Source organism: Polypterus senegalus, chromosome 15, assembly GCF_016835505.1.
Source record: "Polypterus senegalus isolate Bchr_013 chromosome 15, ASM1683550v1, whole genome shotgun sequence".
Lineage (NCBI taxonomy): Eukaryota > Metazoa > Chordata > Cladistia > Polypteriformes > Polypteridae > Polypterus > Polypterus senegalus.
Genome location: NC_053168.1, coordinates 102,572,331 through 103,725,763, shown reverse-complemented (window position 1 = coordinate 103,725,763; position 1,153,433 = coordinate 102,572,331). Strand labels below are relative to the sequence as shown.

At 39.4% G+C, this 1,153,433-nt stretch overlaps 1 protein-coding gene across 1 annotated transcript; it reads right to left on the bottom strand.

Annotated features, from left to right (window-relative positions):
- Positions 1–191,634: 191,634 nt before the first annotated feature.
- tsnare1 (T-SNARE Domain Containing 1) lies at positions 191,635–1,127,430 on the bottom strand. The gene is made up of 12 exons (XM_039737258.1): positions 1,127,367–1,127,430; positions 954,772–954,889; positions 900,538–900,615; positions 893,001–893,070; positions 757,389–757,476; positions 743,530–743,604; positions 742,297–742,353; positions 588,358–588,516; positions 534,253–534,325; positions 345,338–345,420; positions 232,826–232,935; positions 191,635–194,246 (listed from the first exon to the last, which is right to left on the bottom strand). Exons 2-11 carry the CDS (start codon positions 954,854–954,856, stop codon positions 232,840–232,842), a joined length of 864 nt encoding a protein of 287 aa, XP_039593192.1. The 5' UTR covers positions 954,857–954,889; positions 1,127,367–1,127,430; the 3' UTR covers positions 191,635–194,246; positions 232,826–232,839.
- Between the last annotated feature and the right edge of the window lie 26,003 nt (positions 1,127,431–1,153,433).

The following is a 1,153,433-nucleotide window of genomic DNA, read 5'->3' as shown; positions in this document are numbered from 1 at the left end:
TTGTCAGCACAGGCACTCCAGGCTCCCTCTTCTGTACCATATGGCTGTGTGGCCCGACACAACTGATGACACCACCATCACTGGAATGAACACCAACAATGATGAGATCACTAACAGAGAAGAGGTCTACCTGTAGACGCAATGATATTAATGTAGCCCAGGTAGAAATGTGCTTACTAACTGATTTATGTAAATAGGTTACTGATGTAAAAATGGAAATGTTTGTGTTTTAAACTGTTAATTTTAGTGTAGCAGTTCGTTTACGTGGTTATGCAGACATTTATTTTGATAACCGGATGTGGTAGTGAAAATGGAAGGGGGTGGAAGAACCGACTGTAGAGGAGAACGGGGAAGCAAAAAAAGAGAGTGTGACGCCGAGGTGATCTAGCGGACAGTTTTGGGAAACAAACGACAAATTATCAGCAAGATAATTTACCGGAATACGAATTGCTGAGATAGACGGAGAATTTCAATTAGACATTTGCAGTGTCTATCCAGAGAAGAACGACTTGTTAATTCAGCGAGGGGAAGTAGCAGCGTGAAACGCTAGAGGCAGCAGCTAACTCAGCTCAACGCACTTCTGGTGGACGTTTGCTTATTTGGAGACAGAGACGGTTTTGGATTAGCTCAGCAGCGGTTCCCTGCTCATGGACAGAGGCAGAGAGGTCAGGACGATTTGTTGGATTAATACCACCATTGTAAAGTGAGGTACCACTTTCATTTTATTTGTTGCTCCTGGAGGAGTGAATTGACCGCTAAGTTTTGGTCTCAACGCTCACAAGCACCGAATCAGGCCTGCAACAATTTGTTTCAATACGAGTTTGACAAGACTGAATGTGTTTTTATTGTATTATTAACGGTGTAATATATTTTATGATTATTCGTTTGGGTAAAAGAAAATTCCTGATTATTTTCAGTGTTATTAATTGTGTTTTGGTGGTTTATAATTAAACGGGGAGTCATTTTCATTGTTTTATTACCCAGTTTCTTGGTGTTTTATTATATTTTTATATGCAGCATAACCTGTGACCTTTATTTATTTGTTATGACCTGACCAGTGTATTGCTAGCATTAAGTAATAAAGTTTTGTTCATCGTGACCCGAGACTCAAAATATTAAAGTAATTAGAATCATAATAAGGCATTGGAGTAAACAACTCAGGGCCCCTTTCAACACACAGTTACAGTAGACGGGCTACATTAGGTCAATAATATTATCCTTAATGTCCGCAAAACCAAGGAGCTGAGAATTGACTTCAGGAAGAAGATGACAGACCACACTCCTATCTGTATTTGAAGGGTTAGTATTTAGAGGATGAGCAGGTTTCAATTTCTTTTGGTGAACATCAGTGATAGGTTGAAGTTTGCATAGAAAATTCTGGGTCTTGTCAACAAGGCCAAACAATGTCTTTACTGATTTAGACATCTGGGGAAAGTTCACACAAACTTCTGCAAAGTCCATCTTTGTTGGCAGCATAACATTCTGGTGGTGCACCTGCTGAACTCAATAGTGTAAAGCCCTGCAGAAGGGCGTTAAGTTAGCACTGACCAAACTACCTTCTGGATCCTGTGTGCAGTCGGAGAAGCCCTATAGTGGATTTTGAGGTTCCCTAGAGCTCACAAGGTTATTGGGTAGGACCACCATATGGCCCTTTCTAGTATACCTTTGCATGAGGGAAGCTTGCAGAAACAGCCAGACCCACTAGGAGGAGCTCTTTCTATATGGATAATGTCATCCACGACCCCAGAAGTGTTTCTAGTGAGGTACCTGGAACCAGAGTCATCTATTCCACCATGTTGCTTTTTCTTATTTTGTGCAAAAACAAACAAAAAGTATTTTGATTGTGTATATCTTTTATTGGCATTTAATTATTTTTGATATTGTTACAGTTCTGAGGAGACATTTTATTATGCTGTGCACTATCTGCATAAGACAAACGTAATCATTTTCGCCATTTTCCTTCAGCATTGTACCTGCTCTTTACAGATTTTAGTGAAACTCTTATTTAAATAAAGGTCTCGATAAAGAATTGGCCACTTTAAGTTTTGCATCAGTTACACAAGAAAGTAATACCCTCCATACCACCATTTTCTAAGCTCTCCTGGAATTAATTGATCAAATTTTTTCCCTGAGAAAGTGCAAACAAAAGGGTCAGTATTCAGAAGAAATTCCCAATTATTGATGTCTTAATGGAGGTGAGTTTTGAAAGGACACTGTTGACAGTGACTCTTTAACATAACAGCAATGGAGATGTCTGCCATTGTCCTCTAGGTCTGAGACAGTTCATTAACTGGTCTGTTGAGCCATTATAAAGCCAGTTGGACAGAGACAGGCTGGAGTTATACCTTTCCTTATAGGTCAGTGACTTGAGGACTATGAAGGAAACAGGCTGATGTATCACACTTCCAGCTGAAACTAAACATCTTCATGTGTCCCCATTGATTTGGTCTCCATAAACCCTGCAGAATGATAGAGTTTTTTACAACCCAGTGCTTACATGTGCAAATAAATCTAAAATGTTATCCCTCAGGCTTCTTCATGGAATATTTGCAGAAATTGAAATCATTTCAATTATACACTTGATAAAAATGTAGCTAATTTATTTAATTCCTTATTCCTGTAGATTATCTTGAGATTGAGCATGTTGTGTTCATATAAACATCTAGAACCTTTGGGCTGTTTCTCATAGTGCACCATCTCTGAATTTGCATAACATCCTTATATGTTAATTATCTGTACATTCAGGATATTGGGAATGTCCCAGCAGTGCATAAGATTTTACTGTGCCTATAAAAAGTATCCACCTCCTTGGACAATTTAATGTTTTATTTTTATACAAAATTGAATCACAATGGATTTCATTTGGCTTTTTTGACACTAGAATGTCAAAATGAAAACAGATCTCTAGAAAGTGGTCAAACGTAATTAGAACTATAAAACACGGAGTAAGTGATTGCACAAATATTCAACCCCTTAAATACAACACACCTAAAACCTCACTGGTGCAACCACTTGCTTATAGAAGTCATAAAATTAGTTGAATGGAGATCATCTATCAGTAGTTATGGGGTTTCAATTTATTGTAGTATAAATGTTCCTGTACAGTATCTGGAAGGTCCAGCTTCTGGTGAGTGAGTATGGTGGCCTAACCTGCACAATGAAGACAAAAGAACACACTTAGCAACTCTGTGAAAAGATGATTGAAAAGCAGAAGTCAGGGGATGGAAACAAGAACATACCCCAATGAATATCCACTGGAGTTTAGTTAAATCAGTCTTTGAGAAATGGAAAGACTTTGGCACTGCTGTATTTTCACTTAGAGTAGACCATCCCCAAAACTGGGTCATTGTGCAAGAAGAAGACTAGTGAGGAAGGCTACTGAAATAACCTATGAGAACTCTGGAGGAATCTACAGTGACAGGAGATTTGAGAGACCAGTTGTAGCATACATGGGAGTGACAAAAAAATACATATGAAGTCTAAACTAAAGTTTGACAAGTGGCACATGGGATACTCTGAAATCAGATGGAAGGAGGTTCTATGGTCTGACAAGATCAGAATTGAGCTTTTTAACATTAGACTAAATGCCATATTTGGGGTAAATTCAACATATCATAAATCAAAAAAAAACACACAATTGATGATAGCAGCAGCATCATACTGTGAGTGGAGGGTAAAATGAAAGCAGCAAAATACAAGGAAGGCCTGGAGGAAAATCTCATGCAGTCTGCAAGAAACCTATGCCTTGAGAAATGATTTGTTTTCAATGAAAACAGCATCCTCAAGAATAAAGCCAAAGCTACACAGGAATGTTTTAAAACCAGAAATGTTAATATCCTGGAGTGGCTGAGTCAATCCAGTTGAACATTCGTGACTGGGCATGAAAAGGGCTGCTCATTCACTGTCCGCATGCAACCTGACAGAGTCTGAGCAGGTTTGCAAACAAACAAATCAGGAAAAATGTGCAAAAGTAATAGAGGCCTGCATACACAGATTCAAGGCTGTCATTGTGGCCAGAGATGCATGTACTAAATGCTGACTTGAAGGGGTTAAATACATATGTGGTCAAATGTTTTCTGTTTTAATAGTTGTATTTATTTTCACTTTGACATTAAACAGTTTTTTTTTCTACTGATCAGTGCCAAAAAGCCAAATTAAATCCATTGTGATTCAATGTTGTAAATGTGAAAACTTCTAAGGGGCCAAATACATGTTATAGTATAGGTACTGTATATACTTGCTGTTGTCATGAGGTATATGGAAAAATCTAACTTATTTTAATTAAAACCATCATGTTTTCTTACTCTTCTTAACTAATTGGCATAAAGCTTTGGCGTGGACGTTTTGTGTGGAAGGGTCATGTTACTAATGGTGCTTCATTGGCCAAGACACCAGAAGTTATGGCTTGGGATGTTAATCAAGAAGTTGCTCTTTTCTTGACTACCCTTACCAGCTATGAGTTCATATTTGTGACATTTCATGTCATTCTTTTCATGTGTTCCAGTTCTAAGTCTAGTTATTGCAGCTTTGGGCTCCAGGTGCTACAGTTCATCACAACACTGGGTGCAAAGCCAGAATCAGCCTTAGAACAAAGAAACCAGCGTGTCACAGGGCACACTCACTCACGCATTCATTCACTCGCTCACTCACACACTCACTCGCTCACACATTCACTCACTCAACCACTAACAACAGGCCAATTTAGAGTTTTCAGTCAACCCAACATGCATGTCATTTGGATATGGAATCCTGTATTGTTGAAGAAAATAGGCAGAAAGTCAATTTTCGCGTGGAGAGTGATCAAGCCAGAATTAAAATAACTGCATTGACTACTACACTACCATATAAAATTACAGTGAGACATAACATAACATTGTCAGACTCACTTCCAACTGGATATTGTGAGTGGCAGGAGCCTATCCTGGCGGCACTGGTCATAACTCCAGTCTATAACATGGCCCACATACTGTACTGTATGTACACGGAGCCTAAATAGGATTACCAGTTAAATTAACACATGTGTCTTTGAAATGTAAGAGGAAAACCAGTGAATTCAGAGAAAACCCAGTACAGAAAATCTCTGCAGAGTCTACACACGGTTTGAACCCAAGGTGGAAGGTGGATCCATGTGGCAGGAGTGCGAACTCCAAATACAGCTCGTCTCTATGGTGCCACATAGTGTTCTGAAATGTCATCCACTGTCATGCGCTATAACACACTGCCTGCTAATGCCGCCTTGAAATTCTAATCCAGTATTAATTGAAATGCATTTTTAGAACTCTTGCCATTGACAGATTTTTATTTTCACTTCATAGAAAATATTTCAAAGTACTGTTTGTTCCTTGTAAACCTTCATACGAGTTTCTCAAATGAAAGTGCACTTCCATTCGCTGTGTGACATACATTTAGTGTGATACTTTCATTATAAGTAAATTCAAATGGAGTTATTTACCTGTGAGTCAACATTTGATCTGGCAAGGTCAGTGGCATTTCATTTCAGATATTTTTTATACAAATAGATAAAACAAGAAAATAAACATACACAATACTTAAATGAGACAAGGTGGGTTCACAAGGAACAAACCAAAATAAGTGGTGCCCTTGTGCATAAGTAGAGTGAGTCACTGGAGGCGCCCTTCAAAATTCACTTGTTTCTTTCAAGCTATAACACAATCAGCCACTCAACCACGCTGTCCAACTACAAATCCACCAAAAAAAGCAAACAAGATCACAGTACAGTAAACTCAGAGAATAGCAAAGGAGCTTACCAGAGAATTCCAATTCTGGGTAAATCACAGGGAAATACCGAGCCACTTGTGTGACCCCTCTTGTCAGCCTCTGCAGCTTTATTTGAACAAAATCACCTAATAGTGGCTTTAATGCTATGTATTGTATTCTTTAAGAGTTGTCGTGTCTGCAAGGGTTTGTGCTACACATCAAAAAGACCATTTAAAAGGTGACATCTGGGCAAACAGAAATGGGAGTTTATTAAAATGAATAATTAACAGAGGGGGGCACAGCTATAAAGATCAAGAGAATGAGTAACAGCACATAAGCAGGAGATCCTGAATGCTTAAATTGTGGAGAGAAGAGGTAAAGGCAGCTGGAGTGGGATGTAAATTAACTCAGCTTAATGACTGAAAGTAGCACAGCCACAATGAAAGGCCTTTAAGTGTGGATGTTAAGAACGAGGGCTGCTCATCTTCTGAAATCTCAGTAAAAGCTTTCAAATGGCGACTGGTTTATTGAGCATTTATTAAGGATTTCTTTTATGTTATGAATATTGCATCTGTCAGTTGTTAAAATTTCAACCATTGTATGCAGTGGATTCAGAATTTAGTTTGACCACTGGGATTTTTTTTATATTTTGTTACGTCGCAGCCTTATGCTAAAATTGTTTAAATTCTTTTTTTTTCCCACATCAAGGAAAATTGAATAGCCCCAAATGCTGAAGTGAAAACAAAAACAGGTTTTTAGAAATTTGTGCAAATTTATTAAAAATAAAAAACTAAAATATCACATTGATGCAAGTATTCAGACCCGTTACTGTGACCCCTGAAATCTGGCTTGGGTGTGTCCCATTCTATTGATCAGTGTTGAGATGTTTCTACACATTTTTTGGAGTTCTCATGATTAGGGAAGGCCTACAACTGTCTATATAAGGGCTCACAGATCACAATATGTATCAGATCTAAGAATAAGCCACAAGGTCAAATGAATTGTCTGCAGAGCTTAAAGACAGGATTGTGTCAAGGCACAGATCTGGGGAAATGTGCAAAACAGAAGTTCCCAAGAGCACAGTTGCCTTAATAATTCTTACATGGAAGAAGTTTAGACCAATCACAACCCAGGGCTGACCACCCTGTCAAACTGAGCAATTCTGGGAGAAGGGCCGTGGAAAGAGAGGTGGACAAATGCCTGATTATCATTCTGACAGAGCTTCAGTGAACTTGTGTGAAGATGGAAGAAACTTTAAGAAACACAACCATCACTGCAACACACCAGCAGCCTGGGCCTTATGATAGAGTTGCCAGACAGAAGCCTCTCCTCAGTAACAGACACATGGAAATCCATGTGACCAGGGGAATAAACCACAAGCCTGCTGTGAGAGGTATTCGGGGCAACATCCAGGCAGCACCCTTTGTTAAGCAACCAAAAACATGAAGGTGCTCTGTGGCACAACATAAAAAATGGATGCAAAGCCATCCTAAACAAAAGACACTCTGATTAGATGCTCACAGGTTCACAGATGCTCTGTCTGATTCGTGATCTGGGTCAAGAATGAGACACCAACCTTCCAGGGCTGTCCTTTTTTATATAGCTCCAACAGGAAGAGGCGGGGCCTACTCTGGACACTGTGGGCAGAGTTAGGTGCCCTCTTCTTAGAGCTGTGGTTGAGTGGTATCGCTTACCTCTGCTGAACCAGGAAGATGATTATGAGGCACACATGCATGACACTCACTTGGAGTTTGCAAAAAAGCACTTAAGGGACAACTCAGACTATGAGAAACAAGGTTCTTTGGTCAGATTAAACTAAGATTTGCTTCATGTCTGGAGGAAACCTGACACCACTCATCACCTATGCAATACCATTCCAACAGTGAAGCATGGTAATGACAACATTGAGTTGTTTTTCCGGGACTGGAAGACTAGACAGGGTTGTGGAAAAGCTGAACAGAGTAAACTACTGCGACATCCTTAATGAAAACCGGATCTAAATTGCGCTGGACCTTGGACAGGACTGAAGTTTCATCTTCCATCAGGGCAATGATACTAAGCACAACACAATAACAACAGAGGAGTGTGATTTAAAAGATATTCTATGAAATTAGGGTTTAAGTCCTTATTTTTCTTTGGGAAGGCTTGGCAAAAATTTTTTGAGGTAGAATTTTGTTATCTTTACATTCTATGAACGTTGCTAATAACAGTGTAGCTAAATTAGTTGAAACTGTTTTATAAAATTCCACCAGATAGCCATCAGGGCCTGCTACTTTCCCACTTTGGAGTTTATAGCATCCAGTAGTTTTGCGAGTGTCGGACGTTTAACCAATTCCTCTGCAGCGAATATCTAGCTGTGCTATTCATATTTTTGAAATTATGGCTTATGTATGGCATTTATTTTATTTTTTGGCATTAATGTCTATGTATGCTCTTGCATATTTGGCATGTTTTAAATTATTTGTACCTTATTAATTTCTTCGTAAAAAAACCCAGCATGATTGGTACAAAAAATGAAAACTGATTAGGAAAAGCCTTTTTGATAAATTAACTCTATACATTTCTTACCATGCAGTACATGTTCACTAAATATCTGGTATCATTTTATACCATTGAATGAATAGCTTAGTAAAGCGTGTTTGTATTTTTGACACTGTAATAAACATTCATAGACTGAATAGTCTTGCTGACTGTATTGTTCATTATTTGGATTATCTTGCCCAGTTATATGAATTCACTATCATTAAAATGAGAATGAAAATTCTGTTTTCAAGAGCTTAGATGACTGAGAAGTTCAATTCTTAAGCCACAGATTGTGGAACAGAATTACTGCTTTGCTCGCTATAAAAAGCTGCTAACTTAAACCATTTTTAAAAATCTTTAAAATCAAATTTAGGCTCATGTGCTACTGGAGCCTATTTTGGCAGCGCCAGGTACAAAGCAATAGTAGTAGTAGTTAGCAGTAACTTTAGTAGCTGTAGGAGTTATAGTAGTGGTACTATCATGTAAGCGCAGTACAGTGAATTTCTTACTTTCTTGTCCAAAAAAAAGACATATGATTTTATTCAATAAAATACACAAATCAGCTGACCTGATATACCCCATAAACCAGTTTCTATTTTTCCAGTTATACTCTCAGTTCCTGAAACCTTGTTGTAAAACCTCTGAGGAAAAAGTCCAGTATAAGTAGTGCTATTGTAGAGGTGATTTAAGCACAGCAAACAACCTTGGACAGGGTGCCAGTCCTGCTATGAAAAATAGCATTGTCTTATATGCTTAATCCAATTTAAGGGTACAATGGAAAGGAAATTATTCAAATTAATTTATTTTTGTATAGCACTCTGCTTTTTTCATGGAAGAGTTTTGGGATGACATTACCCTAAAACATAAATTCTTTTATCCCCATGTCCAGATTCTTTGTTATCAAGACCCACACTTAAGTCCATCACCCCATCCTTTGTTTTCTTATCCTTGCACCTGTCTGTGAATGATTCACAACCCACTACTCTAATGCACTTCCACCTAAGACTATGGTTCGACTTCATCCAGAGCAGACTGCTACTGTGTTTCACTTTCTCTTATTGGAGGACCTCTCTTCTTACTCTCAACACCCAAAGTTAAAGTGAATAGGTAATCAAAGGAGCAGGACTTCTTACACCCATGGGGGCATTTTTCAGCAACCTCCACCCCAAAATGAAGAGGGTGAGTCAAAAATTATCCACAGTCTTTCAGAAAAGACAAATACATAGTTTTTCAACATACACTTTGTCCATCTGTCAATAAGCTTTCATATTCCTTCATAAAAAATGTTTTAGGCTGAAGTGCGAGCCACAAATGCACCACTGTCTTCACCTCTTCATCAGATGTAAATCTTCATCCTTCTTTCAAAATCCAAGTCTGTCATGGATTATTGCATAGGCAGAGCCATAATTGATTTGCAAATGATTTGCCACATCATCTACTGTCACTCATATATTCAACAGAATTATTTCACGTGCACGCTCAATGTTGTCATCATTCATGGATGTGGACGGGCGTTTAGTTCCTTCTTCATGGCTGACACTTGTGCGGTCTTCCTTGAACTTATCTAATCATTCCTATATACTTCTTCATGACAAAACACTTCCTCCATACTGTGCACAAAATCTTTGATAAATATCGGCACCAGGCACACCCTCAGACCACGAAAAACAAATCACTGCACGTTGCTCTTCTTTCGTGCAAAACGCAAGCGGGGCAGCCATTGCTTCTCGCACCGCAAATACAAAATGATCTGATGTAACACGTTCACACCTGCACAGCAGTGATTAGGGAGACAGGGACCTCGCATGGAAAGCGCTGATAAGACAGTGCTGCCTAAAGAAGTTTTAATATAACTGCACTAGCTGAAATACCCAGTGTTTTTTTTAATTATTTGAGAAAAATATAATTATGGAGCACACCAGAAACTTTCTGCATATCAGCTGGATGCTAAAAAATACAGATGGGTCCATAAATATTTGGACAGAGACAACTTTTTTTTCATTTTGGTTCTGTACATTACCACAATGAATTTTAAATGAAATAACTCGGATGCAGTTGAAATGCAGACTTTCAGCTTTAATTCAGTGGGTTGAACAAAACGATTGCATAAAAATGTGAGGCAACTAAAGCATTTTTCTGAACACAACCCCTTCATTTCAGGGGCTCAAAAGTAATTGGACAATTGACTCAAAGGCTATTTCATGGGCAGGTGTGGGCAAGTCCGTCGTCATGTCTTATCAATTAAGCAGATAAAAGGCCTGGAGTTGATTTGAGATGTGGTGCTTGCATGTGGAAGATTTTTCTGTGAACAGACAACATGCGGTCAAAGAAGCTCTCCATGCAGGTGAAAGAAGCCATCCTTAAGCTGCGAAAACAGAAAAAACCCATCCGAGAAATTGCTACAATATTACGAGTGGCAAAACCTACACAAGCACTGGTGAACTCAGCAACGCAAAAAGACCTGGATATCCACAGAAGAAAAAAAGTGGTGGATGATCACAGAATCATCTCCATGGTGAAGAGAAACCTCTTCACAACAGCCAACCAAGTGAACAACACTCTCCAGGGGGTAAGCATATTGATATCCAAGTCTACCATAAAGAGAAGACTGCATGAAAGTAAATACAGAGGGTGCACTGCAAGGTGCAAGCCACTCATAAGCCTTAAGAATAGAAAGGCTAGATTGGACTTTGTTAAAGAACATCTAAAAAAGCCAGCACAGTTCTGGAAAAACATTCTTTGGACAGATGAATCCAAGATCAACCTCTACCAGAATGATGGCAAGAAAAAAGTATGGAGAAGGCGTGGAACAGCTCATTATCCAAAGCATGCCACATCATCTGTAAAACACGGTGGAGGCAGTGTGATGGCTTGGGCGTGCATGGCTGCCAGTGGCACTGGGACACTAGTGTTTATTGATGATGTGACACAGGCAGAAGGAGCCGAATTAATTCTGAGGTTTTCAGAGACATACTGTCTGCTCAAATCCAGCTAAATGCAGTCAAATTGATTGGGCGGCGTTTCATGATACAGATGGACAATGACCCAAAACATACAGCCAAAGCAACCCAGGAGTTTATTAAAGCAAAGAAGTGGAAAATTCTTGAATGGCCAAGTCAGACACCTGATCTTAACCCAATAGAGCATGCATTTCACTTGTTGAAGACTAAACTTCAGACAGAAAGGCCGACAAACAAACAGCAACTGAAAGCCACTGCAGTAAAGGCCTGGCAGAGCATTGAAAAGGAGGAAACCCAGCATCTGGTGATGTCCATGAGCTCAAGACTTCAGGCTGTCATTGCCAGCAAATGGTTTTCAACCAAGTAATGAACATTTTATTTCCAGTTATTTAATTTGTCCAATTACTTTTGAGCCCCTGAAATAAAGGGATTGTGTTAAGAAAAAGTACTTTAGTTCCCTCACATTTTTATTCAATCTTTTTGTTCAACCCACTGAATTAAAGCTGAAAGTCTGCACTTCAACTGCATCTGAGTTGTTTCATTTAAAATTCATTGTGGTAATGTACAGAACCAAAATGAGAAAAAAGTTGTCTCTGTCCAAATATTTATGGACCTAACTGTATAATTCAAAGAAATACAACTTGGGAGATTATTTTTTGTTTTGTGGTGTAGTTATAAGTTTTTACATTCAGAATCTTTGACGATGAAAAAAAATCAATTAAATTAATTTAATTATAAAGTTGATTTAATTCTATTACCACTACAACATTGTTACAATAAGAATAATGCAAGATTTTTGGTCTCGTCCGATGCGAGAGATGGACGTCTGAAGTGGAGCTCCGCTAGCAGTGGTGCTATTTTTCATATTATTTGCTTATTATTCTGAGATATCCTGTATTTATTCAACCCGAGAGGGACCGCTACAGTATATGTAAACACATATAAACATGGCCAACAAGAAGGGGGGTCCGAAAGAATCGAAGACTAAAGCTACATCCAAGCTGCGATCAGCAAGCCCTAGTTCGAGATACGGCCTCTCAGAGACAGACCTGGATCAGATGGGCGAAAGTACAGACTCCTCGGGACCACGGTCCGCTACATCGTCGCCTGCTGAGAGCGAAAAGGGGAGTGAAGGTGCGATCGTGAGTGCAGATGTGGATAGCTCGCCGATTGGAGAGGATTACCTGAAACTGGAAAAGGCGGGAGGTCCGCGGCTTCAGTTACGCAATCACGCGGGACTGGAGCAGCGGGACACCGCTTCAGCAGAGTCTGCTGCTTCATCTACGGTACAAGAAGGCACATTTGAGCTATCTGAACTGAAAGTGTTGCTCGCTGACCTCAGGCAAGATATAAAGAAAAGCGAGAAGGCTAATGAGAAAGCAACGGCAAAGGCACATGAGAGACTGAAACAGGAGATGAAACAGGCCAATGAATGTCTGCGACAGGAAATCCAACAGGCAAATGAAAGGCTTCGTCAAGAGGTACAGCTTGAACTTCGACAGGTGCTGGGTAAAATTGAAGAGCGCATTGAGAAAAACTCGGCTAAACTGAGCACGCTTGCTGATCGATTGGAGCATCTTAGTGAGACATTCACGAATCGGATCGAAATAGCCGAACATCTAGCTGCCAGTGCCGAGGAAAGAGCAGTAAATGTCAGTTCGGAATGTAAAAAACTCGGAGAAAAACTTGGAGACAGACTGGCTGCTTTAGAAGATGGGAATAGAAGGTATAATGTCAGAATTGAAGGCTTGCCGGAGAATCGAGAAAGTTTAAACCCGGTGAAATTCGAACTGAACTTTTTCTAAAATAATCGGGGCGACTTTAAAGCAGAATCTGAGATAGCAGCGGCTTACAGCGACGCTGATCAAACACCGTCAGACCCCGACCAAGATCTTTTATAGTCCGTTTTGAACGATTATCATTTAAGTTAGAGGTGATGGAACTCCTCAGGAAAAAAAAGGAAGATATTATATATGAAGATTGCCAATTCGCGTCTTCCCTGACTTCTCTCCAGCAACAGCTATCAAACGCCGCCTTCTATAATATTAAACAGCGGCTACGGCAAGCCAATGTCAAATACGGCCTCCTGTATCCGCAAAACTGAAAGTGGAATGGCAGGGCATTTCTATGTTTTCGCTAGCAAGGAGGAGGCAGAAAATGAGTTAAGAAAGCTGATCCGGACTATTCTGATACATAATTGTGAGTCATGGCGGTAAATGATAAAGCTAGGATTAATAATCTACTGTCTGATCTATTTGTTTTAAAATACGGGTTTTTATCAGCATATATTCTCATATTCTTATATTATTATTACTTACTTATTACTTATCATTACTTAGTATTACTAGGGCTAAATGTTTGTGTTTTATTGTGCTTAATTACGTTTTCCTCCTCTTTTTTTTTCTTTTCTAATTATTTCATGTGTACCCTAAATGAGACTGTTCAATATCATACCCTTGGTTTGCTGTTATTGCTATTACTGCATTAAGACTTGTTATGCTTGTTTTGGACACATCTTTAACACCATCACCTGGGTTTATTATCTGGGGATATCATCTTAATGCACTAAAATTGATGAAGATTATATGTATGTATGTATGTATATATATATATATATATATGTATATGTGTATATGTATATATATATATATATATATTAAGTGCAAAATTCTTTTCTTTCTTTTTCCTCTTTTAAAGACTATATTGGTAACAGATATCTCTATCTTTTAACCTTAAAGCGCCACTGCATGGGGGCTTGATGTGCTTTGGACGTGCTCTGTCTCTGGGTATGTCAGAGGACTGGGACTGCATGAAGTGGGTTTTAACCTCACCTGGGGAGGCAAAAAGGGAGGGTGGGGGTTAAGGGGAAGAGAAAGAGAGCAGGCTTGATCTATATCTAATCTATCATCTCAATCTTTATAATTATAACTATCAACGTAATAATAAGCTGCATGGCAACAACTCTTGGGGAATAGGAAATTAAGACCTAAACTATTTCACTTCCAGTTAAGACTATAATATGACACCAAAACTCAGAATCAGTGTCTCCATGATGGGACAGTTAACTTCGTAAGCTGGAATGTTAAAGGCCTGAATCACGAATTAAAGAGAAAGAAAGTACTTTCTCACCTAACAGGTCTAAATGCTAAAATAGTATTTTTACAGGAAACCCACTTACTAAGTAAGGATCAGTTCCGCTGCAAAAGACTGGACTGGCCAAATGTTCCATTCTAGTTTTACAAAGAAAACTAGAGGGGTGGGAATTCTCATACATAGAACAGTACCATTTGTAGCATCAGATGTAGTATTGGATCCTGAAGGGAGATATGTGATGGTCATGGGAGACTTATCTAACTGTAAAATGATTTTGATAAATGTTTATGCACCTAATGTTGATGATAAGGAATTTATACAAAATTTATTTGCATCCATTCCCAATCTGAACACTCATAAACTTATAATGGCTGGGGGCTTTAATTGTGTTCTAAATCCACTTTTAGATAAGACTTCCTCCACAGGGGAACGCAACTAACACCGCAAAGATAATTACAAAGTTTATAACTGATCACAACTTATCAGATCCCTGGAGGTTTTTAAACCCAAATTCAAGAACATATTCTTTCTACTCACCAGTACATCATTGCTACTCAAGGATTGATTACTTCTTTATAGATAATAACTTCTTGCCTAAGATTAAATCTTGTAAATACGATGCTATTGTTATTTCAGACCATGCTCCGATGATCTTGGAGCTGAAATTACTAAGCCCCATACACTCACCCCGCAGATGGCGTCTCAATCCGCTTCTATTAGCTGACGAGAATTGTACTGAATTTATATCCAAACAAATTGAATTCTTTCTAGAGACAAATACATCCCCTGAGATCTCTGCAGGAACACTCTGGGAAACTCTTAAGGCCTTCTTAAGAGGACAGATTATCTCATATCTTTCCCACAGAAATAAATCCGAAGCGAAGAAAGTAGCAGAGATAAAAAGCGAAATTACTAAAATAGATGAAGAACATGCCAGACTACCAAGCGAGACTCTACATAAGAGGAGGCAGGCTCTACATTCAGAATTAAACCTCTTGACAACTAAAGAAACCGAACAACTAATTTACAAATCCAGACATCATTATTATGAACATGGAGAGAAAGCTAATAAGCTTTTAGCGCAACAAATTCACAAGCAAGAAGTGCGCAACGCAATCTCGGTAATTACTAACACGAATGGAGATAAAATCATCGAACACAAAAATATAATGTGCACTTTTAGAGACTACTATAAATCCCTATATACTACTGAGTTTAAAGAAGACAATATACAATCTAATGCATTTCTGGATAAATTACAGATACCACAAATTGACGCTATTAGTGTGGAGGAGCTCGATAAACCTCTGTCATTATCAGAATTACTGGATGCTATAAAGTCACTCCAAGGTGGAAAAGCAGCAGGCCCTGATGGCTACCCTGCAGAGTTTTACAAGAAATTCTCCGCTCAGCTAGCTCCCCTCCTATTAGCAACATTTACAGAAGCCAGAGATAACCAATCTCTTCCACAAACCTTTCGCCAAGCACTAATCACTGTCTTTCCAAAACAAAATAAGGACTTATTACAATGTGCATCATACAGACCAATTTCACTTCTGAATAACGACGTTAAAATACTCTCTAAAATCATAGCTAGAAGGATGGAGAAAGTGCTCCCTCAATAATATCACAAGACCAAACTGGATTTATTAGGGGCCGACACTTATCTTCAAATCTTCGACGCCTGTTTAATGTAATATACTCACCAACTAAATCAAACACCCCAGAAATATTATTATCATTGGATGCAGAAAAGCATTCGACATGATTGAATGGAAATACCTTTTACTATTTTGGAGAAGTTTGGGTTTGGCCCAACATTTGTGCATGGATTAAATTACTGTATACTAACCCAGAAGCTTCAGTTTGCATCAATAACATTTGCTCAGACTACTTTAAACTAGAACGTGGCACAAGACAAGGATGCCCTTTGTCACCACTGCTGTTTGCAATTGCCATTGAACCACTGGCAATACATTGTCGAAATACTGATCAGATAAAGGGGATTAGCAGAGAAGGACTGGAACAGAAAATCTCATTATATGCAGATGACATGGTACTGTATATATCGGACCCAGAAAATTCTGTGCCTGCAGTCTTAGCAGCACTCACAGAATTTCAAAAGCTCTCTGGTCTCAGAATTAATCTGAATAAAAGTGTACTCTTTCCGTGAATTCGCAAGCATATAATATTAGATTAGACACCCTTCCTTTTATCATTGCAGAACAGTTTAAATACCTCGGGTAAACATCACAAGTAAACATAAAGCTCTTTATCAAAAAATTTCGTGCCTGTATGGGAAAAAATTAAACAAGACTGGCATAGATGGTCAACCCTTCATCTCACACTAGCTGGAAGAATTAACACTGTTAAGATGAATATTCTTCCTAAGCTCCTTTTTATTTCAAAACATACCAATATACATTAATAAATCGTTCTTTAAGCAATTAGATTCAACAATAACCTCATTTATTTGGAATTCTAAACATCCACGCATCAAAAGAGCGACCCTACAAAGACAAAAGGCAGAAGGCGGCATGGCTCTACCTAACTTCCAGTTTTATTACTGGGGCAAATATACAGTCGATAAGAACCTGGACACAAATAGAAGAACATACACAGGCATGGACCGCAATAGAAGTAAAATCCTGCAGTACTTCTTTGTATTCCTTGCTTTGTGCTCCAATAAACACACGTTATCGGCAATACACTAATAACCCAATTGTGCTCCACTCACTTAGAATCTGGAACCAATGTAGAAAGCATTTTAAGACGGAGAAGCTTCTTTCTGTGGCACCCTGCAAAAGAACCACCTCTTTCAACCCTCACAAACATATGCAGTTTTAATATCTGGAAAAATTTGGAATTAACTTGCTTAGAGACCTTTATATAGACAACGTCTTTGCATCCTATGAACAATTACGTTCCAAATTTAACATTCCAGCTACAAATTTCTTTCACTATCTTCAAATCAGGAACTTTGTTAAACAGAACCTTCCAGATTTTCCTCATCTTGCACCCTCATCCACGCTGGAAAAATTATTGCTCAATTTCAAGGAGTTAGACTCCATCTCTACAATATATAAAATCCTTTTACAATCCCTTCCTTTCAAAGATCCAAGAGGACACTGGGAAAATGACCTCTCAATTAATATATCAGAAAAGGAGTGGAAAGTAGCAATGCAGAGAATTCACTCAAGCTCCATATGCAAAGCATACAATTATACAACTCAAAATTATATATCGAGCACATCTGTCTCGACTAAAACTCTCCAAAATGTTTCCAGGGCATGATCCAACCTGCTAACGTTGCAACCAAGCCCCAGCCTCACTAGGTCACATGTTCTGGGCCTGCTCCAAATTAACATTATTCTGGACAAAAATTTTTAATTACCTCTCAGACAGTCTTGGACTCACAATCCCTCCTAACCCATTAACAGCTGTGTTTGGGGTTCTTCCAGAGGGTCTTAAAGTGGAGAAAGACAAACAAACTGTGATTGCATTCACTACACTGTTGGCACGCAGACTTATTCTGATAAACTGGAAGAACCCAAACTCTCCTCTTGTAAGTCAGTGGGAAACTGATGTGTTATATTATTTAAAATTGGAAAAAATCAAATACTCAGTTAGAGGATCTGTGCAGACTTTTTTCAAAACATGGCAGGATCTAATCAGTAATATTTTGAAATGATTTTATAAAGCACAGAGAATTTGTTGATTTAGGTATTTTTAAAAGCCTTAAATTTTACACCGTTTGGCTTGCTCTCTCTCTCAAGGGTGGGGATCGATCTGTTCTTAGCATAATTCTTTTTTTTTTTTTTGTAAAAACTTGATTGCTATGTATTGATTGTAATAAAATTAATAAATAAATAAATAAATAAATATAAGAATAATGCAAGATGAAAATATAGTTAACAGAAACAAATATTAAATGACAAACAAATAATACTATGGATTTTTCATGATAAAACTGTTGGTTGCTTTTATGGGGGACACACCAGAAACGTTCCGAGCTTCAATTGGATGATAACATACATACAAGACTGCAAGACTGTTACAGTCTGCTTTATATATAAGATTGTGGCTAATTGTTGGAGAGGTGTTCATTGGAAGGTACTTTGTGGAATAAAAACTCTTTATTGTATTTATATTCTTATTTTGTGTTCTGTATTGCTCTGTCTGGGGTTCTCTGGCTCCCCCTTTGTGTTTACTAAGCGTCAACTGGATGATAACATACATAATTGTTACAGTCTGCTTTACATATAAGATTTAAAAATTAAGGGAAGGATGGTCAATTTTTCACTTTAAACCTGAGAGTTAACTTCTCAGATGGGACAGAATCTGTGTTAATGTCAAATTTAAACATTCCTTTACTTAAATACTGCTGCTAAATTAGAAACAAAAAATTCTTCACAGTATTATTTTCAAATTTCTGTTTTCTGATACAGTATATCTCAGGTACAAGTAATGCCAGGACAATCTTTTCACCACTGAGGTGTTCCCAGACCTGTCAACTGTACCTGTCTAAGGTTTCATGTTCACTACACAAAAAAGTAAATAGTTAAAGTATTTGGCACCATGGGTCCCTCTTCCCTTTCCAAAACCTCTCCAAACAGGTTCAGAACAATTTCAATAAAACAGTGAATCATATAAAAACTATGCACCCCATCCACTAATACACTGTTACACCCAAGTACTTCCCACTCCACCTACACATTTACATGAACTATTTACATTGTTTGCTCCTGCTTCAAATAGTATGTTTTTACATTACACACACAAGGCTGCTGTGTCTCATTATTTCCAGATATGCACATTGTAACAAAAGGCACTATATTGCGCCCGACCCAAAACAGACTGGACACGGAGGCATGTATAAAAACAAGACAGTTTTATTTTTCTTTAGCTGGAGGGCACGTCTTCCCCGTAATCCCCCCAGCCACAACACAGTCCCAAGCACTAAACACTAAAGTGCAAACAGTCCTCACTTCTACCACCACTCCTCCAGCCAACATTGTCCTCCTCCACCCGACTCTGGCCGCTGAGTGGTAGTTGCTGACTCCTTTTATAGGGCACCCGGAAGTGCTACAGGCATTTGATTGCCGACCTCCGGCTGCACTTCTGGGTGTGACGAATATGCTGCCCAGACGGGCACAGGAGTCCCAGTTGCAGCACCCCCTGGCGGCACCTGCGCAACCCAACAGGGCTGCACAAACCTCCAACCCGCATGAAGCCCCGGGGGAGTTCGAGGCAATGCTGCAACCCAGGGAGGTTGCCATCTAGTGTCCAGGGGGAGATACTATGCTCCCTCAGTAGATATGCAGGGGTGTCCCAGCCAGGCATGGGCCTCGTCGCCTGCCACAGCATCTACATATCTTTGGAGACGTCACAGTCACGGCCAACCAATGGTATAAAAGTTTGAGAGTGTGTGACCTTTGAGTCATGATATGGAAATGTAGGGTGGTATTTTGCCAGAGGACATCACGTGACTCCTCTAATTTGGAGGATATCTCATGATTGATGTATCGTACAATAATGTGATTTGACTTGTTTTGATCAGTAGAATCTATTGTAAGTACTGATGTGTCAATTGTAGATGTTTGCTGTTGTTTTGTAAAGCACACGAAAAATCAGAAGAGCATTGTTATACTGTTTCCAGTTTTCAGCATATAGCTCGCATTTACTCTGTTGGTGGGAGGGTTCATCGCATTGGTTGAAATCTATTGGTTGAGGCACTTTGATAGATGCATAACACTTGTGTATTCTTTACACAGAATAATTACTATGATTTTTTTCAAATATTTTTGTGGCAATTTATGAAACATCAAATGTTTAATTTTGTAACAAAATAAAAGTCAACTGTAAATATTGTAACATTTTGATTGCTAGGAGTGTGAAGTCAAAACTGGTTGCCTGCAAATGAGTTATTGTTTGTGTCAGAGTATGGCATAATTCTCCTGTATGATATGGTAATGGATTTTTAAACGATCGCTCGGCCCGATACTGGGCCACTCAGGGTGTAAGAGAGTGCTTACACTTTAACTCACTATAGATGTAATATTCTTAATGTGTCAAAAGCCGACATTAAACAAATGAGTGTGGCAAATCACACCATACAACCTGGAACAAAATATTCAAGTGGAAAAGATTTGCTGAGTAATACTGTGTAATTTATTGACCACAATCTGATGTAATAACAATCAATGGAAACCAAAATCACCAACCCATTGAGGGTTAGATTCATCATCACATCAAAAATCACAGGCTGATCCAACTTGTTTGAATTTTGTCACGGCAACTCAAAATGTGACTCAGAAGTGTGTATGGCCCCCATGTGCCTGTTTGCACTCCCAGCAATGTCTGGGCATGCTCCTGATTACATGGTGTCCTGGGGATCTCCTCAGGGCATCAGTGAGGTCCTGAACAGTCTGTAGCGCTACTTGGCATTTCTGGATTTGATTCAGGTCTGGGGAATATGTGGGCCAGTCAATGGTATCAGTGCCTTTGTCATCCAGGGACCACCTACATTCTCTGGCCACATGAGGCTGGGTATTGTCCTGCACCAGGAGGAACCCAGGGCCCACTGCACCAGGCCTCACAATGGCTCAGAAAATTTCATCCCATTACCTAACAGCTGTCAAGGTACCATTACCTAGCAAGTGGAGATCTGTACAACAATCCGATGATGTGCCTACCCAGACCATGAATGACCCTCATGCTGCCCTCATGGAGTCTGTTTCTGACAGTTTGGTCAGAAACATGCATACCATTAACCAGCTGGAAGTCATTTTGTAGGGCACTGAAAGTGCTCCTCCTGATCCTTCTGGCACAAAGGAGCAGAAACTGGTCCTGCTGCTGGGTTGATGCCCTTCTTCAGCACTATCCAGCTCTCCTCTTGTAACTTCCTATCTCCTGGTATCTGCTCCATGCCCTTAAACCTATGCTGGGAGACACTGTTGACTTTCCATTGCAACTGTTGTCACTTTAATTTGCACCGAAACTGGTGAAATTAATTCACTGACATAATTAAATGAGGACACTCTAGGACTGAAGTTGTTTGGTCTGAAAGAATGCTATAACTGAATGTCATCTACATATGATGCAAAGTGAATGTTATGATTTTAATGTCATTTCCCAGTGGAATCATGTAAAGTGGAAACAATAAAAGTCTGAGCACTGAGCCCTGTGGGACACCATATTTAACTTCTGCATATAATGATGGAGTGTTGTCAACATATTGCTATACATATTGAAATCAGCTTGATAAATATGAACTAAAAAATGCAAGGAAGGCACCTGAAAGCTCATAATTTTTCAGCCTCTGTCACAAAACAGAGTAGTCAATGGTTTTGAAAACTGCTCTCAAATCTAACAACGTAATTACTGCAACATTTAATTCATCAGAAGATATTAAAATGCAATTTACCACATGAGTTTCTGTTGTTTCTACATGGTGACTGGTGCAAAAGCCAAACTGGAACTTCTTAAGTAAATTATAATGTAAGGTGAGACTGAAGCCACATACGTAACAACTCCTTTTTAAAGTACTTTAGATAAAGAGATAAATTTGATATAGGTAACAATGACCTGATAACTGATGCTTATAGTGCATTATGGACTGTGCCAGTCAATAATGAACTATTGTTATATTAGCAAATGGGTGCTGCCAGAACTGTGATTGAGCTTTTCAATTGTTCTGATGGGACAAGGTCTAAGGAACTGGTAGTGGGTTTAATTTCAGATATTAAAGTAACGATTTCCTGTTCTCCTGTCAAATTAAAATTATGCTAGCAGATTAGATACAAGCCAAAAATCGGCTATGGACAGGGTGCCAGTTCTTCACTTAATATAAAAAAATAACCATGTAAAAAAGATTAATTAATTAAATAAAGACACATTTACTAAGGCCTCTGATTTCACTCTCTTTTATACATTGATAATTATTTTTTTATAATTTTTCTGTACTCTACTTCCTTAATCTTATTGCATGTTTTACTGGTCTCTACAATCATACTTTTATTTTCTTTTATATGCATTTTAAATGCAAATTATTAGGAACACACGTACACCTGCTTCAGTCAATGATCATATCAAACATCAGAATGGGGAAAAAATGTGATTTCATTGATTTCAACCGTGCTCTGATTGTTGGTGCCAAACAGGCTGGTTTGAATATTTCTCTGAGTGCTGATCTCCTGGGATTTTCATACACAACAGTCTCTAGAGTTTACTCAGAATGGTGGGATAAACTTGCAACATCCAATGCGAGTCCTTATTGATAAGAGAGGTTAGAGGAGACACACTGATTCAAGTGGACAGAAAGGCAATGGTAACTCAGATAGCCACTCTGTACACCTGTGTTGAGCAGAAAAACATCTCAGAATGCACAGCATGTCAAACCTTGAGTTGAATGGTGTGAGACACGCCCGGACACCATCAGACAGACACCGCATCTTTATCTAAAAAGCACGTTTCTTCACAGTCCCACACAGTATACAGTGCTTCCCAGCACCAACTAACTTTAACACGGGCCTCTCTTTAAATGTCCGTGGGCTGCCTTTCCTCTCTCCATGGGAGCCTTGTCCTGCTCCCACTCCCGACTCTAGCTCCCAGACTGTAGGAAGGCGGGCCCTTTTATTCTCTCCCAGATGTGCTCCAGGTGCTGCCTCTGGCGACACTTCCTGGTGTGGCAGAAGTGTCGGGAGAGCACTCGGAAGCACTCCAGGCATCCCTGGAGGGATTCTCCTCCATCTTTCCGGGTGTGGCGGAAGTATATAGTCCCCGTGCCTTCTGAGATTCGGGACGCCCCCTGGCGGTGGCCACGGGCCCCAGTGGGCTCGAGCCTCCTTGCTCTTCTCCCTTGGTCATCCTCTGATCCAGGGTGGTTGCCCCTTCATGGCCCGGAGGACGTACATGCCACCTCCAGGTCCTTCTAGGCGTCCCAGCTGGGTAGCAGCCCCAGCCACTCGCCACAGTGCCCTACCGCCAGCGAAGACACATCGGTTGGAGCGTCTCGTCCCACGAAGGCAGCTCCTCCTTGAAGTGGGTCCTACTGCTCGTCCAGGGTCCGGTCCTGCAACACACACACAGACAGGGGTGGGGATGCTGCCTGGACACCACCACCTGGTGTCCTCTCATGCCTCGCACAGGCAGCACTCCCCCCTCCTACCGGCACTTGCCTTTTTGGCACCCCCTCCAAGGTTTTTGTGCCCCTTTGGTCTGAGCCACTCGCACCTCCGTAGCCTCCGCCAGCTGTGGCAGCACCCCATCGCCAATGAAGAGTCCTCCGGTGAAGCGGCTCATCCCGCGAGAGCAGGTCCCCAATAAAGCAGGCCCTACTGCGTGTCCAGGGTCCGGTCCTCTAAAAAAAAAAATAGAGAGGCGCACACTGGCAGCGTTCCTCCCTCCAACCGGCACCCCACGACTTGCCTGTTTGGCACCCCCTCCGTGGGTTCCGTGCCTGTCTGATCGAAACCGACAGGTCCGCTCGCACTTTCGTCTCCTCCACTGACTCTGGGGCTTCTCTCTGCATGCGTAGAGGCAGGCCCATCTCCGTACGTGAGCTCACGGGCCTACGTCTCACTTTGTGGGCAGACCCGGCTTTATTCCTTCATTCCCCCTTTCTTCTGGGGTGCCCTGATGGCTTGAGTCTCCCTACAGGAAAAGAAGAGACCCCTTGCCTCTGCACCCCCCATGGAGCGACATGAAGCTGACTCTAGCGCCGGCAGTAGTGCACTAGGACCCTTGGCAAGCATCAGCCGGCATCCGGACACCACCCCTACCAGGCGATCAACCCTCTGCGTCACCTCTACTGTTGGAGTCGCGGCTACTCAGTCACTAGAACTACACGATACCGGGGCACATTCGCTCGCTTCTCCCTTTCCATTTACGATGTAAGTCCTACTCACTGGCACCGCCATGAGCCTCCGGCCAAAGATTCCAGCACCGCGCTGCTCCACCCCCTGACGTGGCATGCTCGCCATCCTCTTCAGCTCGACTAAGCAGTCTCGAAGGTCATGTATCACCTGTAACAAAGATTCGCCGGGCCGAAGGGAATCCTCTGGTTCATGCCGAGCCACAGGTACAAACAGGGCGTTAGCCAATGCATGACTTACTGGTTGATCGGTAACTCTCGCTGGCTTCATCCTATGGAGCTCTCTTCTGAGTTGTATTACACCCTCCCCCTGCTCGGGATGGACATTCCTTGATCCCGCTTCTCTCCAATTATCGGCTGGCACGCAAGACATACCGGGAGGGACTCCCAGTCCGCCGCCATCTTCTCCCTTCTCCCGAGGGTGTGAGGAGACCTGCTGCAGCACCTCTGCCGCGGCATCTTGAGATGCAGCGGATCCTCCTTTCTTTCAAGTGTCTCTGCCCCGGCCTCGCCGTACAGATTGACACATCCTGGCCAGCGATGCGGACCCAGGCAGCCACCACCTGCAACTCGGCATGGCCGAGCCCTTCGGGTCGACTGCCGCCAGGCCTGGTACTTACCTCCTGGATCCCATCCCTGGGTGCATCACGTAACCTGCCGGCCATATCCATGGCTGTGCTGACCCTGATCCTTACGGGAGCAGCGACCACTGGAAAGTCCGCAGCTCTCCTGCCTTGCCTGCCGTGTCTCTCCCCCATCGGGTGGGAGACGATGCTTCGGCAAACCACTGGCGGCCCCTGGGCGATTCGCAGACCACTTCTGCGGTGTGTGGTAGTCTGAGGTACCAGGCAGCTTACAAAATATTTATAATTGGGGTCCCCTGCCTTGCGTGCCATTGTGAGACACGTCCGGTCACCATCAGATAGACGCCGCATCTTTATCCAAAAAGCACGTTTCTTCACAGTCCCACACAGTACACAGTGTTTCCCAGCACCAACCACCTTTAACACGGGGCTCTCTTTAAATGTCCATGGGCCGCCTTTCCTCTCTCCACGGGAGCCTCGTCCTGCTCCCTCTCCTGACTCTACCTCCCAGACTGTAGGAAGGCAGGCCCTTTTATTCTCACCCGGATTTGCTCCAGGTGCTCTCTCTGACGACACTTCCTGGTGTGGCGGAAGTGTTGGGAGAGCACTCGGAAGCACTCCAGGCATCCCTGGAGGGATCCTCCTCCATCTTTCTGGGTGTGGCGGAAGTAGTTAGTTCCCGGGCCTTCTGAGATTCCAGGCGCCCCCTGGCGGAGGCCACGGGCCCCAGTGGGCTTGAGCCTCCTTGCTCTTCTCCTGTGGTTCTCCTCTGATCCAGAGCGGTTGCCCCCTCGTGGCCCGGAGGACGTACATGCCACCTCCTTCTAGGCGTCCCAGCTGGGTAGCAGCCCCAGCCACTCGCCACAATGGATTACAACAGCAGAAGACCATATTGGGTTCTGCTTCTGTCAGCCAAGAACAGAGAACTGAGGACACAGTGGGCACATGCTAACCAAAACTGGACAGCAGAATACAGGAAGCCCGGTCCGATGAATCTTGATTTCTGCTGAGGTACACAGATGGTAGGGTCAGAATTGGGCCTCAACAGCACGAATACATGCACCCAACTGCCTTTGGTGAACAGTCCAGTCTGGCGATTGTGGTGTAATGGATCGTGGGCTAATGATTTACATGTTTTCTTGGCACACTTTGGGTTCATGAATGCCAATTGCCTATCTGAGTGTTGTTGCTCACCAAGTGCATCCCTTCACGGTCACACAATTTACCCATTTTCTAATGGCTACTTCCGGCATGACAATGAACCATGTCAAAAGCAAAAGCCATCTCAAACTGGTTTAATGACCATGGCAATGAGTTCAGTGTTCTTCTGTGGCTTTCCCATCCACTGAATCTGAATCCAATAAAACATCTGGGATATGGCAGAATGGAAGAGAATGTGCAGCTGACAAATCTGCAGAAACTGTGTGATGCAATCATGTCAACATGGACCAGAATCTCAAAGGAAAGTTTCCATAATCTTGTGCAATCCATGCCACAAAAAATCAAAGCTATTCTAAGGGAAAAAAGTAGACCTCCTTCAGTATTAATATAGTGCTCCTAGTAATGTTGTCAGCGCAAGTTGTTCTTCAATTTAATGTTTTTAGTCAACATGCTGTTAATTATTGGGAAAAAAATATAGGGTAGAGTGCGATCAACGTTGATGGATTATCTCAAATGCCATGGACAGTAAAAACAATTCTTCTCTGGATTGGCTCCATAATGGATGCTTTGTAAGTGTGATTTGAATGTTCTCCGGTGTTCACATAGGTTCACTAATTCCCTCCTACACTCCAAAGACATGTTTTCAACTTGACTGATCTCTTTAAAGGAGTGTGTGTGTGGGTGTGAGTGAAGGAGTTCCTTAGGATAGAATGCTCTTCCACCTGAGCGGCATTCTCATCTTGCAACGTCTCTTGCCACCATAGGCTCCGGTTGTGAATGGCTCCATATTGCTACCTCAGCTTATTAGTTACCTTTTGTGTGGTCCCAATATGCAATATAATAGCTAGACAGGACAGTTTATATCAATACCTCAACAGACATCTTCCCTGCAGTCCTGCTTGGACAGTAGCTGTCATTTCATTGCCTCTCAATACTGACCCCTTGGATCGATTTCAGGTAGCCAGCATGTTCCTGTAAAACCAATCATTGCGCTTCATTTTAGCGAGACTCCAATTTGGAATCCCTGTGGTTCTCACATAAATACATTTCCTGTCATAAGACCAGCAGCATGGTGAATTTAGCCCTGGAACATCATCTCAGATGATTGCTTCATTAAGTCAGGCTGTATTGTTAATCAAGAGAAAGGCTGGATGTCATTAGCTGGTGTTTTATTGTTATTAGTATTTTTAATCCCAGATTTTCACAGGCTGCATGCCATAGGTAAAGGGGCCTGAAATGTTGTTCAGTCAAGCTTGTCTGACTTGTTGCTTTCTGTACTTTACCTAAAAATATTATTTTATTGGCTGGAATTAAATATGCTTTGGTTACTGTGCGGAATGCTAAAAATACACTTCTGAACTAACACCTTCTCAGAGATCCGTGACAGCTGAAACTTTCTCAATTCCTCCTCCATTTCAAACACACAGATCCATAAATCCGTGAGAATAGAAGGCATCTGCTCTCTCCTATCCTGGCTCTTTGTCAGAGATTAGAAATGAGATGTGCTGTGATCTCTGTTGCAGGGGTCATTGTTTCTGTCTCAGGCTCAGACGGAGGGTGGCTTCTCCAGTTGCGGCTCTTTAATCCGCAGTGCCTCCTGCATAACAAAATGAGGAGCTCAATGTCTTTAGAGCCCTGCTGCTCAGGTCAGACATTGCTTTGTATTCTTGTATGCTTTGTAAATGCTTGTGAGGGTGACCCAGGTGGAAAGAGCTGTATGAAATAAAGATTGATTATTAAATTGATTGAGGCCTTGCATTGTGTTACACTTCACCTTCACTGTTTCACAGGGAGCACCTCTCACACCTTGAGTCCAAACTGTATGGAGGTAGATGGTGTGAAGAAATCTGGTGTTTCTTTCTAAAGTGGCTTAATACTTTTATATTAAATACACTGTAAAAGGTTATGAGATAAACTCCTTTAATAGACTGTCTTCTCTTATACATTTAGCCTTCTTTGGCTCCTAAACTGTATACACCAGTGGTTCCTAAACTCGGTCCTGGGGACCCACTGTGGCTGCAGGTTTTTGTTCCAACCAACTTCCATTTTTCATTGGACTCTTAGCCTAATTAAGTGAATCATTATTTCCCAATTTCTGTGTTTTGGAGTCAATGTAGAAATTACAAACTAAGTTTGGAAGATTTTTTAAAAATGTAATAAGCAGTTATATGGGGGATTTGTATTTTTTAGTCGTTACTAGTATTTTCAACCTAATTTTCATTCTGCTTTTCCCGGAGTTCTGGTTATTTAATTGATTATTTACTAATTAGCGGGTCTGACATTGAAGTCGTTGCTACTTTCATCATCCTGGGTGTCTGCTATGCTGGTGTCACAATTAGGGTTTAATGAAGGGAGCAAACTACACAGGAAAAGAGGAAAATAATAGGAAAACAACAAAAAAGAGTTAAGCATTTATAGCTATAGAAACAAAATTAAAAATATTTCTAAATATCTTATAATGTAAAAACCATACTGTTCTGTTTTTCTGAATACAGAATAAGAGAAGAGTAAAAAAGACCATATAACTAAATGAGATCAATTGTTATCAATTATTATCACAAATTGTGAATCTGGCAGGAACAAAAACCTGCAGCCGCAATGAGTCCCCAGGACCGAGTTTAGGAACCACTGGTGTATACCATTAACCTTCTGGGTGTTCTTTCTCCTTCATTTGCTTATTCCAATACAAATTGGTAGCGCTAGGTGTCAATCTAGATAGGATGACATTCCAACTGAGGGCATACTCATAGGGCATAGAGTCGATGTAGAGTTGTCAATCAAGCTACAAAGCCTGTAAAAAGCATTCACCCCTTGGAAGTTTTCATATTTTTTTGTTACGCAACATTGAGTCACAGAGGATCTAAATTGGCTTTTTTTGACACTGATCAACAAAAAAATACTTTAATGGCCCCAAACGCCCCTCCTTGTTATTCTTTTCAGGGTCGATCCACCTGTTCCTGACCGCTTCCTCTCAAATTAAATGTTGCCTTGTTAACAACTTGTAAATTTCTCTACCTTCCTGACAGTAGACCTAAACGCTATTGATTCTTCACACTCCCGAATCTCAAATCCAATTTCTCCTTCATTTTTTTATTTTTAAAAATGTCCTTATATAAAACTTCTTGTGTATAGGCAGCCAATTCAATGGCCATATCAGCCCAACTTTCGGAGTGTATCTCGAGTGAAGAAGAGTCAACGAAATGGGAATATTTTGGGTGTGCCAACACTGCCCTCCCCATTTCCTAATAAAGTCCAAAACAAAAAGAACACTCAATGGCATGAGAAAAGATAACAAAGGTAAGTGGCATCTAAATGTTTTGCCTCTGCCAATGGCTCCTCTAATTTGGAGTTCCACTTGTTAGGTTGTCTCTGTGATCAATGACGCTTCCTTCCAAGCGGTTGTGCCTTTGAAGCTCTGGAACCGGAAGGGAAGAGGTTAGTTGCCCTCACTGGGTGGTTTCTCAAGACTGTGGAGGAAGAAAATGACAATAGTGTTAGTGGCAGCACCCTCTCTTGGCCCGGGGTGGTATAACATACCTGGAAAGAGCTTAGATGGTGATCCTCAGACGCGTACATGTGACAACAGTTAATTATCCCACCTTAACTATTCTTACAGTAAGTCAAGAAAGTCATACAGAAAAAATCAGAACATTTAAAATTATTTACATACAGTGTCTATGAAAAGTGTTCACCCCCTTTGGATGTTTTCATATTTTATTTTTATAAAACATTGAATCACAGTTGATTTAATTTTGCCTTTTTTTGCACTGATCAAGAGAAAAAGACTATTTACTGTCAACGTGAAAACAGATCCCTACAAATTGGTCTAAATTAAATCAGAACATTTACAATTATTTACATTGTCACACACGTGCGAGTAGGAGGGCATTGTATGGACCAAGTGAAGATAATTCCACGCCAGGCTCTGCAGACTAGCCGCGGGAAAACTTATCTGACTCAACCTTGAAGACGTCACTTCTGGTTGTGGCGCCTCGAATGACATCAGAAGACGGTCACTTTCGGTTCCCCTACGTCACTTCTGGTCTGAATATCAGGAGTGAATATCAGTTATTTTGTGTTTGGTATTTGTAAATAACTAAAATCACTTTGTAGAAATCAGTCTCCATTTTAACGTTAAATTATCTTTTTCTGTTGATCAAAGTCTTAAAACAGATTAAATCTATGGTGATTCAATGCTGTATAACAATAAAATAGAAAAACTTCCAAGGGGTGTGTACGTTTTATAGGTACTGCATCCTTTGGAATCTCAGAAGTATTCTGAGTACCTGGAGCAAATCCACCGCAGCAGGATGATAGAATTTAGAGATTGCAACCCTGCAAGTGTTTAAATTTTGGTAGGAATATGGAAAACTAACAATTCATAAGTGGAACCTGCAAACTCCATACAGATAAAGTTCAGCTGGGGACATAACCAGGACTGGATGATAGTCCATTAGGGGGAAGCTTCAGACCCCAAAGTGATGATCATTCTGTCAAATCTTTAGGTTATGTGAGGAATTCAGGGTATTTGGAGCAAACCATTCTGGCATTAACTGAGACAGAATTTGCATCTGGGTCACTTGAGCTAAGAGGCGTACCACTGCACTACTGCGTCACCCGTGTAGTCTTACTATGCATCATAGGCTGAACATACCCATTCTTAAAATAACATGACATTTTTCAAGATTTCTAATATTTAAAGCTGCTCCAGCTTTCACCATCTTTTCTATAGCAGTGACATGCCCACCTGAACTCACAGTAAATAGCAGCTGGACAAATTCAAATCGTTCTTATTGCCATGCAGCCTCCTTGCCGAGATTATTCTGTCGCCGGTACTGAAATGCACGATATGAAATGCAGAGTGACTGCCTGTTTAACTGAATAAAGAAAGAATTGGTGTTTCACCTCAAATGGACAGCAGTGTCAATGTGTTAAAATAAATGACACTGGGGCAGATAGTAAGACTAAATCACCCCACTTTATTCTTACACTCGCTTAATCCAGTGTTGTGAGGAGCTGGAGCCTATTCTGGTAGCTTTGGTCACAAGGCAAGAAACAGCCTTGGACAAAATGTCAGTGGTTCACAGTGCCCACTTACAGTAATCACATCTACACTCACACGGGGCCAGTTTGACATTGCCAATTAAATTTTCAAAATTACTCTTAAATTAATCATAACATTGAACCACACAGTTGTATGCGTGCAGTTTGCCTGTCCTACCCATGTCTGAGCCAAGAGACATAGTTCCTCCAGCGTGTCCTGGGTCTTCCCCGGGGCCTACTGATCAGATGCCCGAGCCGCCTCATCTGGCTCCTCTCGATGCAGAGGAGCAGTGGCTCTACTCTGAGCCCCTCCCGGATGACTGAACTTCCCCTTGCCATTGGGGTTATCCAAATAAATTCCAGATTAGGTTAATTTATGATTCCAAGTTGGTCCATTGGGAGAGTGGGTGTGTGTGCATTCTGTGATAGCTGGTTGCTGCCTTGTACCTGATGCTGCCCAGATAGCCTGTGACCTTGAATTGGATCAAGCAGTTTTAGTCATGTGGAATTTATAATGAACACGCAAGACAGGTGAAACGTCACATTTCCTCTAAAAATCAAAGATGTAAAGGTAAAAACACAACAGCTATGGAAAACAGTTTCCTGTGTCTAGAAATGAGGTTAGAAATATACTAGTGGTAAATGCCTCAAAGGGAGGCGAGAAGGTGAAAAGGAAAGTGGGTGAGGAGACCTCGGAGGATTCCTCTTTAGACATGATTGCTTCATAACTGGGAGTGAGTCGGGGCTTCCTAATTATCGTGAAATGCGTGGTGATCATCTTGAAAGAACAATTACAGTCATTTCAGTATTACATTTTTCTTTCTTTTCTTCTTAAATACATGTCACCAGAACACCTCTGTTATTGTCAAGGAAGTCCACAAGCCCACACAGCTTGACAGCGAGCCACAGGTGGGTGGCTAATAGGAATTACTTCATATTTGCGTACTCTTACGCAGGCATTCATTACTAAAGCATGCAGTGAAAAATCTCCTGTCTCATACCTGTGTGGAGATTGGAAAATAGCCAGAAGAATTCTTTACAGCCTGTCAGGTGCTCAGCAACTGATAAATATAAGTTTCATTTGTAACATTACCATAACAAATGTACAAAGAGCAGACACCCACGTCTATTAAGTTATTATTATTTTGCCATAACATATCTTTCTCAGAAATGCTTGATCAGGGTCAAGTGAGACTATAGCCTATGCTGGCAGTGTTAGGCACAAAGCAGGAATGAGCCCTGAATAAAGTACCTGTTGTGAATTATTGCACACAAAATGCGAAAAAAGGGGGGACGGGGGTGCAAGTCTGAAAATATTTACATTCGGGCCAGTACTCCCCTCCTCTGGAGGCCATAAACAGGCCTCGCCCCAAGGAGCCTATGCAGGCCCCAACAATGGGTAATAGGCTTTTAAATGTTCAAAATACTTTGAATGTCTAAAAATGCCTTTCAAGTGAAAATAAAAACTTTAGCTTAAGAATCCATCCATCCATCCTCTTCCGCTTATCTGAGATCAGGTCGCAGGGGTAGCAGCTTGAGCAGAGATACCCAGACTTCCCTCTCCCCAGCCACCTCTTCTAGCTCTTCCAGGGGAATCCCGATGTGTTCCTAGGCCAGCCAAGAGACATAGTCCCTCCAGCGTGTCCTGGGTCTTCCCCAGGGCCTCCTGATCAGATGCCCGAGACACCTCATCTGGCTCCTCTCGATGCGGAGGAGCAGCGGCTCTACTCTGAACTCCTCCCGGATGACTGAGCTTCTCACCCTATCTTTAAGGGAAAGCCCAGACACCCTGCGGAGGAAACTCATTTCAGCTGCATGTATTCACAATCTTGTTCTTTCGGTCACTACCCATAGCTCATGACTATAGGTGAGGGTAGGAACATAGATCGACTGGTAAATTGAGAGTGATGCCTTATGGCTCAGCTCCTTTTTCACCACGACAGAGGGATGCAGAGCCTGCATCACTGTGGACACCGCACCTATCCACTTGTCGATCTCACGCACCATTCTTCCCTCACTCGTGAACACGACCCCGAGATACTTGAACTCCTCAACTTGGGGCAGGATCTCGCTCCCAACCCTGAGAGGCACTCCACCCTTTTCCGGCTGAGAACCAAGGTCTCGGATTTGGAGGTGCTGATTCTTATCCCAACCGTTTCACACTCAGCTGCGAACCGATCCAGAGAGAGCTGAAGATCACGACCTGATGAAGCAAATAGGACAACATCATCTGCAAAAAGCAGTGACCCAATTCTGAGTCCACCAAACCGGACCCACTCAGTGCCAAGGCTGTGCCTAGAAATTCTGTCTATAAAAGTTATGAACAGAATCGATGACAAAGGGCAGCCCTGGCAGAGTCCAACTGTCACTGGAAACAGGTTCGAGCTCTGACATGGGTTGTACAGGGACCAAACAGCCCTTATCAGGAGGTCCAGTACCCCATACTCACGGAGTACCCCCCACAGGATTCCCCGAGGGACACGGTCGAATGCCTTTTCCAAGTCCATAAAACACATGTAGACTGGTTGGGCAAACTCCCATGCACCCTCCAGGACCCTGCTAAGGGTGTTGAGCTGGTCTACTGATCTGTGATCAGGAAGAAAACCACACTGTTCCTCCAGAATCCAAGGTTCAACTATCTGACGGACCCTCCACTCCAGGACACCCGAATAAACTTTTCCAAAGAGGCTGAGGAGTGTGATCCCTCTGTAGTTGGCACACACCCTCCGATACCCCTTCTTAAAGAGGTGGACCACCACCCCGGTTTGCCAATCCAGAGGCACTGTCCCTTATGTTCATGTAATGTTGCAGAGGCGTGTCAACCAAGACAGTCCTACAATATCCAGAGCCTTGATTAACTCCGGGTGTATCTCATCCAACCCCGGGGCCCTGCCACCATGGAGTTTTTTTGACCACCTTGGTGACCTCAGTCCCAGAGATGGGGGAGCCCACCTCTGAGTCCCCAGGCTCTGCTTCCTCATTGGAAGGTATGTTAGTGGTCTTCGAAGTACTCCCCCCACTGACCCACAATGTCCTGAATCGAGGTCAGAAGCGCACAATCCCCATCATATACACTGTTGACACTGCACTACTTTCCCCTCCTGAGACGCCAGATGGTGGACCAGAATCTCCTCGAAGCTGTCCGAAAGTCGTTCTCCATGGTCTCCCCAAACTCTTGCCTCAGCAACCACCGAGGCCTGCCCGTACCTATTAGCTGCCTCCAGAGTCCCACAGTACAAAAGAGTCAACTTTCTTTAGCTTGACAGCATCCCTCACCGGCGGTGTCCACCAACGGGTTCGGGGATTACCGCCACGACAGGCACTGACCACCTTACGGCCACAGCTCCAGTCAGCCGCTTCAACAATAGAGGCACAGAACATGGCCCATTCGGACTCAATGTCCCCCACCTCCCTCGGGACGTGGTCGAAGTTCTGCCGGAGGTGGGAGTTGAAGCTACTTCCTACAGGGGACTCTGCCAGATGTTCCCAGCAGACCCTCATAACACGTTTGGGTCTACCAGGCCTGACTGGCATCCTCCCCCACCATCGAAGCATACTCACCACCAGGTGGTGATCAGTTGACAGCTCCGCCCCTCTCTTCACCTGAGTGTCCAAGACATGTGGCCACAAGTCCGACGGCACGACCACAAAGTCAATCATCGAACTGAGGCCTAGGGTGTCCTGGTGCCAAGTGCACATATGAACACCCTTATGCTTGAACATGGTGTTCGTTATGGACAATTTATTATTTATTATGGACGAGCACAGAAGTCCAATAACAAAACACCTCGCGGGTTTAGATCGGGGGGGCCATTCTCCCAATCACGTCCTTCCAAGTCATTTCCCATGAGAGCATTGAAGTTTCCCAGCAGAACGAGAGAGTCCCCAGAAGGTATGCCCTCTAGCACCCCCACCTGAAGATGGAGGGAAGCTACACTCTCATCCACCGGGGTAAACCCCAATGAACAGGCTCCAAGTTGGGGAGAAATAAGTGCCCACACCAGCTTGGCACCTCTCACTGGGGGCAACTCCAGAGTAGTAGGGAGTCCAGCCCCCCTCAAGGAGATTGGTTCCAGAGTTCAAGCTGTGTGTCAAGGTGAGCCCGACTATATCTAGCCAGAACCTCTCGACCTTGTGCACTAGCTCAGTCTCCTTCCCCTTTAGAGAGGTGACATTTCACGTCCCAAGAGCCAGCTTCTGTAGCCGAGGATCGGACCACCAAGGTCCCCGCCTTCGGCCACCACTCAACTCACACTGCACCTGACCTCCTTGGTGCCTCCCATAGGTGGTGAGCCCATGGGAAGTTATCTTAAGAAACAAGTCAATAAAGAAAACATAAAAGGATTTATTTGAATTTATTTAAAAAAAAGAAAAAAATACCACAAAGACAAAAATAATCAATCAGAAATAATATGCCTAAGAAGACAATTATTTTATCACGTGAAAGTGTTGACCAAAACTCTTTAAGATTATGTTTATATTGGTGGACAAGTCAATGTTGCAAATTTCTAAAGTATTAGCCTTGGCTTACAAGTACACCTTTCAGTACTTACCTATTTCTAAAGCACAACAGTGGCCAAGGTCCTGTCATTGCTCCTGCTGGGTTACACATCAAATACTAATCAAGAACATCTCAGCAAAGGCCAAGAGCTTATCTCTGCCTCTGGGCCATTTCATCTAAAAGGCCCACACTTTAGAATACCTTAGCAAAGACCAAAAGCCACTGCAGGAGCAGCACTCCCATTTGGATGTCACAGATCATTATTTTTGAAAGGGTTGCACAATTCAAACAAAGAAATATGGTCAAGGCAACCTCAGCTTTTAAAACCTTAGTGGGGGACAGAGGCTGACTACTTAATTGTTGACCCAGAAGGGCTGCACAATTCTAACACAAAGTGCACAGCTCGCACCTGAACAAACATGAAAGGCATGCTCCAACAAGGCCAGATTGCTGCCTTTGAGAGAGTTAAACCAAAAATAAATCACTCGAACAAGCACACTGGGACAGATGATATCAATAAGGAAAGCAAGTTTCATTGAGATAATATTCAGACTTTAACTTAATAATCATTATTTATGTTAATTTGCAGAGAAACCAGGCATTAAATACTAGAAGTCAAAAGTAGAAGAAAACGTACTACAACTTAAATGATTCAAATCGATGTCCGCAAAAGCAAGCTTGGCTTCAGTATAACAAGAAAATGTTTATGTTAATTAAAGAGTTAATTCTTCTTATTTTAGCTACGGTTTTATTTAAAGGTAGAACTCTTCATGGCACAGTCTTTGTCTGCTTCTTCACTGAGATGCATTTTAGGTGACACTGCACTTTTCTTCCTTGGACAGCTTGATGGTCCAGTGTGGCTTTAGAACTGCTTACACCAATACAACAACAACAGCATTTATTTATATAGCACATTTTCATACAAATGATGTAGCTCAAAGTGCTTTACAAGATGAAGAAAGAAAAAAGAAAAAAATATAAAAATTAGGCAATACGAATTAACAAAGAATAAAGTACGGTCTGATGGCCAGAGAGGACAGAAAAAACAAACAAAAACTCCAGAGGGCTGGAGAAAAAAAACAAAATCTGCAAGGATTCCAAGGCCATGAGACCACCCAGCCCCACTAGGCATTCTACCTAACATCAATGATCTCATTCAGTCCTCATGGTTTTCTGGCTTCACATGGAAGAATTAGACGATGATGGTCATGTGGACCTCTGGCCTTCAATCCATCAATGTAGGGGTTGCATATACAATAGCTTGATGGCTGTTATTAGTAAGTTATATCAGTCAAAACATGGACAAATGAGAATTTAGTCAGTTAGTCAGTCATTATCCAACCCACTTTATCCTAACACAGGGTCATGGGGGTCTGTTGGAGCCAATCCCAGCCAACACAGTGTGCAAGGCAGGAACGGGGAGGGCGCCAGCCCACCATAATGAGAATTTAACCTGAAGTTATTTTAAACTAATTATGAGATATACATTAAATTAAATAACAAAGTTCCCCAAAGTCCCTTTTTCACTCCCTTTTTACATGCATGTACACACGGGATAGTTTATCTGAGCTTAAACATGGACAATAGCAATTCTTTCTAACATTTGCTTTACTTTTGCATATCCTTCCCACATTTGCATATCCCAGAATTCATAACTGTTTTGAAACACATTGTTTAGCTAATGGTTCAACAGAAGAACAGATCTAGCTGACCTCTTTTCTTAAAATGGCCTCAAACTTGGCCCCTAATTTCTTCTAAAACATTCACGTCTCTCACCAGACCTTCAGATGCTTGTCTTTATTCAGCTTCTCCTTTCTGTCCCCGACAACATGATGTCATTACCTGGCTGTCAGCTTTTCTCCATATCGTTTTCATAAACTCTCATTTAAATGCATACAATCACTAGCGATAATTTTGCTTTATGAACTCTAAAATATAGTTATATTCTTAACCACACACTTTAATCACTGAAGAGCTACATCTAAATAATCCTAAAGTAAAACATGCCAAATAAAATTTTATGAGCCTTATTTAATAAACTGAAAAAACAAACAGTCATAAGCCAAAGACAAGCAAAAATTCATAAACCAGAGATGTCATAATGCTCATGAAAAGTGCTTTTAAAAAGACAGCCACCATGAGCCACTAAACCATTGTGATATATGGCCAGCCAATCATCCCGGCCAATACCCCTAGGCCGACAGATAGAGCCCTTCCTGCAGCATGGAGATGCCCCGAATTCCAGCAGGGCATCATGGAAAATGGAGTTTTCCTTCACAGCCCTGCTGGATACCATGGGGGCCACTGGAGGATGCTGCAGGGAGGCTCAAGGATTTCTACTCCCCGTTTAGCCCAGAAGTACTTCCATGTCAAGAGAACGGAAGAAATAAAGTACTTCCGGGCTGAGGAAGAAAAGGGGTTTTCCAGGTCAAGGACTATAAAAGACTCTGGGAAACCCCAGATGGACGAGTTGAGTTGGGACAAGGAACTTTAAAAATCAGTAAAATCAGTATTTATAGATAAGTCATTCATGAACAAGAATTAAACAATGAACTGCAAAGGGACTCATTTCTCCGCCTCAATTTGTAGGCTAAGGGTTGTCTCATTGCAGTGAAATAAGGGGATACACACCCACAAAATACAAGAAACTTTAGAAAACAAATCATGTTAGATACTAAAAAAATAAATAAACAGGCCAATATTGCTGGAATATACTGTACATAATTAAGAAAAACAGATGAGAAGTAATACATTAGAAAAAAAGATGACAAATTAAATAAAATTAATATAAACCAAGGAGCACAACCTGGCATCAGCCTAATCGAACACACCCTCACTTATGCTTGTGCTAATCTGGAATTGCCACTAGTGGTGAGCAAAACAATTTGCATGAAACTGAATTTAATGGAGTTTTGCTTCACACCACAAACAAAACTCACACCATTATCAAATATTCTTTAATCGCATCTGCAACCCTTTTCTGAACATACAAGAGGATGGAAAATGTATTCTTGGGCAGAGCATGAAAAAGGATAAACATGCATACTACAACTCTTAATTTGGGCACAGATCACTTCCCATACTTGGATTGGCTGTCAGTGTTGTGAAAAGTGAGTGCATATGGTGTTATCCCTGGCCCCAGATAAGAGGCGCCAAGTGGAACCAGACAGGCAGCACACAAGACAGATGAAAACACACATGGAAGGAGCCCAGAAAATCATGGTGGTGTGGGAGGGTGGCCAAGGTAGCAGGCCGCTGTTTTGACTGCGGAATGACCCTTAGTGAGCAATATTCCATGCTTTTCATCCCAAAAAACATAAAAAAAAAACCAAAGCCTCATTTTAGAAAGTTGTTAACATTTCAATAAATGAGAACCTTCAAGTTTTGGTGATCATGATCTCTTGGAACTTTAATTGAAGGTTATATTTCGGTACTAGATGCATCTTCAACCATCTTTTTTGCCAGTTATTGTAAAAAGTGTGTCCAGGAAGCAGATGGATGCTGAAAATTTAGTGAAATCAGTCTCTTTTCAGAAACCACTGCTCAGAGGACAGTTACAAATGTCTCCAGCTGCCACATGGGATGAGTGGTTTAGTGCCTCTGTGTTCATTGTAGAGCACTGAGTCGGTGACATGTATTACTTCTGTTGAATTTTCCAAGAGCCATAAAGCATTACAAATACACATGCAATGATTGAAGTAGAAAAAAGAAGCAGTGGTATTTTGGCTTCTTCAGCTAAGGGGATGGGTGTTATATAAGCTTGGAGACAAAGAGATTTTATGTGCAAACCCAGGCCTCACCACTGTTCCTAGGAGATAACCAATGCCAGTTAAGATGTGTGACATTACAGTAACATCAGATTTTGAGTAGTGCCAGTACTAAGTCTTGAAAGAAAATGTGACTGTTGTGGCCACTAGGGGGTGTACCAGCACCCCAAAGCCAAGGCACAATCACCACAGACACAATCCTGGCTTTAAATCCAGTGCTTTTGTTTCACAACCAAAATGTACCTTGTATACACCCAACAGTAGAGCACAGCACTTTCTTTAGTCTTCTTTAGTCCTTTATTCTCTCATCTCTCCTCCACTCGTATTGAGGTGAGTGTTGTCCATCTCCTCTCCTGACTCTAACTCCCTGGTCCAAGTGGAGGGCTCTCTTTTAACTCCTAATCATGGTGTAATTCCAATGCTCAATCTGTTGCCTCTGAGAAGGACTTCACATGGGACCACACTGGTCATGGTGCAGTTGATATCTGACAGCTCCCCCTGTTAGCCCCCACAGAACAAAACAGAGCAGAACAGCACCATGAGACCTCAACTCCCATGTTGCCCTGTAAGAATCCATACTTGGTTCACCAGACAGGATGCTGCCACCTAGTGTACTGGGGAGGTTCTGTCCATCCAGGTAGTCACCCACATTCCTGTCCTTCCCACCTCCCATGCCCAACCACTGTGCTCCTCCATGGCTGCTGGGACTCTAGCCCAAGTGTACTAGCTATAGCAATGCCCTTCCAGGTCCACATCCTTGCATGGATGGGGGATTATCTCATCTCCCTTGCTGACCTTCCTCTTGGATGGTCTCATGTCCAGGCAAGGGAGCAAAGTTCATCCTGGCTGGGACACTGGTTCATCCCTCACACCATACACCAACAACAACAACATTTATTTATATAGCATATTTTCATACAACTGATTTAGCTCAAAGTGCTTTACATGATGAAGAAAGAAAAAAGAAAAATGTAAAAATAAGATTAGGCAATACTAAGTAACAAAGAATAAAGTAAGATCCGATGGCCAGGAGGAAAGAAAAAACAAAAAAAAAATCAAATTCCAGAGGGCTGGAGAAGGAAAAAAAACTGCAGGGGTTCCACAGCCAGAAACCGCCAGGTCCTCACTGGGCATTCTACCTAACATAAATAATCTAAATGAGTCCTCATGGTTTTCACACTTCACATGGAAGAATTAGATGATGATGGTCATGTGGACTCTGGCCTTCAATCCATCGATGTAGGGACTGCATGGTGCTTTGATCTAACCGGAAAAAGAAAAGCAGAGAAAGTAGGGTTTAGTACGGATTGCAGAGCCATGATAAAAATGATGATTAAATGCATATACAAAATATCAGGGTTACACTAAAATGAAGCTTTGAGAAAGCCATGTTAAAATAATGAGTTTTTAGCAGTTTTTTAAAGTGCTCCACCGGCAAATTTCTATTGGCAGGCTATTCCAGATTTTAGCTGCATAACAGCAGAAGGCTGCCTCACCACTTCTTTTAAGTTTAGCTCTTGGAATTATAAACAGACACTCATTTGAAGATTTATGGTTTTGATTTGGAATGTAAGGTGAGAGGTATTCCGAAATATAGGATGGAGCGAGATTATTTAAGGCTTTGTAAACCATAAGCAGTAATTTAAAGTCAATTCTAATTGGCACAGGCAACCAGTGTAGTGACATCAAAATTGGAGAGATGTGCTCGGATTTTCTTTTCCTAGTTAAGATTCTGGCAGCTGCTTTCTGCACTAGTTGCATTCAATTGATGTCTTTTTTGGGTAGTCCTGAGAGGAGTGCGTTGCAGTAATCTAGTCAACTAAAAACAAAAGAAAACACCTAAGAATAAAAAGTACAAGTGTCATTCTGAAACACTGCAGGAAAAACTCCTGATACTCCAAACAGCAAAATGTAGAAGTGCCAGTATGGAGTACTGGTGAGTATCAGCCCACTTCAAGAACTGCAGACATACAAAACATTTCTCGATCCAATGCAGAAATAATCCAAATAAACAGGCCATTTACTCGGGTGAGATTGCTTGTAAAGGCAGCTATACAACATCAGCTTTACGACACAAAAAATGCTCCATTAGCCTATGGCCAGGTCTTGGCTTTCTGGTGTTTAGGATCCTCCACTTTCTTTTACCAGCTCATTAGGTGTTTATATATGTTCACCTCTCTAACATGGTACGTGCATAGGACATGGTGACAGATTTACTGATCACATGTAGGCTGACAAAGAGCTAGTGGGAGACCATCATGACTCTCTGATTTTGTTAAAGTAATATACTTTAATAGTATAATTTTCCACTAGAAAGCAGAATTCTAAACATTTACTTTAATTAAACTACCCAACTAAGGCAGAACAATGTTTTAAAAATGAGAACAACAAATGAATTCGAGTCAGGGTTAGCCCTAGTGGACTCTAAGAATACTGACTGATTGATCTGGCTGATAGTGATACCCTTTTGATTTAAATAAGCCAACAGCCAATGAGCCTCACTTGTTAAGCTAGATGATGATGGACTCCATAGGCTGGTAGGTGGCACATTGCTATGTGATACCAGTAGGTGGCAGCATGTTGAAAGATTCCTGTTGCTGCTTTTCTTTTAGCAAAGGACACTGCAGATAAATGCATATGTAACAAGTGGCTCTTCATTGTTACCTGTAGGTCTCATTAAAAAAACAGGTACATGTTTGTAAGCAACAGGAAAGGAACCTGAAGGTACACTGATGACATTTATGATGTTTAGTACAAAGGATGGGAAAAGAATCAGCAGGAAGTTGCAGCAGGAAAAATCATAACAACCTTCAGACAACTCCTCTATTTCTCTTTCCCCCTTCACTGTCTCTGTCTCTTTTTCTGTCCTGCATTACATATACAGTAAAGAGTGGCTGCCAAATGGTAGTCAGCAGGATCCGGTCACTAGGCCTCTTATTTGAAATCCATGCACCCAGCCTGCCCTTCTCATGCAGTGAGGAGCTGCGAGGCGAAGCGACGCCATCTGAGCAGCTCAACATACGCAGCAGCATATGGGCTGAGGAAAATCTCAGTTTACAGCAATGAGCTCGCAGGCATCATAGCAAGCTAATTTTAGACTAGAGGAGCAGAAGGTGTGGAGACGTGGGACACTGTGACCTTTAGGGAAGTGGAAACCTTCATGAACAAAGCAGCAAATAGCTGTATTCCTTGAGATCACACCAAGATATAGAAGCTGCCACAGACTTTGTGCCTGTTGCCTGCGTTTCAAGCTCCTTCTGTGTCTACTGCTAAAGTGTGTCATGGGATTCATCCTACAGACACAGGAGTGCATGGAAGGAGGCTGAAGAGCTCAGATGAAACAGTCTGAGGGGGTTACGTCCATGTGTATATAAACATGTTACCTGCTTTCTTCTTTTCAGTTGCACAGAATGGAAATAACCTTTAACTTTTTTCCTTTATATAATAACTGAACATTCAGTAAAAAAGAGTTGGGACACTAGCAGGGTAAGCCAATTTAATGGAAGGAAAAATGGATGGAAAATAAATAGCTCACAAACCACACAGATAACAAAAAGAAGCAGGTACGACAATGAAGGTCCACTTCCGGTGGCCTCTGGAACCCTACAGTAGAATGCCAGAAAGGGAGAGGCCTTGGTAGAGGATGTGGAAGTAATGACATTCATCTACTGGCTGACGTCCCTCTGAACTACAGGTGAATAAGAAGAATGTGTCACCAACCGCACTACAACTCAAGGGTGGTATTGTTTACCCTTTTGGAACCTTGAAGATGTCCCCTAAGTTCTTGTGCTTGACAATATACTAAGATACTTGCAAGATGCTTGTTTGAACACACATCATGGGCCAATTCAATTTAGAACTGACAATCCACCTAACCTGCATGTCTTTGCAATGTGGGTGGAACCTGGAGCACTAGGTGGGAACCCATGCAACTTCCTTATCTGTTGAGTTATAACGTAAAATCAAAAAAGAAAATTTGTGATGTGGTATTCGTGAGTAACAGGATATTTTATTAATATAGCCATGTCACAATTATTCAACTCCTATATAAAACTGCTGATGCATACTGTATATAAACCCCACCCATTAAGGTGTTGAAGGTGAGTTGCAATCATGGGTAAAATTTTCGCAAAAGCTGAAAGAAAAAAATATTTCATTGCTCCTGAAGGTCATCGGGTATAAGAAGATCTCCCAAAAACGGAACATTGCAAGAGGCACCATTGGGAGCATTGTAAGGAAGTTTAAAACTTATGATGCATCTGCAAATCTGGGATTTGGGAATTTGGGATGAAAAGGCCAAAATTTCATCAAGAGCCCTTTACAACTTAGTCAGGATGACTAAGAAAAACCCCCATGTGACTGCAATACACCTATAGGATGACCTGATGAATTCTGGGACAAACAACTATAAGACGAGCACAGGACATCATAGCCACACTCCAAGAAGCACTCCACTCTTGACCACAAAGAACACCAAAGGTAGACTAAACTAAATTGCAACTGTTTGGACACACGAACCAGAGTGAGAAAGGCCAGGTTTATGACCAAAAGAGTACCATCCCACAGTCGGACATGGAGGTGGGTTATTGATGATGTGGGGCAATCTTGACTTTGTAACTGGCATCATGGAATCCCAGAAATACCTGGTTAATTTTAAAGATAAACGTGATGCCTTCTGTTCAGAAATTAAATCTTGGTGATCATCAAACTTTCCAGCAAGACAATGATCCCAAGCAAACCTCCTAGTTAACCAAAGTTTGGCTGACAAATAGATCCTGGAATGTCCTGGATTCTCAGTCTCCAGATTTAAATCCCATTGAGAAACTTTAGTGGAATTTAAAGAAAGCAGTTGCAGCATAGAAGCCATCAAACATGAACAAGCTGGATGCTTTTGTACGTGGGCAAAGATTCCAACAGTGAGGTGTAAGAAGCTTGTCAGCTCTTACTGAAAACGGTTATTAGAAGATATAAAAGCTAAAGGATGCTCCACAAAGTACTGCACCTGGGGGTTGAATAATAGTGTGTATGTATATATATATACATTTTTATTTAAAGTCAAACTTAAGTCAATTTATGTTCTCAAAATAATTCTAAAAATGTGTCAATTTTTTTTTTTTGTTTAAGGAGGCTTATTGTCATTTTTATTAACCTTGGTTCATATCGCTATAATGTCTCATGAGAAGAGGGGGTTGAATATTTCTGATTGCAACTGTAATAAACAGTCTGAATATATGCTGTGTTGTGTGCTCTAATACACTATTTCCAGAGCTGGTACAATATCTGTATTTGCATTAATGAGCAGAAGGGCCTAATAAAGTAGCCACTGAGCCTATCTATAGTCAGAATGTTACAGATGATGAATGCCATGGATGAGCTGAGGTGTTCCTATTCAACATGAAGCAAAGGAGTTCTTGAAAACAGACTAAGGGGCAGAATATTTTGAGCTGATACAAACAGCGGCGACACGTTTATGAAAGCCTGATAGAAGTGTTTAAATTTATGTAAGTAGATGCCAGCTGTTAACTTTAAGAAAAGGTTTTCAATGAACACATATTTACAGAGGAGAGCTGGAGAAGAGGGAATCTCACATTAAAGTGAGAAAATGTTCCTTCACACAGAGAACTATTATATAACCACTCATTGAGGTTTTTTGTTTGAAAGTAGGTCTAGGAACGTCATTCAGTTCATGGCTGCTTTGTTATGGAAGTATGGAGTTGGGTGGAGCTGAATGATCTACCCATATCTACTGGATAAATGATCAGGAAAGTTGTATATTAGTGTTGGAGAGAGTGGCACACAGAATCTACATAAGGCACTGGAGATATACATAATATGTGTTTTGCGAAGATTTTGACCAGTATGGCTCTTCAAATAGTCAATTACTTTGGTCTCTATACTTAAGAGGAGGAGGACAAAGCTTGAGATAGGAGGAGTGGAGGTGAAGAGAAATAGAGGGAGAAATAGAGAAAGAAAGGGAGAAGGCAGAAAAACAAGGCATTTTCTATATTGTGGTTGGTGGTGCTTTGTGCTGTCCTGTGCAGGTGAGCAACATGGGAAGCGTTTCTCACACCTGAATAAAAGGCTTGTGGGTTGCAGAGACTTGTGCCTGTGTCTACCTGTTTCGGGTTTGGGGAGATGGTGCGCCTCCTGGTGGCCATAGTATCCATTGGTTAAAGATTCTTACTTTTAGCATACTTTTTTAAAATTTTGACCTTAAAGTATAATCATGCAAGAATGCCCTATTGCAACAGAAAGTTTCTTTTTTGCCAGCTTGTCTTCCACAGAAAATCTCCTTTCTTTTAATATTTCCTTTTTTGATTGTTTAAGACTAGTGATGAGTGAAAGTATTCATGTGAAACTGAAGAAAACTGAGTGTTTAGGGAGCAGTATACCTTGTTTTCAACTCAAACAAAAACTTTAAAATCCAAAAAAACTTTTTAGTGAGTTTTGTGTTTTTGCAATTGCAAAGTTGCCTGCAAAACAATTGTTAGTATTAGTTTTGCAAAACTGTATACTAGCAAAATTTGTCTTTTTCACTCATAACTGTTGTTATGAAGGTCAAAAGTTACATTATTACAGTCTTTAAATACTTTTTAACATCTTAAAACTAAAGAGAAATATACGTATCAGACTCCCCAACAGTGTGTTAGACTTCTATTCGCCTCCAAGGAACCTCTTGGGTGTGTCCTTCTTTGAAGAACTCCAGCCCACACCTGAAAAGAGAGAGGAACATGTATTGAGAGGTCTAGAGTTCCTCATCAATTCCTGCAAGATATTCTCTGTGCTTCTGCCTCAGATCTCATGGGAAGGTGCGGCAATCAATGACAAGATGCAGAAGAAGGGTGTGCAGAGACTAGAGGTGTGTTGATAAGGCACGTGGTCCGCCAGTGGTCTGTGTGATAGTTTATAGAAAAACTGTGTTAATGAAGTCAGCAAGAGTAGGACTGGATTCAGGACAGTATTGTGCATAATGTCTACACAAGAGGTCATTTAGCAGAATAAAACGACTGCTGAGTTTAAGCAATTCATTTCTGTGCAGCCACAGATTCAGCAGCTGAGGCCCCACTGAGTCGTAATTACATGCTACTGTCTGCTCATCAAGTTCCCCTTACTCTGCTTTTTAAGTGTCATCTCGGATTAATTCCCAGCTACGTAAATATCACCATGGCACATGCAGATTCAAATTATGCGCCGTGAAGTGTTTACACCAAATTGCTTAGCCCTCCAGAATGAGGACCACACCACTTGCCTGCAATGGCATCATTACGACTGCTGAGATCCTCTGATTCTTCTGTGCCCTCATCTCGCAAGTCTCACTTTTCTTCTTTTCTTTCTTTGTGGAATAATTTCACAATATTTATGCATCTTTATATGCTGAAAGGCAAGAAATGTCTCAATATAAGATTGCTGAAAAATGCAAATTGGAGTAGTTCATGCAAAATTATAGACAAGTACTGTATTAGAAGGTATTTGCATCACTTGAGGATAAATGGCAACTTTGGCTAGAAAAAAAAAAACTGTATTACCACCTTTCCGATTCATCCATTGTTCTGTCTAAGAGCTGGGGCCTATCTGGGCACAATCAAATCTAAGGCAGGAACCAGCCATGGATGAGGAGCCAGCACCTCACAGATTACATTCACACACACACTACAAAATGTAGTACCTAGGAAAAAGTTATTTATCCATCCATCCATTATCCAACCCGCTATATTCTAACACAGGGTCACAAGGGTCTGCTGGAGCCAATCCCGGCCAACACAGGGCCCAAGGCAGGAAACAAACCCCGGGCAGGGCCCCCGCTCACCGCAGGGCACACACACACACACCAAACACACACTAGGGACAATTTAGAATTTCCAATGCACCTAACCTGCATGTCTTTGGACTGTGGGAGGAAACCAGAGCACCCGGAGGAAACCCACGCAGACACGGGGAGAACATGCAAACTTGCTACCACTGCGCCACCGTGCCACCCAAAAGTTATTTATTTCAATTCAAATTATTCTTCTATAGCATGCTTCACTAAGTGCAGGGTAGAACACTGTGACAGGTAGATGAAAATACAAACTTTACAAATTATTAATTATATGACAAGGACACGTAAAGACACAAATTTGTTTAAACAGACAGGAAAACAAATTGGTTCTAAACTGTTTAACATCAACAGAGCTCAGCTATATCTGTCCATTATTTAATCATTAAACTATGGCATGTTGACTACAGAGGACAGGAAAACAGAAACATCTTGCCAGCAGCATCCTTAAAGAAAATAAACCATTTGGGGGTCCACAGTTGGTCTGCCAAAATCAAAGTCAGACACAGTCACAGTCCCAGAGACCTTGGCCAACTGGCCATCCACCCCCTTCTGATCATTCTACAATATAATCCGTGCTGGACCATCTAATCTGATGACAGAATCTTTACATTAGTTGGTTCCAAGTCTCCCAGTATCACAGGTTTCTTTCTATGAAGTATAGCAGTGGCACCAAATACTATTCCAATATACTGAGAAGAGAAACAAAAGAGAGGAGGGTTAGTAATGGATCATAATTATTGTATTATTTATATTTTTGGACAAATGACTATGAAACAGTGATGTAGTATGCATTGTTAATCAGCAGCTCTAATCAGGGTATGCTAAGCTGAAGTAATGAGTCTTTAGCTGGAATTTAAAAGCTGAGAATGAGCTGACATCTCTTATATAAAGTAAATAGGCAAATCATCCCATAGCTTTAGGGCCCTGTAACTAAAAGCTCAAAATGACTGTTATTTTATTCATCCCTTTAGTAGGCTGGCATCTTGAGAACTTAATGCAAATTTGTAGCCACTCCACTACTGAAATCACCTCTGTTTTCTGCCCACCTAGACCTGCCCATTCCTGGCAAGTTGCTATATAAACCTAGTACCAGCCATCTTACTAGAGTTCAATTCTGAGGCTTTTGTCTAAAAAGACTTACTCAGCAACTCTTTGTGCGTTTTGTTACTTTCAACTTTTTCAATTATATGTGGTCATTCAGAAAGTATTCAGACCCCTTCAATTTCTGTACGTTGTTAAATTTAAACAGAAAAATATGCCATTTTGCCAATCGATTTGCATTCAGTAACTGATATTGACAAAGAGATAATATGATTTCAAAAAAGCATGCAAATTTATTAAAAATAAAAAACGGAAATCTATCATTAATTTAAGTATTCAGATTCTTAAATCAGTATTTTGTAGACATCCCTTTGCCAGCAATTGCAGCTTCAGTTCTGCTTGAGTAAGCAGCCTTTGTACCCTGGGATTGGGGCAGTTTAGCCCAATCTTCCTGGTAGAGTCTCTCATACTTTGTTAGAATGGATGGAAAGAAACTGCATACTGTGAACTTCATGTCTCGTCACAGATGGTCTGTATGGTTTAAATCTGGGCCTTGGCTGGGCCACTCAAAGACAGAGACTTATCCTGAAGCCACTGCAGGATTGTCTTGATTGTACGCTTTAGGTTATTGTTGTGCTGGAAGGTGAAGCATTGCTCCTGTCTGTGGTCATTGCACTCATCTCTGATCCACTTTAGGGACCTCTCTTATTTGACTGAATTCATTCCTCTCTCAATTATTTTTTTTTTTTAAACATTTTGTTAATTTAATTAAAATCAAATAACATAAATAAATGAATCAAAATAAATAGAATAAAAAAAAGGGGAGAGAATCCGCTTCCTCAATTTAAACACTTATACTAAAATATTATTGATTAAATCCTGCCAAGTCTTGAAAACTTTTTGCACAGATCCTCTAAGTGAGAATGTGATTTTTTCCAATTTCAGATAATATATAATATTAATTACCCACTGACTTAAAAGATGTGTGTTAGCATTCTTTCAGTTGAGAAAGATAAGTATACATGCCAACAGTGAAGTAAAGTCAATCACAGTTTGTTTGTCCTTCTCCACTTTAAGCCCATCTGGTAGTCCACCAAACACAGCTGTCAGTGGATTAGGAGGGATTGTGACACCAAGGATGTCTGATAGGCATTTAAAGATTTTGGTCCAGAATGATGTTAATTCGTTGCAGACTCAAAACATATGGTCCAGTGTGGCTGGAAATTGATTTCCATGTTCGCAGGTTGGATCTTACCCTAAACATTTTGGACAGTTTTAAATAAGACAGATGTGCTCGATATATCATTTGAGTTAAATAACTGTATGCTTTGCACATATGAAGCTTGAGTGAATTTTGTGCATTGCTACCTTCCACTCTTTTTCTGAGATGTTGAGTGACAGATCCTTTTCCCACTGTATTCTGGGATCATTGAAAGGGAGGGGCTTTAAAATGTTTTTATATACTGTATTATCCTTCTCTCGATTCTGACCAGTCTCCTTGTCTCTACCTCTGTACCATGATGCAGCCACCATCATTCTTCATCTTAGTTGTGTATTAGGCAGATGATGAACAGTGACTCCTCTTTGGCAGATATAGTGTTTGTAGTTATGCCCAAAGAGTTCAATTTTTGTCTCATCAGACCAGAGAGTGTTTTCCCTTGTGATCACAGAGTTCATGAAATGCCATGTGGCAAACTGTTACTCAAGTGTAACTTCTGTCTATCCACTCATATTATCATATTATGATGATGTGGAGCTGAGATATCAAGTTCTCCCATCCAATCAGAGGATGTCTAATGTTCAGTTAAAGTGACCATTTGGTGCTTGGCCATCTCCCTGACCAAGACCCTCCTTGTTACTCAGTTTGGCTGATTGGCCAAATCTAGAAAGAGTTCTGGTGGTTTCAAAGTTCTTTCATTTCACAATTATTGAGGCTTCTGTGCTCCTGGGAATACTCACAGCATTAGAAATGGTTTGACATACTTGCCCTGATTTATACCCCACCACAATTCAGTCGTGGAGGTATACAGAGAGCACCTTGGACTTTATGACTTTCTTTATGTCCTGACATGCAGTGTGCAGTTTGCCACATTTGGGCCAATCAAGTTCTGGAACATCTCAAGAATAATTAAAGCAAAGAGGATGCACCTGACCGTAATTTGGAAGTGTCACAGCAAAGGGTCTGAATACTTGCAGAAATCAGAGACTTCAGTTTTTGATGTTTATTAAATTTGCAAACCTTTCTCAAAACATGTTTTCACTTTGAAATTATGGGTTATTGAGTGTAGATTGATTGGCAAATATGGCAAATGTATCCATTTCCAATTAAATCTAAAGCAAAATAAAGTGAGAATAAAGAGACGGTGCCTGAATAGGTCTGAGCAGTGCTTGTAAAATGAAAATGGATGAAATGATTGGCAAAATGCATGTAATGGAAAAATACCGAAAGGTGCAGAGAGACCTTGATTGAATTGTTTGTGATTTTTTCTCCCAGTGACTTTTTATCCCACATCCCAAGAAGAGTTTGGTTTGGCAAATCATCGACTCTTAGTATGCTCTGTGATGAGCTGGCACCCTGCACTGAACTGATTCCTTTTTTGCTCCCACTATCTTTGGGATTGTCTCTATCCCCCAAAAACCCTGAAAAGGAATAAACAGCTTTGACAGTGACTAGCTGGATAGGAGGTCTGTGTGAATGGCAGAAATGTTTGTAATGTGCTTTGTGATTTAGAGAAATGTGAACATTTATGCACAATAACAAATTAATTGATTTACTACAAGGACTTTGATAAGTATAATATAAGATAAAGATGTATTGATTGGGCCTGTACTTTTCATGAGTACAATTTGTATTATTTGATTCCATTACTCTAATTTGAAAATAAAAAGAAATACAATATTATGAATGACATCAATGGTCAAAGTGCGTAAAAGGTGCACAGTAGTTTAAGATCCAATGTTAATTCCTAAAATGCACAGTTTAGGTTAAAGGGTAATTCAGCATGTATGTAAGTGGGCCTTGCAATGAACTGGCACCCTGCTCAGGACTGGCTTCTGCACCCCTGGTCCCTGAATTAGAATAAGCAGGCCAGAGAATATTATTCTGTGCACACACAATAAATATTCTGACATATAGCAGAATGGCACTTTTATGTCAAGCAGTTTTTGCCACAGAGCCCAAAACTCCTGCTGTTGTAGTCACAAGAGACATCCTCAAACAGGGATGCATTTGTCCCCACTTTTGTCTCTAACTCTCCCATCACTCGTTTTTTGACCTAGGCATATAATTTTCAACCCTGTTCCTGAATTCCTGGTCGCCTTGTAACCTCAGTTGCTTCTTAACATCAGTGCAGTTCAGGACATCTCACACCTCGCCAGATATTTGGCCCTGCTTGAGACCAAATAGAGAACAAAGCTGTCTCTTTTTTTTGTATTCAGTGGCGAGAAAAATGCACCCTCACCCTGTCTAGCTGAACCTAGCAGACTGACATGTCAAGCTATAATATAAAACTGCACAAGCGAAAGAGTCGAGGGGAGTGGGATCTTCATCTGCCATTTGCTTGTACCAAGGAGACAAGCTGCCGGGCGGACTCCCTGTCCTTGAGTAATTTTCTCCTTTGCTCCCTTTGCTGTGTAATTTTTGTTAGCGACAGCACATTACTATGTGATCCTTTTCCTTGAAAAATCTTGTTAAGGGACAATTCAACACAGTCTTTCTGCTAACGATACGCTAAGGCAGAAATGTCAGGACGAAAGGTAGTGGAGGAATGGAAAGGGAATGTAAATGCCATGTGGCCTGTGCTGAGTTACACAGCATCGGGAGGCAGGAGCAGAATCGCATAGTGACTTTATTAAAACTCAAGGTCATCAATCTACAACATGCTGGACAGGTAGCACAAGTCGGGGAAAACATGAATGGATTTCACAATGAGGAGGATGAAATGGGAAGAGGCACTGTGTGACAGTGTCCCGTGAGAGCGCGGGCTGTGTGAGAGCCGCTCATCCGCTGAAAGTCTCCTTTAGTCTCTCTTAAGCAGCCATGACATTTGGTTAGTTTTCTCACAGACATTCCCTGGACACCAGAAGGCTAGCCAATCCATGGACCCCTCAGGAAACTGCCACAAAACTGATAATTATTCAAAAATATATTAAAGTACAATATTCTTCTTATACTAGAGTGATATCCACTTGTCCTGCTCTGTGACTCCCTGCTGGAACTTGTGATCTTCAAGTGCATCAATTTATATTCCTGTTATGCTCAATCAAATTAAAAATGTACATTTGCTGAAATACTTCACTGCAGGGGATGTCCAAACATTTTTCACTGGGGGCCACATACAGAGGAATATACGAAGGGCTGAGCCACCCATTAGAGGTGAGATATATTGATTCACCTCCTGTGTATAAAGCTAGAAAAATCTATCAAATTTAGGTAAATTATGCTTCAAAATTGAATATGCTTAAAGAAAAAACAGTGTCACAGTTCTCCATTAATGAGTTTTCATTTATTGTATTACAAAGTGCTTTCATCACATGCAATCGAGTAAAAATTGAAAGCACAAACTTTATCTGACACTTGATGTTTTAAGTTAGCTGACAAATCTTCAATTTGCCAAACTATTGTGTTTCTGGACAAGCGAATGTTGTTGAATTCCTGCATTTCCTCCGAGCACATTATTCCTGTGACTTTATTGAGGCACTGTTTTATGAAGTCACCATCTGAGAAAGGTTTCCCGTGATGTGCAGTGAGTTCTGCTACTTCGTAACTGGCTAATGTGGCATTTTCTTGTGTTTTGATAGCACAGAAAAATACTGTTGTTGAGCTTAACTTTCAGTTCTTGCTTGGCACCAGTGTAGGATATGTTGGTCGGATATTTGGTTGTGTAGTGTCGACACACATTATACTCTTTCATCACTGCAGTAATTTCATTACAAATCAAATAGAAACATTTGCCCTTGACTTCTAGGAAGAAATATTAATTTTCCCACCTGAAAAATGTTTGCACTCACTTGTTTTGTGCATTTCTTTGGTTCTGCCATTTTTGGTCACCCATAGCAAAGTTATTCATTGGTTGTGCTTGTTTGTGAAGACGCTGCCTTGATCAAGATAGTTGCTCCGACTTGTGTTAAACTTAAGAAGTACAATGCATTTAAAAACAAGTTTCAAGTGTGGGCCATATTTCATTATATTTTTAGAGGTTGCTGCGGGCCAATTAAAAAAGGACCACGGGCCTCATTTGGCCTGCAGGCCTTAGGTTGGACACCCCTGCTTTACTGGATATATCCATACACACAGACACAGCCTCATTCACACACACCAGGGGCCTCATGTATAAACGGTGCGTACGCACAGAAATGTTGCGTAAGAACTTTTCCACGTTCAAATCGCGATGTATAAAACCTACACTTGGCGTTAAGCCACACACTTTTCCACGGTACCTCATGCCTTGTCGTACGCAAGTTCTTCGCTCGGTTTTGCAAACTGGCGGCACCCAGCGTCAAAGCAGTGCTACTGTTCTTGTGTGATTACTCATTATTTTCATGACGTGGCTTTATAAATACACAGAAACTAACCGCATATTGTTTATTAGTGTAATGCATCTGATTGTAATTAACTTGTAACAATATAATGGTAGAGGGAAAAGCCATAGTATTCCAAATACCATAACTGCTTTAGCGTTGTTACTCTCACTTCTTCTTCTTCTTCTTCTTCTTCTTCTTTCAGCTCCTCTTGTTAGGAGTTGCCACAGCGGATCATCTTTTTCAATATTTCTCTCACTGCACCACTCAGAGTATTTATATCACTGTATCTGAGTGTGAATCACAGCAGCAGCTGATCGGAAAGGGAATTATCGGTATACAGCTTTAAGGACACGCTGTCTCAGCCACTGCAAAATGTTTTAAAGCCTTTCCTGTACGGACCTCGCGGTTCAGAAACAGAAATGATATCATTTATAAGGTGAAATTCAGCAAAATATGTTTATTAAATTATACAGATAAAACTTTAACTTCATTTAAATAATCTATATTCTTCACTGGGAGTGTCGTTAAGGATAGAATAATTAAACATGTACTACGAAGACATTTCAATGTTCTTTAAACGTTTTGAAGAATCGGTAGCTAAGCTTACAGATGGCTTAACTTCTATTACAGAGCTGATTGTATGGCGATCGGTTACTTGGGTAAAGAAAAGCACTGACTGCAGTGACGGCTACGCCAATATATACTGAATATAAAACAGAAAGAGAAAATAACAACACAGCTAAAAACACAGCGACAAATTTCGGCAAAAGTTAAATGCTTGTGTCATGAGCACGAGGCGGCTATGCAGCCATCCACTGTGCATAAGCTACCTTACTGACGGGCGGGCGAAGGAGCCACCGATTCTTCCTCTGCCCAGTGCCACGACAAGCCTAGAGCCGCCCCTGATTGTACTGCTGCAATATATTATTTCATCGAAGTGAAACACATGTTTAATAACGTGCTTTAACTCCTATAATCATGAAAATGATATCACGTATACATCTCAGTATTTTAGTTATTCAGAGAGCTGTAATATCACGAATGCAATTGATTCTGTGTCCAGTTGGAGGAAGAGAGCCGGTTTAAAAAGCAAGTAGTGATTCACACACATAGATCACATACGAGTAGAAGATCAAATACAAAACAAAGCATTTAACGTGCTACTTTAATTACGATGTGATTTGAGAAACTGGTTAATTAAACGATTTTAAGATGAAGTTTATGATGTTCTACTTTAATGACAAAATAAACTACGTGATTAAAGTGGAAACGTCGAGATTGAAGTTGACATTTCGTGGTTTTTCCTCACTGTGTGCCCTTTTTTCTCTGTACCCTAATAAGCTTTCATATGACACTCAGACAGTGGGCTTACAACTCGGCTTTTCACGGCGACTTTGATATGTGACTTCTTTTTTATTTCCGGCACTGTGCGATTTGTGAATGTGAGCTTTAAAGTTTCTCCAACACACTATGTCACTCGATCAACTTCCTTTTGTTGATTATACCACGGTTTATTTGAACAAATAGTATGTTTTTCCTTTGCCTCCACTTGGTATTCACTGAAATTCTTATATTTTCTCCCGTGCTTTTCTCATTGTCTTTTCACAGAAGGCTGCGCTTAAGGGCGATTTATATTGATTTGCATATTCAAATAGGCGTAATTCTGGGAGGATTTGGGGCGTTACATAATGCGCGTGCACGAGCGTTAGTTTTCACGCTGGTCGGGATTTATGTAGCGGAAGAACGTGGAAGTTGGAGTACGCACAGATTCCTGCATCTGGATTTTTCTGTGCGTAAGCACATTTCGGCTTTTGTGCTTACGCCATGTTATAGTGCGAGTTCTACGCCAGTTTGGAGTTGGTTAATGTAACTGGGATGGGCTCCACAACTACTTCAACCCCAAAACTTAGATAAGTTGGTATTATTTGAATGAGCAGTGGATACTGTGGAGCAGAAAGAAAATATGACCAGGAAATGTAAAAAGAGTAAAAACAGGCAGGGTCTAAACTGGCAAGTAAAGAAATAAGCCAGAAATGAAATCCAACATCAAAGTTGCAGTTTAAACACTAAGGTCTTTGTATGAGACGCTACTTAGCTACTAGACAGCAACCACTAGATAGTAACAAAGAGACATGAGAGGCCATGTTAAATAGGGACCTCATGGTGAAAGACCCTAACCAGCGTCAGAATCACATGCCTGGCAAAGGTATGTCATAGCTGAAAAAAATATGGCTGTGACTAAAGCAAAGAAAGATAACAAAAGTGATGCCACATAAACAGTATTGAAAAGATATGCCTATCTTTTGGCAACACAGGAAAACAGGTTTAAAAAACTGATGGATGGACACTCAGAGATGTGAGGGCAGAAGGGCATAAAAAAGTGGCTTATTACCTGTTTAAAGGCAGCAATATGTTTCTTAGTTATGGTACACCAGGTCCCCTTTAACATTAACTCTATTTTTAATTATCCTCCATGTGTTCTTATGGCTTCATTTGTCTTGGTGTTGAAGCTAGAAGACCGAATGCTTTCCCTTTCTCACTTGCTTGATATGTGACACCAGTGATTCTCTCCTCTGCTTCATCTCCGTTCTTCATTTCTTGTTGATTCCTGCGCTGCTTGTAACACCTCATACACACTCTTCTGTAAACTGCACGTCATTGCAGTCTGTGATGCTGTTAACACAAAAATAAAGACAGACTGATCGATTGCTAAGTAAAGCACTCTTTATAAACATGCTGATTTTCAGGGGCCGGGGTGATGAAGAAGTTCAGTGATTAGTTTTTCATTCTTTCAGCTCCAGTGGCCTGAATTCAAATCTTAGTTTTGTGAGTTTGTGTATTTTTTCCAATTTGTTCTTCATTCCAGAGACATGCGTGATGTATTAATTGGTATCTGGAAGTTGGCATGATGTGGGCGAGTGTGCCCTGTGACGGACTGCTTTCCTGTTCTGGTTTAGTTTGCACCTTGCACCCACAGCTCCTCCCAAATCTAAACGTTCAACACTGATTTATTTGTTATTTGTCATCATACAAATGTAATATTTGAACATTGAGGTTGGAATGTTTGTTTGATATGTGCCACAATGGTTAGCATAACTACCTCACAGTTTCAGAAACTGGATTGACATCCAAGCCTGTCCACTGTCTATGTCTTTTTAGATTCATGTTCTTCCAGTTTCTGTGTAAGTCCACCTGTGTTTCTGTGTAAGTCTCCCTCCCACAATTCAATGATATATATGTGATATGTTAACTGAAAATTTATAGTTGGCTCATTAAGAGATGCATGAGTACATGAACTGCTTTCTTGCCCCATGTTGGTTCCTGTCATGTCCCTTAACCCTGAACTGCACTAAGCAAGTACAGAGGATGGATGGATGGTGGCACAGTAGTTAAAGCTGTTGTCTCATATCACAAGGAACCTGTGGTTAAAACTAGGCCTGATCATCTTATTTGTGGATTCTCCAATATTTCTCCATTTTATCAGATGCTCCAGTTTCTATCTCACTTTCTAAGTTCTCACCAGTTACATCTGCTTTTGTTAATAACCTGCTTTGTAAGATGAGGCCGACTACTTGTGTACTGGACCCTATCCCTACCACACTACTTAAATCCTGCTTTCATGCCATAATCCCGACTATTACAACAATAATAAACTCCTCCCTTGACACTGGCTCTGTGCCGCTCACTTTTAAAATCACTTCTATATCCCCAGTGTTAAAAAAGTCTGGTCTTGATGCTGACAATCTTAACAGTTTTCGGCCTATTTCCCACTTACCTTATCTGTCAAAAGTTCTTGAGTGTGTTGTAGCCTCCCAACTCACCAACTACTTAACCTCTAATAATTTGATGGAACCATTTCAATCTGGTTCCAGGGCACAGCACAGCTGTGAAACTGCTCTGCTACGGATAACCAATGATTTGCTTACGGCAGCAGACTCTGGACAAACCAGAATATTAATTCTGTTAGACCTCAATGCAGCATTTGACACTGTCAGACATGACATTCTACTCTCTAGAATGGAGAATATGCTGGGTGTCTCTGGCACTGCCCTCCAATGGTTCAAGTCCTATCTGACTGATAGGCAAGAGTTTGTTAATCTTGGCAACTGCAGATCCAGCTCAGTGCCAGTCACACAAGGAGTTCCACAGGGCTCCGTCCTCGGCCCTCTTCTCTTCTGTATTTATATGCTTCCCCTTGGCCATATTATTCATAGCTTTGGACTGGATTATCATTTTTATGCATATGATATTCAACTCTATTTCAATGTTAAAAGTGAAACTTCATCAGAGCTTTCTCAGCTCAAAACTTGCCTCAGTGAAATTAAAACCTGGATGGAGCAGAACTATTTAAAATTAAATTGCAACAAAACTGAACTCCTGCAAATTGGGACTAAAGTGCAATTTAATAGAATGAGCTCCTTCCCAGTCCGTCTTGGCGGTGATCTCATCAGACCTGCCTCTACGGCAAAGAATCTTGGTGTCATTTTTGATTCCTCCCTTTTTTATTCCGCCCACATAAATCACATTAAGAAACTTTCTTACTTTCACCTCCATAACATATCGAGTGTTCACTCCTTCCTATCCTTTTCTAATGCTGAGAAACTTATCTATGCTTACAGTATATCACACCCTGCATCGATTATTGTAATTCCCTACTGGCAGGTGCTCCTTCTAATCTTATATCACAGCTCCAGCTTATTCAAAACTCGGCTGCAAGAGTCCTTACTCGAACCAGCAGCAGCGAGCACATACCATCCATCCTACTCCACCTTCACTGGCTCCCTGTGTCTTACAGAATCGAGTATAAAATCCTACTAATAACCTATAAAGCGTTAAATAACCTTGTGCCAAACTACATCAGTGAACTTCTCCATTACTATGTGCCTGTCCGCCCACTAAGGTCCTCTGATTCTGGCAATCTTGTTGTGCCCCACACTATTCTACACACCATGGGTGACAAGGCCTTCAGCTGTATAGCGCCCAGACTCTGGAACGACCTACCGAAATTAATTAGATCAGCTGACTCCATGAATTCTTTTAAAAAACAACTCAAAACTCATCTGTTCGGGGAGGCTTTTAGCTCTACCTGACTTTATTACCCTTCTCTCAGTTTACCTCTATGTCAAGATGCTCATGTAACCTGTATGTGTGTGCTAGACCATCAATTATGTTGTCTGTTAGGCTTTTTTCTTTGAATTTACTATCTTCCAACCATCCATTATCCCAACCGCTATATCCTAACCACAGGGTCATGGGGGTCTGCTGGAGCCAATCCCAGTCAACACAGGGCACAAGGCAGGAAACAAATCCTGGGCAGGATGCCAGCCCACCACAGAATTTACTATCTTACTCTTCTTTATTTATTTATCTGGTTTATTACAATGCTATATACTGTATACGCTGCCGTTCTTTCTTAAACTTTGTGAAGTGCCTTGAGCATGGAAAAGGCGCTATATAAATAAAATGAATTATTATTATTGTATTATTAAACAAATGTTAATAAGGTAAATTGTCAGATTTAACTAGCCTGGTGTGAGTGTGCTGAGTAATGGACAAATTTGGCTCCTTAAACTTTGCAGTAGAAGTGAGTTCTAAAATGAAAGCAGAGATCATGAAAATTGCCATACAAAAATAAAAAATATAATAATTGTATGCAATGTCATTTATTTCATGTTTGTTATCCAAAATACAGTAGATCTAGAAATGATTTAGATTCCTTCACTTTCTGCACACTTTATTGTGTTACAGATTTCAATTTATATAAATAAATTTGCCATTCTGCCACATCTATCTACACTCAATAACCCATAATTTCAAAGTGTTTTCAAAAAGGTTTGCAAATTCATTAAAATGTAAGTAGTCGGAAACTTTATTCAGTACTTTGTGGAAACCCCGTTGGAAGCAATTACAGCTTTGAGTCTTCTTGGTTAAGTCTGTACAAGCTTCGTACACCTGGATTTGGTCTGTTTTATCCCATTTTCCTGAAAGATCCACTTAATCTCAATTAAAATTTATGGGAAGTGTCTATAAACTGCTATCTTCGTGTCTCTAAGGAGTTTAAGTCTGGGCTTTGGCTGGGCAATTCATGGACACTCAGAGACTTGTCCCGAAGCCACTTCAGCATTGTCTTGGCTGTATGCTTCAGGTAATTGTCGTGCTGAATGGTGAACCTCTACTCTAGTATTAAGGTCACATGCACTTTGAAACAGGTCTTCTTCAAAGACCTCCAAGTATTTCAATGCATTCATTCTTCTATCAGTTCTGACCAGTTTCACTGTCCTGCTGCTGAGAAGAACCTCCATACCATGATGCTACTGCCAGGGCTGGCTCAAGGCTGGAATGGTGTCCCTAGGTAGTGGTGGGTGCATTCTCTCTCTTTGAGATCAAAATATTTTCATATTTGTAAATGTAATTGAACAGTAAAATGAGACCCTGTCGGAAAGCACCTTGTGTTCATTTACATATGTTAAACACAATGCAATTTGGTGACATCCCATATAATGGTAGAATGGCGTATGGGTGAGTTTTGGCACCCCTAAGCTGGTGCCTACTTGGCCTTACTCTAGAGCTGGCCCTGGCTACAACTACTATACTTCACCATTTTGACAGTACTAGGCATGTGATGAGGGGTGCCTGGACACAGTGCTTGGAGTTCTTCTCAAAGAGTTCAGTTTTTCTCATCAGACTAGAAAATCTTTTTCCTTATGCCCTCAGAGTCCAAGACAGCTTTCATATATCTTTCACTCAAGAGTGATTTCCATCGTGCCACTCTACCATTAACACCAGATTGACGGAGTACTGCTGAGATGGTTGTCCTTCTGACTGGTTCTGTCATCAGAGCAGAGAACTTCTGAAGTTCTGTTTGAGTGACCATTGGGTTCTTGGTCACATTCCTTACCAAAGCCCTTCATGCCCAATTACTGAATTTGGCAGGACAGCCAACTCTAGAAAGAGTCCTTCTGGTTCCAAACTTTATCCATTTCTAACTTTTTGGAGCCACTGTGCTCCTGGAAACACTCAAAGCATTAGAAATCATTTTGGACACCTGCCCTGATCTATGCCTTACTACAGTTTGAGGTCTACAGAGAGTTTCTTAGACTTAATGACTTGAATTTTGTCTTGACATGCAGAGTCAATTGTGGGACTTTATCTGTATACACAGGTACGTGCCTTTCTACACGATGTCCAATCAATTAAATTTACTACGGGTGCACTCCAATCAAGTTGTAGACACATCTCAAAGATAAGTAAAGCAAACAGGATGCACCTGAGCACAATCTGGAGTGTCACAACAAATGGTCTGAATACTTATATAAATAAGAGATTTCAGTTTTTGATTTTTAAAAAAGTCGCCAAAGTTTCTGACAACCTTTTAATTGTCATTATGTGTTACTGAGTGTAGATTGATGGACAAAAATAGAAATTTATACATTTAAAATTAAATGTAAAAACACAACAAAGTGTGCAGAAAGTGAAGGAGCTGGAATACTTTCTGAATCCACAAAACTGTAGCTTTTCACTCAGTGCTTCTTAAAGCACTAGTTGCATCTAACTATGAAATGTGTCATATACATTAATGTTGAAACTTTTCATATCATCTTAAGACAGTGAAAGAGTCAGGCTGGAATTTATCTGTTTATCATTTAAAAATCGGAGAGAGTCAAAGAAATCCTGACAAATGGCTAGCACATTGCTTATCCGTCACTTGAGTTCTAGTTCACTACATTAAAATTATTAAGGTGATGGGTTCTGCCTCCTGCACCATTAGCTCATGATGTGGCTGGGTGGTCTGTGTGCATAAATAAAAATCACAAAGTGGGCACAACTTTTTTCACTTATATATTAGCAAATATTTAGTAATTCAGGCAAACTGAATAATGATGTCACCTCACAGCTCCAGAAGACTGGGATTGAATCTTGTCCTGGTCACTGAGTGGTTTCGATGTTGTCCCAATGTCTGCATATATTCTTCTCTTACATCTCACAGATTACGTTGATAAGTAACTTTAAATTGGCTCTACATGAGTGAGTGTGGGAGTGTGTAGGTCCTGTGAACAACTGGCACCTTCTCCATCTGTGACACTTGCCTTACACCCACTGCTGCAGAGAGAGACCACAAAACCCAAACCCCACCTCCCTAAAGATTTGTTCACACTTTTATCTGTGTTTTTCTGCAGCTGTATATTGAAGGTAACCTGTCACACATTAGTCAAATCAAATCAATTCTATTTATGTCTCTCATTCACATCACCATGGAGGTGCAGTACCATTTCCAAAAATAAGACACACAGTCTATATTCCACAAAAATACACATCCGGCACACTGCTGTGTTTTCTTGGCAAGAAAACTCACTAGGCATAAAATCCTTGAACTAGTACTATTATCAGGCAACCCTGATTATTTGAGCCATGGAGATTTGATTTTCATTCTTTCTCTGATGCAGTTGCAGTCACCAAGATTTCTTTCATAACTGGCAAAGTGGGCATCCTCTCACCAGTATAAACACAAGACATCTGAAGGTACAACAAAATAAAATATGTGACAGGACATGAGTCTGGTAATTAATTCTTGTTGTCACTAGAGATCATTGTTTAAATACTAAATGACAGACAGATACACACAGAATTAATGAATGAAAATGGTACCAGAAAGGAAATAAAAACCTTTTTCTTTGTGTCAATGCCTAGAATTTAACTGGAAGTAAAAGTTCATCCATCCATTTTCCAACCCGCTGAATCCGAACACAGGGTCACGGGGTTCTGCTGAAGCCAATCCCAGCCAACAAGGCAGGAACCAATCCTGGGCAGGGTGCCAACCCACCGCAGGACACACACAAACACTACGGCCAATTTAAGAATCACCAATCCACCATGTCTTTGGGAGGAAACCCATGCAGACATGGGGAGAACATGCAAACTCCACGCAGGGAGGACCCGGGAAGCGAACCCGGGTCTCCTAACAGCGAGGCAGCAGCACTACCACTGTGCCACCGTGCCGCTGAAAGTTAATTTGTTTCACAATTTTTTTTTTGCTAAATGAAACACGCTCAGTTTCACACAAATTGTTTAATCATCACCAGTTGTAAACTCCTCATGTTCAAATATGTGTTGAAATTAGCCAAATTCTTTAAATTGCTACAGTAGGCTTATGTGGAAGCAGGTAAGCCAATCAGAGCTCTATCAGATACCATATGTATTATAAAAATCCTTACATGTTAGAAATGTAGCCCCTTCAGTACAATTGTTTACATAGATAGATAGATAGATAGATAGATAGATAGAACTTTATTTGTCCCCACAGGAAATCTGCATTTTTAAAGAAGCTCTTTAAATAAATATACACATAAATATATAGATAAATAAATATATATTCACACACACTATGGTCTGAGCAAACACCAGATCGACTAAAAAAGAAGAAGATTTTAAAAAGAAAGAAAAGAAAACCCCTGATTTGGCAATCACTGTCATTTTATTTATAGTCTTATACAGTTATTGTGACATCAAAGGGGTTATCAGCATATTAAATTAATAACTTTGGGCTTATTTTCCGGCCAGTCACATCACACGACATGCATGTGTGAGCCAAACACCTAAAATGAAAGTGATAATCACAAACTCCTGAGGAACTGATTTGTGTCAAATGTAGTGCTGAATAAGAATTACACAGCAGAAAGTATTCAGCCACACAACAATGACACATGACCAGCATACGTCTAACTGGATGACATATTCATCTGTACGTATAATAATCTATCAGTGTTTTTAATGCACTTACTCCAAGGATTTTGTGAAATCTGTGTGTAATTGTTTTTTTGCGTTTATAATGCATATATACATAATCAGCCATTGTGTAAATCAATATTAAAGCTTTATATGAACCACCATGGTGGTCAGTATGATCTGGTGGCTTTGGTTCTGTAATTTTATTATTCAAAATTATTGTCAACAATGCTTTAAAAACATTAATCTACAAATCCAGACATCATTATTATGAACATGGAGAGAAAGCTAATAAGCTTTTAGCTCAACAAATTCACAAGCAAGAAGTGCGCAACGCAATCTCGGTAATCACTAACATGAACGGAGATAAAGTCATCATACACAAAAATATAACGCACACTTTCAGAGACTACTATAAATCCCTATATACTACTGAGTTTAAAGAAGACAATATACAATCTAATGCATTTCTGGATACATTACAGATACCACAAATAGACGCTTTTAGTGTGGAGGAACTTGATAAACCTCTGGCGTTATCAGAATTACTAGATGCTATAAAGTCACTCCAAGGTGGGAAAGCAGCAGGCCCTGACGGCTACCCTGCAGAGTTTTACAAGAAATTCTCCACTCAGCTAGCTCCCCTCCTATTAGCAACATTTACAGAAGCCAGAGATAACCAATCTCTTCCTCAAACCTTTCGCCAAGCACTAATCACTGTCTTTCCAAAACAAAATAAGGACTTATTACAATGTGCATCATACAGACCAATTTCACTTCTGAATAACAACGTTAAAATACTCTCTAAAATCATAGCTAGAAGGATGGAGAAAGTGCTCCCTCGTAATATCACAAGACCAAACTGGATTTATTAGGGGCCGACACTTATCTTCAAATCTTCTACGCCTGTTTAATGTAATATACTCACCAACTAAATCAAACACCCCAGAAATATTATTATCATTGGATGCAGAAAAGCATTCGACATGATTGAATGGCAATATCTTTTTACTATATTGGAGAAGTTTGGGTTTGGCCCGAACATTTGTGCATGGATTAAATTACTGTATACTAACCCAGAAGCTTCAGTTTGCATCAATAACATTTGCTCAGACTACTTTAAACTAGAACGTGGCACTAGACAAGGATGCCCTTGTCACCGCTGCTGTTTGCATTGCCATTGAACCACTGGCAATACATTGTCGAAATACTGATCAGATAAAGGGGATTAGCAGAGAAGGACTGGAACAGAAAATCTCATTATATGCAGATGACATGGTACTGTATATATGGACCCAGAAAATTCTGTGCCTGCAGTCTTAGCAGCACTCACAGAATTTCAAAAGATCTCTGGTCTCAGAATTAATCTGAATAAAAGTGTACTCTTTTCAGTGAATTCTCAAGCATATAATATTAGATTAGACACCCTACCTTTTATCATTGCAGAACAGTTTAAATACCTAGGGGTAAACATCACAAGTAAACATAAAGCTCTTATCAACAAAATTTCGCGTCTGCATGGAAAAAATTAAACAAGACTTGCATAGATGGTCAACCCTTCATCTCACACTAGCTGGAAGAATTAACACTGTTAAGATGAATATTCTTCCTAAGCTCCTTTTTATTTCAAAACATCCCAATATACATTAATAAATCATTCTTTAAGCAATTAGATTCAACAATAACCTCATTTATTTGGAATTCAAAACATCCACGCATCAAAAGAGCGACCCTACAAAGACAAAAGGCAGAAGGCGGCATGGCTCTACCTAACTTCCAGTTTTATTACTGGGGCAAATATACAGGCGATAAGAACCTGGACACAAATAGAAGAACATACACAGGCTTGGACCGCAATAGAAGTAAAATCCTGCAGTACTTCTTTGTATTCCTTGCTCTGTGCTCCAATAAACACACGTTATCGGCAATACACTAATAACCCAATTGTGCTCCACTCACTTAGAATCTGGAACCAATGTAGAAAGCATTTTAAGACGGAGAAGCTTCTATCTGTGGCACCTCTGCAAGAGAACCACCTCTTTCAACCTTCACAAACATATGCAGTTTTTAATATCTGGAAAAATTTGGAATTAACTTGCTTAGAGATCTTTATATAGACAACGTCTTTGCATCCTATGAACAATTACATTCCAAATTTAACATTCCAGCTACACATTTCTTTCACTATCTTCAAATCAGGAACTTTGTTAAACAGAACCTTCCAGATTTTCCTCATCTTGCACCCTCATCCACGCTGGAAAAATATTGCTCAATCTCAAGGATTAGACTCCATCTCTACAATATATAAAATCATTTTACAATCCCTTCCTTTCAAAGATCCAAGAGGACACTGGGAAAAAGATCTCTCAATTAATATATCAGAAAAGGAGTGGAAAGTAGCAATGCAGAGAATTCACTCGAGCTCCATATGCGCAAAGCATACAATTATACAACTCAAAATTATATATCGAGCACATCCTTCTCTACTAAAACTCTCCAAAATGTATCCAGGGCATGATCCAACCTGCGAACGTTGCAACCAAGCCCCAGCCTCACTGGGTCACATGTTCTGGGCCTGCACCAAATTAACATTATTCTGGACAAAAATTTTAATTACCTTTCAGAAAGCCTTGGACTCACAATCCCTCCTAACCCATTAACTGCTGTGTTTGGGGTTCTTCCAGAGAGGTTTAAAGTGGAGAAAGACAAACAAATTGTGATTGCATTCACTACACTCTTGGCACGCAGACTCATTCTGATGAACTGGAAGAACCCAAACTCTCCTCTTTTAAGTCAGTGGGAAACCGATGTGTTATATTATTTGAAATTGGAAAAAAATCAAATACTCAGTTAGAGGATCCGTACAGACTTTTTTCAAAACATGGCAGGATCTAATCAGTAATATTTTAAAATAAGTTTATAAAGCACAGAGAATTTATTAATTTAGGTATGTTTACAAGCCTTAAATTTTATGCCATTTGGCTTGCTCTCTCTCTCAGGGTGGGGATCGATCTGTTCTTAACTAATTCTCTTTTTGTAAAAACTTGATTGCTTTGTATGGATTGTAATAAAATTAATAAAAAATAAAAATATTAAACATTATAATGTGAATGCATAATGTTGCTTTAACACTATTAAAAGCAACTTCAGTCAAATAGACAGAGAGTTGTGATATGGTGGTCTGCTGACATAATCTGTTAGAGTTTTCATTGTTAAAATGTACAGCAGCATCATATTTTCATCAGCATATTTTTTACCCAAATGGCATTCTTTAATGTTATATTAACTTACTTGCATTGCGTTAGAACTGGGCTACTGCCACCATCTCCAACCACCCAACCTCACTGTACCAGGAAGAATCTCAGTAATGTGACTCTCAGTGGCCAGAGTGGCATGGTTGCCATCAGTGAATAGAGGGAGATAGCTGATGAGGCCACAGAACATTAGAACATTAGAACACTCTAGACGAGATCAGGCCATTCAGTCCAACAAATCTCGCCAGTCCACAGGCTACAGCTTCACCTCTGAGGTGGGTGCTCCTGGCCGCTTTCTAATCAGCATCTTCAAGTGCATCCTCCATTGTCTGGCATGGTAAACAGAGCTGCTGCCTCAAAGTTGGTGGTATTATGCCCTTTACATACACTTCCTCAGTTTCAGACTCTTTAAATTATATTTTGATCCTTTCACTGCATGCAGTAGAGGGCATTGCTTCTACATATTCGCCTTGCATTATGGCACCCCAGTTAAGGTCATTATCAATAATTCATTTTATGGATGTGTCATAGCAGAAAATTTAGACTGTGGTTCTTTAAATTTCTGTCTTCATAAAAGTATTAATGTTCATAACACACAATTAAAAAAATAAATTAACAAGAAGAAAAGCAGACATTTGAATTTACAGTAGAAGATGTAGGCAGGATTGGTGGCACGCTGGGTAGATGTCACCCTGACAAACCTTCATGCTGAAAGGGATGGCACTGAGTGTGACCGCAAGACCTGCTCTCTTCGTCTAAAACCAATTAGCATCAAATACCAAGGCAGCCTTTGCTTCCTCATTGAAATAACAGCAATTTCTCTCATAGAGGCTCACATTCAATGTCTACATTAGGAAGAAGAAAGAGATAAAAAAAAGCAAAGAGCCATTTAATGCAACTCCTCTTTGGTGTATCGAGTTTAATAAAATCCTTTCTTAGATTTGTGCTGCGCTGACCTAAATTGGCATTTTTAAAGGTCTGAGCTTATATCCTGGCACTGACTGCTCCTCTGCTTCAATGTCACATTTGTGCTCTTGAATTAAAGAAGCATGTCCCATTTCATTTTCAGTAATCCAATTGTCCTGTGTTTGTAGGATTTAATCTTTATTTGGTTCATCAGTAAATCAAGTATTTAAGCAGTTAATCAGTATTTATTACAACAGAGTAAACAACAGTGAGCCACAATATAAAATCATCAAAGGGTACATTTGGGTACATTTGAAGTTTAAGTTATTTTTTCACCATCATGTCGTACATCCATTTGCCCCAGAAAGATGCATTGTTTAGTTGTATTTTTAAAAGGAACAAAAAATCATCTCCAACATGTTATAATTATGGCCAGTGAAGCCCCAGTAGAAATACAACATGACGCATAAACCTTAAAATTTACCAAATATGTCAACTTTAATGTAGCAAATGCTCTTCTTTCAGAAAAGATGCCTTCCATATTTTAGAGACATGTTTATAACAGCAAAACAAACTTGGAAATAATTCATTTTTAACACAGACTATTGGCACTGTCTTTCCTGAGGGAAGGATCTCTTCTCTTCTCTTCTCAGTTCACAAAAACATTGAGTTTTCAAATAAGCAAAAGTCAATGAAAGAAGGTACAGAGACATTTGTAAGTGCTGTGTTATAGAAGAACCCAGTAGTAAAACAAGTGTATGCAGCTGCTTAGCACATTGTTTCTATTCCACTAAAATATTTCAGGTAAGTGCATACCCAAGATGTGCAAAGAAAATGACAAAAGTAACTGTCTATAGTTCCAAGTGCTATGAAAGTATGAATGCAGCTTCTTGAAGCTACCTACAGATAATTTCACTTGGAGGGTGAAAGGTTGTTGTGTATATAGAGCAGTGAAGTAAAACGGCAATCCAGACTTCTTTAAAAAGGGTGCAGTCTTGAAAGACTAAATGAGGGGTGATCAGATCTAGCTGTGAAGTTGTCAGCTCTGGAGGGGGCATCAGCTTTGGCCTGGAAGCTCCCTGGTCGGTTTATGAACCTGTAAGGTTGGTGGCTCAGGAACACTCTGGGAGCAGAGCCACTGGACGGGTGCGTGGACTGTAACCAAGTTGAACTCTCTTCCCACTAGGTAATATTAGAGTTTGTTGATAGCCCATCTGATGGTGACTTCTTCCTTTCAATCACCACATACTGCACCTCCCAGTTCAGCACTTTCCAGCTAAAATACCTGACTGAGTGCTCAGCTCCATCAACGACCTGGTTCATGGTGCCTTCTTTTTTGTGAGCTGCATTAGAGACACAGCTGTTCTGAGAAGTGGGAAACAAACTGACAATAGTAACCCACAAGTCCAAGAAAAGCCTATATCTGCCTCTTTATTTCCATCCTGGCCCAATAGTACTTGGTGGCTACTTTGTTTGACTGTGGTTTAATCTGTCCTCTGCCCACCATGTAGCCTAAATATTTAGCCTAGATGAGCCCAAAAAAATTTCTGTGGATTGATTCGGAGGCCTGCATTGCAGATGTTACAAAGAATATCTGAAACATGCTGCTGATGGCCTGACCAGGTGCTGGAATTGATGACCACGTTGTCTTGGTAGACAGCACTACAGGCATTATGAGGTATTAGCAATCTGTTCACCAGACACTTAAAGGTCACAGGGGCCCTGTACAGCCCAAAGGGTAAGACACAGTACTGCCAGTAGCCACTAGGGGTACTGAATGTATTTTTTTCCTTTGCAGTGTCTGTCAAGGGGATCTGCCAATAGCCCTTCCTCATGTTGAGGGTGAACAGATACTAGGGGTCTCATGTGTAAATGGTGTGTATGCACAAAAATATTGTGTAAGCCCATTTCCATGCACACTTTGAGATGTATAACAACTAAACATGGTGTAAAGCCAAGCACATTTTCACTGCTGGGTCCCTCCTTGCGTACATACTTTTCTGCTTGGTTTAGCAAACTCCCAGCACTCAGTGTCAAAGCAGTGCTACTGTTTCTGAAGTCTACTTTTCTTTTTAGATTCACATCTATGATGAAGGTTTTATCAAATACATCAAAATTAATTGCATACCATTTACAAATTTAATTCACTTAATTGTAATGATTTTGTAAAATATAATGCATGGTGCATGGAATGGCCAAACTATTCCAACTGCCATGGCTGCTTTAGTGTTGTTAGAAGAAATTGCAAATGGAAGAATTAGAAGGAAGCGCATATTTACAGATGATGATTTCAATTTTCAAGAGCTGTCCTCTTGGAGCTGTGTGCTGAACTTGCACTGGCTTTACAAAGGCAGACTTTGAGGAACTGTGCTGTACCTGCTCCTTTGCAGGTTCTGTCCATTCTCAGGTTTTTAGCCACAGGAGCTTTTCAATGTGAACTTGCTAACCGATTGGGTATTTTACAATCATCACTGAGTCATGCCATGCCAGCTATATAGGATGGTATTATCTGCTTGTCATTCAGATAAATAACATTTCCTTACACTGTGTTTAAACTGGCAAACATAAAAGTGCAATTCACAGCAACATCCAGTTTTCCAAATGTCAAAATGGTCAACTGTATGCACATTGCTATTGCAACAACACAGGACAAGTTGCATCAGCAAGGGATGAATCACCAAAAGAATGAGCTGACTTTATATCATCTATAGATGGAAAACCTATCAAAATGTCAGTTCAGCACAGTCGCAGGTGCTTTTTCCAGCTAGTTCGACAAAAGACAAGCAGTCCTTTTAAGGATAGTGAGTCACCTCAAAGTAAAGAGCAGACAATCAGTCCATTGTGGCTCTTAGTGCCATTACTATGCTACAAAAGCACCTTCAGGTAATAAAATTGTTTATTTACATTGAAAGCATTTCCACTCTATTAATGTGTTTCTCTATAGTGCACAGAAAGTGTGTTACAGTGTGCAACCATGTACCTGAAGAGACACGCTATAATGAACTTACGCCTGTCCCACCAAATAATCAGCCAATTCATACAGCAATACAACTTCATTTGAATGTAATTAGCAGAATGTAAAAACAGAATTTATTTTTTAACTAATTCATTTAATTTCTGGTCAATATCATATTGTACAACCCTTGTATTCCTTAATTCATTGGCCACATCTCTTACAGAATCCACTATTGCATTTTGTGACTCCAGAACAGTCTATCAGCACAAAGCCAGATTGCCTCCCAGTGGTTTCCAAAGCAGAGGTGTGTGTTTTGCCAGGGCCCGAAGATGTACTTGGCACAGCAGCATCATCACCGCCTGACCATTGCATGAGGGTCAGTTTTTGTAAAATTGTCTGAAACAGAATAAACAGACGCTAGGCTGCGACTCGCCTTTTCACGTTGACTGTGATATCTGACCACTTCTTTTTTCTTTCAGTCACTGTGCAACCTTCTGAACTTGAACTTTAGAGTGTCTCTACCATGCTTTTGTTTCTTATACCACTGTGTAAGCAAACAAATAGTATACTTCCTTTTAACCAAACACTGAACAGAAGGTGATATTTATATTGATTTGCATATTAAAATATGAGAAATTCTGGGAATAGTCGGGGTGGAGCTGTAGGCATGTGCACATATGTTAAATTTCACATTTGTTGGGATTTGTAAAGGGGAAGTGCGTGGAACTTGGTGTACACACAGATTTATGCATCTGGATTTTTTGTGCAGGCGTACATTTTCACTTTTGTCCATACACCATGTTTTAGTGTGAATTCTACCCTAAATGATATCCACTCTGGGCATGGGACAGGTATTTAATTGAAAGACCTGATTGAGTCAGTGGAAGTCATTATAAAATTACCAGCTCCTATCAGGCTTTGGGACTAGTATGATTGGGCTGGACCAAGAACTATGGCTGGCCTTTAATACTCCCATGGCCCAGTATCTGACATATGCCCAGCTTTACATCTGCCTTCTTTACTTCTGGGAGGCAGAATGGACACTGGCCAACCACTAACCTCAGTTCTGTCACAATAACGTGTAATCAGGTTTGGCTCGATGTGGAGTCTACAACCACGGTGATAGAGGAGCTGGCGGCCATCAGTTCTTTCTTCTGTTCGGGGGATAAGGGCGTCCCTGTAATTTAATTATTTGGCAACAACAGCAAAGGAGTGGCCGTTGTGTCCCTGGTGTCACAGTCCACCCAGGGTTTCAGGATGTTAACATGGTATACTGTATTCCCTTGGGCATCAATTGGGCTGGTAGACTAAATACTATATGAGTCCTTTGCACTCTCGTATTTCATATGGACCCTGGCCCCCTGAGATGTGCGGATCAGTACCATCACCCTAGAAGAATTCACAAAGCTGGAAGCCACAGTCATAGAGATGAGCCTGACCACTCTGAGTATACACAAGATGCTCTTTCACCAAGAATGCAGAGTCATGCAAAGCAATCACACAGACCAGCAATATACTCCAACATGTTTTGAGAGGACGGGGTTACCTTATAAGGTCAAGTAGTCCTCGGGTTTTCGACAATGCAGGAGCTTGATGAAGGAGAACCCCATAGAAGCCTGTGGGACCTCGAGGAAGGCAAACAAGACGATTGGCAGGAGCTGGTCCTTGTCCCTCCTGTCCATCCATGCCACTTTCCTTAACATCTGCTTGAGCACAACCAATCCTTCTATCTGGGACTAGTAAATGGACGTTTTCAGGTGCTTGATACAGAGTAATTTTAGTGACGTCCCTGAAGGTGTGTGATGTGAAAGGTGTGCCCTGGTGAGGATACTAACACGTGAAATGACCCCTACTAGTTCCCAGGCTTATAGATTTATAGTTAGCCATCCATAGGGGTACGGCCTCTGGGTATCAGGTGGTATAATCGACAAGGACCAGAATGTACTTATGACCCGATTCCAATGGCTCAAGTGCACTGACAATGTCCATGTTGATCCATTTGAACAGGATGTCAGTTAGGGGTGTGGTCTTGAAGAGGTATTTGAGTGAGTTAGCAATGTGGACAGGACCTGCAAAAATGGTGCATCTCCTCATGAACATTGGGCCAAAAACATCCTGTTATTCATTCTAGGGTTTTTCCAGCACCGAGGTATGCCTCCAGAAGATGGGCACGTGCTAGTTCACATACAGCATCTCATGTGTATAGCGGATCAGGATAAGGAATTGGCTTCTTTCCTCGTGTTGATGCTTCTTATACAGTAGATCATTGTTTAACATGAGGCCAGGAAAGCAAAGACCCATTGGTGGCCTGACCATATACTTTGGCTATTGCATTCCTTGCATGCGTAAGAGATTTGTCGTTCCACTGATCTCATGTGAAGGACATGTGCAGCGAGTGTGGTAATAGGGTTGGGGTGGCCTTGGCAGAAGTCATGGGGTCAGTGTTTGGGTGATGTATTACTCGGTTGACAGTGTTATCATCTCTCATCACCAGGGACCTCATGTATAAACAGTGCGTATGCACAAAAATGTTGCATAAGAACGTTTCCGTGTTCAAATCACGATGGCGCATGCAAGGTCTCTGCTTGGTTTTGCTGACTGGCGGCACCCAGCATCAAAGCAGTGCTACTGTTCCTGTGTGGTTTATCTTTCTTTTTCAGATCCACATCTCTGACACGGCTTTATAAATACACTGAAGTTAACAGCATATTGTTTATTAGTTCAGAAAAAGTTTCATCCCAAGAACTCTAAAAGCACTCAATCAGTCATCAAGTGCTCCTTGTAGAACTGTTTGTACTTAAAAGTACAATCACCTCACTGTAAACGTGCACTACAGTTATAATATTGCACAACCTGAGCCACTTTATAAAGCGCTGTAATAAATATGACACAGAGTCATGTTGTAGCAAATACAGCACTGATGTGCACAAAACAGAATCCGAAACAGAACTGAGGGACTAGGGAAAAGGTGCAGGTTTTTAAAGGGGAAAGACAGGAAGTGAGATCATATGGATCAGGCTCATGATCTTCAGCCATTGGTTCAAGTCCAGACGTGACATCACATGTGCCGGGGCCGGCAAGGTCTTCTTTCATAGGCTCGGTCCCGGAAGTGACATCAAAAGAGCCAGGTGGGATCTCCCGTGAATGGTCTACAGGAAAGGGAGAAAAAGAGTCAGTGCACTCTGCCACATCCCGGCATGCTTCGGAACTGCCCTTAATCAAGCCCTTTAGCTGTCTCCTATGCACACGTGTGTGACAGCGCGTATTTACATATGATAACGATATCATTTTAAGATGAAATGCAGCAAAATATGTTTATTATATTATACAAATAAAACTTTAAATTCATTTATATAATCTAAATTGTTAATAACATGCAAGGACATGGTGCTGCAGGAGTAGCTAGGAGCTTGCGCTCCATTCACGGATTGCTCCTGCCTCGTGCTGTATTCTTGCTTGTGCTGACGCAACACTGGAAAGATATAAGGATAGAATAATTAAACACATACTATGAAAATATTTCAATGTTCCTTAAAAGTTTAAAGTTCTAAGCTTACATATTGCTTAACGTCTATTACAGAGCTGATTGTGTGGCGATTGGGTATTTGGAGAAAGAAAAGTAAGGACAGGAATTGAGGGTTAGTACGTTTGAAAGAGACAGTACTGCTGCAATAAAGTATTTCAATCGAAGGTCACACACTGCGCAGCAAGCATCTTGCGTGAGACATGAACAATCATTGCGCCACCGTGTTTCCATGTTTAATAACAGCCAAAAGCACGATGTGGAAAACAGCAGGTAAAGATGGTTCGTGGTCATGAAAATGAAAATCCTCATCTTTCTCCTCTCCTCTCTCCTCTCTGTTCCCTCCTGATTGGTTATATAGGGATGAGCTGGTTGTACTTGATTAATTGTGAACAGGTGTTTTCCATCTTGGGGCTGCATTCTCCCTCCATCATACGTCCCCTCTGTATTTACAGGGACAGCATTCATTGATGCACACATGATAAACAGCAAATGGGACGATAGAAACAAAAACGCACTCAGCACAAACATTGACAACACTAATTCTATGTACCCCCGCTATAAATGTTCTTCTACTCTTGTTTAAAACAACATTCCCGAGATTTAGTCGGCCTCAGGTTGGCATTTGTTTTGACCACTACAACATTGGCCTTCATGGGCTGTTGATATGTTAGTCAAAACCAGAGACCCTCCTATCTGCAGTGTACAGAAGGCCTCTTTCTTTACCTTGGCATATACCACTGGTGTTGGAAGCTGCTGATGGATCCTAAAGGTCTATTGGCGCATTTTGATATAATTCTATCCTCTTGATATGTATGAGATGATTTTGTCAGAGGTAAGAATTAAACTTATCTCAAGCAGTACCATTTGGTAACTGGTCCAGATGGGCAGGGAGAGTGTCCTTTGGTTTTCCAGATGTATCCCTAAAGACACTCACTCCAGTCATGTAAGCCAGCTTGCCAACCACTGGCAATTGACTAATAGCTCAGTACAGTGGAACCTCGGTTCACGAACGTCCCGGTTCACGTACAACTCAGTTCACGACCAAAAAGATCGCCAAACTTTTGCCTCGGTTCACAACCACACACTCGGTATACGAACAAGCCAGGTTCCCTTGCCTGCCTGCAAGCTGAGCTGAAAGAGAGAGAGAAAGAGAGAGAGAGAAAGGGCGAGCGAGCATGTGCCTGCTGGGAAGAGGGAGGAGGAGATTGCTGCACGTGTTTGCCTGCCTATCTGTAGTGCAAGGAAAACATCCCCCTAACCCCACAGGCAGCCTGAGAGAGAAAGAGAGCGGCCATGCTTTTTCATTTAAGCAAAGCCGCTCCTTGTTCATTGTTTTCAATAAGACGTGCACTCTCTTTGTGCTCTACAGTATTTCGTGTGCTTTTGCAGTTAACTATGGCTTCTAAGCAAGTGGAGAGTGGTCAGAAGAAAGTTTTGAAGAAAATTGAAATCGAAGGAAAGAAAGAAATTACAAAAGGTGGAAAAAATGTTTACCAGTTTACTCATTTACCAATCGGAGAACCCTCGTGCTTTCAAGCAGCATAATGTAAACAAAGCCAGACTGCCAGTAATGTGGAGGGTCACAAGAACGTTCTTTTTGGAATGGCTGCATGAGGCTTTCACTCCCACCAGCTAAACAGCTAAAAGCACCAGAAACCCAAGAAATCACAAGAGAGAAAACACCTGAAGGAAAACACTTCATGCCAGAACTCGTTTCATGCAAGGTTAGTTTTCTTGGTGGTTTTTGTATTACGGATTTTTCAAAAGTAATTTTTTTAGTTCATAATGCGATTTGTTGCAATGTTATTTTCTCTTTTTCAAATGTTCGCTTTTTCCTTGTGGTTAAAACTCATGAAATGTTTACAGATGGAGTTTTTCATAGCGCGATTAGGTGCGATGTTACATTTCTCTTTTTTCAAATGTTCGCTTTTTCCTTGTGCTTAAAACTCATTAAAAATTGTTTACATGGAGGACTTCATCGTGTGATTTGTTGCAATGTTACTTTTTTGGTTGCTTGCGAGTTGGTTTTAAATGAAGTTCGGATTTGTGCGATGTTTTTTTCTGCTGTGCTTAAAACTCATTTTAAAAACATTGTTTACAGCGATCAGGCTTTAGGTTTAATAGCATGATCTCCTGCAATCTCACTTTTTTGTTTGCTGGTGAGTTGGTTTTTGCAAGCGCTTCAGAATTTTTTTTCTGCTGTGCTTAAAAGTCATTTTTAAAAAAATGCTGTGCGAGCACGTGCTACAGAGAGATTAGAGAGCTGGGCAGCTGATAGGGAAGGGATTGGGGGGACGGATAGGTGTGTGTGTGTGTGTGTTTGTGCGCTCGCGCTACACAGAGAGAGAGCGCGTGAGCGAGCCAGCTCCTGTAGCTGATCAGGGAGCCTGGGTGTTTTGTGTCAGTGTTATTCAATGTTTTTACATTAGTTTATATTACACTGTGGATTCTATGGTGTAATTAACTATATTTGTGCTTAATCTTTACATATTTTTACATATTTACATACAGTTTGTACGGTCTGGAACGGATTCATTGTATTTACATACAATCCTATGGGGGAAACTGCTTCGGTTCACGACCAACTCGGTTTACGACCAAAGTTCTGGAACGAATTATGGTCGTGAACCGAGGTTCCACTGTACCTCTATTTACCCAAGTGTTAAAAACATAAGGCCATAAATCTGATAACTATGATCATTAGACTTTAGCCAAAGCTTCTTTGTTATTAGATACTAGCATACGACGCATCATTATCAACGTGAACAGTCAACATGGCTCACAGCTGCATGTGGACTGTAGCACAAACCAAAGCGAGTGAGGATGTGTTTGGTGACACGTTGGGGGCGGGCACATGAGCAAGCAGTGCGCATGCCTCGAGAGCGAGAGAGGACGCGGGAGGAGGGTTAGAGTTGGTGGGCGGGGCTTTGTCCTGCATTCCCAATGACACGGCAGGAGGGTTAGAGTGGGCAGTCGGGGCTCTATCGTGCATACCCCATGGTCGGGCGACTTAGTCGATTATATATACAGTGGAACCTCGGTTCACGACCATAATGCGTTCCAAAACTCTGGTCGTAAACCGATTTGGTCGTGAACTGAAGTAATTTCCCCCATAGGATTGTATGTAAATACAATTAATCCATTCCAGACCATACAAACTGTATGTAAATATATATTTTTTTAAGTTTTTAAGCACAAATATAGTTAATTATACCATAGAATGCACAGCGTAATAGTAAACTAAATGTAAAACATTGAATAACACTGAGAAAACCTTGAACAACAGAGAAAACTAACACTGCAAGAATTTGCGCTATAGCGCAACAAACCACTTGCTAAAAACACTTTTTTTAATGAATTTTAAGCACAGGGAAAAAAATGAACATTTGAAAAATCCGTAATTTAATAAACAACCAAGAAAAGTTACATTGCAACAATGCACGTGCGCGCCTATGTGTGTGTGTGTCTCTTTCATGCGCCTGTGTGTGTGTCTCTCCCGCGTGTCTGTGTGTGTCTCTCTAGCGTGCCTGTGTGTGTGTCTCTCTCATGCGCCTGTGTGTATGTCTCTCTCACGTGCCTGTGTGTGAGTGTCTCTCTCGTGCGCCTGTGTGTGAGTGTCTCTCTCGTGCGCCTGTGTGTGTGTGTCTCTCCTGCACGCCTGTGTGTGTGTGTCTCTCTAGCGTGCCTTTGTGTGTGTGTGTCTCTCTCGCACGCCTGTGTGTGTGTCTCTCTTGCGCGCCTGTGTGTGTCTCTCTCGCGTGCCTGTGTGTGTGTGTCTCTCTCATGCGCTTGTGAGTGTCTCTCTCGTGCGCCTGTTTGTGAGTGTCTCTCTCATGCGCCTGTGTGTGTGTGTCTCTCTCGTGCGCCTGTGTGTGAGTGTCTCTCTCGTGCGCCTGTGTGTGTGTGTCTCTCCTGCACGCCTGTGTGTGTGTGTCTCCTGCGCGCCTGTGTGTGTGTCTCTCTCTAGTGTGCCTGTGTGTGTGTGTCTCTCCCGCGTGTCTGTATGTGTGTGTCTCTCTCATGCGCCTGTGTGTGTGTCTCTCTCATGCGCCTGTGTGTGTGTGTCTCTCCTGCGTGCCTGTGTGTGTGTGTCTCTCTAGTGTGCCTTTGTGTGTGTGTGTCTCTCTCGCACGCCTGTGTGTGTGTCTCTCTTGCGCGCTTGTGAGTGTCTCTCTCGTGCGCCTGTTTGTGAGTGTCTCTCTCCCGTGCCTATGCGTGTGTCTCTCTCATGTGGACTGTAGCACAGATGAAAGTGACTGAGTTATTGTTGGTGGGCAAATGAGCAGGCAGTGCACATGCCTCGATAGTGACGGTGGACGCAGGGGGAGGGTTACTGTTGGTGGGCGGGGCTCTGTCGTGCATATCCCATGACACGGGAGGAGGGTTAAAGTTGGCGGGAGGGGCTCTGTTGAGCGTATCCCATGGTCTTAGAGTTGGCGGACGTGGCTCTCTGTCTTGCTTGCGCTCGCTGTCTTGAGAGCCCTTAGTGAATTATATATATAGATACTTTGTTGCCTTTTGGATTGATGCTAGGCAAAAATGCTGAATAGAGAGAGAGAGAGATAGATAGACAGACAGACAGATAGATAGATAGATAGATAGTTAGATAGATAGATTATGTAGCCTATAGCAGGACTAACAAATTATTTATATATATTTTGTTAATCCTGCTATAGGCTGGAATCTCTTTGAGAACTTCATTTTGCCTTTAGCCTGGTGCCACTGGGATTGGCTCCAGCTCACCACAACACTAAATTTAAAAAGCTTTGGAAAAGTAAAGAAAAAGAAATTCTTATATATATTACAAGTGCCAGGCATGATTATCCCTCATTCCACCCAGAAGAAAAGCAGGACCTTTGCACAGAAGGGTTACCAGAATGGAAGGACAGTGATGGACTTGCATCCAGTCTGGGTAAGGGTTCCATAATAAAGCAAAGGAGCAATAGAGAAAGGCTTGTTTTTTGGAATATGTTTCTCTTCAACCAGCTAGATGGCAACATCCCAAGTCCTCTATAACCATGTGGATATCTGCAGGGCATGATGGGAGTTGTAGTGCCATAAGTCAGCCCTGCAGGGTCCCATGAGTTCCACCATGGAGTGTTGCAGGGATTCATGATTCCTGTTTTTCAGGACTTCTGCTTGACCAAAAATTGCTTCCATCAGACTAGATAGATAGATAGATAGATAGATAGATAGATAGATAGATAGATAGATAGATAGATAGATAGATAGATAGATAGATGACACTGTTAAGTGGATGCAGTGGATTCTTCATGATTGACAGGAGTTTGCTTAGTGCCCGTCGCTCTGCCACAGATGTTAAACTGTCCAACTTTAATCCTACAATGGAGCCTGCCTTCTTAACAAGTTTGTCCAGGCATGAGGCGTCTTTCATCTTTATGCTGCCACCCCAGCACACCACCGCATAGAAGAGGGCACTCGCCACATGTAGAACATCCGCAGCATAAGCAGAAGCTGTCCAGCAACCTTCAGGGATTCAGAGTCAGGAGGAAAACAGGCAACACTCACTGGAGGGAGGTAGATGGAGAAGTAAAGGGACAAAGAAGCATTGTAATTTATTGTTGCTACTGTAGGAGAAATCTCTTTGAGGTATTTTTATAATAAAAACATGTGTTTGGAACCATATTGTATTGCCTGTATTGATGCTGGTTATGTTCATGGTTTGGGGCTCAGTGGCATACCCTATCTGTCACAATAGATAAAATCAAAAATTAAGCCCTGGTCAAAATCCCATTCTCAAACATGCTTAATTGAATTCAGGGTTGCTATTGACTAGAGGCTACTCTGCAATTTGAGTATAAAGCAGGAAAGAGTTGGACAATCACTAGGCCAATTCACACACATGCCCTTGCATTTTTGAAAACCAGAGTACCAATGGAGATCCTGTGTAGTTCATAACTAGGCAGAGAATTTGAAATCAGGATGCTTAAATCCTGAAGCATTAACGCTGACCACTGTGTCACTGTGCTTCCCACTAATCAACATCTTGTTAGTAATTTATAAATGTACTCATTTTCAAGGACATGCTGGTTTACTTTTATCTATTAAGTAATACGTAACAAATGCCAAAACAGTGTCCACATCTGCCTGTAAGCTGTTGGTACTTAATTCTTCATTTATCCATACTCACTTAAAATAAAGCAAGATAAAATGAATAAAGTCTCCAACTCCTTCCCTGCCCCCAAATCCTTGCAGCTTTGCTTTTCCTTTAAAACTTTAAGGTCTCCTTCGTCAAGATTCTGCACAGATGTGTGTGCCGTGCTTTCTGGAGGACGCTTCAAGTGCCCTTTGGGGATAAATCTGCCATTCATTTCTAATGAATGTCTGCATAAGCCAATAAAAGTTTGAATAAAAATAAGTTTATTGCATGGAACAGTTTGCTTTCCTCAGCTGGGTCACATCATCATTTCCACTCTTACAGAATTTTTAGAGACTCGGAAAATATTCTGTCACTTATTGAGGCAATAATGGCTCTCAAATGCACAGGAAACTGATTATGAAGCCTCAGGGCTGCTCCGAAGGTCTCTGCTGTTTGGCTACACACAAAAGACTTGCCACATACAGCAGCAGAGTGAGCGTGGATGACGGGCAGTGCAAGGAGGCTCTGGCACCTTGTTTAATAATCATAGGAAGTATATAAAATGCAATTGGGTAAAGCAGATCCCAGTAGGGTCTGACCTTCATTTGGATTTGTGTAGCACTTTTCAGTGAGGACAACTTCCCGGTGTGCACCATATGTAATGTGCTTCTTTCAGGAATGTTAGCTGCCCTTGTTCCTTCACACAGAGTGGGTTTGGACAATACAGCCCTGAGGACACAAAACAGCTCCCAGCTGCTTCAACTCCTCAATTTTTAATGATGAACACTTGGCAATAAACAGGAGATCATCATATTTACCAGGTCTACGGCATGAGGCAACATTATTTCTGATAGAATGCCTTATCCTGGACAGATCATGTTACATTAGTTATCATCCAGGTGGCTGACCCTGCTCTCTGATCCACAAAGGTCAAGCAAAAATTCCATTTCCCCTTGGGGATTAACAAAGTATGTAAAAAAAAAAAAAAAATCTAATGAAATCACCCCCTAGTGATGACAGCCCCACCTACCTTTCCCCTGCTAGTTACCATTTGTTTTGTGAGTCAAAATTTTGTGCCATATCATTGTACAGGCCATCTTCACTAATGTCAATGATCTCAAGTTCTTGGGACCAGCAATTGCTAGACACCCACTCTCTTCATCCAATGGATTAAAATCTGACTGGTGTGAGGTTTGAGATCTTTAAAAGTCACTTATAACATATATTAAAATAATTTGCTTTTCTTAGGTAGCAAAGGCTAAAAAGGGCCCAGGACTCTGGAGACTGCTGGAAAAGGTTTTAATGGGTCCGTAGGGCGAGCTCTCTTATCTCAATGAAATATTAAGAGCAAGATCCATATTTCACTAACAACATATGCTACTTTGAATTAGATGAGCTCTTCAAGAAGAGAGTTTAGGTGAAGCCTTAGAAGATATGCCTTCACTTCTATTGTTTCATTGTGTCACACACGTGCGCTTAGGAGGCAGTCAACAAGCCCGGTGAGTGAAATATTACGAGATAAGGGGTTGATATACGGTACTAATGCCTTTCTCTCTTGTCAGACAAAAACAAGAAATATGACATACCTTCCATACTTCCGGGTTCCCAAGATGGCTGCCAAGTGTCACTTCCGCATCTGATTCCCGATGATGATGTCACTTCCGGTGTCCTCGCCATGACGTTACTTCTGGCACTTTCGACATGACGTCACTTCCGGCTCCACATCGATGACGTCACTTCCAGCATCACATCACTTCCGGCACCCAATGATGATGTCACTTCCATCTGACTGCTATGACATGATATAAATTCACTTCTGTCAGCCATTTTTCCACAGTATAAAATGCCATCTTGTCTAATTAGAACATTTGAACACTCTAGACAAGAACAGGCCATTTATTCCAACAAAGCTCGCCAGTCCAATCCACTTATTTCTTCTAAAAAAACATCAAGTTGAGTTTTGAAAGTCTCTAACGTCTTACTGCCTACCACACTACTTGGTAGCTTATTCCAAGTGTCTATTGTTCTTCGTGTAAAGAAAAACTTCTTAATGTTTGTGTAAAATTTACCCTTTACAAGTTTCCAACTGTGTCCCTGTGTTCTGGATAAATATTGTATGATTCTTGATGAATATAATGCATCATTGTCAATTGCTGTAAAAGTATTTTGATCTGAATTATTGCATTTTTGCATTTATTGTCCATTTGACATTATATGGGGATGGTCCCCAACTCTTTTCCGTTGTTGTGGAGTTCAATTTATATTATAATTGGTATCACAGTAGGGCAGCATGTACTAGACTGGACACAGCTTCATTAACATTTGTGCATATCAATTCTTTGGATATATCAGCTTTTACACCATCCATTCATCCATTCTCTGAGCACACTTACCTGATATTATAGGCTTGGGAGGAGTCAACATGGGGCATAAGTTCTGGACAGGACACAGATGCATTGTAGATCCCACTCATGCATATGCCAGTTCTCACAGCAAGTCAATTTACACTTACCAGTGAACCAGAGAAAAGATACATGGCAACATGCTAACTCTGTGCATGATGACCTGGAGTTGTGTAACAACATTAACATCTGTGCCTTTTCTTTAAATACTGCATCAATGAAAACGTATTAAAAAAAAACATATCTTAATCATCTTTTTTCTGTTAATCAATTGATAATTGGATTTAGTATCCTAGAGTAAAGAAGCCAAAAATCAATTTGTATTTACAGACCACCTCCCTGCTCCACCAGCCCAACTTGGTGCCAGTCCCCATCCTGGATAAATAGAGAGGGTTAGGGTCAGGAAGGGCATCCGGCTGTAAAACCCAGACAACACCGTAATGATGGAATTAATCCAATCGTCTTTGGGAAATTACCTCTGTGGAAAGTGAACAAGAACTACTAGGCCATGGAGCGGTTCGGCTGAAGAAGTTATTCTAGAAGAAGCATTTAAAGAAGACTGGGAAGGGGAAAGAAAAGGAGGAGGTGCAGGACAGAGCTGTTTTGCAGAAGGTTGATCAAGCACATCATCCTCACATAGAAGTGGGGAAAAAAGAAGAAGAAGAGGAAGAAGAAGTCCTGGGCTCAAATGAGAAACTAAAACCTGCTTACTGGTCTAAAACTGGACAATTGCATCACTTGTAATCTCTCTAAATGACTTGCAACATGAAAGACATTATATAATATAAATTGATTGGTACTGCAGTCTGAAGCCGCTGTCACTTCTTTCCATTTTCTTTTCCTGCTCATGAGTGAAACAGAGAAAGGCGGCATGCAAGTGTGTAAGCAAGTGAGCAAACTCAGCCTCTTAGCTGCGATCCTGCTGTGACTCAAATGTATCTCACTGACACTCTTCGAAACGAGACTGCTGGCTTTGGGAATTGTTGATGTAATTAAACATGCAAGAGAGCAAAATCAATCAGGCTCTACTTAGAGGGCTGATTAAAAAATGGACAGCACTTCTTGAGTGCATGTGGGAATGGGGAATAATGGAGGCATTTACTTCTGGTTCATGACATTTCCTTCAAAGGATAAAATATACAAGCAAATAAGTAAAAAAAATAAATAAATACACACCTACCTGATCTTCCTTCCAGCAAGATAAAGATACTACTCAATCAATCCATCTATCTACAATATAATCAAATCCACTGATTCAAGCTAGCTGGGTCAAATCCTATCCCAGCAACATCAGATACAGAAAAATACCCATCTGCAGTACATGGGGTGCCAGTCGAACACATGAGATTTTGCAAAATCTTCACAGGTACAGTCCCTAAAAATGGTATCCACCCCCTTGGATGTTTTTGCATATTTTTATTTTACATGCAGGTTAAGGGAATTGTAATTGTTAAACTGGCTCTAGGGTGTGTGTGTGTACACTGCTCCTGGGATTGATCCTGCCTGACACCCAATGCTTGCTGTGATAGACTACAGCCTCTCTGTAACCCTGCCCCATATAACCAGTATAACCAGGATAAGAAAATGGGTGGATGGACATTAGATAATTGGCTTTTTTCACATTGATCAACAAAGAAAAGACTCTTTAATGTAAAAATGAAAAAATATCTCTGCAAAGTGAACACAATTAATTATATTCTGTCATGCGTACCCATCAGAGGGTCACACTCTGGGTTCCTTCCGGGTATGTAATTTCACTGTGGACCAAGTGGAGGCACTGCTGCTGTGTCATCTTCCTTTACCTCTACAGTGACAAGAAACCACCCAATGAGGTCAACTGACTCCACCCCTTCCAGTCCCAGTACCATAAAAATCAGCCAGCCGGAAGGAGGAATCACTTGCTCACTGGAAACCTGAATATCCCTCAAATCCTGAGAAAAGTGACCGAGGAAGCCTTAATAGGCAGTGGTTTTATTAGAGAGAATGCCAGAGGGCAATGTTTTTGTTTGTATTCGTGTCACTGCATGTTATTTTATTTTAAATTTGGAAGTAAGTGAGGATGGCTGGGTTTGTTCCCCAACATTTATCTACTCTTTCAACCCATCATTCCCTCTGACGAGCACAACATTAAGAAACAACATAATCAATTACATAAGTATTTACCTTCTTTAAAATGAATCTCGTAAATCATCAGTGGCACTACCAATTACCTTTAGAAGTCACGTCATTAGTTCAATGAAGATCTCCTGTCAGGAGTTGAGGGGTTTCAATTGATTATGGTATAAATCCTCCTGAAGCTGGATGGTCCAACTTGTGGTGAGTCAGTAAGGAGGCCTAACCTACTCAATGACCCAAGTCACTGAATATCCCCTGGAGTCCAATTATATCAACCATTAAGAAATGGAAAGACTATGGCACAGCTGTAATCTGCCAAGAACGGGCTGAATGAGGGAGGCCACCAAGAGATCTATGATAACTCTGAAAGAGTTACAATCCACAGTTTGGAGTAACTGTGCATACAATATATGTTGCCCAGGTGCTTCAGCAGCTGCAACTTTATGGGAAAGTGGCAAAGAGAAAGCCACTGTTAAAACATCTTGGCTACAGTTTGACAAAAGGAATATGGAAGATCAAATGTCAGGTGGAAGAATAAGACTAAAACCAAGCTTTTTGGCCATGAGCCTAAATACTGTGTTGGCATATCAAAGACAAGCCATCCTCACTATGAAGCATGGTCATGGTGAAGTTACAAAAGACAGGGATATCTTGGAGAAAAACCCATGCAGCCTGCAACAAAACTACACATGAGAGAAGATTGTTTTTCTCCAGTAAGACAACAACCTTAATCACAAATCCAAAGCTACATGGGAATGGCATAAAAACAACAATATTGATTGTCTTGGAGGGATTTCAGAATTAAGAATTGGCTGGAATTGAAAAAAGCCTCTTTGCTCACCATTGCCATGTAACCTGACAGAGCCTTAGCAATTTTGTAAAGAAGAATGGAAAACAATTGCAGTGTTCAGATGTGCAAAGCTGATATGGACCTATGCACACAAACTCAGTGCTTCCATGGCTGCCAAAAGTGCATCTACTAAATACTGACTTGCATACTATGAGATCAATTTATTGGTGTTTTATACCTGTAATTAACTTATACGAGTTTTCAGTGATCTGTTTTCATTTTGACATTAAAGTGCAAGTGTCAAAAACATCCAAATTAAATCAACTAAGATTCAATGTTGTATAACAATAAAATGTGAAAACGTCCAAAGGGGTGAATTCCTTTTTTAGGTACTTTAATTGTCCGAGTTACAATTTTCTACCAGGAGCTATGAAAAAGCATGCCACCCAACAATACTTTTAAAAAATTTATTAATTTTTTTTTTTAAATAAATGTAATATTTTCTGGTTGTACAGCAATTAGCCATACCACCACAAGGCATCAGAGATCAAATTAAAACAATACAATTCAAGTTATTTGTTGTATTGCAGTCTTCATTGATTGTAGGCAGAGCATTGTGAACAATTCTCAGTTAAAATAAAAGTAATTGCTAAATACAGAACTGGTACACTTATAATGTAGATTTGTTAAAACACACAAAAGAACAAGGCAGAACTGATTAAACTGAAATGGAAACCAGCAATATCTGTTATGAAGGTCTGACCGGGGTCCCAGGTGGGATGGGCCCTGCTCCCTTATCTGGAATGGAAGCCAAAATGAGGGATGGGTTTATGTGCCAGGGGGTAAACACGAAGGGATGCTGCAGCAGATGCACCATAGCTGGTATTCTAGCAGGCGCGGATGGACATTGTGGTTGGGGAAGCAATCTGGCCAGACTGGTTGGCAGTTCCTGTCCCTGTCAGGAGGCCAGAAATACGAGACAGTGGGGAACTGCCTGCTATGGGCAGATTGTTCTCCTATACAATGTGTGGTAGCATCTCTTCAGATGGGGCCCTTGACTGACCCTCACAGGGCAGCATGGGAGTAATGGTCCCATGTGCCTGCCCTGTTGGGTTCTGTGGTGGCCCCCAGGAGGGAATTAAGTGGTGACTGACTAGGGTGGTCCTGCCTAACCAGGAAGTGCTTCCAGGAGGCAACAGATTGAGCACCGGAAGTACTTCCGGGTTGGCCCAGTGTGTCAGAGTTAGGAGGGTAGTATGGCAACACTCATCTGGGTGGAATAAAGAGTAGAAAGAGATCAAAGGAAAATAAAAGAAAGGATTTGTTTGTGCCGAGAAATTGGAAAAGGAGTGTTTGGAAAGGTACTTTGTTAAATAACATTGATTATGAACCTAGGATTTTGTGACCACACAGGGGTGCTCCATCTGCCCAAACCCGGCACAAGCAGACACTGGGCACAAGTTCAAGCACAACACACTTCATTTTCAGTGAGAATGCTTCCCAAACTGTTCCCACAAGCAGCACAGTACAATACATACAGCACACAGCACTTTCTTTTCTTCTTTCTTCCATTTCCTCTTTCTGCCTAGACTCCTTCTCTGGCAAGCTTAGTCCTCTTCCTCCAGATTCTGGCTCCTAAATGAAGTGAGGTGGCTCCTTTTAAGCTACACCCAGGAGTATTGCAGGTGGCTTATTAGGGAGGCCTGGAATCACTCCCAGATGTGGTAGAAGCCCAAAGAAGGCTTCCGCATGTTCCCCTGGTGGCCCGTACAGAATGCAACAGGGCTGGGCCAAACCACATCTCCCATAGAGTCCTTCAGTAATCTGAAGTGCCACTGCAACCCGGGGGGGCTGCCATCTAGCACACCAGGGGAGGCACATGTCCTGTGCATATCTGCTCCAAAATATCAGCCTCCTGGCTGGGCAAGATCCCCAGACATCTGTCACAACCTGTATGTACAATTGTGTCTGAGGTTTGTGGCTCAGTGGCACCCCCTAGATGTCATACAGTCCATTAATTAATTGATGAGCTACAGTCAGTTGACAACAGTTAAAACGGCACAAGTCAAAAATAAAGACACAGTGCTGGAGACTGTGGCAGCCTACCCACTCCTGGGTTTTCTATAATGGTGTCTGTGCTGGCGGCCCAGGCTGATGAGAGAATCTTTCCATCCAATGATTCCAATGCTCCTTTATCTGAGAAGACCTTTCCATACTCAGGAGAATATCTTGGCTGGACAGCAGTGGCACCAACTGCCACAACCTGATATTGAGAAGAGAAACAGAATAAACTATACTAAAAAAAGGCAAAGCCTTCACTGACTAACTGACTGACTGACTGACTGACTCACTCACTCACTCACTCACTCACTCACTCACTCACTCACTCACTCACTCACTCACTCACTCACTCACTCATCACTAACTCTCCAACTTCCTGTGTAGGTAGAAGGCTGAAATTTGGCAGGCTCATTCCTTACAGCTTATTTACAAAAGCTGGGCAGATTTCATTTTGTAAGTCTACACGTAATGGTCATAACTGGAACCTATTTTTCTCCATATACTGTGATGGACTTTAGCTCGATGGCCGTGGGGGGAGGAGTTGTGTGTCAAATCAACACACCTCTCACGTAATCACATGAACTGACTGTGAACGCAGTACGTAGAAAACAAGGAAGAGCTCCAAAGAGCGCTGAAGAAAAATGCATACAAGCTTATTCATAAGTGCAGCTACTGCGGAAACAAAGCACAGTGTAAACCGTAAGTTTAAATTAAGTTTATGGACACGCTCCCGCTGCCATTTGTCATGCCTTCGTCAAATACTTTATTCGCGAGGTACAAGTTTAATGAGAAGACACGAAGTATAAACGAGACTTTGGATCACTTTATAACGGAGTTGAAATTGCTGTAGCGAGAAACGTTTTAAGTGCCGGGTCTTAGCTAACATTAAATGAAGCCGTGGACATCGCAACCTCACAAAAGAGAGCAGCTCACGTGAACTGACTGAACGCAGTACGAGTGATCACTTCCATGCATCAAACCTGTTCAAAAACACATCACACAATTGATAAGGTAGGAAAAGAATATGCTCCGATCTGAGCACCACAGCTAACGCGGTCTTGCATAAGCAACTTTGTCACGCTGCCACCAAATACTCACAGAAAAATCCACAAGTTAATACACACGCTGTCTCTAGAGTTTCTCCACACTCAATGTATTCCTCGCATCCCCGTTATACCCTCTGATCTCCCATTTCAATTCAAATGCCTCCAATTTCCAGTAAGGCTCTTCTTCGCGATTACAAGTAATAAGTCTCAGGGACAGACCCTACAAAAGGTTGCCATTGATTTCAGGCAAGATTGCTTTTCTTCTGGACAACTATACGTTGCATTCTCTAGAGTGAGCTCGCGCAGCTTCGTCATATTACAACCGGAGTGCTGAACTGACAACGTGCTATATAAAGAGAACTATAACAATCATAATAAATGAACAATAAAACAGCGGAAAACCCGTGGATTAAATAAAAAGGCAGCTTCCTTGGCAAAGCAAGGATAAAGGATGGCCTTATATGTTGTTCGTTTATAAAACAGCGGAGAAGCTGTGTAAAGGCTGCTTCACAAAAAAACAGCGGAGCGCCTTATATGAGCAGGCAGTCAGCTGAAGAAGGGAATCAATAAATATCTATAATCGTAATAAACGAACAAAAAATAGCGTACAAGGCACGGATTAAATAAAGGAAATGGGTACCTGAACAGTAAAGTAAGTCTCAAATAGCTACACAATAACAATAGCAATCGTAATAAATAAACAAAAAAACAGTACAGAACCGCGAAGCAAGGAGAAACATATACCCTCTGATCTCCCATTTCAATTCAAATGCCTCTTGACAGCAACACTCATAATGGTGACAAAACAATTACATTGCCAATCATGTTACGTTATTTTTTAAATTTTTCCTTTTTTTTCCATTATTTCTTTAACACACTACTTCTCTGCTGCGAAGCGCGGGTATTTTGCTAATGCTTTATAAATGTTGTGATAATTATATTTCTGTACAAACTAACAAGCAGAAATGCAGTATGCCCGCTCTATGAACCACACGGTCATTCAGGAAGTGCTCCCCTGAGGCAGAGCAGGCTCTGAGAGACTGCTTTGGAACTACAGACTGGGATATCCTGCAGGGGTCACATAGTGAGAACATTGAGGAAGTTGTTGACTGCACTACTGACTACATCAACTTCTGTATGGACATTGTAGTTCCAGTAAGAAAAGTACGCTGCTAAACTAACAACAAGCCATGGATTACAAGTGACATCAAGGGCCTTTTGAACCAGAAGAAAAGGGCTTTTAAAGGCGGTGATCAGCATGAGCTCAAACACGTGCAGAAGGAACTCCAAGGAGAATGCTGGAGCAGAAGTTGCAGAATAACAGCATGAAGGAAGTGTGGGATGGGATGAAGATCATCACTGGCTGCAGCTCGAAACGGGGTGTCACCATTGAGAGAGACGTGGAGAGAGCAAACCAGATGAACAACTTCATAAACAGGTTTGACCACCCTAACCCACTCTCACCTCGGAGTACTGCACCCTCCATCCTTCCTTCTGCTGATACCAGCATAGGAGAGTGTTTCCACTCACCATCAATTACAGCAGCCCAGGTAAGCAGAGAGCTGAGGAGACTTTGTGCCAGCAAAGCAGTGGGTCCAGATGGAGTATCCCCACAACTGCTGAAGGTCTATGCGTTGGAGCTGGGGAGTCCTCTACAGCGCATGTTCAACCTGAGCCTGGAACAGGTGAGAGTCCCGAGGCTTTGGAAAACATCTTGCATCACTCCAGTCCCAAAGGTATCATGTCCTAATGAGCTAAATGACTTCTGGCCTGTCGCTCTGACATCACATGTGATGAAGACCATGGAGTGGCTGCTGCTTCACCACCTGAGGCCACAGGTCCACCACGCCCTCAACCCTCTGTAGTTCACATACCAGGAGAAGGTGGGAGCGGAGGATGCTATCATCCATATGCTATACCGATCCCTCTCCCACTTGGACAGAGGCAGTGGTGCTGTAAGAATTATGTTTCTGGACTTCTCTAGTGTCTTCAACACCATCCAGCCTCTGCTCCTTAGGTACAAGCTGACAGAGATTGGAGTAGATTCATACCTGGTGGCATGGATCGTGGACTATCTTAAAGACAGACTTCAGTATGTGCGCCTCGGGAACTGCAGGTCTGACATTGTGGTCAGCAACACAGGAGTGCCACAGGGGACTGTACTTTCTCCGGTCCTGTTCAGCCTATATACATCAGACTTCCGATACAATTCGGAGTCCTGCCACGTGCAAATGTTTGCAGACGACACTGCTATCGTGGGCTGCATCAGGAGTGGGCAGGAGGAGGATATATAGGAAACTAATTCAGGACTTTGTTAAATGGTGTGACTCAAACCACCTACAACTGAGCACCAGCAAAACCAAGGAGCTGGTGGTGGATTTTAGGATGTCCTGGCCCCTCATGGACCCCCTGATCATCAGAGGTGACTGTGTGCAGAGGGTGCAGACCTATAAATACCTGGGAGTGCAGCTGGATGATAAATTGGACTGGACTGCTAATACTGATGCTCTGTGTAAGAAAGGACAGAGCTGGCTATGCTTCCTTAGAAAGCTGGCGTCCTTCAACATCTGCAATAAGATGCTGCACATGTTCTATCAAATGGTTGTGGCGAGCACCCTCTTCTACACGGTGGTTTGCTGGGGAGGCAGCATAAAGAAGAGGGATACCTCACGCCTGTACAAACTGGTGAGAATGGCAGGCTCTGTTGTAAACACGGAGCTGGACAGTTTGACATCCATGGCAGAGCGACGGGCACTGAGCAGGCTGCTGTCAATAATGAAAAATCCACTGCATCCACTGAACAGGATCATCTCTAGACAGAGAAGCAGCTTGAGCGACAGACTGCTGTCACTGTCCTGCTCCACTGACAGACTGATGAGATCGTTCCTCCTCCCCACTATGCGACTCTTCAATTCCACCCGGGGGGTAAACGTTAATATTATACAAAATTATTGTCTGTCTGTTATACCTTCATTGTTATCACTCTTTAATTTAATATTGTTCTTTATCAGTATGCTGCTGCTGGAGTATGTGAATTTCCCCTTGGGATTAATAAAGTATCTATCTATCTATCTATCTATCTATCTGTCTAATCAGCAGCTCTAGTCAGGGTATACTAGACTAAATTAAGTCTTCAGCCTAGATTTAAAAGCTGAGACTGAAGTAGCAACTCTTATATTAGCAGGGAGAACATTCCACAGGTCTGGGCCCTGTACTTAAAAGTTCGATGTTTCACTGATATTTTATTAATCCTTGGAATCTTAAGAAGGTCAGCATCTTGAGGTCTCAAATGCTGTATCAGTTAATGTCTGTCCGGTGCTAGCATATTCTCCTAATGTAACTTTCTATTCATGTCAATTTCCTGTTTCTTCTCATATCTCACACTTGCCTTTATGAAGTTGATTGGTAACTTGGTATATGGAGGTGTGGTCTATGGTGGGCCAGCCTAAGGCTAACAGGCCTGAATTGAAGTAACCAGGTCAACAAAATGCATGAGCAAATGAATAAGATTTGAGTGATATGAAAAACATTAATCTTCTTTTTTTCATTCAGTTTCCCAAGTTTGGCAACTCCATGATTTTTGTTACCTTCGGTGACTTGAAAGTCTGGTTTTGAGTTTATATTCACCTCGACCAAATAAAGTTTTTGAAACTTATTGCTAGGCACTTAGAATTTTACCCCAGTCAACATTAACTATTTAAAAAGTGAAAATTTTGAAGTAAATAAAAAAGTCAAAGAAACTTTGCAGCTGTTTGAAGTGGTACTGCGCGAGGTAGAGAGTTGGTTATGTTCACTGATCTCTTTTTCTTTGCCAACAGAAATAAAGAAGAAAAATAAGAATGCTCTTACATTACTTCCGGGTCCCCAAAATGGCTGCAACAACAACACATGCAACTTCCGTGACATCACTTTCCATTCCCTGCACAGTGACATAACTTGATGACACCACTTCCAGCACCTCCATATGACGTCACTTCCAGTCAACTCTGATTACATCACTTCTGGTGCGGCCATTATTGTGTTACTTTCGGCCACTACAGGTGGCGTCATTCCCTCGTTGTCATTTCCGTCCACCATTTTCTATATAAATACTTTGAACCAAATGTTTGTTGTCTTGTATGATCAATTTTGATTAATTTTTGACTGTTTTTTTCCGTTTTTGTCCATTGGACAATATACAGGGTCATTCCCCAACTCTTTTTGAGATTTCAAGATTTGTTATTTTATCACAACATTAAGGAGGAGAGTGGTGAGGACGAATTTAATCACTAACCAGGACATAACAATGAAGCTGGCCATGACACTTTAATAAAGATGTGCAAGTTTTGCAAATTGGCCAAATGTGATGGTGGATGCGTGTGAGAGAACCCATCAATGGACTGGCACCTTGGCTAGGACTCTTTACCCTGTGACCCTGAATTAGATTAAGCAGGTTTCAGAATATCATGTTTGTATGTTCTTCCCGTGTCTGCGTGGGTTTCCTCCGGGTACTCCGCTTTCCTCCCACAGTCCAAAGACATGCAGATTAGGTGCATTGGTAATTCTAAATTGTCCCTAGTGTGTGCTTGGTGTGTGTGTCTGTGTGCCCTGCGGTGGGCTGGCACCCTACCTGGGGTTTGTTTCCTGCCTTGTGCTCTGTGTTGGCTGGGATTGGCTCCAGCAGATTCCCGTGACCTTGTAGTTAGGATATAGCGGGTTGGATAATAGATGGATGGATGGAAAGTTTTTATTTAAGTGAATATTTTATAACAACCTTGTGAACTGTGTTTATCCTTCCTGAGTTTGTCACCACACAAACTTGTAACTGCATCAAGTGCTTATTTTATCTTTCTGATTTCAATTATTAAAGTATAACACTACAAAAAAGAATTCTTTTATTTTAAAGAAGTGTCCCAAACATGTCAATCATAAGCATGTTCTGCTCCCAGCTCTGGTCCTCATAGGCCATCAATCAATCCGTCATTATTTTATAACACAAAATTAATAGCATTTCAACTCCTTTCACAAAGGAAAGAAGCTTATAGACACACTTGAAACAAATCAACTGAGACTCCAGTCCATCTTTCAGTCCTACTGTAAAAATAATTTAATTGGCCTTTAGACATGCAAAATTCAGGCTCCTTCCAGACAGGTGGGTATTGCCCATTCTGATAGGCACACCGGGCCTGTTAAGAAAGCAGATTTAGAGGCATCCATCTGCGCCATCCTCCACTTGCATTCGAAAGTCATTGAACTCCAGCTTGTACCAGGACTTCATCTGATAACAAAAGTATAAATCAGAATGGCCAGTGTGTTTTGAATCTCAAACAAACTTGCATGTTTGCCTTTGTTTGTTCAGATTTACTCCAGGGACTGAACAGTTATCTGAAATTCAGCCATATTCTGCGAGGTTGATTCTTGGACCTACACCTGGCATGACAAAATATATGTCTCGATTTCCTGTATGTCTTTCTGTACTCAATAATTTTACATTTTTGAGTTATAAAACTACAATTACTCTTCAATAATAAAGAATATAACATATGTCCCGAAAAACAGACGCAAGAGCCATAAGAAGGTTTGGGTCAGCCACCCATATAATATTTCCTGGCTGCAAAAGGATAAATTGTTCACACTGATGTGCTCAGTATGGAGTCCAAAAGAGAACTGATGAGTTAGGGTAAATATGGTGGTTTTAATAGCCAGCAAGGGAAGTGATGGTCATCCAGGGCGGACGTGGAAGGGTCGTCTTCCTTAGGTTCGGACCAGAGCATGCTGTCATCAAAAGGGCCGTAACTGGAAGTGACATCATCAGAAGACCTGGAACCGGAAGTGATGTTATCAGAAGGGCCAGGAAACCGGAAGTGACATCATCAGGGCCAGGTGGAATTTCCCATGAATGGTGTGCAGGAAAGCGAGAAAAAAGGTCAGCACACTCTGCCACCCCCTGGTCTGGAATGGAATATGACAATATGCCCTGCAAGGGACTTATCTATGAAGACTTCTGCTATTTCTCTGACTTTTAAACTAATAATGAATCAGTTATGTGTCTTTGGTGTAAAACAGCCATACTTATCAGGTCATTTCATTCCTCCCTTCATCCATCCATTTCCTAAACATATTAATCTAATTCACCCGCCCGACACTTTGGCAGCTTGTCAGTTACAGTGCACACTGGTACGCTCACACCCACAATGGGTCATACTGAGCCAGTTTAGAATCAGCTATCAACCTAATATGCATGTCTTGGTGCAAAGAAAATTGAAATACCCGGAGCTGGTCAAGCTACCACGTCATTTTCCTAGACATGAAGGCAGTTAGGAAAGAATGATTTTTTTCCCCACAACATATCAGATCCACAGACTGAGAGCACATACTGTATATCCCAGGAGTCCATGTAATGAAACGGATTGTGGCACTGGGGTCCCCTAATGGTAAAGGTACAAGGTTGCAGGTTTAATCCTGTCTCCAAAGTCACTTAACCTGCTAGGTCTCATATTGTAGATTGTGTTTTGAAGGCCCCTTTTGAATAAATAGGGGAAAACATGAACTCCAAATAGCCATCAATAATAAGGCTTTCTGTCTTTAAAGTGAGGCTCTGCAGCTCATAATTAACAAGCTTTTACTGAATTGACTTCTCAAGTCAGCATTACTGAGGATGTTCTGTGAACACTGCTGATAAAAAACATTTTGCCATTTTGATATGAATTCCTGTGAATGATAAAGTGTAAAGGCCGGCATGTGGATTCTTTTGAGCGAGGCTTTGTAAAGGCTGGTATCTCTGCGGAGTCTCACAGAGAAGAACTGCATTTCTCATTACTGTGGATGCCAGGCGCTGCCAGGCTGAGTAAGCTTTAACTTCATTGATTAAAAAAGAAAAAGCATTGTTCTAATGAAAAAGGACCATTAGAAATAAAAGTAATAAAAATGACAAGGATTCTGCTGAAATTAATTTAGACAGCACAGATAGGCTAAATGCGGGAAATGTAATAATGAAATATTGATAACGCATTTTTGTAACTACAGGAAGGAACGTCCTTTGCCTCTGATGTTTGCATCTAATTAGGAATATATTACTCATCCTAATTATTTTAGCCTGCCGAGACATTTGTCAAACAAACTGACGCACTAGTGGATACAAGCGAAGCCATTTTTCAATTTGTGCATAAAAGGCAGGAATTCACACTTGGGAGCAGACGCAGCCTGGCACAGTAAAGCTGATTAATACGCAGAGAGATTACAATTTTTACTTGCAAAACGTGATAACTCAGTGCATTACCAGACACGGAGGACCTGGCTTCAAATTGTACACATTGAAATCAAGTATTTATGAGTCAGTGTTAGTAAACAATTCTTTATCTCAAATAGTGCCTTTACTGAAGAAAACAATATTCAATATTTAAGCTAAATCAGGAAATTTGCAAAATGTAAGAGATCTGAGGTTAAAAAGGCTAAAGACGGAAACTCACCTGCCACACTTCAGTCACTGGAGCTCATCCCCACTACCATGCCTTTAAAATGTGGATATTGGGACCAAAACACTAAATACGGAATAGGAGGCACTACAGAATCAACCCCTTAATATTGTGCAGATGGGATATACAGTGCAGACCTATAACTCTGTTTAAACCCAGCATCTCAGAGCATTAAAGCAAACTGCTTTAACGTACATGTAAGGAGCTCATGCAGTGAGGCTGAATCGGAGAAACAGGAGACTTTCTAAGCACCCTGAACCCTTTGGTCATTTCATAGGATGAGAAAACAAAAGGGCAGGCAGAGGCCACTAAAGAGCAATGGCGTGCTGGCTTCTCTATCCCTCCCATTGTAACCACTCTCTTCCTCTGGCGAAGAAAGGTAACAATGGTATACAATAGGCTGGAATATTTTTAGATGATTCAAATTAAGAAATGAATAAATATAAAAATTAAGAAATCCATTGTACAGAAGACAATTAGAAGCAGTGTGCACAAAGAGAAAGCAAGGCAAATAACACTACATTTCATGGTCTAAATTAATGAGTCTTTGCAAGGTGATATGCTTGGAGTGTAAAGTTCAGACGGTTTATGAAAAGAAAAGAAAAACGTAGTGCTTTTCCAAAATTCTGTTATCTACATTGGATTTATTAGGGTGGTCGTATGGAGGCCCAGACACCGTTTGCTGTTATTTGTTTCAGGGTCGATCCTCCTGGTCCTCAGTGCTTTTTCCCAATGAAATATAATTTATTAACAATTTCTAAAACTATGGAACTGTAAACTCATGTACCTTCATGACAGTAGAGCAAAACGCTTCTTCACACTTCCGAATCTGGACTCCAATTTCTCCTTCATCTTTTTCCAAATGTCCTTATACAGTGTAGAACTTCTTGTAAATGGTCATCTACTACAGTGACCATATCAGTCCAATATGCAGGATGCATCCATTTACTTTTCCCATCTTTTACTATTACCTTACTGAACATGGAAAAAGAGATCTCATTCAGAAAAATTATTAACATACAGTCACTGTAAAATGTATTCAGCCCCTGGTTGTTTTCACATTTTTGTTGCAATGCAACATTAAAGCACAATGGATTTAATTTGCCTTTTTTGACACTGATCAGCAAAAAAAGATTCTTTTATGTCAAAGGACAACAAATTTCTGCAAAATGGTCTAGTTAAAATATAAATCACAAAATAATTGATCACCTAAGCATTAATATCCATCCATCCATTATCCAACCCACTATATCCTAACTACAGGGTCACGAGGGTCTGCTGGAGCCAATCCAAGCCAACAGAGGGCACAAAGCAGGAATCAAACCCTGGGCAGGGTGCACCCACACACACACACGCATACACACCAAGCACACACTAGGGACAATTTAGAATTGCCAATGCACCTAACCTGCATGTCTTATTAATATGGCACACCTAAATCCTCACTGGTTCGGCTAATTAGATTTAGAAGTCACAAACTTAGTTCAAAGAAGATCTCCTGTCTGGGGTTGAGATTGGGCAGTAAAAATGGTTCCGCTGGTTGTGAGCCAGTATTGAGGACTAACCTACAAAATGAAGTCAAAAGGACACGCCAATCAAGAAAAAGAAGACAAGAAAATATCAAGTCATTAAACACCCAGAATTTAGTTAAGTCAATCATTATGATATGGAAATTGTATGTTACAGCTGTAAATGTGCCATGGGCACAAAAACAGGGTGATCAAACAAGAAGAAGAATTCTGAAGGAAGCCATCAAGAGACCTATGAGAACTCTGAACAAGTAAAAAAGCTACAGTGGTTGAGATTGGAGAGATGGTGCAGACAATGACTGTTGCCCAGGTACTTCAACAATTTTATGGGAGAACAGCAAAGAGAAAGCTACTGTTAAAAATAAATCTCTCTATTATAATAAAAAAATCCAGGGTCGAGACGTCACTTTTTCAGAGAGATACTTTTATGTCCTGTGAGACGAGACTTTGTGCCAAGAAATTTTACCATGCCTGGGGCCGGAAATAAAGAGTAGATGACAAAGTAGAACGTCGTAACGAATTCAAAAACGTTGGCACGATACACATGAAGAGCAGGTTAGAGATAATGAAAGTACTAAAATTTGAAAGTCTCAAAAAAGTTGACAAGCAAAGCAAGCAAGGGGGAATCCCTCTAGTAAATAAATAAATAAATAAACACAAATGACATCTCAGTTAGAGTTTTCCAGATGTGATATGGGAGACTGCGAAGTGAGCTGGAAGAAGGTTCTATGCCCATCACTACACACTATCACTATACACTACACCATAATTCCCAGCATGAAGCAAGGTGGTAGTAGAATGCTTCTTTGCAGCAGACATTAGAAGACTTAGGAGGGTAGAGGATAACACAAATGCAGCAAAACAATTGGAAATGCTAGAGAAATGTTTGATGCAGTCTGTAAGCAACCGGCACCTTGGGAGAAGAGTTGTTAAAAAAAAATGTGTTACTGTCCTGGGGTGTCTGAGTCAGAGTTCAGATCTCAATCCAACTTAGAATTTGTGGCTGGACATGTAAAGGGCCGTTGACTCAGGATCATCGTGCAATCTGACAGAATCTGAGCAGTTTTGCAAAAAGGAAATGGAAAAATGGCAGTGTCCAGATGTGTACAGCTGATAGAAAGACTTGTCCACACTGACTGAAGGCTGGGATGGCTACAAAAGGTGCATCTACTAAAAACTGACTTGAAGGGGGTGAATACTTATGAGATTTAAGTATTGATGATTTTTTTGTAATCAATTTAGAACAATCTGAAGAGATCTGATTTGTTTTCAATCCTATTTTTGTAAAAAAAATTGATCTATCTGTATGGAATGATTACAATAAAATCAATAACATTAAAAAAAAAATGTATAAAAAATGAAGACATCTGTTTTCATGATGACATTAAAGAGTCATTTCCTGTTGAACAGCATTAGAATAGCCAAATTATAGGGATTCAATGCTGCATGATCCATCTATCCATCCATTATCCAATCCACTATATCCTAACTACAGGGTCACGAGGGTCTGCTGGAGCCAATCCCAGCCAACACAAGGTGCAAGGCAGAAAACAAACCCCGGGCAGGGCGCCAGCCCACTGCAGGGCACACACACAAACACACCAAGCACAGACTAGGGACAATTTAGGATCACCAATCTACCTAACCTGCATGTCTTTGGACTGTGGGAAGAAACCGGAGCACCCGGAGTAAACCCACACAGGCACGGGGAGAACATACAAACTTCACGCAGGGAGGACCCGGGAAGCAAACCCATGTCAAACTTCAAAGGTGGGAATACTTTTTTAAGACACTGTATACATATGCTGTAGATCTCTCTGCAGTGTATCTGGAAAGTATTCACAGCACATCACTTTTTCCACATTTTGTTATGTTACAGCCTTATTCCAAAATGGATTTAATTAATTTTTTTCCTCAGAATTCTACACACAACACCCCATAATGACAACGTGAAAAAAGTTTACTTGAGGTTTTGCAAATTTATTAAAAATAAAAACTGAGCAATCACATGTACATAAGTATTCACAGCCTTTGCTCAATACTTTGTCGATGCACCTTTGGCAGCAATTACAGCCTCAAGTCTTTTTGTATATGATGCCACAAGCTTGGCAAACCTTTCCTTGGCCAGTTCCACCCATTCCTCTTTGCAGCACCTCTCAGGCTCCATCTGGTTGGATGGGAAGTGTCGGTGCACAGCCATTTTAAGATCTCTCCAGAGATGTTCAATCGGATTCAAGTCTGGGCTCTGGCTGGGCCACTCAAGGACATTCACAGAGTTGTCCGGAAGCCACTCCTTTGATATCTTGGCTGTGTGCTTAGGGTCGTTGTCCTGCTGAAAGATGAACCGTCGCCCCAGTCTGAGGTCAAGAGCGCTCTGGAGCAGGTTTTCATCCAGCATTTCTCTGTACATTGCTGCAGTCATTTTCCCTTACTAGTCTCCCAGTTCCTGCCGCTGAAAAGCATCCCCATAGCATGATGCTGCCAACACCATGCTTCACTGTAGGGATGGTATTGGCCTGGTGATGAGCGGTGCCTGGTTTCCTCCAAACGTGACACCTGGCATTCACACCAAATGCCAATCTTTGACAATCTTTGTCTCATCAGACCAGAGAGAGAATTTTGTTTCTCATGGTCTGAGAGTCCTTCAGGTGCCTTTTGGCAAACTCCAGGTGGGCTGCCATGTGCCTTTTACTAAGGAGTGGCTTCCGTCTGGCCACTCTACCATGCAGGCCTGATTGGTGGATTGCTGCACAGATGGTTGTCCTTCTGGAAGGTTCTCCTCTCTCCACAGAGGACCTCTGGAGCCCTCATAGAGTGACCATGGGGGTCTTGGTCACCTCCCTGACTAAGGCCCTTCTCCCCCGATCACTCAGTTTAGATGGCCGGCCAGCTCTAGGAAGAGTCCTGGTGGTTTCAAACTTCTTCCACTTACGGATGATGGAGACCACTGTGCTCATTGGGACCTTCAAAGCAGCAGAAATTTTTCTGTAACCTTCCCCAGATTTGTGCCTCGAGACAATTCTGTCTCGGAGGTCTACAGACAATTCCTTTGACTTCATGCTTGGTTTGTGCTCTGACATGAACTGTCAACTGTGGGACCTTATATAGACAGGTGTGTGCCTTTCCAAATCATATCCAATCAACTGAATTTACCACAGGTGGACTCCAATTAAGCTGCAGAAACATCTCAAGGATGATCAGGGGAAACAGGATGCACCTGAGCTCAATTTTGAGCTTCATGGCAAAGGCTGTGAATACTTATGTACATGTGCTTTCTCAATTTTTTTATTTTTAATAAATTTGCAGAAATCTCAAGTACTTTTTTCACGTTGTCATTATGGGGTATTGTGTGTAGAATTCTGAGGAAAAAAATGAATTTAATCCAGTTTGGAATAAGGCTGTAACATAACAAAATGTGGAAAAAGTGATGCGCTGTGAATACTTTCTGGATGCACTGTATGTATAAACAGATAAGACGTCTGTCTGTCTGGGGTCTGTGCCCCTGCTCAGGAGTAATAGCACCTGGCGTCCACAAGATGGTGGTATTGTCCTATGAACAAAAGACGGGCTGGCATAAGGTTGTAAACCACAGGTGGGCAGATTCAGTCCTGGAGGGCTGCAGTGGCTGCAGATTTTTGTTCCAACCCAGTTGCTTAATTAAAAAACAATCCTTGTCAATTACTTAATTTCATGGCTTGCTAGTGCTTTAACTCTGCCATGTCAAGTCATTCTCATATCCTAGATTTTTTTTTCCTTTCTAAGGATAGCATCCAAATGATTTGAAGTCTAAAACAGACGAGTTATTCTCAGTGCTTCGCTTTTTTCTCTTCACTTTCCTTTCAAGTATTTCATTAAACCCAATAACGCATGATAAATACACACGTGTATATGGAAACAAGCTAAATGGAGAAATGCTGGTTTCTTTTGTCATTTCCATCTTATTGCTAATAAGGAGCAATTAAAAACCAAGACTACACCTGTTTAAGACTAAAATAAGCAATAAAGGTTTAAAATCTTAACAAGCGAGACAATTAAAGTGAAGCAGAAGTGTTACTTGAGCAATAAGTGTTTTTTATTAAGCAATTGGGTTGGAACAAAAACCTGCAGCCACTGCGCCCCTCCAGGACTGAATCTGCCCACCCCTGTAATGTAAACCATGTGGTGTACATCCAGGCGTCTCGTTGTCCAAACCAGGCCTGGAATGTCTGATGAAGAAAGGCCATAAGAAAAACAAAAGAAAGAAGAATGTAAGGGCTAAAGTGTCCAATGAAAAAGGAAAAGGGATGTAAGGCCAATCTAGTAAACCCAGGCTCATAAATGAGTGATGAGATTGAAACTTACAGATTTACCATTAAGCCTGTTTTATTAACGGGCTAAAGAGGAAGAGGGTCCATTTGGCATGATATCAGCGCACAGTTCAGGAACCAACATCAGTGATGGTATGGAGGTGCATTAGTTACACATCTGAGAAGGCATCAGTAATGATGAGCGATATGCACAGATTTTAAAGCAAGATAGGCTGCCATCCAATCAATGTATTTTTCAGAGAAGGGCTTGCTTACTTTGCAAAAATAATGCCAAACCGCATTCTGCACATAATACAAAAGCATGTTTTTTTAGTAAAAGATTCTGGGTGCTAAAGTGGTCTGTATACATTCAAGACCTGTCACCCATTGAGAACATTTGCCACATTATGAACTGAAAAATATGACAAAAGTGACCCTAAACTGCTGAATAGCTGAAATCCTATCTCAGGCAAGAATGGGGCAACATTTTATATTCACAACAACAGCAGCTGGTCTCCTCATTTCCCAAACTTTTACAGAGTGTTGTTAAAGGAAGAGGTAATGCAACACAATGTTAAGATTTTTAGGTTACTAAACTCTTTTCTTGGTTAATTAGTCTTTCTATTTATTGTTTCATTTAAATGTTTTGGCCACCTGGTCTGAGTCAAGTGGTCCAACCATTCGGACATCCCAGTCAGGTGGAACTGCTCATAAAATACTACTCAAATCTTTGTCTGGCGAGCTTCTCTTATGCTGAATGCAAGCCCAACAGTGCCTAGTGGTCAATCCATTACCGCTGCCCATGACCTGGGGTCATTCCAGTTTTGCTGCCTGCGACACAAGGAGTGGATGCTTTACTTTTTCTGTCTGCATACACATTCCACTGTTGCCATTCGTGAATTCAGAGGGACCTATTGCAGTTTGCTGCCTATGACCCCAACACAGGCCACATCTGAATTTCTGTCTGATCCCTCTCCATTGGGCACTCCAGATTTGGTGTCTGTGTCCCACCCAATAAAGTTAGGCCATGTTGTAATTTTCCTAGATAGCAGGGGGCATTCATGTTCTGCCAGAAGAGAGTCGTTTGATTCTGAAGGCCAATGTCATAGGAAAGGGGTCTTGTTGCCCAAGATCCAAACAGGAGAAGGATCTCCACAGTTGCTTCCTAGCTCTTCTCCAAGAGGGCATACTTTTATTAGATTAAATAAACTTCATTTGTGCAGGTTTGAGGAAATCTGGTTAACATTAGAAGTTGTGCTGTATCTCACCTCTTTTTTATTTTTTGTTGTGTTTATTTTTTCACATACTCACTTGTTACTGATCTGTCACCATTTTTTTCTTGTGTTTGTTATCAGACCTGTCCATAACACCTAATATCTCCCACATGGTTTATGTATGGTGCCCCAGTGTACTGTATATCTTAGGCACTGACTTAACATACGAAGACAGACCTAGCTGAAGTTCATTTAATCTAAAGATCAGCAATGTGCCATCCATGACCCATTTTGTTTCTGTCTTAGTTTTGTGAGGGTCTTTTGGTAGTTGAAGTCAATGGAAGAGATCTTCATGCATCCATGGCTCTATGTGTGCAGCTAGTCTGGCATAAAGAAATTAACCTTGCACTTTTATTTTCTGATGGCTGAAACTGACTTTATGATGTGTAAATTACAAGCATCACCATGTGATTCCATGATGAGCCTATCACGTGACCACTGCTTCACTCTTTTCATCAATTGCTAAAGCCAGACTGTGTATGCCCCAAGAGCAAGTAGTCATCCCGAAAGGAAAAGACGAGATCATAGGAAGTATGAGACAGCAATTCAGTCGGTGTTAATAGATTTTCTTAAATGTATCACTCAGTATATGAAACAATATTAAAAAAAAAAGAAGAAAAGAAAACTGAAGCATGGGTTGTAGCGAATTGTGAAGTGCCTGGCCTCAGAAGGTACCCAATTTTCCCTTAATTGCACTGTTAAAAAAAGTCACACAGCAGAAAATCTCATTATGTTGCTGAAGACAAGCCTGCTTTGAAAGAAACCCAAGGGACGTGGCGAGTCAACAGTTACGATGGCGCGCCGCATCACTCATTCACACAAGCGTGCACTTCACTGAGTTAATGATTTCATTTGCTTTTGTGGAGGGAGGCGGCAATCAATCGCATCAGAAATCCTGTCCTTCCAAGCTCCCGCTGCCAAGATATGCTTAAAGCGATTCTAGGAGAACGTAAGGGTTATTACAGGCAGATTTTAATCGCTGCTGACACTATGGCTTTGCACATGGAACTTTAATTGGGTAAGAGAAAAAGAAGGAAGGAAAAGCAGTTGTAGATTTACATAAAATTAGATGATCTGATGTATGAACTAATCTGACTTCACTATTAAAAAATATATAACTGTTTTAATATAGCACCTTTCAGCATATTTGATTATTAATAGATTATTGAGAAATAATTACCAGATCTGCTTTTCCCAGGATTTTTAAGAGTCTGCAAAATAGAATAAAATTTTGTCCTAAGCCAGGGGTGTCCAAACTATGGCCCATGGTCCATTTTCAATTGGCCAACAGCAAATTCTAAAAATATAATGAAATATGGCCCACACACGAAACTGAATTGTACTTCTTAGGTTTAACAAAGGTCGGAGCTACTGTCTTGATCAAGGCAGGGTCTTCACAAACAAGCACAACCAAAGAACAATTTTGCTACAGGTGAGCAAAAATGACAGAACCAAAGAAACGTGCAATAGCGAGTGAGTGCAGAAAATTTCAGACACGATGAGAAAATGAATATTTCTTCCTAGAAGTCAAGTGTGTCTATTTGATTTGCAATGAAACTATTGCAGTGATGAAAGAGTATAATGTGTGCTGACACTACGAAACCAAATATCTGACTCACATGTCCCACACTGGTGCCGAGTGAGAACAGAAAGTTAAGCAAATGGCAGCTAGTCTCCTAGCTCAACAACCGTACTTTTTCCATGCTAACAACACACAAGAAAAATGCCACATTAACCGGTTACAAAGTAGAGAAACTCACTTGCCGTCAAGGGAAACCTTTCTTCATAAAACAGTGCCTCACTAAAGTCGCAGGAATAAAGTGCTTGGAGGAAATGCAGAAATTCAACAACATTCGCTTGTCCAGAAACGCAGTTGTGCGGTGAATTGAAGTTTTGTCAGCTAACTTAAAACATCAAGTGTCAGATAAAGCCTGTGCTTTCGAATTTTACTCGATTGCATGTGATGAGAGCACTTTGTAATTTAATAAATGAAAACCCATTAATGGGGAGCTGTGATGCTGCTTTTTCTTTAAGCATATTCAATTTTGAAGCATAATTTACCTGTATTTGATTGATTTTGCTAGCGTAATACACAGGAGGTGAGGCAATATACCTCTAGTGTAGGCCTATTCAAATAGCGGCCCATGGGGCAACCTCTGAGTGGCCCAGCCCGTGGTTCTGCCAGGGCTCCGGACTTCAACTAAAATGATCACAAATGCGTCCAAAAATAGGTATGTCTAATACCATTTCTACTTAGTTTGCCAGTGGCGAATTGTCATTGAAACTTTAAAGTAGTATAATGTAACAGATGCAAAAGGCTTTTATATATATATATATATATATATATATATATATATATATATATTGTTGAGCGCATGTGCCGTTAACATATGTGTCAGTATGGGCTCCCCTAGCATATCCCTGAGCTGCATGAAGGTTGCTTTATATTCCGCGCTGGGTATGAGGGAGTCGCGGTGAAAATGACATCAGAGTTGGAGATGCGTGCAGGAAAATATTTTTAAGTACACGGCGCTGCTTAGGGGACAGCTGAATTTCAATGAGAGGCTGGATATGATGCAACCGGTCATCAAAACAAAAGGTAAGCATGTAAAACATTTGAAATTCCTCTGCCCATCATTTAGGTCCTCTGTTACGAAGATATCTTTGCCCGTGAAATTCAGTTGTCCCTTCTGACTTTGTGCAGGTACACTAAGGTGTGATTGTCACTGATCTCCTTGTGTTTGTGCATCTTTGCATGCTGTTTGTCTTTTGATTTAACGCATACTCCATGCAAAATACCGGCCTGTCCGTCAGTAAATATGTGCGAGCAGTTGCCTGCCCACTGTTTCGTCATACACAGCGATGTGATGAAGTCTGCATTTTAAGGTTGAAAGTGTATTATTGTTATTTTACCAGGGTGCTTAGTGATCGACAACAGACAGTAAACGTTGTTAAAATGGTATCGAAAAATTGCACTTTGTTAGTTATTACTTCAGTTGTTTTGGCGTGTGCACAATATGTTCTGTTACTAATAAATTCTTCAACGGGATCTTGTCAACAAAGAAACCTGGAAAATGATTTAGTAAAAATAATAATAGTAATAATTATAATTAATGATTAATTACTTGACATCCAACAACTCTGTACAAAGACATTTTAAAATAAATGTACTAATCCACTTTCACTCCATACGTGCAGCCTCTGGGGGAAAAAATAAAATTCAACAGGAAAGGCGTTGTGGAACTCAGATTTAACCACTGTCATATCAGTGATTAGAAACATGTGAATAAAATACAGTGTTGGCCAAATTATTATAATATTTTGGTTTTCTGCAGTTTTTGTCGATTCAAAGCTAAAAATTACCAATATGGTGCATTATAAACGACATGCAATTCTTCATATTTGTAGTTACTTATGTAAAACACAAACCAAATAGGTTTTCAACATATATTTAGAAAGTTTTATGGGAAATTAAAGTTTTTTTTCCTTGACACCCTATATGTCATCCAAAATGTCAGTATTTTGTCCAGCCTCCACGTGCTTTAATCACTGCCTGTATTCTGTTAGGCATGCCTGCAATCATGTCCTCTGCACACTTTTTAATGTCCTTGTCGTGAAACCATACATGTAGAAGGTGTTCAATAAGATGCTGCTTGGTTGTGCTCCTGCATTCATGCATCTTATCTTTCAGCATCTTCCACACATTCTCTATGGGATTCATGTCCGCACTGTTTCCAGGCCAGTCGAGCAATTGGAGTTGTTTTTCTGCCAGGTACTTCTTAACCTTTTTAGATGTGTGGCAAGGGGCATTATCTTGCTGGAAAATGACATCCTGATGAGATCCTTGAGTCCAGTCCCTTAACTGAGGAAGGAGCCGTGTTTCCAGGACTTGGATGTATTGATCCTGGCACATCGTTCCTTCCACGATGTGCAGACGACTCACGGCGTGAACACTGATGGCACCCCAAACCATCACAGAAAGTGGGTGCTTAACTGTCTGTTTAACACAATCTGGGCGGAATTCCTCACCATGACGTTGGCGCACAAATTGAGCACGGTCCTCAAGGACATGCATTGAACTCTCATCCGAAAAAACAACCTGTTTAAAAAAAATGCAATGTGTGTTCCTGTTATTTATTTAGTTAATTAGATTTTAGATAATTGTCACCAAATTATTGAAAATATTCCAGATGTGTTCTGAAGCAATTCTTACCTTTGACCAGTCTTGTGAAGTCCAGTCAGAATACTTTTTTTTACCCAGTCCAACCTCTTCCTCTTCATTGTCGTCGTAAGAAGAGGTTTTTTCAAGGGTGGACATGCCTTCAAACCAGCTGTAAAAAGCCGGCAACGCACTGTCCTTGAACTGGCTGCAACTCCATGCTCCTGCCACATCTGTTTCAGTTGCTTTGAGGAGGCTTTCCTGTGATAGAGACAGATGTTGACCAGCCTCCGGTCATCTCTGGATGTTGATAGGCGTTTCCTGCTGCACGAACCTTCACGTTTTGGAGAGAATCCTTGGCTGCCTTTCAACTTCCTTCGACAAATACTGACAAATGCTTGAGAAACACCAAGTTTCTTAGCAATTTCCACCTGGGTCATAGTCCTTTCTTCCCTCAAAACTCTAACCTGGCCTTTTTTTTCATGGGCTGATGTCACTTTTCTTACCCATTCTCGCTTTCATACAAGTTCCAGAGAAGATTTGCGTCAAACTTCCGCAAAAACTAAATTTGTGTGTTAGAATTTGTTTGCGTGTGCAGGCTTATTTACATATAAGCTCAAACCGTTTTAATCGGTGTGCAGAAATAGCGAAAATATCATGTTGTAAAATTGCCTTCAAAACACAGAAATAGGCCAAATGAAAAAGTTTGGACACCCCTGTCCTAAGCTGTTGCATTCAGTGATGAACCACACATTATTTCCTTGTCTTTCTCTTTTTAAGGAACATTCTCTTAAAATATTCTTACAGTACTAGTGAATGGAAACCCCTGCTGCTCCATAACATGAACTTTAAGAGGTTAACGTCAAGGTAAAAGCAAACAGGAATCCAATTGGAAAGCATTCCACATGGACAAGTAGCTGCTAAAATGACATTGAGCCACTAGAGGGTGCTAATCCTGTCACAGGCATGCCAGAAAAAGACCAATTTAGGAACTCGGGCGTCTGTGGTGAACGCTTATAAAAGAACAATTCAGGCAAAATCAGATGCATAAATAAAGAGTCAAATAAGTAAAAGTATTGTGCAATGTGACAAAAAAAATGTATGAAATGGTAGTGTTAATAATACATTCTTCACTGAATATGTGTGTTGCCACTTATTTATTTATTTAGATTTATCTTTAATATTCTGCCAAATGCAACAAGAAATACAGCTTGAATTTAAAACTGTCACTTTCAGTTGTCAAAGGTGAGAAGATGGTCTCTAGTAAGTGCTGTGTTTTAAATGGTTAATCGTCATTTCATTGGATGTAAACCTACATCTATCAAATGACACATTTACAGCAGGCAATTCAGTTGAAGGCTCCTAAGGGTGAATTTGGAATTTATATAAACTGAAGTAGCTGCATCTCACAATAGATCTGGGAAACTCGTTCTTGTAAATGTAGTCAGTGTGCACAGTCACAGCTTTGCTGCATGAGCCAGAGATATTCCCAGTCAATCAAAGCCTATACGACCACTCTGTGAATGGTTCACAAATCAAAAACAGCACTCGCTGGAACCCGCTATAAAAGAACAGACAAAAAGGGATCATAAAGGTGTGGGGCTCTGAAATGATCCCCGTATATTATGATGATGATAAAAAAATGAAAAAGGACACAATTAGTCTTCTGATGGACTGTCCCAAGATGATGGCTTTTTAAGGAGGTTCAGAGGAAGATGCCAGTGTGGAAATTGAAAGTGATGTCATCAGAGGCCAATCTACGGAAAGAGGTAGGAGAGCGGCATTAGATGAAAGCATTGACCCCTGGCTCAGAGGGTATCAAATGGGCACTGAGATTGTCCCCCAATCACATGTGTGTGACACCACCTTCTCAGCTTTGATGAGTAAAAGTGACAGTTTTAAATTCAAGCCATATTTCATATTGCATTTGGAGAAATATTTTGCACAATATTTAGTAAATAATCAACAAAAACATATTCTGTGACACATTTATTTATTTATGCTCTTTATTTATTTTCCAAAATTTTCCTCCATATATACAATGTACTGTAGTCCTTATTTCCAGCTGTAACCAATTCTTTGGGGTCTTTGTGGAGTTAATCTTTAAACCTTTAAAGCATAATTGTTCTTCCAGACTTCCAGAGATATTTTGGTTATTTATAACACTGCATGGATTTGATTGTGAGAGTATGCTTACACCAGCAAACACATAAAATGTTTATCCCCACAAAAATATGATTTATAAAACACACTAGCTGAAATACCCAGCGTTGCCCAGGAGGAAAATAAAGTGTTTTTTTTTTTTAATTGTTTGAGAAAAACATAATTTAAAAAAAAAATTTAAAACAAAAATAATTTAACAAACAATGAAGACTCAGAAATGTGCTTGTCTTGCGGTTAATGTATATGTATATTATTATCCAGTTGACGCTCGGAACCGGCCAACTCCATTTAATTTCAAAAGCAACAGGGGTGCAACAGGTGTTGCTCAAAAATAAAGAATGCTGGCAGTCACTTCTAGTTCTCCCTCTGGTGGTCATTCTGAGTGTGAACTGGATGATAACATGTATACATGATCGCAAGATCATGCCCCCCTCGACCCTACCCAGACGGGGGTGGATTAGGGTAGATTTCACCCAACAGTATTTTAAGTCAACCAATGAGAAACATGTGTACCACGTGTCATGAAAATCACTCTAGCCGTTTGGAAGTGATGCTGAAACATACAGTATATACATATACACACACACACACACATACATTGACTTAATGAAACAGGACAAACTTTAAAAATCAATAGACGTTGGCACTATATCTGATTGTATTTAGCTGGAACGGGAAAGCGCTCCCCACGTGGGGAGAAAAGCACATGCCCGTGATATCTCTGTCAATCAGCAGCTACCGTCTAAAACACACATAGCTCTAATATCTCTCTTAAAAATATCAAATGTTACTACTTAACAATCTGTAGATGATAATGTGTGTTGAACAAACAGGTATCGCTAGCCAAGCGGAGGCAAAGTGCTCCCCAACACATGGTGAGAAGTAGACTAACTCGAACAAAGGCTGGCGAGGGAATGAGGAAGGCCTCGCCCCCCTGCTCTCGGCCCACAGCCACTCTGTTGGATTTGCATAAATACATTGGTACTGCAAGCAAACTATGGTAGTAAGCGTGATGAGAGAAGTCACAAAATCAACTGGAAAGTTCAAGCAAATTATAGAAAACAACCAAATCTAAATCCATTAAGTAATTGTCTCGTGAAAAGCAGACAGACATAAAGACAGAACGCACTTGGACCACAAAATTGTTAAAACTGTTTCTTAGTGAGCACCTATGGGCCAAGGGTAACCTGCATTCCAACTTTCAAGTGCAAGTCCTCATGGTTCGGGAGATTTCATGATGAGTGAATCAGTGGTATTTGGCTTATATATATACATACATACTAACTGTGTAAGCCCATGCTGTTAAAAGCACAGGATCCTCGAAAGTATTGAAATTGTCAGAACTTTGTTGACGTGCTTGCATTGTTTGTTCATTAGCAGCTAAGTGACTGTCTTTTTCAGGAGGTTTCCTTTTGCTGGTATGCTGGCCTCGCTTGCGTATGCTCGGAGCTAGAGCCCTTACCCTGACTCTACCTCTCATTTCTGGGCTAGACAGACACACCAACTTCCACGCTTAGATGTCTATATATATATATATGGCTATTCAAATCACAAAGACAGAATGAGTCCAAATAATAGTTTGGATGCCAAATTGGCCAAGTCTATTTAATTTCAAAAGCAACAGGGGCGTGGTGGTGCTCAAACATAACGAATACTGTAAGTCACCTCCAGTTCGCCCTCTGGTGGTCGTTCCGAGTGTCAAATGGATGATAACATACATACAAGACCACAAGATCAGCCCCCACCCTACCCAGAAGGGGGAGGATTAGGGCTAATTTCAACATACAGTAATTTTAGTTGACCAATGAGAAACATGTGTACCAAGTTTCATGAAAATTGTTCCCGCCATTCGGACATGAGGCTGGAACATACATACACAAATTGACTTTTATATATATAGATTTGTGGGCGGTTTACCCTTTATAAATCACAATCATCTTTTAAACATGCATGTGTGAATTCTCCTCAAACCCTGCCCAGTTGTCACCCTCAAACAACCACATATAGACTATTCTAATCAACTTCATATATATGCAGTGTGGACGCTTGAGGCGCTGTTGCCCTGTTAAACCCACCAGACAGACGTCCAAGATCCACTTATAAAAGCACCAAGAAGAATTCTTTAATTATTTTCTTCAACACAGTGCACAAAGCAAAGCACACACCATAATTCTCCAATACTAATAATAATTACAATAATCACAATACAATCCTCCATTCCCAGCAGCTTCATCACCCAACCTCCCAACTCCAGCTCAGCTTGCTGGGTCTCAACCAGTCCTTTAAATAGTCCTTGACCCAGAAGTGTTCCTTCTCCGGGTCAAACACCACCTCCTCCGTCCTCATACCTCGGAAGTACATCCGGGTCGTAATGATAGTAGGAGTACCCAGGTTCCTTGTGAGATCCCCTGGCAGCACCCACGGCACCCAACAGGGCTGAAGAACCGGATTCCATGTCCCATGACGCCCTGAGGGAATCCGGGGAACCATTTCCGTTCAGGGGAGGTGGTATCTAGCATCCCGGGGGATGCAGTGCCCTGAAAAGGCTGCTCTTCCTCCTTCTTTCTGTTGAGGGACGTCCCGGCCAGACTGAAATGTCGGCCGTCTGCAGTCACAATGCTGCAGACCCTTATTGACTAGTACAGCAGCTCCCTCCTGATGCAACCATACATCACCACCTGCATTTTAGGAGCCCTTTAGTGAGCTCTACAAGTGAGAGTGCCAAGAGCATGTGTGTCAATACAGCACCTCTGCTCTGTTCACTATGGTTCGGGAAGCCATCATCTGAGTGCTTAGCCACTATTACCTGATGACATGATTGCCATTACAAAGAATAATATAGGCCTTACCACCATGCCAGCCATCAAGTTCAGCAGTGGTAGAACTGCTGCCTTGCAGTAAGGAGATTATGGGTTCGTGTCCCAGGTCCTCCCTGCGTGGAAGCGCTTTGAGTGGTGAGAATAGTAATATATTAATGTGAAGAATTATTATCATTAGCAAGCCTTTTGCCAATGCTACCTTGCTTCAAAATAAATAAATCATGACTTGACCCAGGCCATCGAGTCACAATATTTGATATCTCATCTCTGCATCACAGATGACTTGTACTTTAATGGAATGTCATCATTAACTGTTAACAAAAGCAGCTCCATTCTTGCTAGGTGCCTTTATTGCAATATGAGTTCAGTCAATTGCCCCAATTACGTCTGTAAAACTGGACATTGCTGCAAATTGTCTTTTATGTTGACCTGTTCATCCACAATGTATGGAAACTTGTAATGGAAGGATTTTTCTCTGTAAAAAGCAAAGGTGAAATAAAGAGAGCAGATGGGCGTTGGTCGCTTCGCTTTTGGGAAAAACAGCCGGGAATGTTCTAAAGATACAGCCAAGGCTAAGTAAGGGGTTGTTTTTCACTTCGAGAGGCTTTTTTCACATGTAAGCATATTACTGTGTCTTCTGGTATCAGGCACTAGTCTCAAGGCCGAGTAGAAGAAAAACATAGCGCCGTGTCCCGTGGAAGGGGGGTGTGTATGCTGAAACTGATCACTTCTGCATACACTGCTTCCATGTAGGCCACTTTTGGGCAAGGACACCTAATTAGTATATAAGGGAAGGTTCCGCCCTCAGTTTCTTTGGACGCTCAACCGTGGGGAAAGGCGCACACCGCCCGGTCTTATCTGATAAAAGGCACATGGGTTGATCCTCTGACGAGACTGACATGCGGGCTCCCTCAGTCTACTGGTCTAGGATGATGGCTCTGGGTCTTTTGATGTATGTTACTGTATGTATGTATGTTATTGTAAGTATAAGTTTGTCTCTTTAAGCATATATATTTATTTCTATAACCCATTCATATGTATTTATATGTTATAATTGAATAAGTAAATTTTATTGAAGTATCAGACCTCTTCTCTCTGATTTTTGCCTACTTATGTTTTAATCCCCTGAACCATTTTCCCAAATCAAAACAAAACTGAATAGAGCTGAAGCTTGGCTGAGATATTCCTGACTTGTTTTGGACAATTTACTCTAGTAGGTGCCTTTTTCTAGAAAGTCAATTATTCTGAAGATCTGGATCTGAACAGGTAAAGCCTAATCTTGGGCAATCTGCCTTTCTAATGTCAGGTCCAACCTAGCCCACAGTTCTAAGAGAATGGCTCTTGGAAATCTAAGTCAGCTCATCAGCCAGTCATCATCATGGACAAAAGTTTAATCCCTTCAAATCTGACCATTTGCATTCTCTTCAAGCAGTGCCAGATAAGCCATGCTGTGTCAAACTGTTAGGCTATTAATTGGCTGTAGAACATGAGATTTCTGTATGCAGGAAGTGAATCACACCTTTGTTTTTATTTAACTCAGTCATTGAGAACAAGTTGTGCTACCTCTCTCAGATGGTCTGAGATCTAAGTAATCAGCATTAACGTTTGTAGTGCAGTGAGTCCGTATGATTTCTGTGTGTCTGTTACATACCATTCAGTACAGGTTTTGTAAAAACAGTGCTAATGTTTCATGATGTTAAATCTATTGGATAGCAGGGACATAACAACCAGACAGACACACAGACCACGATAAAGAGTCAGGGCACAACATGGTGACCCCATTTAATTAAAAAGCAGAAAAATAATTAGCAATTACAAAAGAACTGGAGTTCCGGTCAAACGGCCTTCCTGCAGGAAGAGATGTTACAGCTGTCAGTCATGCAGTCTGCAGAAGGAGGAAGAGAAAAGGCATTAGAACACAGCGCCAACCCCTGGAGGAGCAGGTAATTACAATCATCAGAACTCTCAAGCTGTCCAATATGTGCACACCACTTTCTCCAAAATGTAAATGTACATATGTTTTCCTGTGAAATTCTTCTTTAGCATAGAAAGTTGCATAAGCACATTTCAGCCTCTTTTTGTGTGTATGCAAGTTTTAGTAATCTGACCCCAGAAGATAATACGTAAAAAACAAAAAACATGCAAGAATTTGTAACCAGGTAGCCAAATTCAAAGTCAGAATTTCAAAAGCACAGATGTGTTTGTCAAGAATACAATACAATACAGTTTATTTTTGTATAGCCCAAAATCACACAGGAAGTGCCGCAATGGGCTTTAACAGGTCCTGCCTTTTGACAGCCCCCCAGCCTTGACTCTCTGAGAAGACAAGGAAAAACTCCCAATAAAACCTTGTAGGAAAATGGAAGAAACCTCGGGAAAGGCAGTTCAAAGAGAGACCCCTTTCCAGGTAGGTTGGGCGTGCAGTGGGTGTCAAAAGTAGGGGGTCAATACAATACAATATACACAACAGAACAATTCCTTAAGACAGCATAATAATAAAAATTTTAGAATTACGGTTTAACAGTAGATGATATGACATAATTAGGTTTGGATATTTTTAGAGTCCTGGAGACCTCATCCATCTAGCTGCCTCCCCATTTGGCCATGCCACGGCTGAAACGTTGCTCTGATGAAAGGACCCCTCTTTCCCATGATTCCTGTGATCCTCCATCAGGGATGACTTTACCATAGGCAGGCAAACAACTTGGCAGGTGGGCCGTGGCACCAATGGCCACATTTGGGTACCGAGAAAAGAAACAGAATAGGTGAGGGTTAGTATTCAAATATAATTATCATGTTACTTATGTTTTAGTGCTAATGACTAACAACAGAGATGCAGTATGTACAGTTAATCAGCAGCTCTAGTCAGGATATGCTAAACTGAAGTAGTGAGTCTTCAGCCGGGATTTAAAGGCTGAGACCGAGGGGGCATCTCTTATGGAAGCAGGAAGACCATTCCACAGTTTAGGGGCCCTTTAACTAAAAGCTCGACCTTTCACTGTTATTTTATTAATCCTTGGAATCCTAAGCAGACCGGCATCTTGAGATCTTAATGTGCGCTCAGGTTTGTAAGTCATGATAAGTTCAGACAAGTAAGCCGGACCTTGGCCATTTAATGCTTTATATGTTAAAAGGAGGATTTTGAAATCTGCCCTGAACTTAACTGGGAGCCAGTGTAAAGATTTAAGAACTGGGGTTATGTGTTCATATTTTCTTGTTCTTGTAATAATTCTTGCAGCGGCATTTTGGATTAACTGGAGGCTGTATAGAGAACAGTTTGAACAGCCAGTGAACACCGCATTGCAGTAGTCAATCCTACTAGAGATAAATGCATGAATTAATTTCTCACAATCCTGTTTATTTAGAAAGCACCTTAATTTCCTAATATTTTTAAGATGGAAAAAACATGTTTTGGACGACTTTGTAATATGCGCTTTAAATGTCATGCTAGAGTTAAAGATAACACCTAGATTGCGGGCTGATTCAGTAAAATTAATTGGGATTCCAACTGAGTTAAATGACGACAAAATATTGCTGTGATCAGCGCCATTCCCTCCAACAATTAACATCTCTGTTTTATCTGTATTTAAAGACAAGTAGTTCTCATTCATCCATTCCTTTAATTCACTAACACAACTAATTAAAGACAACATCGGAGAAACTTCATTTGATTTAAATGAAAGGTATAACTGGATGTCATCTGCATACGAGTGAAAATTAACATTATGTTTCCTAATGAGAGATCCCAGTGGAAGCATGTAAAGTGAAAACAGTAAAGAATGCTATCTCAAGACAAATGTAATCTATTTAATTTTTGTCTATAAACTCGTATGAGTTAGGAAGAGCACAGAGTGGCCTTTATATTCAAGAGTTGGTGGTATCATTTCCAGGTAGTCTGACAATGAGAGCTCTGCATAATAAACAAAATAGTGTCAGGTTTTTTTTTTTCCAATAAATTCCAAATAAAATCTTTAGCAGAATTGGATCTTCATGTTTCAAAATGTAGTAAGTATATAGAAAAGTCCACCAAAGTCCCACAGGAAGGCCAAAATAAAATTGAAATGAAACAAGATTAAAACACAATTACTGTTTCTTTGTCCCTTATGCACTGCCTTGTTTTTTCTAGTCAGAGCCTAGCAATTTGTCCTGCAGATACTTGACAGCATATACTAGGTTTTCGATGCTGAATTTCAGAAAACGTTTCACACTCCGGACCTCAACAAATGGCATGAAATACTACAGTGAATCTATGAACAGAGAACAGTGGCATGCAGATTACAATAATAATGTGACAGTTAGCATGCTTGCTTTCAATAAGGGATCCCAGGATGATCCCACCTGATTTTTTAAACTTGTCTTTAATCAATCATTTTTTCACTGTTTTTTTAAGCCTGCTCCAAGCTACCCCAGGTTGGGTCATGTTGCCTACAGCCTTAGTTATAGCAATTTGGGGTCATATGTGTAATCCCTCCTCATCACACCACCATCGCAAACCGCCCAGAATGCTTTCTTTTATGCTGTATTTGAAGTTGTACTCTGATAATCAATAACCCCACAGTCAAATACCGTAATGGACTGTTGTCATGGATTGTATTTAGTTAAAAACAGTCATTATTCCCACATTAACTGCCAGCTTTTGAAGTGGGTTTATAGTAGTTTGATGGTGACACAGAATGACTGGGTTTGGAGCCAGAATGGCTAATGATTCCTATCCTATTCGGGACAGCTGAGATATGGTGAAGGAACTGAGACATTTTTTCCTCCAACTCAGGAGGTGGCAGTGCTTCTCCGTTCAGCTCCCAGTTTGGACAGGGTATCATGGGACCTGTCTCGAATGGCAACCCTATCAGTGAGCCTGAATGCCATCACAGGGTGCTGTCAAAAGAAGCTCCCCCTATTTTGGGGAGCTTCCACCTGACCAAGAACTGCTAGGTCTTGTATAAAAGGAGTCACCTCACTTCCATTTGGGGAGTCAGAGTTAGGAGATGGAGAACAAAAATCACTTGGAGGAGTGGAAGGAGAGGAAGGAAGAGAAAGAAGAAACCAAAACTTGTGTTGTTGCTGTTGTGTTTGGGGCTTGGGGGTTCATTGGCACCCGCTACAGGTCACAAGTGTTAATATTGTTATGTGCACAGAGTACGGTGACTGAAGAATGTAACTATCTTTACTTGAAATGTCTGTCACCCTGCTTGAAAAATCTTAGAACATATTTGTCATTAACAGAAAAACAGAATATAGAATAAGTCAGGGCACACTGCGACATCTATAAGTGAAGCAAAGTGTCTGTTTGTATCTTTGTTTTTTATGTTTATTCTGGCATCACTCTAAAACAGGCACTACATATTTTCATGAAAACTAGAATACAACTGAGAAATAATTCAGTTAAGGATATTGGCTTTCTGACACCAAAACGCAGTGGCGGGGAGGGCTTGTTGAATATGAGAATGCCATGTTTTTGTTGTTAAGCATTGTTTCCCTTCTTTATGATGTCAGTGACTAACATTAAAGCTGAAAGATAACATCTGAATGACAGTCCGACTGTCTTAATTTATGTACGATCTTAAATACAATTTTAATTTATGATGAAGTCCCTGTCCAAACTGCCTTTCATATTTAGACCCCAAATTGCTCTCATCCTGTTAAATTACCTCTTTTAATTTAAATGGCTGCAATTCCCCATGTGTCTAAGTGTCATAGCCAGATATCACCAAGGAAATTGTTCCTCTCACTGGTAATTGTACAGTGGCAAGAAAACGTATGCAAACCTTTTGGAAATAACCACATTTATCTACTCTCTATATATAACATCTTAAGCCTAAAAGTGCAACGATCTTGTGCAACAATTTTATGTGACTTTTTTATGTGACGTTGTTTCTCACGCTTTAAATTGGGTTTATTTTAAAACCAACATATACAGTATATGTTTGGTATCATTCTTTTCAGAATTTATGAAAACTTTAATGTGATGTTGTTAGATTTTCAGATTCTTATTCCATTTTTAAATTATAAACTAAAAAATATCAAGAACTCACATCTTGTGAGACAAGACTTTATGCCAAGAGATTTAACCATGCCCAGGGTCGGAAATAAAAGACAAAGAGTAGGACAGCTGTTGTACAGGCTTTTAAATGTTCAAAGCGCCGTGCGAGATGCAGATCACGCGGCACGGCAGCAGCAAGCCAGCAGCTGATCGAGCAAAGAGATGGTAAAACAAAATATATTTGTTTCCCATTGTATCACCGTTTAAGAGAGGGTTTTGGAGGAGCAACTGCGTCACCTTGGGGTGCGTTCAGCCCCCCTCTTCACAATGCGAGTGGCAGAGATGTGAAGTGGCTGGCATGTAGCGCAGGGATTGGGGATGGCGAGCGAAGCTAGCAGTGGGGAACCCTCTAGTGTGTAAATATGTTTCAAAATATCATCTGATCTTCTTCTATGTTATGATAATGAACAAGCATAATCTGTTTTACCTAATAACATACAAATCATAGCATTGTATATATATTGAATACATCATTCAAATATTGACAAGAGCAGTTTGGAAAAAGTATTTAAACCCCTAGGCTGTTGACTTCAATTTAAACTAACTGGAGTCAGGAGTTAGCAAACCTGGAGTCCAACCAGTACAACAAGATTGGAGGCCTGGTTTACAGATGTTTGACTGATGAAAAAAGACTCAAACATTTTGAGTTTGCTGTGCACAAGAAACATCTGCGGATGTGAAGCATGCCTTTCAAAAACATGGTATAAGAAGATCAAGAATTGTTTAATTTCATAAAGCAGGAAAGGGTTAGAAAGTAATTTCAAAGAGTTCAGACGTTTGCCAGTCCACAGTTAGACAAACTAATGGAGGTATCAAACTGAAATGGAGACAATTTAGTGCTGTGGGCGCCAGCCAAGATGATTCGAAAGGCATATCACAGAATGCTCGATGAGGTAAAAAAAGAACACAATAGATAAAGGCTTTGGAACACTAAAAAACATGTTTGCATGCCTAAAATTTGCCAAAAACCATCTTGACACTCCACAATACAATATGCAAAATGTTTTGTGCACTAATGAAACAAGAGGGAGAATATGCAAACAAAGTTTTCTAAAAGCACACAAAGAATGGTTTTACACAGAAATAAACATAAAACATCTACCAATCTTGGTTGTACCTCTTGTCATTGTAAGTGGCGGTCCTCCCAGGTGAATGTTGTCATAGGCGCACCAGCTACACAAACCTGTTCAGCACCATGATCAGCTGGGGACTAATGAGCTGATGCTAGTACCGCACATGTTTTCAACCACTTGTGTCAAAATTGTAGTCCAATTCATCAATAATATGCAAAACATCGTCCACAGAGTATTTTGCCTTATGCACTCGCTCCGACCTCTCGCCTGATGTTGATGCCATTTTTGCCATTGTTTGCTCCTTGCTACTCACACGAGAGCAAGGGAATCTTGGTTAAACCAATGAAGCTAACTTTCCTTTCAGCAAAAAGAGTTCAACTAAAACATAACGGTGAGTTTTGTCACTGTTTAGAGTTGATTACTACCGTCGACCCTTACTTTTGACAAAAGTCAACATCTGCCCTAAAGGAGTTAAAAGGGTATTGCATCCAACATGAAACCATCATCCCAATGGTTAAATGCGTTCTAAAGAGTATCATGATTTGCATCTTTTTGTTGACTGGACAGCTTGCCATCATCAAGTGAAAAATGAAATGCCAAGTTTATCAAGGTAATCCAACACGATAATGTCATAGTGGCTGTCTACCAACTGAAGTTCGGTAAAAGTTGGGTGATGCAGCAGGATAATGACCTGAAACATCAAAGTAAATCTACTACATAATGACTTCAAAAAAAGAAAAATATGCAAGTAACGAATTGTGCACAGTTAACATTATGTTCATATATATCTGTTGATACATTATCTGTTCTTGATTTCTTTTTTGGGAGTCATACATTTTTCATTAGAACATATTGTTCATATAAACTATAGATCTGCCTATCAGAATTGCAAAATTCAGCTACCAGCTTTGTAATCATGTATCATCTGATGCCACATATTCTAGACCAGGGGCCTCATGTATAACGCCGTGCATAGAACTGGCACTATAACATGGCGTAAGCACAAAAGCCGAAATGTGTTTACACACAGAAAAATCCAGATGCAGGAATCTGTGCGCATCAACTTCCACGTTCTTCCGTTACATAAATCCCGATCAGCGTGAAAACTAACGCTCGTGCACGCGCATTATATAACGCCCCAAATCCTCCCAGAATTACGCCTATTTGAATATACAAATCAATATAAATCGCCCTTAAGCGCAGCCTTCTGTGAAAAGACAATGGGAAAAGCACGGGGAAAATATAAGAATTTCAGCGAATACCAAGTGGAGGCAAAGGAAAAACATACTATTTGTTCAAATAAACCGTGGTATAATCAACAAAATGAAGTTGATCGAGTGATATAGCGTGTTGGAGAAACTTGAAAGCTCACATTCACAAAATCGCACAGTGCTGGAAATAAAAAAGAAGTCACATATCAAAGTTGCCGTGAAAAGAAGAGTTGTAGCCCACTGTCTGAGTGTCATATGAACGCTTATTAGGTACAGAGAAAAAGGCACACGGTGGGGAAAAAGCACGAAATGTCAACTTCAATCTCGACATTTCCACTTTAATCACGTAGTTTATTTTGTCATTTAGTAGAACATTATAAACTTCATCTTAAAATCGTTTAATTAACCAGTTTCTGAAATCACATTGTAATTAAAGTAGCACGTTAAATGCTTTGTTTTGTATTTGATCTTCTACTCGTATGTGCTCTGTGTGTGTGAATCACTACTTGCTTCTTAAACTGGCTCTCTTCCTCCAACTGGACACAGAGTCCATTACATTTGTGATATTACAGCTCTCTGAATAACTAAAATACTGAGATGTATACGTGATGTCATTTTCATGATGATAGGAGCTAAAGCACATTATTAAACATGTGTTTCATGAGCCTCGTGCTCATGACAAGCATTTATCTTTTGTCAAAATTGTCGCTGCTTTTAGCTGTGTTGTTATTTTCTCTTTCTGTTTTATATTCAATATATATTGGCGTGGCCGCCCAAGAGTCCTTGCTTTTCTTTCCCCAAGTAACCGATCGCCACACAATCAGCTCTGTAATAGACGTTAAGCCATCTGTAAGCTTAGCGCCGATTCTTCAAAACGTTTAAAGAACATTGAAATATCTTCGTAGTACATGTTTAATTATTCTATCCTTCACAACACTCCCAGTGAAGAATATAGATTATTTAAATGAAGTTAAAGTTTTATGTGTATAATTTAACAAACATATTTTGCTGCATTTCACCTTAAAAATGATATCGTCATCATATGTAAATAAGCGCTTTATAAAGTGGCCCAGGTTGTGAGATATTATAACTGTAGTGCAAGTTTACAGTGGGGTGATTGTACTTATAAGTACAAACCGTTCTACAAGGAGCACTTGATTGAGTGCATTTAAAGTTCTTGGGATTAAACTGTTTCTGAACCGCGAGGACCATACAGGAAAGGCTTTGAAACGTTTTGCAGTGGCTGAGACAGCGAGTCCTTAAAGCTGTATACCAATAATTCTCTTTCCGATCAGCTGCTGCTATGATTCACACTCAGATACAGTGATATAAATACTCAGAGTCGTGCAGTGAGAGTAACATGGAAAAAGATGATCCGCTGTGGCAACTCCTAACGGGAGGAGCTGAAAGAAGAAGAAGAAGAAGAATGAGAAGTGAGAGCAGTTATGGTATTTGGAATACTATGGCTGTTCCCTGGACCATTATATTGTTACGAGTTAATTACAATCAGATGCATTACACTAATAAACAATATGCAGTTAGTTTCTGTGAATGTATAAAGCCGCGTCATGAAAATAATGAGTAATCACACAAGAACAGTACCATTGCTTTGACGCTGGGTGCCGCCAGTTTGCAAAACCGAGCGGAGAACTTGCGTACGACAAGGCATGAGGTACCATGGAAAAGTGCGTGGCTTTACGCCAAGTGTAGGTTTTATACATCGCGATTTGAACGTGGAAAAGTTCTTACGCAACATTTCTGTGCGTACACACCGTTTATACATGAGGCCCCAGGTGGTCCTCAATCACGATCCTGGAGGGCCGCAGTGGCTGCAAGTTTTTGCTCCAACCCAATTGCTTATTAAGAAGCTCTTATTGCTCAAGTAACACTTCTGCTTCATTTTAGCTGTGTCGCTCATTAAGATTTTGAACCCTTATTGGTAATTTTAGTCTTAAACAGCTGTATTCTTGGTTTTTAATTGCTCCTAATTAGCAATAACATGCAAATGACAAAAGAGACCAGCATTTCTCCATTTAGCTTGTTACCATTTACACCTGTGTGTATTTATCATGCACTATTGGGGTTAATGAAATACTTGGAAGGAAAGTGAAGAGAAAAAAAGTGAAGGACTGAGAATTACTCACCCATTTTAGCCTTCAAATCATTTGGATGATATCTTTAGAAAAGGGAAGAAAATCTAGGATATGAGAATGACCTGACGTAGCAGAGTTAAAGCACTAAAAAGCCATGAAATTAAATTATTGGCAAGAATTGCTTTCTAATTAAGCAACCTGGTTGGAACAAAATCCTGCAGCCACTGCAGCCCTCCAGGACTGTGATTGAGGACTCCTGTTCTAGACATTGATATAAAAGGAGCTGCAGAGCAGTTGATAGTTCCTTGCTCACATTGGTGGATTGGTGATGCTAAATTGGCCCCTAAAGTGTGAGCATGTATGCTTGTGTGTTCACCCAGAGTCCAGGGATTGGCCCTACCTTGTCCCCAGTGCTTGCTGGGATGGGCTGCAGCTTTCCCACGATCCTGCCTGGGATAAGCGGGTTTGAAAATGGATGGAGGATTGTTAATGGAACAGATCCAGGAGCAGTAACATCTCTACATTCAGCAGATGGCGCTGTTGTGCAATGATTTAATAGGAGCTAAACACACCTCAGCAATTTAATGTATTTCTAAAATCCATCTATCTATTCATTTTTGTAACAACACTTGGAAAATGTATATAACAAGCACACCTTTGTCAACAAATTCAATTTTTTTCCAGTTTTCCATGATATTCTCAATGCAATTCCCTATCTAGAAAACTAGTTCTTTGAGAATATGTGAAATTGTTTTTGTACTTGGAGCCTGTTTCCAGGATGCTTGGGCAGGCTCCTGAACCCTGCAGTTTGTTTTTTTTACTCAGGTCTGTACATAAGCAATCTGAACATTTCACTTCTGCCTTATAGTTTGATCCCTATAACTCTTTAAGAGGCCCATTGCTTATTTTATGTGCTATTAATAGGGTGCATTGCAATACACTTGCTTTATTACAATAGTTAGAATTAGAATTGTCAATATTATCATGAATCATGCCAATTACTTATGTACAACATGATTTAGCGCCTTGCCCACAGAACAAAAATTGGTATGTAATGAATATTCATTTGTGTTCCTTATTTTGGGCGAAGCTGTCTTCCTCATCAATGAATGGATTGATTGATGCCTGAATGGATTTGAGCCATAATTATTAGCAGTAAGGAGTTGTGACTGAAAAGCGGACACTGTTGTAATGGTGTCGACATTACAGCTCACTGGTAGACAGTGATGTTGAGGAAAGTGGTCAAGGAAATTTTGTTCATACAGACGAGGGATCCCAACGTTTGAATGAGAGGTGTTGCAGGTGTTTATTGCAGCTATTAATTAACAATGTTAGAAGCCAATCCCCAGATTAGCTGTTACTAAGTGAGGCATATGCAACTAAGAAATTAATTATTTTATGTGCGCATGGCTAGAAACCTGAATTTATTAAATTTAACTGAGCTACCTACAGGCCCACAAGGCAGTTGCTTCAGCAATCATTTAAGCAATATACCAGAGTTTGATGAAACCACAGAGATGGACTATTGCATGGAGTTTGGCATCACTGCTGAGTTTGGATGATGCTGTTCTCCTGGCCTCATCTGACTAGAATGAAGTGGTTTGCAGTAGAGTGTTCAAGTAAATCATGTAGAAACTTCAAGTAAATCATGTGCAAAAGGAATCAAGAACAAACAATAAACAGTTGGGACACCCACAGGCAAAGCTCATATATTGTTGTGCAGAATATAATAAACACAAATGAATGTGTGTTCTTAAAACGTCTTCACCTAGACTAGTGAAAGATGGTGGTGGTGCTGGTTATGAAGGTCATGAGGAGGAAGGGGCAGATGTATGAGCCACAGAACTGGAAGTGATGTCATATTCCCTTGATTTGTTGGTTTACAGATCCGCAGAGGGAAGGAGAGGAGAATTGTTACAAGGCAGCACCAACCCATGTCCTGGGGTAGAATCCAAAGCCAAAAATCCATGAAATGTATTTATTTTATCTTTAAAATGTGAAGTCCCATCACAAAACTGTAGGGCTCACTGTTAGTGATAGAGTGAGAATGTAATGAATCAGGGAGCATCTTGGAGTACAGTCTGGGCATCAACATTTCAAAAAACACTACAGATTTTCACTATCTTGCAATGACGCTGAAGAAGTATGTCTTGGGTGTACCTGAAGTGCCACTAGATGAGGAGGATGAGTCTGTCCTGCTTGACACTTAGCCACCCTGATGATACCTCGGTCTTTTCCTGCATTTCCAAGTCAGTGTATCGCTATATGACAAACTACTGTGAAAGGAGCTTTATGAAAATGACATGAACTGAAAAGACATGAGCTTGGAAAGAGCAGACTTGATAATGTCCCTGTGAGCTCTTCAAAGCAGACTCCTGAGATTATCATGATTTATGGCTTTCGATTATTCTTTCTAAGTGAGAAGTCATTTATTTTCACTCAGTCAGTCATTAATTGAATTATTTATGTTTGTTATTTGTACTGAAATTGCAAATGTGTGAGATGAGGTCACCTGTCAATAATTATTGACATAGACATTCAGGATAGGATGCGAACATGCTGGCCACTTCCTTCCTAATCAACTGAAGTTAGGGCCCTGAATCATAGAAATGCTCTTTAAGTGGTGGATCTGCTGTTGAACTGAGCCATACTCAGCAAAGTGTTTCTAATCCAAACGTTAAGACCATTTTGAAGACTGACAGAATAAAATATATTATAATTATTAATGCTAGCTATTATTATTATTATAACAACACTCAATGGCCCACAGTAAAATGCAGATATGAGCTTAGCAACCCTGAGATATCAGAACTACCCCCACCTCCTTCTGGAGTGAAAAATTAAAGCTGATAAACTTAAATTCCATTGTATTGGTTCCCAAGGGATACAATCTAGGCTTAGGCAGAAGGTTTTATTCAAAAAAATATACCATAGTATCCCTCTGAGAAACCTGTTACCATTGAGCAGGGCAACATTATGGCTATCGCTGAAGGCTGTCAAGATCAGGTAATACACTTAACTCAAAAACACCTGAATTATAGCCATTCCTCTTCCCAAGGAAGAGACGTCAAGTATCACGAACGTAGTTTAGTGTCGAGAAACTGCTTTGTCCTCAGAAAGCTGTGCCTAGAATAGTGAGGCAAACCCACCTCAACCACTGGACAGCAGTCAAATCAACACAGCTACCGATATGAGAAAGTAGTGGTCAGAAAGTGAGATGAAAGAACTTATACTCTGTTTTATTGCCTCCAAGTCTGAAGGAACTGGCTACTTATCAAGACTTGAGTCAAAAATGAAAACATTCCTTTCAGACTATAACATTGATTCAAAAGAATGACCAGAAATTTGAGCACTACTATCAGATATGGACTGAAATTGAAACAATTCTGGAAAGAGCAATTACTATCATCATAGGTGCTACTGGGGTTATCACTAAATCCATCAAGTGATAATCTGAAAAGCTGTCGCCTGATATCAACATTTCTATTCTATAAACACAAGCGCCAATGTATGGCATCTATTGTTATCAGACTCCTTGGCATGGATATCAGTAATTAATACCAGACATTTTCCTTTAGGCTGGAATTGACCAGTTGCCCCTAAAGCTAAATTGACCAAAATCCTGAAATTTACTCCTGCCAAAGACCTGCAGCAATGATTTTCGAAGGTTTTTTGAGCAGCCATAGTTTTAATACCTGCTGAAAAGCAATGAAATCCAAGGAAATATAAGTGATAATAGTAATAATAATAATAATAATAATAATAATAATAATAATAATAATAATAATAATTTCATATAGCACATTTTTCAAAACAAAATGCATATTATTAAAATGGCACAAAGAAAATAATGTAGTCATAACAATACAAGTGCTAACAAATTTAAGTCCAAATGAAAACATTTAATAAACAGAAACACAAGGAGCAGTCACACAAATGTTAAGATGAAAAGTTCCAAATGTGGGGTGCTGTAAAGCTCAATCATCTGTTACCTCAAGAAGAATATTTGGTCTGTAGGACGTTTCTGAGTCCAGCACCACTTGATTGCTTATTATATTGATGAAGAAGGTAACCAATACGCATACGTTTACATCTGATACAAAAAGGAAAGAACAGAGGCGATCTGTCCTGTTAACTTGGTGAATATGAGAGCTCTCACAGCCATGCTCTGGATATACTGAAATCTAGTGAGTCTTTGAACAGGAAGGGCAGCAAACAGACAGTTCTAATAGTCACAGGGAGAAGTAAGAAAACATGCACAAGTGAGTCAGTATCTCTCCTAAAATGTAATGGGTTAAAACGAACAATACTGTGAAGGTGACATTAAGAGCTTGTGATAAGTTTATGTGGGTCTCAGCAGTAAGCAATTACTCATAAAGGACACCTAAATTATGCTCAGCATGTGTATGTTGTAATACTTCCTGTTTTATTAATGTATTTGGCGAAAACTGCTATTCTAGGCATTACGGGAAAGCCCATACTGCTCTTATAGTCAAATCATTATGGGGTGATACCTGTACTAATGATCCTGGAATGGCAGCCAAATTATACACTTAAAGCAAGACTGATGTTTAAAGTGTTGTGGATAGCTCGAGAGAAGCCGTGGAGATGCATTGGTTCGGTGACAGCATTGCAACGGTCAGTTCTTGCAAGAGCAAGAAAGTGCACAGGAGCGTGGAAAACCAAGGCCAAAGAGTTTGCACACCTTGTTTACTGTCTGCAAGGTGATTCCTTCAAAGATTCGAGAAGATGACACTTGAGTTGTTGATTAGCTTATAGATACTCACAGTATGCCACAGAGCCTAAGTTAGTTACGGCCGACAGGAAGGTACATTTCCTTAACATTAAGGAGGAGCCGATTTAACAAGATCAGCCCTTCATCTATTCTGATTAGCATAAACACGGGTGTCAGTTTTTACTCCACAAGTAATTTGTGACTCGTTCCTCTGTGCTTTATATTTTTATCTTGTCTGACAGTATATTTTATGATTCTTTATATTTATATCCATGAGCTGATTCAATTATCTCCATTAAAGCACGGCTTATGACATGTAGACATGTGGGAATGTTTATGTTGTGGTAATATGAGTAATAATTGTGTCTGGAGTTTGTTACAGGATTTTATGTTAAATAAGCATCATGTGTTTATTTTGTGTTTATATTAATATTGGTGCCTGTCATTTATTCTTTGTAAATATTGTCATAAATTTTGAGAGAACATAATAATCAGTTATTGGATGGGTTAGTACACCAAAATAAATCATGAGCTGGTTGTGTCAGATTTCTATCAAATTGTAGCTCTCTTACTGTTCTACAGGGTGGGCAGAATCATTATAGTCTCCTATATGGTCCCCCTCAATATTTTACTAAATATAAATACTGTACAGTAACAGGTAGATATGACTCCTCATGACTGGTGATACAAAGAAGAGGCTAAAGTTATAGAAAGTGACATGGCATTTTCTAACTTGCTTAATCCAGACCAGGGTTGCGTGGGGGCTAGAGCCTATTTCAGTCAGCACAGGGCACAAGACAGGCCAGGCTATTTCAGGTTATAGAAAATGGGACATTTATTTAAGAAATTACATATAAGAAGAGAAAAAAAAAAACCATAAACAGGACAGAGCTCAAAGTACTAAACATCAAAAAGTGCCTGCTCCATATGGATCCCATTTACGTGCTTACTAGACAATTGAGAGTCATGGTCCTCTGTCTTTTGTGGACTTATTTTACTCCTTCACTTATAACTAAACCTAACAAACCATTGATGAGAAATCATAGTGAAGTTCATTTCCACTCAGTAACCAGCAGGTGACATTGTTATGCACTGTCCCCACCTTTCCCCACAATTTTCATTTTAGCAATGAAAATTAATTCATTCACCATTCTGCATTTACTTATTTAACACAATTAATCCAAAGTATACTGGTAAAATGTATTACATCTTTAGGCTCTCACTTAAAAAATGTAACATTCTGCATATTTCCAAACAAAGATGCACCAGAATGCATTACCATACGAATCAGAACAACATGGGCTTGTCAAGGACAGATTTTGCACAAAGGTTACAAAATTTTTGTTTATGCAAAGGACCATAGATATATGGAATAAATTGCCAGGTAGTGTGGTATAAAGTAGGACTTTAGAGACCTTCAAACCGCAACTTGACATTATTTTGGAGAATCTAGGAGAATAAGATAGATGTACTTTTTCAACTGAGTAGCCAGTTCTCGTCTGCTTGTGTTTTCTCTTCAGGAAAATGCACCATACTAGAATTTGCCCCTGCCTGGTGCCTAGAAAATACTCTTCCATGTTTACAGATTCCTGCAGATGAAGCTGAGAATAAGCACACTCCAGGCTCCATGAAGGAATGTATTGAGGATCGATTCTGTCTCTGATGCGTCTTTAGAATTGAGATCACCAAGGCTGTCATCAAAATTGGCAAAGGAGGCATTGCACTACCAGAACAACCACAAAATATATCTAACGGCTCAAGAAAATGTCTACACGTGAAAGGAAATAATGATTTCTTTTTCTTTTTCCTTGAGAACTTTATTTAACAACTAAATGACATACAAACTCATGCATATTTAGTACAAGTAAATGCTATTAGGTAGTGTTATATTTTTTAACTTTATTTCTTCTGCTGTCTGTACCGTGTGCCTTGAGTGTTTGCTCCAGTTGCCAGGGTAACCTTACCCATCGTTGGGGGTATGCTACCCATATTAATCACTTGCTGGCTATTGCACCAGTGTGTTGAAATTGCCACCCACTTCGCCACATCTTTATTTGAGCTGATTATAACAAAATCTTTTGATAAGCCTATCTTTATATTTAATACGCTAATGTGGCTGTCTGTTTCTCTGTCCAGGATTTTAAATCACCTGTAGCTCAGAAACCGTTTGACCTGTTGACCTGAAATGTGGTACACATATACTACATGACATATACTATCCACTTTCAGGGTGATGATTGACCTACAAGGTTAGTCCTCTTTTTATTTTTATTGTATTTTATTGTAGAATCAGCTCTCAGCAGCAGCCAGAAGGGCGGCCATGTGGCGCATGCGTACGGGCACTGTTCTCATCCCTACAACCTTGATCGTCACTTCCCCTACCTCTTCATATCTTAAATTATTCTTGAGGCAGATTGAAGACTTAAGAGCCAACTTAAGTGAAAAATTTAAGAAAACAAATTAAGCAATTGCAACACAAACACTGACTTAATCAATTTTAACTCAAAAAGATGCTGACGGAAGAAGAGAAGAAGCGGGCCACCAGAGTGGAGAAAATAAGAGCTGCACAGGAAGCAGCAAGCGCATCAACCTCTGAGCAAATGAATACTAAAGGTACAGAGAAAGAGGATGAAAACTAGGAATGCTCAAATCAAGTGTATTCACTGCACGTTATTGTGCAGTGCGCCGTTACTGGTTGTGAATATTTCTTGTTTTCTGATTTGATTTCTTGGGTTTCTGACTTTCATTTTGTCCTTCTGTCCTCGATTTTCATCTTGTCTTTTGGCTTCATTGTATTGGCACTTATCGATCTCTCAATTTTGGCCCTTTTCTTTTTGGCGTCTCTCTCCTGCTTTTCCATTTAAATATCCTGTCGGTTTACTAACACAATGGGTAGAAGCTAAAAACTGTTCTTCTTTTGTCAATGACACAAATTGCACTTGTCACAGAACAATATTTGTTTAGTGGAATTTTAAATTATTTTGCTTCAATTTCTGTTTCACACAAATCATTTTGCTCATCACTATTGTTCAATATTGAAAGGTGCTATGTAAAATAAGGAATGTTTGTTAGTACAATGATAATCCATTATCAAACCCACCCATTCTAGTTCAGGGTCCTGAGGGCTTGACATTAATAGCAGTGTCAGGCATTAGGCAAGAACCAGTCCATTCCAGAATAACCCACCCTGCATGTTTGGAGTAACTAGAGAGAAATGTTATGTAGACACAGAGAGAACACAAAAACTCCACAAAGACATTATCTAGGCCAACATTTAAACACACCGGTGTCCAATTTAAATACTCTTTGATGTGCCATCAGTCAATTAGCTTCTTTATTTTGCCCTTCTTCATTGTAAGGAAAGGCTGTCAATGAAATTAAGCCCCAGAACTAACATAAATTATTGGAAGGGAAGCCTAAAGGGACTTTAGAAGGAGCCACAGTTAAAAAGAAAAAGTTCAAATATTTACACGGTAGTAAATATATTGATCCATCCACAGTCTATTCCTTGTACTTGTAAAGGTCAGGGTGACAACATTCTAGGCAGCATGGATCCAAATGTGTTTTCATTAGTGTTAGCTTCTTCTGGGGCATTCCCAAGTGTTACTAGTCCATTTCTGTGCTGAGGGGCTTCTACTTCAAGCAAGGGGCAGGGTGGTCTCGCCAGATGCTTAATATACCTCTCAATCTGGAGGATCAGCAGATGTGCTTTTATTTTCTTTCATATTACTGAACTAGTCGCTGAGTCACAGTGAACAAGTGAAAGAAGCCTTGGTTCTTAAACTTAACATTTATGACCTTAAACATTCAATCACTGCATGCATTTGGTGAATGAAGATGATGATGAAGAAATACAGTAGTATATGCTTCTCCATTATGGCCTGGTCCAACTCTTCCTTGATCCAATTGCAGTCTGCAAACTTTCTAAATAACAAACGCCGCATAATTATTTATTGATGGTTGAACACTTCTGGAAAGATACAGTTGTATAAAAAGGGAGGGTTTGAGGATACAACAGAAAGTGAATGAAAAGATGGAACTCTGGAGAAAGCAACATATAATTGTCCGTGAGTGAAAAAGATGCATGTTTGTCGCGGATGCGAATTGCTGTATGTAGCGTGTAAAACAGTTTGCTATGGTGCACGCGGTCGTGCATCGTATCCGAAAACTCGGTTTTTAAAGACTGCTTACTCCATTGTGTTTTAACCTCAGTTGTAAAGAATTGTTTTAAGGATCCCATGGGATACCCCTCGCAAACCGTTTTACACGCTGCAAATGGCGATTCACCTCTGCAAGAAACATGCCTCTATGAACAGTCAACGTCGCTCGGAGGTGCATGTGGCCTCTACGACAGACGAATATAAATGACGCCGTTTTTCCTGTGTCGTTGCATCCGAGTTGGTGGGCGTGGCTCTGTGAGTTGTCGTCGTATCCAATGGTCTTGGAGTTGGTGGGTGTGGCTCCTTTCTGCGTGCGACATAGGTGTCTTACTTGTTGGCGGCTTAGTGAATCCATGCCCCTTCCAGCGTGCTTTCCGTGGGTGTCTTGCCTTAGTGAATTATATATATAGATGTGAACAAAAGACTCAACCTTAATGTCGAACAAGAATAATTTACTCTTTTGAATAAATAAACGCTGGCATCTTACATTTCAGTTTAGTGGTTGCTCCTTGGATAGCACAGTCATGGATTTGAATCTGAGCTTGATGATCTTTTCTCTGTAGACTTAATTTTTTTCCTACACAACTGAAGATTCACTGGTTAGATTACTTGATGACTCTGAATTCTCCCCTTAAGAGTGAATGTGGGTGTGTATGTGAGTGGGCTTTGCACTGGATCAAACTAAATCAAATTTGGATTTGTCACATACAGTACAATATGTAGTGAAATGCTTATTGTTATCCTGGAAACAGTCAGTTCCTGTCATGCATCCCATGTCACCACTTGGACACTGAATGGGACTGAGACGATTTAAAATATAAATAAATGAACAAATGTATTTTTGTATTTTATCCCTATAAAATGTCATTCCAGGACATTAATGGACATAAAGAAAAGGCCTCCTGACTTAAGGAGTCTAGAAACAAATGTATGTGAAAAATGACAACTAAGAAATATATCTGGTAATTCTATATAGCGTCCTTATCAATAGGTCAGCTAACTCTTGGATCAATTCACTATTGATGATATAGCCAAATGTCTTTGGAAGACAATATTTCTCCATTTTAACAGCATTTTCATAACACACTCCAAAGATGAGCATTTTAAATTAAAATTTGGCCCCATTTGGGTTTTTGGCAGTTGTTTGGTCCCCCCTCCAGTGTTGGCTCCAGCCCTTACTGACCTTAACTCATTCAGGGAGAATGTCGACTTTTGTTGAAATTCAGTGGTATGGGGCAGTAATTATGTGTAAACTGTGACAAAGCGTGCTGTTATGTTTTAATTTAGTGTTTAGTGGCGAATAGCAAACAACCTCTAAAAATGCATCGACATTTGGTGAAAAACCAAAGCGAACGTGCAAAGTAAAATACTCTGTGGATGACGTTTTGCTTATAGTACCGCTTGATCAGACTTTCAGTTGTCGGATTTTGATGCAAGTGATCTGGGGATCGAAAATGGAATGGAGGTACAAGCATCAGCTGATCGAGGTGCTGAACGTGTTTGTGTAGCTGATGCACCTATGCCAGCGTTCACCTTTGAGGACCGCCACTTACGATGACAAGAGGTACAAACCAGATTGCGTCACACTGCAAATGTTACTGTGGTGCAAGGGCAGCCAGCCCATCATGGATTCCTGCTGGTCATCAAGCTGCTCCTGCGCCTACCAGAGACCCTGAACAGAGCCCGACAGCAGCCACGGCAAGCAGCAAAAGATGTTTTATGTTGATTTGTGTGTGAAACCATTGCTTTGTGTGCTTTCAGAAAACTGAGTTTTTTGGAAAAAAATATTCAGCCCTCAAAGAGTTAAATGAGATTAAGTGTGTTTGAGACTGGGAGGAGATGAGATGGTCTGAGAATGTTATGTGTCACTTGCACTCACCAAACACTAGGTGGCACTGTTTCTCACTCACTCCAGTACTTCAGAGATGTAAGCTATTCTCTACTACTAACAATATCAGTTTTACTGTACACATTTTTCCCCCAACTCCGATTTTCACTGTTAAATGTAAAAGTGCTGAAACCTCCAAATACACAGTTAATTTATATAGAAAATGTCAGTCACCATCTGAAAGTGTGCATGTTAAACTAAGTCAATGAAAAATATAATTTTTTTATTCCATGTGATTCCTCAGGCTGTTTGTAAAAAGCATAAGCCAGTGGAATTTACAAAAAAAAAACTACAAATAAAATGTGTGTGGGGACGATGAAAGCCAAAAGTAATTTTATTATGCAAGATTTTTTTTCTTTAGAATAAATTGTGAAATTGCTTCAAACTAAAATAAATAGTTGGATACAAGCTGTGCGGCTTATGAATACTTATTAAATTCCACATTTGGCTGACCGCATTTATTCCTCAAAATATTTTTTCATTTAGTAAGTAACTCACTTTGCTGAACTCACCTGCGATGTGACCAGCGTCAACCTTGATTTCCTAATGTTACGGTGCCCCCCCAGCCCCCGCACCCTTTCTCCTGTCCCTGCGCACTGGATTTTATTTTCAGAAAAAGGCTGCAAGCTTTATATCCTCCTGAGAGAATTCTTTTTGAGTTTCATGAGAGAAAGGAGTGATATTATATTCATTTTCATTTGCTTTTCCTAATTGTTCATCTGCATGCAAAAGGAGCAATGGTTGCCGAGGTGGAGCCGGGTGATTATGTTATCGGAGAGACAGACCACTCAGTAATAAGTGAAATTGTGTGCATCTCCACATCTCCATTTATCTCCCTTGATTTTATAAAGTCCATTTCATGGTAAATGGCGACCCAAAGGACTTTATTTTAAAAATCACAAAGTTCCGTATATGGAGCTTTTTGCTAAGAGAACAAACGTCATTGATCTTATGGTTGCCATTAACATTACAGTGCATTTGGAGCTCTTGTGGGTCAAGTGGTTACTTTGTTGTCATACAGTGTGGCAGAAAATGGCAGCAGTTAATGTGATTTTCTTCAGGTTGACTCAAAAAGACCACGTGGTACAGCTAACTCACTTCTGTACTGAATGTTGATAAAGTAAATAAAGTGACCCTTCTGTGACCCAGGCAGGCACACTTTGAATCATACAGGCTGTACAAGCTGGCAGGAGCACTGAGCACAACACAAAGGTTCACTGCAGTGTCAAGGTTTGAAGGAAAAAAATGGAAAATTGTTTGCTTATGGAACTTTGGATTGTTTTATTGTGAGCTTCAGATCTTGTGCTAAAGCTTACTGTGGCAATCAGTATTGAAGAGGAGACCTTAGGACAACCTTGTAGCAACTATCACACAACAAAACGGTCAGGTGGGGATTGCCAGGGACCAAGAAAACTGTTAATATTGCCAACCTCAAGCCTTGGTTCGGGCGTACGCAGCAGCCTTGGTGGAATGTAGCAGTGCTACCATGGGGAGAACTTCACTTCCCAACAGCCCAACGGGGCTACCTGGAATGACCGGAATGGAAGTAGGGGCTACTGGGGACAAAAGAGACCAGCGGGAAAGTTTAAAAGGGAGGCCTGACGGAGCAAAAGGAGATTGGTGTTTTGTGTATCCTGTCCACGTGTCGTCTAAAAAGTCAATTGTGTCCTGGATCGTTTCACATTAGATAATAATAATAATAATAATACATTTTACTTATATAGCACCTTTCCCATGATAAATAAACTGTCTCGAGTCTGCCTGTCGTGTTATAGTGGTGGATTAATCGTTGTGCATCTTCAAAAGCAGCGCTCCTGATTACCGATTATGTTTAATTTATATAGCTGATTTTCTTTCTATCAGTGTGCAAGAAAGAAAAAAGGAAATTCATAAGAATCTAAAATGTAGTTAAATTACTGAATGTCTGTAGCTGTCCACTCAGGGTCATATCTCTGAGAATTTTTTGTGAATATTTAGGATTTCCAGTTAGGGGACAGTGAGCTTAACAATTTATTTGGTTTTGTTTTATTATCTATCTATCTATCTATCTATCTATCTATCTATCTATCTATCTATCTATCTATCTATCTATCTATCTATCTATCTACAGTATCTAGCTGAATGAACACACTATTAGTCTTTTTCCATATATTCAAATAAATAGGAAGTGAACATTATGGCCGCTGTTTCTACACTAGCTGTGCTACCTGGGTTCAGACATTGAATTCAAAGACCTCAGCATTAACGTTTGCAGTGCACCATGTAATTCAAATGTCTCTGTTATATACCATTTACTATGGGATTCATGAATGTAGTGTTAATGTAATGTTAATGCACCATTTATTGGAATGACAAATGCAATGCATTTTATTACTAAAAATGCTCATAACAAAACATCTTTTGGAATGACAGGGACAGAGCAACCGGGCAGACACACAGACACCTATCCTTTTATTATGGTGGATGGTGATGATATTGATGACTTAGCAATGTGGTAAACAATTGCTCCACAAAATGGTGTTGTCCTCAATAAACAAAATAGTGATGAAAATGCTGCTGAAATATTTCAACTTTTTTAAATAAGCTCCAAATAAGAAATCCAAAAATGACACATTCCAAAGGCTAATATGAGACAGAAAATGTTAATCACAACACAACAGGAAACCAGGGGGAGTATGAAATAGTAAGCACATCATAATATATGACAGGTAAAGGCTTTGATTTCTTCTAGGTCATGGTCTGTGTTATTTCACATTTGATGACCAGGCCTCTCCATTCCTTCCAAGTGTTGCTCCTTGTTACAACCAGCATGCACACAAAACTAAAGTGTTAAGCCACACAAAATGTAATGGTGTAATACCAAACAATGTAGTAGCAACAGGGCGATAAACAAAGAGAAAAGCACATTACCTTTGTGGTTAGAGGCTTGTGGTGGTACCCAGCCGGGGCGCCCAGAAGGACCAGAGGAGTGCTTACGCCTCCTCCAGACCATGAAGGGGTGACCACCCTGGTGGCTTTGGGGACCACGGGAACAGATATTAGAAGCTCAACCCTATAGGGGCCTGTGGTCACCACAGAGGGTGCCCAGATGCCTGAGGAGCCCTGGCCCTTAACACTTCCGCAACACCTGGGAGTGCCAGCAGTCGCTCATTGGCAGGCACCTGGAGCAAATCCGGGTGTGTATAAGAGGGGCTGACTCCCTCCATTCGATGGCTGGAGTCGGGAGGAAGAGAGACAGAGCTTGGGAGGAGAGGAGTGGAGGCGGACCTGAGGAGAAAAGGCATTGAGGAAGAAGGCCTGGACTTTGGGAGTGAAAGTGGGTTGTGTGTGCTTTGGAACTGTAAATAGTGTAAGTAAACGTGTGGTGGTGATTTAAATAATGTCTTCCTGTCTGTGTCCGGGCTGTCTCCCATACCATAAATAGTCCTAAATGTAGTATTTAGATATTTTTATACATACTGTATACCTTTGTCTGGTTTGTCATTTTTGTACTTAATAATTTACTTGCTGACTTTACTTTTCACTTTTTTGTTTTGTTGGTTCATTTTTTGTTACTGTCTTCTCTGTTTACTTCACACCAATTTGTCTATACACCATTGCATTACTGTTCTCATTTTCATGAGAACCACTTGTCACACACCTGTGAGTAGGAGGCAGCTAAAGGGCTCAAGACATTGTAATACCACATCAGACCAGGGGGCGGCAGGGTCCACTGACTGTCTTTCTCAGTTCCTTGCAGACCCTTCCTGGGTAATCCCGCTGAGTTCTGGTGCCTTCGATGATGTCACTTCCAGTTTCGATGCATGGGATGATATCACTTCCAGCCCCCAGGACGATGCCACTTCCTATACGGGCCTTTAAAGCCGCCATCTTGCCTTTGTTTAATCAGTTCTGTTTTGGACTCGGCCTTGTAAACAACTTCCTTTGAGGATTCAAACTTTTTTGCAGCCAGAACATATTATACTGGTGGCTGCCCCATACCTTTATTATGTCTGGTGTCTTATTGTGTTACACAGTAGTAGTGACATCACAGGAATTCCTGTCTTACATATGGTATGTTGCAGCAGGTTCAGTAGCTATAAATTCTAAATCTTTCTTTACCAAGTATGTCCTAGTGTTAGGATTCTCATGTTCATTCTGACTTTAATTCTGTTTTTGACCTTCGTGTTTGTCTTTGACATTTGGTCATGTTTGCTTTGTTCCCAGTGATTTCCTGGTCTTAACTCATGGATCATTTCTGAAAACATCTTTCAGGTTCCTGATCTTCTCCTGGTTTTTCCAGCCTGTTCACTATAATTTCCTGGTACATCATTAGTGTCCATCACCTTTGACAGGCCCTAAACGAGAGCTCTAGTTATGGAGGTGTTACGTTGAGCTTTACTCACCTGACCCTGTGAAATTAGAGTTAAAATCTATATGTTGTACAATTGTCTGCCTAAAGGCCTATTTATACTGAGACGCAGGTAGCTGAAGAACCAACTGCGCACAGAGAATGCACACCCTGGTCTGTTTGTAGTTTCGTAAATGGCACTGCACTGTTGCAGAATCCCCCAGCATTTCCCCTAAAGTTTTTTCTTCACCTTTAAATATCAATCTTGCAGATACTTCCATTTCTGCCTGCACAAACTTGCATCTTTGCTCAGGGTCTGGGCGATTTCTTGCCAGAAATCTATGGACATTTGGTTAGCGCTGTGTGCTTTAAATGTTGGATTGTGCCAGTGCATGTAGCGACATTTCTTTCAACTGTCGCTCCAATGAGTGCATGGTTTCTTGTGTAGTGCATGTGCAATCGACACACACAGTCGCTGATGTGAGGGTCCCTGTGCCAGTTCACTGACCCTCGCAGCATTAGGCATAAACGGGCCTTTTAGTCTTGATGTTCCGGTTCCAGTCTGTGCCCAATAGTAAGTCAGACCAAAAATACAAAAAGAGAAGGAAAAAACCCATTGTGAGACATTGGATAGATATTGGATTGTTTGTGGGGGTAAAAATGAAAGGAATTAATAAATAAAAGTGTGCCTTGAAGCAAACAGTGTAAATAAACTGGTCTGATTGACCTTTTATTCTATGTACAGTGGTGTGAAAAACTATTTGCCCCCTTCCTGATTTCTTGTTCTTTTGCATGTTTGTCAAACAAAATGTTTCTGATCATCAAACACATTTAACCATTAGTCAAATATAACACAAGTAAACACAAAATGCAGTTTTTAAATGATGGTTTTTATTATTTAGGGAGAAAAAAAATCCAAACCTAAATGGCCCTGTGTGAAAAAGTAATTTCCCCCTGAACCTAATAACTGGTTGGGCCACCCTTAGCAGCAATAACTGCAATCAAGCGTTTGCGATAACTTGCAATGAGTCCTTTACAGCGCTCTGGAGGAATTTTGGCCCGCTCATCTTTGCAGAATTGTTGTAATTCAGCTTTATTTGAGGGTTTTCTAGCATGAACCGCCTTTTTAAGGTTATGCCATAGCATCTCAATTGGATTCAGGTCAGGACTTTGACTAGGCCACTCCAAAGTCTTCATTTTGTTTTTCTTCAGCCATTCAGAGGTGGATTTGCTGGTGTGTTTTGGGTCATTGTCCTATTGCAGCACCCAAGATCGCTTCAGCTTGAGTTGATGAACAGATGGCCGGACATTCTCCTTCAGTATTTTTTGGTAGACAGTAGAATTCATGGTTCCATCTATCACAACAAGCCTTCCAGGTCCTGAAGCAGCAAAACAACCCCAGACCATCACACTACCACCACCATATTTTACTGTTGGTATGATGTTCTTTTTCTGAAATGCTGTGTTCCTTTTACGCCAGATGTAATGGGACATTTGCTTTCCAAAAAGTTCAACTTTTGTCTCATTAGTCCACAAGGTATTTTCCCAAAAGTCTTGGCAATCATTGAGATGTTTCTTAGCAAAATTGAGACGAGCCCTAATGTTCTTTTTGCTTAACAGTGGTTTGCGTCTTGGAAATCTGCCATGCAGGCCGTTTTGCCCAGTCTCTTTCTTATGGTGGAGTCGTGAACACTGACCTTAATTGAGGCAAGTGAGGCCTGCAGTTCTTTAGACGTTGTCCTGGGATCTTTTGTGACCTCTCGGATGAATCGTCTCTGCGCTCTTGGGGTAATTTTGGTCGGCCGGCCACTCCTGGGAAGGTTCACCACTGTTCCATGTTTTTGCCATTTGTGGATAATGGCTCTCACTGTGGTTCGCTGGAGTCCCAAAGCTTTAGAAATGGCTTTATAACCTTTACCAGACTGATAGATCTCAATTACTTCTGTTCTCATTTGTTCCTGAATTTCTTTGGATCTTGGCATGATGTCTATCTTTTGAGGTGCTTTTGGTCTACTTCTCTGTGTCAGGCAGCTCCTATTTAAGTGATTTCTTGATTGAAACAGGTGTGGCCTGCGGGTGGCTACGTAAATTGAACTCAGGTGTGATACACCACAGTTAGGTTATTTTTTAACAAGGGGGCAATTACTTTTTCACACAGGGCCATGTAGGTTTGGATTTTTCCTCCCTAAATAATTAAAACCATCATTTAAAACTGCATTTTGTGTTTACTTGTGTTATATTTGACTAATGGTTAAATGTGTTTGATAATCAGAAACATTTTGTGTGACAAACATGCAAAAGAATAAGAAATCAGGAAGGGGGCAAATAGTTTTTCACACCACTGTAAATAATTTAATACTTAGAAAATCAATAATGTCTTATTAAACATCTTCATATCAGACAGCATTATTGACAGTACCACTCAAAGTGCTAGACCATTTTGCATTGTGATGTTCTTCAAAATAAAAAGCTAACTTTGAGCTGATGACTGATGAGTGTTTCCCTATTTGTTCAATATTTTCTGTTATACAAATCATTTGATAAACTAAATGGAACCTTTTTAAATGCCTAGGCAAATGGTTATTAAAATGTTTTGTATTACTAAGTAATCATTGAGTTCTTTCTGCTTTATAGAAAAAATAATACATTTGATTGAAATGAGTACCGTTTTAATAAATATGCAGACAATTTTAATAAAAAATGTAGTTGTGCAATTAATTGCGATTTAATTTTTTACTCAAACAGCAGACCTAGTTTTTATCCAATCTCAGATATTTAGCAACAGCTTGGGCGCCCTTCATAGGACCGATTTCTGCAGAGAAAGACGATGCAATGCACGTAGCCCAACATGGCGCTGCCTATTTACAAAATAAAAATGGCCTAGAGACTGACATTAAAGAATTCTAATCTTTTAAATAATGCTTGATTCTGATGTCAGAAATGGAATCTCTGTGTATGAAACAAAAACACAAAGAATCCAGCAAAATTGTCAAATTGAAACTGTGCCAAAATGACACATTTGCCATTTTGAAAATCTGGAGTAATGTGTGAATGTGGTGCAACATGGCAATTCACAAAATATGACAAACAATTAAATGAATGATAAACAGTCTGATAACAGGAATCACACGGCTCACATCCATGCATATTCTGTTTCCCGCTACAGTCACACAGTTCACTCATTCCAAATACACGAAGTAGGGGTAGCAACCTTTAGTTGTGGATGTTTGCCCAGGCGACCACAAATCTAGCACACTTTTTGCTTGTGAATATGAAACAGAAGCCATGCTGGCTGTCTAAGTAACTTTCTATGCGCAGAATTAAATGTTCAGATAGTGTGAGGTGATGCATTGATGCTTTCCTAAAATGGATAATAAATCATCGGATTCAAGCGACAGTGTCTAAAATAAAATGAAGTACAAGCTGATGGTTAAGAGTAATTAGCAGTGATGAAAAGAAAAGACCGAGCTTTCAGAAATGAAACTAATTAAAAAATAGATTGGATTGTGTTGCTGGTTTTTCCTGTGTATCTCACCTATTCTGCTCTCAACTTGTAAACCTGCAACACCTCTCATGTTTTCGATTTGATAACTTGTGTGTAAATCCCCATGCGACACACTCTCATATAATTAAGTTCTAAATTGTAAACACTTTTTTCTTTTTTTTTTGCTTTTTTGCATGAAGTAACGTGCCACACTTCAGTGCTGGGAAGATCTGCTGGCTGCATTTCTTCAAACTCTCCGTGTGGCTCAGTGAATTCCTTTGCCTAAGTCCAGATGTTGCATAACACCTTTAAAATTCAGTAAAATTCTATACTCCATTTCTCATTTCAACATGACTTTAATACATATAATGTGGTGTTATTGACTGAGGTTCCATTCACAAAACTCTATTTAAGATAATACAATAAATGGAGACATCTGCTGATCATAAAATGTGCTCATCTGTCACACGCAGGTACTTGCCATATCTAATGATCTAGGGTCAGTGTTTCTCAAGCCTTTTTTTTTTCCTCACAACCCAGCCTTGCCCTTGTTAGTGTTTGACGACTGTCAGATCATAGGGGCCCTTTGAGAATCACCTGTGATGGTCAGAGCGGGGCAATGTCAAATTCTTAAACTGTCCACTGCAACCCATCACACGACACTTCTCAAACTGTGCGCAACCCTTTACCATTGAATGTAACAATGAATCACAACCCAAGTTAAGAGAAACTATGGTCTCAAAGACCATCTGTAGCACAAACATTGTCCTCCATACATGTGAGGCCCATTAGAAATATTAGAGCACAACTAGTCCACATCACATAGGGCTCCCACATTTGGTTTTCTAGTCACGAAGCCTCTCAAATGTTCAATCCTCAAATATGACATAATAGAATTGTCTAAAACTAAAATATCAATAATATACTGTAACAGTTTACTCAGTCACCTCATGTAAGATATGTCAGAAACACAGAGGAGCCTACTTCAAGAAGGATGTGGAACTCTTGAGGTCTCTGAGACTGCTTACTTATTCTATGTTAATTAATGTTGACTTATGATTATTTTTTATTGTGTCTTCTATTTTTCTATTCAATCTGTAAAGCACTTTGAGCTACATTTTTTTGTATGAAAATGTGCTATATAACTAAATGTTGATTGATTTATTGATACTGTGCTCTTTTAGGAAGAACCAGAAATTCATGGTACCAGACACACCCATGAAGCAAAACCAGATGATCCCACGAGCCAAACTAGCACAGAAACATCAGCAAAACAGACCTCTTCACTTAAACTGTATACAAATGAAGAAGAGATCTCCGGGCACTGCATCTTGGATATAAAAGGACAGTTTAAAAGTAATAGTACTATGGCACATTGTGGTAGATCATCTCCTAGCAGGATGTTTTGTGGGTTTAAATTAAGAATTGTAGGTGTTTACTTACCCTGACATTATTAGCTATGAGACATTGACTAAACACAGTCACCTACTGACTAGGAGACTATCAATGCCAATCAAACGGGTCACCATAAGTATAAATGTGTTCTGGTTGCGCACCGTGCACGCACTTTGCAGTGCTGTCTGCACAAAGGCTCAATACTGTAAGTATAAACCAGGCTTTAGGGGTCCACTAGGGGGAAGCAGATGAGTTAGTTGCATTCAGAATGCTTGGAAAGTGCTTATTAGGAATAAATACAGAGATGAACGAGTCTTCCTAACATATTGCTTACCAGTTGTGGATGGCTTCCTGTCCCACTTAGAATACCTGCAAAATAAAGGACAGTAGAAAATACTGAAAGACCACTTAATTATGAGATGGCAGGCTACTAATAAACTGTTTTTAGTGCCCAGACAGATTTGTTCTTAACTATGACTTCTAAAATCAGCCACACCTATTGATATTTTTTTAACTCTGCACTAAGAAATGAATCATTCCTGTATAAACAAGGGAGGTGGCCATTTTTATCTTGCGATAAAGTGTGACTGCAGTATCCAAATTTTACTGGTACCCACTCAGGACAGTTCTGAGCATCTAATGTTGTGCAGGCTGTGGCCATCACAACATCTTATTAAAGTCAGTCCCCAATCAAACGAAGACCACACTACACAAGCCGACTGGAGATAGGAATAGCAGAAAATGAGATCAATCAGTCGAGCAACAAACCCCCGCAAAAACGTGCTGCACAAAGTTTGGGGGTGTTTGTTGCTGGAGATGAAAAATGCTAAAGCTTAGGCAGATTTAATAAAACTTTGCTGCTTATATTCTTCTTTCTTTCTTTCTTTCTTTCTTTCTTTCTTTCTTTCTTTCTTTCTTTCTTTCTTTCTTTCCTGGAGCAATTTGAGTGGGATGTCATGCTTAACTCCTCTTTTTAAAGTAATTGTTGTGTGCAATGTTTTTGTCTTAGCAGATTAGGGTGAGTATTCTGCTATGTTACAGCACCATGGAGAGCATCAGGGTTTCATTTTTGTCTTTCCTTTTTCACGCTATGTCTCAAGCTGTGAAGCAGTTGACTCCTTACATGCCAAAAAAATGAAAAGTTGCCCCTTATTTATTGATCGATTAATTCATTTTATTGGCTGGATTCTATGAAGATGAACAAGGAGCCAAAAGCTGGGATGTGTGCAAGGAGCACCTAAAGAAGGCTTAATCTAATCGAGAACTCATCCTGTTTTAAGCTGGTAACTCTCCTGCTCTTTGTCCTCCAGAGAAGGAGGCACCTCAATCCTCTTGGCACAGTGATGATCTGAAAGGGGAGGATTAGTATCCTAATTACACATGCTAATGTGTTTGCTTCATTGTACCAAGAGGCATTAACGCTGTGATGATGACATGTGTTCATTTAGAAACATTCTAATTAGCCTGCCATTATCCCATTCTGCCAATTAGGAAATTATATCCCAGGTTTGTTTGGCATCCGTGGCCCTAGCATCATATTGCTGACTCCTTGTGCCAGCCTGCCAGGGGGACAATTCAGCTGAGAGATAAGGAACATCTTGAGACCCTGCAGCAAGCAGGGCTCAGAACATATTATAGCACATTGACTCCTGACTACCTACTGTAGACGCAAATGGATTTCCTGCTTTATGGTGGACACAGTAATTTAATTTATTGTACAAAGATCTACAAGTGAAAATAAAAGTATGTTACAAGAGGCAAAGGAATGGTCGCAGAAACAGGTGTATTCAGCAAAAAGGAGTCAAAATAACCTAGCCTGTCAAGAGGTGAACACAGACAAAAAGGAAGAGCAGGACATCATAGAAACACTCATGAAGGCATAACTCTGTCGCCATTGAGGACAGCATTACAAAAAATAATATAAAAATATATACGCCTCATTTCCATCAAAAAACAACCGGTCATAGTCCAAAATAAAAATAATGTTGGAAATTGAAAAACTGCAAAAATGATTATGTTTTACATAAAATCCAGGTTGTGGGAGGATATTAAATAAATTTGTATAATAATATAATAACTTTTCTTCTTTGACCCTGACTTCATAGAGTATTTTACTAAGAATGAAATCATTCCTGTACAAACCGGTAATGTGGCCATTTAAAAGATTTTTATGTCTTTTTAAGTTAGGTATATAGACTTATGAGAAGTGAAGCAAAATTACACTTTTCATTGGCTAATTGAACACATTATAATATGAAAGCTTTTCGAGGCAGCTTAAACCCCTTCTTTAGGCAAGTTGTAGTTTATAGCCATAGTAATTAAAATCCAGATCATTTTGATCATTAGCATAATTATTTAGCTGTGGATGATTTGAAAACTGGGTCGTGGTGAATCAAGCACTTTGATGATTGTCCATGATTATCCAAGGGGGACCCCCTCTGCTCTGACTATTATCAGACTATTTACATAGTAATGGGTCTCTTAGACAATAAGAAGAGCAAGATTGGGTTATGATAAAAAAGTTTAAGAAACCATGCTCTGAAAATATTGAAAGGTTCTGTGGTAATCCAGGCTATTTTTAATGGAAAGGTCTGATGATGACCCTATCCTGTCCCTAAAACCTTCCATGCAGATGTGCGTATCTTAAACCTTTGACTCTTACTCTTTTAAGTCACATTTATCAGCCTGTTGCAGAGATGCAGCTGCAGTGTGCAGTTCCACTTGTGGTCGCCTTCAAGATGAACTAGGTTTGACTGCACCTTTGGTTAAAATACTTCCTTCTTTCTTCTTCCTCCAGACTCCAGGAGGCTTAGAAAATTATTATTTATCTGGACTTTCAGAAAGCATTTGATAAGGTGCCACATGAGAGGTTGGGCATCAAGTTAAAAGACGTGGGAGTTCAGGGTGATGTTTTTAGATGGGTGCAGAATTGGCTCAGACACAGGAAGCAGAGGGTGATGGTGCGAGGAACCTCATCAGAACTGGCCGATGTTAAGAGTGGTGTTCCACAGGGGTCAATGCTAGGGCAGCTGCTATGTTTAATATATATAAATGATTTAGATAGGAATATAAGTAACAAGCTGGTTAAGTTTGCAGATGATACCAAGATAGGTGGATTAGCAGATAATTTGGAATCCATTATATCATTGCAGAAGGTCTTGGATAGCATACAGGCTTGGACAGATTTGTGGCAGATGAAATTTAATATCAGTAAATGTAAAGTATTACACATAGGAAGTAAAAATATTAGATTTGAATAAACAATGGGCAGTCAGAAAATCAAGAGAACACCTTATGAGAAGGATTTAGGAGTCATAGTGGACTCTACAGCAAGCTATCAACTTCCCAACAGTGTTCAGAAGCCATTAAGAAGGCTAACAGAATGTTAGGTTATATAGCACGATGTGTGGAGTACAAGTCCAAGAAGGTTATGCTCAACCTTTATAATGCACTGGTGAGGCCTCATCTTGAGTACTGTGTGCAGTTTTGGTCTCCAGGCTACAAAAAGGACATAGCAGCACTAGAAAAGGCCCAAAGAAGAGCGACTAGGCTGATTCCAGGTCTACAGGGGTTGAATTATGAGGAAAGATTAAAAGAGCTGAGCCTTTACAGTTTAAGCAAAAGAAGATTAAGAGGTGACATGATTGAAGTGTTTAAAATTATGAAGGGAATTAGTCCAGTGGATCGAGACTTGTATTTTAAAATGAGTTTATCAAGAACACGGGGACAGAGTTGGAAACTTGTTAAGGGTAACAAACATTAGGAAGTTTTTCTTTACACAAAGAATGATAGACACTTGGAATAAACTACCAAGTAGTGTGGTAGACAGTAAGACGTTAGGGACTTTCAAAACTCGACGATGGTTTCTTGGAGGAAACAAGTGGATAGGACTGGCGAGCTTTGTTGGGCTGAATGGCCTGCTCTCGTCTAGAGTGTTCTAATGTTCTAAAACATTGAAGCAGTGAAGCAGGTTGAAAAGTTTATTGACTCAATATAGAATAGCATTCTGTAATCCTAATGTCCCAAAAACAGAAGCAAAAGAAATAAATTCAATAATTCATAATAGTACAACTTGAATTGATAAGACCTGTTTTTGTTAGAAGTCTATGCCAATGTATTTAGAAATCAGGCAGGTCTTTCATTCTAACATTGTGCTCGAGCATTATGCCATAAAGTCAAGGACCCTGGCTGTGAGAATCTTCATCTTGGTTCCTTCCCTCTGGCTAGAAGATCAGATGAGTGCTACAGTCATCTGCTGGCATTAAATATCTGGTAGAAAGCATTCTGTGAGGGACAAAAGATCGGGTTTGTGGACAACTAGGATCTTTTTTGGGAGAGGCTGTGTTACTTCAGGTGGAATGGTTTGCATCCTAATAGATTTGGCGCCCGGTCCTCTCCAAAAACATTGGTAAAGTAATTTGTTTCTCTTGACTAAGTACTTTTAATCCTAATTCTTTCCATAATGCCCTGCTAGGACATGATAACTCTGTAGCAAACTCTAACTCAAATGTGCACTGCATTAATACTATAATAATATAGTAATATACATATAAGTGAGATATGGTGTCCCACAGGGCTCAGTACTGGGACCTTTACTGTTTTGTTTGTTTTGTTTTTTCTGTCCTCCTGGCTATCGGACCTTACTTTATTCTTTGTTACTTAGTTAAGCCTAATGTTATTTTTATATTTCTCTTTTTTTCTTTCCTCATCTTGTAAAGTACTTTGAGCTACATCAGTTGTATGAAAATGAGCTATATAAATAAATGTTGTTGTTGAGCAGGTCTACCCTTTCTACATCTGCAGCCTGTACTGGTGTAGCTGCTCATGTGGTCTTCAGAGTCGACTTTTCCGTAATCTTGTCTGGTTCCAGGGTCAGTACAGCAAGCAAACAAAATAGCACTATTTATGCCACTCTAATACATTCATTATATGCCAAATTCTTAAATATGGAACATAGAATATAAATGTTAAACAACACACCACACAATTGCTCAAAATCCATTCCCATATCAGTGTGCAGTTGTCAACAAAATCTGGGAGTGACAGTCAATTTGAACCTTAAATTTGAAAAATAAGTCAATTTGGTTGTCAAGAGGAGCTTAAGTCATTTTTATTAGATAAAGCAATCGATACATTCATATCATCCTGTTTAGATAACTGAGATTCTTTGCACACAGGTGTCAGTCAAACTTCTTTGCTATGCCTGCAATCAGTATAGAGTGCTGCATTAAATGGCTGCAGCTTAGGGTTCATTTTAAAGTATTGTGGCATTGCACCACTGTAGTGATCACCAGAGCTGAGTGCCAATTGGTCTTTTAGGTAACTTGCTGTTCTTTGGACTACTTGCAGTTGCCATACTAGTCAGAATTCTTTTGCAACTTTGGCAGGTTTGCCATTTTTATAGGCTCACCCCTTCAGCCTGGTTCTGAAGCTGCTCATGATAGAATGCAATTCTCTACTGATATAACATTTCAGGACTGTCATATAGCCCTCCCTTATATGTTGCTGCCCCCACTGACCATTTCCAGCTGCTTGTAAAGTGGCACAAACTCTTTGAAATAGGTGGTGTTTGTTTCCACTGTGGTCATGTGGCCATTGACAAAGACACATCATTAGGGGATTTGAGCACTTTGTTTCCCGGTAGCACGACACTGTTGAGTGGTACAGTATAGGTGTTAAATGCTGCATTTCTGTAAGGTATATATGGGCAGGCAAACCTGGAGCTAAAGATGAGCTCTTGCTGTATTCCTTGTTGGAACTGATGCTGCAAATGGCATTCAAGTTCTTGGATCTCAGCTTTGTGAATCTCTCTCTACATCTGCTCTGTAACAACTCTGTGATCTTCATCGTTCTTTTCCTGTACAGTCTCATCATCGTCCCTGCCTCACGTTGCTCACCTGAGGTCAGCGCTTGCTTTAACTGACACAGTCTTCCCCAGCTCCTTGAGCCTGTAGCTCTGCCAGTCCTTAGCTGCTTACCACCAGGTCCTTAGCAGATAGAGAAGCGGTGGTGGAGGTGCAGAGGTTGCAGTCTCTCAGCTGTCTTCCTTCCTATCCTGATTTTGCAAACAACATTCCAGATACTGCATGTCAATGTTGTGGCTCTTCAGAGGAGCCCAGAACATCTGTTTTGTATCTCTGTGGCATTCAGCGCTTTGCTAATTTGAACTGTTACTACTACTTTAATATAGCTCGCTGTCCTTAAAAAGATGGCTTGGTGTTGTACCACTAGCTTGCAACGTTGGCAGGCGTGCTGCTTTTATAGACTCCTCGCCAGCTGGCGCTGAACCAGCTCATCTGCATGATGGAATAACAACTGTTATTTTTGATGACACAACCCTAGACTAATGCAACTTATTAGTGCCTTTACACTATTACTTGTTTTAAAAGTTTTAAATGAACTGGGCATGGGATTCAAACCCAGAACATTAGATCTTTGAGGTAGCAGCAGATACCAACACTATGTGTTTATGTCACTTTGAGGAAATTTATTATTTTACAACCATAAATCCATTTTCTATACCCATGGAGGGCCTTAATGAGTTTGATGAGTTAACGAGCGGGTCCTCAGTTGAAGGAATGAATACACTTGGTTAAGTGCACAGAATAACTTCAAAAGAGTAAGAAGTTTACATTGAGAGGATTGTATGGAGACTTCAAGAACAGTGCATTAAATTAATAAAGGAAGTCTATCACAATACTTCCACCATTCTTAATAGTCTCTGATAGTTGCTCAAGCACATTATGATTATTTGAGTAATCTCTGTGTCTAATAGCAACTACCAAATGGTTTATGTATTGTGTACATCTGTGGAGCAATCCATTACTTTGTCTAAAAATAAATAAGACCTATCAGGCCTCATTTTCACATGCAGTTTCTCAGGGTGGCAGCAGAAAAGTGGTACAGTGATTAGCACTGATTACCCACGTTTCCAAAAGACTGGTTTCAAATTCTAGACAGGCCACGTGTCATGAAAAAAGCCTGGTTGGATTGCTACCTCTCACCATCCTAATAAGTAAAGCAAAGAAGTTACAGAGCAGAAAAATATCACTCCATTAAGAATCCTACAATATGACCCCTTATAAAAAATTGCACCCTTTAAACTAAAACAATTGAACAGTAATTCAATGAAAACTTGGAAACACACAGGTGAATATATTACATAATTTAAAGAAAATCAAAGATGACCATGGAATTTAGTACAGTGTGATCACAGCACAAAACAAACACCACAGTGCAAATTTTCGAATAAAGAGTGAATGCAACTCAGCCCCTCAGTTCACACAATAGTTCAGATTGTAACAGCTCTTTTTTGCAGAGTTGTTTATGTTTGCTGGTCTCTGAATGAAATAATTTGGACGTAAAATATTTTAACAGTCAGTACTATGCTATAAAAAAAAACCTTTGACAAACTCCCCAGTAATGAACTAGATGAATCAACTGCATGGCTCGGAGCTGAAGTCAATCCTTGATTGCCATTGAAGCCAATGCTGTACAGAGGGTCCGTGTGAAGCTCTGGTTTCTTTAATGGCAGTGACAGACACTGATCTGATCTGATCTGATTTAATTTAATTATTTTATTTCTGTCTCAGTTTGTTGATTTTCCTTCTGGTATTTTGAAAATGGTGCCATTTATACTAATCCACCACTTATGCCCTGGCTGCTGGCGACCATAAAAATTGGATCTGGCAAGTTCAGAGATTGGATTATGTGGTAACACTTTAGTTTAGTTACTGCAAAAATGCATCTATTACTCATTTACTATTATCTAACAAAACCTGAACATACACTTTGGGTCTTCATAACACTTACAAAGCACCAATAAAGTGTTGATTCGTCTTTGCAATGTGGCCTGCTAACACAGCTTCACTTTGGAGTGGTCTGAGGTGGTCCAACTGAAACACGTTTTGTCTTTATATTATATATTTAGTATAGGACGTATGAATCCTTTATATTAACAAGTAATTTTACCCTCATATCAATATGCCACACTGCACATGAATAACCGATCTACTGATGTTGTACAAGTGTTATGAAAACCAATAGAAGGCTTTATTAAGAACTTGTTCCATAAGAGTAAATGAGTAATGGAGGCATTTTTTACAGTACCTAAACTAAAGTGTTACCGATTATGTTTAATTTATATAGCTGATTTTCTTTCTATCTATCAGTGTGCAAGAAAGAAAAAAGGAAATTCATAAAAATCTAAAATGTAGTTAAGCTACTGAATGTCTGTAGCTATCCACTCAGGGTCATATCTCTGAGAATTTTTTGTGAAGATTTAGGATTTCCAGTTAGTGGACAGTGAGCTTAACAATTTATTTCATTTTGTTTTATTGTCTTCTTTCAGCTGTGTGCAATATGCATTAAGCATATTTATATAAATATATATTGCTTCGCAATCACAGAGTATCTATCTATCTATCTATCTATCTATCTATCTATCTATCTATCTATCACATATTGACGTTCACACAGGTCGGCCTACAATATATATCTGTTTATGTATCGGTTTATTTAGTTTTGAATTATTTTTTTAACAAATTCTCTTGCTTTGGTTTATATTCATTGCTCTGTACACTTTATCCTTGTAATATCTAGAGATAAGATGTGTTGTACTCAGATACCTGGGGGCTATTTGCTCTCTTTTTTCCTTTTCTTCATTGTTTTAATTGTCTTTCTTGTTAAGAGTTTGCTTCCTTAATTATTTCAAAATGATTTCATGTAATGTTTACAATTAACACAGAACAGGCACAGGTGCAAATCACAATGTCTCCCAAGGAGGAGCTTTGTCAACCGCATGAGCATCGTGAAGCAGCTGTTTTAACAAATCTATTATTTTTTAAGTAAACAAGTGTGCTTCATGTTTAAAAGTAAGTCCAGTACAAATAACATAGATATAACAAATACATTTTTTTAAAAAAGAGACCTGGTATTATTGTATTGACAGATTTATGGTAGACCACATTCTTCTTCTTCTTCTTTCGGCTGCTCCCATTAGGGGTTGCCACAGTGGATCATTTTCTTCCATATCTTCCTGTCATCTACATTTTGTTCTGTCACACCCATCACCTGCATGTCCTCTCTCACCACATCCATAAACCTTCTCTTAGGCCTTCCTCTTTTTCTCTTACCTGGCAGCTCTATCCTTAGCATCCTTCTCCCAATATACTCAGCATCTCTCCTCTGCACATGTCCAAACCAATACAATCTCACCTCTCTGACTTTGTCTCCCAACCGTCCACCTTGAGCTGACCCTCTAATGTTCTCATTTCTAATCCTGTCCATCTTCATCACACCCAATGAAAATCATAGCATCTTTAACTCTGCTACCTCCAGCTCTGTCTCCTGCTTTCTGGTCAGTGCCACCATCTCCAACCCATATAACACAGCTGGTCTCACTACCGTTCTGTGGACCTTCCCTTTCACTCTTGCTGATACCCGTCTGTCACAAATCACTCCCGACAGTCTTCTCCACCCATTCCACCCAGCCTGTACTCTCTTTTTCACTTCTCTTCCACAAACCCCATTACTCTGTACTGTTAATCCCAAGTATTTAAACTCATCCACCTTTGCCAACTCTACTCCCTGCATCCTCACCATTCCACTGACCTTCCTCTCATTTACACACATGTATTCTGTGTTGTTCCTACTGACCTTCATTCCTCTCCTCTCTAGAGCATATCTCCACCTCCTCAACGCGCTCCCTACTATTGCTACAGATCACAATGTCATCAGCAAACATCATAGTCCATGGGTACTCCTGTCTAAATTCGTATGTCAACCTGTCCATTACCATTGCAAATAGGAAAGGGTTCTGAGCTTATCCTTGACGTAATCCCGCCTCCACCTTGAATGCATCCGCCACTTCTACCGCAGACCTCACCACAGTCACACTTCCCTTGTACATATCCTGTACAACTCTTACATACTTCTCTGCCACTCCCGACTTCCTCATACAATACCACAGCTCCTCTCTAGGCACCCTGTCATATACTTTCTCCAGGTCCACAAAAACGCAATGCAACTCCTTCTGGCCTTCCCTATACTTCTTCATCAACACCCGCAGAACAAACATTGCATCTATGGTGCTCTTTCTTGGCAGGAAACCATAATGCTGCTCACTAATCATCACCTCACTTCTTAACCACACAAGCAGCTGGTAGTCAACATGACCATGACATCTGACACCACTCATTACACAATCCTTATGTCAAAGATATGCAGTAAAATTCAACCAATGTCTCTGATTTGTAATGCCTTCCATGCTCCATGTCCTTTTAGAGTCAGAGCACCGGGAAGTACAGTCATTTGTTCACCGTCACTTTTAGTCAACCTTGACTTTATTGGCTATGCTAACAATCACCCTATCATTCCATAGCACACACAGAGTATTGGAGCAAAGGCAGGTTAAGGGATTTTGCTTATGGTCACACAGTGGCAGGAACTGAAACTTCTGACTTTCCGTCTAAATCCTGTACTGAAAAGCAAGATGTACAGGTAATATGATGAGCCAAAGCGTAGCAAGAAATAGAGAAAATTCTCAATCAGAACTACACAATCCAGCCGTTTCACTCATTCAGCCAGTGAGGAGCTAAGCCTCTTTCCGATTTCACGAGCGAAAGTTAATGTAGCAGCACAGAATTTATTTATTAATGATTATTAAAATGTTAAAAGAGAAAACCGTCAAGTAGGACTAATGCTAATCCAAGCAGAGTGACAGGAGCTTATACAACAAATTAAAAAAATAGAGAAAGTAAGAGAAAAAGAAGTAATATCTGAGATGGGAAATGTTCAGTAGCTTGACAGCTGCAGGATCACAGCGTCTAGTTGTGCGGGGATAAAGCCTTTTCAGCACTGTCAGATCTGCCATGGGCTGCATGTCATTACAGGGCCCAGCGAAGGAGACAGAAGACAGCTGCTTTGAAGTGCTGCAACACCACTGCGATTAGGAGGCACCCTCCCCTCAAATACCGCACACATACACACACACACACACACACGCGTACCACAGACAAAAGAGCAGGCTCAAACAGCTAAGCACACATCAAAGTGAGCTTTAGTGGCAAGATTGAACAATCTGCTGTTGAACGTTCAGTTTAGGACACGAACATACAGCGCGCTTAAGGCAAGCTGACAGGTTTGCAGGGGATCATAGCCTACATAGACTAGAGACTGTAAAGAGGATTTTCAGGATGGGAGTGTGTGCTGCATATGCTCGGTTGGTGTAGCGGAGCACGCTCAAGAAATTAGATGATAGTAATATTTCTAGGGAAGTATTGTACTGATCTTATTAATTATCGAATAAAATTAATTCACAATAAAGAATAAATTACAAGTCTATAGGGTCATTACTGTCACATGTACAGAGTACACTGAAATTACTACTTGCGTTTGTTAATCAACATGCCAGGAGGAGATACATAAAATGATAATAAAACTGAATGATCATTAGACTTCATTCATGAATTCATTCGCTCTGTCTCTATCTAGTTGTCCTTCCAAGGGCCATGGTTGTTACAAGAAGAGCACATCACTTCTCACCATCTGGGAAATCTTCAGTTTTTGAAGTGCAGGCTGTTTATTTTAAATTTGAATTATTTGACTCAAACAGACCAGAATGAACTGAATTTACAGGACTGTAATGTGCAGACATTGCAATCATGCTTTTGTATTGTACTATTAATTTATGTATCTGTTCCAGTCACTTTCATTTACTATGATTTTATGGCCTGAGAATGGGAAGTACGTACAGATGCTACAGAATCTGATTAGATTAATTTATATCCCAGGACTGGATGGACGCTGTAGAGCTGGGAATTACAGGTTTAGTTTACAGCTTGAGAAAGAAAGGAGTGAGACACTTAAAAGATCAGACACTTTGGTCAGAGTCACTCATCATTAGGACAAAATGTGAAATTCTCAGTGCCCATTTTAACATAACTATCTGAGAGATCAAAACAGAAGACGAAGACAGCGGGAGAAGGGCAACATAAGAAGGGACATTAGAGATCAAGAGACATGGGTCCATCTGATTTGGACTTTAGAAACGTAACCTATGAATAACACCAATTGCTAAGCAAAAAGTCTCCTAGTTCTGATTTTCAGTAAGCATTCCTTGGACTGTTTATATCTATTTTATTTACTATTATATTTTGGTACTATTATACATCAATAAATACTATGTTAGTTTAATATTTTCTATACTTTGCATTTTAAATAGTGATTAAAATAATGAAAGGGTACCAAGTGTGAGTTAGATGGCTACTGTCTTATTCCCAGGGTTTATCAAGGCTACTGATGTTGTTCCTCAATAATTAGAACAACTGAAGTATACGCAAGTGGCATATAACTAAAGGAGTTGCACTTTTATGTGTCATGACGACACCCACGTTTGTTAGAGCTGATAATAGTGAATCTCTGCAGAGAGAATCTTATGTAGGATATTCTGGAATGACCACTCATCACTCAAGACTTTTTCCGGGCAGGATCACTATGTGAAAGTTTTTACCTCTACATGCGTTTGTTAATTGTGCCATTAGATCAACCCAATAAATGTTCCTGGTAAGTCTCACTTGCTTAATGATAATATACACCAGGTACATTTAAAACCTACCTAGAGGTTCAAATGCTGGGCCTCTTTTGTATAATCAGATATCAACAAAAATATCCAATAAGAATTCAGCAATGATTTACAAAAGATTGGCCATTTATTTTCCAGTGTCCATATTAATACCAGGTCCTTCCTTACTAAGGTTGCAGACTGATATGCCTACCTTGATGGAGATAAGGTGGGATCAGATCAGTTTCTCCCACATTTTTTGTATCTGGTATCTCTTGTTGACCACCAGGGGTGTACCGCTCCTCAAACCCCGACACAGACAGGCTGAGACACAAGTTCAACACAGAACATGTTTTATCCTTCAGTGATGAAGCGTTTTCTGTTGCTCCCCACTTCATAGCACAGTAAAGTACAATACACAAGCACCAAATAATATGACACACAGTCCTTTCTCCATCTTCTACGCCTTCACTTCTCCTCGTAAGCTTTATCCTTCACTTCCCGACTCTGGCTCGTCGCTGTGAGGCAGGCAAGTCCATTTATAGCAGCCAACCCGAAAGTGATTCTGTTCTATCGCCCACGTGGTCTGTAAGCATGTCCTGGTTGGGTGGAAATGCCATGCCATGTGGGTCTTCTATTTTTACAGCACTTCCTGGCGGCATCCACAGTACCCAACAGGGCTGAGATATCAAACTCCAAGTTCCATGGTGCCCTGTGGAAATCTGAGGGGAGCTACCATCTAGTGTTTTGGGGGAGGCAGTGCCCTAAAGCAACCGCCTTCCCCCATCTTTCCATCTTTTTGGTGTCCCAGTTAGATGGGGCTGCCAGCCAACCCTTACACTCTATTCTGCTTCCACCTTTGTCACTCACATTTAGTGGACTGGAAGACAGCTGGTGAGCTTAAACCAGGCTGAAGTGTCCCTCTGATGAAAATGTCACACTTTCTAATTGTCCCCTAGTGTGACGGTGAAGAGCAATATGACTAAGCTAGGGTGCAGTTTATTTTATTAACGCTCTACTTTACCCACCAGGTTGATCACACAGTTCTCTTTGATACACTTTGTTACATTTAGTTGTATTTTCTTTGCTTTGTGTTTTAAGTGTGTAATATAAAAATAAAAGTTACATGTAAGTTGTAACTAAAGAATGTGAGATGGGACCTGAAATGTCTGATTTATTTGTGTTTGTTGGTTCTCCCTGCTAGCTCACACTTCTGGGTACTTCTTTTACCTCTCCAGCAATGACCTGCATGGAGTTTGGAATGTGTCTACGTGGGTTCTCCAAAAGTTTTCAGGTTTTTCATCTTTACTGAGATCATTTATGGGTTTCAATTATTTTATTCAGAATAATATTTGTGAACAAATCCTGTGATAGACTGGCATTCCATCCATCTGCTGTTAGGATAGACACCAGCTCCCTACAAACTTACAGAGAAAGCTAAGTAACAAAATACGTTGCCTTGGATTCTTATAAATTAAGCTAAATATGTAAGTAAATAACGAACTCAGAAGTAAAATAAAACTTTTTCCAGAGGCTACAGAAATTTTCTTTTTTCTTTGTTGCATTCCTGTCTATTTTCCCTTGCCTCTTCTGAGGATCAAGCAAAGGATTAGTGCAAGCTGACAGCTCTCCCGTCATGTTTAGCGTTCGTAGCATAAACAGCGATTACACCATGTCAGTCAGTGACAAGTCTCTGTCAGGACAAACAGGATGGCTTCTAGTGTGAACCGCAAGCAGAGGATTTGTGGAGAGGCTGTTAAAATCTGGGTAAAGCACAAAGGCAATTCTTCTTAGGTGATGTAAAGAAGATGGCTATTAATACATCTTATAATAATCAAAATTATAAAATGGATTGGGTTTAAGTGGACACAGGCCAGCTTTGCCCAAGTGACAAGGGACTTTACAGAAACACTCATGTTTAAACATTTCTGCATTACACATAGAACTTGTATCTTTCTGCTTCATCTTTATACTCCTTATACTGCTACTACTACTACTACTACTAATAATAATACATTTTATTTAATTGCACTTTATTAGATGCTTAATACCATATTACAAGATAAAAGCATAAAATTATTAAATAAATAAAATACAACATACATTGTCACAAGCCACCAGGGGGCGTATAGCCACCCGAAGCTGGACACACACAGGCAGGACACAGGTTCAACTCAACACCCGTATTTATTTACAGCACAACGTGCAAACTTTACCAACACCGCAACACATCTATATACAGTCCCTTCTTGTCGCCAGTCCATCTGACTCCACTCCTCCTCAGGCTTCGTCTTCTTCCTCCTGACTATGACCATTCAAAGGAGTGAGGCGGTTCCTCTTATTCAGGTCCTTGGAGTGTTCCAGGTAGCTCATCAGTATTACCTGGAATCACACTCAGGTGTGCTGGAGGTCCTCTATAGGGCTCTGCAGCTCCTCCTGGCGGCCCCCATGGAACCCAACAGGGCTTCACCAAACTCCAGCTCCCGACAAGCCCTCTGGGAATCCGTGGTGTCACAGCCGCCCAAGAGGGCTGCCCTCTAGTGTAGCAGGGGAGATATTGCCTCACCAATGCCCTCTCATTTGGTCCTTCCCAGGTAGTGGCTGTGGCTGCCCATCACAACATCTACTAAAGAATGCAACAAAACATCAATCAGAACAATTTAGAAGGATAAATATCTATGGCACTGAGAAGTACATTCTTGAAAGGTAAGATTTAAGATGTTTAAATAAAGAAATGGAATTAAGAGTTTTGACAAAATGAGGAGTCTTCATAACTGAAGGCATGACCTCACATGGAAGACAGATGGACTAATGGGACAAAAACAAGACCAGAAGTAGAAGAGCATAATGAGTGGGCCAATGTATAATCCTAAATGAAATGTTTTTAAATAACAAGAAGCCAGATCATGGACTGCTTTGTACAGTAATGTAATAATTTTAAAGTCAATACGGTACTGTGATGCCTGGGTTGCCCACAGCCTCGCATCTCGTTGAACATGGGACATTGATAGCCATGGCCGGGATAGACTAGTACAATAAGGACACACAAAGAAGAAAGACTGGTGAAAAGCATTAGTCATTCGTTCAAACAACAGACCTTAAACAATAAATATGGTGTGGTGCCAGTTCTTCAATAAATTAATAAATAATCAAGTAAAACAGTGTTATTGTGAAGGCTATCCATCCATTTTCCAACCCGCTGAATCCGAACACAGGGTCACGGCGGTCTGCTGGAGCCAATCCCAGCCAACACAGGGCACAAGGCAGGAACAAATCCCGGGCAGGGTGCTTCCCACCGCAGGACACACACAAACACACACCAAGCACACACTAAGGCCAATTTAGAATCGCCAATCCACCTAGCCTGCATGTCTTTGGACTGTGGGAGGAAACCGGAGCGCCTGGAGGTAACCCACACAGACACGGGGAGAACATGCAAACTCCACGCAGGGAGGACCCGGGAAGTGAACGCGGGTTTCCTAACTGCAAGGCAGCAGCGCTACCACTGCCCCAATGTGCCACCCATTGTGAAGGCTAAAATACAATAAATAAAGAATTCATTGAATACATTAAAATCAAGCATTTTAAATATCAGTTATTTCCAAATGCAAGGCCCAGTGCATCCCTTCTTAAACCTCTGCTAACCTATCAGGTCTACTCAGCTGAAGAAGACATATGCCATTTTCAGCTCGTATCCCAATCACCTTCCCTTGGTGTCTGTGGGGGCCCCACAAGCTCTGTTCCATTATCTCACCACCATCCATCGGTGCCCGTGAAACCCACCAGAACTACTGGCTGCTTCTGATCTTACCCAATGTTCATCAGGAGCAACCCTACCCACAGAGCACTGCTGCTATGCATGGGGCTTCCCTGAGTGCCTTGCCTCCTCTCCAATGCAATGGCTCTGCCTTGGTCCTAACATTCTCTTTAACTCTTTCATTATCACTTCTTTGATTTTACCTCAATTTTTTCTCAATCTCCTTCTTTGTTGACCCCCCATTCCACTCACTCATTCAGACCCCCTTTTGTAATCAATGACTACAGGTGTGCCAAAATACCTGTGGGGCCTCAATGAGGGACAGCTATGCCAACTACACTAGTGCATGTTATGCACATTCAGCAAATTTCTTCATTATGATCTCTGCCTACACTTGCAGTGTCTGCACTGCCTCACTGTTTTTGAAAATCTCGCAGTACTATGGACCCCCATTCCACCAACCTCTCCTTAAGCCACCAGTAACACATAAGGGATGCATAGCCAGACCAACCAGCATAACTGGAGGCCAAGGTCCAGGACATGGCTCTTGCACAACCACAATAAAAGCACATTCAAAATTTCCAAAGTAAAAGAAACCCAAGCGACCCCTCTTAAATCAGGACACTAAAAGAATAAGAACTTTTAAAAACCCAAACCCTACAATAAATAATCAGGTCCTTAAAAGTCCATTATTGAAACAGTCCTTCCTTTCTTGGGTACGTGGGTTCAGACATCAAATCATCTTGCTTTCGTATTCTACTGTCTTTGTTTCTCAATAACACTAATTCATCCCACCGCTGCCACCAACTGTGATGCCCAGGTTGCCCACACAATAGCATCTCCTTGAACATCACAGGTACTTAAGTGGAAGGAAATGAAGTTTGAATGGAATAGATGTAATCTGACAATGAACTGTCAGCCAAATAATGTCATTAAAACAGTTGCGCAATATGAATATCTATCAATAGATTGCCATAAATAATGCCCTTTGCAGTTACTCACAGCTCCTTTGGATCCATTATTCAGCTTAACATTGAGTTACCAATGGACTTTTGTTTGTGTTTGGCACATTGTTTCAATGGAACCTCTTAACGCGCACACGTACTGGTCCCGGGACATAACAGCGTTTTTAAAAACGTTACAGTAATGTGTGCATGCCCATCTGCCATGCATCTCGACACCCTACCCATCAAATGAAACTTCAAAGTCTCGTCTTACCGATGATATAAACCATTTTGACACACAATAACCACAGCACTGACACTAAAGCCTTTTTTACAGAGAAGTACATACTTTTAAGAGTTGACTTTCCCTACCTTTGAAGACCCCCTGCAAGTCAAACATCAATATTTCCGAGCAGTATTGATCCCATTCTGTCCGTAAGGCTCCAGCGAATATAATCCAGTAAAACGATTTAGGTCCAAAACACACGATATATTCTCAAAGGGACAAAAACTCCAGAAAACGTTTCATAACTTGAGACCACCTACGTAATTTTTTTTCATATATATTGCTTATATCAGACGTAATTTGTTTCTGTCGGCGATAACCATGCTACAGCATGAAACACGGAAGTGTTAGCTTCTGATCGACACCTAAGTTGGCCAATTACGACGGGTCTGGGGTTGACTGGCACCTCGTATAGCCAACGAGTGTCACAGACAGCTTGAAGGATGACGTATAGCTCCAAACCCTGGTAGAATCTACCAGTTTGATTGGACACTGTGACTGACACTCAAAACTTACAGCCAATGAGCAGCCGAGCATTTTGATATGTAACTTGCCATACTAACTTGTAAACAAAATGATCGGAGCTGCGTGAAGGTGGCATTTGTGCCAGTCTGCAGAGTTGGTGCGTGATTGTTTATTGTGATTTCGCCAAGTTTTTTCGCATTTTAAATATGAATAAAAGTAGAAGTTTAAACGTAAATAAACGCTCGATTAAATAATAGATGCATATACGCATTGCGAAAGTATTCAACCGGCCCAGGAGACGTCTAATGGCAGAGAGCGACATGTGACACGCCCTTGTGCTTTCTGCTTGCTAGTGATTGCTGCCATCAAGTGGCACATGGAAAAACGCTGAGCTGTGTTGTAACAGTTTGTAAAAGAAATATAAATAGTTTGTGTGCATTTTATAAAAAAAAAAGTAAAAAATAAAAAATATAAATATATATTTTGGCCCATAAGACTTGTATTGCGTATTTTTACATAGAAATGTGTATTTTTTATTGTTTTTATTATTTTTATAACTAATAGAGTGACACTGTGTGTAGATATAGATTCCTTTAGGTGTAAGCTTTCAGTAGAGCCCTCATTGATATATGTGGGTTGAAGCATTCAAAAGTTATTACACTTTTTCCATATGTTCCAAAATGTGGATAATGGTCCCTCTAAAAAGCCCCTGGGCATGCCCACATAAAAACTGGTGTAAAAAATGTCATTTTTACAGGTATTCGTTTAAAATTTGAAATTTGAGTAGTCAACAAGTTATTCTGTTGGTACATAGTGTGTTTCTGTCCCCACCTACCTACTGCAGCTTTATTTTCCTTAATTTTCATAAAAAAACTTAGGCGAGAACAAAAAAATTCGTTTTTTTTGTGTGTTCTAATGTGCATAACTTTTGATCAGTCACACCTACAGTGATTCTGACTACTAAGGGTGAAACTAGAGAATGTTACCTTTACAAAGAGACCAAACATGTGTTTATACTCCAGATAGTTCAATAACAGCAATGATTCTAATTTGGAGAGGTCGAATTACAAGCGATTTAGCAAAAATGACCCCGCTTGATATGAACGTTGCTAAAATTAACTGTTGCATAACCCTTATCTTTTTCAGTATTCGGTTACACTTTTTGTTAGCCTAATTTATTCAGCTTTAGATGTTTTTTTCTGTTGTTGCCTTCCATCCTTCCTCAATTGTTTTTTTCCATATCATTTTTCCTTCACCTCACATGCCTCCACCATTCCTTCTCTCCTTCTCAAAACGTCCTGTCCTTCTTCCACTACATGTGGCTCACTATGCAGCACCCTACTCAGACACTCACTCAATGGGGTGGATAAACACACATTTTAAATAATAAGCAAATATTAGCAAGGTTGGGTTTCCTCTTAGAGCGTACTGCTTTAATGTGTAGTGTAAATTCTAACATTCTAACTTAATTATAGATAGATAGATAGATAGATAGATAGATAGATAGATAGATAGATAGATAGATACTCTATGATTTCTATACGTTCATTTATCTCATGTGACACAGAAGTGAGAAAAGACAATAAAACAAAGTAAAAAAGAATCAATATCATTGTTATGCTCACTGACCCATAGACTGGATATCCTAATGCTTCACATAAAAATGCCCTGGAGATGTAAATATGAGTGCTCTGATTCTGGCATTTCAGTTACAGACATTCAGTATTTTCATTGCATTTCATTGTTATTTGCATTTCTTTTTCTTATTGCTGTATTATAGAAGCACAGTTTTGTATTCCCTGCTTAAATCACACTAAGGGTGCAGGGTAATGCTAAAGGCCAGCCATTTTCACATTCCTAATGAATTTTTCCTTAAGCATCTGTCCTAAAGACATACCAATTATCTTTGAGGTGACTTTCAAAAGGCGCCAGAGTTGAAGGATACACTGAAAAGAAGCACGCACTGTTTAACCTTGATTGCCTGTTTACACCTTCCAATTACATCCGGTAAAACACAGGGCCCTGAGCAGACTTATTGCCATCTCCCAAGAGCATTTCACCCTTTCAAGTGTTCGTCTTTTCTCTTGGTGACCTCCTTATGCTGCTCTACCTCAGTGACAAAGCCTGGCAGAGCCACTGCATGAAGTCTGCATTGTACCCGGAGGCGACCAGTTGACTATTGATGAGAGGCACGTAGCTTCCCTTGTGGCGGCTGTCACCAAATACCTTAATTACGCTGATTGATAGCGGAGGATCTCTGCTCCAAGATCAATGCAAGTAGCACAGAACAGCAGCCTGGAAGAGACTGGGGATTCCAGGGTATCTGCTAAGAATTAACGTGTAATCTTTTACTTACAATTAATACAGCTGAAAGAAAAGCTACCCGCAACAAAGCAACTAAGTCACAACTGTATGTGTTTGCAGTGCAGTAACTTGGCAGCTCCTGATCATTGTATCCGTGGCTCTGGTAGTGCCTGGTTGCTCAAAGAACTGAGGTATGATGTCATCTGTTACATTAATTTAAAACATTTTTTTTTTCATGACTGTTAATGAACTGTTAGTTAGTGCATTGTGCACTATAATGTATTTAATGCTGTGGCATTAACAGCATGCATGTTACCACTCTACAGCACCATGATTAGTCACTACTTTACCATGAAATATCTGTCTTCTTTATCTGAAAACTCTCAGAAGATAACTGGTATACATCCACAAATGGCTACGTCTTCCTCAGTGCCACTCCAGCTACCACTGAAATACCTCAGCTTTGGCTACAGGCAGGAGAAGAAGAGGCTTGTGTTTAAGTTGAGAGACTCAACTGACCCTTTTGTCCAGAAAGTCAAGGCTCCACTTTGTACAGGGTGCAGATGGAAGGCAGAACAAGCATTGTGTTTTGTAATTATTTGTTCTAGAGATATAATTTTATTATTTTTTTTGTTAGTTGCATTTCTGTGTTCATGAACTAAAATATATTTCTGAGAATACTGTTTGTCTGTCTTAGACGAGTATATTCTAGATCAGTGTTTCTTAAACTTTTTTTTTTCTCATGACCCCATCTTGCCCTTCTTAGTGTCTGCAAGACACAGATTCAGCACCAGTAGATGTAATGGGTGGTGTCCCCCCTTGGAGAATCGAAAAGACATTCATAAGAGAGCATTTTTAATTATTTGAACTGTCTACAGTAAGCTGTCATAAGGCTCTTCACAAAGTGTACGTTACCCTTTATCATTAAATACAATGGCGAGTTACAACTCTGTGTGACCCAAAAACAGGCAATTCAGTCACAACCAACAGTGTAAGAAACTATGCTCTAGATGAAAGGGGACTGAGGTTGTTCTTTCAGACTTATGTATAAGGAATATATTCTTTTTAGACATGATTTAGGAACATCAAGTAGACATTGATCATGCTTGACCTGGAATAGTTTAGAACTAAAGTGTGTGCTGGCCAATTACTGAACCAAACAACAGGACCAGAGGAGTTGGTTCTCAAAAGCAGTAATTCCACGACAGCGACCATACAGCAGGATTGTTCCTGGTATAGAGAGCAGGGGCAGGAGGTGGTGTTGAATAAAGTGACAAATTCTGCAACAGTTTTTTGAACTGAGAGAAGTCCCTACTGCTCTTCTTAGATCAACCTCAATGCTTTACTATAACTCACTTCCTCAACAACATTCTTCACAAATGACAATCTGAATACAGTAGAAGAAACAGAAAATAAACATCATCATTTAACAAATGCACACAAATACATAACATATATGTAAAACACAGCAATACATTTTCCTCAGTCTGTCACTGTCCTTATGAATAATGAGGCATCCGTACAACAATTAGACACGCCATTTCTCTTTGCTTGTGTTTGATACCATGCTGAATACAAAAAACTATTACAAGAAAAGCTACAGTATACCTCTTTTCTCTTCTGGCTTTTTATTTAAATCAATGTCCTGTAATGGGAAAAACCAATAATGGCCTTTTGCAGTCAAATATTCATAGGGAATTCCTCCTCCAACTGATATTTGCTATCCATTGTGACAGACGACCGGGGACCTTGCCCCACCAGGATGCCTGAATAAGGGAAAGACCGGGAGAGGAGCAGTATCTTCCTTGGGACGCAAGAGGGAAGCCACCCCTGGATTGCATGGGAAGCTCAACCCTGTGGGGGACCGTGGCAACCGCCAGGGGGCGCCTGGATGATTCCAGAGCCATGGACTGCAGCACGTCCGCCACACCAGGAAGTGCTGCCGGAACAGGAACAAGGTACAACTGGAGTGCTTCCAGGTGCCCATGCAGGACTTCCACCATACCAGGAAGTGCTGCAGAAAGGCCATTATGGAACGCCTGGAGCACACCTGGGTGCAGTATAAAAGGAGCCGCCTCACTCCATTCAAAGGGCCGGAGTCGGGTGGAAGAGGATGGAACTTGTGTGTGGAGGAGTGAAGATGGCAGAACAATAAGAGGAGAAAGAAAGAAAGAAAGAAAGACGGGACTGAACCTAATTGGGGGTGATTTGTGCACTGTGCTCTGTGTAGGAGAAAAGAAAAATAAAGAGTGTGTGTTCTGGACATTGTGGGTCTGTGTCTCTGTCTGTAGCTGGGCTGATCTTTCCACACCATACACAAAGAAGCTTCAAATCTACAAAGAGAATAGTGACACATGCAATTATTAAACATATATTAATGCAGTGTTTCTGAACCTTTAAGTATTTGCGACCCGAGTTTTCTAACAGTTTTAATCGCGCCCCCCTAATGTTTTTTTGAAAGAAGCCCACTAATACCAATTTGTTCTTTTTGAATTAATGATATATCATAGATGCATATTTTATTATACCTACTTAACTTTTATCGACATTTATCTAACTCTATATTTATTTTTCTAGTATCAGAATGTAGTTTAAGTTAATTTGTTTTGGTTTCAATATTTTTCATATTTTTGATTCTTGTTTTCTTTTTTCTACATCTTCACACCCCCCTTTTTGTTACTTTGCACCCCCCTAGGGGGGCCCGCCCCGCAGATTGAGAACCACTGTATTAATGCTAAAAAAGATACTACTGTATATGCAGTCCACTATATCTTAATCTGCAACAATTCCTCAGTTGTCAGAAATGACCACAAGTGATCAAGAGTGAAACACTATCACTTGGAATTTGGCATTGAATGGCTTCAACTGGTGACATTTGTAGCTGGTCACGTAGCAACAATTTTACTTCAGTGAGACTGACAGGTAATCAAACACCCGGGTAGCTTGACATGGTCATATTTCTTCAAGTCACCTTATTTTATTTTATTGTGCATAAAATTTTTGATAAAAAAGGAGCTTGTGATGGCAGAGGTTCATGGCGCTGTGCAATATAAATAAATAAGGATCCTGGTGGGTACAAGTACATGTAAAAACATGCACATGCCACTCCGAGGTTGATTGGGGTGCTTGGCTGATCACATATTCACATGCAAACACCTGGGAGCAGATGATATTTAGCACCTGTACCCAATCTGTGCATAAAATGGAGCCAGCAGGACAAAAATTGAGAAGAAACAAGTAAAAGGAGAAACGTGAGTGACAGAGCAGTATCAGATTCCGGCGGTCCAGGGGTGGATTGTTCCTCACTGAGTTAAGGAAGGCAGGTATGTGGTGGTGTGCTTCCTAGGGATGCCAAGGATGCTAGGAGTGTGAGGTGACAGACGGAAGGAGAGCCGAGTCTGAGCAGAATGGGAGCTGGAAGTAAAGAGGGCCGCTGCTGGCATCTCCACTGGCTGAGTGACCTGGTGGGTGAGCTGGGGAGACAGATAGTGAAAGACATGCTGGGCTCTGGTGGAGCAGAAAGGACCAGGGGCCTCATGTATAACGCCGTGCGTAGAACTCGCACTATAACATGGCGTAAGCACAAAAGCCGAAATGTGTTTACGCACAGAAAAATCTAGATGCAGGAATCTGTGCGTACTCCAACTTCCACGTTCTTCCACACGCATTATGTAACGCCCCAAATCCTCCCAGAATTACGCCTATTTGAATATGCAAATCAATATAAATCGCCCTTAAGCGCAGCGTTCTGTGAAAAGACAATGGGAAAAGCACAGGGGAAAATATAAGAATTTCAGCGAATACCAAGTGGAGGCAAATGAAAAACATACTATTTGTTCAAATAAACCGTTGTATAATCAACAAAAGGAAGTTGATCGAGTGACATAGTGTGTTGGAGAAACTTGAAAGCTCACATCCACAAATCGCACAGTGCCGGAAATAAAAAAGAAGTCACATATCAAAGTCGCCGTGAAAAGCCGAGTTTTAAGCCCACTGTCTGAGTGTCATATGAAAGCTTATTAGGGTACAGAGAAAAAAGGCACACAGTGAGGAAAAAGCACGAAATGTCAACTTCAATCTCGGCATTTCCACTTTAATCACGTAGTTTATTTTGTCATTAAAGTAGAACATCATAAACTTAATCTTAAAATCGTTTAATTAACCAGTTTCTCAAATCACATCGTAATTAAAGTAGCACATTAAATGTTTTGTTTTGTATTTTATCTTCTATGTGCTCTATGTGTGTGAATCACTACTTGCTTTTTAAACCGGCTCTCTTCCTCCAACTGGACACAGAATCCATTACATTTGTGATATTACAGCTCTCTGAATAACTAAAATACTGACATGTATACGTGATATCATTTTCATGATGATAGGAGTTAAAGCACGTTATTAAACATGTGTTTCACTTCGATGAAATAATTTATTGCAGCAGTACAATCAGGGGCGGCTCTAGGCTTGTGGTGGCACTTGGCAGAGGAAGAATCAATGGCTCCTTCGCCTGCCCGTCAGTAAGGTAGCTTATGCACAACGTCCATTGCGGACACTGCATAGCCGCCTCATGCTCATGACACAAGCATTTATCTTTTGCCGAAATTTGTCGCTGTGTTTTTAGCTGTGTTGTCATTTTCTCTTTCTGTTTTATATTCAATATATATTGGCGTAGCCGTCACTGCAGTCAGTGCTTTTCTTTCCCCAAGTAACCGATCGCCATACAATCAGCTCTGTAATAGACGTTAAGCCATCTGTAAGCTTAGCGCCGATTCTTCAAAACGTTTAAAGAACATTGAATTATCTTCGTAGTACATGTTTAATTATTCTATCCTTAACGACACTCCCAGTGAAGAATATAGATTATTTAAATGAAGTTAAAGTTTTATCTGTATAATTTAATAAACATATTTTGCTGAATTTCACCTTATAAATGATATCGTTTCTGTTTCTGAACTGCGAGGTCCGTACAGGAAAGGCTTTAAAACATTTTGCAGTGGCTGAGACAGCGTGTCCTTGAAGCTGTATACCGATAATTCTCTTTCCGATCAGCTGCTGCTGTGATTCACACTCAGATACAGTGATATAAATACTCTGAGTGGTGCAGTGAGAGTAATATTGAAAAAGATGATCCGCTGTGGCAACTCCTAACAAGAGGAGCTGAAAGAAGAAGAAGAAGAAGAAGTGAGAGTAACAACGCTAAAGCAGTTATGGTATTTGGAATACTATGGCTGTTCCCTCTACCATTATATTGTTACAAGTTAATTACAATCAGATGCATTACACTAATAAACAATATGCGGTTAGTTTCGGTGTATTTATAAAGCTGCGTCAGGGAAATAAGGTGTAACCACACAGGAACAGTAGCACTGCTTTGACACTGGGTGCCGCCAGTCTGCAAAACCGAGCGGAAAACTTGCGTACGACAAGGTATGAGGTACCGTGGAAAAGTGAGTGGATTTACGCCAAGTGTAGGTTTTATACATCGCGATTTGAACGTGGAAAAGTTCTTACGCAACATTTCTGTGCATACGCACCGTTTATACATGAGGCCCCTGATGACTGTATGGTTTTATCATTTGCTGATTTGATAGATGATTTATTTATTGAAGCATTGCACTTTGGACACTATTCTTTGGTCTTAATAAAAGCACGAAGCACTTAAAGTATACCTAGTCGTGCTGACTGTTTGTGTGCCTTCATTTGCCCAACTCATCCTTGGTTTCATTATCAATGGTTTTGAGTTCAAGCTGCCAAGGACTGTGGACGGTCACAGAACTCCAATTTTCATATCATTCAAACATGATATGTGATTTGATATCAATGGTGGTACCATGTGTACAAAAAAACCTAAAATATAAATTACCTTCTATATCACTAGATACAGTGTAAGATTGCCATCGTTGCAGGACACTGTCATGCTTTACACATGTTTCAATTAACTTTTTATTGGCCTTTTTCCTCAGTAGTAGTGCCACAATACCAAGGTAGAATGGCTTTCCTGTCATAGATAGTGCAACCTTAACATCATCAGATTTTACTAGAACAGAGAATTAACCCTAATATTTTGCTAATCAGTTTTGGATCTATTTTCAATTATCTACCAAATCAAAGGATAAAGCAAACATACAATAGATTGGCATGCATCAGTTTAATGTCAAATTATTCCATGATTCGATTTAGTGTTTATTGGAACAAGTGTGTTTCATTCTATGTATGCAAAATAGGCAAAAGTTGGCATAGGTGTCTATGTCATACAAAGCTAGCGTTCGTCTATTATATCAATGTGTATTGGGTATGCATTAATAAAAAGTCTGTGAAAATAGTGAAATGTAGGCAAGAAACATCACTAGGTAATCCTAACGCAAAGCAGAATCTTGACAACTGTGCCAAACTAGATAGATAGATAGATAGATAGATAGATAGATAGATAGATAGATAGATAGATAGATAGATAGATAGATAGATAGATAGATAGATAGATAGATAGACACTTTATTAATCCCAAGGGGAAATTCACATAGTCCAGCAGCAGTACACTGATAAAAATAAACAATATTAAATTAAAGAATGATAACAATGCAGGTACTGTATAATAGACAATAACTTTGTATAATGTTAACATTTACCCCCCCGGGTGGAATTGAAGAGTCGCATAGTGTGGGGGAGGAACGATCTCCTCAGTCTGTCAGTGGAGCAGGACAATGACAGCAGTCTGTCACTGAAGCTGCTCCTCTGCCTGGAGATGATCCTGTTCAGTGGATACAGTGGATTCTCCATGATTGACAGGAGCCTGCTCATCTCCTGTCGCTCTGCCATGGATTTCAAACTGTCCAGCTTCTTGTCTACAATAGAGCCTGCCTTCCTCACTAGTTTGTCCAGGCATGAGGCGTCCCTCTTCTTTATGCTGCTTCCCCAGCACACCACTGTGTAGAAGAGGGTGCTCGCCACAACCGTCCGATAGAACATATGCAGCATCTTATTGCAGATGTTGAAGTCTTCTAAGGAAGTATAGCCGGTTCTGTCCTCTCTTGCACAGAGCGTCAATATTGGCAGTCCAGTCCAATTTATCATCCAGCTGCACTCCCAGGTATTTATAGGTCTGCACTCTCTGCACACAGTCTCTTCTGATAATCACGACGTCCAGGAGGGACCTGGGTCTCCTAAAATCCACCACCAATTCATTGGTTTTGCTGGTGTTCAGGTGTAAATGGTTTGAGTCGCACCATTTAACAAGTCCTTCATTAGGTTCATATACTCCTCCTCCTGCCCACTCCTGATGCAGCCCACGATAGCAGTGTCGTCAGCAAACTTTTGCACGTGGCAGGACTCTGAGTTGTATTGGAAGTCTGATGTATATAGGCTGAACAGGACCGGAGAAAGTACAGTCCCCTGCGGCGCTCCTGTGCTGCTGACCGCAATGTCAGACCTGCAGTTTCCGAGACACACATACTGAGGTCTGTCTGTAAAATAGTCCACGATCCATGCCACCAGGTATGAATATACTCCCGTCTCTGTCAGCCGGTCCCTGAGGAGCAGAGGTTGGATGGTATTGACGCAACGCTTTTAAAATGAGGGACTGATAGAATCAGACTAACACCTACGCCCAACAGTGTTTCCAACCTGAAACCCAAATATTAACAACACCCCAGGAAAATGCCCATATACAAATATATAACTATACCTTATTTACTATAATAACTATTTATAAACACGATAAAAAAAATAATGATAGAAGTACCAAACAAACACCATGAAGAAACCCTCATACAATGATATTTATAGTCCTGGAAAAAGTCTTTACTGTAGGTGCTGAAAGTAGTTCTGGAAACTTGAGCAATGGCTAAAGAATGAAAAGATGTGCGGAATACTCTGTTTTAATATACTGCTTCCCAGGAACTTGGATAGTGAATACAGTCCTACCACCAGAGTCAAGAAGAAGAATAGTTTTCGTAGGTGCACCTGTTATCAAAGAGAATCATTGGACTGGATTGGGAGGAAAAAGAACTCACCCGCGTCCTGAAATCTGGTGGCTGCGCACCATCTGAAAATCCAGTTAATAAAAGGTTTAGGTGCTACTGAGGATGAATTCAGTCCGAAAATGGTACAATGAAAAAGTCCCGCCACATCCTTCACTTCTCTTCCAGTTTTATCTGTACAGTGCCTACAAAGCACAAAGTACAAATCCCACAAATTCCATGTGAACCCTGAATACAATGAGGATTGATTGTGAGGTCATTTATGTTAGGTAGAATGCCTAGAAGGGGCTAGGTGGTCTTGTGGCCTCGGAACGCCTGCAGATTTTTTTTTTTCTCCAGCTGTCTGGAGACATTTTTTGTTTTTTTTCATGTCCTCTCTGGCCATCGGACATTACTTATTCTATGTTAATTAGTGTTCCCTAGTTCTATTTATTTTCTCATTTATTTGGTCTTTTTTCTCTTTCTTCATTATGTAAAGCACATTGAGCTACATCATTTGTATGAAAATGTGCTATATCAATAAATGTTGATGTTGTAAAAACACAGAACCCAATTTACAAATAGGAATCTGCATGACCAGTGGTGTTATTCACGTTTAACAATCAATTAACAGGACATATATACACAAAAATAAAAACCCCTATTTGACTCCGGAACAAAGTAAACAATGCAAGTGTAAGCTTTTTAGCCATGGTTCAGCCAGGATGTTTTTCTGTATATTTAATTTTTTGACTGTTATATAAATAATATCTTATATATTTTGTTATTAATTCTGTTTTTTTGGTTTTGTCTTATTGTTATTAGTTTAATATGATCTAATTTATCTAATTTTTTCAATGGTTTAATTATGTTAAGTTTATATGTATCAGTTTTCTTTTTTCTTTGCCCTATATGTCCTATATGTGGAGGCTAATTTATTTTGGCATAGCTAAATAGTTTAACGATGACCAAGTCTTTAAAGATAATGTCTGATGTTGTGTGTAGCTGTTGCTTTGCTGGTGTTTCAGGTTCAAATGAAGGATTCTTCTGGCGCTGGAGTACATCCTTTCTCTTTGCTGCATGATCCTTTGTCTGTGGTCTGCAGTGCCTTCCTCAGTTATGCTGTTTGCTGGGTCACCTTTATATGGGAAAAAACGTTATTCTATCTGGCACAAGATTTTAGATGCTGAAAAGCTCTACTTGAAGTAATGGCTGCTTCTTATCCTTTTCAGACAACTGGCACACAGCTTTGTCTTGGCAGACAGAATCTCAGCTTTTTGATGCACAAAGAGAAGATATTGTCAGTTTCAGCTCCTTAAAGAGAGAGAGACAGAGACTTTTAGTTTCAGAGACTGTGAAAGCAGAGTATTCTCTTGGGAGATCAGTGAGTGTGTCCACAGTATATATGCTCAGATGGGTTGAGTATGACCAGTTGGTGAAGAAAGGTGGAATCTTTAATGATTAACTTAAAGTCACTGCCAGTTACAAAATCAGGTTCTTCTCATAGATGCATTTTTCTGTCTATCTATTCTATCTATTGTAGGTGTTTGTTTGTGCTTGTGTAAGCAAGAATAAGTGTAAAAAGTAAGCAAAGGGGCCTCTGGAAAGGTTTCAGTTCAATTCTTATCGACATTTTTATTATCAGATGAAGTATAGGCATATCCCTGTGCAAGCTGGATTTTAGTTACTTAGTTTGGAATGTAAATGTGGGAAGGCGCAGCTGGGTGTCTGCTTAATCTGCTGCTGTAACAGACTTGTTGTGCCACAAGAACCTAGCAGAATGGTCAAGGCCCATTTGGTCCTACAACAGTATGAGGCAGCTACGTTCAGTCACCTTATGGCCTTGGGGGAACAAACTGACCCTGAAGCAGGTGGAGTGTGTGGTGGGGCTCCAATAACATTAACCAAAGGGCAGGAGTTAAAACAAGGAATGAGCGGGATAGCTAGCATCAGTATTGATGGATTCAACCCTCTTCAGATGGCAGGTGGAATAGGTGATATAGAACAATGGAAGATCAGCCACAATTATCTTTTAAGCAGTACTGACTGCAAGTCAGGTTACCAAACCACATGGTTGAGGTATCTAGTGAGGATGTACTTCATGGTAAAGTGGCAAAAGTTCACCTGGGATTTCAGTTCCCACTCCAAAGTTGTTTACCCACTTCAGAAAAAACAGCCTTTGCTGAGCCTTTTTAATGATGCAGGTAGTGCTGGCAATCCATGAGAGGCAATGGGTGATCAGAACACCCAGAAACAAAAACTGCTGTTTGGAAAGGGCAGCCATTGATGGGGAGTAGAGTGTGATTATCTATTTTTGTCCCTGACATCAACAACAACCTCCTTTGCCATGTTAACGTTCAAGGAGAGGTTGTTGTCATGGCATCATATGATAAGGCCAATCATAGTGGTGTCAGCTGTAAACTGGATGGTGAACAGATTGTATATCAGTGGGCTAAGAAGTCAGTCTTGAAGAACCACAATGTTGGAGAACAGTGTGGAAAAGAGCCTGATGCTGATCTTCACTGATTGTCAGAAAGTCAAACATCCAGCCACAAATGGAGCTGCTCAGACCAAGCAGACCATCTCCAGCCAACCAATTAATGAACATTTATGTTGAGTACTGCTATTTGCTGAGTTTAAAGTTGTTTTGTTAAAGATTTATGTTCTATCTATCAAATTTTAATAAATATTTTTTTACTCCTCAGGGACTCTACATTTTTCTGCTGGCAAGAAGCCCAAGCAAAGAAGTAGTTTTGAAGGAGGTGTTCATCTCAGGTCAGCAACATACATCAAGAAAGATTTTTTTCTTCATAAAGAGTCAAAAAATTAGTTGTTGGCAGGATACTACATTGCTCACAGTGCAAAGAAATAGATTAAGCTAATCAGGAATAATCCTGGAGTCTCATTTTTCTTCCTGTTGATTTGCACAGTCTGTTTCATTTCAGATGTATTTCTAAACCTGAAAAGATTGTAACCAGCTGTAATAAATGGCAAGAAGTTTTGAGGAATTTTAAGAGGACTTAGCATACAGATTGAATTGTTGGTCCCAAAGTAAAAAATAAATTACAACAAAATCTGCACATCTGATGACAAGAAAAGAACTGGATGCAAATTTTCAAACTATACTATAAATAGCAAAGGGTGTAGCAAGAGTATCAAAACAGATTTAGGGACACCAGCCTATTAATGAACGAAGTTTGATAATAGTGCATGTACAGTATACAGTGTCCAACAACATCCAATAACAATCAGTAGATATGGGGCTTTAACAGTGACCCCCAGGCTATTTTTCAGCTTGGAGTTGGCAGACAAAGAAAGCAGCTCTTGGTCAAGGAAGAAGAAGAAGAGTGTCAAGAAAATATAGAGAAAGGGAAGGTGAGAGATTTTGGGAATATGTAGTTACCAAAGACAATGTCTCTAACTAGTATTCAGCTCCCAATAATTGATTAGTTGTCATCTTTTGTGAAAACCTTTCTTATTTTTAAATATCTTACATTTTTTTTACAGATATCACTACGGGGTGCTGCCTACCGCTCGCTTCGCTCACCAACCCACATGCGGGCCCTACACGCTAGTCATTTCCAAGATCTACCGCGTGTGACAAATCGTGCTGTGCTTTTGTTAAACAAGAATATCAACTTTGTCTTTGATATCTCCATCTTTTGAAACTATTATCGCTGACAATTAGTCACATGTTGGTTTATTATATATGTGAGCGTGATCTTTCGGATTCAAATAGAAATCCAAGAAAACTTCTTTGTCCATGTTTTTTAGATAAATTATGTGTAAAGTGTGATACTTTTGGATGTATGGATTTATATCCATTATTGGCTGTAGAATTTCTAATACGTCTGATTTTTTAACTCTTTCGATCCAATGTTGTTTCACTTCTCCGTGATGATAAACATACTGACCGAATTGTGGTTTATTTGAAATGAAACTTGTAGTAGCTTTAATGTTTGTGGGACTACAGATTCTCATAGTGCAGGGGTCCACAATCACAGTCCTGGAGGGCCGCAGTGGCTGCAGATTTTTGTTCTAACCCAGTTGCTTAATTAGAAAGCAATTCTTGCCAATAATTTATTTTCATGGCTTGTTAGTACTTTAACTCTGCTACGTCAGGTCATTCTCATATCCTAGATTTTCTTCCCCTTTCTAAGGATATCATCCAAATGATTTGAAGGCTACAATGGATGAGTAATTCTCAGTCCTTCACTTTTTTCTCTTCACTTTCCTTCCAAGTATTTCATTAAACCCAATAGTGCATGATAAATACTCATAGGTGTAAATGGTAACAAGCTAAATGGAGAAATGCTGGTCTCTTTTGTCATTTGCATGTTATTGCTAATTAGGAGCAATTAAAAACCAAGAATGCAGCTGTTTAAAAATAAAATATGCAATAAGGGTTCAAAATCTTAACGAGCGACACAGCTAAACTGAAGCAGAAGTGTTACTTGGACAATAAGAGCTTTTTATTAAGCAGTTGGGTTGGAGCACAAACCTGCAGCCACTGCGGCCCTCCAGGACGGTGACTGAGGACCCCTGTCATAGTGTATGGTCATTAATCGTATAAACCTATGTTTTGTGCATTGAACAATGCGAATGTGAACACATTATTGTAAATTCGAATATGTTGCCTGTAGTGTTTGTGGATTTCACTTTCACCAAATAACAAATCTTTCAATTCTCGTGGATACGCCTCTTCATTGGGAAGAAACACTACTTCTCCTGATGACAACACAAATTAGATCTACAAGTCTCTGACTTAAACTTTAAAGCCGATCAATATCTTCATACTTCTGTCATATCACCTGTATCCATATATTCAATCCCTTATTGCTGTTCCATTATTTCACGAGTTAATAATTTCCATTTGTTAGCGCTAATGCGATCATTGCTATCAGTTTTTTGAGAGTTTCAAATTTTAGTACTTTCTTAATCTCTAACCTTCTCTGCATGTGTATTGTGGCAACATTTTTGAACCTCTTTACGACATTCAACTTTGTCTTCTACTCTGAAAACGTAAAAATTTATACGAGCTGTCACACATGTGCGATTAGGAGGCAGTCAAAGAGCCTAAAGGTGAGTGAAACATCGCGAGATAGAGGGTTATCACGTGGTACTTACCCAAATCTCTTTTGGTCAACAGAACATCTGAAGAAAAATAGTTCCTTCACTTCCAGGTTCCAAAATGGCCGCGACGATGTCACTTCCGGCCAACCATGATGATGTCACTTCCGGCTCCATCAATCCACCTCACTTCCGTCCAATCATGATGACGTTGTTTCCGGTTCCTGTTTCCAACGTCACTTCCTGCCAACCATTTCCTGTACCATAATCCTATTCTGTATAAAGCCGCCATTTTTGTCAAAGAAACTTGTTCACTGTTTTACTTTTGAAACTCTGAATCATTTACATTCTTTATTGTCTGGACGACAATATATGGGGACGGTCCCCAAAACTTTGTTTTTGTTTGTGCTGTCTTCTTTGGAGAAGAATAAACACCACAATTGGCGTAGTCGGCAGGATTGTTTTTCATCTGCTTCAAGATGTCGGAGGAACAGGACCTGAATATCGTTCTCAACACCATCATGGGCGATCTTCAAACCCTGAAATTACAGATGGGCGAAACAAGGACCCAAGTAGCAGAAGTCAACGCTCGTGCTACTGCAGCAGGAGTACGGACGGAGGTCGCTCGGCCAGCTCCTATTGCCATAACTACACTCACGGAGTCGGACGTTATAGAAACATATTTTTTGATCTTCGAGAGTTATACTGGGTAGAGACTGGAATAAAATTACCAGCGGTAATAACGTAACTGTACCTAAAAAACATTTAGGCTTAGTAATGGAGAATACTGCTCTGACTGCCTCCACGCCATGTCCCACAGTAGCACGGACCCATACGGGTACCCAATGCGAAGGAATTGATGTCCCATCGACCTCTGCGGGAAGTAGTACAGTTAACGTAGAGGACATGGTGACTGAAACCACACCCCTTGAGGTCGCACAAGACCCAATACAAGACTTAACTGCCCAATTTCTATTAACACCATCGTCTTTTAAAAGAGAACAATGGAACGATGATTCCTTAAAAAATATTAGGAATGCAATAGTATCTACCGAGGGTTATACAACCCTGGATCCCATGCCACCGATGCCGTTCTTTGTACTTAAAAACAAATTATTATATAGAGTGGCAGAACATGAGGGAGAAGTGCAAGCGCTGTTGTTGATTCCACGCACATTTTGAAGAAAGGTGTGTGAATTAGCACACGCTCACCTTCTAGGAGCCCACTTAGGCTCCGAAAAAACATTAGAGAGAATAAAACTCTGATTCTATTGGCTGGGAATTAACGAGGAGGTCTGGCGATTTTGCACTTCATGTCCGGAGTGTCAACTTCGCCAGATTCCAAGAAGGAAGAGCTCCTCTCGTTCCCCTTCCCCTTATTGATATCCCTTTGAACGAGTCGGTGTCGATCTCGAGGACCCTGGAACCCTCATTAAAAGGCTTTAAATATATTTTGGTGCTAGTAGATTATGCCACTCGTTTTCCGGAAGCTGTTCCGTTGCGCTCAGCTAATACGAAAAACATTGCACAGGAATTAGTAGGGATATTCGCCCGTGTTGGGATCCCCAAAGAGGTTTTAACGGACCAAGGGACTCCTTTCACTTCGGAGACGTTCAGGGAAGTAGCCAAATTACTCCAAATAAAACATATGAAAACGTCTGTCTATCATCCCCAAACTGACGGGTTGGTGGAGCGTTTAATCAAACTTTAAAACAGATGTTACGCAAGGTAGTTAACGAGGATGGAAGAAACTGGAATCAGTTGCTTCCTCTCGTTTTGTTTGCTTATCGGGAAGTCCCTCAGACCTCCACTGGTTTCTCTCCTTTTGAATTATTATATGGAAGACAACCCAGGGGGCTTTTGGATATGTTAAAAGAAGGATGGGAAGAGGAGGTCCTCCCTACTTCAAATATTCTTGAATATATTGCAATTACGCGATAGATTAGAGAAAATCAGACCTATTCTAAAAGAAAATTTGGAAAAGGCACAAGCAGCGCAGTCCCGTTATTATAACCGAAACACCACCATTCGAGAATTTGTCCCGGGTGATCGTGTAATGGTGCTCGTCCCAACTTCTCATTCAAAGTTGTTAGGACATTGGCAAGGCCCTTATGAAATTAAAGAAAGAAAAGGTCTCATGGATTATTTGGTTAAACAACCTAATCGGTGACCGACTGAACAAGTGTATCATATTAATTTGCTGAAACCATGGAAGGACAGGGACCCTGATCCCTCGTCCAATCAGCCTCGTTCTCTTTTTATGTCATGTGCCCACCTTAATTTTGGCCCGATTTGACATTTAAACAACGACAAGATCTCGAGACGGCTATCTTGTCTGTCCCTAAAGTTGTGGACGAGATACCTGGACGTACTGCGCTGATTGTTCACGACATTATTACTGACCCTGGAGTGATTGTCAGAGAGAGACCTTATAGGCTCCCGGAGGCAAAGAAAGTGGAAGTAGAGTTGGAAATTAGACAAATGCTGGAATTGGGGGTTATTGAAGCGAGCTATAGCCCTTGGTCTAGTCCAATTGTCTTAGTTTCTAAACCTGATGGGTCGTGGAGGTTCTGTAATGACTTTCGTCGACTTAATCAGGTCTCTAAATTTGATGCATATCCCATGCCGCGAGTAGATGATTTACTTGATCGGTTAGGGAACGCTCAATTCCTAACTACTCTTGACATGACCAAAGGGTATTGGCAAATTTCCTTAACGGACTCCGCCAAAGAAAAAAACGCTTTTAGTACTCCCAGTGGACATTGGCAATACAGGGTCCTTCCTTTTGGCTTGCACGGGGCACCAGCTACCTTCCAACGTCTGGTAGACACACTGCTACGGCCCCACAATTCATATAGTGCTGCCTACCTAGATGATGTTGTCATTTATTCCAGCACGTGGAAGGATCATGTATGGCAGGTTCAAAAATACTCTCCACGCTAGCGTCTGCTGGTCTTGAATTAATCCAAGAAATGTTTTTGGGTTAAGAGAAGCCAAATATTTAGGCTACCTAGTAGGAGGGGGTGTTGTTAAACCACAATGTTCTAAAATTGATGCCATTTTGAATTGGCCCCGTCCGATGAATAAGCGGCAAGTTCAAGCATTTTTGGGATTGGCAGGTTACTATCGCCGTTTTGTACCGCATTTCTCAGAAGTTGCTGCGCCCTTATCTGATTTAACAAGGAAACGCGCACCTTTAAAAGTGGTATGGGACATTTCGGTTGATAAAGCATTCAGTGACTTAAAATTGGCCCTTACTTCAGCACCTGTTTTAAGTTCTCCTGATTTTTCTGTTCCTTTCATCCTCCAGACCGACGCATCGGCCACAGGTTTGGGTGACGTGCTGAGCCAATGCGTTGATGGTGCTAAACACCCTGTTATGTACCTGAGTCGGAAACTGCTGGACCGGGAGACCAAGTATGCTGCGGTGGAGCGAGAAGCCTTGGCGATTAAGTGGGCTGTCACGTCTTTGAGGTACTACCTATTGGGGCGTGAGTTTACTCTGGTGACGGATCATGCTGCTTTACAGTGGATGTCCCTTCATCGGGAGTCTAACCCTCGCATCACTAGGTGGTTTTTGAATCTTCAACCTTATCGTTTCAGTGTCATTTATCGTAAAGGTTCCTTGCAGGCCAACGCAGATGCTCTCTCTCGTGTCCATGACCTCTCGGTGCAGGTCGCCCGACCCGATGGGTCTGGGCTGAGGGGGGGGTCATGTCACACATGTGCGATTAGGAGGCAGTCAAAGAGCCATCGCGATAGAGGGTTATCACGTGGTACTTACCCAAATCTCTTTTGGTCAACAGAACACCTGAAGAAAAATAGTTCCTCCACTTTCAGGTTCCAAAATGGCCACGACGACATCACTTCCGGCCAACAATGATGACGTCACTTCCGGCTCCATCAATCCACCTTACTTCTGTCCAATCATGATGACGTTGTTTCCGGTTCCTGTTTCCAACGTCACTAACTGCCAACCATTTCCTGTACCATAATCCTGTTCTGTATAAAGCCGCCATTTTTTTCAAAGAAATTTGTTCACTGTTTTACTTTTGAAACTCTGAATCATTTACATTCTTTATTGTCTGGACGACAATATATGGGGACGGTCCCCAAAACTTTGTTTTTGTTTGTGCTGTCTTCTTTGGGGAAGAATAAACACCACAGAGCTTAGAGCACATGAACTGTGTCTGACAATAGCATTCACACGAATGAAAGGGGATTGGACCTTGGGTGTTGTTAAATCTCGTGGCAAAAAGTCTTGTCTCATGGGACTTGAAATTATCTCTTGCAGGACATGAAATTATTCCAAAAAAATAAAAAGCATTGCATTTTTTTTTAAAAAAAATATATTTTTTATTAAATCTCAAAAGCATAATAATAATACAAATAATAATAGTAATAATGAATAAAACATAATATGAAATGAACAATAATAAAAATAATACTAATACTACTACTAGTAATAATGCCAAAACTGTATATAATCTCAAAATAAGTCCTTTGTGTGGTGAATCTTAAAGCACGGTGAAAGACACAATTCAACAGCACAGTAGGGACAATAATAATGTGTTTCTTTTTTAATTTTCTTTCCAGTTTTATCAGTTGTAGAACAGCATACTGCACATTTACGAGTTGGATTCTGTTTTTTTTCTGTTATATAATCAATAAAATGTCTACCATTAAGATGCTCTGGATTGATTTGCGATGTGCTGGGTCGACTGTGTCTCTTTAGCTGTAGTGTGGACGGTTAATGTGCGGCAATGATTTGTTCTATAAGTTGGCATGTAAGGTTTGTATGAGATACAGTTTCTCCAGCTTCTTATTTGTATAAGACAAATGCATTCTAAATGTACTGTTCTACCAGATGACAAAATATCTTTCTGTAGTATTTCTTTTGTTACCTCCACATAGCAGGATAGAAAATCAATTCTTGATCTGCATGATCTACACTACCCATTGTGCTATTGTATTTGACCACAGCACAAGGCTTTGTAACCTGCTTGTTGCCTTTTTCCTGTACAGTGACTGTAGTAGCATTATGTACAGTGCTAAGAAGACAAACATCCTTCTTGTCCTTCCATTTCAATACATGCACTCTTCACTTTTGCCAAGCTACTAGTGCAACTCTCTGTAATTTAGCTCTCCCAAAGTCCTCAGGCAGGCCACGACAGTTGGGACACACTGTTCCATATGCCTCAGTCTTTCTTTGCAGCAAGACATCCAATAGATCTGGCGAAGTATAGAAATTGTCCATGGTTACACAGCAACCTTGATCCAGCAGAGCATCTATCAAAGTCAGCATTGATGACGTAGCAATGTCGTACTGATTGTATTTCAGATCAAACATTTTCAATTTCCCTGTGTACAGAACTGAATTCCAAATGTATTCATTTTATATTCAAAAAGCTCATAAAATTGTACGCCAAATCTTGCTGTTTCTGATGCAATACACTGTGTGTATGTATATATATATATATATATATATATATATATATATATATATATATATGTATATATATATATACACACATATATACACACACACACAGGGTGAGTTAAAATTATGTTAACACTAATGCTATGTATATACTTATATATATTTTTTGAGGACAATTAATGTGCCACATATTGTACATGTCTTGAACATAATGGCGATCATTCCTGTAAATTATCTTGCAAATATGAAGTATGTTTTGTGAATAAATTGTTTCTGCCATTCAAATGTTAACATAATGTATATATGTGTGCATATATATATATATATATATATATATAGTGAAACCTCAGTTCACGACCATAATTTGTTCCAAAACTCTGGTCATAAACCGAGTTGGTCGTGAACCAAAGCATTAATCCGTTCCAGACCGTACCAACTGTATGTAAATATATATGTAAATATATGTAAAGATTAAGCACAAATATAGTTAATTACATCATAGAATGCACAGTGTAATAGCAAACTAATGTAAAAACATTGAATAACACTGACACAAAACACCCAGGCTCCCTGCTCAGCTACACGAGCTGGCTCGCTCACTCTCTCTCTCTCTGCAGCACGCACCCTCCCCCTCTGTCAGCAGCACGCGCTCACTCTCTCTGTCAGCAGCACACGCTCGCTCTCTCACACTCTCTCTCTCTCTCTCTCTCAGAACAGAAGGGAACATTTGAACAAATCCGAACTTTAATTTAAAAACCAACCACAAGCAACCAAAAAAGTAACATTGCAGGAGTTCATGCTAATAGCCTTACAGCCCAATCGCTGTAAACACTTTTTTTAAAATGAGCTTTAAGCACAGCGGAAAAAAATAAACATTTGAAAAAAGAGAAAAGTAACATTGCAACAAATCACGTGTAATGGAAAGATTTTCTCTGTAAAGAGAGGAAGGGAATCAGGAGAGCAGATGGGCATTGGTCGCTTCAGTGCAAAACCAGCTGCAAGGATTTGTTTTTCGAAAACAGCCAGGAATGTTCTAAAGATACAGCCAAGGCTATGTAAGGAGTTGTTTTTCACTTCGAGGGGCTTCATTGCATGCAACGCTTATTATTGTGTGTCTTCTGGTACTAGGCACCGTCTCGGTCAAGGCCAAGTAGAGGAAAAACAACACCGTGTCCCGTGGAAGGGTGTGTACTGAAACTGATCACTTCTGTATACACTGCTTGCACGTAAGCCGCTTTTGGGCAAGGACACTCAATTAGTATATAAGGGAAGGTTCCGCCCTCAGTTTCTTTGGAAGCTCAACCGTGGGGAACGTGCACACCGCCCGGTATTGGACCAGGCTCACGAGTTGATCCTCTGACGAGACTGACAAGTGGGCTCCCTCAGTCTACTGGTCTAGGATGATGGCTCTGGGTCTTTTGATATTAATGTAAGCATAATTTTGTTTCTGTATGTCTATTGTCACTGCATTATATGTATTTGAATGTTGCTAAAATTGAATAAGTAAATTTTACTAAAATATCGGACCTTCTCTCTCTGATTCTTGCCTACTTGCTCTTTAATCCCTTGAACCATTTTCCCAAATTAAAACATAACGCTATGAACAACTCCATGTAAACACTTTTTTTTTAATGAGTTTTAAGCACAGAGAAAAAAATGAACATTTGAAAAAAGAGAAAAGTAACATTGCAACAATTCACGCTACGAACTGAAAAATTAACTTTTGAAAAATACGTAATAAAAAAACTATAAACCACCAAGAAAACTAACCTTGCATGAGTCGAGTTCTGGCATGAAGTGAGGAGGAACTGGGTGGAGAGGAGGTTACAGTTTTGAGGGAAAGTCTGGCTTCGCGATGGAGGGATGTTTTCCTTCAGGTGTTTTCTCTCTTGTGATTTCTTGGGTTTCTGGTGTTTTTAGATGTTTAGCTGGTGGAAGCGAAAGCCACATGCAGCCATTCCAAAAACAAAGTCCTTGTGACCCAACCCTTCGTGTTTGCCCTCCACATTACTGGCAGTCTGGCTTTGTTTACATTGTGCTGCTTGAAAGCATGAGGGTTCTCAAATTGGTAAATGAGTAAACTGGTAGTTTTTCCACCTCTTCCAGCACTTGAAGCCTCTGCCTGGTTAACGCTGTAACTCCTTTTGCAATATCAGCTGTTTTAATAGATTCTTTCTGCTTTAGAATAGTCAAAATCGTACTTGGCAGCAAGATCAGTAACACGAACGCCACGCTCAAACTTTTCAATAATTTCTTTCTTTACTTCGATTTCAATTTTCTTCAAAACTTTCTTCTCACCACTCTTCATTGCTTAGAAGCCATGGTTAACTGCAAAAGCACACAAAATACTGTAGAGCACAAAGAGATCACATGTAAAGCACTCACGTCTGACTGAGAACAATGAACAGGGAGTGGCTCAGCACTTGCTTAAATACAGTAATCGGCGCGTATGAACCAGCAGGCAAGGCAGGCACGCACGTGCAGGCTCGCTCTCTCTCTCTCTCAGCAGCAGGCAGGCAGGCTCGTCTGACCGAGAACAATGCAACACGTGCGGAAATCATTGGCGTGCATAAACCATAAGGGAAACTGGCTTGTTCGTATGCCGAGTGTGTGTGGTCGTGAACCGAGGCAAAAGTTTGGCGAACTTTTTGGTTGTGAACCGAGTTGTACGTGTACCGAGACGTTCTTGAACCGAGGTTCCACCATATATATATATATATATATATATATATAGATATATATAGTAGATGCCACATGGGCTGGATTGCCATCCCGACCAGGAGAGGGAACAGACCTGGAAGGAAGGACCGTAAAGGGTGGATGGACAGCCTATTAAAAACAGAAGTTGCTGGAGGTTTATTACTTCCCCAACACACTAGATGGCAGCAGCCCAGGAGGTTGGTGCACAGTAAGAAGCCAGCAGGGCATGCCAGGATATGTAGTCCGGCAGAACAACCCTGCTGGGGTCACTGGTTGCCACGAGAGGGTGCTGTAGGAAGACAAGCTCCCTATTATGGACTTCCATGCGACCCAGAAGTACTGTCATTGGGCAGTTGCCCTGGCACCGGAAGTACTCCTGGGCCTGTGATAAAAGAGATCACACTCCCTTATTCAAGCGTGTCAGAGCTGGGAGGTAGTGGAGCAATGCTTGAGTAGATGAGGGTGGTGTGGTAGAGAGAAAAAGAGAGATATAGTAAGAAAAATCTGTATTTGCTTGTGTCACATTTGGAGGGAGTTAAAATAAAAAAAATCTTTTGATTATTTGAACCTGGGACTGGACAAGAGTCTTTGTGTTAGGGTTTGGGGCTCACAGACGCCCTGGGTTTATCACAATTTATATACAAACCCTCAGTCTGTCCTTATAAGCCATGAGACTTTCGTTGATTCTGACATTATGGTTCAGAATGTAAATGTTCTGAAATTTTACTACAATGGCCTGATCTCCCAAATTTTCTTCAATTTGAATGTTGGATGGGTATTCTCATCAATGTCTTCATTGTTGGTAAAGTGAAGATATTTCGTAATTAGTGAAAGCCTGCACTCAGATTTCTCCAAAGAACGGCAGCACTGACAACACTTTTACAGACTGAATGACTGTTGATTCTAACACTTATGCAAGATGAATCTGTACAGTTGCCCAAGTGACACACTTTGTGCATGGTTTTTGCAGCCTGATTAACGCTCGGATCTAATGCTAAAGAGGCTAATTCAAGTTTCCAAATTTCCCAAAGTCATTAATAACACTGATCCTTCAGAATTTTGTTGTTGAATATTTCCACAGAGAAGCACAAAAATAGAGAGCAGACCTAAAAAATATAACACTATATATATAACAGCGCTTTTGTGTCTCTTTTCCACGCGCTGCTCTTTCTTCTTCGCTTAGCCATTCACGTGCCATCTACAACATATCACATTTTTAAGAGCTGGGAAAGCATGAAGTGTGTCTGCCAAAAGCATTCCAACAACTGCAAGGTTAGATGTCCGTGAACTTGTTTTAAATTGTTTGTAAGTAGGGTGAGATGTGCAAAAGTCACCGTCTCACAGGTCTTGCTTCTTAAGGTTGTAATGTCTAGTCTCGCATGACATCAAAGTGTCTCTCCGAGATGATCACACCTCGACCCAAGATTTTTTTTATATATCACTAGTCAGTTGAGGACTTCATTGTCTGACCCCTATAATAGGTCCCAAACTCATCAGGCAGAGCTTCCAAGTCCTCATCTATGTCCCCTATTTTGGCTTTCCAGCTGGGATTTTTGTGCCTCTGCGTTGAGGTTCCCAGCCATCCACAGTGTCCATCTTTGATGGTCTCCAGATTGAAAAAGAGGATATTGAACATCTGGATTGGCTTTTAAATAAAATACACAAATGTTCACAAGAAGAAAATTATGAAACCTCTGATTCAGCACAAAATAAGGCAAGTGCCATTATTTTTAAAGATTTATTAAGGTTATTCCAAATGATAACGAAAAACAGAAGGCAAGGCAAAAAGGAGCTGAAATTAGGTTTTACCTAAAAAGGCAAAATCTAAGGCAAGCAAATCCAAAGACTTATTCATACCTTATTCATGAGCCAGTGGTCATAACCAGAAAATACAAATGAGTAAAATAAATAATTAATAATAAAAAAAAAACATAGCAAGAGTGGAGAACAACACACAAACTCTAGTATTATGCTGAATCTGTTGAATATTGGAAAGCTTCAGCTTAAGTACTGCTGGGATCTCCTTAGATTTTACATACAGGAAGCAGGGCAGATCACAAACAAAATAATAAAATCATAAAACTGCCAAAATACAAAGAGTAGAAAAACAAAATATCATTAAGAACACAATACACTAAATTATATTTAAATAATAAGACAAAAAATAAATACAGTAAACATGAAATAAAGCAATACAGAGCAACAAGCCTGACCGTACCAAACCACTTTTCAATGAAATAGTGAACAACACATTTAAATGTTAGGCTTTTGACAAATGGAATGCAGCAATTAAAAATGAAAGGATGTAAAGAGTATGTAGAGGTGTTGTCCTAAAACAGATAAAAGTTGGAATACCTAAAGCACTACTAACATTAACACTAGAATCCCTAAAGCCTATGAAAAAACTTGTAATCTCCGGCCACCTTAAATTCCTTTGCACCTCTCTGTTAGCATTTTTTGTTTTGCAAATGTGTCATTCAGCACAAGCAGCCTGCTATCCCATTCCCCACCAACACAGTTTTAGTCGTACACAAAGTTCTCTCAGCTCAAGTCAGTTTATCTGGGTGTGAGGTGCCTTGAGTTGTACAGGGTAAATAATACATCATCATTGTATATTCAGACCTAACATTTTTAATTCCTACGTTTAATATTTGACATTTACTGAGATTAAATTTCATCTCCCAGAAATCTGCTGAAGCCTGTATGCTGTCCAAGTCATTCTATAATGATTTAACGGATTCCAAATTATCTGCCAATCCACCTATTTAGGTAACAGTTGCAAACTTAACCAGCTTGTTGTTTATAATTGTACTCAGATATATATATATATATATATATATATATATATATATATATATATATATATATATATATATATAGATAGATAGATAGATAGATATATATATGGAAGAGATATGGCCGGCCATTCATCCTGGCCAATACCCCCAATATATATATATATAGTGATACCTTGAGATACAAGTTTAATTCATTCCATGACCAAGCTCGTAAGTCAAAATGCTTGTATCTTAAATCAATTTTCCCCATTGAAATGAGATTAATTTGTGCCAGCCCCAAAAAAACCACCTCAATTTTTTGTTAAATGTTTTCAACATAAGAAAAATGAATTTATAATGAACAAATATTGTAAACAAACAAAATAAAACCTAATACATGAAAGAGAATCTAAAGAAATAAACAGATATTGACAAAGCCGATTCGCGTATTGTAATGTTTTTTCTTTCACTTCACTTTTACTTAACTTAATTTTCTTCTTCACTAGTTTTTTTCTTTTTTGCCACACTTTCATCACTTTCATTCGCAGGGTCTTTCAATAGAAACCTGTCCATAGAGCTTTGTTTAGTCTTACCCTTTAGAATGTTTCTGAAATGAGTTAGGCAAGTGTCATTAAATAGCGCCACTGCGTGATCAATTTCATTTCAATAAAGTCAAGCGTTAGGCAAGTGTCATTAAATAGCACTGCTGTATAATCAGTTTCTTTTCCATAAAGTCAAGCGTTAGGCAAGTGTCATGAAATAGATGGCTCATATTTTGAATTTTGACTCGTAACTCAAGACAAAAAATCGTCATAATGGCGGCTCGTATCTCAAAAAACTCATATGTTGGGGCACTCGTATCTCAAGGTACCACTGTATATATAATTTTTTTTAAAGCAGAATCCACAACACTGATCTCTTATGAACACAACTCTTAATGTCATCCGATTTTGATGGGGTTGCTTGCACCATAACCCTCTGCTTCCTGCATCTGAGCCTCATCTCCACTCAACTCCCACTTCTTGTAGTCTGATGTCCAGTCTCTCATATGAGACCTTATCAAATGCTTTCTGAAAATCAAGATAAATAATATCACATGCACCACTCTGATCAAATTCTTTTGTTGCTTCCCCATAGAATTCCAGCCTGTTAGTAAAACATGGCCTCCCCTTTTCTGAACCCATGCTGACTGTTCCCTAAAACTCCTGTTCTTGCCAAGTGCTGCTCAATCAATCTTCTTCTTAATAATTGTATCCATTCACTTGGTTGTGACACACATTAAGCTACTGGCCTATGATTACTTGAATCTGCCCAATCACCCTTTTTATATAATGGAATATTATTTTCTGTTTTACTGTCATGAGGGTACGATTATTGTAAAAAATTTGTAAAAGGTCTGTAGCCACCAAATTTAACTTTTTTCTTTTGATCAAAAAGAGATTACATTATTAAACAGAGTAATGCTTGAGTTCTGTATATTTTGTATTTCATTATTGAATTTTTACAATGTATTTCAATAAATTGTAAAGATGCATTTCAGACAAAAATAGTACTACTAATAAGAATTTAACAAACTGTAAAAACAAATATGAAACAGCAAAGATCCAAATTTGGATGCTGCCACCGCTGCTTCATGTTTTACTGTTCCCAAATGCTTTTCAGTTTCCACCAGAAAAGTGTCACTCGCCATCTACCTTTACCTCAGCTTCACCAAGCTTGCCAAGCTTAACAGTTTTCTTGGCTTAGGTGGAGAGGGCTTTCTCTACTTCAGGACATCTCCAATTTTTAGGCATTTATGAAAACCAACTTGAACAAAATAATTAAGCTAGTTGCCAGAATTCATTATGATTAGGTTTTGGTCATCTGGAAAATATCTTGTGGTTTTCACCTATATGCTCACACAAGAAATTCTATATTGTACCTGGTCTTCACCTGGCAAATCACCATGTCAACTATTTTGCCCTCAGCCATGAACTTACCAGGGTAACCACCATTTTGAAAAAGGCTAGTGATCTTCACTTAACGTGAATGCAGATAACAAAGGATTTTAAAAAAGAACTTCTGTCTAAAGAATAATGTGAATAATTCTCAGTTATTAGATTATATGAGTAATAACATTTGTATTGGGCAAAAGGTAGAATTTATCATTTATGAGGGTTGTCTGATGGAAAGTGAGCATACCTAGTGTGATGGATGGCCGGCAGCTCATCCCAGCTGACACATCCAAGACGCTAGATGACGTCTTCCCTGTAGCATGGAGGTGCCCCGGATTCTCGCAGGGCACCATGGGAGATGGATTTCGACTTCATAGCCCTGCTGGGTGCCGTGGATGCCATTGTGTGATGCTGCAGGGAGACACGGGGATTTTTATTTTCCCTGTAGCCTGGAAGTACTCCGAAGTCAAGGGGACGGAAGAACAGAAGTACTGCTGGAAGTGCTATTGATTCGTATGGACAGAAGGACAGGAGCACTTCCGAGTCAAGGACTATATAAAGAACTATGGGAGACCCAGCAAGATGAGCCGGAGTTAGGAGGCAGTTTGATGAAGAGGTGGATATTTATTGGATTTGTGATTATTGATTTATTGTTTTTTGGGGAGATTGTGGTGTCTACTGTGGCACAATTTCAGAAAAAAAATATATATATATATATTCCTGGTGCTTTTACTTGGTGTCGTGGACGTTTGTCTGCGAGGTTTGAGGAGTGATAGTGCCCTCTAGTGTCGCAGTGGCATAGTCGACAGGAAGGGGGAACTAGGAAGGTGCACAATGCAATTTTAGGATTTTTCAATGTAGACTTCCTGAATGTGAACATACTTCTCCCATCAGTGTTCCAACTTTTGGATGCCCTTAGAAAAAATATGAAACTTTCAAGTCACACCACTACACTAATAACAGCATCATCTGTGTCAAAATGTTGACCATGCAGGTGTTTCTTCACATCAGGAATGAGAAACCCATCATAAGTTGCCACATCTGGTGAATAACAAAGGTGAAGCAACAGTTCAAAGTTGCATTCTTGCAATGTTTCAACTGTCGTGTGCACTCAATGTGGCGGAGCATTGTCATAATGAAAGAGGACTCCAAGGGACAACTTCTTGGGCAGTTATTCAGCAATGAGAAACAGTTGCCAGGCTGAAAGCTGGCAGGAGCTGCAAAAAAGTCCTGGTCAACTTAATAAAAACATTTCATGTACCCGAAATCACTACTTCATAGGTACAGTGCATTGGGAAAGTATTCACAGCGCATCACTTTTTCCACATTTTGTTATGTTACAGCCTTATTCCAAAATGGATTAAATTCATTTTTTTCCTCAGAATTCTACACACAACACCCCATAATGACAACGTGAAAAAACTTTACTTGAGATTTTTGCAAATTTATTAAAAATAAAAAAATCGAGAAAGCACATATACATAAGTATTCACAGCTTTTGCCATAAAGTTCAAAATTGAGCTCAGGTGCATCCTGTTTCCCCTGATCATCCTTGAGATGTTTCTGCAGCTTAATTGGAGTCCACCTGTGGTAAATTCAGTTGATTGGACATGGTTTGGAAAGGCACACACCTGTCTATATAAGGTCCCACAGTTGACAGTTCATGTCAGAGCACAAACCAAGCAAGAAGTCAAAGGAATTGTCTGTGGACCTCCAAGACAGGATTGTCTAGAGGCACAAATCTGGGGAAGGTTACAGAAAAATTTCTGCTGCTTTTAAGGTCCCAATGAGCGCAGTGGCCTCCATCATTCGTAAGTGGAAGAAGTTCTAAACCACCAGGACTCTTCCTAGAGCTGGCCGGCCATCTAAACTGATTGATCGGGGGAGAAGGGCCTTAGTCAGGGAGGTGACCAAGAACCTGATGGTCACTCTGTCAGAGCTTCAGAGGTCCTCTGTGGAGAGAGGAGAACCTTCCAGAAGGACAACCATCTCTGCAGCAATCCACCAATCAGGCCTGTATGGTAGAGTGGCCAGACAGAAGCCACTCCTTAGTAAAAGGCACATGGCAGCCCGCCTGGAGTTTGCCAAAAGGCACCTGAAGGACTCTCAGACCATGAGAAACAAAATTCTCTGGTCTGATGAGACAAAGATTGAACTCTTTGGTGTGAATGCCAGGCATCACGTTTGGAGGAAACCAGGAAACCACTCATCACCAGGCCAATACAGTGAAGCATGGTGGTGGCAGCATCATGCTGTGGGGATGTTTTTCAGCGGCAGGAACTGGGAGACTAGTCAGGATAAAGGGAAAGATGACTGTAGCAATGTACAGAGACATCCTGGATGAAAACTTGCTCCAGAGCGCTCTTGACCTCAGACTGGGGCGACGGTTCATCTTTCAGCAGGACAACAACCCTAAGCACACAGCCAAGATATCAAAGGAGTGGCTTCAGGACAACTCTGTGAATGTCCTTGAGTGGCCCAGCCAGAGCCCAGACTTGAATCCGATTGAACATCTCTGGAGAGATCTTAAAATGGCTGTGCACCGACACTTCCCATCCAACCTGATGGAGCTTGAGAGGTGCTGCAAAGAGGAATGAGCGAAACTGGCCAAGGATAGGTGTGCCAAGCTTGTGGCATCATATACAAAAAGACTTGAGGCTGTAATTGCTGCCAAAGGTGCATCGACAAAGTATTGAGCAAAGGCTGTGAATACTTATGTACATGTGATTTCTCAGTTTTTTTATTTTAATAAATTTGCAAAAACCTCAAGTAAACTTTTTTCACGTTGTCATTATGGGGTGTTGTGTGTAGAATTCTGAGGAAAAAAATGAATTTAATCCATTTTGAAATAAGGCTGTAACATAACAAAATGTGGAAAAAGTGATGCGCTGTGAATACTTTCCGGATGTACTGTAGGCTCACTTGCCATCAAACACCCCTCATAACTATGCTGAAGCTTGATATTATGTGGAGACCAACGATCAAGTAATAGGTTATGAACTGTAAATACTGGAAAATCCCGAAGGGAGCCCTGAAAGTTTCCTGAATGGAATGGGGCCCTAGTATCTTGTGGTATGAGACACTAAAAAATGCTAGCCTGGCCACGGATGTAAATGAGTGGGTCAAATCAATTTAAGTAGAATAGGGCCATTTGTAAGGGAGCTGAAAATACTGCGGTAATGGGATGTGTTTCTTGGGAGTTGTGAGAAATTTTCTAGGGTAAATCTAAAAACACAAAAAGACCAAAAACTGATATAAAAATGTCTGCTCTATTCTGTCTAGGAAAAGCTGAGCACAGGGACTAGAAGAAAGCAAGTGCACATGGGAAGAAGAATGGCAAGAATTCTGGGAAGAATGATAGCACATTATGAGTCTTTCTGACTACACCCAAAGGAGGACAGACAGAGAGGCTATTTTTTTTCATGGTGACTCCATCTGTTACTGCTGTTCTACATTTGGGTGGAGGTTTATAAGTTTATACACTTTCATTAGTTTATACACTTGAGAAGGGCAAAATATTTAGCTGCTGTACTCATTTGTTCAGGATCCTGTGTGGATCTCTTTTATAATGTCTAACCTGAGAATAAACATAAGTAGTCAATTGGGAATGGAGCAAAAGATGAGAAATGTATACTTACCCAGATGGCTAATGTACTTGCAAAACAAAAAACACAGCAAATGGCATTTATCTACTGTGTGGTTTAAATAAGGAAGAAGCTTAGATGGCTCAAAGCAGTCCATTTTAATCTGATGGCATTTCAGACCCTTAAATACAACAAACCAAAACCACATGCGACTGACACCTCTTTGGTCATCACAAAATATTATCATCTTTAGGGTGCCATTTTCTGGTGTCTGAACTTGATCTTTTTCTGCAGAATTTCCTTGTATCTCTCCTTCCATTTTTTGATGACCTAAATTTATATAACAACCGACTTCCTTTCTGTAAAATTTTAAATAATTACAGCTATAACTGTATGAAATTCTTCAAAGCAAGTATCATCATGTAACCCACATAACCTTAACAACAATACCCACCCAACCTACACCACCATCCCTAATAACAACCTCCCACAGCATTCTGGACTCTACACACTGAGTTACTAGTTTATTAAAAATAACATTTCATTCCATACAATTAGCTCCACCTCCGTTGATGACATGACACAATATAAATAATTGACTTTAAAAGGCAAAACAGTGGAAGCACATGGTTGCATGGGTAGGGTTTTCTTAACCGACAATGCCTACAACCTATGACTATGAAATGATTAAGCAATATTTTCCTAATAGAGTGTTTTGTGGCTGGAAACTTTTGGCTGATGTTAGATTCTATCCATGCTCTAAAGAGTGGAAAGGATTGACAGATGAGGACAGTAAAACAGTAGCACACAGAGGGTCATGCAAGAACAAACAACTCACTCGTGATCTAGTAAAGATGGAGCACTGCCTGGTTTAAACAATTGTCAGGTAAGATGTCATTTGGCAAAAGGACTACTTCCTCTGGATAAGCTGGAAAAAATCAGTTTTAATTTGTAATAATTCGCTGATCCTGCCATGTGGGCTGACTGCAGGCTTAATAAAGTGGTGTGGTTGGGTGAGGAGGTTTTCTGCACTGTTGGTTATTCAGTACAGGTGGAGTAACATGTGAATGCTATATGTACTGGAAAAAAGCTGATGATCAGCCTAATTTTTTGATGCCCAGTAAAAAGCACCTCCAGTAGGATAATAGTCAAGAAACATATCCTGTAAAATAATATTTAATGTTTCAAAAGGAACGGTTACCCAGATACATGACAAGTAAATTACTAGGCATGAAAATCTTACAATACTGAAAACTGGAAAGCTGTGGCAAAAAATGTTTTCTTCAGAGATTTGCCACCACCCCATTAACAGAAATTTTAAAATGTAACCTTACTGGCCAACACACTGGAATAAGCTTATACAGAACCATGGCTGTGATAAATTCAGAGAGCTAAAGGAGGTGCTCATGAGTATTAGCTAGGAGGACCCAAGAAACTGGATAATCAAGGGAAGATAACATAAATAACCAGATCTAATGAAAGCCTTCCCACAAATTAAATACTCCTACCTGCAAAAGTCTTTGGCCTTTAGCATAAGTAGGCCAATTACAGCCTGTTCTAGAAAGTACATCTGTGCTCAGCTTAAGTACATAACTAAAGTTCACCTATTGTTCTGGACCCTCCTTTAAATGATGACTACTTTCCTTGAAGATCTCATCCTCTGCACCTCCAGATGCTAGCAAAGAATTTGCACATTCAGAAAATATGGCGGTCTCAGGGTGGGCTTTGAAAATTTACATAGCATAATTTTATTTACAGTAGTTTTGGTGCAGACATGGCTAAACCACAGTCCAGCAAGACAGCGATGAAAGGTAAGGAGGAAGCAGATGTCATCCTTCTGGAGGTAGAGATGGCAACAGGTCTGCTGATCCCAAGTCAAATCGTTTGTCAGTCTATAAAAAAAGCATAAAACATTAGAAAAATAATGACCATGTTCTCACTTGTCTCATTGCTTCTTCCTGTTGTTTCATTTTTGGTTATTTATTGAAAACACCTAAGAATGGAAGGACACAGAGGGCAGTAACAAAGCAACTCTAAGACCACAAGAAATGAAGAATACCAAGGTGATCTTCCACTGCAAGATGGCACAGTGTGTATGTGACACATATTTAGAACCTGGACTTTTGGGTATTTCACTTTGAAATTCAGAAACTTCAACATTATCATCATGTATACTGTACAATCAGATTCTTACTTGCATTTCTGTCACAAACTAGTAATAGCAGAAAAAAAAAAAAGACAATGAGTGCAACATTACAGAAATGCTCCCTCAAAAATGATATTTTATTTATATATTACTAACTCCATGTGGTTTGTAGTGATGGCCCAAAAATGTTTTATCTCACGTTTTCATGGAGAATGGGATTGAACTTTACTTTTGAACTGAAGACCTGCCTCTCCTCCTTATTTATTGGTCAATGGTCCTGTCTTCAGGTCAGATGTTCACTCCTGTGTAAACGTGTTTCTTCTATGTGCGCTGCTCTGATTTTCTGGAAGTATTTTTAAATGATATTTTAGCAAAAAGTACATGTGTTTTGCACATTATGGACATATGAAAAAATGAATTAATATGTGGATTACATGATACAAGTAATGTCAGAATTTTTTCAGGGACTTTGCTGTGTTGCAGGGTTGGTTTCCTTAAATGCTCATTTAATCAGAAACTTTATTATTAAAAAAATGTCCTTGCCTATCACTACAAACTACATGTTGTAACACATAAAAAATTCATAAAATACAGAAGAATAGAACAATTGTGACTAGAATAGGCCATTCAGCCCAACAAGCCTGTCAATCCTATTCCATTAGATTGTTCAAAATAACATAAGTCCGGATTTGAAGGTCCCTAAGGGTCCTACTCTCCACCATACTACTTGGTAATTTATTCAATATGTCTATTATTCTTTGACTGAAGAAAAACTTTCTAACATTTCTGTGAAATCCCCTATGTACAAGTTTCCAGCAATGTTTCCATGTTCATGCTGAAAGGTTTATCTTTAAGTACTAAATAGAATCCATTGAACTGATTACCTTCATAATTTTAAACACGTCCATCATGTCAAACCGTCATGTCTCCTAAACTATGTAAACTGAATAGGCTCAACAATCTCTCCTCATAGCTCATACTTCTTAGTCCCAGAATAGGCCATGTCACTCTCCTCTGGACTTTCTGTAGTGCTGCTATATCTTTTTTATAATATGGAGACTAAAACTGTACACAGTACTTCAGGTGAGACCACACTAGTATGTTTTATAACCTAAGCAAAACCTTCCTCAATTTGTACTCCACACATTGCGATATCTGTCCAAACATCACATTTCATATTCCTGATCGCTTCTGTACACTGTCTTGAAGTAGACAGTGATTGAGTCCAAAGTGACTCCAAGATCCTTCTTATATTGGGTACTTTAAAATTTCAGACATCCCATTGTGTATTCAAATGTATAATATCTACTTTCTATATCCTATGTTTACTTTCACCTAGTTAGGTATCATCTGAAAACTTAACCAAACTGCAACCAGCATAACGCAATAAATATATTACACCAAGTAAGCTCATACTGATGTCAGTGGAAAAAACAGTTGAGTTTCCTTATGACCTGAGAATAAAAACTGTTCCTAAATCTTCTAGTGTTAGTGATAATGCTCCTGTAGAATTTGGCAGAATATAGGAGGGGTCGAACAGTCACACAATAGTGTATCTGATCTCATTTAATAATACTCCTTAGAAGGAATACATTAAATTTTTGGCCACCAGAAATATTTAAAAAATATTAATAAATGGGACATTCAGTATTCAGCTGAATGAATAAAAATGAAATTTTTTGGCCAAATTTGTGATGCGGATTCCATTGCTCTTCTGACCTGGTTATGGATGATACTTTCAAATGCTGCCTCCTTTTCAACAGGGAATGAGTGATACGTTACATATCTCTTTGCAACATAGGGTTTAGATGACATCTTTAGAGGACTGGTCCAGTTTGTTAACAATGAGAATGAACAGTATTGACATACTGCAAGAAACCACCATTTATGAAAGCAAAAGCAAAAGAAAATGGACAAAGTAAGTGAGAAGGAGGTTTATACCAGGCCAAATTGAACTGGACACAAAGCAACATTATTGAAAAGGGTTCAGCTATATAAAGATCATGGACCCGTATGCCTTGGCAGCCAAGGAATGGACAAAGCATCTCAACAAGCAGAATTTTCTCATATTTTTGGTATTGTACTGTTTATTTATTAATTATTTTATTTTAAGCTCTGAGTTCTATTGCATTCACATCTATATATATATAATTCACTAAGGCAAGACAACCTTGAAAAGCACGCCGGAAGGGGCATGGATTCACTAAGCCGACAAGTGAGACACCTATGGCGCACACAGGAAGGAGCCACACCCACCAACTCCAAGACCATTGGATACAACGACAACTCGCAGGGCCACGCCCACCAACTCGGACACGACGACACAGAAAAAATTGCGTCATTTATGTTTGTCTGTCGTAGAGGCCACATGCAGTGCAGGTCAGGTTAATGTCATGTACCTCCGAGCTACGTTGACTGTTCATAGAAGCATGTTTCTCGCGGAGGTGAATCGCCATATGCAGCGTATGAAACGGTTTTGCGAGGGTATCCCATGGGATCCTTAAAACAATCCTTTAAAACTGAGGTTAAAGCACAATGAAGGAATCAGTCTTTAAAAACCAATAAGCCCTGGGCCTCTGTTTCATTACCGTCTCACCTGCTTCACCAATGCAGGCCCTGCAACAGTCGAGACGCTCTGTCAGCAGCTGACTTTCTCTGTGCCTGACCGGTTCACACAGAGGCAGCGCAAGAGAAAGCCGCGCCAGAGACAGACAGAGGCACACACACAGGCAACTGGTGGGCGGCTCTCCGTGAGTTTCTCTTGTGAGCGGACACATGACCAGGCGGTGTGTATGCTTCGAGAACGAGGCTGGATGCGGCTTGCGACCGGGCACATGAGCAGGCAGTGTGTATGCTTCGAGTGTGAGGGTGGATGCGACAGGACCATCTAGGAAAAATCATGTCGCGGATGTGATTTGCTGTATGCAGTGTGTAAAACAGTTTGTTTGTCGCAGATGTGAATCGCTGTATGCGGCGTGTAGAACAGTTTGCAAGGGGTGTCTCTGTGTCTTTCCAGAAGTGTTCAACCATCAATAAATAATTATGCGGCGTTTGTTATGCCGCGGGTTCACTATTGTGTTGTATTTTGCTCTCTCCAGAGTTCCATCTTTTCATTCACTTACTGTTGTATTCTCACATTAACCTGTTTTAGACAACCGTGTCTTTCCAGAACTGTTTACCATTCAATAAATAATTATAGATGAGATTGAGCGTGTGTCTAGGCGTGGGTAAGCCGTTGAACCCCATTCGGGCTGCAAACCGTGGAATTGCCACTAAGTGCGACTCATACGCTCCCATTGTTTTCGTCCCTACCCTTTGTACACACCCCCCTCCCACACGTTGACTGTTTATAGAGGCATGTTTGTCGCGGAGGTGAATCGCCATATGCAGCGTGTAAAACTGTTTGCGAGGGGTATCCCATGGGATCCTTAAAACATTCCTTTACAACTGAGGTTAAAACACAATGAAGTGAGCAGTCTTTAAAAAACGAGTTTTCAGTTACGACGCACGACATCGTGCAGCATAGCAAAGTGTTGTACACGCTACATACAGCAATTCGCATCTGCAACAAACATGCGTCTTCTTAGATGCTCCTGCACTTTGTACACACCCCTCTCCCACCTCGCTACGCCGCACGGACGATTGTGTGATGGTTTGTTCCGTGCATTGTTACAATGTTGCTTTTCTTGCTGATTTATTACATTACCGATTTTGCAAATGTAAAATTTTCTCCCTATGCTTAAAAATTATTAAAAAACCGGCCTGATTATGCGGCGTACATACGCCGCAGGTTGGCTCGTATAATATGAAAAGCACCTACGATGACTGTCATATCAGTGTGGCTGTATGTCTGTGAGTTTGTCTACGTGAACCATTTCAGCTGTCAGTTGACCAACGTTGTTGAAATTTGGTACACTTATTGGTCAAGAAAATTTGTCATGAAAGTTCAGTTTCTTTTGAGATATCTCAAATATTGTATACCACACCAAATTTCAAAAACTCTCGTTGAAAGAATCAGTAAATTTTCAAAGTCATCCATCTTAAAACACAGAAACATTCTGTGCAACTTCAATTACAGATTAGTTTAGAGTTTAAAATTTAGCTTGAGAGGGGTCACTTTAACTTCTGCACTTTTGTATTTTATTTGTCCAGAAGCCACTAGTGATGACAAAATGGATCTGTAATACATGCTAGTCAAACTCCGGGGTAAGCACACACACACACACACACAAGCTGCTTCTACAACAGCTCACTTCTTCTGTGGCTTGAAGGAAGTTAATCATGAAAGTAAAAAAAGTCAGTTATCTAGGAATGAATGTAAGATGAAAGGAATTATGTCAGTGTCATTCTGTAAACATGGTGAACAAATACATACTCAGCATTTGTAGTATGTTACACTAACAGCCTCACACCTGTATTATCTACATATTATATTCATTCAGTATTTCTCTGATACTATAATTTATCAGTATAGCCCAGGAACTGCTCTCAATTATGGTCAGAATTACCCAACTATGTTAAGCAGAGTTTAACTCCAACTTCAGATTTTAACTTCAACTAGCTCTTTCAAAATTGTTACTGTATGTTCTAAGAGATTTGAACTACAGTAAGTCATAGACCCTTAAAACTAACAACTATGAACAGAATATTAATCAAGGCCATTTTTACATCACTTGAATTGGAATTTGCTGTCTATGAAAGTAATTGAGCCACCAAAAGCCCATTGTAAGTGTGTATTTAATTTAGTACACTAACAAATGTAAAGGCATTCCATTATTGCTGTTATTTTTTAATTATGACTCATTGCTACAAAAATATTTAATGAACAAAAATGTGCTAATTGACTCTTTAAAGTAGCTACAATAATGTAAAATGCTCCAAATTTTAAATCAGTAAAGAAGTCCTCATATGCACCTGAATGTTTTGCCATGCTTACATGCTCTAACAGGTTAAAATAAAAAACTAATAATAATAAAAGGATTTTTCAGGAATTTGTAGTTTTATAATTACATTTATTTATAGATAATACAATTATAAATTAATAAACACATTTAATTGAATTTGACTTAGGCCTTATATATCTGGACAATAATAATTTCACAAAAATATTACTGACAAATAATATCCCGGAATCAGTAGTCAGCCTACTGTAATGTTTTACAGTTCTGATGTGAAGAAGTGCCACATGCATATATAAAACGGGTAATCTTAACAGGGAGTTTGCAAAACAATGTGCTAATTATATATTATTTTATAGTGAGCAATGAGATGACAAAAATAGGGTGTAAACTAACACACAAATATACGCACACATTAAAGCAAATACAATTAAGACGCAAAGAAACACCTAAAACAAGAAGAATAACATGAGGCTATTGGGGTTGGTGGCAGAACTGGCACTCCAGCCAATGTAAAAAACCTCACGTTCAGTGTGGTGTTGCACAGCTGCACTTGGATCCCAATCCGGTTGGTTCGTCATGTGGTGGGTGCGGCAACGTGCTCTGATCAGCACTTCCCATGTGTCTCCACTCACCTTCCCTGGTCTTTGTGAAGATTCTCAAAAGACCACTTCTGACATGCCTTACCAGTCTAGACTAGCCCTACCTTTCCTGAAAAAGCCGGTAGAATATTAATCCCCCAATCACATAAAACCACATTTATAAAAAGCCTGGGCAAAATCCAAATAAAAGAAACTGTTTGAAATGAAGCACCAAAATCCAAGTTTGAATCAGATACTATTCAAATAAAGAGTGGAAATGTGTGAAATTCATCAGAATAAATACATATGTTGACAAAAGAAATTGTGAAGATGGTACTAATGAGAAGAAAGAGAAAACCATTTGAATGCACCCTTTGAGGAAACTACTGACATTCGTTAGTTGCGGAAAAAAGCTGAAGTTAGACACTGTGCAAGTAGCCACCTCATCAACTTCTGTTCTATACTTAAATGAAGACGTAGTGCTGGATATTACTCTTTGGTACTGACAGTATTCAGATTTGTCCTTTGCAGGCAATGAAAAAGTTCAATACCAAATCAAAAGAATTTTTTTGAATAGTTAACTTTTGTAGTCTGTTGCTGTTATGTCTGCTAAAGAAGGAATAGGCCTTTCCAAACAGTTTCTAAAATGACAGCGGACAAATAATGTCCTAAGAGGACAGCTGAACATTTTTAAAAGATATTGAGAAAAAAAAAAAGGATCAGAACAACCACAGTAAAGAGAAAAGTCAAAAGGCCAAAGTAAAGTCATTATCAAAAAATCAAAAAGTACCAATGTAATATATCAAAAATGCTAGGAAACATCAAGGTCAAGAATAATAAGAGTCTAAAGCTGAAAATAATATCAAACAGCAAAATACTTGCAAGCAAAAAAGGGTTGAATTTATTCCAAAATCAGGATAAAATGTATGCAGAGCTGGCATATTTTATAGCCATGATGGCATGGTGCCATACTCTCCCTAATAGCTACTATAGTAATAAAATAAATCTAAATAAGGAAGTAAATTGAATATTTCTGAAAGAAAATGTTTAATTCTTTATAGTTGCCTTTTTGGACGATACATGGAAACAGTTGTTGAATAAACCCAGAAATCTTGTCTTCAAAGGGCAACACAGTCGAACAGTGCATTCCAGCTCTCAGTTGCAGGGTAGCGAAAGCTCCTGTACACATAACTAACTACACAGACTGCAAGGCAATGAGCAAATGAAACTCAGAGGACAGACATCATTCTAATTACAACACTTAATATGGGAGCACTACATCCTATAGAAGATGGAGGCATCCAGTCTGTCCTAAGACATCCAATGAAGTAAAGGCATTGGAGAGACTTCTTGACAGGATATGTTTTGCCCAAATAATTTAAAGTAATTTAGTTTGATTTAAAGATGCTGACCCTTTTCATGGCATTCCCGCTGATGTAGATGAGAGTTTGGTCTGCCTCTGCTTCCTGTGTTCTGTAATCAGCACCTTGGTTTTTGCTGACATTAAGAGAGATGCTGCTCTTGAACCACATGTCTCAGAATGCAAACTTATAGTCCTGTAGACAAACTCATTAATGGCGATAATGCCTGTGATGTTGGCCTCTTAGCACACTACCCTGTAGACTTCTTGGGTTGAGCATGAGTGTGAAGGAAGTTATGCAGCCCATCCACGCATAGTGGAGCCTGGAAATTTGGAAGAGTAACATGTAGTTGCCCAAGTGTGTAGAAAGCGGAGATATTTGTTGGTGAGCGTTGAATGTACAACAGTGTTACATGCTGAGCTGCAGTCTATATGCACAACAGATTTTCTTATCCAAATATGCCAGATATTATCAAGTGCAAAGGATATGGTAAACAATCTGGTAAACTGTTGTGATGAAATGTAAACAATCAGGAAGATTCAGCACCAGTCTCTTATATGGTGTAAGAATACTTATATGAATAAGTGTGTCAAGGAATCTGCTTTTTTGTTGCCCAGTTATTTTATTTTATTTTGTCTGTAATACTCCAAACGCAACATAATATATGGCTTGAATTTAAAACTGTCACTTTCACTCATCAAAGCTGAGAGGGCGGGCTCTAGCAAGTGCTGTTTTTTTGATTGGTGAATCATCCTTAGAGTAGATGAATGTGCTTTGCTTGACTTTCGGAATCCTATGGCTCAGCACATGCTCAAAAGTGTGACTGTGGACATTGGCTTCAAGTGTGAGAAAAAGCTGCCCAGAGTTCCTGTGAAAAGACACTATGTTAATTCTTTAAGCTCAGAATTCATCAGCAGGAGTCTGCATCTGAAGTGCCTGCTGTAAATGTGGCATTTGATGGCTGAAGGTTTAAGCGTCCAGTCAAAACACAGCACTTGCTACAGCCAGTCCTCTCACAGCTTTGATGAGGGAAAATTGGGTTATAAATTCAAACTGTATTTCATGTTGCATTTGGAAGAATACTATGAACATTAAAAATCTAAATAATTAAGCAACCAAAAGCATATTCCATGACACATTTATTATTTACACTCAATATTTTATTTATTTATCTCTATATATATTATGCTACTGTGGCTGTCATTTTGTCTGTCCAGGATTTTAAATCACCTGTAGCTTGCAAACTGTTTGACCTGTTGACCTGAAATTTGGTACACATATACTACGCGATGTCTGCTATCTGCTTACGGGGTGATGATTGACCTCCAAGGTTATTCCTTTTTTATTTTTATTTTATTTTACTGTTGAATCAACTCTCAGCAGTGGCCAGCAGGGTGGCTGTGCAGTGCATGCGTATGGGTGCCATTCTCATCCCTACCACATTCGCCGTCACTTCCCCTACATCTTCATATCTTAAATCATTCTTGAGTCAAATTGGAGACTTAAGTGAAAAATTAATTGTGTATTCATACTGAGTTATTTAATTAATTACTTTGGTCCAAAATATTCCTCCATGTTCTCAAAGCATTTCATCATAAGGGGAGTGAATTTCACTGGCCTGTTGTCATTGAGATAGTTCATGTTTGTTTTCTTTGGTTCATGAGTAATGGTTGTCTTTTTAAAGCAGACAGGAACCTCAGAATTTTTAAACGAGGCATTAAAGATATCCTCAAAATGCCAGCTCTATGGTAACTAGAGTTTTTAAAACACATCATGAAATTCCATCCAGATTGGAAGCCTTATAGAGATTAGCTTGTTTAAAAATCCACAGCACTGCACAATTCATTCACAGAAAAGGATGAATCATAATGCAGGATCTCAGACTGGAGAAATTAGTTGTTGCTATGAAAGTAAGTGTAGAAAGCATTAAGGATATCTGAGAGAGAAACTGTGGATGGGGCTGCATCAGAATTTAACTTATAAACTATAAATATCCACATATCCTAACAACCGTAAGAGCATCACAGGTGCTACAGTATTGAGTTTCCAGTTTTCTTTACACTGAAAGTTAGCAACTTTATTTACTAGCCTGAACTCATACCTACAGGATGTTGCCTGTGATCTATGATTTCTTATTAGAAAATGAGAGACCTTCTAAGATATACTGTAGTTTGTTTCAAGGCTGTTAGGAAAGGACAAAAAAGACCATTTTGGCATGGTCTGCTCATGATGTCATTTAAATATTTGAGATATGATTAGCTTGCTTCTTAATTGTGTATCGCCCTTTCGTCTTCAAAGGAAACCTGCTGCTGTTGTCTCTTTGGCTTACTTGACAGGGTAGTCATATTGGTTTAATAAAAAGGGAGCCCTACCAAAACACAGCTCATGGAAACTGGATCTATGTCTCTCGTGCCAGGTATGGTGGTAATTGTCATTTGGTGCTTATTATTAATGTTTGATGGTGGACACTAAAATTGAGATTAAACATCAATTTTGTCTTAAAAGAACTAGAACAGGGCACACATGCCACCATTTTTGGTGGCACCCAGAAGATCGATAGTCACATGACTACAAATCATCTACAAAATGATTTGATATTTCTCATGAAACATAACTTTAGAACAGTTTATTAAATATTATCTAGTCTGTTGTGTCATCCAAGTACTTATATAGTACTTATATTAAAAATATACAGTATATATATATTAAACTGCGGTGGGCTGGTGCCCTACCCGGGGTTTGTTTCCTGCCTCGCGCCCTGTGTTGGCTGGGATTGGCTCCAGCAGACCCCTGTGACACTGTAGTTAGGATATAGTGGGTTGGATAATGGATGGATATATATTAGATCATTAAACTGAAAAAGATAATAATATTCCTGGTTTACATGTGCTTCTCACTGCTCACATGACAGCCGCAGGAACCCAGAATCATCGATTTGACATGACCTTGGGTTAATATGGTGCAAAATGAGAGGCAAGTGTAACAGTCATTTCTGTGACCCAATTTGGGTGGGCAAAGGAGTTCGGCTTTTTGGTGAGAGGAGATTCTGCCATATGTTCTGTATTGGGAAAAATTGTGTGCTGAACATTATTTGATGTGTCACTTTGAAAGAAAGCATGAGAAAATTTTCAAAGAGGAGGCATGCAGAGCAGAATTTATCAGGAGAGCATTAGCAAAGTAGTATGTTGAAAACCCTATGCAATGCTAAAACTTAGGCTACATATAGCAGCTATAAATTCTCGGAATGTACCGCCAAATACGAAAGCAGAGGGGGTTTGTAAATTAATTGAAAATCACATTGGTCACCTACAAATGAAGTTTCATTGAATTAATCACCCAGAAAATCTGTGTGCCAAATATCGAAATCTGATCTGACTACTGTTATGAACACAGTTGTTAGTATTGTTAACTTTAACACATACTCATCATTAACGCACCCATAGTTTTGATCAGAAAGTTTTGTTGAGTCCTTGAAGCAGTCTACGTATTTTTAACAAAGGAGTTTTGAAGAAGTCAATCTTAACACACTCAATCTGCAGTTACAAGGTGTAGTCCATACGTTGTTAGGTTTATTTGACACATTGGAAGGCATTTATGGTGAAAATGAAAGCATTTTCTCATGCTGACTAAATATGCAAAATGATGCTGATTTCTGCAGTAGAAGATCTATGATATGCCATCTTCAATGCATTGAGTACATACCTACACTTTTGCTAGACATTTCTGTATCTGTTTTGTCTGCAGATCAATCATGAATGATCAAGATGATAGATAGATAGATAGATAGATAGATAGATAGATAGATAGATAGAGTAATTTACGGCATTGATGGGCTTGGGTCTCACCCAAGAGAGTTGGAGTCAGGTGTGAAGGATGAATACAACTCGTCTGGGAGGAGTTAAGGGGGAAAAAGAGATAAGAAGAGAATTGTGTTGAATGGTGTTGTGCTGGTACAACTAGTGAAGATATTTTATTACAATAAAACCTTGCTTGCGTTTGAGGCTCTGCTGCACCACATACAGGTCATAATTGTTATAATACATAGATAACTGACACCTTCAACCTTAGACTCATCTGCAGGTTTACTAACTGGCCAAACCACTAACGTCAGTGCTGTTGGTGATTAGGCCTTTTCTGTCGCTGCTCCCAAACATTGGAATACTTTACCTTCCCACATATGAAATCTGAACTCCATTACAAATCTTCCGACAGGCCTTTGCACTGTGAACCAAATGTTGTAAATAATATTTACTACTTACTGTTGCCCATTAGTTCATTCCGATTCTTATTTTAATTAATGAATACTTATTGTTTTAATGCTTGCTATTGTTTTATTAGTGTGGATTTTACTAATAGTGTATTTTATACTGTGAGGTGATCCTGAGTGTCATAAAAGGTGCCTTAAGTAAAATGTAATATTATTATTACCTATCAACACACACATTCATTCTGGTAAATTAGACATTGGACTGACTGCAGGGCCTCCCTAGAGAGCAGTCAAATGTATACATGTTTTTAGTTCTTGCAGAGCTGGAATATAACTTGCATTTTTTCCATTTCTTCTAACCATCTTCCACATGTAAAGGTTCTGTGTGGTCACCCAAATATTTCATGTCTCTCAAATTAAATTATGACAACTTCAAATTCTAATGAATACACAGAGATACAGTACTTAGCTGAATGCAATGTTGATAACTGGAATGGTAGATGAGAAGTGCCCCATGGGGGAGGGATCAGAGCAGGGGTTTCAAGCTCACTGCCGGGATTCTCATTGTGACTGCAGGTTTTCATCCCAAATAAATTATCCTTTTAATTGAACTCCTCCATTCATTAAACAATGTGGCATAACCTAGTTTCTATGTTTTTTGTGTTACTCCACAAATTATGAACTGGTCATGCCAAATTATTACTAGATGAGAGAAGAATTTATGTGTATTAAGCAGGGATTACTGCTTGGGTTGGCGCCCTGCCCAGGGTTTGTTTCCTGCCTTGCGCCCTGTGTTGGCTGGGATTGGCTCCAGCAGACCCCCCTGACCCTGTAGTTGGGATATAGTGGGTTGGATAATGGATGGATGGATAGGCAGGGATTAATTCATTCTTTTATCTTGCTGTCTAATTTAATTTCAGGTCATTTAAGTCATTATTTGCAAGTGACACAAGTAAAAAGCACGAAAGTAGCTTCTGCTCTTTAGCTCCTCTCTGATGATCATTAATTGCTAGTATTCAGGTACAATTAAACAAACAACACAAAAATTTGAATTAAAAAGAAAATGAAAACAGGAGTTAAGCATTTAAAAATCTGGTGAAAAAAAACGATCTATGAGAAAAGTAAATCTCACACTACAGCACTTTTCTCTGTGAGAGTAAGAAGAAAATGGACACCTAATGTACTCTTATGTGATAAGATTATACTTGAAAACCTCTTGATCTGGGTTTTGAAAAGACGACTGGACAAATGAAAGCACTTGATATGTTCTGTGTGTGTAGTACATGCTATGTTCTGGGTGTGTGAAATCTTAACAATTTAAAAGTCAGCTGTAATTGACATTGTGAAAAATAGCATCCTTTGCTTTGAAATATTTTCCAAGATAGAGCCAGCGATCAACACAGCATGATTCCAATTCCCTTTAATAGGCAAGAAAAGCAGTTTGCCCAGTGTTTGTCTGCTAATGACTAACAATGCTGTCAGTGAGCCATCCTTCCTGCTAGTCTGCTTACTGCATGCCAGCTGCCTTCGTTTATGAGTAAATAACAGCAGCTAACATCTCAAACAGTAAGCTTGCTATTGTGCTTGTCAACGTCACCTATTTACCATTGCCACCTAACCAGTAAAACTGGCTAGCCTCCAACCAGCCACAATGATTCACCGGTTTTCCTTCCTACTCCTTTTTACTGTGTGACATTATTATCAAATGGCCTACCTGAACTGCACCATTTCACCAGACGCATCAAGGGAATTTGCACACTACTAACTAGATAAAGATGGATATCAATATGCAATCATTACTTTACCACCAGCAAGTAAGCTGATGAACAACATCCCTTGATGTAGTGCCTCACGCATAAGGTCCATAAAGAAGCAATGAACTGGCTCCAGTAATGCAGTAGTGAGTGTCCTGGAACAAGAGACTAAAATCGTCTGCAAGATTTCCTCCTGGAGTTTCAAATTTCTTTGCTACAGTAGGCTAATAATATCTGAGACTAAGCAGGCAGCCATAATCTGGCAGAGGATATTTCATCTTGTTTTGGCTCTTTTACAAGAGGTGGGTATAAAAATGTCCACTACCAGAACATTTCAACTGTTAAACAGCTTCTAGATCTCTCCCTAGTTGCCTTGCTGTTAACTCATTACCAGCACCAGTGAGATCTGCATCTGCCCTCATGATAGACTTAAACTTTGACCAACCATCCAGTCACACACTTCTTAGAAAACAGAATTAGAACCTAAGGTGATGAGTGAAGCAATTCATGCAAATCTAAATTTACTATGAAACGCCGCACCACTGACCTAAGAAGAATGGCGTTTATTTCCTATCTACTTGTATTTAATTGCATTAATTGTGCATGAGACTGTCTGACCGTTATTGTTCTGATAGTATGATGCCTACTTTGCCAATTATGAAATGTCATGCATGTGCTCTTAGGGGACAGTTTAAGGGCTCTGGTAATGATATTCTTCTGCCACTCCAAGGGTTGGCGCTGTGTGATATCAACCTTCTCTTTTCCTCACTCTGCAGACCAGAATATCAGCAGCTTTTACAACCCCGATGACACTTCTAGTGTCCATCCACCTGGGCACACTCCTTCCTGCTGGAAACCATCAAACCAGAAGCTCTGCCCCAGGTGCCCCAAACCTTCTTATTGTCTCCTCTTGCTCTTACAGATGATAATCTTGGCAAACTCAGTTCCTAATGATGAGTCTGAGACAGAAATGAAACTAGGAGATCCACAGCACTTGGAGCATACATATCCTTAACCTTCTCTGCAGGAATCAAGAAACAGGAAAGGGTGGTTGCTAGGTAATGGCTGGTATAGGGTTTGGCTTTCTGTGTAGTAACTGTTCCAGTGGAGAAAACACAATAATGTGCACAACGGTGTGTGTTTTAGAGTGTTTTTGCATGGAAAAAACACGGCATGTCACATTTTTAAAAAACGTACTGCACCACTTCTGTAACATGAATGAGAAACATAGGCAGCTACTTGCATCACATCACTGCTGAATAAAACACAAGTAACCACAGATGTATGAAAAAGCATTTAGTGAGCAATATTTCTTGTTTACTGTATGTCAATTAGAAGGAATTGCAGGTCCACAAGATGAAATGTTAGGATGTCAGTCCGGTCATTTCCATTTAAATGAAACAACAGATCAAACAAAACTTGATGGTGCCAAACGAACAATAAAATCAGGGTCCATGCTTGAGGAACCTTTCTCGGCTGATAAAGCCTCTCAAAGTCAAGGTAGGAAGGAGTGCCATCCTGCAGAATGCTCCTTTCATAAGTGACACCTCCTTCAGAGAAATGCGGGATATGTAGCGATGGGACTGCAAGGGGCAAAGTCAATTGCCCTCACTTTGCATTTTCTGGGCACTATGGAGGGAACAAGAGATGATGTTAGCGCCAGTGGCCTTCTCAACCTGGTGTGGAAGTACATACCTTAGAAGAGCCCAGAGAATATGAGTGACCGACTCGCGCATGCATGACAACTATGTACAGAAATGTACAAGTTTCATGAAACTGTATGAGAATCGAAACTTCCCTGTTTTTCTCATCACTACCAGCAACCACTTCCCAGAGAGCAGCATGTATTAGAAATCAAACCAAAATGCCCTACTTCATAACCTGGCCACCGCAGCCATTAGAGTTGGTATAGGTATATTATTCTCAGGGGAACAGATGCCTTCAGCAATGTCTCTGGCCATCTGCCTGGTTAAAGGATGTTAGTGGAAGAAGCAATGAAGAAAGTAGGTTAGCACTGCTTAAAACTGTTTCCAATGAATGTTAACAATTTCCATGGTGCAATTAACTCATTCATCCATTTTCAGAATCAACTTTATTCAGCACAGGGTCACTGGGAGTTGCATTCTGTTTTGCCAGCACTGGATACAAGGTAAAAAATCAACCCTAAACAAGATAGCAGACAAGCACATAGGACATTAATATCCAAACTCACTCACACAGGTCAGTTCAGAATCCCAAATGATGCAGCCTGCCCTTCTTTAGGGTGCTTATGAAAACTGGAATAGTCAAGCAGACACATACAAACTGAGAGAAGTAAATCAGTACAAAGACATTTCACAACAATGCCTTCACTAACAAATCTTCAGCTCTACAGCTTTGCTTTTACCATGGCGGCACTGAGGAGTTTGAGACTTGCCAATAAATCCCTTTCTTTATTGATCACACAATGCTGTAGTAGAGGTCACACACCTCATTTTTAATAAACCCACCAATTAAGTCTTGTCTTAGTTATATAGTGTCTTACTCAGTTAACAATATCACCAACAGCTTTACAGTTTAATTCATGCCCAGTCCTTCTTGGCAAATGTACACATGTCCTTAAAATTGACCTTCCTAGGACAATATTACAGTCTAGCTTATGAAATGGTTTCCGTAAAATAGAAAAAAATCTTTTTACCAGCAGAAACCTTTACGCTTTTCATAATACTCTGAGTTAGACTTAATAAAGGTCAGGGACCTAAAGAGCACGATAACAAAATCATAAAGTATGTCACCATCTGAAACTGCACTTTCAAGGGCAGCGACACTAGGGACAGATGATTTAAGCGGATTGCCGCTGCCCGGCTGTTTGGATTACAACAGAACAAACCGCTGCTGGTGTAAATACTTTATTAAGTCGGCCTCATGGGAGTCTACATGACTTGAATTATTATAGAAAGGTGCTATTAGGTAACTGTTGTGTCCTGTTTGTTCTGTCACTGCGTCTCTTACAGCCTTCAGTCCAGCAATGCACACATCTTCCAGAGTGCTTTACATTATTGATAGGGAGCTGAAATATTGCAACCATAAAATGGGGTGTAAAAGTGTCTACAGTTGCTGTTTAAAAGGGCAGATAACGTCCATTCAGTTTCTGTTGCCTATCTATTACTTTTCTACATGCAGAAAAAATAAAGCAACTTACTTGTCAGGGAGTCTGTGCTGCATTGACATGTTTTGAGGGCAGCCCTGGGCTAAAGGGCATTCAGCTGGTATTAGGCAGGCCACACTTGGGTAAGTTGATCCCTGTGGCATTGCAAAGGAGCAAGTAGATAGGTGACAAGGAGCTCTTGTGACCAAACAGAATGACCTCCAATGAACTGCTGGTAATTTAATATGTTTTCATATGTACCAGAGGTTTGAGCGCAAACACTGAAAATGCAACTCTAAGACAAGTAGGGGTCAATCAATCGAAATTTTATAAGGCCAAGGACTACAGACAAGAGAGCTAAGCTGTTCAGGGTCCTGTAAATCTTGAACAAAACCCTTAACTTTTCTTATTATTTAACCTTATTTCTTCAGGGATTACTGTAAATCACCCAAATAAAGTGGTGTCTTGACTTGGTATCAACTGAGACAAGCACAATGGCATCATAGGAACCAGAAAGTGATAACACAACACAATGATGTCATTAACACAATGATGAAAAATCTTAAAACAATACATTTTAATAACAATAAATGTCAAACCTGGTCCAAAATGAATAGAGACCAGGACAGTTCTCAACAACAACAGAAGAACCTATTTCAAAGGACTGATTTGGGGCCAGCCTTACTGCCTGTTTATAATAGCAGGCATACTAATTGGGCATTTTAAGTATCTAAACAGAAAGGACAAACAGAGGCACTCGCCTTTAAAATCCGACAATATGGACATGCAATGACAGCTAAGGCCATCAGGAGGCAGCCCCCTGCTGTTTGATTTGAGTGAGTTCTGTCATGTGTCATAAATGTGAAACTTCAATCAACCCACAGAGGGAAATAAAGCGGGCTGCCTCTCAAAAGATGACGATAACCATGTCAGGAGGTGTTTTTGGGTTGAGGAGAAATGTGACAACAACCAAAAAGGCAAATGAGGAGACAACTCTAGGTATCACATTCTCAAGACTTACAAACACATGAACCAGCTCATTACTTAACAGAATGCTTTGTAACACAATTATAAATATTACAGGAATGTTATATGAACCCAAAATGTTGTGCACAACGATCCCCCAAACAGAAACATTGTAAATTTCTTTTCTTTCTTCGAACTTTCTTCATACTGTTATTTTTTTTTTGTCTTTTTTGTTTCCTGCGGTTTTCAGTGATACCTTTTGCTTATTGCTCATCAACATTTGAAAAACTTCCACTGAAATTTAACTCATTGTCATCCTCCAATAGAAATGGCAGACACGAATAAACGATAACAGTTCATATTAGAAAAAAAAAAACTTTATATTTTTGCTGCTCTCGATTGTGGTAAGAAGAAAAAATGGAAAAACAATCTTCCACAGACGCTGCAATCGCACTTCGGGATGCACTTCAGCGCTTTGTTTTCGTTGGGTGGGGAGTGGAGGGGGGGTCTCAAAAGAGTTCAGAAACCTCACAATATGAAGAAGAAAAGGATGATTCGGCTCCTGATTGATAACTGTGCTGCCCATAAGATGCTTCCACATTTAGATAATGTTCGCGTTGAATTCCTCCCACCCAATTGCACAGCAGTGCTTCAGCCATTGGATTTGGGCATCATTCTCACCCTTAAAGTGTATTATGGCAAAGAAATACTGAGAAAAATTCTCGTCAGCATAACTTGTAGGCAGGAGGAGATTAAAATTAACGTGAAAGAAGCTATTGAAATGATTGCTAACGCCTGGGTGCAAGTTAAAGAAAGCACTACAGTAACAAGTACAGAATCTCATTACAACGAAATTTTTGTTACAAGAAATATTTTTAGGCCCCTGGGAGTTTGTTGTAACGGAATTTTAGGTGTATATTATGTTGTTCGCATTCAACCCTTTCTCATGTGGATTTCCCTTCAGGAACTCTGCTTTTCCTGCCACATCTCAAAGACATATGTTAGTTGAACTAGTAACTCTAAACTGGAATGAGTGGGCACTGTTATGGCTTGCACATCCAGATTTGCTTCTTACTTTGTGCTCAATGCTAGCAGCATACACTATGACTATTCATGAACTTGAATTGGATTAAGGAGGTTTGAAAGTTTTATGTCAAGTAGTCACAACTAAATGAATTTTGAACAACCATTCCAGTATTACGTAATTACGCAGTACTAAGGCTGACATTACTGTCACCGTTAGTAAATGTTTTAGACTCTTTCTGTGGTCCGTGCATTCCTTTGAGAAGGGGGCTATATAATGGGAAAAATCAATGATCTTGCTGTTAGAATTACCTGGATGATTTCAAGGAATTATTGTGGCTATTTGAAAGTGAATTTGGTAACAAAGAGTTGTTCATTAATAACTGACATATTCAGTGATCTTCCATTTGTTTTTTTTAATTATTATTAAATAAAATAAGCATTTTCAAGTGTGTGCAAGTGTTTTTTTATTTATTGATGCAGTATATTTTGTGTTATAAATACATACAGGCAAATCATTCAAGGAGGAACTCATTAATGCCATGTTCTTGTGTCAAATTCAATCACAAGAAGTTTCAGAACCTTAAGAATTGCTCTGCATTCCATTTATGCATGTTGTCTACACTTAAAATTTGTCCAGAAAATCAACATGGGTGGTCTCACCCTTTGGAATCTCACTCAGATATACAGATGTACAGATATACATATTCACATATTTTTAAGCAGAAAGTGTAAGAAAATTTTACAAGAGACCACACTGTTGAGTTTTAGCATATTGTCTATATAATCCAGAAATGTTACAGCACATCAAAGCCACTTACACAATTGATCAGGTTGTGTGATGCAAGATGATGACAGCTTTTTAGAAAGAGCAAATAAAAGTGTAACAGATGCTGACTCATGATCACATCTTCTGAGTCATCACTATTGCTGATTCCTAAATCTATTAATCTAATCTAAACTAAATTTTGACATTAGTATACTGTATTGTTCGTATACTAAAGATGGCATTTTGATGAGTGTGGGCCACTCTCTTTCCAGTATAGCGTGTCCCACTCAATTCACTTTATGTGTTCCAACCAGTACCATGTTACAACATAAATAGCTTTAAGGAAGTTCTTCCACATTATTTGCGCTACCTACAGTGTACACCGTATATACTCGCATATAACTCAGGTCCTGAAACCCGAAAAATCGATCATAAAATCAGACCCCGACTTATATGCCCCTTCAAAAAATAGGACGCTTACATTTTTTTTTTACATTTTCTGCTACATCCAATCTCGCACCAGTTTGTCAGACACATCGACTGATTTCTCGTTCAATATGCACTGCCCGCTCATGTGCCCACGTCCAACTCGTCAAGTCGCCGTCTTTACATAGTCCAGATGTACGTGTGACTGACGTAGACTTTTCATTGCTCTGTGCGGATCTGGCTGCTTTTCTATTGTGACAGATTAAAGGGTTTTCTCGTCCCTTGTACCCTCAGACCACACGTCAGACACCAGATAAAATCCAATTATTATTTATTATAATAATAATGTGCACAAAGCACGCTCCTCTCCACAATTCTCAATAAACAATCACAAATAACCAATCCTCCACTCCCAGACGCTTAGCCACCCTGCCTCCCAACTCAGCTCGCCGTCTGGGAGCACCCACAGTCATTTTATTCCTCCTGACCCGGAAGTCTTTCTGCCCAACAGTTCCACAAGTCCTTATTCCTTCCGGGTCAGGGTAAACAGTACTTTTTTTCACCCCGGTAGCCTGTCGCTCTTCCTGTGACGAACTTCCGGGTCATGGTGCCCAAATGAGTCCATTGGCCTCCCGACAGCGACTCCCAGTGGCCCCCAAGGTATCCAGCAGGGCTGTGTATAAAAACTACATAGTCCATGAGGCCCTGCTGGAATTTGGGGCCCGTATATGCTCTCGGGAGAGCTCCTCCTAGCGGCCAGGGGGTGAGGGCCGGAGTAAAATGCCGGCAATCCACCACACTATATATAATCCACTAAGACACCCGACCACGGTATTAGCAAGGTGGGAGGGGGGTGTGTACAAAGGCTTGGGACGCAACCAGTAGGAGCATAGGAGTCGCACTTAGTGGGACTTAGTTTGCAGCCCGAATGGGGTTCAACGGCTTACCCACGCCGGGTCGACACACGCTCAATGTCATGCATAACTATTTATTGAATGCTAAACACTTCTGGAAAGACACGGTTGTCTAAAACGGGTTGGTTTGAGGATACAACAGAATGAGAATGAAAAGATGGAACTTTTTATTGCTCTGTGCGGTTTTGGCTGCCTTTGTATATATAATCCACCAAGACACCAGATCACGGTAGTAGCGAGGTGGGAGGGGGGTGTGAACAAAGTGCAGGAGCATCTAAGAAGACGCATGTTTGTTGCGGATGCGAATTGCTGTATGTAGCGTGTAAAACAGTTTGCTATGGTGCACGCGGTCATGCGTCGTAACGAAAACTCGGTTTTTAAAGACTGCCTACTTCATTGTGGTTTAACCTCAGTTGTAAAGGAATGTTTTAAGGACCCCATGGGATACCCCTCGGTTTTGGCTGCTTTTCTATATATAATACACCAAGATACCCGACCACGGTACGAGGGGGGTGTACACAAAGGGCAAAGGGTAGGGACGTAATGAGTGGGAGCGTATGAGTCACATTTAGTGGGAATTCCACGGCTTGCAGCCCGAATGGGGTTTAACGGCTTACCCATGCCTGTCTGCGCTGGGCAGACACACGGTCAATGTCATGCATAATTATTTATTGAATGCTAAACACTTCTGGAAAGACACGGATGTCTAAAATGGGTTGGTGTGAGAATACAACAGTAAGTGAATGAAAAGATGGAACTCTGGAGAGAGCAAAATACAACACAATAGTGAATCCGTGGCATAACAAACGCCGCGTAGCTCAGACGTGCATGTGGACTCTTACCACAGATGAAAGGGACTAACTGGGTGGTCGGTGAGTTTTTGCGTCCGGGCAAATGGGCAGGCAGTGTGAATGCCTAGAGAGCGAGGGTAGACGCCGGCCGGTGAAAAAGGAGCGTTGGTGGGCAGGAAAACGTCTTCCGTGTTCCTGCAGGAGCATCTAAGAAGACGCATGTTTGTCGTGGAAGCGAATAGCTGTATGTAGTGTGTAAAACAGTTTGCTATGGTGCAAGCGGTCATGCATCATAACCGAAAAGTTGGTTTTTAAAGACTGCTTACTTCATTGTGCTTCAACCTCAGTTGTAAAGGATTGTTTTAAGGATCCCATGGGATACCCCTCGCAAACCGTTTCACACACTGCATATGGCGATTCACCTCCGCGAGAAACATGCCTCTATGAACAGTCAATGCACATGACATTAACCTGACCTGCACTGCATGTGGCCTCTACGACAGACAAATATAAATGACGCCATTTTTTCTGTGTCGTTACGTCCGAGTTGGTGGGCGTGGCCCTGTGAGTTGTCGTCGTATCCAATGGTCTTGGAGTTGGTGGGCGTGGCTCTTTCCTGCGTGCGCCATAGGTGTCTCACTTGTCGGCAGCTTAGTGAATCCTTTCCATGGTTGTCTTGCCTTAGTGAATTATATATATAGATAGTGATTGGTCAAATACTGTACAGTAACCATTAACGGATAATGTGATGTCCCTGAATCATCACTGGTACAGCCAAATGGTTTTAGAAGTCACATGATTAGTTCAATGAAGATGATCTGAGGGTTTCAGTTGATTGTAGTTTAAATACACCTATGTGTCTGGAAGGTCCAGCTTATGGCGAGTCTAACCCACACACTGAAGGCAAAGAGTACATTCCAAGCAACTTAGTGAAAAGGTGACTGAAAAGCACAAGTCAGTGGTATGGAGATAAGAAAATATCAGAGATACTTAATATCCCTTGGAGTCAGTTAAATCTGTCATGAAGAAATGAAGAGTAATGTACAGCTGTAAATCTGCCTGAAGAGGCCAGGTTAAGTCAGGTTGGGAAGCATGCACTAGTACAGCATGTTGACGCACACATCACATGATGAAACAGCTTGGGATCCTGGTTGGCAACCCCCCCCAGGCAGACATGCAGCCCCTTCACATCCTCCTGGAAAGGACGCTCCCTCAAAATGCAGGTAATGTGCCTCATTTGGAACTCCATGAGCAACCACTCATTCGATGCAAAGTCAAACCAGCAGTACCCAAGGATTCTCTGAAGAGACACAGTACCAAAGGAGTCCAGTCTTCATCTCAGGTCACTGGATAACATTCAAGCCTCACAACCATATAGCTAGACAGGAAGCACCAGGACTCTAAGACTTGGACCTTCATCCTTTTGCATAGATATCGAAAGTGTTACACACCTCTTTCCAGCGACCTCATGATTTCATCATGCTCTCTCAATCCGTCTACTGTCTTCACAGTCAGAGTCACCAGAGACATGAATGTTGCGGCCGAGGTAAGTAAACCTCTCGACAAGGTTGAAACTCTCTCCAAAGACAGACACATTGCTAATGGCTGAGCCTAAGAGGTCATTAAAGGCTTGGATCATGCTCAAGCAAAAAGAAGACTACCGAGGAAGGCCACCAAAAGTTCTATGAGAGCTTGAATGAGTAACAGAGTTACAGTGGCTGAGATTGGAGAGACTGTACATACAAGAGCTGTTGCTCAGAAGCTTTGACAGTCATAGCGGAGAGTGGCAAAGAGAAAGACACTAAAAAAAACGAAGAAAACACATCTCAGTCAGAGTTTACCAAGAGGCACATAGGAGAATTTGAAGTCCAATGGAAGAAAGTTCTATGGTTTGATAATTCCAAAATTGAGCTTTTTGCCATCACAATAAGCACCATGTTATACTGCCCTGATGTAAAGCACACCATCCACACTGAAACATGGTGAAGAAATCATGCTTGGGGATGCTTCTTTGCAGCAGGCCATCAAAGGTTTGTGAGGGTGCAGGTTAAAATGAAAGCGGGACATTAGAGCAAAATCCAAGAGGAAAACCTCATGCAGTCTGTAAGAGAACTGAACCTGGGAGGAGATTTGTTTACCAGCAAGAAAATAACCACAAACATAAAGTTAATGTCCTGGAGTGGCTGAGTCAGAGTCCACACCTCAAATGATAATTTGCAACTGGACTTGACAAGGGCTGTTCACTCACCATTAACTCACCATGAAATCTGACACAGCTTCAGCAGTTTTCCAGAGAGGAATGGGGAAAATGACAGTGTCCAGATGGGCAAAGCTGGTAGAGACCTGACCATGCACATTTAAGACTGTCATGGCTGCCAAAGGTACAACTGCTGAAAACTGACTAGAAGGAGGCCAATGCTTACTAATCTGATTGATTATTTTATATTTGTAATTAATTTGGATAACTTTGTGGAGATCTGTTTCACTTTAACATTAAGCAGACTTTTTCAGCTGATCAATTTAAAAATAAATAAATAAATCCACTGAGACTCAAAGTTGTGTAATAAAATGGGAATATTTTTATAGACACTGTAAATGACTCAGTTAAAGGGCCAGTAAATTAATGAACAACTGGGCTAACTGCTGGTGTAACATTACACTAAGCTGCCTTGCTCAAGCTCCCTCACTAATGCATAGCACTCATTTCATTGTTTCAAACATCCACAAGGCACTAAATATATTTTAATGTCCTTTAGTGGCAGGTTGTGGTCTGATTCCTTTAGGATGGCATACCTCTGACATCTGAGTAAAGTCTCTTCTGAAGCCATCGTCATCTGGTCTCTGAGTGCAGGTCCCTTTGCTTATTAAACTTTGAAATTACAGTAGTATTAGTAGTAATAGAGTAGTACTGTCACATTTACATTGTATAGTGGTAAATGTGTATCCATGGAAGGCTGTGAGGCATGTATGCACAGCTATGCACAAAATGGGAAGAAAGAACATTAAAGAAAGCCTTTTTTTACTTACAATGGATGAACTAAAAATAGCAGATGAAAGTAGAGACACATTGACATTATTGATGTTGGCTTTACCTCCCTTTACAGGGGAAACAAATCCTTTTTGTGATCTTGACTCATTGGTGAAATAAAATCCACTAGAGCAATGTTCATGCAGGTCACAGCTGCCTGGGTGTCGAAGGAGTTTCCTGTTTTTAATTATTCTCCTTGACCATCTTTGCACTATAAGGCAAAAGAAATGGACAGATAAATGGGGCTCATTCTAGGTAGCTGACATTTTGACCATGCTAAATAAATTCCTAACTCATAGTGTTTAATTTGTGAAATCTGTTTTAACATCAGGGCGGCATGGTGGCGCAGTGGTAGAGCTGCTGCCTTGCAGTTAGGAGACCCGGGTTCGCTTCCCGGGTCCTCCCTGTGTGGAGTTTGCATGTTCTCCCCGTGTCTGCGTGGGTTTCCTCCAGGCGCTCCGGTTTCCTCCCACAATCCAAAGACATGCAGGTTAGGTGGATTGGCGATTCTAAATTGGCCCTAGTGTGTGCTTGGTGTGTGGGTGTGTTTGTGTGTGTCCTGCGGTGGGTTGGCACCCTGCCCAGGATTGGCTCCTGCCTTGTGCCCTGTGTTGGCTGGGATTTGACCCCCGTGACCCTATTCGGATTCAGCGGGTTAGAAAATGGATGGATGTTTTAACATCATGTTAGACTATATGAAAAGTGCTTTGAGTAGTTAGAAAAGGACTATATTAATGGAAAGATCTAATTATTATTATTGTTGTTGCATGAAGCTCTTATAAATAAAGGTTCAAAAGTGAATCTTCATAGGGATGTCATCGATGTGTAGGTTCCAGAAAGAATCTATTTATTTAGATCCATAAGTTACATTAATGAATACTGAGCCCCAAACCCCAGACATACAGTAACTGCACAACAACAGCACCAAGTAAAAAGAAATGGTGTTTACTTACAAAAAAATAACTAACAGGTTTCTTCCTTTTAATGCACCCAAATACAGCACAGCAAAACAAACATTTTTCTTCTCCTTTCTCTTCAACTCATCCCAGTCAAATGTTGTCCAGTTTTTCTCCAGACTCTGACTGACCTGGCTGAGATTGAGGGGCTTCTTTTGTCTATGACCTGGGAGGACTTCTGATAGTAGGTCATGGCCTGTTGGAAGCACTTCTGGGTTGACCTTAAGTCCCTGAAAGTAGGGACTACGAATCCCAACAGCTCCCTGTGGCAGCCTCCATGGAATCCAGGAGGGCAGCTCCACAGGACTACTGCCTTCTGATGTACTAGTAACATGGGTGGCAGGGAGCCAAAGAATTATTCATAAAAAGTAGATAAGTCTTCCATTAAATAAATCTGATAACCCAGCAAACAGATCTGATAAGGTCCCCTCTGTATTAAATACTGTGATTTATCTCTGTTCAGATAGGCCAGATAGGCATAGTCTTACAGCTACATGATAAACATCACAAGTGATCACCTGCTGCCATATCCAATAGGAGAAGATGGGAAGTTGTGCTGCTCACTATATCATAGGTAAAATGCTAATGGCATTATACCAACTATTCCACTGGCCATTGCAGTATCAATCTGTACCTGCCCAGGTGATACCTTAGGTACTCCCTACATCATGAGTGTCAAACTCTGTTCCTGGAGGCCCACAGTGGCTGCAGGTTTTCATTCTAACCATCTTCTTCATTAGTGACCTGTTTTTGCTGCTAATTAACTTCTTTTGCCTTAATTATAATTAACTTGACACAGACCCCTTAGTTGTCTCTTTTTCCTTAATTAGCTGCCAAACAATAATGAGACACAAAACAAGCAGCCTCATGACCAGCTCACCTGTGTCCATCACACAATATCTGAAAATAAAGAAAGGTGAAGGTCTCAGTAAGGCTGATCTCTTGACGGTGATCTTAGAAAACACAGAAAATCCAACAGTTTTGGGAATGTCTGCTTTGGCAGAATAAGAGCAGCAACAGGCCATGGAATTAAATAACGAGGTTAATTAACAGCAAGAATCAGCTTCTCATTAAGAGATTGGTTGGAATTTGAAATCCCAGTTTAGCTGGCCATCTGTTGGCTCGTTTCATGTCTTATTTCTGTTTGGCTGTCATTTAATGAAGAAAGGAATCAATTCAGAGGACCGAATCCTTAAACACAGGGCTATTGAAATGAAGGGACAAGGAGTTAATTAGCAGTGATAACTGGTCAGTGATTATGAAAAGGGTTAGAATGAAAACCTACAGGACTGGAGTTCGACACCCCTGCCCTAAATCACAATCACTTAAAATGATGCAAATGAACAGCAAAAGGCCAAGGTACATTGAGGGCTTGCTTTGTGTCTTTTGAAATGGTACCAAGCTGTGGAAGTCTAACCACCTTCAAAGAGCAGCCAGCAATGAAGTGACATTATGGTCTATGGTTGTAGTGGGATGAACTGTACCAAACAACAAACACCATTTGAGTGTGAAAATATGTGTATGCCAAAAAACAAGAAAAAGCATATGCCAGAAAAAAATCCAATTTAAAAATCATGGTGTATGCACATTTCTATTCAATTTACTTTTATGAATCACAATCATCCACAGCTGGTTGTCTCCTTGAGAAACCATATACAGAGCATGTTAATCAACCACATACTTAGACAATCACAATGCTGCAGAACTTAATTGGCTGGTAGAGCAACCTCCCCCTTAATGCATTAAGACCCCACCAACTGCAATCAAGTGAATCTGGTGACATTGCACCACTGAGAGTGCATGTTCATGTGAGGCATTATAGCACCTCTGCAGGGGTCAGGAAAGGTGGACAGCTGCTGTTACCTGGCACATATAATGACATAATTGCTCTTACAATGAGAGTACAGGCCATATGGAAAACTAAGGGTTCAGCCACCATGTACACCACCATCAAAGCTACTTTATCTCAAAATAAATAAATCACAGGTTTACCTGGGCCAACGAGTCACGACATTTGTCAGTCTCATCTTGGTATCACAGATAACTCATGCATTAATGGAATGTCACTGTTCACAAAAGCAGCTTCATTTTTGCTAGATGCCCTTATTGCAATATGAGTGCAGCAAAGTGCTACAATTATGTTAGGAGAACTGGACACTGTTGCAAATTACCTTTTTATTTTGGCAAAAATATGTTATGGTTTACAGTATGTAAGTGCAACCACACCGGCCAGTTACCTGAGAAGTAACAACAAGTAACCAGTATAAACTGATCAATCGGGGCCAACACTGACTTGCATATTGGTTGATTGGTGCATAATATGGTGTTGTACCAGCTTCTCTTCTTTGCATTTCTTCATAAATTATACACACGCTGTGTAGTTAGCGGGTGAACCCAGTTTTGGCAGTGAGGTCTTCTTTGCCTACATTGTTGTATCAAGAGGATTTTTAATGCAAGGAGGTCAATGTTCAGGTCTAATAAAGCCAACTGATCCATATTTCATGAAAAAATTAAGGATGAACCTTGAACCCCACAGGTTAAAAACACTCTGGACTGTCTGATAACTGCCCACCACAGGAAACCACATAAATCTAAAATCTGTTCTGGAGGTAGGCATTTACCAGAGGCAAATGAACTAAATGTAACGTCATATCAAGTCAATTAAGCAACACTACAAAATGCAACTTAAATACCTAGGTCACTCAGAGCATATTCATTTAGCCAAGATTTGAATGCCCTTGTGCCCTTGTCAAAACTATCATCTTGTCATCTGGAGACGAATAAAAGGGATGACCTGGTTGGTGTCCCAAAAATATGTTGTTGTTGAGACTGTCATTTGACTACCCAACCACAATACACACACATATATACATACATACATATACATATATATATATATATATATATATATACATACATACATATATATACATACATATATATACATACATATATATGTGTGTGTGTGTGTGTGTCGGTTCCCTGCTGATGAAAGCAGCAAGACGGGAATGGCGAACCTCCACCCCGATCCGGAGGGACCCCCGATGGGGCCTGCAAGTGAAACGCAGGGCCTCAGTGGCTAGCGGTAGGCGGGAGAGGACAAGTTAAGTCCAAGTCCACTGCCGGCCAAAGAAAATAATTTTTTTCGAGCTGCACAGGAGGTGGAGGCTCTCCTTCTACACCTGCAGTCCCTTGTTCAAATTGTTCAGGTCTTGCAGGAGACAAAGGAAGCACTGGAAAAGAATCTTGGCACGCCGTTAGGAGCCATCATGGAGCAGCTAAAGCAGCGTGGCGCGAGTTCATCCAGCCTGCAGGACACAGCGGTACAGGCGAGTGAGGCATGTGCCATGGATGAAAGGGGAGGGCGGAGCGCAACGGCAGCAGTGATCAGTGCTGCTTGCCATGCAATCCCACCTCCTACAAAAGACTCAACCACAATGGCTGACAGTGCAGCAAAGGAGCGTGCAGGGAGGCAGGTGATAAACATCGGCTGCCAAACAGCCTTGCTGTGACTGCCGGCGTCTGTCTCACAGCCGTCTAAAGGGGTGCAGATGGTTAGGGGTCTCCCTTCTTCCCAAAAGAGGACCCAGACCACCAGTGCACCCCAAAGCAAGAGGAGATCCTGGAGAAAGAAACAGGATCCTCCTAACAGTGCGCAGCATGAGCCCGTCTGTGTGAAAGTGGTGAAGGGCTGCACTGCGAAGGGGCGGAAACGTTGGGTAGCCTCAGGGGAGCGGACGAAGGAGCAGGACTTACCATCCTGCTTCTGATCTTGCAGGGGTCGATTCGAAGGGGAACGGCATTGCTATAACTGCGGACGCTGTGGTCACGTCTGGCGGTGTTGTCCGATTGGCGTGGTCGTTAGGGAACACCCCCAGAAGCCGACTCCCCAACATGGAGAAGACCAGCCCTCATGGGACATGCCGCTGAGCCCTATGGGGCTCATCTGAAGGAAGGGCCTTGTGACAGATGGCCAGGGTCCATGCCTGGCTGGGACGCCTCTTCACCACATCTGCCAGGGGGACAAGAGTGGGAAGCCCAGTATCTCCCCTGGACACTAGATGGCAGCCTCCCTGGGTTGCAGCGGTACCCTCAGACTCCCCCAGGGCTGCATGGGGGTTGGAGTTCTGTGCAGCTCTGTGGGGTTCTGCTAGCGCCACCAGGGGGTCCTGCAGCAGGAGCTGCTGGCTCCTTTTGGGCACTGGTTTCACCTTACCTGAAAGTGCCGGGGAGGATTTCACCAATCAAGAACCTGGAGCACTTTCGGGTTACCCAATAAATGGGAGCCAGCAACCACCACTCAGCGGCCAGAGTCGGGTGGAAGGAGGACAAAGCTTGCTGAGGAGGAGTGGTGGTGGAGGTGGAAGAAAGAAGAAGAAAGTGCTTTTGTGTTGTTACTGTGCTTGGGACTGTGTTGTGTCTGTGGGTACAGGGAAGATGTAGCCCACGGACGAAAAAAATAAAAGTTTATTTATTTTACACGTGCTTCTGTGTCCAGTCTGTGTTGGGTCAGGCGCTATATAGTGTCCTTCTTACAACACATATACATATATATATATATATATATATATATATATACTGTATATATATATATATATATTGTGAAAAGGCGCTATATAGCCCTTGAACCCTCAGGGATGACACCAAACAACGGGTAAAGTCCAATACTTTTATTGTAACTCACAGTGCACCAAGCACCTTCCACACTACTCATCCAATAAACTCACTATACTAAACACTCCTCCTCGCCCAGACACTTGCTCCTCTACCTCCCAGCTCAGCTCAGTGTCTGGACTGAGGCACCGTCCTTTTATAGCCCCTGACCCGGAGGTATTCCTGTCCCGACAGTCCATAGTTCCTTACTCCTTCCAGGTCAGGGCAATCAGTCCTTTTCTTTAACCCAGGAGCACGTTGTTAGTTCCTGTCACGTGACCATGACGTACTCCCGGGTCATAGGGCATGAAAGAGCCCATAAGCCCCCCCACAGCGACTCCTGATGGCCCCCAAGGTATCCAGCAGGGTTGTGTAAAATACTACAAGGTCCATAATGCCCTGCTGGACCTCGGGGCATGATCCTGCTGTCGGAAGAGCTCCTCCTGGCGGCCTGGGGTGCGGACCGGCAGGAAAGCCGGCAATCCTCCACATTTCCCCTCAGCGGCGACAACTGGGCGGAGCGTCTGGCTCAGCGAGGACGTCCTCCTCCAAGAGGACGCGTCAGCCGGACCCTGGCTGCAATGTCCATGTCTCCTGGCGAACCTTGGGGGAACAGTGTATCCTTTATGCGCCCGCTCCCCTGTCCTTCGGGAACAGTCTCGCCACTCGTGGCCCAGCCGACGGCAGTTGTAACACCGACGATGTCCCCCTGGGTGTCTCCCTCTGCGAGACCAGAAACACCTCGGGAATTCCGTCAGCGTCACCTCCGCCCCTTTCTCCGCCAAGGAAGGGTTTATGGCCGCTTTGCTGCCCTTTAGCCCTCTCTCCGATAGGTCAGGAGACCCACGCTTTGGTTTGGGGACCTCCTGTTTCATCTGGGGCTTGTGCTCAGCTTGAGGCTCTCTATGGAAAGGAGAGAGCCTCTTTGCTGTCTGCACACCCGTTGTCCTACGCATATTAGGTTCCGGCGTCATTAGTACCGACTCGCCCCGATGTACAGCACCATCCAGCTGCACCGGCACGAGCGGCGCTTCCGCCGGCGCTCCTATCACCGGCGCTACCCCGCACGCCAGACCGATCGGGTCCTGGAGAGTTGCACAGCCCCGGAAAGCCACGTCAAACGCATGCCCCGCTGTTTGCCGTTCCCCAACCATTCGGTCATCATGCTCCCGTCTCTTGTCGGGTACACGGTGCTTTGACAACCGCTACTCATCATCTGCGGTGCCCGATCGCACTGTGTTCCCTTACACTCTACGACGCGGGACGGACTCACCTGTACTCCGCGCATCGATCATCTCCGAGCTTCCCAACCCAGCCGCTGCACGTAGTCCTGCAGAGCCTTTAACGGGGTTGCGGCCGTTGCTCACAAGTCCTCCACACGTTCCTTCAGCTGTTGTAAATCCTGTAAGAAACGGCGAAGGGGCGCGAGGTATTCCTCGAGCCTCCATAAGTCCACAGAGTTAATGTTTACGGCCGGAGTTGTTTGCGCTTCCGCATTTCGCTTACCCTCCGACCGGGAACCAATGAGCACGTCCCCTCCTGGCACGTGTTCAGCTGGGTCGCGCAAAGGCTCCTGGGCTTTGGAGTTCTTAGAGGGACGGCTGGCTTCTACGAGCCGGCTACGATCTGCCTTTTCTTTCCCAATTGCAGACCCTTCAGCCACAACCCGTCCCTCCTTGACGATTGCCGTTTGTTTCGGCGCTGCTTTGCACGCCTTCCCCTCCCCTTCGAGGAGGCTCGGACCCGTCAGGGAACGAACGACCTCGTCGGAGGAATCCAGTGTCCTTCACCTTCCCGACATGCACCGCGGGTGACCAATCTGTTGTCCTCGTGGGAAGCCTTCGCTAGCCGTCTCGCGTCCTGGTCAGCCTTCTGGGAGCCGCGGCCATTTTGCCGGAGCATGAGGCAGTCATCCGAGGCGCGCTGCGATTCTCTCGGTGAGCGTCTGTAAAACATGATAAAAATAAATCCGAAACGTCGGGCGTTTTACCTGCAGCTCCCTCCATAGTGGATGGCGGAACCCCCGGACTATCTAGGGAGTCCGAGGCACTCGACAGCGGTCCGTGTCCCAATTGACGCGCTACCCGGTCTAACTCGGCCCGAATTAGCTCTCGGTCCTCTTCGCTTCCGGTCAGGTAGGTCCAGGACCTGTCGGCGTCCGTCAGGCCCTGCAGCCAGCTGGGACTGACCTTCTTTTTCCCGGTCTTCTTGCCCATGGTCCTGCAGAACGGGATGGCGCACAGTTGCAGCTTTCTCGGTAGCGGGTGGTGTTTGCACCTCCGTGAAAAGATGGGGAATCCCCCGAGGGTTGTCTGCCCACACAAAATTTGTTTTTAATGCAGGTCCTCTGCCAACAGACGGCCAGAGAATCCTGCCGACTACGCCAGTGTGAAAAAGGCGCTATATAGCGCCCTTGAACCCTCAGGGATGACACCAAACAACGGGTAAAAGTCCAATACTTTTTATTGTAACTCACAGTGCACCAAGCACCTTCCACACTACTCATCCAATAAACTCACTATACTAAACACTCCTCCTCGCCCAGACACTTGCTCCTCTACCTCCCAGCTCAGCTCAGTGTCTGGACTGAGGCACCGTCCTTTTATAGCCCCTGACCCGGAGGTATTCCTGTCCCGACAGTCCATAGTTCCTTACTCCTTCCGGGTCAGGGCAATCAGTCCTTTTCTTTAACCCGGGAGCACGTTGTTAGTTCCTGTCACGTGACCATGACGTACTCCCGGGTCATAGGGCATGAAAGAGCCCATAAGCCCCCCCACAGCGACTCCTGATGGCCCCAAGGTATCCAGCAGGGTTGTGTAAAAATACTACAAGGTCCATAATGCCCTGCATGATCCTGCTGTCGGGAGAGCTCCTCCTGGCGGCCTGGGGATGCGGACCGGCATGGAAAGCCGGCAATCCTCCACAATATATACTGTCAGAGATGCCAGGGGCCATGACCCGGTCGGGACGTCATGAGGGACCGGATGTGGGTCTGTGTCCACCCTGGATCACGTGGGGGTTGCCTCCCGGGTTGCTCTGGGCGCCACGGGTACAAGGCACGGAAGCTCCACCCTGTAGGGGCCCGTGGTCACCGGCAGGAGGCGCCCCAATGCCTTGGGGACCTGTTACCCCAGCACTTCCGCCACACCAGGAAGTGGTGGGGGGAAGATTTAGGATGGCGCCTGGAGAGCAGCCGGGAGGACAGCCGGCACTTCTGCCACACTGGGGCGTGGCCAGAGGAGGAATGCCGGGAACACCTGGTGCTCATCCGGGAACCATATAAAAGGGGCCGTCTCCATTCATTCGAGGTGGATGTCGGGAGGTAGTTGGCAGAGCTGGAGAGAGGACAGGAGGCGGCCAGAGGAAAGGCACAAGGACTGTGAGCCCTGGACTTTGGGGGAATCGGTGCAAGAGGCACTGGGGTTGCACGTGAACAAAACTTGTAAATATTGTAAATAAACAGTGTGTTGGGTGATGTCCGTCTGTATGTGTCCGGGCCAGCTTTCACAATACATACATATAAATATATATACATATACATATATACTGTCAGGGATGCCAGGGGCAACGACCCGGCCGGACGTTTCCTCGGTTGGACGAGTCCGGGGAGGTGAGTTCCCTGCCTAGTAGCAGCCAGCCCGTGGGGGGTTTTCTCTTTTACAGACAGGGACTTACCGGATCGGCGTCAGTGGCGGGCGCATGCCGGTCTGCGGGGCTTCGACAGCACAGCGGCAGCCGCGAGGGCTGCGGAGGAGGAGACGCTGAAGTTCGAGAGGCGCTGGCAACATCAAGGCTGCCGGCAAGCACGTCGCCGCCGCAGAAGGTGAGGCAAGATGGCCGCGGACTAGAAGTCCCTCCCCCTGACAGGCACGTGATTGGATGGTGTGTCTTGTGTGCCCACCAATGACTGCATAGAGGCGGGACCAAGGAATGTCTATCACGTGCAGGGGGGAGAACCGATTGGGCCAGAGTAGGAGGCCCACAGGAAGTTGCCGGCGTCGGAGGCTGACAGACAGGTAGGCTCCGCGTCGGATAACTTCCTGTCTTTGCCGGCTGCTCTGTCGGAGCAGTGTGTATTTCAGGTGCTACGTGCCCTCCGGGCAGAGATGCAGGTACTGGAGAGGAAGGCAGTCGCGTCCATAGAAGACCTTCGATTGGCGATCCGACGGCGCGGCGCTGGATTCTCCAGCCAGGGGTGCAAAGCGAGGAAGGTAGGTTTCACCGTCCCCGTACAGCATGAGGGAGGGTCTGCTGAACATGGCTGAGATTCAAAAGATCAGTTTCAAGTAAGCAGCCCTCCGACAGTAGGGGCGGCGCAGTGGGCTGTGCGCGCGGTGAGGGGGGAGTCCGTGAGGACACTGCTTGGACACAGGCTGCTGAGTGCCCAGGGTCCTAGCGCCCTCCGCCCCGAGTCGGCCGCGGTCTCGCACCACTCTGTAGGGACGCAGACGGGAAAGAGGCTCTTTCTTTCTGATAAGGAGTCTCAAACCGTCAGGGCATCCCAGAGTGAGAGGAGGAATTGGAGGCTGAGTGCCAGTTCCTCCGATAAGATAGGACGTGGTGCTGGGTGCACACGTCCGGGTGCTGGCTGCCCTCTGCGGGGGCAGAGGGAATCCCTGAGGCCGGTGGAGAGACTGCAGGCGGTGCCGGCGGTTCCACCGCCAGGAGGGACATGGAACCCGCGGAGAGGGTGCCGAACAGGCAAGTGCTGGGGTGCCGAGTGGAGGGGGGAACGCTGCCAGTGCGTGGCACAGGAAGGGTGCCCAGGCAGCGGTTCTGCCCCTTTGTTTCTCTTTATTACAGGGACAGACCCTGGACAAGCAGTAGGACCCACTTCGTCGGGGACCTGCCCTCAGGAGTCGAACCGTTTGTCACAAGATCTCTCCGCTGGTGTGTGAGTGCCACCACTGCTGGAGGAGGCTGCAAGGGAGCGAGTGACTCTGAACAAAGGGGCGTGGAGGCCTCGGAGGGGGCCCCCAGGGTGCCGGTAAGAGGGGGGAGCACAACCTGTGTGAGGCACAGGAGGGCACCAAGAGTTGGTGCTCAGGCCGCGTCTCCACCCCTATTCCTTGGAGAACAGGACCGGACCCCAGCTGTCCTGGAGTAGGACACGCTTCGGGGGTGTGCTGCCCTTGCAGGACGTGTCGCTCTTCCCGAGTGGTCTTCGCTGGCTGTGGGGCACTGTCAGGGATGCCAGGGGCAACGACCCGGCCGGGACGCCGTGAGGGACCGGATGTGGGTCTGTGCCCACCCTGGATCACGTGGGGGCCACCATCCTGATTGCTTTGGGGGGCACGGGTTGAGGGCATGGAAGCCCCACCCTGCAGGGGCCCGTGGTCACCGCCAGGAGGCGCCCCAATGCCTTGGGGACCTGTTACCTCAGCACTTCCGCCACACCAGGAAGTGCTGGGGGGAAGATTTAAGAGGACACCCGGAGAGCTGCCAGGAGAACAGCCGGCACTTCTGCCACGCTGGGGCGTGGCCAACGAAGGAGTGTCGGGAATCACCTGGAGCTCATCTGGGAGAATATAAAAGGGGCTGTCTCCCTTCATTCGAGGCTGGAGTCGGGTGGAAGAAGGACAAGGCACTAGAGAGAGTGGAGGCGGCCCGAAGAAAGGCATTGTGTGGCCAGGACTGTGTGTGTTGGGGGTTTGTGCACGGGACTGGGTCTTAGTGACCATAAATATTGTAAATATTTGTAAATAATAAACGTGTGGTGGTGAGTAACAACATGTTCGTCTGTCTGTGTCCGGGTCGGCTCCACAATACATATATAGTGCATCCGGAAAGTATTCACAGCGCATCACTTTTTGCACATTTTGTTACGTTACAGCCTTATTCCAAAATGGATTAAATTCCTTTTTTTCCTCAGAATTCTACACACAACACCCCATAATGACAACGTGAAAAAAGTTTACTTGAGGTTTTTGTAAATTTATTAAAAATAAAAAAACTGAGAAATCACATATACATAAGTATTCACAGCCTTTGCCATGAAGCTCAAAATTGAGCTCATGTGCATCCTGTTTCCCCTGATCATCCTTGAGATGTTTCTGCAGCTTAATTGGAGTCCACCTGTGGTAAATTCAGTTGATTGGACATAATGCACTGTGAATACTTTCCGGATGCACTGTACATATATATACATATACATACATATATACATGTGTGTGTGTGCCCTGCGGTGGGCTGGCGCCCTGCCCAGTATTTGTTCCTGCCTTGCGCCCTGTGTTGGCTGGGATTGGCTCCAGCAGACCCCCATGACCCTGTGTTAGGATATAGCGGGTTGAAGAATGACTGACTGACTGACGTATACATATATACATATACATATATACACATACATACATATACATTATATACTGTATATATGTATATATATTGTCATGCACAAGGGCATGGGGAGCAGTTTAAGGACCCGAGACACACCGCGACAAGTCGTGCCAGGAGACAACGGCGGCGTACTAACCTTTTTCTTCTTATTTTCTCAACAAGAACAAGGAGCCACCGCTGTAATACCGCCCGGACAATCCAAAAAGCTGCAACACTTCCGGGTTCCTTTCTTCCCTCTGGTCCCTGTGTGAGGACGTCAACCACCCATCCAGTACCATGATTTTCCCAGCATCCCATTGTTTAATTTCTGGTACATCCACATAAATTGTCCATCCTCCAATCCTTTTATGTCGTTTTAAGTTTGTAAAAAAAGAACAAATTGACCTGAACTTTTTGTCACAGAATACGGGGCTAAAAACCCCAAACCTTCATGATGTATTTGTCTTTCTTCACAATATATAGAATTATATATATATATATATATATATATATATATATATATATATATATATATATATATATATATATACATACAGGGTGGGCCATTTATATGGATACACCTTAATAAAATGGGAATGGTTGGTGATATTAACTTCCTGTTTGTGGCACATTAGTATATGTGAGGAAACTTTTCAAGATGGGTGGTGACCATGGTGGCCATTTGGAAGTCGGCCATTTTGGATCCAACTTTTGTTTTTTCAATAGGAAGAGGGTCATGTGACACATCAAACGTTAAAAACGTTAACGTTAAAAGGAAGTTAATATCACCAACCATTCCCATTTTATTAAGGTGTATCCATATAAATGGCCCACCCTGTATATATATATATATATATATATATATATATATATATATATATATATATATATATATATATATATATATATATATATATATATATATATACACACAGTGCATCCGGAAAGTATTCACAGCGCATCAGTTTTTCCACATTTTGTTGTGGCATCATATTCAAAAAGACTTGAGGCTGTAATTGCTGCCAAAGGTGCATCGACAAAGTATTGAGCAAAGGCTGTGAATACTTATGTACATGTGATTTCTCAGTTTTTTTATTTTTAATAAATTTGCAAAAACCTCAAGTAAACATTTCACGTTGTCATTATGGGTTTGTTGTGTGTAGAATTCTGAGGAAATAGTTATTACAATAAGCTGAAGTGTTTTATTGTTTGAAGCACGGTGGCACAGTGATTAGCAGATTGGCTAGTGTAGAGAATGCAAAAGGTACTAAAGGCTTTTCATGCACTCCAGAGCTTTTCTAGTTTCTAAGATTAAAAACTAGTAGGACATCTTCTCAGTCGCAGTCTGCAAAAAACTGGCCCTTTAGAAGACAACCTAAGCATAAAGTGAAAACTACATAGGAATGGCTTAAAAAAAATGTTAATGTCCTGGAGCAGCCGACTCAGAGTGCAATTGACTTGTAAAAGGCTGTCCACTCACAATCCCCATGCAACCTGACAGACCTTGAGCAGGTTTGCAAAGAAGAATGGAAAAAAAAGTGCAGTTTCCAGATGTACAAAGCTGACAGAGACCTGACCACACAGACTCGTAGTTGGAATGACTGCTAAGGGTACATCAACTAAATACTGAGTTGAAAGGTTGAATACTTATTTGATCAATTACTTTGTGCGTAATATCTGTAATTATGTTTGGTCACTTTGAAGAGATGTATTTTACACAGACATTAAAGATTCTTTCTGTTGATCAGTGTCGAAAAAGCCAAATCAAATCCATTGTCATTCAATGTTGTGTAACAATAAAATGTGAAAAAGTTCAAGGGGATTTTAGAGTTTGGACTATGTCACAATATATTGTCTACATACTTACTGTGTCTCAAGGATATCACATGTAATAATGGAGAAAAACATGTTGGTGAAATGTTCTTAAAGCTAGAAGGCTTCTAGCATTTTTCAGTGGTAGTATGTGTGCCAAATTTAATTTAAATTAAGTGGATCCTTTTTGAGTTATCTTGTCTAAAAACTGACATCCTAACAAAAGTACTTACAGACACACACATGCACACACAGACAGGCATCACTCTGAAAGCAGTTAAGTTGTGTTCAGGATTTTAAAGATTTTACATGTGATAGGGACACCAAAAGCTGAAAAATCCAATAAAAACTTAAGGTCAAAATTCAGACCACATCATAATTTGTCATTAACATATGTAGTTATCTCTGTGGAGCAAAACATTCTGCAGCATTTTACAGGACTGTGCCAAGTCCCATTTGGTCTGAGTTGTTTGTTTCTGAATTATTACGTTGAAACACATAAATATACAAACAATACATAAAAGTACAATAGAAAACTAAACAAATGTAAAAGTAGCACAACCCAGTGTTTCATGGCATAACATTCTCAAGCCAGTTTAATTCACTTAAGGGTTACAGAAACACAAGGCTGGGTGAAAGGCAAGAACAAAACCAAATATAAAGACAAAGAAAACAACAAAAAGAGGAAAATCAAAATCCATCAAAACTGCCATGTCAGGCCTCGAGAGCTTGTGGGGAGTATCTTACCTTGTGCCTCAAACTTATTTTCGTACCGATACTGAAATAATGATGACAAGGAAGGTTAACACGACTATTCCAGCCACTATCAGGCAGCATTTCTTTTTCCGAGCTTGTTTCTGAAAAAAAACAAAAAAACACAATAAATAAATAAATACATACCTATGCATATACATACATACATATAACTAAATACCTATAGCTAAAACATTATTACACGCACATGGATACTTACTTATTATGAGTCCATGTCCATGTACACACTTACATTTGTCCAGAATCCAAACCATGGTGTAACAGTCTGGACAGACAGGAAATGTGGACATATTTGCTAAATAATGAAAATTCTAATACGAGCCTGTAGAGCAGGCAGAAGGTAAATTCTTACAATAAGACTCTACAGAAATGTTTTACAGGATGGTAGCTAAACAGAAATGGTGGCACAGTGATGTGCCTCACAGATTGAGCAACCTGGGGTTGACTTTGGTATCTTTTCATTGTCCGTGTGGACTCTGCATGATCTCCTCATGTCTGTGTCAATTTTACTCCCACATCCCAAAGACATGTAGCTCAGGTTAACATATGAATCCAAAATGAGAATGTTACTGAACCCTGCAATTGACTGCTGTCCTGTCCAGCAATGTTTTGCACATTTCACCCAGTGCTAATGATTTGGCACCAGTTTCCTGAATTGGATTCTGCAGATACTCAAATGTACAAGTATAAATAATTTAAACAGTTGGATAATAAAAGCTAGAATGGCAAGCAAGCTCTCACAGGGCTTTTTGAATGCCATAATGAAACATGACAAATAAATTAGCATGTATATATAAATTAAATATTGCCCAGGGAGCTGCAATTCATTTGGTAAATTGAAATTTTTACACTATTTGAAAATTATGTAGACTAAAGTCCTTATATTCACCAACCAGCCACAACATTAAAACCACAAACATGTGAAGTGAATAACATTGATTATCTTATTACAATGGCACCTGTCAAGGAGTTGGATATATTAGGCAGAAAGTAAACAGTTAGTTCTTGAAGGTGATGTGTTAGAAGCAGGAAAACCGGGCAAGCATAAGGAGCCAAGCAACTTTGACAAGGGCCAAATTGTGATGGGTCAGAGCAACTCTAGACCAGCAGGTCTTATGAGGTGTTCCCAGTATGCAGTGATTAGTATCTACCAAAAGTGGTCCAAGGAAGGGCAACTGACGAACCGGCGACAGGATCATAGGTGTCCAAGCCTCATCAATGTGTGTGAACGATGAAGGCTAGTCCATCCAGTTTGATCCCACACAAGAGCTACTGTAGCACAAATGTCTGAGAAATGTAATGCTGGCCATGAGATAAAGGTGTCAGAACATATAGTGGATCACAGCCTTCTGCATATAGAGCTGCATATTTGCAGAATGATTAGGGTGCCTTTACTGACCCTGTCCACCGACGAAAGTGCCTACAATGGGCATGTGAATGTCAAATCTGAACCATGGTCTTATTAATCACATTTTCTTTTAGACAACGTGGATGCCCGGGCACATGTGCAGCTTTAACCTAGTAAAAAGATGGCTGGATGATGTACTGTGGGAAGTAGAGAAGCCTGCAGAGGCAGTGTGATATCCTTGGCAATGTTCTGCTGGGAAACCTTGGGTCCTGGAATTCATTTGAATGTTATTTTGACATATACTACGTATCTAAAGATTTTTGCAGATCACACACACTCCTTCATGGCAATGGTATTCCCTGATAGCAGTGGCCTTTTTCAACAAGGTAATGCACCCTGCCAAACTGAAAATAATTCAGGAGCAGTTTGTTCACCATGAGAGGGAGTTCAAGGTGTTGGTCTCCAAATTCCCCAGATCTTAGTCTGATGTGGCATCTGTGGGATGTGCTGGAAAAATAAGTCCAACCCATGGGGGCTTCACCTTGCAACATAAAGTAAAAAAAACAGATATACTGCTAATGTCTTGGTGCCAGATATCACAGGACACCTTCAGAGGCCCTGTGAAGTTCATAGCCTTACAAATAAGAGCTGCTCTGGTGGCAGAAGGTTGACCTAAAGTACACAATATTAGACAGCTGGTTTTAATATGGTGGTTGATCTATGCAAGTCTGCATGAATGGCTACTACATAAAATCCATTAAAATGGTTAATCTAGTCATTTTTGATCTCATACCTTAAAAATGGTGCTATGGATTTATTAAGGAAGGAGAATCTTTGTACCAGGCTGAATATGAATTTATCAAAATGTATATACTATATATATATATATATATATATATATATATATATATATATATATATATATATATATATATATATATATATATATATATATACTGTATATGAATTAACATAATTTCTATTTTTTAGAATGAACTGGTATTTCCAACACAGACTCACAGGCAACCAGACCTAATCTCAATAACAGAAGGGAGAGCCATTGACACAGAGCATATCTGTTGTGGCACTGTTCACTCTCACTCACACTGGCGCAATACGGAGTCACCAGTGTTTAAAGCTTGTCTTAAGATCATAAGGCAAAACCTAAGGACGCATTAGAAACCAACATAAAAATGACGAGAAGTACAGATGTATATTTAGAACAAACTGAAATTTTTTGAAATGATCAAACTGGCGAGAATAAGAGACCAGCATTTTTCAGTTTAAAATACAGCACAATTAATATACTGTATTCTCTTAGTATACAGGGTAATTCACAATTAATTTGTCATAGAAATGACTACTGTAATGTGATATTCATAGACTTTTCAAACAGCACCAGAATGGCCAGCATCTGAATTGTGGGAAAAATAACTTGGGTTGCATCTATCTATCTAGCCATCCATCCATAGGTCTGTTCATTCATTTATTCATCCATCCACTTATTCAAATATTCATCTTTCCTTCTATCCACCCCTTTGTATTTGCATCTATTCATTAACGTTGACGACTAAACATTCATACATTAATCAGTTCCTGCAACCAGGTAACTTTTCATCCATCCTTTTACCCACAAACCCAACTAATCATCCACTCTTCATCCATGTTCATCCATTTGCTCGTCAAACATCCACATATCATTCCCTGTAAATGTTTTTCTAACCATCTGTCTACAAATCCTGGCTGGCAGCCAAACAGCTATCCCTCCGTCAATCTCCATTAATCTGTCTTTTACAATGCCTTTAATTATCTATCTATCTATATTAAGCTTTCCATATCTATCTATTGTAAACCTTCTGGGAGATGCTCAGGAACAGACTTCAAACCCAAAACATAATTAAAAAAATCTAAATCTTCAACAGGAGACAAATGGAATATAAGGAAGGGTTTAATGGAGAGATATAGACACAGGGTGAAAATAAATTAAAGGAACAAACAACATGAGCCTCTGGGCCTTGCTTTCCTCAGTCGTGCCCTTTCTAACACATAATAAGTTGTGTTTCCCTTATCGACTCTTTCCTGCCTTCTACACTTCTTATTAATACTCTTCTCAAACCACTCCACCAAGTGAGCCTTTCTTCTCAATTCACTTCTGACTCCAGACTCCCATAAACTGAAGACTGAAAGCTCTCTTAAGGTCTTAACAGGGAGTTCCTTCAGTGTCAAAATGATGCCTCCTAGAACCATCTTTGTGTTACCCAAAGGTCCAGAACAATAAGGAGAAGGAATCCTGGGAATTCACTCCAAAGACCCCAAGAATTCTTTCTAGCAGGAATATCTCCCAGAACTATAACTCTCAGGGAGTGTCATGGAAGTCAGAAACTTGGTAACATCAGCCTTCTTTTTGCATGTATTTATTTAAAGGACTAGGGTTCTTTTTAAGATTTTGTCCAGGGTGTTGTCTAGAACACATCCTGAAATGGACAACCAGATCAGTGCAGTCGCTTTAGTGATCCTGCTTATGCCTACTATATCTATCTATGTATGATATATCGCGCCTTTCATTACCTCTCTTTTAAACTATCTATCCAATGTAGTACCTTCTTGCAAATATCAATGTATGTACGCATAGACCTTATCTGGTGGCACATGAGACATCCCCCGCACCATCCAGCCAGTGGGTCTGAGGGCTCCCGGTATTGTTGTGCTTATTTATTGTGCATCCCCATGCTGAATTTGTTTCTGCACTTCTTACATATGTTATTACCCACAGTGCTGATACAACAGATGCATACTTCCTGGTTAAACAAGATTAAAAAAAATGCTGCACGATGTCAATGGGAAAACAGTCAAAAGAATCCAAATGACAGCATACCCCCCCACACACCCAACATTCCTCAGACCTTGTCTCTTAAGGCTGCGTATAGTGCTGCATTATTATGCGAAGCTAAAATCTATGTTGTCTGAAATCCTTCTCTGTCAAAAACACGAGGCGCTGCATTAGGCCGAGGCAGACGGCAAGCTGCAACTCTTGCCTCACTGCAAACCAAGGAAAGCAATTCATCTTCTTATCAGAGAAGCAAAACAAGCATTTTGTGAAAAAAGAGAGTGCAAACTCCACCGTTGAGTCATTTCCCATTTAGACAATCCACTCCACAACAATTTGCATAAGAAGTCCCATGTCTGTGATAAGAAGATTGGTAATTTTCAAAGGCTCTGCAGGGACTGGGAATTAAAAGGCTCTCTGCACTATCTGTGCTCTTGCAGCCGTCCACCGAGCCTCTCCTCCTGCTTGTTCTTCGGCTCCCTCACTCGTTTCCACTTTCTTATTCTGTCTTATTTAATGGTGGGCTGTCAGAACTTCCTTTAACACCCAGGAGCAACAAGTGAACCCAAACTAATTTTTACAGGCTACAAGGAACCTGAAAAAAAAAATTAAATAATCTTTTTTTTTTTTTTTAAAACCAGCAACACTATTGTAAGGAGTATAAAGGAGTATAAGTGTTTTTTGAAAATTAATAACCCCACCCACATGCAGCAAGATCTGCACTCTGATAATGTGGCCAACATGCACTTAGAAATCTGCCACCTAACGTATAGAGAAAGCAGGTAGTAGCAATTGCCCGAAGATTTACAGTTATCTAGTGAGTGACATGTATGAATAAGATCCAGTGATCTGAAGATGATTGACTGTTTATGAAAGTCGAGATTGAAAACATTTTGTGCTTTTTGCTAATTTACTTACAGCAGTTTGATGTTTGAGTTTTAATCCTGCTCATCTTCTTCTGTCTGTAAAAGTCAGTTTATATGACACAGATGTACCCCACCACCATTTCTTCAGCCTCACTATTAATAGGCCTATACCAGAGTCTAGGATATGGATACCATACGTCCAGGTTTCCCCAGAAATGTCCTCTTTTCAGGCAATTATCCGGGCATCACGGCAAGTTTTACAAGTTTTTCACATGGCAACCCATTGTTCCCAACCTAGTTTATGTTTTTTCAATTAAAGTCCTTTTTTAAATTTTAGCTACCATATAATTCTTAATAAACATTAGATGAACCTTCAATGGCAATGGCATAGATCCATATTTCTTAAATGATGTGCCGCACACATTAGGGAAGATAATAAATAAATACCCTCACACAAGCATCATCTGCCCAGATACCGTGCCCTCCCAAACAAAACCCCCCAAAGCTGGACTTACATAGAGAGTAACTCCAAACCCCACCCAGGATTATGCAGTTGCGCACCTGCAGTCTTGTGCCAGAGATCATGAGTTGTCTGGAACTCTGTTCCTTCAGGTTTTAGAACATTTATGACAGATATTGCTGTCAGTCTGTCTCAAGGATTACAGAATCCTATAATGGCTGACAGCCTGGAGCAAAGCTTTACTTTGCTAACCATACAGAGTGTATACTGCATGTTCACTTCATCCTTGCTGGTGTACTATACTGAGAGCTTGGTTCTGCACATTACTGTGCATTAAAATGTTTTAAAGTATAGTGTTTTCTAATAACATTTTGATATTTTAGATGGATTTTCTGTGGTTTCTTTCAACTGCTCAGGAGCAAGGGTAGATTGTGAGTGAAGAGTCTGTGCATCTTGGAAGCCCGTGTGGGTGGAGCAGAGGTAGAAAATGTAGCACAGCTGAGCAGTAGGACAGTAAGTTAATAATTAGCCGACTTCATATCTATTAATACTAAATATGTGTGTTGATTACCCAGCAAGAAAGGAAGTAAAGGAATAGTAGTCAACTTGGATGAATTGTGTGAAATAAGGTGAGGGTAAAGAAGATATTTATAATGATGGGAATTTATGCAGTTATACTGAAGTATTGATAGATGTGTTGGATTAGATAAAAAGTAGCAGCTAAGAGACAGTTTTTTTTCTTTTGAAAACAGACTGGATTATGGGCTTGTTTAATAAGAGATAAAAACACCTTTAGCAGGCAAGAAAGTATGTAGTAGTGAGAGCAGTATAAAAAGTTAATGCAGGGGCCTAAAGAGGGCCAGTAAGTGTTAGACTGGTGATGTAGTTTATTAAACTCAATGTTATTAAGCTATTTTTAGAAGGGTTTTACTACCTCCCAAAAAAGTTTTAATCATGAAGCTAACACAATGTGAATGATGTTGGACGTTTTTGAAGTTAGCTTTGATGAAGTTAGTTTGTATTAAGTGTTGTATCCTTGAGAAATATAGTAGCTAATCCAGCACCTCAAGGCCAGGGTCACTGAAGTTTAGGAGGAGGTGTCTTCCCGCATTGTAGTAATGAATTGATTGATTTTGCTCTGTTTTTTTTTAGTAAGATCATGCATCCTCTCAAAGTGGCAAGGAAGAGATTTCATAGCAGAGAAGCAAAGACAGGTAGGTCTTAGATATATGCAATGCAAGAGCACACTCTCACACTCTACTGGAGTATCTAACCCAGAGTTGAAGTTTCCAAGCATCTTCAGGGTCTTATGGAGTTGGGTGGTGATTCTAATAACTCTCAGATGATGGTTAGGTATAAAGGACCCCAACAGGTCACCTCAAAAACAGCCCTCAGAAAATGAGAAGTAGTGATATTGGGGGACCAAAATCATTTACAGGGATTGAAAGAGGTTTGCTCCAGAGTGAAAGAATCTTATACGGTGTGTTACCTTCCAGGTGCACAGGTAGGAGACCTCCCTTGATGGGTGGATAAACTCTTGGCTGGAGCGGAGGATGGATTAGGCTGTTATTTTATATTTTGGAACACACAACATACATAAGGATAGCTGTCAATTCTGCAATCCAAATTTAAAGAGGTATGTACCCATGTGAGGTACAGAACTGATAAGGTGGTCTTTACTGTAGTTCTACCTTTACTATGCACCAGTCTAGGTGAGAATGAAGAGATTAGACAGCTTAATGCATATATGAAATCTTGGTGTAGAATAGTGGGGCATTGGTTTATGGGTCATTTGGGCTTCTTCTGCTGTGACAGGTTATATTTAAATGAAAGAAGCACTAATTGGGGAGATGATTGAGTAAGGCAGTTTAGGGCAGGCCAGGATTTGAACTTCAGTTCAGTAGCATCAATAGAAATATATGCGATAACTCGGAAAGTTCTAGTACATTGCTAAAAATTAGGGTTAGGGTTAAGTAAAGTAAAAAAGTAAGATGTTAAAAATCGCTTGCCTTAATGCTATGAGTATTAAGAATAAAATAAGTGAGTTGGATTTCCAAGTATATGTAGCTGCACATAACTTTGATATAATAGGAATAACAGAAACTTGTCTAAATAACAGAGATGGGGATGAGAATAACAGACGGACATTCATTACTTAGGAAAGACAAACAAAACTGAAAAGGTATTGAGGTATAAGGTCACCACTTATGTAAAGAAGGATTTGAATGTAATTTGATGGTGAGTTATAGCTTAAGGAGGATGTTTTATTTCAACTAGACAGCATTAGAGATTGTGCCCTCATATTAAGAGTGTTTTATAGACTCTGTAATAATAGTATTGAAAAGGAAAGTTTACAGGGGGGCAGTATAGTCATGGGGGACTTTAACTACATTCATATTAACTGGGATAACCTTGCAAAGAGTGGAGCACAAGAGCAGGAGTTTATGGATGTAATCAATGACTGTTTTTTAACAGTATATTAAAGCATCAAACCTGCCTGGATCTGGCATTGTGAAATAATCAGAATACAACTCAAGGGATAGATGTGTTTAAACCATTGGGATCAGGTAGTCATAATGTAACCCTAAATAGTAATTGTAAATGATGAGGCAGGTCAAAGGTCATAGAGAAAAAAAATATGGGAAGGAGAAAGGGAAAGAAAAAAAGATGTTAGATTGGTAGTGCATACATTTAGTTATTATGTGGTGACCAGATAAACTAAAGCTAAGTGACAGAAGATGCAATTTGGTTATTTTTGTTATGTACTTCAACTAGATATTTATTTAGTATTACTGCATTTATCATACAGTGAAGCAGGCAAGTCGGAAGCCATATTCACATTATTTGCAACCTCAGATCGTTCGTGCTACCCAACTGGGAAAGTAAACATGGATGTCCTAATGAAAGCTGTTGTTCAACAAACTCTAACTAAAAGTTCTATAGTCTGCATCGAAGAAGAAACCAAGGAGCAGGAAAGGCACAAAAAATATGCTGTCATGATTTTTATGCTCTTGGTAACGAATTTGGTACAAAAAAAAAACTGCACAAAGCAACCATTGAACAAAATGTATGAACAGTATTATGTATCAAGCTAACATTGGCTAGTCCATTAGTTTTTATTCTGGTGATGTTAACTTTTACCTTCTCAATATTCAATATTGTGGACTAAGAGGAATCATTTAAAGTAAATAGTTCCAATGAACAAATTAAACCTATAGACTGTATTTCCTGTTCATGGTGTATGTATGTTTCCATTTTGGATTGACATCATAATCTCAAATCAGAGAGACCAGGCCTAAGTTTGCTAGTTAGGATTACGGGTGTGTTCTATTTTTGTTTCCAAGTCAGAGGTTGGAAATGATAAATTCTGAGTTTTAGTCAAATGTAGCATAAGTAGCATATTCCATGCAAAGCTACCTGGTTTGATACACTATGATGTGTCAAGGATGTTTCGTAGGAATGTGCTGAATGTCAAACTGTGCAAGTGTTGTCTTTTAAGGGCTGGACAAACTAGGACTTCAGTGAAAGTTTGGAGGTGCCATTGGACTTACCTGCAGCTGACCAACTGGAGCTTAGTATACCGCTAACAAGACATGGGCCATGGAGGCCATCTTGTCTCCTCTAAGAATGGTGGAGTGGAGTTTCCTGAAAATACAGGAATGAAGAAGCCACTTGTTTGGACTACACCATCGGCAAGCATCAACCCGGACTACAATGTTTTATTTATGGTACAATTTTATTTTTAGTGTTCTTTTTGTCTGCATTAGAAAAAAATGTGATTTATTTACTTAGTTATTTAATTGTGTTTTCCATCAAGGATATTTTTTGTAATATATGTAAAGAACTTTTTTGTTACATTTAATATATTTGAAGAAATTTAATTCCATATTTCCATGATACATCTGAATGTGTAATACATGTATTTTATTTACACATTCACAGTCACACACACACACACACACACACACACACACACACATATATATATATATATATATATATATATATATACTCTATATATATATATATATGTAATCCTAAGCCTAAAAATGCAACGATTTTATGTGACTTTTTTGTCACGCTTTAAATTTTGCCTATTTTAAAACCTACATATACAGTGGTGCTTGAGAGTTTGTGAACCCTTTAGAATTTTCTATATTTCTGCATAAATATGACCTGAAACTTCATCATATTTTCACTCAAGTCCTAAAAGTAGATAAAGAGAAACCAGTTAAACGAATGAGACAAAATATTATACTTGGTCATTTATTTATTAAGGAAAATGATCGAATATTACATATTTGTGAGTGGCAAAAGTATGTGAAAAATTGCTTTCAGTATCTGGTGTGACCCCCCTTTGCAGCAATAACTGCAACTAAACGTTTCCAGTACCTTTTTATCATTCCTGCACACTGGCTTGGAGGAATTTTAGTCCATTCCTCCATACAGAACAGCTTCAACTCTGGGATGTTGGTGGGTTTCCTCACATTAACTGCTTGCTTCAGGTCCTTCCACAACATTTCAATTGGATTAAGGTCAGGACTTTGACTTGGCCATTCCAAAACATTAACTTTATTCTTCTTTAACCATTCTTTGGTAGAACGACTTGTGTGCTTAGGGTCATTGTCTTGTTGCATGACCCACCATCTCTTGAGATTCAGTTCATGGTCAGATGTACTGAAATTTTCCTTTAGAATTCTCTGATATAATTCAGAATTCATTGTTCCATCAATGAAGGCAAGCCGTCCTGGCCCATATGCAGAAAAACAGGCCCAAACCATGATACTACCACCAGCATGTTTCACAGATGGGATAAGGTTCTTATGCTGGAATGCAGTGTTTTCCTTTCTCCAAACATAACGCTTTTCATTTAAACCAAAAAGTTCTATTTTGGTCTCATCCGTCCACAAAACATTCTTCCAATAGCCTTCTGGTTTGTCCACGTGATCTTTAGCAAACTGTAGACTAGCAGCAAGGTTTCTTTGGAGAGCAGTGGCTTTCTCCTTGCAACTCTGCCATGCACACCATTGTTGTTCAGTGTTCTCCTGATGGTGGACTCATGAACATGAACATTAGCCAATGTGAGAGAGGCCTTCAGTTGCTTAGAAGTTACCCTGGGGTCCTTTGTGACCTCACCGACTATTACACGCCTTGCTCTTGGAGTGATCTTTGTTGGTCGACCACTCCTGGGGAAGGTAACAATGGTCTTGAATTTCCTCCATTTGTACACAGTCTGTCTGACTGTGGATTGGTGTAGTCCAAACTCTTTAGAGATGGTTTTGTAACCTTTTCCAGCCTGTTGAGCATCAACAACTGTTTTTCTGAGGTCCTCAGAAGTCTCCTTTGTTCATGCCATGATACACTTCCACAAACGTGTTGTGAAGAGCAGACTTTGATAGATCCCTGTTTTTTAAATAACACAGGGTGGCCCACTCACACCTGATTGTCATCCCATTGATTGAAAACACCTGACTCTAATTTCACCTTCAAACTAACTGCTAATCCTAGAGGTTCATATACTTTTGCCACTCACAAATATGTAATATTCAATCATTTTCCTTAATAAATAAATGACCAAGTATAATATTTTTGTGTCATTTGTTTAACTGATTTCTCTTTATCTACTGTTAGGACTTGCATAATTATACAGAAATATAGAAAATTCTAAAGGGTTCACAAACTTTCAAGCACCACTGTATATTTTTGGTATCATTCTTTTCAGAATTTATCAAACTTTAATGTGATGTTGTTAGATTTTCGGAATCTTATTCCGTTTTTAAATTATAAACTAATAAATATCAAGAACTTATGTTCCACGAGACAAGACTTTGTGCCAAGGATTTAAATATTCTTCTCCTTATGCTGTAACCTTGTCGTGGTGGAGAGGCTTGCATGCTTCAAAGACCCTAAGAGCTATGCTGGGAGGAGCCTTTGGCTCCTAGTAGGTCCAACCCTACCAGATTGGTCTTAGGCGAGTAGCCAGATGAAACACAGCACACTGGTCCTCCACGTTGGGGGTTTGGCGTGGCGCTAACAACGCCACCCTGTAAAAAGCTACTGCTACAGAAACTACAATGAGTAAATCCATCGACAGCAGGCCCATAGCAGTTCTCCACCACTATGGCAGTATGACCACCCCGGATGAAAGCCGAAAGGAAGTCTGGGGTGCAATGGGGGGACTGCTTGGGCCAAAGACCAAGATCCGCCTGGGAGCATGGAATGTCCGAACCATGTTCGAGACCTCCAAGACAGCACAAGTCCTCAATGAAATGAAGAGATACCACCTGGACATCCTGGGGATTAGTGAAAGTCACTGGAAGGGTTTCAAATGCCAAGTTCTACAAGATAGATCCATCATCCTCCACTCAGGCCATGAGAGCACCCATACACATGGAGTAGCCATCATAATCTCGAAAGAGCCAAAATCCTGCTGGAGTGGGAACCAGTAAGTGAAAAGCTAATCAGAGTGTGCCTCAACTCCAAGTTCTGCAAATTCACCATCTTGCAGTGCTATGCACCAACAAATGAGGCTGAGAAGGGGGTCAAAGAGGACTGGTATGAACAGCTCCAAATGGTAGTCTCTAAGGTACCCCAACACAACATGCTCCTGATAACTGGCGACATGAATGTCAAAGTGGGAACAGAAAATTCCAACTATGAGAGGGCAATGAGGACACATGGGCATGGCACAAGAAACAACAATGGTGAACGCCTTGTTGATTTCTGCTTGAACAACAACCTTGTCATTGGTGGTACTATTTTTCCACACAAGAACATCCACAAGCTCACATGGAAGTTACCTGATTGAAGAACTACCAACCAGATTGACCACATTATAATCAATGGAAAGTGGCACAGGTCATTACAAGACATGAGAGCATATCGAGGTGCAGAAGCCTACAGTTACAAATACCTGCTCGTTGCCACCATCAAGCTCAAGCTGAAGAGGTTGATGCCACAAGGCCAGCGGCAGAAGATGTTAGATGTTGTAAAGCTCCATTATCCAAAGGAAAATAAGGAATTTGTGCTGGAACTGAGGAACCGTTTTAGTACACTAGATATTACCCTTGCAACAGAAGAGCCCTCTGTAAACCACAAATGGAACATCATTAAAAACATATACTTTGAAACAGCAGAAATAGTCTTAGGCTATAAACAGAGAAGAGTCAAAGAATGGATATCCGCTAAGACATGGCAAAAAATTGAGGAGAGAAAACAGATAGAATGAAAGTTATGGAGTCTTAAGTCCCAACGACTCATTGAAAAAGCCAAGCTGTCCTATAAAAACAAGGACAAAGAAGTGAAGAGGAGTGCAAGGAGAGACAAGAGGACTTTTGCAGAAAGCTTGGCAAAGGAAGCAGAGAAGGCTGCAGCCTTGGGGAACCTGGGGACTGTATACAGAATCACCAAACGTCTCTGTGGAAATCACACAAGCCAAAGTACCCACATTAGGGATAAGAACGGCAACATTTGCTCATCAGAGTGAGAGCAAGCAGCCAGATGGGTCCAGCATTTCCAGGAAGTGCTCAATCACCCTGAGCCAGAACAACCTGCCAATATCACAACAACAGACTACATCCTGGATATCAACATCAATCCCCCTGACCTTTCCAAGGTTAAAACTGCCATTCTATCCCTAAAGAGTGACAAGGCATGTGGCCTGGATGCAATCCATGCGGAAATGCTGAAGGCCGACGTTTCAACATCAACTAAAGTCCTTACCGATCTCTTCCAAAACATCTGGAACAGTGATACCATCCCTGAAGACTGGTCTAAGGGCCTCATTGTCAAAATCCCATAGAAAGGCGACAACAAAAACTGTGACAACTGGAAAGGAATCAGCCTTCTGTCCATCCCAAGCAAAGTGTTCTGCAGAGTCCTCCTTAACAGAATGGAGCCAGCCATTGCCTCCAAGCTTAGACAAGAACAAGCAGGCTTTAGGAAAAGAAGAGGATGTATTGACCAGATCGATCTTTGCACTGCGAAACATCCTAGAGCAGTGCTTAGAATGGAACACGCTCCTGTACATCAACTTTGTTGATTTCAAAAAAGCATTTGATAATATCCATCGTAACACTCTTTGGAAGATACTCCAGTACTATGGAATCCCAAATAAGATAATTACAATCATAAAAATCTTCTATGAAAAATTTGAGTGTAGTTTTCTTATGGGCAACACTCTCACTGAATGGTCCCCTGTGCAGTCTGGAGTGAGACAAGGGTGCATCATCTCTCCCATACTCTTTCTACTTGCAACAGACTGGATCACAACCAACACAATAGCAGATAAACCTAGAGGCATCCAATGGACCCTGTCCTCTCAATTGGAAGACCTTGACTTTGCAGACGACCTTGCTCTCCTTTCAACAAACCACTCCAACATGCAGGCTTCACAAATATGCCAGACAGGCCGGACTGAACATCAACACCTCCAAAACCCAAGTGATGTGCATAAACTCCATCCCCACAGCACCCATCCAAGTGAATGGAGCACCACTCGAGTTTGTGGAGGACTTCACCTACCTTGGCAGCCTTATCAGCAAGGACGGGGCTGTCCAGAAAGACATTAGAGCAAGGCTGGGAAAGGCTCAGGGTGCCTTTTCCCAACTCCACTCCATCTGGAGGTCTAAACAATACAGCCTAAAAACAAAGATGCTCCTGTATAACAGCAACGTAAAGTCCGTCCTCCTGTATGGTTCAGAGTGTTGGCGTGTGGTCAGTACAGACATGAGGATACTTGAGGTCTTCCACAGCAGATGTCTCAGACGAATCTGCCAGATCTTTTGGCCCAACAAAATATCAAACCAACAATTATATAAGAGAACAAGTAGTCAATGCATCACCAAGGACATTACAATAAGACGCTTAAGATGGCTCGGACATGTGTTAAGGATGGACCAAAACCGCATCCCAAGAGTTGCCTTAAGATGGACACCACCTGGAAAAAGAAAAACTGGAAGACCCAAAAACACCTGGTGTAGAATGGTGGTACAAGCGCTTCAAAAGATGAACCTGTCATGGGGAGAAGCACAACATGCTGCAAAGGACCGCATGCGATGGAGGGAGTTCATTGAAGCCTTATGTCCCACAAGGGACGAAGAGGATTGATTGATTTAACTATGCCTGGGGCCAGAAATAAAAGACAAAGAGTAGGACAGCTGCTGTACAGGCTTTTAAATGTTTGAAGTGCCGCACGAGATGCAGATCACACGGCATGGCAGCAGTGTCAATTCAGCACTGAGGAGGTAAAAAAAAAAACTTTGTTTCCCATTGTATCACTGTTTAAGAGGGGGTTTTGGAGGAACAAACACAACTCCTTGGGGTGCATTCATCCCCCCTCTTCACAACAGGAGCGGCAGAGATGTGAAGTGGCTGGCGCGTAGCGTACGCCAGGGGGGTTGGCGAGCGAAACAAGCAGGGGGCGAACCCCCTAGTGTGTGTGTGTATATGTTGTGGCAGGAGGCTGGGGGCCAGACCCAGCCGGGATGCCTGGAAGGACTGGAAGGCAATCTATACGTCCCCCGGGCCATGAGGGGGCAACTGCCCTGGATAGTGAGGGGACCATGGGGAAAGAGCAGGGAGGCTCAAACCCATTGGGGCTCATGCCCACTGCCAGGGGTCGCCCCAAGCCTCATAAAGCCTGGGAGATCTGCACTTCCACCCCACCTGGGAAGGTGGAGGAAGGACCTTACAGGGACACCCAGAGTGCTTCCGGATGCTTATGCGGCACTTCCGCCACACCAGGGAGTGCCGCCGGAAGAACGTCAGTGAGCACCTGGAGCATGTCCAGATGACTATAAAAGGGGCCTCCTTCCTACAGTCGAGGAGTAAGAGGCGGGTGCTCCAGCGATGGAGAGAAGAAAGGTGGTCCATGGACATGTATTGGAGGGTGTTTGGTGCTGAAGCACTGTGTGTGGTGCAGGACTGTTTGGACATTGTAAACAGTTTAATAATCCTGTGTGGCATTCAACATCCAGTGTCTGTCTGTCTGTGCTCAGGCTGTCGCTCACAATGTTCACATTACCAGGCTGAAGTGACTTGTCTTACTGTGACTCAAATATGATGTTTTCATGGCTGTATGGATCTTTTCAAATCAGATTTTTCATATGTGGTCCTAGTTCGGATATGTATCTGATTCATGGCTATGTGACATGACTGACAGCAGTCGATTGGAATTTGTGTGTTTTTATTTATATACAGTACATGGTTTGAGCATTGTCAACATCAGCCAGGACTGTCAGCACAACAAAATAACAATGCAGGAGAGCTACAGCTGTGAACAATGCGTAAATGGCCCATAAATTTTAAAAACAGTTTGACTGATTTTATTTAAATTTGGTGATGCTATAGAAAAAAGAAAATTAGCTGACCTATTTTTTCTTTTATTTGTCGATAATAATGCTGTAATAACTAGGCTATGCTAATATACAGAGCCATTTTTGGCTCAATGCTGAAAACTAATAGAGGAGATAATTGGGGCGGAAGATGAATGAAAAAGATGAGGTGTCCGGTACATAAAAAAGATATACTGCATGTAAAATAAAATGTGAAGTGGATGAAGGAAAGTTAAGCAAAGCTTACCTAAAATGTGTTTAGCAACTGCTCTATAATTTTCGACTGCATGCCAGGCAGAGTTTCCTGTAAAACTGTGTTCTGCTAAAACAATCAACAAAAGCCAAATTCAAAGGCAGAAACGTTTTATTCATGAAGACCTGTATGTAGCATGTTCAACAGTAAGAAGCTCCAGTCAACTAATAATATTAGTACCTGGTAAAAAAATACAAATATTGTATACAGAAAAGGAACTTAGCTAGTAACATTGTATATTTCTAATACATCTGTTTAACTGACAGTGCTATAACTGAAGCCCATTGTTTTACAGAATCTCTCGGGCAAAGCCAGGTAACAGCTAACATATTTTAAAATTTGAACCTACATTTAAAAACATTATGTGGTTCCTGGCACAGGGCTCCAAATGTGGCAAGTCACTGTAATGTGACAACGGGACTCTGCTACAAGCTTATAAACCTGTGTTTGATACCTGTGTTAAACCTTTAAACCCTTAATACCAGCAGTGCTATTCCTCCAGTCAGTCATTCATCAGGGACTAAGTGGCACAATAGAGTGGATTGTCACATCTACAGGCTCATACCAGGGTCTATGTGCTATTACACACTGGACCGTCAAACCCTTATGCCTGTGTCAATCCTGTAGGCCTTTGGCAGACTGTAAGCTTTAAGCAATGCTATCCCTCCAGGCCTGTTGCAGGGCCCATGTGGCACAGCATAATAGGATGTTCCAACTGCAGGCTTGCCAAGGTTCACTCATTAGCACACATTTGCACAATTGATGAAAGCTGACATTCTATACCACCTAAACACATTCATGGCCCTTGTAAGCATTCTGACCTTGAGGCTAACATTTCCTTTGATTGATCATATTAGTAACCATTTTGCTGTATTATTCTTTTTTTACTCTATATTTAAAATCTAAAAACATTTAGTCCCAAATGATCCATCAAGCTGACACTCTGAAAGATCTTGAGAATTTGTCTAAGAGTGCTCTGCAGGCCTGATGTGCCATGTAACACCATCTGACAGATTATCCTTCTTGAATATCAACAATCTGTGAAAAGGCAAATAAATAAATGTTTAGCGAGATGTCGTTAAACGGAAAGCGGCTGTTCATCACGCTTGATTTATTTATGCCCAGGTAACACAGTGAGTGATTCAGCCTCAGAAGTGTGCCCAAATCTCAGGCAGCGTGGGATTTGTAGATAACTAATGTGAGCTAGAGAGTAGCACCAGGGGCACAATAGAAAAACTAGACTAGAAATTTTGGAAGTAGGCCGTCATTGGACCAACTAATGTGGAATTCACCAGGGGAAGTTCTGAGCTCAAATCACAACCTGTGGTTTTAGTCAAGTTGGCTTGGGAGTATATTTACATAGAAGATGTGACGTACCTTAGAAGGACCCAACAACAACAACTGTATTTTACCTTACTGGACCTCGGATGTGACTGTGAGGCATGGGTTGCCCACAGCTGGCATACTTCTCCCTGAATTTAAGACACTGATACATATAAACTGAGGATGGACTGAGTAATGAGGACACACATACATAGCAAGAGAAGGTGTGAAGTGCTTAGTGCTTTTATTTAACAATTCAAACAGTATGCACAATTAAACAAAGTTCAGTGCAGACTCTTCTTAAATAAAAACATCTATAAATAATCCAGAATAAAAATAATGTTCTTATAGAGGTTAAAAATCATCAATAAATAATCCAACGATAAAATGGGGTTAAAAGCACTACCAGGACCTGTTCATTAACACCAGCAGAAGCTTTGGTGCTTCTTTCTCAAACTAAGGTCTCCTCGGCAAGGGTGAACATCCACCAGGAAGTGCAGTCATTCCTCAAAATTCACCTCTGGTTCCCATCACCATCCTATAGACTTTAGTGCCGCTCCTTTCTCGCTATGCCTCATCCTCTCCTCTGCCTTGGGTGCTCAGCAGGAGGGACTCTGCCCACATTTCTCTTGGGGCCACTTCCCTCCCCACTATTGCACCAGCTCAGCCACGAACCTGCCTCTTTTTCTTTATCTTTATCCATTTAACCTCCAGTCTTTTGCATTCTTTCTTATACTCAGGCTCCTTTATACCTTAACGGGTGGAAGTGCCTAATTACACATCCCAGAGTACTAATGAGAAGATCGGCTGAACAAAGAAGTCTGCACATGAATGTGGGCTGCACTAACTCCCTCATCAACACCCTGGGGCCACTCGTTAATATTACCACCTGAGTACATTGCTTGTATGTATATTGTGACAGATTAGGGCTGCATCACTCCCTTGAACCCCTGTCCAAGACTCCAGACACCAGGTAAAAGTCCAATAATCAACTTTATTTAAATGCCACAGTGCACAAAGCACCCTCTCCTCCACTATACTCATAAATCACAAAAAACTAATCACAAATACAATCCTCCAACTTCCAGAGGCGTTGCCACCCTTCCACCCAGCTCAACTCCCCGTCTGGGAGCTCCCACAGTCCTTTTGTCCTTCCTGACCCGGAAGTGTTCCCAATCCCCAGTCCACGTGATTCTCTATCACTTCCAGGTCAGGTATTAGTCCTTCTTCTCACCTCGGAAGCACGTCGCTCTTCCTATGATGCACTTCCGGGTTATAGGGCACAAATGATTCTTCAGTCCTGCCTGCAGCTCCCTCTTGCAGCCCCTGTGGTATCCAGCAGGGTCGTGTATAAAACCTACATAGTCCATGATTATCTGCTGGTCTTCGGGGCACCTCCTTACTGCAGGGAGGGCTCCATCTGGCGGCCTGGGGGTATTGGCTGGGATGACAAGCCAGCCATATACCACAGTATATATATATATATATATATATATATATATATATATATACTAATAAAAGGCAAAGCCCTCACTCACTCACTCACTCACTCACTCACTCACTGACTCACTGACTTACTGACTCATCACTAATTCTCCAACTTCCCGTGTAGGTAGAAGGCTGAAATTTGGCAGGCTTATTCCTTACAGCTTACTTACAAAAGTTAAGCAGGGTTCATTTCGAAATTCTACACGTAATGGTCATAAAGGTCGATAACGGTCGACAACGTCTGCCATGTTGAACTTTCTTATTTATGGCCCCATCTTCACGAAATTTGGTAGGCGGCTTCCCTGCACTAACCGAAACCGATGTACGTACTTATTTCGATGGTATGACACCACTGTCGGCCGCCATATTGAACTTTCCAAGCATCACTAATTCTCCAACTTCCCGTGTAGGTAGAAGGCTAAAATTTGGCAGGTTCGTTCCTTACAGCTTACTTACAAAAGTTAAGCCGGTTTCATTTCGAAATTCTACGCATAACGGCCATAACGGTCAACAACGTCCGCCATGTTGAACTTTCTTATTCATGGCCCCATCTTCACGGAATTTGTAAGGCGGCTTCCCTGCGCTAACCGAAACCAATGTACATACTTATTTTGGTGGTATGACGCCACTGTCGGCCGCAATATTGAACTTTCCAACGTCACTAATTCTCCAACTTCCCGTGTAGGTAGAAGGCTGAAATTTGGTACTTATTTCGGTGGTATGATGCCACTGTCGGCCGTCATATTGAACTTTTCAACGGTCTTTGTTACTTATGGGCCCATCTTCAAGAAATTTGGTACGCAGGTTCCCAACGCTAACTGAATCCTACTTACGTACATATATACGTCCATAGCCTGCAGCTCAGTCACCGTGTGAGGTGGAATTGGGTCCCCCATCCCAACGCCGCCCACGTTGTTGGCTACCTGCCTATATAAGGCCGTCCGTCGCTCCTGTCTCTACATTCCCTTCATTGCCTGCAGCCTTTTTATTTAATCCACGGCTTCTCCGCTGTTTTATTGTTCATTTATTATGATTATATTTATTGTGTAGGTATTTTAGATTTACTTTACGTTGCTCAGGTACCCATTTCCTTTATCATTCCAACCATACCCGCATTAGCATGTCTATCGAGGTGATCACCATCGATCAAAGAACTGTCACTTACCGAGTGGTTTCCATGCCCGGAGTTGGCACCTATCTTTTCCATTCTCTTTGTTACATATTGCACGGCCATATCAGGCTCACTCTTGATATCTGGAGAAACATTGTGTCTTATGTATTGAATGACTGGGACAGGTTCAAGGTGTGGATTGATGGTACAGGAGATAATTATACTACACAGGAGCACTATAAGAGTGAAATGCTTAAGCCCTTCACCTATGCATCTGCATGTGAGTTGATGGCTGCCTCTGAATTGTTCGGTTGTCACTTTCAAGTGTACCAAAATGGCCAAATATTTTACACCTTTGGACAACCGCCAATGCCTCTTAAACATCTTAGATCCACAGGTGACGATTTCAGTAGTGGACACTTTGATGTTTATAAATGTTTAAACTCTCAAAAGCTGGATGTGAAGTTATCGATCAAACTGGTTGTATACTTACAACGCTTGACAGATGCCGAATGTCTCTTCAACACAAGTCCTACAAATACTGTCGAAATTGAAACAAACCATGAATCTCAAACCGATTATGACAGCAGCAACCCAAGCTGTGAGATTTGAAACAAGATTACTGTTCACATGGCCAACTGTACTTGCATGCTTAAGAGTAAGCTCAGCGCACAGCTTGGTCATATTACAACCGGAGGGCCGAACTCAAAATGTGGTATACAAAGAGATCCTTAACAAATAATTATTGGTATATTTTCCCTCAGTTTAAAAAGGTTTAGTTTTCTTCTTAATAAAACTTTTAAGGCAGTACTTTGCCGCTGCGAAGCGCGGGTATTTTGCTATATATATATATATATAGATATAGATATAGATATAATGTGTGTGTGTGTATGTATGTACAGTATGTATGTGTATATATATAGAGAGAGATATAGATATAGATATAGATATACATAGATATTAGATATATATATATAGCTGTAGATATATATACTGTATATATAATGTGTGTGTGTATATATATATATATATATATATATATATATATATATATGACAGCAACACTCATAACAGTGACAAAACAATTACATTGACGATCATGTTATGTTATTTTCAAGATTTTCCTTTTCTTTTTCATTACTTCTTTAACACACTACTTCTCCACTGTGAAGTGCGGGTATTTTGCTAGTATATATATATATATATATATATATATATATAGTGAGATAATCAGCCCGGACACAACCAGAGAGACACCGGCAGTTCTTAAAACACACATTTATTCATAACACATTCCCCAAGAAGGCTTCTCGAGATGTGGTGGATCCTCCCTTTCTCTTAGTGTCGCCTCCCCGGCTTCGCTATAAGGATTGGCACAGCTCGGCCAGCGACGCGGATCCAGGCAGTCCCTTCCTGAAACACAAACACAGGGCCTGGCATGACTGATCCCTGTGGGCCCACTGCCATAGGGCCTGGGACTCACCTCCTGGATCCCGTCTCTTGGCGCTACTTGCCTCCTAGCGGCCACTTGCTTTGATGTGCCAACTGCATTCTTCATGGTGACGGCGAACACTGGAGAGTGCACGGCTCTCGTGCCTCGCCTGCTGCTCCTCTCCCCCATCGGGTTGAAGGTGGCGCTTCGGTGAACTGCCGGTGGTTACTGGGTGAGTTGCTCTTCCAACGCGGAGTGTGTGTTTGGTGGTCCGCTGTGCCGGGCTGTTCACAAAATTATTTTTTTGAGGAGTCCCCGCCTTGTAACAGGAGGAGAGCCCCACGTTGGGTGCCACTGTGAGATAATCAGCCCGGACATAACCAGACGGACACCGGTAGTTCTTAAAACACACACGTTTGTTCATAACACAGTCCCCAAGAACCAAGTCATGCACACACACAGTGCTTACAGCACCAAACACCCTTACATGGGCCTTTTAACGTCTGTGGGTTGCCTTTCCTCGTCTCGCTTGAGCTTCATCCTCCTCCACCTCCCGACTGTTGCTCCCTGACTGTAGGAAAGTGGCCCCCTCTATAGTCACCCAGACGTGCTCCAGGTGCTTGTTAATATGCTTTTGGGGGCACTTCCTGGTGTGGCGGAAGAGCCACATGAGCACCCGGAAGCACTCTGGGTGTCCCTAGAAGGTCCTTCCTCCACCTTCCCAGGTATGGCGGAAGTGTAGATCTCCTGGGCTACACAGGCCCCAGTGGGTTTGAGCCTTCTTGCTCCGTCCCCGTGGTCCCTTCCTTGTCCAGGGCGGTTGGCCCCTCATGGCCTGCAGAACATATAAACTGCCTACCAGTCCTTCCAGGCGTCCCGGCTGGGTCTGGCCCCCAGCCTTCTGCCACTATATATATATATAGTGGAAGCCAGCCCCGGACACACATAGATGGACACCTTCATGACTACAAAAGCACACATTTATTTACAGTTTCCTCACACAGCACACGGTTCCTCCCGCACCAATCACCCTTTGCAGTACTTTTTACGGTCCTTCTCCGCCTTCACTCCTCTCCACCAAGCTCTGTCTGCTTCCTCCCGACTGCATCCCCCGAATTGAGTGAGGTGGCCCCTTTTATTCAGTCCCGGATGTGCTCTTGGTGCCTGATGACTGACTTCCGGCAGCACTCCCCAGTGTGGTGTTAGTGCTGCCCTTGCTCCTGGAAGCATAAACCATCCCTGGTGTGTTAACACTTCCTGGCATCCCCCATGGATAAAGGACTGGCCGTGTACCCAGGGAAAAGAAGTGCCACTCCCGGTTCTTCCTTCCACCAGACATCCTAGAAGGGCAGGGCTCCAGGCTGTCTATCACTATATATATATATATATATATATATATATATATATATATATATATATATATATATATATATATATATATATATATATATAAACTCAGCATTGCCATGGACCTCAAATAGATTTTACCACAGCCATACAGTCAATGTAGCCTTTGTACACCATAAAAATATGAATATGCCTCAATATTTGGATAGAAGAAGGTGAGATGCTAAGCCCAGAAGCATTAATGAGATGTTATTGACTGTAATATGGGTTCCATGCTCATACGATGCCTTTTGAACTGCCTCATTTGTAATTAGGGACACTTATTATACAACGTATTGTCCTTCATGCTTGCCCCAATCTTTCTGCCTTCTAAAGTGTACTTTAGAAAAACTGATTTGTTCATGCTACATACCTACAAAGCCTTATTATCTGTTTTAGGGGTAATGGTTTACATCAACAGCTGTTACAACATTTCCACACTGGTATTCTTGACTTCACAGGAAATAGAACTATTTTTTGATTGTGTCAGACCACCAGGTGTCAGCAGCTCCCTGTTCAGTCTGATTTATTGTGGATTCTAAAATTAGAGAAAGACAAACTTTTCAGGCTTCATCCTTTCCTCACGCTGGATGATGACAGTGCCATGTGTCCCTGTCATGGTGTGCCCCATTTTGTGATGGCTGGTTGATACCGTACACATTGAAAATGACACCAAAAACTCAGTTTAGAAATGACTCACCTGAGGCCTGACTGACTTGCTTCTTTGCCAACATTTTTTTTCAACTCACTTTTAATATTTTGCAGAAAATGCAATAACTCTTGGTAATTCAATCATCTTCAGCAATAACGTGAGCACATTTTAGATGTTGCTCAGAACAATAATTTATTTTGAGAGTAAACATGCTATTAGGTGTTACAGTATCAATAGAAAATAAATACGCAATTAGAAGCACATTATTTCAATATCGCCTGCAAGTTTCTTGTTTATCTTATTACAGTCACAATATCATTCTGAAAAACAACTCATTTACTCAACAGAGAATGTAATAAGTATAAGAGTTACACTCTTAGTAGTAATATTACATTTTTTTCTTACACATCCATTTAAAAATCACATTCTCTGACCCACTTAGTTTAGTTCCTCATTTGATACATACTATAAAGTATGTGTAAAAATGCATAAAAGGAATTGTTAACCTCCTTGGAAATTTTCACTCTTTATTGTTATACAACCTTCAATCAAACAGGATTAATTAGGACTTTTTGACACTAATCCAGAGAAAATGACTCTTTAACACTAGAATCCCTGAAGCGTACTAAAAAGCTCGTAATCTCGGACCACCTTAAATTCCTTCGCACATCTCCTCATCAGTGTCTTTTGTTTTGCAAATGTGTCGATCAGCACAAGCTACAAGCAGCTTGCTATCCCATGTCCCCACTGCCGCAGCTCAACTTGGACAAAAAGTTCTCCCAGCTCAAGTCTCTTTATCTCTGTGTGAGGTACCTGGAGTTGTATAAGGTAAAAATTTTTTTGTTATTTTAGAACGCATGCATTTCATGTGTGTTCTATGTCTACAATGATCTGTGTAAGTGTAAGATGAAAGGAAATATGAGGCAAGAAATGCTGAACACAAACCTAAAACAAACTTTTTCCATGTTATACTAATAATGACATGAAGTGTATAATGTGCCAGCTTCTGTAGCCGAGGATCGGAGGGCTTTCCCTTAAAGATAGGGTGAGAAGCTCAGTCATCCGGGAGGGGCTCAGAGTAGGGCCGCTGCTCCTCCACATCGAGAGTAGTCAGATGAGGTGGTTCGGGCATATGATCAGGATGCCTCCTGGACGCCTCCCTGGTGAGGTGTTCCGAGCACGTCCAACCCGATGGTGTCCCCGGGGAAGACCCAGAACATGCTGGAGGGACAATGTCTCCCGGCTAGCCTGGGAACGCCTCAGGATTCTCCTGAAAGAGCTAGAAGAAGTGGCTGGGGAGAGGGAAGTCTGGGCATTTCTGCTCAAGCTGCTGCCTCCGCGACCCGACCTCGGATAAGCGGAACAGGATGGATGGATGGTGTAATGTGTGAAGACTTGGGTCCAAATATCAAATAAACATGTGTGCTTTTATTAAAGAAGTAATCAAAGTAAAAAAAAAAAATCATTCAATTTACATGTTGATGTCAATAAGTTACAAACCCAAGCTCAAATGTCAATCAACATAAAGTTGATATATCTTCTTGGATGGTGCAGAGGTCAGAACCACTGCCTTAAAACCAAAAGATTCCAGGTACAAGTCTGGGCACTCTCCTTTTTGAGTAGTGCACTGCTATTATTATCACTATAATATAATAAAAACATACATTTGATTTGAGTTTGTAACACCCGGTGTAAATTTTGGCTACTTGTAAAAGTTAGAGCTTTTTTTTATTATTCAGTTTTATTCTCTCAGTGATGTTCATGTGGTACAACAAACTTGCCTCTCCCTCTCTGAGTTTATGGTGTTTATCTCCATTCTTTTCACAAGAGCAGCGATTACCACAGTTGGTGTGGCTGATGCTTTCTCAGAACTATTTATTGTACCGGCAATCAAAGATACAATGTCACCTGACACCTATCAAACTATCATGTGACATTTGCGCTTTGACAACAAAGACACCCATGCAGAACGTGTGAAAAATGACAGATTTGCTGCGATTTTGGATATCTTGCAACGTTTTGTTGAGAACTGTGTTTCGAGTTACAACTCAGAGTAAAGTTTTGCTACCTGTAAAAGATATCGCTGAAGGGGTATAAGCAGACACACAAACGCTGGGTGTAAGCCAAACAATGCACATGGTTATGGCAGCATCATGCTCTGGAGATGCTTCTCCATATCAGAGTTGGGAAGGCTTGTGATGGTAGAAAGCAAAAGGAATGAAGAAAAAAAATACTGAAGAAAAACCTGATACAGTCTGGGGGAATATTTGTTTTCCAAGAAGACAACCACCCCATGCATAAAGCCAAAGCTAGAGAGGAATGATCTAAAAGCAACAATGTTAACATTCTGGAAGAGATGGCTGCATATAGTTTTAATCTGAAAATTAGTTAATTTTATTATATTACAAGTACTTAGGCTAATCCCTACCCAGCAGTGTCAGATGCAATGCAGAAGCCAAAAATCAAATCTACAATCACTCTACCATTCATCCATTGCTCATTTAATCTAAATTTAGGGCTGTGAAGGACCTGAGCTTATCCAGGCAGCATCACAGGATTGATGATAGGCCATTTAAAGAGCAAAACAACTTGCTCTGGTTCAACAAAGTCCATTTTTGTGTCACCAAACTTTCTAACTCCACACCTCTTTGGAATGAGGGAGCAAAACTACAGAAGAAAGAAGAAAATCAACATAGGCACAGGGGATTGTGAAAATTTAACATAGATAGTGATCAGGATAGGAATCAAACTAAAATGTTGGCCATCATGCCAATCTGCAGTAACAATTGTCCTTAACTGGCAGAAGGTATGATATAATAAGTGTTTATTGCATTATCAGACATCATTTTCTTTTAGAAAAGTGCAATGACATCAAGGCAGGTTCTCATTCTGAATTTGGAAAAGCACACTTCCAAATATGAAGAGACCCTCCTTGGACATTTCATCTTTTCTTAGACTTCTTATGATTTTGTACTGTGTTGGCCTCTGGACACTTTGTGGGCTGCTTTATCCATTCCTGTCACTCTCATGCCCCTGCTGCTTTGTTTCTAAAATGCTGAGATTATTGGTGGGATGATTGGGTGAGGGGCATGTAAGTAGTTAAGCAAAAGACCCAAATTCATCCTTAAATCTTCTTTTACTTATGCAATATACTTTTGTCTCAACTTTGCCTACATTTGCTTTTACATTTAAATGATTCTTTCTGAAATGACAATTTGCAGATCTCTTTGAGAGCACATTCATTGTGCAGGGTTTAAATAAAATAATGATTGACTAAGGCAATCCTTCCTAAGTGAGCCACAAGCATTCTTCAGTCTTTGGATGGTGATATTATGGGGCTTTAGTTTCAGAGCCTCAGTAAAAAGCTGGAATAGGATTCCCCTTAAAATGATATTTGACCGGAGTTTTTAAATGTAAAATCGTTGAAAAAATTATAACAATGAACTTCACACAAATAACATAATAGCGGTCTTTCAGCACAGAAAGCCCCAGCATTAATACTGAAAATCTATTTGGTAAGTGGAAAAAAGCAAAAGGTAACTTAGTAGGGAGCTAAAACTTAATAAAAGTGTGATAATGCATCTTGTGAAGCGGTGCTTATTTGCCATCTCAAGGAACTACAGCCGTCAGTCTTATGTGGTGCTGGATCATAAAAACTGAAGAATAAGCCAGAAATACTGATTCTAAAGCAGGGGTCCCCATCTCCAGTCCTGGAGGACCACCGTGGCTGCAGGTTTTCATTCTAACCCTTTTCTTAATGAATGACCTGTTTTTACTGCTAATTTACTTCTTTTGAACTAAATTTAATTGACTTGCTCTTGAAGACTCAGACCCCTTGATTGTTTCTTTTTCCTTAATTAGCAGCCAAACAATAATGAGATACAAAATGCACCAAAACAACTGGTGTCCATCACACAATATCTGAAAATAAAGAAAGGTGAATGTCTCAGGAATGCTGATCTGCTCAGATCCACAAAACATTTTAAAAGAGTTCTTAGAAAAGAAAAAAAAAATCAACAATTTCAGAAATGTCTGCTAATGCACCACAAGAGCAGCACAAAGCCATGGAAATAAAGAACAGGTTTGATTAACAACAAGAATCAGCATTTCATTAAGCAGCTGGTTGGAGTGAAATTGGTTGGAGTTTGATGCCCTCACTTAGTTGGTCTTCTGTTGGCTCACTCACGTCACATTTCATTTCTGTTTGGGTGCCTTTAAGGAAAGAAATGACTCAATTCAAAGGAACAATGAAGAAATTCAGGGAAACAAATCTTAGAAAAGAAACTCAATTAACATGAATTCACAAGAGGTTAACTGGCAGCACAAACAGGGAAAAACCTGTAGCCACGGTGGTCGTCCAGTACCGGAATTGGTGACCCCTATTCTAACGCACAAAATAGGCCTGGCCTTAAATCTTTAGCCTGCTTTGGAAGTCTCAAAATATTAAAGTGTATAAATCCTAGAAGAGAGACGGGAATTGTGAAACTCCTGGCCTAAACACAAAAAACAATGACCTATTAAATAGCATGTAATAACAAAGAAAAGGGGCAAAACACAAAAAATTGCCTCAAAAGAGGTAACTTAAAAGGTGCCAAATAAAAAATCCATAATCCAAGGCTAAAAACCTACACTGCCAGAGAAAGGGGAATGACAGAATTTTAGAGAAAAAAGATCAGATGATGAATTGAAGCCAATGAACAGGCATGATCTGCACCTATAAAACCAAACAATTGATGTATCAAAGACAGAACAAAATCCAAATTTGTAGTCAAGTACATTATGAATAACAGTCTAAAGCCAGGAAGTCAAAGAAAGTGTGAATTGTTTTGACTAATCCAAAATCTTGGACAACCAGGAACTGCACAAAGTTGACCTTTACACTTTGACTCAGTGATAAATTTACTGACAAGACCACCATTACCAGTCTCATTAGAACAACAATGAGTCTTCATACCATCAGGAGATTAACAATCTGGCTGACTGGTATCATATCAACAAGCTCACCTTGAAAACCAACAAAACTAAAGAAATGATTCTGGATTGCAAAAAGGGAATAGTAAACCACTCAGCAGTCTTCATTGATGTGGCAGTAGTAGAGAGTGGGCAGTTTCAAATTTCTTGGTCTGCACACTTCAGAGAATCTAAACTGGACACAAAACGTCACTGTCATTGTCAAAAAACACAGATGTTTCAGGAAATGTGAAATGCAGAGGCAAATATCGGTGAGCTTCTACCGCAGCACTATTAATAGTGAACTGACAGGTGTGATCATAGTCTGGCACCAAAGCCCCAAGCCCAGGAGCTGAGATAACTACAAAGGGTGGTGAAGCAGATACAGTGTACCAGTGCTTCAATTCCTCCCACAATGCCATTCATATATAGAAAATGCTGCAAAAATAAGACTGACGCAATTCTGTGTGACCCTACTGAGGTCAGGCTATAGGTGAGCTAGCACCTCTTGGTTTAAGAACAGTTTTAACCCCTCTGCAGTCTGTCTTGTCAATAATGTGTGCCACAGTTAGAATAAGTAAACTATACATTAAACATCCATCCACATACTATCTAGTTATCTAAGTGTTCTTTACTGTACTGTCTTGCATTCATGTATTCCTATTGGATTTCTACAAGTAAACAACCTTGAATCTCAACGTTATGCTCCATGCACTTCTGGATAACCTTATCTACCAATGCCATAGAAACGATAAGCAAATGACCACAAAACTGTGGGCAAAAAACAATGGCATCATGACGTAATTAATTTAAACTACTTCAAAATGAAAAAGAAACTAAAATGTAATAGTAGAAATTAGGCCTGGGAAAGTTAATATTGTTACATCCAGGACCGACAACGAAGCAATCACATCAGGCAGTGCTTTGGTCAGGGCAGCATTTTCATGCAATTATTTTTTAACATTACAAAACAATAATTAAGTTAAATATGAACCTAAAGAATTACATACACATCCAGCACCATATTTTTTATACTACCTTTAAATGTTGAGAAATAAAATTTTATTTAAAAGTTTCAAATTACACGTTTCACAATGCCTTGCCACATGTCAGTACTTGGTACTGGTATTCATTTCCTTGATTTATACATACCAACATAGGTGCAGGAATGGGGTTATGGTAGTCCTGGAGCAATACTAAAGAAATGTGGCAAAGGTAAAAATTACAATCTCTGTTTTCTTCTTCATGTCATGTTTCTTTATGAAGAATGAAACAATGTCATATCATACATGTGCAAAATATGTTTTCTCTAAGTGGCACTGAAAACAAAATAAGTATCTACACCTCTGTATTTAACCCAAAACCCAAAGTGCTGACTGCCCTAATATAATGACAAAATTCAACAAAACGGAAGTGCAATAATTATCCCTACCCATGATTCATGTCTGCAGTATCTTTGCTAATTTATGCAAAGAAATCAACCTTAACTATCCAAGTAATGCATGGTGCCATTTTTAAAGTGAAATAGCAACTATGGAGTGTGCCATGAGGAAAGGTGTAGGTAGAGTACAGTTTTCTGTACATATCACATCACATCACATCACAATTCTACCAACCATAGAAGAATTAAACCTCCTAGACATGCTTAAATTTTCTTAAGGGGTGAGAATATCTGAGATGGCAGGAAAAAAAAACAAAGCAGCTTGGAGATTGGCGTTTTCAGACGCGGTACTTGGTAAACACTTTGGATGCATTTTCCCAGCTGCTTTCTCCCTTTATCAGCTCATACAGGTGGTCCAATATGGTACACCTGGGTAGCTCTCATTATGCACACGTTGAAAAACACTTGTTTAGGGGTTTTGGTCTCGTCCGATGCGAGAGATGGACGTCTGAAGTGGAGCTCCGCTAGCAGTGGTGTTATTTTTCATATTATTTGCTTATTATCCTGAGATATCCTGTATTTATTCAACCCGAGAGGGACTGCTACAGTATATGTAAGCACATATAAACATGGCCAACAAGAAGGGGGGTTCGAAAGAATCGAAAACTAAAGCTACATCCAAGCTGCAATCAGCAAGCCCCAGTTCAAGACACGGCCTTTCAGATGGGCGAAAGCACAGACTTCTCGGGACCATGGTCCGCACTTCGTCGCCGGCTGAGAGCGAAAAGGGGAGCGAAGGTGCGATCGTGAGTGCAGATCTGTAGAAGATTACCTGAAACTGGAAAGGGCCGTGAAGTCTGCGGCTTCAATTACGCAATTACGCGAGCCTGGAGCAGCGGGGACACCGGCTACAGCAAAGTCTGCTGCTTCATCTATGGTACAAGAAGGCACAATTGAACTATCTGAACTGAAGGTGTTGCTCGCTGAGCTCACGCAAGATATAAAGAAAAGCGAGAAGGCTAATGAAAAAGCAACGGCAAAGGCACTTGAGAGACTGAAACAGGAATTGAAACAGGCCAATGAATGGCTGCGACAGGAATTCCAACAGGCAAATGAAAGGCTGCGTCAAGAGGTGCAACTTCAGCTTCGACAGGTGCTGGGTAAAATTGAAGAGCGCATTCAGGAAAACTCTGTTAAACTGAGCACGCTTACTGATCAATTGGAGGATTTCAAGGAGACATTCACGAATCGGATTGAAATGGCCGAACATTTAGCTACCAGTGCCGAGGAAAGAGCAGTAAATGTCAGCTCCGAATGCAAAAAACTCGGAGAAAAACTTGGAGACAGACTGGCTGCTTTAGAAGATGGGAGTAGAAGGTATAACGTCAGAATTGAAGGTCTGCCGGAGAATCGAGAAAGTTCAAACCCTGTGAAATTCGCAGCTGAACTTTTTTCTAAAATAATCGGGGACGACTTTAAAGCAGAATCTGAGATAGCAGCGGCTTACCGCGTACGCGGTTCAAACACCGTCAGACCCCGACCAAGATTTTTTATAGTTCGTTTTGAACGATTATCATTTAAGCTAGAGGTGATGGCACTCCTCAGAAACAAGGAAGATGTTATATATGAAAATAACCATATTCGTATCTTCCCGGACTTCTCTCCAGCAACAGCTACTAAACGCGCAGCCTTCTATTATATTAAACAGCGGCTACGGCAAGCCAGCGTCAAATACTGTGCTGTTTCTCTGATACTATCGGATAAGAATTTCTTTGTACTATGCTAACATACTCTTGTGACAAACTCCTTCATAGTAAACAGTTTAATCAGAGCAAATGACTAGACTGGAATGTCCTAAAAGATAACTGGCATTGTGTTTTTACGTCTCTCATGGAGGCGACACCATCCAGATACATTTACTTCACAGAGCCTCACAGCTCAAGACAAGGAGGAGGAGGAGTTGCAGTAATTGTTAGAAAAGAACTAAATTAAAAAAAAATCCCAATTGACTGCCGATTGTCTTTCAAGCGTACGACTCTTAAGCTAATAACAAAATCTGGTCCTGTCTTACTGATAGTTCTCTATCGTCTCCCAAAATACAATGCGTCTTTTTTTATCTGATCTGACTGAGTTATTAACCCACTTAATTTCCCTTTACAGAGTCATTCTTCTTGATGATTTCAACATCCATAATGACATTACTAAATGTAAGCTGAGAAATGAATTTCTATCCTTAATGGACTGTTTTGACTTGGTGCAACATGTTGATTTTCCTACTCACTCTGGTGGTCATATTGATCTGTACATCTGGCTTATCTGTTGGAAACACCAATAGCAGTTATTTGGGCCTTTTCAATCATAAAGCAGTACTTTTCATGGTCTCATTACCACTCTTACCTGTAAACGTCAAACTTGATTCAGAAACCTTAAAAATATCTGTCTTATCCTTGCTAGTGTTTTCTCAGATCTTCTTCTGCTTTCATCTACTCCATCTACACTTGACAGTCTTGTTGATGGGGGAAGTATATTTCTGTATCAGTGACCTTTTCTATCTCCGTGCTCCTGTTTGCCCACTAAGGTCCTCTGATTCTGGCAGTCTTGTTGTGCCCCACATTAACCTGCACTCTATGGGTGAAGTGGCCTTCAGCTGTATAGCACCCACACTTTGGAAATGAGATTAATGAGATCAGCTGACTCCATTCATTCTTTTAAAAAACAACTAAAAAACTCCCCTGTTTAGGAAGGCTTTTAACTTAACCTGATATTATGCCTCATCTTTCAGTCTTCCTCTTTGTCCAGATGGTCAGTATAGTTTGTGTGTGTGTGGCATATCACAAATGATGTTGTTTGCTAGGCTTTCTTTTAGTATTGAATGTATGTTACTTTGATTTATTGTCTTTTATTTTATTTAATGCCTTTGCATATCTAGCATATATCTGTTATAGTGTTCTATTCAGGAAACATCTGTATCCAATGTTACACATACCTTCTCTTTCTTTATGAGACTCTGTGAAGCACCTTGAGCATGGCAAAGGCACTATATAAATAAAATATTATTATTCCAGGAAAAACGCTCATAAGATCTAAACTTTCCCTGTCTCTGATATTCAGACATTTATACAACTAGACTCTTGCTTCTGCCATCACAGACAGAATATCTAAATATATGCCGTGTTCAAGAATGGCGCTTCTAAACCATGTTAGAAGTGACGGACTGCATTTAGAGATGGCACTTCAAAACCATACCAGTAGCAGCAGCATTGTACCATCCACCTAAACAAATTTGACATTCTGAATTAACATTGAACAGAATCTTCTAAAGATTACAGGGGGCTAAGTAAAAATCCTGAAAACAATGCCTCTTTTTACCATTTTTACTTAGAATATATGTTTACCCCTGCGGTGGGCTGGCGCCCTGACCGGGGTTTGTTTCCTGCCTTGCACACTGTGTTGGCTGGGATTGGCTCCAGCAGACCCTTGTGACCCTGTAGTTAGGATATAGCGGGTTGGATAATGGATGGATGGATATATGTTTACTTGACAGAGAACTGTTTCTTTTAAATATTCATTTCAAACTTATCCTTAAAAGATAAATATTAAAAATAGATATCACAAATACATAACAGAAAAAGAACATTAACACAACTATGTTTCAGAAAATAAGTGCACTTTGTTTGGTTCTTATCTCAGTTCATTTCTACTTTGCCTATTTGAATTTCTGAGCATTTTTAAATCCCCACTACACCTCTCACCAGATTGCCATTCCCTCCAGCACTGATGCCAGTGGACATTGTGTATCAACATGCCGTCTGGAACGACTGGCTCTTAGTGGTCCATGACTTTCCACACTGACAGGATCCCTGTTTTTGCTCCCTCTGTCCTGGGGGTCTTGTATGGGACACTGGCCTTACTTATGTCAACATCTAGATAGCCAGATAACCCCTCACAAGAAGAACTTTTTCCCTGATACACTGGAGTGTAACACCACATTATTCTTCAAACTTCTGTTGCTTATGTTACTCCTCACTGATTACTGCTGTCATTAAAAGGTTGAATTCTTTTTTGAAAAACAGAGTCTGTTTAGATCACAGCCATAATTATTTACATGATAAAGGGCTTTCTGGGCCATTGCCAAGAAGCCTTTTCTCTCTCACTTTACTTCTTACTCCCCCTCATCATACCCAAGAGACTGGCAAGACTGTGCCCCAGCTACGGGAATGAGGTGATTCAGCGTGGCCACTGTGATTCACTTCAGGTGGGAGCTCTTCAGGCACACACAAACACTCAGGGTCTCTTCCCACGGCTGGGTGTCTGTGCCAAAGTGGCGTCAGCAGGATGATTCTGCCACTGGAGAGGCGATGAATTCTGATGCCCACTAACTCATTTAATCAGAGGACTATAAGCCAGACTGAGCCATTACTCACTGCAGAGGGGTCAGATTTACACCGAACTCTCATCACAGTTTTATCAGGCACCTTCTTAACCTAAGATTTTGGCAGAGTATTGTATTTATGTAATGAAAGGAAAGTGAGGGTCTGAATTAATAAAACAGAGAAGCTGACAACAGAAGCAACACCTTTGCCTTATTTACTTTGCCTGATATGACATTCAAATGGTGCCCAAGGGAGAAAAGTCATGCAACAGACTGAAGTTCACTCAGCTGGTATATGTGTTCTTGAGAGCATGAGAGGAGCACTGCAATCAGTGCCCAAGAAGGTGAGATGAGGCAATAGTTTCAGGCAGTAATTGGTTGTATCCTTCATACACTTGATTTGGCACCTCACCCTGAAAACAATGCAGGTGACACATGGGTGTCTCTCCGTACCCTAAATATATTAAGATGCAGCTCAATGACAGTAGCCCTTCCTTAGCTCCACCCAGTTTAACAGATGCCAGTCATTATGCCATTTGCTGCTGCTTTTGGCACATGTAATGATACGTCATCAGTTATATATGGAATATGAATGGACCGCACCCCTCTTGTGTTGGCAAATAGGTGGTTATCTGTCTTAAACACCTTTCTTGAATTCTGTCAATGGCCATTCTTTCATCCTATGGTGACAGCATTTTAAAAAATTTATGATGACCTGTAATGAAAAGCCTCATCTTTCTATTTCTCTCTGTTTTTGCTCAAATTGCTCCTTCCTTTACAACACTCATCCTCTCTCTTCCATCCAGGTGATTACACATTCTCTCTTTTTTTGTTGCATAGAAATGGTGCTATAAAAATATAATGTTTTTTCCTTCCTTCCTTCCTTCCTTCCTGCAGCCTATCACCCCCACCTCAGACATTTGACCTGATGAGTAGTGATTTTGCCAACTCTCACATTCTCTCACTTGTCTCCCCCATGCTCCCCACCTCCTGTCTCTTTCTTGCTTTAGTCTTCCACAACCCCACCACCCCCTGTTTGCTCTTTACAGTGGATTTCAATAAGAACTATTGAGAAGCAGAAGACTGAGTGGGAAGGCAGCAGAGGAGAGCGGAAGAGCCAAACACTGCCTGAAAGAGCAGATGAGACAAGCACAAGTCACTTTCAGTCTAAAGTGAATTCCATTGCATTTAGCAAAAGGTAACAACAGAAGGTGAGAAAACAAAAGCTCTGCTGTTCAAAAAACATCAGGTAGACCTTCACCAACTCACCTCTGCTCCTCTGAATTTGATCAACACAGCCTGGCTGAAGTCTCATTAACTCCTCAACTATCATTCTGTATAGCACCTTTTCTTACCAAACATTACCAGCCCGACATTAATTCTCAACTTAATCTTTTGCAAGATACATGTGTTTCACTCAGGAGCAATAGGGATCACAAAGCAGTGCTGCCTCATCTATGAATTTGACAGATGTAGCACAGGTCATTGCTGAAAGTTTACCCGAAAAGTCATCAGAAGTTAAAATTTCTCGAAAGAACTGACATAACTTTTCACTTGCAGGACAGGGAAAGCCTCGAGCTGGAATAAAAGGAAAGCCTTATACTGTAAATATTATATTGTTTTATTATATTAATTGTAAGAAGAGCGCTATATAGCGCCCAACCCGACACAGATTGGACACGGAGGCATGTATAAAAATAAACCAAACTTTTATTTTCTTCAGCTGGAGGGCACGTCTTCCCCGTAATCCCTCCAGCTACAACACAGTCCCAAGCACAGTAATCACCACAAAACACTCTCTTCTTTTGACACCACCACTCCTCCCAGGCAACCTTGTCTTCCTCCACCCGACTCCGGCCACTGAGTGGTGGTCACTGGCTCCTCTTATAGTTCACCCAGAAGTGCTCCAGGTGCTTGATCACCGATTTCCAGCTGCACTTCAGGGTAAGATGAACTTCCTGCCCACACAGGCTCAGGAGTCCCAAATGCAGCGCCCCCTGGTAGTGCGGGACCCAACAGGGCTGTACCCAACTCCAATTCCTATGGAGCCCTGTGGGAAACCGAGGCACCACTCCAACCCAGGGGGAAGGCCATCTAGCATCCAGGGGGAGGTATTGCAATGTCCAGGGATGCTTCCCCTGAATATAGTGTGCAGGGGCGTCCCAGCTGGGTATGAACACCAGCCACCTGCCACAATATATATAGTAACACTAGATGGCGCTATACCAGCGCTTAACCTGACACACAGACACTGACAACACATCTTTAAAAAACCAAAAAGTTTTTGCCTTCTTGTACAGTGCCCTTGGCACCTCCACCACAATAAACAAATACACAAAATAATATTCAAATCTCTCCTCTACACCCCCAGCAAGCTCTGTCCACTACCACCCAACTCCGCCTTGCTTGCTGGGTTCCCATCAGTCCTTTAAATAGTCTTTGACCCAGAAGTGCTTCTGTCCTTCTGACCATGTGACTAGGTGGTACTTCTGGGTCTAACGAAGAACTGAGATTTTCTTCAGGCCGGAAGTACTTCGGGGCTTCCATCCTCGTGACTATCTCGTACTTCCAGGCTATAAGGAAAGAATATGTCCCTAGGTCCTTTGACAGTTCCTCCTGGTGGCACCCATGGCACCCAACAGAGCTGAGAACTTGAAGTTCAAGTTCCAGGATGCCCTGCGGGTGATACTAGCCATGTGCGCCCAACTATGTTGCGCGTGTTAAAGTTGTCAGTGAAGGGCTCCCTGTTTAAACGCAGCTGCCAGTAGTGAACTGGGCCCTTCGTCGCACAGCATTATGATTTTTTATAAGGGAAGCAGAATTACAAAAGAAGACCCTTTGATATTGATTCGATAGGAATGGCCTGCTCGGAATCACTGTCTGAATCGTAATTATGTGGTGGTGTGGCAGCATTTCTGCTTTTCTCTGTTCACAGTCCGTCTCATTTTCACAACGCTGTCATTTCCTCTCACAATGTCTTCTCCACCTTTCTCCAATCTCGCAGGTTGCTTTGTGGCAATCCAAAGAGTAAGGCAATATACACGGAGCAATGGTTATAAAAGGGGGACACATAGGTATCCAGGCTCTTTAAAGTATAAATAGGGATCAATTCACTGACATGTGAGCAAGCCATGGTACAACTGTGAGACGCGCAGCGCTCGCTGGCTACAACGTAACAATAATAATTTCCGGAACGTGCTGTTACGTTGTCATTCATTTTACCCACTGTCTTTCTTTCATTCATATGTTACGTAGGCACGTACCTTTTATCTTCGGCAATCTCATTCTCTAACCAGGCCGTGGGAGCTAAACAGCATAACACTGTCCACCACCCCTTTCGTTATTCCGGCACATTATTGACATCCGTGAGTAACAACAACGTACTAAACTGGAAGGTGGTCTACGCATGCATGGAATTCACGGACAAACAAAAATCAAGATCTAAATGAAGATATCTATAGTTAATTTAAAGCACAACAATTTGTTTAGTTTGAATGTCTGTGTTTTGAGGTGTGACTGGAGTACTACAGTCTTCAGTAGTATACGCCTGGAGGAGATTCTTAATGCAATGCCTATGTTTTAGCTGTCTCTCTACTGCCATCTAGTGCTTCTTCTTCTAATTCATTCACAGACAAACAAAGATCAAGATCCAAATGAAGATTATATATATACTAGCCAAATACTTCGCAGCGGAGAAGTAGTGTGTTAAAGAAGTTATGAAAAAGAAAAGGAAACATTTTAAAAATAACGTAAGATGATTGTTAATGTAATTGTTTTGTCACTGATATGAGTGTTGCTGTCATATATATAGACACAGACACACACACATACACACACACATATATATATACATATACATATATATGCATATATATACATATACATATATATATACACATATATACATATACATATATAGCAAAATACCTGCGCTTTGCAGCGGAGAAGTAGTGTGTTAAAGAAGTAATGAAAATGAACAGGAAACATTTTAATAATAATGTAACATGATTGACAATGTAATTGTTTTGTCATTGTCATGAGTGTTGCTGGCATATATATATATATATATATATATATATATATATATATATATATATTGTGGACGCTGGCCCGGACACACACATACGGACATCGTAAGTTCACCCAACACACATTTATTAACAATATATTTACAGTTTTCGTGCACTCACAAAACCCCAGTGCCTCCAGCACCGATTCCCCCAATGTCCACGCCACACAGTTCCAGTGCCTTTCTCCTGGCCGCCTCTAGTCCTCCCTCCAGCTCCGTCCTCTTCCACCCGACTTCTGCTGATGACTGGAGGGAGGCGGGCCCTTAAATGGGAACCCGGATGGGCTCCAACTGCTTCCCGGCATTCGTCCAGAGCCACACCCCAGTGTGGCGGAAGTGCCGGTTGCGCACCTGGAAGCCGTCCGGGTGTCCCCTGTCATCTTCCCCCCAGCACTTCCTGGTGTGGCGGAAGTGCTGGGCTCCCAGGATATTCAGGCACTGGGGTGCCGCCTGGCGGTGGCCACGGGTCCCTACAGGGCTGGGCTTCCAAGCCCTTCACCCGAGGCCCCCAACATAACCAGGGCCGGGACCACAATATATATACAGTATATATATATATATATATGTATATATATATACATACATATACAGTATATAAAGAAACACATTTACATACACTTATATCTATCTATCTATCTATATGTATATATCTATCTATATATATATATATCCTTTGGGGTGCGAGCAGCTGTTGCTGGGGGTGCCAGAATCCATTGAGGAAGAAAAATTAAAATCATTATTTGTACAAAATCTTAATTTATCTATCCATTCCTAAATAATTAAATGGGCAGGCTATTTCGTATCAGTGCAATACGCTGCTTGTTAAAACGGATGACTCCTAATCTTACGTGCACTTAGTGCTGCGTGGGTATTATGAACTATCGTATTTGTTCAAGTTCTATTTAAATTTTAAATATAAGTAATTTTTATTTGGTCGACAGAAATATGTTTAGTAGGAATGAAAGTTAAATATAATCATCATTGCATACATTTTTCTTCACCATAGAAATGTAAAAACTAAATTCAACTGCCTGATGGGCTCATCAGGCAGTACACACTCACGGCACCCACTCTCGCGAATCGAACCTCAGACGTCAGCACTAAAGGCGAAGCCTCTCATGTTGCGCTAGGGTGTGTATATAATTTTATATATATATATATATATATATATATATATATATATATATATATATATATATATATATATATATATTACTTTTGAGAATGCAACATATAGTTTTGTCCAGGAGGAAAGCAATGTTGCCTCAAATCAATGCCAACCTTTTGTAGGGTGTGTCCCTGAGACTTATTAATTGTCAACTCCATTACAGTATATGGAGAAAAATAGCTTCCAGTTATGACCATTACGCGTAGAATTTCGAAATGAAACCTGCCCAACTTTTGTAAGTAAGCTGTAAGAAATGAGTCTGCCAAATTTCAGCCTTTTACCTACACGGGAACTTACTCCGGTCCTCACCCCCAGGCCGCCAGGAGGAACTTTCCCGACAGCAGGATCGTGCCCCGAGTTCCAGCAGGGCATCATGGACCTTGTAGACTTTATACACAGCCCTGCTGGATACCTTGGGGGCCGCTGGGAGTGGCTGTAGGGGGGCTCGTGAGCTCATATGTGCCCTATAATCCGGGAGTACGTCACGGTCATGTGACAGGAAGAAACGATGTGCTCCCGGGTTGAAGAAAAGGACTGTTTACCCTGACCCGGAAGGAATAAGGAACTGTGGACTGATTAGGCAGGAACACCTCCGGGTCAGGGTGTATAAAAGGACTATGGGCCAGTCCAGACACTGAGCGGAAGTCGGGTGGAAGAAGGACGGAGCTGGAGAGAGGACTGGAGGCAGCCAGGAGAAAGGCATTTGGACTGTGAGGCCTGGACATTGGGGGATTGGTGCTGGAGGCACTGGGTGTGCATGTAAATATTGTACATAGTGTATATAATAAATATGAGTGTGTTGGGTGAAACAATGATGTCCGTCTGTCTGTGTCAGGGCCAAGTTCCACAATATATATATATATATATATATATATATATATACAATGATATCTTGAGATATGAGTTTAATTCGTTCCGTTACCAAGCTCGTAAGTCAAAATGCTCGTATCTCAAATCAATTTTCCCCATTGAAATTAATTGAAATGAGATTAATTCGTGCCAGCCCCCAAAAAACCACCCCAATTTTTTGTTAAATGTTTTCAACATAAGAAACATATATTTATAATGAACAAATATTGTATACAAACAAAATAAAACCTAATACATAAAAGAGAATCTAAAGAAATAAACAGATGTTGGCGAAGCCGATTAGCATATTGTAATGTTTTTTTCTTTCACTTCACTTTTGCTTAACTTAATTTTCTTTTTCACTAGTTTTTTTCTTTTTTGCCACATTTTCGTCACTTTCGTTCGCAGGGTGTTTCAACAGAAACCTGTCCAAGCAGCTTTGTTTAGTCCTCCCCTTTAGAATGTTTCTGAAATGAGTTAGGCAAGTGTCATTAAATAGCGCCGCTGCACGTTCAGTTTCTTTTCAATAAAGTCAAGCGTTATGCAAGTGTCATTAAATAGCGCTGCTGTATGATCAGTTGTAATTTTTTCAGGGTGTTTCTTTTTTTTTAAAGTTCAAAACTTATTCCCACATTGCAAACACTTCCTTTATCTCACTTTAAGAGATAACCTCCTCCGCGATACTGATCTCCTGCAGAATGTCCGTATGTTGCTGTGTCTGTAGTTCCATCAACTCCTCTGTTGTCAGTTTCTTTGGAATGTGCGGGGACAAGCTCTTTGATGGCTCGTATTTTGAATTTTGTCTCGTCACTCAAGACAAAAAATCAACCTAGTGACAGCTAGCATCTCAAAAACCTCGTACAGTGGGGCACTCGTATCTCAAGGTACCACTGTATACTGTATATATATACTGTATTATATATATATATATATATATATATATATATATATATATATATATATATACTAATAAAAGGCAAAGCCCTCACTGACTCACTCACTCACTCACTGACTCATCACTAATTGTCCAACTTCCCGTGTAGGTAAAAGGCTGAAATTTGGCAGGCTCTTTCCTTACAGCTTACTTACAAAAGTTGGGCAGGTTTCATTTCTAAATTCTCCGCGTAATGGTCATAACTGGAACCTATTTTGTCGTCCATATACTATAATAGACTTCTGCTCGATGGCCGTGGGAAGCGGAGTTACGCCTCCCAAGTAATTTAGTGCCTGCCCATATAAGGCCGTCCGTCAGTGGCAATCCAAGAGAAACACTGCCGCTAAATATTCACGGGTGAAGGACTTTGTTTATGCAGAGGAAAATGAGATGGTCAGGGTGGTGTTTGGCACAAACTTGGCGAAACTGCGAGAGAAACTTTTAAGTGCCGGGTCTTAGCTAACATTAAATACAGCCGTGGACATTGCACGAGATGGCACTAGCACAGATGGAAACCTTCGATGCATGTACACTGAGCGGTTCATATGAAATGACGCAGTGCGCAGACAAAAAGCAACAGTTCCAAACAGTGCTGAACAAAAACCGAATTACACAATTGAGAAGGCAGCAAAAAAATATGAAGCGTGTGATACATACAAGCATATTCATAAGTGCAGCTACTGCGAAAACAAAGCACACGGTGGAAAAAGTCAATGTCCCGCTAAAGGAATGTGCATGCAGTGTGTCACGTCTCAGATAAAGAGGAAGACGAACTGTTTATTGATGCAGTAAGAAACGAATCGATGAATGAAACCTCTTATCTTTACAACGATTGACAAACACGGAATGTAACTTGAACACATCCTACAAATACGAACCTGATTGAAAGAAATAATGATAATCAAATCCTTGATGACAGCAACATTCCTAACACTCACAAAACAATTACTGTATATTGACACTCATGTTACATTATTTTTAAAATGTTCCCATTTCTTTTTCATAACTTCTTTAACACACTACGCAGCGGAGAAGTAGTGTGTTAAAGAAGCAATGAAAAAGAAAAGGAAACATTTTGAAAATAACGTAACATGATTGTCAATGTAATTGTTTTGTCACTGTTGTGAGTGATGAGTGTTGTTGTCATATATATATATATATATATATTTACACACACACACATAAACATATATATACATATCTATACATATACACATATATACATACATATATATATCTACATTATATACACATACATATACATACACACATACATACATACACACACATATATACACACAAATACATATATATATATATACATACACACACACACACATATATAAACATATATATACATATACATACATATCTACATATATACACACACAGCTAACAATACGCTGCTTGTTAAAACGGATAACTCCCGCTCGTACGTGCAAGTCTGCGTGGATATTGTGAACTATCACAACTTTGTGATTGTGCACGGGTAAAAACATCCGCTGAAGTGTCAGATTCTTATTTAATTATTCTGCTTTCTGTATCTTCTGCATTGCATTCAGGTTACCATGATGTTTTGTCTCATAGTGCCGTCTTAGATTAAATTCTGTAATTACAGCCACATTAGCTCCACAAATGAGACACACGGGTTCAGTAAACATATACTCAGCCTCCCATCGCTTTTAAAGGCTCTATTTTCAGAATGAACTTTTCTCTCCAGCATCGTGTGAGCTAGCTTCGCAATAACTTGCAGCATCATAAGCTAGACTTGATTAACGCGGTAAGTGTTCGGCAAGGCAGCTGAAGCGCTGCATTATGGGATCTGTAGTTTATTGTGTTACCAGCGCTTCATATACCTGGGCCATTAATAACAATAATACAGTATATAAAATGATCTTGCGGGCCGGATATAATTACACGCCGGGCCAGATGTGGCCCGTGGCCCTTGAGTTTGACAAATATGGACTAAATAGAACTTGAATAGATATATTTTTTGAAATGTGATCGCGCAATTCAGATAGAGTTGACGCACTACAGCCTGCATCCTCCCTCGCTCTTACTTTTTTACCGTTCATCTAATGAATACACTGAGTATGGCTTTACCAAAACAATCATTGATGGCGAATAAAGCATCCATTATTCGAGTACATAGATCGGGATATATATATACATATATATATACCCACGTATCGCAGCGGAGAAGTAGTGTGTTAAAAAAGCTAGAAAAAGAAAAGGGAACATTTTAAAAATAACGTAACATGACTGTCAATATACAGTATTTGTTTTGTGAGTGTTACTGAGTGTTGCTGTCATCAAGGATTTGATTATCATTATTTCTTTCAATCAGGCTCGTATTTGTAGGATGTATTGTGTTCAAGTTACATTCCGTGTTTGTCAATCGCTGTAAAGATGACAGGTTTCTTTCATCGATTCGTTTCTTACTGCATCAATAAACAGCTCGTCTTCTTCTTTATCTGAGACCTGACACACTGCATGCACGGGTTTTTTTTACACTGTCTTCCTTTAGCGGGACATTGACTTTTTCCACCGTGTGCTTTGTTTCCGCAGTAGCTGGATTTATGAATATGCTTATCAGACGCTTCATATTTTTTGCTGCCTTTTCAATTGTGTAATTCGGTTTTGTTCAGCGCTTTTGGAACTGTTGCTTTTATCTGTGCACGCGCCAGTTCACGTGAGCCGCTTCGGTGTACATGCATCGAAGGTTCCCAGCTGTGCTGGTGCCATCTCGCGCTATGTCCGTGGCTGTATTTAATGTTACCTTAGTCCTGGCACTTAAAACTTTCTCTCGCAGTTTCGCTGAGTTTGTGTCAAACACCACCCTGACCATCTCATCTTCCTCTCCATAAACACAGTCCTTCACCCGTGAATATTTAGTGGAATTTGCTATTGATTGCCGCTGACGGACGGCCTTATATGGGCAGGCACTAAATTACAAACGCCAGCGGCAGCCTGTCTATGAACTTAATTTAAAGTGTAGGTTTACATCGTGCTTTGTTTCCGAAGTAGCAGAACTCATGAACATGGTTGTATATGTCACTCGCTCGCTTCTTATTGTTTCACTGCCTTCTCAATTATATAATGCATGTTTTCTTCAGCGCTTTTTGGAGGTCTTCCTGGTTTTCTACGTACTGCGTGATTACGTGGAAGGCGTGATGATGTCACACGAAACTCCGCCCCCACGGCGTTCAAGCTCATCTCCATTACAGAAAATGGAGAAAAACAGCTTCCAGTTATGACCATTACGCATAGAATTTCGATATAAAACCTGCCCAACTTTTGTAAGGAAGCTGTAAGGAATGAACCTGCCAAATTTCAGCCTTCCACCCACACGGGAAGTTGGAGAATTAGTGATGAGTGAATGAGTGAGTGAGTGAGGGCTTTGCCTTTTATTAGTATAGATATATATACCCCGATCTACTGTACATACGCTCAAATAGATAAACCACACGCCGTGGCGCAATGGTAGAGGCTTCGCCTCTAGCGCCGAGGTTCGATTCCCGAGAGGGGGTGCACTGAGTATGCACGCGCACTTCCCGATTCATTTTACCTTTACATCCCCTTGGTTTGAGACGTATGAAAAAATATGCGGTTAACGCAGAAAGACAGATCACCAATTGAAGCTTTATGAATAATGGATACTTTATTCGCCATCAATGATTGTTTTGGTAAAGCCATACTCAGTGTATTCATTAGATGAACGGTAAAAAAGTAAGAGCGAGGGGAGGGTGACTTATTGAGGCACACAGGCAAAACCACAATAGCACGCGGGCTCGATGTACTGTAGTGCGCGTCAACTCGATCTGAATTGCGCGATCACATTCGAAAAAATATATCTTTTCAAGTTCTATTTAGTCCATATGTGTCAAACTCAAGGCCCGCAGGGCCACATCCGGCCCAGCTTGTAATTATATCCGCCCCGAGATCATTTTATATACTGTATTATTGTTATTAATGGCCCGGGGATATGAATCGCTGGTAACACAATAAACTACAGATCCCATAATGCAGCGCTTCAGCTGCCTTGTCGAACACTTACGCGCTAATCAAGTCTAGCTTATGATGCTGCAAGTTATTGCGAAGCTAGCCCACACGATGCAGAAGAGAAAAGTTGATTCTGAAAATAGAGCCTTTAAAAACCGATGGGAGGCTGAGTATATGTTTACTGACATTGCCGGTAAACCCGTGTGTCTCATTTGTGGAGCTAATGTGGCTGTAATTACAGAATTTAATCTAAGACGGCACTATGAGACAAAACATCAGGATAACCTGAAAGACCTGAATGCAATGCAGAAGATACAGAAAGCAGAAGAGTTAAAGAAGAATCTGACACTTCAGCAGACATTTTTCCCCGTACAAAATCACAAAGTGATTTCAAGTGAAGCTACTTTTATGGGAGACACAAATGCACCAGTGCAACTTGCCCCACTTTCCCTGTTGCCAAGTAATGTTGAACCAAGTCGGCACAACGGTGTTCCCAAATACGCACTTTGCTGATAAACTGAGCGCACTGCGCACTGAGTTCGCACGGCGCTTTGGTGACTTTGAAGAACAAAAAAAGAATTTTGAGTTGTTTTGCAACCCATTTGCCGTCGATGTGGAAACTGCACCTGTGCAGATTCAGATGGAGGTGATTGAGCTGCAGTGTAATGGCACACTGAAGGCAAAGTACGATACTGCAGGGCCCGCACAGTTTATTCACTCCATTCCCGCAGAAATGCTCCAGCTCCATCTACATGCGGCTCGAACCTTGTGCATGTTTGGTAGCACATATCTGTGTGAGAAGCTCTTCTCAGTGATGAAGACTAACAAAACAGCACACAGGAGTCGCCTCACTGATGAGCACCTGCAGTCCATCCTGAGAATCTCCACAACACAGAACCTCACACCAAACAGAAACAAACTTGTTGCCAAAAAAAGATGCCAGGCGTCCAGCTCTGATAAAATGACATATGAGCAAAGACAACTGAATGATTTGATTTGTTATTGCTGAAAAGAACAAATTTTATTTATATTTCCAGGTTTTGTTATGCAGCATGTTCATATTTGAATTTGTATAATTTTGACAGGATATATTTTTATGGAGAGCAAAATCTTTTGGGATATTTAAAATTTAAGTTTATTTTTTATATAAAATTACATAAGAGTAAAGAAATTTGAATGTTTGTTCTTTTAACGTTTACTTTATTTCTAACTTGTATAATTTAGACAGGATATATTTTTATGGAGAGCAAAATATTATAAGTTATTTAAGGTTTGAGTTGATTTATTCCGGAAAAATATTCCTGTCTGTTTTTATTCATATTTATGTTCAAAAAAGTTAAGTTTTAAAAGTTTTAAAGTTTTAAAAGTTTAGTTTTAGTGTGTTCAATAAATGTTTATCCTGTTCGGCCCACGACCTAAAGTGTGTTTTGGATTTTGGCCCCCTGTGCAATTGAGTTTGACACCCCTGATTTAGTCGACACAAATATCTTTGGTTGGAATGTAAGGCTGAATTTACTCTTTACATTTGTATGGTGAAGAAAAATTTATGCAATGATGCCTACATTTAACTTACATTCCTACCAAAGATATTTCTGTCGACTAAATAAAAATTTCTTCTATTTAAAATTTAAATAGAACTTGAACAGATACGATAGTTCATAATATCCACGCAGACTTGCACGTAAGAGCGGGAGTCATCCGTTTTAACAAACAGCGTATTGCACTGATACGAAATAGCCTGCCCATTTAATTATTTAGGAATGGATAAATAAATTAAGATTTTGTACAAATAATGATTTTCATTTTTCTTCCTTGATGGATTCTGCCACCCCCAGCAACAGTTGCTCGCACCCCAAAGAGTGTATGTATATATATATATATACTGTATATATATATTGTCATGCGTGCGCGAGTAGGAGACCGCAGACGGACCTTAACACGCTTCAGAAGACGTTCACCGGCAGGGAGTGGTGGGGTACTAACCTTTCTCCTTTGCTTTCTTGCAGAAAAAAAGACGCTCCGCCACCATAAGCCTCGTTTTCCCGCAGCACGTTACTTCTGCCCTTTCTCCGCCATTGTTCCTGACGTTATCAATCCCATCTTCCCTCATGGTTCCTTCCCAGCATTCCTCCACTTCCGGCTCCTCCTACATAAAATGGCTGCCGACGCCATCTTCAGCGTCGTGCATATGAACAACTTGTGTTTATATATTTTGACCTTGTTTTGTTTATTTGACTGTGGATAATTTTACAGTATACGGGGCCGGAAACCCCAAACCTTTATGCTGTCTCCTTTTGAATCTTTTACAATATATATATATATATATGTGTGTGTGTGTATATGTATATATGTAGATATGTATGTATATGTACATTATATATATGTTTATATATGTGTGTGTGTATGTATATATATATATGACAGCAACACTCATCACTCACAGCAGTGACAAAACAATTACATTGACAATCATGTTACGTTATTTTCAAAATGTTTCCTTTTCTTTTTCATTACTTCTTTAACACACTACTTCTCCGGTGAGAAGCACGGGTATTTTGCTAGTATATATATATATTGTTTAAATATATATTGTGATGGACGGCTGGGGATCTTGCCCGGACGGGACACCCTTTTCAGGAGAAGACCAGGGGAATAGGCATACTGCCAGGAGTACCTCCCCTGGGACACAAGAGGACAGCGCCCTTAGTTTACTTCGGGGCCACAGAATTGGAACGCAGAAGCTCAACCCGGTGGTGGTCCGTGGTCATCAACAGGGGGCGCCTGGACAGCTCCAGAGTCTGGACATGCAGCACTTCCGACACACCCGGAAGTGCTGCCAAAAGAGGAGCGGAGTTCTGGTGCAGCACTTCTGCTACACCCGGAAGTGCTGCCGGATGTTAATCAAGGGACACCTGGAGCACTTCTGGGTGCACTATAAAGGAAGCCATCTCACTCCATTCCTAGGCCAGAGTCGGGAGAAGGAGAACGTAGCTTGGGAAGAAAGAAGTAGTGGAGGAGACAAGTAAGAGAAGAACTGAGTACTGTGTTGGAACACTGTGTTGTGTGCAGGACTTTAGTGAAATAAATGTGTGTGTTTTGGTCATAGGGTGTCTGTCTGTTTATGCCAGGGGCCCATCTTCTACTATATATATATATATATATAGCTTCACCCATTTAGAAGTGAAACAGGACAGCGAGGAGGGCCCTGCCCGAATCCCTACTCTTCACATCACACTTCCCTCCCTCCTCAACCCGCAGCCTTTGTCTTGGATTAGTGCAAATGTATTGCTCCTGCAAAGAAAACTATGATTCTTACCGAGATGTGAGAAGACACAAAATCAACCGGAATGTTCAAGCAAATTCTAGAAAAAAGCCAGATCTAAATCTGTTAGGTAGTTCTCTCATTCGCTATCTAAGCAGAGATTGGGTTACACCCCCAAGGCTGGCATGTGAGTGAGAAGGGCCCTGCCCCCCTCCCCTCGGCCTGCTGCTTCTCTCTCAGATTTGTGCAAATAAATCAGTACCGCAAGCGAACTATGATACTTTGAGCAATGAGTGAGGTCGCAAAATCAACCGCAACGTTCAAGCAAATTATAGAAAAATGCCCAATCTAAATCCATTAAGTAGTTCTCTTGTGAAAAGCGGACAGACGTACAGAGATGTTGGATTTTTTATATATATATATTTATACATATATATTGTGACAGTTTAGGGCTTTCTCGCCCCCTTGTACCCTCATACCACATGTCAGGCACCAGGTAAAAGTCCAATAATAATATTTATTATAATAATAAAGTGCACAAAGCACGCTCCTCTCCACAATTCTCAATAAACCAACAACAATAAACAATCTTCCAATCTCCCAGATTTTTAGCCACCCTGCCTAACTCAGCTCGTCTGTCTGGGATCTCCCACAGTCCTTTATACTCCTCGACCCGGAAGTGTTTCTGAGCCCTCAGTCCATGTGATTATCCAACACTTCCAGGTCGGGTAATCTTCTCTTTTTCTTCAGCCCGGAAGTATATCATTTCTTCCGTTTCCGTGATTGTGAATTACTTCCGGGCTATAAGGAAAGTATAAGTCTGGCCTCCCTGCAGCATCCTCCGGTGGCCCCCATGGTATCCAGCAAGGCTGTGGTGAAAAACTCCAAGTTCCATGATGCCCTGCAGGAATTCGGGGCCCTTCCATGTTGCAAGGATGGCTCCATCAGGCGGTTTGGGGTTGTTGGCCGGGATACACGGCCGGCAATCCCTCACTATATATATATATATATATATATATATATACACACAGTGGTATTTGGCCAATACCCCCAGGCCACCAGATGGAGCCCTCCCTGCAGTATGGAGGTGCCCCGAAAACCAGCAGGGAGTCATGGACTTTGTAATTTTTATCCTCAGTCCAGCTAGGTATCACAGGGACCGCAAGAGGGAGCTGCAGGGAGGACCGAAGACTTCTTTGTGCCCTATAACCCGGAAGTGCGTCAAAGGAAGAGCGACGTGCTTCCAGGGTGAATAAGAAGGGCTTGTACCTGACCCGGAAGTGATATTGAATCACATGGACTGGGGACTGGGGACTGGGAACACTTCCGGGTCAGGGAGAATAAAAGCCCTAATCTGTCACAATATATATAAAATGTTAAGATCTGTCCGTAAGTCACACAATTACTCTTGAACACATGGGGCTAGAACCTTGATCTTGGTCTTAATGAAAAGCTATGACCTGATGTATTCTGGAAATTCAAATAATGTTAGGTAGCAGCTATCTGGTGGCCATATAGGATAGTAAAGTAGTCTGTGGTTGTGTGTTTACAGCAAAGTGATGGAAAAACCATATGAGAACAGTGGCATTTTCTGAGCATCAAGCAAGTTGCAGAAGGGAATAAATTGAGAAAGAAGATGCTAAAGCACATACACAAGCAAGTAGTAATTCTGAATGTAGCATGATATGTTCTGGAAATTGAACACTTCAGGTAATTGGCAACTTGGTAGAAACTTTATTGGTGGCCAGAAAAGTTTATTCCAATCAAAGCACGGTCACCACAAGCCCATGTATTGATAATCCCCCCAGGACATAAAATATATGTGTTAAAGATTAATAATCAAGTGTAAGTATTGCATTTAGTGATCATCAAATGTCACATTTAATTAAATGTAAATTAAGTTATGGTCATGTGTTTTTGGCAAAGGGACCAAAAATCCAAGTGATTACTACCATAATGGCAGAAGGAAAAAGAAAAACAGTAACATCGGCTAAGTGTCAAGCAAATGGCAGAAGGCAATTAAGTGACGAAGAACAATAGGATAAGAAGAAAAGATACTGAAGCACACAGACAAGCAAGAAGTAATCCTGAGTATAGAGTAATTGAGCAGCAGGCAAACAGAATGGCTTCTAGGCACGCAAGACAAAGTCTAGGTAGAGAATGCAAGAACACCACTGAGACAGAAATTCATTATGACAAGTGAGAAGTTCTTCAAAAAATAGTTGAAGCTTCTGACCATATGAAAACATTACTTTTATATCCTTTAATTGATGTTTGTTTGAAGACCACTACTTAGTAAAGTTACATTAGCAATGTGATCAATGTCAAGCTGTATTTTTTAATGTTGTAAACAACAGAAGGTTTTGCCAAAACAGAAAATCTCTGGTTGCTTTACATCACTACCCAGAAGTCATAAAGTACATTATATCTTCTAGAGAAACTGAAAGAAGTTAAAAGAAAACATAAGACATATCAACAGCTTCTTAAAATTAACTTGTTTTTTTATTTGCATTTTATTTTAGAACTGTAGGTCTGCGTGTTTCATTAGTTCAATATTACAATATAAAAGATGAGAGATGAGCCCATGAATGTGCCCCATGTTTGACCTAGAGCATCATCTTGGGTTGGTTTTGGCCTTTTCTCCAAATGCACACTACTCAACTGGACGGATGAGGGAAAGACTATATCCTGACAATATAATTTTCAGAATAGTTAAGAAATTAAGGAAGATGACAGTTAATAACTAACAAATGTGAAGGACCTCATTTATTAGACATGCAAAAATGAGAGTGGACTATTGGACAGCCATATGGAACCACATCTTGTACAGTTGTGCTTAAAAGTTGAACCCTTTAGAATCTATATATATAATTCACTAAGGCAAGACATCCACGGAAAGCACGGCGGAAGGGGTGTGGATTAACTAAGCCGCCGACAAGTAAGACACCTATGGCGCACGCAGGAAGGAGCCACGCCGGAGGTGAATCGCCATATGCAGCTTGTAAAATGGTTTGCGAGGGTATCCCATTGGATCCTTAAAACAATCCTTTACAACTGAGGTTAAAACACAATGAAGTAAGCAGTCTTTAAAAACCAAGTTTTCGGTTACGATGCACGACCGCGTGCACCATAGCAAACTGTTTTACACGCTACATACAGCAATTCGCATCCGCGACAAACATGTATCTTCTTAGATACTCCTGCAGGAACACGGAAAGTCTACGTGAGTCACAGGTGCATCTGGACTGTGCAAAGACGACAACGACTCAATTGACGAGTTGGAGGTGGGCACATGAGCGATGGTGGTCCGCCAGTTTTGAGTCACGGACGATTGTGTGTTGGCTCGTTGCGTGCACTGTTACAATGTTGCTTTTCTTGCTGATTTATTACATTACCGATTTTTCAAATGTTAATTTTCTCCCTGTGCTTAAAAATCATTAAAAAAACGGCCTGATTATGTGGCGTATGGTACACCGCGGGTTGGCTAGTTTTCTATATTTCTGCATAAATATGACCTAAAACATCATCAGATCTTCACTCAAGTCCTAAAAGTAGACAAAGAAAAACCAGTTAAACAAATGAGACAAAAATATTATAGTCATTGTTAATTGAGGAAAATGATCAAATATTACATATTTGTGAGTGGCAAAAGTATGTGAACCTCTAGGATTAACAGATAGATTGAAGGTGAAATTCAAGTCAGGTGTTTTCAATCAATGGGATGACAATCAGGTGTGAGTGGGTACCCTGTGTTATTTAAAGAACAGGGGTCTATCAAAGTCTGCTCTTTACAACACATGCTTGTGAAGTGTATCATGGCATGAATAAAGGAAATTTCTGAGGACCTCAGAAAAAGAGTTGTTGATGCTTATCAGGCTGGAAAAGGTTACAAAACCTGGGCCAAATTACTATATAGAACTATTTTTAATCCAGTAAAGATTGATATACAATAGATGTTACTCATACATAATAATGACTAAAGGAGTAAAATATTGCAGTGATCTGGACTTATTCGATTTTATACAAAAAATGGTAATTACAAAACTTGATATCAGCAGCCATTGGCAGCAGAGAAATGTTGAATTTCTTTTTTGGTGAATTCTATCTAAGTGATAGCTGTTAGGTTTTGTAAATCAGGACATTGTAACTAGCCTATATTTTGTTTTGAGCTCTTCACTTGTGATGATCAATTTTGTAATCCTGTCCTGGAAAACCCATTACCAAACAGTCCCCAGACTGATGTTACTTGATTATGTTGACCTCTGTTGCAAGTCACTTTGAATAAAAGCATCCGCTAAGCAAATAAACGTAAACGTAAATGAGCTAGAAGTTGACATTGATCCAATGGAGTCTGAACACCAGTTTGAATTTTAGAAAATAAAGGTCAGACCTCAACAATAGATGGCTAATGCCATCAGAGTCATATATGACTCAGGCGCGGCCGCAAGTGGCAGCCTTTCCAGCAGCTCTGTGTATGACTTTATCTTTCTACCTTTTTCTCTATTTTTCTCTATTTCACTGATCACTCCTACCACTTTCTTTTATGTGGACTCGTTCCCTGGACATTTTTTACCACTTTGTACTACTTTTTACTACTTGGTCATGGATTTTTACATGCTGAGACTCTTCTATTCAGGTAGTCAACTTCAAGTGCTGAGAACAAAGGCCCAAGCCGGTGTGGTTCCCTATTTACCTGGTGAGGTAAGAAGGTCGTATTGTGGCACCAGAGCCGGCACTAAGCTAAAAGCTAAGCGGCTAGTGAGAAAGTGGAGATAAAAGCCTTCGGTGCCTTCTGTGATCCTGGGAAATGTGAACTTACTACCAAATAAGATCGACAAACTGGTTGTACTGGTGAAAAATGTCAGGACCTACAGAGAATGCAGTTTGTTGTGTTTTTGTGAAACGTGGCTAACAACTACTATCCCAGATGCTAACGTGGAGCTACCCAGGTTTAGCACAGTTAAGAGCGGACAGAGACGCAAATACCTGTGGGAAGCGGAAAGGAGGAGGACTCACGCTCTATGTGAATACAAAGTGGTGCAACTCTGGACATGTAAACGTTAAAATCTCCACTTGCTCCACTTACATCGAACTGTTGGCCATAAGTCTGCATCCCTACTACTTGCCCAGAGAGTTTGGACACGTCATTGTTGTTATTGTTTACATCCCTCTTCGGGCGGATGTGGAGATAGCGGGTGACATCATCCATTCCGCTGTTGCTAAATTACAAACACAGCACCCAGAGGCTATTGTGCTAATCACTGGAGATTTTAACCATGTGACTCTGGACAAAACATTACCTGCCTTCTCCCAGTATATCGATTGTAACACCCGGGGAAATAGGACTATTGACCTACTGTATGCTAATGTTAAAGACGCATACAGCGCCACCCTGCTGCCTGTGCTTGGGAAAGCAGATCATAACCTGGTTCTGCTTCAGCCTCAATACAAACCAAGAGTGAGGGAGCTACCTACAACCACACGCTTATTCAGGAAGTGGTCCCCTGAGGCAGAGCAGGCTCTGAGAGATTGCTTTGAAACTACGGACTGGGATATCCTGCAGGGATCATATGGTGAGAACATTGAGGAGGTTGTTGACTGCACTATTGACTACATCAACTTCTGTATGGACTTTGTAGTTCCTGTAAGAACATTACACTGCTATGCTAACAACAAGCCATGGATTACAAGTGACATCAAGGGCCTTTTGAACCAGAAGAAATGGGCTTTTAAAGGCAGTGATTAGCATGAGCTCAAGCGCGTGCAGAAGGAACTCCAAGTCCAGCTCAGGGCGGCAAAGGAGCAGTACAGGAGAAATCTGGAGCAGAAGTTGCAGAATAACAGCATGAAGGAAGTGTGGGATGGGATGAAGATCATCACTGGCTGCAGAGAGACGTGGAGAGAGCAAACCAGATGAACAACTTCTTTAACAAGTTTGACCACCCTAACCCACTTTCACCTTGGAGCACTGCACCCTTCACCCATTCTTCAGCTGATACGAGCATAGGAGAGAGTTCCCCCCACCCACAATTACAGCAGCCCAGGTAAGCAGAGAGCGGAGGAGACTTCATGCCAGCAAAGCAGTGGGTCCAGATGGAATATCACCATGACTGCTGAAGGCCTGTGCGTTGGAGCTGGGGAGTCCTCTACAGCACATCTTCAACCTGAGCCTGGAACAGGGGAGAGTCCCAAGGCTTTGGAAAACATCTTGTATCACCCCAGTCCCAAAGGTATCACGTCCTAGTGAGCTGAATGACTTCCGGCCTGTCGCTCTGACATCACATGTGATGAAGACCATGCTGCTGCTTCATCACCTGAGGCCACGGGTCCGCCACGCCCTTGACCCTCTGCAGTTCGCATACCAGGAGAAGGTGGGAGCGGAGGATGCCATCATCTATATGCTACACCGATCCCTCCCACTTGGACAGAGGCAGCGGTGTTGTAAGAATTATGTTTCTGGACTTCTCTAGTACCTTCAGCACTATCCAACCTCTGCTCCTCAGGGACAAGCTGACAGAGATGGGAGTAGATTCATACCTGGTGGCATTGATCGTGGACTATCTTACAGACAGACATCAGTATGTGTGTCTCGGGAACTGCAGGACTGACATTGTGGTCAGCAACACAGGAGCGCCACAGGGGACTGTACTTTCTCTGGTCCTGTTCAGCCTATATACTTCGGACTTCCAATACAACTCGGAGTACTGCCACATGCAAAAGTTCGCTGATGACACTGCTATCATGGGCTGCATCAGGAGTGGGCAGGAGGAGGAGTATAGGAACCTAATCAAGGACTTTGTTAAATGGTGCGACTCAAACCACCTACAACTGAACACCATCAAAACCAAGGAGCTGGTGGTGGATTTTAGGAGACCCAGGCCCAGATGGACCCTGTGATCATCAGAGGTGACTGTGTGCAGAGGGTGCAGACCTATAAATACCTGGGAGTGCAACTGGATGATAAATTGGACTGAACTGCCAATACTGATGATCTGTGCAAGAGAGGACAGAGCCAACTATACTTTCTTAGAAGGCTGGTGTCTTTCAACATCTGAAATAAGATGCTGCAGATGTACTATCAGACAATTGTGACAAGCTCCCTCTTCTACGCGGTAGAGTACTAGGGATGCCTCATGCCTGGACAAACTGATGAGGAAGGCAGGCTCTATTGTAGGCACAGAGCTGGACAGTTTGACATCCATGGCAGAGCGACAGGCGCTGAGCAGGCTCCTGTCAATCATGGAGAATCCACACATCCACTGAACAGTATCATTTCCAGACAGAGGAGCAGCTTCACTGACAGACTGAGAAGATTGTTCCTCCCCCACACTATGTGACTCTACAATTCCACCCGGGGGGGTAATAAGTTATATATAAGTTATTGTCTGTTATACCTACACTTTTATCACTCTTTAATTTAATATTGTTTTTTATCAGTATGCTACTGCTGGAGTATGTGAATTTCCTCTTGGGATTAATAAAGTATCTATCTATCTATCTACAGTAAAAAGAAAGCTTTAACATATTTCTGGTTCATGACTAAATAAATCAGACTGATTCTTTCAGATAATGGTTTTCCAACCAGAGTCAAAAGGACAGATAATACTCAAGGAGGAATGCTTTGTGGTCCTTAGCTGAGCTCATTTCCTGATGGCACCCCTTTATCTAGGAAAAAAAAAAGCTTTAGTGTAAAGAAACATGGGCAGACTTAAGCCTTGCTTACACTTACTCCGTGAATCTTGTGCAAACACCGCAAAACATAAACTGCATGCACTGTCACTGACCAAAACACATTTAATCTTGTGGTGGTCCTTTTAATCGGCATGTTGGTATTTGATCGGTATTCTTCTGGTCAGTTGGTGACAGTATGTGGTTAATGTTACATACCTTACAATTTCACAGCAGAGGAAGTGAATTGTTTACATGATTGTTCAGCAAAAGAAGTCAATGGTAGCGGGCCGGTAGCGGAGATCAGGTAGTGACAGTGCCTGTTATTATTGGATGTATGAAAAACAAAATGGAGAAGGTGGAATGTCAGACTCATTAACCAAAATATTGAATGAAGGGCAATTATGATATTTTCATAAATGGTACATAATAAAGGGACACACTTCACTTATTTTTGCATGTCTTCTTTGCACTTTGATGAGCTGTTCATGATTCTGACACCCACTTAAGTCTTGCAGAATCACCTTTGCCAGCAGACTTTCTTCAAAGTTTACTACTTTCAATATATCTCTGCATGGTCAGAAAAAACTTACTGTACAGTGAAAACCCAGCGTGCAGAAGCCAGGTGAGTTGGCGTGTCTCCGTGTCTGACATTATTTTCGCTGTGTGATCCTTGCAACCAGCACACGCCTCAACTTTAAATCAGTTTTATACTGTCTGAAGTGTCAGCCTGCCCACTGGAACGTAAGCAGAGACTGACCTTGGGCTTGATAATGGAAGCTTAATAGGGCAAGAGGTTCAAGACTCTAATTTGGCCAGATATGTGCATACAAACTGATGCAATCTGGATTCAGCATCACACAAATAAACATAAAAAACAGTCCTCTTCTAAATCCCACTTTATACCAGAGACATGGGAAAAATTATGAAAAATTTCAAAATAACAAACACCAAACATTAGTAACAAGTTGTCTCCATTTCTGCCTCAACAAAGTCAATAACATTCAAAAACATCTATTTCAGAGCTTCCCTCATGCATGTGGGTGGGTACGCTGCCTTCTACTTGGATCAGAAATAAAGAAAGAAGCATCTCTGCCAGGGAAAGACTTTTATTATAGTAAAAGGCACTCATAAAGACTATTATTACCATGAAATAGGAGACTTATGTGATGATAAAACTGAGCCTACCTTGTTATGACTTAAATCTGTGAGAAAGTGTGTTTTCTTTGCAACCAAACGATTCCCAGAATGCAAAACTCCTACTTCTCCTTCACAATGCATGTTCTTAAACAAACAATCTCAACAATGAACTTCCTGGAAGATCACAAAACCCAGTAAGGAGTAAGATATTCACTGTAATGAGACTGACATGCTTTTTCTTATCAGGGCAGTGTCACATGGGTGTCACAAGGTTACCCTCCGGGTTCCTCCCAGGTATGTAATTCCACCACGGGCCGAGAGAGGGCACTGATGCTTACTATGTCTTCTTCCTTTTCCTCCACAGTGCTGAGAAACCTCCAAGTGGGGGCAACTGAATCAATCCCCTCTGGTTCCAGGACCATAAAAGCCCAGCCCCCCAGAAAGAGGCATCACTTATCGACTGGAAGCTTGAAAGAGACAGACCTCCTTCATAACCCAATGCAAAATGCTTTTAGAGGGAGTATTCCTGTTGTGTAGAATTCCAATGGATGACTCTTTTGCATGTTACTGTACCACCACATAATATTTCATGTTGAACTTCAGAAGTAAACAACGATGGCCAGATTGGCGCTCCAACATTATCTTGTCTTTCGACCCATCATTGCCTTTGACGACCATAACAGTTTGCGTTTACACTCCACACAGAAAGGAATTCCATCTGAAAAGCTGTCCCAGAAGACTATATTTTAGAAAGACAGGAACCCTCCCTAGAATCTAATACTCCATTAAATGAGATCAAAGACTGAAAGCAAAACTGCAATTATTTGCTTCCATACACAATAATGATCTTTTTCAACCACCCCGTCACCCTTAAAGAATTCTATACAGATCATGTTTGCTTTCTTCATGCAAACTTCTATGTATCAAATTTAATCTCCCAGTAACTTATTTTCTCTAGTCGGAAATGTTGTTAAAAGACATGGCACCTGCCAGTCATCTCTAATCTTCCTTTACACATTTGGTGGTAGAAACTATAATGTTTTGCAATACTGAGGATATATGAAGTATTTTTGATCATACCATATTCTTTCAAAAACGTTCCCAATTTTTAGGAAAATTAATTTTCAATCAACATTTCAGTTGAAAATCAATAATTAGCCATTGATAAGATACAGGCCTCATTAATCTGTGCATAGCACAGTGTAATTAAATGAAAAACCATTTACCATACACAATTATCTCTACTTAGGTTATCTATAATGTAATTGAGCCGAGATCCTCCATGTGCAAGATGTCTTAAGGCACCCAGCTTACTTGGTTGTATATTTTTGGATTGTCCTGCACAGTCTTAACAATATTGGCTCTATAATGGTACTTTACTGAGTTGTGTGGTTCCTCATTGAACCATTGCTCAAAAAAGAACTATTTCATCATGGGAAGGGTTCTTGGCATAAGGAACTGGTTCTTTGGACTTTGAAGATTCCATAATTCATGCACTAAACAGAAATCTTTAATGTGCAGCAAGCTACTTACCACAGTCTTGTAATTAATGGTTCATTAATGGCATTTGATGGTTCTTTACTGGGCTGTATGGTTCTGCATCGAACTACTGCTTGACCAAGCACTATTTCATTCTGTGAAAAGTTCTTTGCACATTATGTTGTTTTTTTGTGCTTTGAAAAACATCCTAATATATAGAACAAATTGAATTTTTTAATGTACAGTATGGTTGGCTACCTAGCAGGACACTAACAGATTAAGACTACCTGTGAAGACCTGTGTTATCCTAAGCAAGAGACCTTTTCAAACAATGATATTTCAGTTTCACAAATATGTTACCATCTCTTTATGGCTATTTACTGTATGCAGCCTGTTATGGAACTAAATAAATAAAGTTTTTTTTCTGGAGCCTCCATGTGGATGGGCTTTTGAGACCCAAAAATGGTTCCCTTGTGGCACCTTTATTTTTAAGAGGGGTATAATAGTAACAGATCAAGAAAACCTGAACTTAATTTGTGTTACTGTATGCATTAAGAGTCCATCTTAAAATCATGAACCCCTTGAAATTTTATGAATCTGTTTACTGTACATGATCATTTATGGAATACAAATATATAAAAAATCCTTCTTTAACCTTCATGTGGATGGTTCTTTCACCTATGGCATAGCTCTGAAGAACCACTTTGGCACCTTTACATTTAAGAGCACATTGGCACTTTGCAAATGTACACTTGTGCTGGAAAGACATCATGGAGTTATGTATCCTCTGTGATATCTAGTTGTGTGATCTGACAACCTTCAGTGACAAGATCAGCAAATACAGTCATCAAGTATATAATGCCCTTCAACTAAAAACTGTGTACTAAGGCACTAGCTTGACTAGCAAAGAGAAGGAACTTCAGCTGGAAATGAATCCAAAGTTTAAGCAGTTTGAGTGCAATAATGCCTTCTGCAGTTTTACCAAGCTGTTTATGATTGCAGAAAAGGTGTATTTGAATCTAAGTTTTAATCTGATATAGAACTCTGAAAATATTATTTACAATTGAGCCCATCTATGGATATAGTCAAATAGATAATAAAAGGCACTATAAAACATAGATAGATAGATAGATAGATAGATAGATAGATAGATAGATAGATAGATAGATAGATAGATAGATAGATAGAATAGCAGTCTGCTTCTGTAACAGGTAAACAGTACATTAGTATTATACTAGTCATTAGATAAGCAGTACATTAATATTACAGCAATCATGAAGCAGCTCCCGGAGGTTCTCTTCACAATGTCTAAATGAGAAGCCCTGGCTCTTGGGAAACAATAGCAAATCTTACATCGTGGGATGCCTCTGATGTCAGTTGTGAGTCACTGTAACACACCGCTGACATTCTTGTGCGCGTGAGGTGCGATATTAAGCCTCCCACTCTCAACAGGTTGCAGTTGCTGTGACGATTTGACCCTGAATTGCGTTTTGAGCGCTGCTTGTTTTAGATGTGGATGTATGTGAGCTGGTGGCAAAGCTTCAAAACCAAAAGCGTCTCATGAATCTAAACAGGACAGGAATAATGTCTGCTTATTCACCTCTTACCTGTGCAGGGCCCTGTGAGGATTAACCATACATTTCTAACAGTGTACAGTGCTCTCAATATTCCATTGTGGACTGTGTTATATTAAAATACCTGTTTTATTTTGAAGTTCCCACCTCTTATCCTTTTTATGCCACTAAGCCATCTTAATTTACAATAGGCTATATTGATGCTTCAATGTAAAGATCTGGCTGATAATGGGGCCTGCAATATACAGTGGTCCAGTGCACTGCTGCACCTCCATGTGACTATCTGTGTGAAGTTCACAAGTTCTTCCTTTGTTTGAAAAGGGTTTTCACCCAGTACATTGGTCTGCACCCCAATATCCAAAAGAAATGTGTATTAAGCTAGCTGGCAGCTGGTATGGGGTTGTGTTTTAGTGTGCCCTACAATGAAGTAGCACATCCATATTAGGTTTGTTTTAATTTGTTCAATGATGGTGTCATGAGCTGTGGTTGTCTGTATATATGATAGTCTTCATTGTGAAGGGTACTACATATAAGAGTTAGATTATACTTTTATGTTCATTTTGAAGACTGATCTACTCTAACATGTATCTCACACTTTCATTATTTCATCTTGTACTGTAATGCTGATTGCTCTATAGAGCTGTGGCAGTGTTCCATCTAATAAAGTCCATGCATTTCCTGAAAGTACTCTTCCATTACAGGCTTGCAGCATTGGTCACATGAATGAGAAGTAGATTATTGTAAGGCAGTGTCTCGGACACCCATACCCTCTAACTTATAAAGTGTTTGCACTTATATCTAGCCAGGGTTTGATATCATAAAGTGGGCATTTTGGAGAACTCAAGATTTTTTAGTGCTTTAAACCCCATGTTTATAATGACAAAAACTGCCCAAAAATTAAAAGCAGGGCATTTCAAAAAGAGTTGCAGCTTTGAAAGATTCTTAAGCGATGGTGGATGGACACTTCTGTGATTATTGTGATGCCCTGAAAAGTAGTATGTCTGCAATCTTGCATTTTCACACATACAGTATAATAACCTTAGAGACATAGAAAACAATCTAATTAAGGCGTTGTCTTTTCTGCTCAGACTAATTGATCTAGAGAATGACTAATAAGGCCAGCGTTCAGTACCTACTAGAGCAACATGCTATCTGAGCCATAGAGGAACACCAGAAGACGGTCGCCATTGCCACAGGTTAATAAGCTGCAAGCACAGAGCGGAAGCACACAGCTCCTGCTCGGTCTCCAAAGTTCGCCACCACATCCATGTATGTGGTGGGATATCACTGTTGAGATGAAAGAAGGGACAGCATGGTGGCACAGTAATCAGTTTTGGTGCTTAACAAATCCTATGCCTAACCTTTATCCTTATGGAGTTTGCAAGTGAGAACATTAGAAAAAGTTTGAGGTGAACAGGCCATTCAGCCCAACAACTCTAACCAATCCTTAAAAAAATCAAGATCACTAAAGTAATACTCTCCAGTCTCCACAACACTACTTAGTAATTTACTCCATGGGTGGATTACCTGTGTGAAGAAAATCTTTCTCAGCATTTGTGTAAAATGTACCCTTAACAAGTGTTCATCTGTGTTCTTGTTTGCTTAAGTTATTCTTCACTTGCTTAAGTTCTCTCAATGTGTTTAAGTCCTCAGTTTTTTCTCCCAAATCCTTAAAGATGTGCTTGTCTATATAACTGGAAATTCTGATTGTAATTCTCAATTGATTCAGTATGAGTGTGTCTAGGTCTTGTGGTGGACTGGCACACTTTCCACAGCTGTTTCCTGCCAGAATAGGCTCCAGTGCCATTTGACTCAGAAATGGATTAAGCGGGTCTAATAATGTTATGTTCAAAGAACAAACAACAGATACATTTTTGGGGTGCCATGGTTGTGTTCATTCTGCTGCCCTTAAAAGAAGCAAAATTAAAGTGACATAAGAAGGGCATGCATGTACTTACAGCCAGAAGTGTATCTGTTTCCTCCCGAAGTCAAAGACTGTCAATCCAGATGATGAACTGTAAAACCTAACCCCATTAGCTCTGCTTTAAAAGGGCTACACAATGTAAGATCATTCTGATGACTAGATAGAGAAAAAAAGACAGATTCTTCTCACTGAACAAATCATTTCAAAGAGAATACAAGGTGTCATAGTGACATATACTTTATGCTTTCAGATAAATTATTGGGACCTATCTCTTGGATTCCTAACACTTCTTTTTCTCTTCTAGTGGACAATTTGAGACATGAAAAGCAAGTACATCCTGCACAGACACCATGGGTAGGTAGAGTATTGAACCCAGGTGTCTGGAGCTTTGAAATACCTTGTACTATTGTCATGAAATGATATATAAACTAAAGATTAAGTTATTGAATAATTGAGAAGACTAAGACTAAGCACCAAGCCATCCTTCTGTTTTCAGCCATCCATTCATCTTTGTCCACCTCAGTGTTCAAAATGTATTCTTCTTAAAAAAAAAAAAATTCCAAAAATGAACATAAGAAGATTCCAGCAGCAATACGGACAAAGAATTGAAAAAATAAGGTACTCAAATAATCCATGGGGTCCTACTTCTAGGGCTGGGGCAGTTCCTATAGAAGTGAAGCAAGACAGAATTTCCTGTCCCTCCATTCTTAATCAGCTTTTTAAAAATCATTCCGTTGCAAATTATTGTCAGATTATATATCAAATTGTAGGGAATAATGATCCTCGCTCAGGATTAAAGTGTCCTCCTCTGGAGAGAGAGAGAGGAAGCCATGTGATGTAACCCAAGGGCTTTGCGGCGGCAGCCTGATCTATACACTGCATCTCCACTGGCTGGGCAGCTACAATTAAATTGTTAACAAGTGTAATGGATCCCTCTTGAATAAATTAGATTTGATTCTGTGCAGCGCAGCTAATTTCGCAGCACTGTTTTTAATGGGCATGTCAACATGGGGCTGCAGCCTCTGGTCATTAGAAATGAATAACCTCATCAATAACTGATTCTGGCCAGCACTTAATGGAAATGGGAGCGGGGCGACTATTTATAGCTTCCCAGTCGGCTCAGAGAGCCAGGCTACTCTCCATCTTCATTGCATTCCAAATCAGCATCCTGGCACTCAGCGGAAAAGGCTTTGTCTGTTCAGAAAGGGCAAGTACAATATGTTTGAAATTGGAGAGTGAAAAAAGGCAAAATAGTCCCAGGAATGGAGAGGATAAGATGACAGAAATATACAGTATATAGAGAGCTCAGACATGTAGGGCAGAACAAGAAATAAATATGACTGGGTTCAGGGGATGAAAACATCAGTGTACATCAGGGCATTACAGAAAGAGGGTCAAGAATTGAGAGACCGAAAATGGCTTAAGGAAAAGGAATGTGAAAGAAATAGTCATTTTCCTAGGATCCTATTGAAACTTCTGCACCATTCATAAAGGGTGTGGTGGTGCACACTGGAAAAAGTGCCAATTTTCCATGAAATGACATGACAAGTGAAGAAAAGATTTGTCTTATTAAGCTCTGCAGTCAGGAATGTCCCAATGACCATGCCTTAAAGTTGGCCTGCTATTGATAATAAAGGTAAAAGTACCAATGCATGATGAATACTCAAAAACAGTGCCGATATGTGCAGAGGGTTCATTACTCTTGAGCTGAGTAATGAGAAGTGACCAATAAGTGTATCTCCAGAAAAAAAGAGTCTTCAAGTCTCCTGCTGGTATTGGACCACTGTAGAATGGATTGTATTAATCAAATGAGGCTCAATGAAATTTCTAGTGGCTTTTGGGTTTCCACTTTGGAGGTTGCTCATTCATTCACTAAACCCATCTACATCATGATCACAGGGAATTTATCCAGTAATTGACCACAAAGCAGTAACTGGTCAAGAAATCAGTCCATCACGAGGCCTACTCTGGCACGCAACTGGATTAGTTTAGAGTGATCATCTATTTGGTATGTGGGAGGGAAAACTGTGGGATCTAATGATCTGTATTGTGAAATGAAAGATTATGTATTAGCTTGTAAAATATGTAATAGACCTAAAGAAAACTAATGGGGTTATTATAGACAACTCATCATCCAAGGCAGAGTGGAAGGAGATATCAATAGATTTTATAAGAGATCACCCTAATTCCATTCTTGTGGAGCTGTGTGGGAGCAGCACTAACCACATTGTCATTGGAGATCATGATGCTGCCAGGTATTTCAGATATCGTTAACGCAGTTAAAGAAAGACCACTGCAGTAATCAAAGCAAGACTAACATGTTATTCCAAGAGTAGGGACACTCTGAAGTAATTTGTGTCCACAGAAAGACACCAAAGCAGTTTAGTTAAATGACAGGAAGGGCAATTTATGCAAAAATACAAAATACACAGTAAGGAGACAGATGAGGGAATGGAAAGAAAGAGAAGGACAATATAACACAAGAAGGTGAACAAATAAGGCCCCCTCTGGGCCTACCTTCACTCTTCAAGGCTGTCAACTTGAGTATATATATCTGAGACATTCTTTTCTATCACCCCAGGCTTAGCTCTTCCACAACGCACTGGACTCCTACTCCTCTTCCTACTCGCCAGATGAGCCCTTGCCTGTGTTCCTCTTCTAACTCCAGGCTCACCCAACTGAGTAGGTTGAGGCCCCTATAATGCAAGCTCCAAGAGTACTTCTGTTGCTAATTCAGCCTTCCAGTAAGCACTTCTGAGTTACTTCTCCTCCCACAGAGACTCCACCAAAACCTATTACATGCCCCAAGAGGCTCTACTAGAATTCATTACAGCAGAATCATACTGCTGCTGCTGTGCACTAACAACCTGGGGGTTTACTGTTTCTTTAGAGTACATCCCCAGCCAAAAACCCATGATGCTACATCCTGGCTGGGTAATGTTTGGGATGTTTTTGTATGGTGTAAGTGCAAGCACTGGCTCAAAGGACACTCCATGCATTTCTTTTTCCACCTTTCTTACACTGGACATAAATTTCAAGATGTCTCAGCTCAGAGGGCATATTTTGGGAGAAGTTTGCTGAAACCTAAAAAGATCCTGAATAGGACAGAGATGGGGAAAGAGAAAGAAAAGGTCAGAAAAAGGCAGTATTGGGAGTGAGAGCCAGCAAGTTGGTGAGGAGGCAGGAGGCTAATGGCCCCACGAGGGAGCAAGAAGAATAGTGCTCTAGGGATAGTATGTCCTCCACTGAACAATCTGGAGGTGAAAGGATGATCACGAGAACTCCAAAGGATCCAGCTGATGCCAGGAAGGGTGTACTGGAAGACAGAGATCCGACTCTGAGAATCCTGATGAACGCCAAAGGATGGTGGTTGGGACAAGAGCCAGAGAGATTGACTTTAGTTGTCGGCCTCACAGACCAGCTGCATAACCTGCAGAGTGGACTGGGAAGACCTAGCAATAAAGAAGCACTAGGCTGGCAGTAAAGGCAAACAAAATAAAACCCAATGTCTGTATGGTTTTAGTCTAGGATTTCAACGTAGTGAAATAACTTATTTATTGCTGGCTTCATCTCCATAAATGCACTGATTTTATTGAAGATTATGTATTTATTGGCTGAGACTGAACTGTATTTTTCATGGACACTTGTTGTTCGAACAATAAAAGCACTTTGCATATTTGCAATATCCTTTGCTGTCTGTGTGCCCTCATTCCATCTTGGTTTCATGACTATCAATGCTCCTGGTTCAAGGAAGTAATGCCAGCTGAGGGCAACCTGGTCATCACAGAGGCCTATCAGAATTGCTAGGTATAAAGGCCCATCTCCCGCATCACACAAATGCGCTACTCTCAAATCTCACACTCTCCTCTCAGTAATAAGCAAACTGTTCTTGAACATTGCAAGTTCAAATAGGAAACGAGCTAACTTGATCTGATATAATGTCTTTCAAAACAAACCTTACTCAAAAGCACAATACATGCAGTGGACAACCATTCTAAATATTTCTGCACCTAGAACCAAGGCTGTTGAGGTAACTTCTCAGAGTGGCACAGTAAATCAATGATGAAATTTGACCACTGGGTGGTCTTTCTGTCTTCCTAGGTCAGAGTAAATTTCTACAATGACAAAGCACACATTTTTTAGTCAATACTCCCTTCAAGAGTGAAGATACACAAGTTTCATTTGAAGCCTACTTACATTTCTTGAATTTAAATATAACCAGATATAAAGCAAGAAGTGTAGAAAACACACTATTATAAGCCAAACAAATTTAAATACTCCTTCAGTGAACCTCCATGCTGACTAAATGGGCTTATGGTGAATTAGTGCTTTCCAAGTGGGCAACACTGAAGTACTAAATCTATGCTATACTAAATAGGATACTAAATACAACTCTAACCCTAAACTAGCAACCCAAAAATCCCAGAGAACAGATTTTTGAGCAGTTGAAAATCCAGCTTATACCTCTGGCACTGCTCATAACAGAATTATTTGAGAGGTAGGGAATGATGAACAGCCTCCAAGAAAAAGTATACAAAATGTTTCTACAGGGACCTACATATACTGTAAAAGTGCCACATTACCTTCAGAGGAGCACACCATTTGCTTGGGCAAAATAAGTTACTCAAAAAGTGTAATAATTACCCATTAGAAATAAGCATAACTGGAATCTGGTTATGCATCTTCTCAGTAAATGATTTGCTTTCACTTAACTCTGTCTCTTCTTTTTCTCATCGATTTGAAGGACTAAATATTTCTGTGCCAGTTCACACTAAATATTTTTAACTGTTTTAGGGCGGATGTCAACTTTTTTGACTGTAGGGGTTGAGGGGCAGAAGGTGATAATCAGCTGTAAATGTCGAGAAAACTCACTGTTACATTACAGGTAGACACTCTTTGCTAGAAGGACTGCTAGACTCGTTGACTTGACGTCGAAACCCTGTGTATGTGAGAATAACGTAGCGTAGAATGGCATTGACATCTGGCAAAAGAGCGAAGCAAATATGCAAAGCAAAATACTCTATGCACATTGCTTATATATATGTTTTTTGTGTATTATTGCTGAATCGGACTTTGACTTATCGAACTTCGATTTTGATGCAAGCGATCTGGAAATCGAAAACAAAAGACAGGTAGCTGTTTTTTTTTTCTTTTTTCTAGAAAGTGCATTTCAGCCTATGAGTGATGAGAAAACAATAAGTATATAAATTTACATACTGTAGAGGCTCATGGAAAACAAAACAGAGACATTTGTCATAAATAAGTGCTTTATGTCGATTTATATTGTGAAACCATTGCATTGTGTGCTTTTTAGAAAACAGAGTTGCTTGAAAAAAATATTCAGCCCTGGGAGAAAAGGTGGAAAATAATTAGCCCTGAAAGAGTTAAACCAACCAGTGTAGTGTTGCTTCTCATCCAGACTAGGAGAGTCTCACGGTGTTCAGATTCAGTCAGGATTTAATCCTCGGTTTTGTTTTTAATGTAGTGTCATTCAGTAAATGCTATTGATAATGTTTGTGTTTTCTTTCTTTATGCTTCATATTTGAGTATTGAATTGTTTGCACATTTTTATTTGAGTTATATTACTGATGTATTAAGTGTTATGCCTTGTGTCCCTTTTATGTTGGACCTTAAGGGGTGGGCCTCCTGATGCTGTAGTTGAGGAAACACCCACACCCTTTATACTGGGAAGGGTGGCTAATGTATCTTGCTTTAGCACTGACATCCTTTGTGATTTGCAATTTATTTGGTGTTCTGATTATGTAGGTTGGTAATTTTTTTATACATTTAAGTCATACTTTTTTCTTACTGGTTATTTCCCATGATGAGTTTTCTGAGGCTTGGAATTTAAATTTTATATAAATTTTTATAATGAAATTTGATTTCATTTATAGAAATATGTGTCCTGTTTTCTTTGTCATTTTGTTTTTTGTCACCATTGTCACGATGTGACAACTGTTATGGAACACCTTCCCAAAATGTTATGTGATCAATTTCTTCAACATGCCAACGTAATAATCAGGCATCAGATGCGTCAGATGAGTATGTAGATATTCAAAGAAAAACAACTTATCTGCATGTATTAGTTCTGCTATTTAAACTTCCCAGTTGTTGTCTTTTGCTTTTGATTTCCCTACTATGATTCTTGGGTTTGAATTTGTGTCTGGATGAATGATAGGACTAATAATTGGTTTAGATTTTCTCTTGTTTTATGTTTCCAGTCCTGGTCGTCCACTTTAAACTTTGTAACCTTCCCTGATGCAAGCATAACATATGAAAGTACTTTTTTTTTTTATTTTATTTGTTTTGACCTCTTTACTTTGGTTTTTGTTTTTCAAATTCTGGATTGTCTTTTTGGTGAATTGCCTTTTAGAAACTCCTTTGTGATCATTTTGGTGAATAAATCAAATATTTTAAAGAAAATTGCTGAAAGATTGTAGGCCAGGGGTTTTTATGTTTTTTTCTCTCTTCTCTCTTCCTCAAAAATCAAACAGGACAAAAAAGAATAGGTAAAGGAAAAAAAAATAGCACAGTCAAAATAGACAGGAAAAAAAATCAGTGAACCTCTACACAAGGATGTACCCTAAAGACCACAACACAATCAATCTGCTATACTTTCTTGCCAAATGCCACCTGGTCAAAAGCAACCCAAGCTGGGCATAAATCAGTTGTATATACTTATTGGCCTGCTCATCTGGCCAATCTCACACAATGTTGGCCTGACAAAACAAAACCATTGAAGATGATATGATGTCCATCTTACATCAATATTCCTGTAGACAGATGCCCCCTATACCTTTTTCCTCTCTGGTGTGCATGTGAAGCCACCAGAGTGCATATGTGCACACTTCCCGCCTTCAGGTAACGTCCTGAACATTCCTTCACTCTCCAGGACCTTAACTTTTATAGCTCTCTGCATGACCAGCTTGCATGCATTCTTTCTTGTTGGTCACCTCTACAACATATGCCAGCTAAACGGACATCTTTCTACAGCAGCTATAAAATAATGCCAAGATATAGTTATAATCAGTTATAGTCATTAACAAAACTAAACTCTGTGATACAGTCTATCACACACACCCAAAAGGGGGCTAAGGCTTTTTAAAGTTGAAAATTGTCCATTTAAGTAGGAGAGGGAAACTGTATAAAAAATGTCTCTGGTCCATGTGACAAATAAAATCAAAGTTTCTTAATACTCAAAGAACTAATTCTATGGAAAAGGAACAACAAAAACACACAGCAAGAATAAGGAGCAAAAATGGGTTTTGCCAATTCAAACAAATCCAATAAACAGCATCCTAAAACAAATGTGGATGTCTGATGCCAGTAAATCTAAACAAGAAATACAGATCAAACAAAGAATTGAGAACTAAAACACAATGCAGAATCTTCTAACTGGAGCATCCCATAAAGATTAGCAGGGCCCATACCCACACATGTATAATTGGGTGGGACCTGCCCCCTTTGGCTCAACATAAAGTAGATAGGGCAGATAACTGTTAAAACTACACGCATTAAAAATGTAACACGAAATAATTAGCAAAAACACATTTCCAATGAAAATCATAACACAGAGACAAAACAAAGTCAAAAATGAAATTCATAACATAATATGAAAAATTATGCTTAAAAAACAACTAGAAAAAAATTAAATAAGCAAAAAAAAAAAAAAAGGCGTCAACCTACCTGCAACCTAAAAGTCAAAAACCTCACTCATACATCTTGTAGAGAAAACAACAAACAACATTATAAAGGAAATAGATTAAATATTAAAAAAAAATAAAAACACAATCATGTGGCACTGCTACAAAATGAATTGGATTGGATGAATGGATAGACTCCTGAAAGGTAGTAGGCAGTCATCTTCATAGTACCCCTTAAGAGGCAGTAGAGATGCTCTTGAAGTCATTTAGTGCCACCAAGGTCTCTTCACTTGGGCAGCACTTCTATTACTGACCTTTTGAGGTGCAGACTCAGGACCACATACTGCATGTAGTAGGAAAAGCAACAACTTTTGTCTGTCAAGGTAGACAGAAACTCCACCAGCTCAAGTGACTAGCTGGCTTCAGTCTGTGAAGGTGTTCTTACTATGGGGCTCATTTTATTTGGGCCTCGCTAAAATCACTGCACATTTTGATAGCTCTGAGTTAAAATAGAAGAAGGAAGAACATACTCAGCATTGACCGGGTACCTGGAGAAGACCAATAAAGAAACTTTACGTATCTTTGGAGTGTCGTAAAAGAAAAATAAATCAAGTATTTTTCAAATAAATAGATTTTCGGCTCCCATCTACCATTGTCAGAACTACAGGATGCTTTCAGGCAGAGGCAGCATCCTGTTAATGAGAGATTCTTCACACCGCTCTTAAATATAGCCTGCTATGCAATGATTTTCACCATGTAGTCCAAACTAATCCTGTGGGGACCACTTGTTATTCTTGTCTCATTCTTAAATGCCTAGTAAGTGGTCTTTGAGCTTAGAAAAGAGAGAAAACAAAGCAAGTAATAAATGCTTAAATAATGTAAGCAGACAACACTTCTGTCCTACTCTTCATTTTCACTGTTGCTTGTCAAAGGAAAATACCATCTGCCTTCCTCAGCAGTGTTGCATGCTCCACATGTATTAAGCTCCCCTCAACAATTTTGACTTCTGTTTCTGTAGGAAGTGCGTATACCAGAGCATCTGTACCTGAAAGATGTGTCACAAGGCAGAGCACGAGGTTGATAGTTTTTGGAAGCTCACAAAGTGGGAGAGAAGAAATGAATGGTGTGGTGAAGAAAAGTCTCAACATGCAATATTTGAGATGTCAGCTTCTTTAGAAACATACACAGGATGGCACTCAAAGAAGTAGCCAGATCTTAGTGTCAGTGTCGTTATTTTATTTTGTTAATGATGATAAAATAATAAATCTTATTGTTGTTACTAAGCACTTTAAAGGAAGAGCTAAAAATTGTCTCTTTTCCATACAAATTGTAATACCAGAAACGTCCTCTTGAATATGGGGAGGAATTTTTTTTTTTAATTTTGGCCCATTGCTCACAGAATCCAAAGTGCACCACTTCTTCACCAACCGCAGAAACGTGTGTGTCACAGGGGCACTGAAAATGTGATATTTCATGGTGAAATAAACTTATTTAAGCAAAACTAAATTTCAGCAAAACAGCTTTACTTGTGAATCAAAATGTGTTTTGCCACAAGCACAATCCATGCAGTTGCATGTAAGCCAGAGTGCATAAAAGATATCAAGATACGAGTTACTGAACAAACCAAGAATTATTAAAGCAATGGCAGAATATCGCGTTTTCAGCTATAGGGCTCCCAAGCTATGGAATGATCTGCTTGCTTGAATTAGCAATGCCCAGTTTTAGTGCAGGCTAAAGACTTCCTACTTTAGCATAGCCTGGTCAGAGCTGCTGATTAGCTGTTCTTATTGGATCTGTTTGTTAGGTGTTTAAAAAAAAAAACTATTGCAAAAATGATAAACTGTTTCAGACCCTCTTGTATTCTGTTTCTCTTCAAGGTTCCCCATTTAGTACCACTGCTGTACTGCTAAACTGCTCTCCTGCCCATAGGAAAGACACCAGAAATATTTGCATGCCTTAGGATCCGTGAATGAAAAAAAAACATAAGAATTGTCATAAAAAGGATTCCCTCGGTGCCCAGAACAGCATTATATAATACTGTATAATAGGGTTAGACTAGTCTCACAGAGCCAGGCATATATGACACACATCAGGAGACAATCATAACTGAATTTTGCTTAAAAGTGGACGGGAACAATTAGATGGCACAATGAGTGTCACATTTCTAAACCAATCCAACATCTCATGAAGGCGACACTCAACGTAGAGGTGGTGACTTTGAATTTCAAAGTGTTATTCAAGTGTCTTTTGTCACACACGTGTGCATGGGAGGGAGTTAAAGGGCCTAAATAATGGTAATTGCACGCCAAACAGGGGGTGGCGAGGTGCACTGACTTTCTCAATCCTCTGCAGACCATCCACAGGAAATCCCGGTTCCGGCAACAATGATGATGCCTCTTCCGGTTCCAACAATGCCACTTCCAGGTTCCGACGCACATGATGCTGCCACTTCCAGTCCAGATGACATCACTTCCTGTCACGGCCTTTACAGCCGCCATCTTTACAGCCTTAAATCAGTTCTGTTTTGGACTCTGAGCTGTGAACAACTCACAACATATTACCCATTTGCAGCCAGGGCATAATATATGGGTGGCTGCCCCAAACCTTTTTAATGTCTCCGGTTCGTTCTTATGACACTGTATTTACTGTATTTGTATTTTATGTTTTATCAACAGTTTTGAATGCGTATCATATTTTTATGTTTTTCCTATAATATTAATTGTGTATTGTCCCTTTGATTGCGTGTTGTTGGTGGAGACCCAAGAGAACCCAAGAGAGACCCAAGAGGACCCTGACATCACTCCTTTTGAGCCCTTATTCTGGCTCTTTAAGGCCAGAACTAAGGAAGCTAAATTCAGGAGAATATTCCAGTGTGAAGGTGTTTTTGTAAGCATTGCCATTTCTTTTATCTTTTTTCTCTGGTTATTGGACTTTGTTTTCTGGATTTGTGGATTGAGACTTGTTTGCCTTTAATTACCATTTTTGGTTACTCCTTTTACTTATTTCTGCTCTTTTAAGCATTTACTTGTATTTTTCCATTTTTCTTCTAATAAATCCATTGTTTATAAAAAAAATCCTTGTTTTTTTTACTGGCCCTCGAGTGGTATAGGCTGATCCCTTTTATAGCCCACCCGGAAGTGTTCCAGGTGCTTGACCACCTGGTTCCAATTGCATGTCCGGGTGGGGCTGATGACTCGTCCAGGTGGGGTCTTGAGTTCCGGCAGCACCCCTTAGTGGCCATCCCAGCTCCCAACCAGGCTGTGGAAGACTCCATCTCCAATGGAGCCTGGTGGGAGGCTGGGGAATCATCGTCGGCCCGGGAGGCAGCCACCAAGCGTCCCGGGGGAGGTATCGAGCTGTCCAAAGTTGCTCACCCGGAACATATGTAGCAGGGGCTTCCATCACACTGTTCATACAATTTGAAGGTTTTTGGTTATCCTTCTTTAGAATAAGGTTTTTTCTATATTTTGGAACATTTCTTATTATTTTGCAAGCTTCCCATTTTTGAAGTCTATGCCTGCAGTTAGCAGTTTTAGGAAAGCTAGGTAATGGTTGAGTCTCCTTGAGCAGGTTGATGAAGTAAAGGCCCTGGGTTTATAGTCCTTTTAGAAGGCCTCACACCCATTTTGCAGTGTTTGAGACTCCCTAATCACAACTCAATGAACAATGGTGCTCTTGTTAATCTGATCCGACAGACAACAAGCTTCTGATAACAATAAATCACCTACAACCAGAAAATCTCCCAAAAAGAGAGCATATTGTGTGTTTTAAAAATAAATATAACCTGCTGCAATAGAAAAACCTTTCCATAAAATCAGATTATAGAATGGAATTCATAGGCTTCAATGGATTAGTGATAAAAGTAAAGGATATGTTATTGAAGGTGCTATTTATGAATTGCAAAATATGTATTCAAAGTAAATAGTCTGTCAAAAGGTGGTGAACAGGACTGCCGGTAAGAAAGTTGCAGATTTCTGTACTTACACCTGAAACAGTAAATGTGTCTATACCAGCGAGACTACACAGCATCAACTTCTGACTTCAAATCTAATTGAGTAACTAAAGTAAGTTAACATTACTGTTTAACCAAACATGCAAACATACCATGGCAGAAAAGCCTCAGAATTTTAATATATAGTATATCCATAGACCACAATGCTCATCATCTAAACTCTATTTCTTGTTTTTATGACATATAGCGATACAATGGTGAAAATAACAGAAAGATATTGCATTTCTCAAACTTGTGGGGCCATACCAGAACAGATCTAAGTGTGTGTGTGTGTGTGTCTGTCTGTCTCTTCAGTCTCCAAACTCATTATAATATACAAATTATTCATTAAATAGGGATCGTCCATTCTCTCCCAGATCTGGTGTTCAGCAGACAGCTGTTATTTTCATATCTGCCATGTGTTCTGTTCCAGGCATTGGTATGGGTCTAGAGTAAGTTTTCTGCTTTTTTGCTATGTGTAGTGTGCGTGAATCTAATTCACTGTAAAGTCAGTTTTAACAGATTTAGAGACTACTCGTCACCATGTTCACTTGATTTTCCAGCAAGAGCATAGTTGTAGAATATCAGGTAATTGTTAAAAGGAGGGAACTCAAAATGAAGGAGTGTTTGATTTGGGAAAACAGGATCTGCACCACACTTTGGAGAGTGGTAAAACCCAATACATATGGGTAACATCAAACTGTTATTTGTATCTTTGTTGTTTATCTGTTGCCATCACTGTGCTTACTTCTCCATAAATGGTAAGAAGCATTGCCATTGTGCCTGTTTTCTGAACGTGTGCCACCATTGATTTTACGATATGGTGCCCCAGACTGCTATTAATCACATACGGAGCTGAACAGTGCTACGGCTAGCAGAAGGAAAGATGGGCTGCCTCTTATTATTGTCACTGCATGCCTTACTCATCAATCAGAGCAATTGCTGGTGGGGTCTGCCTAGTAACTGAAAACAACTCCAGGAAATTGGGTGACATCTCAAATATTAAACTCAATCCTTCCTTATGGGAAAGGCAAGAAAAAACATGGTGAGACTTGAGCTTCTTGAACGAGGCTTATGAATTGAACGCACCGCTGAAGGTCAGGTAGTTTCGAAAAATGTGTTACCCCAAAAGATGCAAATTCAGATCTCACCATGGCGCTACACTTTTTCTTTCTGTTGAGCTATCTCTTGAAGTAAAATACTTTCAGGAATTTAGTGCATAACACAAGACATTATGGTGCAAAGGCAGACTGATTTCTGCTGTTTATGTTGAACCTCTTATTAAAGTCTTTTAGTTTAAGGTGTCCTTGCTCAGTGTCTGGCGTAAATTCAACCTACACAAATAACCTTTACATGTCATTACAGACGAAACAGAGTGACAAGAAAATGCCAAAATTGTCTCAGGGGCTCAAAATCTTCTGTTTTTTAAAGCTCACTCATCTCTTCAGCCATACAGTATATGGCTACAAATGTAAGTATTCTAAAAAAAGCTTGTGATTTCTGCATTTATTTTGAAGAGTGGCACCTTCATAAAAAATAAAAAAAAATCCTTGCCATAAAATCAGCAGTGAAAAAAACTACCAGACACTTTTAACATCAGGCAAGCAGTCTTCTTTTATGGGTATAGGAAGAAAAATCAGGTTCAGTACGTCACAGTCAGGCCTTACAGGTTGCAAAAGTGAAATTATGTGAGAAAGAATGGAGTACTCCAGAGTGCTGGTCTCAAGATAAAGCCATGGTATCTGCTACAGTGAAGGGGAAGGCCCAAAACATAGTCCACAGTGCCGAGACCCTCAGGGGCTTCTCTGTCTGAGAGAGGATTGCAAAGTGAGCAGCTTGAAGTGCACCCCTCTAAAGGATACATCTCATGTTTGCACTCTTGATGAGCATTAAGTATAACTAGTTGTGGACTATGGCCGGCCGTTCATCCTGGCCAATACCCCAATGCTGCTAGATGGAGCCCTTCCGGCAGCATGGAGGTGCCCCAAATTCCAGCAGGGCATCATGGATATTGGAGTTTGCCTTCAAAGCCCTGCTGGATACAATGGGGGCCACAAGGAGACTCTGCAGGGAGGCTGAGAGACTTGTATTTGCCTTATAACCCGGAAGTACGTCCTGGTCACAGGGACAGAGGAAATGACGTACTTCCGGGATGAAAAGAATAGTTTTTGATTTGACCCGGAAGTGCTAGGAAATCACATGGACTGAGGGTTCAGAAGCACTTCTGGGTCAAGGATTATAAAGGACTCTGGGAAATCCCAGACAAATGAGCTAAGGTGGGTGGTAGGGTGGCAACGCGTCTGGGAGAGTGGAGGATTATTGATTATTGTGCATTGTGTTTATTTATATGAGTATTGTGGAGAGGAGGGTGCTTTGTGCACATTATTATTATAATAAATTCATAATTTGGACTTTTATCTGGTGTCTGATGAATTGTCTGAGGGTTCAAGGGGATGATAACGCCCCTATCTGTTACACAGTTTAACAAATTCAGTGGCTAAGTAGTGTGTGTGATGGTGTTTCCTGATACACTGGCATCCCATTCTAGGACATCACATGCAAATCCTACGTGGTGAGAAGAAATCTACATTGCCTAAAGAAAATGTAAGCTCCACAGAGTGACTGGGCTTGGATTCCAAAGTTGTGAGGTAGCTTAAATAGTTTCTGGTGGACCCTTGTGGCTGCAGGTTTTTGTTTAAAATAGTTTAATAATCAGTGAGTCCACCTCCATCTAATTGATATTATTGTTTGATTAGCTGATCTTTTATCTTGCTTCTCTTATTCTGGACTTAGAAAAGTGCAGTTGTGTAAGATTTACATTTATTGTACATTTAGAAACAATTATATTTTACAGTAACACTTGACTCTCTTGTTATTATTACACTATTGTTCCACTTAATTCACCTGCTCCCTTAATTGTCTTGTAATAATGACAATTAAAAACACTCAGAGCAGACATGGGGGCAAAGGATGCCTTATTCTGAAAGATTGTTGCTCATTCAGTGTCAGACCCATTAGAGTGCTCATTAGTAAATAATGGCTTACACACCCACAGCACCTTGAAAACTTGAATGACATGGATGAAAATATTAAAAAGATGATAAAACACATGAAAGAATCTCCATGTAACATACTGAAATAATTACCACATTCCAATAATAACGTGCACAGCCCAGGTCTGAGAAGAAAAGACATTAGAGTTTAGATTTTTATGTGTCTATTTGCTGTGCAGAGTGAAAATGTCAACCCATGTTTTCAGAGGCCCTACATACCACAATAAAATAACCTCTGGAAGCATAATTATTAATGTTTAATAGTCTGAAAGGATCACAAAGCCATTCAGAGAAATAATGTCTAAATGGCATAACATTTATGACCACAGGACAATCTTCCCAGGGGTGGCTGTCAAAGAACAGTGTGGAAGATGTCCTGTGAAGTTCAAAAGTAACCATTTAATAACATTTAGGAATCTGCAGGTCTCTCTTTCACTTCACGTTAAGTCCATACAAATAAGAAACATGTGTACTCACTTATAGTATGACAAAATATGAATGATCCTCCCAAATTTGAACACAATATTTTATGGACCAATGAGTTAAGAATAGATTTTTTGACTAACCTCATGGATGCATGGTAGTGTAACCAGAATTGAAAAATTGTTATTTGATATTATGATTATGGACCCTACGACCCTGCCCAAAGGTCAAAGTTAAGTACAAAACACAATAAAAATTTAATTAACTATTAATAAAACTTAATAATGTAACAAAATCAAAGACATACTCTAACAATAATTAGTAATGTGTTTGACACCAAAAACAAAAGTTCTCTTTAGTTCAGCAGATGGGGTTTCAACATTAGTTCAATTGGAGCGTCGCAATGGTAGGCTTCTCAATTCTCCTAGAAACTCCTCTACTGCTATACTTCCTTTTTTAGATTCCTGAATCTTAGACCCATTCATTAAGGTAAAGTTACTCTTTTAAAACCATTTTTCCTATCGATTAGAATTTCAATGCAAGTTCCAAGAAACTTCTACACAATAAATGTAGTGCATTTACATATAATGAGCAGGTTGGCAAATGATAGAAACATACCAAGTATTGCAACAATGGTAGTTGTGTTCTAAGACAATAGCAATGCACTAAACATGGATTGCTATGAAGGATCTGAATCCCTGTATTACAAAATTCATTTGGTGAATGGAAGCCTGTATGTGAGAAGATGCGGAAGAGCATTTGGTTTATGCAGCAAGACAATGAGGGAAAACATATGGACAAGTTGGCATGTAAGTTAAAAATAAAAAAGGAAAGAGTTTTTGAAGACTACGTCAGTGCTCAACCCAGCAGAGATGTTGTAGCAGAAATGTGAATGTACAGTCCTGACTAAAAGCTTACAAACAACCCTGAGGTGAAGGAGGGGTGAGTTAGATATCCTCCTCTGATTAATTAATACCTAAACAGTGGTTGCCAACCTGTCAATCTCAATAGACTAGAAGATCTTTGAGATTTTCCCTGTAGCTCCCGACAGAAACAGAAAAATGAATACACCAGACGGAAGCCACTCCTTAGTAAAAGGCACATGGCAGCCCGCCTGGAGTTTGCCAAAAAGCACCTGAAGGACTCTAAGACCATGAGAAACAAAATTCTCTGGTCTGATGAGACAAAGATTGAACTCTTTGGTATGAATGCCAGGCGTCATGTATGGAGGAAACCAGGCACCGCTCATCACCAGGCCAATACCATCCCTACAGTGAAGCATGGTGGTGGCAGCATCATGCTGTGGGGATGTTTTTCAGAGGCAGGAACTGGGAGACTAGTCAGGATAAAGGGAAAGATGACTGCAGCAATATACAGAGACATCCTGGATGAAAACCTGCTCCAGAGCGCTCTTAACCTCAGACTGGGGCGACGGTTCATCTTTCAGCAGGACAACAACCCTAAGCACACAGCCAAGATATCAAAGAAGTGGCTTCAGGACAACTCTGTGAATGTCCTTGAGTGGCCCAGCCAGAGCCCAGACTTGAATCCGATTGAACATCTCTGGAGAGATCTTAAAATGGATGTGCACCGACGCTTCCCATCCAACCTGATGGAGCTTGAAAGGTGCTGCAAAAAGGAATGGGCGAAACTGGCCAAGGATAGGTGTCCCACATCATATTCAAAAAGACTTGAGGATGTAATTGCTGCCAAAGGTGCATCGACAAAGTATTGAGCAAAAGCTGTGAATACTTATGTACATGTGATTTCTCAGACTTTTTTATTTTTAATAAATTTGCAAAAACCTCAAGTAAACTTTTTTCACGTTGTCATTATGGGGTGTTGTGTGTAGAATTCTGTGGAAAAAATGAATTTAATCCATTTTGGAATAAGGCTGTAACATAACAAAATGTGGAAAAAGTGATGCGCTGTGAATACTTTCCGGATGCACTGTATGTCTGATTAATGTTCAGTTTTGCAAGTGCCTCTCTCTCTCGATCCAGTTGTATGTTTTCCTGAATAGCAGGTGCTGAATTAAAGTAACGAATGTTTACTGTCATAAATGTCAGAATATTACACTAGATAAATAGCATAGCAGAGGTTCCACAAAAGAAAGCAAAAACATATAATTTCCATCCAGAATGGTAACAAAAAATTTCTTTTTACCATGGTGAGAGACAATCCTGGGATCCTGGTTGGCAACTCTCTCAGGCAGACACATGGTCCGGTCCCACCCACTGGTGGTTGTGCGATCAAAAACAAGCATGAGAATTTCAAGTTGATGTTCAAGGCCTAACAATCTCTTTCACAAAACTTGTTGCTCAAAATAAAGTTGCTATTGAAGCATCATTTCAGATAAGTCACCTTTTGGCTAAACACAAGAAGCCTTTTACAGATGGCAATTTATTGAAGGAAGCATTTAACATTACAGCAGAGACCGTTGTCAGCCACTTCAAAAACAAAGATGACATCAAAACCGTACTCAGTGATGTATCGCTTTGCCCTGTAGCCATGACAAGAAGGTCAAGTCACTGTCAGAGGACGTGGATCAACAAGTGTTGAAAGACTTAACACTCCGTGAATATTTTTCACTACAGTTCTATGAATCCCTGGGTGTAATAGACACAGCTCAGCTTGTTGTGTTTGTCAGAATAGCTTTCTTTCTACTCCAAAGGAGGACTTCCTCACTCTTTTGCATTAAAAGGAGAGAACAAGAGGTGAGGATATTTACACTGTGTTTTATAAAATATACCTATGAAAATGACATTCCTATTCATAAGCTGGTGTCAATTACTGCTGATGGGGCCCTGGTAATCCGCGGTATGCATGCTGGTTTTAAAGCCTTATGCCATAAACACCCTGATTTTCCAGACTTCGTAAATTATCATTGTGTGATTCATCAGTAAACCTTGGCTGGAAGGTCATGGACTTTTCTCATGTAATGACACTGGTATGCAATCTTATAAACGTGAAACTAGTAAAAGTGCTCCAGCAGAACTTATTCAAGGCGTTATTGTATGAGCTTGATGCCACTTACAGAGATTTACTTCTCCTTACAGAGGTCTGTTGTTTGAGTCACAGCAAAGTTCTGCAGCGATTTCTTGACTTGCTCCCGAAGATAAAAGCTTTTCTGACAACAAAGAACAAGGCACACGAGGAACTGTCGGATGTTGCATGGCTACTGGACCTTAGGTTTCTGATCAGACATAACTATAAAATTGAATGCACTACACAACAAGCTCCAGGGAAAACACCAATGCCTGCCCGACATGAAAAGCGCACTGAAAGCATTCAAGGCAAAGCTCAGTGCTTGGTCAACACATCTAATGAAAGGGATGCTAACACACTTTCCCAACCTGGAAAAAATGTCACAAGGCATCAAAGATACAAGGATGCTTTTCACAATGAGTAATACTGCGCTCACCTGGACAAAGTGACAACAGAGTTTAACCAGTGTTTTGTTGAGTTAGACACCATGGTAGATATTGCTGCATTCGTCTTAAACCCTTTCCTGCCTATTGATACAGAACAGGTAGCAGCAATTTCCAGCAAGTATTTGCTGTGCCAAGTGGGGCTGACATGGAGATGGTTGATTTGCAAAATGACATGGAGCTGAAAGCCAGATCAAGGGACAGTGACTTTTGGAAACTTCTCAGCAGAGAGAAGTTTCCACGCCTCACCGTATGCACACTAAGAGTGAGTGCCTACTTTGGATCCACTTACCACTGTGAAATGGTGTTTTCACAAATGAAAATAAACAAATCGAAGTACAGGAGCCGTCTTACTGACAGACACCTCAGCGACTGCCTCGGACTGGCTTTTTGTAGCTACGAACTACAAAGCACTAGCAGAAAGAATTCATGCACAGCCATCACACTGACTGAGTAAGTAACATGACTGAAACAGTTTGGCTTTGCGACGGCACTGCAAAAGGCACTTGGTTTTAATTGCACTGACTGGGAATGTTGTTAGCACAAAGTTAGATTGTTACACAGATTTAGTGGTCTGCTTTTTAAAAATCTAATGAGAAATGTACTCAGTTATGTAGTTTCTTTATTAATCACAAGGGGAAATTCGCATACTCCAGCAGCAGCAACACTGATAAATTATATTGATAATGATAATTAATGCATTAAATATCTACCACGATTTCTGTTATCTGTTTAATCAAGGATTTTCATATTTAACCCAGCATTGTTTAACATTTATTTTAAAGCCTCATTGAAATTTTTACTTTAAATTCATTTGATACAATACAAAAAATCTGTTGTGTCCTCCATTCAATTTTTTTGTATATTGCACCCTGTGATGTCAGAAGGATACATGGTCTTTCAAGAAACTGCAGGTCGAAGTTAACAGGACAACAGATTTGGTGCATGTTCTGAATCCATCATGTGTTTAAACTTTGGGCCAAACAACTTAAAGTCCAAATATTCATATTTCTAACACCTCACTTTTTTAAAGGTATTTCAGTCACACTCCACAATTTTTTCCTTTGAGATTTACTTACAATAATGAATATATTCTTAGACTGGATTTTTTCAATACTTTGAACATTTAGATCTGATACTTTCACTTACTACTTATTTTCTTTCAATCAGTAGGGATATTCTTTAATTTAAATTATATTATATTGCTAACACATATCCTGAGCAAATTAGAACAACCCAGCTACTATATGATACATGATGACAAGACGAAATAAACATTTTGAGATATCTCAAAATGAATTTGACCACTTGAGATATCTGAAGCTCATCTTTTACATTTTTAGATACCCACAATACATCTTGAGATGTCTCAGATGCTTTTCAAGATATGTAAAATACATTTCGAGGTATCTCAAACTGACCTTGCATGCATTTTAGAATGTGCAGAAAATGTCTCAGAATTACTTCTGTAAAGTTCTTAATTGTTTCAAACAGACTGACTGCTCATTTTGAGAAATTTCAAAATGTATTTTAAACATCTTAAAATGTTCAGGAAGTTACTTTGAGATATCTTAAAATGCATTTGAGATATGTTTAATTGTATTCCAGATATCACAAAACATTAAGATTAGATTAGATCGATTTTATTAATCCCATAGGGAAATTCAGATGCACACAGTAGCAGAAACTGTCGCAGAATAAAATCTCAAACCAATAACATCCAAAGCCAGGAAGTCACACAGAGTCCAAAAGCCTTCTGGTTCCAGTTTAGACTTTTATTAAAAAAATAACAACTGTGCTCAGTCTGTAGATTGAGCTGCTGTTCCTGGGCTCAGATATATTTTTATACATAGCTTAACTTAGATAAGAAACTTTGACGCTGCTTATGCTAATAGACAACACCATTTGCCATCTTTGTCCAATCACCCTTCAGTCAAGCCCACTTTCCATTAGGTTACACCCATCCATGCCCATTCTTCATAATGTAATAGCCAACACCTTTTGCCATGTTGTTATCTTAGTCTGCTATTCTTTTCCACAATGCCCCCTTATTGTTAATCCTCTACTGAAGCTTTGTCATCGGTGGAGCGGTTACACATAAGACTCGGTGAATATCACTGCATTCGAGTGTTTTAACAGAGGCTCTGTGCATTTCAGTGCTTAAACTATATTGGAGATTACAATATACTTAAAATAATAATGTCTTATAAGATGCAGAATCACATAGTAAAACAAGTGCTTAATTAAAATAATTGGTTAATCACGTTATAAATTCTAATTCCTGTGCATACTGTATTCTAATTATCCAGTATGTGATTGTGTGTAAAAATATCTAGTAAATAATTAAGTTGATATAGTATTTCCATAAAACAAAAAACAAGAATACTGATTCACAGGACAAATAATGTAGCCAGTAAATCAATCAATTGATAAATAAATAAATAAATAAATTTACTGAGACAGGAAGTTGTCTTGAAGTGTATTTCTGATATATTGAAATATATTTTGAGTGATCTCAAAAAGAGCACAAAGCTATTTTAATGTATCAAGAAACAAATCTGACATATCTTAAAATGTAATTTAGATATCTCAAGTATATATATATATATATATATATATATATATATATATATATATATATATATATATATATATATATATATATACACAGTGGGTACGGAAAGTATTCAGACCCCCTTCAATTTTTCACTCTTTGTTATATTGCAGCCATTTACTAAAATCATTTAAATTTATTTTTTTCCTCATTAATGTACACACAGAACCCCATATTGACAGAAAAAAAAGAATTTTTGAAATTGTTGCAGATTTATTAAAAAAGAAAAACTGAAATATCACATGGTCCTAAGTATTCAGACCCTTTGCTCAGTATTTAGTAGAAGCACCCTTTTGAGCTAATACAGCCATGAGTCTTCGTGGGAAAGATGCAACACGTTTTTCACACCTGGATTTGGGGATCCTCTGCCATTCCTCCTTGCAGATCCTCTCCAGTTCTGTCAGGTTGGATGGTAAACGTTGGTGGACAGCCATTTTTAGGTCTCTCCAGAGATGTTCAATTGGGTTTAAGTCAGGGCTCTGGCTGGGCCATTCAAGAACAGTCACAGAGTTGTTGTGAAGCCACTCCTTCGTTATTTTAGTTGTGTGCTTAGGGTCATTGTCTTGTTGGAAGGTAAACCTTCGGCCCAGTCTAAGGTCCTTAGCACTCTGGAGAAGGTTTTTGTCCAGGATATCCCTGTACTTGGCCACATTCATCTTTCCCTCGATTGCAACAAGTCGTCCTGTCCCTGCAGCTGAAAAACACCCCCACAGGATAATGCTGCCACCGCCATGCTTCACTGTGGGGACTGTATTGGACAAGTGATGAGCAGTGCCTGGTTGTCTCCACACATACCGCTTAGAATTAAGGCCAAAAAGTTCTATCTTGGAGTTTGCTAAAAGACACCTGAAGGACTCTGAGATGGTGAGAAATAAGATTCTCTGGTTTGATGAGACCAAGATAGGGAAAGATGAATGCGGATATATGTGAATAGTATATATACTATATTATAATATTGTGCATTTTCAAATATCTTCCAATAATATCTGATGCAATTCAAGATATGTCAAATTCATTTTAAGACATCTTAAAAGAATGGGTAAGTCCAACTGAAATCATTAGCAATTTAGCAGGAAGTCACTTGGGAATATTCTGGGTTTTACATATGTTAAAATATTTTTAAGGTATCTAGAAACCCATCTGAGATATCATAATATAGAGTACATATCAGATATATAAAAATAAGATATTTTAAGATATCTTCAAATGCATTTGAAATATCTGAAAAAAAACTTAGATATCTTGAAATTATGGCAAGCTGATTTAACATTTTGAGATCTCAAAATGAATGCTAAGACAACTGAAAATGCAATTGAAGATAACTTAAAATGAATCATAGAAATCCTAAAATATGCCTGTTTCAGGATATCTGAAATGTTATTTTGATTTGCCCTTGGGTACACACATAATGAAATGCATTTCCAGATTATCTGTAAATGTTAATTATGCTTACAACTCAAAATTGTAAAGCAGGGGGAAAAAAGCTTCAGATTTCATTACCACCCTTCTTTGCGTGTATTAAGAATCAAGTGCTTTAATACATTTTGATGACTGGGATACTGAATATAAAGAAGAACCATTTTGTTTCATAATTGTCAGCAGATAAAGTTATTAACTGAAAATGATCATTTTAATGCATTTTGATTAGCACCACTTACTTAATTTTAAGGAAGCTTCCCCGCAGCTTTCCTAGTCAATGTATTGCTTCCTGATAAAATAAGGGAAACAAGGTAACAGATTCTTGTTTCTGCTGACCCTTCAGCAAAAGGCACACTGTGCAGCTGCCCATGAAAAGGGCACTTTGACTAGAAATCTGAGCACACTTTACTCAACCCTGGCCCTGCATCTTATTTATTGTGATGACACAATATATAGTGACAGGGAAATAGAGCTGTTTCAAACAGAATAGGTAATTAATGGGATGAGAGGAATAGGTGTTACAAATATGGATTGCCCTTTATCACATCCCACTAAGACCCCATTCTGTTGCAAAGCTTTCACTTCCTTTTTTTTTTTTTTTTTTACCGTGTCCTGTTCGGCTGTGAAGCAATCAGAATTGATGTCTGAATGCTGGCGACTAGCTTTACAGTTTTTCTCTCAGGTGGAGCGTTACAGTTTCTGCTGACGTCACGCCTGATACCAAAACTTTATTAAAAAATATTTTTAGATGTTTTTAAGATTCGAACCGGACACGGAGACAAAAGTGAAAGAAAAAGAGAGAGAAGGAAGAGATGGAGGTAAAGGGGGAGGGGGGGGTTTCATATAGAATAAACAATAAATGAACCAGAATCCGCTTCTAGACCTGCAGAAAGAGGGGAAACAAAAACCACAAGACAAAAACATTGCTGCATCAGCTACATGAAGATATATAAAAGTAAAAATGTTTGCTGACAATCATACAGTAATTATTACTGAGGCATTTAAGGCCACCACAACCTTAGATCATGTGCTGAAGATGTCCAAGTCATACTTATGAAATCACCATGTGAGCACCTGTGTGTGTACGCACGCTTGTATGTGTAAGGTTTCTCTATAGGAGCATCCAATAGTGAGTGTGAAGGGCCACAGACCTGCCCCCCAAAAAAAAAAAGCTCTTCCAATCACATTATTCAGCTTTGGAGGGTGCAAATTCCAAAAAGGGAGGATTGAGACAATAATTATTTCAATTCAACTAAATGTGCAGTTAGTCCAGTCACACTGATAAGTCAGGTCAGGTTGCGGAGCATGCACTGGTACAGTGCGTGGCGGCACCCACCACACAACGAAACAGCTCGAGATCCTGGTTGGCAGCCACAAGGTAGGCACGCGGTCCACTTCCACCCTCCAGAAATGACCATCTACCTGCCGCAACCAGGTGTTACTTGAGCATCCCCTTGGCCTGGTCTAGCTACTTGGTACTCAACAATGAGGATCCTGTGAGCCAGATCACCCTTGGGGAATCACGCCACATGGCCGTAGTGCCGTAACTGACGCTCCCTCACAATGGAGGTAATATGCCTCATTCGGGACTCCGTGAGCAACTGATCATCCGACACAAAATTAAACCAGCGTTACCCAAGGATTCTCCAAAGAGACACAGTACCAAAGGAGTTCAGCCTTTGTCTCAGGTTACTGGATAGCGTCCATATTTCGCAATCATGTAGCAAAATAGGAAGGACCAGGTCTGTAAAGACTTGGATCTTCATCCTTTTGCATAGATATTGGGAGCGCCACACACACCTTTCCAGTGACCTCATGACACCAACCCCAAAGGTTCTTTCAATCCGTCTACATGAATGTCACTGCCAAGGTAAGTAAACCACTTGACGAGGTCAACACTCTCCACAGACAGACATACTGCTGATGGCTATACCTAAGAGGTCCTTAAAGGCCTGGATTAGGTTTTTATCCAGGACACTCGCAAGCCCAGACTCCTCACTCTGTCTCTCAAGTGCCCCAAACAGAACCTTCATTGACTCTGTGAAAATCAGAGCATCGACAGCAAAGTCAATAATCAGTGAATCTTTCTTCTCCAACAGATGCCCCACAGCTGATGGACCCCACGACCCTGCCCAAAGGTCAAAGTGAAGTACAAAACAAAATCAAAATATAATTAACTGTTAATAAAACTTAATAATGTAACAAAATCAAAGACATACTCTAACAATAATTAATAATGTGTTTGACATTACAGACAAAATTTCTGTTTAGTTCAGCACATGGGGTTTCAAAACTTGTTCAACTGCAGGGTTGCAATAATAGACTTCACAATTCTCCTAGAAACTCCTCTACTGCTATACTTGCTTTTTTACATTTCTGAATCCTAGTCCCATTCATTAACGTAAACTTACACTTTTAAAACCAAGTCAAGATCCGTGATTCTTTCTTCACTAACAGATGCTCCACAGCAGCTGGATCACACAACCCTGCCCAATACTTAGTCCATGCAAGCATTGAACAGAGTAGGAGTAAGAACATACCTCTGACAAACACCAGAATCAAGTGGGGAAAAAAACAGAGGTTCTGCCTCAAAGTGTAATAAAACAGAGATCATATTGTAGCATTTCATGACACTTATACTGACTTTGTCCACCCGGCTATCACATTCAGATACTATATGATCTGTAGTCTAAGACAAACTATTCTTGAACAACTGTCCAGTTTTTATGAAAATCTGTGTGGCAGTTTTTGCATGATGACAAAGCAAGGCATTCACATCTGAAGCCAACTTGCACGTCTTTGGTGAAGTGGTAGGATAATTGACACACATACGGGAAAGAAGATGAAAACCTCACAAGGAAAATATCCTGTGTGGTCCTCAGATACATAACACTACATTCATGCGACAGGAGTACTATTCACTATACTATTCCATAGGAATGAAAATTCAAAAACAGAGATCTCCATAATGTCTCTCTGGCTTCTCTTAGACACCAATGAAATTACAAACAGATAAATTGGAGAGTCCTCTCAATTTTTTTTCCTGGAAAACAAAAAAAACCCACATGTGTCTCCTTTAGCATTTCAGCAACGATCTCAGCAAAGTATCACAACAAGCTCAGATTTTCCAAGTAGTGTCCAGACATTTTTTATGTAATCTGAAAGAATTTGCATTGTGTGCTCAGTAATATACTGTGAAATGTATGGACAGCTCTTTGAGGTAATAAATCACTTTACTATGATTACAAAACTGTAGTCCTTGCTTCTCATTAATACTATCAGTTTCTCTCATTTACGTTGCTCTACTACAGTATAATTAGATCATAGCTATTCTGGAGGAAACGTCAGGCAGTGTGGCATACTATTTAAGACTATGGACTTCAAGCACTGAGGTTGTGGGTCCCAGACCCACTGCTAACACTATTTAACCAGGAGTAACTCACTTCACCTGCCTCTCCTCCAATTGGAAAACCAAAAGAGATCTAACTGATTGTATATCAAATGTTGTAAGACACTTGGGATAAAGGCATCAGTCCTAATGACAACAAATTTTATGGAAAATTTTGTTTCTTCTACAATTTTTTGGTGAAACCAATAGATTACACAAATCCACAAATATGTATTTGTAATTTTTTAGATCATGTAGGGTTTTCAAGAAAACTGCAATTATGCATTTAACATTGTAAAGTCTCCCATGGCACTGGCCTGTGCTACAATGTTGCAATGCAAGCAACACGAGAGAACACTAGAAATGTTTTGCCACAGATTTTCGTTTGTAGTTACTGTCTGATGCTTCATGTATCAGTGCCCGAATATACAAAGTAGATAGACTCCACTTTCCCTGATAATGTCTCTACATGTTGGAAATGTCTTGGTGAAACCTTTCGCTATGTTCGTCACTGATGGCACTGAGGTAGGCTGGGAAAGAAGTCCAAGAGGGAATGAATAAAATGTATCTTCAGCGACACGTTGCAGTTAATCAGCTTGTATGCCTGGAGCAGACTTTCAACCTATTTAATGTAGTTTGTGCCTTGTACTTGCCCAGAAAGTTAGAAGCGACATTCTTGAAGGTGATCCATGCAACGTGTTCGGCACCCTGCAGAAGACCATGAAAGTGACTATCCTTCATCAACTCTCATATGTGTACCAACGAAAACACCTTATATCTTGGCATCACTGATATATGGAAACATCAGTCGCAAGTATGCAAAAGATTCAATTTTCTTTTTCATTGCCTTAACAAAGTTTTTCATTAGCCCAAGTTTGATATGCAACGGTGAAACAAATATGTTCTTTGGATCAACCAGTGGTTTCATGTACACATTCTTCTGCCCTGGAATCGGTTTCCTGTTAGGTGGCCAGTCCTTTACCAAGTAATGTGAATCTCTTGCTTGTGTGTTCTGCTCACAAATAAAATTGCCACCCCCTTCAGAATGCCGCATATATTCTAGTTGTACCTTGAGTACTGAATGTGCTTCAGCAGCAGCTGCATGTTCTCATATGTTTCCTTCACATGAATGGCGTGTTCAACAGGTATGGAAGGGCAGATATTGCCATTGTGGCAAAACAGCTTCAAACTTAACAATGATGAGTCAATAAACAGTCACCATTTTGTTGGATCATGTTCACATCTGAGAGCAGAAATCAATCCATCAGTGTCACTGCAAAAGATCAGACCATCAACTTGTCTGAAGAATTTTGTCAAATTTTCATAACAGTGGTGAAATACTGAAATTTTTATACCTGGTGACAACAGGTTCCATCGTTGCAACCTTGTGCCTGACTCTTGAAAAAATTCAAATCTCTGACAAGATCGTTGAGCTCTGCCTGGGAAATTAAATGAAGATCGCTGGATGTTGATGGCTCGAAATATGGATTGTCAGCAGTTGCAGCAGCTTCCATCTTCATCAGCTCATCAATTTCAGCCTACTTGTCCTTGTTTCCCAGCATCCACACCTCTTTCATTGTGTGGCATTGGTCTCATAGTAGAGGCAGGGTTCAGGTACTCATTAAAAATTCCTGTTCTTGGAATAAAATCCTAAGACATTCGTCATGCAGAAGTAACAATCAGTTACTTGATCCTTCTGCTCCCTCCATATCCCTGGCATGGCAGATGGCATGGATGAATGCATATCCTTCAGCCAAACTTGCAGACTAGTAGCACAAGATTCACAACATATATGAGGAGTCCATACTTTGTCCTGGTTTTGTCCTTGCACCCGAAGTATAACTCATATGCTTTCTTTACGAGTACTATCATAGTTAATTTGCTGCTAGGTGGATATATAGAGCAGCATGCGTGATCAGACAGATTTTTTTTTTTTGCAGTATTTTAACTAAGAGAGTCTCTAGTATAAACTGCAACTGTAAAATATAGTGATTTTGAGCTAATGAGATCATGACCTAGTGCCAGGCAGCTAAACCTCAGCACCTCTGACTATGCAAAATACCTCAATTTGAAAATTGAGTAATTTATATAACAAAAAATTTGCCATTTCACGTGCTGGGAACATTGTAAAATTCTTTCTGTGATTAGAATCACAAAATCTATCTGGCATACAAGAAATTATGAAGGAAACAAAAACCTTTTCTCTATATTATAAAAGAAAATCTTGAGACGAGACCATTGCCAAGAGATTTTTTTCAAGTTGGTAGAGGGGGTCCAGCCCTCCTCTCAACCATTTCCGGTTAACGGCCCATGGTCCTCTCACCTCTCATTTGTGTGAATGCTTTTGTCAGACACATTTTCTGCACTCTCAGCACTTCTAAATGTTTATGTTTTCCTCACTTTAAGTTCCCCATAAAAGAAGACTTATTATGTCCAAATTTTATTGAAGAATTTCATCCAGAAGGGTTATCAACAGAAGAAATGAGTACACGGGCAATCCTAGCACAGAGAAACAAAGTCAAACGAATTAACGGAAAAATTGTCGATTGGTTACAGGGCAAATTGGTTAAATACGTATCAATAGACTATGCTGAGACAGTTGGTGGTGATGGTGTGGAAGATGAAAACATCAACTTACAATATCCCGTAGAATATCTACAACTGTTGACACCTTCCGGACTTCCACCGGCCAATTTACTGTTGAAAGAAGGATGTATCGTAATGTAATTGTGTAATGTATGTATGAGTGATGGGCTATGCAATAGGACAAGATTAGTTGTATTCAAAATTGGTTGAACAATTTTAACATGTAAAATTTTAACAGGTGACAAGAAAGGTAATGTAGTACATCCTCCATGGATAACATTAGACATCAAAGGAGATCTTGATATGCCTTTTGTATTAAAACGTTTACAGTTTCCCGTTAGAATAGCTTTTGCTATGACAATTAACAAATCACAGGGACAAACATTCTAAAAAGTCTGTTTATTTATTAGAGTAAAAGAAACGCTATTCACTCACGGGCAGTTAAACATTGAGTTGTCACGATGTAAGTCCAAACACGGAATCAAAATTCAATGCAATATTGATGAAAAGCTAATTCAAAATATTGCTTTTACTGAAGTTTTAAAGTAAAAACTATTTGTGTGTTAATTTCAAAGCAAAACAGAATGAAAACGTATAACGCAACGAATACCTCTAATGCAACATGAAACATAATTTTCTTTCAATTTATTACATTTTACTATTTTTTTACTATAGTTAATTACTCTCTTTAATGTAATGTAAAATAGTTAGGTCTATTATGCATATGTAACAATTCACATGGAAATAACAATCTGTTTAAACTGTGCATCCGCTTCCCCATACGCAAATGGCAGAGCTGCAAAGTGGCTAGCACATAGCGCCCGCCAGGGGGTTGGCGAGCAAAGGGCAGAACCCCCTAGTAAGTAAATATATGAAGTCTTTAAAGAGATTTAAACAACACTAGCTTAAAAAACAAATTCTCAATTTTGACTATTTTTATCTCAATTGCATCTCATGTGTCCTTTACGTCTAAAGCTATTTCTTTTAAAGAATTTTAGGAGAAACATCTGTGACAAATCTGATTCTTAAATGAAACATAAAAACGAATCTCTTTTAACTCTTATGAGCCATCAAAGATCAACCTTTCAGCAGTAAAGTTTTCATTATGGGATGATGCCCCCTTTCTTTTTTATCATCATTTTTTTTTTTATTATTTAGAAAAAGCCTTAATCTAAACCATTTAATTGTGTACATGTAAAATTGACCTATAAGACTTTACAAGAAACAAAAAGGCTCAACTGATTCTTATTATACCTGCCTTTGCAAGTTAACAACATCAAATTTCAATCAATCTTTCTTTTATAAAACTGCTTTATCCACTGTTGCCCTGTTATTATTTGAAAACTTCACTGTAAATTAAAAGAGGGAACAATATATTTTGTTTAGACTAAATTTGACCCATGATCCCAATTCATTAAGAGATTTGACTCAGCTGTGGGATTACAACTACTTAAAGGGGTTTAGTAGAATACAAATTAAAATATGACAGTGTGCAATGTTGGTAAAATGGTGAGAGATTATGCTTGTGACTCCAAAGTGCAATAAATAATTGTCTAATTATGGCAGCAGACAGCCATGAAAAAAACATAAAGGTGATCTTTGGCAAAAGACAAAATAAGTTACATGTGTAAAGGCAGGATTTGAACCTGGTTAATTTTAATGAAGAGGAGTGTGCAGAACATTACACCGCCAATTGAAGTTGTCAAGTGACATTTCCCTGTCAACAGACCACACTACAGCATTTTGTGACCCAATACTACTCTTGTTGTACTAGAAGGGGGTATCAACATACCATATAGCTACTCTTCTAAGTGAGACTTTCCCTGAGATATCTTCCAGTTTTCATAAAAAAAAAATGTTTTTGCATGATGCTGAAACAAACCTACCTACATACAACTCACATTTAATTATATAAATTAGGTTTAATATTCACTGTGAAAATTATAGAAAATAAACATGCACATGTTTTCCCATGTGATAACTGCTCACAGAAAGTACAATAAATACCTCAAAATGCAATTACTGAACTAAACTGTTTCCACTGAAATTTGTAGACCATAAATAAGACACACAGCAGCTCAGTTTTTCCAGGAAAATAAAACACACAATTAAGTGGATTTTTTTTTATTTCTATTATGCCTCTATAGAATATGCTGTAAGAAGGGTTAGAGTTTCTCAAACAGTTGGTCACACAGCCCACCCCCTCACACATTTCGTGTTTGCACTCACAACACGTGTTTTCTCCATCAGACCACTTATGACGGGCACCACATGCAGTACTTTCTTTCCAGTTGTGGTGCTAAGTGGACTGTGCAGGCTTGATCTGTCTATTTGGACCCTTCCAGAGATGAATTGTTTGGATTTTTATGTTTTGATCACACAATGCCGAAGAGTTACAGAATCTTAGAATGAAGGGTTTGTGAACATCTCACTCCCACAGAGTCACCAATCTGGGTATGTGACCTAAAAGCTGGAGACACAGGCTATCGATAAGCTCTTTGTGCCCAGTCTGTGAAGTTACTGCTTAAATGTGAATCCGAAAGGGGTTAGCACTAATGCAGGACCATCTTTGTCACTTAAAGAGTTGTAGAATATAGAAAGATATGCTAAGCTACAGTATACAGTAAAAGATATTCAGAAAAAAAAATGTTATAGTACATTCGAAACGAACACTGCTACCTGTATTTGCTTCCCTTCCACTATTTTGTTTTTTTTCCTCATCATTAAATTTATGAACATTCCTAAGAGGTGTGGAAGACATTTCTGGCTCACAAGGCAGTTGATTTAAGAAATAATGATTTTATATAAAATAAAGGGAGTTATTGGAGGGACAGTATTCTGTACATCAGGTTCCCAGAGGCTCTGTTTTCAAAATATTAAACAGGTAAAGCAAAGTCCAAGATTAAGTACACTTCAATTTTACATTAGCAGTTCTACAGTAGCAGGTGCTATCTATTCTACACTAAATCATATTTCAAGGGGTTTTCCTAATCCTGCTGTCCATTAAATAAAAATTAATTAAATGCTAATCTACATTAATTCTGCATTACTTTATTTGACCCGTGGGGAGTATTGAAGCAGCAGCTCAAATGCTTTGGATAGCAGGTTGCCTTGTTTATTATCAGCTATCCTGTCATACAACTTTGTTTCACCTGATAGTAGCTTTTTTATTTCACTTTAGAGGTGGGAATTGTGAATAATACAGCCTATAAAATGCATCTTTGGCATTTTTCATTAGAACAAAGGATAAAAGCCAATATAAACAGATATAATTTGCTTTGAGCAATACAAAGTGCCACCCCTACACCTTCACAACTTCCCACTGTTATGCTTAATGAGAGGTATGGCATACAGAAAAGGATGGAGAAATGTTAAGGAAGCTAACTGATTGGTTCGTTAACAGAGGGTGGTCAAACCAAGTAGTTTAAAGCTAAATGTAAATCCTAACCACTAATCACAACTACACTTTTGTTTTCATATCCACAACCTCGGAAACACCAGGAAATTCATGGCATCCGTCTTTGATTATGTTGTGACAATGACTCAGTGGCATGCATCTCCAGGTGATGTTACATAGCAATCATAGCTCAGAATGGCAGTATTAATGTAAACATTAGAACAATCTAGATGGGAACAGGCCATTCAGCCCAACAAACTCACCAGTCTAATCCACTTCATTCTTCTAAACAAACATCAACTCTAGTTTTGAAAGTCCCTAAAACCTTACTGTCTACCAAACTATGTGATAGCTTATTCCAAGTGTCTATGGTTCTCTGTGAAAAGATAAACTTCCTGATGTGCAAAATTTACCCTTAACAAGTTTCCAACTATGTCCACGTGTCCTTGATAAACTAATTTTAAAATAACAGTCTCAATCCACTATACTAGTTCCCTTCATAATTTTAAACACTTCAACTATGTCTCTTCTTAATCTTCTTTTGTTTAAACTGAAAAGGCTCAGCTCTTTTAATCTTTCTTCATAAATCATCCACTATAGCCCTGGAATCAGCCTAGTCGCTCTCCTCTTGACCTTTTCTAACGTTGCTATGTCATTTTTGTAGCCTGGAGACAAAACTGCACACAGTACTCCAGATGAGGCCTCACCAGTGCATTATAAAGGCCTCCCATTGTGTATTCAAACCTAACATTTTTCCTTCCGGCATGTAAAACTTTACATCTCTGGACAGTAAATTTCGTCTACTGAAAATCTGCCCAAGCCTGTATGCTATCCCTCTGTAATGAATAAATGGATTCCAAATTATCTGCCAATCCACCTATCTTGGTATCATAATAATAATGAATAATACATTTTATTTATATAGCGCATTTCCCATGCTCAAGGCACTTCACAGATTTTAAGAAACAACAGCTGGGTGTACAGTATATAGCGTTGTACTAAACCAGATAAATAAATAAAGAAGATTAAGACAGTAAATTCACAGAAAGCCTAAAAGACAACATAATTGATGGTCTACCACACACATACAGGTTACATGAGCATCTTGACATAGAGGTAAACTGAGAGAAGGGTAATAAAGTCAAGTAGGGCTAAAAGCCTCCCCGAACAGATGAGTTTTGAGTTGTTTTTTAAAAGAATTCATGGAGTCAGCTGAACTGATTAATTTTGGTAGGTCATTCCGGAGTCTGGGCGTTATACAGCTCAAGGCCTTGTCACCCATGGTGTGTAGATTAGTGTGGGGCACAACAAGATTGCCAGAATCAGAGGACCTTATTATCTACAAACTTGTTACTTGTATTCCCATACAAATCATTTATATATATATGAAACACAGCAATGACCCTAATACTGACCCCTGTGGAACACCGATCTTAACTTATCTGATAAGGTTCCTTGTATCATCACCATCTAACTAACAACGCGCTGGCTAAAAACCAATATTATTGGATTCTAAGACCCAAAAATCTATTTGAATGTAACATAACACAGATTAAGTCCAGCAAAGCGTGAAAAAAATGAAAAATGACCACAGATCATAACACCCACCCTCACAACCCACTACTATGCAGGTGGAAAGCATTTCAAGAAAAGGGGAGCAGAAGAAAGAACTTATGCTGTCACTTAACTTAGCTGAGCTAAGCAGACAGGCTTTATATAGGATGGACAAAATGGCCAGGCCTTGCAGAAAGTACTTACTCCCTGGCCCTTGTTTATTTTCAAAAAAGAAAGCTAAAGCTTTAATCTTTGAGTCATTATTTTATTTTTCAAGTTGATGAATCATTTGTATGTTTGTTTTAGTAAGAAATATACCACAACTGACATTTTTCAACTGAGTATCAGCATACCGTAATTGTAAGTCTAAAATGTTATTGTATAATTGACAGATTATTAATACATAGTAAATGTGGTTGGTATTGTATTTACATAGGTTTTCCTTGCATTTAACCTCACATAAAAAGTATTTCAGTTGAATTACACCCTATGAGCAGTGAAAAAAGACCCTTATCATATTGAAACATCCAGAGACAAACTAAAATAAATTATTATTCATATAGTCATTTAGTTACTATAACAGTGTGGTTATATGGAGAAAGAGTGGCAATGTGGGATACTTGTGGCAGAAATCCACCACACCCTGTCATCTGCAAGAAGTAGATCAAAGATATGATATATAGTACCTGTTAAAGTATGTTTTGTATGACATATATATATATATAATATTTTACTAATTGAGTTTTTGATGGAACGTGGACCTCTCTACTAAACCAAGCCACCAAGCCACCTTTAGAGCTGAAGAGTCAAAACCTCAGTCATAGACAAGAAACTCACCCTTGTTCCTGTTGTACCAGAGACCTGTGTTCTGTTGGCTTGAAGCTTTCATTTATCATGACAGCTGTTTTCTTAAATCACTGTTAAAAGTCAAGAGAAGTGCTATTTATCTCTAATGTCAGAATGTTTTGTCAACTGCTGATTGCTTTAAGGTATATATGGCAAAAATGAAAAATATAAAGAAAATCAGAACTAGGCAAGAGGCATTATTGCAGTCCCGCCACTAATGGACATAAGCAAAACCTAAATTCACTTTAACTAGCAGATGATCAAAACATGAACTTCTGTTAACTCAGCATTTATTTATTTTCCTTTTATGACCAGTGCTTAAACCTCGGAAGTTCACAAGTGTCATCTATTGGAAATGAATTCAAACAAGCATAACTGCAGTCCATAATGCTTAGAACATCACTTGTGACACATTTGTTCAGGGATGTCATTCTTAATTTGCTCTTACCAAAGAGTTTGTTGCATGTACTAATAAAATTCATTGCAATTTTCATTCCAATAGCAGCACATACAATCAACAATGTTACCTAATAAAATCACTGTAAATAGAATAAAATGGTAGGGAATAAAAAATGTCTATAAAAGGTTAGAGAAAGTGCTAATCCCTTTAAATAACCACTTATAAAGGGTTCCCATTGACTGGCACACAGAGGGAATTAGCTGCTGGTATGACTGAAGGGGTTTCTAACCCGGGTCCTGGCAGGGCAGGGTGCTACTTATTTACTCAATTTTTTCCTAATCTAATTTTGCTACATTTATGAGGGCAGAACAACAGAATGTTTAATGGATTTGAATGAGATAAAAACTTTCTCTACCATTTATTTTTCCAATATTTATTCTATTATAAATTTCCTTGATTAAGTTATAGTGTCTATCTGTTGCCTCAGTTATACAGAATTTTATTTAGGATTCTCACCAGCAGTACTAATGTTTGTAATGCTCCATCTGTTGTAATAAAAATGTAATGCATTTTATTACAACATGAATTACAAAACAGACAGGGCATCACTAGTCTTGCTGAAACCAGACTTCTAATATACACAGTATGTCTGCAGACAACCATGAGTGAATTTTGCTTAAAACTGGATGGGAACAATTAGACAGTTCATTGAGTGTCACATTTTTAACCAATCTAATGTCTTGTGAAGGCAGCGCTCAAAGTAGAGGCGATGGGTTTGAACTGCAAAGATCAGAGGTGCTTTTGTTAACCTGGCTCAACAGAGAGCAAGCTTCTGTTTATGATGAACCAACCTCTTCAAAAAAAAAACTATTAGACATATAAGCGTGTGTGGCGTGTGAGAGCACATTGCACGTTTTAAAAATAAACAATCTAATGCAAGGAAAAACATTTGTATAGAATCACATTACTGTATACATTGGCATTCAATGGCATCAATGGACTTATGGAAAACGTGAGCGATACATTTTCGCAGGTGCTGTGTGGTGCCTCTTGTTGCTCAGCGTTACGACGATAAGGAAGGAGTCAATCTAAGTTTCAAAAGAACTGGCAGCTATATTCATGAAAATATGAATTGCGAAATATACATTTAAAGTGAATGGTGTGTCACACTGCAACACCATTAAGAGAGCTGATAACAAAGAGCCACATGAGACACAGATTTCAGTACTCAAAACAACTGAATCAACAAATCTGTCTAACAGCAGCAGTAGATGCACAATATCCACCTTCTGACTGAACATCTAAATGAATAACTAAAGGAATTGAATATTACTGTCCAATAGGAATTGCAAACACATGTATTACAAACTAGCTACAGTGTTTTATCACATTGTATTGTCTAAACATTAGTTGATGTTGTTATGTCATATAGTGATGCAGTAGTTAAAATGACAGGAAGTTATCACAGCAGACAGAGGCTCAAACATGCGTAGCCCAGTAGCTATGGTGGTCTAGGTGTGTGTGTATCTGTCAGTCTGTCGGTCTCCAGTGTCGCAGCATTACCACATGCAAATTAATTATTTAGCTTCAGTTACATTGTGCTTCTTTAGTACTTAGAGATCTCTCTCTGAAAATGCCTGAACTGGAGAATTAAGTTGGGGGTGGGGGTGTTGTATTTTAGGAAGAAGCCCTGTGTGTGTAAGTCTTTGTAATGCAGCATTTCTCTGCTATTCACTACACATTTAACTGGTTGTCTCCAGACATGTATTCTTCTTTGAGAATCACGTCTGGCCCTGTGAGATTAGGGCAGACAGGCAGAAGTCAGCTTATATATGTTATAGTATAGTCAGGGTTGTTTCTGTGACTCATTTATTTAATGTTTATTTAGTCTTTTTATTAAATGTTTAAATTAATTTATTTTACTTTTTGCACTCCTAATTCTTTTTTGGTTTTTCTTTTTGTGTTTTATTTATTTGATATTGTACTTATTAAATATTGAGTAGTGTTGTCTAATGTTTACATTGTAAAGTATGTGTGTATTATTTTCAGCTGCCCTGTCTCCTTTATATAGAGTCACCTAAGGAGCAGCAAGAGAACTGGACTGCTCAGCCAGTATTTAAGGGACACTGCAGCTCTCATTTTCTCAATGTTTTGTGTTTTCAACTTGCCATTCTTGTGATTCTTGTTTGGGATGACAGGCTTCAACTCCCTCTTCATCTTAATGTACTTGTTTTGGATTCTGTCTGTGGATTAGTTTTGCTTTAGGTTTTCCTTTTAGACAAATATAGGGTTAGCCTATATGTTCTATTATTATTCTCTTACAGCCCATATTCAATTAGTGATCAACCACCATGTCTCCTTCATTCTTTGGTAAAAATAAAAAAACAAATAAATATTCATAATCTTTCTAATGACAAGGTGGATGGTAGTGCATTTCTACATTAAGGACAATGAGTGTTGCCACTAGAATGAACCTACTATTTTGTCAGAGATTATACAAAATATGGATGTACTAAAGTAAAGCTAGGAATCACCAAGTCCATTTACAGATTATTCTTCCTTGCAAGTTTCTTTGATGTTTAATAAGGAGCAGGTAGTTCGTGTGAGTTCACTGTAATTTACCAGAAGGGGCACTGACCTGAAGAGACCTTTTATGCTCACATTTTAGAACTGATTGAATTCTGAAAACTGAAGAACTCAGTTTAACAAATTAATGAATGCCAGATATAAGGATGTCTTCCAATTTAAGTTATTATTACTTTTAAATTTTAAAAAGATTTACATTTTGTGTTATATTTTTAGTAAAGCACGGTAATGTATGGGGGTTAACACTGCTGCTTTGTGACTCCAGTGTTCTATTAATTTTAGAATAGGTTTTGAGCAAGTGTTTGGTATGTTAATTATATTTTCATATTTAAAATGATAAAGGATGTATTAGAAAAACTTGATTGTATTTTAAAGGAGATTTCCACTGTAACAGTTCAGTTAATAGATCATCTAAATGTATTGCTTTGCTCGCCCACATCCAACCAGAACCAGTCACAAAAGGAACTTGAGATCAGTTAACTTGATACCTTATCTAAATTTACACCTTAGACAAAGGTTAGGGCTTGCAAAGACCAACAGACAAATTTTGTCATAGTTTTCAGCCACAAGTAGAACACTGATTGGTAGAAGGTTTGGGAAAATAGCTGATGCTTGATCAGAAGTGGCTGAAATGTACAAGGCATGTAAATGGGAAGAGAGTTGGCTCCTAAACTGCAATATTCTATTAATCCAAAGAATATAGTAAAGAAGCACAAGAACAACATAAATATACAACTCACCAACACCTTAGGGTATCCTCATCCATTATGTATAGGCAGAGACCGACGGACCAAAGACTGACCAAATCAGAAGGATAATGCAAGATCTGAATGAGCCACCGCATACCTATGCACTTTGGGTGACTAGACTTCATGCAATATGAGATCCTATCAACTAGGCTATATGGGGTGCTTGCCACACTCACCTTTCTTTGCTTTTACTCTAGGCACATATAAAATTGAGACTGAAATAATGATATGAGTAAAGAAAAGGTTGAACCCACTACTCTGTTTGCTTTGTCTTCTATCGTACTACTTGGGTTAAAACAAAATGTAATGTTATCAGCGTACTCAAGTCTCATTTACTCTGACGGTGATAATAAGTAGAGCCGCAGACTGTAGCTGCAGCTCCATAACAAGCTGGTAAGTTTATTAACAAAGAACTAGGGTGAAATAGTGTGGAGATATTAAGGTCTACATAGAAAAAGTCCTTCTACTCACCAGTACATCATTGCTACTCAAGGACTGATTACTTCTTTATAGACAATAACTTCTTGCCTATGATTAAATCTTGCAAATACGATGCTATTGTTATTTCTGACCATGCACCTATGATCTTGGAGCTAAAACTACTAAGCCCCATACACTCACCCCGCAGATGGCGTCTCAACCCGCTTCTACTAGCAGACGAGAATTGTACGGAATTTATATCCAAACAAATCAAATCTCTTTCTAGAGACAAATACATCCTCCAAGATCTCTGCAGGAATACTCTGGGAAACTCTTAAGGCCTTCTTAAGAGGACAGATTATCTCATATCTTTCCCACAGAAAAAGGTCCTAAAGAGGAGGGTGTCATCAAGAGACCCTTCCATGACAAAACATCTGCGTTCAAATTCCATACTCAGAAGTTATCTAGGTGAAGTTTGTACATTCTGTCCATGCTTGTTGCAGTTTTTCTTCCACATTTTCAAACATGTGCTTGTTAAGTTAACTGATATTCTAAATTGCACCTTTATGAGTGTAGGTGTATTTCTGGGTGGGACTGCAATGGACTAGCACCCTTGGTTGTCCACAGTATCCACAGTCTAATTGTGTAGGTACCTGGGACTTGTAAATGTGGTCCATGATTTAAGACATTTCTCTATTTCCTTATACTTGGGACTCTACTAATGATGCACACCTTTGTACCTTTCTGTGCTCAAGCCTACTTGACAGACGGGTGCTATTGATGAATACCAGATTGTTTGTTTTTATTTTATCATAGGAGGAGAATTGATGTAGGAATAAATGAGGACCTGCCAAGGTTGATATCAAGATGATGTTTGAACAGGATGAACATATGCTTGGGGTGAATGACAAAACGCTGGGACTTCGTAAAGCAATATCACTCAAAAACAGATCATAAATACATTCCTACGTTTAGTAATAGACATGTACCTAGACCCTCATACTGTCAACATAGTATAAAAAAGAGATCATGTTATAGATACAGAAAACCCAGTATAAAAGTGCCATGGCCTCACTACTGCAGTGGGTGATACATTTCAAAAGAGCTTTAAAATACGCCAAAAAATATTATATAGGCAATGCACAGCTAATTCTGACATTTATGGTGTTATTCGCCAGCACATAATTGTCCTTCTCACAACTGTAGTCACATTTTCATCTGTTACATACTTTTAAATGCAAAATAAATAAATAAATAAATCCGCACTTATTTAAAATGCATTTTAATCGGAAGGCAAGCGTATGGCTGAATAGCTGAGCAAGTCAGATGAAAGTAATTTTCTTCAGGCCGTGTAGGACTCAGTTAATGTGGTGCTTTTTCCTCTGTGTCGGCTGGCTTGTTGGCTGTCTAAATTTCATTTGCTATTATTATTAGCCCCTGATTGGTAGTGTTTGACAAGGTTTTATTACTGGCTCGAAGATAGCGGCTGCAATGGTATGATTTGTTGCATGACTAGCGGAAGCGTAATTGTATTGATTTATTTCATTTATGCTCAAGAACGGTGAGAATTTTCAATTCCGTTGCTCTCTAAAGATTCATGGATGTCTCTATTTGCACAGGGAAAATCAACAGAAGCAAACCTAGGGTATGGGTGCAAGTGAAAAATGACGCTAAAGGCTTGGAAGGCTAATTTTCTTGCTCAAGTTCCAGCTGCCCATCTAATTTATGGACACTTACTTTAATTTTCATGCATTCCATTTAATTGTATCTGTCTCAGCAAAGACTCTTCTCAATATGTCTTGTGACAAATATAGTGGCAAATGAGGTTAGCTTTCCTTAAAATGTCAGTAGAAAAAGACTTGGCTCTACATTATACTCCAATAAACTGATATTAAAAATGCCTGCGCTAATGACTGCTATGCTTTTCTCAGAGAAAGTAACACAAAATCTATCAATCCATCTTTATTTTTTTTTGAAGATTTAACCCGATAACATTCTGATACATGGAGCACATGTTCTCCTCATTCAAGCTTTATAAGGGAAATATAAAAATATAGGGAAGATTCAAACATTCTCACATTTTAGATTTAATCTGGGACCATTCTGATACATTAAGCACATTTTCTCCTGCTCCAGGTATAACTTGGTCATAAAAGTCTGAACAAGGGCCTCATTAAGGCAGTCAGCACAGCTCAGTGCACACGGGAGGACAGCGCCAATTAAGGGTATTTACTGCTGCTAATACACATTAAGGAGCTCTGCTGATTGCACATTTTTTTTTACATTAACCCACCCTTACCCCTAATTAATCTGCATTACTAGCAAGTGTAGAAAATGACAGGGCATGGCTGAGTATCCTGATGTATGACCCTTAATCACAGCGTTTATGCTGTATGTTCATGTTTGGATAGCTACTGCTACATGTGAGCAAACAAGCACTGAGTGAAAAATGAGTCTCAAGGTAGTTAAACATGATTTTCACCACATATCAAGCGAAGCCAGCTAAGGGTTTGAAGTCCTATTCAGTGTACCTGAAGATAGTTAAGGGGGTTGTTAAATGCATAACAGGTTAAGCCCACTGGAGGCATCAGTTTCATTTGGGGTACCAAAGGCTAGTGACATATTTAACATTTATCAAGCTAAGGCCACTAGGAGGCAGGTGTTCCATTCAGTTAAGCTCATCGTAGTGAAAAATGATGTTCAAGACATGTCAGGCAAAGCCCCCTAGGGTACAGGAGTTCCATTTACTGTAGCTCAAGCTAGTAAAGCCTGATGTTTAATGAATACCAAGCTAAGCCCACTAGGCGAAGCAGATCGGTGTCACTCAGTGTGGTCAAGGTGGACATTCAGCATGTATCAGCCGAAGCTTGCTAGGCAGCAGTAGTCTCATTCAGTGTAGCTGAGCAGTGAACTTTGGATACGTAGAATGTTTTTTTTGATTTTGGTATATTTTATTCATCCCCGAGAGGAAACTGTCATTTCACATGACTTTTGGGGTTCAGAGAGAATGGGCATTCATTGTACAGCATCCCTGGAGAAATTTTTAGGTTAAGGGCCTAGCTCAAGAGCTCAACAGGTAGGATCCCTTGTGTTAGTAATGGGATTTAAACCAACCATCTTTCAGATACCAGCGTAGGCTCTTAGCCACAGTTTCAGTACTTTAAGTAAATCTATACTAATAAAAGGCAAAGCCCTCACTCACTCACTCACTCACTCACTCACTCACTGACTCACTCACTCACTGACTCATCACTAATTCTCCAACTTCCCGTGTGGGTGGAAGGCTGAAATTTGGCAGGTTCATTCCTTACAGCTTCCTTACAAAAGTTGGGCAGGTTTTATATCGAAATTCTACGCGTAATGGTCATAACTGGAAGCTGTTTTTCTCCATTTACTGTAATGGAGATGAGCTTCAACGCCATGGGGGCGGAGTTTCGTGTGACATCATCACGCCTCCCACGTAATCACGCAGTACATAGAAAACCAGGAAGACCTCAAAAAGCGCTGAAGAAAACATGCATTATATAATTGAGAAGGCAGCTAAACAATAAGAAGCGGCGAGTGACATATACAACCATATTCATGAGTTCTGCTACTTGAAACAAAGCACGATGTAAACCCTACACTTTAAATTAAGTTCATAGACAGGCTGCCGCTGGCGTTTGTAATTTAGTGCCTGCCCATATAAGGCCGTCCGTCAGCGGCAATCCAATAGCAAACTGCCACGGGTAAATATTCACGGGTGAAGGACTGTGCTTATGGAGAGGAAGATGAGATGGTCAGGGTGGTGTTTGACACAAACTCAGCGAAACTGCGAGAGAAAGTTTTAAGTGCCAGGACTAAGGTAACATTAAATACAGCCATGGACATAGCACAGATGGCACCAGCACAGCTGGGAACCTTCGATGCATGTACACCGAGCGGCTCACGTGAACTGGCGCAGTGCACAGATAAAAGGCAACAGTTCCAAAGAGCGCTGAACAAAACCGAATTACACAATTGAAAAGGCAGCAAAAAATATGAAGCGTCTCATACATACAAGCATATTCATAAATCCAACTACTGCGGAAACAAAGCACACGTTGGAAAAAGTCAATGTCCCGCTAAAGGAAGACAGTGTAAAAACCCGTGCATGCAGTGTGTCAGGTCTCAGATAAAGAAGAAGACGAGCTGTTTATTGATGCAGTAAGAAACGAATCGATGAATGAAACCTGTCATCTTTACAACGATTGACAAACACGGAATGTAACTTGAACACAACACATCCTACAAATACGAACCTGATTGAAAGAAATAATGATAATCAAATCCTTGATGACAGCAACACTCAGTAACACTCACAAAACAAATACTGTATATTGACAGTCATGTTACGTTATTTTTAAAATGTTCCCTTTTCTTTTCTAGCTTTTTAACACACTACTTCTCGCTGCGATGATACGGGTATATATATATGTATATATATATCCCGATCTACATACTCGAATAATGGATACTTTATTCGCCATCAGTGATTGTTTTGGTAAAGCCATACTCAGTGTATTCATTAGATGAACGGTAAAAAGTAAGAGCGAGGGGAGGATGACTCATTGAGGCATGCAGGCTGTAGTCTTGCGTCAACTCTATCTGAATTGCGCGATCACATTTGAAAAATATATCTTTTCAAGTTCTATTTAGTCCATATGTGTCAAACTCAAGGGCGGGCCACATCCGCCCGCGTGTAATTATATCCGCCCGAGATCATTTTATATACTGTATTATTGTTATTAAAGCCTTGTATATGAAGCGCTGGTAACACAATAAACTACAGATCCCATAATGCAGCGCTTCAGCTGCCTTGCCGAACACTTACCGCGTTAATCAAGTCTAGCTTATGATGCTGCAAGTTATTGCGAAGCTAGCTCACACGATGCTGAAGAGAAAAGTTGATTCTGAAAATAGAGCCTTTAAAAACCGATGGGAGGCTGAGTATATGTTTACTGAACCCGTGTGTCTCATTTGTGGAGCTAATGTGGCTGTAATTACAGAATTTAATCTAAGACGGCACTATGAGACAAAACATCAGGGTAACCTGAAAGACCTGAATGCAATGCAGAAGATACAGAAAGCAGAAGAATTAAATAAGAATCTGACACTTCAGCGGACGTTTTTACCCGTGCACAATCACAAAGTGATTTCAAGTGAAGCTGCTTTTATGGGAGACACAAATGCACTAGTGCAACGCCCCACTTTCCCTGTTGCCAAGTAATGTTAAACCAAGTCGTCACTACGGTGTTCCCAAATACGCACTTTGCTGATAAACTGAGCGCACTGAGTTTGCACGGCACTTTGGTGACTTTGAAGAACAAAAAAAGTCCGTCTACATGCGGCTCGAACCTTGTGCATGTTTGGTAGCACATATCTGTGTGAGAAGCTCTTCTGTATCCTGTATAATTTTGACAGGATATATTTTTATGGAGAGCAAAATCTTTTGGGATATTTAAAATCTAAGTTTATTTTTTATAAAATATAAAATTACATAAGAGTAAAGAAATTTGAATGTTTGTTCTTTTAACGTTTACTGTATTTCTAACTTGTATAATTTAGACAGGATATATTTTTATGGAGAGCAAAATATTATAAGTTGTTTAAGGTTTGAGTTGATTTATTCAGGAATAATATTCCTGTCTGTTTTTACCATTCCTACCAAAGATATTTCTGTCGACTAAATAAAAATTCCTTCTATTTAAAATTTAAATAGAACTTGAACAAATACGATAGTTCATAATATCCACGCAGACTTGCACGTAAGAGCGGGTGTCATCCGTTTTAACAAACAGCATATTGCACTGATACGAAATAGCTGTGTGTGTATATATGTAGATATGTATGTATATGTATATATATGTTTATATATGTGTGTGTGTATGTATATATATATATATGTATATTTATATATATATATATATATATATATATATATATATATATATGACAACAACACTCATCACTCACAACAGTGACAAAACAATTACATTGACAATCATGTTACGTTATTTTCAAAATGTTTCCTTTTCTTTTTCATTGCTTCTTTAACACACTACTTCTCCGCTGCGAAGCGCGGGTATTTTGCTAGTTGAAAAATAAAAGCTAAATCTAACCAAGGATATTTTTTTTCAGAAACACATTTGGACAAACTGGTAGACAATTCCCGATGTTAAAGGTATAACATCTTGGATGACTGGTAAAAGCAGAAAGCAAAATGGATGACACAAAGTGCAAAAAAAGTCAGATGTGAAAACTGCTCAAGTTTATAAGCGATAGATAAAATTCCATCTATTTATCCACAGGTAGAAATTTTTTTTTTTTTTACATGATCGCATTAAATAAATACATAAATAGACAAATAAATAAACACATAAACAATGGTCTGAACACACACCAGAATGACCAATAAGATAGAACATTTTAAAATGAAAAACTCCTGACTTGCCGAATAATTCATTAACTGAACGTCCCCTGTGTTAATATGCCAGAGGCAGAATGTGTAGCGTAGTTCATAATGGCACTCAGTTTTGTTTTCATTCTTTCCTTTGCTACAATCTCCATGGGGTCCACAGTGTGTCCCATAACTGAGCTTGCCCTTTGAATTAGCTTGTTGAATTAGAGGGCCTCTCTTGAAGAGATATTACCAGCCTAGCGGTATATTCTACCCGATGGCGGAAGGTCAGACAGTATGTGTGACGGATGAGAGATGTCTTTCACAATGGCGGAGTGTGTCTGAATAATGTCCTGGATTGAGGAGAGGGAGACCCCTGTGATCCTATCAGCTGTCCTCACTACACACTGCAGAATCTTGTGCTCATTGGGCTTTGCTGTTCCCAAACCATACAGTATTACAGTTTGTCAATGCTTAACATAATGCATGAAAGTAGCAGCTCAGTACAGCTGAGACTGTGTCACAAATCAAAAGGCTTAAATTAAAAGGCTTTCTAAAAGTGCTAAGAGCAAAAGCTAGTAATATAACATATTATAATCAATATAATAATCAAATAGTAAAAATCATATTTGACAGTAAAAATCACCTCTGACAGTACACAAATGAATCTGCCCATAAAGAGCACAGATAAGTTAGCATTAAGGCTAAATCAAGAGTGTTTGTCAACCGTGTTAAAATGTATCAGACTTTGAGACAAACCCAATTTAAAAACAAACATGCTTTGTACTTAAGGCACAAAAAAAAAATGTTTTACTGCATATGTTTGACCTTCTTGGTCCTTATTTGAGCTCAGGGATGGCTTGCGTCCTCCACCTATTATCCACAATTTATTCATGTGTTTGAGAGTTTGTCTGTGTTTAATCTCTCTTTACCATGCACTTGGAGTCAGTTGAAATGGACAGGTGCTCCTATAGAGTCAAGCTTTTGGGTACTCCACATCGGTCTGTCATTTAATTTCCATTTCAGGCCAGTGTTATTGCCATTTATGTTTTCTATTACCATTTGTTGTTTCTTTTTTTAAGGTCTTTCAATTGCTGTTTAAATTCAGCCAACATGACAATACATTTTTGTGTCAACAGGAAATGTATTTTAATTGTAAGCACCTGCTGATATTGACAGACACTTTGTTTCCTTTACCTTTGTAGAAGACCCTGTCCTTTTTAACGCCATATTCCTGTTGACTACAAATGCTACTCTCCTGCATATTAATGCAATTTCCCAGCTTTAGGCCATTATCTACTGTGCTGGCCATGTCACATCTTAGAGCTTTGCTCAGAACCTAAATTTTACAGAATATGTGTTGGACTGTAGGGATGACATTGTTTAATTTTTTTATTTTCCCAGGATCAGCAAATCTGAGATGTTGATCTCCACTATTTCCCACATTAGATGAGGAACATTTATTGTAAACACCAAAGGTTGTAAATTAATGTTAATGTTAGTGTTTACTTAATTAGAATAGAATGAAAGTTTTACACAGCTGCATAGATAGCAATATACTTTTTATCACCTATAAGCTACCAGGTTAATCAAACATTCTTAATACTTAAAATTTATATTTCTGACATAACAAAAGAATGATCTCAGAGAGATGGAAATGTAGACTGCTTGACAGATTGCAAATGGAAAGGCATGGAGGCATGCAGCATTTTGGCTGTGGGTCACATCGTAGGCACAAGCCCAGGGGTGAGCAATGTCAGTCCTGGTGGGCTGCAGTGGCTGCAGGTTTTTATTTCTCCCCAGTTTCTTAATGAGAAGTCAATTATTGCTGATGAAACACTCATTGCTCAAGCAACATTTTAATGCTTCACTTTAGTTGTCTTGCTTGTTAACAATGCTTACCCCTTACTTGCTTATTTTAGTCTTTTTAGTCTTATACAGTTGCATTCACAGTTTTTCTTGGTGTATTATTAGCAATAAGATGCAAATGACAAAGGAACCAGCAGCTCTCCATCTAACTTGTTTCTATATACACCCATGTGGATTCATCATGAACTATCTGGTTTAATCACATATTTGGAAGGAAACTAAAAAAAAAAAGTGAAGGACTAAGAATTATTCATCCGTTTAAGGCTTCTAATCATTTGGATATTATCTCAGAAAGGAAAAAAAAAATCTTTGATATGAGAATGACGAGACATGGCAGAGTTGAAACACTAACAAGCCATGAAATTAAATCAAATCAGTTATTGAAGAGGAATAGTTTCTAATTAAGCAACTAGGTTTGAAAAAAAAAATCTGCAGTCACAGTGGCCTGCCTGGACCAACACTGCTCACCACTGTACTAGAATATGTAATAATGTGGGTATGGGTGTAGAAAAATATGTCGAAACGTAAAGAAACACAACTATGAGATGGAAGCCTTCAACAGAAACATCCTAAGCAAGGATTTTTTTATTTTTTTGATTTGATGTACTTTATTAATCCCCAAGGGGAATTTGTGTATATTGTTAATTTTATCATTTTTGTGAACTATTTTTGTGTTAATTTTCACTAAAACTTTTAGAGTGAAGATACTTGGACTTAGTATATTCATTATACTCAAATGTTCAAACCTTTCTTGTAGCTGCCAAATTTTGGAAATATCAGAAAACACAGCTACACTTAAATTATCCACATCATATGTATTTCATTATTAGTTCAGTTTTATATTTTCTTTAGACAGAAAATGGCTAAGTTTTAGAAAAAAAAGAGAGGAAAATGACACATTATAGATGTGCATTTATATATATATATATATATATATATATATATATATATATATATATATATATATATATATATATATAAACTGCTCAAAAAATTAAAGGAACACTTTGAAAACACATCAGATCTCAATGGGAAAAAGAAATCCTCCTGGATATCTATACTGATATAGACTGGGTAATGTGTTAGGAACGAAAGGATGCCACATCGTTTGATGGAAATGAAAATGATCAACCTACAGAGCCCTGAATTCAAAGATGCCTCAAAAATCAGAGTGAAAAAATTATGTGGCAGGCTAGTCCATTTTGCCAAAATTTAATTGCAGCAACTCAAAATTGTACGCAGCACTTTGTATGGCCCTGTGTTCTTGTATACATGCCTGACAACATCGGTGCATGCTTCTAATGAGATGACAGATGGTGTTGTGGGGGATCTCCTCCCAGATCTGGACCAGGGCATCACTGAGCTCCTGGACAGTCTGAGGTGCAACCTGGTGGCATTGGATGGACCAAAACATAATGTCCCAGAGGTGTTCTATTGGATTTAGGTCAGGAAAGTGTGGTGGCCAGTCAATGGTATCAATTCCTTCATCCTCCAGGAACTGCCTGCATACTCTCACCACATGAGGCCAGGAATTGTCGTGCACCAGGAGCCACTGTACCAGCATAGGGTCTGACAATGGGTCCAAGGATTTCATCCTGATACCTAATGGCAGCCAAGGTGCCTTTGTCAAGCCTTTAGCGGTCTGTGTGACCCTCCATGGATATGCCTCCCCAGACAATCATTAACCCACCACCAAACTGCTCATGCTGAATGATGTTACAGGCAGCATAATGTTCTCCATAGCTTCTCCAGACCCTTTCACTTCTGTCACGTGCTCAGGGTGAACCTGCTCTCATCTGTAAAAAGCACAGGGCACCAGTGGTGCATCTGCCAATTCTGGTATTCTATGGCGAATGCCAATCGAGCTGCATGCTGCTGGGCAGTGAGCTCAGGGCCCATTAGAGGACATGGGGCCCTTGGGTCACCCTCATGAAGTCTTTCTGGTTGTTTGGTCAGAGACATTCACACCAGTGGCCTGCTGGAGGTCATTTTGTAGGGCTCTGGCAGCTGCATCCTGTTCCTCCTTGCCCAAAGGAGCAGATACTGGTCCTGCTGATGGGTTATGGACCTTCTATGGCCCTCTCCAGCTCTCCTAGAGTAACTGCTTGTCCCCTAGAATCTCCTCCATGCCCTTGAGACTGTGCAGGGAGACACAGCAAACCTTCTGGCAATGACACGTATTGATGTGCCATCCTGGAGAAGTTGGACTACCTGTGCAACCTCTGAAGGGTCCAGGTATCGCCTCATGCTACCAGTAGTGACACTGACTGTAGCCAAATGCAAAACTAGTGAAGAAACAGTCAGAAAAGATGAGGAGGGAAAAATGTCAGTGGCCTCCACCTGTTAAACCATTCCTGTTTTGGGGGTCACCTCATTGTTGCCCCTCTAGTGCATCTGTTGTTAATTTCATTAACAGGAAAGCAGCTGAAACTGATTAACAACCCCCTCTGCTACTTAACTGACCAGATTAATATCCCATAAGTTTCATTGACTTTGCTATACTCTGATTAAAAAGTGTTCCTTTAATTCTTTTGAGCAGTATATATATATATATATACTAGGGGGTTCGTCCCCTGCTCGCTTCACTCGCCAGCTTCTTGTTGCTTGCTGCACATCTCGCACGGCGCTTTGAACATTTAAAAGCCTGTACAGCAGCTGTCCTTTTGTTTCACTGCATTATCTCTATGACATTCTACTTTGTTTTCTACTCTTTGTCATTTATTTCCGGCCCCAGGCGTAGTTAAATCTCTTTGCACAAAGTCTCATTTCGTGGGATGCGAGTTCTTGATAGTTTTTACTTTCTAATTTAAAAAAGGAATATGAATCTGGAAATCTAACAACATCACATTAAAGTTCTATTAATTCTGAGAAGAATGATACCAAACATATATATGTAGGTTTTAAAATAAGCCCGATTTAAAGCGAAACAAAAAACGTGAAATAAAAACATCACATAAAATCTATGCACTTTTACCTTAGGATTATATATATATATATATATATATATATATATATAAAGAGAGAGAAAGAGATATAGATATAGATAAATACTGAAAACATTAAAGTATCAATCACCTCCACACCTCCATGGGCAATAGCTGGACTGTTTCGATCATCATCTTGCTCTATGATCTTGTGCAATTGGCTTAACTAACAAGTATACAATAACAATTGTTCTGTTGATTTAGGATTTGTGCATCATATTGGACAAAGAAAAAAGTTAAAGAATAAGAATTATTGAAAACCTTAGGTGCAATTTGTTAAAGTGAGTGTTATTTGGTTAAAAGATAACAAACCCTGAGAACAGAATATACAGCACATTGTGTAAACAGATCATCTTTGAAAGTTTTTTTTTTTTTTACAACTGAAATATTTAAATAGAATTAAAAAAAAGTTATTAATATTAATTCTCAAACCAGATCAGGTACTGGTACAATTTGGCCTACCTGATAACGATTAGCCTTGGCCAGCTCCTGATTAGCAGTGTCCACATTTGTAGAAGAGCTCTGGATGTAGTCCTCAATACTATCTGCAAATCAAAGAGCAATTCATTTGTTAGCTATCTAACCAATCACAAAATTCCATTTGACTGAATGTGGAAACATTGAATAAGTTTAATTCAGGGTTTACTAATATTGGATTTGTGTGGTGGTATCATAATGTGGCACATTTTTAAAATGTAAAGTGTACAAATTGAAATGTTGACTCTGCAATAACACGTGCAGAGGTTGGTAAAGTTCTGGCACGTTAAAATCTTGAAGGGTATTTATTTATTTTGCTTTATTAATCATGCAGTGGACTTGACCTATATTGCTTTTGCGCCCATATTTGGATGAGCTCATAACTACTTTTAGCCTGTTTGCTTATTTTTTTACCCATTTCTTAGGCTTATGCATTGACTAATGACAAATAATTCAGCAGCAATGTTAAGACTCTTAAGTCTCTTTCTGTGATTTGTACTGAAGCTGTCTATGAAGCTCCTTTCAAAATTAGCCTTTCCATTCATTTTTAAGGTCATTTGTTCTTTCAGAGAAAAGACACATGATAAAAGGTAAATGACGACACGTATGTGAAGTTATAAAAGCAGCCTGCTTAATGCAATGACCATACACAAAAATTCATGATAGAAATAACGTCACGCATACAGTATTAAACAGCACTTATGAACTGCTTCTTGTGATATTAGCGAATGTTAATCAAAGCCTTGAACTAACATATTAATTGCATTACATGGAACACAACATATACAGCATTTTTTTCCGGTGAAATGTCACAGACAAGAGAAAAAGATGTAATAGACAAATACTTTTATTATCATCATTATTATTATTAATGCAGTTTTTCATTTGTACAAGAACACACTCATTTTTACTCCAATATTACTATACTTATAACAATAGCACATTGTAGTAAATAAATGTCCATTGAAAATGACATGTTTGGGGTTTGAAGTCAAAACAAGCGTGCACTCTTTTCACTGATAACAATCATTTATTGGTTCTTTTCTTTGATTCCCTTAAAATGTAATGCAAATAAGCGTGATTAATATTTGGAAAGTGCATACCCTTATCTCAAACTAACTTAGTAACAACTACAGCAAGAACACATGCTGTTAAACTAGTGTTCTTAAGAAATAAGGACGTATCTGTTATGTTTTCACACAATCTGTTTTAAAAAGTACGATGGAAGATAGCACTTTTTCTAACAATAAGGAGCACATCTGACACAAGTAGTGATGTTAAAATCATCTAGTTTTATTGCAGCTGCCTGATCATTTGAGTCAGATGTGACGACGTGTTATTTTTAAAATAATGCACTTGTTTATGCACAATGTACTGCGAGTTTTGTTTTAAAACTAGAATAATTAATCTTCAGCTCTTAAATGGGATACCTTAAAAACAATTTCAAACTTTAAAATATATTAGATAGATAGATAGAGACAGGGTGAAGAGTTTAATAATAAAAATCAGGGGGATTGCACAAGTTATAGTTTTATCACAGGGGTACTACTGTGAATGAAGCCATGTTTCCATTAATGCACATTTTGAAATTGTGAAACAAAAAAAACAGTAATAGACACACGTGAAATTTGAAAAAACTCAAAATTCCTAAAAAAATGTATACGCTCGCTTGAGGTGGTTTTTCAGGAGATTCGACAAAGCAATAATTTGCAAAACTGCAATGGAAACACTTTTTTCATATTTAGCTCACATGACATGAATACAGCAGTATCATGAGCACTACTGGGTGATCCAGCACAAATGTCACTGATCATTACTCTGTCGTCAATGACTGCCTGCAGAACAACAGATTTCCAGCCTTTCCTGTTAACATAATCTCAATACCCATCATTAATTGATGCACAATTAGGGATGTGAGCCTTTGATTGCACCATACACCTGAGGTACTTTGTGTGCCTCGTAATTGCACTGTGAAATCTGCTGTGCCTCTTCCACATCAGGTAAAGTGATACAATACAATACAATACAATACAGTTTGTTTTTGTGTAGCCCAAAATCACACAGGAAGTGCTGCAATGGACTTTAACAGGCCCTGCCTCTTGACAGCCCCCCAGCCTTGACTCTCTGAGAAGACAAGGAAAAACTCCCAAAAAAAAACTTTGTAGGGAAAAATGGAAGAAACCTTGGGAAAGGCAGTTCAAAGAAAGACCCTTTTCCAGGTAGGTTGGGCATGCAGTGGGTGTCAAAAGTAAAGTGATGTATTACCTCTTTAGTTTGGAGCATATGGCCTGACACACTTGATATACACACCTGTGAATGGTGGTTTTGCTCACACCAAAAGTCTTGGCAACAACACTGTACTCCGCAATGGCAGCTAGTTTGTAAAGTGTGATGGCTATGCACTTCTCAGTCGGGACTGGCTCCCTCTGATACAGCAGGGGACAGTAGAAGGCCTATTGTGCTGCATAATTCCATGAATGTTCAGCTGCTCGCCCTAAAATGTTGTACCCACAACTCCTCAGTAAAATCACTGTGGATAACACGTGGCCTCTACCAAGAACAGGGTGTTCACCTTTCTTTTATTGTGTACCCTCTCTCTCATTGCCTCCAATTAAAAAACAAACATGACAATTATAGATGCAATTGAAATAATAGAACAAACACCAATCATATTGGTCACATAAAATCACTCAATGGAAACGCAAACAATTTGCATTTGTGTTTTGTTAACTTTTCAGAAATGTTGCTTTATTTTGAGCATAACTGCAATGGAAACACAGCTAGTATATTGCACAGCTTTGCACAAAACTTGGCAAAATTCTGTGCGACCACAAGTTCTATGTTACTGGCTCTTTAGCCATCTTCGTTTCAGTAATATACTGACATCATATGTAGTAACCACAGTCTACAACCATGTAATATTGCATATCACTTTAAAAAAAAAAAGTCACATCTCTGCACGCAAATGAACAGGAAGCGGCAATAAACATAAATGATGTAATATCTGTCAGGTATGATCCTTCTTGTTCAATAAAACATCTTATGCTGGCTCTCCAAAGTACAGAATCAACAGGCTCTGTAAAACACGTTAAGTTAAAACATAACAAACTGTCATTTTTTTTTTCTTAATAATACTAGTGTAACATCATTCACTGTCTAGTAGTATATGCATGACATCACTTCTAGCTTGAATTTCTATTTCCGGCATACGTTTTTTGAAAATTGTCGCTCTCTCTTCTAAATGCCACTCAACTGTTTATCAAAATATGCCCAGCTCCCTTTTTTTAAAGTGCACACCCCTTTTAAATTTTAACCCCATCTTGTGTCTTCTCTTAGGTTTGCCATAACTTCTTAAATTGTTGTTGTCCACTTTCACACCTCATAGGCAGAGTGTATGTTCTGTTCTTAATAGTTCACAGCGCCATCGCGAGTGGCAGCCATTCCAGCAGCTTCGTGTATGACTTTATCTTTTTACCTTTTTTTCTGTTTTTTCTCTATTTCACTGATCACTTCTACCACATTCTTTTATGTGGAATTGCTCCATGGACACTTTTACTATTTTTACTACTTGACATGGATTTTTAAACTCCGAGACTTGCCTATTCAAGTAGTCAACTTAAAGCACTGTGAAGAAATGCCAACGCTGGTGTGGTTCCCTGTTTACCTGACGAGGTAAGAAGATGATATCGGGGCACCCGAGCCGGAGCAAAGATAAAAGATAAGATAAAAGCCAAGCAGCTTGCGAGAAAATAGCGTTATCAACCGTCGGTGCCTTCTGTGATCCTTGGAAATGTGAACTCACTACTAAATAAGATCGACAAACTGGCTGTGCTGGTGAAAAAATCAGAACCTACAGAGAATGCAGCTTGCTGTGTTTTAGTGAAACATGGCTAACAACTACCATCCCAGATGCTAACGTGGAGCTACACAGTTTTAGCACAGTTAGAGCGGACAGAGACGCAAATACCTGCAGGAAGTGGAAAGGAGGAGGACTCACTCTCTACGTGAATACAAGGTGGTGCAACTCTGGACATATAAACGTTAAAATCTCCACTTGCTGCAGGGACATCGAACTGTTGGCCGTATGTCTGCGTCCCTATTACTTGCCAAGAGAGTTTGGACACGTCATTGTTGTTATTGTTTACATCCCCCCTCGAGCGAATGCGGAGCTAGCGAGTGACGTCATCCATTCTGCAGTTGCTAAGTTACAAACACAGCACCCTGAGGCGCTTGTACTAATTGCTGGAGACTTTAACCAAGTGGTGCTGGACAAAACATTACCTGCCTTCTCCCAGTATGTGGATTGTAATACCCAGGGAAACAGGACTATCGACCTACTGTATGGAAACGTTAAAGAAGCATACAGCGCCACCCCACTGCCTGTGCTTGGGAAAGCAGATCATAACCTGGTTCTGCTTCAGCCTCACTACAAACCAAGAGTGAAGGCGCTACCTACAACCACACAATCATTCAGGAAGTGGTCCCCTGAGGCAGAGCAGGCTCTGAGAGACTGCTTTGGAACTACAGACTGGGATATCCTGCTGGGGTCACATAGTGAGAACATTGAAGAGGTTGTTGACTGCACAACTGATTACATCAACTTCTGTATGGACATTGTAGTTCCAGTAATAACAGTACGCTTCTATGCTAACAATAAGCCATGGATTACAAGTGACATCAAGGGCCTTTTGGACCAGAAGAAAAGGGCTTTTAAAGGCAGTGAACAGCATGAGCTCAAGCGTGTGCAGATGGAACTCTGAGTCCAGCTCAGGGTGGCGAAGAAGCAGTACAGGAGAAAGCTGGAGCAGAAATTGCAGAATAACAACACAAAGGAAATGTAGGATGGGATGAAGATCATCACTGGCTGCAGCTCGAAGCGGAGATGAGAGAGACGTGGAGAGAGCAAACCAAATGAACAACTTCTTTAACAGGTTTGACCACCCTAACCCACTCTCACCTTGGAGTACTTCATCCTCCAAGCATCCTTCTGTTGATACCAGCATAGGTAAGACATCCCCACCCACAATTACAGCAGCACAGGCGAGCAGAGAGTTGACTAGACTTCATGCCAGCAAAGCAGCGGGTCCAGATGGTGTATCACCACAACTGCTGAAGGCCTGTGCGTTGGAACTGGGGAGTCCCCTACAGCGCATCTTCAACCTGAGCCTGAAACAGGGGAGAGTCCCGAGGCTTTGGAAAACATCTTTCATCACCCCATTCCCAAAGGCATCATGCCCTAGTGAGCTGAATGACTTCCGGCCTGTTGCTCTGACATCACATGTGATGAAGACCATGGAGCGGCTGCTGCTTCACCACCTAAGGCCACAGGTCTGCCAAGCCCTCGACCCTCTGCAGTTTGCATACCAGGAGAAGGTGGGAGCGGAGGATGCCATCATCTATATGCTACACCGATCCCTCTCCAACCTGGACAGAGGCAGTGGTTCTGTAAGAATTATGTTTTTGGACTTCTCTAGCGCCTTCAACACCATCCAACCTTTGCTTCTTAGGGACAAGCTGACTGAAATGGGAGTAGACTCGCACCTTGTGGCATGGACCATGGACTATTTTAGTATGTGCGTCTTGGGAACTGCAGGTGTGACATTGTGGTCAGCAACACAGGCGCGCCGCAGGGGACTGTACTTTCTCCGGTCCTGTTCAATCTATATACAGTACATCAGACTTCCATTACGATTCGGAGTCATGCCACGTTCAAAATTTCGCTGATGACACTGCTATTGTGGGCTGCATCAGGAGTGGGCAGAAGGAGGAGTACAGGAAGCTAATCAAAGACTTTGTTAAATGGTGTGACTCAAACCACTTACACCTGAACTTGGCAACTTATTTTTTGTATCAGTATACTGCTGCTGGATTATTTGAATTTCCCCTTGGGATTAATAAAGTGTCTATCTATCTATCTATCTATCTATCTATCTATCTATCTATCTATCTATCTATCTATCTATCTATCTATCTATCTATCTATCTATCTATCTATCTGTCTATCTATCTATCTATCTATCTATCTATCTAATGTAGCAATAAACCCTTACTTCAGACCAATCAATTCTTAAAGTGTTTGATTTATAGGTTATAATTTTAAATGCGTCTACAAATGACCCAGCTGTCCTCCTAGCTAATGACCATAATGAGAAGTCTTAATTCTGAAACTAGAAGCTGTAGGTATCAGAGGTAAACAACAAAACTAGATCTCAAGTTGGTTAACCGGTAGGAGACAAAGGGTACAGATAAGAGGAGAATGCTTTGCGTGTAGCAAGGTCCTCAGCGGAGTCCCTCAGGGGTCTGTCCTTGGACCATTACTTTTTCTGATTTAAATTAATGACATTGACTCTGGTATAATAAGTGAATTTGTGAAATTCGCAGAAGACACTAAAATTGGAGAAATAGCTGACACTGAGGAGGCAGCAAAAAGAATCCAAAAAGACCAGGAGAGCCTTCAGAACTGGGCAAACACCTGGAAAATGCAGTTTAATGTAGAAAAGTGCAAATTACTACACAAGGGAAAAAGGAACATCAATTATAAATACAAGAATGGGGACACTGTCCTACAAGAAGCTATCTCTGAAAAGGATTTAGGGGTTTTATGATGACACATTTTAATCGACTTAGAAATGTGTAGAAGTAATTAAAAAGGGAAATAAAAATGTTAGGCTATATCATAATAACTGTTAAATGTATGTCAAGGGATATTACAGGTATGCAGTAAACACCCCAATCTCAGTGAGATTGCACATGTGGTAAATCATCTGAGAATAGGGAAGGCTGAAGGGATCTGTGGTAAGGCTGTCCTCTTGGCATTGCAAGCAATCTTTGCTTCCATTTGCGTGATGGGCACAATCCCAACTGACTAGAAAACAGGACTTCTTGTCCCCATCTGGAAAGGGAAGGGTTATCACCTGGATTGTGGTAACTACAGGGGGATAATATCCTCAATAGGATCCATAATCATTTGCCCAACTACCAGCGACTGAAGCAGTTTTGTTTTATGCCTAAGAAGTGCCATCAACTGCACTGGCACTGAGGTTTCTAGCTGTCCTGGGGACATCTTCAGACTTTGCGTGATCCCCACCCTGAACTTGCTGGATATCATAGCCGGCCTGCACACTGTTACTATGGGTACTGTGCAGAGTGGAGGTAGAACCTCTGTGTTTTTCCCAGTTGATTCTGGGGTTCTTCAGGGGTGTCTTCTTGTCCCACTGTGTTCAAAACTTTCATGGACGGTGTGTTGGGCAGGGCCAAGGGGTCCAGTGGCTATGGGGCATCTGTTGGTGAAGAAAGATTTAATGATCTTGACTTTTCCGATGATGCTGTGATCTTCACTGTGTCAATGGAGGCTCTCATCAGTACTCTCGGAAGACAGAGCGAGACATCTGAGTGCCTGGGCTTGCAAGTGTTCTGGATAAAAACCAACATCCAGGCCTTTAATGACTCTCTGGGCACAGCTATTAGAAGTGTGTCTGTCTGCAAAGGAAATGTTGACCTCATTGGGAGGTATATTTACCTGGTTAGAGACATTCATGTCTCTGGTGACTTTTCCTAGGAAGTCAGTAGACAGATTGGGAGAGCATGGGGTGGTCATAGGGTCGATGAAAAGGTGTGTGTGGTCCTCCTGATATCTCTGCAAAAAGGATGAAGGTACAATTGTTTAGAGTCCTGGTGTTTCCCGTTTTGCTATATGGATGCCAGACATGGATGCTATCCAGTGACCTGAGATGAAGACTGGACTCCTTCGGTACTATGCCTCTTCGGAGAGTCCTTGGGTACCGCTGGTTTGACTTTGTGTCGAATGAGCAGTTGTTCATGGAGTCCTAAATAAGGCACATTACCCCCATTGTGAGGGAGCGTCAGTTGGCATTACAGCCATGGGGCATGATTCCCCAAGAGTGTTCCAGCTTGCTGTATCATCATTGTTGAGGACCAAAGTGGTTAGACCAAGCCAAGGGGATGCCCTCATAACACCTGATTAGGCCAGATAGGGGGGTTGCCACTTGGGATCTCGAGTTGTTTCGTTTTGTGGTGTTATGCTCAAACTATTATGTTATATATATACTAGTAAGACCATATCTGGAGTATCATGTGCAGTTCTGATCACCATGGGACAAGAAAGACATAGCAGTACTTGACACTGTGAAGAGGAGAGCAACCAAGTGCATCCCAGGACTTAAGGACATATCCTACTGTGACAGAGTCTGAGAATTAAACCTGTTTAGTCTTGAGCAGAGGAAACTGCATGGGGACCAAATCCAGGTAATTAAAATCCTCAGAGGCACTGATAACGTAAACCTAGCAACATTCTTTCAGCTTGAGGGTGAATTACGTATTCAAAGACATCAGTGGAAATTAAGGGGAAGTGCATTTGAAACTGAAGCCATGAAGCACTTCTTTACGCAAAGAGAGGACCTGGAATAAATTACTGAGGTATGTAGTTTAAGCAGAAACCTGGACAATTTTGAAAAACCATAAATCTTTGCATGCAATATTAGAACAGCTTAGCTATTAGCTAAACAAACGAGCTTGATGGACAAAGGCCTTTGTCAAATTTCTTACCTTCTTTTTTGAGAATTAGACAAAGAGAATTTGTTGCTTGATTCGATGAATTGGCTTATATATGCATATACTGTATGTACCTGGCAATCTGGGTGGATGGACCCAAAGATAAAAACCACTAAATAAGGCAGAAACACACCAAAAGGACTCAAATAAGATCCTTTTGAGGCTGCACAATTTAATGGGTGACATATCTTATTGAGCAAGCTATAATCTGTATAAGCATTCAATACACTCCAGAAATGAGACACAACCTTATACTAAAGCTAACCTTAACCCAAAGAAGGACACTGAAACTGCCAGGAGTTTATTGCTTTTCATTATTTTCACATGTAATGCAAAAACTTGCCGCAGGAAATCCCTGTCTGGATGAGTAGTGTTCCAGTGTAAGTAACTGTAAAATAAATTTATACAAAAAGACATGCAGATAGGTAGCACAGCAGGATGCTTTTCTGGGAAGAAAAAAAAATAAAAAATAAAAAATATACATTAATTTCCATGGTAGGTGAGGATGTATGCTGTCTACCCACCAAGGTTATTATAGTTTTGCCTTTTTATATTAGTTTTTATTTCTATATTTTTTCTGACCTTACTTGGAAATTCAGTTTAGTTTTAGTTTTCCTTCATCATGTATTTTTAGTTTTAGTTTAGTTTTTATTTCACAAAGGCATTTCTATTTTATTTTTATGTATATATTAGTTTCAGTTTTAGTTTTAGTAATTATGGCATGGAGCGCCTAGTTTTGTGTCACAATCAAACAGAACTGTACACTTAACAGACTTGGATATCAGTTTAATGTTAGTGGAAGCTTACTATACTGCATGGTTTACTATCTGGTTTTGTTTTTGTCTGATAAAAACAAGCATAATCAAAAACTAGACACTGAGTATGAATGATTTTACACAATTTTATAATTTTTAAAATATTTTTTCTTGAAAATCACAGGGGCTTAAGAAGAACAGGGCTCTTAGACTTGAATCAGTGTGCAGGCTCCACTTAGCTGTATTGAGGGAAACAAAGAACAACAAGCATGGAGTGTTAAGGTGGTGAGTCTTGAATAGCCCATCATAAGAACAGTAAACCCATAATGAGCAGGGCAAGAGCAGGTAATAAGAGTATTGACAGGGACAAAACAACAGAGACAGCGTCTGAGATTAAGAATAACATATACATTATCTAAACCTGTTTATCCAGACTAGGATTGCAGGAAACATGGAGCCTACCGCAGCAGGTTTGGATGCAAGGCAGGAAAAATCCCTGGTATGCAATATGTATGACATGGCTGATGTTAAAAACAAAAAGAATATGATATTTCAACTATCTATTTTAAAAGAGAGAAAAACATTAAAAAAAGGGAGACAAATATTTTAAAATATAATTCTGCTAATGAATTACTTTCACAATATCAGGTATTTTGAGTTGTGAATATGAACTAAAAATGATAAATTAATAAATATGGAATAAATGCAAAAACCTATTAGTAGTTTTTCATCACTTGTCAGGCTCTACCTTTGTTTGCATCACTTCATTGTTAAACGATGTTTTTAAAGCAGAAGTGATTGGTCAGTAACAATATGCTGATCTTGTATGATGACCTAGTCAGTATCTCGATTAGTGGCATTTTATTTTCAAAAACCGGGAGTGGACTCCCCTCAACTTTCTTGTATACTCAGATATGGGGATGGATATTTGAAGAGTAAACCGCAAGACAATGATTACATTTTTATATTATGTACATTAAGGAACCATCAACAACAAATCAAATTAATAATATATTGAACAATTATTATAAAATTAAGTTGAATAAATCGGACTCTGCAGCATAAATAATAATAAAAAAAAAACAAAAAAAAAACACAGAGTATGTGTTCAGGTAAAGTACCACTTCCGGGTGATGGATTTGGCCCAAAAGTTAATACAGATCTGCAATTATGGTGTAACAACCACATGCCGAACTTCATCCATCTATCTAGTTGCGTTTTTGAATTATCGTGTATACACGCAGACACACGCACACACAATTCCAAGAAACAGTATTGTTGGACACTGGTTAGTCTATAACGTTAAGATTCATCCAAATATCGAGGTTGAATTTTTTCATGATTACTATACCTTGTGACGGACAGCCAGGTCCCATGCCCGGCTGGGACGCCCCTGCTGTGTATATTCCGGGGGAGCCACCATGGACAGCTCAGTACCTCCCCCGGGGCGCTTGGTGGCAGCCTACATGGCGGACAGTGATTCCCCAACCACCCGCAGGGCTCCATGGGAGATGGAGTCCTCCACAGCCTGGTTGGGGGCTCGGGTGGCCGCCAGGGGGAGCTGTATGGACTCCGCAGCCCAGCTGCTTGAATTCTCAGCCCCACCCGGAAGGGCAATTAGGACCAGGTGGTCAGTCACCTGGAACTCTTCCGGGTGGGGTATAAAACGGGCCAGCCACCTCCACTCGAGGCCAGAATCGGGAGGAAGAGGACGAGGTTGCCTGGGAGGAGTGGTGGAGCAGGATAGTGTTTGGTTTGTGTTGTGCTTTATTTGGTGCTTTGGGACTGTGTTGGGCCGGTGGGACACGGGGAAGACGTGTGCCCACGGCTGAAAAGGAAAAAATAAAAGACCTTGAGTGTGAACACGTGCCTCTGCGTATTCTGTGCCGGGTCGGGCGATATAAAGCGCCTTTTTCACACTGGCGTAGTCAACAGGATCCCGGCCTGTCCATTTGGGTCGGAACCTGCTTTAATTAATGTTGCAAGACCCGGCATAGCGAAGCGCAACAGCGCGGGGCACGCGTTCAGCTCAGCAGCGGCGGAGAGCGCGCTCCCGACGCAGTACAGACAGCAGCACAGCGCACCGAAGCGCGCACTCGCGGCAGGGGCCGCAAGCCGACACGCGCAGCAGCGCGAGGGCGGCGGAAAGCGCGCTTACGCGGCAGGAGCCCAAGCCGGAGAGCGCGGCACAGCTCAAGACACCAACTGAGGCCGCCAAGGAGCTGCTGTAGGCACCGCAGCAATGGGGAAGAAGAAAGCCGGGCATACACAGAGGCCAAGTGGCAGGCGCCACCACGCTAATCCGCCGCACGGGTTGCAGCCGGAGGTAGGTAAAGGGCCGCGGGTGTGTTATTCCGCATGTGGGACATCCTACCTTCCGGACACCGAGGGGCTAAGCACCCGATGCGGGCAGGGGGACGTGTGTCCTTGGCGTGCTGGAGCCGCCAGCTCAGGAGAGAGCGAGGCAGAGCAGTGTCTCCTTTTCGGCCTAATCCTAGCGGCTAGGGGAGGAGAGCCCGGACGAGCTTCCCAGCGTGGTGTTCCGGCAAGGAAAGCCGGAGCAGCTTCCAGAGACAGGTAAACGGGGGGGGGACGTGCGTCAATCACCCGCCAAGGAGGATCGGCAGGCGGGGATGACGGACACTCTCCCCTCTCCTCCAGACTACCCGAAGGGGCCCGTGGGGGATCCACAGGGTCTTGTTGGCACGCGGTTGGCGGAGGGCGACACGGAGAGCCCAAATCCACCGCCGGCCGCCATTATTAATATACCCTGGGCTGTAGGGGAGGTGAAATCTGTGGTCCTCGCCCTACAGTCCCTTTTGCAAGTTTTCCAGGTCCTGCGGGAAGCGAAGGAGCGGCTGGAGAAGAACCTCGAAATCCCGTGCGGAGCCCTGAGTGAATGGCTTCGTGACGGCGGGTGGCCAGCCTCCCACCGGCAGGACAAAGCAGTGCAGGTAAGTGACGCCGGCACCGCAGAGAAAAGGGGGCGGGACGCGACGGCAGCGGTGTTGCTTAGTACTGCCTATCAGGCGGACCCGCCCACCACACGAGAGGCTGCTGTGATGACTGACAGCAAGGCGGACGAGAGTGCGGGGAGGCAGCAGGTGGAAACCGGCTGCCAAACCACCCCGCCCCGACCGCCAGCGCCGGTCTTGCGGCAGGCCAAAGGGACACAGGCAATGCGGGGTCCCTCCTTTTCTCATAGGGGGACTCAGACCGCCAGTGCGTCCAAAGGAAAAGGGGGAGCGGGAAGAGGAAACCGGAAACCCCGTACATAGCACAGTGTATGCCTGACGGTCTGAAACCGAAGGAGGGCTGCACTGCAGAGGGGCGGAGCCGTCACAAGCTCTCCTCGGAGGGGGCGAAGGGGCAGGCGTTCCCTGCCTGCTTCCGCAAGTACCGGGGCCGTACTGGAGGGGGTCGGCTATGTTATAACTGTGGCCGCGGTGGCCATGTCTGACGGGGTTGTCCCGAGGGACGTCAGGGCAACGCCCCCAAACCTGTTTATTCTGTTTTCGCAGGGCGCAGCCGCGGGACCAGGAATGCCGACTCCCCGTCCTGGAGAAGACCGGCCCTCGCGGGGCAGGCCGATGAGCCGCACAAGCCTCATCTGAGGGAGGGGCCATGTGACGGACAGCCGGGTCCCATGCCCGGCTGGGACGCCCCTGCTGTGTATATTCCGGGGGAGTCACCATGGACAGCTCAGTACCTCCCCCGGGGCGCTTGGTGGCAGCCTACATGGCGGACAGTGATTCCCCAACCACCCGCAGGGCTCCATGGGAGATGGAGTCCTCCACAGCCTGGTTGGGGGCTCGGGTGGCCGCCAGGGGGAGCTGTATGGACTCCGCAGCCCAGCTGCTTGAATTCTCAGCCCCACCCGGAAGGGCAATTAGGACCAGGTGGTCAGTCACCTGGAACTCTTCCGGGTGGGGTATAAAACGGGTCAGCCACCTCCACTCGAGGCCAGAATCGGGAGGAAGAGGACGAGGTTGCCTGGGAGGAGTGGTGGAGCAGGATAGTGTTTGGTTTGTGTTGTGCTTTATTTGGTGCAAATGCTGTGTGAACAGCCGCCGTTCACTGGATGAATATATGCTGGTGGCTCGTGGTGGATGACTCTGTTTTAGAGTTAAAACTCTTTAAAGACTAACGGTAATATTCATTCATTCATTCAAAAACAAAAACTAAAAATATTTTAGTAAATTATTATTTTATTTCAGTTAGTCTTTCCAGCTACTTTAATAGTTTCGTTTAGTTTTAGTTTTTCATTTCAGTTGTGTTAATTTTTCTTTTTTCAGTTTACGAAAATGTTTTTTTAATAATAGTTTCAGTTTTGATTTTAGTTTTCGTTAACTATAATAACCTTGCTACCCACATCCCATTCTTGCAACTTTAATAGATTGACTGATCATAATTGCAAAGGTGAGCATGTTATGTATTATATCAGGGTCACACTATTGGCACTCAAGTCAAAAGGCTGGGTCATATATAAAAAAGGTTAATAATTTATGGTTTCATTTTATAATTGTAAATGTCTTCTATCTGATGTCTATTTTTTCAAGCTGATTTACCTATCCAGTGATATACAAAGCCAAACCCAATTCTGAAAACGTTGGATTCAAGAAATGCATCAAACCCGTAGGAGGTAGAAGTTCACTGTAGTTTAGTTTAAATGTCTTATCTTGGAAGAACTTTTAGGCTTTCAGCATACACTTTGATTTAAAAACATGTGCCTGTAGATAGCACTGTGAATCCCCTGAGTCCAATCAGCAATCTGAACACAATAACCAAGATATAAAGGATACAAAAGTAAGGATAGAAGCTGCTTCCGTTTCAGGTGATGCAGGGGATTTTCCAGCAGTGAATATTAAATGCTCCAGGAAACAAAGCAAAAACACCTGCCATTTTTTCCAGTTTCTTTCAGATCAAACTAGTGACTTCTTTCTTCTTTAGTTCGAAAATGAAAAAATGTAATATTTTTGCAGCTTCCCTTCTAAGTCTTTCTCTCTTACACTGTCTGTACACTTTGAAAATTTAATTGAGCACGATGAGTGCCCAAAGGCCAAAAGAGATAGAAAAATTTCATTACAATATACAAGTCATTGAAAAGCTTCAATTTATATAAAGAACATAAGTAACAAAACATTCTTGTAGTATTCTTTCCTGACTGTGAAATATCTAATGCCATTTTCTTCCATTTCACTATAGAAGTCTTAAGTTACCCTTCCTGCCAACAAAAATCTTACCTGCAGTCAACTAACATCAATATGCAACGTTGTTTCTCTTAATGTAGAATTGTATGTGCATGAATCCCCTCCCAGCATTAGTCAACCTGCATCGGAAAACTGGACCTCAAACATATACTAAGGTTTTGTAATATTCATGAATAATTTCCCTTACTTGCATCTTAAACCAAAACTGTAAAACCATATGTCATGCCCTAACATCCATGCGCACTGTTTCTGATGATCTTCGAGACTGCTAGCCATCTTCATGGTGAGCACTTCAAGTAGTGAGAAAAGTACAATGTAAATTCAAAGAATTACTATTACTATTACTATTATTATATTTAGAAAGTGTAGTTAAATTAAAATAGTAAACACTTACTACACAACACAGAACATATGATAGTCCAATTTAAATTCTGCTTTGGTATACATTCACAAAAATGCTTTCTGAATACCCACAACCAAGTGCTAATGCAGCATCCTTCAAAACATAATACTTCAGGACTAGCTACTAGATTTACATATTGTATCAAACAAATCACAAATGTACATATCTAATCAAAGAAATACTGTGTGTTAAATGAATATTCTGCAATATTCTTTACATATTACTTACTCCATGTTGATTATAGTGATGGCTTATAATTTTTTTATCCCATTTTTTCGTGCAGAATGAGGAAAAAAATATCTGGTATACTGTGACCAGTAGGGGACATTGCAGCACCCCAAGCCCCATCCATAACTCCACTGACATAGTTATGGGTTCAAATAAAATTGTTTAATGTTCACAAATATCTTTTAAAGGATTCTTGGCAGATACTTCCAATACAAGTTAACAGAATTTTTCTTTTACACACCTTCCATACCTCCCAGCAAGTGTTGTCCACCTCTTCCAAACTCCAGTTTCCCAGGTGAAGCGGAACAGCTCTCTTTATACCGGAATACTTCTGGTGCTACCACTTCCCAGTCAGGTGGAAGGGCTGCACACCAAAACTACAGCTCCTATGCAGCTCTGTGGGTGTCTGAATAGGATTCATGTCAAAGGGATGTCACCACCCAGTATACTGGGGAAGCAAATAGTGCTGGGAAGTAGCCTCTCCCTTCCCATCCTTTACAATCGGTTCCCAACCAGGAAGGGTAACACTAACCAATCTAGTTGTGATGCCTGTCCTCCTACATCATTCCATTAAAAAGGCTTCTCGGTTAGGAAAGGAGCCATCCACCATGCTATGATGATGCGGGATCGGCTCCACATTCCCATCTACTATTTGGAAGCCCTTGAACCCAACACCATCAGTAATGTCATCGATGAGCTAGACAGTTGAGGCAATAACAACTGAGCAAGGGGATGGTTCAAAAAGTGCCAAAGTGCTTTTATTAAAAATCCAACAAATCAAAAACAAAGTGTTCAATAAAGTGCAGTGCTTTCAAAGTCTTATAAATAAATAAATAAATAATCCATTAAAGAAAACGTGGAGGTTTAAAACACACACACACAAAAAAAAAAACAATCCTTTAAAATCAGAGGTTAAAACGTCCAACAGGAAGCAATCTTTAAAAACAACAAGCTCATTGCTTCTCCTATGCTGGCGCCTCACCTGCTTCTTCCATACGGGCCCATGCAACAGGTGAGACGCTCCCTGCAGCTGCCCTCTTTAACTCACACACGAGACTGGAGACCTCCCGATCCCTGGCTTCGTCCCTCTGCCTTTCCGGCCTTCCTCTGGTCACTCCCGCAACCTGGTCGCTCAGCGGGAGCAACATCAACTCTAAGGCCTGGGTGTCGGCCTAACACCCAGCTTCCTCGCAGCTGCCCACGAGCGCTCGTTCGCTCACCCACACACTCTGCGTGTCTCTGTCTCTCTCACCAACTTGCTTCCTCGCTCCCTGTAACCTCCGTCCTCTCTTTTCCTTTTTACCCCTTCCTAACCGACTTGCACTTCTTTTAAACAGTGAGGGGCCATAGCAGCTGCAGCACATTAGCCACGGGAACAATCACAGGTGTGGGCAGTTCCTCACCTGTGCACTCGGTGAGAAACGCCTACACCGCAGATCGCCCCGTGGCTTGCTATGGCCACTACGCCCCCTCTTGATGCCGGCACGAGTGCGGTGATTATTTATTTAAAAAGAAATGGCCTTTGCTCTGCGAGCTGTGGACCCATAACACCTCACACGCCAGGATGCCAGCCAACCAATGTTGTCTATTACAATCCATGTAGAGGTATATGGTGACCAGTGGGGGACAACAGCTAGCGATATCAAAAACATCTATGAAAAAAAATCTCACATTACTTAGGTCATATAATCCACATGTCAGTTGTCCAGTCATATGCTTACAATTTCCCAAACATATGTATTTTTACTAAAATAATGCAAAATAAACCACTTCTGAAACACATTCCCATGTACAAAAATGGGACCTGAAAATTGAATTTGGAATTGAATAACCACCTCTCTGTCTCATTCATTGGTCAAGAGTCCAGCCCAGTAACTGCTTACTCTTTGTACTTCATGTGATACAAACAAAAAGCGTGTAGTGGAAAAAAATAACCATGGAGTAGTTGCCAAGTATCTTGTATGAACATCACTGTTTTGAAATGTTTAGACTGAAAATGAAAAAGCAACATTGGGGTTATTTAAATGTGCCAATCACCCAGTACTTGTAAGCAGTACTGCCATAAGTCAGTTCATCAAGTGACTGAGAGCAGGTGAGGCAGCCAGTCACCACCGACCAGTCTTACCGCAATGGTGTTATGGATTATAAATGGCCCACAGAGATTTATAAATATTTTGCAGCAAAACATTCTGCTTTCTCTACCTCTCCTGACAATAAAAAGACACATTCCCCTGAGCTTGCATCTTATTATCACTTGACAGTGTTAGTTTTTCTCACTATTTCACTATCCTGGTGGCCGCTTTTCTCCTGTTATGTGGCTAACTTGTCAAGTTATTTCTCTAGGTACATAGCAAGCTCTGTTTGTTTTTTCAACAGCACTTCAATGTAACCCTGGAACTTTACTAACTAGCTACAGTAAGCTAATCAACACTGCTAGTTGGAAAACAACGAAATATGTTAAGTTAAGCTAACTTCGATTCTGATTATTTGCAGCTGTTGTGGTATTTTTTAGCTGTTATATCAGATTACTAATTACTTAATTTCTTAAGGCATTTTTACACTCATAGTCCATTTGCTTTGTTCCGAATCACATTTTTAATTGCACATGCAGTAGCCAAGCCTTTGAAAAGATTAGAAGTTTAAAAACAAGCTTTTTTTGGATTATTCATAAAATAATACTTGCAAGTATTATTTATTTTTTATATAAAGTGTTGAAATTGAAATAAGACTTTTAATGTATTTTAGCTTGGGTCCTTTTGAGGTTTTTTGACCTTGTGGCATATGGCTGGCCATTCATCCCGGCCAATACTCCCACTCCGCCAGATGGAGCCCTCCCGGCAACATGGAGGTGCCCTGAATTCCAGCAGGGCATCATGGACATTGGAGTTTTCCTTCACAGCCCTGCTGGATACCATGGGGGCCGCCAGGGGATGCTGCAGGGAGGCTCAGAGACTTTTTGCCTTATAACCCGGAAGTGGGAAATGACGTACTTCCGGAATGAAGAAGAAGAGTTTTGGTCTGACCCAATCACATGGACTGAGAGGATCAGAAACACTTCCGGGTCAGGGACTATAAAAGGACTATGGGAAACCCCAGCGGGTTGAGCTGAGTTGGGAGGAAGGGAACAACACGTCTGGGTGTGGAGGATTGATTATTGTTATTGGATTATTGAGGATTGTGATTTATATGAGTACTAGGCTGACCCGCCTTTTAAGGCGACCGACTTTTAAGTTGACCACTTCTTAAGGCAATTCAATATGTAGATCAATTTGATATTTTATACAAACTCATTAATTTGGTTATATTGCATTTGAGCGGTATTACTTTAATACTCGTAGTGTCTGTTATTTTTGTGATGAAATTTAAACTTTTTTTCTATATTGAGGTCGCTCTTTTGAACCCCCCTGATATTTACTACGTGGTGAGGCATTTGTACTCCATCAACATTAATTATTTCCAGAGACATAGTTTTGTCTATTTTTCCAGCGCATCGCGCACAAAAGCAAGGGAACAATGGGAGCACCAGAACTCTGCTCACATCATGTCGCTTCATACCGCAAGCTGCAAGTAGTAAGTCTGTGGTAAGCGGAATACCGCTATGCTTTCCACTCATGGGACAGAAGGACAATCCTGACCGCTTTTATATAGTAAGAAACACAGAAGAAGAAGATATCGCACAGTCTGGAGTAGAAAATCATCTTTTACCTGGAAAAACGAAACTACAAATCCCATTGTGCATTGCAAAATGGACGGGGCGTGTGTGAATCTCCGCGCCTGCGTAGCATTCACGGGACGGAAGGACACCCGACCGCTTTTATATAGAAGGATTGTGGAGTGGATGGTGCTTTGTGCACATTATTATTATAAAATAAATAATTATTGGACTTTTATCTGGTGTCTGACGTATTGTCTGAGGGTTCAAGGGGACGACAGCGGCCCCTATCTGTCACAACCTGTATGTCCAGCAGGGGGCATTAACTCCATCAGTGAACTAGGTTTAATGCTGAGAACTATACTGTGGAAAGGTTGTCCTACTTATAATGCAACATCAAGGCCAGAAAACCAGCAAAATAACCACACAACACAAACCAACACAACACAAATAATAAGCTTATTCTAAGCTTACAGTATATTAAAGAATCTTTGAGATTACAGATCCACAAACATGCCCTTTTAGGTGACTAAGATAAAAGCAGACAGAGAAGAACATGGTAGTCTGCTGAGAAGCCCTGTTATCTTCTCCAGATGGTGTTGGTATCTGCAGAAGTTTGGAACGTGGAAGGTTACAGACACTCACAACTGGAAATTTCCAGGATTGAGCAGATCAGCAGCTGTGGTTCTCCAGTGTGTCCGGGGTCAAGCAGTGGTACTGTCTCAAAATGTCATTATACAATGCCAGGAATTGTAACATTGGGATAATATTGTTTTGATATATCAAACTAATCCATGTCTAACTCAGAGCTTTCTCATTCTTTTTCTAGATATTAACAAAACAAACTATCTTCCAGAGCCTAAGTAATGATTTCTCACAGATTTATGCAGCATAAGATTGAAAACATAAGAGGAAAGTGACCAGTGTAACATTGTGATTATAATCATAATAAGCACAAGTAAAAATATATTCTCATTTTTATGCATGAAAGAATGTTTGATTGTGAATGTCTGTCTAATAAGATTTGTGTATCCAATAATTAAAAAAAAAAAAATTATGTAAAGTTTGGTAATCTGAAGTGGATTTGGAGATCCCTGAGTGCACAGGTCTTAAAATCAGGGGTACAGGAATTGGGTTGTGCTCAGCTCTGGCACAAATTAAGCACTGCATTTTGTTTGCAGATGGCCTTCTCCTGCTTGGCCAACCCTATTACACACACAAAAAATATTCCAAGTAGTATCTTCATGTTCAAAGCAGAGATATGAGGATATTTCATGAAGGACGCTAAAAATCTAGCCTGAAGAAATAATTGTGTAGACCAAAGAAACTACTGAGTGTTTCTCTGAAGTCTACTCCTGAAGAACATTGCGGTCACAAGATTTGCTTGGAGCATCTGGATGATGTCAAATGGATCAGCTGCTGAAGTACGAGTTGACAAAAACACCACATTTTCATGCCCATGTCACCAACACTGAAAATTATATGATACTAGCTGTGTAAGCCTGTCCTCTAAAAAGACCCGGCTCCTAGAAACCATGGATTCTGGCACTGCAATTAAAATCAATTGCATCGGTTGTGCATTAGCACCTAAGCGAGGTTTGCTTTCCTTGGCGGTTTCATTTTGCCGACATGCTAGCCTCCATTGTCTTTCAGCAGCTAAGTGAGTTTCTCTCTCCTCTGAGGTTTTGTTTTGCTGATATGCTCACCTCGCTTGTGTATTAGCAGCTAAGCGGGTTTTACTTTGGCGACAGACGCTTTCTTCGAGCATCATGCTGTAGCCTCGCACCTCTGGGCCGGACAGACAGACACGCACACTTCCACGCGTAGATGTTTATATGCTCCTTAATTCAATTTTTAAACAAGACTTCCAGGTGGCTTTGCCTGCTGTTGCTATTGGCACTTTTTTTGCTTACGTCATAAGTTATTTCCATCACTAAGTAAACAGGGATCACTCGGCTGGTGCCCCAGCTATCTTTCCTGTGATCATGCCAAGCTTGTACCTATAAAAATTGCTTAATAATGCAAAAGCTAAGCATTTCACTTTTCAGTTATCATTTTAACTTATAGAATTTCAGAAAACAGCATTTATAAACCTGCCTAATGCAATTTAATGGGGAGACCAGAGCCTGTCTCAGCAAGCAAGGTATAAATTAATCCTGGACTGGCTGAAAATCTATTTCAGGACCCACTGATGGACATACACACACACAGGGACAATTAAAAAACACCTAAAGTGCATATGATTAGATTGAAGGATGAAAACTGAAGTATCTGATGGAAAACTATATAGACAGAAGGAGAATGTGCAAACTTCACACAGACAATGATCAGACAAAGGGTTTCAAAACAGGATGCTGGTTTTGTTAGGAAGCAGTGCTAACTGCAGTGCCACCTTGTCAGCTACAACTTTTCATATTTTTATTTATTTCCATTTTTATTATCCTTACTCAAGCATACCACTCTGTTAATATCACCTGTCTTTCATGGGCCTCAGAGAAATAAAAGCTGTGACAAGTAAAATGCTACAGTAGCAATGAGAAAAGTCCATAAGATTTCCCATCTCTCTTGAGTAAAGTCCAGAGCTGCCACAAACTTAGCTCATTTTTATCACTCTCTGAAGGTCTTTCATATTCGGTCGCAGCTGTCCTCATTAATGATATCTAATTTCATATGACCTCCTTCATTCTCACGGTCAAAAAGTATCCAAATCAGAATTATTCGCTACAGCAATCAGGTTGTGCTTGGTGACCTGGAAATTCCATACGATGCCCGGCCAGTCACATTATATTCTTTTTAGTCCAAAGCTAAACAGTGGGATTCTGTATGTGTCTCTCTTAAGTGGTTCATTCCCGGAAAGAATAAATAACACGCACTAATATGTCCTCCTACATTATACCAGCAGCTATACTTTAAAAACACTCATATCACAGATGTATGCATTTTCTCCTCTAAAGGTAGTACCTCCATGCATTTAGGTAGTGGCGGCCACCTGATCAATGTGTTCATTTTCCTTCACCCTTTACTAATTAATCATGTATTATTATATACAGAAGATTTCACAGCAAAGATAAATGTTTATGCCTGATTGTGGTAAATAATGGAGCAGAAGTTAGGAGAGAATTATAGAGAATCATAGTAGGGTTGAGCAGTAACTTCTTGAAAGGAGAGAAACCTATAGTGGCCAGAATATTATGATTCATTATAGTGCAGGGGTTATAGTACCACTGCTGGATGGAGGGTAAAATGGACCCAGAGAGCCACTTACAAAGGAGTGGAAAGCTGTGAGCTGAGAGAGAATGCAGCATTTCTACCAGATGCCAAAGGTGAGGCAGCTCACCATGTCTGACCCTCTACCTTTACAGAAAGTAAAACATAGTTGTAAAACTTGGAGGTGAAAACACCTCCAGAATGCTAAAGGGTAGACAAGACTATCTGGGGACTTGTGAAAGAGTCCTGACCCTTCAAAAAGCAAGCGATAAAAACACTGCCTTGGAGACCCAGGCCTTTAAGGCTTAAGAAGGACTCTGGAAACCACAGGAGGGAGCTTTAAACTCGTGCCGTGGTACAATTATAGAGCTGGCCCTGAACCCAGAGGTGATTCTTGAGATTAGACTGGAAGTAACCTCATGGAGTTGTTAAAGTCAGCTCACGCCCAGATGGTAATTGAGTATACAGTCAGGATGAATGCTGTGGCTAACACTGAAAAAGAAGGAGGAAGAGAAGTAAAGTCTTAAAGTGACAGAAGGAGAGATGGAGGGTAAAAAGAGCTTCTCTTTTAGGGAGGAAAGTAGATCAACCACCACATCAGTCAGAAAGAGCTTTTATATGCATTTTGAGTAGGTCCAGAGCAACAGCAGCATTTTATTCTCAATTTGCAGCAGTGCTATTAAGTCATCATTGGATTTTCAAGATATGATAGGGCAAAATGGATATTTTTCCAAAATGGTGTTCACTTGGGCATATTTCTGTATCTTATCATTATCTCCATCCAGAAAGTAGACTGTGTTCTGAACTGCATGAGTGTGTGAAAAATTATTTTTCATTATTTAAGTTATGGATTATGACAAAGCAGAAGTTAATTAAGGAATGTTACCGTCACCGAAAGAAACAGTCACTGGATGTGGCTGAAGAGAAAGGAGACAGTATGTTTGCCAAATGACCACTTAAGTTGCTACACAACACACACCCAGGTCTGATCAGCCTGTGGTGGATCTGCCTCAGCTGAGGGTGTCTTGTGGTAAAGGCCAAAACAACCTATGAAGCCAGGGTACTGATGATGTGTTGTACTGGTGTAAGCAACACTACATGGTCATCAATGTAATTCCAATGAAGAAGACACCTCCAAACCCACTCATGGCAAATGCTGTGCTGAATTGTAGGGATTGTAACACCTTGTCCTATTAAATAAATTGGGAGAGATTTAGTAAATATTTGTATATGTGTCGTGTTCTGAGTAACTGGTTTCTTTTGAATATACAGTCTGGTCTTTTTACCTTGGTGTGCTTTGTCTGTGTGTGAGAGTGACAGTAGCAGAACTGTAACTCTGGTCAGCAATAAGTTCCAGTAGTAACTACTAATTAGCTAAAAACATCATAGTGAGGTGTTAGAAGGAGCACTATTAAAAAAAATAAAAGTTACTCTAAATCAGGGGTGCCCAACGCGTCGATTGCGATCAACCGGTAGATCGGAAAGGGAGTACAGGTAGATCGCTTTACATTCAAAAAATTTTTTTTTAAATGTTAGTTTATCATATATCCTCCCTATGGCATTTGCCACTTAATTGGCATACAGGGCGGCCAGCCTGAGATCTCATTACTTCAGACACACTGGTCATCCCACACGCACAATCAAACGTGCAAGCTACTGCAAAACTCCGGCTATCTAAGTGATCTAGTTAGCCTTCAAATTTATATCAACTAAAGAAGGGATTTAAAAAAATAAATGTTGTTTATGGGCTGGATGTGGAATTGGAAGAGCATTTTTTTCTCTTACAATGTCACAATTGAAGTGCGTTTGTCTGATCTGTCAATCTATCATTGCTATTCCAAAGAAGGAAAATGTGGAAAGGCACTTTCGAACTGTTCATAAAAACAACAAAACTGACTTCCTTCCGAAAAGCGATCTGAGAAAGAGAAAGGAGAGGGAACTAAAATCACAGTTAATCGGACAGCCGTTATTTTTCACTCGGCTGAATTCAAAAGCAAAGGCAGACACACCGAAGCATCGTTCCAGGTGAGTCACTCGATCATTAAGCATAAGAAGTCCTTCCTAGATGGAGAGATGATAAAAAATGCCTTTGTTGAGGCAGATGGCTAGGGAGAAATTCTTGCTGAGTTTTCAAGAACCCTGGCCGGAGAAAAATAAGTTTCTCCTTGTCATTAAACATGCAGAATACAAGCAACTTAATAACGATCAATGGCCGCTAGACTTGGCATTTTTTTCTGATCTGACCAGCATGTTGAATGAGCTTAATTTACAGTTGCAAGGAAAAGAGAAAGCCAAAGTCAATATGATTAGCTCGTTTAACGCTTTCAAATGAAAAATGCAACATTTGTCCTCAAAGCTGCAGCGCCTTGATTTGGGAAACATCTAAAACCTCGCGTCAGAGCTGGAGACGCAATGGAAGGCGTGTGCAGAATGCGCTACACAGAGCGGATTGAAAATTGTCTGTCAGACTTTATCTAATGGAAAAAAGTAATGATTCGAGTGTTGCCCAATGTAGCGGAGTAAGAGTAGCGTTTCTTCATCACAAATGTACTCAAGTAAAAGTAAAAAGTATGGTGCAGCAAAACTACTCTTAGAGGTACAATTTTTTTAAAAAGTTACTCAAGTAAATGTAACGGAGTAAATGTAACTCGTTACTACCCACCTCTGATACTCTGATACTCTGAGATATATATATATATATATATATATATATACTGCTCAAAAGAATTAATCAGAGTATAGCATAAAGTCAATGAAACTTATGGGATATTAATTTGGTCAGTTAAGTAGCAGAGGGGGTTGTTAATCAGTTTCAGCTGCTGTGGTGTTAATGAAATTAACAACAGATGCACTAGAGGGGCAACAATAAGATGACCCCCAAAACAGGAATGGTTTAACAGGTGGAGGCCACTGACATTTTTCCCTCCTCATCTTTTCTGACTGTTTCTTCACTAGTTTTGCATTTGGCTACAGTCAGTGTCACTACTGGTAGCATGAGGCGATACCTGGACCCTACAGAGGTTGCACAGGTAGTCCAACTTCTCCAGGATGGTACATCAATACGTGTCATTGCCAGAAGGTTTGCTGTGTCTCCCTGCACAGTCTCAAGGGCATGGAGGAGATTCTAGGAGACAAGCAGTTACTCTAGGAGAGCTGGAGAGGGCCATAGAAGGTCCATAACCCATCAGCAGGACTAGTATCTGCTCCTTTGGGCAAGGAGGAACAGGATGAGCACTGCCAGAGCCCTACAAAATGACCTCCAGCAGGCCACTGGTGTGAATGTCTCTGACCAAACAACCAGAAAGACTTCATGAGGGTGACCCAAGGGCCCCATGTCCTCTAATGGGCCCTGAGCTCACTGTCCAGCAGCATGCAGTTCGATTGGCATTCGCTATAGAATACCAGAATTGGCAGATGCACCACTGGTGCCCTGTGCTTTTTACAAATGAGAGCAGGTTCACCGTGAGCACGTGACAGAAGTGAAAGGGTCTGGAGAAGCTATGGAGAACATTATGCTGCCTGTAACATCATTCAGCATGAGCAGTTTGGTGGTGGGTTAATGATTGTCTGGGGAGGCATATCCATGGAGGGTCACACAGACCGCTAAAGGCTTGACAAAGGCACCTTGGCTGCCATTAGGTATCAGGATGAAATCCTTGGACCCATTGTCAGACCCTATGCTGGTACAGTGGCTCCTGGTGCACGACAATTCCTGGCCTCATGTGGTGAGAGTATGCAGGCAGTTCCTGGAGGATGAAGGAATTGATACCATTGACCGGCCACCACACTTTTCTGACCTAAATCCAATAGAACACCTCTGGGACATTATGTTTTGGTCCATCCAATGCCACCAGGTTGCACTGTCCAGGAGCTCAGTGATGCCCTGGTCCAGATCTGGGAGGAGATCCCCCACAACACCATCTGTCATCTCATTAGAAGCATGCACCGATGTTGTCAGGCATGTATACAAGAACACAGGGGCCATACAAAGTGCTGCGTACAATTTTGAGTTGCTGCAATTAAATTTTGGCAAAATGGACTAGCCTGCCACATAATTTTTTCACTCTGATTTTTGGGCCGTCTTTGAATTCAGGGCTCTGTAGGTTGATCATTTTCATTTCCATCAAACGATGTGGCATCCTTTCGTTCCTAACACATTACCCAGTCTATATCAGTATAGATATCCAGGAGGATTTCTTTTTCCCATTGAGATCTGATGTGTTTTCAAAGTGTTCCTTTAATTTTTTTGAGCAGTTTATATACTGTATATAGCATTTTTAATGTAGGTAGATCATTTTGACCTTGTCATTTTAAAAGTAGCTCGCAAGCCAAAAAAGTGTGGGCACCCCTGCTCTAACTGAATCCTTACTAGACACGCTTATCTGCAATGACAACCAGCTTTTTAGATTTGTTAAAATGCCTTCACTCTGCTTGGCGGAGCCCTCTCTTGTAGCGGGCTTGCTGCTTTTGTGATCAGTTGCTGGGCAGTTTTTCATCCTGTGTATAAAAGTCTTCTTACTCCTTTTATGCTGCAAAAATAGCAAGTAGCTAAATTCACACAAGCAAGGGAGGTGAAACTGAAAATGAGAGAGCAGTCACTGTGAAGGGGTCAGTAAAAATATAAATTTAGTCGTTCTTCGATTTTGTTCCACTGTTTGTTTGTTTGGGGATTTAGATATAATAACTGAGGATGTGTGAAATGTAGTTAAGTTAGTTTGAGTGCAGTAGTAAAGTGATCATAAAGGAATGGATTCCCCAATTTTTCAGAGTGGTATGGATCCATTGCCTTATTGGGGCAGTAATAGTTAAAAAGACCCGGTGTCATTAGTTCAGGGCTGTCGGTGGACAGTATAGGTGCACGCATTGCTAATTTTTTACCCATGCTGTTGGCTGTTTAAAAGGTGTATATTAACTTTGTTAAGCCAGAGTGCCATCTAGTTTTTGGGAATACTTCAGCACTGGTTTGAAATATACATTTTTAGCTGCTACAGAACGATTTGATCAATTATCAGAATTTTTATTATTATTATTATTTTTCTTATTAGGCAGCATTGGACTATCTCCCAGTAAGTACATTTATTGAAAGTTTTATTTATTTATTGAATTTTTCTGCTTTTCTCTGAGATGTCTATTTTGGTTTTTGCTGGATTAATGCATATTATTTTGACTGATTTATACCTTTTTATTGCCCCTTTTCTTGTTAATCTTTTCTTTCTCTCTCTCAACAACAAGTACAGGATTGTGGCAGTTCATACAATAAACATCTAGGACTTTGGTTAGTAACTACTTTGCGCTCCGTCTGTGTATTGGGCTGGGTGGTGTCATCGCTTCCCCATTTAAAATAAATCAAGTACTACTTTAGTAGTATAAATCTTAGCATATCACAACAGATTTGTTTATTTGAGTGTTTTACGATCAAGATACCTTTATTGTCACTGTACGATACAATGAAATATCGTTTAGAGCAAGCCTATAGATGCCTTAGATTTAAAAAAAAAAAACATTTTTTGTTTATTTTTGGTACTTTGGTCCTACTGCAATACTATTAACATCTAAGCAAGCCAAAAACTCACCTTCAATTGACTTTTAAGTGCATTTGCTTTAAATGCCAAAAAAAGCCCTTCTGTTGTTATCATGTCAGTGTGTATGAAACAACAGGGTACTCATTTTTTAGAACTTCGGCAAACAAAAGAAATGTATTGTGAAACTTCAATTTTCCTAATCCTAAAAATAGAGCATGTTGTACAAAGTTTTGAATTTTTAAGAACTTCTATTTTATCTAAATTGTCTATCTTGAACAGAGAAACACTCTGTGTTGCTGAATAATTTCCTGTTTCAAATTTACCTTAAGAGACGTTACTGCAGCTTGCATATTTTGTATATTTTCTGCTTACTTGTCTGATAACTGCTTCTGACAACAAACAAGATCACCATTGAAATGCCAGCCAGTTTTCACACAAGTTGAAAACAACACACACTCAAAAACTCTGCAGCAACCTCTCCTTTTGCTTCAAATCATAACAATTCATGTATATGATTTCAATAAAAAGATAAAGAACGTGGGCAAGGAAAGCAAAAAAACTCTTAACGTATGCAAAAGCTGAAGATGCAAGGCGCTCTGCTCTTAAAGTTGTTATAAGGACAGTGAATAAACGTGTACTCAGTAATTACATTATGCAGCCACATTTTCTTCACAAATGCTCCGATATTTTACTGATGCTGTATTTTATTGGTATAGCATCACACTGACCTATTATCAATCATGGTCCAATGCAGCCAACAATTTTATCTTGAGACTTCAACATAGATTTTACTGTCCAAGTATTTCTTTAAAAATGTATCAATTTCATAATTAGCCATAACAAATATACAATTTGTTCATCTTTAGAATTCGGGTTTTACTGTCTATAAATGCCTTTTCAACCAGCACAAGCCTGTTTGGGCATATTTTGTATCTACAGTATGTGACATTGCAAAAATTGCTTTAAAAATGTGCACTCTAATAACACAGGCATTCCATATTTATTTTTTCTATTATTTTTTACATACTGGGAGGATAATTTAAGATTATTAGATGAACATTAGGAAATACAGTGGTGTGAAAAACTATTTGCCCCCTTCCTGATTTCTTATTCTTTTGCATGTTTGTCACACAAAATGTTTCTGATCATCAAACACATTTAACCATTAGTCAAATATAACACAAGTAAACACAAAATGCAGTTTTTAAATGATGGTTTTATTATTTAGGGAGAAAAAATCCAGACCTACATGGCCCTGTGTGAAAAAGTAATTGCCCCCTTGTTAAAAAATAACCTAACTGTGGTGTATCACACCTGAGTTCAATTTCCGTAGCCACCCCCAGGCCTGATTACTGCCACACCTGTTTCAATCAAGAAATCACTTAAACAGGAGCTGCCTGACACAGAGAAGTAGACCAAAAGCACCTCAAAAGCTAGACATCATGCCAAGATCCAAAGAAATTCAGGAACAAATGAGAACAGAAGTAATTGAGATCTATCAGTCTGGTAAAGGTTATAAAGCCATTTCTAAAGCTTTGGGACTCCAGCGAACCACAGTGAGAGCCATTATCCACAAATGGCAAAAACATGGAACAGTGGTGAACCTTCCCAGGAGTGGCCGGCCGACCAAAATTACCCCAAGAGCGCAGAGACGACTCATCCAAGAGGTCACAAAAGACCCCAGGAAAACGTCTAAAGAACTGCAGGCCTCACTTGCCTCAATTAAGGTCAGTGTTCACGACTCCACCATAAGAAAGAGACTGGGCAAAAACGGCCTGCATGGCAGATTTCCAAGACGCAAATCACTGTTAAGCAAAAAGAACATTAGGGCTCGTCTCAATTTTGCTAAGAAACATCTCAATGATTGCCAAGACTTTTGGGAAAATACCTTGTGGACTGATGAGACAAAAGTTGAACTTTTTGGAAGGCAAATGTCCGTTACATCTGGTGTAAAAGGAACACAGCATTTCAGAAAAAGAACATCATACCAACAGTAAAATATGGTGCTGATAGTGTGATGGTCTGGGGTTGTTTTGCTGCTTCAGGACCTGGAAGGCTTGCTGTGATAGATGGAACCATGAATTCTACTGTCTACCAAAAAATCCTGAAGGAGAATGTCCGGCCATCTGTTCGTCAACTCAAGCTGAAGCGATCTTGGGTGCTGCATTAGGACAATGACCCAAAACACACCAGCAAATCCACCTCTGAATGGCTGAAGAAAAATAAATTGAAGACTTTGGAGTGGTCTAGTCAAAGTCCTGACCTGAATCCAATTGAGATGCGATGGCATGACCTTAAAAAGGCGGTTCATGCTAGAAAACCCTCAAATAAAGCTGAATTACAACAATTCTGCAAAGATGAGTGGGCCAAAATTCCTCCAGAGCGCTGTAAAAGACTCATTGCAAGTTATCGCAAACGCTTGATTGCAGTTATTGCTGCTAAGGGTGGCTAAACCAGTTATTAGGTTCAAGGGGCAATTACTTTTTCACACAGGGCCATGTAGGTTTGGATTTTTTTTTCTCCCTAAATAATAAAAGCCATCATTTAAAAACTGCATTTTGTGTTTACTTGTGTTATATTTGACTAAAGGTTAAATGTGTTTGATGATCAGAAACATTTTGTGTGACAAACATGCAAAAGAATAAGAAATCAGGAAGGGGGCAAATAGTTTTTCACACCACTGTATATATTTTTTTTATGAGGAGAACAAGCCATTTAGAATAATACAGCATGTTGATTACTGCTCACCAGAAGGGTTCAGAATAAGGCACTCGAGCTGCTGGTCCTGACTTTACTGCTCAAAAATCAATATGCGTCTGTCCATGCCCATGTCCATGTGAACACATACTTCCTCATATTAAATGGAAATTTCCTGTGGCCTGGTATGGTAAGGCCGGACAGACAACAATAGGAAGTTTGGGACGTCAACCAGTTCACTCCATTTAGTAACGCTGGTAAATACAAATTATTAGTCTCAAATTCAACAAAAGAAAATCGCCACTCTGGCTCAATCAATAAGCCACTCTCTGGTAACTTTTTATGATAACTTAAATGGGTCAGTCATTCGGGAGCTCTGTCTGGTGGTTTGCTCTCAGATGAAATGCAAACTCTTTTCTAGACAGCCAGGCTTCTTATGCTGGCAGGATTAAGTACCCTCATTGGGCAGTTTCTCATAGCAGCGGGGAGAGAAGAAGAAAATAACATTAGTGACAGTGCCCCCTGTCGCGCCCGTGGGTTATCACAGACCTTGTCCAAGGCCGTGAGGAGGTCCTCTGACGTGCATGCATGTCACTCCCAATAACAAGCCTTTTTTGGGAGAGAAACAGCTTGAGATTATTAGCCTTACCTATCATAAAATACTTGTTATTTCTCACCATTAATGTGTTTTACATCTTAACATCCCTTGACTTGTGCTCTACCCAGTGTAAGCACAATATAACCTGCCATCTAATGAGCCTTTGTAGTTGGTATCGCATTCTGCCTGGAGGAGTGGGCAAAGTTGGTCTTCTTTGATTCTCAAGTGTTTTTTTCAAGTTGCAAGACTTTACATTTAATTTTCATAAAATAGTTTCTTGCATATTTGCTTAATTGGCCTGCATTTGTTGTGGTTCTGATGCTTCTAATATATCACCAAATCCACTTAATAAAACCTCATTTGCAAATTTAACTTTAAATGCATATCTTAATCTATGTCATTGGAGGCCCCACATACAATTATTAATTAAAAATTAGTCACCTATTGCTAAGCCGCAGACCCGCTATACCACCGTCAACAGACTGCAAGCAATTTAACCTTGGTGAATTTAGGAAATAAAAGGAAAGGGATTTCACAATTAATTCTGCCAATCATAAAATACGTACATTCTAGCTTAATATGTACCAGAGTGCTAGTCACACCATAATATAAGTAAAAATGGATCATTGTTCTCACATATGTAATTTTTAATGGCTGAGTGTGTATTCAGGAAACAATCCATCCTATTTGCTGTTTTATACTTTCTGAAAATCATAATAAACATATTATGTTTGTTAAGTTTTCATTGGATTGTGTTTTGATCATTAAAAACAAAAAAATTGATTTTGGTAAGCTTTAAAACAGTGGTCTTATAAATTTCTCATTAGCAAAGGAATCATGTGTGCTCATGGCAAACCATAACAGAAGAATTCTTAATTCATAAAATATTCAATGAATAATATTCGTTATGAATTTACACTTTTTACTAAGTTTCAATATTAATTTCTGCATTCAGGTGTGTGATGTAGCCTTAATTAAGTCACAGTAATACTAAAACCAAAGCCCCCACAGCCACAAAAAATATTAAATGAAAACTGTCTAGCCCCCACATGGTGTCACATAACCTATATTAACTCGCATCAGAAAACTACTGCTTCTTGTGACCATCTCTGGCATCTCCTCCTTGGTTCCACTCTATTTATTAGGAAAGGGTCTGGCATCTCTGCCAGTTGCTGGGTGGTCTGTCCCACAGTGTCTTTGGGAAACATAATATACTTTTTCTGTTATGCTGGTTTTTCTGCTTGTTACACTTTTGCAGCAGGCAGCTGTACTGTACGTGGCATATTGCCCCCCAGCAAAGCTGTTCTTCTTGCAGGGGGAATGACAATTTATGTCATCAGTGTCAGTGCAGGCATTTTTTGCTTAACAGGGCACTCTCTTTGTGTTCTGAGTTTCTTATTCACTGGGCCACTCACCAAATATGTAAGTGTCTCCAGCCCCCACAACTGATTCTTTCTGTACAGTTGTTTAACGAAGACGTAGTTGTGGTCGTATTTCCCTCTTATTTTGATTGGCTCAGCATATTTTCGAAAAATAAAAGAGACAGATTAAACTTGCATACAGGAAGCATTAAGATGATTACTAAAGCCTATAATCAGAGGGTCATAGGAGATGTTTGTATTTTGCAAGTGCCAAAATGTGATGCCGACATTTGCCCTGTCCACAAGCAAGAAATTACAGAGTAGCTCTCTAAAAGCCTTACATTACGCTGTTAATCCAGGTCTCTTAACATGTTCCATTCCTTTATGCCAGCTGATGTTTATATGGACAATACACAAAGTAGATAGCCTGCTAACATATTAATTCATGCCACACTAAAACTGCCAAGTGCATTCTTTTAACCCAGATGTGCCAGATTCAAAGTAGGTAAAGTTTTCTGTAAAAGGATGGGCAACATTCTTTTCACAAAATGTCCTCAAGTCATTATGCAAGCAGCACAAATATTTTATGACATGGAACACTAAACCAAGTAAACATTCTTAACTAAGCTACAGTACATGAGGATCTCACAAAACAAATTTCACCTAAACATTTTGTAATCACATATGCTGGGACAAAATGGGTTTGACAACCTAGATATCAAAACTAATTATAATGTGTAAAGGTAACAATATTCATTTAAGCAAGCAATAGGTGAAGTAACATTTTCAACATCTGACAGTACATCACAGATGGTCATTCCTCTGCCAGTTATTTCAACCTTGTGATTAAACACATCATAAATGACCTGTTTACACTTAGCACTTATCTCAGTTGTATACAGATAAAACATATACATAAACATATATACATTACCACAGATGCACACCAGATGGTCACCTTCCAAACACACTTAAGGTATGTGGTACCATCCCAGGACAAGAAGGGATGATGTCACTAACAGTTTTGTCTCCTTTTTACCTCACAGCTCAGAGAAACTGGCCCTTGAGGGCAATGGAGCCAGAGAAGACCTGCTCTTCCCTTCCAGTCTCGAGAGGAGATGCGCGTGGTGTCTCATTTGGATGCAAAGGCCCAACCGTCAGGAAAGATTCCAGACCTGTAATATCAGAGTATGAATCTAGAGGTCAATAAATGGCCAGTGCCTGTGTTGTCTTGACAGCGCCATCATGTGCCTGTTAAGTTCATTTTTGTCTTTTTTTGGGAATTAAATGGGGTTTGCCTAATATTTTGCGACTTTCACTTGCCCAGTCTATAACATGTAATATACATATAAACTCATTGTGCACAAATTGTATTTGCACTCCTCCGGGCGCTCCGGTTTCCTCCCACAATCCAAAGACATGCAGGTTAGGTGGATTGGCGATTCTGAATTGTCCCTAGTGTGTGCTTGGTGTGTGGGTGTGTTTGTGTGTGTCCTGTGGTGGGTTGGCACCCTGCCCAGGATTGGTTCCTGCCTTGTGCCCTGTGTTGGCTGGGATTGGCTCCAGCAGACCCCCGTGACCCTGTGTTCGGATTCAGTGGGTTAGAAAGTGGATGGATGGATGGATGAACTTTTAATTTTTCTTTATCAGGAAATAATCTGACTATATTTTCCCTTGCAAAATGCAAACTACTAATTTTGTAACCTCCTCTGTCGTGTGGTTCAACCTCATAGGGTGCCATTTTGTATGATTTACATTTTTACTGATAATGAAGGCTTGTGGAAGAAGCTGTTTGTAGTAAATTAGTGAGAGCAGAAAACAGAGACAGAGGATGTACTACAATGCTGCAATTGTTATGCTGTAGTTCCCTTCAAGGTGGACGTGTGCTGCTGTCAGTCTGGATGTGTGAACGGAGTCAAGAATGCTAGGATAAAATCCTGCCTCGATCGTTCAATGACAGGTACTGCTGACCAGTCTTCATCTTGTGTTTCCTCACATTTTTTGACTTTTGCGAAAGACTGAACTCACTGAAGTTGCTAAGAATAAAAAAACACAATTTTGACAATATATGCCAATCAAAAGGTGTGTTACAGCCCGTGTTATGGTATCTTGCCAATGGTAGTGACTGTAACACCTTATCCTGTCTTTTTGGAATAAAGATATCATCAGTGAGACAGCACATTTGGAAAGTGTGCTGTGTTCTCTACTCAGCTCTGCTGGAGATATACTGTACATCAGGCTCGACAACTTGGTGTGGCGATGCAATCGATGGCTCATGTATCCCCCCAGAAAGAACTTTACACAGATTATAACAACTGAAAGGGATGACATTTAATTTAACTCCAGGCTATAACTGACCATTTTCTGTACAGATGTGCTGTTTTGATGGAGTTTACGCATGTGGCTTAGCATGAAAAAATATTTATACTTTAAAATGACACTTTGGCGAGAATATATAAAGCAAACATATTTACTCACATAAAGTCCTTTCCCCTAAAAGCTCTTCTGATGACACAAAGCCTCTTTGCATTCCAATGCTCCAGTATAGTGTTAAAGAGTAATTACTTTTAGGCCACTTTAAAACTTTTGCGTAACTAAGTTATCTAATAGCTACCTACCTACATTATATATTTCTCACAGTATTATAAGTGAGACAGCCATCTATCTAGAGGTGCCAACCCACATTACCATTAAATGAGTGTCCATTTTCTCATGTCTTTATGGGGCATGCAGCTACATGTCAACTATTGTCTCATGATGATTATTAAACAGTATACCTGACCAATGAATGAGGAAGAGAGACACTTCAATTCAAAAGTTGGTCACATGTAAAAAGTATTAGTTTAACAATATTTTAACAAATAAAGCATGTGTTTTGCCTGCTAGGAGCACACAACTGCATGACTTGTTATGTCGATTATATGATACGAGTAATGCAAGATTTTTTCAGGGACTGTTTTACATTGTTTGCTGTTGGTCTGGCATTGGTCTTCATAGACACCTATTCTATTTGAAAACATAGAAGATCATTTTGGGGGAGAATTGTTGTAAGTCTTCAATTGAAGAAATTAAATAAGGGAAGTGGATGAATCAGATCTCTATTGTGCCACAAGGGGACAAATCATCGCTGTCTTCAAGTTTTGGATCATAGCAGCAAAGAACAGGAGCAGGTATGTCTAATGCCATGCAACACATTTTCCACTTTTAAATAATTCCATATTGTTCTTTCTACAGAGAAGCATGAAGATTCTTTTAAAGTGATCCACTCATCATTGTTCATTGATTCCATCAGCAATGCAATACAGAGAGTGAAGACATGAAAAAGCTGGAAAGGCTGGAGAGCAGACTTTCTGATGCAGTGTTATATTGTTCTCAAGATTCTGACTTTTAGTTTTGTTAATGAAAGGTTTGAACGACATATTTAGATAAACATTTTTAAGTACTGGAGTAATAATCACTCATGCAACATGTTATTGTGTGATTTCGGTCTAATCTTAACTCTACACAGGTTTTCATCTGCTCACAAGGAATGACGATTGCTTTCAATTACTACAAATATGACAAGGAACACAACTGGTTCAGGACAATTAATTCTAATTCTGGAGTGCACTTGGAGCAGTATGGCTTTATTGATATTATGATAGCTATATTTGTTCAGTACAATGGTATCTTGATTCCTGATGAGTGACACTATTTTGTGTTATTTATGTCCCCCATATCCATAGGAACATCCCAGCATTCAGCAGGAAATGTTGCATTGGCAGCAAGTTTAAAGGTGGTCCAAAATGATGCTTTGGCAAACCCTTTCTGTGCCTTTTTCCTTTTGATTTATTTATTTCTGACTAATCTCCTATTGTTTGACTTTGTGCTTTTGTTTCTTGGTCTCTGATTATTGTCTAATGCTCTGTATTTAGACTCATCCTCTGGCAATCCATCTTGGGGTACCTTGTCATCTAATGATCCTCTGCTTTTCACTCCAAATGCCCAAACCACCTTAGTTTCTCTATAGTACAACACCTATGAACACCAAATCTTTTTTTCTAAACTCAGCATTTATATTCCTGTTACACTGTGACATACCAGACATCCATCTGATCATTCTTATCTTTGTTCTTTACAGCTTTCCTTCATGTCCTTCCATTTCTGATCACTTTTCACTCCCATACAGCATGCTGATCCTCACACAGCTTTTATAATATTTACCTTTCAATACATGGACCTCTTCTATGACTTCCACCCCTTTGCCTCCAACCTTCACATTTGTTTTTCTTGCATTTACCTTAAGGTTTTTCACTTCCAAACTACCCTTCTATTTCAGTATCATCATGTTATCACCACTTTCTGTCATTAATAAAAAGGCAAAAGCAATCCTTCACACACTTCTCTGGTCACAGATTTAGGGTATAAAACAATCTTCATGTCAAAACTCTATCACCATCTGCTGTTTTTAGCACTCTTAGTGTTTCCTCATGCATTAACCTCACCATCACTAACACTTTTTTATTTTGTATACTAGAATGAGTGCATGTATTTTCTAACACAAGTCTGTCAACCATTCAGCTCTATTACTTTTGTTGTCTTCAACATTTCTCAACACCACTCCAGTTATGCCCACTGCTTCCCCATCTTCATCTTTTACAGCACTTGACCTCCTCTTTTGAAAAGGTTCAGCTTGCCCTTTCTGTTTTCTCACAATTACCATCCTTTCATCATCCTCATTCAGAACCTTCTTTGTATACTTAATGACAGTTGTTTTTTTACTATTTCAGGCCCAGTGTGAGAGAGAGTGTGCATGATCCATTGCAATGGACTTGAAACCATTCAGTACTGGTTGCCATCTTATGCCTGAAGTTGCTAAGATGAGCACCAGTCTTCTGTGACACTGAACTGGATAAGCAGGTTTAAAAATGGTTGGTTGCCAAGCGAGGCTCTACATAGGAAAAGGCAGGCTCTGAATTCAGAACTAAACCTCTTGACAACTAAAGAAACTGAACAACTAATGTATAAATCCAGACATAATTACTATGAACATGGAGAGAAAGTTAATAAGCTTTTATCTCAACAAATTCACAAGCAAGAAGTCCGCAATGCAATCCCAGTAATCACCAGTACAAACGGAGACAAAATCATCGACCACAAAAATATAATGCACACATTAAGAGACTACTATAAATCCTTATATTCTACTGAGTTTAAATAAGACAATACACAATCTAATGCATTTCTGGATACATTACAGATACCACAAATAGACACTTTTAGTGTGGAGGAACTCGATAAACCTCTGGCGTTATCAGAATTACTAGATGCTATAAAGTCACTTCAAGGTGGGAAACCAGCAGGCCCTGATAGCTACCCTGCAGAATTATATAAGAAATTCTAGCTCCCCTCCTATTAGCAACATTTACAGAAGTCAGAGATAATCAAACTCTTCCTCAAACTTTTCACCAAGCATTAATCACTGTTTTTCCAAAACAAAATAAGGACTTATTACAATAAATACTCTCAAAAATCATAGCTAGAAGGATGGAGAAAGTGCTTGCTTCAGTAATATCACAAGATCAAACTGGATTTATCAAGGGCCGACACTTATCTTCAAATCTTAGACGCCTGTTTAATGTAATATACTCACCAACTAGGGGGTCGATTTGTTCTCAATTCTACTTTTTGTAAAACTTGATTGATTTGTATGGAATGATTGCAATAAAATTAATAAAATTTCAAAAAAAAAAGGTTGGTTGGATTGATAAGTAAGCATTATGAGAATACAAAAGCTTCAATACTGTTGCCAAACACACACTTTTTTAAAAAAGTAGTAACATTTATTCACAAATACTTGCACAGTTTTACACTATGCAATATTTACAAGTTATCTGCCTCTATAACCCAGGTCAAACAGTAAGATGGGACACAGTACCTCTGAGTAATGATGGGCAACCCAATTTTTATTAAACATTCATAGCAGAAATAGTTTAGAAGTCAAAACAACTATTGCAGTATCACCTGCATCTACTACTTTCATATAGAATAGAAAGATGTGAAATGTCCTGTTTAAAGTCTGCAGCCTCGTAAAGGCATGTTGGGAGTCTAGTTCCTGACAGCGCTACAGTATATATAAAATGTATTATTGTTGTTGCTGATATCAATAATAGCAATAATATATTAATAAGTAAATATAGCAATAATAAATAATACAGTATGAGTTATTGCTGTATGTAAAGAACATTCTTAATTCCCTATTTTCTGTTCTAGCTTCTTCCGTTTTTTTTTTTGTTTTTTTTTTGCACTTCTTTGCTGAAAGTAAATCCCTCAAGAAGCCATCAGCTACAAAGCCCATACCTGTCTGCTGTGCAGTTGGAGCTCATCTGTAATATGACTCAGTGCAAATCCCTTTAGTGACACTGTGTACATCCAGACAACTGAAGGAAAGAGCAGGTATGGCAGGTGAATAGGTAGCAAGTGAGGGAAAGTGATTGATTTTTTAATGAGTATTGGTATGAAAATACAGATTCATTCCTAGAATTTTTATTTTTGAGTGAAGCAAATCTTTCAGCATCAAGGAAAGCATGCCATGTTTATGTATGTTTCTGCAACTTCATTATAAGTATATTAGCAGTAGTCTCGACTTTGTGGTGTCTTTCAGCAATGGGTTTAGAGACCACCTGCTTCCAAATTTATGTTAAAAAGATGGCACCTCTTCTTTGCTATACTTTTGTAAACAGGTAGCTGTCTCTTCACTTTTTTGTTGTTTCAAAATAAGTACTGCATGCGTTTTGTTAATTAAATTTTTTGAAAATCATTGCTTGAATATAAGAACATAAGACTTTTGACAAATGACAGGACACCATTCACTCCATCGGGCTCTTTTGATTAGCTAATAACTAAGCAGTCCCAATATCTCCTCCAGATACTTCCTAAAGGTTGTCACGGTTTCTGCTTCAACTGCATGCCTCAGTAGTGTTGTTCCAGATTTCTACAACTGTTTTTGTAAACAGGTACTTCTTTGCTTAAGTCCTAAATGTTCTTCCCCTTAATTTCCACTGGTGTCCTCGCATACCTGATTCATCTTTGAAGGAATTCTGCTGGATTTGCTTTATAAATTCCATTGCGAATATTGAAGATGTGGATTAAGCCTCCAACACAGTCTACTCTGCTGAAAACTAAACAGAATTAATTCTCCGAGTCTGCCAGAGTAGGAGGTGAACTTGGTTGCTCTTCACCACACAGTTTCAAGAGCTGCTATGTTTGTGTTGTAGCATAATGACCAGGACTGCACTCAGTCCTCTAGGTGCAGTCTCATTAGTGAATTATACAGAATGAGCATAGTGTCCCTGGATTTGTATTTAACCGTTTTTTAACCTTTTATTTGTCTTTTTAACTGCATCTGTGCATTGCTTAGATTCAATTCAATTTAATTCTTTATTGTCATGTGTACAAGTACCATGTACAATGAAATGCTTGCATGTGCCCCCGCAGACAGTGAACATAGACAAAAAAACACACAATAAATAAACAAATATAAATAAGTAAACAAATAAAACCAGAATCCTAGGAATAAATAGAGACAATGGCAGAAGTATATGTGCAGATAGTCGTGGAGGTTACTGATTGTTCATGAGTCTGATTGCAGTTGGGTAGAAACTGTTCCTGAACCTGGAGGACTTTAGTCCCTTCCCAGATGGGAGGAGGGTGAAAAGTGACAGTGCAAGGTGGCTGGGGTCCGACCTGATACGGTTCACTTTCCTGAGACAACATGTATTGTGGATGTCATGGATTGCAGGGAGTTGTGGGCCCGTGATCTGCTGTGCTGTGTTCACCACACACTGAAGAGCTCTGCAGTCCTGAACTGAGCAGTTGCTGTACCAGGATGTGATGCATACTGTCAGGATGGATTCCACAGTACACCTGTAGAATCTGCACAGGGTTGTGAGGGACATCCAGGCCTTACTCTGTCTCCTGAGGAAGTAGAGGCATTGTTGAGCTTTCTTGACTACTGCCGCAGTGTGACTTGACCATTTAAGGTCATCAGTGAGTGTGACTCCGAGGAACCTAAAGCTGCTCACCTGCTCCATAGCCTCATCTCTGATGTAGATGGGGCTGTGCTCTGTTGCCTATTTGCGGAAATCCACAATCATCTCCTTAGTTTTGCTAATGTTGAGGGTGAGGTTGTTGTTCTGACACCATTCTGCCAGGAGTCGGACCTCTTCCCTGTAGGCCGTCTCATCATCCTCGCTGATCAGACCTATTACAGTGGTATCGTCAGCAAACTTGAGGATGGTGTTAGAGCTGCACTTAGCTACGCAGTCATGGGTCTAGAAAGAGTAAAGCAGGGGGCTCAGCACGTTGCCCTGCAGGGTGATAGTGTTGATAGTGATGCTGGAGGAGGTTTTTCCACCAATACGCACTTGCTGAGGTCTGCCAGTGAGGAAATCCAGTACCCAATTGCACAGTGAAGAGCTAAGCCCCAGATCCAGGAGTTTAGCAATGAGCTGGGATGGAATGGCGTTGTTAAATGCAGAGCTGTAGTCCACAAACAGCAGCCTGACATAACAGTTCTTGTTCTCCAGATGAGACAGGGTGGTGTGAAGTGTTATGGAGATGGCATCCTCAGTGGACCTGTTGCAATGGTAGGCAAACAGGAGGGGGTCCAGACTGTCCTTGACTTGTGCTAGCACCAGCCTCTCAAAGCACTTCATAGCTATGGGAGTAAGTGCTACTGCTACTGCATGATGATGGAAATGTGTTATCATGAACCCCTAAATTCTTTTCAGAGCTTGCTTCGTGTAGCACAGTAAATCTCATCTTGTATTTATAACTGACATTCTTATCACTTCTCTACATTAAATTGCATGTTTCAAGTGTTTGCTCAGTTCTTAAGCTTGTCCAAGTCTTCATGAAGTGATTTTACTGCCTCTATAATGTCTACCATTGCTTCAATTTTAGTGTCATCTAGTTTACTTACTACCCTGGAATCAATGCCATTAATATAAATCAGAAAAAGCAACAACATTAGCACAGGACACGTCACTGATGACCTCAATCCACATGGAGCACTGTTTGTCTATTCCAGTTAACCAACATGAGATCCAGTTTTGTGGGTTGCCCCTGATGCGCAAAACTTCTGGCTTCAAAATTAACTGTCAGCGTGGAGCCGTATAAAAACTAACCAAATGTTGTTGTATGCTTTGCTTTTGTCAATTATTGTATTTGTGGAAAAAATTGAAAAGGATTGGCTTGGCAGGACCTTCCTCTCATAAACCTATGCTGGCTGTTGTTTAGTATATTATTTTCAAATATTTACATTTCTAATTTATTTATTATTATTACTGCCATAATTTTGTATGATACAGAAGTAAGATTTTAATTACAGGATCCATTTTGTCTCTCTTCTTGAAGATTGGAGTTGCATTTGCAACTTTCTAGTCCTCAGGTTACCTCTCCTTTCTGAAGCAACTGCTCATATATGCCTAATCAGGTTTTATAGAAGCTGTCTTTCATTTCTTAGTAATCTGCCTAGTAAAGCAATCTTATAGTGTTTACTATGAAAGACACTATGCAAATTAAAGACAAACTATTTGTCCACCATTTATATATAGACTTTAGAGTGAAGACATAAAGTAGATAATATTTATTAAGTGGAGGTGCTGTGCGACTGCCACTACTTGACCCTTACTGAGTCATTTAACCTACCAGCTCTAACACTGCTTAAATACACAAACAATTTATAGAACAAGTAAAGTTCTTTGGATTGGTGTTCACAATAAAAAAAATGTGTTTCTTGCTAAAATTATGTACATTAAGTAAGCTTAATTTGTCACTTTCTCATATTAGAAATTAAGTGTTATGACAGCAAATAGCAAGGTTATTTATAGAGGGATGGGCCAAATTTGTGTGTGTTCAATGACTATTGGGAACTTTGTGAATGAAAGAAAGCATAATCTGAATGTGAAGGCTATTAAAAGATAACTTACTACTTGAAATATTAAAAATGCTTCTGCCAATCAAGTAAATCCAGTGCTTACCTCAATGCATATCCAATTCAAAGGCTAAGAGGCTCAATGTGTCCCCAAAAATAAAAGAATATTGCAGAGAAAGAACTGAATATGATGATAGTAACTCTCCTGACACACACACACACACACGCACACACACACACTACTACCACTATTACCATGCAGAAAACTGCAGCAGTTGTTGGGAAGCAGACATATTCTAGTCACTTGATAAGCTCTTGGTCTCTGTGTCACTATAATACATTTATATACCATCCTAAGTTGCCCCGCACAGCAGCCCAGGCACAATCCAGTCAACCAGATCTGACAGCTGGTAGCCTTCACAGTTTCCTTCCTTCTCAGCATGTGACTTGTGAGCATCTGCTTCACATGAAACACAGAAATCCCTTCACCTGAAAAATTTCCAGCATCCAAGAGAAAAGAAATCAAAATCAGGTCCCAGTCCATTAGCATGTTTACCATAATTCTTATCTATTGAATATGTTTCTTTTCTTTATTGAAACTAAAACCAGCTTACTTCTCAGTATGGTTGCAATAAAAAAGAGATAACATTTCATAAAGGCTGACAAGCTATCTGGGAAGGAATAGCTAAGATCCTTAATGGACCTTGAAGAATAGATAAGGCTTTCATAGAGAAGGAAACCGCATTAGAATCTATCACAGCAGGCAAATAATCTGTTCAAAATAGAGCCTGAGAACTGAGCAATTTATAGGAATCCCAATTTCAAATTGGAAAACTTTTCCAATTATTCTTCCATAACTAAAAAATAAGAAACATAAGCCTTGGAAAAAGCAAACACAGACTTTGAAAAAGTAAAAAAGGAGTATATGATTAGATTGAAATATAAATTGGAAACTGTCAAAAATGCAGCCTTAGATCTATTATTATGGGAAGCGTTTCCAAGAAAGTTAAGAATGGGGAGGAGTGTCATAAGGAAGGTGAAGCTTTGCCATCAGAGGCTGCCATTTTTCCTAGAGGACTCAGACCTTTAAACCACCACTATCTCCACCCACATCTTTAGCAACAAAATCACCTACTTGGAACAGCTGTGGCAGTCCGATGACTGTACAGGTAGAGGAGACTGTCTCTCTTTGCAATGTCAGCTTTCTGCTTATTTGACAGTTTTTTTTTATAAGCAATGGAAGCAGTTCAGAACTCCTGACACCCCAAGCTATTCTTTTCGTTCTCCTCAGCTCGGGTATCTAGATCTTCTTTCAAAGTGAGAGTCAACTAAGATTATCTTAGGAAGGTCACTTGGAAATCAACTTCATCAAGGTAACTCTGAAACCTGATCACTGGAGGACTTCCATTTCTCCTCTCACAAACACTTAAATATATAGCATCTAAGAAGAGTTGCTTACAATTCAACAACCAGGCTGTTCAGAGGATGTACTCTCAACACTGATCGACAGAGATAAGAGCCAGAAAGTAAGAGAAAGTGAAGAAGGACAAGACAAGAGACAACTTAATTGTTCAATCACTATCATCTCTGGAAGTGAAAAAAGCTAAAGCAAGGAGTGCCCAATTCTGGTTCTAGAGGGCCACAGGGGTTACAGGCAGAGGTGGGTAGTAACGAGTTACATTTACTCCATTACATTTACTTGAGTAACTTTTAAAAAAAATGTACTTCTAAGAGTAGTTTTACTGCACCATACTTTTTACCTTTACTTGAGTAGGTTTGTGAAGAAGAAACGCTACTCTTACTCCGCTACATTGGGCAACACTCGTTACTTTATTTTATTTATACATTAAACAATATTTTTGTAAGAGAGAAGTTGCCAGTGGATCTACTGCATGACTGTTTCACCAATCAGACATAGCCATGCAGTCACATGACCACGCACAAACTTCCTGCGTCTTGCAGCCTGTGAGAGACTTTTTAGTCATGCGGGGCTCCTGTTCACTGCTAAATGGTCACAGCTACACTGCAAGAACCAGATTGTCGTTCCCAAGCCTGCCTTTCATGTCTTTTCTCCTTTTCTTTGATTCCCCCTTCTTTTTTGCGCTGACCCGTATATATACACTCCCATCTCCTTGGGCCTTAATCACATGCTGCAGGAAGCCAATAAATCAATTGATAATGATCAGATCCGCATGTGCAGGTGTGACTCGCGCCAACTACCTATTTAACTCCCCGCGGTCGTGTAATTGCTCCCACGGAGTGTGACACGGCTCAATGGATTTGAAACTGGCCTTTTTTTTTTTTCTTTGAAGCCGCGGATCCGCTACACCACAAAGTGCATATGCAGCATATACTGTCAGTGTACAGGATATCTCATCACTGTAAGTGGTTTGCACTGTTCAAACATACATGTTACCTACTATAGGTATCGGCTTCAAAAGCTTTCTTGTGAAAAACTGAAATTTGGAAGTTTGTTATTTGTGCATCTTTATTTTGTAAAGATGTTATTTATTTTTACTAATTTTTTTATTTTATTATTTGGAAATAGCAGAATTTGCACATTATTTTATATTTTTGTCTGTCTTATTACAACATTTATAAAAAATAAATCATTTATTATGTTCAAACAGTTTCTCAGTACTTGAGTAGTCTTTTCACCAAGTACTTTTTTACTCTTACTTGAGTAAGTTTTTGTTAGACTACTTTTTACTTCCATCCATCCATCCATCCATCGTCTTCCGCTTATCCGAGATCGGGTCGCAGCCTGAGCAGAGATGCCCAGAATTCCCTCTCCCTGCCACTTCTTCTAGCTCTTCCAGGGGACTCCCAATGCATTCCCAGGCCAGCCGGGAGACATAGTCCCTCAAGCGTGTCCTGGGTCTTCCCTGGGGACTCCTCTCGGTTAGACGTGCCCGGAACACCTCACCAGGGAGGCGTCCAGGCGGCATTCTGATCAGATGCCCGAGCCACCTCATCTGACTCCTCTCGATGCGGAGGACTAGCGGCTCTACTCTGAGCCCCTCCCGGATGACTGAGCTTCTCACCCTATCTTTAAGGGAAAGCCCAGACACCATGTGGAGGAAACTCATTCATTCATTTGTATTTGCAATTTCATTCTTTCGGTCACTATCCATAGCTCATGACCATAGGTGAGGTTAGGAACGTAGATCATTTGGTAAATTGAGAGCTTTGCCTTACAGCTCAGCTCCTTTTTCACCACGACAGACCGATGCAGAGCCCGCATCACTGCGGACGTCGCACCGATCCGCCTGTGGATCTCACACTCCATTCTTCCCTCACTTGTGAACAAGACTCTGAGATACTTAAACTCCTTCACCTGGGGCAGGATCTCACGCCCAACCCTGAGAGGGCATTCCACCCTTTTCCGACTGAGGACCATGGTCTCGGATTTAGAGATGCTGATTCCCATCCCAGCACCTTTACACTCAGCTGCGAACCGATCCAGAGAGAGCTGAAGATCACAGCCTGATGAAGCAAACAGGACAACATCATCTGCAAAAAGCAGTGACCCAATCCTGAGTCCACCAAACCGGACCCCCTCAAGCCCTGGCTGCGCCTAGAAATTCTGTCCATAAAAGTTAGGAACAGAATCGGTGACAAAGGGCAGCCCTGGCGGAGTCCAACTTTCACTGGAAACGGGTTTTACTTACTGCCAGCAATGCGGATCACTTTTTACTTCTATTTGAGTAATATTATTTGAAGTAACGCTACTCTTACTTGAGTAGAATTTTTGGCTCCTCTACCCACCTCTGGTTACAGGTTCTCATTCAAACCAATTTTCTAATTAGTTAGTTTTTTCTGTTAATTATCTTCATTTAAATGATTTGATATTCAGACCTTTTAAATCAGGGGTCGCCAGCTCCAGTCCTGGAGGACCACCATGGCTGCAGGTTTTCGTTCCAACCCAATTGCTTCACGAGAAACCATTTATTGCTGATGAGGCACTTTATTGCTCGAGTGACATTTTTCCATTTTATTTTAGTTGTCTTGCTTGTTTAGACTTCAAACCCTTAATTGCTTTGTCTTAAATAGTTGTATTCATTGTTTTGAATTGCTCCTTAATAAAAAATGTGAGGCAAATGACAAAGGAACCTACAGTTCTCCATCTAGTTTGCTTCCATTTACACCTGTGTGGAATCATTGTGTGATTTTCCTTTAGAAGGAAACTGAAGAGGAAAAAAGTGAAGAAATGAAAATTACTCATCCTTTTTAAGGCTTCAAGTCCTTTGGATGATATCATTAGAGAGGAAAAGAAATCTACAATTTAAGAGTGACTTGACATTGCAGAGTTAAAACACTAAAACGTCATGATATTTTAAAAAAGACCTGTTATTGGTGGGGATTGTGTTCTAATTGAGCAACTGGGTTGGAACACGTTGATCACCCTTGGCTAAAAGGCATGTGCTCCCATATACTGTACGTATATATCAAGTCAACAAAAAAGGGTTTGGGAATTTCAATGTTTAACAAATTAGTAGATCTGAAACATTTGCCACTGATGTTGTTATGCACTAGAATCTGTGCTGTTGCATTTAAACAAATTATAATGTAATATAATGATGATAACAAATATTGAAAACTAAAATAAAACCTTCTCAACAGTAATTACAAAATTATTTCTCTTTGCCCGTGCAACCCATGTTGAACTTGTAGGGATCCTACATTGTATGCTCCAAAACATCTGATGTTAAATAGCTTTAGTATAACCTTCTTTAACTTATGGTTATGAGATATAGACAGTAACTAGTTTAAATAAAATTACAATTTAGTGAGGCATCCACCATGCACTGCATCAGTTACTATAGACCTGACACCCATAAAGTGGAACAAGAAAAGATTAGCTTGTGAGAAAAGTTTTGTAGCTTAGTGCACATGCTATGTGCAAAGGAAAAGAAACTTAAAAGATACAGGAGGGACAGTGTTGCTAGGCATATTTTAAATTTCTGTGGCCACTAGGGGGAGTCACAGACCTCCAAATCTTAGACGCAATTAAACAGACTACAGTCTCAGATTCAAAGTGACCTTTCTTATTAAACAAAATACATTTTCATAGGTGTCGCAATAAGTAACAGACTTTCTTCTTTTTTTCACCATTCTGCCTCTTTCCTTTTCTCCTCCAGGCAAGCCTTGTCCGAATCCACTCCCAGATCGACAAATAACCCCGTCCCTTTTTTTTTTAGGCTGGACTAATAACCTAAAAGTAGAGACAACCCTCCCTAACAATTCCCCCTTTTGACACCCATGTAACCTAGAAGGTTTGTGTCATGGGACAGCAACTACCAGCATGCCTTACAGGAACATGAATGGACATACTAGCTCAGAAATGATACCATTCCGGAATATTGGGGGAACAGGTACTCTTGGAAGACTGTCCCCCATTATCCATTCATTACATTTCCCTCCCTGTTAGCTAAGGGTATGGCCCACCTCTGCCGTCTGTCACATTTCCCATTTGGTTTATTGTGCAATATATATTGATACATGTTCACTAAGTGGCAGGAAAGAGGAGCTTTGGTCACAACGTACAGTATTGTGTTACTCCTCAGTGAAGTGCCTTTAAAATGGTAGCAGTTTAGTGACCTGATAGCTATCTTGCATTTTTTAAAGGAGCTGTGGAGTGGTTTTATTCTGCACTTATGACTTCGCAAATTGTCTCGAGCAGGGATTTACTGTTGAAAATTTGGTGAGAATGTAGGTATGTCCTCACTTTATTTTCCCCTCTTCTATCATTCAGTGTTGGAATATTTTGTATTTGACCATTCGCACAAACTCCCCTTTGCCTTGGTCCTTGCAGTATTCAGGTTCACTAGAATGGTATCCACACGACTTTTCTTGGAAATGCCAGTATCATAGTGGTTTTAATGTGTATTATTATTATTACCTGCCCCTGGGGAATCGACTCTTGGATCCTCCTATAAAATGGAGGCATGTCCAACCACACTCGCCTGCGCAGCAAATTTATTGTAGGCTTTCTTATATCTTCACCCACATTAAACCATTGGCTTGTCCAGTACCACATTAGTGCCCCTTCTACCCAGGCAACCCCTCCACAACACAGCCTAATTCGGGAGATACTACAAGACAACAGCATTGTAAATGAGGCAAGAGGAAAAGAAAGAACTGATTGACAGTGAAGGATTACAGATCAGGAAAAATAATATCCAAGGTAGCAACTAGAGGACACTGAATGACATTAAAGTCACTTAAAAACCACTGATCTTAAAGAGAAAAGGCAAAGCAATCAGGAGTCATTGAACATTTATATTGATAAAAAGCACATCAATCAAATACAACTGAAATCAGAAATATGTATTGAAGGCAAACTAATGAGAGTTCACTTCATCTAAATTGCTTAATTAGGACATGTCACTTGTAAGATAACTGATCAGTGTAACAGAAAATCAGCATCACAAATATCACAGATAAATATTAATTTATTAGATAGTAAGGGAGAATTTGCTTTACAGTGCAAATGTATGATTTTTCTGCATTCTTTTGAAGGAGTATTAATTTTGTAACTGTTGTAATATATTATTATTTACTTTGTGATTTGAAATTCTATCGTTCATTATTATTTTTTGACCACCATTTTGAGGCATTGGATTTTAACTGTCAGTCATGTTATTCATATTGCCTGCTCTTCACATGAGAATAACCTTATTTGTTCTCAAAATGTGCAATATTAACTTAAGGTGCAACACTCTGTACTTTAGTTTGATACTTACATTTATTATACTTTATTTCTATTTACATGGTTACTCTATACTTGCTCTTGGTATAACATGTCCCTTGTCTGTTGTTAAATTGTAACATAAGTAATTTCCTTTGGGATTAATAAAGTTTCCTGATTCTGATTATGAAATAGTAGTTATATTGCACTGTTTAGAGAATTATGACCTCGGCAATTAACATTCCACTTTTCAAAATATTTTTATGTTCAAGTCAAGAGATAGATCTATATACCCCCTCTCAGCCATTGAGAGATTGCTCTGACCTCTTATTTGCTTTTTAAGCAGCCAAGTTTTCCAAAGAAACAAAACATGCACACAGTATGATGCCTTATATTTGGGATTGCATACTGAATGGCTTTTGATTAAAGAAATGTGGGATAGATCCTGAAACTTTAGTATTTAATTTACAGTGTGCTGATTACCTACAGGCAGTCTGTGTGAGCCCAGGCCTTCACTAGCCAACACAGCATTTTGCATATAGATAACCCAAATTAATTTTAAAGTTATGACCCTGGCAAGGTGTCTGTAGGCTGATGGAAAGACTTACTTTGATTGGCTTGGGTGTTAGCAACGGTTTAAAAAAGTCTAATTTTACTTTAACGTTTTGGTTTGTGATTGTTTAGTCTTCTTTGTTTTATTTTCCAGAAGTGTACCTGTATGTCTTTTTTGTTTTGTTTAAGAGCTGCAGTACTGAAGAAAGTGTAATGATGGAAACCATTTTCCACCTTGGCAATGAGCAAGAAAAAGTTTTCCTTTTATAAGGGCGCCAATTGCCGAAGAAAGAGTTTGATTGATCTACAGAGTAGAGCAAGGGTGTGTTGGATGAGCAGGGTTAGCCAACTGAAGTGTATTCTGGTGGTTCAACAATTGGCTGCCATATAGGAGAGAGAGAGAGGGAGATTAGGAGAGCAGTAATTTTAATCATCTGAGCCATTTTTTTCAACTCCTATGGCTGGAGACTACAGCAGGGCCTGCCTATGGATCACCTCATTTGCATAGATTCAGCATGGTGCTTATCATGCAGCAAATTCAAGTTTTGCTTTTTTGGAACTTTCTATTTCAATATGTGGTTGGTTGAATCTGCGGATGCGGAACCCACGGATATGGAGGTCTGATTGTGTAATTCTTTTAAATAGACATGGATGTATTGTCACACATGTGTGAATAGGATAAGCTGAAGGGCTTGGAGATGAATGGTAATACATCTGCTCAGGGGTGGTGGGGTGCACTAACGCTCTTTCTAAGTTCCCTGCTGACCTTTCCCGGGAAATCCCACCAGGAGCCACCGCCTCGACTCGGGACACCCCACTTCTGGTCCTGGCCCCGAGGACGACACCACTTCCAGTCCCGTCCCCGAGGACAACATCACTTCCCCCAGACTTCCTATAAAGCCTCACACCTTTTCACTGGAATTCAGTTCTGTTTTGGACTTGTAAACTTGACTAAGACTAAAAAGCATTTACTTTTGCAGCCAGGATACTGAATTATACGAGTGGCTGCCCCAAACCTTGCCATGTCTCTTGTCCGTTCTTATTACAGTGGCATAGTCGGCAGGATGATGTCCCTGAAATCCCGGGACAGGACCCTAAAACAACCCAGGTAGGAAAGTACCGGGCCTAAGTTTCTGGGTGGGGAGTGCATTGTGGGGTCAGGAAGGACCCGTTGCAGGCTCTGCTGCACAAAGGCAAACCCAGGCTGAAGCCCTATCTGGTGGAGAGTGTTGAAGGGACCTACAGGCATGGGCTGGTTTCTGGGGAGGACGCAAAAGGGGCTCATTATGCTATCCGGGGTAGGAGAGCTTAGCCGCCCAACGGGACCAAGGTCCCTGATAAGGATGGGCTTTCCCCAGGCCAGCAGGTGAAGGAACTACAATCCTTGGAGTTTAATCCAAAAAGAACTGAATTCCAGTGAAAAGGTGTGAGACTATTATAGGAAGTCTGGGGGAAGTGATGTCATCCTCGGGGCTGGGACAGGAAGTGATGTTGTCCTTCAGGGCCAGGACCAGAAGTGATGTCGTTCTCAGAGCTGGGACCAGAAGTGGGGTGTCTCAAGTCGAGGCGGTGGCTCCTGGTGAGATTTCCCGGGAAAGGTCTGCAGGGAACTTAGAAAGAGCATTAGTGCACCCCGCCACCCACTTTCTTACGTAAGAAAGTATTGCATGGCTATGGATGTTTGTATTTAATGGAAAATTAATGTTAGGACTGTCTACCTGTCTTCAGTAGAAAGCACTATATATCAATTAAGTGAATCAAGTTGATTTCACAATATCAGTGTAAGACAAAGGCAGATTAGATCACTGAACACTCATATTGTTTTGGAACACATAACTGAGATTTTAGGGAGCTCCATGATGGAATAAGACTCTAAACAGAAATTGATGATAGCAACCAATAATTAATCTTAAAACAATGAGAATTCACTAGTCAGAGATATTCGTTACGACGCTGCATTTAAAAATCACTGATCTAAAATACTGCCTGTGGTTGGCATACTGGACTTGTTTGCCCATAAGCCATGGTGTAACTGTGAAAGCTATCAAGTTTCATGCCCACCCTGTCATTTTCATACTCATCTCTTACAATGAAGCCTTCAGAATTGGTGGCTGCTGTTGACATTTTCCTCCAAGGGTATTAGGATTCTCAGACAGCTTCTCAGACAGTCTTTAAGGTTTAACAATTGTCACTCCTTACATCATCTGGTTTCCTGGTGTCCTCCTCTCTCACTCTGCACTCACTCTGTGAGGTGTTTCATTCCTCCTCAACTGTCAATTTAAAACAGTTTCCAAACTTTAAGCTGATATAGCCAAATCTTCTGATTGCTTCCTCCCTGTTTACTCTACCTGACTTCATGACCCATGACCTTCCTTTCATCCCCTATCTCCTTGGTCTTTAAGAATCCTAATCATCATCATGTTCACTTCAAAATAGCATATCGCCTATATTTTACACTTCAGAAATGTTTAGCAACCCTTTGCACCACCTGTGCCCCCTCAATGCTCCGCATACTATACCTTCATCCAGTGTTTTGAAACTGTCTTCCTGTCTTCTACGTTTCTTGAGCATATTATTTTTTGAAATACACATCTCACACCATACATTTTACTGTTTCTGGAAACTTCTGCTCCATCAAAGACTTCTGTCATTGGGAACCACTGCTACCAAACTTGCAGTATTTTCTTAATGGGGTACCCTACCATCCTATATCTCAATCATTGGAAGTCTACTTTCTGCATGTCAGATTTTAATTATATAATACAATACAACACAACACAATTTATTATTATATATCACTTCATAACTACTGTGGCCAATAGAGAGTGCTGTAACCCGACACACAGACGCAGGAGGAACAAGTCCAAGCACACGTGAGGTTTATTTACTAATTAAAGTGTCCCAACAAGCACAAGCACACTTTCTTTACTTTCTCTTCCTTTTCTTTCTTTTCCTCTCTTTCTCCATCACTCTCCTCAACAAGCTTTGTCCAATGGTCCCGGCCCTCTGCCACACTACTAAATGCAGAATTAATACATATGAAGCTACAGGTTTGTTTTTGGATAAAAAGAAAGAAAAACAAAACACAAACTGATTAACATAAATGGAAACCTATGACATCTATCCATTAATTAGTTCTTGAACAATGGCAAGTTGACAATGAAAGTTGAAAATCGCAAGAGAGAGAAAGTCAATGACAGAGCCGGACACAGTCACAGTGCTGAAGACCACAGCCAACTAGCCACCTACACCCCCTGGGCATTCTATAGTAGAGTAAGTGTTGGGACATCCAATCTGATAAGGCAGACTTTCCACCTGATGAAATACGCTGTATCAACATCAACTAATCGAATGCTGGAGGACTTGATGACTGAGGTCTGCTGATTATCAATTTGCTCTCTCACCACTCTTATGTTCTCCATTGTGTCTGTGCATGACTGTGTTATTTGGAGGCTTACCCAAGCAGCATGTGACAATTCAGTGGGCCAGGGTGATCTTCAGAGGGTATTGAGATGGGTATTAGTGTTTTTTATATAAGCTTCTGAATATTTCATTATGTGTTCTTGCAGTTATGTACTATTGCCTCACTCCTATTCAAATTAAAACATATAAGATAAGGAAACATTGATTCAGCGTTAAAGAATCTGCACATATGAGGAAAAGGCAGTGACAGATCATAGATTGAAGAAAAAAAAATCACAGGCATAGCAACAAGGGGTTGCTAATCAATCACTGATTAGAAATATTGCTTTCTTACCTACCCAGATAAAAGCCAAGCAAAATGACACCTTTTATTGGCTAACTAAAAAGATTACAATATGCAAGCTTTCGAGGCAACTCAGGCTCCTTCTTCAGGCAAGAAAAAAGCACACACTGACAAGAATGAGGGAATGCAAAGATTACCGCGAATGCAACTGGCCATTATACTCATACTGAGGACATGGGACTGATCAGACCTTATATCATGATACAAAACAATAAACTCATGACATAACACAAGATTATTGGTCATTACTACAGAACTGAGGAGTAACCAACTCATAGTAATAAGATCTCATAACCGACTTCAATAATCAGGAGAAGACCTTTGCGCACCCCCCCCACTGGTCTGGGCTCAGGCGCAAGACGTGGAAATGACAGCTTTCTGCTGAGCTTTGATTTTCTGAGTTGTTTCCTGAGAGTAAACTGCACAGCTTTTATGAAAAACAGTGACTCTCTGAGTGAAATAACTGCAGGTTTTGTTTTGTCTTTCTTGGATCCTTGCCAGTCTTCCTCTAATTAATGTAACACTTATTCAACACACTCCCAGCTCAGTGTTCAATGCGAGACACATTCAAGATGTTTCATTTCTTTTTCATCATATGACCTCATGCCGACTGCATATGCTGTCATCGTCACAGAGGACTTGATGGCTGCCAATCTCACTGTGCATCAGTGTCAACTTCATTGTTTTCTTTTTAAAAAATTTTTTTTTATTCCTCACATGAAAAAATTGCAATTACTGCTCATACATTCAATACAGGGAACTGGAGCTAGAGGTAGAAGTCAAGCAGATGTTATGTGAAAAAGTCAGGCTGTTGAAAGAAGTGTAGCTCATTAACACATTCAAGCGCTATAAGCTATGAAAAATTTCACTTCGTGTTTTGGACTTGCTGTTAGATGCTCATCCCCCAACACTGCCACCCCAACCGTTTGTGGCTCACTTGTCTGAAACTCACATTTTTTGGAGTAGTCAGATTATTGAATTTTCCTGTTTTCAGTCTGTGCCATTATTTTCCCACACATGAAAGGGAGTGATTGATGAGTGATGCTTTGTGACAAAAGATTTCTTATTATTATTATGTCTTGTATGTTTTGTGACAAAACATTTCATATTAATACGTCATATTTTGTTACACCTAGAAATATTTTGTAAAAACCACATAATGCCATATGATGCAGCAGTCTAACACATACACCCAGTTATGAGATATAACTCAATCTCCTAAACGAAAATAATTATTACCACGAGAAATGATACATAGACGAGACTGATTTCTGTATCATACTTATCTGTATAAATAGGAGGAGGTCTTTGTGGTAGATCTCTACTGTCTGAAGAAGTCCTAAGAAGCCAAATGTAAAAACTAAAAACTGACAAGACAATAAAATGCTAACTGCCCCATGGGGAGAGCATGTCAATTTGCCCACATCTACATTATCCTAAAGCACTCTCTTCTCATCCCATCTGTCTCACTCACTGACTCAATCTTGGAATCTGTCACACCTGCCGACTCTCCTGCCAACTCCAGAGCTAATAAACCTTTGGCTTGTGAAGTGACTTCAGCCCTGACTAAGGGTCACATCCATTCTCAATGGTTGTCCCTCTTAAACTCCAAGACAGGTCTCCCCCTGGCAGTTCTTGCACAGACTGCCTACTATTAGTTCCTCCTGTAGATTATTAATATTTTGTTCATTAGTATAAGCAAGGGCGGCACCGTGGCGCAGTGGGTAGTGCTGTTGCCTCGCAGTCAGGAGACCTGGGTTTGGTGGATTGCTGCAGAGGTGGTTGTCCTTCTGGAAGGTTCTCCTCTCTCCACAGAGGACCTCTGGAGCTCTGACAGAGTGATCATCAGGTTCTTGGTCACCTCCTTGACTAAGGCCCTTTTCCCTTGATCACTCAGTTTAGATGGCCGGCCAGCTCTAGGAAGAGTCCTGGTGGTTTCAAACTTCTTCCACTTACAGATGATGGAGGCCACTGTGCTCATTGAGACCTTCAAAGCAGCAGAAATTTTTCTGTAACCTTTCCCAGATTTGTGCCTCGAGACAATCCTGTCTCGGAGGTCTACAGACAATTCCTTTGACTTCATGCTTGGTTTGTGCTCTGGCATGAACTGTCAACTGTGGGACCTTATATGTGTACCTTTCTAAATCATGTCCAATCAACTGAATTTACCACAGGTGGACTCCAATTAAGCTGCAGAAACATCTCAAGGATGATCAGGGGAAACAGGATGCACCTGAGCTCAATTTTGAGCTTCATGGCAAAGGCTGTGAATACTTATGAACATGTGCTTTCTCAATTTTTTTATTTTTAATAAATTTGCAAAAATCTCAAGTAAACTTTTTTCACGTTGTCATTATGGGGTGTTGTGTGAAGAATTCTGAGGAAAAGAATTAATTTAATCCATTTTGGAATAATGCTGTGACATAACAAAATGTGAAAAAAGTGATGCGCTGTGAATACTTTCTGGATGCACTGTAGCGGGTTTGATAATGGATGGATGGATAGTAGAAGCAATGGCCTACTGGCATTATGAGTGGTTTACAGATGCTGTAGTTGTGGCCTATCCTGGTATAACTGGATACACCCACCTATTTAAGGTTAATTCAGAGTCAACAATCACTGTCACATAATAGTCTTGAACAGGATCAAGCAATCCATTCCACTATTCATTTCATTACCCACATATCCATTCATAGTTTCTGCAAGAGACCGATAATCCTGAAAATACTGGACACAAGGTGGAAAACAAACTCTGGACAGTCTATTGCAGCGTATATTCATGCACCCAGCCACCTTCTCTTATAATGGATGTAATTTAAAGGCACAGGAAAAGTATGGATACTTTGTATAAAGGTTACAGTTGGCTTCTTTCATATGAACATTGTGGCTTGAAGACAACACACTTTTCTAAATTAGGGTGCAATTAAGCAGTAATAAGTGTCTTTACAGCATTTTTTTTGGTCCAGGCTTATAAGAATAAAGCAAAACCGTTTTCCTTCCCTTTTCATTGGTTCTCTTTTATCAGCCCCTAGTTGGTCCCGTTTCTTTCTTTTTCATCTTTTTAAACTCAGTTGGAACCTGCCTTTTTATCTGTTTCTGATGGATCTAAAACATTTGATGCTGTGACCTCTTTCTAGCTTCTGAAGGCTGGGTGACCTACGTTAACATTCCTCTTGTGCTTCAAGCTCCGATTACCAACTGTCCATGTGTGAAAAATGACCAGCTTGTACTGAGGCTGTAAATTGTCTCTTTCCGATTCCTTGCACACCTCTTTATATATATGATTTTTACTTTCACTGGTTCCCTCTTAACTGACCACTGACGTCTGCTGCTGTCTGTGAAGAGATTGCACATTTTGCAAATGTGTCTGCATGAGCTTTCCTCCCACAACCCAAAGTGAACGTGTTAGGTTCATTGGTGATTGTAAATTGCCCCATGTAAGTGTAGGTGCCAGTGGTCCAAGGTGATGGACTGCTCATCTAGTAGGGGAGCACGATTACCACAAAATTCATAACTGACAGTTATTGCCCTTGATATTGTGATTACTAATTTAGATTAACAATAAAATACATATTTTATGTTTCTAACTGCATTTACTGTATTATGTAAAGATATAGTACAGTAGCATGGATCCACTAAAAACTGATAATTTAAAATTACTTAATGCCACATTAGTTATAAAATTAAAAATGGAATGTTTAAAATAATATTTTATCTTTTACAAAGATTTTTAGCACAATTGTCAGTTCTTGTAATAAAATAAATAACTGACAGATGTTCAACAAATTATGAGATACAACTTAAGTATAAAACAAACATTCCCTTTTCTTGAAAATAAATATTACCTTTGGAAAAGCCTGCCATCACCACCACTCATCACTGAAAAATGTAAAATGTGGGAAATTATTAAATATGAAAATGTTAATTAGGGTTCCGTTGTAATAAAAAAAAACATTTGCGTGCATTTGTAAATTTAAAGCAGATGAAAAAACGTTAAATGACAGTAATTAATGCAAGATTAGGAAGTTAATGTAAGCACAACCTGATAATTCTGTGGTACAGGTATATATAAGTATTAAATGTACCAATATATAGCAAACACAAGTACTTAGATAGCGACACACTGTTACATGCTGCTGTCCTTGTGTCATTTATATAATGTGCTAGAGTACAAATACTGCATCATCAAATTAAAAAAAAGAACATCACTGCTTAAATATTTTTCAGGTTCACTCTTTGCACATTATCAGGCAATTATCTGTAAAAGATAAAGCAATTCTGCAACAGCACAACCACCATAGTATGCAGAGTTTACTCATATAGCATAAATATGCCATAGAACACTTACTGATCACTATATGTAGCCTGCGGCTCAACCATTGATATCAAAAGCCTTCACTACATTTGCTCCGTTATCTGTAATCTTATAAACTTGCTGCCTCTCCTGCAAACCCCAGGTAAGTCAGTGCTGCTCTTAGGCCTTTCAGTGTTGCAGCTCTATTCTTGAAGAAAGTATGCGGTTTCCAAGCATCCGCTTTCCAGCATAAATTCCTTATCGAAATATTGAACAGCTATTCTCAGGGTCGGCTCCAGTATTCTTGCTGCCCTAGGTGAAGCAAGAAATAGCACCCGGGCCAATTGTAAGACCCTTTCTATGACAAGTTTCAAAACTTTAGAATTATTGCTATTTTACTCCTTGATATCGTATTACTATACAGTGTCACACGTGCACGTCAGAGGGTCACTCTTCGGGTTCCTCCCAGGCATGCAGGCCCACCGCTGACCAAGAGGGAGCGTTGCTGCTGACTATGTCGTCTTCCTTTGCCTCCACAGAGCTAAGAAACCACTGAGTGAGGGCAATTAACTCCACCCCTTCCTGTGCAAGGACCAATAAATGAAGGCTTGATATGCACTAATTGTGTCAGCCAGAATGCTAGAGATTGGTATTTTTGTTTGTATTTGTACCCTCAGGTGATGTTTTATTTATAATTTGAAAGTAAATGGGGAAAGCCAAGTTGGCATCCCAACATTTATCTTGTCTTTCGATCCATTATTACCCCAGATTACCAAAAAACTATGTAACATTTTGTTTATCTGATAGTTTAAATTTATTAGAAGTTGATTTAAATACTCCCAGTTATGTATGCAATTTATGTGAACTATAGGTGTATATTTGATTTAAAGAACTTCACAATTGTTGGTGACTGGCAATATTAAATTGGCCCTGGTGTGTGGCTGGGATGGGTGTGTGTGTTTGCCCTACAATGGACCGGCACTCTCTCCAGGGGTTGCCCTGTGATGGCTGACATAGGTGCCAGTAACCTCACAACCCCATTCAGGACAAAGTGGGTCTGAAAATGACTGATGACAATTCTTGGTAAATGATGCCAAAGCAAGCTAGAAATTGAGTACAGATGCTACATAAATGAATGTAAATTTGACTTGTATTCTTTATGAGAATATTTATAAAATGTGCAAACATAAATCGCTGAAATTTGAAACGGCCAGCCGTTCATTCCGGCCAATACCCCCAGGCCGCCAGATGGAGGGGCACCGAAGACCAGCAGGGAATTCTGGACAATGGAGTTTTTATCCACAGCCTTGATGGATACCAGCATTGGCGTTTACAGGCTGCACATTTACTTGTCCCATGGAATGAAATCAATATTTTAAGCATCGTACAGAAAAGAACACTTGAAAAGAAATAATGCCATGAACTTTGTACAATATTCACCTCCTCAATGTTCTGTCCATTGGGTACCACTTTAGTGAGCTGTTTTGTGAACTGGAAACTAATGGGACATCTTAGTCTGACCTCCAAGGAGACACCTAAGTTTTCCAAACTATTCCATGTATTTTACCACCAAGACACCCCGCAACCCACTGTATTGGGAAAATTAATGTATATAAGAGCACTCAACAATCCGAAAAGTATTGGCATTTCTTTCACTGCATCATTTGGAGTAAGAAGAAGCTGACAGAATATGGCGTACAGTGTGTACCTAAGGAAGACACTTGCTCACCACATCATTTTCATCTCATGTTCCTTCATCCATTTCACATGTCATTTTCCATGCAGCTCGCAACCTCATTTTTTTTTCTAGGCATGACAGCTTTTTCACTTGTCTGCAGCCACATTTCTCTGGGCAATTATAGCCTCATCTTGAATAGTGGCGCCAACATTGTTCATTTGTGTGAACTGCATGCTCCATTTCTCTGCAGATTACAGCTGAAGCTTAAAAAAAAAAAAAAAAGCTGTTCTGCCTAACAATACCAGACTCTCTACAGCTTTATTAAAGGCAAATATTAAGAAACTAGCAAAATACCCATGCTTCGCAGCAGCGAAGTAGTATGTTAAATAAGTAATGAAAAAGAAAAGGAAACATTTTAAAAATAACGTAACGATTGTCAATGTAATTGTTTTGTCACTGTTATGAGTGTTGCTGTCATATACAGTATATATATATACATACACATACATATAAACATATATATATACACACATATATATACATATATATATATACACACATATATATACACATATATACACATATATATACACATATATATATATATATAGCAAAATACCCATGCTTCAGCAGCGAAGTGGTGTGTTAAAGAAGTAATGAAAAAAAAAAAAGGAAACATTTTGAAAATAACGTAACATGATTGTCAATGTAATTGTTTTGTCATTGTTGTGAGTGATGAGTGTTGCTGTCATATATATATATATATATACATACAGTATATATACACACATACACATATAAACATATATATATATATCCATACATATATACACATATATATACACACACACATATATACATATATATATATATATATACACATATATACACATACATCCACATATATATACATATATATATATTGTACATATCTACATATACACACATACATATACATACACACACATATATATATATATATACAGTCTTTGGGGTGCGAGCAACTGTTGCTGGGGGTGCCAGAATCCATCAAGGAAGTAAAATGAGAAACATTATTTGTACAAAATCTTAATTTCTTTATCCATTCCTAAATAATTAAAAGGGCAGGCTATTTCGTATCCGTGCAATACGCTGCTTGTTAAAACGGATGACTCCCGCTCTTACGTGCAAGTCTGCGTGGATATTATGAACTATCGTTTCTGTTCAAGTTCTATTTAAATTTTAAATAGAAGGAATTTTTATTTAGTCGACAGAATATTATTCTGGAAAAAATCAACTCAAACCTTAAATAACTTATAATATTTTGCTCTCCATAAAAATATATCCTGTCTAAATTATACAAGTTAGAAATAAAGTAAACGTTAAAAGCACAAACATTCAAATTTATTTACTCTTATGTAATTTTATATAAAAAATAAACTTAAATTTTAAATATCCCAAAAGATTTTGCTCTCCATCAAAATATATTCTGTCAAAATTATACAAATTCAAATATGAACATGCTGCATAACAAAACCTGGAAATATAAATAAAATTTGTTCTTTTCAGCAATAACAAATCAAATCATTCAGTTGTCTTTGCTCTTATGTCATTTTATCAGAACTGGACGCCTGGCATCTTTTTTTGGCAACAAGTTCGTTTATGTTTGGTGTGAGGTTCTGTGTTGTGGAGATTCTCAGAATGGACTGCAGGTGCTCATCAGTGAGGCGACTCCTGTGTGCTGTTTGTTAGTCTTCATCACTGAGAAGAGCTTCTCACACAGATATGTGGTACCAAACATGCACAAGGTTCGAGCCGCATGTAGACAGAGCTGGAGCATTTGTGCGGGAATGGAGTGAATAAACTGTGCGGGCCCTGCAGTATCGTACTTTGCCTTCAGTGTGCCATTACACTGCAGCTCAATCACCTCCATCTGAATCTGCACAGGTGCAGTTTCCACATTGACGGCAAATGGGTTGTGAAACAACTCAAAATTCTTTTTTTCTTCTTCAAAGTCACCAAAGCGTCGTGCGAACTTAGTGCGCAGTGCACTCAGTTTATCAGCAAAAATATTTGGGAACACTGTTGTCCTGACTTGGTTCAACATTATTTGGCAACAGGGAAAGTGGGGCAAGTTGCACTGGTGCATTTGTGTCTCCCATAAAAGCAGCTTCACTTGAAATCACTTTGTGATTGTGCACGGGTTAAAACGTCTGCTGAAGTGTCAGATTCTTCTTTAACTCTTCTGCTTTCTGTATCTTGTGCATTGCATTCAGGTTTTTCAGGTTATCTTGATGTTTTGTCTCATAGTGCCGTCTTAGATTACATTCTGTAATTACAGCCACATTAGCTCCACAAATGAGACACACGGGTTTACCGGCAATGTCAGTAAACATATACTCAGCCTCCCATCGGTTTTTAAAGGCTCTATGTTCAGAATCACCTTTTCTCTTTGGCATCGTGTGGGCTAGCTTCGCAATAACTTGCAGCATCATAAGCTAGACTTGATTAACGCGGTAAGTGTTCGGCAAGGCAGCTGAAGCGCTGCATTATGGGATCTGTAGTTTATTGTGTTACCAGAGCTTCATCTCCCCGGGCCATTAATAACAATAATACAGTATATAAAATGATCTCGGGCCGGATTTAATTACACGCCGGGCCGGATGTGGCCCGTGGGCCTTGAGTTTGACACATATGGATTAAATAGAACTTGAAAAGATATATTTTTTCGAATGTGATCGCGCAATTCAGATTGAGTTGACTAGCACTACAGTACATCGAGCTCGCGTGCTATTGTGGTTTTGCCTGCGTGCCTCAATAAGTTACCCTCCCTTCGCTCTTACTTTTTTACCGTTCATCTAATGAATACACTGAGTATGGCTTTACCAAAACAATCATTGAATGCGAATAAAGTATCCATTATTCAAAAAGCTTCAATTGGTGATCTGTCTTTCTGCGTTAACCGCATATTTTTTCATACGTCTCAAACCAAAGGGATGCGAAGTTAAAATTAATAAAAATGCGTGCGTACATACTCAGTGCATCCCCTCTCAGGAATCGAACTTCGAACGTCGGCGCTAGAGGCGAAGCCTCTACTATTGCGCCACGGCGTGTGGTTCATTTATTTGAGCATAGCAGTGTAATTTGGTTTTTGTTCAGCACTCTTTGGAACTGTTGCTTTTTGTCTGCGCACTACGTCAGTTCACGTGAGCCGCTGAATATGGTTTTATATGTCACTTGCTCGCTTCTAATTGTTTCGCTGCCTTCTTAATTATATAATGCATGTTTTGTTAAGCGCTTTTTGGAGCTCTTCCTGGTTTTCTACTTACTGCGGAATTACGTGGGAGGCGTGATGATGTCACACGAAACTCCGACCCCCACGGCTTTCGAGCTCAACTCCATGACAGTAAATGGAGAAAAATAGCTTCTAGTTATGACCATTAGGCGTAGAATTTCGAAATGAAACCTGCCCAACTTTTGTAAGGAAGCTGTAAGGAATGAGCCTGCCAAATTTCAGCCTTCTACCTACACGGCAAGTTGGAGAATTAGTGATGAGTCAGTGAGTGAGTCAGTCAGTGAGTGAGTCAGTCAGTCAGTGAGGGCTTTGCCTTTTATTAGTATAGATACATATATATATATTTATACACACATATATATATACATACTGTAGCAGTAGGAGGCGCTATCGCTCCCTTGAACCCTCAGGTACCACGCCAAACACCAGGTAAAAGTGCTACAATAATTATTTTTATTATAATAATGTGCACTAAGCACCCTCCACTCCACACTACTCCTAAATCAACACAATACTCCAATAATAAATCAATCCTCCACTCCCAGACACGTTGCCCACCTACCACCCAGCTCAGCTCGCTGTCTGGGAGCTCCCATAGTCCTTTTATAGTTCCTGACCCGGAAGTGTTTCTCATCCTTCAGTCCATAATTCCTTATCACTTCTGGGTCAGATTAAAGTTCTTTTTTTCACCCCGGAAGTACATCATTCCTTCCGTTCATGTGACTTGGAAGTACTTGGAAAGTACTAGGGCAAATAGCAGTCCCTGGTTCTCCCTGGAACAACCCCTGGTGGTCCCGATGTTATCCAGCAGGGCTTAACAGGAAAACTCCATAGTCCATGATGTCCTGCTGAAATCTGAAGCATCTCCATGTCGTAGGGGATGGCTCCCTCTGACAACTTGGGGGTATTGGCCGGGATAAAAGGCCGGCCATGGACCACAGTACTCCCCTTCCAGCGAAGAACCAGGGTTCGAAACGGCCAACCCCGCGAGGGACGTCTTCCTCCAGGCGGCTGTATCGGTCGGGCCTTGGTAATGTTCTGCATGTTCTCGGGAGAACTTAGGGGGAACATTAAATGAATGTGACCTTCTTTCTCCTCTTCCCAGAGAATAATCTCGCCATACGTGACCCGGCCTGTGGCATTCATAACACAGCCATACACCCCGCTCATTCTGTCATTACACCACACTCTCTTGTTGGGTTCATGCATTTTAGATCAACTTGACGTGCACTACATCGAGCCTGCCTGCCTCAATAAGTCACCATCGCTTCTGTCTTACTTTTTTACCGTTCATTTAATCATGGCTAGTCGCGAAAAAATTAGAAAATGGAAGGAGGATTACACTGAGTATGGCTTTACCAAAACAATTATTGATGGCGAATAAAGTATCCATTATTCATAAAGCTTCAAATGGTGATCTGTTTTTCTGCGTTTTTTTTATATATATATATAGTTTTACTGTCAAATAATGCAAAGAGTATGCAGCACGTGTTTCACCCTAATTCTGGGCTCATCAGGCGTACACACTCACTGCACCCAATCGAAGCGAAGCCGCTTGTGTTGCGCCACGGCGTGTGGTTCTTTTATTTGACAGTATGTAGATGGGAAATATATATATATATATATATATATATATATATATATATATATATATATATATATATATATAGTGGTCCCCAGCTGGGGCTGGAGCCTGGCAGGGACGCCCAGGAGGATGAGAGGAGGGCTTGTGCCTCCTCCAGACCGCAAGGGGGCGTCCGTCGTGGTTATGCTGGAGGCCTCGGGTAGAGGGCTTGGAAGCCCAGCCCTGTAGGGGCCTGTGGCCACCGCCAGGCGGCGCCCCAGTGCTTTTTATCCCAGGAGCCCGGCACTTCCGCCACACCAGGAAGTGCCGGGGGGAAGACGACCGGGGACACCTGGACAGCTTCCGGGTGTGCAGCCGGCACTTCCGCCACACAGAGGTGTGTCCGCAGGAGATTGCCGGGAAGCAGCTGGAGCCCATCCGGGTTCCTATAAAAGGGGCCGCCTCCCTCCAGTCATGAGTGGAAGTCGAGTGGACGAGGACGGAGCTAAAGTGAGGACTGGAGGCAGCCAGGAAGGAAAAGAGGCACAGGACTGTGTGGCCTGGACATTGGGGGACTCGGTGCTGGAGGCAGATAACTCCTTTATCCACAATAAATGCCTTTCTTGAATAGACAAACCAGGGGTGAGCAAGTTCCTTTCTACTGCAGTCACAGCCACGACACACATAAAAAAAATCAATAATAACTCATAAACTTGCAATATTATTTAGGAAAATCATATTTTACTCACCAAAAATTCAGATTATTTGTAAACAAAATCCATCCTCTTCTCTTTGCATAAGTTTTAATTTGCTTTAGGGCTGAAAATGTCCGCTCGACAGAAGCATTGTACACGGGAATGGTCACCGCCAAATACAGTATACCAATGTCAACAGCTGCCCCATACTCTCATTCAGATTTTTCTGATGAAGGAAGTCAAGGATATCAGTGGGAGATTTTCCTGCAAAATCATCCATGGCATACATTACAGTCAGTTCTGTTTTTAGCTGAGACAGATCAAAAACCGCTCCATGGCTCTTGTGTTAAACTGGACAAGGCTGCATGCGTGAAATTTTTCTTGAATTCCCGAAACGGGCTCGAGGAGCGTGACAAACATCAGGTTTTTGTGGTCTTGAAATCTGGTCTGTGTCTGGCAAATAATATTGTCCAGAATCCTGCCATGGAGTTGGCCGTAGTGCGCGCGAGGACGCTCGGAGCGCTTGCGGTGCGTTCAGTTCTCAACTCCATGACAGTAAATGGGTTCAAGTTATGACCATTAGGTGTAGAATTTCGAAATGAAACCAACTTTATAAGTAAGCTGTAAGGAATGAGCCTGCCAAATTTCAGCCTTCTACTTACACCGGAAGTTGGAGAATTAGTGATGAGTGAGTCAGTGAGTCAGTGAGTGAGTGAGTGAGTGAGTGAGTCAGTCAGTCAGTCAGTCAGTCAGTCAGTCAGTCAGTCAGTCAGTCAGTCAGTCAGTCAGTCAGTCAGTCAGTCAGTCAGTCAGTGAGGGCTTTGACTTTTATTAGTATAGATTTTTTGTATAATATCATAAAATTTCGATCAGCTCAGTTGTTGAGATCTTGTGGTATTTAGTTTTTCTATTACAGGAAGGATTTTAACTTTAAATATTGATATTTCAAAATTTCCTTTCTTAATGGATACCTACTGACTTAGATATACCACGCTGTGAAATTTCAATTTGTTTTTTAACTAAATGGGAAATAGTATTTTTGTTGAGGAGTGAGTGACTGAGTCACCTTTTAATTATATGGTGTAAAATCTACTGTATATCCTTATGTATATTTAAACCACAAAAATGACTTGTCATGCATTGTATGATACAATTGTTCTATAACTTTCAATAATACTAATCTTTATATATAATACACTACTGCGGCTGTCCATTTGTCTGTTCAGGATTTTAAATCACCTGTAGCTCGCAAACCGTTTGACCTGTTGACTTGAAATTTGGTACAAATATACTGTGTGACATCTACTGTCCTCTTTCGGGGTGATGATTGACATCCAAAGTTATTCCTCTTTTTATTTTTATTTTATTGTAGAATCAACTCTCAGCAGCAGCCAGCAGGGCAGCTGTGCGGTGCATGTGTAAGGGTGCCGTTCTCATCCCTACCACCTTAGCCGTCACTTCCCCAAACTCTTCATATCTTAAATCATTCTTGAGGCAGATTGAAGACTTAAGTGCCAGCTTAAGTGAAAAATGAAAGAAAAAGTACTAAGTAATTGCAACACAAATACTCACTCATCCCTAGTACGTGATAATAACATTTAAACATCCAGGGCCTATGGGGGAGTTGGGGGTTTGCGAGAGACAGAGGATTTACTTAGCACTTTAAGCAAAGCATGTGGTAGTTAGACTTGAAAAAGACTTGCTTTCCTCAGCGCCTGGACCAAGATTTATCCATGTACAGATCTGAGGTGCCATACATCACTGCATGTCTTCAACAGCAGTTTTACAACTGCACTTTCAGGGCAGAACTGACGTCCCTGCAAGTCTATGATACACACTAACCTTAAGTTTCCCTTAATCTTAACTGTTCAATCTACATCTTAACCACACTCACCCATAAACCTAACTTTCATCCTGAAACTGCTGATCTAGAACTGCTGCCGTCAGCCTGTGGTTAGGTCTAGTGCTGTGGCTCTTTGATTGGATATTATCGTTTGGACCCTGTTGCATCATCACCTTCTGTTTCTCAAGGTTGCACAGGTCTTCTATAGCTCAACATGATTCAAACTGCTATGCCCCACTGCCTGTGCATGCATGCTGCTAGGCTCACCTGAACCTGGTCACCAGGTGCTAAAGGCAACTTTTCTATCACACACTCACTGAGTTCCATGAGTTTACCCAAGGCCAGGGTCCACATACAAGGCTTGCCAAAGGACTTTAATAGCAAAGAAATGCTCCCAAAGTGCTTCTCTAAGTTCTTCATCATATCTGCTTTTATGGCTGGTTACGTTTGGTAACCTCACCCCTTTTGACAGCCCTTAACCATATGAGAAATGTGTCCCACTCATGTCTAAACCAGGACCCTACACTTTAAAACAATATAATAGGGTATATGGGAGTTGGAAAGTTGCATTGGTTCTGAGTGTTCATAATTTTTTTGTTAAAAAAAATTCTGGCCCTCAAATTTTGACACTCTAGGTGACTGTCTAGTTCACTTTAATGGCCGAGCCAGCCCTGCATATGGTCAGGCAAGTTTTCATAGTTCTGCTCCACCACAAACCAGTTTGGGTTGGTAAATCACCACATGTTTCAGATCCACTTCAATTTCTGTCCGACATTTGAGATTAAGTAAACACAATTTAACACTGAAAAAATAATTCATTAGTTTTGACACCTCTCTTATGCTGGGTGCTGGATCTATTTTTAAAACCTTTGTTGCAAGGAGTTTTAAATGGAGCTTTTTTATTGATAAATAAAAAAGAAATTACTACTGTTATCTTATATTGCTTTCGATCAGCTGCAGGATACCAGAATCTGCTATAGTATAAAATGTTAACTGTTATCTGTGTTGCTGACCTAATGTTACAGAGACTTGATGCTGTTTCTTTGGCTTTAATTCATGAACTGGACTATGTGGTTAAATTTTCTATGGTTGTTAAATGTTTGTCTCCAGTGGTGCAACAGTCTGCACAGTATTCATTTTTGATCAAAAACAACATTTATTTATATAGCACATTTTAATACAAATGATGATGATCAACATCATCACTACTAAAAATAAAATAAAAAAGAAGCCATGGTATGAATGACTCTCTTCATTTTGATTCTAAAATGACTAAAAAGAGTTTTAATGTTACTTATACTTCTCTTTTTTTCTGGTGGCTGCTACAGATGCAAAAGAAAGAAATCCACACTTTTCAAAGGATGTCATTAGGAATCAGAAAGCATTCAACATGGTCGACTGTAGTTAGTCAGATGATTTGAGTAGCTCTGATTCGCCAATGCGTTCAGTCTTAGGAAATGCATTTGTGATTGGTTTTAACCCTCATTTGCTGTTTAGAGCAAACTGTAATTGGGAAAGTTCTATGTCTGACACTTTCACTATTAATATACCATGGCAGCTGTAATTGTGATTAAATATATGAATAATTATGCAGCCTTGCAGTCCAGGGTTAGTTTACTGGCACACATTTAGTTCTATCACAACAGGTTCTGTCCAGTACCACCATGAACTGGATCAAGCAGATTTATGGATGTTACAGCATGGTTTTTTATGTAAAATCATCCTACATGAAGCTATTCTATAAGTTTAATTGCAATGAGTTTATTCTTATATGGCTCTTGTCACTGAAAACAGATTTGGAGCATTTAAACAGATTTACAAATACAAAACAGGAACAAACATATAAAAAACTTAAGCAATATGCTACATTTATTTAAAATGATCAAAAACATCCTAGGTCCTTCCTACATGGAGTTTGCATATTCTCGTCCTATCTGTGTGATTTTCCAGTGGGTGCTCAGGTTTCCTCCTACTATCCAAAGACATGCTGGTTAAATGAACTGGCAAGGCTAAATTGGTTGTAGTCTGTGTTTGATATACAAGAGACAGTGTGTGTGTTCACCCTGTGATGGACTAGCACTCTGTCCAGAGGTTGTGTCTGGCTTGCACACTTTGCTAACTGGGATAGGCTTCAGCACCCCCTGCAACTTTGGTTTGGATTAAACAGGTGACAAAATGACATGACATAGATTTATAAACTTTGTAACCTTATAACAATAATCATGCCAACAAAAGCTCTCGCTAACTGACAACAGTGGAGAAATCAAATCCCTAGGGAGTCTCTGTTCTTTGGCATAAGTTGATTTAATAACTGCATTGCCAAAGTTTTGGACAGTTACAGGAGTAACTGAAGATTTAGGAGTAGTCTTTACCATGTGAACTGCACAGACTTGCAGAGATCAGGGTAGCTGCCCACTTTTCTGTAATCACCTTGCAGTCTCTGCTCCACAAACTACATAAAAAGTATTCTGACTCCATGCAGACAGTCAGTTTAACTTGTGCAGGATCAGACAGTTAGCTTATCTCTACCATGCAATGTGCTTCATACTATTATTCACAGTAATGAAAATGAATATAAATGTTTTGGAAGACAAATTCCGAAAGGAAAGAACGATCACCTGTAATATAGAGGAACCAAATTGAGAGAGAAGAGTGGTACAATTTAAAAAAACAAAACAAAACAAAAAAAAAAGAAATAATGCATGAAAAAAGCAGTCTCATGTAAATCTGGGTATCGTGTGGAGTGAAAGCCAGAAGACTACAATGCCCACCAGGATGCTGCGATATAAACACAAAAACCTGGAGAGAAGTCCATCCATCCATAATTAATCCCAATTAATCCAGTTCAGTGTTTTGGCTGAAATCCATCCTAGCAGCATTAGGTCAGCTGTTGATGGGGCACCAGTCCAAATGCTCATTCATATGATTTCTTTGAGATATAGGAAAGTCTACATGAAAAAATATGCAAATTCTCTCTACAAGAATACAATTCGGGGACTTTAGGACTGCTCCCTGAGAAAAGTACTGAAAGCAAAAAAATAAAAATAAAATAAATCCTCAATTACTGTGAATGCTTCTGCTAGTACTCAGCCTGGGTTTTTAATGCTATATCTGACCACTGCTTACTGGTGGCAATGAAGTGTCTAATCCAGGTCTCTAGTGCCTTGTCTAAACACAAAGCACTTTGGCATTCAGCAAGTGAATTCCACCTGTGATCTGCTGTATCCAGGATGGGCACATCTGCAGAAGAGCTGGAACAGTTCACATACACAGCTTTCCCCATTACTTCTGAACAATAACAGAAACATCTCACATCTTAAGCAAGAGCATAAGTTGAAAGTGCAGTTGTGAATGTTTCCAGTCAAGCATTCCTAACATGCCAACACAGCCTTTTGTAAATGAGAGAGGTGGACCTGTAGCATATCATTTGGACTTCAGGACATTAGTAGGCATTTTGCATGGCTGGTATGCTACAGTTCATTTCAACACAAAGAAATACTCTACATGTTTTATAATATTATTAATATGTGATGAGTGTGCAATGGACCAGCCAAGTAAGGGCAAAACACTGCTTTAAAAATGAATATGTACAGTATATGCCATAATTGGCTGTTCTGTTTATAAGGATTGTCAATGACTACAGCAGAATGGCCATTAGGAATATGAGGCAAAAAAAAAGTTCCAAAAAGGGTGCACCATAAATAAAAACACTTTCATAGGAGAGAGTTTTTATCAAGAAGTGTATAATGACTAAAGCAACATTTCCATGCAATAAAAGTCAGCACAGTTTGATTGTTTTAATATGTGAGACAGAGATTCTTTTTGGCGGCAGAGCAAAAAGAGTGATGAAGATGTAACCAAAATCAAATGCTCATCTCCAAAACCAAAAGGGACAATAGCAAACTGAAATTCAAGCAAAGGACACAACCAAAAGAGAAGAAGAATCTCAAAGAAATTGAGGGAGACTTTCTCAAACCAAAATCTTTTTGTTTTTATTTTACATCAAAGTTCGGCAAGCTAGCAAACACATCTTGGGGAGCAGACCCCTGTGATCAACGGCCATGGTACTCCCCATATACGATGAGAAAGTAGTTCAAGAGTAGAAAGGTTCAAGCAACTGATGGACTCCAGACACCAACTTCATCATCAACAGGAGGTAAATCGCTGACTGCCTTCTCGTCGGAGTTTCACCACAGTGGAACCCCTTAATCCAAAGCAGTCCACAAAACATAGGCTCGAGAGATGGCGAGAGACTGACTGTAGTACTCCCAGTGAAGCTCTTCCTACACCTCAAGAGCATCTACCTAGTGGAACATCCCTCTCTAGGAAAGACTGGGTCGCACTTTACCGGGCTAGGTCAAAGGTGGGCAAAACAAGGGACAACCTATTTAGATGGGGCCTCACAACAAGCGCTGAATGTCCCTGTGGTGAGCCCACCCAAACAATGGACCACATTCTCCATGAATGTTCCTGAGGCCCTACATGTACCGATGAAAATCTTAAGGATGCTAATGACGCCGCTGTTAGCTGGACGTGATAAGATATGATGAACAAAGTTGGGACACTAACATACAGGCGGCATGGCCTTATAAAAGTGGCTGACACCAATGCATAGCATATTAGCAACCAGAAGGGAAAAAAAATATTAAAAGAGTACTAGAAATATAAGGTTTTTTATGACAAGGCACCAGTAGAGGGCAACAAGACCAGAATTGCTTGAGGCATCAGCTTTAGGCAACTGAAGTGTGGTTTTGACCATGAGATCACATTAGGGGGCCCAGATGGCAGACGGGGAGCGATTAACGATTCTTGGCTCTAAAAGGCTTAGACCACACTCAAATAGCACAACTAAATTTGATGGTATTGGTGGTGGTATTGGGATGTACTCTTGGCAATACATTTTTCTTACTTGCTCACAAAGTTCTTTGTAAGTTTTGTTTTCGACATATTGCGTTCATCTCTCAAGAATCATCATTAAACCCAACAGATGGCAGTATTTCAAAAGGCTGCTATTCAGGGTGCTCTTTAAAGCACAGAATATCACAGGTACTGTTAATATATGTAACTGGCTATAAGGCAAGGTCACTGCCTCAATCAAAAAGAAGTATGGTGAAGCTAACAGGAAAAAGACTCTCTACTGCCATTATGCAGGAATTATATTCTTTTAATTAAATACACAAGACTTGCAAACTCTGGTCAGTCAAATCGATTGGTTTTTACAATCTTCCCAGATAAAATGCCGCCCTTTCAGATTAGATGACTCTCCCTTTGTGATTGCAATCAACAAACAAGCAAGAGGATAAATGCTGGCACAACAATACAAATTATAGGTCTGTTTTTAAGTATCGTGCTTATATGCCAGAGCTTGAAATTGAGTTTTTAGAAAAAAGAAAAAAAAAAAACTGCGTCCGTTTTAATGTATAGTGCCCTTTGCAGTTAGATGCCTGCCATATAATGTGACCATATAATGTAGAGGCTACGGACATAAAACCCCAAGAATTCACATTTGTGAAACACTATTTGACCTGAGCAAGTCACTTAACCTCCCTGTTTCCAGCTATACAAAAAAAAAAAAATAAATTTGTAATTAGCTGTTAAATATACTGAATTTGTAAACCCCCTTGGATAAAGACATGAGCTAAATGTAAAAGAATAATATACCAAATGAGCATTATTGTTATCATGCGATTGTTTATTTAATTGTTTGCTCAACTGTTGGGGGTTTTTGAAAGCCAGGAATTCAGGTCTTTGACTAATTTCTTGCTGCAATGTCTAGTTTTGTTTTTAGTTGTTTACGTTTAAGACGATTGCCTCTATATTGACTACCCACTGGTAGGACCCTTCCACCATAGTTGGGGGAGAGTCACAGGGGTCATTTCCCTGATACCAAAAGCACAACGGGTTAAAAGGTCATACTCAAGGAGCAGACCAAAAAGCTCTCTTGTGCTTTATTATCTGGAATCTTTGTTGTTTTGATCAACTGCTATTACACTTTTGCCTCCCCTTTGACTTTGCTTTGCATTTTGGCTTTGTATGTGCTCTCAGTCTCCTATTTTGGACTCTTGCTTTCATTAGACTACACCTATGTCCTGAACGGCCTCAATATTTTTCTCTGCAATCTTGTATAGAACAACAACTATGACCTGACCTGCAGGATCAACAACGTGGTACCTGATGGGACTTTCTCTGGGTCAGCATGGGTTACTATAGCTACCCACGCTGTCACTTTTGAAGAAATAATGGCACACAGTTCCTTTCCAATTTACTTTTTCCCATGTATTACTTTTCCATGCCAACTATTATAGGATGGCCTGAGCCAATTAGCCAATATTGACACTCAACCTCTGACTGTTTATGTATTATTTCTAGTTTTAAGTAATGTGTTTCTTCAGTTTAACAACTGTGCTAGTGAACAAACTGTGACTTTTACAGGTTAAGATTTGTAATATTTCATTTGTGTGGATATTTGGACTATTATACAATTATGTATCTAAAATGAGCTTTTTGGTGAATATAACTGTATGAACAAGATTTATTGTAGGTACCTAAACAAGATTTTAACAGGAAAGTGTCTTTGATGCAAAGATGCATTGGAGGAGCAATTGCATGATTGACTCATAGGATGATAATAGTGAGAGGACAATAGGGTTGCATGCAAATAAGACTGAAGAATACAGGGAGATAAGCATATGTAAAAATACATGCTAAAGAAGCGAGACTACTATTAGAAGATGTAGATTGAATACGTTTATGTTCACATAAACTAAGCAGTGTGTATGTACGTGTAAGAAGATTTGAAATAGGTGCTTGGGAACTTGTTGTTAATATGTTACCTGACTTAGCTAAAAGTAGCTTCACTGACAAGTAACAAGACAATTGGTAATTATCAGTAGTCCTGTTTTAGCTGATGTAATTCTTGCTATCAGCCACCAAAGCATTCTATAAAGGAAAATAATTTGAAAAGCTCTGCCATTAACATCACAACTGGCACAGAGAGATAGACATCACAAGGGGAGAAGAGAGAACAATCATCATGTCTGATCTAAGAAGACAAAGACTATAACAACCAAAAGCTGATTAGCCACTTGAAACAAATCTTGCTGTGTGATTCTGATTTGAAACATTTAAGTTATGTTTTCAACCAGTATTTTATCTAAAATTTGGGTGTATGCCTGGTTTCTCTGAATATGTATAGGTCTAGACTGAAGTAAGGATTAGGTATTATTTCACTGAAAGTGCCTTGGGGTGTACTGACACAGGTCATAAGCAATGGTGAGTGAACCCCACCGAGTTTGCCTTGCTGTGAATTCAGCGAAATCACAGAAATGCTCAGGAGATTCTCTGAACTCTGTGAAATGCATTGTAGTCAATGGGGAAGGAAGAACTGAACTAATTTTGAGTGGATTATAATGGCTCAATGGTCTTTTAAGTCTCCATGAGGGCTATGGAATTGTCTGCAATCTATGCTAGAATGATTATTGTGGCCATAAATGTGACCTGAGATGTGAGGTAGCAGTGCTAACCATTTTGCCACCATGCCTCAAACAACAAACGATACAGATGGAACACATACTACAAATCACCACAAACTAGCAATAAGTAAATAAAATATAGATCATTGTGCTCACAGAGTACTAATCGTGGGGCACAAAGTGGCAGTGTGGGACAGGTTTTCTCCATCTTTTAAAGTGTAAGCCTAGGGAGCCAACTATTTTGTTTTCCATGTATCTCTGCAGATGCTTCATGTTTTTTTCTTCCATCAAAAAGAAACAAATGCCTTGTAAATAGTAATAAATCTCTTGCTATTATGATTTCACATGCTCTCCTCTGTTTTCTGACTAAGGCAGGGGGATGGAACTGTTAAAGATTGCTTTGACTTATAGTTGCAGCACATGGATAATTTTGCATAAACAATTAGTCATTTGACGCTGCACAAGCACACAAAGATATAGATAGATAGGCATGTATCTGGTGACAGTACTTGTAATATTCTCATTAATCTGGCTGGAGTACCGATTGGGTCATGGCATCATACATGCACAAAGCAGATTGGTAATGATCTTACACACCATATGTTTAAAAGTTCTTCAGCCCCATAATGTCATGCAGGCCTCACAAATCATCATGGGGCACTGGAATAAAACATCCTCAAAGTCATCCTCGTGGGTTTCAAGAAAAAACATTTGGTGAACAAGGTCATCAGAGATCAAAGCATATTTGTTACAAAAACACACAAATGTTAAGATGTTCAGCAATATCATTAAATCCTTTCAGTGGTGGTGAACTGGGAGCAGTATGTGTTCAATGATTCTGACATGAGTATTCCCCAGGTCTTTGGTAGGGCATTCAGTAGTTCAGCCCTTGCAGTGGGGAGAACTAAGAGCAAGGTGGGTCTCAGCCATTAAGAGGTTTAGTGTTGGACCCTTTACAAGGATAGTCAATCCATATTAAAGATTCTGATGGTAGGTATTTCAGAGTGAACATGTAAAACAAGATTAATAATTTACACATTTCCAGGATTCATTTTTCAACCAATATAAGAGAACGTTTGGAGGTTAATGAGACTTCAAGGAAACTTTCATTATAAAACAATAACACACTTAAAGTGATCAAGAAAGTAAATTCAAATTGTGCATTACTATATATCACATTCTTAAAACAAAGAAGCTAATAATGGCATTGTTTTTCATTATTTTTACTTATTAAAAGAAAAAAAAATCACATGGTTTAAAATCATGTGCAGTGTGAGGTATGAGGGTGAATTGGTTATTGTTGTTGCCTCACAGACTAAAATCTGGAATTCTAATCCTGCACCAAGTCACTGGCCTTGTGCAGTTTGTAAGTCCTACCTCTGTGTCTTCTATATGAGCATTTTTATGGCCCCTATTGTTTTCTCTGTACCTCCCAAGCTGGGGAAAATAAGGTTAATGGATGCATACAACCTGGTGTCCCTACCTTAGGCTTTAGCAGAAACTCTGGGACATGAAGTATCAGGACTGAGAGTCAGTGGAACAATAAGGGAGGCAGACACTGATAACAAGTAAAAAGGTGTATTTATCACAAAAATGAAAATAAATGTTTCATAGAGACAATATCAAAATAATGCACATAAACACTACAATAAGATGAAAAATAAGCAAACAAAAAAAGGAATGTTCATTTAAAAAAAAATGGCAACATGATTTAGACTATCTACAATTCTCCGACTTAAAGTTTAAATCCGAACAATATATATTCAATCTCTTTTCGCTGTTTAGTTATTTCACTGAGTAATAATTTCCATTTGTTTGCGCTAATGCGATCTTTACTATTATTTTTTTGAGACTTTAGAATTTTAGTACTTTCATTTTCTCTAACCTGCTCTGCATGTGTATCGCACCAACATTTTGGAATTGTTTACGATGTTCTACTTTGTCATCTACTCTTTGTCTTTTATTTCCGGCCCCGGGCCTGGTTAAATCTCTTGGCACAAAGTCTCGTCTCACGGGAAGTGAAAGTGCCTCTCTGAGAAAGTCACGTCTCATCCTAGGATTTTTTTTATTATAATAGAAAGATATATATTCCCCACATGGCCAAATTGGGGCCAAATATTTTCCCCACATTGGGGAAAAAAAATCTTCCAAACAATAAAATGAACCCCTTTTTAATGGTCATCCAAAGGTTGCCAAAGAATCATCCCTTAAGTAAAAATAAATGTACAGCCTGCTTGCTTTCTCTCTCTCTCTTTGTCAAAATAAAACTCAGAGGTAAAGCCTGCTTGCCTTGGCAAGCCAGTGTAACGGACTATTCCCCTGCCTACAGTTTAAATCTCCCTGCAGCCACCTTAATTGTAAGTTTACTGATCTTCTGGTCTGAACTAAAGGCGAAAGACTAGCTATTATCCTGGGTTACTTGACCTGAGTCTAACACCCGTCTCTGACCCTGGTCAAGCACCTAGACTAAAAAATATCTATACCGATTGTGCCTTACACAAGCATACGCTGTCGACTCTCTTCAACACCCTGCATCACATCTCTACCGTATACTCATGGGCAGTAACTGTTATATGCTAGTTACAGTATTTCCTAAGCAGCACCACAATTCCTAAACACTACAGTCACACCAGAACACCAGTGGGAGGAAGTACAATGGGCAACAGGCATGCATCTACACATGAGGGCTCTTGAAATGGAAACAAGCATCTCACCATCCACCCCAAGCCGCCAACACTTGGACACTCCCCTTGCGCACCCAGGGAGCAAACCTGTAAGTGAGCAAGTGCCTTTTTATTTCTTTTACTATAATGAGGGTGCCAGCACAGAATTAAACACAATTAAAATTGCTTTTAAAGTATCACATTGTGAGGCGTTTCCTCAAAGAATGATTACGAGATGCCCTTTGTGTGTGTGTGTGAGCTGACCCTGCAATTGACCAGCATCCTGTTCTAGGTTGGTTTCTGCCTTGCACCTGATACAGCCAGGACAGAATCCAACGTAACCCATAACCTTGAACTGTATTAAGCAGGTTTACTAATGTTATGTAAATTCAATTCACGGTCATGGGGTTTAAGGGCTGAAGGTTGTCTCATCATAAGCAAGGCAGGAATCAGCTCTGAATGAAACCCTAATCCAATCCTGGGCTTACCTAAGGACATATCTATAATCGTATTTGGCTGGCCTGGAATTGTCAATTATCCAAACACACAAATCTCTGGGATGTGGGAGGAAAACTCAAATGGACAAAAGGCAAAGGAGTAATGAGCAGATACAGGATTTTAAAGCCGAATGCTGGATTTGTGAGGTAGTAAAAGCTAGGTACTGTGCTCCTGTGCCACATTCCAAGATTTAAATAAATTCAAATGGCTTATCATGTTATTTTATCATTTCAAAACTTAATGTGGATAATTTTTTTTATGATTGATTCTTCTGTATGTCTAAGCAGCACAACATGTTTTATTCCTATGCTGTATTACGGTCCAGAGAGGTATTACATTTCATTTTTTTAACCTAAAATTATAAAAAATTTAATTCCTTACTGTTATACTAAAATTACGTGTATTCTTTTTTTTTTTAATTCCTTCATTACTATTAAAATCACAAGGATATTACACTTCATTTATTAAATTGGCTATTATGATTTTATCTAAAGTGATGTGAATTCAGATTGATTACATTTTCTTTCTGAAACTACTTGGATTTAAATTGGTTATTACATTTTATTCTTAAAATGATCTGGAATCAAATCGGTCATTATGCTTTATTCCAAAAATTGAATAAATTCCAACTGGGCACCACATTTTGTTTTTTTTTTATTCCTTAATTTAGTGAATTCAACCTCATTTCTGGCTTCAAATATGTTATTGCTCATGCCTCAAAATACATACGAGAACAGGCACATGTTTTTAGTTGGCACAAGTAAATAAAAAAAATTGAAATGGGAAATTTTAAAATTAGAGAATGAATGGGAAGTACATGGCATGAGGAATACATCATTACAAAACAAGTAGCAGTTCTGAGATTCCCCATTTAGTGTGCATCTTAGGTTTTCACAAGATATCAAGTCAAATTACCGACTCACTTCCTACGTCTGCTTCCAACCCCCAACCCAAGTATGATAACGGTGACAGTTTTCAGAGATATTATTTCCTTTCATGTTTGAAGTCCAGGTTGCTAGGATATAGCAGAGAGATTAAAGCAATGGTCGATTGGAATAATAGGCACTCAACATGAGGTTAGCCTTCTGGATTAATTGGTTAAGCACAGGTCGCTTTAAACACTGGCTTCCTCATCAGAGCAATGGGGTGTGATCTAAATTTACCTAAAAATATCCTTTGGCTGTTACAACAAGATCATGATTTAGGATATTTATTTTTTTGAACATGGGAAGCATCTTTACAGATTCTTGACACTTCTCTGGTTTAAACCCATTCTTCAACCTTGAACAGAGAGCCAGACCCTTACAGGACTGACTTACATGCACATCCTCACTCCCACTCACACACGGTCAACTTATTCTCCCAGGGTTGCTGTGACAGGAATGCTGTGTTTCTATATTGCGTCATTCCCAGCTCTCTTAACACTCCAGTTTCAACAATTCACCACTTTGGAGATGTCTCAGCTTTATCTTTCTAGTTTTATATTGATAAAATTTTGTGCCTTCAGCTTTACTGAGAAAAGTGACATTTTGCATTATAGATTTAGAGAGTGACTAGCAAGGCTACCAATCTAAGATGGGTTGAAATCTAAGTAATCAATTTAGATTTCATCATATTTGGCATTCATGTTTGTAGTGCACCATCTATTGCAATGTATTTTGTAACACATGTAGTAATAAATGCATTGTATTTTTCATTCCAACACATAGTGCATAACAAACATTACTGCTGTTATTACAAATTTCATAGCAAGTGGCATATAACAGACATAACAAGCCGGAGAGACACACTGATACACACTTTGTTAAGCTGGATAAGCTGATTTATGTCAGTCACTCACTGTTGGACATATTCAGTGCTAACCTTTGCAGTGCACCATCTATTAGAAAGTAACAAAATGTGTCACATTTTTTCATGCCAAAAGATGGCACATCACAAACATTACCACTGCTTTTCTTCTTCTTCTTGTTCTTCTTCTTCTTCTTTCGGCTGCTCGCGTTAGGGGTCGCCACAGCAGATCATCTTCTTCCATATCTTTCTGTCCTCTGCATCTTGCTCTGTCACACCCATCACCTGCATGTCCGATCTCACCACATCCATAAACCTTCTTTTAAGCCTTCCTCTTTTACTTTTGCCTGGCAGCTCTATCTTTAACATCCTTTTCCCAACATACCCAGTATCTCTCCTCTGCACATGTTCAAACCAACACAATCTCGCTTCTCTGACTTTGTCTCATGAATCCCAACCAAGTGGCATAGAATAGAACAATCTGGAAGAGAACTGGCAATTCATCCAAATAAAGGTCACCAAAATAACATCAAGTCGTAATAGTAGTCGATACTACATTGGTATTTAATTCCATGTATATGGTTCTCTGTGTGATGAAAAATTTCCTAATGTTAGTGCAAAATTTACTCTTAACATGTGTCCCTGTGTTCTAGTGGAGTTCATTTTAAAGTAAGTCTAAATCCATTGTATTCATTCCCTTCCTAATTTTAAACACTTTAATCATGTCACCTCCAAATCTCCTTTTGCTTAAACTGAAAAGACATAGCTCCTTTAATCTCTCCCCTGTAGTCCTGGAATCTGCCTAGTAGCTCTTCTAAGGACTCTTTTCTGCCCTGCTATGTCATTTTTGTACCGTGACCTCACACAGTACTCCAGACGAGGCTTTACAAGGGCATTATAAGGCTTCAGAACAACCTCTTTGGACTTGTACTCTGCACATTGCGCTATATAACCTAACATTCTTTTAGCTTTCTTAATGGCTTCTGAACGCTGTCTGGAAATTGATAGTGTAGAGCCCGCTATGACTCCTAAAACCTTCTAATGTGCACTTTCTATTTTCAGACCTCCCATTGTGTATTCAAACTTAACATTTTTATTCTCTATGTGTAATACTTTACATTTACTTAAATTTCATCTGCCATAAATCTACCCAAGCCGGTATGCTGTCCAAGTCCCTTTGTAGATTATCTGCCAATCCTCCTATCTTGATATCATCTGAAAACTTAACCAGCTTGTTAGTTACTATTCCTATCTAAATCATTTATAACCCTCTGCTTCCTATGTTTTAGCCAATTTTGCACCCTTCCCCACACCACTCCCTGAAGTCCCACTTCTTCCAGTCTAATACCCAGCCTCTCATGGATGAAAATAACAGAAACACACAAAATGGACAGACATACAGATACATACTTTATTAAGGTGGATAAGCTGATTTATATTCTTCGAGTAGTTACTCTCTGTTGGATGTAATCAGTGTTAATGTCTGCAGTCCAACATCTATTGGAATGTATTTTGTAATGCAAGTAAAATAAAAAGCTTATTATTTTTCATGCCAACAGATCATAAACGTTAGTGCCATCTTTAAGAATCTCATACCAAATGACATAAAGCAGAGACATACCAAATGGATGGACACACAGATACAGACGCACATACATACAGATACTTGTCCCTTTACTAAGGAGGATTATTGTTATATGCAAGAGCTTGGCCATAAAGGGATTGAGAAATCTTTAAAGACATTCAGTCAATAGAGGGCAACTCACAGTGCTAGGATAGGGGAATAGGGACTTAGTTGTTCTTTACAAGGACAAAGAGTTTGGGGCTGTGATGAATATTTGGAGGCAACTAAAGGCTCAAAGGTTTAAATACACTAAGGAACAACTAAAGCAAGGTTAAGCCTGGTACCAACACTGCAACAGTAGAGTCATCCCTGAACCTTGGAAGTAAATATTGATTCATTTTTATTGCCAATGCTAGCCCAAACCCTCGCCTAGCTTAGAGACCATTTGTCACCTCTGACAAGGGCTGAACTGATTGGAGGAAGAGAGTCCAAAATTACAAAACAAAAGAGACAAGAACACAAGTGGTAGAAACAGACAGGCATTTCAGTACTTTGAGGAAGGTAAGTGGGTGAGACACCACATCAACTGCACAGGGTTCAACGCCTGTATAATTTCACCCATCCTTACTCATTACTCATTTTTGTAACATATTGAGAAGAGTTGTTTCTTTTTGTGTTGGGGGCTTTGTATGTAATTGTGTAGACATTTAATTGTTTTGTAAACCGTAATTTGATTAATTGTAAACTGTAATGCTGAGTGTATTTATCGTTTAATAAATATTCTTTTGTCTACCGTTTTTTATCATTTTCCTAGTTTATTATCATTCTACTACTTGTGTGGGTTGACTCTTGACTTGCATCACATAGATATTTGGTTTCGAGCTTTATTGGCATTGCCAATGGAAGATACTGACCCATTTTATAAAGTTTAAGTAGTACAGGGGCCTTTAATGAGAGTTCATTGAACTATATTTACAGGCATACATTGTCTACAGTGCATCTGGAAAGTATTCACAGCGCATAACTTTTTCCACATTTTGTTATGTTACAGCCTTATTCCAAAATGGATTAAATTCATTTTTTCCTCAGAATTCTACACACAACACCCCATAATGACAACGTGAAAAAAGTTTACTTCAGATTTTTGCAAATTTATTAAAAATAAAAAAATTGAGAAAGCACATGTACATAAGTATTCACAGCCTTTGCCATGAAGCTCAAAATTGAAATCAGGTGCATCGTTTTTCCCCTGATCATCCTTGAGATGTTTCTGCAGCTTAATTGGAGTCCACCTGTGGTAAATTCAGTTGATTGGACATGATTTGGAAAGGCACACACCTGCCTATATAAGGTCCCACAGTTGACAGTTAATGTCAGAACACAAACCAAGCATGAAGTCAAAGGAATTGTCTGTAGACCACCGAGAAAGGATTGTCTCGAGGCACAAATCTGGGGAAGGTTACAGAAAAATTTCTGCTGCTTTGAAGGTCCCAGTGAGCACAGTGGCCTCCATCATCCATAAGTAGAAGAAGTTCGAAATCACCAGGACTCTTCCTAGAGCTGGCTGGCCATCTAAACTGAGTGATTGGGGGAGAAGGGCCGTAGTCTGTCAGAGCTCCAGAGGTCCTCTGTGGAGAGAGGAGAACCTTCCAGAAGGACAACCATCTCTACAGCATTCCACCAATCAGGCCTGGATGGTACAGTGCCCAGACGGAAGCCTCTCCTTAGTAAAAGGCACATGGCAGCATGCCTGGAGTTTGCCAAAAGGCACTTGAAGGACTCTCAGACCATGAGAAACAAAAGGTTGATCTCTTTGGTGTGAATGCCAGGCGTCACGTTTGGAGGAAACCAGGCACCGCTCATCACCAGGCCAATACAATCCCTACAGTGAAGCATGGTGGTGGCAGCATCATGCTGTGGGGATGTTTTTCAACGGCAGGAACTGGGAGACTAGTCAGGATAAAGGGAAAGATGACTGCAGCAATGTACAGAGACATCCTGGATGAAAACCTGCTCTTGACCTCAGACTCGGGCGACGGTTCATCTTTCAGCAGGACAACGACCCTAAGCACACAGCCAAGATATCAAAGGAGTGGCTTCAGGACAACTCTGTGAATGTCCTTGAGTGGCCCAGCCAGAGCCCAGTCTTGAATTTGATTGAACATCTCTGAAGTGATCTTAAAAAGGCTGTGTACTGACGCTTCCCATCCAACCTGATGGAGCTTGAGAGGTGCTGCAAAGACGAATGGGCGAAACTGGCCAAGGATAGGTGTGCCAAGCTTGTGGCATCATATTTAAAAAGACTTGAGGCTGTAATTGCTGCCAAAGGTGCATTGACAATGTAAACTTTTTTCACATTGTCATTATGGGGTGTTGCATGTACAATTCTGAGGAAAAAAATGAATTTAATCCATTTTGGAATAAGGCTGTAACATAACAAAATGCAGAAAAAGTGATGCGCCGTGAATACTTTCCGGATGCACTGTATATCTTTAAATGACGCATGCACTAAAGAACAGGCATGATGACAATTTCTTTGGAAATCTTGAGGTTATACAATGTTAATTTTATTATGTTTGGACTTGAGAGGCCAATTTGTATACAGCAAGTCCCACAAACACCACTAACAATATTTTATGTCATGTGGTAGTATAAGGCAGAGTGCACATAAACATAAGTTCATCACATAAATGAAAAGTAACTGAATAATATGTCAGAATTTTCCATTTAAAGATTTTTTCTATGAGATCATAAAAAGGTGTGGATAAAGTGGTGGGAGTTAAGTGTGCAGCATCATAACAGGAGCCATCATTCTCAGCAGTATGTAGCTCACACACCTGCAGCATGAGTTTAATCAAATGATCCTTTTATTCTTGACATTCATAAAGAAGCATGTCTTATCCACCCAAGACAGCTCCGGTCTCTTCATTCCCTTCTTTGCTTCGCCGCGGTATTCACGTCTCTCTGCTGATAACTGCAGCCTTTTTATTTAATCCATGGCTTCTCTGCTGTTTTATTGTACGTTTATTATGATGCAAAGTTATCGATGAAGGCGGTTGTATGCTTACAACGCTTGACAGATGCCGAATGTCACTTCAACACAAGTCCTGCAAAAACTAACGTAATTGAAACAAACCATGAAACTCAAACCGATTATGACAACAGCAATCCAAGCTTTGAGAAAACACTAAAAGGGAGGCGTGTCAGACGTCGTGGTACATTTTCTGATGCAGCTAGACAAAAATAACTTTGTGATGCTGCCGGCAAATACTCGCAGAAAAATCCACAAGTTAATAGACACGCTGTCGCTAAATACTCGCTGGCAAATCCACAAGTTCATAGACATGCTGTCACTAAATACTCACAGGCAAATACACAACTTAATAGAGACGCTGCCGCTAAATACTCGCAGGCAAATCCACAAGTTAATACCAGGGATGCCTGTTAAACATCTTAGATTCACGAGTAGCGATTTGGGTAGTGAACACTTCGATGAATGAAACCTGTTATCTTTACAACGGTTGACAAACATGGAATGTAACTTGAACACAACACGTCCTCCAAATACGAACCTGATTGAAAGAAATAATGATAATCAAATCCTTGATGACAACAACACTCATAACAGTGACAAAACAATTACATTGACAATCATGTTACGTTATTTTTAAAATGTTTCCTTTTCATTTTAATAACTTATTTAACACACTACTTCTCCGCTGCGAAGTGCGGGTATTTTGCTGGTAAATCTATAATTTGCTGCCATGACTTGACTATGCTGTACCCAGGTCTTAGGGTTTTCACTCAGTATACTTTCATTTAACATTGAATTGATCTCACGAGACAAGAGAGAGTACTGAAACATAAGAGACAATATAATAGGATATTAAAAAGAAGCCCAGAGTGATGGTCATGTCTACTTAAATGATCAACTCTGTGAAGGATGAGCACCATGTATGGCAGGACTGGCCCAATTAGTAATGTCATTAGGAAAAGAGGTGTGTACAGAGGATGGACAACTTTATTAATACTTACTGAGATCTCTTAGTCACTGACCTGTGGTCTGGAATTTCAACAGAGTGCAAATCATCAGTGCACATGAATGGGTCAAAATCTATATCCACCCACTCGAGCTCTAGGATTCTGAAGTGGTATAAGGGCACATCCGTACAAAAAATGGAAATTCAAATTAGAAAAAATAGTTTACTATTAAACAATACCATGTGAAAGTAATCCTTATTTTATGCAGAACATCCCAAACAAAATTTCTGTCATGCTACCTAATATTTGGGCAGTTTTAATGGTCTAATCTTGATCAATAAGTAATTTAAAAAATATGACAATTATTCTCCAGCAGACCCCCGACCCTGTAGTTAGGATATAGTGGGTTGGATAATGGATGGATGGATGGATATTCATTAAGTATTAACAATTAGTAGCAATGCACCTCATTAGTGTACCCAGATCAGATGAAGAGGACTGACATGCCACTAATTGCAACTCCACTGTCTTTATCACTGAAATGCACAAACTCCACCCAAGTGCAGATAAAATCCTAAGAACAAACAAGTAAAAACAGAAATTTAAAATGACAAGAAAAAATTACATTATTACAGACCTGTTCCAGGAGGCTGTGAGCTACAGATCATTTTGGGAGCTGATTTACACTCTTGTGACATGATACCAGAGCTCACACATAACCATTTGTCTTGACGTAATTACAAGTATGAATTATGTTCTAAGAATGTCAGTTAAGGCACTGCCTGAAAAGACAGAAACAAAAGAGAAATTGCACCTTTCCAATAATTAGAGATGACAATTTGTTTTCTGGATTGTTTTACTGTAAGTATAAGAACTGAAATCAATTCAAATATTTAAGTAAGAAAACTTTGTAAGCTGCATCACATTTAAGGAGCATGTCAAGTATTGCAGATATAATTGGCCTCCTGATGATCTAATTTACCATATATTGCATAAAGAATGATTTTATTAATGTACGATAATAACAGTGGAGATCAAGGAAGCCTAATGAATGTGTCAAGATCTGTGGATATATTTATCAAGCATCTCAGAGTGGGAAAATGATTCTAACAGGCTCAAAGAGTGACACAGATTTGATAGTAAAAACATTTAATCAATTTTCCTTTAGAAAAATGCTCCCAACATTACCATGGACTTTAGACGAGCTCATAAGCAGTACTAACTCACTAGGAACAGGCTGAAGATTGCATTCAGGCAGAGACTGGCACACACATCCCAGCAAGGCTGAATGTTTTGGAAACTCTGAACAGGGAATTTGTAAAAACACGTCAATTTGATAGAAGTGGAATAATATTCTTAAAAAAATCTTTTATGCCACGTGATTGCTCCATCTACATGAAGATGTCATGGACTGTCAGCTGAAAGAGTTGGTAGTTTTACATTTTTTGGGGCCACCAGGAAAATGCAGCTTTGCAAAAGTGATGCTGCTCTGGGTATGTCATAACCAACCATTTCTTGAATTTTGCGCTAAATTTTGAATGCCTTTACAATGCGTGAGATAGTCAGATTTATACTTTTCCTCACCACTCCACATCAGGTAATGTTAAAGCAAGGGGCATTCTTGCAAATCACTGCTTTTCCAGGAGTTGCTGGTGTGACTGACAACACATACATGAAGATGATTGCCCCAAGTGTGGATGTATTCATATGTGAATTGTAAGCGTTATCCACACAGCTGGTCATGGATGCAAACTGTATTGCAGTAGCCAGTGTATTACCCTTTAAACAGACAGAACCAGATGGGTGATTAACAGTAGAATGTCACACAGGTATTCTGAACTCTGCATTCTTCTGAGCCCCAGGATTATTTATGTTACACTTTACAAGCCCAGGATGGGTCAAAAAGGTAGGTAGAGACTCCTGGGGCCCTGGATAAATATAGCCTCGCAGAAGATAAGGGGGTGTCATGTTTCTGGCAGCTGGCATTTCCATTTTTGAACCTGTACATCAATAATCATGTATTGAAGATGACTAGGGCAATGAGGACACACACAAAAAAAGATAAGTGCAAAGCGTATTATGCTTTTTATTTCAAGTAGTGTCCTAAAAGTGCAGTGTAGTTTCTAACTTAAATAAATAATCTCATAAAACAATACCCTAATGGTGAAGCTACATCAATTGAGAATCAATATATAATCAGTTAAAACAAAGGATAAAAAAAATGAGAATTGCCTTTATAATCCTCTGTTCCAGTGCTCTTTTTCTCTCACTTGCCCCATTCATCCATCTCCCATGCATATTCAGCAGGGCAGAGACCCCGACTACCGCCCTAACCACCATCCCTCGGCATATCCACTGTGATGTGCAGATTCTGACTCCATTTCCCTTATGCCTCAGCATTCATAAAGGCCCCTTATTGACTCCCATCCTGGCCGTCACCCCTCGGCATTCATCAGGACATCCCGAGCCCAGCTCTGTCTTGCCCATCTCCTAAATCATTAATATGTCAGATTCCTGGGAGCTCCAATTGCTCATGCTATCCATAGTGGAGCAGGAGCAATCTGGTCCACCCCAGGAGCTCATCTCACGCAGCACAGGCTTTCACTGCTTTCTCTCCACACTGGCTCCAACCAGTTCTGCTTTCTCTCTTTTTTTTCAGTCAGCTTCTTTGATTTCTTTTTCTTTTTTTCCCCTCTGAGTTACTCAGGCTCCTACAGGTATGTTCCTCCTTATGTACAAACCATAGAATATCAACAAGGACACCAGGGAGGCTGATCACACCCTCACATGCAAATGCGAACAGTTAATTTCCTTAATAATAATTCTGGGGCAGCACATCTTCACAGCTTCACACAACTACACCCACAAAGTCCGAGCTGCACTGTGCCATGGAACTCTTACTCACTGCACCACACAAAAGAAATCATCTGAAAGATGATTGGGAACACTGGAAGAGTGAAGAAACAGTGAAAGAAAAGCAGTAGCTAGTTTAAAAAAACTTTTTTTTTTTTTCCGCTGCCCGTGACCATAAAAGCAGAACGGTGATTCTTTTCAAAGTATGGCTGTGGATTATTTATTATAACAAAAATCACATCTCTCACTTTCATTCAGTGTGTGTGTCTTGATCTTTCAATCTCAGTGGTTGTTATAGTATTATTCCTGATGTGTGGTGGCTGGGTTCAGTGCATGACTCCAGAATACTTCATGACGGTGGCATAAAGCTTTTCTTGAATATAACCACATCCCTTTATTATTATAATTATTAATAACATTATTGTGTTGTGGTGAAGCTTTAGCATTAGTATCAGAAAACCTCAAAGCATCAGCATGATTTCCAAGACAATCACAAAATGACTTCATGAGTGACACGTTGAGTTTTGTGGTCGTCATTCATTCTCAAACATGAACTGTACTCCTGCCCGCTTCATAACTATTTTTCATGTGCTACCTGGGCTTGTACTAATTGTTGTCCTAGTCAGACTTTTAGTGTAATTTCTAGGAGTAATTCTGAGACACTTTATAAATATGGGTCCTATAACAACTAGGCTACACCTACACTGTTTTATTTTCTCATCTCTTCCTTTGACTCTTTTCCACAATTTGCTAATACAAGGCCGTGGACTCCCTAAGAAAAGACACTAATAATTATAATTGTATATTCCAATGTACATTATCAGTTTATGTAACATGGTACATTCACATTCTAATGTTACACTAATGTAGCCAATTATCTTTTTGTTAATCTTGAAGCACTTTTCAAGGAATGCACCATCTTAAAATGTTCTATAAGGCAAAAATACAAGAACCTGTATAAAAAAAGCCTTATAATCATGTAAAGTTCAGTGGACAAGTGAACTTGACAAGATGCTATATAAAACAGATCAATACACTGAAATCAAACTTTAAATTTATAAACATACTGCTCTGAAGCCACAGGTTTCTATAGTTTTTATAGTTTATAAAATTCAGTTTATACTGACATTTTTCTTGACACACAAATATATTTGGTTGCTTCACTTTATTCATCAGCCAGGCCTACTAGCACAGGAGTTGGTGAAGTACAACACAACAGACTTGATCCTCTTCCCACAATGCAAGGTGTATTCACATACAGATACAACACATACTGTACATAATCAAGATTTAAAGCATACCATAACATCTCCTCATCATGTTCTATGGGGATGCTGTGTATTAATCTTTGATCTCTGTGTAATAATCTTACTGTTGTCCATTATTATGTATGTTGTAACCTTCCTATTGCACCATCTACTCCATGTTTTGAGAAATAAGGGGACAAGAATTTCACCATGGGTCCTAATACTACCCTGACCGTTCTACATATTCCAAAGCTTGTCACAAAACACTATTAGAAGCTATAGATGCATCCTGTTCGTGTCTAATGTCTACTTTGTGTCTCTTTTTACTTTCAATGTTTATTTTCATTAACTCAATTACCTTCAAAATCTACAGTCTACTTGAGCCAGTGATTAGCTATTAAACCTTTATAAAGGAAGTTGATTTGTGGTAAGACTTAGCCGTTGTGATGATCTGAAGCTGCTGTTTTAGCCAACAACCCTGTGTGAAATGGCTAGCAGACATTAGAACGCCAAAATGGATTTGTCTTTATTATTTAACTCTTTCAGGGTGGACAGGAAGGGCTGACAGTGGTAACCAACTATAAACAGTGACAAAACCCACTGTTATGTTTTAGTTGGACTCTGTTTTCTACAAAGAAAGTTAGCTTCATTGGTTTGACTGAGATTCCCTGTGCTCGTGTGAGTAGCAAGGAGCAAATGACAAAGATGGCATCCAAATCTGGCAAGAGACTGAAGCGAATGCGTAAAGCAAAATACTCCATGAACAAAGTCTTGCATATTATCGCTGAATTGGACACGGACTTGTTGGGCTCAAATTTTGATACAAGTGATTGAAAATGAATGTGAGGTACCAGCATCAGCTGATTACAGTGCAGAAACGGTTTTTGTAGCTGACACACCTACGGCAATGGGAGGACTGACACTTAGAATGACAAGAGCTAGAAACCAGGGTGGAATGCACTGTGACTGCATATGCCCGTGCCACCACGTCCGGCGACGACAGCCTGGCAGCCCGGCTGCCACAGATTCCTCACAAACTGGTGGCCACAATATGCAGCCATAGAAGTTTTCAGTTGATTTCTGTGTGAAACCATTGCTTTGCAGAAAACTGCTTTTTGAAAAAAATGTAAAATCTTCAAGGCCATAATGTCATGTCTCAGTCAGGGTCCCTCCCCCTGGCTGGGGTTCAAATTCATGTTTTATGTCAGAGTTGCTCATTTTTGATTCTTTTATTTATGTTGGTAATATGCATCAATCTTTATTTTTAGTTTTGTCTATGTATCTAAGCTGACTTAGAGGTGGGATTAACTGCCAAAAATTGCCCTTTGCCCTATATATCCAGAGGGTCTTCCATAGTTCCTGGTGGTTCATTGTGAATGTGCTCTGGAGTCTGTACTTATGCCTGTTGGATATTGGGGAATTTTGACCCTCTTGCCGGTTTTTCAACCACTCAGCTTGGATTTTATATTGGGACTCTGTTTGACCTGGATTGACTTGTTACAGATAATTCCATGTTGCCTTCATGCTCCACGGAATTTCATTGTGATTATAATAAGTTTTTGTGAAGAATAAATATTCTATTTTATGAAGATTTGGTGCTTTCTCTTATTACTAGCTGGGGGTTCACAGTGATATCTCTGTCTAGTCAGCATTATTGGGAATGCTTTGGGACTCTTTAGTGCTTGGGACTCCTAGTCCATAACAATTAAAGTTAAAAATGATGGTAAAACATCTGAACACAAGTCAAAAGTAATTTTCTTTTTAAAACAAAACTATGGCTGGAATGAAAATAATTTTAAACTTTAAAATTCAGAATAAAACAATGATCTTCACAAAAGTATGGATGCACTTCGGCCTTTAAAACAAGAGGAGTGATTTTGTGCAATATACATATCATAAAATAGCGGCATATGTGGTGGCAGGCACAAAGTGTCAATGACACAAGATGGTGAGGAAGCAATAAAATATATTAACTAGGGAGCTCTGCCGCCTGCTCACATCGCTCGGCAACCCCCAAGGGCAGGCGCTGGGTGCTTGCTATATATCGGCTGAGCTGTTCAAAGGGTGTTGGGGCATTCCTCCATTGTATATAAAGAGATGGTATATAGAAGAGTATGCGGGGCGAGGGAAGAAGATGGCTCGGTTATTAGTTATTATAGATAGTAAACCACTTACTTGAGTATTTCATTACAACTGTCTATTTTAAATACCAATGAATAATGAAACATAGTAAAAGGTAAAAAAGTAAAAGCAGAAGTTAAAAAAGTAAAACGTAATAAAAAGTAAATTAAAAAAATGACATTAACATTTTGTCAAAAACAATATTATGAATTACTTTATCCTCTAACGTACATTCTATAAACGTTGGTTTTCTTCATTTCTGTTAGCATATTGTTTGGGATATTTTTCTTCTTCGTTTATTAGACGATTCTCTCTGTTCTTTATTTTTATTATATACCCCTCATTCTTGTGACATTCTTTATCAGCTCCTTGCTCTTTTTCTATTGTGATCTAAAATTTGACATTCTTGAATAATTTGCTTTTTTGCCTTGCTACTACAACCGACTGCATTGAAGGGCAAGTTAGCACTGAGCACGTCACGGGGTGGTACAGAGATCTATGGAAAAATAACATTGTGACTTTCAGAATGCATTTCTATTTGTTTTCTTAACTGCCAATTCTGGGCTTCAAGCTTATTACAAGTAAACCACCTCTTAATCATAATTTATTCATGTTTAACTGTATATGCTTTCAGTCACAATAAACAACTACTCAGCTTAAAAAATAAATCACATGGATGCAATTTAAAAACTAAAAAAAAAACAAATCTTGAAATGCTGTTAACTCAGTACTAACTCAAAATGTATTGGTGTTACACGTCCAGTTTGATCTGAACCTTCTACTTTCAATGCAAAATGTCAGCGACCATTACAAGAACCGAGTTGCATAGCACACTCAACTGTCCAAATCAAAAATGGGTTCCAAACACTTTCTTACATTTTAATTCTAAATCTTTATTGCATATCCAGTGCCTAATTGTCTTGTACTCTAAGCAAAAAAAAAAAAAGTAATTTGATGCAGAAGGAACAATTGATTAAAGAAATATAGTAGTAAAGCTTTCAGAAGTACACACTCTTCTCTTCCTGCATTACTGATCTGATTGAATTGAGAACAATGCTAATGGCATGTAGCTGATCTTTGAAATGCTTTAGCTACATTGTAAAGAGAAAGCATCGGATCAATAAATGGCTTTTGATAACTTATTAGCCTTTGTAAGTTGTCTATGCAGCCAGAATTGAACAGTTAGTCGGGCACATGAATCTCAGTGAGCTGTTCCTGTTAATAAAGTATTAAGTTACACTACTGTAAGCTCTTTGTGCTCTGCTTTAAAACGGCTTCTTGGGCTTTGTACTTCCTAATCACTTACAAGTATTGTATGTACAATATATTGATTTTTATACCACCTTGATTTAACACATCTTCCAAATACTGTAAATACTACTACGAGTATTACTATTACTACTAATAATAATAATATGAAACGTTAGCCAATTAAATTCAGATGTCACTGTGTACATGCCAGAATAATAATGGTTGCAGTTTGACAAATGTCCTTAAAGGACTGATGTTAAGGTTGCATGTGTTGTCAGCAATTCGCATCCGCGACAAACATGCGTCTTCTTAGATGCTCCTGCACTTTGTACACACCACTACCGTGGTCAGGTGTTTTGGTGGATTATACAGTGACCCCTCGCTATATCACGCTTCAACTTTCGCGGCTTCACTCTATCGCAATTTTTTTCTCATACACGCTTACGTCACTACGCATGCGCTTTCTGAGAACTTTTATCTAAGCCCTACGATGGCTCCTAAACGTGCTGCTTTTTCTAAGCCTTCTGACAATAAAACTAAGCACTGGAGAAAGATGCTTACTATCCAGGAGAAGGTGAAACTCCTGGATATGATTAAAGATGGCAATACCCTACAAAAGCCTCCTCACGCATATGAAAAGACAGCGCCAGCAACTGCCTATCAAGATGTTCTTCAGCCGCGCACCCAGACACCCACTGCCTACTCCTAGTACTTCTTCACTGAAGACAACAACGCACCTGCTGAAGATACTGCACCACCTCTGAAGACTCTCCTACTGAGGTCGTGCCTTCATAGGTTAGTGGTTGTGTGCAATTAAATGTACAGTACAATAATCTACTAGATAAAAGCGTTCGGGATTGTCCTTCCGTCCTGTGAGTGCAAAGCGTAGTGGTATTCAGCTTATTACAGACTTACTACTTGCGGCTTGAAGTACAAAGCGACGCGATTTGAGCAGAGTTCTTGTGCTGCCACCGTTCCCTTGCTTTGTTGCGCGATGCGCTGGAAAAATAGACAAAATTATGTCTCTGGAAATAATTAATGTTGATGGAGTACAAATGCCTCACCGCATAGCAAATATCAGGGGAGATGGTGCTTGCTTATTCTCATCTATAGCTTATTTAGTGCATGAAACTCCGTCTTTAGCGGTACAGATTCGGGCTGACATTGTACGACTTTGGACAGGCACTTGAGGGGATAAAAAAAAACTTAGGTTTTCAGGAGATGTTATGAATAGGCATTTTGATGTTCTCATTCCCTACACTTACATGCCTGATGTACACTTGGAGTGCACAAAAATTGAGTATAAAAGTCGATCGCCTTAAAAGGCGAGTGCGCCTAGTAATATGATATTTGTAACGTCTAATATGTCTTATTTTCTCTTATTTTGTCTAATATATTGGGTAATACGAGTGTAATGGTGACTAAAGGGTGTTATTTCATGTCTAGAGGGCTCTAATAATGTTAAAAAACGTATTTAGAAGGTCGTAAACAGGTTTTCTATACTCTAACTGCGAAAATATTCGATTTATAAATAAAGAATCCTACTTCGCGAAAATTCATTTATCACGGTAGAGTCTGGAACGGATTAACCATGATAAACGAGGGTTTACTGTATATAGAAAGGCAGCCAAAACCGCACAGAGCAATGAAAAGCCTATGTGAGTCACAGGTGCATCTGGACTGTGCAAAGACGACAACGAGTCGAGTGACAAGTTGGAGGTGGGCACATGAGCAGGCAGTGCATAATGGATGAGAAATCAGCAGACTAGCACGACGTAGGGAGTGAGTGGACGTCCTTCTCATCTCCTCCCGTTCCACCCTCCACACCTGAGCGCCGCACGGACAATTGTGTATTGGTTAAAACCCAATGAAGGAGGCAGTCTTTTAAAACCAATAAGCCCTGTGTCTCTGTTTCATTACCGTCTCACCTGCTACACCAATGCAGGCCCTGCAACAGTCGAGACACTCTCTCGGTAGCTGACCTTCTCTGTGCCTGACCGGTTCACACAGAGGCACCACATGATCAGGCGGTGTTTATGCTTAGAGAACGAGGGTGGACGCGACAGGACTATCTAAGAAGAGGCATGTTTGTCAAGGATGTAAATCGCTGTATGCAGCGTGTAAAACGCTGTATTGTATGTTGCCCTCTCCAGAGTTGCATCTTTTCATTCACCTACAGTCATTAACACAATGAAGTGAGCAGTCTTTAAAAACCGAGTTTTCGGTTACAATGCACAACCGTGTGCACCATAGCAAACTGTTTTACACGCTACATACAGCAATTCGCATCTGCAACAAACATGTGTCTTCTTAGATGCTCCAGCACTTTGTACACACCCCCCTCCCACCTCGCTGCTACAATGGTCGGGTGTCTTGGTGGATTATATAAAGAAAGGCAGCCAAAACCGCACAGAGCAATGAAAAATCTACGTGAGTCACAGGTGCATCTGGACTGTACAAAGACGACAACGACTCGAGTGACTAGTTGGAGGTTGGCACAAGAGCAGGCACTGCATACTGGACGAGAAATCAGCAGACTAGCATGACGGAGGGAGCGAGTGGACATCCTTCTCCTCTCCTCCCATTCCACCCTCCGCGCCTGAGCGAGGCACGGATGATTGTGTGTTGGTTCATTCTGTGCATTGTTACGATGTTGCTTTTCTTGCTGATTTATTATATTACCGATTTTTCAAATGTTAATTTTCTCCCTGTGCTAAAAAATTATTAAAAAACCGGCCTGATTATGCGGCATATGGTACGCCGTGGGTTGGCTAGTTATTATTATTGCTTTAATCCAACTTATTCTGATAATTATTATCAGGGGCTGTGGCAGTTTTGGGTTCGAGTAGGTGGCACACCTACTTTCCTCTCTTCCCCACCATAAACTTATTTTTCTACCTTTTTTTTTTCAAATGAAAATTATCCTATACTGTATATATATGCATATTAATACAAATCTCCCTTTGTTTAAAATACCATTTGATTATAAACTTACACTGCAAACTCACCAGCATTAACTTTACCACTAGAAAAGCTTCATTTAACTCTTAAAAAGCATTTGGAGAGCACATTTATGGGTTGTGATTTTACAGCATAAATTTGCATCACAAGATTTATAAAATAAAATTGACTTAAAATTTTGACAATCACAGGTAATCAAAACAAGTTAACAAGAAGTTATATGCTAGTAACTTAGTGAAGAGCTGTTCAAAGAGCACAGACTGGTCATGAATCACCTTTCACTACTGTTGGATTATGTCTTGTTAGAGGGAAACATGAACGACAAACAGAAATGCAAAACATGCCAGAGTCTAATGTCAGCACTTAAAATCAGGGTGATGCCCCAATGACAGATTGAAACCTTGCTGCTATGTGTGTTCACTTTAGCCATGCGTTTGCTACCAATGCAACTACTAATTGTCCTTGAAAATTTACAGCTTAACTGCCTAATGTGGAAGGATCACCAGGGGCCTCATGTATAAACGGTGCGTACTCACAGAAATGTTGCCTAAGAACTTTTCCACGTTCAAATTGCGATTTATAAAACCTAAACTTGGCGTAAAGCCACGCAAATTTCCATGGTAGCTCATACCCTGGCACACACAAGTTCTCTGCTCGGTTTTGCAGACTGGTGGCACCCAGCATCAAAGCAGTGATACTGTTTCTGTGTAGTTTATCTTTCTTTTTCAGATCCACATCCCTGACGCGGCTTTATAAATACACTGGAATTAACCGCAAATTGTTTATTAGTTTAATGCATCTGATTGTAATTAACCTGTAACAATATAATGGCCCCAGAATGGTCAAACTATTCTAAATACCATAGCTGCTTTAGCACTGTTACTCTCACTGCACCTTCTTCTTCTTTCAGCTGCTCCTGTTAGGGGCTGCCACATCAGATCATCTTTTTCCATATTACTCTCACTGCACCACTCAGAGTATTTATATCACTGTATCTGAGTGTAAATCACAGGAGTACAGCAGCTTATCGGAAAGAGAATCATCGGTATACAGCATCAAGCACATGCTGCCTCAGCCATTCTCTATTTGAACTGGTCTCATCCAACAAACACTTCAGAGCCTTTCCTGTTTGGACCTCGCGGTTCACAAACAGTTTCATCCCAAGAACTATACATGCACTCAATCACTCCATCAAGTGCTCCTTGTAGAACTGTTTGTTATTGCAAGTTTACAGTGAGGTAATTGTACTTATGGTACAGTTATAATTTTGCACATCCTGAGCCACTTTATAAAGCGTGTATTTACATATGATGACGATATAAATTTTAAGATGAAATGCAACAAAATATGTTTATTATATTATACAGATAAAACTTTAACTACACGGTGCTGCAGCGCTAGCAAATAATTTGAGCTTCGTTCATGAATTGTTCCTGCCTTGCGTTTGAAAAAGACAGTACTGCTGCAATAAAGCATTTCATCGAAGGTCGCGAATGGAGCAGCAAGCATCTTGCGTAACACATGAACAATCACTGCGCCACCGTGTTCCCATGTTCAACATGCTTTAACTCCTATCATCATGAAAATGATATCACATATACATCTCAGTATTTTAATTATTCAGAGAGCTGTAATATCACAAATGTACGTAGTGATTCACACACATAGAGAACATAGAAGATCAAATACAAAACAAAGCATTTAACGTGCCACTTTAGTTACGATGGAATTTGAGAAACTAGTAAATTAAGCGATTTTAAGATGAAGTTTATGACGTTCTATTTTAATGACAAAATAAACTATGTGATGTGAGATGTGGCCGGCTTGTCATCCCGGCCAGTACCCCCAGGCCACCAGATGGAGCCCTCCCTGCAGTATGGAGGTGCCCCGAAGACCAGCAGGGAGTCATGGGACATGTAGTTTTTATTCAAGACCCTTCTTGGTACCCTAGGGGCCGCAAGAGGGAGCTTCAGGGAGGAACGAAGACTTCTTTGTGCCCTTTAACCCGGAAGTTCGTCAAAGGAAGAGCGACGGGGTTCTGGGGTGAAGAAAAGGACTTTTTACCTGACCCTAACACTTCCGGGTCAGGGAATATAAAAGGACTATGGGAGCTCCCAGACGGCGAGCTGAGCTGGGTGGAAGGGCGGCAACGCGTCTGGGAGTGGAGGATTGTTTATTATTGTTATTTGTGATTATTTATAAGTATAGTGGAGGAGAGGGTGCTTTGTGCACTGTGGCATTTAAATAAAGTCAACTTGTGGACTTTTACCTGGTGTCTGGAGTCGTGGACAGGGGTTCAAGGGAATGACAGCGCCCCCTATCTGTCACAGTGATTAAAGTGGAAATTTTGAGATTAAAGTTGACATTTCGTGCTTTTTTCCTACTGTGTGCCTTTTTTTCTCTCTGTACCTTAATAAGCTTTCATATGACACTCAGACGGTGGGCTACGACTCGCCTTTTCACGGCGACTTTGATATGTGACAACTGCTTTTTTTATTTCGGGCACTGTGAGACTTTGTGAACTTGAACTTTCGAGTTTCTCCGACACGCTATGTCACTCGATCAGCTTCCTTTTGTTGTTTATACCATTAAATAGTACGTTTTTCTTTGCCTCCACTTGGTATTCGCTGAAATCCTTCTATTTATCCTCATACTTTTGCCATTGCCTTTTCACAGAACACTGAGCTTAAGGGCTATTTATATTGATTTGCATATTCAAAGAGGCGTAATTCCAGGAGGAGTTGGGTTGCTGACAGCAGGCACATGAATGTGTGTTAATTTCCACGCTGACCAGGATTTATATAGCAGAAGAACGTGGAAGTTGGTGAATGCACAGATTTATGCATCTGGATTTTTTTCTGCGTAAGTACATTTCCGCTTTTGTGCTTATGTCATGTTATAGTGCGAATTCTACGCATGGTGTTATGCATGAGGCCCCAGGTCATGGATTTGTCTGATATTCACGAGCCACCAACTCAATCAGTATTAAAGTTTTCAGCTTCTGTTTTAACCGGTAAGGCGTGCAGCTTTGTGGTTCATTAATACAACAGATAAATGTGCGTGGGTTGAATAGAAGGTATTGAAAGATGTGATTTTTGGCATGTGGCATGTATCAGGTACGCATACATAATTTGCAAGGAATGGCAAAGCGGTAATTGGACTGTTGTCTTGTAACATTCGACTCACTCTCCAAAAATGGCACTTGCACCACCAAGACCCGTGGCCGGAAAAGTTGAGGACGTTAGACCCGACAAGCCGTACTTCTTTCAAATAAACTTCCCCCAATCCACAATCAAAAATAAGACAAAAAACAAACCATGTGTAAAATAATAAAGTGAGTATATATTGATAAAAAAAACAAATTAACAGACTCCAAACAATATATATATATATATATATATATATATATATATATATATATATATATATATATATATATATATATATATATATACACCTGTATATATATATATATATATATCATACCCCAACCAACCCTGACATAACATTCAACCCCAAGAGTGTCAATCGGAAAGTAATAATAAAAATAAAAAGTGCCGCACAAAGTTAATATACAATATAAACCATCTCTTGACCCCACCCTGAACACAAACTTAATAAGACACACAGAAAGCGCGAAAATCAGATAAACGTCCAGAACATTTAATGGAAAAAGGATAATGTTTGTAAACCTGGTTTAGCTGGAAAAATTGGCCTACGGAAATTACAACACAAAATACATTTACAACAGCATTAATCATGTTGAACTGCTACAGTCTAATGCTATACTGGTCAAAATTATAATGTAAATTTGGCTGTTTATGCTTTACGATGGGCTGGTATGTTTTACATGTCATCAGAAGGTAGGCAGTCAACTTATCTTCTCCTGTTATACGTAGATTTAAATTTAGTGTTAACAAAAAACACTTAAACTAGATGTGTAAAAAAAAAACAAAAAAAAACAAACCACCATTTACAGTGGTATGACTGGGTTTCTAAAATTTCTATTTAAATGAAAGCATATTTAACAATAATAAAAATAACAGGCTCACTTAACATAAATTTAGGTCCACCCTTTTATGAAATCTTGGCACCGCTACAGATTGTTATTATTACTTGTGGTGGTATTTGTGCCACTTTTAAATCAGCTTTTTAAACTTAGTTTCTATTTGTATCAATTGCTGTCAGGATAAGTACCCCAAGTCCAGGAATAAGAGGAATCAGTTGCAGGGAATACATGAATTTGCATCACGATTATTACTGTATTTTCTCTTGGTGATAGAAAAAAACAGTCGATCAAAGAAAATGGATCCCCAGGGCACACTGATATTTGATCGAAGACAAGGGGAAGGGGAATCACCGGTGCAGCTCCATTAAGTGCAGTGCAAACTGGAACTCTTGAAAACAATGCCCACCTCAAGCCCTGGTTTAGAAAAAATATTCATGTCGAGCGATACATTGGGATATTATCCAGTCATATTTTCTCAACATCCCAAACAAATGTATTTTTCCTGTTTGGGGGAAAAAAGGCACTGATAAATTAAAATTGAATATGCACAAAAGTGATTAAGGATTTGAATTGAAGACCCACCTCTACCCTCATTCATTGGTCAATTAGTGCAACCCAGTAACAGCTTATTTATTTATTATCTAATATTGTGCTTCACTTGATATAAACAGCGCAAAGCTCATTGTGCAACAAGATTAAAAGTTAAAGAAACAGGAAAACATTTATCAGGAAGAGAAGAAGCTTCAGACTTGTGTATATCTGAGATTCTTAAACAAGCAAAATGTCAATTCAGTCATGGAGTTCCACAGACTGATGCTGAATAATCCATAAGCACTCCAGTGATGGTTATGAATATTATTTGAATTGACAGAAGTGGTTTATTAAACAATAATTTCATTAAAATACATTTGTTTAGGATGTTGTATACATATGACATTGACATGAGTGTAGTACGACATGAATAAAGTGAGATTTTCTTCATGGATGTTTTAATCTCAATTACTAACGGTGGTCACTATAGATGTCTATTCTGTAAGAAAACCTGAAACTACCTTCTGTATGAAAACATGATATTTTTCTTTTCTTTAGCCACCACTTAAAACTACATTGGATAAATAACCATGGGATACGTAAGCCTTTAAGGCTTCTCCCTATTGGTCTACTGTATGTCATGACCTGCTTGATCTCATATTGACAGTAGTCAGCATGAAAAGCTGTGTGCTTTTAGACAACTGCAATGAACAGGCCTGATAACATTTTTTTAAAAGATAAATACTATACAGAAGTGGATTTAGTTAATGATGTATTGGTTTCAATGTGTTTGTCCTTTATCCAAAACAATAAAAATGGCTTAAGAAAAGAGATCATATATTTGACAGCTGGTTCTTGAATAAATGTTACATTTTTAGGAGAATTATCTGAGTTTTATTCAAAGACAATGACAACTAGCAGACCCTTGCCAGCTCGGCTTAAAAGAATACATGCTTTTCTTAGGAGAGTAAGCCTCTCTGAAACTATTATTTCTTCCTTTTCTCTCTTATATGACAAAGGACAGGAAGGCTCTGTCTTACGTATGCTGCATCATGGTGTTGGATACCAGAATAATAATGAAAGAGAGCCAGGTTCATAAGCAAAGCATCAGTTATCATCATTTCTGATGTGAAACTGGTCTGTGTTGCTTGAGACCTTGAATCTTCTCAAAGACACTCTGTAAAGAAACTAAGTGATCCAATGAATATGTACCTCTCCTGACATAGTGCTGCCCTTTCCTAAGCTTGGTCTGTCAATCCATTTGATTTTTATTTGGCATATTACATGCACACACACACACTAATTGACTAACTGGACCATGGAGATCTTTACATTAAAACTCTACCTGATCCAACATTAGAGTTTGGATACTACTTGAATGAGTGTGGCAATTAGCTTGGGTCCACTCACAAGAGGCTCAACATAAGTGTAACCATTTTGTGCCTGATGACTAGTGGAACCCCATAGAATTGACACTTACAAGAATTTCTTTGGACTGTGAGTGAGGACTTGTTTCTCTAGAGGAGCCCATACACACTTAACCCATGGAGAACCTGCACACACTTTAGATAGATGAAAGTTGAGACACAGGCATAGGAAACTTGAAACATTGAGACTCGAGAAAGTGTTTATGCCTTGCAAAATTACTGACAAGATGTGCATATTAGGCATACTGTAAGTGACTCAGATGAGCAGGGCAACATGCTCTGGTGCTCTATCCTGGCTTTCTGTAACCTTAAATTGATATAACACATTGACTGCCACAGTAAAAACGTATTTATGTAAATAGTTACTGTGTATTTGGCACATGGAGCTGAAAATACCTGCGCACGCTAGGTGTACAATAACTCAGCTTGGTGTGGCAAGTTAAATCTTGCACAATTTGTTTCAATGTGATCTTGCAGTTTCCATTTGAACGTCACAGTGGTAATTGTTGAGAGATATTCAGATGGTTGTGATTCTACATATGTACAGTAAATTATTTTTCAGAAAAGTAAATATTATGCAAAATATGGCTAATAATAAAAAAATTAACTTTAAGTGAAATATTCTGTTTTGTGATGCCACCCTGATTTTTCTAATTTCAGGCACTAACTATCCTCTGTTTATATCTGTTACCACTAATATGCTTTATTTGGCACTACAGCCCTAAAGACACTTTATGAGAACTCACAGGTGGCATCTATCTATAGATCACCTACTCCAAGTTCATATTTAGCAATTCATATTTAGCAATAAACACGTTGCATGGATAAAACAATGGAAGAGATGAACGGATGAGGTCTTGTCATTCTTTCAGACAAAACCTTGAATTTGCAGCCTTCCCTTCCTCCTCTGTACTCCTCCTTCAGCAGGTATGAGAGGCTGCTCCTTGACAGTTTACTTTGCATCTTGCTGGAGACAGTGTGTTCCCCTCATTTCCTCACGCAGTGTGTCCTAGCACTTTCATTCTCTTGAAGCCCTGCTGTTTTCACACTAAAATAATTTAAATCCTGCCATGAAGTGGCATTTTACCTTAGATAGCAAAAGACAAGGATGCTTGAAGAACACCTGTGAGTCATCAAAGGAAATAAAAGTTTTTTTAATAAACAGTAACCTTCTTCAATTTATGTGTTTATTTAACATTTAGGTTTTCATTTTACAGTAAGGTAGGGGCGACTGAAGGAAGATTCAACATTGTGACGATGAAATGTGTGACCAGCCAAGACATTTTTCAAGACAACAGTGTAAATTTTGGTGTGGTACAGATTTAAGCACAAATACTAGAAACTGTATCTGTACAGCAGTGGATGAGTCAATCAGATGAATATTCCTATCAGGGCAGGACCAGAAGTCATAGTCAAGAGAGCTACATTGCAAGTTTTTATTTAATTGGATGGAGGAGGATTGAGAGAGAGCTGAAAACTCTGGGTCAAAGCCAAAGTTAACTAACAACTACCATCCCAGATGCTAACGTGGAGCTACCCGGGTTTAGCGCAGTTAGAGCGGACAGAGACGCAAGTACCTGCGGGAAGAAGAAAGGAGGAGGACTCGCTCTCTATGTCAATACAAAGTGATGCAACTCAGGACATGTAAACGTTAAAATCTCCACTTGCTGCAGGGACATCGAACTGTTGGCCGTAAGTCTGCGTCCCTATTACTTGCCCAGAGTGTTTGGACACGTGATTGTTGTTATTGTTTACATCCCCCCTCAAGCGAACGCGGAGATAGCGAGTGACATCATCCATTCCGCAGTTGCTAAGTTACAAACGCAGCACCCTGAGGCACTTGTGCTAATCGCTGGAGATTTTAACCATGTGACTCTGGACTAAACATTACCTGCCTTCTCCCAGTATGTGGATTGTAACACCCGGGGAAACAGGACTATCGACCTACTGTATGGAAACGTTAAAGAAGCATACAGCGCCACCCCCGCTGCCTGCGCTTGGGAAAGCAGATCATAACCTGGTTCTGCTTCAGCCTCAATACAAACCAAGAGTGAGGGCCCTACCTACAACCACACGCTCATTCAGGAAGTGGTCCCCTGAGGCAGAGCAGGCTCTGAGAGACTGCTTTGGAACTACAGACTGGGATATATTGCTGGGGTCACATAGTGAGAACATTGAAGAGGCTGTTGAATGCACAACTGATTACATCAACTTCTGTATGGACATTGTAGTTCCAGTAAGAACAGTACGCTGTATACTAACAACAAGCCATGGATTACAAGTGACATCAAGGGCCTTTTGAACCAGAAGAAAAGGGCTTTTAAAGGCGGTGATCGGCATGAGCTCAAACGTGTGCAGAAGGAAATCTGTGTCCAGCTCAAGGCGGCGAAAGAGCAGTACAGGAGAAAGCTGGAGCAGAAGTTGCAGAACAACAGCATGAAGGAAGTGTGGGATGGGATGAAGATTATCACTAGCTGCAGCTCGAAGCGAGGTGCCGCCATCGAGACAGACGTGGAGAGAGAAAACCAAATAAACAACTTCTTTAATAGGTTTGATCACCGTAACCCGCTCTCACCTCGGAGTACTGCATCCTCCAACCATCCTTCTGCTGATACCAGCATAGGTGAGACATCCACAAATACAGCAGCCCATGTGAGCAGAGAGCTGAGAAGACTTTGTGCCAGCAAAGCAGCGGGTCCAGATGGTGTATCGCCACGACTGCTGAAGGCATGTGCGTTGGAACTGGGGAGTCCTCTACAGCGCCTCTTCAACCTGAGCCTGGAACAGGGGAGAGTCCCAAGGCTTTGGAAAACATCTTGTATCACCCCTGTCCCAAAGGTATCACGTCCAAGTGAGCTGAATGACTTCCGGCCTGTTGCTCTGACGTCACATCTGATGAAGACCATGGAGCGGCTGCTGCTTCACCAGCTGAGGCCACAGGTCTGCCACGCCCTCGACCCTCTGCAGTTCCCATACCAGGAAAAGGTGGGAGCGGAGGATGCCATCAATATGCTACACCGATCCCTCTCCCACTTGGACAGAGGCAGTGGTGCTGTAAGAATTATGTTTTTGGACTTCTCTAGCGCCTTCAACACCATCCAACCTCTGCTCCTTAGAGATAAGCTGACAGAGATGGGAGTAGACTCACACCTGGTGGCATGGATCGTGGACTATCTTACAGACAGACCTCAATATGTGCGTCTTGGGAACTGCAGGTCTGACATTGTGTTCAGCAATACAGGGGCGCCGCAGGGGACTGTACTTAACAATTCCACCCGGGGGAGTAAATGCTAACATTACTCAAAGTTATTGTCTGCTTTTTTATTTTTTTAATTTTTCATTTTTATTACTATTTAATTTAATATTGTTTCTTTGCATCAGTATACTGCTGCTGGATTATGTGAATTTCCCCTTGGGATTAATAAAGTATCTATCTATCTATCTATCTATCTATCTATCTATCTATCTATCTATCTATTACACACTTATTTGAAGTACTATCATATTTTTCCTACTTATTATTACTTCCATTTGGAGGAGAGATTTTGAATGATCATCATCATAGTATATACCCTAAGGCAGGACAAAAGTCAGTCAGCTATAGCATGCGTGTGTCCTGCAGAATCCCCTTTTGAACTTAGCACGTGATTCTCTAAAAGCAGTGTTTCTTAAATGGGGGGCTACAGCCCACTAGAAAGCCCCAATAAACTTTCAGAGAGTCTGCAATATAAATGAAAATAATTTATAAATAGCAGCAACAGCAGGGGTGTCAAACTTATGTTTTTAAAGCAGACATGTTACATACGGCACACAATCACAGTCACATTTCTACCAGACCCACTTTAAAATGTATTTCATGTTGTGTGCGACTTGGCTATGCTACTGCTCCCACTGCACCGAGACAGGGCCTGGATTGGGGCTTGCTGGTTATGCAAACAGTTTGCCAGGAGAGGCAATTAATTGAGTGCTCAGATATCTGCATTAACCAATGGGGTAGATAGACGAGTGAAGGGTGGCAGTCTCCTGTACACAAAAATAACTGGGATCAGGTGTGGTGGACAAGTGAGCTATGGAGTGGAAGGAGAAAAGGGAGTAGAATCGGATGGAAGACAGTGGTGAAGAAGAGTGCTATGTTGAAGTCAGATACAGGTGTTGCTTCACCAGAACCTGAAAGGTAGAGAGACAGGTGTAAGAAGCGTGACTGAGTCCAAGAAAACCCAGGCGTGGCATCATCCTTTAGTCAACTACAATACTTGCTCCATTCAGTTAAGGCATCCTCCACAGCGATAACCATGGAGGAAACTGTACACCATTCACAACATTATTTCTTTTAACTTGTTCTTTTCCTGGACCATTCTTTGTTTGAGTACAATTGCTGACTCACATTTCTTCACTTTCTCTACTGTCACACACATGTGCATGGGAGGCAGCTAAAGGGCCTGAATAATGATAGTTCCACGACAGACTTTTCCTCTTGATCCCCTGCAGACTATTCATGGGAAATCTCATCTGGTTCCAGCACCCTTGAAGACATCGCTTTCCAGTCCTGAAGACGTAATTTCTGGTTTTGGTGCCCTTGATGACATCACTCCCGGCACTGAAGACGTCACTTCTGGTTATGGTACCAAGATGACACCACTTCCAGTTACAGTGGCCACAATGATGACACTTCCGGTCCCAGCATTTAAAGCTGCCATTTTGACAAACTTAAATCAGTTCTGTTCTGGACTCTGACTTGTGAGTAACACAACCACCTAACCCATTTGCAGCCAGGGCATAATATACAGGGTGGCTGTCCCAAACCTTTTTTGATGTCTATGATTCATTCTTGTGACACTACCCACAAAGAGGTCACTACAATATATAGACTGTATCCATATACAGTTGAGGTGGATTGCATTTACACCTAGCATTAAAAGGCATCTCCAGTCTGGATAGATATTGGATGGACTCCCCACATACTCTAAGCAATTCTTTATTGGTCGCTCGCGTTTATCTTCACAACACAAAGCATAAAAGCTACTGACCTGTAGTTAGAATGGGAACGGTCAGTTCGTATTGACCCAGCAATAAAAAGTGAAAAGTTAACATTCCACACTGCTATGAAGAAGTTTAAGGTTTCAGCATAATAGCAAATGCTTGACAGACTCACACACCACTGTGACAACTCTGGTTATATTTTTTAAAGCTGCAAAGATGTCAGGGCTGGTCATCCTTTTGTAGATTACCTGACTGCTTCTACTGTTCCACACAATGCTTTTGTCTTTTCCACAAACTCAATTGATGTATTTGGAGAGAAAATGTATTGTATTTACAAGAATTACTTAAAGGCTTGAAATCACTTCAGTTACTTTTGTCTAGCGCCTTGCGACTCACACATACAAGAAAACCCTCACATATGATATTTCATTTGACATGTCTTGATGTCAAGTTATGCAAGATGTTGGGTTTTTTGGAGTCCCCACCCATGTTTGGCCCACTAGACCACCAAAAAATATTTTTAAAGCCATTTTGGACCCATTTAGTGCAGGGAATTAAACTCTTATGCTAAAAATTAAACCAATAGGTGTCTTAAGCAAAAACGATCAGAAGTTGTGCATGACACAACAACCAACCCCAGCGGTTCACCCCCTAATAGGATATGAGTGGTCAAAGTTATTCTTTTACACAAAACTTTGAAAAAACTGGAATCTATACTAATAAAAAGCAAAGCCCTCACTGACTGACTGACTGACTCATCACTAATTCTCCAACTTCCCGTGTAGGTAGAAGGCTGAAATTTGGCAGGCCCATTCCTTACAGGTTACGTACAAAAGTTGGGCAGGTTTCATTTTGAAATTCTACGCGTAATGGTCATAACTGGAACCTATTTTTCTACATATACTGTAATGGACTTCAGCTCGAAGGCCGTGGGGGGTGGAGTTGCGTCTGACATCATCACGCCTCCCACGTAATCACGTGAAATGACTATGAACGCAGTACGGAGAAAACAAGGAAGAGCTCCAAAGAGCGCTGAACAGAAAACGCCATTTCACAATTGAGAAGGCAGCAAAAGATTATAAAGCGAATGATGCATAAAAGCATATTCATACTTGCAGCTACTGCAGAAACAAAGCACAGTGTGAACTGTAAGTTTAAATTAAGTTTATAGACACACTCCCGCTGTCGTTTGTCATGCCTACGACGAATGTGGTATTCGCGAGATACAAGTTTAAATAAAAGACACAAGGTATAAACGAGACTTTGTATCACTTTGTAACGGAGTTAAAATTGCTGTAGCAAGAAACTTTTAAGTGCCGGGTCTTAGCTAACATTAAATACAGCCGTGGACATCGCACGAGATGGCATCAGCACAGCTGGGAAGCTTCAATGCATGTACACCGAGCAGCTCACGTGAACAGACAAAAAGCAACAGTTCCAAAGAGTGCTGAACAAAAACCAAATTACACAATTGAGAAGGCAGCAAAAAAATATGGAGCGTCTGACACATACAAGCATATTCATAAGTGCAGCTACTGCGGAAACAAAGCACACAGTGGAAAAAGTCAATGTCCCGCTAAAGGAAGACAGTGTAAAAAAAAACCCATGCATGCAGTGTGTCACGTCTCAGATAAAGAGGAAGCTCTTTATTGATACAGTAAGAAACGAATCGATGAATGAAACCTGTTATCTTTACAACGATTGACAAACACGGAATGTGACTTGAACACAACACATCCTACAAATATGAACCTGATTGAAAGAAATAATGATAATAAAATCCTTGATGACAGCAACACTCATAACACTTAAAAAATAATTACTGTATATTAACAATCATGTAACGTTATTTTTAAAATGTTCCCTTTTCTTTTTCATAACTTCTTTAACACACTACTTCTCCGCTGCGAATCGGGTATATATATATATATATATATATACCCCGATCTACATACTCTCAAATAGACAAACCACACACCGTGGCGCAATGGAAGAGGCTTTGCCTCTAGCGCTGACGTCCAAGGTTTGATTCCCGAGAGGGGGTGCACTACGTATGTACACCTGATGACCCCAAAATTAGGGCGAAACACGTGTTGCGTACTCTTTGCATTATTTCACAGTAAAACTATTTCTCATATATATACATATAAATATACTGTATACACACATACATATATATCAGTGCTTCCCGATTCATTTTACCCTTGCACCCCCTTGGTTTGAGACGCATGAAAAAATATGCGGTTAATGCAGAAAGACAGATCACCAATTGAAGCTTTATGAATAATGGATACTTTATTCGCCATCAATGATTGTTTTGGTAAAGCCATACTCAGTGTAATCATTAGATGAACGGTAAAAAAGTAAGAGCGAGGGAAGGGTGTCTTATTGAGGCACGCAGACGAAACCACAATAGCACGCGGGCTCGATGCGTCGGTGTGCGTCAACTCGATCTGAATTGCGCGATCACATTCGAAAAAATATATTTTTTCAATTTCTATTTAGTCGACACAAATATCTTTGGTTGGAATGTAAGAGAAATTTACTCTTTACATTTCTATGGTGAAGAAAAATTTTTGCAATGATGCCTACATTTAACTTACATTCCTACCAAAGATATTTCTGTCGACTAAATAAAAATTCCTTCTATTTAAAATTTAAATAGAACTTGAACAGATACGATAGTTCATAATATCCATGCAGACTTGCACATAAGAGCTGGAGTCATCTGTTTTAACAAGCAGCGTATTGCACTGATACGAAATAGCCTGCCCATTTAATTATTTAGGAATGGATAAATAAATTAAGATTTTGTACAAATAATGTTTTTTATTTTTCTTCCTTGATGGATTCTGGCACCCCCAGCAACAGTTGCTCGCACCCCAAAGAGTGTGTGTGTATATATATACACATATATATATATACTAGCAAAATACCCGCGCTTTGCAGCGGAGAAGTAGTGTGTTAAAGAAGTAATGAAAAAGAAAAGGAAACATTTTGAAAATAACGTAACATGATTGTTAATGTAATTGTTTTGTCACTGTTGTGAGTGATGAGTGTTGCTGTCATATATATATATATATATATATGTATATACACACACACACATATAAACATATATATATATATATACATATACACATATATATATACACACACACATATATATATATATATATATATATATATATATATATATATATATACTGTAAAAGATGCAACAATAAGCAGCATAAAGGTTTGGGGTTTTCTGGCCCCGTATATTGTAGACAATCCACAATTCAAAAAGAAAACTCAGGTCAAAATATAAACACAAACAGGTTCATATGCGTGACGCTATTCTAGCCGTCGGCGGTCATTTTATAAGGGAGGAGCCGGAAGTGGAGGAATGCTGGGAAGGAACCATGAGGGAGGATGGGACTGATGACGTCAGGAAAGATGGCGGAGGAAGGGCAGAAGTAGCGTACTGCGGGAAGGCTTATGGTGGCGGAGCGCCTTTTTTCCTGGAAGAAAGCAAAGGAGAAAGGTTAGCACCCCGCCACTCCCTACCAGCGAATGTCTTCCGAAGCGTTTTAAGGTCCGTCCGCGGTCTCCTATTCGCGCGTGCGTGACAATATATATATACACATACATCCACATATATATACATATATATATACATATCTACATATACACACATACATATACATACACACATACATACACACACATATATACACACAAATACATATATATATATATATATACATACACACACACACATATATAAACATATATATACATATACATACATATCTACATATATACATACACACACACACACACACACACACAGAAGTCTGCGTGGATATTATGAACTATCATATCTGTTCAAGTTCTATTTAAATTTTAAATAGAAGGAATTTTTATTTAGTCGACAGAAATATCTTTGGTAGGAATGGAAGTTAAATGTAGGCATCATTGCATAAATGTTTCTTCACCATACAAATGTAAAGAGTAAATTCGCCTTACATTCCAACCAAAGATATTTGTGTCGACTAAATCAGGGGTGTCAAACTCAATTGCACAGGTGGCCAAAATCCAAAACACACTTTAGGTTGCGGGCTGAACAAGAAAAACATTTATTGAACACACTAAAACTAAACTTTTAAAACTTTTAAAACTTAACTTTTTTGAACATAAATATGAATAAAAACAGACAGGAATATTATTCCGGAATAAATCAACTCAAACCTTAAATAACTTATATTTTGCTCTCCATAAAAATATATCCTGTCTAAATTATACAAGTTAGAAATAAAGTAAATGTTAAAAGAACAAACATTCAAATTTCTTTACTCTTATGTAATTTTATATAAAAAATAAACTTAAATTTTAAATATCCCAAAAGATTTTGCTCTCCATCAAAATATATCCTGTCAAAATTATACAAATTCAAATATGAACATGCTGCATAACAAAACCTGGAAAGATAAATAAAATTTGTTCTTTTCAGCAATAACAAATCAAATCATTCAGTTGTCTTTGCTCTTATGTCATTTTATCAGAGCTGGGCACCTGGCATCTTTTTTTGGCAACAAGTTCGTTTATGTTTGGTGTGAGGTTCTGTGTTGTGGAGATTCTCAGGATGGACTGCAGGTGCTCATCAGTGAGGCGACTCCTGTGTGCTGTTTTGTTAGTCTTCATCACTGAGAAGAGCTTCTCACACAGATATGTGCTACCAAACATGCACAAGGTTCGAGCCGCATGTAGACGGAGCTGGAGAATTTCTGCGGGAATGGAGTGAATAAACTGTGCGGGCCCTGAAGTATTGTACTTTGCCTTCGGTGTGCCATTACACTGCAGCTCAATCACCTCCATCTGAATCTGCACAGGTGCAGTTTCCACATCGACGGCAAATGGGTTGCGAAACAACTCAAAATTCTTTTTTTATTCTTCAAAGTCACCAAAGCGCCATGCGAACTCAGTGCACAGTGCAGCAAAGTGCGTATTTGGGAACACCATTGTGCCGACTTGGTTTAACATTACTTGGCAACAGGGAAAGTGGGGCAAGTTGCACTGGTGCATTTGTGTCTCCCATAAAAGTAGCTTCACTTGAAATCACTTTGTGATTTTGCACAGGTAAAAGCGTCTGCTGAAGTGTCAGATTCTTCTTTCACTCTTCTGCTTTCTGTAACCTCTGCATTGCATTCAGGACTTTCAGGTTATCTTGATGTTTTGTCTCATAGTGCCATCTTAGATTAAATTCTGTAATTACAGCCACATTAGCTCCACAAATGAGACACACGGGTTTACTGGCAATGTCAGTAAACATATACTCAGCCTCCCATCGGTTTTTAAAGGCTCTATTTTCAGAATCAACTTTTCTCTTCGGCATCGTGTGGGCTAGCTTCGCAATAACTTGCAGCATCATAAGCTAGACTTGATTAACGCGGTAAGTGTTCGGCAAGGCAGCTGAAGCGCTGCTTTATGGGATCTGTAGTTTATTGTGTTACCAGCGCTTCATATCCTCGGGCCATTAATAACAATAATACAGTATATAAAATGATCTCGTGGGCCGGATATAATTACACGCCGGGCCAGATGTGGCCCGAGGGCCTTGAGTTTGACACATATGGACAAAATAGAACTTGAAAAGATATATTTTTTCAAAAGTGATCGCGCAATTCAGATCGAGTTGACGCGCACTACAGTACATAGAGCCCGCGTGCTATTGTGGTTTTGCCTGCGTGCCTCAATAAGTCACCCACCCCTCGCTCTTACTTTTTTACCGTTCATCTAATGAATACACTGAGTATGGCTTTACCAAAACAATTATTGATGGCGAATCGATTATTCATAAAGCTTCAACTGGTGATCTGTTTTTCTGTGTTAACCTCATATTTTTTCATACTTCTTCTCAAACCAAGGGTGTGCGAGGGTAAAATGAATCGGGAAGCGCTGATCAATGTAATCGGTGTACCATGAAATCATGCATTGACAGAAGTTCCCCTTTGCTTGTATTGCAAAGTTTGATTAAATGCGTTATGGAGCACATGCATCGAAGCTTCTCAGCTGTGCTTGTGCTAAAAAAAGGAAAGATTTTAAAAATAACGTAACACGATTGTCAATGTAACCTTTTGTAAGTAGTGCCTGGAAGATTCAGTGTGGAGAATCTGTAGAGACAGCGTGTGTATTCACTTGTGGATTTTTCTGTATTTGGTGGCAGCGTCAAAAAGTTGCTTCCGTAACACTGCGTGCGTTAGCTGCGGAGCTCAGCTCAGAGCGAAATGAGGTGAATGGGAGGGGAGATGATGACGTGACTCCCCCACCCACCTTAACTGTCAATCCCCCACAAACACATTCTCTCGGAATTTGCATAAGCACAGCCCTTCACGTGCAATTTTAACTTAGTTACAAAGTGATCAAAACTCTCGTTTATATACTGCGTCCTCTCATTAAACTTGTACCCCGCATTACCCGTAGGCATGACAAACGCCAGCGGCAGCCTGTCTATGAACTTAATTTAAACTTAAGGTTTACACCCTGCTTTGTTTCCGAAGTAGCAGCACTCATGAATATGGTTGTATATGTCACTCGCTCGCTTTTTATTGTTTCGCTGCCTTCTCAATTATATAATGCATGTTTTCTTCAGTGCTTTTTGGAGCTCTTCCTGGTTTTCTACGCACTGCGTTGACAGTCAGTTCACGTGATTATGTGGGCGGCGTGATGATGTCACACGAAACTCCGACACCACTGCTTTCGAGCTCAACTCCATTACAATAAATGTAGAAAAATAGCTTCCAGAATATCGAAATGAAACCTGGCCAACTTTTGTAAGGAAGCTGTAAGGAATGAGCCTGCCAAATTTCAGCCTTCTACCTACACGGGAACTTGGAGAATTAGTGATGAGTCAGTCAGTCAGTGAGTCAGTCAGTGAGGGCCTTGCCTTTTATTAGTATAGAAATATGTGTGTGTGTATATGTATATATGTAGATATGTATGTATATGTATATATATGTTTATATATGTGTGTGTATGTATATATATATGTATTTGTGTGTATATATGTGTGTGTATCTATGTATGTGTGTTTGTATATGTATGTGTGTATATGTAGATATGTATATATATGTGGATGTATGTGTATATATGTATCTATACTAATAAAAGGCAAAGCCCTCACTCACTCACTCACTCACTCACTGACTCACTCACTCACTCACTGACTCATCACTAATTCTCCAACTTCCCGTGTGGGTGGAAGGCTGAAATTTGACAGGTTCATTCCTTACAGCTTCCTTACAAAAGTTGGGCAGGTTTTATATCGAAATTCTACGCGTAATGGTCATAACTGGAAGCTGTTTTCTCCATTTACTGTAATGGAGATGAGCTTCAACGCCGTGGGGGCGGAGTTTCGTGTGACATCATCACGCCTCCCACGTAATCACGCAGTACGTAGAAAACCAGGAAGACCTCAAAAAAGCGCTGAAGAAAACATGCATTATATAATTGAGAAGGCAGCGAAACAATAAGAAGCGAGCGAAAGTGACATATACAACCATATTCATGAGTTCTGCTACTTCGGAACCAAAGCACGATGTAAACCTACAATTTAAATTAAGTTCATAGACAGGCTGCCGCTGGCGTTTGTAATTTAGTGCCTGCCCATATAAGGCCGTCCGTCAGCGGCAATCCAATAGCAAACTGCCACGGGTAAATATTCACGGGTGAAGGACTGTGCTTATGGAGAGGAAGATGAGATGGTCAGGGTGGTGTTTGACACAAACTCAGCGAAACTGTGAGAGAAAGTTTTAAGTGCCAGGACTAAGGTAACATTAAATACAGCCATGGACATAGCACGAGATGGCACCAGCACAGCTGGGAACCTTCGATGCATGTACACCGAGTGGCTCACGTGAACTGACGCAGTGCACAGATAAAAGCAACAGTTCCAAAGAGCGCTGAACAAAAACCGAATTACACAATTGAAAAGGCAGCAAAAAATATGAAGCGTCTGATAAGCATATTCATAAATTCAGCTACTGCGGAAACAAAGCACACGGTGGAAAAGTCAATGTCCCGCTAAAGGAAGACAGTGTAAAAAAAAACCCGTGCATGCAGTGTGTCAGGTCTCAGATAAAGAAGAAGACGAGCTGTTTATTGATGCTGTAAGAAACGAATCAATGAAAGAAACCTGTCATCTTTACAACGATTGACAAACACGGAATGTGACTTGAACACAACACATCCTACAAATACGAACCTGATTGAAAGAAATAATGATAATCAAATCCTTGATGATAGCAACACTCAGTAACACTCACAAAACAAATACTGTATATTGAGAGTCATGTTACGTTATTTTTAAAATGTTCCCTTTTCTTTTTCTAGCTTTTTAAACACACTACTTCTCCGTTGCGATACGCGGGTATATATATATGTTGTAAGATATGGCCGGCCATGTACCCCGGCCAATACCCCCAAGCCGCCAGGGGGAGCCCTCCTTGCAGCATGGAGGTCCCCAGAAGACCAGCAGGGCATTATGGACCATGTAGTTTTTATGCACCGCCCTGCTGGATGCCATGGGGGCCACGAGAGGGAGCTGCAGGGAGGACCGAAGAGTTCTTCATGCCCTATGACCCGGAAGTTCGTCATAGGAAGAGCGACGGGCTTCCGGGGTGAGAAAAAACATTATTTACCCTGACCCGGAAGGAATAAGGACTTGTGGACTGTTGGGAAGGAACACCTCCGGGTCAGGGAATATAAAAGGACTGTGGGAGCTCCCAGACGAGGAGCTGAGTTGGGAGGCAGGGTGGCTAAGCGTCTGGGAGTGGAGGATTTGTTATTATTCATTGTTTATTGGAGTATTTGGGAGTAGAGGGTGCTTTGTGCACTTTATTATAAAATAAATATAATTATTGGACTTTTACCTAGTGTCTGACGTATAGTCTGAGGGTACAAGGGTGCGAGAAGCATCTTATTCTGTTACAATTGGCGTAGCTCGGCAGGATTCTCTGGCCGTCAGTTTGGCAGAGGACCTGTATTTAAAAAATTTTATTGTGGACAGAATACCCGGGAAGACAGCGTCACGACACACATAGGAAAAATCGCCAGAAACCTCACCTTTATCAAGTCCGTCATGGGGAAGAAGAAGACAAAGCAGAGCGCCAGCAACAGCGGAGGTCTAGCGTTCGACATTGCTTACGCTCAAGACGAGCCATGGAGCAGCTACGAGTTTCGGGAGAGATTTCCGGAGGAAGACGTCTCCGACGAGGTATGTGCTGGGAATGTACTTTATAATCTTTTTAATTTAACACATGATGTCCCATGTACATACCTCCCAGATGTCCATCCGAAGGCTCTGCGGGAGGCAGAAGACAAACCCGAAAGCGATGGCGCGCTCTCGTTCAGGCAAACGAGCAACCCGAAGGACTTCCGCATTACGGGTGCCGGCAAGGGACACGTGACCTACCACGAAGGATTCCAGGAAGGTGACGTTCCATGTTCAGCTGTTTGTGGCTTCACCCAAGAAAAGACGGACTTGGTTTTCGAGAGGAAAAGGGAGATGAGCGAAGCACCGCTCTCCCTACAAAAAAGTAAGGAGGTCCGGGAAATGACTGATCGGTCTGTCGACAAATTGATGCAGACTGATTGCAGTCAGCCAAAAGCGGCACCGCGGTCCTCCAAAAAGAACTCCAAATCCCAGGCTCCCTTGCGGGACCTGTCGAAGCACGTGCCAGGAGCGCCGTGTTTATTGGCTCCCAGCCGGAGGGTAAGGCTAATGATGGCTTGAGCGTGCCTCCGGTTGCATTGAATAAATTTTTGGACGTGCACGAGCTGGAGAAGTTGCTTCAGCCCGTGCACAGTTTTTTACAGGTGGTGCAAACAATCCAGACGATCGTTGCAGACTTGAGAGGAGCGGTGAAAAGCCTATGAACAAATTAAATGAGTACCTGCGGCGATTGTCTCGAGCCACCTGTCTTAATTGATTTAGCGGTACAGGTAGGTAAAGCCGGTACCGTATATAATGAAATAGGGACGCAGAGTGACATGGGCCCGCGTTTAATCCATAGCGGGTGCCAAGTGGATGCGTGCCCTACAAGAGAGGCCGTACGATAACCGAGTGGCCAGCGGAAGGGCTAATCGATCCGGGGCAGCTACACAGTGCTGACTCGGGCGAGACAGCCCTAAAGACGCCGCCACCGGTAATTTATAAAGTAAAAGGGGTGCAGACAGTAAAGGGTCTCTCTTCATCTAGTAGAGAGACTCAGACTGTGGATAAGCCCCAGATCAAGCAGGAGATCCCGAAAATAAAACGGGGGTCTCCTGACAAAGAAAGAGAGAAAGCACCATTAGAGGCGGCAGGGGTTTCACTCCCAGCAAAACAAGGCGGACCTAACATTTCCTAATTGTTTTCAGTCCCGCAGGGGAGAATACCAGGAGGACGGAGGCAGTGCTACGGGTGCGAAGGTTGGGCCACATTTGGCGATACTGTCCTTGGAGAGAGGGGGACAAGATATCAAACTGGAATAATATTCCCCCTAGGTTCTCCAGGGACCAAGATATTCAGATTAATCAAGGCTCAACCGGAATGTCCTCTTGGAGGAAGACTTCCCTCTCGGGGCAGGCCGCTCCAATCTTTATAATTCGTCGCTGGGGGGGGAATACTGTAAGATATGGCCGGCCATGTACCCCGGCCAATACCCCCAAGCCGCCAGGTGGAGCCCTCCTTGCAGCATGGAGGTCCCCAGAAGACCAGCAGGGCATTATGGACCATGTAGTTTTTATGCACCGCCCTGCTGGATGCCATGGGGCCACGAGAGGGAGCTGCAGGGAGGACCGAAGAGTTCTTCATGCCCTATGACCCGGAAGTTCGTCATAGGAAGAGCGACGGGCTTCCGGGGTGAGAGAAAACATTATTTACCCTGACCCGGAAGGAATAAGGACTTGTGGACTGTTGGGAAGGAACACCTCCGGGTCAGGGAATATAAAAGGACTGTGGGAGCTCCCAGACGGGGAGCTGAGTTGGGAGGCAGGGTGGCTAAGCGTCTGGGAGTGGAGGATTTGTTATTATTCATTGTTTATTGGAGTATTTGGGAGTAGAGGGTGCTTTGTGCACTTTATTATAAAATAAATATAATTATTGGACTTTTACCTAGTGTCTGACGTATAGTCTGAGGGTACAAGGGTGCGAGAAGCATCTTATTCTGTTACAATGTATATATACATATATATATATCCCAATCTACATACTCGAATAATGGATAATTTATTCACCATCAATGATTGTTTTGGTAAAGCCATACTCAGTGTATTCATTAGATGAACGGTAAAAAAGTAAGAGCGAGGGGAGGATGACATGTTGAGGCATGCAAGCAAAACCACAATAGCACGCGGGCTCGATGTACAAAAAAATACATCTTTTCAAGTTCTATTTACTCCATATGTGTCAAACTCAAGGCCCGCAGGCAACATCTGGCCCGGCGTGTAATTATATCCGGCCCGTGAGATCATTTTATATACTGTATTATTGTTATTAATGGCCCGGGATATGAAGCACTGGTAACACAATAAACTACAGATCCCATAATGCAGGGCTTCAGCTGCCTTGCCGAACACTTACGCGTCACCGCCGTCTCTTCAGTCGTTTCCTTACTTTGAAGGAAGCAGCTTTTCAGAGCTTCTGCACTGTTTTATAAACGAAGCGATATATAAGAAAGTCCTTTTTCCTTGCTTCGCCAACGAAGCAGCCTTTTATTTAATCCACGGGTTCTCCGCTGTTTCATTGTTCATTTATTACGATTTTTATAGTTATTGTGTAGGTTTTATTTAATCCACGGGTTCTCTTCTGTGTTCACTGCGGTGTCTTCTTTCGTTTACGAGCTTGCCAAGGAAGCAGCTTCTCACAGCTTCTGCACTGTTTTAAAAACGAACGACATATAAGAAAGTGCTTTTTCCTTGCTTCACCAACGAAGCAACCTTTTTATTTAATTCACGGGTTCTCTTCTATTTTATTGTTCATTTGTTACGATTGTTACAGTTATTGTGTAGGTTTTATTTAATCCACGGGTTCTCTTCTGTGTGTCACTGCGGTGTCTTCTTTCGTTTCGACCTTAGCCAAGGAAGCAGAAACTTACAACCACCGAAACTTTGTAACGGCACAAGACTTCAGGTCACATCTCTATAAAACAACCTAATTGAAGCAACTATATTTACTGGCAGTGCCTCAGTGACACAGTTTTTATTTCTCGCATCCCTGTTATACCATCTAATCTCCCATTTCAATTCAAACGCTTTCAATTTCCAGTAAGGCTCTGCTTCGCAATGACAATTAATAAGTCTCAGGGACAAACACTACAAAAGGTTGGCATTTATTTGAGGCGGGATTGGTTTTCATATGGCCAACTGTATGTTGCATGCTCAAGAGTGAGCTCAGCACACAGCTTAGTGATATTACAACCAGAGGGCCGAACTGACAACGTGGTATACAGAGATCCTTAACAATTAATTTTGACATATTTTCGTTCAGTCTAAAAATGTTTACTTTTTTATTAATAAAAATATTCAGACAGTATTTCACCGCTGCGAAGCGCGGGTATTTTGCTAGTATATATATATGTATGTAAGTATATATGTGTGTGTGTATCTATACTAATAAAAGGCAAAGCCCTCACTCACTCACTCACTCACTCACTCACTCATCACTAATTCTCCAACTTCCCGTGTGGGTGGAAGGCTGAAATTTGGCAGGTTCATTCCTTACAGCTTCTTTACAAAAGTTGGGCAGGTTTTATATCGAAATTCTACGCGTAATGGTCATAACTGGAAGCTGTTTTCTCCATTTACTGTAATGGAGATGAGCTTCAACGCCGTCGGGGCGGAGTTTCGTGTGACATCATCACGCCTCCCACGTAATCACGCAGTACATAGAAAACCAGGAAGACCTCAAAAAAGCGCTGAAGAAAACATGCATTATATAATTGAGAAGGCAGCGAAACAATAAGAAGTGAACGAATGACATATACAACCATATTCATGGTTTCTGCTACTTCGGAAACAAAGCACGATGTAAACCTACACTTTAAATAAAGTTCATAGACAGGCTGCCGCTGGCGTTTGTAATTTAGTGCCTGCCCATATAAGGCCGTCCGTCAGCGGCAATCCAATAGCAAACTGCCACGGGTAAATATTCACGGGTGAAGGACTGTGCTTATGGAGAGGAAGATGAGATGGTCAGGGTGGTGTTTGACACAAACTCAGCGAAACTGCGAGAGAAAGTTTTAAGTGCCAGGACTAAGGTAACATTAAATAAAGCCATGGACATAGCACGAGATGGCACCAGCACAGCTGGGAACCTTCGATGCATGTACACCAAGTGGCTCACGTGAACTGACGCAGTGCACAGATAAAGAGCAACAGTTCCAAAAGCTGAACAAAACCGAATTACACAATTGAAAAGGCAGCAAAAAATATGAAGCGTCTGATACATGCATGCATATTCATAAATCCAACTACTGCGGAAACAAAGCACACATTGGAAAAAGTCAATGTCCCGCTAAAGGAAGACAGTGTAAAAAACCTGTGCATGCAGTGTGTCAGGTCTCAGATAAAGAAGAAGACGAGCTGTTTATTGATGCAGTAAGAAACGAATCGATGAATGAAACCTGTCATCTTTACAACGATTGACAAACACGGAATGTAACTTGAACACAACACATCCTACAAATACGAACCTGATTGAAAGAAATAATGATAATCAAATCCTTGATGACAGCAACACTCAGTAACACTCACAAAACAAATACTGTATATTGACAGTCATGTTACGTTATTTTAAAATGTTCACTTTTCTTTTCTAGCTTTTTAAACACACTACTTCCGCTGCGATACGCGGGTATATATATATGTATATATATATATCCCAATCTACATACTCGAATAATGGATACTTTATTCGCCATCAATGATTGTTTTGGTAAAGCCATACTCAGTGTATTCATTAGATGAACGGTAAAAAGTAAGAGCGAGGGAGGATGACTTATTGAGGCATGCAGGCTGTAGTCTTGCGTCAACTCTATCTGAATTGCGATCACATTTGAAAAATATATCTTTTCAAGTTCTATTTAGTCCATATGTGTCAAACTCAAGGGCGCGGGCCACATCCGCCCGGCGTGTAATTATATCCGCCCCGAGATCATTTTATATACTGTATTATTGTTATTAATGGCCGGGTATATGAAGCGCTGGTAACACAATAAACTACAGATCCCATAATGCAGCGCTTCAGCTGCCTTGCCGAACACTTACGCGTTAATCAAGTGTAGCTTATGATGCTGCAAGTTATTGCGAAGCTAGCTCACACGATGCTGAAGAGAAAAGTTGATTCTGAAAATAGAGCCTTTAAAAACCGATGGGAGGCTGAGTATATGTTTACTGAACCCGTGTGTCTCATTTGTGGAGCTAATGTGGCTGTAATTACAGAATTTAATCTAAGACGGCACTATGAGACAAAACATCAGGGTAACCTGAATGCAATGCAGAAGATACAGAAAGCAGAAGAATTAAATAAGAATCTGACACTTCAGCGGACGTTTTTACCGTGCACAATCACAAAGTGATTTCAAGTGAAGCTGCTTTTATGGGAGACACAAATGCACCAGTGCAATTTGCCCCACTTTCCCTGTTGCCAAGTAATGTTAAACCAAGTCGTCACTACGGTGTTCCCAAATCGCACTTTGCTGATAAACTGAGCGCACTGAGTTTGCACGGCGCTTTGGTGACTTTGAAGAACAAAAAGTCCGTCTACATGCGGCTCGAACCTTGTGCATGTTTGGTAGCACATATCTGTGTGAGAAGCTCTTCTCAGTGATAAAGACTAACAAAACAGCACACAGGAGTCGCCTCACTGATGAGCACCTGCAATCCATCCTGAGAATCTCCACAACACAGAACCTCACACCAAACAGAAACGAACCTGTTGCCAAAAAAAGATGCCAGGCGTCCAGCTCTAAAATGACATATGAGCAAAGACAACTGAATGATTTGATTTGTTATTGCTGAAAGAAACACATTTTATTTATATTTCTAGTTTTTTTTATGCAGCATGTTCATATTTGAATTTGTATAATTTTGACAGGATATATTTTTATGGAGAGTAAAATCTTTTGGGATATTTAAAATCTAAGTTTATTTTTTATATAAAATTACATAAGAGTAAAGAAATTTGAATGTTTCTTCTTTTAACGTTTACTTTATTTCTAACTTGTATAATTTAGACAGGATATATTTTTATGGAGAGCAAAATATTATAAGTTGTTTAAGGTTTGAGTTGATTTATTCACGAATAATATTCCTGTCTGTTTTACCATTCCTACCAAAGATATTTCTGTCGACTAAATAAAAATTCCTTCTATTTAAAATTTAAATAGAACTTGAACAAATACGATAGTTCATAATATCCACGCAGACTTGCACGTAAGAGCGGGAGTCAACCGTTTTAACAAACAGCGCATTGCACTGATACGAAATAGCTGTGTGTGTATATATGTAGATATGTATGTATATGTATATATATATGTTTATATATGTGTGTGTGTATGTATATATATATATATGTATTTGTGTGTATATATGTAGATATATATATGTATGTATATATGTGTGTGTGTATATTTATGTGTTTTGTATAGATATGTATATATATATGTTTATGTGTGTGTGTGTAAATATATATATATATGACAGCAACACTCATCACTCACAACAGTGACAAAACAATTACATTGACAATCAGGTTACGTTATTTTCAAAATGTTTCCTTTTCTTTTTCATTGCTTCTTTAACACACTACTTCTCCACTGCGAAGCACGGGTATTTTGCTAGTATATATATATATGTGTATATGTATATATGTATGGATATGTATATATATATATATGTTTATATGTGTGTGTGTGTGTGTATATATATATATATATATAAATATATATATATATATATGACAGCAACACTCATCACTCAAAACAGTGACAAAACAATTACATTGACAATCATCTTACGTTATTTTCAAAATGTTTCCTTTTCTTTTTCATTACTTCTTTAACACACTACTTCGCCGATGCGAAACACGGGTATTTTGCTAGTTGTTAATAAAGGCATGTGATATGACATTTTATAACTCCTGTCCCGACGGAAATACCTGAGAAATCTGAAGGCCCGGCTGTTGGATAAACCGTCCTTGCCATCTGGAACCGGCGAAACATCAACCCAGCGTTGTGCCGACCTCACCCAGCGTCGTAGGAGCGGCGCGCTGCTGACCTCGGTGGATTTCAGCTATGCAGGCGGGGTTCAAGGCCAGAGCACCTCCATCGGCACAGGCGAGCATTTTATCTAAGAACCGGTTTGACCCTCTACGCGTCCCCATTTCGCCTTCAGCACCTGGTGATGTATTAGTGGTAGGTGATTCCATTGTTAGAAACCTTAATGTCGCATGCCCTAATGCAAAATCGTTTGTTTCTTGTTTTCCCGGTGCTCGTGTCCGAGATGTAATGAAAGCGTGCGCCAGCAGTCTACGAGAAACACAAGGAGAGGGCAGTTGGATCAATCGTCTTGCATGCCGGCGTAAACGATATAAGGCACCGACAATCAGAAATCCTGAAGGCTGACTTCGCAGCTCTGATTAGAGACACGAAGGAGAGGACCCCATCGGCAAAGATCTTCGTCTCGGGTCCACTACCTCTCGTCAGACGATCCAACGAGTACTACAGTCGTCTGCTAGGGTTGAACAACTGGCTACAGGGTTTCTGCAAGAAGAAGGATGTCGGTTTCATCAACAATTGGAATCTCTTTTGGAAAGGCGCGTCTCTTCAAGCGTGATGGCCTGCATCCGAACAGTTTCGGCCGGGTCCTCTCCGAAAACATATCGAAGGTAATTCGTTTTCTTGACTATCTATCTCTGCTCTTAACCCTTCCGAAATAATACTGCTGTGCCAGGACATGATGAATGTTTAATAGAGTCTTCCGTTAAAGTTCACACCATTAATACTGTAATAAGCAATCTCAATGCACGTAGAAAACCTAGGAAATACGGCATAAACTCCAATAATCTAATTAAAATCACTATTTTAGAGGAACAATGTATTAAAACTATAAAACAGATCACAGATTAAACAAAAATATACACAGAGCGCTAATAATAATAATTTAGTTCCTATTCCAAATAACAATAACGCACATAGTACTCATCTCTGCACCTCCGAAACATTAAATATGGCACTATTAAATGTCAGAGCTTTAACTAACAAAACGTTTTTATCAACGATCTTATTAGTGATAAAAATAGATCTTATTGCACTAAATGAAACATGGCTGAATTCAGATGCGCGTCAGTTTTAATCGAATCTGCCTCCGGATTACAGTTTTACTCATTCAAACCGCCAGGGAAAAGGGGCAGATTGGCTAACATTTACTCGAGCCGATTAAAATGTAAAGATGTCAGTTTTGGTAAGTTCAAGTCCTTTGAGTATCTCGCCGTTGTTATTCATGGAGATTCTCAAGTTCTAATACTATCCGTGTATAGACCTCCAAAATTCAAAGCGCCTTTTTTTGAGGAATTCTCTGACTTAATGTCAATTTTAATTACTAATATGACACACTCCTAATAGTTGGCGACTTTAATTTTCATATAGATAATCAGTGTGATCTAAAAGTAAAAGAATTTATGAACCTCCTGGATTCTTTTGATTTGAGACAACTCATAAATCAGCCTACACATAAAGCAGGTCATACATTAGACTTAGTGATTACTAAAGGACTGAAAGTTGATATAAAACAGATCATTGATATTGGTCTATCAGACCATTTTCTTCTACTTTTTAATATAGAAATAATGATAAAAACACTCATGAGAAGCATATTGTTAAAAACGCTTCTTTGATTCGCAGCAGCTTTAAAACTTACAAACATTTTAAGCAATCAGTCCGTTTATAGTGCCAGCTATAATAGCGAGGACAATGTAAATAGTAAGGTGGAAAGATTTAATTCTAAAGTGAGAGCTGCTGTTGACATAGTTGCACCTGAAAAGACAGTGAAAAAATCTTCTAGCATTGTTATACCATGGAAGACCCAAAGAGTGTCTGATTTAAAGAGAACATGCCGTAGAGCTGAGCGTCAATGGAGGAAGACTAAACTTACTATCCACCACGAAATATTAAAAGTCAAAATAACAGAATACAATAACACTGTCCGTCTTGAGAGACGCTGCTATTTCTCTAATATTATAAATAACAATGCTAGTAATCCTAGAGTCTTATTTTCAACAATTGATCACCTACTAAACCCAGGTAGCTCAAAGGAATGCCTCCTAAGTGCTTCCAGTGAAACCTGTGAGGCTGTCGCTGTATTTTCAATCAAAAATTAATGATATTAGAAATAACATAGTATATCTCCCCAACACTAAGGATCCCCTAAACCCCAACATCCTGTTATAAACAAATTAAACTCTTTCACTAGGATAGATTTACCTGATTTACAAAAATAATATCTCAATTAAAACCCTCCACCTCGTCCTTGACCCGATACCAACAAGGTTTTTCAAAGAAGTATCAGGCGTGCTAATTGATAATGTTCTTGACATAGTAAATTCGTCACTAGATACTGGGGTCTTCCCAGACTGTCTTAAGACTGCTGTAGTTAAACCCCTACTTAAGAAACATAATCTTGACCCCTCAGCTCTTGAAAATTTTAGACCCATCTCTAACCTGCCCTTCTTAAGTAAAGTTCTAGAGAAGGCAGTCATTATGCAGTTAAATGACCACCTAAATAAACATGCTATTCTTGATAAATTTCAGTCAGGTTTTAGAACAAATCACAGCACAGAAACTGCACTCGTTAAAGTAGTAAATGACTTGCGGGTAAATGCAGACAGAGGCCATTTATCTGTTCTCATCCTCTTAGATCTGAGTGCTGCATTTGACACCATTGATCACAACATTCTTAGAAATCGCCTTAGTCAATGGGTGGGCCTCTCTGGCAGTGTCTTAAATTGGTTTGAATCCTACCTGACAGGGAGAAAATATTTTGTTAGTTGTGGGAATTACAACTCGAAGACACATGATATCCAATATGGTGTTCCACAAGGCTCTATCCTGGGTCCGCTGTTATTCTCAATCTACATGCTTCCGTTAGGTCAGATTATCTCAGGGCACAACGTGAGCTACCACAGCTATGCTGATGACACACAGCTGTACTTATCAATAGCACCTGATGACCCTGATTCTATTGATTCACTAACACAATGTCTGACTAGTATCTCAGAATGGATGAATAGTAATTTTCTCAAGTTAAATAAAGAGAAAACTGAAATTTTAGTGATCAGCAATAATGGATACAATGAGGCTATTAGAAATAAACTGGATACATTAGGATTAAAAGTCAAGACGGAGGGAAAAGCTTAGGGGTGATTGTTGACTGTAATCTGAATTTTAAATCACATATTAATCAGATCATTAGGACAGCATTTTTCACTTAAGAAACATAAGTAAAGTTAGACCTCTTTTATCACTGAAAGATGCTGAGAAATTAGTTCACGCGTTTGTTTTCAGTCGACTAGATTACTGTAACGCACTCCTCTCAGGACTACCCAAAAAAATATAAATCGTTTGCAACTAGTGCAGAATGCAGCTGCTAGAATCCTAACTAGGAAAAGAAAATCAGAACACATTTCTCCAGTTTTGATGTCACTACACTGGTTACCTGTGTCATTCAGAATTGACTTTAAAATTCTGCTTATGGTTTATAAAGCCTTAAATAATCTCGCCCCATCTTATATATCGGAATGTCTGACACCTTATATTCCAAATCGTAACCTCAGATCCTCAAATGAGTGTCTCCTTAGAATTCCAAGAACAAAACTTAAAAGAAGTGGTGAGGCGGCCTTCTGCTGTTATGCACCTAAAATCTGGAATAGCCTGCCAATAGGAATTCGCCAGGCTGATACAGTAGAGCACTTTAAAACACTGCTGAAAACACATTACTTTAACAATGGCCTTTTATAACTTCATTTTAATCGTAATTTAACTTAATCCTGATACTCTGTATGTTCAATTCATCATAACAACTATTCATGGTGGCTCTAAAATCGGTACTGACCCCTACTCTCTTTTCTGTTTCTTTTTCCGGTTTCTTTGTGGTGGTGGCCTGCGCCACCTCCACCTACTCAAAGCTTCATGATGCTCCAACAATGATGGACGGATTAAAAGGAAGAAGTCTACGTGACCATCATCATCATCAAGCCCTTCCGTGAGAACCCTAAATCCAAAGAGGACTGTTTCATTTATGTTAGGTAGAATGCCCAGAGGGACTGGGCGGTCTCATGGTCTGGAATCCCTACAGATTTTATTTTTCTCCAGCCGTCTGGAGTTTTTGTTTTTCTGTCCCCCCTGGCCATTGAACCTTACTCTTATTCGATGTTAATGTTGATTTATTTTTTATAATTATGTCTTTCATTTTTCTATTCTTTAATATGTAAAGCACTTTGAGCTACTGTTTGTATGAAAATGTGCTATATAAATAAATGTTGTTGTTGTTATACAATTTCAAAGTTGCTGATCAAGAATAATAATACTTTTTTGATATCTTATTCTTTACTGGTGATTGCAGCCCTCTGAAGCCACTACCAGAAGATTAAAAATGACAAATGTCAAACATAAGAATGTTGGCTATCATTTTGAACTATTTCAAAGTCAGTGTTTATGAATATGATGTTATTTTTGGCCTATTACTAGGGATGTAGCACTCTACGGATCTCGATCAGAGGCTGCAAAATACACAGTTCTATTACAATCAAGAGTATTTAGGCTTTAAATATTTAAATTGACACACACAATTTACCATTTCAAATACTTGACACAAATATTCATGTTTATTATGTACTTCTAGCTCATGAAACAAATCATTACATTTCTTTTGAAACCCGAATTAGGGTGGCATACACTGATTCAGCTTTTTTAAAATATCCACACTTGTTAAATGTGGCAGTCGCTGATGGAAATATTCAAGTGTTGAATCCACAAGATAACAAAATAGCTTCTTTCAAAACATTAGGAAAAAATGTCTTCAGCAACTAATTCTGCATTTTAAAAATTACTTTGATGTTTTATTTTCAGAAATATGAAACCATTTTATACTTAATTTAAAAAGTAATACATAAACCAAGGAAGCAGTAAGCAGCTTTTGTTGTTATCAAAAATATAAATGACAAATTCTGTATTTTGGTAATTACTGGTGATCATTTATTTCACAAAAATGTCTACTTATTTTATGTTATGATTACGAAATTAAGGCAATAGTGTAAAAAATAACTTTTATCCATCCATCCATTGTCTAACCCGCTGAATCCGAATACAGGGTCACGGGGGTCTGCTGGAGCCAATCCCAGCCAACACAGGGCACAAGGCAGGAACCAATCCTGGGCAGGGTGCCAACCCACCGCAGGACACACACAAACACACCCACATATCAAGCACACACTAGGGCCAATTTAGAATCGCCAATCCACCTAACCTGAATGTCTTTGGATTGTGGGAGGAAACCCACGCAGACACGGGGAGAACATGCAAACTCCACGCAGGGAGGACCCGGGAAGCGAACCTGGGTCTCCTAACTGTGAGGCAGCAGCGCTACTACTGCGCCACCGTGCCACCCAAAATAACTTTTATGTGAAAATAAAAAAATAAAAAGAAAATACAGGCTTTTTAAAAAAAATGGTTTCAAAAAATGCACACAGTGTAACAGCACTAGAAGCCATTACGCTTTTGATAATAAACGTTACTTCTAAAAACAAGCAGCTATGACAAGACTGCAGCAAAAGTACAAGAAGTTGAATATCACAGCCTGGGTAGCCTGGATATTCTCATAATATATTGGGGACCTCAAGTGGAGTAAAGATTGAGGGTGATTGCTCTAAAGGATTCTAAACTCCGCCAATATTAAGATATACATTAGGTGCTGTGATGGTGTGTTAATTCTTCAATTGCTTTTGTAAGTATCCATTTCTCTTCTTCTGCTGCTGTTTGCATTTAATTGCACAATATAATGTACTGTATACCTAAACTATTTTGCATCAAATCTGTTTAATGTGGTAAAATTGTTTGTGGGACCCAGGATTGGTTCCTGCCTTGTGCCCTGTGTTAGCTGGGATTGGCTCCAGCAGACCCCCGTGACCCTGTGTTCGGATTCAGCAGGTTGGAAAATGGATGGATGGAATGTAAAATATGTGCATCTATAGCAAGAGTAGCAGGTTATCTTAAATTTGATTGGGAAGTGTTAAACCCCAACAATAGTACTGGTAGATAAATAATCTCAGACCACTATACACTGATGCCACATGCGAGTGCTTAATCTTGATGACTGTCTCACTCCAACTTAATGCCTTTCTGTGTTAATGGCCATGTACTGGTTTCAGAGACAATAGTTTGCCTTTTACCATGACAGTTGTCTTCTGGTAATCGACAAGATGACACGGCTATGACAATGTCTTTTTTTTTCCTTACTGCTGCTGTCATCTTATTTGGACTCATTAAAAACAGGCTGAAATATAGTAGGTTTTAATTGTCCACACTTTTCATCTGCCCTGAAAACCACATATGGTGTGACACTCACAAGAAGAACAACCATTTTCTGGGACTGTGCAGCATTTCAAGTATTCCCTAGCGTCACACAAATAATGTTTTGTCTCATCAAGACATTGACTGGAATCTGTCATTTATAATGAGCTTTGTCACACACGTGTGCATGGGAAGCAGCTAAAGGGCTTGAATGAGGGCAATTCCGAGCCAGACCGGGATGTGGCAGAGTGAGCAGACTCTTTTTCTCGCTTTTCTGCAGATCGTTCACAGGAAATTCTGCCTGACCCTGTTGACATCATTTCCAGGTCCAAACCTATGGACGAAGACCCTTCCAGTCCTAACTCCTCTAATGTCACTTCCGAACCTATGGATGAAGACCCTTCCGGTCCCGGCCCAATTGACGTCACTTCCTATACTGGCCTTTAAAAACCTCCACCTTTCCCCTATCCCCTCAGTTCTGTTTTAAACTCCGATTTGTGCACATCAGTGCTATCACTTATTTCAATTTTGTAGCCAGGAAATAAAATACGGGTGGCTGCCCCAAACCTTGCTATGGCCTTTTGTCAAGTTTGTGACAGCTTCTTAGTCTATACTTTTTGGGTCAATAATGCCTCTTTAACCATAATAGGGAAATTGGGACATTACATTCTTATCCCCAGCAGAACTTCAGATCAAGAGTATGTTGTAACAGTAGGTTGTGATTCTGACCAACAGAGGGTACTGCCAGATAGAAACAGAACCTTGCAAGGTTTTGAGAATGTGAGAAGTGGAATAGTGTAGTGTAGTGCAGTGGTTCCCAAACTCGGTCCTGGGGACCCCCTGTGGCTACAGGTTTTTGTTCCAACCAGATTTGCAATCAGTGATTTGAAAACAACAGTATGGTTTTTACATTTATAAGACATTTAGAAATATTTCTATTTTTTTATAAAGCTATATTTTATAAAGCTCTTTAGTTGTTTTCCTATTATTTTCCCCTTTTCCTGTATAGTTTGCTTCCCTTCATTTAACCCTAATAAGTGACAATTAACAACCAGTGCAGGAGACGCCCAGCATGATGAAAGCAGCAATGACTTCAGTGTCAGACTCACTAATTATTAAATAATCAATTAAATAAGCGGAACACCTAGAAAAGGAGAATAAAAATTAGGTTGAAAATACTGTTAAAGTTTAAAAAAAAATTACATGTTCCCCATGTAACTGCTTATTACATTTTAATAAAAATCTACCAAACTTAGTTTGTAATTTCAACATTGACTCAAAAACACAGAAACAGGGAAATAATGACTCACTTAATTAGGCTAAGAATCCAATGAAAAACAGAATTTGGTTGGTTGGAACAAAAACTTGCAGCCACAGTGGGTACCCAGGACCAAGTTTGGGAACCACTGGTGTAGTGCAGAACAAGTATTCAAATGCTACTATTTCTGCACACCACTAGAGGGTGACGTGGGGCTCCACTGTAATACTGTACATACGAACTCCTGCTGGTTACTGGGAAGGACAAACTATTGTTAGAATATATTCCAGGTTTTATCTCTGGCTTAGGTAAGATTTTGTTTTTATTTTTTTGTATTTGTTTTTTATCCGTTTGTATTTTGTTATTATTCTAAAAATATAATTTTGTTGCATTTTTGTAATTGAGTTTTTGTTAATCACTTTTGTTATGCACCATGTCATCTTTCTGCTGAATCTAAAGGGATCTAGCCACATGACACTCCAGCTGTGGAATTACCTCAGAACTTTAAAAATCTGAGTAAGCCATAAGCTGAACACTGTGGCATTAGACACACGTTTTGCTGTGTGTACTTTCTTTAGACTTTAGATTTCACTTTTTCTTACTGATTTTTGAGTAAGGACTTGGTCCTTGTATTTGATTTTTGATTTCTGGATAACAGAATGGTTTAGGTTACTGTTAGAAGGCCTGTTAGATTACCTTATTTTAAAAAATTTTTTTTAGCTCCATGTTTGCTTTTGTTCTTATATTTGGTTTAATAAATCTTCAAATTTAAATTAACTTTGTTTTTGTTATTGTGGGCCAGGAGTTTTCTATGGTTCCCCTCTACCATTCTTAGATATTTTAATTTAAAAATTCTACCCCTTTTCCGTTGGAGCTGTGCAGAGTGCATGTCTCGTTTTCAATTTTGGAATAAGAGTTCACTTTGCTGCCAGACATTGAGCCCTGAGGACTACTTCTAGGGGCAAAGCCTTGTGCAAATTTTAATAGGGAAGCAGATCAAAACAAAGTATATTGTCTGCCCCTTTTTGTGATCATTTGGATTAAGAGGTGCAGAAAGACCTGGGGCCACACTCTAGGCATAGGCAAGACCCCAAAGTGCCTATATTGTATTTGGGATGCCAGATGAAATTCCTACAATGAACCTGGAAGTTGTGTCAATGCCCAGGAGAGAGCTGCAAGTTAGGACCTAAGTCAGTGGCAAAGGCCCAGGTGGTGAGAGAAGAGGATGTCTTTGACAGGAGGTAAGCACAGATTGATTAATAATATGAGGTGGGAAAGTGGACGGGGCATCCCACAAATTATAGGCAAGATCCACCATGAGTGGATGATGGTAACAGGCTTTAATGCTTTTCTGTTTCCTTTCTAGTTTTCTGTTCACCCTGTGTTATCATCTACCCTTTCAATATATTCAATTTATAATATAGTGCTCTCCATAATGTTTGGGTCACAGGCACATTTTCCTTGATTTACCCCTCTTCTCCAAACCTTTCAATTACTAATTAAACAATTTAGATCCATTAAAGTGAACACTGCAGATTTTCATTTAACGGTATTTGCATACATTTCGGTCACACCATGTAGAAATTTCAACAGTTGTTCAACACAGTTCTTCCATTTCAAGGGACAATAATGTTTGGGACATAGCAATGGCAGGTCTATTAAAGCAGTCATATTTAAGACTTTGTTGCATATCCCTGCATGCAATGACTGCTTGAAGTCCATGATTCATAGACATCACCAGGTGTTGAGGATCCACAGAAATGTACATTTTTCCTTATTTCTGGCTGAAATGCAGTACACTATGAAAGGACTCTTCCAAGGATTAGGTGACATGGCCAGCTTGTCCAAACTAACTGTCATTAAATTATTTTTCATTTTCAATTTGTTTTGTAGCTTTCCTTCTAGTTGATCTGCCACACTCCTCTTTCAACTCATCTGCCCACTCCCCATATCTCACAGCCACTTCATGTCTAGTCACAATCCAAGTCCTCTTTCACCCACTGCTTCTTCACTTCTTTGCTCTTCCCACATCCAGCAACCAAGTCTCTTTCATCTTACAATGTCAACCCACCCTTCAGGCTAAATTACCCGAATCCAGCCACCCACCTCAACTGACAAGAGCATGTTGCACATATGCAGCACTTAAGTGTGAAGTAGAACTTCTCCTACATGATCACTACCCATGCGTACTTTCCAATTTTCTTATTACCACACCCATAAGCCCATATCACTTAGCATTTCACCTCTTTAAAAGAATTCTGAGCTTGTTCTAAAGTTTTAAAGCTTACCATGACCTCATTATGAGAAGCAGATTAAAAAATGATACTGATGAGTTGATATGCTGTTCGATGAACAGAAAGATCAATGTCAAGAACATATTAAGGTGAACGTTATTAATTGTGAATGAGCAATTCAGATAGTCATGTGGATTAATAAAACTATCACACAAAGGAAGGAGTAATTAAAAAAAAAGATGAAAAGAAAAATGCTTGGAAAAAATGTTTTGCTGAGCTCTTCTTTTTTATTACATATTATGACTGTTGTCTTTTGTCTACTGCTTTTCATCAGTTTTATGTACAAATGCTTTGTTTTTCTGTTATTTATCATTGTATCTAAACTTTTGGATAAGTCACAGAGAACTTTTAGCTAGAAAGCCTCTTTTGGATAGGAATTCAATTTGTTCATTTTGAAATTTTGACCTGTGATGTTTTCTCTCTTTTAGTTTTGTTCAGAGGCCAAATAGTTGGGTTCCCTTTCAAGACATTGACTTAACCTGCTCCTTTTCATTTATTTAATTCTCTGCCACATTTATTTAATTTCTCTACCTTTTTGCTGTCATTTTCAAGTGTACTAGAGACATTTTGAAGGCAAAGTAAAGTATACAGGGCTGAAAGATAAGATGTAATTGAAACAGGTTCAAGTTAATTCCTGTGACACCAAAACTAGAAGCTGTTCATGCCAAAACACTAACCTAACTCGCTGTTAAATATTCAGAGCCATTGTAGATCAGCCAGGTCTCCTCCCCGACTTGAGTTTAAAATTTGTGCTTAATGTTTTGTTCATTTTTGTTTATGTTTATAGTGATGACTATTTGGTTTCTTTGTGTTTATGTTTTTTGTGTTTTGTGGGCAGCTCCAAGGGTCATGGTCACCTGCCCATCACCACAAGGGATGACCCTCAGCCCTATAAAGGCAGGAGCTACCCACAAAACCTTGTAGTTCATGTGCTTGGGAGTTGATGAAAGTGGAATGGTGGCTGTATCAATCTACCCCCAAACCCCACGCAAGATGTTACTTGTCACTTTCAGTTCCGCCTTCTAAGAATGTGCAAACCGGTGACCTCATTTCCGGTTCCAGTCCCAAGATCCCTCCTCTTCCTGCCATTCCACTATATATCCACAATATTTACCAACCTGGGCAGTTCAGTTTTGGATTCTTGTCTGTAAAGATCATTTTCTCAACCTCTTTTCAAATTTTGCAGTCAGTTTTCAAGTATATGGGAGGCTGCCCCAAACCTTTTTGTGTGTCAAGGCTTCATTATTTACCACAGCCATTAACCAGATAAAAAGCTCCCGGGGCACTGTATAATGACTGACCACTGCTCTATTATCTCCAACGGTCATGAGAAAAGACAATTTCCCCTTGGAGATTGGTAACGTATATCTCTATTAAAAATGTTTCCGTCATGTCTGCGTTATTCAGCCTTGACCACTCCCCTCCACAACACTCGCCCAATCATTAGTCCTATTGCACACATCCTCTCTCCATACCATCTCGTGACACTCTCAGTGCTGACTCAACTTTTAATGTAGTCGGTTATAATGACAAGGCAGAAAAGCAAATTAAATATTCAAAAATGTCAAATTTTAGATTGTGATAGAAAAAGAGTGGCAAGAAACAATAATGAATGTATAACAAAAATCAAGAACACAAAGAATTGTCCAGTAAACGAAAAAGAGAAAAACATCCTGAATAATGTGTGAACAGCAATGCAAAAACAGTAATTCACGTGTGTTTTTGATAAGGCATTAATGTAATTCAATTTACTTACTTTTTATTATGTTTTATTACATTTTTATTTCTACTTTTACTTTTTTACTTTTACATGTTACTATATTTTATTATTTATTGGTATTTAAAATAGGCAGTTGTAGTAAAATACTCAACTAAATGATTTTCTATCTATAATAACTAAACCAAACCATCTTCCTCCCATGTCCAGCATACTCTTCTATATACCATCTTTTTAAATAAAATCGCTTTCTCTAACGGAGGAACACCCAAAATCCCTTCAAGCGGGTTGGCAGGCGAAGCAAGGAGGAGGCAGAGCCCACTCGTCAAAAAAAAAAATCACTATTACTGTTTTTGTGATTCTGTGATTTTCTGCATTTTTGCTTTGGTTTTTGTATTTGTTCACTTTGGATTGCCTCTTTTGCCTTTTGGTGTTCCACAGAGCTTCTTGTTTTTACAGAACATTTTTTTTTCTTTTAAGAATAAATATTTTATTTTATAAAGATCCTGAAGTTGCCCTTATTATTTTGACATTAAAATACTCATCTTGTGGACATTTTTGGAAGTTTTTGTGACTTTGTGCTTGACCACTCTTGAATTTCAAAACAAGAGCAAGGATCAGAAAACACTAAACTATGTCAAAGGTTTTTAAATCATTTCCACAACCTTAGATAAGCGAGATGTTCACTGTTACAATACAGGACACCTACAAAATGTATTCCTCTTTAAAATTTTCTTTCAACTTCTGTTAGTGATGGAGTTTTTTTTTTTTTTACCATTGACAATTTAGTTTTTCTGAGAGGTACACTCTATATTTCATAAATGTAATTTATTTTTATTTTGCCACGTTGCTATTTTGTTTCCTTGTGGGTCCCACCATTCTGAGTTTCTGTAGTCATGACATAATTGTCGTTGTTAAGGGCATGGCTTTGTAGTTATAACACAGACGCAACAGTGTAAAAGTCATTGTCTAATTATCTGATTATTACCTTATTCTGTGTGTATTAATTCTCTACTAAAATCTATTTACTAATAATTTGCTTTAGTTTTTGACTTCAGTTTTTGCCTCACGGTTATGTTTGGTTGGCAGTACTCAAGTATCCCTGTTACTTGAGAATTGATTTCTCTTTTTCGACTGCATTCTCCTCCTTGTCCTGTATACATTTCTTTTTAACAATTTCTGGCAGGACATGAATGGTGCTTGTCTTTATACAACAATGATGATGTTGCATGCTGCACACTCTCCTAGTTATCAAAACATGGCAACAACATATAAGGCAACCATAGGGCCTTGGGAGATGGAAACATAATTCAAGTACTTTAATTTTAAGTCCAAATTATTTTTAATCTACAGATTTGTCATGACATATGCACATTTTTCATCTCCAAGGCGTAACCTTTACTGAGCAGGTGCAAGTAACCTCGCTTATCACATTATTGAGATTGTACGACTGAATTTATCTTGTAGACAGTGAGAGAGAACACTATGGTCTGATGTGGTTTTGCATGTACAGTAACTGTAGATTGTAAATCTGCTTGATATTTTATTTGTGCCTTGCAGTCTAGTTTGATTTTAAGTGTGCTTGTAAACACAGGTCAGACCAAACATTTGTACAGAAGCTGGCACTAAATTCACGCAGGTCAAAAAAGCAACCATTTCCTAACCATAGCCTGGATGCAATTAGAACATCTCAGTTAACCATTAATATGACTTTATCTGTGTTTATAGGATGCAATGCTTGAGTAAGAAGGACTTTATGTCTTTAATCTGTATTATAAAAAAAATCCTGTGGAATGAATGAATAGGAGACAATACATGATCACGTTAAGATCGTGAAAGACAAATAAAAGAAGCACGAGACGAAAGAGAATGGGCAAAAAAAAATCAGTAGTGTAAAGGGAAGCAGCACACACAGATACAGGTTTCTCAGTGCATATAACAATATGTTATAAATGAAACGTTGACGAATAAAAGATCGCATTAGTGTAAAAAACGAAAATTAATCATCAGGACCAGGTGTAAATGAAAAAATAGCAGGACAAAGCAAGGTCAGAAATAAAAAGAAAAGAGCTGAAAACAAAGTCTTTTCGCATTCGCATCATTCAATGCACAAAGCGTAGATTTACACAATAATGGAACATATGCTATGAGAATCTGTGGACCCGCAACAGTTAAAGCAAAGACAAGTTTAATTTCAAAGAAAACACAATTTGGCCAGGTCCATATTTATGATCACGGAGAAGCGATCAAAACGCGAGCAGCAGAGACACAAAGTAGCGCAAAGGACAGCGGCTGTACAGGCTTTAAAAAGATCGAAAGGCAGCGCGACAGCAGCCCTAACCCGCCTTGACAACGTGAGCAGCGTTATACGTCCTGCAAGAAAGAATTTAACCACACCCGGGGCTGGAAATAAAGGACAAGTATTATTTTTACAACATCACGCGAGACCAGGCAGTGAGCCATCATTTAAAACAAGTCCACAGACATCTAACCTAGCAGTTGTTGGATTGCATTTGGCAGACAAGCATCATGTGCTCCCAGCTCTTAAAACAACGACATGCGACAAGCAGAACATGCAGCTCACAATGAGGAAAAAACCGGAAATGATCCAAAGGTTTATCATTAGCATACGTTCAGACCATACCCCTTCACAACACGAGCAGCATTATACGTCTGGCAAGAAAGAGATGTAACCACACACGGGGCCGGAAATAAAGGACAAGTATTGTTTTTACAAAAGTTTTTAAAGTAAAAGTGAAAATAATGCATATGTAACAATTCCCAAGAAAATAACAATCTCTTTAAATTGTATATTGCCTGCCTAAGGTAATGCTATCCCTGATGGAGGATCACAGTAATTGTGGGAAAGAGGGGTCCTTTCATTGGATTAGCGCTATTTCAGATGTGAAATGGCAAAATAGGGGAGGCAGCTTGATGAATGAGGTCTCCAGGACTTAAAACAAATCCAAGTCATATTATGTGATATCATCTCATGTGAAGCTGTACTCCCTACTTCTAGAATTTTTATTTTTACACTGTATTGATGATTTATCCTGTTCTATGTATTGTACTGTATTGTATAGACCCCCTTCTTTTTGACACCCACTGCACGCCCAACCTACCTGGAAAAGGGTCTCTCTTTGAACTGCCTTTCCAAAGGTTTCTTCCATTGTTTTCCTTACAAGGGTTTTTTGGGAGTTTTTTCTGGTCTTCTTAGAGGGTGAAGGCTGGAGGGCTATCAAGAGGCATGGCCTGTTAAAGCCCATTGCAACACTACTCGTGTGATTTTGGGCTATACAAAAAATAAATTGTATTGTATTGTATATCCAGTAAACCAAACACGGGGGTGGGCGAGCGAAGCGTGCAGGGGGTGGAGCCCCCTAGTACTTTCTAAAATCAATGGCTGTTATAAAAGTTCCATAATACATAACACTTTATTATAACCGTTCTTTGCCCATTTAAGGGTCAGTGGAATCAGAAGCTGTTCCATCAGTACTAAAAGACAGGAATAAGGCCTTCTTCACTGGTGAACATGCCAACATTTGCATATTTGGGGGAATTTAGAGTTGAAAATTCACCAAACCTGCTTATCTTTAGGATGCAGGAGAAAAATATGGGAAGCGCCAACAGAGACATTAGGAGAACATGCTGGCTCCATAGCGACAGTTCATTTGCATGGGAGCTCTCCATTGTGCTACCATAATTATTTCAGGTGACATTTGGAGAAGACACTATAAAGGGGTCTGAGAATTCTGGATGTCCCAGAAACTTTTCTGATCTCTTTTCAGGAGGAGAGCAAAATAGCATTATGAAGGACAAGGCTTAAAAGGATAATAACATGATCAAAGAAGGTAAAAGTAAGGTCAAGATGATTTCCCCTTCTGGTAACATCATTCCAGATGCATATAAATGAGTTAGAACAAAGGAAAGTCACTTCATCCATGGCCATTTAAAGAGCTGAGAGGCTGCTCCAGGTTCAATGTGTTAGAACACTTATCTTGTCTGTGGTTGGATTTTAGATTGTTTGACATGCCAAATGGGAATTTGTTTTAAGAGAGAAATTGCAAGGATATAATAACAGTATGGCTAGAAATATAAAAAAGGATTTGATGGACTAGTAAGGTGAGTAAACTGATTAAGACTAGTTACTTATTATAAAATTTAATGTGCTACAGCAGTGTGTTACTTTTGTGTTGCCTTTTCTTTCATATATAAACCTTCATGAAACTTACCAGAAACACAGCCAAACATGATTATTGTCCTGTGTTTTATAAATATATTTAGTCTTTCATGAGCTGTGAAGCAAATAACATCCATCCCCCTTTTATTTCAAGACCTGACCCCCAAAGATTTGCGGTATGGATACTGGCGGCAGCACCATCTGATCACACTGTTTTAACAATATCTTTAGCAAACAGCTGGATAAAATCTAAACTGATAATTTATTAATATATTTTTGTTACTATATGGCATACAGCACATTACTTTCTGCTTGGCCGTGTGACAGAACCTTACAAAGAGGTGGTGTCCTGGTGCAGGTACTTCTTGCTGCCTTACACCCAGTGCTGCTGGAATAATATAATTACAGGTATTTTTTTACTTCAATAAATTAGTATTGTGGTAGGTTGTTGTTAATTTAAGAAGTAATCGGAAGACATAATGCATGTCACTTTTAATTCATTACTCCTAACCCTGCTCCTTAGATTGTTCAACTCTACAGCATAAATGCAGCAATTTTTGAAACATTGAGACAGATGATTTCTTCTCATTGTTGAAATAATGTATAATCCTAGCGTTTGCCTCCAGAAATGTATCTTTAAAGATGCTTCCACCATTTACTGCCTGTGGCTGCTGGAAGTACGTATGAAGTGAACACACATTCAGGTTAACAAATCTGATAAAAATGTGCAGACTACAAAATCCTTAAATGTAAACCAGTCAAGGGTTTATATGGCCAAAAAAGAGAGATGCCAGAGAAATTAAATCAATTTCTAAGAAACCAATATTCCTGTTCGTCAGAGGCCAATATCCAAGTTTCTTCAACCAGAATAAGAATATTAGCTATTTTTTAAACTGGATTTCTGTGAATAACTGGTTTATTAAAGTGCATGTAAATGCACTCACTGTAATGAATACTGCATAATGTAGTAATTTAAATCACAGACGTATACTGCATTTAAACATAAAAGAAAACAACTAGTCAGCCACTAATAAGAAGAACTGAGTGGCTTGTCTGTATATCAAAATAAATAACATGCATGCTTTGGTTAAACAATTTGCTTTTTCCAGACTTTTTAAGGAAGAGTTGCCCATTATAAATCACATACATGGAAAACTAAAATAAATGCTTACTGATCTCTTATCTCTCTTTTTCTCATAAATAACACACATTAATTTGTATTGCCCAAATCAATTCATTACTGATTAGTAGTTGATTTTAGCCTTTAAGAACGGTCTTAACTTAATAGTATTTGCACCCGGCGTATTTTTCAGAGGCCTGAAGTGGAAGATGTCTAAGACTGTTATTGACAACTGCTACCACAATATGAGAAATGCTGGATCTCTTTTAGTTTTCCTTCCAAAGCTCACTTACTAGTCTACAAAACATCAATTTCATTGAAAGTGTTCCATTTTATTTGATTTGCTTTTCTTTTTCTCTGTATTGACAAAAGTACCTTTACATATGATGTTCTAATCATTTAGTTGTTGTTATTGTGCTCGTGAAGAAATCTGCTGATTATCTAAAGAACCACTTTCTGAACTGACTGCCATCAAACTTTAATGTGCAGTTTATAGCACCTTTTTTAGACAGTGTATCTGCAAAGCAATTAAGAAAACAACGCATCCCGCCATTAGCTTCTCAACTCAGTTTATCTTAAGGCCATAAAAGGGTGGCCGTCTATCCCAACTTGGGTGCAAGGCAGGAACCAATTTTGAATGGGAAGCCACACACCCCCATACTTACCAGTAGGGGCCAGTTTAGAGTCATCTTTGAGATATGAGAGGAACAGCAAAGTATTAAAATACACACACACATAGGAAACACGCAAATTCCATATAGGCGATGTATGAGCAGGCATTCCAACCCAGTCTCCTAGAATTCAGAGGAATCATAGCATGTTGTCCTAGAAAGTGACAGGATGAAATAAGCTATGTTTGACTGTACAGAGGAGTGACTAGAATGACTAAGCCACACTGCAAATATTAATCAAAGAACACCTAATCAAAAATAAATAACACATCAAGACTGAGAAAACACAAATAAATCAATGAATAAAAAGAATGAATAAACAGGTCAATTAAGAACTTTTGTCTTAGATATAAAATCTGAAAAAAAAAACAGTGAGCCAAGGAGTTAAAGGGTCATTTTGAAACTTGAAAGAATAAACCGTGGAAGAGATGAAAGATCTTGACAATGTGCTGCCAAATGAGATATAAATTCTGAATGAATTAGTACATCCATTCATCGTAAGTTGTTTTTTTAATCATCTGTAGGCCTATAGAGCAGCAGGATGGGACACAAGATGGGAACTAGCCAGTCAGATCAAGTTATGCTGCATTAAAAGCAGTCATCCATACTTATGTCCATTTGCTTTCAGAGTGGCTGGGAGACAAAGCCTACACCAATACAATGGATGCAAAGTGGGAAAAACTCCTGGAGCATATACAATACAAACTACACTCATACAAAATCAAAAATCTTGAGTCTAATGAGCCATTCTAGAGCTAGCCACTTGCAACACAAATTTTTTACAATTTAAAATCCTAAACTGCACAGAAGAGGTCAGATCTATTCATACTAGTACATTATTTGGCATCAGTAGAATCACTGTACACTTAATTTCCAGCGATCTCCTTCAGCATGGTAAAGTGGACAGCTCCTCTAATCTACAGTACTGCGTTGTTTTTTTGGATTCACACACAAAGCCTTTGAACCACATGCCTGTTTTCTGTTGTTTGTAATACTCTTTTATTTGTGCCTTAAGGTATATTTTTGTAACATTTACAAGCAAATAGAATTCATCAGGCTCAACAGTACATTGTGATCTGCACAACTGCTGAGGAATAATGGCTTTGCCAGTCTCACGGAGGCAAACATCTATAATTATGGCATAGTTTGAAAAAATTCTTAATATATAGGATATGAAAAGTGCAGTGCAGTAAGAGAATATTTCATCTAATTGAAAATAAATTCTGTTGGAAGAATTTAAAACCATTAATTCAACAAGTTCATTAGCTACATTCAACCACTTACAGGCAATATTTATAGAGGAGCAGAAGAAATCAGGGATAGAGGAAATAAAATGAAAGAAAAGATCTCATAACATTAAATATCTGAATAACTTACACTGAGAAAATAAATATGAACTTGGGAAAATAAATCAACTTGTATAGAAGTTTAAAAGGATGAGGAAACTGAAAATGCAAGTAATGTTGTAGCCTATACTGCCAACTGTTTTGTAGATTGCTTGAGGTCCTGCATACTGTGTAAAAAACAAAGCCTGACCTAAAAACCCACCTGTTCACCCCACGTCAACACAAACTTGCACCCATAATTAGGTTCATTCACTGTAGTATTTTGATTTCTTCTTTTTTTTCGCACTACTTAGTTTATGATTCAAATCAAGTTCTTAATTATTGAACAATTCTCTACATTGATGTAATTTAAAAAAATCTATTTCAACAACAACAGCAAACTACTGAGAAAATCAGTATCATAATGGCGATTAGGGTGGTGAATGGATTGTGATTGAAATGAATTACATTTAGTCAGTTGTATTCTAATGCCAAACATCCAAAAGTCCCAAAGCTCTCCTTGCTTATTAATGATACTGATTAGCAGTCAGAGTTGTAGACATAATCTGCAAGAAGTTAATTAAAAACAGTTTAAAAAGTTCCAGTCATTCTGTTTTATGTTTGAAGGTAATTTTTCTGTGAATAAGAAATCTACATATAAAGAAATTTCTCAGAACCAGGACAGAAACATTTTCAATAATTTTGGTAGAACCTCAGTTTTAATGTACAATAGAAAATGTCTAAGGGTTTCGCTCAGTGAAAACACCCTAATCAACTATTCATGAGGGAACATATTTCAACAATGTAATGGCACAGTAGTAAAACAGAAAAAGAAAAAAATGAAGTACAAGTGTTAATTCATGTCTACCTCCTGGATTTACTGTATGTTGTCATGTAGGAGGATCACCTCCCAGACTCAGCTAAGATATGCAGTACCACTCTGGGCAAAGAAGGGCCACTGGTGATAACAGTATCATCTCTGTTTTCTTCCACAGTACCAAGTAAATGCCTAGTGAGTGCAAATGAACTTCTCTGACATGTCATGAGAAGTCTTGCCTTTTCTGGTTGAGATCCTATAAAAGCCAGAAGTTCCTGAAAGATGGAGTCTCATTTGTACTAGAGTTATATGGCTGTTGAGGCATTTGCTCGGCCACTGAGCACATACTTCTGTTCTAATTTCCGATTCCATTAAATGATCTGGCCCAGTTTGCACCCCAGCTATTCTTTGCGAATCCACTACTCATTTAGACCTTTACAAATACTGATCCCAACATTTTTTTTTCTTAGTGATTGAAGATCCCAGGCTTCGAATGAGTCTAGCTTCTTCTGTATTTCTCTAAAAAGTGTCTTTAAAGCCCAGTAAAAGAACACAAACAAAGGAATCAATGTGGCTAAGATCAGGGGATGTCAAGTGTTCTGCAATAGGGCTCCTAAAGTCTTTGATTTTAACAGGCTGCACAAATTCCAATAAATGCTCTGTAAGTCATCTGTTTCACTTATGTAGATGACTGGACACTTCCTACAAGGAATGCAATGGACAGGATTTTATTATGCAGTAAATAGGATTAATACTGAATTTACCAGAGGGACCAGATACAACAGGGTGTTGTTGGTGACATATTTACAAGTGACACAGTAACTCCTGTTACATCTGAAAGTGCCCTGATGAGGGATGTGGCTGTCCTCTATGAAGTGAGATGTGGATGAGAAGTTTGCATAGGTTAGGTCACGGGTGTCAAACTCCGGTCCTGGAGGGCTACAGTGTCTGCTGGTTTTAATTCTAGCCATCTTCTTAATCAATGACCAGTTTTTTGATTGAAATCTGGTCACTGATAGGAAAAGGGTTAGAATAAAAATCTGCAGCCACTGTGGCCCTCCAGGGTAAGGTGGTCAACAGAAGGAGACCGGAAGAGGATTAGTAAAAAAAAAATGACTTCTGTGGAAGGATAAGTCTGCAAAACAGTGTTACAGTGTTGGAGTAGAATGGGGGGACCAGCAAAATTGGTTTTATTATTGGTACTGCTCTTATAGCTGATGTTACAAGGTCTAATCCTGGCCTAATTGGGGACCCTGTCCACAATATAAGAAAGAAGTCTTCTATTCAGAAAGAAATGAAACCCCCTATTCTGGGTGCTTCATTACAGAAGTCAACCTCATCACTGGTAAGGTGGCAGAATCTAAGGAACTCTGAAAGATGTAGAGAATTTTTAGTAGAGAATAGAAGGAGCTGTGGAGAAGGCTTGTAAGAGACAGAAGTTTTAAGGGCTGGAAAACTGATAGAAAGACTGATATCTAAAAATGGTACAGTCATGATGGAAACATCAGCTGTAAACCTGACAGACAGATGGAAACTAGTAAAGTCATTAGTAAATTCCTGTAGCTGGCTTCTGGAGCAAGAGGCAGCTGCAGCACAATCATTGATATATCTTTTGTACCAGTGCAGTACAAAGTCTAGGCAGGAAAAAACGAAATGCTTTTTAACCCATCTGTCGTAGATGTTGGCATAGCTAGATCCAATTCTAGTACTCGCTGCAACTTCACTGACTTGGTGAAAAAAGTTATCAAAAGATAATGCATTACGGGTAAGTACCAGTCGGATGTGGGTGTTCCTGATCCTGGACTGGATGTCTTTTGAATATTAATCTGAAGACAATGAGATCTGTGTACAGAATGACTGTGTACAGAGATGTGTTGTCCATGGCAAAGATAACGCACTCAGAACCATCAACCCTAAAGCTGTTAGTACACTAAAGCATGGTTAGTATGTTTTAACTATGAAGGGAAACTTCAAGCAATGGTCTCATAATAAGATTGTCAAGTAAAGCTGAAATATGAGTAGTGTGAGAGTAGCAGGAAGAAACAATATGGCATCCAGGATTGTCCAGTTTCTGGATTTTGGGGAGAAAATAAAACTGAGCTATTTGTGGGTTTTCAAAATTTTTGTGATAATGTTAATAACAGTCGATAGATGCAGGGGTAAAGGAGCTAGTTTTATCTTTAACAATAATTGTATATTTAAATAATTAGGAATAAAAAAGGGTTAAACAGCTTCACTCACTGAATTTAATAATGATGCCAATATTATATCATATATTTGTATGATGTTGGATTTTCCTGAAGGTTTTCTTCTGGAAGACCTATACCTGCAATAGATGCTAGCTAATCCAGTACCTTGAGAATGATGTTGTGAAGTTTGGGTAGGAGTTAGCTTTACTTTTACTAAACACTGGAGGACCTCTGCCAGTTCTCCTCAATACAGATAATGTTCACCCCTAATGTGGTAGTTGAGGAAACTACAGTTCAAAGAGGTAGATACAGATGTGTCACAGTCACATGTAAGTGTAAGGCAGTAGGTGCACAATGTTCAGGGGCATCAAGCCCAGAGATAGAGGTGTCTGACCATTTTCAGTGCATGAAACAGCTGGATGATGACTGCGATAACTTTTAAGTGATAAAGCTGAAAAACCCCAACTGGTTGCCAGAAAACATTTTCCCCAGAAAAAGGAAAGAAGGGATAGTGGGGAACTCAGAAATTTTAAGGAGTTGACACTGTTTGCTCCTTCAACAGGGAGTCTTGTACATTGCCCTCCAGGTGTATAGTTGGGACACTTCCTTAGATAGGCACCTGCCAGGGCTGTTGTGGGTAAAGTTGTCAGAGTTTGTATTGAAATAAATGATATAAGGACAGGATGCCAATTCTGAAAGAGAGCTAGATGTGAAGCTGAGAAGCAGAACGAACAGGTTTTTCTTTTCTTGATTTTATTTTCTAAAGTTCTGGCTGTGCAACCCACAAGTCGAGATAAACCTGTGATCAGAAAGCTTAAACAAGGCCTCAGATTTAGGTTTAAACTAGAGGGGTATCGGTGGGGAAAGGATCTTTGACTTAACATCTCAGAAAAGGAGAGGAAGGTAGCCATTCATAAAATATACTCTAGCTCCATAAGCACAGAGCATTCAATCATTCAACTTAAAATCTTTTATTGAGCACATTTATCTCAAGTAAAAATTGTTCAAAACGTATCCAGGCAAGACTCAACCTGTGAATGTTGTAATCTAGCTCCAGCCTCACTGGGCTACATGTTTTGGGCCTGCACCAAATTAACATTTTGGAGAAAAATCTTTGAATGAATATCAAACAGCTTTGGTGTCACAATCACTCCTAACCCATTAATAGTTGTGTTTGGTGTACTCCTGGATGGGCTTAAAATGGAGAAGGGCAAATTGATTGAAAATGCATTTACTACCTCACTAGCATGTGGACTTATCTGGCTCAAATGGAAGAATCCCAGCCCACCTGTTATAAGTCGGTGGGAAACTGATATTCTATACCATTTGAAACTGGGAAAAAAAATAATTCTCACTTATAGGATCTGTTTAATTTAAATATATATATATATGGCAAGACTTAATTAATAAAATGTTAGAATAAGCTTTACATTTAGGGAAATAATAATCTACATTCTTTGCTGTTTTTAAAGATTTGCTCATGCTGTTGGCTCTCCCCTCTGTCTCTTGGGTGGAAGGTGAATTATGGTTTAAGTATAACTCAATTGTATATAATGTTATTTTCTTTGTTGTAAAAATAAGTCTTGATTGTACAGAATATTATTTTCTTTAAATAAATTCTATAAAAAATAAACTAGAGAGGAACAGGTTTATCTGGACATTTGTATGGACTTATGAATTATACTCCCATAATGATGGCAGTAAGAGGTATTTCAGGGACCAGAGGTTCAAAACCAAAAGTGTAAACTAGAGTCAGAAACCAGAAATCATAGTAGAAAGCTTGTAGCACAAAGTATTTTATCTGAAATCACTAAACAAAAACAAATACTAATTTGAGACTTCAACAACTTAAATAACTAGGAAGTGCATGGAGCTGACCTTTATATAGTCACGTTAAATTATGTCACCGCCGAAATCCCTCAATTGTATCACCTTAGCAACCATATTTTATTTCCACAAAAAAGCTGCAATAATATACAGAGTTTCCACATAACAGCAGCATATATAACAAATATAAATGCTGCCGTGGTGAGACGTAAAATAATTTTAGCCTTAAAAACAATATTCTATAGGTGAAAATAAACATTAGATTTGGGTCCTGCATTGTGAAAACCCTCACATAGAACTAAAACCTGCAACAAAAGGTACAAAAAATCACAAAAAAAAAATGAAAATGGACTAAAATATAAAATATAACATATGGTACCTGTGCTGTCTTGACAGGTTACATTTGAACTTGAAAGGCACAAACGTATTGAGTACGCAGATGAGTAAGTTAGTCGAGGATTATTTAAACTATGGATTGGGGTGGGGGTGACAGGGAGTTTAGGATAGATAAGGTCATGTAAGAAAAGCGAGCGCGATATACTGTAAATAGAAAAGAAACTTTGAAATTTCTAGCCTATAGCCAATAAGCCAAACAGAATCAGTAATGCACTAAAGATTCTTGCCTTGAGGCTAGAAGTATTAAAAATAAAACAAATGAATTGAAAATGCACATAAATATGATGTTAAAGCATTTAAAGAAACCTGGCTAAGTCTTAGAGATGCTGGACGTTTAATATAGATGGATACATGTAATTTACATTCACAATTAAAGGACTTAAATGGGGGTCTGTTGGAAAGAGGAGATGAACCATTGCTTAGATATATTTGGATTTGACTAGAAACCTTCAGGGATTGACGCCTGATATTGGGAGTATATTATTGACCTTTTAGCACAGATAACAGTGTCTGTATGCAATAAAAAAGCAAGTTTACAGGGGAGTGTTATAGTAATTAGGGACTTTAAATACCTAAATGTTAACTACTAAAGCCCTGCAGATAGAGCAGCACAGGAACATGAACTAATAAACATAATAAATTACTATTTTTTTTAACTCGGTATGATAAAACGTAAACATGAGACACCCATCTATATTTATTATTTTGTAATAATCAGGATAGAATTTGGGATATAGAGATAATTGAACCATCAGGACCCATTGCTCATATTGTAATTGGTTCCATTGTGTTTTGGCAGTAACCCTACTAAAACTAATTTTAGTAAGGCAAAATTTGATAAAATGTGCCAAAGACTAAAAGTGGAAAAACTATAAGCTTGGAGACATTTGAGGAGCAGTGGAATAAGCTTGAGATTATACTGTATATAATACAGGACATGTTCATCATGAAGTTTGGAAACATTGGGAAATCTAAGAGAAATTAGCTGTGGATGAATAAAAAGCTTAGTAAAAAGCTGCAAAATAAGCTTTTTAAAATTTACAGGGCATTTCACTTCAGTTTTAGCTGTAGGGCATTTAAGGACATGAGAGCGACAATTAAAAGGTATGTTAGGAATGATAAAAGGCTATTTGGGAGTAATATTGTGAAAAATGATAAACATAACCAGAGATAATTTCAGTATTTTAGTGGCAAAAGAATGTTCAAAAGTGGGGTGAGGTATAATGCAAACAATATGGGTAAAATTAAATATATTGAACTGAATTAGCAATTTCACTAAATTCATTTCTCTCTGAAGTTTTAATTATGGAGAAATTGATAATGTCCCAACAGTAAAAGAGAGACCATTTACGAGGTACTCAGTAATTTCAAGATAGCAGAGAGAAATGCTACTGGAATTTAAGTGGATGGACTCAAATAAATTACTCTTAATTACCCTTACCACCTGAGGCCACAGGTCCGCCATGCCCTCGACCCTCTGCAGTTCGCATACCAGGAGAAGGTGGGAGTGGAGGATGCCATCATCTATATGCTACACCGATCCCTCTCCCACTTGGACAGAGGCAGTGGTGCTGTAAGAATTATGTTTCTGGACTTCTCTAGTGCCTTCAACACCATCCAACCTCTGCTCCTTAGGGACAAGCTGACAGAGATGGGAGTAGATTCACACCTGGTGGCATGGATTGTGGAATATCTTACAGACAGACATCAGTATGTGCGTCTCGGGAACTGCAGCCCACCTGTTCGGAACGCTTCTCTGACTCATCAGCAGCTTTAAAGCTTACAAACATTCTAAGCGATCAGTCCGCTTATAGTGCCAACTATAATAGCGAGGATAATGTAACTAGTAAGGTGGAAACCTTTAATTCTAAAGTAAGAGCTGCTGTTGACATAGTTGCACCTGAAAAGACAGTTAAAAAATCTTCCAGCATTGTTATTCCATGGAAGACCCAAAGAGTGTCTGATTTAAAAAGAACATGTCGTAGAGCTGAGCGTAAATGGAGGAAAACTAAACTAACTATCCATTATGAGATATTGAAGGTTAAAATAACAGAATACACTAACACAGTCCGTCTTGAGAGGCGCTGCTATTTCTCTAATATTATAAATAACAATGCTAGTAATCCCAGAGTCTTATTTTCTACAATTGATCGTCTGTTAAACCCAGGTAATGCGAAGGAATGCCCCCAGAATACTTCCAGTGAAACCTGTGAGAACATTGCTGTATTTTTCAATCAAAAAATTAATGATATTAGAAATAACAAATTAAATTCTTTCACCAGGATAGATTTACCTGATTTACATAGAATAATCTCTCAACTGAAACCCTCCACCTGCGTCCTTGACCCAATACCAACAAGGTTTTTCAAAGAAGTATTGGGCGTGCTATTTGACAATATTTTTGACATAGTAAATTCGTCATTAAATACGGGGGTCTTCCCAGACTGTCTTAAGACTGCTGTAGTTAAACCCCTGCTCAAGAAAAATAATTTTGACCCCTCTGCTTTTGAAAATTTTAGGCCCATCTCTAACCTGCCCTTCTTAAGTAAAATTCTAGAGAAGGCAGTCATTATGCAGTTAAATGACCACCTCAATGAACATGCTATTCTTGATAAATTTCAGTCGGGTTTTAGAACAAATCACAACACAGAAACTGCACTCGTTAAAGTAGTAAATGACTTGCGGGTAAACGCAGACAGAGGCCATTTATCTGTTCTCATCCTCTTAGATCTGAGTGCCGCATTTGACACCATTGATCACAATATTCTTGGAAATTGCCTTAGTCAATGGGTGGGCCTCTCTGGCAGTGTCTTAAATTGGTTTGAATCCCTTAGTTGTGGTAATTATACTTCAAAGACACATGATATCCGATATGGTGTTCCACAAGGCTCTATCCTCGGTCCGCTGCTCTTCTCAATCTATATGCTTCCGTTAGGTCAGATTATCTCAGGTTACAACGTGAGTTACCACAGCTATGCTGATGACACACAGCTGTACTTATCAATAGCACCTAATGACACCGACTCTCTCGATTCACTAAAACAATTTCTTACTGGTATTTCTGAATGGATGAATAGTAATTTTCTCAAATTTAATAAAGAGAAAACTGAAATTTTAGTGATTGGCAATAATGGATTCAATGAGGTTATCAGAAATAAACTTGATGCATTAGGATTAAAAGTTAAGACGGAAGTAAAAAAACTTAGGGGTAACTGTTGACTGTAATCTGAATTTTAAATCACATATTCATCAGACCACTAGGACAGCATTTTTTCACTTAAGAAACATAGCAAAAGTTAGACCTCTTATATCATTGAAAGATGCTGAGAAATTAATTCACGCTTTTGTTTTCAGTAGACTAGATTACTGTAACGCACTCCTCTCAGGACAACCCAAAAAAGACATAAATCACTTGCAACGAGTGCAGAATGCAGCTGCTAGAATCCTAACTAGGAAGAGAAAATCCGAACACATTTCTCCAGTTTTGATGTCACTACACTGGTTGCCTGTGTCATTCAGGATTGACTTTAAAATACTGCTTATGGTTTATAAAGCCTTAAATAATCTCGCTCCATCTTATATATCAGAATGTCTGACACGTTATATTCCAAATCGTAACCTTAGATCCTCAAATGAGTGTCTCCTTATAATTCCAAAAGCTAAACTTAAAAGAAGTGGTGAGGTGGCCTTCTGCTGTTATGCACCTAAAATCTGGAATAGCCTGCCAATAGGAATTCGCCAGGCTAATACAGTAGAGCACTTTAAAACACTGCTGAAAACACATTACTTTAACATGGCCTTCTCATAACTTCACTTTAACTTAATCCTGATACTCTGTATGTTCAATTCATCATAATAACTATTCATAGTGGCTCTAAAATCCGTACTGACCCCAACTCTCTCTTCTGTTTCTTTTTCCGGTTTCTTTGTGGTGGCGGCCTGCGCCACCCCACCTACTCAAAGCATCATGATGCTCCAACATTGATGGACTGAAAGCCAGAAGTCTACGTGACCATCATCATCAAATCCTTACGTGAGAACCCTAACTACAAACAGAACTGTTTCATTTATGTTAGGTAGATTGCCCAGAGGGGACTGGGCTGTCTCATAGTCTGGAATCCCTGCAGATTTTATTTTATTCTCTTTTTTGTTTTTTCTGTCCACCCTGGCCATCGGACCTTACTTATTCTATGTTAATTAATGTTGACTTATTTTATTTTCTTACTGTGTCTTTTATTTTTCTACTCTTCATTTTGTAAACCACTTTGAGTTACATTTTTTTGTATGAAAATGTGCTATATAAATAAATGTTGTTGTTGTTCTTGTTGTTGCAGGTCTGACATTGTGGCCAGCAACACAGGATCGCCGCAGGGGACTGCTCTTTCTCCGGTCCTGTTCAGCCTAAATACATCGGACTTCCAATACAACTCGTACAAAATGAGCCATATGCAAAAGTTCGCTGATGACACTGCTATCGTGGGCTGCATCAGGACTGGTCAGGAGGAGGAGTACAGGAACCTAATCAAGTACTTTGTTAAATGGTGCAACTCAAACCACTTACACCTGAACACCAGCAAAACCAAGGAGCTGGTGGGGGATTTTAGGAGACCCAGGCCCCTCCTGGACCCCGTGATTATCATAGGCGACTGTGTGCAGAAGGTACAGACCTATAAATATCTGGGAGTGCAGCTGGATGATAAATTGGACTGGACTGCCAATACTGATGCTCTGTGCAAGAGAGGACAGAGTCGACTATACTTCATTAGAAGGCTCGTGTCCTTCAACATCTGCAATAAGATGCTGCAGATGTTCTATCAGACAGTTGTGGTGTGCTGGGGAGGCAGCATAAAGAAGAAGGACGCCTCACGCCTGGACAAACTAGTGAGGAAGGCAGGCTCTATTGTAGGCAAGGAGCTAGACAGTTTGACATCTGTGGCAGAGCGACGGGCGCTGAGCAGGCTCCTGTCAATCATGGAGAATACACTGCATCCACTGAACAGGATCATCTCTAGACAGAGGAGCAGCTTCAGCGACAGACTGACAAACTGAGGAGATCATTCCTCCCCCACACTATGCGACTCTTCAATTCCACCCCGGGGTGGTAAACGTTAAAATAATACAAAGTTTTTGTCTGTTTTACCTGAATTTTTATCACGCTTTAATTTATTATTGCTTTTTATCAGTATGCTGCTGCTGGAGTATGTGAATTTCCCCTTGGGATTAATAAAGTATCTATCTATCTATCTATCTATCTATCTATCTATCTATCTATCTATCTATCTATCTATCTATCTATCTATCTATCTATCTATCTATCTATCTATCTATCTATCTATCTTAACAAATAACACACTTAAAGAAGTTAGATATTACACATGTTATTCCTAAAGACTGGAGGCTAGCAAATGTTAATACAGACGATCAGCCCATTTCAAGTAACTATAGGCCAGTAAGCTTAGTGTGTTTCACTGGTAATTTAACCAAAGTAATTATTAGCAAAACTATTGAGCACCATGTGGCAAGTACTGTGTCTTGGTATCTTGCTAACCTACTGCAGTGGCCATGAAAAGAAAAGCTGTGGAAGAGAGAAGAAAAAGTGTAAGATTGTGATGAACAGAGAAGTACCTGCATGTGTTACTTGTAAAGAAAATTTGGCACAAGTTATTTGTGCATATATTCCAGCGTGCAGTTGGTATATGAAGTGTTATTTTTGTCCCTTAATAAAACTGAGTTTGACACCACTGGTTTAAAGAAAAGTGCACATGGCAGTTTGACTCCTGTAAAAACCAAAAGAGGACTACAGAAACTCAAAAGATATCGGTGTACATCTACAGTCAAGCAGAATAAATAAATAAAAAAGGGTGCTTTCAACCGGGATGTAATGAGTAGGAGGTCAAATACAGAGAATCAGCAGAGCTGGCATGAGCAACTTAAAGCTCTACTGTACAGTACAGCCGAACACGCTGCTAATTCTGACATCCCAAAGGTAAGTCAGTACATACTGTATAATACATGAAGGAAAAAAAAAACACACACAATGCAATGCCTGGGACGATTCATTTAAAAACTCCAAAAATAAAAAAGCATTTTACACATACATGCTACCTTCTCTTCTTTTCTAACTATATGCACTTATACAGTGAAACTGTATTGATAATAAAATCATTGATAAATTATAATAGCAAAATAGCTTACATACCTCATATATAAGCCTATACATAACTCTTAAATTTTAGTCCTGTGGCACAAATAAAGTATGTTGGTACCCACAGGATTTCCACAGGAATGCAGACATCTATTCTGTGGTATGATCAATGTGGAAAAAGTATAAGAGCTGAATCTTTTCAGTTTAAGTAAGCAAAGGTCAAGAGAAAATATGGGTAAATGTTCAGAATTGTTCAGGAATGGGCTGTAATTTTAAAATGTGTTCTTTAATAGGAATTTGGGGGTACAGATGGATGCTGGCTAGTGCTAAATTTTACATATGTGTTTGAAAGTTTTTCTTAATTTAGAAAGCTAGATATGTGGAATAAATGAAATGGGGTGATAGACACATGTGGGTAATTTTAAAAAATTGCATTGCATCCTGCAAACAGTAGTTGAATAGGGATTACTGAGCTATGGTGGACTGAAGGCCTCTTCTTAAAATTTGTCATATTTTATTATAGTGGACTGGTTTTATATCTGAGGCACATTACTGCCCTTGTGTTTGATGTAGTTATATAAAAAAATAAGTCATAAAAATGGATGGATGACTGAATAACTCATCAAAGCCATTAAATCTTAAAACTTGGGTTTGACAAAAAGGCTTATGTCAGTAGCATTATGGAATGTCTACAAAACATGGGCATACTGTATGTTTGTAATTTAAAAAGATGCATTTTAAAAGCTCCCCATCATGTAATTCTTCTCATTCCTTTGCCAACTATATTATTTACATGTACCATAGCTACATACTGTATGCATGAGAAACTTCAGTGAGCTATGCTACTGACTTATCTTGATATCCTTTCCCACATTTTATTGGAGGTTTCTGAAATTGGGGAGGCACAGTGACTAATATTAATGCCTTATGGATCCACAGTTGTGGGTTGAAATGCTGAACCTGACTTCTGTTTGTGTGGGTTATGGACATTGTTACGTCTGCATGTTTTTTTTACTGGGTCCTTCCAACCTCTTCCTACAGTTTTCCTCTGGCTTTGCAGAAATGTGTGTTACTGTAGATTCCCTGCAAATTGGCCATTGTACGCAGCTACCCTCTCACAAAACATGTGTGGAACCTGTGATGGACCACTTCCCCATTTAGCCTTGGTTGCTGCCTTGCATCTGACATTGCTGGCTCACTGAGCCCCAGAACTGGACTAAATGGTTTTCTAGGTTGAGCAATAACATGTTTTGATCATTCACTTTGAACATGACTTTAGGATCAATAAAAAAAAAAATCTTCAAACAACTCTAGGTAATTTACTAAAAATTATCACGTTTTAAAAGACTTGATTCCTCTTATATGACACCTGCTTACTTGACATTTGATTAAAGGCATAGTCACATCTGTGCGGCCATACAGAAACTGACAAGCCCATACATGGAAGCACTTTGTAAAATATGGACAGTAGAATACAGAGAAGGCGAGAAGGAGTTGCAATGTGTCTTTGTGGACCTGGAGAAAGCATATGACAGGTTGCCTTGAGAGGAGCTGTGGTATTGTATGAGGAAATTGGGAGTGGCAGAGAAGTATGGAAGAGTTGTACAGGATATGTACAAGGGAAGTGTGACAGTAGTGAGGTCAGCGATAAGAGTGACAGATGCATTCAGCGTGGAGGTGGGATTACATCAGGGATCAGATCAGAGTACTTTCTTATTTGTAATGGTGATGGACAGACTGGCAGATGAAATTAGACAAGAGTCCCCATGGACTATTATGTTTGTGGAGGACATTGTGATCTGTAGCGAGAGTAGGGAACAGGTTGAGGAGACCCTGGAGAGGTAAGCTCTAGAGAGGAGAGGAATGAAGGACAGTAGAAACAAGACAGAATACATGTGTGTAAATGAGAGGGAAGTCAGTGGAATGGTAAGGATGCAAGAAGTAGAGTTGTCAAAGGTGGATGAGTTTAAATGCTTGGGATCAAAAGCACAAAGTAATGGAGACTGTGGAATAGAGGTGAAAAAGACAGTGTAGGCAGGGTGGAATGGGTGGAGAAGAGTGTCAGGAGTAATTTGTTACAGACAGGTGTCAGTAAGAGTGAAAGGGAAGGTCTACAGGATGGTAGTGAGACCAGCTATGTTGTATGGGTTGGAGACGGTGGCACTGACCAGAAAGCAGGAGACAGAGTTAGAAGTGGCAAGTTAAAGATGTTAAGATTTGCATTGGGAGTGATGAGGATAGTCAGGATTTGAAATGAGCACATTAGAAGGTCAACTCAGGTTGGACGGTTTGGATACAAAGTCAGAAAGGCGAGATTGTGTTGGTTTGGACATAAGGAGAGATGCTGAGTATATTGGGAAAAGCACGTTAAAGATAGAGTTGCCAGGCAAGAGGAAAATAGGAATGCCTAAAAGAAGGTTTATGGATGTGAGAGAGGACATGCAGGTGATGGGTATAACAGATACAGAGGGCAGGAAGATATGGAAAAAGATGATATGCTATAGCAATCCCCGAAAGAAGAAGAATAAAGAATACCTTTCTCATGATGTGGACAGCAGCCTCAGTCAAAATGACAGCATACCTCATAACATCCACTCTAAGATGAACCCCAGTAATGAAACCCACATCTCACTGGTCCTCCCATTCTACTCTAACATTGTATCTCCCCCAAATAGTCATTTAACAAAATTTCCCAAACCATCCCTTTATCTTCTTTCATTGTTCACTTACCTTATGCAAGTGAGCTACTTTTTCAGCTCACTTCATAAACATGAAAATCTCTTAATCAGTGTGTTGTTTCTATTTTACAAAGTCATTCCAGCTGCATGAGTGCAAGTGGAAGGAAAAATGATGCATCTTCATCTCACACCTCCCAGTGCATTACATCGTAACAGGCAATTTCAATTATCTTCCTAACCATAAAAGTATAAAATGCAAGCAGGGAAAACAAAATGTTGTCTAGACAAGAAATAAATACCATGCAGCAGGTAAGCTTTTAAGCACAGAGATAATAAATGTTTATTATTAACCTTATACTAAGCCAACCTCACAACTCCATTATCTGCAGATTACACTGATTAGCCACAACATTAAAACATCTTGCCTAATATGGTGTAAGTCGTTCTCGTGCCACAAAATATCTCATGGACTCCACTAGACCTATGAAGGTGTCCTATGATATCCGACACCAAGACATTAGCTTCCTTTAAATCCTGTAAGTTCTTAAATGCGGCCTCCATGGATTGGACTTGTTTTTCCTGCACATCCCACAGATGCTCGATTGAATTGAGAACTTTGGAATTCTGAGGCCAAGTCAACACTTCAAATCATTACTAAACAATTTCTGCAAGGTGCATTATTCTGCTGAAAGAAGTCACTGCCATGAAGGGGTGTATGAGGTTTAAAACAATCTTTGGTTAGGTAGTACATGTCAAAGTATCATTCACATGATCGTCAAGATCCAAAGTTTCCAAGAACAGTATTGACCAGACCATCACACTGCCTCTGTCGTCTTGCCTTCTTCCCATAGAAATGGCAGCAGGATGCACTATCACCAAGTAAATGATGTGTATGCACCCAGCCGTCCACATGAAAATTTAATTAATCATAGCAGGCCACCATCACATCACCTTCAAGAATTGACTGTTCACTTGCTTCCTAATGTATCCCACCCCTTGTCAGGTGCCACTGTAATGAGATAATCAATGTTAGTCACTTCACTTGTCAGTGGTTTGAATGTTATGGCTGATCGGTGTATAATGATTCACTAACACAATAATTTGCTATCAGAGTGCCATATTTACCTGATACCCATAATAGTCATACACTGTAATAAAGTTAGAATGAATTAATGACAAAAGTTTTGTTTTGTTTTTTAATTGCAAATTGTCACTGTGTGTGACTATGGAGTGTGTGTGTGTGTGCATGTGTGAGTGAGGGTGGACACTGAAATGGATTGTGAAGGTTTTTAGAACCTACACCTGGAGGGCTACAGTGTCTACACAGCCCTCGAATGCACCTGAATGTCAGGCTTTCTAACTTGTTTCATTTGCAGATGCACGCTGACTCAGTCATGAACTAACTCATTTGCAGAATGTGACACCCAGAATGAAACTAAGAGTTAGTAATACACATTGGGACAATAAACTTAAACTTGAAAATATAGTGTTACATATGAATAAACATAATTTGTTAGTATGATACAGTCAACACCTGCCAAATCTGCTGTATTGAACCTGTCTTCATATTTTAGGTTTTTTAGATAAGAGGTTTTTTATAGTAAGGTACCTTAAGTGGTAAAAACTGATTTGCATTGGTAGACTTTGCAAACATTCTTTACTGTTTTTAGTTTTACAACACTGTCATTCTGAGCCTCCTAAATGGAAGCTGGGTTTAAATTTTTTCTGTTCCCTTCATCAGAGAGAGGAGCCTGAGTGAATGCTGTAGACAAAGTGTATTATAATGTCTATAAATATTGTACTGGCTACTAAAACATACTTCATCATTCAAAACCAATTTTATTTCCTTGAGGGGTTTTGTATGGCTAAACATGATATTCAGTTCAGTTAAATTTAGGAATTATTTTTCTAGGTATTCACTACAGCTATCATATCTTCCTGCTGTTAGTAGTCTATTGCTTTTAATTCTTTTATCTATCTTCTGGATGGCAGTTTTGCCTAAGAAAATAAATAGTTTTAAAGTGAACAAGCCATATACCCCAACATACCTTGTCAATTCTAAAATTCTTCAGTTTTTTTGTTTTGTTTTAATATAATTAAAATCTTTGAAGGCTACAAAGGTATTATTTTTGGCATTAATGGATATTGTGTTCTAAATATCTGTATGTTGTGTAAAGAAACATTTTTAAATTTGTGTAGCAATAGTATTTAAATAGCTTCCATTTGTACTGTACATAAGCAACTCTGAAGTGGATTTGGTAGATCTAAGAATGCAAAGATGAATTTTCCATTCCAATTAACCATTTATGTGAATGTAACAGCTAGTAGTGCACTCTGTGCTTTACTTTGTAAGTACAATTCTAATTTTAGGTATTTTCTTGAATTTCAATTGCCTTAATATGAAATAACTTGTTCTCAAACTCAGTCCTGGGGACCGCATGGGTCAGTGGCAGGGTGCTATGAGCCTTGGATGACTCCGTGTTGATCTGGTCTTAGTACATATTAATAGTAACAAGATTAACTTTCAGGTTTAGCACTGCTGCAGTGGGCCCCAGAGCTGCGGACCAAAACTAAGACCAAGTGCAGTTGCTGTGTGCTGCTTGGAGTCAGAAAAGGGGAATAAATCTGTATGCTAACTTAACCCTCCTTGTGAGAAGGTTTGACAAACTTACTACTGTAGGTGATGTTAGAAAATGAATTACACACACATCAGACAGACTGTTATGGAGATGAAAAAGGACTAATATGACATCACAAAAATATTGAAACCATTTTTTACATTTAGATTTGGATTAAATCAAGCATTTAACTCAATGCAACAGAAAAAGATAAGCAATGCATGGAAATAATTATGTTGTTTACTAATAGAAATAGAAAAATATAGATCAACATACAGTATGTTTACCTGTTAATCTTCTGTAAAAGACGGAGATTCTGTGTATTTAATTAAGATAAATCATTCAGCCACTGTTTATGAATGTGCATATTGAAAGATGCTACCAATTTCTTCCATACAGTATAGTGAACATATCTTTGCAGGTGTTCTCAAGATCTAACAATATCTATTATATAGAGCTTTTGCTCTACTGTGACACTGGCACTCTGATAAGATTTTCTTATGATTATTGTCCCAACTCTAGGTATTTTGGTGACTTTTACATTTATCATCTCATCTCCAAAAACAGCATGTGGCATAAAGCTATAGCCGACACTGGCGATAACCTGAAAAAAAGATCTTCAGCAGAGGCTTCATTGAAAAGTCCACAAGGACAGAACTTTTTTCCCCAAGCAGTGCTAGATAGAAGTGGGTACACACCTCAATATAACTAGCTTCCTTCAAACTGCAAAAAAAAAACAAACTTATGAACTTGAATGTCACAAAGCAGGAAAGTCATACACCACTCAAAATGATTTCTGGGGGAATTTCTGTCAAACCCCAGCTAGTCACAAAAAAGGACAATGAAGAATCTTTATAAGTTAAAGATTTATTTTGACATCTGTTAAGCAGTGAAACCCCTAATAACAAGTACTTTGTCTGAAAAGACAAAGGAAACTCAGGGCATTCAGGTCTCAATAAGAAATCCAGCAAAGAAAAATCACAAAACAGAGCACAGTGGTCAAAAACTGAGAAATTCACAAAATTATGAAATAGAAAACTACACATTAGAACTGACCACCACCACAAGCGTACTTAGTGAACTGCACGGCACTGTGGGTTTCCCCATTATTGTAGGGTGACTAGGCAGTCCCATGACAGTGATGAGCAGGTGGCCCAATCTCTTGGGGGACCTAACCACAATGTGCACAGAACACAATATAATATACATGAACATAAAGATAGTAAATAACCAATACTGTTAATATAAAATCTGAACAAATTTAAAATAAAAAAGCATTTTATCAACAAGAAAAAAACAAAAAAGAAACTAAAGTCCTTAAAATTGACAAAACACTACACAAAAATCAACTAACTGCAGAAAATAAGCTGAAAGACTAACAAAACACAAGGAGGGTATCTGTCCTCTTAATACTGTTGTGTCAGTCTGGTTTTATTGACACTTTGGTTTATTGTTATACAGTATATGAAAACAACTAATGTATGTATTGTCTCTTTCAATGCTCTTCTGTTTCATGCACTATGTGGGTGGAGCCCCAGGAGGCGGGCCACTCTGACATCACGGCTGTTGGATTCTCCCTCTGGCTATAAAGTGCTCTGAGCAGACGAGATCCAGCTGTGGTTCACTGGTTTTGGTTAGAGTTCCTTGTAAGCACTGTTTTCTGATTTCTCGTTTATGGGCTTTTTTCTTTTTTACTTCTGTTATTATATATCTCTTTGGAAAAATGTGTTGGGACATGTTTGCTTAGATTGCCTATTAGGCAACTACTTTCTGCTCTTTTGAGTATTTGTGTTATTTCTTTATCTTCTCTAAATAAATACTTAATTTATAAATAAGTTAAGTTGCTTGCAAGTTAACTTTTGGTTTACAAGCCATAGTTTTTATAGTTCTTATTATTGGGCATGTCTGATACGTATGGGCCTCTTGTTATTTTTTGACCTTTTAAAGCCAGCTTAATAGTCATTATTTTCCTGTATAAATCGTTGGTTGTCACGATAAAAAATGTCAGTTAAATATATCATATAGGAGAAACACACCGTGATATTTGAGAAGTGAAATGAAGTTTATTGGATTTACAGAAAGTGTGCAATAATTTTTCAAACATAATCAGGCAGGTGCATAAATTTGGGCACCGTTGTCATTTTATTGATTCCAAAACTTTTAGAACTAATTATTGGAACTCAAATTGGCTTGGTAAGCTCAGTGACCCCTGACCTACATACACAGGTGAATCCTATAATGAGAAAGAGTATTTAAGGGGGTCAATTGTAAGTTTCCCTCCTCCTTTAATTTTCTCTGAAGAGTAGCAACATGGGGGTCACAAAACAACTCAAATGACCTGAAGACAAAGATTGTTCACCATCATGGTTTAGGGGAAGGATACAGAAAGCTGTCCCAGAGATTTAAGCTGTCTGTTTCCACAGTTAGGAACATATTGAGGAAATGGAAGACCACAGGCTCAGTTCAAGTTAAGGCTCGAAGTGGCAGACCAAGAAAGATTTCGGATAGACAGAAGCGACGAATGGTGAGAGCAGTCAGAGTCAACCCACAGACCAGCACCAAAGACCTACAACATCATCTTGCAGCAGATGGAGTCACTGTGCATCGTTCAACCATTCAGTGCACTTTACACAAGGAGATGCTGTATGTGAGAGTGATGCAGAGGAAGCCTTTTCTCCGCCCACAGCACAAACAGAGCCGCTTGAGGTATGCTCAAGCACATTTGGACAAGCCAGCTTCATTTTAGAATAAGGTGCTGTGGACTGATGAAACTAAAATTGAGTTATTTGGGCATAACAAGGGGCGTTATGCATGGAGAAAAAAGAACACAGCATTCCAAGAAAAACACCTGCTACCTACAGTAAAATATGGTGGTGGTTCCATCAGGCTGTGGGGCTGTGTGGCCAGTGCAGGGACTGGGAATCTTGTCAAAGTTGAGGGACGCATGGATTCCACTCAGTATCAGCAGATTCTGGAGACCAATGTCCAGGAATCAGTGACAAAGCTGAAGTTGCACCGGGGCTGGATCTTTCAACAAGACAACGACCAAAAACACTGCTCAAGATCCACTAAGGCATTCATGCAGAGGAACAAGTACAACGTTCTGGAATGACCATCTCAGTCCCCAGACCTGAATATAATTGAAAATCTGTGGTGTGAGTTAAAGAGAGCTGTCCATGCTCGGAAGACATCAAACCTGAATGAACTAGAGATGTTTTGTAAAGAGGAATGGTCCAAAATACCTTCAACCACAATCCAGACTCTCATTGGAACCTACAGTAAGCGTTTAGAGGCTGTAATTTCTGCAAAAGGCGGATCTACTAAATATTGATTTCATTTCTTTTTTTGGTGCCCAAATTTATGCACCTGCCTGATTTTGTTTGAACAATTATTGCACACTTTCTGTAAATCCAATAAACTTCATTTCACTTCTCAGATATCACTGTGTGTGTCTCCTATATGATATATTTAACTGACATTTTTTATCGTAACAACCAACGATTTATACAGGAAAATAATGACTATTAACAAGGTTGCCCAAACTTTTGCATCCCACTCTATCTATCTATCTATCTATCTATCTATCTATCTATCTATCTATCTATCTATCTATCTATCTATCTATCTATCTATCTATCTTCTTGACAGACCTGACAGTTAAACTAGATATCTTTCTGTTTTTTAAGAACTTATTAGGCTTCAATTTAAATCTTTTTTAATGTTAATAATTTTAGTTTTCAGTCACAATTCTTTTGTTAATGATATGCAAGTCACATGACCTACCAAGGCTGCTGTGATATAAAAGATGTAGATGTGACAAGCATCCAAATGTTAAGACCAGCTCTTTGTGTTGGCTCATTATAAAAGAAGTAATACATCCTAGAGAAGCTTTTTAGGCTTTGAATCTGGCTTGTGTTATGATTTCAAAGAAAAATTGTTGCACTAAGCAGGTGACATACCTCAATAACCAACCATAATAGTTTTTCCAAATCTTTAAGACAAGAGTAGTACATGGAGAATGGATAATGGTCAAAAAACAAATTTTTATGTCATTTTATCACATCCCAGAATTCCACTTTGCAGATAAAATGTGTTTATTTATTACTGCATCAAAGATTCAGAGTCTTAAGTTTAAATTCCAATCTTGTTCCTGTTTTCACATTCTCACAGTGTTGGCGTAACCTTTACCTGGGTACTCTGATTCTTTGCAACATCCTTTAGATGTATGGGAAAAGCTGTCTGGGAACTTAAAATTGGCCTGGTATGAGTGAGTGTTCCCTGTGATGAACTGGTGTCCTGTCCAGAGATGGTTTAAAGCTTGTGCTTAATGCTGCCATGTTTGGTACCAGTCTACCTCGACTCTGTATGAAATGGTCAGGTTAGGTGAATGAACGAATGTACTTATTTGATGTTTTTACCCAAAGTGACTTGCAAATCATAAGCATTTCCCCATTTTTATAAATGTGCAGAATGTCAGGTGAAGTGCTTCACTCATGCTAGCGCCAGGAGTTAATGTCTATCATTTTATCCAATAGGTCACACTGTCTGCCTGCCAGTCTGCTGTAAATTTCAGTCATGAGAGCAGCCATTTGTGAACATTCTGTAATTGGGAAGGTCTGTCAACTTGGTGTGGTGATTAGACTGAAGACTGAAAGGGAAAATGAAGGTAATTTGAGCACCCATCCAATGGGAATTTAAAGGGCACTAGGAGAAATCATTAAAGAGAAGATGATAAATGGCCTCCTAATGACGTTCCCATTCATGCAGGGTAATTAGCATGAAGAGTAGGGTGAGACTCTGTCACGAACAGTACCAGAAAACAAATGGATACTGCACCAATGGTACTGTATAATTAAAGCACCGATCAGCTTCTAGACAGTGTGACAATAGTGTGTGCAGGTCATGCAAGTGTAGCCCTAACCAAAGAAATGTAATCATCACATAGCTCAGTGTGACATAAACTTTATTCTAAGAAGAAAAGTTCAGTTTCATATCTCACTTAGAAACATTTCCAAGGTGCTACTGCTTGTTAGGGAAAATTCAAATCGGAGTTGAATAGTTCAGACCAAAGAGCTCAATAATCTCATGAATATTTGTAACTAAGAGGCAATTTAACTTAATTGTGGAACAATAAATGTAATAGGAAGACACAGAACACATATCAATCAGAAGAATGAAATACAAACCAAGAAAACAAAATGTTCATTGATTAACCTCTAGTGACTTTTGTATCCACCACTCAAGATATAGGACATGCAATTTAACTTTGCATCTGCCCAACTGTGTCTCAAATTCAGTAAATGATTTACTCATTAATGGGCAAAATGGGAAATCTGGCTGGTCAGACATTGTCAGCATCCACAAGGGGTGAATCTGAACTCTAGCTTATTAAAGAATAACTTCAGTATTTTTCAAGTCGAAGTTATTTCTTTCCAATCGTGGTATATATTTATTCATATGCCACATAACATTGACAGTCAGTCAGTCATTGTCCAACCCGCTATATCCTAACACAGGGTCACAGGGGTCAATCCCAGCCAGCACAGGGCACAAGACAGGAACAAACCCTGAGCAGGGCGCCAGCCCACCACAGGACACATAACATTATGCTTTGAAGTAAAGCTTTTTTTTTATATATAATTTTTAAAAAATATTTTGCTTGTTTGCGCAGCTTACAAAATGACTAGTGGCTACTCTTTTCCATAGGTGAATGAGAAAGCCTTAAAACCTGATAATTCACTTTGAAGCAGCAAAAGTTTCAGTTTAAAAAAATATATGCCTTTAGCATTTATGAGGCATCCTTGTGATAATGAAAGGAAACTAGAAATAATTATTTTATCACAGATTCTTGGAACTATTTTTCCTAAGGTAAGAATACATTTCCTTTACACTTGTCAGCTCACAGCCTCCATTGTGTGGGGAGTTATGACAACCTGGCAAGCCCGTCATGCCAAGCTATACTCTGCTTATAATCCTACTTTTCTTTCTGCAATTTTTTTTTTCAACAGTTATGTTCTGCTATGGATTATAATAACAGACAGATGCAAGCTCACCTCAAATGATTTATTGTATTTATGTAAACGACACATAGTTTCCACCTATTACATTTTGTGTTATTTTACATAGACTACAGAATTAGAGTCACACTGAGTGGCAGAGAAGTGAAAAGAGCACACAAGAGATTCACTGTACTTTGTATAAATGACAATCAATCCGAAAATACATGGGGAGAACACACAGGATTCATACAGACCCTGGCATTGTAAGGTAGGAATGTAACTGCAAAAGCAGGCATTAAAGGAGCTCTGCAATCAGTGACAGCAGCACCAAGGGCTAGGGGAGAGAAGGTGTAGACTGCAAACAGCACTTGCTGAGTCTGTACACTCTCTCTTTGTTTTGTTGCTCCATTAGCTGTACCTTGCATGTCAGATTATTAATAAAGTTTGCATGATTGGTAGAAAAATGCCAACTAAGTTTGTACTCCTGATGTGCAGCGAGTAATCAGGAGCTAAGGTAAAGAGTGGCATACGGGTTTCTTCTGACCCTGGATGAGCCAAGTGATGCTGGACTGCATGGTGCCACATAGTGGAAGCAGCCACTAGAATCTATGCATATAAAAGGCAAAGCCCTCACTGACTCATCAATAATTCTCCCACTTTCCATATACTGTAGGTGGGAAGATGAAATTTCAAATGCTCATTCCTTGCAGTGTACTTACAGAAGTTAGGTATGTTTCATGTCCTATTGCAACATCCAATGGGGGGAAATGGGTGTGCCCCCTAAACTGTATATACTCGTATAGATATGGGATACCCCTCCTCACTGTTTCTGCGACTTCCAATATACGTAGGAAGCCCAATTTTCCCATGCTCATCCTTTACACTGTACTTACAAATATTAAGTATGTTTCATTTTGCGCCATGCCCCATAACAAACTTTTGAAAATAACATCTTCTTTTTGGCGGTTCTCACCATTATGCCGTAAGGAACTTTCAGAACTGACCTCTCCTTTTGGCAGTTTTATTTCTTATTTCTGTTAACAGATAATTTATTTCACTGCAGAGACGCACAAGGGCTGCCCCTGGTCCCCTTTCCTTTTCCCGCATGCCTGCTGTCCGGTTACCTACCATGTGGTTGGCTTCCTGCGTACATACATTAACAAAATCCCACGCTCATGTGCCTCCTCACTCGATTCCTTACTTTCCTTACCTTTACTTTTTTACTTTTCATACTCAATATGGCTGTCGAGCTGAGCTCTTCATTGTGTTGTCCTTTTCAGGTCATGGTGTGAAATGGTCTTTAATCAGTTTGGTAAGAGAGAGAGAGAGAGGTAAAGCAAGCAAATGTATAGGTTTTCTGTCCAACCCCTACAGCCAATAGGGCATCATAGTACTTAAAAACCTTTGATAGAAGCCTATTCCAAACAGCCACACTTCAGACTAATGGAGGGATAGAACACCTTCACACCTGCCCTCCAAACCCTGTGTTAAGGTAAAGCTTGGCAGTTAGGCAGCCAGGCTTTCCTGTGGGGGTTGACTAAGAGACTTTAGCAGATAAATTTTGGTCAAGCTTGTCTGAGGCACTTCCCCCAAACCTGTTGTAAAATTACAAAGAGACTCATTCCTAAAAGGGGGAAGGGGATCTTAAACCATCAAACCATTGCTGTTATTATCTATAATGTAACACTAATATTACATTGCTTTGTCTAAGTTACAAATAAAGATATACAAAATATCTATCAACTTGTATGCAAAATTTCACATCACAACACCCACAAACTCTCAGGATGTCCCACAGGGCAACTCGATCAACTGAGTCAAACGCTTTAAGAAAATCGACAAAGGCTGCAAAGAAACTCTGCCGATATTTGCATTTGCACTCCATGAGAACCCTCAGTGCCAGGATGCAGTATTAGACTTTTTAGGTGTAAAACCAGACTGCTCTGATCTCTGGTAGGTGAGCAAGTGATCACAGATCCTTTTGAGGGTGACCCAAGCAAGGACATTATCTGGCACCAAGAGCAGTGTTATCCCCCCATAGTTGCCACAATCCAGGTGATCACCCTTCTCTTACCAAATAGGGACAAGTCCTGGTTTTCCAGTCAGTTGGGATGATGCCCATCTACCAAATGGAAGTAACAATTGCTTGCAATGCCAGGAGGACAGCCTTACCACCAGCCTGGAGAAATTCACCCCGGGTACGACAGGTCCCTGCAGCATTCCCTACCCTCGGCTGGTTCATCACCTGTGCAATCTCAGTGAGATTGGGTGGTTCACAGCTAATTGGAGGATCAGTCTCAAGAACCATGGACCCAGAGGTATCCAACATCCTAGCCGGAGAATCAGCTTTAACAGAGGATCAAAGATCCAGGCCAGTGGATCACAACTGCGTTGTCATCCATAAGGACCGTTTCATCAGCTGCCCTGAGGGTGAGGAACAGATTTGGATGTATATAATGCTTCAGTTCCCCTGTAAGCAGGACATGGGTCACTAGATCATAGATGTATGTCACTTGCTCACAGATTCCTCTACCAAACGCCTCCTTATCTGCCCTCAGAGTATGTAGTTCACCCTAACCTAACCAGTATGTCTTTGAGGATATAGTACAAAAAACAGAATCAGATCCAGGACAGTGGATGTAAATATTTATATTCTTTATATATAAGTGATATGGCATTTTTGTGTGATGTATTTTGTTTTATTGTCAACTATGATGTGATTATAAATGTGTTCAGCACCCTAAATGGTAAGAATACCCTAAATATATGTATTTTAACTTTTCTTTATTTAATTCGATTATATAAAATTCTTTGTGTAGGAGTATGCTATGAGGCACTATACAAAAAAAATTGATTCATTTTATTACATTGTAACCTTTTGGAAGTAAATGATGTAATCACTGCTTTCAAAGTGGGAAATGTCACATACAGGGTGTGGGGGCCCATTTGTACCTTAAAAAAGAAACTATTTTTAATGCGTGAGTAGATCACCATGCTAGGAACGTGACATTCTTACATATCAAGAATGACACTGACCTTAAGTCACTTCTGAGTTATCAGAAATGACTGGCAGTGAGCACTCCTCCTCCTTTGGCAAAAAGAGGCAACACTCACTCATTGAGATGAACTTCTGTGAAGCTGGCAAACCTTTATGGCCCTGAACCAGTAGACTGAATGGACTGTGATTAATATGAAAAGACCATTAAAAGAGTGTAACATGGGGTGATGCTCTGAATTCACTGCCAACTCACCATGTGGCTTAGGGCTTCTTTTCTGTGGATGTGAAGTTTGAACCTTTCTTACTGCTTTTCGTGAGATACACACCATCTGAGGCAGAGAGAGTGAACAAAGTTTAACTAGATCGTATAGCCTACTCTACATTTGCAGTGGAGTGAAAGTTTTAAAATTTGCAGGACAAAGATTCATAGCTCACAATATAAAAATTGGCCCAAGATAAAATGCTAAAAACATCAATTTTATCATTAAGTAAACCACCAAGTAAAAACAGTTTAATTACACTCCGTTAAAATTATATTTTGATTTGATTATTGTAAAGTGATTCGGAGGCAACTGAAAGATACATATTCATCTGCCCAGTATCAGACTTTCTAAATCCAATCCTGGTGAATGAGAAGCTTTAGACGCAGCATTAGACAAGAGGTGGGAATTGGCTCTGCACAGAGCACGTCCATTAAAGGGCCTGTTCACACCCACACCAGACCCATTCAGAGTCACTAATATCCCTTATATTATTTTCTTTGTGAGGTAGGAGGAAAACTGGAACATCCACAGAAAAGTTCATATGGACTGAGCAAACATTTACACCCCTAAAAAAACACACACAGTCATTGGATTTTAAACTGATCAATGTATAGGTGTGAAACAGCTCTGCTAACCACTGGGCCAACAGGCCTACTAACTTGCAATATTTCTATGATAAATTAGTTAAATTTCTTAGGGGAAGACAAGTAGATGGGACTGAGATGGAAAGCAGCTGCCTGAATCTTCTTGTCTTTACAGAGCAATGTTTCACCTCTCTAAAATCAATCAGCACATTTACATAACCTAATTATTCACAGAAATCTGATTTCTAAAATGCCATGTAAACCCTTATTCTGATTTTGAGTTATTAGCTTGTGAGAAACTTGATTAACAGAGGTAGATTCCTCCACGAATAATCCAGTTATGTGCCCATGTAAACCCTTAACTGGGTTAGCATTAAGGATTTTGTAGTCTTCGCTTGTATGTTGTGCTCTCTGTATTTGCTTTGCACATGCAGTCACGGGCAGAAATATCCACAAAATGCATTTCCAGAGGCAAATGTTGAGGCAATCACAGTACTAAAATTTGTAACATAACCCTCAAGAGTAGTAGGGTTACACATTAAAAATAGTGTACATTATGTAGTCCGATTTTTTTTTAAGATAGCAAGTAACGTAACGTATACCTTATTGATGTAATAATACCTGTGATATTATAATTCCAGCAGCACTGGGTGTAAGGCAAGAAACACACGTACCCAGTCCTTTCCAGGGCTCATTCACACAGCCAAACAGAATTGGTAGCTGCATGCAATCACGTAACAGAAACAAATAAATAAAGTATCAGTTTGACTAAACATATCTATAAAACACAAGAAAATGATCATGGGATTCATGCTTACTTTCTGCTTCTCAGTGGGTGATGATGATGTATAACTCTTTTTTACACATCTTAATAATGTTGGAGCATTTTACCAAAGGAGCACTCCGGAAGATTAGTAGAACATGTAATCACTGATATTTAAGAAACCAGGTCTCTGTATAAACTGGGTTACTCAGCTTAATCCGATCATGTGTGTGTACTGTCACACATGTGCATTAGAGTGACACCATACGAGTTCTACCCAGGTATGCGGTTCCAACTTGAACAGAAAGGGGGTGCTGCCACTGTCTTTTCTTCTTCCTCCACAGTGCAGCGAAACCACCCACCAAAGGCAAATGACTCCACCCCATCTTGTCCCTGAGCCATAAATCATGACAGCCCAGAAGGAGGCATCACTTCTTACTAAGCAACCAGAGCAAATGAGCTCCTCACTAACCAAACAAAAGAAGAAGCAGTATTTATTACTGTAGCCACGTTATTCTGGTGACAGCAAATTTTTATTTCATTGTCACCCCATCAAGTGTTGTTTTTGTTTAAACTGTTGTGTAAACGGGGACAGCCAGGTTGGTGCCCCAAAATTTCTCCCCATTTCATCCTGTCATTCCCTTTGATGACCAGAACATGTAAAATCCACTGAATGTCATCAATGCTGGCTCTACAAATAGTGATAAGACACTAAGACAGAAGAGATCATGTGCCCTGGCCTTGACCATTTTGCCATCCTGAAGTCCCACTCTCAGGAAAAAAGTGCTATCTAGTACTATTAGATTCTCAGTACTATCTAACTGTACCTCTTTCAGCCTTCAACAATCATTCAGCAAGTCCGACTTTAACATGGTTTTAATAAACTGTCACTGCAATATTAAAGTACAACAGATGAAAACACCTAAACATTAAAAATAAAATAATTCCAAGTCAGGTACCTCTCAAAATAACTGGGGAAGGCATTTGCAGCTAACTAAATCCATTAAATGTCACTGTCGTCCTATAAACATAACTGTCTCAAACCTACCAGAAACTATCCTGGCAGATTTGAACACAACCATTCCTAAACGGGACACCATTCACCTACACATTTAGAGAAAAACCCACACAGACACAGTGTGACCACTGAGTGCAACTCATTCTCAAAATGACTGCATTGTTGACCGTTTTTTTTTTTCCTTTCAAGTGGCAGAGGTTCATATACACTACATCAAAACCTAGAGAGAAATGGGGATCAGTTTGTCAAGACAAACAAGAAGTATAACCATGAGGACTTAACTCCAAAATTTATAACAAAATGTAGAAGTGTACATTAATTGTACCTTTATGCAATATAAGAGATTCACAGCAGAAGAAGTCACATTTCTTTTTAAATTAAAAGAATATCATTTCATTTATTTGAATTAAATGTGTTTTATTTCACTGCTTCATTTCTAATGACATATAACCCTTTAAATTTTTAGCTTAACAAAAAACAGAACAATTAGTTATAATTTTTTCCATTATTATGTGTTTGATATTGCATTATACTTTAATCAGAGCCATTTCCTATCTGTTCCTCTCAGCATCCAGTAAAACAGAAATCCCGACTATACACATGTGGCCAAAGCCAACCTGGGCAAGGTAAGTAATATTTTACTGCTTTGCCACAATATGAGAAAGAAAAGCAAAATGGAATTTCAGAATACTACAACATAATAGCACTGGTGTACAGAATATGATCCCATATAAAATACATTTTGATAAAGTGGATAAAAAGGTTTTTAAACTAGGTTTTGCAGATCATGAGTAAGGTAGTGGCTTAAAACCTTGTGATTAAAAGAAATCTGAATAATATTACTCTTAAATTGTTAGAATCCCAAAATTGTTCATTCCAAGTCTGATGTACTTTGCATCATTTTTCTAAGATTGTTAAATCACAAAGCACAGCTTTTAAAACAGCAGTACTAATGAATTTGCAATACTTTTCATGTTTAAAACTAATAAAAAAGCAAAGCTGGGTGTATTGCATGTTTAAAAAAATAATTTTGTGTTGAATTTCAAGTGCAGCAGCTGTACCTTGATTACTGTTTTTACAAAACATCCACTGTAGAGTCAGAGGCTCTTTTATAAATGTACTCATAAAAATCAAAAGGGTCAATTACTGTAAAGCCATTAACCCTAATTAAGGAGTATACATCTAGTTTTCCATTTGAATATTGTTAATGTTAAAAAAAAAATCAACTTTAATGGTGAATTCACAGTATGTACCTGTAGTGGTAAGCGTATCCCTATGTAGTGAATGACATACAGTAAAGACTATACAAAGATAAATTTAATTCAAACAGTTAAGACAATTCAATTTACTGTTTAATTCATCCATCCATCCATTACCCAACCCGCTATATCCTACCTACATTGTCATGGGGGTCTGCTGGTGCCAATCCCAGCCAACACAGGGCGCAAGGCAGGAAACAAACCCCAGGCAGGGTGCCAGTCCACCGCAGGGCACACACACACACATCCACACACCAAGCACACACTAGGGACAATTTAGAATCGCCAATGCACCTAACCTGCATGTCTTTGGACTGTGGGAGGAAAACGGAGCACCCGTAGGAAACTCACGCAGGCATGGGGAGAACATGCAAACTCCACGCAGGGAGGACCCGGGAAGCGAACCCGGGTCTCATAACTGCGAGGCAGCAGCACTACCCACTGTGTCACCGTGCCACCGTGGCAGAATTTGCTTTGGCATTATTAGGAGCAAAGCAGGAACTGACCCTGAACAGGCTAGGACCACACAAGCACTCCCCTGCACTATATGCTTATTCCATTAAAAACGATGCAAGCCTTGATAAAGTAGGTAGATCATTTTTCACTATCAGTTTGATTAGCAGTCTTTCACTGACATCACAAGATGCAGGCAACATTACAAAATAAGACAGATTTTATTTAAACTTAATACAAGTTAGGCCTACTGGAGGTTTTAAGCTGGCCAAATATTAGTGAATGTGATGGATGGCCACAAAAGTCAAGCATAGTTCTGTCTCTGCATCTGCTGGAGAAGAAATAGGCTGTCTTACAATCAAAGCCAGATTAAGACTCCCACAGGCCCCTGGGTGACTTAGCTCATTAATAGAGAGCTGATCATGTTTTTAACAATGAAGCACGTGGACACAGAGTCATTTAAAGCAGGGTGCCATTTCTCATTCTTGATTTCAGCACTCCACCCTTAGTCATTTTGACTTGCAGATAACCGATTGTTTAGTCAGGCAAAGGTGGTGGGGGGTGGGTATTAGTGAAATCATGGGCAGACACTATAGATAGTGACTTTTGGCATCCAGGTAAAATCCATCAATGTGTGTGACAGAGGTAACATATACAGTTCACTTATACTGTATGTATATCGACACTAAGTATCACTGTGTAGTGGTAATGTATCCATAGACTGCATTCTCCAAATGAAGAAAGAATCAACATATGTGCAACATTCACCTCAAATCTGGTAGTTTGTCAGAGTTCACATGTATAGAGCTTGTAAATAAACACTCAGTATATTGTGTAGTGGTGTCTGTCAATAGCCTCCTCCTCCAAATGAAGGGTGATCAAGGCAGACATGGGGCAACCCAAAAAATCATCTTGATATCATGGGCCCCTCGATACACACCCAGAACCACCACTTGTAGGTCAGCCCTTGCCCACAACCCAGAATTTGATCAACTGAGCTTGAGAAATGAAGGATTAATTCCTTTGCTGATGATCTTGTATGTACATTTTTGCAACTGAAGTTTTCATTATCTGGGATTTGCAGATACTGCACAATTCATAAATGACATTCTTTGAATTAATTTGGATCAAAACGTTTGGAAGTGTCAGTCAAATATTTAGAATCATTTTTTGCTGTGCAAGTCACATTGGAAAAAAAAAGTATATTGGCATTGAATTAAAAGTAGCTGTCAGCTAGGGGAAGGTTACTTTTTTCCTGCAGTGTCACTCTGAAACATCTTGACAATACACACTTAGAAAATGTAACGCAAACCTAGGAATATAATGTGATCGGATTTTCAGACAATTAATGGGAAGTGAATCTTGACAGAACACACTCCTCTTCAGTCTGTGCTAATCTACAGTTGGTTTGTCAGATTGGAGCCACTTGCCTGTGATACTAAACTGGAAAAGCAGGTCAGAAAAGGGATGGATGCTTTGTAGTAAACACATTGCAATTTCTTTTCATAATAACGAAAGTTTATATGTATAAAGAGCTTATACAAGAATGCAATTTAATTTTAACTGCTAGTAGTTACAAATCAGATTTTGAAACAGCTTTTATATATCATACATATTTATCTATGTTAGTGGGAGCTAATATTAATTTTGCTTGAAATGTTGCTCAGCAACATCTTTTATTCGGTTGTGCCTCTGAATGTCACCTCTATATTAGGAACAGTTTCTTATTGTGGTGCTTGTTAAAATCTGCAATGTTCTTTTGTTTTATGAAAAGTTTATTAATAATTTACATAATATCAGGAAAATGACAAAGCGGAGATATTAGAAGTGTATTGTGAGTTATTACGAGTAAAGAGGAAGTCAATGGGCTCATTGTAACATTTAAATGGTAAATGGCTGATCTTCTCTTAGGTGGCACCTCCTCAGATGGCTCCTGGAACACAAACTCAGGTTGACTGCCCAAGCAGAGTTACAAAGTTCTTTTTACAAATTTTATCAGCACTGCTACATAAGGAAATCATTTTCAACATCTAAACCCATCACAGGTACCTTATAAACCTTAATGTTTATGTCAGCACTAAATTTTTAAACTAATTATTTTTAAATGTATTGTTTCACATTATAAAGTTGAAACATTAATCAACAAGTTAGAAAATGAATGCATGGTATAACATTCAGGTGTGTTCAGTGACTAAGTTATCTGGTATGAAATGTGGAGCATTTCACATTTTTAGTTAGTTCATCCAAGTATCAGTTATCACATTTTTGTTTATTAAATATTTTTGTAACAATGAGATTCATTCAAAAACAACATGAATGTGTTAGTAGTCTATATTAAATACCTTCTTTTTAACAGCACTGTATAATGTCATGATGTAGCCTAAATAGACTTGTGGTGGCTCAATAACTTTCATACAAGCAGATTCCAAATCAACTAAAAAATGGCATTGATTTGTGTGAAAGTGGTGGAGTGTCTATGACTAAATGTCCAGCAATTTTCCTAAACATAATTTTTTTTCCCCAAAGTATACCCAATAGAGTAGTACCCAATAATTACCAAAAGAAAATTAACTATTAATACAATACAATGCAAAACAGTTTATTTTTGTATAGCCCAAAATCACACAAGAAGTGCCGCAATGGGCTTTAACAGGCCCTGCCTCTTGACAGCCCCCCAGCCTTGACTCTCTAAGAAGACAAGGAAAAACTCCCCAAAAAAACCCTTGTAGGGAAAAATTGGAAGAAACCTTGGGAAAGGCAGTTCAAAGAGAGACTCCCTTCCAGGTAGGTTGGGCATGCAGTGGGTGTCAAAAGAAGGGGGTCAATACAATACAATACAATACACAGAACAGAACAAATCCTCAATACAGCATAAAAATAAAAATTTTAGAGTATGGAGCAGAATTTAACAGTAGATGATATCATATAATAAGATTTGGATATTTTTAGAGTCCTGGAGTCCTCAACCATCAAGCTGCCTCCTCCATTTGGCCATTCCACGGCTAAAACAGTGCTGGGACAGCCAATCCAATGAAAGGACCCCTCTTTCCCATGATTCCTGCAATCCTCCATCAGGGATCCCTTTACCATAGGCAGGCAAAACAACTTGGCAGGTGGGCCGTGGCACCAAGTGCCACATTTGAGTACCGATATTAATTAACTATTAATATTAAATGACCAATTCTAGCTTGAATTCATTGTTATTCACTATCAAGGGTGAAAAGCAACTGAAATAAGCTCCCCGTTTACCTATTAGTATTAGTTAAATCCTAGTAATTCATGAAAATTATATACATAAGATCTTAAAAATGAGCTGATCTATACTAATAAAAGGCAAAGCCCTCACTGACTCACTCACTGACTGACTGACTCACTCACTCACTCACTCACTCATCACTATTTCTCCAACGTCCCGTGTAGGTAGAAGGCTGCAATTTGGCAGGCTCATTCCTTACAGCATACTTACAAAAGCTGGGCAAGTTTCATTTCGAAATTATTCGCGTAATGGTCATAACTGGAACCTATTTTTCTCCATATACTGTAATGAACTTTAGCTCGATGGCCGTTGTAGGCAGAGCTGCGTCTCACATCATCACGCCTCCCACGTAATGACGTCAACTGACTGTGAACGCAGTACGTAGAAAAGAAGGAAGAGCTCCAAAAGAGAGCTGAACAAAAACGCATACAAGCTTATTCATAAGTGCAGCTACTGCGGAAACAAAGCACAGTGTAAACCGTAAGTTTAAATTAAGTTTATGGACACGCTCCCGCTGCCGTTTGTCATGCCTTCGTTGAATACTTTATTAGCGAGATACAAGTTTAATGAGAAGACACGAGGTATAAACGAGACTTTGGATCACTTTGTAATGGAGTTAAAATTGCTGTAGTGAGAAACTTTTAAGTACCGGGTCTTAGCTAACATTAAATGAAGCCATGGACATTGCAACATCACACAAGAGAGCAGCTCACACGAACTAACTTAACGCAGTACAAGTGATCACTTCTATGCATCAAACCTGTTCAAAAAACGCATTACACAATTGACAAGGTAGGAAAAGAATATGAACTGACAACGTGCTATATAAAGAGAACTATAACAATCGTAATAAATGAACAATAAAACAGCGGAGAACCCGTGGATTAAAAAAAAAGGCAGCTTTCTTGGCGAGGCAAGGTAAAATGATGGCCTTATATGTCGTTCGTTTATAAAACAGCGGAGAAACTGTGTAAAGGCTGCTTCACAAAAAACCAGCGGAGCGCCTTATATGAGCAGGCAGTCAGCTAAAGACGGGAATCAATAAATAACTATAATCATAATAAATGAACAAAAAATAGCGTGCAAGCTGCGGATTAAATAAAGGAGATGGGTACCTAAACAGTACAGTTAGTCTCAAATAGCTACACAATAACTATAGCAATCGTATTAAACAAACAATAAAACAGTACAGAACCATGAAGCAAGGAGAAACGATTGCCTCATATGGCGTTCGTTTATAAAGCAGCAGAGATGCAGTGTGAAGGCAGCTACACAAAAAAACATCCCCTTTATACCCTCTGATCTCCCATTTCAATTCAAATGCCTCCAATTTCCAGTAAGGCTCTGCTTTGCGATGACAATTAATAAGTCTCAGGGACACACCCTACAAAAGGTTGCCATTGATTTGAGGCAACATTGCTTTTCTCCTGGACAACTATACGTTGCATTCTCAAAAGTAAGCTCAGTGCACAGCTTGGTCATATTACATCCGGAGTGCTGAACTGACAACGTGGTATACAAAGGTCGCTGTGAAGCACGGGGATTTTGCTATATACAGTATGTAGATATGTATATATATATGTATGTATATATGTATGTGTGTGTATATATATATATATGTAGATATGTATATATATGTGTATATATATATATATGTGGATATCTATACTAATAAAAGGCAAAGCCCTCACTCACTCACTCACTCACTCACTCACTCACTCACTCACTCACTCACTCACTCACTGACTCATCACTAATTCTCCAACTTCCCGTGTAGGTAGAAGGCTGAAATTTGGCAGGCTTATTCCTTACAGCTTACTTACAAAAGTTGGGCAGGTTTCATTTCGAAATTCTACGCGTAAGGGTCATAACTGGAACCTATTTTTCTACATATAATGTAATGGAGTTGAGTTAGAGATGGCCGTGGGGGGCGGAGTTTCGTGTGACATCATCACGCCTCCTACGTAAGTACGTAGAGAACAAGGAAGAACTCCAAACAGCGATGAGCACAAAACGCCATTTCACAATTGAGAAGGCAGAAAAACATTATGAAGCAAATGATGCATACAAGCATATTCATAAGTACAGCTACTGCGGAAACAAAGCACGGTGTGAACCGTAAGTTTATATTAAATTAAGTTCATAGACAGGCTGCCACTAGCGTTTGTAATTTAGTGCCTGCCCATATAAGGCCGTCCATCAGCGGCAATCCAATACAAACACTGCCGGTAAATATTCACGTGTGAAGGACTGTGCTTATGCAGAGGAAGATGAGATGGTCAGGGTGGTGTTTGGCACAAACTCATTGAAACTGCGAGAGAAACTTTTAAGTGCCGGGTCTTAGCTGACATTACACGAGATGGCACCAGCACAGCTGGGAACCTTCGATGCAAGAACACCAAGCGGCTCCGTGAACTGACACAGTGCACAGACAAAAGCAACAGTTCCAAAGAGTGCTGAACAAAAACCGAATTACACAATTGAGAAGGCAGCAAAAAAATATGAAGCGTCTGATACATAGAATCATATTCATAAGTGCAGCTACTGCGGAAACAAAGCACACGGTGGAAAAAGTGAATGTCCCGCTAAAGGAAGACAGTGTAAAAAACCCGTGCATGCAGTTTGTCACTACTCAGATAAAGAGGAAGACGAGCTGTTTATTGATGCAGTAAGAAACTAATCGATGAATGAAACCTCTTATCTTTACAACGATTGACAAACACGGAATGTAACTTGAACACAACACATCGTACAAATACGACCCTGATTGAAACAAATAATGATAATCAAATCCTTGATGACAGCAACATTCAATAACACTCACAAAACAATTACTGTATATTGACAATCATGTTACGTTATTTTTAAAATGTTCCCTTTTCTTTTTCATAACTTCTACTTCTCCACTGCGATACGCGGGTATATATATAAATGTATATATATACCCCGATCTACAGTACATACTCTCGCATAGACAAGCCACACGCTGTGGCCAACTGTAGAGTCTTCGCCTCTAACGCCGACATTCGAGGTTCGATTCGAGAGGGATGCACTGAGTATGTATGCTGCGCTACCGATTCATTTTACCTTAGCATCTCCTTGGTTTTGGACGTATGAAAAAATATTCGGTTAACTCAGAATCATGTTACGTTATTTTTAAAATGTTTCCCTTTATTAGCACAAGCACAGCTGAGAAGCTTCCATGCATGTACTCCATAACGCGTTAAAAAAATAACGCATTTAATCACACTTTCAATTCCAAGCAAACGGGAACTTTTGTCAATGCATGATTTCCTGGTACATCCATTACACTGATGCACACATCACAGCTACAAAAATGTTAGAGTCGGAATAAAGCCGTTCCTACGACTGATCATTTCGACTACCCGAGCGAAGCCTTGATAAAAGCATGGTTTTGTGCACACTGAAAAGCAAGCAAAATTAGATGCATTACAGAAAGCGGACTTTGTGGCTCTTACTGGGGATCATTGGACTTCCGTGACCGTTAGTAATTCTAATTACATCTAATTACAAAATGTTCAATGATCACACTGTTTTAGCCTAATGTACAAAATAATTTTGGCTAATGTTACTCAGAGTTTAAAGATTAAGTTGGTCAAATTACCTTTTATGTTTCTGACTTATTTTTTAAGAAGAAAAACTGCACTTTATGTTGAAATTTTGGTTATTATTATTTAAAGACAATACTATTCTGAAAATGTACTTAAAGTACTTAAACTACCACTTTATTTTAAGTCTGCCCAATTTTAACCAGGGATGATATTTTTGTTTCTGTTTTGAATTCAAATGCAGTTTAAAGGCTTTTTTTCAGAAATTAAAACAGCTTCAGTTTACAATATTCATGTCCATGTCTATTATTTGATTCTGTCACCCACTAAAACCCTTTTAAATTAAAAAAAAACATTTGCGATTTGGGGCAAATTTACGTGTGCGATTACATACGATTAATCAAGATTAATTCTTACACAGCCTCTAATTAATTGGATTAATTTTTTTAATAGAGTCCCACCCAAATATATATATATATGTGGATATATATATGTAGATTTGTATATATATGTGTATATACAGTATATATGTAGATATGTATATGTGTATATACAGTATGTATATATGTGTGTGTATATATACAGTATGTGTATATATGTATATATATAACTGTGTGTATATATATATGTATATATATATATATATACATATATATATTTATATATATGTATATATATGTTTATATATGTGTCTGTGTATATATATATATATGCCAGCAACACTCATGACAATGACAAAACAATTACATTGTCAATCATGTTACGTTATTATTAAAATGTTTCCTTTTCTTTTTACTTCTCCGCTGCCAATCGCAGGTATTTTGCTAGTGTATATATATATATATGTGTGTATATATGTGGATATGTATATATATGTAGACCTGTATATATATATGTTTATATATGTGTCTGTGTGTGTGTGTGTATATATATATATATATATATATATATATATATATATATATATGTGTGTGTGTATGTATGTTTGTGTATGTATATTGTGGAGGACGGCCAATACCCCCAAGCCGCCAGGTAGAGCCCTCCGTCCAGCATGGGGGTCCCCAGAAGACCAGCAGGGCATCATGGACAATGGAGTTTTTATGCACAGCCCTGCTGGATGCCATGGGGGCCACAAGAGGGAGCTGCAGGGAGGACCGAAGATTTCTTCATGCCCTATGACCCGGAACGTTCAACTTTTACCTGACCTGGAAGTGATTGAGAATCACATGGACTGAGGATTAGGAACACTTCCGGGTCAGGAGATATAAAAGGACTGTGGGAGCTCCCAGACGCCGAGCTGAGCTGGGTGGAAGGGTGGCAACGTGTCTGGGAGCTGGAGGATTGATTTATTGATTGTATTGGTGTGATTTATGAGTATAGTGGTGGAGAGTGTGTTTTGTACACTGTGGAGATTAAATAAAGTCAACTTTTGAACTTTTACCTGGTGTCTGGAGTTGCGGACAGGGGTTCAAGGGAGCGAGATCGCCCCCTATCTAGCACAATATATATATATATATATATATATATATATATATATGTATGTGTGTGTGTGTATATATATGTATATTCATCTGTATGTATGTATGTGTATATCTATATACATGTATGTATATGTGTGTGTGTATGTATGTGTGTACAAAGTATATGTATGTTTATATATATGTTGATATGTGTATATATATGTAGATGTGTGTATATATATATATATATAGATATGTGTATATGTAGATAAGTATATATGTATATGTATATATGTTGATATGTGTGTGTGTCTCTGTGTGCGTGTGTGTGTGAGTGTGTATATATATATATATATGACAGCAACACTCATAGCAGTGACAAAACAATTACATTGACAATCATGTTACGTTATTTTTAAAATGTTTCCTTTTCTTTTTCATAACTTCTTTAACACACTACTTCTCCGCTGCGAAGCACGGGTATTCTGCTAGTTTATTATATAACAATGTCATTCCCACAATGCTGTGCTTTTGAATTGAAGATCTGCCTCTTTCCCTCATTCACTGGTCAAGATTCCTGTCTTCAACATCTTTGCTCTTGAAATTTAATGCAAAGTTTTCAGGATGTAACACTGTTGCTAACATTTCAGCAAAAAATGAACACATTTTGCACTTTTGACCATACGAATGGATGTCGGACTTGTGGACTGTTCACAACATTATGTAGAACTGGTCAACATGGGGGCTACCAAGTTTGAATATTCAATATATAATTTCTCCATGAAAACACAAGATTAAAAACACACCACTACAAAATACATGGGGTAAGAAAAATTTAACTCTTTAAAGGCTGAATATTTTTTTTCTAAAAAAAAAGGAAAAAAAAAGCAATGGTTTCACATATAAGTCGACATAAAGTGTTTGTTGCTGTGCGCTGTGGCTGCTGTTGCTCTAGAAGCAGCAGCTGTACGGGGGTGGCTCAAAGGGGCCAGCAGGAATGCATGGCGGGCCAACTGCCTGCTTGTGTTTTCGTGGCAGGTGGGCGGCTGTAGCAGTCACAGTATGACACAATCTGGTTTCTATCTCTTGTCATCATAAGTGGTGGTCCTCCCAGGCGAACGTTACTGTAGGCTCACCAGCTAGAAGAATGTGTTCAGCACCACGATCAGCTGGGGACTGATCAGTTGATGCTGGTAGCTCACTTTCATTTTTGATCTCCATCACCAGATCACTTGCATCAAAACCGGAGTCTGACAAGGCAGAATACAATTCAGTGATATACAAAACTTTGTCTATGGAGTATTTTGCTTTGCAAATTCACTTTGGTCTCTCGCCAGATGTTGATGCCATTTTAGAGGTTGTTTGCTCTTCGCTACTCAGGCAAATGCCGGGAATTGAGGTCAAATCAATGAAGTTGATTTTCCTCCTAGCAAGAGTCAAAATAAAACATAATGGCAAGCTTTATCACAATTTAGAGCTGATTACCTTCCTCTACATTGAATTTCAACAAAATGTCAACATCTGCCCAAAAACAGTTAAAAAAAAATATTGTTTATTTGTTGGAGTATCCCATTAACAGTTATTGAAGTAAACAAGTCTCACTTTCTACGCTTTAATGTTGAGCACGTTGAGACCTTAAACTGCATACATTTCAATAAAACCTGGAAAAACTGAGACATTCTAAATCTTGCAACCATTTTATCAATGACTTTCTTACTGCCATGTGAGCCTCATAATGGAAAGAGATAACACAAAAGGCTTACATTACCTTATTAAAGATGATTAGAAAAATAAAACAAAGAAAAACAATACAGCACCAATTAAGCACTATGGTCTTATAGCAAAGCTCAAGTGCATCGACTCTGCTATGCAGAAAACACTCCCTTGCTGGAAGAAGCCTGATTGCTCAGTTGAGACATTATGTTCACCTTTGGCTTGACTGCCTAAAATGGTTGCTTTTAGCACTCAGTCAGGATGAGGACATTAGACCCCCAGTGGGCAAGAGTTATAATGGCAGCACCACCTGTTAGATGAGTGCTTAGTTACATTCTCAGTAGTGGTCAGTAGGTCCATACTCACATGCTTGCCCTCAATGTAGAACTTTAGGCAGCATTTAATACATCTTTGACTTTGATTAGAAAATGCATAAAGCTGCATTTTTGTATTTATACTTGTTCAGTTTATATTTCTAATTAATTTAGACCATTTTACAGAGATTAAACTGTAGAAAAATGTGTATGTGTTGTAGGCATAAGGTAACTGTTTAGAAGATGTTATATTATTGCTTCCAGGCAAGGTATTGACTTTTTCTTCCCCTGCACTAGTAATCCCCACACATATGTCAAGAATCAATATATTATATAGTGAGCTTCATGATGACCATCATTAAAAGGAACTTTACATAAAAACAAACAACAGCATACTAGTTTTGAGTAATTTTTAGTAACCTAGTCCCAAAATAATTTCACCCAGAAGAAAAATAAATTGAAGAACACTGATTAAAAGTGGAAGAGGTACTAAGAGAACATGTTTATCTTGCACAGGATTACCATATACATCATTCAGTTGTTGTTAAGAGTCATGCCAAAGAAAATCTGTGTCTAGTGAAAATGCCCATCATAAGTATATAAGATCATGTTGGTGGTGTTTTATTTTTTATTATTATATATTTGGGTGAATCTTGAGGACAACACACTTAATATTATAAAATTTCAATAAGGTAAACTTTCATATGGGGTAAAATCAAAAACCAAAAATGAAAAAAGAAATATTTATTGCCAGAAAATAAAAAAAATAAATAAAGTGAACTTGTCACCAGCTGATCCAGTGTGCAAAGGCACCATAGCAACAGAAAAGCATCCCTAGACATAAAGCTTAACATACACAATTATGATGTTATTAATGTAAATACTAAACCAAAAATGACTATATATAAAACAAACATAAAAAATATTCAGAATGAAGCTTAATAAATTCACAGAGAAGCCTAACAAAGCTGTACATATTGGCAGCTATATAAATCTCCCCTGGGATTCCAGGACTGCATCACGATGTGCTACCATCGAAATATTGGGAACATTTTCAAAGCATATATACATCAGTTTTTATTTTATTTTCTATTTTCTTGTTTTTTTGCATTTGAGTAAATGGTAAATGATTGAAAACAAAAAAGCATGGACAGTTGGCGTGCAGCACCTAAGGTGACTACAGCAGCCAGGAGAACTGCAATACACGTGAGTGACAGCAGCACAACAGTAGATGTGGAGACACTCTGTTTGAGAGCCTCACACAATCAATCTTTGGATTTATATAGCATCACTCACAACAAGGTGCTTAACAGTGTGAAAGACAATAACATTTAACATTACATTTCTGAATAGCCTAAACCTGAAAAAAAAAAACCAGAGACTTTCCCAGGTCATCAAAGAGAAGATGTCAACTATAAATGTCTGTATTTATAGCTCAGCCCAGCGTGGGTGAGGCTGCATCTGCATTGCACCATTATTTGTTTTTATGTATATTTGCTGCAGCATTATAAACTACCAGTGAAATGTGTCACTTTTATGCATTATTAAGGAAAAAACACAAGATAGATATGTAGCTCATGAGTGGGAAAAAAAAGTTAGCATCTCATTTCTTCACAGTTTCCGATATCTTACATTAAGCAAAATAAAAACAGTAATGAGGAAAACTGGAAGAAGGAATAATGGTAACAACAGCCTTTCTTTGAAGCAAGCCAGAACTTGGATGGATTTCACTTCTTCCTGGGCAAAAGGTATGCCAATATACAGATGAGATGTATGATTCAGAGATACGGAAATACTAATATACACACACACAAACAGACTTTAGACAGCACAATTTCTATTTGATCATTCTCTAAAGCTGGTGATCTCTCTCTTTCTCTCTCTATCTAAGGTCATTTTGGTCATCATAGCAGATTGTAATACTCTGAGTTAGAGACACATGCTGACTCAGTCAGATGCATATTTGTTATAGCTTCATGTACAAAATTAAAGAACATATGCAGTGTATACACACACACACACATATATATATATATATATGTATGTGCTGTATATACTGTATACTATATATATTGTGAAGTTAGTCTGGATAGAGGTACCCTAATTTATGATCTTTGGATACCACCATAGTAGAAATGGTTCACTTAAAACCCTGTGCATAGTAGGAAAAGCCCCACTGCGTCCTTTGAGATTCCCTCAACTACTAAAGGACAATAATTTGCAGCCTAACATGGATACTAGGAAAGACTACCATTCTTGGCCATCTCTACTACTTCTTTGCTGTGACAGGAACTAGCAATACCACCTGTGGCATTGGTTTGTTAGGGTGGCTTTTAACCATAGGATACAAAAGATTAATGATATTTTATACGGGACCCAGGAAACGTTTTTAGTGGTGTTCCCAGAAGCAGTACTGGGCACAATTTAAAATAATATTTTTTCCGCTGGTCCATGGAGTATGGATTTGGGAGTCAGGTGGTGAGATGGGCTCAGCTGGGCACAGAGAGGAAAGGGACTCAGAATGATGGTAGGTGAGAAAGGCAAATACAGGTGACAGAAAAGCCATTGGCTAATGTTTGTAGCAAGGCCTATAGGTCAGGAGTCGTCTATTATTTTCTCTTGTTGTATATAACTCAAGAGTGTCCCTATAGCTCATTATCTATCTATAGTCATACATGTGTATCTGTGGATCACCCTCAGGATTCCTCGAAGGTAAAGTACAGGATAGCACCCCAGGATGCTGGCACTAACCAAGTCCTCTCCCTTTCCCTCCACAGCACTGAGAAGATGCCCAGTGAGTGCACCTGATTTGACCCCTTTCTGTCTCCCGCATATAAATACCAGAGTCAAAAGAAGGAGGCACTACTCTGTGAGCAGAGGGCACTACATGATTGAGCTCCTACATACCTGACATTCCAAAAGGTAAAACCCTGAACTTGAAGCCCATAATTGGGTATCCTCATTTCTGTATTTATTTTCACTGCCTCCTAAGCCTTAGAACACTTGTACTTTCATTTAAGCTTGTTCAAAGTAAACAGAAATGACCAGGTTGGTCCAGGTTAACAAGAGAGAGAAGAACAATGTATGGTCAAGATCTTTGGATAAGAAACTTCAAAGTGCTTTGTTGGACAGTTATCTTATCCAAAGATCTTGACCGTACATTGTTTTTCTCTCTCTTGTTAAATTAATCTTAGCCTGAATGAACCTATCAATTTTTTAAATTTGAGATTTTTCATTTAAAGATGTATCATTGTTGTTTCTTGTCCTAGTGTGTGGATATAAACACAGGGAACTTCAGTTTCTGTATTACATCTTGCCTGAAGAAGTGGCCTGAGTTGCCTTGAAAGCTTGCATATTTCTGTATATAATCTTTGAAGGTAGCCCTTGGGATTAATAAAGTATCTATCTATCTATCTATCTATCTATCTATCTATCTATCTATCTATCTATCTATCTATCTATCTATCTATCTATCTATCTATCTATCTGTCTGTCTGTCTGTCTGTCTGTCTGTCTGTCTGTCTAAAAGAAAGCTTTCCCAGCCAGTTATGTTCTTTTTTTCTCTGTACCACAAACACTCTTGCTTATTGTCTTCTGTCTCTCTACTCAAAACTTCCTTCCATCGCACCTTCCTTTCCCTCATAACTTCTCCTGTTACTCATCTCCTAAGAGGCAGAAGCCGTTCAGTTAGTCCCATCACTTACAGTATTCATTCTACCCTATTCTGCTCCCACACACCTGCAGCAAAACATAATATAACAGAATTTAAGAAGAAACTTACAATACAGAAGAATATTAACATTAATCACCACATTTTTCAGTTTTGTCTACATCACACTTTATATCAGTTACTGTTGTTCTTCCTGCTCTGTAAATTGAAGCAATACTTGAAGCACTTTCACCATTTTGTATATGTTTAATAATTTCAATATTTTTTGTGACAATTCTACCACATGCATATGTTTATTGGCTATTACAATGTATAGTAGATTAATTATAACAAAAGTGAAAAGCTACGAAATGCTATTAAAACTGAAAGTATGTAAATGACACTGTGATTTCAAAATGGGGCATGACACGTGGTGTTGGGGAGGAACACTACACGCTAGCACAAGGGAGAGTTGATCCAATGTACATATAGTAGCTCACAGTGTACCACACGGCAGTAGTAGTTCAGTAATAGGTAGGCACTGGCTTGCATGATGGTTTTTTTTGAGTCTGATAATTAATTATGTGACTGATAATCAAGATTTTGCTATATTTGGCTTTGGGACAGTTTTCTTTTGAGATTGGTGCAATTGTTTTTCTTTTTGTATATACATACACACTGATTTTTCTGTACATATTTTTCCTCTATTTTTTCACCTTTTTAGGGGCTTCCTGAGCCAGTGATGAAGAAGGAAGACTGCCTTTATTTGTGGAATATGTGTGTAGTTTTTGTGGTACAGAACTCTTGTAAAATACACTTGCACCTTTCACCCTTCATTTTTGGTCTGCGTCTCTTCTCTCCTCTGATCTCATTTGGCTCATGAACTATCAGATGTCCAGAGTGTAGGCTGGGACCACTTTCCCACTACAAGATAATATCCACCTCACTGAATACCTGTGAGGATGCGGGGTCCTGCTTCATGCTCCCAGCTCTCTTTTGGGAGCTTCTCAACCAAACACAGCTGGTAATGTAACTGGATGAGGTAGACAATGATGACACCAAACGAAGCAAGGGAATGGTGCAAAGTGCAAAAGTTCTTTTATTTAAAAAAAAACAGTCAACACCAAAAAGTGTTCAAAACTGTGCAGTGCTTCAAAAATGTCCATAAGTAAAAAATACATAAAAACTGGGTGACTTGAAGTGGAGGTTAAAATAATCCCAAATAAATAAATCTGTTAAAATGAGAGTAAAAACAACAATCGCTGGAAACAGATCCCCTTTGAAAGCCTGATGCCTTCTTTTAGCTGGCAGCTCCCCTGCTTCTCCCATCCGGGCCCTGCAACATGGGAGTCACCCTACCTGCAGGTGCAGCTGTCTTCTTCACTAGTCTGGTAGCTTTCCGACCCCTGGCTTGGTACACCTCTCTCCAGACTGAGACTCGGGCTCCCTAGCGACCAGGGCACTCGCACTGGGGCTCACTATAGCAAAACTCCCTGACTCCCGCTGCCTTCCGTGGCAAGCCGTCCTCGATCCTGGTCACTCCTGCTCCTCTGAAAAACTCAGCAGGAGTGACCCAATCCATCCGTCCCTGAGTTCCAGCCAAAAACCCCGCCAGGGTTCTCTTCCCAGCTGCCTGCAACCACCAGCGAGCCTGCTCTCTTTTGCTTGCTCGCTTGCTCACTCACTCACTAACACACTGGCTCTCTGTACTTCCTGCCTTCCTCTTTCCATTAACCTCCATTCTTTTCTTTTTTTTTGTCTCTCCGCCGCACTCACGCTACTCCTGTTTAGATAGATAGATAGATAGATAGATAGATAGATAGATAGATAGATAGATAGATAGATAGATAGATAGATAGATAGATAGATAGATAGATAGATAGATAATTTATTAATCCCAAGGGGAAATTCACAGGTAGTAAAAATTGTCCAGGGAACGAGTCCACATAAAAGAAAGTGATAGGAGTGATCAGTGAAATGGAGAAAAAAGTAGAAGGATAAAGTCGTACATGGAGCAGCTGGAAAGGCTGCCACTCCCGGCGGTGCCTGAGTTAACCATTTTGAATTTAGAATGGGGACGTGGTACAGGTGAGGCAAATAGCATCTCCCGGCATCAATTGCAGACATGGGCAATCCCATACCTGTGCAATTCATTGCGGAAACACCCATGCCCACATTGCGCTCAGGAACCCTTCCAGCCATACTAACATGCCCCCTCTTTAAGCCACGAGTTCTGCGATTATTTATTTAAAAACTGGCCATCCATTTTGAGCCAATTAGTCAGTCATTAAGAAATGGAAAGAAAGGGAAAGAGTATGGCACAGTTGCAAATCTCCCTAAAGCAAGCCATCCACAAGGAAAGAGAAGACTAATGGGGGTAGGCCACCAAGAGACATATGAGGACTCTAAAGGATGAGTTGGAGAGACTGTATAGACAGCAACTGTTGCATGGATGCTTCACCAGTGGCAGCTTTATGGGAGAGCAGCAAAAAGAAAGCCAAAAAAAGCACTTGACATCTTGGCTAGAGCTTGCCAGAACATTCATAAGAGGCTAAAGTCAGCTGAAAAAGTTTCTTTGGTCTGAAGAAGCTAACATTGAACTTTTACATCACCACGCTACATGTCTTGTTTGTCGTTGGTGAATACTGCACATTATCAAATGCGCACCATCACCACTGTGGAGCAGGGTGATGGTAGGATTGTGGGACTGATTCTCTGCAGCAGGCCCTGTAAGGTTTGTGAAGGTAAAGGGTAAAATGAATTGCAGCAAAATTCTGGAGGAAAACCTGATGTAGTCTGCAAGAAACCTGTACCATGAGAGAAGATTTGTTTGCTAGCAAGGCAACAACCAAAACCATAAAGTCAAAGCTATAATAGGGAAAGGGATGGCTTTAAAAACAACAATGCTAATGTCCTGAAGTGGACAAATCAGATTCCAGATCTCAATCCACCAAATGCTGTTGACTCTCATACACTTATCTTCTGATTCTGTTGTGGCTTTGGGTCTGCCACAGCTGTCCCTGTCAGAGTTTCCACGTTCCCAAGTTCCCTTTGATGGTATAGGAAACTGTACTCAATGACAAATTGGCTTTCTTTGCAGTTTTCTCTTTCTTCCTTTGTTAATTGCCTTTATCTCACCATTATGATTGCAATATACAGTGCAATAATGTCCACATGGTGTTTCAGGGGATGTACCAACACAGTTTGTTTCAACACTACTTTTTTACAGTCAGACAGATTTGTAAGTAATCAATAGACATTGGGATGCCTGTAGGAGTTGTCTGTATCAAGGCTTAAATAATTCCCAATACTGCAGAAAAACTGCAAGTTGTTAACCTACTAGTTGTTCAAAGATCACATATGGGCCTGCCTGTCATCAGTAATACCTAGCATCAGGGCCCCACATGCCACAAACTGATGCTACGCATCTGCCAGTCTCCTTAGAGAATTCTCTTAACTTTGTTACACTCTCCAAATGCATAAAACCTAATGTCCATAGAGGGGCCCAGCTTCATGGATTGGTATGGTAATATGTGTTACCAGTTCCCGTGCATGTTCCCCTCTCATCGTTAGGGCCTACTAATGCTCAACCCATGTTGCGTGCCACCTTTTCCTGCCCTCAACACCTGCCCCTATGTAGTCCCATTTCCAATATATGTAGCTAGACCTCTTTAGGGGGTTGTTACTATTGTCCATAAGCTAGCCAGCATTATCAGTGCGCTAATATTATGCACCCAACTCAGCTGTTGATCTCACTTTCTCTTGGGTTGAAAGATTTATTTCTGCTGAAAGCACTTTTAAGAATAGAACAGAAAACTGGAAATTACAAGATGGACAAAGAGCGTCACAAGTTTTGAAAAGTAGAGCGTTGATTGATTGACTGAATGAAGGCTCCCTTAACTCCTGAACTCTGTTTATGAATGCAGCAAAAAGTTGAACAAAACGTTTTACATCTTACCTATTGTACTCCCTTGCTCATGCACCAGAGAAGCCAAATCCTTCACTATCTGGCTCACATCCAGCATATCTCGCTAGAAAAGAAAAAAGGGATAATTAAGACAATAGCTAACAATAGCCTAATTTATTTTTAGTTATTAATCAATGCTTTCATCCAAAGTATAATCACAAAGGTACAGTCATTTTCATATTTTACAGTAAGGCAGAGCTTGCAGGTGAGGTGACTCATTCTGGGTCACAAAAGGAATGAAAGATGGGGACTGAAGCAGTGAACTCCGTCTTTATAGTCTATTACCTTAGCAACTAGGAAGACACTCTGCTTAGTTATAAATGTTCAGGGTTAGAATTTGCACATTTTTTGGGCTTTTATTATTGACAGAGACAGCTCTTTTAATGGATTTTGTAATTCCAAATTCATGTAAATATGTGCTTTAGACACTAAAGGCCCAACAAAGAAAAGATTTATTTTAAAAGTTGCCAAGTTTTCCACATCAACTATTTGATTAGGTTTATTTGTTCCAGATTCTTTTGATCTCCTTTGTACTTCCTAGATCCATCTGTAATACTCTTTCCCTTATTCTCCATCAAAGTCTTCAAGCATTTGTTTCATTATGTAAGAAAACAATTCCACTGAATCAACTGTACTGATGCCTTTGAGAATAACTGATCTTTTAATTAGGTCCCCATTTTGGCTCATCTACTCTAAAGCAGAGCTTTAATTCCCTTAATTTGTCAGAGTTAGATATGTTCTTTAGATCAAGAATGGGAGTGGTTGCATTTCACTGCACAGCGCCAACACATATTAATTTTGCTTTAAAAAGACTAGATGAAACTATTTGGGAAAAGTAAAAAATAATCATCTCTCTATCATCCAGCCTAAAGATGTTCTGGTCAAAGTTTGTTACTACAGCTTGGCTTGGAATAAGTACTTGTTGATGTGTACCTGAGTGTGCTTGGATCCCACCCTGTGCTTAATGTTACTGGCATAGGCTCCAGAAACTATGACACCCAACTGAACAAAGTGGGAACAGATAATGAATATAAATTACTATTACCATTATACAGTGTATATAGATGACACCTTTATCCTAAGCAACTTACAAGATCAGGGTATGGTTTTACAGATTATTGTTTTTTTTTTTTAAGTTGGAGCACAGGCAGGTTTAGTAAAGTGCTCAGAGTCACTCAATGAGGCAGATTTGAACCAAGAATCATTGAGGCGAGGTTTGAACCAACATTCTTGTGCTTTATAACCCAGTGCCTTACCCACTGCACTATAAAGTAAGATGCTAGTTGAGCAACTGAGTATAATGCAATATTGATGAAGGATGGTGGTTGCCTAAAAGACAAATCAGTGATCGACAGGGCTTATTAGAGAGACAGCAACAGTTCCCAGACACCAGTGCTTTGCCCTGTGCTTCATCTGATTGCTGCTTTTCCTGTTTTGCACTCAATATTTAGTTTCACAACGGACAGGCTATGTAAGATTTAATCATCTACAGTATGTCATTGTACTTGTAACTTTTTAGTTTTCCCAAAATGCATCTGAATTACTTGTATTAATTTACAGATCTATCAGAAATGAGCTGTTTGTCATTGGCCTTTCTATATTATGTTGCACATTTAAAGGAAAATGCATGTGCAGTGTATGAGACATGTTTTACTTGCTAATAATGTTAATCTTGATTCTGAAGACAATAAAGACAGGAAATGGAAACAGCAGGAAATGTCTAACACAGTTTAGCATAATGTATTATGAAAAAGGATGAAGAGTGACTAAACAGTGCATTGTCAGACACGTGAGCATGGGGAGTGTAGTGTTTTAACTGGCTATGATAAAAGGAAGCTCAGGGGGAAGACTGAAAGGTTTGTATAGACCTAAACCAGTCTGTTTCTGTCATTAGACAAAGGGGAAGACCCTGAAATTCATGTGATGTCACTCCCACCCTGTCCACTCCCAGCACCAACAATATATAAGAGGAAAGCTATGTATTTGTATACTGTATATTTTTTAATTCACTGGAGAAATTGGAGAGTGGCAAGTTAACTCTTGCCTCGCCTAAAGCCACTCATCCCCATGCCTATATACTGATAGAAAAAAATGACAGCTAGAGAGCACTTAATCATCCTATGGAATGTAAAATGTAAGAAACTTAACTTAAAGAACTTATCACATAGTCAAACCTTCATCATGTTTTCGATTGGACTGGCAGTGGTTACTTACATAGCATATATATATTTGAGTATACATAAATAAAAATTAATTTTCAGTATATATTATGACCATTCACCTTGTCCCCTAGCACAGCTTCAGCCACAGGGAAAACAGTCTTTTAAAGAGCATTCTAATGCAAAAGAAATACACCCTGAGACTGCGAAATCTCAGCTCATCTGCTGCCATAACAGGTAAAGCACTCATCACATTTTGCTACAACTCTTCACCCACACTCCACTAGATTGGTTCAGATCCTACCTCTCAGGCCCCACTCAATTTGTTCAGCTTAAAACTTTCGCATCCAAACCCACTGCTGTTACTTCAGGTGTGCCCCAGGGCTCTGTCCTGGGGGCCCTCTTTTTCATTATTTACCTCCTTCCCCTTTGGCAGTATCTTTCATAAATAAAACAGTAGCTTCCACTGTTATGCTGATGACACCCAGCTCTATCTCACTAGCAGACCTACTGCTTCCTTTCCACCCTCCTCACTTACTGATTGGATGACAGAAATCAAATCCTGGTTTTATTCAAATTTTCTTAAATTAAATAGTGACAAAACTGAGGTTCTTCTCATTGGTACAAAATCAACATTATCTAAAACTGATCATTTTTCATTTGTTATTGATAATTCCTCTGTCTCCCCTTCCCCACAGGTTAAGAGTCTGGGTGTCATCCTTGATTGTACTTTATCCTTTCAGTCGCACATCAATAATATCTCCCGGTCTGTATATTTCCACTTGCGTAACATTAATCGTATTCACCCCTCCCTCACTCCCCACACCACTGCTATCCTTGTTCATAGCCTTGTTACTTCTCGTGTGGATTATTGCAGTTCCCTTTACTTTGGTATTTCTTGCAGATCTCTTTATAAACTTCAACTGGTCCAGAATTCAGCTGCCTGCATCATTACTAGAACCCCCTCTATTCACCATGTCACTCCCGTTTTGCAGCAGGTTCATTGGCTTCCAGTTCAGTTCCGAATTCAATTCAAAATTCTCCTATTAACTTTTAAGGCAATCCACAACCTTGCCTCTCCATATCTGTCTGACCTCCTTCATGTTGCCATTCCCTCCCGTACCCTTAGATCCTCTTCCTCCATCCACTTGACTGTCCCCTTTGTCCGTCTTACCACTATGGGGAGCAGAGCATTCAGTTGCTCTGCTTCCCAGCTTTGGAACTCACTACCACCTGAGCTTAGAAATATTGAATCATTTTCACTTTTCAAATCTAAACTTAAAACTCATTTGTTTAAGGCTGCTTTTTCTCTTTGATTATAATTGCTCTGACTTATTTTAACTTTTGTATTTTACTTTTGTTTATAATCTGTGTTTTGTTTATTATTCAGTGTCCTTGAGTGTTTAGAAAGGCGCCTACAAATAAATAAAATGCATTATTATTATTAAAGCCAGTTCATTCATCTATTGTTCTGTTTTCTCTCTTGTTCTGTCCAAACAACCTCTGACAATGTCTTAGCCCCTGCTGTACCCTCCTCTCTACAGCCACGTCCTCTCAATGAAGACACCTATATTTTCTTTTAAACTCAAAAATTGGAGTTTCTGTAACGGAGATGACTAGGAACTCATCCTCTTTGCTGTGCATTTAACTGAAGAGTCTGATATTGAATAAAACTTGAGTACTGTTCCTGAAAGTGCTAAAATAAAAGTTCTTTCTGCTCAGTACTCTCCTGTCTGCCGAGATGTGACTATATATATTCATTATATATATATATATATATATATATATATATATATATATATATATATATATATATATATATATATATATATATATATATATATACACACACAGTATATTCATCCATCCATCCATCCATTTTCTAACCCGCTGAATCCGAGCCAATCCCAGCCAACACAGGGCACAAGGCAGGAACCAATCCCGGGCAGGGTGCCAACCCACCGCAGGACACACACAAACACCAAGCACACACTAGGGCCAATTTAGAATCGCCAATCCACCTAACCTGCATGTCTTTGGATGGTGGGAGGAAACCGGAGCGCCGGAGGAAACCCACGCAGACACGGGGAGAACATGCAAACTCCACGCAGGGAGGACCCGGGAAGCGAACCCGGGTCTCCTAACTGTGAGGCAGCAGCGCCACCGTGCCGCCCAGTATATTCATATACTGTATATTCCAGATGACTGGATTTCTCCATCTTTGTCATTCCTTATCACATCATTGGTCTCTGTGATTTGTTTGAGGCACAGCAGATGCTTCTGGTCTTTTTTTTTCTTTCCACTATGTAATTTTGTTTGCTTATCACTCTGCCTTACGAAAACCCACAGGCGCAGGTCAGTTTGCCCAGATTGCTTGTTGCTTCTTCAAATTGTTTAAATTACTAGTACATATCAGGTCTTAAGCTTTTGTTCAAGACCAAAATCAAGGTCCTAGCTCCAGTAGTTTTGAATATTTATGCAACATATGGACAGGCCTTAGTATTCTATGCACACACACGCACCCACCCACTCACACACACTCATATATATATATATATATATATATACACTGTATATATAGTCACATGTGTGTCCATGGGAGACAGTTTAAGAGCTCAGGTGATGGTAATTCTCCACCAATCCAGGGGGCATTGCTGTGAGATAACGCTCTATCTACTCCTCCCTCTACAGACCAGAAGACTGACAGCTCTCCTCCAATGATGTCACTTCTGGTGTCCACCCACCTGGAACTGCCAATTCCTGTCCAGCAGGCATATGACCAGAAGTACCACCATCTTGGACAGTCTGAATAGGTCTCTGGTCTGAGAAGACTCGATTTTGCATTTTCAAAGCTTATTTCAATTATACCAGGTTTGCCCACATGACCTAAAATTCTCACTGTCTCTTTTGATCTTATTATAATATTTACATATATTAATTAATGAAAAATTATTTCCTTCACATACAATCGATTGTGCAAACATTCTTAAAGGAGCCAAAGTAAATTCCTACTACTAAGTTGAAAGCCTGGTCATTCTTAGAAATGGTTATTTATTACTTCAGCTAAGGAGAATGTTTCCTTTAATTTAATTCAAAGTTCACACACGAGAACACTGACAACATCTATGTCTTACATAAGACGGCCTCCACCATATCACCAATTAACACATGAACTATTTGGTCTAAACAATAAATGAATACCAGAAGATCAAAACATGGTAAGGAGGTTAGCAGTATTGGAGGGTTTTGGAGTAGATGTGCTTCTTCTCCAGATTAAAAGGAGTCAGTTGAAGTGGTCTGGACATTTAGTTAGGTTGCCCCCAGGCACATTCCATGGACAGTACTGGAGGGAACTAAGACAGACCAAGAAGCAGACCCAGGAGATTCTAATGGTTTATACTTATCTACAGGTCTGGGAGTGTCAATGGAAAAAGTTGCTGAAGAATAGGTTATGATCTGGGCTGATTTGTTTTACTGAGATGACACACTGATTTAAAAAATCAGTCATTCTTAAACTAACAAAACATGAAGATCATTTGTGAGTGGTAAATTCAAAAGTACCATAGTGTGATCATATGGAAAACTCATAATTCTTCAATGTCTCTATTCAAAGGTGAATGCTGTGATCAAAAGATGCAGGCCTTCTTACCATTTCAAGCACATATAAAAGAACTGTGGGAGCTGTCGGACCTTAAACTCTGCAATGATTTACATTGTAATACAAGAGATGCTACATTGACTGTAGCCTATGACTCAACAGTGAAGACCCCTTAATTTAGCATATGCATTTCTGTAAATGCTTCTGACACAGCTGTTCATATTGTTTTTAATAATCCTATATGAATCTAAGTATACAGTAAGCACAAATTAACATTTTCAATAGGAATATTACATACAAAAATAAAAGTAACTAATATAAATAAAACTAAATAAAAAATACTTTATTTAAAGATAAATACATAAATATGAAGTGAATAAAGCAACAATGAACAAAAAAGCAGTAGTAATCAATATATATAAATAAAAATATTATAAAATATGAAGAAATTAAAGTTGTAAATCTATATAAACATAAGTAACAGTAATAAAAGTGACATAAACAACGGGAAAAAAGAAAACATATAACCAATTATGGATACTAAGAAATAATAATTGAGTATGTAAACAAAACAAGGATAAATAACACAAAAACTGGGATGGAATAGTATACAGCGTAAAACAGAAAGCACTGCTTTAATGAAACAACAAAAAAGGAGTATTAATATATTATAAGTGAAAAAAAGAAAAATGAAACAGTTGGAAAATCACAGGTGAACAAAAAATGGCCTTGCCTCCACCTTTTCAAGTTTGTTAACTCTCATAAAAGATTTTATACAACCATTTCAAATAAAACCAAATTGCCTTCATGTATGAACTTTTTTGTAAGCAGTCCTCTTCTAAAAAAGCATTACCCTTTCCCAATTAATCTTTGCAGAAGAATATTTTAAACAAAGCTAAATATTTATATAAAGTTTTGACCTAAGTGATAGATGTGAAAAACACAATTGCATCATTCATACAGTATATGCTAAAAATGTAAACTTTGATTTTGCAATGAAGGAATTATTAAACCTTGTAGACTTTAAACAAGCTGACCAAGAATGGACTCAATAAATATAAGATACCTGATAGAAAACAACCTGTCAAATTGCCCTCCCAAGTGTAAAAGGCCTAATCAAAACACCATTGATTTTTAACACCTAAATTACATTCAAATACAATACTTTGATGAACTTTGTAGCTGTACTATATTCAGAATACTTCAACACAACAAACAAATCCATCAAATGCTTTTTGGTAGCTTGTTAGTAATGATAAAATCACCTTGCCAAATGATCTAGACTGACCAGTTGATTAGAGTAGAAGTGATAATGCTGCCCACAACAGTTTTAAATTGCATTGCCAAACCCTTTGAGATAACTTTATCATCAGTACAAAGCTAACAGGCTGCTGGTTCTTCAAAGACGGGGGAATGTAATCAATGGATCTCGGTTTTAGGTCTAATCCAAAGGATTGCACCATATTTACAGCACAGTGTCCCCATCACTGCACTGGGGCATTGGGATCCACACAGAGACAGTGGGGTAAGTATCACCTGCTGGCCTCACCAACACCCCTTCTACCAGCAACCCTAGCTTTTCTTAGATGGTCTCCCATCCAAGTACTGGCATCCTTAGCTTCAGGTGTAAACCTGTTCTAAAGCGTAAGTGGTGTAGCAATGTATTAAGAGTCTTTAGTAAAATGAGGTAGACCATCGAGCAATAAGAAAAATACAGAATCATGACCTGCTCATTTGTAGGCAAACTCTCAAAATTCAAGAAGGCCCATAGTGAATACTTATATGTTTTAGCCAGTACCAGTGTGTAAAACATTCATCATTTTCTCTTGGGTTTCCTTCTTCTCCAATGCAAAGAAAACAATTGTTGAGATATCAATTTGACTGAACTGGTGAAAATGAGAGCTTATCAAAGCTATCTGAGCACTGAGTCCTAACAAATCTTGTATTGTTTGTTTCTTTGCATTTGCATTCAAACTGTGAAATTAATCATTGGTACAGTCATCTTGAAGTGACCAATATATTTCAGCCATCTTAGGTTTCTCAGTTTTGAAAATATAAGAATTGGCCACATGTTCTGTATACTGCTGGAAAAATGGTTTTATCTGAACTTTTAGCAAATGCTGTCAGTATCTCTGGAACACAGATTCCAGTTATACTGAAATACATTGCTTCAAGAAAAATTGAAAACATTGGATGAAATGAGCATCTTGTAGCTGAGATACATCAAAGTGTCAAAAAGATTTATACTTATGAGGAGATATTAGGGATAATTTAAGACCCACCAGAAAACGGTCAGAGAAACCAATAGGAGTGATATGTATTTATATATATCAGTCATAGCATTGTCACCTTATTTTTTTTCAGATTAAACGGGCCATGGAAATTACTCTCCTGTTCAACTCTACCCACGTGAACTGCTTGATTGAAGCAAAATAAGAGCTCCATAAATCTACTAACTCATGTGCCTGAAACACCTCCTTCAGGTGACGCTCTCTCCCATTCCTACCTATTAAACTATCCATTTAATAAGGAGAGTGTGTCCTCTGTGCAGTCAAAGTTCACACCTGGCACAATGATTTCATTTTTGGTAAAACCCCTCAAGACCCCTTTAAATACTTAAACCAATCAGCCTTTCACTGTTATTATTTGGTGCATAGATGTTAATATGTAGATCACCTGCCTGAACTATTAAAAAAACTAAGAGTCAAAATTTGGATGACTAATAATACAGAGTTGTTATGAAAAAGCACTGGTAGCCCTGCACTTACATTGAATTGTTGAATAAAATGGATACACCCAATCAGACTAAATTCACAAATTCCTGCATTTAATGATTTAGAAAAATTACATTTATAATCATGTCTTGCTTAGTGATAGCATATGGTTCTGACCAGAGAATCGTTAGTCTAGCTTGTTAAGAAAGTTGATGGATATTAAGGGGACAAGGGGTGTGCTTATGTGTCTGAAATCTTTTTCACACACTGACTCAGATATAAGGTGTTGTGTCTGCATCAATGCATTACTTGCACCAGCAGAACATAAGGACGTGCCTCATTTCATTTATTATATCTTAAAGGAAACTCTGTCGATAAAGTGTGATAACCCACTTGGTATACTTTTGGAGGCTTACATAGTTGCTGTGATTTTATGATTTTAGAACATTTTTGTTATTATTCTGTGTTGATTCACTTGTTCCTTAGTGATTTCAGCATTTTAATAATATTTTTCTATTATTTTGGTAGTGTTTCTACAACAACATTTTGACTGTGGTATTTTGTTATGAGCGCCACTGCACAGTTTACGTTGGTAGTATCTCGTAATGGCAGTGTGTGATGGCTGGAATTCATATGATGTCAGGTTACTGACACTATTTAAGATAGCATCGTCTTTACAGATTTATCCACATTTTTTCATTAAGTATATGTGGCAACTGGAAATTTAAAAACTTTCGAACAAGTCAGTAGTTTTCTGTGGCTTTTTGAAAAAGATTGCTGGTTTCTTTTACACTTTTCAGATCAGTTTTGTTTTATTCCTCCACCTTTTTCACCCTATTTCATTTGTCTTTCTGTTTTTTCCCTTTCATCTCCGGGTCCAGAGCTTTATTGCTGTTGTCTCTACAAGCAGACAAAGTTTGAGAGAAAGCCAGACAATTTCTGAAAAGGCCTTATCTCTCAGTCAAAATCGAGAGGTCAAAAAGGCACTGTGACAAGGCCAAAACATAAGGAAAAAATCTTGGTCAAAAATAAGAACAAAAGATCAAATTACCAGCAAGATAGTCATTGGAAAGCGACTTGAGAATTAGGCTTTGAATCTGTAGCTTGGATAAGGAAGTGTTTTCACAGATGGCCTTTTATCCTGTTGGGTCATAATCAAATGTCACAACCTCGGAAGACATGTTCCTAACAATTTTATTTGTTCTAACGATGGGTGACTAAAATGGTGGACAAAGCTGTCCAAAAGCATATCTACAATCAAGATGAAAAGAAATTGCAAAAAATTGAGCATTAAAATTAGCCCATAGACAGACAGACAGACAGACAGACAGACAGACAGACAGACAGATAGATAGATAGATAGATAGATAGATAGATAGATAGATAGATAGATAGATAGATAATTAACAAAATACACACAGTCATAGATGTGGTATCTGGAAATCAATAACCAAAAGCACCAGGTTGCAAGATGGCACATTACATGCCATTGTTGTGTTGCTGACTCCCCTGCCAGCTACTCTTTCTCTTGCTGCTGGTGTCTCCAGTTACTTGATAATGGCTGTGGCTGTGTATTCAATTCAACTCAGTAGGAAAAAGTATTTTAATAAAGGCAGCTTCTGCTTTAGTATTGAATCTCTTTACAGTATGCCATTCTTGATCTTTATACAGTAACTTTTCAGGGAAGGATCAAAGTGTAGCCAACATGGGGACTTTTGATCCAGACAAGAATGCCTTTGCAGGATTAATTTGATTAGATTACATACAATTTTATTAATCTCATAGGGAAATTCAAATGCATACAGCAGTAGAAACAAAAAAAAAAAAACAAGAATACAGATTCACAGGACAGATAATACAGTCAATCAATTGATAAATAAATACAGAGAAAAGCCAAGCAAAATTACACCTTTTATTGGCTAACTAAAAAGATTATAATATGCAAGCTTTTGAGGCAACTCAGGCCCCTTCTTCAGGCACGATGTAATTGCATATTGTAATCTTTTTAGTTAGCCAATAAAAGGTGTCATTTTGCTTGTCTTTTCTCTACATTCATAACAGCTAACACGGTATAACACCCTAGTACTATAAATAAATACACAAACTTAACAAGTACATTGGGTGGAAGCAGTGAGTTGCCTGACAGCAGTGGGCAGAAAAGACCCCCAGAGGCACTTCTTAGCACACTGTGGTGGAATGAGCCTGTGGCTAAAAGTGATAACTCTGCAAAATCAAACTGTAAATGTAACCACAACAAGTTATAACAACATATCAGTCCAACTATCGATTATCATAACTGCTTAATCCATTACAGAGGCCAGAGCGACTTTTCCCCCATTCTCTAGCTGGAGTGCCAGTCAATTGCAGAACACACTCATGCACACTGGGGCCAAGTCAAAAATTAACCTTTAAACTTTGGGATGTGGTAGGAAAACCAGAAGATAATCCCAAAGCAAATGCAGGTATGGTGCAGACTCTACAGAGATTTTGACTCAGAATTCAGCCACAGCATTCTGTAGATATGTGGCAACCGAGGTTATTATAGTTTACGAAAACTAAAATCAAAACTGAAACTATTATTAAAAAAACATTTTCATAAACTGAAATAAAATAATTAACAAAACTGAATTGAAAAACTAAAGTAAACAAAACTATTAAAGTAGCTGGAAAGACTAACTGAAGTCAAATAATAATTTACTAAAATAATTTTAGTTTTCGTTTTGGAATGAATATTGTTGCTGTTAGTTGTTAATAACTTTTAAATCTAAAACTGAAAGCCATCCAGCACAAGCCGCACACATATATTCATCCAGTGATCGGCGACTGGTGGCGGAGGGCGGCTGTTCACACAGCATTTGCGGTGACCGAATGAGCTGAATACGTGTGTAAAGCGTGTGGAATAGAAAATGTTTTATGTGTTGCCTTTCTTTATACTTATTGTATATCAAAATGTAATTCAAATGCCTGAAATTGGAATGTGCTGTTCAACAAAAACTTTACTGTATGGAAAGAAAAATCACGAGTGAGTAGCGTTTCAGTTTATTTCTCAGGTGACTGTCTTTTGTTGACAGTAATTCACCTGCCATTTCTCACACAAAGTATGCAAAGTATAAAGAAAGTATGTCACTACTGAACTACAGTTAGGAAGATGAAGAGAGTCTGCCAAGAGTTGAAAAGCTAAACATACTAATGTGTTTTTGTATTTATGCTATATTTAGTAATTTATCTTTTTTAGTTCATATTCACGGCTCAAAATACCTGATATTATGAAAATAAACCAGTAGGAGAATTATGTTTTAAAATATCTGTCCCCATTTTTTCAATGTCTCTCTCTCTCTCTCTCTCTCAAAATAAATACTTGAAATATCATATTCTTTTTGTTCTTGACATCAGCTTTATTATACATATTGCATATCAGGGATTTTTCCTGCCTTGCATCCAAACCTGCTGGGGTAGGCTCCAGGTTTCCTGTGGTCCTGCTCTGGATAAACAGGTTCAGACAATGTATATATTGTTCCTAATCTCAGATACTGTCTCTTTCATTTTGTGCCTGCCCATACTCTTATTACCTACTCTTGCTCTGCTCATTATGGGTTTACTGTTCTTATGGTGGGCTTTTCAAGTTTCACTGCCCTAACCTTCATACTACATGCTTGTTTTTCTTTATCTCCTTCAATACAGCTAGGTGGGGTCTACGCACTGATTCAAGCATAAGACCACTGTTCTTCCTAAGCCCCCACGATTTTCATGATCACACCTGTCAGAACACAGTAGAATCTCTTTTTATTTTTTCATATCTTTTCAGTCCTGCAGGTGGCAAAATTCTGTCTATAAATTGTTTGTGCCTGAGATGGAATCAGAGATCAATATGGCTGGTAGAAAATATCAAAGTCCAGTATTTGAGATTTTTTAATGCAATATTGAAGGCATTCATTATAAGCACATTGTCGTTGGAGCAGAAATTGTTGTTTGTTGTAGACATTTAGAGCTTAAAAGTCACCTAAATTTCATTACAAATTAGACCATTCTGGGCAATAAAAAGAAAAGGAAAAAGGTGCCAACAGGCAGCACAAATGACAGAAAATATTTAAAAAATTATAAAATTATGTAAAATTGTGCATATTCAGTACCTGGTTTTGATTATGCTTGTTTTTATCAGACAAAAATAAAACCAAATAGTAAACTGTGTTGTGTAGTGTAGTAAGCTTCCACTAACGTTAAACTCATATTATACCCAAACTCGTTAAGTGCACAGCTCTCATTGTGACACAAAAACTATACTCCATAGTAGCTCTTTAACCGTACCATAATTACTAAAACAAAAGCTGAAACTAATATATCTATAGTAATAAAAGGCAAAGCCCTCACTGACTGACTGACTGACTCACTCATCACTAATTCTCCAACTTCCCGTGTAGGTGGAAGGCTGAAATTTGGCAGGTTCATTCCTTACAGCTTACTTACAAAAGTTAGGCAGGTTTCATTTCGAAATTCTATGCGTAACGGTCATAACTGGAACCTACTTTCGTTCATATATACGGCAATAGCCATAGCCTGCAGCTCAGTCGCCATGTGAGGCGGAGTTGCGTCCCGCATCATCAAGCCTCCTACGTAATTGAGTGCCTGCCCATATAAGGTAAATATTCGCAGGTGAAGGACTGTGCTTAGCATATTCATAAGTGCAGCTACTGCGGAAACCCTCTGACGCTGAACAAGCCTTTGTACACATATCAATAGGAAAGCAAGGTGTAAAGCTTAAATTTAAATTTCGTTCATAGACACGCTGCCACTAAATATTCACAGGCAAATCCACAACTTAATACCGGGAATGCCTGTTAAACATCTTAGATTCCCGAGGACTGATTTGGGTAGTGATCACTTCGATCAATGAAACCTGTTCAAAAAACGCATTATACAATTGAGAAGGCAACAAAACAATATGAAGCGAGTGACGCATACAAGCATATTCATGAGTGCAGCTAGTTCGGAAACAAAGCACAGTGTAAACCTAAAGTTTAAATTAAGTTCATAGACAGGCCGCCGCTGGTGTTTGTCATGCCTACAACGAATACGATATTCACAAGATACAAGTTTAATGAGAAGACGCAGGGTATAAACGAGACTTTTGATCACTTTGTAACAGAGTAAAATTGCTGTAACGGAGTTAAAATTGCTGGTGAAAGGCTGTGCTTATGCAAACGAATAGGAAGGCAGGGTGTAAAGCTTAAGATTAAATTAGGTTCATAGACACGTTGCTGCTGGCGTTTGTCATGCCTAAGACGAATACAATATTCGCGAGATACAACTTTTAAGTGCCGGGTCTGAGCTAACATTAAATAAAGCCGTGGACATCGTGAGATTGCACGAGATAGCACAAGCACAGCTGAGAACCTTCGATGTATGTACTCCGAGCGGCTCACGTGAACTACTGCGGAAACCCTCTTGACGCTGAACAAGCCTTTGTGCACATATCAATAGGAAAGCAAGGTGTAAAGCTTAAGTTTAAATTTCGTTCATAGACATGCTGCCACTAAATGTTCGCAGGCAAATCCACAACTTAATACCAGGAATGCCTGTTAAACATTTTCGATTCACGAGTACCGATTTAGGCAGTGAACACTTCGATGAATGAAACCTGTTATCTTTACAACGGTTGACAAACACACATCCTCCAAATACGGACCTGATTGAAAGAAATAATGATAATCAAATCATTGATGACAGCAACACTCATAACTGTGACACAACTATAACATTGACAATCATGTTATGTTATTTTTAAAATGTTTCCTTTTCTTTTTCATAACTTCTTTAACACACTACTTCTCGGCTGTGAAGCGTGGGTTTTTTGCTAGTATAAAAATAAAATAGAAATGTCTTTGTAAAATAAAAACTAAACTAAAACTAAAAATACATGATGAAGGAAAATTAAAACTAAACTGAATTTCCAAGTAAGGTCAGAAAAAATATAGAAATAAAAACTAATACGAAAAGGCAAAAATATAATAACCTTAGTTGCAACAGTGATATACTCTGTGCCATCCTTCCTCAAGCAATGTACATTTACATGAATCAATTGACTGTGCTAAAAGAATGGATCTTCCAGTCCATACTAAATATTCTTGCATTCATGATGCTTATTATCTTTGTAGCTAGCTGGAGACTGTAATCTGGTATGAATGTGAATGAATGTGTATGAATGGAGATGTGTAAATAAAGGTGCTGAAACTAAACTGATAACTCATTCAGGATTATCCAATACCTGGTACACAATGTTCAGGGAAGTGTTTTAGATATCCATAAACAGTGCAGTGAAATAGAAAAGAGCACAAAATGGGTAGAAGTGTGCCAGTTGAAGTAAAGAGAAAAAAGAGAGTCCATGCATAACTATACCCTTCTTGTGGGACTATTTATTTGATCCTCTAAATCTATGACTCTCAGTAAGGCTTCATATTATTTCAGATTACACTAACGTCAGAATCAAACAGCTTTGCCCAAACTATTCCATGTCATTGTGCTCCTGAGCTCCAGGCAAGGAGTCTCTGGAGTTCAAGGAGCTTTTCTGTGCCCCTTCTTTATCTGATTTATGTTCTCTAATATATGGTACATATGACAGAACACGAATAACTACATTTAATCTCTTTTCCAGATCACATTAACCAACAACAACACATAGAAATGTCCAGTATATTGTCCTTGGGAAATCGAAAGGTCAGTATGTGTCAGCATCTAATTGAGTCTGGATGAAAGAAGGAGCATCCAGAATGTCATTCAGACTGTACTGATTACTCTGCTGACTTGTTTTTTTTTTTCTCTCTCCCTCTTTCAGTTTAATTTTATTTTTATTCAAGACACATGAGTGACACTTTGACAAAAATGTAATTGATAATGCCATGCAATAATGTGGACCAGCAGGAAAGCACTTTGGGATCTTTTACAGATGTTGATAGAAAAATAGCATTGGTCTGCTATTCAAGCAGGAGGAGAACAAAGCTCCTCACCATATACCGGTAAACACAGACAATAAAAGACAGCAGCAGTCCAACTCATCATAACAGGCCAATCAATTGCTCATTTAGAACTGTGATGAGGTCAGGGGATAAAATGGAACTACTAAAGGCTGAGCAAATGTAAATGTCAGAGCTCACTGGGCTAATATTGCTGCCCTAGGAAAAGCATGTGGATTGTGCCAAATGCAATAGTCACTCTAGGACCTTCATGAAGCACTGAGTATGGCCAGTACCACACTGAATAAAACACCAACTAAAGGGCAAGGTGAGCCAAGATAACTCCTGGCACTCCTCTCTAACTAGAATAGCTGAAGTTGGTGAAACCAAGAGTTTCCTGGATGAAATGCCTGTCAATAAAGCATTTTACAAACCAGAATGTCAGACTTGTAAGAAATCATATTATGTCTCCTTAGATGCAAAATTTATTTGTGTGCAGATCTTTATAACTGATTGTATGAATTTTCAGTGGACACTGTAAGCATATAATACCTGTGGAGATTCTTCTGGGTCTGTAAAACATCATAATGGGATCTGTTCTGTAAAACAATTTATTGAACATCAATAAGAAAGCTATACAATAATAACTTCTATGTGTCCGTGTTTAAGAGATATTTTGTGATGTTTTTATATTTCATTTCTTTCCTGTGTTTCATGGTTACTTGTTTTGTTGCTGTGACTATCACTATGAGTATTGTGCTCCATTTGCGTGGCATCAGGAGCATCCAGCTATTTAAGATTAGACTATCATCTGGAATCTGAACTTTATAAAAATAGAGGAGAAGCTCTGCAAAATAAATAAATTAATAATTCTTGAGCAATCTTGTATGATGAAATTTAATTTATTTATTTTACTCTTTAAATTTGTTACCGTGCTGACTCCAGCTTGTTGGACTACACTTTGGAATCACCCTTAAGGTACTCTCTGCCCCTCATGCGAAACGCCCCCAAATCAATCCTATTTATTAGACCAAACCAGACATGCCACTATGTAGCCTATTTTGGGGTCACTTGACAATTCACTTAACCACTAGGGTTGATTGCCAGCGGGTGTTGGACCAATGGAAATTCAGTTTACTTTTTCTAAAGGCTGTGACCCCAGAGGTGAATAATAATTATCAGGTGATTCTTTTTTGTTTTTTTTTTATTTTCAAATGGCCACTGTCCCTAACCTACTTAACTTTATTTTGACAAATTCTTCGAGAAGTCACAAGGTTTGAAACAGAATACATTTAGAACTTAAAGATATGTACAGTGGACTCAGAAAGTTTTCAGACTCCTTAACATTTTTTACATTTTGCAGTTGAAGCCTTGTGCTAAAAATCACTTAAATTAATTTTCCCCTCATCAAGCAACACTCAATACCCCAGAGAGAACAGGATTTTCCAAATTTATTAACAAGCAAAAACTGAAATATCACATTGACACAAGTACTCGGACACTTTACTTAGAAGTTAGTTGAAGCACCTAATTACGACCTGGAGTCTTCTTGGGTATGATGCAACAAGGACAAGCTTTGCCCACCTGGATTTGGGGATTTTCAGCCATTCTTCTCTTCAGATCCTCTCAAGCTCAGTCAGATTGGATGGGCAGCTATTTTTTGGGCTCTCCAGTGATGTTGTGTTGGGTTCAAATCAGGGCTCTGACTGTGCAACTCAAGGACATTCCTAGAGTTGTTCCTCGGCCACTTGTGTTGTCTTTGCTTTGAGCTTAAAGGTCATGGTCTTGTTGGACGTTTGACCCAATCTGAAGTCTAGTGTGCTCTGGAGCAGATTTTTCATTAAGGATATCTTTGTACTTTGCTCCATTTCCCTCAACCCTGTCTATTCTCCCAGTCCCTACTCCAGAAAATGATGCTGCTACCACCATACTTCACTGTAGGAATGGTAGTGCACAGGTGATGAGTGGTGTCTATTTCCTCAAGACATTATGCTAATCTTAATGTCATTATAACAGAGAATCTTTTTTCTGATGGTATGAGATTCCTTAGGATGCCTTTTTATAAACTTTACCCAGGTTTCCATTTGTCTTTTACTGAGGAAAGGCTTCTGTTTGGCCACTCTGTCATCAGAGCTGGCACCACCATTAAGGCAAATTAGGCATTCGCCTAGGGCACAGATCATAAGAGGGGAAAAAAAACAGCTGCATGGGTTACTTACCAAACAGTTGGCTGGCACAGTAATATGCTTGCCCTACAGCGTAAAATAACATAGCACCGACACTGTCTGCCATAAAGCTGTCATAATGTTACTGGAGTGTTGCAGTGGTGGTTGTTTTTATTGGAATTTCTCCCATTTCCACATAGGTTTCTTAAACTCGGCTATGAGTGACCATCGGGTTCTTTGACATCTTTTTTATCAAGGCCCTTTTCCCAAAATTGCTCAATTTGGCACATTGGCCAACTTTAACAACTGTTGTGGTTAGTCCATGTTTCTTCCACTTAAAAGAATTATGAAGAACACTGTGCCCTTAGATCTCTTCAGTGCTGCCAGAATTTGTTTTTGGTCCTCCCCAGATCTGTGTCTTAACAGAATTCTGTCTGTGAGTTCTCTTTAGGAAGTTCCTTCAATCTCATGGCTTGATATTTGCTCTAATACACATTGTCAGCTGTGGGACAACATATAGACAAGTGTGTGCCTTTCCTAATCCCGGACGATGAATTAATTGTCCACTGGTGGACTCCCAACAAGGTGTAAAAATATGATCAATAAATTTCAAGTGTCCTAACAACACGTCTGTATAACTCGTGTCAATGGGATATTTCACTTTTCATTTTTAATTAATTCGTAAAAGTTCTTATTTTTTGCTTTGATATTCAAGGGTATTGAGTGACTGTGCTTGATGTGGGAAAAAATACATTTAGATAGATAGATAGATAGATAGATAGATAGATAGATAGATAGATAGATAGATAGATAGATAGATAGATAGATAAATGAGGCTCCAAAAAAAAATCAATTAAAAGTGAAAGGGAGACATGCTTTTGAAGTTTTCTTGCAATGAAATTTGCAAATATGCTGTGCGCTCAGTTCAGGTGCATTACTTGTTTTAATACATGAAAATGTCTATAAGATGGAGCCCCAATACCTCTTTCTAAAGTCTGGCATCTCCTCTGCTTATCCCAACAGGACTTTGCAGCTTGAGGAGATCCCGAACGACAGGTACAGTCATCCACTTATCCCGGGTTCAGGGTCTTACTGCCAATCCGTTGGCATTGGTAGGACTCACCTCTAAACCTCATGTATGTCTCTCTCAGCCAATCCATTGTTGTCTTAAAGTGAGAAACTGTACAGCACTCCTACTCTTCTCTGGATTGCACAGTTGGTGCAACTCTCTGTCAGCCGCATCCTCAAATGTGACCTGCCAGGTGCTTCCTGACCACCTGCCTCCTTTCCTCATGACATGGACTGCTTGCCGACCTGCTCTTCTCGTCCTCCCACAACCTCTAGTTTCTCTTTCTTTTCTTTTACATGATCTCGCTTTTTCACTCTCTGCCATGCAGGCTCCCTATATACTGTCCAATTACATGCAGGTGCTGTCCTCTGCCTACTCCGAGGTGTGAAAGAGGCACATGACCTACCCCATTTGCATGTGAATGCACAATCCAATAAGCTCTACCTGCAGACCTCCAGCACTCCACTCCATTGATGAGGTTGTCATTTTATATTAAATGTGTCAGTGATACAAACTGGTTACACTATAGTTAAGATTAGGGTTATGGAGGAAGGTTATCCGACTCAAGTCAAGTGAACCAATTGAAAAACTCTTGCAATCCAATTGCCTATCCAGCAAAACAACTGAATCACAGTGCTGTGGAGGTCTGTAGTTGGACCCATCTTGTACGATCAGCCAAGCACCCCAATCAAAATCAAAGCATGAATACACCAGCACCCATTTGGAGCCTGCTCACTCATGGACCTGATTGTTTATTTAAAAATTGTGCTTTAACGTGGACCTTTTTATCACAGTAATGCAAAGGCAGCATTGGATGTCTGCAATCTGATTGGCTCTAGATCTAGATACTCTATAAGATGTTTCCATTTTCTCACTTGGCCTATTCTTATAATCTCTAGTAAAGCTATAGTAGAATCTAAGTAATCAGTAAAGTAACAATGTACTTCAGTTTGTTCTTCTATACCTCCAGTTATTTGAAACGATAGTGAAATGTCAGTTTTATCACCTCATACAACATTTTGTGGACAAATGTTAACAGTCCTTCCTTGCAGTTGTTTCTATAGATGTTTTCTTTTTAATTTAGTTAAACAAAGCCTTTAGAATTGACTATATAAAAAGTATTGAAGAGAGAATGTGAATACAACAGTAGTAGTAGCCTCATAAGCCATTACAATTGTAAGAACTCGTTGGAAACCTTCGCAGAGCAAAAGAAGAGACCACATAGGTCCATGTACTCTACTAAAATACTTCAATAACAGTTTAATCAAAAAGCAGTAAGTAGAAACACATTATACTTACAGAAAATATGAATTACTTATTTCCACACTTATTACTTATGTAAATGACTAAACATCCATTTTCAGTGGAGAGAGTGAATGAAATAAGAAATTATCATTCTTTGCTCTATTCAAGGCAAGAGATTGTGCTTTTAGTTTTAAAACTAACCTATATAAAATCATGTTTCTGTTAAATATTAGTTGATTTGTTAATATTTATACAAATGACAAGAATACAGTAATCCCTCGCTATATCGCACTTCGACTTTCGCGGCTTCACTCTATCGCTGATTTTAAATGTAAGCACATCTAAATATATATCACAGATTTTTCGCTGGTTCGCCGCTTTCTGCGGACAATGGGTCTTTTAATTTAGGTTACATGCTTCCTCAGTTTGATTGCCCAGTTGATTTCATACAAGGGACGCTATTGGCGGATGGCTTAGAAGCTACCCAATCAGAGCATGTATTACATATTAACTAAAAACTCCTCACTGCTATAAGATATGCTTCCCACGCGGTGCTTGTTTGCTTCTCTCTATCTTTCTCACTCTCTCTGCCTGACGGAGGGGGTTTGAGCAGAGGGGCTGTTTGCACAGAGGACACGGACGCTCCTCTACAAAATGCCGCTTTATCGCGGTGCTTCTGTATACTTAAAAGCACGTATTGATTTTTTGATTGTGTGCTTTTCTTTGCGAGCGCTCTCTCTGATATTCTCTGCTCCTGACGGCGCTCCTTTATGACTGCGCTCCTTTGAAGATAAGATATGTTTGCTTTCTTTTAATTGTGAGAAAGAACTGTCATCTCTGTCTTCTAATGGAGCACAGTTTAAACGTTTGACTAAAGGGTGTTATTTCATGTCTAGAGGGCTCTAATAATGTTAACAGGGTGGGAGAGTTTATAAGGGCTTAAAATATATTAAAATAACCATACAAACATATGATTTCTACTTCGCAGATTTTCATCTATCGCGGGGGGGTCTGGAACGCAACCCCCGCGATCAAAGAGGGATTACTGTAACTATAGGAATCTGTCCCATTCAAAGCACTTTCTTGTTCTAATAGAACTGGCTGCATTTTTTTTGTAATGGGGCATATTTAGTTGTAAAACTAAAGTTGCCAGTCTAACAGCATTATTTGTTTTAGGAATTGGAAAGAATCTCGTGTTAACTATAACATTGCCTTCCCTAGAGGACCCTAGATCCTGTTTTCCACACATTTGTTGGCTTGTGATTGATCACCAAGTCTCCTTTTGTCTCAGTGGTCAGCACACCTCTAAGATGTGTCTTGAAGGAAGGTTCCAGTAGCCTTTAAGAGCTCTGTAACAAAAGAACGTTGTCATATAAAACCAACAAAGCATTTCATCAGCTTAGTTAAGCGCTCCCTCTGCTTGCTACATGTAGCAGATAATGAATATAATTTGTCCTTGGCATATTCACAAACTTCGGATTAATGTACCAGATAATGTCCATAAGCTTTGACAAATGATTTTCATTAATTGCTACAAAACTGTTGGAATAGGCCAAACCTGGGACCGAGAGATCAAAGCCACTAAGGCTGTTTGATTTGAGGAAACCAGCTATTCTTTTACATGTGAGTCTGGTAATATGATGCAGAGTGCCTCCCAGGATTCACCAATAATTTCTCAGATGTGGCCATGTGAATTAACTGTTGATGTCTTCAGTAGTTACCTGTGTAACTAATATTACTGATGCCACTTAGCTATTATTACCTGGGAAAAAGTATTTTAATCCTTTTTGAGAATGTATTCAACAAAGTAAACAACACATTAATAAGAAAATACCAACAAGTATATAAATAACAGTTAAATGCATACATTTATATGCAGTTATTTATGTATTTTGTGCTGCCATAATGGGCCAGGTCTGCCTATTTTTAATACTGAATAGTTCAGATAGAAATAGATCCTGCATAAAGACAGCTACCCCTACCCAACGCTATTTACATTTTAAGTGCAAGATTCATTTAAGACTTTTATATAATAAGCTACCTTTTTAACATTTTATTCACTTTTTTATGTAATTTCATTTGAGCCATGCTTCTCGACTGGGGATGCTTAAAAAGCAATAGCAGTAACTGAATGCTTTCCAGTACTCAGTGTGCTATCAAAATAATATTTTTCATATACAACTGTGGTATAGCGGGTCCACGGCTTAGAAGAAAAGGCTAGTTTTTAAATAATCGCTGACTCGCAACTTATAGAGGGAGCGTGGTAGTGTGGCCAGAGTGGTTCTTGGACGCCATGTGGTGCGGGCGTTTCCTCGCTTAAATACACAGGTGAGGAATCATCCGTATCCGTAATAGATGCCGGGAACTACTAATCACCACACCTGTGCTGCATCCCCATTATAAATATGAGAAGTACAAGTGCGGAGGGGAGGAAGAAAAGACAAAAAAAAGAAAAGGACAGAGGTTAAAAGGGAGAAAAGGCAGGAAGCGAAGGGGCTGGTGTGAGCAACTGAGCGAGAGCAGGTTCACAGTAAGAAGGACAGGTAGCTGGGAGAAGTGAGCCCTAGCGGGGTGTTTGGCTGGCACCCAGAGGCAGGGCAGATGGATTGGGTCTCTCCTGCTGAGTTTTGCAGAGGACCAGGAGTGACGACGATCGAGGATGGCTCGCCTTGTAAGGCTGCGGAAGGCAGCGGGACTTGGAGGCTTGGGAGGTGCAAGCCCCAGCGTGAGTGCCCTGGTTACTGTGGAACCCAAGTCTCGGTCTGGCGGAGCCCTATGGAGCCAGGAATCGAAAGGCTTCCAGACCTACAGGAGAAGGTCAGCTGCAGGTAGGGCGACTCCCCTAGTGAATGGCCTGGATGGGAGAAGCAGAGGAGCCACTAGCTGAAGAAGGCACCGGGTTTTGTTTTTAAAAGGACTGCTTCCAGCCATTGTTTTAACCTTGTTTTAATAGATTTATTTATTGGATTTTTTTATTTTTTAAATAAAAGCACTTCTGCACTTTTGCACCTTTTCACCTTGCTTTGTTGGTGGCCTGATTGTCCAGCTCATCTGGTTACATTACCGACGGTGTCAGGTTCAAGAGGCTCCCTGAAAGAGAAGAGTGATGGGAGCATGGAGCAGAACCCGCATCGTCACAACATCCTATGCTGTAGGAAATGAGGTAAAAAAAAATTTATTATGCAAAACACTTTTTAAAAAGGAAAAGCCTCATCCAATTAAGAGACTCATCAAAGACAGCCGGAAGGAGGACCAGTCCAATCTCTCTTAAAACAATGCCCTGTTTTGTAATCCTGTGTTAAGTGCTGAGTGGAATTGTGCTATACAAAATACAAAATTGATTGGCTGAATATGTTCTGCTGGTTTTCATAACATTTGCAAAAACATCTAATTCAATTGAGAGTTATATTGTTCTGGAGCCTGTCACAGTAGCATCAGGTGGGTGGAAGAAACAAACCTTGACTTGGGTGCCACCTACAACGACTAGACCAATTTAGAAAGAGCTATTATTGTCACATAACCTGCATTTCTCCAGGGATGTGAGAGGAAAATCAGAACACATGTGGAAAAACCCATGGAGACAAGAGGAAAATACACAAACGTCATACAGAAAGCAACCAGGTGCAGCATTTGAACCCTTGATCTATGAAGCAGCAGCACTAATCGCTGTGCCACCCTCCTTCCAATTTATGCGCCCTTCAGTTTCTTCTGCTTGTATTCAATGCACTTTAATCTGTTCCTTGCCTGCTTTAAAATCACTTTGCAATGGCGTTCTTTTTTAAAGTGCATAAAATAATGCTTGAATGAATGATAATGCTGTTTTGATAGTATGTGATTTATAGAGGGCAGTCACATTAGGCCTTCTGTGCCCATATGGTACATCATTTTAAAAGCAAAATACATTTTATTAAAGTTTGCTTGCCTGATTGATAATTCTTCTACTAACTCTACCCTCTATATCTTCTATTTGTGCTTTGGTCTTCACCTCATAATTATAATGCAAAGCGCTTTCTGACAACGGCTATTATGAAAAGGGATATATTAAAAAAAAGAAAATGAATTGAACAACTAACTAAAATATTCTGTTGACTTACCATATACCGCATTTTTATGTTACTGTTATACAACCATGTTAATTTGCTTGTGGTGCATTTTTGAGAATAAGTGTGATAAAATGCTCTGTACACAATGCAATATACTGTAAAACAGGGCAGCATGGTGCTGGCTCACAGCTCCTGGAGACTGGTGTTTAAATCTAGACTTGCTCACTGCCGTGTGGATTTTCTTCTGCTGACTTATTTACTTTATCTTCTCCCATTATACATTATGGTGCTGGGGTCTTGAGCCATAGATTATATTTTATTTTTACCTTTGCCAGAACCTTCATTTGCTTTAAGGTCATCCTTCTTTTTCTTTCTGCTACTTTGACATTTCCTTCCCATTCCCTTCTACTGTAGCTTTCTCACTCTGCCTTTTTTCTTTGGCCTTCATTTCAGACACCTTTTTGGATACCTTGATTCACTCACCCTTATTACTGTATATGTCCATACTACTGCCCTTAGGAAACAATTACAGCTCAAAGGTTGGTCTTTGATGGCTCATGAGACTTGAACCAAGTTCTCATTTATGTTTAATTTAAGAATCAACATTGTCACAGAAGTTTCTTCCAAAATTATATAGCATAAATAGCTTTAGAACAAAAAGGAGACATGAGATATAAATGAGGTAAAATGAGTCAAAATTGAGAATTTGGCTTGAAAAGCATGTTATATCTTGTGAGATCTCTTTCTAGTCCTGTAATAATCTCTTTCAAGACTTCATATTTTACATATTATTAGACTGATGCCTTTATCCATCCACAATTATCCTAATTGTACCACAGGTGGATGAAGTCACTTTCTCATGGTCACCTACTGGTGTCAGCAGTGGGATCTGAACACACAGATACAGGCTTTGAAGTCCAAAATCTTACCCACTTTGCCACCCTTCTTCCAGAATGAGCATGATCTAAATGGAGTGCAGCAAAATAAATTAGAGCAACTAATAGTGTTATTCAGAAACAAGAAATACAGGCTTGTAATCCTAGTAAAATGTTTAACATTTCACCACACATTACTGAGCATGCAATGCAAATACTTTTAAATTAAAAAAAAAATTAATTAAAAATGTCAAGACACTACTTGGAAAATCTGAGTCCATTGTGCCTTTGCTGAGATCTCTGTAGAAACTCCAGAGGAGACTCTTGTGAGAATACAGAGGTATTTGTCTCAGGATAAAAATCTGTGAAGCACAAGACAAAGGAAAAATTACTCCATTTTTTTCTTTCTCTCTTTGCTGCCTAGGAGAAACCAAAATGATATTAAGGAGGTCTCTTTTTTGATTTTTCGTTGAAATGGGTGTAACTGTTGTGACAGACGCCTGGTGTCCATGCCCACAATCGGAACGTCCCTGCACACTGTATTCAGGGGGAGCAGCCATGGACAGTGCAATACCTCTCCGTGGACGCTAGATGGCCGCCCCCCTGGCCTGGTGAAGTGCCTCAGTTTCCCACAGGGCTCCCTGGGAATTGGAGTTGGGGGCAGCCCTGTTGGGTCCCGCACGTACCGCCAGGGGGTGCTGTGTTTGGGACTCCTGAGCCCGTATGGGCAGCAGCTTCATCACACCTGGAAGTGCCGCCGGATCTTGGTGATCAAACACCTGGGAGTAACTTATAAAACAGAAACAGGCTGGGTTAAAAGCCAAAAAAATCAAAGAAACTGAAATATGAAAACCCAAAACTTTAACCAACAGCATGCCAAAATCTTAGCTCCCTAAAACTTTTTTTGCACAAGCAAAAACCGTCTACCAGACGGTTGTGGCGAGTGCCCTCTTCTACGCAGTGGTGTGCTGGGGTGGCAGCATAAAGATGAAAGACGTCTCATGCCTGGACAAACTTGTTAAGAAGGCAGACTGTATTGTAGGAGTAAAGTTGGACAGTTTAACATCTGTGGCAGAGCAACGGGCATTAAGCAAACTCCTGTCAATCATGAATAATCCACTTAACAGTGTCATCTCCAGGCAGAGGAGTAGCTTCAGTGACAGACTTTTGTCACTGTCTTGCTCCACTGACAGACTGAGGAGATCGTTCCTCCTCCACACTATGCGACTCTTCAATTCCACCCGGGGGAGTAAATGCTAACATTAATTTTATTTTTATTTTTTTCATTTTTTCATTTCTATTACTATTTAATTTAATATTGTTTCTTTGTGTCAGTGTACTGCTGCTGGATTGTGTGAATTTCCCCTTGGGATTAATAAAGTATCTATCTATCTATCTATCTATCTATCTATCTATCTATCTATCTATCTATCTATCTATCTATCTATCTATCTATCTATCTATCAAACAATATTTTTTTTAGTTCAATCCAGAAACTTTAGCGATTACATCATAGGAAAAGGCTCATGATGTCACACTCATGACAACTTCCGGTTACATGGTGTCTCACACATGCGCATGGGAAACACCTAAAGGGCCTAAATAATAGTAATTCTACACCAGACCAGGGGGCGGTGGAGTGTGCTGACTGTCTCTCTCAGTCTCTTGCAGACCATTCCCAGGAAATCCCGCTCATGCATAACATCACTTCTGGTTCCAGCACCAACAATGATGTCACTTCCGGTTCTGATGTCATTTCCCCTACTCTTGCTTAAAACGGCCATTTTGTCTCAAGGCCAGTCAGTTCTGTTTTGGACTATGTTCTATGCACATCGTGCTTATTTCAGCCAGTAAACAATATACAGGTGGCTGCCCCAAACCTGTATGATGCCTATAACTCATTCTTATGACAATGGTAATAAATGGCAAAATAACCAGTGACACTGAAGTTGTAGTTAAACAAAACACACAAAATGGTGGTCAGTGGTTTACAAATAACATTTATGCTGCTAAAATAACAATGTCTCCCCTTCAACAAATCAACAGAAAATAACTGCAAAATTAAACTAAAATATTCAAAAATCCTGACAGTGCTATCTCAGGAAAGATGAACAACAGAGAGGGGGTGATGTCCTGAGTGAATTCCTCAGCAGAGAGTAGTGCCATGCCTTGGATTTGACTGAGGAAGAGCCAGTGTAATGGGAGGAGTGAGTAAGGCCAGGCTGAGAGAGAGAGATCGAGCCTGCTGTTTGCATAAGGGGCACACTTGGCAGACAGAAGATCAATTGACCATCCAGCTAAAAGAGCACTCATCTCTGTTAACCTGAAAGAATGGTTTTGTAATCTACAGACCAGACCTTGAGTTTGTGTCCTGCTACTGTTGTATCAGAGTAAATAAATAGAGGAGATGTGAATGCTGCCCTGAGCAAATTCTTGAGCAGAGACAATTGCATACAAAGCTACAAAAGATTTCAGCTCTTTGTAATGGAACATGTCATCAAAAAGTGATGGTGAAAATCATGTGTTTTCAAAGTAGTTTGTTACACACACTATATGCAATCTATTGATTGAGGAACCAAATATACTTGTGATTGGCCTTTATGTGTTTTTTTCTATGGAATATTAAAAAAATGACCTCCATTGATTATGAGTCTTAAATAATGCGTTGGAGTCAGCAGTGTGTGTTACCCTTTGACCTTACCGTTAACCTCTCCTCTCTTGGCTCCCTGCACTGAAATGCTCTGTAATTCACACACAAAGTGCACACCTTCAGGTCTTGCCGTAAGCCAAATTCAGAGAGACCTGCTTGATGTATCTAAGCTTCTTGCATCACAGAGCATTCTTAGTCCAAATTTAGAAATCCTAATAGAGCATTTAGAGTCAATCATCCTTAAAATTGTCTCTGTATGCATTCAGTGCAGTCTGCCAAAGTAGCTAATTATTTTTGATAATTATTATGGTACATTTGTCTTGAAACATGCATTGGATTTCAATCCTCTTCTTCTTTTTTTGTATGGATAAAGGAATGCCAGGGAAGTTTGTACAATACTATAGTTTTAATGAGCAGGTCTGTACAGAAAGTGCTTACTGAAGTTGTTAAAGTGACGTTGGGGAGCAGCAATGAGATGAGAATAGCAGAAGAAACAGTCATTCTTTGCCAGCCTCTTATCAAGGAGGAAAGGGCAGCTGTGTGGGTCTGCTTAAGCTGCACTACTTCAGGTACAGGTGCCTACAATCTTAAATTCAACCCTCTGCATTCCAAGAACTCAAGGAGCGAATAATCTGCACACATGTAAGATTATCTATTGTCACACATATTATGATTGAGAGACAACCAGAGGGCTCAACAAGTAGTAATTCCATCCCAAGTCAAGGGTTGACGCTATTGCCTAATGCGTCACCATCTCTCTATGTAACAGATGATGACCAGCAGTACCAATGACGTCACTCCTGATTCACTGCCCTTTGAGCTAGCTTCTTCTGCTCTGGCTTTGTCTTAAGGGGTTCCACCACCATCTTGAGATAGTCTACTCTTTGACTGTTGTCTGAAAAGACATCTCTCCCCATTCTTGCAATATTTCTTGTTTTGACATCAAATATATGGGGTTTGCCTTCAAGGTACTCCAATTCTTTATAATCTTTCTGTGTGTTTTCTTACATTATCTATAAAAATGAACACACTACATGATTTGAGTCACCCATGTACCTGGGTAGCTGTGATAAGTAGTCCGTGACATTGGGCAGATTTTAAATAAATAATCACTCCCGGAAGCATGCAGGCTCAGAACAGGCGCAGGTGTGTGCATGGGGTAGATTACATGAAAATGTGGGTGGATCAGTCAAGTGACTCATTCATGCTTCAGAGTGGGCGGAGTGTCACACCTGTGTCCAATCAGGGCAGGATAAAGGAGCCTGCATGACTGAGATGGGGGAGAGTCGAGAAATGGGTAGAAAAGAAAGAAAGAAAGAAAGAAAGAAAACAAGTGATGGAGAAGGGGTAAGAAAGAGAAGTTGAAAGAAGGAATGACAGAGGTGGCAGGAGGTGTACAGGCCTGTATGCAAGAGGTTGGAGGCTACTATAACATTTCCGATGGCTTCTTTGAAGGTGATACCCACTCTGGAATAAATAATCCACAGCTAGTAGTAGGGAGTTTGAATGAGAAAGCACCTTTATTTATGCTGGGATAATAAAACAGTGCAACAGAGTTCTAGTTCTGCATGGAAAGTCACAGGCCATAGTATACAGTGAATGTGATGATTGAGTATTTAAGATAACCAATTACGTCACATTTGAATGATTGAATAATTATGATTGACCGTGCCTATGCAGATTATTAAAAATACAAAAAAGAGAAGATGATTAAATCAGCAAAATTACCAGACCTATAGAATTGTTCTTATTTTAAACATGTTTGTCCTACATAGCAATACCTATTCATTCCCAAAATAGTAGCATGGTCTTTAAATCTGCAGAGTAAGGGAAACATGCAAAGGTCAGATTAGGTCAATCCCGAAATAAGAGAGATGAAAAGAAATAAGCAGAGGAAATGTTTTGACAAATTGGCAAATCTAGTGGGCCTTGACATTTCCTGCTGCAACTTCTCAGGGACGTATCTACCTTACTTCCTAAATCATCAGATATTATATGTAGAGAAATGTCTTCAAAAGTTCAACTCAAGGTCTTGTAAAATAATTCTGCTATCTCACCCCATAAGAAACAAATCATTGTCATTCAGTCTATCAAAGAGTGAGATGTGTCTCCAGAGGTGCATGATGATGTTGAGGAAAAGGACCAGGAAATGGTTTGAGAGGCAATGAATGTAGTCAATAATGGAAGGCAAGGGTCAAAAATATAGTGAAGCAAAATTAAACCAAGCAACCAAACCAAACGGGTAAGACAATTATTGAGAGTGTGGTGTAAAGGAAGATAACACTTCGTGAAAAGAGATGTGAGGCCTCCAAAAAACTCCACAAGCTGACTTGAACCTTCAAAGACATTCCCATATGTGGCCTAACCCCAGGCAGCTAAACGCCAACTCTAACCTACTGGCTTTGGCCTGCCCAAACCCAGTAACTTTAAAATGCCCCATACTATATAAAAATGTACTCCTAGAGAGGGGAACCTTAAAAATTCTGTAAAGGAATGACAATGTCAAAACAATTATCTTTATAAATTAAGCATTTATTGAAAAAAAATGTAAAAGAACAAAAAAAAAAATAGCAAAAGGTAAAAGGAGTTTCCTAAAAAGGCAATATGAGCTAAGCAGAAATGAGCAACTCAAAAACAGATGCAAAAAAATTTACAAAACCAGAAACATCAAACAACAAACAATGCTCAAATGATTTTCTGACAGCTTTCAATGATCCACTGCTGACTTTCCCTCAGACTACAATATAAAACCAGAGGAAGCACCCAGCAGCAGGGACGTCTGGGGGTTCCCGCCTCCTGTGGTTTCACCCACAAAACACAAGCAATGTCTCCACATTTAAAGGTAAAGAACACAAATAATAACAAAAAAGAAAAATACAATAGAAATTACAGAAAAACATGACAAAATTCATACAATGATGGTAACTAAACAGAAAATAATTATAACCCTTTTTAGGGAACTCTATTGTTCCTTCTTTTGCTCTTTAACCCCTTTGTATTTTATTGTTTTTTGTGAGATAAATCATTTCATTATAAAGATTCTTTGTCAGCACTGATTATACAAGCCAAATTCTGTCAACACATTGATTTGAGGCAGATGTTGACAGTCGACATCCGGGGTAGAGGGTGGTAATCAGTTGTGAATATCCACAAAAATCACTGTTATGCTATAGTTCGACTCTCTTTACTAGCTGTATGTGTTACTCTGGTGCCGTTATTTCAGGCATCTGTTACTGCATACTGTGATTGCGGCCACTGGCCGTGGACAGGTGATGATGGCCGGCTGCATGAAGACAGCAGTCACAGTATGTAGCAACAGATGCCAGAAACAGCTGCACCAGTGTACCAAACAGTGTAATATGGCAATGCACGCCATTGGCTGCTTCTAACGTTACCAAACCCTGCAGGACTATGCTATGTAACAGGTATGTGACATCACATAGTGCAGGGGCTTGTGGAACATAAAACACTGTGACATTTGTCATGCATAAATATTTTATGATGATTTATGTGAGAAACCATTGCTTCATGTGTTTTTCAGAAAACTGAGATTTTTGGAAAAAATATTAAGCCTTGGGCCAAAATGGAAAAAAAAAAAAAACAAGTTAAGCAAACCTTCTGCCTTTTCTCTTGCCTTTTGCCAGTTTTGATCTTTTCTGATTATATGTTTGTGTGTGTGTCCAGTCCCTCAGAACAATCTGATTGGTCAGTTTGTCTTTGGTGTGATGGGTCAGTTCTGCTTTGATGATATGATTGAAAGAGGAAATGCAAGTGTGAGACAATTGAGGAGGAGAACAGGCATAGGAGGCACGCTAAGAGAGTTGCCAGACATGGGACATATAAAACCAGACAGAAGGTGAGAAAGGCTCCTTGAAAATAATGCGAGTCTGAGAAGAAGGCTTTACAGGAACATGCTTGAAAGAGGGACCGCTGGTTGGGCACATGTACATACAGACGAATGTGCTGAAGGTACCATATATAGCAAATATTTTTTAATGAATCTTTTACCTGCCATGACAGGTAGTATGGCTAGTATTCAAATAAATCACAAACTAATACATTTTTCCAAAATTTACAATTACCGTATGTACAGTAGTTTGTAGTGATGGCTGTGAAATTTTTTTATCTCATGTTTTTGCAAAGAATGGACATAACAACATTTCTGATCAAATGGGAGACAATGGAGAACAATGCTGGACAATAGCAAACAATATAAAAATGCCCCAGAAAAAAATCTCCTATTACTTGTGTCAAATAATCCACATGTCAAGACATTCAATCATATGCTGACAATGTGCAAAATGCATGTAACACTCACAACCTTTTGTTATTTTGAGTGTGCTCAATCCGAACAAGAACAAACCAGGTGTGATCAGAAGTCAGTGTTTACTGGCCATTTATTCACACCAAGCCCCTGTGAGAAACGTTCTCAATGAAAGGAAAGCATTCAGCTGCAAGACCTAACTTGTGCAGCTACTGCTCTAAAACTGAAAGGCAAACTATTAAATTAAGAACAAGCCTTTCTCATAAAGAGAAGTATCCAAACTCTCCTTTGGACTTGAGTCTCCTAATCAGATTCCTCAATGAAGTCTTTCTAACTCTAATTGCTGAACTGTTAAAACAGATTTTGGATTTACTGTGTGGATAAGGCCATCTAGATCTATGCATAGAGTATGAGATGCAAAATAAAGCTCATGAAAGCAGCTTTACTTGTAGAGCACAACTGTCTGATTTGTAGCAAGCAAGCATAATTGAAAAAGATATGCATTGAATCAGTTTGCTTTGGTTTTTTTTTGCTGATCATGTTTTTACCACATTGAAGATTGTGATCAAGTAAAACAGTTTACCATTACTGTGTATAATGTCTTTTAAATTTCAGCTAAAGTTTTGGTTTGACCAACAGGGGGAGTTGTAGCACCCCAAACTCCAGAAACGAATGCAAAGACACAGACCAAAGGTTTAATTTTGGGAATACTTTTATACAGGTCTCCAAAGCTCACAAGTAAACACAAAACACTCTTCCCTATTTATTCTCCACATCTCCTCTCCTCCCAGGAACCTTCATCTGCTTGTTGCCAACTCTGGCTCCACTATACTGGAGTGAGGCTGCTTCTTTTATATGGAAACCAAGAGAACTTCCTGTGTCCCTCAGAAGCACTTCTAGGTAAAGCTGAAGCTCTATGAAGCAGGGATTACTAATTTCCACAGCTCCCCCTGGTGGACCACATGACACCCAACAGGGTTGCCACACAAGACTACAATACCCAACCTGCCCCATGGGTGCCCGTGTGAGAATCCTAGACTGGGTATGCTGCCACTCGGTGTTTTGGGAAAAAACCAACCCAAATAAATTGTCTTCCTTTCTCCTGTCCTTACAGTGGCCTACCTGGGATGCCAGTCCCTGCATGCCATCCATCACAATGGGTACAGTATGATAATCTGGCATTTGGGTCTGCTATTGTTTCAAAAGTAGCTGAATTTGAATATTTAATCTTGTGCCTTCACCACTAATCCACATGACCTGCATGCTCCCATACAGAATATGGATTTCCAGAAAAGTATTGCAGCACCAAGCTTTAGCTTCTCTGTGATATGTAGAACAGGCCAGTGGGGAAGTGTGCTTTGAAGCGAAAAGTTACATTAGCTTCTTTTGAGACTGCCCCCCAACCCTCCAAATCTCCCAAGCGGCCTACCAAAGACACACCTGCAAGTGATTGATCTTCACATCTTCTGGGCATCTGTCCGCGAGCCCTAGAGGCTTCCACCTCCACCATCTGGAGAGTAGTACATTTTCTTCAACAGCTCATTACTCATCTACTCACAGCTGGCTTTTTATTGCTCGATGGAGGAACTGAGGGAAGTTTAACGCTCAATGTTGCGGTGTAAAAAAAATGCAACAGAAAGCATGCATTGACGTGTGTGTCCTGTGGGGGGCACTATTCCAGTCTTGAAGTGAATCGCAGTATGCAGTACAATCCTGAGACCTGTCGAAAGATTTCTTCTGCTGGAAGAAGCTGATATTTCACCCAGTTTAATATAAATATTCAATAATGTAATAAACGATTAACACACATACACACACACGCGCGCACACACACACACACACAAAGATGATACAAAAATAAAACCCTACTTATAAGAAACCCACCTGGAATAATGTCCTGTAGTCAGTGTGAACCGACATATACCTCTTTTCATAACATAAAATAATATCGTCAAACCACATTAATGCTGTTCAGACTCAGAAGGGTCGCGAGCTCATCATGACAGTATTAACCACAAAGCAGGAATCATCTCTTGATGGAGAACCGTTTCATTACAGAGCCCAAGCATGCATCTATTCTTGTCTTCAAAATTCTTCCCAGTCCCCACCATTTTATTTTTCTACTCTACTTCCTGCCCGATTTCCTTTGAAAATCCATTTTAAGCCTGGTACTAGGAGCCAAAGATCATAGTAGAGGATATCAGAGAAAACAAAAGGAAGCTTGAGATTGTGTCCTCTAGGAGCAGTCGTACATCAATTTTAAAATCCACTTTCCCCAATGTTATTTTTGTTATATTTTTCATGTGCTTTAAAGTGTTAAATGAATTACAGACAGCATTTTAAAACTGTAAGATCTTTTCCTGAACTTTTGATCTGTAAAAGTAGCTTGTCAAAAACTACTGAAAGAGGCAGTGTAGTAGAAACAGCAAAGAAGGCTAAACTAGCAAAAATCAGACTTCTAACTGCAAAAGGCAGTTTGGCAAGATGAAAGGTCAGAACTGTAAATAGTAAAATGGTGAATTTTTTCGCACTTTCCACATGTGTAAAAGTGAAGCCAGCAAACCATTCGTTGTCTTCTTGAATGCAAATCTTGTGAACTTATACTGATATGGTCTGTCGAAATGATATTGCGCATAGAGGAGCTAGGGCTGTTCACTTTGGCCCTGAACAAGTTTTAAAAAGTTAGCAGCTTAAAGTGCAACCAAGAAGAAGGAGGAACAGTAAAAAGATGAACTTAGAAGAATGCAGCCACCAAGAAAACCCATGTTGTGAGACGTAGCAATGTAACTTTAACAGACTGAACGCTACACACATTGCTGTGTGTTGACCAGCTTTGCCTATGACAGCTCAGGTTGTACTGATGATTTTCTTTCATTCATTTGCTTTTTCTCCTGTTTTGGCACATTACGAATCTTTAAGAATGTGAGGACTATACTGAATTAATATAAGTTTATTGCCTGTTCCACTTGCTTGCAAGTAACATTTGCTCTACTCTGCTGTTTAGGGTCTAGCGAAGGGGTCTCCAGCTCCAGTCATGGAGCACTACTGTGCCTGCGATTGTTCATTCCAATCCTTTTATTAAGTAGTGAACAGGCACTCAATACCACAAAAGGGAAAAGAAGGAGGAGGAATATTCTGTCTTTGTGTAAATTGTGTTTGTATTATCACCGTCTCACTATCACTGTAAGCACAAATGTAATCCTAATAAGCTGGTTATGCAAGATAAAGGATGTGCAAATGTATCCACAGGCAATTAGCTACCAGTACTTTCTTTAAATGCATAACAGTGCTATCTAGACATTATAAACATCACCAAGTTCTGTGGTGGTTTAAAGGTTCAAAGGAAACAATTGGCATTCAACCTGAAATTACTGTTATTTCATAAAAATGATTTAGTTATTCCAACTACCTAAGCGTACTTCCATGGCCATATTATGTTAAAAGGGAATATGCCCCAGGGTTCAAATATAGTATTTACAGTATATTCTTGATCTTTTCATGGCTACAATCAGTGACATGAGTAACTATATTATTATTATTATTATTATTATTATTATTATTATTATTATTATTAGTTGCTTTACATGCACTTTGCCCATGTCTAGCTTGCCATTAATTTGGTCTACTGTATTAAAGACATCTGTATTTTGTACATACAGTTTCCAAATTTATTTTGCCATGGGTTTGGCCTTTGATGAACCATGCCAAGGGTTCCAGGTGGGCTTCATCTGGCACTGTCAGTGAGTAACTCTTGCTTACTCACTAAGCCAAGTGGAACCCCCACTGTCAATATTCCTGTAAAGTGCTTTGAAATATCACTATATAACATTAGGTTTGGGCAATAATGCACAAAGAAGAGGATTCAGTCCTCACCACTGACTTATTGTGTGATGCTGAGGGAGTCGCAGAATCTGTCAGCAGTCACATTATAATGTAGGGAAGTAATTTTGCTGAAGACTACCCTTAGAAGGTCTAAACTTTAGAACACTAAATAAAATGATGCACGGGCACACTGAGCACCAGATATGTGTCTTATTCTTCATCACTTTCTGCCTGTGTGACTGACCAAGTCACCTAACCTACCATTGCTTTGCCAGCATGATTAATTAGCTAAGAAAGTCAAATGTGCTAATGCTGTGTTGCAATGTAAATGCCAATATACCAAATGGTGCATTGCCCTCAGACTCACTTCTAGTTTACTCTGATTTCCAAGTGTTTTGTTTTATTTTTTTGTTTACTCTTAAAAATATCTGCATGATGTGATCCATTTAGCAATGCTCAATCTTTTCTTCATCTTTTACTTCTTATTTTATCCATCCATCCATTATCCAACCCGCTATATCCTGACTACAGGGTCACGGGGGTCTGCTGGAGCCAATCCTTTTTACTTCTGCCTTTTTTACAGCTTTCTTTATGTACTCCAATCTGTTTCTGAGCAGCACTGCAGGCAGTACATTTGCACAAACTGACAGCTTCAATCAAAATGCTGCCCTCTAAATTGGATATTGATGGTGTATTGAAATGAGATCAGGAGTCATTTGGAAGCGGGTCAAGTGCTTTAGAGGTCCCCAGTTGGCAATTTTGTGCTATGTTTCTAATGAAATGTGACATTTGTGCTGAAGATGCGGACACAGCACTGGCCGATGTCAGCCACCTGGCATCTCTAGAAGAAAAAAATAACAAGAATGACATCTTGCTATTGGTGAAGCGCTCACAAACCTCTTGTGGGCATATTAAGCACGTATTGTAGCATTGTTTAAAGATGGTGCCAAAAAGTGCAACATTTTTTTGTCAAATGCCAAATTTCCCTCAGGAGACAAATAAAGTTCTATCTATCTATCTATCTATCTATCTATCTATCTATCTATCTATCTATCTATCTATCTATCTATCTGTCTGTCTGTATGTCTGGCTGTCATGTATTATATAGTGTCTTATCATATCTGATGATCATACAATACTGTAACAAAATTGCAGCATAATGACAATTGTAATTGTAGTCTATCTATCTATCTATCTATCTATCTATCTATCTATCTATCTATCTGGATGCTCTCACTGGTTTTCTGGTTTGCAGGTCTTCTGTCAGAATGATTGCAGTTACTTGGCACTTAACAGTTCTAGGAGACACTGGGTTCAAATACTACCTTTTGTGTAATTTTAATTTTTTCTTGGTGTGATTCACTTTTATTTGTGTGAATGACATTGACACACATTGTGCCAAAGTCCCATGTAGTTGGTTCCCACTCTATGTCCTATGCAGTCAGGTCAGACTCAACTCTTCATAAAAGTTTAAAGGTTCTATAAGTGACTTAAAATTTTACTTCTTTATACACTCTACAAAGCTCAGGATGGAAGGCAAATCTTACATAGATGATACCACTATTAAAAAATGAAAAGTTTCCATTTTATATTGGCAATGTTTTCCTGGAACCATTGAATGCAAAAAATTGTTATGTATTTCATCTAAATGATGACATCAACAAGAACTGATAAATAAGAACTCATCTTAAAAACATCAATGGATTTTTAAATTGTATATACAGTACTGTAGCACCTTTCACAGGCGAGACTCTTCCAACAACTTATTTATATGTACCTTGCATTTACTGCTCAGGCATGTTGTGAATCTGTCACCTAATAAGCTGAAAAATGGTGCAGACTTCAAAAAATAAAAGCCTAACTTCAGAATCAGAATATCTTTATTGTCATTGTAACAAATACAACGAAATTAGGTGCAGTCCCTGCGGTGTCAAAATATAAATAAATATAATTACAAGAGGATAAGAAGAAATAAGGTAGAACACAAACATTCAACATAAGACCTTAACTGCACATGAACACTATTGCACAAGATGTCATCTATTGCACTGCTGCATTGGAGGTGATTAGGTGGCATTCAGTGCCCTAATAGCAACAGGGTAGAAACTGTAATTCAGTCTATTAGACTTTGTTTTGATGTTCCAATATCTTTTGCCTGATGGCAACATTTGGAACTTGTCATGAGCGGGGTATGAGGAGTCTTTCAAGATGTTTTCCGCTTTTCTGAGGCAGCGAGAGCTGTGCAGTTCATCCAAAGAGGGTAAAGAACATCCGATGATCTGCTGGGCAGTCTTTACAATCCGCTGAAGTGTTTTCCTCGGTGCTGTTGTGCAACTGGAAAACCACATGCAGAGGCAATAGCACAGGATACTCTCAACAGAGCAGCGATAGAAGGACACCAGCAGTTTTTGTGGGATGTTGTTTTTCCTGAGGAGAAATAAAGTCTCTGCTGAGCCTTCTTCGCCAGCTCAGCTGTGTTCACACCCCAGGACACTTTACTCAGGACTCACCCCAAAATAGTAAGCCTCACAGCCTCAGGTAGTCTGACCCCAAACTCAAAGAGCAGGCTTATTACATTCACTTTCCCCCACTCCAAAAAAAAAAACTGAAATAATACATTAATTTGAAAGAAGGGTTCAAAACAAGGAAATCTGATAACAAGAGAAAAACAAATCAGGAACACACACTCCGTAATTTTTCAGTTAGGGTGTTTTCCCTGCCTTCTGTTTATTTTCTTTCTCTGGGCCATCTTTGTTTATTTTATATTATTTTTTCACATTTATTGTCATTATGTATTTTTGTTAATATTGTTCTGTTTATTTACTATTTTGTTTTTATGTATTTTGTATTGTTCTCCAAAGTTCCTTGTACTTTCTTGGTGGAACCCCAAGATGCAGGATCACCCTGATGCCACCTTTGAAGGACCACCCGCAGCATTTATATAGCGGGGCTGGAGAATGAATCCTTCAGTGGCTCATTAACATTCAAAGAGTGATCTGTTGAAAGTGTGGACTTTCTAGATCTTTGGATTTGTTGCTTCTGTACTGACTTTAGATTTTTGGATTACCATTGGGATTTGAATATTGGTATTAAATAAATAATGTAAACATTAGTGAATAAATAACTACATGCTGATTTAATGCTTTCCCTTTCTTATATGGCAATATTTGGCCATCCTGCCTGCAATATGATGCCTTCCCATCACGTATCCTGCAGTGAGGTGTACTTGCTTCGGTACCCTCGGCTGCAAATGTCTCACTGTATTGCTGGCAGGAGTGTCTGTCGAACAAGTAAAAGCAAAAAATATTACAAATATGTAAACTGAAGTAACCACTCTCAAGGTAGAATTCAAATAGTAAACTAATTTGTAGTTGAAGTTGCACTGAACGTTTCTCTGTTTAAAGATAGATGAGTTTCCAAATTCACCAATGCCTTTCAATAGGAGATTAAGAAATATGAAAAATGTGTTCAGCCGCTGTATTCAAGATATCTCAATGAAAACTGAACTGTTTGAAAAATTAATTTAAAGTTTAAGTGTACCAAGTTTTAACAAAATCTGTCCACTGGGAGCTGAGATGTTCCATGTGGACAGGAAAACAGACATGGCTATCACCATAAGTACTTGTCAAATTATAAAGAAAAAGTTATACTAAGGTAGTAAATGGCAAGAAAGAAACTGATATAAGAGCTAGGAGATTGACTGAACAAAATAAAAAAAAACAAAACAAAAACACTGTAACCAAAACCCAATATATAATTCTAAAAATTGTAGAAATCTAATTTCTTAAACTGAATTACTAGCTCACTCTACCAAACTCGCCAAAGGTTTTTGTTTGATATCCAGAATCATGGACATTGGGAAGCCTGACTTTTATACTGTGTCTCTAGTGATGTCACAGGTCATGACCGTTAAGTGCATGCCCCTTTACAACAGATGTCACACACTTACCAACAACACACTTCTGCATCTGTCTACAGTCCTCCCAATGACTTCACATATGGTCCCTCGTTGATGTCCTCTTGCCTGGCTTCCCACACTGACGTCACCTTCATCACTCTACTCCTCCGTCACGCTCATTTCCTTTGAAACTGTACTCCTTCAGGTTCCACTCCATAAAAGCTCCCTCTGGAAACTGTTTCGGGGTCTTAAGTGTACTTTGTATGCATACGACCGGTACCTCAGCACTGCTGCTTGGCCTGAGCTGGACACACTATAAAGGGACGGTTTCCCCAACCTTTAATCGTTACTCTCTGTCTTCTTACACTTCACACTGGCATCATGGCAACCAAACCACAAAATGACTGCACCTATGCAAATTAGCGTGAAATATGTTAAACCCTTAAAGCAACCTTGTTTCAACAAGATAACTGAATACACAAATTCCCCATGCACCAAAATCCCAAAAAGAAAGAAAAAACAAACTTATTTCATAAAATCAAACCAAAATTATTATTTTGAAAATACCCAATTCGTAAAAGAGAAAGAGACATAGAGTCATGTGAGGTGGAAATACACAATCTCCCCAAGGACAAAGGATTATAGGTAATGCCCTGTAGCTCATTAGGTGGCCGCACACTTCAAGACTGGAAAGGCTGGGATTGTTTTGCCTCTTTAAGGAAAACAGCCAAGAAGTCACATTAAAGACGTGGGCATTTAAAAGCTAATGAAGGTTTTAAAGTGCAGGGACATTAAGGGCCTCTACAGGGTGATGTAATCCTGTTCAGGATTAAGGGAGGACCAGAGGCAAAAGTTGTTATCACCAAGTACAAGTCAGGAATCAACACTGGATGAGGCAACAGCGCAATACAGAACACATTAATTAAAATTCACGTCAGGCCAATTTAGAGAGTCCACATAATTTAATACTTAGAGTATGTCTCTAGGATATAGGAAGAAAACCCACACAGACCACGGGAGAACATTCTATCCCCAGTCCCTGACTGGGAAATGAACTCAGGGCTCAGTGCGCTCTGCCTTGGCAGCATCCTGTACATGCCCGACCTTCTTCATGTGTGTCATATTTAGCAGTCCGGTTGCCAAATGGCATTTTCAGAGTTTGATCTGTGGTCTGGCTCATTGAAACCTCCCTGCCCACATAAAATGTCATGAGATCATATAAATCCAAATAAGTGCACTATGTCAGTCTTTCCACCCATACACTTTCCCTACCCTCTCTGTTTAACTTGGTGTATGAGGGTTAAGTGTGTGGGTGGAAGTCAATGTTTTACTTATAAGACTAAAATATGACATTAATGAAATGCTAATGTGATATTCTTTGGCATTCCGAGCCAGCTGCTCAACTACAGGAGGGCCAGCTCTGCTGGTGACGAAATGAGACAGACGGATAACTTCTTGTATTGCGTGGTAATATTCCAGAAGATTCCCAGACAGCCAGTGCTCTCCACTCCTTCTCCACTACCATGTGATCACGAGGTCTCACTGAGAGTCACGACTAAATTTAGATAAGAGGAACAGAAAGGACAAAGGACAAGTGTGACAGATTGTGAAAATGTGTGCCCAGAGGTAATGGCAGCAAAGCTTCTTGTGGCCAAGACAGAGTGTGTTATATCAGCAGGAGGTCAGAGAAACTCCATGTCTGCTGCTTGGTGCCTCGGGCTGAAAAGCCTCATTTATATTAAGAGCAGAAGACATTTTTAAGAGGTTCCTGCTAGATACAGAATTTCTTGTTTCTGTGTTGGTGGCATTTGAATGAAGTAACACTCGATAGAGAAAGACAAAGTGGGCACTAAGAAAATGCTTTGCTGATGCTTGTGTATTGGTCTAGGTCAGACTGATACGTGCCCAGTGATACAAAATTAATGAGAATGTGTGAGGACAGGTGTATTTGGTAGGTGACATCCAGCTCTTTATTATACAGCTGTCATTGTTCTCGCCTGCAGCTGTAACAGAGTTGTGCCTGTCTGGGTGCCTACACAGTGGCACATTGGAATGTTCACATTGTATTGTTGTACAACACCGAATCACAATGGATTTGATGTGTCTTTTTTAGGCACTGATGAGCAGGAAAAAGACTCTTTAATGCCAAAGTGAAAAAAAAAAAATCTCTGCAAAGTGTTCTAAATTAATTGTACATATAAAACACAAAATAACCGACCCTGTAAGTATTCACGCCTTATACACCTAAATCATCACTGGTGCCACCAATTGGTTTTAGATGTCTCATAATTAGTTAAATGGAGATCACCAGTTTGAAGTTAAGGGGTTCCCACTGATTGTAGTATAAATACACCTTATCTTGAGGGTCCAATTTGTGGTGCCTGATCTAAAAGAAAAAGTGATTGAAGTACAAGTCAGGAAATAGAGACAAGTAAATGTCCAAGTCACTGAATATCCCTTGGAGTTCAGTTAAATCAGTCATGGAGAGTTGGAAAGAGTATGACGCACCTGTAAATCTGTCTAGAGCAGGTGGTCCACAAAAACAGAGTGATCAACAAGAAGAGGATTAGTGAGGGAGGCCACCAAGAGACCAATGAGAAATGTGAAGTAGTTGCAAGCCACAGTGACAGAGATTGAAGCGACTGCACAGACAATAACCGTTGACCATGGGCTTCACTAGTTAAAGCTTTGTAGAAGACAGGCAAAGAGAAAAAAAGCACAACATATTAGCTAAAGTTTATCAAAAGGCCCATGGGAGAATCTAAAGTCAGGTAAAAAAAGGTTCTATGGTCTGATGACACCAAAATTCAGCTTTTGGGCAAACAGACTAAATGCCATTTTGAACATTGCACATTATGAAAAACACACCATGTGCACCGTGGAGCATGCCGGTGCCAGCGTCATGCTATGGGAATGTTTCACTGCAGCAGACCCTTGAAGGCTTGTGAGAGCAGCCACATGCAGAAAAGGTCTATTGGAAAACCTGATGCAGTCTGCAAGACACCTGCCCTTTGGAAAAAGTTTTTTTTTCCCATCAAGACAATAACCTTAAGTGTAAAGACAAAGCTACACTGGAATGGCTTAAGAACAACAACATTAATGTCCTGGAGTGGCTGAGCCAGAGTTCAGTTTGTGATTGGACGTGCACAAGACTGTTCATTCACAATCTCTATGCCACCTGACAGAGCCTGAGCAGTTTTTGCACAGGAGAAGGGGGGAACCAACAGTTCTGAAATGTGTAAAGTTGATGGAGACATGTCCACACAGACACAAGGCTGCAATGGCTGACTTGAAGGAAATGAATACTTACAGTGCATCTGGAAAGTATTCACAGCACATCACTTTTTCCACATTTTGTTATGTTACAGCCTTATTCCAAAATGGATTAAATTCATTTATTTCCTCAGAGTTCTACACACAACACCCCATAATGACAACATGAAAAAAGTTTACTTGAGGTTTTTGCAAATTTATTAAAAATAAAAAAACTGAGAAATCACATGTACGTAAGTATTCACAGCCTTTGCTCAATACTATGTCGATGCACCTTTGGCAGCAATTACAGCCTCAAGTCTTATTGAATATGATGCCACAAGCTTGGCACACCTATCCTTGGCCAGTTTCGCCCATTCCTCTTTGCAGCACCTCTCATGCTCCATCAGGTTGGATGGGAAGCGTCGGTGCACAGCCATTTTAAGATCTCTCCAGAGATGTTCAATCGGATTCAAGTCTGGGCTCTGGCAGGGCAACTCAAGGACATTCACAGAGTTGTCCTGAAGCCACTGCTTTGATATCTTGGCTGTGTGCTTAGGGTCGTTATCCTGCTGAAAAATGAACCGTCGCCCCAGTCTGAGGTCAAGAGCGCTCTGGAGCAGGTTTTCATCCAGGATGTCTCTGTACATTGCTTCAGTCATCTTTCCCTTTATCCTGACTAGTCTCCCAGTTCCTGCCACTGAAAAACATCCCCACAGCATGATGCTGCCACCTCCATGCTTCACTGTAGCGATGGTATTGGCCTAGTGATGAACGGTGCCTGGTTTCCTCCAAACGTGACGCCTGGCATTCACACCAAAAAGTTCAATCTTTGTCTCATCAGACCAGAGAATTTTGTTTCTCATTGTCTGAGAGTCCTTCAGGTGCCTTTTGGCAAACTCCAGGTGGGCTGCCATGTGCATTTTACTAAGGAGTGGCTTCCGTCTGGCCACTCTACCATACAAGCCTGATTGATGGATTGCGATAGAGATGGTTGTCCTTCTGGAAGGGTCTCCTCTCTCCACAGAGGACCTCTGGAGCTCTGAAAGAGTGACTATCGGCTTCTTGGTCACCTCCCTGACTAAGGCCCTTCTCCCCCGATCACTCAGTTTAGTGAATACTTTTCGAATGCACTGTATGTGAGTTTTTTTTGTTTGTAATTCATTTAGACCACTTTGCAGAGATCTGTTTTCACTTTGACATTAAAAAGAACAATTCCAAGGGGACACTGTACAGACACCTGGACAATTCCGTAACACAGCTACATTTGAGAACAATGCCAGCCTTCCAAGTAGCCCTGTATGTTTTCATCCAAATGGCAGACATAGGGGCATCGTGGGCTACTCCAAGAACTTTAAAGTGATACTGTATATTTTTTATTGCTGGGAGTAGGGCCCTTGTAACATTTAAACATTGAAAGTTGTGTCCAAGGGTTTCGTTCTTCAGTATTTGCCCATTGCCTGAATCTACTTAATCCAATTATAATGTCTAATGTCTAACATTGGAAGGATTTGGCACAAGGCAGAAATCAACAATAGACAGAGCAACAGTACATTTCAGCTCTATGTTTGTTTTACCAGAAAATTATGCAGTTTTTTAGTCTTTTTTCCAGACTCATTTTGTGCTCATATTGGAGCTTAATGTATCCTGGCCCATCTTCCATCAAAAGGGCAGTCTATCTTCTCCATTGTCTGTCTGAGTGATAACAGTTGTGGTGGCCTCTCCATGCACAGCCTACACTGACCGGTTCTTCTGTGCTTCACCAGCCTGATATACCTGCCTGTAACCTAACCAGTCTGTGTGTGGATCTGCCTCAGGACTTTAAAATTTAAAGGTTGCTGGCTCAATTCCTGTCTCTGACATTTAGTCTGCCTGCACTTCAATTGTAGAAATGATATTTGTAAATAATTACATATGTTACCATGGGCAAAGGTTTCATCCAAATATATATATAATAATTCACATTCAATACAGCCATCACCATAAGTTCTTACAAGTAAGCAAGAAATTTGAGGAGTATTTGTGTTTCTATTAAAACCGGGGCTGATGAAATGAAGACCCATTATGCAGGCTCCCTGGTGTCATTTATTCAGGGGTACGTGTAGAAGTTAGCAGTGTGTGTTGATATGGCTCAGTAGTACATAGTCTGTGGTGACTGAAGGGGATTGTAAGGGCCAACAGTTTCAAAATGTCTGATGTGTCACGGGACACGCAGAAAGCAGGGGGCTGACCGCTGGCTAATTAGTCATCGTTTCATTACCTTTAATTACAGTGTCAGGCATGGGGGCGGGGTGCAATTAGTGCAGATAAGTGGCATCAGGTGTGGGAGGAAAAGGCCTCTTCAATTATCAAGCTGAGCCACGCAGGAGCGGCCCGTTCTGTTTATCTGGAGGATGGCAAAAAAAAAAAAGGTACAAACATCTGGTGCAGCCCACTGGAAAGAAAGCCGACTCTTATGTAATGTCATAGAGGTATCCGTGACAAGAGACTTTTAGCTTAAGAAACTTTCTGCATGACACAAAGTAAGTGACTTGTAAAGTATTAAGAATTGTGGTCACAATCAGCCACTGAAAAATGGTCATCACATGCTTATAGTATGTGTTGTGTATGAGGAGCAGGCACATTAGAGAACAGGAGTGGGGCTTTAAGATGCCTCGGAAGAGAAAACACAGAATGATATAAAATAGTATTGTATATACTTAAAAGAAGTGGTGAGGCGGCCTTCTGCTGTTATGCACCTAAAATCTGGAATAACCTGCCAATAGGAAGTCGCCAGGCTGATACGGTGGAGCACTTTAAAAAAAACTGCTGAAAACACATTACTTTAACATGGCTGTCTCATAACTTCACCTTAATTTAATCCTGATACTGTGTATATTCAATTCATTATAATAACTATTCATGGTGGCTCTGGGCGGCACGGTGGCCTAGTGGTAGCGCTGATGCCTCGCAGTTAGGATACCCGGGTTTGCTTCCCGGGTCCTCCCTGCGTGGAGTTTGCATGTTCTCCCCGTGTCTGCGTGGGTTTCCTCCCACAGTCCAAAGACATGCTGGTTAGGTGGATTGGTGATTCTAAATTGGCCCTAGTGTGTGTCCTGCGGTGGGTTGGCACCCTGCCCAGGATTGGTTCCTGCCTTGTGCCCTGTGTTGGCTGGGATTGGCTCCAGCAGACCCTCGTGACCCTGTGTTCGGATTCAGCAGGTTGGATAGATGGTGGCATTAATATCTGTATTAAGCCATACTCTCTCTTCTGTTTCTTTTCCCGGTTTTTTGTGGTTCCATTAGAACACTAAATACAAAGAGAACTGATCATTTATGTTAGGTAGAATGCTCAGAGGGGGCGGGGCGGTCTCGTGGCCTGGAACCCATACAGATTTTATTTTTTTTCTCCAGCCGTCTGGAGTTTTTTTGTTTTTTTCTGTCCTCCCTGGCCATCAGACCTTATTCTTATTCTATGTTAATTAGTGTTGTCTCATTTTAATTCTTACTTTGTTTTTTATTTATCTTTTCTTCATCATGTAAAGCACTTTGAGCTACATTATTTGTATGAAAATGTGCTATATAAATAAATGTTGTTGTTGTTATAGTACTGGGCTATCATTATATTATGATTTTGATTCATTTATTTTTCTGTTTTTTTCATCATGTTTAGCATTGTTTACACATAATATTGGTTTTTGAGCATGATAAATTCAAATATGCCATGATATCATACATTACAATGTACCTAAAATGGTTAAAATTAGTTTGTGCTATTTCTGATGCCATTTGGTTTTATTTATGAATACTGCCAATCTGTGAATACTGTAGTTAGGATGCCTTATCTTGTATGGTCACAATTTTAAATGGCAGCTCTAATGTCCTGTCTCTCTCTGAGACTGCAGATGTGAAATATAAACCAAACTCGTTCTAAACAAACTGTTTTTTTTTACTTTTGCTGTTAAAATTAGTTAGGCCAATGGTTCTGAAACTTATACCTGAGGAACTCATGTTGCAGAAGTTTTTTGTTAAGTTAATGTTGATTTATTTTGTTTTATAATTGTGTCTTTCATTTTTCTATTCTTTAATATGTAAAGCATTTTAAGCTACTGTTTGTATGAAAATGTGCTATATAAATAAATGTTGTTGTTGTTGTTGTTCTAACCAGATTCACAATCATTGATAATAATTGACCTCATTTAATTAGATGGTCCTTTTTCCCTTCTGTTATTTTGCATTTAGAAAAGCACAGCAGTATGATTTTTATATTTATAAGACATTTATTGCTATAATTTTTAATTCTTAACTCTCATTGTTTTCCTATTATTTTGTCCTTTTTCTTTTTAGATTACTCCCTTCATGGTATCCCTAAAAAGGGTGGCACGGTGGCGCAATGGTAGCGCTACTGTCTTGCAGTTAGGAGACCTTGGTTCGCATCTGGGTCCTCCCTGTGTGGAGTTTGCGTGGGTTTCCTTCCACAGTCCAAAGACATGCAGGTTAGGTGGACTGGCGATCCTATATTGTCCCTAGTGTGTGCTTGGTGGGTGTGTGTGTGTGTGCACCCTGTGGTGGGCTGGCGCCCTGCCTGGGCTTTGTTTCCTGCTTTGCGCCCTGTGCTGGCTGGGATTGGCTACAGCAGACCCCGTGACCCTGTAGTTAGGATGTAGCGGGATGGATGGATGGTATCCAATAAAAACAAACAGAGCAGACACCTGATCAAATAACACTGAAAGACGAAACACTGCAACTACACTGCGCTGGATCCACTAATCAGTAAATAATAAATAATCATTTTGTGGTTGACCTTTTGTGACAAACTGATACTTAAGTTGGCTTAAGTGCAACCCATTGTACTGAACATTGTTGAGCTGTTTCTACACTTTGTTTGGTGTCCACCTGTGGTTTAGTCAGTTGATTGCACGTTATAAGGAAAGGCACCCACCTGTCTAAGTAAGGTCTCACAATTAACAATGTGTATCAGAGCAGAAATGACACCATGAGGTCAAATGAATTGCCTTCAGAGGTTAGAGACAGGTACAGACTTGGAGAAAGCTAAACACATTTCTTCAGGTTTGAAGGCTCCCAAGAGCACTGTTGCCATTATGATTCTTACAGTAAATTGAAGAAGATTGGAACAACTGCCCTCTTCCTAGAGCTGGCGACCTGCCCAAACAAAGCAATGGGGGTGGAGGGCCATTGTATGAAAGGTGACCAAGAATTCAATGGTAACTCAGGATGAGCTTCAAAGAACCTGTGTGGAGATGGGAGAAACTTCCAGAAGGACAGCCATCACTGCAGCACTCCACCTATCTGGGCTTTATGGCAGAGTGGCCAGGCAACACATTAAAGCCACTTAGAGTTTGCAAATATGTAACTAAAGGGCTCTCAGACTATGAGAAAAAGATTATCTGGTACAGTGAAATCAAGATTGAACTGTTTGGCCTCACAAGCAAGCGCCACATCTGGAGGAAACCAGGTACAGCTTATCACCAATGCAATACCATTTCAACAGTGAAGCATGGTGGTGATACCATCATGCTGTGGGGTTGTTTCTGAGCAGCAGGGACTGTGAAACTAATCAGAGTTGAGAAAAAGCTGAATGGGGCAAAGTAGAGAGATATCTTTAAAGAAAACCTGCTCCTGAGTGCTGTGGACCTCAAACTGGGCCAAAGGCTCACCTTCTAACAGGACAATGACTCTCAGCATTAAGCAAAGACAACTCGGGAATGGCTAAGGGTCAACTCTGTGAATGTCATAGAGGATCCCAAGTCAAAGCCCAGACTTAAACTAAATCGAACATCTCTGGAGAGATCTGAAAATAGCTGCCTACTGACGGTATCCACCAATCTGACAGACCTTGAGAAGAACCTTGGTGTGTGATGCTTGTCACGTCATACCTAGGAAGACTGCAGGCTGTTTTCACTGTCCAAGGTACTTCAACAATGTACTGAGTAAAGGGTCTGCATACTTGTGTCAAAGTGTTTATTATTTCTAATAAATTTGTAACAATACCTAAAATTCAGTTTTCACTTTGTTATCCTGGGGTATAATGTGTTGTTTGATGAGGGAAAAATTGAATTTTAACGATTTTAGCACAAGGCTGGAACATAGCAAAATATGTAAAAAGAAAATTAGCCTGAATACTTTCTGAAGACACTATATAAAGCTATCTATATATAGTAAATGTAAACATTTGAAAACAATTCTGTTTATTTATGAGTGAAAAACAAAGAGTCATACATTGTTCTAAAGTACTATTTAGTAAAATATCCAAAGTTAACAAAGACAATTTGAACAGTAACCCTCATACAGTGCTGCATGTGTATGAGGCTCTATGCAGAATTTCCAATGTTGGTCCAGCACCACACCATTTAGCTATTGGTGATGCTACCTGAGAAATGTTTGTAGTTATTAATTAAGAAAAAAAATTGAAATATGGATAACCCCAATCATCTCTCATTTTTCTTCTTCAGTTGAATACCATCTATACAGTCCATCTTAGCCATCCAGACACAACAGAATTCTTCATCTTCTTAGGATAAGAAAAACACCTTATTAAGTGTCATTAATTAATTGCTGCTAATTTGTTTTTTAAATTCATTAATTGAATGATGCTTTGTAAATAATTACCTTTGAATTTTAGGTAAGAGGTTGTATTAAGGGAAAAATTAACAACACTCTTCCCATATTAACATTTCCCTTGATGACTAATGGGAGAAAGAGGCTTTCTGTGTCTTTATGATATGTGTTGCTCTGTCATGGTCCATGTTAGATTATAAATAGAGACTCCCTGTTTTTGGGGTTTTCCTTCTGTATATATTAATTCACTCATTGAAAATGTTGTTTAATTAATTTATAGTGCTAATGCTATTGTCTTTTGCATGTATTTCATGTTTGGATCTCTACATTTTGCCTCGGTCTTGTGTAATCAGCCTACCAATTTTTATGATCTTAGATTTCATGTAGTTTATTAGATTTTATAATACCGGTAACTGTTAAAAGTGAAGTACCACTAACTGTTTTGCTGTTAAGGTCTGGTGTTGTCAGCATCTCAGTCACATGTCACAGATTCAAAAAATTTCTGGGCCTGTGAATTGTAGCGGTTGTTGTTTTTTTGTAATCACTTTTCCTGCAGTTATGATATGATTTCCCTGTACTCTATTATGAGAAATACTAGTAAAACTAAACACAATCCCCATGAAAAAACTAAAACAATTGTTATAATGTTCATAAAGCTTTCAAAGCCTCTCAGCTTTTGATGAGTCCATCGTTGGCATAGTGTATCCCACTGAGGTAGCTCTTCAGATTGGTGGTAGTCACAAAGGGCCAGATCTGAAACAAATGGGGGATTTGGCTTGTTTTTGAACTCATAGTGTAGGTGACGGCATTTGGATGGAAAAAAAAGGGAGATGGTCAGCAGTTTTTATTACCCTTTCTACTAGATTCTCTATCTGAAACACCAAAAAAAAATGATCAGCCTAATGCTGACTGGCAATGTGGGCCTTGAAGCATGTAATCAATTTTGCCTCAACATTACAAATTAGTTGTGCACATTATCTTGGCAGCACTGGCGACTTTGAATTTCTTTGGTGTTTTAGAATCAGCCATAATTGGCATTGTTTTGATTGTTGTTTGGACTCCTGGTTATAGTGATGTATGCAAATTTCATCCCCAGTCATGAAACACTTTTTACATTTTTCCCCAGTCTGAATTCATTAGCTTAAGATTCTCATTGGAACATTAGATATGGTGATGCTTCATTTCAGGTGTCAGCGTTATTTGCACCCACTGTGCTCATCTTCAACTGCCCATAACTAACCCCCACAGTGTCTGCTATCTCACACACTTTTACTCTTCTATTCTCATTTACAATTTGCTCCACTCCTGCAATATTCTCTTATGTTGTCAATGCTGAAGGCCATTCAGACCTTATGTTCTTATATATTATCAGATTATCTTCAAAACATGCCCTGCCCCAGATGAATTCTGTAACGGACCTCTTCTATGTGGTATATGAAGAGTAATGACACATGTAGATGAGGTGAGAATTCATTTCCAAAGGCATATTGTACCATAGCATTGAAAATTCAATGATAATTGATTTTGTGATTTCTGAAATTCCTTATAATTTGGTTCTATTATAAGAAATGCATCCTATAAATGAGAAATTGCTAGAAAGTTGCATTTCACATATTATAGTGAATAGAAGCAGATCTTTGCCCACTTTCAAAATAAACACCATTGATACTTCTTTTAGATTCAGGCTTAAAATTTCTTTCTCCCATTCTACATGATAAGTGCAAAAAGAAATCATAATTTTTATGTAAAGCAATAAATCTTCCAGACCTCACTGATAAACTGATCATAGATCACTTTTGCCTCTGGCTTCAGCCCTTCAGTTTATTAAAGAGAAAGAAGTGATGAGCTTATTACTTCACTGCATTTCCACACTGCTTCAACTAAATTATTTCTCACAAAGACATCCAAAATTTGGCCCTTTTAGCTGTTGCCATTTTTATTATTGTTTGCTCAGTTGGTCGAATTTTTCTGCCAAGTTCTGTTTAATGCAGCCGTCCATCACCTACCCAGCCCCTAAGAGATATTGATTCCAAAAGCAATCTCTTCTGCTTTTATAGCCCCCTTCCCAATACACACGCTCTGACTTGTTCAATGTCTACTTTCTTTTTCTTTCTTTTTTTTTAAAGAGTAGATGGAGGCTGGGGAGGTGCAGAATCAATTGCCCGTGAGCCTGGAAAAATTCCCTTAACAGCCGTAAACTATAGAAATGGATCTGAAAGCATTTTATAGATAACAAAAGTCCTGGTGCAGTCTCCGGGGAGAGATGTGTGCCTCTCTGAGGAATTATCATTTAGATGCCAACAGAGAAAGTGAGCAAATAAACGAGAAGAGCATACTGTATGTATTACCCACTAGAAAAAAACATAAATAATGTCAGCCCATAAGAATGGAACGTGAAGCAATAACATGAATTATACAAATATAGAAAATCTGGAGATACATTGTAGATGAATCTTGTAAATCTATACATAAAACACACATTAGTTTGCATTATATTAATATAATGGTGAAAACATTGTGAAGAACTACCTAGAAGAAGAGAATTTATACTATAATAAAGACATTCGCTGTATGGCCTCCTGATCATCTGCCACCCTGGGTTTGCACCCAGTGTAACTGAGATAGGTTTTGGACCCTATGACTCTAAATTGAATTAAGTGGGTTTGAATACACATTAATGAAAGAGTTTTAATTTACTGTAGATTGTTTCTGCTCAAGAATACATCCGAGTACTGACCTACCCCCAATAGTTGTTTATTCTACCTGTGATGGCAGCAGAAGAACTCAAACTCTGTGCCTTCAGACTACACGGCAGCCTTCCCTCCTGCTGCACCAAAGGAGTTCTCCTTCAACCCAACAGCCAATCAGCTTTCTGTCTGTGAGAATGAATCTTGCACAACAGCAGGCTCCACCCCTCTCAGCCTTGTTCTTCTCACTTCTCCTGTTATATCCGCCCAATCCTCTGAGTGAATCCAGGTCATGGCACCATTTGTATCCAAACAGGAATTCACTCAGGATGACATCTCCCTCTGAGCTGCTCATTCTCCTTGACAGGACTCAAAGTCAGGGCCTTTAGATTTTAGAGCAGTCTTTAAGGAGTTCTTTAGCATAGCTGACAAAAAAGTTGTTCTATAATACAAAATTCCCAAGTCTGAACCCCATTTTTGCTATCTGATTGAGAAAATGCAGCTGAAAGGGGGCCATCCCACTAAGAAGATTTCTGAGCAGAGACAAGAAAAAGATCTGAATGTTCTGCAGAGCAGATGGAATGATTGGGTGTCAAAAGCCACACTGAGTTATTTACTGAGAAGACTAACCAATCTTTAGCCAAATCACAAAACATAACACTAAATTGCAGCTGACGTTCACACCTAAATATCTAAAGCCAGAAGTACATGAGAAGCAAAAAGCACATATAAAGGACATGTCACATTAAACAACTTTTACAGCGATTTTCAGTTGTAGCCTTCATTTACATACTATTAATAAGTCAGAGGCAGTTGGTGGTGCACTCCAGTGAACTCAGTTACATAATTGGACGTGCCCACCAGCTCACTCCAACAAATCCACGACTCCCCTCCTTTAGTCATAGAGGCAGGCTCTGTGTGCATGAGAGCTGGCAACCAATGAATGCTCATTTGGAAATACAATATATATAAGGCAGTGATGTGGAAGAAGCAGCACAGGTGCTTTGAACCTCATAAACAGAACAAAAGCTTGTCTGTCTGATGTCTCGTATTTTATGTACCACAACAGAATGAGAAAAAGAAAAAAGGGTGGAAGTTCCTGTACCTCTTAACCCTTCATACAGCTCTGGCTCCATCAGACAACACTATTATCTGTCAGAAACAGGGGTAATTATAACTGCACTGAAATTCAATGGGCACTCCCGTAACGTGATAGGCTCAGTGATTTTCAGTCATTTAAATCAATGTGGTCCAGTGACAAGGTCAGCAATTTCAATTGGCAAGTCTGACATGCCCTATAACTAAGCACACGTAACGTGACATTAACTTAAATTTCAGAGTTGTTATCAAAATCTCGGCACATTAATTACACAACAATTAGCAACCATGCCGGCAGAAAACATTGAAAAAATAAGTTAAAACCACAAGAAAATGACTTCAGTTCAAGAAATAAACATTAAAATTGAAAATGGCAAACCCTAAAAGCCATAATAATTGAAACCTGGAAAGGAAAATAAAAATTATAAATGAAACAAAATCATAACACTGACATTTTGGTTTACATAGAAAATTCTGAAATCCAGTGTAAGATGGCAGGGATCCATATGAAGACAGAATTGGGTGCCAAAGATCTGGAAAAGTGGAGATGGGGACTGGTCACATGTTGTATTTATCCCATTTAAGGCCCATATATATTGTGCAGGGCACAATATATAGAAGACTTAACTTTTGAGTGCATAACTTATAGCCACTCAAAATGTTCTGGATCAAGTATGGTGGTCTGAGACTAAAAGATTTCAGGGTGAAATATAATTGCCAGCTTAATACTTCAACTCAGTGAGTCTGCAGTCGGGTGGCATATTGGCACAAAAAACTTAACACGAAGAAGATGTAGAGTGATAGAAAAGGAGCAAAGAGAAAGGTGAGAAAGATGCATTTTGGAGACGGTTCCATGAACAAGTGGGTTTTCTAGCAGGATTTTTCTTTTTTTATCTATTTTTGCAATTGTCTATAATTATGTCCATTATGCATTTGATTGTTTTTTTTTTTTGTATTTTAAAACCTCAAAGCAGGTGACAGCATGGAATGTAATCATTTTCACAAGCTCAAACTTTAATTTTCAGATCATTTGCTAGCTTTACAACTCTCACCTCAATCTGAATGAGCTCCTCCTCTCGTTGTCTCAACACTTCCATGTCTTCTTCTGTGATCTCTGAAAGAAAGGCTTGCTCTTCTTGCCTGCCTTGCATTTCACCCTCAGTGAAGATCCTGTCATCCTCAGAAGGTTCTGTCAGGGGGGTCCTGGGGCTCTGTAAGAGAAAGATGTTAATCTCAGCAGGTTTAAGGCAACTGCCAGAAGTCACACCTGCCCCATTTGGCTACACATAAACTCACATACCAGACAGAACCTAACCCATCCTGCTAATGGTTCTGAGCAAAACATTCACAGTACAGTCTGACCACATAGCCATATGAGTTATTCCTGCCTTAACTGGATTGACAGGTCACATTAATCAATCTTAAGAGAATCATCCAGCAAAATAATGCAGTATGTATTTAACAGTATTATGTTCTGAAAGTGTTTTGTCATGAAGCAGCCAAAGAAAGGTGATAGTAACACTGTTTGTTTGGTTTCAGTTAATTTATTAATGGACCTAAACACATTTTTGACTCAGGTATATTAACCATGCTGTCATTTAGCAGTACTTGTTTATTTTCTTAAACAGTTTGCTGTTGTGATTCTATCAAACAGCCTAAAAATGACATGTAAGAGATAATCTATAATAATAAAAGGCAAAGCCCTCACTGACTGACTCACTCACTCACTCACTCACTCATCACTAATTCTCCAACGTCCCATGTAGGTAGAAGGCTGAAATTTGGCAGGCTCATTCCTTACAGCTTACTTACAAAAGTTGGGCAGGTTTCATTTCGAAATTCTATGTGTAACAGTCATAACTGGAACCTACTTTCGTCCATATACTGTAATAGCCTGCAGCTCGGTCACTGTGTGAGCCGGAGTTGCATCTCATATCATCACACCTCCCACGTAATTGAGTGCCTGCCCATATAAGGTAAATATTCGCGGGTGAAGGACTGTGCTTAGCATATTCATAAGTGCAGCTACTGCGGAAAACCTCCCTCAGCGAAAGTGCGAGAGAAACTTTTAAGTGCCGGGTCTAAGCTAAAATTAAATAAAGCCGTGGACATCGCAAGATAGCACAAAATATTCGCGAGATTCAAGTTTAATGAGAAGACGCAGGGTATAAAGCCTCGATGCTAAAGACGTGGTGAAGTCATGCCTTCTATGCTGGCCTAAAAAAATATCGGAATCACAAACTGATGTTAATTATATTTTGTCCATGAATACTTATTAAATAATTCCAAATAGTCTGTCCGCTTCCTTTCATAGCTTTTCCGATGGTTGTGCTGCTTCCAGACATGTATTTTCGTATTAAAGCATTTAACCAATCACATTTCAGCCATCATTTGTTGCCAGGCAGAGAGGCCTTCACAATCTGTTGTGCAGGCACTCTAACACAGAATAAATGTCAATTAACCTGTTGCTTCAACCAATCAGTTTTTGAGTTGGTGTCAGTAGGGCCCTCTAGCAGGCGTACGGCAACGTCACTGTATTCAGACCCATTGATCGGATAGAAGCCGATACGAGGAACTCTACGAGGCCACTGAATGCACTGCAGGCACTCCGAGCGCAAGATCCTTGCACGCACTACGGCCAACTCCATGGCAGGATTCTGGACAATATTATTTGCCAGACACAGACCAGATTTCAAGACCACGAAAACCTGATGTTTGTCACGCTCCTCGACCCCCAGAACTTTCAGGAATACAAGAAAAATTTCCCGTATGCAGCCTTCTTCAGTTTAACACAAGAGCCACGAAGCGGTTTTTGATTTGTCTTAGCTAAAAACAGAACTGACTGTAATGTATGCCATGGATGATTTTGCAGGAAAATCGCCCACTGATCTCCTTGACTTCCTTCATCATAAAAATCTGAATGAGAGCATGGGGCAGCTGTTCACATTGGTATATTTGGCAGTGACCATTCCCGTGTACACTGCTTCTGTCGAGCGGACATTTTCAGCCCTAAAGCGAATTAAAACTTATGCCAGACATACGACAGGGCAGGTTCAACTTTCAGCATTAGCTTCAATGGCGATAGAAAGGGACTTTTTAATGGAACTGAAGCGCACGGATAATCCGTACGACAGAGTAATTGAACTGTTTTTGAGGAAAGAGAGGAGGATGGATTTTGTTTACAAATAATCCGAATTTAGTTTAGTAATTAGTAAAATGTTGCAATTTTCCTAAATAATATTGCAAGGTTATGGGTTATTATTGATGTTTTTTATGTGTGTCGGGGCTGTAGCTGCAGTAGAAAGGAACTTGTTCATCCCTGGTTTGTCTATTCAATAAAGGCATTTATTGTGGCTACAGGAGTTATCTATCTGCGATGCAGCAGCTCTTTATACTGTATTTCTGCATATTAAGATGGTTTTTATAACCATAAATTTGTTTTTGAGGGGCGGATTGATTCAGACAGAGCACTACTGAAGGCCTAGATGTAAGATGCACGGTCCGCCACTGGACCAGATGATACATAAATTTGATGAACATTTCAACCCGAAAATAAACAAAACTGTAGAGAGGTTCAGAATATACTTCTCCCAGTGTGTCTCTTTAAATCCTCTGTGCGGGAACATTATCATAAGGCTTAACAATCTTATTGTTACACCTTCTACGTGCACCGAACTGTTCTTATTATGAAGTCTTCCTTGCTTTACAGCTGGCTGCTTCTTTCCATTCACCTTCCTAGCTCTTTATTCAAACAGTTTTCCTTCACACAACACCTCACCAAACACAGCCTGAGTCGCTTTCGTCTCTGCTACAGTCCACATGCACCTCTGAGCCACGTTGACTTTTCATTATTCTTTTTGGTTCCAGCTGCTTTTCTATATATATAATCGACCAAGTCGCCCGACCATGGGGTACGCTAGACAGAGCCCCGCCCGCCCACTCTAACCCTCCTCAGGCATCATGGGGAACACATGACAGAGCCCTGCCCACCAACTCTAACCCTCCTCCCGTGTCCACCCTCGCTCTCAAGGCATGTGCACTGCCTGCTCATGTGCCCGCACGCAACACCTCACCAAACACAGCCTCAGTCACTTTCATCTCTGCTACAGTCCACATTCACCTCTGAGCCACGTTGACTTTTCATTGTTCTTTTCGGTTCCGGCTGCTTTTCTATATATATAATCAACCAAGTCGCCCAACCATGGGGTACGCACGACAGAGCCCCGCCCAACCATTCTAACCCTCCTCCTGCGTCATGGGGAACGCACGACAGAGCCCCACCCGCCAGCTCTATCCCTCCTCCCGCGTCCACCCTCGCTCTCGAGGCATCGACTTCTCAACTGTCACTCCGGAACAACTCAGTATGCGAGCTATGTTAAGCGTCACCAACGAAGACTCGCAACACCTTAATGAAAAAGTACTGAAACTTATCCCTACCGACGAAGTAACTTTCACCAGCATTGACTCCATCGACACAGATGATTCCGCAGATCAACTTTCATTCCCCGAAGAATTTCTTAACAGTCTTACACCCACTGGCATGCCTATGCATAAACTCAAAATTAAAATTCGTTCAGTCGTCATACTTCTCAGAAACCTCATGCCAGCAAGAGGTCTCTGTAATGGCACTAGACTGACTGTTACCAGCATTCATCGCAATATACTGGAGTGTAAAACTATCGCAGCTGCTACCTCACAAACTGTCCTTATTCTCCGGATGTCCTTGACCCCATCAGACTCAAATTTGCCTTTTACTTTTACACGCAGACAATTTCCTGTTAGATTGGCCTTGGCAATGACAATTAATAAGGCACAGGGCCAAACTTTAAAAAAGATATGCCTGTATCTGCCAAAACCAGTTTTCAGTCACGGACAATTGTATGTTGCTCTCTCCAGAGTTCCATCTTTTCATTCACTCACAGTCGTATCCTCAAACCCACCCAATTTGGACAACTGTGTCTTTCAGGAAGTGTTCACCCATCAATAAATAATTATGCGGTGTATGCTACGTCGCGGGTTGGCTAGTTACATTATATTTGCCTTTTGCTGGATTTATGCAATTAGGCAACACATTGTCCGAGAGGTTCCTAAGGACCAAAGACACACGATTTGGATATGGTTGATATTCGAGTTAACACTAATAGTTTAAAAGCAGGGTTAAACCTCAGCATTCAATATGGGTGTCATCACAGTAATGAACCAGTGGTCTTCCTTATTGATAAGTGCACTGAATGTCAAATGCTGGAATTTTTCATCTCGTATATGTAGTAAGACTCGCTATGTTTTGTTTGGGTTGCCTTTTTTAGGAAAGCCTTGTCTGCCTTATTTCTGCTTGTTTTTGTTCCCCTGCCTTGTCTGGATAGTGTAGTGATAGTACTTCTGCATTGCAGTAAGGAGACCAGGGTTTCACATCCTTAGTCTTCCCTTTGTGAGGTTTGAATGTTCCTCCCACTGTCCAAAGACATGCAGGTTAGGCTGACTGGCAGTGCAAAATCAGCCCTAGTGAGTGTTTGGCGTGTGGGTGTGTGGACTGGCACCCTGTCCAAGGTTTGTTCCTGCCTTGTGCCTAAGGCTGGCCGGGATAGAAAATTACATGACAGACTTTGCCTTTTTTTGCTTCCAGATTGTGTTCATAAGTATTAGTTTTTTTTGTCCAGTGCTTTCTGTCTCATCGGTATGAGAAAACCAAAACACGTTTTATGCTATTTCAAGGTTGGCAATCACCACTATGATAATACCAGTGGTCCTAACCCTCTAAGAGCCACTCCCAGAAGGTTAAAAAATGACAAATTTCAAGTACAAGCATGTGGAGTATCATTTCAGACTATTTTCAGTGAGTAATTACAAATATGATGTTATTTATTTAATCTTTACTAGGGATCTAGACCTCCATGGACCCCTCTCAGACGGTGGAAAACGACACATTTCCATTACAGCCGATAATATTTAGTCTTTATACATTTAAATTGAAGCACAAATTTTAATATTTCAAATTACATTGGATCAGATTAGATATATTTTATTTGTCCCCAAGGAGAAATTGAAACTATATAAACAATATTTGATGCAACTATTCTTGTTTCTTACAGTATGTACTTCTGCATCATGAAGTAAATCATGCCATTTCTCATGAACATTCTGAATTAGGGCAGTTTATGCTACTGACCTCATGTAATCCTGCCTTTGATGGACTGTAGACTGAGCAGTGCAGTCACGTAGCGGTGACTGTCTCTCTGGTGCTCATTCTTTCTGTGTGTTAAAGAACATGTTGAATTACCCAGTGATCACACTGGACTTTTATTTTATTTATTTAGCCATGTACTGATAACTAAATAAAGTTTGAATGAGATTTTCGCTCAAGTTAAATTCACCAAATAAAGTCTTACTGAAATTACTGATGTTGAGGAGCAGCCTACAGTCATTCAATTTTATATCACAACCTTGCAAATACAAACCAATTTTACAAAGACTGCAGATTAAAAAATGAAATGAAACAGTTGCAAGTGTAATCGACTAATTAATCGATCAATCTGTACTTTACTGCCTTTCATAATTGGCAAAATAAAAGGAGCTTGATAACACATATAAGCACTACAACTAAAAAGGACATTTTCACATATAATTGCAGCACATTTAAAGCAAAATAGCTAGAGCATATCTTGTCAGAATTGGATGCAGAAATGGAATCAACCCAGTTGTGGCTCTGAGACTAAGGATCTGTGCTGGTATCCAGAAGGCTGCCGGTTCGTATCCCTGTTACTGCCAAAAGAGATCCTACTCTGCTGGGCCCTTGAGTGGGGCCCTTAACCTGCAGTTACTTCAGGGGTGCTGCACAATGACTGACCCTGTGCTCTGACCCCAGGGGATATGTGAAAACTAACACATTCCTAATAAAAGTATAATTGTATAAAATGAAATGAAGGACAAAAAAAAGGATTTGTCCCAGTCCTTGTCAGGGCACACTTATTACCACCCCAACGCTAACTCCAACTCAAGTCGATCCAACCTGCAGTTATTTTGTAATGGTGAGACAGAGGGCAGACATACAGAGAATCTGATCAAAAGAGAGAAATATACATTCAGTGAGAGGGCATGTCTTCTAGAGGATAGTAGACACGGTCATGTCACCCTCCTAAAACATTAGCAAGCAGGCAGCTTTGAAGATGTAAGGGTGGCTGACCCTTTACTAAAAGACATAGGAAGTAACATTTAAGAGGGTTGGCAAGAAGTTACAGTATCTAGTTTCTGAGAAATGGTGTTTTGTCATGGAATCACGCCACAATCCATCCCAGTCTGGATATTTACACTGTGGAAACTACCGGAAAAAGAAATTGTATTATGGGTGCATTGGTGAGGAAGTTGGGACCAGGTTGCCTATTTAATGGTGAGGCCAAGGAGGACTGGCAGGGGACCAGTGCCATCCCACCCAGCTACTACGGGGCAGCACACACTCCCTGATGGGTATATTTAATGTCAAATAAAAGTTGTTGTTTGAGGACATTTATTCACCTACAGCCATTCAGCTTTAAAGTTTGACTGTGACATCACACAGAAGGAAATGTAGGCATAAAACACTCAATATTACAGACATTAATATGTATCTCTCTCTCTCTCTATATATATATATATAAAATCCCACGTCTGTCTGTCTGTCTGTCTGTATGTCTGTCTGCTTTTGACGAGAGAACTAGTTAACGGATTTACTGTAGATCGGGTTTTTTCTATAATTGGCTTGAACATTCCGGTTGATTTTGTGACTTCTCTCATTGCACTAAGAATCATAGTTCGCTTTGAGGAGCGATATATTCGCACTAATCCGAAACCGAGGTTGAAGGCTAAGGGGAGGGAGAAGAGTGACGTCAGGAGTAGGGAGCCGGGCAGGGCACCTCCTCACTGTCATGTTTCACTTCTATGCAGGCGAAGCTGTAGGGGACGGCTAATATAATATATATACTTACTTTAGGGATTTAAATGATGAAAGATATTTTCATTAAAAAACAAAAGTAAAATATTTCTTCATAATAAAACAATGTAAAAGGGGCTTCATTGATGGCATCTTGGGTATAGTGCTGCTGTCTGACAGATTTACACATGTTTTTGTTTCTGTCAATCTACTGTATTTATATATTTATTTATTTAAAGAGCTTCATAAAAAGCCCAGTTTCAACCTGGGGACAAATAAAGGTCTATCTATCTATCTATCTATCTATCTATCTATCTATCTATCTATCTATCTATCTATCTATCTATCTATCTATCTATCTATCTATCTATCTATCTATTGTCACACACGTGCGCATGGGAGGCAGCTAAAGGACTTGAGTAAGGGCAATTCTGAGTCATACCAGGATGTAACAATGTACCCCGACTTTTTTTCTCCCTTTCCTGTAGACCATTCACGGGAGATCCCATCTGGCCCTCTTGACGTCACTTTCGGGACTGAGCCTAAGGAAGGAGACCTTGCCAGCTCAGGTCCCTGTGATGTCACGTCCGGGCTCGAACCTATGGCTGAAGACCTTCATGAGCCCGACCCCTTTGGTCTCACTTCCTGTCTTCCCCTTTAAAGGCCTCCACCTTTTCCCTATTCCCTGTTTTGGACTCAGTTTTGTGCACATCAGTACTGTATTCATTTGAATGACTTTGCAGCCAGGAAATCAATTATACGGGTGGCTGCCCCAAACCTTTCTATGACTCTGAGTCAAGTTTGTGACACTATCTATCTATCTATCTTGGTGTAATATAAATATCTTTTATGTTAATGCTTTTCGACACTCTATACTTTTTAACACAAGATTCTATTTTTGTGTTTCATTTTTCAATTTGACTTATTTTTGTAAAGTTCCAAATTTTTATTGTTGTTTCTTTTCGTTTTGTGATACTCCTTTTAGTATCATGTGACTGTGTCCATCACATTGCCATCATCAATAGATGGCGACAGTCTAAATACTTGCTATCCTGCAGTGTATGATGCTAAGACTCTTAAGTATTAGAATAGTTAGCTTATTGTCCAAGTAGGCCCTAGTGCTAGGTTTTCTGGTTCTTTTGATAGTTACTTTCACTTCTTCCTCTGACTGATGTATTACCCTTTGGTTTCTAGTTACCTGATGTGGGAAAAAGTGACATGTAGAGTCTAAAAAATAGCTATGATGCCAGCCAGGCCCCACTATTTAATAACATGACAACATAAATACTAACTGAAAATAGACATAAATAGGCACATGACGATATTGGAAGATTAGGCAGCATTTCTTTCAGGCTGGGTCTAACAGGGACTCTGTTCTGCTTAGAGTTTGGGTTACAAGTGAGACACCTCCTTCTGGGGACAGACATTTTTATATGCTTTGGCCCAGAATGGATGGGACTTTTGGGAGTGATGAGGCATGGTCAGTCGGTCTTCTCTGAGCTGAAGAGGGAAGAGACAAGAGAATTAGCAACAGTCTCCCCGCTTGCCCCAGGGTGGTATTGCATACCTGATCAGAGCCATCAAGGTAGTCTTCAGACGCACATATGTAACACTTCTGCCTAAATAATCTCATCTCCTGGGGCCTCATGTATAAACAGTGTGTATGCACAAAAATGTTGCATACACCCATTTCCATGCACACTTCAAGATATATCAAAACTAAACTTTGCTTAAAGCCAGACACATTTTCACAGCAAACTCACACCATACATATGCACATTTCTGCTCAGTTTTGCAAACTGGCGGCACCCAGATTCAAGTCAGTGCCACTGTTTCTTTGTCGTTTCCCTTATTTCTCATATTTGCATCCATGACATGGGATTTATCAAACACACCGAAATTAATTGTATGTCATTTACAAATTTAATTCAGTTGATTATAATTATTCTGTAACAATATAATGGTGCATAGAATGAACAAACTATTCCAAATACCATAGCTGCTTTAGCATTGTTAGAAGACATCACAAATGGAAGAATTAGAAGAGAGCATGCATTTATAGATATGATGACTGGCTTCTAAGTCAATTTCAATTTCCAAGAGCAATCCACTTGGAACTGTGTGCTGAACTCGCGCCGGCTTTACAAAGGCAGACTTTTTGAAATTGTGCTCTACCTGCTCCTCTGCAAGTTCTGCCCACTCTTGGGTCTTTAGCCACAGAAGCTTTTCTATGTGAACTTTCTGACCAGTTGGGTATTTCACCATCATCACTGAGTCGTGCTATGCCAGCTGTATAGGATGGTATTATCTGCTTGTCATCCAGATATATTAGATTTCCTTACACTGTGGCTGAACTTGGAAACACAAAAGTGCAATTCGCAGCAACATTCGGTTTTCCAAATGTAATTGGAGAGGCCAACTGCTCACACATTGCTATTGCAACGGAGCTGGACAAGTTGCATCAGCCAGGGTTGAATCACCAAAACAATGAGCTGGCATTACATCATATATAGCAGGAGTGGTTATAAAAGCAACAACTCTGCACAGTCACATGCAGACTGGGCAACTAGTGTGGCAAGAGGCAAGCTGTCCTTTTAAGCATAGCAAGTCTCCTTAAAGGGCAATGTAAAGAGCAGAGAATCAATCCACTGAGGCACAAGGTGCCAACGTTAAAGGGGAGTCTACAAATTAGGTAAACAGAGAAGTTCAATTGCATCACTTCCCAAATAAAGGATAAGAGACATCACTTAAAACTCTGATGTTTGTGGTTCTTTCATCCTAGAATGCAAGCACAGACGGAAAAGGGCAGGGAGGCTGAAATTGTCCGGGTTTATTGTCATAAACATGTTATATAATCAAAGCAGCATATGGGCAATGGTATGTCACTCCTGGCTTATGGCCATTTGCTTTTTATTCCTTTATTTTATTGTTCTTTATATTTATGTAGTTAATGAATTTTTCCATTTAGATGATACTGTATTTGTTATGTTCCTTGTTCTCTGCCTGCTCAGCCTTGTAGGCCCTGGTGGTACAGCTGGGAGACCACCCCAAAATCTACTGCATTTAAGAGCAAAGCTAAACATAAGCCGCTATGGCATTAGTTCCTACTTACTCTATGTTTTTTGGCTTCCATTTGCATTTTTTGATTTTTCAACTATTGTAAATGCTTTGCTCTGATTTTGGCCCAATATAAAGGTACCTTCAGAGAATTAATTTGCTTAATGTAAATAGAAAGCATTTCCACTCTATTAATGTGCTGTTCTATTGTGCACTGAATGTGTGTCGCATTGTGCAAGCATATAACATGCTGCATAATGTGACACACAATCTTGGCTTGCCTGAAGAGATGTGGCATGGTGATCCTGACCCTGACACACCAAATAATCAGCAAAATTGGATAGTTTTACAACTTTGTTTGAATGTAATTAGCTGAATTTAAAAACAGGTCATCAGATGCTGCATTTATTTTTCAACCAATTCTTTTAATTTGTGGTCAGTATCACATTGTACAGCCCTTATATTCCTTAGTTCATTGACCACATCTCTTACAACCTCTGATACTGCATTTTGTGACTCCAGAACATCATCTGTCAGCACAAAGCCAGATGGTTGCCCAGCAGTTTCCGAGGCAGGGGGTGTGTGTAACCAGCACCCGAAAACATGCTCGGCACAGTGGCACCATCCCTGTCTGAGCAACACATGGGGGTCAATGTTTGCAATTTTGTCTGAAACAGAATAAACAGATGGTGGGCTGCAACTCACATTTTCAAGTTGACTTTGATAGCTGACCACTTCTTTTTTATTTTGGGCACTGTGCGACTTTCTGAAGTTGTACTTTTGAATGCCTCTACCATGCTGTGTCACTCAATCAGCTTCCTTTTGTTGCTTATACCACTGCTTACTCCAACAAATAGTACGTTTTTCCTTGCCTCCACTTCACATTCGCTGAAATTCTTCTTTTATCCATATGCTTTTGCCATTGTCTTTTAACAAAGCACTGCACAGTAGGGGCTATTTATATTAATTTGCATATTGCAATATGTGAAATTCTGGAAGGAGTCAGGATGGGAATGTAGGTGCGTGCATGTACATTAAATTGCACATTCATTAGGATTTATCTGGGGGAAGTGTGTAAAACTTGGCGTATGCAAAGATTTATACATCTGGATTTTTTTGTGCATATGCACATTTCCAGCTTTGTCTGAATGCTATATGCCATCATTATAAATGAGGTCTCACGTCTTTTTGTTTCCTCACAATAATTTTCAAACATTACATGTCTTTCAACATTTGGGTTCAAATCCTATTTCTGAATGTTCTCTCCATGTCTGTGCAGATTTCAATACAGATACGCTGGTTTTCTCTGACATCTCCAAGTCATGCAGGTTAGGTTAACTTGGTTATTTCGAGCTGACCCCTGTGTAAGTGTGGGTGTGTACATACAGTAAGTGGACCCTTACGATAGACTGGCTACCTTTTGCAAGGCTGTTCCCTGCCTTGCACTCATTACACTCCAGACCTTCATGACACCCAGGATTGGATTAATCAGGATTGAGAAAGAGAGGCGATAAGACAAAGGAAAGGTGTTTCTTTTTTAATTTTAACAGGGACTTTATGAGCCTTTTCTTGCACCCCTGTTTTATGTTGTCAGAGACTTACTTTAGATTTGACTGTTTGAAAGTAAATGACTGTCTTGGAGCAAAACTTTGGCACAGTCTGTGGACCAGCTGAAAGCTGATGCGTCTTCTACTGGCTTTCAATCATCAACAAGGTTTGGATTTTTGGCCCTGTAGCAACCTCCACTCCACTATAATATTAGCTTGCTAAGTTATACTGCAATTTATGAAGCCACTATTAGGGTCTTTAATGCAGCCATTAACTTATTCAGTGCCTCACTTATGCTAAAATGACTGTAAACTACAGTATTATATCTAGAATTTTCCACTCATCAGTGACTAATGCATTCACAGTCAATTGTCATATTTCAAATCCATCCTCATTATTGAGAAATGAGGAAGACACAGGTGGCACTGGACTAATCTGAGAGTCAGCCGTTCAAAGCCACCTGGCCTTGTTAATGGGCTGTAATGGAAGCACATCTCTTGCTCATCTCTCTGTTTTTTAATCTACCCCTAGCAGTAGACTCCCTGGAATGACCGGCCGTAATTGTGCAGGAATTAAGAGAGACCTTTCCTCTTTTTGTGATTGATTTTCTTCACAATCCAAACTTGTTTATGTCGAGGGCGGGAGACGAAGGGCTTGCAATTACAGAGTAATTTTGTATTGTTACACAGAGAAAGGCATTCTGTCATTCTGCAAAGGGACTCATTAACGCTGCTGTCCAAGCGTCCAAAAGTGACGGCCAGGCTTTTTTTTTTTGCCTTTATAGTCTTGAATAGAGCAAAGCTGACAAGCCAAACAGAGTGAGCTATTGTAGAGCAGCCAGAGAAGATCTCAGCAAAGTGACTTTGATTTCTTTTATCAGCATGTAATTGAGAAAACTCCACAGACAAGCGCATCCCATTAAAGGGGAGTCTACAAATTAGCTAAACATAGAAGATCAATTGCAGCACTTCCCAAAAAAAGGATAAGGGACATCACTCAAAACTCTGATGTTTGCGGTTCTTTGATCCTAGAATGCAAGCACAGATGGAGAAGGGCAGGGAGGCTGAAACTGTCCGGGTTTATTGTCATAAACATGTTATATAATCAAAGCAGTATATGGGCAATGGTATGTCACTCCTGGCTTATGGCCATTTGCTTTTTATTCCTTTATTTTATTGTTCTTTTATGTTTATGTATTTAATGTATTTTTGCATTTTGATATTTGTTAAGTTCCTTGTTCTCTGTCTGCTTAGCCTTGTGGGCCCTGGTGGTACAACTGGGAGACCACCCCAAAATCTACTGTATTTAAGAGCCAAGCTAATCATAAGCCACTATGGCATTAGATCCTACTTATTCTATGTTTTTCGGCTTCCATTTGCATTTTTTGATTTTTCAACTATCTATATATATAATTCACTAAGGCAAGACAACCATGGAAAGCACGCCGGAAGAGGCGTGGATTCACTAAGCTGCCGACAAGTGAGACACGCACGGAAGGAAAGAGCCACGCCCACCAACTCCAAGACCATTGGATACGACGACAACTCTCATGGCCACGCCCACTAACTTGGACGCGACGACACAGAAAAAATGGCGTCATTTATATTTGTCTGTTGTTGAGGCCACATGCAGTGCAGGTCAGGTTAATGTCATGCACCTCCGAGCTACGTTGACTGTTCATAGAGGCATGTTTCTAGCGAAGGTGAATCGCCATATGCAGCGTGTGAAACGGTATCCCATGGGATCCTTAAAACAATCCCTTTACGACTGAGGTTGAAGCACAATGAAGTAAGCAGTCTTTAAAAACCAACTTTTCGGTTACAACGCACTTATGCGTGCACCATAGCAAACTGTTTTACACGCTACATACAGCTATTCGCTTCCGCGACAAACATGCGTCTTCTTAGATGCTCCTGCAGGAACATGGAAGACGTTTTCCTGCCCACCAACGCTCCTTTTTCACCGGACGGCGTCTACCCTCACTCTCTAGGCATTCACACTGCCTGCCCATTTGCCAGGATGCAAAAACTCACCGACCACACAGTTAGTCCCTTTCGTCTGTGGTAAGAGTCCGCATGCACGTCTGAGCCACGCACCGTTTGTTATGCCGCGGGTTCACTATTGTGTTGTATTTTGGTCTCTCCAGAGTTCCATCTTTTCATTCACTTACTGTTGTATTCTCACACCAACCCATTTTAGACATCCGTGTCTTTCCAGGAGTGTTTAATAAATAATTATGCATGACATTGACCGTGTGTCTATCCAGCGCAGAGAGGCGTGGGTAAGCCGTTGAACCCCATTCGGGCTGCAAGCCGTGGAATTCCCACTAAATGTGACTCAGAAGCTCCCACTCATTACGTCCCTACCCTTTGTGCACACCCCCCTCCTACCGTGGTCGGGTATCTTGGTTGATTATATATAGAAAAGCAGCCAAAACCAGAGGGGTATCCCATGGGGTCCTTAAAACATTCCTTTACAACTGAGGTTAAAACACAATGAAGTAGGCAGTCTTTAAAAAAATGTTTTCGGTTACGACGCATGCCTGCGTGCACCATAGCAAACTGTTTTACACGCTACATACAGCAATTTGCTTCAGCGACAAACATGCATCTTCCAAGATCATATGTGTCAAACTCAAGGCCCGCAAGATCATTTTATATATTATTTTTATTTATGGCCTGGCGATATGAAGCGCTGGTAACACAATAAACTACAGATCCCATAATGCAGCGCTTCAGCTGCCTTTTTGAACACTTACCACTTTAATCAAGTCTAGCTTATGATGCTGCAAGTTATTGCAAAGCTAGCCCATATGATGTCAAAGAGAAAAGTTGATTCTGAAAATAAAGCCTTTAAAAACCGATGGGAGGCTGAGTATATGTTTACTGACATTGCCGGTAAACCCGTGTGTCTCATTTGTGGAGCTAATATGGCTGTAGTTACAGAATTTAATCTATGAGACAAAACATCAGGATAACCTGAAAGACCTGAATGCAAAGCAGAAGATACAGAAAGCAGAAGAGTTAAAGAAGAATCTGACACTTCAGCAGACGTTTTTTACCTGTACAAAATCATAAAGTGACTTCAAGTTTTATGGGAGACACAAATGCACCAGTGCAACTTGCCCCACTTTCCCTGTTGCCAAGTAATGTTGAACCAAGTCGGCACAACGGTGTTCCCAAATACGCACTTTGCTGATAAACTGAGCACACGGCGCTTTGGTGACTTTAAAGAACAAAAAAAAAAAATTTGAGTTGTTTCACAACCAATTTGTATTCTATGTGGAAACTGCACCTGTGCAGATTCAGATGGAGGTGATTGAGCTGCAGTGTAATGGCACACTGAAGGCAAAGTACGATACTGCAGGGCCCGCACAGTTTATTCACTCCATTCCCGCAGAAATGCTCCAGCTCCATCTACATGCAGCTAGAACCTTGTGCATGGGTAGACCATGTTTTTACCCGGCGTGGGTAAGCCGATGAACCCCATTCGGGCTGCAAACTAAGTCCCACTAAGTGCGACTCATACGCTCCCACTGGTTGCGTCCCAACCCTTTGTACACACCCCCCTTACCGTGGTTGGGTGTCTTGGTGGAATATACAGTATATAGAATAGCAGCCAAAACCGCACAGAGCAATGAAAGGTCTACGTCAGTCACAGGTACATCTGCACTGTGTAAAGACGGCGACTCAAGTGACAAGTTGGAGGTGGGCACATGAGCGGGCAATGCATACTGAATGAGAAATCAGCAGACTAGCATGACGGACGGAGCTGAATCGACATCATTCTCCTTTCCTCCTGTTCCACACTCCGCACCGTGCACCCCCATCCCTCCGCCTGGCAGGAGAAGGCGCGAGGATGGTGCACCAGTTTTCAGTCACTTCAGACGATTGTGTGTTGGTTCGTTCCGTGCATTGTTACAATGTTGCTTTTCATGTTGATTTATTACATTACCGATTTTTCAAATGTTAATTTTCTCCCTGTGCTTAAAAATTATTAAAAAACCAGCCTGATTATGCGGCATATGGTACGCCGCGGGTTGGCTAGTTGTAAATACTTTGCTCTGATTTTGGCCCTTGGCTTGTTTTAAGTGTTAAGATTGGATTGTCAGATTTGCTCTGATTGCTTTAGCTTTTTTTGAGCCCAATTTTGCATTTGGTCTTTTGTTACCTTTTCTAATACACTTTGTAAAAAAAAATTATAAATATAAATAATCATTGTTTTTGTCCATGAGGGCCATGGGTTTTGGACATTTCCCCTTTTCCTTTCTAAAATTTTTTTTGAATGCAATATATACGTTTTTATCTTTTTTGTTGGAGTGCTGTAAACCAACAGCCTAAAGCCAGGGATTTTTTCAGTGGGTTGTATTTATTTTCTGGTTTATTACTGTTTTTGTTCATTTTTCACATTTTTATGCTCTTCCTGTCAGTTTCACTTAGCATTGATTAATTGTGCTTTATCTCTTTAAATATGCTGTTATTCCCTCTACTGTGTCCTTAGACAACTGCTCTCTGCTCTTTTGAGCATTTAATGTTACACCGGCCTTTGTTTTGCCTTCTTTCATTAAATATCCTCTTTTTTACATTTACATTTTAAGCAATTTGGAACTTTTCTGCATTTTCAAACTTTTAAAGCCAGTTCTCATTTCATAGGGCTTGTGTAGGGTAAAGCCTGCAGATAACATTTGGGGTCTTCTGGTGAGCCTCCTCTGGGCAGGCAAATTAAGTTCCTGACCAGGGGCATCATGCATAACGCCATGCATAGAATTCGCACTATAACATGACGTAAGCACAAAAGCGGAAAAGTACTTACGCACAAAAAACCAGATGCATAAATCTGTGTGTTTGCCAACTTCCACGTCCCACCCCGTCTCCTCCCAGAATTACGCCTCTTTGAATATTTAAATCAATATAAATAGCCCTTAAGCACAGTGTTCTGTGAAAAGACAACGGCAAAACCACAAGGAAAAATAGAATAATTTCAGCGAATACCAAGTGGAGGCAAGGAAAAACGTACTATTTGTTGGTTTATACAAAGGTATAAACAAGAAAAGGAAGTTGATCGAGTGACATAACGTGTCAGAGAAACTCGAAAGCTCAAGTTCACAAAGTTGCACAGTGCCCGAAATAAAAAAAGAAGTCAGATATCAAATTTGCCGTAAAAACCCGATTCGTAGCGCACCATCTGAGTTTGATATGAAAACTTATTAGGGTACAGAGAAAAAAAAATGGCACACAGTAGGAAAAAAGCACGAAATGTCAACTTTAATCTTGAAATTTCCTCTTTAATAATGTAGTTTATTTTGTCAATAAAGTAGAACATCATAAACTTCATTTTAAAATTGTTTAATTTACTAGTTTCTCAAATCCCATCGTAACTAAAGTAGCACGTTAAATGCTTGTTTTGTATTTGATCTGCTATGTGCTCTACGATGTGCGAATCACAAGTACCCGGAATGCATTTATTTAAAAGCATACACACCAAATAACAATTAATGGTGAACAGTTCCTTCAAAATAGTCACCCGTTGAGTTGTTACACCAATTTCAGTGAGATTTCAACCTTTCGAAGCACCTCTAGAAGTTGTTTTTTGTCAGTGTGTTCAAGAAGTCGGTCGTTACCACTTAGATATCCTCCACCGTCTCAAATCTGCTTACCTAGAGCCTCATCTTCATCTTAGGAAATAAAAAAAAATCAGACGGTGGTAAATCAGGGGAGTACGGAAGGTGGGGAATGGCAATAAACTTTGTAGAAGCCAAAAATTTGCGCACAATCAGAGATGTGTGAGCTGGTGCATTGTCATGATGCAAAAGAAATGACTTGTCAGCCCACATCTGAGGATGTGTTCAGCGAATTCAATTTCGCAAACGGCTTAGAACATCCCTGTAGAATGCTCTATTCATCGTCTGTCCTTGTGGCACAAAGTCCTTGTGGATGACACCCTTCACATCAAAGAAGCAAATGAGCATTGACTTGGTGTTGCTGTGAACTTGTCGAGCTTTTTTGGGTCTTTCAAATCACTCATTTTCATGAACATCCCTTCACAGACACAACCAAAGTATAAACGAGAACTGCGACTTGAAAAACAACTGCGCTGACGTTATAACACGTGATGACAGCTCTCAAGGACAACTTGAACTACTATTTAGCGGCGATTGATATAACCAAACCCTTCTGGCTACAGAATAAATGCATTCTGGGAACTTTTGGATCGCACCTCATATGTGTGTGAATCATTACGTGCTTTGTCTTTCTCCGACAGGACACAGAATCCATTACATTCGTAATATTACAGCTCTCTGAATAATTAAAATACCAAGATGTATACTTGATATAATTTTCATGATCATAGGAGTTAAAGCATGTTGTTAAACATAGTTTATTGCAGCAGTACTGTCTCTTTCAAATGTACTAACCCTCAATTCCTGTCCTTCCTTTTCTTTGTCCAAATAACCAATCGCCACACAATCAGCTCTCTAATAGACATCAAGCCATCTTTAAGCTTATAACGCCGATTCTTCAAAACTTTTAAGGAACATTGAAATATCTTCGTAGTACATGTTTAATTATTCTATCTTTCACGCAAGTCCCAGTGAAGCATACAGTGTGAGGCAGGAACAATCTGTAAACGGAGCACCAGATTCTTGCTAGCGTAGTGACACCGTTTCCTTTAATTATTAACAATATAGATTATTTAAATGAAGTAAAAGTTTTATCTGTATAATATAATAAACATATTTTTCTGCATTTCATCTTAAAAATGATATCATTATCATATGTAAATACGCGCTTTATAAAGTGGCTCAGGTTGTGCAATCTTATAACTGTAGTGCAAGTTTACAGTGAGGTAATTGTACAAATAAGTACAAACAGTTCTACAAGGAGCACTTGATTTAGTGCGTTTAAAGCTCTTGGGATGAATCTCTTTCTGAACCGCAAGGTCCGTACATGAAAGGTTTTGAAGCGTTTGTCGTGTGAGAAGAAGTTCAAATAGGAAGCATGGGTGAGGCAGCGTGTGCTTGATGCTGTATACCGATAAATCTCTTTCCGATCAGCTGTTCCAAGTGGTGCAGTGAGAGTAACAACGCTAAAGCAGTTATGGTATTTAGAATAGTTTGACCATTCTGTGGACCATTATATTCTTACAGGTTAATTACAATCAGATGCATTAAACTAATAAACAATATGCGGTTAATTGCAGTGTATTTATAAAGCTGCATCAGTAATGTGGATCTGAAAAAGAAAGATAAACCACACAGGAACAGTAGTACTGCTTTGACGCTGGGTGCCGCCAGTCTGCAAAACTGAGTGGAAAACTAGCGGACGGCAGGGCATGAGCTACTGTGGAAATGTGCGTGGCTTTATGCCAAGTTTAGGTTTTATACATCACGATTTTAGTGTGAAAACATTTGTACGCAACATCTCTGTGTGTTCACACCGTTTATACATGAGGCCCATGGTCTGTGGGCCTTTTAGAGGTCTCACTTCACATTCATTCTATTGTTGTAACTCTGTGTTACAACACAACATTTTGGTGTAAGGTTCACCTTGTTGCTAGGCCTCACTGGATCCTTGAGACCTATTTAAACTTTTGCATTCAGACACCTAAGCAAATGATAACAAACAAATCCTATATCAATGGCAAATCTATGAGTATTCTCTTCTTCTACACTGGAAAGTAAACAAAGGTGAATAAAAAGATCTCTTGCTAAATAGGGGTAGCACATCATGGATATCTCAATTGGAAAAAAATATTCTTTATGGCAATCTGCTACTTATCTCAGTCTGTCTGAATATAAAGACTAACTGACAAAATCCAAAATCAACAACAACACTAAACAAAAAGTTGAAATTAGCTTATTTTCCTTGGGGAAACCATTACACTGAATTACAAGGAATAGTCCTTGCACTTTTTACACCTTACCTATATACTTTTTAGGTTACTCTCTCAGGATTGCTACACCAATTAATGAATGTTCTGCCACAGTCCTTAGTTAGTTAGTTAAAAAATAGAAGCTGGACCAATGATACAGCTAAAGACTTTTGGCGTTACAGTATGCTACATTGGCTGATTTTGGTCATACTTTAGCCTTTTGGTAGAAGCAGATGCAGATATGTGGCAAAAGCATAAAACTGCTGTGGGTAGAGGAGCATACCTGAATATAGATGGAGATGCCAATCTAGTCTAGGTGCAACTTTTTAACAGAGGCACAAGTCAAAATGGCATACATGCAGCATTTATATGAGCTGCTGTCAGGGTAGCCAAGATGCAACATGGTAACAGGAGCAGATTCCAGATTAGACTTCAGATTTCACTGTAATTTCCCTGTAGAATAATGTTTGCTCCTCAATTTTGATTCTTTCCTCTACACATGTCTCTGCCACATGGTAACCATTGCTTCCTGATGTCATTGGGTAGCATCATCCCACCAAAAACATCTTCAAAAAGTTCACTGATTTAAAGACTAGTCTAGTGTAGTGCTGTTTACTTCAAAGTATTAGGAAGCTTCAAACTGTTTTGTTGCATGTGTGGCCTTTAGGTTGTGCCACTGAGCTCCAGACACAATTGCACAGATAAGTCCCGGGTTCGCAATGAATGTTTTTATTTAATAAAGGTGCCTTTCTACAAGCTTCCTTTCCAACAGCCCAACACAAACAACTCATTTTCTTTTCCTTTTTCTTTCTGCTTTTTCCTTTACTCCACAACTCCTCCCAAACAAGTGTTGCCCTACTCCCCTCTTGACTCTGACTTACCAGGTCAAGTGGGGAGCTCTTTTTTAATTCCCAACCCAGGAGTACCTCTGATGCTCAATCTATTGCCTCATGGAAGCACTTCCAGGTTAGGCAGGGCCACATTGGTCCTTGTGCTGTCAATATATGACAGGTGCCCCAGGCAGCCCCCTCAGAACCCGACAAGGCAACCCTGTGGTACAACAATCCCTATGATGTCCTGCAGGCACACGTACTGGGGCTGCCACTCAGTGTACGGGGCCATGCTTTGCCCATAGCAGGCAATCACCCACTGCCCTGTCCTGAGTGCTGGGACAGTGTCCAGTCCTTCTTTGTCAATGTCCTGGGGTGGAAGGGGTATATATCTTCCTTTATTGTAGCCTTCTGACTATTCAAGGGAGGAGGGTCAATCCCAGATAAAAAGCCTGTTCTTCCTTCACATGTGCTAATGAAAGCAGCATTCTTTGCTGGAGTTAAATGATGTATTTATTAAATTACTGAAGGCAATTTTTTAAAGTTAAATCATAATATAATGTCATAAGAACAAACCAGAGACATCAGAAAGTTTTGGGACAGCCACCCGTATATTATGCCCTGGCTGCAAATGGGTAATTTGTTGTGAGTTGATCACAGGTTAGAGTCGAAAACAGAACTGATTTAAGGCTGTAAAGATGGCAGCTTTAAAGGCTGAGATAGGAAGTGATGTCTTCTGGACCAGAAATGACATCATCATGTGAGCCAGAAGGGCCGTCACCATGACAAAACTGATGTCATCATATCCACCTGAAACGGAAGTGACGTTATCATTGGCATCAGAACTGTGCAGTATTTCCCATAGATGGTCTGAGGATGATTGAGAGAAAAAGTCAGTGCACCTCGCCACCCCCTGGTCTGGTGTGGATCTACCATTATTCAGGTCGTTTAGCTGCCTCCCAATCGCATGTGTGTGACAATAGCTTAATAGTCTCAGACTATTTAATGAAATGGAGAGCAATGCGGGAAAGCCCTGATGTACCAGTCCATCACAAGACCACCTCATGCAGAGCTAGTTTAGAACCACCAGTCAACCTAACACATGCATTTCTGGAGAGGTGGACGGGAAAAAATCCACACAGATATGGGTAGAACGCAGCACAGACATGTGATTCAAATACCGGATGGTGGATCAATGAGACACCAGGGCCAACCACAACACCAATGTGCTGCCCAAGGGCAAAAAATACACACATTATATAAAAGTGTAAAGGTAAGTACAGGCTGGATCTGTGCCGCAGTGAACTTTACAAAATAAATAAAAAGTATGTGAAAATCCAATTTAATTCTAATAATAAATACTATTTTTCTCTTTTAAGAAAGGCATTACTTTTATTTTCTTTTATTTAAAAAGATTTATTTACCATTTTGCAATGTGTAGATCTCAAAAAGGAGCAGATGGCACAATGGAAAAGCAGCACACTTGTGGAAAGAGAGGACCTGAAGCCTTTTGGGAGAATTCTAAATCGGATTTGCTGAATTGCAGCTTTTTGGTAACAGAAAAAAAAAAAAAAACTTGATTCAGGTTCTGCAGTCTTTAAGAGAAGAAGAAGATTCATGGTGACAGAGCTGTAATCTTATATTAGGAACTGATTCCACAAGTCAAGGGCAGCAGACTTTATTCAGTTGTCTAAGCTCCAATATTTAGGCTGGACCAATGGCAGAACTGCAGGCTTGCTTTTGACATTATGCTGCATTTGCTGATTTTTGTTATGCTTTAGCCTTTTGGTAGAAGCAGATGCGGATATGTGGCAAAAGCATAAAACTGCTGTGGTAGAGCTACAGCCCTGCAACAGGTGGACATGTCAGTCTAGTGTAGGTGCAGCCTTTCAATGGGGTCACAGGTCAAAACTGCACCGATATGAGCTGCTATCTGGGTAGCAGAGATGCAGCATGGTGACAGGAACAGATTCCACCGTGATAGATCTTTAGGCTCTTGATGACTTAGCAGCAGACACATTCTCACTTTGAGGAGTGTAATAAAATTAATCAGGTTGTTTTTATTACTCCTGAGGTGTAGTTTTTCATTTAAACAGCACATCAAAAAGATGTTCTCCCAAATGAATGTTCATTAAAAGCCCAAGTCCAATCAAAAAGCAAGGGCTTCTTTGTTATGAAGAATGCTCGGGTGTCAGAGAGCAATAAAGAGCAGCAATTGTCACATATCTGATGACACAGCCCTCCTTTAAATGCCTCATAATTCATCTGTCGACAGGCACACTGGGACCTGAAGTAAATACAGCACAGGGGAATGCATAAAGGGAATTGCTTATTCATGGACCATCAATGTGTGGACGTTTGCTGCACAACAGGAAGATTATTCATAAGGAATAAAAAAAAAGGAATGTAGGGTTTGATTCTTGACCTAAAGCTGAGACCACCAAAGAAACCCCTCTGCTATTAAGCAAAATACCCACTAAGCCAGGAAATGCAAGAATTTGAAAACATGTTGGAAGGAGAACAGTTAGTCTTCCTGATAGAAATCAAGCTATAGTGCCCACTGTGAAAGATGCTACAGTAAACAAAAGGTTCATTTCAACCCCAAATCCAGAATGATATAGAGGATGCCAAAGTATATGAAAATTAAAATTTATTATACAAAAATAGTTACGAAGGAGGGCTACACTCAAGGAAAAAACATCAGGTGTAAGTCTGCCAGGTAGGTTGACTCCCTCATTTGCCCACCACAATGGACCTCTCAAAAGCAAACCCCTCTTCACCTACCGTATATACTCACATATAAGTCGGGTCTTGAAACCCGAAAAATCAATCATAAAATCAGACCCCGACTTATACGCCTGTTCAAAAATGCAACACTTAAATTTTTGTTTTTTTTTTTACATCTTTTGCCTCCTCCAATCTCGCATCAGTTTCTCAGACGCATCGAATTATGTTGCAGCAGCACAGTTACCAATTTCTTTTGCTACTTCAATGATGTTTCATTTAAAGCCAGCTTCATATTTTCTTCTGATCGTAAATAAGGGATGCTCTTATGATAAAGGTGTATAAGAGTGTGAGAGAGAGAGAGAGATAGAGAGGTTAGGAGCACACAATGATACAGCACATTGCCGCACCCAAATAGAAAAACAAGGCAGTGTGCTCCGTGGTTACTCTCTCAGGAGGGTGTTAACATATCATAATCTCTTGGACCAATAGCGTGAGTTTTCCACATTCAACTTATACGACAGACATTATAAAATACCAGAAAATATACGGTACAATCAAGTTCCGACTTATCCATGGCAGAACTTATCTGTGAGTATTTACGGTCTTTTCTTCACACCATATGAGCATTTATACTTCCCCTCTGACTCCGTGACATGTTGTAAATTATTTTGAGCTTCATCATTTGAGTGAAAATGTGAACAGGCAGCTTTAAAACTCATCTTAGGTTCATTCCCAGAAGCACCTTAGAATTAATTTTAAGCTCAGAATAGGTTCTCTGACTGCAACAGGGACAACAGATCTGAAATACTTGTAAGGCTTCTTGCGTCGCTGAGATTTCTCGTTATTTTAAAGTCCCATTTTAGCTCCCCAAAGGCTGTTAGGAGGACTGCACCGTCTCAAACATTTCCTAGTGGGACCAATTGCTCTCTGGTGTTTCCTTTCCTCTAATATTGTGTCTCAATCTGTAGCCATTTCACAGCAGCCTCCAAACATCTAGGGCATACAGTACTGCCCCCTGGTGATGCCCTTGTTGTAAGCTGTATTAGGGCTTTGTAAGAAAACCTGAATTTGCTTACAACTCCTATCCTAACCAGGACCCATATACTACATATATAACTTGTGTTTAAACAGACCAGTTGAATGTCACTGCAATAATACAAAATGTGAAGTTCTCCAGGGTGTCAAATTGCACCTCTCACTGACCTCCCACCCCTAGTAAACTGTATGTACAGTTCTTTATGCTATTTGCTGTGAAAACAAGCAATAAATTCTCACATTTATTTTCTTTCAAAAACTTCAACTATGCTCAAGCAAACTCAATCTCACGCATTTTAATTGCTGCCAATGCTCCCTCCAACCCAGACATTCATCATTCGGCAGTTATTTCTAAATTAGGAAGACGTGTGTTGTAACACACTCAAGCATGCAACGTGATTAGCTAAACAGAAAACAAGTTTAATCACTCGAGTAAGCAGCGCCTTCCCAAAAGCTAAAGATGATACTAATTAGCTCATTTTTATTAACCATCAAAAAGAAAAACTATATAAAGCCTTCCATAAAGAAAAAAGGTAGAATTAAGTGTGTACCGAATCAATTGAATTGATGGACTCTGCTGCACAAAAGAAACTCAAAGTGCCTGGGAGCCCAACAAGCAAAAAAAAAAAAAATTCAGGTCTCCTGCTAATGAACATTAGAATAAACTAACAACAAAACAAGGAAATCTAAACAGAAATAATGGAATTAAGGGAAGTTGGAATTAGAATACAATGAATCTGCATGATACAAGCCCAACAGTTTTGGGAGTCACTTGAAGCAGCACATCTTTCTGATGACCAAATATATTAAAGGAGTAAAGAGGATAGAAAAGAAAATATAACATGATCAGGACATCATAGAGTAGTTATTACTAGAGCATTAAACATTGGCCTACAGCATGTCAAAGGACTTATTTAATTTGTTCACAAGAAGACAGGGTTTGCCATGCATTAACAAAGTTCAGACAAAGACACACACGGCCATGACGGGGCAACGTACGGTATGCTATCATGATTATGCCATTGTTGTGTGACGTCTGAAATCCCATATATATTTCTCTTCTGGTTCGTCCTGCTTCCTCTTTAAACCTGGTCCCCCCCAACACACATGCAGCCCACATGGCTTTTCTCGATTCCTATTCCTCCTCATCCAAACCCTTCCGCATGCTGCCTGCAGCCTTCCATAGACCCCCATGCCGCTTTTCTCGATTCCTATTCCTCCTTCGAGCGTCGGCTAGTAAATTAATAATTGAAAAATGCATAGATCAAATAAAAATTAATACAAATATGGGAAAATGATGCCCAGACTTTACCAGAAAATAACAAATACCGGAAGTAGTGTATTTGATAGTGTTGGGTTTACATTGTTTTTGGGACTGCATCAAAGTTTTCATTCAAGGACAGTTATTTACCTGCAAACACATGATCCACCATTAGCTATAGAACATTTGAACATTAGAAAGATTTAGACAAGAACTGGCCATTTCACCTAACAAAGCTCACCAGTCCTATCCACTTAATTCTTCTACAAAAAATAAAGTCTAGTTTTGAAAGTCCCAAAAGTCCTACTGCCTACCACACTACATGGCAGCTTATTCCATGTGTCTGTGGGTTCTCTGTGTAAAGACAAACTTTGTAATGTTTGTGAACTCATTTTAAAATAACAGTCTCAATCCAGTGTACTAATTTCCTTCATTATTTTGAACACAGTCAAATCTTCTCTTAATCTTCTTTTGATTAAACTGAAAAGGCTCAGCTCTTTTCATCTTTCCTCATAATTCATCCCCTGTAGTCCTGGGTTTAGAAACCCAAAGTAGAAGGCCTGAAAATGTAGATGCTAGGGCACCACTGAAGAACGGTAACTGGAGGAGGCCAATACTGCTAATGCATTAGTGCCATACTGCTGTTTCTGATCCGCCACTTTGAATAGGTGTTGCTCAAGTATAATGCTCAAGACTTAGGGTTACGTCTGCTTGAGGGTTCTGGAAAAGAGAAGCACACCAGGGTAACAGGAACATGGCTGCAATGCCAGTGGAACATTCCAAGGTGCTCTCTGAAGCATGAAAAAAAAATCTATCAGACATCTTTTTATTTCTGTCCCTGATTAGTTTCTCACTTCTGTATGTTTGAGACGTTTTCCTGTTTTTCATCTGAAGAAAACACTGCAGACACCTCTCTCCTTCAAATGTCCTCCTAATGCTGAACCTCTGCTCTTAAAGAATACATTGTAGATGTAATGAACAGACTTCACAATAAATCTAGGTGAGAAATTCACAAAAAGCACACATATTGTTCCCTCTGACATTGTAATACAATCAGATGTGACATTTGGTACTTAAGCAGAGCCATGTGAGGGCTGAGGATTCAACTCAGTAAATTATCACATTTATTCTAATAATCGGCCTCACCAAACTCATTGCACTCTTGTCTAGGGTGATATGTGAAAGAGCTTTATGATTACAGACACATGGAAAGAAGAAAGCATTGGAATAATTTGCAGGAATATTTTTCTACTATTGATGCCAGTAGAACATGGAAATTTAACACTTTTACAGCAGGATCAGCAGCGGCACTCGTGTCAGCAGTTGTGCCTTACGTCAAAATTTCACTCTTCGTCTTGCTGCTGTCCTCATCACATTCCACTTTTGCAGTTTCCTGTTTTGTTTTAGGCAGTTTGTAAAAAATATTTTTAGTTCAATAAATCCAAGTTAAATCTTACTGATGCTCAGTTTCTAAATTAGAATCACACTGTACACTTGCAAGTGGCATTTGACAGTACTGTAAATGCTATAGATGCATATTCTAGATGCTTCCAAAAAGAAAAAATAATTTGCTTTTCTATAGGATCTAGGAGATGATGATTGATATTCAATGAGACTAATGTTTATTAGATGGCCCTGGAAGCCTGTTGTCACCCTCTAGCGCATGTTGAGGAGCAATCCCAGCCATGGTCCAAAAATGTCTGGCTACTGCGATACCCCAAGGGTCCATGCACCCATGCAAGTGATGATGGTGAAGGTTAACTAGGATGTGAGTAAAAATGAGTATTGCTAGTGGGACATCAGAGGCAGCTTCATTAAGAAGAGTAAGTTTGTAATTGAAAATCCTATACTGTAGCCAGAGGAATGAAGTATTTCAGGAATAATACTGTAGATAAGCTCCCAATGTGTTCTGAAACTAGCAGGCTTTTTTCAATTATATGGCATGCTATTGATTCGTTTTCTTCTAGTTTACTTGTACACGGAGCTGGCAGTTCATTAGGTAACCTGTCTAATTCCATGAAGAGTCTCTTTTGAGCTGGTTATTTTTATAGTACCATTAGCATTCAACAGTGTTTGTAACCTGAAGCTGTTCACACCATATGGATTTAAAAGCAGTGCTCCCCAAATTCCATCAGTACATTAAGTGTGCTACTAGGGGTACAAATACTCTGGACAAGGTCTACTCCAATATCAAACAGGGCTTCAGAACTAAATTACTACCACACCTGGGCCAGTCAAAACCACATGTTCCTGCTTTTAATTCCAGCATATACCCCCATAGGAAGAGTGCTCCTATCACATTTAAGACTATTAAAAAGTGGCCTGAAGGGGCTTGTCAACAACTGCAGGACTGCTTCGAGAGAACAAACTGGGATATTTGTTGAACATCAGGACCTAGAAGAGTACACAACAACTGTTCTGAGCTATATTAAGTTCTACACAGACACTGTCACCATGGACAAGTGTATACTGATCTATCCTAATCAAAAGCCCTGGATGACAAAAGAAATCCAGAACAGAAACACCACTTTCAGGTTTGATGATGGGACTCAATCCAGCAAACCCTCAGTTGATGATCGTGACGCTTCGCTGGCTGAAAAGTCACCAGAGGCAGCTACATCACATCCACCAGCCCATAAAAGCCACATCCTCACAATGGAGGAGCATGAACTAAGGTGCACACTGAGGGTGGTGAAACCTGAGGAAGGCTGCTGGACCTGATGACATTCTTGGTTGAGTACTGTTGGATGGTGCGGATCAGCTGGCTGGGGTCTTCACCAAGATCTTCAACCAGTCCTTAACCCAGTCCATCATTCCAACCTTCTTAAAGTCCCAAAACAAGCCTACCATCAGCAGATTCAATAACTATCGTCCAGTGGCATTTACTCCTGTGATCATGAAGTGCTTTGAGAAACTGGCCTGAACTCACATCATTTTAAGCCTTACAGAACAAGCAAGCAGGTCTACAGAGGATGCCATAGTCACAACTCTAAATACTGTCCTACTGTCCAGCAAGGGTGTTATGCTAGGCTGCTCTTTGTAGACTTTAGCTCTGCACTTAATACCATCCTCCCTCATAAACTGGTGACCAAAGTGACAGATCTGAGACTATCTCACTCCATCTGCCTCTGGATTATGTACTTCCTCTCTGATCGCTCCCAGAGGGTAAGAGTAGAACCCCACATATCCTTAGCCCTCAGCCTCAGCACTGGTTCTCCACAGGACTGTGTGCTGAGCCTCCTTCTCTTCACCTTCTACATTCCTGCACACTGCATCTCTGAGGGGAATGAGTCCAGTTATCGGGATGAAGCGGAGTGGTTGTCTGAGTGGTTCAGAGACAACAATCTTGTTCTTAACACCACCAAAAACCAAGGAGCTGATCATTGACTTCAGGAGAAAGAAAACAAATTTTCAGCCCCTTTTCATTGACGGGGACTGTGTGGAGAAGGTCTCTTCCTGGTTCCTGGGTGTGCGCATAGACAAGGACCTGAATTGGAGTGTTAACACCACAGAGTTGGTAAAGAAGGCACAGCAAAGACTTTACTTCCTGATGATCCTCAGCAAGAGCCATTTTTCCCAAAAACTTCTCATGTCCTTCTACTGTTGCTCCATTGAGAGAATATTGACTTATGGCATCTGTGTGTGGTTTTCCAGCTGCACTCCAGAATGTCGTCACCACTGCACAGAAGATTATCAGATGTCCTCTCTCATCCTTGGAAGATTGTTACAGTTTCTATTGCCTGAAAAAGGCCCGGAGCATAATCAAAGATCTATCCCACCCTGGTCACTCGCTGTTTGAACTGCTGCCTTCGGGAAGATGTTTCAAGACAATAAAAACACTGGCAAATAGACTAAAAAAATAAAAATAAAAGCTTTTACCCAGAGGCCGTGACGGCACTAAATGATTCTCACATGGTGAAACTTTAAAGGGAACAAATTATGCAATTAATACCAGCGGAATGCGAAAAATGTCTCATGGTGTTTGTGTTGCTTTTCCACTTTTATAATCTCTTTTATAAATCTTCATATGTATATGTTTTTATAGTGCAATTTCTTGCTGTTTTGCACTAATAGGATGGCATCCAATTTCGTTGTACTTGTGTAATGACAATAAAGATATTAAAATTCAATTCAATTCAATTTGGCATTTAGAACAGTGTGAATTCATCTGTTCCTGTCCTCAGATCCTTGTAAGACTGCATCCACAGCAACGTAATTCTTCGATATTGGCAACACTTCTGTTGGCTTTTGTGAATTTCTCTTAAGTATTTGTTGGATTTTTCTGGTATTTGAACCATGTTTGCTTCTGATTTTGACTTTGTGCATTGTAGACTGATTTTGCTTTGCATTGCTTTGTCTTTAAGGTAAACCATTTTTTAAAGTAATATTTTACACTGCTTCCAGCTTTGTGAATTCCTTTTTTATACAAATCTTTAAATATGAAGGAACATTGCTTTAGTTAATGCCGGTTAGAGTGTTATGATGTAATGTTTCATGTGCCCAAAAGTTATGTGAGGCATTCAGAAACACCTAGAGAAGCAGGCCCGAAAAACACCAGCTTGCCCAAAAATGCTGCACACAAAAAACAGCCTCACTTCTACTTGAGTGGCTGGCTTTGGCTTGCATTTGGACAAAATGTTATTCATTCTCAAAGTTAAAAAAAATCTGTAATGTCCAAAAATATCTTCAAAATGACACACAAGGAAAAGGATCACGGTCAACCCCTGGCCAGCATAGAAAAAGACAAGGAAAAACCATTACAAAAGCAGGATTTAGGTAGGATGTATTGACAGGAATAGTAATATACAAGAAAAAAGAGTACATCAGCAAAAATAATTGAAAGGACTTGACTAAAATGACAATCCAAGGAAAACAGTATATTAATCTAATTCCACAAGAATAATCCTAGAAATGATAACAAAAACTCAAGTAAGTAATAACAAAATATAATAACAACAGATAATACATAATTAAACTAATAAGGTGTGTGGGTGTGTGTGTGTGCCCTGAGGTGGACTGGCGCCGCACCTGGGGTTTGTTTCTGCCTTGCACCCTGTGCTGTCTGGGATTGGCTGGGGCAGACCCCATGACCCTGTGTTAGGATATAGCGGGTTGGAGAATGACTGACTGACTGACAAAAGAACAAAAGAAAATTATGAAATACAACTGAAAACAATGAATACTAATAATTTAAAAAGAACAAAGAAGATTAAACCCTGTCTAGACTATAACACAGTGGTTTTCACATTTCCTCTTTCATGTTTCTGAGTTATTTTTTGAAAGTAAACCTTAACCATTTTGATCCTGTGCTGGCCAGAGGCCTTCTTCTTGAGTCTGAGTGAGGCGTATTTTGACATCTACTCCCTATTTAAAACCTGAGGCTACATTTTGGAGATAAAGCCTCATATTGATCATTGATGGCCAGAAAGACCACAACACTTACAGTTGTCCAAGGCTTTGAGATTTATTCTTATCAAAACCTTTCTAACACACTTCCAGTGAGAGGAACTGAACAATACCAGGTGCCCAGAAAACCTCAACTACTTCTTCTTAACCTTGAGGACCACTGTATTAATACTCTTCTCCATCTAGGACGTTAATTATCTTACCCAGTTGGGATTAGAAGATAGTAATGGCAAAGCAAGAGCTTTTTGCAAAGATTCTGGTTCAACTGCATCAATATAGTCTTGCTCTGCAGTCGTCATCCCTATGAGCTGCATATTTTCAATAGACCCAGGCGCTCATGCACAACTATGGCAAAAAATGAAATGAAATGAAAATAACAAGAGAATAGATATTACCAAGGGAATATGTCCCTTCAAAGTTGTACACCTCTAATCGCTTGCTGGTGGGGTATTCACATTGTCACTATCCTTCCATGAAATAAACTTTAGCAATGCGACCAGATCTATTTTATGTTATTTGTAGATTTCCAGGATAGTGTTCACTGTGTAAGATGCTAGCCCCCTACTATCTGCTTCTCACCTGAATGGCTTTAAACTCTTTCATTATAAACAAGGCCTACATCTTATCCATTCACTCAAGTGAGCAAGGGGTGTTGCACAACTTCTCTACATACTAGAGAAACCCATAGTGAGGTCCCCGCTTTCTACTTCTCTAATCTCTTTCTTTCTCTTTTATTTCTGGTACTTGCAATATTCCCCCATGAATATCTAATTACCAAAGTCCTCCTCCATGAAATGAAATTTCCTTCCTCTTCTCTAATCTCTCTTTTACAATAACACTTATCTCGTCAGAGCTCTTCTCACTTGGTATTAAAACTGTACAATGCTGAGTGGTACGCTACCGTAGCTGGCAAAGATTTCAGAACAAGTGGCGTGACCTCCTGTATTTCTGAGGATTAACGGCAGCAGCTGCTTTCCCAGGGGAATCTGGGTGATGCCAATACATTCAGCAATTGGTATGGGCTGCAAAACGGAGAAAATGCACAAAGAGGGCTCTGAAATGAACCCATTGACAAATAACCAAACCTGCAAGCCTGTGAGACATGGGAGAATGGACATATGGGGACAAATGTACATAGATACTGATAGAGCTGGGAGTTCTTGGAGTCAGTAGCGCTAACCACTGTGCAACTTTACTGCTTCACTCTCTGTACACAAAGACTTACAAAACTATCTGGACCTTTTAAAAATATTCAAATATTACTGAATTACAGCTGATGTAAGAATATTTGTTAGACATGTATCTTAAAAAAGACAAAATTCATTATTGGCTAGCAGATACAGTATTTTAAATGTCTAAATTATAAATACTAAAATACTCCTCGTCTAAACTTTTTGAAAGATCTGAATGATTTTGCAAAGCACTGTTTATATGTGTTTTTAACGGAGGCTGGATGATCCCAAAGTTGGCACAACCCAAGGTCATAGGCAGAGTAGTGACAGATAATTAACAGTCTCTACCCATCTCGTACCTCTTACTGTACAACAAGGCACAGTGAAGCAAATGGAATTTACCTTATAGTTTGGATTTTATTTGTAGTTGTGGTTACTCTCCACTCATTGCTCTTTTTTAGTAAAAGCTTTATTTAGCATGTTAACATGAACTGAAATAAGGATGGAAGTCTTGTTTATTTCCCCTGTTTTATGTAAATAAAAATATTGTACTTATAGGTGGTATCGTGGTGAGCAGGTTCGTTCTGCTTTATCAGTTATTATTCAGCATCCTAAATTTGGATCTCATAACATATCGATGTTTGTGTGAATTCTGCAACTTTTGTGGTGTCTGCATTAGTTTTCCTCCATGTATTCCAGTTTTACTCCCATAATTCAGAGATGTTACTGTTAGGTGAATTAGCAATTCATGTGCAGAGTCAGATCATGTCCACAACTCTTGGGAAAGGCTCCTGACCCTCATACAACCCTGAATTTAGTTAAGCAGGTTTGAGAATGTTAATACTGATACTGAAAATGAAGATCAAGAGAGCTTTTGTCCTTCTGCTTCTGTTTCAGACACCCCTAAGCTCACCTTGGGACACCTGTTTTACAATATGATATGCATGCCATCCAGTCCACCTCTGACACTTGTCATTTTCCCTAGAGCAGTCATGCTTGAGTTGATGCTTTATCTCTGAAGCAAAAGCCCCCCTCCTGTTTCACCCGCCTCACTGGGAGATTTACAAATACTATAAGAGGGGTTTGGATTATGATTTTTTAAAATTAACAATATTAATGTTTTAGAGTGCTTGCAATTACTGTTGTTTAGGTTAAGATGTGATATTTAACCTTACTAATATATATATATATATATATATATATATATATATATATATATATATATATATATATATATATACTAATAAAAGGCAAAGCCCTCACTCACTCACTCACTCACTCACTCACTCATCACTAATTCTCCAACTTCCCGTGTGGGTGGAAGGCTGAAATTTGGCAGGTTCATTCCTTACAGCTTCCTTACAAAAGTTGGGCAGGTTTCATTTCGAAATTCTACGCGTAATGGTCATAATTGGAAGCTGTTTTTCTCCATTTACTGTAATGGAGATGAGCTTGAACGCCATGGGGGCGGAGTTTCGTGTGACATCATCACGCCTCCCACGTAATCACGCAGTACATAGAAAACCAGGAAGACCTCCAAAAGTGCTGAAGAAAACATGCATTATATAATTGAGAAGGCAGCGAAACAATAAGAAGCGAGCGACTAACATATACAACCATATTCATGAGTTCTGCTACTTCGGAAACAAAGCACGATGTAAACCTAAACTTTAAATTAAGTTCATAGACAGGCTGCCGCTGGCGTTTGTAATTTAGTGCCTACCCATATAAGGCCGTCTGTCAGCGGCAATCCAATAGCAAACTGCCACTAAATATTCACGGGTGAAGGACTGTGCTTATGCAGAGGAAGATGAGATGGTCAGGGTGGTGTTTGACACAAACTCAGCGAAACTGCGAGAGAAAGTTTTAAGTGCCAGGACTAAGGTAACATTAAATACAGCCATGGACATAGCACAAGATGGCACCAGCACAGCTGGGAACCTTCGATGCATGTACACCGAGTGGCTCACGTGAACTGACGCAGTGCACAGATAAAAAGCAACAGTTCCAAAGAGTGCTGAACAAAAACCGAATTACACAATTGAAAAGGCAGCAAAAAATATGAAGCGTCTGATACATACAAGCATATTCATAAATCCAACTACTGCGGAAACAAAGCACACGTTGGAAAAAGTCAATGTCCGCTAAAGGAAGACAGTGTAAAAAAAAACCTGTGCATGCAGTGTGTCACGTCTCAGATAAAGAAGAAGACGAGCTGTTTATTGATGCAGTAAGAAACAAATCGATGAATGAAACCTGTCATATTTACAACGATTGACAAACACGGAATGTAACTTGAACACAACACATCCTACAAATACGAACCTGATTGAAAGAAATAATGATAATCAAATCCTTGATGACAGCAACACTCAGTAACACTCACAATTATGTGGCAGGCTAGTCCATTTTTGCCAAAATTTAATTATAGCAACTCAAAATTGTACGCAGCACTTTGTATGGCCCCTGTGTTCTTGTATACATGCCTGACAACATCGGTGCATGCTTCTAATGAGATGACAGATGGTGTTGTGGGGGATCTCCTCCCAGATCTGGACCAGGGCATCATTGAGCTCCTGTACAGTCTGAGGTGCAACCTGGTGGCATTGGATGGACCAAAACATAATGTCCCAGAGGTGTTCTATTGGATTTAGGTCAGGAAAGTGTGGTGGCCAGTCAATGGTATCAATTCCTTCATCCTCCAGGAACTGCCTACTTACTCTCACCACATGAGGCAAGGAATTGTCATGCACCAGGAGCCACTGTACCAGCATAGGGTCTGACAATGGGTCCAAGGATTTCATCCTGATACCTAATGGCAGCCAAGGTGCCTTTGTCAAGCCTGTAGCGGTCTGTGTGACCCTCCATGGATATGCCTCCCCAGACAATCATTAACCCACCACCAAACTGCTCATGCTGAATGATGTTACAGGCAGCATAACGTATGGCTTCTCCACACCCTTTCACTTCTGTCACGTGCTCAGGGTGAACCTGCTCTCATCTGTAAAAAGCACAGGGCACCAGTGGTGCATCTGCCAATTCTGGTATTCTATGGCGAATGCCAATCGAGCTGCATGCTGCTGGGCAATGAGCTCAGGGCCCATTAGAGGACATGGGGCCCTTGGGTCACCCTCATGAAGTCTTTCTGGTTGTTTGGTCCGAGACATTCACACCAGTGGCCTGCTGGAGGTCATTTTGTAGGGCTCTGGCAGTGCTCATCCTGTTCCTCCTTGCCCAAAGGAGCAGATACTGGTCCTGCTGATGGGTTATGGACCTTCTATGGCCCTCTCCAGCTCTCCTAGAGTAACTGCTTGTCTCCTAGAATCTCCTCCATGCCCTTGAGACTGTGCAGGGAGACACAGCAAACCTTCTGGCAATGACACCTATTGATGTGCCATCCTGGAGAAGTTGGACTACCTGTGCAACCTCTGTAGGGTCCAGGTATCGCCTCATGCTACCAGTAGTGACACTGACTGTAGCCAAATGCAAAACTAGTGAAGAAACAGTTAGAAAAGATGAGGCGGGAAAAATGTCAGTGGCCTCCACCTGTTAAACCATTCCTGTTTTGGGGGTCATCTCATTGTTGCCCCTCTAGTGCATCTGTTGGTAATTTCATTAACACCACAGCAGCTGAAACTGATTAACAACCCCCTCTGCTACTTAACTAATCAGATTAATATCCCATAAGTTTCATTGACTTTATGCTATACTCTGATTAAAAAGTGTTCCTTTAATTCTTTTGAGCAGTATATATGTATATATATTTATACCCCGATCTACATACTCGAATAATGGATACTTTATTCGCCATCAATGATTGTTTTGGTAAAGCCATACTCATTGTATTCATTAGATGAACGGTAAAAAAGTAAGAGCGAGGGGAGGATGACTTATTGAGGCATGCAGGCAAAACCACAATAGCACGCGGGCTCGATGTACGAAAAAATATATTGTAACAACCCGGCAGCAAGCGCTGGCGGAGTGACGCCTCATGGGTAATTTATGTAAATAGTTTTGGGAAATTATGGGTAATTTATAAAAAGCTTATTGTATGTCGGAATTTACGTATTGTCATTTGTGTTGTAAATAATGGTGTGTTTGTATTTAATTGGTTGGGTGGGTTTGGGTTATCGCCGTCCGGGGGTTATTTATTTTGTAAAAAGTACCAATTTATTGAAATGTGTCTTCGTGCTTGACCTTGGCAATGGCCGCGCAATAATGTTGAGCTTTTGTTTCTGACTATCTTCTGTAATAAAAAGATACAACAGGACAGAGCTGTTTATTTGCTAAGATGTTATCTAAGCAAACTACCGAGACACTCGGAGTCGTGCGGTGTATGGGGCACGAGTGTTCTCTTTCTTAAAGAGCTGGGTGCAGTTGCGTGCATGCGCTGGCAAGCCGCCAGCCGACAGCTTCGGAGAGGTGCACGGCAGAGTTCGGCTCGAAATCTTAAAAGACTCCTCCACGGGTCGCTACATTGGTGTCAGAAGTGGGAGACCAGGCTGTTAAGAAGACGCCGTCATGGAACAGAGTCTTGAAGAAATAGAGCGTGCCATCTCGGAAAATAGCGTTATGTTGGAGCGCCTGATCAGCAGAACTGCACGGAGAATAAGGACAAACTGGCCTGAGGGTGCCAGTATTCCCCGGACAGTGTTGCGATCTTCTAGGCACGGCCGAATGAACCTGTAGCTGCCGCAACGACACCCCAAATCACCAGTCGGCCGGTCCTCCCACACGGTCACCCGCTAAGCTGCCACGATACAGCGGGTTGACGCCCCTAGAGCCATACCTTGCACAAGTGGATCTGGCTGCTCTTCACAATGGTTGGAGCTGCGAGGAAGCTGCAACACACTTGGCCCTTGCCTTGGAGGGTCCCGCACTTCAGGTACTCATCGACCTGCCGCCTGAGGAGTGTCGTGATCTTCAGGCCCTCACCGATGCTCTCACCCGTCGCTTTGGACAGAGAACCTCAGCGGAACACAACAGGGAGGAGCTGACAAACCGACATCGGCGTGAAGGTGAGAGTGTGGGAGCATTTGCAGCTGACATCAGGGTCTATGTACGGAAAGGTTACCCTACTTTCTCGACAGCAGCAAGGGAAGAACTCAGTGTTCATGCTTTCCGCGGGCCTTACACCAGAGCGTCTCCGCCAGCACGCCTGTCTGCTGTCGCCCAGACATTTGAGTGAGGCACTACGGGAGGCTGAACGGGCTGAAGAGGTACTACAGCTTGGGTCTCCGCACGCCAATCATCACGCCCAAGCCGCTAACGAGCAGTTGAGCGAGTGGTAGAAAGGGACCAACCTGAGGGTGTGGAGGTCAGTCGCGCCCAGCCATCATCATCCCTCCGCAATGACTGCCCTAAAGTGGGCGCTGTGGGTTTTCAGGTGGACTGTACCTAGACTGCATTATAGACGGACGGCCATGTAGTGCCTTAGTGGACACGGGTCCACTATTTGTCTATTACAGAGAGGAGTGTTGCCCAAACAGCTGGTCCTCTTCCAAAAGACTGGACTCCTTCTAACATCGAACTGCGACGGTTACGGGTGAACGGACAAAAATGCCCGGAAAGAAACTATTGACTGTAGTAGTAGGGACGAGCCAGACCAGCCACGAATTCTGGCTCATGGACATTAAAGACAAATGCATAATTGGGTTAGACTTGCTGGCCCACTGGGGAGCATGTGTTGATGTGTCCAGGGCCATCCTCCGCGTAGGTAATGAGACTGTGTCGCCCAATCGGGCTGGAATCATCCTGGAAGGGCTGTTAGCTTGGATTTGCCTGGACACCACGGCTCACCGCTCCCGACCGTTGTTCGGAAGATGCAGGGACTGAAGAAGACCCCCAGGAGAGTATTGCAGCTCAGACCAGTGCTCCCCAACGGTTTTCCTCACACGACCACCCATCCACTGAGACGGTTGCTGCTGTGGAAGAATTGGGCCATCAAGTGGTGAACAGCTGAGCACGCCACAGCAGGAGCAACTCCAGAAAGTATTGAACGACTTTGTGGACATTTTGCGGCTCGAGAAGAGGACTGCACCAGAACCTCGTTAGTCAAACACCACATTGACACTGGCCACGCCGCCCCCATTCGGTTGCGCCCCCACAGATTGCCTCTTGCAAAACGCCAAGCTGCCGAAGAATTGATTCGCGAGATGGTAACCAACGACATCATTGAGCCTTCTGACAGTCCTGGGCCGCACCCATGGTCATGGTGCGGAAGAAAACGGGGTTGGCGCCTTGTGTGGACTTTCGTAAATTAAATGCAGTCACCGAAAAGACTCTTACCCATTGCCTCGCATCGATGATGCATTGGACTATGTGGCTGGATCCCGTTGGTTCAGCACTTTGGACTTGCGCAGTGGATATTGGCAGGGAGAACTGGCAGCAGAGGACCGACCCAAAACTGCATTCACCATCGGACAAGGGCTGTGGCAGTTTAAGGTAATGCCGTTTGGACTTTGTAATGCGCCGGCCACGTTTGAAAGACTAATGGAGCGGGTCCTAAAAGACATTCCCCGAACCCGTTGTGTGGTCTATTTAGATGACCTGCTGATTCATGCCAGAGACTTTGACCAGGCGGTGCACAATTTAAGGGAGGTCCTGACCGCCATTCGTAGCGCCGGGTTGCGGTTAAACCCTGAGAAATGCAATCTTCTCGCCCGACAGACTCAGTTTCTAGGGCACGTAATCAGCGAGTGGGGTGGCTACAGACCCGCAAGGTGACTGCCGTGAGCAACTGGCCCCACCAGCCAATATCACTGAACTGCGGAGCTTTTGGGTTTAGCCTCCTACTACCAAGATTCAGTAAAAACTTTGCGACCATTGCCAGCCCTTTGCACCGACTAACGAGTAAGGGCCAACAGTTTGGGTGGACGGAGGATTGCACAGCCGCCTTCCAACAGTTAAAGGCTGCCCTCAGCAGCGCCGTCCTGGCGTACCCTGACCCCAACCAACCTTTTGTGGTGGACACTGACGCTAGCAATGTGGGGATTGGGGCCGTGCTCTCACAGAAGGGGGAGGCTGGAGAAAGAGTGATAGCTTATTACAGCTGCAGCCTCAGTCGACCGGAGAGGAATTACTGTGTCACTCGGCGGGAACTGTTGGCAGTGATCCTAGCGGTACGGCACTTTCGGCCCTACCTATTGGGCACTAGGTTCACACTGCGGACTGACCATGCTAGCCTCACCTGGATGTTGAATTTCAGGCAACCAGAGGGCCAGGTGGCAAGGTGGATGGAGATTCTACAAGAATATGACTTTGAGATACAGCACCGACCGGACGGCAGCATGCCAACGCTGATGCCCTCTCCAGGCGTCCATGCCTCAGCAATGAATGTCGATATTGCCGCCGACAGGAAGAAAGGGGGCTGGGGCCATCGTCCGCATCCGCAAGGATAGATGACACTGTTGGAGTAGGGGAGCCGTACACTATTGACCAATTGAGGCAGTTACAGGCGAACGATCAAGCACTAGAAAAGGTAAAGGGCTGGTTGGAGACACAAGAACGTCCCGACTGGCAAACCGTGTCGCCACAGGGGCCTGAACTCAAAATACTCCACTCTCAGTTGGGCAACTTGGAGTTGCACGATGGCGTAATCTACAGGCGGTGGCACGCACCGGGAGGAATTGACCGGCTACAACTACTGGTTCCCCAGGCTTTGCGCGCCGAGGTCCTCCGATGGGTCCACGGAGCGGCTGGATCCGGACATTACGGAACGCTAAGACAGTGCGCCGACTACGGCAGCGGTTTTATTGGCCGGTGTCGGCAAGACGCAGAGCTACACGCCCACTGCTGTGACGTCTGCACTGCACAAAAGGACCTGGTCAACGTTCTCACGCGCCATTGCAACGATACCTGGTCGGGCACCCATGGAGAGAATTGGCGTGGACATACTGGGTCCTTTTCCTGTAACGGAAGCCGGAAATCGCTACGCTTTGGTAGCAATGGACTACTTTACCAAATGGCCAGAGGCGTATGCAGTTCGGATCAGAGTGCCCCACAGCTGCCCAAAACTCGTGGATGAAATGTTCACTCGATTTGGAGTTCGGACGAGCTCCACAGCGATCAGGGCGGAACTTTGAGAGCCGTTTGTTCAGAGAGGTGTGTCAGCGACTGGGGTGAAAAGACCCGACCACCCCTTCACCCACAAAGTGATGGATTGGTCGGCGATTTAATCGCACCCTGGCCACTCAACTGGCAATTCTGACCAGTCAACACCAGCGGGACTGGGACCAACATCTGCCTTTGGTCCTATGGGCATATCGGACAGCAGTGCAGGAGTCGAGCCAATGCACGCCAGCGGGGCTGATGTTTGGAAGGGAACTTCACGCCGGTGGATTTAGTGTTTGGCTCACCCCCTGAGCCTGAGATTATTGGTGGGCCCGAAATGGATTATTTTAGACGGCTAAAAGAGCGGCTGGACACCGTTCATCGACTGGCCAGGGAGGCCCTGGAGGGAGCTGGAGCACGCCAAAACGGGCTTATGACTCGCGGGCTCATGGCCCGACGCTGAAGCCAGGGACAAAGTGTGGGTATTTTGCCCGCAACGGAAACGGGGATTGTCCCCAAAACTAGCCCACCATTGGCAAGGACCGGGAGAAATATTGGACAAAATATCGGAGGTAGTTTTCCGAGTCCGAATGCCTGGACGAGGCAGACGGGTGGTGCTGCACAAGGACCGTTTAGCACCATACCACCCACTGGCCCCAGAGCAACAACAACTCGAAAATATAAGCGGTTCTCCAACCTCCACCCCCGGCACCGAGTCAGACAGTGACAGGACTGAGCCCGACACCAGTGATGGCACCTCCGGCAGGACAAAGCGTGTCCGTCGACGGCCAGGACATTTACGTGATTTTATCTGTGATGAGTAGGGTTGTGGGGACACTAACCCTCTTAGGAGGGGCTGTGTAACAACCCGGCAGCAAGCGCTGGCGGAGTGACGCCTCATGGGTAATTTATGTAAATAGTTTGCGGGGAAATTATGGGTAATTTATAAAAAGCTTATTGTATGTCGGAATTTACGTATTGTCATTTGTGTTGTAAATAATGGTGTGTTTGTATTTAATTGGTTGGGTGGGTTTGGGTTATCGCCGTCCGGGGGTTATTTATTTTGTAAAAAGTACCAATTTATTGAAATGTGTCTTCGTGCTTGACCTTGGCAATGGCCGCGCAATAATGTTGAGCTTTTGTTTCTGACTATCTTCTGTAATAAAAAGATACAACAGGACAGAGCTGTTTATTTGCTAAGATGTTATCTAAGCAAACTACCGAGACACTCGGAGTCGTGCGGTGTATGGGGCACGAGTGTTCTCTTTCTTAAAGAGCTGGGTGCAGTTGCGTGCATGGCGCTGGCAAGCCGCCAGCCGACAGCTTCGGAGAGGTGCACGGCAGAGTTCGGCTCGAAAACTTAAAAGACTCCTCCACGGGTCGCTACAATATCTTTTCAAGTTCTATTTAGTCCATATTTGTCAAACTAAAGGGCCGCGGGCCATATCCGGCCCGGCGTGTAATTATATCCGGCCCGAGATCATTTTATATACTGTATTATTGTTATTAATGGCCCCGGGTATACAATGCCGAAGAGAAAAGTTGATTCTGAAAATAGAGCCTTTAAAAACCGATGGGAGGCTGAGTATATGTTTACTGACATTGTCGGTAAACCCGTGTCTCATTTGTGGAGCTAATGTGGCTGTAATTACAGAATTTAATCTTTACAACGACTAACAAACACAGAATGTAACTTGAACACAACACATCGTACTAATACGACCATGATTGAAACAAATAATGATAATCGAATCCTTGATCACAGCAACACTCACAAAACAATTACTGTTACGTTATTTTTAAAATGTTCCCTTTTCTTTTTCATAGCTTCTTTAACACACTACGTCTCCGCTGCGAATATATATATATACCCCGATCTACATACTCTCAAATAGATAAGCCACACACCGTGGCGCAATGGTAGAGGCTTCGCTCTATCGCCTACATCCGAGGTTTGATTCCGAGGGATGTACTGAGTATGTACGCGTGCTTCCCGATTCATTTTACCCTCGCATCTCCTTGGTTTGAGACGTATGAAAAAATATGCGGTTAACGCAGAATCATGTTACGTTATTTTTAAAATCTTTCCTATTCTTAGCACAAGCACAGCTGAGAAGCTTTGATGCATGTACTTCATAACAAAAAATAACGCATTTAATCACACTTTCAATTCCAAGCAAAGGGGAACTTTTGTCAATGCATGATTTCCTGGTACATCGATTACACTGATGCACACATCACAGCTACAAAAATGTTACACTCGAAATGAAACGCGTTCCTAAGACTGATCGGAGGAAAATTTTATTTAAAAAAACTACCCGAGCGAAGCCTTGATAAAAGCATGGTTTTGTGCACACTGAAAAGCAAGCAAAATTAGATGCATTACAGAAAGCGGACTTTGTGGCTCTTACTGGGGATCATTGGACTTCCGTGACCGTTAGTAATTCTAATTACATCTAATTACAAAATGTTCAATGATCACACTGTTTTAGCCTAATGTACAAAATAATTTTGGCTAAGGTTACTCAGAGTTTAAAGATTAAGTTGGTCAAATTACCTTTTATGTTTCTGACTTATTTTTTAAGAAGAAAAACTGCACTTTATGTTGAAATTTTGGTTATTATTATTTAAAGACAATACTATTCTGCAAATGTACTTAAAGTACTTAAACTACCACTTTATTTTTAAGTCTGCCCAATTTTAACCAGGGATGATATTTTTGTTTCTGTTTTGAATTCAAATGCAGTTTAAAAGCATTTTTTTTTTCAGAAATTAAAAGAGCTTGAGTTTACAATATTCATGTCCATGTCTATTATTTGATTCTGTCGCCCACTAAAACCCTTTTAAATTAAAAAAACACATTTGCGATTTGGGGCAAATTTACGTGTGCGATTACATACGATTAATCAAGATGAATTATTACACAGCCTCTAATTAATTGGATTTTTTTTTAATCGAGTCCCACCCCTAATATATATATGTAGATATATATGTAGATTTGTATATATATATATGTGTATATACTGTATATATGTAGATATGTATATGTGTATATCTGTATATATATATGTGTTTTTGTGTATATATATGTGTATATGTATATATATGTGTGTGTGTGTATATATATATGTGTATATATGTATATATATTTATATGTATATATACTATATATGATGTGTATATATATGTTTATATATGTGTGTGTGTGTGAGTGTATATATATATATATGCCAGCAACACTCATGACAATGACAAAACAATTATATTGTCAATTATGTTACGTTATTATTAAAATGTTTCCTTTTCTTTTTACTTCTCTGCTGCCAAACGCGGGTATTTTGCTATGTATATATATATATATATACTAGCAGAATATCCGCGCTTCGCAGCAGAGAAGTAGTGTTTTAAAGAAGGTACGAAAAAGAAAAGGAAAAATTTTAAAAATAACGTAACATGATTGTTAATGTAATTGTTTTGTCATTGATATGAGTGTTGTTCTCATATCTATCTATCTATCTATCTATGTTGTTCTCATATCTATCTATATATATATCTCTATCTATCTATATATATATACCTCTATCTATCTATCTATATATATCTCTATCTATCTATCTATCTATCTATCTATCTATATATATATATATATATATATATATATAGCAAAATACCCGCGCTTGGCAGCGGAGTAGTGTGTTAAAGAAGGAAAGAGAAAGAAAAGGAAACATTTTGAAAATAACGTAACATGATTGTCAATGTAATTGTTTTGTGTATTTGGTGGCAGCGTAGCTGCATCAGAAAATGTACCACACGCCTGACACGCCTCCTTTTACTGTTTTCTCACAGCTTGGATTGCTGCTGTCATATATATATACACACACACATACACACATACATACATACATATATATATAATATACATATATATATACACATACATATCTTCATATCTACATATCTATATACATATCTACACACACAAATTATATGTATGTATGTATGTATGTGTGTGTGTGTGTGTGTATATATATATATAATCTAGATAGGGGTGTGTATGTGTATATATATATATATATATATATATACACACACATACATATATATACACATACATATACTTGTGTATATGTGTGTGTATAGCTTTGGTCACTGAGTGCAAGGGAAAAATAATGAAATATAGTCTATAAGTTATTAAACAGTAAAACATTAACGTTTTAAGAAGTACAGGTACATTGAGCACTACTGGAGTGGTTGCGGGTAAACTACGTTTTAAAGACTGTGTAACAAAACAGGTAAGTAACTAACAGCAGCTAAAATGTATATGGATCATCTCTCGGTAGTAGATCCCTTTTGAAAGGCGCTACACGACGGCTGTGGTATAGAAATTACATTTTCTATGTGAACGCTCAAATTTGTGCCTCTGGTAATGTGCCTTACCGCAATTAAAGAAAATTATTTTGTGTCCTCTGCCGTGTTAAGAGAGAAAGGCTTTGGTTTGGGATAAAAGGAAAAAAGGTGTAAAGAAAGGAAAGTTGCCTTTTTCTTTTATATAGTATAGAGAGATGTGTTCGCTGATGTTATGATCGCCTTTTGGGGACAGTCGCGGTGGGTCTTGTGTAGACTGGTGAGACGTCCCCGCCATTAATCGGCTGTGATGGCACTGTGAGTCCTCCACTCGTATGCGTGTGTTCATAATCCGAGCTGAGGACCTGATAATCGATATCGTGCAAAAGAAAGTGTGAATCGCCTTAATATTATTTTGCCGTGGTGTAGAAAAGGGGTCCCGTGTTTGCACTTGTCTGGGCTATAGCTCAGGGGGCGGATGAAAAAAATTAAAAGTGCTCACTTTGACTTAAGGCAGAAGCGCAGTCAGCGTCTCAAAGGCCGGCACAGCTATGCACGCGCGCTGGCTGCTCGACTTTTGCTGGGCAGGAGACCCCTTTTGTACACACGTTCATGATATCAAAAGTCTCAGCTCTTTGGAAGTAATTCATATATTATATATATAGCAAAATACCCGCGCCTCGCAGCGGAGAAGTAGTGTGTTAAAGAAGTAATGAAAAAGAAAAGGAAACATTTTAATAATAACGTAACATGATTGACATTTTCATGAGTGTTGCTATCATATATATTCCTGCCTAAATAAGTCACCCTCGCTTTGCTCTTACTTTTTTACCGTTCATTTAATCATGGCTAGTGGCGGAAAAATTATCAAATGGAAGGAGGATGGCTTTACCAAAACAATTATTGATGGCGAATCGATTATTCATAAAGCTTGAATTGGTGGTCTGTTTTTCTGTGTTAACCTCATATTTTTTCATACTTCTTCTCAAACTAAGGTGGTGCGAGGGTAAAATGAATCGGGATGCGCTGATCAATGTAATCGGTGTACCAGGAAATCATGCATTGACAAAAGCTCCCTTTGCTTGTAATGCAAAGTGTGATTAAATGCATTATTTTTTAACGCGTTATGGAGCACATGCATCGAAGCTTCTCAGCTGTGCTTGTGCTAAGAAAAGGAAAGATTTTAAAAATAGCGTAACACGATTGTCAATGTGACCTTTTGTAAGTAGTGCCTGGAGGATTCAGTGTGGAGAAACTCTATAGAGACAGCGTGTGTATTAACTTGTGGATTTTTCTGTGAGTATTTGGTGGCAGTCTGACAAAGTTGCTTCGGATGACGGCGTTAGCCGCGGAGCTCAGCTCAGAGTGAAATGAGGTGGGAGGGGAGATGATGACGTGACTCCCCCACCCGCCTTAACTGTCAATCCCCACAAACACAGTCTCGGAATTTGCATAAGCACACCCCTTCACCTACAATTTTAACTTAGTTACAAAGTGATCAAAACTCTCGCTTATATCCCGCGTCCTCTCATTAAACTTGTATCCCGCATTACCTGTGGGCATGTGAAACGCCAGCGTAGCCTGTCTATGAACTTAATTTAAAGTTTAGGTTTACACCTTGCTTTCTTTCGAGGTAGCAGCACTCATGAATATGGTAGTATATGTCACTCGCCGCTTCTTATTGTTTCGCTGCCTTCTCAATTATATAATGCATGTTTTCTTAAGCGCTTTTGTAGGTCTTCCTGGTTTTCTACGCACTGCTGACAGTCAGTTCATGTGATTACGTGGGAGGCGTGATGATGTCACACGAAACTCCGCCCCCTACGTCTTTGCAGTTCTACTCCATTACAGTTAATGGAGAAAAATACCTTCCAGTTATGACCATTAGGCGTAGAATGTCGAAATGAAACCTGTCCAACTTTTGTAAGTAAGCTGTAAGGAATGAGCCTGCCAAATTTCAGCCTTCTACCTACACGGGAAGTTGGAGAATTAGTGATGAGTCAGTGAGTGAGTGAGTCAGTGAGTGAGTGAGTGAGTGAGTGAGTGAGTGAGTGAGGGCTTTGCCTTTATTAGTATAGATATATATATATATATATATATATATATATATAGAGAGAGATATGACAACAACACTTATATCAATGACAAAGCAATTACATTAACAATCATGTTACGTTATTTTTAAAATATTTCCTTTTCTTTTTCATAACTTCTTTAACACACTACTTCTCCGCTGCGAAGCGCGGGTATTCTGCTAGTATATATATATATATAGTGACACACGCGTGTTTAGGAGACAACTAAAGGGCTTGAGTACATGCAATACCACACCGGACCAGGGGGTGGTGATGTGCACTAATTCTCCCTTTTGTTCTTTTACAGACCTTTCTAGAGAAATCCTGCCCGGCTCTGAGGCAGCCAACGACGTCACTTCCGGTCCTGGTCATGACGACATCACTTCCTCTACTGGCCTATAAAGCTGCCATCTTGTGTATAATGAATCAGTTCTGTTTGGGACTCTGTTGTGTGAACATGTCTGTTCTTTGGACTCAATTTTACAGCCGGCAAAAATTATACGGGTGGCTGCCCCAAACCTTCTCAGCGTCTTATGATCATTTTTGTGACATATATATATATATATATAGGGTTGAATAGTTTTTACTGTCAAATAATGCAAAGAGTATGCGACACGTGTTTCACCCTAATTCTGGGCTCATTAGGCATACACACTCACTGCACCCCCTCTCGGGGATCAAAACTATACTTTAGTGCTTTTTCCTGTAACTATAAAGTGATTATAGAAAATTAAAGAATACCTAAACAGAACTATTTAAATATATTGTGAGATTTTTGAGCTCTTTTGAGACCCTTCCCAACAGCACTGCACACCAAAACACGACTGATACGTCTGCCAAGGGTTGCTTATCCGTCACCAAGGCAACCACATGTTCACAGCGCCATCATGGCAACTGCAAGTTCACAGCTTCCATGCGAAATATATCTGTCACTCGATGGTTGATGTGGGCTCATTCACTACTTCTTTGTTCTGTCTGTGTGTGTATATTGAAGTGGTAGCTCCCGTTTGAATAAATACCTTGACTGTTCCAGTTTTGATTGGAATAAAGTTGGGTTTCTTGAAGCCTTTGGACTCAGCATGTCTTCTTGGGTGCAAGACAGAGACTCACACTTCACAATATAAAATATGCTACTAGCTTATATAATTTCATATGGGGTGCACATGAATGCCATTGGGGTAACCTGTAGAAATCAGCTAACACTTTACACATTTTCTCCACTTCTGTTTTGGCTACATCAGCTGTAAGGACAAAACACAATTTTAACAGCGATAGTGCAGCCCCCTTTGTGCCAGGTCCCATTAAACGCTTTATTTCTCAGGCAGCGTTAGTAAAGATCTCTAGCTCATTAAATGATGTCATTTACAATGGAGATTCTTTTTTAAATATCACTTGGGCTATTCATTTTTAAATATTTTGCTCCCTGAAAACATTTTGGTAATTATGATTGACAAAGCTGAACAAAAAAATCATTTGAATTTGACTGTATCGCATAAGAATTTGAGGAAACATGAAATTAACATTTATTGAATTTAGCGTGTTTAATCACTTAATGATTGCGTTACTTCAATTGCACTAAAAATGTTTTGCTGCTGATCTGATGCTTTTCTTTTCAGTGTCCAACAACAGTCAGCCAGCATTGATGGAATACACTTGCCCTGATTTCACTTTTCCATCATTGTAATGTACCGATGACACCTTTTATTATGATCGTCACTGACTGCATCAAAATTAGCATTAAAAAACTAAATGTGTGAATTCAGAAAATCAATGATTAGCAACATGTTGCACTTCATGGTCCTGTATGCTTGTATATTTTTAAAAACCACTTGGATGTAGAATGGTACTCTGTACTTGCCAAGAAAATTCTTAAACAGTACATCCTTTAATGTTTTCCACACAGTTTCCCCCATCCACACATCGCTTGTCATTGAAGATGTGTCTGAGTTTGTGGACCAACAATAATGTCTTTCCTAATTATGGCTTCAAATATTCATGGAAACATTTGTCTCAAATATCAAAATCCGACACCTGCCTTTTTCATCAATCCAAGTTTTATATAAAGAAGAGGCAAAAATATTGACAAGTGGTTGAAGTGCTACATTACTTGTGGTTTGGCCAGTTTTGTTTAACCTTATGAGACTCTTTAGCACTGTGGATTTGATGAGGCTGCTGATCTTGGCGTTTTTAAATTGCATTCCTAATAGCACTTTTAGATTACCACAGATGTTCCAGTTGTTGTGCTGTATGTGTATACTTATGATATGCAAAAAAAAAAGTTAATTGCAATAAAATGGTACAGGCTAGAATCCATAAGATACACCTTGAATTGTTCTCAAAGCAAAATCTATATTTTTTGGTGTATTTAGAATTATTCCTATTTTTTTCTTGCTGTTAAATGGTGTACAGATGTAACAACCTCTTGTTTTGTTTCTCCGTTTTCTGTTGCATGATTGCTGACTTACTTAATACTGATACTCTGTATGTTCAATTCTTCATAATAACTATTCACAGTGGCTCCAAAATCCATACTGACCCCTACTCTCTCTTCTGTTTCTTTTTCCGGTTTCTTTGTGGTGGCGGCCTGCACCACCACCACCTACTCAAAGCATCATGATGCACCAACATTGATGGACTGAAAGCCAGAAGTCTACGTGACCATCATCATCAGGTCCTTCCATGAAAACCCTAAATACAAAGAGGACTGTTTGACTTATGTTAGGTAGATTGCCCAGAGGGGACTGGGCGGTCTCATGGTCTGGATTCCCTGCAGATTTTATTTTTTTCTCCAGCCTTTGGAGTTTTTTGTTTTTTCTGTCCACCCTGGCCATCGGACCTTACTTATTCTATGTTAATTAATGTTGACTTATGTTTATTTTTTATTTTTCTATTCATTTTGTAAAGCACTTTGAGCTACATTTTTTTGTATGAATATGTGCTATATAAATAAATGTTGATTGATTGATTGATTGATGTAAAACCTTATACTGATTAGTCAGTTGAACAGGAGAGCCATTGTGAGTGAATACATGAGAGTGTCCTTTACTGGACCATTTAAGGATGGTTCTGGCTTTGCACAAGATGTTACCTAGACAGACCCCTGCTCTCTTTGACTCTGATTTGGATTAAATAGTTGACAAAATAGGTGAATAAATATATTTTTATTTAGAAAAAAATATTTTTTTAAAATACTTTAAACTGTAACTGATGGAAAACCTTTTGTTGTAAACTCTGTTATTTCATATGGGGTATCAAATTACATTTGCTTGACATGAACATTGATTATAATAAACTTTAATTCTAAATGTAAAGTTTATTGATGTTTTCCATTGGCATTTTTTATCTTCTCTTCTTTGTGGAGAAAAAGGCAATATATTTTTGTAAACATATCTAATTAGTATAGTGTTACCATCTGCCTAGTTGAATTCCATATGGTGCGTCCATTGTGTGGGTTATGTATAACTCAAGTAATATCCAAAGTTAAAAATACAAATAAATACAAAATATGAAAAAACTGTGAAAAAATCTATATAATTGAAACATCACACAAGAATGTGTAAAGACTAAAGTAAAGTTATTTCTGAAATTATATTTGATATTTATTCACATTACCCTGAACTAGAATGAGTGGGTTGATAATTTAATAAATAGATGGGTGGATGGTAATGTAATGTCTTTGACTAATATTTTTTATTAAACATTACATTAAAAATTATATTTGTGATTTTATGGTTCATTCTATTATAAAACTGTGTGTTTAATGGTTAAAGAAAAATAACTGTTTTGAGTTCAGTCCTTGTACTATGTGTTGATATTAATAATAAAGCAATGGACCTGAATTTATAGAATTGGTCTTGTCTACCTGGTAAGGTGACTTGCTCATTTTAAATCACACAGAAAACTCCCTTTTCATCTTTTCTTCAGGTTTGATAAACATCTTGCAGCATTACCTTCCTGCCGATGATCCTTCATTCCACTTCCACCACTCAATTCCAAATCTATTGTCTCACTATTGGCTATTTTTACCCCATGCTTGTGTTAATGTGTGGAGCCACCCAAGAACTTGAGGATTGAAAGACTGACTTACTTAACCCTGGGGCTACTTTAGCAGAGGTGACAATATTGTGACTGTGGCACAGCTACAGCCACCTCAGGTACAGATGTCTTTTAGACAGAAACACACCCTCAGACTGCTAAGCAGTCTTTTAGACAGTGACCCTATGCTAAAGAAACACACTTTTAGGATTGCACGTATTGGTTCAGAAGCTACCTTACCTTGTCAAGTACTCATGTGAAGCTGGATTAAGGCACCATTGTGAAATAAATGTGCTGTTACTGAAACTGCCAAACAATGGTTCTGTTTGCTCATTCCTTTCCTGCCTGCATTTTGTACAGCCCAGATGTGAGAATAGGAAACACTGCCTTTACTACACTAGTAGAGTTATCTCTCTATTATATAAAAAGATCCTGGGAGGAGATGAAACTTTTTAGCCTGGAACGAGACAAGACTTTTTCAGAGAGATAATTTCATGTCCTGCGAGATGAGATTTTTTGCCAAGAGATTTAACCATGCCCAGGGCCAGAAATAAAAGACAAAAAGTAGATGACAAAGTAGAACATCGTAAAGAGGTTCAGAAAACGTTGGCGCGATACACACGGAGAGCAAGTTAGAGATAACGAAAGTACTAAAATTTGAAAGCCTTAAAACAATGATAGTAAAGATTGCATTAGCACAAACAAATGGATATTATTACTCGGTGTAATAACGGAACAGTGAAAAGAGATCAAATATACGGACATAGGTGATATGACAGAAGCATGTAGATATTGTTCGGATTTAAAGTTTGTAGGAGACTTGTAGATCACGTAATGCATGTTGCCATCAGGGAAAAGTAATGTTTCTTCCCAATGAAGAGGCTTATCCGCGAGAATTAAAAGAGTTGTTGTTTGGTGAAAGTGAAATCCACATACGTGAGCAGCAGAGACGTGAAGTGGCTGGCGCGTAGCACAGGCTGAGGGGTTGGCGAGTGAAGCAAGCAGGGGGTGAATCCCCCTAGTTGTATTTAAGAAAAAAGGGTACAGATTTCTTTGTAGGCTAACTAGATATAGACATAGAAGACAGAGTGTCTGTGTCTGTCAGTTTGGTGTCAGTTTGGAGGGAATTCGACTCACTCTTTATATTGTATGGTGTTTACCTTCCTCGGACTCCCTATAATCACAACTTCTTACCTTGAATAGTTACAGAAAAAGGTTTTCTTTACTAGGGCCTCTGTTGGCACTTCTCATTGTCTCTACTTTGTTTTTTTCTCTAAAGAAAAAAAGAAATCAGCCTTTGCCTGTTAAATAACTGCCCACTACTAATAAGCTACCCCCACTGAATTTTTGCTTCATCTTGAGCTCAGTGAAAACATGGAAAAGTTCAAGACTTTTGGTGAACTCTCTGAATAGCATTGGAGTCAATGAGGGAAAAGAACCTGACCTGAACTAGAGACCTAGTTTTGAGTGGAATACAGTATAATAGTGCAGTGGTCTTTTAAATGTCCCTGGGGGCTAGCAAAGTATTTGCCAACTATGTTGGACCAAGTATTGTGGCCAAAATTGTGTCCACAACACTCCGAGTCCTAAAACTTTCTGTGCCTCCCAAGGTTGTGATGCATGGGATCAGCGTTATATACAGTACTCAGTGGGTTTTTCCTCTTACTATCTGATCTGCACTACCTAGCAAAGAGCAAACTAGCTAATTTCAGCAGTGCAGATGCAACATACACTGAACCAATGCAGAGCAACAAAGTACTTTCATAATATTCCCATTGTCTGCTAACATACTCGTCAGATGAAATTACAGTGAGTTGTGTAACCAAATGCACAATTCAGATTGGGCCATGATATAAAGTGTAATGTCAAGTACTAATCAGGTAGTGTTATCATGCATGCATGTATGTACATGCTGCATATTATTCATACAAGTGCAAAGTAGATAGGGCAGTGCCATAACGTGTGAGGTAGATAGATAGATAGATAGATAGATAGATAGATAGATAGATAGATAGATAGATAGATAGATAGATAGATAGATAGATAGATAGATACTTTATTAATCCCAAGGGGAAATTCACATACTCCAGCAGCAGCATACTGATAAAAACTACACCTTAGAGTACGAATGCATGAAAGTTTGATGCACTTTGGGCAGTTAATGCAGATCAGGTTGTGACATTCCCATCCGGTATTGACAGCTACTGCTTTGTGATATCACACTGGCCTCACAAAACATCATGGGGTGCTGGGAAAAAAAACTGGCCCAAGCTTGCCGCATGGCTAATTTCCATGAAAAATTCAACGAACAAAGTCATCAGTGCACCCAGCAAAATTGCTGTGAAAAACGCTTGGTGAATTTCACCAATTAACATTACTCACTATATATTGTGATCAATGTAAAAATTTGATCAATGATTTAATATGGTGTTTTTGGCAGAGTGATGCACTGGCACCATGCTCAGATTGGGTTCCTACCTTGTGTTTGATGTTGACAAAATAGGCTCCGGCACACCCCCTCCACCATAAAAGCAGTTTTGACAATGTTGTTTTATGTATGCCATTTTTTTTTTGTATGAAATGTTTCTGCAACATTTTAGTCCTGCTAATAAGTAATAATAATAATTATAACAATAATAATAATTATCAGTAGAACAATAATCAGAGGGAAGTGCAATGGTAGCGCTGCTGCCTTGCAGTAAGGAAACCAAGGTTCGCATCCCAGGTCCTCCCTGCGTGAATATTGCATATTCTCTCCATGTCAGCGTGGGTTTCCTCAGGGACATGCAGGTTAGGTGAATCGGTGACGCTATATTGCTCCTAGTGTTTGTATGTATGTGTGTGTGCCCTGTGATGGACTGGCACCCTGCCCAGTGTTTGTTCCTGCCTTGGAGCCTATCCTGGCTGGGATAGCCCCAGTTGACTCCTGGATTACAAATACTGACTCTGACTCAGATATTGAAATAGATAGAATTGAATGTGAACAGAGAGACAGGAACTCAGATTCTGGTAAACACATGGGTGGTGGGGTCTTCCTATATGTTAATAAAAGGGAAGGTTCAGTAATAAAATTACAGTGAGAAAATGAATCTGCAATTTGAATATTAAACTACTCACGGTCAGACTATGTCCATATTATCTGTCACATGAATGGTTTATGTATTATTGCATGCTGCCACTGAAACGATTTTTGAAACTATTTAAATACTGAAAACCATATCACTTGGCTCATTCATCCTTGTGATGGATGATTTCAGTTTATGCAAACTGGAATCTGTACTGTCACACTATCATCAGTACATGAATTTTAATACCAGAGGGGACAACAAACCGGACAAATGTTATAAAAACATCTCTGGTGCCTACCAGTCTCTCTGAAGAGCATCCCTGAGTGTGTTTGACCATGTTGTTGTTCACTTACTACCAAAATATTAGCAGAAAGTGAAACAACAGAAAAAAAAGTCAAACACAGAACCGGTGCACTGACAGTATAGAAGGGCTACTGGGGTGCTTTGGCTGTTTTGAATACAATATGCTGACATCCTCACAGACACTTGATAAAGCCACTTATACTGTCAGTAAATACAGTATATGAAATTCTGTGAATCTATCATTATCAAGGAAAGATTATCAGAGTGTAACCAAAGAGTAAACCATGGATCACCAAAGATACAAGAGCACTGCATTTGGAAAACAACATGCTCTTTGGGAAATTGACATAGATGGAAAGTGAGTTTTACAGCTAAGGATTAACAGGTCAATCAGACAAAGTAATGTGATGTTCGAGGTGGTTTAATGAAAACAATCCAAAAACAGTTTGGAAAGGCCTGAAAACTATCATCGGATTAGGTTCTAAAAAAAAAAGTGCGACCTTTCCAAAAGACAAGGCAATGGCCTCAGGCTCTTAGCTGATTAACTAAACAACTTGTTTACAAAGATTTGAAACCAATGCTTCCAGTAACCATAACTTACAAATTAAGGACTTGTTTTTATAAATGCCAGAAATAATGCTGGGATGGATGATAGCATAACCGAACTGAAGAAATCAGATCAAAAGCCACTGGGCAGTTGGGCCAGATGCATTCATATCAGAGCAGCTCCTGAAGTTCCGCTTCCAGCAGCTCTCTCCAGTTTTCATCCCTGAGATGTAGTATTGAATCTGAACTGTAAAAACAGCTCACTATTATCTCAGCTCGTAAGGTTTCCAAACCAGTTTGAATTACAATTTGCTTACTGTGCAAATGAAAGTGTAGACGATGCTCTGCTAAATGCTTTGAACATTCGGTGAAAAAGAAAAAAACATATAATAATGACAGAGACTAAGTCCTTTCTCGCTAACCACCAATTTGCGTACTATTCAAAAAGGAGACTTGAGGATGCTCTACTGGTTATCTTATATCACAGCTACTCTTTTCTTGAAAAGTCTGACTTCTATTCCAGAGCACTATCTATTTTTTTTTTCAGCATTGAATACCACCCAGCCTCACATACTGATTGAGGAATTCCATAGTGTGCATGATAAGCTATTTAATGCATTATGGATCTGGGACTTTCTTTGCAGAAAGTCAAAGTACATGACACCTTTTCAAAGATTAGTCATTCAAATATGAGGCTGTGTTCAGTCTCTTTTACAATTTACACTTAATACTGGGCACCTGAGACTGAACAGAGACCATTGTTCTGTTATCAAGTAACCCAAAGACACTATGGCGATAGGTGGTATACTTCAAGTAGACTGCTTAGTAAATAAGTGCAACAATCATTTAATTGTCAAAATGTGCAAAGGAATAATATGTGAGTTTAAGGCCAGGTTAATACTTCACACGACATGATACATGCTCAAACGGGTGGACGCTACTGCTATGCAAGCGTTTTACTGTTCATACCTGAGCATGTACTTTATGTAAATCTGGAAGATTCCACCAGGTGGCAGTGCAAGATATCATCACGTTGAGAAAATGTTTGGCTTCGCTGTGTTGTGAATTGCCTGGAACATCCATTAAATTACGAGAACACCTTGCCAAAATATCTCTGAAAAGTATGTTTAATGATTAAGCCCATCAATCAAGGGATGCACCCATTCCAGCTATCATTGAGCACAAGGCAGAAAGAATCCCTGGACGGGGCATCAGCTCAACGTAAGGTGAATACAAGCACTCACATACACTTAGCGTCATTTTAGCGTCACCAAATCCCCAAATCTTTGAAAGGAAACTGGAGCACACTGTGGAAACCCACCAGGAAAACATGTAAACTCCAGGCAGGAAACACTAGCGACGTGACTCCCTGCGAGAAAGCAGCACTACAAAATTAATGATTTTTCTGTAAAATATAACATACATACATACAAACTGCAATGCATTTCATCATGAAAGTGATATCCAGTATAAATCTAAGGATTCTAAATGTGCAGCGAGTTGGAATATCATACATTTAATGTGTTCGGTATGGTGATCTTTTGCTGCTTGCTGCTGCTGTCAGGTCAGGAGGAAGCCCCAGAAGCACATAGCGATTAACAACTGGGTTTAAGATGGTCTACTTTAGTAATAAGCTATGAGATTAAAGTGGACATTTTGAGATTAAAGCTGAAATTTCCACTTTACTCACAAAATACACCTTTTCATTGTGTCCTTAAATTTTTTCTCTGTGACTCAAATACACTGCCGTACATTCTGATGCTGTTGTGAAGGTGCAAAAAAAAAAAAAGACAGCACAGAGGATGGTATGTGAGAACTTAAAACTGTATCGTGTCATTACGATGGGGAATATGCAACGCTTGAATATAAAAACACTATGAATGCATTTTTTTGTCAGCATCTTGCTTCACCACATTAAAACCATTCATCAAATATCAAAGCAGGTACATCGATCCCTAGGATCCTCAAAGCAGCTTTCTGTCACATGTAGACAGTAAACAGAGATTCTGACGTCACATTCCCTCTTTTATTACACTGTGCCCCCCGACTTTTTGCTGAGACTGCAACTCGCACACGTAGTGTTCATTTCTGAGGACGCCTCGTGAAGTATAAACGTGAAGTATAAACGAGCCCTAAGAGGCACAGATCTGTATGTGCCCTGTGATTGACTGGCGCCCTGACTAATGTTTGTTCCTGCCTTGTGCCCTATGCTAGCTGAGATAAGCTAAAGCAGACCCCAGTGACCCTTTTCACGAAGTATGTTAGAAAATGACTGGCAGATCTGTATGTTCACCACTCATTGTTTTGGAGGAAGAAGTACAAATAGTTGCTGCAGATAAATACTTAGGAAGTCAAATAAATTAAATGCAGCCAGTGCTTACTTTTGTCCGCAAACTCATATTTTTAGAGCAAAACAACGTGCCCTATCTTGTTCTTTTAACATGGGGGTGACCCACTATGCCATCAGTATTAATGAGTGAAATGGGGGAGTTTTGACTGATGCTAATATTTGTTTTGCTGGTGATTTCACAAATCTGAAAAGTGAACTCACTAAAAGGTGTTCTTGGTGGGTTTCAAAGGTTTTTTGGAGTAGAAGAAAAGGAATATTCTTGCTAAAGATACATTAAAACCTCCATGTTTACCAGTGTTCTTAATACAGATGTAATCATCTGCACACCAGTAAAATCAATTCTGTTTTATGCATCTATTTCTCATCGCAACAGAAATATTTTGCAGTTTTGTTTTGTTTTTGAACGTTTTGCTTTTATATTTTCCACATAGAGACACACCAAAATGCACCATCATGCACATTACTGGGGGTTCTTCACAGGCAAATATGCTTGCCCCCTGACCAGCATAACCTATCAACTATGATTCCCACACATTTATAATACAGACCATGTAGTTATTCCACACTGCTGACTAGAACATCGCATAAAGGGATCATTTTCCTGCAGATCATCTAATGTGGTCTATCTAATTCTCCGCATGAAATGTCCTGACACTGCACTCTATGTGGGAGAAACTGGACAAACACTCCGCCAGAGAGTGAATTTCCACAGGTTCCACATCAAGCATGGCAACACAGATGCTCCTGTAGTAGCCCACTTCAACTGCCAATGAACAATGAGAGGGACTTTAAAGTCACAGTGCTTATGGACAACTTCAGAACACAGCAAGAGAGAAAAGAATGGGAAGTTAAACTCATGCAGCTATTTAACAAATTACAACATGGTTTGAATAGAGACAATAGTTTTATGGCCAGATATGAGGATTGTTTCCATCTCTTGGACTGACACAGACAATCTGTATACAGACCCACATTGTATTAAAAAACTCATCAGAAACTTCAAAAGACTTTGTTGGACAGTTATCTTATCCAAAGATCTTGACTATACATTGTTCTCCTCAATTGCTAAATGAATCTTAGCCTGAAGGAGTCTATTAATGTTTTATATTTAAGATGCCTCACTTAAAGGTTTTCTAATGTTTTTATCTGTCCTAGTGTGCATATAAACACAGGGAACTCCAGTTTCAGTATTACATCTTGCCTGAAGAAGGGGCCTGAGTTGCCTCGAAAGCTTACATATTGTAATCTTTCTAGTTAGCCAATAAAAGGTGTCTAAATAGTATACTAAATGACAGTCAGACACATGCAGAATTAATTCAGGAAAACACTTCCAGACAGGAAACAAAAAACATTTTTTGTGTCAGTGCTATGAATTTCTCTAGAAACAAAACACAGGTTAAATGTGAATTCAGATTGTGTGACTCATTCCACTCTTCACTAGTCATCATTTTCGGCTTATTTGCCTGGATTATTGGTATAACAAACCAAAATTTTGAACAGGTCCAGCAGGACATGCTTTCCGTACATCATAGATGTTTTGAGGACCAACACAAACCACTCCAGAAATTCCTTTCTTCCTTTAATTAGGGATATCAGGGATAATTAAAATATTGGGAGAGGAGCATTTTTTTAACGTATTATGTAACTGCACAGGTAAAATGTTGCTGCAAAACTGAATTAGAAGAAGTTAGTGCATTATTGGTTTTTCAAATGATGTAAATTATACATGTATTTTGAAATTTCTGTATAACTTTTAACTTGTTTATCTCTATGTGTACTTTTGTCCATTATTTGATGTAACTGTGAAGGCAAATTTCTTATTTTCTTGTGATAGCATGACAAAAGAAAAACCTTGAACCACTGGTGTTAGAAATGCTGCATATAACATTAATTAGACAAATATCTGAACAGGCAAATCACTATTTTGCAGGCTACCAATTTTGAGAGTCCCCCCCCTAGTGCCAGCCAATCGTGGTCTGCCCATTGAACCTCTATCTGCAATATACAGTATTTACTGCTGGCTAAAAGCCAAAAACATTTCTTTGCCTTTTTCGGTAATAATGTAGTCTAGTAGAAAATACATGAGACTGCATTTGCAAAGAGAAAATACTGAGTATGTCAACACTTATGATCAGATGAAGTCCAAATAAGAGCATTCCTATGCATCCTGTTGTACCTGCGTCGGTGGTGCTGTGTGTAATGTACTGTCATGATGAAAGGATTCACTTAGAAGTCGGAACCAGCAGAAATGACAAAGCCAGATTCACTAACAAGGTCCTTTCTGCGAGTCTTGCATATCAGCATGGAAGATGAATAAAAACAAGCTTTTAGCTTTTGATTATCTGTTTGACTTAACCAAGTAATGGCTGGGAAATGTACAGTAGGCTGCCGTACATAAGCAATTAATTATGGTGCTGGAACGAAAGGCACTTAATGTAGAGTTACTGCCTTAACAACATAAGTGCATGTGGTAAAATCAGACACACTAACTCCACTTACCCGTGAAAAAGTTAAGATGCCCATTAAAGTCTACCTTCATAGGACAATAAAACAGGCAAGTCTGCATTAAGGCTACCAACCTGCATACTTCACTCCATCCTTTTTTACATTCTCAACCCTAAAACTGATTTACAAAATGACAGCTTTTAAAACTGCCCTGTGATACCGAAAGGCATTATTAACATTTCCATATTTATTTAACAGTCTAATCAAAAATCACTTAGAAATCACAAAGGTAAAGTATAATTATTTTCATAGTTCTTCAGCGTGAGCACTTGCAGGATTAAGTGGGGATTGGTCTAACAAACTTGTGCTTTATAGCTCATTGCCGTATGCAACATAGTCTGACATAAAGTTACATGATTAGAGAGGGTAACTTGGTTCTCCAGGGATCAACGTGAGAAGATGGCAGCAGGTGGTGCTCACTTGCATGGCTTATGATGATAATTATAAATGTGTTTACATTTTCATTTTCATATTTTCAAGTTATTTGCTTTCACATTAGTGCTAGAATGCTTATACATCTTTTACCCAAAATTATTAAAATATCCATAACATGAAAACCTCATCTGAACCCTAGTCTAAAAATATCTTGACTCAGTTAATTAATTAATATGAACTTCTTTAAATGAAATGATAATTAGAAAAAAATGCTATTATAAAAATGTACAGCTCTTTCAACATTTCTAGTTGGATTTCATCCATCCCAGTAGCCTTACCACCACCATAATGAATTCAGCAACAGTAATGGAACCCTGACCCCCGTACCCCCCAAGGCAACACGTTCAACGCTTTTTCCTGGTAGGCTGTCATGTCCACCGGGTTGAGAAATTCCTAAAAGTATTCCTTCCACAGTTCAACAATTTCCTCAGAAGAGGTCAGCACTTCCCCAACCCCACTTAGAACAGTCTGAGAAGGGTCATACCTTCTCCTTCTGAGGCATTGAACAGTTTGCGAGAACAATCTCAAGGTCATCTGATACTGTTTCTCCATGGTCTTTCCAGACTCCTTCCATGCACAACCTTTTGCTTCCACAACCACATTTGCAAGGTCCTCTTAGCCTGTTGATACCTCTCCAGTGAGTCAGGATATCCCACAGAGAGCAATTCCCTGAAGGCTACCTTCTTCATCCTGACAGCTTCCCTCACCTCTGGTGTCCAACATTGGGTCCTATCATCCTGACAGCTTCCCTCACCTCTGGTGTCCAACATTGGGTCCTAGGGTTGCTACCACGAGATGCCTCAACCTCTTTTAAGACCAGTTTTAGCAGCTACAACTGAGGTATTGAACAGGGTACATTCAGACTCAAGGACCTGAACTCACTCTGCACATGGAAGAAGTCTTTTTCCGAGGTTGGAGTTGAACTCATCACAAACAGAAACCTCAACCAGATATTCCCAGAAAACCCTAAGTTCTTGTCTAACCTTTCCTGGTCTGCCTGATTTAAGAGGTTCAAACCACTGTTGAGATAGTGTGGTTAACACATCTATTCAGTTTTGCATGGAAGGCAGGTAAAGCACCCTTGGAAGACCAGAGTGGTGTAATGGTCCCTATATTTAAGAAAGGGGACCAGAGGGTGTGTTCCAACTACAGAGGATCGCATTGCTAAGCTTCTCAGGTAAGATATATAACAAGGGTTCTGGAGGAAAGAATCCATCTGATAATTGAGAGAAACACATAAGAGGAACAATGTGGATTCTGTCCTGGCTGTGGAACAGCAGACCAACTCTTCTCCTTGTGCGCAGGTGCTGAAGGGTGGATTGGAGTATGTTAGCCCTGTCTACATGTGTTTTGTAGATTTGGAAAAAGCATATGACTGAGTCCCTCAGCAAGTGTTGTGGGAGTTACTGCAGGAATATGGGGTAACAGGGCAGCTCTTGTGTGCTGTTTGTTCTTTATAAGAAAGCTGTGAGAGCTGTGTCCAAATGTTTGGAGTTAACTCAGATTCATTCACCGTGGGTGTAGAATTCCATAAAAGCTGCATCTTTTCACCACACTTGTTTGTGGTTTTCATGGACAGGATTTCAAAGCACAGCTGTGGATATGAGCATATCCATTTAGGCAGGCTAAGGGTAGCATTGTTGCTTTATCCAAGTGATGTTCACTTTGCCTCTACTGACTGTGACCTTCTGCATGTTCTCGAGCCGAGCTTGAAGTGGCGGGGATGAGTATCAGTACCTCCAAGCCTGAAGTCATGGTTCTATCATGGAACACAGTGGGTTAAATATTTAATAATACATTTTATTTATACAAGGCACCTTTCTGAGAACTCAAGGACACCGAACAAACAATAAATAAAAAGATAAAGATAATATAAACAATGTAAAACTTCAGAAAAAAACAGAAGATATAAAAATTAAAACCAAACAAAGCCACTGTAATCATAAAGAAAAAGCCATTTTAAACAGATGTGTTTTAAGTTTACATTTAAAGGTTGAAAATGATTCGATATTTCTGAGCTCAGTAGGTAATGAATTCCAGAGCTTGGGAGCAGAACAGATGAATGCTCTGTTGCCCATGGAGGTTAGACGGGTGAGAGGAACGGTCAGGTGGATGGAGGAAGAGGATCTAAGGTTATGGGCGGGAATGGCAACATGAAGAAGGTCAGACAGATATGGAGGGACGAGATTATGAATGGCCTTAAATGTTAATAGCAGAATTTTAAAATCAATTCGAAACTTAATCGGGAGCCAATGAAGCTGCTGCAAGACTGGAGTAATATGGTGAATAGATAAGGTCTGAGTAATGATGCGAGCTGCAGAATTCTGGACTAGCTGAAGCTTATAAAGAGATTTATTAGAGAGACCAAAGAGGAGTGAATTGCAGTAGTCCAGACGAGAAGTAACAAGACTGTGAACAAGAATGGCAGTGATATGGGGAGTGAGGGAGGGGTGGATGCGATTAATATTACGTAGGTGGAAATAAGCAGACTGGATGATGTTATTAATGTGAGATTGGAAAGATAGAGTACTGTCAAGGATGACACCCAGACTCTTAACCTGAGGTGATAGGGAAACAACGGAGTTATCAATCACAAGAGAAAGATTATCGGTTTTGGATAATGATGCTTTTGAGCCAATGAGGAGAACCTCAGTTTTGTTACTGTTTAATTTAAGAAAATTCGAAGAAAACCAGGATTTAATTTCATCAATACAGTTGTGGCCCATCTACACCAACTGTGTGTAGAAAGGGGCCCTGAGTTCTTTACTCTAATGTCTAATTTGTTAGGATTCTACTTACTTTAATGTTTTACATCTTAGGTTTCATTGAACAAAACATTATTATTTAAGTATAGCAATATACTGGACAGGTAATAATAAATAAATAAAGGTAGATTAAGTTACCTGTTACATTTGTTCCCAAACCAAATGTTTATACTAAACAAACTTATAAAAAACACCAAGAAACTGGTTTATAAAACAATGATAAACTCCCCATTTAATTATAAACCGACAAAACACAAGTAATATACTGGAAATAATCAAGAACTATATTACACTATTAATAATAAAAACACTTTCACTCTTGTCACTCTATTTAAAACAAAACGTTGCAGGCCTGATTCTTGGCTTGCGAATGTTGAGACCAAAAACCTATCGGTCCCTTCACTCCACCAGGAGCAACAAAAAAAAAATTTTATAAAGTACCCTACTTGGCAATGTGGTGTAATCAACAGTCCCTGTTTAGATCCCCACTCACTCCTATATTTGCCATTTTCAGTAGTAAGCTGCTCTTTTTGTTAATATTATACAGTACACACATACACTTGGTTTGCTTCTATACTTTGTAATTGCGCTGTTACTTAGATACTTAGAGTCAGATCAGTGGGGGGGGATTTGGTACATGTGCGTTGTGCAGCAGGATCAACGCACATGTTGATCTTTTTTTTCTTTCAGTACATGTGCCTTCCCTGTTTATTTATATATCTAGTGACTTCTCTGCCTGTCTGTCTCTCTATTACACAGTGCTCTGTCTGTGTGTTATGGATCTTAAAAATAACAGTTATAAGGACACTTGTTCATGTTAATTGCAGTCTCAATTGTTAAAAAATATTTTAAAAGGAGCATCCCACATGAAAATATAACGATCTCATTAACTGACAGTGCATACCAATTTATAAATTTTATGTCCATTTGAGGTTAAAAAGAAAAAAAAAGTAACACTTTGTCCCCAACGGGGAATCAAATTTGGGTCTTTGAGGCACGGCAAGACCTGCTGCTCTCTGAGTCAGCAAATCTTACCGCTAAGCCACAGAAGCTGCTGTATTGTTCTTGAACCTTTTGTGAAAGTGTTTATTTGATGTTTGGACTTCATGCTTCACACATTCTATAGTTTATGCCTACATTTTGTAACATTTATTACTATTAAAAGTTTCTGTTTTAACAATGTGTTTACACAGATTACTGTAGAAACAGAACACACATGAAATGCTTGTGTTCCAAATAAAGATCTATTATTTCCACTCTAAAACTCCACTTCACTCCCAGATAATCAATCAAGACATGAGCTGGGAGAAGTTTGTGCACGTGCTAAGTCGGTGGGGGGATGGAATAGCCTGCTGCTTGCAGCTTGTCTTTATCAGCACATTTACAGGACAAAGGATGCTGGCGGAGAGGCGTAATGGGATTTAAGGTGGGCCGGATCTATGAGTTTTTTCGTAGGCTCTGGTAATTCTAGTGTTAACAATGGGTCACATGGCAATGAAGGCACAATATGGTGGTATCATTTGCTGATGACACAGCTGTGTTAGGCCTGATATCTAACAACAATGACTAGGCTTACCTGGAAGACAAGAAGAGTTTGTAACACTGGTGTCAGGACAACAGTCTGCTCCTGAATCTCAGCAAGACAAATATCTGATTGTAGAAAACAGCAGAGGGACTGTGGTATAGCAGGTCTATGGCTCAAAAAGAGTGGCCGTTTCAAAAAATGAGCAATGAATGCACTTGTCCTGGGGAGTGGAGTAGGTGCCAAAGATCTGCCAGGAAGACGTCCCATCTCCAGGTTGGGGTGAGGCAGTCAGCTGTCCGTGTGTTGCCTTGTTATAAGCCCGAAGCAATAATCAGGCAATCACACCTGCAACCGATCCCCCAGCCTATAAAGGAGAGTATAAAAAAGAGAAACGGAAATGGAACAAAAGAAAGGAGGATCGGAGAGAAAGGCAGGAGCAGTAGTGAGCCGGTGCTTAAGAGAGAAGCAGGAGGACAGGAATGGGCACGAAGATCACTTTTGCTGAGCAGCCAGGAGCTGGACTAATCGTTACGCTCAGGAGAATGCTCTCGCCAGGTGGAGACTGTGACTGGTAGCGGTGGGAGGGAGCAGGGTCCAGTGGCTCGCCGTGAATCGGGTGGCAGGGACATGGGCCAAGATTGATGGGTGTCTGTACCTGTTGGCAGAAGTCTCTCTGTGCTGTGAGGTCCTGGAAAGATAAGCTGGAGAGGCGTTGGTTTTTTTAAAGGGAAACAGCAGGGACTGAGCATTTTTAAGAAGACTCCTGTGTTAATTTTAACCTTGTTTTTAACTGATCTCTTTTCAATTTATTGGATTATTTATTGATCTTAACCTCCACCAGCATTTTGATGTTTTTATGGATTATTTATTTATTAACTTTTTTTTAAGCACTGCACTTTAGACACCACTTGGATTTTGATTTGTTTTAATAAAAACACTAGCACTTTTTACCATCCACTTGTTTGGTGTGTTTTGTCCTCATCAGCTCAGCTCATCCGGTTATGTTATCGATGGTGTTGGGTTCAAGAGGCTCCCAAAAGCAAAGAGGGAGCAAGGAGCCGACCTGCACCGTCACAGGCACCACCACCCCCTCAGTATTAACAGCACTCAGATGAAGAGGGTGAACAGTTTCAAATACCTATCCACATCACAGAGGACCTGACCTGGTCCAAACATAGTGACACCGTGGTAAAAAAAAGGCAGAACAACATATTTGGCACCCAGAGATACCTCAGGGATTTCAGGCTGCTATCCCATCTACTAAAGAACTTCTAAATATCCACCATCAAAAGAATCCTAACAGGATGTATTAGTGGCTGGTCGGGGATCAACTTGCGACAGGACTACAAAACGTCTGCAGAGAGTGGTGCATTCAGCATAACACATCACTGAGTGTGCACTCTTTAATTTCCAGAACATGTCCATGAAACTTTGTCACAAACAATTAAACACAATGCATTGGAAAATCTGGTGCATGGTGGAATTGAAAACAGATTAAGGTTGATGTGCTTCTGCTGTCGTCACATAGAAGTTTGTTTTCTTCACAGAAATTACATTGATCAAAGAATTTTTAATACTTCATTGACATAGTGCCCTGGAGATTTTAGGTTGTTTTGGTGAGAAGTCAAGCAAAATGACACCATTTATTGGCTAACTAAAAAGATTACAATATGCAAGCTTTTGAGGCAACTCAGACCCTTACATCTTGTCACGTCATGAGACTCTGTATATAGTAATATTAGACTCATATGTCTTTTGAATGCATTTTTTTGCTTCTTCATTAAGGACATCAGTTTCTGCGTCATTACCCCTCTCTGCATAGTAACATGCTTATGATCGCTGAAGGGTGACAGTCATTTCATATTTCATATCTGGATGTGGAATAACTTATTTTAAAGTTGGGTTATTAATAATACATCCCCAATATTAAATAAAGTAAGAAACATAGCTTAAAGTAAGATCATAAATTGTGATTTGACCAAAAGGTCACTCTGGCCACCTTAGCTTGTCAATTCCATATTAAATAAGGAGGCAGAAAAATTCCAAAATTAAACTTGATCTCTTATGCATTACTTACAATTATGCTATTAGGCAAATTGCTCCTTGTATCTAAATTATGTAATATTTGTGTGAAATTAACATTTAGCCAGCATTAATCTATGCTCCAGTGTTTGTGTAGGAGAATTTGTTCAAACTTTACAGCTGGTATTAAAGTTACTTATTACAGTCATAATCTTGGACAATTCTAATCCATCTTCACTTAATCTCCATCTGTTTAACATTCACTTCCTTCATATCTCATACCATAATGTTCTTCAATTAGTCTAGTAACAAAAGCCAGTTCTTATGTAGCTTTGTGGCTCCTACTCTGGAACTCTCCATGTCTTATTTGTGAGGCTCCATTTGCCCTAACATTCTACTCCAGATTGAAGACCTGTCTATTTTCACCGGCCGTTAACTTGCTGTGTCTTCAATCTAAGAGCTCAATTCTTTCTGGCATTTAATGTGATTGGACTGTCACTACCACATTCCTCAATAATATTATAGTTGTCCAGCTTTGAGAACTTTCTTTTTACCATGATCTTTTACTTGGCAAACCTCTTTTGATTTGTTAGGTAAACTCTCAAGATGTTCCTGGTGTCTGTCAGTGGCACATTTTTTTATATCCTCTCTGTATTTTAGTTAGAGGGATATTGCAACTCCCAAAGGACAAAAGAAAGAACTGGAAAAATGACTAGGAGAATGAAAAAGTGTTAAAAGGACTAGTCAAGGTATAGTTCTTTAACTTAATTTCATGACATGAAACTGAGCTCCCAAAACTGAAATTGAGAGGCAAAATTTGAAGTTAAAAATGTTAAAAATTACTACCTCCATAAGACACAAGATTCTTTAAACAAGGTCTTAAATTACTATTACTTTTATTTACATTTCATGGGTGCCACCTCCTTATATAGGGAAAGAGATGTGATGTCATGACATTGTGTACTCATATTATGTGATCATCCAAAACCGAATAAACATTTAACAAGATGACAGTGCCCATGATAAGACTTCAGAAAATGGCATCACTAAAACCAAGTAAACACAAAAATAAAACAAATGCATGGATGTCAGCAAGGTTATAGGATACTCTACCAACTTTCTGGAGGTAGTAGTGGAAGAGAGAAAGTAAAGAAAACTGAGTAGAATTATGAACAATGCTGCACATCCTCTCTCTGACACACTAACACTAAGGACTTTCAGCCATTGAATCATTCAATAGAAGTGTGACAATAAACGCTACTGGGGCTTCTTCACACCAACAACAATATACCTGTGTAAACATAGTGGTTGTGCGTATTTATTTATTTAATTAGATTATGTAAAAGGCCAAATTCCCCCCATGAGACAAATAAAGTTCTATCTATCTATCTATCTATCTATCTATCTATCTATCTATCTATCTATCTATCTATCTATCTATCTATCTATCTGTCATGTATTATATAGTGTCTTATCTACAGAGGTGGTTAGTAACGAGTTACATTTACTCCATTAGATTTACTGGAGTAACTTTTTTAAAAAAAGAGTAGTTTTACTGCACCATACTTTTTACTTTTACTTGAGTAAATTTGTGAAGAAGAAATGCTACTCTTACTCTGCTACAATGGGCAACACTGGAATCATTACTTTTCTCTATTAGATATGCTATATTCTTGCCAGAGAGAAGCCACCAGTTGATCTACTGCATGACTGTTTCACCAATCAGACATAGCAACAATAATCACAAGACTCCGTTTCACGAATCAGACATAACAACAATAATCACATGACTCCGTTTCACAAATCAGAAGTAGCAACAATAATCACATGGCTCCGTTTTACAAATCAGACATAGCCATGCAGTCACATGACCACACACAAACTGTGGCGGCATAGCAGCACAAACTCCTCACAGACAGCAGACAGGGAAAGAAAGAATACATGAAATATGAAAGCCAACTCCTGCTGAAGCTTAACCATCACTTCACTGAGTGAAGAACAAACACGTTTTAACTAAACATGCACAAACACAGACAGTCAAGGTAAAGTGAGACTTCTTGTACGTGCACAGGCTGCCTTGTTCTAATGTTATTTTCTATCAGCTGTGCTATTTGTAGGGCAAGTGAATATGCAGTATTATACAGTCAGTGTACCGTATATCTTGTCAATGTAAGTAGTTGCACTGTTCAAACATACATGTTACCTACTGTACGTATCAGTTTCAAAAGCTTTGTTGTGAAAAACTGAGATTTAGAACTTTGTGTTATTTGTGTATTTTTATTTTGTAAAGATGCTACTTTTTTTTTACTCTTTTTTAATTTTATTAATTGGAAATAGTAGAATTTGCACATTATTTTATATTTTTATTACATTTCTAAAAAATAAATCATTTATTATGATCAAACAGTTACTCAGTACTTGAGTAGTCTTTTCACCAAATACTTTTTTTACTTTTACTTGAGTAATTTTTTGGATCACTACTTTTTACTTTTACTAGAGTAATATTATTTTGAAGTAACGCTACTCTTACTTGAGTACAATTTTTGGCTACTCTACCTAACTCTGCTTATCTATCTATCTATCTATCTATCTATCTATCTATCTATCTATCTATCTATCTATCTGTCATATATTATATAGTGTCTTATCTATCTATCAAACACAGGAAGCTCTGCAGTGTACTTCTGACTTTAGGCTGTAGGACTTAAGTAACTAAATCCAAATAAATAACATTCGATCTGGCTTTTATGTAAGTAACATATAAATGTTGATGTACAGGTATAACAAAACAAGTGCACTTTTATTCAAGACTATAACCATAGAAAAAAGAAAGCAAGTTACTGCAGAGCTTCCTGTGTTTGAGCGACACGGGCATGCTCAAAAAATACACGTGTAATGCCACAAAAAGTGCACACAGACAATTCAGTTTGCAAGCATTGGTACGAAAATACAGTCAGACTTCTTTTTAGGGCACATACACCGTCCAGATGTAAACACTAGAGTGGAGAGTCGCTTGTGAACTGAAGAGTCTATAGCTGCAGGTGGAAGCTGCCGTCGCTGTACTTTGTATATAAGAGCCAGATCGAATGTTATTTATTTGGATTTAGTTACTTACTTACTACAGCCTAAAGTCACAAGTATAGTGCCTCTTTATGTGAAATCAGCAGTGTCAGATTTAGGATATGATCGTGAACGCAACTGAGAGAATGAAACTGAATAAAAAAAAAAAACAAAGCTAACCTTTACAAGTATCATACATTTACACCGGCTGTTACAGACGTAAATCAAATGTATGTTTTTATTCTAAAATAGTAAGAGTAAAAGCAGCTCACTTCAAAAAACGGACTCATCGGGGATCAAACCCGTGAAGTTTTGATTACCAGTCAACAGTTGATACCGTTGCGCCACCGAAGCTGTCGTAGTAAATGTGTGTCAATGTCGCACCCTAACGCGTGTTCTTTTTCTGCAGTTATATTTTTGAATTTTTTTTTATAATATAGAAGCCCACTTGTTCTGTTATATTTATACCTTTTGTGAAAGTGTTTCTTTGATATTTGGACTTCAGGTTTCACACATTATAAACTTCATGTCTATATTTTGTCAATTATTACTAAAACATGAAAAACATTTCTTTTTTTAACCATGTGTTTACATAGAGCATTGTAGACATGGAACACACTTGAAATGCATCTGTTCCAAATAACGATATAGTATTTATAAAAGGTGTGATTTTGTTTGACTTCTCACTCTATACAACTCCAAGCAACTGACATGCAGATAAATAGACTTGAGCTGAGAAAACTGTGCGGGGTGGGGGTTGTGATAACATACTTCTTGCTGCTTATCGACACATTTAAAGGACAAAAAATGCTGACGGAGAGGTGAGAAGCGATTTAAGGTGGGAAGAATCTATGACTTTTTTCGTAGGCTCTGGTAATTCTAGTGTTAAAGGGTCAGACAGTTTGCAACTTAACACTAGAATACACATACTGATGGCTGAATCAAAAAGCAGCCAAGGACAACATTCACCTTTGGCATTGATGATTTTCAGTAAGCTTCCTAAAACTACACAGAACAGAAAGACTTTGTTATCTATTTATATTTCCTATTACGAGCATTATTATACTTTAATAAATACTACATTGCTTAAAAATTCCCATACTTTCTCTTTATATCTAGAGTGATTTGAGTAATAAAGTAAATGTTAGGGCACTTGGTGTAGAGGAGATTGCCATTTGCTTTAACCAACAGGGTTAATGCACTGAGGAGGGCATTCCAATAGAGGAAGAGTGTGGTAGAAGTAAGTGGTAAGTTGTTGTGTGGTAAATTGTGTCACACATATGTGACTGGGAGACAAGTTCAGAGCCTATGTGATGGTAAATTCACCCTGAGCCATGGGCTGGCACTGTCACTTACTGCCTGTCCTGTCTCTCTCAGAACTCAAGATCACTTTCACATCCAGCCACTTGGGCCAGTCTTTTACTAACAGGAGGGTTTAAATAAACCGCCACCACAAATCCTCTTCAGTCACTGAATGGAGTCACATCTGTAAAGATGCTACTCTGCAGTGAAAGCCTCAAATTTATTCTAAACTCTTCAGCATCTTCTTTCAGTTACATAGGATTCACCATTGGTGTCTCAACTGTTTATCTTTGTTTCTTGCATTTCCAATGGCCTATAACCAAACGGTGTATCAGCCTTTATATGCTGGGGACCAAAGTAGTATTTAGATCTGTGTTATATTCTGGTATGTGATGCCATGTTGTTCGTGGTAAAGACAAGTGAGTCCAAATGTAGCGTATAGAGAGTGACATGCTGTGTAGACATCACTCATATATAGTTGTGCAAATACCATGTGTATGTGTGTCTGTTAAGCTTAAGGTACAAGAGAAGCTCAATCCACTAATGAATATGGTTACTCTCACTTATCCTACAATAAAACACAATGTTTTTGTAATCCTACAAAGTGCTGGTACTAAAAGACCTAAACAAAACAATGATTGATAGTAGCTTTAGACCAGATTTAAATTTAGTGCTAATTCATTTTTAAAATATGGATGAAAATGACACACATTAATGCAGATGTGACCTCACAATTACATTATGCCTTTTAAACATAACCTCGCTTGATCTGCACTCTATACCTGTTTGATTGTTTAATCGCTGCTGTAAATTATTTGAATGATGACAGTGATAATTTACTATTATTTCATTTTTTTTTTTTTATGTTTTACATTGTCTCGGTTCAAGCAATTTATTTACTACTTGAATATAAAGTGTTGCATTTACTTTACATTAAAATTCACCTGTTACCTATTCTTTGGACTCCAGACTCTGTCGAGGTCTATCTAAAACTCTAGGACATTTGTTAGCCCATCTACTTTAGTATCATCAGTGTATATAACTTCTTCATTATATTACTATCTAAACCATTTAAACATATTCCCCTAGAGACCCTGTCTTACATCACCTAACTCATTGAAAAATCTTTTATCCATATCTTATCATAACCTACACCTACACCTACACAGAAAAAATAGCTTAAACGGACCAGGAGATGGATAGTAACTTTAAATGCAAAAATGCCATAGATTAACCATCACTGCAGCCCAAACACTATCCAAAAATTGAAAGCAAAAGGAAATAGCATAAGTAAGAATCAAATTCAACAACAACAACAACATGTATTTATATAGCACATTTTAATGCAGCAATGTAGCTCAAAGTGCTTTACAAGATGACAAAGAGAAGGTTACAAGAAAATGAAAAAAATAATATTAAAGAATAAGTAACAACAAAACAAGATAAGGTCAGATGGACAGAAAAAAACTCTGTAAGCGTTCCAAGGTCAAAAGACCATCAAGCCCCCACTGGGCATTCTACCTAACATACAGTAAATGTTCCTAAATCAGTCCTCTTGGTTTTCCAGCTTCACATGATAGGATTGGATGAACTTGGCCTTGTGAACAGTTGAGACACCAATCTTCATTCCATCATCTCAGGGGGCTGCATGGTGCTCTGATGAGGTGGTGGTTCACCCCACAGAAGAACCGGTGAAGACAGTAGAGAATAGTGGGGATTAATACAGATTGTGAATCCCTGAGGAATATGATAATTCTACTCCCATAAAATCTATTAGGAATACAACTGAAATGTAGCTACAAAAAAGAATGAGATTAGAATGAGTTTTTAGCAGTTATTTAAAATGCTCCACAGTATTAACTGGGAAATTTCAATAGGTAAAGTATTCCAGATTTTAGCATAACAGCAAAAGCCCACCTCACCAATTATTTTAACACTAGAATCTCTGAAGTCTATGAAAAAACTTGTAATGCTGGGCCACCTTAAATTCCCTCACACCTCCTCATCAACATCTTTTGTTTTGCAAATGTTTCGATCAGCACTGGCAGCAGACATCCTGCTATCCCATCCCCCACCAACGCAGCTTTAGTCGTACACAAAGTTCTCCCAGCTCAAGTCTGTTTATCTGGGCTTGAGGTGCCTTGAATTGTACACGGTAAATAATATATCGTTATTTGTTACACATATGTTTCCTGCCTTGCGTCCTGTGCTGGCTGGGTTTGGCTCCAGCAGACCCCCGTGACCCTGTAGTTAGTATATAGCGGGTTGGATAATGGATGGATGGATGTTTCATGTGTGTTCCGTTTCTATAACGATCTGTATAAGTGTAGCATGACAGGAAATGCGAGTCAAGAAATGTTGAACACATAACTAGAACAGAAACTTTTTTCATGTTCTACTAATTGGTCAAATGCTGACGTGAAGTGCAGTTTCATGTACTATGATTTGTCCTAATACCTGACTGAAACTTGTCAAGAATATAATTCTTATTCAAGTAATCATTAAGCAGCTTAATAACTGTCTTTTCTGGAATTGTAGAAAATAATAATATGTGTGAAACTCTTTTTGCTTATTTGCAATCTCAGATAACAACAATTGTTACTCAATGGATTTTATGCTGTCATGCCTGTGATGTATCATCACACAACTTTGGGAACCATACTGCATCCAAATGATCGCACCAGAAAATGGCTTGACAACAAAATTGTGATGAAATTTAAAAAAAAATGACTTTTATACAGTAATCGTATCTTAAAGAGGAAAATAATGAAGAGAATGTCAAAAAAAGTTGGTAGAAAATACATCTGAAGTGATATAAAATTTTGAAATGTAATGAAACATAATAATCCTAAGCTAAATGGCCTATAATAACCAGGGTTAACATGATCTCCTTTCAAAAATAAAATTATAGCAAATAACTTGTTGTTTTGTCTTGGTAGAGTCATATATTACTCCACTTTCCCCGTTTGTAGTCTTTATTGTGTAGACTTTATCAGAATACCTCAAATCCCATAGACATCACTTTCTATAAGGTATTGTACTTTATAGTTCTCCCCACCTTCCCTTCTACATCTATAACCTCGGGCAATCACACAAAGTAAAAGAAAAGCAGGAGTTAAGTTACAACTTTAAATAATGTATTATTGATAATATTCATTAAATAATAACAACAAGCAAAATACATATGAATATGTATTGCAACCAAACAACCTGAAAATTGATAAATTTATAGTTTCTGGCAGCACACAGCCTTGTGGTTGGTTAAATGTCTCTAGTTAACTCATCATTTCTAGCCAGCTTTGTACAGGGCAGGCTGCATGCCTGTCTCAATATGGCGGCTGAGCTTTGCTTTTCAGTGTGTTGTCTTTCTGGCCATGGTGTGTGTGAGAGGGAGAGGGAGGGGTAAAGTGGCCAAATTTATACATACTGTATTCTCTCCAAATCCTTGCAGCAATAGGGTGTTGTGGTACAGAATGGCCACTGATTCAAAACCAATCCCAAACAGACAAACTTTAGACCAATAGAATTCCAGTACAACTTATCCACCAGTTGCTTTGTTTATAGCTTTTAGGCTCTCAGTCCAAACAGAGTCACTCTTGGCAAGCTGCTCTGATGCTCCGTACTCCACACTGCCTTCACATGCCTGCTCCCAAGAACATTTGTTGGATTAAAGCTTGCCAGCTAGGTGGTTTGGTCACCTTGTAGGAGTTGTTTGATAGTATGTCCTGCACAGAATCACTTGCCAAACTGGTTTTAGTTACCTCCCCCAACCCTGCCATAAAATCCATATCTTGAGTCAGTTCTAAAGACTCGGGGGCCTGGACACTGCTGTTCACATCAATGAATTCCTGAAAAATTTCTCCTAAAACACTAATATAACATTTTCTTTGTCTGACTCACAAATAAAGCCATAGAAAATATTTATCTACTGTGGCAGACGACCGGGAAACTTGCCCCACCAGGACACCTCTGTGATGGAAGGACAGAGAGAAAAGATATATTGGGGACAATACCTTACCCAGAACACGAGAGGGCGACCCCCCCAGGGGCATGTTGGGACCACAGGCTTGGAGCTTGGAAGCTTAGCCCTGCTGGGGCATGTGGTCAACACCGGGGGGTGCCCGGACAATTCTGGAGCCCTGGATGGCAGCACTTCTGCCACACCAGGAAGTGCTTCCGGCAGAGAATCCAGGCACACCGGAGTGCTTCCAGGTACAATATAAAGGGCCACCTTGCTCCATTCAGACACCAGGAGTCAGGAGGCAGAGGACAGAGCTTGTGAGTGGAGGAGTGACGGCAGCAGATAAAAGGAAAGAAAGAGAATAAAAGAAAAAGACTGTGAGTATTATTGTAGGTGATCTGTGTGTGGTGCTGCATTGTAAAGAAAGAACTTTAGATAAAAAGTGTGTTTTTGGGACGTTTGGCTCAGTGTCTGTTTATGTCTGGACTGAATCTCTACACAACTTATATACAAAATTTCATGTCACAACATATATCACTTCTTACAAATTTCCTTGATTCGTCTTGAAATCATGTAATAAGCTGTGAGCTACCACAGCTATGCTGATGACACACAGCTGTACTTATCAATAGCTCCTGATGACCCTGATTCTATTGATTCACTAACAGAATGTCTGACTAGTATCTCAGAATGGATGAATAGTAATTTTCTCAAGTTAAATAAAGAGAAAACTGAAATTTTAGTGATCAGCAATAATGGATACAATGAGGCTATTAGAAATAAACTGGATACATTAGGATTAAAAGTCAAGACGGAGGTAAAAAACTTAGGGGTGATTGTTGACTGTAATCTGAATTTTAAATCACATATTAATCAGATCATTAGGACAGCATTTTTTCACTTAAGAAACATAAGTAAAGTTAGACCGCTTATATCACTGAAAGATGCTGAGAAATTAGTTCACGCGTTTGTTTTCAGTCGACTAGATTACTGTAATGCACTCCTCTCTGGACTACCCAAAAAAGATATAAATCGTTTGCAACTAGTGCAGAATGCAGCTGCTAGAATCCTAACTAGGAAAAGAAAATCTGAACACATTTCTCCAGTTTTGATGTCACTACACTGGTTACCTGTGTCATTCAGGATTGACTTTAAAATTCTGCTTATGGTTTATAAAGCCTTAAATAATCTCGCCCCATCTTATATATCGGAATGTCTGACACCTTATATTCCAAATCGTAACCTCAGATCCTCAAATGAGTGTCTCCTTAGAATTCCAAGAACAAAACTTAAAAGAAGTGGTGAGGCGGCCTTCTGCTGCTATGCACCGAAAATCTGGAATAGCCTGCCAATAGGAATTCGCCAGGCTGATACAGTAGAGCACTTTAAAACACTGCTGAAAACACATTACTTTAACATGGCCTTTTATAACTTCATTTTAATCGTAATTTAACTTAATCCTGATACTCTATATGTTCAATCTCCTCAAAATAACTATTCATGGTGGCTCTAAAATCGGTACTGACCCCTACTCTCTTTTCTGTTTCTTTTTCCGCTGCGCCACCACCACCTACTCAAAGCTTCATGATGCTCAAACAATGATGGACGGATTAAAAGGCAGAAGTCTACGTGACCATCATCATCATCATCAAGCCCTTCCGTGAGAATCCTAAATCCAAAGAGGACTATTTCATTTATGTTAGGTAGAATGCCCAGAGGGGACTGGGCAGTCTCATGGTCTGGAATCCCTACAGATTTTATTTTTCTCCAGCCGTCTGGAGTTTTTTTGTTTTTTCTGTCCCCCCTGGCCATTGAACCTTACTCTTATTTGATGTTAATGTTGATTTATTTTGTTTTACAATTGTGTCTTTCATTTTTCTATTCTTTAATATGTAAAGCACTTTGAGCTACTGCTTGTATGAAAATGTGCTATATAAATAAATGTTGTTGTTGTTGTACATATAAAAATGCCTACGTCGTTGGGAACCCATGAAAAATTTTATCGCATCAGGGTAATTTAGTTGTTGTTCATTCTTTTGTGTTTTTTCTAATCTTTTCTAATTAATGAATATTCATGGTTATTGGCTGCTGACCTCAACACTGGTAAAAAACCATATAATTACTAAAGTGTGTTAGATATTGTGTTATCAATATATGGTATGTTTCCAATATTGCTCTTAATATGTCACACCTAAAAGTGCAATAGTTACTTATAGTATATGCTTATATTTCCCAAGCATAGGCACTCATAAGCATTCACCACACTGCTAGTCAAGCCAGCAGAGAGATGACTTTAATTGCCTACATGTATTATAAATTAGGAAATCCTAATAAAAAAGTGCAAAACAGAAATAGGACTTCATACAAGTCATTAATGATCTTGTTTAACTTAGCATGTCAAAGTACCAAAAAGACAAGAAGAAGAGGTGAGGCCTGTCTTGACTTGATATCGTATGGTATAATCATTAGGACATAATTCAGAATACAGAGGTTATTGAACCATTAGAAACAAGTGGTCGCCACATACTGTAAGTTTCACAGTCAATTGGCAGGGTAAATCAGCAAGAACTAAATCTATTAACATTTAATTATAAAGGGCACGTTTTTGAATAGGTGCAGAAAAGCTTTAAAGAAATAAATTGGGGAAAAAAACGTCTAGCTATTGAGACAGCTGAAGAGTGATTGGGTACATTTACTACAAATAGTGCTTCATAATAGTAGGAAAACTAATAGAGATTTGTAGTGGATGAGTAAAGAGATAAGAAAAAAATGAAGAAGGGAAAGCAAGCCATAAAGCAACTATATAAATAAAAGCTTATGAATAATCAAACATGCCAGCTTCCGATTTCAAACAGCTTAACAGTACTCACCAGACAATTTTAATCTTCTTTAAGTTACAAAATATTGTCACTTCATTATTATTTCACAATAAAATTTTCTTAGGCAGGCAGTCATAATTTTTAAACCAACTTTATGTTTAAAGCTGTTTCAATTAAGATCAGTTCACAGATAATTTAATACAAGGATCAGTGCAGTGGAGATGATGTCTGATTTGTTTGATCAAGTAAAAGTTTAAATTTGGACTCTAAAACATTTTGGATCTATTTCCTTTGACTCCTCCTCCATCTTGACCTTAAACACAATTTGTAAGAGACAATCCTTTCAACAGCAAACAGGAGGATTGAAAAAGAAACCTTGACCAGAGTATATAAAGATGCCTACCTGCTGGATGTTGCTTTAATATGGTAAGACAGCTAATAGAATATGTTCTGCATTATTGCTCAATGTATAACTCTCACATACATTCCTACACTCTCACATTTCTTCATATAAAAAGGCTTTAAATCTGTTATTTAATTACCTATCAGCAATAAATGGATGAAATGATGACACGATCTTCTTAATAAATTGTTACATGGACAAACTGCTCATTTTCATCTCAAATTATGAGTTGTTGGCTCATGGTCAAAGCATTATCTGTCAGTTCTTGGAGGACATTAGTCCTCTCCTTTTCTACCATTTAAGCACACTTTATGCGGTTGACATCTTGGGTTTAGGTCCTTATAGCCTGTCCTTAAACAATGTAAAGGGTTTTACTCTTCTGACTGAAAGATAAACAATAATAGCGTGTATGTCATTATTAGGTGTGTTTGAATATAATAAGAAAAGTATCTGTTGCAGTTGTCATGTCTGTCCGTCAGTCTGTCTACATGAAATAACTTAACTCCCAGTGTACAGATTTGGCACACTTATTCTTCATGAGCATGTGTCAGGAAAGTTCAGCTTTTGTTGAGGTATTTTGAATAAATATTTGAAATTTTAGAATCTGCAAACTCGTATATCTAAAAACTGAGGAACATCTGTGCAACTTCAATTATGGATTAGTTTACTGTTTCAATTTTAATTTGAGAGAGATCAACTAAACTTGAATATTTTGTATATTTTCTCTTTAAATTATCCAGTAGCAGTACCTGATGGTAACATTAATCCCCAGTAAAAGTTAGTCACATGCGGGAGAGGCTCATGGGTGAAAGCTGTTCATATAGCCACTCGCGTCTCCTTTGGCTTGAGGTAAGATAACCGTAAAAGTAAAGAAAAAAAAAGCAAAAAGAGACTTATCTAGAAATTAAATTTGGAGGAAAGGAATGATATAAGCATCACTCTGTAAGCATAGACTGAGCAAAGGTATGTTGTATTTATGCTCCTCTAAAAACAACCTCCTGGCTACCTTATCTTCTGTGACAGTATAATTTATTGACAAACCTCCAGAGCTTCTCTGGGTTGTGGAAAGATATTTTAACCTCCCATTAGGTACCTCACTCAGAAATGTTATATTTTAGAAACGTGAGCTGCAACTAGTCATAGACTCTATGCCAGGGGTCGTCAATCATAGTCCTGGGGGGCCGCAGTGGCTTCAGGTTTTTGTTCTTAATTAGAAAGCAATGCTTGCCAATAATTTAATTTCATGGCTTGTTAGTGCTTTAACTCTGTCATGTCAGGTAATTCTCATATCCTAGATTTTCTTCCCCTTTCTAAGGATATCATCCAAATGATTTGAAGGCTAAAATGGATGAGTAATTCTCAGTCCTTCACTTTTTCTCTTCACTTTCCTTCCAAGTATCTCATTAACCCCAATAGTGCATGATAAATACACACAGGTGTAAATGGTAACAAGCTAAATGGAGAGATGCTGGTCTCTTTTGTCATTTGCATGTTATTGCTAATTAGGAGCAATTAAAAACCAAGAATACAGCTGTTTAAGACTAAAATAACCAATAAGGGTTCAAAATCTTAACGAGTGACACAGCTAAAATGAAGCAGAAGTGTTACCTGGGTAATAAGAGCTTCTTAATAAGCAATTGGGTTGGAGCAAAAACCTGCAACCACTGTGACCCTCCAGGACCGTGATTGAGGACCCCTGCTCTATGCAATGACCAGCTAACAACTGCACATTAAGAAATAGTGTTTTTGTATTGCTTGAATTGGAATCGGCTCTGTATGTAAACTTTTGAGTCATCACCGGCCTATTGGCCTACATTTCTAACTACATAATATTGTAAATTGCTGTTAAAAATTGCAGTCTATTAATGCATGTACAGTAATTGCATGAACACTGTAATTTTTGAACTTGACTCATTGTTATAAAAATATTTAATTAACAAAAATGTGGTAACTGACTCTTTGATGAAGTAATTAAACATGTTTAAAATGTTCCACCTTTCAAATCAGTTAAGGAAGTCCCCAAAGACACCTGATTGCTACTCCATGTAGACATTTTCAAACCTGCTGTTATGCTGTGGGATGAGGCCCACTACAGATGGTGCTACCACCCTCAAAAGATATGGTGATAAATCCATATTGCAATAGATACAGGCAAGTATAACTGATTTGATACTTGAGTGAAAAATAATAGAGATAAAACAATGAGCTTTCTGGCCTATAGGGAACAAAGGATGACACTGAACAATCCAAGAGAATAAAGGATTGGAGAAGGAACAAGCTGATAATGCTTTTAAACCCCAGGAGGAATAAAAGGGAGTCCCTTATATGTAAACTACACTTTTAAATGAGGGCATTTATACCATTTCCTGTTAAAGAAACAGATTTTATTGGTGTAAAAATACTGCAGCCAAAAGTCACCACTGTATTACGGCATACATCAATGACTTAAATGCTGCATTTAAAAATGTTTTAAGTGCTAAGCTTGACTTGTTCTGCACAGCACGAGGCACATTTGCTGCCAGTGGGGTAAGATACTGATCTTAATAAGAACAGCAAAAATGAGACCATTTCCTTTCTTCACTCAGCTTCAATTAGATAAAAATCATCTTATCTTTGTAACTAGAATTCTGACATTGCTACAAAAAACTTTAACATGCTGAGTGAACCTGGGATTTTTCTGAAGTAATGCCAACATACACCAAAAAAAATGTAAAACCTAACCATGGTACACCCCACCAATAAAATGATGGAAGTGTCGGGAGAGGCCTCAAGCACAAAAGAAGTTTAAAATGTTTTCAATAAAGTGATTTTGATAAAGCATTAAAAACTACTTTGACTTCTAAGACCCACAATACTAAGGGAATCTTAATTGTGTTTGAAGTGAAAGAACTTGAAAGGAATAGCTATAAAATATCCTTACTTTAGGACCCAAACATTCCCTGATTCAGTCAATAGATGGGAGTAGGGTGAAGATACTGAATATGTCACTAGGAATCGTGTGCCCACAGTCTGGTGAATTAGTCCAACAAGTGGCATCATGCTGAGCTGCTCAAGTGCGTAGTTCTGCTGTTTATTCTAAACTTGCACAGGTGTCTTAAGCAATTTTTTCTCCTAGGCACCACGGCAGATTTTCACAAGATGTTGATGATCGCATATTACGACGCTGATGAACTTATTCATAAACAGTTTTTTTTCCCTGTGGGCAGAATGTTAATCAGTGACATTATATTGAAGAACTGAGGCATCCACGGGAAAGCTTAATTAGAAGTGGTGCACTCAAAACTGGATTTCACATCATGACAATGCAGCTGTGGACATCGTGTTGTCAGTCAAAAAAGATACTGACCAAAAATGATGTGGTTTTTAATTCAAACCCCCCTCATTTGTCAAATCCTGCTCCCTGTAACTACTTTTTGTTTCTGAAATTGTAATTGAGACTAAAGAGAAGAAGATTTGCTGCATGGAAGAAATCCAGTAAAATGCAGGTTTTAGACATGGTAATAAAAGATCCATCCATTTTCTAACCCGCTGAATCCGAATACAGGGTCACGGGGGTCTGCTGGAGCCAATCCCAGCCAACACAGGGCACGAACCAATCCTGGGCAGGGTGCCAACCCACTGCAGGACACACACCCACACACCAAGCACACACTAGGGCCAATTTAGAATTGCCAATCCACCTAACCTGCATGTGTTTGGATTGTGGGAGGAAACCCACGCAGACACGGGGAGAACATGCAAACTCCACGCAAGGAGGACCTGGGAAGCGAACCCGGGTCTCCTAATTGCGAGGCAGCAGCGCCACCGTGCTGCCCCGTAATAAAAGATGAATACACAAATTGTTTGCAGGAATGGGAGACAGGCTGGGACAAGTGTATTGCATCTCAAGGAGAGTATTATGAAGGTGACTAAAATGGAATTGCTGTAAGTTTTAAAATAAAGTTGTTTTTTTTTTTATCGACAATTTTGTGAATTATGTTTGATCAACAAAGAACCCGGACCCAAAGGTATGACTCTTACATGCCAGCCATATGAAAAGAATATTGGAGTTAAATATATCCGACATTAAAGGTTCTTGAGTTTTTTGAATATTTGTTCAGATTATTTATCCATAGAGTTGGGGAATACAATATTCATATTATGAAATAACATTAGTTCATATCCTTTTACCTTTTGCTATATACCAAGTAACCATTCTTTTGGGCTCAAAACTTATTTACCTTTCAATCCAAATGTACATCCTGTCACAGCTCACACCACACCGTTGTAACATGTGGAATAGGAGCACAGAGTAAGCCCAGGGATAAGATCAAGCAGCTTCAGGTGCCTCAAAGAGTGTTTTCTCTTTTTCTCTGGAGATGACCAGAAATTAGTGTGAACATGCTTTACCTATGAGGGTCAAGGAAACATCTGGGGAGAAGACGTGTCCCATAAGCTCCAGAGCTGAACACCCCAGGGCTACCACTTCTTGCCTCATGACCCATAAATGCTGTTTAAAAAAGGGACCAGGAGAAGGACAGAAAGCACAGATCTGGGTGCAGCAAAAGGAGGAGCAGGCAAAAAAAACTTTGTTCTTTATATTTTAAAGAACAGTGATCAGAGGGAAGTGTCAACTGCCCCAAATGTACACTCAGGTTGTCGTCCTTTATCATAAATTTGTTTTCAGGCACTGTGAGACAGATTTTGAAATTTTATCATCTCTTCTTTCTGCTAAAGTGGACAGATATCTTTCAGCTGAAAATAACTGAACTCCTGGGCAACAGGGCAACTTAAAAATAAGTTTAAATTAACTTCTACGTTGTGCACGTTGTTCAGAAGTTGTTTTCAAGGATTTGTAAACGTGCTGTGCACGTGGCATCATTATATCAATTTCAAGTGAACAGGTCTTTTAACAAATTAAAACGACTCAAAGCAAGTGTAGAAGAATACTAGAAGATACAAATCTTCACAATGAATTGTGAAAGAAAAATTAACTGCTTGCAAGCTACTTAGGGTTAATAGCTGCTATAACGGCAGGTTATTCATACAGGCGTCTATGATAAGACGGTGCAGTAAGCTAACCAAAGACAATTTCCAGTTTCTTAAGGAATGTGTCTATTTAAGACAGGAAATATGACCTTTCCTTTTTTAGGGTCTATCTGACAAGTAAAAAAAAAATAAGAACAGATGGCTCATTAGCGTAATAAAATAAAATGCTTAAGTAAATGATATGCTTTTTGATTAAGTAAGATGAAGGGGGAGGAAGAAGAAATTATAAAAAGCCAATCGAAAAAAAGTTAGACCTCTTATATCACTGAAAGATGTTGAGAAATTAGTTCACGCGTTTGTTTTCAGTCGACTAGATTACTGTAACGCACTCCTCTCAGGACTACCCAAAAAACACATAAATCACTTGCAACGAGTGCAGAATGCAGCTGCTAGAATCCTAACTAGGAAGAGAAAATCCGAACACATTTCTCCAGTTTTGATGTCACTACACTGGTTACCTGTGTCATTCAGGATTGACTTTAAAATACTGCTTATGGTTTATAAAGCCTTAAATAATCTCGCTCCATCTTATATATCGGAATGTCTGACGCGTTATATTCCAAATCGTAACCTCAGATCCTCAAATGAATATCTCATTAGAATTCCAAGAACAAAACTTAAAAGAAGTGGTGAGGTGGCCTTCTGCTGTTATGCACCTAAAATCTGGAATAGCCTGCCAATAGGAATTCGCCAGGCTAATACAGTAGAGCACTTTAAAACACTGCTGTAAACACATTACTTTAACATGGCCTTTCTATAACTTCAATTTAACTTAATTTAACTTAATCCTGATACTCTGTATGTTCAATTCATCATAATAACTATTCATGGTGGCTCTAAAATCCGTACTGACCCCTACTCTCTCTTCTGTTTCTTTTTCCGGTTTCTTTGTGGTGGTGGCCTGTGCCACCTCCACCTACTCAAAGCACCATGATGCTCCAACAATGATGGAAGGATTAAAAGGCAGAAGTCTACGTGACCATCATCTTCAAGTCCTTCCGTGAGAACCCTAAATCCAAAGAGGACTGTTTCATTTATGTTAGGTAGAATACCCAGAGGGGACTGGGCAGTCTAATGGTCTGGAATCCCTAAAGATTTTATGTTTTTCTCCAGCCGTCTAGAGTTTTTTTTGTTTTTTCTGTTCACCCTGGCCATTGGACCTTACTTTTATTCTATGTTAATTGATGTTGACTTATTTTATTTTGTTACTGTGTCTTATTTTTCTATTCTTAATTATGTAAAGCACTTTGAGCTACTGTTTGTATGAAAATGTGCTATATAAATAAGTGTTGTTGTTGAAAAATTTAACTTTGCTGTTCTGCCTTTCAATGTAGAATCCAGGTACTCATTTGTGACTGATTAAAAATCTCATTGATTGAACTTGTCCTGTCTTCCTTTTTTTTCCACAAAATTAACCAGCATCTTAGTTGAAATGAGCAGTTTAGGCAGAAGCAATCAGTTTGATATTCATGACCAGAATAGTGTCATACTGTACGATTACTCCAGATTAGTGTTTGAGCGTTGCTCTTTATAACTTTGAATATGTTTTATAAAGAAACCATTTATTATAACAACTATTTTTAAAGCTAATGCTTGCCATTAGCCCAAATGCTAGTTTGCCTGGATTTTTAGGCACACTGTATGAGTCATTATTGATCATTCGCTATGCCACCAAAAAGTTTGCCCACCTTAGACTAATAAGTATAAGGACAGACTAAAAAGAAAAGGATAAGAAATGGGATTGATGTGAGTCGAAGGCAAAGATAGGAATGGGGTTATCAAATCATGAAATTTGCCACTAAGAATACCAAACTTAGTGGATGAACTACATGATTTTTGTTAGCTTTAGCACATAAAGATAGGGGAAGATTGTGCAAGGCACAATTATAAAACTATAGAAAATTATCAGAAGAGCTTTAAAATTTTGACTTGCTGGATAGAATAAAGCATCACTCGAGCTCTTAAATTAGAGTGTCGAAAACTGGAGCGCAGATGGAGAACAACAAAGCTACATGTCTTTCAAATTGCATGGACAGAGAGTGTTAATAAATATAAAAAGGCCCTCTTTAAAGCTCGCTCAGAATACTATTCTACATTAATAGATAGCAATAATAAAAATCCTAGGGTACTTTTTAGAGCAGTGGCTAAATTAACAAATGGGAATTCAGATCAACAGTGCAAAATACCAACAGATATTAGCAGTACAGACTTTATGAACTTCTTCAATGAGAAAATTAAAAATATAAGATCCCAGATCTCAGCATCACAGTACAAACCAAATACTAGCTTAGCAGACCCTGTCTCACATTGCATTCAGCACTTTAATAATTTTAATCCTGTAACTGAGCAGGAAGTCGTAACTTTAATTTAAAATGAAGCCCACTACTTGTTCCCTAGATCCAGTGCCAACAAAACTAGTAAAAAGTGCAATGGATGTTCTTGTAGCACCAATTCTAAACATTATCAATAGTTCATTATTGCATGGCACAGTACCTGATGCACTAAAAGTGTCAGTCATTAAACCATTACTTAAAAAGTCAGACCTAGACCCACACATACTAAATAACTATAGGCCTATTTCAAATTTACCATTTCTCTCTAAAATACTAGAGAAAGTAGTCGCCAGTCAGCTTCAGTCACACCTTACGCATTACAATTTATTTGAGAAATTCCAGTCTGGCTTTCGACTGGTCATAGTACAGAAACGGCACTAACACGGGTTGTAAATGACATTCTGATATCCTCTGATGAAGGAAATTCCACTGTAATTATGTTGTTGGACTTAAGTGCAGCATTTGACACCATTGACCATTCTATTTTACTGCACAGGCTAGAAAACGATGTTGGACTTACAGGCCCCGTGCTCGCTTGGTTCAGTTCTTATTTATCAAATCGATTCCAGTATGTACAGAAATGTGCTGACAGTACTCCATCATTATACACAGAAGTTGAATATGGTGTCCTGCAGGGCTCAGTACTGGGACCTTTACTGTTTTCACTTTACATGCTTCCACTGGGATCTCTCATTAGGAAACATAATGTTAATTTTCACTGTATGCAGATGACACCCAGTTATACCTTTCATTTAAATCAAATGAAGTTTCTCCGATGTTGTCTTTAATTAGTTGTGTTAGTGAATTAAAGGAATGGATGAATGAGAACTACTTGTCTTTAAATACAGATAAAACAGAGATGTTAATTGCTTGAGGGAATGACGCTGATCACAGCAATATTTTGTCGTCATTTAACTCAGTTGGAATCCCAATTAATTTTACTGAATCAGCCCGCAATCTAGGAGTTATCTTTGACTCTAGCATGTCATTTAAAGCGCATATTACAAAGTCGTCCAAAACCTGTTTTTCCATCTTAAAAATATTAGGAAATTAAGGCGCTTTCTAAATAAACAGGATTGTGAGAAATTAATTCATGCATTTATCTCTAGTAGGATTGACTACTGCAATGCGGTGTTCACTGGCTGTTCAAACTGTTCTCTATACAGCCTCCAGTTAATCCAAAATGCGCTGCAAGAATTATTACAAGAACAAGAAAATATGAACACATAACCCCAGTTCTTAAATCTTTACACTGGCTCCCAGTTAAATTTAGGGCAGATTTCAAAATCCTCCTTTTAACATATAAAGCATTAAATGGCCAAGGTCCGCTTACTTGTCTGAACTTATCATGACTTACAAACCTGAGCGCACATTAAGATCTCAAGATGCCGGTCTGCTTAGGATTCCAAGGATTAATAAAATAACAGTGGGAGGTCGAGCTTTTAGTTACAGGGCCCCTAAACTGTGGAATGGTCTTCCTGCTTCCATAAGAGATGCCCCCTCGGTCTCAGCCTTTAAATCCCGGCTGAAGACTCACTACTTCAGTTTAGCATATCCTGACTAGAGCTGCTGATTAACTGTACATACTGCATCTCTGTTGTTAGTCATTAGCACTATAACATAAGTAACATGATAATTATATTTGAATACTAACCCTCACCTATTCTGTTTCTTTTCTCGGTACCCAAATGTGGCCATTGGTGCCACGGCCCACCTGCCAAGTTGTTTGCCTGCCTATGGTAAAGTCATCCCTGATGGAGGATCACAGGAATCATGGGAAAGAGGGGTCCTTTCATCGGAGCAATGTTTCAGCCGTGGCATGGCCAAATGGAGATGCAGCTAGATGGATGAGGTCTCCAGGACTCTAAAAATATCCAAACCTAATTATGTCATATCATCTACTGTTAAACCGTAATTCTAAAATTTTTATTATGCTGTCTTAAGGAATTGTTCTGTTCTGTGTATTGTATTGTATTGACCCCCTACTTTTGACACCTACTGCACGCCCAACCTACCTGGAAAGGGGTCTCTCTTTGAACTGCCTTTCCCGAGGTTTCTTCCATTTTTCCCTACAAGGTTTTATTGGGAGTTTTTCCTTGTCTTCTCAGAGAGTCAAGGCTGGGGGGCTGTCAAAAGGCAGGGCCTGTTAAAGCCCATTGCGGCACTTCCTGTGTGATTTTGGGCTATACAAAAATAAACTGTATTGTATTGTATTGTATCATTTTTCTCATAGAAGAATAGAAAGGCTAAGGGCGTGAGTTTACTTTCTAAAGGTTAGAATACCCCTCAAAGGCCAAAATCCCTTTAAATGGCAACTACGCTCAGGCTATAGTCTTAGCTGCCTTAGGCAACTCATAAAGCTCTAGTTAATAATTTCCTACAGTTACTAGCCCCCACGCTCAACGGCTACCACACATGCTTTGCTTTCTTTTTTTCAAGTTACCTTTGTGGTGGCATCGGCCGTGTGCCAGCTCTCTTCCCCAAACAGCATTTGACCCTACAAATGGAATGTGATCTTCTCACCACTGAACAGGAGGGACACAATTAGTGGCTAAATTATGGCTGTTGATAAATGAATGCAGCATTATGACATACAGCTGTGAATGTGCAATTAGAAAATAATTACCTGGAAACATAGGAAAAAATATAAAACTGACTTTCTTTCTTTCTTTCTTTCTTTTTGCATATACCATGCGATTATAAAGTATGTTACCCAAATTATTAAGACAAACTACTGAAAATTAATCAGAAGAGGGCTTTGTGATAGACTGGTACCCCCTGCCAGTTTACTATTGCTATCAGGGTTTCCACTGACTCTGACCAGGAAAGAATTAACACAAAATATTGATTTTTTCTGAAAAGCTAATTTATCACACATATAGTGTATAATTTGTGTTACTTTAAATATTAAGATTAATCAACACTCTTGTCTTGTTTCTTCTGATTTTGTATCAGTTGATAATCATCTATATATATAATTCACTAAGGCAAGACACCCATGGAAAGGCAAGACAACCATGAAAAGCACGCCGGAAGGGGCGTGGATTCACTAAGCCACCGACAAGTGAGACACCTATGGCGCACGCAGGAAGGAGCCACGCCCACCAACTCCAAGACCATTGGATACGATGACAACTCGCAGGGCCACACCCACTAACTCGGACGCGAGGACACAGAAAAAAAGGCGTCATTTATATTCGTCTGTCGTAAAGGCCACATGCAGTGCAGGTCAGGTTAATGTCATGTGCATTGACTGTTCATAGAGGCATGTTTCTCGCGGAGATGAATCGCCATATGCAGCGTGTGAAATGGTTTGCGAGGGGTATCCCATGGGATCCTTAAAAGAATCCTTTACAACTGAGGTTAAAGCACAATGAAGTAAGCAGTCTTTAAAAATCGACTTTTCGGTTACGACGCACAACCGCATGCACCATGGCAAACTGTTTTACACGCTACATACAGCAATTCGCATCCACGACAAACATGCGTCTTCTTAGATGCTCCTGCAGGAACACGGAAGACGTTTCCCTGCCCACCAACAGTCCTTTTTCACCGGCCGGCGTCTACCCTGGCTCTCTAGGCATTCACACTGCCTGCCCATTTGCCCCGATGGAAAAACTCACCGACCACTCAGTTAGTCACTTTCGTCTGTGGTAAGAGTCCACATGCATGTCTGAGCCATGCGGCGTTTGTTATGCCGCGGATTCACTATTGTGTTGTATTTTGCTCTCTCCAGAGTTCCATCTTTTCATTTGCTTACTGTTGTATTCTCACACCAACCCGTTTTAGACAACCGTGTCTTTCCAGAAATGTTTAGCATTCAATAAATAATTATGCATGACATTGAGTGTGTGTCTACCCGGTGCAAAGAGGTGTAGGTAAGCCGTTGAACCCCATTCGGGCTGCAAACCGTGGAATTCCCACTAAGTGCGACTCATACGCTCCCACTGCTTGCGTCCCTACCCTTTGTGCAATCCCTTCTCCCACCTCGCTACTACCGTGGTCAGGTGTCTTGGTGGATTATATTTACAAAAGCAGCCAACGACTCAAGTGACGAGTTGGAGGTGGGCACATGAGTGGGCAGTACATACTGAACGAGAATTCAGCAGACTAGGCGTGATTGCGGTCCGCCAGTTTTCAGTCAAGGACGATTGTGTGTTGGTTCGTTCCATGCATTGTTACAATGTTGCTTTTCTTGCTGATTTACTACATTACTGATTTTTCAAAAGTTAATTTTCTCCCTGTGCTAAAAAATCATTAAAAAACCTGCCTGATTATGCGGTGTATGGTACGCCGTGGGTTGGCTAGTTTTTAATACAAGCTTCTTCACTGTATTTCAGTATTTAAAGGACTAGAACTTCAAACTCAATGATCAGATTTTGTTACTCTAGCAGCCTGCAGAACTAATTAAATGTGTATTGTACTATATGCAGAATTAAATCAAGTGCTGGTACTTTAACAATTTAACACCTCTGTCTCAACTTTTTCAAAATCCATTAATATACTCCTGATTTTTCACCTCGAAGCAGCCTTGAAGATCAACTACAACCTAAAGAATGGAAAAACAAAAGGAAGAACTGAACTAAAAAATCTGAATTCCGCATCAAGTCCTAAAATGAAACACTGTGGATTAAATAAAAGGTAACAAACAATGCATACTTTGTTATTATTTATTTAAAAAAACATCATGCAGAACCATAAGATGGTGTACTTACATACAGTTTTCACATGACAGTTTAATGACCCTATAAACATATACTACATAATGTCACATGTATGGAACACAATACAGTTTTTACTTGTACGTGCAAATTAACATGCAACACACTGCCACTCTACGGTGCCATGATAAGTGAGTATAAGTATCTTACTAACTTATGCAGTATACTGGTATTTAAAGCCAAAGATTCGATTTAAGAGATTGGACAGAAGTGAGCACATAAGTGAGGTTAAAGCCACCTTATGTCAAAGACTTCGTTGAGTCTAGAGTTGGGTGGAAAGTAGAGATGAAGTTTCATTAGAAAGAGGAAGAGACCAGATTTGTAACATATATGTGGAAGATGAGAATGAAGGGCTTCTATGTGGTATTTGGAAGGCGGGCAAGTAAAATAGCTAACATACCTGATAGACAAGGGGGCAGCTTGCTCAATGAGGCCCAATTTTGTTCCTTTGTCTTTTCCTTTTTCTGCATTGTATTTCCTGTTGATTCCTTCCTACTGTGTTTTGTTAGATATAGAACTCCGTTTTCAATATTTGTCGATACTTTAGCATGATTAGAGAGGTGGAGAGATTCTACAAGGCTGCTCTCTCCTACTACAAGACGTTTCAGGTGAATTCAGATATAAGCAGCTGCAAGATTTGGCAGTGTACGAGGGGTATGTAATTGGTGTCTATCTTCAGTTCCTGAATGAAAACCAATCACAAAGTGTGGCAGGAATTAAAAAAGGTAAACGTTCAAAGCATATTGTATATAAATACAATCCATTTCATCCTTTTCCAGCAGAATTGTGTGCAAGAGAAAAATAACTACCAACAGAACGTCAATTTATGCAATGAGATAAAATGCTGATCATTCATGGTTGGATAATGTAACATTTTTGAAAGAAGAGACTGTTAATAAATTATTTAGTGTTTTATTAGATTATATAAAATTTGAATATATTATTAATAACCTAGCTTCCATCAGTCTAATAACATTAAATTTTCCTCTGGCTGCCTTCTCTTAAAGGTGGCTTGTTTTCTCCGGATTTTTATATTGTGTCTTCTGGGATTTGTCCTATCTCTGAATTCAAGGTAGGCACAAGGGACACTCCCAGACCCATGACCCAATCTCAGAGCTGCTATCTTAGTGATTGTCCCAAGGTGTATATAACTTTATTCCTAAAAGATAATGCACAGAACAAGCACACACTAAGCCAGGGTCCTCAATCATGGTCCTAGAGGGCTGCAATGGCTTCAGGTTTTCCTTCCAACTAGTCTCCTAATCAGAATACTGTCCTTGCTGATATTGAAACTTGGTATTTAACGATTTAGTTTGTCAGTGCTTTCATACATTTAATTACACAGTAGAGTTTCCTTCTCTGAGGACCTTATCTATGTGTTTTGTGGACCAGAACAGATTTAAACTTCCAGTTCCCTTGTCATTTATTTCTAAACATTTTTGTAACACAGTTACTTCATGGTTCATATGAACAGTTGTTTAAAAGGAAGCATGTTAGCTGGAGAGGTGCTGGTTTATTTGGTTACCTGCATTTCATTACAAACTAATGTCTGGTTAACCAGCCAACACTTAAAATTTAAAGGCAGTCATCAATATCTAAAATATGCAATTAAGGATTTTGAATTGTCACAGGCAAGATAACCAAAACAAAGCCCAAAAAATGTTGCTTTAAAAATAAATAATTTCTAAGTAAGAAAATTGGTTCAAGTGAAAACCTGCAGCCACAACGGACCTCCAGGACTGTAATTTAGGACATTCTGATTTACAATGTAACTAAAATTTGTCTTTGATGAATGAAAGAGCTAACAAGGCATATAGTTAAAAACTAAATTTCATTTAGGACAGAGGTCTACTGTAGCCCTCCAGGATTGTGACTGGGGACCCCTTTACTAAGTAATGTTACTACTTCTCCTAGTTGTTAGCCTTTGGAATAATGTAAACTTTTGCAAATTTGAAACTGAACACGATGGAAAGTAGAAGACACAACTGTGCACTTATTTTTAATAAAATGTCAACCATATACAAAGTTATAGGAAAGCAACACAAGGTTGATAATATGCTCATAGGCTTATACGGTCAATGCTGTCACATTTAAAGAGTACAATGTAATGCTTAACTTGCATGTGCTGATCAACATGCAGGCAGCACAGGTGACTACAGAGGAAAATAGAGAGGTTTTGCTTTATTTAACACTAGCCAAATTACCCAAAGCATTTATATCATGGGTTAAGGTAAGAAAGCAAGTAAGTATGTGTTTTTAAAATGCTGATCCATTTATCATTGCTAGCTTGTAGCCATTTTGGATGCAATGAGAAGTCAGAAATCTATATATTTGTCCAGACTGGAGTTTCTGCCAGGTTCTGGTGTCCATGTAGATTTATTATTGGGGTTATTGTAACTTTACAGTAACCCCACTAATAAATCTAAATGGACACCAGAACCTGGCAGAAACTCCACCCTGGAAAATTATATCAATTTTTGACTTCTCATTGCTAGCTGAAATGCAAGTGCCCCATCCATCATCTACACTACCTCTCTATCATGTTCTCTGTTCTCACAAGTCCAGATTTTTTTCTCATTTGCATGACTGGATTTTGTAATTGTGGTAACTCTGTGCTGCTGTTATGCCCAGTAGACACGAGATTTCAGCTTGTCACTGGAAGAAAAGGGTGTAGTCAAAAACCCTAAGTGAGGGCCGAACCAGAAGAACAACTACCAGTAACCAAATCTAAGTCTGAAGGACTGGATTGAGTTCAAAAACAAAGAAGACTTCAAAAGATTTGAAGGGTTTTGGAATCCATGTCGTCAGTTGGGGAAGTATAACCCTTGGATTTCCTCTTATCCCGTTGCTTTGTGACTGAACTCTGAGAGCACATCTGCTCTGGAACGGTCCTAGCAACAGGAATCAACAATAGCACCATTTAAATGGTGGCAATAAAACAGAAGTATTATTTGGTAATAAATAAAGCCAATGGATTCCTTGGGGTGAAAAAACCCCCAACTGTGGCAAACGTTTACATCAATAACTGCTAGGTGAGATGCAAAAATATTCGAAAAAGGAGACCCTGACAGCTGCGTTGGAACTGTGAATGATACTTTGGTTTATTATGGTCTTGCGAACAGATGTTTAATCCCCCATTAATAAACGGTTTATTGAATAATTAAATAATTAATACAACATGGAAGCAGGGAAAAACTACCAGTTTTGGTGTTGTTCCTTCTACTGAACCTCTATTAATGATGAAAGTTTTGAAACTTCATAAACTCTATATGTTGAGCTGGGTCAACTGTAACAAATATGCAAAACGTCATGAACATGTAATGCATACATTTTGTGGTGTTGGGCCACCCATTATGACACCCCAATGAAGTTCTGGAAACTTCATAAAGTCTGTATTTTAAATCATAGAAACAACAATGTAAATACAAAATCTGGTGAAATTAGACATTGATGTTTTTGGTGTGATTTTCATGTTAGCTCACACAATCACACACCTCTTAACTCTGCCCCATCATTTCCACTGAATTGCTATTGTGAAATGTAGCCTTCACCATAAGTAGGGACAAACCTAAACAATATGTCCGATTCATCACCATCAGCTGGACTTTTTTGCTGTGATAACAGTTTTGTTTGTTTCCCCCTCCCAGCATTAAAGCCCATTTTCTCAATAAAACTTTTGAAATCCTTTAAAGTCTAGATGTTAAGTTGTATCAACAATAATAAGCATGCAAAATTTTATGAACTTCAGCTTGGGCATTTTGCTGCGATTAATTTTTGCCCCTCTTTGCAACCACACTTCATGATGAAATTTTTGAAACTCCATGTAGTCTGGATTTTAAGTTGGTTCACCTTGATTATATATGCAAAATTTAATTCAGATTGACTCAGCTGTCAAATCTTTTAGTCCAATTCAGGGCTGAAGTTGATATCACCTATACCAAATGTATCAGAAACCAACCCATCGCTGGGCTTACTCACTTACACGTGTGCACAGAGTTAAATTAGAGCAACCAAATGAGTGGAAAACCAAAGATATCAGACAGGAACCCACATGCAGACTCACATCACATGTATAAGAGTTGAACCCAGTCTCCCTGAGCTGAGAGACAGTAACTCTTACCACTGCATCACACAGCTATGGCTCACCTGATCAATAAAATAGTTTATATCTGTTGTGATAATAATTAGACCAAGACATCATAAAGGTTTGGGGCAGCCACCCGTATATTGTTTTCCCAGTTTGCAAAAGTTTGAGTTTTAAACACACAATATGCATAGAACAGAGTCCAACACAGAACTGATTCTCATAGACAAAAATGGAGGTTTTAAAGGCACATATAGGAAGTGATGTCAGCCATTACTCTTGAGGGCCGGAATCATAAGTGATGTCTTCTGAGCTGGATGTGACATCAGCAAAGGGGCCAGCACCGGAGGTAATGTCAGCAAAGGGGCCAGCACCGGAAGTGATGTCTTTTGAGGCGCCCGAACCTTGCATAATTTCCCGGAATAGGTCTGTAGGGAACTGAGAAAGACAGTGAGCGCACTCCGCCGCCCCCTAGTTGGATGTTTTATTACTTGCATGTGTGTGACACTGTTCAATAAATGCCTTTATTCATTGGTGCTATTTTCAGATGTAGGATTAACCTTCCATCCTATATCACATTTGCATAATGTTACATGGAAGCACCAAGAGCAATGTCCAATCCCAGTGAGCACTGACAACTACTCTATATGAGTTTTATGGGTGGTGTCTATTCATATTTTATTCAGAGGCAACCAAGCCATCACAGAACACACTTACATGCACATGTCCACAGTGGGAAAATGTAAGTCTCCAATTTACTTAATGTATAAAATGTTTAATGAAAATCAAAGCATCTGGCAAGAAATCTTGGGGGATAAAAGGACAGCATTCAAACTCCACATAGACAAAGCCCATTGCAAGATCTGGACCAAGAACTCTGGAGCTGTTCTACCTTCTGTAACAATGTGCTGTGACCTTTACTATTGTAACATGTGTGAGAGAGGTGGGGGGTATTCTTAGAATCCCTGAACTTCCCTGAAGTACAATAAGGGTGTTTTTTCAACAAAAGTAAACTTCACAAGGATAAGACAAGGAGGACTATAATGACAAAATATGGAAACCCAAAGCCTGGCTAAGATACTAGGCCTAACTAAATACCAGACTTGGTATCTGCTTTATTGTCTACTGCACCTAACCAAATGTAATCTCAACACCCTTTCTGTGACACCTTTCCTATGTTCCTTAATAGACCTTTGGCCTCTCTAACTTTCCTTGTCAAGTCCTTTCTCTTGAATCCGCAGATTCAAGATTCATTTGTCACATGCATAGTTATACAGAACAACACACAGTGAAATGCATCCTGATCCGCTTATCAAAACTGTGTAAAGTTAGAAAAATATCAGTGAGATTAACAAAAAAACCTCCTAGATTGAAACATAACAGTATAACAGAACATAATACCGTAAATAAGTAAAATTAAGTGAATAAAGTAGAATTAAGTGTGAAGGTGCAATAGTGCAGTGATTATTGTGCAAACCCAAAGTTACACAGGTGCATACTGTAGTTAAATGACAGACCAATTCCAACACAAGGTAAGGGTAGATGGCATAGTAAAACTTACAGTCCAGTCTAAGTATGTGGAGGGTCATGAATGAGATGGCATGTTCTGATTTAACAGTATTATGGCTTGAGGATAGAAACTCCTTTTGAGTCCCTCTGTCCTGGCCAGGATACTACAAAACCTTTTTGCCTGATTTTAACAGATTAAACAGGCTGTTGCTGGGATGAGAGGAGTCTTTGATAATCCTGAGAGCTCTGGTCCTGCATCTTCTGGTGTAAATGTCCTGTATAGATGGTAGAGGTGACCTGCAGCAGTGTTCCGCTGCATGGATCACTTTCTGTAGGGCTTTATGGTTCTGAACACAGAAGTTTCCAAACCAGGATGTAATGTTCTGTGTCAGGATACTTTCCACAGCGCCAGAGTAGAAAGTCTTTAGAATCCCTGAAGAGACCCCAAACTTCCTAAGCTGTCTGAGATGGTAGAGTCTCCGTTTGCTCTTTTGGTATGAATTTGGATGTGTTCAGACAATGTCAGGTCGTCAGAGATGTGAACCCCCAGGTATTTAAAACTGTTCATCCTTTCCACTGCAGTCCCGTTAATGATGAGGAGCTAAATGGATAGAAGGCTTTTCTAAACTTCAGCCAGTGACCACTTATGGGATCATTTCAGAAACCTTTGAAAATACCTCCAGGTCAAGGCTAATCTAATTTTGGTCTGCAATCCCTGACCCTGTTGGCCTTACATGCCTGGAACACCAATACTCTTGGGGGATATCCACTTTGCAATATATTATGGATTAAACAAATATATGGGTGACATTGTGCCATAGTGGTTGGCATTTCCAGCTCCACAGACCTGATTTGCCACCCCAGTACATTTGGAGATTACACATTCTATCCATGCCTGTGAAGTTTTCTAAGCAGAGAAAATTAAAGAATGACTGAAAATACTTTAAAGCATACATTTATGCACACACATGCACAAAAACATTTTTTCTTTCCGCTTTCATTGTAAAGTTTTTCCTCATCTCTCTTTTGCTTATCTCAAATGCTTTCTGGATGTAATTCCGTATCTTCTTTTGACACATTCATTTTTTTTCTTTTTATTAGCATTCTTTGCAGGAAGCTCTTTATTCTTTTGTTTCACATAATTGATTTTTGCATTCATATTTGGCCATTTCTTTTCTCATTTACTTTCAGGATACATTTCCATTGCACCTAAAGCAGAACTTCACTGAAACAATGGCTTATGTTCCTGAAGAACTTGGAGTCTTTATTATCTTATTCTGTGTCTTTTTTTCTTGTAACTTACTTAACTCCTGCTTCTTTTAATTGTGGTGTGCACTGATATATTTTAAAAACTATCTCAAAGCACCTTGTGGCTGCCACTGTTGTGCTGTAAGTGGTTCATCACTTTGGTTTTTATTATTTTCTTCCTTTTTAATTTTTGGGGTAGTCTGAGTCCTCTCAGCAATTCTGCTCTCTGCAATTGTTAGCAACTATGTGAGGCCTCACATACACACCCACACATACACACACATCCACACTTGTCGCTTGACATTGTTCACCAAGACAGCAGGGCTTTTCTGGTGTCTCTGGTGTGCCCTTTGAGTTCCAAAAAGTGATGTCAAGGGCTTCAGAGCGCTGTGTTTGTTCTCAAATAACAAGACCATCCCTCCCTGGCAGGCTGCTCGAAGTGCCCAGCTTGACTTTTATAGTCTTTTTTTCGTTGCTCCTTGGGACCCTTTTCCTGCCCTGGGACAGCACGATTTTAATATGCACTACAAATTCCTAGGGTGGCAACAAAAATAAATAAATATAAACATACATAAATGATCTGGACCGACAGTGACCAACACAATTTCCCCACTAACCTAGGGTTGCCTTATATATGGAACATGTCCCATATTTGATAATTTTGTCCCCTGTCCCGTTAGGACCTTTCAGAGACACCCAAATGTCCTGTATTTAGTTCATTTTTAAATTTCGTAATAAAAATATATTTTTACTATCTTCTTATGGTACTTAGTTGTAACTTTATAAGTAATTGTAATTTCTTTTCTCAGATTCTCTTGATAAAAATAACCCAAATGTAACAAGGAAACAAGTGTTTGCTGCCTGTTTGCAACTTGTTCAGTTGCTATGGTTGGCTGAAGACAGCGACACTCGTAGCATTTTGCTTTCCAGCCGCGCTGCTGTGCAGTTCATTATCAGCATTGCAACATACAGAGTCAACAAAATGTGTTATTACTACTTGACACTGCCCACTTTCTTTCTAATTGCCTGTATTAAATAATAATTATATTTTTCTGTTTTCTGTATTAAATCAATATTTTCAAATGATTTCACTTTTACAGAATATTTTTAGCTTGTATTAAATAATTTTCAAATGATTTTATTTTTGTTTTCCTCATAATCCATTAAAATCCTTGCTTTATATTTTTAACTTATGTCTCTACTTTTATATAATAAATTAGTCTGGGTGTGTAGGGGGCATGTATAAATTTATATATGTAGTAATATAGAGAGATTTTAAGAGTGTCCCGTATTTCTGATTTTCTAATCTGGCAACCCTATACTAACCATAATACCAAGTACAAGTTAGAAAATGTACACAATGGCACATTGGAACATTTTGTGTTATTTATTTCATTTGTCAAAGAGATAGGTATCACATTTTTCTTCTTTAAATATTTTGAACAGTGGTATGTATGATGTGTGATGGAGATTTTTTGACCATTTCAATCGCTATAGCGTTGACTACCAAGGATCTGTTTGCCGACAGCATTGTCTTTCAGGCATAAAACAAAAAATACTGTATATATCATATTCAAGTTGAAATAACCTCTCTCAAGTTATTTCTGAAACAGTGTGATTAAAATTATACAGAGTATTTCACTGTCTGTTTTAAGGATTGGCGACATGCAAGTGAGAGTTGCTTTGGGTAGGACTTATTAGTACTAGACATTAAACCCGTTAAAATAACGGGCACTAGAACAGTAGTGCATAAACATTTGTATGAACAGTCTATATTAAATTGCAAGGGACCTTGTATGTGGCTGTAATATGTGTCACTGTATATTGTGTGCCTTTAATTTTCTCTCTCAGTAATACTGGTTTGTATTTCCGTAAAATGCCTGTAATTTTGTCTGACAGTAATACAGTGGAACCTCGGTTCACGACCATAATTCGTTCCAAAACTCTGGTTGTAACCCGATTTTGTTGTGAACCGAAGTAATTTCCCCCATAGGATTGTATGTAAATACAATTAATCCGTTCCAGACCGTATGAACTGTATGTAAATATATATTTTTTTTAAGCACAAGTTTTTAAGCACAAATATAGTTAATTATACCACTGAATGCACAGCGTAATAGTAAACTAAACGTAAAAACATTGAATAACAAACCTTGAACAACAGAGAAAACTAACACTGCAAGAATGTGCGCTATAGCCCTACGACTCGCTCGCTAAAAACACCTTTTTTAATGAGTTTTAAGCACAGGGGAAAAAATGAATATTTGAAAAATCTGTAATTTAATAAACAACCAAGAAAAGTAACATTGCAACAATGCACGCGCGCGCCTGTGTGTGTGTGTCTGTCTCTCTCGCGGGCCTGCGTGTGTGTGTCTCTCGTGTGTGTGTCTCTTAAGTGTGCGCCTCTATGTCTGTGTGTTTGTCTGTCTGTCTCTCGTCTGTGTGTGTGTGTCTGTCTGTCTGTCGCGCGTGCTTGTGTGTGTGTGTGTCTCGTGTGTGTGTGTGTGTGTGACTCGTGTGTGTGTGTGTCTCGTGTGTGTGTGACTCGTGTGTGTGTAACGTGCACGTGCCTGTATGTGTGTGTGTGATGCGCGCACGCCTGTTTGTGTGTGTGATGCACGTGGTCCTGTGTGTGTGTGTGATGCACGTGGTCCTGTGTGTGTGTGTGTGTCTCTCTCTGCACAGGGAATGCACAGGAAGAGACTGAACACATGCTGTGTGGCCCCGCGCATGCACACTTCACCAGAAGACACACACGGACACCTGGACGCACACAAGGGTTTTATTAAAGAGGATGATTCGTTGATCCATCCATCCTCTAAACCCGCTTATCCAAGGCAGGGGACAGCTGAAGCCTATCCTAGCAAGTAATGGATGAAAGCAACGCCTGCACAGGGCACCAGCCCATTGTGTTGAACACACACACACACACACGCACACACACGTACACACATCAGGCAATGACTTTGCATCATCATTCAATCTATCCCGCATGTCTTTGGACTGACATACATACAGTTGTTTTTTTTTTTGTGTGTACAAAGTTTTTAACTTTCTAGCGTAAGCAAATTTTCAGTATGAAATCTAATCAAGATTTTATACATGAGGCCCCAGATCTTTTAGAAATATGCTCCAGATGACCAACAGTTTTCATAGCATAAAGTTCTTTCATATGCCAGGGTGAGTAGCGGTAAGTGAAAGGAACAATCTGGGTTTTAACTGGTGCTAAAGCATTCAGTGCATCAAAAAATACTTATTATAGAAGGCACCAGCTTACCCACTGATAATTGAGGAACAGCATTAGAAATACTATTATAAGAGAAGTGAAATTCATTACTCTATGATTGAAATAAAACAAGGGGTAATGTATAAGGGCTGGAAGGTGTAAACACAAAATTAAGGGTCTATCCAAAAGAAACAGCGGAAACTAGACAAAAGTTGTTACCAGAAGCCTAAAACAAACCTAGCAAAGTCATAATTTCAAAATCAAAAGGTTTATAGCCAAAACTGTATAAGGAGTCTCAAATTATAGTCTTCACATAATACATCATTTGTGATAGTCTATCCAAAATCTTGGACGCAGGCTGCTGAGTACCACCTTGTTAAATAGACAGGAGGGTGATATTGCAGGTCAAATAACTTCCTTGTCATGTTACTGGCAACCAGCCGAGCAACAATACAACAAAATGGCTAAGGAAATACCACAAAATGGCTGCTAATATATACATAAAAACAGTGGTATGAAAATAAAATGGATATCAACATTATTAATAACTATTTAATCATTGCAAAATGTGCAGGAGAAAAAACAAAAACAAACACAAAAATTCTAGTAGGGCAGAAAATCCAAATCTGACACCAGAGAGTACTGCTTTCATGCCAAGCACATACAGGGGATATCCACTTGAAGACAACTGAATATGACGTGTTTATTTGTTGCCATGATACCTGTCTTTGTTAATGAGGAAAAACTGAATAAATGGGCAGTCTGAGTACCATAATGTCACACAGCAGTGTGGAGTAGGAATGGGTGGCACAAGTACATTTGGATTCACATATAGTTTCACGAAACTGACACTATAAATTCACAAAAAAAGTAGCTTTTGAGAAATTCAACACTAACTAATAAGAGTTGTGTTAAGTTTTATTTATTTATTTTACTGCTTCCCAAAGCCTTGTTCACACTTCTGTGTTTACCTGTGTTCTTCTCTATGGCTGATGCTACACATAACCTGTACCACACCAGTAAGATCAGGTCTTTTTCTGCCTCTCATTCACATCACTGTGGAAGAGTTTAGAATATTTTATTTTTAAATTGTAACGTTCTATATATGTTCCATACAAAGACTGACCAAAATGCACCATCATTTACATTACTGAATTTTCTCTATAGGAAACTCAGTACACAGAAAGGCACTTGTGCTTCAATTTAAATATTTAAAGTCTTTAACGTTCTTGATTGTAATAGAAAAACAAAACAAAAATAACATCATATTTGAAATCACTGACCATGAAACAGTTTAAAATGATACTCCACGTGTTTGTATTTGAAATTTGTCATTTTCAACCGTCTGGGAGTAGGTCTAGAACCACTAGTAAAGATTCCAATATCAAAAATATCAAATTTGTGATCAGCAACCTAGAAATACCATAAAACGACAATCCACATGCCTATATTACTGATCCTCATTTATTCAAAGTCTTGTGAAAAGGAGGAACTTTGACTCCTCGTATCGCATTAGGAGGTGAACCTCTCGAGCCAGTTGAGTGCCATGCACAGCTTCAAGTACTTGTGATTATCTTTAATGAAGACACCTATTGGTTTACTGTTTATCAGAAGGGTGTAATTTATTACACATTAGGTTGCCAGATGTCCATGTCCTTCTTTACGGCGTTGTGTCCTCCATCCGGCAGGCATTGCCTAAAAAGGTGTAAATGCCCGGCTTTCATCAATCACTGACTTGACAGGGTTATTGGCTGAAATCACATGCTATTTTTTCTATGTTTTACATAAATTATCTATGTTTTATCATAAAAAAAAACACGGCTATGCACTACTCAGTCTATTTGCAACAATTGAGAGGCTATTGCAGTTATTCCCTGCACTGACAGCATACTTTCAGAGCATAAATCAGCCACCGGTACTGATTTTTTTCGAGAAGTTTTTCAGAAGTATATTTGTGGGTTTTGCATTCACTGATGTCAGTATGTTAGGTGAAAATTGCAGCTATTGAGAGGGAAGAAACATCCTATAGTTGACTAAGCAAACTCTGCTTAGCAGACAGAGTGAAACTTTTATTTCCCTGAAAGTGACAGAACTTCTGAAAAAGCTATGTGAAGACGGCCGAGATGAAAAATGCAAGACCAAGGGTGCATTGATTATTTGAAAAAGTGGATGACCCCATTCGATGAATTTTAATGCATTCGTTCGACTTTTTAAACTAAGTGAAAGACAGTATGTTCAATGATCTGTTGCAATGCGTACAGTATATGTGCAAAAACGGTATTGTTGTAGACAATATTCAGTTGTTTGACCAGTACTGCAACCTGAAATTATTAGCAGGACAGAAAGATGACAAGTTTTTTGACAGTCTCCTTCATGAACAGTGGTGTCTATATACTAGATGTTTCGCCCCCTGCTTGCTTCGCTCGCCAACCTCCCCGGCCTGCGTCAGGTGCCATTCACTTTGCGTCTCTGCCCACTCATGTAAGTGGATTTCACTTTCACCAAACAACAAATCTTTTAATTCTCACAGATACACCTCTTCATTGGGAAGAAACACTGCTTTTCCCTGATGGCAACATGAATTAGATGATCTACAAGTCTCCAACTTAAAATTCGATCTTTTTTCGCTGTTCCATTATTTCACTGAGTAATAATTTCTGTCGCTAATGTGATCTTTTCTATAATTTTTTTGAGACTTTCAAATTTTAGTACTTTCAATATCTCTAACCTGCTCTGCATGTGTATCACTCCAACGTTTTTTAATTCTTTTTGACATTCTACTTTGTCATCTACTCTTTGTCTTTTATTTCCAGCCCCGGGCATGATTAAATCTCTTGGCTCAAAATCTCGTTTCACAGGATGTGAAAGTATCTCTCTGAAAAAGTTACATTTCGTCCCAGGCTAAAAAAATCTTGTCTCATCCCAGGATTTTTTTTTATTATAATAGAGAGATGAGCACATTGCCAAACATTGAAAGAGCATTTTCCTTGAATAACGCACAGTGGACAAAATAAAGAAATAGACTGTCTGTTGACTCTATCAGAGGAATTCTTCTTACAGAGTACAATTTTAAGAACGTTTATTGTCTGGAGTTCCACGCCTATGTTGCTGGAACGATGAACTGCTACAAAAAGACGCCTCATCTGAAATATATGAAACTGCATAGTTATGCTGTAACTTTTAATTTTGAAGACTCGTTTTGTAACTTGACAAATTAGTTGTTTTTAAAATTTTCATTGTAACACCCAGTTCACAATGTGTTTCGTGAATAGAATGGGACACGTTCTCCGTTGTCCTCCTTTATCATAGCTTTATTCTCCTTTATGACCTTCAGTGTGTCCTCCTTTAAATTCACAGGTATCTGGTAACTCTACTTGAACAAAATATGGTCCAAAACTGGTCTAAAAATGAGGATGTTTTAGGTCTAGAGGGACACAAATAGTAGGAACCCCAAAAGGCTCAACATCCTGCACTCTCATACAAATACGTCACGAGGTGCAAGACAAAAAAAAACCTGAAGTGATTTCTAAGCATTCATAAGTAATTCTTATGAACATAATAAGGAAGGGTGAGTATGCAATCCTTAAGGTTCTTAATTAACACATTTTTTGGTATTATTATTTCATAATATTAAAAACATATGGTTACATCATAATGCTGCCTTTACCAAAGTGCTGCCTAAAGCAATCATCTACCACCCCACGCACTGACCCTGGTTACTGATTCAAATGCTCTCTCTAACTCACTGTGTGACCTCAAGCAGGTCACTTAATCTGGGCTCCTGTTGTAAAAAGGTATGTAACTACAGCACTGTACTATGCCTCTGGATTTATGCCATGACTTGTGATGTTATTTAAAATAGTAGGTTTTTATATCAAAAAAGCTTGTTTCATTATGTAATTGTCATGTTCTGCTTGTACTAATGTGGATTTCCTCTTTTTCCTTCTTATGTCCCAGGTCAGTGTAGATAGATAGATAGATAGATAGATAGATAGATAGATAGATAGATAGATAGATAGATAGATAGATAGATAGATAGATAGATAGATAGATAGATACTTTATTAATCCTAAGGGGAAATTCACATAATCCAGCAGCAGCAACAATATTAAATTAAAGAGTAATAAAAATGCAGGTAAAAACAGACAATAACTTTGAATAATGTTAGCATTTACCCCCCTTGGGTGGAACTGAAGGGTCGCATAGTGTGGGGGAGGAACGATCTCCTCAGTCTGTCAGTGGAGAAGGACAGTGACAGCAGTCTGTCGCTGATGCTGCTCCTCTGCCTGGAGATGACACTGTTCAGTGGATGCAGTGGATTCTCCATGATTGACAGGAGCCTGCTCAGCGCCTGTCACTCTGCCATGGATGTCAAACTGTCCAGCTTCATTCCTACAATAGAGCCTGCCTTCCTCACAAGTTTGTCCAGGTGTGAGGCATCCTTCTTCTTTATACTGCCTCCCCAGCACACCACCGCGTAGAAGAGGCCACTCGCCACAACCATCTGGTAGAACATCTGCAGCATCTTATTGCAGATGTTGAAGGATGCCAACCTTCTAAGGAAGTATAGTTGGCTCTGTCCTCTCTTGCACAGAGCATCAGTATTGGCAGTCCAGTCCAATTTATCATCCAGCTGCACTCCAAGGTATTTATAGGTCTGTACCCTCTGCACATAGTCTCCTCTGATGATCACGGGGTCCATGAGGGGCCAGGGCCTCCTAAAATCCACCACCAGTTCCTTGATCTTGCTGGTGTTCAGGTGTAGGTGGTTTGAGTCGCACCATTTAACAAAGTTCTTGATTAGCTTCCTATACTCCTCCTTCTGCCCACTCCTGATGCAGCCCACAATAGCAGTGTCGTCAGCAAATTTTTGCACGTGGCAGGACTCCAAATCATATTGGAAGTCAGATATATTTAGGCTGAACAGGACCGGAGAAAGTACAGTCCCCTGCGGCGCTCCTGTGTTGCTGACCACAATGTCAGACCTGCAGACGCACATACTGAGGTCTGTCTGTAAGAGAGCCCATGATCCATGCCACCAGATGTGAATCTACTCCCATCTCTGCCAGCTTGTCCATAAGGAGCAGAGGTTGGATGGTGTTGAAGGCGCTAGAGAAGTCCAAAAACATAATTCTTACAGCACCACTGCCCCTGTCCAAGTGGGAGAGGAATCAGTGTAGCATATATATGATGGCATCCTCTGCTTCCACCTTCTCCTGATATGCGAATTGCAGAGGGTCGAGGGCGTGCCGGACCTGTGGCCTCAGGTGGTGAAGCAGCAGCCGCTCCATGGTCTTCATCATATGTGACATCAGAGTAACAGGCCGGAAGTCATTCAGCTCACTAGGACGTGATACCTTGGGGACTGGGGTGATACAAAATGTTTTTTCAAAGCCTTGGGACTCTCCCCTGTTCCAGGCTCAGGTTGAAGATGCGCTGTAGAGGACTCCCCAGTTCCAGCGCACAGGCCTTCAGCAATCGTGGGCGATACTCCATCTGGACCAGCTGCTTTGCTGGCACAAAATCTCCTCAGCTCTTTGCTCACCTGCACTGCTGCAATTGTGGGTGGGGATGTCTCTCCTATGCTGGTATCAGCAGAAGGATGGTTGGATGATGCAGTACTCCGAGGTGAGAGTGGGTTAGGGTGATCAAACCTATTAAAGAAGTTGTTCATTTGGTTTGCTCTCTCCACGTCTCTCTCATTGGTGGCACCCCGCTTTAAGTTGCAGCCAGTGATGATCTTCATCCCATCCCACACTTCCTTCATGCTGTTATTCTGCAACTTATGATCCAGCTTTCTCCTGTACTGCTCCTTCGCCACCCTGAGCTGGACTCGGAGTTCCTTCTGCACGCGTTTGAGCTCATGCTGATCACCGCCTTTTAAAGCCGTTTTCTTCTGGTTCAAAAGGCCCTTGATGTCACTTGTAATCCATGGTTTGTTGTTAGCATAGCAGCGTACTGTTCTTACTAGAACTACAATGTCCATACAGAAGTTGATGTAGTCAGTAGTGCACTCAACAACCTCCTCAATGTTCTCACCGTGTGACTCCTGTAGGATATCCCAGTCCGTAGTTCCAAAGCAGTCTCTCAGAGAACTGCTCTGCCTCAGGAGACCACTTCCTGAATGAGCGTGTGGTTGTTGGTAGCACCCTAACTATTGGTTTGTAGTGAGGCTGAAGCAGAACAAGGTTATGATCTGCTTTTCCCAAGCGCAGGCAGCAGGGTGGCACTGTATGCGTCTTCAGTGTGACGCATGACTCCAAGCTGAATTTGAGTGAAGATGCAGCTGAGTGGTACCCAAGCAAGACTGGCTCCAGCCTTCCTCTTCACATTGCTGGGATAGACACCAGCTTTCCATGTCCCATATTAATCTAAAGTGGATAAATGGCTGATTTAATTATGTCTTAGTCTTTGTTTAAGTAAGAGTGTGTGCATAACTCAGGAGAAAACAATTTGATGTCCTGTTTGAAGTACTGAGAGTATACAATGCTGTAAAATATGTTTGCCCCACCTGGTTAATGCATATCTTTCCACATTAAATTTGGGCTGCCTTTTTGTTAGCTGTAGTAGTAGACAGATGAGAATCTTGGCAAGCAAGACTAATGGACTAATGAATTACTGAACTGCAAATAGACAGTTTCAACAAAATAAATATTTTCATTGGCCTGAAGTTGGTCTCCAAAGCAGCCATGTTCTTCAGTATAGTGTAGGATCCACCATGTTGTGGATTTATATGCAGCAGAAACATTTACATGTTAAGGATCTCAGATCATCTCATCAGAACTAACAGCTTCACAGAATTTAAGAGAGGGCATAAATATGGCTTGTTCATACTATGTACCTTTAAAACTCAAAACATGAACACAGGCAATGGTTCAACAGCTCTAAGCATACTGTAAATACATTTAATTGTTAAGATGCCCATGACATTGAACTGGGTTAGGCCCATTTAATAATGGATGGATACATTGAAGAATGCAATCACCACAGATATTAAGGGGTCTGATAACATTCCACTAAATATTTTTCCTACTCCTATTCATAAGCTATGATTTAGGAACCTTTACATAATAATAATTGTAAAAGCCAATCTTAGTTGGCCAAACTCATATTAATGTTTGCTTAATTTAAATAGAATATAATTTTCTTTTATGGCCATAGACAAGGGTACAGCCTTTTACCCCTTGTAAGTTAATAAGAGATAGAACTTTCTTGCTATTACTAAGATATATAGTGTGTTAATTGAATCAGTTGTTGTTCAGAACAGGTCCCAGTGCTAGCAGGGACCAAAAAACCCATTTACAGTATGCCAAAATGCAAAATAGTGAAAGATAATAAGGTAGACTACAAAATAAATAAAAAAACAAGACAAATTATAATAGCATTGTGAGACTCTGCATTGAACCCGGAAACTTCCTGGAATCTAATTATCAAATTATGTTATGGTTAGAAATTTTAAATAATTATTAAAAGTACATTTCATATATTTTGACCTGCATGTGTTTCCTTATATTTTGACTTTGGAATATAAAATAATGGCAGTATAATTCATTAGGTGGAGATAATAACTCAACTGGCTGAGGACTTTGAATGTTCACGCACATCACGTGTGAATGGCATCATTTTCACTTTGAGTGGCGGAGCGTCACCACTTATCTTGCTACTGTAACTTATTAAAAAATGAAAAAGTCTATCTTGCAAAACGCACTATCAGCTCAGCATCTGCTTAAATTTTTCTGATGACTTCTAATGAAGAGGCCATGCCAGACGCTCAGCTGTGAGGGACACTGTTATACTCAGTTTACCACAGAAAAGTGAAATTCTGCTTTGCAAATCACAAGCCATTTTTCACTTACGATTACACCCATCTGTCTTGGGAAACGTTCACTTGATTTTTTTTTTGCTGATTTCTTGGCATTTTGAAAATTTTCGGGTAAATAAGCATATTCTTCCAAACTGCTTATAAATCTGATAAGCTTGCTTGCCAGTTTACAAAACTGGTGTCTTTTCATATTTGTGTCAGCAAATTATGTAACAGAGATGAAGAAAAAATACCTATTTATGTTGTGTTACATTATACTTCTTTAATGGCGTCTTTTCATTGTGTTTACTGCTAAAGTATATACTGTATACTAAGGTGTTAATGTATATACTGTATACATTAAATAAACTATCTTGAATTGCAGGTCCCTGTTCTGGCACCTGCTTCCTTGGGAGTAAAGAATTTGCTAGAAAGTTGTAAATGGAAAAAGAAAATATGTTGGCACTGTGAATGTAGATATATGTGTTATAATCGCAGGATCTAGAAAGATGTAAAACACCTAAAATCAAACAAATTAATTAGAATATATTTGTTATAATAGAGTAGGAAATTAAAAGGAAATTAAACTAAGAAACAATTAAAAGAAACAACTATTAAAGACAAAGTAAAAATATAAAACAACTCTCTAATAATAAACCAAACACCAAAACAAAATAAGGAAATACAAAATAAAAGAAAACACAACAAGAGGACCCAAATTTCTTTCTAGCTTAGCAACTAAATAATCAATGAAGAGAGAATAAATATCAAAATCCCAAATTAAATCCAAATACCAAAGTCAAAGAGGAAGAAAGTTCTAAATCCTTATGTATCATTCTTCCTATGACATAGTAATTCCTTAAGCAAAGATCTTTCATTGCTAGAAGCTAGAGATGGGATGTTTGATGCCAAGGCTTCAAAGCTTGTATCGATTTAATGAAGCACACTGTGTTGAAACAGTGTATCAAACCTTCATTACCACGTGACAAATGACATCCGAAGGTTTGGACATCATTTAAGCCCTGGGAGTCGTCTCACTGCTGCAAAGCTTTGTGCTGTACCACATAGCATAAAAGAGAACGTGAAAATAACAGTCATGTTTTATTCAAAGACAACAATGAATTAAATATGGAGTCCAGAAGTGTGAAACATCTCATCCAACAGTAAAGTAAATATCATGCTATACTTTTCTTCTATACTGGAACTCATGTGTCATTAATACTCTCATCTATTTTACTCGTATCACTAGGACAGCATTTTTTCACTGAAGAAATATGGCAAAAAATTAGATCCCTTACCACTTTGCAAGATAAAAAATTAGTTCATGCTTTTGTTTTTAGTTGACTAGTTTGCTGTAATGTCCCAAAAAAGACATCAATTGACTGTAAATAGTGCAGAATGCAGCTGCCAGAATCTTAACTAGGGAATGAAAATCCAAGCACATCTCTCTAATTTTGATGTCACTACTCTGGTTACCTGTGCCATTTAGAATTGACTTCAAAATACTGCTAATGGTTTACAAAGCCTTAAATAATCTCGCTCCATCCTATGTTTCAGAATGCCTTTCACCTTATACTCCATATTGTACCCTTAGATCTTTAAATGTGTGTCTGCTTATAATTCCAAGAGCTAAACATAAAAGAAGTGGTGAGGTGGCCTTCTGCTGTTATGCAACTAAATTTTGGAATAGTTTACCCATAGAACTGCGGTGGGCTGGTGCCCTGCCCGGGGTTTCTTCCTGCCTTGCGCCCTGTGCTGGCAGGGATTGGCTCCAGCAGACCCCCGTGACCCTGTGTTAGGATATAGCGGGTTGGAGAATGACTGACTGACTGACTTACCGATATTAATTCACCAGGCAAATACGGAGAAGCATTTTAAAAAACTGCCTTTCTCATGGCTTAATTTTAGTGTAACCCTGATATTCTGCATTTGATTATCATTTTTATCATGGCTCCTCAGTCCGTACTAACCCCTACTTTCTCTGCTGTTCTTTTTCAGGTTTCTGTTGTGCCAATCTGTGCCTCCACCACCTGATCCAGGCACCAGGCAGTCTCTACATGGATGGATTGAAGGCCAGATGTCCACATGACCATCATCATTTAATTCTTTCACATGAAGCCTGAAAACCATGAGGACTGATTGAGATCATTGATGTTAGGTAGAATGCCCAGAGGGGGCTGGGTGGTCTCATGGCCTCGGAACCCCTACAGATTTTGTTTTTTTTTTCCTCCAGCCCTCTGGAGTTTTTTTTTTGTTTTGTTTTTTCTATCCTCCTGTCCATCAGACCTTACTTTATCCTTTGTTACTACTGTATGTATGGCCTAATATTATTTTCATATATTTTTTTTTCTTTATCTTGTATAGCACTTGGAGCTACATAATTTGTATGAAAATGTTCTACAGTATAGAAATAAATGTTGTTGTTGTTGTTATTCTACTTGTAGGCACTTTCTCTAAACGCCCCCAATATGTGCCAAATGTTCATAATGGTGTAAAGGAAAAAAAATACAACACATCTTTACAATAACACCTTTAAAAATTATTGTACAGTAGAAAATTGTTTTCCATATTATCTTGCACATTTATTGCAGCTTTTTAATAAGAACATGATTATTATAAGTTCAAAATGAACACAGCACGCTTAGGCTTTTATTGCACCAGCCTGACTGAAACTGTGCAATCAACAAGGGCTTCTGTACGTTCTTCCTCTGCTGGCTGCATCGAGCTCATAGCTGCTATGATTTCTGTAAACCACCAGATGTCACTATTTTGAAGCTTCAAAGCTTTGGATCTTTTTCTTGCACAATCAGGAAGAACATCAAAAGCTTCACAGAGTTTTGTCCTCCCAATCAAGTAATCAAAAAATAATCAAACATAGAAAAGAGGACCCAAAAACATATATACAGTGCACTACCAACTAGACTGAGACCAAGCACCTGCATAATTATAGGTCCTGCTCTTATTGGGTGAATGACAATAATAAATATAATGAAGTAAATCCATCCATCCATCCATTATCCAACCCCGCTATATCCCAACCACAGGGTCAAGTAAATAATTCATATAATTATATGGACTGTAGCATTTTACCATTTCTGATTTATAGTGTATATATCTTATTTTTGAACCAAAGTATCGTTATCATTAGATTTCTATCTCTAGAAAAACATAAACCTTTAGAGACCCCTTCTCACTGAGTCCATGTTTATTAAGAATCGACCCTTTACACGCCAAAGTCAAGAGAAGGGGCAGCAGAATTATATTGTGGCATCGAAGAGTAACAGTAATTCAGACAGCAGTCACTCTTGGCATTTGGGATGGGTTAGTTAACTCCATTCTCCTTCAACATCTAAACATGAGCAAGGACTGAACATGATGTGTGTTCAGAATATTGATACTTGGAATAACATAGGATCACTTCCAATTACCATGTTTCATAAAGGAATACTCCACCAAAAATGATTTGTTCCTTTTGGTGTGTACTACATGTAGATTGCAATAGTGGCCAAGAAAAAAAAAATCTCATGGTGTTATGTAGAATGAGAAGAAACAGTTTATGATATAATACAGTGGTTCTCAAAGGGTGGCGTGAAGTAACAAAAAGGGGGGCGCAAAGATGTGAAAAAAGTAAACAAGAATCAAAAAATATGAAAAATACATCTATTGAAACCAAAGCAAATTAAATTAAACTACATTCTGATACTAGAAAAATAAATATAGAGTTAGATAAATGTTGATAAAAGTGAAGTAGGTATAATAAAATATGTATTTATGATATATCATTAATTAAAAAAGAACAAATTGGTATTAGTGGGCTTCTTTCAAAAAAACATTAGGGGGGCACAATTAAAACTGTTATGAAAACTCAGGTCACAAATACTTAAAGGTTGAGAAACGCTGATATAATACAATGTAATGGTGACCTGTTCTGTCCAAGTGCAAACAATGTGAAAAATGTCCATGGAAAACAAAAACATTCTCAAGTAAATTGTGTCGCACAATGCACATATCCGCTCTTGATTCATAAACTCAATACACACAAAATGTATGTTTTTTTACTAAAATATTTGCAAGAGCCAATCTTAGAAAGTTAAAGTTTTGAGTTAAATTCATATTAATGTTTGCTTAATTTGAATAGAATATAAATTTCTTCCATAGTCATAGCTTATGATATAATCTTTTCCCCCTATAAGTTAGTAAGAGACAGAACCGTCTTACTATAACTGAGAAACAGTGTGATAATAGAGTCAGTTGTGTTTAAAACAGGTCCCAGAAAAGAGGGTCTTAAAAGACCCATTTTCTTCTCAGAGATGGGATAAGCATACAGTTTTCTGACCATTTTGAAATGGTTCAGATATGTTAAGTAAATAGTAACGATTTGAGATGTAACAAGATTTAAGCTTTAAACAGAACTTTTCTTAACAAGAATTTTTCCCTTTTTTGCTTTTTAATTTCTTTTTTTTTGTGTGAACTGTTGTACTTTGAAACTTAACTAAACTTTTAAAAACAAAGATATTTTGTCTGTGGAATCATTTCTGCACACCAGGATTTTGTTGAATCCCATTTTTTGAGTTAGAGCTGCAGAACTTTGGTAACTTTGGAAAATGCAGCTACAATATTATTAAAATATACAATTGACCTTCAACATTTGCAGGTTTAAGTTTTGTGACTTCAAACATTTGCGTGATTTTACTAGTAACCTCATTTTTATTTTCGCATTGACCTCCACACATTCATGGCTCCATGGCAGAGGCAAAGTAGAGAAAAATAATGAGTCACAATGCATGTGAGTTTGTGGAGTGGCTAATATCTTACTAAGTGCTTTGACAATCTTGTTCATCCTACCATTGTAGAGTAAAAAGCTCCCCATGCATTTCTTTAATATTTTCATTGTTCTGCTTCAAACATTATTTTTTTTTTTTTGTTTTTTGTTTTGTGTAATGCAAGTTGTTCGGACTCTAATCCCAAGCATACACAGTCAGTGAACCTACTTAGTGACAAAAATAAGTGAGTTAGATAAGTTCTGTGTTGGAATGTGACCAGCTGGTTAGGGACATCAAGGCTGCAGATCCCATCATCAATCAAAACCTCAACTTGCTTCTGAAATCCTTCTATACTCTGAGACCCTTAAAGATCTCAAGTGGTGCATGAAGCAGATGTCACTGATGGGTTATTTCAAGCTGGTGCTTCCTTCACAATCTCCAGTGCCATATGCTAGACGTGAAGTATGGAGTGTCAGAGATGATGTGAGGCCCTCGCCAGTCTTGGCATTTTCTGACAGCAGCAACTGAAGGTTTTTTTAATTGAGATTTTAACTCAATAGCGCATAAAATTCTAGGGAATGGCTGGATGGAAATAATATTTTGCACGTTACCAATTTTATTTTGTGGGCTGCATTTTATGGGTTATTTCATTGCTACAGTGTTATATAAAGTGCATATTATCAGAAATAATGTTTTGTTGTAAAGAATTTCATGCAGAAAAGTGCATTTTGAGCAATTTGTAGTGAAAGATTACAGTTTTTTTTTTGGTTGCAGGAACCTTACCCCCTCTTTTTTATAGGTTGAATGTATTAAACTTCACACCTTTGACTTGCTGTTTTCTACCATTTTTACCCCTACGGAAGTTGAGAATTAACTATATGTTCTTAAAACTCACTACTCACAATATAAACAGGAAAGATGCATTCCCATAATACTGTGTGATTAACTGAAGACAGAACTCCTGATAGGTGAATGAGGGGGCATCACGGGGAGACACAACATTTTTTGAAAACATTTAAAACAGCTGAACCCATTAAAACTAATATAAAAATAAATTCAGGGTCTCAAAAATAGTATAGAGAAATAAGATTAAAAATAATAAAATAGTAATAGTTGTATTATGTTAATTATGTATTGTACTTATGAGTTTTTTCCTGTAGACTCTTTGTGTTTTATATGTTGAGCTTAAAGGAGAGGAGCCACCTGGATCGGAGTTTTGGATTTTCTATGTATTTTCTCTTTCTGATATTTTGGTTATGGACTGGTTTGTTAAACGATTAGTTTTTTAAATTGTGGATTGTGTTTGCTTACTGTACTGTAGTTTGCCAATTGACATGTAGTTTGTCTTTGGTTTCATTTTATTTTTGGTGCTTCCTTTTGAATACATCTTTGTTAATAAATCTTTAAAATATAAGAGACTTAGTTTTGTCACTTTTTACCCTTTCTTTTATTTTTGAAATATTTAAGCCTTTACCACTTTTTGTTGGGCTGGTGCAGGTTGGAAGCCTTCTTCTGGAGTTTAGGGTGAGGATCGTTTGTGACATTAGGCCTCATTTGAAAGCTGAGGCCTACTCCAGTAGGGAAAGCCTCAGATTTGAATTTTGTGGAGCTCGTATATCATAACAGGAGCCATCACTATAATCTATATATTTAACATCCACTGAAGCACTGAAGCTAATTTCCAAAACTGAAAAATACAATGGTTCAAACTAGTGCTGACACGATCATGTGCACAATTTATTATGAGATTGAGAGTTTAGTCCAGTTTGATTATATTCCATAAAAACAAAACAGATGCTCAGTATCATTCTGACTTGTTTTGGCATTTACAAGACTCAATCAGGGAAAGGTGTCAAAGAAAACTGTTGACCACCACCCTTCATTTGAAAACTGTGCATTCAAATAGAGGTCACACTTACAGTATAAAACTTGTTGAGTTTTAGTGTTTCTAGAAACAGATCAGGCTCACCCCTCATATAAAAGGAAAATTAAAGAGTTAAGAGTTATGATGAATGAAGACAACGGATTACTTAAGAGTCACAGTCACATTAGATATATTAGAAGATGTTGATATGGAGTAACTGTGATGGACTGGCATCCTGTCCAGATTTTGTTCCTGCCTTGTGCCCAATGCTAGCTGGGATAGGCTCCCCACTGTGAACCTCACCAGGACTAAATGGGTTAGGCAATGAATGAATGACTGACATGGCTAGCATTTCAAATTCAGTGCATTTGTGTTATCAGTTACAGCACAGTACATACATACAGTATTTGAAGTTATGTTGATTTGTTTTGATACTAAAAGTCTAATTACACTGATGAGCCAATTAATATGACCACTCCCTTATTAAGCGAACAATGTCGACTATCTTGTAACAATGATGCATGTCAGTGAAAAAGGATGAATTAGACGATAAGCTGACATAAAGTACCTGTAGACAACATGTTAAAAGAAGAAGATACTATACCATACTATTTTCTCAACCCGCTGAATCCTAACACAGGGTCACGGGGGTCTGCTGGAGCCAATCCCAGCCAGCACAGGATGCAAGGCAGGAACAAACCCCGGGTAGGGCGCCAGCCCACCGTAGGACACACACACACACACACACACAGCACACACTAGAGACAATTTAGGATCGCCATTCCACCTAACCTGCATGTCTTTGGACTGTGGGAAGAAACCGGAGCACCCAGAGGAAATCCACACAGACACGGGGAGAACATGCAAACTCCACGCAGGAAGGACCCAGGACGTGAACCCAGATCTCCTTACTGTGAGGGAGCAGCACAACCACTGCGCTAACAGTGCTTGCCCAGAAGAAAATACTGTCAGGTATAAACTTTAATTAGGATCAAATTTCTATGGCCAGATGATTGGGTCAGAACATTTCTTAAACAACAATGCTTGTGGAATGCTCATGGGTCAGCCATGGTTAGTACCTATCAACAGTGGTCCAAGGAGGGAAAAGCAACAAACTGCTAATAGGTTGTTAGGTGGCCAAAACTCATCAATGTGAGTGGTCAAGGAAACCACTCAAAACCAACAAAAGGGCGACTTTGGTGCAAATCACAGATAATTTTAATGTTGTTCCGAGAGTAACGTGTCACAACACGTGTATGGGACTACATAGCCGCAGGTCAATCAAATAGAATACACTCCTCTATACTATTTAGAGAACTCTGTAACGGTGCTCACAATTAAAAATGCAACTTAAACTAAATCACTGAATTATTTTCTGTTAAATTTTTGCTGGATTCATACTCACTAATCTGTATTTTTCTGTGTAGAAATTTAATGTGGTCTACTGGCATGAAACAAAGAAGTGCACAAAATCTACACATTACAGTTTGCTGACAAAGTGGAAAGACATAACTTTAGTTCATAGAAAACTACGGAGAATCATGTCTTCTTTTTTAAATATGTTCTTTATGCTCTATATATAAGTATAGACAAATCCAAAAAATAGAATTTTAAATCAACAGGGACTTTGGACTCAGTTTTTCCTGTGTCTGTTATTTTTTTTTTAGTTTTTCAAGTCCTCTTCGTCATCTGCAGCACTCTACATTTCTCGGCTCACACTTGTATCCTTGTGTGGTGCCGTGTAATAATCACCCAACCTGACATAATCTTGGCATAGTGTGCTGGCACGTAGGTAAAGCTCTTATCTCCCCCCTGAAAAGCCAGCCTTCTTGAGATACGTCGGGACAGCAGAGCGAAGATTCTCATTTTATCATGCAGCTGACTGACAGCTACATGTTGATCCAGAGCCGGTGTAGAGTAATTGAGGTAGTGCGCTCTTGGAAGCCCAAGGGGAGAGAGCTCAATTAAACTTCTCCTTCTTACATCAAACAGTACAGTTTAGAGGAGCAGGAAACTCACATACTCTTACATTACGAACGAGGGAGTCATGCCTGCCAGGAACAAAATGCTGCTGAGACCAGTGGGCTTCACTTGTGCTCTTACAGCAGTCTGTCCAAAATAAATGAGCTGAGCACAGCAGTTGACCAAAGGGGAGCACGCTGCTTGTTTATAAATGCTAGATGGAATAACACATCCACACCTTTTTCAGATCTCTGTTGGTATATACTTTATTATTTTTTTGTACTTTCTTTTAAATGGGCCTTGTGATGGTGGAGGCTAGGGAACTTCCCCAGGTTTCAGAAGGTTGCCGGTCTGAACCCCATAAATGCCAGAAGTGATTACTCTGTTGAGCTCTTGAGTAAGGCCCTTAACCTGCAATTGCTTCTTCCTGGGTATGACGCTAATCTAAATCCTTCACTGCACGTAGGTCTTCCAACTCACAGGGAAAACTTGGGGGTTGGTGGCAGGATTGCCACTCCAGCCACCATAAAAAAAACCTCACATTGTCCCAGTGTGGTGCTGTGGTGTCACCAGCTACAATCAGGTTCCATTCCAGGTTGTTCATCATTTGGTGGGTACGGCAATGCACTCTCAGTGCATGCTCCCAACCTCCCCTGCCTTTCTGTAAGCATATGGGGGTGTTGCGAAAATTGCAAAAGGTTGTGTTGAGCTTTAATGTCTGGATGGAGTTCACTATTGGTGTAGACTTTGTGCCTTCAAGGGCAGATAGGGAGATATTAAATCATCAACACAGCAACACAACTGAGATATTAGATTCTGAATACACTGCTAAAAGCTAATTTAGTGCCAAGTATAAGCAACTCTCAAATGGGTTTATGTTGAAACTTGTTTTAAAACTTTGTAATTATCATCCTCTGCAGTTCACCATCATCAATGACTTTATGATTATACTCTTCATATTTTGTTATAGTGCCGACTTTTCTCTGCCACTGCTCAAGTATTCTCACAATTTTTAAAATGTAGTATACAAATAAGGCACTGATTATATATGTATTGTGGTTCTTGGCCAGCTTGTCATCATGGCCAATACCCCCAGGCCGCCAGATGGAGCTCTCCCTGCATCATGGAGGTGCCCCAGATGCCAGCAAGGAATCATGAGCTATGGAGTTTTCCCTTACAAACCTGCTGGATACCCCAGGAGCCAACAGAGGATGCTGCAGGGAGGCCCAGAGAGTCACATGTGTCCTATAACCTGGAAGTGCGTCATAGGCAAAGCGACTGCGGAAGTGACGTGCGTCTGGGGTGAAGAAGGACTTTTTATCTGACCTGGAAGTGATAAGGAATCATGAACTGAAGGACTGTGGGAACACTTCCGGGTCAGGGGATATAAAAGACTAAGAAAGACACTAGAGAGTCAAGCTGAGCTGGGCGGAAGGGTGGCAACGCGTCTGGGAGTGGAGGAATTGTTTATTGAGAAGTATTGTAGTATTTAATGAGTATTGCGGAGAGGAGTGTGCTTGTGCACTGTATTTGTCCAAATAAAGAGGATTATTGGACTTTTATCTGGTGTTTGACGTCTTGGACAAGGGTTCAAGGGAGCGATACCGCCCCCTATCTGTCATAGTATATATAAAATTCTTAGGGTTCACACTTTTTTGTTTTATTATTTCTTATTGTCAAAAAAGAAAAGTTGCATTATAGTGCTGCCTTCATCAAAGTGCTGCCTAAGAAATTTTCCTAGTAACCTCACTCCACACACCAGTCAAGCTCAATAGCATAGTCTGGGGGTTTGATATTTGGGGTTGCAGCTCAAATAAATGACAACCTGGAGCTAGGCCTGCAGCTCTATTAATCTAAAGCTTTCACCTAGGCCATTTTACCATAACAGATTGAGAAGCAGTGGTGGAGTCTCAGAGGTAGTGGTCTTTCTTCCTGTATTGATGCTGCAACTGGGATTCCAGATCATGTGTCTCAACCTGGACACCATTCAGCAACTCCTCAGAAAAACCCACTTGGCACTTTGCTGAGTTAAATTGTAGGTCATTAATTTATCCCATTCCTGAAACCAATGTTCCACCCTGCTGCCACTGTGCTTGCTGATGCCAAGTGCAAGTGAATTCTTGCTTTTTACATTGCTCTTTTAGGTAGCTTACGGTCTTTAGAAAGACGACTCACGGTTGCAGTCACTGGTTGGAACTGATATGAGAGGATGGCAGGTGTTCAGTATTTTTAGAGTTGCCCCTGCAGCTGGCTCTGAAGTTGCTCCTTTAAATGGTAAAATGCTATTTTCTACTATTGGAGACTCATTCCCTGGCTGATGCCAATTGTTAGTGCTACTACAATATAATATTAAATTTGGCAAGTAAACTACGGAATATTAAGAGTAGGCACTCACAAATTGGATACATTAAATGCAGTATTGTCAGACAACAGGAAGATCTTGGAAGAAAATGTTCGATTTTACACAGCAAGAGTTAAAAGCAGCTATAAAAATCCAGGATAGGCATGATATAAAATGATAAATCGGGGTACATAGCACCTACTAATATGATGAATTCTTTTATCAGTAAGTGTAATATTAGAAGTCAGCAGTGACATCATACATGGTGTTTATTCTGAACTGAAACCACCAGTGGAAAACAGTCATAATGAAAAACATAGCTAACTTGACGTGACACAGTGGTTACTGCTACTGCCTCACAGACTTGAATCCTGACAAAGACACACTTTGTAGAAATTGCATATTCTCCTTGTGTCTGTGGGAGATTTTCTCTGAATCTCCATATTTAATCATAGAGCAATACATGCTGAGATATTTGGCAGCTCGAAATGGCCATGTAAAAGTAACTATAGGTTTGTGCACGAGTGATCTCTGCAATGGACTGTTGTTCCCACACCAGGCTGTTTAATGCTTTTTGCATGGAGCTACCAGTATAGGCACAGACTGCTATAACCCAGAACTGGATTTAGTGGATTTGCTGAGGGATGGAAGGAATTACCATCAATAAATTCTTCTCAGGTACTTTGATTTTTAAGATTGCATAGCATACCTAACATAAACACTTTTAACCAACAGAGAGGGCAAACACAGAAAATAAGAAATAGCAATAATCTCTGAGATAATACTTTCAACTGATCAGGCGCTTGCTTGCGATATGGAAGACTCTAGAAGGCTCTACGTGTGGCAGGAGATGCAGGAAAAGGAATTTTGCCTTACAGGATAGGTGATGATCATCAAAAGGGGTTTCTGCCATGATACCAGTTCTTTAAAGGCTGGCAAAGAAGAAAGAGCTCTCCCTCGTACAACTTTCCCAATTTTAAAATGGACACTGGGTTGCTTTTAAGCTCTATTGTCATAGGGTTGCTTTCCAAGAAAGAATTGAGCCTACTGAATGTCACTTTGCAGCACCATCACAAGCACATAATCTACTGAGAAAATGCTTAAAGTATTCTTTATGATTGAACTTGAAATTTCAACTCTTTTCATATCAGACATTATAACTAAGTGCAATCAATCAATCCGTAAGCTAAACAGTCAATTAAGCACTCAGTCACTATATGCCATACTACATATCACACTTTCTGAAGCATGCTGTGTCACAAACTACAAATCAATCTTTATAATATAACACTTTTTTAACAAACATGATAAATACAATGAATTGACCAGCTCTGCCAGGATGTAGTGTGGCATCAGTGCATTGGGTGATATGTTTGGAGATTTTGACTTCAGATCCTCAGTTTTGCTTTGGTATTCCTTCTTCCACCTTCTTCTACTATCTGCAACTTTGTTTCATGCTGTGGAGTCTCACCTACATCTCTGTATCACTGGTGGGGACGAGGAGGCCTACAGGAGGGAGGTGGACAGTCTGATGTCATGGTGTGAGGACAACAACCTCACCCTCAACACAGACAAGACAAAGGAGATGATAGTGGACATGAGGAAGGAGAGGAGACCTCACTGGCCACTGTTCATCCGAGGGCTTGAAGTGGAGAGGGTGAACAGCATTAAATACCTGGGTGTCTACATCAGTGAGGACCTCACTTGGAAACTTAACACCACACAGCTGGTCAAGAGGGCTCAACAGTGGCTGTACTTTCTGAGGAGGCTGAGGAAGTTTGGTATGTCGGCTAAGATCCTCGGCAACTTTTACAGCTGCATTGTTGAGAGCATCCTGACCAGCTGCATCACCGTGTGGTACCGTAAAACTACTGCTATGGACCACAAATGCCTGCATAGAGTGGTAAAGAATGCTGAGAAGATCACCAGGATCCCATTGCCCTCTCTGCAGAGCATCTACAACTGCAGAGTCTGCAGGAGAACTGCCTCGATCCTCAGGGACCCCACCCACCCCCAACACGAACTGTTCACACTTCTACCTTCAGGGAGGAGGTATAGAAGTATGACATGCAGGACTTCCAGGCTAAAGAAATCTTTCTTTCCCAAGGCCATTAGACTCCTAAATAACTGACTGTAGTTTATAACCGTAGTTCACCTCATTCTATCTACCTCACACAACTGTATTTGACTTGTCCATCACACCCCTACCTGCACAATTACACTTTCTATTCTGTTTTTATACTTTATGCTGCCTCGGTTACTTATTATCTATCTGCTACTTATTATTTATGTTTATTTTTATACGACAGTGTTGTCATTTGGTGTGGACAGCAAAGAAAGAATTTCATTGTACAGGGAAACATGTTTCCTTACTGTGCTCATGACAATAACCTTTGAGCTTGAACTTTACTCTTTCATTCCCTCTTTTCTCTTGTTAGCTGCTTTTCTCCTCTCACAAGGCTCGCGTTCATTCACTATTCTTTGTTATGATTTTTGTTCATCTGTTCAGTCGAGTACAACTCTTGGCCACTCTGGGTCAATGCTGTACTTGTCTTCCCATCTCTCATGGCTTGTTTCGGTTCTGCTATGTTCAGTCCAGTATCTTTCTTGATGTTATCTAGCCAGCCTGTTCCACTATTGCTACTGACCATTCCAAGCATGACGTCCTTCTTCAGTGACCTGCGTCACATCATGTGACCAAAGTAGGATTGATATGTAAGAACATTAGAATAATTGTGATGAGAACAAGCCATACTGCCCAACAAGCTCGTCCATCTGATTTTCCTTGATTGTCCAACATAACATTAAATCGAGGTTTGAAGGTCCTTAAAATCCTACCTTCCACCACACTACTTGATAATTTATTCCATTCCATTCTACTGTATGTTTCTAAAGCTTCTTACAAACTTCCACCTCTTATCTCCCATTGGTCTTGGGATCTCACTTTATCCTCTATCCTGTTTGCTGGGATTTCATTTTCAAAAACATTTCAAAAGATTCAAAAACATTTTTATCCGAAAACTCCAATCATCGTTGTACTTAGTTTAAACGTGTGCATAGATTGTTTGTTATAAGAGTCAATCTTAGGAAGATAATGTTATTAATTCTAAAATTCACAAAGGTTATTGCTTAATTTGAATCATATATAAGTTTCATTTAGTTATTTACACCCCATAATCAAACATGTGATAAAACTTTCTTAGCTATTTCTGTAATTTTAGAATGTTCATTAGCCAGTTAGGAACACAATTTCTGTGCTAGGTGCATGGACTGTTAGATGAGCTTACAAACAGGACAATGGCGTACAGTTTTCTGACTGTATGACCATATGAACATACGCCCTGACCTACTGTATGTCCTGTAAGTGTACAACAGGAACTTAAAGAAATGTAGCAAGATACCTTAGCTTTAAACAGAACTTTCTTATACATGCTCATTTTTACTTACATAAACAGCATCCAGCAGGTAACAGTACCCATTCACTACGATCATAGTTCAATGACAAGGGTCCCCCTCTGTATCTGGAGCATGCACCCCTTAACTTAAATCACGGCACTCAGATGACGGCACCCTAGGTGGTCCCCCTGTGTCACCTAATGGATTGACCAGCTCTGCATACGCATCACACTATTCCCTGAGCTGTTCCATGAAGTGTGCTGAAGCTGCAGAATTTTGGAAACCTTTGAGAAAAGCCAAGCAAAATGACAAACGCAGCTACACTATTTGCGAGTGCCACATGTACTATTGGCTTTTTGTTACTTGTCCATCTCCTTTAAAGTATACCTGGGGAAATGGGCAGATGTGGAATTGCCTCTTAATGGGGATCTGCAAATTTAAGAAGGAGGCACTGCATGGACAGGGCAGTTGGCTTAACACTAGAATTACCAAAGCCTATGAAAAAACTTGTAAACCTGGCCCACCTTAAATCCGTTCGCACATCTCTATTTAGCGTCTTTTGTGTTGTAAATGTTTCGATAAGCACAAGCAGCCTGCTATCCCATCCCCTATCCCCAACCATCCCCCAATTCACCGCAGAAAGGGCAAAAACCTCTCTCAGCTCTTGTTTATCAGGGAGTCAGGTACCTAGAGCTGTATAGGGTAAATAATATATCGTTATTTGGAACACATGTATTCCATGTGTGTTCCATGTCTACAAAAATCTGTGTAAGTGTAGGATGACAGGAAATGCAAGAAATGTTGAACACATACCTAAAAGACAAACTTTTTTCATGTTTTAGTACTGACGACAAACTTTTGACATGAAGTGTATAATGTGTGACGACTGAAGTCCAAATATCAAATAAGCACTTTCACAAAAGGTACAAATATAACAGAACAAGTGCGCTTTTATTCAAGATTATAACCAAAGAAAAAGTAATCGGGTTAGTGTGGTTTGTTGTCATGACCTCTTTGACAGTAAGAACTGCTAACTCCTATTGAAAAGGTTGCAGGTTCAAGCCTCCCTGTGTCCCAAAATGAACATTTTGAGTAGTGAGCTGCCCTTATCGTTACTACTATACAATAAAAACATGCATTTGATTTGCATCTGTAACAGCCGGGGTAAATGTATGGTACTTGTAAAGGTTAGCATTTTTTTATTCAATTTTATTCTCTCAGTCACGTTCACGCTTGCCTCAGTCCGACACTGCTGTTTTCAACTAAAGATGTGCTATAGCAGAGGTGAACTCAGATGAGGATGAAGGTTCTACATCTGAGAAACAACAGAAGCCCTCACCACAAGAAACGTCCAGTCACACATAAGAACAACACTGCTGCACTAGGTATAAAGGCGAAAGATGGCACTGTTTGGATGCAGCAAGAGGTTGGGTGTCATCCTGCTAGTCAGTCTGCCACACACCAACGTATTGTGCAAAGTCCTATTTGTAATTATGTTTTGTGATGGTTTTTACATAAGAAACATTTATATTTTACTTATGTTAAAGCCAGATCGAATGTTATTTACCTTCATTTATTTACTTATCTTCCTACAGAGTAAAGTCACAAGTAGACTGCAGAGCTTCCTGTGTGTAATGCCACGAAAAATGCCTGCTGACACTTTAGTATGCGAGCAATGGTACGGGAATGCAGTCAGACTTCTTTTTTGGGCACATACATCAACCTGATATAAATGCTAGCGTGGAGAGTCACTTGCGTACTGAAGAGTCTATAGCTGCAGATGGAATCTCCCATCGCACTTTTGCCGTCACTGTACTTTGTATACCTTGATTTATTTACTTATCTTCCTACAGCTTAAAATCACAAGACTGCACAGCTCCCTGTGTTTGATCGACAAACTTGAGGACAAACCTTTTTTGTTTGTTTTTTTTTTTCTGAAGCACCCAACTACTTTAACGGTGGTAGAGGACGTTAATATGCTGGGTATTCCTTGCTGCTTCCTGCTTCCATTGCCCTCTTACTGAACATTAAGAACAGTAAAAGCAGACTGTATTATTTTTGGTGAAATGGGATAATAATGGCAAAAGCATCACACACCCTAATTTGCTAATTTCTAGCTTTGTACTTGCAATGTATCTGCTATTATTTTATGATAAAAAGTATTTGTTTGGCCTGTAAAGTTGTCAATACACATTATCTTTTCTTTACTTCTGTTCACTGAGTGCTGGTCTGGGATTTGTGATGAGTGGGTTAGACAAGGATGAGTGTTGGTTACGGAACCCCAAACACATTTCTATTGAGTACCACGGCTGGTATGATTTTGGTATTCTGATTGTGCAGCTGCAAGGGGCTTAGCCAGAGTCCCGGTGTAGCAGTACACACTGTTTTCCTCTAGAGGGCGATAGCTTCCTGGTTGGAATAAGTTCTTTTTAATTTAAGTGTTTTAAGTAACCTGAACTTAAATAGATATATTATAATGAGGTGATATCCCTCCCATAGTGATACGGCAGTAAGAAATCACATAAGAGAAGATAACAGCTTTCTTTAATGACGATTTACACCGCATAACAGATGAAAGGAAGCCAATGGCAAGACAATTACTGAAGTGGGAGTTTGATGTATACAGTCTGCCATTTTCGTTGCTGCACTGGAAGGATTTTCAGGATCATATGACGTTATCTCCCATCCGTCTGTTGGCTTCCCAGGTGTGTCGTGCAAAGTTCCAAGTCTTTATACTCTTTCTCCATGAGCAAGCCCTTACTTAGGTAAATCTTGCCATTCCAAACAAGGCAAAGAGAGGATTCAATTTCATGCTGACTCAAACACACACACATAGAGCACATTGTCCATTTGTCTTTGTCTATCTTGTCCTATGCTTGGCCTAGCTGTTCTAAATGCTGAGCCCCTTAGAACTAAATCTGGCTCAGCTGTGCATGTAGAAGGAAAAGAAAAGCAGATTTAAAATATTTGTCCAGAGCACAGTGACATATTAAAACATATAAATTTATTATACACCCCCCCCATAAGCTACCTTTAAAAGGACTGAGTCCAGACCCCCTCTGTCACTTCTGCCTGCATGATATCAAAGAGATTATTTATGTCCATGTCTGATTTTATCCTCATGTACTGTTTTTCTGGTCTCTAGTGTCCTGCTCATTTTTTCAATGCTATTAGTTCCTATTACCTCCTTGTCACATACTCCTAGACCTTTCAGACCCTGTTCTCTTTGTGCACCAGTATAAATTCTTATATTTGGGAACAGTAGCTGTTAGGCACCTCCTTCGTTCTAGATGAAGACCCCAGACTTAATTACACATGAACAGCAGGCTCTGTTTATGTATTGGTTTCCTCTGGGTTCTCGGGTTTCCTTCCACGGTTCAAAGGCATGCAGATTAGGTGGATTGGAAATAATACATTGACCCTGGCATGTGGTTAGGGTTGTGCATGTGTGTGTGTGTTTGCCCTGCAATAGACTGGCACCCTTTCCAGGGCTCAATGGCTGACCCTTGTTCTGACCTCCCAAGGTCATTCAAAAAGACAATTTCCCCCTCTGGGATTTATATAGTGTACTGGAAAACAGGCTCCAGCACCCACCACAACTCTGTTCAGGACTAAGTGGGTAAGAAACTGACTGACTGATTTGGCTTTGTTCCTTTTATTATTTGATTCTTTTTGAGCTGTCTGCCTCATCAATCAATAGAGCTTCCAGTGATTTTAGGCATGGCTGGAATTCTACTGCTTCTAAACTCCACTCTTGATGCAGTCGTTCCCTTGGTCAAGTGTAGTGTTGTGGTCTGTTGGCATTGCTGTGGACAAAATGTGGGATGGGATGGGGGTGGGGGGTAAAGGAAGAAAGGTGCACTTTGGATTTATTCATATATTTATGTCTTAATGTCCTGGCATATTTATTTACTTATGACTTAATTAATAAAAGAGATTAAAGAATTAAAGAGATCACAAAAATTAATTGATCAATAAGTCAGTCAATATTGACTTCAAACTACTGAATGCAGATACATCTTTAATTGTAATTAATGGATAAAAAAAAAAATCAAAACTCAGTAAACCTATTGTTACTTATGTGGTACGTTTCATAAAACATCCAGGTCACTAACTGCAGTCAATCAATTGGTCAGCCAGTTACTCAAGAAATCCATCAATCAATTTCCACCTAAGGCCTTGTGAATCAGGAGTCTATAAGTCTTACTTAGTGGTGTAAAAATTAAAGTTTACATAAACAAAAAATGAGACTGACACTGACATTAGCCGTACTTTTTTATGCTGCCCATGGTCCAGGGTTCCCTTTTCTTTAGGTACACATTTGGTGACACTATAGTGACTTGGTGACTGTGCCCTATGATTGACTGGCATGCCATCCTGCGTTTACTCCTCACACTATTGGAGTAAGCTCCAGTCTCTGTTTTGTTTTTAAGCGGGCTCTAAAAAATGAAGTAATAAAAATAAACTTCATGCAGCAAGTAAAACTTATATACCGTATATACTCACATATAAGTTGGGTCTTGAAACCCAAAAAATCGATCAGAAAATTAGAACCCAACTTATACGTTCGTTCAAAAATGTGACACTTAATTTGTTTTTTTTTTACATCTTCTTGCCTCCTCCAATCTCGTATCAGTTTCTCAGACACATCGAATTTTGTTGCAGTAGCGCAGTTACAAATTTCATTCATTGCTTCAATAACGTTTAATTTACAACCAGCTTCATATTTTCTTCTGATTGAACAATCCATCGTAGATAAGGGATGCTCTTACGATAAATGTGTTTGAGGGTGTGAGATACACAAAACAGTGCAAACGTTGTTTGGGAATAGTTTGGGTATTACCATGTGGTCATGTAGGCACAATAGATAGAAAAAAAGGCAGTGTGCTCAGTGGTTACTCTCTCAGGTGGGGGTTAGCATATCATAATCCCTTGTACCAATAGTGTGAGTTTTCCGCATTCGACTTATATGACCGACTTTATAAAATACCAGAAATTATACTGTAAAATCAAGTCCCAACTTATCAGCGAGTATATACTGTAAATATTACATTGTTAGCATTTACATTTATAAGTTCAATGCAGTAGCACTGAAGAAAACAGAATCTTTATTTATACCTTACGGAAATCATAATAATGTTACCTAAAGATTTGTTGGTACTCCTCCAAAAAAAGAAGAACCCACAATTGTCTCTGAAATTACTTTAAGCATACAAAAGCAATTGGCACCCATCATTATTATATATTTAACATAAATCAGCCTTTGCTTTAGAGTTGCTTTAGAGTTTGAATTAAAACAGAATTTTTCAGATAATAGCACAAAAGAAAATGGCATTGACAAAAATGAGCAGACTCTAAACCTAATATTTTGTTGCACAACCTTTAATGGTAATCACTGCATACAAGCTATACTATACCTATAGCTCTCAATGAGCAGATAGTTTGGCCCACTCTTCCTCAGCAAACTGCGTGAGGCTGCGTTAGGTCTGAAGGGTGCCTTCTCTAGACTGCATGTGTCAGTTCTTCTCATAGATGTTTGATAGGATTCAAATCAGGGCTCATAGAAGGCCATTTCATAATAGTTCAACGTTTTGTTCTTGGTCATACTTGGGTGCTTGTAGTTGTGTGTTTTGCGTCATTATCCCGTTGAAGGATCCATGACCTCCAGAACCTTCTGAAACTGGGCATTACGTTTCGCATCAGCATGTCTTGATAGTCTTGAGATTTCATTGTTCCCCACACAGATTCAAGGCACCCCATGCCAGATGTAGCAAAGCAGCCCCAAAACATAACCATGACATGTGCAGGTCTGAAGTCTCTATTGTTAACTGGGTAAAAGTGTGAAATGTCTTCTCTGACATTATTACATGAAAAATTGGCTTTCTAATTTCATAATCCCAAGGATAGGTATGTTACCTTTACTCTGGACTTACATACACAAGCCAAAAACAGCAGTCCTATGTTATCAGACCAGTACAGTAGAACCTGTGGTCACAAACGTTTCCGAACACATACACATCAGGTTACGATCAAAAAGTTCGCCAAATTTCGCATCTGTTCACGACCACACTCTGGTGGCGAACAAAAACACTGGCAGCCAATTTCCCTTCCGGTTTGTACGTTCCAATGATTTCCCATTCTCTGTTTCCCATTTTCTTTTGTTTGCATATGCAAGGCCTAACAAAGATGACACAGTCTCTCTCTGAACATCATTCTCGGTCATATGTGCGTTCATTCGTTGTGAACTCTTTGTGCTCTATTTTGCGGAGCCAGACTCTCCCTTAAAACTGTAACCTCCTCTCCACCCAGCTTCTTTCTCACTTCTTTCACGCCAGAATTCGACTCATGCAAGGTTAGTTTTCTTTGTTGTTTAAGTTGTTTTTGTATAAATAAAGGATTTTTAAAACTCATTAAAAAAGTGTTTACAGCGAGCAGTTCGTAAAGAGTCTTGTACAAACAGTTCATAAGGGTCTAAGGCAAACTTGGTCTAGCATAAACTCTTGCAGTGTTAGTTTTCTCAGTTGTTCAAGGTTTTCTCAGTGTTATTCAATGTTTTTACATTTAGTTTACTATTGCACTGTGCATTCTATAGTATAATTAACTATTTTTGTGCTTAAAAATCTTAAAAAAAAATTTACATAGAGTTTGTACGGTCTGGAACAGATTAATCTTATTTACATACAGTCTTATGGGGAAATTACATTCAGGTCGCGACAAAATCGGGTTGTGTCCAGAGTTTTCGAATGAATTATGGTCGTGACCATAGGTTCCACTGTATATGTAATCCATCCTATTCTAGTCTTATCCTCACTATTATACATTTCAATGTCAGCCTTCTCTAGGACGATTTTTCCAGTGGCTAATGTGAAGAAGATTTCTGTAGACATTGCCAATTTAGCAGGCCCTACAAGGTTTCTTGCAATATTATGTGTTGCTATCCTTCTCTGATAATGATAGTTGTACAAAGATGAGAATCAGTTAGTTTTTGGATACAAATGTCTCCCTTTCACTCTCTCTCCAACGATTTCTTCATCACCTGAGATGGACTAAAGCTCTACACTGTATTTTATGATGGAAATTCAATAAGTATCTTTCACTTTTTTTTTAAATGTAAGGTATAATATATTTAGTGTAGGGTAGTTGTGTGTGTAAATGATATGTATGTGATTGGGATGCATGGGTTCTCTTGAATATCCAAGACAAATTTCTCTTAAGAGAGACAATAAAGGCTAACCTAACCTAACTTAAAAAGAAGATCACTGCTCACCGCTATTTTTTTTTTATTGCAAACAAAGAGTGGAGTGGCCATGCTTACTCCTAGAAAACAATAAGAGAAACTGACTGATCAAGGTTGAGGCTTTACCACTATGACCATAGACACATTGTGTGTCCACATGTGCATTTGAGAAGCTATACAGTCAACCCAAACACAATTATTACAAAGTACTGACATTTGTTGACATTCCATCGTATATTAACTTCTTGCTACCTATCTTGATACCTATTCTTTAATGTCTTCCCTGGATGTTATCTTCAAAGATCAGGTCAAGAGCTTCTTGGGCTGCGAATCATGTACTCAGGATTTCAGCAAAGAGTAGTGAAGCCAATGGTGTGTTGACCTCTACTGATAATAGAAATTATGAATATACTTTGCCATGATTCTCTGTCACTTTTCCACAGAACCAAAGCTCTTGCACCCACCTTCTACGCTCTCTACTTTCATAATCTCTAAAGACGCTACAAGCATGTATACACACACACAAATAATTAAAAAGACAGACTTTCATGAGAATGTACTTTCATGGAAGTTCAGGGGAAGGCAAATGGAGCATTTCATGCAGTAAAATCTAGTTCAAAGAAGTGAAAAACCTGGGTGTATATTCATTTTTGTATGTAGAGGGAAAAGGGGAGAAAAATCGGAAAAAAGCCACCTGGTTATTTACTACGTTTATGCTTGATTTGAATAATTTATTTAAATTAGTTTCTAAATGATCCAATATTTTTTGGTAAAAACAAAGTTACACCCAGTAAAGACATCAAATTTCACGGTCAAAATATGGCATGGTGGTTTTCCCTGCTGTTACATTCAGAAATGGGTTATGTTTGACACAAAGACAACAGAAGGGTTAAACATTCTGCAAAATATGAAAGGCACTATGTTAAATTGGCTATGATCGATAATTTTATTGTCCATACTCAATGATTGAGCATAATAATACTGATATTTTTTGCACTCCATTCAGAATTTGTTTCTGCCTTAGACCCACTGCTAAAGCAAAGGCTATGGGTACTAACAATACCATAATGACAGTAATGAGGTCTGAAAAATGACAGATGATTTTTCTTGTTGACATTTTTACTATAAAAGGTGCAATACAAACTAATAGTTCATTTTACGTAAAAACAGTGTCCAGGGTTACATGGGCTTTATCAGCTTGAGCCTATCCAAGAAACAAGTTCTGCACAGAGTGCCAGTCCATTGCAGGATGAATATACACACAACCACACATTCACACAAACACACACTAGAGCCATTTTAGCATTTCCACTTCGCCTAATTTGCATTTCTTTGGATAATGGGAGGAAAAACCACACAGACATGGAGAGAGCATGCAAACTCCATGTAGCGAGGACTCAAAATGCAAACTCTGGTCTCCTTACTGCAAGGCAGCAGCACTACCACTGCACCATAGTGCCATCCAAAACAAAAGGTGCTAATTAAAATAAACATTTTACCCATCTTTTTTTTAAAATTGTGATAGGCTACTTAATTGTTATATGCTATGTAAATTTTGCCCACCTTATATTTTGGTCTATATCTTGAATCAATCCATCTGGGACAATTTACTAATAAAGGACAAAAAACGGAGCAGATAAATGTGGTGTTGTGGGCAGCTATGGCAAATTAAAGATTCTTTGAGTGTTTGAAGTAGAACAATGTGAAAGACAACCATTGTGAAGATGGGTCTGACAAAAAGCAAACTGCACACAAGCACCAACACGCATGACTTCCCAAGAAAAAAAAAAGAAACCATTTAACCAGGAAATTAAAATCTGGAATTGTCTGGACACCTGCCTGTCTCAAATGGATGAGTGCCCATTTCATGAATAATTATTTTACCCCGTGGCCAAAACATGGGAGGTTTTATTTGGAAGGTAATTGAGTGTGAACAATTCCAACACGCAGGCTACCGAGGTGGAAATGAGCCTCATTGCACATCCCTGTGGATGACAGTCGGTCACCTCTGGGCATCACAGTCTTCCTACCCTGTGTAAATGTTAAAAGACAGCCCTCACTGCCAACCACACACACCCTCCGCATTCTCTTTTCTCATCTTTCTCTGGGGCAAAGGAGCTTTTATCAATAATGACCTCTTCATAGGTAGCCATACAAAAACATTTAATCCACTGCACAAAGCATCCCTGAGTATCGACTTGTCTGTAATCCTCATCGATCTCTGTCAGAGTCCTTTTCCTACTCTTCACTGCTGCGATTGTGTAGAACTGGGTTAAGATGGCAGGGAGGCATTAAGCCAGTGGACTGCACAAGCGATGGCACAAGGTGGTTTTAACTACAACGGATGTCAGAGCAACCCTGGAAAAGCACTTAAAAGACTCAATCCATTAATGTCGTCTCTCTCAACAAAGTTCCCATCGCAGCCCCTCACGAGAGCCCTTAGAAAGCAGCGGTGAGGCGTCTATGCTACTGAAAGAGCGACGCCATCCAAAGCTAATTACAGTAACGCATGCTCAAAAGTCGGACAACAAATGTCTGACAGTAGCCTATTAAAACTCTTGCAAATGAATGTCAGCCTAAAGAAATAAAGTCTGTGTAGGAGCAGTGAGGCAGTGCCGGCTTTTAGGCAAAGTGACACACACGAATCATCTATCATCTAGCATGCTGTCTCCATTTACTTGTCAACAGGCTCTTCTGAGCCCAGCGATTAAGCCCCTGCAAGAACAGTGCTGCACACTGGGGGGGCACAGATGTGTTTCTAGCTAAATCTTTAAGAGGCTGAAGAGATAGGTGGAACGATGAAAAGCTAAACAGTAAAAAAAAAAAAAAGAAATCAATTTCTTTGGTAACTGACATTGGTGAAACAGAACCTGGATTGGATGTAGCTGGCCTGGCTCCCCCTTGTCCGAATATGCGAATATGCTCATATTGAACAGATACAAAAGATCTGAGGGATCTGGACAAGATTTTGGAATTCATGAGGAAGGAAAACAAGAGGAGCATGAGATGTGGGTCACTGACTCAAGAAACTAGTGTTTAGAAAGTAATCCAACTGGCAAATAAGTAAAAATTTCCAAAAAATGGTGTTGCATGGATTAGTATTAGGGAATCCATTCCCGGACATTTTTCATTCCCAGGAATTAAACTGCTGTAATTTCTGGGAAAACGGGAATGGCCAAACTCGCATATAAAGTGTGGAAAAGTGTAAAAATCGATCAAGAAATAACAGAGTTATAGTTGAAAATAATTAAGGTGGCGGCGCCATTGCTGCAAATTGCACTTCATCAGACAACAAATTTCAACAGCAACTTGAAATTGCAATGTGTCAGTCTGTTGCATCCGCATTATCTGTGCCAAGAAACTTGCCATCACAGAATGATGACAAGAAACTGGATGCATGAGTAAAAGCTGAAATGGCGGTGTTTCAGAGCAATGGCAAGCGCGGGTGTTGTTTAGAATAATTGTATCAGTATCTGATGATTGTGCCGCCTACTTCAGTGCAGGCAGAGCGTGCATTCTTAGCGGCTGGCGTACTACTGCACGAAGGTGCGCTCTTGCCTGGATGACCGCACACTTGACACGTTAATAGTAATAATTCATTACATTTATATAATATAAATATAATTTATTTTCTCTGTACTCAAAGTGCTATCCACAGAGGGAGGAATGAGGCATCAAACCCACAATCTTCCACACTCTCCTTATTGCAAAGCAGTAGCACTACCACTGCACCACCAGTGAGGATGTTGTGTTTTTTACGCTCTTATTACCACAACTAAAGATACATGACAGCATGAATTGCTTGTAGATAAGGTTAGTCTTTTATTTGTGTCAATATATTGCAGTAGTTCTATTAAAAATATGTGTCGGTCATTCTAAAGCCGTGCACATGTGAGATGCCCGTGCACTGTGTCATCCCCGGGAGCCCGGGATTCCCGGGAATGAAATGTGGGATTCCTGAATTCCCGGGAATGGATAAACCCGTCCGGGAATGGATTCCCTAATTAGTATTCCTGTCTGACCACCAAGGTGTATGTCCTACTGAAGCTAAAGCCAACCTAAACGGGTTATTAGAGCAGCAAAGGTGCCATAAGGCCAGAAAATCTAGAGTTACATACTTTCAAGACTGCAAAGACATCAGAAGCCTGTGGGAGGAAATTCAAACTATTAAAGAATATACAGTGTCAGGGATGCCAGGGGCGATGACCCGGCCGGGACGCCTTGAGGGACCGGAAGAGGGCATGTGCCCATCTTGGATCACGTGGGGGCCGCCACCCTGGTTGCTTTGGGGGCCACGGGTTGAGGGCATGGAAGTCCAACCCTGTAGGGGCCCATGGTCACCGCCAGGGGGGTGCCCCAATGCCTTGGGAACCCTGGACCTCAGCACTTCCGCCACACCAGGAAGTGCTGGGGGGAAGAGAAGCCGGGACACACGGAGTGCTTCCGGGAGTACAGCCGGCATTTCCGCCACACAGAGGCGTGTTGGCGGGTGATTGCCGGAACCCACCTGAAGCACATCCGGGTGCCAATAAAAGCACATTCATTCGAGGCTGGAGTCGGGTGGAAGAAGGACAAGGTCAGGAATGAGAGAGAGTAGGAGGTGACCCGAAGAAGAAGGCATTCTGTGGCCAGGACTTTGGGGGGTTTGTGTGTGCACTTTTGAACCTTGTAAATAGTTGTAAATAAACATGTGGTGCGGGTAAAGTTCACATCTGGCTTAGTTGGCAGGATGCTCCGTCTGGTGCAAGACGCGGATCTGTTTTTCAAAATTTTGTTGTGGACGGCCTGGCGTAGCAGGGGACCCTACCCATGTGCCGCGGAAGCGGCCTGCACACAGCCCCGCTGGGGAAAAGTACCCCATGGACCGCCAGGGGTGCGCAGACGAGCTGTTTTCCCCTGGGACGGACCAACGGTGTGTAGAGCTGGACTGCAGCAGGCTCCTGCGGGTGCGCCGTTGCTGGAGGTGCCTGGGACAGCATCGCGTCTAGGGAGGCCACGCCGAGGACGTCTCCTTGGTTGGACGGTGCCCAGGAGGTGAGTTCCATGCCTGTCAGTGGCAGACCTCCGACAGTGGATGCGGTGCAGGGGGCTGTGCGCACGATGAGGGGAGAGACAGCGAGAGGGCTGGCAGGACACGGGCTGTTGAGTTCCCCAGGTCCTAGCGCCCTCTGCCCCAAGTTGGCGGCAGTCTCGCACCGCTCTACAGGGACGCAGACGGGAAGGAGTCTTTTTTTATGCAATAAGGAGACTCAGACCGTCAGGGCGTCCTAGAGTGACAGGATAGAAAGGGACGGGGTGTTGGGTGCACACGTCCGATTGCTGGCCGTCCACTGCAGGGGCAGAGGGAACCGGTAAGGTCAGCGGAGAGGAAAGGACTGCAGGTGGTCCCGTCTGTTCCACACAGGAGGGACACGGAACCTGCGGAGGGGGTGCCGAACAGGCAAGTGCCGGGGTGCCGGACGGAGGGGGGGAACGCTGCCAGTGCGCGGCACAGAGGGACGCCAGTGAAGGGTGTCCAGGCAGCAGTTCTGCCCCTTTGTTTCTGTTCGTTTCAGGACCGGACCCCGGACAAGCAGTAGGACCCGCTTCGTTGGGAACCTGCCCTTAAGGAGACAGGCTGTCTGCTTGAAGGACTCTCCGCTGGCGAGGAGGTGCCGCCACGGCTGACGGAGGCTAGGAGGGTGCGAGTGGCTCCTACCAAAGGGAGCAGGCCCCGAGGTGCTGAGTTGGACCCTGGTGGCTCAGAAGTAGGACCCACTTGGGGGATAAGTTGCCCTCGCGGGACGTGCCGCTCCTCCTGAGTGGTCTTCACTGGCGGTGGGGCACTGTCAGGGATGCCAGAGGTGACGACCCAGCCTGGGCGCCTTGAGGGACCGGAAGAGGGCGTGCGCCCATCTTGTATCATGTGGGGGCCGCCACCCTGGTTACTTTGGTGGCCACGGGTTGAGGGCATGGAATCCCAACCCTGTTGGTGCCCGTGGTCACCACCAGGGGGTGCCCCAATACCTTGGGAACCCTGGACCTCAGCACTTCCGCCACACCAGGAAGTGCTGGGGGGAAGAGAAGCAGGGACTTCCGGGAGTACAGCCCGCACTTCCGCCACACAGGGGCGTGTCGGCGGGTGATTTCCGGAACCCACCTGGAGCACATCCGGGTGCTAATAAAAGCCTTCATTCGAGGCTGGAGTCGGGTGGAAAAAGGACAAGGTCAGGAATGAGAGAAAGTAGGAGGCAGCCCGAAGAAGAAGGCATTGTGTGGCCTGGACTTTGGGGGGTTTGTGTGTGCACTTTTGAACATTGTAAATAGCTGTAAATAAACGTGTGGTGGTGGAAAACAACATGTCTGTTTATCTGTGCCCGGGTAACGTTCACAACAGTAAGTCTACTCCTTCTCCCTGTACAGACAATGAGGACTTCCTTAACAAACTTAATAGCTACAGTATTTTGGAAGGTTTGATACAACCTACTACACACCTACAAGGAATTTCATCCCTTGCTGTGATGATCAGGTTCTACCTCTTAAACCAGCTGATGTTAGAAAGAGTGCATAAAATCAACACACAAATGGCTGCTGAGTTGGAAAACATACTTGAGGTGTGATGCAATCAATTACGCACCTACAATGAAATCACACCTCATTATAATGACCAGGTTCTCATCTTAATCTAGTTGTTTGGAAGACCCTTCATAGAGCCAACTCACAAAAGGTTGCAGGGATGACTGGCATACTTGGTTGTGTGCTCAGGGAATGTGCTGACCAACACCAGCACACGTAGTCACCAACACCTTTCACACATCTCTATACCAGGTTGTCACTCCATCAATTTTCAAAGTTACATCTATCACATCCATTCCAAAGCAGTCAAGTTTTGCATGCCTCAATGACTATTGCCCCCTAGCCCTCACTCCCACTACGATGAAGGGCATTGAGAGACTGGTGAGGGCCCACATAACATACAAACTCTCCCCCATACTGGATCCCAACTCCAATTTGCTTACCTTTGAAATCGTACCCCTGACGATGCCATAGCCACGTCACTCTACCTAAGCTTGGCACATCTAGAAGGTAAAGACATGTGGCTGCTATTCTTAGACTTCATCTTCACTTTCAATGCAGTTATCCCTTGGCACCTGGGAGACAAACTATGGGCAATTATTTCAGATGTGCCTTCATCTGGACTGTTGATGAGTGTTTACCTAGCATTCTCAAGTGTAATAATGAACAAACCAGTAAAGTCACTTAAGGAGAACAGTCATGCATTTCTACTTTTAAATGGTGAAAAGTACTCTTTTACTTGAGTGCTTTGAAAAACTTGCAGTATGTAAATGATGCAGCTGTTTTCTATAAATCACCAGAAAAGAGCAAGCTGCAATATCATTTGTCCAGTGTTGTACTGAAGGAATAACTCATAAACTTAAGAATCACTGCAGTGGCATGAGCTATGCTGTGTGTGGCCAGCTTGTCCCCAGAATTCAGTGTTGATTCTTAGCATCTGAGTTCGTCTACATTGAATGGACAGATCACCACTACAGTGCCTAGCGCACACACCATACTGAACCAATGCAGAGATGCTAATCAAGCTAACTGACACGTTGCTGATATCTGGCTAGCTCTGCTGCCTCACTTCTCCAAATTCCTGTGTTCTGACCTCGACTAGAAGATGCACTCTCTGTGTAAAGTTTGTATATTCTGTCTGTGGATTTACTTATATTTCTGTTCCCAAGAAATTCTGGCTAATCAAACTGACTACTTGAAAGTGGCTCCTTGGGAAAGTATTGCTTTATGTAGGCTAATAAAATGCACTACTCTACAAGCTGCTTCACTGAAACAACAAACAATTACATGCACTTTAATAACATTTAATAACATTCATTCTTCTAAAATGCCATATAAACCCATATTCCATTTAGAAAAACCAGACTATTGGTCTCTGAGAAACCAGTTTAACCGACATTGATATCTCTATTAGTAGCCCCGTTATTTGGTCATGTTAACACTTCTCATGGTTACAGTTAATGATGCAGTAGTCTGCACAATAATTAATTTAAAGCTGCCTGATTATGAAATATTAATAATAGTAATGCCACCTATTTTGTAACCCTTTTCTTTATAACAATATTTGCAAAGACATTAACAAATTAGGTTACTTCCACATCAAATATTGTTCTGAATCATGGAAAAAGTATCTATTCTAAATAACACACTGTATTGTTATGGACAGACTTCACCGCAAACAGTCAATTTTGAACAAGTGTGCAAGTTCTTACTTTGTCTTACAGCTCTCTAATATATCTTGTGGATAGGAAGAAACTGCAGTGCAAGTTAAGAAGAGACAAAAGTATTCACAGCCATAGAAAACCATCCAATATCACATTGGCCTGCAAATTGTCATGATATTGGCACTGTACAGTATATGTCATGGTTGCCATGATGTTACAGATTACATGGGTATAGGTATCTGCATCATGTGTCAGGCACATCAAAAGGTGGCAAACATAAAAAAAGATTAGTTCAACATTATTAATCCCAAAGGGAAATTTAAATGCATACAGCAGCAGAAACATAAAAAAGATTCAGACTCACAGGACAAATAATACAATAGACAGACAGACAGACAGACAGACAGATAGATAGATAGATAGATAGATAGATAGATAGATAGATAGATAGATAGATAGATAGATAGATAGATAGATAGATAGATAGATAGATCAGAAATATAAATATTTAGTCAGGGACGTCGGGAGGGAGCATAGAATTGCCTGCTAGAAACTGGCAGATAAGACCCCCAGAGGAGCTTCTTAGCACACTGTGGTGAAACGAGTCTGTGAATAATAGTGGTCCAAAAGAGTGGCTCCTGGAGGGGATTTTTCAAATTGACCTCCAATTTTGCTGCATTTTTCTTTTCCACAACCCCATCCAGTGTGTCCAGGGTTAGCCCAGTGAAGGAGCAGGCTTTCCTAATAAGTTTGTTCAGGCATTTTGCATTGTTTGAACTCAATACAAATAAATAAAAATGCTGATATTCATAAAACTAAGTACGTGCAAATTGGTGATGAAATAAAATTACCAATTAACAATAATATATATTAAAATAAAAAATAAATGTAATGCTTTTCAAAAACAAATTATGTGAAACACAGTCCTGACACACAGCACATAATATGCAAATTGGTGATGAAATAAAATTACCAACTAACAATAATATATTTTAAAATAAAAAAAATAAAATGAATGCTGTTCAGCAACAATTTATGTGAACCACAGTCCTGACACACAGCACATAATACTGCTAGAGAAAGTCCAGAGCTGAGTTCCTAGACTTACTCCATCACTGTGGGGTCCAAGTTATGTGTCGGGACTGAAGGAGCTGAATTGTTTAAGCATAAGTGACATATCAATAAGTTTTAAAATAAAGATTGGCAAAGGCACACATGGAAGGCAGTTAAGGATTAATTTCACACAATGATTAGAAACTTCCTTTACCAGACAATCAAAGAGATTTTAGATAAATTACTAAGTGATGTTATGGAAAGTAGGACTTTGGGGACCTCCGAATCTCAATCTAATGATATTTTTCATAAGTTATGTGACTAGAGATTGATGAGCTATATTGAGCTGAATCATTTCTTCTGGTCAAAATTGTTCTAATTCTCTTATTGGAGCAAGCCAACCTGGACAGTGCAACAGTCATTTTAACAGCACTGTATTAAATCTGTACATGAGTACAGTGATCTTAAAATGTGAGAAGTATGAAAAAATAAGTAGAATTAAATTCATTTTAATTTACAGATGGAAGGAGACCAATATTCTAAACTTTAAATCTGAAACTGTATCTAAACACACTGAAATATGTTATACAATCTAAATTATGTTCATTTCACAGTCACTGAAACAAACAAACTTTTGATTTTGTTTTTGTTTTTTCCCAGATTAATCTTTATTTAGAAAGCAAAGACTAGCTGATCAATGGGTACAGCATGTTAGGGTTATCGATTATAAACCACAACATTACCAGTTCTGATCTTCTGATCCAAGATGATTTAAATGTGGAGTTCCTATGGATGAAACTTTGTCTTAAGCTGCAGATAGTAAGGTAAGGAATTGAAAATGAAACACGACTGAGGCAGTCTGTGGCAACTCTGACACACTCTATGACCCGAGGCAAATTATGTAAGCTGCCTGTGCACAATTAAAATAAAAAATGTGTGGAAACAATTGCAATTTGTTCTTGCCCTGCAAGTTACCTTGCGTAAATGTGTGAGAAAAATTCAGTCTATTAAATAAAGCGAAGTCCAGTTGCTTTTTATAGCATATCAAGATAACATTAACAAATGCCAACAATTCTACAGTGTAGTAATGTATCAGCGTTTTCCAAACAGGCCATTTACAATGCAGTGATGACACTGTCCTCATAGACATCAGTGGCTTAGAAATGTTTTGATTTTTTATTAAGTTACACAATGCACTGGCAAAGCCTCAGTTGGAGTAGTGTGTGGTTTTGGTGTCTGAGCTATAAACAAAAATACATTGCAGAGCTAGAGGAAGTCCACAGTAGGGCGACTAGGCTGATTCCAGGACAATGGCGTATGAGTTATTGAAGGTGCTGAAACCTTTCAGTTTTAGCAAACAGAGATTAAGAGGCAACAGGACTGAAGTGTTTAAAATTATGAAAGGAATGGAGTGGATCCCAGCTGTTACTTTAAAATATGTTCCTCAAGAAGAACATAGATGCACAGATACAAACTCATTAAAGTTCAATTTTACATGAACATTAGAAAGTTGTTCTTCACGCAAGATAAAAAATAGACAGATACATGGAATAAAATGCCAAATAAGGTGGTAGAGATAGAACTACTGCATTGTGTAACTGTTGGCTCAAATGTGTAGGTGAAGATTATGTTATGGTGGACACCAAGAATGAACTTGAATTTGATTTTATAAATTGTCAATATGAAAAAAACAACCGAACTGACAAAAATTATGACTTGATCTTTATTGATGATACAGAAGGCAACAACTGTGTTGTGTAGATAACCAACTTAAAAAGGAAAGTGTCTGACTGTTAATTCATAGATGAATTGATGGCCTATTGATTAGTCACTTAAAAGTGTCATGCACTGTCACTCACTGATGAGAGAAATGATTAATGTTCTCCAAAACTCTGCACTCTTAGAGGAATGTAATACACCAATCAGCCACAACATTAAAAGCACCTGGCTAATATTGTGTAGGTTCTCCTCATGCCACCTAAATATCTCAACTGTGAGTCATGGACTCCACAAGATCTCTAAAGGTGTCCTGTGGTATCTGGAACCTAAACATTACCAGCAGATCTTGTACGTTGTGATGCAGGACCTCCATAGATCGGGCTTAAGATCTGGAGAATATGAAGGTCTAGTTAATACCTTGAACTCTTTGCAGTGTTCCTCAGAGCATTCCTGAATATTTTTTGCAGTGTGGCAGGGTGCAAAGTTTGTTGAAAGACACCACTGTCATCAGGGAATACTGTTCACATGAAGGGGTGTACGTCTACTGTCATCTCTTCCCCAAGTGAATGACACACATGCACCTGACAATCCACATGATCTAAAAGAAAATGTGATTCATCAAACCAGGCCACCTTGTCCCATTGCTCCATAGTTTAGTTCTGATGCTCACATGACCATTGTAGGTGCTTTCTATGGTGGACAAGGGTCAGAATGGGCACTCTGACCGCTTTTTGGCTACCCAATCCCCATACACAGCAAGCTGCGGTACACTGTATGTTCTGAAACCTTTCTCTCATAGCCAGCATTACATTTTTCATTTTTATTTGCATTTTGTGCTACAGTAGCTCATCTGTGGGATCAGACCAGAATAGGCTAGTATTCGCTCCCCATGTGTATCATTTAACCCCTCATGGCTCCGTCGCCAGCTTACCAGTTGTTACTCCTTTGACCATTTTTGGTAGGTATGAACTATTGCATACTGGGAACACCCCATAAGACCTATCGTTTTGAACATGCTCTGACCCAGTCATCTAACCATCACAATTTGGCCCTTGTTAAGGTCACTTAGATTTTTACACTTGGTAATTTTTCCTGCTTCCTACACACCACCATCAAGAATTGACTGTTCACTTGCTGCCTAATATACCCCACCCCTTGTACTGTGAGATGTTATTTACTTTACCTGTCAGTGTGTATTGAAGTACATTAGGGTTCATGGCTGTAGGTAGGTATCTTAAACTAAAAAACAGTGCACTTTGGCTTGCGAGTGTGGGAGTATTCCACAGTGAGATGGAGTCATTGTGGGATGTCAGAGGGGAGGCAAGCTGATTTCTTGTTTCGTGTATGTGTAGTCAGCTCAGCTCTTCTCCACTGGCATTCTGCTGGATCACCTGCACCCACAAGGTGTATAAATAGGAGATTGAGTAGAGAGCTGGGGAAAGGATGGGAATCAATTTGAAAATTAAACTTAAGGCTGTTGGGCAGGGATGGGCAGCCCATAGAGTGGTTGATGGTGAAGGGAATGGCACTCCAAGGGTAAATCACTCACGTTGAGTATTTTGGATGAGTGGGGTGCGATCGAGTACTCCAAGAAGCTCTGCAAATGCTGAAAGAGGCAGCAGTAATGAGGAGGTCCAACTCGAAATACCCCATTGGGTACTACCTGAGGTGATTGGGGTGAGAGCTTTGGAGAGCTGTCAGAGTCTCTGCCGGTTGCAAGATGCAAGAAAAGTGAGCTGGGAAATCGGGATGAGAAAGACGTACTGGGAAGGCAGAAGTGAAAGAAGTGGAGAGGAAAAGTAATCCAAAGTCTGTACATTTTTCTGGTTGGTTTCATTGAATTAATTTATTTATTATTTTAACACATCCAGAAGAGCACTGGATTTTATTTATTTATTTATTGAATTATTTATTACAACGCACTGCACTGTTTGAAACTTGGGGTTTTGAACCCTTGACTGTAAATAATAGCAATTTTTCACATTTGCACCACCTTTCGTTGGTTTCTGTGTCCTTATTGCCTTGACTCACCTAGGTAAATTATAAATGGTCCAGAGTTCAAAGATGTGATGACACCTTAATGTTGTAGTTGATCAGTGTACAACTGTAATGCAGATATAGCATTTGGATTCTGGTTGTTAATGAGGTAGCTTGTTTGGTCGCTGTTTGAGAACTGGTATTGTCTGAATAAATTATTACCTAGTGAGAATTTTTAATAAGCTGTATTTCTTCACTTCTACAACTTTCTCACATACTCTGTACTTGACAAAGGTTGCTGGCTGTTCATTGATCACCCATACTGCGGTTTATAATATGCAGTTCTGTGTGACTCCTTTGATAATGCAGACATCTACTTGGGATATCTTGAAGTACCACAGGGCTTGACAAAACAGCTTCTTTTAAAAACAAACCATTAGCATGACAGCAAGGAAACACATGGTGGATTGGTAAAATAATTGAAAATATTTTTAAAAAGCAGTAGTAGAACTAAAAAGGGTCTATGAAAAAAATACATATAAGCCTCTATGGACTAATAAAAAAAATTACAGTCTAAGAAAAGGCAAATCATTAATGAAACAGACGGCCTGATGCATATTTTATTTTCCTGTCAAATATGACACTTCAGCTCCCATCTGTTTTCACTGAGTTGTGACTTTAAAGGTAGCAGAAGATAAGAAATAGCAGACTAGATATAATAATACCAATAGGAACTGTGATATATGGCACCCTAATAACTAAAAGTGATCCGGATTACAGTTATAACACATTGTGATTGCCTGATAGGCCACTTTCACTGCTAGTAACTGCATGTCAGCTTCTGTTTGTCGACTGTTTGACAGCATGTTTTCATGTTAAAGTGACAGACAGGTCTTCCTCCAAAAAGATATCTGAAATCCTTAGCATACAATGTTTTATAAGAGTCCTCACATGCTATGCTATGCTAGCAGACTGATTGCAAGCAATGCAGATTTCCAACCTTCCCAAGCTTGCCTGGTGGTGAGGGAGTTTTTATTTGTTTTTGGCAAAAGAAATTAGACATTTTTTGTACACTTGAAGTCACTTTGCATAAAACTACACATCCTTACAAAGCAGAGATGTGTTATTTTTATGTAATGACAATTTTCTTTTTTAGTTTTATTTACTTAAAGGCATATCATTTTATTTGTCTGCCAGCCAGCCTGTGCACTTCTCTTAGATCTGTCAGACTATTTGTATGACCCACCTGCATCTGCTTGCACGTGTAGAGGTTAGTAAAGTACCACAATAATGGAATGTTTCAGCACTGACTTACTCTTAGTCAGAAAATGTAAGAAAATAACTCTGTTGTTTTACGTTTTACAGTGTAGAGTTAAAATACAGCGGTAGCTAAAACATTTGTCACACATGTGTGCATGGGAAACAGCTAAAGGGCCTACAAAATGGTAATTATACGCCAGACCAGGGGGCAGTGGAGTGTGCTAACTGTCTCGCTCAGTCTTTTGCAGACCATTCTCAGGAAATCCTGCTTAGTTCCAGCGCCGATAATGACGGCACTTCCAGTCTAGAAAACATCACTTTTGGTTCCGGTATCGATGATGACGTCACTTCCTTTCTGTTTTGGACCCTTATTTCTGCTTTCTTTATTAAGTCAGACTCTTTTATCAGCCATAATTGGTTGATACCTACAGTACAGCAGTGCCCAATTGTATTGATAATTGGGTAGGAGCAGCGGTGACTCCAAGGTCATCGGTTGAAAGAACTGTAACTAACTTGTGAAACTCAAAAGTTTTAAACTTTAAATGAAGGAGATTGCGTGACATTTCATTGTCAAAGGATGTAAAGAAAAAGAGGTGTTTTCATAGGCTAAAGGGTATGGAAATACAGTACAATTAGACGTTTTAAATCTTCCTCAGTTTCAAGAAAAATAGTCCAAAATCAAGAGTTACATCCAACCCATTTTCTTCATGTGCAATGGATTTAGAAACAGTCCATCTATATGTGAAACCACAATATGTGACAACTATGATTGGCGATCACAATCCCTGTCCATGGATCGTTTTTGCCTTGCCCTGATGCTTGCTGAGACAGGCTCCTGCCCCCGTGACCTTGCTCTTGATAAGTGAGTTTGGAAGATGTATGGATAATAACTCGGGTGGAAAAAATGGATCATGCATAAAGATTAGCAAAAGTCCACGCAGTTGTAGTAATATTAAAGAGGAATTTTAAAGCACATCATTAAATGGCATATAGAGCCTCTCTTTTAAACTTACAAGTTCTGTTTTGTTAAGTGTTGGTGCAAAAAACATGTTATTCATTTATGTTTTCAGAGTGTTAAGAATTTGAAAGCTTTGCTGGCCTTGACTTAGTCTTTGACATGTGATAGATTTTAAGCCTACATGTTGAGATGCTAAACAAGGCTAGACTCCCCTGACATCTCATGTTAATTGAAGACTGAGGGATGGGTGAGCTGCCTTTTCTCTACAAAAGCTTAAGGTAAGAAAAGCTGTGTCCACAAGCAGAACAAGGGGTGAAGATATTGACCAGAGATTTAATTTAGGAGAGAAGTGAGATCAAAAAAAGCTCTTTGGCTGCGTCTGCACGGTGTTGACAAAAAAACTTTTTGACCTTCCATATTCTTTTTCTTTGGGAGCAATAAACCAAACTAAAGGTTAATACACAAAAAAACTTACATGGTTACAACATCCACAGCTGTAGGTGTCCAATAGCTAAGTAGGCCGCAACAATAAGAAATCAACTTGTCTCCTCGAAAAGGATACTAAATGTTAGGTTTATGCATATATGTTTACCTGGTAATGACTAGACTAAATTAATTCAATATAATCAAGAGACAGGTGAGTGATGGCACATTGAGGATGGAATAGCTGACCATTATGCTTGATAAAGAGACTTAATCTAGCACATTGTGAAAATGTGCACTCACGTATCACAAGGGTTGCCTGCATCAGAGTAAATACAAGCAGAATTCCTGTCTTCATACCGCTTACAATTTCCTTACTCTTGCATTTAGAGCACACAGCCTCTTGATTACGGTGACCCCTCATCTTTTTCATGGCACACTTTCTATCTCCCTAATGTTTGCATTTTCTGGTGTAACACTAGATGGTGATATACCAGCACTTAACCCAACACACAGACACTGACAACACAAGTTAAAAGCAGCAAGAAGTTATTTAATGATTTTTCTTCTTGTACAGTGCTCTTCAAGCACCCCCGCCACTGATAAACTGGCAAATAACTACAATAATAATCTCTACTTAATCACAATACTCCTCCACACCTCCCAGCAAGCTCTGTCCTCTACCTCCCAACTCCTGCTCGCTTGCTTGGTTCCCAACAGTCCTTTATATAGTCCTTGACCCAGAAGTGCTTCCAACCTTCCTCCCACATGACTTGTCAGCACGTGGAGAACTTGAGTTTTTTTCAGCCTGGAAGTACTTCGGGGCTTCCATCCCTGTGACTTGGGAGTACTTCCAGGCTATACTGGAAGCAAAAATCCCCCTATATTCCTGCATTGTCACCTGGAGGTACCCACAGTACCCAGCAGGGCTGTGAAGCTGAACTCCATATCTCATGGTGCACTGCAAGAATCTGAGGCACCGCTATGCTGCAGGGAAATTGCCATCTAGCATCCTGGGGAGCCAGGGTCCCAAAGTAGCTGCCTTACCTCGTGCTTCCACTCTTTGGGTGTGCCGGCCGTGTTGAGCTGCCAGCCGTCCATCACACTGGTCATGGTATGTAAGGAAAGAATCAATTAGAAGCACTCATGGGGGGAATCCTCTGTTTTATCTACACCTTTGGCTTTTAAATTTTATGTTAAAATGTTGTGTATTATACTGAACACAGTAATATATGTCTCAGGATTACTTTACGTTTTTAAATTGATAATAGACCTGTTTATGTTGGATAATAAAAAAGAAGCACTCATTAAGTGTTCCCATAAACTAAAAGTGATACCCTGGTTGCACAAAGCCATTGGTGTCTTCCTCTTCCTGAGACACTGATAGTCATATCCGAGGATGGACAAGGGTGAATTATTTTGCAGAGTTTATTCAAACAGTGAGGATAAAAGTGTGTAAAACTGCATACAGCCAAAATAAATGTCAATAAATAGATCTTCATTAAAATCAGTGCCATAAAACTAAATAGTGTCCTTAGGGTGAAAATAAATGAATATTGTAAAATCCACCAATAGGTATTCTGCTTGTCTGAAAATTTCTACAGAACTCCGTTAGCACAACTCACTGCATTCTCATTCTGCCACCTCCACTGATCACTCATGGCTGCCACAGTTCCAGGGCTGCCACCACCCCGGGTCACTGTAGCTCCCTCACGGTGCCTTTCCTTTATTTGGATGCCAATCTTCTTGACTGTGTGCTAAATTCCAGTAGTCTCCCTCCATTCTTGTCTGCTCTAATTTAGTGACCCAACAGACTAAAACTCATCACTTCCCATAACTTCCACGGCATACCTCAGCACTGCTGCATTTCAAATCACTCAAAAGCGGACACTTAACCAACAAATACCTTTTCAATCATCTGTATCCAACAGGGGGCGCTAGCTCCTTGAGAATGAGTTCTTTTGTAATTGCGGTGTGTTACATAACCTGAAACTATATAGATATGATATAAAAAGGTGATACCCTCCCTTAGTGATATGGCGGTAAGAAATCACATAGGAGAAATAACTTAGCTTTGTTTAATGTCGGCTTATGCTGCATAATAGACGAAGGAAGCCAATGGCAAAAATCCAGTGTGTGAGTGGGGCCCGATGTGTACAGTCTGCCATTTTTGCCGTTCCAGCTGAAGGATTTTCAGGATCGGATGATGTTATCTCCCATCATTCCATTGGCTTCAAAGGTGTGTCGTGCAATGTTCCATGGCTTTATATTCTTTCTTCACATGCAGGCCCCCACTGAAGTGAATCATGCAATTCCAAACAAGGCAAAAGAGGATACAGTTTCATGGTGAGTTTGACACACAGAAATAGTATACAACAGTCCTAAGTCTGACAGGCCGTTTCCCAGTTGTCTGTCTGTCATGTCCTATATTATAATGCTTGCCTAGCAGTTCTATATGGTGAACCCCTGTGCTAAATCCGGCTCTGTGTCAGCTGTGCATGTGAGTAGAAAAAGGCAGATTTAAAAGATATGTTTTCACTGAGTACAGTGAAATATTAAACTTATGTTTACTACACCATCCTCGTCATAAATGATCTCCATCTTATTCTCTCATTTTCTTTGTTCCCTCATTTTTTCTTTTCAACACACTAGCTCTCTTTTTATTCTTTGGGAAACCCCAGCTGCCATTAGTATATTACCCGCACATCTCCCTCATAATTAGCTCAGTCCTGGTAATCGCATTCTTTCATGTGCACACCACTTATTAGGCTCCCGGGCTGTGCTTAAAACTGTTAAAACCATTAAACAAATTAACCTCCTTAGTGTTATGTTTTTTCTCAAAAAAAACATGTGAAAAGCGTTGCATTTTTTGGCTTGGAAAATCAAATTTTTATTAAATTTCATCTTTCTACTGTAAAATGTGCAAAACACTAAAAGTACAAAGTCAGAACTGTAAAAAGTATAATGATAGAAATAATAATAATGATGATGAATAATAATAATAATAATATGAATAAATGATGATGAATAATAATAATAATAATAATAATAATAATAATATGAATGGCACACTGCACATGTGTAAGTGACGCGCGCCTTCACTTTTGGATTTACCAGAATCATTTTCAGTTTCACTGACTGTTTCAATTTCACTATCTGAAGACAGAGAATCACTGCTGATGAGAGGCATTTCTTATGAGACGGCGTTACACCGTTGCCCGGGTAGTGATTGGGCCTGATGCCAACGCAAGACACGCCTATACCGTTGCCCGAGTAACGATCAGCACTAACGCTGTTGCCACTTTCCCAGCACGAATAAACCTTGGGTCTTATGCAAAACACATCTATACCGTTGCCCCAGTGACACTTGGGACTTACACTTTTAGCACTCTTTTTACAGCCCAAGATACATGCTGGGGTCTATTGCTAAGGAGGTTAAGTCGATAAAGCACTGCTGCATGACTCACCACACTGATTTGACGACATGCATATTACTAGTGGATTACAGTATAATCCACTACATATCCATAACACTTTCATTTGTATTGAATGAGTATGAATTATGGAATTGCAACATAACATTTAGAATGCATGTGCTCTCTCTGCTTTTTCTTGCCACTATAAATGTAACGTTCGTTCTTATCCAAATATGTATCTTACCTATGTGTGTGTAAAGAATGCTGATGAGATATGAAACATGACCAGTAGTCAATGTACTTGCTGCCAGATGAATAGTGAATAAGCTACTCTTTTGGGTTCCTGTATTTGTAAATCTGACTCTGAAGGAGTCAGTGCCACAACCAGCCATGAACCTCACCGCACGTCACTGCTAATATAACATCAAGAGACAGACCCAGACCAGATGTTGTGGGACTCTGATTTAAAGGAAGTGGATAGGAAAACAAAACACAAAAAACCCCATCCAGCGAAAGACCTTCATTTATTGAAGAAGGGATAAAACACACTCAGACTTGTTGCAGAGTCTTCAGCTAGAGTGTCCTTAGAGTGGTAGGTGATAGTCTGTAGTTGTCAGTATCTCAAACAAAGATCAAGAACTTTCACTCTAGCAGCAGGCTACTGTATCTGTTGTTAGTCTAAGTAATAACTGTGGTGATCATTTCCACAAGCTTTTACTAGCATGTTCTTTCAATCTTCCATGAGTGTCCAAGTATTGCCCTTTCGCACAAGATGACTCTTCTAATTATTTATCAAAACTAAACAACTACACTTTGCATCAGACTGAACACAAGAATTCACTTCCCCTTGTAGAGTACTAGACCACCATTTTCTAACAAATCTCAGCTTACTAAATTAAACAGATTAAACTACTTACAAAGATATCTGACTGTCAAACGTTTATTTTCCTTCTCTTTCACTTGGGTTTTTGGTCATTTCCAAAATTACTTGAAAAAACTTGTTAAACCCAAAGTGTTGCAGTTCATCACTTCTGTGTTAACTTAGAAATCATATTTTTACACATGAAGATCTATCAACCTAAATTTCAGTGGTAATAGAAAGGTATAACTTGCATTTTACTGCAGTGTTTAGCATGGCTGACCATTTCAACGTTCATCTCAAATTCCTGTTTGTTTTTTTTTTTTGAAAATCTGGTAAGAAAGCTGTGCACAACCTCCAAAAATATTTTCCTTTGGTCTTCTGCTTTTCTCTATGTACTGTTGGCGGTGTGTGTGAATGTATCCCTCCTCTGGGCTGGCAAGGGTTGCTCCCTTCTGGAATAGGCCCCATTTTATTAGAGTGCCTCACCCCATGCCCGCTATAAAGAATGCTGTACTTCATTTTGGTGTATCTGTTAGCATCAAAATATTTAAAGTACAAATTCAAACCAAATATTAACAAATGAATTTTTTAGTAGGACATGAAGAAAATATAAAAATATCTAAAGTAAGCAATCAGGAAATATTTGTGCAGTATGAAAGCGAATTTCCTAAAATACTATTTTGAATGAATTCCTCACACAGTTGGCAGCCTTGAACAACTTTTATTATAGCCTCACCATCACCAACCAATCTAATACAAAGCTGAGTGTCAATGAACTATGAAAAAGAAATCAAAAACCAGTCTACCAAAAAATCACACTGCATCTTTATTTATTGTAAAATACACTCTACCAAAAAATGGATAATTCAACATCAAGTGACTCTTGAACTCTTCAACAGCTTATGTCAGCCTGTTATATAGTACTCCACTTTAACCTTTTCCTTGTGCCATGTAAAACAAGATATTGATCTGCTCTCCTCTTCGCAGTGAAGAGTTTTCTGTGTCATCTGAACAAAATGGCACCAGTATGGTGCCGAGTACATTGTGCAGTTTCTGGCAGAATATACTAGGGCAAATCGATGGCCTAACCAGGAGAATGTAGCTTTAGAAAACGGATGGTGCAGAGGTGAACTGATTCAGAAAAGGCCAAGTGATTTTAAGGCGGCCTGAAATGAAGCATGCTGTGCAGCAATGCTGTATCCGGTGACCTTGAAGCTGCATTTGGTTGTCTTAATTAATTAATGGATGGCTTCCTCTCAATTAGTAATAAAGTAAATATTACAAGGTTCCTAAACCTTGCAGATTACCTGAAAATCCAACTGAAAATTGCGTTGCCATATTTGAATCACTTTCATAAATTCCAACATGCTAGCACTGCGGTTACTTGCAGTACATCATTTGCTAAGTCTGATACTCTAATATTAAAGGCTTTGAAAAGAATCTTTGTGAAAGGGCTGAACTTGAATGGAACAGCAGAAAATAATGAGTGTATAATTTCCTCTCATTTGCATGTAGATAATTACTTAACATATCTATTGACTGTCAACTAGTATTAACTTGCATTAAAAATTTTGATTTTGTTTTCTACCTTTCCTTGAGGTTGGCGTGGTGACAAAGCAGTTGGCACTGCTGCCTTACAGATCCAGTATGTACTCTGGGTATAAAGTTGGCATGTTCTTTATGTGCCCTCTTGAGTCTTACTGCAGGTGTTTTGGCATTCCTGACACGTGAATGAATCAGACCTTTGTGAGCGGGTGGGTGTGTGTAAGTAGGCCTTATGAAGGAATAGCACTCCATCCGGGGTTGATTCTTCCATGAGCTCAATTTCAATTAAGCCTGTTGGAAAATTTTGTGTTCTCGTATCATTCAGTGATTTACATGAATATTAAAGGTGCTATAATCATTGAACAACTAATTGATCAATATAGATGATCTTGTTTGTGCACTCCATTCTTTGATTTAGTTTTTGGAAATTAAGTTTTGACAAATCTTCACAAACCTACAGTATTTATTGTTACTAGTGATAAGTGAACCCCACTGAGTAGCCTTTGCCTGTGAGATTGGAAATATTGCGGAAATGTTTGGAACTTTGCATTAAAGTTAGTGGAGAAGGAGCAACTGACTCACTGGGACAAGGGAGACTCTCATGTAAGGATGCTGTTCATCGACTTCAGTTCAGCATTCAAGACTATGAGGACTGTGCATTAAGCTGAGCAGCCTGGGCCTCAGCACCCACCTTGTAAACTGGACTTTAGACTTCCTGATGGAAAGGCCTCATTCAGTCAGTCCACATCGGCACCAATACCTCCAAAACGTTCACACTGAAAACAGGAACACCACAGGGATGCATCCTTAGCCCTTTGCTATTTACACTGCTGACACATGACTGCTGTGGCAGTAGGGGGCGCTAGTGCTCCCTTGAACCCTCAGGTACAACTCCAGACACCAGGTAAAAGTCCAAGACTCTTTATTTTCGTCTAACAACAATGTGCACAAAGCACCCTCCACACTACTCCTACTAATCACTAAATAAACACAATCTCTCTAACAATACTCTCCTCCTCGCCCAGACACTTTGCTCCTCTCCCACCCAGCACAGCTCAGTGTCTGGACTGAGGCATCGTCCTTTTATAGCCCCTGACCTGGAGGTGTTCCTGTCCCAGCAGTCCACAGTTCCTTATTCCTTCCGGGTCAGGGCAATCAATCCACCACTTCAACCCGGGAGCACAACATTTCTTCCCGTCACGTGATCGTGACGTACTCCCGGGTCATACGGCATCACAGAGCCCATAAGCCCCCCCACAGCGAGTCCTGGTGGTCCCCAAGGTATCCAGCTGGGCTGTGTATAAACACTACAAAGTCCATGAGGCTCTGCTTGACTTGATCCTGCTGTCGGGAGAGCTCCTCCTGGTGGCCTGGGGGTGGGGACCGGCATGGGAAGCCGGCAGTCCTCCACACTGCTCAGCAGAGTTCAATTCAAACCAGATCTTTAAGTTTGAAGATGACTTCATGGTGGTGGGTCTAATTAAGTACGGTGATATCTCAGCATATGCAGAGGAGGTGGCAAGAGTGGCTGCCTGTTGTAAGTGCAACAATGTCTCTCTTAATTTTGAAAAGACAAAAGAGATAATTTCTCTATTGTATTTATTACCTATTGTCTATTAATTGTATTGCTTCTATTACAACTTGCACGGTTTTGTATGTTGCTGTATGTTACATCGTGGCTCATGGAGACATGTTGTCTCATCTCACTATATATGTGTACACAGTTGCTGATGAAAATAAAGTAACCTTGACCTTGACTAGTTTTGGGTTTATTATAATGGTGCACTGGACTTTTGAGTGCACCCAAGGACTAGGAAAGCATCAGCTAACCCCTACACCATTATGTCTCAATAAACAAAAGGGGCAGAAGGAAGGATAACCATAAATGAAATAGAAGAAATGACCACAAACTGGCAATAAATAAACTCATATATCATTGCGCTCACAGAGTTACAGTCTTCGGGCAGCACATTGGCCATGCCACAAAGCAGTGTTGTGGGTGTGACTACTTCCATTGTTTGAAGGAGCAGATCAGAGTACAGCTGGAATATCTTTTTTTGTTTCTGATCCATCCGTGCAGGTGCTTTGCATTTTTTTCCTTGCATCAAGAAGATATAATCTCCTTGTGAACAGCAGTAAATCTTTTGTTATTATAATTATTTCACAGGGTCTCATGTGATTTCTGACTTGGAGAGATAAAAGGTCTTTAAGACTTGTTTTGACTTATAGCTATAGCACATGGCTACTTACGGAGTGGAGCAGCAGGGAGTGAATGTACACAAAGGCATTAGTGTTATATATTCAGTGGCAGTGCTAATAATATTCTCATTATTATCAGTTAATCTACCACTCAACTGAAAATACTATGAGTTTTTATTTTTTGTTTGTTTTTTTTATTGTTATGCATGCAGGGCACAAATTTGGGTGAAGTACAAATCAGGTAGTGACATCACGTGCACATGAATGAGATCAGGCAGCAATGTAAAGTGAGTTGGAGTTCACTTACAGTAAAGGTTCTGTGCAGGGTTGATGTCACACTGGCTTCTCAAAGCATCATGGGTTGATGAGGGAAAAATATGTTCATCTAAGCCTGCTGCATGGTGAATTTCCAGTAGTATATTTCACGAACAGTGTCACCACTAAACACAGCACATTCACTGCAAAAATGCTTTGGCAAATTTCCCTGATCAATACTGATTGATAAACTGATCAAAGGCACTACATAACAACAGATTCATTGAATGGATAATACAAATTCATTAACATTCATTTCAGTCTTGTAATCACCTTTTGAAACTGGACGGTTAAAGGTAGCATGATACAGTGGCACCATGGTTACTCCTGGTTTTGACGCCTAGTCCATTATTGCTCTCCTAGGTTTTTCCTTCCTATTTTCCCATTTCGCCCATGCATCACAAAAACTTGCTAACTTGAGAAAAGGGTCCTGAGTATTTTGAGACTGTCCTGCAATGGAATGGAATCCAAATTTTCTCAGGTAAGTGCCACGATCCTGAACTGAATTAAATGGCAGGATCCAAGTTATAGGCTATCTAATGCGATTTACTGTTAGGAGTTAAGAGTAGTCCTATATGAAAACCAACTGAATAATTAACAGACCCTCCACCACCTGTATAGATAGGTGAGAAAACAGATGGACGATCGAGTAATTAACTAAATTACTGACATAGGACATGGTACAAAACAATGGCAGTTCAGCTATCCTGACCGCACATTTTCTGTCACCTCTGTGATCCATCCCCAGAATAACTTTGCCCTATTGCTGCTTTCTTCACTTTTTAAGTGGTGTAAAATCAAGAGGCCTTCATCCTAATTTACTGCTTCTCGGGAGAGACAGCAGAGCACTTGTCATTCCGCACCTGGTACAATAAATTGAAGCAACCAGCAGCCCACCTCCTCCCTGCCATTAAACACTTGTTGGCTTGCCAAATGTTTACAAGGAAACTATAAGAGACACAGTCCAATTAATTTCTAAGCACTCTGAGGAGCATGCCATTGAGGATTATAAATTTTTAAAGTCTTGCAGAGAAAGCACATTTAAGTAAAAGGCAAAAAGCAAAAGTCATTCCCGTTCCCAGGTACCACTGTGTCCAAATGACTTGGCTACAAAGCTCTCCTCATGAATAATGAAAGTCCAATAAGCACACCTGTCTATTGTCTCTCGGAGTCGTCGGCAGCAGGGCCCGTGACTTCTCCGCGATTTTCTGCAGGAAGAACAACAGAGAAGAAAATTGTGTGAGGACGGGAGAGCAGGATGACAGGATGGGCTGTTCATGCTCAGCACAGCACAAAATAGGTAGCAGCAAGGGTTGGGGGGGTGTTCATGTGCAAATTAGTTGTAACTGGGCAAAGCACTTTATGTTGTGGGTGTGTGTCTGAATCTCAAAGGAAGACACTGTACATTTTGACTTGTCCTTGTGTATATGCATGCATGTGGGGTAGTCACATTAAAGGCAATGAGTTGCATTTGTGCCAATTATACAGCTACTACATATTGTACATATGGGAAGAACAGAACGTATTATTGTCTAAGTGTTTGGGAATTTACCACTGAAACATGCATAAGTGTGTTTCAGTCAGTCAAATATGGCAGCAGTAATTGATTTGTTTTGGTTGGAGTTGTATCTTTCTACCTTGATAGAATACCATAGACATTTTCACATATCTTTTGTTTGTTTGCAGTTATGTTTGGGTGTCACATAGAACTCCTTGAACTGAAAGGGATGGCGTCTGTACAGATCCCTTGCACTGGGCCTTTGGGGACTATCAGTGAAGAATGAACATTCGTACACCACTGTAGACATATATAGATTAGAAAATACATTTCAATCAGTACTTGTAGCATATAGCTACACCTAGTGGCACACAGGGATTGTGTTTCTGTTAATTTTGTAAGCAGACCTCATTTTTGTGTATGTTTTAGTGTGTGTGTGTGTGTGAGTGGGTGCACTTTTGTCAGTATCTAAATGCACAAGCCCCTTGGCTCTCGTCCTTATTCGTTCATGTCTGTGATTATTTTTTGGCATGCACAGTGTCCAAAAATCTGACAGGGTTGGGGACAGATATTAGTGAAGGATCATGTGCCAAGCTGCTGGTACAGAAGCAGAGACGTCACCAACACCTGTAAGTGTGTGTTAACTCTTTCAAATCTTTGCCTGTGTAGCCACAATATGCATAATAGTTTTTAATCAACAGCAATTAATCAGTGTCTAGAAGGCTTAAATTGTATTCTTTATTATCAGTCGAGCTGTAGCAGCACAGAATACTGTGGAAAAAGAGCTATTGACTTCTTCAAGCATGCTTCCATTATTAAACACTTCGGCCAAAATGTTTATTTTTTTACAATAAGTTCTACAAGAAAAAAAGAAAAAAATTCTCACCTTCTGTACATCTCCATATCTCTGGACAGATTCAGAGAACTCATTTTTTATCCTGGTCAGTCGCAAATGATCTTGCTGTGAAGACAAAAAGGAAGGTGATCATTAGCTTTGATTTCTTTTTTTCTGAAGAAATAATTAATACAACTCTTACTGAGAAAGCTCACTGTTTTTCCCACATGACTTACAAATTGTAAAAATATGAACACATTGTTATTTGTACAATTATTGCTGAGATGGACTGGCACCCAGTCCAGGGTTAGTTCCTGACTTGTGCCCAGTCGTGTTTGAATAGGCTGCAGCCCCCCGTACCCTGATCTAGAATAAGCAGGTTTAATGGTGGATGGATGGAAGGTTTTATAGTTAATTATTCCACTTCTTACAGATTCTCAGCCATACATACTGTATATGATGATCAGTCTTTTATTTCCGGGTGTTTTTGTTCATTTGCTCATTGATGTATGCAAATTATGTCGATTTTATGAATTTTTGAATTTTTTAAGGTGACTCTTGAATGTTCCTAAGAATTGCTTCAAACTGATACTAAAGGAGCATCCTTCAAATAGTATCATTATGACACGAGAAGCTAACTCCCAATTACTCAGCATACAAAGAGGTTCAAATAGCTTAGAGAGCACTGAAATATTTACACAAGAAGAATGAATGAATGAAGGAAAGCACAAGATGTGAATGAATTGGTGCACAGTAAAGCTGGTGGTGACTTGAAGGGCTGGAGCTTGATGGTTTATATATCTAACAACATCAAATCTTCTTAAATAATTTGTGATGGAACAGGGCTACCCTCTCTGAAAACAAGTGCCCCTTCATCTAATTTAGCTATTTTACATATTACAAGACTGCTAATTTACTAAGGTGTCTGTTTTCACTTTACACTAGTAGTATAAAATAACTGACATTTGTCAAAACTAACCTATTACACATCTTCCTGTGAATACCTCTTTTACCCACTGGAAGACACTAAAAGAGTGTTGACAGGAAAACCATCTACCTGACAAACCTGCTTTAATCAGTTTCATTTAACAGATAAAATTGTGATATTCTGTTAGGGAAATTGATGGTTTTTAAAAGTAGAACATTACAATCAGCACTCTAGATCCGTCTTATCCAACCAATACATGATACCTACAACTTTCATGTGGGAGAGAAATATCAAAAGCTTGATGTAACAAGAAATGTTTTTTGCCTAAGCTATAAAAAGGGCAATTTAATGAAAGGGAGCAAAAGACAAGATTTAATGGTATTTCAAGTAAATTTGGAACCAAAAACCAATTCTGTCTTTTTATCAAAGACATTGATCAGAATCCTAAAACATATTCAAAAAAACAAAGCACAAAAAAAATGAATCAAACAGTAAACAACCGGAGCATGCTAAAGGTGTTTTTACATTCAGTCTCAGGTAATCAGGATGATGAGTATGGTGTTGAGTTTTTAACCAATGCTATGGTGATGTCATGTGGCACACACTCCAGCTACCTTTTCATAGAGTTATATAGCAACATAGCAAATATACTTGGGAAATGGCTGGGCTCAGCATAGACAATAATGGTGTCACGAAAACACTCCAGAAGTGGAATAAAAAAAAATGCATTCTATGAAAACACTAAATAAATACAAGACCAGCTATGAATAGTGCGTGAAATGTCATAAACAAATTAAAAAGGATTTGGATCATAACAAGTTGGTCTCATTTTAAGATCAAGAATTTACAGTTCTATCTTCTTGTCTGACTTGTAAATATTTTGGATAAAAACAGCACAATTCCCACAATCCACAAATGATAAAGAATTACCACAAGCTGTGGGTAGTGAGTAGAAAATCCCAAGTACAAACTTAAGAACATAAGAAATTTGACAAAGGAGACTAGACCTTCCAGTCCACCACACTCACTTCTTTAGCTAAAAGCTATGCTGTTGTATTCAGATTCTTCCTAAATGTTGTCAAGGTTTCTTCTTCAATTATGTGTCTCCAGATGCCCACGTCTTTGCAGAAAGAAGTACTTCTTGGCTTCATTCCTAAATGCACTTCTCCTTAATTTCCACTGGTGTCCTCCAGTATGTGATTCATTGTAAAGATACAATAATTATGCTGAATCTACTTTAGAATTTTGAAGGTCTGTATTAGATCCCTAAGCAGTCTTCTCTACTTGAGACTTTAATTCTCTGGATATTTTTAGTAGGAGTTTTCTTTTAGTTCTGAGATGCACTTGGTTGCTCTCCTCTGCACAGCCTCAAGTGTTGCTGTATCTTTCTTGTAACGTTTTGACTTGAACTGCACACAATACTCCAGATGTGGTCTCATTAGTGCATTATTATTATTATGTATCTTTTGTATGTGTACATGTGGCTGAGGTCCAGCGTGAGATAGTTGTGGTCATTCGCCATGAAATAGTGATAAGCTCACAAGTCAGTTAGACTTTAAAGCAGAACCACTACTTACTTACCTGGATAGACAAGAGAGAACTGGGGAGGTACGAACATGTAATTAGGTTGCATGACCCATTGGGAGAAGAACATTGTCTTTCACCTGGCCTGGGGGCCTTTGGCAAATCACCCAGGAGTAGCTGGAAAAAGATCCTAGGGATACGGTGGCATAGATAGCTCCACATTTTGCAATCAAGAAAAGTGGAGTAATAATAAAAATGATGATTCAACAAGTGTTGCCTTCTCCACAAGGAGTATAGCCAGCTTTGTGTTAGAAATGCCCTAATGAACAGAATGCATGGTGTCCACAACTTACAATTATTCATGTTTGATGTATTTCTCCTAACGGGAGAACAACTGATTTCATCTTTGAAGTATGATGTAATTTTTTGGTTCAACTTCTCTGATTTTTATCAATTCTAAAATTTGCATGTTGTGTCAGTGTGATGGATATACTGGCGCACATAACCTAAACTTGGATTACAGTGATTGCTATTTAAATAGCAGCAGTGCACCTCCCACAAGACACTGTGTGCTGTACATGTACACCCAGTTTTATATCTCATCACTTTCATATCACTGGAGGATTTATGTAAAGAAGGCTAGATAAGACTGCAAGACATTTTTTAATATGTGACAGGGAGAGCTCCTGCTGATTGTATTGTATGGGTGCCTCAACCCTATGATCAGTAATATTTTCAGCATTTCCATATTTTAATATTTATGTTGGGCATTCTCTGCCTTTTTACAGACAGATCCATGTTCATGATGTTAAAAGAAAATCCTTAAAAAGTAATTTGATATCCAAGGCTTTGTAGCAAAGTACAAAGTCACGGCCAAACAGATTTCTAGAGAGGTGCACTGGCAGGAGATCGAAAATGGCACATCCCTTTAAAAATAAGTAGCTAAGGAAAAAGTATGTGTAGAACGCAAGCCTACACTGGTCAGCAACCCCAATGGCTGTCTTTTGAGCCCTGGGGTGACACACTAAGTCATTTAAGAAAATTATTTTAATTTTTAAGGAAAGAGCTGCAACCTAGCAATGAAAATGGCTTATTTGATTAGCTTTTTAAGTCATTCAGTAAGGGAAAACTAAATGAATGGGCCCTCAGAAAGGAAAAGGTCAAGGTTTTGAAATAAATGAATGGCAGAGTTTAATTTAAATAGCCTGAAAAGTAAAGGTGACAGTCACTTACAATGAGATACTATATGCCCAGAGGTACAGGTCCTCTTACCCCGGTGAGCTCCCCCAGCATCAACTCATACAGCTCTCTCAGTTAAATCCAACGTGCACCCTAATGACATTTAGACCAACTCCCTTGTGAATGCCTGGAATAATTAGAAATGAGGTAAATCATTGACAGACAGGTTAAAGTTACAAATTAATAAACATCTTGCTACTGTCAGGAAGCTAATCTTTTTTCTGTCGAAGAAAGCGTTTGTTCAAATTAGGAGCCATGCCAGAGACATAGTGCTAAGAGGCAGGTCGCAGAGAAAACCACGAATCCAATCAACAAATTAGGCTTCATTTGCACCGTGCAAAGAGCAAAAATGAGAGAAAAACACACAGACTTGACAATAGAGGCAAGAACTGTGCAAAATATCTTTTGGAAATCAGGAGATCCTATTAGTTCTCCACTGTAGACTGAACACTTAAATCTTATTCAGGTAGTATAGTATTCAGCATAAATTAGCTAAATGTAGAATTTTATCAGTTTCTATATGAATATCATATCTACACGGAAAACATGATACACAAAAATACAATCAGGAAACAAAAACAATGGCACTTTCTAATTCTCATCATTATCACAATTACCTTACTGTATATCCTCACGTATAAGTCGGATCTTGAAACCCGAAAAATAGATCATAAAATCAGACCCTGACTTATATGCCCGCTCAAAAATGCGACACTTGAATTTTTTTTTCATCTTCTTGCCTCCTCCAATCTCGCATCAGTTTCTCAGACACATTGAATTTTGTTGCAGCAGCGCAGTTACCAATTTCCTTTACTACTTCAATGGCATTTAATTTAAAACCAGCTTCATATTTTCTTCTGATTAAACGATCCATCGTAGATAAGGGATGCTCTTACGATAAAGGTGTGTGAGGGTGTGGGATACAAAAAACACAAAACAGTGCAAAATTGCTTTAGAATAGCTTGGGTATTGCTGTGTGGTCACATAGGCACAATACAAAGAAAAAAAAGGCAGTATGCTCCGTGGTTACTCTCTCAGGTGGGCGTTAGCATATCATAATCTCTTGGACCAATAGTGTGAGTTTTCTGCATTCAACTTATACGACCAACATTATAAAATACTGGAAATTATATGGTAAAATCAAGCCCCGACTTATCCATGGGAGAACTTAAACGTGATTATATACGGTATTTGTAGCTCATAGTCTTCACAGAATTGTCAAACAACTGAAGACCAGTTGGCCAACCATGTTCAACAATTTTATCTGCTATAGTTCATAACCTAAAGATTCACCTCTTCACAGTTTAAAATAATGCTATATAAAGAGTAAAACTACTGTAAGTGGTAGACATAAGAGCCACAATTATGGTCACGGGTGTGGCGGAAGAACTGCCCATAAGAGCTCAGCAGATCCTAACATCCCAACAGGGCTCCCTATGGGAGTCCGAGGCACTGCTGCCATCTAGCATCCCGGAGGAAGTAATGCACTGGCCATGCTTGCTCCCCCGGTCCTTCCAGTGTGGAGGTGTCCCGGCCACACACAACACAAGTTAAAGGGGTAAACCATAAAGAAGGTATCCTGAAAATGAAACCAGAGTCAAAAATCTTAAATAATCTAAAGAAAACTAACTCATTGTTTTCATGCCTATGAATTTATATCTAGCAGTTGTTATGTCTTTCAAGTGACAGATCGGGTTACAACACAATCATGCAGCATAGCATAAATGCAAAATAACTTTAAAAATATAATTTTAAAAGCCAAATCTTTTAAGTTAATATTAATAGTATATTTTTCTTAGCTTTGTTTAATTCGAATAGAATGTAGGTTTCACATAGATAATGGAAGATTCTGTTTACCCCACTATAAGCTAACAATTTAATAGAATGTTCTTAATGTCCTTCTGTATTTAGACAATAAAATGACCTCAGACTGAAGTAACACAGCTAAAGAGAGAGAAAGGTATTACAGCATATAGTTTTCTGACCATTATATATATGTACTGTATGTACAGTATGTCAAAAAATCTGTCCTAGTGTATGTGATAACAGATAAAAATGCAACCTAGATAGTTAAGCCTTAAACAGAACATTACAGACAAGAGCTTTTGTCTTTTTTTGTGTGTGTGTGTATTATCAACCTGCTACTCTATTTTTTGTGTGCTTTGAACTGTTAATTTTGAATTTCACTTCAAGACATTTGGACTGCAGAGTTTTTTTTGGTACAACAAGTCATACTACTTTTCTGATAGCTGCATTTTGAACTACTCTGAACTATTTGAAAACCCTCAACAAAAGCAGCTACAATTATCATTTTTAAAAAAGACACATAAAATAATATAAACAACAAAATCAAATTCTTGACAAAATAAATTAAAGAGATCAAATAAAATATGTATATAAATGACAAAACAACCCAAAACAAATACAAATAGACCACAATCATTAACAATCTTCCTTAAATCCTTTTAAAGTTTCAATCCTTCCCTTCCCTGCCAGATGGGATGCTGCCACCCAAACATCAAGCCTAACCCAGCCTGTGAAGAACTGTCTGCCGGCTGCTACACCACTTTCTTTCAAACCCAGCAATGGGCACTGAAAGACTTACTGTATAACATCATAACATGTTTCTGAAATTTGATTTCTAGAACTCTCTGCAGTATTGATTTTCAGACTTGCAGTGTTTCAAAAGGTTAGTTAGGGGATTCCAAACCACCAGAATCCTCAGTATTTGGCTGAAAGACCAAAGTGAGGTATTGATTCCAAGATGTTTTAAATTTGCTTGAATCTTTTCAGAAACTGAATATTTGCTTATTATGGTTTGGAATTGTGGAAAGTAGTTTTTGTTTAAACTTTGAGACTTTTTTATTATTATGTTCTAAATTTTAATGCACCATCATTTTGGTGTTTTATTGGGCTCCAACATTTTGTTGAATCACTGCTATTGTGAGGTAACCCATTGCTCAGGATGGCAATTCTGAAAGTTGTGCATAAAATAAAGGGTGGTATCATGTAAAGCATGTTCTCCAAGAAAGTCGATACTAAGCAAAATACTTAGTGAGTGTTGTTTGTGTAAAAAAAAGATTAGGGGAAAGACAAAGTTCTTACTAGGGTTAAAGCTGTAGTGCACAGTTGACAATCTTTTTAATTAAATCTTTTCTCCTGTTTAAACAATTATAATTTACCTTTATTTATCTAAATTCCAGCTCTCACCTATGGTCATTATCTTTGAGTAGTGTCTGAAAGATCTAGATTGTGGATACAAGCAGCAGAAATGAGCTTCCTTTGCAGGGAGTCTGGGGTCTGCCTTAGAGAGAGGGCAAGGAGTGCAGTGTCACACACGTGTGAGTATTAGGACGTTGTATGGAACAAGTGAAGGTAATTTTACGCCAGACCAGGGTGTGGCAGAGTGCACTAAACCTTCTCCTGTTATGTCTGTAGACCAGCCATAGGAAAACCTGTCTCTTCTAGTTCCGGCGCTGAGGCTAACATTACTACCGGTTCTGGCACCCAGGCTTACGTCACTTCCGGTGCCTATGATGACTTCAGAAGAAGGTCACTTCCGGTTCCCCGACGTCATTACATCTTGCCAGTTAAAATCGCCATCTTTTCAAACCTCAAGCAGTTCATGTCTGAACTCCAACAGAGACTGCAAAAACAAACCCATTGCAGCCAGGGATACTATTCGGGTGGCTGCCCCAAACCTTTTTAAGTATATCGAGTCTGATCCTTTCACAGCAGACATTAAGTAGGAGCTCAAAGGAAAGCTGCTACTCCTTTACATTGAAAGGAGCCAAATGTGCCCAAGTTATGCCCAATTATATCACTCAGCTGGCCTGGGAGAACCTCAGTATGGCGGACGTGGCAGAAAAAAAGGATGTCTGGGCAGCTTTGCTCAGACTGCTGCCCCCAGCACCCGGACCCATATAAGCATCAGAAAAGGGATGGATTCTCCTGGTCAACTGATAGGTAATTTTTCATTGCCATTTTTTCACCCATGGCATAACACCATCCCTGTTCAAAACGCTGTTCATGTTCACTCACACTGTTCATTATAACAAACAAGACCAAGCACCTCTCCACAGTTTCTCGACATACGGTTCTTCATTAAAAATTCAGAAGAATACACACAGTTACATCTTCTATCCTGCAGTCCTTTTCATCTCAAGCATACTAAAAGCTCCATTCTTTCTTCCTACTTTCTCATGCTCCACTGCCTCTGTAGTTATGAATTGACTTTCATAATAAAGCCTTCAGGATGCAAATCTAGCTCATTAACTGAAGCTATCTCTGTCATCCACTTACTGACACAGCCAGAAGCAGAGTTCATAATATTTACTCCAACTGCAGGATCAGAAAACAGATCAAATGAAAACCATACCTTACAAAATATGTTCAATATAATCTCTTTTTTTTACAGCCCACTGTTAATCTGTTGGTGTCAGCTCTTAAACTTTCATATACTTTTTAGCCAAAGCAGAGCTGCCATTCCCACCAATTCTGCATCATCAATATGTGTAGCTCCAACAATATAGTCCTTATTGCTCTATTTCTATCTATTAATCAATCAATGATTATTTTATTTAGCGCTTTTATAAAGCATGTAACCCTAAGGCAACTTATAAAGCAAACATAAGAACAAATTAAAATAAGGAGGTCAAGTACCATGCCAATCAAAACACATGCTGAATTACAACAGGAGTGTCTTCATAAGTATGTGGAGCAGACTGATAGTATGAGATGGCATTATGCCCATGTCAGGATCAGTAGACTTGGCACAGAACACTCAGTGCATCCATCCATTTTTGATTCTATAAACCTATTATAGAGTCAAGTGATTTCAAATTAAACACTGAATAAATTGTAGAAATTTTCTGGTCATTTTGAGTAAAGTACAGAAAATGCTGCAATTTTCTGGGTAACCCTATCACATGATGGAATCTTATACAGGAATCCAGTGTAGTTAAGCCAGTGGAGGGGTGATGTGTTGTATTAAAACATTCTTAGCAAGATGTTGTAATTTCTTGGCAGGCTTTTAAAAAATCAGTTGTAATAATCCAGTTGAAATGTGACAATACTGAGGTTACATAAAATATTTAGAACCCTTCACTTTATGCTCACTTTATTGTACTGTAGATTTAATTTTTAAATTGATGTTTGCCATTTTTGCCTATCAATCTACACTCAATAACCCATTATACCAAAGTGAAAACATGTTTTTAGAAAGGTTTGCCAAAATATTAAAAATCAAAAACTGAAATTTCTTATTTATATAAGTTTTCATAACCTTAATTCAGTACTTTGTTGAGTAAGTGTGACGGTGCTTTTTGGCTCCACACTACCGGATCCGACTGGGAGCCTCTTGAGTCCAACATCATTGATAGTCATGACCGGATGAGCTTGGCAAATGTGGATACTCACACAAGGCAAAGGGAATGTACAAAAGTGCTCTAGTGCTTTTATTAAAAACCATCAAATTCAAATCAACAGTGTTCAAAACAATGCAGTGTATCAAAAAAGTTCAATAAATAAATAATCTAATAAATGAAGTAAAAGTGAAGATTAAAAGCAATCAAATAAATAAATTAAATTAAAAGCAAGGTTAAAACTCCCAGGCAGAAGTTAATTCTTTAAAATGAAATCTCTTATTCCTATAGTTTAATGGGTGCAAGGTCCCTGCCACTGCATGGCTGCTACAGGGTTTCCCCAACTGAACCCAAGGCCCAGGTCCCAAAAGGCCATAGCGCTCACTCCAGTGCTCTCAGTTTGAGCCTCGTTGAGTCCCACTGCCTTCTTGAACTTCTGCGGAGAATTGCCTGCACCACCTGGTCACTCCAGCTCCCTAAATCACTCAGCTGGAATGATCCTTTACAGCAGCCCCCTGGGCACTGGCCACAAACTCCCTTGAGGGGCTCTCCTCACAGCTGCCTGCCTCCGCTCTTGCTCATTTGCTCACATGTTCCTGCCCCGGTTCTTTCCACCTCCCTGCCTGCCTCTTTCCCTTCCTTTTAACGTTCACTCATTTTTTGTCTCTCCCCTTCCTGATTCTGCACTCCCCTTTTATATGCTGGGAAGTGGTTGCAAGTGCGGTTGCCTGATTGATGCTCCGGGCTGATAATAAGACAATCAGATCTCCTCCACATACCAGCAAGGCAACACATGTATGGCTGACTACCTTGCACCAAACCAGAGACCAGCCGTATTCTCAGGAGATCACACCTGCTCCACTCCACAGCGTGTCTGTGTCTATTATTTATTTATTCGAAAATGGGTTCCTGCATCTTAAGCCATGGACCTGCCTTTCCACAGTTAGGTGTACACCTAGATTTGCACATTTTATTCAATTGCTTCTGACAGATCCTCTTAAGTTCCAGTAGACTGGATGGGAAGCATCTTTAATCTGCCATCTTCAGGACTCCCCATTTACGTTCTATGAGGTTTAAGTCTGGGCTTTGACTGGCCCATTCAAGGTCAGTAGAAATTTGTCTAGTGTTGCCTTGTCTGTATGCTTCACATCATTAGAATGCTGAAAGTTGAATCATCATCCCAGTCTGAGGCTGCAAGCACTTTAGAGCATAGTTTCTTCAAGGACATGTCTGTATTTGGCTGCATTCATCCTTCACTCAATTCTGACCAGTCTCCCTGTCCCTGCCACTTAAAAGAAGCATCCCCATGGCAAGATTCTGCCACTACCTTGCTTCAATGTAAGGATGTTATTATGCAGGTGATAAGCAATGCCTGGACATAGTGCTTGGAATTCTTTCCAAAGAGTTTAATTTTTGCCTTGTAGACTAGAGACTCTGTTGCCTCTCGCTCTCAGATTCCTTTAACCTGTCATTTGCCTTATAACCAAGAATGGCTTCTGTCCAGGAGTTCTGAACTCTGTTAAAGCATTGGGTTCTTGGTCACATCCCTGACCAGGGCCCTTCCTGCCTATTTACTAGGTTTAGTCAGACAGGCAACACTAGGAAGAATCTTGGTGGGTCCAAACATCATCTGCTTCACGATTATTGAGCCACTGTACTAAATGGAACACTCAGAGCCTTATGAAATGATTTTATATCTTTGCCCTGATCTATGCTTCAGAATTTGATTGTGGAGGTCTACAGAGTGTTCCCTGAACTTCATGGTATAATCAACATCACAGAGGTATAAATCAGAATGTGGCATGGCACTACCTGATATTCTGTTATACTCCTGGGTTTCTAATATTCATAATTTTAGATCAATGGAAAAAAGAAGTCAATGCTGCATAGATTCCTTCTTGGTTGGGTCTGGAAGGAATATCTGGGAAGTAGTCCTCTTTGTATTCTCTGCCCGGCGCTCTGGTCATTTATAATAATTATTAAGTTACAAGAAGCCAATGTAGAAAACACTTTAAGGAAAGGGCACAACTATCTGCTGCTCCATTACAGGATAACTTTATAATTCAAGCCCTAGGAATCTGAACCTTAAGAGATCTTTATATTCTCATTATGTTTGCACCTTATGATCTGCTCAGGTGTAAATATGGAATTTAATCAACACACTTATTTTTCTATTTAAAAGTTAGAAATTTTGTAAAAAAGAACTTGCTAAACTTCTTTAATCCACCATGACTTGCAGACAGTGCTTACTGCTGTAGAATCTTTGGCAATGCTAGGAAAGAGACCTCTCGATCAATATCATAAGTAAGGGGTTGAATTTGAAATTTCACAAAATTCATTCTTCTTCAATTTGTGTAAAATACACTGTAATTCAACAGAAAATCTTACACCAGACACATTTCTCAAATTTAAAACAAAAGCCATATGGGATTGGATTCTAATTGTGAATGGTGCCAGGTAGCCTCATTCAGGCGTATGTGTAGGGTCAGTCCAAAATTAAATTCCTACTGGGAAAGGTATCAGATAGTATAGGATGTATGATCATTGCAAATCCTCACACAGACTTATAGTTTTTTCAGATGAGTTTATGCAGACCGTCATTTCCTTTAATACAATGTTGGCATATTGACTAAGTCTGCTTCTTAAGAATTTGACAAGATTTTATAAATAAAATGCTCAGGTCCTGTCTGTATTTCTGCCCTTGTTTTAATTAATAAGATGCAGGGCAGGGGGAAGGTGATGAGGTGATTGCCTCCAGGGTACAGGGTTAGGGTGGCATTTTCATACAAGAGTATTTTTTTACATGACAAAATAAAAATACTAGAAAGATTAGACTTAGGTATGAACCATAAAAGTTACATAAATATCAACTGATTAATTTCCATACTACCTTTTATAATTGTAAGAAATATTTTAAAATTACTAAAAACTTTCAAAAGATAAACAAATTCACACTGCTTCGTTGCACTGTGAGCATCTGAGAATCAAAACAGTACATTTGCATGAACTGCAAGAGTCAGATAAATATCAACTGCCTAATTTATGTAGTGCATTTAAAAATTAAGAAATATTTTAATTTTAAAAGTTGCAAACAGTTTCAAAACATTGAAAAATTCACACTTCTTTGTGTGCATGCGGATTTTGAAGCTACATGTCGGCAACTGATATTGGCGTTGATTACCCTGATTTTTCACATATCATATTTTTGTATATATTGATGGTTAATTTCTGGAATGTTATTAAGGTGTCAGTCACAGGTACAATGTCTGTTAAAAGTCTCTTAAATTTTTAATGTGTGTGTTTAGAAATGGCAGGAGCGATTTATCTTGCAGGATGGAGTTTTGAAACTGCCAAGGTATTTGGAGAAGTTTACAGGACAAAGGGAGCAGCTAAGTTTCATTCCACTTTCAATTTTGCAATCAAAAAATTCAAAACAAAATAAATATTTTGGTCAAACAGAAGCAGTAAAGATTTTTATATTTGTATTGTTAATAATGCCAGTTTTTTGTGTTTCTTTGATTTTAAACTAATCTTTTATATTTTACAATAATATTTCTTTCTTATTTTGGCCATTGTTCCATGGATGAACTGTATTACGGAAGTATGGCATTATGAACCTTGTGCTTGTATTACAATACATATTCTATGTGAATTAAGTGTATGGACAGGAGGACTGCCACCCTGTCCAAGGATCGTTCCTTTCTTAACCTGATGATTGCTGGGTCAGGCTCCAGCTTACCCATGACACTGTCCTGAATAAGTGGATTTTTAAGGTGGATAGATAAACAGATGAAGGTCTAGTAATGATATATATGGGGCACTTGCTTCAGACGTCATTATTTAACATGCTGGCCCTGGAGACATTACAGTATACTACAGCACATTCCCTTTTTTTATTACTAGTTATCACTCTGTTCTGGGTGAGTATGAAAGCTTTAGTGTGGTTTATGATTACAAATATTAATCATTTCTGTGATATATGGTATCAATGGTATTTCTGATTGCACTTTTTAAATTTTCTAATATTGGTAAACTGAAACTTATGTTTGATTGCCATATTTTAAAACTTCTGTTATGCACAGATTTGGAATAAATAATATATTTTTTAAGGTAAGTAAATAAATAAGAAAAAGAAACATCTCTTTATGAACACAATAAGAAGTACTTATAAAACAGTGCCTAATGCAATACACACTGCCAGCAGGATAAGCATTCTCAAGTGGCACTTTACAAAGTTCAAGCAATAAACATTTCTGTATGTATAACATTGGCATTTTGGCCTCTTGTAGGAAGAAAATTCATCTTTAAAAATGCAACCTCAGCCACAAATTTGGACCCAATCCCAGCTAAAGCTTCTCGCAATGTTTCTCCAAGGAGGGTGTATTTATTGGATCTTGAGAGTTCCTTACAGTACTATTTCCATCCATCAATGATATCCCGATTTAAGGTCCCTTCCTAGGATTGTAACTCTGGCATGGTGGGGGAGCTGGTGTGCTTAAATGACCATTAGACCTAAGCTGTCAGGAGGTATGTGCTTCTGTTAGGGTTATGCATGACAAACTGGTCTAAAGGAAAGAGCCAGACAAAGAGCCATCCATAACTGACCCTCAACAAGAACACAGGGAAACGGTTAAAAACTTATTAATTGCAGATTTCGCATAACTGTTACGAAGATTTATATAAAAGTACCCCCACCCCAACCCACTCAACTGCCTCTTCCTCGCGCAATGATCTTGAGAAATGTGGCACTTCCTTTTGACTCACCCTGTATTTACAGGTACCTAATAATATTTACTGAAGGATTGGAGAACACTATGGTGCTCACATAGACTGCCAAAAAAATGCAAAATGCTTACCCGTGAGCCACTGATGATTTCTGAGAGCTGCTTGACAAGTTGGCTGGTACTTGTGATTATCCCATTGGTCTGCTGTTGGGTGGCATGCCTGAAAAGAAAAATAAACACAAGCTGGGGTCAGAGACCAGAACTGATGCTCTATAATGTTGCATGCAGAATGGAACATGAAACCGGAGCAATTGTAAAGCAAGGTCATTTCAACCTAACTGGAGGTCAGAAAGGTTTATGCACAATCATAATGGCAACAGATACAACTGCCAATGTGCCAAGGACTGAACTGTCTTTAGAATTACAAAGGGCAACTCCTAAAGGAAGCAGAATAAATTGTGAATGTAAAGCATCTACCAGACATGAAGAATGTTGCCATGCAGATGGATCTGCTTTTGCTGTTTAGTTTGACTTTTTTAACTTGAAATTTGCCAGCATACCTGATGATTCTCCACACATCAAAGTGCCACTGAATTCAGTTACCAGTCAATTCTAACTTTGTATAACTTGTCCTAGCCAGCACTTATTGTTCCCTTTGTTTGTATTCTTAATGACCAAACAGAAATAAGGTGCAGGATTGAGAGAAGCAACTCTAGAAACATATATTGTGTTCCATTTAAATGACTACTTGGAAGCTCGGGTCTGGTTTGTAAATTTCGAGTTTATTTGACTTCTGTTTATGAGATCAATCCGAAATGGCGATGTACACTGCAAACTTTAGTGAAAACTGTTTATGAGCACTTCTGCCTATATGTGTACCCACAGTACTGTGTAACATTTCTCTGTGGAAATGCTATTAAATGCTGAAAATGCAATGTAGTGCGTTATTATCAACTGGTATTTTTTCAGGAAAAGCAAGCACAGCAAAGGTTTTCCTGGAGGCATCCATAACAGTTTTCCTTGGAGCAATCTGTCTCTCTGTAGGACTTTAATTGTTTGCCTGCTCCTTTTATAGTCCGTTTGTATCTCATTTATCATCTGCTTCTTTATGAATTCTCTGAGTCTAGTATATGGACAAATCAGGATTGTGGCAGAGGAGGGAATTTCAGGTCAATCCAGGAAGTAAACTGTAAAAGTAAAATGGAAAAAAGACATAAGGCAGCAGTACTGGAATACTGCAAGAGATTTAATTTTTTAGTGTTCCTGTCAAAATTATCTTTGTTATCCCTCCATCCAGGTCTTTGCTTCATCAGTCTTGCAGAAAAATCAGAGACAAGGGAGCCAGATCAAAGTCATGCTTATTCATTTACATAGTCATCCTCCTTTGTTATATTCTATCTGCAATTATTTTACTTGGCACTGACCAGAAAGCAGGAAAAAGAGTTGGAGGTGGCAGAGTTAAAGATGCTAAGATTTGCATTGGGTGTGATGAGGATGGACAGGATTAGAGATGAGTACATTAGAGGGTCGGCTCAGGTTGAACGGTTGGGAGACAAAGTCAGAGAAGTGAGATTGCATTGATTTGGACATGTGCAGAAGAGAGATGCTGGGTATATTGTTGTTATGTTGTTAAAAGCAGAGAGTACCCTGCAAGCATTTAGTCAGGTGATCAGGGACAAAGAAATGACAAAGGGAATCATCATGTAATGAGACAAAAGCTTCAAAGCTTAATAAGTGACATCAGGAAAGACTGTTATGGTTTGCTGAGTGTTTTGCGTTGGTTATGATCTACAAGCTTCCTGGGTGATGACTGGCCCTTCATTTCTGATCTAGTTCTCTGATGGACTCCAGTGCAAAAAATTAATTAGCCCCCAAATGTTAAATTAAATTAAATTAAACTAAAAAATGACCGCCATCAACGACTACATCGAGCATGTAACCTACAGAAAAGGTCAATAGCCATTTATTACGAAAATATGAAAATGTTTCTGTTTTAACAATGTGTTTACACAGATTACTGTAGAAACAGAACACACATGAAATCTATTATTTCCAATCTAAAACTCCACTTCACTCCCAGATAAACAATCAAGGCATGAGCTGGGAGAAGTTCGTGCACACTCTAAGTCGGTGGGTGGAATAGCCGGCTGCTTGCAGCTTGTCTTTATCAGCACATTTAGATGACAAAAGACGCTGACGGAGAGGTGTGAATGGATTTAAGAAGCGATTTAAGGTGGGACGGATCTATGAGTTTTTTCATAGGCTCTGGTAATTCTAGTGTTAAGCATTATGGAGTGAATGATAACCACATTAACCTTTTCAGTGCAATATCAAGCATGTTATAATAAAGCCTTGTGAAACAACATCATTGGGTCCCGGTGCAACCGCTCCAACCAAATTTCCTATAAAGTGCATATAAAAAGTATTCACTCCCTTGGAACTTTTCACATTTTATTATAACACAACATTGGACTTAATTTCACTATTTTTGAAACTCTTTAATGTCAAATTGAAAACAGATCACTGCAAAGTGGTGCGAATTAATTAATATAATATAATAATATAAAGGAATAAATAAAAAACACAGAATAATCGATCATATAAATATTCACCCTTGATAATATGGCCACCTACATCATCACTGGTGTAGCCAATTGATTTTAAAAGTCACATAACCAGCTAAATGGAGATGATGGTGTTTGTAGTCAGGGTTTTTCAATTGATTGTAGTATAAATGCCCCTGTATCTGGAAGATCCAGCTTGTGGTGAGTTAGTATTGTGGTCTAACTTTCATAATGAAGACAAAAGAACACTAAAAGCAACTTCATGAAATGGTGATTGAAAAGTACATGTCATGGCATGGAGGCAAGAAAATATACAATACAATACAATTTATTTTTGTATAGCCCAAAATCACACAAGAAGTGTCGCAGTGGGCTTTAACAGGCCCTGCCTCTTGACACCCCTCCAGCCTTGACTCTCTAAGAAGACAAAAAAAAGGAAAAAATGGAAGAAACCTTGGGAAAGGCATTTAAAAAAAAACCCTTTTCCAGGTAGGTTGAGTGTGGAGTGAGTGTCAAGGGTCAATACAATACAGTACAATACACAGAACAAATCCTCAATACAGCATGAAAATAAAAATTTCACATAATATGATTTGGATTTGTTTAAAGTCCTGGAGACCTTAGCCATCAAGCTGCCTCCCCCATTTGGCCATTCCACAGCTGAAACAAGCACTGGGCCAGTCAATCTGATGAAAGGACCCCTCTTTCCCACGATTCCTGCAATCCTCCATAAGGGATGACTTTACCTTAGGCAGGCAAAAACAACTTTGCAGGTGGGCCGCGGCACCAAGTGCCACATTTGAGTACAGAGAAGAGAAACAGAATAGTTGAGGGTTAGGAACAAATTATAATTATCATGTTACTTATGTTTTAGTGCTAATGATTAACAACAGAGATGCAGTCTGTACAGTTAATCAGCAGCTCCAGTCAGGATACACTAAACTGAAGTAGTGAGTCTTCAGCCGGGATTTAAAAGCAGAGACCAAAGGGGCATCTTTTATAGTAGCAGGCAGACCATTCCACAGTTTAGTGGCCCTGTAACTAAAAGCTCAACCTCCCACTGTTATTTTATTAATCTTTGGAATCATAAGCAGACCGCCATCTTGAGACCTTAATGTGTTTTCTGGTTTGTAACTCATGATAAGTTTAGACAAGTAAGCCTGACCTTGGTCATTTAATGCTTTATATATTAAAAGGAGGATTTTGAAATCTGCCCTAAACTTAACCGGGAGCCAGTGTAAGGATTTAAGAACTGGAGTTATGTGCTCTTATTTTCTTGTTCTTGCAGCAGCATTTTGAATTAACTGGAGGCTGTATAAAGAACAGTTGGAACATCCAGTGAACACCAGTTTGAATGTTGGTGCTTTTTAAAATTTTCTGGTCACTTAATTAAAAAGTTTGTTATCACAGTTTTGTTTAATATTAAGTCTCAAGCTAAAATTGTTGACTGCATGCAAACATGAGTAATGGTGGAACATTATGGTGCTTTGCCAATAAATTAAAGCATCAGAGAAGTAGTGAGCCATTATAATCTTTAGGTAATGCAGTCCTGAAAGGTTGTTTTTAGTCATTGTAGCATTGAGTGTCACCGAGCCATCTTTCATACACTGGTATATAACTTAAGTTGCTTTTATTTTTACAGACAGGAACACCATGTAATTTACCTGCTTCAATTTAAAGAAATTGTAGAAGTGAGTTGCTGTGACTGAGGATACCACAAGGCCGCAGAGATTAGTGCAGGATGAAGCAAGAGTAGAAGCCAGGCTGTTAGCATATAAAAAGACCTACCCCTGCATTTTCACAGTAAAGGAAGATAACTATCTTGTATAGTAATGAATAAATAAACAATACCAGTACTACTGCATTTATTAAAGAATGTCTTTATTAGTAAATACAATAAATATTGTAAGGTTTCTAAACTCATTTGGGATCGCTGCATCTTTGGAAGACAGTTTATCAGTTGGCAGGGCAACCGCAGACTCCCAGCACGGAAGCGGCTCGCAGCTGAAGCAGATCCAAGTCGATCGTTGTCATGGTATAAACGCCTGCCGTCGATGGGTGATGCAAAGAACATTAGAAATGCAGGGAACAAGATTACTTGACCAATGGCCACGAACTGGCCTGATTGCTGTGTCTGTATTTAAGAGAGTGGTAGATCCCACTACAATAAATAACCCTGCTGTTCCTGTTTCTAGCTGAATAAAGCTGGTTTTGCAAAAGTACTGAGACTCAGCCTTCGATCATTTTCCTTAATAAATAAATGACCAAGTATAATATTTTTGTCTCATTTGTTTAACTGGTTTCTCTTTATCTACTTTTAGAACTTGAGTGAAAATCTGATGATGTTTTAGGTCATATTTATGCAGAAATATTGAAAATTCTTAAGGGTTCACAAACTTTCAAGCACCACTGTAATATACAATCAACTTATATAACACATAACTTTAAAGATTAGCTAAGACAGAATTCAACCCCTTCCCGAGAGAGATAGAGAGAAGAGGGCCAGGAACATAGGAAAATAAATAAATACATTAAAAAGGCAAAACATCATTATTGTAATTTTTTTAATTAACTCTTGGCATGTTTTTTAAATGTTTTATACAGATCCTGTAGACCAGATTTTTTTCTAGTCTAAAATAATATAGATTGTCACTTATCAACTGACTTATATAAGGTCAGTCGGGATTCTAGCAGTTAAGTAGGATAAGTCTCCATGCTAATAGTGTGATATGCTGTATATAAAACAGTCAATTTGTCCTTCTCCACTTTGAGCACATCTGGGAGTACACCAAACACAGCTATTAATGGGTTAGGAGTGATTGTAACACCAAAGGCAGTCTTATAGATATTCAATGATTTTTGTTCAAAATTATGTTAATGTGATACACTCCCAAAACATGTGGCCTAGTGAGGATGGAGCTAGACTGCAACGTAAGGATTCTGGTTCTTGCCCTTGATACATTTTGGACAATTTTAAACAAGATAAGTGCGATTAATGAAAGATTTAAAGTTCAATTATTGAGTTGTTGGCACATATAGAGTTAGAATGAATGCATGGCAGACTTCCACTCCTTTTCTGAGATGCTAATTGTAAGGTCCTTTTCCCACTGTGCTCTAGGATTGTTGAAGGGGAGATTCTCTGAGATGTTTTTATATATTATTGAGATGCTGTCTGAGTGTTGTTCAAGACTAATCAGAATTTCCTCTGGAATTGAAATTTTAACAAAATTTCTGATTTGAAAATAGACAAATTGTGTTGCTGCAAAGTTAAATTTGAAGTGTAATTGTTCATAAGACGCCAATATATTATGTATATCTATGTTCTCTAAGTGACTTAATTGTAAACTTTTCCAAAGATGAAATATTGTGTAGGTTTGAGAAGGTTTATAAAGGTAATTATCGTGTAGAGGTGCAACAGGTAACAGCTTCTCTGCGTTGAAATGAGCCCAACATTGTTACCATATTCTGAGTGACTGCTATTTATATTTAGTTTTATTTACTGGGACACAAAGCAGGGCATATAAGGTACAGCAAGATTTAATTTTAATTGCTGGCCAGGCTTTTGTAAATGTATCAATTTGTGCAAATTTCCAGGTCTTTATATTGTGTATATTTGCCGCCCTGTAATAAAATTGAAGTAAGATAGTGCCGTGCCACCTTCTGCTTTAGGTCTTTGTAGAATTGCCTGAGTGGACATCTCAAATTTCAGGGAAAAGAGGTTATAATTGAGTCTCTGTCGTACCTTTCTTATGTGGTAAAACTTGGTCTTCCAACCCCACCTTCATCTGCTCTCACCCCATCCAATAAAACTGAAACGGTAAACTAACTCATAGTTGAAGTCACGCCAAATGTTTCTCTATTTTAAGACAGAAAAGTTTTCAAATACACCAATGCTTTTCAATGGGAGATTTGGAAATTTCAAAAATGTGTATAGCGTGGTCTATTCTAGATATATCAATGAAAACTGGACTGTTTCCTTCAAAAATAAATGTGCCAGTTTTCAACATTGGTCCTCTGGGAGCTGGACAGATAGACATGGCTAGTGCAGTAGGTACTTTTTGCATTATACAGAAACACACCTAGAAATGCAGAAAGTTATACAGGCATTTTTCTTAACTGTGAGTAATTATATGACCAAGAAAAGATGACCATGAAATGAATACATGATTGTAAAATATTTTTATAGTTCCCTGAAAGAATTGAAATGTTCAAAGTTTGAAAACAGAGTGACTGATGGATGGCCATTTATATTAAAGTGTTAATGTTTGCTGTACATGTTAAATGCCCCAATTGACAACTAATTTTTTACAGAGCCACTGTACATACATGACATTTATTGCAGTGAATTAATTACTAAGATACCACAAGGCATAATTATGTCATGTTAGTATAAAGGCTGTTAGAAATGTGTAATAATTGTGTCAGGTGTTATATTAAAAATGGAGTTGTGGAGTCACAAGTTAACATTTTGTTAATTTCTTGTAAGGATTTTTTTCCCTATTTACCTTTCTCTTCCCATTACAGACATGCTGTATGTTTATTCATAAAAAATGTGCTAATGTTGCAGTTTTGTAAAACAAGACCAGCAAATGTAAACAACACTTTCCAACACATCCACCTTTATTTATATGGCATCATTATCAGTACATATACTGATAACAGAGCTCTTTGCTTTATGGATGAGACCCCAACTTACAAGCACAATGCAATTTAAAAATACTGTAAGTGTGTCATCTTTTACATTACGTTTAGATTTATTTTCCTCATTTTGCATGGTGTGTTGCTTTTTGTTTTGCAAAATTTTATTTTCTGTAAATGTTTTCGCTAATTGAACACTTTTGTCAAATAAGTCTATTATTTTGGATGTGTTTATGAGTGAGGTTAGGTAATGGGGGATATTGGCAACAGGTGAATTAAGAGGGGTATAGGAGAAAGGCAACATCTTTGGGGTAATAGAAGGACAAATAGACAGAGAAAACAGGAACCTCAAGCCCCAAGTTCATTTTGAACAGTTATGATTTATTTTAACTTGTTATCCATTTGACATTTTGTGGATAAAGATGCCATGAGAGAGTAAAACTGACACTGAGGAGACTAATTCAGATGTGAGAATGACCAGAATATGTTTTGTGAGAGGCTGAATATGCATTATTTGCACTAGATAAGTGGTTTTCATTGCTAGGTTTTATTTTTTGAATGAGGGGGTTAGTTATTTATTTTTATTTTGCTTTAAAAAACATTTTTACCTGTGTGCACAGTCCTCCTGAGACAGTTGTAGTGCAGTTCATGAGACAAGTAGCTTCATCTTATGAATGTTAAACAGTTGCCAATAGTGCGAAGTCCCTGGTTGTTCAGGGAGGTGGAAACCCTCATGCATTAACCTGGATATTACAACATTGAGTACAAATTTTATTTGAACTGAATACTCTTTTTCAGTGTGGCAGCTTGCATGAAAGGTTGGCTCTTAAAGATTCTTCTGAGTAAATTGGGCACTTGACATCATCTTTTTTACCAAGTGTAAAGGAGTCTTACTTAATCTCATCTCGCTAACATTTCCTGGAATTTGGTTGGAAATGTTTTTCCTCATCATAAGGATATGGGGTAGAATATGTAATTCCTTTTAACACTGCAGATTTCAGGCATTGGAAAGTCAAGAAAAGGCATCACTTAGATGAACGAGAGGTACCCCCCTTGTTCAGACTCCACTTAATTCTTCTATTCTGCACAGGTCCATTACTTCCAATATCGTGAGAGCATATGCACTCATATAAAACACAAAAAAATGAAGTAAGCCCTGAAGCGTATTGCGTGAATAGGAAAAGAGCTGAGGGAAATCAAGACTAATGGAATACATCCAGCTCCGAGAAGTAGGCTGTGTTATGATCAAATCCTCATCCTTCATAAATATTCACAACACACTGACCTCTACTATGTTTCTTTAATGGGACAACAGAATTATTAAAAACCATCTTTATATCCCTGGGGAGACTGTGCACACCCTATCAACTACTAAGCCTATCCATTAGTGACCTTCAATGAGAAAAAATTCAATTATATACATATACAATATGTATATATATATATATATCTATGTATATCTATGAGTGTTGCTGTCATATATATATATATATATATATATAGATATAGTAAAATACCCGTGCTTCGCAGCGAAGTTGTATGTTAAAGAAGTTATGAAAAAGAAAAGGAAACATTTTAAAAATAACGTAACATGATTGTCAAAGTAATTGTTTTGTGTATTTGCCCGCAGCGTCACGAAGTTGTTTTCGTCTAGCTGCATCAGAAAATGTACCACAACGTCTGACACACCTCCTTTTTAGTGTTTTCTCACAGCTTGGAGTGCTGCTGTTATAATCGCTTTGAGTCTACATATATATATATATATATATATATATATATATATATACATATACATATATATACATACATACATATATATATATACACATATCTACATATATATATATATATATATATATATATATATATACTGTATATAGCAAAATCCCCGCGCTTCGCAGCGACCTTTGTATACCACATTGTCAGTTCAGCACTCCGGATGTAATATGACCAAGCTGTGCACTGAGCTTACTTTTGAGAATGCAACGTATAGTTGTCCAGGAGAAAAGCAATGTTGCCTCAAATCAATGGCAACCTTTTGTAGTGTCTGTCCCTGAGACTTATTAATTGTCATCGCGAAGCAGAGCCTTACTGGAAATTGGAGGCATTTGAATTGAAATGGGAGATCAGAGGGTATAAAGGGGATGTGAGGAAAACATTCAGAGTGCGGCGCTCTGCTGTTTTTTTGTGTAGCTGCCTTCACACTGCATCTTCGCTGCTTTATAAACGAATGCCATATGAGGCCATCGTTTCTCCTTGCTTCGCAGTTCTGTACTGTTTTATTGTTCATTTAATACGATTGCTATAGTTATTTTGTAGCTATTTGAGACTAACTGTACTGTTTAGGTACCCATCTCCTTTATTTAATCCGCTGCTTGCACGCTATTTTTTGTTCATTTATTACGATTATAGTTATTTATTGATTCCCCTCTTTAACTGACTGCCTGCTCATATAAGGCGCTCCGCTGGTTTTTTGTGAAGCAGCCTTTACACGGCTTCTTTGCTGTTTTATAAACGAACGACATATAAGGCCATCCTTTTCCCTTGCCTCGCCAAGAAAGCTGCCTTTTTATTTAATCCATGGGTTCTCCGCTATCCCTCTTTAGCTGACTGCCTGCTCATATAAGGCGCTCCGCTGGTTTTTTGTGAAGCAGCCTTTACACAGCTTCTCCGCTGTTTTATAAACGAACGACATATAAGGCCATCATTTTCCCTTGCTTCACCAAGAAAGCTGCCTTTTTATTTAATCCACGGGTTCTCCTCTGTTTTATTGTTCGTTTATTATGATTGTTATAGTTCTCTTTATATAGCACATTGTCAGTTCAGCAGTCCGGTTGTAATATGACGAAGCTGTGCGAGCTCACTCTTGAGAATGCAACGTATAGTTGTCCAGGAGCAAAGCAATCTTGCCTGAAATCAATGGCAAACTTTTTGTAGCATCTGTCCCTGAGACTTATTACTTGTCATCGCGAAGCAGAGCCTTACTGGAAATTGGAGGCATCTGAATTGAAATGGGAGATCAGAGGGTATAACGGGCATGCGAGGAATAAATTGAGTGTGGAGAAACTCTAGAGACAGCGTGTGTATTAACTTGTGGATTTTACTGTGAGTATTTGGTGGCAGCGTGACAAAGTTGCCTACGCAAGACCGTGTTAGCCGTGGAGCTCAGCTCGGAGCATATTCTTTTCATACCTTGTCAATTGTGTGTCAAAAGTGATCACTCGTGCTGCGTTTAGTTAGTTCACATGAGCTGCTCTCTTGTGTGATGTTGCGATGTCCATGGCTTTATTTAATGTTAGCTAAGACCCGGCACTTAAAAGTTTCTCACTACAGCAATTTTAACTCCGTTACAAAGTGATCCAAAGTCTCGTTTATACCTCGTGTCTTCTCATTAAACTTGTATCTAGCTAATAAAGCATTCGACGAAGTCACAGTCAGTTGATGTCATTACGTGGGAGGCGTGATGATGTGAGACGCAACTCCGCTCCCCACGGCCATCGAGCTAAAGTCCATTACAGTATATGGAGAAAAATAGGATCCAGTTATGACCATTACGTGTATAATTTCGAAATGAAACCTGACCAACTTTTGTAAGTAAGCTGTAAGGAATGAGCCTGCCAAATTTCAGCCTTCTACCTACACGGGAAGTTGGAGAATTAGTGATGAGTGAGTGAGTCAGTCAGTCAGTCAGTGAGTCAGTGAGGGCTTTGCCTTTTATTAGTATAGATATGCAATATATAAATTATTGCAATTTTATTAAAAATCAAAATTCGAAGTTTCTCATTTATATAAGTATTCAGATCCTTTATTCAGCACTTTTTAGAATCTCCTCTGAAAACATTTATAGTTTTGAGTCTGCTTGGGTGAGTCTGTACAAGCTTTGCACACTTCCATTTGGGAAGTTTAACCCATTCTTGTCTCAAGCCTGTATTAGATTAGATTGGAAACATCTATAAACTTCCACCTTCAGGTTTCTCAACAGATGTTTTATGAGGTGTAAGTCTGGGCTTTGGCCGGGTCACTCAATAACAATCAGAGACTTGTCTCAATGTAAGTTGAGCATTGTCTGAGCTGTATACTCCAGGTCATTGTTAAGCCGAAAGGTGAACTGTCACCCCAGTCTGATGTTGTGTGAACTCTGGTACAGGTTTTCTTCAAGGACCTCTCTGTTTTTGACTGCATTTATCCTTCACTCAATTCTGCCAAGTCTCCAGGGGCTTCATGTATAAATGGTGCGTACGCACAAAAATGTGGTGTTTGCCCGTTTCCACGCTCACATCGCGATGCATAAAAACTGAACTTGGCATAAAGCCACACACATTTTCACGCCACCTAAATCCTTGGCGTACAAAATTTCTCCGCTCGGTTTTGCAAAGTGGCGGCACACAGAGTCAAAGCAGTGCTTTTGTTCAAGTGTGATTTCCCTTTCTTTTTTAGATTCACATCCCTGACGTGGTTTTATCAAATACACTGAAATTAACTACATATTGCTTATTAGTTTAAGGCATCTGATTGTAATTAACCTATAACAATATAATAGGAATGGCCAAACTATTCCAAATATCAAAGCTGCTTTAGCATTGTTACTCTCAAGTATTTATCCCATTGCATTTCAGTGTGGAATCACAGCTGTACTGCAGCTGCTTGGAAAGAAAATTATAGGTATACAGCATCAAACACATGCTGCCTCAGCTATGCTCTATTTGAACTGCTCTCAACAGGTACACATGTCGTAAATGTAGAAAGGACAGTCCTTGGGTGTGTGGGAAGTGTTAACATTTTAATCTCATGATTGCATATAGCGCAGAAGTGACCTCTCTGTACTTTTCTTTCCTCTGCATGTCCTGAAGTACAAAAGAAACACCACCATGCACCCAAAAGTGGACCCTGGCAAGATCGAAAAAAAAACGTGATCACTGATTACAAGCGCAAGAAGGCATGCGAATGAATATGAATAATATGAATAATGTTGCATCAGTGCCACGATGTTTCCGAAATGTACTATACAGGTCATAAAATGAGTTATTCCAAATATCATATATACCTATGTCTCTGTTTTTCGTCACTGTGGCTTTGAAATTATGGACCATAAGGGGCATACTAATTCAGCGTGAGCAGGAACACTCAATAAAACTGGAAAGAAAAAAAAAGAAAAACTCAAGTGACGGTGAGAAACGAAGAAGGCAGATTCACCAGTCAGTGTTCGTGTGTCAGCTTTTATCCCTCCAGATCTGAGAATTTCCAGTTCCATTGTCTCAAAACACCACTCAGATCTACAGTTATTCCCAGTTTCAGATAAAAAGTAACCCCGTCAGATCTGAGGCGGGGGTGGGTTTTGTATCGTGATCATGACTGAGAGTATAAGTGAAAAAAAAATGCTAACTTTAACAAATACTACAAATTTACACTGGCTATTACAGACACAAATCAATTGTATGTTTTTTTGTATAATATTAACAATAAGAGCAGCCCACTACTTGACACAATACATTTCCAGGGGAGCTGGTTTCAAACTCACGACCTCCGGATTATAAATCAGTGGATCTTACCGCTATACCATGGAAATTGTCGTAAATCACTTGCACCTTTGGTGAAAGTGTTTATTTGATATTTGGCCATCAGTCTTCATACATTATACAGTTTATGTCTACATTTTGTTATTTATTACTAAAACATGGAAAATGTTTCTGTTTTAACGATGTGTTTACATAGATTGATGTAGACACAAAACAATTTATTTCCCCTTGCAATTCTGGGTAGCTCACTCCCAGATAATCAATCAAGGTAGGAACTGGGACAACTTCTTGCCCATTCTGAGGCGGTGGGGGATGGCATAGCAGGTTGCGTGCTGCTTGGGCTTATCAACACATTTAGAAGACAAAAGACTCTGATGGAGAGGTGCGAAGGGATTTAAGGTGGGCCAGATTTACAAGTTTTTTCGTTAGCTCTGGTAATACTAGTGTTAAGAAGCACATAGTGATTCACACACATAGAGTACATTGAAGAACATATACTATACAAAGCATTACACATGCTACTTTAGTTATGATGGGATTTGAGAAAATAGTAAATGAAACGATTTTAAGATGAAGTTTATGGTGTTCTACGTACTTTAATGACAAAATAAACTATGTGATTAAAGTGGAAATTTCGAGATTAAAGTTGACATTTCAAGCTTTGTTTCCCACTGTGTGCCTATTTTTTTTATTTTCTCTGTAACCTAATAAGCTTCCATATGACACTCAGATGGTGGGCTATGACTTGCGTTTTCAAGGCAACTTTGATATCTGACAACTTCTTTTTTATTTTGGGCAGTGAGACTTTGTGAACTTGAACTTTTGAGTTTCTCTGACACTCTATGTCACTTGATCAACTTCCTTTTGTTGTTTATAACTCTGTTTAAACCAACAAATAGTACGATTTCCTTGGCTACACTTGGTATTCGCTGAACTTCTTCTATTTTTCCCTGTGCTTTTGCCACTTATAACAGAACACTGAGCTTAAGGGCTATTTATACTGATTTGCATATTTAAAGAATCATAATTCTGGGAGGAGTTGGGGAGTGGCAGCAGGTGTGTGCATCTGCATTACTTTTCACGCTGACCGGGATTTATGTAGTGGAAGAACGTGGAAGATGGATAGATTCATGCATCTGGATTTTTCTGTCCATACGCCCATTTCCACTTTTGTCCGTGTGTAATGTTTTAGTGTGAATTCTATGCACAGTGTTATGCATGAGGCCTCTGGTCCCTGCTGCTAAAAAACACCCTTACGCTGTCACCATCGTGCTTCACTGTAGAGATAGTAGTAGGCCAGAAGTGAGCAGTGCTTGGTCTTCACCAGACAAAGTCTGCCCCAAGAGTTTAATTGCTGTCTCATCAGACCAGGGAATCTTTTTCCTAATGCTCTCGGAATCCTTTAATACCCCATTTGGAAAACTTTAAGCAGACTATAGCTCTGGAGAAAAGAAAAAAAAAAATACACAAACTGTAAAGTTGCCAACACACAGAGTGCTTTGAGTAGTGAGAAAAGAGCTATTTAAATGTAAAGAATTATTATTATTTTTATTATTATTATTATTATTATTATTAATAGTACTAGTAGTAAGTTTAGCAAAAATTTGTTGGTAGGTGGGCATATAAAATTTCACTCAGATAAGACGGTTTATAGTACTTGACCATCAGCAGCCGAAAGAAGGGGATCCTCTAATAAAACCCTGCTCAGTAATTCATACAATGCTGGAAGATATATCTGCATAAATTCAAAGACCCAGTCGTTAAAAATAAAAATCTATCCTTCATCTCTATTATAAGGAGAAAACTAAAAGTATGACCTTATGATGATGCAAAAACCAAAACAAACAAAAAAAAAGTAACTGGCTTGATAGCATCCTAACTAAAGACACCAATAATAGCCTACTTGGACCAACACTGTCAAGTTAATGTTTTTCTCTTTCTCGAGCTCTCACTCAGTTCAACCTTTTTAACCTGCATGACCTTAACAAACAGCAGGCCTATTACTAAATCACACTAAGGGAATAAAACACTCGCTGTATAAAAAGAAAAGACAGTCTGAATCACAACATCCCAAGACTTTTGTCAGGTTGTATGCAGATCATTTTGCTTGTTTCTTTGTATTAATATTTTGTTTCTATTTTATGAAATAAATAACATTACTTAGCACAGCATTGAATTTCTTCTGTGATTACACGTCATGGGTATTTTAAATGCCTGGTGTAAGTTGCAGGAGCTGTAGAAGGCCCTTTGTTATTGAGGCAACTGTTGCTACTTTACAGGGTTATGCACCACAGCGTTCTCAACCTTTTTAATGCATGGTGTGGAGAAGTGATCACTTTGGGCTTATCGGAGCTCGAGCTCTCATTATGGCCACGTAAAGCCAATTCAAATGCTCCACAAAATTTCGCGCAATCTATTATTCTGGTCAGGATGCGTCGATTTTTGGTCAACTCTTCATTGTGCTAATGAATGCCAATCCTGTAGCCTTTATCGAGCTGTTCAGCAATACTAAGCCTGCCAAAAAATGTAACCGTTAGCCAAGTTGCCTGCTGTTTGCATTTTTCAGAAAGATGTTTTAGATCTCGTACCCATGTCGTTGTCCACAACACTTTGGCACCAACACTTAGAAACAGCAAAATGGGAAAACAAAAAAAGGCATTACTTACACCACATCCAGTTAGCCAACTCTGTTTGTCATAACAAGAGCTGGAAAAAGTCTGTGTGTAAGCTCACCCTTGATCATTTGCCTGCTGCTGAAATCTTAAGTCAGATCGGTCCAGGCCAAAGTCCTTTATCTTCTTTTTTTTCTTCAAGTGAATACAATATTTATGAAGAAGTGTTTCATTAAAGAAATAACTGAATTTTCTTTGATTTCTAAATTAAGTTGTGTCACACATGTGCGCTTAGGGGGCAGCTAAAGGGCCCAAATGAGCATGAAAGAATGAAAGGTAGAGGATTGGAACAGAGTACTAACACCTGTTACACACGTGCAATTAGGGGCAGCTAAAGGGCCTGAGTAATTGTAATAAAACATCTGACCAGGGGGCAGCGGAGTGCGCTGACTGTTTTTCTCAGTTCTCTACAGACCTTTCCCGTGAAATCCTGCAAGGTTCCAGCGCCTTAGAAGACATCACTTCTGGAGTCGGGCCCTTTGCTGACGTCACTTCTGGACCAGAAGACATCACTTCCGGTGCCAGGCCCTTTGTGGATGTCACATCCGGTCCAGAAGACATCACTTCCGATTCCGGCCCTTTTGATGACATCACTTCCTTAGAGGCCTTTAAAGTCTCCATGTTTGTCTGTAACAATCAGTTCTGTTTTGGACTCTGTTCTATTCACATCGTGCTTAAAAAATTTAACTTTTGCAGCTGGGAAAACAATATACGGGTGGCTGCCCCAAATCTTTATGATGTCTTTGTTTCTTCATTATCACACACCTTTTCTCTTTTCCCAGCAAAAAAACAGAAGATCAATACACAAATCCTACCTCAAACCCATGCAATACTACCACTTCTGGCTTCTTCTGATGACTCCACTTATGGGTCCCAGTTGGATGATGTCACTTCTGGTTCCAACTTGACGACGTCACTTCTGGCCCCAGTCTGATGACGTTTCTTCTGGCCTTTCTTGATGACATCACTTCCGCCTCTTACTACCAACGTGATTTCCTCACGACTCATTTCCGTTTCCTGTCTATGAATCATTTCCTGCCATATGCACATAAAAGACCCGCAAAGCATGTTCTCATTGTCAAATGCCCGTTTTTTTATAATTTTGACCAGAGTATCAGTCTTTTACAATTTTTCAAGACCTCAAAGATTACATGGGGAATTGACCTTGATCTTTTTGTTCCTGTGTTTATTTCATTACAGATGCCATCTCTGAAGCTGAGATCTCACATCTGTAGTTACGTAACATTAAAGATGGGTGTGAACTGTGAACCATTGACGTCAACATCAGATAGTGTGTCAATGGTTGTCCAATCACATTACATTAAAAAACCTAAAACAACACTAATTCGTTGCCAATAAATGTGGGATTGTTCAGGGCGCATACAGCTGTGTCCTCAGAAAAATCTGAAAGCAAAAAATTAAAGGGCAGGCTCAGGTCACCATAAGATCAAGGACTTACACAGACTCTTATTTGGTCAGCGTCCTTTACTCTAGAAATGTAGCTATTCACTGTCGGAAGACGTTTTTAATGGATATGTGCTTAAACCTGAAATAAACCCATTTATTTCGTGATTATTTCCCATTACCCAATTAATTTCAATAGGAATTTTAAAATATTTGGGTGGTGATCCAGAGCCCTGCATTGCAAACAGCCACTGATCCCTTCCTGGTTGCTCAGTTTGAAAAAAAGCCAGACAAGGAAGATACCTGGTAGTTCTTCAGTTTCACAGTTATTGAAGCCACTGTGCTCCTGGGAACACTCAAAACTATATTAATGGTTTTCATGCTTGAACTATCCCTCACCACAAATTTATCTTGAAAATCTACAGCGATTTCCTTGGACTTCATGACTTGTGCTTTGTCCTGACACTCAGTATGAATTGTGGGACCTTATATACACAGATGTGTACCTTTCTAAACAACATCCAATCAAATTTTGCCACAGGTGGACATTGCATGTGTACTAGACACGCAAACAGGATGCACTTGACCACAATTTGGAGTGTCACAGCAAAGGGTCTAAATACTTATATGAATTAGAGATTTACATTTTTTATTTTTGATATGTTTGGAAACCTTCTAAAAGCATGTTTTCACTTTCTCATTATGGGTTAATGAGTGTAGACCAATGGCCAAAAATGGGCAATTTATCTATTTAAAATTAATCTACAACATAATGAAGTGTTAGAAAGTAAAAGGGCATGGATACTTCCTGAATCCACTGCATATACAGAATATATACACTTTCAAATTCAGAAAGCACTGAATAGGTGACTGTTTGATTGACAGACATCCTTCTAGCGAGTACGATTACGCTTCTGAAATAGCAGATTTGGTTATTCAGTGTAGGTCTTAAATCAGCATTAATTTATTAGTCGACAGTTTTTGCATAGGTCCAAAGTTCTTAATGAATACTGTTGAAAAGCTAAACTTAAAAGAAGTGGTGAGGCGGCCTTCTGCTGCTATGCACCTAAAATCTGGAATAGCCTGCCAATAGGAATTCGCCAGGCTGATACAGTGGAGCACTTTAAAACACTGCTGAAAACACATTAGTTTAACATGGCCTTTTTATAACTTCACTTTATCTTAATCCTGATACTCTGTATGTTCAATTCATCATAACTATTCATGGTGGCTCTAAAATCCGTACTGACCCCTACTCTCTCTTCTGTTTCTTTTTCTGGTTTCTCTGTGGTGGCGGCCTGCGCCACCACCAACCTACTCAAAGCACCATGATGCCCCAGCATTGATGGACTAAAAGCCAGAAGTCCATGTGATCATCATCATCATCATCAAATCCTTCCGTGAAAACCATAAATACAAAGAGGACTGTTTCATTTATGTTAGGTAGATTGCCCAGAGGGGACTGGGCGGTCTCATGGCCTGGAATCCCTGCAGATTTTATTTTTTTCTCCGGCCGTCTGGAGTTTTTTTTTTTCTGTCCACCCTGGCCATTGGACCTTACTTATTCTATGTTAATTAATGTTGACTTATTTTATTTTCTTACTGTGTCTCTTATTTTTCTATTCTTCATTATGTAAAGCACTTTGAGCTACATTTTTTTGTATGAAAATGTGCTATATAAATAAATGTTGTTGTTGTTGTTGATATAAAAATGAAAAGCAAACAGCATAGTTGTGAAAAATGAATGCATGAATAATAGAAAATGACTAAAATCATCCCCTAATATGTTAGTTACAGTGCTCTGCCTTTCAATCTGATATTGCTGGCTAACAAGTGGTAAGAACATTGCATGCCCTAGCTGAGGCCACTGTGAATAAGGTGTCAAGCAGAGTCACAACAAATAATTTGTGTCAAGTTTATTGTGGGTGACCTGGGCACACAGGCAATCCCAAACAAGTTATAGTTAACACATTCTGTGGGAGCTCCATACAGGGTGAGTTATTATTTTCATCTCTCTCTTCTTTGCTGCACCTGCTACAGTGTTTCTATATACAGTATATACAAGTGTTGTTGACTATGTGAATAATACAGTTAAATATTGGATTATTGTAATCTTATGCCTGGATATTCGCTGTGGTGTTAAAAGCTTTTAATACAGTATATTTATTGGCTGGCTGCGTTTTTATTTTGGTGGTCTGGGCTTAATGCCATTCTTTGGTTAATTCCAGTTTGGCCACTGAGCCAAAGGTTTATTTGTTGGTCTGTGCATAAGGGCGCAGATCTCTTGTTACGAGCAATAACTTCAGTCTACTGCTTGATTCATTATTGCATTAGCATCACTTCTGTTTGTATAATTTTGATTCTTTTCACAGCAAGGATGTATTTAAATAGATCCAAAAACCAGCACCAGAATTAATTTGATTTTATATTAGAAAATGATATTGACTAGTGTCCACTCATTGAAAGCTAAATGCTTTGTTTAACATTTGGTGCCAAGTATTGTGAAGCATATGGAGCATGATTCAAAAAATCTGCCAATGGAACAAATAAATAATCATTAAATTTAAATATATTTTGCAGCTTGTTGCATAATTACAAATGCTACTTGCTGCAAATAAAATATTTATTTTTTAAACATCCTATTACAGCCCTACTAAATGGGAACAAATCAGGTCGAGATGCCTGTCCATCACTAGGCATACTGAAGCATACACTTTCAAAACTAATTTAGGATTGTCCATGAATCTTAAGAACAGAATAACCAGAGTAGCCAAGGAATGCTTGTGTGGATAGACTAGCAATATAAAGAAATCATGCTAAGCAATGCATCATGGTGTTGGGCATGGAAACACTGATAAAATAGGCACTATCTACTGACAGCATTAAAGCACACTTTTACTTGTCACCTGTCACGCATGTGAGTCTGAAGATCACCTTCTGGGATCATCAGAGGTATGTAGTACCACTCCGGAAAAGGGGGGTTGCTGCTACTAACATTATCATCTCCTTCTTCTTCCTCAGCTCCAAGAAGACATCCAGTGTGTGACACTGACAGCACCCCTTCCAGGCTGAGTCTTATAAAACTGAACATCCCCAAATGGATGTGTCTCACTATAAGCCACACTGGAGGACAGAGCTCCTCAATGTCAGACACACTCAACTGAGTAGCAGTTACAAGTTAAAAGTTTTAAAAAGCTTTCGTTATTTGACACCTTTGTGTTTTTTGCCTTATTTTTAATTAAACAGGATGTCCTGGTTGGCATCCCAACATTTCTTTTGGAGTCTTTATTCCCACTTGACCACACAAAAAGGCAGTGGTCAGCCATGGTAAGAATGCAACAAACAAGAGATACGTCAAACTGATGACCTTTCAAAGCCAGTACTGCTATCATCTCTGAACTCACAGAAGCTGTAAGCCACTGGTACACTTGTGTACAGCCAGAAAAAGTCTTGTCAAAGAGATCATTATGGAAGAGACATTACTAAAAGGCCCTTTCTCTGAAGAAAAAAAAACAAAAAAAAAATCAAGAGACTCATTTATGCAAAAAAGTCAAGGGCTGGGGTTTTGAATATGGCAGCAAATGCTCTATCCTGTCAAGTAAACGTTTGAAATTTTGGGCTGAAACAGTATGCAGAATAGGTGGAGACCACTACATACAGTACATGAGTGTTTGAAGCTAATCATGACCCAATAGGCAAAGGTCACAAAGAACCACCTTCAAGAAAAAGAAGAATGTGGGATTCTACAACAGATAGTATGGCCTCCACAGGGCCTTGAACAAAACATCATCAAGCTTTTTTGGGATTACCTGAAGAGACAGAAGCAAGAGCTAAAGCCAAAATCAGCCAAAGAACTGGCACAAGTTCTCCAAGATGCTTGAAACAAACACCAGCCAACTTCTTTATAAAACTGCAACATAGTGTAACTATGAACTGATGAAGTTTTTTTTTTAAAAAAAGGGTGCTCACACCAAATAATCATTTAGTATTTTACTAATTATTGCTCTTTGTAGCAAACTGTTTGATACTTAGAACATTTAATTTCACCTTATTTATAAGCATCTTCACTTTACAGATTAACATTCAGGAACAGAATAATGATTTTGTGCCTATGTGTAGCTTTAAAAGTAATCCAGGAAGAATTCAGGAAAAAATACTGATTCAGCAGACCTGCTAACAAAAACACAACTTCTTCATAAATCACTCATTGATAAAGAATCTTAAGAAAGTGTAAAAATGAGTGCCAGAGATCTACAGTTGATTTACTTCTTACATCCGGGCTGTAATTCCCAACCCGATTATGATTAAGCAGTTTTGGTTTTACCTTTATGTAACATGGCAAATTTCTGTGAATGGTTGAGGTGGTAATTTTATTGTTATTACTGTTTCATAAGGCTTATTCTCAGCTGAACAAAGATTGCAACACTGTGAAGATTGTTTTTTTGATTTCTGCAGTGCCTTCAATACCATCCAACCATCCCTAAGGGGAAACTTAGAGATATGCAGGTGGATGAGCCTATGGTGTCCTGGATAATGGACTATCTGTCAGGGTGACCGCAATTTGTGAGACTCGAGGACTATGTTTCTGATATGGAGGTGAGCAACCCTGGAGCACCACAAGGAACAGGCCTGTCTACTTTTCTTTTCACTCTGTACACCTCCAAGTACAAATATAGGTCATGTCACTTGCAGAAATACTTAGAGGCCTCATGTATAAATGGTGCGTACGCAAAAATTGTTGCATAAGCCCATTTCCACGCTCACATCGCGATGTATAAAACCTAAACTTGGTGTAAATCCACGCACATTTTCCTGCCAGCTGAATGCTTGGTGTATGCAAGTTCTCCACTCGGTTTTGCAAATTGGCGGCACCCAGTGCCAAAACAGTGCATTTGTTCCAGTGTGGTTTCCCTTTCTTTTTTAGATCCACATCCCTGACACAGCTTTATCAAATAAACTGAAATTAACCGCATATTGTTTATGGAATCTGATTGTAATTAACCTGTAACAATATAATGGTCCACGGAATGGCAAAACTATTCCAAATACCATAGCTGATTTAGCGTTGTTCCTCTCAATGCAATACTATTAGTCTTACTGAACCATTCTGAGTATTTATCCCACTGTATCTGAGTGTGGAATCACAGCTCTACAGCAGCTGATTGGAAAGAGAAATATCGGTATACAGCATCAAGCACATGCTGCCTCAGCCATGCGCACATTCTATTGAACTGCTCTCATAGGACAAATGCTTCACAGCCTTTCCTGCACGGACCTTGTGGTTCAGAAACAGTTTCATCCCAAGAACTATAAACACATTCAATCAGTCCATCAAATGCTCCTTGTAGAACTGTTTGTACTTATTAGTACAATCACCTCAATGTAAACTTGCGATACAGTTATAATATTGCACAACCTTAAGCCACATTATAAAGCGTGTATTTACATAAGATGACAATATCATTTTTAAGATGAAATGCAGCAAAATATGTTTATTACATTATACAGAAAAAATGTTAACAACATTTAAATAATCTATATTCTTAATAATTAAACATGTGAGGGCACGGAGGCGCAGGGCTAGCGATGATCTGGTGCCCCCTTGAGAGATTGTTTCTGCCTCGTGCTGTATGTTTGCTGCGACTGGTACGACCCTGGATGGATAGATGGATGGAGTAATTAAACATGTACTATGAAGATATTGCAATGTTCCTTAAAAGTTTTGAAGAATTGGTGTTCTAGGTTTATGGCTTAACATCTATTACAGAGCTAATTCTGTGGCGATTGGTTACTTGGAGAAAGAAAGGGAAGGACAGGAATCAGGGGTTAGTACATTTGAAAGGGACAGTATGCTCCAATAAATTTTGACAAGTTATGGTACTTGTAAATGTTAGCTTTTTTCAGTTTTATTCTCTCAATCACGATCACGCTTTAACAATAAAGCCACTCCTGATCTCTAAGTAACAGAGCCAGCGTAAATTCACACCTGATCTGACGCTGTTCGTTTTCAAATAATATTGCATTAGTGCAATTATGTTTTCTGATTGGTACTATTCAGGTCATAAAATGATTTCTTCAAAATGTCACATATATTGTCTCTTTCTATCAGGTGTGTAACAGAAGCCACAGCATACAGAGGAAGGACTGTCCTTGTGTGTCTGAGAACTGTTAACATTTGAATTTGATGACTGCATATAGCACTGAACTGACCTGATAAAAGGTCATAAAATGAATAATTCCTAATATCATATATACCTATGTCTCTGTTTTTTTAATTTTTTTGCCATCATAGGTGCATACTAATTCTGCGTCAATAAAACTGAATAAAAAAATAAAGTGACAGTGTGAGTGTGTCAGCTTTTATCCCTCCAGATCAGACAATGTCCAGTTCCATTGCCTCAAAACATCACTCACATCTACAGTTATTCCCAGTTAAAAAATAAAAATAACAGCGTCAGATCCCTAGGGCGGTAGTATGTATCGTGACTGAGAGAATAAAAGTGAAAAAAATGGTAACTTTTACAAGTACCATACTATAAATGTACACGGTCTGTTACAGACACAAACCAAATGTATGTGTGTACAGTAAAATATTAACAACTAGCAAAATACCCACGCTTCGCAGCGGAGAAGTAGTGTGTTAAAGAAGTTAAGAAAAAGAAAATGAAACATTTTAAAAATAACGTAACATGATTGTCAATGTAATTGTTTTGTCACTGTTATGAGTGTTGCTGTCATATATATATATATATATATATATATATATATATATATATATATATATATATACATACATACTGTGGAGGACAGCCGGCTTCCCATGCCGGTCCTCACCCCCAGGCCGCCAGGAGGAGCTCTCCCGACAGCAGGATCGTGCCCTGAGGTCCAGCAGGGCCTTATGGACTCTGTAGTGTTTATACACAGCCCTGCTGGATACCTTGGGGACCACCAGGAGTCGCTGTGGGGGGACTTGTGGGCTCTGTTGTGCCTTATGACCCTGGAGTACGTCACGGTCACGTGACGGGAAGGAATGGCGTGCTCCCGGGGTGAAGTAAAAGACTGATTGACCTGACCCGAAGGAATAAGGAACTGTGGACTGCTGGGACAGGAACACCTCCGGGTCAGGGGCTATAAAAGGACGGTGCCTCAGTCCAGACACTGAGCTGAGCTGGTAGGTAGAGGAGCAAGTGTCTGGGTGAGGAGGAGAGTTTATTGTTGGAGAGAATAGTGTTTTGAATGAGTAGTGTGGAGGGTGCTTTGTGCACATTGTTGTTAAACAAAAATAAACAATCGTGGACTTTTACCTGGTGTCTGGAGTTGTACCTGAGGGTTCAAGGGTGCACTACTGCCCCCTACTGCCACACTACATACATACATACACACACATATAAACATATATACATATCTATCTCTCTCTCTCTATATATATATATATATATCTCTATATATATATATAGCTAAATACCCGCGCTTCGCAGCAGAGAAGTAGTGTGTTAAAGAAGTAATGAAAAAGAAAAGGAAACATTTTAATAATAACGTAACATGATTGACATTGTCATGAGTGTTGCTGTCATGTATATATATATATATATATATATATATATACATATATACGATGATGTCACATGAAACTCCGCCCCCCACGACCATCGAGCTCAACTACATTACAGTATATGGAGAAAAATAGCTTCCAGTTATGACCATTACGCGTAAAATTTCGAAGTGAAACCTGCCCAACTTTTGTAAGTAAGCTGTAAGGAATGAGCCTGCCAAATTTCAGCCTTCCACCCACACGGGAAGTTGGAGAATTAGTGATGAGTGAGTCAGTCAGTGAGTGAGTGAGTGAGGGCTTTGCCTTTTATTAGTATAGATAAGAGCAGCTCACTACTGAAAACGGCAAATATAGGAGATAGTGGGGATCAAACCGGTGTCCCCTTGATTACAAGTCAGCAAATCTTACCACTACAACACAGAAGCTGTTGTACTGTTTATTTGATCTTTGGACTTCGGGCTTCACACATTCTATAGTTTATGCCTACATTTTGTAACATTTATTACTAAAATATGAAAAAGTTTCTGTTTTAACAATGTGTTTACACAGATTACTGTAGAAACGGAACACTCATGAAATGCATGTGTTCCAAATAACAATCTATTGTTTCCACTCTAAAACTCCAGCAGTTTACTCCCAGATAATCAAACAAGGTATGAGCTGGGAGAAGTCTGTGCATGTTCTAAGTCAGTGGGGGGATGGAATAGCAGGCTGCTTGTCTTAATTGGCACATTTACAGGACAAAAGAGGTGCGAACGGATTTAAGGTGGGCCCAATTTACGAGTTTTCTCGTAGGCTCTGGTAATTCTAGTGTTAAAGAAGTGGTGAGGTGACCTTTTGCTGTTATACACCTACAATCTGGAATACTTCACCAAAAGAAATATGCCAGGATAATACCATGGAAAATGTTAAAAAAAATTCTAAAACCCCATTATTTTAATATGGCTTTTTCGTAGCTACATTTTAGTTGTATTTCTAATAGACTGTAAGAGAATAGCATTATCATATTCTTCTGCACTCTGTACTATTCCCCACTATTCTCTGCTATTTTTCCAGTTTTTCTAAGATGCCAATCGGCACCACCACCACCACTTGATCTAGCCTGACGATTTTTTTTTGTTTTGTTCCCTCTGCCCTTCCATCCATCTGACCTTACCTTGTTTTGTTGCTACTTATTCTTTAAAATTATTTCATAATCTTAATTGTTTTTCTTTTCTTGCATCTTTCTCTTTGTCATCATGTAAAGCACTTTGAGCTACATTGTTGAATGAACGTGTGCTATATAAAAACAGCTGTTGATGTTGTTCTTGTAATGGGGTGCATTGATAAGGGGGAGGTGAGACCTAGAATTGTAGTCAGGTGGAGAACTTTGTTTACTGGTGCAAATAGAACTGTCTGCATGACATCATCAAAACCATCAGAACTGGTTATTGACTTTCACCGCACCAAAGAGCATCTTCAAGAAGCGGACATCAAGGTAGTGTACCCCTGCAAGTACTTGGAGGCCCACATTAGTGACAGGTTGGACTAGTCTTGGAATATAGAGGAACTTTACAAGAAAGTGCAGGGCAGGTTGTTTTTCCTTAGAAGACTGTGTTCCTTTAATATGGGAAGTGACATCTTTCATATCTTTTACAATTCTATAATGGCCAGTGCAATTTTCTATACTTTAGTGTGCTGCTCCAGTAACATCGTTACAAGGGAGGCCAACCAAATTAACAAGCTAATTAAAAGGGCAGGCTCAGTTATAGGATACACTCTGGACCCCCTGGAGGTAGTAGTGATGAAGAGAATTAAAACAAAACAGAATTTCATTATGAAAAATGCTGCACACCCTCTCTCTGACACACTAACACTGAGGACTTTCAGTCAATGAATTATTCAGCAGAAGTGTGTCAAGAAACACTACTGGGACTCCTTGATACCAACAGCAATACACCGATGCAATGCCCCACACTGTGACTGCGAGTGCTAAGTCAGAATTCTCTTTCTTCTTAAATATTCTTCCTTTTTAGTAATTCTGATAGGTGTTCAGACCTTATTGTGTATATATGTATTTATTCATCTGTTTATGAATATATTTATATAAGGAACTTTTGATAAAAACCAAACTTCCCCATGGGGACAAATAAAGATCTATCTATCTATCTATCTATCTATCTATCTATCTATCTATCTATCTATCTATCTATCTATCTATCTATCTATCCAAAGAGGATAACTGACATGTGGATTATGGACTTTTTGCACAGTTTGCCATTGTAGAGCACTGGTCACAATTGGATCCTATTATATCATACAATTTTTTATCTCCATTCTGTATGAAACGATAATATTAAAAAAGTCCTTGGTCATCACCACAAACTACATGGGGTAAGTGACATATAAAAAAATATATAATTTTTACGTGGAGTATTCCTTAATGCCAGAGCCTTTTCAGTAGCTTTATTTGGAACTGTTTTGGAAAACTGCACTTACGTTTCATTTTTTGCTCCTCAATTCACATTATTTCAGTTAATTTTAGCAGAACAGCACTAAACGATTATTAGATGAAACAAAGGTTTCTACACTAGAATCATAACCGTTTAAACTCAGCCCCAATGTTTTGGACCCACCAGCAGGACCAAACAATAATGCAAAATTTAAAAAAATGTAATAAAATGATTAATTTCCTCTTTTATATAATTAAAGCACACTGTCTTGTTGTTAAAACACCATATTGCAAACCCCAATACCACATTGCAATGCTTTTCTTTCTTCCCTCAACAATGGCCAAATTGTTTTGTCACAACAACACCTGTCCCTAACTCCCAGATGGCTTTCTTGAATGTCCTGATTAGTGATGTGCAATGAACGAACAAACTAGTTCTTTTGTACCTGTCTCTCTGAACAAACTTACTGGTAAAATGACATTAAAGAACAAATCTTTTTTAGGCAAGCGCATTGCGTAATTTGCTTTATATTGCACCATCTTAACTTCACTTAAATGCCGTCTTCAGGAAAAAGTCTAGCAATAAACTGTTTCAATAAAACAGTTATGACAAAAACTAGCCAATGACTGATTTGTGTAGGCGGCACACAGGATGGACAAACACCCCAGCCATGAGTCCAGAATATCCCTTACCCAGACGGGAGGCCCAGTGGGAACATAAAGGCATCCTAGCCAAGAAAGGGAAGGAGGTTGCACCTGGACTAGGCAGCCCTAATGGGTGGACGGACATCGCAGTTAGAATGAACAGTTCCTTATCTGGGTAGGAAGCTCCAAATTAATGAATTAGGTCTACTGACCGGACCTGGATTTCATACCTTCCCTGGCCACAACAGAAGAGGACAGGGAAGGAATTTCTCTAGGAAGGGAGGGGCAATAGATGGCAGCAGCCTTCCATATTGGCGTCCATTTGGGAACCAACAAGGAATGCCGGGATTTGTAGTCTGGCAACACAGCCCTGCTGGGGTCCGTGGGTGCCGTAACGGGGTGCTGCAGGGAGATGTACTCCCCAGTATATTGGACTTTCATATGACCTGGAAGTACTTCCATCGGGCAGTGGCCCTGGCAACGAAAGTACTCCCGAGTCCTCAAGAAAAGGGACCATAGTCCCTTATCCAGGCAAGTCGGAGCTGGGAGGAGGACAGGGAGCAACACTCAACTGGAGGAGGAGGGTAGTGTGGTGGTGGGAAGAGAGGAGAGATATTGGAGAGAGAGAGATTACTTATGTTTTGTGTTGGTATTGTATTTGATAAACCATCCATATTTTGAACCCGGGACTTTCTGTGTGTTCATGTTGGGGTTTGGGGCTCACTGATGCCCCTGTTTCCATCACACTTGGTAGATGACACCAAGCAGCTCCCATTAATTGGGTTCACTCTAACTGAGTGACTGTGACCAACTAAGTACACTGACTGAATGATCCAGTATGCCCATGCTGATCTGGAGAACCATTGCAAGTTCGTTCGTGAACTGTAGACAAGAGACTCACGTTCACTCCAGTACAGTACACTGAATTAATTCGCAAGCAATCATTTCAGCAAAACAGTTTGTGTACTGAACGGAGGATTGAATTACAGATACATGTCATGCAGTACATTGAATCTCAGTTCACTCACTGACTGGAGGATACATTTGAGGGCCATTGCTAAATATGTTTTGTTAATTGCTAATATTTTTATTGAGCTACATTTATAAGCATACAATTATACTATGAACAATACAACTTTGTTAGCCTATGTTTTAACTGCAGCATATCCTAACAGCATATCACAGGTACATAGCACTTTGTTGTACAAAACTTATCCCATTGTATTTCTGTTGGTTATAGGTAGGCTATAAAAATGTTTGATTTTATTATGCGTGAGTTAATTATTTTGTTGTTTGCTTTTTAAAATGTTTATATTGTTTGGTAGTTAAATGTGTTGCACTGTTATCATACTATTGTATTCTAGATTTTAAAGCAGAATATGACTTGTTTTTGAAGTGAATGAATCAGTGATTCAAAGATTCAAATCATTTTGGTGAAATGAGCTTTATATACTGTATTCTGAAAGAATAAAATCTGCCCTTCAAAATGATACATGCAGTAGGCCATGTTTTCAATAATGGATATTTATGCTATTGATATTTATTTGAAAACAGTAAAAAAGGAGAAAAGAGATCGTTTTTTGTACTGCTTCAAAAGAGTAAAAAAGAAACATTACTTGCAGATATTTTAATGCAATTTTTTTTTCTGGGTGACATTAACTGACACTCTTACAGTGTTTGGAAGCTTATTCAAACATCTACTTTAAGAAAAGTGCATTTTCAAAGTGCATTTTTTAGGCAAAAACATTACTGAATTTTGCAATTTATTCTTCTGCAACATACTGTATGTGTACAACATAGCTAACACTCTGAAAGAGTTATGTCTGGCCATTATTTTGAGGGGTACTGAGTGAAAGACGATGAAGTTATAGCCAGTTAAATAAAAGTAGCAGGAAATGGACATAATGAGGCTGAGTTTAAAGGGTTAAGTCGGGTAACAAAGTTGTCAGGACAAAACTAAATTGTAGTAGTTAAAAACAAGAGTGAACTCAAAACAAGAATCATAATTTAATTGGTTTTTAATAACACTAATGTCTTATGGAGAAGTCTTTCCTATATTTCAAACTACGTTTGACAGTTGTTTACTGCCATTAATAACATGACTGTCATGACGTCACATTCCTCACATCCCTGCAAGCCACACAGCATCATACATACCAGCCACACAAAATGACGGTGCTTCTGAAAGATAGAAACATAAAATGATGGTGCCCATACAAGCAAAAAACATAACAAATGAAAAAACCATTATACAAATGGCAACAAAATGAAATTACTGACATAAAGGTCAATATAATAAATACATGATTAAGCAAAAATGGAATTTTTTATGCAATCCTGACAGAAGTAGGTTAAAATAAGTAAATACATTTTTCATAGTGGAATAATAAAACGAAAGCTAGAAACACAATGTTTTTGGCTCTACATTCTTCATCAAGCAACCACTTACTCCATCAAAGTATGTTGTTAAAACCATTTTTAATGGTTGAATTTAAAAAAACCTTTGAACTTTTGTAAATGTTCTTGTGTGTTCATATTATAATCAGCATTATGTTAGCACATCTATTGTGAATAATGCATGGCATACCCATTTTGATATCTAACCGCACAAAGAGCTTATCAGATTCACAGCCCCATTGTCTCCAGGCATGTGTTTTGTGAGCTCCATCACATCAGAATGGGAGGGGCATTTGGCCACACCCACATAGACTGTTAGTTAGGTCATCCCACTTCCTCAAAGCTTTTCTGCAGTTTTGCTCTGTAAAGCTCTTGTGTTATCGCCCACAAAGTTCAATTGAAAATTATATTCTGCTCTCAAGGTGAATTTTTTTTTTTGCCTGATCTGTGAATCTTCAGTGTTTCTGTATCCCTTGTCCTTTCTACCTCTGATGTGCAGACCTGTGTACTGCCCTCTGTTTGGTATTAAGCACCAAGCTGCCTTTTAAGATTTGTGTTTATTGATGGTTTTATTTTCTTTTTAAGGTATTTGGAGATAATACAGCCCATGAAAGATGCTATATGTGGTATATTAAAAAGTGAAGATAATATGCGATATCATAAAAAGTGAAGATAATCTCAATGAAGCCACCTGTCACCTTTTCCAGCTCTCAGACGACTTCAGCGTATAAATTGTGGAGAATAAGCACTATAATTTAAACACATAAAAAAGAGTAATGTTTCAATAATAAAAAATATACTTTTGGGATCACCTCTCTCACATTTTAGTCACTGCTAGAAGTAAACGAATCTCCTAAAAAAATCTATTATTTTTCTTTTCATTTCAGGACATTTATATATGTTGTGTCATTTTCAGAGAAGATAAAGGTCTGAAATGAGCTCTAAGTGCCATCCAGGCATTTACTGGAGTCTATCATTTCTGTGGAATTACTCGTCAGACTATTGGTGGGAATATCTGTTCTTCGTCCAGAAATGTATTATTTACTAAGCTAGAGGTTTATTAGATTTTATTTATCATTTTGACCCTAAGAACACTACAGAAATGGAAACCAGGGTTCTTTTCAAAGCTCTTTTCAAATTGAGTTCCTGGTTGCCTGAAACTCAATCATGGATGTTTCAAATTCGTTTTATAGACATATCTAGATGTACAGAGAAGAACTCCAGCAGTCAGGCGACCTGCAGTATGGTAGAGGTCACACAATGTTTTCATTCAATAAAAGCAAGGGTTTCCATTGCTGTTGCTGTTGCGAAGTGTGAAGTGGAATCACCCGATGCTCACTTCTGCTCAATGAGCAGTGAAAATGTATCTACAGATAAAAAATGGTCACACTTGTGTCTGTTTAAAATATGGAGTAGCTCATACAAATCAACTTTGAAATAGCTCATTCTAGAACACACTCTATAAGTAAATCCTTCTACACATGGACTTGTATCACGGCAGAAAAATAAATAAACAAACAAACGAGCACATTCATTTAAATAACTAAATGGGTGGAGGGTGACAAAATATAGATAGGATAAGGTGTAGCCTTATTGTTACAATTACTGGACATTTTGAAATGAGACATATGTCTAACTGGGGATTTTCTTGAGATAACAGAATCCAAATATATCATCACTTTCCCATTTAAGAGCAATAATGTTGAGATTTATCACCGCTTTGCTGCGATTCCATCTTTAATTTGTTATGTGTGTTGAAGTTTTCGAGGCAAGGCATTTGGCGTTTCCTTGGTGATCCTTCCCAGAAGTCTCTGGGAAGAACAACATGCGTAATGTCTTCGATACAACTTTATTTAGATGACAGGGATTGCTTCAATCAAGATTGATGGATAAACATCTAGTCAAGAGTGATAAAACTCTTTGAATTATTGTCTCCAGGGGCCTCATGCATAACGTCGTGTGTAGAATTCACACTAAAACATGGCGTACAGACAAAAGCGGAAATGTTCGTACGCACAAAAAAATCCAAATGCATAAATCTGTACATTCGCCAACTTCCACATTTTTCCGCTACATAAATCCCGGTCATAGTTAAAAGTAACGCACATGTACGTGCCTGCTGCCACTCCCCAACTCCTCACAGAATTATGCCTCTTTGAATATGCAAATCAATATAAATAGCCCTTAAGCTTAGCTTTCTGTGAAAAAGCAATGGCAAAAGCACGGGAGAAAATAGAAGAATTTCAGCGAATACCAAGTTAAGGCAAGGAAAAACGTACCATTTGTTGGTTTAAATAGTGGTATAAACAACAAAAGGAAGTAGATCGAGTGACATAGAGTGTCGGACAAACTCAAAAGCTCAAGTTCACAAAATCGCACAGTGGCCGAAATAAAAAAGAAGTTGTCAGATATCAAAGTGTGTGGCAGACAACCAGGGACCTTGCCCCACTGGGACGCCTGGATCAGGGAAGGACCAAGAAAGGGGCAATATCTCCACTGGGCGCAAGAGGGCAGCCCCCTTGATTTCCATCAAGGGCCATGGATACTGAACTTGGAAACTCAACCCTGTGGGGGTCCGTGGCCCAACCAAGGGGCTGCATGGATGGTTCCTGAGCCCTGGAGGACAGCACTTCTGCCACACCAGGAAGTGCTGCCAGAAGACCATCACTGAGCACCTGGAGCACAACCGGGGTGTGATAAAAGGGGCCGCCTCACTCCCTTCAAGGAGCAGGAGTCGGGAGGGGGAAGACGGAGCTTGCGAGAGAGAGGAGTGGAGGTGGCCGAAGAGAGATAAGACTGAGGAGTTGTGACTGAACTGGTGGAGCCATAATTTGTACTGTAAATAACTGTAAATAAACCTGTGTGTTTTGGACATTGGTGTCGTGTTTGTCTGTGGCCAGGCTATCTGTTACAAGTGATATACAGTGGTGTGAAAAACTATTTGCCCCCTTCCTGATTTCTTATTCTTTTGCATGTTTGTCACACAAAGTGTTTCTGATCATCAAACACATTTAACCATTAGTCAAATATAACACAAGTAAACACAAAATGCAGTTGGTTTTTATTATTTAGGGAGAAAAAAAATCCAAACCTACATGGCCCTGTGTGAAAAAGTAATTGCCCCCTTGCTAAAAAATAACCTAACTGTGGTGTATCACACCTAAGTTCAATTTCCGTAGCCACCTCCAGGCCTGATTACTGCCACACCTGTTTCAATCAAGAAATCACTTAAATAGGAGCTGCCTGACACAGAGAAGTAGACCAAAAGCACCTCAAAAGCTAGACATCATGCCAAGATCCAAAGAAATTCAGGAACAAATGAGAACAGAAGTAATCGAGATCTATCAGTCTGGTAAAGGTTATAAAGCCATTTCTAAAGCTTTGGGACTCCAGCGAACCACAGTGAGAGCCATTATCCACAAATGGCAAAAACATGGAACAGTGGTGAACCTTCCCAGGAGTGGCCGGTCGACCAAAATTACCCCAAGAGCGCAGAGACGACTCATCCGAGAGGTCACAAAAGACCCCAGGACAACGTCTAAAGAACTGCAGGCCTCACTTGCCTCAATTAAGGTCAGTGTTCACGACTCCACCATAAGAAAGAGACTGGGAAAAACGGCCTGCATGGCAGATTTCCAAGACGCAAACCACTGTTAAGCAAAAAGAACATTAGGGCTCTTCTCACTTTTGCTAAGAAACATCTCAATGATTGCCAAGACTTTTGGGAAAATACCTTGTGGACTGATGAGACAAAAGTTGAACTTTTTGGAAGGCAAATGTCCCGTTACATCTGGCGTAAAAGGAACACAGCATTTCAGAAAAAGAACATCATACCAACAGTAAAATATGGTGGTGGTAGTGTGATGATCTGGGGTTGTTTTGCTGCTTCAGGAGCTGGAAGGCTTGCTGTGATAGATGGAACCATGAATTCTACTGTCTACCAAAAAATCCTGAAGGAGAATGTCCGGCCATCTGTTCGTCAACTCAAGCTGAAGCGATCTTGGGTGCTGCAACAGGACAATGACCCAAAACACACCAGCAAATCCACCTCTGAATGGCTGAAGAAAAACAAAATGAAGACTTTGGAGTGGCCTAGTCAAAGTCCTGACCTGAATCCAATTGAGATGCTATGGCATGACCTTACAAAGGCGGTTCATGCTAGAAAACCCTCAAATAAAGCTGAATTACAACAATTCTGCAAAGATGAGTGGGCCACAATTCCTCCAGAGCGCTGTAAAAGACTCATTGCAAGTTATCGCAAATGCTTGATTGCAGTTATTGCTGCTAAGGGTGGCCCAACCAGTTATTAGGTTCAGGGGGCAATTACTTTTTCACACAGGGCCATGTAGGTTTGGATTTTTTTTTTCTCCCTAAATAATAAAAACCATCATTTCAAAACTGCATTTTGTGTTTACTTGTGTTATATTTGACTAATGGTTAAATGTGTTTGATGATCAGAAACATTTTGTGTAACAAACATGCAAAGGAATAAGAAATCAGGAAGGGGGCAAATAGTTTTTCACACCACTGTAAATACTCTGATTGGTGCAGTTAGAGTAATATGGAAAAGATGATCTGCTGTGACAAACCCTAACGGAAGCAGCTGAAAGAAGAAGAAGAAGGTGCAGTAAGAGTAACAATGTTAAAGCAGCTGTGGTATTTGGAATAGTTTGGCCAGTCCATGGACCATTATATTATTACAGGTTAATTACAATCAGGTGTCTTAAACCAGGGGTGTCAAACGTACGGCCCGCGGGGTTCAATCTGGCCCGCTGGATGAATTTTGAAAGTAAAAAAATTCATAAAAGACACAAACTCAAAATTTGTAATAAAATGCAATTCCTAAAATGTCCACTAGGGTGTTAATCAGAGGAGAGGGGCGCACTGTGTTAGTCAAAGGGGAGGGGTGCACTGTTTTAATTAGAGTAAAAGAAGCGGCAACTCTGCCACTCAGTCTGAACAGCAGATGGTAGCAATGCCCTCAGCTAATTATGGTGTAGGCTACCTTATTTTCCATTCACTTTGACACCCTTATTAGCCAAAATGTCTTTGTCAAAAAGGAGAAAAGTGGATACCGAGTGTAGGGTTTTCCAAGAGAAATGGACCGCTTCCTATTTATTCACAGAAATAAATGGGAAACCTGTGTGCTTGGTGTGTAATCAACAAGTGTCGGTGCTCAAGGAATATAATATTCGGCGCCACTATGAGACTCATCATGGTGGAAAATACGACATCTTGCAAGGACGACTGAGGAGAGAGAAGATAAATGAATTGCTGTTGGGTCTGAGGAAACAGCAGTCAATTTTCACCCGGAGCCGAGAGGTCAGTGAAGCAGCAGTAAAAGCCACCTACGTAATTGCTAATGAAATAGCATTAGCATCAAAGCCGTATTCCGATGGTGAGTTCGTTAAAAGATGCATGATGAAGGCTGCAGAACTCGTGTGTCCTGAGAAGCGACAAGCATTTGCCAACATTAGTCTGACGAGAAATACTATGGCAGAGAGGATATCGGAACTATCGGCTGATTTAGACAGGCAGTTGAAACACAAGGTCAAGTCATTTCTTGCATTTTCTGTTGCAATTGATGAGAGCACTGACATTACAGACGTTGCTCAACTGGCCATATTTATTCGTGGAGTTGATGAGACATTGACCGTCACTGAGGAGTTCCTTGAGTTGGTGCCTATGAGTGACACCACAACAGCTGAGGACATTTTCGCCTCTGTGGTTGGCGCGCTGGACAGAGTCGGGGTGGACTGGTCCTGCGCCGTCAGCCTGGCTACAGATGGCGCGCCATCAATGATCGGAAGAAAAGCAGGTGTTGTGACAAAATTCAGAGAGAAAGTACAAGCCGCTAATGGAGGAGATGGTTTCTGGACATTTCACTGTATTTTGCACCAGGAGGCATTGTGTTGCAAATCGTTAAAAATGGATCACGTCATGGAGGTGGTTGTCCGAACTGTTAATTTCATCCGAGCCAGAGGCCTGAATCATCGTCAGTTTGACTGCCTTCTCAGTGACAATCACGTTACTAATACCCTGCCATACCACACTGAAGTAAGATGGTTAAGCAGAGGTGCTGTGCTGAGGCGTTTCTTTGATCTACGTGAGGAAATCGGACAATTCATGGAGAAAAAAGGAAATCCAGTGATGGAATTACAATGTCAGGAATGGCTGCAGGACCTTGCATTTCTGGTGGATATTACAGAGCACTTGAATATTCTGAACAAAATATTGCAAGGCCGCAAAAACGTTGTCACACAGTTTTATGACAGCATACGTGCATTCAAGTTGAAGCTGACTTTGTGGGAGACACAGCTGTCAAGTGGTGACCCTGCACATTTCCCTTGCCTAAGAGAGGTATGTGCAACAGGCATTAATGCTGACATGAAACAGTATAAAGACAAGATTGCAGGATTGCTGTGTGAGTTTGAAAAACGGTTTCAGATCTTTGGTGAACTCGAGACAGAATTTGCAGTTTTTCGCTCACCCTTCACAGTCAAAGCTTCTGATGTGCCTGTCGACATCCAACTAGAGATAATTGATTTGCAATGTGATACAGATTTGAAGGACAAGTTTGCCTCAGTTGGCTTGGACACATTTTATCAATATCTCTTGCCAGGGTACCCCAAATTAACAGCCCTGGCTGCAAACATTTTGTGCATGTTTGGGACAACCTACCTTTGTGAACAAGTTTTCTCAGTAATGAACATCAATAAAACAAAATTGCGCTCAAGGCTCACACACAAGCACTTAGGTGACATTCTGAGATTGGCTGCTAGTCAGGACATGACACCTGATATTGATGCACTTGTGCAGACCAAAAGATGCCAAATTTCAGGAGCAAAAACATAGTAGTCTAGACGTGACTAACTCCTTTAAAATGTTACTTCAGACACCGATTGCACTTAAATACAGTTCTGTGAAAATGAATTCTTGCTGTAGAAATAGTTAAAAAATGTTCAATTTAATGTAAGTCAACAGCATCACTACAAAAGAGTTTGGTTTGGTGGAATCCTATTGTTCATGCAATGCCATAAATTTTAAAGTGCAATACTATATTTTTCAGTTCCAAATACCTTTGACTTAAAGTTTTGTTTGTACTTGTGCAAACACTCTTCTTAAGAAATCTGAGGTTGTTCATATGTTTTGATATGTTGATATGTTTTGTAAAAGGATATTTCATTAAATGTGAAGATTTTCTAATGTACTTGTACTTCTTTGCATGAAAACAAAGGGAAAAAACATGGACTTATTATTATTTATTGGTAATTATGTTATGATTGTACTGCTCCGGCCCACTTGACATCTAATTAGGCTGTATGTGGCCCCTGAACCAAAATGAGTTTGACACCCCTGTCTTAAACTAATAAACAATATGCGGTTAATTTCAGTGTACATGATAAAGCTGCATCAGGGATGTGGATCTAAAAAAGAAAGGGAAACCACACTGGAACAAAAGCGCTAGTTTGACGCTGGGTGCCGCCAGTTTGCAAAACTGAGTGGAGAACTAGTGTGAAAATGAGTGTGGCTTTAAGCCAAGTTTAGGTTTTATACATCACGATTTCAGTGTGGAAACGGGAGTATGCAACATTTTTGTGCGTACGCACTGTTTATACATGAGGCCCCTGGTGTTTCAAACTTAGATATTGTCTTTTGGTTTACAAGCCTGGTTATCGGTTTCATTTTGAACGATTTGATTGGTAGCTTTTCTGGCTTTAACCTCAGTTTGTCTTGACTATGTCTTTTAACTGGTTATAACATCAAATTCTCATTGTCTCTTTCTGAGTCAGTATACTAACAACCTGACCTGTCACTGAATTAACTACATTAACTTCCACTCAAGTAAAGTTCCATTTCAGATCTCTGATGCCAATTTACAAAGGCCATAAGATGGAGTTGCTTTAAAATGGTAACACCTCATGTGTTCCATCTTAAGCATTGATAGTTTTTGTTTCATTTTGGATATTTTTGTTTCAAATTTACTAAAATTTAGGTGCTACTCAACAGTCTCTAGGGTCATGGCTGTGATTATTTAGCCTCACCTTGTTTAAGCTTATGAAGATTCCAAAGAACAGGAAGTACCTATTCCTTACCCAGAGTGGCCCTTAATGTAACCAAATTCAATGGGAATACATTACAATGCATCAGCAAATCAACACATTTAAAATAAGAATTAACAGCAGTAACATTTAATAAAGTATATAATTGAAGACATTGGGAGAGAGAAACACACCATGGTCACAAATCGATGAAGATCGCTTTCTCTTTGGGTTTCTAGGCACCTACGGAAATGTTAAGTAGGCTCAGGTAAGAGCTTCTTAATGTTGTCTTAAGGAGGTGGGCTGACTTGATACACAGCAGTGATTGCAAGCATGTGCCAGTTCTCCCCTAAATCGCTTGGATTGCAGTGTGTTGCAATATCTTTGATGTTGCATTGACAGCTGGCAACACCGGTGAGTAAATCATGGATAACTAGAAATAACAGAATAATCATCAATGTCAAGAAAACCTGTCTACTTTAGGACTGCCTGGTTAGATGACATCTGATAACTGAGCTGTTGCACCTGAGCTTGTGCTCTGCTATTGAACTTTGCCAGGGTTAGAAATTTGTTGGGATCAAGTTTGCTTTATTTTTACGTGTTTTTGTTCTTAATTGTTATTTTTGTGGTCAATATATTTGATGTAATTTCATGGGTTAACACCATTTTGTGTATCTAGTCACTATGATGTTGTGTGGTTATTAGGAACGCAATGAATGTAAGAAGTGGCCAATGACACTGTTGAGTCTATGATATAAAAGAAGAATGTGTTAGAACTTTAAATAATTGTAGCATCATGAAGCTGGACTTCCCAGAATACTCTTCAGTGCTGCATCTACATACATCTTTTTCAATTCCAAATGTCTGTAAGCTGAATCAGTGGTGCTTTAAAGAGTTATTTACTGCAATTAAAGTTTTGACAGAGGTGTTCGATTAATAGGGCAGCACAGTGACAAAGTTCAAGTGCTGCTGCCTCACAGTAAGGAGACCAGGGTTCACATCCCAGGTCCTCCCTGCATAGAGTTTGCATGTCCTGCCCCTGTCTGTGTAGGTTTCCTCCCACAGTCCAAAGACATGCAGTTTAGGTGAAATGGTGGTGTTAAACTGGTCCTAGTGTGTGGTTGGTGGTTGTGTTTGTCCTGTGATGGACTGGTGCCCTGTTCAGGGTTTGTTCCTGCTTTGTGCCATATGCTACCTGGGATAAGCTCCAGTAGACCCCACCGACTGGACTGTTCTAGACTAAGGGGATTAGAAGATAACTGATTGACTGTTCAATTAATGTTTTATGGGGCAGTTTGATTGCTCAGCTTTGGAAAGTGACGCTGCCTGATGTATCCAAGTGACCCAAGTTATAGAAAAGAAGACATACTATTAATACAGCCAGGTAGCAGTTGTTTCCTGTTGGCTGCTACTGTATCAGAGCTATACTCATGCAACTTCAAAAAACAAAAGGAACAAAGTGTCTTTTATTAAGGTTAATGTAGCCATCTGTTAAAATAATTAAGGGACTTCATTTCAAATAAACACTCTTCAAAGGAAACTGTTTAGGGTGTTAATCTTTGCTTAGCATGAATTTGAGATTTGAGGTTAATTTATAATTTGATTTTTGGTTGCTTGGCTTGCATTTCACTGTGTACCAGTCTAAATTTGAACTATTATGTTGTTTATTGTTAAAGCTTAAATCGCTTTAATCAGTTTAAACAGAAGAGCCTCACATTAATATCCAAGTCAGTCCTGAAAGGATACCGAATAGTTTATGTGCATGTTTTATGCCTTACTGTTTTTTATAGTTGTTTTTTTTTTTTAATAAATTACATATTTACTTGCTTTACTAAAAGCAGGTGTGAACAAACAGTTCTGTTGTCTTTGTGACATTGGTCAATAAAGAAACTTAGCTAAACTCATTTTGAAGCAATAAGGTGTCACATGTGAGTTAGAGGGTCACCTTCCTGACTTATCCGAGGTAAGCAATACTACCCAGGGACATGAGGGGTGCAGCTGTTAACTGTGTCATCTCTTTTTCTGTCCACTGCTCGGAGACGATGCCCAATGAAGTCAACTGACATCACCCATTCTGGTCACAGGAATATATATCTGAGATATTCCCAGAAAAGTGGCGTCTTGTTTGGACGTAGATCCACCGCAGGATGGAGCTCTACCTCAGACTGACCGCTCAGATGACCATCTGTTTATCTAGAAAAGGCACTGCAGTCTTATCATTTTTTTTTATTTAAAACTGCACCACAAGTGCTATTTCTTTTGTTTTCAAGACCATTATTAAAACTGGCAATCCAGCTGGCATCTCAACATTCATTCTTTGGTTGTACCTCACTCAACCACAAAGGGATTTAGCCCCAAAGAACCACTCCTCTGTTTTCAGCAAAAACTCAGAGGAATCACCTTGCTTAAGCTCAGGTCTAACATCAAGCAATTTTCAAATTTTCATTGTAGCCCCTCTCATTTTTATCCTAATTTTTAGATCTGCTGCTCCTATACTGTTTGTAACTTGACTTTGCAGCTGGTACTACTTTGTATCATATTTTTACTTGTTTTGAAATGTGTCTTGAGGTGGAGCACTCTATCAAAGTATTTATGTTTCGGTTATTTTTTTCATTGCACACAATTAGAAATAGTATTAATAACATATTTTGTGTGCTATTATCTTAAAATCGGTTGATAACAGACTTTATTGACATTTTTGAAATTTAGTTTTTACACATAAAAAAATAAAATCGATATAAACAGTTACAAATTTCAATTTTATTTTCAATATGATATATTAGAACAGGCGCCCTACAACTCCAATGCAGACTTGCCTTGAATTCTGGTCCAGATAGTGTATGTGTTTCTGTATTCCTACCAAGTTGTGTGGATTTTTGTCCATGCCCTGTTTGTTTTTTTCTTTATTCTTGTTCCCCTATCTTAAAAATGTGCACCTTATGCTGAATAGTGTATCTAAACAGGCCCAATAAGAGAAAGCATCTTCGTAAGAGAAAAAGCGTCCCATAATGGGCTACTGCTCCTTTCAATGTTTGTCGCTGACTTGTGCTCTATGTACCTCTTCACGAATGGGTTCTTCCACATCCCCAGTAACATGCAAGGGAGGTTAACTGGCTCTTGCATATTGGCCCTACATAGGTTTGTGCATGAATGGGCTCTACTGTTCTGTCCGTAAAAGGACAGGGGGGGATGTTTAATGAGAAGGACAGGGAGGAGAGCTGCAGTAACAAAATATGCCAGCTGAAAACAGGGAAGTCAGAACGATCTTTGAACATATTTTAAATATAGGGCTAAAAATCAAAACCCCTTTAACACAGCTAAGTATTTTAACGTCAGAAATACACCAAAACTGTAACAAACTGAAAACTCGTAATATCCAAATCGCTGATAATTAAGGGATGTGCACGCAAACTTTATATGACTGCTCCAGTGTCATGACATGCAATGTACCACTCAATGTGTTCATAATTAAATATCAATAAAAAATGATAACTTTTCTTAGGGGACTCCTAACAAAAAACTAAAACAAGAAATGGATTTCCCAATGTAAAATAAAAAAAATCAACAAATAATAAATAAAAAAAACTTTATCCAAGCAATATGCAGAACACCCACAAAACAACCAAGTAAAAAGTCCACTATAACACTAAGGAGGTCTGATGCCCAGTCCAGGCTGGTTTCTAGCAATTCTAACGGGATAGGCTCTGACCCCATCACCCCGAATTGAATTAAGCAAGTTTGAAAAAAGTTAAGTTCAATTCCAAATTTGTAATATTTCTTATTAATACGTCACTCCAACATGATTTAGTTGTTCACAATCATAGTTTTTAAAATTGATATACCTGTTGTTTTATATTTTGTATTACCTAAAATGTAATTATTTTGGAGTCATCAAATTTTCAGAAAGAATATTATTTGTAAGCCATATGCATTAGTAAAATACATAAAAATCATTCTCATAATGTGCAAAAATGACTGTAATTATTCAATTCTCTTTTGATACTTTATTCTGAAGTGGTGAAATGAAAGGTCTTGCTTTTATCTGAAAACATTCCTTAACTCTAGAACTGCCATTCATTCATCAGATAAAATAAATTGCAGTGCTACGCAAGTGGGGTCTGTGCCCTTTTGTTCTCATTAACTGCACATAAGCCGGCATCTGAAGAGCTATCCTCAAAAACCACTGACAGCTTTGCACATAATAATGAATCATTTCTTTGCACAAAGTACCTAGTGTTTTTCTGTTTTTTATTAAAATGTTAGGACACATAAAATATTAAATTAGTTAAAAAAGAATATTTTTATGTGTAAGTGCTTTAGAATTTACCACCATCTCACATATTTCACAGTATATGTATGTAAATAGCAAAAGGCCAGTTGGTTAATCGAAAAGCACTTTGGCATCAGCAGTCTACACAGACTCCTGTAGTCTGCTCAAAAGCCATAATAAAGGAACTTCACACACCTTACCATTGTCTAATTGCGTGTGTATTATCCCACCTGGCACTGCATCTGACCATCTCCTGTGTTGCCTTTCTCAGCAGGGGATGTGAAATGCCATCAAATTTTGGCCAAAGTACCAAGTATGCATTTGTTTTTGGTAAATATCTTGTTTGCAGTGAAACATGGTGTAAAAATGTTATCAGTGGTGACATTTCTCTTATTGCCTGTGAATAACAGGCTGCATGACCACAGTCATAAATTGTCTTTTCCTCATCATCGAGTGGGATCTTTCGTCAAAGAGGAAATAATGTTTAGCATAAATTTGCTATTTATATCAGCGGCTATCCAAAATGTGATGCTAAGCTTATCAGATTTGATTCTCATGTAATTGTGTAAAAGGTCACTGCATCATGTAACAATTGTTTATTGATGATTATGTTCTTAAGTTGGATGCTAATAAAGTGTTTGTCTCTGAGGGCTTGGATATGCAGGGCATGACAGATGACATCAGTACACCAATGCCATGTTAAAGGTAGAAAAAGGAGTCCTCATATACTTCATTTCAGGGAGTAAAGGACACTCCAGCTTCACAGCATTTGAAGATTAGGCACCTGGCACTTAATGTCAGGGCACTGTCCTCTTTCTTTCTTTCTTTTAAAGGAAACAAGCCAAATTGTATTCCATAAAAACTTGTTCCTTCTATGGTTTTATGTCAGATTTTCTTTTTTTCCATGTCTTCACCTTTTGACAATGAATTAATCTGGCATAAATATATTCCACCCAGACCTGATTGTTCCTGCCTTGCACCCACTGCTTGCTGGGATTGGCTTCAGCTGTCCTATCTCCTTGTTCTGGACAAGCAGATTTCGAAGTTGGATGAAAGGATAATTTTCTCCTATGGCTTGCAGTATGGTTTGAGAATAGGGTTCCAGGCTAACAGAAGAGGAATGTTTATGGGAATCTGAAGGAAAAGTTAAACTGTCATGCAAGTTCAATTCTCTCTGGCGTGTTTGCTCCTATGTTGTTGATGTGGAGAGATACTTTCATGACTTATTTGGTGATTTATAATCTCAGCTCGTCCATCATAGGGCAAAGCTAACAATCATTATTAATACTACTTTTATTAATGGACTAATTTTTTTTCAGAACTTCATTAAAATTTCAATACATACCTTTCGATAATTTCTATACATACAATTAGAAAGTCCTTGAATGATGATGTTCCTCAGTTTTTGGGTACTGTTCAGTTTACTTTTATACTTTGCTTACTCAATAAGCATAACATTTCTACTTCCCTTCAGGGGGGTATTTTTCGTACATGGATTACTCATTTAGCCGGATGTAATTGTTGACGATTTGGCATGATCTTGGATCTGTCGGTTTTTCGAAACTCTTGCTGGATGTGTTGTCATAGCAGCACATCCAAACTCTATGTAAACAAGGATTAGCTCACACACTTAATCAGTGTCCGTGTGTGGAATTCATTCAGTCATGGCTTTGCCGTTCATGAATTAACAACCAATTAATATCGGTGCGCAAATTATAAGAAGAGAATTTCATATATAGAGGGTTTTGAGCGATCGGCAAGATCCTTTATTGCTCCCGGAGGAAATTCTGTTTCGAAAGATACCGCTTTAGCCGGGGGGGAATATTGTGCCTCAAAGATTTATTAGCACCTTATATTTTTTTTTATATACTGTAGGCGATGCGGAAAATCTATCTAAAAGTGCAGTTTGCCAGGAAATTTGTAAAGTTTGTTTGGCTCTGAAATATTTCCTTCGGGTTTTCATAGTTTTTACTGAACACCTGCGTGTTCAGACAATAAAAGAGGCGTTTCATGCCATTGCAGGTAGGTAATACAAAGGCAAAAACACCCACAGTTCCATAAAGAAACTCACAATCAGCCTAACATTCTCATTACCTAGGATTTCCAAATGTGATTGGGGCACATGGGGCTGATCAGAATGGAGTTTGATCAAACATTATTTCAAAAATGTACCTCTCCTCCTGATGAATAATCAGACACAGTGTCTTCATCAAATATTTGACCTTTGTCAATATCTCATTGGTCAAACACAGGTTCTAGGGATATGACATTCCCTGCAACTGACCCAACCAAAAAAAAGACGGCTATAATGAACATACCTTTGGCACACGTTGAGGACATATATATGCATTGACCATCTTTTACCTGGAATAAAGAGACCACTGCATCCTGCCACTGGTTCTGAGGAGGAGCTTCCCTCTGGAATGCCCTCAGAAACAGGGCGATGGGCATTTTGCTGGAGAGCCAAGTCTTCTGCAGGGGTTAGGTCTGGACTGCGTGGACCTCCACCTGTTTTTTGCTTGTGTGCCTTCTTATTAGCTTTAAAATGAATGTTTTTTTTATATTATATATGATTCTTTATGTTGTGGAACTGGACCCGGACACAGACAGGTGGACAACAGTTTTGCACCCAACAGACTCATTTATTATATACACTATTTACAAATATTTCAGTGCACACCCAATGCCTCCAGCACCGATCCCCCAAAGTTCAGGCCTCACAGTCTTCCATGCCTTCCTTTCTGGCCGCCTCCACTCCTCTCTCGAGCTCCGTCCTCTTCCACCCGACTCTTGCCAATGAACGGAGGGAGGCGGCCCCTTTTATCCCAACCCGGATGGGCTTCAGCTGCTTCCCAGCAATCCCCTGCGAACACACCCCCGTGTGGCGGAAGTGCCGGCTGCGCACCCGGAAGCCCTCCGGGTGTCCCCAGTCTTCTTCCCCCCAGCACTTCCTGGTGTGGCGGAAGTGCTGAGGTCCAGGGTTCTTCAGGCACCGGGGCACCACCTGGCGGTTTCCACGGGCCCCTACAGGGTTGGGCTTCCAAGCCCCCTACCCATGGCTCCCAACACAACCAGGACGGTCGCCCCCTCGTGGTCTGGAGGAGGCACAAGCCCTCCTTCGGTCCTCCTGGGCGTCCTGGCTGGGCTGCACCCCCAGCCGCATGTGACAATGTCAACAATTCTTCAAATAGTTATACAGTATGCCAATATGTACCAGTTTGAAGTATATTTTTGTACTTCACTTTAACCTGTTCCCATGTTCTCCTTGTGCTCACGTTTGATCTGGAATTATGACATATTAAAAAATAATTAAAGTGACACATAGGAAATGAATCAATGCACACTACTTACACGTTTAATTTGTCGGCCACTTTTTGCCAGTTGTCTTTTCTGGTTTGGGCTGCTTTTAAGGTGTTACCCCTTGTGCATATGAAATCTTGAAATTCTTCATATCCTTCGAATAAAAGGTCCTGCTCTGCTTATGTGAAAAAATGCGCCCGTTTTTTTGTCATTTTGTTGCAGCCTATCAAAGACTTGCTGATCATGTTTTCTAGATTCAATATATATGGGCTTTTCAATCAGCACGAGCGCACGCAATCATCTCGGATGATTAGATCCAGCTAGACTAATCTACTACACAGACTTATCCCTGATTAGTTTCACCGGCATTAACTCATCCAAGATGAGGCATCTGATCTCGGATGATTTAAGCGTCATATGGAAAAATACCCCCAGGGCTGTGTGAGATTTGAGCAGATTTCATCCATAATCATAATGTTAACCATCCATCCATCCATCCATTATCCATCCCGCTATATCCTAACTACAACAACATTTATTTATATAGCACATTTTCATACAAACAGTAGCTCAAAGTGCTTTACAGGGAACTACAGGGTCACGGGGGTCTGCTGAAGCCAATCCCAGCCAATAGAGGGCGCAAGGCAGGAAACAAACCCCAGGCAGGGCGCCAGCCCACCGCAGAACATTAACTATGTGCAACAATATTTTTCCCCACACATATGTGATTTATACAGTGGTTTTCAAAGACAGCAACATCACAGAGCTTTTGGGAACACAGCACGAAGCAGCACAAGATAACAAAAGAAATTACAAAATAATTCAAACACAAATACTGGCACAGTGGTTTTGACATGTGGTTCAAAACAAGAACACTAAAGCAAAAACAAAATCCTTAGCCTGAGGAATTAAAGTGTAATTTTGTGACAGCTTGTACCATAGGATCCTTCATTTGATTAGCTTTGTGAGTGCCAGTATGTACTTAAAGAGAGGGTGCTGCTGGTGCAATGGCACATTGGCTTTTCAGTACTATTGAGAAAGGGATGCTGGCGAGAGAATGACAAGAAGAGGGTAAAAGGGGTCTGGATGTTCATTGACAGGGGATAACCATGAGAGAAGGTAGACTATGGGCATAAGGGTAATAAGTTAAGTTACTGGCAGCTGGTCATAATTGTGTTTTCTCATTGGGGTATGCAATATGGAATGGACTTAAACAGAGCTACTGTAGAGAGAAGGAGGAGAAGTTTCTGTAATTCTGGTGTTGTTAATTCCTACTGAACTCAAGGGTGTGAAGGAGGAGGAGGAGGAGACTGCATGACATGATTCAGTCCCTGAACAACAGTGAAATGTGGAATAGATGAACAGTGTCTCATCCAAGGGAATGACAGAAAACAGTGAGGGAGCAACAAAGAGAAAGAGAGAAATTTTCATCTCGGGTCCACTACCTCTCGTCAGACGATCGAATGAATACTACAGTCGTCTGCTGGGTTTAAACAACTGGCTGAGAGGCTTCTGCAAGACTCAAGACATCAGGTTTATTGACAACTGGGATCTTTTATGGGAAAGGCCGCGCTTCTTCAAGCGGGATGGACTGCATCCGAATAGATTTGGCACCCGGGTCCTCTCCGAAAACATCGCTAAGATAATTTGTCTATGTTGACTGTCTATTTCTACTTTGAACCCCTTCCATAATGCTACTGCTTTGATAGGACATAATGGCTTAACACAGTCTTCCGTTAAAGTGCACAACATTAATAATCTAATAACCAATCTTAATGCACGTAAAAAATCTAGGCAGTGTGGCATAAACACCAATAATTTAATTGCAATTACTACTTTAGATCAACAATGCATTAAAAATATAAAAACAGATTGTAGATTACATAAAAAATACACACAGAGCGGCGTTAACAAAAATAACTTAGTTTTTGTTCCGAATACCAATAACGCGCATAGAATTCAGCTCTGCCCCTCCGAAACATTAAATATGGCACTATTAAATGTTAGAGCTTTAACTAACAAGACATTTTTTATAAACGATCTTATTAGTGATAGAAACATTGATTTTATTGCACTAAGTGAAACGTGGCTTAACTCAGACGGTGCGGCTGTTTTAATCGAATCTGCGCCTCCCGATTACAGTTTTACTCGTGCAGACCGAATTACGAACTATGACACACTCTTAATAGTCAGCAACTTTAACTTTCATATCAACAATCAGTGTGACTAAAAAGTAAAAGAATTCATGAACCTCCTGGACTCTTTTGATTTGAGACAGCTCGTTAATCAACCTACACATAAAGCAGGTCATACGTTAGACTTAGTGATTGCTAAAGGACTTAAAGTTGATATAAAGCAGGTCATTGATATCGGTCTATCAGACCATTTCCTTCTACTATTTAAAATAGAAATAAAGATAGAAAACACTCATGAGAAGCATTTTGTTAAAAAACGCTTCTTTGACTCATCAGCAGCTTTAAAGCTTACAAACATTCTAAGCAATCAGTCCGTTTATAGTGCCAACTATAATAGCGAGGATAATGTAAATAGTAAAGTGGAAAACTTTAATTCTAAAGTAAGAACTGCTGTTGACATAGTTGCACCTGAAAAGACAGTTAAAAAATCTTCTAGCATTGTTATTCCATGGAAGACCCAAAGAGTGTCTGATTTAAAAAGAACATGTCGTAGAGCTGAGCATAAATGGAGGAAAACTAAACTAACTATCCATTATGAGATATTGAAGGTTAAAATAACAGAATACAATAACACAGTCCGTCTTGAGAGGCGCTGCTATTTCTCTAATATTATAAATAACAATGCTAGTAATCCCAGAGTCTTATTTTCTACAATTGATCGTCTGTTAAACCCAGGTAACACAAAGGAATGCCCCCAGAATACTTCCAGTGAAACCTGTGAGAACATTGCTGTATTTTTCAATCAAAAAATTAATGATATTAGAGATAACATAGTATATCTCCCCAACACTGCAGAACCTCCAAAGCCCGGTACTCCATTATAAACAAATTAAATTCTTTCACCAGGATAGATTTACCTGAATTACATAGAATAATCTCTCAACTGAAACCCTCCACCTGCGTCCTTGACCCAATACCAACAAGGTTTTTCAAAGAAGTATCAGGTGTGCTAATTGACAATATTCTTAACATAGTTAATTCGTCATTAGATACGGGGGTCTTCCCAGACTGTCTTAAGACTGCTGTAGTTAAACCCCTGATCAAGAAAAATAATCTTGACCCCTCTGCATTTGAAAATTTTAGACCCATCTCTAACCTGCCCATCTTAAGTAAAATTCTAGAGAAGGCAGTCATTATGCAGTTAAATGACCACCTCAATAAACATGCTATTCTTGATAAATTTCAGTCAGGTTTCAGAACAAATCACAGCACAGAAACTGCACTCGTTAAAGTAGTAAATGACTTGCGGGTAAATGCAGACAGAGGCCATTTATCTGTTCTCATCCTCTTAGATCTGAGTGCTGCATTTGACACCATTGATCATAATATTCTTAGAAATCGCCTTAGTCAATGGGTGGGCCTCTCTGGCAGTCTTAAATTGGTTTGAATCCTACCTGGCAGGTAGAAAATTCTTTGTGAGTTGTGGTAATCAAATCTCAAAGACACATGATATCCGATATGGTGTTCCACAAGGCTCTATCCTGGGTCCGCTGCTTTTCTCAATCTATATGCTTCCGTTAGGTCAGATTATCTCAGGGCACAACGTGAGCTACCACAGCTATGCTGATGACACACAGCTGTACTTATCTATAGCACCTGATGACTCCGACTCTTTCGATACACTAACACAATGTCTTACTGGTATTTCTGAATGGATGAATAGTAATTTTCTCAAACTAAATAAAGAGAAAACTGAAATTTTAGTAATTGGCAATAATGGATTCAATGAGGTTATCAGAAATAAACTTGATGCATTAGGATTAAAAGTTAAGACGGAAGTAAAAAACTTAGGGGTAACTGTTGACTGTAATCTGAATTTTAAATCGCATATTCATCAGACCACTAGGACAGCATTTTTTCACTTAAGAAACATAGAAAAAGTTAGACCTCTTATATCATTGAAAGATGCTGAGAAATTAATTCATGCTTTTGTTTTCAGTAGACTAGATTACTGTAACGCACTCCTCTCAGGACTACCCAAAAAAGACATAAATCACTTGCAACGAGTGCAGAATGCAGCTGCTAGAATCCTAACTAGGAAAAGAAAATCCGAACACATTTCTCCAGTTTTGATGTCACTACACTGGTTACCTGTGTCATTCAGGATTGACTTTAAAATTATGCTTATGGTTTATAAAGCCTTAAATAATCTCGCTCCATCTTATATATCGGAATGTCTGACACGTTATATTCCAAATCGTAACCTTAGATCTTCAAATGAGTGTCTCCTTAGAATTCCAAAAGCTAAACTTAAAAGAAGTGGTGAGGCGGCCTTCTGCTGTTATGCACCTAAAATCTGGAATAGCCTGCCAATAGGAATTCGCCAGGCTGATACAGTGGAGCACTTTAAAACACTGCTGAAAACACATTACTTTAACATGGCCTTTTTATAACTTCACTTTAACTTAATACTGATACTCTGTATGTTCAATTCTTCATAATAACTATTCACAGTGGCTCCAAAATCCGTACTGACCCCTACTCTCTCTTCTGTTTCTTTTTCCGGTTTCTTTGTGGTGGCGGCCTGCGCCACCACCACCTACTCAAAGCATCATGATGCACCAACATTGATGGACTGAAAGCCAGAAGTCTACGTGACCATCATCATCAGGTCCTTCCATGAAAACCCTAAATACAAAGAGGACTGTTTGATTTATGTTAGGTAGATTGCCCAGAGGGGACTGGGCGGTCTCTTGGTCTGGAATCCCTACAGATTTTATTTTTTTTCTCCAGCCTCTGGAGTTTTTTTTTTTGTTTGTTCTGTCCACCCTGGTCTTAAAGTTGACTTATTTTTATTTTTTATTGTGTCTTCTATTTTTCTATTCTTCTTTTTGTAAAGCACTTTGAGCTACAATTTTTTGTATGAAAATGTGCTATATAAATAACATGTTGTTGTTATTGAGAGAGAGAATGGGTCTGAGAAGCCAGAGGTTCAAACAGCGACATTCTGGATTGGGCCTCCAGCAACACTGAGAGGGAGGCGTGGAAACAGTCTTGGGGAAAAATGGATGATGACACTTTGGGAATTGTTACAGTTACTTGGGTTGAGTGTGTTTACAAATACTTTCAACTCTGAAGGATCATCGTCTGCTTGGGACTCTTTATAAAATTTTGACTTGCACTTTAAATATGCTTTTCTTCAATCATCAGAGTTGACTGCTTTGCTGTGAGGATTTTAAAATTTAGTATTTATTGAATTATTTATTTACTAGCTGTGCTACCCATCTAAGATGGGTTGAATTCTAAATAATCAACGCAGACCTCAATATTAACATTGGCAGTGCAGTTATTTGTCATTTGGTATGGGATTCGTAAAAGCAGTGTAAATGTTTATGATGCACCATCTATTGGAATGACAACTGCAATACATTTTATTACTAAAAATGTTTGTGAAGTGCCATCATTTGGAATGTCAGAGACGCTGCAAGCGGATGGACATGCAGACACTTATTCTTTTTTTGAAGGTAGGTTGACTATTCACAATAAAAATTCTGCAGTTTGAGTGTCTTATTCTCTCACGGGGGATCTCTGTTATAAAGTAATAGATGCTTCAGTAGGGTTTGGTGGTCACTGGCTGCGGATACACAGTATTACAAATTTATTCTAGGAATAATAATAATAATAATAATAATAATAAAAGTACAACAAGGGGTTCTTGAAGTCTGAAATATTTCTCAACTATTCTCAAGACAGTCTGTGGTTGGGCGTTAAATGTCAGATGATCTTACAATATGAAATGTGAATATCTAATTCAAGGTCATGGGGCCCAGAGCTTATACTGGGCAAAAAGCAGGAACTAACTCTGGTTTGGGTACCAGTCCATCTCAAGGTCCTCATAAGCATGCACAACATCAAGGGTAATTTAAAATGGCCAAGTAACACACAAGGCACCAATATGAAGACAATATGCACATTTTAGAACAACGTGACACAGATTTTAAACTTACACTCACCATTTGACCAGTTAGAGTTAAATGTTAAGTTTGGTATTTTTCAAGTCAAAATTATTTTTTCATAATCATGGTATACATTGACCTGACACATGAAATTGTGTTCTAAAGTGTGGATTTTTTTTATAAAAAAAAAAAAAAAATACCTGGCCTCTTTGCAATTTAAAAATAAGCCAGAATGCATAAAAGTCTAAAAGTGAAAACAAAATCTTTAAATACTAATTACGTCCACTTTGACATGACATAGTTTTGATAATTGGAAATGTTCCTCTTGTGTTTATGAGGCAAGTGTGTGGCATCAATAGTAAACTGGAAGTAATACATTTGATCACATATTCTTGGTGCTATTTTCTTGAGGTATATGTCCTCTCTTTGTGAAGAAATAACTTTGACTTGAAAAATACCAAACCTATCATGTACTGTAAGTATACAAAGCTTAATAGAAAAGTTAAAATGCAGAGTTCTGAGATCCAAGCCAAGAGGAGTTTAGAGACTATTTTTATGGCACAAACAAACTGTACTATGTCCATTATTCCCAAAAATACACTTAATAATAACACCTGGCTTGACCAAACTGTGCCAAACAAGGACATGTTAATGAACTAAGCATTATATCATTTCAGGTAATGGCTCTATTTTTCAGCCCCTGTTTCAGTTTGTAGATTTTCATATGAAACATCTTGTTATTAGCAGTCAATTATATCCTCTATAATGGACTCTTTTACTAGGGTACAATCTGTTTCTACATGTGAAAATGTATAAGTGAGAGTTACATGCACAAGGACTGCGAAAACCTGATTACATCCAAACAAAATTATTACACTAACAGACGTGTGTAAGTTCTAGTACTCTAGTTACTTCAATCAGTTTATTAGAATTATAAAGAAGAAAATAAATACTGCTATAGTTTACAACATAATCTGATTTTTCAAGATCTTCCTCTTACACATAACCATTATATTAAAGACTTGATTGTTAAATCTGATTGTAGTTGTCTAGGCAGTTAGAACTGTTTTAGAAAATAGTAATTTGGGTAATTTTCTACTCTTATGTGGCAGTTGTTCTGCTAAAGTGTTTATACAGTTGATGTCCTCATCATTAACTATAAGGAGGTTGAATTTGGAGAGTGTTGTTTTATAAAAATGAGATAATTAAATGTAAGTCTGTGATACAAGACATAATGGCTGGAATGATTTTTTCTATTTATTGGTAAACTGAGAGACAAATATGTGCTTCTTATAAACCTGTTATTCACTTTTCCTAGAATGTTTTGTAATTAGAATTTTGACAGTGATTCTTTGTTCAAGCACAACCTGCTATAGGATGGACAAGCATCGTCTGTTTTACTTTGCTTTGCTTTGTCACACAAGTCCTCTGCTTAACTTCAGCTTAAGCGTCAGTTCTCTCCCCACAGGGCTGGTTTGGAATGCAGTTTCTGGGTCTCATCTGGTAAGACTGATCAATCACAGACAACTGACACCAAGAGATGTCTCCAAAATTAACAATTTCAACATTTGATTAGCAAACAAAGAGCCATAACTTAACTTTAACAACCTTGATGAACAAATCTTTGCACTAACTGTCAACAAAAAGGTTGAGCTCCTGTACACCCCAGAAACCAATGGAAAAAACATCTATTCCTTCCTTAATAACTCATTGCAAGCATTAGATCTGTGCTCCTTGTAAATGCTCGGCCTGGCCATAACTCAATAGCAAGGGCATGGTCCCAACAAAGCAAGGAGCAATCATTGTTATTCTGAAGAGCATCCTGGTTGCTAGACTGGTTGAATGGAAAACTGTTGTCACACACGTGCAATTGGGTGGCAGCTAAAGGGCCTGAATAATAGTAATTCCATGCCAGAACAGGGGATGGCAAGGTGCACTGACTTTCTTTCTCAATACCTTACAGACCATGCACGGGAAATCCCTCATGGTTCCGGTACCTCTGGTGGCAACACCTCCGGTCCCAGTGCTTCTGGTGATGTCAACTCCGGTTCTGGTGCCTATGATGATGTCACTTCCGGTCCCTGTGCCTCTGATGACATCACTTTCAGTTCCGGTGTCTCTAATGATGTCACTTCTGGTTCTGGCCCTGATGATGTCACTTCCTGTCTCAGCAAATAAAGCCACCATCTTTGACAACCTGTCTCAGTTCTGTTTTGAACACAGACCTGTGAACAACTCCTAAGAACTACCCATTTGCAGTCAGGGAGTAATTTATGGATGCCTGCCCCTAACCTTTTTGATGTCTTTTACTCATTCTTGTCACATTGTCTTTATTTGCGGTAGATAGACAGGAGTAACATAAGTTCAAACTTTGCTAAAGTAAAGCAAGTTGTAGACGGAAGAGAGAGACCATATGAAAGCCACAGGTTCTCTTGCTAAATATAGGTGTTGACAGATCGTCGATTATCCAGCAAATGTAAATTGTATGCTAGCAAAAGAGAAGCACAGTTGAAACCATCAGACAAAATTTCACCCCTGCCCACAACCAGAACATGCAACCAAGGCAAAGAAGGAGAAGAGCTTCTGAACAAAGAAAGAAAAAAAAGTGCTGAACATCCATCTATGTGTGCTGAAGAAAACCTACCCAGAAGGTTAGGAACAAAGCATCACCTACACCCGGAGTCAACAAGGACCAGTTTGCCAACTTTAATTCCAAGAAGAATTTGCTATAACTCAGTAGTCTGGATAAAGCCAGCTAATATATTCTGTCTATTGGTATCACTGTAACTGAAAAGTACTAACCTGAGAAGGATGGGTTTGTAGCTGTTATAAGTATCTCTTCCAAAGTTCAGAGTCACACACACATACAGAGTGGCAGGGTTTTAAACCATTGCAAGCTACATGTGAAAAACTCAACATCACCATGATGGTGCAGATGCTAAAAACGTAACAACTAGCTAAAGAGCTTATCCATCTTGACCACATTAAATGAAAGATAAGAATCTATAACTTTTTGCCTTTTCCGATACGATTGAAAAAGTTTAACTAGGCTAGCTTAAATCTGTACTTTGTGTTGTTGGTTATTGGCCTTTGTCTATATCTATATACTTGCATATATCCATCTTCTATTATTCTTATGTCATTAAAAAATGGTATAATTTGGATTTATTGGAGCAAGGGTGTTTGGGTTATTTATTGAAAAATAGTCTTACCACATGCGAACCACAAACAGAGACAGTGAAAAGTATTTCTACTACATTTCTTTTCATAGTTCTGGTATCCCGGCTGGAAGGTGAACTAGACGACCTTCACACTTCCTGCAATGCTCTCTTATATGATTTGTATCTAATACATTTCTGCCATCAGACAATCATAAAAAGATACATGTCATCTTTAGAGTAATTCATGGATATTTATGTTACAATTTTCAGTCTTCTTTGGTTGATGCTCCATTTGCAATCCTTCAGCTAGGGACTTTGCATTATATTGAAAGTCTTCATGAGCACTTTGCCCTGAAGAAGAGATGAATTGAGTCCCAAAACATGTTAACACTATACTTGGTATGCTGCTTGTGTTTTCTTGTTGTATCATATTTGAACCTGGGATTTGTATCTGTGTGGTTGTGTCTGTGGTTTTGGGTGCAGCAATGCCCCCTTGTGGTCGCAATATATACGACCCCTGGCAAAAGTTCTGGAATCACTACTCATGGAGGATGTTCATTCAGCTGTTTTACTTTGTTGCAAAAAAAAAAAAAAATCTTAGATATGACACAAAACTATTTTATTTATTTTTTTATTTATTTATTTATTTATTTATTTTATTAATTTTATTACAATCCATACAAAGCAATCAAGTTTTTACAAAAAGAAAAATTGGGTTAAGAACTGATCGATCCAAACCCCTGAGAGAGAAAACAAGCCGAACGGCATTAAATTTAAGGCTTGTAAAAATACCTAAATTAATAAATTCTCTGTGCTTTATGAACTTATTTTAAAATATTACTGATTAGATCCTGCCATGTTTTGAAAAGAGTCTGTACGGATCCTCTAACTGAGTATTTGATTTTTTCCAATTTCAAATAATATAACACATCGGTTTCCCACTGACTTAAAAGAGGAGAGTTTGGGTTCTTCCAGTTTATCAGAATAAGTCTACGTGCCAAAAGTGTAGTGGTTGCAATCACAATTTGTTTGTATTTTATTTAACAGCTGGAATTATAAAACATATCTCAGAATTAGATGAAATTCTTGTAATTAATGGCTCATTTTGTGTTCAGACCAAGTACAAGAAAAAATTATGGAATCACTCAACGATGAGGAAAACCTTATATAATCACCTGTTAATTTGCATTTCTAAAACAAATACCTGCACAAGTCTAAATAGGCCAATTAGTCTGCAGTTAAAAGAGAGTGCTTGTAGACCTTAATGAGCTGTTTCACCCAGCTGATTGACAACATCAACAACAACAATATTTACTTATATAGCACATTTTCCTGCAAACAGTGTAGCTCCAAGTGCTTTATAAGATGACAAAAGAATGTTATATGAAACAAGATTAGGCATTAGTATTAAAGAATAAGTAATGAAGAAAAAGCTAAAGTCAGATGGCTTAGCGGACAGAAGAAAAAAACTTAGTTAAGCTGTAGAAAATAAGCAAAACAAAATCTGTAGAGATTCCAAGGCCAAAAAGACCACCAGCCCCACTGGGTATTCCACTTAACAAAAATGTTCTTAAATCTTTCTCTTCTCTTTGTTTCTGGGCTTCATATTATAACATCTGATGATGCTGGTCTTGGACACCCACTTTCACTCGATCAACGCAGGGGTCTGCATGGTGCCTTGATCATGTGGTGGTGGTGCAAATCACCATCACAAAAGAACCGGAATAGACAGGAAACATGGTCCCAAGAAAAGAGAAACAATGGAAAGCATTACAAAACTCTTTCCAGAAGGTAATTCAACCTGGAGTGTGGCAAAAGATGTTGGTGTTCCCCGTCAATGGTGTCTAAAATTTGGAGCAAGTACAAACAAAATGGGAAAGTTGGAAAAGGGAAACTAATGAAGACGTCAAAGCATCAGGACAAAAAACACAAAGCAATATGCCGGGGGAATAAAATATGTGCAACAAACAAAATGAAAAACAAATGGACAGAACCAGGAGTCAATATTTGTGACCAAACTCTAAGCAACTGGCTGAAGGAAATGAGATTTACATATAGAAAAGCCAAGCATAAACCATCATTAACAACTAAACAGAAGAAAACAAGGTTACACTGGGCTAAAGAGAAGAGTCATGGACTGTGGACAATTAGATGAAAGTAATATTGAGTGATGAATCATAAATCTGCATTGGCCAAGGAGATGATGATGAAACGTTTGTTTGGTGCTGTTCCAATGAAACATATGAAGGTCACTGCCTGAAAAAAACAAGCAAAGTTCCACACTCATTGATGATATTGGGTTGGGTGTCAGGTATGGGACCAGGGATTATGGCAATCATTACCTCTACAGTAAATGTACAGGTGTACACTGATATTTTGGACACTTTTCTCATTCTACCAATCTAAAGTAGGTTTGGTGATGAAGAAATCATTTTTCAGGATGATAATGCATCTTGCTGCAGAGCAAAGAGCATTAAAACTTTTCTTCAGGAAAGGGCATATCAACTCAATGACATGGCCAGCAATCAGTCCAGGTCTCACTCTAACTGAACATTTATGGTGGAAATTGAAAAAAACGGTCCATGATAAGGCTCCATCCTTTAAAGCTGCTATACAAGAATGTTGGATCCTGATTAATGAAGAATATTGGTTTTCTTTAATTAAGTCCATGCCTCAAAGAATTTAAGCTGTCATAAAAGCCAGAGGAGGTACAACAAAGTGCTAATTGTATTTTTTTGGGTTAATGATTCCATAATGTTTTCCTCATCATTGAGTGATTCCATAATGTTTTCCTCTACTTGGTCTGAATAAAAAAATGTACCATTAATTACAACAATTTCTTCTAAGTTTTTTGAGGTATATTTTACAATGCCAGAATGTTCAGCTGTTAAATAAAATAGTTTTGTGTCATATCTGTGATTTGTTTTTTTTTGCAATAAAGTAAAACAGCTGAATGAACATTCTCCACGCGTAGTGATTCCACAATTTTTGCCAGGGCTTGTATATATATCGTAACCATGAATGGGCATTGTAGCACCCAAAAATCCAGACACAGCCATACAGATACAAGTCCCGGGTTCAAATATGAAGTTTTAGTGCAAATAAAATACCTTTAACAGGTTTCTTCTCTCACAACTGCAGTTAAACACAAGCACAGTACAATTTTCTTATCTTCTTTCCTCCACTTCTCTCAGATGAGCTTGGTCCTCTACTCTCAACTCCAACTTGCCTGGATGAGGCAGAGCGGCTCCTTTTACCTGAGACGCGGGTGTACTTCTGGTGCCAGGAAGCACTTCTGGGCTAATCGTAAGAACCATAAAGCAGGAGTTAAGAATTTCCACACAGAAGCCAACAGGGTTCCCTCACAGGACTACAGTTCCCAGCATACCCTAAAGGTGTCCGAACAGATATCAAAGCACAGGGATACTGCCATATAATGTTTTCGGGGAAAATATACTGAAGACCATACTGTCTTCCCTGGTCACATTAGCATCCAGTCAACATAAGGATCCTTGACACATTCTGGCAGGGAACGTCCCTCCATCCATGGCATCCATTAAAATATACAGGGTGAGTCAAAATTATGTTAACATTTGAGTGGCAGAAGCAATTTATTCACAAAACATACTTCATATGTGCAAGATGATTTACAGGAATGTCTCAACCTGTTCGCCATCATGTTCAACACATGTACCATACTGTGGCACATAAATTGTCCACAAAAATTTTACATAAATATATACATAGGAGCACCATTAGTGTTAACATAATGTTGACTCACCCTATACATTTATGTAGACATGAATAGAAAGAAAATAATTTCAAACACAGCAGAACTGAGCATAAAAATATCTAGAATCACAACAATGCCCACTCATATCAGGGTAGTTCTGAGTTGCTGATCAAAATGATAGTCCATCCATTCATTATCCAACCTGCTATATCCTAACTACAGGGTCACGGGGGTCTGCTGGAGCCAATCCCAGCAGATACAGGGTGCAAGGCAGGGAACAGTCGGCTTGATAAAAGCAAGATCTCCTGAGGAAAACCATACAGGCATGGGGAGAGTCTGAGATTGTAACGCTTTGCTCTTTTCATCACTGCCATAAACTGTTATGTTCTTTGATGCCATCAATCAATTTCTGGATGAAACAAAATCTAGGAAAAAGATGTTATGGAGCAACAACTACATCCTTTGTCAAAAAACTGCTAGGTTTACAATTCTAATGTTAAAATAGGAAATATGGAAATAAGAGGAGAAAAGTAGCTTGCCCATTTCTGTCACTAAGTTCATATATCGTTCATCAAACCATCCACTTCAATGACACAGGGACTGGTGTCTTTCTGGCTATAAGACCAGCTGTGAATGGAGTACCACTCAATTACTGGCCACCCTGACTCATTTCAGTCTCAGTTAGAGTCACCAATAAGCCAAACACACACATTTTAGGATGTCAAGGAAAACCGGATCATCCAGTGAATAAAACCCATACAAATATTGGAAAGGGGTCCCAAATGCACAGCAACAGAGAGTAGGCTGGGATTTGAAGCCAGGACTCTGGAACTGTGAGGCAGCACTACTAACTACTGACCACCAAGTAATATCCATCCATCTATTATCCAACCCGCTATATCCCAACTACAGGGTCATGGGGGTCTGCTGGAGCCAATCCCAGCCAACACAGAGTGCAAGGCAGGAAACAAACCTCGGGCAGGGCGCCAGCCCACCGCAGACCAAGTAATATTATCAGATAAATAAAAAATAATGAATGCCAAACAATTACCACAAATAAGGATCAAGGTTCAACTTGGACTAGAGAGCAGCATGCCTCTGGCCAGCCACAACTGGGAACCTAGTAGTCCCAATATTCAAAATGACTTCATCTTGGAGCCCATCTCCAACAGCGACTAGGACAGCTTGGTAATTTGTGTGGAAAAAAGCAGCATATTCATCCTGACTTTGAATTTATGGCTCCTACTTTTAATGGCCTAAAAAACTTACCGACTCCCTTTCACAGCAACCCAAAAGGCTCATTAAGAAAAAACATATCTGATTGTTCTAAAATCACCAAGCTCGAAAATATCCATGACATATATTTACTGTCTGGGGCACCTTTTTCCGGCAGAGTTGTTGGGGATCACATTTTGTAAAACAAATGCATTCAAGACTGTGAAACAGATGGTGGCAGGAGGAGTAGAGGAGCCTTGATTTACACACACTCCATGAGACGCTTGGCAACCGTCTTGCTTCCCAATCTTTAAAGGTCCGTCTCAGCACAAAGTAACAGACCCTACACTTTTTTTCTGTGTGTTTGACACATAGGGATCTTTTTATTTTTTTAAGCAAATGTAGATTTATTTTCCTACATTTGCTGCCTTAATAGCAGGCACAAGGTGACATACGAACAAAAGGACACAGAGCAGACTGAGGGCATGGGAGGCAGAGCAGCTCAGGAAAGCCGTTCATTTGCATGCCAGTCCCTTGGCCGCACTTTCCTGCTTATCGCTCACATGAAAAATGAAGTGACGTTGGTGTGAAAATCTTGCATTACAAAAGCCAGGCAATTAGGCTCTCCTTTGCATAATTAAGTTAAAATGTAAAACAGGAATGGTAATGATCTGAAACTGGCATAGTGGCCCCATACATGAGAAAAACTTTTTTTTGACAAATATTTAAGACAGAATTAGATGAGTATTAGTATTTGGGAAAAAAGGGGTCATAAACCTATCAAGGGCAAATGAAAGGAGACCACTCAATCTAAGTGGCTTACAGTGAAGTTTATAGCTGACACAACCTGATGTTTCATGAAGTCTTTGGCAAAGTCCATGTGCCTTATCTGATCACATCATGTCATAAGAAGGCATTCAAAATAGAGGCAGACCACTAAGTCCATACCACTAGTTTGTTCATCTTACATTCGAACATTAGAAAATTAGAATGATGGCGATGTGAACAGGCTATTCAGCCCCACAAGCTTGTCCTTCCAATTCACTTAGATTGTCTAAAATAAGATCAAGCTGAGATTTTTAAGTCCCCAAAGTACTTCTCTCTGTGGTAATTTATGTGTCCATGTATCTATGGTTCTTTGTGAGAAGACAAACTTTCTAACGTTTGTGCAGAATCTACCATTAACAAGTTTCCAACTATGTCCTCATGTTCTTGTTCCAGAAGTTAATTTAAAGTAACAGCTGTACTAAATCCCTGAACCATTTCAATCATATCACCTCTTAATCTGTTTGCTTAAACTGAAAAGGTTCAGCTCCTTCAATTTCTCCTAATAGCTCATACATCTTGGTCCTGCAATCAGCCTTTTCACTCTTCTCTGGAGATTCTCTAGCAAAGCAGTCTTTTCTGTAATATGTAGACCAAAGTCTATGTAGTACCCCCGATGAGGCCACACTAGTGTAGTATATAGCTTAAGCATAGCCTCCCTTGATACTCCACATATAATTTTCTATAACATCTGACATCCTATTAGCCTTCTGAATCACTTCTGTACATTGATGTAGATAGTGATGAGTCAACTACGACTCCTGGGTCCTTCTCATAAGGAGAAATTCCAAGGTTCAAATCTTCTATTGTGCACTTAAACCTAAGATTTTTAGTTCCTTAATTACATTTACTTACATTAAATTTCATCTGTTCTTACCGCTGCACCACCCAAGCTGTCTTGTCATGGCATGTCATGCCAGTGTCTTACCCTAACTGGATTTCTTTTTCTATGGTTATATTCTTGAATAAAAATGCACTTGTATTGTTATACTTGTACTTTTTGTGAATTTTTTTTTGATATGTGGACTTCAGTCTTCACACATTATACACTTCATGTCTACATTTGGTCAATTATTACTAAAATATGAAAAACGTTTCTCTTTTAGTTATGTGTTCAACAATTCCTGCCTCGCATTACAGCCTACATTTACACAGATTGCTGTAGACACAAAACACATGAAATGTGTGTATTCCAAATGACGATATATAATTTACTCTATTCAACACCTAGCACGTCACACACAGATATGGAGCCTTGGCTTGAGCTGGGAGGGCTTTTTGCCCGAGTTGAGCTCTGTCTAGGTGGGGATGGAATAGCAGGCTGCTTGTGCTGAATGACACATTTACAAAACAAAAAACGCTGATGGAGAGGTGCGAAGGGATTTAAGGTGGGCCGGGATTACACGTTTTTTCGTAGGCTTCAGGGATTTTAGTGTTAAGCAGATATCATATAATTGAGGAAACAGACAAACTTGTATTATAACTTAATCAAGGAAAATTTAAATAATAAAAAATAATGGTGGAGTTAATTAAACATTGTGGTGATCTACACGTAATAATATGTGAAAATAAGCAAGAATAAATCACATAAGTAACAGCTACAGTATAAATTGGGCACACTGGCCTTTCGAGTCTTGAGTTGACTCCCTTGCAGCCAGGCCATCAGCTACTTTCATCTGTGCAATGGTCAATGAGCTCCAACAGAACTACTACTTCCTCTATTAGTTTTTTATTTCCCATCATTTTCTTTTGTTTAGAATCTTCTTTTTAAGGGTATAGTGAATGTTGTATACACCATCACTAGGAATGAAAAATGCAATGCATTTTATTTGTACATGTGTTAAATGGCTTGGAATTGCCATGTCAAGAATAGTGCCCTTGAGTGAGCGTGTCGCAAGTGACATTGTAGGTAATGCAGACTGCAGTTGCACTCTGGTAAATTACTTTTAATTACATGACACTTCTGCACTTAGAATTAAGCACTAGGCCAAGAGTCTGTGCCAGTTAAAATTATATAACAGGGGCCTACTTGTAATGTAACCATCCTCCCTGTTGCCACCTATTATTAGACGTCTGTTAAAATACATGTCTTCCCAACCAGAACAACACCTATTTCTATGCCTCTGAAGTATGTAATTTCAGATCATTCTCTTATACCCACAGTGATTTTAATCTATTTGATCAGTTTAAAGCTGGCTAGTTTACCCTCTAACATCCTGGGGAAATGTAATAAGTTTACACCCATGACACATTTAATGCCTTTAGCTAAAGTTGCCTAAATTAGTAGCCCTTGCATGGATCATAAGATATCTGTATAGCATAGCATTCCCTGGTGATTTCAACCCAACAGTCACCACCAAGGCAAAATAAATTACTTACCAATACACACTCTGTCGGGACCTTTCTACCCTGCACTGTGGTAAACTGAGTGCACTTATGCTTCTCGCCAGATCACCCTTCACAACAGCTCTGAAAGTACTCCACTCTACCTAAACCTTCCCAACATCTAGAAACCTGTCTGAGTTCAATGCTTTAAGATCTGTTTAGAATTTACCACAATGAAAGAAAATGAAATAGTTTTATTTTTTGTGAATGTGTCAAAATGCTGCCAAAACATTGAAAGTGGTTAAATCATAATTAGTAGATCTTAATATATACTGTGCACATATACTCAATGGCGTCTTCATTAGGTACACCTGTTCAACTGTTTTTTAATACAAATATCCAATCAGCCAACCACATGGCAGTAATTCAATGCATTTCGGCATGTAAACATTGTCAAGATGACCTGCTGGAGTTCAAGCCAAGCATCAGAATGGGAAAAAAGGCGATTTAAGTGACCTTGAACTTGGCATGGTTGTTGGTGCCAGATGGGCTGGTTTGTGTATTTCAGAACCTGCAGATCTACTAGGATTTTCACACGCAACCATCTCTAGGATTTACAGATAATGGACCGTAAAAGAGCAAACATCCAGTGAGTGTCAGTTCTCTGGGCAAAAATGCTTTGTTGATGCCAGAGGTTAGAGGAGAATTGCCAGACTGGTTTGAGCTGATAGAAAGGCAACGGCAACTCAAATATCCATTCGAAGAGAATCTCTGAATGCACAGCATATCGAACTTTGAATCAGATGGGATACAGAAGCAAGAGATCACATCGAGTGCCGTTCCTGCCAGCTAAGAACAGGCAACTTAATCAGAACAACAGAAGACTGGAAAAACATTTCCTGGTCTGATGAGTCTCGATTTCTGCTGTGACATTCGTGTGGTACAGTTAAAAATTGGCATCAACATCATGGCTCCATTCAGACTTGTATCAATGGTTCAGGCTGCTGGTGTTGTAATGGTGTGGAGGATATTTTCTTGGCACACTTAGTACCAACTGAGCATCGTTTAACACTAGAATTACCAGAGTCTACGAAAAAACTCAAGATCCGTCCCACCTTAAATCGCTTCTTAAAACCGTTCTCACCTCTCCACCAGCCTCCTTTGTCCTGTAAATGTGCCGACAAAAACAAACTGCAAGCAGCCGGCTAATCCATCCCCCACCGACTTAGAGTGTGCACGAACTTCTCCCAGCTCATGCCTCGATTATCTGGGAGTGAAGTGGAGTTGCAGGGTGGAAATAATAGATTATTATTTGAAACACACGCATTTCATGTCATTTACTACTACAATATGAAAAACGTTTCTGTTTTAAAAATGTGTTTACACGGATTACTGTAGAAATGGAACACACGTGAAATACGTGTATTCCAAATAATGATCTAGTATTTCCACTCTAAAACTCCACTTCACTCCCAGATAATCAATCAAGGCATGACCTGGGAGAAGTTTGTGCACGTTCTAAGTCGTTGGGGGGATGGAATAGCCGGCTACTTGCAGCTTTTCTTTATCAGCACATTTAGATTAACAAAAGATGCTGGCGGAGAGGTGAGAATGGTTTTAAGAAGCGATTTTAGGTGGGATGGGTCTACGAGTTTTTTCATAGGCTCTGGTAATTCTAGTGTTAAATGCCACCGCCTATTGTTACTGACCACTGTCCATCTCTTTATGACTGCAGTATACCCATCTTCTGATGGCTATTTTCAGCAGGATAGCATACCATTACAGAAAGCTGAAATCATCTCAGAATGGTTGCTGGAACATAACAATGAGGTGTACCTAATAAAGTGGCCGATATATACATTGTAACCACCAGAGGGTACCCTTGAGCACAAATCTCAGTCACAGTAAAGTCCAACACATTTTTAAAATAAATTAAAAGATATTTATTTATCTGCAACACCATCACAATAATTACTCTGTTCAAGATGAGCCACAAGAATAGTAAATCAAAATAAATCTTCCTCCTTCCATCTTCCAGTTGAGTGCTGCCCACTGCCTCCTGACTCTGAATTTCAAAGTCTATTTAAGAACTGCTTCCAGCTTCCTGTCTCAGTTCTTTGAAGCACTTCCGGGTTGTACATGAACCAAAGCAGTCCTCCCCTGGCAGCACCTTCTGGTGACTCCCAAAGACCCCAATATGGCTGCATCTCCAGACTCCAGCTTCTATGCCACACTGCAGGTGTTCTAAACTGCCAGGGGAGTACTGCCCTGGCTTATGTACGACCCAGAAGTGTTTCAAAGAACTGAGATAGGAAGTCGGAAGCAGTGGCAATAATGTGATGAGGAAGACAACAATAGGAATAAGAAGAAGAACAAAACAAGCACCATCTGATGAGCATCAAGTATAGGATAAAGAATGTGTGAACAAGAAAAATGAAGAAATGCATGTAAACATGGGTCCATGAGTAATTAGAGGGGCCTGAACCTTGCTCTTGGTCTTGAGCTAAAGCTTATGGCCTGATAACATCCATCCATTTTCCAACCCGCTGAATCCAAACACAGGGTCACGGGGGTCTGCTGGAGCCAATCCCAGCCAACACAGGGCACAAGGCAGGAACCAATCCCGGGCAGCCTGATAACACTCAGTCAGTAAAAAAAAAAGTGCTAACCACTATAATGCCACAAAATAGAAGAAGGAGGGCAACATCTTAAAAGCGACAAGCAGATTGCAGTAGGCACTTTAGTGAACAGGAATAAGAAAACATAAGAATACAAGACACTGAAGCACATTGTCAAGAAAGAAGTAATCCTAAATGTAGAAAATCTGAGCAACAGGCAAACACAACGACAGATAGAAAAACAAGAGCAGTAACATCTGCTGAGCATGAAGCAAATTGCAGAAGGTAATTACGTGATACGAAGAAGAAGGATAATAGCTGTGCCCTCTGCTTAACGTCAAGTATATATAGCATGGCTGAGGTTGCGGTGATATCAGAAAACTAAAGTGAACAAGAAAGTGACATAGCAGAAGGAAAATTGGTGCCATCTGCTAAACATCTAAATAGTGGGCAGAAAAAACTTTTATATCTATTGATAATCCCCCAGGACATGCTACATACATCTTCCAAATTCATAATCAAGAGTAACTGTTGTGTTTGTTGATTATTGACTGTGACAAAAAATGAAAAAAAAGGGCAGCGACATCTGCTGAACGTCAGGCACATCATGAGATGCGCTTAATACAAGATACATGGAATGGAAGAGCAAGAGAGAAATGCATGTCTACAAACAAGCACTAATTTGGAAAGTTACATCACCAATGTGATCCCCATGAAGCTGTATTTATTTCATGGTGAAAACAAAACCCTGGGTTGCTAAAATGATAAAGTTCACTTTGCTCTATTTGAACCACTTTGATTTAAGGACTAGAGGTTCACGTGTTTCCTAGTAGTTCGATAAGGTTATTCTTCAGTGTCTCCTAACCTTTCTGGTGTCACAACTCACATTTTCCCATGTAAGTGTCTTTGCAAACTACTGATGCGGTGTCCCCGATTGAAAGGACAGAATGCAATCATGAGAGCAGGGGGTGAAGCAAGTGTGATTGTGAGAGAGAGAGTGGGAGCCACAGTTGGTGAACTGAGCGTGATCATGTTAGTAGGGGAATGGGGTTTAGTGACCTTTGATGAACTGAGTGCAATCGTCAGAGATTGTGAATGAGCGTGATCATAAAAAAATGGTAACCCAACACTACCATTATAACAATAGCTACTCACAACCCACCCTGGGCAGCATGCAAGGCAAAAGTGGGGTGAGAAAAACAGATTTATAATCTAAAGTCTGTCTTGATAGATAGATAGATAGATAGATAGATAGATAGATAGATAGATATTTTTAAAAATAAAAGAAATCTTGGTATTATTCATTTTTAAGGAAGAGAATACAATGCATTTCATAAGTCTAACCATTTACTTGAAAGAAAAAGCATATTAAATTCTGTTTTTAGTGCCTTCCATTGGCAATTACCTAAGTATTTGGATCATTCAGACTCTAAAGTGTGAATGTCGAGTGTAAAAACTGTGAAATGTGGAGAATTCAGAAATCTAAGTGGAGAAAAGGGTGATTATTGTGGCACCTTGTTCACCTGACAGCTGTTCACAGGAGAATGAAGGCTTATTATAATTAATCTAAACCTGGAGAGGATATCATGGTACGCTTTATTGGAAGTGTTTTTGCTTTAGACCAGCTGTGGCCACATTTAAACCATAAAAAAAGAAAAGAAAAAAAAAACACTGCTAAAAATTGGGACTCAGTTTTTGAGGAGGAATGAAAAGTGTCTAGGCTTGCTATAGAATGGGATAAGTTTAAGCAGAAAATGGAAATAGATAAAAATAAGGAATTGAATTGTTGAGTGTTTCCTTTAAAGGGAACTTGGGACAAGAAAAAAAATTCAGGTTTTAGAAAAGTGAGTGGTGGGCTTTTTTAGGAGGAACAGGATATAAGGCGTGGCAAGAGGTATAGGAATAAAAGATAAGATATCTGTGCAGTGGTGATGAATTAAGGTTTCAATTATTTCATTTAAACAAAACTACTTAGGCATATTTGGGTTTAGATTTTCTCATTCTTCATTTTTTTGTTTATACCCCAATCTCGTATTTCATGTCTCCTTTCCTTGTGACATTGGCTGGAATAAACAGGATCTGAAAAAAATAATTGTCCATATAAATTTATTTTCTGATTAATATTTTCACAATCCCTGCCCTTCATGGTTAAGGAGTATATTAGGTAACCTAATTCGACTTTTCTTTTAAATAAAATAAATGTATGTATTTTAATATATTCTTGCTTTCTTGGTGATAGTGAGTAGTGCTGTGTTTCAAGCTGGTTTGACATGCAAGTAAGAATGTCACTGTACTCTGTACTCATGACAGAACTACTGCAAATACTACTACTAAAGTTTTATTTCGTTATAAATAGGACATGAATGTAAAGAGTAGTGCAAGTAACTGCAGCACATTAAACAAGTAAGGTGACTTGGGGCGACACCGTGGATGCTAAAAGACAAGAAAGCAGATTAATTTTAGGCTTACCTTTACATCCAAGATAATATCAAGAGACCAGAGGCACGGGTAGCTGACAAAATGAACTAAGTGTCTGAGTAAAATGTATCTGGAGCCCTTCAGTGCAGTCTGGCATTGGCATTACAAAGTACTGGTAAATATACTGAAGACATGTGATATCGTTTTTGCAAGAAACACTCCATTGTTTTTGAATGAGAATGGTATTCCAGTGTGATACCCTGTGTCTGCACACACCCAGGCGTGCTCTTGAACCTTGGGTATCACAAGACTGATCAGCAATGACAAGATTGAGTCACAGGCAAGAAAGAAAAAGTGAATGGAAAAAAAATGTGTCCTTTATTTAGTGTTTGTAAAGAAAAATTAAGAAAAATGTAGAAAAAAACTTTCCTTTTTGTTTAACAAAAATTTTGGCCCTCTGTCCCTGCTCCCTTCACTCCTCCAGATGGAGGCATTTTTTAAGTTCATCCATTAAACTGAAACTTCCAGTCTTTTGAACCTAGTGGAGTTCATAAAACGGATCCCCCATTTCTTCCATTCGAGTCCCCACCAATCCAGGATCACGCAGAACCACCAGCTACAATATATTCATGTTCCTATACAGGAACTCAGCACTTGTCTCTCTTTAAAGTGCTTCACTCCCTTATGTGTGCGTCCGCCCCCACATCGTCTTCTGAATTCTGCTTCTTCATCTGGTAAGCCAAACAGGTAACATTTTTACCCCGGGCCCTTTCTTACTTACAGCATTATTAATGGCTGACACAATCTAATAAAAAAATACTTCTACTGCAGCTGCCAGCTTTCCCTTGCCCTGTGAGGTGTGCATGAGCCATGTAGCGCTACACCAGCCCACTCATTTCTCTTGAGTGTGTTCATTTTCTCAACTTTAGTGGCATTTGCTTACCGACCCCTCACCTCCCTCATCCACTGAGGCAAGTGTTTAACAAACTCTATTTACACAAATTCTCCATATACCATATATACTCATGGATAAGTTCTCCCGTGGATAAGTTGGGGCTTGATTTTATTGTATAATTCCTGGTATTTTAGAATTTTTCGGTCATATAAGTTGAATGCGGAAAACTCACGCTATTGATCCAAGAGATTATGATATGCTAACGCCCACCTGAGAGAGTAACCATGGAGCACACTGCCTTTTTATCTATATATTGTACCTACGTGACCACACAATAATACCCAAACTATTCTGAAGCAACGTTTGCACTGTTTAGTGTTTTTTGTATCTCACACCCTCATACACCTTTATCGTAAGAGCATCCCATATCTATGATGGAGCGCTTGTTCAGAAGAAAATATGAAGCTGGTTTTAAATTTAAAGTCGTTGAAGTGGCTAAAGAAATTGGTAAGTGCGCTGCTGCAACACAATTCGATGCGTCTGAGAAACTGATGTGAGACTAGGAGGAGACAAGAAGGTGTAAAAAAAAAAGAAAAATTTAAGTGTCTAATTTTTGAATGGGCATATAAGTCAGAGTCTGATTTTATGATTGATTTTTCAGGTTTGAAGACTATATACGGTAATCTATAAATAACCATAGCCATCCCTGTGTTTGTTACATGACCTGGCACATCCACGTGCCAAGTTAGAATTTTTCCATGCCATAAGTGCTCAGTTGGGTTAAAATCTGATGACTGGGACAGCCATGGAGAGATATGCACAGACCTTCTGGTGGTCACTGGCTTGAAAATGTCGCTATATGAGTCTTGATTTGTCACAGTTTAATTCTGGATGCAAATTATTGCAGGCTTTCATTTTTGTGTTATTATTTTCACCAGATATTAGGATTTACTTTAGGGGCATTTAAATATTCACAAAGTAGCAGAAAATATTTGTCCATAATTTCAATAAAAAACATCTTAACAGGATGAATGAGCTCATAATAGAATTCCCTTCTATTTCCATAAAATTCTAAATAGTCCTTATCAACACGACTTTAGATCATAGTATATAGCAAATCAGAATTTTTTCTCTCCATGATGTGTTTATTGTGGGTCAGATATTCAAAAAGCCACCTGAACTGATCACTATATTATCTGTAAGAGACGCCTGGCAGCTCAACCTGGCCAGGATGCCCTTAAGATGGAAGAATGGGTGAAGGCAGCTATTCTAGGACACTGCTTCCCTTAAGATGCTAGATGACTGCTCCACTAGGCTTCAGCAGTGTCACAGGTTCCTGCAGGGCACTATGGGACATGGAGTTCAGCAACACAACCTTGCTGGGTACCATGAATGCTGCCAGGGGACGCTGTGGCCTAAGTGTTCACCTTGCCCGGAAGTACTAGAGGATTATGTGGGCAGAAGCCCAGAAGTACTTCCAAGGATGACAAAAAAACTCAACTTCTCCAGCTGACTCGGAAGTGTGGAAATGTCACAAGGATGGAAGAATCAAAGCACTTAATATATAAAGGACTGTTGTGAACCCAGCAAGTGAGCCTGAGTCAGGAGGAGGTGGACAATGTTTGCTGGGAGATGTGGAGGAGAAGAATATTGTGCTTTATTGTTGTGACTATTGTGGCTGTGGTGTTTTAGAGACACTATACAAAGAAGAAAGAAAATATTAAAAGTCTTCTTAGTGCTTTTCACCTGTGTTCTGCGTCTGTCTGTTGGGAAAAAGGTAGGCAACAATGCCACCTAGCATCCATTCATTTACACACCATTCTTTTTTGTACATTAGATTTTTTAGCAAGGAAAAGTAAAATTATTATGATCCAGAATCCTAAAGTACAATGTGAAATGATCTTTCTTAATACTACATGTACCACGATTTTTCAGTTTAAAAACAAAAGAAAAATAATAATGCCTTTTAGCTTTCCATTTGTTGTCAACTTATGGGTTTTATAGCAAAATTTTCTTTTTGGATCCCATTTTTGATAGATTGCACTAGATAGATAGATCTTTCACATTAGGCAGAATCAGACAATCAAAGAGCCATTCTAGTCTCCATAGGTTACTGAGCTTGGAGAAACTTTATGCAAAAGTGGTGTTGGTGCAGGCAACGTGTCATAGATTTTTAGCAACTGGAACAGTGCTGGTAACACTAAGTTAGCATCAAACGTGTTTAACGTACCCAGCATTTCTTTGGCACTATTCTTTGGGCAGGTGTATGCTGAATTAAATAGTCTCAACTCTTATCAGTACACTTGACCGAAATGAGCTCATATCGTGTGACAGAATCAGAGCCCTTTATTCCCCTTAGAGTGAGCAGACACACATGCAGGACCAGACACACACTCTCACAGATGCCTGCAGTTTTATGATACTCTGTTTGGATGCAATGTGCTTGAGTTGAGAACATATGGTGCAGTGTGTGCAAAGCAATAAGGAGTCGCTAATAACCGTAACAAGCCAACGGGAAAGGTTGGTGTTATAAGCAAAGTGGCAGCTGCCTTCCACCGTATAATGTAATACAAACCAACACAACCAGCACACAGATATTTATTGTACTTTTTTGGAGTAATGAATAGCAACAATTGTCATAGACCATACTTGATTTCCATATGGGATAGTCAACGGTAGCCTGCCTGGCTCAAAGCGTGTTGTTTATCGCTCCATTTCTCTAATTTCCTACAATGAAAAGGAGGCATGCACTTGTGCTTAGCAGCAATCAATTAATTCCTCACATAAGAAAGGGGCTCTTAGGCAGATGTGGGGAAAGGAGCAGGGGTTTGAGCCACTGTAGTGTTATGTGAGCTCCTCTGTGTGTGTTTTAGCCAGGGTTTACTCTGTGGCTTTCATTAATGTTCTTGTTCTAAGGCGTTTTAGTTTATTTTTAAGCATTTGTCAAGTAAGTTTTATTAATATTGTTATGTTTATTCTTTACCTGTTTTATCTTTGTGTAATATATTCTTGTCTTTTGTCCCTTGTGCTTTGGGGGTAGTACCAAGAGGCTAAAGTCACCACTGCTTAGACTACCCCTTGGCTATATATTGAGTAGCAGTTTACTGAAGGTTTTTTGGAGTCATTTTGTTATAGTTTTCTCATTTTTCTGAGTAAATATTTTCTTTTATAACAATCTTCACTTTAGAGTGTCTCTACAAGATAAAGTTTTCATGTTTTTTTCTTGCAATGAGAAAAAGTAAAATCTTCTTTAAACAGCAAAATAAAATTCCAACTCATATATAAAAACAAAGCCCATAAATTAAACTTTTAAAATATAAAAATCTTGTGAAGCTCAAATGATTTCTCTATCTGTCACAGTGGATGTCCCAGTTCCTAACAACAATATGTAAGTTATGTCTACTAATCTATGCCCACCTATGTTTGGTTTATATCAATGTCTTTCCCGGGTTTGTTTTTCTTGGCATTTAATTATTATCCCCAATGCCCCAATATAAAGAACTGTTGTGAACCCAGCAAGTGAGCCTGAGTCAGCACAAGCTTGGGATTTATATGCTTGTCTCCCTTTTCTGGGACATTTTGTGGACATTTCATGTTGCTTTGCCTGCTCCAATTTTTGGGGCCTTCTCTGGCTGAAGGTAGCACATAAGTGAGCCTCTTCTAGGCAGGTTAGTGGATATCCTGGCCTGATTCTCTGCTTAATTTTGGAGGCCCCACACCCATTCTGTCTTTCTGAAGACTCAATTACATGACACCTTACCCTTTAGTGTTTTCTGTGGTGAGCCACTGGTTGAATTACTACTCTCACTATCTTGAGTTGTTTTTAAATGCTCCTTTTAATTAGAAAAATATTTGTTTTAATCAGTTTTATTTATTTTGATTTTTTTTATGGATTTAAATGCCATTATGTAATATTTAGGCATGAGTTCCACCATGTTGTTTATAGCTATGATGCGCATTGCCATTCACTTTAGTGTCTCCACTATATGTCCAGGTTTTCGGTTGTCAAATAAATAACTGAAAGTCTTAGGAGAAACCTTCACTTCACAGGTTCAGGAATCGTTTGGTTTTTACTTTTTTAAAATTTTGTTTGCCCGGTAATTTTATTACTGTGAGATCTTCCTTAGCCTCACCACCTCCTGCTCCTTTGACCCCCTCAATCAAAATGCCATTTGCTTCTAAAAATGCTCCTTACCTTTCATGATACTTAGGCATGGCCACAGTTACCTGATAGGTCTATTTAAGACTCCTGCTGTCCTACATGTTATTTGCTGTAGTGTTTGCCTGTTGTGTTCTTTGGCTGCCTTATAGCTCCTTACCTAAGATATAGTAATTTAAAAAAAATAATAATCTTCTGTTTTGTGTTCTTAGTCTTAAAACACATAGGGAGTAATTTTGGGATTTCAAGTCTTGTATTTTGATTATATTTGTTTACTGACAATTTTCTTTGTGTTCTCCTTTTTGTATTTTGCCCACTTTGAGCCGCCTTTTTTGTTAGATTATTTCTTATTGGTTTCTATTTTCAGTACCAGTACTTATTGCTTTCTGTCTAGTTATTTATCAAAGTATTTAGCTTTTTATTTACTTATTTTTAAATTAATACTATTGGCCTATTTATTTTTTTCTGTTTTGTGCCTTGAATTTTAAATTCATTATTAATATATATTAATATATTAAGAAATTAATCAAATTAACTTTTTTCAAGTGGAAAGGGTTTCATGAAGGCCAAAGTCATTTTTTACCTGGCACTGAATCCCTAGCCTTCAAAAGGAATATGGTGGTGGCCCCAAGATTTCCACAAGGAGGGCCAAAGTGGCTGGTTTCATCACATTTCAAGGCGTCATACATATTGAATGGAACTAAATTGACTTACAAAACTGTGCATCTACTTATTTTATTGATACGAAAATGTTAACTTTGAATGGGGTGGCGGGGTGCACTAAACTCTCCTCTGTTTCCTCTGCAGACTACATAAAGGAAAACCTGCCTGATTTCTCTGCAAAGACGTCTCTTCCAGTTCCGGCATCCAAGATGACATCATTTCCGGGCCTGGTCTATAAAGATGCCATTTTAACTAAAAGATTCAGTTCAACTTGAGAACTCGACTTGTGCACCTCAGTGCTTCTTTAAAAATTATTGCAGCCAGGTATAGTATATGGGTGGCTGCCCCAAGCCTTTCTTTGTGTTCGAGGCTAATTTATTTCACACCAGTTAATGGCAAGTATGTAGTACTTTTTAATTATTTTCATCATATTGCTCTGGTTCAAATATGACTTGATATAAAGATAAATCAAAATAGTTTGACTCCAAATAAAAAAGATATCACCTAACTAAAAAGAAAAGCTTACATATAAACATGAAGAAGATTTGGTCTTATAATTAGCCATTAAAACTGTGCTACCCACTGATGAAGGATTGTTAGCTCAGTTCAAGGGTGTTTCTGCTCCACTTTTCATCAATTTAATAAACAAAAGAAGATTTACATTTGACAATAACATATAAAACAATAATTATTGCAGCTCACTCTGAGGAGTTTCAAATATGAAAAGCATATCAGCATCCTGATTAAAAACCTGCACTCATCATATACAAACACCATTTCACTCAAACAACAGGTGTTTTTTTACAAAAAGTAATTAATTTTACAAAACACCATTTTAGTGACATAAGGGACCCCTCAATTTGCCACTCTTAATTGGACTTTATACAATACAATGCAATTTATTTTTTTATAGCCCAAAATCACAAAAGAAGTGCCGCAATGGGCTTTAACAGGCCCTGCCTCTTGACAGTCCCCCAGCCTTGACTTTCTAAGAAGACAAGAAAAAACTCCCCAAAAAAAAATCTCACCACTCTGCTTAGTAGACCTGCCAGTGTAAAATTTAGAAAAAAAATATTGTAGTCTAGTAAATATTAGATTTTCTTCTGAAATCAGCGTTAAACTTACATTTTTAAAAATAATACAACAAAGAAAAATGGTGACTGGAATGATGACATGGATTGTCGCTGAATCTCACAGCTTCAGAGGCCTGGGTTTAAGTTACTGATGGGTAATGTCTGCATGTCATCTGCTAGTTCCCTTCATGTCTGTGTTAGTAATTCAGTATTTCCTGTCTGCATCATGCAAGCATGTGGGTAAAGTTGAATGTGATCTTAAATTGGCTGAGTGTGCTATCGACTGTATCTATCATATCTGCTGTTTGCCTGTAGTTCACTTATTACATTCGCTTACCATTCAGTAGATTTTTGTCATGGATGATTTTATTTTTTTATGTATTGTTTGCATTATGGAGTTTATTAATTTACCTTTGTTGAGTTAAATACTATGCATCACATTTCTAATTGTCAATTTTTTGTCATTGATCGTTATGCCATGACACCATCGTTACCTTGGTATGGGCCACTGTATCCAGCCAGGGGGTGTTAGCTCCCTGGGAATGAGTTCTTTTGTAATTGCGGCATGTTACATAACCTGAAACTATACAGATATAATATAAAAAGGCAATACCCCTCCCTTAGTGATGCGGCGGTAAGAAATCACATAGGAGAAATAACTTGGCTTTGTTTAATGTCGGCTTACACTGCATAACTGACAAAGGAAGCCAATGGCAATACCCAGTTTGGGAGTGGGGGCCCGATGTGTACAGTCTGCCATTTTTACTGTTGCAGTAGAAAGATTTTAAGAATCAGATGACATTATCTCCCATCTGCCCGTCGGCCTCAAAGGTGTGCCGGGCAATGTTCCAAGACTTTATACTCTTTCTTCATGTGCACACCCCCATTTAGGTGTATCATGCCATTCCAAACAAGGAAAAGAAGATCCAATATCATGCTGACTCTATCACACAGAAATAGTATACAACAGTCCTCAATCTGACAGCACTGTTTACCAGTTGTCTCTATCTGTCTTGTCTTATATTATAATGCTTGCCTTACAGTTCTATATGGTGAACCCCTGTGCTAAATCTGGCTCTGTGTCAGCTGTGCATGTGAGTAGAAAAAGGCAGATTTATAAAATATATTTACACAGAGTACAGTGACATATTAAACTTGTGCTTATTACAGCCATGCCATTTTGGGTTTTGGTTGTCAGGACACATCATCCCCTGCCAGGGGTACAAGTATTAAAACAGGTCTTTCAGCATTTAGAAATACCAAATCTTTAAACAGAAAAGATGAATTAACAAAGAGTTACTGAAATTTTGTCTACTATCCTTATGCACCTTTGCTTACTACTCCTTGGGTTACATTTTGGGACTAGTCTCCATTCCTCTTGGTCCTCTTGTTCTGTCATTTATTATCATTCATCTATGTCTCATATTTCCCAGTCCTTTTCGACCTTTTCTTGTCTGTCACTGTACTTAGTATAGCACCTGTTAAGGATACACACAGTGCTTAAGGGTTATTGTGACCATGAATGTGACCCTGTGATCATCAGAGGAGACTGTGTGCAGAGGGTACAGACCTATAAATACCTGGGAGTGCAGCTGGATGACAAATTGGACTGGTCTGCCAATACTGATGCTCTGTGTAAGAAAGGTCAGAGCCGACTATACTTCATTAGAAGGTTGGCGTCCTTCAACATCTGCAATAAGATGCTGCAGATGTTCTACCAGGCGGTTGTGGTGAGTGCCCTCTTCTACGCGGTGGTGTGCTGGGGAGGCAGCATAAAGAAGAAGGACATCTCACGCCTGGACAAACTTGTTAGGAAGGCAGGCTCCATTGTAGGAATGAAGCTGGACAGTTTAACATCTGTAGCAGAGCAACCGGCACTAAGCAAACTTCTGTCAATCATGGAGAATTCACTGCATCCACTGAACAGTGTCATCTCCAGGCAGAGGAGTAGCTTCAGCGACAGACTGTTGTCACTGTCCTGCTCTACTAATAGACTGAGGAGATCGTTCCTCCCCCACACTATGCGACTCTTCAAATACACCGGGGGAGTAAATGCTAACAATATTCAAAGTTATTGTCTGCTGTTACATTCATTTTTATTACTCTTTAATTTAATATTGTTTTTTGTATCAGTATACTGCTGCTGGATTATGTGAATTTCCCCTTTTGATTAATAAAGTATCTATCTATCTATCTATCTATCTAGTTAGGACGAGCAAAAACCAGAGTACAATTAGAGCAAAACAAAACCGAGAAACCAGAAACCATACAGACAAGAAGAAATCGTAAGTCAAAAACAAAGGAAGATTGTTTGCAATATCCTACTGCAAGGGCCTACTTGGGTTTGAAACTAGTTAGCTACTACTAAGAGTCGCAGTGGTGCACCCACTGAGAGGTAAAGCAGTGTACGATAACTGTCATATTTATCTTGGCTCTTCCTGTAATGTCACATTCATAATTATGTAACAAAATTCAGGATAGCATGTATAATAACGAAAAATAGGTGTTAATAAAAAAAAAACAACTTGGTAAATTCAGTTCCAAATGTGACATTAAGAAATTAAGACATCAAGTGAGAAAAAAAAAAACTAAAATAGACAAAACTAACATAAGGTCAGATTTTGCCTTGCATATTAAACTGCCAATACAGGCTCTATCCCGAACTCTGGGCTGGAAGAGGTAGATTTATGAAATGAGTGCATATGCATGTTACCCCAAGGACACCAATGAGCGCATTGAACAGTAAACATTGTACTGTTGTGGTTCAAGCATTGGACTTTAAACAGCATAGTTGTCAGTTGAATTTCTGACATAAATAAATCAATAGGAAAATTGTCCATTCTGTGCTGAGGTAGTATTGAGGACTTTTGATTATTAAATAAACTCGACAGTTCTGATATTCATTAGGCAGAACAGCAATTACAATGAAGCACAAGTGTAATGATTGAATTCAAGCAATTTTGCTACCAGCATGGGCTCCAGTGTGATATTTTCTTAGAACTCCAATTAATTATGGGGTTATGTTACATTATTAAGTGAGGAGAAGCCGAAAATAACATGGGCATGGGGAGAGGTAATCACACAAACAAATTATTCTTTCTGAATGGAATGCCCCAACCTGACCATTCCAATAGAATTGCTGTTAGCCCAAAAAATCTGTGTTTGTATTTTTAACAGGGGTGAACCACCAGGTGGCGATGCAGCAACCTAACCCCTAACAAGTTCTGTTAAAACAAAAGCGGTTTATTTTTACAGGTACCTTCCACAAAGGTTCCAAGCACTATAAACACAACTCTTCATTTTTCTTCTTTATGTTCTCCTCCTCGACACCTCCCAGGCAATCTTTGTCCATTTCCACCCGACTCTGACTTGCCTGGCTGAGGCTTTTATCTTAGATTCAGAAGTACTTTCGGTGCTAGATCATAGCCCGAAGGAAGTACTTCTGGGTCAACCCGAAGTCCCATTATATAGGGATTGTTAACCCATTCAGCTCTCCCGGTAGCCCCCACAGAACACCACAGGGAGGCACTAAGGAGTTACAGGTTCCAGCATGCCCTGCAGGAGTCAGTGTGGGAACTTTAAACCAGGGAGGTTGCCCCCTAAAATCCTGGGGGAGAAAATTTACCGAATCGAATGTCCTCCCTATTCCTTCCATTATGCAAGCCTCCCGGCCAGGTACTATTCCTGGATCTAACCCAGCTGAGGTGCCAGTGCATTCCTCCTGGCATTGACATCCCATGCCTGTCTTCTGGGTGAGATTGGGGTTTTCTCTTGGAGTGGCATAGGACTGGCCTTCTAGCTGGTTAAGGACACCTGTCCATGTGTATCGTCCGTCATACATGATCTGAAGAATTTTTAATGCAACAAGCAGAGTCGCTGTAATAAAATTGTACTGGGCTAGGTTTTTTATGTTTTATGTGGTATGTTATGTCAGAAATTTTGTCCTAAACATAACAAAACATATTCCACATTGCAAAGTATATAGAGTATAGAGGCACAATTTCAAGATTATCAATGCTTTGAAGAACATGCCGAAGAGGACAAATAGACAAAATAAAATTAATTTTAAGAGCTCACCTCAAATTGGCCAAGTAGACCAGCTGTTTTCAAATGTCACTCAAACCTCCCCCACTTCTCTCATTTAAATGTTACTTCTTTTAACATTTGTGTGAAATCAAGTAGTTAAGCAGTTGATTCATTTAAATGGAGTGCAAATTTTTCCCTCTGCAAGACTCATTCAGTCAACGGACCTTTAATGTCTTATATCAGATCATCAATGTGTCGTGCAGCCGTATCACAGAAAGGGGATTTTTTTTTCAAATTGGCAAGCTAGCGTATCACCGTGTAAGACTTAACTCACTGCAATGGCAGGTGGACAAATGAGACTCTTGTCTATAAATTATACCATTTGTGCATGATCAGAAATGTACCTTTCTTTAGTTCTAAATTCCTGCTGATCTGGTAACTCGCTGTCCTTATGATAAAAGAATTAGATTTTTTTTGTTTTATTGTGTGTGCGATGCCTTGTTACTAAATGTTTAGCAGTCCTTAAGCTGTCATGGACAAGGAATTCTGTGCATAAAAGACACAGTGGATGGGGCTCATGTTCGATAACCAACCTCATAATTCAATAGTTCAGTAAATCAGCTTGATATTTACGCTTTTTCACTTATATGTCTGATAAATTCTTGCTCTTTGCCTTAAGTATATTATCTTACTGACCAAACCATTCCAATTCATCAATTAGATTTCTCACTTAAAAAGGACATGTAATCTTTCCCTTGATTTCCTATTTGTTATTTTGTTTAACCCAAGCCATTTTTCCATCTTGATTACTAAGTATATATGAAAGGACTGCTCTGAGAATGGGTGAAGTTGTGAATTTGAAGAAACAAATGTCTATTCTGAACATAGCACCGCAGTCTGCTAGCTGGCAGAAAAAAGCTGCTAATGCAATAAGGTTCTACTGATACATTGTGCCCATGTGTGGTGTTATGCTGTGCTAATATACAGTATACACTTTTACAGACAAGTTGTGTCACTTCAGGTGCCTCATAGATTTTTCTTCAAACCCAACTTTGAGAACAACAGACTTAGAACACAACTTCCGTAGATTTTTATTTTTTGCTGCATTAACATAAATGCACAAAGCCATGTCCACATGAAATAACTCGACCCCCAGTGGACCAGTTTTGTTGAAATGTGTTGCACTAATTCTTTACGTAAATTGTCAAGACAGTTCAATTTGCGTTGAGATACTGTATCTCAAACCGATCAACGCTAAAATTTCTTATTGGAAAGCATTGGCAAAACTCTGTCATAAAACAGATATAATTCTGTATGACTTAAACTTCAAATTAGTTTACTGTTTCAATTTTACCTTGACAGCTGTTATACCAACTTGTATAATTTGTATATTTTCCTCTTTTTCACCATTGATAGCTGCTGAAGGCAAGAGATCCCCAATACAAGTTGGGTGGGTGGTCAATCTGATATCTGCAAGTTATGGAAGCTTTTTCATCAGCAAGTAGTTTTTGCTTTATGAAGTCTTCTCCACTGGCTTTAACGCAAATGACAGAGAGCTAGTGCACCAGCACTTCAATCCTCCCAATGATTTATGCCAGTGTTTCAACAGGACCTGCAACACTCAGTAGATATTTTGTGCTGTTTGATGAAAAGGCAGGGATGGCAAGCATATTAATGGTGTTATTACCTAGCTGGTCTGTGAAAAGATAGCTATGAATTATTGCTAGTCCATGGAGCTCCACACTAGTAATTCCTGAAGCAACCCAGTCTTCTATCACTCTTTGGTCAAACGTTAATAAACTGAGTGCTCTAAACTTCTGGGAGAACTACCTCAGTCCACGAAAATATTCTCTAACTAAAAACAGATCACTTGTCAAATAGCCTAAAAACCACTGTAAAGAAAATTATCTTCCTAACTGTAAAAGCATAAAATACAAGCAAGGAAAACAAAATGCTGTCTAGATATAAATGAAGTACCCTCTGGCATGACTGTTTCACTGACAATATAATTTACTAAGATGACCAGATGTCCCAATGACAGGGACAGTCCCAATTTTGACTATAAGCTACATGGGGTAAGTAATTAAAAATGTAACTTTTACATGAATTATTCCTTTAAATTAAGATCAGAAAGACCTAATATTGAAAGACAGACTTTAACCTTGGGGAGTCGTACTCGCAAACCTTTTCAGAAGCTTTTATGGGATGTGAGCCTCACAGCACCTCATTCGTACCTATCATACAATGTGGTTTGCTTTAATTTTTAAACCTGCTTTGTACCAGACACATGGATAGGTCTTTTGAAGTAAGTGAACTTGTCGTTTTGAGAGTTTTGTTGTACATTTTACAAGGGTGAGTCAAAAATTATCCGCCCTCCAGCTGTAGAATGTATTTTAAGCAACTTTCAGAAAAGACAAATACATCATTTTTTTGACATAATCTCCCTGCTTTCCAATACACTTTGTCCATCTGTCAACAAGCTTTCATATTCCTTCATTCAAAAATATTTTAGGCTGAGCTTTGAGCCATGAATGCACCACTGTCTTCACCTCTTCATCAGACGTGAATCTTCGTCCTCGTAGGCCTTCATTCGAAACCCAAGTCTGTCGAGGATGATTACATAGGCAGAACCATGGTTGATTTGCAAATGATTTGCCACATCATCTACTGTCACTCGTCTATTTAACAGAATCATATCACGTACACGCTCAATGATGTCATTATTCGTGGATGTGGACGGGCATCCAGCTCCTTTTTCATGGCTGACACTTGTGCGACCTTCCTTGAACTTCCCTATCCATTCATATACACTTCTTTGTGACAAAACACTTTCTTTGTACTGGGCACAAAGTTTTCAATAAGTATCAGCAACAGGCACACCCTCAGACCACAGAAAACGAATCACTGCACGTTGCTGTTCTTTCGCGCAAAGCACAAGAGTGGCAGCCATTGTTCCTTGCACCAAACGATCTGACGTAACATGTTCACACCCGCACAACAGTGGCTCACCCTTATATATATTGTGTTACAGGTTGGTGCTAATTTGATATTAATTATATTTAAAGTGATATTTTTGCTATCTGTTGTTCTCCTCAATTAACATTAGTTAGATCTGACAGGGAAATAGGACAAGTTATGTTTTTTTCTGTGGGGAAAGGTATTTTCATTTTAAACTGAATGTTAAAAAGCTTAATCTTACAATTTGATATTATTCAGGGCCAGGTCAGAAATATCATTATAAATATTCATGAAGTCTGTTAAAAGCATCACAAGAATCAAACACATTCCTAACGGGGGCCTGGAGTAGAGAATAACAAGCAGGTGGGGTCTGAGAGTCTGAAAACGTCTTTGCTGAGAGAATGAGTTTATAATCAGGCATACATGCCAGAGAAACTTAATTCCCTAACCTTGATTTACCAATCCTTATATTCACCGAGGAAAAAGTTTTTCATTGACATAAAAATGTGAAGAAATAGCACCCCTGCACTTTTCAATTTGTGCCATTTAATTCAGAGTTTCCGCCTCTATTCTTATGCTTCACAATTACTCAAGGGATGGACTGCATCTTTACTGATAGTGGGACAAAATGAAGAACGACCGGGGGGTCAGGTCTGAAGAACAGCTCCCTCCGAGGCCAGGGGAAAAATATACATTCTCCTAATAATGAGTAAAAAAAAAAATGGTGGCACCGTTTGGTGACATGCTGATAAGGAGCAGACAAAGCATGCAAAATGGAGAGGAGACGGGAAATGCTAAAATGATTTGCATGGATAATGCAAGTAGAAAGAGATGCTTGCTTTACCCATGCAAGCCTGTGGTAGAAAACGAGAGAATGAACAAAGCTTCAAAAGAGGAAAATGCTGCCAAGCATAGACTGGCAAAATTCAGAAATTTAAATAGATATTTCAAACATGAATGCAAAATGTAGGGTGCTTCACTAGAGACAGCTTTGTAGAAGAGTAGGCGCATCTTTGTCGTCATCCTACCTCAGCCTGCCGACTCCCTCGATGAGCTGAGCTAATGGACTGAATGTCAGATTACAATGCTGCATGCTAAAACAGAGTTAGGGGCATTTCCTGTCCACAATGAGAAAAGTACAAATATTACAACACACAATTATTATGACTCGCTCCTGGAGGATCTGTAGTTTTTATATATTTCCAGTGCAAGAGGAAATGGGCAGATTTTGTCGGCAAAAAATCTCTATATACATTTCTTATAATGAAGTATACAGTAATAATAACATAAAAGCTTGATATAAATATGTGAAGCCGATATCTATTCATTTTTTTAGATCTTGTTAAGTATAGTGTTAGCATCGCATCTGTGCTTGTATTTAAATGGGTCTCGCCTGATATTGCAGCTGCAGATAACTAGGTATTTGGCAAATGTTGGGTTGTGTGTATTAGGGCTGTCAGACTGAATGCCACTATTCAAATATAATATAAATTTATTTGAAAAAGGTCTTATTCAAACGCAAAAGCTGGCAACCAGTGGTTGTTTTACTTAGCACTAATTTTGTCATCGTGCAACACCAGACACACTGTGCAATGCTGCAACATTTTGATGATTTTTTTTGTGCATCCCTTCCACAATGAGCCTTTTCATAATTTTGAATGGTTAGTTTGTTCTCTTAATTAGTAAAACTTACAGCAACACTCCTTTGCAACATATTTTGGTCCTTTTTTTTTACATCACTGCCTTGTTTTTTGATCTAAATGTGTGCTTAGGGCAGATTCTGAACACTTTCCTGGTGCATTAAAAAGCATCGTTCTGCTTTAGATCCTGTTCCGATTCACTCTTAAACCTGGGATCCTTGACTGTTTCATGCTAAGATGTTCTCAGTAATGCAAATGGAAAATACTGCCATAATTTTCATTTTCCTTTTATCATCATAACACTTTAAATAGCTGCTTTAAGGAGCCTTTTCAGTGTCAGCAGCAGACATTTAGCTACTTCGGCCAACTTATAGTGTCACACAATTACTCTTACTTGACCCATAATGTCTAAAACAATGAGGCATATTTAAACATCCAGGCCAGCTTTATTACATTTTTGCAGCTTCTGCAAATTAGAAAAAAAGAAAAAGAGTTTAATCCCATCTTTTTATTATTTGTCTGCATTGATCCCATGCTTCAAATTTATCAAGTCGGAGCCACACACTCTTTTTACTTTTCACTAGTGTTTATTTTATTTCTCATATACAGTAACTACATCCTACACTTCTAGTGATTTGCTTTAAAGATTTTCTCCTTACCAGGAAGGTACTAAGTCAGGAAACAATAAATATCCAAGCTCATTATTCAAAATTCTGAAGTTTCTGTGAATAAAAATATCTACTAAATAAAAATTATAATGTGGACTAAAGATCATTATGATGTAAACTTTAGTACATGGAGTTACTTCAGTTGGAAGACAAAAACAGACACAGTACCTCAGTTTACAGAAAGATGGACAGTGACCTCACATTTACTGAACACAAAGACTAAAAATCCAATTAGCTGGGGAAAAACAAAATTACCATGTTTGGTGTGTTTAAGCAATCACGGGTGATTTTGCCTGGGGTTTATATGTCAGTCACATTCAATGCTAAGTGTGTCCAGTTCCATTTTCTTTTTGATCATGTTACTTTGTTCGCTTTTTTGTGAAGGGCCCTGTTTTGAAGCAGCCTTTTGTTTGAAGGTTGCGGTTTTCACTTACCAATATATAAATCAAAGCTGCCTCATGCTTTGCAGACTCACTATGAGGAAAAAAAAAAAATATATTAATAATAATGTAGGAAAGTCTGGTGCCACAAGAATAGTCCATAAGGATTTGAGGATTTATGGCTGATTTTATGGATTGCTATCCTAACAAGGACTTTCTCACCCAGCCATCACTATTAGACTGCTCTTCTATTTCCATAATGATGGTCTTTGTAAAGCTTGGATTTGTTTCCTGCTTAGATGGGTTGGCATTTGTTCTTGATGTTGCTGCTGGTGCTGCCACCATTAATAAATTAACAAAGTAATAAGGTATAAAAATACATGTGCAAACATATATATATGTCTGAATATTTTCAAATATTTACTTGTCTTTTATGTTTATTTTGAACGTCCAAACCTTATTTTTGGCAAATTTGACAGCCTTAATACAGTATTTATTTATTTTTCAATCCTGTGGATGTTCATTTCAGATTTATTTTATCTACTATCATCAGGGTAAAATCGTGCCATCTGATAGACTGACATTCTACTTAAAAGTTACTTCTTGCCTTGTTCAATGTGTTGCTAGGATAGACACTGGCTTCCCAAAAGGAACTGAATTTTAAGAAAAAAAAAAACAGGAAACCCCAAGAGCATTCCCATTTACTAGAAAAATGTCAGAATTAGTGTAAACTGTCCTAATACGGGGTGTTCATAACAACTGTAGTGCTTTCATGAGGTTGAAGGACATAAGAAAAAAAAATAGTTGCATCAGATGTTTCAAATACGAAGATGTACACTTTAATTTAAATGTTTAAAGTCTAAATGTTCTTAATTGTAATAGAGAATTTATCAGTTCAAATCCAGTGAATCATATTAATAATGAATCACCTTGAAAATGATATTCTTCATGCTTCTGTTTGAAATGTGTAATCTTTGACCTTCTGGGAGTGGCTCTTAAGCCGGGTTTATACTTCACGCGATGCGACAGATGCTCCAGCGGACACTACTGCTACACAAGCATTGTACTGTTTATACTTGTGCACATACTTTACGTAACTCTGGAAGAATCCATCAGGTGGCAGTGCGAGATATCATCACGGTAAGAACGCGTTCGGATTCGCTGTGTTGTGAATTGCCTGAAACAGCCATTCAATTCTGAGGGCACCATGCCACAATATCTCTGAAAAGGATGTTTAATGATTACATCCATCAATCCAGCAAGCATCAGGCACGAGACAGAAACAATCCCTGGAAGGGGATTCATCTCATCACAAGTTGAACACAAGCATGCACATACACTAGTGTCATTTTAACGTCCCCAAATCGTTTATTTCTTTGGAAGGAAACCAGAGCATACTGTGGAAACCCTCCAGGAAAACATGCAAACTCCAGGAAGAGAACACCAGGGACAGGACTCCCTACTGTGAGACAGCAGTGCCCCCGCTCTGCCATCATGCCGCCCCCACATGTGTAATTATAAAAAGTATTCATTATTTAAATGAAGTTAACGAATTATCTATAAAATGTAATATACATACTTTAATGCATTTCATCATGAAAGTGATATCAAGTATAAATCTAGGGATTTATAATGTGCAGAGAGCTGAAATATCATGAAGTTAATGTGTTCTGTGTGGCAATTGCTGCTGTCAGGTTAGGAGGAAGCTCCAGAAGCACGTTGTGATTAACAACTGGGTCGGTTTTAAGATGACGTTTACAATGACCTACTTTAATGATAAAATAAACTATGAGGTTAAAGTGGACATTTTGAGATTAAAGCCAAAATTTCCACTTTAATCACAAAATACACCTTTTCACTGTGTCCTTAATTTTTTTCTCTGTGGCTCAAATACGCTGCCATACATTCTGATGCTGTTGTGACGGTGCAAAAAAAAAAAAGACGGCACAGAAGACAGTATGTGAGACTTTTAAAATGTATCGTGTCATTACATTGAGGAATATGCAATGCTTGAATATAAAAGCACCACAAATGCAACGCCATTTTGCTTCATGACATCCTACCATTCATCAAACATCGAAGAACACACATCAATCCTGCAGGATCCACATAGCAGCTTTCTGGCATATGTAGATAGTAAACAGAGACTCTGATGTCACGTTCCGACTTGCTCACACTGCACCCCCTAAAACCCGACCCCCCGAGTTTTTGCTGGTTTTGCAAATCACTCACGCGTCACGTTAATTTCTGAAGATGTGCTCAGAGGACACATCAAATGAACACAGAGAACACTTGGCAGCCGTGATGCGTGTGCGTATGCATTCCGAGTGTGAAGTAAAAACCAGAGCCCTTAGAGGGCTAGAATCACTGCTAGAGAATGGGATATCGCCAGTATTATCATATTCGTGATCAGCACTCGAAATTGTATAAAATAACACTCCACATGCCTTTATTAGCAATTCCCACTTTTTTCAAAATTTTTAGATTTTGACCCCTCATATCCCATCAGGAGATGAAACACTGGGGTCGGTTGATGTGGCACGCACAACTTCAAGTCCTTCTGAACATTTTTGCTAAAGACACCAATTTGGTTACTGTTTATCATTAAGGTATAATTTTATATTTTAAAATATGGCTCAAAATGGCCTACAAATGGGAAATGTTTGGGTCTAGAGGGCCAAAAATAGGAGGAATCCCAAAGAGCTTAATGTCTTGCATAACTAGACATCAAGATGAGTCAAACAGTACATAATACATGAGGGTTTTCTCGTACTAGTGAGTTGGGAGGCGCTGGATTCAAAAAAAAAAAATCTGAAGTGATCTCAAAGCGTTCATAAAAGTTGGGATAAGCATAGGAAGATTTTGGCCTGCATTTTGATTTCAGTTTCTCTGCAGTATAGGTATGGTGAGCTAGAGAAGCAAAAATAAAGTAAAAAACTTGTGTTCCAAATAAGTGAAGACATTTGTACACCAGTGTCCGTACGCAGAATCATAACATTCATTTAGAATGAACAGTTTAAAAATGGATAATCATACATTTTACACAATTTTTGCATTACAAGATTATGATGATGCTGAGAAAAGATTCCATAAGACTGGACCAACCTGGAAAAGTATATTGTTGCCCCTTAGCATGACAGCTTGATGTTCTTGTGACATGGTTTCTTACCCAAAAGTTTGAGGGACCCTTACTGAGCAAGACTGACAATTGCCAAAAAGAAACTTGTTATCAACAGATAATAAGACAAGCAGACCTTGATGGCAGCTGAGAAGACCTTGATTTGAGAGATTTTAGGTGTTCATCTATAGTATAATCATTTTTCTCAGATAGCAGATTTTCTTCCAACTGGGAGTTGGATGGTTTTCTGGACAGTAAGAACCTTTTTCCATAAAGCTCTGCATTTACACAGGCTAGCAATGCCTAGAGAAGGGGTAGTCAATTCTAGTCCTAGAGGTCTTCAGTGGATACAGGCATTCATTCCCACCAAATTCATAATTAGAAGCCAGACATAGCAGAACTTGAAACTGGACATTTAATTGTATGGCTTGTTTGTGCTTTCATTCTTCCAAGAAAACTCCAAATCACATTGTATATTTGTTGTTTTCTGAGAACAATATCCATATGTTTTGTTGTCTGAAACAGATTTGTACCTCTTGATCCTTCCCTTCTCTCTTGTTTATTTCATAACATTGCATTGGCACAGATACTTCATGATGTTTCATGAAAGGAAGCACGGTAGTTGGAGAACTGATGGATATTTTGTCATTTTCCCCTCATTATTAACTAATGCCTGATTAAGAAAGTAGGCAATAATTAAAAACTTGCAGCTATTTAAAATTAAATTGTCACAAATGAGTTAACTAAAACTAAGCCCAGAGCAACATAATGCTTTAGTAGTAAATAAATAGGTTCTATTCATAAATTTGGTTAAAGCCAAAGCCTGCAGCCACTGTGGATCTCCAAGACCAGAGCCGAGTACCACAGCTTAGCAGATACAACACCAACGTGAGAATAAACTTTTCAGGAAGTAGTGGCAGTGGCAGTATCAAGATATTTAAATCGAAGGAACTAAACAACTGATCACAACGCAAAGGTGCAAAAGAAGTAAATAGAAATGGAGAAAAGGAATTACATAAGGTATCAATGAAAATTAAATAAACTCAAAAGAAATAAAATGGAGAATGTAACAAAAAACAGACTTCGAAAAACATGGGGAACATTACAAAGATGACATCAAGTGATTCAATGACATTGGAAAAGATTAGAGTTTAGCTGGTGCAAACTAAATTATTAAATGTAGAAACACAAACTGGACCATCACACAAAGATACAGGGGTACAGTAAATGAGGTGCAGGTACCTATGGATGAGTGTCAAAGGACAACATCTCTCCCTTAGTGTCATCACACCAATGTGACAAGCAACAAAACAGAGAGAGCTGAGGGAAAGTGACAACTAAGAAAGGGAGGAAATTATAAGCATAAAGTATAACCTATAAACTATATCGCTTATTAAAGAACAATAGGACAATGACTTGTTCATAATAAACCCATACTGGAAAAATGGCTGTATTCATTTAATAGAGTTACCCTGATGCATTACAACTGCTCTAACAAGTCCCCATGCTGCTGCAAACATGGCAGTGGATGCTATAATTGCCCTTTGCTTATTCAAAACATAAGCCAGTCAAATCATCTCTAGATTTATCACTAGTGTTTATTTCTTCATTCATCTGTGTGCTTGCTTTTTCAGTCATCCATTTGTTCATTATTTTGTTAGCCTATGTAGCCATTTGTCTGCAGAGATCTCTACCACTTTTGCCCGTTTCCTCAGCATAGATTCTGCCTCAAATACAGTTTACATATTGCATAGAATTAAAGGCATTCATCCTCATTTAAATCTGGAAAAAGGCTCTTAACAGATTGGTGGGTGTCTAATGCAAAAGGCTACTTGATTAATAGCACATTTAAAGGCAATTATAAGGTAGTGACGCAAATTGCCATTGTTGCCGGTTAAGTGGCCTCCTTTACTCCAAAGAAAAATTAATAATGGCGATTGGAACTCCGTGTGAAGGGGGAACTCTGCTAACAAGTGTGCCCCTTACTATAAGCCTAAAAAGTCTTAAGAATGAACTGCACTTCCGAGTTTCTGCATTGGCTCATCTAAAGGCCTGAAATGAGTGTTGTTAAGGGCTGGAAGAGAGTGCAGGATAGGCTTCAGAGTTAAGAGAGAAGAGATGTGATCTTTCTTTCAAGGGTGAAGAGGAACTTTCATCCAGTCTCATGGGTCGTGGTTCTAATGCTTTAAACTTCTCTGACTACATTCCAGGGACCTTCCTTGTAGTGAAGATCCTCTCATATGTACTGCATCAGAGATGACTACAGTGGGAACGGAGTTGTCTTTGTGTAAATGCAGCAGAACAGTGAACTGCATATCTGACCTATTAAACACTTTGATCTAGTATCAAGACTACATTGTGTTCCTAGAGACACCAGAAGGAAGAACTTCAGTATAATTAGCCTTAAGATGGGGTACTAAGTCACCTTTTGCCTGTGGCACAGAAAATGAAAACAGAAAGTAGAAATCATAATGTTCATAATAAGGAAAGTGACCAGCACCAAACAGGGAAACTCAGATGGTGAGTAGAATACAGTAATCCCTCCTCGATCGCGGGGGTTGCGTTCCAGACCCCCCCGCGATAGATGAAAATCCGCGAAGTAGAAACCATATGTTTGAATGGTTATTTTTATATATTTTAAGCCCTTATAAACTCTCCCACACTGTTAACATTATTAGAGCCCTCTAGACATGAAATAACACCCTTTAGTCAAAAGTTTAAACTGTGCTCCATGACAAGACAGAGATGACAGTTCTTTCTCACAATTAAAAGAATGCAAATATATCTTCTCTTCAAAGGAATGCGTGTCAGGAGCAGAGAATGTCAGAGGGAGAGAGAGAGAGCGCAAGAGAAAAGCAAAAAATCAATATGTGCTTTTGGGCTTTTAAGTATGCCGAAGCACCGCGATAAAGCAGCATTTTTTAGAGGAGCGTCCGTATCCTCTAGGCAAACATCTTCTGTGCAAACAGCCCCTCCGTCAGGCAGAGAGAGTGAGAGAGACAGAGAAAAGAGAACAATCAAGCACCGCACGGGAAGCATATCGTATATCATTGAGGAGTTTTAGTTAATATGTAATATGTGCTCTGATTGGGTAGCTTCTAAGCCATCCGCCAATAGCGTCCCTTGTATGAAATCAACTGGGCAAACAAACTGAGGAAGCATGTACCATAAATTAAAAGACCCATTGTCCGCAGAAATCCGCGAACCTGCAAAAAATCCGTGATATATATTTAGATATGCTTACATTTAAAATCCGCGATGGAGTGAAGCCGCGAAAGTCAAAGCGCAATATAGCGAGGGATCACTGTATTAGAAAAATGTTTAAAAGAACAGGCCATTTTTCCTAACAAGCTAGTCCATGCTATTGACCAGGTTTCTCCAAAATAACATTAAGTCGAAATATGAAGTCCCTAAAGTCCTATTCTCTACTGCAATACTTAGTAATTGACTCCATGTATCTATGGTGCTCAGTGTGAAAAAAAAACTTTATATTTATGAGAAATTTGCCCTCAACAAATTGTACAATTGTGTCCTTGTGTTCTTGTTGAACTTATTTTAAAGTAACATATGAGTAAGTAATAAAGTAATAAGTAACATAATAGATAGCATCTCTTTATAACTCACTGTTTATTCTTTCTTTGAGGTTACAATTTTATTGAAGAGTGGCACAGTGGTAGCACTGCTGCCTTGCAGTAAGGAGACCCAGGTTCACACCCCAGGTTCTCCTTGCGTGGAGTTTGCATGTTCTCCCTGTGTCTGCTTGGGTACCAGTAAGGTGCTCCAGTTTCCTCCCACTGCCCAAAGACATGCAGGTAAGGTGAACTGGCTACACTAAACTGGCCATACTGTGTGTTTGGTATGTGAGTGGGTGTGATTACTTGCAATGAACTGGTGCCCAGTACAGGGTTTGTTACTGCCTTGTGCACTGTGCTAGCTGGGATAACCTCCAGCACCCATCCCCTAACCCTGGTCTGAATTAAGCGGGGTAGAAATTGACCTGACATGACAATTTTATTAAAGCCTACTCTGCCCACATGGACTTCTCCATAAAATGAAAACACCTTTGCCATGAAGTTTTATGAAGAGGCAGAGATTGTTATGTAAAAGTGTGTGAAAAATTTGTAAAAAAAACAGATGCAGGGATTGGACAGTTTAGATAAAAACTTTTTTCAGATTAGGAAATTTAGTAACAAATAAAATTTTCCAATGTCTAAATATTTATTTTACCTAAATATTTTAGTGTTCCTGAAATAATAATTTTAAAGAGGTCTACTTTTTAATTAAAAAAGTGTCTCCAATACAACGTTCACTCCTAAGAAGATGTAATTTCCTCGTAACCATCGATAAGCAAACATAAACAAAACAATAAAAAAATAAATTTCTCATAACAGATTTTTAAAAAATAAAAATGACAATGTGCAACTGAACCAAATTTTGTTCATGGCCTGCCTAATATGAACAATGAACAAGAAACACAACAAGAGCAGTAATATCTACCTTTTTCAAATTTAAAGATAAACAAAGGTCCTCAATGGATTCAGGTTCAAAGATGCCTGCGTTTTCAAAGAGAAAACATGGCACACACAGCAAACCTGGAAGAAGAGAAACATAATCTGAGAAACAGAGATCAGAAATTAACATCGGAATCGTGATGCCAACTACTGACCATCCAGAATTGGACTAATCAAACTGAAGACTTTATATCGAATCTTGGGATGTCATTAATCTCTGTGCTAAAAAGTTCAAGCATGACTAGGTTAAAGGAAGAATGCTTCGAAAACATTAATAGATAGATTCTGAAGATTTAGAGTGACATGCCAATGCTAATCTGACACATGCCTACAGAGAATAATCCCTGTTGCAGAGGTCAAGAAAAAACATAAAAGTCAAGGAGAAGGAATATAGAGTATACATAGCAAAAAATGAATACTAGTAATGAAAATAGAAAATGGCGAGTTAGACACAATAGATCATAAAGCAGATACCAGGGAACAGTTCCAAAACATGTGAAAAACGGTGTCTGGATCTCCGAGTACCAGAAATGACAGATATTATTGACAGCCAGACCCATGGCATAGCTCTTACAAAAAATGTGAGGTATTGGTGATGTATACTGAGTACAGAATCAATCAGAAAAAGCATTCTAGTGCATGAACTGAAAAGCCTCACTTTAGCATGTGTAAAAAACAAGGAATGTTACCTTTATGCATGGCAAGAGAGAGGATGACATTGGTCTGGTCAGGGGGAATTAATCTGTGAAAGACCAGATGCAAAAATCAAACTATAAATCTGGTCTGCAACTTTGCAAATTTGTTAATAACATATGAAGGAGTTTACCTCCAAACAGTTGCATGAACTACAAAGAAGATGCTGAGTGATTTGGAAATTGTAGAAGGAGAAGTGCTGCTTAGATGAAAAAGCCTGAAATCAAATAAATCATTGGGACTAGATAACTTTTACCATACTGGGCTATTCAAAATGAAAGAGCAGATTTCAAAAATGTATTTCAAACAGACTGTATAAGACACAAACACATTCACAGAAACACTTCACTGGATATAGGAAAGTTCAAAGTTTAAAAGCCTGCCTAAAAGTACCAGTGAATGCCACAAGCTCTGTTTCTCATTTATAGTAAAATGGCAACAACACCATAAGAGAAATCATTTTATGCACTGCAATTTACGAAGTGTGAGTCCATTGGTCAAGTGCAACGTGAATGCTGCCGACAGTTCAACAAACAGCCGCCTTCATAGAAGAAGGTTGCATATGCAAATGTAAAAGCACTGGTCGTCCACGCACGTTAGATAAAAATGTCATACGTATCTGAGGTGCGTTTGAACGGAGCCCTGAACAACACCATTCCAGGATGATGGATTGGAAGACATGGACAACAAGATCCTGCTCATCGTCTATGGCCTACCAGGTCTTCAGACCTTACCCCCTGTGATTTTTATCTATGGGGGTACATTAAAGAAAGAGTGTTTGTTCCACCTATGCCTGCTAACCTTCAAGATTTGCGACATCGAATTGAGGAAGCTGTGTATTCAGTAACTGGGGACCAGATGACTCGTGTGTGACAAGAAATAGTGTACCATTTTGATGTTTGTCGTGCAACACATGGTGCTCATAGTGAGTGCATGCAACCTCAAGGACCATAGGACCAAACTTTGAACTTTCCTCTATCCAGTGATGTAGGGAATGTGTTTCGGTCTCATACTGTACAGTTTGTTTGAAATACATTTTTGAAATCTGCTCTGTCATTATAAATAGCCCTGTATAGTGCTTAAAGTTGTGAATGAGTGCACATATAAACCCTTGATGCATATTTTTAAGAGATCACTGCTCAATGAGGAAATTCCTATGGACTGTATGCTAGCAATTGTTATTCCATTATATATAAAAAGGTATTTGGACTGATCCAAGTAATTACAGGCTAATAAACTTAATATAAACTCTTAAAAAGGTGCCCGAGTGGTTCTTTAAAGCAATGTCATCACAGAACCATTTTTAGTTCCCAACAGACCCAATTCACATGAAGATTCCAGAAAGAACCTCAGTTTATTTAGAACTGTAACGGGCTCCAAACAATAAATAACCTTGAATAGATGGAAACAGGTTTGTGAGATACCAGGGGGTCGTGATTTTATAAGGATCCTTGTGCATACACTAACACAGGCTAAGTCCAAGTTTTTTTAATCTGTCAGTGTCCTGCTAGGTAGCCTACCATACATAAAAGATTTCAGGGTTTTTTTGTACATATTAGGATTTTTTTTAAGCACAAAGAATCTAATTCATATGTAGATAATCTTTTGCAGAATGAAATACAGTAGTGCTTTGTGAAGCAATAATTCTACAAGGAACAGCACAAACCAACAAGGACCCATAAAATACCATTAAAGAACCACTATTTTTAAGAGTGTACACCACAGTCAAATCAACAGAAGCAATTAGCAATGAAAACAGTAAATACCACATGTCAAGGATAGATGTATTAGTGAATAGTCAGCACAGGTTTAGATAGAGAATATTGTGCTTCACCAATATGCTGTGATTCTTTGAGGAAGTAACAAAAGTATATGATCGGAGAGGTATGTTTTTATTTATCTTCACTTTCAAAAGGTTTTTGATTGGGTCCCACATGACAGGCTAGTAATGATACTAAAACAAGTGTAAATATAGGGAGCAGTGTTTAGATGATTACAAAATTGGCTTAAATATCAGAAACAAAGGGCCATGATAAAAGGAACTTTTTCGGAATTAGGTGAAGTCAAAAGTCATGCCCCATATGTAAAAACAATCCAGATAAGAATCCAAATAAAAAAAACTGGATATGTTTGCAGATAATGCTAAACTTTGTGAAATTATCCAAACAGATTTGAATGCATAATGAAAGTCTTTAAAGCTGAAAGTAAATCTTCTGGAAAGGACCTAGGAGTCATAATGGACTTTTCACTGTTGACGTCCTGACCTTTTTCTGAAGTGATTAAGAAGGCTAACGGAGTGTTAGTTTATACAATCCAATGCATGCAGTATAAATCAAGACAAGTTATATCTAAAGCCGTATGATTCACTTGTGAGGCCTCAACTAGGATACTGTGCACAGATGATGATCTCTATTGTACAAAAAGACAGTGCTAGAGGAGGAAGCACATGAGAGTAATCAGACTGATTCTAAGACTGCTAGGTATGGGCTAAGAAGAAAGACTGAAGAGCTGAACCTTTTTAGTTTAAGAAAATGGAGATTAAGATCTGACATTAATGAATAATGAGAGGAATTAGTACAGTTTATTCCAGCTGTTACATTAAAATAAATTCATCATCAAAAACATGGAAACACAAATGGAAAATTGTTAAGAGTAGATTTCTCACAAATGTTAGAAACTTTTTCTTCACATAGAAGACCACAGACACATGGAATACGTATCGAGTTCAGTGATAGAATATAATATTTTGGTGACCTTCAAAATTTGACATGACATTATTTTGGAGAAATCATGTAAATAGAAATGGCCTGAACGATCCATTCTCATCAAAATTCTTCTTATGTTCTAACTAGAGCAGCAATTGGTCGGTTCTTTATTTTAAAGGGAGAGTGGTTATGGTCGTATTAGCTTAAGGGTTCACGTTGTTGGAAGAGATGGCAGTGTTCAACATCTTATATTCACCGTGTTTTCTAATTATCTTCTGAAACTCACTTGACTGTAAAATTGAATTATTTTCATTTGCATGCTGTGTATGTGTTATCATGCACTGATACTTTTAGATCTTTCATTTATTTTATTTTTTTAGTAGCTTTGACTTGTTATATGTTTTGTCATAGTAATAGACATGGTACAAGACAATTACACTAGGCAGACATTTACTTTTTCCTGAATTAACCATCTCAAGAAAAAACTATTTTTTTATTAATAATAAGTGAGCAGAGATTTTCATCCCATTGGATATAATGAGCCATTCATCTCACCCATAAACAGTAAGTAAAAGTCAACTCACAATCAATATTGTGTGTGCACTATTTACTGTTTATTCTCCCAACAGCCAGTTTTACAGCAGCATTTTATTTACAACGCATAATCAATAGAGCACAAAGCAGCTTTATCAATAACACTGAACATCACTGTTCATTTCAAAATGGCTCATGTAAAAAGAGACTTCACAGAAATGAGAGAAATTTCAAAACTTAAACTTAAAGGCGAGTTTTTATATTGTATCTTACATTGTCATTTTTGGCTAAAAGCACCTGACAATCACAGCACAATCAGAATTTAAAATTTGTTTATCAACAAGCATGAAGTCAGTGGTGGGATCTGAACTTTAACTTAAAAAAAGAAAGGACAACTTTAAAAAGTACAGTGATTTTTTTGGAAATCTCCTTATAACTGTTCTGAGGTTGACGAGCAGCAATAATAGTTTCTTTGAGACCTTTAGCATTGTGTTACCACAAACTTGAATGCTCCAATCTAAATTTCTAAAGGTACCAGCCAGACGGGTGGCAGCACCTCCTAATCATCCACTAATCAAGTGCCTTTGATGAGTAGCACCTCACCCAAATTATGTTCTTCATTGACATGTAAGCACTGAGGTGGTCTGTGGTGTTTCTGCATTAAGGGAGCTCAGCTGCACTGGTTGTTGTTAAAAATGATATGCTTTCCTTAGTAATTAACTTTTTATTAAAATGTGCTCATTGTAATTACTTCTTCTTCATCATCTATTCCCACTTCTATGTGGGGCTTATGTGCTTGATCAACCTTCTCTAAACCTCTCAGTCTTAAACCTCCTCCCCAGTCAAACCCTTTTCCTTCAAATCTTCTTTTACTTTATTCCATACGCCTCAGCTTTGGCCTCTCTCATGTTCTCATCCTCTGTACCTCCATTCCCATCACTCTTTGGCCACATATTCATTGTCTCTCCTCATCGCATGTCCATACCACTACAATATACTTTTCTGTAATTTCTCAGCTATCTCTCCGACTTCCATTGTACCTCTGATTGTATCATTTGTTATGCTGTCCTTTATTGTAACTCCACACATCCATCTCAATTTTCATTTATGCTACTTCCAACCTCTTCTCCTGCACCTCCTTTACTGCCCATGTCTCAGCTACATACATCATTGCTTACCCCTGTCTTAAAAACCTTACCTTTAACCTTTGCCTTAATTATTCGATCACACAACACTCTTGATACCTTCTTCCAATTGTTCTATCCACACTAAACTCTATGAGTTATCTCTGCATCTAATTTTCCATCTTGGGCTACCACTGATCCTCGATATGTAAATGTATCCACTCTTTTCAATAGCTCTCCCTGCAGGTTAACTTCTGAATCCTGATCATCATTAGACCTCACATATTTTGTCTTCTTACTATTTAACACTAGAATCCCTGAAGCCTTCAAAAAAAGTCGTAATCCCAGACCACCTTAAATTGCTTCGCACCTCTCCATTAGCATATTTGTTTTGCAAATGTGTCGATCAGCACAAGCAGCCTATTTTCCCATCCCCCACCGACACAGCTGAAGTTTAAGCTTGAACTGTTTAGGGTAAATATTGTAATATTGTTACTTGGAATACATATATTTCATGTGTGTTCTGTGTCTACAATGATCTGTGTAAATTTAGGATGACAGAAAATGCAAGGCAAGAAATGTTGAACACATAACTAAAACAGACAACTTTTTCATGTTGTGCTGATAATTGGCAAAATGCTGACCTGAAGTGTATAATGTGTGAAGAATGAAGCCCAAATATCAAATAAACACTTTCACAAAAGGTACAGGTATAACAAAACAAGTGCAATTATATCCAGGAATATCACCGAAGAAAAATAAATTGGGTTAGGGTACAATGCTGTCACTTCTGCTTGGCTGGGGCAGATGTAACAAATACTGTTTTGTAATCAAGAGGTTGGGGGTTTAATTCCGGGTCCTTTTTGCATTTACTGTTTTGAGTAGTGAGTGGCTCTTATTCTTACTACTAGCAAAATACCCGCACTTCGCAGCAGAGAAGTAGTGTGTTAAAGAAGTAATGAAAAAGGAAACATTTTAATAATAATGTAACATGATTGACAATGTAATTGTTTTGTCATTGTCATGAGTGTTGCTGGCATATACATATACATATACATATATATATATACATATATATATATGTGCATACATATATATATATATATATATACACACATATATATAACTATATATGCGTATACATATCTACATATACAGTATATACACATATATATATATATACATATCTACATATATATATATATTAGGGGTGGGACTCGATTAAAAAAAATAATCTAATTAATTATAATTAATCTATTAATTATAATTAATTAATAATGTAATTAAGATAATTAGATTATAACAGGGATGCGAGGAATACAAACTCTCTCCCCTGAGCAACTGCCAGTAAAAATAGTTGCCTCAATTAGGTTCTTTTGCAGACATGTGACCTGAAGTCTCGTGCCATTACAAAGTCTCGGTGGCTGTAAGGTTTTCAGTAATATTAGTGGTGTCCCAACCCTCAAAATTAGATTATGCTCAGTAGTGCCTGGAGGATTCAGAGTGTGGAGAAACCCTAGAGATAGTGTGTGTATTAACTTGTGGATTTTTCTGTGAGTATTTGGTGGCAGCGTCACAAAGTTGCTTCCGCAAGACCGCGTTAGCTGTGGAGCTCAGCTCAGAGCGAAATGAAGTAAATGAAATGAGGTGAATGGGAGGGGAGATGATGATGTCAATCCCCCCCACAAACACAGTCTCTCGGAATTTGCATAAGCACAGTCCTTCACCAGCAATTTTAACTTAGTTACAAAGTGATCAAAACTCTCGTTTATACCCTGCGTCCTCTCATTAAACTGGTATCCCGCAAATATCATATTAGTAGTGGGCATGACAAACGCCAGCGGCAGCCTGTATATGAACCTTAATTTAAACTTTAGGTTTACACCGTGCTTTGTTTCCGAAGTAGCTGCACTCGTGAATATGCTTGTATACATCACTGTGCATGACAAATGCCAGCAGCAGCCTGTCTATAAACTTAATTTAAACTTACAGTTTACACCGTGCTTTGTTTCCACAGTAGCTGCACTTATGAATATGCTTGTATGTGTCACTCGCTCGCTTCTTATTGTTTCGCTGCCTTCTCAATTGTATAATGCATGTTTTCTTCAGCGCTCTTTGGAGCTCCTCCTTGTTTTCTACGAACTACCTTCACAGTCAGTTCACGTGATTACGTGGGAGGCGTGATGATGCGACACACAACTCCGCCTCCCACGGCCATTGCGCTGCTCTCTATTACAGTATTTGGAGAAAAAATAGGTTCCAGTTATGACCATTACGCGTAGAATTTCAAAATGAAACCTGCCCAACTTTTGTAAGTAAGCTGTAAGGAATGAGTCTGCCAAATTTTAGCCTGCCACCTACATAGGAAGTTGGAGAATTAGTGATGAGTGAGTCAGTCAGTGAGTGAGTGAGTCAGCAAGTGAGTGAGTCAGTGAGGGCTTTGCCTTTTATTAGTATAGATTATAGAATAAAAACATACATTTTATTTGAGTCTGTAACAGCCGATGAAATTTATGGTACTTGTAAAGTTTAGCGTTTTTTTATTTATTCGGTTTTATTATCTCAGTCATGTTCGCCCCGATCTAACACTGTTAGTTTTCAAGTAAAGTAAATAAATATACGTAAACAATATTTGATCTGGATTTTATATAAGTAACATATAAATGTTTTTATATAAAGACCATCAAAAAACATAATCACAAACAGAACTTTGCAGGATACCTTGGTGAGCTCCGTAAGCCCTGTTGTTTCGTTGAAGGATATGCGTGTGGCAGATTCACTGGCAGGATGACGTCCAACCTCTTGGTGCATCCAAACGGTGCTATCTTTCACTTTTACGCCTGGTGCAGCTGTGTTGTTCTTATGTGTGACTTGATGTTTCTCGTGTGGAAGGCTTCTGTTCTCTTTCTCAGATGTAGAACCCTCGTCCTCATCTGAGTTCACCTCTGTTATAGCACGTCTTTATTTAAAACTAACCGTGTCTGATCGGGGGGACCGTGAACGTGATGGAGATAATAAAACCAAATCATAAACAAACACTAACCTTTACAAGTACTGTAAATTTACACCGGCTGTTACAGACTCAAATCAAATGTATGTTTTTATTCCATAATAGTAACAATAAGAGCAGCTCACTATTCAAAACGGTAAATGCAAGAAGGACCCAGAATTGAACCCACAATCTCTTGATTATGAGGCAGCGTTTCTTATCTTTGTACCAGCCAAGGAGGAAGAGCTGGACCAACTGGCCCTGCAGTGTTCTCTATATCCTTGAGTGTATGTGCATTGACATCTTCAACTTGAACTTTCCATCTTAACAATGACACTTAAAGATTGTCATCCATATTAAAACATTCATTTTTTTAAACTGGAGGTCACTGTCAGAGGAAAGTTTGAGTCAAACAGCAATTAGCAAAGACCAGAATGTATTAATCAGAAGGGGGCCAGGGTCAGAATCAGGAAAAGCCATTCTTCTAAACAAGGCAGCCGCTAAAAGATTCAATTGAAATAAATTAGCTGTAGCAGCAACAGGTGTATGGTCTGTGATGGTGCCCAACCCCACTTAGCGTCTTCTTCATAACAGAAACAAGGGGGCCAGGAATTGAGCTCTGCTCAGCAAGACAGTCGACCAAGCTCCCTGTTCATTGCACCTTACATATCAGGGGACCTTCTGGTCCTTTATCAAATTCCCCACTGCCTCTTTCCTTTCTCCTTTAAAATGGAAGTAGTAATTCTGTCCGGAATTCCAAGTATGGCTCCCTGCCATCACGGACTTTTAACTGTCGTTATTTAATGATGTTTGCTGGAATGTACTGTTATGTAACAGTCAGGCTTTTATCCCTGGCAAAAGTGATTTTTCCTTTCATTTAATCTTTTGATCTCCTTTAAAATAGTATTTTGTACAAGTTGCTATTGATCATGTTTCTGTTTTTTTATTATATTCTATTTCTTAATTAACATCCTACAACAGTTATAGTTTCATGCTAAAATTATTTCCTTGTGCTATGTACCTTGCACACTTAACAATGAATCAAACTAAGCAGCATCAGCCCTCTGACCGAGCAGCTCAGAGATTGTCATTAGCCTCTGTATTGGATTTAAAGTTCTCATACACCGCATTTGGATAGTTTGTACTTTTCTGATTTTCCAGTTTTTGGACTTTGCGGTTTGTGAAAGTATAAAAATTAGGATTGTAGACTGATTTTTGCTTACTTTAGTTTGCATTTTTAATTTCCTAAAATAATATCTTCTTTATAAGTTGTTCTATGTTTCCACATAGGAATTTTTACAGTCTTGTATCAAACCCTTTTTAGAAATAATTGAATAAATGAACTTGGATTTATATTCATTGGTTTATATTTAAAATGAGTTTGGTGAACAATAAAATGGACTGAAGCCTTACTGATTTTAAACTCAAATGCTGGAGCATTACTAGTTTCAGAATATTTACAAATTGGAATGTAATGGGAGTGCGGGAGGTGGACTACCTTGGATCTTACTGGATTTAAAACATTTGTCTCTTCAGCCACACTGGAAGTTAGTGGGCAATGCAAAGCTGAACTGATACCTGTGCTGAGAGTTGATTTCTTTTCTAGCAGCCTCCAGGTTTCAAAACCTTATACTGGGAATTGCAATTTAAAATCACCTCTTGAAGGAAAGCCCATTTTAGGGGGTAAACGTGGCTGTCAGGACTGAAGGTTTTTTTTAAAAAAGAAAAAAAAAAGATTCCAAGATTTACAATATCTGCAGTCTTGGTTTAACCTTCCCAATACACAGAGAAAACTATTTACTCCAAATGGCAGTGTGGAAGAACACACCGCAAGCTATAACTGCTTGGGCCTGTTAATTAGCTCGCCAGGGAGCTTTGATTTGGCAATAAAATGTCTTCTAGAAACAGTACACAGGGATTGCAATGTCAAAGAGAACCTCCAGGACGACAACACTTCTTCAGTTTCAGCTTATTCTGGGAAATATTTTACAACAAACAACAGAGTAAAAGATGAAGAGGGCATCACACAATATTTGTGCATCTGTAAAATTAAACAATCTCAGTCCCCTGGCATGAATGCTTCCCTCATCTCCCAGCACTGCAGAACAAAATGAATTTCTGTGGAGCTGGCAGCAATCCTCTGATGCAGTGCACAGCACCCTTGTTAGCTGTGTCAGGGGTCCTTCTCAGGCTGTGGGAAGCGGTTGGTGCTAATGAAGCCATTCCAGGGGCTAGTAAGAGATGCATTAGGGACAGGCCCCTTTTGTTGTCGGTGAACTGTGCAAATGCCGTGGTGGAGAGTTTTGCCATGGGATGCTTTTGTTTACATAGCTCTGAGAGTTACTAAGTTGTCTTTTTGCCATAGCCATTTATCTTCAGTAGTTGTATAATATGCTGTTTATTGGCCCTCAGAATTTCCTTGGGACACAAAATTTCCAGTATTATATGCATAGTCAGGGAAGTGACATGGCAAAGTACAGCACAAACAGCATATGCACAAATTAAGAAAGGCAAATTTAGCATGGCTTTCTGTTGATATAAAGTGGCACCTTAACTGAAATGTCATGAAAAGAATATTTATGAGGTACATTTTATTTTCGTGTCTATTCTTCACTTCTCAACCCTTTGTCTTTGTTTTCCTATTATCTTCAGCCTACTTAACAACTTATTTTAATACATAACTGATTTAGTATAATTATTCAGTTTCCCTTTTGCTTTGGAAATATTTACCTGAAGGAAACTTTGATTACCAGCACTGATTTTAAATATCATGCTAATGGAGATGACTTTCCTGGCATGACTTTTTAGACCTCACTTGTTACAATGAGTTGTTGCCTTATTGTAACAATGTATAGTAGGCAGTCCAGAAATAAACACGACACTTTGCCTAATTTTAATACCATAATGAAAAAAAAGATTCCACTAGGTGATAGAAAGAAAATATTATTTATTCTATAATTCTTACACATTCAAAAGCTCCGCAAAAATGATGAAAACTTCTAGAAAAATTCATCAAGGTCAAAAAAAATTAATAAGGCTACACCAATCTTAACACGTTTATTTTGACTTTGATTCTGGTTTTGCGATTTAGCTTTGACAATCTGGTTCACACAGATTCTTGGTTACTGATTTCCCACTTAGTTTATGCCTCTACCAGTCAGTCCATTTTACGCTTTCTATCTTCAGGTCCATTTCTCCCTTATTGAAATTGCTCTTGAATGCCCATCCCTCGGTCATTCAGAACATTAAGTTATCTTATGCTTGTCTATTCTGCAACCCCCTACCTACCTTGGCTCACACAGTCTGCTTCACATGACAGGTTGTCTACACCCCATTTTCACAGCTGGAGGGGCATGCTGAGAGGCAAATTCCCTCTGAACTGATGTAAGCATAGAAGATCCTAACTGGTACTGCTAGCCTGTGACTGGATAAAATCAAAGATATTGATTAAACCTTGCAGGCATGATACCATTAGCAGAGGGGCATCACAGAGTGGTGAATAAGGCAAGAGCAGTCAAATAATCTCTATACATAAACACTGTAAAACATAGCTAAGAAACCCCTACCCCAAAGATCAATTCATGAATATATTTTCAAACTTGCTTAATCCAATTCAGGGCCACAAGCTGCCTAAAAAAGAGGTTTGTAAATATAGTAGATGTCTATTAAAAAATGTACTGTACATAAGAAATGGTTGCTCTGTAAAACAAATGGCCCACAAGGAAGTGTTAAATGAATATGAGGCAAATTGAAGTTAATGAAAAGGCAAAATTAAAAAAGGTGTAAAATATGAGAAACATCAACAAATTTAGATATTGCCAGACTCTTAGGGGTATGTGTTGAGTCATAACCGAATTTAAAATACTCCTTTAAGTGGTGTCCTTCAGCAGTGGGAATAAGATAAGCAGACTACCATAGGAAACCTCACTCGGCAACTGAACAGAGATTGCAAATACAAGCTTTTGTTCAAAAGCAGAATACAGTATTTTCACCACTGAATAAAAAGCCATTAACAAGGTTTCGTACAGAATTCTGTTTCTGTAACCATCTGATCAATGTTTTACTCTGTTCTCATTTTTCTTGCATAAAATATTAGAACTGACAAATGAAGACAAGACCATTTTGACTGTCAGAGAAAACTGTCTAGACAATGCCTGCTACCAAAAGATTACACGAGAAAGGCTGATATGTAAGAAACTCTTAAAATTCTTTTGGCAGGGATGCAGCTTAAGTAAGAGGCTACAGTATAAGAAGTTGGCAGATGAAAACCAGAGCAGGAAGGCTTATTTAAACCTCTCAATCATAAACCATAGTCAGCGATCAGGTGTCAGGCATGCAGTTATTACCAGAATCCACTTGAAGACACAACAGCTTCCTCAGCATAACTTCATGACAGAAATCGAGGCATAAGGACAGACAACAAAGAGATGTTCCATCATGCTTGGAAGACAGCAGATGCTGTCTTGAAAGAGTACATTATGATGAGCTGAGATGAGGAAACAAGGCATTGGTATGTTGTAAAGTATGAAGATATGAATGCACACAAAGATTGCAAAAATGGAAAGGAAAATTAAAAGCTCATATGGGAGTACATATACAGTAAAAGTAGTCGGCTAAATTCCATGTAGTCAGAATATCAGGAATACTGACAAAAAAACGATTGGCAAAGTTCAAAACAAAACGCAAAATTTGAAGGCAAAGAGAAAAAGCAATACTTCTAAATCACTTCTCAGAAATTCTGTCGTATTATTTTTAATGTCCTTTTACCGTATATCGTTCTTAAATGCACAGTCATTGGAGTTTAACAAATACACATTCCTGTACATATTGTACTCTATGTATAATTTGCAAGTGAAAAATAAAATTGATTTGATTTTAATTCATAATTCAAAATAAACGCAAGTAGTATTTTTCAAAAGAATCCAAAAGATTGAACACTGATTGCAGTTGGTGCAATTTTGGCACCAAAATAGCTAAAACAGGTAAGGCGTATAAAAATACCAACAGAAACAGACTAGAGTCTTGACTTATCCAAAACAGGTCTCGTTCCAAGGTAAGCCTAACAACAGGTAAATGGGAAGCTTCAGGACAAGCCATACCTCAAAATTGAGAACAGGCTTTAAGGTTAAAAAAGAAAATCATAAGAGATGTCCCAAACAGTAGCACAAGCCCCACAAGAGGGAGGATGACTGTAAACCTCTGGCTTGTTGATGAAAGGGCAAACAAAAAATCTATTTAAAAGAGGATTGTGATGGGCCAGTGTCATTGTATTTTGGCTTAAATAAAAAAGAACTATTTAGAGTGTATTTAGTTTCTTTATTAATAGTTTTGATGACACTAACGTGGTAAATGAGAGAGTGTGTTTGGAGCTCTGGGAAGCAGATGGCTGTGCACATGCCTCAGGCTCTTAGGGGCTCATGGGGTATGACATAAATCATATGTGCCTAGGGACAGGGAAAGATGGCAGCCTGTGTGAGTCTGAGTTTACAGAGGAGAAACAGAAAGATTACTGTGCCAGCTCAAATGGAGAAGGACCATGAGTTCAGAAGGGCCTACTTAAATGGTTTACTGACATTTTGCTTACTGGTGGGATGGTAGCATATCTAGAGAGACAGAATGAAAGAAAGAGAGTGAATAAGAGTGAGAGCACAAATTGCTCCTTGCAAACACGTGCACATGATTGTGGCGGTGCTTTTTTTTTAATGGAAGAGTCCTGGCTAGGACTAAATAGTGGACTGGATAGTGACTAAATTAAGGTGAGTTGATGGCTCATTCTGTGTTTGCAAATATTTTTTTATTTTTCTTTTGATTCTTTTTTTTGTGTCATATGAACAGTGTTATTGACATGACACTGGAGTTTTCATTTTTTGTTGGCGCACTACAAATAAAAGATCACTGATTTTTTTCACTTCTTATTCAGTCTGTAACACATTCTTCTACACCACATCTCGGTCATGAACTACAAGATGCCCAGGGAGTGATCGTGCTGGTGTCTAAAGTGCATGGGGCATCACAAGGATATTTATTCTCAAAAGATGGAAATACAAAAAGGACTCAAAAAAGCAAAAGTGACTTGCCTAAGAGGCAATCCTAAGGTGAGCAAGTACCAAAAACACAATCCAATTATAAAACAGAAGCAAAACTTCAGCAAAACCAGTAAATCCAGTAGGCAAATCAATGCCCACAGTTACTGTATCTCCAAAGAACTCACTTAATAAACCACAAGGAACTTGCTTTCCAGACTGCTTTTTATGGGCTGGGGGTGGTCCTTAGCAGTGATGCTTGATGTGGTCCCAACCACAAAATAAAAGGTGCTTAGTAGAATAGGGTTAACCACACAGAAACAAAAAATAAAAACAGAGAATGCATAAGCACAAAGAATAAAAATAAAAAATATTAAGAGAGATGAAATCTGCAAAAAGATATAAAAAGGAAATTTTAATCAGGGTCAGGTGGAATTTCCCATAACTGGTCTGCAGAAAATTGAGAGAAAGGGTCAATGCACATCGCCTCCCCCTGGTCTGGCATGGTATTACTCTCATTCAAGCCCTTTAGCTGCCTCCCATGTACACGTGTTTGACAGCATGTAACAATGTAAACAGAGGTAAAATATAGGGAATTAAACCAAAAGTTAGCCACAAGAATATGAAGATAAAAGGAGCAAACACCACACCCCGCTACTACTTCTGTCTCTAGGGTACAACAATTGCTGCTCATTCCATGCAATCAACAGACATCTGGAAATTTTCTCTGAATAACGTCACCTTGAAAAAACTACAGTAAAAAGTCAGTGGCAGATTAAAAAAAAAAAAAACTTGCAATGGATGAATTCAATTTTAATTGAACTTTAATGTTTGCCGTTTATTGGATGTGTTTGCTTTAGGTGTTTCCTTTTTGACAAAACCCAATTTATGCTCCTTTTTGTCTTGCCTTCTGTTTTTTGTTATCCCATGAAATCTCCATAATAAATCTTTAAATATAAAGGGAACTTACCTTGGTTTGTATTGAATCAGGGGTTTCATGGTTTTCTTTTCTCTATTTTTGTGAACATTTTGAGAATTTTATTATCTAAGAATCTCATTTTGCCAGCCTTGTCAGTTTGGGTTCCTGCTGTCTATGTAAAGGCCACTTCAGAGGGCTTAGACGTGAAATAATGGCAGGTCTGGCCTTCTGTGTGACTTTATAAAGTCCTGTTCCCCTTTTTGTGCTTCATGTGCAAAGATTTCACAACAGTCAGTACTGTTCATTATTGATTTTCCCTTCCAAAAAATGCAGATAAGCAGGTACAGGAGACAGGAGTGAGGAACCCATAGTCATGTTGAATGAAGCTATAGTTTGCATGTGCCATTCATTGGCGGTCTTACATTTTTGGAGCCCTAAAGCTTGAACTGTTATGGGGCCCTCTGACAACTAGCAACAGCGTCTGGGTAACCACTGTTATCATCTTCAATAGACTTGTTCCATGACAGATCAGCATTTTTTTTTTTTAATTTAACCTCTACATCTCAGATTTGGATTAAAATTGCTGCAGTGAATCATCTCACATATCAAATGCCCTATGCCTAATAGTTTTCGAGTTATTGGGGATAATTGGGTTTAAAGTCACTTCTGGGGCCCTGAAGCTTAACCTTCATTAGTTTCTTAGTAGATCTCCCCCTGGTGCCAGGGCTGACTCCCTGAATAAGTTCCAGTGATGGGAGATCAGGATGAATTCAGATGTTTACTAAGTACACTTTTCGGTGTTTTACAGTGTTCCTCATGAAACATTTATGACCACAAGAAGAACCAGTCTGGTGTGGTGTGGTGGCTTAGACACTGAACCTTAAACCCAGTGGTTGCCCGTCTTCTCCTGAGCAGGATACATAACCTGTCCGAGGTTTAATTTTAAATAATATGTAAATCGTTTTTCAAAGCACTTTTCACTGAGTATAGACTCTGAAGAGTAAATTACAAATCACACAAAATGTACCGTACCTATACAAATTATGTTCAGTACACAGTTTAACTGAGACATTTCAATAATTAATATAAAAACAAAACATAAATAGGTAAGAGGAAAACAAAAACCTCAGTCAACAACAGTCCTGAAGAAAATAAAACACTTTAGAAGAGGACCTCTTTGGTCCACAGTCAGCTATAACAGACAAAGTCGTAGTTCTGATGATTTAGATTGACTGACCTATGTATACATAAACACCTACGTTTATATATACTGTGCCGGTTAAGTTCAAGGCTTTGTCAAGTGTACACAGTACAATTAAATTGTTACTTGAATGTCTCCCACAGACTAGTGACCTAATTACAATTTACCTGGAGAAGCACAGAAGTATAGTATGTGGTTCCTCACAAGATTGCTAAATATTTTTGATAAGGCATTCCCTGCAAAAGGAACTGATATCTATATATATATATATAAAGCGTGTCCCAAAATTCATGCAAGAATTAATTTTGATAGAGAACACAGGTTTTTAATTAAAAATTGTAAATTTTTAATTGATTCATAAAGTATACAGTATAGGGTTATGTATGGAACAGCATATCAGGTAAATGGCCTCCACGGTTTTGCTGGCACATACGCACTCTTTTGTCGAAATTTTCCATGACCGTTTTGCATAAATGTGGCTGAATTTCGTTGATATAGCGCTCAATTTCCTCCTTCAAGGCGTGGGTGGTCGTGGGCTTGATGGCATAAACCTTAGACTTCAAAAAACCCCAAAGAAAAAAGTCCAACGGCGTTAAATCGCATGATCTGGACGGCCAATTTTGATCACCAAAACGGGAAATTACACGACCAGGAAATGACTCATGCAGTAATTGAATTGTTTCTCGGGCTGTATGGCATATGGCACCATCTTATTGAAACCACATATCGTCCACATCCATATCTTGCAATTTAGGCACAAAAAGATGGATTATCATGTCACGATAGCGAGCACCATTAACTGCTATTGCCTGACCAGCCGCATTTTCGAAGAAGAATGGTCCGATGATGCCTTCAGCCCAAAATCCGCACCCAACAGTGACACGTTGTGGATGCATTTGTTTCTCAACAATCACTCGTAGATTTTCTGAACCCCAAATGCGACAAATGTGACGATTAACAAAGCCATCAAAATGAAAATGAGTCTCATTGCTGAATATAATTTTGTTCGAAAAAGTTAATGAAGTTAAATCACTATTCTGACCATACTTTGTATGAAAATTGTGAACTGTATCTGCCAAACCTTCATTATTTTAAAAATATTGCTCAACAATGAAAACGCGTTGTTCTTTCGTATAGTGCTCCATTTTTAATAACCCTGAACTGTGAGTCTTTTTTTTCGTTGGCAACACTTTACCGCACAAATGGTGCCAAATTCAAATCTTGCGTGAATTTTGGGACACCCATTATAAAAGTCAATGTATGCGTGTGTGTATGCATGTATGTATGTTCCAGCATCACGAACGTTGGAGCAATTTTCATGAAACTTGGTACACATGTTTCTCATTGGTTGACTAACAAAACTGTAGCATGAAATCAACCATAACCTACCCCCTTCTAGGTAGACCTTGTGGTCTTGTATGCTAGTTATCATCCAGTTGACACTCGGAACGACCACTAGAGAGCGAACAGGAGGTGACTGCCAGCATTCTTTATATGTGAGCACCACCGCACCCCTGTTGCTTTTGAAATTAAATAGAGTTGGCCGGTTCTGAGCGTCAGCTGGATGATAACATACATACAAGACTGCAAGACAAGCACATTAGTGAGTCTTCATTGATTGTTAATTTTTTTTTATTTTTAAAGTTGTGTGTTTTTTTAATATACTGTATTTTTCTCAAACAATTAAAAAAAAACACTTTATTTTCCTCCCAGGCAATGCTCATTATGACTGGGAAATCAAGGGGCACAGTGACAGAACTTTCTGGACACTTAATCTTACGTGAACTTACCTCTTTTGGCTACTCTCAAAATAAGGACTCTTCTTGCCAGGCTTCTCTGGACTACAAAGCCCTGGCAGCTTGAGGAGAATGATCTTTATTTTTAAGAGCCAATGCTAAAATTGCAGTGTTAGCTCTTATTAAAGCCTTTCCAGTTTTTCCCAAACCTATTTTAGGTTTGAAATCAAGTTTAAGATTACAAACATAGTAACGTCAATAGAGATGTTAAAAATTGTACTACACTTCTGTATTTGCAAACTACACTGTGTGTTGCTCACCATCAGAAAGGCCCCATTAAGGTGTTTGATGAATGAATACACTACTTTCACAATCACATTTTCTTTCTCTAGGCTGTTCCAACTCAGAGTTTTTGTCTTACTTTTCCTGATGTCTTTGTAAAAGTGTCCTTTCCAACTCTAATACTACATATAAAATCACTAATTTTATTTATTTACTAACAAGGCGTCTTGAAAAAATCAATCAACTGTATGAGAATGTGACTTTGAATCACACTAATTGCTCTAACAGAATTCCATTAAAATATATAATTTACAAATCTGCTTTATATTCTTTCTGTTTTCTTCAATGCTTTCTGTTGTGATGATTGTTTTGTGGTGTACAGACCACAAAATACTAGGTGAAAGCAAAATCTTGCCGGAAAATACTGAAAAACACAGGTGAGAAAAACAAGATGTGTAGACGCTCTGAGCTCTTTACGACGGGTTTGTTAAATGCTAATATTCCCTCCTAGCAGATGTGTGACACAGTAATTATTCCACTCAATGTTGGCCGTAAAGCTCCTTAAAATCAATGGAGACTAATCTCCGATCTTTCAGAATTGTCTGCATTGTTTAAAGGCATGCATACTCACATCTCCAGACAATTACAATACATGTCCAGCAGAGACTCTGCTGGCAAACCAAGCCAGTGTTTGGTGTAGCAGATGCCAGCTGTGGTGGAATGGATGGATTCCTAACCATTTTTTGACATGCATTATTTTTTTTTTTATAAGCATCTTTGTCGTAATGCATTCCTACAATGTAGTCTATAATGTACAAAGCATTACTCAATAACTTGAATTTTCTAATAACAGATACAACACATATATCAGATAGGAATGCCACACTGTGAATGTGATACTAAAGCTGCACTAAGCACCATCCTTGCTCCAGGTAATGGAGATGCTGAGTAAAAATGTCAACATCTGACAAACTCAAAGTTTTAAAACTTGTTAAGGAAGCAAAGATAATTTTACCAAATTTACCAGTTGAAGAAAAAACACGCCTACAGTTGACATTAAAAATCATCCTTATCCTCTGTAAGGTATTGATTTAAAATCTACAGTCATCCCCATAAGCACAATGATTTAAGCTCATTATCCACTGTCACAGACGGCTGGGGTCCTTGTTTTCTGGCAGGGGTGCCTCTTCACTGAAGGGACCAGGGGAGCAAGCATGGATGCTAGATGGCAGCCCCCATGGGTAGCCGTGGTGCCTCACATTCCTGCAGGGCTCCATGGGAGATGAAGTTCTCTACATCCCTGTTGGGATTTGGGGGTGCTGTAGTTGTTGCTGAGCCTGTGTGGGTGGTTCTTCCCTTAGATATTTACCAATTTAAACTTAACATTTATGATTGAACTTCAAATGTAGCTATATACGTATAACTTTTTTTTACCATTTAGGTTTAACATTTGCCATTTTGCTGTGCATATGTCATTTAGGTTTAACATTTGCCATTTACTCTGGACTTTAGTTATTCAAACTACTTACCATCCCAACTTTAGTCACCAGACTGAAACAGTAATGTTTTTAATATAGAGAACAAGGAGATATGAATAGACTAAAAGCAGGCTCAGGTAAAAACTGAATGTCAATCCTATTTTTCATGCAAACTGGAGACATCAAAAATCAGTACTGAGAATCAAGACCAAGAGATTAGAAAACCAGGAAGCCAAAGAGAACAAAAAATGTCAAAAGGTCTGAGCGCAAGTTCTATATGTAAAACTCAGACATTATGGAGATGTTTGGAGTGACGTTTAAACCATCGCTCCAATGATGTCACAGGCAGCGCACATCCCACAGAATTGTGGGAGATTTACTATGATATCAGGTGATGCCAAAAACCCCAAAACACTGGTGCCAAAAGAAAACCGAGTTGGCATCACAACATCATGAGAAAAACCTTCTCAATTTACACTAAACACAAAAACTGATGTGAAAATCGCAATCATTGAGTTCTAGCATCCCTGTATTAAAGAACAGATTGTGTAAATCCATTCAGGAGTTCCTATAACAAATTAATAAATGTCACATTAAATTTTAAATCAATTACTTAAACTTGGAACATCTGACATTTTTTCAAAAACAAACATGCTAAAACATATTTGAAAAATATATATTTTGCACATTTAGCATCTGCTCATTGCAGAAAATGAAGATAGATAGATAGATAGATAGATAGATAGATAGATAGATAGATAGATAGATAGATAGATAGATAGATAGATAGATAGATAGATAGATACTTTATTAATCCCCAAGGGGAAATTCACAAAATCCAGCAGCAGCATACTGATAAAAAAAATATTAAATTAAAGTGTGGTAAAAAATGCAGGTAAAACAGACAATAACTGCACTGTTTTATTTGAAAAAAAAAAAACCTAGAATGTAGCTGATTTAATGTCTGTGTGTGTGTCTCTGTCCCCATATGCCCTGAGAGTCTCTCTCTGTGCCATCAATGCAGACCAAATGAAAGGTATACAACAAAGCTTGGCTCCAAGAGAGAAATCTACCTCCTGGCAACATACAGCATGAGTAGATTAAAATGCCAGGCTCAATCTACAGAGTCCAGCCATCCCTGTGAGGCTGCAGTTAAACACTAAAGTGCACATTGAACCGTGTCACTCAAATGTCTTGACTGGAACCCTGAGCTCAGTTGGCAGAATGACCAACATAAAACTAAAACCCTAGGCATATACTATGCAGTAAAGATCCATAATGCTACTGTGTTGCATGAGGCTTTCAGTCTACAAACTTTCCAAATTGCAACTGGAAAGTTAGTTGTGTCACACAAGTGCGATTAGGAGGGAGCTGAGTGGACCAAGTGGAGGTAATTACCCGCCAGGCCAAGAGATGGCAGGGTGCCCTAAACCTACCTCTGTTATCTCTACAGGCCAAATATGGGAAAACCTGCCTGATTCAACATCAACGACGTCACTTCCGGTCCCAGCACCCAGAATGACGTCATTTCCAGTTCGGGGCCTAGACAACATCACTTCCAGTTTTGGCTTATAAAGCCACCATCTTTCCTAAACGCAGTCAGTTCAGTTTGGAACTCAATGAGAACACATCTCAGCCTACTTCTATACCCTTTTGCAGCCAGGGACAGTATACCGGTGGCTGCCCCAAACCTTTTTCGTGTGTTGAGAGTGATCATTTCACAGTAGCTAACTAATTTTTCATCCCTCAGTGACATACACAGGTCATATCATTCAGAGCTGGTGTCAGAGGCAAAGAGAGACCACTGTAAGCAGACATCAACTGCAAGTTGCAGAGGAATCACAGAAGAGCCACAGACAGAAAACTGATCTGCAAACCGCAGCTCCACTAAAAGTAAAGGTTGTTAAAACAATGGAAAGTGGAACCCTTTGCTCCTCACAACACTAAACAGCCATGTTACCATTATTGTTTTTTTCTGTTTTTTTCATCTATTCAATTATCTATTAATTTTCTTGTTTGCTCTTTTCAGTTCAAGTATGAAGGAGCAAAAAACTTACATTGGCAGGACCAGGCACAAGGAGGGAATCAAACCAGGAAGTGTTGCCTTTCATAAATGAATGTATACATTAATATTGAGTTAGACAAATTACTGGTGTTAATTAACTTAACAGAGAGACTCAAAAATTCCAACATGAGAACAAGGAGAACACGTAAAATCCACTCTGTAAAACTGTGACCAGGCTGGGATATGAACCCTGACTTCTGGAGCTGGGAGACAGCACTAGATCTGAGGAAAAACCGCTAACAGAGGTGGGTTTGTAAAGAGGGCACTAAAGAGGTTGTTTAGTTGACAGCACTTACATATGTCATGGTTGGTCCCATTCCTTGCCTTACCTTCTTTTTCACTATGTTACCGGTATTTGTTAATTATTTTTTGCCTGAACAACTTTGTTAACTGTAGCAGTTCATCACTTCAAGATAAATTCCTGTTTTGTTTTGTTCAGGTTAGAGGATTCAGTTATTCTTTGTTCTATTTCTTCCTTCTCCTGTTCTTGTCATTTTAGACTGTTTTCTATCATTTGAATTTTCAATTAGAGTTTGGAATTAATTATTTAAGATTGTTTTGAATGTACAATGCCTTTTGATATTATAAAACAATGGACCACATTGGATTTATCCATCCATCCATTTTCTGCCATTTATTTGGGTCCAAGTCGACAGAGACAGTAGTGTAAGCCATGATGCCAAGACATCACTTTTCCCCACCACCTTCTCCAACTCCTCTAGGGGGTGGGGGGATATTTAGCTGTTTCCAGGTCAGCCGAGAGATATAGTCATGGACCTGCCACAAGGTTAGACATGTCCAAAACACCTCCCCATGGATACATTTAGGAGGCGTCCTAATCAGATGTCTGAATCATCTTAACTGGCTCCTTTTGATGGGAAGGAGCAGCAGGTCTATTTTGAGCTCCTCCTGTTTGTCCACACCCATTCTACCGCTTTTATCCACAATCTAGATCTTTCAGTGACTACCTTCAGCCCATGACCATAGGTAAGGTATAGGAATGGGGATTGACCAATAAATCACTCTTCACAGCGTCTGACTTGTAGAACATCCACATGCCTATGCATGCTGCTCTCATCTGCCTGTCAATCTCCTGCTCCATTTCTTCCCTCATTCAAGAACAAGATCCCGAGGTACTTAAACTCCCCTGCTTGAGGGAACACCTCATTCCCAACCCGGGGAGGGCACTACACCCTTTTCCAGCTGAGAACTATGATGTTGGAGATGCAGATTCTCTTCCCAGCCACAAAACCATCTCACTGTGTGCCTAAGGTCACACAATTAGTGGATTTAATTTGGCTCTTTTGACACTGATCTAGAGAATAAAAAAAACTTTTAAATGTTAAAGTAAATGCAAAGCTGTCTGTATAAATTACAAATATAAAACTCTTCATGTCAGTATTCCTAGTCCAGCCTTGAATCTATGCTGGTTTTTGTCGGGTTTTTGTCAGCACAGCTCAGCACTGTAGTTTTCCCCACTATATCTGGGGATCGGGAGTGAACACTCTTTTTAAGTCCAGTCACAGTTTCACAATTTGATTAATGCTTGCATCATATTGTATTTTGGAAATTGTGCAGCAGCTGGTTAATACCAAACATGCTTATGGCAAAGAAAATTCAATTTTGGTCTCATCAAACAACAAAACCTTTTTCCAGCTGACTTCAGAGTCACCCAAGTGCCTTCTGGCAAACCCTAGATGAGATGTCATACGTATCATTTCAATAGTGTAATTCTCTTTACCACTCTGTGACTTGTAAAGTGCATGTGGAATATTTTTCGTATGCCAATCTTAATCACTGTTGCTTGCAACTCCTTCAGAGTTGTCATAGATCTCTTTGCCGCCTCCCTCACTGATCTTCATCTTGCATGACACTCAGTTTTTCTGGATGGCCTCCCCCAGGTAGATTTACAGCTGTGCCGCACTCTTTCCATTTCTCAATTACGGTTTAGTTAGGTAACAAAGGATATTCATTGACTTGGATATTCTTAGTAAAATAAATTTTTAAAGATGCACACTCACAACAGTTCTACAATACAGTTCTTAATGTACATCCAAGAAACAGAACAAAAATAGTAGAAAAATCTCCTTACTGCCCCCTGGAGGACATTTAAGCCATTAGCCCATGATCCCAGTTGTTATTATCTTATCTCTTTGAAGTTGGAGTAATTACTTGCAGATATCTCTCTGTACAGAGAAATCCTATCTCTGGTGTTCCACCTATTTTATTGCTTGATTTTTTTCTCTACTTTTTTATGCATTGACAGATTGTGAATGCGGCATCTTAATAAAATAATTACTGTCACGGCAATCTGCTTAAGTGTGATTGTAACATTCAGGTGCAAGCTGCATTTTCAAGTTAAGTGCCTGTGAACAGAATACAGTATACCACTAGTTATTTCTCCCCTCATAGGTTACATCATAAATTGATTTCCAAACGTAGCTGAGACAATAACAAGCTTTATTTTTTTATCTTCAGAGTGGCTCTCCTGGTCTTCAATTACCGCTTTTGTTAATTATCCAGTTACCCTTAAGTGAAACCTTTTAATTGCATTGTAATGCCAATATTGCAAACAAAAGGATAAGGAAAGAAAATAAATAATTACAAGTGCTGAACTGTCCTTTTCTTGTAATTTATGAAACAAGCAGGTGGTCAGGGTTTACACAAGTGCCCTGTTCAATTAGGACATAACTGGCATTTGTCTCATTACTCTTTGTACTTATTGACAGGATGGTATTCCCAAAGTTGTAACAGTAAAAACGAAAGAGTAAGAAAAATATATGCATGGCATAACATTTGGTGTGTTCATAGACTTGGTTAGCTGGTTTTTTATGGAGAAACATTTGTGGCAAAATTATACAAATAAAATGGCAAGTATTAAATAAATAATAACATGAAAAAATCAAGATATATATCTACTCTTTATATATAAAATCCTCTTCTAAAAGTGCAATGATTTTGTGCAGCGGTTTTATGTGATATTTTTATGACACATTTCTTGTCACGCTTTAAATTGTGCTTATTTTAAACCCTACATATATATGTTTGTTGTTAGATTTTCTGATTCTTATTCCGTTTTTAAATTATAAACTGAAAAATTTCAAGAACTCATGTCCCATGAGATGAGACTTTGTGCCAAAAGATTTAACCACGGCCGAGGCCGGAAATAAAAGACAAGGAGTAGGACAGCTGCTGTACAGGTTTTTAAATGTTCGAAGCACCGTGCGAGATGCAGATCACATGGCACGATAGCAGCAGCAGGCCAGCAGCTGATTGAGCTAAGAGGAGATAAAAAAAAAAACTGTATTTGACTCTCATTGTATCACCATTTAAGAGGGGGTTTCGGAGGAGCAACTGCATCTCCTTGGGGTGCGTTCAGCCCCCTCTTCACAACACAAGTGGCAGAGACGTGAAGTGGCTGGCACGTAGCACAGGCCGGGGGGTTTGCAAGCGAAGTGAGCAGGAGGCAAACCCCCTAGTGTGTATGTATATATATATATATTGTAAAAGATTCAGAGCCAAACAGAAAAAAGGTTTGGGGTTTTCCGGCCCCGTATATTGTCTACAATCCACAGCTCAAGTCAAAAAACGGGTCAAACTGAAAGAACAAAACATTCATCTGCATGACGCCATACTAGGCGTCGGCGGCCATTTTATATGGGAGGAGCCGGAAGTGGAGGAATGCTGGGAAGGAGGCGTGAGGGATGACGGGACTGCTGACGTCAGGGAAGATGGCGGAGGAAGGGTGGAAGTGGACGTACTGCGGTACAGTGCCTTATGGCAGAGCGTCTTTACTTCTGGAAAACAAAGGAGAAAGGTTAGTACCCCGCCATTCCCCCGTGAACGTCTTTCGATGTGTTTTAAGGTCCATCCGCGGCCTCCTACTCGCACATGCGTGACAATATATATATATATATATATATATATATATATAATTAAATGAGTCAATAAATTGTAATGAAAATACAGTGATCCCTCGCTATATCGCGCTTCAACTTTTGCGGCTTCACTCCATCGCGGATTTTAAATGTAAGCATATCTAAATATATATCACAGATTTTTTGCTGGTTCACGGATTTCTGCGGACAATGGGTCTTTTAATTTATGATACATGCTTCCTCAGTTTGTTTTCCCAGTTGATTTCATACAAGGGACGCTATTGGCGGATGGCTTAGAAGCTACCACCTCTCTCTCACTCTCTCTGACATTCTCTGCGCCTGATGGAGGACGTGTGAGCAGAGGGGCTGTTTGCCTAGAGGATACGGATGCTCCGCTAAAAATGCCGCTTTATCGCGGTGCTTCGGCATACTTAAAAGCCCAAAAGCACGTATTGATTTTTTGATTGTTTGCTTTTCTCTCGCGCTCTCTCTCTCTCCCTCTGACATTCTTTGCTCCTGACACGCATTCCTTTGAAGAGAAGATATATTTGCATTCTTTTAATTGTGAGAAAGAACTGTCATCTCTCTCTTGTCATGGAGCACAGTTTAAACTTTTGACTATAGGGTGTTATTTCATGTCTAGAGGGTTCTAATAATGTTAACAGTGTGGGAGAGTTTATAAGGGCTTAAAATATATAAAAATAACCATACAAACATATGGTTTCTACTTCGCAGATTTTCATCTATCGCGGGGAGTTCTGGAACGCAAGCCCCGCGATCGAGGAGGGATTACTGTATATAATTTAAAAAAGTAATCTAATTATTATGAAATACAAGGTCATCACTGTATTATTATTGTAGGGTTTATTTCAATATGGACTTATTTTGAGGCTTTTGCCTCAACTCTTAAACACAAAATAAATTATATTAAAAGTAATATAATAGAAGTGAATCCTGTTGAACCACAGCATGCTTTTTTTAACAAAATTAAATTCCTTCACTGAAATAGGTTTACCTGAATTCTGTAGTCAACTAAATCCTTGAACTTTCTCAACTGTCCTTTTCAAACAAGTCTCTGATATGCTTATTGATAGAGTATTTGACATACTTAACTCGTCATTTCATTACGGGGGTCTTCCCACATTGTCTAACAACTGCAGTAGTTAAACCACTGCTCAAGAAAAACCATCTTGACTTCTCTGTTTTTGACATCTTTAGACCAATTTCTAACTTGCCTCGTTTTCAGCAATTGAATGCCTACTTGAATAAACATTCTGTCCTTACTAGGTTTCAATACAGAAACTGAACTGCTTAAGGCTACAAATAAGTTACGGGTTAGTGTGGGCAGAGGCCACAAATCTGTTCTTGTTCTGTTAGACCTGAGTGCAGAAAGCGGATGCCCCAACTTCCCATAAGACCCACTGCAATGAATTCTCTAAGACAAAGCCAAAAGAAAAATAAAACAATAAGGAACTGCTTAAGAACATTTCTGTTAGGTAAAATGCCAGTGGGAGCTGGTTGGTCTTTACCCACTTGGATTTCAGAAAGCAGGAGCAGTAAGCTGCTGTTACTGAGGTTCACGCAACACGCTGTGCAGCCAAAGAAACAAGTCTGGAATGAGGCGGAAGCAGAAGCCAGACTGTTAGCATATATAATGAAACTTACCTCTGACTTCTGGTAAAGACTTACCTTTAATTTGGTAAATAAACAATATAACTACTGTTGTATTGAACAAATAAAGAATATCATTATAATATCATCACTACTGTATTGAATAAAAAAAGAATATTGGTATTAGTAAATTGAATTAACACATATACATCTGGCTGGCACAGTGGCAGCACTGCTGCCTCACACTAACGGGACCAGGGTTCATGTCCCAAGTCCTCCTTGCAAGGGGTTTGCATGTTCTCCCCGTGTATGTATAGGCTTCTTCCGGGTGCTCCAGATTCCTCCCACAATCCATTGACATCCATAATAGGTGAACTGGTCATCCTAAATTGTGGTTGGTGTGTGTTAGCTCTGTGATGGACTGACTCCCTGTCCAGGGTTTGTTCCTGTCATAATAAAAATAATAATACATTTTATGTATATAGCGCTTTTCTTACCTTACGCCCTATTTAGTAAACTAATTAGTAAACTAATTCATAGATGAAGTCACACGGAATGTTTCTCAGTTTTAAGAATGATGAGTGCATAAATTCACCAATCATCAGTGTTATGTTTTCAGCTTCATTTTAATTTTTCTTGAGTTTCCCTGAAACACAGTGTCATTTTGGGGATTTTAACATCCAAGAAATACAACTCTATTTTCAGAAATTTAGAGCTTCAATTCAGAACTTTGATATTTTTTTTGCAATCCTTTCTGACATCATATTGTTTTAAGGTTGGCACCACAAATTTCAGGGTTTTGGGTCATCTGTTTCCATGGGGACTTCCATGTTGCCATGCTGCTTCCAATGTAAATGATACGTTGGTGTAAAGATTACTTCAAAATAGATTAACATACTAGTAATAAGCTCTAGTTTTTTATTTTATATGGTGGTTGGTATTCTACACAGTGAACACTTTGACACATGTGTGCTTGGCAGACAACTTCAGGACTCATCTAAAGGTAATTACACTGCAAACCAGGGGTTGGCGCTGTTGCCTAATGCTTTTTCTTTTTCTCCCTCTGCAGAAACAGTGATTGACAGTTGCATTCCCTGATGATGTCACTTCCAGTTCCTGACCTCTTGAACCCACCTCTTCCTGTCCTCCAAAATGAAAAACAGCTCCACCACCATCTTGGAGTCAGTTGACCAAAGCCTCATGTCTGAAAAGACTGATCTTGCATTCTTCCATTTTTATTTTGGACTGCCAGTTATATGGGAATCACTATGGTGCCCCAACTCTTTTCTCTTTATTACAACACATTTAAGTATCTTTAATGTCTACCTGTTTCATCCAAGGTACCCTACATATCACAGCTGCATGAAGACAATTACATTGAAAACACTGAGAATATGGCTTACTAAGTGACTTCCTTAATGTGTTCTGTAAATGATGACTAGTTAGAGCCACTAGATGACTGTTAGAGCTGAGAAAATCACTCACATTGGACACGTGCTTTACCAACAGAGTTACCAGAGCTGTTTTGTTTCTTTTCTTCTGTTAGTTGCCTAATTGAGGAGTTTAAAATCAGGCCATTGAGGGCCGCTACTTACAATGACAAAAGGCACAAACCAGATTGTGTCACACTGCGACTGGTACTGCTTTGCGAGGGCAGCTGGCACATCGTGGATTCCTGCTGGTCATCAAGCTGCCCCCTTGCCTGCCAGAGACCCCGAACAGACCCCGACAGCAGCCACGGCATGCAGCAAAACACATTTTATGTTGATTTATGAGTGAAACCGTTGCTTTGTGTGCTTTTCAGAAAACTGAGTTTTTTAGAAAACAATTCAGCCCTCAAAGAGTTAAAGAGGCAACCCCAGGACTTCTGTAGAACTGGGACCTGGCAGTATTCCTTAAAAACTTCCTACGGGTAGAGTCACTTACAGAGTAGAGGCAGGGGCTTGTCTGCCAGGGAGACAAATAATAGGCCAAAAATGGTGAAAGAAGGTGCACGGAAGTGAGAAGGACACGATTTGCATGGTTTGAGAAGTGGATAAGTGCTTTACGCACCCCATATAATAGAGAGGGGGATAACCTGTGCAGGAAGGCCCAGAAGGCAGTAGGTTTATTGTTTTCTTCTGTTTATTGCTCACTATTGATGAGCGAAACATGAGAATTTCAATTCACACTCAGTTTTGCTAAACTGACACTAAAATTAATTTTACAGGCGATTCACATTTACTAAAACCAAATCACATTAAAGAGAATTTTGGAAAATTTTAAAGTTTTTTTGGTCTGCAAATCAAGAATTATTTATCCCTAAAGCCTCATTCACACTCTTTTGTTTACTTGTGTTCTTTTCTGCAATTGCACAATGCAGATACTTCTCTTTCACATCACTGTATAGGTTCAGTGCTTATTTTTAATTGGACATGCTGTATATTTTCCACACAGACACACCTAAACACCCCATTGTGTACATTACTGTGTTTCCTTCACAGAAACATCTTACTACAAGAGGAGCCAGAAGAATTGCCTTCATAATCCATATGTGATACGCAGAAAGTCAAATTAGTGGTATCCCAGCATTCTCCGAAGAGACATAGTACCAGTCTTCATCTTAGGTCACTGGATAGTGTCCATGTCTCGCAACCATACAGCAAGACAGGAAGCACCAGGACTCTAAAGACATGGACCTTCATCCTTTTGCATAGATATTGGGAGCGCCACACACCCCTTTCCAGTGACCTCATGACGCCCCATGCTCTCCCAATCCGTCTACTGACTTCATAGGAAGATTCACCAGAGACATGAATGTCACTGCCAAGATAAGTTAACCTCTCGAAAAGGTCAACACTCTCTCCGCAGACAGACACACTGCTGATGGCTGTGCCCAAGAGGTCATTAAAGGCCTGGATCTTGGTTTTTATCCAGGACATTTGCAAGCCTAGACACTCAGACTCCTCACTCAATCTTTTGTGAGCTCCAATCAGAGCCTCCATTGACTCTGCAAAGATCACAGCATCATCGGCAAAGTCAAGATTAGTGAATCTTTCCTCGCCAACAGATGCCCTAAAGCCACTGGATCCCTAGACCTTGCCCAGCACCCAGTCCATGCAAGCATTGAACAGAGTAGGAGCAAGAATACACCCCTGAAAAACCCCAGAATCAACTGGGAAAAACGCAGAGGTTCTGCTTCCACTCTGCACAGCACTCACAGTATCAGTGTATAGGCCGGCCATGATATCCAGCAACCTTGAAGGGATCCCGCAAAGTCTTAGGATGTCCCAAAGGACAGCTCAATCAACTGAGTCGAGTGCTTTATGAAAATTGACAAGGACTTAAAAAAAACCTCTGCTGATTTTCACGTTTGCACTCCATGAGAACCCTCAGTGACAGGATGCGGTCGATGGTAGACCTCTTAGGCATAAAACCAGTCTGCTCCAGGTGCTGTTAGGTGAGCATGTGATCACGGATCCTATTAAGGATGACCCTAGCAAGGACTTACATGGCACTGAGAGCAGTGTTATCCCCCTGTAGTTGCCGCAATCCAGGCAATCACCCTTCCCTTTACAGATAGGGATGACAAGTCCCATTTTCCATTTGGGATGATACCCGTCTCCAGGAAAATGAGGCCGAACATTCCCAGACTCCAAGATCAGGCAGTTTCTGACAAATTTGCAACCAGTTTAGTGAGGAACTTGCAGACTTGGGTGAGACTTACAATCCTAATGTGATGTGGGAGACCTTCCATGACAAGACCCTGAAGGATGCTGATGGTTGTGTTGGTGTTACCAGTGTTCGCAAAAGGAGGTGTTTCTTCTCGCAGGGCACCCTGGATATCATTGAAAGGGGTAATAGTGCACAACTTGATGACAACTTAGGAACTGAAAAGGACAGCTGTGAGAGCTGTGATGGCAGATAAGGAGGCATCTGTTAGAGGAATCAGTGAGCAAGTGGCACACCATCAGTGGTCTAATGACCCATATCCGGCCTACAGAGTAATTGAAGCATTACACACATCCAAATCTATTCTTTGGAGATTTGCAGCCAGGGCGGCTGATGGAACAGTCCTTACGGATGACACTGCAGTTGTGACCCACTGGGCCGGCTACTTTGAGCAGCTGTTTAATACTAGAATAACCAAAGCTTACGAGAAAACTCGTAAATCCGGCCCACCTTAAATCAACTCACACGTCTTCATTCAGCGTCTTTTGTCTTGTAAATGTGTCGATAATCCCAAGCAGCAAGCAGCCTGCTATACCATCCCCAACCGCCGGAGAAAGTGCAAAAACCTCTCCCAAATGAAGCCTTGTTTATCAGTGAGTCAGGAAACTAGGCTAAAAAAATATATTGTTATTCGGAACACATGCATTTCACATGTATTCAGTATCTACAAAGATCTGTGTAACTGTAGGATGACAGAAATGTTGAACACATACCTAAAAGACAAACTTTTTCCATGTTTTAGTACTAACGACAAAATGTAGACATGAAGTGTATAATGTGTGAAGACTGAAGTCCAAATATCAAATAAGCACTTTCACAAAAGGTACAAGTATAACTGAACAAATGTACTTTTTTTCCAAAACTGTAAACGAAGAAAAAGAAATCAGGTTAGTGTTGCTGGTTATTCTGATTTTTAGGGTAGTTCAGCGGTTAGAGCTGCTGACTCCTGTTCAGAAGGTCCTGGGTTTGAGTCTTAACATCTCCCAAAAATAAATGTTTTGAATAGTGAGCTGTTCTTATTGTTACTATTATACAATAAAAACATACATTTGATTTGAGTCTGTAACAGACAGTGTAAATGTATGGTACTTGTAAAGGTTAGCATTTTTTTTAATTCAGTTTTATTCTATCAGTCACATTCATGATCGCCCCAATCTGACACTGCTGTTTTCAAATAAAGATGCGCTATAACAGAGGTGAACTCAGATCGGAGAAAGAGAACAGAAGCCCTCCACACAAGAAACGTCCACTCACATATAAGAACAACGCAGCTGCCAATGCTACACCGTCCAGATCTAAATACTAGCACTAGCATGGTGTATGTGCCCAAAAAAAGTCTTAACTACATTCTGATACCATTGCTCGCCTACTAAAGTGTCAGCAGGTATTTTTCTTGGCATTACATGTGTAATTGTGAGCATGCCCATGTCGATCAAACAGAGGAAGCTCTACAGTCTACTTGTGACTTTACGCTGTAGGAAGATAAGTAAACAAATCAAGATAAGTAACATTCGATCTGGCTTTTAAATAAGCAACATATAAATGCTTCTTACGTAAAGATCATCACAAAATATAATTACAAACAGGAGTTTGCACGATACATTGGCGAGCTCTGTAAGCGGTGCTGTTTCTTTGAAGGACAGGTGGTTGGCAGGATGACGCTGGACCTCGTCCTGTATCCAAACGGTGCCATCTTTCGCCTTTACGCCTGATACAGCTGCGTTGTTCTTATATGTGAGTGGACGTTACTTGCGGGGAGGGCTTCTGTTCTCTTTCTCCAATCTGAGTTCACCTCTGTTATAGCTCGTCTTTACTTGAAAACAGCAGTGTCAGATCGGGGTGAGCGTGAACTCGACAGAGAGAATAAAACTTAATTAAAAAAAAAACGCTAACCTTTACAAGTACCATACATTTACACCGTCTGTTACAGACTCAAATCAAATGTATGCTTTTATTGTATAATAGTAACAATAAGAACAGCTCACTATTCAAAACATTTATTTTGGGAGACGTTAAGTACTCAAACCCAGGACCTTCTGAACAGGAGTCAGCAGCTCTAACCGCTGTACTACCCTAGTTTCCTGACTCACTGATAAACAAGGCTTCATTTGGGAGAGGTTTTTGCACTTTCTCCGGCGGTTGGGGGGATGGTATAGCAGGCTGCTTGCTGCTTGGGATTATCGACACATTTACAAGACAAAAGACGCTGAATGAAGACGTGTGAGTTGATTTAAGGTGGGCCAGATTTACGGGTTTTCTTGTAAACTTTGGTTATTCTAGAATTAAACAGCTGCTCAAAGTAGCCAGCCCAGTGAGTGACAACTGCAGTGTCATCCGTAAGGACTGTTCCATCAGCCGCCCTGGCTGCAAATCTCTAAAGAATAGATTTGTATGTGTGTAATGCTTCAATTACTCTGTAGGCAGAATATGGGTCATTAGACCACAGATGGTGCGCCACTTGCTCACTGATTCCTCTAACAGACGCCTCCTTATCTGCCATCAGAGCTCTCACAGCTGTCCTTTTCCGTTCCTAAGTTGTCATCAGGTCGTGCACTGTTACCCCTTTCAATGATATCCAGGGTGCCCTGCGAGAAGAAACACCTCCTTTTGCGAACACTGGTAACACCAACACAACCATCAGCATCCTTCAGGGTCTTGTCATGGAAGGTCTCCCACATCACATTAGGATTGTAAGTCTCACCCAAGTCTGCAAGTTCCTCACTAAACTGGTTGCAAATTTGTCAGAAACAGCCTGATATTGGAGTCTGGGAATGTTCAGCCTCATTTTCCTTGTAGGTGGTAGCCTACTAAACCTTAACTTGATCTTCTGAGTAGCAACAACAAGTCTGAGGTCAGAATTCACAAACTGGGCTCTTCTGTATATCCTGCAGTTTTGTAAGAGTCTCCAGTATCTGCTCACAGTGATGTCATCATCTCCTTCACCACACCACCAGTATTGGAGTACCAAGTCCAACGATGCGGCTCAGGGCACTGGAACCAGGATCCAGCAATCTGCAACCCCTGTCCTTCTGCAAAGACAAGGAACATGGAACCACTTTCACCATGTTCATCAGACCCATGGGGACACAGACAATCCTCATAGCCAGCCCTGTCAGTGCCAGTGATTGCATTGAAGTCACTCATGACCAAAGGAGTCTCACCTCACGGGCACCTATCAACCACTGAGCGAAGTTGTGAATAAAAATGTCTCCCTTACCGAGAGGTCAGTCACCGTGGTCGGAGCATACTCTGAGACAACAGACAAGGCACCCAGAGAGTGCCGTAATCTGAATTTCATAATATGTTTGTTGAAAGGAGTGACATCGGACATCATCGAAAGGAGATGATCCACTACAGCAGCAGCTACTCTCTGAATATGACAGCCATCAGAACGACCAGACCAATAAAGATGTACCCACCTGCAGAGGTCTGGCCAGTCCCAGGTGTCTGCACCTCAGAGAGTGCCACCATTGAAATGCAGAGTTTACACAGCTCCTCCAACAGCAGAAGAAGATGATCATCATGCCGGGGACAAGCCATTACACGTGCCTACCTGGATGGGCTTCCTCAAATTGGGGCCTGAGTGCTGCCGTGCAGAGGGCAATGCCTCAGCACCACACCAGTTCTGGTCCCCAACAGGCCTGACCACACTGGCAGTCCAACGGTTTTGACTGTTCTGGTGATGGGGCTCCCAAGGGCTTCCCCCCATCCCCTTCATAATGCAAGCTGCCTTCCTATGGGCAGCAGCAGTAGAGCTACTCCTACGGAGAGTAAAAAGGAGTTCTGTCTTTCATCTCAGATCTGTGTGAAGTTTTTTTTACTGTGGCTGGAATGCCAATCTTGCCACCAACCCCCGTGATTTACCTGCAAGTTGGAGGACCATTAATGCTGAACGATATATACAGTTTTTTGAGCAACGTATGCTGCCACTCAAAAGATGTTTTTCTCAGGGAGTACTGTGCTTTTTTCACAAATAGACAATGCCAAACTGCCTTAAGCATGTATTGCAACAGCTTGGCTCCATAGTAAATGAGTCCAGGTGCAAGAGCGGCCTGCCTGCAGTTCAGACCTGACATTTGATACATTATGAACCTAAAAATACAAAAAAGGAAACACCAAACTGTTGAGCAGCTGAAATCCTATATCAAGCAAGAATGAGACATCATTTCACTTTCAGAACTGCAGCAATATGTCTCTTCACTTCTCAAATGTTTACACAGTGTTGCTAAAAGACAAAATGATGCAACACAGTGGTAAACATTCCCCACATCCCAACTTTTTTTGAAGCATCTCGTTGGCATCAAATTCAAAATGGGCATCATTTTTTAAAAAGGACAATCAAATTTGTCAGTCTCGGCAATCGTACTGTTGACCACCCAGGCTGGCACTGCCACCTGAACCTAACACAGACAAGCATGGGACACAAGTTCAAGGCACACGCATTTTATATTTTTCTTTTTCTTCATGGGAAACACCTTCCCCGTTTCTCACAAGCAAAACACAGTCCCAGTACAAGCACAAAACAATTCTTTCCAACAATTCCTTCTCTCTTCCTTTTCTCCTCCACTACTCTGGTCAGGCTTCGTCCTCCTCCTTCCAACTCTAGTCCCCAAGTAGTGGCTGCTGGCTCCTTTTATAAGGCAACCGGAAGTGCTCCAGGTGCTTGATGACTCATTTCCAGCAGCACTTCCAGTTATGGCTGAAGAACTGCCCAGCACCCCCTGGCTGCGTCTGCGGATCCCAACAGGGATGCACCAAACTCCAACTCCCATAAAGCCCTGTGGGAGTCTGAGGAACACTGCAACTGAGGGGGGGTTGCCATCTAGCGTCCTGGGGGACATAACGCTCTGGCTATTCTTGATACCCCGGTCCACCCAGCGTGGAGGCATCCCGGTCGGACGAGGGTCCTGGCCTCATCCTACAGTACTTTGGGTAATATTTTGAATTACAGTAAATGTAGGGTTCATATGAATTGCAAATTATCAAATTTTTATTTACATTTTACACAGTTTCTCAATGGGAAACATGGTTGTACTACAAATGTTTTTGATGTGCCAACTGTTGGAGTGAAAAATGCAATGCATTTTATTACAAAATACATATATTCTAGTAGATGGTGCTCTGCAAACATTAACACTGAATACATTGAGCTTTACTTTGATTGCTTAGATTCCAGCCTGTCTTATATGACCAGCTTTTCATCTTGTTGTAAAACAATTCTAACTAATGATAAACAAATTTCATCTTTTAATTTATTCAATGATTAATACAATCCCACGGCATTTTACAAATACAAATTTACTAGAATTTCATATGCAGTCATTCACACAAATAAACAGTGTGGCTTTGCTCGATTTAAGCAGAGAGCAAATGCTAGAATTGAATATGTCACCATACACAGGAACACTGCAAAGTTATGCTATACCACAGGCGTCAGGCGACCAATGCCTTCTTCATAAAACTACATATTAGTCATCTGAATTTACATGTCCATGTACTGTAGCTTCGCATTTACATGACGCCTCTTCAGTGAGATGTGATAAAGACAGTCAGAGATACCCGGTGCCTAACCCACTAAGAGCATGACTGTCCCAGTACTGATCCACATGCTCCCAACACCCAGGCCAGCTTCTAAGGATACTGTTGATCAGATGTGGCTACTGAGAAGGTCTCCTAGAGCTGCACTCTCTGCTTGGATGACTCATCAGAATGAATCAAAAGGCGGCTCAACAAGAACAAGAAGCGGTGTGGGGGCGAGAGCATATCCCAATGCACAGCTCCCTTGTATGCAAGCGTGAAAGCCTCTCTCTGCCTACACACCTAGGCAAGAGCCTGTGCTGATTTCACTGAGAACTATCACAAAGCTTTCTCAAAAGCTGCTCACATCATTACTTTATGCATATATCACCTTTCATATTCAGTACTGTCGCAATCACTTTAGAAAATAATTATAACTTTCATATTGTGCTTTTCAAAGCTTGTACTATAGCAGTAACATCAGTACTATATATTTTGCCTTTCATAGCATCATCACTAGACATTTTATAAAGATATTGTACAAAATATATTACTGTTTATATCTCCTTTCATAATGCTTTCAATAAATATAAGAAAACAGTAAAGGGTTGTGAACTTGTGCAGGTCACACATCCACTCTAAAAAACGGGGTCAAGCTTCCAATTACCCTGCCCTGAATAGATGGAGCCAGAAAATGCAGTACTGTACTTAGTTAAAAATCCATTCAGATATGCCAAGAACAGGCAAACTCCACACAGGAAGTGACTGGTGGGATCTGATCCCAGGAATCCATGCCCATTAATCAGGAACACTCACCACTGTGCCACCCTTGAAAAAAATATAACGTGTGATGTTGTGCTTATTGGAATGTGTGGTATGTCACAATGAACAGCATTAAAAAACATATTGGAAAGAGTTTAGGGATACATTTTACAGAATTGTCCATAGTACTAGGGTGTTGTACCGTGTTAGCCATTATGAATGTAGAGAAAAGCCAAGCAAAATGACACCTTTATTGGCTAACTAAAAAGATTACAATATACAAGCTTTTGAGGCAACTCAGACCCCTTCTTCAAGCAAGATGTAATACAGAAACTGGAGTTTCCTATGTATATATACACACTAGGACAAGAAACAACATTGGTAAATCTTTAAATGAAAAATCTTAAATGTAAAAAATTAATAGATTCTTTCAGGCTAAGATTAATTTAACAAGAGAAAGAAGAACAATGCATGGTCAAGGTCTTTGGATAAGATAACTGTCCAACAAAGTCCTTTGAAGTTTGTGATGAGTTTTTCAAAACAATGTGGGTCTGTAGACAGGTTGTCTGTGTCAGTCTGAGAGATGCAAATGATCCTCATACCTGGCCATAAAACTCTTGTCTTTATTCAAGCCATGTTGTAATGTATTAAATTTTAACATGAGTTTAAATTCCCATTCTTTTCACTCTTGCTGTGTTTTGAAGTTGCCCATAAGCACTGTGACTCGCAGCAAGAGAGAAAAGAATGGGAAGTTAAACTCATGTTAAAATTTAATACATTACAACATGGCTTGAATAAAAACAAGAGTTTTATGGCCAGGTATGAGGATTGTTTGCATCTCTCAGACTGGCACAGATAATGTGTCTACAGACCCACATTGTTTTGAAAAACTCATCACAAACTTCAAAGGACTTTGTTGGACAGTTATCTTATCCAAAGACGTTGACCATGCATTGTTCTTCTTTCTCTTGTTAAATTAATCTTAGCCTGAAAGAATCTATTAATTTTTTACATTTAAGATTTTTCATTTAAAGATTTACCAGTGTTGTTTCTTGTCCTAGTGTGTATATATACATAGGAAACTCCAGTTTCTGTATTACATCTTGCCTGAAGAAGGGGCCTGAGTTGCCTCAAAAGTTTGCATATTGTAATCTTTTTAGTTAGCCAATAAAAGGTGTCATTTTGCTTGGCTTTTCTCTACAGAATTGTCCATAATGAGTACTATGATAATGCATTGTCCAATCAACTTTATTACTGTTTTTTTTAATAGTGAGCACTACAACAAAACAAAAAAAAAAATAAATTACAACTTTACAATAACTAGATATGTATAATGCTAATTGCAAAACACTGGGCCTTGATCTTGGTCTTAATTGAGAGCTTATGACATGATATGTGTAACACAACCCAAGAACTGGAGGTGCAGGGTACTCTGGACACATAATTGGATTTCAGGTCCTTCTCGTGGAAAGCAATGGCACATACACACACCCTGGCTGACAGTGTAGGCAACAGGCATTGCTGAATGAAAAAGACCTACGGCTAGCTCAGCTCACAGTGAGGCACACTGCACAGGCGGATGGATTGTTTGAACTAAAAACACAAGTCATACACTCCAAACACATCAGAAAGTCATACACGTCTAAATAATTGGAGGTGCAGGCTTCCTCCGCCATGTCTGCCAGGTCCTTTGCACGGCGAGTGGATACACAGTAACGTGACATGGCTCACAAGGAAAGACCAGCGGTGTAAACATGCGGTATGTCTGTCAGGAAAAGACTCCTAGAGACATTGAAGGACATTGTTCAAGCTGAATGATCGCCATGACAAAGGTGGTGGCACCTGTGGCAGAGTGCTCTTGGGTACTGTGTTTCATGAAAGATACATGAATGACATTTCTTCAAGAACCAGAATGTTTCCTAGTACAGAATATCTTACAATGAGTAGATTAAAAACAAAAAAATTATACAGCATCTTTAATACAGCATATTCACTACATTTTACTTAAAAGTCCACATTTAATAATGAAAACAATCATAAAGTGGTTTAAGAAACTGCTGGTAAAAGGGTTTTGTAATCATTCTTTTATCGTTCTACATGTCAAAGTAGTACAATTTATTTTTTTCTTTTTACTCTATTGTGACCTTAAGGTGTCACAAAACATGCTGAGTAGCACTGTAAGGCAGGCCAGTGTCAAAACAGCTCACCATTTCTCACTGGATTTGTTTTATTCTCACCAGGGTTGTCGACTGGCTTGACAAAGGGGAAAATCTTCCATAAGTCCAGGTAAAAAAAAGCAAAAGGACTGGTAATTCAGAGAAAGATGAGAGAAGCTGTGAGAGTGTCAAAGGGCCAGCAGAGAACAGGACATTTCTAGCACTTTACTTACTACATTTTTTTTCCTTTCACACTGCTAGTTTGCCTGAAGTCAGTAGTATAGTGTCTTATCTCTTTATATAAATAACTAGCCATCCAACACAGCTACACCCCGTAGTGGTGAAACATGGCAAACTTTAAAAATCAATAAACAAACAATTATTGCTAGCTAAGCAGAAGCAAGGGAGAGCGACTCGAACACAGGTTGGCATGTGAATGAGGAGGGCCCTGCCCGGTTACCCACTCTTGACATCACGCTTTCCCCTCCCCTCAGCCCACAGCCTCTGTTTCGGAATAGCACAAATATTTCACTCCTGCAAGCGAACTATGATTCATAGTGCGATGAGAGAAGTCACAAAATCAACCGGAATGTTCAAGCAAATTATAGAAAAAAACCCAATCTAAATCCGTTAAGTAGTTCTCTCGTTTGTTAGCTAAGCGGAGGTAAAGTATATGCCCCGAGGCTGGCATGTGAGTGAGGAGGGCCCCGCACCCCTCTCCTCAGTCCATTGTCTCTCTTTCGGATTTGCGCAAATAAATCGGTACTGTAAGCGAACTATGATACTTAGCGTGATGAGAGAAGTTGCAAAATCAACCGGAATGTTCAAGCAAATTATAGAACAAAAACGCATCTAAATCTGTTAAGTAGTTCTCTCGTGAAAAGCGGACAGACAGATGTTCGATTTTATATACACAGAGAAGAAACAGTAGCCACAACAACAATTGTATATGTTTTTTACTACAGAAGGACGAACAACACGGGGAACAAAAAGGCCCCACCCACCTAAAGAATGTCTAATCAAAACAGCCGGTGGGGTAGACATACCAACAGATGACAATCCATATGTACCATAAGCATATATGACAGTAAGAGCTTTCTTCTGGAGCTACACCTAACCCATCTTACATGGAGGATAGGTTTACATGAAAGGTTTCAGCCATCTTTTCATCTCTTCTCAAGACAAAACAAGCCAGACCTCAAATGTGTGTGAAAAATCCAGGATGCTGAACAACATTACACTGAGGTGTCACTTGGAAAATGAATAAAACCAGCAAGTTCCTTGGACTCATACTTGCTTTTCTGTTGGTACTCACTTTGATTATTGATATAAAAAATAGTTTGATTTATTTACTGAAGGAAAACATTTTCTTTTTTTTCTAACCATTATGGCTGCACAGGTGGTATAGTGGTGAGAGTATCTGCCTCACAGGAACAGGAGTCTGGGTATGACTGCATATTTGGAGATGCATTTTTTTGTTTGATTTGATATAATTCATTAATCCCCAAGGGAGATTGCATAACCTTTTTGAGATTAGAGCACTCCTTGAGGAATTCTCAGGTTAAGATCCTTACTCAAAGGCCTAGTAGAGTAGGATCCCTTCTGGCACTAAACAGGATTTGCACCGGCAACCTTCCAGATATCAGCAGAGATCCTTAACATCAGAGCCACCACTCCACCCTCATGCAAAGGTGATTAAAATCAAAAAACAAGTCAAGGCACAGATGCAGAAAATGTCCAAGTCACTGAATATCCATTGGACTACACCTAAATCAGTCATTAAGAAACTGAAAGTATATGGTGCAACATGTAAATCTGTCTAAAGCAGGCTGTCCACAAAAAAAAAACGAGTGATAATGCAAGAAGAAGACTAGTGATGGAGGCTGTCAAGAGAAGAGTTACAAGATGCAGAGGCTGAAATTAGAGAGAATTGGCCATATAACAACTGTTGGCCAGGCGCTTCATCAGTTGCAGTTTTGTTAAAGAGTGGAAAAGAGAAAGCCGCTGTTAAAAAATGCACATGAAAGCTACAGTAAAGTTTACTAGAAGGGTAGCCTGAAGTCAGCTAAAAAAAGGTCCTATGAGATCAAATGAGATCTGATGAGATCAAAATTAAGCTTTTGGCTATCAGTCTATGCGGCATATTTGAACACTGCATATTTTCAAAAATACACTATCCCCAGCACAGTGGTGGTGCCACACCAGGTCCAGCAAGGTCCCAGAACCCGGTAAAAATTCAAGGGACCTGGTAAAATATTTGATGACTAAGTGAAAAATTTGATGAGATTTCTTGTTACTGTTCTTTCACTGTCATAGTATCACTTTCTATATTTATAACAAAAAAAACAAAACAATGTACAGCATGCATGTATCAACCACTACGAGCTGCAGCTCCTTGCTCGATCACTCAATAGCCCAGCAATAGCCAAGAGGCTGGCATTAAGTCAACAAGTGCTATCAGTTTATCACAGACATGGACTAGTGACCTATATAGTACATACTTGTAACCTGATTGGCCTCATGCATTGTGCTGCCTGCCCTCAACACATGCTGTTGAAATTTTACACATGCTCAACTGCTAGTATATTTCAAAATTGTAATTTGTAGCATTTTTGCTTGTTCTGAAATGTTGTACTCTCAGCAATCATTAAGTTCATGGTTGACAATGGGAAAATAGAAAATGGGAATACTCAATGGACAAACGCAAGAACAGCAAGAAAGAGGCTATGCTGGTGAAGTTGGTAATGCCACTAGTACGTTAGCAGCTGAAATGTTTCTGAGAGATCATTCAGCAAACTTACATTATTCAAAACACATTTTTATCAACAATGACAGACGTGTGCTTGTCAAATATTGCAGTAATTTCCATGCATGTTGAGAGGGCCAAGAAATTAGATCTGGACTGTGTGATTGACAAATTCATTCAGATATTTCCTAATTGTTGCATTATGCTAAAATTAACATACATTTGCAGACTTCTGGACTAGTATGAAAAGTCAACAATTTGTTGAATTTGTTAACTTGCTGTACTGTTCTGCTAAAATAGCAAACCATGCGCTATGCCTAGTATTTCAGTTTTTGCATATATTACTTTGTTCTATGTTTGTTTCATTGCTTGGGACCAGCCGAGGATCTGTTGGTTTGAAGTGACTGGTGCCGACACTGCCCCAGCACCAGCATGAACCATCGTGGTAGCAGCCTCATGGTGTGGAGGTACCTCTCTGCAGTTGACCATGGAAGGCGTGTGAGGGTAGAGAATAAAATGATACAAGGAAATCCTGGAGGTAAACCTGACACATTCTGTAAGAAACCTGGGCCTTAGAAGATTTGTTTTCTAATGAGACATGAATAAATCAAAAGCTACATGGGATAGGGCCTAGGCTAAAAAGAACAATGTTAATATGCTGAAGGGGAGCAATTAGAGTCCAGACATCAATCCGACTGAGAATTTGAGGCTGGACTTGGGCTGAGCTGTTCATACATAATCCCCATGCAAATAGTTTGGCAAAGAAGAATTGGGAAAAATCGTAGTGTCCAGTTTTGCAAAGGTGGCTTAAGAAAGCGAAATGTAAAGAGCAAATTTTGACATCAGACATCTCTATTTATTCTTTTAATTGCCTTCATGTCAAAGATGTACAATTTATTTTTCCTTTTTCCTCTGTTGACAGCCATGACACATGGCTGTCATGGCTGCCAAAGGTGCATATTCTAAATACTGACTTGAACTGTGTAAATACTAATGTAATCAATTATTTGGTGTTTTTATAAGTAATTCATTTAGACCAATTTGTGGAGATGTATTTTCTCTTTGAAATTAAAAAGTTTTTCTGTTGTTAATTGTCAGAAAGGCTAAATTTAATCCACTTCAATTCAATGTTGCATAACAATAAAATGTGAAAACATCCAAGTGCTAAATACTGAAACACTGAATACCCCTGTGGATTTTTCTCCCACATTCCAGAGACAGGGTGAGTGAGACTGGATAGAGTGTGCTAGAGTGGCACCCTGTCCTTGGTTGAATTGAGCCTTTTATTTGTACTGCCAAGGTAGGCACTGGACCATGTAACACTCCAATGGATGATGTGAGTGTAGAAAATGGATGGCTAGAAGATTCATCTAATACCATCTGAAAAAATAAATTATCAATTAGCATCCAGGATGACTTACGGAAATCCACTTATGGCAGAGCATATTTCTTAGAAAATGGTTATGGAAGCTTGACGTTATTCTGTGAGATCTTTATATATCACAGAAATTATTCCAACTCATCTTTGTCATACAAAAAGGAAGCTCTAAGCAATGCAATAAATGTGCATAATCGCAAAGCAAGACAGAAGGAGTGCATGAATCACTGAAAATAATCAGCCGAGGTCTCTGGAAATAATCAGCCTCCTCTCTGGTGAATGAGGCTTAGTAAAAGACTAATCATTTGGAAAGCTGAAAAAAACTTACAGTGTCTCTCGCAGCTCAGGGGTGTCTCTAGAGGTTCCCAGCCACTGCAGGCTCTTCTCCAGGGCTACAACTGCACAGAGGAGACAAAGAGATAGTTTAAGCAAAAAAAAAAAAAAAAAAGGTAAAAGACAAAGTTTTATCGGTGCCAAAATAACTGATGAAAGATAAGCCAAAGGGAAAAATGGTGGTGCCATCCATGAAGTGACAGCATTTGGACAAATGCTTGTACTTCTAACCAGGAATGAATGGCATTGTATTTCGAGCTGGTCAAACCAGTAGATAATCTTAACTGCTGCTTTTATAAATTCTTTGAGATCAGAAGAGAATTAATTCTACAAATGCTGAACAATCTTTAAATCTTCACCAGGCACAACTTCATGGAAGTAAACTATTAAATCCTGCTGTGGATTCTGTTCTTATTTCTTCTACCATCTGTGAAGAGTTCCTGCATTATTTTATCATGATTGATGATATTAGGTCTCTCATCTCGCCTCATTCCAGTGATTCAACGATTATTCCCAAGCACTCAGCTGTTTTCACACAATTCTAGCAATTATCTCTCTCAGACCTATGAGATGTATTCTTGGACCTGAAACTGTTAACCAGTGCTTTGGACATTATGTCACCCCGCTTTCTGCAGGAGGCTTTTGATACCTGTGACCTGAGTATTTTATCAATAATAAATTGCTGTTTAGTGTTAGGCATTGTGCCATCCAGTTTTAAAACTACAGCTGTTCGGCCTCTCCTTAAAAACACAGTCATTACACTACTATTTTGAAAAAAATGTCCATCCCATCTCTAACTTACCTTTCCTGGCTCAAATCCTTCTTTTTCTGCTCCAGATATTTGATAAATTTCAGTCTGGTTTCACAGTCAGATATATTTCAGTCTGGTTTCAGAACCCATCACAGTACAGAGTCTGCTCTATTGAGGGTGACAGATGATCTTTAGTGTTTAGCCGAAGCTGAGGACTGTGCTTCTCTAATTTTTCTTATTTAACACTAGAATTACCAGAGCCTACGAAAAAACTCGTAATTCCGTCCCACCTTAAACTGCTTCTTAAATCCCTTCACACCTTTCCGCGCCTTTGTCTTCTAAATGTGCTGATAAAGAGAAGCCGGCTATTCCATCCCCCCACCAATTTAGAACGTGCACGAACTTCTCTCAGCTCAGGCCCTGATTGAGTATCTGGGAGTGAAGTGGAGTTTTAGAGTGAAATAATAGATCGTTGTTTGGAACACACGCATTTCATGTCTGTTCCGTTTCTACAGTAATCTGTGTCAACACATTGTTAAAACAGAAACTTTTTATATTCTAGTAGTAGATGACAAAATGTAGGCATAAACTATATAATGTATGAAGCCTGAAGTCCAAATAGCAAAGAAACATTTTCACAAGAATAACACAATTGCACTTTTATTTAAACATATAACTGCAGAAAGAAAAAGCCGCCTTAACATGCGACATTGACACCAGTTTACTGTAACTGAGTCTGTGGTTCAATAGATACAGCCCCCGCTTGGGAATCAAGGGGTCACGGGTTCGATCCTGCGCCCCTCCCTTTTGAGAAGTAAACTGTTCTTAGTCTTACTGTTTTAGAATAAAAACATACATTTGATTTCAGTCTGTAACAGCCGGTGCAATTTATGATCTTTGTAAAGGTTAGCTTTTTTTTTTTTTTTATTCACTTTTCACTCGCGTTCAGAATCAATCCATACAACCCCATCTGACACGGCTGTTTTCACTAAAGACGCGCTATAGCTCTGCAGTGTACCACGATGCATACTAACGCCCCCAAAGGTTCTGACACACAAAAGCTGGCGAAGCTGCCTTCTTCGTATCTCACCGTCACTTGCTTTTCTTTTTATTCAGTTTTATTGAGTGTTCCTGCCAGTCCCCGCATGTTGCTGTATGCTTTTTCTTTTGCACCCCATGACATGCAGAAGAAAGAATGGTAAAGACCAACTTCGGCGTTATATGCAATCATTAGACACTCCCCATCTGCCCGTGTCGTTCAAACACAGGAACATATATTGGTGTAAAAGTATAACAAAAGTGCACTTTTATTCAAGTGCACTTTTTCCATCGCCTTTTCCTGTAAGAAGCAGTGTACACACTTCTCTCTATGCTGTGGTTTCTATTACACACCTGAAAGAAAGACAATATATGTGAAAATATAATCGCACTAATGCAATATTATTTGAAAACGATTCTTGTGAAAATGTTTCTTTGCTATTTGGACTTCAGGCTTCATACATTATATAGTTTATGCCTACATTTTGTCATCTACTACTAGAATATAAAAAAAGTTTCTGTTTTAACAATGTGTTGACACAGATTACTGTAGAAACGGAACAGACATGAAATGCGTGTGTTCCAAACAACGATCTATTATTTCACTCTAAAACTCCACTTCACTCCCAGATACTCAATCAAGGCATGAGCTGAGAGAAGTTCGTGCACGTTCTAAATTGGTGGGGGGATGGAATAGCCGGCTTCTCTTTATCAGCACATTTAGAAGACAAAGGGTGCTGGCGGAGAGGTGTGAAGGGATTTAAGAAGCAGTTTAAGGTGGGACGGAATTACGAGTTTTTTCGTAGGCTCTGGTAATTCTAGTGTTAAGTGCTGATTTTGATACAATTGACCATACTATTCTGCTAAATCGCTTGGAGAATTTGGTAGACATTAAGGACACAGGTCTATCCTGGTTCAAACCTTATTTTAATCATTTCTTTTTTGTCTTCATCAACACTTTTTTTGTCCTCCTCTGCTACCATCTTTTGTTGTTGAGTTTGAGTTTCCCAAAGATCCATTTTGGCCCCAACACTGTGCCTTGTACATACTTCTTCTAGGATCAGTTATTCAACATTATAATATACAGTAGCATTTGTTTGCTATGCTGTTGACACACAATTTTATCAACCCCTGAAGTCAACAAATAAGGGTTCAATAACCAATCTGCTCGAATACCTTAAGGATATTAAATAATGGATGGATAATAATTTCCTTCAGTTACATGAGAGTAACACAGAGGTACTGCATTTTGGCCCTTCTGTTTCCATCAGCACCTCTGTCTATAATACTGGCCCTCTGTCCCCCCCATATTAAAAAGAATGTAAAAAACCTTGGTGTAATTTTTGATTCTTTCCCCTGTTTCAAAAGACAGATGCAGTATATGCTGTAGTCAAAGGTAATTTCTATCATCTCAGAAACAGCCAAATCAAGTCTTTCTTATTTGCCAAAGACCTGGGGCCTCATGTATAAACGGTGCGTACGCACAGAAATGTTGCGTAAGAACTTTTCCACGTTCAAATCGCGATGTATAAAACCTACACTTGGCGTAAATCCACGCACTTTTCCACGGTACCTCATGCCTTGTCGTACGCAAGTTCTCCGCTCGGTTTTGCAAACTGACGGCACCCAGCGTCAAAGCAGTGCTACTGTTCTTGTGTGATTACTCATTATTTTCATGACGCGGCTTTATAAATACACAGAAACTAACCGCATATTGTTTATTAGTGTAATGCATCTGATTGTAATTAACTCGTAACAATATAATGGTCCAGGGAACAGCCATAGTATTCCAAATACCATAACTGCTTTAGCGTTGTTACTCTCACTTCTTCTTCTTCTTTCAGCTCCTCCCATTAGGAGTTGCCACAGCGGATCATCATTTTCCATATTACTCTCACTGCACGACTCGGAGTATTTATATCACTGTATCTGAGTGTGAATCACAGCAGCAGCTGATCGGAAAGAGAATTATCGCTATACAGCTTTAAGGACACGCTACCTCAGCCACTGCAAAATGTTTTAAAGCCTTTCCTGTACGGACCTCGCGGTTCAGAAACAGTTTAATCCCAAGAACTTTAAATGCACTCAATCAATTGCTCCTTGTAGAACTGTTAGGACTTATAAGTACAATCACCCCACTGTAAACTTGCACTACAGTTATAATATCTCACAACCTGAGCCACTTTATAAAGCGCGTATTTACATATGATGACGATATCATTTTTAAGGTGAAATGCAGCAAAATATGTTTGTTAAATTATACACATAAAACTTTAACTTCATTTAAATAATCTATATTCTTCACTGGGAGTATCGTTAAGGATAGAATAATTAAACATGTACTACGAAGATATTTCAATGTTCTTTAAACGTTTTGAAGAATCGGCGCTAAGCTTACAGATGGCTTAACGTCTATTACAGAGCTGATTGTGTGGCGATCGGTTACTTGGGGAAAGAAAAGCAAGGACTCTTGGGCGCCACGCCAATATATATTGAATATAAAACAGAAAGAGAAAATAACAACACAGCTAAAAACGCAGCGACAAATTTCGACAAAAAAATGCTTGTCATGAGCACGAGGCTCATGAAACACATGTTTAATAATGTGCTTTAGCTCCTATCATCATGAAAATGACATCACGTATACATCTCAGTATTTTAGTTATTCAGAGAGCTGTAATATCACAAATGTAATGGACTCTGTGTCCAGTTGGAGGAAGACAGCCAGTTTAAGAAGCAAGTAGTGATTCACACACACATAGATCACATACGAGTAGAAGATCAAATACAAAACAAAGCATTTAACGTGCTACTTTAACTACGATATGATTTGAGAAACTGATTAATTAAACGATTTTAAGATGAAGTTTATAATGTTCTACTAAATGACAAAATAAACTACGTGATTAAAGTGGAAATGTCGAGATTAAAGTTGACATTTCGTGCTTTTTCCCCACTGTGTGCCTTTTTCTCTGTACCCTAATAAACTTTCATATGACACTCAGACAGTGGGCTACAACTCGCTTTTCACGGCAACTTTGATATGTGACTTCTTTTTATTTCCGCACTGTGCGATTTTGTGAATGTGAGCTTTCAAGTTTCTCCAACACGCTATGTCACTCGATCAACTTCATTTTGTTGATTATACCACGGTTTATTTGAACAAATAGTATGTTTTTCCTTTGCCTCCACTTGGTATTCGCTGAAATTCTTATATTTTCCCCGTGCTTTTCCCATTGTCTTTTCACAGAAGGCTGCGCTTAAGGGCGATTTATATTGATTTGCATATTCAAATAGGCGTAATTCTGGGAGGATTTGGGGCGTTACAAAATGCGCGTGCACGAGCGTTAGTTTTCACGCTGATCGGGATTTATGTAACGGAAGGACGTGGAAGTTGGAGTACGCACAGATTCCTGCATCTGGATTTTTCTGTGCGTAAGCACATTTCGGCTTTTGTGCTTACGCCATGTTATAGTGCGAGTTCTACGCACGGCGTTATACATGAGGCCCCTGGAGACTGCTATCCATGCCTTTCTCTCTTATAGACTGGATTATTGCGGTTCTCTTTATCTTGGAGTCAGTCAGGCTTGCCTATCTTATCTTGTGCTGGTTCAAAATGTAGCTGCCTGGTTGTTAAGAGGTTCCCTCAAGAAGGAACATATTACTCCTAGCTTAGCTTCTCTTCATTGGCTGCCTGTCAGGTTCAACATAATGTTTAAAGTGCTTCTTTTTGTTTTTAAAGCATTTAAATAATCCAGCTCCACCATATATTTCAGATCTCCTCATCCAATATTCTTCCTCAAGGACACTTAGATCATCTTCCTAATTTCTCTTATCAGTGCCACATTCTTACCTCATAAGGAAAGGTGATCGATCTTTTTTCAGTGGCTGCTCCAAAACTTGAGTTTCTTTTATTTGTCAGAACTGCTTCCATGATCCTGACATTTAAATCCACTTTAAAGACTCATCTTTTTCCTGGGGCTTTTGGAGACACAGAATAATGTATTTGCTTTGGTTAGGCTTTGAAGTTGTTATGTTCTTTAAGCTTCAGGGTTTGGAGGTCAAATTGTATTTTCTTTGTTAATATAGTTTTATTCAGTGGTTTAATGTCACAGTTTTGATTTTTGTTTTACTTTATGCAGCACTTTATAAATATACACTGTTCAAAAAAATTAAAGGAGCACTTTGAAAACACGTCACATCTCAAAGGGAAAAAAAAATCCCGCTGGATATCTATATTGATATTGACTGGGTAATGTGTTAGGAACGAAATGATGCCACATCATTTGATGGAAATGAAAATTATCAACCTACAGAGGGCTGAATTCAAAGACACCCCGAAAATGAAAGTGAAAAAATGATGCATTCCAAATCGTACTCAGTAGTTTGTATTTCCCATACATGTATGTATGCAAGCTTGACAACTTTGGGGCATGCTCCTAATAAGACAATGGATGGTGTCCTGGGAGATCTCCACCCAGATCTAGACCAGGAAATCACTGAGCTCCTGGACAGTCTGAGGTGCAACCTGGCGGAATTGGATGAACCGAAACAGAATGTCCCAGAGGTGTTCTGTTGGATTTAGGTCAGGTGGGCATGGGGGTCATTCAATGGTATCAATTCCATCATCCTCCAGGAACTGCCTGCATACTCTCACCACATGAGGCCAGGCATTGTCATGCACTAGGAGGAACCCAGGACCCACTGCACCAGCATACGTTCTGACAAAGGGTTCAAGGTTTTCATTCCGATACCTAATGGCAGTCAAGGTGCTGTTGTCTAGCTTGTAGAGGTCTTTGCATCTCTCCATGGATATGCCTCCTCAGACCACCACTGACCCACCACCAAATCGGTAATTTTACAGGCAGCATAACATTATCCACGGTTTCTCAAGAAACTTTCACGTCTGTCACATGTGCTCTGGGTGAACCTGTTCTCATTGGTGCCAATTGAGATGCCGGGCAGTGAGCACAGGGCCCAATACAGGACGTCAGGCTCTAAGGCCACCCTCAAGAAGTCTGTTTCTGATTGTCTGGTCAGGGACATTCACACCAGTGGCCTGCTGGAGGTCATTTTGTAGTGCTCTGGCAGTGCTCATCCTGTTTCTTCTTGCCCGAAGGAGCAGATACCTGTCCTGCTGATGAATTAAGGACCTTCTACGGCCCTGTCCAGCTCTCCTAGAGTAACTGCCTGTCACCTGGAATCTCCTCCATGCTCTTGAGGCTGTGCTGGGAGACACAGCAAACATTCTGGCAATGACACGTATTGATGTGCCATCCTGGAGAGGTTGGACTGCCTGTGCAACCTCTGTAGGGTCCAGGTATCGCCTCATGCTACCAGTAATGACGCTAACTGTAGCCAAATGCAAAACTAGTGAAAAAACAGTCAGAAAAAATGAGGATGGAAAAATGTCAGTGGCCTCCACCTGTTAAACCATTCCTGTTTTGGGGGTTGTCTCATTGTTGCCCCTCTAGTGCACCTGTTGTTAATTTTATTAACACCAAAGCAGCTGAAACTGATTAACAACCCCCTCTGCTACTTAACTGACCAGATTAATATCCCAGTTGTTTCATTGACTTGATGCTATACTCTGATTAAAAAGTATTCCTGTAATTTTTTGAGCAGTATATTTGACTTCATTTGGGTATTTAATCAGAAACAAACAGCAGAAATAGGTACATGTCCATTGTGAGCGTTGCTGTATGGTGTCATGTGCAGTGGAGAACATGTGCATTTCACTTACCATTAGCATTGATCTGAAAGATGTTTGAGGAGGTCTCTTGAAACACATCCTGCAGTTCTGTGGGGCTCACCTGCGTTGCTAAAATGAAAAAAAAAAAAAAAAGGTTACCAGTTCAGTCTGAACACTCTGAGATGTTTTAATCAATTAATTACTAATGCTAAATGTTTATTGATATATTTGTACTCAATTTACTGTTCAAACATGTTATTCATCTGTTATGCATTAAATTGATAAAACAGTTTATGAGGTCTTCAGTATTTTCCAATTGATATTTGCTTTTTAAGCTGTACACTGGCAATTTACAATTGGCGTCTAACATTTAAGCTTAACTTTGGTAAGCTTTTGATAGAAATTGGTGCCTTTTTATGTCAAAATACCATTAAATCGTGCTTCAACTGACTGGTAATGCTTTAAATGGCAGGTGGTTAATTTTCAGAAGCCATTCCTTCAGTTTCCCAATGGTAAACCCCATTAGCTTAACCTTAATTCATCAGCATTATCACCACTGAAACTCCTTATTCTGTTCACTTGGGTTGCAAGGTACTACAATTCCTAAAGTTCAGTTTGGGTTTAAAAATGGCTTAAATGAAATCGCTTCATCAAAAATGTGTCTTTTTTTAACAGAATGAGGTGATTCCATGGAACGGATTGCTAAGTTGCTCAAGATTTCATACAAAGGTGCAAGAGAAGAGGGAAAATCTGATCTAACCAAGATACGAAAGGAAGGGAAAGGCCTCAATGTACCACTGCTTAACAGGACAATAACACAGCAATCTGTAGTTGGAGAAACAAATTATCTTACAAGTCCTCAGTTGACTTCTTCCTAAATACACACCAAAAACCACAGAAAAAAAGCACCACAGAAAAGCTGACACCGGGATGCTGACCACAATAAACTTTTCCAGTCATCTTTGGTCCAATGTCGGTGTTCTTTTACTAATTTTAACTTTTTCTTTTTACTTTTTTATGGCCTTTCCCTGAATCTCTGTCTCTAAGGCCAAAAGTTTCTGACCCTGCTCTCTTAATTTATTTCACTCAATTTTGGTTTAACATCTTTGGCTTGCTTGAAAGATTTATTTGACTTCTTATTTTTGACCTTGGCACATTTTTGACTTTAATGTCATCTCCCTATTTGAAAATTATATTTTACTGCAAGTACACATTTCACAGTTGCCTTGTAACTCTGACATTTGTCATTTAACTTATATAGTTTGTGGTAAGACAGCCCCCCCCACCATATACAGACAGCCATGACACTAAATGTCCAAAACACACAAGTTTAATGCTTTTCTCTGCACAATACAGCACCACACAATGCTCAATTAGCCAACTCAGTCCCTTCTTTCTCTCTCTTCTTCTCTTTCTGCCGCCCTCACTCCTCCAAGCACAAGCTCCATCCTCTTCCTCCCAACTCTAGTTTGTCTAATGGAGTGAGGCAGCCTCTTTTATAACACCCCAGATGTGCTCCAGGTGCTTCATGATGATCTTCATATGACACTTCCTGGTGTGTCAGCAGCACTTCTAAGTGTGATGGAAGTGCTACCATCCAGGGTTCCAAAAACGTCCTGGTTCCCCCTGACGGTGGCCACGAGCCCCAACAGGGATGCCCATGCCCTCATGCAAAAAAGGGCAGCTGCCCTCTCATGGCCCAGGGGAGGTATTGGCCCTCTCCTGGGGCCTCATGTATAAAAGGTGCGTACGCACAGAAATGTTGCGTAAGAACTTTTCCACGTTCAAATCGCGATGTATAAAACCTACAGTTGGCGTAAAGCCACGCACTTTTCCACAGTACCTCATGCCTTGTCGTACGCAAGTTCTCCGCTCGGTTTTGCAAACTGGCGGCACCCAGCGTCAAAGCAATGGTACTGTTCTTGTGTGATTACTCATTATTTTCATGACGCGGCTTTATAAATACACAGAAACTAACCGCATATTGTTTATTAGTGTAATGCATCTGATTGTAATTAACTCGTAACAATATAATGGTTCAGGGAACAGCCATAGTATTCCAAATACCATAACTGCTTTAGCGTTGTTACTCTCACTTCTCCTTCTCCTTCTTCTTCTTCTTCTTCTTCTTCTTCTTCTTCTTCTTCTTCTTCTTCTTCTTTCAGCTCCTCCCGTTAGGAGTTGCCACAGCGGATCATCTTTTTCCATATTACTCTCACTGCACGACTCGGAGTATTGATATCACTGTATCTGAGTGTGAATCACAGCAGCAGCTGATCGGAAAGAGAATTATCGGTATACAGCATTAAGGACACGCTGTCTCAGCCACGGCAAAACGTTTTAAAGCCTTTCCTGTACAGACCTCGCGGTTCAGAAACAGTTTCATCCCAAGAACTTTAAATGCACTCAATCAATTGCTCCTTGTAGAACTGTTTGTACTTATAAGTACAATCACCCCACTGTAAACTTGCACTACAGTTATAATATCTCACAACCTGAGCCACTTTATAAAGCGCATATTTACATATGATGACGATATAATTTTTAAGGTGAAATGCAGCAAAATATGTTTGTTAAATTATACACATAAAACTTTAACTTCATTTAAATAATCTATATTCTTCACTGGGAGTGTCGTGAAGGATAGAATAATTAAACATGTACTACGAAGACATTTCAATGTTCTTTAAACGTTTTGAAGAATCGGCGCTAAGCTTACAGATGGCCTAACGTCTATTACAGAGCTGATTGTATGGCGATCGGTTACTTTTGGAAAGAAAAGCACTGACTGCAGTGACGGCTACGCCAATATATATTGAATATAAATCAGAAAGAGAAAATAACAACACAGCTAAAAACGCAGTGACAAATTTCGACAATAAATTATTTCATCGAAGTGAAACACATGTTTAATAACGTGCTTTAACTCCTATCATCATGAAAATGATATCACGTATACATCTCAGTATTTTAGTTATTCAGAGAGCTGTAATATCACGAATGTAATGGATTCTGTGTCCAGTTGGAGGAAGAGAGCCAGTTTAAGAAGCAAGTAGTGATTCACACACATAGAGCACATACGAGTAGAAGATCAAATACAAAACAAAGCATTTAACATGCTACTTTAATTACGATGTGATTTGAGAAACTGGTTAATTAAATGATTTTAAGATGAAGTTTATAATGTTCTACTAAATGACAAAATAAACTACGTGATTAAAGTGGAAATGTCGAGATTGAAGTTAACATTTTGTGCTTTTTCCCCACCGTGTGCCTTTTTTCTCTATACCCTAATAAACTTTCATATGACACTCAGACAGTGGGCTTACAACTCTTCTTTTCACGGCAACTTTGATATGTGATTTCTTTTTTATTTCCGGCACTGTGCGATTTTGTAAATGTGAGCTTTCAAGTTTCACCAACACGCTATGTCACTCGATCAACTTCATTTTGTTGATTATCCCACGGCTTATTTGAACAAATAGTATGTTTTTCCTTTGCCTCCACTTGGTATTCGCTGAAATTCTTATATTTTCCCCGTGCTTTTCCCATTGTCTTTTCACAGAAGGCTGCGCTTAAGGGCGATTTATATTGATTTGCATATTCAAAGAGGCGTAATTCTGGGAGGATTTGGGGCGTTACATAATGCGCGTGCACGAGCGTTAGTTTTCACGCTGATCGGGATTTATGTAACGGAAGAACGTGGAAGTTGGAGAACGCACAGATTCCTGCATCTGGATTTTTCTGTGCATAAGCACATTTCGGCTTTTGTGCTTACGCCATGTTATAGTGCGAGTTCTACGCACGGCGTTATACATGAGGCCCCTGGTTCTTCCAGGCATCCTGGAAGAACCAACATGTTGTATGATCTGTTAATTAGACGATCAGTTGATCATTTAATTAATCAATAAATCATTCAATAAAAATGTTATTAGAACCAAATCTGGTAAAGTTTAGACATTTGACCTTTAAGTCACAGTGTTGCACAATGAAATAGTAAGACAATCAGGAAGGTAGTTACTCACTGAACTCATCAATAAAACTTTCACCGAAGATTTTACTAGAACTCAAGTGTGTAAGATTTTAGAGTTTAAATCAGAGGGCTACTACTTCACTTCTCAACATTAATTCACTGTTGAATTCTGAGCTGATCACCTAACCTACCAGTGCTCATTATGTTTAAAATGTATCCTTGATTCCATCCATTGTGCAGAATTCTTAATCTAAGCATGAGCAAGCTCTGGACAGTGTGTCTATCCACTACTAAGAATAGTTACACACACACACACACACACACACGATAAAGCAGGTTAGAGTAACCAGTTACAGTCCATTCAGGGAGTAGGAGGAAAACCAAACTGCTCAGGGAAAAAATATGAGGACACAAGAAAACATCTAAACTTTAAGCAAACATATTTATGCAATCTTTACTGTAATGTGGTCCTTCTAAAGCTGCTTGAAGTTGTGTTCACTATTGTTTAGTTTGATCATCTGGATGTCAGGACATTCAAGTGAAAAAGTGTTAAACCAGACCCTGAAATCCACAATGAATCTAAAGAACACTGTTAAGTGATCCATATCAGTGTAATAAGCCTCTCACCAGTTAGAGACATGTGAAAGCCTCTTGGTGTTTGCAAAAGGCTCCTAAAGGAGTCTCAGTCGGCGTGAGAAGCAAGATTATCTGGCCTGATGAAACCACAATTGAACAGTTTGGCCTCATTCCAGGAGGAAACTAGGAACCCATATTACCTGCATAATACCATTCAAACCGTGATGCATGGCAGAAGCAGCATCATACTGTGGAGTGGGTTTTCAGCGACTGGGACTGGGAGACTAGTCAAAGTTATGGAAAAGCTGAACGGAGCAAAGTACAGAGTTATCCATGAAAACCTGCTCCAGGGCACTGTGGGCCTGAGACTGGGATAAAGGTTCACCATCCAACAGGACAATGACACTAAACACAAAGGAAAGTTAACACAGTAGTGTCCTGAATGGCCTAGCCAGAGCCTTGACTCGAAACTAACCAAAATCTCTGGAGAAGCCTGAAAATAGCTGTCCACGGACAGAATCCTTTAGACCTGCAAGAGCTTCAGAGGATCTGTAGTGTAACTTAAATAGAGTGGATTTAGAAAGTATTTGGACCCCTTCATTTTCATCATACTTTACTGTGTTTTAGATTGAATTTTAAATGGATAAATTTGCCATTTTCAATCTACACTCAATAACCCATAATGGCAAAGTGAAAATATGTTTTCAGAAAGGCTGCAAATTTATTAACAATCAAAAACTGAAATGTGCCACTGAAATTGTGGTCAGGTGCATCCTGTTTGCTTTAATTTTCCTTGAGATGTGTCAAGAACGAATTCCACCTCTGGCAGACTTAACTTACAAAACATAGTTTAGAAAGGTACATACCTGTGTATATAGGATCCCACAATTCACACTGCATATCTGGACAAAAACTAAGCCATGAGGTCAAAGAAACTCTCTGTAGATCTCCATCACTAAATTTATTTGAGGATCGTAGATCAGTGCAAGGCTATAAAACCATTTCATAAACTTTGAGTGTTCCAAGGAGGACAGTGACTTCAATAATAGTGAAATGGAAGATATCTGGAACCACCAGTACCTATAGAGTTGACCATCTGGTCAAATTGAGCAACTGGTCAAAAAGGGCCTTTGTCAAGGGAGGTGATCGAGAACCCAATGGTCACTCTAACAGGGCTGATATCAGTGACCTGACTGAAGGGCAAATATCTCAGCAGCTGTCTGTCAATCAGATGTTTATGGTAGATTGGCTAGATGGAAGCCACTCTTACCAAACAGCATTTATAGGAGAGCTGTAATAAGTACATAAGTTTAATATGTCACTGTGCTCTGTACAAAAAATATTTTATAAATCCACTCACATGTACAGGCCAGATTTAGGACACAGAGGCTCGGCATTTAGAACTGCTAGGCAAGCATTAGAAGACAAGAAAGGGACAACTACGAAAATGGGCACTGTGCTATTTCTGTGTGACAGAGTCAGCATGATATTGGATCCTGTCTTTGCCTTGTTTGGAATGGCATGATTTACCTTAGTAAGGGCCTGCACATGGAGAAACAGTATAAAGCCTTGGATCATTGCCCAGCACACCTTTGAAGCTGACGGACAGATGGAAGATAACGTCATCCAATCCTGAAAATCCTTCCAGTGCAGCGACGAAAATGTCAGACTCTACACCAAGGTCTTGCCATGGCTTTCCGACTGTTATGCCACGTAAATTGCCTCTTTATAATATATCTGTTTAGGTTCAGGTTACTTAAGATGTCACAATTACAAAAGAATGTATTCCAACCAGGGAGCTAGTGCCCCCTGCTGGATAGAAGAGCATGAGGAAAAAAATTCTTGACTGATGAGACAAACATTGAGCACTTTGGGGGAAATTCCAAGCACTATGCTTGGCAAAAACCAGGTACTGCTCATCACCTGCCTAATACCACCCTATGGTGAAACATGGAAGTGACAATATCTTGCTGTGGGGGTACATCTCAGCAGCAGGATCAGAAAGACTGGTTAGAATTGAGGGAAAGATGAATGCACTCAGCTACAGAGAGGACCTGCAATCTTCAGACTGGAGCAAAAGTTCACCTTTCAAAATCACAATTCTGTGAAGGGTACAGCCAAGATAATGTTAGAGTGGCTTCAGGACAAGTCTGTGACCATCCTTGGGTAGCCTAGCCAATGACCAGATTTGAACCCCATGCAACATCTGTGGAGAGGCCTGAAGATATCAGTTTGCAGTCGCTTCCGATTCAAACAGAGCTTGAGAGGATCTGTCAGGAAGAATGGGATAAACTGCCCAAATCCCAGTGTGCAAAGCTTGTAGAGAATTACCCAAGAAAATGTCAAGCTGTAATTGCTTCAAAAGAAGCTTCTACAAACTGCTAAATTAAGGGTCCAAATACTAAATAAATTTGAGATTTTAGTTTTTGATTATTAATAAAACTGAAAACCTTTCTGTAAACCTGTTTTCACTTTGTCATTAAGGGTTATTGAGTATAGGCTGATTTGCAGAAATGGCAAATTTATCCATTTAAAATTAAATCTACAGCACAATGAAATATGCATAAATAGGTCCTAAATCCATTGTACTGTATGTGAAAAGTGAAAATAGAATTTACTGTATTTTGACATGTTTCACATCCTTATCATTTCCGTCTCTATGTTTCATCTAATGCATACCAGTCTCCTTGTTTCCCTTTGGCTTTTCCTTTATCTGGGGTCACCCAGATGATGAAGGTGATTCTCCTTTTTCTAGGGTATTCTATTCCCGGCTACCTCCTCATTATATCCCCTGCATATGCTTCTTACCACATTCTTCCATCTGTTTTTTGACCTTTCTCTCCTTTTTTCTTCCATCTCTAATACTTTCTTTCAAAGAGTGTTTTTTCTTTTCTTCCCCAAACACATCCAGACTTCTGGAGTCTTTTCTTTATCATTTTCCACTAATTTCCTCTAAAGTACAGTATGTGTTTTCTAATTTGACTCATTTTGTTCATTGCACATGCCATTCACTGTATTCTCAGTCTCCATAGCCTCCATTCTTTCAGAGTCCCTTTTAGTTGTCTTCATTATAGGACATGTTATGCAAGTCAGTGAAGTTACTCATATTGTTCACCAGCCTATTACTTATCAGACCACTCATATTTTGTTTCTTTTCATTTTGGTTTTCCTTTTTGTGCTTTCATCAATACATCAGAGCTCTTACCCTCAAGAATGACAGTGTTAAATATCTGATATAAAAAGTTACACATTCAGAAAAAAGGCAATTAGAGCTATATCAATATGGTTAAACATCATGAATTCAGCAACCAAATTATTTTAGCAGTCTGACTGCTGCTGGTCACTCAGACTCTTTCTTGATCAACTCAATTAAGAAACACACAAGTCATAATATGTCAGTGAAATATTCTTAATAGGTGCACTGAAAACAAAAAGCTCACAGATATCCAGGGAAAAGAAACATCGGCTTTACAAGAAGACAAATTCCTTCTTAAAGTGAAGCCGAGTTCATAAAGCTTGAGATGTGGCTTAGCAGGCCCTTTTCCATCCTCCCTGATTTCTTTCTCCACATCACTGCTGAGCCTTCTAATATTGCTTCTGTAGACTGGGTCTCTCGACAACACATGCCTAAAGTACTACAAATAGGCAATTTCATCCAGTCATCTGCACTTTGGGATGAGAACAGATTTTTGAAGCTTCATTAACTTCTCACCTCCAGCAAAAATTTGCTGCAATCATTCTGAAGCGTTTTTGCCTAGGGGTATTCAACAAGAAAAATTGACGATAACCTCCACGAGACATCATAGTCTTACAAGTGAGAGCTCATTGTTGCTTATCGTTCCTATTAGAAATGAGCAAGGGTAGTCCAGGAACTGAGGGCCTGTTTGTAAAAGAGTAATCACATAAAAAAGGCTTTTGAAATCCTCCAACAAGGCAGCACTGTAGCGCTGAATCCACAAATTTACATTTACTTATTTGGCTGATGCCTTTATCCAAGGCCTCTTGCAACATTCATGGTACAATTAGTTACATTTCTTTTAGTTTTTTCTAATTGTAGCACAGGCAGGTCAAGTGACTCATCACACGGTGTCAGTAGCAGGACATTGGTGTTTGAAAGACAAAGCATCAACCACTACACTACACTGTCTCCCACAGCCAAGAGCAGAAATTAAGCAAATCTGCTCTCAATGGATGCAGAACAGATTAAAAAAAGGAAGACCATAAACAACATTGACTCTGTCATCTGTGCCCAGAAAACCAGATGGGTGAGCCAGTCAAAGTGACGACCTCACTAACACAGTTGGCTGAAGTGACAGTTGTATGCATCTGTCAGTGGGATCCATTTGATAACATTCATCTTCGAAATGTTCACTGTGTTAACTCAAAAATAACGTAATGGCATTTTTCGTCACTGGTGAAACTGAGATTTGCCTGTTAATTTATCTTTGATTATAGTGTAGAATATGATTCATAAACATCTGTCATTCACTGGCTGGACGGTGGACTGAGCTTTATATATTTTGTCACATCTGAGGCAAGTGTCTAAGTTAGCCTGCTTCTGCATACTGTAGGCAGGTGTAGAGGAAGGTGATTTTATTATATTTCTTGTCCTTTAAACTGTTGAGAAGATTTACAGACAATATTTTATATTCAAAGCTGTATGCTTAAAATAAAAGTGCATTTTTATTTAAACTTTTGATCTTTGTTGCAGTTTACCTAACCACATAAAAGAGGAAGCTGTGGTGGGCTGGCACCCTGCCCTGCGTTTGTTTCCTACCTTGTGCCCTGTGTTGGCTGGGATTGGCTCCAGCAGACCCCTGTGACCTTGTAGTTAGGATATAGCGGGTAAGATAATGGATGGATGGATAAAAGAGGAAGAGTTAGTAGAGATGGCAGATAGATGGTTAACTTAGCAAAAATATAAGCAACCACTGCTATCAAGATGAAAAGGTCAGAACCCTAAATGTAAACTGGTCATTTTCTGGACTTTCCAAGCCAGTAAAAGTGAAGCTCTCAAACCGTTGGTTATCTTCATGCATACCCACCTTGTGAACAAGTACTAATATGCTTTGGACAGAGAGGGTTTAGAGGTGTTCACTTTGGCCCTGACAAACTTTAAAATGTTGTTAGATTAAAGTGAAAATATATTGAAGAAAAGTTAAATAAGGACGGAAGGAATGAAGGGAGAACCAAGAAGACATCGCAATGTAACCTTAAGCAACTAAAAGTCTCACACATTGAGTGTACTGTACCTTGCCAGAATAAGCTATGACAGATCCTAGAATACTCCAGGTTGTATAGTGATTTGCCACACACATTTATTGTTTTATTTGCTTTCACTTTTTGGCACATTAAGAATATTTAAGAATGTTAAAGACTACACTAACTAAATAAAAGTTTATTACCTTCTCCATTCGCTTGGATTTCATATTTGCTCTATCCAGTCAACTGGGATATAAATGAATGAAAAGAAAACAAACTGTGTAGCACAGTAGCAGCAAGTATGGATCCATTAGTATAAGGTAAAAGTGTATTGCAACTGTGGGCTGTGTCTCCTTCCAGACCAGGGGCCTCATGCATAACGGTATGCGAAGAATTCACACTATAACATGGCGTACGGACAAAAGCGGAAATGTGCTTACGCACAAAAAAATCCAGATGCATAAATCTGTGCAAACGCCAACTTCCATGCTCTTCTGCTGCATAAATCCTGGTCAGCATGAAAAGTAACGCACGTGCACGCGCCTGCTGCCTCACCCAAACTCCTCCCAGAATTACACCACATTGAATATGCAAATCAAAATAAATAGCCCTTAAGCTCAGTGTTCTGTAAAAAGACAATGGCAAAAGCACGGGGGGAAATAAAAGAATTTTAGCGAATACCAAGTGGAGGAAAGGAAAAACGTACTATTTGTTGGTTTAAACAGTGATATAAACAATAAAAGAAAGTTGATTGAGTGACATAGAGTGTCGGAAGAACTCGAAAGTTCACAAAGTCGCACAGTGGCCGAAATAAAAAAGAAGTTGTCAGATATCAAAGTCGCCATGAAAAGGTGAGTCGTAGCCCATCGTCTTGAGGGTCATATGAAAGCTTATTAGGGTACAGAGAAAAAAAATAGGCACACAATGGGAAAAAAGCACGAAATGTCAACTTTAATTTTGAAATTTCCACTTTAATCTCATACTTTATTTTGTCATTAAAGTAGAACATCATAAACTTCATCTTTAAATTGTTTAATTTACTAGTTTCTCAAATCCCATTGTAACTAAAGTAGCACGCTAAATGCTTTGTTTTGTATGTGTTCTTCTATGACCTCTATGTGTGTGAATCAGTACGTGCTTCTTAAACTGGCTTTCTCTTCCTCCGACAGGAAACAGAATCCATTACAGCTCTCTGAATAATTAAAATAATGAGATGTATACTTGATATCATTTTCACAATGATAGGAGTTAAAGAATGTTATTAAACATGGGAACACGGTGGCACAGTGATTGTTCATGCCTCACGCAAGATGCTTGCTGTGCCGTGCGCGACCTTCAATGAAATAATTTATTGTAGCAATACTGTCTCTTTCAAATTTACTAACCCTCAATTTCTGTCTTTATTTTTCTTTCTGATTCTTCAAAACTTTTAAGGAACATTGAAATATCTTCATAGTACATGTTTAATTAATCTATCCATTTATACTTTCAGTGTTGTGCTAGCCCCAGCAAGAATACAGAATAAGGCAGGAACAATCCGTGAACGGAGCGCCAGCTCCTTGCTAGCGCTGTGGCACCGTGTTCTCAAATGTTTAATTATTAACAATATAGATTATTTAAATGAAGTTAAAGTTTTATCTGTATAATATAATAAACATATTTTGCTGCATTTCATCTTAAAAATGATATTGCCATCATATGTAAATATGCACTTTATAAAGTGGCTTAGGTTGTGCAATATTATAACTGTATCGCAAGTTTACAGTGAGGTGATTGTACTTATAAGTACAAGGCGTTCTACAAGGAGAAATTGATGGACTGATTGAGTGCATTTATAGTTCTTGGGATTAAACTGTTTCTGAAAGAAGGGTGAAAGAAATGAAAGACTCTGAAGCGTTTGCCATGTGAAAGCAGTTCAATAGACAGCATGGCTGAGGCAGCATGTGCTTGATTTTGTATACTGATAATTCTCTTTCTGATCAGCTGCTGTACTCCTGTGATTCCCCACTCAGATTCAGTGACATAAATACTCTGAGTGGTGCAGTGAGAGTAATATGGAAAAAGATGATCCGCTGTGGCAACCCCTAACGGGAGCAGCTGAAAGAAGAAAAATAAGGTGCAGTGAGAGTAAAAATGCTAAAGCAGCTATGGTATTTAGAATAGTTTGACCATTCTGTGGACCATTATATTGTTACAGGTTAACTAAAATCAGAAGCATTAAACTAATAAACAGTATGTGGTTAATTTGAGTGTATTTATAAAGCCGCGTCAGGGATGTGGATCTAAAAAAGAACGGGAAACCTCACTGGAAAAGTAGCACTGCTTTGATGCTGGGTGCCGCCAGTTTGCAAAACCGAGCGGAGAACTTGCGTACGCCATGGAACTGCCATGAAAATATGCATGGCTTTACGCCAAGTTTAAGTTTTATACATTGCGATTTGAGCGTGGAAACATTCTTATGCAACATTTTTGTGCATACGCACCATTTATACAGGCCCCAGGTGTGTGCAAGGATGAAATGAACAAATGGTGGGGTGAAGCACATGCTGTATGTCTGGGTCTACGTAACGTGGAGGAAAATACAGACACCCCCCCACAGGAATTCCCTGATTTAAGCAATAAAACACAAGCAGGAGAAAGCATCAATTATTATTCTTTATCTAAATCTCGCAAGAGGCAACAAGTGCATATCTTATTAGCAACATGTTATAAAGAAAAAAGTGTCCTCCACAATATATTTATACAATTTATTGATTAGGCCACTACTCAGAAAAGGAATTCATTACATAATCAGAAAACTTTTAACAGTTGCTAACGGGACATGGCAAATGTTGATACCTTAAATGACCACAATTTGATTGATAGTCCTGTTAGCTTAGGATGTATGTGACTTTTTAAATCTTTTAGGAGACATGTGAGTTCCCCTACAGGTTTATCCGGTTTTGAACAACAAGATAAAGACTTAATTCTTTTTGATCTAGCGAAGTACAAAAACAGGAAACTTTGTAATAAGTGAAAATATACAAAAATGATTATTCCATAAAAATATAACATTTTCTCTTAAGGGGTTATATAAAATAAGAAGGAATGCATTTATCATAGTGAATAATAAATAACAGCATCAGCTTTTAAGCATAAGCTCGGAAGGATATGAATCTCAGACACATGCTAGGTGCACATTGGACCAGGGTTCAAATTCAACTCTCTAAGTAACCCCAGAACCCATCCATAATACAAACGCAGTGAGAGTCAAGACAATTCAGGTCTGTCATTTAAGACTAAAGCGTTTGTTTTGTTATGATCTCTTTTTATTTCATGCAATTATTGTTGTACATTTTGTACATTGTATGTTCATTTGGGCACTATTTATTAGATTTCTGCAAACATAAAACATAGAGCTGCATTATTCTCAGCACCTAAACACCCAAGATTTACTAAAAACAAAATGTATCTTCTTTCTAGAAATCTTATTTGTTAGTGATGGTTCGGAACTTTGGCGAATGCATTTTTACTCAGCTTTTTGGATTTTATTTGGTTTTGATGATATTTATGATATTGAGCTTCCTGATAACGAACCCCAGCTAGGTTTTGGATCATTTTTTATTTTCTCTTGCTTTCTTCATTTCTGGTCTATTTGCCTTTTGTTCTTTTTAGGGCAAGGTTGGGTAAGCCTGAGGCACATGCAACAAGAGGTTTCTTGTTTGCATGTGGGGAATAAATTGGCAAGTACTGTAACAATGACAAAGCAGTCTGCTCTAATTCCTTAACTTATGTCAAAAAGAAAAGCTAATCCTAGATACATTTATGCAGCCTTCTCCTGAATCTGATTTTTCCACTACACAGATACTAGTAGCCAGACATCTTCCTAACACTTTCAAGTGCAAGTCAGGAACTGACAGGATACATAACTGCTTCATTCTTGTTTTAATTTTGTGTTTTTGTCTTTTATTTCCCTTGGCCCCATACTTTCAATAGTGTTCTGATTTTGAAGGACTGGAGTTGTCATCTCTATTAGTTCTCTCAGGTGCTGACAGGACTTCAAGCTGGCCATGATTCTTTGCTGTAGCCAGTAGTGTAACTATGGGCTGTACAGTCAGGACAGTAGCACTAGGGTCTATGGGACACAGGGCCCATGGTGACTGTATGGTTGCTGTTTCACAAGGCTTTATTTTTAACACGTTCACTTACTTGACATCAGAATGAAAAGGTTAATGATGTTATCAAGGCCACAACTTTATAAATTCTAATCATTCCAACTGATCTTTTGTGTAACTTTTATGCTTGATATATCTCATTAAAGTCCATGCTTTTTAACTGAATTGAATTTAACTTCACATGATGTGGGGGGCATAGATTTAATTTTTTGCAGCAGGGTCCATCAAATTCTAGTTATGCCACTAGTTATAGTAGAATACATAACCATCAACATACAAACACACAAACAGTATATTAAACAATGTAAGAAATTTGACAAACGAGAGGAGATCATTCAGTCCATCGAGCTCATTTGTATAAGCTAATAGCTAAGCTGTTCCAATATCACTTCATAAAGGTTGTCAAGGTTTCTGCTTCGACTGCATCTCTCAGTAGTTTCTTCCAAATTGACACACACACACATATACTGTATATTGTCACACACATGCGCTTAGGAAGCAGCCAACAGTCCTAAGGTGAGTGATACTTTGCGAGATAAAGGGTTGATTATATATACTGATGCCTCCCTCTCTTTATTTCTAGAAGTAAAGAAGAAAAACTATAATCCTACCTTATTTCCGGATTCACAAAATGGCCACGATCCCACTATCCCAACACAACAAAACATCTGTGACGTCACTTCCAGCTCCAGAACAATGATGCCACTTCCGGCCATCTCTGATGACATCGCTTCTGGCTCTGCCATATTGACATCACTTCCGGCCATTCCCGATGACGTCATTTCTGGCCATTACCCATGACGGTTTTCCACATTGTCATTTCCTTCCACCGTATTTGTATATTTCTATATTAACGCCATGATACCCACTGTTTATTGTCAACTGTGATCAATTTTTGATTCCTTGTGGCCTTATTATTCAACTTGTCCATCGGACAGTATATGGGGACAATCCCCAACTCTTTATGAGCATTACTGCATAGTTTATTTCATCACTATATATATATATATATATATATATATATATATATATATATATATATATATATATATATATAAAGTGGGTACAGTGTACAGTGGGTACAGAAAGTATTCAGACCCCTTTATTTTCTTCCCACTTTATTGTGTTGTAGATTTCATTTTAAATGGATAAACTTACCATTTTCCCCCCATCAGTTCTAAGCTCAATTATCCATAGTGACAAAGTGAAAATGTGTATTCAAGAAGGTTTCCAAGTTTATTAAAAATCAAAAACTCATTAATATATATGTGTGCAGACCCTTAATTTGTAGAAGCCACTTTGGCAGCAATTACAGCTTTCAGTCTTCTTGGTTAAGACTCCACAAGCTTTGCACAACTGCATTTGGGCAGTTTACCCCCTTCTACCTGGCAGATCCTCTCAAGCTTCATTGAATTGGAAGCACCTGAAAACTGCTATCTCCTGATTTCATTCCATAGATATACTATGAGGTTTAAGTCTGGGCTTTGGATGGACAACACAGGGAAAGTCAGAGACTTGTCCCAAAGCGACTCCAAAATTGTCTTAGCTTTATGCTTTGGGTCATTGTCGTGCTGAAAGGTGAACCTTCACGACAGTCTGAGGTTGTGCGCAGTCTGGAGCAGGTTTTCTTCAAGAACCTCTGTGTATTTGGCTGCATTCATCCTTCACTCAATTCTAACCAGTTTCTCTATCCATGCAGCTAGGAAGCACCCCATAGCATAATTCTCCCACCGTGATGCTTCACCAAAGAGATAGTATTAGGCAGGTGAAGAGCACTACTGGTCTGTAGCATACATAGTGCTTGAAGTTCTATTCAAACAATTCTGTTTTTGTCTTATCAGTCTGGAAATTATTTTTCCAAATGCTTTCAGATTTCTTTAAATGCCTTTTGGCAAACTCCAAGTGAGAGTTAGTCAGTCTGTCATAAATTCCTGATTGATGAAGTGCTGCTGAAATGGCCATTTTTATGACAGGATCTCCCATTTCAGAAGAGGACTTTTGAAGGAAAGCTAAAGTGACAAATTGATACTTGGTAAACTCTCTGACCAAGGCTCTTCTTGCCTAGTTACTCAGTTTAGCCAGATGGTAAACTCTAGAAAGAGCCCCGGTGGTTCTAAACTTCTCCGATTTCACAGTTATTGAGGCCAATGTGCTCCTTGGAACACTCAAAGCTTTAGAAATAGTTTTATGTCCTTGCCTTCATCAATGCCTACCACAGTTTTATTAATGAATTTACATAGTTGTGTATACATGATATTATATTATTCAAATAAATAAAGCAAAAATTTGTTTTACCAAATAAGGGTGGAAGAATTTTTGTTAACCCATTGAAATAAAATATTATTTTTGAAAGTTGTTTAAAAAAATAAAATAAATAAACTGCAATACATTTCATAGGAGCGACTAGGTATTACAATTACCAAACTACTACTAATGAAGATTCCCCTGTGAAGCAACTATTGATTCAGAGATTTCTGTTAAAACATAAATGGCCAGGGAAATAGTGTAAAACAGCTTGGTGGAAACACTTTATGGAGTTTGAAGAATTTCAAAACCCCATTTTCATTGTCTTAAGGATAAAAGCTCATGAAGATGATAGATGCAGTTACACCAGTACAACTGTATTGCTAGGACCATTTTCCAGCATTTATTTATGAATTAAAAATAAGAATGCCAAATGGAATGTGTTTAAGAAATAATTCTTGAATGTGCCATGCCGCATTCACCTTATGTCGTGAATTAATTGACTCTTCCCACAAAGAAAAGTTGGGGAATGACCCTGTGAATTGTCAAGCGGACAAGCCAAAAGAAAATATGTGAAAAAACAATCAAAATACTTTGAAAAGGTAATTGACATAAAGCAACAGAAAAGTGGTGTTTTTTATTCAAAACAAAATGGCTGGAGGAAATCATGTAGCAGGAGATGACGTCATACTGGATAGACGTCAGTGACGTCATCACCTGGAGACCGGAACTGACATTGTTATTGCAGTGACAGAAGTGACATCATCAACGGGTGAACGGAAGTGATGTCATCTTCAGGAGTCTAAAGTGACGTTATCATCAGGGGGGGCGGAAGTGACATTTTGTGGAAGTGACGTTGTGCGGCCATCTTGGGAATCTGGAAGTTGAGGTGGTGACTACAATGGATTATTTGTCTTCTTTTGGTCTGATGAAAAAGAGAGAGAGGCATTAGTACCATAAATCATCAACCTTCATCTCACCTCAGGGCTTGATGACTGCCTCCTAAGCGCACGTGGGCTACACTTACTTTGTATTATGTGATCAAGAATGTTTTCCAGTTTGTGGCTCTGGATGTGTGCCATGCCACAATACACCAACATATACATGTGTTTTCTAGTCTGCCTTCTTCTAATAACCACAGGTGAATAAAAACATGCAGCACTAGACCTTCCCTCTTGTGTAATGTTGTACCCTGTATTGTTTTTACAGATAAAGTTAGAAATCTGTAAAAGGCCTTGTAAATGTTGTAATTGTATCACTGTTTAATTTGATTCTTTGTCTTTTTATATGAGATGCCATGTGAGTAAGCATTTTATTAGACAGCTGCACAATAATAAATGTAACTTACTTTTATGCCTGGGTGAATGCCATTTAAGACCACAGGCATGCCTTTTTAAAGATAACAAAGTTTTTACTAAATAACATAATAATATGTGTATTTTTAAGTGGAGTAAATGACCTTCTTTGATAAATGCATATGCCTAAATAGTACAAACTGTAACTACATGAACCCAAAGTGGTTTTATTCATGAGGTAAGAAATAAAAGCTGATTAACATTATAAAGCACTCAATATGAACATTTCACAGATATTAATGTTCTCTCAGATTTTACAAAGCAATGATAAGCTTTAAAAATGAGGTTTTCTTTCTTCACTGTTTGTAACCAAATCAATAACAGCTCTAAAATAAATTTGCCAAGTTAGATTTGGTCCTGAAGGAAAGGCTCCCAAGCTCGTTAGTCAATCTTGTGCCATGCTTGATCACAGGATGTTTTTCACTCTTGCCAGTGTGCTAAATGATCTTTCGATGTTAGCCACGGTGACAGGCTGAATATCATCAGCATCTGTCATCTTTCTGTGAAAGCCAAAGCTCTTTCCACACTCCTGATCTATGGTAGTAATCTGTATTTTGTTACGTTTGGGGTTATTTTAAAATGACAAGTGAGCAAAAAGGTGGACAATTTAAAAGGTGAACCTGCCAGCACCAACTCAATGGATTTTTGCTCATTTCATTTCTGTGTTAGTTAGCTCGCTGTTTTTATATTTACAGGTTTTTGTGTGTTTTTGTGTATTTAGCTTTTTTTATCTTAACCTGATAGCAATGTCAGCAGGCCTAGAAAGCTTCAGCAGTGGCTTTAATGAGGTCATGGAGGAAGGCTGTCAGGTGAATTTAAAGAAGCTTCAGCAAACAAAGGGTGTGGAAGCATTGATATACTTGCAATCAATTCAGTTCACTCTTAATGAACAGAATTATGAACCCGTTGCAATATACACTAATTGCAAATGTAGTATAAAAGGTACACTTAATGCATAGAGTAGACAGTTGGATCGAAGGAACAATAACAAATACCAAAAATAAATGTTCTTCTTCCAAAAGATGAAATATTGAAAAGCCAGTCATTATCATCATCATCATCATCATCATCATCATCATCATCATCATCATCATCATAATGGGCTCTACAGGCCATGCAGAGCTTTGGCTTGACCAACAATTTCCTGCCTGCCGTCCCTGCCTCTGGGCACTTTGCCTCCAGCCCCAGACCCCAAAACTGTGAAGTCTGTCTTCCACATTGTCCCAATTTCAGCTTCTGCTGGGACAGCATACTTGCTGCTTGCTCCTCCAGCATCTGTTCATGGTGACTGACATAACATATCCTCACCTGCTTTGCTAATATGGATGGCTCTTCATACGGTATCCAGATCTTCCACACTCTGCCTCTTGCATTGATCTGTAAAGTTTGAAGAGGATCTTACACTCCCATATGTTCAACACTTTCTCTAGCTGTCAGCACCCAGGTTTCACATACATACACGACAACAAGCCAAATAACTACTGTATACTGTCATCTTGGGCTCCTGCGACAGTGAGCAAGATCACATGAGAAGCTGATTGCTGAAGTATCAGCAGTTTCCCACACTTATCCATACCATGACCTCCAGGAACGTCTCATTGCCCCTGCTTATCTTCGCCATTATCGCCAGGCATGTCTCATTGCCGCCGTCCTACTGTGCTTGCCAGTAGGGCAGTGAACAAGGGACCAGCAGTTGAAGTCAAAAGTCAAAGACTGGCTAATGGTCCAAAAGTCAAAAGACTGGCTAATGGTGCAATATGAGATATCATAAACTTGTACCAAACCCAAAAGACTAACCAAAATTATCAATCAATTGGTCATTAACAAAGTCAAAGTTCTAACCACTAAACTTAGAGGGCACAAACACACTGAGTCTTTAGTAAAGTATTCACAGTCTTGGCCAACCTGGAACTGCACTATGCCAACCTTTTACTGTCCTGATAATGATGTCTCGATATAACAATGCAGTAGGAAACCTAATAAAAAGGACTACAAAATGGCTGTGCCTTCAAAATAACAAAAAAAATTAATGTCATCAAAATAAAACCAAAGGTAACAGATAATAGCAGAATCAGATTCTGCACTTAATAAAACCCCAAATGGATCAAAAACAGTTAAGAATGAGCAAAAAATGCACAAAACAATCACTTAAAATCATAATGGCAACAGAGTAAGACCTCGAAGATGAGCAAACAGATGTGAACAGATGTAAATGAATAGCACCTCTTTAGGTGACATTCATTTGAAATTAAATCTGTTATTTCTGATATTTAAAGGAAATGCAATTAAAGACAGTATGGGAAATGCTTCTATAATGCAAGGATACTTCATATGCAATTTGTTAATTTACACAAAATTAAGAATTACTTCTCTTGCTAGCAGATTGCTCCATTAATTGCTGATAAATAATTTCCATACAAAATTAACTGACAAGAGACATCAGTGCAGATAACAATGTGCTGTACACAGGGGCTGTTATTTCAACCACATCTGTGTGGCTCATTTTCAACAGTCTACTTTAGGAAGAAATACTGCTGCAGCAGTAATGCCTCACATAACTACTTAGTAGGATTAAAATAAAATGCATAAACATTTGCTAAATGCAAAGAATCACAAACATTTCTGTATTGGTATACTAAAGGTATAAATAACAAAACAACATGTTAAAGTACCGTATATACTTGCATATAATCGATCATAAAATCAGACCCCGACTTATATGCCTGTTTAAAAATGCGACACTTCATTTTTTTTATATCTTCTTGCCTCCTCCAATCTTGCATCAGTTTAATTTAAAACCAGCTTCATATTTTCTTCTGATCAAACGCTCCATCATAGATAAGGGATGCTCTTACGATCAAGGTGTGTGAAGGTGTGAGATACAAAAAACACTAAACAATGCAAACATCGTTTTCGATTAGTTCGGGTATTACCATATGGTCACATAGGCACAATGTATAGAAACAAAAGGCAGTGTAATCCATGGTTACTTACTCAGGTGGGCGAGTTTTACGCATTCAACTTATACAACCAACATTATAAAATACCAGAAATTATACTGTAAAATCAAGCCTCGACATATCCATGGGAGAACTTAAATGTAAGCAGATACGGTAATACTCCAGCTATAAAAGAATTTTGCTCCTGATTTATAAATTGGTTTGGTAGTCCAGAACTGTGCTTGGGAATCACTGGACTATAACACACAGGGATGCAGGTTCAATACCCTCCAAATGCTCCGTAATCTGGTAAAATTTCTTTCTTTATTTATTTTTTTTTAAATTTTATTGTAATCATTCCATACAAATCAATCAATTTTTACAAAAATTAGGATTAAGAACAAGTCAACCCCCATCCCTGAGAGAGAGAGCATGGCCAATGGGGTAAAACTTCCATCCATCCATCCATTTTCGAACCCGCTGAATCCGAATACAGGGTCATGGGGGTCTGCTGGAGCCAATCCCAGCCAACACAGGGCACGAACCAATCCTGGGCAGGGTGCCAACCCACCACAGGACACACACAAACACACACCAAGCACACACTAGGGCCAATGTAGAATCACCAATCCACCTAACCTGCATGTCTTTGGATTGTGGGAGGAAGCCGGAGTGCCCGGAGGAAACCCACGCAGACACGGGGAGAACATGCAAACTCCACACAGGGAGGACCCGGGAAGCGAACCCGGGTTTCCTAACTGTGAGGCAGCAGCGCTACCAATGTGCCACCGTACCGCCTGGGGTAAAACTTAAGGCTTGTAAATATACCTAAACTGATGAGTTTGATAAGCAGTAGAGATGAATGGAGAAGAAAAAGAAATGTGGAAATAATTGCTTTCTTGGTACTTTAAAAGCTTATTCTAAAATATTATTGATTAGATCCTGCCCTGTTTTGAAAAAAAATTGTACAGAACTTCTGAGTATTTGATTTTTTCCAATTTCAGATAGTATAAAACATCAGTTTCCCACTGACTTAAAAGAGGAGAGTTAGGATTCTTCCAGTTTAGCAAAAATCTGGTAAAATTTATTTCACTAGTCAGTGTCGCCTTCTTTAATATGGAAACTATTGGACTATAATAGCATTTAATACTCAAATGCATTATGTAAAATAGTTTGTGTGTGTGTGTTTATGTGTAATAAATAATATGCAGTTTAAAAGCCTCTCCTGCACTGCCCTGGTTTTTACACTGTGCTTATTCATGAGGATGAGTGTCCGCATGCCCTTCTGGGCAAGTTATTGGTGTGTTAAACAGGTAGCAGCTGGTTCTCTTTTTCCATTTTATTGTTCAACTCTTCTTATTTATTAAAGTATGTTTTTGTTTTGAAGGTTGCAGACATTATATTAGATAAAGAACTGGTAGATAAGAGGCACTCAAATCACATTCAAATTTAATTTGCTACACCTTAATGTCAAGGCAGCCAGAGTTTCTGCTGCTCTGGCTTTCACAATACAGAACTGATTTTCTGTTGCTCTTAATATACTGAAGGTCTGCACAAACCCCCGTTTTCATTTATTGTTTACTTCACCTATATGTACATCATATGCATTTGTCTGATTGCTCATTTACTTGCCCAAGAGAATTATTTCCATTGTACACTGGATTCAGAAGACAGAGGAGAATCTTAAAAATCTTATTCACCTTACAAATCATGAAGATAATGGGTTTAGAAATGTCTACAGCTGAGCAGAAGGAAAGTAAACACTCGATTATATGGGCCACATAAATGCAAGCAATGAGCATTATCCAGAAATAAATGGTGTACAATGAAAGGTGACCTGCAAAATTTGCACATTAATCCTGACAAACTGAGACAAATCATTTTAGCCAACAATAATCTAATCAATGGGCCCATGAAGCCTCTCGGGTCTCCTCCTAGGTGATTCATAATTCTCCATATTAGGCAGTGTGGTTGATGGCACATCAGTGCAGAGGTTAGTTTTTCTGGTTCAGGGATCCAATATACTGCCTTTGAACCCCACATATGAACACTCGCTATGTGGATTTCATGTGTTCTGATGATATTTGTGTGGGTTTTCTCCGAGTACTCCAGTTTTTCTACTACAACCTAAAGACACATGTTTTAAGTTAATTGCCAATTCTTCTCTGGGCCTGCATGAATGAGTGTGTATGAGTGGGTCCTATTTTGCTGAAGAGAATACCAAAACCAAATAAATCTACCCTACAAAACCAAAAACATCAATAAAAATGTATTGATTATTAAAAAATAGCTTATTAAACACTGGACTAGGGCTGAAACTTTATAAAGAACTATGTACAGTGGCAAGGTTATTAATATCCTTCAGGTAACCCTAATAGTTGCATCAGTTGAGGGCCATGACTTTTGTTCTTATTAACAAAGTACAGGATAAAGTATTGAGGCAAAGCAAAAAGAGTAGAGCTGAAAAAATCTGAAGTGAATGTTTAATAACAATATATTCATTCTAACATTGCAATATACAATAGCAATGGATGCATTGCAAGCTTTTATCATGCTGGAACCACCGCAATGGATGATCTTTAATGTTGGGGTTTGTCAAGACGTGACAATGTTTCCCATTTTCAATATAAGGTTGTTAGTACAAAGGTATGTGAGATGCAAATTACTAAAGACTCTTTTGTGCATTAAATGTAAGATGTTCAAGTGGGCATCTGTGAAAGACCAGAGTTTAAGGGGGAAGCCTGTAGCAGTGAAGGGCTACGTAAATATAAATGTGTTGATTTATCCCTTATTAGAAGTCTCCAACCTGATACAAGCCCAATGGGCCCTGACAATGCATCGGGGTTTAGGTGGTGTTTGGGCCCATTTTTAATATTAAACATTGGGCTCAGACCGGGTTCATGTTTTTTTTATACATCCCTTTTTACAGTTTCACTCTCTGATTTCACATACCACCACAACCACAACCCCCAGCCCCTCATTTGCTCTCATGGCCATGTTTAACCTGAATGACAACCACATCTTAGCAATGGATGAAATAAAGTGTAAACATGCAAATGGAGGTCTACTCAAAATGCCAAATGGGTTGGGAACAACATCATTATGGAACAATTACAACTTTGTAACAAAAAAGAAACAACTCTCTGGTTACGTACATTGTAAAACGTTCTCTGCTGTTTTGAGGTAATATAACAAAAGAACTAACACATCTTCTTTTCAGCAACATGCTCACAGTGGGTGCAGTGGCTCGATTTCAACAGCATGTACTAGCCGTCAGAGACAAACGTCCATGTCACAGTACTTCTTTGCCCCTGTTAAGTCAGTAACAGCTCCTGTCAAACCAATTATTTCTGATAGGTGCATGGGCATGCTGTCGGGATATTAGACTTTTTGCCATGGTAGTAGGAAAACATTTTATTGATCTGGCACAGGAACTCATAAACTTGGGAGCTAGCCATTGTTGATTTCCAGCTGAAAGTATGTTACCGGACCCTACTACCATCTCTCATAAATGTAAGGAGATTTCAATGTTGAAAAGACAGGATCAGAGAAAATATCAGAGATAATGATTAATTTGGGAATGACCACAGACATGTGGACCAACGATTACCGTAAGGTCAGTTACCTGACAATTACCTTATGCACATTCTAAAGCAAAGTCCTAAACAAATAATGCATAAAAATGGAAAAAAAAACAGGTATAAGGAATTTGAATATTAGCCCGGACTGGAGAAGACTCTTTGGTAAATGGAAAACAGCAGTCCATGTATCATGGTGTCAAGCTTACAACAACGGTTTGGTAATATGGGAAATGACATAAAATTCCTGAAATCGTAGCAGGATGACTTCTTAAACCAAATGTCTGTATTATGGTCTCAGGCCTGGAAACCTGGGCCAGGTAAAAGCCATTATTGCTACAGGGTGAAGCTGCAATGGTAAAGTGCTGAAAGCATAAAAGAAGCAGGCAGCAGAACTTCTGACCATACTTTGATTGATTGGTTAACACTAGGATTCCTGAAGCATACGAAAAAATTCACAATTCCGGTCCACCTTAAATCCCTTCGCACCTCTACCATCAGCGTCTTTTGTTTTGTAAATGTGTCGATCAGCACAAGCAACAAGCAGCCTGCTGTCCCATACCACACCTTGACGAAGCTCAGCTCATGGGCAAAAAGCTCCCCCAGCTTAAACCAAGGCTCCTTATCTGTGTGTGCTGTGCCTGGATAGGGTCAATAATACAGTATATCATTATTTGGAATACATGCATTTCATGTGCATTCTGTGTCTACAAAGATCTGGGTAAGTGTAGGATGAAAGGAATTGCGAGAAATGCAAGTAATGCTGAACACATACCTAAAGCAGAAATTTTTTCCATGTTATACTAATAATGACGTGAAGTGTATAATGTGTGGAAACTTTAGACCAAATATCAAATAAACACGTCACGCTTTTTTACAAGAATATAACCAAGAAAAAAAAAAGCATTTGATTTACATGTGGATGTCAATGACTTAAAAACTCAAGCTCAAATGTCAATCGACAGGAAGTTTACACGTATTCTTGAATGATGTTGAACTGCTGCCTTATAACTCAGAGGTACCGGGTTAGAGACCGGGTGCTCCGTGTTTTGAGTACTGAGCTGGTATTATTATTATTATTTCTATAATATAATAAAAACATACATTTGATTTAAGTCTGTAACACCCAGTGTAAATTTTGGCCACCTGTAAAAGTTAGCGCTTGTTTTTTATTATACAGTTTTATTCTCTCAATAACGTTCATGTGGTACAACAAACTTGCCTCTCCCTCTCTGAGTTGATGGCATTTATCTTCATTCTTTTCACAAGAGCAGCACTGTGGCTGATGCCTGCTCAGAACTCTTTGTTGTACCGGCAATCAAAGATATGATGTCTCATGACCACTATCAGACTGGACAAAGGCAGGACCGTAACAACAGACAGCTTCTTCACGGCACTTTTGCCGGCTAATAGACTGCTGTAACGCAACACAACTCTGCTTGGCACCATAAAGTAATATGGGACCTCCACCTGCAGCTAAAGTCACTTCAGTACGCGAGCAATTTGCCACGCTAGTTATTTAGATCTGACGGTGCCGTCATTATTAGTATAACATGGGAACATGACTGGGTAATGTTTTAGGAATGAAAGGATGCTACATTGTTTGATGGAAATAAAAATTATCAACCAACAGAGGACTGAATTCAAAGACACTCTGAAAATCAAAGTGAAAAAGTGATGCGGCAGGCTAGTCCATTTTGCTGAAATTTCATTGCAATAACTCCAAATCGTACTCAGTAGTTTGTATGGCCCCCACATGCTTGTATGCATGCCTAACAATGTCGGGGCATGCTTCTAATGAGATGACAGATGGTGTCCTGGGAGAACTCCTCCCAGATCTGGACCAGGGCATCACTGAGCTCCTGGACAGTCTGAGGTGCAACCTGGTAGCATTGGATGGACCGAAACATAATGTCCCAGCGGTTTTCTACAGGATTCAGGCGAGTGTGGGGGCCAGTCAATGGTATAAATTCCATCATCCTCCAGGAACTGCCTGCATACTCTCACCACATGAGGACAGGCATTGTCATGCAACAGGAGGAACCCAGGACCCATTGCACCTGCATAGGGTCTGGCAATGGGTCCAAGGATTTCATCCTGAAAGCTAATGGCAGTTAAGGTGCTGTTGTCTAGCCTTTAGAGCTCTGTGCGTCCCTCCATGGATATGCCTCCCCAGAAACTTCACTGCCTACCTCCAAACTGGTCATGCTGAACAATGTTACAGGCAGCCTAACATTCTCAACGGCTTCTCCAGACTCTTTCATGTCAGTCATATGTGCTCAGGGTGAACCTGCACAGAGCGCCAGTGGTGGACTTGCCAATTCTGATATTCTTTGGCAAATGCCAATCAAGCTCCACTGTGCCGGGCAGTGGGCACAGGGCCCCCTAGAGGACATCGAACCCTCAGGCCACCCTCATGAAGTCTGTTTCTGATTGTTTGGTCAAAGACATTCAAGCCAGTGGCCTGCTGGAGGTCATTTTGTAGAGCTCTGGCAGTGCTCATCCTGTTCCTCCTTGTCCAAAGGAGCAGATACCAGTCCTGCTGATGGGTTAAGGACCTTCTACGGCCCTGTCCAGCTCTCCTAGAGTAACTGCCTGTCTCCTGGAATCTCCTCCATGCCCTTGAGACTGTGCTGGGAGACACAGCAAACCTTCTGGCAATGGCACGTGTTGATGTGCCATCCTGGAGAAGTTGGACTGCCTGTGCAACCTCTGAAGGGTCCAGGTATCGCCTCATGCTACCAGTAATGACACAGACTGTAGCCAAATACAAAATTAGTGAAGAAACAGTCAGAAAAGATGAGGAGGGAAAAATGTCAGTGGCCTCCACCTGTTAAACCATTCCTGTTTTGCTGGTTGTCTCATTGTTGCCCCTCTAGGACACCTGTTGTTAATTTCATTAACACCAAAGCAGCTGAAACTGATTAACAACCCCTCTGCTACTTAACTGACCAGATCAATAGCCCAGAAGTTTCATTGACTTGATGCTATACTGATTAAAAAGTGTTCGTTTAATTTTTTTTAACAGTATATTATACATTTGACTTTGCAAGACTAAATAAGCATAATTATATTTAAAGCATATATTGAATACAAACTTAAAAGCCTCTAGTTAGGCAAAGTCAAAAACATGAACCTAAACTGTTCCTTTTAATTAAAATTTTTTGATGATGAGTCCTTCCTGTATCAACAACAATATTTAGGCAATAACTTGACCTTAAATAAGATGGCCACCGTGAGCACGACTAACATTACTAGTGACCAGCCTTGACAATGGTTACTTCAATGAAATCATAGCATATCACATATGCTGCCTACCATGTTTAATATCCTTCAAAATGTTAGCATGTTTTCCTGGGCCAAGAATGGATAAACAACTGAGGGGATGCCTACAACAGTCAACAGACTCTTCTCAAAACTGACCCCACTTTCAATGCCACAAATTAACACGACAGGCTACCTGCCCAGAGTACCAGCTTGTTGGTAATACTAAAATGCTAAATAGTTCTGCAGATTCTCAAATTCAGTGGCCTGAATGGTCACCTCAAGTAGGCGAAGGTGCAGACAGAAATGAACTTACCATTTTAGTGCTTTCATTTAAATCAACAAAATTACTGGAAACAACTGAAGTTAAGCGGTTTCACTGTCCTGGAGTGATTTGTGAAATGGAAGTAATTAATTATAACATTTGCTATATAAATAATACCAACAAGCTACTGTGCGCTTAACACTGCAGTGCAGAGCAAACACAAGGTCATTAAACAGCAGGTCCAAACAAACAATAGGAATGCCTTGAAGTCTTAGCTACAATAGGGTGTTATCTATCCAGGTCCTCAATGACAACATAATAGGTCCTCAGCATCTGTCACACACACACACACAGTGCCTATTAGTGTCCCTGCAAGACTGGATAAAATATTTGCTAGAAGAATAGAAACAATCAATGTTTTAAATAGTAATCTTTTACAACTACTGACATTCCAACATATTTTACAAATCAAATAATATTATAACACTGGACAGTTAAGATGACAACATGCCATAGGATGTAGTAGAAGTGACAAATAGTGACCGTATAAGCTAAATAAAGAGAAAAGACAGATTGGGGTAAGCAGCACCAGTAAATGTTTCAGTGTCTGCGATAAAATGAGTCCAGGGTGTTTTCATTTATTTAATGGTTTTAATAAATTGGAAGCACTGCCCAAAACCTTAACTTGCACTTTATTACAGTGTGCATGTGAACACATGTGACAGCTTGATTACCGGGTAAGTGGCATGTTAATTAATGGGCACAAACAAGTAAGTGGGGATAAAAGGGTAAGGGGGGTTAGTGCTAGGGTGAGAGAGATCGAAGAACGAAAACGAAAAAGAGTGATCATGCATGAGATGTTTGGTTTGAAAGGACAGGACAAGCAGCGTCAGCTCTATTGAGCTGCAGAAGTGGAGCAGGATCGATGGCTGGTGTGAAGGTTTTCAGGTATGGAGATGTATGTTCAGCAAGCAAATGAAAATGAAGAGGGGCCATTGGAATATTACACAGAAAAAAGGATCCATAGCATAGTGGCATCCAAGTAGAGGGTGAGAAGTCTGGGTAAGCTGTGGGGCACTGATTGAGGTTGCAGTTTGGGTCTGCGGGTTACTGATGGAAGTGACATACCGGCCAATGTAATGGGGATTCTCTATTATATCCTGTCCAGGAAAGATGGAATTCCTTGTGAAGGATTGTGTTTGGATTTATTTATCTACCTGGGGACCCCGCCCCCTGCTCACTTCACTCACCAATCCCCAGGGGTGGGTGCTGGGTGCCCACTATCTCACGGCTGAGCAGCTCAAAGGGCATCGGTGTGCTTCTCCATTAGAGAAAGCAATTGTATTTAAAGAGATGGTATATAGAAGAGTATGAGGGGCATGAGAGAAAGACAGCTTGGTCTTTAGTTATTATAAAAAAAAATCAGTTACTTGAGTATTTCACTACCTCTATTATAAATACCAATGATTAATAAAATGTAGTAAAAAGTAAATGTAGAAGTAAAAAAATAAAAGTAATAAAACATAACTTACACTCTATAAATGTTTTGCATTTCTGTTTGCATATCGTTTGGGATATTTTCCTGTATTTTGTTTATTGAATGACTCTCTTTGTTCTTTTTTGTTGATCATTGTGATGTAATATTTGACATTCATGAATAGATAATTTGCTTTTCTGCCCTGCCAACTGACTGCGTTGAAGGGTGAGTTAGCACTGAGAGTGTCACATAGTGGTAAAGAGAGAGAATGTGCACAGTAGGAGTAATGATTGGGTGAGTGGTATGGAGGGGAGTGGTCAAGGCTGAATAACGCAGACACGACAGAAAACGTTTTTAACACAATAGAGAGATTTGTTTATTTATTGGTCATTTATTTATTGAGCACGCTAAGATACTGTTTTAAAGGCACTATTTGTTTTTAAAGAATTATTCATTGAATGACTGCCAAATGCACTGTAGCACTTTCATTCTTTGCTTTTTTAAATAAACTTCTGCTATACCTGGTCCATCTTGGTTCATGACTAAAGATGTCCCAACAGAAGGTGGTGCCCGTGACTGCAGGCACGGGGAAATTCTGAGCTGATAATACACTAAACGTAAAAAGAGCTGACAGAAGTCAGTAAGGATCACTTCATGACAGTAAAAATGGTCACTTTTAGAAGTAGCAAATTTGAGCTGAATAAGACACTGGCTCTATTCTCAGGTAGAATGATGAATTTAAAAATGTCATAGACAAATGTACTCATATTTGTGCGTGTGTGTGTGTGTTTTTTTTACCTAAAAGATTCTGCTGCTTAGAAACTCTCTTTAGACTATGAGCCTGATTCATCTGTCTTTTAAAAGAAAAAGTGCAAATGTGATCGCTAACATAATGGAACCTTAGGCCGACATTGGAAAAATGTGGGTGGGAGCAGAAATGGGATGGAATTTTGTTGGGACCAGGCATGTGCAGGATAAAACTATAGCAGGAGCAGGACTGAAATGTCATTATCATGAAGACTTCTATGTAAGAGTAGAGTCACTGCTCCTCCAGATAAAAAGAAGCCAGATGAGGTGGTTTGGCCATGTTGTAAGGATGCCCACTGCAGGTGGCTCCCCCTAGAGACTCTGCAGTCATGTCCCATTGCCATAGACCCTGCAGCACACCCAGGAAATGCTGGGTCAATTATATTTCTCATTTGGCTTGGAAAAGCCTGAGAATTCCAGAAGAAGTATCTGAAGTTGGCGACAAGGATGTCTGGGGTTGAACTGCTTGACCTACTTCTGCAGCAACCCTAACCAGGAAAAGCAGTTGAAATGATGAGAGATAATATTATATAAAAATAAAAAACTTGTTCATTTTTAATAATACAAAGTGCTCCATATTATTTTATGCATCGATTTCAGGTATTAATATACACAAGTCTTTCACAAGTATTTTCTCATAACGTGGCTACTCAGCCACTCTGAGCAGAAGAGTGTCTCCCCACTGTAATTTCCAGCTATGGTGTGTGGGCCAAGGGCCGAAGTGCAAGTAATTAGCTCTTCTCGGCCTTCACAGTGTCTTGCGTGGCTCTCTATTAAGAGTCATAGGCTACATTTTCTGCAGAATCTTCAGCTATGGTGTATAGGCGGCCTATTATAAATGAATGTTAGCCTTTTGTATTTGGTTAATTAAATGTTCATTTACTGCATAATTTAGCTGATACTTAGCTTTTAATAAGATGTACCAATCCTCCTCACATGGGAATACATACATTGATAAATCACAACATAAATTTAAATTTAGACTGTGAAGGGAGCTATAAACTGCACTATATTAAAATATTTAGTATTTATTTGTAAACAGTAAAAGAGTTGCATTGCAGAAACAGGGTGGTTGGTACACTGTGTGAGCTAAACGTAGGTGCTAAATAAAGGAATAGAGGGCAGAATCCAGGCTTTCAACAAATTAGACTTTTATTGTCCTTGAATGATTGTACAGGGCAAACATCACAATAAGGAAACCAATGCAGTCTCAGTCCAGTGGTCAAACTTAAGTGGCAGGTTTAGGGTCTGGTGTAGCAACTTAAGTGCTATAGAAAAGTATAGCTAGACTGACCTCCATTGTTACAGCTGAAAGTTAAAGAAAAAACAAAGGAAAAACAAGGAAAAAAGGTATATGTCAGATCATTTTTGTGTTACCCTGGGCTAAATCAAATTTAAACACATCTTTGTCAGTTTCTGGATCATCACATGGCAGTACAGTCCAAGCAGAGGGCGGTGGGACTGGTCGACCTGGTCCTGGAGAGTTTGGTTAAATTTGTATGTATAAGAAAAGCTCAGAACTTCTTTGCAATTCTTTTGACATTTTCTTTTTATACTTTATGTGAAGTGTCATGTGACAATGCCCATCAGCCAACTTATCAAAATGAGTTTTAATGATTCTTTTCCATCCCATACACAGTGGCAAATATGGCATGAAAATTTTGTTAGGGGTTAGTGACTGCACCCCACAGACTGTCAGAATGAGGGTAGAGCCAACATGAGATGTCAGATACAAAAAATGACATCTGTATGTCTGAGTATGTGTGAGAGGAGAGAACATGAGGGAGCAAGAGATATAACCAAGCATTTAAAGAGCATGCTTTACAACCTCTTAATCCATTGGAGTGGATACGCTGCCGTCGGGAGCATCCAGACTTGGATTGACTCATAGAGTTTGGGAAAGTGAATTGCCTCTGACCCCACATGAGCAGTGTGTGAGGCTGACAAAGTGAATATCCAGGCAATAGACAATGCAGAGAAAAGATCATTGGTGCCACATTGAAGGAGCAGCTGAAGATCACAGTGATAGTGATGAAGAAGAAATACGATCCAGGAAATGTCCTCCAACAAACCTTGCATGAGGGAGTAAGGAAGAGACATTGAATTTCATATTATGTTTGGCTATCAGCATCAGTGATGTTAAAATGTCAGCCAGATAATCCTGTAAAAAAATCACACAAACATGAAGATCTTTGGACATTGTGGGCAGACTGGTCATACATGGGTTCGAGATTTGGTGAGCCACTCATTTAAATGGCACAAAGTAAAAAAGAAAAAGGTACAGCAAAAGATATTGGCATCTATTGTTAATGTAGTTTGAGAATAATCTGTCTTCTCTTCGTGCCTTGTGTTATTTCGAGGGTCAAACTAATGATACAGAATTTAGTATGGACAGGGGGGTATATATACATAAATATATATATATATTGTGGAAAGCGTACCCCCAGACACAGACAGACCGACACCAGGATGTCCAAAACACACTTATTTTCTTTATTTTCTTTTTCACTGCACCACAATGCCTTCAATGACCAACCCTCTCCTTTCTTTTCTTCTTCTTCCTTCTTTCTCTCTTTCTTGACCTCCTTACTCCTCCTCACAAGCTTCGTCTCCTTCCTCCCAACTCTGGCTCATTGTCTGACCCGGATGAGCCCCAGGTGCTCCCCTTGACGTCACTTCCTGGTGTGGTGGAAGTGTCAGGAAAGCACCTGGAAGCACTCCGGGTGGCCTCAGAATTACTTCCGGCAGCACTTCCTGGTGTGGCGGAAGTGCTGCCATCCAGGCTTCTCTCACTGACCGGGCGCCCCCTGGCAGTGGCCACGTCCTCTCATGCAGGGTGTCCAAGCTCTGTCCCTGTGACCCCCAAATAGTCCCGGGCAGCTGCCCTCTCGTGGCCGAGGAAAAGTATTGTCCAACTGGGGAACTATCCAGGGTAGTGTCCCCGGTCATCTGTGATATATATATAGTCGCAAACGGCTGGAGGCCAGACCCAGCCGGGACGCCTGGAAGGACCAGGAGGTGGCATGTACGCCCTCCAGGCCACGAGGGGGCAACCGCCCTAGATCAGGAGAGGACCACGGGAGTGCAGCAAGGAGGCTCAAGCCCATTGGGGACACACCCGGGAACATGGAGGATGATCCTTCCAGAGACGCTTGGAGTGCTTTCGAGTGCTCTCCTGACACTTCTGCCACACCAGGAAGTGTCGTCAGACGGAGCACCTGGAGCATATCTGGGTGAGAATAAAAGGACACACCTTCCTACAGTCTGGGAGCTAGAGTTGGGAGTGGGAGCAGGACAAGGCTCCCGTGAAGAAAGGAAAAGCGGTCCAAGGACAGAGAGAGAGAAGCCCGGAGGAATGGTGATTAGTGCTGGGAGCACTGTGTGCTGTGCGGGACTGTTGTTCAGCGAGAAATAAACGTGTGTGCTTTGTAAAGATGAAGTCTCCGTCTGATGGTGTCTGGGCATGTCTCACTATATATATATATATATACACATACAGTAAATATTTATACTAATAAAAGGCAAAGCCCTCACTGACTGACTAACTGACTGACACACTCATCACTAATTCTCCAACTTCCCGTGTAGGTACAAGGCTGAAATTTGGCAGGCTCATTCCTTACAGCTTACTTACAAAAGTTAAGCAGGTTTCATTTCGAAATTCTACGCGTAACGGTCATAACGGTCAACAACGTCCGCCATGTTGAACTTTCTTATCCATGGCCCCAGCATCACGAAATTTGGTAGGTTGCTTCCTTGCGCTAACCGAAACCAATGTACGTACTTATTTCGCTGGTATGACGCCACTGTCAGCCGCCATATTGAACTTTCCAACGCCACTAATTCTCCAACTTCCAGTGTAGGTAGAAGGCTGAAATTTGTTACTTATACCGGTGATATGATGCCACTGTCGGCCGCCCTATTGAACTTTTCAACGGTCTTTGTTACTTATGGGCCCATCTTCAAGAAATTTGGTACGTGGGTTCCCATCGCTATCTGAATCCTACTTATGTACATATATACGTCCATAGCCTGCAGCTCGGTCACAGTGTGAGGCGGCGTTGGGTCCCCCATCCCAACGCCTCCCATGTTGTTGGCTGCCTGCCTATATAAGGCCATCCGTCGCTCCGGTCTCTACATTCCATTTCTTGCTTCGCCACGGGATTCATGTCTTCCTGCTGATAACTGCAGCCTTTTTATTTAATCCACGGCTTCTCCGCTGTTTTATTGTTTGTTTATTACGATTATAGTTATTGTGTAGGTATTTTAGACTTACTTTACATTGTTCAGGTACCCATTTCCTTTATCATTTCAAAAACTGTCACTTACCGAGTGGTTTCCAAGCTGGTGATGGCACCTGCCTTTTCCATTTTCTTTGTTACATATTGCACGGCCATATCAGGCTCACTCTTGATATCCGGAGGAACATTGTGTCTTATTTATTGAATGACTGGCACAGGTTCAAGGTGTGGACTGATGACAGTACAGGAGATAATTATTCTACACAGGAGCACTAGAAGAGTGAAATGCTTAAGCCTTTCACCTATGCATCTGCATATGAGTTGAACTGTCGTAATTGAAACAAATCATGAAACTCAAACCGATTATGACAGCAGCAATCCAAGCTGTGAGATTTGAACCAAGATTACTGCTCAAATGGCCAACTGTACGTTGCATGCTCAAGAGTAAGCTAAGCGCACAGCTTGGTCATATTACAACCAGAGGGCCGAACTCACAATGTGGTATACAAAGAGGTCCTTAACAAATAATTATTGGTATATTTTCCCTCAGTTTAAAAAGGTTTAATTTTCTTCTTAATAAAAGTTTTAAGGCAGTACTTCACCGCTGTGAAGCGCGGGTATTTTGCTAGTATATATAAACATTGTGGAAGGTAGCCTCGGACACCCACACAGACAGACACAGGAAGTCCCGAATTAATTAATTTAGAGAGGCCAGTGTCCATTTTGGGTAAACCAGAAGGGACCTTGTTAAGCTCAAAGGTTTACTATCAATTACTTAATGAAGAAAATGTTCATCCATTAACAATGCAATAAATATTATTTACTACAAAAGCATCAATGGCAGAATTGATTAATGTTCAAAAAATAATGATCTGTAATTTTACATGCAAAACACATGAACACAAAACCTACATGGTAACACAAATAAGAATAAAAAGAAGAGTATTTTTGAAAATCTTCATCAAAAAATTAATTGGGGGCTGCTGGGCAGCACAGTTGATAGCTCTGATGCTTCATGTATCAAGCATCCTCGATTCAAATTCAAAATCAGTAGTTGTCGCTGTAGAACCTGCACATTTTCCTCTAGGTACCCTGGTTTTCATTTCACAAGGATAGGCAGTTTAGGCTAACTGATGATTTTTATAAAATGGTCCTATGTGTAGGAATGGATGAGTGGGTGAACTTCGTGTCCAATGTGTCTATTCTTACATTAAATAATGTTAGAATATGCCCAGACTCCCTCTGAATTATAAACTGGATTAGGCAGAGTTCAGAATTTTATATTACTGCATATTATTTGCTAACAAAGAAATATTATGTGCTTGATGCTAATAAAGATGAAATGTTATTTATGATCACTCACAATTATATAGTCTTCTCAATGATTAATGAATCGTGTCAAACAATGCTCTAAATAGCAATATCCGTGAACGTGGTTATAACTCTGTATTAATGTATAAATATATAACCATAAAAGCAAACCTATCAAACCTGACAGCAGACTCAGTCTAAAATTATTGGCCCAATTCTGCCGTATGCAATTTACAAGTCAAAGGAGGATCTGCTCAAGTTTTTAACACACTGGTTAGCCCTCACCTGGAGTACTGTGTACAATTTTGGTCTCCAAGGTACAAAGGAAACATTGAAGCACTAGAAAAAGTCCAGAGAAGAGCAACTAGGCTGATTCTATTACTGCAGGGGATGAGTTATGAGGAAAGATTAAAGTAGCTGAGCCTTTTCAGTTTAAGCAAAGTAAGGTTAAGAGATGACATGATTGAACTGTTTAAAATTATAAAGGGAATTAGTACAGTGGATTGAGACTGTTACTTTAAAATGAGTTCAAGAAGAACACAGGGAAACAGTTGGAAACCCGTTAAAGGTAAATTTTGCACCAATATTAGGAATTTTTCCTTTACGCAAAGAACCATAGACTTAAGGAAAAAAGTTGCCAAGCAGTCTGGAAGGTAATAGAACTTTAGGGACCTTAAAAACTAGAGGTTGAGCGGTGACTCTGAGGCTATGTGATCCGGAAGGTTGCCGGTTCAAATCCCTGTTTTTCCCAAAGGAGATCCTACTCTGTTGGGCCCTTGAGCAAGGCCTTTAACCTGCAGTTGCTCCAGGGATGCTGTATTATGGGTGACCCTGTGCTGTGACCCCAAGGGGTATGTGAAACTAATACAAGAAATTGTAAAAGGTGAAATCAAGAACAGACTTGTTGTTATTTTGGAGGAATTAAGTGGATAGGACAGGCAATGTTTGTTGGAATGAGTATCCTCATCTTGTCTAGATTGTTCTAATATTCTAACTGCTCACTGTTAGCAAAGTTTATTGCATGTACACTAAAATGTATGATTGAACTCCTTTTGAATTTGCACTTTTGTTATTTAGCTTTTAATATACTTTGCCATACTAAGAACAGTGAAAGGTACAACACATTCATTTACACTTTTCCAAACCCGCTTAGTCCAATTCATTTTTGCAGTGGGTGAAAAGCAGAACTAACTAGACAGGATACCAGTCTAGCTCAGGGTAGAGTCACTCATGCAAGAAAATTCACAATGAAAAATATATCTAATATGCACATTTTTGGGATATAGCAGGAAAACTCACAACGACATTGGGACAATATGTACACTCCACACAGACAGTGACCTGACCAGGATTTGAACCCAGCTGATCATGCAACCCAAAAGATACAACCTAAAATAGAAATAGCATTTTCCTTTGCAAAGTATTTTATGTAGGAAAACCCAAACACCTATTTGAGCTTTTACAATAATGTATTTAATAATAAAGAAATAGACAGTGGACGCTGGTGTGAGAGGTATGTTATTTAAGAAATAGGAACCCCCCAACCCTTTTGAAAATTCTAATTCCTTTGCATGTAAAGTGATCACCACTTTAGTTTGCTGTAAAGCAGACAGAATCTCATTGTCTTTCTACCTTAGCAGGCTGGTTAAGCAGTGGAGGAGTTGGCCAGCTTAGTAAGGGGACCTACGTGGACGAGTAGGGGAAAGAAAGTTTATAGTCTTACTAGGGGGGGCAAGCCTCCCTGGCGCCTTTGGCAAGTCTGCCGAATGCACTCCAAGGAGATGCGGTCACTCCTCTGAAATCCCTTCTTATGCGGTGATACAATGGGAAACAAATACAGTTTTTTTTTACCTCCTCTTTGCTGGATCAGCTGCTGGCTGCTGCTGCTGCTGTGCCGCATGATCTGCATCTCGTGCTGCACTTCAGACATTTAAAAGCCTGTACAGCAGCTGTCCTACTCTTTGTCTTTTATTTCTGGACCTGGGTGTTGTTAAATCTCTAAGTCTCATCTCGCGGGACATGAGTTCTTGGTATCTTTTAGTTCATAATTTAAAAAATGGAATAAGAATCTGAAAATCTAACAACATCATGTTAAAGTCTGATAAATTCTGAAAAGAATGATACCAAACATATATATGTAAGTTTTAAAATAAGCCAGATTTAAATCGTGACAAAAAAGTGACATAAAATCATTGCACAAAATCGTTGCACTTTTAGGCTTAGGGTTTTATATATAGAGAATGTTTGCAGGTACATAAATGTATTCCTCTTTGTAATACACTCTGAAAGGTGTGTGAAAAAAATATTGCTTATAGTATAGGAAGTTAGCGTATATGGAAAAAGCAGCAAAGTGTGAGTAATAAAGTTTCACAGTTTAAGCAAGTAGTAATTCAGTTGAAATTGTAATTTCTAGTGGTTTGTGATGACACAGTGTGTTTCAAAAATAAAGTGGGTGATGAAGGGATTGCATGTAGTGTTAGCAGCATCATGTGTGTGGAAGAGCCTGAATAGCTCATGTCATCTTTGGGAATGTAACTTACTGTATGTTATCTGTTACTATTCAGCAAATCATAAGATAGCAGAATGTTTCTTTTTTTTTTTTTGCTCTCACAAAGTACTGAAGCTTATTGCTAGGAAAATCCTTTTACCACATTACAGTATTTCACAAAAGTAATGTGCTAATTTTGCAAAAGAATTGCATTATTTTGTTATTTTGTAATAGTTATTGTATTAATTCACAAACATATTGTATTATTTCACAAAATTTATTGAATGATTTTGCAAAAGTATATTATTTCACAAAGACACTACCTTGTGGTGTTACTAATAACATTATATACATGTGTGATTTGGCCATCTAGTGACAGTTAGTGAAGAAAATGGTTACGCACATGAGTGGCATGCAGTCAAGTGACAAGAACTGTGAACAAAAGTTATAAGTATACATTTAACCCTGCATATGCTAAGGGGTATATTTAATACGCCCAATTTAGGGTTACAGAGTGCCATGGCTTTTTCCTTCAACATTGGGTGTAAGGCAAGAAGGAAACACGATGGAAAGTGTGCCAGTTCTTTATAGGGCACCAAACTCACAGCCATTCAGAATAGAGTGTGCTGCATGCAATCCAGTAGCACAATCCTATAAATAAAATACAGTTTACTTCTAATGCAGTCATTTGCAAATATAGATATATTTTGAAATGGCGAGATCTGGTGGCGCAGTAACTGGTGTGCATACCTCAAATCATCAGGGGCTTGTGTTAGGGATAGAAAAAAGGAGATGGGTGTTATTTACGGCACATTGAGAATTAATCATATTTTCCTTAATTAAAAAGTATTACTGACACATTTCCAGTATTTGGTGTTACATCAGGTAATTATACGCAGTAAAGCTCACTCACTGATACCAATCAGTCCAGACATGGTGCCCTGAACCTTAACCTGATTAAAATTGAATGTAGGTCTATAACATCTATTTAGTTCTTGTCACTTGATTGCAAGCTATATATGTGGTTAATCTCTGCCTCAATAGCTATCAGTAGATGTCAATGGCAGCAGCAGGCAATGTCTTTGAGAAATAATGCTGTGCTTTTCAGAAATAGCACAATAATTATTGTGGAATATTGCAATACCTTTGGGAAATAATGCAACGATTATTGCAAAATAATGCAATAATTTTGTATTTTTTTGCTTTCAGTGGCAGGAATCAGCGGCTATAACAAAGTGCAGTAAACCCTACATTTTTTGTTTTTTCACAGAAATGGTAAAAAGTCTATCAATACACATATGTTCTCAGCTTGTAACAGTTTTACAGCCAGACTGTATAAATGTTTAATTAAATTAGTATCAGTGAATTTTCCTAAAAAAATAAACCAGAGTAAAAAAGCTGTGTTAATAAACCAGACTGCTGCAATTCTCTACTATTAACTCAAATGATGCCCTAACAGCAGAAAGCTGCTATTTGAAAGTTAGGCTCGTTTCTTATTTGTTAGGTGATGGTGGTAACTGCACATGCAAAATAGTTGCACTTGAAAGTGGTCAGTGTTATTTTTATATCCATTATTGTATTCTTTTATATTCACGAAAGAAATGTGCTACTGACATGGACTTGATAGAAGATGATGGAAGAATATAATGTTACTTTTGTTAAAGAAAAAGTAACTTAGATAACTGCATTTGCTTACTGATGGCTTATTTGTCACTGACCATCAAAGGATGCTTTTGTTTTTAGAAGTAATGTATTAATTCTGTTGTAATATCTGATGGCCAGAATAAACCGTCCAGCAAGAGCTGAACAGTGCAGTAACCTACTGTCTGACTACTACTTATTCTGCAGTTTGCCATGTATGTTGCAATACATTATGGAAGGTTTTTACTGGGCTCCAGTTCTTCTAGGCCTGAGCCCAGTAACAGTTGCACAAGCTCGTTTTTCCAAGATCTGGTCCTGCCTTGCCTTGTAGGCGAGAATAAGAGAGGACTGAGTTTTTTTCAGTAAAAACAACAGAAAGAAGCAATCTAACCAATTCCCCCAGTGAGCCCAGGGTGGAATAAATAAGACAAGATCAGTGATCTCAGCAAGGTGCTGTATGGCAGACAGCTCAAACACTGAAAGAGACCGTTTACGTTACACCAAAGTGACCTTGAAATATTACAGATGAACTGAGAACGATCAACAACATGCCAACAAAGAGTTTGGACATGTATGCCTGTCACTGGCTGCCAGGTGAGCAGACGGCTGATAGGGATAAAGAAAAAGAAAATATAAAAGTGTCTTAATGTGCAGAAGAGAGAAAAAGAAGGATGTGTTTGCAGCCTAGTAGAAGGCTGAATAAATGCGTATAAATAATGTAAAGCTACAACACAAAAGGCACAGCCTGACATTCCCAGTAAAACGAAGAGGACAGCACCTGCCCTTCTAAATGCCCATTTCCCAAATTACTATTCCTGCTGTGATAAGACCTCATACAGTATGTGTGAAAAAAACTGGTACAGCATAATAGGCTATGAAACTTCATCTAGTTCATTAGGAAAGGCAATATATTAAAAAATCTAAGGCTTATTTAATCAATTTTTGTTGTTATCCAGTAATGAATTACTTAGCTGTAGTGCTGTCTACCAGAGCTACAAACAAGGTGGGAAAAAAACAAAGTGAGGAATAATAGTGGAAATTAAAAGGCAATAAACATCAGCCACCCGGTCAAAGGGATTCCAGCCTTTATCTCGTCTTCTTTTAAATGTCTACTGGTTGATCTCTACGGGAGATAGAGAGACATGGGTCAAGCTTTTGTTCCTAAATCACTAACACTATTCAAATATTAATGTGTTGATATAGTCATATTTTTGCATTGAGGCTTTGAAAATTTTCCTTCCAGAATCCAAAGGAATACTACAATATGTTCCCATTTGATCAAAAAAATCCAAACTCTGACATCTGTATCTCAGAAATCAGAGATGTATAGGAGAAAGCAGTATGGCATTCTGGATAAGGAAGCAGACTTCAAAATGCAAGGCTGTCGGTTCCATTTCTGTTTCTCGCTCACCAAGTGAACCTGAGCAAGTCACTTAATCTGTTAACTTTAAAAAATATGTATATAAACGGTAGTGTACTTGTGTACTTTGGATAGTGTTCATCAAAGGTGCTATATAAAATAAGAGCTGCTGATGTGGCAGAGCGCCGCTCAGTGGTGTTGTGTCACAACACAACACAACACAACATGTATGCAGTTACCGTATACCCAAGGCAAGAGTGAATCCAAAAGTTAACTGCAACACACCGGTGATCTAAATCCAAAAGAAGGACAGTTAGGGTCAAGCTTAAGGACAAGCTGCTCCATCTAAATTGACTGAGATCAAATGATATAAAAAGGGAAATGAGCAGGAGTAGGAGGAGGAGGCTGGGATTGCTGGCGTACTGGAGTGTATGGAAATCCCCATGTCCTGTCACTTTGATTTATGTCCGGTGTCTTTGTGACAACATCCCGTCGCAGTGCATTAGAATCACTGTCTGACAGTCTAAGGAGCTCAAATCACAGAGTATTCTAATATTAATGTGCCTGCCTGTCAGAGTTAGAAGCAGCAAACGGGATCCATAGAAAAATGAAGACGTCTCATCGCAGCCGAGAGAGATGACTGCCAGTCTGGTAGTAACTTTTGTTGGCTTTCAAAAATATCCCCGAAATATAATCTATTAAATGGCCTCCCCTTTCATTTCATCCTTAACAGGTATAATGGCCGAGTGGAGATCGAGTCCCTGCAAACGCATCCACCCTGTCTTTTGGTTCTCATTCACAATTCATTTTGCAGCAACTCCTGTATGATTTTTGGCATTTACAGGTTTTGAGCTTTTGCATGATTTATGAAGTGCAATGCAACTGTGTTATTTTACTATTAGTGAATCAGTCTTTCTTTTATATACCACCACTGACTCTGTTCAGAGTAAAGAAGATTAAAGTACAAGTACAAGTTGACACTGTGAGAACTTTGTGCTGATTTTTGAGAAATACAAAAAATAGTTTTCTTATTTAAATCTTTCAGGTATTATAATTTTTACTAATTTATTAGACTTAACACTAGTTCTAAATGTAAGCAATGTTTTAATTGGAATGATAAAATATGGGCATATTACACCAGTCCTAGCCTCACAACCCCGGCTCCATGTGCAGAAGAAATAAGTTACCAAGTAGTGTGGTGGACGGTAGGTCTTTTGGACCTTCAAAATCCAACATGATGTTATTTTGGAGGAATTAAGTGGATAGTGGGCTTCATTGGGCTGAATGGCCTGTTCTCGTCTAATTTTTTCTAATATTCTAATGTGTCCTTTATGATTAATTAAAAAAAATGTGATCCACTGTTTCCAATATTCCTAACAATTCTGCACCTTATATTTCTGCATACATTACTAAAAAATCAAATGCTGGTTTATTAAACATGACTAAAACTAACTGGAAACGCACCGGCATTGGGCCCCCAAAGGGCGCCCTCATCTGACTTCCAAAAATATACATTTATTTTTTGAAAACTGAAAGAGATATTTTGTTTATTTTTATGCTAAAAAACCTGAGAGGATGGTGTCTTGAGTCATATTATTTCACAAACAGCAATACGAAGAGGCACAATAGTACTTGACAAATATGTACGCAAGTTAGCTAGTCGACAGCAAAAATTTTCATCATGATCAGAAAAAGAAAATAGTAGAAAGTAGTAAGCAAAGCAAGCAATTGGCACAACAAGCCATTGCCAGACTATACCAAAAATATAAGCTGTGTGTTTATTCAGCTGCTACCAGTGTTGTCAACAGAGCAGATCATGCCAGGTGAATCCAGCATCACATTGAGCTCCACAGAAGAAGCTTCTTCAACACGTCTTCCTTGCCCACCAATTCACATTGCATAAATCTATCAATTAAGATGTACTGGATGACCTGCCTGCCACAGACCCATGCAGAAGTAACAATATGGAGCAATTAAACAAAATAAGGCAGTAAAAACACAGAATTTTAGCAATTTTTTTTTATTGTAATAAACATGTAGACGGAAATACTGAGGCATGCATTGAATAACACTGAAGATGAAAATTGGGTGCGTTTACACAGGCAGTCCAGTTTCTAATGGGAAGTGCTATAGCACAAAGTGTTGAATAGAGGATATGATTTCAATTTCCAGTCACCAGGCTTTTTGTGCTGTTCACACTGGGGATGCTGGGAGAAATTATATGAGGCATTAGTTTTAGTCACAAAACTGTAAGAAGCTGAGCCTTCATGATCATCTTTTGTGATCTTTATTACACCATCTTCACTGCTACTCAAACTTGTTCACTTGGATTACAATTACTAATACCTTGAGGATTACAGTTTTCCCTGGATTTGTGTTCTGTGTCATGTGTCTAGCTTGTTTGTGTGAGATTTCGTGTAGTTTGGAAACCGTTATCCATGGAGCATGCTCCTTACATTATGAATCATCAACAGACAATCGTTAGATACAATTTTCATTTCTTTCAGGATGCTGTTCACTGGAGACATTTCATTAATCACCATCATCTGCATGTGGTACTGGACTGTGTTTTGACTGTGTCTACGCGGGTTTAATTGTGTAGTACATGTTGAGAGACTAGCATTTGAAGAGAGACCAGTATTTGAACAGAGTGAGAGACAGACAGATGGGAGATGAGCAAAGTGTCACTGCTATCGACCTGGTGGAAAAGTGGATGAGGGTCGAGGTTTAACTGTTTTATACTTTGTATACTCCATTGTGTTTTGTTTTTATTTTGTTTTAGATGCATTGTGTACTGTCTATGGCACCTAATGTATTTAAAAATGTACTTAGCTCTGGAAGTTTTCCACGATCATGGTCAATATCACTTCAATTCTTTATCACTCATTCCATCAGAATACATACCTATTTCTATTACCGTGGTTTTATCTAAGTTCTTTGAAGAATTACATGTAAGATGCTTTAAACACTTTATTCATTTTAATGATGACTTGCTGCCTATTCATTTCAGCTTTAGAAAAGGTGCACATTTCAGTTATTTTTTTGATGTTGACCAAGCATTTAAACATCAGCTGTTTTGATTGTGTGAACCATAAGGCTTTACCATAGAAACTTTAGCTGTTTGGTGATGGAGTTGCATTATACTCTGTCCTATAAAAATTTCTTAACAAGTGGACAACAGTGTGTTGTTATTGACACTAAATTTAGTCTTTGTTCTTCTCTTGTCTCTGGTGGCCAAAGGACAGTGTTTTGGGTCCTGATTTATTCATTCTTTGTTTACCTAATATGTGGCAGAAATTGGAAACTAAATTGATTGCTTATTCTAGTAGTGCTTCTATCCCTAGGCACTGTCTGGATATGGCGTATTCAATCAATAGGGATGTGGCTTGAAAATCAAACTCATTTATTCAATGTTGCATTGTTTTGTATAAAATCACATGGTATTATTATAAGCAGGTCTAGAACTTTGTTTATTATCTACACCCTTATTTATTAATGTTCTCCAGCTTGCTGTGTTTGACACTACCAAGCTATTGTTATAAGAGTTTCATATATGACTAAACGTGTTAAGTTCTCCACCATAACAGCAGGCTTCTCAGGTCTGCCCACAACAGGCTCAACCCAGATACAGCCTGTTCCCAACTACTAATTCCAGGCTTCAGCCTAGCAGGCCCCAAAATGGGGGACTGGCTTTATCTGTTCAAAAAACAACTAGAGTCCCAAAATGTATCAAAAATGCCCAATACAGAAGAAAAAACATGAAAACTCTGGTTTGTATGAAAAAACTAACACAATAAACAAAGATGTATTTAACAAAAATAAAGTATTAAAAATACTAAAATGATATACCTAAGTTAATGACCCTCAGTTATAGTGCAATTGGTTAATTGGATTTATCAAAAACTATGTGCCTAAGTACTTTTAAGTATACAATATTTATATTTTTGTACCAGGGGCTACTATTATTAGTTCACTTGAGCGGCTTACTGTCGAACATATCACATACAGTCCTTAGTGCTGTTGGTGTGAAAGAGACTGCAGTAGAATTTCATATTAAAGCAGTATTCGGTAATGTTACAAAAGGTGATTTAAAGCTGATTCATTCAAAGATGAAATCTGTTAAAAATCTCAATTTTCCATTAGCAGCAATGCTGAACATTTGTATTTTCTATATATACAGTGGATTTTAATAAATGTCTACCAACAAAAAAAAACAACAGTGTGGCTTTTTCAAAAATGCAAGGCTATGCAATGATAAAAAAATGTAATGTAATCAGTTTCTCCCAGATTTCTTGTCACACGTTGCACACACCAGTCCACCAAAGTGACCTATAATGCTGCATCATATTTTTGTGCCCATTTCTATCTGTGCTCATTTTACCAAGGGGATCTTCTAATCGCACATAATTCATGAAGGGGAAAATCCCCCCTCTCTTCGAGTGCTGGCTGGGGTCATCATAGAATTTTAAAGGTTAAACTGGGTCCCAAAGCCACAAAGGCCGAGAAATACTGTTCCAAGATAAACATAGTCTAATGGGACAACAAACTGTTATTCGAAAGTTGCTACCTTTGATGAAATGGTGCTTTTATCGATTCAATTTCACCAATAGATTTGGTGAATGGGGTGAACTAATGATGCTATTTTAAAAATCATAATTTCAAAGCAACCTTAAGAAGTATACAAACTCAGGTTTCTGGGTACGTTACTCTTCTGCAGCAGGTGGTTGTATAGACTGAAACATTACAGTGGTATTTACAGGAGGTGCAAAATCGGCATCCCAGTCAGTAACTGCACATTTCCCCCTAAAACTTTACTCAGGAGACTCTGATAGCAATTAAGGGGATTTCAATCAGTGCAGTCTAATATGTTATCTCCAACCAAGTAGTTTTGCTACTGAAAAATAATATATTTTTTAATTATGCCTTTATTATTTCCCTCCTTATTGGTAAACCTCTGAAGTGGCCATCAACTCCGTATGCCAGTAACCATCCTTTCACAATGACTTAGTTTCTCTTTTTTACGGCGATTTCATTGGGCATTCCATGTTCCTAAAATTCATAACCACTAATAGATCACTAAATAAAGAATAGAGCAACTGATCAATTGAGCATTAAACTGGAACTTTTAAGACCTTAGCAGTAGATTCAATTTGAGCAACAATGCATTGATTTTTGCATTTATCAACAGAGGAGTTGAAAGACAATTTGGCCAGCCATAAAGTAGGGGGTATTCTAAATAACTGTATTAGCCTAGCCTTAAATAGCAGAATCCAAATTTTATGAGGTAAAATGGACAAATGTGCAAATAGATGGTGCAGCTACATCTTTGTCTGAAAGTAAAGATTCTCAGACTACTACAGAAAACAAATGCTCTCATCTTATGCAGGGGTTCTCAGTGAGAGTTGCTATTTTCAGACCCAAAGCTCCAGAGGGTTTTTTTTAAGTTTTAACCACAAATACCAATCTAATTCTGGCTCGTTCAGTTTCTCCAGAAATTTCAGTTAAGTTAAATGCCCACCAAAAACAAATTTCAAATCGAAACTATTGATGGAGGTCTTATAGGTATTGGTTTCACAGAGCATATCACAACCCTCTTAAAACTAATGACATGTATTTTATCTCTTAAAAAGAAAACAATTTCATTTCTCAGAATAATCAAGCCCAAATATCATTCTTGGATGCTATTGGTTGAGAAAACATAATCTATTAATTGGATACAAAAAGAAATGGAGCCATGGAGTGAAATCCACCTTCATTATTTCTTATTAAAAGTTAAAAATTGTATATTCTTCATTTTGCCTCATTGTCTGGTATTGACTATACTGTATCTATGAGTATGTACAGTTTGCAGATTTTCAGTTTGTTCGTGGTTGTTTATATGATTTGTAGGACCGCACTGTTGGGCCCTGAGGAAGGGACAGTTGGTCCTGAAATGCATAGACTGCTCTCCTTTGTGGTTACTTGCTGGGGACTGAACACTTCTGGACATAAAAAAACAACGCAATTGACTACTCCTGTTCCTCCTACACCTGTATTTTTTCTTGGAATACAATTGCATGGAAATGTTTGGAAATTAAGTATATTGAACTATAAGATTGTCCATCAATTGTTGATTTCTATTTCTTGAATACAAGTACTCCACTGTTCAACAATAGTTTTGTTATTTCTTATGTTTTGCTTTTATATCAAATATTAAGTTCATCTCCCCTCTTTGGTATTTGATTGATTTATTTATGGAACAGAAATCTTTGGAAATGTCCTTGAACATGGGACTTAAAATTGTGCACTGGATCTGTTACTTCAACAACCTTGATAATGGCTTTTTTAATTAGTCTTATAGGGAGTTTTACTTTTTGGGAGAACAAGCATAGTAATCAACATCCATGTATTAAATATCAGGACACAATAAAGTTACAGCAAAAACTAACTATCCTCCATACTTGATTTAATCTATTCTCAATTAAATTTCATATTTTGTTCTCATTGTCTAATTTGGATTGGCAGATTCATGTATAAACTATTCACACATGGTTTTAGGGGTTGACTGTACCAGCCTACCTTAAACATACTTATACTCTACCCTTATCCCCAATGTGGATAAATGTGGAGACACATTTATCACTTATGAAATGTTTTATTACTGTTTGTCCTACATAAAAATATGAATTTCATCAAACTTCAGTTATATTCCTTATGATATTTCTTATAAAGGTCTGAGTACGGAGAAAAGCAAGGTGCAAACCATACAGAACTATTAAATGAGTTCATTGTTTCATAGAGTTTGCTAATTTAATCAAATATTAATCCAGTCATTTCCCCTAATAATAAATCTGATGAAGAAGACATCCAGAAAGTTTATTAGGTCTCACGTAAAGCCTTTGATAAATTGAAATTATTATGTACAATTAGCTCCTGTCCTGAATCATCTAGACGTCTCCTTTCCATTTGAACTAAAAGTCAATGCCTCTAGTATAGAGGTTTCCCAAATTATGTTGAATTTCTGCTTATTGTGTTCATTTTGAATAGAATTCATATTGAGATAGTTTAAACATCAAACACAAAGTAATGTATTTATTTTTAGGATAAGGCAGTAGATATCCTCATTAAATTATTGTGGTTAGTTATACTATGGTGTTGTACTGTGTTAGCCATTATGAATATAGTAAGAGGTCAAGCAAAATGACACCTTTTATTGGCTAACTAAAAGATTACAATATGCAAGCCTTCGAGGCAACTCAGGCCCCTTCTTCATGCCTGATTACATTATGTCTGAAGAAGGGGTCTAAGTTGTCTCGAAAGCTTGGATTTTGTAATCTTTTTAGTTTGACAATAAAAGGTGTGGTTAGTTAGAAAGAGGAAAAAACATGAAAAATTAAAATTCCTAAGAAAAGGAGATTAAATAACCTTTATGGTTAATGTTACGGATAGTAAGCCTGACACATTTATATTCACATTTATTTGCTTGGTAGACGCTTTTATCCAAAGCGACTTACAAAAGAGGTAAATATAATCAAGTAATGTTAGTCTAGGGCAAAAGTTGATTGCCACAAGTAATAAGGATGTAAAAACAAATTATTTACAATCATAGATTAAAATCAATACTACAATTAAACTTAATCAACAAATTGACAATATAAAATATCACTGAGTAAAGTTTTTTTTTCTTTTAAATTAGACAGATATTCACAGAACAGATGGATCTTCACTGACAGGCAGCAGTGGACGGTGACCACCACGTGATCATAGCTGATCCACTTACTTGCATTATGAATCTGCTAATCCCTGTTTACATTTCACCTTTCTCATGCCCTTGTCTTGACTTCCTTTGGCTACTTGAGGTCTTCCCTTCTGCTTACCACCCAACTTCAATCGCATTGGCCATATAGCCTGAAGGGGCATTTAATCCCCAGGCATGAGGCACTTCTGGATGCCCATGTGAATTACTTCCAGGGTCCTAGCTGTTCTATAGAACCCCTAAGACTGTATACCTAGCTCTCCATCTTGCAGTCGTAGGTGCTCCTGCTCATTTGTACCTCTATAGAGATAGAGAGAGAGAAGTTGGGAACATACACTGCTACAGCGTATTGCTGCACCCACCACATGGCAAACTACCCGCATTGAGATCCAAGTACAGATGTGTGACAGGTTTTTTTACAGTGGCTGGAGTGCCAATCCTGCCAACATCCCCCAAGTTTTCCCTGCAAGTTGGAGGACTTGCTTGCAGGGCTGGATGCAGATTAACATTATACCCTGGACTGGCGTTTTATGGGTTTCGAAACAGAAACCTTACGATTGCTGACACAGATCCCTAGCCTCAGAGCCACCACTCTGCCAACTTCAATAGAAACCTAGTGATAAATTCCATAAATTCTGAAGAGCCCAAACATGGTATAATGAGACTCCACAGTGCCCTTTATGTTTCTGTTCTTGTCTAGTAATGATCCTGTTGGTCAGAACTAGTGATGCTACCTGAGTTGCATTTGCAGTATAATCAAAGTCCTAAGTTTTTCTATGAAATACGTAGTTATTAAGAAAGATAAATATAATGCAGGCATTTTACAGATGTATTTGAGGAGATTTCAATACAGTCAAAATTTTAAAAAGTACAAAATGGATCACAGCAGTCTGTGTCGTAAGAGGTAGCTAACCCAGGCAGCTCTTTTTGATTCTTCTTTAGTGAATGCATACCTCTTCCAAAATGCTACATAGTTTCTTGCATAAGTACTATATTAGTTGCTTTAAATAATACAAGCTTTCACATTGTTACCACTGAAATTGCCCCATTAATGGCTTACTATACTTTGAAAGCTTTTACTCTACTTCTCTTCTTTTTTAGCTTATTGTTGTTCCAATCTCCTGTTTTTAGACCTTCTTCTAAAGATTTAGAAGGGATGAAAATAAGATCATGTTAAAGAAAAATAGACCTTCTACAATAAAGAGTGCATGAAATACACATTATGTGAAGCTATTTTACAAGTGGTTGTATAACAAACTGGTGACCCTTCAGGGTCCATTCCTACCTTGCATTCAACCCTGCTAAGATAGGCTCAGGCTTCCTATGATCTAATAGTGGAAAGGGCAGGCGTGTAAATGAAGGAATAAATTAAAGGACAATAATGTTTGCTTCTGATATGCAGGATTATAAGCCTGCGTACAGTGTTTTGTGTTTCCAATAACCACACTTCTGCTTTCATTCAAGTTGCAGTGTCTCCTGAGTAAACTTCCCAATTCAACAAGGCCCAGACTGCAGTATACAAGTTGTGCTCGCTGAAAAAAAGGGCACTAGATATTACTAGATATCTTAAACTGTGAAACTTTTGTACTGCCCACCGCACCTATTTAAGGATGCCAGGCTTGATTGACCTGCTGAACAATATGACCAAAAGGTACCTCTGGTCTGGGACAGGTTGAATTCACTCACATCTTTTTTATTAAACACACAGAGTAGCCCATAGAATAGCACCCTGCTGTGCCTTCCATGGAAGGCTCCTTAAAATATTTCGACATTTTCAAGCCATTATTATGTTGTATTCAAAAGAAAGTCTGCCTTAATGCTACCCCTACTGTGAAAATAAGCCTAGCTGAAAATGGACAAAAAATAATAAAAAGAATTTGAAGCAGAAAAACAGCCGGGGGTTGGGCAGGGTTTGGACTGTCTGAGGAGCAGCTGAAGAATTGGAATGGTGCAGAAGGAATTAGCCATTCCATCCATCCATTGATACATCCATCTCTCCACTGATCACACAATCAGCTTTCCTATCCTATGTATCAATCAGTGTATCCAGCATTCTATTAGTTCATCTAGAAACTCACCTAATCATTGTCAGGAAACTTTAGACTCTTGTGTAGTTTATTTTTATCAAAGCTTTTTCTTCGACTTGAAAAAATTATGAACGCATTTCACAAAGGTATTGCATTATTCGGCAAAAAATATTGTGTTTTTTTTCTCACAAAAGCATTGCATTATTTAAATGGTAAATGGCCTGTATTTGATATAGCGCCTAACTAGAGTTCAAGAACCCCCCTAGGCGCTTTACAACACAACAGTCATTCACCCATTGGTGATGATAAGCTACTATGTAGAAGTGAGGCTGCCGAACACTGGCGCCACCAATCCTTCCGACCACCACCAGCAGGCAAGGTAGGTTAAGTGTCTTGCCCAAGGACACAACAGCTGCATTCTCATGCCGGAAGCCAGGATCGAACCTGCGACCCTCCGATTGCTGGACAACCCGCTCTACCGACTGAGCTACTGCTGCCCTACATTTATTTACCAAAGACATTTCCTGCTGGGGTCACCAATAACATTATGCACAGAATGCAATCAAGTGAACAGAATGGAACCAAAGTTGTAGGTATACATTTAATCCTATATATGCTGAGGGGTAAATTTAATCCACCCAGTTTATGATTACAGAGAGCCAGTGCTTATTGCAACAGCACTGGGTATAAGACTAGAAGCAAGCATGGTGGACATTACGCCGGTCCTTTACAGGGTAAAATCAAACATCAAATCAGAAAAGAATGTGCTGGATGTACTCCAGTAGTAGAAACATATAAATAAAGCACATTAGTTTTAAACAAGTTGTTTTCAAATTGATATTTTGAAAGAGTGAGATATGGCTAGTGTTCATATATTGAAAGTTTGGGGGCTTGGGTTGAGATAGGAAGAAGGGGATAGATGTTATTTACTTCACAGCATGTAAAGGGTTAATTATATTATCTTAATTGCATTACTGACACTTTTTCAGTATTAAGTTCTGAAACAGGTAATCATATGCAGTTAAGCACATTCACTGACATCAGTCAATCCACAAATACATGGGGAGAACAAGCAAACTGCATCCACACCCTGGCACTGTGAGAAAGGAATGACAGCTCTGTACTACCATTCTTTCAGTGTTAAACCATCTGTCCTAAACATATTAAAATTAAACTTTATTTAAACTAAATACACATCAATTTTAACAAAATTCTCTTTTTTTGTCCTGCACAATTTCCAAGAGAACTAATATTAAATAAAAACACATTACAGCAAAATCCATTTTATCTTTGAAATTCATTCAATGGCATAATATTTCATAATAAAGCAGCAAAACTTGCATATTTACCTACTGTTCCTTTCAGGAACTCTACTGAACAACCAATTATGTTGCTTGGTTTACTTGAAAATTGTTACACTATTAGAGCCGCGGAACTCGAGAAAGGTTACAGCAGACTGGAGGCATTGTGGGTGTTTCTAGGGGCGGGATAACTGTCAATCAGATTTGACTTCAGTTGTATTTGCAGAGCTGTGGAGGTTCGCTGCAGATAGACTCTGTCGCTTATTTCTGGGTTTCTCAAGGTACTGTATGGGTTGACATCAATGAGCATGTTGATCAGATTGAGGATTCATTTTTGGCTTGCCCTTCAGCAAAAATGTTAACTTCTACTGTTAACTGCTACAGTGTTTTTACTACTCAAAAGGTTCCCAACGTGTTTCATAAATTCTTTGATATTTTACCATATGAACATGTATAGCATAATCTTTTCAAAAAAAAATTTTATTTACATTTGACTGCATCTTTGAATTTTGTGCTCGCAAATTTATGCCTCCAATGATTATTATTTACCAACGTGGCCTTTATTTTCTCAAACATTTTATCATAATTTTTTCCAGATTTAAAAAAGAAAAAAACGTGACTAACAAAAGAACAGATGGCAGCAAGACAGAGATGGTCAATCCATTAGCCTACATCATCCATTGGGTGCCATTTATGAAAGACACCGAGGAGTGTCACTTATATAACTTAAGTGGAGCTTGCTCCGAAAGCCAAGGGTGACCCCCAGCTCCACTCCCCACACCTCAAAGTCTAATAGCTCTGACTGCACACAATGGACACTGAGGGGCACAGCTGATGTCATTAAAGCAATTTATTTAACCAAAAAGTTGTAACTTTATAACTTTTGCTTAGATCCTATTATTAGATTGCAAGCCACATATGTGCTTTATCTCTTCATCAACAGCTGTCACTAGACAACTGAAGCACATGCTTGCATGATGAGCAATCAGCAACAGCAGGCAATATCCTTGTATAGTAATGCAATAATTATTGTAAAACAATGCACTAATTTTAGCAAACAGTACAATAATTATTGTGAAATAACACAACTCTTTAGCAAAATAGCACATTTGCAAAATAACATGAGTTTTTTTTTGAGTGGCAGAAATCAACTTCTCTAGGTTTTGTCTTGTCTATGAAAATTATTTATTTATTTATTTCAAATATATTATTGTTTGTTGCTGTATTTGTGTTTTTCAACGTGTGTTTCCATTTTGAGGCAAGCACGTTTGGCCTTCAATGCCAGCAACGTAAAAGAAGGAAACAAACAACAAAACATATGAACATTTTAATCAACCTCATGTTTTAACCTGCAATAAGAAACTTAGTGATTATGTTTGTCATTTTGTGTTTTTACTTAGACGAATAATCATATTTGTCAAGATTTAGAATTACTTGATCTATAGATTTTGTTTTTACCTTTTTGTATATATTAATTATTTATTTCTGCAGGTCAATCATTTGTCCTGTTATTATGGTGGTGTTAGCATGCTGTGCTTTTGTAAGTGCCATTTTGTTTGTGGTGATGATAATGATGCCTGTTGCCATGGGGTGCATAATGTAACATAGGTGAGGCATACACTGTCACAATGGCACCATTATCTTAGAAGGTGACGGAAGTCACTTTAGTGTTCCAGTTTTCTGATTCTCTTCTTTTACTTGTTTCTTTATTAGTGTTAGCAGAAGCTAAAAGTTGCACATTTTAGTATTAGAACATTTTCTCCATTGACAGTTGATATTTTTGTTTTCTCTCTAGTGTTTTTGACCTTTTGCTTGTTTCTAATGAAGTCTCTGTCTAATCCCCTTTGGTTGTCCCATTTCCTGGTCATTTCTTTTTTCCTCTGCCTTCTGGCACATTTGTGCCCCTTATTGTAATAATTTTTTATGGTACTATAAATGTGATACATGTGTTTTCTTTTCATTCCTACTCATATTCCTATATGTAAGTCTACAATAATCTCTTCCGTATTCTAAAAATGTATGATTCATCCGATTGGATAATTCCATTTGTTCAATTTAAACTCAGAAATCATTAGCCAATAATCTAATAAATCCATCCATTCATTTAATTGACAAATGATGCATCTATGCACACACCAATCTTTCTTCCCATCTAGTTAAGTTTAAAATCAACTTACAAATCAATCCCCCCCATCTATGTATCCATCCTTAAAGTAAAGTCAATCAAGCTATACATTTCCATCAGCCAAACTGGCCAGCAGTTTTTCTGACACTGGCCTGTCTATCTGGTCTACAGCCATTCCCGTTATACCACAACATAAAAGGTCAAAGATCTTAAGTCACTTACCTACTGGCTGATAGCCCAGCCTTGTGGGCCCCCCAAATGGGTTTCTGCTGCCAAAAGGACCACCATCAATAGATCCATAAGACATTTTGTTTCCTGTTCAGTTTCAAATCTTCAAAATCTGAATAGCCAACAGAAAACCAAGAAGATAAGAATCAGTGCAAGACCAAGAGCAAAACAAGGCAGTAAGGCAGCATGTTCAGCACTACTTTGTATCAAACATTTTGCACTACAGTTCTTAGGGTTGCCTAAGTCATAACCTGAATTGCCAGGTGCGTTGGTTTGCAGGGACAGTGAGTTAACTTATCTCTCAACTGTTCTGATTTTATTCAATCAAATGTTCAAGAAATTGACAGAACAAAAACATAACAGATATGCAGAGTCTATGAACCAGGAGAAAGTCACATAGAAGGAGATGATGGACCTTAGTATTCCATGTGGCAGCAGTGCAATGCAAAAAATCATCCAGATACAGGTCAGGTCAAACACCAGAAGAGGGAAAACAAGTGATCTCAGTGGTTTCCATCGTGGCGTGAAGGCTGGTGCTAGAAGGGCTTGTTTTAGTATTTCTGGAACTGCTGATGTCCTGGGATCTTCATGCAAAACAGTCTAGGCTTTAATCAAAGTGATACATTAAAAAAAGCATCTAGTGAGCGGCAATTCTGCTGATGGAAAAGCCTTGTTAATAACACAGGTCAGAGAAGAATGACCACAAAGGCTATGGTAGCGCAGAAAACCACTCTGTACAACTGTGGAGAGCAGAAAAGCATCACTGAACATACAACATGTCAAACCTTGAGGCAGATGGGCTACAACAGCAGAACACCACATTAGATTTCACTCCTGTCAGCCAAGAACAGAAAGCTGAGGCTGCAAGTGGGAACAGGCTCACCAAAACTGGACAACTGAAGACAGTAAACACATAGCCTGGTCTGATGATCTTGTTTCCTGCTGATGCTCCCTGATGGTAGGGTCAAAATTTGGCACCAGCATGTATCCAATTTGCCTTGTGTTAACAGTCCAGGCTTGTGATGATAGTGAAATGCTGTAGAGAACGTTTTACTTGATAAACTTTGCGCCCATTTATACCAATCGATCATTACTTGAATGCCACAGATTATTTGAGTAATGTTGCTGGCCATGTGCATCCCTTCGTAGCCCTTTTCTAATGGCTACATTCAGTAAGATAATGCACAAAGTAAAAAAGCAAAGTCATCTTAATCGTGTTTCATCAACATAACAATAAGTTCAATGTTGTTCACTTGCCTTCACAGCCACTGGATCTGAATTCAAAAGAACACCTTGGGATGTGGTAGAATGGGAGATTCACAGCATGAATGTACAGCTGACAAATCTGTAGAAACTGTGTGATGCAATCGTGTCAGCATGGAGCAGAGTCTCTCTAACATCTTGTGGAATCCATGGCATGCAGAATGGAGGTTGTTTTGAGAGAAAACGAGGTTCTACCCAGTAATAGTGTAGTGTTCCTAATAATTTGATCAGTGAGCATATGTGCAGCTCTACTATATATTTACACACAGAGGAAATTAACATCATTCAGTAAGTTGTCTCCAAGAAAATTCCACATTCAAATGAAAGGAGGAGATCTACACAAAATTCACTCAAGTCTAGGGCTGAAGTGAAAAATCACAGCTGAATGTCATAGTATGTTTTTGCATTGCATTTGGAGCACAAGTTGAGACCATTGCATATAATTTTATAAATCACACCCTTTTCAGCCCACCATCACAGTTTACTGTCTTTTCAACACCTTCCACTGAATAGTTTTCTACTATAAATATTAACATGTCTGCTGAAAGAGAATAGACGTCCTCTGTAGTCACCAACATCCATTCAAGATTCTGGAAATACAGTTTAAAAAATACTCCTCCAAAAATGATAATTGTTTAATATGTTTTTTATGGACATTTTAATGTTTCTTGCTGTTACTTCAGTATTGGGCTCCATGGAAGCCTACTGATTCATACTGTATCTAAATTCTAAATAAAAAATGGGATTAAAGGTTTCTCTCCACCATGGGTGAAGTATTCCTTTAATGTAAAGTGAATTGTAATAAATGCAGGGAAAAGGAATTTTAATTATAAATACAAAATGGGTCAAACTGACCTAAAAGAAGAAAACTCTACACCCCGAAATTCAAAGTGAAAAAATGATGTGGTAGGCTAGTCCATTTTGCCGAAATTTCATTGCAGCAACTCAGAATCGTACTCAGTAGTTTGTATGGCCCCCACAATAATTTAAATATTATATAATAATAACCCATGAGTATAAGTCAGAGAACAGGCCAACTCTAGAGTACTGTGTGCACATTAGTAACAAAAGATTAGAAAACTGAGTTCAAAAGGGAGAGATATACATAATGACCACAATGTTAGAGAGCCAAAGGAGAAATCAAAACAATTGTTATTTGATCAAAGCAGAAGGTCAGAAGCAAGACCAAAATAACACGACAAACTAATAAATTTAATATATCCACACAAAATTATGTAGAAAACATAATAACATAACCACAATACAAAAAGGGCATACTAACTCTAAGAGTTGTGCAGAGGAGAGCAGTCAAATACATCCTGAGATTTAATCAATAAACTTTGGCAAAAAGACGCCACCTGCTCCTCTGGGTATGGTCTTCTATCTAACTCTCTGGTGGGATGGCTTGCACACTCACCATTCCCACAGAAGGAAAATAATCCTGTTTGAGCCTCAATTCTCACCCTTCCTTTCCTATAGCAAGCCACATTGTACCAATGTCAGGAGAGCTCTTGCCCAAACTCCTATGCAGGAAGCAGACTATAAGCCTAAAAAAGCTTTTACTTCTGGATCATGTCTTGGAATCATATCTATGGTCAGACAATTGTGCGATGACGACTCTATATGTCACTGAAACAATGAATCATAACTAACACTTAAAAGGCCAGGTGTGCTGGGTGCCTCCCATGCTGTCTCTCCATCAATGCTTTGTTCCATGGGTGCTATTTAAGAGCCTGAAGATTTTCTCCTTGCAGGTTACAAGTCTTAAATGATCTTTCTTTTATTTTGTTGCCTTCAGAAATACATGTTGCCGAGGAATTCCTTAAACAGGCAAGTTTTGTTATCCCATGTCATTCCATAATTCCCATTCCAGTCACCATTAAGGAGTTCTCTTTTAAATTATGGGTTCTGCTAGGCTTTCTTTCCTGTTATGCCTTTGTCTTTTCTTTTTCTTCTTTTAGTCCCGCTGAGTAATCTGTCACATCTTATTTTGATTTTTTCTCATTTACTGTACATTTACTTCTCTGCCTTTCATTTACCTGCTTTAATGATGAAATATGACAGATTGTCTTATTTATTTCTATCATAGGCTTTATAACAAAAGTGAAAACAAAACACCTGCAGCTCACCCCTACCCAGGGTGCCCTCATCTATTCTAAAAGCTTGTTAACCCTTCATGTTCTCAAATATGACAACATGGCTGTTGTTCCCTGAACTTACTTGGCACTCTTGTTCTTTAGACATCACTATTTTTCCCATCCCCATGATGACATTTCTTTAGTGGAACTTTGAGCTATGCTGCAGTATACAGGGTCTATATGTGCTTCCTGAGATCTGCCAACTACCACCACACCTTTCATATGTTTTACATTTTAAATCCTTTTAGAATGTCTGAGTTTCTCTTTAGATTTTTTTCAACATATTCTTCCATTACTTGAGCATTTATTCATTTGGACTATCCTAGATTTTCTTATAAGACACAACCTTCAGGATCTATTTGAAAACCTCAGCCCTAGTTCTGACCAATGGGCCTGCCATTTGCTATTTAGCCTCACACTGAGCTACTGTTTTTGATTAAAAGATCATTACTGCCTCCAAGAAGCCGTAGTTGATAATCACTTTATTTTAACCTTATAAGGACTGTCAGATCTATCTATGGCTTGGCTCAGAGACAGACCAGACCAAACAAATAATGCTTTGGAAATATGTGGACAGCTTACCCAGGACTGCCCAGATGACATTTGGTATTGGTTACTGCCTATTTCTGACTTTGACAAAGGGATGTGTAGTTCTTATCTAATCCAGGCCTGTATTCTGCAATAATCTAATTGAGGCTAAAGTCACCTTGGTTTGTTTTACACCATGGACACTACCTGTTTTGACAGCTTTCTTCTATTTCTCAATATATATCCAGTGGTAGGTACAAGTTATGCTAAGGTTTGAACCCTCATTCTCAAAAAATGATATATTGAGTAAACCCAGCAAACCTTGAGGGGATATGTCCATGATACAGGCAGGATTCATCCGATTTTAAAGAGAAATAATAATACAAGCAAAACTGGGATAGTTACACAAAAAAGGTAAACCATCACAATTTACTAATTACTTTACACAAAATATAACAAAAATACTTTCCTCATTACTTCCTGGAAAGTGTAATTGTATTACTAATTATTTTAATCTCTAAACCCATTTGGAAAGTACAAAGATGGCACCCGCATGTCCTTTCAGTATTAAAATAATGATGACACCACCAGTAACAGTGAATGTGAATTCAGCAATTAAACACATTACATTAGCCATGTGCCAGTTTAAAACACATGTGAATCAGCCAGCACAGGCCTTTATATACAAAAAGAATTCTTAACTAATATATATATACTGTATATATTCATCCCATTCATCCCGGCCAATACCCATACGCTGTTTAACCATTCCTGTTTTGGGGATCATCTCATTGTTGCCCCTGTAGTGCAGCTGTTGTTAATTTCATTAACACCAAAGCAGCTGAAACTGATTAACAATCCCCTCTGCTATTTAACTGACCAGATCAATAGACCATACTCTGATTAAAACATGTTCCTTTAAGGTTTTTGAGCAGTATATATATACCCCAGCGGCCAATACCCATATGCCGCCAGGTGGAGCCCTCCCTGCAGCATGCAGGTGCCCTGAATGCCAGCAGGGAATTATGGACGTTGGAGTTTTCCTTTACAGCCCTGCTGGATACCATGGGGGCTAATGAGATGATCCCCAAAACAGGAATGGTTAAACAGTTGGAGGCCACTGACATTTTTCCATCCTTATCTTTTGACTGTTTTTTTCACTAGTTTTGCATTTGGCTACAGTCAGTGTCACTACTGGTAGCATGAGTCGATAACTGGACCCTACAGAGGTTGCACAGGCAGTCCAACTTCTCCAGGATGGCACATCAATACGTGCCATTGCCAGAAGGTTTGCTGTGTCTTCCAGCAGAGTCTCAAGGGCATGGAGGAGATTCCAGGAGACAGGCAGTTACTCTAGGAGAGCTGGACTGGGCCATAGAAGGTCCTTAACCCATCTGCAGGACCAGTATCTGCTCCTTTGGGCAAGGAGGAATAGGATGAGCACTGCCAGAGCCCTAGAGCATGCCACTGGTGTGAATGTCTCTGACCAAACAATCAGAAACAGACTTCATGAGGGTGGCCTCAGGGTCCGACATCCTCTACTGGGCCCTGTGCTCACTGCCTACCTGGCACCATGGAGCTAAATTGACATTTGCCACAGAGTACCAGAATTAGCAGGTCCACCACTGGCGCCCTGTGCTTTTTACAGTTGAGAGCAGGTTCACCCTGAGCACATGTGACAGATGTGAAAGGGTCTGGAGAAGCCGTGGAGAACATCATGCTGCCTGTAACATCGTTTGGCATGACCGGTTTGGTGGTGGGTCAGTGATGGTCTGGGGAGGCATATCCATGGAGGGACGCACAGACCTCTACAGGCTAGATAATGGCACCTTGACTGCCATTAGGTATCAGAATGAAATCCTTGGACCCACTGTCAGACCCTATGCTGGTGCAGTGGGTCCTGGGTTCCTCCAGGTGCATGACAATGTCCGGCCTCATGTGGTGAGAGTATGCAGGCAGTTCCTGGAGGATGAAGGAACTGATACCATTGATTGGCCCCCATGCTCACTTGCCAGACCTCAATCCAGTACAACATCTCTGTGACATTATGTTTCGGTCCATCCGACTCTTCCAGGTTGCACCTCAGACTGTCCAGGAGCTCAGTGATGGCCTGGTCCAGATCTGGGAGGAGATCCCCCAGGACACAATCCTTTGTCTCATTAGGAGCTGCAGGGATTGGCATTGGCTCCCTGTGACAAATAACTGGATTAGCACTTTAGAAAACAGATGGATGGATAATTGCAGTAATTGGTTGGATTCTACGTGTTCCTTTCACTTTGACACAACAAAGAAACTTATGTAGTTACAAGACCAACAATCTGCTGTAAATGTACATTGACTTTTCATTATAACATATGTGAAGACATTTTCTGCTTTTCCTCTAAGGGGACAAGTTACTTTCTGAAGGCAACCTATATCCTGTTGTGTGGTGAAGCATGGACCGTAGAGCCCCCTCTCACAGCATGCCTCTATTAACTTCATTTTCATCTTTCTGCTTATGTGGGGTTTTGTCCATATTTCTACTTTCTCTAATGTTCTGTTTTGAACCTTCCATAACACGGTTGAATTGAGAGCTTCACTTCTGTTTTCTATCAGCAGTAATTTTCTTGTGAAGCGATAAAGCACTCATGAGTGGAGGCACTTTGGCTTAATGTACTGTATTTAATTTATTTGTGCTTTCATTAAGGTGTGTAAATATACACACATTTATACATTGTAGAGCAGCCAAACTGTTGTTATTGCCTCTGGTGTGTTTTAATTGGATACGTGTGAAGAGCAAGCTGAGTGGATTAAGCCCAGTTTCTCTCTCCCCCCAACCCAACGCTACCTGCGCTATTGCAACACTCAGCAAAATTTGCTCTTTATCTTGTCTACATTCACTCCAGGTCACAAATGCATCTTGTAATTTTCACTGCCAACCATCATCTACCTGCTGGTTTTGCAAATCCTGCTGAAGTGTTCAATGAGTACAATATGCTGGTTATGACCTGCTGTATTTAGTGGTTAAATGCTAAATATGGAGAAAAAATATTCAGTGGATAGAAGGCAGGCCAGAAAATGCAGTCTTGCTTACAAAGCGTATGGAGCGATGTGGTATAATAGGTCCGCAGCTTAGAAAAAGGTGGCCATTTTAATAAATTAATTGGTTGGCTCGATCTTCATGGGTGTGCGTACTCACATAGCTGCAGGGGGTTGGTAGAGTAACTGGGGTGAGATACACCTGCACATGAGTGTGTGGTCTGTCTCAATTGTTTCATCGGCTTCATGAGGTGCACAATTGAGACTCTGCACCTACGGAGACATATACGAATGAGCCAGCATGAGAAAAATAAAAATAGATCAACAGAAGGAAGACCAATCTGGAGAAGAGAGGTTAGAGAGAAATGAGAGAGAGAGAAGTAGGTAGGAAGACGGGAGAGTGCCGGTGTGAGTAAGAAAGATAGGAGGTAGGCAGCTGGGAAGGAGAGCCCCAACAGGGGAGTGTGCAGCCGATGCTCAGGGACTGAAGAAGTGATCACTCCAGGGGAGCGGTTTAGAGAGCTGGAGTGATGCAGTGCTGATAGGAGCGATTTGCGGTGAGGTGTCGGCGAGGCTTGGGCTGAGACCCCCATTGTGAGCGCCATGGCTTTTGGGAACCCAAGCTTAGGGTTTAAATGGAGAGCCCTGTTGTAGCAGTGGAACCACAGGGACCCAGAACTGTGACAGGACAGCTGTGTCTGTTGACAGGGCGTCTCCTCTGCTGCGAAGCCCCATGAGAGAGGAGACGTCAGTATCAAAGGGATGCACTGGGAACCAGATTTTAAAAGACTGTTTTCTGCCTATGTTTATAACCTTGATTTTTAAAAGGATTATTTTTGTTTGATTTTAACCTCCACCATCACTTTGTTTTATAGATTATTTATTTACTGAATCTTTGCACTGCACTTTGGAACACTGGCTGTTTTTGACTTGTTTAAATAAAAGCACTGGAACACTTTTCCCCCTACCCCTTGCTTTATGTTGTGTTGTCATCTGATCAATCCTTGGGTACATTATCAGCAGTAGTCGGTTCCAAGAGGCTCCCTGGAAGGACCCAGTATTGTGGGGTTGAGCCACACTGTCACAAGCGAGTTAAGGAGTGAAAAACAAAGCTATGCTTGACAGATCCCTGAATGTGAAAATTCAGAAGGCCCAGCAGCAGGATTCAGGACATCAAAAGACATAGGATCAGACACCAGTCCACTGCAAGAGCTGCACTTTACACTCACACTCACAAGAAGCCTATCCAGAATCACCAGTTAACCTAACCTAAACACTAAATGACACCAAATGTCAAGTAGTTTCAGTATTTGGTGTGCCCCTACGCTGACCACTTCTCTTAGTATTACAACAAAACAAATGCCACACACTACACAAACAGCTTTACCTGCCTTAATTAAAGGAGAGGTTTTTATGTGTCTGTCTGGGTGCTAATTGGCTTTCACTCCAACATATGGTACATCACAAACATTTGTAGTGATGAAATACATTGTGTTTCTCATTCCAACAGATGGAAAATCATAAACATTAGTAGTAATGCATTTCATGGCAACACTTTAGTTTAGGCACTGCAAGAATGCAACTATGGCTCATTTACTATTATGTAACAAGTCCCTTACAAATATTTGATTGTGTCCTCCTAACTCAAACCATCAGTATTATTTATCTCTGCGATGTGACCTACTAACATAACTTCACTTTGGAGTGGCCTGAGATTGCTTAACTGAGATACATTTTTATTTATATTACATATTAATGCAAGACCTGTGAATCCTTCATATAAACAAATAATTTTACCATCATATCAATATGCCACACTGCACAGAGATGGATAAGCTGTCTATTGATGTTTTATGTGATATGAAGACCAAAAGAAACTTTTGTTAAGGTTTTGTTACATAAGTGTAAATGAGTAATCAATCAATTTTTACAGTAGCTAAATTTCAGTGTTACCTGTTTTTTACTACTTATGTTTGTGGTGCACCATCTGTTGGAATGACAAATTTAAAGCATTTTATTACTACCTAAATTACAAAATACAGTCCGATAGATGGTGTACTGCAAACATTAACACTAGAATCCCTGAAATGCTATATACAATCATCAAATTCAAATGTTAACAGTTCCCACACACCCAAGGACCGTCCTTCCTGCTGAGAAAAGAAGAGTGTTCATGACTCACCTTGCAGGGGAACTTTAATCGTTGCATTTTACAAGAAAAGGTAATGGTAAAAGAAAACGAGGATGCAATATTAAGAAGCTTCTATTCCAAGACCGTCGCTTCCCCCAGGAAAGTAACCGCAAGAAGGCATGCAACAATAATTTTCTGTAATGTACTATACAGGTCATAAAATGAATTATTCCAAATGTCATATATACCTATGTCTCTCTTTTTCGTTAGTGCGGCTTTGACATCATGCACCAGAAGGTGTATACTAATTCAGAGTGAGTAGGAACACTCAAGAATCAAACTGAATAAAAAAAGTTCCCATCCACAATCATTCTCAGTCACGCACACCACTCACACCCACATCCACAGTTTTCCTAGTCCCAGTCTTGTTTACGCACAAGATCTGACATTGTTTTCAAATGAAGAGGTGGTATAACAAAACAAGTTTGTTATACCATGTCTTTATTTAAAAACGGTGTCAGATCAGGGGTTGGGTTGTGGGAGCGTGAACGTGAGTGAGAGAATAAAACTGAAAAATGATGCTAACTTTGACAAGTAAGATAAAGCAGCTGGTATCAAACCCACAACCTCTCGATTGGGAGTCAGCAGTGCTTACCATTGCACCACACAAGCTCTTGTATCAACAGCCTACCGTAACCTGCTTTCTTTTTCTTTGGTTATAATCTTGAATAAAAACTCACTTGTTTTGTTATAGTTGTACCTTTTGTGAAAGTGTTTATTTCATATTTGGACTTCAGGCTTCACACATTATACACTTTATGTCTACATTTTGTCAATTATTAGTAAAACATGAAAAATGTTTCTATTTTAATAATGTGTTTACATAGATGGTTAAAGACACAGAACCACATGAAGTGTATATATTCCAAATGATGATGTATTATTTACCCTCTACAACTCCAAGCACTTCACTCCAAGATAAACACTGAGCACTGAGAACCTTCTTTGCGAATTGAACTGTGGCGGTGGGCAGGGGAATGGGACAGAAGGCTGTTTGTGTTGATCGACACATCTACAAGACAAAAAACGCTGACAGAGAGGTGTGAATGGATTTAAGATGAGACAGGATTACAAGTTTTTTCGTAAGCTTTGGTAATTCTAGTGGTAATGCCATCTCTCCTTGTTCTTTGCAGTCTAGATGGCAATGAAGGAAATGAACCCATCTATTCTCCCACCAACACTACAGAGCTCTTGGCCCAGTTTACCTTAGCCAAGACAGTCTTTGTAACTCTTCCATCATAAATATCAGCCCATCTACAACTTGTTGTTTTACAACTACCACTACATGGTCTTCAGCATATCACAACATCTTCAAGGTTACTGCACAACCAGGGACAGACAGTCCACTCACTACTCTCCTTAATTTGATCAGCAGGAACTCCACAGCAAAAGAATGTACGCTTGACAAAGACCAATCCTGACTAATCCCTTGAGACACTTTAAACAGGGCACTTAGACCACCATTGATTTTCAGTACACCCTGAATGTCACTATAGAGCACCTGAATGATGGAACTAAAAGGAAGGGGGGTGGAGTTCAAATCCTTTTAGTACCTGCCACCGGCACTTTGCTCTACCTTATCGAATGCCTCCACCTGCTCCATTGAAATGAGACCACCACATAACCTAGACAGTTTACAGATATCAAATGTATTGCTGAGAAAAATGATGTTATCATATATGAATCTGTTTGATATGCAGTAAGTCTGGTCAGGGTGAATATCCATAATAATAATCTAATGGCCAACACTCTACAAAAAGAATTGTAATCTGTGCATAACAAGGCTATTGGCCTCCAGTTCTTAATAACCCTAACCCTTTTTGGAATGAGAGTAACAACCTCTCTTCTACAGCTGGGGAGGGTCAACCCCTGATCAAATCCCTCTTGAAGAACTGTTAGCAGGTCTGATCCCACAAACTCACAAAACAACTTCAAAATTCTAGAGTAGTGACAACAATACCTGGGGGTTTTCCAGTTTTTAAACTTTCATGAATGTTCTTCAAGCTGAGAGCTCCCTGTAAAACAGTCAACTCTTCCTTTGGCACCTGCAGTGGGCCAGTGAAGAAATTCCTTCATGTGTTATCCTTTTCCTTCAGTGCAGATGAAATAAAGTTTAGAAGAAAAATGTACAGCAATTGCACTAATTTGTGCTGAACTTCAAAATTCTTGCTCCAATGGATCACAAAAACAATGGATCATTATACTTTTGCCCCTTTTACTTTCTAGTCTAAAAAGGTACTTGGTCAAAGCATCACACTAACCCTTTATGAGAGCTTCCTAGACTTTATCATTAGTCAATTGTACGAGGGCAGCCTTTACCTTTTTCAACATTTCTGGGTGCTCACTGCCACTACGTGAAATGAAATCCTTTAGGAATGTTGCTATCTCCTATTCCACTGTTTTCACAAAATCATTCAAACTCCATGTGACATTCGGTGTGTACTGTTGACAGAACTGGCAAATCTGCCCTTTTCCAACACCCCACCATTGACTTAGAGAACTGGTTAATTCTTCCTCACAATCGAGTTCAAAAATACATAAAGCAAAATTTTAAAATTGGAGTCCTGATATGAAAGGCTGTTAAAATGCCATTGAGAACTTTTGGTCTTTTAAGGGTGACATAAGAACAGTGGGCACAATAGCCCATGAAGTAAACTAAGTGCCATAGTAATTAAAAGTAACTAAAACTAATCAAGCCTGGAGAGTAAAGAGTGTAATGTTGCATCTGTGCTACATGAACTGCCCATCAGCCCCATTTAGAACCCTCCATACATCCTTCAGGTCATATCACTCAATGAGTGCTCTTAGCTCTCTAGTAGATTGCTGGGGGGCACTGCTTAATTTCTGTCCAGTTCATTCTGTAACGGTGCAGAAAAAAATTTCTAGAGGCAGAACAAACATTACTGCAGTCTATAACTTCCCTAATTAACAACACACATTCATCCAAAGAAGAGAACGCCTCTAGCATTAGTTTCATGCCATGTTGTTGGGTGAACTCTTCAAAGGAGCTGTTCTGAAAACAGACACCCACTGAAGACGCCATTCTGACCTTCTTCAATATAAGTCACCCTATCCCAGAGTTACAAACAGAATAACAGTATTGAAAACACAGTATAATCAAAAACTCTCCCTCACACGTGAGGAAGAAACAAATAAAATCCTGACTATGAAGTAAAGTAAAAAGTTAAGACTGTTGGGTGTGCATTAGCAGGGTTTAATGCACAGAAAATAATATGGATCTGTGTGTAACCCCAAATCTGTTACTGGATCCCTGTTTTGACTTGCTTAAAGCTGTTTTTCCTTTTTTTTATGCATGTTGTAGTTTTCATCTCTTGGTGTCTTGGCAGATAATACCGCTCTAGGTTTTTCTGTCAATGCTTATGTTCTTCATTTTTGGAGTGGCCTTTAAGCTTACTTCAAGATGACATTCATCTTTGTTTTCTGTTTCCCACTTTAAAATCTATCAGCACTTTCCCTTGTGAGACCTTCTTTCTCATGGTGTGACCACAATATTTTTAATTTTTACCTTAAGTCAGGAAGACTCCTTGAAAGACTTATTAATTTCTCCACAAATCTAAAGGGATATTCTAATAGCCATAAAGGTATCTATTGCAGGTCTTGTATACATCCTGCAAATTACAAATTCTACAGTAGGCTCATCAAACAACAATTTAACAAGTGAATCGATGAAACCCCACGAGTTCTGACCTGACAGGGTTACTAAACAAATGAGTCTAAGTCGTTATTTTAAAGACTTCTAACAGGAGGTCTACTAGACACATATGAATATCTGATGTACTGCTATCTTCTGCCAGGCTCTGTTTATCCAGCATATGGTGCATTTTATGTTACAAGCACAAAACCTTTGTGGTCTTGACAACTCCTGGAACATCATAGCTCAAAAATGCAAGGCAAAATGTCATTTATGAAGTAAATAATCACATGAAAATATAAACTAGCCATGTTACCCATCTAAGATGTTTTGTAATCAATGGAGACCTCAACATTAATGTTTGCAGTCCACCATGGTAAATATTGGAATGCATTTTGCAATGCATGTAGTAATAAAATGCATTGCATTTGGCACTCCAACAGATGGTGCCTCACAAACATTTGTAGTAATAAAAAGCATTACTAAAAATGTTTGTAATCCACCATCTGTTGGAGCGGCAAATACAATGCATGAGTGGCACAGTGGTTAAGGCTTTGGATCTTACACTATAAGGTTGTGGGTTCAAATCCCAACACTGACACTGTGTGACCATGAGCAAGTCACTTCACCTGCCTGTGGTCTAATTGGAAAAACTAAAAAAAATTCAATCAGTTGTATCTCAAAATGTTGTAAGTCGCTTTGGATAAAAGTGTCAGCCAAATTAATAGATGTAAACATGTCTGTTATATGTCTTTTGGTATGGGGTTCATAAAATCAGTTGGAATCTGTTGGAATGACAAATGCAATGCATCTTATTACCACAAATATATGTGATGCACCATCTGTTGGAATAATGGAGACATAGTAACTGGATGGACACACGGTTACACAGACACTTTACTTTTTAGAGGTGGATGAGTCTTTATATTGTGCAAAAATAAATAAAGAAAGAAAGAAAGAAAGAAAAGTTTTCTGATTATTATGAAATAAAATAGAATCTTTTTTTGTTTCAATAATGTTGTTATGTTACAATTAATTACTGCAGGGTTTTTTTCAAAAAGGTTTTTTTTTTATTTAACAGCGGGAGTTTTTCGAACAACACATTTCTCACTCTTTTAATGCCAGTGCTATTCATTTCAAAATGCCTCTTTTCATAATGATTTTGTCACTTGTCAATAAAGACAACGACCACCATGTTAAATCTATTCCTATTGGTTATCATTTGCTATAAATTATTTTCGCTTAATTGTAGGTGGTAAGCTACCAAAATCTTTGACGCTACTTGTATTCCAAATGGCAAAGACTTGGCATTGGGCAGGAGGCAGTTAAGAGTTGAGATACATTGGCAGACAAAGAGCAAAAAATCATTTAACACATGACACTATTTTGATAATATATTGGAAATGTGCAGATTTATAAGAGCTCTTCAAAATGTTGATGTTGATGAAGAATGTGTTAGCAGTTTTAAGACAAACAACATTGTTGGCAAGTGTAGCTAAGTTGCTAAACTTTTAAAGCAGAGTATTACCATTTAATAAACACACACACTGCTTGATACATATTTCTGTATGTTTAATTATTTCTATGCATTTTCATCTGCAAAACTATTACAATTCTTACAGTCTCATGGCTTGGAAAAAAACTTAGCAGAACCTGCTTCAGGATTTTATGCTCTTGAGATGGATCTCCCTCACGCCTTTGATCAGCTCTGCCTACTTGACCCGTCAGAGAAGGTGAGGCTTTAGTGTAGTCAGTTAGGCCAGCCTAGGCACTGAGTGTTATACATCATTTTACTTTTCTGCCTAAAATATCAATGAGGACCAACAACCAGGTGTACTTCCACTTTGATCTGCAGGAATAATTGATATTATCTTTATGAAGTTACTGTTTACAAACAGAATACTGAATAACAGTGTTAAAGTCATCCATAAAAGACGTTTGTGAAAAAATGTTTTAATAATAATTATTCTTTACATTTACATAGCGCTTTCTCACTACTCAAAGTGCTTTTACATAGCGATCCTTCAATCTCCAGGATGATGTGACAACAGACATTTTTGTGCCAGTTCACTCACCACACATTAGCTATTAGGTGTTGAAGTGGTGAGAGAGATAGCCAATTAGAGACAGGGGATGATGAAGGTCATGGTGGGCAGTTTAGCCTCGACATCAGGATACACCCTACAAAGGATGCCCTGGGATCTTTTATGACCACAGAGTGTCAGGATCTCAGTTTTACATCTTAACTTTTTACAGCACAGTGTCCCCGCTACAGCACTGGGGCATTGGGATCCACATTCAGACCACAGGTTAAATGCACCCTGCTGGTCTCATCAGCACCTCTTCCAGCAGGAACCCAAGCTTTTCCTAGATGGTCTCTGTAATCAGAATATAAGTTTAATATGTCACTGTGCTCTGTGAAAATATTTTAAATCTGCCTTTCTTTCTACTCACAAAGCCAGATTTAGCACACAGGGGTTCGCCATATAAGAACTGCTAGGTAAGCATTAGAAGACAAAACAGAGACAACTACAAAATGGGCATTTCTGTGTGTCCGAGTCAGCATGAAACTGTATTCTCTGTGCCTTGTTTGGGAATGGCATGATTCACCGAAGTGGGGGCCTGCACATGGAGAAAGAGTATAAAGCCTTGGAACATTGCCCAGCACACCTTTGAAACCAACGGAAGGATGGGAGATAATGTCATCTGATCCGGAAAATCCTTCCAGCGCAGTGACGAAAATGGCAGACTCTATACATCGGGCTCCCACTATCCGATGGTCTTGTCATGGCTTCCTCGTCTGTTATGCCGGGTAAATTGTCATTAAAGAAAGCTAAGTTATTTCTCTTAAGTGATTTCTTACCGACGTATCACTAAGGGAGGGGTATTGCCTTTTTATATAATATCTGTATAGTTTCAGGTTATATAACATGCCGCAAATACAAAAGAACTTATTCCAACAAGGTAGCTAGTGTCCCCTGCTGGATACAGTCTCTAATCCAGGCATGTTTAGCTTCAGGTGGATGACCTGTTCTGAAAGGTGGTATGGCGGCTGTCTTTAAAGTGTTTTTTGATAAATATGAGAAATCATTTTGTGCTTGGTTTTGTTATCTTGTGCTTCTTAGGATTATTTATTATTTACTTTTTAATTTTACTTTTGTCATTGAGTATTCTCTAAGGCAAGTCAAGTGGCAAGTCAAGTAATACCAATGATGGGCAGGAGGGGGATGCTGCCACTAACCGTGTCTCATATTTCCTCCACAGCTCAGAATTGTCACCTGTCTAGCCCCACCTCAGCCGAGCATTGGAAGTGTCCAGGAGCTGGCCAGTGTAAACAGAGAGCCCAGAGATGGAGGTCGTCTTTTGATCGGAGCTACACATTAAAACAGAGCACTCTGTGACATTAATTCCAAAACATGTGAGGGGCACAAGCTTCTTTTGTTTGTTTTGTGTTTTTTTTTAATTCCTTTCTATTAAAAGGGGTTGTGGCTGGGTTGCCACGTGTCGCCACAAAGTAGAGTATTTCTGGCAAGCATTTATTTCGTTTGCTGGTGTCGATCGTGGAATTACAGGTAATGTTTGCCTGAAATCTCCTGCAAGCAATATTAATGTGTTCCCAAATGATGTGATGTTTCCACACAAACGATCGATCAAGAGCCTCGAGCATAAAATTTTTAGTATAGCGTGTGTTGCTTTTACGTCCAACAGATGGCGCTGTTTTTCAAAAAAGCATGTTTTTACCTGTCATTTAGTATAGCATGTGTTGCTTTTACGTCCAACAGATGGCACTGTTTTTCAAAAAAGCATGTTTTTACCTGTCACAGGTGTGACATCTATATAATAGTAGGTATATAAAAACACACACGTATTCGAATGCAACGTTGTGTCAAAATTTCAAAGCAATCGGTGAAGAACTTTCAGAGATTTAAGATTTTGAACAAACAAACATTTACATTTTTATTTATATAAAAGATAAGCACCCGCATCCTCAGAGAAAGGCAATCTACATTTGTAGAAATCAGGTAGTGGGAAGGCTGTTGTTTTTTACTCTGGATGGGGTCAAAATGAGAATACATTAATAAAAACAAAGGACAAAAATAATTAGGGATTCTGCCATTTAGCATCGCTTATCTTTTTTTAGAAAGCATCCTTTTCTCACTTTTTGGATAAAATCACACTGGTTATCAGCTTGCAGTTAGTTCATATAATGTTAAATGAGGCCAAGTTCAGCTGCAACTCCTCCCTAATTTGCATTAGATTAAGCATGTTGAGGAAATAGATGGGGGGACCGATTAATTTGAGTGATCCCTGAATAACAGGGAGCATAAGAAGAGTATTAGAAAGGGTTAAGGAAGTACAAATTTACAACAGGTTTGAATCAGAATTGAAGAATCTGAAAAGCAAACCAAGTGAGGAGAATTTCCCATATGGAAATATTAATTACTTTTGTCAACCAATGGGCATATTTCTTCTCACCTTAATTTCTGGACACTTCACACTTGCCTCTCCTCAGCTGCTACTCACTGTCAGAATAATTGTCACGCACGTCTTTTTCAATAATGCTGGCTGCTGTGATGGTCAAGGCTCGCGCTAACAGCTGCTCCCTCCTTGCCTGACACTCCTCTCTAATTAGACGCAGGCTTGTCCAGTTTGGCTCAACATTCCAGCTTTATTTTTAGAAATTTTGCTGGGTGGCTAATTATTTAGGGTGCTGCCTGCCTACAGTTGAAGCAATTCATTTGCTGTGCTCTTGTGAAGTGGTAACAGCAGCGGCTGCGGTTGAAGATTTAGCGATTTATGTGGCAGACAGCTAATTTTACCCTCATGCCGCCACATTCCCTAAAGGTGAATATTTTCTGAAGTGAATTTTTCTGATAAGCACAGTCGGCATAGGAAATTCCCTAATAGCTTTTTATCTCTCCTGCTCAATTACTTTTCCTTTCCTTGAGAACACGAATGGCAGAAGTAGGCAGGGAAATGTCAGATGCTGGGAGGATCAAGAGTGTGAGGGACCTCTACTTTCACTTTACCAAGCAACCAGCACCATGACAGACTAATGATGCCCACAGATTTTCCTCATTAGGTCCACTACTTGGTAAACTGAACTCGCTTTTCCCTTCCAAAATAGAGGAGGCCAAATAATAGGACTAAATACTGCTAACTTCACATTCACAGTGCCACTGTGTATTTTTCCTTCTTTATCATGCCCTAAAAAGGTGTTTAGTCTGAACTCTGGGTTGAATTTTGAGATTTTGTGCATTAAAACCCCTTGTCTTCTTGTGACCAGAAGCCTGTGATCATTTAGGGTGCAACACCATGTGCTGTCAAGCCTACTTACAAGATTCTAGAGAACATGAGGCTCTGACACTTTGGATTTGTACCTCAGGTTATTCAGGGAAATCGATCATTTACTGAACAGTATTCAGTGCCTATAAAAAGTATTCATCCTTTTGGAAATTTTCACATTTAATTGTTATAAAATATTGTGGATTTAATTTGGTTTTATTGGCGCTGATTAACAGAAAAAGACTGTAATGTCAAAATTAAAACAGATCTCTGCATATATGGAGTCAATCAAATGGAAAAGAGGAAGCATTACTCCCCCTACCCTTAAACCCCACTCATACATGGCATTAACAAGCACTTTTGGTGATCTGATCACAATACAATGGCAATTGAATTCATTAGAACGTGGGCATAAATGGACATGGCTTCAGATCATGAATGATTTGTTCAGACCACATTTGGAGACACTCATGAGAGAAGGTCACATAAGATGGCTTTCTAGGCACCATCTGGATACTGGGAACTACGAATGTTATTCTTAGATATAAATGTAGTCTTTCTAAATTACTGTATATTTTGATACAATTCAGATATAAAATGCATGTCAAAGCCAAGTGTAACACTAAGTCAGCAGTATGTCTGTCATCAGTTCTCAGAAAGGTCATGGGGAGAAAGATCAGGATTGAATAAACCGTACAGCATTCTCACAGGAAGTTAACATAGTTTAAGGAAAGGTCACACTTGTCAGCCTAACTTGATGGATTTCCTTGAGGTGTTTTCAGACAAAGTGGATGGAAGCAGTGCATATGATTCTTTTTACTTGTATTATATTGAAGATGTGTTCTCTGCCTGAAATCTGGAGTACCTAAGCTGTTGATGAAAATAAGATGAATCAGCAACTTCCTCAATGTGGGTGATGTAGCCAGTATTTGAAAAAGGGGATGGAAGGAGTTACTTAGGTTTAAAAAAATGGATCTAATATGATGAAAACTAATATAACAAAAAACTTTGTAAGAGTAACATTTATTAAACATCATAGGTCTTTCAATGAGGCATGGGAGCAGTATTTGAATGAGCAGATATATGGAAATGGCGATTTAAGGTAGTGCTTATGGTGTCCTGTATAAGACAACTGTGAGGAGTTTGGTGAAACACCATATAACAAGGCCACAGATGTCATGGCCCAGCAGTTGTCAAGAGATATGCAGTGCAGAGATGGCCGTTATGAAGATTAGCAGAATGCTGGACTACAGAGGCTATCGTGACTTTGTACAGAATTCTAACAAGACACCACCTGGATCATTACCACATTACAGGAAAGACTTTGAAGGACTTGGAAGGTTTCACACAAAGACAAAGTCCCAATCAAAGAGTTCAAGGACTAAATTCCGAAAATTTGTATCATTTAGACAGATGAAGTATAACAGTGGCACACCAGCTGTGTACCAAAAGTCTATACTGGATGATTTAATTTTGTTTCAATTATTTATTTTCATATTAAAATATTATGTATTACATATTTATAACATTACTAGGGGGTTCGCCCCCTGCTAGCTTCGCTTGCCAGGCACTTTGCGTTTCTGCCACGTGAGTTGTGAAGAGGGGGGTTGAATGCACCCCAAGGAGATGCAGTCGCTCCTCTGAAAACCCCCTCTTAAATGGTGATACAATGGGAAACAAAAATATAATTTTTTTTTTTTTACCTCCTCTTTGCTCAATCAGCTGCTGGCTTGCTGCTGCTGCCTTACCGTGTGAACTGCATCTCGCGCTGCGCTTTGAACATTTAAAAGCCTGTACAGCAGCTGTCCTACTCTTTGTCTTTTATTTCCTGCCCTGGGCATGGTTAAATCTCTTGACACAAAGTTTCGTCTTGCGGGACACAAGTTCTTGATATTTTTTAGTTTATAATTTAAAAACAGAATAAGAATCTGAAAATCTAACAACATCACATTAAAGTTTGATAAACTCTGGAAACAATGATACCAAACATATATATGTAGGTTTTAAAATAAGCCCGATTTAAAGCGTGACAAAAACGTGACATAAAAATGTCACATAAAATTGTTGAACAAAATCGTTGTACTTTTAGGCTTAGGATTTTATATATATAGAGTAGATTGCAGTGTGCACAGTTCTGATGGCATTGGAAAACACAAATGAGCTATTCGCCATTTTGGGGTCCATGAATTGCAATGACACATGGGTAAAAACATAAATTACTTGTACAAAAGGGCAGCATGGTGGCACAGTGGGTAGCGCTGCTGCCACGCAGTTAGGAGACCTGGGTTCACAAATCCCGGCTTCTCCCTGCGTGGAGTTTGCATGTTATCCCTGTGTCTGCATGGGTTTCCTCTGGGTGCTCCAGTTTCCTCCCACAGTTCAAAGACATGCAGGTGTATTGGCAATTCTAAATTGTCCCTAGTGTGTTCGTGCCCTGCCTGGGGTTTGTTTCCTGCCTTGCACCCTGGGATTGGCTCCAGCAGACCCCCGTGACCCTGTAGTTAGGATATAGTGGGTTGAATGATGGATAGACTTGTACAAAAACTAAGCATGAACAATGTAGGAGTATTTGGATTTCATTGACTAGTATTGGGACTTTTTATACAACCAGGACACATTTTCTTGGACAATTCGAAATGATGCTGCTCTATCTACATTCCTGTCCTCACCTATTGTCATGAGCTGAAGGTAATGACCGAAAGTATAAGTTTGTGAGTACAAATGACAGAAATGAGGTTTCCTGGCAAGGTGGCTGTGTGGACATTCTGTGATTTCCAATTCAGTTATTTGGGAGAGGCTCAGAATAGAGTCGCTGGTCCTCCAAAGAGAAAAGAGCCAACTAAGGAGGTGTTCCAGGCATGACCCACTAGGTGGAAGTCCTGCAGCAGACCAGTGACACGCTAGCGAGATTATATCTCTTGGATAGCTTGAAAACATCTAGTAATTCCCCAGGAACAGCTGTAATCAGGGAAAAAGTTAAATCTGGGTGGTCCTGCTTGGCTTGCAGCCACCAAGATCCTTACCAGGAAAAGTGATTTCACAGAATGAGATGCAGTGAAAATTTTGAGTGGAGTTGGTAGGATTAACACTGATCATTTATGTTATGTTTATGTTTTACTTAGTTTTGCTTATTATTTATGCACCGTGAGTGACTAGTCATATGACCATGATTCATTGTGGCAATGACATCACTGGATGTGGCAAAAATAGTATGTATACTTAATTTGGATAAAACTTAAATATTTAGCGGTAATTAGTTTCCCTTGTCAGGTAAGCCTAGTGCTAGGTTTGCTTTGGTTTTTGACTAGCACAGGTAATGACATGAATGCTGTTACAATAAATAGTACAGGCCATATGAAAAGGTGATGGCTCAGCCAGTAAAGTTACCAATACATAAGTCATCACATCATCAGAAATGAATCATAGTTTGACCCACACCACTGAGCCATGATGTTTGTCAGTCTCACCTTAGCATTACAGATGACTTGTGTGTTAATGGAATTTCACTACTCATGGTTAAATAAAGCAGCTTCATTCTTAGTAGGTGCCCTTATTGCAATATAAGTGCAGTAAAGTACATCAGTTATATTAGGAGAACTGAACACTGCTACAAATTGCCATTTTATGTTGACAAAAACATCTTATGTTTTAAGTATGTACACCACATCAAACAAAAACTGGATATTGTGCCTCACTGGTCAGTTAATGGCTTTCAGCTTAGCAAGCATGACAAAATGAAACTGAGGCTGAGGTATTCTGTCGTCCAGTTGTCTAAGAAGTGACAACAAATAGCTGATATAAACTGACAAATAACCGAAAAGGTTCTTCAGTGCACCATTGGGCCTCTTAAAAGGGAAATAAAAAGGTATGTATATAATATTTGTCAATTTTAAGGTTTGTCACATAAATGCACATTATAATAACAGCTTGATGATATGTATTGTTATACCTGTGTGTTGTCATTTAGATGGTTTAACTGCATTACCCTACTTAATCAAGACTGTCGTCATTCCCCAGTTTCTCAGAAATGGGTCAAGTGTTGCCATTAATTTAAAAATGTTACCCAGTCAGGTTTTCCTAAACTGGCTATAGGAAATTGTGTACAGACATTATGATCCTCTTTTTGTGCTTATGTAAGATTTATACAAACAATGGAAGCCCCTGGTCCTTCCAGTCTCTCAGAATAATCTTGGGATCTTGTCTCATGCCAGCTAGTAGATTAGAGCTGAGGATTTGTCACTAGATACAGTAAGATGTGGCTAAAAGAGTCAATGTTTGCTATGTAAAGTGCCATGTTATAGTGGACTGTGTGGAAGGTGACAGTCTGCGAAACAAGCGACCCATAATGATACACTAATAGAACTGTATGACTAGAATCTATGATGCTCATAGTTGACACAGACAGGTAATGTTACACATAATGTTACATAATAATAGTTTGTAGTGAGAAGTTAAGCAAAATGACACCTTTTATTGGCTAACTAAAAAGATTACAATATGCAAGCCTTTGAAGCAACTCAGGCTATTTCTTCAGGCAAGATGTAATCATTTTGCTTGACTTCTCACTACATTCATAATGGCTAACATGGTACAACACCCTAGTACTATAATAATAGTTTGTAACAAGAAATACAAACAGAAACCAAAACATTTTAAATATAGAAAGTATTAATCTGAGAATGGAAGAATAATTCATTACTCTACATTGTTGTTTTTAGTTGGCAACAATAATTGTTATGTATAATATAAGCCCCAATACACAGTGTTAATGTGATTTATATAATGCCTCATGGATAATGCCCTGTGTATTCAGCATGAAGTGTGTTTCCTACAAATTTCCTTTGTCCCTTTATTACTGAAGCCACTTTTACTTTAGATTTGAATCATTCGAACCCCTAGAAACTGGCCATTTCCATGGAAATGGAACCATAATACTCTCAAAGCCACTTAAATAAATTCACTGTGACAGGGGGCCAAAGTCAACCTTGGTCACACTGGGTGGAAAGTAGCAAACCTAGACAGGGTACCAGGGCCTTCACAACTCACACCCATAGGGCCAATATGGAATCATAAATGAACCTGCACGTATTTCAGGATTTAGGAGGAAGACCAGAATACTGGGAGGAAAATCCACAAAGACATGTGAAAAAAAATGGATGATGCTTGGGTTCAGGATTTGGATCCTCCACTAACCACTTCCTTCTGCAAGTTGTTAAAACTCAGGAAGGGGAAGGAAGATTGCAAAACTGCAACTAGCGTTTTGATCTTAAACCTACTGCTGTGCCTGGTTCCCACTACAGCCATTTTGATGCCTAAGCTATGCAATATGCACCTCAAGTGGTCCTATTCATGCGCAAGGAGGACAGAAACCTGCATGATTTTCAGTATTTCAGGTACGAATGTAATTTAACAAATGTGCCTTGTAGTTCTGACAAGATAATGGAGTTGGAATAGGGATAATATGAGATATTGTGTTGGTTTTCCTGTAACATTATTACTATAAAACCTATGTTTACTGGTCCATGTGGCAGCTGCAAAATGCTTCATCACGGAGTGATAAATCAGGTGTACGTGCAGGTGACAAATCAGCAGCCATTTCATTTGCTCAGCATCCCCTGCCTCGCTTATTTTAATCATTTTATTCACGCCTCCCCATGTTTAAGACATCATTAATATGTTTACTTTACCAAGGCTTTGGTTATTCTGCCAGATGCTTATTGAGGGAAAATTGAATATTCATTTATTAAAATTAATTTTCCTGCAAAAGAAGTAAAATGTATTAAATGAAAAATACATATAACCTAGGACATAAAAAATCTGGAAATCAACTTGGGCCAGACTGCAGATTTCTGATTATATTGTGCAGCTACTCATAGAGATGCTTTGCAGGAGATATTTTCAAGGTGGTGTTGTCAAATGAAACCCCCTCTTTAAACGGCATTATCACCTGCTCCAGGGATGTGGGTTTGTTTTCTTCTCTGAGGTGGTGTGAAACTGAATAAACTTTACTTTGCTCTAGGTGGGCTCGTCTCCAAGCCCACTGACTATATTTACGGAGTCTATATGAGTTCTCTGCAGGTATTCTGGGTTTCTTCCTTTTCATTTTGAGTTTGCAATTCACTTATAAAACTTATAGGTGAATTGGAAACTCAAAATGGCCTATCAGTGAGTGTGGTTTAGTGCTATTTTGTGGGGCACTCTTATAGACTCTGGCTCCTGACAAACCTAAAATGGAAGAGAGAGCTGAGGACAATGATGTATGGATGAATAGTCAGTCAGTCATTATCCAACCCGCTATATTCTAACACAGGGTCATGGGGGTCTGCTGGAGCCAATCCCAGCCAACACAGGGCACAAGGCAGGGATAAATTCCCAGGCATAGCACCAGCCCACTGCAGTGGATGAATAGTGATAAGCCAAAAAAAAGTATTTGCAGCGGAAAGGGCAAAATACAAAGATAAACAAAGCCAAAATCCATTGTTTGCGTGGACTATTACAGTGGCAGCATCCAACTGGGCACTTTTCATGTCTGCTCAGTTCATTTTGGAACTCTGTACATCCTCTTATTCATTCGGAAGATTGTTTTGTCTTTTTAGTTCCCACCTTAGAGCTCTAATACCACAGATGCAGGGCTGTCTTTATAGTTTGATCAATGTCAATGAGCTTTTCTATAAACATGGGAGAATAACTGACTAAGGCTGTAATAATAAAGGAACTACCATTCAAAAACTGGCTTGCACCAGGAGGAATTCATTTTATCAGATCCCTGGACAATATCTGCATCTACAGGCAGTTGATGCTGTTTTGTCATCACTTTTGATTAGTTTGTAACACAGAAAGTAATTTTAATAGTTATGTCTCTAATTTCTTCATTTTGTGCTACCATCACTCTGATGCTATGCCATTTCCACACTCATTGCTCAAAGCATTGTCCAGCAGCCATGTTATTTAAGGCCAAGGTGCATGGCAGAAACAGTATATAAACTGATCTTTGTTTAGAAAGGAAAGGAAGACTTCCTTTGAAAATATCCTTTTGAGAAAATTCATTTAAGAGTATTACAGGTTTGACCATTTTCTGATTTGGAGTTTGTTTTACCCTTTTCTGTTACAGTCATTATGTCTCAGCAAGGGTTTGTTCTTAGGTTTATGCTTATTTCCTGTTGGTTATTGTTGTCATTGTTTAATTATTATTTGTCACATATTTTTGTTCTCATTCATTTTTATATATTGTTATTTTTTTTTATTTAAGATTTATGTATTGTTTATATGTGCTGAAAAGATACATTTTCAGGGTTTCTACCATTATATCACTGCACTAGATTTCATGCTGGGGAGCGATTCCTTCACAGGCTCATTGTGCAGATCATAATAGTATTTGATGGCAGTTATATTTATTTACCACTACCTCTGTATGTAAGCTGTAAATGATGAACTAGTGTAGCTCATTTAGAAGGGAAACATCAGTGTAAACTCACACAGTAGCATTTAGGGTAATTCCAAGCCCCAGCCCCTACAGACCTGCACTGGTTTAAGTTTCTCTGTGTTTTGCTTGATTACTTTTAGTGACAATGTAACAAAGGTTTCTTTTCCATTATGCCTTCTATATCAGTTCATTGTCTTAGTTTACAGGCTAATTTTTTTTAGTATGTGACTTCTTTTATCTGCGGTGGGCTGGCACCCTGCCCAGGGTTTCTTTCCTGCCTTGCGCCCTGTTTTGGCTGGGATTGGCTCCAGCAGACTCCCGTGACCCTGTAATTAGGATATAGCAAGTTGGATAATGGATGGATGGCTGGATGGACTTCTTTTATGGCTTCATTATGCCTGATTCTTGATATACCTTAAACATTAGGTTAACAATGTATCCAAGATCCTTAAAATGAAGTTGTAACAAAAACTTGCAAATGCATTGAAATGAGCAGCAACATGGCATGGTAAGAATTGTGAGTGTGTGGAGTGTCCCACAAGGGCTATAAAATGGGGAGAAGATACTGGGTTTTCCGTGCTGAAAAAGTGTTCTGTTAGCCCAGGTCACTAGAAGATAAACAAAATGACAGCGGACAGAGTCAGTCAACTTTCCCAAAAAAGTATAGTTCTATAAGGCCTATTGACAGCGTAGGGGTGTCAAGGGGGTGTAACAACAAGCTCCTAATGGGTTTTGCAAAAAATGTAGGGCTTAATCAGATGCCTAAAGTAATTATAAGGTTAGACCAGAAGTGACTATGAAATGGGATTAAATCCACCTCTAATCAGAAGCCAGGTATGGCTGGAATTAAGGTGACAAATGTGGACACGATCTTGATAAATGGGAAGAAGAAAGGCCAAAAGTTTTGGGTAGAGGTAATGAGGTGGAAGATGGACCAGCCACAATGGCTAATAGACAAAATATTAACTTGTATAACTTGTAATACTTTGTAACCTATTGTATGTTAAACCTGTCTTGTGCACTTCATTTTATAATAAAAAAACAATATTTTTTTCTATATGGAGGCCATCTTGGCTAATACTGCCAACCATCTTCGTTTTCCTGGACATGTCCTCATTTTTCACACACTTTGGACTATCTGGGAGGAATTTATACAATTTTGAAAATGTCTGGAATTTTGGCTCCTAAAATTTGAAAAACTCCTTATCCTTATCATTGGTAAAATTTGAAAGCCGTATACCAATCAGAATTTGCGTAAGTAGTGCACACACTTTTTTCCCAGAATCTTCACTTTCGTTCTGGTAGTAAACAATGCAGATATTGATGAGAATAGAAACAATCTTTTGAGTTCTTGGCTTTTATCTGTCCAACTTGGCTTTTTCATTTCCTCTTTTGAATTCAGCTTTCTCTTCTTGGTGAGTAGACAGTTCATTATAAATATTGTTCTTTTATTTTAATTATTTGTAATCCTAATTCACTGTAACTAAGTGAATTTATTCAAAATCGAAATTACAATTTCACTTTTTGTATGTGAGATTTTATTTTTGATTCTTCTTTCAAAACCTTGGTTAAACAAGAAATTACATACATCCAGGTACAGTCTGTCGTATTTAAGTGCAAGTAAGTATTGCTTTGGAATATTTTAATGGAAAATATTGTTATTACCACCTGTTGTTCCAAAATGGGTTCATAATTGTAAATTAATGATTCAGCTATTAAAGGTTTACGACAAGCAGTTGTGTCAGCTTCGCACCCTAACCCGATTTCTTTTTCCTCAGTTCTATTCTTGAAAAAAGGCGCACTTGTTTTGTTATACTTATACCTTTTGTGAAAGTGTGTATTGATTTGGACTTCAGTCTTCACACATTATATACTTCATGTCAGCATTTTTTCATTAGTACTATAACATGAAAAACTTTTCTGTTTTAGCTGTGTTCAACATTTCTTTCCTCACATTTCCTGTGATCCTACATTTATACAGATCATTGTAGACACAGAACACATATGAAATGCATGTATTCCAAATAATGATATATTATTTACCCTCTACAATGCCAAGCACCTCACACCCAGATAAACATACTTTAGCTGGGAGAACTTTTTCCCGAATTGAGCTGAGGCAGTGGGGTGGATGGGATAGCATGCTTTCTTACTGCTTCTGCTGATCAACACATTTACAAAATAAAAGATGCTAATGGAGAGGTGCGATGAAATTTATGGTGGCCTGGGATTACAACTTTTTTTCATAGGCTTCAGGGATTCTAGTATTAAGGTACCCAAATAAGAATGGAAGGGATGAAGTCTGTTCGTTTAAGATATTCAAAATATTTAATGGGTTATTAGTTTGCCAGTGACTGTTATTGTGGCCATCATATCATAAGTATAGTGATAAACTGTTACTAAAAGTTTATATCATTTTTTAATAACCATTAGACAGTATAAGGGCATATTATGGCACCATAGGGAAAGGCATCCTCAAAAGTTCTCATTTTTCGACCCAAATGTCCTCATTTCCAGAGAAAGAGAGCTGGCAACCCTAATCTTTGCAATCATCTATTCTGGGTTTGAGGACAGAATCACTGTGCTCCTTATTATCCACACCAGGGGCCTCATTTATAAAGCTTGCATACGGATAGAAAGAGGCTCAATATGTGTGCATGCAAACTTTCACACAAACATCAGGATTTATTAAAGAAAACTTGACAGGAGAACATACGTATATTTACGTACACAACATTTTAGAGAAACTGGAAAATGAGGACACCCTTGATCAAGTACAGAAATGCAATCAAACAAGCTAAATGATTTGCACACAAAATAAATTATATCACCAAGCCGTTATTATTATGTGCATTACTGTGACAAACAAATCATGCCTCAAAAATGATAAATATGATGCAGACTGTACTTCAGTTCTCTTTTAAATGGGGCCAATGCTACGTATTTGCACTGAAGAACGTTTTTTTCAGCTACCTACTGTCACTTCTCAGGGAACTAGCCAACAGGTCAAGAATTTCTCAGCCAAGCTTCACTCTAACATGCCTTCTGTGCTGGGAGCCATTAACTAACTGGCGAGGCACTACATCTAGTTTTTGTATGGTGTGAGTGAACATACATAACATGTTTTTGTCAACATAAAAAGTCAATTTGCAGCAGCGTCTGTTTCTCCTTTAGAGCTCCATACAACACTCATATTGCAATAAGCGAACCTAGTGAGAATGCAACTGCTTTGTTAATTGTAAGCTGTTACATTCCATTAATGCACAAGACATCTGTGATGCCATGCGGTGGCTGAGAAATGTTGTGTCCCTATGGCCTGGGTAAGCCTGAGGCAAAGTAGCTTTGACAAATGTGATGGTGCTGTGCATGGCAGGTGGGTTGTTATTAAGGTAAGTGGCTGAACCTTTAGTTTCTCATATGGCCTGTACTATTCATTACAACAGTGGTCATTCAATTACGTGTGCCAGGTGATAGAGTCTACCCGCTCAGACACGGCACCTTATACCTTTCCCTGAAACTGAATGCAGAGGAGAGGCACCATAATGCTACACATGATCATGCACTCTCAGTTGTGGGGGCGCAGTCTGACACTCTTGAAATGTAAGTAGCAGGGTCTCAGACCATCAAGAGCGAGGATACTGTACCAGCCAATTAAGTTATGCTGCATCATGATTGCATATGTATGAGGGTGATTAGCATGATCCATATATGGATGTTTTAAGGCAGAATTCAAGGTGCGTTCATGTACACATATTTACTGGATGATTGTGATTTATAAAGGGTAAATTGCTTAGAAATGTCTGTACACCGGGTTTTATAAATCTGATTTTGGTTTTTTTTTTGACATACCCATTTTTCTCCTTTTAGGTGTGTACATGCTTATGGGCTAAAATTCACACAAAGTTTTGTAAATGAGACCCCAGGTCCACCTTCTTGGGTGGTTTCTCCTTTAATTGCTTATAAGTAAAACAAAACTGGCACCAGCATGGGTTCTCTTAATGTTAATATCTGTTTTGCAGGGTGGATTTCCTTTTAATTTACCTTGACTTTACACATGACCGATAAGTAATGCTTTTTTAATAATGTCAGTGCTTCCTGCTCAGAAATCAACTACCAGCATTTATCAGGCAATTCATCATTTTTCATTTATTTCATACATTTTCCATTGATTCTGACATTTCTTGGCATAAACTTTCTTAATTTTTTTTTCATTTATCACAACTCAGAGTCATAGTGTTTATCTTCTTCATAGCTTATTCCATCCTGTTGATACAAAAATCTCTTTCTTCTTTCTGATTGATTCAAATCTGTTGCCTCTGAAGTGACAAAACTGATTTAGGCTGCGTCTATGAGTTTTGTCATCGACAGAGGAAATCCTTTTTAGACAACTGTCAAGGAAGCCCTTTCAACCAAACCATAAGAACACTTACAGTACTCATCGCAGAAAAAACTACCAGGAACCAAAATTAAATACCAGATGTCTTCCTTAACACTTGGGCTCATTCTCAAGCAATTAGATTTTTTTTTACCTTTTTACCAATCAATCTTTTTGCACAGACCCTGCAATTATATGCTACTGCAGAACTAATCCACATTAATTCTACATTAGAATGGCTGTAGTGAGAAATTTACAATGCCTAAAACAAGCCAAATATAATCTTCTCCAAGTTACAAGAAAAGCAGAAACAACAACAGCAGCAGTGGCTACTACTTTGATGTTCTCCATGTTGTTTGTTTACCTTCACTCAGTGTGCCAGTTCATATTCTGCTGTGCATCATATTGATTGGCAGCTAAAATGTCTCAACTTTTCTATATGCAATAGGATATTTTAAACTTTATTGGGTAGTTATAAAAGAGCCATGTAATCCACCATATTCTGCAATTCCTAGGATGTCAGGCAATCTAACTTCCTCAAGACGAGATCCAGCAACTGCAGTTATTAAGAATGACATGTAGTGTGAGGTGGGCCTTAGGCTGGTTTGAAAATGGACGTAATGGAAATATATTTAAAGATGTGACGAATCATAATTTTGCATTTATTGTAATTTGTTTCATTTGTTTTTACTTTGACATTTAACTATGTTGTTGTCACACTACAATCCATAAACCCCATCCATCTGTAGGCTTAAAAATATTATCATGTTGTATGTTCTGATGTTTCAAATATTCTGTTTAGATGTACTGTGTTTGCATCGCCCTCTTAGTTGCACTGCATATATTTTATTTATTTATTTATTTAATTATTTATAAAGCACCCATCTAAGTCAGCAGTCACAGAGCACTGTACAAACACAAAATCATAATAAAAAAATTTAAAAACTGATTGCACCACTAAAAAAAAATTAAGCAGCAAATAGACACACGACTCAACTTAAATCACTCCACCATAATAAATGATTGCTTAAACAAATGAGTTTTTAACTGCTTTAAAAACATTTTCATACAAAACTTCCCATGCAAAGGATGAGGATGACTGTCCCATAATCTCAGTTCAACGCACTGAAAGGTTTGATCACCACATGTCTTCAATGCCGTAAATAAAACAACTAAAAGATCTTGGTAAAATGACCTTAGAGCCCAAATAGAAGAATGGCAATGTACAGTTTAAACAATATACTGCGGAACTAAATTGTGCAGTGCTCTATGAGTGAATACTAGAATTTTAACATGAATTCTGTGGTCTTCTGGAAGACAGTGTAAAGATCACAAAATTAAAGTAATATGTGACTATTTCTTTTACCTCGATAACAACCTGGCAGGAGCATTTTATACGGATTGTCAAAAAGACATAGATGTTTTACTCAATACAAAGTAAGTAAACATATGATTACAACAATCTAAATATGTTGAAATAAAAGCATGAACAAGTATTTCCATGTCTGCACTGGGCACCACTAATCTAAATGTAGAAAGTGTCCTTAACAGAAAAAAGCTAGAAAAAAGAAATAGAACTATACAGTAAAAATATGCATAGAAATATATATATATATATATATATATATATATATATATATATATATATATATATATATATTGTCACAGATGAGCAGCGACACCTGGATAATCCCCGACTTGGACAATGTTACTCCTCGGCTACGAGAGGGCAGCTGCCCGGGGCTATTTGGGGGCCACAGGGATGGAGCTGGGATGCTCTTTATGAGAGGACATGGCCTCCGCCAGGGGGCGCCCGGACAGTTGGGGAATCCTGGATGGCAGCACTTCCGCCACACCAGGAAGTGCTGCCAGAAGTAATTCCAAGAAGACCTGGAGTGCTTCCAGGTGCTTTCCTGACACTTCCGCCACACCAGGAAGTGACGTCAGGGGGAGCACCTGGGGCTCATCCGGGTCATAATAAAAGGGGCCACCTTCTTCCAGTAGAGGAGCCAGAGTTGGGAGGAAGGAGATGAAGCTTGTGAGGAGGAGGAAGGAGGTCAAGAAACAGAGAAAGAGAGAAAGAAGGAAGAAGAAGAAAAAGAAAGGAAAGGGTTGGTCATTGAAGGCATTGTGGTGCAGTGGAAAAGAAAATAAAGAAGTGTGTTTTGGACATCCTGGTGTCGGTCTGTCTGTGTCTGGGTGTACGCTTTCCACAATGGTGCCCAACATGGGGACCACCTCCTGCTAAAAGGGGGGACCCCGTTTTCAAAAATATTTTGTGGAGGCAACCCCGCACAGCAGACAAAGGCACACTTCCATCGCGGCACACAAGCCTAAGCCAACGCATTTGAAAACACTCGCCTAGGACCACGCCTGACGGACGTCTGTATTATGGGGAAGAAGAAGGGCAAACGCGCCCTGAAGGTAGCGACGCCTCTTCCCGGCGTCGTCGATGCACGGGGGCGGCGGAAGAGACCGCCCAGCAACAGCGTATTCAAGAAGATGGGATTCGGGAGGTAAGTCTCGCGTGTGATGCTGATACGCTTGGCGGGGCAGTTGGGGAATCCTGGATGGCAGCACTTCCGCCACACCAGTAATTCCAAGAAGACCCAGAGTGCTTCCAGGTGCTTCCTTGACACTTCTGCCACACCAGGAAGTGACATCAGGGGAAGCACCTGGGGCTCATCCCGGTCATAATAAAAGGAGCCGCCTCCTTCCAGTAAAGGAGCCAGAGTTGGGAGGAAGGAGACAAAGCTTGTGAGTATGAGGAAGAAGGTCAAGAAAGAGAGAAAGAAGGAAGAAGAAAAAGAAAGGAGAGGGTTGGTCATTGAAGGCATTGTGGTGCAGTGGAAAAGAAAATAAAGAAGTGTGTTTTGGACATCCTGGTGTCTGTGTCTGGGGGTACACTTTCCACTATATATATATATATATATATATATATATATATATATATATATATATATATATATATATATATATATATATATATATATACTAGCAAAATACCTGCGGCGAAGAACTGCCTTCAAATTTCTATTAAGAAGAAAATTTAAACTTTTTAAACTGAGGGAAAATATACCAATAATTATTTAAGGATCTCTTTGTATACCACATTGTGAGTTCGGCCCTCCGGTTGTAATATGACCAAGCTGTGCGCTGAGCTTACTCTTGAGCATGCAACGTACAGTTGGCCATGTGAACAGTAATCTTGTTTCAAATCTCACAGCTTGGGTTGCTGCTGTCATAATCGGTTTGAGTTTCATGGTTTGTTTCAATTACGTCAGTATTTGTAGGACTTGTGTTGAAGAGACATTCGGCATCTGTCAAGTGTTGTAAGCATACAACCGGTTTCATCGATAACTTCACATCCAGCTTTCCAGAGTTTAAACATTCATAAACATCAAAGTGTCCACTACTGAAATCGTCACCTGTGAATCTAAGATATTTAAAAGGCATTGGCGGTTGTTGAAAGGTGTAAAATATTTGGCCATTTCGGCACACTTGAAAGCGACAACCAAACAATTCAGCGGCAGCCATCAACTCACATGCAGAACCATAGGTGAAGGGCTTAAGCATTTCACTCTTCTAGTGCTCCTGTGTAGTATAATTATCTCCTGTATCATCATCAGTCCACACCTTAAACCTGTCCCAGTCATTCAATACATAAGACACAATGTTCCTCCGCATATCAAGAGTAAGTTGATATGGCCATGCAATATGTAACAAAGCGAATGGAAAAGGTAGGTGCCATCTCCGGGCATGGAAACCACTTGGTAAGTGACAGTTCTTTGATCGATGGTGATCACCTCGATAGACATGTTAATGGGGGTACGGTTGAAACGATAAAGGAAATGGGTACCTGAACAATGTAAAGTAAGTCTAAAATATCTACACAATAACTATAATCGTAATAAACTAAGTAAAAAATTAAATTAAAAGGCTGTAGTTATCAGCAGGGAGATGTGAATCCCGTGGCGAAGCAAGGAAGGGAATGTAGAGACCGGAGCGACGAACAACTTTATATAGGCAGGCAGCCAACAACGTGGGAGGCATTGGGATGGGGGACCCAACGCCGCCTCACATGGTGACCGAGCTGCATGCTATGGACGTATATATGTACGTAAATAGGATTCAGTTAGCGTTGGGAACCCGCATACCAAATTTCTTGAAGATGGGCCTATAAGTAACAAAGACCGTTGAAAAGTTCAGAATGGCGACCAACAGTGGCATCATACCACCGAAATAAGTATGTACATTGGTTTCGGTTAGTGCATAGCGCAGGGAAGCCACCTACCAAATTTCGTGAAGATGGGGCCATAAATAAGAAAGTTCAACATGGCGAACGTTGTCAACCGTTATGACCGTTACGAGTAGAATTTCGAAATGAAACCTGCTTAACTTTTGTAAGTAAGCTATAAGGAATGAGCCTGCCAAATTTCAGCCTTCTACCTACATGGGAAGTTGGAGAATTAGTGACATTGGAAAGTTTAACACTAGAATTACCAGAGCCTACGAAAAACTCGTAATTCCGGCCCACCTTAAATCGCTTCTTAAATCCCTTCACACCTCTCCGCCAGCATCCTTTGTCCTCTAAATGTGCTGATAAAGAGAAGCTAGGAGCAGCCGGCTATTCCATCCCCCCACCAATTTAGAACGTGCACAAACTTCTCTCAGCTCATGCCTTGATTGAGTATCTGGGAGTGAAGTGGAGTTTTAGAGTGGAAATAATAGATCGTTATTTGGAACACACGCATTTCATGTCTGTTCCGTTTCTACAGTAATCTGTGTAAACACATTGTAAAAACAGAAACGTTTTTTATATTCTACTAGTAGATGAAAAAATGTAGGCATAAACTATATAATGTACTAGCAAAATACCCGCGCTTCGCAGCGGAGAAGTAGTGTGTTAAAGAAGCAATGAAAAAGAAAAGGAAACAGTTTGAAAATAACGTAGCATGATTGTCAATGTAATTGTTTTGTCACTGTTGTGAGTGATGAGTGTTGTTGTCATATATATATATATATATATATATATACACACACATATATACATACATATATATATCTACATATATACACATACACATATATAAACATATATATACATATACATACATATCTACATATATACACACACAGCTATTTCGTATCAGTGCATACGCTGCTTGTTAAAACGGATAACTCCCGCTCTTACGCAAGTCTGCGTGGATATTATGAACTATAGTATTTGTTCAAGTTCTATTTAAATTTTAAATAGAAGGAATTTTTATTTAGTCGACAGAAATATCTTTGGTAGGAATGGTAAAACAGACAGGAATATTATTCGTGAATAAATCAACTCAAACCTTAAACAACTTATAATATTTTGCTCTCCATAAAAATATATCCTGTCTAAATTATACAAGTTAGAAATAAAGTAAACGTTAAAAGAACAAACATTCAAATTTCTTTACTCTTATGTAATTTTATATAAAAATAAACTTAGATTTTAAATATCCCAAAAGATTTTGCTCTCCATAAAAATATATCCTGTCAAAATTATACAAATTCAAATATGAACATGCTGCATAACAAAACCTAGAAATATAAATAAAATGTGTTCCTTTCAGCAATAACAAATCAAATCATTCAGTTGTCTTTGCTCATATGTCATTTTAGAGCTGGACGCCTGGCATCTTTTTGGCAACAAGTTCGTTTCTGTTTGGTGTGAGGTTCTGTGTTGTGGAGATTCTCAGGATGGATTGCAGGTGCTCATCAGTGAGGCGACTCCTGTGTGCTGTTTTGTTAGTCTTTATCACTGAGAAGAGCTTCTCACACAGATATGTGCTACCAAACATGCACAAGGTTCGAGCCGCATGTAGACGGACTTTTTGTTCTTCAAAGTCACCAAAGCGCCGTGCAAACTCAGTGCGCCAGTTTATCAACAAAGTGCGATTTGGGAACACCGTAGTGACGACTTGGTTTAACATTACTTGGCAACAGGGAAAGTGGGGCAATTGCACTGGTGCATTTGTGTCTCCCATAAAAGCAGCTTCACTTGAAATCACTTTGTGATTGTGCACGGTAAAACGTCCGCTGAAGTGTCAGATTCTTATTTAATTATTCTGCTTTCTGTATCTTCTGCATTGCATTCAGGTTACCCTGATGTTTTGTCTCATAGTGCCGCCTTAGATTAAATTCTGTAATTACAGCCACATTAGCTCCACAAATGAGACACACGGGTTCAGTAAACATATACTCAGCCTCCCATCGGTTTTAAAGGCTCTATTTTCAGAATCAACTTTTCTCTTCAGCATCGTGTGAGCTAGCTTCGCAATAACTTGCAGCATCATAAGCTAGACTTGATTAACGGTAAGTGTTCGCAAGGCAGCTGAAGCGCTGCATTATGGGATCTGTAGTTTATTGTGTTACCAGCGCTTCATATACCGGGCCATTAATAACAATAATACAGTATATAAAATGATCTCGCGGATATAATTACACGCCGGGCCGGATGTGGCCCGTGGCCCTTGAGTTTGACACATATGGACTAAATAGAACTTGAAAAGATATATTTTTCAAATGTGATCGCGCAATTCAGATAGAGTTGACGCAAGACTACAGCCTGCATGCCTCAATAAGTCATCCTCCCTCGCTCTTACTTTTTACCGCTCATCTAATGAATACACTGAGTATGGCTTTACCAAAACAATCATTGATGGCTAATAAAGTATCCATTATTCGAGTATGTAGATCGGGATATATATACATATATATATACCCGTATCGCAGCGAGAAGTAGTGTGTTAAAAAGCTAGAAAAGAAAAGGGAACATTTTAAAAATAACGTAACATGACTGTCAATATACAGTATTTGTTTTGTGAGTGTTGCTGTCATCAAGGATTTGATTATCATTATTTCTTTCAATCAGGTTCGTATTTGTAGGATGTGTTGTGTTCAAGTTACATTCCGTGTTTGTCAATCGCTGTAAAGATGACAGGTTTCATTCATCGATTCGTTTCTTACTGCATCAATAAACAGCTCGTCTTCTTCTTTATCTGAGACCTGACACACTGCATGCACGGGTTTTTTACACTGTCTTCCTTTAGCGGACATTGACTTTTTCCAACGTGTGCTTTGTTTTGGATTTATGAATATGCTTGTATGTATCAGACACTTCATATTTTTTGCTGCCTTTTCAATTGTGTAATTCGGTTTTGTTCAGCTCTTTGGAACTGTTGCTTTTATCTGTGCACGCGCCAGTTCACGTGAGCCGCTCGTGTACATGCATCGAAGGTTCCCAGCTGTGCTGGTGCCATCTCGTGCTATGTCCATGGCTGTATTTAATGTTACCTTAGTCCTGGCACTTAAAACTTTCTCTCGCAGTTTCGCTGAGTTTGTGTCAAACACCACCCTGACCATCTCATCTTCCTCTCCATAAGCACAGTCCTTCACCCGTGAATATTTAGTGGCAGTTTGCTATTGGATTGCCGCTGACGGACGGCCTTATATGGGCAGGCACTAAATTACAAACGCCAGCGGCAGCCTGTCTATGAACTTAATTTAAAGTGTAGGTTTACATCATGCTTTGTTTCCGAAGTAGCAGAACTCATGAATATGGTTGTATATGTCACTCGCTCGCTTCTTATTGTTTCGCTGCCTTCTCAATTATATAATGCATGTTTTCTTCAGCGCTTTTGAGGTCTTCCTGGTTTTCTATGTACTGCGTGATTACGGGAGGCGTGATGATGTCACACTAAACTCCGCCCACGGCGTTGAAGCTCATCTCCATTACAGTAAATGGAGAAAACTGCTTCCAGTTATGACCATTACGCGTAAATTTCGATATAAAACCTGCCCAACTTTTGTAAGGAAGCTGTAAGGAATGAGCCTGCCAAATTTCAGCCTTCCACCCACACGGGAAGTTGGAGAATTAGTGATGAGTGAGTGAGTGAGTGAGTGAGTGAGTGAGTGAGTGAGTGAGGGCTTTGCCTTTTATTAGTATAGATGAAGCATGAAGTCCAAATTTCAAAGAAACATTTTCACAAAAGATACAAATATAACACAACAATTGCGCTTTTATTCAAAAATATAACTGCAGAAACAAAAAGCAGCCTTAACGTGCGACATTGACACCCTTTTAGTTATCTGCCTCCATGGTGCAATAGAATCAGCCCCCACCTGGGAATCAAAAGGTCGCAAGTTTGATCCTGCACCAGTCTGATTTGAGAAGTAAACTGCTCTTAGTCTTATTATTTTTGAGTAAAAGCATACATTTGATTTCAGTCTGTAACAGCCAGTGTAATTTATGATCCTTGTAAAGGTTAGCTTTTTTTTTTTTAAATTCACTTTTCATTCTCTCAGTCGCGTTCAGAATCAATCCATACAACCCCATCTGACACGGCTGTTTTCACATAAAGACGCGCTTATAGCTCTGCAGTGTACCACGATCCATACTAACGCCCCAAAAGGGGTCTGACACACAGACGCTGGCGAAGCTGCCTTCTTCGTATCTCACCGTCACTTGATTTTCTTTTTATTTAGTTTTATTGAATGTTCCTGCCAGTCCCCGCATGTTGCTGTATGCTGTATGCTGTTTCTTTTGTACTCCAGGACATGCAGAGGAGAGAATGGTAAAGAGCAGTAACTTCGGCGCTATATGGAATCATCAGACACTCCCCATCTGCCCGTGTCGCTCAAACACAGGAACATATGTTGGTGTAAAAGTATAACAAAAGTGCACTTTTATTCAAGTGCACTTTTTCCATCGCCTTTTCCTGTAAGAAGCAATGTACACACTTCTCTCTATGCTGTGGTTTCTATTACACACCTGAAAGAAAGAGACAAGATATGTGAAAATATCATCGCACTAATGCAATATTATTTGAAAACGAACAGCGTCAGATCGGGTGTGAATTTATGCAAGAACTGGAAATTCTCTGATGCGGGACCTTCCCCCAGGGAAGAAAGTACAGTGTCAGGTGCTCATTCAGTGTAATAGAAACCATAGCACAGAGAGGTGTGTACACGGCAACAAGTACACGTGTCGTAAATGTAGGAAGGACGGTCCTTGGGTGTGTGGAAACTGTTAATGTGTGTCAGAACCCTTTTTGGGGGGGCGTTAGTATGCATCGTGGTACACTGCAGAGCTATAGCGCGTCTTTATGTGAAAACAGCCGTGTCAGATGGGGTTGTATGGATTGATTCTGAATGCGACTGACAGAATGAAAAGTGAATTAAAAAAAAAAAAAGCTAACCTCTACAAGGATCATAAATTGCACTGGCTGTTACAGACTGAAATCAAACGTAAGCTTTTACTCAAAAATAGTAAGACTAAGAGCAGTTTACTTCTCAAAACAGACTGGTGCAGGATCAAACTCGCAACCTTTTGATTCCCAGGCAGGGGCTGATTCTATTGCACCACGGAGGCAGTTATAATAAAAGGGTGTCAATGTCGCATGTTAAGGCTGCTTTTTGTTTCTGCAGTTATATTTTTGAATAAAAACACAATTGTTGTGTTATATTTGTGTCTTTTGTGAAAATGTTTCTTTGATATTTGGACTTCAGGCTTCATACATTATATAGTGTATGCCTATATTTTGTCATCTACTAGTAGAATATAAAAAACGTTTCTGTTTTAACAATGTGTTTACACAGATTACTGTAGAAACGGAACACACGTGAAATACGTGTGTTCCAAATAACGATCTATTATTTCCACTCTAAAACTCCACTTCACTCCCAGATACTCAATCAAGGCACGAGCTGAGAGAAGTTCGTGCACGTTCTAAATTGGTGGGGGAATGGAATAGCCGGCTGCTCCTAGCTTCTCTTTATCAGCACATTTAGAGAACAAAGGATGCTGGCGGAGAGGTGTGAAGTGATTTAAGAAGCGATTTAAGGTGGGACGGAATTACGAGTTTTTTCGTAGGCTCTGGTAATTCTAGTGTTAACAGTGACGTCATACCAGCGAAATAAGTATGTACATCGGTTTTGGTTAGCGCAGGGAAGCCACCTACCAAATTTCGTGAAGATGGGGCCATAAATAAGAAAGTTCAACATTGCGGACGTTGTTGACCGTTATCGACCATTATGACCGTTACATGTAGAATTTCAAAATGAAACCTGCTTAACTTTTGTAAGTAAGCTGTAAGGAATAAGCCTGCCAAATTTCAGCTTTCTACCTACATGGGAAGTTGGAGAATTAGTGATGAATGAGTCAGTGAGTAAGTGAGTGAGTGAGTCATTGAGGGCTTTGCCTTTTATTAGTATAGATGCAGTATATACTGTCCAAAAAATTAAGGTAACATTAAGTCCATTAAGCTTCAGGAAACAAAAGTGATTGCGAATAAACTTCACTTGCTTTGGTGCAAATGGAAGTGACAACAGGTGCACTGGAGAGGCAACAGCAAGACAACCCCCAAAAAGAGGGTGATGCAGGTGGTGGCCACAAACAATTGCTCTTTCCTTATCCTTCCTGACTGGTTCTTCTCTAATGTTGTGTTTTGCTAGTGTCCTTATCACTACTTGTAGCATAAGGCAGTACCTGTAGCTGATTCAGGTAAGACAGGTAGTCCAGCTCCTCCAGGGTGGCACATCCATATGTGCCTTTGCAAGAAGGTCACAAGAACATGAAGGAGATAGCAGGAGACGGGGCCATTACACGAGGAGAGTTGGGGAAGTGTGGGCCAGTCAATGGCATCAATGCCATCATCATCCAGGAAATGTCTGCATACTTTGGTCACGTGAGGCCAGGCATTATCCTTCTTCAGGAGGAACCGAGAGCCCACTGCACCAGCGTAAGGTCCCTTAATTTTTTAAAGCATTAGGCATAGATGAAATGAGTATCAAATTCATTTAACTTGACATTATCTTTAATATTTTTGGGATAATGAGTGGATGTTCAGTGGATGTTTTTATTGCTGTAGATCTATTCTTTTCTGTAACCTGTCTAATCCTAATGGAGGCTTCTGGGCAATAGCTATAAAACAATAACCTACCTTAAATGTTGGACCAGTCATAGTTCATATTGACAATTATATTTTTTTCTTGACAATTCATATATTTTTATAATTTAAAACAGATATTTATATTTCATGATTAAGGAATTATGTACTGATTGGCAAACCTGTGATATTTTTTTTTGGTATGATTATGTTTTAATGCCATCACCCTCACATGACCCTGTTATGATATGGAATGTTTATATTATGGTACTTCTGTCCTCTTCATTGAAGCCATCTTCCGGAAATGCTGCATCCGTAATGCTTCCAACATTAATAGCAGCCTCTCCCACCCCTCTCATGGACTCTTTGCCCACCTGCTCTTTGGCAGAAGGTACCAAATCATTAGTGCCAGTTCTCATAGATTTGTAACAGCTTCTTTCCACAGGTTGTCAGGCTTATCAAAACTGAATTGTTTAGTTTGCACTAATCTGTCTACATGTGTAAATATGTGCCATTGCACTGCCATGTCTAATTGCACTTTATGTAATTTATAATCATTCCCTTAATATGCCTTGTCTTGTTTTTGCACCACGTGTAACCCATTTTTTATACACAGTATATACATATATATATACATAGGTAACCTGTTCTTGTTATTCTGTTGTGCTGTGGTTCTAGGAGAACATTAATTTATACCAGTGTATACTTGTGTATGGATTGCATGAAAATAACGCATAACTAAGTAACTAACTAACCTATCCATCTTCCTTACTTGCTTGTCCAGAGTGGAGTCATGAGGAAGCTGGAATCTATCTTAGCAAGTATTGGGCACAAGGCAGAAACAAACCCTGGACAGAGCATCAGACCATCTACAGGCTGAATTAGCAGGGGAGAGCATGCACACATGAAGGGATCATCTAGGATGTGATCACTGGTCTACTTGATGAGAGGTAGCATGTCTACCTAACTAAACTGTTTAATCTTAATTACCATTACACGTTTTTTTAGTCTATTCCAACAACAATATACACAATGCTTGATCAAGCCCTGCACAAGCTGCCACTGCTTAGGAGACTCAATGAGAGGCAACCATAATAACATTGAACCTTAAAAATTAAAACTGTATGATAAACCTAGAGGAATACAGCATCAATCACTCTTTATTTTACCAAGCTACACCATAAAGCCCTTTACACACTGAAAAAGAAAAACATACAAAGTAAATAGAGAAAGAGTGATCCCAGCAAATGCAGAGAAGATTCACTGAGCCGAGAGAAAATTCTTTCAAAGTGCTACCGTTCAGTTGTCCTCTAATAAAATCCCTCAGTCTTTGTGTTACACACAATAGGACTGAAACAAAAAGGGTGCCATCATCTTTACAGCATAGAGGCTATCCTGCAGTTTACAGTGGCCAAGAGCTGCTCTAGGGCTTGTTCCATCTCACTGCCTGCCTGAGAAATGAGCCCGTATTAGGAGAGGCATGAAAGCCTAATTATCAGTCGCTTATTGAGGTCTGTATCCAGGAGCAGCCTACAGTGGACGTTCCCTGCTTATTGTCATTCTCCACCCATAGCAGCAATATTGCTTTGTTCTGTGCTCTGTGTAATATTGTGATATGATTTATGCTGGACTGGAATAATCTTGTAACTTGCCTTCTAATCTTATATTTCTTGCATTGTCAATCACCAGGGGATTGCTTTCACTGTAAAATATCCTCTCTAAAATAATGAGTGATTAAAGAGAAAGTCAGGAAGCAGAACATCTAGTATAAGTAGACTATATATCAATATGGAAGGGATGAAGACAAGCTTGCCTTTGTTTCTTCTCAGCTAACACCTTTCAGTTGAACTGCTAAAATGGTATAACTTGATAGAAGTTGGGGTGGTATGGTGATGTAGTGTTGAGCTCACAGCTTCAGAGTCCTTGGTTTAAACAATGTCTGTATGAAGATTTTTGCTCTCTCCCTATTTCTGTAAACATTTTTCTTCATGGTTTCTGGTTTTCTTCCAAAATCCCAAAGTTCTATCTAACAACTCTAAATTGGTCCATTGTGGGTAAGTGCAAGTGATGGAATGGTGCCCAGTTTCTGGGCTGCCAGCGACCCAGAACTAGTGAAGCAGGTTAGAAAATGAACGAGTAGTCAGAACTCTAATTATCAGATATGGTCTAATTTTGTACTCAACAACATAATTAAATGATACAATGGCACTTCACTTTACATTCTTTGCAGCAAACTGCTTGAAAGAAGCCCTTCATTCAAGTGGGACCGTCAACGGGAGCATCTCTGTGAGGGTTTGCTTTTATGAAAAACTCCTTATAATGATGCTCCTCTTGATAGATGTTATGTACAACAGTCACATTTATAAATGTGATTGGACTAGAACAATATAAGATGTCTCTTATGTGACCAACCTTTATGGGGCTGGTTTAAAGGCGATGAGGATTTGGAGGTTACAGCTGCTAATGTACTTACATTTTTTTCTTCTCTATCCAGCATCCTGATGGCATGGAAGAAGAAGAATGTTGATTGTGCCCATGGTCTGGCCTCTTCTCCACTCCTTCTGGATCCCAAAGCAATAACCAGAGAAAACCATCATGGACCATATTCATTAGAACAACCAGCTTCAATGAAAAATGCTCAGGCACTGCTGTGAACTTCGGGTTAGAATCTTGGCTTGGGCCTCATGGGTGTGGAGTTTGCTTGTGTCTGCATTGGTTCTTCACCACGTACTATGATTTCTACCTGTATCCCTAAAATGTGCAGATTAGGGTAACTGAAAATTCAGTATTATTCCATATGATTGAGTTACATGTCATCCAGAGTTGCTTGCTCCTTTGTGCTTAGTACTGAAGGGACTGGCTGTAGCTACCAGCTCTCTGAACCAAACAGATTTAGTAGTAGATTGATGGAAATCAAATAAGGTTCTATCATGTTAGAAGATTCATTTCTTTTTAGTAATTTGTTGTGCATTTATTTATTATAATATTTTAATATTTATTTATTGAGCTTCTATAAAAAGATACATTTCCCTCTTAGGACAATTAAAGATCTATCTATCTATCTATCTGTTTTTGGATAGTGTATTTTTTGTTCTTTTCTGAGATTATGAAAGCAGTCACTGATTTAGCAAACTGTAAATGTCAGCATTATATCAGTAATTAAAATCTGTTTGACTAACCTCTGATATTTAAGTCATATTTCAAGATGGATGCAGTTTAGTTAGCAAAAACAAGCAACTAAAAATTCCATCATTTTATGAACACTTCACAGTTATTACTTAATAAATGCTTTTGCTGCTTTATAATAGAACCTTTCATGAAAAACACAATATGAAAGACTGATTGACACCCATAGTGGGTAACATTTCCAAATGCATTGTGGATCCTGGCTTGAATGCCTTTAATGCCTAGTTGGCTTGTTCTTGTTGTGTTTGCTTGACGACACTCTGTAACACTGACTGATGACTCTGAACTGGTTCATAATAAGTAATCTTAGGGACTCCGAGCTGAACAAGCACCTCCTACATGACATATTTCACCCAACACCCATTATTAATTCCCTTTAATTTGACCTTGCAGGGGAAGAAAATTGACCATTAAAGTGGACTATAGGATAGGTTCAGGTTCAAGTCTGCCTCAACAATAATGACCCTTTAAACCTATCAATTTTAGTCCAGCTAGCTTTGCATTTGCATAGATGGATGATCGGACTCATCTCTTACTACAGCAACAAAGCTAAAAATACCTGTCAAGCTCACATCCTTTTAAGAATCTGATGAGTGATGTGCAGCGGCCATCAGCATGCTGATAAGCTCATGACTCACACTATCTTATTCTCCCTCAAGATTATGCTCAAAGCAATACCAGATGTTAGAAAATGTTGTGATAACCATGCAGCAGATGAGAGATTACTAATTCACCACAAGCGGAGGAAAATTTCTGCGATAAATTAACACATCTGCTTGTATACGTGAAAAATAAGATAAGAAACACAAAAGTTTTAGTAAAGACCAACTAGGCAAATTATTTACCTGCTCTACCATTCTGCCTGAATTTAATATCAATTTCTAAAAAAAATTTCAAGAAACATTGGCTTATAGTACTTAGTACTTATAGTATAGTACTATAGTTCACAGATGCTGAAGATGCTGTCTATCTATCTGAAATGCTAAGGTTTGTGTATGTCCCGCAATTACCCACAAACCATTGAGGCTAGAATCTTGATTTTCGTCTTAAAACACACTGGTAAATCAAAATATGTGGCTTGCACCTTCCTTAAAGCAAACTGCATAGGGAAGCTGAAAAAGAGCAGCAGAGACATCTGCTGAGCTTGAGCCAAATTGTAACTCCCAATTATCTTATAGGAAGGGGGTTCTATCTTTCTTACAGCAAACTGCTTAGACAGATTGGGAAGAGGACATGAATGCTGAACTTGAAGCAAATTACAGAAGGCAATTATGTGATAAGAAGAATGACAGCTCTGGCATCCGCTGCCCATTAAGCACATGCATTATGACCATCTGCTGGTATCCATGCACTATTGGGGATGGAATCTTGATTTTAGGAGGACAAGAGGTGCACAAAAATGTAAGCTTAATGTATAAAGGTTACATACAATGTTAATTAATTGTGAGTAAAAATAAACCATTGCTAAAGAACTCTGAGAAATAAACAGATTCTGAATTTTGGACATGATGGCAAATGAAGAAAGCAAACTTTCACAAACCAGTTCAAAGGTCACAGGATGCTAGACAATGCCTATCCCAGAAACAAGTGCAAAACAGGAATCTATCAGTCCAGTATGGGACCCATTGTGGCTCACTAGGCCAATTTAGCCTTACCAATTAAACTACTACACTAATCTCTGAGGATGTGGAAGGAAATCTGGAGTACCTGGGAGAACATCCACATCCACATCCATTTTAGACAGTGACTAAACACGAGACTAAACCCCAGGAGTCTGGATTCATCAGATGTGGCAGAGTTAACCAGTTTATTGTCATAATGTTGCAAGTACAGAAAGTATTAATCTGAACTGGAAAAACAGATGATAATAACCATTGGAAATGACAAAAAAGAAGCAATCCTAGCAAAATCTAAAATCAAGGCAGAGGGTAAAGGGTAAGAAGTAGATGATCTCCAAAGTGAGCTAATACTGTATTTGCCCAATTCATGGTGCAGCCAAAACAATAACACAGGGAATCCTAATTTGAGTTGCAAGAAATAGAAATGCTGACCTTCACTGAGCCTTTCAGTATTTGACCAGGAAGAAAAAGAATCACTAGGTGGGCTACCTCTGAAAAAGCACCAAGAGTCATCAGTCCCCCTAAGTCTTAACCCTTCTGAAGTCTTATTCACTTTCTCATATTGTACACTAGAAATGGCTGGCTAACTAATCTGTTGGTAGTACTGTGAATCTTGAGGATTTAGATCTGACTGTGACCTTTGGGACCCATTGCAAGCCAGCTTTTTAAGACAACTCACAGTTGAACTTCTGCACAGCCAGGCTTTTACTCCAGATGTCAGTAAAAATTCTCCACTCATGTCAAGAAAAGGTGTTATTTAGGTGAAAATAGGTGAAATGAGGTGAAAACCTCATTGACTCTTCTTAATCCATTCTGGAATTTTCTACTGTATTTGCAGAGGGTGAGCTTAGTCCAAACATGTTTGGCAGAGTGGACAGGCACCACTGTTATGCACTCTTCACAGGTCCTGACTGAGAAGAAGGTTTACCTCATTTCCATGTTCTTAGGGGTCAATTATCCCCTAAAGACGCACAACAACCATTTTATGTATTTTTAGCTTCATATTTCTTCCATAACTAAAAAATTCAATTAGAGGGTCAAATCCAAGGTGGTCTTTTAGGCGCCATTAAATTTATGGCTGTTCCATTACAGATGTGATTCAGTGTGGAAACTGATTGAATTTATTACTGAAATAAGGCATATCAGGAACAGAAAGTGGTTGATTTTTTTAAGATTGCCTCCAGTATGTAATAGAATAATGCCTATCAGATAAGGTACATAGAGAATTTTAAGAGAATGAAGCTGTTCATGCTCCAAGCCTTTACCTGTATACAGCTTAGGGAGAAAGTAGCTGTCTCCTTTTGTCTTTCTCAGGAAAGTTTATGTGTGCATTATGAGTTATGACTTGGTAAACTGATCTGTGGGCAAACAAAATTACTTTCTAGTGGTGTAAATGCTCTATATTCCCTTAAACAGTTTAGTACTATAAAAAGTGTAAGATCAGGATCCATGATGACTCAACTGCGTACTCAGAATAACAAAGATTAAAAGAGCACAAAGATAGAGTTTAAATTAATGGACATAAGGAGAAAACACGAATACCAAATGAACAAGCTAAACAACAAACCTGTCTGCAGCACCAAGGTTTAGAAACCTGTCTTTCTCTTACTGGTGAGGTAGCTTACACACCAAGCGGCACCAAGTTCTTCCATCTGTCAGTCTATCTCAGCTCACCACTTCACTCTACACGCATTGAGCCTCTGGCCATGACATGGCTCAAAACTTTAACTAAGGTTCACTTTCAGTCAATCCCCAGAATCTGAGGTTGGCACAGATTTTGATCCACAGACACCGGCCATGATCTCTCTTTAATGACTCCTGGTATCCTTACCATTAAAGTGGCAAGTCCATTAGGCAACATTCATTAAGTTAAAGTGATAATCTTGTCCTGGTCCCTTGTTGTGTCTTTGGCTTGGCTTTAATGTCTCTTATTTGCATTTGTTAATTGTGCATTTATATAATTGTATTTTTTATGTTTCAAAATAGATTCTTGATTTCTTCCTTTAGGGATTTGGTGAGAGAGGACCAAGATATAGAGGACAGGAAGATATGGAACAAGATGATCTGCTATGGCAACCCCTAACGGAAGCAGCTGAAAGAAGAAGATTTCAATATCTTCTGTATTATCTCCTGTACTTTTCTTTTCTTATACTGTGTTTAAACCACTCATTATATCGCTTGTGCTGTGCATCTTGAGCTATAGGAATGGGGCCCCCATCACTGCAGTTATACCGATGTAGAGCCTGAGATACCTCAGCGCTATTGTCTAGGGAATAGCACTTTCTTGAGTTGTGCAGATTCCCATTCCTGGATTCTTGCTTTTTGTAAGTTCTCTTTGATTCTCTTGGTTTCTTTTAATTTTTGCTGTGCCCTTGATTCCCATTTTGTCTATGGATCTGGGTTTTGTTTTGTTTTGGTTTAAAACCTTAAGTGAAATTTTATTATCCTTTCTTTTGACCATTTATATGGAAAAATTTTATTATGATCATTATATTGAGGCTATCTTTTACAGAGAGCAGGGTTTTTAATGATTTCCCTTTCCTCATTGATATTAGTTGGCTTTGGCTCCTTTTGAGTATGCAGGCAGCAGACCTGCTTTTTGAGTCTGAGAGTCAGACCTGCTTTTTTGCTTGTAAAGCCTACATGTTTTGTCAGGCCAGTTTGGAGTACAGGCCTGTTTTTAAGTTTTATGGGTCAAACAAAATGTATGCTGCCCTCAAGCATCCAAAGCTCTACTATCTGCCATCCAGGCCTCACTGGCCTACATTGCTCTCCTAAAGTAGTGATTCTCAACCTTTTTGGTCTTGGGACTCAGATTTATCTGCTTTTGGTTAATGTCAACCCCAGAAAAAAATTTAATTTGAAATTAATTCAAAATACGCACACAATCAAAGGGGAGGATGGTATCTCTTGGAGTTACGAACGTGGTTATAAATGAAATAAGATAATGAACAGTGCGGAAAGGGGGGAGATGCCCCTTTTGATGTAACAAGTGCAGTGACAAATGAAATATAATATTAAAAAGCAGGGGGTGTCCTTTGGTTTAACAAGCGTTGATGACAAATGAAATATCTCATCTAAGAGCAATTCAGTTTTGGTGTAACAAGACCGGAGAAAAAGAGAATATAATATCAATGTGAGCTACTCAGCCACTGAAACAGCTTTTATTTTTTTTTTTTTACTTGTGCTGGTGACCCATCATGACGACCTGCGGCACGAAAGTGGTTGGGGAACACTGACCTAGAGGATCACATATTGCAGATAACTGCTTGGTCACTTCTTTGAAGAATATTACATGCTTTCAACCATGCCACAACTCAATTTAATACATTTTCAGGGTACGCTCCATGCTTTCATACTGACATATCCAACATCTCTCCTATTGTCAGTGTGTCTTTCTTGAGGGAGGTTTTCAATTCCTGGCCAGCCAATCACCTGCTTACAGTGTGCACAAACATCTTTGACATTAGTACATGCATACAAAGGTCTCAGCATCAGTCATAAATCAATGATTTATACCAGTGAGGTGTGGTCCTTGTGAGGAATGCTTTTTATTATTGCTGTTTCTATAAAGACATCACCTCCTGTTACAGAATAATTTGATGGTAACAACAGTTTAGTATTTTGGTTTGCAGTGCACACTAAAATGTATAAGCATTTGTTTTAGAAATGTCGTGAAGAGAACTACGGAAATGGTTAAGGAAATAAAAGACAAGAGTGCACTAGGAGAAGGGTTGATGTAATACACAAAACGTACTAGGAGATGCCTAAGAGTTCAGCAGATGTCCTGTAAACAGCAAGACTGGACAGTTGTAACATGCACAGAGATTTTAAGGGTAATAGGTGAACCTAAGAGATGTGAGTAGAACAGTGTAGCAAAATAGACCCTTATTGGGATAGGTTATTTGGGTGTAAGCAAACAAACCAATGAAAGTAAATGTATGCACTAATTCAGCACTGTTATGTAAATTCCGTTGTTTATAAATGTAGAATTCTGTTCTTATTCTTTGACCATTCTGTAACAGACTGCTGTGATGAAGGCTCCCTCAGCATTTGCTGTAGAGTAAATTAAAGATGCAATGGACAAGCTTCCACCTGCCTGATTACTGACCCAAAGAGGTTTTATCAAACTCGTCCTGGTAGAGGATAAGTTTTTTTCTTCAATTAATAAATTCATTTCTTCCATGACCCTTCTGCACCTGCTTGATTTTTATGCAAACACTTACTTCATCTAGGTGTCACTCATTTCAGGTTCAAGTTCATACACTACCAATAGAAGACAGGAAATTTCAAATCAACAATTCCAGTAGGTAAGGGAAAAACACCTGTCTGAAGCCAGAAACATGTTTATAACCAAAATACTAAAGCACAATATGCAACCAAACGAGAAGTCCAAAATAACACAAAGTTCGTGATTCCTAAAATGTATTTTTTTACCTACCTAAATTCACAGAAATGATGTTCACAATATCCAGAAACTTTGATCCTGAGGCTTGATCTTAAGTACAGTCAGCACAATAACAGAAATGTGTCACATGGTCGTGACATAGAGCTGTTGCCAACAACAACACAGCTGGCGACACTGAAAAATACCCAGAACGACTTCTCCCACAATCAAAAAAGACAAAAAAATGATAAATATTACCATTAAAAATAATGACAAAAATGTGCAACACATCTTGGCATACACCAAGCCGTTAAATTTATGACGAAACATACCAGTATTGAATGATTTTTGTTTTTAACAAAATTAAATATATAAAAAAAAGGTAAATTTGTTCCTGCTACCAATGTAAAATCAAGGTGTTATTTTAATATATCAATTACATACATTTTCTTTTTGAGCAAAACTCACAATAAAAATTGTATTTTCTCTAAAGAACAACAACTTGAGTTACCTTGTAGTTGGCGGATGGAACTGCTGCATGATGACAGCTTTGTGCAAGATAATCTTGTTGACATCAGATGTATAACATATACATCTGAAGACAACCGTGAGTGAAATATGCTTAAAACTGGGCGGGAACAATTAGACCACTCACTGAGTGTTATATTTCATAACCAATCCAACACTTCTTGAAGGTGGGATATTGAGCTGCGCAGATTAGAGGTGCTCTCATTGACCTGGTCCAACAGAGAGCAAGATTCTGAATACGATAAACTGTCTACAATCGAAAAGTCTCCTAAAAAACCCTATTAGAAATATAAGTGTTTGTTGCTTGAGCAGAAAGCACATTAACCAGTTTAAAAATAAATATAACCTGTTGCAAGAGAAAAACCTTTGTGTAGCATTAAATTAGACACTGGCATTCAACAACATCAGTGGACAAATGGTAAATGTGAATGATATGTTAATGCAGGTGCTGTGTGTGCTCTCTGTTGTTCAGCGTTATGATGATAGTGTAGGAGTCGATGCAAGCTTTAAAGAACTGGCAGCTATATTCATGAAAATATTAACTGCAAAATACGCATTTGAAGTAAACAGTATGTTGCACTCTGTCAGAAGGACTGCCGTTAAGAGAGTTAATGATGAAGAGCCAGAGGAGGTGCAGATTTCAGTCCTCAAAGCATCCAAAACAGCAAACCTGTCTAACAACACCATTAAATGCACAGATGAGGCTGCAAAACATCCATCTTCTGACTGCACATCTAAACGAATAACTGAAGAAATGTTCTAATTGAAAATGTAAACATGCCTGGACAAACCATTTAAGAATCATGTCTGGCCCTGTCAGGCTATGTGCACACCAGCTACACGATAACTCGGCTGGATCTAACAAGTTAGATTTTGCACAATTTGTTGCAATCAATTGTTGCATTTCTCATTTGAACTTAAATGGGTTAAGACACTCATCGCTGTGAGATATTCAGATGGTTGCGGTTTTACCTACATATGTAAATTATTTTTATTAAAAATAAATGTTATCCAAAATACAGCTAATGAAAAGAGCTAAATGAAAGTGAAGTATTCTTTTTTTGTGACACCACAGGATTTTTTATTCTTATTTTAGCAGCCCACTATCCTTTATTTGTATGTTACCCAGGGATGTGTGGTCAGGGCCATGCCAGTCATCATGAAAAGTAAAAAAAAAAACTAATAATGATAACATAAAATACATTTGTCCACTGGTCTGTTCTATACATTTATTTTCTGTATGCTTTCAGTAATTTTGATCATTTTTATATTTAAAATTGCTGAAGTTGCGTATTCAAATACAGGGGAGAAACGCGAGATGCGGTAGCAACGAGCCTCACTTTGGACTGCGCTCTCCCTCACACACTGGGTTGATGTGTGCAATTGGCACGTGCCTGTTGCTGTCTCTCTGTATGTTGCCAATATAATGTTTGCAGACACGTTTATTATATACCTTGACTTTCCACAGTCTGGGTAATATCTTTAATGAATGTGTGTGACATATTTAGTGTTACTGATCGGACATAAAACCACAGTGAAAAGGCACAAGGTGAGGCATATGGTCCTGTGCCTCACCAAAGGGGGCGCATGTGAGCCCAACAGGTGTTTGTTACTGCTGTTCTTCTACACAGAGGCTCTGGGTGCCAATAAGTTAGCAATATCAGAAAGTCAAGTGCACTGCAGTGGTCCGTTTATTTTTATTTTTTGTTCCGACTGACTGCCAAAATAGAAGATTTTTAAAACTAAAGGAAAATAAGGAGGACTTTTACAAGAAAGTACCAGAGATTTTCGTGGAGAAGGATAGGCGCATGTACAAGTAAAGGTAAGACCATAAATGGTTTTCAATTTTATAAAAAAATGGGATCAGACTAAGAAAAAAACAATCCGATATTTAAAAACTAAATTTAGACCTTAAATAAAATATTCTTTTGTTTTTGTTGTTTTCCTTTTGTTAAACAGTCTGTATTAAAATTGCTTAAAGAATCAGAGTGAAAAGCTTTTTTAAAAAAAAACAACTAAATATTTCAATTATGGTCAAAATTGAAACCCATTTTTGTTTTTGTATACCACTCTATACTTTTATTTGTATTGAATGAGTATGAATTAGGAAATTGCAACGGCAAATTTAGAACACATGGAGGGTGCAAAGCAAATGCGCTCTCTCTCGCCGCTATAAATGTAGCATTCTTTCTTAGACAAATATGTACCTTACCTATCTCTGTGTAAATAATACTGATGAAATATGAAACATAACCAGTAGTCAGTGTGTATGCTGGCTGCCAATTGAATAGTGAATAAGCTACTCTTTTGGGTTCATATATTTGTAAATCTGACTCTGAAGGAGTCAGTGCCTCACCAGCCATGAACTTCACTGCACATCACTGATGTTACCCATAAATATGTTCATATTTGGCACTATAGCCCAAAGATGGTTTAAGAGATAAGTCGGTGGTGGCACCTGTCTTCTGTCTGCTATGAGTGAACTCCTATTTACATAGCAGTCAACGATTTATTGTGAACAGTCATCTTATAGATCATTGCCATCAGTATGTCACAGATCATATAGTACTGTACCTGACTAGCAATCATGCAAAACAGCAAAACCCAGACATCTACAAAAACATGGCAGCACCATAACAATGAAACATGCACACAAATAAAAACGTACTGCAGAGAAACATGTGCACATAAACATTTTCTTAGCATGTGGGCAGCCATCCCTTTGGCAGTAAAAGGCAGACCCAGATGGAAAAAAAGGATTTTATTTGTACTCTTATCTTTCAATATTGAGTTTTTGGAAACACTGCAATGCACTTCTTTAATGCTCTTTATTAGCCTGGTTTTCATTTTAAGAATTTTCTTGTTAACAAATCGTTCCCTTAATTGTTTTTAAGTACTTTCGTTAACAAGTGAGCCTTATCAGACAATTGACTTCAGTAGAAATAACAATGTGTCCCAAGGAGAATCTGTCAGTTCACATCTATTCACATCTCACTGCTTATTATTATGTGGCTGCTTTAATAACAGACAGCGTGAAAGAAAGTAATGTAAAATCTTTGAAAATTAACTCAATTAAGGAAAGCAGCGCCTGTTAAAAAAGAAAAAAAAACCTTTAACAAAATGCATTCAGTCACATTAAGATTATAAGCAAAAATAAAGCCAGTTTACTTAAACTAGGAGTCTATTATAAAATGGACACACTTTGGGAAACATTGATTTGAAAGAATTAAATAATAATTATTTATGAAACATTTTTATTTATTATGTACTATTGGAGATGTGGAGAAACTAATGTGCAAAATTCTGCTGGTCTCAGTGCGATATGGGAGACCCTAATTAACCCGTTGGATACCCTGAATGCCTAAAAATCAATATTGTGGTGGATCTCTAAAAGAAAATTTTGAAAACATATATTGTTATAAATCACTTACCAAGTTACAGGGTTTTTGAGAAAGTATTGTAGCAGCTGGGAGACAGCAGTTTACAGGCACTGTGGGATTAGACACTGGTGGAAGAAAATTACAGATTGTTGATACCGTGATACTGACATTGTTCATGTTTCAGGGTGATGTTGCTTTAAATCTAAAATGGCCTGCTCCTGTCTTCCGTACTCTCAACTAACTAGAGCTACAATGATGGTCTGTGCATGGCGGCAAACTGGTTCATGGCACACAATTACCTTAATCCAGAAAATGATATAAACATTTCAGCACTGCTACACAATGTGTATAGGACTTTTGAAAAGTGGCTGTTCTGTCTAATACTGCTCATAAGGTGGCATGGATTTTTTTCTGGACTGCACTATCATGTATGATATAATTTGTCTACTTAAGATATGTTATGTTGTAGCATTCTCCATGGGTAATTTATTGTATATTCCATAGTACCAGAGTAAGATTTCAGTGTTCATGCAACAACTGGTGAATTTAGCGGGACCTCCATTTACAACCAGGAATTGGTTTCATAAAGTTGCTCACCCAAAAACAAAACATGCAAGCTGTGTTTTAGATTTAAAAATTAGAAGAGTGGATCATACCCTAATGATGCCCAACACTGTGAAAGTTGAAGGATGAGATTTTAGGCAGCAAATGCAAAATAATGACAGTTGCATTTTTACGTCAATGGAAGGAGACAGACTATTTAACAGAAAGAACTAGAAGATGAGTTGTTAATATTAACCCTGCCAAAATTTGTCAGTGAAATATCTGTCCTATCTTTTATCTAAGCCAAATCAATAACCAGTGTCACATGCATGTGCATGGGAGACAGCTAAAGGGCTCTAAAGAGGGTCATTTCATGCCAGACCAGGGGGTGGCAGAGTGCACTGATCCTTTCTCTTTTTCCTTTGCAGATCAACTACGGGAAATTCTGCCTGGGCTGACACTTCCAGTTCCTTTCCCGATGACATAATTTCCCCTGATTGGTTTTAAAAAATGCCATTTTGTCTGTTGCAAGTCAATTCTGTTTTGGACTCAAGTCTATAAAGTCCTATTGCTCTTATTTTGCCATTTTTCCATGACACAATTTTTAAGTATACAGGGTGGCTACCCCAAACCTTTTTGTGGAGTCTTTTGTATCATTTCACACCACAAATAGTTGACAAAACGTCATTGCCAAAGATCAGTATACTAACATCAAAGTAATGACATGTCCTCAGTAGCTGTCAGGGTAATATGCAATTTCACATGCCCAGGATGTGCATGGCACTGACCTTATTCCACCCTGTTACTGACACCACTTGTTGCACACTCTCAGTCTTTTGTGTGTAAAAGAACCATAGCAACTATAAACAAAACGAGCTACAAAGTGGCAGTGTTCATAATAAATAATAATGCTTCCACAGAAAGATGTTAAATTGTTTTACCATTCTTAAATAAACTTCAACATTTTTATGGTAGTACCAAAGTGCAACCAGATTTGAATGGAATGAGCAGATACAACGTCATTTAAACAAACAAGGCATCATAACCCGACATTGTCAAAACCAATTCATACCCAAGAACCATAACTGAAAAACAAAAACAGTAAGTCAGGAGCTATAAAGACAAATAGGGAAATAATGAAAGCAAATACTTTTTCTTTATCTTTATCTAAACCATCATATTACAGTTCCGTCATGCCAATCGTTAAAACTGTTGCATAAGAGACATAATGCACGTAATTGCTGTAACTGCTATCCGTGGCAAAACGCCAACTTGAAATCGCTACCATAAAGTAAAAAGATAATTAATAACCCTATCAGTATGGAAAAACATGAGATAAGTCAAAAATCACAATAGCAATAAACTTACAAGTGACAGAAACAAATTCTATGTGCATCAAAACAAGTAGAGGGATTTAGTTCAACGATTGCATGTTAAAGACTAAGAAAATGCTCCTGGCATTCCCTCTGTTATAGGAATTGAGAATGTGTCTTATAATTTCTGTTAATTTAATAAATTGCTTAACAGTGTTTTCTTCTTGTCATGAATTTTCATTAGTATCCAACCTTCACCTATGGATGAATAGCTTCAACTTTAGATTAGGCATTAAAGAAACATCTACCATTAATGAAGAAATGTTTTTAAAGGTGTAAGGAGGAGTTATACTGTATGTCTGTTAATGACTTCTTAATGAAAGTTATGAGGTGTTATGAATATATCAATTATCATTTAGAAGCATTTAAAACTATCTGAATGTACATGAACTAGTAATCTGTTAAGCATTATATAATGTTTGTTAATGACTTATTAATGAAAGTTATTATACAATGTTACCCTTCCTTTGACGTATGCAGTAACTACAGCATTGGAGTGATCTTCTGTTTCTGATGTCAGCTCATTTTACTAGGCAGCTGCTCTGGCTAAACCTCATCTCGATCTTTCCTACATCAAAGATATTAACTTGGATTATTGTTGTGGACATGTTTTGTAAAAAAATCTTTTATAGTTCTCTAAGCTTTTTGGATTTCTTTGATCACATGATTGCTTTTTAGGTGTCATATGGGATTGAAACATCTTGTTGAAATGCTTCGAAATATGGTCTGATGGTGGATGTCAGTCACAGTGCTAATGTTTATAATTTCATATGACCTCATATCACTTTGCAGCATTCATATCGCTTAATTTCAACCTTTACACTACTCTCCTAGAATGAGTTCATGATACATTGACCAGCCCATCCTTTCAGACATTGGATGACCAGCTTGCAAGAAAGGGTGTTGAAATATCAAGAATCCATCTCTGAACATGGTATACCCATGGTGGTATGCACTGAGTCCTCTTTGTGAACTGGGACTTTTTAACGCTAATGAGACTATTTACAGCAAGAAGAAAATTGATTTCTCTTGAAACATGGGAAACATTAATAATTTAGAAAATTAGAGCAATTGTGGCACAAACACACCATTCAGCCCATCAAGCTTGTAAATCTTATTCACCCACATTTTCCAAAATAACATCAAGTTCAGATTTAAAGGTCCCTAGAGTCATACTTTTACCACAGTACTTATATTTATTTCATTAGTCTATAGTTCTTTGCATGAAAGAAAAAGATTTTAAACATTGCCCTTAACAAGTTTCTAACTGTGTCCCCATGTTCTTGTTGAAAAAATTAACAAAAGTAGTCTAATATATCATAGCCTTGATTGCGGTGAGGTCTTTCAAGTTCCAGGTAACTACGATTTTTAACACAATTAAACAGGACAGGAACTGTTTGCTCCAGTCGCATACAGTCATCATTGATATCATTCTCATTTTCTCTGTTTAGCATTGTTTGGCATGGTATATGTCAGCTCCAAGGGTGAACTGCAGCTGTTATCCCTACTGTGGAGAGGATCTTCTGTTGCCATTTCCCTTCAAAGAGGACCTGCATGACACTTGAGAAAGGAGCAAGAAATATTGCTGATGAGACCCCCTGCCAAGGTCACAGTACCTGTGTCAGCAACTTATTTCAAGTAAAGGCTACAAGTCTGTCAGAAAAAGAAAGCCCCCAGGACATGAACAGCACTATTATCACTTCTATTTTTATCTAACTGCTGAGTTTTAGATGTTTTATTTGGTACAAACAGTCCTTTTTTCAAACTGTCATGCTTGACACATTTCTCTAAATGCTTTGTCTCTTTACAATACCATTAAAATTAATTCTGCATAATGATTTAAAGGATGGGTGGCACAGTTGTGCAGTGGTTATTTAGCACTGCTGCCTCAATGACCTAGGAATTCTATTTTTATATCCCAACCCTGACACTTTCTGTGTAGAGTTTGCAATTTTTCCCCATATTTACAGAGGTTTTTCTCCCACATCCTCAAACTTTTTGTTTGTTTTTATGACCAATATTTATTTTATTTGAAGCTTGGCAAGAAAAGATAATGCATTCACAGAAATAAATATTCAGTAGTAAATCCAAAACTTGTAACAAAGAAAAAGTGAAAAGAAATCATGACAATAACAAGCGAATTCCCCAAACTTCTTGTACCCACCCACCAGTATCCTCCACACTTATGACCATCCTCAACATTTGGAGTGGAAAAAAAATGATGCTATGCGGTTAGTACAATCTAAAACTTATGGCAATGCCCTGCCTTTCATACTGATGAATATGTTCTTGCAGTTCATTCTTCAGAAAAAATACTAATGTCATATTGTTGCTGTGCTACCAATCTAAAACCGGGTGAAATTTAAGTAATCACTGTAGACCCCTGCATTAGGGTTTGCAATGCACCATGCAAGGCATATGTCTCTCTTATATGCCATTTGATATGGAATTCGTAAAAGCAATGCTAATGTTTGTGATGCACCATCTTTTGGAATGACAGAGACAGTGCAACCAGATGGACACTCAGGCGGACACAAAAACGCTTACATTTTAATTACGTTGGATGTAATTTTTCCTTAGAAATGGTTAAAGATGCTGTTTTTGACATTATACAATTTTGTACATTTTAAGCTTTAAAATTAATCTGAAATTTACACTATTCATGTCTTAAAACAGATTATAATGCTATACCCTCTGACCATCAATCAGTATGTGCTGTCTATAAACTGATGAATGACCAATTGAGGAGAAAACTGAGGAAACACAGGAAAAGTCATGGGACAAGATGGAGTCAGTCCTGGAGTTCTTAAGACCTGTGCTGACCGGCTCTGTGGTATTTTCTGCTACTCTTTCAGTCTGTTACTCCAGAAAGTGCTGCTGCTTTGGAAAGCATCTTGCATTATTCTCTTTCCAAAGAATGCAGGTACCTCTTCAACTAAAGTGGCCCTTACATCCTACATCATGAAGACCTTTGAGAGGCTGGTCCTGGACTATATGAGACATCTTATGAAAGATCCCTAGGACTCATTGCAGTCTGCCTAGTGACCAAAGATTAGAGTGGAAGATTCAATTATCTGTCTGCTCCACAAGGTCTGTTCCCATTTGGACAAAGCTGGCAGCACTGTGGGAATTATATTTTTTGAGTTCTCCAGTGCCTTCAATATTTTCAGTCATCCCTGTTAAGGGGTGAGCGCAGAGATATGCCGGTGGATGAACCTATGGTTTCCTGGATAATGGACTCTCTGTCAGGTAGACCACAGTTTGTGCAGCTCAAGGACTTCTGGCTCTGATGTGAGCAACACTGGAGAACCATAAGGAACAGTTGTCTTTTTTGTTTTTTTTTCTTTACCCTATACACCTTGAACTATAACGCCAGAACATGTCACTTGCAGAAAGTCTTGGACGACAAGATGGACGAGACAGAGCATAGTAGTCAGGTGGAGAGTTTTGTTTCTTTGTGTGAAGAAAATTGTCTGCACCTTGACATCAGCAAAACCAAGGAACTGGTCATTGACAAACGGTCACCATTCAGTGAGTGGATGTTGAGGTGGTACAATGCCCCAGATACTTGGGGCTTCACGTTCATGACTGGCCTGACTTGTCTTCTAACACCGTGGAACTATATAAGACAGGGCAGAGCCAACTGAAGAAGAAAAAAACATTATTAACTGAAATGATTATAAGTATTTAACTCACAATACCAATGACTGTGTTTTGTGTTGAGCATGCTGCAGAGAGCAATATGATTTTTGCTTCTATGTGATTTGTTCTTCATTTGGATAGAGAAAGAATTGAGCTTATGCACAGAATTATTGAACTGGCTTGCATTCCTTTATGGGAAAATGCTGACCTTTTGATGCTAACAGAACACCCTGTGATATTATACATCAGTCATCACACTTATGTATTAAATAAGAATGTGCTAAGCTAACTGAGCAAATGTAATCCTTGATATTTTATAAGTAATGTGCGTGCAATGGAAAAAAGGAAGTGAGCATTGTCTAAAACCGCTGAGTTGCATACATCCTATAACCGTTATCTATCTGTCTGTGTCTGTCTGTCTGTCTGTCTGCCTATCTATCTTTAATCATGCTGGTTACTTTTTTCTGATAATATGTTTTGATATTTCTTTAGTGAGGAACACAGAAGTTAAATTGTAAAATAGTTTTTTTCAGGTAAAGAAAGCAGACATTTCAAAGTAAGGTAGTGTCACACACATGCGATTAGGAGGGAGCTGAGTGGACCAAGTAGAGATAATTACCTGACCAGCCAGGGGGTGGCGGGGTGCTCTAAACCTATTTCTGTAGACCAAATATGGGAAAACCTGCCTGATTTAATGTCACGTCCGGTTCTGGCGGCCGGAAGAGCGTCACTTCCACTTCCGGCTCCCAATATGACGTCACTTCTGGTTCTGGCCAGATGACATCACTTCCGGTTGCCAGCCTATAAAGATTCCATATTCCAAAACCTGATCAGTTTAGACCTGGAACTCAATCTGACAACATCAACTTTGTGTTTATATAAATCCTTTTGCAGCCAGGGACAATATATGGGTGGCTGCCTCAAACCTTTTTTTAGTGTGTTGAGACTCATTCTTTCACAGTAGTTACACTCACTATTAATGGAGAGTGGTGAAATGCTAGATGTTGATTAGTGCATGCAAGTAAGAATTTCACTCTTAGAAATGGTATTTGGCAATTTGGCAATAATGATACTGTGATAGGCTGATGATTAATGAACACACTGAGGAGAGGAGTGCGGCCCAAACAGGGCCATGATCCCAAAGACATTCTTGTTAGGTTACCTTGTGACTCTAAGTTGGCTCAGTATGTGTGAAGATGGATGTTTGAGTCCATGTGCCCTACAGCTATGATATACTGGTTCCAGTTTGTACCCTTTGTTACCAGGATAAACACCTAAGCTGGAAAACCTGTCTGGAAGTTTGATGAATAAATGCTTTCCAGTGTGCTTTCTTTCCTACGATTGTCAGTTTATTACTGCAGGGCTGAAAATAAAAATAACCAAGGAAGAGTTTTAGTTTCACACCAAAGATTTTATCCAATATCTGTTTCCTCCCTAGAGAAATGAAAGCCATGCTTACTGTACACTGGTAATAGAATATTATGGGCCCCCTAAGCTACACCCATGCCATACATCTTAAAGTGGATTATAAAGCACAATTTATCAGTCTGCTGACCTGGGAGGAAGAAGGGCCAGACAGAAAGAAAAAGAAAGAGAGAGAGAGACTTGATTTTGATATTGCAAATAAATTATTTATTTATTTATTTTCCAAATCTTTATGTTTATTTTCAGTATCCCTCTACAGTACACAAATAAATGTATTTTCTCTACATCATTTAACTGTTTGTGCCATACTTTTTATTCGCTGTTTCTTTAGTGTATGCACAGTAAAAAAAAAAAATTATAATGTATTAAATGTGAAGTTCACACTAGGTTTTTATTTCAGTGCCAAAGCAAAATGTATGTAATTTGCCCGAAGAATACATGTTTTTGATTATTTTTCATTTGTCCACAATAAACCCATAACTTTAAACTCCCTTTAAATAATAAAATCTAGTAGTGTACAAGAAACAATATTAAAAATAAATTACAAGAAATAATATTTATAGTAATTTTATATCAGTTTTTAGTTGTCCAATTCTAATATATTTTAATATATGCCGTATAATTTTTAGATTCCAAACTAAATAGTGAGTGTAGTCCATTCAAAACACCATCAGCCTGATAAGACCAAAAAGGGGATCTTGAGCTGGCCATGAACTCAAATAATAAGTTAAAGTATATAAAAGAAAATGTGTATTATATCAATGATAATAGGAGAAGAATGAAGGGTATTGGAAACTAATGGTACAAAAATAGGGAAATACATCAAAGATACACTCACACTGGACATTCCCATACTGGGTTTGTGCTTGATCTGTTGAGTATGGTGGCCGGCCCAGTCACTTACAAAAATGGTACCTTGGAAAAGTCTCCTTCTACTCACACCTCTTGCCTTTTCACTATTCTCTGGCCTCTCTTATTCTTGCCAAGCTAGCCCCCAGACTCACTTTGCAACTCTAAACTCTTGTAACTGTAACATATTATGTTATAGCCAGGGTTTGTACCTTGCCTTCTACTTATATTCCTTTTGTATTGTTATTTCTTCGAGTTTTAAATTACTATTTGTATTTGTTCCTGGTCTATATCGGAGATCACGCATAAAGACTTGGCATTATAAAAGTTTATTTGTGCCAAAATTAGAACTCTAAATAAGCAGCACACACCGAGCCTCTTCTGTGTGGCCTTCTGTTTTATTTATCACTATAGATGTAGTTATATTTCAGTAATACTTGTGTTTATCAATAAATTGTATGATTGTGTTTCTTAAAACAAGTGTGCTTTAGTTACATTGATATAAGTCTAATGGCTGGAGACCCCCTCCTAATACAAAGAAAGGTAAGGTAAATAAAGCAGGAGAATTACCGAATTATGTCATTAATTAAGGGCATTGCTGAAGTCAAAACTGATTATTAATTGAGTGAGCAACTTTCCTGCAGTGTATACAACCAACACTATAACCTAATTAAGAAAATTTTAAATAGAAAAAAAATTACTAAGAAATAAAAGGGCTGATTAAGAAAGACTAATCCCGTTGGAGTCTATTGATTGTCACATATAGGAAAATGGCTGATGATCTAACCGCCAGTCCTGGGAGGCCAGCATTTCCACTTAATAGACGTTAATGGAATTTGTTACTCATATACACATTCTATTCCCATTCTCATTTTATTAAATAAATAAAGACAAATTACCAGAATATTTATTGGACTCTAATGATATTAATACACCTTCTATTATTCTTATTTATTTCCAATATTTTTAGAATTTTCTTTATTAAGCTACAGTATCGGCTTTCCTGTTGACTCAGTTCTGTAGTGTTTTGTATAGGATTTTAAACAGAAGAGCTGAAGTTAAGATGCAACAAATCTTATTACTACATGCATTATAAAACACATTCAAATAGATGGCACATCACAAACAGTAACAGGTGAAATCAGAAATCATCTTATATGGGGTAGATAATTTATCATGCTGTCTTAGTACACACATATGGGGTCACAGCTTCCCAAAGAAGAGGAGCTCATATACTTTTGGGTCTTGCTCACCAGTAATAATAGAGATGAACATGAAATGAATAGAAAAGTCAAACCGCAGCAGTGTGAATTTTGCTAGACATTGTCAATAAGTCCTTGGATGAAACCTTCAATATTCTAGTCAATCGGCATTCATCCTTATTCTCACATACAGTTACAAACTTTGGGTAGTGACCTGAAGAATCAGATTGACAGTGCAAGCAGTCCAAATAAGGTCCTCACACATGATTACTGGGCTCACTCTCTATGACTGGGGGAAGAACTCAAGAATATGAAAAACTCTGTGCTTATTCAGATCCAAAACTCTCCCACCATTACGCATGAAACTACTATGCCATCTGGATGGTTCACAAAGGAGTTGTACCATTTACCACCTTCTTAGAGATGACACAGGGGAACAAAGAAATCCCCCCTAATATACACACCAGAAATATTTAAAAGAAAGGATTGTAGGTAACATAATCCAAATCACCTAGTGGGCCACACCAGACTGGTTTCTTGGCAAGTATTGTAATTTGTAAACAGATAGCATAATAACAACAATAATAAGTAAGGTTTTAAATTTACAAAATATTATTAGTATAATGACCAATGCTTCACAGTGGCACAGTAGCCCCAAAGGACATTCACCTCATTCTGCTTTTAAGCTGGAGTGTGATCTGTGTGACATCTGCCTGCTCTTCCAGAGAACACTTTCTTCTAAAATTCCCCACTTTTGGAATATCTAAAATTACTTAAGCGACAATTTTATTTTACTTAATGCTGCCAGGATAGGCTCTGAATTGACCACAATGCTATAATGGATGAAGCAACCAAGTTTAGAAAATGAAAGGAATGATGGCAGTTGTTATGTCTATTGTAAAGAAATCCAATTATTAGTATCCATTTAAAAAAAAGCAAAATCAGCTTCTTAAAGTTCATGGTTCCTCCATCAACCCAGCTTTGTGGCTTTACATTTATACTAATCAGGTTAGAAACAGGCCTCTCAGAGTAAAACTGCTGTAGGTTTCAGGAAAATCCCTGTGCAGTTTGAGTATTTGACCCTGGACATCTGTTATTATGCGCATCATGAGAGCTTCCCCCTGAGGGAATGTGAGCTGGTAAATATTTGCGCAGTTCTCTCCTCTCTCCAAGCAAGCGGGGAAAGTACTGCGTGAGCTGATACACCAACTGTGTAGAAAAGAGTAAAAGTCAACCCTTGCAATTGTTTCCACAAAGCTACATTTTGAGCATCAAAGCCCGGGGAGCTCGCAGCTCATTTGCTTGCTGACATCACGCCTCTGCACCAGGGAAGCTGCTGATGATTACATGGGAGTGAAGCCGAAGTGCTTGATGGTAGCTGATTATGATATGTGAGCCCACGCAAAAGCACTAGAGACAGCTGATCACAGAGTGACCCACTACCTCATCATCACTTACAGTTGGAAGGAAGACGTTTTCATCAAGCCAAGCTGAAAAGTCAGATGAGTCACGTTTCTCCTGATCTATCAGCTAGAACACAGCAAAGAACATGTGGGTGATGGATCACTGTGAGAGAAGAGTGGCCAACTCACGCAGCAGGTCACAGTTAACCAAAAGAGTGAGACTACCTGAAGGAGAAGACATTAATCATCAGAGTGAATCTGGCACCTTTCACCACTGGCACTTTCACAAGGTCTAGAAGGTCTAAAGATGCATTAGAGGGAATGTTAATAAGACACAGCATTGAATAAGGTGAAAATCTAGCAGTATGGACATAGCACTACTTCAATATATGTGGTCAAGCGAGAAGCTGGAGAAGTGTTAAGAAGCAAGACTGAAAAAGCTACAACACACAGAAATAGAATGGGTTTCAGAAAAAAGACAGCAACAAATAACACAGCTGGCTGTAGAAGTGAATTCAGTGTGTGGTGACCATTTGACCAGAGTGGAGTTAACATAAAGAGTGCTGAAGATTAGAAAGGTCCTGATTGAGGCTATATTAGTAATGACTTATGGAGCAAGTTAGTTGAGGTAGTTATCTCGACATTAGACAGCATAACACGCCCCACAACTGGTTCCCAAATGCCACTTGACTTTTCCTGTGTACTTACACTTAGGCAGCTGACTTACTGATAGTCCTATTAAATGTAGGTCATGGCTTAGAATTCATATGACATGTATTGTCATCACAGTTGCCCTGTACAAAGCTTTCCACCTCATACACTGCTGTTTCCTAGGCTTTTCTGAGTAATGTGACAAAGGAATTTCTCTATGACATTAGACTCAGGAAGAGTGAGCAGGGGAATATTCATTACATAAGGATAATGCAACTATTTAGTGTATTCTTTATGAACACTTGCTTTCTAAATGAGTATACAGTAACATAATTTTCTGATATTTTCAGTTTTAGGTGTACTGCAAAAATGCTCAGACATTGAGAAGTCTGAGTGGGACTCACACTGCCAACTTCTCTGAGGTCTTTACTTGCTTCAGAGCCACCAACAGGGTAAGCTATACCTATCTTCATGGATGAACAGATGAAATTTAAAAGTTTATTTTCTCATAGTAGCCTACAACTCTGCACTGGTGGTTGATGGAAAGTGAACCTATGCCTGACATTCTGCTCTGTGAATAGAGCATGTTCCTCTAGTTTCTCTCATTTATTCCCAAACCACCACGTCATGATAAGGTGTCTGATGACTACAGGTGGGTATATGCTGGAATGTGCTTATGTAGTGGACTACATGTCTCTGCTGCATGTTTTGTGCTCCTTGCTCATGGAATCAACTTGATCTCTTTGTGATCACAGCCAATATAATGCTCAAGTAGACAGTGGATCAATTGCAATAGAGAAGCTGCATTTTTCAGAATTCATTACCTTGTGAGTCACGTAAGCCATGTGAGTCAATACTTGAGCAGAAAATGAATCAATGACAGTAGAGAAGCTGCAATTTTTAGAATTCATTACCTTGGGAGTCACATGACACCTTGTTGGCAATGGCAGCTTAGTGTTTTTGTTCTGAAAGCCATGCACTTTTTGCTCCATCCAGTTTTATACCTGAACTATTAAAGTTTATTAAAAGAACAGAAAGATTTTGGTTAACAGGTTGTTGTGTAAGATGTCTCATTTAGTTTGTAGTATTCGCTCTGAGGCCTTTAAGTTTCCAAAGAATTCACTAAGACCTATCATGGATATTGGACAATCTGGTTCCTCATACTGGGAAATGATGAAAACTCTACTCATGAAACAAACAAATATTTTGAATGCTAATATGCAGGCATACTTTACTGAGCTGAGGTCAGTGATTACCGGTATTACGTTTGAGCAATCATAGACTAAAGGAATACAGTAATCCCTCGCTATATCGCGCTTCGACTTTAGCGGCTTCACTCTATCGCGGATTTTAAATGTAAGCATATCTAAATATATATCACAGATTTTCGCTGGTTCGGATTTCTGGACAATGGGTCTTTAATTTATGGTACATGCTTCCTCAGTTTGTTTGCCCAGTTGACTTCATATAAGGGGCGCTATTGGCGGATGGCTTAGAAGCTACCCAATCAGAGCATGTATTACATATTAACTAAAACTCCTCAATGCTATAAGATATATTTGCCGTGCAGTGCATGATTGTTTGCTTGTCTCTGCCTCTATCTCACCCTCTCTGACATTCTCTGCACCTGACGGAGGGGGTGTGAGCAGAGGTGCTGTTTGCACAGAAGTTGTTTGCCTAGTGAATACGGACACACCTCTAAGTAATGCCGTTTTATGGTGGTGCTTCCAAAAGCACACGTATTGATTTTTTGATTGTTTGCTTTAATCTCGCTCTCTCTCTCTGACGTTCTCTGCGCCTGACAGAGGAGATGTGAGCAGAGGGGCTGTTTGCACAGAGGCTGTTTGCTTAGAAGATACTGACACTCCTATAAAAAATGCCGCGGCAAACTTAAAAGCACACGTATTGATTTTTTGATTGTTTGCTTTTCTTTGCGAGCTCTCTCTCTCTCTCTCTCTGAAATTCTCTGCTCCTGAAGAGAAGATATGTTTGCATTCTTTTAATTGTGAGAAAGAACTGTCATCTCTGTCTTGTCATGGAGCACAGTTTAAACTTTTGACTAAAGGGTGTTATTTCATGTCTAGAGGGCTCTAATAATGTTAACAGTGTGGGAGAGTTTATAAGGGCTTAAAATATATAAAAATAACTATACTATATACTATAACTATATATGGTTTCTACTTCGCGGATTTTCATCTATCGCGAGGGGTTCTGGAACGCAACCCCCGCGATCAAGGAGGGATTACTGTACTCCACCCCAAAATAATGTGTTTTTATACAGTATATTACTTAACACTTGTAGTTTGTAGCAATGGTTGAGAAAAACATGTAATCTCATTTTTCACTCAGAATGGAGAGAAAACAATTTATGATATAATACAAGCCAACTGTAATCAATGCTGTACAACAGCAAAGAGAAAAAAAGATTCTCATGTTACTTGCTTCACATAATCCACATATCAGTTTTCCAGTTGTATGTTCAAAACATGTAAAACACATGCCTTCATGCTGAAATATTGTTAAATAGATACTTCTGGAAAGATTAGTACACATCATAAATGGAAAATTAAAGTCATATTTGACTGACTTTTTGAATTTTTTGAGACAGGACTCTTGCAAAACAAATAATGAGGAGAGACGGATCTTGTTCCTTTAAAAATGAATTACAATCTTTATATTCCAGTGTCTCAAATTACAGAGACGAAATTGGATCCTTACGCAAAGAGATCTCTGTAATAACTCTAAAGCTAATAGAACAAGAAGGCCATGGTTACAGAGAAGCCTGGTAGAAATGGTTTCTAGCATAAAATGTGTAACCACAATGGGGCCTGAAAGGGCCCACAAGATCTACTCAAATTGACCAGATTCTTCCAAGCTTTGTGTTGAGATCATCATGTTTTTGCAATATGTCGATACACAAGTGTTAGCTGAGTCCCTTAAGATGTCAGAGAATGTCTACAAGTGAGCCCACACTAAGTTTTTCCCTGATTACTCTGTGTTGACTTTCCAGAAAAGGTGAGCGATGAATACCATAACCAGAAAGGCAAAAGAAGTTGGCTTGCAATCATTTTACATTTAACCGGCATCTCTGCAGCTCAGTTTGCGCAACTCCTATCGCCTATTTGTGTCATCAGAGGATGTGCTATGGGCCATTGAGCAATTCAAGGTTACAGAGTGCCTTCCCTCGTAATAAGTTTTTTTTATTCTCTTCTATCTTGGCAACATAAGGAGCAATGAGTATACTTGTGGACCGACTGCGCCTTCTAATTAGAACATGCTTGACTCCTTCTCTTTAAAAGGCTAATGGATGGTTGATAGGATGTTGATAGAAGTTCTTTCTTATTGTGTTTTTCACTGTTGGGTATAATTTATTTAGTCTTTAATGATCTATTGATCACTGTTTAATTTATGGTAAGTTGTACTTTTTCAATTCTCCCCTGTTCATTTGTTGGGATTTTGTAATGTATTTTTAACATATTAAGGGTTGGGGGGCTTGGAACAAGCGTTTCTTGGAGTGCTACGTCTGTCACTGCATTGAAGTATTTTTTTAAACATATTTGCAGCACTGCAGTGGGCTGGCGCCCTGCCTGGGGGTTTGTTTCCTGCCTTGTGCCCTGTGTTGGTTGGGATTGGCTCCAGTAGACCCCCGTGACCCTGTAGTTAGGATATAGCGGGCTGGATAATGGATGGATGGATATCTGCAGCACTAGTTAGTTCAGCTCTCATTTGGTTGACCAAGGTAAGGTAAGGTGGAGGGATTGGTGTTTTTAGGTGCTCTGTTTGTTGATTGATTACTCTTTAAATGTTTTCCTCTTGGGGATCTGTGGGGTAGGTGAGAGGGATGGGAGAGGGTCCAGTACTAAACTGCCTGAACCTGTAAAGTAATTGTTTCTGTTCCACTACGGGCAGTTTCTGCTTTGGGTTGTCTTTTCTCCACTGTTTTCTTTAACTATTGTAAATGCTGCTGCAGGGGGACACAGTCCTTCAGCAACCCCCTCTTAAACAGTTTTTCAATGGGAAATAGACTCACTCTTACAGTTCCTCTTTGCAGGATTAGTTGCCAGCTTACTGGCTTGCCATACAACTTGCTTTGAACATTTAAAAGACTGAGCCGCGGCCATTCTGAGGTCTCTCACTCTCCTGTCTCTCTTCCCCCAGACTCCCTTTGCTCCGGCTGCTGCTACTGGGCCACTGGAGCCTCTTGATGAAGAAGACTTTGTGTTCTTTTGAGCAGGAGTTGGGGCTGATGTGTCATTGTTGACAGCTGTTCCTTGTGTGGCCGGATCGCCTCTGTAGGAGACGTGTTTGTATCTGGCAGAGCAGCAATAAAGTTTCTGCTCCTTGGAAAACCTACTGAACTCTTCTGTGCAACTTTGTGACCCAAGCTTGACACTACAAATAATCTTTCTGTTACTACATTAAATGTTTGGGGCCTGAGTTTGTGGAATCACTGCTCGTGCTGCCTTTATCTTTTACATCATTGACATGTCAACATTGAACTATTGCAAGAAACACATTTAAGGGCAAATGACATTATTCACTGTCAAAATAGATATTGTAGTCCTACTAAATAATGTGGAACACTTGCACTTATTAGGAAGAGTTTACAGGTGAAGTTTATCGCATTAAGGGGTATCAAAATAGGCAAGTTTGTCTATCTCAGAGCAGAAAATCAAGTTTATAAGCATTTATGTACCTACTCTATACCAAGCCTCCTTCCAATCTAATGTAGCCACTCAGTTACTCAATTTTTTATGCCCTTGACATGTGTATAGTCATTGAGGCAAGCACAGTTATGGATCCCCTTTTTGACAAGTCCCCTCCCTACGGCTGAGGTGCTCTGTCTTTACTTAACCCTCTCCGTTTTCAAATCCTGTAAGGACCTCTGACTGGTAGACAGATTTTGTGTTTAAAATCTATCACATATAGAATACACTTTCTTCTTGTCATGTCATAAATTCCAGTCAAAAATTGATTATCTATTTTGTTTTTCAATCATTGGTCCCACTTATTCTAATTTCATGTAATCTGGCCTCCCAAATCTCAGCCCATCATCCTACCTTGCCAATGGAGATTAAATACATTGCTATTAAATAATAAACAATTCAGTGATCAGTTAGCTGCTAAATTAAAGGATGTTCTTAGAGATAAATAAATGCTTAGTGGAAGATCTAGGAATTCTCTGAGGCTACGAAGGGCTGCACCTGTGACTATTTTATCTTTTTTCATCACTCCTTAAAAGGTAGTTGAATTTGACATCTAATGTATTTCTGCTTTGGAAAGGTATCATCCTTTTACATTTGATGAAAACTATGAAACATCAGCAGTTATATAATAATTATTAACATGTATTATTTATTTTTAATAATTACAATTATTATATCTCAGGAGCCAAGTGCAGTATACTCTTACCACTTTGTCTTCATCTTAAGTAGTCATTTGTTACAATATCTGCTATCAGGATGGAGTCTGGAGCAATTACTAGTAACCCTATGAAATAAATAAACAGTTTCTCTACTACAATTCCAATCTGTTTTCTGAGGTACCTATGTTGCCCTCTCTAGTTTACTCATCTTTCTTAGATTCACTGAATTTGCCTAGTCATGCATATGAGAAATGATTGCATTTGGAGGTTCCTATTATTTGGGTTGTGATGATGGAATCTGTACACTCTATAAATAACAGTCAAAGTGATGGAATTCCACCAGAGTTAGTTTCAGCCTTTTGGGAACAGCTTTCTTTACCTCTTCTCAAAATGCTGATGCAATTTGAAGCTCTGGGGAGCACTGCCCCATAGCTACACTGAAAGGAGAAAATTTAAAGGAAATTAGGCAATGTACCCAAATGGTATATACACTCACCCACCTTTATTAATTATGTATTACTATTTGGTGATCCTCAAAGTTTTGTCTCTGCCTGGATGCAACATGAGCTCACTAGTTTGGGTGATCTGTTTGGGGATTTTAGCCTCAATTCATTCCAAAATTGTCAGTCTCATGTTAGTATCCCTTTTTCAACTACCTGCAGCTTCATTCAGTGCTTAGGGCTTATTGCATTTCACTTACATCTGCTTTACCCTATCATATCTTGTTCTCTCTTACTCACTCTTTTTCTTCTCTCAGAAAGTCTGCTTCAGTTCTTTATTCACTGTTATTTAAGCCTTCCCATAAACCTCTACTCCTTATCTCTCAGTATTCGTGGGATCTCATACCCCTTCCCCCTTTACCGGGATAACATTTTCAAAATTCTAAAATTTTCATCCAGAAACTCTAACCATTAATTTGCTCATTTTAAATTTGTTCATATGTTATATTTTATCCCTCGTAAGACCCATTTATTGGGTTTTAACCCAGAATTTCTCTGTCACTATTGTTCGCATAATGTCCCAGGGACTTTTATGCCCAAATGTTGTTCTGTTCCTCCTGCTCTGGTTTTCTGATCATTAATCTTCTGCTCTCTGTCTACAAAACTATCAGTTCCTATTCCCCCTTGCCACATATTCTTATAATCTTAGACCTTTCAGACATCACTCTTTGAACGTGCCAGCAAGAAATTCTTATCTTTGGGCTATGGAGCTGCTAAACATCTCTTTACTTCTAGACGGAAGACCCCAAATCTGATAACACTAAAGAACTGGATGTGTAATTTTTACTACTTGCTTCTGTTGGAGCTGTCCGTATCAAAAATTAATAGAGCATCCACCAACTTTATTCAGGACTGGAATTTGCGACTTCCAAACTGAAATCTTTTACAAGCAGAGACTAATGATGTATTTGCTACATTGGCTGGGTGCATTGAGGTGGCCGGTCAGCACAGTTGTGGTTCCTGGTGGTATGGTACAGAACTTGGGAATGTTGTAGGGAAGGTAGGAGAGGAGTGCCATTTGAGTGTTATTCATATTTTGATTGTTTGTTTTGTCATGTTGATTTCCTTTTGATTTTATTAATAAATCTTATCTTGCATTTTGTCAAAGTTTTGACAACACATCTGAATGTTAAATATTTTTAGATAGATCGATAGATAGATAGATAGATAGATAGATAGATAGATAGATAGATAGATAGATAGATAGATAGATAGATAGATAGATAGATAGATAGTTTCCTGGGGAAGTCTAGTGTATGGCTTATACATGCTAACATTAAAATACTGCATTCACAAATCTACAAAGAATACACTCAAGTTTAAATCATAAAATAAATAAATATATACAGTATGTTCGTATTCTATTGAAGTTTACCTAATGGAATGGTCGAAAAATAGTGTCAATCCTGCAGATATTTTGTATGGTCTGAAGGCATCTAGACAAAAGATCACCGTTTCCCCCAGCGCAGCATTATCAAATCAGCCTTGTGTTTATGCCACTTCATGTGTTGGCCAGGATGTTAGAGACAATGTTCATAAGAGTCAACAGCTTAAACATCGTCTTCAACTTCCTCCAGGGGGTCCACGATAATGCCCAGAACATAGCCAGCCTTCCTCCTGTTCTTGTGCTACTGTCTTAGTTTACCACTGTGCCAAAGTGAATACTATACTATGATCAGGCTATTGAGAAAGCGTCACTACAAATTATTGTGAGATGGAGGCAGACCAGGAGATGTCACATCAGGCAGGCTAGTAATGAGGGACAGGCAAAGGTCAGAACAGATAAAGAGAGAAATAACTAGGGAACAAAACACAAAGGTGAATTGGAATCGAAGGATAAGTTAGGGACAGAAGAAAGTCAAAACCGAAATGAGACCTAACAATAGTCTACATAGAGATTATCTAGCTACATTAGAAGGTTTTATATGAATGAATTATGTTGTGTAGTATCCTATTTAAAGCAGAATGGCCACTCATGTCATTGGTGTGCTTCTCATAATCATGTAACACAACTGTGTGCTGCATAAACAAAAGATGCTAACAACCAAAATAAAAACTTTGCTTTGTGCAAATGATAAAAATAGCTTAAAATCCCATAAAATGAATTCTCCATCATAAAAAACTATTATACAGTGCAAAGATTAATGTTAATGTATGACGCAGGCAATGGCACATTTCCGCAGCAGCCTTGGGAAATATTGCCCTGCGGTGGGCTGGCGCCCTGTCCGGAGTTTGTTTCCTGCCTTGCGCCCTGTGTTGGCTGGGATTGGCTTCATCAGACACCCGTGACCCTGTAGTTAGGATATATATGGATGGATGGATGGGAAATATAGTACAGTCAACTCTTTTATATCTGGCTCCTGTGTTTAAAGTCGTTGCTCTTCTTGAAATTTGCAACAGTTTCCTTTGTTTGGCTAATAATGAGCCACTTCACTCAACAAAGTTATTAGCAGGACTCTCTATTCCACCACTTATAAAGCCCATTATCACAGAGTCAATAATGGGTTGTAAAAAAATGTCTTATGTTTATAGGGTGAGCAAGAGGCGAGATAAGGTATTTCTTAGAGAGCCCCTTGTGTTGGTGAACAGATTTAAAAACTAGAATGGTGGAAATGGTAGATCTGAGGAACCACAACTCAAGAAACCAGAATTCAGTTTCTAAAGCCAGGCAGTGATTTAATTATGCATCCTGGTGTCACTTACAATTTCCCGGACTTGCCATTTATATTGTTTCATTATGTCCTTTAGGCTAAGAGAGATGTGGGGCAGCATTGCATACCACCAAGTGCCATACTCATACAGTATGAGAGGGACCAGTTAAAAGTATAAATAATATTTTGAATGCATTATTTACATGCAAGCTTAATCTTCAGATGCTATACAAACACAGAAGTTGTTAGTTTGCTTTTCCAGGCTCACGGGAAAGGCCAGCAGACTGACAGTGGGATGTGCAATCTGACAAATCCCATTATTAATATTCATGTTGTATTTCTCAGTTGGATTTCATTTCATTTATTAATAATTCTAATCGTTCCCTTATTTTTGTTACCATTAATGGTTTTTAAAGGTGTGTGGGGTCTGTCTCTCTGACAAGAAGGTCACAAGATTGCTGTATCACAGCCCTGGGTCAATCCTTTGGTTACCAGCTCCCCCATGGCTGAAGAGTTTGCACGGATCAAAATGGAATGTTCTCTGGCTTCAGGTAACTCTGTATTTAAATAGATGGTTTAAGAAATTTAACCATTAAATAAATGAATGAATAAATGAATGAAATGGAATGTCAGTAAGATGTCGGCCAATACTACCGCTTCAGCTCATAGCTCAATTAGAATTAACTGTGCACCTGCATTTCTTGTGCCTATCCAAATGTTTTTTTTTTATTATTGTGAACAGTTGAGTAAAAATGAATGTGTAGCCTAATACAGCTTTTAAAATCTTAAAGGTATCAAGCCACCTTGAGCTTAAGCGGACTTGAAATAAAGAGAAGCACATTCAGGATACAAATCAGGAAGTACTTCTTGGCACACTGTGTTGAAGTGGGATGTTTCAATTGAAGACTTGCCATGCCATTTAAAAGACCTAATGTATCATCTACTAACAATGTAAGGACAAATTGTTACTGCATCCTTGGATTTGCAAAAGTAATAAGTGGCACCAGAGAGCTGAAGCATAATATAAAGTATGTCCATTGTGTTTCTCCAGTTTTATCTCTTCTGACAAGCATCACAATATAACATAAGAAGCATATGACACAACAAATAGCAGCATTCAATCTATCCTTTTTTATAAATAACATTAAATTAACAGTTATGTACTTGATTTATGATTCAGACTATCATCAACAAATTATATATGACTTTTATACAACAAGATTGGGTAATCAAGTCAAGTTGTGGAGCATGCACTGGTACAGTGTGTTGCCGCACCCACTACATGACAAAAAGACTCGGGATCTCGGTTGGCAACCCCCCAGGCAGACATGCAGTCCAGTCCCACCCTCCAGAAATAATCATCTATCTGCCGCAGCCAGGTGTTATGTGGGCGACCCCTTGGCCTGGTCCAGCCACTTGGGTCCCCAACAATGAGGATCTTATGAGCTGGATCACCCTCGGGGAAACGTGGCACATGGCTGTAGTGTCGTAACTGATGCTCCTTCACAATTCAGGTACTGTGCCTCATTCAGGACTGCATGAGCAACCTCTCATTTGACACAAAGTCAAGCCAATGGTACCCAAGGATTTTCTGGACAGACACAGTACCAAAGGAGTCCAGTCTTCATCTCAGATCACTGGATAGCGTTCATGTCTGTCAACCATATAGCAAGACAAGAAGCACCAGGACTCTAAAGACTTGGACCTTCATTCTTTTGCATAGATATCGGGAGCGCCACACACCCCTTTCCAGCGACCTCATGATCCCACATGCTTCATAGGAAGAGTCACCAGAGACATGAATGTCACTGCCAAGGTAAGTAAACCTCTCAACAAGGTTGACACTCTCTCCGCAAAAAAACAGACACACTGCTGATGGCTGTGCCCAAGAAGTCATTAAAGGCCTGGAAATATACTTTAAAATACAGGGTGTCAGGACAAGTAAACTTCAAATCTGAAGCAAGCCCTAGTAATATGAACACTTGCTTTTATAGTCTCTTCAAACTTGTATTGGACTGGTGTCCTGTCTGTGGATTTGTTTTCTGCCATTTTAAGCAGGGATAGGCTCTGGGACCTCAAGATTTTTTTGAAATATTTTGTTTGGAAAATGTATAAATGGATGGATTATTTTAGCCCTTCATTCCATCATTCAATGTTAATGTTCAACACTGTTAAAGTGTGTAATCCCCAAACTGGAAGGGATCTGGGCAATTTCCCCTTAATTTAAGACAAAACCTGAGATATAAATGGACCTTGGGTGTTTTTTCCTCCTTACATGTCCACTCACATTCCTGATATCCAATGCACTGTTCTTTCTCATCATGGCATACCAAAAAATTGTTCCATGTGAGCATCGACATTCCTATGCTTCATCATTTCACTGGCTCAATAAAAAGAACTCTGTCGGTTCACATCAAGGAGAGCTAGCTGACTGATCTAGTCACCCTGAGGCAGCCTTCCAGCCACATGTACCCTTTAGAAAGTGTATCTGTCTCCACCTTACAGGCTCATACAACCACAGAATATCTGAAGAAGAAACAGCATTCAATTACTTAAAAGAAGAAGGAGACACAAACAAAATTCATATAAATATAACAGATGCAAAGGCCATCAGATAATATCAATTAACTCATTAGTCTTGGAATAGACTTGCAGCTGACTTTGGGGCTTTTACAGATGTGCATGTCATATTGATCAGTTGCTGTGAGCCTGCTGATCCGTTAACAATGCTGTGAAGAAAGCATCTTAATGGGAAAGCCCAGCAGCTGGAGAATAAGGGTGGAGGGGTGTATTGGTTGGGGGGAGGGGGGTGTTTTGGGATATATAGGTCTGTGAGAAACTGCACTGTGTTCTAAAGACTACTGAAGTGTTACTACATATAAAACAGTGATGATAATAATAATAATAATAATAATGCATCTATTATCAGTGTATATTCTAGCATTAATGTATTTCATTGTTAGACACTAGCTGAGAGGACAATACACATCAAAAATAATTAGAAATGTAATTCTTATCCATACATACATGCTGTACAGGTATTGTTTCTGTCTTGCATCCTATGAATGCTGGAATAGACTCCAGCTGGCCTGGATAAACAGGTTAGGAAAATGGCTGGCTGGCTGGATGGATGGATGGATAGATGGATGGAACACCTTCAGTAACAGACTGAGAAAAATTCATTTTTCCAAGGAGTGCTATGTAAGGTCGTTTCTACCCTCAATCATTAGGCTCAATAATGAGTCAACCCTTGGCAAAACTGAAATCCTGTACTGTGAAATTGTACCTTCTATTTGTAATTATAATCACTTTACATTTAGTAAATACCTGCACTTTGTTAACTTACTTGTAGATTATTTTTATCTGCGGTGGGCTGGCGCCCTGCCCAGGGTTTGTTCCTGCTTTGCACCATGTGTTGGCAGGGATTGGCTCCTGCAGACTCCCGTTACCCCTTAGTTAAAATATAGCTATATATAGCTATATATGAATAATGGATGGATGGTTTATTTTTATTATATGTGTATCTGTGCCTTGTTAGTTATATGTGTATTTGTGTCTATATACAGGAAGAATAAAATAATCTTAAGTATAATAATAACAAGGCTCAAATACACATATGGTAAGAATAATCTATAAATTGATTAATAATTATTAGTAATTATTGTCAGCTACTGTAACCCTGCAATATCCTTCAGAATTAATAAAGTTTCTATCTATCTATCTATCTATCTATCTATCTATCTATCTATCTATCTATCTATCTGTCTGTCTGTCTATTGTTCTTTATTAGTTCACATATTGAACTTGCTCCTAAACAAGTGGGAGTTTAAAATAATCACACCAGTTCATAAATATATCATATAACATTCTATAAATTTGTCTGCTCCTTTATGTACTAACTTTTTTATCCATTCTATCAGAAAAATTGGATGGCTTGTAGAATGAAAGCTTTAATGCCTTACTCTGACTGTGATTGCCAAGGCAGAAGTTTTCTTCTTTGATGAGGACACCGACACTGATGAAGTCAATCTGTGCGAGACAAATGTATTTTCGTCCGACAAATATTATACCGCTGTTAGTTGTATAATGAAAATAACCCAATACGCAGTAAATTATTTAACTCAATTTGGCAATATTGGCTATGCTGCGAATGTGGTGCAGTGACGCCACATTATCACCTGATCTACTGTTACCCGAATGTTCGCAACAGATACCGATACGTCTCGAACTTTCTGGATTGAAAATACGTGACTATAAAAGCAGCAACAACGGTGCCGCTCGTCATAGAAACAAACTTCAAATAGAAAAGGAGCTCAGAGTGTCTATCTCGAATATCAAACCAAACTTGAAAAGGCTGTTGTGGAGGACTGCCGGCTTCCCATGCCGGTCGCACCCCCAGGCTGCCAGGAGGAGCTCTCCCGACAGCAGGATCGTGCCCCAAGTTCCAGCAGGGCCTTATGGACTATGTAGTGTTTTTACACAGCCCTGCTGGATACCTTGGGGTCCACCGGGAGTCGCTGTAGGGGGGCTCATGGGCTCTTGTGTGCCCTATAACCCGGGAGTACGTCACGGTCACGTGACAGGAAGAAACAACGTGATCCCGGGTTGAAGAAAAGGACTGTTTGCCCTGACACGGAAGGAATAAGGAACTGTGTACAGTTGGGACAGGAACACCTCCGGGTCAGGGGCTATAAAAGGATGGTGCCTCAGTCCAGACACTGAGCTGTGCTGGGTGGGAGAGGAACAAAGTGTCTGGGCGAGGAGGAGTGGTTATTGTGTTAGTTTATTGATATATGAGTAGTGTGGAAGGTGCTTGGTGCACTGTGAACCAAAATAAAAAGTCTTGGACTTTTACCTGGTGTTTGGAGTCATCCCTGAGGGTTCAAGGGAGCACTAGCACCCCCCTACTGCCACACTGTGTACTTTAAAGCAGGCATATATAAGTCATTAGATCTATGCCTTAGAAATGTATTATTTTAATTTTAGTTATAATGCATTCGTTGTGATTATATGCTTGCAAATTTAAATTTGAAATAAAAATGTAAAAAATGAATTTTGATGTCTTGTTCAGCTTGTACAGCTTCAGCTTCCCCCTGGGGGGTGTGGCCCACAGTTTGAGAACCGCTGGTATAGACAATGTTAAGTCATGGTGTAACAGCCGCCCCTTAACCGGCCGGCAGCTACACCTCCAAGACCTGTGGCCTGGATTAATTGCTGAGGTTGAATCTAATCATGCCATACCTTTAACAAATTAAATCTTTACCCCCACAATCGACGGTGGAAATAAGCACAAAAGCAAAACAGATACTGTATGTAAACTTAAACTGATAAATTGTATTAAATGAAACAGACAAGCTAAACAAATTATAAATATCCCTCCACCAAAGCAACACTGTGACAAATTCCTAGATGAATACAACTACCCCTCCCTTGCCCTTGTAACATATAACAAACAACACAAATACCAAAAAAGAATGAATAAAATACGGAAATGAACGGTCATGAACTTGAGTCCGAGTAACAATTGTCCTGAATGCAGATGACTGGTTAACCGATATATGGTGTGTTTGTAATTCCCGGAAACAAAAATGGAACAGCCTCACCGTGTATCCTCGGCGGTGGTGGAAAATGATCCGACCCCGGGGTCTCTCGATGATGAGGATGTTGGAGTGAGTCCGGCGGAATGAAAAACAAACTGGTTGGAAATGCGCGATGTGAAACACAGCAGGTACAGGTGGTTCGTGATTGTATATCGAAAATCTCCTTCTTCTTCCTCTTCTCTTGATTGTTTTTATAGTCCTGTGACGAATTTAATTGATTAATTGAAAAACGGTGTTTTCCAGGTTTGGGGCTGCGATCTCCTTCCATCATCCGTCCCCCTTTACGGGGCGGCATTCACTGACATACACAAACAGTAAACGGGACGATGGAAACAAAAGACGCATGTGGTACGAACACAAACACTATTACCCCGCTACATTCCCCCCCCCAACCTTGGACAAGGAAGGGCCAAAGTACAGCTTGATATTGGCCACATGAATAGTGTCAATCTTGGAGTTAGTGCCGATACCCCTTTGAATTTGGAAATTAACTGGACCGGTTTGACTCACGATCACTGCTGGACCTAACCATTTAGGCGCAAGCTTGGCGGAGAATCGCTTGCTGGCATCCGAGAGGTGGTGGGCTCTAGTCCAGACCAAGTCTCCCGGCTTGAAGTGCGCTTCCTTCCGCCGGGCATTATATAACCGGGCATGTCTGGACGTCGATTCCACCAACCTCTGTTGGATTCTCCGCCGAAATTCTTTTAATTTTAAAGTGTTTTTGTGAAAGGTGATTTGTGAACTAGGGGCTCCGGGTAAGAGTCGGTCGAATGGGCCCTTTAGCTGCCTGCCTAGTGCCACCAAAGCAGGCGTTTCACCTGTGACCTCGTGCACTGTGGTGTTCAGGGCAAACCAGAGCTCGGGGAGCCATTTATCCCAGTCCTGATGGCGTTCACCCACATAGGAGGCAATCATGTGCTTCAGGGTCCTGTTCACTCGTTCAGTCATGTTGGCCTGGGGATGGTATGCTGTAGTAAGATTTTTCTTCACTCCCCAGGCTGTATAGAGATCATCAAGGACTGAACTCGTGAACTGGGGACCCCAATCCGAGATGATGTTCTTCGGGACCCCCCAGCGGATGAATATCTCATTCTTCAGGGTGGAGCTCACCTTGCTGGCACGGGCATCAGACAGTGCAAATAGCTCCACCCACTTAGAGAAATAATCCACTACCACCATCAGGACAGTCTTCCGTGAGCTGGTCATCGGGAATGGCCCCTTTAGATCGACCCCCAAAGTCTCTCCTGGTCCAACTGCGATAGTCGATTGCAACATCCCTGATGGTTTACCAGGTGGGTTCTTTAGCTGTTGACACGTGTGGCAGTTCTTCACGTGGCGGCAAACATCTGTCCGAACCGATGGCCACCACGCCACCCCCAGAATCTTCAAGAGGGTTTTCGTCCGGCCAAGATGACCACCTAAAGGGCTGTCGTGAAAAAAGTTCAAAAACTCTGGGATGAGCGCCTCCGGGACCACAAGTTGTTGTTGCAGGCCCCCCAAGGATGATGGAACAGATCTATACAGAACTCCCTGGAGGTCCACAAAGTGTACCCGGTCAGTGCGTTGTTTATCCAGCTCCTTCCTAATATTTTGGCAAAAAGGGCTGGAAGCTTGTGCTTGGGCCAGATCATAAAGTGTACTAGGTAGTGATGGAAATACCATCTTTGCTTCTGCCAAGCACACCATCCCCGAGGACACTGATGCCCTAGACAGAGCGTCAGGCACAATGTTGCTACAGCCCTTCCGGTACGTCACCTTGAAGGCGAAATTCTGGAGGCGCAGCACCCACCTGGTCAGTCGGGAAGATGTCTTCGGGTGATTAAACACCCAGGTCAGAGCATGATGGTCTGTGTACACTTCAAAATCAACCCCTTCTAGAAAATGTTTCCATTTTTCCACGGCCCACACTACCGCCAGGCACTCCTTTTCTGCTGTTGAGTAATTGAGCTCGGCGCCGTGCAGCGCTTGCGAAGCATATGCAATGCTCTTCCTGGTTCTTTTTTTGGATGAGCACGGCCCCAAGCCCCAGGTTGCTGGCGTCCGTATGTACTTGAAAAGGGAGCCGTGGATCAGGCTGGGCCAGGAAGGGTGGCTTTTGTAGATGTTCTTTCAATTGCTCGACGGCATCCTGGCATTCTTTGGTCCATTCCCATGGGACATCCTTCTTTCTTAATTGGTTTAAGGGAGCCGCTATGTCGGCCAACCGAGGGACGTATTTATGGTACCACCAATCCCAAGAAATGCTGTAAAGATTTTAAGTCTATGGGTGTGGGGTAGTCTCGGATTGCCGAAATCTTTTCTGGGTCTACAGCAACCCCCTCAGCAGACACGATATGCCTGAGGAAATGGATTTGGGGCTGAATGAAGGTACACTTTTTTGTGTTCAGGGTGAGGTGTGCTTGCTGGAGACGATGAAAGATGGTATCCAAATCCTGGAGATGCTGTTCAATTGAAGGGGAGTAAATAATAACATCATCAATGTATACAAAGCAGATTTTCCCGATTAACCCCCTCAGCACTTGTTCCATGAGCCGTTGAAAAGTGGCACCAGCGTTCTTTAGGCCAAATGGCATGGTTTTAAATTGGAACAAGCCCTCAGGGGCGATTACGGCCGTCTTCTTTTTACTCCCCTCATCCATCGGCACCTGCCAATAGCCACTGCGGAGGTCCAATGCACTAAAAACAGCTGCTCCATGCAGTGACTCGAGTATTTCATGAACCAGGGGCATGGGATATGCGTCCAGGTTTGTCTTCGCGTTCACACCCCTGTAGTCCATGCAGAAATGAAAGGTGTCATCTGTTTTCTTTACTAGGACTACAGGGGACGCCCAGGAGAAGAATGATGGTTCAATTATTCCCTCGGTGAGCATTTTCTCTAGATGTTGTTTAATAATATCCTTCTTCAGTGAAGAAACCTGATACACCCGGTGTCTCACAGGGACTTCATCGGAGGTATGAATCACGTGGGTAACCCCCCGTGCGACTCCTAATTTCTCTGTCCATACCCCCGACCACTTCTTCAGGACCGGCCTGACCTCTTGGGTTGTTCCTCCACTGGGGCAGCCGCCGAGGTTTGATTTTCCCTCCTCACTGCTGCGTAAAAGTTGATTGGCTTCAGACTTAAGTCTTCCCTAGGTTTATGTACAAAATCGCATACCCCTTCCCCTGGCACCGTATACCCCCTGGGACAGAGATGAATAGTCATCTTCATTGCTGTTAAAGAATCCAGCCCAAGGAGTAACGGGACGGACAGGTGCCGGTCATCCAGAACGTAGGTCTCCATTTCCCAGGTGGTGGACAGCACGCTGTACCTCAGAGGGACTCTGCCCAAAGCCTTGTGTTCACTCCCATCCGCCAACAAGAATCGGACAGATGGGGCAGGTGTCATTTTATCTGACGGTTGGCAAATCTTCCTCCAAATATTATGTCTGATGATGGTATGATGGCTTCCGGTGTCCACCACCGCATCCACCAGCCACCCCCGCAGCGACACTGGGACAACCAGGAGGGGCGCACTGACCTGCATAATCGTGAGATCGGCCTCCGACCGGCCAGGCTTGACTCGCTGGGGTCTTAAGGACTGGGTTCCTTTTGCACTGGACTGTATTTTACTCCAGTACGACTTGGAGTTACCCCAGTCTCGCTCCACCTGTGAGCCAACCCTAACCAGATCTTCAACCGACCTCACAACCCCCCTGAGACACCCAGCTAGCTTCGGGTTACAGGCATTAAGGATGCGGCGGACCACCTCTTCTTCGGACATGGCCGGCCACCACTTTAAACACAAAGCCCTATATTCATAGGCAAAGTCCCGGATGGAATGTGTTGGAAGTTGCACCATGGATCGCAGCTTGTCTTCAAGTTTGGTCTCATAATCCTCAGGAAGAAAAGCTGCGAGGAAAGCTTGTCGAAAGGATCCCAAGTCCGTGATGTTTTTCTTCACGGTCAGCCACCAACTGTGCACTGGCCCAGAAAGGGAGGCCCCTATCACTCCCAAAAGTTCTTCAACTGTCAAAGGCGTGACAGCCAAATACGCCTCCCCTTCTTCCACAAAGTTGAGGACATCATCTGTAGAATATTGAGCCCCCAGCTTGGGGAAGGCCAGGCGTACCCCAGGGGTGGGAGGACGGGTGATGTATATAGCGCCTTGTGACCCCCGAGGTGTCGAGTGGATAGGTGACTGACGGTACGTCTGGAGACTCCTCCTGTCTTCCCCCTGAAGAGATTCTCGCCAGCATCGATCCCGCCTCTGGAGGCACAGCACAATCTCTTGTCCCAGGAGTTTAAGTTGTTCATTAACATATTCTTTCATCTCCTCCTGGGTGCTGCTGATGCGGGTCCGTAAGGCTTCTTTGCGTTCGAATGCGCTTTCGGCTACCTCACAGACCCTCTCATTTACGCGAGCAAGTTGCTGCGCCAGATCTTCCCACGGAGGCGAAACATCTTCCTGGCCATCCTCTTTAGGTCCATGGTGATTTTCAAGGTACAGCGACTGTAAACAATCTACCACCTCCTGCACCGCTGAACATGCTCTGACCGTGACGTGGCGAGCCCCGGTTACTCCTTCCTCACACCGCAGCGAAGCAATGGTGTCGTCCAGCTCGGCACGCACTACAGACATGATGTTATTTTTTTTTTATTTTATTTTTTTTAATATACCTGTATATATATATATATATATATATATATATATATATATATATATATATATATATATATATATATATAAATAAAGGCAGACGGCGATGTTTTTTTTTTTTTTTCCCCAAAGATTCCTCAGAGAGGGCACCACTTATGTAACGGTTCCGCTACAATGGAATATGTCTACAGTATGATCACATTAGAAAACTATACACGATATTACTGTATGTTGATTCCCATATTATAATGTAGTGAAATGGGTGTCTTGGCTAGTGCTGATCTCTTAACTATGCTTTGCTGCCCAGGTACTAAAATCTGGCAAAGCAACATTTAACAAAGCTTTATGAACATTCTAAAATTTAAATCTTGTGACTAGAAGCATGATGTTGAACAGCAGTTAAACAAGATTGTCTCTTCAGCCTTTCTATAGAGATAAGGAAAAGCCTGTGAAGATGTTAGGTCTGATTTAATAAAGAACACATTAAGAGATAATATAACAATTATTCACTCTTTTCAGTTATGATAACCTTTCCATCCACACTCTGGCATCACCGGTAATTACTGTGCTAATAAAATCATCAGCACATCCCTACACTCAGCTCCCATTTCCTTTCCAGCTTATTTCATCTCATTGCATTGGACATTTCAACCACAGAACAAATTCACTTCATTCTGTTTATATGTATATGTTAATCGATCAGTCCTTTAATACATATTCTTTTATGGTATTTCACAAGGTATTTTATAACTGCTGTCATATAACAAATAATATATATGCATCACAGTGTACTAATCTAATTTAAAATAAAATAAAATCTGAGGCTATAAAATAAGAAATGCAAGATTTTTTCTTTTTTTTTTATTCAATCAAATAAAGAAAGCAATTAGACACTAATCCTAGCACCACAATGGCCTGGTTATACTGTACTGTACTGTACTGTTCTGCATACTTGCCAGTAAACTCACCTCCCATCATGCAGTTTAGCTGCCAGAAAATGGATATACCCACCCCACCCTGGAATTACTCCTGGGGGCCATCCAAGAATCAGTTTTCACATATCAGGTGGGTACCTCCCATAAGAAGCCCAAAGACCCTCCATCTATAGTGCCTCCAAGTTCCAGTTTTCTCGTTTTATAAAATGTTGCTTGATAACTGTGAAATGCAAGCAACAAAATTGCAAGATTCCCTTCCTAGCCTTACTTACTTTTTGTGCCACTGAATTTGAAGAAGGACTAGCTTTACTTAACTACTGACTCTGGAAAACTGGAATATCATCCTTAAATTCATTCTTTCAGCCATATGAGTGCTCAGAGGGGTTATTCTGTCACAAAAATGTCTTCTACCCTTGGCATCCCTTAGTTTTTGTGCCTTAGAGACAAAGAGGGGAACAAAGGCAGTGGCGTCACTCATTTCAAGCCAGCACTTTGCAGTGCACAACACTAAGGGTAAGCGAGTACCAGGCTCTGTAAATTTTACTGTGCCACCATGCCCCTGTTTGTCGGAGAGGTGATAAAACTAAAACACAGACCCTTATATGCAAAATACAAAAGTCTGTCAGGGCCACTTCAAATATAAGCCTTGCTGGCTTAAATGATTTTATTACTTTATTTTTATATAGCCTTAAAGTGTACGTGTTTATTAACATTTATCAGTCAGCAAACAAGAATGTGAATCTAAGCTTGGTATTTAGGCGGCCACAACTGATACGCACCATACTGCCCACACTTTCAGAACTGTTAACTCTCTCAAACAGCATTTCCTACAGGCAGAGCTTACGCTATACCCTCCACCTCCATGATGTAGTTTTGTGTAGGCAGGCACTGTGCTCTTATTCCTAAGACATTGGACTTTAGACTGCACTACTGACTCACATAGCAAGTTACTAGAGCTCCCTGCTCCCCAGCAACAGGCATTGGTTTGTCAGTCTCAACATACGTCACACAAACAGCTTAGAGATGGAGTGGGAGTCTGGAATCACCTACACAGTCATGCTTTTGGAGGGCTTACCCTCTTACAGTTATGAAACACCTGCCCACAACAATTGGATTACATAGCTACTAGCCAGCTAAATAAGGGAGATGATATTAGCGGCATTACATCATTAATGACTATGGAGTGTGAGAGACCTGACGTCATTCCCTGAAGATTTGAAACCATGTGACATTGTTTCTCAGGGTAAAATCCAAGTAGCACAAAACTGTCTGATTGTCTTTACTATAATTTAACTAAATGTGTGAATGGCAGGACATCACTAATGCATTGAAGTCATGTACATGTACAGGGCTTATGAAAGTTATTGATCCCTTGGAGGGTTTCACTTTTTATTTTATTGTTTCACACAGCTGATTTAATTTGGCCTTTTTGACACAGATGAACAGAAAAAGACTCTTTAATGTCAAAGTGAAAGCAGATCTCTGAAGAATGGCCTGAATTATTTAAAATTATAAAACACAATATAATTGAGATCATAAGTATCCGTTCCTGTTAATACGGCACACCTGCATCATCACTGGTGTAGTCAATTGGTTTAGTCAAATGGAAATCGGCCTTTTGTAGTCAAGGGGTTTCAATTGATTGTCATCTAAATACACCTTATTTGAAATATCCAACTTGTGGGAAGTCAGTATCACAGTCTAACCTGTACAATGAAGTCTAAAGGACACTCCAAGCAACTCCGTAAAATACCAGAAGATTGGGACAAGAAAATATCCAAGTCACTCGATACCCCTTAGAGTAAAGTTAAAGTAATCATGAAGAAATCCAGAGTCTGGCACAACTGTAAATCTGCCTACAACAGGCTGTCCACAAAAACTGAGTGATCGTACAAGAAGAACCCTAGTGAGGGAGGCCACCAAAAGACCTATGATGACTCTGAACGGGTTAGAAACTACAGATTAGACAGACTGTGCAGACAACAACTGTTGCCTGTGTGCTTCAACAGTCACAGTTTTACTGGAAAGTGTCAAATAGAAAGCCACTGTTAAAAAATGTATGTGACATCTTGGCTAGACCTTGCCAGAAGGCAAATGGGAGACTCAGAAGTCAGCTGGAAAAAAATTCTATGGTCTGATGAGACAAAATTGAGATTTTCAGCCAAAAGAGGAAAAGGTATGTTAGGCATATGCCAAAAGCTACACACTATCAAAAACAAACCATCGCCACCTTGAAGGATGGTGTTTGAAGGATCATGCTTTGGGAATGCTTCTCTGCAGCAGGCCCTGGAAGGCTTGTAAGGGTTAAAATGAATGCAGCCAAATATAGAGAATCCTGGAGGAGAACAACATGTAGTCTGCAAGGAACCTGCCAGTCAGGAGAAGACTTGTTTTCTAGCAAGACAACAACATACACATTAAGCCAAAGCTAAGCCAGTAATGGCGTAAAAACAACAATGTTAATGCACTGGAGTGGCTGAGTCAGAGTCCACCAGATCTCAGTTCAATTGAAAATGTGTGGCTAGACCTGAAAAAGACCATCCACTCAGGATTTTAGTGCAACCTGGTAGAATGTGATCATTTTTGCAAAGAAGAATGGAGAAAAATTACAGTGTGCTGAAGTGCAAAGCTGATAGAGAGCTGTCCACAGACTCAAGCCTGTCATGGTTGCCGAAGATGCGTCTACTAAATACTGACCTGAAGGGGATAAATACTCATGTGATCAACTATTTTGTGTTTTATATTTGTAATTATCTTGGGCAACTTTCCAGAAATCTGTGTTCACTTTGACATTTAAAGTGCGTTTTTCTATTGATCAGTGGAAAAAAGTCAATTATATTCACTATGATTCAATGTTATAATAAAATATGAAAACTTCCAAGGGGTGAGTACTTTTTATAGGTACTGTATTGTGCAACGACAAAAACAGGTCACCAGATTACAAATTTCTTAACATTATTATTGTTATGACATTTTTATCAACATTTCTGATTAATTTTAAAGCTCAAAATTTACAAAATTATGTAAGTCAGAGATAACAAGACGTCTTTAGCCATTGTCAAGGTAAAATTACATATCATACTGCTTGATCTATATAAAAAAAATTACACCCTGATTCCTTTTAAAGAACGATCATTCATCTGTAAAAAGAGCAGGACATTATCATAATTATCTGGGCTTTGGTACAAATGTCATGTCATTGCATGTCATTGTAAGTGCTAACTGCATAGCATCACAAATTATAAATGACAAAGCACTGATACTTCATCTAAATAGCATATGACATGACATCGGTAGTCAATCTAAATCACATACGAGACTTTATTAGTATTTAGCCCTTGTCACAAATGACATTACATTGTTACTTGTTCTATATGGTACAGGACATATTACCATATTGTTAGCTGGACTGAAAACATAAGGCATGATATCATTATTAAGTCTAAATCATGTATTTACTTGCAACTATACCTACATCTATACCACATTTTTAATTGTCCAAAATCGTATAAAACACCACATTGATATTTGGTCTAAATCACACCTGACATAACATTGTTACATAGCCTATATAACATGTGACATGACATTGTTAATCAGGCTCTATCAAACATGAAACGACAGTAATTTGGTTTCAATCACATGCAATATAAAATCTTTACTCAGTCTATATAACTTATGACACAACCTCATTACTTCATCTAAATTATATATGCTATAAAATTAACACTCAGTCTAGATTACCGACAGCATGATTTTTATGCACTCTAAACATCACATGACATATTATTTCTCAAACTAATGAAATCATTAAACAAGAATCACATACGACACGGTGCCATTGCTCAGTCTGTATAAAATATGACATAACTGTATCATTTAATGTGAATCATGTATTGTGTGATTTTATTACCTGGCCTAAATAACATATAATTGTGTCGCTTACAAATGTCTCCTCTAGACAAAACACATACCATATTTTCCTGTCAATGGCAGCATTGCAGTCTTACCTTTCTAGGCTGCATACTGGCTGACATCATTACTACATGTATGGTTTGAATGGCATGATGCCATAACCTATTCAGTATACCAAGTGTACCTGGTGGCACTTGGCTGCCCCTAACATTACTGATCAAGTTTGCAATTTGGAGAGTGTTGACTAGCAGTAAAACGCACTGACATAATAACGTTTCACAAGCAAGTCATCATTACTCTGCACAAATCAATTGTATCTTGATTCTCTATCCCCTTGAGCTTCTAAAGCACCATTTGTCCGTAACAACTGAATCTGCGGAATTGTGCCGTTTGTTCTTCATTACGTGCGTCATTCCACAAAGCTCAAGTTATTCACACGCATTTGATTTCGCAATGTCGCCCCCACAGCCCAATCCCACCCCCACCACCTGTATCCTGTCCAGTGGGTTGTAAACTTTCACTCACCTTTATTCATCTGCAGCTTGGAAATTACCAAGAGGGAAACACTGGGCAGGCAATTGCTCTCTAAAAAGATTCCAGAGCTGAGGTTTTCTGCTTTTGTCATCCAAATGAATTTTACAAAGTGAAAAGAAAGAAAATCTGATTTTTCTTTGTTAGTATGTGCAGAGAAGCAGACTTTTTATAAAGCAGTGGTGAAATCCCATTATGGATTACAAGCTTACCTCCATCACATAACAACACTGCACTAAACAGACCCCGGGGAACTTTGCAGAGGTGTGAACCATTGCTGAGTCACACATGACAAGAATTTGACCTCCCTCCTTGATTGCTGCAAACTCAGTAGGCTCTCACTATAATATGAAGCACTGAGTGATGAATAAAAGAGCATGAATTGTGGATAACCAAGGGAGCATAGAGAGCTGAGCTGCAAGAGGTTCAGGGCCATTATTTCCTATTTGACCCCTGAAAAAGGTTTATGAATTGTGGGTGACTGGGAAGACAAAATGATTACCAAACTGGCAGTAAGTAAGAGGATTGTGGAGTATCCAGCTTGAGTTTGCTGATTGTGGGAATTGTGTGGATCAGTATAGGATGAGTGCTATGATCTTCCTCATTGTCTCATGTTAAACACCCTCATTTTGTAAAGTAAATAAATAAATAAATAAAAAAGAAATAGCAAGCACTGAATCTCCAGCACCAAAACGCCTAATGACCCTATTTAAGCTGTTCTCATTTGTAAGTATTACGCAGGCTACCATTCACTCATACAGCAGAGTTAAGTCTGACAGATAGCCGCTGCTGCCTGTGCATTCATATTAGTGATTATTAAAATATTATTGACCAGGATTCACAACTGATGGAACTGTCTAGATTATCCAATACAGGCCAAAACAGTGATTGCCAGTTTGGCATTCAAAGCCATGCTATCAGTTTTCTCACTACATGGCATTTTCTAAATATATGGCAGTTAATAAAAAAATCCATGACATCTTACACACATTTAAAAAAGCAATAAAAATGGTTAAAGAGATGTTTCAGCAGCTACATTATTTCTCAAGGATCAGGACTTTGATGGTTTCCAGGAGACCTCACAATGTGCTTCATGGATTTACTTGTCAAAAAAAAAAACAAGCATTGGAAAAGACCCCAGCTGTACAAAAAAAGGGGAGATGTGATTTTCTTCTTGGTGGGACTTCATTTATTTAACGGTCTGCTTTAGACTCTCAGTGAATGTCCAGCAGGTCTGGGATGTCCCACAAGACAGGAGAGTGTGGATTTCCTAAGTTTTGGGATCAGATTGTTCGGCAGACTCTGTACCCACCGTGAAAGGTGCTATATTAAAAGAATATAGGTAACTTCAGAGTCCTTTTGTCAGATGTCATACATCTATTGTGTCCATTTTTAGCCTGTACAGCAGAGGTAGGCAACACAGTGCCTGTGGGCACCTGTTCGCCCACAGGGACCACGTGAGTTGCCCACAGGGCATGTTCTGAAAATAACACTAGACACCATGGAGCTCCATCTAATAATTATATTTAATTGTGTTACTGTTCTTTTTGAATCAATGACACTTGCATTGATGGAGATTGGGGGGTAGTCTGCAGCCAAAGTTCAATATCATGTGCAAGACAACCAAACGGATGCAGCTATGATGGGGAGCAAGATGCAGTTTTTACACCCTAAAAATAAAGAAAAAAATGGCAGAAAAGCTAAGGAAAATTTCCAATATGTTAATAATATCATTAAAGGTGAACTGTGCATCTTTATGTTATTCAGGAAGTTTGTACCAAACAAGTAGCCCTTCGCACTACTCAGTAACCTTGAAGAAGCTCTCAGTTACAAAAAGGTTGGTGATCCCTGCTGTACAGTTTGCAGCAAGATCCTTTCCTGTTACATAATCCTACAAAAAAATGTTCCACTATATATGTGAGGTTCATTCGCAGCTCTAATTTGTCCAAGTTTGAGCAAGTTAGGATGTGGACATCAGCCTGGCCTGTGATGGGCTGGCACCCTGCCTGTGGCTTGTGTTCGCCTTGCACAGACGTTTTACCGAGATAGGTTATAGTGCTCAGTGACCTTAAACTGGGTTATAAAATGAATACATGGGTGATAATACCACTGATAACAATTATGGCAGCATTCTGCCAATGGATTTGCTTCTCCCAGTGGTATAGCAGGTTGGCCGAGGCTTCATCACCGGAGCACTTGAGAATAGATGCTGGGAGAGCAAGAAGGATGATAGGACATGGTCTTACACTGATCAAATTCATGAACTCTGGTCAGGTTTGTCTTGTATATCAGGCTTGATATGGATTATACTTTTATTCTGCTGGATTCCTGTTGGTTCTTTGCTTTTTCCGAGGTTTGTCAGGATCTACATCACTAGATGTGAAAGATGATTCTTCTTCAGGACTATTTTTAAAGACATTCTATGCACCAAAATGGTAGAACTGATCAGGTTGATGGGCGGCACGGTGGCGCAGTGGTAGCGCTGCTGCCTCGCAGTTAGGAGACCCGGGTTCGCTTCCCGGGTCCTCCCTGCGTGGAGTTTGCATGTTCTCCCGTGTCTGCGTGGGTTTCCTCCGGCGCCGGTTTCCTCCCACAATCCAAAGACATGCAGGTTAGGTGGATTGGTGATTCTAAATTGGCCCTAGTGTGTGCTTGGTGTGTGGGTGTGTTTGTGTGTGTCCTGCGGTGGGTTGGCACCCTGCCCAGGATTGGTTCCTGCCTTGTGCCCTGTGTTGGCTGGGATTGGCTCCAGCAGACCCCCATGACCCTGTATTCGGATTCAGCGGGTTGGAAAATGGATGGATGGATGGATGGATGATCAGGTTGATTTTGCTATTCATTATTGGAGACCCCATTGCTGCAAGTTTATATTCCAACCAGTTTCACAACTAGGATATTATTCTTACTTTTAATTCATTTCATTGTTTAGTATTCAGGCCTATAAATATTCATATTCTTTGTCATACCTTTAAATGCATATTCCTGTGTTACTTTTGCTGTTTTCTTTTTAATTTACCCTTTTCTGTTGAGACAAAGTTAAATCACAAAACCGGTTTAGCACAGGAAGAATCTCTTTATTGACACATACATGGAGCCACCCAGTACATGGAAGGAGATAAATGACTTAAGGTGATGATAACACTTCTTAAATACACTTTGTCAATTACAAAACTAAATCATTAGTTTTATTTCTCATGTCCTTGTGAGTTACTGATAAACAGGACACTTGGAGTCAGGATTCTGCTACATTAGATTAGACTGGTTCTCTTATCAACACTTGTCCTTGTGCTAAAGTAACAGACTATGACTTGGTCACAGATCAAGAAAATGTAATGAAAATGTGTTCTAAGAGTGCTAAAGCAAACGCTAACAGTTAACAAGGACAGAAGTCATTCAATATAGTCAATATATAATATTGTGAAAATTATAATTATCAGTAAAACTCAACTCTCACAGGCCCTCCTTTTGTTCTTCTAGAACAATAATATTCAATAATATTCAATAATCATTTACTTCAAGTGACTGATTCAGGGAAATCTACATTGGCATAAGACAGGTCAAGTGACAGGGCAACATAACCAAAACTAGGAGGGGAAGCATGAGAGTTTACCACAATGGTGGTGACAGGTGGCATAAAGGCTTGCATGGTTCATACAAAAATAAAGTAGCATATTAAAATGATTATCACAAAAACTATTAAAACAGCAAATACTGCTTTTACCCAAGCAGGCAAAAAGAAACAACATAATTAAACCAGTCAGTTTTCAGTTCAGTTCTAATATTCAATTGGAAGCAAAAACGGGGTCAGCCGCATGTAGAATCTTAAGGGTCAGATCAGATATATTGTGAAAAGTGTCTGGAATGTAAGAGCAACACTTCTTTTATATCACTATGCTGGTGTCTCCCTGTGTTGCCAAAAGTATATCCAGGACCATACAATTTTTGAAAGCTCTGGAAGGGCTTCGGAAAAGCATCTGAAAGTTCATTTATGTTTGCTTCAGCTCTTCCTCATCCAGAATTTAACTGGAACTTAGACAGATATACTTGACCACCAACCAACCCCCCCACCATAATCATTGAGCTGCCTAATTTTCTTCACTTCACTTCACTTTTCTTCTAGGAGAGCTGGAACCTACCTATTTGCCACAAGGTGAAAAACATTCCCAGATAAAGCAGAAATTTACCACTTGATGCCGTGATTAATTTATAAGCAGAATACCCACGCTGCCACAGTGGGCCTAGCAAAAAAAGTATAGATAAGAGGAGAATGCTCCATGTGGAGTGAGGTCATCAGTGGGGTTTCTCAGGGGTCTGTCCATGGATTGTTACTTTTCTGATTTACATTACATTACATTACACGTAGATTTCTGTATAGTTAGTAAACATGTGAAATTTGCGCATGATACTAAATCAGGAGGAATAGCAAACACTGAGAAGGCAGGAAAAATAATTCAGAAAGGCTTTGATAACTTTCAGAACACTTTGAAAATGAAGTTTAATGTATAAAAGTGAAACGTTCTGTACATGGGCAAAAGGACTGTCGATTATAGATGTAAAATGGTAGACACTGTACTACAGGAGGCAACCTATAAGAAGTATTTAGGAATTTATGTTGACATAACATTTTCATCATCTAAGCAGTATGCAGAAGAAGTCTAAAAAGGCAAATAAAATGTTAGGTTATATCATAAAAACCTTTAATTAAAAATCAAGAATATTATGCTCAGACTATGTAATGCTCCAGTGAGACCACATCTGGAGTATTGTGTGAGGTTCTGGGGCCTCATGTATAACGCCGTGCGTAGAACTCGCACTATAACATGGCGTAAGCACAAAAGCCGAAATGTGTTTACGCACAGAAAAATCCAGATGCAGGAATCTGTGCGTACTCCAACTTCCACGTTCTTCCGCTACATAAATCCCGACCAGCGTGAAAACTAACGATCGTGCACGCGCATTATGTAACGCCCCAAATCCTCTTAGAATTACGCCTATTTGAATATGCAAATCAATATAAATCGCCCTTAAGCGCAGCCTTCTGTGAAAAGACAATGGGAAAAGCACAGGGAAAATATAAGAATTTCAGTGAATACCAAGTGGAGGCAAAGGAAAAACATACTATTTGTTCAAATAAACCGTGGTATAATTAACAAAAGGAAGTTGATCGAGTGACATAGTGTGTTGGAGAAACTTTAAAGCTCACGTTCACAAATCGCACAGTGGCGGAAATAAAAAAGAAGTCACATATCAATGTCGCCGTGAAAAGCCGAGTTGTAAGCCCACTGTCTGAGTGTCATATGAAAGTTTATTAGGGTACAGAGAAAAAAGGCACACAGTGAGGAAAAAGCACGAAATGTCAACTTCAATCTCAACATTTCCACTTTAATCACGTATTTTATTTTGTCATTAAAGTAGAACATCATAAACTTCATCTTAAAATCGTTTAATTAACCAGTTTCTCAAATCACATCGTAATTAAAGTAGCACGTTAAATGCTTTGTTTTGTATTTGATCTTCTATGTGCTCTATGTGTGTAAATCACTACTTTCTTTTTAAACCGGCTCTCTTCCTCCAACTGGACACAGAATCAATTACATTCGTAATATTACAGTTCTCTGAATAACTAAAATACTGAGATGTATACGTGATGTCATTTTCATGATGATAGGAGTTAAAGCACGTTATTAAACATGTGTTTCACTTCGATGAAATAATTTATTGCAGCAGCGGCTCTAGGCTTGCGGTGGCACTGGGCAGAGGAAGAATCGGTGGCTCCTTCGCCTGCCCGTCAGTAAGGTAGCTTATGGACAGTGGATGGCTATGTCTGTTGTGGACACTGCATAGCCGCCTCGTGCTCATGACACAAGCATTTAACTTTTGCCGAAATTTGTCGCTGTGTTTTTAGCTGTGTTGTTATTTTCTCTTTCTGTTTTATATTCAATATATATTGGTGTAGCCGTCACTGCAGTCAGTGCTTTTCTTTCCCCAAGTAACCGATCGCCATACAATCAGCTCTGTAATAGACGTTAAGCCATCTGTAAGCTTAGCGCCGATTCTTCAAAACGTTTAAAGAACATTGAAATATCTTCGTAGTACATGTTTAATTATTCTATCCTTAATGACACTCCCAGTGAAGAATATAGATTATTTAAATGAAGTTAAAGTTTTATCTGTATAATTTAATAAACATATTTTGCTGAATTTCACCTTATAAATGATATCGTTTCTGTTTCTGAACCGCGAGGTCCGTACAGGAAAGGCTTTAAAACATTTTGCAGTGGCTGAGACAGCGTGTCCTTGAAGCTGTATACCGATAATTCCCTTGCCGATCAGCTGCTGCTGTGATTCACACTCAGATACAGTGATATAAATACTCTGAGTGGTGCAGTGAGAGAAATATTGAAAAAGATGATCCGCTGTGGCAACTCCTAACAAGAGGAGCTGAAAGAAGAAGAAGAAGAAGAAGTGAGAGTAACAACGCTAAAGCAGTTATGGTATTTGGAATACTATGGCTGTTCCCTCTACCATTATATTGTTACAAGTTAATTACAATCAGATGCATTACACTAATAAACAATATGCGGTTAGTTTCGGTGTATTTATAATGCCACGTCATGAAAATAATGAGTAATCACACAAGAACAGTAGCACTGCTTTGACGCTGGGTGCCGCCAGTCTGCAAAACCGAGCGGAGAACTTGTGTACGACAAGGTATGAGGTACCGTGGAAAAGTGCATGGATTTACGCCAAGTGTAGGTTTTATACATCGTGATTTGAACGTGGAAAAGTTCTTACGCAACGTTTCTGTGCGTACGCACCGTTTATACATGAGGCCCCTGGTCACCACACTACAAAAAAGACAGAGCAGGACTCACAGCTGTGCAGAGGAGAGCAACTACATGCATCCCAGAATTTAATGACATTTCATATTCTGACAGATTTAGAGAATTAAACCTGTTTATTCTCAAACAGAGGAAACTAGGTGGGGACCTAATCCAGGGTTTTAAAATAGAACCAGCAGAATTCTTTCAACTTAGTCACGTACTCGAGGACAATAGTGGAACCTGAAGGAAAGTACATTTAGGACTGAAAACAGAAATCACGTCTTTATACAATGTGTTGTGGAGATCAGGAACAAACTACCAAGACATGTAGGTGAAGCAGACATCTTGACAAGCTTTATGAAGTACCTGGATGAGACATTGGGACAGCTTAGCAATTTGTGAAACAAATAAGCTTAATGGACTGAATAGTCTTAATTTGTCTGTCAAATTTCTTATGTTCTTATATACTAGCAGGTAGTGTCATCCACTGGTCAACAACAGTCTAACAACAGTGCCTAAAGCACCAAAGCTCTTTCCTTTCACTTTGGGAAATGAGGTGAGCAATGTCCTAAACTAACAAAGAGAACAGACATTTGGAGAGAAAGTTGGGATTGTTTGGTATGTGAAATGGAAGTGTTTTGGGCTTTTTGGCCATATTACTAAATTGCAAGAAAGCATTTTGTTTCTGTTTATTTATTCATCATTTTTCCCTTCTTAGTTCTTATTTTGTATAATAAATCAGTTATTTTGATAAGAAATTTTATTTTGGCATTATCTGATAGCAGGGGGTGCTGCCCATTATGGAACATAAGCGCATATATCAGGGCAAATAAGCAGCATTCCATTTCTTAACCCATCTCTCCACATTCTAAGGAATAAATAACAGGGCTAACCAGTTCTCTCAAATGGTGAATGTCTGAACACCTGTTCTAAACTCATTCTAGTCTATTTGTCCCACAATAAGTGTAGTAATCCCACTAGATTTAGAGCACCGTATGTGCTAATGCCAAGCCGACAAAGAATGAAGTAGAATACAGAATAGCTCGTTCTCAGTTTCCTGCCTCCCACACGTGTGTAGGCCCCTGACAAGCTGAGCTCATTGTGTCTGGGGCCCACACACCGCTGCACCTGTCCTTACTTGTTGCTGTGCTGTGCCCCAACACATTGGTAATGTAATTATCATGTATACTTGTTTTGTTCATCTTTATAGGTTGCTTTTTTCACTGCACACAATGTTTATCCTTATACCAGACGTTATTGGACTAAATTTGTTCAATTTAAAGGGCTGTATGGATGTGTTTTGTAAAACAGGCAAATTCTTTCAGCAATCTATTCTGAATAATCTAAGTTAACACTGGAAAATGAAAATTTTGCTTCCTGAACACCTTTCTGTGTATCTTATATATTTTATCCCGTTAAACCTAAAAATCATCTTAAAATTTTCCTATCACACACTGTTTTTTGTGATTTACTCACATATTATAAATAACAACAACAAAAGTAGTGGCCCTGCTAATAGAAATGCAGCTCAGATATATCAAGTATTGTGAATGGAACAGCCATGCTAAAGGGACTCATTACATTAAAAGAACTGGCTGCTCCAGGGAAGAAACATGTGGCAAATAATTGACTTGCCCACCTAGCAAAGACATTTTTGCCTCCTCTTCACACTTGGACCGATGAAAACGTTTGTGAACGCAATGTGCAGGGAAGGTGAAGGAGTTTGATATTTGAGACAAATGTTTCCAAAAATAACTGATGCTAAGTTGAAGAAAGGCATTTTTGTTGGTCCACAAGTCAGACATGCCATCTGTGACAAGCAATTCAGAGATATTCTACTGGGGCTGGAAAATTGCATGGGAGGCCTTCAAGGATATTGTTAAGAATTATCTTGACAACTACAGAGCACCAAACTACATCTAGCTGGTTGATAACATGCTCCAGGCATACAAAACCATGAAGTGCAACATGTCACTAAAGATTCATTTCCTTTTCCATTTACTCTTGAACGTCTTCCCTGCTAATCTTGGTGCAGCCAGTGACAAACATGTTGAAAGGTTTCACTGGAACATAACAATGCTGAAAAAGCGGCATCAGGGCAAGTGGAATCCATCAGTACAGATGTGGATACTATTGTTGGACACAGCAGATGTGGAGACTATTGTTGTACACAGCATCAGAGGTGGAGAACAAACAAAAACCAGTAGCAAAAATTTTAGCTCCACTGAATGAAAGCACTGTGTCATCACTATTAAATGCGTTAAATTCAATGAAAGTTAATTTCATGCTTCTCCAGAATCCTTTAGTCCATCTTCAATTACATTTGTGTCCAGTTTTAAGCTGTGTATCACCAAAAAGGTTTCAGGACGCAAACATTTTCGAAAAAAAAAATGCTATCTAGTGTAATTCTGGAGCTATATCTTGTCAGGGACCAGACAAGGGACAGACTCCATTAAACACAGTGACAGAGAACCAACCAATGCAGAACTGCATCTGAATTGGAGGCCACCAAATGATAGCGCCTTTCTTTGCGCCATCTTCCTGGAGACCTGTGACCCCATGGAGATGTTAAAACTCAAGCAATCAAGACACTGTCATCACTTGTTATGTTTTATCGGTTAATAAGGTCATTGGTGACACATAAAAAAAACAGATATTTCTTACTTGCATGTGCTAATCAACATAAATGTCACACTCAAGAGTAGCCCCCATCTGTATGCTGCCCCAAGGGCCATCCTAGTCTCTCCTCCTTGCCCACATGACATTTGATTATTCATTAGTCCAGACGGCTAAGGCCCTGGCTCATGTCTTTTTTATAAAGAAAGCAGTTCTACTCTCCAACAATCTGCCTGTTGAGGGCTGCCAAGAGTTTTTGACTTCTCCAAGGTTCTACAAACTGTGAAACGACATCTGCTGGTCCCTGTAAAGATTCAAAAGTGCTTTTTACAATCTTGTCAGCATAGCAGTAAGGCCCTCTGCCTCAGAGTTCAAATCCTGGCCTAGAGGCTGTCTCTGAGGTCTTTGCGTGTTCTCCATGTGCTTGTGTAGACTTTTCCTTTAGTTTTCTTCCTACATCACAAAGATGTGCAGGGTGGAGTTTTATATTGATCAAGTATAAATAAGGTGCCCAGGTTGCCCTGTATCCAGGGGCAACATTAATTAGTTTTCAAATTAGATGGGCGAATTCTGTCATCTAAATCTTATTTTGTCATTCATTGTTAAGTATTATTCTAAATAGCATTTCTCTTTTTGCTCTCCCTTGAAAACTTGAGCCGGAAGACTGATTTAAGTATTAACTTGATTTTGTTTTCTCTTTCATATCAAGAACAATATCATCTCTTCAGAAGAGTGATTTCCAGGCTTATTGGCTAATGTGACTTCCAGCCAGTGCCAGGCTAACAATGGCTCTTCTGTACAGCTTCTACTGTATTTATTAAGTTGTCTAACTGGGTAAGTGAATGTCTGTCTGAGTGGTCTCCTTGATAAAGCCAGTGCCACTGGAATAGACTTTGGTTCCCCATGTTCTTGAACTACTACATTAAGTGTGTTTGATCACATTACGGATTTATTGTGGCCTGAGTGACTCTGACTATAAGTTTGTGGTGTGACGATGCAGGTTTTACTCCATGTTCCCGCATCTCTTCAGGGATCCTTTCCAATCGAACACTGTCAATAATGTAACCAGATAAGCTGGACAATGAGGACATCAAATGAAGCAAGGGGAAGGAGCAAAGTGCATACAGTGCTTTTTTTAAAACAAACAAAATTCCCAAATAAATATTGCAGTTTTTCCAAAGTGTTCATAAATAAATAACCCCTAAAATCAGGTAAAATCGAAACATTTAAATCTAAAACGAGATTAAAACCTGCAGCAGACATTTGGAGTCACACCAGCCAAGCACAGCTCCCTCCCAGTCTCTTCAGCTCACCCAAGGCATGCTCAGCGGGAGAGACTTCAGCCGTCACAGTTCTCACACTACCGACCCCCGTCTTAGCTGCCTCTGCTGGCATCTGCCAGACCGCTCGGGGTCAGTTGTTCTCCCGTTTTTCTTCTCGCACTCGTAGTCATCCCTCTGATCCTTAGGGTGGACTCCTCCACGATCATACCCACTCTCCCACTCAGTGGGCACTATCCATCCCTTAAGTGCCAATCCTTCACTCCATCTGGGACCCCTGACCACGCCAACCTCTCTCATCAACTAGCTGGCTTGCTTGCTTGTCCACTCTCACTGCCCCAATGCTGCACTGTGGCTCTCCAAGCCTTTCTTCCTTATTTTCTTTTCTTTGTGTTGTTGTTCCCCTCCTCTTTGTGCCGGCCTGTTCTTATACGTCTCTGTGGACACAGCGCCTCAATCATGCACCGCAGGAAGCCGATTAAGCAAATGAGAACGATCGCACCCTAACATGCAGGTGCGACTCACCCCAATTATTCCATCAACTTCATGCAGCTGCACGATCATACCCACGGAGACTAACACTGATTATTTAAAAGCTGCCAGTCTTTCATAGCCGCAGACCCGCTACACCACATATGGGTAGGGGTGGATGTATAGTTAGATTGGCACCCTCCCATGGCTGTTTTCTGTCTTGTACCTACTGCTGCAAGTCTCTGGCCACCTGTAGCTCTGAATCATATTAAGCAGATTTGAGAATAGAGTTAAATAAGGAATATGATTTATATTGATGTTACAAATGTGTTTTGTTTTTCTTTCATTTTAAGATGTTTGTAAAAAGTTTTTTTGTTGGACAATAAGTAGAGCACAGAGTTATGACTTTTACTATAATTCTTTTTATTTAAGCTTTTGATCTTAGTGTGGTGGCTTGTCTAACGACAAACAGAGGAAATGTTAGTAGAGGCAGCAGACCAAGTTCTAAACCAGCAACAATTAAACTTATCACTGAAAAAAAGTGTAGATTGGTAAGATGGAAAGATCAGAACCTTAAATGGTCATGTTTCTGGACATTCAACATCCAGAAAACATAGCCCTTATTCTTGGTGCTCATCCTACGGAAAAGTACTCATATGTGTCAAAATAACATTAAGCAGAGAAGGGTTAAGGGTTTCTCACCTTACTCCTGACAAACTTATAAAAGTCAACTACTTCAAGTGAAACTGGGAAGAGTGAAGAATGAGGATTGGAAGCTTCATGCCATGCAGAAACACAAAAGAACAAGACACAGTTTGGGTGTGCTGGATAGTGCTATCTGTGACAACTCCTAAGAATATCCATGGTGTACCATATGATTTTGCCAGATGTATTTATTTTGTTTCTGCTTTTGGCAGATAAAGAATATTACATCTAAAAGTTTGTTACTTGCTCCTTTTGCTTGATATAATATTTTCTCTATCTTGCCATGTTGGGTATAGGGAAAAGAGGAATTATCTTCTAATAGGAGAAGTGTAGCGCAGTAGCAGTCAGGCCTGGGTGAAGATGGAGCCATAGACCCAGCTGCAAGTGCTTTCTATCACTTCCACATCAGGAGCCTCATTTATAAAATTTGTGTATGCACAAAAACAAGTTCGAAATGTGACTTCTTTACTTCCCATGCAAACATCAAGATTGCCAAAAAAAAAACATAATGAAAAAATGTGTGCATACCTACAGCAACTCTGACACAAGAGTATGCAACATTTTGGAGAAACTGGGAAAAGACATATTTGATCAAGTAGAAAATGCAGTCAAACCAACTAAATAACAACTTGCACACATAATAACTCATATCACAGAGACTTTGTTATAAGGTGCGTTAATGTTACAAATATATTACAACTCAAAAACAATGATTATAATGGACAGCTTGTATATTAGTTCCCTTTTAGGAGGGCCAATGCTACATACTTTCACTTTAGAGCTTTTGGTTTTTTTTTCATCAGTTTATATCAGCTACCTGTCGACACTTCTCAGGGAACTGGCTAACAGGCCAACAGTATCTCAGCCAAGCTACAGTCTATCATACCCACTGTGCTGGAAGCCCACTGGTGAGGCACTACATCAGGTTTTAATAAGGTGTAGGTAGAAATACATTGTAATTGATGGCCGGCAGTTTATCCCGGCCGGGACGCCCCAGTAACGAAAGGATGGGTAGTGCCTATCAAGGATACTGCCTCCCCTATGACAATAGATGGCAGCTTCCTTAGACTGCAGCAGTGCCCCATAGCCCTGCTGGGTACCGTGGGTGCCGCCAGGAGACGCTGCAGGGAGACTGGGGATTCCCTACTGTTTACATAGCCCAGAAGTACTTCAAAGTCAGACGGAAGTAGAGAAGTTCTTCTGGGCTGAAGAAATTTCAAGTTCTCCATGTGACCCAAAAGTGCTAACAAGTCATGTTGACGAAAGGACAGAAGCATTTCCGGGTCAAGGACTATATAAAGGACTGTTGGAGACCCAGCAGGCGAGCCGGAGATGGACAGAGCTTGCTGGGAGGAGTGGAGGAGAAATTATTGTGATTATTATTAATATTATTGTTATTGAATTGCCTGTGTATGGTGGCAAAGGTTCCTGGAGGCACTGAAAACAAGAAGAAAATAATTAAATACCTTCTTGGTGATTTTACCCTGTGTTCGGTGTGTCTGTCTGTTGGGGTGAAAGAGGCAACAGCGACCCCAAGCATCTTACAATATGCTGTATAATATAAAATGTTTTTGCCAACATAAAAAAGCAATTTGCAGCAGTGCCTGGTTCTCCTAACGTAATCAGAGCACTAGAATACAGTCATATTTCAATAAGGGCAGCTGCTTTTGTTAACCATAAGTAGTTACATTCCATTAATGCATAAGTCATCCAAGATGTGACTGGCAAACATTGTGTCTCAGTGGCTTGATTTATTTATTTTGAGGAAATGTAGCTTTTATAGACGTGATGGCACTGCATGTTGTGGCTGACTTTTGGTAAGGTAACTGGCTGAACCCTCAGTCTTTCATATGGCCTGTACTATCCAGTGAAACAGCAATCATGTCATTATGTGTGCCAGGTAATAATGGCTTCCTGCTCAGACACTGGTGCTTTATACTTTTCCAGGGCCCCAGAGCGCAGAAGGTAGGTGTTATAATGCTGAGCATGATGTTGTGCTCTCAGTTGCTGAGCACAGCCAAATACTCTTGAATGCAGGTGCCAGGGTCTCGATGCATCAAGTGGGCTTCTCTACCAGCCAATGCAGTTCTATGGCATCATGACTGCATACAGTATGTATGAGATTTATTAGCATGCTCTATATATGGATGTTTCAGGGCGGAGTTCAAGGCACATTCATACACATGTCTACAAGGTTATTGTGATTTAGAAACGGTAAACTGCGTAAAATGTGCGCATGCCAAGCTTTATAATTCTGACTTTTTTGACTTATGTATTTTCTTGTTTTTTTCTCATGCACATATTTTCACACACCAATCCATGCAAAGTTTTATAAATGAGGCTCCAGATGTACAGGAATAAGAGAATAAGAGCAGAGGTGGTGGACACACACATGGGTCTATGTGAAAAAAGAATCTCATTGTAGGAATTAAAGTATCTATCCTTTAGGATAAGGTCACCTGAAAAAGTACATTTGTTTCACGAATGGAAGCATTAGCAAAATTGATAAAAAAAATGGATGGATGGATGTTTCTTAATTCTGATGGGTATCTTTTGTCAGTGACCAGCTTAGTCTAAGCCTCTAATTCTCTTTGCAAATCCACGTACATCACAGAACTTGGCAATATTGCAAATTTACAAATGTAAAATTTTGCTGCATCATCAAAGCACATTAGGATGATGTTCAGAACAGTACAGAAAGGCATAAAGCAAAGTCAATTTGTTAGACTGAGAGAGACTTAAATAACAAAAATAAAGAAAATAATAGAAAAAGGGATCTCTCCACTGTAAACTGGATATGCATGAAAGTTGAAGCTGATGAAGGCAACAATGAAGATGACAGGCACAATATTATGAGACAGGGGGAAGGTAAAGCTGAACTTTTAATTGGACCAATTCCTTCAGCCACCCTATTAAAGGATTCATATAAACTTGAAAGTAATCTTGCAAGACTCTGTGGGAAGTATAAAAGGATAAACTTAATATCAAATAATAATAAAAAGGTGAATTTGGTCATTAATCTATCATGCTTTGGAAATCTTGAACGCTTTTTAAAAGTGGGGCACACTTGATAACCATAATAAGCTGGCATTTTAGGCAAAGTGAACATGTGAGGCTTCGGTGAAGACATTACATCTACCATCCATAACACAAACAAGCCCACAGATGTTTATTATATAATTTTGTAGAACTGAATTAGAATTGAATTGAATGTAGAATTGAATTATTAATAAGAATTGTAAACAGCAGTCTACTGTAAATAGTTTAGTAAGGCTGCTGCTTATCACTGCTTTTTGTGTTTCTACAATGAAAATGGGGTGTGCACTTGTTTTGGAAGCGATTAGTTAAATTTTAACAGCAACAAAAGGAACTTGGACAGATGAGGGGAAAGAAGCAGGGGCTTGTGACACTGTAGCCACTTCTTTGTGCATGTCCCTGTATCTTTAGGATGTGGGAAGAAAGCCAGAGTAGCAGGGGAAAACCTATGGGTAGAACATGCAGAATATACACAGACTGTAACTGTGGTGGGGTTCAAACTCTTTCAAGCTGGAGCTGTGAGGCAGCTGCACTAAACACTGTGCCAATGTGCTACCCTCACATTCCAATGGTCCATTAATTAAACATTTTTTTTAATATAGTGTTGTGCATTGTGAGCTGTATACCAACATAATCAATGTTAAAAAATCCCCTGGAATCAATAAAGTATCTATCTATCTATCTATCTATTGTGAGACTTTCCCGGACACCACCAGTCGGAAACCACATCATTATAAAGTTCACACATTTATTAATCATTAATAAATACAGTCCCTAAACACCACACAATGCACACAGCAATAATCACTCCAATTCAGTCCTTTCATCCTCAGTCCTTGACTGCCAATCTCCTCCTGGGAGCTTCGTCCTGCTCCCTCTCCCGACTCTAGCTCCTCAAGTGTAAGAGGGCGGTCCCTTTTATTCCCGCCAGGATGTGCTCCAGGTGGTTGATGGCGTCATTCCTTTGCCCCGGAAGCACTCCGGGTTTCCCTGGTAGGTTCATCCGCCATCTTGCCTGGTGTGGCGGAAGTGACAATTCTCTTGGTCTGTTGAGGCTTAAGGCGCCCACTGGCGGTGACCAACGGGTTAAAATTTTTTTGTCCCTTTCCCGTGGTCCTCTTTTTATCCAGAGCAGTTGCCCCCTTGTGACCCGGAAGCTTTTTATGCCACATTCCGGTCCTTTTAGGCGTCCCGTCTGTGACACTATCTATTTTATCTATAAAAATATATTGCATTCCCATAATGACTGACAAAATAATCATATTAAGGTCAGACAATAAGCAGAAACTGTGAAAATCCCAGAGTATTCAGTCCATCTCCTAAAAGCCCCAAGGGATTATTTTTGTGGAAAACAATATATTGGCTTTTGTAGGTACCTGTAGAGAAAAAGTAGTAGCAATGAGCAGAGATTAAGAGCAACTGTCCTGTACTTCCCAGAAAGACCCTACGATGTGAGGAGGTTTTATAGGAGCCAACCGCTGCTACATGCTGTGTAAGGAGATGAATCTTCACCTGGAGAATCTTCACCATTATGCTAAGCCTGCTTCCTCAGAAAAAGAGAGGGTCTCATTAGAGCTGCAGTACAAAGTGTTCTGAGCAAATGACCTCGGCATCAATAATGTTTATCCACGGGACTCCCAACGCAAGGCAAACAACCGCAGTGTGTGGCCAAGATCACAGCAGCGGAGAGGGGAATAAATCAGGGCTTAGCAGCAAAGCACCAAAAGGCCCCTTAAGAAACAGCTGCATCCTCCCTCCTCAACTTAGCTTTCTAATATTCTCCTCCAGGCCGCCTGCTCGCCCATCTCTAATTTGTTTCATTATTTAACCCTGTGTTTCCCGAAGCACTCGAGATTGGCTGGCTTTTCCCTTATACAGGTGGCAATGACAGTCCTGTAGGATCATCAGATATCAATTTAAACTGCAAGTTCAACACTTTGGTTAAAGATCAAGTTAGGAGCATCTGGCCTGTCTAATCAAATGTGAAGTCAAACAAGTGTCAATGTGGGTGGAACGTCCTACTCATGCTACTAGCTGGATGAAATTCAATGGCTTTTTTCAGCTTGCTGCTGTTTTTTGTCTTTAAAAGACAAATAATTTATTTTTGCTAACTATTGTTCATATATATCTTTTTACCTGAAAATCACCAGTGTTTGAAATAAGCAGTACCTGGCAAGTGCTAACCTTCCCCAACAAAGGTCATCTTTCCAGTGTTTGCCTTCCCATGTAACACTGTGTGTGTACAAATGGGGGCTATGGCTGAAAATAGTCATTGCTTGAATTCTCAAATGTTTTTAACCTTCATAAATCACAAAATTTACATATTGTTAAAAGTACAGGCTGAGAGGCAGATGCCTAGAGCACTTAGACTGATTATTACCACTTTACCATGTGTAATACATTTCATAAATACTTTTACTTAAAGGATACAATCAAAATAAACAATTTTGCGCACTAAAGAATAAGCTTGGTTTTTATCAAATCAAAGTTATTTTTCCACAATCATGGTATATGTTAATTTGCCATATTATGTGCTAAAGTAAAGTTTTTTTTCTTTAAGAAATTTTAAAATTACCTTATCTGTTCTTGCAGTTTACAATGAGGCTGTAGGGTACACAGGTCCAAATATGAAAAGAAAAACTTAAACTTACTGAATGCATCCATTTCTCAGTGCAAGAATATTATATTCATCATCATTATGCCTTGGGGCTGCGGTGGGCTGGCGCCCTGTCGGGGGGTTTTCCTGCCTTGTGCCCTGTGTTGGCTGGGATTGGCTCCAGCAGACCCCCGTGACCTTATAGTTAGGGTATAGTGGTTGGATAATGGATGGATGGATGTCTTGGGATGACAGAAATACTGTATAACAGTGATTCCATATTGATTTAGAAAAGAGTAAAAAAGTGAGCAAACTATTTGTGAGATCTAGAAATTAAAGTAAATTGGCCCTGCAAATCACCTCTTCCTTGGCAGAACTGTGTAAAAGGCAAGAAATGGGTACCAGCCCACCACAGGAACAACTGACACACATGCACCCATGTCCAATTCAATTCATGCTAACCTGGAAGCTCAATTTCATATTATCTTTATGGCTTTGTTTATAGTAAGTCTGGGAGAACATGCAAACTCCACATGGACAAGGATCAGGAACATGATTCAAACACACCATGCTAGATCCATAAAGCAGCACTGCCGCCCTACATAGGAGCTACTCATCAATATTCTTGAACTAAGTGATATTTTCATTGCTAATATTCTACACTTCAGCCCACTTCACTGACAGCTGCAGTGAAATGATTACCCTCAAAAATGTTTGGAACTTCAGTTGGTTTCATTTATGGTCAATCACGAAGACATTTTCTTTTCCTCTTCGGTTGCAGGTAGTCATCCATGGACAAACAAGCACTACAACCTGAAAGTTTGCTTTCAACAGATCTTCCATTCCAGTGTTCACATCCAACCTGCAAGCCATAACTTTATGGTATCATGATTGCCTCAAGAAAGTCAAAGGAAACTGAAAAGGCTTTGTTTTGTAAGTTTCTGTTAACATTCTAGACATGAACATTTTCAAACCAATTTCTTGGAAGACAAAATTGCACTTAACAACTTCAGACACGTGTTTGTTTTTTGCCATGAACTAGGAATCCCAAAGTACTTATGTCCTAAAATCACAAACAAAAAAAAAAACGCTCAGTAAAGGGATAATTCTAGTAGAATATAGAATAAAAGATTTCTTCTTCACAAAAAATTTCTCCAGTGACAATGAAGCTCCATGGAGCACAAAGGTAAAATGGAATAGTTGAAAGCAATAAGGCAACCCAAAGCAAAACACAACCTCAATATACAATTCAGGTAAAAAGTCAAAAGCAGAGTAGAAGATCAAATAACTTAAAAATCCAGTAAATCACAGAAGTACAAAAATCGCAAATAAACTCATCAGGTCAATTCACAATGAGCCGCCAAGAACAGTGGGAGATTTTTAGAGTGAGAGATAGTTCCTGGCAGTGATTGGCTGGTGTCCCTGCCTCTTGGATGGCTACCCACCAAGACAAATGGAACATAACACAGTCAAAGAAACTACAGCAGATAATTATCAAAAGTAACTTAACAGAAACAAAGATCAAAAATGACATAAAACAAGACTTTGAACTCCAGCCAGGGAAGGAACCCTGGCTAAGATGTAACATTTTTGTCCTGATCACATTCCTTATTTAAGTCTAAACTCTATCCACCATGGTGTCTGAGTTCAGACAAGCAAACAGGAAATGTACTCTAACCTGAGGAAAAAATGTTTGTAGAACATGGGATGAACAGTTATTTCTAGTTATCTCAAGGATGCCTCATAAATGTGTAAGACAAATTTTCCTAAATTAAAACCTTTGTTGATTCAAAGTGGACTTATCTGCTAAGTTTTAAAACTTTGTCATTCGCCTAAGGACCCTTAAGCCCCGTTGTAATCTGCAATAACAGAAAAAGTATTTTTTAAATTTATAAAACTTCCATGAAGTTACAGAAATGATGGCAAATGCCGCAATTATAGACCCGGTAGTGGCCTTGAGCCTGATAGCTGACAGTATGACTACTTCTGATGAAAGCCCCAAGCAGGATGTCAGAGGTATGATAAATAATCTACTCAGTCTCAAAATTTAGATCCGCATGTTTGAAACATCTAAAACAAGCAGAAGATTATAGATTAGAGACTCTTGGGATTAGTGAATGTCAACGGATTGGCTCTGGATGCCATACAAACAGTGATGTATCAGTAATCCTGCATTCTGGAGATGAAACCTAGCAACATCCACTGTGTGGCCCTTATAGTCTCATAAGAGAAGGTCAACAGCTTGCTGGAATGGGAATCATTGAGCGACAGGCTGATCAGAGCACGCTTGAACTCTATACACTGTAAACCCACCATCCTGCAATGATATGCACCAAAGAATGAGGCAGATGAGGAGGATAAGGATGAATGGCATGAGGTGCTACAACAAGCAGTCATTAAAGTCCCTCATCATGACACGACATGACGTGAATGCCAAGGTTGGAGCTGACAATACCGACTGTGAAGGAGCTATGGAAAAGCGTGAATGTGGTTTTATGAAAGACAACGGTGAACATCTTCTTGTTTTCTGTATTGATAACAACTGTGTTGTTGGCAATGCAATACAATACAATTTATTTTTTGTATAGCCCAAAATTATACAAGAAGGGCCACAATGGGCTTTAGCAGGCCCTGCATTTTGACAGCCCCCTAGCCTTGACTCTCTAAGAAGACAAGAAAAAACTCCCAAAAAAAACCCTCATAAGGAAAAAAATCCATATTGATTTAGAAAAGGCAGTTCAAAGAGAGACCCCTTTCCAGGTAGGTTGGACATGACGTGGGTGTCAAAAATACCATCTTCCCACAGAAAAATATCCATAAGCTCACATGAAAATTGTCTAACGGTTCCACTACCAACCAGATCGACCACACTTTGATCAATGGAAAGTGGCATAGGTTCCTTTTTGATGTCCATGTTTCCTGTGGGGCCAGTGTTCACACTGACCATTACCTAGTCACTATAGCCATCAAGCTAAATCTTAGGAAAGTGGTCAAACAGAGGAAAAATCTTAATGTTGTCAAACTCAAGTGCCCAAAACGTCACCAAAGGGTTTGCTACAGAGCTGAGAAATCACTTTGCTGCTTTGACTGAAGAATCCAATATGGATCCCAATAACAGCGCATACGTTGATACAGGTACCAAAGTCTTAGGCTATAGAAAGAAAAAGTCAAGGACTGGATTACACCTGGCACCTGACAGAAAACTGAAGAAACAAACTACTGAAGGTCAAGATGCTGAACACAAAGTCACCAAGGTTCTGAGAGCAGGTCAATGAAGCCTACAAGAGCAAAGATAAGGAGGTTAAGAAAAGCTCCAGGAGGGACATGAGAACCTTTGCTGAGAAGTTGGTGGGTGAGGCCGAACATACTGCTGCAAGAGGTGAGATGAATACTGTCTACAAAATCACTAAGCAACTCAGTGGCAAAATCACCAGTCAGTCTGCCCCTGTCAATGACAAGGATGTCAACATCTTCTCAACCGATCAGGAATAAGGTACAACACTTTTCTAAAGTGCTCAATCACCTATCACCAGATGATCCTGCTGACCATTTATAATCTGATACTGCCCTGGACATTGATGCTAGTCCCCCCAAATCCAGCAGAAACCAGGCTCTCCATCAAGGCCAAGAAGAGTGGGAAAGTTGCCAGTACTGATGCCAATGCTGAAAGCAGACCTCACCACCTCTACAAGAATTTTCACTGTTGACTTCAGGAAGATCTGGGAAATGGGCACAATACCTGTGGACCTGAACAAGAGCTTAATAGTCAAACTCCACAAGAAATGCAGCCCCCTTGAATTGTGACAACTGGCGAGGCATCACATTGTTCTCAATTCCATTCAAAGTTTTCTGCAAGATTGTTCTTGGGAGAATTGATGTAGCAGTTGACTGGAAACAGAGGAACAGGCAGGATTTAGAAAAAGATGGGGATGCATCAATGAGATCTTTGCTCTGAGGAACATCATTGAGCAGTGCATAGAGTGGAACACCCTGTTATACATCAACTTTTTTGACTTCCAGAAGGCTTTCGACAGTCTACACTGTGACAAACTATGGAAGATCTTATGGTCATATGGAGTTCCTTCAAAGATGGTTATACTTATGGAGATGTTCTACCATCAGTTTCAGTGCAGCATCATAGTTGAAGGAGCCCTGTCAGAGTGGTTTCCAGTGAAGTCCAGGGTGCAACAAGGAAGTATCATCTCTCTCATCCTCTTTCTGCTTGCCATTGACTGGATAATGCAAAGGACAACAGCTGACAAAACTAGAGGCATCCAGTGGTCCTTATTATGTCAGCTCGAAGATCTTGACTTTGCCAATGGCCTAGCTGCCCTCTCCTCAAAATTACACCATTTGCAGGAGAAGGCTGACCTTTGGTTTACCTTTGCCAAACAAACAGGCCACAACATCAGTGCCTTTCCAATTGAATATGTTGAAGAGTTTACATATCTTGGCACTCTTGTTAGTAAGGACAGAGAAATACAAAAGGACATCAGAGCAAGACTTGAAAGTCACGTGTTCATAAGACTTCAGCCCATTTGGAAGTCCAAACAGTACATCATGAGAACAAAATATCAAACCTGTTCTTTTGTATGGCTCTGAGTGCTAGTGTGTTGTAAAGGGAGACATGAAGAGTGACACCTTCCACAACAGATGTCTCAGGAAGATCTGTCATATATCCTGGCATGAGAAGATTTCAAATGAAGACCTTTAAAAGAAAACAAACAGCCAGAGTGTGGTGCTGGAGATCAAGCACATACGCTAAAAGATGGCTTGACCAAATCCTCAGAATGGATCAAAACTGTATACCTAAGGTTGGTCTGAGATGGCCATCACCTGGGAAGCACAAACAAAGCCGGCCTAAAACAACCTGGCAGTGAACTGTAATAAATGAGCCAATGGAGACGAACCTAACACTGGGTGAAGCAGAGCACGTAGCTCAAGACAGGACCACATGGAAGCAAATCGTTGATGCATTATGCACCTTTCTGCACAAACAGAATGAATTAATTCTGGCACTAAATGACAATTGACCAAACCTTGCATGTCTGCATATGGTGATAGCAGATCTCTCTGCCGATGCTTTATAGTTGGTTTAACCTTCTTAGCGTTACATTTTTTCTCAAAATAACAAGTGTTGCATTTTTTGGCTTGAAAAATGACATTTTTATTAAATCTCATCTTTCTACTGTAAATCATACAAAACAATAAAACTACAAAGTCAGAAGTATAGAAAATATAGTAATAATAATAATAATAATAATAATAATAATAATAATAATAATATGAACAGCACACTGAACATGTAAGAGTTACACCAGCATTACTTTAGGATTTACCAGAATCACTTTTGGTTTCACTGTCCATTTCAATTTCACTGCCTGAATACAGATTCAAATGGTAAGGTGTTTCCATTATGAGGCTAGGAGAAGACGTGGCTATACCATTGCCTGAGTGACACTCGGATCTGATCCTTACTCAAGACATACCTACACTGTTGCCCAAGTAACTCTTGGCACTAACGCTGTTGGCACTTTTACAGTCCGAGTAATCCTCCTTTTTTACGTGTGACAAGCCTATATCATTGCCCTAGTGAAACTTGGGACTAAGCAGGTAAATTTACCTAAAACACAAACCAGATTAGGTTAGAAATATAAGTGTGGTTTGCTAGCTACTTGTGATCTACAATGTTGTAATTTGGCATGTATATGTAATACAGGTTAAATATCCCTAATCTGAAATTTCAAACTCCAAAAATGCTCCAAAATACAAAAACATTTCGAGTGCCAACATGATGCCGTCTATAAAAGGTCAGGTTGTCCTCCAATGAAGCACCTCAAAATGAAATAGATGCTGTGTGGCAGTTTCAAAATGCTGAGCAGGTGTTTTGGGAGTGAAACACTAATGCCTGCACTCTGCTTTAATGTAATGTAACTGTTAATGGTTAACAAAATCAGCTTCATTTTCACCATGTGTTCATTTTGCAATATCAGTGCAGTAAATTGCTCCAGTTACATTAGAAGAAGCAGACACTGCTGCAAGTTGCTTTTTTATGTTAACAAAAACATGTTATATTTTATGTATATACTCCCAACAACATATAAAACCTGAATACAGCTCCTCACCGATGGGTTAACAGCTTCCAGCACAATAGGCATAATAGAGTGAAACTTGGCTAAGATACTGTTAACCTTTCAGGCAAGTCAGGAGTAGCAACAGGTAGCTGATATAAACTGATGAAACCCCAAAAAAGTTCTTCAGTGGAAGCACATAGTTTGGCTCCCTTTAACGAGAACTAAAATACAGTCTGTGTATCATATTCATTGTTTTTGAGGTATAATATGTTTGTCACATCAACACACATTACAATCTACTTTTCTACTTGATCAAGGGTGTAATTTCCCAGCTTCTCAAAAATGTTACATACACCCGGGTCAGAACAGCAGGAATGATGTAGTGAAGACTTGGCTGAGATATTCCTGACTTGTCCCCTGAGAAGTGACAACAGATAGCCTATATAAACTGATGATAAACCAAAAATGTTCTTCAGTTGAAATACGCAGCATTAGTCCTCTTAAAAGGGAACCAAAACAGAGTCTGTACATCAAATGTATCTCTTTTGTGGTTTAATGTATTTGTCTCATCAAAGCACATTTTGAAAATATTCCAAAATCCAAAAATATCCAAAATAATTCAGGTTACAGGCATTTTGGATTAGGTTTCCTCAACCTGTTACATGTGACCTTACCAGGATCTGAGAGCAGTGTTATCCCCCTGTAGTTGCTGCAACCCAGGCAATCACCCTTCCCTTCCCAGATAGGGATGAGAAGTCCCATTTTCCAGTCAGTTGGAATGATGTCCATCTCCCAGATGGAAGTCCCAGCAGGGCAGCCTTACCACTACCCTAGAGATGAAATACCCCCTTCTAGGAACACGAGCAACACCAACACAACCTCAGGAACCTTCAGGGTGTTCTCACGAAAGATCTTCCACATCACATTAGGATCATTAGTTGAACTTAAGTCTGCAAGTTCCTCACACAAACTGCATGCAGACTCATTAGAAACAGTCTGATCTTGGAGTCTGGCCATGTACAGCCTCATTTTCCTAGTAGGTGGTAGCCTATTGGGCCTACGCTAGATCTACAGAGTAGCAACAGGTCTGTAGTCAGAATTCACAAGCTGGGCACTTCTGTAGACCCTACAGTTTTGTAAGAGCCTCCAGAATCCACCTACAAGGATGTGGTCGATCTCCTTCAACGCACCACCAGTATTGGAGCACCAAGTCCAAAGATTGGGCTCAGGGTGCAGGAACCCAGCATTCAGCGACCCACAGCCCCTGACCTTTTGCAAAGTCTCCAAACATGGAGCCACTTTCAGACTCATGGGGACTGACACAATCCTCAAAGCCACCAGTGTCAATGCCAGTGGTCACATTGAAGTCACCCATGAGCAGAGGAGTGTCACCTCTCTGGCACCCATCAACCACTGAGGAAAGCTGCAAATAAATTGACTCCCTCACTGAGATATCAGTCACCGCAGTCTGAGCATACACTGAGGCAACACACAAGGCATCTAGACAGTGCCCTAATCTAAATCTCATAATACACTCATTAAAAGGAGTGACATTAATCGGTTGCAATTAGTGCAGAATGCAGCGGACAGAATCTTAACTAGAAAAAGAAGATCTGAGCACATCTCACCAGTTATAGCATTGTTACACTGGTTATCCTTGTCATTTACAATTGACTTTAAAATACTGCTAATGTTGTATAAAACATTAAATAATCTTGCTCTGTTCTATATTTTGGAACATCTGTCCCCCTACAAACCAAGTCATAACCTTAAGTCTTCTAATGATGGACTGCTTATAATTCTAAGAGCCAATCTTAAAAGAAGTGGTGAGGTAGCTTTTTGCTGTCTCGTACCTAAAATCTGGAATACTTTACCAATTAAAATTCACCAGGTGAACATTTCTTAAAAACTATTAAAAACCCATTATTTTAATGTAGCTTTCTAGTAGTTACATTTCAGTTACATTCCTAATATACTATATGGGCATAGAGTTATGATATTTTTCTACAGGGATCGGAAGACTTTTCTAATGTCTACATTTCCCTGCTGTCTTTTCTGGTTCTTCTGTGGTGTCGATCTTCACTACCACCACCTGATAAAGGCACCATGCAGCCAAAATGGGTGTCTCAGCTGTCCACGAGACCAGCTTCATCAAATCCTATCATGTGAAGCCTGGAAACAAGGAGGACTGAATTAGGGACATGCATGTTAGATAGAATGCCTAGTGAGTGGAGGCTGGGCTGTTTTTTGGCCTTGAAACCCTTGCAGATTTTGTTTTTTCTCCTGCCTAACTGGAGTATTTTTTATTTGGTTTGTGTTTTTCTGTGCTCCTAGCTATCTGACCTTATCACCGGACTCATTCTTAGACAATTACATTATGACATCATATATAAGGATCCTGCTCTTGTACTTGATATTTATCTGTTTTTAAAATCATTTAGATTTGTTTTTTTTTTCTTTCTTTGTTACTTAATCTTTAATATTATTGCCAATTCTTATTTGTTTTTTTTTTCTTGTAACTTTCTCTTTGAATAAAAACAAAAAAAGAATCCTCTGTGATTCACAAGATAACATCATTGTAAATTTTTAATAGAAATGTGACCTTCTTATTGGGAAAATAACAATATAGCATAAAACATGAAGCTCATTATTGTTTGGTCAGACCAGTTTGATACCATTAAAAAGAACAAAAACCCCTGCTTGGCTCTTGAAAGGTTAACACTGTATCCAACCCTACTCAAGTGTCATTCAGTTTTATTTCCTGAATGGAAGGCCCCAAGCAGCTTATTTTGAACTGAACAGAACTCAATTTTCTGCAAAGCTTTTGTTTTCATAAATTTTATACTGTTTAATTTTCTTTCATTCTGGTACAGCTAATGTGCTTTAATGAATTTTAAGTAAATGCATTTAAAAGAAACTCAAGGTAATGAGCACTGTACCCAAAGGAACAATAATTGCTGTGCTTTTCTTAAGTTTCTGATAGCTGGTAGCTCTTCTTTTAGTTTTCTTCATATTTATAAAGGCTGTGGGGCAGGGAGTGGGAAGTTGGTTGTTTTAGGCCTCAAGACACCTGTCTCCTGAAGTTTCAAAGCAGGTATGGACAGTTTCACCTCTAAATGATCTTGTTTTAGACATGCACTGCTCAAAGCAAACATTCACATCAGGCCATTCTGCGCCTAATATGATCTGTACGAATAACATATTTTTTGAGTGTGTTCAACAAACTTGTTCAATTATAAAGTTTTCATTAGGAGAGATACCATAACAAATATTGAATCACTAATTGAATCTGGTCTGCATGCTTTCCTTACAGATCCAATATGCTGGTTTGGACCTGTCACTCTAATGTTAACTGTGTTAATTTGCTCATTCATCTTTTTCCTGTGTTGTTTTTTCTATGTATGGTTTTCCTCTACAATACCCAAAAGCATACGTGCCAAGTTGATTGTCAGTTTATCAGCAATGGTGATGAGTCAGAATACAGAATGAAGATACAATGATTGGTGGACTGATCTAAGATCAATAATCTGTTTCTTAATCTGGATGTGATGAAAGAGATGATTGTTTACTTAAGGAAGGCCCAGCCTGTCCAGCTAAACTACACATCAAGAGGCTCTATGATGGAATTATTGAAGAGCACCAAATTGCTTGGTGTGCACCTGGCACCTGTCAATTAATACCACCTCCATAGCCAAGAACATATAGCTGCATCTCCATTTCCTTCATTGGCTAAGAAAGGCAAGTCTAAACCCCCATTCTCATCGCATTCTACAGGGCACCAGCATGAACATTCTGGCCGGCTGCATCACCATCTGGTTTGGGAACTGCAATGTCTCTGTCCTACAATGGAAATTGCACACAGTAGATCACTGGGACCACTGACCTCCATTAAAGGGTTGGATCTGTAAAGCTTACAGCATTGTGGAGCACCACTTTCACACTGTAAGAGATGGCCGGCTGGGACACCCCTGAGGGAAGAATGGGGGAAGGCAGCTTTTTTAGGACACTGCCTCCCCCAAGACGTTATATGGCAGCTTCCCTGGACTGCAGAGGTGTCCCGGATTACCACAGGGCACTATGGGACATGGAGTTCGGCAACACAGCCCTGCTGGGTAATGTGGGTGGCGCCAGGGGATGCTGTGGAAAGGCAGTGGCAGAATAAGTTCTCACTTATCCCGGAAGTACAAGTGGATCATGAGAACGAAAACGCCGAAGCACTTCTGGGCTGATGAAAAACTCAAGTTCTCCATCTGACCCAGAAGTGCTGGCAAGAAACATGGAGGAAGAACAGAAGCACTTCCGGGTCAAGGACTATTTAAAGGACTCCTGAAGACCCAGCAGGTGAGCCAGAGTAGAGTGGAGGTGGACAAAGCTTGCTGGGAGGTGTGAAGGAGAAAAGATAATTGCATTTGTGATTATTATTACTGTTAATTGCTTGTATTATTGTGGCTGTGGTGCTTAAGGAGCACTGTTGGAGAAGAAAATAATTAAAAGAACTTCTTCGTGCTTTTACCTGGTGTCCTGAGTGTCTGTCTATTGGGTTTAAAGGGACAACAGTACCACCTAGCGTTCACAACACTTAACATGCTCTCTTTGTTCCACTTCCATCTGACAGAAGTGTCTGTAGCATCCAAACCAGTTCTGCCAGGATCTGCAACAGGTTCAACCCCTGTCTGGAGAAAGGTCTGATCCCTGCAACCCTGCATTTGATTGTAAGTGCGTTATTTAAGGTCACAAAATGGTTCCCTCAATTACTGGGAATTCTTCATTTGTGGGAAACAATTGCAAAGCCTGGTCACGGTCCCCATCACAACTGGAGTTCTCTCTCAGCACAGACCAGTTATTACTCACTTTCACATGTCACTGTTGTATGATAGACCTTTCTGAATTTTTTCCTGCTGTGCATGGTGGTGAATAGGTAGGAGTAAACGCAGGGTTATGCTTTTATGGTAAGGGCAAATCCACAGATAAGGAAGATTTGCTGTATATTTTGCCTTGCCACAACTTGAATAAAAGAAAATGAATTAAAACAAATGTGGTGACCCTTAATATTTGAGGGTCAAAAACCGATTGCTAGGAGAGTCAATTGCCCATGGTGGTGTGGGGACTTAACAACTTTGGGCCACAATAGTATTATCAATTACTAAGACTACCTGACTCAGTCTTGTTTCTAAGAGATATGTTTAGCCTCATTTTGCGTAAATGTTGCCTTCCACATTGTGAGGTGTGGGAGGAGGGTTTCAAACTACATCATTTATTATATCAGGATGCAATCCTTATTTCTTTGTTGCCACAAATGTTATCACTTGAAGGAAGCATGTCAGAAATATGGCCACCTCCATTCCAAAATGTCCACGTTTTACTTACTGATTGCAAAGAGATCTGGTTCTACTGCGGCGCTTCTAGTGTGCTTAGTGGCCACAACACTTGTGCTCCCTTTTTAGTTTAACCAAACAGCCCTGAAATTTTTTCCCATTAGAAAACTTAAATAAGCCACAAATCCGGGATGTATGACACCCTTAAGCTTTAAGGTCTATTTGAAGAAAACATCTACGGACATTGTTAACTTAATACACAACCATGAGCTAAGCAACTTTCAGGTAGGGTCACAAACTGGAAAAATTATTTAACCAACAATTAAAGATGCCATTGTGATAAGAGGTGAGCATGTTCACCTTTGAAGAATGTGTTTTCTTTTATTTTGATGGATTAATATGAGAGACAAGGGTATAAAGATTATTATCCCAAAAATGATTAACTAAACAAAATTTATGTTGCAACAAGCAAAAGACAAGGCTCTCAAATTATTTGAACGCAACTATTACATTTTAATTTGAATTAGCTTTCCTTTCTTAAATTATTTAACATTTTAAGAGTCTGCATCTTTATGTAAGATGGTGCCACCTGAGGTCACACAGTAGCACTTGTACACAGATGATTGGTAAAGGTAGTCACATGCTTAGAAATAACCATCGCAAACTGCAGATGCTAAAATTATTAAAGGTGATAGTTAAGAATGCGAAATATTAATTAATTATGAATACTTTCTGCTTGTTATAATTTGGTGTACTTTTTTCCTCTGATCTGGTCCATGTGTTTTCTTCATTTTTTTCCCCTTTTGGTGTTGAAATTTGAGGAGTTTTATATTGTTATTATTTTGTTAGTTTCAAAATTTTTTGATTACTTGCAAATATTTCACATCTCAGTGCACTGACATTTAATTTTTCATACAGATGCCACCATCTTGTACTATGTTTCTACTAGCTTCATTTCTACCACTAACAACCTGAAACATTGAAACATGCTACCACTGTTGTAATGGTATAGAAGTCAGTGTCACACTTTTCAGGTTGTCCACAATTCTGGATATTCTCAAAAAAAAACAAGGCTTTGTGGTAATTAGTTAGTGTGTTAAGCAATTCTCAGATTAGAATTTTCCTCAGTTTGAGTTTTGTTTTATGTATTGGTAATTTGGTGTTTCTGTCCCGTTTGGATTTTGGAACAACCCCTACTTGCCTTTGACTTCTGTAATGTTTATCTTCTGGTCCTCTTGTCTCTATCGTTTTTCTTAATCACAACTCCGAGAACAATTATGCAGCAGCCATGTGGTGCTCTAGCATTGTGTCTTTGAGAAAGTATATTGTTTGATACTGTTTCCATTTGCTTGTACTTTTTTTTATTTTGCCCTTATGTCGTTTTGATGTCAGTTGGCCAAGTACTATAGGGCAACATTCAGCATTACAAACTCAAGGCTCCATGCACCATGTGCACCATGGAGACCAAGAGTGGAAGGTCATAGTCGATGGTTACCCATCTCTAACAGTGTAGCCAGTCAATTTGACTATTGTTCTGCCGAAAGGCAGAGAAGGGAAGGAAAGGCAAAAAAGTAGACATATAAAATGAATCATAGTCAAAACACGGAAATGACTGTTACCTAGATGTCCCTTATATATAGGACATGTCCAGAGGTGGGTAGTAACGAGTTACATTTGTTCCGTTACATTTACTTGAGTAACTTTTTAAAAAAATTGTACTTCTAAGAGTAGTTTTACTGCAGCATACTTTTTACTTTTACCTGAGTATATTTGTGAAGAAGAAACACTACTCTTATTCTGCTACATTGGGTAACACTCGAATCGTTACTTTTTTCCATTAGATACGCTATTTTTTTGCCAGACAGAAGCCGCCAGTAGATCTACTGCATGACTGTTTCACCAATTAGATGTAGCAATAATAATCACAAGACTCCGTTTCACCAATCAGACGTAGCAACAATAATCACATGGCTCCATTTCACAAATCAGATGTAGCCATGCAGTCACATGACCACACACAAACTGTGACAGCATAGCTGCACAAACTTCTCACAGACAGCGGACAGGGAAAGAAAGAATACAAGTGGAACTTCGGTTTGCAAGCATAATTCTTTCCGGAAACGTGCTCGCAATCCAAAGCACTTGTATATCAAAGCGAATTTTCCCCATAAGAAATAATGGAAACTCATATGATTTGTTCCACAACCCAAAACTATTCATATAAAAATGATTAATACAAAATATAAAGTAAAAATACATAAAATAAATTAATCTGCACTTTATCATTGAAAAGAATCATGGCTGGTGTGAGTTTCTAAACTCTTGTGGGATTTCATCCAACGGGACGACACGCAGAAGAGCATCCTGAAGCAACAGCAGTTGTGCAGACTCAAAACAAGTAGCCAAGAATAGATAGATAGATAGATAGATAGATAGATAGATAGATAGATAGATAGATAGATAGATAGATAGATAGATAGATAGATACTTTATTAAACCCCAAGGGGAAATTCACATACTCCAGCAGCAGCATACTGATAAAAAAAATATTAATTAAATAAAAATTTCATGATATTAGAAAAAAAAGTAAATATGTATAGTTTTTGCAAAAAGATGTATTACACTCATAATAATTTTTTCAAAGTATAATACTCATAACAAGCATTTTATTTTCCCCAGGAATAAGTATTTCTGACATACTATTTCCACAAATAAGGTGGCTTCTGTTTATCTATAAGAGCATTTCAATGGATCCTCTAGTCACCAGGGTTAGTTGATCTTTTCAAACATAGATTTGGCTAGGCCCTCTTCCTGTTACGTAATAGTCCTGTGTTTCTTCTCTTTTAATAACTTGTTGCATAAAATATACAAACAATATGTCTACTACAACTGCCATTATTTATCCATTTCATCTATTTTCTAAACCCTTTTGTTGTTATAAATTACTGGGGATGCAGAACCAGTCCTGTCATCATTAGGCAGAAGGAAGGAGCCATACCTGGATTTGATGCCAATCTTTCATAGGCACTCATTTGCACGTCCGCACATTGCTGTTTGGGAGTTGACTGTAATATCAGGGGATAAAATCAAATTAACTGAACCAAAAACTGAACTCAGTTTATTGAGTAACATCACAAAATACTATTCCACCATGATATCTAGCAGTAATGCACAGTACATATTTGAAAATATATTAGTCTATGGGCGGCACGGTGGCGCAGTGGGTAGTGCTGCTGCCTCGCAGTTAGGAGACCAGGGTTCACTTCCCAGGTCCTCCCTGCGTGGAGATTGCATGTTCTTCCTGTGTCTGCGTGGATTTCCTCCAAAGACAAGCAGGTTAGGTGCATTGGTGATTCTAAATTGTCCTTAGTGTGTGCTGGGTGTTTGTGTGTGTGTGGGCTGGGATTGGCTCCAGCAGACCCCCGTGACCCTGTAGTTAGGATATAGTGGAATGGATGGATGGATATTAGTGTATTTGTCAAAGTGTTTTACAAACAATATAAAGATGGTGTCCAAAAAGATCAAAATCCAGATAGTAAGTTAAGTAATAGTTTTAAGAGAACATATGCCAGTAAACTAGTTTGCAGGCATTTAATCTGAAAGCAGCCGGAATTAAGCAAGAGTGACACACAGCCAGTTCCTAACAAGACATTTAATCAACTGATGGCCTTCTGATGGGAGTTTAAACAGACATACCATAGTTTCATGATCTCCCTTAAACACACATTGGGTTAAGATCTGGTAAATGAGGAGGACGTTTTCCTGTCACAGACATTACAGCAATTTTTATTAGTCAGTTTTTCAGTAATTAAAGGATCTTTGTTAATTTTTTGCTTGAAAGCTGGAAAAACCAAAAGCACTTATTATAGCTGTGTAATTGTCTGGTTTGTTATTTGTTGAGAAATAGTTTTGCTAAGATTTGTTTAGGAAATAATTAAGGTTTGAAAAATGTTACTTATGGCATTAACATTCATATTTTTTGTCACATATGTGTATTGGAGGGTCTCCATCCAGGTTCCTCTCAGGTATGTAATACCACAGTGGGGCTAGAGAGGGTGCTGACAATAACTGTGTCATCTTCCTTTGTCTCCACAGTACAGAGAGACCTCCCCAGTGGTGGCAACTGACACAACTCCTTCCATCCTCCAGACAATAAAAGCCCAGCTGCCTAAAAGGAGTTAATTACTTCTTGACTTCGAAGCGTAATAAGAAGCTATCCTAGAAGCCTTGATAGGCAGCAGTTTTTTGTTAGAACTCCAGAGAGAGGGATTTCTGTTTGTAATCGTTCCATCAAGCACAGGTTTTATTTTGTTTTGGAAGTAAACAGGGACAGCCAGGTTGGCACCCCAACATTTATTGCAGTTATCGACTAGTTACTACCTCTACCTCTACTACCTGGAGTAGACAGAGTGCTCAGAGAAGGCAAGTGCAACCCTTTAAAAGTGCTACATCTTTTACCACGTGATCATACAGAAGGTCTGATCCTCATTTCATTGGTATTAATAGTTTAAATCAGTCAATTGGATAGCACTAAAAGACCCCATTGTCCAAAATACAAAATCAGAAAAACAATAGCCAAGGTGGACTCTGAACTGAATAGAGAGTGTAATAGTTATACCAAATTAAATGCACATTATTAGAAAAACATTAAGGAGCATGTATTCTGCAGAATGAGTGCATCTAGTTTGGTTTAGTGTGGGCAGGAAAATCAGTGCTCTGCTCTTGTCAGTTGTGAGGTCTTACCAGTTCTACAAATAAGTGGTTTGATTTGAGAGGTGTTTGATGGTGTAACCAGAAGTGAAAAATAGTTATTTGATTTTGTGATTTGTGAGATTAATTATGTTTAGCGTACATGCATTCAGCTGAAGCAAGGACACTTATTTACTTCCGGGCACTGTGCCATGCAGCAGACTTTACAGAGTCTCGCTTTCTCTTCTTAAAATTTATTTAGAATCATTAATGGTTTAAGTGCAATTAATTGATGTTATTAATTAGTAGTGCTAAGATTTGGCCTCTGGCTTGTTACCATACATTTTTAATGAATTTTTAAACTAAACTGAATAGATGCTGCTGTCAATGCAGACCTGTGCACTGGCCCACCTCAACTGCCTTTCAGACAAGCTGCGAACTTGACAAATTTCAGACGCATTGTGATCATTGCCAACCTAAAGACCCCATTAAACCCTGTTGGAAGAGCTGCTTGACCATACATGAAATTTGTCAAAGGGGCGAATATCTGGATCAAGGATAAAGGTTACAAGCTCACCTAGAGATGTAAGAGGCGAAGATCTGGAGTGAGGATTAAAGTAAGGTGGAAAGGATTCAGACCTGGGCTGACTACATATGGAGTTATGGCGAGCTCATGTACAGTACTGTGATATTTGGGACTGCAGAGAACCGGTTTACACCACTTACTTCAGATGTTGTTTTAATTTTGGACAGGTTTCATCAGGTTGAATGGAAAAAGCAGGAGTACGACTGGAGATTTTTGTGAATGTGCAGTGATGAAAAGGGGATTACAATATACAAGTAGTCCGAACGGGGCCACAGCTGCGACACATGTGCCTCAGTAACTGCCATTCTGTCATCTTCGGCCTGGGGACGCTACAAGCAGTGGCTGGAAGGGGGGCGATTTCGCTGCTTGCGCAGTGTAGTGTCCCTCAGGCAAATCCCAGCGGCAAACGGTTTCACTGCTCGCTTACCACACATGACTGCCCCGATCGTTCTTGGTGGGTGGCTGGTAATGCTGCAAGCGGTGGCTGGATGGAGGCTGGAGGGGGGCAATTTCGCTGCTCGTGCAGTGTAATGTCCCTTGGGCGGCTCCAGGCAGTAAATGGTTTCACTGCCCGCCCACCACACATGGCTGCCCCATTCCTTCTTGGTGGTCGGTTGGTAATGCTGCAAGCGGTCACCCGGTTGTGGCTGAATGGAGGCCATTGAGGGTTAATGGGGTTAGCATTGTAGTGTGCATCAGATGGCTGCCTATTGAATGGGGGGGATTCACTACCCGCCTTTGGCTGAACCATGTTTGTTCTCGGTGGGTGAACGCTGCAGGCAGCATACTGTAGTGCAGGTGACTGTGAGGTGGGCTGGTGATTAACCGCCTGTTGATGTACATATGTACATAGCAGAAAGTTGTCTCTTGTCAGTACATCAGACGTGCTGACAAAGGGTGCCTTCCTGTTGTGATTGTTTGTACAGTGCTGTGCAGAAGATCACTGCCCAGGACAGTGAGTTATATTATCCTGGCTGACTCAGCAATTCACCTGTGCCAATGTCTTTTTGATGTATCATCCAGCCTGTTGCTTCTGTATGTACTACTCCACCCAAATATTAATACCTTTAAACATAAACATGTTGTACAATCTGCACACAAACCTTATTTTACTGCCACCTATAAGCCTGTGTTGAAAGTCACAGTTCTTTGGAGCCAAATCAGAAATTTTTAGGTGCAATTTTAGTCCTTGTTTGTTTTTAGGATGTGACAGATATTTGCTGACTGGCCAACAAACCATAAGAGTTACCTGGTAGGTAACCACTCAAATAATCAGATTGAAAACCCAACCTGAGGATGTAATACTCTAATCTTCACCCTGTTAAATAAGTGAACCAGCTGCTATGGTGCAGCGTCAGAGGCCCTGATTCACGTTCTGATGTCAGAGGTTCAATGCTCATAAGGGGATGCAGAAGTGTGCACACCTGACGAGCCCCAATAAGGGTAAAACACATGTTGTGTACTCTTTGTATTATTTGGAAGAAACTATATAATATATCTATGATCTGCCTTTCGCAACTTAGAGGACGTGGTGGATGTTTGCTGACTGGCAAATAATCAGACTGAGATCCAGACTGACGGACATATATATATTATATATATATATATATATATATATATATATATATATATATATATACTGTCACATACATGCACATGGGAGGCAGCTAAAGGGCTTGAGTGACGGCAGTTCTGAGGCATGCCGGGAGCTGGCAGAGTGCACTGACTCTTTTTCTCTCTTTCCTGTAGACCATTCCCGGGAGATTCCAACTGGCTCTCTTGACGTCACTTCTGGGACCGAGCCAATAGAAAGAGACCTTACCGGCTCCGGCCCCTGTGATGTAAGTCCAGGCTCGAACCAATGGCTAAAGATCATGGGCCTGATCATTATGACCTCACTTCCTGTCTTCCCCTTTAAAAGCCTGTCCCTCTTCCAGTGGCGTAGCTAGGGGCGGGGCGGTCCGCCCCAGGCGGCACATATTTGTGGGCGGCATTATTGGCCAAAAGGCTCAGTACAATTCGTGTGTAAGCAACAGGGTTCGGAAAAATATCACTCATGAATGAAAATGGTAAAATTCTCTGATTTTTAACCACAAATGCTTGAAAAGTAATGTTCAGACTGTCCTCCTGTGACGGCATCAGACACAGCAGTTGAAATTTATGAGGCAATAACAAAAATAAAAAATAATTACCGATAATAATTTCTAGGAAGTTAAACAACTAATTTACAATTTATAATTTTCTTTCGTTATCAATCCGAATGCGTTCTTGCTCTGCGCAGAAAACATCCCGACCAATCACTTGTACCCTACTTTGGTTCTAGTTTTCGTAGCGTAATTATATTAAACTAATAATTAGAACACGGCTTATCAGTGCGTCTATACTATATTCTTGTCTAGTTGATGCTTATAAATATATGTAAAAAATAATTGTTGTTTCTTTATATATGAATAAATCTATGCAAAATTTATCTTAATTTTTCTCTATATGTCATTTTAATTTTCTATTTAAATAGGCTAACATATGCAGATATGTTGGAGGGCAGCAAATTGAAGCCCCACCCCGAGCGGCACAAACTTGAGCTACGCCACTGCCCTCTTCCCTAAATCCTCAGTCTTGTTTTGGACTCATTTGTATTCACATCAGTGCTGTTTATTTTCATAAAAACGACTTTGCAGCCAGGATACCAGATTATACGGGCGGCTGCCCCAACCATTTATCTGAGTATGTCTAATTATTGTGACAATACACACACACACACACACACACACACACACACACATATATATATATATATATATATATATATATATATATATATATATATATATATACACATACATACGAGGGACGTTCAAAAAGTTTCCGCACCTTTATATTTTCGTTGGAAATGGTGAAGGTGGGAGGAGTAGTAATTGGTACGACTGACTATGTACAATAGCGATGTAATTTGTTTTTGAAATTCTTAATAAATATTTTCAAAAAGAGTGAGGAAACTTTGTTAACATCCCTTGAATATATATATACACAAGTCAAAATCCTGACTTAACGTAACAGAATTTTCAGGATAACAAATACTTTTTGTTGACAAATGTTCATACAACATCACGTTAAACAGATTTTGTTTTAATGAAATGTAAATTTCAGTATAACAAACATTTTTGACTAAAAATGGCCCCCAAAGGTAATAATGCAATGCAATACTTCATATCATGCCTACAGTTTCGGTGAGTCTTGGGAAACCTACAACAGGTTTCTTGTTAAACCAAAAAAAAGTGAAATTTGTGGTCTCATACACAGCCGAATTCTGAGTCAGTGCCCCACCGAGCAGTCGCGTGGGTAGTTGTTTTGTGTGTATACACTGTATTGTTCAAATTTCATAGCGCTTTTCAAAGTTTTCTTTGCAATGAGCAAAGAAAAAAGTGGGAAACGGTGTCAATTCAAGCTGAATGAAAAATTAACAATACTGTAAAAAGCTGATTCTGGAATGAAAAAAATGATGTGGTGAAAGCATATGGAATCACACCTTCAATGCTATCAACAATTTTGAAGGATCAAAAAAAAAAAAAAAAGAAGACAAAGTTAAAGATCAAGTGTTGGGACTTGAATAAAAAAGAATTAGAAGCACATTTGTAATTCTAAAAAAAAAAGTTACATCTATTGTCCCATTTTCAAATTAAATACTTATTATATAAATACATATTATATATAATACATACACACCCACACACACACACATAGATATATATATATATATATATATAAGAAATACATTGATGTCAATTTCTGTTCAAGCTCAGAATCTCAGCCTTTTCCTCCTTCACTGATATATAAAAACAAAATAACCCAGAAGCCTGGACCAGACATTTCTTCTTCATACTCAGTCTCATAAGGTGAGATTTTGGTGTGTTATACAGAGTGAATCTGCCTGAAAATCAGTCGAAATATGGTCAGAGAAAGAGAGCTGCTAATCAATCACCACCCTAATGTTGCATACTGACTTGCCAGATATAAGCAACAATGAGCCAAGCTGTACAGAGATGGTGAGATGAGCAGACCTGGCTGGCAGAGACAACAAGAATCTCCATCTTTGCCAGGTTGAGCTGTAGATGGTGCTCTTTCATCCATGTCAGTAAGACATACAGAGACTCTAGCTGATAACAGTGTTATTCTCGAGACGGAACAACAGGTACAGCTGTGAATCAACAACATAGCACTGATATGAGAAACCATGGGATTGGACGATGAGGCCCAATGAGGTGATCAAAAAGAGGACTACCAGCACCAGCTTGGGTAATACAAGTCCAATGTTTAGATAGGGAAGAAATATTTTTAAGCATAAGTTGAGTTCCCCTAACCTGCTAGGGAGAAACCTGTGGCTTGTTTGCAGAGTATGATATCTTCCTACAGAATATAGGATAGGGCAGCCTATCTAGCCTTATCCACTAATAAGCATTTATGATTTTCTTGTGATGCAAGAGGACCTGGAGTCACATGGAGGAGCTTCAAACATATACAGTAACCCTAGAACGTATATATGTTGTTAGGAATCCTGGAAGTTTATTCCTAAGGGCTACCCAGAAATATTTCAGGAACAGGAATGTTTCATTCCAACTTGAAAGGTGATGATGAAAGGTGATTTTCAGAAAAACAATCATTTGGTGGAGGAAGGGAAGGCCAGGCAAGAGTAGGTAGTGTGGTATAGTCGATAGTGAACAAGGAGTCATTATGCTGTGTACAAGTGATTCACTTACCCTACAGTGTAGTAGATGACTACTGATGTTTAGGTAGGTCCAGACAGCCTAGGTCTTTAATTTTCATTTTCTTACTGCTATTTGTTTTGTGTTCTCCCTGCTATAATTATCCCACTCATTTTAATAAACCCTGTTTTTGTTGTCACTTTGGTCTCTTGCATTTTTGGTCTCCTGTTTGCTTTTGGAGACTGTTCCAAAGTGTCCTCTGTTATCGCCACTACTTTTTTTTCCCCTAATCGTGTCAAGCTGCATACAGTACATGCATAAACAGTTGCTGCACACATGGCAAAATGAGGCACATTTCACATCAGATCTGTTGCATGATTTGACCTTTACATTGCCTGGTTTAGAGAATGTATGAACAAACTGAAATCAAGCAACCGAAGAACATCATCCTGACAATCTCCCTGGTCAAGAACAAGAATAATTACAGAGATTTTTTTTGTGTGTGACCAAAACTGTAAAACTGTCAAGTTAAGCACACACAACAACATGACAGCTACTTGTAAGACAGTGGCGTGACTGAACCAATTATAAAAAACTTTGGCAATGACGCCAATGTCTCTGACAAGATTGTTTTGTGCAAATCCTGCCTTGAAGGAAAAATAATCTACTGTAGAAGATCTATAACATTAAACTTAGAATGAATAAAGTATCATTTAAGTAAACTGCTGAAACTGGAGGGAATAATAATTGGTACACAAAAAAATTCTCCTTTGGAAAATTTTGTGCAAGTTCAAATTCTTGTTTAGATTCCTTAATAAGAATTTTGTATCTATTTCCCACTTTTCACTAATTATTGTAAATGGAATTCTTGGCAAGTGTGCATTAACGGGTTAAAAAAAGGAGCTAATTCAATGAGCATATTGATCAAAAAGTGACAATAGCATTCTTCTTCATTCAAACCAAATCTAATATTGTTGCATGTAAAGTCTTTAATTCTTGCATTCTTGGAGGGCAGCCAGCTTTGAAAAGATTGCCAGCATATATTAGTATAGGTATAATAAAATAAATATGCTCAGTGGTCTCAGTATCATTATCACAGAATTTAAAACAATTTTTCTCCATATTGAAGCATTATCTTGGCAAATCACTGGAGAGACAGATTTCATACAAAATTTCAAAACTAATATCTTTGTCTTTAGAAGTAATTGGGACCATTGGGTGTGTTATGCATATTTATTTAAAATCAGTGCAGCTAAAGGTTTGACAGAAATAATTGGGTTGGCACACAGTTATTAATACACTTTCTGATGTATTTATTTAAACATTTTTCATCATCCAAAAGCTATTCCCCTGTGTATAAGGGGGACAGACCTCGATTAATAACAAAACAAAAAAGGCTTGATTGCACTCCAAGTCTGAGACCTTTTCAAAAATCATTTGCAATATACAATATTGTGAATGTTACAAGTTTGTTATTTGCTGCAAAGATATCTCTTCATTCATACATCCATTATGAAAGCCGTTGATTCAAGTTAACAGTGGAAAAAGGCCGCCACCTATAGCCACACTATTTGGCACATGGCAAATTGATAGCACCATATGCAAAATTAAACCTGTTATAGTAATCAAATCATGACCCTATAAAATAGATGACAGTTATTAAAAATTATTTCATTCTAGAATGGTCCGATGGTTTTTTAGATATTTATTGCTGCCTATTTCCAGTACATCTTAGGGCACACAATCACATGTATCTGCTGAATTTACTGTTGTTATGCACCTCTTTAGAATATTTGATGACAACAATTTACAGAGGTAATTTACTTGACACAAATTAAAGCATGTCTGATTACCTCCAAATAAAATCAGCCTTGTTTCAAGATTTCCCTGAAAGTCTATTGCTTTTTAGGTGTAATAATGGACTCCGACCTAAACTTTAAATTGCACATTATCCAGATTACTAGGACTGATTTTTTTCATATAGGGAGCATTGCAAAAGTTAGACCGCTTATAAGATCGCAAGATGCTGAGAAATTAATTCACACTTTTGTTTTTAGTCGGCTAGATTACTGTAATGTGCTCCAAACAGGACCACCTCAGAAAGACATCCATCAATTTTGCTTAGTTGAGAATGCAGCAGCAAGAATTGTAACCAGGAAAAGAAAATCTGAGCACATCTCAGCAGTTTTAATATCGTTACATTGGTTACCCATGTCATTCAGAATTGACTTTAAAATACTACTAATGGTATATAAAGCCTTAAATTATCTTGCTCCTTCCTATATATTGAAGTGCCTGTCTCCCTACATTCCCAGTCGGAAACTACGATCTTCTAAAAGCGTTCTGATTATTACTCCTAGAGCTAAGCATAAAAGAAGTAGTGAGGCGGCCTTTAGCTGTTATGTACCAGAATCTGGAATAGTTTATTTATACGCCAGGCTAAAACCATGAAACATTTTAAAACCTTCTGAAAACCCACTTTTTAATTTGCCTTTTTCTTAGCTATATTTTAGTTCTACTTCTAGATTACATGTGCATAGAAATATCATATCTTCATGGATTTCCATTCAATATAGCCCAGGAAACAGGCATAAAAATATTCAGAGGCTCTAAATATATCAAGGAATAGAGTGAAGATCATCATTTAGATCAGGACTTCCTTCCAAATTTCATGACTCGGCAGTAAGAGGTTCATCAAGAAGACAACCAAGAGGCAAATGTCAATTTAAAGGAGCTACATTTTTTGCTGCCGATACACCGCTACAAGTTTTATTATAACTACTTAACTTTTATCGACATTTATCTAACTCTATATTTATTTTTCTAGTATCAGAATGTAGTTTAAGTTAATTTCTTTTGGTTTCAATAGATGTATTTTTCATATTTTTAATTCTTGTTTTATTTTTTACATGCCCACTTTTTTGTTACTAGGGGGACACACTCCACAGGTTGAGAACTGCCGGTTTAAGGGTTTGGACTAATAATCTGTAAATTTGCTCACTTTATCCCTCCCTCTCTCTCTCTCTCTCTCTCGCCATCATGATGAAGGAGACTCTCACACACCATAGACTGAAAAGAAGACCACACTGAGAAGCACAACTCATCAGCCATATTGAGACAGCCTGTTCTGAAGAAAGCTGACTAAAATGATGACTTAACTAGAAACATTTTAAGTAACTAACAAGTCGGTGTGCCGCCTGAAACTATGCATCAGCATTTATCAGATTGTATGGTTGCCAATATTCAAATGTACTTTGCTTATTGTTATTATTTTACGAATATTATCAATAATTCATTATTTAAAGTTGTAACTTAACTCCTGCTTGTCTTTTATTGTAATTGCCTGAGGTTATAGATGTAAAGGGGAACGTGGGGAGAAGTTGTAAAGTATACCTTATAAACAGTGGTACGTCTATTGGATTTGAGGCTTTCTAACAAAGACTACACATTAAAGAATACAAAAGGGGAAAGTAGAGTAATATAGACAAAACAGTGATGAATGTCTACAGCTTGTCTCTACTTTTTGATATTCTCTGGTGTTCTTGCAGTTATCAGTGGTCCAATAAACTTGTCCTTCACAATAACAGTACACTGGAATTTACTGTGCCATGTTAAAACCGTGTTACAAGAAGGAATTCTTTCCTGCTGTTAAACTTAATGGAAAATCAGATTTAAGTTCAATGGATGCTGTAACAGCAAACACGTGATGAAGCACTGACCATTTCTCCATTGACACCGAAACTGTAAATTCTGGCATTTCAGGCTAATGCTGCACTAATTTCACCTCACAGCTCATCTGTCATTCCCCTCTTTCTCTCACTCCCTTTGTTATTTGTAGCTCACTGGCTATGAGAGGGGAAATGGTGTTGTGAGGAATTTTTATTGTATATTTTTGCCATACACACAAAAGCTGCCTCGGATGCATCAGTGGTGTTTTTACAGGCTACATCTCAGATTCCAAACTAATGCAATAAATACTACATTAAACAGAGGGTGCTATATCACTCTCCACAGACTTTGAATTTTGATGAACTCTGCTAATGTAACTATACAATCATGTGATGATTCATCTCAAACATACCCAAGACCCACCCATAGTTTAAAAAACACTAGTCTAGGACCTTGGCTTTGTCTCTTGAGTATGAAAATTGTTTAATACTTTAGTTGTGATTTTTGTCTTTCTCAAAATAATTTTGGTCTGACCTTGGTCCTTTTTAAATATATTTACCTGAAGCCTTTTTGCATTCACCTCTCCTTAGAAATGAATACAGATTTAAGTAATATTTGCCCAAAAAAGCTTCACACCCACCTAGATGATTAAGGATTTGAATAAATCTGAGCTGAGAAATGTTGGAGGCAATGTTTGGCTCAATGAAAAATACACAGGCATATACACATTTTACAAAAGATACATTAAGTCTCCCAAAACTACTGTATGTTGTAAAATACTGCATATGTTGATAAGACCAAGTTTAAACATTTTGAGACTAAATTCTCCAAGATTGTTTGTAAAGAGAACATAGCTCATCAACCAAAGAACACATCTACTATTGAACATAGTGACATCAGCATCTTATGAGGCTTCTTCTTTACAGTGGATTCTGGTCAGCACAGAGCAGGTAATGTACAGCACCAAATATCAAGATACTTTGATGCAGAGTCTGTCCCCCTTTACAGGAAAACAAGGTGAAAAGAACTTTTACTTTCAATGCAACAACAATGCAAAGCTTTTACATAACTCAAGCAAGAACAGGCTTAAAACAAGGGACATGTCTTTAAATGGCCCTTCATATTCTGATGTTTCTTCAGACTATAGTTTCTATCTATCTATCTATCTATCTATCTATCGTCATGCATGCATAACTGAGGTTCGCCTTCCAGGCTCGTTGCAGATATGCACTACCACTCCAGGACACTGGTGGTATCATCTTTTTTTTCTCCCACAGCCCTGAGAAACCACCCTGTGAGGAAAACTGACTCTGCTTCTTTCAGTCCCTCCACTATAAAGCTGATGCACTCCCGGCAAGGGTCATCTCATTCTGGAGAGATCAGACCACAGAATGGAGTTCCCACCCAAGTACTGACTGCTCTACAGAGTCTTAAACCTATCTAATTAATTTCATTTATTATTTTTACATTCTGTCATTATTCTACAAAATAAATGCCTGTTTAAGTTGTAGGGACTCTGCAAAGATTAAAATAGGTGACCCAGTTGGTGCCGTAACATTTTTTCAGTGACCAGTAAGTCCCCTCGGTCAACAACACTGCCTATCTAAAATCTGCAAACTCAACTAATTATGATAGTGTAAAGAAGAGCCCCTCACATTTCCAGTGAGCTTGAAGATTTATGCAAAAACAGTGGGGTAAAACTACAAAATTCAGGTTTGCCTACTTGACAGAGATCTATCCAAACGGACCTAATCAGGGAAAGTCTGCTTCCACAAAATATTAAAGTGAGTACTTTCTTATACAACTAATATATTGATTTTTTTTTTTGTTTAAACATTTGAAGCCAGTCATGCTTTCTTTGAAGGGGACCTAAAGAATCATCTCTGGATGTTTCTTTTTTTTAACATTTTATTAATTTTATTAAAATCAAATAACATTCCATTCAAGCAAGTCAAGTTAAACAAAACTAGGTTCAAAACAAATCGCCCCCCACCCATGAGAAAGAGAGCTAGGTCAGCAGAGTAAAACTTTAATAATAGTAAAAATATGTAGATAAATAAATGAATAAAAATAATTACAATAAAAAAGAGAGAGAGAGAATTCGCTTTCTCAGTGCTTTAAATGTTTATTCTAAAATTTATTTGATCAGAAGTTTTATACAGATCCACTAAGTGAGAATTCAATTTTTTCCCATTTTTTCCCATAGTATATAACATCAGTTACTCACTGACTTAGAATGGGTGAGTTAGGATTGAGCAAGATATGTCTACGTGCCAATAGTGAAGTACTGTAAAGGCAACTACAGTTTGTTTGTCCTTCTCCACTTTAAGCCCATCTTGAAGGACACCAAACACAGCTGTTAGTGGATTAGGAGGGATTGTGACACCAATGATGTCTGAAAGGCATTTAATGATTTTGGTCCAGAATGATGTTAATTTGGTGCAGGCCCAAAACATGTGGCCCAGTGAAGCTGGAACTTGATTGCAACATTCACAGGCTGGATCTTAAGCTGGAAACATTTTGGACGATATGAAATGAGAGAGATGCACTCAATATATTATTCTGAGTTGTATGCTTTGCGCATATGGAGCTCGAGTGAATTCTCTACATTGCTACCTTCCACTCCTTTTCTGAGATGGTGAGCAAGAGATCCTTTTCCCACTGTACTCTGGGATCTCTGACAGGGAGGGGCTTTAAAATGTTTTTATATATTATGTAAATGCTGTCTGTCCTCAAGACTGATCAATATTTCTTCTGGTATAGAGGTAGGTGGGAGGTGAGGAAAATTGGGCAGGTTTTGTTTGAAAAAGTTTCTAATTTGAAGGTAGTAAAAGAAATGTGTTGCTGAAAATTTACATTTGGAGTGTAATTGTTCGTAGGATGCAAAGACTTTGTCTATATACAGATTTCTAAGTGATTTAATCCCGAATGCTTTCCATCCATTAAAGACTGGGTATGTTTGAGAGGGTGGAAAAAGGTGGTTCTCGTGCAGAGGTGGCACAGATAAAAGCTTCTCTATCTTAACATACTTCCTACATTGGTTCTATATTCTGAGTGAGTGAAGCACAATTGGGTTGTTAGTATATTAGTGATGACTTGTACTTATTGGGGTTCAAAGCAAGGAAAATAAAGAAGTACTGGAGGGTTTTATTTCTATTCAAGACAAAGCCTGTGTATGTTCATCTATTTTTGTCAATCTCCAGGTTTCAATAGCTTGCATATTCACTGCCCAGTAATGAAACTGAAAGTTAGGTAGAGCCATGCCACCTTCCAGCTTAGGTCTTTGTAGGGTCACCTTTTGGATATGTGGATGTTTTGAATTCCAAATATATAACATTGTGGTTAAATCTATTTTCTTAAAAAAATGATTTATTGATGTACCTGTATATTGGAATGTTTTGAAAGAGAAAGAGAAGCTTAGGAAGGATATTCATCTTGAAAATGTTAATTCTTCCGGCGATGGAGGGTATAGATCATCTATGCAAGTCTTGCTTAATTTTTCCTACGCAGACAGCAAGATTGTTGATAAAGAGCTTTATGTTTATTTGTGATGTTTACCCCTAGGTATTTAAACTGATCTGCGATGATAAAAGCTGTAATTTTGGAATGGGTGTATGGACTTTTGATGCCCACTGTATTTATTCAAATTGTAGCAATCAATGCAGTCAATGTCATCTTTCACAAAAGCTCAGGAATTTAACTCTAAATCATGGGATGTGAAAATGTGAAGAAACTTGATGCAGCAATTCTCCCAATTATACCTACTATAATTTACATGAATTATTATGTGTTATTATTTGTGACCAAAGCTCGGAAGCAACTAAAATAACATTATGGCTACACATATATTGTGGCAAGTAAGCTATCCGTAAGACACTTAAGTGAGGACATATGTAAGCCTTCAACTAGAAATAATACCTCAGAAAAGATTGTTTTAACTTTAGCTATTTGAAAAGTGTCCAGAAATTGGACCAGTTCTGAAGTAATGGAAGCTACTGAGTCAGGACACCAATGCATGAATCCATGTCCAGTAAACAAGCTTTTATAAAGGAGCAGTGTGTTTAGATGGAAGTAAAGCTGCAATGAAACACAGGCACTATTTGTTCTTCAAAGAGGAATTAGCTTTCATTTATTTTCATTTTACAGATTTATGTTGAGGCAGCCCTACACTAATCACATTAAAGGCAGTTGCAGTGCACTTTTGAGGCTATGGAACAAAAAATATTCTGCAGAGCTGCGTGGCATAGGAGGCAAGAGTGAGACAGAGAAATGAGGAGAGGCTTTCAGATCTGAAGAAAAATGTCACGCTGGTCATTGCTATTGCAGAAATGCCTTTTTGCTAAGAAAAGATTGCCATGTGGTTTCCTCCAGGTTATGTGTGTGAAATGAGGGATTTTAGTGTTAAATGGGGGAGACTCCTCCTAATGCATGAAAGTAGCCGAAGTGTTCTTTCTTTATTTATTTATTTATGTTACTAATTAGATGATTTGAAAAGACTCTTTCATTGTGACGTCCATGAAATTTATGCAAGCTGGCAATGATTGCTCATTCAGATTTCTTGGGTTGTCCTTGCACTGCAGAAAATGGCAAATTTCCTTGCAAAGATCCCAGATGGCAGCGTATATGTACAATGCACAGAGCCTTGGGGGGGTGGGGGACACTAATGAATGAAAACAACAGAAGCGGCTGGAGCTGTAAACGAATGGTCTGGAGTTTTGCATTTGTTCCACCGCTCTGATTTAATGGGACTTGACACACAAAAACTTGAGGGAAAACGAGTTATACAGCATCCAGAAGGGTCATGTCACACAAAGACAACACTTTCTATGCTGTAGCCAATCACCAGTTGTGTTTGCTTTCATTTTTGTTTCTCATATTTAACACTTTACATAGCTATTAGGAACATGGCATCATCAATACCTTTAGCTTCGTGCTATCATCAGTTTTTCTAGATTTATTTTTGCTATGTCACCTTTCAATTAACACTGACAAAGCATTCTGAAAAACATCCTAGTGTTCACTCATTTCACATTGAGCCTTTCATGCTTAAAATTAGAACACTTATTAATGTTATACAGAAATGCAGAAACACGGTCACCAAAGTATTTAATAAAGGGCCTTAAAAGAAATCATCAAAATTTCTTAAATACTTAAATTATCTTTTTACATAGGTAATGTAAGTGTTATGGAGACTGATTTTTTGCCTGGCTGGAATGGAAAGACTGCGGAAATGGGCACACAATCCAGCTAGAATACCTTGTAATCTTTGTCCTGGCTTAATAATGGATGGACTGGGTTAAGGTGGACACCAGGAGCAGTTCATACTCCCACTAGGAAGGTGGCAGAGTTCCTCTAGTCTGATCCTAAGTAGGATACCTGCAGGGGAATTGGAGTGCAGAAGTGCAGCCTTACCAGGGTCCTTGGAGACCTAGAGAGGTAGCTGTTGGGGAAGGACAACACTGGTTTCCACCAGTTCCGGAGGTGCTCCCAACATGCTGAGTAGTGGCACTGGAAGCATTCCCAGGTCCGATTGAATTGGAACCCTCAATCTCTTACTGAGGACTCAGAGTCAGGAAAAAGCGGGTGAAATTCACCAGAAGGAGAGGAAGGCATTTATTTATTGAAACTGATTTATTGATTGAGGGTTGTGAAAATAACTATTTAATTATTTTATAAAATTATTAATTTTAATAATAATTCAAATATTAATAAATAAATTATTTATTATTGTCTGGTGATACAGAGTCTAAGTTTTGGGGTTCAGTGGCGACCTTGTGGTTAGTGCAGTTATGATTAATAATCAGATCAACAGACCAGTCTTAATTTCATACTGTGCAGTCAGTGGCTTTCATAATAAACATTAGAAAGTTTTAGTCAATCAACTATGACCATCACAGAATTCAGTTAGACAGCCTCAGACTTATTTAGTCCAACTCAGAGTCATGGGAGGTCAGAACATATCCAGCAGCACTGGGCGCAATACAAGAAACAGAAGCAGATAAGGCCTCAGCCCATCACTGGGCCTGTTTACAGAGGTACTTGTTCAGAGTCACCAAGTAAATTGACCTGCACATCTTTGAGGACGTGCAAAGAAAACAGGAGTGCCCAAGTGAAAAGCACACACAAACATGCAGAGAATGTACAAACTCCACATAGACAACAAGGGGCTACAGTATTTGAGCTCAGGATGATAGATAGATAGATAGATAGATAGATAGATAGATAGATAGATAGATAGATAGATAGATAGATAGATAGATAGATAGATAGATAGATAGATAGATAGATAGATAGATACTTTATTAATCCCAAGGGGAAATAGATTGCAGATAGTGGTTTCACTAATCAGTGTGATACCTTTACATAATGGCATATAACAAATTATAAGAACATACAAACATATGAAATCTGACAAACAAGAGGAGGCCATTGAGTCCATCAAGCTGTTTTGTTTAGCTAATAGCTAAGTTGTCCCAATATCTCATCCAGATACTTCCTAAAGGTTGCTAAAGTTTCTGCTTTGGCCACATGTCTCTGTAGTGTAGTAATTAATTAGGATATATGTATATTTCGATCTGTTTTATGGTTTTGTATTGTGCAGATTCTGTTGAAAATGTTTTATCATTTCCCACCTCATCATTTGTTTATATAATACATTAGGAGTGGTCATGTGACCACGATTGCCTTACCAGTTACATTACAAGATGTGATGGTATAGTTATGGTGGAGGTTTCAATTTGTGTCATCCCTTCTTGGATAAAATTCAATAAAAATAATTCTAGTGTTAGTAGGCTTTCAAACAATTAGGGCCTAGTGTCAGGTTTTGTGCCAATTTATTGAACTCCTTTTTGCCTTCGAGGTTGCTTGTAATGTTGCCCTCATGTTTTGTTTGTATGATCATTTTGCCTCTTACAGTTCTGACCTGTTTGCTCTCTTTTTTAACATATTGTACTAATGTTAACTTATCAAACTGTTGTTTAATATAAGGTGATTCAAAATTATGTTAACACTAATGGATTATTTTTATTTCGAGCACACCTTTCCAGATCGATGGATAGGCCATGGTGGATCATTGCCATGGCCTCCACACTCCCCTGATTTGACTCCCTGTGATTTCTGGTTATGGGGTATGGTGAAGGAGCTTGTGTATAGCAAGAAAGTTTGTGATATCAATGACCTGAAGGACAGAATACGGAGTGTGGTATTATCTGTTCCCTGCAAAATGTATGATACTGTTGCTCGTTGGTTTTTGTGTGTTGAACATGATGGCGAACAGGCTGAGACATTTCTGTAAATCATCTTGCATATATGAAGTAGATAGATAGAAAGAGATAGATAGATACTTTATTAATCCCCAAGGGGAAATTCACGTTTTGTGAATAAATTGTTTCCGCCATTCAAATGTTAACATAATTTTGACTCACCCTGCAATTGTAGAAATTATTGTGATCTGCTATTTCTAGGTGTTACAAAATCTCTTAGTCTACTTCGTCTTTTGTGATGCCACTTGATACTGCATTCATTTTTGATTACGTTTTCCATCCTGATCTTGGAAAAGGCTCCAGTGAAGTATTGTGTCTTAATTGTGGACTTTTATCTGTTTTGTGTATGTGTTGGGCTTGGGCACTGGACAGCTAGTTTATTTAGAACTGTTAAAATTTAACATTAGACATTTACTTGGACATCACATGTAAGTTCCAGTGTGTGCAGACGGTGGCCCAGCAGCAGCTGTTAGCATACCATGCGTATTTAATGATTGTCTCAAAGTTATCTCTCTCAGACAGCACTCATGAAAAAAAAGTCCTTGGGTTGGGCAGACTGGGTAAATTCCTTTAAACCAGAGGTCTACAAAATCAGTCCTCCTGAGCCATAGTGACTGCAAAAAATATATTTCCTTTATTAGAAACAAATCTTTGTCAATTACAGAGCTTATTTAATTTTATTACTTTCACTTTGCCACATCAGGTCTTTCCTATGCAGATTTCTTTCTTTCTAAGGATATCTTCCAAATGATTTGCTTCCAGAAGCAAATCAGTATTTCTCAGTCCTTCAATTATTTCTCTTCAGTTTCTGTCTAAATATTTTTATTAAACCAAATAGTTCACAATGGAAACACATGGGTGTAAATGTAAAAATGTTAGATTTATATTTTATTACTAATAAAGAGTAATTAAAAACAGAATGCAGCCATCCCTGTTAAGGAGTAAGCTCAGAGCAATGCAGGTGGGTGAGCCTATGTTGAGGTGCAAAAACTCCAATCCTGGAGGTCCACAGTGGCTACAGGTTTTCATTGTAACCGTTTTTTTAATTATTGACCAGATTTTGCTGCTAACTAACTTAAAGACCCTTTTAATCAAGGGTGAACAATATCAGTCCTGGATGACCACTATGGCTACAGGTTTTTGTTCCTACCCAATTACTTCATGAGAAGTCATTTATTACTGATGATGTACTTATTGCTGAAGTGACGTTTTTTTGCTTCATTGCAATTGTTTCGCTTGTTAACTTTTCAAATCCTTAATTTCCTCTTTTAGTCTTAAACTGCTGCATTCACTGTTTTTAATTGGTCCTTATTAGCAATAGGATGCAATTGACAACGGAACCAGCAGTTGCTCATATAGCTTGTTTCCATTGACACCCACGTGGATTCATCATGCACTATTTGGTTTAATAAAATACCTTGAAGGAAACTGAAGAGTAAGTGAAGAACAAATAATAACCCACCCATTTTAGGCTCCAAATCATTTGGATGATATCATTAGAAAGGAAAAAAGCATGATTTAAGAATGACCTGACATTACAGGGTTAAACCACTAAAAAGTCATAATATTAAATAAGGCCTGTTATTTTGAGGATCATGTTCTAATTAAGCAACTGGGTTGGAACAAAAACCTGCAGCCACAGCAGGTCCTCCAGGACTGGCGTTGATCATCCTTTGACTTTGGTGTCTTGGTTAATGGACTATCTGTCAGGTAGACCTTGGTTTGTGAGACTCAAGGACTGTGTTTCTGATACAGATGTGAGCAACACTGGAGCACCACAAGCAATAGTCCTCTCTCCTTTTCTCTTCACTCTGTAAACCTCCGACTAAAAATACAACACCAGGATATGTCACTTGCAGAAATTCTCAGATGATTCTGAACTTTTGGAGTGTATTGATAAGGGGGATGAGACAGGGTATAGGAGTCAGATGGAGGACTTTCTTTCTTGGTGCAAATGGAATCATCTGTAGCTTAACAGCAGCAAAACCAAGGAATTGGTAATTGACTTCTAGGAAGTGGATGTTGAGGTGGTCTACTCCTACAGGTAATTGGGAGTCCATATTAATGACAGATTGGACTGGTCTCGTAACACAGGGGAACTATTATAGAAAGGACGGAGCAGGTTTATTTTTCATAGGAGAATGCACTACTTTAATGTGACATCCTTGACATCTACTACAACTCTGTTATTATTCTATGCTGTGATGTGCTGGCAGGTAACATCACTTCAATGGAGGCCCACCAGAATCAACAAGCCAATTAAAAGGGCAGGCTCAGTTATGGGATGTACTCTGGACCCCTTGGCGATGGTAGAAAAGGACAGAGTCAAAACAAAGCTTAGTGTCATTATGAGCAATGCTGCACATCCTCTCTCTGAAACATTAACAGTGAGGACTTTCAACCGTGTGTTAGGAAACACTACTGGGGCACTTTATACCAACAGTCTGCATAATGTGACTGTGACAGCCAAGTTGAAACTTTTTTTTTAATTGTCTTGCTTTATAGTTATTCAGATGTGTTTTCAGACTAAAGCGTGTGTATTGATTTACATACTTTCTTATATTCATATTTATGTCTTTATTTATTTAATGTCAAAAATTTTATTTTCCAGTGGCACTCCATACGCCATAGCTTCTATTATAAAATGTCTGGGTCAGCAAAATATATTAAGAAATTATACAAAATGCTTAACTTTAGAAAACAATTTTGCTTGGCAAATGCATATTTAGTATGTTTGTGAAGAAATTACTTTGATTTAAAAAATGCTGACCAGTTGAGATTCTGATTTTATGATGCTCAAAATGTGAAGAAATTGTTATTTTAGCACAGTGTGTGAGCGTGTGTATGAATGAATGTCTGTAGAAAATTGAACATTTTTTGTGATATCTGCCCTAATTGCCAAGAGCTATGTACAATGACAACTACTGCAAAAATAGACCTATTGTTTTCAATTTTTCAATCTTCTTCTTCAGTTCTTCTTTTATCCTGTTTGGTCCAGTAGTTATGCTAATATTCTTCGAAAACAGTTTGACCAATGTCCAATGATTACTGCCATAGAAATTGTTTGATTTAACAACAGAATCTGCTTTGTTTAGTCATGAGACCAGACCAACTGATTTGTAAAATATTTGTATGAATAGTTTTGAAGATACGTAATTTATTTAAATATAAATGTATACACACTTGGACGCACACACAAGTGTACGTGTGCACGCACCAACACACACACACACAAAAAAGTGTATAAGTGATGATAACTGACAGCTTGTGTTCCCTACAGAGTTCATGCTATATGTTGAAGAGAAATAAATGAACACACAAGCAAACAAACACCACAATGCATCATAGGGTTGACAACTTCCAAAAAAAATAAAATAACGGATGACCTACGGCAACAATGGGGGGTGGGTGGATTTGTAAGGGTGGGTGTTTGGAATGGAGGTCTGAAATGGCTTTGCAAAATGGTTCCTCCTGTCTATGTCAGGGTCCTCATGCAGTATTAAATACAGAACAAATAGCTTTCCGTTACGGAACACAACATGTCAGTTTCAAATACGGAAGAATTCCTTATAACAAGGAATGATTTTCAACCCTAATACATCTGTAAAGGTTGACATGCACAGAGAGGGACGTTAAGCCGACCCTGTACCAGTCTGTCTGTCTGTGTAGCTTGTTTACTTCATTTCACCCAATGTGTTTAGTTTCAAATTAAAAATTATATAAGTTGTTCAATTGATTCAATTTCCAGTTTATTTTGAATTATATATGCTAATCTACTTGATTCTGTATTATTACAGAGTACAATTGGTTGTATCTTCTGTTGGGTGACTTCTACGATATTACTAAAGTATAATTCACATGGAAGTACTGATTTTTCTTTTTTTTGTTAGAGCTGGCGCTGTTCTTTACTTTTTGTAGACACTTCGTCAATTCTCACACACACAAGAGACCACCACTACAGTTAGGAACTCGCTTCTATAAGATAAAATTGTGTAAATAAAAGCTGAAAATCGTCAAAAAAGTCATGTGGACATTAGAGTAGCACAGTCCATACAGATAAAAGCCTCACAAATCCACCAATCATGCCCAGACACTGGCCTACTGAAGTTTGCACCTTCTCCTTGTGCCTCCGTGGGTTTCCTCAGAGCACTCCAGTTTTTCTCCTACACCTTTAAAGACATGCAGGTTAGCTTAACTGGCTCTAAGTTGGCTCTGTGTGAGTGTCAGTGTGTATGACAGTGGGTGACTGTAATTGGCTGACAGTCCTGCACAGCCTCAAGGATATAGTAGGCTGCAGCCCCCTGCCACTCCAAATTGGTTTAGAGAATGTAATGTTATGTTTTTAAGTATATACATGTTACACAGTTTTGCTTTCAACATTGTGTTAAGTCATTTTCATTTTTAACTCTACAGTAATTCTGACATTTCATAGTGCGTTGAGATTTATACCTAAAAATATAACTGAATAAAAGGTTTATTGTGTGTATCACCTTTCGTTGTTGAAATTATCACCGAGCGCTTTATGAAACAATCACAGTAACTATTCAGTTGTTTGGCAGACAGACTCATTTTAGTAATATATTTCAGTCTCCTTCGCAATAAACTGAGTGCCAAGTGATTCCAATGCTGCTGGGCTGAAGATGAGCATAAGTGCAAGAGTAAAAGAACAACACATACTCTTTCATTTATCACTTGGCCCTAATCTTTAAAAAAGTCAGCCCTTTTGACAAAGAGGAATGTTCACTTAGAAAAGAGGTTGGAGGAGCAATCAGCAGGGCTGAAGGAGCAGTGGAGGGGGTGTCAGTGCTGGCCTGACGACTTCTAAAGATGGCTATCTGCTCCTGTTGAGATCTCAAATCGACATACAAATTATGGAGCAGATTCACGTGGGTGACTGTTGGCTGTGCGACTGACCAAATTCACTGAACAATGCATTCTTGTTTCTCATGGTGTCGTAGAGTGGTGATGTTGGTTGGACATATAAGGAAGAATTTGGCTGTACTCTACACATAAGACAATACTGCTACTAATGCTACTACTACTTTGTTTCATTTGCTTGGTTTGCTTTCTTTTGCTCATGTGCTTGGTATACAAAGCAGTGGTTTTAAGAACAACTTTTGTAATTTTTTTCCCTCTAGACTTTAATGAAAAGGTGCACAATAAAATGTAAAAGTTGACACTTTACTTCACATTAGAAAGCTACAGAAAAAGAGGCAGTATGGCTAATAAGAGGTACTTGAATGGACACAGTCCCGAGATCAAGCACCCTTTCCTTGGCTTGCAAAATACTCCTTCATTGTAAATCTTTAAATTATATAAAGTACTATATGTCAGAGGTATAAAATACACATTTTAATAATCATAGCAGATAAAGATTCATTGAAGCACAATGCATCTCTCTGTGCACTTATTACTTTGTGCGTTTATAGCTATCTCCAGAATTTGATTAGTTAGCAGATAAACAAAATGGTTGGATGGACTTGGATAACTTTAAATGAATGCCTGCAATGTCTTCATCATAATATAAATTACACTGGAGTGTTGTATATTGTGAAAGGCTCAAAGTAAAACATCCTTTTCTACAGTCATAATTGTACTAATACCTATTCACATCATACCCCAATTTGAATAACAAAAGCCGTTTGCAGTGTAAAGTTACAATATGAAATACATCTCACTTCCGTTAAGGCATTTAAAATCTTGAAATAATGAAAAAGTACACAAGTACATAGTGATAATTAAATGATAGAAAACATTGCTTTTTTTGTTGTTGTTTGTTTGTCTTGTCTCCGTATTGCAATTGTGGCAAAATAAGCACATTGTTATTTTTTAAATAAGTCAGAAAATGATCACAAGGTGTAATATTTGAGTACTGCATATACTCGCGGATAAGTTCTCCTGCAGATAAGTCGGAACTTGATTTCACAGTATAATTTCTGGTATTTTATAATGTCAGTCATATAAGTCGAATGCAGAAAACTCACGCTATTGGTATAAGGGATTATGATGTGCGAATGCCCACCTGAGAGAGTAACCACGGAGCACACTGTCTTTTTTTCTATGAAGGTGCGGCGATGCGTTGTATCTGTGCGTGTCTCCCTCTATTGTGCCTATGTGACCACACGGTAATACCTGAACTATTCTGAAGTGACGTTTGCACTAATTTGTGTTTTTTGTATCTCACACCCTCATACACCTTTATCATAAGAGTATCCCTTATCTATGGTTTTAAATTAAATGTCGTTGAAGTAGCAAAAGAAATTGGTAACTGCACTGCTGCAATAAAATTCGATGTGTCTGAGAAAGTGATGGCAAGATTGGAGGAGGCAAGAAAAAAAAATAGAAGTGTTGCATTTTTTAAATGGGCATATAAATCAGGGTCTGATTTTATAATCGATTTTTCAGGTTTCAAGACCCGACTTATATACGAGTATATACTGTACATCCTGGGACTGGATTAACTGTTTTGAATGTTAGAGCGATTTTAAATTTTACTTACTTACTTCATCAAAAAGACATTTCTCTTTATTAAATATTATGTCATGGGGTGTGTGTGACGTCTGATAGTGGTTTACTGCCATCACAGTGCTGCTTGTACTGACTGCCAAGGATCATTTTGCTGAGAGGAGTGGCATTTGAGCATGTAAAAGAGGAAAATGCTCCATATAAAATATACTTTAAAACTTGATATAATCTCTCTGAAGCTAAATTGGAAACAGTAAACTAATTCATAACTGAAGTCATACAGAGTATTTCCCTTTTGTTTTAAGAATTGAAACTGTGCAAAAGAGAACTGCTTAGGATTTAATTAATGTATTCATTGCGTATTAATATTTACATGAGGTGTGGACTTAAAAAAAACTTTTCAGGAAAAAAGAAAAAACCTTTTATTTGAGATTTTTTCTAGTATGATAGTGCACCAGCTAGGGTGGGCAAGGCCCCTATAGGCCACCTCATTAACTCAGGCCTTGAATTAATGCTAACTGAGGCAAAACACATATTTGCTATCCCCCACACTCTTAAAAATAAAGGAGTGGTTCTTCAGAGTGTTGCCATGGGGAATCCATTTTTGTTTCCTAAAACATCCATCCATGTGAAGGTTCCAGAAAGAACTTTTATTTATTTAGATCTGAGGCAGGTTCCATAGCTACCACGAACAGATTTGTAAAATGCCATCAGGTTTATTATTTTAAAAGAACTCCTTCTGCATACAATAACATAGACGGAGTTCAGGTTCTCTTGATCTGTCAGTAGCCTGCAAGACTGCCTTCTACACGTTAAATATTCCTGTTTAGTCCACATGTTTAGAACCTTTTTAAATCCCAAAGAACAAATTTCATGCACAAAAAACTCTTCCCAGAATGGCATTGTTCAATGGCAAGAAACTCAGTAAGCCACAAACTCAGTAAAAAAATGAAATCAAAAATTTTGATCTCCAGTTTTAGACAGATTTTGAAGTTTTAAGGTCCCCTGATAGTGAAAACATTGATATATCGATAATAGGTGTATGTCTGTCTGTGCATATGCCTGTGTGTGTGTCACATTTTCTTGAGGATGGTCTAGAGCTAAAATGGCTCGACAGAAAAATACCAAACTCAAAACTTAGGCCTGTTATGAGATGATGATGTGCTGGTTAGTTTTTGGGCCAAATCATGCAAGAGAAAGAGGCATTCTAGGAACCCCCACATACCATAATTCTGCAATTAATTATGAATTCTTCACATCAATTGCTATCATAATGACCTATTTTATGATCAGAAAGATCAGCATCAGAGCAGTAAATAAATACTGAAATGTTATTGAATAGTTCGGGTAAGTTGGTTCCTAGGGCGCAAAGCCTATTGACACTCACATCCACATTGGTATGTAACCTTATTAGGTTTGAGAATATACTCCTATTCTACTTACAATACATATTGCAATATGGATTTCACCATACAATAGTCCCACGATACTCTGCATCCCTGAAACAACAGTGTAAGCTGGAGGGGTGATTGCACCCCAAGAGGACAAAGACGCCCCGAGAATACCCCTGAAACACAAACTACCCTCACATTGCTCCTTACCTTCTTACTTGCACTATAACGCGTAATACAAGCCTCACGCTATACTCCGCTAACTTAAAAGCCTTGCGCAGCGCCAGTCAGTTTTGGAATTGATTGTTTGCTTTTATCTCTCTCTCTGCTCCTTTCATCTCTGACTTGTCATGGAGCACGTTTAAGCTCATGTGTTTGCAGTGTTTGAATAAAAATCCTTCTTGTTTCTACGACCTCCTGTGTCTCTGTGCAAATCTGTGACCCAAGCGTGACAAGTGGTACCAGGAGTGGTTGCACAGATGGATGCCGAAGACTTATTTTAGAGGTCTAAAAGTTATGCACTTAAAGACTGGAAACTAAACATGGATGACCCAATCCGTGCGCAAATTCAAGATTTGATACATAAAGTGCACTGCTGGTTTGAAGGAGACGTGATGGAAACAGTTGTCGTGAATATATTACTGGCCGGCATACCTGCAGTTCTTCGAGATGAATTTCTACGTCATGATATTAAATCATTAACGATTATGTCCAGACGATTAGAGGGTTCACAGTCCGCTTGGAGAAAGAGCGGTGGATTTAGTGCTGCTTCTCAACCTGTGAACGAACGTCCAGGACATTCTCGTCGCTTCGATCGACAAGCTGCAGGACCTGAAAATCTAATGGGGTCAGGTAGGACCCCGGGAAATCCAGTCGTAGATGGGACGCCTGTTTCTGGGGAGACAGCGGCAACAGCGGGCCGAGGAAACCGTGGACACTACAGAGGACGTCGACGTGGACGTGCAGAGGATATTTCGGAAACGGAGCCGATCGTAGATGTTTCCGGTGTGATCAACTCGGCCATTTGGCAAGAGAATGTCGCTTGTCTCCAGCTCATTCAATGGAGATTGGACTGGCGAGGTTTGTTGCTCAACTATTACATATCCGGATGGAAAAGATGGCTTGTTGATCCCGGTGAAATTGGGGGGCAGAGAAATCTCAGCATTGTTAGACTCGGGAAGTGACCTTTGTATTGTGAGACGAGACTGTCTTAATGAACAATGCCTTAGAGACTGTGAGACTGTAAAAATACGCTGTGTACATGGTGATGTTAAAGATTATCAGACTTTACTTCTTCCTTTAACTTATAGGGGTCACCACTTTAAGGTTTGGTCTGCCGTTTCAGACTCGTGCCCTTGGCCATTACTCATAGGACGGAGAAATGCCCTTTTTCCGAAACTGATTAATAAATGTAAGGGACCAGTAGTCCAGTCCACTAATGAACTTAGTGGGGGGAAGAAGAAGAAACCAAGACGAAGAACTGGTAGCGGCCGGGAAAATCTAGAGCCCAACTTAGATATTGAACCCGATCTCTCCAGCGAGACGGAGGAGGTCACCCCCGACAATCTTCCAGAATGGGCTGGTCCTTCTACATCTTCCCAGATTGCAAACGCCTCCGAACACAAACCGAGCATTAACGAACAATCAGATTTTGTGTGTTTGCAGCATACTGATAGCTCATTAGAATATGCATTTAAACATGCTCGCTCTGCTAATGACTCTTATTACCAAGAGCATGTAATCGGGTGTGAAAACCCCACTTTATAGAAAAGGACGGTTGCCTTTTCAGAGTGATCTCAGATCATTTAGGGAATTTATTGAACAACTGGTGGTACCTGAAGCACATAGGGAAACTGTTTTGCATCTGGCACATTCACACATCTTGGGGGCACCTCGGTGCCAAAAACTAGAACCGGTTATCAAAACGATTTTATTGGCTTAATATGGGAAAAGATGTTGAACGGTTTTGTACTTCATGTCCAGACTGCCAGATCGTCTCTGCTTATAAGCCTCCTCGGGCTCCCCTTTGTCCTATGCCCATATTGGAAGTTCCCTTTCAGCGTGTGGGATTAGATATTGTGGGACCATTACCTAAGACTAAGGATGGGTACCAATATTTGCTGGTGTTGGTTGATTATGCGACACGATATCCAGAAATGATTGCCTGAAAAGGCCAACTCTTCGACTGTAGCCAAAGCACTATGTGAAACTTTTACTCGTATTGGTATCCCTAGAGAAATCTTAACTGATCAAGGCACACCTTTCACTTCTTGCGTGATGAAACAATTGTGTGACAGCTTTGCTATTAAGAAATTGAGTACTACTGTTTACCATCCTCAAACGAATGGTTTAACCGAGTGATTTAACAAAACATTGAAACAGATGATCAGGCGAGTTGCTCATAATGATCCCACAACATGGAACACTGTCCTACCTTTTGTTTTGTACGCGGTGCGAGAATCACCACAGGCGTCCACTGGCTTGAGTCCCTTCGAGTTGTTATTCGGCAGGCGGCACGAGGCATCCTGGATGTGGATGCGTGAGGAATGGATAGGAACGAGAGAGCAGCTAAGGTCCAAGCTTTGCAGATCGACTAATTTCGTTGCAAGACAGAATTTCTATGCTTTCCTCTATTGCTGTGGAACACCAACAACGAGAACAGGAAACTCAGAAGCGTCTTTACGATAGGCACAGTAAGCTCCGTGAATTCAAACCTGGCGATCGTGTTTTGGTACTGGTTCCCTCGGATCCACACAAATTCTTAGCTAAATGGCAGGGCCCGCCATTATTGAGGAGCGTATGAGTCCGTAAATTACAAGGTTAGAATACCAGGCGGCGCAAACCATTCCAGATTTTACACATTAACCTCTTGAAGGAATGGCACACGACAAGAGGTTAACACTTCCTTGGCTGCTGTTTCTCAGACCGATGTTACCATTGGTAACGATCTTACTGACACGCAAAGACAGAACTGTTATCTTTGATAGAACGGAACACTGATGTCTTTTCAGATTTACCAGGCAAGACTAACATTACAAAACATAAAATTACCACTGAACCTGATGTTCGTAGAAGATGCGGCCGTTCCGATACGGAAGCGCGAAATATTGTGCGCGAAGAGGTAAAAAAGATGCTGACACTGGGTGTAATTCGTGAAAGTAAAAGTGACTGGTGCAGCCCAGTCGTATTAGTCCCAAAGCAAGACGGTTCGGTTCGGTTCTGTATCGATTTCAGACGCTTGAATAAGGTCTCTAAATTGATGCTTATCCCATGCCCCGTGTCGATGAACTGTTGGAAAAACTGGGTCAGGCGAGCTATATCTCCACGCTAGATCTCACAAAGGCTATTGGCAGGTGCCTTTAGAGGCTAGCAGTTGTGAGAAAACGGCATTTGCGACTCCTGACGGACTCTATGAATTTACAAGACTCCGTTTGGTCTTCACGGGGCACCTCTAAGTTTTCAACGTATGATGGATCAGATCCTGCGTCCTCATTCTGAATATTCGGGGGCATACCTTGACGATGTCATGATTTTTAGCAATGATTGGAAAACACACTTAGAGCGGCTTCAAGCCGTTCTTGAAAGCTTGAGACAGGCTGGCCTTACTGCTAACCCTAAGAAATGTAAACTAGGCATGTCCGAGACTCATTACTTAGGCTATTCTATGGGCAAGGGTTTACTTAGGCCACAGTTAAGGAAAATAGAAGAAATGCTTGTTTACCCGAGACCTGAGACACAGAAACAAGTAGCGCTTTCTGGGGCTTGCTGGTTACTACAGAAAATTCATTCCAAATTTTGCACATAGAGCTGCTCCTCTTACAGAACTTACTAGAGGCAGAAAAAACCGACCTATCTTGTGGACAGAAAATTGCGAATTCTCTTTCAGCGATTTAAAAAAAGCATTGTCTTCTTATCCGGTTCTAAGGAACCCGAATTTCACAAAGGATTTTGTCTTGCAAACAGACAAGTGCATTTGGTATAGGCGCAGTCCTGTCACAGATTTTTGATGGAGAAGAACATCCAATCACATATTTGAGTAGGAAATTACTTCCTAGTGAGCGTAATTATTCTACAATTGAGAAAGAATGCTTGGCAATTAGGTGGGCTGTGGAAACGCTTCGCTATTACTTGTGGGGGCGAAACTTAACTTTGGTAACTGATCATGCTCCACTTCAATGGTTGTACAGACAGAAAGACACAAACTCTCGCCTCATGAGATGGTTTCTCGGCTTACAACCTTACAGCTTCACAGAGAAACATCGACCAGGCTCTGAACACGTCAACGCAGATGTATTATCATGACTTCTCACTTGCTTTTATCTCTCTCTCTCTCTCTGCTCCTAGCAGGACTGTCATCTCTGACTTGTCATGGAGCATGTTTAAGCTCATGTGTTTGCAGTGTTTGAATAAAAATCCTTCTTGTTTCTACGACCTCCTGTGTCTCTGTGCAAATCTGTGACCCAAGCGTGACAACAGACAAAATAATAAATGAAAATAACTAAATAAAAAATCTATATTATTTTGGAAAAATATATGAAGAATTGAAAACAATTAGCTTTAATACAATAAAATAAACAAAACAAGTTAAAAATGAATATACTCTTTATCACTTCTGTTTGAACCCCCCTTCCCCCGCAAAAAAAAAACTATGTGTATGAGTTTGCAACATACAATAAAATGCAAAATGAGACTGGGCTGTTTCACTCCTCCTGTACACTTTTCTAAAAGCCTTGGCGATTTTAAACTGTTCTACAAGCTAAAAGGTGCCAGACTGCATGTTTTAACTAAACTTGCATTGTGACAACATTTAGATATTGTACTTGTGACTGACACTGATGTAAAAATATTCCAGAAATTAGCACAATTTTACACACTATGACACGTTAAAATCAGGAACACAAACATCAATATCATGCTCTGACTTTACTGTCTGTAACTTTGAAATGTGAATGTGCCGTTTTGATTCTTGGAAGCTCATGGCGTGTCAAGGCAGTGTGCAAAATTTGAAACTTTTATAAGAAAAATATTTCTCACAATTTTTAAAGGCAGTTCACAATTCACAATTTTTAAAGTTTACAAATAAGATATGTAATTGTCAAAGTTCATACTTAGTTCTCATTTATTTGTATTATTACTTTGTAATACCAAAATATATACAGTGGAACCTCGGATCACGAACGTCTCAGAACACGTACAAATCAGGTTACGACCAAAAAGTTTGCCAAACTTTTACACTGCACAGAGGGACTTTACCTCAAAACTGCAATCTCCTCTCCACCCATTTCCTCCTCACTTCCTTCATGCCAGAACCTGGCTCATGTAAGATTAGTTTTCTTCGTTATTTATGGTTAGTTTTTGTATAAATTATGGATTTTTCAAATGTTCATTATTTTCCCTGTGCTTAAAACTTATTAAAAAATTGTTTACAGCGGGCGGTTCGTAAGGCTATAGCGTGAACTCTTGCAATGTTAGGTTTCTCTGTTCAAGGTTTTCTCAGTGTTATTCAATGTTTTTACATTTAGTTTACTATTACACTGTGCATTCTATGGCATATTTAACTATTTGTATGCTTAAAAATCTTTAAAGAATATATATTTACATACAGCTTGTACGGTCCGGAACAGATTTAATTGTATTTACATACAGTCCTATGGGAGAAATTACCTCAGGTCACGACCAAATCGGGTTGTGACCAGGGTTTTGGAACAAATTACGGTCGTGACCCGAGGTTCCACTGTATATATATTGTTACATTAAAATACCACCCTTACCAAAGTGCCGATTGCCTCATTGCCTCACCCTGTGCACCACCACTGATCTTTATGTTAAATTGAGTTTACAGTAGGTTGTTGGTCGCTGTTGGCTGAGTACTTCATGCAGATTGGTGGCTTCCAAAGTGATACCAGGGCACATCAATGGACTCTGTTAGGATGCAATGCCCTGATTTTGCCTGGGCTTTTGCTGGGAAATTTGTCAATCACCTGGTTTTATCATTGAACAGATTATTTGTATTTTTCTACTTTTAGCTATATTTTCTAAAACTATTGTAATGGCACTAACTCTTGTATTATCTGAGAATGACATAAGGCCCGAATCAGCAGAAGTATGAGCTGCCACTTCATATTCAAATCAGGGGTTTTAGTCCCAGTCACAGTGGAGCCTATTAAAGGGGCAAGCGAGCCATAGTTGCATGATCTCCTTTATAGTGTGACTAAAGCAAGAGGCCATGCCAAGTGTGCTACCTAATAGAGCAATGAAATGAACAATAGGTTTATAGGGTCATTACTATAATCCATTAGGTCAGTGATGGCAAAATTCTACGTTGGTATCAGATGTAGGACAGCAGAAGATCTACAGTCCAATTCTGGCTAAAGCAAGTGGTCCTACTAAGGATAGTGAGCCACCTAAGAAAGAAATGAAATCAGAAATAATCAATTGGATCAGCGCTGGTATGCACATGGCAGCACTACAATATCATTTCTGGATCAGTGTAAATTTTTTAATTGAGCAATTAAAAATGTTACTATTTAGGGTATTTTGAATTATTAAGAAGATTCAACAATAAACTCTAATGAAGCAGTAAACATCTGGCTCCTAAATTGGAGTCTCTCACTGCCATCTCACGAACCAATGGGTCATTTACAGGAAATTACTTTGAGATATCCATCCATATGTATTCTGATCCTGTTTTATCCATTTCTGGATTGTAGAGTCTCTGCCAGAAACATATGGTGGAAATCCTTCATAGGATGGATTCCCTCTTTCACACAAGGCCAGTCCTAGTCCCTAGCAGGGCTTGATGTGGTCTGGTGCTCACCTGTACTCAGTACCAGCACCTCTTACAGTTTCTACATTGAATAGCAGCACACTTTCTTAAAATACCGGTTTTCGTCTCAACACTGCCTTTTATTATTGTGTCACCGTGGTGTTTAAAGCTTTATGGGGAATGCCCTCCCACTCTCCGATCAAATCCTGATGTATCCGAGCAGGGGACACCCCCCTCTGGTCCTCAATCAAATATCAGTATATTGCAACGATTGAAGATAAACAAAGGACCTACCTAGACTATCGGCGCTTTTTCTAATTGTAATAGTGACACACGTTTACCACCTAATAACTAATGTTTGGTAAACATACTGGTGCAATAATGGCTACTGTTGCATCATCCATTGGTGGCTGTTGAAGTGGTTCCCTTCTGTCTATGTTAAAGGGCTTTGAGTAGCAAGAAAAGAGCTATATAAATGGTATTATTTTTATTATTATTGTGGTTTCACTACAAGCACTGCCCACCAGTTAAGCTAATTTGCATATATTTATGGTAAATGGGAGAAGTATGAAATACCACTGGGCACCAAGCAAATACAAGAAAAACATGCAAATTTGACAGTAATAGGTCTCAAAATAGAATCCATATATTTTGATTTAGACTATTTTTTTAATTGCTAGACTTTCTGAACCCACTCTTTACCACCTTACATTATTTGAACCTCAGCTTACTACCTTGAGTTCAATGTATTCCTTTGAGTTTTTCTGGAGTCACTAATGTTTACTCCTCAGTCTATGGGAAACGGGCATATCTTAAGTTTTTAAATTGAAGGTGAAGGTGGACTAATATCCATTAAAGGTAAGCCTTCTGCCATGCAATTATTCCAAGCATAGGATATCCCTTCACATGACCCCGAGTTTGACAACCGAGTCACTTTATATTTATAACTTGGCTGTCACTCCATGTGATTCATCCATTTAAACAAAATCACCTGAATGCGCACATCTTTTTGAATATGGGATGTGATCAGAGTACCCAGAGATAATCGCACAAAGAAATGGGAGGTATGGGCAAACTTAATGAGTACAGTGGTTGGGCTCAGATTCAAACTGAGCCGACTGGAGCTCCGAGATGTGATCACCAATCAACCACATAAATATGCCATCCACTGTAAAACACCACACTACATTCAATTTCCCTTGGCTGAAAGGTCATCTTGTCACAATATAAGAATGTTAAATTATTTGATTCTAAGTTAAACTCATGAACTGCCTGAAAGCAAACAAGCACAAATAAACCCCCTTATGTAATTAAGTAGACAAAGCAAATCCAAATAAATGTAGTTCAGAGCAAACTACATAAGTAAAGTGCAAGAGTAGGAAAGACATGATATATCACTGTGAAAGAACCTATAGAAAAAATAGATTGATTTAATGGTGTTTGTATCTCTTAACCATTTGAAAATAGTGCTTGCTATGCATTAAATATGAAAGGCACTTTATCAAAACAAAAGCATAAGTGAGCAAATCTTGTGCCTTTGCCTACAGGAACAACCAAAAGAAGGACTCCAGACTCGTCACTGGTGCTTCCTGAAAGACTTGCTTATTTTCTTATTTTTTACTCTTTAAATACTTACATCATCCCACTGGCCTTCCCTTCTCCTCTCACCCTGATTACCTTTACTTGTTGTAAAAATAAGAATCAACATATAAAAATAAAAAGCCACTGGCAACACAGACAGACATGACCTTCTTCTTGGCCCATACTGCTCCTTTCCCCAAGCACAGATGGCAAGGAAAGCTGCATGTCAACTAGTGATCCGATATCAGCTCTGATTAAAAGAGGAAGAGAAGCAAGTGGCTGCCAGTTTTTATAGACGACAGACCCTGGCAATTTAAATCTGACATAAAAGTAAGATATAAAAATCTCTAATTATACCACACAGTAATACTGTATGTATTCATCCAAACTTTTAGTTTCCAAATTATTTTTTCATGCCAGTCCTTGGAAAAATGTTATGTTTTGTACACTAGATTGGGGTTTTTGTGCTACAATTCCTCCACCTTCTCCTGCTTTCTGTTGCAGTTACCCTACAAAGGTTTCCTTTTTTTTCATATACCAGCTTCTTCCAGTGCTGTGTTATTGGGTGGCGACAATGCCTTTGCTAGTAGCCCTGGGCACAGGACAGGAAACAGACAGCTGAGCACGGAGCAAGTCATACAGACACAGACACCTAAACCAGTGTTTCTCAGTCACTTTTGAGTCGCAGGAGGCCATTGCCGGCTCATGAACACATGAGAGTTCTTCACGGTATAATTTACCACCCCCACTTTTTCCCCACAACACGACCAAAGGGACTGACATAAGCTTGGAAGACTTTTCATCCTTTTTTTAAATTTGCATCCTTCAATCTCCCTGACTCCCTGGTTGCTATTCAATTTTATTTTTCTTTTTTTAATCACACTCATTTCTGTCTTCCTGGGGAGAGATGTCTTGGTGATGGACGATTTGAAACAGGATAAAAAAATACTTCATGGCACAGTCTGTCCCTTCAGTCCATGGGGGCTGGTGCCAGGAGAATTATACCGTGAAGAAGTCACTTGCTGAAACTTTTTTGTTCTCTTCTCATATGTCTGCGACACAGCAATGTGAGTGGCATGAAAAGTGATATTCGATCGGGCTAGGGGTCCTCACATGAAATTCTGAGAAGCAGAAGTATAGTGTAATATTTACTCATTACCAGTGTACTAACAACTATCATGCAGCAGACAACCTCAATGTATAATAATTTAACTTACGATGCTTGTACTATAAAACTGCAAGCCTTGACGGTTCAAAGTTATACTAATAGCAGTACTTACAAATCTTCAACAAACATGTTTTCAATAAAGTGAAAAGTTTGCTCAGAATCTGATTCAAGCCTGTTTGTAGGGATGCTTAATGGGACATAAAGATCTGCTGATACATCAGCACTATATTTGTTGCCATTTATGCACAGCTGTGACACATGTAGCCCAAACGACCAATCATAGACAACTATACATTTGTAGAATGTGCTGAACCTCAGCTATCCAATAGTAATCAGCCTTTCACTGTATGCAGGTCGACGTAAGTGGGATATTTGATAAAAGCAGACTAACTCATCTGTCATACACTGCTCACCTTAGGGTATGCATGTGCAAATCGCATATTTATAAAATGAAAGAGAGCAGACAACATAGAAATGTATTTTTCTTTAAAAGAAGACACCTTTGGGTAGGTAAAATACTGCTTTTGATTGACCTGTGGGTTTATTGCATTGTATACAAACAACGTAAAAATGTGGTTGAATTATATTCTATCACATCTGTTTTAATTTTATGATGAGTATTTGACTCAAAATGAGTGTTTAATTTTATGGTCTGCTCCAATAAATGTTTAGTAGATGGCCCGGGTATGTAGTACAAGCACTGAAAATTTAGAGTATGATCAAGAAGGCTGACAGGAAGAAGAAAACTATGCCAATTGCTTCTCTGTATTCTGTAAAAATGAGTAGAGTGTGCCATCCTGTAGATTCCTCCATCCACTGTGATTGGGAATATGCACTATGGAGGACATTGCTATTTCATCTGGTGGTGGAAAGGAAGTGGCTGCAGCAAGTGGCTGTAAACTGTAAGATAAGATTAATTGCAGAATTACGGTATTTGATGGTTCCTCTAGAATGTCTCTGTCTCTTGCACAATTTGGCTCAAAAACTAATCAGTACATCATCATCTCATAACAGGCCTAAATTTCGAGTTTGGTATTTTTCTGTTCAACCATTTTAGCTCAGGATCATCCTCAAGAAACTGTGACACAGACACAGACACACACACACATAGGCAGATACACACTCATAATCAAGATATCAATGTTTTCAGTATCAGGGACCCTAAAACATCAACATCTGTCGAAAGTCAGAGATCAAAATTTCTGACAAATTAGAACATTAGAACACTCTAGACGAGTAGAGGCCATTCAGCCCAACAAAGCTCACCAGTCCTATCCACTTATTTCCGAGTCGAGTTTTACTATAAGTTTACCACTTATGTCGAGTTTTCAAAGTTCCTAATGTCTTACTGTCTACCACACTGATTGGTAGCTTATTCCAAGTGTCTATCGTTCTTGGTGTAAAGAAAAAATTCCTAATGTTTGTGCGAAATTTACCCTTAAGTTTCCAACTGTGTCCCCGTGTTCTTGATGAACTCATTTTAAAATACAAGTCTCGATCCACTGTACTAATTCCCTTCATAATTTTAAACACTTCAATCATGTCACCTCTTAATCTTCTTTTGCTTAAACTATAAAGGCTCAGGTCTTTTAATCTTTCCTCATAGTTCAACCCCTGTAGCCCTGGAATCTGCCTAGTCGCTCTTCTCTGGACCTTTTCTAGCACCGCTATGTCCTTTTAGTAGCCTGGAGACCAAAACTGCACACAGTACTCAACATGAGGCCTCACCAGTGCATTATAAAGGTTGAGCATAACCTCCTTGGACTTGTACTCCACACATCGTGCTATATAACCTAACATTCGGTTAGCCTTCTTAATGGCTTCTGAACACTGTCAGGAAGTTGATAGCTTAGAGTCCACTATGACTCCTAAATCCTTCTCATAAGATGTACTCTCGATTTTCCGACCGGCCATTGTGTATTCAAACCTAACATTTTTACTTCCTATGTGTAATACTTTACATTTACTGACATTAAATTTCATTTGCCATAAATCTGGCCAAGCCTGTATGGTATCCAATTCCTTCTGTAATGATATAATGGATTCCAAATTATCTGCTAATGGTATTATCTGCAAACTTAACCAGCTTGTTACTTATATTCCTATCTAAATCATTTATATACAATATATATATATATATATATATATATATATAAATATATATATAAATAGCAGCGGCCCTAGCACTGACCCCTGTGGAGCACCCCTCTTAACATCGGCCAGTTCTGATGAGGTTCCTTGCACCATCACCCTCTGCTTCCTGTTTCTGAGACAATTCTGCACCCATCTAAAAACATTACCCTGAACTTCCACTTCTTTTAAATTGATGCCCAACCTCTCATGTGGCACCTTATCAAATGCTTTCTGAAAGTCCAGATAAATAATATCATAAGCTCCACTTTGATCGTATCCTTTTGTTGCCTCCTCATAGAATTCCAGCATGTTAGAAAAACACGACCTCCGTCTTCTGAACCCATGCTGACTGTTCAGAATAACTCCTGTCCTTGCCATGTGTTGCTCAATCTTATCCTTAATAATTCCTTCCATTAATTTTCCTGTGATGCTTGTTAAGCTTACTGGCCTATAGTTGCTTTGATCTGCCCTGTCACCCTTTTTATAAAATGGGATGATATTTCCCATTTTCCAGTCCTTCAGAATCTCTCCAGTGCTTCCTTAAAATATGTGTCAAGGGTTTATATATGTACTCACCAGCCTCCTTAAGAACATGAGGATAAATATTATCTGGCCCTGGTGATTTGTTTGATTTCATCTGATTTAATCTGAGCAGCACTTCTCCCTCTACAATTTCCAAATCTCTCAGTACCTCCTTAGTAGTCGCGTTTACCTCTAGGAGGTTATCCACTTGCTCACTTGTAAACACCTCAGAAAAATGTAAGTTTAGGGTTAGGGTTAGGGTATCTGCTATTTCACTGTCTGTATCTTTTAATTCTCCTTTACTATTCCTGGTGAACTTGACCTCCTCCTTAACTGTTCTTTTACTACTAAAATACTGAAAGAATCTCTTGGGGTCTTCTTTCGCCTTATATGCTATATTCCTCTCTAACTGTCTTTTAGCCTCCCTGATATCCTTCTTAATGGTTGCCCTCATGTTCTCATATGCTCTACGATTCACTTTGCAGTCGTTAGTCTTATAAGCCTTATATAGCGTTTTTCTCCTTTGCAACTTCGTTTTTAAATCTTTATTAATCCACCGTGGAGTTTTTTTTAGTTTCCTATTAATTCCAAATTTAGGTATGTATCTGTCCTGCATTGCATGTAACACATTTTTAAACCTGTTCCACTGCTCCTCGACTGTCTCCACATTTAAAAATCTAAAGCCATCACTCCTTCTCCATAGACGATAGGTAATGGTGGGGCAGAAGCAATTCCTTAAGTCAGTATTTAGTAAATGCACCCTTGTCAGTCATGACAGCCTTGAGTCAGAGAGGAGAGGTCTCTGTCAACCTTGTACAATTGGACACTGCAATTTTTCCCATTTCTTCTTTGCAAAACTCTACAAGCTTTGTCAAACTGCATGGGGAGCAGGGGTAAGAAGCGTTTATCATGTCCAGCCACATATTCTGAATTAGGATTGAGATCAGGACTTTGGGTTGGCCATTCCAGGACATTATGCTTGGGGCTGATTTCTTGCTGGAAAACACATATTCTTGCAAGGTGCAGATGTTTCTTGCAGACTGCACAGGATTTTCCAAGAAACCCTCATGTTTAGCTGCTTCCATTTTACCCTCTACCCTCACAAAGCTTCCAGGGCCTGTTGTAAAGAAGCATCCCCACAGCATGATGCTGCAGTGTTCAAACATGGCATTTAGTCTAATGGCGAAACAGCTCAATTTCAGTCCATAAAACTTTCTTCCAGCTAACTTCCGTCTTCCATGCACTTTCTGGCAAACCCTCTGAGCATTTTTTATAACAGTGACTTTCGCTTTTCCTCTCTTTCATTAACAGTTTGAATACAAGGTACGCATTAAGTCATATGTCATTGAGCCTGTCAAGGTGTGACGTACAATCATATCTCAGTATACCATCACTATAGGTGCGCCAGTGTGCTGCCGAGCTTTGCTGCCACATCTCAATTACCTACTATAGTGCTACCATCTATTCAACAGCCATAGAATTTTTTTTATATGCTACAGTTTGCGGAAAATAATGCTATAAATAGACGGTTCATAGATACCTTGTCGCGCAAAAGGTATACACCTGCTGATGTTTTGAAACAACTAGATTTGTTGCAAGATGAATATTTTAATGGTAATGACAGTGATCCAGATAGTGACAATCAGCTGGATGATATGGAACCTGTAGGCTCTGGAACTGATACAGATAACTTCCCTAAAGGTGTTTCTTCAACACAATGTGTTCAACTTGTCACAACTATCAGGACAGCAGTACATGGATATTCTGCCACCCACTTAGTGCAAACAGTCACCAGTTACCAAATGTGTTGTGTGCAGCAAGTGTGGACAGTGCAAAGAAACATATTAAATTTGCCTCAAGTGTGCTTCTAAGCCGACACTTTGTGAAGTGTCATGCTTCTAGGACTCTCATTCAAATACAGACTCATAGTCATGTTGCTGGTCAAAATAAAGTTATTAACAATTTGTTGCACTGTAGCACTGTTTGTTTTACACAACATGTCTACCTCTTTGAAGGTGTAAAATATTTTTTATTGTGACACAAACAATATTTAAGACAAAAAAACACAAATCCTGAGTGTGTATAGGAATTCACCCCCTCCCCCAAGTCAATACTTTGTAGAGCCACCATTTCCAGCAATCCCAGCTACAAGTCTCTTGGGGAATGTTTCTATTAGTTTAGCACATCAAGTCACTGGGATTTTCACCCATTCCTCAAGGCACAACTGCTCCAACTTGTTCAATGAGTTACGTTGGTGGTCAAGTTATGCCACAGACTCTCAATTAGATTGAGGTTTAGGCTTTGACTAGGTCATGCCAAGACATTTAAATGTGCCCCTTTAAACCACTCCAGTGTTACTTCAGTAGCATGTTTAGGGCCATTGTCCTGCTTGAAGGTGAACCTTCATCCCAGTCTCAGGTAGACTGAAACAGGTTTTCCTCAAGAATTGCTCACTGACATCCATCTTTCCTTCAATCTGACCACTTTTCCTGAAAAACATCAGCACAGCATGATGCTGCCACCACCATGCTTCACTATGGGAATGGTATTCTCAGGGTGATGGGAAGTGTTAGGTTTGTGCAATACATGGCTTTTCCCATAATGGCTAAAAAGTTCAATCTGAGTCTAATCTGACCAGAGAATCTTCTTTCATGTGTTTGGGGAGTCCACCACCTGCTGTTGGGCAAACTCTAAATGTGTTTCCTTGTTTCTTTTCTTTAAGCAATGACTTTTTTTCTGGCCACCCTTTCATAAAGCCCCAGTCTGTAGAGTATTCTGTTTAAAGTAGTCCTTTGGACAAATGCTCTCTTTGCAGCTCCTTCAGTGTTATCATTGGTGTCTTTGTTGCATCTCTGATTAATGCCCGGTCTATGAGTTTTAGTGGGCGGCCGCCTTTTGTCAGGTTTTTAATGGTGCCATATTCCTTCCATTTTGTTATAATGAATTTAAGGCTGCTATGTGGGATATTCAAAATTTGGAATATTTTTTATAATTCAGCCCTGATCTATACGTCTCCCAAACTTTGTCTTTGACCTATTTGGAATTCTTCTTGGTCTTCATGTTGCTTGCTTACTGGTGCTGTGGAGTCAGGGGCCTTCCAGAACAGGGCTATTTATACAGACGTCATGTGAGAGATCATGTGGCACTGTGATTGCAAACAGGTAGACCCTAATCAACTAATTATGTGACTTCTTAAGGTAATTGGTTGAACCAGATCTTATTTAGGGGTTTCATAGCAAAGGGGATTAATACATATGAAATCACAACTTTTCAGTTTTAAGTTGTTGGGTTTTTTTTTGGCTTTTTTGGGGTGCAGTGGTAGCGCTGCTGCCTCACAGTAAGGAGACCTGGGTTCGCTTCCCGGGTTCTCCCTGTGTGGAGTTTGCATGTTCTCCCTGTGTCTGCGTGGGTTTCCTCCCACAGTCCAAAGACATGTAGGTTAGGTGTATTGCCGATCCTAAATTATCCCTAGTGTTCTTGGTATGTGGGTGTGAGTGTGTATGTGTGTCCTGCGGTTTGCTGGCACCCTACCCGGGATTTATTCCTGCCTTATGTCCTGTAATGGCTGGGATTGGCTCCAGCAGAACCCCATTACCCTGTGTTAGGATATAGAGGGTTGGAAAATGACTGACTGACTGACTGACAGTGGTAATACTGTTGCCACACATAAGGAGACCAGGGTTCACATCCTGGCTCCTACCTGTGTGGAGAGTGCATGTTCTCCCCGTGTCTGTGTGGGTTTTCTTCAGGTGCTCTTATTTCCTCCCACAGTCCAAAGACATGGAAGTTAGGTGGATAGGCGACACTAAATTGGCCCAAGTGTGTGGCTGTGTGTGGTTCACCCAGTGAACCTGTCCCTGGGGATGTTCCTGTCTTATGCCCTATCTTAGCTGGGAGAGGCTACACCACCTACCAAAACCCTGTTCAGGACAAAGTGGTTTACATTGTGGCAGACGACCCGGAACCATGCCCAACCAGGATACCTGGAAAAGGGAAGGACCAGGAGAGGGGCAATATCTTCCCCGGGGCACAAGATGGCAGCCCCCCTGGATTGCATCAGGGCCACAGATATGGAGCTTGGAAGCTCAACCCTGTGGGGGGCTGTGGCCACCACTAGGGGGCACCTGGATGGTTCTAGAGCCATGGATTGCAGAACGTCTGCCAGACCAGGAAGTGCTGTAGGGTGGTCATCAGAGAGCACCTGGGGCACATCTGGGTACATTATAAAAGATGGAGCCTCACTCCAAACAGGGAGCCGGAGTTGGGTGGTAGTGGAGAGATCTTGTGATAGAGGAGTGGAGGCGGTAGAAAAAAAGAGAAGAAGACTTAAGAAAGTACTGTGAGCATTACTGGGGTTTGTGCACTGTGTGTGCTGTGCTGAATTGGAAAAAAAGAAATTTAAACATACGTGTTCTGGACTTCTGGCTGTCTCAGTGTCTGTCTGTGACCGGGCTTCTTTCAAAACATGTTAATTTTTTATTTGCATTCCACTTCAACAGTTTGGAATATATAATTAAGCCCATTACATAAAATCCAAATGAAAATCCATTTTAATTCTATGTTGTAAAAAAAAACAAAACAGGAAAAACACTGGTGGGAGGAAGGTGAATATTTTTGCAAGGCACTGTGTCGTATATGCATAGACCTATACTGTAGCGTCTTGCAGCCAGTGTGTTAAGCTGTGACAATGGAAGTGCCTGCCAACAATTGCTGTATACACAATCTGTCCAACCTAAGTCACTGTATCTTGTAACTCCTTCAGAATTATAATAGGTCTCCCTCAGTAGTCTTCTTCTGACACGATCATTCAGTTTTTGTGGATGTTTACTTCTGGAAGATTTACAACTGTTCCATACTCTTTTCTTTTCTTATTTACTGATTTAACTGGACTCCAATATATATTCTATCTTGTGCTTTTCAATCACCTTTTCACAGAGTTACCTGAAGCGTTCTTTTGAATTCATTGTGTAAGTTAGGCCACCATACTGACTCACCACAAGTTGGACCTTCCAGATACAGGGGCATTTATACTACAGTCAACTGAACCACAGACAGGTGATGAACTCTATGTGAATTCTAAAACTAGATGGCTGCAGCAGTGATGATTTAATGGTCAATACTTATGCAATTTGTTTTTTTGTGTTTTATATTTGTAATTAATTTAGATTAATTTGCAGAGATCTATTTTCTCTTTGACATTAATGTCTTTTTCTTTTAAACAATGTTACAAAAGCCACATTAAATGCTCTGTGATTTAGAGGTGAATAGTCTGATAAGCTCTGTACATCTTATTCCAAAATATATTTATAAAATTTCAGGTCATGGTGCCATAGTGGATGTCCCACGTGTTCAAGACGGTCTCCACAAACAGTCCAATGACAGGTAGATCGTGTGGTGCGTGTGGGACTGCCCTGCTATGTACTACAAAATTGATTTGTTCCTTTCAGCACTCAAACTTTGCCTTTCTAAAACAGTGCATTTGATAGGCAGATTTGCAATACAGATGAGTGGATAATTGGATTATCGTCCCAAAAGTTAACTTATAATGTTTGTAATGACCTTACTTTGTACATTGTGGCTGAAAACAAACATTTCCTCTGTGAGTCATTAATGTTCTGTAATTCCTTGGAACATGAAGTTTGAAGAAAGAGCTAGGACTCTGAAGAATGGTGAAGATAAGTAAATTTGTTTGGTCAGGTAGTTTGGTTTTCTGGATTGCCTCTCTATCTATGATCTCCTGATGTTTTTCTAAAAGAGTATAAAAAGTCTAGCTCCACCCCATTATAATTTACTAATGAAGAGGCAAAGGCCACTGATTGGCCCCGTCAGGTCGAATACAACAGTAGCTGCACATCATGCCTTTGGTGATGTTCCCTCTGATTGGTGTTTTAGTTTTCTGACCCTTATTTCATCCTTAATTCTAATCAACATGGCAAGTCACAGATTTGAGAATGCAGAATGATGCCAATGCCAAGTGCCTGGGGGCTTGACTGATATGAATACATTGTCATCCCTCCAGCCCACTTCCTTCCTCCTGCTGCTTCAGTAACCTCACTTAGTTGGTGTTTTCAATACAAGAGTATCACCTCAGGAAACCTTTCCCTTAATTTGGCTCCTGGCATTTAAATTCCGCACAGAATCCCATTTTCATTCTGCACACGATGCAGCCTGACAAACAGAGGGGCTCACAAACAATATGCAATCAATTAATCAGCAAGCCAACGCTCCCCACCGTTGCTTCCCCCTGCAATCTTCTGGAGTGTTTGCCTAGTGGGAGCCCTTGTGTTTCTCAGTGCCATCAAAAGTGGCAAACATTTTCTGTAAAGCAGCTTTAGAGCAATGACTGATGTTGTCATTCCGTGTAATTTTGTGCAGGGTTGGAGACTTTTATGTGCCTACAATTTTCAAGAACTTTTAGGAAGCCATTGAGTTCTTATTTAGAATGATGGTTGTAGATGAAACATGATGTGTGCTCTATAAATGTGAAAAGAATATAAAAAATGAATGAGTGATTGAATAAGTTATGCTTGTTTACCTAGAAGGACTTTGGCAGTGTCACTATGAGGAGTGTTGCAGTCTAAAGAGAATAACTGCAGACTTGCTTAGGTGATATTAGAAATGCAAGGTTCAAAATTACAATTCTACTTATACCTGTGGGACACACTGCTGGACACTTACATAAATGGCTATACATTTGTTATCAAATATGATTAATGAAATTCATTGCCTCAGGTAATGGAGCTTATCCCAGCATCAGCAGAGGAACAGCTAGAACTAACCCTCGACAGCATGCCAGTCAAGTCAGATTAGACTTGCACACACACACTGAACCAGTTTGTAGTGCCCAATAAAACAAGTACATGCATTTTTTGATTGTGAAGCCACACAGATACAGGGAAACTATACAATATCTACATAGGCAGTGCTTAGACTGGGATTTGAATGCAGCACTCTGGAGCTGTGAGGCAACAGTGCTAACCATTGTGCCACCACAATTTATTTGCTTTCTATGCAAGTTTCCAAATCTCCACTTTTTCATGAGTTTTTCTCCATGTAGTTCATTATTTTCTACATTCAAAAGAAGGAATGTATCGGTACTAATAATTTGTAGGGCTCACTCACACAATCATTCTTGCAGAGCATTTTAAGCTAATCAGTGACTTGTGTGATTATCAGTGAGTAAGCTGTGCAAATTACTAGTACCCATTGTGATGGGTGACCATGACCACTAACTGGCTGGTATGCTAACAGAGTGGAAGGACCAGGAGAGAAGGCATTGGTGAGGCAATACCTCCCCTGGGACACTAGAGGGCAGCCCTCTTGGGCAGTTGTGTCACCACAGATTCCCGGAAGGCATGTCGGGAGCTGGAGTTTGGTGAAGCCCTGTTGGGTAGCATGGGGGCTGCCAGGGGGAGCCCTATAGAGGACCTCCAGCACACCTAGGAGTGATTCCAGGTAGTATTGATTAGCCACCTGGAACACTCCTGGGACCTGAATAAAAGGAGCTGCTTCACTCCATTGATTGACCAGAGTTGGGAGGAAGAAGACAAAGCCTGAGGAGGAGTCGAGGAGGATGGACTGGCAGCAAGAAGGGACTTTATATATTAAGCTGTAAATAAATGCGGGTGTTGTGCTGAACCTATGTCCTGCCTGTGTGTGTCCGGGTCAGGGAGACATTACGCGCCCCGGTGGCATCACACCATACATTCCTGGCTCTAGTGATGTGCTCCATTCTGCTGGGAGTTGCCACCAGCCTCTGTAACCATAAAAATGGATTAAACTGATTCAATAATGGATGGAAGTTCAATGTTCAGTTATAATAAAAAAGTAAATGGTCAGATCTCGAATAGTAAAGGAATAATACCTCCAAAAATGATATTTTTATACATTACTTACCCCTATATAGTTTATAAAGAAAAATGTCTTCCTATTTTTTAATGCAGAACTGAGCAAACAAAGTTTCTGATATAACAGGCACCTGTAGGTACCAATGTTAGACACCAAACAATATAAAAACAATAATGAAATAGTGTCTGTTACTCGTGTCACATAATTCACTTTGTCAAGTGTTATATGCATGATCAGTGTGTTCCAAATACATGTATTTTACTGAAAAATAGTTAAATAAAGCACTTAGGAAATCATCTTTATGAACTAAAATAGGATGAACTCAAATCCAAATGAGCATTTCAATTGTAGATATGCACGTCCCATTCATTGGTCATGAGCCCTGCCCAGTAACAGCTTATTCATTGGCTGACAAAGCTCTTCAAGTGATATCAACAATGCGAAGATCACTGGAAAGACATATACAACTAAATATTAAAAGTTAAAAAAAAGTGAGAGTGAAACCATTAGCAGAAAGAGAATATGCGTTGGATTTGTGCATATCACAACAGGTTGTGGTCAATTCATGCATGCAGTTTCGCAGACCTTCGATAAATAATCCAGAGGTACACTAATTATAGATATGCATATACATGTGACAGTGGTTTACAATTCAAATGCTTGTTCACATTTGAGCACATTCCATTTTAGTGCACATAAGTATTTACCAGAAGTGCTTTATTTCCAGTATTTAAGTACAAACATATGTTTGGAATATTATGAGCATACAGCTGGATGACTTGACATGTGCATCATGTAACACGAGTAATGTGAGTGTGTGATTATCAATGAGTGAGCCCTGCAAAATACTAGTACCCATACACTCCTTATTCCAGTGCTGTGGTCCATTCTGTTGGGAGTTGCCACCAGCCACTGTAACCGTAAAATGGATTAAACTGATTCAGTAATGGGAAGGATAGTCAATGTTCAGTTGTAATTAAAAAGGTAAACGTTCAGATTTCGAATAGCCCTGACAATGGTTTACATTTCAAATGCCTGTTCACGTTTGAGTGCATTCCATTTTAGTTCACTAGAGAATTATCCAGAAGTGCATTATTTCCAGTATTTAATTAAAAACATGTGTCTGGAATATTGTGAGCATACAACTGGATGACTTCATGTATGGATTATGTAATACGAGTAAATGTGAGATGTTTACATGGATGTTTGAATGTAGCTTACTTGTTGTCCAGCGTTGGTCACCATAGATGCCTATTCTATCATGGATGAAAACATGAATTAAACTTTTTCCCAGCCATCATTACAAAATACATGGGGTAAGTAATGTATAAAAACTATAATTTTCTCGAGGAGTAATCCTTTAAAGAATTAGTTTTAACTCCATTCCCCATTTTCAAAGTGCACTTAATCTTAAGCACTCTTTTAAATCTTTGACAGTAGACTGTGCTCTTATGTAACTTATGTAACCGCAACTGCAATACGACAAAATTACAGAGATACAGTACAGAATCACATTTGTGTGGCTACGAAAGACACCATATATCACTAAAGGAAATGTTATTTGAAAACTAGTCAGATTTAATACTTTTAACAGTAACATTTTTATATTATAATAGCTGTGTTACCTGGTTTTGCCAGGGAAATTTCCTAAAACAACAAGGCCTGAATTATACTGCCATTGGATTATCAGAAGTATCATATAAGTCGGGTCTTGAAACCCGGAAAATCAATCATAAAATCAGACCCCGACTTATATGCCCATTCAAAACTGCGACCCTTAATTATTTATTTTTTTTACATCTTCTTGCCTCCTCCAATCTCGCATCAGTTTCTCAGACACATCAAATTTTGTTGCAGCAGTGCAGTTCCCAATATCTTTCGCTATTTCAACGACTTCTAATTTAAAACCAACTTCAGATTTTCTTCTGATCGAACACTCCATCGTAGATAAGGGATGCGCTTACGATAAAGGTGTATGAGGGTGTGAGACACAAAAAACACAAAACAGTGCAAACGTCACTTCAGAATAGTTCGGGTATTACCGTGTGGTCACGTAGGCACGATACATAGAAAAAAAAAGGCAGTGTGCTCCGTGGTTACTCTCTCAGGTGGGTGTTAGCATATCATAATCTCCTGGACAAATAATGTGAATTTTCCACATTCGACTAATACAACCGACATTATAAAATACTGGAAATTAAACAGTAAAATCAAGCCCCGACTTAATATGGTAGCTTCAATCAGATTTGAATGTAATGCTCTGCTCTGTAATCTTGTACTGTTACAAAGTTTCAAGGGGTTAGATGAAAAGCAATATATAAATTAAAACAGGCCTAGTGTATGGAAACAACAGTTTACTTCAGAGAAAGTTGGGAATTAAAAATTGCAACCAATACAAATTGAAATAAATTCCAAATAAACATATAAAAATGAAAACAATGTAAAGTCAAATCTAACCTTACAATGTGCACTATGTACATAACACACAACGGTAACAAAGCAACTGAACTGAACTTGGCTTCAGATTTTTTTTTACCTTGGTACCTCAAGAATTTGTTTACATGCGCATCAAAGCAAGCTGGACTGGTCTGACAATATAGTGGGCGCTACTGTATACAAGAAGGGCCAGAGCAGACGGTACCTAAGGAGAGCCACCAACGTTTAATGTATGCAGCAAACTAGTGGAAATGTTCTACCAGTCCAGAGTAGCCAGTGCATTGTTCTACACTGTGGTCTCCTGGGAAAGCAACTTGAGTTCAAACGACATGTCTGGACAAACTTACCAAGAAACCCTCCATCATATCACCACAACCCCGGACACACTGCATGATGTTGTGGTAAAGAGGATGGTGGCAAAATTGGGTGCCATCATGAATATTCCTCTCCATCCCCTCAATGTAGACTTCTCTTGGAGCATTTTTATCTACAGGCTGATTCCACCAAAATGTGTGGGTCTTTTCTGTTCACTGCTATCAGGCAATTTCAACACTTCTACCCGAAATCTTAGACTAACTGTTTATACTCTTTATGTTCTTTTTTCAATTTCTGCACAAAATACATTTACGATGTATTGATCTAACTATAGAATGATTGTATTATTGGTCGTGCTGGTCTGTATCTTTGTTTTTATGTTTCTGCTACTCTAGGCATCTAAATTTTCACTTGGGATTAACAAAGTTGATCTAATCTAATCTGATGTTCACCTAGGATGTGGAGGGATACAGTTTTATTATTATTACATGTTTACGATTTGTATTTGTTTCCGTTGTTCACTCATGCATTTGTTTTCAACCAGTTGTATGTTTAAGCTTCTGATTTTTTTTCTTTTTTATAGAATTTGGTTTGTTACGTTTATTAACATGGTTTTACCCTGAAAGAAAGAGCAAGACATTAAAGTTCTAACACAGAGTTGTGTTTCACTTTAACTTATTACAAACAGCAGTAATGTTTACAGGCTATAGATTTAGGTGATTTGTGTAATGATTTGAACATTTTTCATTTTGTGATTGTTTTGCTGTAGTAAATGTGTTGTGGTGACCTTTTAAAAACACCTACACTCACAGCCACAGCAGCTGGCACCCAGACTCAAGCTTTATGTTTTGCTAACTGTGTCTGACTTGAGCTTCACCAAACTGTCCTCCTGCTTTCTCTCCATGCAACATATCTATTCTTTATTTGTTCATCCACCCTATTGGTCAGTGCTGCTGCTCATTGTGTACCACTCCTATCCCTTCTGCTGACTTGCCTGAACCAGAAATCCCCCAACAGCCCAGCGGCACTGTGTCGTCTCAAGGCTGAGCCAGAAAAAGGACATGACGTGTTAGTATAGATTACACAGTACAGTATTATTAACGACAAATAAAAAACACATGTCAACTAATTTTGCTTTTTCTATAATTCCACCAAACTTCAATCAAATCAGTCAAAGCATTTTAAAGATTTTGGGATATTTCGTTTTTCTATTGTAGGGGTTGTTTTTACTTCTAAATATTGATCTATGAAAAACTCTTTTCTTAGTATTTACTACTGCTCCAGATGTACAATACTGCCAAATTGTGGCTTTTTAACTAAACAGGAAGTAGTGTTTTTGTTGATGACTGATTGAGGGGATCATTCAGTTTGTCAATTTTTGCATTTTAAATCACTTGTCTTCATGTCTAATTTAACTTCAACAGGATGAATATGCAGTTTAAAACACTATATAAAAATAAAATCTGACTCACTTTAAACTGAAGGCAATGAATCTTCGTAATTCTTCAGTATTCTGCATGCAGTTAAAAAATTTGCTAATTTCATACGTGGGTATACAGTGTCTCTACCTATTGTTAAACATTTGAAACAGTGCCATTTCCTTGAAAGTCAAAGTCAGAACATTAACATTTTTTTATTATAAGGGAATATTGACCATTCATTCATTATTGAACATGCTTATCCCAATGAAAAAATCACAGCAGCTGGAGGCAACCCTAGCAGAATGCAGCACAAGGCAGGAACCAGTATAGTTATGGGGCACCAGCAATTTGTAGGACACACTCACATGCAATCACACACTCACAATTATGGCATTTTAAAGTCACCAATTGGCCTGACATGTCCTTTTGTTTTGGATGAATAAAACTTACAAGCACACAGGGAGACCATGGAAAATTCTCACAGAATGTGACCAGGATGAGATCTCAACTAAGGACTCCCTACTTGTGAGAAAGTGCTAACACATTTGACATCAAAGTCTCAAATCTGCCTCACACCATTCACAGTTATTAGTTCCTATTCTGGAAGCATCTGGTGCAAGAGAATTACTATGTATGGGAAACCAGTCCATCACAGGGCACACGCAGCCATTTTCACACTCATGCATACATGGGGTCAATTAACCTTCATTTGTTTTGTCACAGAATTTCAATATGAAAGGTACTAGATAAAATAGGGCACTTAGGAAAGTGTCTTAATGAGAGAAGCACTATAAAAATCCTTGAAGTATTTGACATTTATGGAAAATATGACATCCTGACTCCCCAAGCGTGCCCAGTGAATGATTCCCAAGTCAGTTCCTTGATCTACTGATAAACAGTATGAAAGGAAATACAGAACATGAGGAGGGATTGAGAATGACAGAGTACAAGAGAAGTCCGCCATGGACAAGAAATCTCTGTTGGCTGCTTTTCCATGATAGGCAGCAGCATGGCCTGGCCTTCTGTCTGAAATGTCACTGTTAAGTCTGCGTTGTGAGTTTGTAATAAGCACTTCAGTACAGAGCATGGTGCAGTATACACACTTTAATCTTTAATTACGCATCCCCAGGGTATCTGTGAACCTTGCCAGATTCACACTTCTGGGAGTGGGGGGTATTACTCATGCTTTTCAGACATGCGTTAAACATTAGCGAACACAAAGCCATTAGGGTCAAACACAGAAGGGACTCTTTGACAGATTGCCCACTTATTGTACTACTCACCTATGCAAAGCAAACCTCATAATCAGCTTAATTGTGAGGATGCAGAAGGAGAGCCACACCACACACATGATTAGATAACAAGTGTGGGGGGGAAGAACAGGCAAACAAGAGAAGAGTCATTTAAACAGTGAAAGGAATAAAGCCCAGTGATACATCAAAGGGAAAGGCAGTGACAACAATCGAGTAGAGCACAGAGACAGGAAGAAAGCAAGAGCAGCCAGGCATATGCATAATGTCATAGTCAGGCCCTCATCTGCAAGGGTGTCTGCTGAACAAAGCAATAAAGGCAGAAAAAAAGGCTCAAGGCACATTACCTGGCTGCAGGCTTCTAGTGATGAGTCTGGAAATCAGCTTAGAGATAAAACAACATCATGTGAGCTGCTCCAATCATGTGAGCAATTCAGCTGGCAGTCATGCCTGCTGGGAAATGGAGTTCAGCTTATTAGCTAGCATCACAGCAGCCAGGCTGGCAGAGCACAGTAAGTGAAGCTTCATATTGCAACTACAGCCTGTCCATCAGACATTGAATCAGGTAGTCCAGCTTTGGAATTATTGGCCTGCAGTAGACACCATTACTAGATAAGAGAGCAATTCCTGCTTTAAATAAAGTTTGAATTATTTATAATGGATAAGCCTCATAAGCCATTTTCATCAGGTTTAAGAAAGGATGGATAAATAAACCCTTAATGTTAATTTACATCCAAGAACAACATAATTTAACATTCTTAACCCACTTAATCCAGTTCAAGGACATGGTTGTCAGAGCATTTTCAATGTAAAGGTACAAAAACTGTATCAACAAGTGTTAGAACACATCCTGGACAGAAGGCCACTCAAAATCTGCCCCAAGAGGGATACCAGGTGGAAATGCAAAAAAAAGCAACCCCTGAATTATTCAAGGGATGTAGTGGAAGGGCAGTGGGCACTGCCCAATAAGAGAATGGACATTCCACCACCCTGAAAAACTACTGACAATATGAGACTGCTATTGAAGCCCATGCAGGGTTGTCTGATCCTTTGGTTAAAAATAGACCAATAGTCTGGCAGGAATGTCTAGGGCCACCAGAAGGAGCTCTGGGCAAACTATTCGAAGGGTTTTGAAGGGCAATCTCTCAACTGGAGGTACTATCAAAGACATCTGAAGCAACCTCGGAAGTAGTCTAGGGATCTGGTATAAAAGAGGCCAGTGACCATTGCCCCGGTGAACTTGGAATGAGGTGGAGAGTCAATGAGGGTTCACTTGGGAGTAGGAAGAAGAACAGAAGTGCAAGAAGGGAGAAATGCAGAAGATGTGGAAAGGTGAGAAGGGTCCTTTCATCTTGTGCTTTACCTTTTCATTTGTTGTGTTTTTGCCTCCAAAGTCCTACACCCTTATTTACTACCTTTAGTTATAATAAAGCCTTCCTTCCCTTCTATGTTAGTTTCTTTGGGTTTGGAAACTGAAAGGGCACCCCAACACAGGTAACTCCAGAGAGCACTGGACACAAAACAGGAACCTGGACAAAGACAGCAAGCTGCTTTAGGATCAAGTGAGATATAAAATATCTATTTTTGCAAAATTCATTTTTTCATTACTAATCCTGAGATGTCATTGCACTGCAGGGATACTCTGGTGTAGTTATCAATTCTTTATATGCATTGTGAGGCATGAGAGAAAAACTAGAGTATCTGACCAAAAAAAATCACACAGGCATCTCCCTTAAACATTTAAAATTTTACATGCCTCAGGCCTTATTCATTTAACAGAATTTATTAATGTGTACATTCCAGAGTGTATTATATGATCCCAAGATTTACAACTACTGTGGGAGGCTGAGCCTTTAGCTACAGGCTCCAAGGCTATGCTTTGAAGTTTCATCACTTTAGGCACACCCAGATTAGGGCTGCAAATTAAACTATTTTGTAACTATATCTTTTATTTGTTTTACATCATTACATACTTTTTCTTACCTTCTGCTATTCTGTTTTTTTCTGCGTGGCCACTGTTACATTGCCAAGCTACTGCATAAGCCAATGGAGTTAGACTTCAGAGTGCTGGAGTGCCTTCAGATTAAACGGTTGCTGCCACAGCATACTTATACTTCTGTTTATCAAGCAGTGCATGTCAGCCTAATAAACTGTAAAATACCAAGAAGGAAGAGGGCACCCATTTGGTCTAGATAAGAATAATTGAACATTAGAATCTTTGTTACGAGAACAAGCCATTCAGGCCAAAAATCTCATCCTTCCTATTGACCTAGGTTCTCCAAAGTACATCAAGTCAAGATATGAAGGTACCTAAAGTCTAGCTCTCCACCACTCTACTTCATAATTTATTTACTGTGCCCATGGTTTCCTGTGTGAAAAATATCTTTCTAGCATTTGCACAAAATTTACACAAGTTTCCAACCATTGCCCAGTGTTCATGTTGAAGAATTGAATTTAAAGCAATAGTTTGGATCCACTGTACTAATTCAATTGACAATTATAAACACTGATCACCTCTTGATATCCATTTATTTAAAAATGATGAGGTTCACCTTCTTCAATCTCTTCTCATAACTCTTATGATCATACCTCTTAGTGTTGAAATCAGCCTAGCTTCTCCCTGTTGGACCTTCTTTAGCACTTCTAAGTCTTTTATGTAATATGAAAACCAAAACTGTACACTACTCTATGTAAGATGTCACTATTGCTTTACAGGACTTAGTTAAGCATAACCTCCCTTGAGTTGTATTCCAGACATCTTGCTCTATGACCTAATATCCCATTAGGCTTTGTGATTGCTTCTGTACACTGTCTTGATGTTGATATTGACGAGTCTGCTTTGACTCCTAGGTCCTTCTCATAATATGTAATTTCACATTTCAGACCACCATTGTGCATTGAACTCTAACATTTCCACTTCCAATATGTAAAACCTTAAATTTACTTCATCTGCCACAATTCTGCCCAAGCCTGTATGCTGTCCATATCCCTCTATAAGAATTTAACTGACTCAGCATTATCTGCCCTTCTATCTAGTTCGGGATCATCTATAAATTAAATCAGCTTAATGATTATATTCTTGTCCTGATTAGTTATGTATATTAAAAAGAGCAGTGGCCCCAGCACTGATCGAAGTGGAACGGCAATTCTAACATCACCAAAATCTGAAGAGCTCACTATAACCATTTGATTCCTGTGTTTGAGCCAATTTTGTATGTGCCTACACACCGTGCCTTGAATTCCCACTTTTTTTAGTTTGATCACTAACCTTTCATGTGGTACTTTATCAGAAGTCTTCTGAAAATCAAGATAAAGAATATCATATATCCTTCTCTTATCGTATTCTTTTGTTGCTTCCTCATAGGATTCCAGCATATCAGTGAAATATGATCTCCCTCACAATCTCTTTGAACCCATGCTGAGTATTTGCTAACACTCCTGCTCTAGACATACGCTGCTCAGTTTTTTTCCATAATGATTACTTGCATTAATTTACTTGTGATGCACATTAAGCTTACGGGCCTGCAATTACTTGACACAACTGAATACTACTGGGAAGATTCCAGTTTTAGGTATTTCCCAAATATAAAGATTTTGAAAAATATGCATCAAGGATTTATACTCACTAACTTCCTTAACTACTTGAGGACAGATGTTATCTAATCTTGTTAATTTGTTAGATTTCAGTTGTCACATAAGGGCATCTGAGGATCACCTACCAGGCTCAAATAAGGTACTGTATGTGCCACCTCCAACAGTACCATCTCCTTTCTCCTCTGCTACTCTCTGCACCTCTTCCAATTAGGACTTTATAAATCGGAGAGCTCAAAGAAGATGGTTAAGGATAACAGTTCCATGTGACGGAGCTCCCTGATTTGGTCCCTCTTGAGAGAGCTGAAACTTTGGAAAAACCACAGTAGCTTAAAAGACATTTGATTTGCTTTCTTTCTGTTGTGCCACCACACATTCATTTTTAATTAGTGTTTTAGACTATTGTAGAAAATCGAGATGCCCAGTTGGCACCCCAACTTTTCTTTGGCGCTCGTTTGCCCCGTTTGCCCTTCTCACTGTCTATTTCATCTAGGTCACACTTCTCCCTCTACAATTTCTAAATCACCAAGTAATTTACTTGGGAATTAATTTGATTTGTACTGTGACTTCATGGAGCCCAAAAGAGTTCATTTTCTCCAGGAATTCTGTTAATCAGAGTTTTTGTTTTTCTCTTCTATGTTGCCTGCTGGTTATATTACAGCTTTAAGATTAATAGGTATTAATGATAACATGGATTTATCTGTTGTAATGTTTGTCTACCTTGATATTTGTGATTCCTATAAAAATTGTTACTATAAAGTGTTACTTGCATACCTTCCATTGAATAGTGATAGTAATAGGATACCAGCAACAGAGAAAAAAGACAAATGCAACATTTAGTGAATATACAGTACAATACATATACAAGAAACACTCATGCAGTTCTCATCATTGGGGGCTGCCAAATAACCTCATAATCTTTGGATAAAAGTTGTACCTGAATCTTGTGATGTGAGAGCAAATATTCCTGCAACATTTGCTAAAATAGAAGAGAAAGTTAACTGTGCAAGATAGATAAGACCTTTAATAATACATTCTGACTTTCTAGGTCAGTGTTCAGTACTTGTTAAAAATCTTTTGTTTGCATTTTTTTTCATTAATTTTATTTCAAGAAAGTAACATAATATACAATCAAGCAGAAATTATTCTACAAATTATTTCAAAATAATCTAGTAACAACACTAGTGAAAATCTAGTATCAACACAAGAGAACTAAAAAAGAGTAAAATCAAAATCTAACAAAACAAGAATTCAAACCCCATCTGAGAAATATCTAGGACAGAAGTGTGCCACATGCCAGTAAAATTCTGTGCCACTTTCACTGCTCTCTGTGGAGCTTTATGATCCTGAGTTGAGTGGGTGCTGTACCAGGTTATTATAAAGAACACACTTCATGGTCCCCTTATAGAAGATGATGAGCATAGATTAATACATTTGGGTAATTTCAATGTCAATGGAGCCTTCTTTACAATAACTTAGATATGCGGTGCCCACTGCAGGTTATCAGTGATGGTTATTTTAAGACAGTGCTTCCCAAACTCACTACTGGGGACCCACTATGGCTGCAGGTTTTTCTTCCAGCCAGATTTATAATCAGCGACAACACCTGATAACACTGATTTCATTTAATTTGCTGGTACATTTTTTCTCTTATTCTACATTCAGAAAAGCACAGCAGCATGCTTTTCACATTAGAAATTGTTCTGCTTTTGCTATACATTTAAATGCTTAACTCCCTTTGTTGATTTCATTATATATTGTCCTTTCTCTGTGCAGTTTTCCCCCTTCGTTGTATCTTACTAATGACAATTAAAAACGAGCAGAGCAGACACCCAGGCAAACAACCCCGAATAATTAAAAGCTGCATCTACTTTAGCGTCAGACTCACTAATTAGTAAATAATGGATTAATTACACAATTAAAATACCTGGAAAAGCAGAATGAAAATCAAGATGAAAATACTGTTAAAAAGAAAAAATACATTATTCCCATATAACTGCTCAATACATTTTAATATATATACAGTGGAACCTCGGGTCACTACCATAATTCGTTTCAAAACTCTGGTCATAACCCGATTTGGTCGTGACCCGAAGTAATTTCCCCCATAGGATTGTATGTAAATACAATTAATCCATTCCAGACCGTACAAACTGTATGTAAATATATTTTTGTAAAGATTTATAAGCACAAAAATAGTTAATTATACCATAGAATGCACAGTGTAATAGTAAACTAAATGTAAAAACATTGAATAACACTGAGAAAACCATAAAACAGAGAAAAGTAACATTGCAAGAATTCACACTATAGCCTTACGAACCGCTCGCTGTAAACACTTTTTTTTAATGAGTTTTAAGCACAGGGAAAAACATGAACATTTTAAAAATCCATAATTTAATAAACAACCAAGAAAAGTAACATTGCAACAATGCACGCTGCGAACCGATTGCTGTAAATAGAAGTGAAGTGGATGTTAAAATCCAATAGAAAAAAGTCTTCATTAAATACAATGAGGTTAAAAAAAGGCTCGAATCAGTCTCTTTAAAACCAAGCCCGGTTCATTCTTTAACTGCCTTCTCTGCCTTTTGCGTCCAGCCCTCTCTCTCGCTTGCGCTCTCTCTCGCTTGCTCGTGCTCTCTCTCGCTCGCTCGTGCTCTCTTTCTCTCTCTCTTGCTCGCTGCAAAGGGAATGTGCAGGGAGAGACTGAACACGTGCAGAAATCATTGCCGTGTACGAACTGGAAGGGAAACTGGCTTGTTTGTCACCTGAGTGTGTGGTCGTGAACAGATGCAAAAGTTTGGCGAAATTTTTGGTCATAACCTGATTTGTACGTGGTCCGAGACGTTCATGACCCGAGGTTCCACTGTATATATATTGTAAGACTGGACGCTGTATAGCGCACGACTCGACACAGAATGGACACAGGAGGCACGTGTAAAATAAACAAACTTATTTTTTTTCATCTGTGGGCTACGCCTTCCCCATACCCACAGACACATCACAGTCCCAAGCATTTAAGCACACAAGTAAAGCAAAGCACTCTTCTTCTCTCTCTGGCACCACCACCGCTCCTCCCAGGCAACCTTGTCCTCCTCCACCCGACTATGGCCCTGAGTGGTGGTTGCTGGTGCCTTTTATAGTTCACCCGGAAGTGCTCCAGGTGCTTGATCACTGAGTTCAGGCTGCACTTCTGGGTTTGATGTAAATGCTGCCCACACGGCTCAGGAGTCCCAAACACAGCACCCCCTGGCGGTGCCTGCGGGACCCAACAGGGCTGTACCCAACTCCAATTCCCAGGGAGCCCTATGGGGAACCGAGGCACTGCTCCACCCCAGGGGGGTGGCCATCTAGTGTCCAGAGGAAGGTATTGCAGAGTCCAGGGCATCCGGAAAGTACTTCTTTCACATTGTCATTATGGGGTGTTGTGTGTAGAATTCTGAGGAAAAAAATGAATTTAATCCATTTTGGAATAAGGCTGTAACATAACAAAATGTGGAAAAAGTGATGTGCTGTGAATACTTTCCGGATGCACTGTATATTTTACCAAACTTCTAATTTCTATATTATTCCCAAAACACAGAACTTGGAATATAACAGTTCTCTTAATTAGCTCAGGAGTCTAATTATAAACAGAAGCTGGTTGGAACAAAAACCTACAGCCACAGTGGGTCTCCTGATTATCTCCTTTGATATAGATGGAAGTATAGTCTGCCTCCTGGTTCCAGCAATGTATGAAAAGTTGCTTGTTTTGTTGAAATTAAGCTGGCCTGGCACTACTGTGTCAGAAGGAAAACCTCTTCTCTGTAAGCCATCTCATTATTTTTGGTAGCCAAGCCTAAAATGGTGATTTTAAGGTTCTGTACTTTTCTGTTGTAAATCCACACAACCAAAAGTCTTTTCTCAGTGGTGAGCACTACATAAGAACAAACAAAACTGAGAATGTTAAATAGAGAATGCCTCAATATTAAAATAAATATAAAGCTTTCATGCTTTAAATTTGAGACTAATTATTCTGGCCACTCTGCACCATGTCTGGGAACTCTACCATGCACAGCAAAGCTGTGGAGAGCTTAAACAACTCAACACGTTCATATAAACGACAAGGATAAGCTTTTGTGTAATATTAGCTGAACGTACCTTGTTATAAACTGAAACATATACAGTATAAAAGAAATATATAGGTATTTATAGGTGAATGACTAAGGCAATAAATTAGAGATAGAGTAATTTACAAAGAAGAACACAGCAGATAGGATACATTAACAACAACAACAACAACATTTATTTATATAGCACATTTTCATACAGATAATGTAGCTCAAAGTGCTTTACATAATGAAGAAAAGAGAAATAAAAGGCAAAGTAAGAATTAGAATAAGACAACACTAATTAACATAGAATAAGAGTAAGGTCCGATGGCCAGGGAGGACAGCAAAAACAAAAGAAAACTCCAGACGGCTGGAGAGAATAAAATAAAATCTGCAGGGGTTCTAGGCCACATGACCACCCAGCCCCTTCTGGGCATTCTACCTAACATAAATGAAACAGTCCTCTTTGTATTTAGGGTTCTCATGGAAGGGCTTGATGATGATGGTCATGTAGACTTCTGGCTAATCCATCAATTTAGGAACATCACGGTGCTTTGATTAGCCTGTAAAGCTCTAACAAAAACATAGCTGAGTGATTTCCAGGGTCCAATAGTGATGTGTGCAGACAGAGATCCAGATTGCCACGAATCACAGTTAACCACACCCTTGAATTTATATTCCTTAAAGATAAGTTTTGGATATGACCAAAACAAGGGATAAAGGAGGTTCCAATGTTATGTTCAAGGGGAGCATTCATTATATGTACTGTAAATGTTTAATATGTGATCTATGTGCCTTACAAGAGCTTCATGAGGATTTATAACATCACTGTAACAGTTGTGTTAATGAATGATGAGGCAATGGGGATGCACAATTTAACAAATAGCATCATGTAGGGCAGAACACTGATATTTCATAAATTCAATCCCAGGCTTACAAAAACAAGGGTCAGACTTTGTTCAACAGTTTTGGTTATAATGAGAAGGTCAGTTTAGACAAAGTAGAAGACCAAACTTCTTTCCTGTTTCATAAGAACATTTTTCTGTCCTGTGGTTTGCAATCATCTGTTGGCAGTGGACTAAGGCCTAGAGACTCACGAAACTCTGACACTGGCCTACTGTTCATTAATGTTAGTGTCTTAAGTAATATTTAGTCGTGTTTAATATTTCTGTTTGATTTAAAGGCAAATGAGAGTGTTTACAATGGAAAAAGACAACATCACAAGTTTGTGAGTAAATGGTCTGGGGGCGAAGGTACTGGACTTTAAACTTCAGGGTTGCTGATTCGTTTTTCATCTCTCACTCATGGTGTTACTCTACTCTTAACCTGAGTGTACTAGTGCCAAAATAGGTTCAGGTAGACAGTTATACCAAGTTCAAACTGATTCTCACACGTAAGAGTATAATGGAAGTCTTACCTGCATGTCTCCATTGACTAATGACAGTGGTACAATATCAACATCAGACAATAAATACAATTCCATTATTTTGTGGTATTGTTTCATGCAGCCCATTTCCACAAATGTATTAATTGATGTTTATCTTTCTAATTATGAGGCAACTTGGGTCAATGTTTACTATAAAAAAGTGGTATATGAAATGAAATTTGATTACCCTTTAACTTGTGTACAGAATTACAACAGCTCACTAATGTGGGTTGAATTAATATGCCTATCATGGCAGGACACCTCTACACTGGAAGGAGTGAGGGAGAGATCGTATCCAGAGCATTACCTCCCCCAGGGAGCTAGGTGGCAGCCTTCCACAGGCTCCATGGGAGCTGGAGTTTTGTGCAGCCCTGTTGGGTTCTGTGGGCACCACCAGGCGGAGCTGCAGCTACTGCTGAGCCCTTGATTGCAGCTCCTCCGCCACACCCAGAAGTGCTACCGGAAGTAGACCAATGAGCACCTGGAGCACTGCCGGGTGCCTTATAAAAGGAGCCAGCAGCCACTACTCTGAGAGCCAGAGTCAGATGGAAGAGGATGAAGCTTGCCAGGAGGAGTGGAGGAGGACAGAGAAAAAAAGAGAAGTGTGCTTTTTATTGGAACTGTGCTGTACACGTGTAAAATGGGGGAAAGTGTTTCCCATGGGAAAAAGGAAAAAAAAAATAGAAGCATGTGCCCTGAACTTGTGTTCCACGTCTGTCTGTGTTGGGTTTGGGCAGTGGTGCACCCCCTTGTTGTTTAAGCATAATTATCAGTTTATATTGAAAATTCCACTTTAGAAGTTAGACATGATAAAAATTTAAAAAAATAAATATGTCACTTGTTCTTTCAAATGAAAAAAAAAGTTCTGAGCAAATTGCATTGCATCTTTGTGGACCTGGAGAAACCATATGATAAGGTGCCTCGATAGGAGTTGTGGTATTGTATGAGGAAATTGGGAGTGGCAGAGAAATATGTAAAAGTTGTATAGGATATGTACAAGGGAAGTGAGACAGTGGTGAGATCTGCGGTAGGAGTGACAGATACATTCAACGTGGAGGTGGGATTATAATCAGGGATTGGCTCTGAACCCTTTCTTATTTGCAGTGGTGATTGATAGGTTGACAGATGAGATTAGACAGGAGTCCCCGTGGACTATGATGTTTGCTGATGACACTGTGATAGTAGGGAGCAGGTTGAGGAGACCCTGGAGAGGTAGAGATTTGCTCTAGAGAGGAAAGGAATGAAAGTCAGTAGGAATGAGACACAATACATGTGTGAGGGAGGTCAGTGGAATGGCGAGGATGCAGGGAGTAGAGTTGGTGAAGGTGGATGAGTTTAAATACTAGGGATCAGCTGTACAGAGTAACAGGGATTGTGGAAGAGAGGTGAAAAAGGAAATGTAGGCAGGGCTGAATGGGTGGAGAAGAGTGTCAGGAGTAATTTGTGACAGACGGGGCATCAGCAAGAGTGGAAGGGAAGGTCTACAGGATGGCAGTGAGACTAGCTATGTTATATGGGTTGGAGACTGTGGCACTGACCAGAAAGCAGGAGACAGAGCTGGAGGTGGTAGAGTTAAAGATGCTAAGATATGCGTTGGGTGTGACGAGGATGGATAGGATTAGAAATGAGGACATTAGAGGGTCAGCTCAAGTTGGACAGTTGGGAGACAAAGTCAGAAGGGTGAGATTGCTTTAGTTTGGACATTTGCAGAGGAGAGATGCTGCATATATTGGGAGGAAGATGTTAAAGATAGAGATGCTAGGTAAAAGGAAAAGAGGAAGGCCTAAGAGAAGGTTTATGGATGTGGTGAGAGAGGACATGCAGGTGATGGGTGTGACAGAGCAAGATGTAGAAGACAAAAAGATATGGAAAAAGATGATCCGCTGTGGCAACCCCTAATGGGAGCAGCCAAAAGAAGAAGAAGAAGAAATTCTACTTGTCTAACCAACATGCAACACAATGCTACTCAGTGGCACCATGTTAATCAAGAATATCATCTTCTAACCCACTTAACTGACTAAGGTTTGGGTTGCTGGAGCCTATCCCAGGTAGCATAGGACACATGCTGTAACAAACCCTGGACAATGTGCCAATCCATCACAGTAATCAAGAATGCAGTAAAATAAATGACATCACGTTAAAAACCAAGCATCATTCTATCTTATGTATCCCTTAACCCAGTTTCAATACTGCTTGCTCAGGATTGCTCCCAGGTCTGGAAAGCATGTGGAGAAAATCCCGACAAAAACTTTATCTTAATGTAGTGGTAAGTGTTGGGAAAAACACAATACAATGCACATTACATACTCATTTATCCATTATAAAATCCACTTTATATGTTTCAGAGTCATAGAAGCTTGAAGTTATCCATGGAGCCTTAAGTGCAAGGTGGGTACCAAGCTGGAAATGTTGGCTCTTCATTTGCCCTCAGGAATATTTGGAGCATGGTTTAAAAAGATTGAATCTTTACTCTGATTTGCTGATGCCTTTTTTTCCCTTTTGAATATTTCGCTAGGTGTTAGCTTCCCTTGACAATGAGATGGTATAGGATTTGAACCCTGGACACTGGATCTTTGAAGAAGCAGTACTAACCATTGTACTAAAGTATCACTCCTGGAGTCACCAGTTAATCTAAGATGAACATATTTGCCAGGTGAATGGAAATGCACATGGGCATAATGAGGAGGCTGTACAGAGACAGCGACTATACAGTGAACTGAACCCAGGTCTGATGCAGATACAACACTTTTATTGTTAGGAGGCTGACCACAGCCCATCTGTTAATGCACAAAAGTCAGAGTCATGTTAAGTACAGCTCCCTTCTGAGCGCAGGACACCCTTTGGCATCTTTTTTAGATCATTCTTAACATATCCAAAATGCTGTCATGTACAAAAATCTCAGAAGCACCTTATGGAGACTCATCTGGTACTCACAAGAATATTTCATTCAAATCTACCTAAATCATTAGTCTTGTGTGTTGCATATACGGATTGCACATACAATCATTTAGCGCCTTACTTGCTACTTTAAGCAGCATTGTCTTTCCAAGATGGTGTCACAAAATACATGTGAAGGGCAGAAAGACCAAATAAAGTGGTTGCTTGGAGTAGTGTGTTCTTTTGTTGCAAACGCCATAAGTTTACAGATAACTGGAATATTGTTTCCTGCTTCAGTTCTGAATAGCATAGTGAGTCAGTAGACAAGAGCAAATCTGCTACTGTCTGCTTAACAGCCCTTCTATCTAACCATTTCAGAGCCCCACTGCCTGAACACTTTCTAAATCAAAACTCTGAACTTTTATTGTGCCATAGGGCATATTCTCAATGGAAACATAGTATGGTTCTTTTCAAATTTTTTTTGTTTAATATTATTTACAACAAAAGTACCACTATTGATTTCTGAAGATTTGAAATAGTGTTAATGTCTGTGTTCATTATAAATTCTTTGCACACTTTCCATAACTCTTTTTATATTCTAATATGGCTTTTTGGGTCACAAAATTAATTTCTGATATTATTTTTAGGTATGATTTCATTTTCAGATAGTTACAAATATTTAATATATTTTTCTGATGCTATCTGGTTTGTCATACACGCCTCCATTTATAAAAGCAGTTGTCACAGCATTGCCATGCAACATCACCCGGAGGTAAGTACTGTCGACATCATTGTTGCGATGGGATAAAAGGTCTGCATTGTGTCCTGCCTGGTCATCTGAGTTGGCATAAATGAACAAGGTATACTCCTAGCGGTTACGATTTACTTTTCAGTCAAAACCTTTTATTTCTGACAAAAAACTTTGAGTTTTGGTTAGCTTTCTGATTTGATGAAAGTCTGAATGGCTCTTTTAGTTTCCTCAACTGTCCTTTCCCCTGGTTACCCCAATTCCTTTTCCTTTCTGCTTATGGTTTATAAAGCCTTAAATAATCTCGCCCCATCTTATATATCGGAATGTCTGACACCTTATATTCCAAATCGTAACCTCAGATCCTCAAATGAGTGTCTCCTTAGAATTCCAAGAACAAAACTTAAAAGAAGTGGTGAGGCGGCCTTCTGCTGCTATGCACCGAAAATCTGGAATAGCCTGCCAATAGGAATTCGCCAGGCTGATACAGTAGAGCACTTTAAAACACTGTTGAAAACACATTACTTTAACATGGCCTTTTTATAACTTCATTTTAATCTTAATTTAACTTAATCCTGATACTCTGTATGTTCAATTCATCATAATAACTATTCATGGTGGCTCTAAAATCGGTACCGACCCCTACTCTCTTTTCTGTTTCTTTTTCCGGTTTCTTTGTGGTGGTGGCCTGCGCCACCTCCACCTACTCAAAGCTTCATGATGCTCCAACAATGATGGATGGATTAAAAGGAAGAAGTCTACGTGACCATCATCATCATCAAGCCCTTCCGTGAGAATCCTAAATCCAAAGAGGACTGTTTCATTTATGTTAGGTAGAATGCCCAGAGGGGACTGGGTAGTCTCATGGTCTGGAATCCCTACAGATTTTATTTTTTCTCCAGCCGTCTGGAGTTTTTGTTTTTCTGTCCCCCCTGGCCATTGAACCTTACTCTTATTCGATGTTAATGTTGATTTATTTTGTTTTATAATTGTGTCTTTCATTTTTCTATTTTTTAATATGTAAAGCACTTTGAGCTACTGTTTGTATGAAAATGTGCTATATAAATAAATGTTGTTGTTGTTGTTGTTCTTTGACTGGCTTATCGTCACGCATACACCAGCCAACCTCCCAAGCATATTGACATATCTTGCCTCATGGTGTATATTTTTTATAATAATTATACAGTATTTTCCATTTTTCAGTTTACAGCTTTCTTTCTTTTAATGTGTTTGCTTAGTTTGTAGCAATCATACATAGTTTTTTCCATTTATGATATATTAGTATCATAGAGGATGATGATACTACATGTCCATGCTGGAAGTTAATTGTGTAACATTATTTAACCTAAAGATTGTATGTCTTTGGAAGTTGTTTTTGTTCTTTATCTTTATCAAGTTGTATTGCTTCTTTTGGAGTAATTAAAACACACATCACACCATATATTTACAACCCAATAATTACTCATAACAACAATAGCATAATGTTCTTAAATTCTATCAGTTACTTAAAGAATGATAAAAAATGTTATTAATAAAAAAGTTGTGAGAGTTCCATCTGAAATAAAGAAACCATTTTTCCAATAAGCCTGTAGGTCCATTGATGCAAGGCAAAAATTGTCACTCTTTCTATGTAAGAGTTATTTACTGTTCTTTGAAGGTTTTCACCTACCTGTTCAGACCTGCATTAAAGGACAATGCACTTGGTAAGCATAATTAAAGCTTACATCCAAAAATCAAACAAAGGAGTATTCTGATGAATTCTGCTTCTGTCATTGCCCCAACTCTCCCAGTTTTTGTCAGTATATAGTGTGAAAGGCTGCAAAATATTTTCACATTCTTATAAAATCGATTTACATTTCTTGCAGCATCACCGCAGACTAATCAAGTTGTTTCTTGTCTGTCAACTTTAACATTTCATTCAGCTGGGCACATTACACATTTTAAATCAATATAATATTATATATATTATATAATATATTATATACAAAGTCTATGTGCACCGCCACCAAACCTCCCAGTTCCCTCAAAGTCCAGGCTCTCAATAGTCCCTTTCTCCACACACAAATCACTTGGGCCTCTCCTCGCCTCCTCTGCGCCGACCTCGTCTTCCTCCTCACCCGACTCCAGCCTTGATTGCAGTGTGACGGCTCCTTAAATAGGCGGCTGATTGTCGACCGCACCTAGCCACCTGTGACAATATATATTATAATATATATATATTGTCACACACATGCGACTGGGAGACACCTGAAGGTCCTAAATGATAGTTATTCCGCGCCAGACCAGCGGGCGGCAGGGTGCGTCAACTGTCTCTCTCAATCTCTTGCAGACCATCGACGGGAAATCCTGCAAGGTTCCAGCGGCACTGATGATGTCACTTCCGTTTTCCGGTGACACTGATGACATCACCTCCGGTCCCGAAGATATCCCTTCTGGGTCCAGTACTATTGATGGTGTCACTTCCTGTCCCGATGACATCACTTCTGGTTCTGACCCTAATGACGTCACTTCCTGTACTGGCCTTTAAATCTGACATCTTGCCTCCATACCATCAGTTCTGTTTATGAAACTTCAGAACTAGTGAACAGGTTGTATCCAGGAGTTTTTAAATGGCTTAATTTTTTCATTGGTTTTAGTGCACTTCTCAATGGCTTAACCGTCATTGAAAACCAACATGCAGGTTTTCGTGTGCGACCACTTGAGTTAATTATGGTGGATGAGGTGCAATAGTAAAAGGGTATCAGCTGAGGTTAAGCAAATATATAGCGGAGGCATAAGTCTGGAGAGGGGGACAAACAAAAGAGATGATCAATTGATCATGTGAGAGATCAGTCTGGGGATGTGGACCTTACCAGAGAAACCAGCTCTGCTGATTATTTGTCCAGGGAGCAGGACCGATGGCTGTTGGTGAGTTCTGTAATATGGTGTTATTAAAGTCTGGTGATTTACTTTCAAAGAGCAGTCACTGCAGGAAGGAGGAACTTGAGATGGAGAAATATGGGGCATTGCAGCAACTGAACTGTGAGAGCTAAAGGTATAGAAGATGTTGAGGTCTCACTGCAAGAGGCGATGCAGCAACGGTGTTCTGACTGTGCAGTTGTTCAAGGGGATTTGTTAGTGGGAAACAGAAACCTTGTGTTTTGATTTTATTTGGGTTTTAAATAATATTTATGATTAAACTGAAGACACAAAGGGATTTGACAGGAACGATTTTAAAGAAGATATTTTTGAATGCAAGGTGACCATCTTAATCTTTGGTTTTATAATAAACACTGTTCATGTTTTTGCACTGCAAAGTCTTATTTGCTTCCTCACTTGCTACCAGTCCATCTTGGTCATGAACTTCAGGATGTCCCAACAGGTGTAGATGCCCTTAGCTTTGGCACCAGGGCATCACAAAAGAAGTTGTATGGAATACTCTAGAAGAAAATGTATTTTTTAGAGCAAAATAAACAAGCATTTCTGTTTTATAACTCAAGTTTGCAAATGGTATAGTGCTTTAGGTCCTTAACCAATTTTTATTAATTTATCTATTTATTACTGTGCTACGATTTTATTTGCAGTTTATCCCATTATTAAGTTTTTAGGACCTCCTCAAACACACTGATACAGTGGGTGTAGAACAGTTGGCATCAATGTTCTTCTTTCAGGTCAACAATTTCTGGACTGTGGAGCGAACAGGCAGATATGTTACCTCTAGCACTTTTGAAACCATGCCCATCTGTGACTGGTCTTTGGAAAACTCAAGCAAATGGTCACATCCTTAATAATAGATATGTGCAGTTTATCACGGCAATAGTAAGCATAAGGCATCAAACATCCCCAAAAGACACTGTAAGCCATTACAGACCACAAATACCCTCTGAAACCATCCTGATTTAAAGAGTAAAAACAGCTTTGGACTACAAAAGAAAATTCCAGCCCCAGAGGAATACACTTAAGAAAATCAGAAACCCTTCACAAAGGAGGCACTGTTGCTGGGAATCACAGTTTAGTCTAAATGTTGGCAGGCTATGATTGCATTAATAAAGATAAGCAATGTTAGAAAGTTAAATACTGTTCAAGAGCATATGGATAAGATGCCACTGTGGGAGCAGATTGAGTTTAAAAAATTGTAATTAAATATCAGCCATACAGTGACACATGAAAAAGGTCATGAATAAAGTGTAAATCTTTCAACTGAGGCCTCTTATTTTTCTCTTTCATAATGATAATGGTTATAGTTAAGGAGACACATTTTCTTTCACATCATGGAACACAACTAATAATCATATCTTGAAGTACACAAATTGCAGAGATTTACTTGGCTCATTAATTGTTCAAAACAACATTAACAAAATATAATTGTGTGCAAAGTGCCAATAATGCTTTTTCATAAAGTGTATATTTAGATGAAACAATGCAAAATAAAAATCACATTAAAATGCACAAAGAATAATTATGAATGGTAATGACATTTAAGCAAATGAAAATCACAAGCTCCTTTATGTTCTTGATTAATATGTATCAAAATAAAAGACCCCCAGAGCTGCAGCATGAGGAATAATGTGGCTCATTGAAATTATGTTTTGTATAGCCATAGATATGTAATGCGGTAAGGAAGTCTGGAACACAAATAATCTAGTCTAATCATTCATTACATTTACTTAATCAAATATTTCTTGTTACAAAAATAATCTCAAGAAAGAAGATAACTTTATTAAAAAAGAAATTAGAAAGAAAGGTACAAGAAGTGAATATTCAACCAAATAATTAAATAATTTGTCATATATAAAGTGTTAGACAATCAGAAAAAGTCTTTCGCTTACAGGTGTCACACACGTGCACTTGGGAGCCAGTTTCCATCCATTATCCAACCCGCTATATCCTAACTACAGGGTCACAGGGGTCTGCTGGAGCCAATCCCAGCCAACACTGGGCACAAGGCAGGAAACAAACCCTGGACAGGGCACCAGCCCACCGCAGGGCACACACACACACTAGGGACAATTTAGAATTGCCAATGCACCTAACCTGCATGTCTTTGGACTGTGGGAGGAAACCGGAGTACTCGGAGGAAACCCATGCAGACACGGGGAGAGCATGCAAACTCCACGCAGGGAGGACCCAGGTCTCCAAACTGCGAGGCAGCAGCGCTACCCACTGCACCACCATGCCGCCCGGGAGACAGTGTATGGGCTCAAATAAGGTGTAGTTACCCACCGAACAGGGGATTGGTGCTGCCCTCTAACTCTTCTTTTTCTTTCCTGGCAGAAGTGAAGAAACCACCCAGTAACAACACTTCCGCTTCCAAGCCTACAGATCACGCCTCTTCCTGCACGTCACTTCTGGTTTCAAGTTAACAGATCATGCCTCTTCCTAGAAGTCACTTCCTTCAAACCCACCTATATATACCACCCTCATTTTTTGTTCTATGGTTCTTTTTTTTGTTTGAACTCAGTCTGTAAAGATATTGTTTTTTCCTGTGTCTTACAGTATATGGGGAAGATCCCCAACTCTTTGACAGTGTCCCAGTGTATATTTTACACAAGAATGGATTTCAAGTGTGTACCAGGGAAGGATTTGGTGGTGACACAACGGCTTATCCATCTTCTTATTCAGATACAGTCAATAAGACAACCCAGGAGAACTTTAATCCAGTGTGTCTCCATCTGTACAGCTCAGACAACATAAATGACCACCCCAGTAGATAGTGGTTTTCATTTGGAGGGCCTGCAGTTCACAACTGCTTCTGCGATTCTTGAAAATATCTTCTTTTGCTAACTGGAGACTAATAAACTATGTATCTCTTGGTACCCTGATATTTTGGGGTAACTTGATGCTCTTTGATGTTTCTTTTCTCATTATTCTTTTACAGTGGCAAAATGTTTCCACTCCTCCAGTTGAGCTTAGAGCTTCAACCTTCTGTCTTTGACTCCCTGAAGTGAGACGTTCCTGACCTAAGTGTACCTCAGGTGTTACAGGTTGAGACAGAAGTTCCTTAAAGTAGGGGCAGTCTGTCCCTGCAGCTCCCCCTGGTGGCACAAATGGAACCCAGCAGGGTTGTCTCATGGGGCTTCAATTCCCAGCATGCTCCATGGGAATCTAGGCAGACACCATTACACAGGGAAACTGACACCTATTTTATCAGGGGAGCAAATATTCCATGCTAAATGTAGCCTAATGTTCTTCCGTTATACCTTAACCCACCCCAGCCAGAATGCCAGCCCATCTTTGGTGTTCATGACATATACATATACAGCATATACAGTATATGTGTGTGTGGTATGTGGTATACATAATTAAATATATGAACCTACTTTAACAGCAGCTTTATTAAGAACAATAACCTAACAGCCTAATAACAAGTTGGTCCCCCATTTGCTTTTAAAACATCATGAATTTCTTGAGACATGGGCTGAAAAAAGAATACAATATGTGGCACAAAAGCTATTCAAAGTTGAATGCAATGTGGTCAAAATCTGCTCTGAATAACCATTTCATATTGTAGATACTTGCTGGAATTAAGTTTTATGTGAGGCTACAAAATAAAGACTAATTTATTGTTTTGATGAATGAAACATAGGAGGTCTTTCCTGACCTTCTGGCATGGAACATTATTTGGCTGAAAAAATCAATTTACATTTGGGTACTGCCATGAGGGGATGCATTTGATTGGCATGATTTTTTGTTTATAGTTCACTTATTGTTATTATTAACTGATTTTTTTTCCTAAATGGTTTACATTTTGTAAGGAGTTTGCATGGATCTCATGCTGCTTAACCAGCAAGAGATAAAAAGTACAGATAAGAGGAGAACGCTTCATGTGGATCTAGGTCATCACTTTTTCTGATTTGTATTAATGACATTGATTTCGGTATTGTTAGTAAATATGGGAAATTTGCAGATACTAAAACTGGAAGAACAGCAGAGAGTTCAACAACAATTCAAAAAGACCTGGACATGCTTAAGAACTGGACAAACACATAGAAAACACAGTTTAGTGTAGAAAAGTGTAATGTGCTAAATAGGCAACAGAAACATTAATTATAAATACAAGATGGGAGACACTGCCCTAAAGAAAGCAACCTGTGAAAAAGATTTGGGTGCTTAAGTTGACATCTAAGCAATGTGCAAAAGCTATTAAAAAGGCAAATAAAATGCTAGGTTTAATGTAAAAACTTGAATATAAATCAAGGGACACTATGCTTAGACTATACAGTACCACACACTAGTAAAACCTCATCTGGAGTATAATGTGCAGTGTTGGTCACCATAGTACAAGAAAGACAAAGCTGCACTTGAAGCTGTGCAGAGGAAAGCAATCAGGTGCATCCCAGGACTTAAGGACATGTTGTGCTCTGATGGGCTCAGAGAAATACATCTGTTTAGCCTCAATCAGAGAAGACTTTGTGGGGACCTAATCCAGATTAGGATACACAAGTCAGGCCAGCACATCAGCAAAATGAAACCTCCGAAGAAAAAAAGGAGAGATGCCCAGAGTAGTTCCTTTCAATTACCTGACATCTCTACATTTCATTTTTTTTCCGACGACTTCAATAATTTCTAGGACCCCGTGCTTTTTACAGCATGGGCTTACACAGCTATAATTGGCGATATGCACACTCTCTTCCCGATTTCGTGTCAGCAAGATGCTGCACTGATATCAAAAAGGACTAGCTATGGCGTTTTTCACCGTATCGCTTCAAGACATGCCAGACTTATGGTAAATGATTTAAGTCACATTGTTCCATCAAAAAGGAGCAATAAGGAGAAGGGCTTCAAACCATATGTTTCAATCAAGCCAAATCTACAATTACAAAGGTAAGATCTGGACATATTAAAAACTTACGATTGTCTACGATGAACTTGCATGGGACAAATATGTAACTACATTTGGCTTTTTTAAAAAAGCAGAATTTCAATAATCAGTCATTAAACTTTATTCCGAGACAGGTGAATATGGAAACCTAATACCACAACTGTACTGAACAAGTTATATCTGCCAGGTATAAGCCACCAAAACATCATCAATAGCAAGAGCACCTATAAAAACAGGAACTCTGCACAGTCACATATGCTTCTTCCAACTAGTGAGGCAAAAGTCAAACAGTCTTTTTAAGGATAGAGAGCCACCTCAGAAAGCCATGTAAAAAGCAAAGAAAACATACATTGTTGCACTCAGTGCAAATGCTATAATTCATAATAACAGGAGTCTGATGGACATCCTACCTTGTTAAAAAGTGAATGTCTCTGTCTGACCCAGCAAAACTGTGAATGCCAAAAACTTCTGCTTCATTGTAAGGGTCTTAATTTGTTTCCTCAGCTGGAGGATCTCATCTCTGAGAGACATGTTTTCATGAAACGCTAGGGTGACAATTGCTAGAGCTGAAGCGTAGTCATGGTCATCAAGGATTTTATCAACCTCTTCCACGCCCAGTGTGTCATCCTCTGTCATTCACTTTCTTCTCTCCCAAACCCCAAGTCTTGAAAGCAGAATGGAGAAATTGTACCACTCAGATAATGCAGGAAACGCTCCCTTCTTCAACAGCCTTCACCATGTCTCAGATCCTGGGTCATGAAAATCCTCTTTTTTAAAATGCCAGCAACAAACTCAGGTATGGGAACTATCTGTAAAGCTCTTTCTCCAGATAATGACGACTGACTTAGATCGGGTTCCGCATCAGAGGGAAATATGTGAAAACTAAGTATCCTGTTGTACTTCCAGGAAGCTTGAAATAAAAGTACACAACAGTGTTCAGCTGTACAGCTGCCTGTACTCTGAAACTTTTTTTCTCTGACATTCACTACACAAAAATTACAACTGCATTATGAACAACGGACGTGACTGAGATGGCTGAGATTTCATCGGAAGTACTTCACCACTACTGTGTGCATATAGCCTATTAATAACATTATAATGTTATGTTTTTGTTATTACATGCCACCGATTTACATTTTTGTGAGCATTGCCATTTGATTCCTAGGTCAATGGTGCTCATTGCCATAGCAACACTTCCCAGAAGTTTGGACATGTGATGTCATGAATACAAAGCTTTTTAACCTCGAATCTGTTCTGAAGACTTATGTTCACTCCAGCTGTTGCAAGTCTAAGGAAGACTTCAAGTTGTTGCTGGCTTTTTATGCCAGAGGGACTGCAGAAGGGTGGATGACATGAACGTCCTGAACATTTTCATGGGGTTTTGGGTTGGTTGATTGTGTTTGTTAGCTGTGTCAGACATCATGTGTTTGAGTGGCTTTTTCAGAGAGGGTTATGTATAGTCATGACTGAAACTCCTTTTGCCTATAGACATGATGAAGAACCAAACCTAGAAACTCTCCCTCTTCCGCATTTGCTGACAAGTAAATAAGATTTAGCTTGGAAGTTGGCATTCATTTGAGAACCTACAGAAGCAGCTATATTGAAAAACAGAGCCTGGCAATCCATGCTTATTTATTTTCCAGTACTTCTGACCTTTTTGATTTCTCCTTTCATTAAATGAGTTTTGTTCTGGAGACCCCCCATCTCTTTATCTTGTCTCCGTATCTTGTTTTATATTTGACTGCAGGACATTTAACTTTTTTACCCATGTACTTAATAAAGAAACACATCTGATGGAGTCAGTAAAATGGTCAATTCTGTGTATAGGTTAAGCATAATTTGGGACCTGTGCCTGAAATTATTGAGTGTCTTAGAGTAGGAAAAAGGTATTAACTAGCTCAAAGGTCTCAGCCTGTCACAGATTTGCTCCTACTCTTAGGAGTAGGAGTAAAAGTATTTTATCAATTTTCCTAATTTTGAAAAATACTCCTAACTTCAACAGAATTTAGGAGAGTTTATGAGCTGTCATAACTTGCTAGGAGCTGCCAGAAGGTTGCATTGAGGCAGAGATTGGCAAACACAACGCAGTAAAGGTGGGATGTTTTGGAAATGAAGGACACCCATTAAAGGAAATTGATTTGACTGAGATGAAACAATATTTGTAACAAATCTTGTATGTCACATGATTGCTCCATCTATGTGAAGAAGCCATGCACTGTCATCCAAAATTAAAGTTTTGGTAAGCTTATTTTTTTGGCAGTAGACAAAATGCAGCTTTGCAATAGTAATGATTGGGGCATTTCACAAGCAACCACCAGCCACAGCAAAATGTCACACAGGTAAGGTGAGCTTTGCATTCAATGATTGCTGAAAAAAACACGTTACAAGCCCAGGGAGATTCAAACAAAGACTCTCAGGTCATTACATAAATGAGGGCTCATGGAAGATAAGGAGGAATGAATGTGACCTCAGAAATAATACAAGAATAGCCTAGGCTTGTTTCGGTAACTGTTACTTTATGAGACATTTCCTGTGGCCATAGCAGGAAGCAAAAGTGATGCTTCTAAAATTATAGCTGTGGATCATTCTTTGCTAAAATAAACATGCCTGTTATTAGGATTTCTTCATATTCAGTGTGTATGTGTGTCTCAATCTTTACATTTGAATACTGTTTACAGCATTATTCTTGATGTTGTTGCAAAGTGGTAACAATTACATGCACTTTCGTGTAATATTGTAACTTTTCAATTTTCCTTCTCATTCTTCTATTTCTATTACATTGAATATTATTATTAATTATTATTGTTATTACTATTAACATCATCTTTATGGTGAAGCATTAGCAATAGTATTATTAAACTACAAATTGTCATCATGAATGCCATTTAGTGTCTCAGAGTGCCGTAAACTTGTGATTTCATTCATTCCGAAATTTGAACTTGTACTTCTGAGAGTGGGTGTAGTCAGGGTGACTAGTCAGACTTCTAGTGCAATTCTTAGGAGTAATTATGAGATGCCTGATAAATGTGGGCACCGTTTCTCTTTTCCTGACAGTGTCCTCAGTTTGGTTTTGGCATAAGAACAATAGGGCTAGAGAATGGACTTATGTTTTCTGGTTTTTTCAATTTTCTGTACTTTTGATTCAACTTCATTTCACCTCGGAGAGATGATAATGTTTCTTGCACTTTGTCAAGTTTCCTACTAGTTGGTGTTCTTCTAGCAGAAAAAGTTGGTATCTAATGTTTAATTATTTTTAGTCAGGTATTCAAAATAGGGACATCTCTTTGTTGCCTGGTGCTTAATCCTACTTCCATTGTTTTAGGTAGAATGAAACTGTTGCGTCAATACATATATAATGGAAGGAATGCAAGTTATTTTCTTAAGATAAGTTGCTTTGAAAATGTGTATCTAAAAAGTAGAAGATGTATATTTATAAATACAGAAGAATTTGAACCAAAGAAATCAAACTAGATATTAAAAACACCTGCTTTTTCAAAGGATTTTTTTCTGTATTGGCCTTTTTAGCATCACATACAAAGAGGAAAAAAAATCATGCTTTTAAGTACAGGCTGAAGGGGAATTCAAGAATGGGAACACTGCAGCCTTATTTTAGTTCAAATAATGAGTTGCTGTTGGCATGGAATTCAATGAACACCAGTAAAATGTACAATGTATCTCACACTAATTTGACAAAAGTGTTTTAGAAAGGTCCCAACCCTGCTCCATATGCTGCTGAGATTAGCTCTGGTGTTCCACAATCTATAAGTGAATATCATAAATGAATGATTGTCATTAACAATTTTAGTGTTAATTAAGGGGCTCTCAAGGATTTCAAAATCCATTTTAATCATTATTTTGCCCTCAGTCTGTGAATTGCCCATTTGACACTCACATATATAATAATGCCTTGAAGTTAAGAAGTGAATTTAAAGTTGAATGACTTACTTTAAAATAAATCAAAAACTGGAATCTATTATAAAAATCATGATCAATGCACCTATACTGTATAGCAAAACTACTTAAAAAACATGAATGACTAAATCTTAGTGTGTGAAAAGGCAAAACTGTGAATGGCATATTAGATAACTACAAAAGATGGGCCAAATGATGTAAAAGTAAGCTAATCATTAAATAAAATGAGTCTTAAGTCACAACTTGTGATTTGTTAGAAACCACTGAGTGATTCACATTTTCTGTGTGCGTGTTTTTATTCATTTTTTGTTATGAAAGTGAAACTGTAAGAATCTAATTCAGTTTGATTCTTTGGCCTCTTGGGAATCTGACAAAACTGGACTTTGTGGTGTAACTTATCAAGAGTGACATACCTTCAGAAAGTAAAAATTGCCATAAATTACAATATACCCATTGCAGACATGATACAGTGTCTTTCTATTTTTTTTTTTTTTTGGCACAATTAGTTATTCTATTCAATAATTACCACATTTGTTTCATGCTTATTTTGTTACATGTATAACATAATGATCAATCCATGGACTACATTAAAAAGTCAACAATTGCTGGTTGAGTTTCTACTTTCATGGTGTTGATCCAGCATGGTAAATATGAGACTTGCTTTCAAATGATATCGAGACTGGAAAATGCTGGTTCAGAAACTGGAAGCATAAATGGATGGATGAATAAATTTAATGTGTACTAATATGCATGTGTTGCCATGAGTAACATGTCTGCAAACTTATGACTGACTGCAGCTTGGCATCCTCTTGCTTTGAGACAAGATAGTCAACCTCTTGGGTACACGAGGAGCAACTAAATAGCACTTTCTTAGATCCAAGGGATTTATTAAAAGCAGGAACTGTATGCCAAAAAAATGGAGACCCATGGTGCGCATCAGAGGCTAAAACTGGCTGAGTAATAGAAGGAAAAGCTGGAAATCCAGGCTGTGCAATAGAAGCAGGCCTGCATGTTGTCACGTATGTGCGTGTGGGGAGCCGTGAAAAGACCCGACGAGCAGCGTAACATATCGTGCCAGGGGATCAGGGTGGGGTACTAACCTTTCTTTCTCTTGTTCCCGCAGAAAGACAGAAACAACGCCGCCATAACTTCCCTGAACGCACTAAGCCGCACGCTGCCACTTCTGCATTCCATCCCTTCCTCTGGACCCACCTTGATGACGTCATAACTCCCATACAACAGTTCGGTTCCTCCCAGCATTCCAGTGTTCAGTTTCCGGTCCCTCATTATTTAAGTTCCCCCCATCAACTACGAGGGGGGTGTGTTGTAATGACTGCAAGTGAAAGCATTGACCGAACCTTTTTTGCTCTTTGCAATTACTGTACAGTATAAGGGGCCGGAAACCCCAAACCTTTATACATTTCTGTCTCCTTATTTACAATGTTTTCAGTAAATAGTGTGCAGAAGAAAACTGGATATGGGAGACTAAAAGATAAGACAACATTAGCAGAAGTAGGTAGACCCTTAATTATTTTAGCCCATAAAGGAGTGGGTGGCACAAACAGGATAGAAGCATAATCTGGAGCAGATGGTTTAAAAATAACTTTGGTAGTACAAAAAGGAGTAGGTAACTTAATTGAGGTGGCAACAAAAAACTTGACTAATAATTTATTTCTAACATTTATATGTTGCTACACAAAGTGCTTTACATAGACAGTGTGGATCCACTTCAACTACCACCAGTGTTGAGCATTTACCTGGATATTGTCACAGCAGCCCTATTTTGCGACAGTATGCTCACCACACATTAGTAATTAGGTTGTGAAGGGATGTGAAAGACAGCCAATTAGTTACAGAGAACGACTAGGAGACCAGAAGGCCATGATGGGTAATTTAATCAAGATATCAATGAACACCGTACTGTTTTTGCAAGATGCCCAGGGATCTTTTATGACCACACAGAGTCAA

Coding starts and splice junctions, on each gene's coding strand:
- tsnare1 (XM_039737258.1), bottom strand. CDS start 954,856: ATGTCTTATGGATCTATTGATGGTGGTCCTTTTGGCAGCAGAAACCCA. Junction 900,616..954,771: donor GCTGGGCTATCAGCCAGTAG/GTAAGTGACTTA, acceptor TTTTCATTTTAG/CAACGCAGGTGAGCCCCACA. Junction 534,326..588,357: donor AGGAGCTCATTCAGATTGAG/GTGAGAGTTGTA, acceptor TTTCTTTTCTAG/CGAGATATGCTGGATGTGAG.